This window comes from Paroedura picta, chromosome 2, assembly GCF_049243985.1.
Source record: "Paroedura picta isolate Pp20150507F chromosome 2, Ppicta_v3.0, whole genome shotgun sequence".
NCBI lineage: Eukaryota > Metazoa > Chordata > Lepidosauria > Squamata > Gekkonidae > Paroedura > Paroedura picta.
In genome coordinates, this window is record NC_135370.1 from 112,022,771 (window position 1) to 113,176,203 (window position 1,153,433).

The window sequence follows — 1,153,433 nt, forward strand, 5'->3', positions numbered from 1 at the left end:
GTGTCTTTTGAGCTGCTGAGTACATCTTTCCTCAATAGCCAATTTCCACGCATTTGGTATTATGGGGCTTTTAATTTTGCACGTTAAATGCAAGCAGTGAGTCTTGGCATGGGATGCGCCCGCAATTTCTTTTGCACATAAAATGCCCGGACGTCCCGCTTTTGTGGATGCTCTTAGCTTTCGCATTAGACACTGACCCTGGGCAGAGCCCTCCTCATTACAAGGTCGGGTGGAGTGGGGGTGGGGGAGCCGGGGAAGCAAGAGCAACATGACTCACGCCAAGGCAAGCAAACTTAGCCATAAGGCGTTGCCCAGCCGCTCTAGGTGTCGGCTGAAGCGGGTCAAGCCTGAAGAAACCGCCAGTGGGGTTGCCGCCTCTCGCCCGCTTCCCGCCCGCCAGTCTTGAGGCAAGAGGCCGCTGTGCTGGCGTCGGCGAGCGTCGTCTGGCGCTCTCAGAGTCAGGGAGACACACGGCAGCGTCCACCTCCGCAGCTCCCTCGTCTTGCCGGGCAAGAATCACGTGGAAGGCCGGCTTCACACCGCCTTTGGGCTCAGCGGCAAGAGCCCGGGAGAGCCCGGCGGAGAGATCAGAGCGTTGCTATTTAAAGTCGGTTCCTCTGTCCGCCTCTCCCCTCGCTCCTTGCCAGGGAGTTCCTCAAGCCCTGGGAGCAGCATCAGTTTCCAAGCTCAGTGCACCAGGCGGAGGTTGCACCTTTTGACTTTTTCGGGGAGAGGAAGCAGCTCTGCTTTCGAAGTGGGACGCTTTGGGAGGGTCTCCCTCCTCCCTCTCCACACTTTTGTCTTCCCAGGGCTGCCTTCGGTTGCCCCCACCACGAGAGAATACGCGGGGGGCTGCCCTTGCATAGTCAATGCATCTGACATGAGTGTTCGCTGCTCGACAGACGTGGTTGCGGCAGTAGTGCGTTGCCCTCTTGAATGAAACCCCTCAAGAGAGAGAGAGAGAGAAAGAGAGAGGAAAGGTTTCCTGCGCGCTCCTTCAAGCATTTCGTTCTCGTACATCAAGTTTGCAGCGTGCCTCCCTGACTTGGCTAAGACATGGATAAGGATGGGATTGATCTTCACAGAATTCCTCACGAGTCATGTAAGTGTTCTCATCTCCAGTAATGGGACGCGCAGAGATTTAAAGCTGCGACCCTGAGGGATGTTATTAGGACGAAATTAGCTTGTTCCGCTTTAGTCATTCTTTCTGGGAAGCATGTGCTGAAAAGCCTTTCTCTCCCATCAGACGTTAAGAAGAACGCGAGGAATCTTCATAATGGCCATTATAAAGGGGCAGATGTTGTTGAAAAGCACAGAAGGTCCTTCATAATGTCAAATTGGGCTCAAAGAAAACCATAAGCACTGAAGTCTTAATATATTAATTAGGAGCTCATCATTTTGGACAAGATTGATTTGGAAAATGTTGTCACACTTCTGAACTATGGGGGGAAAGTTTGTATAGAAATCTGTTTCTGTGCATAGGGCTGTTCTTATGTGTGGGTCTGTGCACCAAAGTCAGGTGAATATTGAAATGTGTATTATGAAAACTGCAAATGTAAAACATAGTTTATCATATTCTTATAACTAGACTGAAATATCTTGGTGGTGCCATATAGTTGTCACAGAGTTACATTTTGGGTGTTCAGTTGGGATTGTTGCTGTATGTAGAGGATTATGTTACAACTTTCTCTACAGTTGTAACCCTCTGAAAAGCATGTGTAATTTAAATGAGAACTGACAGGATTTTTGATCACTGATTGCAAATCTAGACTGGCCCGTCATACTGTGGGAATTTCATTAATTAGTGATAAAAATGCAAAGGGGTTATAATGAAACTTTATGTATTAGGGGGGAAAGCCTGATTCTCTGGTTCAGAAATTACAGGAAAAGGCAGGAGAGTCAAAGTATTCAAGAATTTGGCAGTTACTCTTAAGTATATTGTGCTAATCTGTCTTGGTATTTTCAATAGAATTTCTCATGACTACAGAACAAATGACATAACTAGTGTCCATTGAGTGGTTCCATTTTCCTTCTACTCGTTTGGGTATTGCAGAACTAAGCTGTTAAGGTGGAATATGTGATAACATGACTGTCCAGATGAACTGTACACAAATGAAGTAAATTTAGAATGGCACAGTTTATAAATTCCAAGCATTATAATCAAGATGCCAAATCTGATTGTTTGCTTCTAAGTATAGCAGAGGGAGCCCTTTTCTTCACTCCCATTTAAAAAAAAACATAAAGAAACACTATCCTGAAGTTGCTCATTAAAACATATTGAACTGGAGTTCAGCCCAAGTCTAAAAGTAACACAGCATGCTTATCAAATCTCTTACCAGCCAAAGTGTCACAGGCTGGGGGTGGGGGAGAGATACACTTAAGAAAATTAACCTGCCCTGAATCAACTGGGCTTGAGACCAAATATCACTCCTTGTTGAATATTAAGCATTTTCTGCAAAGTTATCATGATCGGTATGCTAAGGAAGTGCCAGTAAGTTTTGTTACAGAGTTGGACATGAAGGAAAGCTTTTGAATTAAATAAAAAAGAAAGTCAGGTGATAAACAGGATTACAAATTGTTGTCCAAGGACATAAATCATTTATATATTTACCAAGAGACAGAGCACTATTTGAAGATAGTACAGAGATCTCACTGAGTTAGAGAGATTACAGAAAAATGCTTTGAAAATAGTTTGGGAAAAGCAAATATGTAAAAGGTATTTATCTACTCACACAGCAGTGGTATGAAGATGCACTTGATAAAATTAGGGGTTAGTGCCTGTATATTCGTGAAAACAGGCGTTTTCATTTTTACACATATTACAGTTGGGATGTACACAGAGTTGGGATGTACACATGTACACAGAGTACATGGTTGATCTGTAGGGCTAACATTTGGGCAGTGGGTATATTGTCCTTTTTGGTTAATATTTTTAAAAGATTGGACTGCTTCAGGATAGGACTATATCGATGGCTGTTAGCCAAATATCATGCCGTGCATCCCTTTATCGTGCTGCAGTTCTGTTATGCTCACCATATATATGTATGTATGTATGTATGTATGTATGTATGTATGCTTGTATGTATATATATATATATATATATATATATATATATATATATATATATATATATATATATATATATATATATATATATATATATATATATATATATATATATATATATATATATATATATATATATATATATATATATATATACACATACATACATACATACATACATATATATATATATGACATCACCATGTCCCACCATGTGCAGAAAACAGAACATGGAAGACACAAATGCAGTACATTGTCTTCAGTGTTATGAATCACAACTGTTAGGAGCCCTGTTGCAACTGTGCTCTGGATTCCCTGCAGACAGGGATTTGATCAACTGCCCATTTCCCAGGGGTATGGATGAGGGAAGAGGGATGTGCCAGTGCCTGCTTCTCACACAAGCCCCTCCACAACTCACTTAGGTAAGACACCCCTCCCTGCAAAAGACTTGCTTTTCCCAAACAAGTTCCACTTAGGGGAACAATATGCATTCCAACTAACATCCAGATCAGAACTTATTAGTAAAAACAACTTGGGGAAAGTATCACAGCTAACTGTCTGTTCCATGCTTAACAACTGGTGTGATTGTGAATTAGCAGATTCTATAGTAACAGAGAAGTAATCTTTCTTTTTTGCCATCACCTCCACTTCATAGGTCTTGCAATGGGGTCTATGGCATAAACCAGGCTTTCATGAAACCATGGGGTTTTGTAATGGCCCTGTTTAATATTTTTTAAATTTTAAAACATTCATCAGGTGATATAACCATATATGTGTCTGGGAACTCTGGACTTGGACCCAGTAGAGCTCAGAAGATGCACTCAGCCAGGCCTCCAGGGCAGGACCAGGTGAGTGCCAAGCTCCCTGCAAGGCACCAAACCCCAAGCAAGATGCCCACCAGGCACCTCAACAGCACCAGCAGACTTGCCCATCATAGCCAGGACACTCACCCATCAACCCAGTGGAAGAGGACCCCAAAGCTCTTCACTCACTCACAGAATGTGCCAGGCCTCACTGAGGCCAGCACACAGGGAGCCACAGCAGACAGAGGCAGGCAGGAGCAGGGTTCTAGTGCCAGCCCTCTCCCAGCCACATTGCAGCCTCCTTTCCTCCCTCCCTGCAAAAGGTAACCCTGGGATCAGGGTTAATCCAGGACCTAGGAAGGAAACACGATAGTGAGCAGGGCAAGTAGGAATACCAGCTTCCCAAGATCCAGATCCAGCAGCCAGCTTCAGAGGGAGCAAAGCCCCAAGGCCAAGCAGCACTCCCTCACACCATGACAGGAAAAAACACAAGGGAGTGACTCACCCTGGATAGGCTGATGCTGGAACATCCAGGAGACGCACCTTCAAAGAAAGAAAGGTTAGGGAGGGAACTTATAACCTTGTTTGGGAACGGGACTGGGAAGGGAGTGGGGAGATGAAGGGTATAAAGGTGGCTCTCACTGAAGCCAAGGAAGAGATGCCTAGAGACAGGCGGGCTGTGGAAAGGCATTGTCAAGCCTTCCAATCCCATTCTAAAGCTTCTAAAATGACCCAGCAGAGCAGTGCAAGATGGTAGAAGGTGGTGTCATTCCAGGTGGGAGCAATAATAAGCATGACTATATGGTCATGTAGACCAGCTTCCACTCCCAAAATGGCCAATGATGAGCCTGGAGGAAGTGAGAAGGTGAGGGGGCCCCATAAACTGGGGCGTGGTTTTTGCCCCAAAGACAGCAGAGGTCATGAAATGGCAATATTGTCAATGTCTTCAGGAAGTTTCATATTTCATATTCTATGCAGCCACAGCTGAGCATGTATCAGGAATCCTAACAGTCACCAGAACCTTCTAGGATTCAGTAGGAGCCATGAGTTGGGTGGACCATTTTTACTGGGCCTTTTATATCAGGACCACTTTCACACTTGCTTTAAACACCTAGTAGTCCAACCATGTTTCAGATTGAATATCCAGCCCTGAGGCCAAGCCTTTGGTCAAAGACTGAGTACAGAAAATTAAATCCACAGTGTGATTAGGGATGTGCACTGAACGAAAATTCTGTACAGTTTAGATTTGGCTGGAAATGATTTGGGTTTACCTAAATCACCTGAGCCCCAGTATTGTTACAGAGATTTGGGTAATCTGAGTATGGCTGAACCAATTTGGGCTCCAAGGCATTTAAAGTAACCTAGTTGTCAATTGAAATGTCCCAGAGCCCGCCAAACAGCTGATACCACACTGACTAAAAACTTTGTGGCAGCACCCATAAAGCTCTGCAGAATTTCATTACTTTTACACTAAAATCTCCTGATTCAGGCGCAGTGCCAAATGCGCTCCCTGTATGCTGTGTGTTTTGTGAATCCTGGGAAAATGCAATTTTTCCCCCTTCCCCATGAGGGACACAAGAGTGTCCTAACTACATGATAACCTGGGTTTAAAAAAAATAACATGCACTAAATGGAGGGAAGGAGAAGGAAATTGACAACACTGGATGCTGGCCTAAAGTGGCACACGAAGAAGAAGAAGAAGAAGAAGAAGAAGAAGAAGAAGAAGAAGAAGAAGAAGAAGAAGAAGAAGAAGAAGAAGAAGAAGAAGAAGAAGAAGAAGAAGAAGAAGAAGAAGAAGAAGAAGAAGAAGAAGAAGAAGAAGAAGAAGAAGAAGAAGAAGAAGAAGAGTTGGTTCTTATATGCCGCTTTTCCCTACCCAAAGGAGGCTCAAAGCGGCTTATAGTCACCTTCCCTTCCCTTTCCCCACAACAGACACCCTGTGAGGTGGGTGAGGCTGAGAGAGCCCTGCTCGGTCAGAACAGTTCTATCAGTGCTGTGGCGAGCCCAAGGTCACCCAGCTGGTTGCATGTGGGGGAGTGCAGAATCAAACCTGGCACTATAACAACTGTAGAACACTCCTAACCACTACACCAAACTGGCTCTCAAAGGTGCAAGCAGGCACCATTTTCCCGAGCAATTTTCATTGCTCCCAAGAAGGCTGGGGTGGGGTGGGTGGGACTGAGCCACACAGCATATGGAAAAGGGGAGGCCTTGGGCTCTTTTCCCATGGGAGGGAGAGGGAGGGAGGTTGGCCATGAGAATAAAATAAGAGAAAAAGTATGTTTGTGTTTGTGTGTGTGTGAGGGGGAGTTACACCATTACATTATTGCACATGCTCAGATTTTTGTTTAAAAAATAGGGAAGGGAGGCGAGGCAGGAGCCAGGAACACTTACTCTTCTGATGGAAATGTAAATTGCAAGCTGTGAACAGACTCCTGGACAGTGCTGAAGAAACCCACAAATGTAGAATGCCAGGTGCAAAATTGGGGTTGGCATCCAGAAGTCAATGTGGCCAGAATGCAGTGGCAAATAACAACTGTAGAACATGCCTCAGAAAGATCAGCTGCTTGTTTGGCTGTGGGAGGTGGGGTGACTCAAACTGCCTGACAGCCAGCTGCTGTGGGGAGAGACTTCTCTCCTGGATCAGCTTGGGCTGTGTGGGGGAGGGGGTTTAAACCACCCGCCTTCTGCATAGCCTGACATCTAGGGAGATATTTCTCTTCTTGGGCTGTACTCTCCACAGCTTCAGAGGGTTGTGCAGCCCCCACACATTTAAACCCCCCACCAAACTGCTGATTCGGAGGAACAGCTATTTGGTGGGGTCTTTCTAACTCAGCTAAATGGTATCAACAAATCAAGCATAAGTTTGTTTGGGCTTTGGCTCATTTTAAATGATGGGATGTGTGAGTTGGCTTTAGTATGCAGATCAGCATTAATTTTCAGACTTATCCAAATCAAATTACTCATCCCTAAATGTGGCCTCTTTCATTTGTTGGGTCCTTCACAACTTGAAAGAGGTCCTATGCAGTTAAAAAGCTGTATAATTTCGGGTTAGTCTCAGAAAAGTATCCCCAGCATGAATGTTGAGGTCCCTCAGCTCCATATCTGACAGTACTTCTGCCATTCTGTAGATGAAGCTCAGTCCCTCCCTCTATAGGCTGGACATTGCCAGTAGATACCTCCCAGGGGCATTGGTGGCTGTTGTGGTAAAGTATGGGTGGGTGAGAAAGGGGAGGTCTGTGGATTGGGTTTTTGCCACCAGTATTGGCTTCTTGTTATGTATTAAGTTTTATGTGAGTTTTTAAGGTTTTATTGTAAATTGCCATGAGCCAGCGGAGTCCAGGAGTGGTTAATAAATATGAATATAAATAAATGACTCTGAGATGAGTGTTGACAAATATAGGAAGAGCGTATTGTTACCATATTGGCTATTGCGCAAAGTGTTCCTTTTCTCTAGCATTCCCATCACTAGAGTTCCCACATGTGTTCTCAAAGCTGAGGTTTGGTTTTCTTGTGTGGGAATTATATTCCACAGGTGATGTTTTACTAGGTGCCAACCTCCAGGTTGTGGCTGGAGATCTTCTGGAATTACAACTGACTTCCAGGTGACGAAGATCAGTTCACCTGGAGAAAATGGCTGTTTTGGAATGTAGACTCTATGATCATAACAAAGATTTGTCAGACTGACTGACTTTATGGCATTATACCACAATGAAGTCCTTTCCCTTTCCTGTAGGATTTTTGGTACAGGAAAATCCACTTGCATGTGGTTGCTAAGATGCATTGAAAGTGCATTATTCAATATGGGTGGAAAGTAGTATTTAAGAGCCTGGAGAAGTCTCATATCTAGCATGTGTAGTTTTCTTCTTATAGTAGTGTACTAAGAAGAATTATACCCCTCTAAATCCATTGCAGTCAGTAGGCTTAGGATGTTTAAGGATGGCAGTGTTAGTGCGTTATTGTGGGAGTGGATTTTCTGAGTGTTTCAGGCCCCATATTTTTTGGAGTATCATCCCTTTGTGCCTTGGCATTACCAGGATTCCTTTGCATGCGTTTGTGACTTCATAAAGGAAAAGATCAAGGGGATGACAGTTTGCTTCCCCTGCCATAATCCTTTACATTCACAATTTTATCCTCTGAGAAGCAAGCATTACTGTTATTTCCAGCACCAGCTTGTGCTGTCTTTTCTTTTTCAGTAAGGCTGTAGCACCATATAAGAAATGAAAAATTTGTCAGGTTTGTGATGAAGAAGAAGAAGAAAGAAGAAGAAGAAGAGTTGGTTCTTATATGCCGCTTTTCTCTACCCGAAGGAGGCTCCAAGCGGCTTACAGTCACCTTCCCATTCCTCTCCCCACAACAGACACCCTGTGGGGTGGGTGAGGCTGAGAGAGCACTGATACCACTGCTCAGTCAGAGCAATTTTATCAGTGCCGTGGTGAGCCCAAGGTCACCCAGCTGGTTGCATGTGGGGGAGCACAGAATCGAACCCAGCTCTCCAGATTAGAAGTCCGCAGTCCTAACCACTACACTGAAGTAGTGTTACCTACTTGAATTTATTTCTTATGAAGCTGCTTTTTCAAGTGACTTGACCCCTAGATATTCACTGTCAAAGTAATGAAGCTGGCTTGATTTTGTCCAGTAATAAGCAATACAGAAGTGGTTATGGTTGTGAATGAAGTCTAATGCCGTCATTATAATTGGCATGGTGTGATGATAAGAAGAGTTGGGGTCTTTTTACAACACAAACGAGTCTCATAGTGGCTTACAATCATCTTCCCTTCCTCTCCCCACAACAGACACCCAGTGAGGTAGTTGAGGCTGAGAGAGCTCTGACAGAACTTTGACAGACCCAAGGTCACCCAGCTGGCTGCATGTGGAGGAGTGGGGAATTAAACTCAGCTCTCCAGATTAGAGGTTGCTGCTCTTACCCACTACAACACACTGTCTCTCTTAATAAAATCCTGATAGTTTTGAACAGTACTGATAAGCTGGTATTTGGGAAACTGTCTGGAATGCGTCTAGTATAATAATTTCACCCCTTGGTGTTTTACTAGTTGAAACCAACCCCTTGGACTGTTTCTAGGCCTTAAAGAGCAGGGGAGACTGTGAGCCCATCTTTGGTGATTTTTTTTCTTCATGAGAAAACATTGGAGATGGTGGAGGTCTTTCAGCAAAACTGTTGAGGGGGCGGGGTAGCAAATTGGTGCCATGTGACTTCTTTTAGCATTCTAACAATCTGGGAGAATCCAGTCCAAACTCTCATTTGTTTTAACTCAAATAACCAAATCTGTTTTATATCTTCATAGTCCCCTGCTAGATTTCATCTTATTAAGGAGAATTTCCCCGTATGTTTGGGGGAATCAGGGGCCCTGCTTTGTGTGACAGCCTCTTGTCAGGTGACAGTGTACAGTACTAGCACCATGCTTGTAAAACATCCTCCCCTTTTTATTTATTTACAAAATTTATATCCTGTCTTTCTGCCCAATCAGAGCATAACATAGCGTAGCTTCAGTAGCACCGTTTTTGCACATGGAATCTGCCCCTGGACAGCCTCTGGTTTGCTAGCAGGATTTAGAGCCCCCACCATGTGACTTTGCCTGCATCCTAAGTCTGTCCATGGGGCTTGCGTTTTGGCCAGATTTGCCTCGGGATGAGGGAAATTGTAAAAAGTGGATTTGTCACTTATATCTTGCATCCCATCGGTGAGCAACCAGAAGAAGAAGAGTTGGTTATTATATGCCGCTTTTCTCTACCTGAAGGAGGCTCAAAGTGGCTTACAGTCACCTTCCCTTTCCTCTTCCCACAACAGACACCCTGTGAGGTGGGTGAGGCTGAGAGAGCCCTGATATCACTGCTCAGTCAGAACAGTTTTATCAGTGCTGTGGTGAGCTCAAGCTCACCCAGCTGGCTGCATGTGGGAGAGTGCAGAATCGAACCCAGCATGCCAGATTAGAAGTCCGCACTCCTAACCATTAGACAAAAGAGACAAGTCCGCATGGAGGGGGAAAGGCAGGATAGTCCCTGTAGCATTGTCCTGCCCTTGCACCAGCCCCTCTCCATTTCCTGCTCTGAGGAATTTTTTTTAATGATGCAGTCCACATTGCAGTGCAACTGTAAAGGTATATTGTCAAAGGTAAAATAAAATCTTTGTTAAAGTGTCCGTGGTCTTTTTTTGGATCAGGCAGACAAAACACAGCCCTGTTTGTGTTTTTTGGAGCTGGGGAATGAAATGGGAAAAGGGGGGGGTGCAGGTGATCAAGCAGCTTTGTTTTAAAGCCTTCTATTTACACAAAATGATTTTTGAGCTCCAGTTTCCCATGTGCAGCCTCTCAAAAATACACCCAGACATAAATAAAGTCCTACAAAATACGAATCCCAAAAATTCGGGTGGGGGGATGCTTTATTGTTCTGCCATTTCTCCAATGATTTTAATTAAAATGCATCTGTGTTGTGGCATTACTGCATAGCAATGTAAAAATACCTTTAAAAAAATTGGGGGGGGGAAACTGCTGTGTTGTGATTGGTGGCTTGCTGTGATTGACAAGCCAAGGGGGAGGAAGAAATTCAGCTTGTTTTCTCTTGCAGCCTCATTGGGAGGCAAAAACCCGTGACAGGGCGGAGGGAAAGCACAGGAGAAATCTCGCCATGCAGAGGACTGCAAATGCAAGATCTACAATCTCTCATTTGCAAGCAGAAGGCCACACACATTTTAGCCCTCCATGTGGAAATGGTCTTTGGACACTTTAGGGTTTCCATCGAGATACTGGTGATTCCTACCCCATGTCACTTCTATGTTTTCCCAAGACTACTTTGTTGCTGTTGTTTGACTTTCCATTTGACCTGATTTAAATATGGCACTCATTGGGCAGAAGACCTTGCTTGTATAATGGCACATATTCTGACATTTCATTTAACCGGCTTTGTGCCCAATGTTATCCCATAGTGCAATATTCACCTCATAATCATTAGTGGCTAAGCTCCTCATTTTAAAAAGAGCTTGAATGTGTCATGGCCTAGCTTTTCTTTCATGCCAACATCATATTTACATTGGGAGCCTTCAGAAGGTGGTTAAGAAATACCAGTTTTCTCAATCCTTTTTGTAGATTTAGATTGTGCTGGGACTTTTGGAGTTGGTCCAGAGTCCCTCCAGAAAATACAGCTGCAGTAATGGGTTTAAACTACAAGTACAACGATATAAGCTAGATATCAGGGGAAAAAATTTCAGTCAGAGTAGTTCAGCAGTGGAATAGGCTGCCTAAGGAGGTGGTGAGCTCCCCCTCACTGGCAGTCTTCAAGCAAAGGTTGGATACATACTTTTCTTGGATGCTTTAGGATGCTTTGGGCTTATCCTGCATTGAGCAGGGGGTTGGACTAGATGGCCTGTATGGCCCCTTCCAACTCTATGATTCTATGATTCTATGAAAACAAAAAGCAATTGTGAAATGATCTAGTTTTGAACTAACAGTAACAAACAGAGTAACTTTTCAGATCTTTACTGGTGCTGTAAAATAGAGTGGGACTAAAATAATATATTTTATGGTGAAAAGTTAGGCAATTAGAATGAAGCTCCTCAATGGCCTATTATGCATGGTCGCTGAAACGGCGGCATGGAGAGCGCTGAGGAGGAAGAAGCAAAGCAAACCGCTTATGCACAGGATGGAACACAATGGCGGCAAAACCCAGAGTATCCGATTATGCATGCGGCTACTCCGGAGCTGCTTCTGGTTGCGCCCTGGTCCTGGGAAGCTCCACTTTCTTCCACATCTCGCTAACGCGGCTTTTTCGGCAACAAATGTTGACTCTGCACTCAGTTGCTGCCTGCAGCATGCATAATTGGTGATCTTAGCCGCTGCGATTCCACCATGAATGCAGACCTTCCACTCAGTGCATAATGGGCCAAAGTGATTATTTGAGCTAATGGAGTAGGTTATTTCAGAAAGCTAGCAGCTTTGAGCTGTTCATATGTTATATTCCTCATGCATAGGTTAGAGGACATTACTATTGGGTGATGCTGCTGTACACAGTGGCTGCTGTGTATGAATGCCTTCTACCACTTACACTAACTCAGACATGATAAGAATGGCCATGTAACATGAGGAAGGTGAGGAAGATAACACAATTGTAGAGACCCTTCATGTGACTAGTCCAGCACCTGCCTTTCTATCCTCCTGCCTTGTATTGCAGACAGAGGCCATAGCATTTGAGTAATCCTTTATTTGTCAGTTTATTTCTTGGAGAACTTCTAGAGCAGTGGTCCCCAACCTTTTTTCGGCTGGGGACCGGCAGGGCAACTGCCCTGCCCGCCCATCGTGCACATGTGGCCGCGCCCGCCCATCGTACATGCGCAGTCGAAGTGGTGCATGCGCGGCACTTTTGCGCCTACGAGCATGCGCGAAAGTGCAGTGCATGCGCGATTTCGGCCGCACATGGCGCATGTGCACATGCGTGGCCCAGCCGCGCATGTGCGATGCGCGGCCCGGCGCGGCCCTGATTCCCTCTCCCCCCCTCCCACAGTAAGAAGCTTCCCAGGCCGCAAGTTTGCGGCCTGGGAAGTTTTTTACTGCGGGGGGAGGGAACCGCGGCCCGGCACCATGGCCTTCGCGGCCCGGCACCGGGCTGTGGACCGCGGTTTGGGACCACTGTTCTAGAGCATTCGAAATAAATGTAAATTAATGAAGGAATGCATATGCTGCCAGGTGATATAGTAGATTATTTGGCTGTAGTTCCTTGTTTTTATTCTGTTTATAATTCTATTTATCTTAATTGCCTGGCCTGTCCCTTTTACACTGACACCTACAGTGGTACATTGGAGAAGTCATCCTGTGCCAATAGGTTTTCAAGAAATTGTTAGTGCCTTCATTGCCTCCATAAAAGGAGCAATTATGGTAACTCTCTTATAATGGATGATAAACATGGATCTTTTAGTGAGTGCTGTAACAAGTGGCTTATTTCCTAGATTCTAATCACATGAAGTGTGTCTTGAGTACCACTATGCAAACATTGAGTGCTCCTGCGAACATTAGCAATCACAAAAAAATAAATGGGTGACCAAACATATGCTCCTTTTCTCTTGCTCTTAGTGCATCCTTTACAACCACAGTTCAGATAGAGGGAGGTTCCAGATAAGCACAAACTTGTTCCATCTGATCTACCTTTCCAGAGGCAGTTCAGAATTATAACTGGGGTGGGTGTCATAAAATTTCCCTTTTGTCCATACAGATATGAAATGATGGAATAGGAAAGACTTATCTTTTCCCCAAAACAAGAAGCAAAGATAGGATGGACAGGAAGGTAGATACTGTCCTTCTCTAGTGTCCTATCAATATCCTCTACCTTTACCTCATGTTTCCTCACTAATTTGGAAGATGTAGAAGTAGGCGCTTTGAAACTGCAAGCTGATTGTATGTGAAGATGTTTGTCATAGAAATTCTCCAGTACAGGCAGCATGACTCAGCATGACTCCCATACATCCAGCCACCTGGGTACAGACTAACAGAAAACCAGTATTGGATAGAGACTGGTGTATAGGGTTGCCAGACTCTAGGTGGGGCCTGAAGATATGCTGGAATTACAACAGACCAGTTTAGACATCAGAATTAAGTTCTCTTGACTGGAGAAAATGGCTGTTCAGAGAGCAGATTCTACAGCATTATGCCCCCCTTGTGGTCCTTTCCCTCCTCAAATCTGCCTTTCTCTAGCTCCACCCCCAAACTTCAGTTATTTCCCAAACCAGAGCTAGCAATGCTATTGGTATGTTTAACACAATAGATAATACATTTGTTATCCCCCTTCCAAACCCGAAGTCTGAGTATATGTTATACTTGGGGAAGCTCAGTCAGTTTTACTTTTGATGAACTGAAAGCCACTGTTTTAACTTTGGTCTCCATCTGGTTAATCTCCTCCTTGAAGTCTTGCACTGGTTTCTTCAATCCTCTGCTTTATCTGTATTTGTGTAATATGCCAGCTCAGCCTCCATTGCTGTCTTTTTTCAAGCATGTTTCTGCCTCATTTATCGCATCTCTTTCTGTTGGTGTGCCAAAGACTAATACTCCTCCTTGCTCAAACATTACCTCAGAACTCCACAGCTGGCATCCACCTCAAATAATAGTATGACTTTCAAATATTTATTTTGTAGGGGTTTAGTTAAAGAAAAGCAAGACTTTCATTATAAAATGTGATGTATATTGCAGTACTTCATGCCCACTGGATTGGTTCCAAAATCTCATTAAAATCAATGATATGTCATCTTCATAAAATTATTTTTACATTATTTGTAGTCCACATTTCTAACTGAGAATCAAAGCAGAATCAAAGCAGATGTAAGTCAACAAACCCAGTAGGATGAGGCATGCAATAAGTAATGCAATAAAATGGAGATTACAGAAATCTGAAAAAAGCATAAGTATTAACATGACATGTACAACAAGTTGTATTACAAAGCAAAAATACAGTGCACTGAAAACAAACTAACGAATGCAGCAACAATGGATGGCGGAAGTCACCCAAGCCACCGTTTGGCAGGGTGACGGCTGGGCGGGAAGGGAGCGGCTTGCACAGCCCGGTTATGCATTGCTTGCACATGCTGCGAGCAGTGGCATGCACAGTGACATGAGGGGCGGGGTATAATGCATCTGTTTAAGCTGTCATTCACCTGTGCCTCTTTGCCCGTGCCTCCCTGATATCTTTAATCCGCTCCTGCGGGCCCTGTCCGGGATAAAAACTCTGAGAGTGGCACTCCAGGGCCAAGTGGCCAAGTGGCAAAGCGCACCTCCCTATTGGCCACTTGGCCTGTCTCCCGGACGCTGCGCCAAGAACTCTCCAGTCCTCCCGAGCCGCCATCCTGGCCAAATGGCTGTCAGGGAGGAGCCTCGCCCCACACCGCAGGGCCTCGGGGAAGATTTCTTCCCCTGTCCCCAGCGACTGCCCTGCCCCAATGGCCCACTTACTCCCTTGCGTCTCACTGACCTTCGCCGCCGCCGGGGGCACCACCCAACACAATCGCCGGCCTACGCAATTTGCAACCGCCGCCCCCCGCCCAGCATAGAACCTCGCACATGGCCCCCGAGACGACAAGGCTGCCACTGAGCCGCTCCACCATAAGCCGCACGGCGATGATGATACCCACTACGAACGCCACCCTCCGAGCTTCCAGAACGCCACCACACCCAGCCAGCAACCTCGTATATGGCCCCCGAGACCAAGAGAACTTTGGCAACGCCGCCACGCCCAGGCTGCATCCTTAAAGATGGCCGCTGAAACAACGAGGCCGCTGCCGAACCGCTCCGTGGTAAGCGGCGCCTCCACACATTGCCGCCCGGCCTCTACTTTGATACGCACCAAGCCAGTACACTGCACCACCCGCTGGCCCCCACATTGCGCCCAGGCCTCGCCGCCCGTCCACTGCAACATGGCTGAAAATCCCCCCTCGCCTCCTTCACGCTGCTGCTGCCCTGGCCCAGGTTAGTACTGCCGCGGTAGACTCCCCGAGGCCCGCTGCGCCACCAGCACACCCCATGCCCCTCTTCCGCCTGCCTCCCTGCCAGAAGCCTTTCGGTATTGCCGCGCCGTTCCTCAAGCCCTTCTAGCGCCCATTTTATTGCTCTTTAAAATGGGCTTTTAATCTAGTATATATATATAGAGAGAGCCTCTTGTGGCGCAGAGTGGTAAGGCAGCAGACATGCAGTCTGAAGCTTTGCCCATGAGTCTGGGAGTTCAATCCCAGCAGCCGGCTCAAGGTTGACTCAGCCTTCCATCCTTCCGAGGTTGGTAAAATGAGTACCCAGTTTGCTGGGGGGTAAACGGTAATGACTGGGGAAGGCACTGGCAAACCACCCCGTATTGAGTCTGCCATGAAAACGCTAGAGGGTGTCACCCCAATGGTCAGTCATCACAACGGGTTAGACACATGGGAGTGAGCCTGCTTTGTGGGGAGCTGGTGTGCGATTGGCCTTCCCATGGGGTTTGGGGCCTCCTTAATCATAGAATCACAGAATCATAGAATCATAGAGTTGGAAGGGGCCATACAGGCCATCTAGTCCAACCCTCTGCTCTACGCAGGATCAGCCCAAAGCATCCTAAAGCATCCAGGAAAAGTGTGTATCCAACCTTTGCTTGAAGACTTCCAGTGAGGGGGAGCTCACCACCTCCTTAGGCAGCCTATTCCCAGCCTATTAATGGAGTAGTAGCAATGAGCTAGGGCCAACCCAGTGGTGTAGGTCTCTGTAGCTCATTCATGACCAGATGGGGGTAGCCAAGAAGGTTTGTGTCCTTTGGCCCCCATCTGGGTTGTCTCCTATCTTAGTAGAATCCAAAGAGGAGCTGCGTATTTCCAGTGGGAAATAATAATGCACTCCTCAGGTATGGATTCAGCACCGCAGTCAGCGGACTGCACAGGTCAGGCGCTTCCCCATGTTGCGCCAACCCTCCAGTGGGAGGAGGTTTGTTTGAATAAAGCTGTGGCCATTTATAAGCCAACAAAATACTCAAGTCGCGTTTTTGTTCCCAATGAAGCTGCCCATCTACCAGCTAAATAATACGTACCATGCACAAGAATAAATTCTACAGACCTGTTTCCTTCCTTTACACATCTCCTGAACCATTCCATTATAATATGGTCTGAAACAGCTAGAGATTAGTCCTGTAGCACCGTAGAGATGGGATGCCAGCCCCCAGTTTTACAGCTCATCTCCAGACTACAGTGATCAGTTGTCCTGAAGAAAATGGATGACTTCGTGGGTGGACTCTATGCCACTGTACCCAACCAAGGTTCCTGCCCCCCACATTTCAATCCCCAAGTCTCCAGGACTGTCCCAAACTGGATATAGCAACCATACTCCCTATCCCCCACTAGTATCCTGGGGGGACCTGGCAACCCTGCCTTAGAGACCAGCTTTCTGGAAGGGAACTTTGACTCTCAAAAGCTTATAACTGAAATCTGGTCCTTGAAAGCTTATACTCCCAAAATCTTGACTCAAATCTAGCTCTCTGATTTCAGACTAACATGGCCATCCTCTGAAAATGTAAAAAGATATGGAATGGCAAAACTTTGGACACCTTCCTGACCATGTCAGGCAGGATAATTCACAAGGCCATGTCAGGGAATACTTGCAAGGTGGAGGTACCTGCAGAAGACCCTTTTCTGATGAGCAAAATTGTTGTGACAAAACAAAGGAGGAGAGAGAGAAACTGTTCTACAGATAATATGGTCCAAGGTTGTGAAAGGACCTTTATATATGATCACTAGCCCAGTAAGTTTAACTGGAACTGGCAGTTTATGGGCAACCAAAGGACTGACTGGATGTAATAAGCATGTTTTCCTTACAACTTGGTTGGGGGTGATAATGTGTTACTTACCTTTCTTTGACTTTTAGTTTTAAAATTAATTTTGCCCTACAAATGCATAGATTCATCTGAGCTCTGGCATCTCAGTGAGATTTAAAAGTTTTTTAAAGTTTCTGAAATTTGTAGGAGGAATTAGGTCCTTGATAATGGAAGACAGCAAAGAGACTTCAGCCGTTTAATCTTGGAAGAACTCTCATGGGCAGAAGCAATAACTAGAGATCTTATCATGAGCTGGGGCCTACTCAGGAATTAGAAGAGCTGGTTTTCACTATCTGAAGGAGTTCCAAAGTGGCTTACAAACACCGTTCCCTTCCTCTCCCCACAAAAGACACCCTGTGAGGTAGGTGAGGCCAAGACAATTCTAAGAGAACTATTCTGTTAGAACAGCTCTAAGAAAACTATTACAAACTCAAGGTCACCCAGCTGACTGCACGTGGAAGAATGGAGAATCGAACCCAGTTCTCCAGATTAGAATCTGCCACTCCTTAACCACTACACCGTGCTAACTCTCATACCACACTGGCTCTCACACCACGGGTGTCTTAGGAAACAGAATTGTTTTAAATAAGAGGAAACTTGAGGAGGTGAACAAGCTGTGATCAGTGGCCAATGTTAGGAAAGTTGCCTGCAAGAAGAAGGAAGGAGAAGCTGAGGAAGAATGTTTCCCTAAGTTACTCTAAGGGTGAGTTTTCAGACAAGAAGAAGGACAAGGGTGTTAGTCACTTCTTTCATTCCTTGGGTGGGCCAAAAGAAGTCCAAAAAGAATTTATGTATGATGTGACAACCTCCAACTTGTACAAAACCCTTGGCAGAATCTAGATCTCAGAACTACTCGTATTACTCACTTTCTTCACAGTCAGTGTATCAAAGCAAGAAATAATGTTTTTGTTGTTCAGTGTTTTCTGGTTCCAGTGAAGCTGTTGGTTGTTTCGAGTGGAGTGTCCCTGTCTTACTGAACCCATGGTTTTAATACTTTTAATGGAGATGCCAGGGATTGGGAACTTAGGCTAAACTTCCAGAAGAACTTCCTGACAGGGCAGTTAGTGGATCAGGCTTCTTCAGTAGCTGGTGGGCTCTCCTTCTTTGGAGGGTTTTAAAAAGAGACTAGATGGCCGTCTGAGAGCAATGCAGATTCTGTGAAGGGAAGGGATGAGTTAGTGCTTGGTTCTCGTGACCCTTTCTTTCATGCCCAGGGTAATGCTGATTGCCACTTTGGGATCAGGAAGGCATTTTCCTCCTGGCCAGATTGGCCAGGGATCCTAAAGGGTGGGGGGAGTTGTGAATTAACTGTGTTGTGCAGGGAATTGGACTAGATGATCCATGAAGTCTCTCCCAACACTACGTTTCACTGTTATGGCATGCTAAGCAAATGTTCTAGCACTGAGCCACAGCCCCTCCCAGTTATCCCATGATGTCCCTTCATCCGATAACACTAATAGGATATCATGTTTTTTCCCCCCACCAAATCAAAAAACATCTTCTTGCTGATAGGTTTTCCCTCTTTAATCATAAAGGACCCAATTGGAGCAGAAGGCTTTATCCTGGAGCCTTTTTCACACCCATGCTGGAGTTGGTAGAATTTTGAGACTTATTAGACAGATGAATTGACTGATATGGGCAAGATGGCACTCTTGTTCATTAGTAAAAATTACTTTATTGCTTAATATAGCTATTGGCACAGTATCTGGCAAAGAAATCCAGTTCTCTGTATGCTGCATTTCAGCATGAGGCCAAAATGTTTTAATTAATGGCAAGCAAAGGTTTCTACAAAAGTAATGGCCTCTTTGCTTTCTATTGGTAATGGTTAAAGACATTTTTCATTCATGCTGCAAAGTCTAGCTGAGCCAAAAAGTATTGGACAGAAGAAATATGGGACAGAAGAAATATTTCTATTGCCCATCTCATTTGCAGACAATAGGACTGAGATTAGAACTGTATTTAGTACATTTCATTCTGCCCCACTGAGGAGTAGGGGTGTGTTCTTGGGCCGTTGAAGCGGCCATTCCAGCCAAAAGCAGCCAGCGCCACGGTGCGGGGGGCGGCACCAGTGCCAGAGTGCCAGTCGGCATACACACGCAGGTGCAGAGCTGTGCTTTGGGATGGAATGGCTGCTTTGGCGGCTGAAGCACGCAACTCAAGGTTCAGGCAGCATTCATTATTCTCCCTCTGCTTCATTTTATATGCACAACAATATAATAGGAATACAAGTCTCCAGTTGGAAACCGGGGATCCCCTGGAATCATAGCTAATCTCCAGATTAAAGAGATTGGTTCCTTTGGAGAAAATGGCTGCTTTGGAAGGTAGACTCTATAGTATTGTACTTCACTGGGGTCTCTCCCTGCACCAAATCCTACCCATTTCTGGCTCCATCCCCAAAGTCTGGCAACCCTATTTGATAGATGTAGCTGAGAGAGAGTGACTGAATTTTAGAAGATACAGCTTTTGTGTTCAGTCTAGCACTCTTTCAGCAGAAGACATGTCTGGATACAGATTGTGCTGAATTGCTCTCCTTCTGAGTCTCTTCTAATCCTTGGGAATTATCTACATAGATAGGGGATTGTATTGAAGAAGGGGAAAGAAGGCAAAAACATCCCATTCACTCTTCTGCAAACATAACACGGTAGTCAGAAAAGGAAGGAGTGATTTTGCCTCCTTTCCCATCCTCAAGGCAAACCCCCAACCTGGCTGCTGGACTATGTGAATCCAGCATTCACAGAAATTAGCTTTCCAAAGCTCACAAAGTTATGATGGTGATGGAGGAATGCACAGAAAATCTACTGTTCTGTCCTCCTACTGATGGATTGCTGGGTTCAACCTTTGCATTGTCTGGATACATGACTTTGAAGTAACTCCTTAATATGAAAGAAGGGTCAGGAATCTTATGTGGGCAGACAAGGGATTAAACCAATTTTGGCCAGATTTCTTAGAAATAAATACAGCAGTGTTTTGTACCCTCTGACCTTGGGTGTCCTGCAAGATAAATAAGAATTCTTTACCATCTATGCATCCTTTCTGAGGGTTTTGTGCAATGTGGGCTCTTGGGGTTATCTGCAAATGGTATGTACTGCCCATTCATTTTAGCCTGGTAGGATCATTCATTTGGGAATCTGGTTTTTATGAAAGATCCAGGCCATCCTTTTCCTCTTTACAATTATAACATTGGTCATGTCCTTAGTTGGATGTCTAGATTTCCTGACAATGCTTTTTGCAGAGAATGAGAGACAGCACACATGAGCTGGGAAAGTGACCCCTCGAAAGAAAAGGAAGGGAATTAGTTGTCATCATGGTATAAACTTTAGATACTTGCTATTTGTAGTGACATTTTTGTTTCTGTATTTTTTTTCTTTCTAAGAATGTGAAAAATTTAGAGGAGTTGCATTGTTAAAGACAGGGCTTCAAGCTCAGAACTGGCAACATAAAATGTGGAAGCATTATGTAGAATGTGTTATGGCATCATATATTAGCACAAAATGTATTCCTTGTTATGCCATTGATGATACCAAGTTATTCCTGTGAATTTAGGCAGATTGTAAGTGAATGGAGAGAAGGGATTGTGTAGGTGCTTGGCTCTTGTGGTCATTTCCTGCATTCTGCAGGGGGTTGATCTAGATTAGCGATCCCCAACCTGTGGGCGGCGGACCACATGTGGTCCTTCGACTAATTGGAGGTGGGCCCCGAAGGACACCTTCTCCCCCCCCCGGCCCTTTACTTCATCCCCCCCCCCAGCCCTTTACAACACACTTCATTGTTGTGGCGTGTCTGTATCTTATTTTGAAGGGATGTTTAAACATTACCATAGCGATCAGAGAGTGCTAGGGCAGTGGTTGAGAGTAGAGGAGTAAACAACCCCCCCCCCCACTGAGCCTCAGTAAAAGGCGTTGAGTGGTCCCCGGTGATAAAAAGGTTGGGGACCACTGATCTAGATGACCCTGGATATCCCTTCCAATTCTATGATTCCATGATTCCAAGAAATGACCAGCACAGGAGAGGAATAAACTGAAGTCCAGAATGCTTACTAATGCAGGATTCTTTGGTATCAGATTTTAGTGAATATAGGATGTGATTTCATATTGGCAAAGTGAGTATCTAACCAGTTTTCCAGGTTTTCTGCTGATGTTAGCACAGGTGCAGAATTCTTTTAAATTTGCAGCCATTATCAATAATGATATTTGACAAATGACCAGCCGTAGGTTTAAATGCATTTTCCCCATCAAAGCTGAGTCAAAGGAGCTTCATTGATGACCTAATCTTTTAAAAAATAAAAAACAAAAAAGATAAAAGATTGGATTGGAATTTGACATTAGTAGGACTACTTATGCCAAAATATTGTATACAGTAGAGATCAACACAGCACAACACAATACAGCCACTGGTGGCAGAGGAGGCCCAGCTCCATTTCATCTTTCTCACTGCTGCTTTGAACAGATGTGTGTGGGGGAGAACAATAAAACAGCCACTAGGCCAACAGCATAATGTTACTTCCATAGCCTCAGGTTGGCAAAGCAGAAGTGGGCTGTGCAGGTGAACCCGTGGCAATCTTTCTGAAAGATCACAGCAGATTTAATGCATTAAACCTTTACTGTTAATTCTCTGGGATTGTCAATCAACTATCTTTTCATTCTCATGCAAATTTTAACTATCAAGGAATCATGGCAAAGAACCATAGTTTTCTAAGAGTGCTAAGAATTTCCTGTGTTACTCCTTTTTCCCAGATAGAATTCTAATTCCCAAGATCACCTGAGGAGAGGGGATTAAATCAGTCTTGTAGATATGTGATATGAATGTGGGGAACAGAGAAGATCAAGGGTATGAAGGCTTAAACAGGATTGTGATGAATAGATTAAGGACTTGGCTGAGAATCCAGTGCATTCAGCATCTTCCAGGAGATTCTTAGCATACTGTCAAGATTGACCAGAGTCTAAAATGAAATGTAGGATACTGTTTATTTTTATATACCTTAACCATTTGCCTCACAGTTCTCTAATCCAGTTCCTTCCTTATTCTAGGAATACTTCCATATGCTTTGTGTTCTGCTAGGCTGGATGTGTATTAGACAAATTGTACTAATGTCATATGATCAGATTTTCACTGTTTAATTCATTATCGCTATCCTTAAACCCATTCTACTCTTTATTCTTTTCACATAGTTATCCGTCATTTTTCTCTGTTCCAATTGCCAGTATTGTAACTCATGTTTTTCTCATGATTTTTGCAAAGTTCTTACTTGTCCTCCTCAGTTTGCTACTGTCAGAATCCATTGCTGCTTAAACACACGATGGGCTTCTGTGCTGTTGTCTCCATTGCCTTTATTCTTACTCATACCCACCAGGTTTTTTGTGGTCTAGCTTCACTACCTTTCAGCCCTTACCTCTTTGCAGAAGCTATGTCTCATCTTCATTCAGACAAACTACTAATTCAAAAGCTTGGAAGTTTACCTGGAACTTATTTCAAACAGCAGAATTTATGGATTTGTAACCTTTTTCCATTAGAGGTTTCTTTGTTTTGTACCCTGTATCTCCCCATGGTGCTGGTTCTTCTCATCCTTGTCTGTTCCCCATCCCCCATCTCAACATTTGCTGTTCTTTTCTTAGGAATTGCTTTTAAGACATAATGTTTTATTTTTAAAAGAAACTGAGATAAAACAGTGACACAAGTGCAAGAAGGATATGCATGTTAATATAAACAGGGGAGTGGAAGTTTGTAGTCTGTCCGGAACACGAATAAAGGCTGGAGGAGTTTCATTATTTTTAACACATCTCTTTTCCTACTTGGCTCTAATTAGGAACTAAGGAGAAACCAAGCATTAAAATGACAATAACTAGAACAACGTTGTATTATTGGTTTGAAGTGTGTTTAGAAGTATTATTAGTTATATATAATACACAAGTGGAGGACCCAAAAATCTTTTCAAGGGCATCTTATTTTCCCCTCCCCCACTATTTCCTTTTTTCCTTCCAGCCTCCAGCCACCTTACCTTTATCATTCCTTCATCTTCAGTTTTCCCTACTTCCCTACCCCTGGCAATCTTTTCCTGGGCAGTGCAGGCCACCAAGTTGCATGGTAGGGAACCCACAAGACCTTGCAATGGGCCCTTCAGTTACCCCTTTAACCCCTCCCCCTGACTATTTCTTCTGTCTTTTCTGCCCAGAGTCCTCATACCTTCCTACTTCCTTTTTCTGGTCCCATGCAGCAGCTAACATACATTTTATTTGCCTTTCATTTTCAGCTGTATTTATTATTTTTACCACGTTTATACCCCCATCCCCCCCCCAAAAGTGAACCTAATGTAAGTTCCATTATTCTCACCCACACCTTCCTAAAAACTCTGTGAAATAGGTTGGAATGAGTAAGTAGATAGATTCAGGTGAGTAACCATGGTTTGAGGCAGCAGAACAAAATCCAATCCACAAAATTTTATTCTGGGTATAAGCATTTCTGTGCATATACACTTTTTCAGATACATTGAAAGAGAAATCACTAACCATTATATATAGGGAGAGGGTCAGGGGTTGTTGCAAGGAAGTGCCAATTAGAATCAAGATGCATAAACAACTGAGCAGTAGTAAATATAGTTAAAACTGGATAAAGGTGATTGACAAGCCTTGTGCCAATCACCTTGGTCCAGTCTTCGCTATATTTACTTCTCTGCCACCTCCTACCATTGTCACTTCTGGTGACAAGCACAGCATGGCTCCTGCCCTCCACCTCTTGGCCTACTATGGCTACCCCCCCCCCCATTGCTACTATTGTCCAGCCCATCATGGTTCCTAATCTTTGCTTCCAGGCCCACTGTGGTTTCCAGCCGCAGTCAACCATTGTGGCTGCTGGCATGGCTCCTGGCGTCTGCTGCCAGGGCTGACAAAGTTCTATCCCCTTCCCCCCTTGCCACCATTTGCTCTAGTCCTGCCAGGCCCATTGAAGGGGGAGAAGGAAGAGGTAGGTGTATTAGGTGTACATGCACAGAAAAAAATGTTTTTGTTTTGCAGATTACCTCCTTGTGCAATTTTTTAATGAATTCAGTTTTTTCTGCAAACTGGGGGCAGGGGTGTGCCTAAATTTGCAGTACTATCTGGTTTATGTTATCGTGGCCCTGATTTGCAGATTTAAGTGTCTGTAGGTTAGGTCATGCTTGACTATTGAATTCATGAGTGATATTTGATGTGCAGTATCATTTAAAACATTATGCATGTGCATCTATATGCTAAGGATGATTCTAAAACTGAGAAGGTGCTCAGACCAGAGAAATGCAGACAGCTTATACCAGGCTTTCTCAACCAGGGTTTTGTGAAACCCTGGGATTTCTTGATGCCCTTTGAAGAGTTTCCTAAATGCGTGGGAATTAATTACTTTTTTATATATCTTTCAAATGTGTTAAACATTTATCAGATAATATGACTATATATGGTCATGTTGACCTCCCTCCCCTTCAAAATTGCCAATGATGGGCCTGAAGGAGGTGGGAAGGGGAGGAGCTCTGGATGAGTGTGTACAAGGCTATGCTTCCCAACCATATTCTGTATGATCGTGCCACTTCTGATGTTTCTCGAAGCCTGAAGAATGTTTCTGGGGTGTGTGTGTGTGTGTGTGGTGGGGGGGTCTCAATAATAAAAAAGTTGAGAAAGGCTGGCTTATATGCTGAAAATCTTGTTGATGCTACTGGAATCAAATCTAACTATTCTACTGCAAATTATCTTTTGGGGTAGTAAGTAGAAATGATATTACACAGTGATTCTGGACTTGTAGCATATGATAGTTAGTTTCTGCACTGTAATTCTGCCCAGATACTGAAATCCTTTTCATCAGGCAATTTTTCTTCTGTATTTCCGAGTCCTGGTGTCAAAATAAGTTTATCCAGAGACATCAAGGTTCTTGAGTTCTGAATTTGTAACCTACAGTCATCATGTACATATTTACAAATACTAGCACATCTTAACCCTGCCTGCGGCGCCACAGGCGCCGTAAGGGCTTGGGGGGAGGAGTTAGGATGGGCTCTGTCCGGGATGAGGAAGGGTGCAGATTGGCCCCTTCCTCTGGACAGACCATCAGCGGGGCTAATCGCCTGCCGATTGGCCTCTCCGAGTGCCGCCCTGCCGGCAAGGGAGCAACTGCGAGCCACGCACAGCGCGCCTTGTAGTTGCTCCCTTGCCGGCAGCCTGACGCATCGGGAGGCGCTTTGCCTCTCGACGCATCAGGCCGCCCACCAGTGAGCTCGCCGTGGTAGTGGCGGCGAACACAACAGTGGCAGCGGCGCAGGAACTGCGAGCGGAGGCAGACCTGGCGCCGACAGAGGATCTGCCACCACTGCCAGCGCAGCCCCCACCGCCGGCAGCGAAGGGGGTGAAGGAGCTGTGAGCGGCGCTGGACCCAGCCGCGGCAGACCCGCCAGGACAAACAGCTAGCACCCGCTGTATTGCAGCTACAGCGGGCTTAATTACTAGTGTATGATATATACACATTTACATAATATTTGCAGGATAACATTATATTGGCTTCAAACCTACCACCAGCCTTTCACAACTTTTTTACTATTGAGAAACCCCTGAAACATTATTCAGGCATTGAGAAACCCCAGAAGTGGCATGATTGTGCAGAATATATTTGAGAAGCAAAGCTGTGTACACACTCACCAGGAGCCCCTCCCTTCCCCACTCCCTTCCAGGTCCTGCATTAGCCATTTCGGGGGGAGAGAGCAGGTCAACAGGATAATATAGGGTTCTATCACCCAATAAATGTTTAGGATACTTTTAAAATACATTAAAAATCAATTAACTCCCACACATTCAGGAAGCCCTTCCAGGGTTGTCAAGAAACTCCAGGGTTTTATGAAACTCTGGTTGAGAAAGCCTGCTTTAGCCCCAGGAGCTAAAGGGAGACTAGAGTGAGGCTTCAAATTTTGCAAAGACTCACAGGGTGCAAGCTATTGACATGGATTGACATTCCCTTGGTTGCAGCAATCCTTTCCAACCTCGGAAAAGTTGTGGGTCAGGGGCCTATGGCATGAAGGGGAAAAGGGGCAAAACTGACCTTTCCTCCCTCTTCCGTCAGAGCAAGAAGGGTGATATAGAATACAGGCTTAAGCAGTACAATCCTAAACCAAGTAACACCCTTCGAAGACAAATAGCTTCTGTGGGTCTAGAAGGGTGTGACGGCTGTTTAGGATAGCACTGTGATTACTCTTTCTCTGGACACTCAGGACACTGCAGCCCTATAACCGAGGAATCAACTTTAAGTTGGAAAGGATTGCCGGGATGGGGGGACATCAGCCCCTTCCATTGATATATTGCTGGTTCCAATCCATTATATTTTAATACGGCACTCAGAGTTTATATATGTAGAAAGCTGGTGACGAATCCTTGGCTGTGCTTCAAGCTGGCTGGTGGTAATAAAATTTTAGCCTTGCTATTAATTCTTGGATTTCTTTTGGCTGATGTATTTGTTCATTTGAGTCCTGATTAACACAGGTTCACCCAGTCGCAAGTATTGACTCTATTTTTATGTTAATAATAATAATAATAATAATAATAATAATAATAATAATAATGAGAAGGAGAAGGAGAAGGAGAAGGAGAAGGAGAAGGAGAAGGAGAAGGAGAAGAGTTGGTTCTTATATTCCGCTTTTCTCTACCCGAAGGAGTCTCAAAGCGGCTCACAATTGTCTTCCCTTTCCTCCCCCTACAACAGACACCTTGTCAGGCAGGTGAGGCTGAGAGAGCCCTGATATTACTGCTCAGTCAGAACAGCTGTGAGCCCAAGGTCACCCAGCTGGCTGCATGTGGTAGAGCAAGTAATCAAACCTGTTTCACCAGATTAGAAGTCCACACCAAGCTGGTTAAAATACCTTCTCTTGTGGAACAGGAGCATTCAGGTTCCCATTTGCCAAATTATTGCTCCTCAACGTCCCATTTTCATTAAGTGAGGGAAAGTGGCAGTAAGCTAGTATGTGTGGTTAGAGAACACCACAAAACTCTAGCAGAGCAAATATGGTATGATGAGTTACAGTGCTAAATTAGGAGTGAAGATACCTGGATTCAGAGCCCTACCCATCCGTGAAACCCCCTGGATTATATTGGGCTCGTCACTTTCATTCAAGTTAACCTTGTTGTTGTGAGGATAAATGGAGCGCAATGATACTATGTATGCTGTCCTGAGCTTGGTGCAGTGGTTAAGAGCAGCAGCCTCTAACCTGGAGAACTGGGTTGCATTTCCCACTCTTCCACATGCAGCCAGCTGGGTGACCTTGGGTCAATCACAGTTCTTTCAGAGCTCTCTTATTTCCACCTATCTCACAGGGTGTCTGTTGTAGGGAGAGAAATGGTAGGTTTGAGACGTCTTCAGGTGTTAAAAAGCAGAATACAAAATAACCACTACTTCTTCTTCCCTCTGGGGCAACAGAAGACAACTCTGATCCATCTTCTATATGACAGCCCTTCAAGTAATTACAGATGGTTATCATATCTCTTAGTCGTCTTCTCTCCGAGCTAAACAGACTAAGCTCCCTCAACCTTTCCTCATTTCACTTAGTCTCCAAACTCCTCACCATCTTCATACCCCCAATTTCTTTACATCTTTCTTCAGTTGTGGTGCCCAAAACTGAACACAGTACTCCAAGTGAGTTCTTAGCAAAGTGAAGTAAAGTGGTAACATCACCTTGTGTGATCTGGATAATGTACTACTTTTAATACAGCTCAAAATCTCACTTGCCTTTTTAGCCACCAAGTCACACTGCTGATTCATGTTTAGTATATGGTCTACTAAGACCCCCAAATCCTTTTCACACATACGACTGCCAAGAAAAATCTCACCCATCCTATAGTGATGCATATGACTTTTCCTTCCTAAATAAAGAACTATTACTTTCGAAATTCATTTTAACCCAGCTTTCTAGCCTGTCAAGATCATCCTGCATTCTGATTCTGTCTTTATAGATCTACAGTTTTGTGCTATTCCTACATGGTGCTATGTATGCGCTCCACTTTTTCAAAAAAATGGTGGAAAATCCTGGAGGTGTGTGGAGTGGAAGGGGGAGAGAGCAGTGGAAGGGGGAGAGAGAGATAAAATGCAACTCTGGTTTTAAAGGAAAACAGTGGAGAAACAGATTATCCTGTGCAGTCTGGAATCTTTGTTGCAACTGCAATTTAAACAACCATCGAACTTGCAACATGAGCAGCATGGAAAAACCTTTGTTATGATACCCACCATCACTCCTGTTTTAAAGAAGAACCAAAGTTAACAGTACAATCCTACACAGAGGATTGTACTTCTAAATCCATAGGTTTAGGTGGATATAACTTGGTTTAGGATTGCACTGTTAGCGAGACTAATCTCACAGATCTAAAATCCCTATACAGAATGCACTAAAGTGCTGCTGCTTTTAATATTTGTTTTACATGTTTATATTTTTGCTTTCAGATTTATTTTGACTTTAAATGGCCTTGGGTATTCTTTGTGTAAAAAGACAGGAACAAATTAAACATGTAATAAGAAAGGAGAAGCCAGATGATTCCCTCACTTTGCTAGACTTGATCATTATGCAACCATTATATGGTCACTATGTTTCATAGTTTTAAGGGAAGAAGGCAGAGAGGATTTTTGTTGAAGAGTTGATTTGGAGAGATTTTCCCAGTAAAACCCGGAAACATGTTTTAGTAGAAAAAATTTACAGAATGAACTCTTCAATGAAAGCTGCTTTCACCTTACTCTTCTTTCTGTCCATGGCATAGCAGTTAGAAACAGGAGTATTTAAAAAACAAAACAGAGCAGTTCTTTATTGGTTCTCATGTATTCTTTTGAGCAGAAATATTGAGCAAAAATATTGAGCCATTTATCCTTACCATAGTTCTCCCTAATATTTGTGAAAGCACTCTGTGGGCGGAGCACTGTCTGGGACACATCCAGTGTCTGGCCTGTGCTTCTGCCCACACAGGCCAATCTAGGCGTGACCAGATTGGGCCAGCCCCTGGAGCGCCCACCTCCAGAAGCCAGCTGTGAGCCGCATGGCCATCCTTACCAACAGATGCTGCCTGGCCACTGCCATTGTTCCACTCCTCCGCTTTACTTGCTTTGCCACCGGCCCGACTCGCCCACCAGCGGCTGTGGCCACCCACCCGGCACTACGTGGCTTCACCCGGACCCCATGGAGCCTGCCCCCTCAAGCCGGATACAAGGTATGCTCACCACCTTGTGCCCACATGCTCCCTGCCCTCCAAAGGCAGAAGACATGGCAGAGAGCCGCTGCAGCACATGGAACCCTACTCCACAGCCGGAGCACATAGCCACCAATGCACAAGCCGCAACGCCACCAGCCAGCTGCTACTGGAGCCCCGCCATCGGCATCATGGCCCTGATGCTGAGGGCCGGTGAAGCCAGCAGCGCTGAGCTGAGTGATGCAGCCACGTCCCTCCCCTGGCGCGGAGTGCGCTTCCAACCCTATCAGCCACTGCCCGCTCATCCCACTGCCTTCCCCAGGAAGATGTTCGCTGCAGGCCGGTAAGTCTGCCACGCGCCTCCCCTGCCCAGCCACTGTGCCCGGATGCTGATTTCCACCCCCACCCCACTGCGCTACCTTGCTACCACCCACTGCATTCCTAACTGCAGTGGGCTTATTTAATAGTATCTACATATTTTTCTTTTGAGGTTCAATTTAGGCTTTGGTGCCCAGTTGCAGTAGCTTTGTAATAGAAGATTGCTAGTTGAATACTATTCTGTGCTGGATTTAAAGATATCCCCCCCCCCAAAAAAAAACTAACTTCCTCATTTTGCACCATCTCTTCAACTGCCCAGTCTTCCTATGCCTTCAGTTTACCAGACATACTGTACAGTTAAGTCATTATCTATATTTCTGTCCTCAGAATTTTTAAATCCCTCAAAATGACCATTATGGCACGCAGTGAGTTTGATTAGCAGTAGGTTCAAAATCACCACAGTTAAATACAGCCACGTGGCTGAATGAAAAGCTGGCTGAAGCTATGCAGGCTTATGTCTGGACAGAACACCACTTGGAATATTTAAGAATACTCTTAAATTTAAGAGTTCCATGGAAGATAGATGATCTAGAAGTATAAAATATAACTTATGGACTTCATGTCATACGTATTTGTGATGGCTGTTAGGTGTCCAAGAGACACCTAGAGACACAGGGGGACTGCTAAACCAGAATGTAGTCTGGTCTGAGCCATTAAGGCATTTCATTGAAAAAAATATTATGTAAAATGTAACACATCTGTACACCACTCGAGGAGCGGTATAAATAAAAGCCTAAGGCTAGGGGGGGGTGGGCTGAGTCCGGGATAGGAAACGGGCCAATTGGGCCCCTTGAACCCAGGCTGACAACAGAGGGGCCAATCGGAAGGCATGAAGCGCCTTCCGATTGGCCCCTCTGGCATTCGAAACAGTCGGGAGGCGCATAGTGCCTCCCGCCCCACCCCCCAATGTTGTCCACCTTTGTCTGACTGCCGCCATTACCCGACTAAGTATAGAACCGTGGATTCCTCAATGTGGACTCAGAAGAAAAAAGGAAATCACAAGGCACAATGATATAGTAGTCTTCTCTATGTTTATAGGTGAAAAGGTTATAACATAAAGTCTAAATGGTCAAACATATGATCAAACATAAAGAGTCAACCAAAACGGGATCCTAGGTTAAGTGACCCGCTTTCTGTTTTATCTTCGTCAGTGGTTGCTCTTCCAAAATACTGTCTCAGTAGTAGTCTTAGTATCACATTGGCAAAATGCTCATAATCGTCTGGGGATTTCATAAAGGATGTAGCCGGATCGCTGCTGGGACGCTGGGTGCAGACGACGTCGTGTAAAAGGGGGGGGGGGAAGCGCCTGCATAATGTTAGGATTTCACATTTTAACTCGGGTGAGGAATGGCCGAGAAAGGATAACCTTTATAGGAAGATGGATAGATGAAGTGCAGTTCTGTTGACTCTTCTGAATATCATGGCATCTGTCATAAACATAAATTATGGTATCCTCCTGAACCACCTTTCAGGGTTAAGAAGCATTTTGTAGTCTTTCTGGTCCTACCCAGAATGCAGATCTCAAAACGTCACGCTAGGGAAACTGTTCTTTGGTCCTTTGATGTATGGACCTGGAGTGGTTCCATCTTATCCTCCATACTTGTTGCTGTCTACATGAAACTGCTGGATAAGGTCACCTGGAAATTTGAGGCTATCGCCAATATACAGTTTATACTTAGTTCTATGTCACAGACCCCAGAGAGTTTGTGAAGAGCTGGTACCTGAGACCAGTTTTGGCAAGGACTGAGGCTAATAAACTGGAGCTTAATTCTGAAAAGATGTAGGTGCTACTTGTGAGTGAAAGGCCAGAGCTAGGTATTGAGTTGCCAAGGGTTCTATATGGGGCTGACGTCCCCCTAAAGGAACAGGTTCACAGTTTAGGGTCATTGCTGGACTGGAGACTCCTATAAGCAGGTGGCAACAGTAGAATCATAGAATCATAGAGTAGGATGGGAACTCTAGGGTCCTCTAGTCCAACCCCCTAAAGAATGCAGGAAATGGCAACAAGAGCCAAACATCTACACAATCCCTTCTGTCCATCCAGTAGCTAGGAACACTTTGCACAAGCCTTAGGTGGTGAGCCAGCTGCAGCCTTTCCTTGGTAAGAAAGCTCTTTCTACTGTAGGACATGACCTGGTTAGCTTCATAGTAGATTACTATATGAGGCAGCCCTTGAAGAGCATCCATAAGCTCCAACTGGTACAGAATATCGACTGGAGTGGGTTGTAGGGACCACATCACCCCAGTTATTTTCCTACCTACACCAGCTTCCAGTTTGCTTCCTTGCCCAATTCAAGTGGCTGCTATTGACTTTTAAAGCCCTATACAACTTTTGCCCATCATAACGGTTATTAAGCCATTCTAATTTTGGAGTCTACTTCCCTGAGCTGTCAAGGGCTGTATCATAACCTTTTACCAGACCTTTGACCATTCTTTTTGGATGTCACTTTGTTTGGCTTTCCTTTTCGTCTGTCTTTTAATTTTCTTGCTAGGCTGATTTGTTAAATATTATCTGATGTCTATTGCTGCACATTTCAGTTTAATTTAAGTGCCTGTTCTATTCAATGTCTAGTTGATCTTTTTAATTGTCATTGTGACTAATGAACCTGATATTAATCCTGATCTGTTCTTTCAAAAATTTTCATTTTAATGGGAACATGATTATGATCTTTAATAGAATTCCTGGTGGCCTTTCTTTTTCACGTTCACTTTATCCTGTGCCAGATCTGCACTGGACTTTTTATCCCCGGTGTCCCCAGATTAAAGAAATTCATCTACACCTTGTTCAATTTCCAGTCTGACAGCACTTTAAATTTTCCCTTTGCAATGTCTATGATTGATCCACAGTGACACTACCTTTCCCCTGCAATATCCAGGAGTGGATATAACTTGCTACATTTGAGAAAACCGTTCTGAAAGCCCGAATCAAGTGTAGATTTCTATGTTTTTCTGGATTAATTTCCTCCCCCTCCTTTGCACCTCCAATGCTGATATAATGAAGCAGTCTGTCACTGATTGGTCAGGGCATCAGTTCAAAGACTGCCTGGTTCCTGGTTGCCATTCCCTCGCAAGACCTATTTTTGCCCTCATTTCTAAAGTAACTGTGGCCCAAGCCCACACTTCTATGTGCTGAGATTGGCCTTTTGGATTGACTTTCCCTCCCTTATTCTCCCCCCCCCTTCACTCAGGAAAAGAAAAGTAAACAGGCAGCCTCGTGTTTCATCCCCCCCACACTTGCTTTGGCTTTAAAGGGGACAAACGGCAGGAAATAAACCCTTCTCCAGCCTTATGCTCCTTCAATGTCGGCTGGAGCTTTGCAACCACCACTCCCCCCCTAGCTTTCCCAATCAAGTGGGAAGGAGAGAACAGCCAGAAAATTAAGTGTAGAATGCAACGTAGGTTTCAATTTGGGGAAAACAAAGGTTGAAGACCCGGGTTCAGATCAATCTGAATTCAGCAGGATTGACAACAGGCAGGCTGAATTTTGGACATTATTGGTGGGGGGGATCACTTGGGGATGAAATTGGGATCACTGGGGATAGCAGGTAGTTGTGAGTTCCTGCATTTTGTGGTGGATTGGACTACATGACTCTGGAGATCCCTTCCAACTCTATGATTCATAAATTAGTAATGAAAATCTGCTCCAGTTTAATCAGTGACATGGCAGTTAGGTTTTAAGAACCTTCAAGAAGATTTTGCCTTTTTGCAAGTCATCAGATCAAAAGAAGTGTCTTCCCCCTTCCCAAAAACATACAAAGTAAAGACAGCATGCAGCATAAAGATGTCGCATGTGTCTGATACAGAATAAAACCTTGCAGTTATGTTGCACAAAGTGTTCCTATATCTTCCAGTGGGAATCACTCACAGATGCCAGGCAGTTTCAGCAACTTTCACTAAGGTCAGAGAACTGAACAACATGGATATAATCCAGCTATCCTCTTTGTCCTTTGCTAACTTCTCTGATAACTAGCTATGTTCCTCACAGCAATCCAAATACAACCCCCACGCTAGATTTTTTTTGTTTAACAAAATGATAAAGTAACCATAAAAGAGTAAAAAAATTAAACAATCTCCCTTAAGATAAACTACCAGGGAGGCTGTAATAAGGCCTGCCTCTTGTCAAAAGTTATTAGGGAACAAATGTGACAGACTTGTCTGCAAAGAGACATTACTTTTACATAGGACATACTTATAGCCTTCAGTGATTTCCCTCTGTTGATAGGTCTGCTGATCCCTCGCATACACATCCTTTTATACTGGTATATAACCCGTGCATTGTGCACGGAAGTTGATTTATTTGCTGAGGAAAAGAACAGGGCTTTACGCCTCCTAATATTAAGTCCCTCCACATTATTGTCTTTTGTTTACCTGGATTATAAAAGAGGGAAGTCTTAGACAGAAACCAGGTTCTTCAGATTTTTCTTCCTTCTACATAATGAACAAAGTAAACACTGGCTGGCAAATGCAAACAAAAATAGGATTGTTTCATCCAAAAGTTATAGTCTAACATTTGCCTGAAGTGGTTATTCTTAACATATGCAGGTAAATCTGTATAGAAGCCAAAGTTACACATATAATAACTAGAGAAGCAGTGTAAAAGAAACAATATAAAAAATGCTTAAGAACTCAAAGAGGCTTCTGATACAAACACTATATAAATGATCAATTTAAATCTTATTCAAGATTTTGCATTGAATCATTCTATTTTCAAACTATTTTCAAAGTAAAATCCAATCCAAAACCAAAAATACTTTTGTTATTTTCCCTAAAATTAATGAAAATAACACGGAACAGTATTGCAATCCTTTAAGTTCTCTAGGACTCTTAATTAGCCTGGATGTTTTAAAATATTATGTGGTACTAGGCTTCAAAGCCTGTCCATAATGACGGGCTTTGAAGGGGCCGGGGCACCCATTGGCCTCCCCCCTCCTCAGCGATTTCCTGGCTTCCATGCGGGCTTCGGAGCAGGCCCTCTGCATCGGGGATGTGGCGGGCTTGCCCCAGGGCCTGCACGGAAGTCTCCCAGGCCGCCCCCCTCTCCAGTGATTCCCCAGCTTCCATGCGGGCCTTGGGGACGCACGTTGGGGACACAGGGGGCCTGCCCTGAGGGCCGCATGGAAGCCTCCCCTGGCCACCGCCCTTCCCCACATTCCCCCAGCTTCCGGGCGGGCTAGCTCCGAGGCCTGCACGGAAGCTTCCCCTGGCCAGCCACCTACCTGGCATGTCCCCTGCCAGTCGGGTAATGGCTCAGAAGAAAAAAGGAAGTCACGAGGCACAATGATATAGTAGTCTTCTCTATGTTTATAGGTGAAAAGGTTATAACATAAAGTCTAAACGGTCAAACATATGTACCAGGGCGCTCGAGATGGATATTGTTCTTTGCTCTCGTTGGTTACGCACATGTCCTTGGCATGTGGCTTGCTGCTTGCTCTCCTCCCACTAGCACTAGATGGTTGGGGTAATCCATTTTTTGGGATTCCCCAACTATCGCTTTAAAATGGAGGATTTCATAAAGTTCCCTGATGACACCCAGCTATTTCTGTTGATGGACTGCCATCTGTTAGCTGGCACCTAACCTATCAGTACCCAGCCTAGCCACCATGATCCACCCAATAGTCACCTCCAGATTACACTCCTATAATTCCCTCTATACAGGGCTGTCCTTAAAACTGCTCCGGAAACTCCAACTCATCCTGTATGAGGACCCAATGGGACACTGGAAACCAGAACACGTTCAAGGTTTTGACTCTCACCTTCAAAGCCTTAAATTGTTGGGACCCTTGTAGCTACAGGACTGCCTCTTCCATTATGTCTCTCAGGGAGCAGTATGGTGACCAGAATTTGCTCAGAGTTTCTCCTCCCCAGAGGTAAAACTAGCCTCAACCAAGGCCAATCCCCATCATAGTGGAATGCTGTAATGATATCAGGGTCATGCAGGATAGTTCTGCAGGGCCTGTATGAGCTGTTCCACCAGGCCTACAGTTGAGGCCATGAAAATATCTAAAATACTGGCAATCCTACCTGAGAATCCATCCATCCCATCCAACCCACTAAACGCCTCAACATCCAGTAGCTCCCCCCCCACCATAGTAGAGGAGGCAGTTTTTACATTGCTTTTAATTAATCTGTTTAATTAATAATTGATTATAAAAGTATTAATGGATTGTTCTAAACTTCTTGAGCTGGACAAGGAAGGGAGGCATAAAAAATAAAATTATTATTTATTTACACAATATTTAATATATAAAATAGTAGTTTATTGAGAACTGAGGGAAAGACTGTACCAGACTGGTAAATGATCAACACAGTTTAGTCTCCTCAGCTGCTATATTTCAGTCGCTACTGTAAAGCTCCATCTTTCAGGATGCACTGTAAAAAGGTTCCCTAGCTTGTAGCAGAGCCAATTAAGGCAGGAGGGGAAAGGTCATGGACCCCCTTTGGAGCTCTTATGGACCCCTGGGGCGGGGTCCATGGAACCCTGTTTGAGAATCCCTGGTCTAGACTCAGGCTGGTCATGATTGTTGGACTGGTGATTTGAGGGATGTCAGAGAGAAACAATGTCAGAATGGAACTGTATTGGCTTTGATATAAGAAGATGCTCTAATAGAAAATACTGTTTGTATGCCACCAATATTAACAGCAAATGTTGCACTTTATCCCCCCACCCCAATTGGTACTAGATACAGAAGAAATAAGAGCCTCTTGTGGCGCAGAGTGGTAAGGCAGCAGATATGCAGTCTGAAAACTTTGCCCATGAGGCTGGGAGTTCGATCCCAGCAGCCGGCTCAAGGTTGACTCAGCCTTCCATCCTTCCGAGGTCGGTAAAATGAGTACCCAGCTTGCTGGGGGGTAAATGGTCATGACTGGGGAAGGCACTGGCAAACCACCCCGTATTGAGTCTGCCATGAAAACGCTAGAGGGCGTCACCCCAAGGGTCAGACATGACCCGGTGCTTGCACAGGGGATACCTTTACCTTTACCTTTACAGAAGGAATTATAAGTTCCTAGATTTTAAAAATATAACTGGTTTATTGTAAAATGTTTTAAATTGTTTTATTATAATTGTGAGCTGCCCTGAGCCTTTGGGGAAGGGTGGCATATAAATTAGATTATAAATAGAATGTGAGAATTATAGATTTATTTTCATATAACCTTGTGTTTTAAAGGCCAAACTACGCATTATTTGTTCATGAATTCTCAGCCTTCCAGAAAAGATTTGAATCTTGAGCCGAGAACCAAAGCAAAAATTGCATACACATATCTGGTTGTTTTCTAAGCCTTTATCTCTTTCCATGCAAGGAGAATAGTGGTTTGACAGTAAAAAGAGCAAGTAAAAGGTTGGCCGGAAATAATTAAAATGCCTCTCTCTCTTTCCATTTCTAATGTCAGTTTGCTGAGAATCATGGAGCTATACAGAACTTGTGATTTGGTCCAAAGGTACCTAAAAATCATTAAACGGGTAATAAATGATAACTGTATTGTCGATTTAAGCATATGCCATTGAATATTTATGGTGCTTTCCTTTCCTCATCTTGTTCCAATAATAGCATTTGGCTACTTAGGCAATTCACCAGATCGTTTATTGAGCCGGCACATGATATGCCATCTCATTTGGCTGGCTTAATGTAATAAATCAGCTATATGCAATGTGCACAGGGAAAGGGGCCAGAGTGCTCATTAACATAGAACGCTCACATTATTTAAGGGACTTTCTTTTGGTTAAATTAAACAGTATAGCTGCATTGAAGTACACAGCAAGCTGAGTTTTAATATCCTAGCTCCCAATTTGTGTCCTGGCACAAATTGAGGTGCTGATGTTGACCTTTAAGATTTAAAGAGCCCCTGCTCCCTTATGAACCTACTTTTCCATTCCAGTCATATTGGGATATCTTACATTTGGTGTCCCCATCATCTGATACAAAATGGGTAGCAAACTAAGAAAGAGCCATCTCAGTCATGCCATAAAAACTTTATAACTCCCTCCCCAGGGAGATTCATCTGTCTCCCCCTATTGTTGTCTTCCACCATTTTGTTCTGTTTTGCATGGCCTCAGTAATTATTACTGATCCGCCTTCCTGGATTTTGGTGTTATGTGTGTTTTATTTTTTTATTGAGTTATTTTAAATATACTATATTTTATATGTTGTTTAAAACATTTCAGCATTAAATGTTTTGATGTTTGCTGCCTTGGGAACCCTATTTAGGTGAAAAGACAGCATAGAAATGTTTTAAATTAAGAAGCAACTGATTAAATACTTGGGCCCAGTCCAGTCATTAGGGTGCCATGGTTGGATCACTTTGCCATAAAGACTCAAATAGATCTACTGTCCCCTCTATTGTATAGGCTAAAAGGTTAAGGAGACTTATGGATACTATTGGATTCTGGAATGCTCTGGGATCCGATGTCTCCTGGTGACTCATTTGCACTACGGGAGGACTGAGACTGCCAAGGCCATTGATGAACTCACTCCCCAACTCCCTCTCTTCACCCAAAGCCAGCTCCATGGTATACTGTGCAGCTGTGCAAGTAGTTGAGATGGCGAGAGTGAGTTTGGTGGAAAACATGTGATGAGGCATCGAGAACATCTTATAAGACACTTCCTAAATAGCACAGGATGAGTGACAACCTAGGTTAAAACAATCAAATTATTATAAAGCCAGTAAATTCATTAAGACATGTATATTACATAAGCCTCATTTAATAAAACTTTGGGGGGATTCCTTGGAGAGGCAGGTCTTCCCATTATTATTATTGTTGTTGTTGTTGTTGTTGTTGTTGTTGTTGTTGTTATGCTACCACCAACATATTTATACAAGAACCAAGTATTAACACATTTGGAATGGTTCTGTTTTGGAACCAGAGACAATAGCTAGTGTTGTGTAGCAGTTAGAGCAGGTGTTCCTAACCTTTTTGAGTGGCAGGCACCTTTGGAAATCTGACACAATGTGGTGGGCACAGCTGCAAAATGACTGCCACAGGAAGTAAAGTCAGCACTAAAAAGGCTGCCACAGCATACTTTCAGGGCAATTCCACACATTTAAAAAAATAGCGTTGCACCAGTGCCATGGCATAATGCTATAAAATAAAATGCACCTCCAGACATTCTTCACCTCCTGGCTCTCTTGCTGTACTCTGCCACCTTCTCATACTTCTTGGCACTCTGCACGTCTGCTTGAAATGGTGGAAGACATTAACGCGCTTTACTCACGACTCTCCTCCACCTGTCAATTAAGCCAGGAAGCCAATCACATTTCTCCACTTTTTAAAGGGCCTGCATTTTTTTTAGTAAAACTTTTCAATGGAAATGCCTAAGCATCTCATTGATTATTTTAAAAAGTAATCTCATTCCTGTTTTCTTTTTTTTGGGGGGGGGGACTTTAGAGAGGCATGCTTTAGGTTTTAATGGAGGGACATTTTTTTTTGCTTTGCCTGCAAGATTAAATGCCTATTCATTGCTCCAGGAAGTTCGCTTAAAAAAAACCCCATCTCCTGGAGAAGGGAGATATAGGTGGGTGCGAGGGTGAGCACTGGAAGCAGAGATAGCACCACTTCAGCTCCACACATTTCCTTGGTGGGTGGCTTGCTGGTTGATCTCCTCTGCTCACGCTACATATTTTGGGGGATCCACTTTATGCAATTCCCCAACTAGCGCTTTAAAATTGAGGATATAGCTACCGGTTTGCTGCTGGATGTTGAAGACATCATGAAAAATGCCAAAATGTGGTGCCAGCAAAAGGTAATTTTTTCACTGTATTTTTTTGATGCGGAATGGACCTCAGTTACACAAGCAGTTAACAAGCAGGGGCAAATCTGGGATCTGCCACTTTGACCAACAGCCCTGGCAACAGACAAGCAGAATAGCCTGTCAGAGTACAAAATCCAAAACATAGTCCAAGGTCAGCCCAAAGGTTCCCATGTATGAGCCAACAGTACAGTCAGGGATGGTTTCATTAAGTAGGGTCGAAGGTCAGCCAACAGAGTCTCAGATTTAGGAGCAGCACTCCAAAGCACACTTGTATATACCATGCAGACATATCGATCCCACACTGACGGTCTCACAGAATGCTTAAGTAGCCCATGTACCTTCCAAGAGCAGCTGGGTCCAGTCATTAGGATCAGGAATCTTATCGTAGTCATCCTTCTTTCTCTTTAGGAGCAGCAAGCCCTGGGTCCTGTAAAAACTCATCTCTGTAGTCCTCTGCTTCTACATGGGAATGGCTGCCACAAGGTGACAGGAATGCACCTGCACCAGCTCAAGGCTTCTGCCCTGGCTTTTTTGTCTTCTTCTTTACTGAGGCCCTGGAGGGAACTGTAGTGGGTCTGGAAGGGGCTTACCCAAATTGATACCTCTTTTCTTGATAGCTCTTCTGATTGATGATGGGTCATTTCTGGGTAAAGGCTTTGCTTCTCAGGGGTCTACCTTACAAGGAGGGTCCCAGGGACAGGTAATCCTCGGATATTGACTCAGCCTTCCATGCCAATTGAAAGCTGCTCATGACAAACTAAGACTTTTGGACTGTAGCAGCAGCTGCTGCCAGAGCAATGTTTTAAAAAATCTGCACAATCAATCAGATCTTCATTGGCTAATTAGGAGGCTATGCTGTGCAAACCTGCCACTTGGCCTAAAAATGATGGGTAGGTACCCAGGCACCCATGGGTACGACATTGGAGACTCTTGGTTACAGTGTGGGGTAAGACCCCACTCAGTCATGAAACTCATTGGATGCCCAGTCATTCTCTGAAAACGTTCAGATGTCTTGCTAAACTGGGATTAAACTCCAATTTGCTGTGATTTGCATGAACATGACTTATTCATTGTTTCTTTGTCTCCTCTTCTCCCCTCTCAAACTCCAGTTACAAACAAACTACAGTTTCCTGGAATGTTCAAATACAAGTGCTACTGTAAACTAGAGTTTGTTTGTCACCAGTAATGAATTCTAAATCAAAGAATCAGAAATGCATCCTGAGCTTCTTGATGGAAGGCTGAGAGAGAAATGTAAATAGAATCCGTATTAGCATTTTGAAGTACATCCTATGAGTTTTTTACAGTATGACAATTTTGCAATAAAACAAAAGAAAGTGTGAAGTGAAATGTAAACGCCAAAATGATAGATTCTGTCAAATGTTTTCAGGAAACTTTGGTTCAGCTCTTGGCGCTGTCACTGATTTCCTGTGTGGTTCTGGAAAGTCACTTAATCTTACTGCACTTCAGTTTACAGTCCATGAGCAAAAGCTTTATAATTAATACTTCTTTGAGTCCATTCTTTGTATAATTTATCTGTTTAAAAATATAATCTCTTAAGAGTGGGGTGTGCTGTAGTTTCAAGACTCTGTAGAGTACATAGCTTTATAGGCCTGGTATCTGTAGGCATTACTGTAATACATACAGCAAAACAATTATTTAGTTCATTATTATAGAAAAGAACCTACTTTATTCTTCTTAATACAGTTGCAGCATTTATTGGCATAAATACAGTTGCAGCATTAATAGCAATATATGATAAAAACTGTAGTGAATAATCTAACTGAGGAAATATGCTTATGTGGTATACAAACCAGGGAGACTATTTTAGGCAATGGAAAAATGTATTTACTCATTAATCTAACCTTCTAATCCATCCCATTTCAGATGTTTGTAAGTAGCTAAAAAAATACACATCAAATAAAAACTTCATTCCGATTAGTTTAACTGAAACGTAAAATGAACCCAAATAAAAAGATTTCCAAATGCATCCAAGAGGTTCTGTGAGTGAGCCTTGGTCTGTCTTCAGTGAAAGGGCATTCCATCTACTGAAGCAGCAACTGAAAAAATGTTTCACCTCCCTTGATCGGGATTTGACATACAAATGACACTGTTAAAAGGATGCTCTCCGACAACCTTGAAATCAAATCCATAGGTATATTAACGACATAAGAAAAATGTGCTGTCAAGTCAGAACCAGCTCAAGGCAGCCCCTTGAAGTTCCACCATATGTGGTTTTTATGACAAGATATGGTTTGGCTTTGCCTTCCTCTGCATAGCAACTCTGGCCTCTCTTGATGATCTCCCATCTAAGTACTAACTGTGGCTGACCCTGTTCTGAGCACTGATGAGAGCAAACTAGACTGAGCCATTAGGGCTGTTATCAAGTATGTACACTATGTTTTATTGTAAGTAACTCCCATTGATTTTAGTAGCTCTTCACATGTTCTTGAAGCATCCACTGTGCAATACTTAGCGGGGGGGGGGGGGGAGGTTGCCATCAAGTTGGGAGTTTTCAAGGCAAGAGACTTTTAGAGGTAGTTTTCCTTCTTGTTTGCTTCTGTATACCAATCATGGACTTCCTTGTTGGTTTCCCATCCAAATACTGATCAGGGCCAACCCTGATTAATCTCCAAGATCTGATGAGATCAGGTTAGTCTGAGCTTTCCAAATCAGGGAGAGTCACTGCTTTTAGAAGTAGGGCCCTCCAAACCTTAATGAGCACTGTAGGCTCCCAAAAAGAGTTCCCATCAGAATCAGAATGCTATATCAGAATCAGCTAAGCCTCTGCTGGAAACCCATATTTATACTCTCCCACCCTTCCTGACTGTGAACACCTCTTGTGCCATGAAAGTGAAAGTGAATGCAAAGGCTCCTTGTCTTGGGGAGAAAAAGTCCTCCCCCCCCCCCGCTTACCACAGGCACTAAACCTATCCTGTCTGCCCACTATAGTCAAGCCCTAGAAGGGCATCATAAGGTGTCCTGGAGTCTCCGTCCTCTGATCTGTTTGTAGGACTCTTCACAGAAACAAAGAGTTGTTACCACTGGCCATGCACTAGCACTTGCTAACACTCTTGGAGAGGAGGACTCTGACTGCAGTAATTAATAGGTCTACGCTTCATGGCAGATCTCTGGAGCAGCCAACTGCATTGGCGACCTCTCCCTCACCGCCCACTGGTCACAATCAGAGGACATCTCTGTCTGGATTGCCAGGGCACTGCCCAGGCTCAGGAGGAGACAGTGCTGCCACTGGACAACAAAGTGGTTCTGCTCCATGTACAGGGGATTGTTGGAGACCACAAGTTGCAAAACACTGCTGCTCTGATACAGAGTAGCCTGAGGGAGTGGGTGGCGGCAACATCATCCATGGCTACGTGGTCACAGATGCCAGTATTGGGAGTGGTCAGTAATAATTTTTATTTTTAACAATAATTCAGGAAAGTTACTAAGAGTTACAGAGATAAAGAGTTTTACAAATATTTCAAATATTCATCCCAGTATTTTTGAAAGTCTTCCGGCAGTCTGTGGTTAACTAGATCTGGTAGTTTAACCATTACTGCTAATTCTTTAAGTTTTGTGCTCCGTGAGTCCAGCCAGCAGCAATTATAAGTCTTGCTGCTATTGTTGTGTGGAAGAAGAATTCAGCACCCTGTTTGGGGATACCTGTGGAATGTTTAACAATATGTATTTGGGGTCTAATACAAACTTAAATACAGATTGCAATTTATCATGAACTTTTATCCAAAACTTTTTGATAATTTTAGAATTCTACCACATATGGGGGAAAAATCTGATAGCATCTTGACATTTCTGACATTTACCATCAGTTTGTTTGGACATTTTGCTAATAACCTTAGGTGTCAAATACTACCTATAAATATCTTAAACCAATTTTCACACGGCTCTTGACATTTTGTCAACTTTACATTTTATGCTGTAGTTCCATATTAATAGTCACACCAAAGTTCTGCATCCATTTATCATGCAAGTTTTCACTTGTTCTGACTCAGTTTCATATTTGAGCAAAAAGTTATAAATTCTGCCCAAAAGATGCAGTTTGTCTTGCATTATCAACTTTTTGAGATCAGTTTGCTTTCTCAAAATTCCTTGGGATTCTTTTAATTCTTCTTTCATCGTAGTTATCCATTGCACATAAATGAGCCAATCTGCTCTTTTTTCTTCTTATTGTATCTGCTTCCAACTTCTCATTTTCCTTTCTTTATCTACCAGATTTTGAATCCACAGAAAATCAGTAATCTTACTTCTTGTTATCTTTTCAATGATAATCTTTAATGGTGAAGCTTTTGGGCTGACCCTTTCTCTATACTTTTTCCATATCTTCAGAAAGGTGGTTCACCATGGGAGGAGGGGTGGCGCTGGTTGTGGCACCTGTGCCCAAAATCAAAATGGAAATTGCATTCAGTGTAGATGGCAGGGATTGAATTGACCTGGGATTAGAATAAAAGCTCCATGGAGATTTAGCCCTGGACAGCATCAGTCCTTTCTGGAGAATTTCTGGTACCTGGCCACCCATTTCTCGCACAGCATCAAGTCTGCTCATCAGCTTCTCAAGAGTCAGGGGTAAGAGGATGAACCTGAACATTGCTCATCCTGAACTTACTCACCTGCTGGGACTCCACCTGCACCATGATCACATGATTGGAGGAGCAAAAGAGCATAGTAAAGAATGTCATCTCCTCTATGACCATTTTACACAGGGAAGAGAAATTCAGCATCATCTCCAACAACTGGCTAATCCTCTCCCAAATGGTGTATATCCTGAAGCCCTTCCAGGAAACCACCAACATTCTGTGCAACCACATGGGACAAGTCATCCCCCAATTCCAGGGATGGACCCAGTGCTGGCCTCCACATTCAAGCTGGGCCCCCAAGGGACAGTTGTTCTTCCATGGATCAGGACCTTGGCAGAGTGGTTGTAGGTTGGCATTACCACCAGGTTGCATCCTCTTTACAAGAAATGGAAGTACAAGCTGACCTGTATCTGTGACCGAAGTATCAAAGGTAGCATTGCTCTCCATAACATAAAGTAGAAGCATGAGCTCTGCAGAGTTGTGTTGAGGCTACAGGCCAGCAGATGTGACTAGAGGAAACACAGAGTGGAAGAGGAGGAGGAAGAGGAGGAGGAGGAGGAGGAGGAGCCAAAGCCCATTACTTCTGCCTCAGAGACTCAAACCATGGAGAAACCTTACAAGTTATCAGTGGTGAACTGGAAGGTCAGCAGCAGACAGGGATGCCCGGTATGCCATGGTAGAGGATTTGATATAGAAGATACTGAGGGTGTACCTCACCAAGTCTCTTGAGCCCAGTGACCCTGATCCCCTGGAGTACTGATCATGCAAGGCTGTCATCTGACCTGACCCCTATACATGGTCATGAGTCTCCTCTCCCCTCCCACTATTATCCAGAATGAGCAGATGTTCTCCCACCTGTGATACACTCTCAGTTTCCTACATTCAAGGTCATAGAATCATAGAGTTGGAAGTGGCCATACAGGCCATTTAGTTCAATGCAGGATCAATCTAAAGCAGTGTCCTTGTGCTTAGCTACCCCTTTCTGGATCTCACTAAGTAAGATCCAGGCCTTCTATTTCCCCCCCTGCTTGTCCCCCCCCCCCATTCCTCCTCTTCTCTGGATGAACCAGCCTGAGATCTGTGCCCTTGGCACTTGGATGGGATGGCTGCCTCTGCCAAATGGAGATGGGCTGGCACAACCACTTCTCCCTGAAGTTCCACCACTGAGAAAAGCTCTGACTACCCCGCCACCTTTACTTTTACACTCCAAGGAAATTCTTTCTCATCCAATACCTACTTCATGAAATTACATCTATTTCATAACACAATACCTACCTTATTGAACAACATGTGCTTCAGCAAACATCTCCCTGTACAAACAGGCCCCTGTTTGACTAGCCTTTTCCACTGCATTTATACAATTCATAACAGGCAATCTCTTATCTGTAGAATCTATTCTGCTAGTGGTAAATTACCAGAAATTTCACCTAGGGATGGGCTGCGACTAAAGGATCTGTGTCTTGGTGTGAAGGAGCCTGGGAGTGTTGTAGCCTCACTAGGTTCCAGTGCTTGCCAGTGTCTCTACCAAGCTCACATTGGGTTACTTTGGGAAGCTCCTGTTAAAATTCCTGGGGTATCTCCTTTCTGTCCTTCAGAACCTGCCTTTCTGCTTGCTGTCCTTCAGAAGTGTACTCCTTGTCATTGATGGTGGCAAAGAAATCATTCTTTTCTGTCACCGTTACTTCTACACGGTGTAGTCCAGTGAAGCTGTTCTGGACAGCCAGAGACCTGCTCAATGGCCTGCTTTGATCATTTTATGGAGCATTCTGCAGATCAAATCTCCTGGTATAATCATAGAATAATAGAGTTGGAAGGGACCTCCTGAGTCATCTAGTCCAACCCCCTGCACTATGCAGGACACTCACAACCCTATCACTCATCCACTGTATCCTGCCACCCCCTTGAACCTTCACAGAATCAGTCTCTCTGTCAGATGGTTATCCAGCTTCTGTTTAAAAACCTCCAAAGATTGAGAACCCATCACCTCTCGAGGAAGCCTGTTCCACTGAGAAACCACTCTAGCTGTCAGGAAACCACTCTAAATATGATTAATATCAGTGTGCAGGACAGATCTCCTTGCTCTTTTTGCACTTGTGATGCCATCAGGTTGACTCTTCCAGTTGTTTGGGATATTCTCCATTTGTTTAGTCTGAGGATATGGACAGGATTTGAGGTATAGAAACTGTGAACTGTGGAGAACTGAAGCTTAATCCCTACAAGACACAAATGCTACTGGTGAACAGGATTGAGGATTTAAGGTGCTAACCATTCTGGATGGGGTTGCAGTCCCTTTGAAGGAACAGGTATGTAGTCTGGGGATGCACTTGAACCCAAGGCTATTGCTGGATAAGCAGGTGGCAGCTGTAGCCATGAGTGCCTTTTACCAGTTTTTACTTGTTAGCTAGCTGTGACTTTTATTGGGCAGAAAAGATTTGACCAATGTGATGCATGCTCTGGTCATATCTAGACTTTAAAATGTTCAGAAACTTCAGTTGGAGCAGAATGCTCCAGCCAGGAGGTTGATTGGAGTGGGGCGTAGGGGCCATGTCACTCTAGTTTTGGGCCATTTGATTTGTGTTTCTTCCTTCCTTTCCAGTGTTTTAATTGACAAGTTAATATTTTTTATGTAGCTTAACTCTGGTTTTAGTTGTTTTAACAATGTGTTTCTTGTTGGTTTTAGTGGTTCTCTGAGATATTTTTAGTGGTTCTCTGTTTTAATTTGTTATCCACCTTGATCCTCCTTATTTGGGGTATAAATTTCATAATGCCCAGGTGTGTCAGAAGAAAATTCAGCTACCTGTTGAAGGCAAGAAGACACTGTGCAGAGGTAGGGATCCTGAATGGGTGAGCTGCATGTTTAAAAGGAGGGAGGTGGCAGAGACAGCAACCACAGGCACCCAGGAGACTGTGCCTGGCTGAAGTAGTGGAGAAACAGCCAGGAATGGCAAAGCAGACCTTGGCCAAGGACTGTGGGACTGAAAGTGGCAGCTGCAAGGGAAGCCTTGGAAAGAGCAAGAGGAAGCTGTAGTAGCCAGTGAGGGTGACAGAGCTCACTAAGAGAAGGCAAGGCAGGCACAGGCAATAGCTAAGGAAACCCAGGTTTGAAAGGTGAGGAGGCCTGAGTAAGGCCTATTATGCACGGCCGCTGAAACAGCGGCATGGAGAACGCGGAGGAGTAAGAAGCGAAGAAAACGGCTTATGCACGGGATGGAACACAACAGCAGCAAAACCCAGAGTATCTGATTATGCACACGGCTACTCCGGAGCTGTTTCTGGTTGCGTCCTGATCCCTGGAAGCTCCACTTTCTTCCGCATCTTGCTAATGTGGCTTTTTTGGCGGCATACATTGACTCAGTGCCTGGTTGCTGCTTGCAGCGTGCATAATTGGTGATTTTAGCCGCCGCCATTCCACCCCCGAATGCGGACCTTCCACTCCGTGCATAATGGGCCAGTGGAAGCACAGCTCTGTGGAAAGGTCAAGGAAGACATTCTGAGGAGAAGGGCAGCCTTCTGATCTGTGACCATACCACAATTGTCCCAAAGTAAAATAAACATAAACTTCAAGCATCCTTCAAAATTTTCCACATGTATAATAAGTTCCTTGATAAAGAATCAGAAAGAAATATATAATGTTGCCAGTAGAACCCATGAACAGAACATTATGCTGAAACACAAGACCAGACCAAGCATGTGGCTTCTTGCTTCTGGAGTAGTTTTCCCCCCTCTCTTCCTGAAAGAACTCTGCTCTAACTGCTTCAAGAAGCTCCTTACAGCCTCTGTTACCAGTCAGAGGATTAAGGGTTGCTGGATTCTTGCTGTACCTCCATCTCAGCAAGGGAAGATCAGCATGGCTCAAGCTAGGAGTAAACATCTTTTGCACTCTTTCACTCAGGCATCATCAAAGAGATCTCTCTTTTCCTTTTTCCTCCACTTCCCTTCCTTGCTTGTCTTGCCTTTGCAGTACTTTATTTCTGTTGTTTGTGACCCCCACTAGAGATACAGTGTGCATGGAATTCTCATTGGAGTGAGTTGCTTTGGGGGATACTACCTGTCTGAAAAGCATTATACTAAAGATCTTCAGAGGAAAGGACTCCGTCTGTCACAAGTGTGCCTGGGCATGTTGCCACTGACCCATCTACATATATTTCAACCAGGATACTTTTAAAACAGCTGCTGCCACTGACACTGCTTACGTTTTCATTGGAGGGGGAGAGAGATTTCGACCTCCCAGGTTCACTGTGTACTCAGTAATGGTGCCAGTATCACATTAGCTAAAAGTAGGAGATGAGTATATAGATGAAAAATAATGTCTTTAAATCATTACTCATTTCTACCAGCAAATGGCATGCAAAGTGAGTTCTATGGCAACCTGACTTCAAAATGTATATAACTGAATCCATGTTCCCTTTGGATTGCAGTAAAGTTGTCAGAAGAATTATTAGGACTGCCTGAAATGCATCCCTGCCACAGGCCAGGCTCTGGATAGTGCAGATGTAAGTTGAGACCCACCTGCTGTCCATCTGCCTTCTGTTCCAGAGCATATACTTTGCTTATGGCTGAATGGTTTCCAGACTACACTTCCAGAGCTGTCCAAGCAATGCAACAGTTTAAAAAACAGGGATTTAGACATCATATGAGCTGGAGCCAACTGACAGCACCATTCTCCAACACGCACAGATATGAGTGTAATAATATCTGGAAATGTAACATTTTCGAACATTAAAAAAGGAAAGCATTAATTAAAGTATGGAAAGGGCAAGTGTGCAGTTAGGATGGTCAAGTTTCTTCAATGAGATAATAATAAGCATTTAATAATATATGATTCTGATCACCCTATTTTTTTTGGCAGATTTCCTGTGAAAACAAATAAGTAAATCTTTAAGTTCATTTATGGAAGAAGTTGAATGATCTCCATGCACACTACAGTCATGTAATTGTTTTTTTTTTAATCTTATATTAACATGAAGAATTTTAAAGAGCGAGCCAGTTTGGTGTAGTGGTTAGGAGTGCGGACTTCTAATCTGGCATGCTGGGTTCGATTCTGCACTCCTCCACATGCAGCCAGCTGGGTGACCTTGGGCTTGCCATGGCACTGATAAAGCTGTTCTGACTGAGCAGTAATATCAGGGCTCTCTCAGCCTCACCTTATTCACAGGGGGTCTGTTGTAGGGAGAGGAAAGGGAAGGCGGCTGTAAGCTGCTTTGAGACTCCTTCAGGTATAGAAAAGTGGCATATAAGAACCAACACTTCTTCAAATCCCTAAGGATTCTGACAATTAAAAGTTATGTTTCTGTGCCCCAAACATACTAGTGTTGTTTTTTATTTAATATTGTGCAAGCATTAGTAAGCTTTCTCCATGAAACTCAGAAAATGTTGGGAACAACTAAGTTTTCAAACACGTTTCTATTTTTTATAATACACTGTTCAAGTAATATTTTAAAATAGAATTCTTAAATTGAAAACAAATGCTGATTAGATAGAAGGAGCCAACTCCAGCTATGGTCATAGTGTGAGAAAAAAAATATTCAATGATCTGCTCTAATTTCACATGAGTCATTATATCTGTATGGGACACAGACAAGTGTCTGTGTACTCATTCTGTTTACTTCCTTTACATTCAGTGTAAATGTCATGCATTGATTAAAATGAAAACCGAATTCTGTTGCACTGTGTTTTGCACATATAAAGTCTCACATTTAATCCCTGGCATGTCTAGTTATGACAGGTAGCAAACTTGAGAAAGAGATGGAGATTTGCTGCCAGACAGACTAGAGTCAGCAGCTCCGTGTGTGTATGTACACACAAACTATGATTTGAGAGGTACCTCACCCTTCCATCTGTCATCGCCATGGCTAGGCCATATGAAGTGAAGACAGACAAATGTGGATGGAAAAGATGACAGCAGCTTGGTTATGGGAACCCCTAGGCATGGGAGGTATCTCTGGAACAAACTGTAAACTGAGAGAGAAGATGTAGCTGATTAGATGGAGTCAAAAGTAGGGGGGAAAGAGATATGTAGCAGTTTGAAGAAATAAAGGGAAGAACTGTCAGTGGTCACTTTTGGAGTAGGCAGGAGAAATTGAGAATGCCAGGAAAAGAACATTGACAGGAATTACGGTTCAGTCACATGGAAATTTGTATATGGAAGCAATGTAAGTACACCTAATATAATGATCTACTGAAGTCTTCATCACATAGCACCTTGTTTAAAATACATTCAGTGTTTTGGGGTAAGAATACTATACATCCTCACTGAAGAGGCTTCTTTTCCAGCATATGCTACTAACTTCCCTCCTTTCATGACAGGCACAAACTTCGCTCCTTGTGCTCCTTCTTCACCCTCTTTCTCTTCCCCTTTCATGCAGGCACCTGGGCAAGGTAGGGTTTGTTGCTTCCCCTCAAATCAGGAGTGTAAGCCATGGTTTAGTTCTTGTTTATAATCTTGGTTTGCAAGAAGAAACAAATACAAATTAACAAAAACAAATTACCCTATATACTCCTGTATAAGCCTAGTTTTTCAGCACCTTTTTCCACACTGAAAAAGGCCTCCTTGACTTATATGCGGGTATATACTGTAATTGAAATAAAAGCCTGCTCCAGCTAGCCAATCATTGAATTGCCTTTTGCTTGTGTACTGCAAGCTGAGCTTGTTCTGGCAGCTTGTAGGACATCAACGGTTTAACTGAGGTACTCTGATCTTTTTTTTCCTTTTGCCTTCACTTCTTCCTCTTCTTAGTCACTTCTTCCAAACTATTCTTTTGGTTGCTGTGGGTGGGGTGGGTTTTGGGGTGTTTTGGGATTTACTGTTTCTTTCTCCTAGTGTTTCTTCCTTCTTTTATCTGAGGGGCAGTATTGTTTGCCTTTTCTTCTTGGGGTTGTGTTTCTTTTAAACGTTGTTCTTTACAGTTCTTTCTTTCAGTGTTCAGTTTTACAGTTCTTTATTTCAGTGTTTTGTTCTGGGGGGGGCACTGTAGTTGTAGTTAGAATTGTCCATTCTCCCAGTTTGGTAGCTGTTGTACTAGTTGTAGTAGGTTGCCAACTTCAGGTACTGTTGTTCTGCTCCGGTTTGCTGGCCTGGGGGACACTGTTTGTCCCCCAGAGCTGTTCTCACAGAGCAGTTCTGTCAGTGTTCTCTCAGGGTGTCTGACATCAAGAGAGGAAGGGAAGGCAATTGTAAGCCACTTTGAGTCTCCTTTGGTTAGTGAAAAGCAGGATACAAAAAAACAGCAGCTATTCATCATCTTGACTTTTCTGTATTTGTTGGGGGGGGAGGCTGGATGGGAGAGCCTGTGATGATGGAGCATTCCCCACCCTCGGCTTATATGCGAGTCAGCTTATATGCGATTATATATGGTAAGTATTTGGACATCAGGGCGGTGCTCAACAAAAATATAAAATACAATCATTAAAATGAGGTAAAATTTAAACTTAAAATTGATTTAAAATAATCAACACAGGTAATTAAAAATATCGGTAACAGCAACCCTTTTTCAGGACAGCTGGTGATGTTCTCCCCAAAGCAAAACATAGGTTGTTTTCCACCAATCACTTAGCACATATATAATATTGAAAGAAAGAATGAGACTGCAAGATGGAGCTCTTCCGCCAGGTCTTTGGTTGAAGCCAGGGTGGGTTAGATCTGGGCCTCTTGCTGGTAAGCCAGGTTATCAGGCACCCCTGCAATTGCCCCCAAAGTGTTGTGCCATAATGTGTCCGTTATATTGGAGGGGGATCTTTTGTTGCCTGGGGGGTTGGGTTTTAATAGAGATTTTATTATTGTTTCAGGGGGATTTTAATATATATTTATTATTGTAACCCAGTATGAACCATGTTATGGGAGTGGTGGGATATAAATAAAATAAGACAGACAGGTTGACTGACTGACTGACTGACTGACTTTAGGAGGATTTTCACTGATTAGATGTTGTACTATTGCACACTATACTTCATCTCTGTGCACTGATTTAGCCTATACCTGTATCAGTACAGATTGATAGTCAGTTGACCAATGAATTTGCAGCGATTCATGATACCTCTGCTGTAGCATGCACTCAACATGCAACACAGTGTTAGATTAACTATAGTGCTGGCATATGTTGGTGTACAAGTTTCTTTTACATTTCACCATTTCTCTTATGACTTCTGCTGCATCAGGCAGTACAGATCCAGCTCACTTAGCCTTGCAAACACGGAATTCACTAGTTGCAAAAATATGTATTAGCTTCTTGTCTGTAAGATATCAACAGCCTGAAAGGGTTAGAATTGAACCAAAATTTTCAAATTCACTATTTGGTCTTTAAAAAGTGATATTTATTCACCATGAGAGAACAAGCTGTTTACAAGCATGATACAAATATAAATAAAGCAAGTCTGGAAGCTGTTGAATGTAAACGTCAAAGGATTCAATTTATACAAACAATTTAATATTTTTCCATACTTTTCAATCTGTGATTTAGAAAAAAACATGCAGTGTAAGTTAATAAAATTGTTATAAAAACACCATTGGCACACATTTTAGATTGATCCCATGTATTTTGTTCAACCAGAAATGAAGTTCTGTGCTTTTCATATTATGTCTCAGTGTACTATATAATCATGGTATCAGTAACAGTTTGGCACACCATGAAAGGAAAGGGAACAATTGCACAGGATGTCATCTGATCACTTTCTGGTCTGTCTTCATTTCATTATAGCTGTTCTTCAAAAACCGTACCATAGTGGGAACATGCACCAGCCTTGAACTGCCAGCTCTAATTCTCATGCTAAAGAGATTCTAGGAGGACAGTTATTAGTTTATTGATTAATTTAAAAATATTTGTATCCTACATTATTTACTGGTAAAGTATCCTGAGATGGTATAATAATAACATTTCAGAATAATGTATAAAACATCACTAAAATTTTCTCTAACTCTCCGCTTGCTTAAATAATAGTTACCTGATATTCTCCAAAAGGCACTTTAAAAAGTAATCAAATCAGTTAAGAATAATGAACATTAAAGGAGCTAATGTAAATAAATGAATGAATGAATAAATAAAAGGCAGTCAACACTAACAGCTCAAAAAGCATAACAGAAATTATAATATAGAAGGATACAACAATTGCTTCAGGATGCTGATAGAAAGAGAAATGTGTATATGTACAGTCCATAAAAAGCAGATACTGCCATTATGACATAACATTCCAGGCCAAATTTGTAAAGTTTTTTTCCTTTGATGGGTAGAATTCAAAACAAGTCGAGACTAACAGTGGATGGACTTGTTTCTCCATGACACAGGCCAGAGATGGAAGAGGAATTATCCAAATGTTTTGTGACTTCATTCATTCATTCATTCATTCATTCATTCATTCATTCATTCATTCATTCATTCATTACATTTCTATACTGTCCTCCCCTGAGGCTCAGGCCAGTTACATAAAATGTATGGATAATACAGTGTAAAGCATTCCTCAAGGGGTAGTTCTTTCCTCCATGCCATTAAACATCTGTATGCACCCCCTTGTTTAGCTGGTTTAGAGTTCTGGACTCAGATGTCATCTTCTGCTGATAACACCCAGCTGTATCTGCTGATGGGCAGCTGCCTGAACCTGGCCCCTTCACAACTGGACTTTAAAGTCCTTAATGGTCTGGGACCTATTTAATTTTGCATTTTACTAGAATTTACTAATTGTTAATAATTTTATTAATATTCTGGTTTATTAGTGTTAGCCACCCTGAGCCAATTGTGGGATAGGGAGCCTATACATCAAATGAATAGTTCCTAATAAAAGTTAGGAGAGCCAGCTTGGTGTAGTGGTTAGCTTCTAATCTGGCAAGATGGGTTTGATTCCCGACTCCTCCACAAGCAACCAGCTTGGCGACCTTGGACTCGCCATAGCACTGATAAAGCTGTTCTGACCGAGCAGTGATATCAGGGCTTTCTCAGCCTCACCTACCTCACGGGGTGCCTGATGTGGGGAGAGTAAGGGAAGGCAACCGTAAGCCACTTTGAGACACCTTCTGGTAGAGAAAAGCAAGGTATAGAAACAACTCTTCTCCTAGACCTGTCATGAAGGCATAAATTTACAGTAGATGTTGATTATTTTTCTCTTTGTGCTTATCTCTTCTCTCAATGGTATGCTGCCATAGAAGACAGCTTTCGGGAAAGGAAAACGGTTACTGTTGGTGCGTGCTAAAGAAACAAGAACCAGGAAATGCCCCTTCTTCTTTAATCATAGTGATACTAAGTTAATGTTATAGAATGATTGGATTCGCCTGGCAGTCATCCATAACTTGTGTTTCATGGGAAAAAAGCTTTTGAAAAACAATCTGTGCATGTCTAATCTGGACTTGATCTTCTCAAGTTAGAATTGCTGCTCAAGATTACTACAACCATCTTATTTTTCATGCAGTGTTCAGGAGTGAAGAAACTGTATTATTTTGAGCATTGAGTGCTCAGAAGAACTTGAAAATGCTGGGAAGGGCTTCAAAAATGTACTTTCAATCTAAGTACATAATAAAAAGAACATACAAGGGATACTGAGAAGAAGACGACAACAGTATAAGATGGCCAGACAGTATAAGGTGGCCTTTGGCAGGACAGTCCCGCCTTTGGGGCATTTGCCCCGCATCCCGCAGCATTTTCTAATTGTCCCACGGTGTTCTCCCAATTTTTTTAAATGTAATTTTGTAATTTTTGTTTATTTTTTTGACCATGCACCGCGTGGCAGCCCAGCAGGCAGCCCAGCAGGCAGCCCAGAAGGCAGCCTGGGCTCAGGAAGCCCCCATGCAGGCACCCGGGCAGGAGGCCCCTGCACAGGCACCTGGGCTCCGGGGCAGGGCTTCCTGGCCGGCTCTGCTGCCACCTGCTTGGATGGCCTTTTCCTCCGCGCCTTCCTGTCTCCTCCTGGACCCATCCGCTGGGCTCTTCCTGGGTTGTGTCCCGCCTTGTGGCCCCAGATTTCTGGTCACTTTACAACAGTATTGTGTCAGGTGTGGGGTATGGAATGGAGCCGGGCTAGGATGGTCTAACTATTCTACAGCCACATGGCCCAGGCCCAACATAGGCCCCGCTGACACCCAGGGCAAAAAAGGGAGCACAGATTTTGCCATGAGGCAAATGTGGACCTGAGTCAGACCAGGAATAGCCCCGGACCGGTGCCGATGTCATACAGAAGCAGAAATTTGGCTCACAACTGGATAGGCAGTGAATCGGGCCGAATTCCTTGTGTGGAAAAGGTTCTTGTGAAGTATTTCAGACTTCTGTATTTGATCAACAACTATATAATCTATTAATTACACAAATGTTGGAATTTGAATTACAATAGTGTTCACTGGAATTATCCAAATATTACATTCATTGGAAACTGGGCTGTTACTTTATATAGCATGAGTAGGTATTAGCATTCACTGTCTTTTCTTTGATTAAGAACAGACGTGTTTTAAGGTTTCTTGCCCATTGTGTTGATACTGACACTATAAGCTTAGTTGTACACACTGGCAGACAGGGGATTGTTTGAATTGTACAAAATAACTGAGTTTTCTGAACAGGGTTCAAGCCCACTCTTTACACTTATCCCAATTAGCTGCTTGCTTTGATTTGAACTGCATAAATGCAATATTATTTTTTCTTAGATATTATTTTGGCTCATAACTCTGTAAAGCATTATGTACAAGTAGAATCATAGGATCACGGTGTTGGAAGGGGAAATACTGGCCATCTAGTCCAACCCCCTGCTCAATGCAGGATCAGCCTAAAGCATCCAGGATAAGTATCTGTCCAGCTGCTGCTTGAAAACTGTCAGTGAGGGGAGCTCACCACTTCCTTAGGCAATCAATTCTACTGCTGAACCACTCTATCTAGCCACTGTCCACAGTGTTTAAACCCATCATTGCAGGTTCACTGCTGCCAACAGGAACCTTTCCCTGCCATCCTCTAAGTGACAACCTTTCAAATATTGGGAGGTGTGAGTTCTTCAGCTTAAGAACAGCATGAAGCAATAGCCAATCTATTTTTATAAACAAACAGTAGATCTGTATCTACATACAGTCTGGTTTGTTTTAAAAGGTGGAAAGTGTTTTGTAATGTCAGAATGACTGCACTAATGTGCATTTTCAATTGTAGCTTTTAAGAACACCCCAGGCAGTATAACATTAAGTCATTAGTTATAACCATCTGTGATAACAGTCTGGTGTCAGAACAAAGTTTGAGTCAGTTGGCACCTTTAAGTCCAACAAAGTTTTATTCAAGGTATCAGCTTTTGTGTATATGCATACTTCTTCTGATACAGAAAAACAGAATTTCCCCAACCATTACATAAAGGTAGAGGGTGGGCCATAAATTAACATCTGTAAACCACTCGGGGAGCGGTATAAATAAAACAGTAAGGCTAAGGGGGGTGGACTGAATCCAGGATAGGAAACAGGGGCCAACGATTGGACCCTTGGCTCCAGACTGACAAGAATTCCAGCCAGTTGGGTGAGGGGCCAACTGGAAGGCGCAAAGCGAAATGCCTTCTGATTGGGCCCTCACTAGGACAGACCAGAGTTCCATCCAGTCAGGTGGCGCAAAGCGCCACCCGACTCTCCCACCCAGCCCAGCCGGGGGCAATCTGGAGACATCACTGCCAGACTGCTCCTGACCACCACAGGGAGAGGAGATCAGCAGGGCTGCCAAGGGTGATGAAAACAGAGGCTTGGAGCTCAGACAACTGAGAGCACGTGGAGAGAGCTACTGGGGAGAGTTGCTGCTGACCAGATGAAGCTATTGTGAGGACTGGGTGAGGTGATTGCTGGGTAATTGCTGGGAGGATTAAAAAGGGCTGCTCCTCGCCAGAGGCGCAAGCCTTTGGCACAAGCCGAAGGGCGAGAGACAAAGGGCTCTTGACCTGTGGCTCTTAGCCTGGGACTCTTGGACGAGCAATTAGAATCAGTAGATTATATTTCCCTAGTACTTGCACTGCCTAGACATTACAATGGACCTCCAGGACACTCATCCCATCGTCTGCAGTGAGTGTGACATGATTGCCTTCCTCCCAGAAGACAAGATGGACTACAGTTGCCCCAAGTGTAAGCTGGTAAGACTTTTGGAGGAAAGGATTAGGGGATTAGAAAACAGAATTATTACTCTGACCCAAAGTAAGAAAGGGGAGGAGTTCATAGACCAGAGCCCTGCAACTCAGAATAAAGAGAATACAGCCAGTCCTGAAGAGGATAAGGAGATTGACCACACTTGGGAGCCTCTGCAGACAGTTCGAGAAAAGACTCAATGGCGAAGAGCGAGACAGTTCTCGGGGACTTTGGAGCTCCAGAATAGATTTCAGGCCCTTGCAGAGGAGGTGCAAGGGTCAACAAGGGAAGAGGTCCCAAAACAAACTCTAAGACAAAGGGAAGAGGCCACGGGGACAGAAGGAAATGGAGTTGAGAAGAAAAAAAAAGGAGAGTACTGGTAATTGGAGACTCCCTGCTAAGAGGAATGGATCGCCATGTGGCTGGGCCCAACCCCCTAACCCGAGAGGTGTGTTGCTTGCCAGGGGCGAAAATTAAAGATGTTTCAGAACGGCTGCCCAAACTCCTCAAATCTACGGATCACTACCCATTTGTGATGGTCCATGTGGGAACGAATGACATGTCCCTGAATACCATCACTCCTATTAAAAAAGACTATCAAGATCTGGGGAGGAAGCTCAAGCAAATGGGGGCACAAGTGGTATTCTCTCTTCAATCTTGCCTGTCAAGGGAAGAGGAATGCGTCGGGAGAGGAAGATAATGGAGGTGAATCACTGGCTGCGTAGTTGGTGCCGGCAGGAGAGATTTGGTTTCTGGGACCATGGGATAGGCTTTCTTGAGGAAGGCCTACTAGCACCTGATGGACTGCACTTATCGAAACTGGGGAAGAATGTGTTTGGCAGGAACCTGGGGAGATTCATCAGGAGAGCTTTAAACTAAATCCACAAGGGGAAAGAGACGATCAACATAGGGAGTATATGGAAGGAAAACGATCAGGGGCAGCCCAACCGGCAAGGCCAGCTCATAGGGAACCAAAAGTAAAAGGATTCAGATGTCTTTATACTAATGCCCGAAGCATGGGCAATAAAAAGGAAGAGCTGGAACTTCTCATGCTGATGGAAAGGTATGATCTAGTAGGCATCACAGAAACTTGGTGGAATGATTCTCATGACTGGAATGTAATGGTGGATGGATATGAACTGTTCAGAAAAAACAGAATAGATCGAAGAGGTAGAGGAGTGGCACTGTATGTGAGGAAAGGGCTTACCTGTCAGGAAATTCTAGTGAAGGAGAGCATATCTACAGTGGAAAGCATCTGGGTGAAAATAAGCGAGGGGAAAACAAACAGTGTGGTGGTTGGTGTCTCCTACCGACCGCCTGACCAACGAGAGGATGTGGATGCTGCACTTTGTGAGCAGCTTGAGAAAATATCCAAGCGGCAGGACCTTGACATCATGGGTGACTTCAATTTCCCAGATGTGTGCTGGGAAACAAACTCTGCGAAGCATCCTCAGTCATGCAAGTTTCTGACCTGCCTGGCCGACAATTTCATTTATCAAATGGTAGATGAACCCACAAGAGGTTCAGCCATACTGGACTTAGTACTGACCAACAGGCAAGAGTTGGTGGATGAGGTGAAGGAGGTGGGGACCCTAGGGGGAAGTGACCATGTCCTCATAGAATTCCTTTTGAGATGGGGAGCCAAGGAAGCTTGTAGCCAGACGCGGATGTTGGATTTTCGTAGGGCAAACTTTAATAAACTCAGAGACATGATGAGCGTCATACCATGGATGAGAATGCTGGAAGGGAAGGGAGCATGTGAAGGGTGGGCACTACTCAAACAAGAGCTATTGCATGCTCAATCAATTACTATCCCAGAAAGACGAAAACATTGCAGGAGCTCTAAGAAGCCTATTTGGATGAACAGAGAACTTCAAGAGGAACTAAGAAAGAAAAGGAAAATGTTCAGGAAATGGAGGAAAGGACAGAGCTCTAAAGAAGAGTACCTACAGGTTACTAGGCACTGTAGATCAATCATCAGAAAGACCAAAGCTGAGAGTGAGCTAAGATTGGCCAGGGAAGCCCATTGTAACAAGAAAAGATTTTTTCAGTTATGTGAGGAGCAAACGTAAAGTAAAGGAGGCAATAGGCCCACTGTTTGGAGAGCCAGTTTGGTGTAGTGGTTAGGAATGCGGACTTCTAATCTGGCATGCTGGGTTCGATTCTGGGCTTCCCCACATGCTACCAGCTGGGTGACCTTGGGCTCGCCACGGCACTGATAAAACTGTTCTGACCGGGCAGTGATATCAGGGCTCTCTCAGCCTCACCCACCCCACAGGGTGTTGTGGGGAGAGGAATGGGAAGGCGACTGTAAGCCACTTTGGGTAGGGAAAAGCAGCATATAAGAACCAACTCTTCTTCTTCTTTCTTCTGTTGGGTGTGGATGGACAAACTCTAACGGAGGATGCAGAGAAAGCAGAAAGGCTTAATGCCTATTTTACTTCTGTTTTTTTCCACAGGTCAAAGTGTTTAGGCACATCTAGAGATGGCCGTAGACAAAGGATAGTGTCTGGGTGGCAGGTGGATAGAGATAGTTGTCGAGAGGTATTTAGCTGCACTGGATGAGTTCAAATCCCCTAGTCTGGATGAAAAGCACCCGAGAGTGCTCAAAGAACTTTCCAGAGAACTTGCACAGCCCTTGTCCATCATCTTCGGAACCTCTTTAAGGACTGGAGATGTCCTGGAGGACTGGAAGGGAGCAAACGTTATTCCGATCTTCAAAAAAGGGAGGAAGGATGACCCGGGAAACTACAGACCAGTGAGTCTGACCTCTGTTGTGGGGAAGATAATGGAGCAGATATTAAAGGGAGTGATCTGCAAACATCTGGAGGACAATTTGGTGATCCAAGCAAGTCAGCATGGATTTGTCTCCAACAGGTCCTGCCAGACCAACCTGGTTTCCTTTTTTGACCAATTAACAGGTTTGCTGGATCGGGGAAATTCGGTTGATGTCATTTACTTGGATTTTAGTAAAGCTTTTGACAAGGTTCCCCATGATGTTCTGATGGATAAGTTGACGGACTGCAATCTGGATTTTCAGATAGATAAGTGGATAGGGAATTGGTTAGAGAACCGCACTCAAAGAGTTGTTGTCAATGGTGTTTCATCAGACTGGAGAGAGGTGAGTAGCGGGGTACCTCAGGGCTCAGTGCTCGGCCCGGTACTTTTTAACATATTTATGAATGATCTAGATGAGGGGGTGGAGGGACTACTCATCAAGTTTGCAGATGACACCAAATTGGGAGGACTGGCAAATACTCCGGAAGATAGAGACAGAGTTCAACGAGATCTGAACACAATGGGAAAATGGGAAAATGAGAACAAGATGCAATTTAATAAAGATAAGTGTAAAGTTCTGCATCTGGGTCAGAAAAATGAAAAGCATGCCTACTGGATGGGGGATACGCTTCTAGGTAACACTGTATGTGAACGAGACCTTGGGGTACTTGTGGATTGTAAACTAAACATGAGGAGGCAGTGTGATGCAGCGGTAAAAAAGGTGAATGCCATTTTGGGCTGTATCAACAGGGGCATCACATCAAAATCACAAGATGTCATAGTCCCATTGTATACGGCACTGGTCAGACCACACTTGGAGTACTGTGTGCAGTTCTGGAGGCCTCACTTCAAGAAGGACGTAGATAAAATTGAAAGGGTACAGAGGAGAGCGACGAAGATGATCTGGGCCCAAGGGACCAAGCCCTATGAAGATAGGTTGAGGGACTTGGGAATGTTCAGCCTGGAGAAAAGGAGGTTGAGAGGGGACATGATAGCCCTCTTTAAATATTTGAAAGGTTGTCACTTGGAGGAGGGCAGGATGCTGTTTCTGCTGGCTGCAGAGGAGAGGACACGCAGTAATGGTTTTAAACTTCAAGTACAACGATATAGGCTAGATATCAAGAAAAAATTTTTCACAGTCAGAGTTGTTCAGCAGTGGAATAGGCTGCCTAAGGAGGTGGTGAGCTCCCCCTCACTGGCAGTCTTCAAGCAAAGGTTGCATACACACTTTTCTTGGATACTTTAGAATGCTTAGGGCTGATCCTGCGTTGAGCAGGGGGTTGGACTAGATGGCCTGTATGGCCCCTTCCAACTCTATGATTCTATGACAGGATGCACCAGTCCTTTTCACCCTAAGGCTGTCATGTCCAACTGTAAATTGCCTCAGAACACTGACAGAGCTGGTAGGAGGCTGGTGATTGCGCTCCCTCCCCCTCCCTTAAGGCCTGCTGGGAAGGAGCCTTTAACAGCCCCTGACTGAGCGGAGGGAGGCATTTCATAGAATCATAGATTGTTTAAGAGATTCAAGGACCAAAAATTAATAAAATAGAAACACTTCAGTATATTCTCTTGGCCTTGCCAAGGTATCTTTGATTTACTAAGCATGCTGTTAATTTCTTGATTTACTGACAATCATGACAAAGTGTATTCTGTAGGATTTTTTTTAAGTCCTCCATCCAGAATGCAATGCCCCTAAATTGCATTGCTGTGACACACACAAGTTGGATGTGCTTTGACTGCTCCAACCAAGAAGCAGGGGATAAATTCAGGCGTAATTTTTTTTTCTGAACAGGTAGTCAGTGTTGTCATAGCTGTGGATAAATCTGTTTTTCCCAGTATTATCCCTTCTATGATCTGTGTTACTGTCCCATGAAAATTTTATGAATGTGTATTGTATTTATGTCCCTACTTTTCAGGATCCAGTTAATGCTGATAAACAAATTTAAATGACTGTCAATGTTCATTGTTGAGTTTTTCTGCAAATCAATCAAACTACAACCATGCCGAATACTATAGCCTGGGTACTTTTGAACACCTGCTGGAACATGCATGTCACATTCCTTCTGCAATAGGGTTGCCAGACCCCATTCCATCATCATCTCTACCACCCCACTGCCAATCAGCTGGCCAGTGGAGGGGACACCATGAAAAACAGTAAGGCCCAGTCAGTGTTGTAGCAGTGCATCCACATCATTTCCAGCATGACCAGGAAGTGACATCATCTTGTTGGCAATGTTGGGGTGACAGTCTGGCATTTGGACAAAAACTCTACATTAGAAGCCAAGTATACCATAGAGTTTTTGCCCAAGTACCAGATCATTCCTGATGTTGCTGTGTGATGATGTCACTTCTGAGTCATGTTGGAAGTGATGTGGACATGTTACTGGAATGTTGGCTGTGCCTTCCTCCTGCTTCCAATAAGTATCCCACCCCCTGTTCTCTGCTGGTTGCCAAGGAGGGAACTAGCAACACTATTCTGCAGACACTCTATTGGTACTGACCAGTTACCAAGTTTGATTCAAAGTTTGATTATCACCAACAAAAATCTTTAATGGCTGCAGACCCGCATACCTTCAGGCTACCTCTCTGGCTATGCTATGCTGTGATAGCTTAGCTAACTGAAAAAAAATATTCTATTGGGGCCACACCACAAATTGGTAATATTGGCAGCTGCTAGTTCAGGTAAGGTGGCTCCCACCTTGGTACAGCCTGCCTAATAGTCAGGAAGGCTCCTGCATTTCTGTCATTCCGTAGAATTTGCAAATTGGCAATGTCCAAGAGGGCACAGAAGTTTCTCCCTCCCTTGTTTTTAGTCTAATAATAGTCCAGTGAAAATAGGCTATCATGACTGGACCCAGGTCACCAGTGAGTTTTTGGATAAGTGAAGATTTGAGTCTCAAGTCTCAAATGTCCAAATCTGACTCAGATCACTATACCATGGTCACTTGGAAATACATAAATGTTTATATGTTATATAATTATTGGATATCATTTTAAATATTGTAATGTTCTACAGGGAGGCTATCATTCTAGGTATTTTATATGTCAGTTCTTCACTCAGTGTTTGGTTTTGTTTATACTGTTGCTATTTATTAGTGATACTGAGAACAATACATTTTCAGTGCTGTTTTACTAAATCAACCTCATTTAAATTTATTTCATTCTTAACAGGAAATTCGTGCTTCATTTACGTGTGTAGTTTGGCAGAGTCCCTCAGTATCTATATTTTGAGACACACAGTAATTTTCTCCAGTGCTAGTAAGTAGTTAGTTTCAATAAGGAACCTGGCAGAAGCTCACACAAGTGCTCTGGGTAGAGCCCAGGGAAAACGAGGAAAAGCTAACAAGGGAGGTTCTTACAAAGGGGTGGAGAAAGAGACAAAAGATAGGGGAGAAATGCAGATTGAAACAAGACATGTTCCAGCTGGAAGATACTGAGAGAAACAGGAGATGAATGGTTTTTACTCAACCTGTTTCTCTTTCCTTTAGATACTGATGGTGGATTTCATGGGGTGGAATTTCTGCCTGAAGATTTCAGAGAAGCTCCCAATGAAACAGCAATGAGGGTGAATGAGAAATACTCCTCTCTTCCTGCTGAGGAGAAGGGGATCCACATTATCAACATCAGAGCCATTGAAGATATAGGATATGTCCGCACAGAAAGCACGGTGAGTAGAGTGGAGATATTACTTTTATTGTTATGTTTTTCAGCCTTTAAAGTATGCTTTTATCTGTGTTCTCAATCCCTGTGGCCTTGTAGTCCTAAATGGCTGTAAGGCTGTGATTGCACACGATTCATCATATTGTTTCACACAACAGATGTTTGAAAATGTTCAGTATTTCCCTTACTTTGTAAGGATTCTATAATCAGTTTGATCAAAGGCAGTTTCCCCTATTGGTCCATTTAAAAAACCACTGCAGTTTTTATAACTATGTGGAAAATGATCTCGAGATATTTTAAACATTTTGCCCTTTGTTAATAATTTGTGCTATTGGGGGGGGGGGGGGGTTGTACCTTGAACATCATTGGGGACTTTAGGGTTTCTTGTCATGGTGATGTTATGATAGTAAAAATCTTAACCAGTTGATATCTGCCTGCTATGTAATCTCTGTCCATAAAAAGGAAAAGCCCCCAATTGGGTGGCAAAGTCAGGAATACAAGTAGAAAGCTGCAAATAATTTTAAAAGGAACTGTCTGTTGTCAGGAAATATGGCAGAGACAAACTTTTTGTGTTAGGCGCGATTTTAAATTGAAATTATCATCCAATTTAGAATATAATGAATTGCTTTCCAGATGAGGTTTCTTAAACTGAGTGGGAAAAATCCAGTCTAAATCTACTGCTATGTTTTTTAACATGAATTTACTGAACTTATCTTTTTTATGGCATATTCAAAAATTGTGGCCTATGGGCAAAGCTTTTTTTTTTAATGAACTGTTTGTACACGTCACTTGAGCAGATTATCTTGGTGGGTCTGGCACTGAAATAACATAACGGCCATGGGATAAGCATGGAAAAATTACTTTTTTTTGCAGTTTTGTTCTTTGACTTTATACTGTCACCCACCACTTCCTGCAATGAAAACTGTGAAGTGGAAATAATTTATTCCTGTGCATACTTGTGAACTAGATAGAGATGTCCCAGGAAAAAGGGAGTGGCTCAGTATGCCTATGCCTGGTGAGAAGGCACAAGTAAATCTATTCTAAACATAAACAAGATTCTTTAAGGTGCTACAGAATCCCTGTATATTTCTGCTAGACATATTTTCCAAAATGACGCATTAATCAATTACCCGGAGGGGTGTGTGTTGTGAAAATGCCCCATTTCAAAGTGAATCAATGAGTGGGTTCAAATTGGTTGTCAGATCTTGTGTGTCTATGGACTGTGAAGATGTTGAATATATAAATATATAAAACTGGCACAGACTGTGGTGATCTATTGTCACCAATATTGTCTATTCTGATTGGCAGTGGCTCTCTGGGGTTACAACAATGCATGTGTGATAAGGACTCTCTGTTCCTAGGCAGAGGTTGCTGCCAGCTTCATAAGGGAATCACATTCTGCATTCCCCTGCTTCCCTAATAAACCAGAGTTATGAAGTGGGGTTAGGGATAAACACACCATCATGACAGCACAGCATCTGACTTTACAAAAGCAAGTCAAGAGGGCAGCTCTTTGTTTCTCATCTTGCACTTTAGCCCGAGGCTCATCAACCCCCGGTCCTCGGCCCGGTACCGGGCCGCCAGCAGCCGCACCTGCCTCCCCCCCACCAAAGCGAGAAGGAAGGGAAGAGGCACGCCGGCAACGCAAACACGCATGCGGCAGTTTCGCCCCCTGGTGACAAAAACGCACATGCGCGGCAACTGCGCGTGCACGTTTGTGCACAGATGCTATGCATGTGCACGGCACCTGCGCTGTCGGCTCTCCCCTCACCCCTGGAGGCGCTCCCTGACCTCAGAAAGGTTGGGGACTGCTAGCCTTTGTATGGTTCTCATGCTTCTAAAGCAGCATGGCGGTGCCCATAACTAAATTAATTACCTCTCTCCGGATTATTAACGTTGCTTCAACCAATATTGTGCATTTCAATTTATTAAGAGCTCTTGAAGAAAACATTTTGCAGATCCCAAGGTTGTAATTTCTCTGAGAAATAGCACAAAAGGAAGCATTAGATGGGTTTTTCTCCCATCAAAAGGAAGCATCTGTTTTTATACTACAGTCTGATTTATATAAAAGTAGCCCCGGGAGAGAGACCACACATGCAAACTTGGAAGCATTACTGACTTTTTTTTATTACTGCCTAACAAATAGTAATACTGTGTTCTTTGTTTAATTAAGAAAAAGTGGGTTTGTGCTGAAAGATTGTGATTTGGAATGTCAAATGTTTGGGGCTACCCAGATTGGGCTTTCTGTATTGTGGTTTCTTGGCACTATTGTAAAGGGTCAGGCAATCCAATCTACTCCATTGGAAAACTCCATTTGAGATACAGGTAGTATGTTCAACTTGCATACCACTGAAATGCAAATCAGAGTTACACCATTGTAACCCATTAACTTCAATGGAATTGATATAGATACTACTTACAATGCAATCCTAAGAATACTTTTCCTGAGAGTAGGTATAATTGAATAGGATTCTGAATCCTCTTCTTTAGGATTCTGAGTAGACCAGTATGAGCCAGGGTGGTATAATGGTTAACAGTAGTAGACTCTAATCTGGAGAACCCAATTTGATTCCTCACTCCACCACATGTAGCCTGAAGGAGTCTCAAAGCATTTTACAATCAGGTGATCTTGGGTCAGTCACAGTTCTTTCAGAACTCTCAACGATACCTACATCACAGGGAATCTGTTGTGGGGAGAAGAAGCAAAGGTGATTGTAAACTGCTTTGAGACTCCTTCAGGTACTGAAAAGTGGGGTATAAAAGCCAGTTCTTTTTCTTTGGACTATTCTCTTAGTGCCTGACATTGCAATTCTAAGCAGAGTGATGATCTTCTAAATTGTCTTGAAGTGCATAACTCTTCTTAAGACTGCTGTGTTACTGATGCACAGGGTATGCACCTCAAAAGAAAGTAGGATAATCTGTTTCCTTAAAGTTTTTTGAGGAGTTTAAATAGTGCATATAGATACTACGGGCTGCTAAGAAAACATCCTACCTACATTCATACTAAAATTTTACTCCTGGATTTGCCTCCAGATGTTCCACTTCTGCCATACAATTTATATTTGGCCCATATGGTACTAGGATGAGATACTGCAAATGGCTGAGGATTAGAATGCAACTACTTCTGTAATGTTTGGCAGGTATAAGAACTTTGTGCCACTTAATGATGCCAGAAATCCAAGGGAAAAATCCATGCTATGCTCCATTCAGAGTGAACAAGTGAGCACTGCATGAAAGATTATTTTTCTTTTCAAACTTCCACTAACATGTGACACCAAATAGCTTGATTTAAAAAAAAAAAGATTACACAGTGCTCACTAGCAACAATCTGAATTGGGGGGGAGGGGGCATGCATCCCTTTGTGGGAACAGTGGGAATATATTCACTCTATCCCCCTGCCATTCATAGTGAAGAAATGAGCACTGCATAGGAGAGGATTTATTTGCCTATGTGCTTATCCGCATGAATGCTTAAAGCAAATAGTTTGAAAGAAAAATGACAGTCCTGTCTAGCACAGAGCTTAATTGCAGTCTGTCTGAATGTGAATGAAAAGGATACACTGCAACTTTTAAGAGTCGGGAGGGAATTTGACTCAGGTGGTATGTACCTTAAGTTGTGGATTGTCCCCTAGGATCCTTTAAGTGATGAAGCGACTGTATAGAGGCGCTTTTTCATGGTTTAAAGAACCACAACTAAATTCGGTGAACATCAAGAATGCTACTTTGAACCAACATATTTTTCACACCACAGCTAAAAACAAGTGCTCAATAGCTGTTTTCTTGTTGTTTGGACACAGTGCTGATGATGGGGGGGGGGCACTGGAGTCCTTTGTAAAAATCTCCTTTGAAGACAATGTACAGCATTGTTTAGATACAGATTCAGATGTGCATCCCCACTGAAAAGATTGTAATATGAACAGACTGCAGCTGCTGTATAAACAACACAAACTGGCTGGACTGCAGTTTGAAGACAGTGTTTGGGATAATAGTACCTGTTGGATTTCTGCCTAGACATAGCCCCTGAAACCAATATCAGGCTGAAACACCCAAGTGAAATGTGGGTGCATAGAACCTAATTTGTAAGTGAGAATATGTGAGAGTAGACAACATGCTTGTTTACTGCTTACGTGGTACCAACATTAAGCCATGGCTTAACTAAGAATTTCTGTGTTGGGAGGAGGGGCGCAGTTTGTTTGTAACTGTTTTCCTAAACGAGAAGTTTCTAAACTGTCGGTTTAACTGTATTCTTAAATGGCAAGTTAGATTGTTTAGTGACCTGCCAGAATGCTGTAATTCTCATGTCAATTTCTACACTGCAAAATTTTACAGACACTTTAAAGCAACTATTAGTTTGGTTTGCTTCTCTTAAACCACAATTAAGTTTTTTTTTTAAAGGAATGAGACTTTAGGCTTGGTGGAAATAATATTCCCACTTCTGACTTATTTGAAGTGAGGTAATGGGTCATAGAACTATGAATGGATTATTTTTATTTTTAGCAGTAGTTTGCCACCAGAAATGTTTAGACATTGGCACATTGCAAGTGTTATACTAGGGAAGAGTAAGCACTTACGGTTTTTGCATTATTGAGGTAAAATATATATTTGTATTCATAACACCTAATTGCTTGTGTGGGGAGCCAGTTTTGTCTTTTACCAAAAGGCAGACTTCTACCACTTAAGATAACAAGTTGCTTGTTTAACCCATCTAAAAATATTTCACAAAAATACTGAATTAGTATGACCAGGTGAATGGTTTAGATTAGCGATCCCCAACCTGTGGGCTGCAGACCACATGTGGTCCTTCGACTAATTGGAGGTGGGCCCCGAAGGACGCCTTCTCCCCCCCCCCGGCCCTTTACTTCATCCCCCCCGGCCCTTTACAACACACTTCGGGTGTCATTGTCACCCATCACTCCCAGATGGGACTATCTCGTTGCAGAGAAACAAGCTCAGGGTTCCCATTGATTTGTCATTGTCATGAGTTAAAATTTCCATGAAAATAAAATGTTCCTTATGTTCATTGTTGTGGCGTGTCTGTATCTTATTTTGAAGAGATGTTTAAACATTACCATAGCGATCAGAGAGCGTTAGGGCAGTGGTTGAGAGTAAACTACCCCCCCACCAGGCCTCAGTAAAAGGCGTTGAGTGGTCCCCGGTGAGTGGTCCCCGGCATTGAGTGGTTCCCGGTGATAAAAAGGTTGGGGACCACTAGTTTAAATCAACCTTCTTCTTGGCATTCTGTTTTAACCATCAGCCCAGTCTCTAACAGCCTGAAGTGGTACAGGCTTTATCAGTTGATTACAATGAACACGTAAATAGCTATAGAGTTTTACTAGGGTTCTGTAAATGCGCAGGGGTAGGGGCAGGACACTCAGCCAAGTGCAACTGTGTAACTTTTGAATTTAAGAAGGGAAGGATTTTTCTTCAGAAATTAGGTGAACTTTTCTATTATGAAAACAAATCATTCCCACTAAAGAGAAGGCATGAGAAATCGGAAAAAAGAGGTGTGTATAAGCCTCTTTAGAAAAGCAGATGTTTCTTTCAGCAGAAAAACGATAAACTGGCTCAAATGACAAAATAACAGGTTTCAAATCCCATGCCAGTCCACTAGATTTGGCTGAGATTGTTGCTCCCTCTCAGTTTTCAGTTTCCCATATATTAAATAGAAATAATTATGCCATACCTCTGAGGTTTGTAATGCAAATCATAAAAGCATGGTGTACCTTTAATTATATTTTAATGGGCCATAAAATATATTACTATACTATACATTTTTATCGCATCCTTCTTCCAAGAAGCTCAAGGCAGCATTCACAGTTCTGCTTTGGTTCTCACAATAGCCCTGTGGCACAGGTTAGGTTGATGAGGGAGACTAACTTTCTGGAGATTATCCAGTGAGCTTCAGGGCAATTTGGAGATTTGAAATAAAGTCTCCCAAGTACTGGTCTGATCAGGAACTACTACACCACCCTGGCTCATATTTCGAAGGAGTGGCATATTCTTTCTTGAAATAATATATTCATTGTTGCACTCATGCACCAAAGATGTTATCAGAAGAAGGCATTACACACACAAATGCACACACACATTCCAGGTGATGGGGGGGGGGGGTAATTTTTCTTTTTGCTGTGAACTATTTTTAAATGTCCACTTTTTGTGACCATCAGTCTGTTGTGGAGGGGGACAGATGTGTTTTGTTTTTCATTTTCCATGAGAAAAAGACATGCACAAAACAAAAACTGAACCTTGGTCCCTTCTCTGGCTGTGGTCCACTGGCCTTTTTGGCTGAGCTGTATGGCCAGCTGTCTCTTTTCAGTATCTGTTAAAGATGATCTTTTTCTTAGATGATGCTGGGAAGTGGCAAATGTTTGAATATAACACAAACTGTTAGTAGTGAAGCAAACTCCTTTGGTGGGGAAAGTCAGGGGATCTCATTTAAATCATCCTGAGCGAGAGAATTCACGCATTGGTAAAATGAAGCTCTGATGACAGAATTAGCGATAGAAGTTTGATGTTATGAAGTCCCAGTGACTTTCACAATGTGGAAATCTTAGCTTTTATTATGGGTGTGTGTGTGATTTTACAAGATGAGTTCACCATTCAAAAACTGGGAACCCAAGTCATTTTGTGTTAATCTGTTATCACAAGAATTATTATATGCATTGCCTCTGTTTTATTTATTTTTAATATTTCTATACCAGAGTTTCAGAGTTTTGTACATGTTGCGGAATAATAGTATTGTGAGAACCGTCCTGACTACCTTAGCAGGCTGTTCCACAAAGTTGGGACCACCACAAAAAATGTACATGAGCAGGTGGTTGCAGATATTACTACTTTTAATGGAGGAGTTTTAAATGGTTCTATTCAAAGAACCAAAGTTGCTGTGGTGGATCACAGTACAATAAGTAGTCCCGTGAGTATGTGGGCTCTAGGCTGATGCTTTAGGCTGAGCATGCATTGAGTAGAGGGTTGGACTGGATAGCCTGTATGGTCCCTTCCAACTCCATGATTCTGTGATTCTAGACAGTGAAGGGCCTTATAAGTAATAATCAGTACTTTGAATAGAAGTCAGTAAATGATTAGTGGTCAGTGAACACACCACAGGATTCATCTAATATGCATGTTCTGCCTGGCATCTGCTAGTACTTGTGCTGCTTTCTTCTGTACAAATAGGAGTTGCCATATTGATTTCAAGAGAAGACCCATGTGGAGTGTATTGCAGTAGTTGAGCCACAAGGGAACTATTTCATGGATCCATATGATTAGATTGGCCAAACCTTGGTAGAGGGCTGTGATGGACTGCACTTTTAAGAAGTTTAGTTATGCTACACAAATAGGCAAAGGAATGTGAAGAGTTGATTCTTCACAGAGGCAGAGACCCTTGAGAGACAGGCTGTTCCAACAGATCTGATTGGTTAACATCACCTGAGAAGAACTAGATGCTGAGAAAATTCTTTCTGATTTCAGCACTGACTGAGAAGAAGTAAGTACTGACAATTCTGGAATTCAGCACTGACTGAGAGGAGTTTAACACAGACAGGAGAACTGGGGAAAAGTTGGCAAGGAAATTTTGGAAGTAGGCAAATATTCTAGTGAGGGTTAAGGAAAAGGGATAGATCTTCTAGACAGAGAATACAGTTCCTTACCCAGTCAAACAGAAGTTAGCATTGATGAGTACAAAGCTCCCTGGTCTGGTGTGGTCAAAACTGCTTGTAGAAACATTTAGAGTCTGTTAAAAACTCAAGACAGGAAATATTATACCAGCACTCTGGAAACCAGAGGAGTCAGAAAATATTCAAATAAAGTATACTGGAGTGTTTGTGGAAATCACTAGAACAAAAGCCTTTCAACATAAAGATTTAAGTCACTTTGAAAAGCTTAAGAAACTCTCCTTAGCCTGAACCACAAGAACTAAAGTCTGTGTGTGTACTGATTTTACCTGAGAGTTTACCCCCGGTCCAGGGACCGATATGTTGAGTTACCTCAAAAATTTTACCCCTGATTTCACCTAACTTTCCCCCTGTATGTTGCATAAAATATTTTGTTAATTTAGAATATGAAAACTTATGAAGTGCCATTTAAGTTATATAACTTAATAGGCAGCTCCCATTCCTTCCCTCGGGTTCCTGGGCTAAGCAAGCAGCCAAATTATTATACTGTGATAGTGTGGGGCAGCCAAAATTCCTCAGGAAAGGAGAAAACAAATAACTAGGGTGGCTGGGGGCATAAAGGGAAAGAAAGATGGAGATAAAATCTTGCCCTGTAGAAGGGAAGCAGACCAACAACCAGGCTAGCTGAAGCTGATAGAATGCTGTTTTTGAAGCTGAATTGGTTTGCTTCTCCAGTAGTATAAGGTGACCAGAATTTAGAAACTGTAAGGTGGGACGTGCCGCGGCGGTGGCACCGGTGGCAGCCTCCCTCCCTCCCTCTGACTGGGCTCACCTTGCCTCTCGCCACCGTGAGCCCCCCACGTACCTCTCCCATCTTGTGCACCTGCGCAGTGTTGGCGCAGGCCAGGTGGGGGCTGAGGGCGGGCCTCTGCGTGGTGCACCTGCACAGGCCAGCCAGGGCAGGGCACTGCTGCCAGCCATCCTGCTGGCCAGGGGACAGGGAGGGAGGGAAGCAGGGAGGGGGCTCTGGCAGGCAGGACTTTTGAGGACCCGGGCGGGATCCGGGACGAAGATTAGGAAAGCGTTAGTGTCCTGGGGTTTTCATGATGGATGGGCAGCTTACAGTAGTAATGTTGGGCCTAGTATAACCCTATGACTTTTAACTAAACTTAGTGTCATCAGAACATATTCAGAAGTGGAGAGTGCAGTGGCCTTCAAGACCTCAGCACTCCTGACCAACATTACCTCCATCGTCAGCTTGTTCACTCTTAACCACTTAAGCAAAGCAGTAAGGCTAGTTCAAAGTGTGTGTTGGGTCACCAAGTGTTTAGGTAAAGTGATATAGAGCTGTATGTCATCATCAATATATTGATAACAGTTTATTCTAAAATTGTTAATGATTTCTCCTGGCTTAAAGATTCCTTTTCTCCTTACATTGTTCTTCCAGTGACTTCAACTTGGTGTAGTGATTAGGAGTGCGGACTTCTAATCTGGCGAGCCGGGTTTGATTCTGTGCTCCACCACATGCAACTAGCTGGGTGACCTTGGGCTCGCCATAGCACTGATAAAGTTGTTCTGACCAAGCAGTGATATCAGGGCTCTCTCAACTTCACCTACCTCGCAGGGTATCTGTTGTGGGGAGAGGAAGAGAAGGCGACTGTAAGCCGCTTTGAGATTCCTTCAGGAAGAGAAAAGCGGCATATAAGAACCAACTCTTCTTCATTTGGAAAATATTTTTTAAAAGTGATTCCACATAATATAATGTTCTGTCCTAAAAACATTGGCCACAGGATACTCCTACTGTCTCTGAAAAGAAATATTTAGTACTTAATATTTACTCTTTCTAAGCTAAAGAGATAACTAAAACTCTTCTTTTCTTTTGGCTGCAGATATTAAATTTGTTTTCACAAGATCCAGATGCCAATTGCAAGTATGGGCTTTATTTTAGAGATGGAAAAAGGAAAGTGGATTATATTCTGGTTTACCACTACAAGAAGTCCTCTTTCAGCAGAACACTCACCAGACGAATCCATTTTAACGATTTGGGGCCTCGTAGTGTCAAACATGATCAGCCACTTCCTGGAAAAGGAGAAGAGATGAACATGGATGAAAAGGAACCACACATGGACTACCATGAAGATGACAAGAGATTTCGCAGAGAAGAATATGAAAGCAATCTTATGCAGGCGGGTCTTGAGTTGGAAAGAGATGAAGATGTAATTATTCACTTTATTTTTTTATTAGAGATGCTAACATTTGCTAAGTCTAATGGGCAAGATTCTAAAAGGTTTATGAGCTACTGAAAACTTCAAGAGATTGATAGAAATCAAACATATTTTGCAGTTATCTCCTAGGCTATCACTCACATCTTGTTTATGGAAAGTGTTGTTATGCTGCAGCTAGGTTATGGTGAACCTTTAGGGCAACATTGTATTACAGTCAGTTATTCCATTTTCTTTTGCATGGGGGTAAACACACTGGGCACTATGAAGACTTTACTGTAGCTCACGTAATATGGAGGTTTCCAGGAACAGAATCAGAAGACTCAACGTGTAGAGCAGTGGTCCCCAACCCCCGGTCCAGGGACAGATACTGGTCCGTAGATCAGTCAGTACTGGTCCGCAGCTCCTCCTCATCCTCCTCCGAGGCTGCTGTGTCCGGGGCTGCCCTGCCACTCTGCCACTGGCGGCCGCCATGGCTGGGGCTCCCCCTTGGCGTGGCAATGTGCAGCTGCTGCTGGCAGCGCCCCTCAGCGAGTGGCGGGAAGTCAGGGGCACCGGTGGGAAAGCAAGTGGAGCAGGGGCTCAGGTAGCACCGACATCTCACGGCAAAAGACTACCCCCCCCGGGCCTCAGTAAAATTGTCGAGCATTGACTGGTCCCCGGTGATAAAAAGGTTGGGGACCACTGGTGTGGAGAGTAAGTGCTAGAAAGTTGTTAGAAAGTAGCTTTACATTTTTACCTCAAACACAACCAAAGACTCCTACAGTACTGCCCTCAAAAGGGGCTAACAAGGAACTCAGCTGGCCTCTCTCCATAGGCTGTGTGTGTGTGTGTGTGTGTGTGTGTGTGTGTGTGTGTGTGTGTGTGTGAGAGAGAGAGAGAGAGAGAGAGCACCCCAAGGACCAATGGTGGAATTAACTATTGCCTCCTCCTCCTCCCATTAACCTCACCATCAAGGCACACATTCAGTGAAAACTCTTTGGTTGTATGAAAAGGACTTATACTTTACATGAGTTTTTTAATCTGTACCTACCAGGCATTCTAGTCATGCCTACAAAACTATTGGTCAATCCATCACTGTGTCATCCAGTTTGTTTTATGAAGGTATAATAATTGTGATTCTACAATTTATCCTGTATTTCATATAGTATTTTAACCATAGTATAGTGTCTACATTCACCAAATGTCATACCATGGATGCCTGTTGGCATCAAATATGTGATCACGATGGCAGGTGAGTAGAGTGACAAGATGGATGTTTGTATTTTCCTGAACCACTTGACAGTACATGATTGATATAGAAAATAATCATCATTTTAGATTATCTCTTAACTAAAATTTGAAGCCTAAACACTGCAGCTCCATCACAGGAGTTTCTTTTCCAGGATTTCATCTCATGACTTGGATGTAACGCTTGCAGGCCCAATTAGAGGCCATTTATGGGCATTTTCTATGGAAAAGGGTTCCCTCTAGAAAAGTGTCGGTTCCAAAAGAAAGAACCACGTGATCGGCCTGGCCACTTGATCTTTTGATATTTTAAACCTTACAATCTATGTTAGTATGAACCCATATTAATATTTTATTAATGAATATTAATAATATTCATTAATGTGTTAATATTTGCACAAGTGTATAAATTAATTAAGGAGAATTACCATTACTTAATATATTAACTAATGCCAACCCATATTAGTTTATCACCTTCATATGAATAAATAATACATTGTCAGGATTCTGTAGGATGGAGGAGACAAGTAAAGAATATGATTTTTTTTTAATGAGGCATGTTTCCAAGACAAACCAGTGGACAGATTCCCACGGAAGTATATATTGACTTTGTCATTACTGACTCCCATAAGGATGTGACTCTTTCTGCCAGTTCCTCAGTGTAGTGGAGCAAGGGTGAAAATGAATGATGATATTTACTGAATTTCAAGGGGACCTAGGGCGTTACATAAAGGTCCCAGTTAACTTCTCTGATCAAGAGTTCTTTATAGACTTCCATGTATCTGCAAGGGTAGTCTGTCAGTCTGAGGCTAATTGTCCCTATTTTTTATAGTTTCACTTTCTTTTTCTCTGACCCTAACACTATTTCAAAAGCTGCAGTGCTTGCTTACCAGTACATTTATTTTATTTAGTTCATTTATACCCTGCTTTCTTCGTAAGTGCTTACTTTGTCTTTTCTGTTTTATCCTCACAAAAAACCTGTGAGATCATCTTGACTGAGACTGTGTGACTGCCCCAAGTTCACCCAGCAAGTTTCTTATGTCCCACAGATCCTGGTCTGACACTGTAGCCACTCAGCTGGCTCTCATTTTGTGTCCTTCTTATACATTTTTATCCTTTACACAAGTCTCTGATGTTTAATCAGGATTCGAAGAAAAAGAGTTGTTTCTTATATGACGCTTTTCTCTACCTGAAGAAGTCTCAAAGTGGCTTTCAGTCACCTTCCCTTTTTCCTCTTCCCACAACAGACACCTGTGAGGTGGGTGAGGCTGAGAGAGCCCTGATATCACTGCTCGGTCAGAACAGCTTTATCAGTGCTGTCGCGAGCCCAAGGTCACCCAGCTGGCTGCATGTGGGGGAATGCAGAATCAAACCCGGCATGCCAGATTAGAAGTCAACACTCCTAGCCACTACACCAAGCTGGACCATTGGCATTATCCAGCCTAACCTAGGAATGTGAATTAGCAAAGTCTGGCATGTGGCAGTGTATTTGTGTGATTTGTTTACCATACACCTCAACTTACAACTAAGCCCATCTTTAACACACTTTGTTGAATGGCTCCATAAATCTAGGTGAAATTGCCAGTCAGTTTTAATAGCTGTGTGACAGGTCAAAATATAATGGGCCTGATGATGAGGACCCACTAAACTTCATTCTGTAATTGCAGAACCATTTCCAGCATGAATTGAATTTTGCAGAGTTCCTTTGAACCCACACATCTTATATAAGAGTTTAATTGTGCATGGACCATAAGGCTGGAGGGAAAAATCAAGTTGATTAAATAGTTGCATTGTATTGTTGAAATAAATGTAGTGTTTAATTATCAATTTTTGAACTGAGTAAATACCCAAGAAGAGCCAGCTTGGAGTAGTGGTTAAGAGTGGTGACCTCTAACTTGGAGAAGCAGGTTTATTCCCCGCTCCTCCACATGCATCCATCTGGGTGACTTTGAGCTAGTCACAGTTCTCTCAGAGCTCTCTCAACCTCACCTAAGTCACAAGGTGTCTTTTGTGGGGAGAGAAGGGGTACGCAATTGTAAACTGCTTTGAGACTCCTTCAGGTAGTGAGAAGCAGAGTATAAAAATCAACTCTTCAATGCTGAAGATTCTCAGTTTTTTACAGAGCAGTATGTTTTTTTTAATTTGATTCCATGTTAAGAAGTAATTTGTATAACATTATTTAAGAAAATAGTACTTGGAGAAGATCCACATCAAACCTAGATATGTGGCAGAAATTCTCATATCCTGGTCTTCTACCAGGATTAGAATCCTTGTCCCTTCCCCCAAATCCACAGTACCTCGCATGCAATACACATCAAATTGAATGGACCTTTGTTGAGAGATGGGAAGGGCAAGTTTGAAAAGATCCTTGCCAACAGGTGACTGGTGCTGTCAACAAAACATGCCAATAATGCAGCCAATATCACTCTTTGCTAGCTGAATGTGCAAATAAAAAAAAAACAACTGTGGGACTATTTTAATATTCCATTCTGAATCCTTGGATCACTTCCAAGAATGCAATTTGTGGACAGAACACAGGCCAATGTATTTAAAACAGAAACCTGAATATGAAGTTTTGCATTAAAATTTAATATTGAGGCTTTCTTTTGCTGAAACCCTGAAATAGTCTTCAGAAAATGGACATATTCTTCATGTTGCTATTTCTAGGATCTCTATCAGCCGCATTTCCAGTTCTCTTGCAAAAAGTTATATTGACTGCAATAGCAACCTCAGTTTATTCATGGGTGTCTTTTAGCAAAAGACAATGTTAAATGTTGGGATCCTAGATACAATGACACTGCAATTTATTCATTTAAGTATTTATACTTCACCCATTCATCGTGGTTCAAGGCAGCTTAAAATGGTTCCATATATTTCTTTCCAACAGCATAGCCAAAGCAAAGTGTCAGGACACGTGAAATAAAACATGGAGTGAATACAGACTAATGACAACATGATAACCTTGGTCAAATTATTTTCAAAAGGAGCAGTTTGTTCTCAATTGGCTGCTGCAAACTACACATTAGGGTGGCCAGTGTCAATATGATACCAGAACATCTGGATCATCAATGGTTTCTAGAAAATAATTTTTCAGTTCAGATTCTATTTATTGCTGCATTAAAGACATTAAAAACTTACCCTTTATTGAATCTAGCTCACCTACTGAAGTGCCATGTCTAACGTATAGTATCATAAGAAGGATTTATTTTGTTTATATAACTTCTTTCCTGATAATCTTGAAAAGTAATCATACACATTCATGTTGCTATTGAGCATTTGTTTATATGGGCTAATTTCTACAAACATATCTCTATTTATTTATTACTTAAACCTGTATACCGCCACTCTCAGCCCAGCTAGCCCATGGTAGTTCACATTGGAAGATTAAAACATATAAAAACCATTACTATCAATATGAACAATCAAGTGAACAATGATGGCATAGTTAACATCCTAGCACACATGCAGGCCCTCAGCTCTACTGTTCACAGTCATGGTCGCTGTTCCAAATAGGTGAACCTGGCGATGTTGGCCGGGGGGGGGGGGGTTCAGATTGCCAAAGGGCAGAGGGACCTAAGATCTAATAGCTGTCTCTACCCTGGCCCAAACCAAATGCCTAGCAGAAGAGTTTCATCTTGCAGGCCTTTGGAACCTAGACAGCTCCTTGTAACATCCTTATACAGTTAACTAAATTGTGCTTAACATACATAATCCAGAAAACAATCAAAATAATTTTTGAATCTAAAAGTTAAGCTAAAATTTGATTCTCTTTCATTGGATCTTGCTTTCTTAAGCCAAAGCTTCTGAACTGATTAACAGTTCTCTGCATGCGTATAAAACTAGTTACAACAAATGGGGCTGCCAGCATTCAAACTGATTAGTCCCATAAATTTTATTTGTCCTTTGTGGTCATGCTGCAAGTAATCAAGATCTTATATTGATTCATTCTCTAATAACGTCTTTTAAGAAAATTCACTTCTGCATGCATACAGTGATGCTCAGTTTCTTTTCACATCTTATATTAAAAGTGTTTCAAACAACTAACTCCTCTTTCATCATAATATATTGAAAGTATCTTGATAATAAATTTTAATACAAGCAAGCCAGCTTTAAAGTTTTTAAAAATTCCATTCCTAGACCTACCGTTTATTCATTCTTGTACAGTTATGACAACCCCATCCACTTCTGTTCTTCAGCATGAGATTTTCCCTCTGCTTTTCTTTTCCTTTGCTGACTGTGCTGCCCTACTAATGTGTTTTCTTCTTTGCTGAAGAACTCTGACTGTCCCACCCTGTCACAGAACATCATTTTGGCCGTTGGTTCAGTCCAGGAACCTGAGGGAAGGATAATTTAAACATTGTAAGTTAAACAACTTAAATGGCACTCGAGGCATTTTGAAATTCAAAAATAATAAAATATTTTATTTAACATAGGGGGGAAAGGTCAGGTAAAAATCAGGGGATTAAATTTCTGAGGTAAAACCAGTATATGTACAGACTTTAGTCCAGTGGTTCACAACCTTTCTAATACCGTTCCTCATGTTGTGGTGACCACAAACCATAAAATTATGCCAGTGTTCTTTCACAGAAATTAAACCGAATCTGACCAATGGTGTGAAGATCCATTGTTCATGGATTGTATATAAATCATTTTTTTCCTGGGGTTTCTCAGTTCAGTTCTGCCTCTTGACTCACCATGTCAATCTCGCTCTTTTCTGCTGCTCCAGACAGACAAACTCTCTATCTCGATCTACCCCACAAGGATGTGGTGTGGATGGCACCCCCCAGTCAAGCTGCTTGCCCTCCTGCGACCCCTGTGAAAGCGTTGTTCAACCCTTAAAGGGGTCCCCCAGGTTGAGAACCACTGCTTTAGTCCTTATGTGTGAGGCTGATGATAATTTCTTAAGGTGTTCGCAGTGACTTAAATCTTTGTTGAGAGATTTTTGTTCCATTGTTTTCCCAAACACTCCAACACACTTATTTTGAGTATTCTCTGACTGTTTTGTTGCCAGAAGGCTGGTATATATTTTCAAGTACTCAAACTCCTTCTCTTGAAACACCAATACTTGTCTTGAATTTTTAACAGACCTTTAATATCTCTAAATGCACTTTCTGACCATACAAAACCAGGGATCTCTGCATTCTTCAGAGCTAACTTTTTGTTTGACTGGGTAGGAAAAGCCTCTCACTAGAAGATCTATCCCTTTTCTTTGGCATGAATGGGGGTCTCCATCTAACTATCCACTCATTGTTGCCAATTTTCCCTAGTTCTCTGATCTGGGAAATTTCTCAGTCAGGGCTGAAGTCCAAAATTCTCAGTACATGACTCTTCTCACCAAGGGCTAAAATTAGACTGAATTCTTTTCAATATCCAGTTCAGAAATCTTTCTCTGCTCAGGTAATGCTAACCAATCAGATCTCTTGGAGTAGTATTTCACTTAGGGCTCTCTGCTTCTGTGAAAAAATAACTATTCATAGTCCTTCAGCTGTTTGTGCAACATTTCTAAGCTTTTAAAAAGTGCTATCCATCACACAATGCAACCCATTACACATTTATTGAGATATAAGTCTGACTTAGCTCAGTGATAATTGCTTTTATGTAGGAATGCATGGGACTGTGGCTTTAAAAAATTAACGTTCTTAATTTTTATCTTACTTTGTGGTACCTCAACTACTCAACATTTCCTGTTATGTCCTTTAGCTTCATGACATTATTACTGCCAAAAATAAAATGTGGTTGGACTAAGTAAACTTTTGTATAAATAATTTCAAAAGAATGTTATGTAAAAGTTGATTTGTATATTTGCATTAAAATAGCATGTGTATTATATAAATAGGATTCCTTCACCAATTATTCTAGTCTATGATATAATGACATAACTATTATTTTAGCTCCCTGCTAATTCTTTGCCTGAACTCCTCAGGACTTGGGAGCTACGCAGGGTCAGCCACAGTCAGTACTTGTATGGGAGACCACCAAGGAAGACTGGGGTTGCTATGCAGAGGAAGGAAATGGCAAACCATCTGTACTTGTTTCTTACCTGGAATGTCCCATTCCGGATCACTATGGGGTCACTATGAGTCAGTTGTGCTTGATTGCCCCTTTTTCTTATCTTCAATAGTTTGTACAAAAGTTAAGGAAGAACTATCCTGTAAAAGACATGTAATATGTTTCTGATAAGATACTATTTTTACCTAATACTTAGCATTGATACATTATATTTAAAAAGTAAGTGTATATACGACATGAGACACAGAACCCAACATTTGGTCAGATAAAGGGCAAAGGTATTTCATGGAGTTGTTTGTTTGGCTTCAAAAGCTGTCACTGACACTCCTATGAAATCTTACTATTTACCTTAATATCAGTTAAAACAGAAAGGAAAGCATATGTTAAGTTGATTAAACTTTCTTCTGTGAAGTAAACTAGTACATGTTTTTGAAGCTGTGCCACGTTGAAGATTGGCAACTATTTATGTCCCTTGGGAAATGGATTTCTAGTAAGCAGGTGCACAGGGCGGCAGGATGAAAACAGGCTGTATGCTCATGTAAAGTAGTAAGGCAGAAAGAGCAATGAAACCAAGGGGCGAGAGGATTGAGCTTGTGGATTTGAAGGTTGCGTTTTTGGAAATACTGAAGTGTTTGGCAAGAAGAGGTTTTAAAACTACCGTTCAGATCCTAATTCATCAGTTCTTAATCGTCTTAAATCATAAGTAAAAAGAACATTACAGCAGAACATTGTTTTGATCACTCAGATTGCTATTTGAGAATTGATTACTTAATAAAACTACAGTCTTTCAGATCAGGACCAGGATTGGAGAATGGGAGGCAGCCGTCATTCTAATTTGAGTTAAATAAATTGAAACTCCTTTCCCAAAAATATGTATCAGGAACTCAAACTGCATTCATTGGGTCCCTAAGTAGTAAATAGATTATGAATTACAGCCATATGTTCCTGCTGGTAAATATAGCATTAGATACAGGCATTACTGTAGGAGTGACTGAACTGCCAATTTTTAAGATAGTGGAACTAACAGCAGTCTGAAAGGCAAAAACTTTTATAGGCATGTGGATTCAGTGATGGGGAAACCTTATTTCTCCTTGACAATGCTAAATATAATTGCAATATAAATATGACAATGCTTTTAACTGAAAGAAAATAGCACAGGTAGAAGAAGAGATGGAGGATTTTTGTACCCTGTTTTTTACCACCTGAAGCAATCTGGCTGCATGCAGAAGAGTGGGAACTCAAGATTAGAGACCACCACATTTAACCACTACACCTGGCTCTCAAGTGCACCAAGACACAGAATAAAAGGAGCCAGCCCAATACATTGGAAAAATAAAGATCCATAATAGTATTTATTATAACAAGCATATGCACTAGGCAGAAAAGTCAATCAACTGTTTCTAAACTATAGTTGTAGTGTTGGGGATTTGATCACCCCCAGGCTCCCCAACTCTTAGGCAGCTAGGTCCATGAGCCAAAGCAGCAGTACATGTGGCACCTTTATGGCAAAGCATGCTGCGCCACTGCTTGATAGGGACTGGCCTTTTAACATAGGCTTACTGGGAGCCTGTAATTAGCATTAATTATTTCCAGTGCCTACTGATGATTCTCTAATAGATGAGTGGAAGACCTGCCAGACCTGGACACATCTTCTACAAATAGGTAGAAGATGCAGAAGAGTCAGGCCTCTTCTTCTTAAGCACCTTACTGTCAGGGCAAATCCACAGTGGTAATTATTCCATCAGGGGCACCCAGGCTTCTCCTTTCTAAGCATGTACAGTTATTTGATGGAGGTATGCTATATCCATTCTTCCTAGCACAAAGTCAGTAATAATGGTATCTCCAAGGGGGTTTCTGTTCCAGTTCTCCTTGACCATATTATCCCTAAGGTTCTGGTCTGAGAAACGTCCACCATTTAGTCAATGCCTCAAGGTGCTTTCCAAATTCGGGGCTTACAGCTTAATTATTTCATCTGTACCTGTTTTGCCAGCTGTGACTAATAAGGCAATCAACCTACTAGTGCCCTAATAAATCTGCCTCAACAACTTTGGTGTTGAGGAGGCAAAGAAGATGAGAAAAATCAAAACCAATCAGCGTGGAATACTCACTACAGCTGATTAGGAAGGAGGGTTAATTAATTTATGAAAGAGGCATGATGCAACAGGCTCTTAAGTTTCATGCCCCCCAGGCACATCCTGCTGAATATTAGTGTACAGGAAAGTGGCAGTGATGCGACTGTGGACCGGTTGCATTACACAAAAGAGAATAGCTGTTTTTTTTATATCCCGCTTTTCACTACTCAAAAGAATCTGAGAGCAACTTACAATTATCATTACTTTCCTCTCCCCACAACAGAAACTCTGTGAGGTTAGTGGAGCTGAGAGAGTTTGGAGAGAACTGCTATACAAGAAAACCATGACTAGCTCAAGGTCACTCAGCCAGCCACATGTGGAGGAGTGGGGAATCAAACCTGGTTCTCCAGAACCATGCTGGGTCTCAAATATGGCATATGAATTTGAAAATAAATAAACTCACATATGTTCTTCAGAAACAGAATTACCTTTAGAATTCTCTGACTGCATTCTTGATACACGTGTATTAACAATGAGCTGATGTTGTCATCTTGTCAGACTGCAGAGGGAAGTAAAGAGAACCAGCAAAAGTCAAGCAAGGGGCAATTAGACACAGGTCCTTTTCAGTGGTGGCCCACTTATCCTGGATGCTTACCTGATGCCTATCTAGCTGTCTTTTAGACACCAGCCCAAAGCATTTCTTTTCCCCCAGGCTCTGGATTTCATCTTTTTAAAGCTGTTTTTATTATCTGCTTCTAGCCTGAAGGCTGTTATACAGATATAAACAATCTTTTGTGGCTGAATGTTATGCCCTTGGCTTGTTCTTATGTCTTGATAATGCTTATATTATTTTTTATGATCCATGTCAAATCTCTGGAAAAGCAGCATATGCATTTTTCTAAATAAATAAATAAACTGACTCTATTTTTGTCTGCTCACAAACTTTTGATGAATACTGGTTTATTCAAAAAATTTGTACCAGTTGCCAAGAAGAAGCCTAAAGGGAGGAAAATGTCCTGACTCTTTAAATAGGCATCATGTGTGAAAAGGGGCAAGTGAAGGTTTTTATGCATGGAAATAAATAACATTCCATCAAGCCTCTACTCAACGACCCAAACAGGTTTTCCCCTCCAAGCTCCTTTTTTGTCATCTCTAGCCAGTTCATCCCGTTGAAGCAGGCCAGCCCCTGAAGCTACACTGGAATGTGGCAGCTCAGATCCTTACCAGGACCCCACAGAGAATACATATAACACCCATGCTCTTCCAGCTGCACTGGCTCCAGATTGGAGACTGAATCAGATTCAGAGCCCTAAATGATCTGGGATCAAAATCTGTTCAGAGTCCCTAGCCCCAAGTAAGTAAAACTGACCTTGACCAGGGCCGGGGCTTTTTCAGCCAGGACTCTGGACTGGTGGAACACTCTGCTGAGCAAGATCAAGGCCCTCTAGGACTTTAACTGATTCCAGAAGGCCTGTAAGACATAAGCTGTTTTGCCAGGCCTATGACTGAGACCAGGAGTTCAATATCAGCGAGACACTGGCCTTCCTACCTGAAAGACCATATGAAAACCATTGAAAGACTCTGCTCTAACACTGACCAAGCCCCTGGCTTCAGAAGGTTTTTAAATATAAGGAGAGATGGCATTTTATTTATTTAATTATTTTTAACCAAGTTGATTTATTTAATTAAAGTTTTAATGTTTGTTTATTTATTGAAATTATATTGGAATGCTTGATTGTTTGTTAACCACCCTGAGCCTACCAGAGAAGGGTGGGCTATAAGATTAAAGTTTGTTGTTGTTGTAGTTATTGTTGTTGTTGTTGTTGTTGTTATTTAGTGCTCCATTGCTTTCTCACTACTGCTACTTTTCATCCAGTTATCAAATAAATTCATTTTTAAACATACTTTTTGAAGAATAATCCTTTAGGATTTGTTTTCAATTAAACACATTCGTGTTTTCATGTTTTTGTTCTAAGTTTTTTTCTTTTTCTCCTCTCCCTTTTGAAGACTAAAATACATGGGCTTGGATTTGTAAAAATCCATGCACCTTGGAGTGTTTTGTGCCGAGAAGCAGAATTTATGAAACTGAAGATGCCTACCAAAAAGGTTTGTTGAATATTTCTTTTAATTTTTGCTTTTCAAAGGAATACTGTGTCAGACAATTCACTGGGCGTTCTTGGGAGCAATTCTCACCTTATGTAAAACAAGCAGGTTAATAAACTGTCTTAACCAGTAGTCACAAAATGAATCTGTCTAAGAACCCAGAAGGCAGTCCTCTGAATTTCTTATTGTTATTTATTTCTGTTTTATTTTGTTTTGCTACTCAGTTTGTGGTACAAGTCGTAGTGTGATAGAAATATATGAACTGTGTATGCTGTGAGCTGTTAAGGTAGACAGATTTTGTAATATGTTGACAAATTGAAATTTGCTTTTAATGTGCACATGGAGGTGCTTGGTACTATTTTGCAGTATGATACGATTGCCATCATGTAGACAAGCCTGCCTGCCCGGTCCAGAATTAAATGTGATCTTCTTGTACTAAGTCCATATGGATAGCATGTCCCACACTGCCTGCAAATTCTCTGTGCCCATAAGGTAACTCTACACTAAGCATGCAAGATACGAATTGCCAGATTTCATGATGTGTCTAGACAATCCATGGACAGACGAGACAATGTTCTCTTTCCAAAAAGCAGCATTTTGCATACGTTTTAGGCACATCGCACATAAAGGGTGTTGGTTGACTAGCAGAATGGCACTGGCAAGGAAGACACAACACCATTTTTTGGGCAATATTAAGGCCACAGCATTTATTTAACACCCCATGCCACCACGCTGAGTGTTGGCACAGCATGGGAAATGAGTTGCAGCCGTCCGGTTGCAGCCATCCGGCTGCTACTTGCTGGGTAATTGTTGGGAGGATTAAAAAGGGCTGCTCCTCGCCAGAGGCGCGAGAGACAAAGGGCTCTTGGCCTGTGGCTCTTAGCCTGGAGTTCTTGGCCACGCAATTAGAATCAGTAGATTATATCAGTAGATTATATTTCCCTAGTACTTGCACTGCCTAGACATTACAATGGACCTCCAGGACACTCATCCCATCATCTGCAGTGAGTGTAACATGATTGCCTTCCTCCCAGAAGACAAGATGGACTACAGCTGCCCCAAGTGTAAGCTGGTAAGACTTTTGGAGGAAAAGATTAGGGGACTAGAAAATAGAATTATTACTCTGACCCAAAGTAAGAAAGGGGAGGAGTTCATAGTCCAGAGCTCTACAACTTGGAATAAAGGGAATACAACCAGTCCTGAAGAGGATAAGGAGATTGACCACACTTGGGAGCCTCTGCAGGCAGTTCGGAAAAAGACTGAACGGCAAAGGGCGAGACAGTTCTCGGGGCCTTTGGAGCTCCAGAATAGATTTCAGGCCCTTGCAGAGGAGGTGCAAGGGTCAACAAGGGAAGAGGTCCCAAAACAAACTCTAAGACAAAGGGAAGAGGCCACGGGGACAGAAGGAAATGGAGTTGAGAAGAAAAAAAAAAAGGAGAGTACTGGTAATTGGAGACTCCCTGCTAAGAGGAATGGATCGCCATGTGGCTGGGCCCGACCCGCTAACCCGAGAGGTGTGTTGCTTGCCAGGGGCAAAAAGTAAAGATGTTTCAGAAAGGCTGCCCAAACTTCTCAAATCTACGGATCACTACCCATTTGTGATGGTCCATGTGGGAACAAATGACATGTCCCTGAATACCATCGCTCCTATTAAAAAAGACTATCAAGATCTGGGGAGGAAGCTCAAGCAAATGGGGGCACAAGTGGTATTCTCTTCAATCTTGCCTGTCAAGGGAAGAGGAATGCATCGGGAGAGGAAGAGTAATGGAGGTGAATCACTGGCTGCGTAGTTGGTGCCGGCAGGAGAGATTTGGTTTCTGGGACCATGGGATAGGCTTTCTTGAGGAAGGCCTACTAGCACCTGATGGACTGCACTTATTGAAACTGGGGAAGAATGTGTTTGGCAGGAACCTGGGGAGATTCATCAGGAGAGCTTTAAACTAAAGCCACTAAGGGAAGGAGACGATCAACATAGGGAGTGTATGGAAGGAAAACGATCGGAGGCAGCCCAACCGGCAAGGCCAGCTCATAGGGAACCAAAAGTAAAAGAATTCAGATGTCTTTATACTAACGCCCGAAGCATGGGCAATAAAAAGGAAGAGCTGGAACTTCTCATGCTGATGGAAAGGTATGATCTAGTAGGCATCACAGAAACTTGGTGGAATGATTCTCATGACTGGAATGTAATGGTGGATGGATATGAACTGTTCAGAAAAAACAGAATAGATCGAAGAGGTGGAGGAGTGGCACTGTATGTGAGGAAAGGGCTTACCTGTCAGGAAATTCTAGTGAAGGAGAGCATATCTACAGTGGAAAGCATCTGGGTGAAAATAAGCGAGGGGAAAACAAACAGTGTGGTGGTTGGTGTCTCCTACCGACTGCCTGACCAACGAGAGGATGTGGATGCTGCACTTTGTGAGCAGCTTGAGAAAATATCCAAGCGGCAGGACCTTGTCATCATGGGTGACTTCAATTTCCCAGATGTGTGCTGGGAAACAAACTCTGCGAAGCGTCCTCAGTCATGCAACTTTCTGACCTGCCTGGCTGACAATTTCACTTATCAAATGGTAGATGAACCCACAAGAGGTTCAGCCATACTGGACTTAATACTGACCAACAGGCAAGAGTTGGTGGATGAGGTGAAGGAGGTGGGAACCCTAGGGGGAAGTGACCATGTCCTCATAGAATTCCTTTTGAGATGGGGAACCAAGGAAGCTTGTAGCCAGACGCGGATGTTGGATTTTCGTAGGGCAAACTTTAATAAACTCAGAGACATGATGAGTGTCATACCATGGACGAGAATGCTGGAAGGGAAGGGAGCATGTGAGCGCTACTCAAACAAGAGCTATTGCATGCTCAATCAATAACTATCCCAGAAAGACGAAAACACTGCAGGAGCTCTAAGAAGACTATTTGGATGAACAGAGAACTTCAAGAGGAACTAAGAAAGAAAAGGAAAATGTTCAGGAAATGGAGGGAAGGACAGAGCTCCGAAGAAGAGTACCTACAGGTTACTAGGAACTGTAGATCAATCATCAGAAAGGCCAAAGCTGAGAGTGAGCTAAGATTGGCCAGGGAAGCCCATTGTAACAAGAAAAGATTTTTCAGTTATGTGAGGAGCAAACGTAAAGTAAAGGAGGCAATAGGCCCACTGTTGGGTGCGGATGTACAAACTCTAACGAAAGATGCAGAGAAAGCAGAAAGGCTTAGTGCCTATTTTACATCTGTTTTTTCCCACAGGTCAAAGTGTTTAGGCACATCTAGAGATGGCTGTAGCCAAAGGATAGTGTCTGGGTGGCAGGTTAACATGGAAAGAGAGGTTGTCGAGAGGCATTTAGCTGCACTGGATGAGTTCAAATCCCCTGGTCCAGATGAAATGCACCCGAGAGTACTCAAAGAACTTTCCAGAGAACTTGCACAGCCCTTGTCCATCATCTTCGGAACCTCTTTAAGGACTGGAGATGTCTCGGAGGACTGGAAAAGAGCAAACGTTATTCCGATCTTCAAAAAAGGGAGGAAGGATGACCCAGGAAACTACAGACCAGTGAGTCTGACCTCTGTTGTGGGGAAGATAATGGAGCAGATATTAAAGGGAGCGATCTGCAAACATCTGGAGGACAATTTGGTGATCCAAGGAAGTCAGCATGGATTTGTCTCCAACAGGTCCTGCCAGACCAACCTAGTTTCATTTTTTGACCAAGTAACAGGTTTGCTGGATCGGGGAAATTCGGTTGATGTCATTTACTTGGGATTTTAGTAAAGCTTTTGACAAGGTTCCCCATGATGTTCTGATGGAAAAGCTGAAGGACTGCAATCTGGATTTTCAGATAGTTAGGTGGATAGGGAATTGGTTAGAGAACCGCACTCAAAGAGTTGTTGTCAATGGTGTTTCATCAGACTGGAGAGAGGTGAGTAGCGGGGTACCTCAGGGCTCGGTGCTCGGCCCGGTACTTTTTAACATATTTATGAATGATCTAGATGAGGGGGTGGAGGGACTACTCATCAAGTTTGCAGATGACACCAAATTGGGAGGACTGGCAAATACTCCGGAAGATAGAGACAGAGTTCAACGAGATCTGAACACAATGGAAAAATGGGCAAATGAGAACAAGATGCAATTTAATAAAGATATGTGTAAAGTTCTGCATCTGGGTCAGAAAAATGAAAAGTATGCCTACTGGATGGGGGATATGCTTCTAGGTAGCACTGTGTGTGAACGAGACCTTGGGGTACTTGTGGATTGTAAATTAAACATGAACAGGCAGTGTGATGCAGCGGTAAAAAAGGTAAATGCCATTTTGGGCTGTATCAACAGAGGCATCACATCAAAATCACAAGATGTCATAGTCCCATTGTATACGGCACTGGTCAGACCACACCTGGAGTACTGTGTGCAGTTCTGGAGGCCTCACTTCAAGAAGGACGTCGATAAAATTGAAAGGGTACAGAGGAGAGCGACGATGATGATCTGGGGCCAAGGGACCAAGCCCTATGAAGATAGGTTGAGGGACTTGGGAATGTTCAGCCTGGAGAAAAGGAGGTTGAGAGGGGACATGATAGCCCTCTTTAAGTATTTGAAAGGTTGTCACTTGGAGGAGGGCAGGATGCTGTTTCTGCTGGCTGCAGAGGAGAGGATACGCAGTAATGGGTGTAAACTTCAAGTACAACGATATAGGCTAGATATCAGGAAAAAGTTTTTCACTGTCAGAGTGGTTCAGCAGTGGAATAGGCTGCCTAAGGAGGTGGTGAGCTCCCCCTCACTGGCAGTCTTCAAGCAAAGGTTGGATACACACTTTTCTTGGATGCTTTAGGATGCTTAGGGCTAATCCTGCGTTGAGCAGGGGGTTGGACTAGATGGTCTGTATGGCCCCTTCCAACTCTATGATTCTATGATTCTATGATTCTACTTATCTGGGCTCCAAGAGTCATTGGGATCTGACTCTTCCCAGCCGGGAAGGCCAACCTCCTGCTCCTGGAGACCTCACCATGAGGCGGCATTGAGACTGAGGACCAATGGGGTGCCCACCTCATTTGGCCTCTCTTGCTGCCTGGCACAGAGCCCCTGGTCTGCCCTAGCTGGGACAGCCATGCTTACTTTTTGCCAGTCTCTTAACAGACCCCTCACCCACAGGCATCCAGTGCGCAGACTGGATCCCTGCCCAAAACTAATTTCCGTGCCCTTAAACTGCCATTGCAGCAAAGAAAAACCCGAGATAAAGTCACTAACTACAAACAACTGATAACATAATGCAAGTGGGAGGGAAGCAGTTTGGGCGGGTAGCCAAGTCAGAGGCCGGGGCAATGCACATGGCACGTTAAATAGGAGCCTATGCTCTGCTTTGTGTGTGCTGCCGTGCATGCCCAAGTGGGCACGCACACCACTGGTGCCCAGGTGCCCACACCTCTTCCTTTTGCAGCCAGGCCCTCTGCATCGCCAACTACCGGCTGTGCTTTACTCGCAGCTGCTCTTTCCTGGAATTACCTTTTTATTAAAGCCATTTTTAGCTTTGGCCCGGGGTAAAAATGAAAACAAAAATGGCTTTCGCAAAGTTTTGCTATAAATAACTTCTTAGTGGTTCCATCTTTCATGATGCTGGTGGCCACTTTAGGATAGGGTATTATCTGTCACGCCTCATAGATTTTAGAACCCATCACAGCCTGCTAGGCTGTTGGTTTTTATAAATAGGAAGATAATGAGCCTCTTGTGGTGCAGGGTGGTCAGGCAGCCAAATGCTGTCTGAAGCTCTGACCACGAGGCTGGGAGTTTGATCTCAGCAGCCGGCTCAAGGTTGACTCAGCCTTCCATCCTTCCGAGGTCGGTAAAATGAGTACCCAGCTTGCTGGGGGGTAAACGGTAATGCCTGGGGAAGGCACTGGCAAACCACCCTGTACTGAGTCTGCCAAGAAAACGCTAGAGGGCGTCATCCCAAGGGTCAGACATGACTCGGTGCTTGCACAGGGGATACCTTTACCTTTTTAGGAAGAAGATAGGGAAACAATGCCTGCCTCTGTGTTGAGGTAAATTAATGATTTTATGTGAATGTGCACATATAAATTGGGATGGTTCGTGCATTCTTCAGTCTAGTAGTCTACTTACACAAGCATGCATTTCTTGCACATGTGGACCATAAGAGAACTTGCAGGTTCCAGCCCTCAATTTGCAAGGAATATTGGAATACTCATTATAAAAGTAACATCATGTTGTCACCAGAGACCGGAAGTATATGATAAATTTGAAGCTTCTGAGAGATGTAGCTGTACCTGTTCAGGGTACAGAAGTGAGAAATGGATAAATATTTAATGGCATATTAAGTGCAGGACTCTGCAGGGAAATGTCTCTAATGGAACAAGAGACAGCCTCAGAGTGCAAAGTAATTTATTGCAAGTACAACTAAAATTAAACTTTGAGTTTGAATTTTGTATTAGTGGCTGATCCAGTTCCATTTATCATATTGCTTATTTTAATTATGTTCCCAAATTTTATAATAGCCCACCCATTACCTTTAAGAATGTTGAATTAGGAGACTGTATGTTGGGAAGGGATCTGATCATATCTAATGGCCTCCAAAGAAAGTGAATCCAGGAACATTATTTCCTTATCACCAAATGGTAATGTGGTTCAAAGTATGAAGAGTCAGGGTGCACTGTATATACTGTGTGATTGTTTTTAAAAACTCTAAAATTCTGCACATATATAAATTGTGTTAGTGCATAGATTTTTGTTTTCACTGACAAATGTGAACCTATACTAAGCATTTGATTGGTAAGTTGCTGAGCAATCCTCATCTTTTTTTGTTTACATTCAGAATCCTAGTCTCATCTTGTTGCTTGAACTCCATTCAAATTTTTGTGTGTGTTTTTGAATCCCCAATATGTTTATCAGTGATTTCAAGGAAATAAATAATGGTGTGTCTTTTCTGTCCTTAGGTATACCAAATTCATCAGCCACATGGTCTCTTGAAAAAAATTAATTCTGTAATTCAAAAAATTACAGAGCCCATCCAACCTAAAGTGGCCGAACACAAACAACAGACAGTGAAACGTCTCTCTTATCCCTTCTCTAGGGAAAAACAACACTTGTAAGTCAAGGTTCATCATCTGTAACTGGTATCATTTTCAGCAGAATTGCCTCTGGGAGTACTACTTGAGGCTAAGCATGAGAATATTTAAAAATACATAGGCCAGAGTTTCATTACAACTTGCATTAAAAGGATGCTTACGAATAAATTCAACCTTCCTAGCTAAAATTAGAGTTGTCCTATTGGACTTCCATATGTAAAATGAATTAAAAAGAAATGCTGAAACCTCCCTAAATTTAACAAAATGAAAATAAAAAACAGCAAATTTTCATTCTTTCTCATACACAGTTGTATATGCTGCATGCTTACAGTTCAAAAGTTGCTCAAAAAATTGTGTCCAGCTTGTAGAGGAGTCTTCAAATGGCTCCATAAGCAAACTATAGTCAACAGCTGGGTAAAAGTAATGTTCCTGATTCAGAGGGAAAGACGGTCTCATACAGTTAAGTCTCTTAAGGTCACAATGAAGATGGATTTGCAGAGTGGGGTCCCAGCAAACCATTAGGTGTCCTGGAAGGCACTGTTGGTAAACAGTGCAGCAAACACATCAGTGATCTGCTCTGAAACATGTGTTAGAAGGAAATAGTATGATTATTACCATGTGGTAGCAATTTGAGACCATATCATGTAGTTGTCTGCAAAATGGTAAGGGATTTCCACAACTACACAGAAATCTTCTGTGTGGCTAAAAACTACAGTGCCCACTTCACTCCATGTGATCAATTTTCAGCAGCTGTCACATGATAAATTTTCATTTGAATTAATGTAAAATCTGGGCTAAGTAATCATGAAGAAATATTTTCTGTTCAGGAAGTGTAGTGTCACAGCTAGAATACCATGGAAATACAGAACCTAAGTCTTCTGTGTGACAGTTAATACTCATGTTAGTTAGCATTGTAGGAGGTTCTGCAGTTCTTCTCATCAGAATAACAATGACACCTCTTATCATACTAAATTAAATATGTACTGTACCACTTGTGGACTGCTGTTCCTTAGTAAATAAGAGTAAATGAAGTAAGCCAACAACCACATTAGTATAGCAAAAGGTGCTTCCATTATGTAGGAAAGACCAAAAGGACTTGATCCATTTTCTTTGAAAACAACAAGACATGGCTTTGGTCCTTTCAGTCATCTGAAGAAGAATGACTGCTGTCTGATCCCTCTTAAACATCAAGGGATAAAGGAGATTGTGAATTGATTGTCCTCTTGACTAGGGAAACCCTGGAAATGCCAAAAAAAAGGCTAATTTATCTTGCACTTTTTCTTTGTTTTTTAACGTTCCAACAGATTTGACTTGTCTGACAAAGAGTCCTTTTTTGACAGCAAAACCAGAAGCACCATAGTAAGTATTTAAATTTTTTAAAATTAAAAAGCAGTATGGTAAGCTTATTTCCCTATGGTAATCTTGAATTTATCTTCAATACAATTTATTTGGAGTTCTTGTTAGACCATATTGACATAATATTAATCAGTCACTTGGAGAGGGATTATTTGAACAATGAATGAAACTGTTCATAGAAAACTCCTGTGGTTAAATATTAAGGCAAGCAGGCCTGTTTATTGGATGAAAATGTAACTGATTTCACCTATTTGTAGCCTAGGCCTATAACCTGTTGTCCTAGTATGTTGTAAAGCTTTTTAAAGTCCAAGTGTATGTGTTAAAAATATCACATTATACTGTTATCAGCACAGTGCTTAGAATAGAAGAATATTACCAAATGTTCTTAGAGTACCCACATATAAATTTCTGTCTGAACAAGACTCAGATCCAAGTTCAGACATAAGGGTATTAATTACTTTGTGCTCAGATGCTTGGTATCTAAATGAAAAGTGACAGAGATCCAAAGCAAGCTTAGAAAGGGAGACAGAAAATTGGAATAATCAGAGATGCAATTGGATGGAAAAGGCCTGTTCCAGCCCTGAGGGGGTAGGATTCTAGACAGGAAGAGACAAAGTGATGCAAGATGGACAGGTGGTAAGGAGACTTCAGTGCTGCTGCCTCAATCACTTTTTCCAACTCTCGCATTGGTTATTGATAAGACTGGGCAGAACAGTGGCCAAAAAAACCTCCTGTCTCAGTATAAGCTGGTCTCTGGCCTAGCTCCCCTCCCTAACTGCCTCAAAATAGTGGAGGTACAGTTCAATACAGACCACTGTAGGTGGGGCTGCAGTGGAATGGAAATAGAGAAAGAAAAAAGATACAGAGAGAGTAAGAGAGAGAGCATTCACGTGAATGAGAGAGAGAAGGGAATGGAACAAGGAAATTTATGTAGAAAGGTATTTGGGAACAAACAAGAAGGGGTGCATGTGTGAATGTGAGACAGAAGAGGTTGGAGGACTAATCAAGAAAGAACGAGAAAGTGTTGGATGGACAGAGAACAAAAGAAAGCCTGATAAGCAGCTAGAGAAAATGAGGAAAGTGACGGAAGAGCGAAGAATCCAAAGCAGAGGGAATGAGATCTTCACTACCCCAGGTTTTTTCAAGTCCCCACTTGTATGTTATAATGTTATCATGTTACCTTTTTGGTTGAGGATTGGATCTGCTTCTCAGAACTGTACTAAATGTCTTTCATACCTGTGTAGGTATGAAAGACATTTACTACCCATTGTCTACTACCCATTGTCTACTACCCATTGTCTCAGGAGGCTCAATTTCAATCATGCTCAATGGCTAGTTGTGACATCACATTCCTTTAACTGTCCCACTTCTATTTTTGCCTAGGGATTCTATGAAATCTGACAGACCATTCCAAATCTGGCATTCCAGTCCTAGCAACAAGTGTACCTTTGTTCAGATGAATAAAATGATCATTAATATTCAAATTCACATTCTAGGTTTATAAATGGACCTAAAAGGGAAGAGATATTGACTGCATTCGTGACCACAGAAAGGAGTTGTAGGGAAATTACTATAGTTAAAACCTATTTATTTATTTGAAAAATAGGTTCAGCAGTAAAATCAGCCTTTGCTTATAATACACTCATTTTCTTTCTTCTTTAAAGTTGACTTACAGCTTTCTGATTTAAGTTCTACTACAAATATTGACCCATTCTACCAATGTAGTCACTCCCTTGAACTGTTTGACAAATTATTAAGATCTTTCACTCAATATGTGACTGTGGCTAGTAAAGAAGAAAGAATCTCTATGAAGTAATTTGACACCGAACAAATGTGCTAAGTTACTATTCCTTGTCTAAATTTGTTCAGTTTGTCTTCTGTCAGTTCCTCATTTAAAAATGGAAAATACCTCTTAAGTTCACTAGAAACAGATTGATATTTTCTAACAAATTTGGGCATATAAGAATGGGCCCTTGTGTGTGTATGTTTTAAATTTCATAGAAATAGAAAATTCAGTTTCTAGATTATACCCTTGAGTGTCTGTTGGAGCAGTGTAGAGTCCCTAGGGCAGGGGTTCCTAATGTTTTTGAGTCTGTGAGCACCTTTGGAATTCTGACACTGGATGATGGGTGCAGCCACAATATGGCTGCTGCAGGTGGATGAGCCAGCCACAGAATGGGTGCCACAGCTTACTTTCAATCATACCCTGAAGATCCTTCTGTTGTGGTGGTGGCTGCCATCAAAGCAATGTTTTTTTTCTAAAAACCTGCATAGTCAATCAAATATCCAGTGCCTAATAGCCCCACCTAGCCCGGTATAGTTGTTACAAACACTTAGCAGGCACCAAGAAAGGTGTGAATGGGTGCCATGGTTCCCATGGGCACCGCATTGAGGACCCCTGCCCTAAGGAATAGAAATATCTATTCCAAGGACACAAAGTGAGCTTCATGGCAGACCACAGTGATTCTTCATTCTATACCAGCACACTGGCAACTACATCACACGATTTTTACATTATTGTTATTAATAGTTGTAAAGAGAGGGTGCAGCACATTGCTAAATGCTCCGCACTTCTCCAAGCTATGAGAAGTTCCAGGGCAGTGCTTACCTGGATCTGGTTCCCTTTAGAAGAAAACGCATAGGAGACTTAGAGCATTTTTGTAGTAAGGTAAAGGTATCCCCTATGCAAGCACCGAGTCATGTCTGACCATTGGGGTGACGCCCTCCAGCGTTTTCATGGCAGACTCAATACGGGGTGGTTTGCCAGTGCCTTCCCCAGTCATTACCGTTTACCCCCCAGCAAGCTGGGTACTCATTCTACCGACCTCGGAAGGATGGAAGGCTGAGTCAACCTTGAGCCGGCTGCTGGGATTGAACTCCCAACCTCATGGGCAGACAGCTTCAGACAGCATTTCTGCTGCCTTACCACTCTGTGCCACAAGAGGCTCTATTTTTTGTAGTACTTATTTACAAATATTTAATAAGATCACAAGTGGAAGACAAGAGGCATGCCTACATGCTACCTCCAGAGAAATTAATCTTGTACCTCCAGGGTACATCAGCTATCTCACAGCAGTGTGTAGCTTCCTCTCCCTTTGCGTCTTACCATCTTTTCTTGAATCACAATTTCTCTTTCTGCACATGAAGACTCACTCTTGCCCCTTTCCTTCAGCTGAACTTTCTGAAAATTAAGACACATTGAAGAGATATCTGCAGTCATTAAGAAACATTTTGTCATTAGATCTGGCATGCCATATTAGATGAAGCCAAAAGCATGGACTCATTCATGGTCACCAGACTCCAAGCTCACAACTGTGTTTTAGTTAGGGGGAGGTCTTAGTAATTCTTGGGCCCTAGTTAAAAAATAGCCCTCCTATACATCTCCTTTATTCCCACCTAACTCATTTTGAATAAGAATAAATTGCCCAGTTTTCACTTAGTAAATGTCCCTTCAGAAATGTGCCAAAGGTTGTATTAGTTAGACTGATGATGTTTGCATTATTTTTCAAAAAACATTTATGACTGACATATGGTGCTAGTTAGATTGATCATGTGTGGGAATCATTTAAAAAGAAATAACCTTCAGGCAAAAATGGAATCGCTCATTTTCAAAGGGCAAATTAACATTTGGAACTAGTTATTGGAATTCTTTGCTGTCAGAAAAAAATTGAAATACAGGGGAACACTATCAGATTTTTTATTCTATGAAGTGAGTGATATAATTAATGGATTCTTTATTAGGTCATATATCACCTCCAACAGCTGTTGGGAAGCCCCCAGCACAGTGCTCTGGTCAATTGTCCAGGGTGCTCCATAGATGCTACTGATATAACCATATACTCAATACTGAAGTTTGTTGAGAACAAGATAGAGGCAACTTCATTTTAGTGTCTCTCCATCTTTTTATTGATGCAAGATACAAAGAATTGGTCCTGGAAGCCATCAATAGAAGGCGCTCAATGCTGTCTTTCCTACTTTCTCCTCCCTCTAGCAGCCATTTTCCAACCACAGGAGTTACAAGATCCAAATGGAATAATAACCATACTGGTTAAAATGCTGCAGTAGGAAGGGAAAACAGGATGGTATTGCCTCTCTGTCTACCCTATTAGCAAAAAAGAGAAGGTTAGTTGAATAGGAGGAAAGAATGAAATGGTGCTGTGAAGAGAGACAAAATGGTCATTAAAAAGAAAACCAAACAGTGAACCTGAACAAGTAAGATGAAAGACCTCGTTGTCTGTGTCTGGGTATGATTTCACTCCCTATTCTATTTCAAGGACATAACATTAATAAAAGTTTAACTTTCTTGTTAAGTGAGGTTGCTTCTAAACTCCATGCCTAAATTCAGGCCTCTTTATGCTTTGTGCCGGCTTTTTCATTTTAAAATGTTCTTTCTGAAGGCCTCGACTTTTCTCTTTATGACTAGCTATGTCTAGTTTTGTTTATGATTTATCTGTGATTTTCTTGTGGGAATGCTACTCAAAACTACTTATCCATATAAGATTAATTCTTATTAAATAATTACATTACAAATATTTCCCGGTTTAAAGTTTCTTCTTGGGGGTGTACTCCTGACCATATTTCTAAATAGTATTCTAATAAATATATAGTAAATTACCATTGAAATGCCTGCTTGCAAAGACTTACAGAAAAGCATTTTATTTTCTTTGTTTTTCTTCCACACCTGCATATTAGAAAATATTCAAATCTATAAAATATTTCTTATGCTTATTCCTTTTCAAAACATACTTCAGTGTTTATGTCCTCACATCTAGTGACAAGTTTCTTTTCTTTGAGGGTTTCTTTTGCAAAATAGAAATGTAAGAGAATATAGCAAATTTTTGTTATCTGCTTTATGGGTAATTTTTTTTAAAGTATTACTGTTGGTAGTTTGTGTCCATGGCTTGAACATACAAGCTTAATATTTATTTGTTTGTTTGTTTGTTTGTTTATTGGGCTTTTATCTCACCACTCCCACACAAGCTGGTTCATAGCGGCTCACAACATAATAAAACATAAAAACCCATAAAATATAGTATAAAGCAGATAAGAACAAAAGCGATGGTGATCACACCATCCCTCATTAGGCCCTTAATCTTCAATCATCTGTTCCCAGCTGTCACACCCAGATATAAATCTGGGGGCGATAGTAGGCCCCCTTCTGGTGGGTTCAGGTTGTACCATGCTAATTATAAACTTCTATTTTTGTATTGAAATCTCCTATTTGAAAACCAAATATAGACACAAAGCTAAATTGTGCATGACAAATTTGCACAAGGAATTTGCCACTGCACAGCCTCTCATTGATTGCTTCCAGATGATGTTTGCAGCAATCTGTGGCTGTGCAGGAGTTGGTGTAAGTTTTCATCCAGTTTGTTATGCGATAAAGGAAATTACAAAATCCTGCTTCCCCTTTCTTGTTGCGTTGCAAATTGGGGCGCAAACAGGGGCAAGCCCATCTGAAGGGAGAAATACGCTACAGTCCTACCCTTGTACCTGCCTCCCACTCCCCATTTCTGGATCTAATTTTTTTTTTAATGGCACAGTCCGCATAGCTACAGGACTGCAAAGCGATGTGCCCTCAGTTCAAATAAAATGTTCTCTTCATTGTTCACAGGAATATTGGAATTGGGCAGCAACCCAATCTAAAACACATTCCTGTTGTATTTTCTGGTGGTAGGGTATGAACGGGGAAGGAGGGGGGACATGTGATGAAGCAGCTCTTAGCTTAGCATCCTTCCTCTGTGTTTTAAATCTTCATTGTGAACACACAGGCATCGGGGTCCAATTACCATAGCCAGCCTTTCACAAATCTTTTTGTTGTTGTTATGTGCGAAGTCGTGTCCGACCCATCGCGACCCCATGGACAATGATCCTCCAGGCCTTCCTGTCCTCTACCATTCCCTGGAGTCCTTTTAAGTTTGTACCTACTGCTTCAGTGACTCCATCCATCCACCTCATTCTCTGTCGTCCCCTTCTTCTTTTGCCCTCGATCACTCCCAGCATTAGGCTCTTCTCCAGGGAGTCCTTCCTTCTCATGAGGTGGCCAAAGTATTTGAGTTTCATCTTCAGGATCTGGCCTTCTAAAGAGCAGTCAGGGCTGATCTCCTCTAGGACTGACCGGTTTGTTCGCCTTGCAGTCCAAGGGACTCGCAAGAGTCTTCTCCAGCACCAGAGTTCAAAAGCCTCAATTCTTTGACGCTCGGCCTTCCTTATGGTCCAACTTTCGCAGCCATACATTGCAACTGGGAATACCATAGCCTTGACTAAACGCACTTTTGTTGGTAGGGTGATGTCTCTGCTTTTTAGGATGCTGTTCACAAATCTACCTAAACATAAAGACTGACCATTATACAAAGAATCACAAAAAGAGATCTAAATAAATGTTTTATTGTTGTGACGTGTCCCTGTGGCAACACAGAAGTATATTTTTTTATTTAATTTCAGGACTCGGGGAGAGTCCACTGCTCTTATTGAATGTTGACTTATGGATTGTTACCTTACAACAGTGCTTCTAAAACTGTAGATTAGGATGCACAAGTAGGTAATAACTGTTACATAGGTGAGTTGGCAGGCCAGGAGGGTAGAGGAGGAGTAGGAACAGTGTTAAATCACAAATGTAGATTTGCCTCTGAATAATGTTTGTAATGGCTAATAAAATGCAGCCTGTGCAATATATTTATAAGCACAAATCATAATCTTCTATTATACAATATAATGTGATGGGTACTTCTCACAACATGCAAGCCTTCCCCCCCCCCCCCGGGCCATTCAGAGGAGCTGGCATGCTGTCAGGGAGCACCATGGGGCCTCTGATTTGCCCTAACTCAGAGGGGGTCATCCCCCACTGAACACCCATCGCAGGCTGCTCCCCTCACCTGTTCCACTCCTCCCCAGAGTCCCAGCCTCTGCATAGAGCCAGAAGCACTGCCAGCCTCTGGCATTGGGTATCTTGGTAATCCTTGGCCTCTTGGCCCCTGCACAGGGCTACGAGCACCACCAGCCTCTGCCATTGGGTCTCATGCTCTGCCTCTGTGCAGGGCTGGGAGCCCTGGTAGTCTCTGCCATGGGGTCTCCTCCTCACCATGCTCCCAGTCTTTACATGAGGCCATGAGCCCATAATCCTCCTCCCTTCTGCAGCAGCTGGTAAGAAGCCAGCCATGCGCTGTGCCCCCAGCCAGCTGTGCCCACTGCCCTCTTGGCTTGGGGGTGCGGTAGAGGTGCTGCTGGCTACTAGCCCACTTTTAAAGTGGGCTTTGCCCCCTAGTAAATATATAAACTTCTACAATGTTAACAGTTATGAGGTTCCTGTTTCTTATATTGGAAGGAACTTGCAGTTACTTTAAAAGGAGGTCCTGAAAACTACAATAAGTATAGAAGTGGTTCTTGAAAAGTACAATAATTTTAGCAGTGGGTCCTAATTCAAAAAGTTTGGCTTGTAATGTGTCTGGTTTGTAATACATCTCTGTGCACACCAGCGTATTAAAAGTATGAACAGGGTTGTTTTTTTTTAGTATTATCAATTCTAGTAAGAAGAATGATAACACACCATCTAGCTCTAAGTACTAGTCTTCAGAATGGATGGATGCTGCAGGCCCAATCAGGATTTTTAAATCACCTGCATTGATGTTAATGGCAGCATCCTTGTGTAGAACCCAAAGACACCATCACATCTAGTTCTGCCCTCAGTAGAAAAGGCCTGATAGTCTCCTGCTAGAAAGAATTCTATCATATATGATACTTCTTGGTACCAACCATTCTCATTTTATATACTGACAGCAACCAAAGTAATGAACCACTTAGGCATCAGAGTAAAAGCAGCATAGCATCGGTACAGGAGCACTAGACATTGTCAACAAAGCTACTATTTCCGTTGTTTTGAAAATGGAAGAAAAGTTGGTTCTTATATGCCACTTTTCCTGAAAGAGTCGCAAAGTGGCCTACAATTCCCTTCACTTTCCTCTCCCCACAACAGACACCCTGTGAGGTAGGTGAGGCTGAGAGAGCCCTGATATTACTGCTCAGTTAGAACAGCTTTATCAGTGCTGTGACAAGCCCAAGGTCACCCAACTGGTTGCATGTTGGAGAGTGTGGAATCAAACCTGGCTCGCCAGATTAGAAGTCTGCACTCCTAACCACTACACCATGCTGAATACTGAATAAAATGCTGAATATTTTACACAGGCTTGGTTCCAATGTTTTGTTACAATTCTTCAAATGAGGGAGATGGAAAAGAAAAAAAATACTTCAGTGGAATTTCTTTTCAGGGTCCCCTCAAATTTTTCCATGGAAAATTGAGAGGAGATGGGGGGAGGGAAAGGAAGAAATCTGGATTTTATCCAATTTTTTTCTTTTTTTCCCCTTTGTGCCCTCACAACTTAATAATGGGCAAGTTCCCAGTCACTTTTTGGAGAATTACAGGTGTAAGGTCTGTTCCAAGTAGGCATTTGTGAATCAATCTTGCAGTGCTGTGTAAATCTGATTTCTAGTGGAATTGGTGAAGGATAGTTCACACAGACATCACAATCAAATGTTTATTTATTTATTAGCTCTTGCCTTTTATTCCCATACTCTGACCTTCATAGAGAATGGTGGTGTTGTAATAGTAACACTCAAAAGCTTAAATGTACTGATGGTTTTGTTTATATTATACACAGTGCAAATGTTATTCTTCAGTAGAAGTGCTTAAGAAACTTTTTTCCCTACAGGTTTACGAAATACTGAAAAGAACTACCTGCACCAAAGCCAAATACAGCATGGGTAAGGACATTTATTTAGGTTTCAGATCAGCATCATATATCTCATTATGAAACTAATTCCCATGTAGCTCAAAACACAGAGGGACTGGGGCCAGGTACAGATAGGGATATTATTCTACAGCAAGAGTACACAACCTGGTGCTTCTGGGAGCCATGGCGCCCACTGACACATTTTCTGGCACCTGTCAAGTGTTTTTAAAAATTGGGTAGGGCCAAGTGGGGCTTTTGCCAAGCAAGGCTTCTGAGTAGAAATTTGAAGATATGATTGGCTGCAGCTGTCACCATAGTACAAGGATCTTTATCATGTGACTGAAGGTAAGCTATGGCAGCCATTTTGTGGCTGGCTTTGCCTCTTGCAGCAGCTATTATGTGGCAACCATTTTGTGATTGTGCTTACTGGCCTGTGTCAGAATTCCAAAGCTACCCACATAACTGTTTTCATCAGACAGCTATGCATGTGCACATATTGACACAAAGACTGATTACCACCCTCCAAATAATGATAGATGGATTCAGCTATGTGATGTCACTTCCAGAAAAAAACAAGGCTTTCTGCAATATAAATATTTCTGTAATTGAATGTTAAAGAAAAACCTGTTGCAGAAAAGAACCAGAAGTGCATGTTTTAAGATAGATAATAAATTGTACTTAGTATACAAAAAGCTTCAGACTGTGGTATTTATGTCAATACTATGCAAACCTCTATGAACTCTAAGAAATGTAACACAGGAATGGTGGCCTAGGATCACTGTTGGAGCAGTCCACAAACACATAGTTTCTTTAAATGAAAGAAAGTCTTCTGAGCCAGAAAAATTTCATCCAAGGTACTAAAAGAACTTGCAGATGTAATCTCTGAACCTCTGTGCATTATTGTTGACACTTCTTGGAGAACAGGCGAGGTGCCAGATTATTGGAGGCAAGCAAATGTTGTCCCCCATCATCAGGAAAGGGAAAAAGGAGGATCAGGGTAACTATCAACCCATCAGCTTAGCATCTATAGCTGGCAAAATTTTGGAACAAATATTCAAGTACTCGGTCCTTGAGCAGCTGGAACTGAGAGCTGTGATTTCTAAGACTCAGCATGGATTATGCAAGAACGAGTCATGTCAGACCAACCTTATTTCTTGCTTTGAGAAAGTGACTACCTTGCTGGATCAGGGGAATTCAGTGGACATAGTTTATCTGGATTTCAGTAAAGCTTTTGATAAGGTTCTACATGATATTCTTGTTGACAACTTGGTAAAATATGGTACGGATCCTAATTCTGTTAGTTGGATCAATAACAGGTTGCCAGATCATACCCAAAGGGTACTTGTTAATGGTTCAGCATCCTCTTGGAAAAGAGTGACAAGTGGAGTACCCCAGGGATCTGTCCTGGGGCCTGTGTTGTTCAACATGTTTATAAATGATTTGGATGAGGGGATACTTATTAAATTTGCAGACTATACTAAACTGGGAGTGGTAGCAAACACAACCAAAGACAGAAACAGCATACAGAATTCTCTTGATAGGCTCGAGAAGTGGGCTAAACTGAATAAAATGAAGCTCAATAGGGACAAATGTAAAGTTCTGCTTTTAGGTAGGAAAAAACCAAATACACCAATATAAGATGGGGGGGGGATTTCTCTTGCAAGTTTTTGTTGTTGTTAGGTGCGAAGTCATGTCTGACCCATCGCAACCCATGGACAATGATCCTCCAGACCTTCCTGTCCTTCCATCTCATATGGTGGCCAAAGTATTTCAGTTTCATCTTCAGGATCTGCCCTTCTAAAGAGCTGTCAGGGCTTCTAAGAAGCAGTCTTCTCCAGCACCAGAGTTCAAAAGCCTCAATTCTTTGACACTCGGCCTTCCTTATGGTCCAACTTTCACAGCCATACATTGCAGCTGGGAAGACCATAGCCTTGACTAGATGCACTTTTGTTATCAGGGTGATGTCTCTGCTTTTTAGGATGCTGTCTAGATTTGCCATACCTTTCCTCCCCAGGAGAAAGCATCTTTTAATTTCTTTGCTGCAGTCCCCATCTGCAGTGATCTTGGAACCCAGGAAAATAAAATGTATCACCACCTCCATTTCTTCCCCATCTATTTGCCACGAATTGAGAGGGTCGGATGCCATGATCTTCATTTTCTTGATATTGAGTTTCAAGCCAACTTTTGCAATCTCCTCCTTCACCCGTATCAAAAGGCTTTTTAGTTCCTCTTTGCTTTCTGCCATTTTTTTTCTGCCATTAGAGTGGTATCATCTGCATATCTGAGGTTGTTGATATTTCTCCCTGCAATCTTGATCCCAATTTGTAACTCATCTAACCCCGCCTTTCTCATGATGTGCTCCACATACAAGTTAAATAGGCAAGGTGACAGTATACAGCCTTGCCTAACTCCTTTCTCACTTTTGAACCAATCAGTGATTCCATGCCCAGTTCTCACTATTGCTTCTTGACCTGCATATAGGTTTCTCAAGAGACAGATAAGATGCTCTGGTATTCCCATCTCTTTAAGAACTTGCCACAAGTTAGCATAGTCAATGAAGCAGAAGTAGATGTTCTTCTGGATGTCTGGCTCCAGGTCAGGTTATCAGGGATGTTAAGTTTGCTTTTGTATAGTTCTTCGGTATAATTTTGCCACCTTTTTAAATCTCTTCTGCTTCTGTTAGTTCCCTACCATTTTGAGTCCTTTATGATACCCATCTTTGCATGAAACGTTCTCTTCATATCTCCAGTGTTTTTGACAAGATCTCTGTTCCTCCCTATTCTATTGTTTTCTTCTATTTGTTTGCACTGTTCATTTAAGAAAGCATTCTTATCTCTTCTAGCTAATCTCTGGAATTCAGCATGTCCAAAAAGAATCTAGGAGTCTTAGTAGACCATACATGAACATGAGTCAGCAGTGTGACTCAGTGGCTAAAAAGGCAAATGGGATTTTGGGCTGTATCAAATGGAGTATCGTGTCCAGATCACGGGAGGTGATGGTACTGCTGTACTCTGCTCTGGTTCGGCCTCACTTGGAGTACTGTGTTCAGTTTTGGGCACCCCAGTTGAAGAGGGAGACAAACAGCATGTCCAGAGGAGGGCAGCAAAGATTATGAGGGGTTTAGAGACCAAGATGCATGAAGAAAGGTTGGGGGAGCTTGGTCTGTTTAGCCTGGAGAGGAGACGACTGAGAGGGGATCTGATAAGCATCTTCAAGTATTTAAAAGGCTGTCATATAGAGCAGTGGTCCCCAACCTTTTTATCACCGGGGACCACTCAATGCCGGGGACCACTCACCGGGGACCACTCAATGCCTTTTACTGAGGCCCGGTGGGGGGGGGGTAGTTTACTCCTCTACTCTCAACCACTGCCCTAACGCTCTCTGATCGCTATGGTAATGTTTAAACATCCCTTCAAAATAAGATACTAACACGCCACAACAATGAACATAAGGAACGTTTTATTTTCATGGAAATTTTAACTCATGACAATGACAAATCAATAGGAACCCTGAGCTTGTTTCTCTGCAACGAGATAGTCCCATCTGGGAGCGATGGGAGACAATGACACCCGAAGTGTGTTGTAAAGGGCCGGGAAGTATGAAGTAAAGGGCCGGGGGGGGGGGAGAAGGCATCCTTTGGGGCCCACCTCCAATTAGTCGAAGGACCACATGTGGTCCGCGGCCCAAAGGTTGGGGATCGCTAATATGGAGAATGGAGCAGAGTTGTTCGCTCTTGCTCCAGAGGGGTGGACCAGAACCAATGGGATGAAATTAATTCAAAAGAAATTATGTCTAAACATCAGGAAGAAGTTCCTGACAGAGCAGTTACTCAGTGGAACAGGCTTCCTCGGGAGGTGGTGGGTTCTCCATCTTTGGAAATTTTTAAACAGAGGCTGGATAGCCATCTGACATAGAGGCTGATTCTGTGAAGATTCAAGGGGGTGGCAGGTTACAGTGGATGAGCGATAGGGTTGTGATTGTCCTGCATAGTGGCAGGGGGTTGGACTAGATGACCCATGAGGTACCTTCCAACTCTATTATTCTATGATTCTATGAATTACATAGTAGTAACGTTGGAAAACTAAAATTTTGAAAAATCAAGTTCCATGATATTTTTCTGTCTACAGGGTTTCAAGTATTTCAGAATGTGTTTCTGATTCCTATCTAGGTTACATCTAAGGGGTGGTGATGTCCTTAATGAAAGGCTTCCTGATTGTTTGTGTGTGTGTTTTTAAGAGAACCACCTTTCCACTACTGTTAGGAAGTCTGGAAGTGGCCATAGTTTCTCTTACAGTACCAAGTTGCCAAAGTGGCACACAGCCATGATGTCTGGATTTTCTCTAGCAATTGCCAAGTCTATTTTCAAGATATAGCTTTATAGTTGTAGTTGCAAACTTTTAGTCTTACCAAACTGCTTATTGAGTTGGTTGCTATCTGCAAGTGGTTTTCATGTTATTTATAGTGTACGGCAGTGGTCCCCAACCTTTTTATCACTGGGGACCGGTCAATGCTTGACTATTTTACTGAGGCCCAGGGGGGGTAGTCTTTTGCTGAGGGACGTCGCCACCACCTCCTGAGCCCCTGCTCCACTTGCTTTCTCGCTGGCGCCCCTGAATTCCCGCCGCCCACTGGCGGGCGCTCCCAGCAGCAGCTGCGCAGTGCCATGCCAAGGGGGAGCCCCAGCAATGGTGGCCGCTGGAGAACACCAAAGGTGAGCCGGCGGCAGAGTGGCAGAGCAGCCCCCGAGGCAGCAGCCGGGGAGGAGAATGAGGAGGAGCCGCGGCCCGGTACCGACTGATCCACGGACCAGGACCAGTCCCTGAACCGGAGGTTGGGGACAGCTGGTGTATAGCATTGCTGCACTGATACTTCTTTTTATATAGGATGGTCCAGTCTCTTAAGGCATTGATGGTATGATATGTAGCATTTATATTATGAGGCATTTATTAACTAGGCCTATATAAGGTAATTGTGTGCCAGCAACATTTAATCAATGAAACTATTATTTTTATGACCAATTAATGACTTACACCATCTTCAAAATTATTAATGACATACCTAGTAAATTACCTTAACTTGGGTGAGTGGGTTACATTGAAGAAATTGGAAGGACAATAGCTGTGCTAGTCCAGTGTGACAAGCAGCACTTTGAAAATCAGGTTCCAAGTGCTGAAGTAACATCAGCAGTAAGTGAAAGGTTAAAAATCTTCACTCAGTAGAGAGAGTCAGAGGGACAGGCTGCTCTGAGCACTCTGACTGGCCAGCAACAGCTGAGATAGAATTGCTATTCTAGCTGTGTCCTGAGAGAGATGCTGTCTGTTCTGGTTCTGATTCGGATTTGGATGCTGGTTCAGAGAGCAGTCTGAAGTTTTCTACTGACAGCTACTCCACTCAGTGTCTGGACAAGCAGGGCAGATATTTGGCAGTGGGAATTTGAGCAGTGAAGTGTTAACTCCCAATTGAGACCAAATTAGAAGGAGAATTATTCTAAGGAAAGAAGATTTAGTTAGAAAGGGGAAATCAGGAGTGGGTATTTCTTCATATTCGTGTATATGAGGAAGTGCAGACTTCTTAGTAGGCAGTGGGATACTAGTACTTCTAGGAAGGGAGAAAGTGGTGGTATTAGAAATAGTGCCCATTTCTAGGAGCCAGGGATGTTCACTAGAACTCAATTTTTCCCCAAAAAAACATGTGTTTGGGTGGTACAGTCATGAAACCTCGCAGTTTAAAAGAAACTTCAACCACTATGAATAAGCCTATGAATATCTCAAAGGCTCGTAACTAAGAGCTTCTAGCTAAGAAAATTCTGACTTATATGTAAAAACTTGATTCCTCATTCCAGCTACTCTATTCCTTTGTAAAGTCTTTTGTTTGTAGTTTAAAATTCCTCAATGCCATTTCTGATAAAGGGTTATATAAAAAGGGGTTCTGCATCTTCCCCAAAGGTTACAAGATTGAGTAAAGCCAAAAAGATCTAACAGTCATGGATAATGAGCTTCGTTTTTATAACTAAGGAACTGTGCTAAAAGACTAGCTTGTATGAGGGAACATTTTTATTTTGAAAGCGAAATTTACCTCAAAGTGGAGAAGTGTGCAGAGATAACCATCATAGCCACCAATCCATCTGTCTTTCTCCCTGATACTTGGCAGTGGAGAGGTTGACAAACCTGGATTCACTCCCCCACCCATCCACCTGACTGGCGGATGGGGGGGGGTATGGTATCTTCTCTTTCTCACCTCCCTGCAGCACAACCTCCTCTTCCATGATGGTGGCTTTTGCTGGTCCTCCTGGCTTACCATTCACAAGATAAAAGGCAGAGTAGCATTAGGATGTGTGCAGTTGCCTGATTCCTCATCCCATCCCCAAGTCCCACAAGTGTACATTACTCAATTTGCATGACTTCTTCCTCTGTTTTAAGGTGTTATAACCTGCCCACCAATCATGTTAATAAAGTATTGATATTTTTCTGCATTCATGGTGAGTCCTTTCTTTCCACAGATGTGAACTGGTTTATTATTAGATATAGTGATACCAGGGTAGGGTAGAGATATTCTTATATGGTATGTGATCTAAATTATTAAGTAGAGAGCCAGTGTAATATACTAGTAGAACATCATTTAGGAGTCCCAGGTTCAACCCCACATTCGACTATAGCTGATGTTGGGCTACTCTCTCGCAGCCTAAAACTGTTATCATGCATCTAGCCACACTAGTTTTTCATATATATAATTTACTAGATCCAAGCCAGCATTAAAGCCAGGATATCAGAATCATTGAAGGCATCATATTACCTAGAAACACATGTCTGAAGTCTGTCAGATACCCCATATTTGGAAGCAACTATATTAATGCCAGCAGCTGTAATGCAGAACTCATCAAGAAATTAAATACTGCACCCTCTAAGACTTTGCAACTAAGCAGTCAGTGGAAGTCTAAGTGCATTCTTCACCTATTGCAAAATTCCAGCTACACTTATACCAATCCCCTATTACACACCATCTCATTCAACTCCAAAATTAAGTTTTCCAGAAAAAAATATATACACGACCTCAGAGTCCCTGTTACTCAATCATTATAGCTGCTTCAAGCTCAATCGTATAACTAATAGATAAATATATAAACAGGGAAAGGAGAGGGAAGCAAGACGGAACCGACTCTTTTAAATAAAAGACGAAAATGTGATAAATATGGTAAGTATTATGCCAAAAGCCTTTCCAAAGGCTTTCCAGATAGCTTCTCTAATCAAGCTTAAATCATATTTTAAAAATCTTTGTGTGAGTATGTGTGTGTATGTGTGCATATTCACCCACCTATCAGGCCCAGCTGAACTCTCTTCTTTTTACAAACGTGCATTTTGCTGTACTTCCAAATCTGTCAACTTGCTTTGAAAATCCAGTTTGAACCTTCAGGGTGTGTAATTCATTATAATGACTAATTTCAAGTCATCGGATTCCAACACTGGACTCTTAAATATCTGACTTCCTCTGATTCTCCATATCTTTCCATTTCTTAAAATGAACTAATATGGACACAAATGAACTGGTAAAAGATTAATTTTCCAATAATATTACTGATTTTTTGAGGGAGAATTTCTCCAGAGTTTGGAGAGTGGAAGAAATTCAAACTTGGAAGCATAAACAGACTCTGTTGTTGTTCCAGGGATCACCAGTCTGCTTGCCAACGGTGTTTACAGTGCTGCATATCCATTGCATGATGTAAGTGGTTTTAAAATATATTTTATGTTTCTGCATACTGAGACCAAGAATGCTTAATGTGTCAGGTATCAGTGGCACAGTCTTAAATGTCTCTGGCTGTCCATGAGCCCAGTTTCCTCCTCTGTTTTTAACATTACTTTTTAGCACTTTCTTGAAGATTATGTCTGTCAACATTTAACTGGTGTCCTAACATGCAAAATAACTTATTTTCATTTTACAACAAGTAGAGCTGTAAAAAATGACTCAGCAGATGATTGTGCTTTTGACCTTCTGTTGTTAAGGACAGGGAGGATATTAGGAAAATTTTAGTTCTCTGGCACCATGCAGTGGGCTTCCTGATTTAAATCCCCTTGACATCCTCCTAACTAATGTAATGCATATCAGTGTGGTCATTTTCTGTTGGAGAAATGGATTAGATATGTGTTCTGAGCATATTCTGAAATATAGATATCTTTCCCTCTTAATAAAACAATAAGAGGGGTATGGGTGGGCCAAGTCTGGGATCAAAAGTCACAGATTGGGCCCTTGCCCTCGGACTGACAAGCACAAAGCGCCTCCCGATTGGCCTCTCCAGCAGCCCATTCGGGTGGTGCGCAAAGCGTGCCTTCCTATTCTGACCTTTGCCCCGTCCTAACCAACACGCCGCAATTCGCACACGGATTCCCCTGACTTTGATGCCTCGGAGATCGGCCATCTCGAGCAGAGTGGCCCAGATGGCGGTGCTGTCTCAGGCCCTGTCCCCATGGCAGAGCCTGCTGCGGCCCGGATCTCCAGCCCCAGGACTGTCCAGGAAGGCAGCGGAGCCGCGCCTGGCTCCCAGCCCTCCCCAATGCCTTAGCTCTCCCCGCCAACCACGCCCCGCCTCCGGTGAGCGCAGCAACACGTGGCCGCGGGCCTGGGGGGAGGCTCGTGTACCCCGGTCCCTTCAAGCCCCATCATGCCCCGAGCCTGCCATTCCCCCATGGATGGCCCCAATGGCACCGCTCCCTCTGACTGTGTCCCCACAGCGGCACCTGCTGCGGGACGGATTGCCAACCGGAGAACTGCCCAAGTCGGCAGGGGAGCCACAGCTGGGTCCCAGCCCTGCCCCATGCCTTTTGCCCTCTCCTCCACCACCAGCCCAGCTCCGCTGACCGTGCCAACCCACGGCCCTCTCTGGAGGCCGGGGGGGCACGTGTTCCCCCGCCCCTTTGACCTTCATCACAGTGCCCATTGCATTCCTGTGTGCAATGGGCTATATTTCTAGTCATATTAATGTTATGCAAGGGCAGCCAGCATGTTCAGCACATACATAAGAAATTGTCCAAAGGCTATAGATAATTTTATGTTTAGGAAAATCATAAATTAATGTACTTTTGATTTAGAAAAGAAAGGAATAAAAAAATTTTCTATTCGTGAGGGGTTCTTTTCAGTGATTCATTGAATCAGTAAGTTAGTGTTGTATTTAATTAGAGATGTTACTAAACCAGCATGGAAAATGTTTCTATAACATGCCAATGCAATTGGGTATAGGCTGCAAAGAATCAAAGCAGACGCTCTTAAATCAGTCACCTTGCTTTCATGTAAACATGTTTATTTGCCCTGTTGCAGAACTGGGCTTGCACTGAGTACTTCATTTTCCCCAACTAACTATTGGTCAAACATTTGTATTTTGGCCCACATCTGACCCACCATTGTGTTCAATATATCTCGCATTGTGGAAATAATATGGAAATCTTGCCTTTGACTGTAATAGTCACCGCCTGTCAGTTCTTTTGTATTTTTGCAAACCAAGCCAAAGAGACATGCATCACCTTTAAAATGAAAGGAACTATTGCAGCACCAGCTTTTACCAGAAGTATGAATGGATAAAGTATCTGTTGCCTACAAACATCCAGCCAGTGATTAATACCACTGCAGTCTCATATCTGACATTAAAGGTAAAGGTAAAGGTATCCCCTGTGCAAGCACCGGGTTATATCTGACCCTTGGGGTGACGCCCTCTAGCGTTTTCATGGCAGACTCAATACGGGGTGGTTTGCCAGTGCCTTCCCCAGTCATTACCGTTTACCCCCCAGCAAGCTGGGTACTCATTTTACCGACCTCGGAAGGATGGAAGGCTGAGTCAACCTTGAACCAGCTGCTGGGAACGAACTCCCAGCCTCATGGACAGAGCTTCATACAGCATGTCTGCTGCCTTACCACTCTGCGCCACAAGAGGCTCTCATATCTGACATTAGCTCACAGCTATTAAGAAAAATAGAGAAGGAAATGGCAAACCACTCCAGTATCTTTGCCATGAAAACCCAATGGACGGGTTCAAAAGGCAAAATGGACTCCGGGGAAAGACCTGGAGGATCATTGTCCATGAGGTCGCGATAGGTCGGACACGACTTCGCACCTAACAACAATAACAACAATTAAGAAAAATAGGAGTCAGGAGTCAGGAAAGAACCCGAAGAGCCTCTGTTCTTCAGTACCTTTTGTAACTTTTAGTATTTACTAGCATCCTTTGGGGAAATGAACAGTGGAATCCTAAAGATAGATTCAGGTGGGTAGCTGTGTTGGCCTGAAGTAGCACAACAAAATTTGTCCAGTGGAACCTTTAAGACCAACAAAGATTTATTCAAGGCATGAGCACATGAAATCTCACACCTTGAATAAATCTTTGTTGGTCTTAAAGGTGCCATTGGACTCAAACTTTGTAGTGGGATCTTAATAGAATTATATCATTCTATGCTCATTGATGTCAAAAGACTTCTTAAAGGATCTACAAAGCCCATTGTCTTCAGTGGTGTAGCTGTGCATAGGCTTAAACTGCAAGATGCTGCTGCTATGAGGTTTACTGGTCTGAAGCAGAATGGAAGGCTAGTCACTTGCATATAAGACTTGTTGCAGCAACCTTCCTCTCCTGCTGTCTTTACATTGCAACATGTAGGGGAAAGTGGGGGAGGGATAATGTTTCTCCCCATAATTGCAGTGCCTTCTGAAAAGCCAGATTCTTCCTTTGCTTGAACATCTGGGATGATGGTTATTGCTTTAGAATTAGAAGACTCCCTGGCCTTGATATGCCAGATGTAACATACAGAATACATGACAGAATTTGGCTGTGACCTTTTGCATTGACTCCAGTTTTCTTTGTTTTTAAGGGTGACTATGAAGGTGAACATGTTGAGACAAATGACAGAAAAGTAAGTTGATATGGGGGCTCAGCGCATTCTCAAGAGTGTCAGCTTCAAGAATCACTTGCTGGGAGGTAGACAGACTTACAGAGAGGCAGTGTCATTTAGAAATGCTGTTTTTAAATGTATTCTCTCTAACAGAAAATGCAACATTGGTGCATGCCATGTTCAAGAAAGCTCAACCACCATTTGTTAAGGATGTCAAGTGAGCTTGGGGAATGGGAGGCTTCACCATCTGCATCAGCTAAGTCCTTAGGGCAAATTACTTCTGGGTCTGAAGGAGACATCACAGTCACCCAAGGCACCTCTTAGCAAGCTACAAGGGCCAGATCAGATGTTACAATATCCATGGCTCTGACTGTGGATGCCAATGCCATTTCAGAGAAGAAAGTCCCACTGGGGATGCTAAAAACCTTTATATTTAATAGGGTTGCCAGCTCCATGTTGGAAAATACCTGGAGCCTGAGGAAGGCAGGATTTGGAGCACAATGCCATTAAGTCCAACTACCAAAGCTGCCATTTTCTCCTGGTGAACTGATCTATGTTGCCTAGAGATCAGTTGTAGCCTTGTGAGAGCTGCAGTCAGCACATGGAGTTTGGCAGCCCTAATATTCAATGTTCTTTAGATTTCTGATTAGTTCTACAGCCCAAATTGCATTGTTTCTTGAGTGTCCCATCTTGTTGATTTTATTGACGCACAGTGCTTCCAGCCCTAGTGAGAAAGGTAGACTATAAATAATGTAAACAAATAATAAATACCCCTACAAGGAGAACAGCAGCTCTGTGATTATGTGAGGGCAAAAAAAATTACACGTTGTTCTGCAGTCTTAAGGTAAATCGAGGGCCTCTGGCATCAGAGGAAGAAAAAACAGCTTGGGGGCTTCTTTATGGTACATCTGAAGTTGATTTAAAATAGATGTATAGGTCTGATGTACAGCTATTTGCTAGCAGGTATCAGGAGCAAAATTGCCCTGGTGGACATACAAAGCATTACTTCAACCAGAAATCTAGATCAGTTTTGAATATTGTTTATTTACATGGTAAACCATAGACATGATTATCAAGGCATTTGCATAATTTGGTTTTGGAGTAAGACTCCGTGTAAGATTTATTTATTTTGTTGTATTGTTATTCTGGCTTTAGCAAAAGTACAAACAAACTTTTATCTGAGTTGATGACCTATCACCGAAGAGCATGTCAAAATCTCAGTAATGTAGATTTGGGACTTCTCAACCTTGTAAAGTAATTTTGTATATCCATAATTGTGTGTAGCATCCAGTGTTAGGGGCAGATGCATTTGTATATTAACGAACTCCCTTTATTATTGCCCTTCTCTGAGAAATTTTGCACATTGGAAGTAATTTTATTTTATTTTAGCAACAATGGTGTAAATCCAGAAGAGTTTTGTGACCTTAAAATCTATTGTGGAGTTTTGTTCAGTGCATTGATTTAAGAGTTGAAAGCTAAAATGTGCCATTACTCTGATTCCCAAAGTAAAGATAGGAATATGTCCTGCATCCAAAAGAACATTTCTATTTCCGAAGAATAAACTTGAACTGGGTCTTTTTAATATGTGATGCCAGAGAATTAACTGATCTGTGGGAGTTGTAAATAAAAGGCAATGGTTCATTCATTCACAGTCCACTTGTGCAGATATGGAGAATATTCACAAAACATTTCTGACATCCAGTAAGATGAACTTGAACAAGAATAATCAAATATTACATGGTGCAAACTGCAAAACAAGGCCATAAATGATAAAATGTGAAGCAGTCAGATTTTTCTAAAGACCTACTTTTAAGAAGGATTCTGGGTCAGGAAAAGAAGTTTTATTTATTTATTCTTGGAGGAAACTTCGGCACTCGATCCATATCAGTCGGGCTTCCATCCTGGCCACGGGGTGGAGACGGTGTTGGTCGCCCTTTTGGATGATCTCCGTCGCCAGCTGGACAGAGGTGGGTTGGCCGTGTTGGTCCTTTTGGACCTATCGGCGGCCTTTGACATCATGGATCATGACCTTCTGATCCATCGCCTCGCCGGCACGGGGATATGGAACACAGCCTTGCGCTGGATATGCTCCTTTCTCCAGAACCAGAACCAGAGGGTTGCGGTGGGGGAAGAGTTCTCGTGTCCCTACGGACTCCCTTGTGGGGTACAGTCCTTTCCCCCACGTTATTCAACATCTTTATGCACCCTCTGGCCCAACTGGTACGGAGCTTTGGGCTGGGTTGCCACCAGTATGCTGATGACACCCAGCTCTATCTCCTCATGGACGGCTGTCCGGACTCCCCCCCGGAACCATTCGCCAGATGTTTGGAAGCAGTGACTGAATGGTTCGAGCAGAGTTGGCTGAAACTCAACCCCTCCAAGACGGAGGTCCTGTGGCTGGAAGGCAGAGGGCAGGACCAGGCAGCGCGCTTACCCACACTGGCAGGAGCGCAACTTACCATCGCGCCCCAGGCCAGGAATTTGGGGGTGACCATCGATACCTCCCTGACTATGGAGGCTCAGGTCAAGAGAGTAGCGGGTCAGGCATTTTTCTATCTTCGCCAGGCCCGGCTACTAGCGCCCTACCTGTCCCCTGACCACTTGGCTACAGTGATCCATGTGACAGTCACCTCCAGAATAGATTTCTGTAACTCACTCTACACCAGCCTCCCCTTGTCTCTGATCCAGAAACTCCAGCTAGTGCAAAACGCAGCTGCTCGGGTTCTCACTGGTACACCTTGGAGGGCCCATATCCAGCCTGTGCTGAGGCAGCTGCATTGGTTGCCAATTGCTGCCCGGATCAGGTTCAAGGTTCTGGTTTTGACCTTTAAGGCTATACGTGGGTTGGGACCCACATACCTGAGGGACCGCCTACCGCCCTATATCCCCCGCAGGGCTTTACACTCAGCGGGGGAGAATCTCCTGATCGTTCCTGGCCCTAGAGAAGCATGCCTGCCCTCGACCAGGGCCAGGGCCTTTTCGGTCCTGGCCCCTACCTGGTGGAATGAGCTCCCGGGTGAGCTGCGGGCCCTGCAGGAATTACCAGCTTTCCGCAGGGCCTGCAAGATGGAGCTCTTCCGCCAGGTTTTTGGTTGAGGCTGGGGTCAGCGAATGAGTGCCAGCATCCCCCCCCCCCGGACCTAGTAAGTTAGATCTCCTCCCCACCCTCCCTGCCGCTCTGATAGCAGGGGATAGGAATAATGAGAGCTTCCGCCATGTTGTGATTGTTTTTAAAGTCTTTTAATGGGTATTTTAATAGGGATAGGACTATTGTGACCCACCATGAGCCTATGGAGAGTGGCGGAAAATAAATCTAATTATTAATTAATTAATTATTTTTAATTAATTATTTTTATTAGTTATTAATTTGATTTGTAGACCATCCCTTTCTGGCAACAGTCTTGGGGCAGTCAACAGCATATTAAAATTCATATATACACGTTTTTAAAAACAATAGACAGTTTAAATCTAATTTCTTATTTAAAATGTATAAAATGCTCCAACCATCTCTCTAAGTAAAATTTCTAGATTATGATTATTATAATTCAGAAGATTCAGAAGTTAACATTCAGTATTACAGATATTCTATTATGTTTGGTAATTAATGTCACATAATTTGATTTGATAAGCGTTTTAATAGTGAGAATGCAAGGATTTTAGATTCCTCTTCAACAAATAATACAATCTGTATAAACCCCATCAATACACACTAAGGACTCTGGTGTACTGAAAATTCAAAGAATCACTGGAAAGGACAATACTGCTAGAAAAGTTAAAGACAGCAGAAAAAGAGGTAGACCGAACATAAAATAGATTGACTGAATCAAGGAAGCCATAGCACTCAGTTTGTAATACCTGAGCAAGGCTGTTAACAAGCAGATGGTTTGGAGCAGTGGTCCCCATTCCCCGGTCTGGGGACTGGGACTGGTCCGTGGATCTGTTGCTACCGGGTCGCAGCTCCTCCTCATCCTCCTCCCCGGCTGCTGCCTTGGGGGCTGCCCTGCCACTCTGCCGCCGGCTCACCTTTGATGCTCTCCAGCGGCCACCATGGCTTGGGCTCCCCCTCAGCGTGGCACTGCACAGCTGCTGCTGGCAGCACTCCCCAGAGGGTGGCAGGGACACTGGTGGGAAAGCAAGTGGAGCAGGGGCTTAGGCGGCGGTGACGTTCCTCAGCAAAAGACTACCCCCCCCCCGGCCTCAGTAAAATTGTCAAACATTGACCAGTCTCCAGTGGTAAAAAGATTGGGGACCACTGGTTTGGAGGACATCATTTCATAGGGTCACTATAAGTAGGAAGTGACTTGACAGCACCTAACACACATTTATATTATTTTATTTATTTATTTTAGATTATTTTTATACCACCCTTCCATATGGCTCTGGACAGTTTACATATAACGTCATGGGGTAATTACATAGAATATTGCAAAAATATAACAAATATATCATAAAATAACATGTGACTTAAGGGCACTTTCTGCCACCATAGTCCCAAAAATATTTTTAAATACATGTTTGTTCTTCAGGAACTGCAAACCAATGCCTTCTGGCTCACCTTACTCTAATAACTCAGTGAACAGCCATCTTCCAAATTTGTTAAGAGTTTTCCTGGTGTGTGTGTGTGTGTATATATATATATATATATATATATATATATATATATATATATATATATATATATATATATATATATATATATATATATATATATATATATATATATATATATATATATATATATAAAGGTAAAGGTATCCTCTGTGCAAGCACCGAGTCATGTCTGACCCTTGGGGTGACGCCCTCTAGCGTTTTCATGGCAGACTCAATACGGGGTGGTTTGCCAGTGCCTTCCCCAGTCATTACCGTTTTACCCCCCAGCAAGCTGGGTACTCATTTTACCGACCTCGGAAGGATGGAAGGCTGAGTCAACCTTGAGCCGGCTGCTGGGATCGAACTCCCAGCCTCATGGGCAAAGCTTTCAGACGGCTGCCTTACCACTCTGCGCCACAAGAGGCTCTTTGCGTGTATATATATATACACTATATATATATATATATATATAGTTATATATAGTTACATATAGTTATAAATCATAGCATCAGAGGAACCTTAACATCTCCTTTCTCTCTCCCCTTTTATATCTTTTTATTAATCCTCTTCTAAGATCAAGCTTGCTCAGTACTTAATGCAAATACATTGGAGGATTAGAGAACATAAAACCACAAGATAGTGACATCAGAACACAGTGTGAATTCTGTGGTTGAGGGAAAGAAGGAACAGCTTCCATACAGTTTCCTTTTTCATTTTAACTTTGTTTTATAGCTCCTGTGTGAAGAATGGGCAAGCTATGGAGTCTTTTACAAGTACCAGCCAATTGACCTAGTGAGGTAAGAAGGATCTGAAATTCAGTTCATATCTCATTCATTAGCCCCATAACACTACCTGCCTCTATCCTCAGTTAGCGTTTTCATATTGGTATAAATGTGTGCTGCTGTTGCAGGGCTATGATTATTTTATTAATTTATATTTAAAATATATATTGACTGAAAAGGCCCTGTCTTGTGTTGCCACCTATGTAGTATCTGATGGTGGGGATACCTGATGGAGGGCTTCCAGAGGAGACTGGAGTGGATGGATAGGTTCATATGAGAGTGGGTGTTCCTTCAAATATCCCAAATAGGGCTTTAAAGGTAATACCAGCACCTTGGACTGAGCCCAGAAGCAAATTGGGAACCAGTGCAAATGGAACAAGACTGGAGAGATATAGTACCTATGACCTACTCCAGTCAGCATTCTGGCCACAGGATTCTATGCCAACTGAAGCATCTAGACACTCTTCTAGAATGTTACTAAGACATGCACCACACAGGAACAATCTTTCCTTGTGAGGACAGAGTACATCTGCCTCACCAGCCAAATCTGGTGAAAGACTCCACTGGCCACTGCTGTCATCTATTTACCTAACTGGAGGCCTGGAAATTTATTTGGAAAGTGTTGTGGGTGTACAACAGAAAACTCTGTCTTTGTCTTCTGTGATGCTGAGCCTTACTAAGCCTGTAGTTTCGTGTGCCACTATAGTGCTTTTCCCCTCCCTCCATTTCTGCTTAAAGCATCTGCCTTGTCTGTTTGCCCTCTCCATCTTCCTCATCTAGGATCGCCAGATTCCAGCCCAGACATTTACCTTTAGTGAACTGGAAAGTCAAGCAGCCATGTTTTTCACATGGCCATTCCCCCTTCACCATTTTTTGCATTACATATTTCTTTTTGTAACAAAGAGACATCTTGGAGCTGAGCCACCGGTTAAATAGGGCGAGTAACAGTACAGACTGAGTGTGCGAAGTGGGAGAAGTCATAGCTGCTTTCTCTGCCCTTTAATAATTGGATTCAGTGGCGAAGAGCAAATCTCTAGGTTGCCACCTGACAACTTTAGCATAATCTCCAACCTGAGATAACTGGGCTGGGAGCAGAACAAAGTTTGAGTCCAGTGGCACCATTAAGACCAACAAGGTTCTATTCAAGGTATAGGCTTTGGTATGCAAGCACACTTCTTCAGGCTCAAACTTTGTTCTGCTGCTTCAGACCAACATGGCTACCCACCTAGATTAGGAGCAGCCACTGTTATGCAAATCCATTCTGTCTTTTTCAGCGGCTTCTGTAGAAGTGCTACTGAATGTTTCTTTCTGTTTATGTGTCCCCTGACCCTTCTTCCTCCCACAATTTGATTTATCATTGCAATTGTCCAAAATTGGTTATTGCATCTGGAACAGTTCACTTATCAAAAGCTTCACTGAAGAAAATCAGTGATGGTATTTTTTCTCTAAACTCCCACTTCATTCTTTCTGGAGCTGCCAGCCATTCCTAGTATATTCCAAAGCCCTATATATCAATTCATTTGTGCAAAGTAAAGCAAGACTTTGGCCCTTTGCTTAGCATCTGATTCATTTATTGCTCTTGCAAGCACATGAGATCTTGCTTGGTCAATAGGAAGACAAGTGAGTAAGCATATAAGGAGATCTTATGTTGGTAGTCCTATAGTTGTCAAGGGAGTTATCAAGAAAGAAGGGCAAAGCTGTGCTGTAAGCAGGGTTAGATGGCTGACATGGTGCTTCCAGCCCTGGATCAGTTCCAGTGAGCATGCAAAACAGAATCCTCCAAAGGGAAATGCATTCCAACTAATCAACAGGGCTTATTTCCCCTTTCAAACTCAACCCCACTGTGATTCATAGGTTTAGCTATTATGTACTTTAAGAAATAGTAAACATTGCAATGTTTTCCCTCTGCCATGTATTTCAGGAAGTACTTTGGTGAGAAGATTGGATTGTATTTTGCCTGGCTGGGAGTTTATACACAAATGCTGATTCCAGCTTCCATTGTAGGGATTATCGTGTTCCTGTATGGTTGTGCAACAGTGGATGAGAATATACCAAGGTAAACATACACATACATGGATCTCCAGACACAATGTGTTTCAAAGTTTCGATCTGTGTTGTGAGAAAGGATTAGTCACATTAGCCTTACAAGCTCCATTCAAATGATATATGATCCCAGTTATCACATGAAGTTCTTGCTATTTTGAGGTTTCCTTTATGTTCTAGCTATCACAGATACATACATTCTGCCACATTGGTAGAGTTGTTTGTATGAAGTGTGGGGGGTGGGGTGGCAAAAGTTTCACATCAAGTTGCCTACATAAGGTAAGTGTTGGCCCCATTCCACAAATGATGGTTAATGCATTTTCAATGCACTTTAGAAGTAGATTTTCCTGTTCTGCACACAGAAAGCACATTGCAAGTGCTTTATCCTAAATGTACGGAATGAGCCTTAGTTTGTGCAGAAAAAAAATTGCAAATCTAGAATTTACCTTCTGGAATTTGTGATATCAATCCTAAAATGTAACCCATCCACAGTAAAGCAGACCTTTTCATCACTATCCTCTGAGTGCACAGGGAAGACACAAGAATTTAGGCTGAGCTCAGTAAATTTATAAGTTTACCTATCTTGTTAAAAGTCATTGTTCAGTGTGACTGCTTTTTGACATTTCAGACGGTTAACTGGAAATAGATCTATACTGACTATGGTTAGTAGAATGAAGTTAATGATATATATATTATCCAAGTGCTGCACTAGTAGCAGATTGTATTTTATGGAAGATGGTTGATTTTATTTAACATTGTTGAATGTGTTGCTTCTTTTTGACATTTTGCTGAATGTATTTATAGAACAGCAAAGCAAAAATATTTGAAGCCAGGAAATAACACCCTGGGATGCTGGCTCCCTGCCCAAAAATCCATCTGCAAACAGAAAACCCCACCAACTTCTGTTCAACTCTCGTAGGGTTAAATCATAAGAGGAGGCAGTTTTTATATTATTTTATTTTATATTATTAACAATAAAAACATTTAACATTACTATAAAGTCTATTGTCAACTGCCCTGCCCTGAATATAATTTTATTATATACATACAACTTTAAAGGACATGCCAATGAAGTACAGAACTTACCATGACATATGTTGTAGACAGTAAATGTTTTAATCTGTAACCTGGTCTGAGAACCTTGAGTGACAGAGGATTCAAGTAGAATTGAGAGCCAGTTAGAAGTGGCAGTTGAGAGTTGACAGTTAAGAACTGACAGTTAACAGGGAAAGACTAAGAGACTGGGACCATTTCCGCATGAGGAATCTGCCCCTGTCCCTCTTATTGTTTGTAGGTTTTAATGCTGCTTCCTCAAAATGTCGGCAGCACCCCATAGCTCTCCAGTGGTTGGCATGAGTTTTTGTCCCCATTGCCCCACGATGAGGGAATGTGGGAGAATCTGCTTCCCTTTTCTTGTTACAGCTCACAATGAGGCACAAACAGGGGCAAGCCTGTCTGAAAGAAGAAACATGCGACAGCCTGGCTAGCGTTTTGCCCGCCCTCACACCCGACCTCCCTTCTCCATTTCTGGATCACTAATTTAAAAAAAATGCACAGTCCGCATTGCTACATGACCGCAAAGCAATGTGCCCATGTGTCAGTGGAAATAAAATGTACTGTCATGTTCTCTTCAGTGTGCATAGTAATATGGCCAGCCTATCAGTAATCTACATGAACATAAATTGAGAGCATTATACAAAGAATCCACAAAAGAAATCTTTATAAATGTTTTATTGTTTTGGCGTGATCCTGTAGCAAAGCAGAAATGTATTTTTAAAATTAATTTTGGGACTCGAAGAGAGGGAAGGAAGTCCCCAAGTCCACTGCTGTGAGGGGATTGGTGGCTTGTGTTGATTGACAACCCAGGAATGGGGGGGGGAAACCTGTGGGTTGTCCATGCTCCCATCTTCTCTGCTGCCTTGTTGCAAAGGGAAAAGCCGCAATGAGATGGCAGGATAATGTGGGAGGGGTCTCCCATCAGGAAGCGGTCAAACACGCAGCTTACAATTGTTTGTTTGCATGCAGGGGGCGGCGCCTATTGTCTGCCTCCATTTGGAAATAGTCTGGGAGAGGATAAGGATCCTGAGTTAGGAAAGTGGGTAACTTTCCTAACAAGTTTCCTAACCATCCCTAACAAGTTTAAGGGAAATAGCCTATAAGTGGTTCTCAACCTGGGGGTTGGGACCCATTTGGGGGTCAAATGACCCTTTCACAGGGGTCGTGACAGGGTGAGCAGCTTGGCTGGGGGGGGGGGGTGCTGCCACTGTTGCCACTCCTCCAATTTACATAAAATTTATATATAATCATGAACAATGGATCTTCACGCCACTGGTCAGTTTCCGTTTAATTTCTGTGAAAGAACACTTGCATAATTTTATGATTGGGGGTCACCATAACATGAGGAATTGTCTTAAAGGGTCACAACATTAGGAAGGTTGAGAACCACTTCTCTAAATGATGGGGGCGACTCCTAGCTAGTGGATAAGGATAGAAGCTGGAACTTGTATGAATGTTCCTGCTGTAACCAATTTTAGTATCTGTTAGACCAAAAAGCTTATGATAGTTTACATAAGAAAAGCTGCCAAGAAATCTCTCTTCGCATATTTTAAAGGCCTGTCTGAATAACAGAAACAATTACTTGTTTGTGACAAATAATCCAGCATTTATTTTTATACAAATTCACCTCATTTTTGTTACCTGTTCGCCTTATAAATTCTATACCTGATTCCTATCTTACCATTTCCCCCCATGTTAAATAGAACAGTTGGTATTTTTAATTACCATTAGCCTCTTGTGTGCCATTATTTAACCAGGACAAAAAGAATTTTAGTCTCTCCCCCTCAGTTCCCTAGGCTAGGTCAGCATCTAACAATATGCATTCAAACTACTGGGTGGGTCAACCAGAGAAAAATGAAGAAGAAAAGGGGCTGCTCAATAAAATAATATAAAGATAAAGGGAAACCCTTTGAGTGATATCAAAATTGTCCTAACCTACTAGAAGGAGCAGAAACCATAATATAAAATTTACAGTGCTGATCTTAGTTTCTTAATAGCACCACTTCCAAATTGAGGTTTGGACCCTAGGAATTACACAAAACTCTCTCCTTCTTGATACAGGAGCTGAGCCCATCAAGGAAGTACCCTAAATGTTATAGAACAGCATATGTTGGGAAATACATGGAAATGGTAATCGCCCTCCAACACAGAGGTGTTTTCCATTCAGAGGATGAGATATATTCAGCCCTCCGTTTTCCATTTACAAGCTATTATGTACATTCTTTCGAATGAGGTGGGGAGATTTTGGATGAAAAAAAAATTCAGACTTCAAATCAGCAAACATACATTTGAATTCTCATATTCCTAATATGTATGAAGGAGGGGGCTACATCAAATCTTTTCATGCTGATTTATACATACTTTGAACATTTTATGAATGTATGAAGTAACCTTAACAGTGTCGATTGAGTTTGGTTTTGTATTCTTTGACTGGTGGTCATTGTCTGAAGTAAGGATGTGCACTTGAAAACATTCTGAATTATTTGTATTTCAGGAAGGGTATACATAACAGTGTTCTAGATTATTCAGATAATACCATTTTGTAATTCAGATTGATCATTATTTTTCAGAATTCTGAAATTTTGGTTATCTATTATTCACTATGGGGAACTATTAGGAGTGGGGAGTATTTCAAGCAAATGGCACTAATATTGCAGGGAATCTAGTCCTACAGTCCACTAAAGATACCCTGTACTCTAAGTTTCAAGTAAATTGGATCAAAGGGTCCAACTCTAGGTGCCCCTGAACAAGGTACCCCCAACCATCTTATTTGTCTCCATTATTCCCTATGAGGGGAAATGACCAGGTTTTCTCCAATGAAGAAAAGCCAATAACTGAGCACACATCAGCAACCACTGGCCAAAGGCTTACAAAATGAAAACAGATTTAACAAGCCAAACAGAACCAATATCAAATCAGAGAATTTCAATAGACCTACAGGTCAGTGTGGAAAGCCCAACACAGAGTCAAAACAGAGATTAAAACTCATCTTAAGGTAAGGACACTGTTGCAAACCTGACAGAACCACTGTCAACCCACAGAAGCCAAACAGAACCCAGGACCAATGTGACAAGCTGAAGAGAACAAATCTTTAACCCACTCCGCGGATTAAATAATTCGTTAAGGGCCATGGCGGCGGGCCCTGTCCGTGATGAGGAAGGGTGCCCATAGGCCCCTTCCCCCGGACTGACACTTGGAGGGCCCAATCAGCAGGCGCTTCGCGCCTGCCGATTGGGCCCTCCGAGTGTCAGTCCGCCAAGGGACCAATTGCGAGCCACGCACAGCACAGCTCATGATTGGTCCCTTGCTTCCGGACTCACGAATCGAGCCTCCCGCTCGCCCGCTTGCGGCCGACCGCCATTCCCTCCCTAGCCCTGGTCACGGTGGGTCGCATGCTGCCGTCGCGCCACGCCGAAGACACGGGCCAGGACCCCAACGCCAACACGCCGCCTCCCAACCGCTGCCAAACACAATCCGCCGCCGCACCCGAGCCTCCGCCCGCCCCGCGAGCACCCACCCAGTGCTCCCTTCCCCCGCAGCTCCGCCCATGTGACGAACCACCACACCGCCGCAAATGCCTGCAGCCGCCGCCAGGGCACATGCCAGCAGCGGCGCCGCCTCCGCCGCCCACTCACACAACGCCTCCGCGGCTCCAGGAGCGCCAGCCCCAGCCGCTGCCTGCGCACACTCCAGCGCCGCTGCTGCCGGCCGGCCCGCCCGCTTACACCGCACCTTGCCCACCGCTCCACCTTGCCATGAACGGCTGGTGGCAATGCGTCAGCCACTGGCTGCAGCACTGCCAGCGCCTGCAGCCCCAGCAACAGGGCAGACACCGGGAGAAGAAGACCGGCACAACTTGACTCAGGTAGCCAGCGAGCCGGGAGGGGGGCCAGGAGCTGCCGCCGCCTCACAGGATGCCCTACCGCCAGTCTCGGGTGCGGGGCCTGGACACACCGGAGACACCCCAACCAACTCACCAGGCCTGCTAGCGCCCGCTGCATTTACCCTGCAGCGGGCTTTATTTCTAGTATAAATATAATAATAAAATAAATCATAATAAAATAAATAAAATAAATGTTGATGCAACCGGGCAAGCCAGTATCAAATGGGGCATCTAGACTTGGCAAGACACAGACACACAAACAAACACTAACATCACTTCTCCAAAGGAGGCCTCAGAATACAGTGGAGAGATACTCAAGTTTTCCACTGGCAGCTACCCATCATCACTGCCATTTCTGTTCCCTCCTACCCCTGAAACGAAGAAACACAACAGCAGTACATCAAGTGTGAGCTCCATTTTAGGTTATTTGGGGGATGTACTAGTTTTAATTATGGCTAAGGCTCACTTACTTTGGACACATCATGCGATCAAACTCGCTAGAAAAATCATTAATGCCCAGCATAGTCAGTGACAAAAGGAAACGTGGTCGCCAAAGGATCTGCTGGCTCGACACAATCAAAGCCACACAGGGATGACCATGAACCAACTAAAAGAAGCAGTCAGAGACAGGGGCATATGGCAGAGACTTTCCTATAGAATCGCCGAGGGTCGGACACGACTGAACGGATAACAAGTTTTAATACAGATATTTATCTACTTTTTAAATATCTCCTATCCCAGTAATATTTGTTTCTATATTTTTCTGTATAAGAATGGCAAGAACAACAATATTTGGCATCTTTCGTATTTATTTTCTGAACAGAACTGTGCTGAGTGGTACTGAATCCCACCACCACCACACCGTCGGACAGCACTGCAACTAGGGTCCAGTTAAGAGGTTTTTAGAACACAATTTAGAATGTGGATTTTATATAGTGCTAATCAAATGGAATAACTCCCCTGCTGTTTTATTTGTTTGGATTTTCTGCTAACATTTGAGTTTTAAATTTGGGGAAGAGCATTAGTTCCTCAACTCCCCAAAACAGACTGAGGATGCAGGCACATGCTGACTTCACTCATACTCAAAGTTCAGTGCTGAATAGTTGTCCAAATGTCAGATGTAAAATGCACAGCTCCCCAACCAGCACAAGACTAATGAGCCTTCATATGGTCCCTGGGAGCCGTAAACAGGGAGGCTACCACATTGCTGATCAGCTTGGTGCAAGCATGAATCACGTACCAGGGACAGGCATCTTGGAGCAGCCTGCAGAACTGGCATCGTTGACAATAGAAATGGGCTCTCTGTGTAGCACCATCGTTTTTCCAATGAGGTGAGTGACCCTCTGCTTTGCCCACTTCTTCCATCCCTTAGTGCCAGCCATGCCAAATGTCTCCATTAGAGATACTTGGTATCCTTTTGCTCCAAGAAATCTGCAGAGTAGAGCACCAGAGCAGTTTATCTCTTGGCTGGGGGGCAGCTGCACAGCCACCTCATTTATTTCTTTATTTCTTTATTCAAGGTTGATTATATCAAGGACTCAAGGAGGATTACATAATAGTGCCCCATAAAAGCTTCATTAAAATCCCCAGCTTCCCCACAACCATCCACAAAGGGATTTGTTGGATGGAATATTGCAGCCTGAGTAGGGCCCATTGATCTTATCAGACCCAACCTCAACCGAAGACATGGCAGAAGAGCTCTGTTTTACAGTCCCTCTGTTTTTCAGCCTCTGTCCACCTGAAGATCACCCTTGCTGGTGCTTCTTTAAATGCTTCTTGAGCTCAGCAGCAGTACTCAAAAAATCTAGCCTGGAAATGAAATCAGGCTGCCTACCTGCTTTTTATTTTCTTTGCTCAGAGAACCGAGGGCTGTTGGAGATTTGTCATGATTGGGCAGAGAGTTCTAGTGATTCCCATAATATCTGGCCCCATTGTCTGAAAGTATAAAATATTCTCAATGTTTCTGCATGTTTATGGAGCTTTTGAGAATTGGTATTCCAGATATCCAAATATGAATCTGGATACTACATATATCCAAAATATTTTGATAGGGAATTTTTCAAATATATATTTGGACCAGACATTTCTGAATGTACATCTGTAATCTGAAATGGTAAAATTTCACATTTTATAAGCCTCATCATTCTCCACAATATGTACATGAGTTGTCTATATGTAATTAATGTTTATTTGTTATTTGTCACCTATCCGACCACACTGTGTTCTTAACACATCTTTGATATGATCCAGGGTATAAACTGTGGCAGAATTGTTTTGGAAATCCCTTTTCACTAAGAAACATTTAGTATTTAAAATGAAGACCAGAAAACACGCTTCTCATTCACTTTGTCAGGTCAGCATTTAAGTGTTTTCTGGAGCCTTCTGTCATGGAGTCTTAACAAAATAATCATGAGTACCTGACTGATAACAGATATAATAAAACAGATATTTTAATTTACTTGTGGTTGAAATCTTTATTACTGAGCATCACAGTTCAAGAAGGGTGTTGACAGCTTGGAAACAGTTCAGGAGAGATCAGTGAGGGTGATAAAGGACTACAAGGAAAATAACTTTTTAAAGGATGACCCTATTTGAAAGATTTAGGAGAGTTTTTACAACCTGAAAGTATTTATTAAGGAATTTAGAAACAACTTTTGGGGGGAGGGGCTGTTTGAAGATAAGAGAAAGAGAAATGGGCTGAAACCATTAATTAGAACCAGGATGTGTATGGAGCATCAATTAATTATTGTCAGCATTTCATAGTTAAGAAGAGTATATCTGCCTATCACTTTCTGATACAGATATATGTCTCCCCAGGAATTAAACCCAAACAAATGGTAATCATGGTAATCATATAGACTACGCTTGTTGATTTGATTTGATTTATTGTGCCTCAGGACAGTTATCCTGGGGTGGTGTACAACAGTTTAAAATCAGTAGGACAGCTGTTGGCATCCTTCTATTCCCAAGTCCGATCTATCCAAGGTGTTCTGAGGGGGGTATTTGTCAATCAACCTTATTATGCTGCTGTATTCTAATTTGCAGTTGACCCTCTCCCTTTATGCATGAACTGGTAACTTCCATTTCAGTGTATCTGAAGAAATGTGAATGCACGTGAAAGCTTATACCTTGAATAAAACTGTGCTAGTCTTAAAGCTGCCATTGGGCTCGAACTTTGTTCTGCTGCTTGAGATCAGCATGGCTATTGACCTGAATCTCTCAGGATGACATAGTAGTTAGAGTTCTGAACTGGCCCGCAGAGAATTATGGATCCGACTGGGATTCCTGAATGTTCTTCAGGACTCGCTACCTTCTGGCAACTCATTGGTGGCATTGGTGGAGGACTGGCACTCTTGCCTGACTGCCAGGATTGACGAGATTGCTCCCAGATGCCCTCTCCACCCTCACTTCAAAGTGGCTCCGTGGTATTTATATGCAAATTGTATATATTATTGTCTTCTGCAATATCAAGGGTATCAGTTCAGAAGTAGAACACAATAAGGATTATATTGTGCTTATTTTATCAGACCAGTGAGCAGAGTATTAATGTTAATCAGGATTAGATTTAAGCAAGTTTTGCAACCAGTTACAAAGCCTGATTTCAAGTTAACCCTGGTTAACCATGAGTAGAATCAGGGCTGCGGATAGGAACCTTCTGTCATAATGCTGTACCATAGATAATGCTTTGAAGTGGGGGCAATAAAGAAGTCCGCGATGAGTAGAGAATCTGCAGGGAGTGAAAGCCACTTTTGGATGGATGGGGAAGACAGGCTTTAAGGGTAGAAGAAAGGAAACCAAGAAGGGGGATTATGAGAATCAGGGCCTTAGTCCCAGCTGGCCAAGAAATGAAAGGGAGGGAGTGAAAACAGGCAAGACAGCAGGTGTCACATGCAGGTGGATGGAAGGAATAGGGTGGCTGGGGGTTACATTGATTTAGCTGGGCAGGGAAAAGAAGGCTATGGGTCAACTAGAAATAAGGCTTGTAGGGTGGGGGTAAGAGGTGATGTAAGGTTACCCAGGAGTTATGGTAATCTGACCTTTATTTACCTTATTCCTGAAGGAGAGTTTGATTGCCCTCTTGGGTGGAGCAGGCTTCTTTTCTTAAATTTTGGAGAATGGATTCCAATAAGACTCTAGTCAACCTGGGTTATTATTTCTGGGGTGATCTCAGTGCATCAGAAGAGAAGCCTCTGGACAGCCTTTTCCCTAGGCGATATGATTTGCCTCAGTTGCGCTTCTGCTTTAGCATGCAATCCTGCTGAGCCAATGGAATGGAATCTGTGCTGTGCGGCTATGCTCGTGTTTACTCAGCCTATCTTGCTAATAACATAGAAGAAGACAGGTCTGATCCCTGGCATCACCTGTTGAAGCATCACAGTAAGCAGCTCTGGAGAAAGACTTCTGGAGAAGCCTCTGCCAGTCAGAGCTCAGAATACTAAGTTCAGTGGAACGGTGGCCTGAACTCATAGAGACACAGCCACAAATAATCAGGGACAGGTCTGTGAAAAAAAGGAAGTCGTGATTCTTCTCTCCCTATCTTTTTATGTTGTATATTTGGTATAATAACATGTAGCCAAAGTTAAGACTTTAATGTGGATTTATTTATCATGTGGCACGTGCAGTGTAGCCAGGAGATTGTCTGGCAGCCAGACAAGGGACATTGAGAGGTATTTGTCATAGCCTGCCTATTGCTTCTTAGTGAAACTCCATCCAAATCCTTGGAGGTCTCCCATCCAAATTTTAGCCAGGGTGGGCCCGGCTTAGATCTGACAGGATCAGGCTTGCTTGGCCTATCCAAGTCAGGGCTGTAATGTGGAATTTGACACTGAAATAATTACTGGACTGAAAGGAAGATGGGCTAAATTAGCCAAATGAGTATGCATTCTGTGGGGTACACACAAAAAAGCAAGCCAAAGTTTGACAATTGAATGCATTCATTTTACTCTTTTCATTTACCTTCAGCATGGAGATGTGTGACCAGAGAATCAATATTACCATGTGCCCCTTGTGCGACAGAACATGCAGCTATTGGAAAATGAGCTCTGCCTGTGCCACAGCTCGAGCAAGCCATCTTTTTGATAACCCAGCAACTGTCTTCTTCTCTGTCTTCATGGCTCTGTGGGGTAAGAAGTCTGTGTGGCTTTCATCAGAATTTGTTTAGTGGGGCTTTTCCATTTGCTTACATGCAGAAGGAAACAAGCAAACAATAAATCAATACTTTTACAGTTCAACAGTTAATTATCTATAGTCCCTTTTTTCCTTTCCCATAAAACTGTCAGCCTTATATTTATGTTCTGAACTGAAGGTTAAAATATAGGAAGCTGCTTGAATGAATATAAAATGAAGTATTTGTCATAAAACTGCTGCATGGCATATATAGATAGTATTAAAGGGACTGCATAGCTTGCCAACAAAATCTATTTGTGGACTTGGCCTTCAAATTAGACCACTGCAAGAAAGATTTATTGGGTTTTTTTCTTCGAGAAATAGTCTCAGAGAACAGCAAGGCTAAATCATGACCATGCTTGTAAGTGCATTAGTGCAATCCATATTGCTGCTCCTACTCAGGGTGTTGTTTTGTTTTTGAGGGGTAGCCACCACTTGCAAACACTGTTCTCAGAGCAGTATCCCCTGTAATGCCACAACATTCCCCTGGAAAATAAATCATCCAATGATTATGTCTTCTGAGACCAGCTACATTTTCTTGTTTTGAGAAGGAAAACACTAAAAAGAAAAATAACCTACTACCCCACACATACACTTGCAGCCACAGATACAAAAGGCCTGGTAACTGAGCATTTTGAGCATGCATGTCCAAAAACAGGATAGAGGGAGGGAGAGCTTTCTTCACATACTTCTTGCACTCTTATCACATGATATTTTCTCTCTCATCCCAAGATGAAGTAACTAAAGATACAAATATAAGCAATTCAAAAATTATAATTATTTTCAATCAAAAGTGAACTGACTCCAGAGTTGCTTCCTAGGACCTGATTCACACACTTGATTCCAAGGTAGCACATTTTCCTAATTAATTATTAATGGTTTCTTCTATGTGGAAATCTCAGTTTTCCACATAAATGGTTCTCCAAAGAGACCCCAAGATCATTGCGCTCTGCTTCTATTGTGTCAGTCCCATCTGAGACCTCCTTCAGATAAGCTTTGAGACTCCATGTAGTAAAACGTTGGGTACAAAACCCTCAGCTCTTATTATTTTAAATAGAGATATATGTAAGGAAGAAATTGTGCAATCCTCTCTTTTGCCTCATGTGCTTGTTAGGAAAATACCATATGCCACAGCTCCCCACAATTTGCCTTTCTCCCAGAGTTAGGATATATAATATATAGTCATGGTAAAGGAGAGGGCTCTAATTTCAGAACAAGCAATTGCCATGCAATTTGTTCCAAGCTGAGTGACTCATACCTGCTCCTGTGTCCTTGGAGAGGAAACCTTACATTCACATTAGTACTCTGCTGGGGGCAGGACCAAAGATAATTAGAAGGAAAGTCTATCCCAAGTACAGCAAATTAGCACTCCACTTATAAAAGTGTACAAAGCCACACTTTTCTAAGGGGTGCTGTAGCTTTCCCATGTAGACTAAGAAAAATAAGTATATTTATTATAACTGTACACAGGTGCCTGTCTTAGGAAAACATCGGCTTGGGGGAAAAATGTGTGAAATAGCCCTCTTTTACCATTCATGGGCTTCTGTCTCTTCTGTCTGAATATAGTTTCTTCCCCATTGTTTCTCTCAGATGTACTCATCACTTCAAGGAACAATGTGAGAATCATCCCATGGTGGTTTCTCACTAATACCTCCAGGATACATTACAAGTGTACTTTAGATCAGGGGTAGTCAACCTGTGGTCCTCCAGAAGTTCATGGACTACAATCCCATGAGCCCCTGCCAGCGTTTGCTGGCAGGGGCTCATGGGAATTGTAGTCCATGAACATCTGGAGGACCACAGGTTGACTACCCCTGCTTTAGATGACATGGGCTATCTATCAACTATACATTATGGCTTAGTTCCTCCCTCAAATGGATGTTAATTCTAAGAAGCTGTACAATTTACAGTTCCAGAGCTGTGTGTGTGTGATGTACAAACTCATGTCTTGTGAAAACTTTGAGACAAGAAAAAAACTGTTTGAGTAGACAGCTTGGCTCCTCTCTTGGCAGCTGTATGGTATTGCCCGCTTAACGCTATACATTATTTCTTTCTATACAGTTTCTGAATTTGGATACTGAGTTGCATATTTCAGTTGTGCAGCAGTTTCTGTTATAGATTTTTCAGATAGGCATTATAAAAAATTGTGAGCTTTTAGTGCTGACTCTGCAAAAGATTTTTTAAAGGAGATTAAAAATTGCATCTGGGCCAAACTTGATTTTGAGTGTAATAGTAGATATTGAGGGTAATAGTAGATATTACCAATAACTTGAGAGAGGGAGATAGTGATCTAGTTGTAAGTCTCCAAAAGACTTAATAACTTTACCATATATTAACAAAATGATACTAGATTTGTCCAATATTAGCCATATAAAAGACTGGCCTGCAATTTTAATATTAGGGCTGCCTTACTTTGTTAGTTGTACCTTGGTCAAATTTCTGTTCACTGCTAACCCAGTTTCTTTCTAGATTCTTCTGGTAGCTAGAATTGTGGGGCAGTGTGCATTTTGGCTACAAAGATGGTGTGAGCCCAAAACATTTTAGTCAGAAATAGAATGAGATAAAGCTTTTTCTGTCTGAGCCCACATAAGGGCCCACAGAGTTTAGAGGGGGCTCTTGCCAGTTATTTTGCTGCTGCTATTAGAAAGGCCATATAATAGGCCCTTAAATGAATCCAATGGTATATTTTTGCTAACAGAGGATTCATTCCATGTATCTAAGGAAGCAGGCTCTAGTCCCTGAAAATTTATGCTAGAATAAAAATGTGCTAGTCTTTAAGGAGCCACAGACCTGTTTTGTTTATACTGCTCTGTTGGCTTTTTAGTGCAAACAAAGTGTTACCATTGTAAAAAAAAAGTTATCAGAGCATTACTGTGTATGAAAACATAATGAAATATAAAATGCTATTCAGCTTGCTTGGTGGACTCTGAGAGCATTTCCACACCCCTTAAATATAGTGAAATACTTACCTTAGGTAGTTGTTATATTCCGGCCCCTCCACATGACGTCACCAACATGCAGCATCTGAGCAGTAGCCGGCTGGCTACATTCTCCATTTTAAAGCGCTAGTTGATGAATCCCAAAAAGTGGATTCATCAACCTATTTAGCACTAGCTAAGGGGGAGAAACCAGCAAGTCCCCACAGCACAGGTGGGGCAGTGGTGGCAGGGGGCTTCCCCGGGCTGGCGGTTCAATTTGCCGGCACTGCTGGCAGAGGTGAGGCAGTGGCCCAGCTGCAGGCTGCATGCTCTGGGCCAGCGGGTGTGGGTGAGTGGAGGGGGCCAGCTGGCTAAGTTGGGGGGAGCGCAATTCTGCTGTGGCTGCTCCTGAAGGCTTCTGCCGGCCACCAGCCACCGCTTGTGTGAGAGCAGCGTCTCCTTCTCTGGAGAGTTGCTCATTGTGCCCGCAGGGAGCCCCCACAGCCTGGGTGGTGGCAGAAGACTCACCCAGGCTAGCCACTCATCCTGCCCATGCTGCTGGTGGAGGGGAGGTGGCGGCCCAGCTGCAGGCTGCCTGCTCGAGGTGGGCAACCAAGGGTGGGTGGAGGGGGCAGGGTGCCCTGCTGCTGGAGTCAGGGAAAGTCAGCGGCATGGCGTGTCCCACTCAGCAGCTCAACTTGCGGGGCAGGGAATTTCTTTTTTTTAAAGGCTAACAACCATGAGCAACTAATAGGTGCAGGCAATGCTATAAATAAAGGAATAAAGGTGGGCAGTCATAAAGCACTATGTATCTATGGTTAGATGCATAGATGTTTAAATAGAGAATTATGAATTTTTTTAAAAGGGAGGATCGGTTGCCTGGCTTGATTGACAGGCAAAGTGCTGGTGGGGTAGAAAGGGAGCCTTTCTCGCATCTCTGCCAGAATCGTGGAGCTTGATGTTGCTTCTCCTGACCAGCCCAGTCTTCCTCCTCCTCTCCTCCTCTCCTCCCCTTCCCACTGCCTGATGCAAACTCTGAAGAAATAATGCCTTCCTTTCCTGAGTCCTCATGCACTCTATCACACACACACACACATACACACACACACAAACATGAGGGCACACTAAACTTGGGTAGGAAGCAAGTTGAGGCACACAGCAGAGGCAAGATGGAGAAGATCTCAACAACCCCTTCCCCAATACAGACAATTCGCCCCCCAAGCTGCCATTTTCTCTTGCCATTGCCTTATCAAGTCCCCCCTCCCCGTTAACACACATGCACACAACATGCCAAAGGAGACAATGAGTAAAAAAATGGAGAAAGGAGATTGGTTGCCTGGCTTGATTGACAGGTGGAAGAGAGCCACATATAAACCATGCTGCTCTCTTCCGCCATTTCAAGCAGGCCATGTGGTGTGGGAGAAGCGTGAAAAAGTGGCAGAGAAGTACAGGAAAAAGGTGTGGAGGGGCCAGGAGAGAGAAATGGTCTGTACATGTATCAGTTATACATACCAGTCTCAAACCTTCCCCGTACATAGCACATGATACTTGATATTATCCAGTTTGCTAATATGTAAAATTCTGTTAAGATCATTGCCATCTGGAAAACTTTTTCATTTTTGATGACACTAGTTATGTCATGTGATAAGAAAAGTACAGATCAAGCTTCTATATGCTCAGCTACATAGAGAATCAGTTGTTTTTATAAGATAAAGTTAACTGAAAGTAGCCTCTGAAGGAGTTCAGGGTCTGAACTACATCTGACTACATCTTTTTTTTACAAATGCTAACTCACATCTACATATTTCATTCATATTGGGAATAGCAGGTTGGAATGTAACAGAGAATGATAGATTCAGGGTTTTACTTTTAATTCATTTCACAGCAAAGTCAAAGGAGAAAGGAAGACAAATCTGAGCCAAACAGCTTATGCCATGAGATTAATGATTTGTCATCATGAAGAGTGACTTGTCCCATTACATGTATTGAGAAATATGATATACAACTCCAAGCACTGCGTCATGTCAGAGACTTCAGATATTCTCATCTCATCATGCAAGAAATCAAATATCTCTCCTCTCCCTTTCACCACCTCTTTCTCCTGTCCCTTCAGCAGCTCCCATGATGGTACTTTGTAAACAGCACACACACGTCTGGATCTGTTTCTGCTCTTCAAATATCCTATAAACTTTGTTTTAACTAATGATACTTTCCAAAGTACAGTATCACACTGGAAGTCCCCTGTCTTTGAATATTGTACTATGATACAGACATATGGACAGCTGGCTTTCTTTGAAGTGTCATGTGATTCATCAGTAAGGTCATTGACTTGCAGAAAGAATATCCTCTCCATAATCAGGGAGAGTGGTTAGATAAGTAATCTTTAAAAAGGACAAATTGTTTTGTTAAGCACTGTCTTTGACCACTTAAGAGTTTCAGATTTGATTGTTCAGTTCAGGCGTTTAGGCAGGTAGGAAGGAAGATGCTAATTCAGTAATTGAGCACCTATTCTGAGTCCCTAAGACATTTCCAAGGACTGTGCAAAAAGGATTTGTTAGAGAAGTATCACATCTAGTTACGTATGACTCTAATAAATGTCCTGAATTCTCCTTACCATATACCTATTTTTCAACTGTGGGAAGATCTGCAAATAACAGTCTATGGATCAGGCCCACACTAAAAGAAATTAGATTTTACTTACCAGGTTTGCAGAAAAATCTGAAAACTGTAGAATATTATAGTTGGGGATTTAAATCCTCCCCCCTCCCCCCAAAAAACAAACAAAAGCATTGTCTGCAGTGAGGGGGGGGGAGCCATGGCTAGTGACTCTGGGAGCAGTGCCTGGCCCACTGACATCAATGTTAGGGGATAGGAGCTGCACCAGGCTCAGTGGCGGAAACTGCGAGGGTGAAGGGGCTTGGGGAGCAGTAGTACACCCAGCAGGGCAGGCCTAGAGTTGCACTGGACTTCATGGTGGTGGTGGGGAGCTTGGGAGGGGGAGTGGCACCATGTTCACCAGCAGAAAATGTGAAGGTAGATGGGTTTCAGGAGCTATAGCAGGTCCAGTGGCGTAAACCTGGAGTGGCATTAGGCTCACCAACATCAATGTCAGTGCAAGGGGTAGAGAGAGGGTAGCAGCCCAGCAGGAGAGGCTGGAAATCCCACCAGAGCTGCCACAGTGGGGATATCTCTTGCTTCCCTTAACTGACACTAAGTTAAATGGGGAAAGGGGATTCCTCACACGGACACACACAAAAATCAGGGGTCCTCACTTCTCTATATACTAACAACCAAGTTGGCCAAATCTGGTGACTAGAGCTATGAGCTGGCAAGACAGTTCTTTCTACAAACCAGAAAAGTGGGGGTATCTCTTTTCAATAAAGCATTAATGAGACATTATTTATCAGGTGATAATATAACTTTTTAAAGGATGACCCTATTTGAAAGATTTAGGAGAGTTTTTACAACCTGAAAGTATTTATTAAGGAATTTAGAAACAACTTTTGGGGGGAGGGGCTGTTTGAAGATAAGAGAAAGAGAAATGGGCTGAAACCATTAATTAGAACCAGGATGTGTATGGAGCATCAATTAATTATTGTCAGCATTTCATAGTTAAGAAGAGTATATCTGCCTATCACTTTCTGATACAGATATATGTCTCCCCAGGAATTAAACCCAAACAAATGGTAATCATGGTAATCATATAGACTACGCTTGTTGATTTGATTTGATTTATTGTGCCTCAGGACAGTTATCCTGGGGTGGTGTACAACAGTTTAAAATCAGTAGGACAGCTGTTGGCATCCTTCTATTCCCAAGTCCGATCTATCCAAGGTGTTCTGAGGGGGGTATTTGTCAATCAACCTTATTATGCTGCTGTATTCTAATTTGCAGTTGACCCTCTCCCTTTATGCATGAACTGGTAACTTCCATTTCAGTGTATCTGAAGAAATGTGAATGCACGTGAAAGCTTATACCTTGAATAAAACTGTGCTAGTCTGGCAGAGAAGTACAGGAAAAAGGTGTGGAGGGGCCAGGAGAGAGAAATGGTCTGTACATGTATCAGTTATACATACCAGTCTCAAACCTTCCCCGTACATAGCACATGATACTTGATATTATCCAGTTTGCTAATATGTAAAATTCTGTTAAGATCATTGCCATCTGGAAAACTTTTTCATTTTTGATGACACTAGTTATGTCATGTGATAAGAAAAGTACAGATCAAGCTTCTATATGCTCAGCTACATAGAGAATCAGTTGTTTTTATAAGATAAAGTTAACTGAAAGTAGCCTCTGAAGGAGTTCAGGGTCTGAACTACATCTGACTACATCTTTTTTTTACAAATGCTAACTCACATCTACATATTTCATTCATATTGGGAATAGCAGGTTGGAATGTAACAGAGAATGATAGATTCAGGGTTTTACTTTTAATTCATTTCACAGCAAAGTCAAAGGAGAAAGGAAGACAAATCTGAGCCAAACAGCTTATGCCATGAGATTAATGATTTGTCATCATGAAGAGTGACTTGTCCCATTACATGTATTGAGAAATATGATATACAACTCCAAGCACTGCGTCATGTCAGAGACTTCAGATATTCTCATCTCATCATGCAAGAAATCAAATATCTCTCCTCTCCCTTTCACCACCTCTTTCTCCTGTCCCTTCAGCAGCTCCCATGATGGTACTTTGTAAACAGCACACACACGTCTGGATCTGTTTCTGCTCTTCAAATATCCTATAAACTTTGTTTTAACTAATGATACTTTCCAAAGTACAGTATCACACTGGAAGTCCCCTGTCTTTGAATATTGTACTATGATACAGACATATGGACAGCTGGCTTTCTTTGAAGTGTCATGTGATTCATCAGTAAGGTCATTGACTTGCAGAAAGAATATCCTCTCCATAATCAGGGAGAGTGGTTAGATAAGTAATCTTTAAAAAGGACAAATTGTTTTGTTAAGCACTGTCTTTGACCACTTAAGAGTTTCAGATTTGATTGTTCAGTTCAGGCGTTTAGGCAGGTAGGAAGGAAGATGCTAATTCAGTAATTGAGCACCTATTCTGAGTCCCTAAGACATTTCCAAGGACTGTGCAAAAAGGATTTGTTAGAGAAGTATCACATCTAGTTACGTATGACTCTAATAAATGTCCTGAATTCTCCTTACCATATACCTATTTTTCAACTGTGGGAAGATCTGCAAATAACAGTCTATGGATCAGGCCCACACTAAAAGAAATTAGATTTTACTTACCAGGTTTGCAGAAAAATCTGAAAACTGTAGAATATTATAGTTGGGGATTTAAATCCTCCCCCCTCCCCCCAAAAAACAAACAAAAGCATTGTCTGCAGTGAGGGGGGGGGAGCCATGGCTAGTGACTCTGGGAGCAGTGCCTGGCCCACTGACATCAATGTTAGGGGATAGGAGCTGCACCAGGCTCAGTGGCGGAAACTGCGAGGGTGAAGGGGCTTGGGGAGCAGTAGTACACCCAGCAGGGCAGGCCTAGAGTTGCACTGGACTTCATGGTGGTGGTGGGGAGCTTGGGAGGGGGAGTGGCACCATGTTCACCAGCAGAAAATGTGAAGGTAGATGGGTTTCAGGAGCTATAGCAGGTCCAGTGGCGTAAACCTGGAGTGGCATTAGGCTCACCAACATCAATGTCAGTGCAAGGGGTAGAGAGAGGGTAGCAGCCCAGCAGGAGAGGCTGGAAATCCCACCAGAGCTGCCACAGTGGGGATATCTCTTGCTTCCCTTAACTGACACTAAGTTAAATGGGGAAAGGGGATTCCTCACACGGACACACACAAAAATCAGGGGTCCTCACTTCTCTATATACTAACAACCAAGTTGGCCAAATCTGGTGACTAGAGCTATGAGCTGGCAAGACAGTTCTTTCTACAAACCAGAAAAGTGGGGGTATCTCTTTTCAATAAAGCATTAATGAGACATTATTTATCAGGTGATACTGATGCATGTGGATCAACTGCCAAGAAAATCAGTAGTAAGTCAAGCATGTAGACAAACCCCTAGTATGAATGGATCTGGGATGTTAAATTGTCAAGGGACTACTGAAAAATATGTCACCTAACAGGCAAAACCCTTTTTGTGACTGCGTTTTAGAAGTCAGTGACCTAAATATGGTAACCAGTTGACCTAGATGGAACTTAGCAGATGCAATGGTGGCAGAGAAGTAAGCATCCTTCACTGCTATCACCACCATCTCGTAGGTCTTGAAATTGGCTTTGTAGCATGCTGTACCAGATACAACATGAGAATCCACCAACTATGCTCTAGTTGTCTCCTCAGCCCCTTTCGCTTTCTCAAGGCTAAGTATGGGGATGTAACCCTCCAAGAGATGGGAAGAAGACACTGTGGAGCAGCTGCATCACAAACTGCTGGAGCCTTTCATTATAGGTCTCTGTCAATGCCTCAGTATCATTGCTTCCAAGGTTCTTAAAACCCTTTTGGCCAATGTGGTTGTGCTTCTAGTTTCCCTCACTTGCACCATTATAATATTTGGAAGGATACATTTTCTCTTCCCCACAAACATCTTCCAAATTTTCAGCAGACTCTAGTCCTCTGTTTTACAACTTTTGCTGAAACCAAGCATGCTAAAAATATTTCCTCATGTTGTTTGTTTCTTTAATGAAAGCTGAGATTCTCAAGATTAGGCATTTCCCACATTTTGTATCTTTTCTCCAGATTTGTGTACTAAAAATATTTTCTCATACTGTTTTTTGTTTCTTTAATGAAAGTTGAGATTCTTAGGATTAAACATTTGCCACCAGCTTTTGTGCCTTGACATAAATATACTTTGACATTTTGACCCTTTTCCTCCTCCCTTGCCCCTCCTTAGCCAAGTGACAGTGAAGAGAATTCTCTCAAAGCTCTACACATTTATTTTTCACTTTATGTTGTTTTGGAGTGAACAGCCTTTTTCTGTCTTGTTACTTTGATTAATGCACTGGTTATATTCATGCTAGTCAAGTTCTGTATTTCCCTGCCTTCCCAAAATAAGTCCATGGGTACATTCACATATACATAGTGCTAAATGAGTTATTTCTGCCTTGCATAGAAAGGGAGCCATGTCATTTCAAAATATTTTAAACATGGCGGTTCAACCATATACCAAGCATCTACTTGAATCCTGCAACAAATCTGTTCTGATGGAAAGGATTTCAGTCAGCAGAATGGGGTTTCCTCCCCTCCCTCCCTTCCTGGTAGAGTGTAAAGTGATCCCCAAATCCTGCTTCTGGAGTACATGGGAGAGTAGCAGTGTGCAGCAGAAAGGGGAATTGGTGAATTTTGGCTCCTTCTATTTAGAGGAAATCTTCCACCCAATTTAAACTAGTTTAAGGTTATACAAGGAGAAAGTAGTTTTCAGAGTACATGCATAACTAAAATGCCAATTCCAGCAGCCCAACTAAGTAAATTACATTTTGTATTCTAGGCATGAAAATCCTAGTCCTCATTATTCCTAATCCTTTAAATTTGTTCCTCATGTTACCCTATGGCAAATTCACACCCCCAGAGCTAAAGATGTCTCCTTATACGCATGTTGCTTTAGACTGGCCTGGGTTGAAAACAGTTTGTTTTTTAGTTCTGCTTTGGAAAAAAACAACAACCCTGCTTCATGGGATTGCTGTGGAGATCAAAATGGAGGGAAACCCATGTAGTCCACCCTTGGTCCTTGAGAAAACAGCCTTCTAAAGATGTATAGAGTCTTGGTAGGGAGGAAATTGGCCTTGGAGAGCCCGTTTGGTATAGTGGTTAGGAGTATGGACTTCTAATCTGGCATGCTGGGTTCGGTTATGCACTCTCCCACATGCAGCCAGCTGGGTGACCTTGAGCTTGCCACAGCACTGATAAATTTGTTCTGACCAAGCAGTGATATTAGAGCTCTCTCAGCCTCACCCACCCCACAGGATGTCTATTGTGGGGAGAAGAAAGGGAAGGTGACTCTAAGCCGTTTTGAGACTCCTTTGGGCAGAGAAAAGCGGCATATAATAACCAACTCTTCTTCCTCATGTGCATCTTCCCAGGCAATTTCCCCATACACAGCCTTTCTCCCATAATCTGGGGGAAAGGAGGCTGAATGTCTCATGACTCCAACACCACCATCACCCCAAGCAACCGGCTGGCTGCTTGCCTTGCTTCAATAACTGCCAGTGGCGGCTGGTTCAGAGCTTGTGCCTGTTCTTTAATCTCTACTGCCAAAATTAGGGGCTTTAAAAATATATCTGTGCATGTATCAAGGTCCCTTTGTACCTTTCCTGACTTTTTCCATGGCCCTTTTTTAGTATGTAGCACATCTACGACAGCTTGGTGTAGTGGTTAAGAGTGGCGGCTTCTTATCTGGGAAGCTGGGTTTGATTCCCTGCTCCTCCACATGCAGCCAGCTGGTGACCTTGGGCTAGTCACAGTCCTGTCAGAGCTGGTATCACAGAGCAGTCTCTCAGAGCTCTCAGCCCCACGTAGAAGAAGAAGAAGAAGAAGAAGAAGAAGAAGAAGAAGAAGAAGAAGAAGAAGAAGAAGAAGAAGAAGAAGAAGAAGAAGAAGAAGAAGAAGAAGAAGAAGAAGAAGAAGAAGAAGAAGAAGAAGAAGAAGAAGAAGAAGAAGAAGAAGAAGAAGAAGAAGAAGAAGAAGAAGAAGAAGAGTTGGTTCTTATATGCCACTTTTCTCTACCCGAAGGATGCTCAAAGTGGCTTACAGTTGCCTTCCCTTTCCTCTCCCCACAACAGACACCCTATGAGGTGGGTGAGGCTGAGAGAGCCCTGATATCAATGCTCAGTCAGAACAGTTTTATCACTGCTGTGGTGAGTCCACGGTCACCCAGCTGGCTGCATGTGGAGGAGTGGGGAATCGAACCCGGCATGCCAGATTAGAAGTCCGCACTCCTAACCACTACACCAAACTGGCAAACCTTCACCCCAGGGTATCTGTTGTGGAGAGAGGAAGGGAAGGCAATTGTAAGCTTCTTTGAGACTCCTTCAGGTAGTGAAAAGTGGGGTGTAAAAACCAACTCTTCTTCTTCTTCATCATCTATATGCAGGATGCATCTTTACTAGTCAGGAGAATGATACTTGCATTTTTGTTAATGCTGTAAAACAGAGTTTCCAGCAGAAGAGGGGTTTCCTTTATTTTCCACAATTCTCAACATGTGCTTTACATTCAACAGGTGTGAAGAGCACCAAACAAGCTCTCAGAGGGCCAGAGAGAATATGAAGAGAGCTATATTGAGGATCATGATGTTACATATAATTAAGATATCAATTTACAAAACCCATTTCAGATTTAAAACCTAGGAGATATAAAACAGATAAGTAGATCTGAATAATATATATATATATAGAAACAGTGCGTGCTAAAAAACCATTGGCAAACTCCCATTGTTGCTACATAATTTAGATATGCAGGGACCTTGCCTAGTTTTTCCCATTTTCCCTGTCTCCAGAGGTTTGGTGAAGCCCACAGTACAGCTTGTTGATCACATCTGTTAACAGTCACTTCAGAACAATTCTCATGGGGTTACACTTTCTCAGTAAGCTTACATCTCTCCCAGTGACTTATTTACTGTAGATGTGGGCTGTTCCCAGTATTCAAATACACGTCCCCAATGCCTCAGTGCCTAGTAAATTGATGTACACAGGCTGTATTTGTTGCAATTGAGAGTTGTCATTGTATTTCTATACTGTTTCTATACTGAAAATAAACTATGACTGATCTCTGTTTAGGTTCTTTTCCAGCTACCAAGATAAACCTCTTTTCCTTTTTCAACTTTTTTTGCCCAGTTAAGTCTGGATTTCAGATGATTTTATTGATATCAAAATGCCATTAGAATGTTGAGTACCATGGTGCATTGTAAAAATATTTCATAGTGTCAGTGTTTAAGTTTTCGGGTGCAAGCATACATGGAGTTGAAGATAGGGATTAAAACAGATGGAAACATTGGCTTTGATCCCATGGAAGGAGGGAACTATTTTCTCTCATGCCCACAGTCCCTCATGCTGCTAATGGGAGGGGACTCTATACCTCAGAAGCACCATTTTGGAGGGTATTTCAGACTCTGCAAAAGAGGAGGCAGAATGTCTCAGTTTTCTGATGAAAATCCTTTCTATCCACAGAAATCTCAGATGCATGCAAGGTATTATCCTGACGTTCCCAGCAGCTTTCTCAAAATAGGCCACTGTTGATGTTCATCCCCAGAAGCTGCAAAATATTTTTCTTTGCAACACCTATTCTGATTTTACCTTCCTTGATACCCATTTTCAAATCTCTGTTGCATCAATCTCATTTTTCTACCTTATCATAACAGTGTTTTTTAATACGTCTGCCACATACCATTTGGATGGGCTGCACCAGCTGGCTGTCTTTCAGCCTAATAGTTACCTTCTTGGCAAGATAGGCTTCGCTTACTTTCTGCAGTGCCACCATGGCTAATATCTGGAAGCACAATTGATCTTGAAGTCCTACACACTCTTGTGCACTGGGCTCCATCAATTTCTGGTTGTGTTGTTGTTGTTATTGTTAGGTGCGAAGTTGTGTCCGACCCATCACGACCCCATGGACAATGATCCTCCAGGCCTTCCTGTCCTTTACCATTCCCTGGAGTCCATTTAAGTTTGCATCGACTGCTTCAGTGGCTCCATCCAGCCACCTCATTCTCTGTCGTCCCCTTCTTCTTTTGCCCTCAATCGCTCCCAGCATTAGGCTCTTCTCCAGGGAGTCCTTTGTTCTTATGAGGTGGCCAACGTATTTGAGTTTCATCTTCAGGATCTGGCCTTCTAAGGAGCAGTCAGGGCTGATCTCCTCTAGGACTGACCGGTTGTTCACCTTGCAGTCCAAGGGACTCTCAAGAGTCTTCTCCAGCACCAGAGTTCAAAAGCCTCAATTCTTTGACGCTTGGCCTTCCTTATGGTCCAACTTTCACAGCCATACATTGCAACTGGGAATACCATAGCCTTGACTAGACGCACTTTTGTTGGCAGGGTGATGTCTCTGCTTTTTAGGATGCTGTCTAGATTTCCCTGTCTAGATTTGCTATAGCTTTCCTCCCCAGAAGCAAGTATCTTTTAATTTCTTTGCTGCAGTCCATCTACAGTGATCTTGGAGCTCAGGAAAATAAGATCTGTCACTACCTCCATTTATTCCCCATCTATTTGTCAGGAATTGAGAGGGCCAGATGCCATGATCTTTGTTTTCTTGATGTTGAGTTTCAAGCCAACTTTTGCACTCTCCTTCACCTGCATCAAGAAGCTCTTTCGTTCCTCTTCGCTTTCTGCCATTATTAAACACAACTATGTTGTATTAAATATCTTGTTTTAAACAATGAGATAACAGATGTCAATTAAACTAATGTTTCATTGAATATTTTACAACAATTTTATATATAACAAAATGATCGTTCTCATAAAACAGGTTATTATCCCTGAAGTTTGGCATACTTTCTAAAATCAGTGTGTTCTAACCATACCATTGTCATGCCATGGTATGAAAGATGATGCTTGATAGTAGAAGCTGTAACAAAGATCAAGGCAACAGGAGGCCAGCTAAGATCCCTTTTCAGAAAATCAAATCCTAAATGATACAATGAGTAGTTACAAAATTGTAATTCGAGTTAAACATACAAAGACATCATGTTACATTTGTTTTCTTAAGTTAATGTTCAAAGGCATGATACCCCAGGAGGTGGTATCAACCTTCATACAGTCACAAAAATGATCTGTTTTTTGGAAGCTCTGAAAAGAGTATTGAGACATAATGAAGGTGATAAGAATAATATTAATAATGATGGCTTATCTTCTGAATACTGCATCAACAGGCTCTTTAGTTCCTCTTCGCTTTCTGCCATTAGAGTGGTATCATCTGCATATCTGAGGTTGTTGATATTTCTCCCCGCAATCTTGATCCCAATTTGTGACTCCTCTAATCCCGCCCTTCTCATAATGTGCTCCGCATACAAGTTAAATAGGCAAGGTGACAGTATACAGCCTTGCCGAACTCCTTTCTCAATTTTGAACCGATTGCGTCCTGACCTGGCTAAAGAGAATGAATTGTATAGTGTATCTTTGTATGTAAGAGAGGATTGGAATCTAGGTTTTTCACATACAGTCCCAACACTTTGATTGACTGCTGTACTACACTGGCTTTGATGATACAATGGCTGAACAGATATCTATGTTGGCACATCCTGGATCCAAACCTAGCAATTTTTCAATCACTTCATGATGGCTCATATAATTTAACTGATTTGTTGGTTGAGGGTTTTTTTTGGGGGGGGGGATCTGTTCTTTTGAACCCATCCTCACCTCTGCATAATAGGTAAAGTTGAATAACTCAGCCAAGTCTACAAGTAGCCAGAAACACGCATTAAGTAATCCATAATTCAGTTAGGACTCCCATAAACATATACACAGTTGTTTAACCAGAAGAGTATTATTGAATGCAATGGAGGATGTTGTGGATAGATGAGCAACAAGTTAGAAGAGGATTGGCAACTTTTTAATGAACTGGAATGTTTTTTAAGTAGAATTTTAAAGTGTGCAAAAATACAGTGCTTGTCTTGAGCTGAGAGTTCTTGATAACATGCATTATCAAATCCATTACTACTGCTTAATAATTGTTTAACATTAACTGTGTTGCTGTAGTAGCCCATGAATTTTCTTATCCTTCCAGGTTTATACTTTTGCCTGGTTAAAAGTGATGTAGTGAAGCTAAGTAAGTTCATTGTGAAACGTAACTGGTAAAATTAGCCTGCTCTGTTCTTTTTAACTGCCCAGCTGCCACATTCATGGAACACTGGAAGAGAAAACAGATGCGACTGAACTACAGATGGGATCTCACGGGGTTTGAAGAAGAGGAAGTGAGTTCATTTTTTCATATACTATTTTATTGGGGTTTGTGTTTATAGCTACCGTATGAATGGTGTTTTATGTTATTAACCCACTGGAAAGAAAAATCCTGCACATATATAGTTTAAATGTTTGGAAAGGGTGTGCTTGTCTTGTTACCATGGTAGCATCATGTAAGAACTACAAATGAAGGCCACACCTAGTTAGCACTCGTATTAAAACATATATAGTTTAAAAAGGATTCCCTTGATGTAAGAAGCATATTAAGTGAGAAACCATGAAAAGGGCGGAGGGGGACACTGTAAAAACTATGCCTTGAGATCAGTTCTTCCATGTATGAGATGTTGGCAGGCCTGAATATTGTGTTTGTGGCATCTGTTCAAACTCTCTTCTATATAGCTTATATCCAACATGTTTCAGGACAGTAGCTAAAGATGGAAGAGCTGGAGCAATCAAAACATGCAATGTGTTGGCACATTTGAGAAGCAGAATTCCAAGGAAATCACTTATCATTCAAAACCTGCCTTTTAAAAGAGTGCCTGTACAGCAAACACTTGGGTCACTTGGTTTTCTTCTGTAATAAGCCCAGTCCTCTGCATTGCACTCTGATTGCCAAGTTCAGGTTGGGGAATTCCTAGAGATTTGGAATTAGCATTTAGGGAGAGTGGATTTTGAAGCATATAGGGAGCTTAGCAGAAATGTGATGCCATTAAATCTACCCTGTGAGCTGCCATTTTCCCCAGGAGAAGTGATATGTCTAGCCTGTAGATCAGTTGTAATTCTGGGATAACTCTAAGTAGGGTCATCAGACCCAACTCCTCTACTGGACACAGGAGTGCAGTCCCCACTGGGGCTGAGAGATGTAGAGGCACCCTAAATCCAGGCCATTCCTAGAGTATGGCAACTCTAGCAGTAGAGTCGTCTTTCATTGTGTTTTGGAAAGTATGTACAACAGTTTTATTTCAGAGAGCATTTGGCAGACAGGGTAAACTGTTTTGGCTGATTTGGCCACATTTTTAATCCGTGTATTTTTAAAATATCTTTGTGCTTTCCCCCCCAACACTGCTTAAAAGTATGATGAAGATGATATCATCAGTGGCTATTTAGTTTTATTGGCTTACCTTTAGTGCACTGTCTCCAACGTTTTGGAGTCTGGGGCAATGGATATAAGCAGGAAGTGGTTGCCATAGAAGGCAGAGCCAAACACAAAATATCCAAGAGTGAGGTCGTCTAAAACTAATAGTAATCCTTCAGCATTCCATTGTTTTGCAGGATGCCTTTTAAAATGAACATATTATTAAAATATATTCTTGCATACACACAGCTTAGTCATGCTGTAAAGATCCTTGTGCCATGGTGAGAGCTGTTACTGAAGCAGCTTTTAAAAAATCTGCCAATCAGAAGCCTTCCTGGCTTCACCCACTTTCCAAAAACACTTGGCAGGTGGGCACTGTGGCATGCATTGGCACTATATTATTTTAAATGTTTCGATGCTGGCATTTGATATCATTAAAATAAATATTCAAATAAAATAAACCTGTAAAATCAACAATAATACAAATTATGCCAACATATTTAAAATTAATTAACCAAGGAGCAGCAGGAAAAAAGCAGATGTTTGTCCACTGCCAGAAGCCCTGGAAAAAGCAAATGCCTTGACTTGGAGCCTAGTCAGAAGAACGCATTACAAGTTTAAAAGAATCAGGGAATTCCATAGGTATGGTGAGACAACAAACCGTTGTGAAAGGCCTGAGTAGTCCCACAGTCCTTAAAATACTCCAGTCAGATCATTGAGGTCTTTAAAAACAAGAGCCAACACTTTCGAGTTCTGGCTAGAAACATGTTGCCAGCCATTTAATTGATCAACATGCAGATAATTAAATTGAATTAAACTGTTACACATTGAGTTAACGGTGTAATCCTAAGAACACTTTCCTGGGAGGAAGCCCTATTGAAAAACTTTGATTAGACTTGATTCATCAGTGTTTTCTGTTTACAATCCAAACTGACAAGATTCAGGGCAGAAATGGCAAACCACTCAAAAATTTACTTGGTGGTGAGGAGCATGCTCTCTCAAACAGGTGTCCGAACAAAGAACTGCACTGGATCCAAGAGCTGGACGAAGTGATGAAAGAAATTTTGTAGATACCGCAATGGCTGTTTATTACAGTCAAGAAAGGTTTATTGTCCTCGTATGAACTGAAGGATCTCCTCCTATTCTGAGACATCATGGATTTACAAAAACTAGTTATTAATACAAATTTATTTTAACGGTAGGGTTTGCTCCTACTTTAAACTACAACTTTTGTAGTGTTCATTCAGTGTGGGTTCTTTTTCCCCCCACTCAACAAAAGGAGCTGCCACAATCAAAAGAAGGGGGATATATAACCCTTTCTTAGTGGCATGGTTTTCTTCTCCGAATCATCTCCCTCCCAGAAAACTGATCACTCCATCCGTTTTTCTTGTGAGGAAGAAATTGCTGCTCTACATCTTTTCACTCCCTCCTTCAGCCCCCCCCCCGGGATATAATCAACCTCTCCCTTTCAACCAGAGAATTCCCAGAGGGGCTGAAGGAGGGAGTGGCTCAGCCTCTGCTGAAGAAACCATCCTTGGATCTGCAGGAGGCGGCAAATTACCGCCCTGTCTCACACTTAGTGTTTCTAGGGAAGGGGGTGGAAAGAGCTGCTGCAGACCAACTGACAGCATTCCTGGAAGAAGTTTCAGTCTTAGACCAAGCCCAGTCAGGTTTCTGGCCTGGCCATGGGGTTTAGACAGGATTGGTTGCCCTGATGGACGACCTCCACCATAAGCTTGACCAAGGTAGGTCAGTGCTGCTAATACTACTCGATCTCCCAGCAGCGTTTGACGCAGTAGATCACAAGCTGCTAGCTCGCTGCCTCACTGATGCCAGAATATGAGAAACAACCCTTCAGTGGCTGATCTCTTTCTTTTGGGATTGCGAACAGAGCATTGCTGTCAACTCCCAAGTGGGGTGCCTCAAGAAACAGTTCTCTTCCCAATCCTATTCAACATCTTTGTGTCCTCCTGCCCAGCTGATATGGAGGTTCGGACTGGGATGCCATCAGGACACTGAAGACATCCAGCTTTTTCTCATGATGGATGGCCATCCTGACTCACCAGACTCATTAGCCAAATGCCTGGAAGCAGTGACAAGCTGGCTTAAGTGGAGCCGTCTGAAGTGTAATCCTTCAAAGACGGAAGTCCTGTGGTTTGGTAGGAAAGGGCCAAGCGAGGAAGTGCAACTGCCCAACCTGGATGGGGTGCAACTGTCGGTTGTACACTTAACCAGGAACTTGGTGTTATCTTTGATACTTTCTTCTCCATCGAGGAACAGAGTATCTCAGCTGGCATTCTTCCATCTACATCAAACGTCAACTGGTGCAGATTGCAGCAGCCAGGATTCTTATGGAAACACCTTGGAGGGCCCACATCTGACCCACATTCCAACAGTTGCACTGGTTACCAGTTGACTACTGGATTAAGCTTAATGTTCTGTTAATCACCTTCAAGGCCATACATCGTCTGGGCCCTGAGTATTTGAGAAACTGCCTCTCTACCTATGCCTCCCCCCCCCCCCAAAGAAAAGTACGTTCCACCAACACCAACAAACTGGTGATTCCTGTCACTAGGGAAGCTTGTTTGTCAACAGCTAGAGCTAGGGCTCCCTTGTTATTGGCCCTCACCTGGTAGAATGAATTCCCAGAAAACATCAAGGCCCTGCCAGAACTACAACAGTTCCACAGGGTCTGCAAAAAGGAGCTCTTCAACCAGAATTTCATTCAAGACAAGTAAACAAGCCACCAACCAGAGCCCCCCACCCCGTCAACTGCACCAACAGAAATCTGAACCATAGTACAGTAAAAAATTGAGTTGCTGATTGTTGAGTATTGATTGTTAAATTATAAACTGTTTTCGATACAAGTTCATTGTTAAATATGTTCTATATTTAAGATGTTTATTGTACCATACTGCTTTATGAAAGTTTACAGTGTAAACTACCCTGAGCTGAAAGGGAGGGCAATATATCCTTATCCATGGTTCCTCCTATATATTTGTGAAACAGCTCAGGGGGTGGAGAGTGTCCTGGCTGTCTGAGATGGAATATGGCCAATCAGGGTGGGGCCAACAAAGCTGTGAGGGCGGCTGCAATAAGGGCAGGGGGGGGAGATTCCTTTCCCTTTGGGCCCAGAGGAAAGTGGTGACGGCGTGGGGGGAGACTCCCTTCCCTTTTCCCAAGTGCGCTCGCTGAGCCCAGCAAACACAGAGGCAGCATTGCCCCCAAGTGCGGCATTTCTAGGCCCGGTGGGAAGGCCCCGGGTGTGCTTCTAAGCCCAAGGGGAAGGCCTGCTTTCCCTCCCTTCCCCTTGGCAGTGGCACAGCCTTCCCCTCAGGCCTAGAAGCACACCCTGGGCCTCTTCTAGGTGTGCTTCTAGGCCTGAGGGAAGAAAGTGGAAGTATTTTCATAAACTGGAAGGATGCAGAAGGGGTATTCACTGTAATCTGGTATTTCAATAACATCCAATTTCTAAGGCCTTGATCCTGTTATGTGCTCATAGACATACCACTGTGCTTTCTGAATAACAATCAGATATCCTAAGACAACTGTTTTTATTTCTGGCACCTTGTTCTTAGCTTACATGATAGTGAAGAGGATTAACTGTATTCTTCTAGTGGCAAATACCTTAGAGGGTTATGTCAAGTGCAGTGATAGCAGCCTGTGACCTGAGATAACTGCTGTTAAGGGAGTGTATTTTATATTTCATCTAACACGCTTTACTCCAGATAATTTGATCCACTGATTAAAGCAGTAAACTTGCACTTAAATCCTGCTGAATTTAAGTAGGTAAATAGTACGGAGGAACTGCTGCACTACAAGTTGCACTGAAATGAATGATGTATGTGCCCATACATACATCACATTCAAGTCTTGTATATATCAGAGGGTTGTGCTACAGAGAATCACATCTCATGAGCCTTGTTTCTTAATTTTGTCAGGGCTGCTTAAATATTTAAAATCCGCCTGAATCTTCTTGTGATAAAATGTTTTATTATGTCCTCAATATAAATACAAAGGAGACAATTTCCCCAGAGATACAACTGTGCATGAATGAAATAGTTGTATCCATCGCACAATTCTGCAACCGTGAAGTGACTTTAATTTTTTGTTTTTTGTTTTTTGTGTTTTATATGGTTCCCTGAAGGAGGCAGTCAAGGTTTGGATTTTTTTTTTGTAAATTCTCTCTTTTTATCTGTCTAATGGTGAAAGATACTTTTTGATCTCACCTCATTCTTTTTTCCCAGCATCTGGTTTCCTTTAGAGCTTTCCTTTAGAGCTTCCACTGCAATGATTGTTTCTTCCTTTATATATCCCAGTGATGGGACTTTTCATAACCATTCCCATCTCCATCTAATGCATTTTTGAAGGTGCTTTCCAAATCTTTGGCTGTCCTGTTCCTTCAACTTCTTATTGTTTTCCTCATTTTTTGAGTGTGTTTGGATAGTCTGAAATTCAGACTTTTGAGAAAACAGATCAGGATAATGTATAGAAGGAATATCTTAGATATCAACAAATTCAATGTTTCAGCTGAGATCAACTTGTTAGATCCCCAAGAATTATGGTTAATGTTTTCTGTTTTAACATCAGCCTACAGACAAAACTTTACAAATGGGCTGTCTCTACAGTACCCAAAATAAAACATTTGAGTTTAAACTGTTGCAGGGTTGTACCTATGTAGATTATGGTGACCAGGATCCTGCCTTTTCCCTACAAAGTGTGATGAAGCTGCTATGCTGAAGTCTGATGCTTAGGCTGACAGCAGCTACTGCCCTAGCAACAGACCTGGGGCCTCACAATTGGCACAAGGGCATCTGGTGATAGCTTTAGCTGTTTAGCTGCATTAGGGTAGATTGATATTTGAAACATATTTTAATGACTTATTGCAAGAACTTTAAATCAGAGCAGAAAGTTGATTTATTTTTATTCTTCTGCCTTTGTACTGGTAGTCAATGGGTTTCACAGCTCATTTGAGTATATGACATTTGCAGGATCACCCAAGGGCTGAGTATGAAGCTAAAGTATTAGAAAAGTCACTAAGAAAAGAATACAGAACTAAAGAGGTAAGTTAACATTTTTTTATTTATAGTGAAGGGATTTCTGTTTATAATAATGTCATAGCATAACATGAACGATTTCTGTGACCATGCCTTACTTAATCTGATGTACACACCAAAATGAAAGGTAGAAGTACAAGGGACAGTTAGAAATAGGAGTGGAGATGTGGAGAGCTACAATAATAGATGCTTAATCAGGGACAAAGTAGCTCCTTTGACATCATACAAGTATGGGTTTCCTCACAAAAATAGTGACTATGTTAACTGCTGCAGGCTCCCAGTAATTTCTTACATGTTTACTCAATAGAAAGTGTCACTGAATTAAGGAGGACTTACTTCCAAGTAAGTGCATAACATACGAGTTACCAGAACAGTGAGACAGGTAATTTATTCAAAGCTGGTTGAGGCCAGGCAGTTGTAGAAGCCTTATAGAAATGGTGTCATGTATCTGGATAGAAATGGTTTAAACGAACTTAGACTACATGGTTCTCTAAGTGAGTGCTTGTATTGGTCAGACATACTATAAAGACATGTTCTTCTTGTCCTGCTTTTTAACATTAGTGAGTGCTTTACTTCTTTATTAATTTGTGATGCTATAAAATTCTGATGTGGATTTTATTGCCATATGTACAAATTAACATGCTACCCATGTGCAGATGGTTTATCATGTGTTCAAATTTATCTGTGTATAGTTTCATTATCACATATGAATGCTGGAATTTCATGTGAATTAATGTCAGAGAAGTGCCTTTCTCAGAATTTTTAAATGTGAACATGTCCAGGTTTTCTGTTTAATGTGGGCAGAATCTATGGGATAACTAATCAGAGAATAGAGAGATTAAGAATAATACCAAGGACTAATCCAAACTTTATGCAGGAAACCCATACTTGCCCTTGCAAATATACGGCTGTTTGCCCTGCAGTAGAAATAGTCCATTTATATTATTTCCCATTAGGACAAACAGCAATATGCATGTTTCCACTAGGAAACCATTGCATTATACTTCTTTTCCTTCTGTTATTGCTGCTCAGTCATATTAGCAAGGTTTTGTCATTAGTTGCAATAAAATTTAATTTGGACCTGCTGCTCGTGTACACTATGCTTTGGATGGTACTAGCTATGAAAAAAGGGAAAGAACTAGGGAGAGAGAACATGAATTCATTAGTGTTTGAATTTCTAGGGATCCTTGTACACATTTACGAAATGCCCTGGCTGTCAGCACTGGGATACATAGAAAATGACAGAGTTGGAACAGAAATCAGAGTCACCTAGTCCAACCCTTTGCAGAATGCAGGAAACATACAACTACAAGATGATTCCCCCCATCCCCCAAAAATCAGAATCCCTGACCAGTATGGCCTGGAGGAAATTTGCTTCCCAACACCAAAGTAATGATTGGCATTGCCCTGGACATGCAAGAAAGGGCCACAAGAGCCAAGCATGGGCACAATCTCTTCTGCCCACCCACTTACAATCTCATAAATTTGCAGATTGTTTAGCCAAAAATAGTTTTGAAATAATTTAATCCCATTGGTTCTGGTCCAAGTCTCTGGGGCTCCATCATCTAGATTCTATGTGACAGCCCTTCAAGTACTTGAAGATGACTATCATACTACCTCTTAGTTGTCTTTTCTTTGGGCTAAACAGACCAAGGTCTCTCAACCTTTCCTCATATGTCTTAGTCTCCAAAACCCTCACCATTTTACTCACCAAATTACTGAGGCACTCTGCTTTGTCACTCCTCTCTAAGAGGATGATGAACCATTAACAAGCATACTTTGGGTGTGATCTGTCAACCAATTATTGATCCACCTAACAATAATAGGATCCATACCACATTTTAAGAACTTGTCAACAAGAATATTATATGGAACCTTATCAAAAGCCTTACTATAATCAAGGTAAACTATGTCCTTAGCATTCCCTTAACCCAACAAGGTAGCAACTTTCTCAAAAAAAAGAGAGAGAGAGAGAGAGAGAGATAAGGTCAGTCTGACATGACTTGTTCTTAAGAAAACAGTGCTGACTCTTAATAATCACAACCATCTGTTCTAGCTGCTCAAGGACTGACTGTTTGTTTGTTTATTTTATTATATTTATATACCGTCCTGCCCGGACGCTCAAGGTGGTTTACATAAAACATATAAACAATACAAGAAACAATCTATAACATAAATACCCATAACATTAATACTACTAACTGATAATGGTAACAGTGCAAACAGTGCCAACAAGTCCAAGAGCAGAGCGCATTGATGGAGTTCTGGGAGAGAAGGAGCAGGGGCCCTTCAGATGTTGTTGGTTATGCCTGGTTTCAACCAAATGCCTGGTGGAAGAGCTCCTTTTTGCAGGCCCTGTGGGAACTCTTTTAACTCCATCAGGACCCTGATGTCCTCCGGGAGCTCATTCCACCAGGTGGGGGCCAGGACAGAGAATGCTCTGGCCCTGGTTGAGGCCAGTTTGGTGTAGTGGTTAGGAGTGCAGACTTCTAATCTGGCACGCCAGGTTCGATTCCGCACTCCTCCACATGCTGCCAGCTGGGTGACCTTGGGCTCACCACAGCACTGATAAAGCTGTTCTGACCGAGCGGTGATATCAGGGCTCTCTCAGCCTCACCCACCTCACAGGGTGTCTGTTGTGGGGAGAGGAATGGGAAGGTGACTGTAAGCCACTTTGAGCCTCCTTCGGATATAGAAAAGTGGCATATAAGAACCAACTCTTCTTCTTCTTTCTTCTTCTTCTTTAGGGCCAGGGACCATTAGCTGGTTGGTGGTGGCAGAGTGTAGAGCTCTTTGAGGGACATAGGAAGGGAGGCAGTCCCTCAGGTACACCGGGCCCTGACCGCATATGGCCTTGAAGGTAATTTAGCCTGATCTGGAATTTAACTAGCAACCACTGCAGTTGGTGGAGAATGAGCCGGATATGGGACCTCCACAATGTTGTTGTGAGGATCCTGGCCGCTGTGTTTTGGACCAGCTGTAGTTTCCAGGTCAAGGCTAAAGGCAGGCCAGTGCAGATCGAGTTACAGAAATCCAGCCTAGAGGTGACCGTTGCATGGATCACTGTGGCTAGGTGTTCCGGGGCCAGGTAGGGTACTAGTAGCTTGGCTTGACAGAGATGGTAAAATGCCAGCTGTGCTGCCTTTGCGACCTGGGCTTCTATTGTGAGGGAAGCATCCAGGATCACACCCAGGTTCCTGGAAGAGTGAGCCGTAGAGAGCTGCACACCATTCAGGGTGGACAGATGCGCTTCCTCTGCAGGTAGGAATCTTCTAACTAGCCCGGGCCTCAACCCCAACCTGGTGGAATTAACTCTCTGAAGAGCTACAAGGCCTGCCAGAATTGTCAGCTTTCCGCAGGGCCTGTAAGACGGAGCTTTTCCACCAGGCATATGATCGAGGCCATGGTGAGTCCCAGTGTTTCCATCAGTGGATCCTTCCGCATTGGTACATCAGGACTCTTGCTCTCAATGAGGAAGAGCTCTGGCCCTCTATTGTTGGGCAGAGGAAGAGGGTGGGGGATTAGAACTCTGTATTGCCATGTTTTAATGCTTAGTGTTAATGTTAATTTTAATGGGTTTTAATGGGGTCATACTGGTTTTTATCGTTTTACTGTGAACCGCCGTGAGTCCGAAATGCAGCGGTATATAAATAAATACCCGCCCACACAGTTTTTATACTTCCGGTCTCTGAAGGTCTCACGGTGGTTCACAGGATAATAAAATACAGTAAATTCCATAAAAACAAATGAAAACACCCCTTATCACAATTAAACAGATGGCAATCATTTCCTAAAGAGAATTCTAATCTCTCAATCCCTCCCTGTTCAGCCCAAGGGTCAAGTTCTCTTCCGATAGGAGAAGGGAACCAGATCTAATCCTGTATTACATTACATTAGGGTATCCTCTGATGATAATGCCGAGACTCCGTCCTAGCCTCAACCATATGTCTGATGGAAGATCTCCATCTTGCAGGCCCTGCAGAAAGCTGGTTGGTCTTCCAACTTCTAGAGTTGGTCTTCCAATGACCACTATGTTCCACCTCTTTGAGAACTTAATCTTGTCTAGGAGCATCACATCCCTCTGCCTGTCATGGTGATCTAAAGCAGACCCCCATGATAATACCACAGTTATTTCCTACTCCTTTTATTTTTACCCAAAGACTATTAACTGAACTTCAATGCTTAGGTATATATACTTCCTTTGGTACATTCCATGCTTTTGTTTTTCCTAATTCTGGAAGGTTCAAAACTGGCGTAATGAAGAAAGTGTAGGTCAGGAGTCACACAGATACATAACTAGAACATAATAAATCAAGTCAATTTCAATAAATATTGCAGATTTCATTTGGTAGAAATGAAGTCAAATAAAAAGGCTAGAACTGAAGTAAAAGAAAACTAAAAGCCAGACTAGTGTGGAAGTAGACTTCTGGCAAGCTAGAATCTGGAAAGACAGGTAGAGCTGGATGGAAGGGATTCAGAGCCAGAATTATGTACCTTATGAAGACAATACAGCCTCTGTTTGCCTGAATACTGTAGTTCCCAAAACAAACTACTGATTTTTTAATATAGAAAAATCTATACTTGAAATCTGAATGCCCTTTGACTTTCATTGATTTTGGATCACAAAAGAACTGACATGGCAAAACTTAAGTTTACACGTAACACACGAGAAGTATGCATATTGAAAAATGGACTTGCAAATCCTGCCAAACCTCGACACTACCCAACCTCTTGTGTCCATTCTATAGATTTTGCTGTTAACTCCAAGCATTCTCCTCCAAGTATTTTATCTGAGCCAGTTCATGTATTATATGTTAGGTGTACACTAAAAATGTGAATTCATTTATGATGGCCATGTCCAATTCCCTCACTCAAAGGTAAGAATTTCTCTCAATTTTTCTTTCCCCTTACTGACCGAGCTATCCTAGTAATGCGTTTTCTTCTTTGCTGAAGAAGTTCCCACCCTGTCACAGTATGATATTTTAGCTGCCAGCTCAGCCCAGGAACCTGAGGGAAGCCAGGAGCCCACTAACTTAAACAACTTAAATGGCATTTGAGGCCTTTTGAAATTTTTAAAAAATCAAAATATTTCATGTAACGTAGAGGCGAAAGGTCAGGTGAAATCAGGGGTTGAACATTTCTAAGGTAAAATTAGTCCATGTACAGACTTTATTTCTTACATTTCAGGCTTTTGTTCTAGTGTATTCTCAAATACTAGTACACTTTCTTTTAGTATTCTCTGGTTCTTTTGGTTTCCAGAAGGTTGGTACACTCTTACCCAATTATCTTAAACACCAGTACTCATCTTAATTTTTAACAGACTCTTAAGGTCTTTAAAGGCAGTTTCTATCCACACCAGATCAGAGATTTCTGTACTCTTTAGAACTAACTCTCTATTTGACTGTGTAGGGAAATTCTCCTCTCACTAGAAGATCTATTCCCTTTCACTGGTTGTACTCCCCTGTCCTTGCCAACTTTTCCCAGTTTTCCCGTCTTTGTTAAACTGCTCTCAGTCAGGACTGAATTCCAAAACTGACAGTACTCAACTCTTCTCAGCTAGGACTGAAATCAGACCGAATCCTCCTCAGCATCCAGTTCAGAAGTCCTTCTCTGCTCCAATTGTTTGGATCAGCCTTGCAGTCAAGGCTTCCTGGCTCTGTGAAGAATTAACCCTTTGCAGTCTGCCACAGTATCAAATGAATATCTTAGATGAATAATGATCAGGAAGCTGTGATTGATGCAATGACTGTCTGTATAATGTGTGAAATGGGCCATGATATATCGGGGAAGCTCTGTTTGTGTTGCTGGCTTATAGATTCTAGCTGATAAATCTTCATCTTTCCAATGTCCAGTCCAATGAAGCCTGTTGGGTACATACCAGTCTTACTCTCATTTATTGTGGCCATTCCCCACTTGGGTTCAACTTCTCTCGCTCTATTCTCTGTCCAGTTGCTTCATTTTCCAAGTTAAAGTGAGAATGTTTTACCATTTTCAAAAGCTTTGTGTATTTTGATCTCATTTTGTGGATGGTTGTTCATATATATGAATTGCAAATTAAGATTACTGTTTTTTCATCTGGAGATTTTCCAAACATTTTACATTAACAGTAAATAAATGCCCAACTGGGAGCAGAGGTGCTGTCATGACATGTTGGCCTATTGCTTTGAGTCACAGTCTGTCCTATGAAACCACACTACTGTAACACCTTGGATCAACATTGTATTCTTCCCTGTGCTGGAAACACCTCTACCAGATATAGAATTTCATCAATATGCCAAGTTGTTGTTCTGTGCAGTGTCACAAAAGACTGTGCACATGCACAGAATGCCCACCTGAAAATTTCTAGCTAGCCTAGTAACAGGGGGCAGAGGGGCTTTCCCCATGAGAGCCATTCTCCATTAGGATCTCTGTTAGAGAGCCAGTTTTGTGTAGTAGTTAGGAGTGCAGACTTCTAATCTGGTGAGATGGGTTTGATTCTGCACTCCCCCCCATGCAACCAACTGGGTAACCTTGGGCTCGCCACAGCACTGATAAAGCTGTTCTGACTGAATAGTGATATCAGGGCTCTCTCAGCCTCACCCACCTCACTGGGTGTCTGTGGTGGGGAGAGGAAAGGAAAGGCAGATGTAAGCCGCTTTGAGACTCCTTCGGGTAGATAAAAGTGACATATAAGAACCACCTAGTAGTAGTAGTAGTAGTAGTAGTAGTAGTAGTAGTAGTAGTAGTAGTAGTAGTATGTAACCTGGCCATTCAAGGCAACACTCCTTCTAAACACATCTCTGCCCCCCCCCCGTGGGCATCCCTAGGTTCAAAAGTCATTTTTGTACCCCACTTTTCCCTACCCACAGGAGTCTCATAGCAGTTTACAATTGCCTGTTCTTCTTCTTCCCACAACAAACACCCTGTGAAGTAGGTGAGACTGAGGGAGCTCTGAGAACTGTGACTGGCCTAAGGTCACCCAGCTGACTGCATGTAGAAGAATGCGGAATCAAACCCAGTTCTCCAGACTAGAGGCCACTGCTCTTAGCCACTGCAACAAGGGCACCAATACTCACGCTTCCACCCCCCTCAGTGTTATAGACCCTCTGGTACCACAGATGGAACCAAGAAGTCATAATGTGTGGTTGATGGAGAGACTGCATACACCTACATACTGGATGGTCATTTATGGTTCTGAGGAGGACCATTACTAGTTCCAGTGTAGCTTCAGAACCATCTCCTGATTATACAGTGGAAAATCATCTGTGTCTCCAAGTTGCATCTTTAGTCAGAACAGATGGTTCAAATGGAAGTCTTCGGAGATCCAGATTATTTCATTGGGCATTAGACTCAATTAGACTCATTAGACTCATTGGGCATTAGATGATACTGGGGTGACTGGGGTGACTGTAACCTGGCACACAAGAGATTGTAGCCTTCTCACATCCTAGAAATGGCCACATTGGTTTGAGTAAAACCATCTTCCATTCCTGCCATGTCTCTTAAATTTGAGAATATGTATAGTGTTCCACCAGAGGTTCGCAACATTGTACAAGAGGTAGCAACTAAAACCATCCCAAAGAAAAAGAAATGCAAAAAATCAAAATGGCTGTCTGAGGAAGCTTTACAAATAGCTAAGGAGAGAAGGGAAGTGAAAGGCAAGGGAGAAAGAGAAAGACACACCCAATTGAATGCAGAATTCCAGAGAAAAGCTAGAAGAGATAAGAATGCCTTCTTAAATGAACAATGCAAACAAATAGAAGAAAACAATAGAATCGGGAGGACCAGAGATCTTTTCAAGAAAATTGGAGATATGAAGAGAACGTTTCATGCAAAGATGGGTATGATAAGGGACCAAAATGGTAGGGACCTCACAGAAGCAGAAGAGATTAAACAAAGGTGGCAAAATTATACAGAAGAACTATACAAGAGCGAGCTTAACATCCCTGATGACCACAATGGGGTAGTTACTGACCTGGAGCCAGACATCCTGGAATGTGAAGTCAAATGGGCCTTAGGAAGTCTGAGCAACAATAAAGCTAGTGGTGGTGACAGCATTCCAGTTGAACTATTCAAAATCTTAAAGGACGATGCAGTAAAAGTGCTACACTCAATATGCCAGCAAATTTGGAAAACTCAGCAATGGCCACAGGATTGGAAAAGGTCAGTTTACATTCCAATCCCAAAGAAGGGCAATGCCAAAGAATGTTCAAACTACCGCACCATTGCACTAATTTCTCATGCTAGCAAAGTTATGCTCAAAATCCTACAAGCTAGGCTCCAGCAATATGTGGACCGAGAACTTCCAGAAGTACAGGCAGGATTTCGAAGAGGCAGAGGAACTAGAGATCAAATTGCCAACATATGCTGGATCATGGAGAAAGCTAGGGAGTACCAGAAGAACGTCTACTTCTGCTTCATTGACTATGCTAAAGCCTTTGATTGTGTGGAGCACAACAAATTGTGGCAAGTTCTTAAAGAGATGGGAATACCAGAGCATCTTATTTGTCTCTTGAGAAATTTATATGCAGGTCAAGAAGCAACAGTGAGAACTGAACATGGAATCACTGACTGGTTCAAAATTGAGAAAGGAGTTCGGCAAGGCTGTATACTGTCGCCTTGCCTATTTAACTTGTATGCAGAGCACATCATAAGAAATGCAGGATTAGAGGAGTCACAAATTGGGATCAAGATTGCAGGGAGAAATATCAACAACCTCAGATATGCAGATGATACCACTCTAATGGCAGAAAGTGAAGAGGAACTAAAGAGCCTGTTGATGCGGGTGAAGGAGGAGAGTGCAAAAGTTGGCTTGAAACTCAACATCAAGAAAACAAAGATCATGGCATCCGGCCCTCTCAATTCCTGGCAAATAGATGGGGAAGAAATGGAGATAGTGACAGATTTTATTTTCCTGGGCTCCAAGATCACTGCAGATGGGGACTGCAGCAAAGAAATTAAAAGACGCTTACTCCTGGGGAGGAAAGCTATGGCAAATCTAGACAGCATCCTAAAAAGCAGAGACATCACCCTGCCAACAAAAGTGCGTTTAGTCAAGGCTATGGTCTTCCCAGTTGCAATGTATGGCTGCGAAAGTTGGACCATAAGGAAGGCCGAGCGTCAAAGAATTGAGGCTTTTGAACTCTGGTGCTGGAGAAGACTCTTGCGAGTCCCTTGGACTGCAAGGCGAACAAACCGGTCAGTCCTAGAGGAGATCAACCCTGACTGCTCTTTAGAAGGCCAGATCCTGAAGATGAAACTCAAATACTTTGGCCACCTCATGAGAAGGAAGGACTCCCTGGAGAAGAGCCTAATGCTGGGAGCGATCGAGGGCAAAAGAAGAAGGGTCGACAGAGAATGAGGTGGCTGGATGGAGTCACTGAAGCAGTAGGTGCAAACTTAAATGGACTCCGGGGAATGGTAGAGGACAGGAAGGCCTGGAGGATCATTGTCCATGGGGTCGCGATGGGTCGGACACGACTTCGCACATAACAACAACATAGTGTTCCACAAGAAGACTTCCTTTTTACTGATCCTGCCCCCATCCTCATTAATAGCAGAGAAGATGCAGGCTGGCTCCTTGTCTTCCCTCAAATCCTAAAGCATCCCTGTAAACATTCCTTCCTGTGCCATGGGATTTCACTGGGTGACCATGGTCAACTAAACTACCCTGCTTGGTTGTTGTGAAGAGAAAAGGAGACTAACATAAGCTTCTCCTGCTGGAAAGAAAGATGGCTGAATGAAAAATGATCCAAACAAGTAACAAAGGAGCCTTCTAGCCAAGGAGTTTACATGCTCCCCAGACATCATGGGCTGCACAGGTAGCTGGCCTGCTCCAGCCTCACCAGAAAGTCCACTTTCAAATGATTGTAGAATGGATACTTGATTCTGTTCAGATGGTGCAAATACCCTACTTAGATCCAAGGCAGGCTTTGTCCAATCCAGCATTTACCACTCACCTGCCCAAAGAAAACCATGTTTTCTCCCCACCTTTTGCTATTAAAATTAAAGCTTGAACTCCAGCAATAGCAGTTGCCTATCAACAGCCACTGAACTATTTGTTTCTTAGAGCTATAGTCCCACCTTTTATCACTGGAGAGGTTTACTCCCCATTTTTGAAATTTTAGATTTCAGATTTTTCAGCAATCTTGGCACTTTTCTCAGATTTATGGAAAGATCAACCTTGTCTGTCCATAGCCTCAGTCTCTGGATTTAAATATCCAAAGGTTGCCCCAGCAGCTTAAATTAGTTTAAGAACACCTGTCCTAAAATAGATATAGGGAATTCTACTGCTTCCACCCCTCCATTATATAGGAGATCAGACTTCTTTGCTCATTGCAAAAGTTCTCAAAGTCAAAATCTGAACTTCTTATGTAATGCACTGCAGAATTATTTAGTTGTAGTCTTCTTGCAGTTTTATTTTATATTTTCATCCTTGTGTTAATTAACTTCATAAATTGCATTTTCCCATAACATGTAATAGACAGCTTCTGTTTGTTTATTTTAAGCTGTAAATTTTCTGCAGAAAATTTGCCAAAACAAGTCAGTGCTTTGTAACAACCATATTGCATGATCCTTTTTGTTTTCTTTGAATGCCATCAGAAGGGGCAGCACTTGCCAGAAGAGGCAGCAAACAAATGGCGACAAAGAGTTAAGAAAGTCATGGCTGGGGTGAAATTGGTACATTTTATTCAAATATGCGGAAACTATGTGTGACTATAGAAACCCACATTGATTTCTTTTCTAAACTTTTGTCTTGATCGTCTAATATTCACATATACTTATTTTCCCTTCCTCCCCCCTCCCCCCAGCTCCTTACTGAGATTGTTTGGAATGGCACTGCATGGTTATTCCTTACATATTGATTGGTGTGGCACTTTTGCAATTGTGCATGTGCCATGTGCTTGAAAGAATTGCCTGCTGTTGTTTTTTCTGACAACATGCATGTGATGCGCATGTAAGATTGAGTGTCTGATGTTCTCATATTGGGCTCCGGTAATTATATTGGATGCTCTCATATCATATACAGCGTGCTAGTAATGAATCATGTCTTGTCTTTGATCTCAGAAATGAAATTGCCGCTGCTCAGTGAATTGTGACACTAAACAAGCAGGTTTAATTAAATTCAGCAGATCCAGTCCTCTGAAAACACTGCTTTCCTCTGGGGCAATGACCTTCCTGCCAATGGAAGATCCTGTTGCACATGACTGCTTGCACTGGAGAGATGCATAGCTGTTAACAGACCATATCTGCAAGATCCAGTTCTGTGTCTCAGCCTAGAGATGTAGCCAGTCTCTTTAGGAGTTCCCAGAACATTGGGAGAGGATGCAAATGCTGCATTTCCTGTTCTGTTTGTCCACCAGTCCTTTTTTCACCCTTCTCCTTGGCCTGCTGTAGGGGAACACTGGAGGCCTGCCTACTACAGCAAACTAGAGAAGAAGGTAGAAGGGAACCAGAATGGGAGGAAAGTGCTTGCATCCAGTTCTTTTGCTTAAGCAGTGGAAGTTTGAAAGGAATAAGCAGCTTCTCTTGGCAATTACAGATTTGTTGTTTATTGTATGGCATGTGTACTGTCGCCAGGAGATCCAGGGATTGTCTGGCAGCCAGGCTAGGGACATTTGGAAGTGGTTTGCCATTGTCTGCCTTCATGTCATCACCCCTAATATTCCTTGAAGGAACACCATCCGAATTCATGGAGATTTCCCATCCAAATATTAGTCAGGGTCAGCCCTGCTTAACTTCTGAGATCTGATGGGATTGGGCTGGGCTATCCAGGTCAGAGCTGGCAACTGCAGAAAATATAGGCAAACCTGGACAGAGATATGGAGGCACTGCCCTCAAGTGTCTATGTTTTCTTCCCTCCTGGCATTGACAAATGCAGGGCCACATGCAAGTCCTCATACTACCCAGGCTACCATTTTTGTGACTTTTACTATGACCAGGAAAGCAATTGCTGTCTCCTTGTCTTGGAAAGGAGAGAGAACCATGCCATGAGCATAGTGGCCACACTAGGATTTTGAAACCATTTATTTACTCTCACCAACATTCATCCATTCTCATGAGTGGCCACAAAGCATGTGCAAAGCAATACATCTGGATGTGCATTGGTATCCTCAATTAATTGAGCTCAGTGGCCAAATAATGTTACTTCAAATACCTGGCTGCTGCTCATCCACAGATCTTCCTAGCATAAAGCAGATGAATGATGACATTGGGTTCAGAATTTCCTGTCTCTAGGAAGTGATAGCCAATGAAAGGGAACAGGGGTGGAGAAATGTGACATCACAGGACATGGGACATTATGGGTCTGTTCTAACAAGTTGACAGCCACGCCATTATAATAATACGTAGTTTGGTCTTTAGGTATAGAATGCTTTATGGTAAATGTCATATTTCCAGAATGAGACTAGCAGGAACAATCCTAATAATATTTTGTTACAAATGCAATTTCGACAAGAAGAATAATGCAAATAGTTCCGAGGGAAAAGAACTGTAACGTTTTAAATGATATATTCTTTTACAGTCCCTCTGAATACCTGTCATTTTTAAAAGCTGCTTGGCTAAGACGGATGCTCAAATTATTTCCACCTGGAAACACATAAACATCTGTTGCCCCCTTTATATAGTTGTAGATCCACTGAAGTCACTGAATTGAACTTGCCCCGTCCTAATTACCCTTTTCTTAAATAAAAAATGATCCTTCTGTTACTTGGTCTTTGCACTTCAATAAAGTTTTGCATTTGATGGCTTTACCACACATCAGCACTTGAATGCCGAGCACAGTTGTTCAACTGCTGTGTATCGCAATATTAAATAGTAGGTGGTTGTGTTTTCTTTCATCTTTTAGACTGAAAAAGAAAAACTGACATGGAAAGATCGTTTTCCAGCATATTTTACAAATTTTGTGAGCATTATTTTCATGGTAAGTATAACATAGTAAATATTTCAAATTCTTTGCAATAACAGGTTTTTAAAAGGATAAAGAAAGTTTCCCTAATATGGTTAGAGAAGGAGCCTGAGCTTTTAAAGTTTGTCTTTTGTGTATACTTTTGTTGGCTCGGGAATTAGACCTTTTTTTCCAGTTAACGCATTGAAAGTAACCTGATTTTAAAGACATTATTTTATATGATGATTCCACCTTTTGGCCGTCTTGGTCTCCACAGTGGCTTGCCAATATCTAAAAAACCCAATAACGATCAATAAGAATCAATTACAACAGTACAATCGGGAGTAGTATGCAAAACAAGCACAAATGCTACCGGCATAACTCTCTTCTTGATTGGCCAAATCGCTGCAGCCCCATAATAACTTCCCACACAGAACAGAATGTACCACTTAAAGCGGGTCATGTGCAAGGACCAAAACATTCAGTAGTACAGTCTGATCATCTCAGCTTCCTTATAATGTCAATGTAACTACCTTTTCAAAAGTAGTGATATCTTGAGCTTTTTGCAGCATATAATATTCTGTTTGTAATTTCCAGATTGGGCTGACATTTGCAATTGTTTTTGGGGTCATCATATACCGAATCTCCACTGCAGCAGCTTTAGCCATCAGTTCATCTCCAGCTGGCCGGTCAAATATTAGAGTAACTGTGACTGCAACTGCAGTTATTATTAATCTAGTGGTGATAATAATCTTGGATGAAGTATATGGCTGCATAGCCAGATGGCTGACCCAGATTGGTAGGTATGAATTATGATTTAAAACTGTAGTTTTATGCTCTGTGCTCTGCAGGGTTAAATTTGTTGGTTATTCCTGGCCCCCGGGAAGCACAGCTGGCCTCAACCAGACCAGGGCCTTTTCAGTCCTGGCCCCTACCTGGTGGAACGAGCTCCCGAAAGAGCTACGGGCCCAGTGGGAGCTTTCAGCATTCCGCAGGGCCTGTAAGATGGAGCTCTTCCACCAGGTCTATGGTTGAGGCCGGGTTGCCAGGGAAGAACGATGGACCCCCCTCCTGGAACATCTAATTGGCGGCCAGGTAATATCGACCCTCCTCTTTTGCCTCCCCTGGGAGGGGAAATGGGCTTTAGTCGCCGCTGTTCTTGTTTTAGTGTTTTGGTTCTATTTTTACTGTCTATTGTTTTGTACTGTGCTTTTAAGGGGCGTTTTAATGTTTTTTTTAAAGTACATATTGTAACCCGCCGTGAACCTCGTGGGAGCGGTGGGTAAGAAATCTAATAAATAAATAAATAAAAATAGTTTCAATAAATGACCTGCCCATATAGTCTAATGCCAAGCAAAGCTAAACGAGCATAAACCTCTGGGCAACACTTAGCATTATCTCTTGAACACATTTCAACCACTAGGAGCTAAAGTGTGCGTCATGTGGAGAATCTGTGATTGGATCTTCCAACATTTACTTTGATGTTCACCCATCTTGCTTTTTTGTTTTGTTTTTTGTTTTCCACTCTCACACATGCAGCATTAGGGTTGTGTGATTCGGCCGCTTCGGCGGGTGTTCCCTCCGGGCGCAGCCAGCACCGCGGGGGCAGGAGGGCAGTGCCGGCAGCGGCGTGACAGTGGGCGCAACCACACAGGCGCAGAATTCCCGGAGGGAATGGCCGCCAAAGCGGCCAAATCGCACAACCTTATGCAGCATCTCACCTCCAATCCAGGAGGCCCGCAAGGTTGCTTTTACGCAGCTCATTACACAGGGAAGCTCATCCAGTTATGTTTCCCCAGTAAAAAGTGTAGTTCAGTCCCAACACTGGTTATAAATAGGGAGACTGGAGATAGTTCTCTCCACACTTACTTTGGAGTACAAAGCATTTTTGAAAGTGCATTTCCAGCTGTGGAGATGTTTCCCTCCATTGATTTACAGCCCAGTCCTAAAGAGCAGCTTCATCTAACATAGCATACATTTTTATTTCCAGTCACTACTTCTTGGGGGGAAATAAGAATAGATGTATATAGTTCTTACTGAAACTTTACCCATAGCTCTTACTGAAACTTTACCCACAGTAATACCCACAGCAAAAGAATTTTGTCCGAGGCTCTTTATTATCTGTTTAATGTTCAGATACATGTTGCATGTTCATTGCAGGGCATGCTGCCATAGCAGTGCCACAGATTTTGTTTGGGAGTTTGAGTTTTTCTGTCCCCACTTTCCCTATCAAAAGGGATGCATTCAAAAGACAGAATCGTAGAACAACAGAGTTGGAAGGGATCTCCTGGGTCATCTAGCCCCCTGCATAATGCAGTACACTCACAACCCTATCGCTCATCCACTGTAACCTGCCACCCCTTGAAACTTCAGAGGATCAGCCTCTCTGTCAGTTGGCTATCCAGCCTCTGTTTTAAAATTTCCAAAGATGGAGAACCCACCACCTCCTGAGGAAGCCTTTTCCACTGAGAAACCGCTCTTAACTGTCAGGAACTTCTTCCGGGTATTAGATCAAATTTCTTTTGAATTAATTTCATCCCATTGGTTCTGGTCCATCCCTCCAGGGCAAGAGAGAACAATTCTGCTCCATATGGCTGCCTTTTAAATACTTGAAAATAGTTATCAGATCCCCTCTCAGTCGTCTACTCTCCAGACTAAATAGACCAAGCTCCCCCAACCTTTCCTCATATATCTTGGTCTCCAAACTCTTCACCATCTTTGTTACCCTCCTCTGGACACACTCCAGTTTGTCTACATCCCTCTTCAACTGGGGTGCCCAAAACTAAACACTGTACTCCAAGTGATGCTGAACCAGAGCAGAGTAAAGCGGTGCCATCACCTCCCGTGATCTGGACACAATACTCCATTTGATACAGCCCAAAATCCCATTTGCCTTTTTAGCCACCGAGTCACACTGCTGACTCATGTTCAATGTATGGTCTTCTAAGACTCCTAGATCCTTTTCGCACATACTACTGCCAAGACATGTGTCCCCAATCCTATATTTGTGTATAGGTTTTTTCCTACCTACATGCAGAACTTTATATTTGTTCCTATTGGATTTCATTTTATTCAATTTAGCCCAGTTCTTGAGCCTATCAAAATCATCCTGTATTCTGATTCTGTCTTCTGTTGTGTTTGCTACCCCTCCCAATTTAGTATCATCTGCAAATTTAAGAAGTACCCCCTCTAATCCCTCATCCAAATCATTTATAAACGTGTTGAACAACACAGGCCCCAGGACAGATCCTTGGGGCTCTTCACTTGTCACTCTTCTCCAAGAGGATGCTGAACCATTAACGAGCACCCTTTGGGTACAATCTGTCAAACAGTTATCAATCCACCTTACAGAATTAGGATCCATACCGCATTTTACCAACTTGTCAACAAGAATATCATGTGGAACCTTATCAAAGCCTTACTGAAATCCAGATAAACTATGTCCCCTGATCCAACAAGGTAGTCACTTTCTCGAAAAAAGAGGTAAGGTTGGTCTGACATGACTTGTTCTTGTGAAACTCGAGCTGAGTCTTAGAAATCACAGCTTACTGTTCCTGCTGCTCAAGGACTGACTAATATCAGTTCTTATACTCTAGAACAGTGATCCTCAACCCCCAGTCCGAAGACCGGTACCGGTCCGTAGATCAGTTGGTACTGGGCCATGGCTCTGTCTAAAAAGTTAGGTACTTCAGCCCACCAACATCGACCCAACTTTGCAGAAGTCCTGGTCACAAAGCTCCCCTTCTCCATTCCTGCTCTGACTAGGACTCCCTCATCTCACGTCCAGGAGCGCCTTATTCCCATGGCAGCCCACACTACTCCGCGGCAATGAGGTTCCTGCCTGCTGCCTTCAGCGACCACGGTGAAAAGAAACAGAGACCAGCTTGCTCCCCCATCCTTCTCATCTGTTTGCCCAATCAGAGGAGCCGTAGCAGCCACCAGCTAAGCCTGCCCCTCCAGTGCCATCCAATGACGCGTCCTCTAGTAGAATACCCCTCCCCCCGGGCCTCAGTAAGATTGTCAAGCGTTGACCGGTCCCCAGTGATAAAAAGGTTGGGGACCACTGCTCTAGAATCTATTTTGTACAGCACATAAAAAGCAAGAGGCATGGCAACTCTACAGAGAAAGGAATACAGTTACTAAAACAGACTCTGGTTACTCAAACAAGCACATTGTGTTCAGTGACAGGTCCACCCTGCTGTTGAGATTCTTCCCTCATTCAATTTACAGTCCATTCATAAAGATCACCTTCAGCTAACATAGCATAAACTACCATGACACCATAAAGTAGCTTCCAAATTTTGCAGAGAAAATTACTTTTTAAGCAAAGCATGCAGAAGAGAGCTTTGCTCTCTGTGAAAGAAATTTCTGCCTGGTACTTCCCTACTAGAAATTACTCTGGTATATATGATAGCAAGGCTATCTAGCGCCACACTGCTCATGCAATGTGTCCTGTACCTTTCATAGCAATGACACGAGAAAGCTATGGATGCAGAACTGCTAGATGTTGTTGTTCTAGCACTGAGACTAGCATTAGTATTCTTTTAGGGTCAGCATTAGGGAACAAGTCATTAGGCTGTTGCTGTGTGCTTGGAAGGGTTCGATACTGGCTAGCTGTTATGTATCAGTAGTTGTTTCATTCTTCCCATTTTGCTGGGTGACTTCAGCATCAGCATCCGGGATTCTGGGCTTTCTGAAGGGACTGGAATTTCCTGCCTAGGCAATACAACATTGTGGAGTTTTTCCTAGTCTTCTTTTCTCTAGAGAGCATGGGCAGCCAACCTGGTGAATATGCACATGAATTATGGCAAGAATCAACTGCTGCACTGCTGCACATAATCTCTGTTTACTGGCAGATTGGAAGACAGCAGCCAGTGCTATTTATATTGGCACCCATGTATGCAAATTGGTGCTAGCTAGAAGCTGCTGATAGGCTGGATGACCAAATGGCTGTTGCTGTTAGCATGGGCCCACAGGGTGGTAAAGCCAGCAGAGAGCAGCTTTCCATGGGATTTTCCAAATCCAGAAACTGTATAGATTTATAAGCCCTCAATTTTCCTAAATAGCTTCATCTTATTTAAAGGTGTTGTAGTTTTATTACTAAGTACGAAAGAACCACTCCTATGGAGACTACCATGGAACTTGGTATGCAGGTTATACATGAAGACTGGTTCATTGTCATTAGCTTAGCTGCTGTTAATGGATTTAAATGGAATTGAGATATGTTTTTAAAAGAATGAATTTAAGGAAATGCAAAGGGATTAAACAAGAAACAAGTGTGTATATGTATTGTGTTGTGATTTTTCAGTTTCCTGTCTTTAGTGGTTTTCTATTAATTTCCTTTTTCATCATGTAAACACATGTTCTTTTCTTTAGAAGTGACATCTAAATACTTCATAGGAGAAGTCTTCCAAAGTTGATATTACAAAGGCTGTAGAATATAGTGTTGGAATGTATTTCTTTCAAGTATCACTTACACTGCTTTCATTTATACCAGAGGTCCCAAAAACCGACAAGAGTTTTGAAGAACGTTTGATTTTCAAGGCCTTCCTTTTGAAATTTGTTAATGCCTACACTCCCATTTTTTATGTTGCTTTCTTCAAGGGGCGGTAAGTTGTACACCGTAATTAAACGCTTATCAGTCCCTTCATGTTTACTCTGACTCTAAAATAATTATTGAAGAACTGCTACTTAGGCCATGGTATTTACAGACGGTGCAAAAATATTGTATTAGTTATGCTTGAGCACCTTTCCTGCACAGCATGAAAAAATCTGCCATATAATAGTGTACTGTATGCCTGTCTGTGTATGCCTTGCAAAAGGGGGGCACCTAGGTAATGAAACAAAACACTCTTTCATGGATTATCTCAGTGTATGTTTGTGCTATTTAAAACATCCATCACACTGCTAAGAGTACTTGCTTCCTTATTTCCAGTCCATTAGTATTTTTCTGTAAGAATTTTAAATGTCTTTCTGCTGTATTGGAAAAAAAAGAAGAAAAGTTGAAAAATCAAGAAGCATTTTTTAAAAATGTGGAGTGTCAGGTTTCTGTGGTGGCCTGCATAGACAATACTTCAGTGAATTCATATTTAGGAATTATATTTAGGGTTCACAGGTCCCCTCTAACCATCAGTGGGAGATGGGGGGGGGTAGAGTTGCCAGATCCAGGTTGAGAAACTCCTGGAGATTTGGGGATGGAACCTGGGGAGGACAGAGACCTCAGTGGGTACAGTGCCATAGAGTGGTGATCTCAATGGGTACAATTCCATAGAATCCACCCTCCAAAGCCTCCACTTTCTCCAGGGGATTTACAGGTCTGGAGCGGATCTGTAATTTAGGGGAATTCCCTAATCCCACCTGGAGGCTGAAATTCCTAATTATATTACCACCAACTGATTTATATTCTTAGAAACAATCTGTCCTTGAAAGTGCCAAGTGTGTAATATTTGCTCCTTTTAGTTGCCACCCAGTGGCTGAAGAGCAGATACTTTTTACTGAGCAGTCAATTTAGGCATTCTAGGAAGATATGATTAACTGAGATCTGATTCCAAGAAGAATGTCTAGCCGAGGCTTCATGTGCTACAGTTCAGATAAAGCAGATTATACTCTTGACCTGTTGATGTGGAGTCAAAACTTTACAGTGTAAGGAGCTTTCATGAATATGTTGGGTATCTCATACCTCAGTATCTCATTCTCCTTCACTGCATGCATGCCTCAAAATCCAAAAGCCTTGGATGGCACCACCAGTACAATACACACAGCTCCTTTCAGAACAGGAAATTAGGGAAGCCAAAGGACTCAGAATTTTCATGTATGCAGACAAAGTTCATTGTATCCATAATATTTAATGTTCATATAGCCCACTCAAATAAGAACTACCTTTTCAAACAATATATCTGATCATTGATGTTTTTTAAAACAATATATCTGATCATTGATTTAAAAAAAATCCACCTCTGATTTCTGTTCTTTCTGCTCTACTGGAAAATTAACTGACAGATAGCCATATGCATCCATGTAGATTCTGAATGTGGGAAATGTTGCACAAACACTATGAAAGCCCGCCCTGGCATTCACCTACAGAAAGGCAGGATATGACTCTAACTGTTGTTTTCAAATTATCCTAGATTTGTTGGACGCCCAGGGGACTATGTCTACATTTTTCATTCTTTCAGAATGGAAGAGGTAAATCAAGCAGGGGTAGGGGGGGTTGTATATTTGACCCTCATTAAGAAAACAATATTGATAATTCAAGAAAGTTACTTGGAAGACATGCTGATCTGATGTCTACATCTTCTCCCTTTTAGTGTGCTCCTGGTGGTTGCTTAATGGAATTGTGCATACAACTCAGCATTATTATGCTGGGCAAACAGCTGATTCAGAATAATCTATTTGAGATTGGCATCCCGTAAGTACCAAGGATTAGAATAAATTAATAGTGTCTGCAAAATGAGCCCTTACTAGTACAGATGTAACTTACATTTGGTATAAACAAAGTATACAGAAAAAGATCTGAATTATCCTATGTATTATATATTCTAAAATTACATATGAAAGCTCACGCCTTGAATAAATCTCTGTTGGTTTTAAAGGTGCTATTGGTCTCAATTTTTGCTGTGCTACTTTAGACCAACACAGCTACCAACTTGAATATACTTTTTCTCTGATAGACATTTAAAATATGTATTCATTGTGAACAGTAATGTAAAAATTATATATAAAAAGAGAGATTTGGCAGATATTTAAACCAGGTTCTCCAGATCTGCTACATTCACAAATCCCACACGTTTTTGAAGTCACCTCTTCATGATACTTCCAAAGCAATCTCTGAAGACACTTCAAGTTAAACCCACCTAAAGGCATACTACAGAGGAACGGGTGGGCATATGGGAGAATATTTGAAGTTTTCTTTAGATCAGCTTTGCTAAATACTTGCATACATAGTCCAATGTGTTTTTTTCTTTACTGTGTTATCTCTTATACAGATCTTTGTATAACATCATGTAAGTAGACTTCAAGCCATCAAATGTTATGAAATCAATGAAAGTTATAATATTTTGTTTCTTCCCAGAAAAATGAAAAAATTGATCAGATATTTGAAACTGAAACGACGACGGCCTATGGATCATGAGGAGCATTTGAAGAAGAAGCAGCGCTATGAAGTAGACTATAACCTGGAACCTTTTGCAGGCCTGACTCCAGAATATATGGAAATGAGTGAGTGAGATTTCAAAGTCTTAATCAAGCTTCCCTCTAATCTCAAAAGGGCACCTTTATTACGATTGTGTTAATATACAAAATTACTTAAATTAATTTGATCAATAAGCAGCCTAAAAGGCAGGTGATAATTAATTTGATTAATGAATTGTTTGAAGGACAGGCTATTAATCAACTCCAGTTTTTAAATCTGGTAGCCACTCTTGTTCATATTTTAAAAGTTGTTTCCCCTTGACTGGTAGATATGGTTTTATCTTAAACTAGATGTTGTTTTCTCCTGGATATCACATTTCACTGGACAGCTGTGAATAAACAGTACCTTTGCATAGATCCCACACTGACTTGCCTAATGAAGATGGTTGCCCTACAGAACAATCTTTTCTGACCATAGCAGAAAACAATGGTGTAGTATACTTCAAAACAGTACTGAGCTGCCAGAATTAGGGTTGCCCAAGAAATGTATATGCCCCACCTTCCAGTAGGTCTGTCATGGCCATGGAGCTTTTCTGCATGCAATAATCCATATGGAATGGACAAACATTGGATTGGCCTATGCTGGATCAGAAGAAGGGTCCATCTAGCAGTAACCAGATCAGAAGAAGAGCCCATCTAGCCCAATACTCTGTATCAAGCAGTAACCAGATGGTTCTGGGAGGCATCCCAGGAAACTATGCTGAAACTATTATGGAAAGATTTGTAAAAGTTATATGTGTGACATCACTATGGCAGTTGGCACAAAAGGGATGGATGGACAAAGGAAAATGCAAAGTTTAACCCTTGATTCAGGAAATCACTTGGTTGCCCTCCCCTTCTGTACCGATCAGCTTGGAATGTCTTGCAGTTCTGAGGTACACGTTAAAAAAATCTTTGCCAGGATAACAGTTGAAGTTCTTTCTCCATGCAAAATCATTATTTATATATGTTGTTACCCACTACAAGCCACTTGCAGGAGTGATGGGCAACCAATCAGTCAAATCATTGACATCTCAAGAAGTCAGGTCTATGCCTTAAGGAGCTTACAAGGAATATAACAAAGGAAGGGAGAGAAGATTTGATAGTCATTTTGCACTGAAAGGAAAAGACTTTTTGCCTTCCTCACAGTTCTTATTATATGAGGTCCTGGCAAAGAATAACTAATCAGCTTTGGAAGATATTACGGCTTCAGTGCTTGGGTGGGGAGATATTGTCTTATATGGGTCCCATATAGAAGTATGATTTTTAAGTGTAATGTACAATGTTTGTTTGTTTTTTTCAGTCATCCAGTTTGGATTTGTAACATTGTTTGTTGCATCCTTCCCACTGGCTCCCTTGTTTGCACTGCTGAACAACATCATTGAAATACGTCTTGATGCAAAGAAGTTTGTTACCGAGCTTAGGCGGCCAGTTGCAGTTAGAGCTAAAGATATAGGTAATTACTAATAGAAACCTAACTGATAAACATTATTTCTTACTTGAAGAAGGATAACCTCAATAAGAGGGGGGGAAATATACTACATAGGGGAAAGTAGGGTATAACGTAGCTGCTGCACTTTTTTTCAAAATTTACCTCATACATTACTAATTTATTCAAAATAGTGCTATAACCTAGGAATGTTTAAAAAAACATATCTGATTGTGGGGCCATGTACCAGCTGTGGGGACAATGTACCAGCTAGACCAACTAATTCAGATGGAGGCAACTGTCTCTTCAACCATGAGACACATGGTGTGCCCATTTGTAAGCCTCTGTTTCTAGATTTACATTTGAGTAACAAAAAATGTACTCCTGTTCATGACCACCAGAAATCCTGCTCTTATGTGTTGAAATAGCTCCTGCAAACATAGATAAGGAAGGCTCTATCCTGATTTTTAATACTGATACTCATTCCAATACCTGTGTAGTTCTGACATGAGAACGGACTAACTGTAATCCACATTTTCATAAAGATATCATGCAATCCAGTTATAGGTATTTATTATACAATTCAAAACATCTTTAATTTCTTGTCTTCTCCTAGGAATATGGTATAATATACTCAGAGGTGTAGGAAAACTTGCTGTGATAATAAATGTAAGTAATTCTTACAAATGATATTGACTACTTGGTTTCACATTTTCTGTTTTGAATATTGTTATTATTATTTATTTGTTTTCTGTACTGCCATCCCAGTGGAATAGCAGTATAAACAGGATGACATTAATTAAACACATACAATAAAATAAGTTTTAAACTTAAATGAAATTATGCAACAGTGTTGGCATCAACCAGATGGATATGACATTGAAAACGGCTTTTATAGTGTTGTATGTGGATGTTCTCTATGAAGGCTTACTCTTACTGCCAACCCTTCAACCAGACTTCCAATCTCTAAAAGCTTCCAAACAGCATTAGCCATCTAATTAAATGTCAGCATAATAAATAAAAAATATGTTCTGTAGACTGAATAAGGTTTTGCACTTATTAATATTTTTCAAATGTGATTAATAAGATACACATACAAATTCATTTAAAAGTGAAGTGTTATTGAATTCATAGCAGCTCTTTATTATAATATGTTTTTCCTCAAGTATTGGATACTAATAGTACAACTGTTATCATATGGGGGTCTGTTGTTTTTTTGACAATAAAAAGGGGTCATTATAAAAAGAGTTGGCCAACACTGATTTAAATCATTATTTATTCCATGATTCAAAATGCTTTTTTGAAACTACACAGATTCAGAGGCCAGAATGTCCCTGAGCTACGTTTATGGACAAGAGCTATGTTGTTTGTTGCCCACTTCTCTGTTTACATTCATTCTTGATCCCCTACTCTCTGACCTGTTATGCATGGCAGACTGTGTCCCTTTTCTTTCTCTCATGTGTGTTAGCTGATGGGCATGCAAATGTGCCTGAAGTGAGAATTGTTCTGATAGTTGCTGATATCATAAAAACACAGTTGGTCCCTATAGCAGAGGAAAACAAACTGAATAATGTCACTGGGGAGAGGTGGATGCCATTTCTCAGGGGAAGGATCAGAAAGTTTCCCAAACAAAGCTCCTCTTCCACTCAAATAATATATTTTAATTATGAAAGACTATATTTGCAATATTTGGAACCTCTTCTTGAAATATAAATCTTTAAAACAATAGGTGAGAAGTGGTATAAAATTCCAACTGAGAAATACAATAATAAGGAGAGGAGAAGGAAGTTCAGTACTGTGATTATTACAAAAATCTTGATTTTCTGCACACATGGCATGATTTCATTTGCTCTTTCTCAATATGCCGTAGTTCTGCAGTTTAATATAAAACTCCTGTGGTGTAAGGAGCAGCTTTGGCATTCCACTCAGATGGCCCGAACCAACCTAAGCGCTACAGGGGAAAGATACCATTGAATCTGTCATGCAGTGCCTGATTATTGCACTCATTCTTTGCTCTTATGGCTTAGGCATTTGTGATCTCATTCACATCTGACTTCATTCCACGCCTCGTGTACCTGTATATGTACAGTGAAAATGGCACCATGCATGGCTTCGTGAACCATACGCTATCCTATTTTAATGTCAGCGATTTTCAACATGGAACAGCTCCAAATGAAAATATGGAGCTTGGCTACCCAGTCCAAATATGCAGGTACATAATGTTCTTTCTCTTCTTAAAGCTGTTCATTAGGATTTCATTCATATATATCACATTGACTCTGTGTTTGTATGAAATTCTATGTGACCATACCTCAGTTAATATTCATGGGGCTTCACCACCCAGAATTTTCTTTCTGCACCTTGCTCACTTTTCAAACAGCATTTCAAACAGCTATGATGACTTCTTCCCTTTAGCTTCTAGGAATTTGTTCCTGATCTTCTATGACTATACTTTAGAATTATTACTAATACACAACATTGCAGCTTAGACAATAGATTGATCTCCACATGGCCAAAGGATTGTGTGATTTCCCCATTGCTGCTTCAGCTGCTGATTCACATGATGGCAATAGGGCTTCCATGTGGTATTTTCTACCCCGTCCCCCAGCAGTGACCATCCTCCCCTTTTTTGTGCCACTGGAGCTTTTTTGATTTTTTTTAAATCCTCAATTTCATTTCAGCATACAGTTGTAACAGTAAGTTTACCAGGTAAAATGAATTCACAGATTTCATTTGTAAAACAGTCAGTCTCTATAGGACCATTTCTGCACTGGGAACTTAACTGTCCTAGCTCTCGTTTGGGAGCACAAATCTGGGGCAGATGAGGTGCACCAGGCCAAATGTTCCCTGTGCAGAAGGAAGAGGCGGGGCAACCTGCTTTGACTCAAATTCCAGCCTGCAGCCCAGCTCAAAGCCCCTAATGTGGAAACAGTCTGAGTCTTTCTGTTGTAGAGATACTCCTTTCCTATTACATCTCCTTTATGAAATGGACTAGAAACTTTTTAAAATTAAAGCTGCAAATTCACAGCACCTCATAGTTATATTATTGTAACTATGAGAGTTTGGTATAGTGGTTAGGAGTGCGGACTTCTAATCTGGCATGCCGGGTTCAATTCTGCACTCCCCCACATGCAGCCAGCTGGGTGACCTTGGGCTCGCCATGGCACTAATAAAACTGTTCTGACCGAGCAGTGATATCAGGGCTCTCTCAGCCTCACCCACCTCACAGGGTGTCTGTTGTGGGGAGAGGAAAGGGAAGGCGGCTGTAAGCCACTTTGAGCCTCCTTCAGGTAGAGAAAAGCAGCATATAAGAACCAACTCTTCTTCTTCTTATAGTGATATAAGAGTATCAGGATGGCAGAGAAAATGACTACCATGTGGGTGTAGGAAAACCCATCCTGGCTTTATTGCATGCTTTCCCAAAGCAAAGAAAGATTGGAAAAAAATGAGAGAAATGCAGAACTGTAACACAATGGCTGTGGGGAAGCAGGGGGGAGAACAACTTCCCAACAGTATTAAACCTGAGACAGATAATCCTCATGAAAATCTCCCATGTCAATTAATGCGCTGTAGGAAAAAAGTTCTATGTCTGTAGATTGTTTTAAATCTTTTGTTATAGTTAATGAAGCACAGTGGAATGTTGGACTTGCTAGGACTAGATCCACTGCAGTAGTTCAATAATGCACAATACAATTTGCACAAAAACACAGTCCACAATCAAAAGGTTCACATAATACAAGGATGAAACTAGTACATTTCAATAGTTGCCTGATATAGCAATATTCCTACGGTAAAAAAGATTAAAGTTCTCAGAACTCCAGTCAGTCAAAATAGTTTCAGGACTTGGTCACGGTGTTTTAGTGCCCATGAGTAAAATACTGTCACCGTCCTCTTATCAGACTCTGAAAAGAAATTCAACAGATGGTAATCCATAGAACAGAAAATAGCCATAAGCAGAGCTAACATATTAGCTTTTTGCTCAGTATACATCCCACAGGAAAATAAAAAAACATGTTGTATATTCAACAAACTGAGTTCCAGAGTGGCACAACCTTTGTTTGCTTGGGAGTCTTCTAAATCTGTCAGTTAGCTATGCTAAATCAATCTAAGCACAGTCTATGATAAGCAGGGACCATGAAATAATATAAATATTTATTGTAAGAAAAGAGAAACAAAGGCACAACACCAAGATAAAGTTGTGAGCAGACTAGCTTAACATCAGCTACAAGCATTTGCCAGTCAAATTCTTCAAGCCTTGTATCACTACTACACAGACTTTGTTTAATCCTAGCACCAATAAATATGTCATGAAGAAACCCAGTTTGGCAATTTTCTTGTCTTTTCTCTGGCTTCAAGAGCAGGGATTACAGTCAAATTGAAGCCAGTTCGCCATAGCTAGGATGGAGTCAGATAGGGTGAGACACAGCCTAAATTTGATAACTGCAGACTAAACTGTGGTTGAAATTGACTTCATACCTGCTATGCACCTAGGTGCTCCAAAAAGAGTACACAAGAGAACAGTATGAAAGATTCAACAGAAGGTTTAAAGGCTTGAATCCAAATTGGGGCATCATATAATAGCTAAGCCATGATTTTTAAGGCTGAGGGACTTTAATCTCCACCAAGGTGGGGGGGAGAACATCTGAATAGCTGCAGGATTTATTCTGGTACTAGTGGGAATTCCTTGCAGCAGTGTCCAATGAAGAGCTGAATGGAAATGGAAGCCTAGATAAACGAATGAGTGAATTTGTTCAAGAGGTTATTTCAGTAACCCCAACATGAGACTCACTCATCTGACCTTGGAAAAAACATCATCTATGGTTTTTTTATAGTTAACATAAGGTGATCCCACACAGGTGGAAAAGGACAAGAAGGCAGTTATAGGGAAACAGGGCAAATGCCTGGTAGTACATATTGTTGCCACCGGGCCACCGCCCTCCCAGGCCTGGCACGAATCAGGCCCTAGAAGCCCCAGGCTAAGGGAATGTGGATTCTTGCGAGTTCCCTTAGCTTACTGCAGGGGCCAACAGGGCCTGTTCCGCGGCAGACCTGTGTGGACAGGGAAGAGCCAGGCCATCCAGACCCAGCTCCTCCCTGTCCTACGGTTGCCCAGAGGGAGCAAAAGATGACCCGGTCGGCTTCACAGTGCTTTGCCGCACTGCAGGGCAGGGCATACCGAGGCATTTATTTTTATTTTACAGTAAGGTGATATTGCATTCCATGTAATCACACCTTCCTACAAAATTTTTAAAAAACATAGATGGCAAAACTAATCTGCCGCTGCTTTGTTTCCAGGAGGGACACATTTCAGCAGGACACTAGGTGTTCCACTAAAAGGCATCCTCCTTGGGGTACCTTTAAGCGCTGGAACAGATCTGGCACTGAAATGTGTTCCTTGTGTGGACACAGACCACTATGGAGCATGCAGCTGTGAATCAATGCTCTGGTGGCAGCCTGTATGGCCACTGCCATGCAAAATAGGCCATAGAATGACTTAAACTATTCAGCTTGATGCATCCCAACTATAGAGAGTGAAAATAAGACAGTACTCTTGGCATATGAAAGAACAGAAATTGAGTGACAAGACAACTTATGGGAACTACATAAAATGAACACATTACATGAAGCCATTATAGCCAACAGAATATTCCCTCATACATTTTATGTTGTAATTTGAGATATTATTTAATCAAGCATAGAGATATGTTTGAATACAGTGTTTGTATGTAAAGCTATGCCCTGATTTGCGCAGGCTAGCCCACTCTCATCAGCTAAACAGAGTTGTCCATGACTAGTGTTTGGATCATGATGCAGAGGCAGGCAATGACAAATCACCTCTGAAGTCTCTTACCTTGAAAAAACCATGAGGTTACCATAGTGGAGCCAGTTCCACTTGGCTGCTGCCATGGATGAGATCGCCCCTAGATGTCCTCTCTGCCTTCTCCTCAAACAGGCTCCACGAGCCGCAAGGGAGTGGCGGGCTATAAATCTAATAATAATAATAATAATAATAATAATAATAATAATAATAATAATGGTATACTAGGGAGCTTTGAGAGAAGAAGAGGGATGACTAGAGCGAGTGTGGAGGAAGACTCATGGCAAAGCAGCAAGAACATCTTATTGCATACTTATGAGTGCGTATGAGATTGCAGTGAAGATGGAAAAATTAGAGTTTTATGCTACTGCCATTGCATCTGTGAGCTCCCGCCTGGCCCAGTTATTTAGAATAGTTCAGTTTCACGGTCCTCAAGAGATGGTGCCAAAATTTTAGTCAATTTGATCTTGGCTGTGAGGCATTAGTGAGATTTTTATGGATAATGTCCTGTTGCTTCACCGGGACCTTCCTGCCAAGATTGATACAGAAAGGGAGCTGGAGGCCTGTTGGCCTCATGGGAGGTGACATTTGACAAAAGTGGACAAGTTGCTAGGCTCAGTAAGGGTGACCACTTGCCCCCTTGATCCCTGTCCATCTTGATTGCTCCATAAGAGTGACCAGTGGATAGGCCCACCACCTCACCAGGGACGGAATTTGTGGGATGGCCCTCCAGTGGCTGGTCTCTTTCCTATGGAACCAGACACGGTCACTGTGGGGGATGAGTTGTCATGCTCCTTTCAACTCCCATGTGGGGTTCCTCAGGAGGCAGTGCTCTTCCCCACACTTTTCAACATCCTCATGTGCCCTCTGGGCCAGCTAGTCTGTAGTTTTGGGCTGGGCTGTCATCAGTATGTAGATGACACCCAGCTCTATCTCCTCATGGATGACCACCCAGACTCCCTTCCCCCATACATTTGCTAGTTGTTTGGAAGCTATAGCTGGGTAGTTAGAGTCTCCTGAAACTCAAGCCCTCTAAGACGGAGGTCCTATGTCTGGGAAGGAAGGGGGCTGACCAGAAAGTGCATTTGCCCGACCTGGCTGGGATGCAACTTAACATTGCATCCTGTGCTAGGAATCTGGGCGTGATCTTAGATGCCTCACTTACTACAGAGACACAGGTCTCCTTCTATTTCTGAGATGTTTACAGTTGAAATATAAGCAGAGATAACAGGTGGATATTACAAGGACACAAGAAAACAAGACAATACTAGTCAACATGTTGTCAATGAATTCAACTCACCAGCTGCCTAGCCTTTTTTTCTTTTGACAACAATGGAAATTATAAGACTACTTTTCAAATTTCACCAAAATTCTCAAGGGTGGTGTTGATTTATCATGGAGTCATGAATTCCAGCTGGAACTTACTGAAACTCAGTTATGTCTTATTTTTCTAGATACAAAGATTACCGGGAACCACCATGGTCTGAAAATAAATATGAAATTGCAAAGGATTTCTGGGCTGTACTAGCAGCAAGATTAGCATTCGTAATAGTGTTCCAGGTAAAGTATGACTGAAACCCAATCATTTCACAAATGTATTCAGTGTCCATAGGCTGCATCACTCGTCTCTCTTTTTCCCCATCTTCCTGGCAGCATTTAATATAACACAAAACATGGCACACTGGTTATTTCTGTACCCAATCACCGATAGCCTGTGGGTCATACACAAAACTGTGATTTACCCTAACTGATTATTTTTAGAATGAGTATCTGAATGCGGGCTACTCCAAGAATCTAGGGTTAGGATCTGAAATAGTGTTAACTACAATTGATCTTAACTATGGTTTGGTATGACATACTGATGTAGAGATCCTGGCTGAATTCTGGCTTATTCCCTAGCACTGCTCTTGCACTCTCTTTAGCTTCAGAATGAGGGCAATGAACTGGCATTTGCAAACTGAATCCTGGTTTCATAATCAGTATCATTAAAATAAACCAGCAGGAGTAGCGAAATGCTAGCACAATGATATCATATTGTATGTTGTTCTGCACTAGACATTATCAGGAAGAAGAAACAAAGAGCCATGAAGCAGCTTCAGCATATGTATTCTATCTTTTAATATGCCACGGTTTCTCAGAGTCAAACACCCATCTAAAAATGGTGATGATCATACAGGCCCTCAATACATAATGATGTTGATTACAGACATACTGCATGATGTGGTGTGCCTTCATATTTATAAATTACTATATAAATGCACAGTTCTGTTTGCTTATATGTTATTGTATATGGGATTGTCCCCCACCAGTTGAGATTAGACTCTCCCTTTCAAACCTACACTGTCAAATTGAGTCTTTACAAATTATGAAAACAATTCAGTGAGAGGCTGTTTGAACCCATTTACACCAAAGACTTTTTTCTTCTTGGAGATTATGTTATATGCAGGAAATGATATAGGAATAGTGACATGAATTTTCTGACACAAGAGCAAGAATCGGGCAGATGTCTCTTGTATCAGTTTCCATCGTGGTGCATCCAGGAAATGTCATTCGTTACACTTTAATGCTTTTTTTTTTCCTTTTTCAAAATTAATATCCATAGCAAAAATGTGTACATAAAGCAGAGACTGATCCAAAGGCCTTTTGTTTATCATCATCTGTGTTTTGTGCAAGTATCGATGAACTATATGCAATTTTGTAAAACAGCCTTTGAAAAACTGTAGTTGTGTACATTATGCTATCATAGAAGGGTCTGAAAAACTGTTTCTTATACAGTAGTCCTAAACTTGGCAGTAATTCCCATTGATTTCAGTGGATTTTGTTTCCAACCACACTCAAAGATTTAAAGTTTCATTGACTTTAGTGGAACAACTAATGAAGTAAAATGGAGTTTTAGGTATTCTTAAGTCTGCATCATGTCTTTAGATATGACTGCTAACATTTTCTCATAACTGTTTTCATCTCACTTTTCTCAGAACTTGGTCATGTTTATGAGCGACTTCGTGGACTGGATTATTCCAGACATTCCCAAGGACATTAGTCAGCAAATTCATAAAGAGAAAGTTCTTATGGTGGAGGTCTTCATGAAAGAAGAACAAGGGAAGCTGCAGTTGCTAGAAACCTGGAGAGACAAAGACACAAAGAAAGGTGAAAACTGCAATAGCCACAGCCCGAGGCCATCAATGAGCCATAGGGGGAGTGTATCTTCCTGTCATTCATGTCATGTTGAAGTGTAGAAGAGGAAGCTGCTTTACCTTGGGGCATTCCATTCATAAATAAGCCATGGCTTAATGGATAGGACTCGATTCTTAATCAACCTGGTGCATGTTTAAGCATATGCAACCATTTTGCTTATATCTGTGTGAGAAATAATGTTCTTACACAGTCAGAGGACCATATTCTGTTTTTGACAAGATTTTTTTTTTGCACAACAAGTAATGCAGGGATTTTTTTACATATTATATAAATATATATATATATATATATTTCATGGTTAGCTTCTAACTATCGCTGTTTTTATTTTTTTTTTAAGTGGATAGGTTTCAGCGGGCTGTTCTCTGAGAATTTTATGTTAGCTTATTTATTGAGAAACAACTGAAGGGAAACATCAAAGTGCAAGTATTTTAAAAATTTGCTCCCAGTTCCTGATAAGTTTTTGGGAGCCTTACAACCAGTAAAAGCAAATAAACATGTAATTGGGCATGTTTCTTTGCAAAAATTTGGCATAAAAACTCTGGACTTGAATCTGAAGACTCTGTGAGAGGAGAAGTCCTGTTGAATTTCCTGGGCTTTCTATTCTGAATATTCGGGGGAAGGGGAGTTCATCAGTAGCAGCAGGGGTTTATTTCTTACGTTAGTGGAATCTCCAGTTATTGGTATAATTCCCCAACTCAGCTGCACTTCCTTCATAATTACCAAAAAAATGGTCAGCATAAGACTTTATTCCTGCTACTTAGAGCAGTTCACTTTACTAGATTTCATTTCTTTTTACATAAGAGATGAAGAACTTGTGGAAGGGCATTTAGTTAATGCAGAGCTTTTAGTGCACATTCCAGATGGGGTCCAGAGGACAAGATGGAATATTAGCAACAGCACAACTTCCCCAAGCACTGAAGGGCCTTTTAAAAGAAGTGCCCTGAACTAAAGAGCACACTTAGAGCTACTTGAAACGTGCACTGCCCACCACAAACAAGAAAACCTTGTTTCTGAAGAATATACTGAATAACTTTATTTCCTAAACATCTATTCTCAGATGTTATCACTGGTCAGTATAACCAGGCGTCTCACATTTTAGGACATTCTATGCTTTCAGATTCCATAATACTGATAGTTTTAATCACTGAAGGTCCTATTTCTTTCCTTGCAGTAAGTATAATCCAAAACCCCTACTGCCTGTTAACTCCACTTTAATGCTGTTCTCTGCCCTTTTCCATCCTAGTCATTTCTCTTGTCCTACACCACCCAAAAATGATCAAAACATTGGGGCACTTTCTTAATGAGCACTTGGAGGTTTTTAAAGGAAAAACGGTGTAAAGGAATATTGATAGTAGTTTATGTAATCATTAATGATATGCAGGAAGTGTAAGAGGAAGTATTATTTCACAAAATGAGTGATTAATTTAGGGGCAGACTGGGAGGAGAAAACAACTTCAGAAAAGGATCCTGCCTACCAACTGCCCATTTGGCCAAACACTTTACCACATGGAGTGTGGGTGAGTGTGGCATCACCTCTTTTGCTCATGGCTCAGGCAGCCCAGGTTCTGCTCCCCCAGGCTGTGTAGTGCCCCCCCCTGGGTGGCATGGGGCTTGGGCTACCCAGGTGCCATCTTTCCTATCCATGTGCGCTGTCTCCCCACATGAGCCCTTCTGTCACTTGTCTGACCCAACACATGGAGAGAGGAACTGACCTAGTAGCAGAAGTCCTGGTAGACATAATGACCAATCTGCCCCTGAATTAATTTATAGAATTCTCTACCACAAAATGTAGTGACTACTCGCTTAGATGTTTGTTTGTTTTTTACATAGACTAGTACCCAGATTATTGCTGACAAAAAGCATATTTGTGTGGGCTTCTGGTTAATCCTGGCTTTGTCTTTATGTTTCTCTTGCAAGAGCTAAAAAGCTCTCTATTGGCATTAAGTCCACCATAATAGCTGAGAAAAATTCAGGGGCAGGTGGCAATCTGTCAACTCAAAAGGCAGCAGTAGGAAAGAAGGGAAAGGCAGACAAGTGAATTAAGAAGGAGAGTGCATAACAACAATGATGTTGTGTAGTGTTGTCCTTTAGTATATACTCTAAGGATTCCGGTATAGTGGATTCTTGGAAAGACTTAAATGTATTTTTTTTAATACTAGTAGCAATATTAAAGATCACTCACAAAGTCTTGGATGGGGAGGGGAGCGATATGAAATCCCCAGAACTAAATTACATTGAATTCTATATTTCACCTCACACTGACTTTGAGGAGGTATTTTATCTCTTGAATATACTAGTTCATTTTCTAGTTTATTGTATTTTTGGCTTATTTATCACCACATTTATTACACCATTCCTTTACCTTTCTATAGATTTTCTATTCAGGGATAACTGTATTCCACAGATTCCATTATTGGTATCTGATGTGCTTGCTATGTTTACGTTCTATTTTGGCACCAAACATTTTGAATCTTCCATCTTGTCTTGAGAGGTTCTAGCAATAATAATAGGGCCCACTCTAACAGCGCAATCCTTCTAACTTCAATAGACTTAAAAGGCTATAACTTTGCTTAAGATTGTACTGTGATTTTTAAGCAGTTTTTCCTATGACCCGTGAGATACCATGTAAATTTAAGAAATATTGCATAAATCAGTCTGCCCTAAAACCTATTGCAGCAGCACCTAATTATACGTAATTACTTAGCTGAGACCAATTATGCATGGGGAGGAAAGGATGGCTGGTGCTTGCATGACAGTGGGGCAAATCCCTAGGGCCTCCAATGCCCCATGCTGAGGGTATGCTGATTTTTCAGTGTGGGCGCCATCAGTGTCTATGCTGGACTGGGCCCGTGCATACAGGAAATCCTCACCCCACCTATGGTGTCCCAGGAGGGACACAAAATGTCCTTTTCAGGTCCATGGCACTTCATGGTACTGTGAAGCCAAACAGGGCATTCGTCACCCCCATGATGGTGGGATAGCATTTGTATGCTATCCCACCTTGGTGCAGTGAAACTCTCCCCCCCCCCCGCCGCCACCATGGTGAGGCATGGTGGACCATTTCTGCCACGGAGTTGTGCATGCACATGTACAACTCTGGGGCAGACCATGTGCTCTGGTGTATTTCTTCCCCTGTTAGTACTTGGGAAGTGGCAGGTCATGCTGCCCCGCCTCAGGGGCTGGCACGGCGTCTGCCATGCATAATTGGTCAGGGTGCAACAGTATCCTGCTTTTTCCAAGCCGGAACAGCTGTGGCACCAGCAGTGTTCAAGCAACCAGGAGCCAACCTCTGTCAAGGAAAGCCTCCATAGATCTCAGGCCAATTTTTACTTTGCATATGATACTTGATATAGATGGTCCAGTACACTGCAAAATGCTTAATGCCTTCAAGTACAAAGGGCATGTACATGTAAAATTTGGCTCATGTCCTTTTAAAATATTTGGAGCAGCCACTGAAAAAGGATGGGAGGCCTTACTTCTGACCCACATAGAATTTTATCCATACATGCCCTTTAGCTGTAGCAGTAGTAAGCATTTATATGGTACTTGCCAGTGTTCAAAGCTTTTTCATATATATTATATTGCTGAAAGTTTTTATATATGTACCAGGTACAGGACATAAAGGGATAATTGACACTCAAGTGAGGTAAATCAGCTTAAGCTAAACACACTCCCTTGTTATTTCTATGCACTTGGCAGTAAATAGTGTCCAGGTAGCCAAGGAAAATGGTAACATTCCTTCCGATATTAGCACTAGGAAAAGTAACCCAGATCTTGATTTCGAGTCCTAGTCTTAGGCCTTTTGTGCCAAAAGCCCAGTTATATCTAATGTCAGGCACAGTACTTAAGAGAGTACTTACTAACTGCTGCACAAATGTGACAAAACAACTGTAATAATACAGGAGGACATCTAGGACTGATGTGGCAGGCCTAACCTAAGAATCCTCTTAGTAAATTATATAGAAGAAGAAGAAGAGTTGGTTTTTATATGCCACTTTTCTCTATCAGGAGTCTCAAAGCGGCTTACATTCGCCTTCCCTTTCCTCTCCCCACAACAGACAACCTGTGAGGTGGGTGAGGCTGAGAGAGCCCTGATAAGAAGAAGAGTTGGTTCTTCAATGCCACTTTTCTCTTTCAGGAGTCTCAAAGCGGCCTTCCCTTTTCTCTCCCCACAACAGGCACCCTGTGAGGCTGAGGGAGCCCTGATATCCCTACTCAGTCAGAACAGCTTTATCAGTGCTGTGGTGAGCCCAAGGTCACCCAGCTGGTTACATGTGGGGGAGCGCAGAATCAAACCCGGCTTGCCAGATTAGAAGTCTGCGTTCCTATCCACCACACCAAGCTGGCTCTCTTTCTAAAATGATGTCAAAACTTCCACTTTTGGCATTCACTTGTTTGTGTCCTTGCCGCTATGGCTGTTTTGCTAGCCACCTTAAGTCTGAGAGGTTAAGGAAGCATGTGGATGTAAAATAAATTGATACGCACAATCAAAAGTCTTCTATAAAATACTTTGGGTAGGTGTGTATTTCTGACAGTGCACTACTTCCATCTTCCCACCATCTTCTAGTGATACAGCTGCAACCCGGGCAAAAGCCCATTGCTACAGTAAAATGCAAATATATATACAGTATAAAAACACTTCAGGCAGGTGTGTATTTCTGACAGTGCACTACCTCCTCTTCCCACCATCCTCTATAGATACAGCTGCAACCTGGGCAAAAGCTCATTGCTGCAGTGAAATGCAAATATATACAGTATATTTTGAGTTTAGGGTCTTCCTAGTATTGTACACTGAATTATCCTTGTGTTATGTAAGTTGCAAAAAGAGGTTGATTTTGATAACAAAATTTCATTCACAATCTGACACATGTGGCAGTATATTGCAAGTTAACCTGCTGTGTGATTTGTTACCAAAACACATGTCACATATGGTTGTATTTTAATACCACTGGTTCTTTCTGTGTAACCAAAATGATGATATACTTGTATATTGATTAATTTCCATACAATGTTTCTGATGAATTCAATTTTACTATGATTTGTCCCAAAATCTCTTTATGCAGAAGTGAATTGTTAACCAAATATTGTTCAAACATGTTTAAAATCTAACCAAAGATTATTGTTAATAAAGGGCTTATTTTTATTTATAACTACTTTTCTATTTTGCGTTACAAGAAATGTCACTTTAAAAAACTACTTAGAAGTCTTTCACTGTAATTATAGTCAGCCTTGTCTGCCTTTTGAGGCATGGGATTCATAGAAACCAATAAAATTTATTCTTATTATGACTTGATGCAGCAATTGCCTTGGGCAGTGACAGTAACCTTGCACATATGGGACAGCATGTGTATGTAAAATGATAATGGATCCTGTTACCAAGCTGAATGCAAGCTATGGGTATAAATATGCGGGGGATGGATAGATATCTGCATGCAGGTACAATGTAGAGCATGGATCAAAGTCCACATACCTGCTGCATCTTAGTACCGAGGGAAATGTGTGTCCATATGTTATTTGGGAGACTTCATGAAGTCTTATGTTACATACTACTAGTTGCACACAACTGACTTTGAGTCAAAGTGTTTTAGACTGGGCTATGCGATCTGTGCAGTCATCAGAGACATTCTGTTGTTGCCTGGAAAGTCCAATAAGCTTTTGATGTAAATAAGACATTACCCAAATTTTTACCCAGGTTCTATACCACAGGTTGTGCCAAACATACCATTCCCAGTCCAAAATTCTCACATATTGCAGTGTATACAATTGGCCAGTGCTTTCAGCTTTGTCATCACTTGTTGAGTTAGGAAGTGGTATGTGTATAACAATTCTAGCAGTCCCCAACACGTGATCAGCATTTGAGGAGTTGATAGGACTGACTGCCCTGCCTAGTGACACATTGGCAGTGCTCGAGCTAGATGCAATCTCCACCATGCACTCATGGGGCCAACTTCAGAAGGGTGATCTGCAAGGAAACGTTTTTATATGCACGGATGGTGCATTTTGGATTGGGGGGAATTAAGAGTCAGGGAGAATGAAGAGAGACGATGACAACTTATTTTCAAAAGCAGAAATTAATCCCTTTGTGAATTTCATCTTATTTTTCTCTTATTACTTTACATTAATGAAAAATGTATCCTGAAATAGTATACATCAATTATCTCAATTAAAAAGCAAGATGATTATCACACCCATACAAAATATATAGTACAGATCATGCTTTTTCAACTTGCAGTTTTAAAATAGGGCAAACAACTAGACTTATTTACATACTCTGAAAGCAAATAATAGAGCATAAAGTAATTGTAAAGAATTATCTAAAAATATTGTTGGCCAAAAACATTCCTGTAAATATTAAGACTATATACTCAAATGTTCATTGTTTCTGAGATCATTAAATAGAAACAAATACTTATACTTGTTTTATAGTTTCTTCTGTACCACATTTTTTTGAAAAAGGGTTTTGTATATAATACTGTATTACTACATAGAAAATTATATAATGCTCCTTTTCATGGAATCTTTTTTTTAAAAAAAGTAAATGCTTTAAAATCTACTTTAGTTTTTTTTTTTTGTTGTTGTTGAATGTTCATTTAAATAACACATAGCATTTCATTCACTCTTCCTGGACAAATACCAATCCATACGACCAATTCTGGTTGCATCAAACTTGAGACTTAGTCATTTGAAACACAATTTTTACATTTTAAGCTTGGCTATGAAGCAGAACAATGCTACATGATCCTACTATACCATGTGATTTTTTGTTTCTTATGTGTTTTGGGGTCTGTAATCAGTAGTGAGAATTCCTGTCATAACACAGTGGAAGATCTGAATAAAATTCCCCTGAATAAAAGAACATGTATCCATCCAGGCCAATGTAACATAATTCATTCATTTCTGTTTTGCTTATGTAATTCTGCTCTCAATGATTTTGAGGTTCCTGAACAGACAAGCTTCCAAAATGAGAAGTTTAGGCTGGACATACCTCCCCAAATAATGTTAGTTTCAGAAGGCAGATTAGGCATCATATGCAGCGTCTTGTACCTGAAAATGAAGGAACCTAGCACAAGTTTCCTAGGGGCATTAAGATATTTCCCTTCAGCATCATGCCTGACAGTGCCAGCTTCTCAATATCCAACCAGTCCTTACCACAGCAGTTCTCAACCTGGGGGTCAGGACCTCTTTGCGGGTTGAACGACCCTTTCACAGGAGTCGCAGCAGAGTGAGCAGCTTGGTTTGGGGGGGGGGGACGTTGCCACTGTTGCCACTTCTCCTGCATGTACCCATGCTCAGCCGCCAGCCAATCCAGCAATGCCTCCAGCGTGGTGCAGTCGCCTTCCAGGTGTTCCAGGTGGCAGTGCAGCTTGGCGGCCTCAGGCTCCAGGTGGCAGCGGCACAGTTACTGTAGCTGTGTACCCAGCCTCCGTATGCCAGGCAGCATGTCCCGCTCCAGTGCCACATCCTTGCTCATGTAGGTGGCTGAGCTGGGTGTCCGGAGAAGGCAACCGGAGAGTGGCCCCAGCTGGACACGTGCCCCAGCCTGGCCCAGACATGATAAGAAGCTCTGCTCTCGGGCCAGCCTGTGTTGCCTCCGCCAAATCATGGCTTCTCCCCCACCCTTCTCTCCAGGGGGACCCAAAATGGCCCACATTCCTTTACTGATGTCTCCAAATCAATTTTGTCTGAGGGAGGGTGCCTGCACACAAAAGCTCACATCTTGAATCAATCTTTATTGGTCTTAAAGGTGCCCCTGGACTCAATTTTTGTACTTCCAAATCATTAGTTTTCAATATTTGGTTCATACCCAGCCCTTCTCTTCAAGGGGGTCCCAAAATGGCCAACATCACTCCTCTTCCATTTCATCCACAAAACAGCCTTGCGGGGTAGATCGAGAGAGCGTTCATCTGTCTGGAGCAGCAGAAAATAGCAAGATTAACATGGTGGGACAAGAGACAGAACTGAACTGAAAAACAATTTAAAACAATTTATATACAATCATGAACAGTGGATCTTCATGCCATTGGTCAGTTTTGGTTTAATTTCTGTGAGTGAACACTTGCATAATTTTATGGTTGGGGGTCACCACAATATGAGGAACTGTATTAAAGGGTCATTGGATTAGGAAGGTTGAGAACCACTGCCTTAACAGATACTGAGGCTTTCTTGAGTTAGGTCATCTGTACCACACAATTGATCTTGTGTTGCCTTTCAACCTGAGGGCCCAACTAGCAGCAGGCACTGGCTGCTTGAAGATGGGGGTGAGAAGGAAGGGCTAACATTAAAAAATGCTCCCCACAGTCAGCCATATCAATTGACAATTTTTATCAGGTCCCAGTAGATGCTGCAGTACTTGACAAAGCTTTTTTCATGTATAAAGCAAACCATCTTACCAGATGACTTAAATGAAAACAAGATGGTTTTAACTAAGCTGCTTTGGAAGGCTGAAAAGCAGTGCTACATACTTTCACTAACTGTAACAGTTACTTTATTAACAGCACACACTGCATTTCCTTATCTTCATGACAGAGCAATGAGTCACAACAGGTTCCCACATGTCGAGCACCTACCCATGTGCACAAAAAATCTCTAGATTAAAGCAGGCTCTGTTTGGCCTGATAAGGTCTTCCCAGGCCTTTAAAGTTTCTTTATATAAAACCAGTACTAAGAAGTACACCACAAGCTAGCCAACACCTTTGTACTGTTTTATTGTATTGCCAGGAGTAGCAGCTCATTGTGGACACCTTTTCATAAAATCAGATAAAGCTCCGATTAGCTGGTAGCTGTGTTGATCCAGTTGCTACTGGAAGACTGATGACAAAGCAGTAGAAAATGTTCTTCAGATATGAGGTTTCAGTTAATATTTCTCTTGCAAGTGGAGGCGTGCGGTTGTGCCTTCCAGGTAATTGTCTGAAGGAGCATCCATAGTACAAAAAATTAGCCAATAAAGCAAGTGGAGACCAATTTAGCATTTTTTCAAAAACAAAACACAATGATGGCAAAAAAGGAAGGGAAAAATTGTAAGATGTAGAGTTTTAACTAGTGCAGAAGTCAAAAGCCACAATATGGCCTGAAGCCTATTGTTAAATGCAGTCCTGAGTTAAATGGAATTGTGTTAAGGGTCCTAGGACTGCAGCCAGACAGAAGTATTTACTGTCTATGTCTCCTTAATAGATATATTTTAAATTAATGGAGGTCTTCCTGCAAAGTTATTCCAATGCAAAAAGCAGATGATTGGCATGCCAGAAAAGTACTGAATGTATGAAATGGAAAGGATGAAGGAGTTTTTTTGGAAGAACAGTCACACCAAGCAACTGGAAAATGAAGCACTGGATGGAAATGTCTAGCCAGGACATTTGACTATATTTTATGTCTTTTGCTAAGCTAGCCAGCATTGTGGGAAAGGCGCTGAAGTCTGCTTGTACATTAGACACAGAAATAACACACCCTATTCTGTTAGCACTTCCTTAACTAACTCGATTTGATTTCCATACCACTGTGTTTCCAAGATACGGCACTACAAATAGTTGCCTGTCTGAAATTGTTACAAGGTGAGTAAGTCTCATGTCAACATAAAGCTATGTCTCCATTTTTAACCCTCCCTTCCGTTTACAGTATATCATTTGTTGATTGATTTTTAAAAAACGACCTCCTAGAATTAGTCAGCACAAAGAACATTCTCAAAGGTGTACCATCTAAAAAAGAAAACACATAATACAAAACATTATACAATTTTAAATTGTGATTATATTGCAAATTATTTTGTTATTGTTCCCAAATTCATTGGAATAAATGGTGAAATATCCATAACATCTAAGAATCAGGAATTCACTCAGTAAACAAATGAAGATTTAGTTCCTCCAGACTGAGAAGTGGGAGTACTGGGATATATTTTTAGACTAGAAATATAGCCCATTGCAGTCCGAAATGCAATGGGCGCTAGCAGCCCCCAGGAGTGAGAGTGGGTATGGGGGGGGGAGTACCTGAGGTCCTTGCTGGAGTCCTGGTCTTTCGGCGGCGGCAAGCAGCTGGCGAGCGGCTGCAGACCTCGCTGGAGTCACCCGGCCCGGCAGAAGCCGGGAGAACGTCGGAGGTGGGAGGGAGTGGCTTCTGCCGGGCCGGGCGCTCCTTCGCCGCGGCGAAGGAACGCCCTGTCCAGCAGAATCCGGGAGAACATCGGAGGTGGGAGGGAGCGGCTTCTGCCGGGGTCGGGCCGGGGCCGGGGCGGCAGCAAAGGAGCGCCTGGGCCGGCCCCGGCAGAAGCATCTGCCGTGGGTTCCCTCGGGTGGTGGCCTGATGCGGCGAGAGGCGCAAAGCACCTCTCGCCGCGTCAGGCCGCCGGGCAGGGAGCCCTCTCGCCACGTCAGGCCGGGAGCAACTGCGAGCCGCACTGCGCGTGGCTCGCAATTGCTGGGGCTAGGAATCAGAGGGACCAATTGGCAGGCGCTTTGCACCTGACGATTGGTCCCTCCGATTGTCTGTCATGAGGAAGGGTCCAATCCGGACCCTTCCTCATCCTGGACACATCCCACCCCAGAACACCTTACTGTTTTATTTAGTCCGTGGCGCCCGTGGCGCCACAGGCGGTGTACAGATGGCACCCGCGGCGCCACGGGCGGTGTACAGATTCTTTGAGTCTCCCAAGAAAGCTCTCTTCATGCCTTATCCCTCTGAAACCAATGCATATTATTTTATATCTATTTACTTCCCTCTATGTCACAACTCAGTTACTTAGACATGTAACAATTTTGTTTTGCTTTCCCTTGATTTTGCAACTTTTTTTTGTAGTTACAGTATTTGCTGCCGTATAAGACTACTTTTTCCCCCTGAAAAACATGCCTCCAAGTGGGGGGGGGGGAGGTCATCCTACACGCCGGGTGCACTTCAGTTGGGATAGACATAGCTGCCCATAGTACTATAATGTAATGTAACAAACTCTATATTTTGAGTGGAAATGTTGGGGGGTCGTCTTATACGCCGGCAAATACGGTAAATAAGTTTTTTTTAAAAAAACAGAATTTAAGCCTAAACTATGAAATTTATACTGGGGAAAATAATTTTATACATCAGGCCACTCCTGGAGTTTTGTGCAATTTTTAAAATACTCTGGCATAGCTATTGGAACATCTAATATGACTGTTTTGCCAGAGAAGTCGGTGTTGAAGAAGCTGTTGCCCAAGAAAAGGGATCTTGTGTGACAAATTGAGAAGGGAAAATAGTTACATGTATGGACAAGTATGGGCAACGATATAAGCCTAGAATCTAGCTGCTATGAAGTTCTCTGGGAGGCCATGGACAAGTCATTGTCTCTAACCCTAATCTATTGGAGAGGTTGTGTGACACCAGTAATGTCTCTACTATGGAACTAATAACCTGCAAGCACATTTGAAAGATTCACTTATGAGCAATCATATTTCCAAAAGTCTTTAAAAGGGATCAAAATTCTATGTCCATTATCAGTCAGGAGGATGAACAACATTTTCAGTACTGAGATTTTGGTGCAATGTCATGTTCAGCACACACAGGCTGAATGCATAATTCAGCATTGGAACACACAGAATGGGCCTGGTAACTTTTGGGGTCTTCACATAGCCCATCCATGCTCATCTGCTCCAAGTTCAAATTCTCCCTGGCTGCCTCCCACAAACACCCTTGTCTTTGAGAGTTTTATAGTTGAATCTGGTATGTCCGGTAAGGGAAATTTTACACTCTACAGATTATTGGGTGGTCTTTTTCAGGTCAGTAAACTAACCTAAAAACTACACAAGTAACCTGCATTTCGGTAGTAATGCAGACTTGATATTATGACGGTACAGTTCTGCCTAAAGACAGAAATATAATGTATATAATAAAATGGTACATATATGATTATAACCACTAGACCAAAGGTCCCCATCATGGTGCCCATAGGAACTATGGGACCCACCAGCAACTTTTCTGGTGCCTGCCAAGTCTTTTTGGGAAGTAGGTAGGCCCAGCAAGGCTTCTGATTGACTATTAGAGACTTGATTTGCTTTGCAGATTTGTTTTAAATGGTGCTTTGGCAGCAGCTGATGCCACAGCACAAGGATCTACACTGCATTACTGAAATTAGGCTGTGGTAATCATTTTGTTGATGGTCCCACCCCTTGAAGCAGCCATTTTGTGGCAGTTATTTTGTTCCTGCATCAACCATGCCATGTCCCCACAGCCACCTAGCCACAGTTATCATCCTCTGGAAGTGGCCCAGACCTGGTGACATCCAGGGAAGCACTTAAGGCTCTCACAGTTTGTTGCTGGCCCCACCCATCAAGGAAGCCATATTCATAGAATCATAGAATCATAGAATCATAGAGTTGGAAGGGGCCATACAGGCCATCTAGTCCAACCCCCTGCTCAATACAGAATCAGCCCTAAGCATCCTAAAGCATCCAAGAAAAGTGTGTATCCAACCTTTGCTTGAAGACTGCCAGTGAGGGGGAGTTCACCACTTCCTTAGGCAGCCTATTCCACTGCTGAACTACTCTGACTCTGAAATTTTTTTTCCTGATATCTAGCCTATATCGTTCAGTCTCTTACTGTCCTCAAGGAGAGGTACCAAAACTACTGCCCCCTTTAGCACTTAGCATTTCTGGGGAAGGTGGTTGAAAGGGCTGCTGTGGACCAACTCCTGACATACATAGATGAAGCTTCAGTCTTGGATCCATTCCAGTTTGGCGCCTGGCCTGGCCATGGGATAGAATCACTTATGGTCATCCTGACGGACAACCTCAGCTGGATTGGGGTGGATTGGAGTGGATCAGCTCTGTTCAAGAGTTCATATGAACTCTAAGCTCGCTGCCTTGCTGATGCCAAGATTTGAGGGACAGCTCTTCAATTGCTGATTTCCTTCCTTTGGGGAGTGAACAGAAGGTAGCGACGGTGGAATCCCTGTGATGTCACCTAACTTGTGGGGTGCCGTAGGGGGGGGCATTCTCTCCCTAACTTTATTTAGCATCTTTATGCACCCTCTTTATGCACCCAGCTGGTCTGAGGGTTCAGACTTGGGTGTCATCAATAGGAATAGGGGGTAGGGTGTTTAAAATCTTTTAGAAGAAGAAGAAGAGTTGGTTCTTATATGCCACTTTTCCCTACCCAAAGGAGGCTCAAGGCGGCTTACAGTCGCCTTCCCATTCCTCCCCCCACAACAGACACCCTGTGGGGTGGGTGAGGCTGAGAGATCACTGATATCACTGCTCGGTCAGAACAGCTTCATCAGTGCCGTGGCGAGTCCAAGGTCACCCAGCTGGTTGCATGTGGGAGAGCGCAGAATCGAACTCCGTATGCCAGATTAGAAGTCCACACTCCTAACCACTACAGCAAATTGGCTCTTAGGGTAGTGATCGCCATCTATTTGGTTTATGATAAGGGCTGTTTTTATTGGGTTTTATGGAAACTATTGTTTTATATTTGTAAACCGCAGCTAGACTTTTCAAGAGTGGTGGTATAAAAAATGAATGAATGAATGAATGAATGAATGAATGAATGAATGAATGAATGAATGAATGAATGAATGAATGAATGAATGAATGAATGAATAAATAAATAAATAAATAAATAAGCAGGCAACATCCAGCTCTAGCTCCTGATGGATAGGTGCCTGGATTCTCCCCCAGGTACTTTAGCCAGATGTCACTGTAAGCAGTGACAGGATGGCTCAAATAGCCGTCTGAAACTGAACCCTTCAAAGACGTTGGTCCTATGGCTAGATAAGAAAGGAAGTGTGCTTGCCTTGTCTGGATGGGGTGCAGCTTTCAGTTTCATACTCGGCCAGAAATCTAAATGTAATCTTTGACACCACTCTATCTAGGGAGGAATAGATACAAAACATAGCAGGTATTTTTCCACCTTTGCCAAGCCAAACTACTAGTGCCCTACTTGGCCCTGGAGTACCTAGCCATAGTCATTCGTGTTACATTCACCTCTGGACTAGACTTCTGTAACACACTCTACATGGGCCTGCCCTTATCCTAGCTCTGGAAATTGCAACCGGTTCAGAATGCAGCAGCCAGAATCCTTACGGGAATATCTTGGACGGCCCATATCCACCCTGTGCTCTGGCAACTGCACTGGCTCCCAGTTCAATTCCAGATCAAGTTTAAGGTATAGGTACTTACCCATAAGGCTATCAGCAGTCTAGGCCCTGCATATCTGAGAGACCACCTCTCTGTCTATACCCCCTGAAGAGCAGTCCACCTTGGTAGTCCTTGGCCCCAAGGAAGTGTGATTGGCCTCAACCAGGGCCAGGACATTTTCTGTCCTGGCCCCCACTTGGTGAAATGAGTTCCCAGAACAGATCTGGGCCCTGTCAGAGCAAGCACAGTTCTGCAAGGCCTGCAAGACAGAGCTCTTTTGTCAGGCTTTTGGTTGGGGCCAGTGAAATAACATCTATCAGCCCCCCTCCTCAATGATGCCCCCCTGATTGTAGATTGAAAAACAGAAAGCAATTAATATCAGGTTCTCTGACATTTGAATTGTTTAATGTGCTGACTGGGTTTAGAATGTTTATTTTTATTTAAATCTTGTTTTAGCTAACTTTACTGTACTATGTATATGTTTTAACTCAGTGGTCCCCAACCCCTGGTCCGGGGGCCAGTACCAATCCGTGGATCAGTCAGTACCGGGCTGCAGCTCCTCGTAGTCCTCCTCCACAGGTGCTGCCTTGGGGGCTGCCCTGCCACCCTGCTGCAGGCTCATCTCTGTTGTCCACCATGCCTGGGGCTCCCCCTCGGCATGGCACGGCGCAGCTGCTGCTGGCAGTGCCCCCCAGTGGGTGGCAGGAAGTCAGGGGCTCCAGCAGAAAAGCAAGTGGAGCAGGGGCTCAGACGATGATGACATCCCTCGGCAAAAGACTACACCCCTCCCCCCCGGGGCCTCAGTAAAATTGTCAAGTGTTGACCGGTCCCCAGTGATAAAAAGGTTGGGGACCACTGTCTGATGTACACTACTCTGAGTCAGCCTGCTGGGAGGGTGACATAGAAATTAAATAAATAATAATCTCAAAAAGGTTTGGGGCCCCACCATAGACAGTACATATGCTTAACATCACAAGCATGAATAGTTGTACTGAATTATTCATATTTTTTAAAATTTAATTATATTTATGAGAACAAGTATATTTTTTGCTGCCTGGAACACAGACTACATGCTTCATACTAGTTTTAACATGTATTTTGGGATTGCTGTAAAACCAGGACGTTGTTACACTTTTTTAACACTGGTGTTTTTTAACACTGTGGTGTTAAAAAGGATTTGCTTCCTTACTCATTCCTAGTTAGCATGAGTAACCAGTCTAGTCGTCATCCCATTTGCCATTTATTGACTGAAAGATTTCATGCCTTTGTTTGAATATACTTCTGACAAACATTTGAATGTTCTCGTTCCTTGGAAAGGTGAGGCGGTGACTCAAGGCAAAGGAGGAAAATCATGAATTAGGAAATTATCTCCTACACCATGTAAAGTGGCATGTCACAACTGTCTTGTTACACAGAGTTTTCTGAATGAGCAACCTCTTGGCCTCTGGAGAGGCAGGACTACTACTGGCACCAAGTCAACATCCCAGGTCCCATCAAGGCCCCACCCACCACATTTAATCATCAGAACCCAAAGATAATCAGGGCCATCTGTTTTGTCTACTCTTGGCCACCATTGAAATTACAAATTCTGGTGAGAGGGCAAGTCTGCAGTGAGCTCTTCTTGGGAAGAGCTTTCCCTCCTAAGTGAGTGCAGCTGCAGCAGGAAGACTGCTGCCCTCCCATTGCCCCCAAATTCTTCACTGCCCCCCTGGATCCTTACACCCCCCCCCTCAGGGAGGCAGTATCACCTGTTGTGTTTGTAGTTCACCAGAGATGGAGAGGTTGGATCCTAGTGCTAGCATCAGGGATGCATAATTACCATTGGTTAGCTTGTAGGATCTAGCTGACTATTGGTTGTTGTAGCTACCCAGTCAGTGGGCTCTGCTTAGGGCCAATCACAGGCTTTGTAAAGAATCTCTGAACAGTATAAACTTAAGATGATGGGTTGCTGTTTTAATTCAGTTGTGTGTAATCAATAAAGAGCTGATGCTTTGGCACAGGGTGACTCCATACCTTATTTAACCCACTATTCAATGCCACTCACTTTGGGAACCCCTACTAGCCTTTTCCATTGTGGAGATATACAGGAAGAGGTAGCTCTCTGCAATGAAAAGGGCTAGAGGCTTTCTTATTTTTTTAAGAAAGCTGTGGTTATTATGACATTCTGACACGTTCACTAACACTTCTAAAAGACATGGAAAAGCCTTCTGGTAGTAAGGCATGGAAAATGGTAGCCATGAGGGGCTGAAAGATGGAAAATGGTAACAATTTTGGTGGGACCATGGATAATGGACCCTTTATGATTAAGGCTCTTCATAAAAAGAAGACACATACCATGGAAAGTGCATACTATGAGAAGGGGAAAGGATAATTGAAGTATGATAAGAACACAATGTATTATAGTTTCTCTTCTTCCCAAAAAAAGTTCTTAAGTTTGTAGTCAAAGGAGGGGGAGCAATCCTAAACAGTCCCCCTCATTAGTAAGTCCTATTTTGTTTGCTAGGGCTATTTCAAAAAAAGATTCTTGTGGCTGCAGAATATTTAGTACTTCATACACATTTTCACAGCAAACGCCAGTGATGACCTATGTCTATGTCTATACTTTAAGAGCAATTTGTTCTCCAGAATATAGTACAAGGTCACAATTTTGTGTGTGTGTACAAGAAAACTCCACCACAGAAGAGCACCAAGAGGACCTCTACAAACTGGGTGAGTGTTCAACAATGTGGCAAATGAAGTTCAGTGTTGGTACTTGTAAGATGCTGCATAATGGGACAAAAACTCCCAATGTCAAGTATAGGCTAATGGGGGCTGCTGAACTTGAGTCTGAGTTGGAAAAAAAATCCTGCGGTCATAGTGAAACTCTCAATGGAAGTTTCATCTCAGTGTGCTGCAATGGAGAAAAAGGCACATTCTATGTTATGAAGTATTCGGAAAAGGATTGAGAATAAAACAGATGATATTTCAGTGCACCTGAATCTATGGGGCAGCCTTATTTAGAAGATTGTATATACAGTTCTGGTTGCATCACAGAATTGCATTGCAGAACTGGGAAAAAATAGGGGAAGGCAACCAAGATGATTAGGAGGTTGGAGCACCTTCCCTGTGAGGATGCATCCCTATGATGCATCAGGGACTTTTCATTTTTAAAAAAGAGACAGCAGGGGGCGGGGCTGATAGAGGTTTATAAAATTATGCATGAGGTGGCAAGAGTTAACAAAGAAAAATTGTTCTCCCTTTCCCAAGATACTAGAACTCAAAGGCAACCAAGGAAGCTGATGGGCAGTAGGTTAGGATGAACAAAAGGAAATACTACTTTAGTCAGAGAGTGATTAAAATGTGGGATTTGCAGCCAGAGGATGTTGTGATGGCCACAGGAATAAACAACTTTAAAAGGGGATTAGATAGATTGATGGAGGAAAAGTCTCCATGGTGACTGAGGGGAACCTCCACAATCAGAGGCACTGATCCTCTGAATCCTAGAGCCAGGAGGCAACATCAGGGAAAGGCCACAGCCTCTATGGCTTGTTATTGGTCTTCCAGAGGAATTGGTTGGCCATTGTGTGAGACAGGATGCTCGACTAGATGGACCATTTTTCAGATCCAACAGAGCTCTTCTTATGTTCTTCTTCTTAATATTTTAATATTATTATTTGATTTATTTCCCGCCACTCCCTGGGTAGGCACATGGCGGGTGACAGTTGTCCTTAAAACCCCAATTAAAACCCCATTAAAAGACATTAAAAATCATAACATAACATGGCGGCAGCCAATCACAATCTACTGCTACCTACCAAGGCGATAGAGAATTGGGGAAGATGATGTATACTTCAGACCCCCTGGGGGTCTGGCTCCTAGATATATAGTCTGGCTCCTAAGTAAAATCTGAGATGGCAAGGTGAGTGCAGCAACAAAATGGCTGTCTCAAGACGTGGAGCCAGCCACAAAATGATTAACAGAGTAACACAGTTTAGATCCTTGTGCTGTGGTAGCAGTTGCTGCCAAAGCAACATTTAAAAAAAAATCTGCACAATCAAATCTCCAACAGTCAATCAGTTCCAAAAGCCTTACCTAGCTCCACCCACTTGTCACCAGAAAAGTGTTGGTGGGTGCTGCTGCCTATAGGTGCTGCTGCCACATTGAGGAACCTGGATCTCTGCCCCTGTATCTTTTTCCTGGAATTATTTGTTGTTTCCACATCTGAGTTAATGTCAACAGGTGCTATAATTAAATTCCAGACTTTTGTGCCATTTTCTTATCTTATCTCAACAGATACATTGCAGGGATAAATCAAACACAAATACACAACCTATAATATAAATTGTTTCTTTATGAACATTTCCGCAACATATAGAGCAGAGTAAATTCTGCTTTATCACACTTACAGAATTGTGGATCTCTAATGATTTCCATCATAGGGTAAAATGCCATCAGAAATACAATTTCATCTATTAAAGATGATTTTCTTTAATAGTCACATTGAGATACATATTAAATATTTTCCTAACTAGTTTTTCCCATTTATCAGTAGAAAAAGATGTGTCTAGATGTCTCTCTCCCTTCTTTGTTTATAATTCCAATTTATCTTAGTCCATGTCTGAATATTACATTTTGGCCAAAAGGAATTATATGTTCCAATACGGTTTCAAATGTATTTAATGTTGTTTATATATTGTCCATTTTAAGCAAAGCTTAAGTAGAGCTGAGGGCCCTGTGGCCCCCCTGCATTCTGCAGGGCCTGCATTCCGCAGGAGCTTTTCCACTGGGTCTATGGTTGAGGCCAGGGCCTGAAGATCGGATGGGTCCCTCCAGGAGAGACTGCATCAGGCCAGTTCATCACTTTGTGGTGGACCGCCAGCATCCGTAGAATCCCTCCATGGTGCACCAAGAGAGGGCTAGCTGTTGTGTGGGTGGGAGGATTGTTTTTTTGCCATCAGGGTTTGTATTTTAATGGGGGTTATTAACTATATTTATGTGGGGATTAATTGTGTAACCCGCCGCGAGATAGCTTGCTGATAGCGGCAGGTAAGAAATATAATAATAATAATAATAATAATAATAATAATAATAATAATAATAATAATAATAATAATAATCCACGTTTAATCTGAAAATACCGATAATTCAGTAGGACTTGTTATGATTATTCTGAAGGAAACTATTTCCTGTTATTTCTAATTGTTTGAGCTCCCTCTGCTGGATTTCAGTGCATCTTGCATTATGAAAGCTTGCAGGATCACTTGTTGGCTTTAAAGTTCAATTTCATAAAATTCAGTCTTCTTTCCCCAGTGATGCTAAAAATGTTTTGGAAAAGATGTATTCCTCTCTAGCAAGAATTTTATTCATGAATAGCAAGTGGTGGCAGGAGGGGAACTGTCTGTCTGAGCAATCACTTGTGTGCTGATGATGCACGGCTGAGACTTACCTTGAGTGCCGGTTGATGCTGCAGAGGGCTGACTGGAGGTGACATGTCCCTCTTAGCAGCCAGTCTGGGGCACACGCTGTGGGCTCACACTGCGTTCCAAATCATGGGACAAGCAGGGACCCACAGTGTGGTTGTGGTAGCATGGGCAGGTCCCAGCCCCTTTTGCCCAGAATGCTGCAGAGGCATCTTCCCTCCCACCCACCCTGTGTTGATTTGGAATCAGTGTTGCAGTGTTTGAGTTGTTGCAGTTGTTGCAGTTGTTGCAGTGTTTGAGTTGGTTGTTTTCATGATTTAATTTGTCACAGCTGCGAGGTTGCATGGGATGGAGCATGTTGGCAGGGAGTCCAGTTGCTATCAGACTCCCTGGGGTTTGGGGCCTCCCTAACCTGGCGAGCCGGGTTCGATTCTGCACTCCCCCACATGCAGCCAGCTGAGTGACCTTGGGCTCACCACAACACTGATAAAGCTGTTCTCTGCAAGCAGGAATATCAGGGCTCTCTCAGCCTCACCCAGCTCACAGGGTGTCTGTTGTGGGGAGAGGAAAGGAAAGGTGAATGGAAACTGCTTTGAGACTCCTTCGGGTAGAGAAAAGTAGAGATAAGAACTAACTCTTCTTCTTCTTCTAAGAGATGGCGTGTAAACAAGTGTGGATAACCCAGCTGGGAGGGGAAGAGTTTGTTTGCCAGGCAGCCTGGGGGCAGCCAAATGAGGTTGGTGCCCATTGGCTCCCCCACATAGGCCACTTCCCGTAGTGATGGAAGGGGATCTGCTTTTCCAGCTGGTGCAGATCCCCAGGGCATCTGTGGTCTCTGTGGGTTTTGGTGCAGTCCATTGACTGCTAGGTCAGGTTCCTTTTCCCATGTTGTACCAACCCCCTTGTGGGGAGGTAATAAAGCTGTGTCCTTGTTTATACTCAACATTGGTATGTCATGTCTTATTCCATTCTGCTAATCAACCTCATTATCACTCCTGGGTGGCTCTCAAATGCCATCTTTTACTGCCCCCTACAATACTCCTGCCCATGAAGATACTACACAGTTCTGATGATGTCGACATAGAGCTGTTTCTGAATGTACAACAAGATAGGGGTTATCCCAATGAATGTGTTAATCAAACTAGGATTGAAGTGGGTAATATGAACAGGGATGAATTATTGGTTGATAAAAATAAAGACAGAAGTGCACATAAGAGAATCTCATGTGCTCTTAGATTCTCAGATTTGGCACCTAATAAAATGGCTTATTAATAAACATTGGCAATTAGTATTAAATATCTCTGGATGCAATGAACCTCAATTGATTGGATATCATAGGACTAATAATTTGGGTTATTTTATTACACATTCTGGCAGATCATATCCACTTGCTGTATATTCAGAAACAATGAGTCACTTTATGTGTGGCCACTCTAGGATTTGTTCTTTGGCTATGTAAACAAAAGGGAGGGAAATTCCAGAGGTAAATTATGTTAAAGACTTTAAACAATTTACCAGTTGCAAATCATGTAGCCATTCTGGAACTGTCCATTTATTCTGCAAGGAGGGATGTGTGCATTTACAGCTCATTTGAATGTAACAATCCCTCAAAATCTTGGGCCCCACTAAGGGTGACAGAGCCAGTGTTTAAAGTCATACACCCCAGGACCATGGGTCCAGTCACCTTTCTGGTAATTGAAGGGCTGCTGGATGGATGGACCTCAGTTATGCCCAGAGTCCATACCACCCTTGCCAGGCACATTTGCCATTTGGAATGGTACATTCACAATTGGATGGCCATCAAGCCATACATATTGCAGGTACCAACAATTGATTAGCAGTCTCCCTCAGCTACATGCCTCCTGTTTACTACCAGACAAATAAAAAAGCAGGTTCTTTTGCTCCCAGGGCACCAGGGACACCATCTCTCTTGGAGGCACGTTTCACATTCCTCTATGCTTTCCCCCCCTGAGGATCAGCTGTTTAGTGAGTCCTAAATGCCTTCTTCCAGACCCTTCCCAGGCTATGGAGAGCTGAATGAAAAGGACTATGGATGTTTTACATACTATTAAGAAATAGTAACTGACAATAGATCGATATTATGGCAAAGCGTTTGGGGCATCCGCCTTGAATTCTCAAAGGAAGGCAAGACAAATGTTTTGTTTATTTACTTTCAGCATTTAATGTTTTCAATAATGGCAGGGAAAAAGTAACTCGAATTTGCAATACAAACTTACTAAAAGTGATGAGACATGTGAAATACGTTTATCTGCAAGGGTTTTTTACAAGTATATTCGCAAAGAAAAGCAGTACATTTGTGACATGGATGCGCTCTAGCTGTTCGGGCATGTCTACAAGCTTCGCTTTCGCAGCAACTCTTGATCTATATATTTACGGTAAACGTTGTCCAGCACTGCCCTCCGCCGTCTGCAGAGCGCCTTGCAGATCTGGTCCAACCTTGCATGTGATTTCCGGCGAGCGACGGGTCGTTTTCGTGAGTGGGCGGGGCGTTCTGGAGGCGGGCCGGGAGAAGTTCTTCCTTGCTGAAATCCGGAAGAATCTAGTGAGTTTTGGATTTTTTTTTTAATTACCTTCCTCTAGGATTTCTAGCAACTTTTGCCTCCACCCAAAAACTTATTTGGAGTTGGTCTGAAGGGGGGAGGGGGGGCGGAGGGAAACTAGTTCTTATCAACTACGCGGCACGTTTTAAAAGTGGAAGTAAGTTTTTTTAAGTTCAAATATCCCTAGCTGGAGAAAATAGTTCTTTAATTTAATAACATTTAAACTAGATCCCCGCCCCACCCCACACACACACCTACATCTATTGAAACTTGAAAATCATATTGAATATTTATTTCAATAAGAGTTCTAACCGCTCTCCTTTTCCGAAGGTTTGGCAGGATGGATCCATTTCTGGTTTTGCTGAATTCGTTATCTACCCGTATATCTCCGGATGAGCTTTCAAATCTCAAATTTCTGTGCCAGTCAAAAATTGGCAAAGGGAAGCTGCAATCTGTGACAAAGGGCACTGAGCTCTTCACCATTCTCCTAGAACAACAAGACATTTCGTCCTGCAATCTAGAATTCCTAAGGGAGCTGCTCAAAAGTCTGAAAAGAGAAGATCTGGTCACTCAACTAGAGCACTTTGAAGAAAATGTAGAAGGCGATACCACTGACCAACTAAGCATCGAAGAAAAACGTAGGTAGACAAGTGTTGGTTTTGTGGGGGAGTGTTGGGGGAGGTCCGGAGAGATGATTGTGTATGTGATGGGGCCTCTGTTTTGCATATATTACCCCCCCCCCCCGAAACTTTTCATGGGCTGCAGCAGGAAAGCACCAGTGTGTGTATGGGGTAGGTATTTGGAATTCCACTTAACCAACCACAACCCATACTCCCATTCTCTCTCGAGCATTTTGTAACTGACTTTAGTGTCAGTTAGAGGAAAAACTAGGCAGGGAAACCAGTTAGCTTGCTCAAGCCTTTCTCAAACCGGTTTTGGGGTTTGGTTAATTTACAAAGTCGTATTTCTGCATATCTGGAGATTCTCCCAAGTATGTAGAGGCCTTTACCTTGTCTGCCTAGTGTAGATACAGTGACCAACGTAATTGTTAGGTGGGGAATCACTCTGTAAATCCAAGCATTCAGATGTGGCTTGAGGGAATTCAAGCTGTTTTTAAGAGGCAACACTAAATGTTTTAAAGAAGTAATAAAATAAGAGACAATAAAAAAGGATTCATTGCCATCTCAGGAGTTGCAAGGATTGTTAGGCGTTGATAATCGATGATAGAAATAGTCAGTGAAGCATTTATAGGGCTGCCAAACTACAAATGAGGTCTGGAGGTCTCTAAGAATTACAGCTGATTTCCAGACAGATCATTGCCCTGGTGAAAATAGCTGCTTTGGAGATTCTATGGCATTATATACCATTAGGATTAGGATAGGATCACTCCCCTCCTTAAACTCTACAGTCCCTAGGCTGCATCCCCCAAATTTCCAAGAATTTCCCAACTCAGAGCTGGCAACCCTAAATCTTACTACAGTTTTCACCCCCATTAAAAAAAAAAAACTTTGTACAGGTTTGCTGATCTTTTGTGAAATTCCTATTTAGAAAAGAGGAGCTGCTACAGAGTTTTTTTTAAATTTACTTCATTTCTGTTCCACTGTCTCCACTATGAGGACTTAGAGTGGCACTTACCCTGAGTGTGTGCAATTGGCACAAGGTCACCCAACAAGATTCTCTGACAGAGTCAGAATTAGAACTTGGGTCTCCCAGATACCAATCCAAAACTTTGGTCACTATAGAAGATCAGATTGGCAGGCAGTTATAACACTTCTAATGCCAGCCTTGGAACTTTCTTGAAAAAAAGGATGAATAGGTGAACAAAATGAGGGTTTTATGTATTTATTACTACTAAAGCCCATTGCATTCTATAATGCAACGGGCGCTTGCTCATGGTTTGGTATGGGTTTAGTGACTCAGTTGGAAGCTGGCAACCCTAAGAGGACATCTCTCAGTGCCCAGCAGTCTTTACCCTAATCAGATGTATGCACACCTAGGTAGTGTGGAACATGAACCTACACAAATCTGGCAACCTTACTTCCTCTCTGCAATGTTTTCTTGACCTGAAATAGGTCAGGGGGTGCTATGTGGCTGGTTAGGTAGCTGCAGAGGTTACACACTTTTGATGCCCCACTTCCAAACTTCAAGGAATATATTCAGACCAGGAACAGTCAATATTCAGACCAGGAACAGGCCTGGAGATCTCCTGGAATTGCTGCTCATCTCCAGACTATAAAGATCAGCTCCACAAGCAAAAATGGTTGCTTTGGAGGGTGACTGTATAGCATTGTATCCCACTGAGGTTTTGGGATGGCAGCCTCCAAGTGGGGTCTGAGAATCCCCTGGAAGTATAGCTCATCTCCAGACAGTTAGGCTGAAGGGAAAGCTCTCTTCCCTCATATGCATCCCCTCAAAAGGAATCCACATGGCCACACATCCCTTGCTAAGCAACAGTCTGTTGCTTGGCTGGTGATGTCTGCCCTTCTGAAGCCTGAGGCCTACCACTGGCAACTGCAGTCTCTGTTGTTGTCCACAAGGCCAAGTCATTGCCTAATAAAAGTAAATCACCTAGTTCCCCCTAAAGTCTCACTGTCTACTTTCTGTAAAGCTAACTCCACTTGAAATTCTGGGCCACTTATGCCTTTGAGTTCATAGGACCTTTCTGATTTTTATTTACCAGGCCAAACTTGAGAAAAGTCACTTCAGTTCCTATGTCTCTCCAGACATTTACTTCTTCCCCGTTTACAGTGTCAGGCTGTAAATATTCTTTATTTAGGTCTTCCAGCACTTTCCAGAATCGCAGGACCCATGCTGGTCTGTCTGTCTGCTCGTCTGCCTGTGCCCTAAAATAGCAATCCCCAACCTGTGGGCAAAGGACCACATGTGGTCCGTTGACTAATTGGAGGTGGGCCGCAAAGGACGCCTTCTCCCCGCCCCCCCCCCCCCGCCGGCCCTTTACTTCATCCTCCCCGGCCATTTAGAACGCACTTCGGGTGTCATTGTCTCCCATCACTCCCAGATGGGACTATCTTGTTGCAGAGAAACAAGTTCAGGGTTCCCATTGATTTGTCATTGTCATGAGTTAAAATTTCCATGAAAATAAAATGTTCCTTATGTTCATTGTTGTGGCGTGTCTGTATCTTATTTTGAAGGGATGTTTAAACATTACCATAGCGATCAGAGAGCGTTAGGGCAGTGGTTGAGAGTAGAGGAGTAAACTACCCCCCCCCCACCGGGCCTCAGTAAAATTGTCAAGTGTTGAGTGGTCCCCGGTGATAAAATGGTTTGGGACCACTGCCCTAAAATACAAACAGTTGCTGGTAAGAGCTGGGCAAAACCCATAGCCCAGGTGGGGCACGCCTGGAGCACTCCACCCTAACCTCAGCCTGCAAGCCTCTACCATCGTCTCTGCTATTGCTGCTATTATAATGATCAGCTCTGTAGGCAAAAATGGCACTTAGGAGGGTGGACTCTTAGGCATTGTACCATTTTAAGGCATGTTTCCAACCCAGGGGTAGCCAACCTCCAGGTGGGACCTGGAGAGCTCCTGGAATTACAGCTCATCTCCAGACTATAAAGATCAGCTACTCAGGCAGAAAGGGCTGCTTTGGGATTGGACAGAGTTGTGCAGAGGAAACATTTAAGGCCTCCCACACAGTTGAAATAGTTGAGGTTTACTGCACAGGGTTGTGCAGGTAAAACAGGAGGCAAAAGAAACTATGTAACAACATCCAGTTTCATCTGCACAACAACCCTGTGTGGTAGGCCTCAAATCTACAGGGAGTCATGCAGAGAAATACACATGGCTTTGACTGCATCTTCCCTCCAGCAGCGAGGCTAGCCAGAGCAGTATTTTAAGCGAGAAGGGGCTTTTCTGTGGCCTCCCTGTCAGCCAGCTGTTAGGCAGAAGGGGAAAGCTCCCCCCCCCCATCAAAAGAAAGCACTCCCATGTCCTCAGACTCCTCTGAGTTGCTCTTGGAAATGCCTCCCTCACCTCAGTCAGGGGCTGTTAGAGGCTTCCTTCACAGCAGGCCGGGGGGGGGGGGGGAGTTACCTGCCAGAGGCAGTGATTTTACACATGTCATAATTTCTTTCCTAGGTAAGGTGGAGAGAGCTTTTGAAGTCATATGTGACAATGTTGGAAAGAACTGGAAAATGCTGATTCGAAAACTTGGAATTCCAGATGCCAAAATAGATCGCATTGTGACTGCCCATCCATACAACTTAGAGGAACAATTAATGCAATCCCTTCTAGCATGGAAGAAATTGAAAGACAAAGAAGCTAGGGCTGAAGACTTGGTAAAAGCCCTCAGAGCTTGTAAAATGAACCTAGTGGCAGACAAAGTTGAAGATGCCTTACATTTGGTCATCTAAAATGCAATAAAACCATTGGGAAGAAAACTTTACTGAGATATTAAATGAAAAAAATAGCAGGACAACAGCTCTTGTAGAATTCCCTTTATGTGCTACATTTGTACATATAATTGCTTACTTTGTTTGCATGCAGGGAACTAAAGACTACTTCACCTCTTTGACTGTGAAAGTTGGGTGCCTGTGACATTTCAGGTGCATACCTTATAAGGTATAGTTCTATTAAAAGTCAGTTTTAAGAGAAATCCTCAGTTTATCCTCTTGGAGGAAGAATGCAAACCAAAACCTGTAACAAAGGCATTATTACATGAATTGTAGTGGACTGGAAGAAACTGTTCTGTAAAGTCTTGTCCTAGGTATTGTTTTATGTGGAAGGTCATGAACAAACACCTAGTTTTACATGAGCACAGGCGAAAGTTGCTTTCTTGAACCATGGATGAATTTGGAACTTTAATATTGTGCAAGTGTTTGGATATTTGTCACACTCATAAAGTGCTTGAGAGCCAGGTGCAAGATATGTTTCCCATTTATATGCATGAAAATTTAAATTAATTCAACATTTTTTCCTGTCTGTAGAAATCAGCCCACCTTTGTATATATTCTTTTTTCTATTCAACATGATTTAGAGGATATAAACTGTGTGGAGTTCTTTTTTTTTTTTACTCAAAAAAGACTGGTTTTATTAGTCATAAATCTTGTCACTGCTTTGAGTTCTAAGAATCACAATGTGCATCACGTGTTATGAAAATAACCATTATAGGACTCAGAAACAATATGAAAGATCCTGAGTTTGTCACCAAACAACAAGTGTGCAAGAGCTTCTGTCATAACCAGACCTTTTAGGGAAATACTTGTTTACTATGATGTATTTATTAGGGTAGGAGTAATGAGTTGACATCCTCCATTCCCTTATGTGCCTTCTAGGCTTGGCCCTGATTCTGAACCTGTGGAAGAAGAAGGGGTGAGTTTTGTACCCAAAGGAATCTCAAGGCAGCTTACAGTCGCCTTCCCTTCCTCTCCCCACAACAGACATTCTGTGAGGTTGGTGAGGCTGAGAGAATTGTGAGAGAACTGTGACCCAAGGTCACCCAGCTGACTGCTTTTGGACAAATGAGAAATCAAATCAATTTTTCCAGATTAGAGACTGTTGGTTTTAATCACTACACCAAGCCTGTTGTCCCATTTTTTATTTTAATTTTTAAAATGGTGCTGTACATGGACATAAAATGTAGCAGAACTCCTGAGCTGCTGAATCAGCAAGTATGTATCCAGTTCAGACCTTGCCTTTGGTAGAACTTGTTGACCTTGAACTCTCTCTCTCTCTCACACACACACACACACACACACACAGAGTATCCAACCCCCCCCCCCCTCTTCAAATGATAATATTGAATTGCATTATGGAATTTTTGCAAGGACCTCTGAGATAATATACTGACATGTGGTTGACAGCATAATCTAAACACTAAATAGCCACGGCAGAATATAAATGCCAAAATAAAAAAAAACAAAAAATTGTAAACAGAGTTTCTGTAGGAAACCTGTAGTGTTTGAATTTGTTCTCTCATTTTCCTTTTAAAGGGCAACATTTTTTGTTCATGGGCCAGAGTAGGGTGGAGCTCAGCACAAGAAGACCTGAACCAACGGATCTGACAATAAGAAAACCTTTAGGGGGACAATGTTTTGTCTTTTGTGGCATCATACGAACAACCCCATGTATGGCTGCAACCTTCTGTTAACTGTTCTTTCACACAAGATGTCAATGTGAATACTAGTCCTTAAAGGCACTTGGAATTAGAGCATAACTAGCAATAGCTGATTGTGCTTTGAGGGCTGCATTCTCTGAAACAGAGGCCTAGCAAGGCAGGTTTGTATAAGCCTAGGCACCAAAAGAATGCACAGTGTCATTGGCTGAATAAAAATGTGGGGTGTGAACAACAGCTGAGAATCTCCTTATTCGGAAGGCTCCCACTCCCTGTCTTTAGTGTCGGTCTCGGGCATCTCAGCAGCCACCTTATTATGAGAGTAGGACTCAAAGAAGTAATTATTCATTAGGCAGATGACCTTTGCCCCAGGCTGCTGCTGTCTTAAATGGATCAAATGGCTGTCTTATTTGTGTATTATTAATGCTGTGCAGGTACATATACTTGAACATAAGGCAGCAAAAGTTGTGATTCCCTTGAACAAGTTAAATGATCTAAGCACCCGATTGAACCTTTATTTACTGTACAATAGTAATGATGGCTGTAATGTCAGGCATGGGATTTTTTAAAGGCAAGCAGCTGCCAAAGAGTCAAAATCTTCATGTTTTAGATATTTATGAGTGAAAAGAACCAGCTGAATCACCACAAGGGATGGGCATAAACTGGCTAATGAACTAGTTTGTCACAAATCTTGGCTTGTTTAATGATTTGAGAAGTGATGTGAATTGAAGACCTGCCACAAACTTTCATGAATTTTGATACAGTTTGGGGTGGCTTGTGAAGAGCAGAGGTTTAGATGGCCCAGAGCCATTTAAAATCCTGCTTTCTGCTCTTCACTAAAAACTGTTCAGCTGTTTGGTTCATATGGCTCACAAACCAGAGTATCAGTTAATGGTCCAGCCACAAACCAAACTGCAAAACTGTGGTTTGTGCCCATTCCTAATTCCCACAGACTTGAGGTAAAGCAAAGCCATTTAATGCCACTTGAGCTAGCCTGCAATTCAAAACTTGAGCTAGCCTGCAAAGTCAGTGGGGTTGCTGTTCACCAGTTACAGCAAAATTCACTTAATCTGTTAGTCCCAATCTTCAAAACACAGCCTCAAAACCAGAAGTATCCTGAATGGGGCACAATGTTAGGGCAATATAGTCCTTAAAGATTAAAGTGGCATCATTTCCATGCCTGCCAGACTTATGCTGATGAGACCCAAGGGAAAGAGTTGAAAGAGATTTGACTCCTAGCGAAACTTATATATTAGCGATCCCCAACCTGTGGGCCGCGGACCACATGTGGTCCTTCGACTAATTGAAGGTGGGCCCCGAAGGACGCCTTCTCCCCCCCCCCCAGCCCTTTACTTCACCCCCCCGGCCCTTTACAACACACTTCGGGTGTCATTGTCACCCATCACTCCCAGATGGGACTATCTCGTTGCAGAGAAACAAGCTCAGGGTTCCCATTGATTTGTCATTGTCATGAGTTAAAATTTCCATGAAAATAAAATGTTCCTTATGTTCATTGTTGTGGCGTGTCTGTATCTTATTTTGAAGGGATGTTTAAACATTACCATAGTGATCAGAGAGCATTAGGGCAGTGGTTGAGAGTAGAGGAGTAAACTACCCCCCCCCCACCGGGCCTCAGTAAAAGGCATTGAGTGGTCCCCGGTGAGTGGTCCCCGGCATTGAGTGGTCCCTGGTGATAAAAAGGTTGGGGACCACTGTTATATCTCATTCATTGGTACACTTGTATTTTTTAAAATTATTATTAGGTTTCTATACCACCCCTTCCCTGGATGGACTTGGGGCAGTTTACAGTATAAAACAGAACCATTAATAACATAGCAATCAAAACAATGGTTAATAAATACCCCCTACTCCCAGCTGCCTCCATTCACCCTCAGATTGTTTGTTTTGTTGGTGGAGTTGTCCAGTTGGGGGGAGAGGACACAGGATGGAAGAGACAAACAGAGAAAGGAAAGAGAGAAAAAATATAGTCAACTTGTAGCACATTGGCTTACCCCACAGAACAGATTTTAGTCTGGGCAAATTATGGGGGTGGGGAGTCCCCTTTTCTTGCGCATCATAATTCTAATCCAAAATGAGCCCACTGTGACTTTCAACTGGTAACTCCCAATATCTATTTGTTGAGCAAAAGCCAGAGCAGATCCAGAGACAAGCCTCAGAACACTGTTTCATGTTGCTATATCTTAATTAGTAGCGGGAATCAAATAGGCTTCGAGAAATAATCTAGGCCAACCTACTAACCACCACTAGGCTAAATTACCCATAAAATATGATTCACATATGCTAATCTTGCCTATTTTAGAAACTCCCCATAAAGCAGCTTTGCAGTATTTACACTTTTTTGTTGGCACTATTTCTGTACTTCTACCATTTAAATTGATTACTTCCTGTGTTGCTTTCTGTAAAAGCCATAGAGAACATTTGCCCATCCTGCTTAGAACAGCTTTTTAAATAACTGTGAACAATTAACATACTTCAACACACTCATCATGCTACCTCATTTTCCCAAAGCCATTTCTTTTGTTTCAAATGGATGCCAAAACATAGCGTTTCTTCTTAATGGAGAACATAGAAATGAAATCTCCAAGACTGTCTCTTCTTGTTTAGTGTAACAATAAAAAACACATGTCAGAGCTGTAAAAAGCATTCCTGGGAAAGACCCGTTTCTGCATCTGACAAATACATAGGCACAGCTCTAAATATACAAATTTCTCAAGAATGTTCAATTCATTTAGCTTTTTTTTATTGTGTCTCATCTGCTGTCAATGGAGTGGAGACAGCGCTGGTAGTTTTAGGTAAGGGTCTCTATTTGAATATGGACAAGAGTCATGGCTCTGATGCTGTGGATTCCATTAAAAGCCTAGATTATACTGGATTCAACATTATTACTGAAGAAGCAAGTTAATATTGTCATCAGCCATTGGCGATCCCATGGCACAGCTGCTGCCATGATCCCCGATCCCACACCACCTCCCTCAGTCATGCAGTGTTCTTGCTAGTGTCCATTCTGACCACATCCAAGTACCATACTTTTTGTCAGCTTGGTTTCCTTTTTCCACTGACCAATCCTAGCATAATTGCTTTATCTAATTAGTTGGATCGCATGATGCGGCCAAAGTAAGTGAGCTGGAGTTTCATGATTTTGCCTATCAATGATATATGAGACTTCATGCGCTGTAGCATTTCCTTGTTTGTGACTTTTGCTGTCCATGGAACCACAGAAACCTTCTCCAACATTAGAGTTCAAATGAATCGATCCTTCTCTTGTCAGATTTTTTCATTATCCAACTTTCACAATCATAAGTGGCTATTGGAAATATGATAGATCTAACTAATCTACATTTGGTAGTCAGGCTTATGTCCTTGCTTTTCCATGTTCGGTTCAAGTTCATCATTGCTCAGTGGGCCAAAGCAATTCAGCATTTTGTTTCTGTACTGGAATCGCCAGTCACATCAATTTCTGATCCAAGAAAAATGAATTGAACACATTTGATCTCTTCACCATCAACATGTCACATGTTATTGTGACATGTCTGTTTTTTTGCAGTATTTTTGTCTTTTTAGTGTTTAAGAAGAGGCCAAATTTTTTACTTACTTCATTGGCCTTTGTAATAAGCTGTAATAAGGGCTGGCTGGGACTGGTTCACCTTCTTCCCCCACTGCCCCTGCAGTGCTACCAAGGCCTGGAAAGGCCACAGACGGGGCTGCTCGGGGTGGGGATGAGCACTGGTAGGGGGTCCCTCCTTCTTTCCCCACCCCCACCCTCATGGGACTCACAGTCCTAGGCCCCACAGTTGGCATTGAGTGCCAACTCCTCCCAGCACCCTTTTACCATTAGTTCAGGAACTGAACTATGATTCAATATGAGGAGGTTGTTTTACAAACTGAACTTGTTTGATTCAGTTTGTGACCCTTGCTTTCTGCTACCTGCCACGTGTTGTGGGGAGCAGAAAGCAGGCAGTTAAATGGCTCTGAGCCATTTAAATCCCTGCTTTTTTTTGCCCACTGCTTTTTGGCAGAAAACTCCAGCTTTCTGTTGTGTACCACTCAGCTGTTTTTTGTGAAGGACAGAAATCAGGGTTTTAAATGTCCATGTAAATCCTTGTGTTCTGCTCTTCATGCACTGTCTTAAACTTCATAAAAGTTCATGGTAACTCTTCAGTTCATGAACATCACTTTGCGAACCATGAACCAGCTGATTTTCACCAGTAACTTTAATTCATGAGATGGTTTGTAAGAGCCAGCTTGATGTAATGGTTAAGAGCGGAAGCCTCTAATCTGCAGAGTCCTCCACATGCAGACAATTGGGTGACTTTGGGCCAGTCACAGTTCTTTCAGAATTCTCTCAGCTTTGCCTACCTCACAGGGTGTCTGTCACGGGGAAATGAAGTGTAGGTGACTGTAAGATGCTTTGAGACTCCTTCAGGAGGTAAAAAGTAGGATACAAGACCCAACTCCTTCTCTAAACAATATTGTCTTCAGTAATCTTTTAACCGCAACACTATGCAGCAATGTTTTCCTCATATCTCTAACCAAGATCAGGACTTGACAAGCATTTCAAAGGGAACTTTTGTGTGTGTGTGTGTGTGTGTGTGTGCACCCGTACGTGCGTGCACACATGTGCATGTGTAAATATCTGGCTTTTGATCTATCCTTTCCTAAAACAACTCAGGAAAATTTAGCCGTCATCCCAATAGGTTATAAACTAAATGGAAGTTTCCATTAGGCCAATTCAGCCAGTAAAATAAGGCCCTGGATTTTGCTCTGCTATTATCAGAATCCTATGGCAACAGGAGAGCAGAAAGCACACTAAGTCTTTAATCTTTGTTCAAGCCTGGAGGAAAGATAGTAATGAATTTCTTGATGAATTCTAATTCAGCATTTTCATAATGGTTTCTCCTTCTGAAAAAATGGAATTTCTTCTCTCATCAAATTTTGAATAGTTCATCATGAGCCATGCTTTACAGATGGTAATTAGTTCTGCTTATCATTTTTGTACTACACCTCATATTGACTTAATTGACACAGTTAGGGTTATCATAGAATCATAGAGTTGGAAGCAACCTCATGGGTCATCTAGTCCAACCCCCTGCACTGTGCAGGACACTCACAACCCTATCGCTCATCCACTGTAACCTGCCACCCCCTTAAGCCTTCACAGAATCAGCATCTCTATCAGATGGCTATCCAGCCTCTGTTTTAAAAATTCCAGATGGAGAACCCACCACCTCCCAAAGAAGCCTGTTCCACTGAGAAACCGCTGTAACTGTCAGGAACTTCTTCCTGATGTTTAGACGGAATTTCTTTTGAATTAATTTCATCCCATAGGTTCTGGTCTGTCCCTCCAGGGCAAGAGAGAACAACTCTGCTCCATCCTCGATATGGCAGCCTTTTAAATACCTGAAGATGATTATCAAATCCCCTCTCAGTCATCTCCTCTCCACACTAAACAGACCAAGCTCCCCCAACCTTTCCTCATACTTCTTGGTCCCTAAACCCCTCACCATCTTTGTTGCCCTCCTCTGGACATGCTCCGGTTTGTCTACATCCCTTTTCAACTAGGGTGCCCAAAACTGAACACAGTACTCCAAGTGAGGCCGAACCAGAGCAAAGCGGTACCATCACCTCCTGAGATCTAGACACAATACTCCGCTTGATACAGCCCAAAATCCCATTTGCCATTTTAGCCACCGAGTCACACCATTGACTCATGTTCAATGTATGGTCTACTAAGACTCCTAGATCCTTTTCACACATGCTACTGCCAAGAAAAGTATCCCCCATCCTATATTGGTGTATTTAGTTTTTCCTACCTAAATGCAGAACTTTACATTTGTCCCTATTGAACTTCATTTTATTTGGTTTAGCCCACTTCTTGAGCCGATCAAGATCATCCTGTATTCTGATTCTGTCTTTGGTTGTGTTTGCTACCCTTATATTTTCTGTCATATCACATAATAACACAAGAGTACATTTGGACAGCAATCCTGTTTGTCAAGTTAATGCATTTTAAGAGGTTTCCCTTCTCATGTAAAATTATATAGTGTAGTTTGCCATAATTTCAAATTGAGACTATTGATCATCGATGGCACTTCACTGAGCTTCATAATGAAAATTATGCAGGTGTATGTTCCTGAGGCAACCTGTACTAGTATTTGCTGTTGATACCTATTGTCTTCTGGGCACAAGTCAAGGTGTTTGTTTGACCTATGAAGACTGAAACCACACTTGTCAACATACCTCAGAGACCATATTATCCTCTGGTTCTGGTAGACCAACCTGTGTGCCTGTTAAGGATGACCATTTGTGTGCCCTAGTTCAAGACAGCTAAAGAAGAGTTCTTGATGGCTTTCTACAGTTTTGCCTAAATTGGATTTTTTGCTTGCTTGTTTTTTTAAAGCACTGTAAAAAAATTTCATTTGGACTCAGTTTTAAGGTGAATTTTTTTTTAAAAAAACCTTGTCATGTATTGCTTTTGGATGTTGTCTGTCTGTGTTTACCCCAAATATCTAGAAGAAAGAAGAAGACATATCAGTGAATGATGTAAAAAACAATGACAACAAAAACAAAACCAGAAAATGTTAGCATATTTCCTGGAGAACTGTTCATATACATCTTTCATTCTTTAATGTCAGTATCCACTCTTCGATACTGGCTGGTTTTTAGCTGTGCCATTCATGCCTTTCACAATACAGCTCCATTCCTTTCATGTAGGCAACAATAAATTTGGATGTTGGAATAAAGGATCTTTTTCTTTAGTCATTTTTCCTCTCTGTGATATTTCTTGTTATGTTTGCAAATGGATTTGAAGATGACATCCACACTCTGCATATGAGTTTATGTAAGGCAAGCAATGTGCATAAAACGTGCATGTTGCTGCGTGTGACTGCTATGTAGATGCATATCTCCTTAAAATGCAGCAAAATACTCTGAGCTCTATGGTATATCTTAAGGCGGTTTGCAGTGCTGTATATCACAGTATTAATTACACACCATCATTCTTGGCTAAGATGCCTTTTATATAAACACTTTCATCAGTAAAACGCTGCCTGGATTAGAGCTTCGTGCATTATGTGTTCAAAGACACAATCTAATTCTGTGTAATTTAGGTATCATTAACATTTCAACTGAAGTTAAGGTCCAGTCTTCCACCTGAACATTTTCTACCATCTTTACTGCTGAAATACAGAATGATAAACAGTTATGTTCAATGAGAAACTTAAAGAATGTCCATTGTTGTGGACACTTTTTCAGCCCTTCACATTATGTCAGATCCCCCAGTCATGGATAAGTCAGAACTTCCAGCATGAACAGAATCACAGGTTGAAGTAAGTAAAGTCAGAAACTGGATTGTTTTTTTCCTTCCAGGGTCATAAGTAACCATTGGCAGTGACACCAACACACTGACAGTTCCATCCCAAGTTATTTTAACCAAGGTTGGGGGGGGGGGCGTATGTTTTTACTGTTGTTGTTTTATTGTTGTTAGCCACTGCAGGCTGGGAGCAGATCAATCAATCAATCAGTCAAATACCCTTCTAAGCCCATTGACTTAAATGTATTGAGGAGAGTATAACTTTGGAAAGCATTGTTTGTGTGGTGAGGGTGATTTGTGTGTCACAGGGCCTGGAGTGCTGGACTATGAACTGGGAGACTCTGGTTTGAATTCCTTCTCCTGGGGGGAGGAGAGGAGCAGAAGAGATGGGGTAGGACACATGGGCGAAGGAAGGGAAGGAGGCACTTGGGCTGTGAGGCAGCAGTGGCGGCTTGGATGGTAGAGGTTACTTAGGACCACTAGAGAGAACCTTAATGGTGGTTGAACTACTGCAGGGGTGGGAATCTGCCTCCTTCACTGTGCCTTCTGCTGGCCAGCCATGTTTGCATTTTTTTTGTGCTTTACCTTCCATGACAACGCATATGCATAGCAATGAGTACAAATTGCCAAGTGTAGGTTTCAATTTTTTTTTTAATCACGCCTCGATTGATTGACAGGCCAAGGAGCAGTGAGTAAAAGAGTGTTGCTCTCTCTTGTGCTTTATTCGGTGCTAATGAGGAGGGCAAAAGGTGAGAAATGGTGGCAGAGTGTGGAGAGGAGAAATAGTGCAATTTACTATCCCACAATTGTGGATAAGAGACATCATGTGATTTGTGGCTATAGAATTCAATGAAATCTGAACTCTGGAAAAGTGGGTGGATACGAATAAATGCCATTCAACAAGGATAAGTGCAGAGTCCTACATCTGGGTAACAAAAATGAGAAGCATGCATACTGGATGGGGGATACATTTCTGGGTAACAAGGTGCTGGAACAAGATCTGGGTGGACTGTAAGTTAAATATGAGCCGTCACTGTGATGCAGCAGCAAAAAAGGTTAATGTGGTCTTGGGGCATATTAACAGAAGCATAACATCCAAATTACAAGATGTCATAGTGCTTCTGTACAGTTGGTTAGGCTGCAACAGGACTACTGTGTGCAGTTCTGGAGGCTTCAGCTTTAAAATGATGTGGACAGAATCTGTAGCTTGAAATTTTAAATCTTTAAGTATCTTTTACTTTCTTTATTCTGTTTTTAGAATATGTTTGTAATTCTCTACTGCACATTTTATCTGGCTGCAGTGCTGTATTAAATAAATTAAAATACTTATTCTAGACGGCATACTTCTCAAGAAGTCCGTTCGACACACTTTGGCCTCTTTCCCTCTCAGTAGGGAATCCCCAATTACCAGCAACCATAGGCCCTGTGGAAGAACTCCATCTTGCAGGCCCTGTGGAACCGTGACAGCTCCATCAAGGCCTTGATGTTCTCGGGGAGCACATTCCACCAGGCCGGAGTCAGGGCCTCTCTCAGTGCTAAGTCAAATAGCTTCTACTGTCTGTTCTTTTTTTAAAAAAGGGAACTGGCATTGATGCCATCAATTGTTTGGTTGTTTTAATTGCTTTTAATTATTTATTGCTGTCCTGTTTAACTGTTTTATCAATTGTTATGAACAGCCCCAAGATGGCTGGGTCGATAGGGGGCAGGTTATAAATTTGATAAATACTAGGTAAACATTTTTTTCCTCATAGGAAAGGATGTCTGGGGGCATCTTATGTAGGAGCTTGTAGAACTGGCCCCCTTGATCAAATTTGCTTGAAACTTGGAAGATGATCAGGGAACAGCAACACTAGATCCCTGCAATTTTGTTGTCAGTTTTGTTGAAACTCCAGCCCCCACCCTACCCCAAGTCCTCCATAGGAAATAATGAAGCCAGAATAATGATAAAATCCTGAGCAAAAAGCCTAAAACTTGATTCCTGAAATGATATGATAGAAGAGGGGAATACAACTACTGTGGAATACCAGGATAGATGCTGTTCCTGAAATCTAAATTAATATTTTCCCCAGTGTTCATCCCTAGAGAATCATTATAGTACTGGCAATTTAATTGAGGGTAGACCATACTGTGGCTCTGTTTGTTTCAGTTACTCCTTTTATTATGAAAGTCTTGGCATTTGGCTCTTGCAATCAGGCTTACAGCTTTATAGCTACCCTCAAATGTGGCCTCTCAAGGCAGAGTGCTGCATGAAAATCAGATTTTAAAATGAACTGCTGACTTTGCTGCTTAAAACTAAGAATACAACCATCGTTGTCAAAATACCTGCTTTCAGAACAGAGTACACCTTGTTTTGGAAATATTATCCCCAGTGCTACAAAAAGCTACACTTTCCCTGACTTTTCCTGTCCTTCCCAGGAAATTACATTGGAAAACTGGGAGGGGCGTTAACATAATGCTGGTTTTGTATATTATCCCACAGAGGCATTAGAGATTTATGAAAAGACTTATGAACTTCAACAAATGTAAATGAATGAACTGGTTTCCCTAGCAGACTAGTAGAGAAACTGCAATCCTAAACATATGCACATTCCAAGCCCTTTGATTTCGGCTGTTTGTTTGTTAGATTTATAGCCCGCCACTCCAAGAACGGCTCATGGTGGGTAACAAAGATCAGATAAAATCCCCAATAAAACCCACATTAACATCCAGCATATTAAAAGCACAAGATTGGAGGCGAATAATAACCTTCCCCTCACTCCAGTCCAACAGCTTGCTGCTTGTCATGGGGAAGGAGTGGCGATTCTCCTGATGGACTGGCATAGTCTGTGGGACTAGCCTGAGGAGGGGCCTCTGATCTCCACCCAGGAGCTCATTCCACCAGGTCGGGGCCAAGACTGAATAATAATTAATTATGATTTATTATGATTTATTTAATTTCTATAGCACCCTCCCAGCAGACTAGTTTAGGGTGTTGTACAACATGGATATTTACATAAATAGTTCATTGATTCAATTAAAACAGTTAAAATTCATTTAGCAGGAGTTGTTTAAGTATTGGCCTTAGTACCAACTAGCAGCATCAGCAGTCCCAGTTTATAATAGTTCTTCCAAAATTAGAGTGTATTCAGGGGGCATCTTTCTAGTAAAGAGGGCCCAGTCGATGTCAATGGCTTTAGAAGGCTGTAACTTCACCTGCAGTATTTTGAATGTTTCCCTCTTATTCTTTGAATAGTTGTAACATGCACACCTTTAACTTTTCCGATCTGGTTAGGATGTAATTTTATATTCTCTGGAGCAGGACCTAGCATCCATGTCAAAATTCTGAGCATGACATCAATAAAGAGACCAGAATAAGAAAGTCTGTGCACATGACTGAACCTATACAATTTAGCTTTACTGATGATAGATATGTTGATTAATAACCTGGTGGAACGAGCTCCCAGAAGAGCTGAGGGCCCTGCCGGAGTTGCCAGCTTTCCACAAGGCCTGCAAGATGGAGCTCTTCTGCCAGGCGCACGGTTGAGGCCAGGGCAGAGTCCCGGTAGTCCAACTCCCCCCCAAAGTCTACTAGATCTGCTTCCACTCTCATCAAAAGACAACTTGCCCACCAGGATGAATAAGGGGGATGGGATTGGAAGTTGTGACCACTGCTGCCTTTATTGCTGTTAAGTGGGAAGATTTATTGGGGTTTTGTTGTGTTTTTAATGTTTTATGATGTAAACCGCCGTGAGCCCATTTGGGGAGCAGCAGTCTATAAACTGAATAATAAATAAATAGATCATTCATGGCAGTCCTGGGTTGGAAGCATTGCATCAGCAAATGCCTAGAGCAGCCTTTTTCAACCTTTTGAACATGGAGGAGCCCCTGAAATAAATTTTCAGACTTCAAGGACTCCCAGAAGTGATGTCAGCTGGTAATACCTTTCAGCTATGTCTCCGGAAGTGACATAACCCTTCACTGTCCTTTTGCTCCCTTGCTCCATCTTGACTATTATAGTGATTCCACCTCATGTAGGCCAAAAGAAGGGAAGGAGCTAATAAGGCAGCCCAGACCTCCTCCCCCATACCACTCTATAACCAACTCCCTCCCTTTGATTTCTACACTCAGTCTACTCATTGAGCCCTCCAGGTGGAAGTGGCCAGTTCCCTAACTTGTGGCCCAGTTCATTAAGGCCAGAGGGGAAAGGCTGCAGATCCCCTCTGGAGCTCCTGAGGACCCCAGGGTTCTGTGGACCCCTGATTGGGAACCCCTGGCCAAGAGATTTTGATGGTGGTGCCTGGGGAGACAGGAGTTTGTGGAGAATGCAACATCTCTTCTGGGGGACACTCTAGCAATTTCCATTAATCTCTATGGTAAAGATCATACAGACATGGGGGAATTCCTGCTGCATGACTATCAAGGCCATTCTCTCCACAATTTCTTGAGGCTGGGCAATTGGGTCCAACGGCATAGTTTTAAGTTCTATTTTATGATCTGTTTTAAATTGTACTACATTAAATGACCATATTCTCTTGGTCTCTTTTGTAATGACTTCATATAACTTGGTCTGAACAACTGTAATAAAGTTTGATTGATTGAGGGTCCAACAGCAGGGATATACCCATCGCAGGCAGCCGTAAGGCAGTTAAAAAAATCAAGTGAACTTGCCTGTATAAACATGTAGTAGTCATCGGCAGACTGCTTGCACTTCCCACATACTTCTTCTGCCTTGTGTGGCATTCAGTTGTTTCCAGCTCTTGCTGCAAGTAGCTATTGCTAAAAGCAGTGCTGGCTGCTTAAGCCTGTGTGTGGTAGTAGATTCACATGGCAAGTGCAGGGAGCAACACAGAGAGGAATTTTCTGTGGCTATCATGTGGTTGGGTTATTACATTTCTGCTTTGCAAAAGCTGCATTTCCTTCACCCCTCTCCCTCCCTCTGTTTTTAGATCTGTTTCAGATTTATATAACTATTCCCAGAGTGGTCTTCCCAGATTTTTCTTCTGCTGCTGATTGTTGATCTATTGTTTCTGCAATTCCAGTGGCTGCCTTTGCATGTTCGAACCTGATTTTCTTTGAAAGGGGTAATGTTACTGCTCAAGGCATCTGTCGGATGGACCTAATTGTGAATTTCACACAAATGTCATTCATTTTTATTAGTGGTGTCAGATCCTGACACCTTACTATCTTTTTTGGTTCAAATGCCCAAGGGAAAGTGCAAATTTAACGACAGTACCTATCACTTTGCCCATCCCAAACAGAATTGCTATTGATTAGTACAATATAATAACATGAGGCAGACGGGAGCACAGGAATAGGACAGATCTTTTTGTCAGCTGATTTTATTAGAAAACTTTGAGAAACTGGGGAAGTCACAAGCCATTTATGGAAAAGCACATTATAGTTGTTGGAAATTAGGTTTTCCCTCAGATACCTCCTTTTTTATTATGTCACAGAGAGCAGATAAAGATTCCTCAATGGGTGTGTGGTCTTGTCAAGATGTTAGAAAATCAAGACACTAAAGTCAAAGGTATGGCCCACAAACCATAATTTATTTATGCCAGCCACCATTATATGTTTCACCAAAATCAATGCTAGTTTAATAGAATATGCTACAATAAGCAATCTGAGTCTGAGCTTAAGCAGGTCCTTTAGCACCAAGGACATATCACGGGCATACTATACACATTTACTTGGGAGTGACTTCTTGTTGAAATAAGCGGGACTTAGAAGTAAACCTTCTTAGGAGCAGAGTTAAAAATGAGGAGAGAAAGAATGCAGTAGCAATTGCCATTCTTCAAGCAGAGGCACTAGCATAGAAGTGCTGAACTAGAATTCCTTCCCTCCATGAATAAGAATTTGGGATTTGATGAATTCTCGAAGGCTTTCACAGCCAGAGTCAACTGGCTGTTGTGGATATTCCCAACTATGTGGCTGTGGTCTGGTAGTTTTAGTCTCTGACATTTCACCAGCACTGTGGCTGGCATCTTCAGAGGTAGAATGCAGCAAGATGGGAATCTCTCCATGACAAAGTGTGGAGTGTGTAAACAGTTGTTCTTCAGGGGAAGGGGCATGTATGTAACATCATATTCCTGTCTTATGTGGGATTCTCCCAGGGGATGGATTGGAACTAGGAACTGCTTTTCCTGTCTCTGGGTGGAGTTCATTAGCAAGTCCATTAAGAAGTGTTTTTTCTTGTGAATGGGTAGAGTTCATAAGAAACGCCATTAGACAAGTTTTTGCCAGTCTTATCTGAGGAACCATTGTAAGGTGTTTTTAGAGTCTCATGTTTTTATTCTGGTGTTTTTAGGGCTAGTAAACAGGTTTTGGTTTCTTTTTGGTGAAACTGTATTGTTGTTTGTGAATTTCAATAGTTTCCTGTCTAACTGTTAGATTCTAACATAGTAGCTGTTGGTGTTGTCCAGGATTTCTCATTGTTCAGAATTATAAATATTTATGCTTTATCTCTGACAAATAAGAACAAGGGAACAGCACTGCTGGATCAGTTTCTTTTCCTGTGTTTTAAGAATGCTGGAGATCAATTGCCATGTGTTCAAGAAAAGGTGTTTTTGTCTTGTTCACTTTCTTTGAACTGGATCATATGATTGTTGTCTTACTTTAAGGTATTTAAGGTAATGAACCTTGTGATGATGATTGCTGCCCTCTGACATGTTGCGTAGTTTCATGTGATCACAGCTAAAAATATCCATTTTATAAGCCAAATACAAAGCACAATCTGTGTAAAACTGCAATCTCTTAATGAACTTACACAGCAGGCAAGAAAATAATAACAAAGCATTACAAAACCTCTTATCAGTCAGGAAGTTATTTCTAAACATCGTTCTTTGTCAACTGGAATACTAAAGATGGAAAAAATACTTCTTTCCTTAGAAAGTAAATGGAAGAACCTCGTTCTATTCTTCTGTGCGCACCTAATCCCAAAAGAAACATCCCATACATGTACCCATATACTTTTCTTCTGAGCACCTACAAATATGCTTCATTTTTCCAGAGCCCTGTTCCCCATTCTTGCTTCATTTCTAAAAATATTAAAGGTATTTCATGGTCTATATTTATTTCTTCACTCATTTGGAGGCTGGGAGGCCAAGTGAACTGAACTGTTGTAGTTGTGACATCCTTTGTTTAGCACAGAGGCTAAGCCAACCTATTTTGTTCTCTGCTTGTTCTGCATATATTTCTGGAAACATTGCCCACAGAACTTATGTCAGGATCCATAGCTCCAGTACAGCCAAAAGGCTCCAAGATGTCACATTGGTGAGCCATAAATAATTCCATGTCATCACCAATCCTGGCAGCCACTTGGCAGCTAATATCCATGGAGGTTAGTAAAAGGGGTCTTACACTATTAGCACATACTCTGAGTGCCTTTGGAAGAAGGTCAGGTTAGAAATAAGGAAGCAAAAGACACACAAAAGTAAAAACAAGTTATGTACCATCTGAGATTGTGCTTTTCCACACCAAGTTAAAACTCAGTAAATATTCCCAACCAGGAAAGGCAGGCTATAGAAATAAAATTATTATAAATATATGTGTGGTTAATGCACTGACTGACATGATCTTAACAAACTGATACTAAATTGCTATTCATGAGTGAGTGGCATCTAGATCTATCAATCTTCCCTTACTGTGCCCCCCCCCCCCCCGTTTCTTCATGGGCAGAGATTAATATTGTCCAAAAGAAAAAGGAGAAAATATCCTGATTGAAACAAAAATCAAGAACCTAAAAAAGTCAACTCCAAGAATAATGAACTTAAGCTTATACAGGGTGGAACACAATTATAAAAATACTAGCAGCAAAGCTTATTTTTAAAAAATGGGCTTTGAAAGGGGAAAAGGGGCAAGGGAAAGGGACCCCCCCCCGAAGCTGACTGTAGGAGGTCTTGGGTAGCGGAGAGCGGCGGGTGGGTGCAAGGGGGGAGGAGAGTGCCCCCCTGTCAAGCACGCAGGAGGAGAGCTGGGTGCAGAAGAAGGCCCGTTGGCCCCGGAAGGCCTGGCACCGTGTGTGTGATGGGGCGCAAGGCCTTTCTGGGCCAAGAGGACGCTGCAGGGACCCCCCCCCCCCCCGCTGGGCACACCGGCAGAGAGCGTGCCCTCGGGCCACAGACGCAGTGCCAGGGCTTCCCGGGGCAAGATTTGTAGCAGTTGCCAAATCCTAGATACTACTGTGGCCACTGTCTTTTTGTCACTGTCTTGTTATTGGACCATAATTAAAAAACACACACATACACAACATTCCCAACATATTTGGCTCTGTTGAATAAAAACAAAATATTGAGAGATGCACAGAGGGTGTAAAGTACATATACTAAAAAGAAATGCCAACCAAACACTGTGTAGTATGCCATTACATTATTAACAAATTCCATTTAAATAATGCATTTGGACGTTCCCTGGCCCACTGCACAACTTTGATTGGTCTCAGCCCTCAAGATAATCTCAGATAGACCAGGCAATAATACTACAGGGAACAGCAGTAGAGATTTCAAACTATAGCCTGTGCATTTGCCAGGAGAACAGCAGCATAGAAGACCTTGATGGTCCACATGACAAAGCAAAACAGACCAGCGGCTCTCTAGGATGAGTAATATGTGAGAAGTTGTCTCACACCTGACTTATAGGGGGCACAAGAACTGGGTTATGGCCTGATTTAGCATTTATTCAGAACAAACAACTACTGCAGTACAGAAATTTTTACCCTGGTTATAGCAGCAGAAAGCCAGTTGATCAGAACAAAGTGTAAGTGCTACTGTTCTTTAAAATATATATACCTCTATACCAATAGCAAGTCTTTTGATACTTAAATCTGGTGGCTGGAGCTGTGAATGAGCAAGACAGGCCTTTTTACAAACCTGAAAAAAGGCCCCAGATTTGTAGAGAAATGTGAAATCTGTATTTTATTAAAGTTTAAAATGATAAAAGGAGTGCTTATAGCTTTAAAAAAATTCCCTAAGTGAATGTTGCTTGGCAGTCAGCATTTGTCAGTTAAAAACCAGGTTAGAAAATTCTTGAATATTTGGGGGTGAAGTTTGAATATTAGGTCTGGCAGCAGCCTCTGGGTAACTTGATACCACCTGACATGCATTACTCAGCTAGGCCTGGCTGCTTGTTACTGTTCAGCAGTAGCTGCCTGATGAAAGCCATTGTGGAATAGTAGGTTGAATGGGAAGGAGACAGTGTTGTCAACTCCAGGTTGGGAAATTCATGGATATCTGAGGGGTAAAGAATGGGGATGGTAAGGTTTGAGGAGGGGAATGACCCCAGACAGGTATAATGACATAAACTCCATCCACCAAAGTTGCCAGAGGAATTAGTGTTGCCAACTTCTAGGCAAGGACTGGAGACCACCTGAAATTACAACTCATCTCCAGATGACAGAGATCAATTCTCCTGGATAAAATGGCAGCTTGGCAGGGTGGAGCCTATGATATACCCTGCTGAGGTCACTTCCCTCCCAAGGCTCCACCTCCAATCTCCATGACTTTTCCAGTATGCAACTGGCAAGGGGAATGTATTTCTGCAGTTGGGAGATCAATTGTAATTCCTGGAGAGCTGCTGTCACTGCTACTGCAGCTGTACAGGAGGCTTGGCAAATAATGGGGGGGGGGGCAGCAGGAGGAGAAGAGCTGTTTTCTATATGCCACTTTTCTCTACCAGGAGTCTCAAATCAGCTTACAATGGCCTTCCCTTTTCTCTCCCTGCAACACATACCCCGTCAGGTAGGTGAGACTGAGAGAGCCTGGATATTACTGTTTGGTCAGAACAGCTCTATCAGTGCAGTAAGGAGCCCAGCTGGAGCTACATGTAGGGGAGGAGTGGGGAATCAAACCTGTCTCACCAGATTAGAATTTGCCGCTCTTAACGACTACACTAAGCTGGAGAAAGTGGAGGTGGGGAGGCAGAGAATGAATGAGTAATTGGATGGGGGGGGAAGAATTATATACACGGATGAGAGTATGAAGAGATGTATGAGAAGGGAGAGTGAGAGACTAAGAGAAGCAGTGGACAGGGGAGGAAGCAAAGGTGGGGGGAATGGGATAACTGCTCTGACAAGTTTCTTGAGGTGTTCCACTTGTGTGTGTATATATGTAATTTGTTTGTACTGCAGTGATTTCCATCGCCATTATGCTAGCTCAGCAAAATAACAGTGACTAGTTACAGCAGCATTTTATTTACGGTCTTTCAGACCAAAATTTAAACATACATTTAGAATGTCAGGAACAGAAAAATATTTGGTAGAAAAAAACTTAAAATAAGTCACCCCAAGGGTCAGAAATGACCCGGTGCTTGCACAGGGGATACCTTTACCTTTTAATTGTGGTTACAGACTAGTTATAATACATAAATCCTTCCAACAGCGTTAGCTATCCATTTCCATTGGTATTTATACTTTTTTTGGTAGTTGCAGTACTTCATTTGTTGAATAGTATTTTAATGTTTCCCTTCATTTTCCCAAAATGGGTTCAATTTTTTGGCCAACTTCTGTATATTTGCATTTCTCATGGTTTTGCTGCTGTTAACTAGATAAGTATATTAGCCATAGCTTCATACAAGCCATTGCTGAAAGTGCTGAACCAGAGAACCCATCTGGAATTCCCCTGGATTTATCCTCAAGTTTTGGAAACTTGTACATGTAGAAACTCTGATTTATATACTTTTTGCTGTGTATTCAAAAACTTCAGTACTGAGGCAGCTCCATATGCACTTCCTTACCTTGATATAACTGCAGGAAGTATGACTGCAATACTAAGGGCAATTTCCTGTGAGTAAACCCCAACAATAACAAGATTTACTTCTGAGTGGACCTGCTAAAGCTTGTTGCCAAAGTTGATTTGTGAAATAACTTTTAACATATTTTTTCAGCGAGCTAGGCAACACTTTACAAAGGCACTATTTACTTATAAGTATTTCAAGTGGTACTGTGACAAAAGGCTTTTTTTTAATACACTTTAGTAATGGTGTATCCTGATGCTTCCTGTAGGTTTCCTTTCTGGTTCTCAGGATATCCGACAGCTCCTTATTCATCCAGCTAGATTTCTTATGAGTGCACTTTATCTTTCCTTTTCATCAGAATAGCCTGAAGTTGTGCTACTGATAAAATCTCCTTCCAGAGCAACTGTTGGTTTAGACACATTCTCCCTTATTTTTTTCATCTGTGAAAATCTCTTCAAATGCCTGGTTAAAATCTTCTAATACCCTTTGGATGTTTTTTAGCTTTTCTTAGTTTGAATTTGTCTAAGCACTTTGTTTGAGTATATTACTTATATATTCTCAACTATTATTATTATTATTTAGATTTATTTCCCACCACTTCCCATAGGCTCTTGGTGGGTCACAGTAGTCTTGTCCCCATTAAAATACTTTAAAACAATCCCAAAAGACTTTAAAACAATCCCAACTACAAGTCTCAAAGACATGCTCAACCACCTGCAGTTGGAGTCTTCCCCTCTGCAGGGCCCACCTTAACTGCTGGCTATTGAGTATTAACAGCTGCAGAGAGCAGAGGATCCAGTCCCATCAGCACGAGGGTTCAAGCGAGTGCTGAACAGGCTTGTGTCCTTGCTACCATCTGTGTTTGTTCTGGCACTTTGGGCCAAAGGGGAGGACAAGTGGTCAAGTGTGTGGGGACAGTGAAGAGTACCAACATGCATATCTCTTTGCTGGAGACATTGCAAAGAACACCAGACTGACAGGCAGTCTTGTTTTCATTAATGTTGTCAACTACTATTTATTTAGATATTATATTCTTGCTTTTAACCCCAATGGGAGACACAAAGCAGCTTACAACATTATTTCCCCCCTGTGCTGTTTTAGCCTTACAGTTATTCTGTGAGAAAGGTGAGGCTGAGAATGCTTGGCCCTCTGCTTTCATGGTGTTGGGGGGGGGGGGAATTCAACTGATTCTAGTTCAATACCATACTGATTCTCTATTGGTTACCAACGTTATTTATTTAAAATACGTATATGCCTCCCTTTCTTTTGAGTATTTCAAGATTCATGGTGAGTTCACTGCATTTGACTAATTTAATTTTTGCTGATTTGGATTTTAAACTGTAAAAACAAAAACCTGACTTGTCTTGTTGGGTTCTGGTTTCCCTGTTTGGTTGTTTATTTATTGGCAGTCAATTGAAATTTTAAATTGTAGTCTTTTATGCTTAAAAAAATCAGTTTTATTTATATTGTAAACCAACTTGAATTCTGCAAGGTAGAAAGACAGATAATAAACAATTTAAATAAAGAACAATACAAAAAACAATTTTGCAAAAACAATGTAATACAAGTAAAACATTACATTGGTTTAAAAGCAGCTTGTGATCTCCTCACGGAGTATTTTGCCTCTGCCGAAGCTCAAACATCTGTGTTTTATAATCTCACTTTCAAAATCAGGTGGGTAGATTCCCCCCCCCCCACCCAAGGATTCCCTCAAAGCATTGATCAACATCAACTCCCTGGCATTTTATCACCTTTGCTTCTGCTTTATTTCTACTTGGAGAATTCCTACAGATGTGCAATATCCCCAGCTATTTCCTTTTCAGAAAGCTCTGTATTCATCACCTGTGGGGTATTCTATCCATGAGAACTACTCCATCAAGTAACTGTTACTTCAGTATAATACGTTTGTTTTTTCCATGTCCTTAGCCTTCTCGACTTTCACCCCTGTTTTTCACTGATTGCCCCTTATAAAAATATTAGCTATGCTTACCTCCCAGGTTCTGAGAATTTAGCTAGATGTTTTGTATTTACTGGATTATTAAAAAGTTGAGATTAACAAAAACAATACCAGGAGTGGAATCTTAAAAATAAACTTGACAGCACCCTTCTTAAGTGGGGGAAAAAATCTGGTGGCATTAGCTGGTTTAAATGGCTAGTGCTTCCACAAAATAAATAAGCTCTCTCTAGGTTCTCTTCCCTGTCTTAGTCTTGTCTGTTTCTGGATTGGCAACCTCTCACAGGAGTGGGACCGTTTCAGCTGCACTGAATGCACATCATGGGTGTATTCCAAAGGCCCAAGAGTAACGTTTTTCTTGTATACTTTCCACTAATGAGATCAGTAAAGATGATGATGATGTCATCCATTCAGTCATGTCCGACCCTTTGCGATTCTATAGGAATGTGTTCGCCATACGTTTCTGTTAATGACTGCTTCTTTCAGTTGATTCATGGTCATCCCTTTATCGGTTTTGATCGTGTTGAGCCAGCGGATTCTTTGGCAACTGTGTTTCCTTTTGCTGCTGACCATGCCGAGTATTAATGATTTTTCTAGCGAGTTTGATCGCATGATATGTCCAAAGTAAGTGAACTTCAGCTGTAATATCTTCCCTTCTAATGACATAGTTGGTTTGTTCCTCTCTAAAACTATCTTGTTGGAAACTTTGGCTGTCCTTGGTATTTGCAGGATTCATCTCCAACACCATAATTCAAAGGCATCTATTCTCCTCCTGTCTTCCTTCTTCAAGGTCCAGATTTCGCATTCATAGGTCGTTATGGTGAAGATAATGGTGTTGACTAGCTGGCACTTTGTATTAAGGCTGATCTCCTTACTCTTCCATATGCGGTTCATGCTTAACATTGCATTCTGGCCCAGTGTTACTCGCCATTTGATTTCACGGCTGCATCCACCACTTTGATTGATCAGTAAAGGGCCAATACTATTTCCATGGGAAAAAATATCTGGATACTTGAAGGCAACCAAAATGCTGAGCTCACTCAGAACATTTTACCTGAGGAACTGCACACGAAAACTCGTACCTTGAATAAAAACTTGTTGGTCTTAAACGTGCCACTGGACTTTTTGTTCTGCTGCTTCAGACCAACACGGCTACCCACTTGAGTCAGGAAGCCACCAACTGGTGAGTCTGGAATGCTTTGGTCACACAGTCTATGCATATTTATGGAAATGCTATTTAATTAGACAGAATTTAATCTCAAGTAAACTTGCATTGCATTGTATAATCCTCATCGGGATTCACTTTTCGATCTTTCATCCCAGTCGCTCTTTCTGGAATCCTGTGGAACATACATGCACATGCAGGATTTTACCATTTGTTACTTCTACACCAATCGCGAGATTTAGGGCCTCTTCCAGAAACGCTCCCGCTGTAACTCATTAACCAGAGACATCCGCTCCCTCCTCCTCCATGCCCTTCTGAAAAATGTTAATCCCCTTTGACTAAGCTAGGGAGTGCGCTTTGTTCTCTCCTCTTAACCTAGAGGCCTTGCCATTTGCCGGCCTCCTTCCGCCCACCGCTTCAGGTCCGCTTCCTACTCACACAAAAAGCATATTTACTGGAGGAAGAGTATTGCGCGGCTCCGACTATGCTCACCCCAAAAACAAATACCCCCCCCCCGACGGAGAGCAAGAGATCTCGCCCGCAAACGTCCCAGCCGGCGCCAGACTCCCCAGCAGAAGAGTTCCTTTTTCTCCACGAGAGCCTGGCCCCTCTCCGTGCTCGCGCCGTTCCCCGGGGAGGCTACTCGTGCGAAAGACAAAGCACGCCGAGAGCGGCACGAGAGCCGGGCCCGACGAGGAGGCCGGGGAGGAAGAGGCGAGGGGCTATGCGCGGGGCATTGTGGGCCACGCTCCGGTCTCCGCTCGGCCGCAAAGGCTGCTGGGGGAAAAAGGGGGGCGGGACGGAACTGTGAGGGGCGGCTGCGGGCCCGGCGGGAGGGAGGGGAAGGGAAGGAGGGAGCGCGAGAGCCAGCCGCCTCGGAGCCACCTCTTCTAGGCACCTCTGCAGCGCTGAGCAGGCCGAGCTTGAGGGTGAGAAGAGGCCCCCGTTCCCGCCGTGTCTCCCTGGAGGCTTCCGGTGGAAGAGGCGCCACCCATCCTCCTGGCTGGCCTCCCGGGGAGGGGGAAGCCCAGGGACGCCCCCCCCCCACCGACCTCTCCTTCCCGCTTGCAACTTCTCCGCACTCCCCGCGCCCCTTCTAGGGCGGCCGGCTGGGGGAGGGAATGGGAGGGCTGCGCCCGTAGGCTCCGCCGCTTGTCGAGGGGAGGGCGGCTGGCTCCGCGATCCCCGGGAAAGGGTCTGCAGCCCCCTGGTCTCCTGAAGCTCCCCTGCTCCCAGTAGACCGCCACAAAGTCTCCGCTTCTAATAGAAATACGGAATACGCGAGAAAAGACTTGGGGAGCCCGAGGAAGGAAGAAGGGACCCTTCGCTGAAGAGGAGGAGGAGAAAAAGAGGCTCCTCCGCTAGAAGAACGACACCTTCAACTTTGTTTCTACCGCTTTTCATTTTGGGATGTCATGCCGTCGTGACCCGCAGTGAGGTTTCTGCGCTGTGCCCCGTTGCTTGCCGGCTTACGGCGCGGGAGGCCTTTCCCTCCTCTACATGCTTCTCCCAGCCGAACTCCTGAATGACCTGTGGGCCAGGGTTAGAAGGAGAAAGAGCTGAAGACTTGTTGATCGTATCCATTCTTCTACTCGGAAGACTTTGACTAGTCGATGCTCCTTTTTTCCACGCCATAATGTGTTACCTTGTGTTGGTTTCTGGGGCGGAGACTTATTAATGAATGGACACCGTAGTCAAGCTGTTCGGCTGCTATGCTGTTTAAAGGCCTTTTGGAAATCATCATGCAGAATTACTGAAAACGGCTGATATTACTGGAATACATTGGCCTCTGGCAAAGCCTCTTTGTTTCATCAAAAAAAGTAAGTGAAGCAATGGCAACTTATAAAAGTGTGTTTTTATTTGCAGTGATAAAAATGACAGATCAATAGAGGACTCAATATGTTACACTCATGGATAAGCTCTGATTGTGTTGCTCGATGCTTAGAATTAATTCATTTTCATTATGTTCTTCATAATGTAATTTTAAACGTATGGTGAGGCAAATTGTTCCCATTGCACAGCCCTTGAGCAAATTGCTTACTTATGTTTAAGTGAATCATTATGGGCATCTAAAAAGGGCTTTTTCAGAATTATTTAAACGAGTTGGTCTAATAGAAAATAGCTGTTTAGTTATGTGGCTCCATTTAGGGGTATTCTAATGGTTTAAAGTTATTCCTTAATTTTTGAGATACATGTTGGCCATTGTCGGTTGGTATAGTATCTTTTATATTAAGGAGATACTGTTATTCTATAGCTTTTATCATAGAATGTTGATAAGTGTAGCCCACTGCTCTATACTCACCCTCTGTAAAACTTTAATCTGCTACTTTGCAAAGAGGCGGGCTTGAGTTTACTCAGGAGCCTTCTTATTAACTGATGATGGCTACATCTAGCTGCAAAGCATTCTAAGGTTCACTCTGTGGTGGCAAACTTCTCTACTAAGGAGCCATTATAATGAGCTCAAATTGAATGGCCAACATCCAATTTTATCTGGCTTTCACAATAAAATTTGATTCCAATGGCACATTTTAAGACCAACAAAGATTTATTCAAGGCGTGAGCTTTCATGTGCATGCACACTTCCTCAGAGTTTGAGGAAGCGTGCATGCATACGAAAGCTCACGCCTTGAATAAATCTTTGATGGTCTTATATGTGCCATTGGACTCAAATCTTGTTTTACTACTTCAGGCCAACACAGCTATCTACCTGAATTTGGCTTTCATGATGGCAGCAAGCAGCTTTAAACCTTTTTGGTTTCTTTTTCCTCCAAATAATTGACAACCCTAATTTTAACTCTTAGGATAGAATGGTTGAACTGTAACTAATCTTTGTTAAATAATCTTGAGTAAGGGACTCAAGAGTTAGTTGGCTTTGTAACATTACATATTCATTGCAGCATAGTCTACAAGTTCACAATTTTGCAAGGAAATAACATGGCTTTGTCTTAAATGTAGAGAACTGTAATGTGGTTGTAAAAGACTTGTTTTCTACTGCTACAGCAGTACATTCAGATAGGAGAATCACAAGGCCCTTATTACAAAGTTTGGTATGGCCGCTGCATGTAAGACTATTCTGCATTTGTAATTCTTTGCATTTGTAATAGTATAACTAAGTCTGAAATTTCCTTTAAAGATGATGTGCGAGGTGATGCCAACTATCAGTGAGGCAGAAATTCCCTCAGGGGGAGGTGGAAGTCATGGCTCAGGGTCCCCCCTACAGTCGGATGCTGATTCCCATTTTGAGCAATTAATGGTATCCATGTTGGAGGAGCGAGACCGCCTGCTGGACACACTACGAGAGACTCAAGAGACACTAACATTAACCCAGGGTAAACTGCATGAAGTTGGTCATGAAAGGGACTCTCTTCAACGACAGCTAAATACTGCACTTCCCCAGGTATGTTTTAAATGAGCAGTCACTTCAGAGTTCAGGCTTGGATTATATCAGCAATCTTATTTATTAGAATGTTAATATTTCATCTTTCCTTGTAGCTCAACGTGGCATACAGTAATAGCTAAGAACAGCAGTATGGGAAGGGACATCTTAAAGTTTATAAATACTTATTCAAAACTGATGGTTTCTTCTTTGCTAATTGAAATCTACCTTCAGCATTTTATTTCATAGAAAACTTCAGTCTTTGAAGTAATAGCTATTGATCACTAAGGACCACCTCTTCCCATGTTTCCAGTCCGCCATTTAAGATCTGCCTTACAAGCATTATTCTCTATACCCTTCAGAAGTGATGTGGATGGCAACCAAATATGGGGCTTTTTCAGTGGTGGTACCTGAGCCCTTCCTCTTAAAGCTTTTCCAGGCACCTGTGTTGCTTTGTTTTAAATGTCATGCCAAAATGTTTCTCTTCACTCAAGTTTTAATGAAGGCCGATAAAAAAAACTGCTTTATTTAGGAAATGTGGTTCTAAGTTCCTCTATGAGGTTTTTTATGAACGATGCTAGCTTCACGTAATATCTTTTTGTTTCCCTGTTTCTGTAGAGGCAACATAAAAATGTTCTAAATAAAATACTTTGGACAAAATGATTGCTTGTTGAAGCAAAATCTGGTAACTTTTCATCTACAGTAAAGTAGTGTGAAAGTGGACACATACCAGTAAATATGGCTGTAGCTAAATAATATACTGGCAATCTTTGGATTAGTGAACATGAAGCCAAAGTTCTAGGGGTCTGTATTAAAAAAAAATTACAAGTCATGGGCCGCAGAGACAACAGCCATAGTGCTGTACCTTGTTTTCCCCACATGAGGAATTGCAGCAGTGCTCTATTGCCATGGCCAGTTTGGATAGGCTGTCAGGAAATAGGACAGAAGTTTGTATTCATCACAGTATGATGTCATGTTCCTACACGTGTATTTCTCTTCCTTGCTAAAATAGATTATCCATATAAGAAGCAGCCATATGTAGCTCATTCTGTTTCTCTGATAGGGGAAATATTGTGGTACTTAAGTATCTGCATAAATTCATGTCCTCAGGGTAAAGAGATCTCTCACAGTGTGGTATTCAGTTAAATAGGAGTGTTAGACTACAAAATAAGCTTTACTAGAAAAATACAACATACTTTACTTCTTAACTTGCTATAGAATTCAAGCTGGTAAAATAGACTTTGTATTGAGAAGCAGTTTTAAAAAAAAATGATGACCCTTTAAGCTCTTTTTATATCCCTCCCCTTTTAGTTATCAGGTAAATGATATATTCACATGCAAGATTCAAGTCTACATGGACTGTGTCCAGACTGGTGGGAAAAATCAGTTCTTACTGTTTTTTGCTGCAACAATTTCTAAAACACATGCATTCTTATCACCTGCAAAACACTGACAACTTTTAAGTGCCATTTTTAATGCCAGTATATACTCTGGTGTAAGTATTTATTCTGGAGTTTGGAAGAATGAGAGATTGTGTGTTCTGGCTTGGAAGACTTAGGTAGCAAGTTAAGAGGAGGGTGTTACTAGTGTTGCCGCCTAGGAGAATAAGAACTCAGATACTTCACTCTTCTTGTTCCATTTTTCTTAGCATCTAAAGCAAGAAGTTCCTTGGAAGCCATCTAGCTACCAAAGGTTTCAGTGGAGGACTGTAGAACATTTCCTATGACATCTGTCAGTATGTCATTGTGTTTACCTTTGTATCACAGTATTAAATGTATTTGAACGATTGAGAAGCAATGCAGTAAAACTATCAACTTATAGGACCTTTCCAGATCATCATACATTATTACAGTGTTTTTTGAGAAGTGACTATGGTTAATTGCTTGTTTCCCTAGTAGTGCTTTAGTGTTAGGTCTCTTCAGAATAGCATTTTAAAAAACTTTCCTCTTAAATAGCAACATTTATGTCATGAGTGTTAATGGAATGCAGGATCTGGTAATGGTCTTAAATGTGGACATATTCAAAATGGATTTTGGGATAGAATTTCATTTTTAATAAGCACTCAGGAGTGAGTGTAACATTAATAACCTGCCTCTAGTTTTATCTTGAAAATGGTAGCATATTATCTGTACACCACCCGTGGCGCCGCGGGCGCCACGGACTAAATAAAACAGTAAGGGGTTCTGGGGCGGGATGTGTCCGGGATGAGGAAGGGTCCGGATTGGACCCTTCCTCATGACAGACAACCGGAGGGACCAAACGGCAGGCGCGAAGCGCCTGCCGATTGGTCCCTCCGATTCCCAGCCCCAGCAACTGCGAGCCGCGCTCAGCGCGGCTCGCAGTTGCTCCCGGCCTGACGTGGTGAGAGGCGCGAAGCGTCTCTCACCGCGTCAGGCCGGCCCCAAGGAAGCCCCCGCCGCAAACACAACACAAGACTCCAGCCGCCGAGAAGCTGCAGAAAAAAAAAAAAACACCCCCGGAGGAGCCTTTCGCCGCTAGCGCGACGAGAGGCAGCAGAAAAAAAAACCCCTGTAGGAGCTCCAAGCCGCCGCGCCGACGAGAGGCAGCAGAAAAAAAAACCCCTGTAGGAGCTCCAAGCCGCCGCGCCGACGAGAGGCAGCAGAAAAAAAAAAAACACCCCCGGAGGAGCCTTTCGCTAGCGCGACGAGAGGCAGCAGAAAAAAAAACCCCTGTAGGAGCTCCAAGCCGCCGCGCCGACGAGAGCTAGCAGAAAAAAAAAACCCTGCAGGAGCCTTTCACAGCTCCAAGCAGCAGAAAAAAAACCCCGGAAGGAGCCTTTCACAGCTCCAAGCAGCAGAAAAAAAACCCCTGTAGGAGCCTTTCGCAGATCCAAGCAGCAGAAAAAAAAACCCTGAAGGAGCCTTTCCCAGCTCCAAGCAGCAGGAAAAAAAACCCCTGTAGGAGCTCCAAGCCGGCACGCCCACGAGAGCTAGCAGAAAAAAAAAACCCTGCAGGAGCCTTTCACAGATCCAAGCAGCAGAACAAAAAACCCTGTAGGAGCCTTTCGCAGATCCAAGCAGCAGAAAACAAAACCCTGAAGGAGCCTTTCCCAGCTCCAAGCAGCAGCTCCCTGTAGGAGCTCCAAGCCGGCACGCCCACGAGAGCTAGCAGAAAAAAAAAACCCTGCAGGAGCCTTTCACAGATCCAAGCAGCAGAAAAAAAACCCCGGAAGGAGCCTTTCGCAGATCCAAGCAGCAGAAAACAAAACCCTGCAGGAGCCTTTCCCAGCTCCAAGCAGCAGAAAACAAAAAAACCCTGTCGGAGCCTTTCACAGCTCCACGCAGCAGAAAAAAAAACACCTCCTGGTGTCCCCTGGGTCCTAGCGCCCATTGCATTCCTGGTTGCAATGGGCTTTCTTGCTAGTCTTAAAAATAAAGGAAAGGAGACCAATTATGGCCGATTCATTGGTGTCTCTTTAATACATTGTTACAAGACTACATGCTTGATTCCCCTGATATTTAACCTGAAGAAGCAGCTATCAGGTGTCATTGATATGAATCGAAGCTTAGGAATGTTAGCTTTTAACTCTTCCCCCATTGTTTTTCCAGTTGAAAATGGTTGTTCTGGGATGTTTTTAAGCTGTAGTGTTTTTATTCGATTTTTCAGACTGCCCCTCTCTAACAGCAGTTTCTGGGCGACTGACATTATTTAAAACCATATACAAAATACATAAAAGTGTTAAACATTTACAGTTTGGATAAAAATTCCTATTTGAATGCTCTGTTGTCTCCTGGAACTTGGGGTTATGATGGTTCAAATTTAATTTATTTCCCCATGTTCAGATGGAAGGGGATAAGGGGAGGCCTGTTCTGATGTCATAGGGTGCTAATGCTGGCCTCAGTCATGCTCCTGGTGGCAGCTCCAATAGAGCTTGGAGCTCTGCTGGCAGCTCATTCCACCAGGCTGGAGTCAGGGCCAAAAAGACCATGGCTCTGGTTGAGGCCAGTCACATTTCTTTGGGGCCAGGGACCATGAGCATGCTGGAATTTGCTGAACAGAGTACTCTTCAGGGGCCATACTTGGGGATGTGGCCCCTCAGGTATGCAGGTCCCAGACTGCGTAATGCCTTGAAGGTTAAGACCAGCACCTTACTCCTGATCTGGAATGCACCTGGCAACAATGCAATTGGCTGGAGTGCAGGTCAAATTTGGGCTTTCCACTAGGTCCTGGTGAGGATAAAGGCAGCCGCATTCTTGAACAGCTATAATTTCTGAATCAAGGTTTAGGGTAAACTAGACTACCATAGAGCAAGCTGCAGTAATCTAACCTGGAGGTGACTGTTGCATGGATCCCGGCTAAGTGTTCTGAGGCCAGATAGGGAGCTAATAGCTTCACATGACATAGATGAAAAAACACCTGCTGAACTACTTTTGTGACCTGCAGCTCCTTGGAAAGGAAGGTGTTGAGGATCACTGCCAGATACTTGATGGTGTGTGCAGCTAACAGCTGTGCCCTGTCAAGACAGGGGAGGTGTGCTGGTTCTTCTGAACCCTTCCTTCCCAACCACAGGACCTCCATCTTCAGGGGATTAAGCTTCAAGCAGCTTTGCTGGAGCCATTCCATCATGATTCTCAGAAACCCAGCTAATGAATTAGGTAAGATATTTGGCCAGCTGCTCATTAACAGGTAGAGCTGGGTGTCATCCACATATTGGCAACATCCTATTATTATTATTATTATTATTATTATTATTATTATTATTATTATTATTATTATTAATATTATTATTAATATTATTATTAATATTATTATTATTATTATTATTATTATTATTATTATTATTATTATTATTATTATTATTATTATTATTAGATTTCTAGCCCGCTGCTTGTGGCGGGTAACAACATGTAAAAACTTCATAAAACCCCTAAAAATAATCCCCAGTCCACCCAACCCACCCCACCTTATGGCGGCAGAACTATCTGGGAAACTAGGGGTCACTGCTGATGTAGATGTAGAGGGGGGGGTGATCTAAAAAGGGGAGGCACCAGCCTCAACCATAAGCCTGGCGGAAGAGCTCCGTTTTGCAGGCCCTGCAGAAGGATGGCAAATCCCGCAGGGCCCGCAGCTCATCCGGGAGCTCATTCCACCAGGCGGGGGCCAGGATCGAAAAGGCCCTGGCCCTGGTCGAGGCCAGACGCGCCTCCCGGGAGCCAGGAACCACCAATAAATTAGTCCCCGCCGAGCGTAACGCCCTGCGGGCGGCATAAGGTGCCAGGCGGTCCCTCAAGTATGTGGTTCCCAGACCGCGGAGGGACTTAAAGATTAAAACCAAAACCTTGAACCTGATCTGGCTAGCAATTGGTAGCCAATGCAGCTGTCTCAGCACAGGCTGGACATGGGCCCTCCAAGCTGTTCCTGTGAGGACCCTAGCAGCCGCATTTTGTACCAGCTGTAATTTCCGGATCAGGCACAAGGGTAGGCCCGTGTAGAACCTTGTCCATATCTCTGAACAAGCTGAGCTAGAGAGCGCATGAAGATGTTGAATAATATCTGGGGGAGAATTGCATCCTGCAATATCTCACACTGAAGTTGAAAAAGAAGATAAGCATAGCTATGTATTTTCCCTGCCCAAATGAAAAACAGCCCAGTCAGACCAGTTTCAGTTGATAAGATGGCTTGTAGAAGTGCTACAGACTTAATTTATATTGGGGGTGAGGCCATGACTGCTTTTTGAAGCTAAATTACTCATGAAGGGATCCAAGTATAGTTCTAGTATTATGTCATTTGGCATTAACATATTTAGAGTAACACAATTCCAGTGTTTATTAATTAGTAGCCATTGTGCAACTTGAAGAGTGGAAGAAGTTAGGGGTCATATCATGTTTTCTTAGCTTGGGCAATAGACCTAATGGGCAGAGTGTGTAAAATTCATACTAACTAGTTGAACATTGGTCTTGTGACTTCTTAAAATATATTTTGAACAAAGTACTGATGACACAGTTTGAGAAAATGGTTTCCTAAGACCCCATTGGGGCTCTGTAGGGTTTAGAACTTCTTTCTGTAATGAGATCTCTAGATGCAGAGAGCAACTGTAAAATTAGTAGCATTACATTTAGGACTTTAGTGTACAATTTGCAAAACTCTAGCATTTGTAATTGTTTGCACAGGTATGTACTATTGACATCAAATTAAACTGTTTAAATATTCATATGCTCATCTCTGCTAGTCCTACCCAAAGCAAATTCTTCATGAGTAACTGAAGGACCTAGTCTTGATATAACACAAGTTGACATTTTCAGAGATTTTTGGTTTCCTTACTGTTTTCTCTTCAGTTCAGTTCCTAGTGTTCATGTGTAATGAGAACTAGAGTAACAAAGTTAAATGCATCTATAACTGAAGATCTTCTGGGGCGGGGGGGGGGACTATTTAAAATGCATCTCTGATCAGGGGCTTAGTCCTGATAATCCAATGTGCAAACTGCCTTTTGTATGAACTGGAATACTATGGTTAATAGACTATTGGTCGGCAGAATAGATTGAAATTTTGGGATGCTTTCGGACAGTGATAAATTATGGTCATTTTAATTAATGCTGTGCAAATGGAACGTTAAGAGTCCAAGATAGGAGAAAACATTGGAAGAGAAAGTTGTTACAACTATTTAGTACTCAATTAGCAAACTTCAAAACTGATGCAAGTTGAGTGAGAATATTTTTGGTTTTACTGAAATGTGGCTTTAAATTATACGGTACTTGAACTCCTGAATAGTTCTTTGATAAATAGATTTTAAAAGGAGCAGAAAAAAATTACTCAAAAGAAGCTGAAAGACCCATCATGTGGTCATTACATACTTTAATGCAAAACCTAAAAGGGAAACCAAAGCCCAATCTAACCAGAAAAGTTAGGAACCCAAAGGTTGAGCTGCGAAAATAATTTAAAAAATTTTCAACCATATTAAGAACATAGTCATCATAATTGAAAAATGTCACATTTCTAACTGCACATGGAATAGACCAACACAGAACGGCGTTTCGACTCTGAGGGGTCTTCCTCAGAGGTCATATTATTGTGAGGACTGCACTCATGTATAAAATCAAAGGGCTTGCTGGGTGGCAGAGAAAAATCTGTTAAGTGCTGCTCCAACTAGTCTTTCTAATGTAAAGGGGTCTGATTTGGAGCCACCCTCTAAAACATGTACTTCCAGAGACCACCACTCCACTTTTGCCCAGCTCTCAATCACCAGTGCATTTCCACATGTGTCAACCAGATACCTTTACATTAGAAAGCCTGCATGGCTGTCTTCTACTTGCAATTAATAAAATACTCTGTATATTTAGCAATCCGTCAGCAGAAGGCACTGATGGTCATGGATCATTTAAACATTTTGTTTCCTCTTCCACCCACCCCCACCCCCAAATAATGTCCGTTTTGACTTTGGAAAATTTGTTGCCAAGGCTGTGGCATCTGTGTGGATTGATGGCTGCTTAGGGAGTGCTGTGGATAGAGGGAAAGGAGTAAAATTTTATGGCAGTACAGTACACTGGGTCTAACTATTTTTTGGGATTGTAGCCTTGCACTGTAAAAAAAAAAGAGTGGTGAGTTTATGGTTGAGGTTTGATGTTTCTGGACTATAGTATGAGGCAATTTGGTGCTCCAGCATTTTTTGCTGTGTTAATGCTAATGCCTTTTGAACTGAGGAGCAAAGGAAGCACACAGCTATCCAGAGTCATGGGACAGAAGGAGTACAGGCTGTAGCACCAACCCTAATAACATAAAACTTTATGTAAACTTTTGAATTCCCGAGAATTCTTCATCCGGCTGAACATTCAGTACCCCCATAGTAAATGTCTTAAGATTCATTCAAGATTGTGTTATCTGGAATCAGCACATAAACATTTAGATTTCTTCTTTTCCCCACCCCAAATCCCAAGCAATTTTAATCTCAGAGCTCATAAAAACAAGCTGACAAACGACTTCAAAGTTCACTTGCATAGCATCAAACCGTGGTTTGCTATTATGCCTGAACCATGCCTGTGCTTTAATTCCCCCAAGGTAGAAATCATGTCAGGAAAAATGTTATACTGAGACACACAGGGTAGAGTAATAGGCTGAAGCTAAATTAAGTATGTGTTAAATAGGATTGGGCTGACCATCGGCTTTGTCATGCCTAAGGCCCTGCCGCACTACTTTTGCTGGCAGTGTATATGTTATGCCCACTGCCGCTGGTCTATATATTGTGCTTTTCCTGCAGAAATGGAAAATGTGAAAGACACTGCCCTCAAAATGCTTCAGAGAACATAGCAACTGCATTTGGGTTGATAGTAGCCCTTCTTCACAAGCCTCTAATCACAGAGCATCATGCTGGTGATATCTGTGTAAGAAGCAGATGGAGAGAGTCAACCAATGCATGGTGCCATGAGCACACAGCCCTGCTGGCAGGCTGCTGCTTCCCATACGCAAAACATATCAAGGGAAGGAACAAAGGGATCACAGTACTCTCACCTGGCAGGAGCACCATGGTGTGCTGCAAGGCAAGGAACTCTACAGTTAGGGTTTGAGTCCTTTTCTGGATCCATGTCCGCTTTTGCCGGGTGCACCTACAGGGAAGGAAATATGGCAAGTCTAGCCACAGTATTAACAATCTTATGTAGCTCTTGGTAAGGATAGTCATAATAGCACATCCAAGATCTCTCCTTTGCAGGGATTCAGAAGCTCTAGTATTTTGTCAGGCACAGGGAATGAAGGTCTTGGAGTAACAGCCAAGGGATCATACAACTGCAAATTCACAAAAGGCATTGCTTGCAACTTCCTAGCAACTTCTCTCGGGGACCATGATTTGGATCTTCCTAAGGAGGGGATGCAGAAAGAATGCAAAGCTCCCCAGTTGGCAGGCAGCTGTCTGAACAACATTGAAATGGAAGGAACAGGCCAAACTGGAGCAGCAGTAAAGAAGGGGGGTAGGGCTGGATTAGCACCATATAATGATGTTGTTGTTGTTATGTGCGAAGTCGTGTCCGACCCATCGCGACCCCATGGACAATGATCCTCCAGGCCTTCCTGTCCTCTACCATTCCCCGGAGTCCATTTAAGTTTGCTCCTACTGCTTCAGTGACTCCATCCAGCCACCTCATTCTCTGTCGTCCCCTTCTTCTTTTGCCCTCGATCGCTCCCAGCATTAGGCTCTTCTCCAGGGAGTCCTTCCTTCTCATGAGGTGGCCAAAGTATTTCAGTTTCATCTTCAGGATCTGGCCTTCTAAGGAGCAGTCAGGGCTGATCTCCTCTAGGACTGATCGGTTTGTTTGCCTTGCAGTCCAAGGGACTCGCAAGAGTCTTCTCCAGCACCAGAGTTCAAAAGCCTCAATTCTTTGACGCTCAGCCTTCCTTATGGTCCAACTCTCGCAGCCATACATTGCAACTGGGAATACCATAGCCTTGACTAAATGCACTTTTGTTGGCAGGGTGATGTCTCTGCTTTTTAGGATGCTGTCTAGATTTGCCATAGCTTTCCTCCCCAGGAGCAAGCGTCTTTTAATTTCTTTGCTGCAGTCCCCATCTGCAGTGATCTTGGAGCCCAGGAAAATAAAATCTGTCACTATCTCCATTTCTTCCCCATCTATTTGCCAGGAATTGAGAGGGCTGGATGCCATGATCTTTGTTTTCTTGATGTTGAGTTTCAAGCCAACTTTTGCACTCTCCTCCTTCACCCGCATCAACAGGTTCTTTAGTTCCTCTTCACTTTCTGCCATTAGAGTGGTATCATCTGCATATCTGAGGTTGTTGATATTTCTCCCTGCAATCTTGATCCCAATTTGTGACTCCTCTAATCCTGCATTTCTCATGATGTGCTCTGCATACAAGTTAAATAGGCAAGGCGACAGTATACAGCCTTGCCGAACTCCTTTCTCAATTTTGAACCAGTCAGTGATTCCATGTTCAGTTCTCACTGTTGCTTCTTGACCTGCATATAAATTTCTCAAGAGACAAATAAGATGCTCTGGTATTCCCATCTCTTTAAGAACTTGCCACAATTTGTTGTGCTCCACACAATCAAAGGCTTTAGCATAGTCAATGAAGCAGAAGTAGATGTTCTTCTGGTACTCCCTAGCTTTCTCCATGATCCAGCGTATGTTGGCAATTTGATCTCTAGTTCCTCTGCCTCTTCGAAATCCTGCCTGTACTTCTGGAAGTTCTCGGTCCACATATTGCTGGAGCCTAGCTTGTAGGATTTTGAGCATAACTTTGCTAGCATGAGAAATTAGTGCAATGGTGCGGTAGTTTGAACATTCTTTGGCATTGCCCTTCTTTGGGATTGGAATGTAAACTGACCTTTTCCAATCCTGTGGCCATTGTTGAGTTTTCCAAATTTGCTGGCATATTGAGTGTAGCACTTTTACTGCATCGTCCTTTAAGATTTTGAATAGTTCAACTGGAATGCTGTCACCACCACTAGCTTTATTATTGCTCAGACTTCCTAAGGCCCATTTGACTTCACATTCCAGGATGTCTGGCTCCAGGTCAGTAACTACCCCACTGTGGTCATCAGGGATGTTAAGCTCGCTCTTGTATAGTTGTTCTGTATAATTTTGCCACCTTTGTTTAATCTCTTCTGCTTCTGTGAGGTCCCTACCATTTTGGTCCCTTATCATACCCAACTTTGCATGAAACGTTCTCTTCATATCTCCAATTTTCTTGAAAAGATCTCTGGTCCTTCCCATTCTATTGTTTTCTTCTATTTGTTTGCACTGTTCATTTAAGAAGGCATTCTTATCTCTTCTAGCTTTTCTCTGGAATTCTGCATTCAGTTGGGTGTATCTTTCTCTTTCTCCCTTGCCTTTCACTTCCCTTCTCTCCTTAGCTATTTGTAAAGCTTCCTCAGACAGCCATTTTGATTTCTTGCATTTCTTTTTCTTTGGGATGGTTTTAGTTGCTACCTCTTGTACAATGTTGCGAACCTCCGTCCATAGTTCTTCAGGCACTCTGTCTATCAGATCTAATTCCTTAAATCTATTTGTCACCTCTACTGTGTATTCGTCGGGGATATGATTTAGTTCATACCTGAGTGGCCTAGTGCTTTTCCCTACTTTCTTCAATTTAAGCCTAAATTTTGCAACAAGAAGCTCATGATCTGAACCACAATCAGCTCCTGGTCTTGTTTTTATTGACTGGATAGAACTTTTCCATCTTTGGCTGCAGAGCACATAGTCAATCTGATTTCTGTGTTGACCGTCTGGTGATGTCCATGTGTAGAGTCGTCTCTTGGGTTGTTGGAAAAGAGTGTTTGCTATGACCATTGTATTCTCTTGACAAAATTCTACCAGCCTGTGCCCTGCTTCATTTTGTACTCCAAGGCCAAACTTGCCTGTTATCCCGGTTATCTTTTGGCTTCCTACTTTAGCATTCCAATCCCCCATGATGATAAGCACATCATTTTTTGGCGTTGCTTCTAGAAGGTGTTGTAGGGCTTCATAGAACTGATCAACTTCATCCTCTTCAGCAGCAGTGGTTGGGGCATAGACTTGGATCACTGTGATGTTGAATGGTTTGCCTTGGATTCGAACTGAGATCATTCTGTCATTTTGGGGATTGTATCCCAAGACTGCTTTTCCTACTCTCTTATTGATTATGAAGGCTACTCCATTTCTTCTGCGAGATTCTTGTCCACAGTAGTATACCTGATGGTCATCTGAATTAAATTCACCCATTCCTGTCCATTTTAGTTCACTGATTCCTAAAATGTCGATGTTCAGTCTTGTCATTTCTTGTTTGACCACATCCAGCTTGCCTTGATTCATGGATCTGACGTTCCAGGTTCCTATGGAATAAAAATCTTTACAGCATCGGACTGTCTTTTCGCCACCAGTTACTTCCACAACTGAGCGTCCTTTCGGCTTTGGCCCAGTCGCTTCATTCATTCTGGCGCTACTTGTACTAGCCGTCTGCTCATCCCCAGTAGCATATTGGACACCTTCCGACCTGAGGGGCTCATCTTCCGGCGTCATATCGTTATGCCTATTGGAACTGTCCATAGAGTTTTCATGGCAAAGATACTGGAGTGGTTTGCCATTTCCTTCTCCAGTGGATCACCTTTTGTCAGAGCTCTCAGCTATGACCTGTCCGTCTTGGGTGGCCCTGCACGGTATAGCTCATAGCTTCACTGAACTACGCAAGCCCCCTTGCCACAACAAGGCAGCGATCCTTGAAGGGGGACCATATAATGATAGATCCTTCTAAAAAATTCTGGTGTGTGCCAGTAGGTTCTGTGCATGTATGAAAGCAAATTCAGCCATGGAGGAGGCTTACATTTGATACATGGATATTGTCTATCCGTTTCATTTTCATTAAGCTTGTTATTCATAGAGAATAAATTGAATTTTTTTACCTCACTGGCTGCATTTTCTACTGTACCACAAGTATATTCAGGATTAGACTATTGAGGAAAACCCATTGTTGTTAGGTGCGAAGTCGTGTCCAACCTGTTGTGACCCCATGGACAATGATCCTCCAGGCCTTCTTGTCCTCTACCATTACTCAAAGTCCATTTAAGTTTCCACCAACTACTTCAGTGGCTCCATCCAGCCACCTCATTCTCTGTCGTCCCCTTCTTCTTTTGTCCTCAATCACTCCCAGCGTTAGGCTCTTCTCCAGGGAGTCTTTCCTTCTCATAAGATGGCCAAAGTATTTGAGTTTCATCTTCAGGATCTGGCCTTCTAAGGAGCAGTCGGGCTTGATCTCCTCTAGGACTGACCGGTTTGTTCACCTTGCAGTCCAAGGGACTCGCAAGAGTCTTCTCCAGTACCAGAGATCAAAAGACTCAATTCTTTGACCCTCAACTATCCTTATGGTCCAACCTTCACAGCCATATATTGCAACTTGGAAGACCATAGCCTTGATTAGACACGCTTCAATTGGCAGGGTGATGTCTCTGCTTTTAGGATGCTGTCTAGATTTGCCATAGCTTTCCTCCCCAGGAACAAGCGTCTTTTAATTTCTTTGCTGCAGTCCCCATCTGCAGTGATCTTGGAGCCCAGGAAAATAAAATCTGTCACTACCTCAATTTCTTCCCCATCTATTTGCCAGGAATTGAGAGGGCCAGATGCCATGATCTTCGTTTTCTTGATGTTGAGTTTCAAGCCAACTTTTGCACTCTCCTCCTTTACTCGCATCGAAAGGCTCTTTAGTTCCTCTTCGCTTTCTGCCATCAGAGTGCTATCATCTGCATATCTGAGGTTGTTGATATTTCTCCCTGCAATCTTGATCCCAATTTGTCTCATCTAACCCCACCTTTCTCATGATGTGCTCCGCATACAAGTTAAACAGGCAAGGCGACAGTATACAGCCTTGCCAAACTCCTTTCTCAATTTTGAACCAATCAGTGATTCCATGCTCGGTTCTCACCGTTGCTTTTTGACCTGCATATAGGTTTTTCAAGAGAGAGATAAGGTGCTCTGGTATTCCCATCTCTTTAAGAACTTGCTACAATTTGTTGTGCTCCACACAATCAAAGGCTTTAGCATAGTCAATGAAGCAGAAGTAAATGTTCTTCTGGAACTCCCTAGCTTTCTCCATGATCCAGCGTATGTTGGCAATTTGATCTCTAGTTCCTCTGCCTCTTCGAAATCCTGCCTGTACTTCTGGAAGTTCTCGGTCCACATATTGCTGGAGCCTAGGAAATCCCATATTGGGGTTGAAATGTGTTAGGTCTAGCATTGTATAAATTGTGCGCAATAAATGTTAATTTAATTTGTATATTGATATTTTGTGGACATCTAAACTTTTGGCTCCTAACTACTGGTTGGTTAGGTTTGCTGAATTTTTGTAACACTACCCCCTTTTAGATTGTCTTGAGAGCTGGTTTAGGCCATGCAATTCTTACACTTCAAAGTAGTTTTCTAACTGCCAACCAAACTAGACACATGTGAATAACATATAACATAGGACAGGGGTCCCCAACCCTTTCGCTATTTTGGGCACCTTAAGAATTCTGATACAAGGTAGTAGATACAACATCAAAATGACTGCCTGAGGAGGTGGAGCCAAATACAAATCTTTGTACACATATTTATTTAAAATATTTGCATTCTACCTTCTCTGTCAGCTATACCAGAGCCAGCTTGGTGTATGGGTTAGGAGTGCCAACTTCTAATCCAAGGTGGGATTGGTTCCCTGTTCCCCCTCCACATGCAGCCATCTGGGTAACCTTGGACTCACCTACTTCACAAGGTACTTGCTGTGGGGAATGGAAAGGGAAGATGATTGTAAACCACTTTGAGACTACTTCTGGTAGAGATAAGTAGCATATAAAAACCAACTCTTCTATTGAGAAAGAGTGTGATTCTCCCCTCCAAGCACAAAAACAGCCTCACTCCCAGCCTGCAACTACAGTGTTCTGAAGAGATAAAGCCTGTTGAAAGAGGAGGGCTTTGCACATCCCTCTTCTATTAGCCCAGCAGGCATGCTCTTATCCCAGTATCCCAGAGAAAGCCAACAGGCAGAGGAGGTCTTTGCATCCTTCCCCTCTTGCCCCTCCCAGTCACCTGGCTTTCCAGGGACAGTTTACTTTCCTTCAGCAGCTGAGGATTCTTGTGGATCCTGGCTGCAGCTGTTGCCAAAGTGGTGTACAGTGCCTGATCGGAAGCTACATTTTGTAGAAGCTCTGCCTGGTCCCATTCACTTCTTGAAAGCCCTTGGTGGATGACCTGTTGCAAACGTAGTGTGTTAGTATGCTAGTGTGTGTGTTATGGAGCTAGGTCTAGAAAGATATGCTGAATTGCTGCTTGTCATGAAACTTGCAGGGTGAATTTGGTCCATCCATACTGTTGCAATCTAACCTAGCTCACCAGCCTGTTGAGAAGATAAAATAGAGACAGGGAACTCTGTATTGTGATCAGATTTCCTTGGAAACACTGAATTACACACACACACACACACACACACACACTAGAGACAAAGCCTGTTGCATTCAGGAATACAACAGGCACTAGATTGGGGGTGGGTGGGTGGAAGAATCCTGCAGATGGCCTCTCCTTCCCCCTCAGGACATAGAAAGGCTGTGGGCTGGAGGCTCCTGGGAAGGGAATTTACCAGCAGGGGTAGCACTCTTGCAGCAGGGATCTGGAGCCTCTGAGCCTTGGAGGGAGGTGGAAGGAGGAGGTGGTGGTGGTCAGAGGTGAGGTACAGAAGGCAGTTGGCTGGCCGCTGGACAGACAGGCAAGATGGTTGGAGGAGGCATTCAGGGACCGGGCAGCCGCTCTGAGAGAGTGTTAAACGCTGAGTGGCACAAGCCATGAGACACATTCCTCCTCCAATCCCTTACCAGAAATATATAGTGGTACAGATTAAAATGAATAGTTCTCAAAAATGCCACTGGGGAAAACAAGGCAAAACTTCCCTGATGCTTAAAGATGTCTTCTGCCATCATTCACAACTATGAATAAACCAGTTGTAGCAACCACGTGATTCTGTATCAATATGCTTCAGAAAACAAGTGTGTTTTGCATATACTAGTGGCTTATATCTGGTTTTTCAAAAGCAACAAAATTTGAATTTCTTAACATTGCTTTCTCAGTTCTCAAGTCAGCTCTGATAGCATCACAGACTGTGAAGGAAAGTTTCCAGGCTTTCACAAGAGGAACTCTCGGACTCTTCTGGGGTGTGTTTTATGTTACAGCAGGCAAAATAGGGAAAGTTGTGAGGCACTTACCTAATAATCTGAAGTTGGGTATGAGAGAAAGGGGAATTTTTCCTTGAGTCACCTCTCTATCTAATGCACTATGGGGAAAAAGTATATATGTTAATTGAAGGAAAGTTCTAGTGCTTCAGGTCTGATAAGTTTTCAGAATCAGAAACACAGAATCATTGAAGAACTTTATAAGTGTTAACTGCATTTTGCTTCTGGACAAGTGCACTGGAATCAAATGCCCTAGGCCTAGGCTATCATGTACCAGTGAGTCCTTTTGTCTTTTCTACTCTGTTCAAGTATTAATTTATTCAGATTTAATTAGAATTCAGCATTTCCCCGAAGACATTACATTAAAAACTTGAAGTTTGTGGATATTGAAGACTAAATTCTTTTGAGGCAAAGGTTGCTGAACTATAAGCTGCTTTGGGCAAGAACAGAGTGGGTTTTTAAAATACGATGCCAGGCACACAGTGTTCAATAAATAATGCTAGCTTGTACTGCTGGAACTAAATTTTTAGGCATACTGCAAAAGGAAGACTTGCCAAAAACAAAAAGTTACTTTGTTTTTATGTGCTTGTTAGTGTATTTGTTACTATTTATATGCATATCCCCTCTTTTCTACACATCCCAAACATTATTCAGTATCACACTAATGAAACAGTAGCAGCCTACAAGAGATGTTGAGATATTTAGAAATACATATCTAAAAAGAAGTTTGAGATTACCATCAAAGTGATATGCAAAAGGGTCATCAAAATTAAGTGTAAACTGTAAAAACAAGTGTAAACAAAATTTGATATCCATATGACTACAGCAGAAGTAGGTTTAAACCTTTTACAGTCTTCTCTTAATTATTCTAAAAAGCAAATGAACAATGGTATCTGGATAAAAGCATCACTTGAAATTTATACTTTCACAGTTGTATTCAAGAGTAGATCTGTAAGTTTTCATTGTATTTGAGACAAACACTCTGTTTTGATCACAAATTTACGTCTAGAACTACAGAAAGGATGAGAACTCTAACTTTGGGAAGTGTGTTGAGTTATTAAACTTAGTTTTAAAAATATAAGTAAGAGTAATGCCTACAGTTTGCAGGCTTTGTTACAAAAATGCAGATAAATTCTTATGAAAACCTCCGGTTTCATTTTTAAAAACCCGGATGAGGTTCAAGGTTTTGGTGTTTACCCTTAAGGCCTTTCAAGGCTTGGGCCCTGCCTATCTGAGGGACCACTTGTCTCCTTATGCCCCCCGCAGGGTAATTTGTGGGTGCTAATCTACTAGAGGACCTTGGCCCCAAAGAATCATGCCTTGCCTTGACCCGTGCCCATGCCTTTTCAGCTCTGGCCCTGACCTGATGGTATGAGCTTCCGGGAGAGCTGAGGGCCCTGACAGAGTTATCAGAGTTCCGCAGGGCCTGCAAAATGGAGTTCTTCCACCATGAACAACGGGGGACCCTCCTCAGGCTATGCAGTAACATCCAGCATACCCCACCCTGGACGGCTGCAGGAATGAGGGGAGGGATTATACTGCCAACCTTTTTTTAGCCTCTTTTCAACTGTGTTTTGTTCTGTTATAGGATGGGGTTTTATCATGTTTTATGGGGGGGGGGGTTATGTTGTACCCCGCCACGAGTCTCCAGAGAGTGGCAGGCTAAAAATCTAATAAATAAAATAAATGCTTCTATAATGAGTCCTTATTAATTGTCTTCCAGGAGTTTGCAGCACTTACTAAAGAGCTCAATGTATGCAGAGAACAGCTCCTTGAAAGGGAAGAAGAAATTGCAGAACTGAAAGCAGAAAGAAACAATACAAGGGTTGGTTTGCTTTCTGCACCCTTTACATAGCTAATATTGCATAGTGGGGTATTTGTCTTGAGGATGACTTTCATATGGTATACTGCTACAGCCACCGTTCGAGTAGCGATGTTCTAAGAATATAAAAATGGCAGGCAGTGAAGCATCTTCCTAGGCTGATGACAGTTCATACCTTATGGTAGCAAGTGTGTATCCCACAGTTACCTGTGCTTTTTCATTGGGAAACTCAGGAGAAAAGTATGAATAAGATGTTCATATCCACAAACATGCATGGTAAAAATAAGCTACAATCATCTGTGGCACTTTTGTACATTCCTACCAAATGTGTTGGGATGTACATGTTCCTGGGATCTCTGGCATAAATGCAACAGACATACATGATCATAAAGCATATATTAGGTGTTTACAATTCGAAGGGTTTTTTTCTGAATGCTTAATTTAGAATTCCAAAATGCATTTTCAGAAGTTTCCACCACGCATAAGCCTGAATTGTGACTAATATTATTATATAAATGCAGGCATTTGCTAGATTTTGGAAATCCTCCCAAGGGACAATCGGAAACTTGTACGTTTAAACTGGTACTTCTTAAAAATATCTTTATTTTACTCCTCAAGGTATAGGTGTGAAAGTCTTTGATTTTAATGGCTTGTTACTTGCTAGTTGGCTTTGTTGTAGAAGATTTCCCCCATTTCTGTTTTCAGGAACATAGCTGAAGCATAATTTAAGATTTATGGATTTTTTTCCTGGTTCAGAAGTTTAACTCATTAAAGGAGTGGGAAGAAATTTTCAAAAGAGAAACTTTTTTTCTTTCATTAAACCAAGTGAAAGATGACTTCTAATGGCCTTAGGGATAATTTCATTAGCTCTTGAGCATAGAAATCCACATTTCTGTATGAAGGAAGAAAAATACCTAAATCCTAACTTCTTGTTCAGTGGATTAATGAGGTATAATCAAATTAAGCAAATTTAAGACTGTGTTAGTTGGCAAGATGTGCCTAAGTTTAGAACTCTCACACCTATATATGCTTTATGGACTGAGATACTCATAGTAGGACTGTGTATGTTCACTGCTTTGATTCTGTGAACCAAAAAGGGAAGGAGTTCATGACATGGACCTAATTCACTTCCTCCCACAGCTATTTTTTTCCCCCTCCCCGTTCCAAGACCGCATAAGACTCCTGAACATGGTTGAGTATCACATGGGTTTGTGGTGGCAGTGTTGCCGCAAGAATAAGGAATATGCTGAAACCTGCCCCCAGCAAACCCTCACTGCATTTGTGGAACACTTGCTGCAAGATAGGAAAAGGGTAATTTCCTGCTGAATTATTTCCCCATCCCACTCTGATTTGCATCTAGACTAGCATTTCCACAAGGGCAAGATCGGAACGTGACTGTCTCCCCTCCCCTCCCCAGTTGTCTGAAATATCTTTCCCAGTTCTCTTCTTGGGGGGCAGGGGACCCTCAAATAGACCTAAGGGGCATGTCAGGATGATAGAGAAGGGGAGAGGTAGGAAAGTCACGTTCTGAAGGCAGAAGTTCTTGTCCTTGTGGAAGTGCTAGTCTGGAACTGATGCTTTGTTCATGAGGGTAGTGTGTGGGATTCCTTTCAGCAATTTTGTTTATTTGAACTAATTTAGCATTTGGTAGTATAGGGAAGAGGCAAGTGGCTGGTAAGGTAATGAGCACTTCCTTAGTTTAAGAAATTTGACCTGATGTTGCCCCTGTCATTTACTCCTGTAGATGCAACCAGAAGGGCTAAAATATATTTTTTTAAATATAGCTTTGATTCTCATAATGTTGAACTATGAATCTGGTATTAATTTTGCTTTCTAAAGCTTCTCTGAGTTGGTGCGTATGCAAAACAAAGCAGTGATTTTCACAACCACTGTTATTGCTCACAGGTTGCATACAAATAGTAACAAAGGTATAACAAATATTTATTCTTGTGAAGCACCTTTCTTGGATAAAAGTACAACTTTTTCTGAGTCTGGAATCTCCCTTAGGGAGGGGAAGTAGCTAGCAGGATTGATGTGAACGATTAGACTTGTGCCTGCTCACATTTCTCCCCTGCATATTGTTTCCTCTGTTTGCAAAAGTCAATTGGTATCCTGGGTTTAAATGTGAGACAGCGCGAGAGCAAAGAAACTTTACCTGATAATAGGGAACCTCATACTTGCAGTCAACTCTTTGCCTAGGTATTGTGAGGCATGGTTAGCAAAAGCTCTCTTGAGCTCCGTTTTTTTAAAAGAGAAAGAGCAAAATAAAAGACAATTAATAGGAACAGCAAGAAAGGTGATTAGAATAACAGCTCTGTTCCCACACTGGTAGTGCTAGTCACATATTGACTGCTCCCCTTCCCACGTACGGGTCAAAGGGATGGGCATAAGAGCACTGCAGCTGTGGAAGGCACTTTCTCCAGGGACTTGGTACTGGTAGTAAAGTTTCAGGCTTTACCTTGCTAGGGAGAATGGTGCAATAAGCAGATTTGGGTTCCAGTTAGGGAGAAAACGAGACTATAAATTAAAAAATAAGCATTAGCACTGTGGAAAGTGCCAGAGAGAAGCTGTGCACCATTGTGTAGGGACAAGAGCAGTCTCAAACAGAATAGTCTTCCTTGAGGTATCTTTCCCCATGATACCAAGCAGAAGTAGCGGGGGTGAGTGGCTTTTGATCCATCTCCTGATCTTAGAAAGGGTACATATTTCGAGCAAAGCTCAGCATCAGGGTCTTCAAAGATCTTGTTCTCCACCCCATCAAGGTAGGGAACATGAAGCTGTTTTTTCTGCCCTTACTGGCTAGGTGTTCCCTAGACAGAGAACTTCAGACCCAACCTTCTGGAAATTAAGAAAGAAGCACTGTTACCTTCAGCCTTCCTCATGTTATAGAATCTGTCCTTTCCACCCTTTTAAATGCTTTAGGACAGTGGTCCCCAATCCCCGGTCCAGGGACTGGTACTGGTCCGTAAATCAGTCAGTACCGGGCCACGGGTCCTCTTCGTCCTCCCTGGCTGCTGCCTCGGGGGCTGCCCTGCCACTCTGCTGCTGGCTCACCTTTGGTTCTCTCCAGCGGCCGTCATGGCTGGGGCTCCCCCTCGGCATGGCACTGTGCAGCTGCTGCTGGTAGCACCCGCCAGCGGGCAGCAGGACATCAGGGGCGCTGGTGGGAAAGTAAGTGGAGCAGGGGCTCAGGTGGTGCTGATGTCCCTCAGCAAAAGACTACCCCCCTTGGGCCTCAAGTGTTGACCAGTCCCCGGTGATAAGAAGGTTTGGGACCACTGCTTTAGAAGGTACAATTTTGCCAATGAGGCAGGAGTCCCGCTGCTGGTGTTGGGGAACTCCATACTCTAAAAGCCTCTTTGCTGTCTCCTAGCAGAGGAGAGGAAGAAGTCAACTTAAGGTTATACTACTACTAAAGCTTCTAGAGAAGACCATTGATTGTTCTTGTTTTTCAGCTGCTGCTTGAACATTTGGAATGTCTTGTCTCCCGACATGAGCGGTCTCTTAGAATGACAGTTGTAAAAAGACAGGCTCAGTCTCCAGCAGGAGTTTCTAGTGAAGTTGAAGTTCTGAAGGCTCTAAAGTCCTTGTTTGAACATCATAAAGCCCTTGATGAAAAGGTAATGAGAGGTGGTTGCTGAAGTACTAGGTATACAGGTTGCTTTAGAGTTTTTATGGATCTGCTATGAACACTTAATAATGGGTGTTAATATATTAGTATACGGAATAGAAACTCATTAATTACAGGTTTTCTTGTCTCTGAGCTGAAGATCTGATATTACAGGAGACATGTATATTATGACTGAGATTAAAAAAGCAGTGTAAGTATTTTCTGTTCAATGTTAAGGGAATCCTCAATTCTTATCACTCCCTCCACCCTTCTGCAACCTCATGTGCCACATTACATGCTATTCTAGAAGCCTCCCAATCCTTAAGAATAGCTTTGTGATCATTGCAGAATGATCTTCGGGTGCTCTAAGATTGCTCATAAAGTACCGTGGTGGGAAGAAGGGTCAGAAACTGTATTCCATGAGCAGAATTTTGCTTACAGACCATTGGATTTAGCCCTATATGCATGAAGGTTTTAGATAAATATCCTAGGTTCTATTTAATTCCAAACCAACATGTTTCTAACAAGAACTGGAATTAGTATCCATGTTTATTCAAGAGATGAAATTAGTGTTGGCAGAGTTTAAATATGCAAAGAGGAGTCAAGCAGATATTATAATGAAATAGTTTTATCAAGAATAGAAACAACTTTGTAAAGAAAAGAAATAGAGAGAAAGAATCCTAGCTAACTAATTGTTGTTCTGCATTCAACAACAACAAAGTCTTTATATGAAAAGATACAATATAGGGGAGCAATATACAGGAGGTCCCACTGCAATACTAAGTACAGTATTTGCTGGCGTATAAGACTACTTTCCCCCCCTGAAAAACATGCCTTCAAGTGGGGGGGGGGGGTCGTCCTATACGCTGGGTGCACTTCAGTTGGGATAGACATAGCTGCCCATAGTGGTCCTTAGTATTGTAATGTAATGTAACGAACTCTATATTTTGAGTGGAAATGTTGAGGGGTCATCTTATACGCCCAGTCGTCTTATACGCCGGCAAATACGGTAGATAAAAGTGGACTTTAGAGTGATATAGAATATGTTAAGGACATCTTATTGCAAGTTATAAAAACTTTGCAACTGATTGAGTTATAACAGGATTCTGGGATATCCAAAGAAACTGAATCATGAATGAATTTGAATCTTGAAATCATCTTTTACAAATCAGCGGGTTAAGGAATTAAGCTTGGGTGGTAAAATAAAATGGACAATGAAAAACATATGCACAGTTGATTCTACACTGCATTGTCCACAAGGGTGAAGCCTAGCTGAAGATGGGATTTGTTGAAGTCTCCTATATAGCATGGCAGAAGGTAGAATATTTGTTTTAGCTAGAGTAAAAGTTTCAGGACTAAATTATAGACATTTGCAGCTCACTGGGCAGCAGCTATTTCTATCTTTACTGTTAAGTTATTGTAGTTCTTGTCTAGCAATCTGTGTTTTATAAAATCAAATGCAGACTTTTCAGGTAGTGAATACAAGGAGTCTAAAGAGACTCCTATAGATAGCCATGTAGATTATTGGTATTTACCTAAGATGAGGAAAATGAAACTATTAGGGTCAGGTTTGAAATGCATATGAAGTCAGAACTTGATTGTTGCCAAGCGTGCTCTGGTTTCTAATAGTCTTTGCCTGGTTTCTAGACGTAGGACTGCATAAGAGAGACGGTTTGGAATTCCAAGAATTTTGTGCAGGAAGACAGATTGGAGTCTTTCAACAGCTTGGTTAAAAAGCATTGATCCAAACTGGGGTGCCATAGAGCAGTTGGGCACTTAGCTTTGAGTTGAAAACATTAAGGTCTGCTGCCACATATTGATTCCCTCTGGGGTAGAATTGTTCTGCATTCATTCATTTTGTCTGTTCTGGAGGCAAGCAGGGAGGACTCCTGCATAAAGAAGTAGGAAGCCTCCAAATAAGCCAATTAGGAAACCGCCTTGAGCCTTTGGGGAGGGCGGTATATAAATACAATAAACAAATAAACAAACAAATAAATAAAATATTTGATAAATATCAGGAAGTCCCTAATCTGTTTAATAAACATCTCCATTACTCCTGTAGCATATTATTCATAAGCTTTTGAATCATGCGCACTACAGATCTTGCATATTCCAACAATTATAAATATTTTTTTATCTTCTAATTGTCTATGAGATAAATCAATTCACCTTGTCTAATTCTGACTGTATCGTTATCTCAGATGGCCAATGATCATTAGTATAAAGCAGGCTTTCTCAACCATGACTTTGTGAAACCCTGGGGTTTCTTGACAGCCCTGGAAGGGTTTTCTGCATGGATGTGGGTTAATTAATTTTTTATGCATTTTAAAAAGTTGTTAAACATTTAACAGGTGATATGACCATATATGTCATGTCAACCCGTGCTCACCCTTCCAAACTGGCCAGTGAGGGGCTGAGATGGGGAGGGGGGCTGGGTGTACACAGCTATGCTTCCCAAAAATACCTGTACAATTCTGCCACTTCTGGGGTATGTTGACGCATGAAGAATGTTTCAAGGATTTCTCAACAGTAAAAAAGTTGAGAAAGGATAGCATAAAGCTTACAAAAGGGTGTTGTTATTTTTTGCCTTGTCTGACTCAGAAGATAGCTGTGTGTCAGTGAATCCTTTGTTGTTTTTAAGAACAGCATTTTCCCTATGCATTGTTAGTATATTTAAAAAAACCCTGAGTATGTACTTCTCACTCTGGTGAAATTTCTTGATGTTCACACTTTTCCTTTTCAGGTAAGGGAAAGATTACGAGTAGCACTTGAAAGGTGTAGCTTGTTGGAAGAAGAACTAGGTACTACACACAAAGAGGTAGGTTTAAACAAAAATCCATCTTATTAATTCTGCTTGGAGCACCTTTGCAGGGGGCACAATGAACTGTGATGGGAAGGGGAGGTGTCAGTAGCCTTGTAGTATGCATGGAAGCTACTGTATAAAAGCTCTGGTGCTTTTTTGTCCCATCCAGAATTCTAAGGGCTGATTCAGATGTACTGCATAAGTGATATGATAAACCTGGTCAATATCAGTTGGCTGCACGCAGGTATGGTTATGTTAGGGGTCAAGTTCATATGGGGTTCATCTGAATTCACTCGCCCCATCCTGTAAGTTTTCAGTAGTCACGTTACCACAGGCACTGCTATTTACTTAGTGTGATTTGATCAATGTAACTGTTACAGGTCAATCAATATGAGTAGGGAACCATAGCCCAAGTAAACTCTACTTTTGAGTTCAGCTTGGCTGATAAATATGCTCTAAATGTACTGTGGGATGTAGTTACTTCAACACTTAGGGCAGTAGAAATATTTTGACTGTAAATCATTAACAATTACTTTAAGTGGTTTTCCTCCATAATTTAGAACAAAGCATCCATGATGGCTTACAAATAAATAACTAAGATCATAGTATAAATAATAATGTCCATCTATTTGCCACGCTTTGTAGCAGGTCCAGTAAAAGAGTGCAAGCTATAACCTTTCATATTCCCACAAAACATAGCCTGTTAGAAACAAATTTATACAAAAAGAAGTTTAAATTCAACCCAATTATAGCAAGACCATGAGAACAAAAAATGTTAACCAGGTGCTTGAAACTGAAAAGACTACATTCCAATTAAGTTGTTGTGGCAGATAGCTCCACATCAAGGTGGTGCAGCAGAGAAGACCTTTTTTTTCCTATGAGGACAGGGCCTCTATTTGAAGAGCTTAGCTGCCAATAACTTTCATATGGCCATCTCTTAAGTATCATGGCCGCAGACAAGCTCTTTTATGTTTCAAAATTAATATTCTTTTTGATGTACATAACTTGATGCAATGTTTCATTTTCATGTTTCAGTTAATGATTTTGAAAGAACAAAACAATCAGAAAAGAACACAGGCTGATGGGATGCCTGATGTTAATCATGATCAGGAAAATACACCTAGCACTAATGGAAAGGTAGGTACAAAGCTGGCTGCACCCTGATTGGGCTATCCTTAAAGCTTGTGCCCTCCCTGGCTGCCCACTTGCCTACCCGACAGCCAGCCCGCAGACCACCCTGGCTTCCGGGGGTGACACTTCTCCACCAGCCCGATGCTCCCTTCGCCCACTGGCACCACAGAACAGCAGGAGCTGTGGGAGGCCGCACCACTGAGACCTCAGTGGATGCCGCTATGCGATGTCCATTCAGAAACAGTACCCCCATCGCCCACCTCCCCAAACACTCAGCATGCTGCCACGAAGATGCTGAGTGTGCCACCCTATCTCAAGCTGCTCCACCACCAGAAAATGAGGTACACAGCCTGCCCACCGCCCCCACGAGACAAAGATCCAGCCCTGCGACTGCTCTGCTACCTTTCTCAATGCACGGCAACTACTCCGCCCACCGCCCCCCCCCCAAACAACCACCCCTGCTAGCGCCTGCTGCATTGCACACTGTAGTGGGCCTTCCTGCTAGTGTGTGTGTGTGTGTGTGTGTGTGTGTATATATATATATATATATATATAACATTTATTTGAATGTTCCCCATACTTGCCTTCATTTTCAACCTTGGGAGACTGACTTTTGAGTACTAGTTTTGAATTGAAATTAAATTGTTCTCAGTTTTCACTTTTTCTTCATTCTTTACTTAACTTGGAAAAATTATTATTGTTCAGTTAATGATATATCGTGCTCACATAAAGAATAAAAATAGATTTTCACCCACACAGAGATCTTCCAATGGCTCTCTAAGTCATGATGAAGACCTTGCTAAAGTAATAGAACTTCAAGATATCATCGAGAAACAAACTAAGGAGCAAGCTCAAATGAAAGAACGTATCACTACCCTTTCTAACCGAGTAGCAGAACTGGAAGAAGATCTTGACACCGCTAGAAAAGATTTAATAAAATCTGAAGAAATGAATACAAAACTTCAAAGAGATGTACGAGAGGTGAGACATTGTCAATTTTAATTAGGAGTCATTGTTCTGTGATTTTAATTGCCCTTTAGCCTAAATTATTTGTAGTTTGGAAAGGCTGAGATAACATTGCTGTCTGTGACATTTTATTTAGCTATAAGCTCTAAAGTGAAAGTGCTTTAACTTGCATTTAAAGTTGACTGCATTTCTTATGAAAAAGATCTATTGTGAATACTTTGAAAATAGTGTAAATTTTAAAAGTTTTGCTGTTAAGAAATTGCTTAATATATATTTCTGTGATGATTCTATATTTTTGCCTCTACTTTCCTTACTGTCTTCATTATAAACTTAAAATTTAGTAAAATAAATGTTGGTGGATCCTAGAATGAAGAGGTCTTTCTATGAATGTAGGCTTAGGATTGCATCAGCATATTAGCTAGATTTCACCATCCTACAGTTAAATCTTATATATGTCTAAAGGTAAAGGTATCCCCTGTGCAAGCACCGAGTCATGTCTGACCCTTGGGGTGACGCCCTCTAGCGTTTTCATGGCAGACTCAATATGGGGTGGTTTGCCAGTGCCTTCCCCAGTCATTACCGTTTACCCCCCAGCAAGCTGGGTACTCATTTTACCGACCTCGGAAGGATGGAAGGCTGAGTCAACCTTGAGCTGGCTGCTGGGATTGAACTCCCAACCTCATGGGCAAAGCTTTCAGGCGGCTGCCTTACCACTCTGCGCCACAAGAGGCTCTTATATATGTCTACTTAGAAGTAAATCTCGCTTTGTTCAGTGATGCTTACTCCTTTGTAAATATGCATAGGATTGCATCTTACATATAAATGGTAGCCCGATGAAATTCCTGACATGTTCCCTTTGAACAGCTGAAGCCATATCATTGACTTGCTTTACTTAAGTTGGGCAGGTTATCCTACTTCCCACTTGAATTCTGTTAGCAGAGTCCCTTGTATTGCAAAGCCTGAGGCATACAAAGAAACCTATGAGCTTTAAAAGATTGTATTAAAATCTAGTATTTATCAAAAGGTAAAGGTATCCCCGGTGCAAGCACCGGGTCATGTCTGACCCTTGGGGTGACGTCCCCTAGCGTTTTCATGGCAGACTTAATATGGGGTGGTTTGCCAGTGCCTTCCCCAGTCATTACCGTTTACCCCCCAGCAAGCTGCGTACTCATTTTACCAACCTTGGAAGGATGGAAGGCTAAGTCAACCTTGAGCCGGCTGCTGGGAGTTAACTCCCAGCCTCATGGGCAGAGCTTTCAGACTGCATGTCTGCTGCCTTACCACTCTGCACCACAATAGGCTCTTATTGTATTTATTAGCTTCCAATTAAAAAAAATTGAGAATCAGATTCTCGCATATCATATATATGTGAAACATCTTATGCAGCAGCCCTGGTTCACCCAATGCTTTCTGGGCAAGGGAAGGCAGTGAGGGTCAGGTATGCTAGCCTCCAGGTGGGACCTGGGGATCCCTCAAAATGACAGCTCCTCTCCAAACAATGGAGATCAGTTCCCCTGAAGAAAACAGGGGGAGGTCAATAGCATTGCACTTAGAAGACAGGGAGAGAGGTATGAGGAAGTGGGTGGGAAGGAGTCACTGTGTGTGTGAGTGCATGAAAGTGAGAGAGTGCAGAGGGTGGGAGGAGTGGCAGCCCTCTAGTTAAGAGCGCTGGCCAGTCTGAATGCCCACCATGTGCCCTGGCACTCCTCCTCTCCTGGCTGGCTCATGGATGCGTCTGGTGTGGGAGAAGGCTGGCAACATCATCTGGTTCTGGTGCAATACTTTTCCCTCCCCCTTTTGTTCACCAAGGCCGGCTCCCCTTTCTCAGTGATGTTGCTCATGGGAAAAATGGGGGGGAGGAACACACAGGAGCAGCCACGCTCTAGCTTTTCTTACCACCATGTTCAGGCCAGCAACTGACACTTCCTACGCCAACACACACCTGCTCCCAGTCCCGGCAAGGGAAAGACAGTCCCGGCAAGGGAAAGAGGCCAGCCCGCACACTTCAAAGTGCATGCTGATGCCTTTATTTTATTTATTTAGATTTTTATACTGCCGTTCTTCCAATGATCTCACTGCGGTTCACAACAATAAAACACTAAAATACAATAAAACTCAAAAAATCACCCCTTAAAACAATAAAATAATAATAGGTAGCTGACGATCACATACTAAATAATTCTAATTTCCGAATCCCCTCCCTTCCCATTCAGCTGGAGGCCAAGTTTAGCAAGGCACTAGATCTAATTATACGTTGGGGGATCATCAAATGGAGACACCGGGACTCCACCCAGGCCTCAACTGTATGCCTGGCGGAAGAGCTCTGTCTTGAAGGCCCTGTGGAAACCTGACAAATCTGGCAGAGCCCTCAGCTCTTCTGGGAGCAGGTTGGGGCCAGGACTGAAAAGGCCCTGACCAGGGTCAAGGCCAGACGGATGTCTCAGGGGGCCAGGACAACCAGTAGATTTGTACCCGCAGAGTGGAGAGCCCTGAGGGGGGGGCATAAGCAACCAAGCGGTTCCACAGGTAAGTGGGACCCAGACTGCATATAGCCTTAAAGGTCAATACCTTGGAGTGTCTGCTCAAATGACAGCTCTGCTGTACCTCACCCTGCTGAGTGAGAGGCTTCACCTTACTCTCACCTCCCCCCCCCTCCTGTAAGCTGCCGCTGCCCACTAACTCTGGGGTGGTGAGGTTTTTGGTGGGCGGTAGCAGCTTGTGGAGCTGCAGGAGGAGGGGGAGAGTGAACAGAGGCCCCTTTCCCACAGTGAGTCCCCCCCCATGATGAGACCCAGAGCCCCCCACCTAGGAGAGATGGAACACACAAGAGCCCCACACCATCTGTATTCATACCTGTTTTCAGCTAAACTGTCCATGTCCCGCAAAAGATGTTTCACATAAAAAATAAGCACTCTAATAAAAAAGTTTTCTAATTAATCTGGAGTAAACTTCTTCCTTAACTAAACTTTGTTGTTGTTGTTAGGTGCGAAGTTGTGTCCGACCCATCGTGACCCCATGGACAATGATCCTCCAGGCCTTCCTGTCCTCTACCATTCCCCGGAGTCCATTTAAGTTTGCACCTACTGCTTCAGTGACTCCATCCAGCCACCTCATTCTCTGTCGTCCGCTTCTTCTTTTGCCCTCGATTGCTCCCAGCATTAGGCTCTTCTCCAGGGAGTCCTTCCTTCTCATGAGGTGGCCAAAGTATTTGAGTTTCATCTTCAGGATCTGGCCTTCTAAGGAGCAGTCAGGGCTGATCTCCTCTAGGACTGACTGGTTTGTTCGCCTTGCAGTCCAAGGGACTAGCAAGAGTCTTCTCCAGCACCAGAGTTCAAAAGCCTCAATTCTTTGACGCTTGGCCTTCCATATGGTCCAACTTTCACAGCCATACATTGCAACTGGGAATACCATAGCCTTGACTAGACGCACTTTTGTTGGCAGGGTGATGTCTCTGCTTTTTAGGATGCTGTCTAGATTTGCCATAGCTTTCCTCCCCAGGAGCAAGCGTCTTTTAATTTCTTTGCTGCAGTCCCCATCTGCAGTGATCTTGGAGCCCAGGAAAATAAAATCTGTCACTATCTCCATTTCTTCCCCATCTATTTGCCAGGAATTGAGAGGGCCGGATGCCATGATCTTTGTTTTCTTGATGTTGAGTTTCAAGCCAACTTTTGCACTCTCCTCCTTCACCCGCATCAACAGGCTCTTTAGTTCCTCTTCACTTTCTTCCATTAGAGTGGTATCATCTGCATATCTGAGGTTGTTGATATTTCTCCCTGCAATCTTGATCCCAATTTGTGACTCCTCTAATCCCGCCTTTCTCACGATGTGCTCCGCATACAAGTTAAATAGGCAAGGCGACAGTATACAGCCTTGCCGAACTCCTTTCTCAATTTTGAACCAATCAGTGATTCCATTTTTGGTTCTCACTGTTGCTTCTTGACCTGCATATAAGTTTCTCAATAAATAAATAAGATGCTCTGGTATTCCCATCTCTTTAAGAACTTGCCACAATTTGTTGTGCTCTACAATCAAAGGCTTTAGCATAGTCAATGAAGCAGAAGTAGATGTTTTTCTGGAACTCCCTAGCTTTCTCCATGATCCAGTGTATGTTGGCAATTTGATCCCTAGTTCCTTTGCCTCTTCGAAATCCTGCCTGAATAGTTCAACTGGAATGCTGTCACCACCACTAGCTTTATTGTTGCTAAGGCCCATTTGACTTCACATTCCAGGATGTCTGGCTCCAGGTCAGTAACTACCCCATTGTGGTTATCAGGGCTGTTAACTAAACTTAGATGCCCTTATTCCTTCATATGGCCAGTGCTTCCCCAGAATAAGGGCCCACATCCCACCAGCCACCGCCACCTGCTAACTGACTCTGAGGAAAAGTATATAAACCTTTGGAGAGAGAGAGAGATTTCATTAATTGCTCGCAAATCCCTGCTCCTTTACTTAGTAATGTTTACCATTTTCTCTCAAAAATAGGCAATGGCCAGTCCTTGGTCCCAAACTTCAGTGGAATTTTAGACTATTGGTATGCCATAAAAAGAGGATATTTTTAATTGGTCCCAATTTTGTTTGTGTGTGTGCGGGGGGAGAATGTTTCCGTATAATGCTGGATCTTAATGCAGGTATGGTAATCAGATCCTGGATTTTTCAGAAATCTGATTTTTTTTCAGGTCCAATAGACCCAAGGGAAAAAATACCTATTTTAAAACAACAGTGCTAGGCCGCCCCGGATGTTAGCTTTGCTTCTCCTGTGCTGCTGGAGAAGCTGGCCCCAGGTCCTCTTCCCACTGCATGCAGACCTGGCTGGGAACTCTCAGCTCCTGCCACCCCAGCCAGTTCTAGGCTGGCTCCTCTTTCATCTCAGTTTAAACTGAGATGCAGAAGAAGGAACTGCCAGGTTCCATGCCAAGGAACTGTAGAGCTTTCAGCTCCTGCCACCCCGGCAGATCCTGGAATGGCTCATACCAATTGAATCCTGGATCAAGCTTAAGATCTTTTATGGCCATATGAGGTTTTGGCCCAAAGAGCCCTCTGCTTGGCCAAGCAAACTGGCTAATGATCTCTAGCCCCAATAAAGCATGTTTGGCCTCAGCCAGGGCCGGGTCGTTCTCTGTCCTGGCCCTCACCTGATGGAATGAGCTTCCAGAAGAGATCCAGACCCTGTTGGAGCTGCCACAATTCCGTAGGGCCTGAAAAATGGAGCTCTTCTGCCAGGCATTTGGTTGAGGTCAGTGACAACATCTATTGGGCTCCTAGAACCCCCTTCAATTCAGATATGCCCACTCTGCGGGGTAATGTTATCTGTGAACAAATGTTCTACTGTTGCTTACATTGTGGTTATTGTTGATGTCTCATTATTGATGTTCTCTGTAAACCATCCTGAGCTGCAAGGGAGGGTGGTATATAAATGCAAAAATAAATAAATAAACAAAAAGAGGAGCCAGCTCCAGATGAAGCAGTGTAGAGTTTTCAGCTCCTGCCACCCCTGCTGATTTTTCATGCAGCTGAATAGAAGCCAGAAAAATTAAAAGCCAGAAGAATTAAGCTTTTAATTGAGTGCAGCCATACTGGTAGCTGACCAGATTCTCTGATTTATATTTGGTTTAAATAAACTTGGTTTATCCCAAATGGGTACCCTTCCTCCATTGAACAAATACAACAAGGTCTCTCTGAGGGCTGTGTAAGGTACAACTCATTACATATCTGAATTAAACACGTGCACTTACTGTAAATGGATTATGTAAGCATTTTCTAGGTGTTTTTTCTCCACTCAGCTTTCAAGACTTCCTGTTACACATATATTAATGAAGAGCAAATGTTTAAAAAACCCAGAAACAGAACTGTAGGAACCATGTGTTTCCTAATCTTCCAACAATTTTAATTTTAGGCCATGGCTCAAAAGGAAGATATGGAAGAGCGTATCACAACCCTTGAAAAACGCTACCTCGCTGCACAACGTGAAGCTACATCTGTGCATGACCTCAACGATAAACTTGAAAATGAAATTGCTAATAAAGATTCTCTACACCGACAGGTAAATTACTATTGCTTAAATTAATATTATGAGTTTTTTCTTCCAAGTTATGGCAGAACCCTATCATATGCCAAGTATATTTGATATAGGACAGTGACCCCCTTTGCAGTAGGGCAGTTAACATGGCAATCAACTCTTTCAGAGCTGTGTTAATGTATTGTGTCCTAAAATTCTCCTCAGCTTGCAGCTTTCACTGGTAGAAGGCTGTTGGTGCTGGAGGAGGGATCCATACTTTGCTGAGCAGACTGGCAGGATGCAACCTTTATTACAGCATATACTCTGTGTAATATTTTACTATTACTTAAGGCTAGGAAATTCAAATGCAATTTAAGAAATATGACTGAACCATATATATTAAGGAATTAGCAGGTCTGTCTAGCTCTGACTGATGATGTCTTGAATGGAAAAGATAAAAGATGTTGCCTAATCTAACAAGGTACAGCAAGGGAGCATAGGTTTAAATAAGGCAATAAAGTGCCTTTATTTCAGTTGCATACAGTATATGTCGAAGTCTCAATTTGCTGAGGGTTGCCCCAAGCAAGGTCTTCCTTATTCCAGTAGCCAGTTTTTTTATATTTTTTAAAATGCTGTCAGCAGTCACGTAATGTCACTTCCAAGAAATGTCATACCTCTCTAGGAATCAACAGAAGCTTTATGAGGTTTCTGGAGATTCCTACAGAGGACTAATATTACTTCCCAGAAGTAACATCAGTTCTCCCTAGGAATCACTAGAAAATATTATTTCTTGTGATTTCTGGGGTCACTGATGAACACACTGCCATGTTCCCACCCCAACTGTTCTCCCGCTGGCTGCCAAGCTACTCTAAGTTGGCTGCTGGTATAACTAATTTACTGAGAGGCTTTGTACATATCTGGGCATGATTTGAAGAACAAAGCTGCTTATGATGATGATAACAGCTATCAGCATTATGATCTAGAACAGCATGTTAAAGAGCTTATTTTAATCTAAAATCATCATCTAACCTTTGTGTTCCACTCTTGCATTAAAACATTCAGAAAGTGGAAAAATCACTTTCTGAATGTTTTAATGTGTGCCCATAGAAATTGTCGTATTTGTGTGAGCATTGTAATGTATGAGGTAGCTTCTATCATCTCTAAAACTCCAACATATCCCTCACAAAATAATGCTCTCCAATATTTGCATATTGAGGCCTTTGCTTATGACTCCCACCAGATAAGAAAACAGTTCAAAGGTACACCTGAAATACATCAGTATTTTGGCTGCATCAGTGAGTGTATGCAAACAACTTTTCTGTGTTCTTGTCTTAGAGTGAGGATAAGAATAGACAGTTGCAAGAACGACTGGAACTAGCTGAGCAAAAATTACAACAGACTTTGAGAAAAGCTGAAACGCTACCAGAAGTAGAAGCTGAGCTGGCACAGAGAGTTGCAGCACTTACTAAGGTAGGAATACAGTGAAAAACATTCTCTTCCACTGAAACAACTTGCGCTCTTACAAAATAATTTTTTTAAATTTACTGATCATATATTTTTCTTCTGCTGGGTCACTCAAAAACCCAGATTACTTTGTGCTATCCTGTTTCCTGATTCTTTGATATGTGAACAATTCCTTTTTTTAATGGCTTTTTAATGTTTGGAGATTTGTTTGAGCAGCTCTTTTGTAAGTTCAGTTATAAAGTCTTGCTCTGGATGTAGACCTATATCTGAAGCCATCTAATGCTGACTGGGTTCCTGGTGCTTTTCTTAGTCTTCATTCTTGTTTCTTCTGTTACCTTTCCTGTTCCTTATTGGCTTTTTAGCCTGACCATTTGTCTTCTGGGATCTCTACAGCTAAAGATGCTAAAGTGTTGGAACATACTTCCAAGCTTAGGAAGGTAGAATTTGCTTGGCTTCTCCTGTGGACGGATGTCCTTATTCTGCTTGCTGCTTCTTGCTTCCCCCCCCCCCCTTCTCCCTTCCTGGTAGTGCTAAAATTAGAGGCAATGGGATGGGGGCAATATACAGAAGGAAATAATGGGAATGCATTTTTTTTGTTGTAAGAAAAGATAATTATTTTATGCTGAAACTTTCATTTACCATCAGTCACCAAAGCAAGATGATCCAGGGTTAGTTACTCATTTAATACATGAATCCATCCCGTGTTTGGCTGGGAACTGGCAATTAAACATCTTGCAGTGTGAGTGAAACTGCATAAAGCATGATATGCTTGCTTGCTAATAATTTTTCTCTGTACATAGAGATTCTCACTACAGTATGATTTTTAAAATGGCAGGCTGAAGAAAGGCATGGTAACATTGAAGAACGATTGAGGCAGATGGAAGCTCAGCTGGAGGAGAAGAACCAGGAATTGCTAAGGGTATGTCTTGGCAATGACAACCAGTATCTGTCTTTTTATTTTCATACATATATGATGCTGCCTTGCACTGGATCAACCATCGGTCTATATCAAAATTAGTATTATCCTCTCAAGCAGGCAGCAGCTCTCCAAGGTCTTAGGCTGAAGTTTCTCACATCACCTCCTGCCTGGTCCTATGCCTGATAATACTGGGGATTGAACCTGGAAACTCCTTCATAGAGGAAAGACTTCTACAGAGCCACAGTCCCTCCCTTCATCTGTCCAATAATGATAAAATATCTGTTGGCGGTATAACTTTGTATTCTGTGTACAGTTAAGCAAAAGTAGATAAGTAAACTTTAGATTATTTGTCTATTTATTTCAATATTTTTATTTATTTCAGTATGTGTGTGCCACTTTTCTCCCGGGGAGGTTCAAAGTAGGCTAGTATGCTTTGGTCGCCAAAGCGGCTGTTCAAACCTGAAGCAGCCAGCACCACAGCATGGGGGGAGGGGCAGCGCTGGTGGTGGCGCCTGCACCCGGCGCCTGCACTCAGGTGCAGAGCTCTGTGCCTACGTGTGTGTGCTAACTGGTGTGCCAGCACCGCCCCTCCTCCCCCCCCCCCGCCCCCGTGCCATGGTGCTGGCCGCTTCAGGCTTGAACGGCTACTTTGGTGGCCGAAGCGCACAACCCTAGTTCAAAGTGGCTCACAACAAGGAAAAACGGTTTAACCGCTATGTTTAACTCTGGTAACACTTTAGAGACCAACAAGTTAGAGCGGTTTCTCAGTGGAACAGGCTTCCTCGGGAGGTGGTGGGTTCTCCATCTTTGGAAATTTTTAAGCAGAAATAGCCATATGACGGAGAGGCTGATTCTGTGAAGGCAAAGGGGTATCAGGTTACAGTAGATGAGCGATTGGGATGTGAATGTCCTACATAGTGCAGGGGTTTGGACCAGATGACCCATGAGGTCCCTTCCAACTCTATTATTCTATGATTCTAAGGTTTTCGGGCTATAAGTCTTTGAGAGACAAATGTAAATTAACTGCCAGAACAGCAAAATGTATTTCAGGCCCAGTCCTGAAATTACAGCTGGTTCTTCCAAAAACTGGCTATAAGCCTATGGCCATGCCTTCTGACTCTTGGCCAAGCTTTATTATCAGTACCTGGAACAACAACTGCTCAGGAAGGTGTAGCCATTAGCCAAGATGATATACCCCTCTTTCCTTCCCTCTTTTAAATTAGAAAGTAGAAAAATATATCCATGAATATTATTACTCCCAACATATGGTAACATCTCCAGGTACATCCATAACCATTTCTCGGCTCCAGTCCAATCCTTCTTCCCTCATACGTTCCAGTGGAAAGTTCCTGTTCCAGAATGCAACAAAGGGAAACCACAACAGAGCAAATAAATTATGTGCTTGTGCCAGCTATCTTAATTAAAATGGTTTATTTTATTGTTAATAGGAGCAAAGCCTATTTTGTAAATTGGCAGAAAAAATGGTGAGGTAGGTGGCAGGGCTTCCAACAAGGTGGGCACGGCCGGAAGACAGGCTGGTTGGGGCGGTGTGACAGAGTGCACCCAGCTGCCATCCCTCTCCCTCACAGGAGATAGGAATGCAGGAAGCAGTCAGGAGGTGCATGCCCTGGCGCCATACCTCACCCAGACGGGAGGTAGACAGGTAGAGAGGGGAGGGGAAGGTAACATGCACCTAGGCAAGTTCCTTTTCCTGTCAGGAGGTAGGTACCTGGCAAAGTTGAGGTGGCGTGCATGCGATGGTGGGTACCATACCAGAAGTGTAGAGTGCAAGAATGGCATTTTGTGGTGCCCCGGAATCTGGTGAGAGCATTGCAAGCAGTGCAGGGTGTGCCCATCCACTCTTCTTTGACCTCCAAGGGGCCTGGAAGAGCAGGGTAGGCTGCAGAGTATGTCTGAGTGGTGCTTGGTGCCCCCTCCTTGTGTCCGGGAGGCAGGCCAGGAGGGCGGGGAGCAGTATAGCATAGATGGACAGCCATCCCCAACTCCCAGCCTCACCTGATGTTGACTCATCCTCAACCACGAGAAGCAGGAAAGAGCCTTTGGATGATGCGGCAGCCCTCTGATTGGCCTTCAGTGAGAGGGCCGATTAGAGGTCCGCCGCATTGTCAGAAGGGAGCCTCTTGCATCATTATTGACAAAATACCTTGAGAGACTTCAACATACCGCACTGGACCCTCCTGGGCAGGCCCAGTTGACATTTTTCTACTGTACAGTAGAAAACTATGGAAATAAGTGCAACATAGTTATTTTGTTATATTCACTATTTCTATAGGCAAGAAACAGATTCATAGAAATAATTGACAATTCTGTGTGTAAAGACAGTAGGACGGTAAACTTATTTTTTTTCTTACTATGTCTGCCTAGGCTCGACAAAGAGAGAAAATGAATGAGGAACATAATAAACGTTTATCTGATACTGTTGACAAACTCCTGTCTGAATCTAATGAGAGACTTCAGCTTCATCTTAAAGAAAGAATGGCTGCTCTGGAAGATAAAGTAATTGCAAATGCTATGCTCATTGTTTGGAATGCAGTAGTTTCCTTTTAACAATATGTTTTTAAATAGACATTTAATCAGCTACTTATAGTGGTACCAATAACCTGTCAAAGGATGATATAAATAAAGTCATAAGTGCTACTGTCAATCAAAACTAGACAAACATCTCTATTGAGAGTTTAAAAATTTAATAAAATAAACCAATATTTTGAGTGCTTAGTGTATATAATTTATAGTAAAATTTCTGATGCCAAGAATTGAACCTTTTAACTATTAGTTACCTTATGAAATAATCTATTTTTCAGAATACTCTTCTTCGGGAAGTTGAAAATGTTAAGAAACAAGTTGAGGAGCTCCAAAATGAGAAGGTATTGTATGAAAATAAAACTGCAATAGCTGTATTGCCATAGATGTTATGCAGTTAAAAATGCATATGTTGGAAAGAATTACTACTAACCTTAAAAATGCATACTACATACTTGGAAGATAATTTTTTAAACTTTTCTATTAAAATGCAACAATACATAATCTGTATACAGTACACAGAGCAAATGACACGTCTTGTTCACAAATTAAAAATGAGGGAAAAGAATGTACATGTATTATTCCTTTCATAGCCATTCATTTTTAACAGCTTATTTGTTAAAAATGCAGCTAATTGTTACTATTTGCTATCTTAAAATACTCCCAGAATTTTGAATTGCTGTTAATTTGACTATTGACAATTCCAACATCTTTAAGAACCATTCCAATTTGCCAGGCAACGTCAGTTGTTTCCAATAACATGCAAAATCTTGTGACATCTTGTGACACAAGATGTCACAAGATGTCATAGTCCCATTGTATACGGCACTGGTCAGACCACACCTGGTGTACTGTGTGCAGTTCTGGAGGCCTCACTTCAAGAAGGACGTAGATAAAATTGAAAGGGTACAGAGGAGAGCGACGAGGATGATCTGGGGCCAAGGGACCAAGCCCTATGAAGATAGGTTGAGGGACTTGGGAATGTTCAGCCTGGAGAAAAGGAGGTTGAGAAGGGGACATGATAGCCCTCTCTAAGTATTTGAAAGGTTGTCACTTGGAGGAGGGCAGGATGCTGTTCCCATTGGCTGCAGAGGAAAGGACACGCAGTAATGGGTTTAAACTACAAGTACAACGATATAGTCTAGATATCAGGGGGAAAATAGGCTGCCTAAGGAGGTGGTGAGCTCCCCCTTACTGGCAGTCTTCAAGCACAGGTTGGATACACACTTTTCTTGGATGCTTTAGAATGCTTTGGGCTGATCCTGCGTTGAACAGGGGGTTGGACTAGATGGCCTGTATGGCCCCTTCCAACTCTATGATTCTATGATTCAAATATCCTCACAGCATCAACGCAATATAGTAACAGCTCTCTGATATTTAAAAAAAAACATATTTATTAGTTTCAGTATAAATAAAGAGATAGAAAGAGAAAGGGTGGAGTGATACAGAAAAGGATTAATATCACCATTGTAATATATTTGTACGAGAAATTAAGCCCACTATGGCGTAAAGACAGCGGGCGCTAGGGAGGCGATAGAGAAGGGTGGGGGTGGCTGCGCGACTTGGTGGCGGGCAGGCCGTGCACCAGAAACCTGGGATGGTGCGGCCTGTGTGGCTCCGGTGGCGTTTGCCAGCTCCTGGATGTCTGGGCCTGGCGCAGGACCTACCTGAGGTGTAGGGCGGAGCGTAGAAATGGCAGGCAGTGTGCTCGGCAGCGGGAGCCAGTAGAGGTAGTTGTTGTGGTGCGGGGGGGGGGTCCGATCGGGAGGCGCAAAATGCCTCCCAATTAGTCAGTCCGGCGGCAAGGAGCCAATCAGGAGACGCACTGTGCACGGCTCGCGATTGGTCCCTTGCCGCCGGACTTCGCGCCTGCCTATTGGGCCCTCCAATTGTCAGTCCGGGGGAAGGAGCCTGTCGGCACCCTTCCTCATCACAGACAGAGTCCGCCCTCGGGGCCCTTAACGGATTATTTAATCTGCTCCACGAGGAGCGGTTAAAGATGCTACTTGTCTATGTAGTCTGTGTAGAAGTGCCACTGCTTTAGGAATTCTTCTGGAGGTCTTCTATTAACTAGGCTCATCAGCTTAGCCATTTTGCATAGTTCTCCAAGTTTGTCTAGCCAATCCAATACCTTAGGTATCTCTTGGTATTTCTAGTGCCTTGCAGTTACAATTCTCGCTGCCGTGGCTACATGTAAAAAAAAGTTCTTCCGCCTTGTGGGGGATATTCTCTGGCATTGTGCTTAATAACATATAATAATTCTCTCTGTAGCTATGATATTGACACAATTTAAGAGATAAGTTTCAGGTTTCAAATCAAGGATGAACCCCTGTATCTTGAAAATGGTCTTTTGTACTATTAGCCAGAAACTTGAGCTCTTAGGCATGATCACAACATATAAATGTAAATGTATTGTGCTTTGGGAATATAAATGTAGTGTGCTTTGGGAATAGTAAAAAACTAGCACTTATTACTAAGGCACAAACCAGGAAAATGCAATGTAGTTAATGGCTGGACCACAAACTGTACCCCAAACTAGGAAGTTTGTTTTCCAACCAATTGCATTTGTGTAGTTACAGATAAAGATACAGATTACCTTTAATGGCATAAAAACATGCTTACAAATGAACACAACTCAAGTGAATGTTCAAGAAAATATACACAATAACACCAATGCATAATTTATGATTTTAACAAGGAGAGAGTATTAAATTTTAACATTGAACATTGGCAACTCTAGACGGTAGAATGTGATCCTTCTCACTGAGCATGGCTTTGATAATTTGTAATTCTCTCCTGCAGTTCAAACTTAACTATATAGTCCTGAATTAACCTATGCTGACCAGAAAAGACAGGGCAGGGCAAAATAATATGAGAAAGGGTATCTTAAACATCACAACCATGCAAGGAAAGTTTGTCCACTACTGGAATTTGACAGAACCTGCTCCAAGTCACACTTGAAGGAAAGACATTTAATCTTGCCAGTAGTAATGCCTTCCTTACCTGAAAGGATCCAAGGAGTAAAGATAGAAAGACAGGACTTCATAAGAGACAGGGATACCCCCCAAATCTAAGAGAGCAAGGAACTGAGCTTAGAAATTGCAGTTCCAAGTCCTCAAGTCTCTGTAAAATCATTTTAAATACGCATTTTTCCTTCTGACCTAAGAGCCATGATGCATCGATGCCTATGCTTTTTGACCTTGGAAAGGATTCGATTATACCAGATCGAGATTAATGGCTCACCCAGCATGTCAGTTAGTAAATTCCCTGGAGAGGCTGAAAAGTAAATTTTTAGCCAATACTTGATGGACTGCAACCAGGCTTTAGTCTCCAGTTGCTGTTGACCCAGTTAAGCAGTTATAGTCAGATTAGCTACACTTCTGGGAACCTCCAGTAAAGATCTTTAAAAAACAGAGTGCACAGACTCCAGTTCATTTTTGAAGGCCTCTATCCAGATTGGAATCCCATAAAGCATCCTGGGAACTAATTTATGGTTATATACTTTTAGAATGGCTGATACTTGTTACCTTTTTGGTGATAAAATTAGTCTGCAAAGCCAAAGTCCCTTTGATTTAATTATTTTCTTTCTGTGGGAAACCCATTTTTGTTATAATAAGAATTTAGGCTAAGGCCAAGTATTTAAACTGACTGACTTGCTTGATAGAATACTTGGAGTGGGCTTGGCAAAGACCATGATTTTTGATTTTTCAGAGTTTATTTCTAGAAGGTTAATACTGCAGTAGTCAAGAAAGCCTTGCAGATAACGTAACAGACTGACACAGGATCTAGAAATTATTACTGTGTTGTCTGCATACAGTAACACTGGTGTTGGTCTTTTCACGATAATCGGTGGGTGCCTGTTAATTTTCTGTATGAAGGGTGGGAGATCATGATGGTAAAGATTAAAGAGGTGGGGGCCCTAGATTCAGCCTTGTTTTATCCCAATATTGATGGGAATTTTCACTGTCAAACTGCCATTTGTAGAAAAGTTTTATTTGACAAGGGTTGCCTGATTTTCTTCTTAGAAACAGACAAGAGTCAATTTAGATGGCATCTAACTTTTTTCCACAGATTGTGTAGTTTGTGGCCCTGCAAACCCAAAAAATAGCACAGCTGTTTCAGGCTGCCTTAAACTTTAAAGCAGTGGTCCCCAACCCCCGGTCCGGGGACCGGTGCCGGTCCGTGGATCAGTCGGTACCGGGCCGCGGCTCCTCCCCGGCTGCTGCCTCGGGAGCTGCCCTTCCACTCTGCTGCCAGCTCACCTTTGGTGCTCTCCAGCAGCTGCCATGGCTGGGGCTCCCCCTCGGCGTGGCACTGCACAGCTGCTGCTGGCAGCGCCCCCCAGCTGGCGGTGGGAAGTCAGGGGCACCAGTGGAAAAGCAAGCGGAGCAGGGGCTCAGGCGGCAGCAGCGACGTCCCTTGGCAAAAGACTACCCCCCCCCGGGCCTCAGTAAAATTCTCAAGTGTTGACCGGTCCCCGGTGATAAAAAGGTTGGAGACCACTGCTTTAAAGGACTGCAGAAGACAGCCTGAAAAACAGTGGCCAGCAGAAAGAGGGAGTAAAATCCTCCCTGAATCCTGGGCAGCAGCAGGAGGGGGAAGATCTCCCAGGAAGATCTCCTTTTCACCTTTCTGCTTGGCCCTTCAATCAATCAATTAATTACATTTGTATACTGCCCTCCCCTAAGGCTCAGGGTGGTTCACATAGAACATAAACAGAACAATATATCAAACTTGGTGATTAAATGAATGAAAGGTAACAGTAATAATAACAGTAAACAGAAAATAACATTCTAACATAGTGAACACTCGGTTGCATGGGTTCAGGAGAGAGGTTCGGGGGCCCAGTAGATGTTGTTTAGTTTTGATCAACCTCAACCAAATGCCTGGTGGAGGGGCTCCCTTTTGCACGCCTGGCGTAACTGTTTTAGTTCTGTTAGGGCCCTGATCTCCTCTGGGAGTTCATTCCACCAGTTGGGGGCTAGGACAGAGAAGCCTCTAGCCCTGTTTGAGGACTTCCTTGAGGCCAGGGATCACTGGCCGGTTGGAGGTGGCGGAGCACAAATCTCTTTGAGGGGTTTAGGCAGACAGGCGGTCCTTCAAGTACACTGGGCTCAAACCATGTATGACCTTGAAGGTAATTATTAAGACCTTAAGCCTGATCCAGAATTCAACTGGTAGCCAGGACAGATGGGGCAGATGTGGGACCTCCATGATGTCGCTGTAAGGACCCTGGCTGCCACATTCTGGACTAGTTGCAGTTTCTGGATCAAAGTTAAAGGGTAGGCCTGTGTAGAGTGAGTTGCAGAATTCCAGCCTAGAGGTGACTGTTGCATGGATCACAGTGGCTGGGTGTTCCAGGGCCAAGTAGGGCACTAGTAATTTGGCTTGGTGAATGTTGTAGAAGGCCAGCTGCACTATTCTTGTGGCCTGGACCTCCATTGAAAGGGAAGCATCCAGGATCACACCCAATTTACTGGCGGAGTGAGTCTCTGATAGCTGCACACCATCCAGATTGGGCTGACGCACCTCCTTGCTTGGACCCTTCCTGCCTAGTCACAGGACCTCTGTCTTTGAAGGATTGGGCTTCAGATGACTCTGCTTGAGCCATCTTGTCACTGCTTGCAGGCAGCTGGCTAATGCCTCTGAGGGAGAATCAGGGTGGTCACCCATCAGGAGGAATGGGCAGACCTGCTTTCTACTCCCAATGAAAAGCCACAGAGAGCTAATAGCAAGGCCATTTAAATCCATTTTCTGCTCCCACTGGAAAACTGTGGGAAGCTGAAAACAGGGTTTAAATGGTTCTGAGCAAATTATACGAAACAGCTGAGTGGCAGGGAGCTCCCAACCACTCAGCTATTTCTTGTCAAGAGCCAAATTGTGTTGAAATTTGTGGTAGTTCATCCCTGTTTTTCAGTTTACAAACTTTGATACGCTAACCTCAAACAGGTCAAAATCCATGACAAATTTTAGTTTGTCAGCCAGTTCATGCCCATCCACACGTGCTCATGCCTAAATGAGAAAGGAAGTATAGATAATCTGTTTGGTATTGTCACTGGTGCACCAGTCCTGATCAGTCCTGACCAGAGCCAGTTTGTTGTAGTGGTTAGGAGTGTGGACTTCTAATCTGGCATGCTGGGTTCGATTCTGCACTCCCCCACGACTCTCCATGGCACTGATAAAACTGTTCTGATCGAGCAGTGATATCAGGGATTTCTCAGCATCACCCACCTCACAGAGTGTCTGTTGTGTGGAGAGGAAAGGGAAGGTGACTGTAAGCCGCTTTGAACCTCCTTCGGGTAGAGAAAAGCGGCATATAAGAACCAACTCTTCTTCCTCTTTCTCCTCCCCCTCCTCTTCCTCCTCCCCCTTTTCCTCCTTGTATGCCAGAAGAAAACTTAATTTCATTTGTAGGAATACATTTGCCAGGATCCAAACAATAACAAGACTTGTGGAAATTATTTTCATTGTGCTATTTGTGCTAGATAAAATGGTTTCATTTTCTATAGATTTCAGGACTAGATTTTATTGTTGAATCTCATGCTAACTAGACTGCAGCAACTGCGGGACACGCAGTAATGGGTTTAAACTACAAGTACAACGATATAGGCTAGATATCAGGAAAAAGTTTTTCACAGTCAGAGTAGTTCAGCAGTGGAATAGGCTGCCTAAGGAGGTGGTGAGCTCCCCCTCACTGGAAGTCTTCAAGCAAAGGTTGGATACACACTTTTCTTGGATGCTTTAGGATGCTTTGGGCTGATCCTGCGTTGAGAGGGGGTTGGACTAGATGGCCTGTATGGCCCCTTCCAACTCTATGATTCTATGATTCTATGAACTTAATGCATCAGAGTAATACATGCCTATTTAAAATGTAAAATAAATAACAATGATACATACCCAATAGATGCTTGTTTTGTTTAGAGCTGCTCCCAGAATTGTGAACTGTTTCCACCTTGCAGCAATGGGAACAGAACCCAGTCCTGTCATATCTTCTAAGTGTATCCTTCTGCTTCACTAGCATTTCCTCAAAATTATGTTCACAGTTCAGAATAGTCAGTTCCACATTTACTCAGAGCAGTTCTTGATGGTAAACGAATGAAGACTGAACAGCTTTTCCAAGAATAATTTTTCATTGAAGATTTGAAATTGCTGTAGTGCTAAATCTGTGTTCACATAAAATGTGTGTGCTTCTGTTGGAGAAAATATAGTAAAATGAATTTATTTGGATTTCTTTTTAGGATCAGCTAGTATTAAACATTGAAGCACTAAGGGCTGAAAATGATCAGATGAGGATCAGAGGCTCTTCCCTTCATCATAGGTATAAGTTTTAATGGATAGACTACTGTGCTAGACTATTAATTTAATGAATGCATTGGTTCCCCATTTTTAAATCACTGTAGTAACACTAAAGATGGTGTCTGCTTTTCTTTCAGTAGGTCAAATTTGGGCATCGTACCAGATTTTCGATATCCACTAGCACCTGCAGCCATTGTTGACAGCCAAACAGATTCTTACAGCACCTCTGTGTTAAGACGCGCACAGAAAGGACGTCTGGCTGCTCTGCGAGATGAGCCTTCAAAGGTCGGAGAATACTTGAAAAGTATAATGTTTCAAAAATCACTCTTTTCCTTAAATTACAAGATAGTTAAGGATATCTTATATGCCTGTAAGTTGAGACATATATTGAGAAGACACATATTGAACTGTAAGCTGTTTGGCATATTAGACGTGCTGGCTGCCGAATGTGATTCATCAACATCCTAAGGCCCTGCATCTGGTCTCACGACTGCCTTGGGATTGTGGGTGCAGCGCTAAACAGATGGCAGCGTTGGCTTTGACGTGCTAGAAATTGTGTGCTGCAGGGGTTGTATTCAGGCCATACCCCACTATCAACTAGCTATTGAGCCAGGTGTACATAATTCTTTTGAACTCTGGTGCTGGAGAAGACTCTTGCGAGTCTCTTGGACTGCAAGGCGAACAAACCGGTCAGTCCTAGAGGAGATCAGCCCTGTCTGCTCCTTAGAAGGCCAGATCCTGAAGATGAAACTCAAATACTTTGGCCACCTCATGAGAAGGAAGGACTCCCTGGAGAAGAGCCTAATGCTGGGAGCTATCGAGGGCAAAAGAAGAAGGGGACGACAGAGAATGAGGTGGCTGGATGGAGTAACTGAAGCAGTTGGCGCAAACTTAAATGGACTTCGAGGAATGGTAGAGGACAGGAAGGCCTGGAGGATCATTGTCCATGGGGTCGCAATGGGTCGGACACGACTTCACAACTAACAACAACATAATTCCTTGTACCATGTGTGTGTGTCTTTTCTCTTCCTAGCTTGCCCAGATAAAAACAGTGAAAATGTCCTATAAGTATTTAAGTGACTGGTTCTTCAGTCATGCTACTATAATACATGAATATGTATTGGTGCATATTTTTTACAACTGTGTTAGATTCTTATCACCATACTATAGTAATGTTTGACATTTTGGTTTTATTGCATTGTAAACATTGATGTCTTGATGGATAACCTACAGCATGTAAGTGATGTCAAATTCATTTTATATTTCTTTTAGTTAATAGAAAGAAACTGGTAATTCAAATTGGGGTCATGTGTGTTAAACAGGTTCAGACTCTAAATGAACAAGATTGGGAGCGTGCACAACAAGCAAGTGTGTTGGCAAATGTTGCACAAGCCTTTGAGAGTGATGTTGACATCTCTGATGGGGAAGATGACAGAGAAACAATATTTAGTTCAGTTGATCTCCTGTCACCTAGCGGTCAGGCAGATGCCCAGACTTTAGCCATGATGCTTCAGGAGCAACTAGACGCCATTAACAAAGAAATAAGGTATGGCTTATATCTTATCACTTTTAAAGTTTATATATATTTGGAATTAATTCAGTAATTGTTTTTGTTGTGGCTTAAATTACTGCCTCTAAATGTATAAAAATCATTGCTTTCTCATCTTTGACAGACACAATTTTTATTTTGTGTATAAATGCCATACTTTGTCAGTTGTACAAAGCTGTGAGGGAAAAGAATAGGTCTAACTGCTTTGTCTCTGCCATAATTCAGTTGTTGTTTTTGTCACTGTTAATTCATTGGCCCTAAAGACAGGTAGCAAAAAAGAGTTGCTGATAGAAGACTCAGTCTTTACTATCTGTAGTATAAGTTCATCTCCCCCACCCCCAGGGGAGGACACTTTACTTCTGCCTGCTTTTTTCTTGGTGGTATTTAAGAGAGGATTTTGTGTATATTACAGGCAAATTTGAATGTGTAGGCATATATTCCAAACAGAAGTGCAGCAGCAGAAGAGCTGGTATTTTGGTATCCTGCTTTTTATTCCCTGAAGGAGTCTTCAAGCAATCCCCTACCCCATCTCGCCCCACAACAGGACATACTGTGAAGTAGAATCATAGAGTAGGAAGGGGGGACATACAGCCCATCTAGTCCAACCTCCTGCTCAATACAGGATCATCAGCCTAAATAATTCAGAATAAGTATCTGTCCAGCCGCTGTTTGAAGACTGTAAGTGAGGGGGACAGAGTAGGGCTGAGAGAACTAACTGTCTCCAGCTGGCTGCATGTGGAGGAGTGGGGAATCAAACCCTGTTCTCCAGAGTAGAGGTTGTTGCTTTTAACCACTACACCAAGCTGGCTCTCAGAAGTCATGCATAGCTGGATGTGAAAGGCCAAGCCTATATCAGCATCCTGAAAACCCTCACCAGATAAAAGCTACGTGACTGCTTTTCTTAGTCTGTTCTCCATAGCCCCCTTGCGTATATATATGAAAACTTTATTTTTGAAAAAAGATATGCACAGAACCTAAGAATTGATGAGAAAGCTGCATACAACTGTTCTGCTTGTAATAATTGGTTCCTAACTTAGGTTCATCACATTGTCAGATCTCCTTGCTTAAACGAATGAATAATTACTTGATTCTTTAGGCTCATACAAGAAGAAAAGGAAAACACTGAACAACGAGCAGAGGAAATTGAAAGTCGTGTTGGTAGTGGGAGTTTAGACAATCTTGGTCGGTTTCGATCCATGAGTTCTCTTCCTCCTCCATTTACTGGCGGTTCCCTTTCTGGCTCTTCTCCTCCTGGCAGTGGCCGCTCTACACCTCGACGAATGCCACACAGTCCAGCTCGAGAAGTAGATAGACTAGGTGTCATGACACTAGTAAGTATCTCTTTCCCACCTTCTCCTTTAAGAGGAAAAATTGTACTGGGAAGAACATGAAAAAATAGATCTTGTTTTTTTCTCCTGTCTTTTGTATTTCCATCTATGTGCTGTTGGCATTTATTATGAAACCCAACCTTTTTTTGTCTCTTTTTGAGGGCTTTGCCCTGATTAATACCTTCGTGGTCTGATCTGACAACACATTATGCCAAGGACTGGTGACTCACTTCCTTCACATCCTCTACAGCATACTTAAATGAATTTTCCACATTTTGACAGAATACATGAATGTATATTTTGCACTTTCAAATTCTCTTGTTAGGCAGTGAGACCATATTCAATAACATAAGCTGTAATCTGTGATTTTCTACCTCAAAATTTACAGGCCCCAGTTTTTTATTTAAATTTAAAATATGTTATTGAGTGTTTAATACTACTGCTATTAAAGGAATATCTGTCCAAGTAGCCACCTTTACTTAGTGGTAGCATGTCCAACATATTATAAATTTTGTATGGTTTTGTGAAGCTCACATAGAACAGAAATGGGCCTATTATAAATATAATCTTTGTGAAACTTCAGCACGGGGGATTAGATAGATTCATGGAAGATAAGTCTACCAATGTTTACTAGGTACTAAGCCTCTGAATCCCAGAGCCAGGAGGCAATATTACTGGAAGACTTTGACCTCTATGTTGTTGGCCATACAGAGGAACTGGGTGGCCCCTGTGTGAGACAGGGTGGTAGACTAGATGGATCATTGGTTTGATCCAGCAGGACTCTTCCAAATTCTAAAGTTGTTGCTTGAGCTCCTGCAGCTATAAAATGTTTGCTGGATAGAGTCCAAAGTAATCTGTCATCATGTCAAAGGGCTGAGCCATGCCTTATATTTTTATGAGCTGGGTCTGGGTAACAACCCAGGAGAGTAGATTATTTGCTTCCATTTTGGAACAGTATGTACATTATTCTGTGTACAGGCAACTCCAAAATGGAGCAAATAACTCCCTAATATATAAAAAAGGATATACAGAATCCTGCAATAGAAAAAAAAAAACACAATCTGTGTATTACTGGCTATACACAATAATATATTTGGTGAATGTCTTAGGAGTTTGCAATGTATGATTGAGAATTATGTAATGTAATAATGAAGTTTAAGCAGATTAATGATTTGTTGTAGTGTTTGAAGAAGAATGATCGAAACAAGTTGAACTAGCTACTTGTCACTGTACCACAATTGGAGACTGTAATTAAAGTTAGGAATATTAAAACTGAATCCACTGGAATAAAGAATATCTAGGCTGAGAACTGAAGAACTTTTCTTTGAGACGCCTTTATATTATTGTGTATAGCCAGTAATATAGTTTGTGTCTTTTTTTAATTATTGAAAATAACTCCCTCCCAGGCCTATTTTGGATCAAAAAAACCTGGGCTGAATTGAAGCACTTTCTTTTTAAAGCTTTGTGATTGAAGGGAAAATGAGTTAGCTCAAATGTTATGTGTTTATATTGAATTGAATACTTAATTAGTATTAAGAATATGAATATATGCGTGTATGGGGACAAACATGTTGATTATCAAACATACGAAGGGAACTGTTATTCCTTAGTGAATGGGAAAGCCCACAACTTGTTCCTGTTCTCCTGACTTAAAAATATTCTCACTGTAATGACACCATTGGACCTAAATGTTGGTCTCCTTAAGGACTCTATCATACAGCTCATAAACACATACAGTAGTATTTAAAAGGTAGAAATGAATGTTTACTGTTATGCAATGAAGGAGATCTGCAAAATTGACCTTTGTCATTTGAGGAAAGCATTACAGTAACTTCATACATTTATTTTATTTATTTATTTATTATATTTATATACCGCCCTCCCCGAGGGCTCAGGGCGGTTTACAGGAAAAAGGAAAAGATACAGGTAACATGAATGAATAAATAGTTTTGGAAAGTATAATGTTGCAAACAAGGCAACTCCAATCATGGTGATGCTTTTACAATGGAAGTGTATTTTGTTTTCATAATGTTAACTGGACAGGCTAGCTGGAACACATTACTTGGCTTCTCCCAAAGAATGCTATGGCCACTATAGTCTTCTGGTTTATTTGTATTGGTGATGCTTTCTAGGTTTTAGTTACCAGCAAATCTGCTTTATCTTAATTTCTCTTCTTTGCACGCATCTATCAGCCTAGTGATTTAAGAAAACATCGTAGAAAGGTAAATTTTCAGCCATTAATTTGTGCATTGTTTTCTACAATAATCTGTATTTATCTTTGAACTCAAAAGGCATTTTTGGTGACTTTGGACAGTGTGACCAAACCAGCTGCCAGCAGTATTATGTTCTTCATGCCAGCTAGCCCTGCTTTCTTTCTTTCTGGGTGAGACCTTTCCCCTCTGCTCTTCCTGTGACAACATTTTCTTAAGAGGAAAAGCAGAGAGGAGAAGAAGTTATTTAATAGGTAGCATATGTATTCTCATTTGAATATTGTGTGAGCTGAGATTCTGCATGTGTAGCAAGAGTATATCATCATGTCCTACCCAGGCTTCTACTTGTTCTTCCTACAGAATCTGGTGCAACATCAGTGCAGGCAGGGACTCTGTCCTGTCCTGAATCATGTTTCTGATCCCAATGCTAACCTATTGCATCAGATATTTTTACAGATATTTTATTATAGCAGTCATGCTACGCCTCAAAGCTTTGGGGTCCATTAGGAAGTGGATCCATTTCTTTCTAGTTACCATTTCAAAGTACTCTGCTTCATCCCTGAAGCTGCAAACTATTCTTTGAATTCCCAAGAGTACAAAGTAGGATTTGGGCTTTGGGAGGCTATTAAAAGGAAAATTAGGGAAATGGTATTTGAATTTTTAAAAATGGTTTAAAATTGTTTTAGTATTTCAATTGATTGTTTATTGTATTCGTTCACTGAATTTTATATACGTACCTCTGAGAGGCCCCCTTCAAGGATCGCTGCCTTGTTGTGGCAAGGGGGCTTGCGTAGTTCAGTGAAGCTATGAGCTATGCCGTGCAGGGCCACCCAAGACGGACAGGTCATAGCTGAGAGCTCTGACAAAAGGTGATCCACTGGAGAAGGAAATGGCAAACCACTCCAGTATCTTTGCCATGAAAACTCTATGGACAGTTCCAATAGGCATAATGATATGACGCTGGAAGATGAGCCCCTCAGGTCGGAAGGTGTCCAATATGCTACTGGGGATGAGCAGACGACTAGTACGAGTAGCGCCAGAATGAATGAAGCGGCTGGGCCAAAGCCGAAAGGACGCTCAGTTGTGGAAGTAACTGGTGGCGAAAAGACAGTCCGATGCTGTAAAGATTTTTATTCCATAGGAACCTGGAACGTCAGATCCATGAATCAAGGCAAGCTGGACGTGGTTAAACAAGAAATGAGAAGACTGAACATCGACATTTTAGGAATCAGTGAACTAAAATGGACAGGAATGGGTGAATTTAATTCAGATGACCATCAGGTATACTACTGTGGACAAGAATCTCGCAGAAGAAATGGAGTAGCCTTCATAATCAATAAGAGAGTAGGAAAAGCAGTCTTGGGATACAATCCCCAAAATGACAGAATGATCTCAGTTCGAATCCAAGGCAAACCATTCAACATCACAGTGATCCAGGTCTACGGCCCAACCACTGCTGCTGAAGAGGATGAAGTTGATCAGTTCTATGAAGCCCTACAACACCTTCTAGAAGCAACGCCCAAAAATGATGTGCTTATCATCATGGGGGATTGGAATGCTAAAGTAGGAAGCCAAAAGATAACCGGGATAACAGGCAAGTTTGGCCTTGGAGTACAAAATGAAGCAGGCCACAGGCTGGTAGAATTTTGTCAAGAGAATACAATGGTCATAGCAAACACTCTTTTCCAGCAACCCAAGAGACGACTCTACACATGGACATCACCAGACGGTCAACACAGAAATCAGATTGACTATGTGCTCTGCAGCCAAAGATGGAAAAGTTCTATCCAGTCAATAAAAACAAGACCAGGAGCTGATTGTGGTTCAGATCATGAGCTTCTTGTTGCAAAATTTAGGCTTAAATTGAAGAAAGTAGGGAAAAGCACTAGGCCACTCAGGTATGAACTAAATCATATCCCCGACGAATACACAGTGGAGGTGACAAATAGATTTAAGGAATTAGATCTGATAGACAGAATGCCTGAACTATGGACGGAGGTTCGCAACATTGTACAAGAGGTAGCAACTAAAACCATCCCAAAGAAAAAGAAATGCAAGAAATCAAACTGGCTGCCTGAGGAAGCTTTACAAATAGCTAAGGAGAGAAGGGAAGTGAAAGGCAAGGGAGAAAGAGAAAGATACACCCAATTGAATGCAGAATTCCAGAGAAAAGCTGGAAGAGATAAGAATGCCTTCTTAAATGAACAGTGCAAACAAATAGAAGAAAACAATAGAATGGGGAGGACCAGAGATCTTTTCAAGAAAATTGGAGATATGAAGAGAACGTTTCATGCAAAGATGGGTATGATAATGGACCAAAATGGTAGGGACCTCACAGAAGCAGAAGAGATCAAAGGTGGCAAAATTATACAGAACAACTATACAAGAGCGAGCTTAACATCCCTGATGACCACAATGGGGTAGTTACTGACCTGGAGCCAGACATCCTGGAATGTGAAGTCAAATGGGCCTTAGGAAGTCTGAGCAACAATAAAGCTAGTGGTAGTGACAGCATTCCAGTTGAACTATTCAAAATCTTAAAGGACGATGCAGTAAAAGTGCTACACTCAATATGCCAGCAAATTTGGAAAACTCAACAATGGCCACAGGATTGGAAAAGGTCAGTTTACATTCCAATCCCAAAGAATGTTCAAACTACCGCACCATTGCACTAATTTCTCATGCTAGCAAAGTTATGCTCAAAATCCTACAAGCTAGGCTCCAGCAATATGTGGACCGAGAACTTCCAGAAGTACAGGCAGGATTTCGAAGAGGCAGAGGAACTAGAGATCAAATTGCCAACATACGCTGGATCATGGAGAAAGCTAGGGAGTACCAGAAGAACGTCTACTTCTGCTTCATTGACTATGCTAAAGCCTTTGATTGTGTGGAGCACAACAAATTGTGGCATGTTCTTACAGAGATGGGAATACCAGAGCATCTTATTTGTCTCTTGAGAAATTTATATGCAGGTCAAGAAGCAACAGTGAGAACTGAACATGGAATCACTGACTGGTTCAAAATTGAGAAAGGAGTTCGGCAAGGCTGTATACTGTCGCCTTGCCTATTTAACTTGTATGCAGAGCACATCATGAGAAATGCGGGATTAGAGGAGTCACAAATTGGGATCAAGATTGCAGGGAGAAATATCAACAACCTCAGATATGCAGATGATACCACTCTAATGGCAGAAAGTGAAGAGGAACTAAAGAGCCTGTTGATGCGGGTGAAGGAGGAGAGTGCAAAAGTTGGCTTGAAACTCAACATCAAGAAAACAAAGATCATGGCATCCGGCCCTCTCAATTCCTGGCAAATAGAAGAGGAAGAAATGGAGATAGTGACAGATTTTATTTTCCTGGGCTCCAAGATCACTGCAGATGGGGACTGCAGCAAAGAAATTAAAAGACGCTTGCTCCTGGGGAGGAAAGCTATGGCAAATCTAGACAGCATCCTAAAAAGCAGAGACATCACCCTGCCAACAAAAGTGCGTTTAGTCAAGGCTATGGTCTTCCCAGTTGCAATGTATGGCTGCGAAAGTTGGACTATAAGGAAGGCCGAGCGTCAAAGAATTGAGGCTTTTGAACTCTGGTGCTGGAGAAGACTCTTGCGAGTCCCTTGGACTGCAAGGCGAACAAACCAGTCAGTCCTAGAGGAGATCAGCCCTGACTGCTCTTTAGAAGGCCAGATCCTGAAGATGAAACTCAAATATTTTGGCCACCTCATGAGAAGGAAGGACTCCCTGGAGAAGAGCCTAATGCTGGGAGAGATCGAGGGCAAAAGAAGAAGGGGACGACAGAGAATGAGGTGGATGGATGGAGTCACTGAAGCAGTAGGTGCAAACTTAAATGGACTCCGGGGAATGATAGAGGACAGGAAGGCTTGGAGGATCATTGTCCATGGGGTCGCGATGGGTCGGACACGACTTCGCACATAACAACAACAACCTCTGAGAGGAGTGGTATATAAATCCCCAAATAAATAAATAAATATTCAAGCAGCATTTCATTTTGAAAAACTTTCACTCCAATCCCCTGTTGTTTTCAAAATGATTTTAGAGCAAATTGGGAGGGTGGGAAGTTCCAGTATGCCCCCAACAAATGTTGTTCTTGAAAAAGGAAAATCAATTGGACCTAGTCTCCCTGAATTTCAGTCCTTAAATTTGTTTCATTGAACTTATTTCAAATAAATACATTCAGAATTGCAGGAAATATCAGCTTCATGTAAATGATCACAGGTTCTACTAACCTTGGGAAAGAAGAAATGTTTCACATTGCATACCTAAGTTGTATAATCTCTGGATCCTTTAAAATGAAATCTGCATGCAGTCACACATGGAAAGGGCTGTTGTTGAAATGATAAAAATTGTAGTACTTTGTGTGTGTATATAAAGTGCAGTCAAGTCACTGCTGATTTATGGCTTTCAAGGCAAGTGATTAAACAGAGGTGGCCTACTATTGCCTTCCTCTGCTAGGTCTTCCTTGGTTATTTCCTGTTAAAGTGCTGACCCTGCTTGCCTTCCAAGATGTAACAAGATCAGATTATACTTCATCATTCCACATCCCTTCGTATTTCATATTGTTTACTAAATGTTCTGCCCTTTAGTCAAAGATCTGGTAATTCTCAAATAATTGTTTTCTGACTATAGTCAGTATATTTACTCTTATTGTTGAATTAAATAAGTTCAGTTGTGTGTTGGATAAACTTATTGTCCATTAGCATGCACAGTAACATTGGAGCTGTTAGGGTGTGATAGGGTATCTGAGTAAGAGAACTCTCAGTTCTGCCATAAGCTCAGATGGGGATGTTTAGCCATTCTCCACCCTTCTGTCTAGGTTCCATAAACTTCATAGGGTTGTTTTGAAGGTAAAGTGCAGGAAGCCATATGTCATGCGCCGAGTTCTTTGGGGAAAAGGCAAGATAAAAATGTGACAGAAGTGTGGTTGATACTGATTTTAAAGAAATTTCTGTTACTGATGCATCATCAGCTTAAAATGCTTAAGAAGAGAAATATGTATTTAGAAATGCTATTAGAAGTCAGAGAGATGAAAGTGAAAAAATTAAAGGCTAAGAATACAATGTTGTTGAAAACGATATACTTGAGTGATTTACACCCAACTTTTTGTATGTTTTTGTTATTAGTCTCCAGTTTCTAGAGATGAAGTTAGAGATGACAAGGCCACAATAAAGTGTGAAACCTCACCCCCCTCTTCACCTCGATCTCTGCATCTGGATAGGGCCTATAAAGGAGCCTTGCATACAGTGAGCCATGAAGATATAAGAGATCTCAGAAAGTAAGCAACTTCTTGTAAATATTGTTAAAGATTGAGATTTGTCCAAGATTGGCTGGTTTACCCGTCTCTCTTTAAAATCAGTATGCAAAATCTCTTTGGCTGTAGACTTCCAGCTTCCAATTGTCTTCTTAAGTTACACGCTTTCCTTTCCTCGATACTGTCTCCTCAAGGCTCTCTTTCCTAGGTTCTGGTTCATAGCCTTCAACTCTTCTGCCTGTGAGCTCCTTAGCTCTATTTTACTTCTTATGGCCCTAGGTTGTATTCTTGCTTAGCTTTCCAGCCTTTGACTTCCTGTCAAACTTAATATTCTGATTTAAAAAAATGAAAGCTGGGAATTCAAGGAACTAGTTACATATTACAAGTATATTCAGTTGTGGATTTTAAAAACCAACAATTGAAAATGCATAGGAGCACAGTGGAGGGGGAAGGTCATTGTTGAGGGATGGGGCACAGAAACTGAAGAAAACTGCCATGTGGAAACCACAGTACTATGCTTACAGGAGGTAAACTGTACCTGTGTGGAAATCATCTAAAAGAAAAAAAGAACTGAACTAGCTCCAGACCTATCTGGCAAGCATTGGCTCCTCTGGCAGTTCTGGGCCATATTGCAGGCTTTTCGCCCAGTTACAATTCCCAACCCTAATAGCTAGAAATCTGCAGGTGAGTTGCTGGACTCCTGCAAGGCTTGGCTGCCTGCAATCTAAGTACAAAAATGTGCATATGTATGCTAGTGCACTGTAACAGTTGTGTGAGGTACTTTTATGTATTTTTATTACTTCCTGTAGAATTTCTTATGCTTGTGCCTAATAAATGACAACTGCAACTAGTGTTTCAGCTGCAGAAACGTTATGAGTTATTAATTATTAGTAATGGTGCACAGTTTCAGTTATGCAAAAGGGCTTTTTAATGGTGTCTCATTGTTGATCTTTTTTTCTGAGTGCTGATGTAGTTTTGCCCTTAATTAGTAACTTAGCGGCATCTTTTCTATAGTTCTACAGGTTCCCAAGATGGACAAGTAAGCAATCCCAGCAGCAGCAATAGTAGCCAAGATTCTCTTCACAAAGCACCTAAAAAGAAGGGAATCAAGTCCTCAATTGGGCGCCTATTTGGTAAGAAAGAAAAGGGTCGTCCTGGACAGATGGGCAGAGAGAGCTTGGGTCAAGGTTAGTAACTTGTCAGCCAAAGTGGAAACTGTTTGTGTCATGCCTGTGTAAAGAAAGTTAACTCCCATATTACCCCTGGTTGTTTGCAGTTTATCCCTGGTTTGTTCTGACTTGACAACCCAAGTAGCAGAGCTATAATGAGTAACCATTACGTACACTTCTTGCCAGAGTCATTGACAGCAACGTGCTGTCTATACTGAATCTTGACCTAGTAATAAGCACAAATGTGTGTGATTACAGATTTCAAGAAAGTTAGGCTGTAGATTCTTTCGTATCTAAACTCTGTACATAGAATTAGTATGTATGCCCAGTAGTATGAATAGTAGAAGTGCATGCTTATATCATTTCCATAAGTCTGGGTAAAAGTTCACCTTTTTGACGTTGCCAAAATTAATGTAGTTTTGTATACTAAGGAAGGTACTTTTCTCACTCCAAATATACTTATATTTGTGTGCTGTGTAACTGGCTTAGGCGTATTGATACTTGTCTTGCAAACCTTTCTAGCTACTCGCGACCTTATGAAGGGAAGAAAAAAGTATTTAAATGGATTCTCAAATCCTGTAGATTAGAGAATATTTTGACCTATATAATATAAATTGTCTAAAGTCTTGTTGTTTGGCTACATGAAATTTCCAGGTCAACAAAAACTAGGAAACCTTTTTTATATTTTATTATAATAGGAAATATCAGTGTTAAACTAGATCTAACTGTAGCATTGGATCTATTCTGTGAGGTTTCTGTTTAGAGTCTCTTGGTAATTGACCAGACCACCATGCATAACTGAATCATATACTGTAGTACTTCAAGTGAGGCCTATGTGAGAACACATTTGAGATAAACACTACAAAACACGAATTACTTTCTACTACATACTAAGATTCTAATATGGTAGAATCATAAAATTATAGAGTTCCAAGGGACTTCCAGGACCATCTAGTCCAACACCCTGCAGAATGCAGGAAATTCACAACTACCTGCCCATCAGTGACCCCAATTCCATGCCCAGATGATGCCCCAACACCCCCCCAAAAAAAGAAAAAAAAACAGAATCCATGGCCAGTCTGGCCTGGAGGAAATTTGCCTCCCGATCCCAAAGTGGTGATCAGCATTTCCCTGGGTATACAAGAAAGGGCCACAAGAGCCAAGGATGGACATAATCCTTCTTCTGAGCCACTTACAATCTACCTAAGTTCACCGAATCATTTTTTTTTTGGGGGGGGGGGAGGGTGGCTATCTAGTTTTTGCTTAAAAACTTCCACTCAATTTCATGAACTTTTTGAATCCTTGCAGTTAATGTAATGGAAGCAGACAGTTCAACTCAGGATGGCCTGGGACTTGGGAAACTGGGAGGACAAGCAGAAAAAAACAGAAAATTACAAAAAAAGTAAGTCTTGACACTATTTTCTCCTCAATTCTAAACTGTGATAATGTTGCAATGTCCTAGAAATATCAAATAGTCTATTCGTATGGGCCCCAATACATTTTAAACGATGAGCTCTACCTTCACTGACTTTGCTTCTGGACCAAATTAAAGGTGCTTTTTGAAACCTCTTAAATACTTGTAGGAATGTTGGTGAGAATAGAAGGCACTTTGTGAAATTTCCTCGTGTGGTAACCTTGCTGGATCTGCTTTCTTAGGTGGCTGGGCAGAGTTATTATTATACAGATTATTATTTTACCAAGGCTTTTGTGCTGCTACCCTGTGTACTATCTTTTGTTTTTGTTTTTAAAATTATTTTTATGCTATCTGCAGTCAATATGATTTCATTCACCTACAATGCCTTGAACTTCTAAGCTTGAAATACTGTCTGCATATTTAAGTTAAAACATATTTTGCCAACGTTTGTGGAATCTAACACAAAAAATCTTTAACCAAATTTGGTCACGGGTCTCACAGATCTGCTTCCATGGAGGGCACCCAGCTAGTATTCTACTGACATAGAGTGCACCCATGCGGGCTGTCTTGCACTTCCTGGACGGGAGTGCGGATTGCCCACAATATACAATGGTCACCCGGCCTCCCGCAGTCTCCAGGCAGACAGTAGAGGGGGAGAACAGCTGGTATCCACTGTGCTAGGAGATGGGGGGAGTGCAGTGTGCTTGGGGTCAGGGCGAGCATTCCCAACCAGCTTCTATTGCTCTGGCAGGCAGAAGGAGGGACCACAGAATGCTTTCAATGAGCATGCACAGCCAGCCTCCCTCCATTTCCGGGTAGCTGGGGAGGGAGGCCGGTCCAACCCTGACAAAGGTGGTCTCCTGAAAGCCAGCATCCTCCCCCCAGGTCTTCCTCGTCACTTGAAATGCCAATAAGCAGCATGGAAGAAGGAGAGAAGGCTGAGGATGGGGAAGAGGCTCTGATTGGCCCTCAGTGGGGGAGGATGCCAATCAGTTGGGGAAGGCTTTCCCAGTGAGGAGCAATCAGAAGCCCAAGACTTCATCAGGTAGCACAGTCACAATTTTATAAGGTATGATAGATAATCTAGATCAGTGGTCCCCAACCTTTTTATCACCCGGGACCTCTCAACGCTGGGGACCACTCACCGGGGACCACTCCTTTTACTGAGGCCTGGTGGGGGGGATAGTTTACTCCTCTACTCTCAACCACTGCCCTAACACTCTCTGATCACTATGGTAATGTTTAAACATCCCTTCAAAATAAAATACAGATACGCCACAACAATGAACATAAGGATCATTTTGTTTTCATGGAAATTTTAACTCATGACAATGACAAATCAATGGGAACCCTGAGCTTGTTTCTCTGCAACGAGATAGTCCCATCTGGGAGGGATGGGAGACAATGACACCCGAAGTGTGTTGTAAAGGGCCGGGGGAGGGGAGAAGGCTTCCTTCGGGGCCCACCTCCAATTAGTCGAAGGACCACATCTGGTCTGCGGTCCACAGGTTAGGGATCGCTAGTCTAGATGTTTCGTTTCATTCAGTTAAGTTTAACTAAACAGAGTTCATAGCATGTATTTTATAATATAGCACAACTATAAATACTAGAGATTATGATTAAAAAAAACATTTGTTTAGCCTGGAGAGAAGACGAATAAGAGGTGATATGATAACCATCTTCAAATACTTAAAGGGCTGTCATATAGAAGATGGGACAGAGTTGTTTTCTGTTGCCCCAGAGGATTGGACCAGAACCAGTGGCCTGAAATTAATTCAAAAGAATTTTTGGCTAAACATCTGGAAGAAGTTCCTGAAAGTTAGAGTGGTTCCTCAATGGAACAGGCTTCCTCAGGAGGTGGTGGATTCTCCTTCTTTGGAAGTTTTTAAGCAGAGGCTAGATAGACCTGTGATATAAATGCTGATTTAATGAACTTAGGCAGTTTGTGAGTGGGTAGATAGGAAGGGATGTGCCAGTATTTGTCTCTTTTGACCCTTCCTTGCATAATTGCTCATTGCCCCTCTGGGATGGTAGGTGAATTTCCTCCAGGCCAGGCTGGATTCTGGAGATTTTTGGTGGGAAGGGATCACTTGGGTATGAAATTTGGGTCACTGTGGGCAGGCAGGTAATTGTGAGTTACAGCATTGTGCAGAAGATTGGTCTTAGATGACCCTGGAGGTACCTTCCAACTCTATGATTCTAGGAAGTAGAGGTCCTTGCAGTTTCTCTGCTGCACGGCTGGACCTGTCTCAGCAGCCACCACACAATTTGGCTGGAGTCTTCCAAAGGAAGGGACTGAAAGAGGGAGGGAGAAAAAGCTGGAGATAGGGGGGCAAGATAAAGATAGGTTGATGGATGAGTGGAAGGGGAAAGACAGGAGCTGGAAAGGGAGAGAGAGGCTATGGAAACACTAGGGAAGGGAAAGAGGCAATGGTGGGGGAAGGGAAAATAAGATGTCCTGAAAGTCCTTGCAGGTCTCCTGCTTGTTAGTGTTCTAATCTCAAGGCAAGCCTTGACATCTATTCAAAACTCTAAAAAAGGTAGTCAAACTGTGGCCCTCCAGATGTCCATGGACTAAAATTCCCATGAGCGCCTGCCAGCGAACGCCAGCGTTCGCTGGCAGGGGCTCATGGGAATTGTAGTTCATGGACATCTGGAGGACCACAGTTTGACTACCCTTGCTCTAAAATAATCTCATGCATGTGACCCTTTTCTTTATCATGGGGAGAAAATAAAATGTTAGTTGAACAATTCTTCATTCACTTGATAATGGTTTCTCCATGGCCATTCAATCTTCATTCTCTTCCTCCCCTCCAGCTAGTGAATAGTTAATAAGACAATAAAAGCTGCACGTTCTGCTCATTAGCTATGTTCTTGCTGTAGGGAACCCATTTGTATGCTCAAGCCATTTATCAGAATGACACATTGTTGATTGGCAACATTCTATAAAAGAGAGGTTCCCAATTTGTTTGAGGCTGCAGGCTTTTTTTGACATTTTAAGAGAGTGTGCTGAGTGCTATTCCAGTATAGCTTCCACAGGAGCCTGGCCAAAACCAAAAGAGCTGCCTCAGGAGGTGAAATGGAATACCTCCTTCCTCTCACTACGAGGAGAGAAGGAAATCCTGAAGGGGTAATGGCACCATAGTCACTAAGGAGTCCAGCTGCTCACCAGTATTAATCATCCAGTGAAAAACTCATTTGAATGAGAAAATAACAAATCTTATTTTACAATTATCCTACCCACCTTTTTGAGATCTCAGTTGCCAAGGGAATTACTGGCAGGTGTCATGGCATCCACGGGCCCCATATTGGAGAACTTGTTATAAATTGTGTCCTGTTACTAAAATAAGCCTCTCCTTCCTCCCCTGATGCCTGGCTTGGGATTTGAAAACTTCCTAGTTTGTATCAAATCATAGTTTTTGTGACCACTTGACAGTTGGTCTACAATGCAGATTAAAGTGTGGAAGCAAAGAAAATATGGTTCATTACAACCCTAGATGGTTTCAGTTCCTGAGCTGTACCTAAGAGGAAGAATGTTAAGACCAAACTCTGCAAAGGTTCATTTTAATGTTTAAGTCTGAATTTTCATTAAACTTGATTGCTGCTGAAGTATCTTGTATGTTTAAAATGCTTACTAGTCTTTCTAAAAGCATCAGAATAATGCAGTGTCTAGTAGAGCTTACATTTTCTATCATGTAAATTTTCTTTTTTTTAGTTTCAGATTTATCCAAGCTTTCTTTCTCATCTCCTTTATGTTCTTGATGCAAATAATGGGTTTTCTCAGCATATTGCTAACCCTTTGACTTGCACAAAAATGAAAATAATTTTATATTAATTCAGATTATATTTTATTGCAATTTGTTTTCACTCCAGTAAAAATTGTTTTGAATTGCTTTAGTAAATATATTCCTGTGGGTTTTTATAACTCTTCTGAAATTTGGTTGTTTTGGTTTGTTTGGATTTTTTATAGAATCTCAAGGAGATTCTTTGTCCATGTGTTTTGAGTAGAAAATTGCATGCATTTTTATTCTTCTTAGTGGTTTGTATCCTAACTCTTTAGTTTCTACAGCATGCCCCTGTGCTGCTAAAGTGTTTTTACTCATGCAGCCCAACATTTTCCAATGAGCAGAAAGGACCTAGCACCAGAGGAACATGCTCTACAAAAGAGCATTGCTTATATAAGGGAGGGAAGCTTTGTGGAGATGGAAGAAAGGGTTAGGATTCAAGCCAATATACTTAGTCCAATAGCAAATGTTCCTTAATCCTGCATGTTTTTCAGTTTTTGTTTATAGTAAACACTAGGGTTTTTTTTTTAAATCTTAGTTTCACATCTTATTTCCTATATAACTTTATTCCCTTTAATTTGTCATTTGGTGTGGTAGTGCAAAATCTGGGTAAGTTTATTCTAATTAACTTATGCAGATTGTGGATGTGTTAAGTATTAGGGAAATGTATAAATAAAGGTAACTTTATTCAGTGTTAATAGCTCTATCAATGAGGTGTTTTTTTCTTGCAACATTGATGTTACTAAAGAGAATGGACTCTGCCAGGAGAGGCTTAAATTCAAACCTGCTTGTACCATGCAATTCATTCTGTGATTTTTTTGGGAGAGGGAAGCATTCATTTTGTCATTGTTTCTAAGCCCAACCTACTTCAGAGAAGTGGGGTGGGGGGGGGATGGAGTGCTTCATGTGTGCATATCTATCCTGGTCTCTTTAGAAGACAGGTTTCATGCATGAATGAATGATTTATTATGCAACAGTTCTCAAGTACATACAAAAGTATGTACTTTACATAAAAGATTATATAAATTGTATTAAAAGGAGCAGGTAAAATCCGGTAGAGGTTGGATGTTAATGGGAAAAATTATATAAAATCTTGTTAACAACTTCATTATAAGAATCAAAACCAGGATTTTGTTAGTGAGAAGATCAATCATATTCTTCAACTTTACGATAAGTAATCTGTCCTTTGACACTAGAAGAGTCTGTGGCTCAGTGGGAGAGCACCTGTTTTGCATGCAAAAGATCCAAGGCTTAGTCCTTGGCATTTCCAGTTAAAACAATCAATTAATAGGTGATATGTAGGACCTTTACCTGAGACCCTGATAACCTCTTGCCAGAACAACCTTAGGCCAGTCATTTGACTGCATATTTGGCTGCTTCATGTTTCAGATTGTTCTAAAATGTACTATTATTTAGAAGACGCGCTAGTGAGGACCTGCCAGTTTGGGAACGACTTTGTGTTAATTGTTCAGAGTGTAGAGGTGCTGGCCTGCAGTAGAACAGCTAGATTCAAAGTCCAATAGCACTTAGTGGTGTGAATTATTGTGAATCAAAAAAACACTTCTCAGAATCCCTCTGCAAGGGAGCAGGTACTGGGGTAACTCACTAGAACAGTTGCAAAGCTTTTGAAGAGTGAAACAAGTAATTTTAGCTGTACTGCCTATAGACTTACTCTGCATACATGGAAGATAAGCTCTGAATATTATTTCAAGGCTGCTGAAAAATGCATAATGCAACAATGAAAGTATATATGTGCTAGTTTTTAAATTGTATTAATTTTAAAATGTATTGACATTATTTGCTAAAATGATGGAAGGAAGATGGTTATGCTAAGCCTATTTGAGTATTGTAATGAGAAAATCACTGGAAAAATGTAGAAATGAGGAGACTTTGTGTTTTGGCTGGTTTTTTCTCTTTGTGAGATTCAGTGTCGCTGCATGTGTTGGGTGGAGAGTTTAAAAAAAAAATAAAGTTTGAACAAAGTGTAGTGACCAAAAAGTGTGTTCCAAAATAATTATCTGGGATAAGAAAGCACTGCCTTGACCTGAATAGCCCAAGCTAGTCCAGTCTCATCATATCCTGGAAGTCTTTGGTATTTGGATGGGAAACCACTCAGGAATTCCAGGGTCACTTGATAGAGACAGGCGATGGAGGACCACCTGTGAACCGCTATTGCCTTGAAAACTGTACAGGATCAACATAAGTGGGCTGTAACTTGACAACAACACTTCAGTGCTGACCTCTCTTTAGTTCATAGAATTTTTTTCAACTGTTCTCTGGTATCTCATTAGTGGTACATACTCAAAATATTTCTGCTGTAGAATCATTGTCTCCTGCATCATGCCACTGCAGCACTACTGTTAACAATAAATAATTTAAGCAGAGAATTTCAAAAACATGAAAGGGAAGAGTTCATTATTATACTAATAAGTATATAGCTCTACACTATGTGTATCGCTCAGTACATGCAATGTACTTGTCATGACTATGTAGCTTTTATGAGTATTGTGCTGTGTTTGTGGAATTGTTGAAAGAATAAACTGATGAACAGATGCAGTGAAGCAAATATGCTGAAGTAATGCTCTCATGTCACTAATGTTATATTTTGCTGTAATTTTTAGGCATGAGCTACTTGAGGAAGCCAGGAGACAAGGGCTGCCCTTTGCTCAATGGGATGGCCCCACTGTTGTTGTCTGGTTAGAAGTAAGGAATCTTTTGATATAATTGTCTCTACACAATATTGTTTCTCATTTGAGAGCCTGTAGATAATGCTCTGTCCATTTTTCTCATTGTCAGTTATGGGTTGGAATGCCCGCTTGGTACGTAGCTGCTTGCCGTGCAAATGTGAAAAGTGGTGCTATTATGTCAGCCTTATCCGATACTGAAATACAGCGTGAAATTGGAATCAGCAATCCTCTACATAGGTTAAAGCTGCGACTTGCCATTCAAGAGATCATGTCGCTGACAAGTCCATCTGCTCCTCCTACGTCAAGGACGGTAAGCAATGTCGGCATTTAATAGAACTCTTAATAATTTACTAATTTCTCATCTCTCCTAAATAGGAAAGCCGAATATTGTATCATAACAAATAAGATCAAGGAAAGCAAATTGACTATTACATAAAATGTGTTGTCTAAAGTGCTTTGCCAATAGTATGTCAAATAATTTTTTTAAATTAAGTGGCTCAACATTTTAATGTGGGTATATACATTGTGTTAAAGTGAAGGACAGATATCAAGAAGGGAAGTCAAGGAGCCATTAGAGTCTTATGGTGGGACCATGATGAGAATGTTATTCAAAACTAACAGCTTTTAACCATTAAATTTTTTTTTTACTGCCAAGGAAACTATTTAAGGATATATTTTCTCCTAGGTGAAAGCAGTTCTCCTAAAATTGGTAGACTACAATTGTATGGAATATTTTGTTGGCTGGTGGAGGGATAGAAGGTTTATCAAAGTCAGATTTGTTGCTTACTATATATTCTTTTGCCCACTATATTATTGTGCCTGCTTTAGTGACAAGTTCCAGAGCAAGTAGCAGTGTTGCAGGATTTAAGAAATGATATAAGCTTCAATGGGCCTGGGCCTTTTTATCAAGTATAAGGCGTTAGCCCATGGAAAGTGGTATGGCACAATAGCATTTTGTAGTCTTTAAACTGCCGCCAAGTTATTTGTTAGGTACCCTTAACTTTAGGAGTATAGGAATATGAACTATCTCTACTTATATGCCACTCATTGTGACTCTGTATGGGAATATGCATCCCATCTGCATAACACTTGGCATCCAGCAGAAGCCTGATGCAATCTGTCTCTGGCACTCCCTTGCAGGTTTTGAGTGAAGGAATATGGTGCTCTCTCTTGGGAATACTTTTGTTCTATTTGTAGACTACTTGGAAAGGAAGGTAACTGTAAAAGAACTAGGAAAGATGAAGGAAATCTACTTTTGTGCAATAAGTTTTGGGTCCTGGGAACCTGTCTAGACTGAACCAGTATTATGCTATGTAAAACATAATTAGAATTTTATTTGAGAAGTAATATGAGATAATCTTGAAAGACAGTTCCCTAATTTGTTTTAGTTGAGGACATAAGAAATTATGTCTTCCATATTAAATAGGTGAAAAATGGAATTTGCATATTTTATTGGATAAAAGAACATGAAGTACCTCAAAAGAATCTTCTTTGGAATGTCTCAGTGTAAATATGTCTAAGCCATATTGCAAGCACTAGTTTCCAATTTTGCTTAACCTGTAATTTTGTATAGTGAAGCATGGTTCAAATGTAGTAGCAGCCATTGCTTGGTGTTACGTGAACAAGCTTGGAAGGAAGCTCTGTTTCCTTCTTTCTTTGTATACCACAGGCTAATTAATTACCCTGCTGGTTTTCAGTAAATGGCTTCTTCATATTACTTCCTCTGTCCTGGTTGGCAGGACAATGCAAGCTATAGTTAGTTGGTTTGGCTGATACATAGTTCAGCAAACTTCATTTGCTGAAGGCCAGCAGACACATAAATAGGTCATGGCATGCAAGGAGAGATGTGGAGAAAAGAAAGAAGGATCCCAAGATTCTACCCAAGCTCCATTCGGTAGCATCAAAAGCATGATTTGGCATTGCATCTGAACCATGGCTAAGTTAGTTTTAGATGGGAAGTTTGTTTACTAGTAGGTATGCATCTTACATCAGTCTGTATTTAACAATCTAGAAACCATTGCTTTTGCCCATGCCTGCTCCTTATATGTACCTGTTGCTTATATATTCTGCAACCTTTCCTCTTTGTTACTGCTTTCCTTTCATTGGATGTGATTGGTTCACTATGGGGTCATATTAGACCACAGGAAATGTCTGGGTAACACATGAAGAAATGGAAAATCTTACATCTACTCCACAAACGGTTAGTTATAGCACCGAAGCTTCTGTTTTTACAGTGCATTTCCCATTTCTTGAGTGCTTGAATCATGTGCCTCTTAAGTCTCTGAAAAGAGTTATATTAATGTAACCTAAATCTTTTTGGGTTATAACTAACTTTGATTACTAACCTCTCTAAAACTTATAAATAATACTATAAAATGTTTTTCCACCAGGATTGGGTGGGTGGGGCAGGAGTGGAATAGGTGTATTACAGGCAAAACCTATGCATTGGTTTCTGAGTAGTGTGAGAATAGTTTAGTCTTTCACTTGGGTTTATAACTAACAGCTGCTTCTTGTGTGGAAAAACTAAACAGTGAGTGGTTGATTTTCTGTAAATATAAATGCATCTGTACAGAACTCTGAACGCATGATGCTTGCATTCGTAAATTATTAGCATGTCATTGTTTTGCCTTTGCAATATGGCTGTAATCTGGGGGAGCTATTGAATGCTCAGAAAAGGCTATGCAGAATGTTGTATGTGGGGATAAATCTACTAATGGTGCCACAATCCAGGCAGTTACAAAACTGATACTGAAAGTCTAATGCCTACCTGATACAGGTTTTGCAAAGTTCTTTTGATTGGTTAAGTGCCATTTTCTGTGCACTAGATTATGGCCATTACCTTGAACTTGCTTGCACTACTAATCTGATAATAAATACTAATATTTGTGTGTTCTTTTGCTTTTCTAATTACATAACATCAGGAAGATGAGGAAGGAAGCTGGGCTCAGGTTGGAGACTTTTTTCTGTTAAATGATCTAGCTTAGAAGTTGACATTGTCCTAACTTATTCCTTAAGAATATGCCCAAAATTAAATGGAGAAATTGACTTTTGATACTAGAATACAGAAAAAAAATCCTGTTGTAATATAGCATAGCTCCCTGGATGATTATTTTTATTTTGGAACCTTTGCGCAGTCATTATGGGCTCAAAGTACATTGCAGTAAGAGCATGATCAACAACAGTCAGAGACTTTAAGCAGTGATGTTTGTGTCAAACTAGAATGACTGAGGACAGTGTTGTATGAAATCAGCAGTAACTTATATGCATAACTCAAAAGTAAAATGCATGGCTACTGTCTTTTACTTTTGCTGCATTCAGTTTCTAGCTAATCCATTCAGAATCAAATATTTTTCTGAAATTTTCTTGAGCAGCCACCTCCTTCTTCAAGTGGCAGCTTTTCTGTATATTCTGTTTCAGTGATGTCTGCTATTGTAACCATGTCAACTGTGAAATGGTGGCACATCCTTAGAAGAGAATAAGAACGAGGAAGTTGCAGGCAATAGTGACTGCCTCACACAGTCCCCAAGTATTTGGAGAATATGCATCCACCCTCTTCATAGTTAATGTGTTTTACCTAGCAAACACCTGTGTGCTCCAGCTTCTCTGTCAAGTGGCTCTAAGCTTTTAAGACAGTGGCTTTCCGTAATTAAACCCAACTCAGTGTGAGACAATGCACAAGCTATATTTGAAAACTCCTTATTTTAAATTGCCCTGCTGTTTTTTCTCCATCTTTAAACAGACCTTAGCCTATGGTGATATGAACCATGAGTGGATTGGCAACGAATGGCTTCCTAGCTTGGGACTGCCTCAATATCGCAGTTACTTTATGGAATGTCTTGTTGATGCAAGAATGCTGGACCACTTAACAAAAAAAGATCTTCGTGGGCAACTTAAAATGGTCGACAGTTTTCACAGGTAAACACATTTAATTTTTACTGTTATTAGTAAGAATTTCAGCTGTACCTCCCAATGACTTTTTACAAATGTTTTAACAGAAATAGTTTCCAGTGTGGCATTATGTGTCTGCGGAGATTAAATTATGACCGAAAAGAACTTGAAAGAAGAAGAGAAGAAAGTCAGAATGAAGTTAAAGGTAATTATTTACTTCTCTGGTTTCAGCCCTGTTTGCTTAACAGGATATGAAATTGAGGTCTGCAGTTGAAAGAGAGAATAGTGTATTCCCCGAAGCTCTTTATACCTGCGTGCAGGGTTCTTTGGCTTCTAGCCCTTGTATGCTGAACATCAGCATGTCCTCTTGCCCTTGACTTGGTACAGAAAGCTGGTATTTAAGCACTCACAAAAGTGTTTTAAAAGGTGCAACTGTGAGACTGTTTTCATTGTCCTGGGAGATGCTGATTATAAATATTCCTGGCCTTTAATAAAAGCCGTTAATAGATTCTAAAATGTTCTGATATTTCTTTGCAACTCAAAAATAAGTTACTCTTCTTTTATATTATATTTGTATCCAGTGCTATAAAAATAAGTTACTCTTCTTTTATATTATATTTGTATCCAGTGCTATAAACATTTTGTAATACTCATCCAATAACACCAACTGTGGGATATACTAAATTGATTTAATTGATTATTGGGCATTAAAGTACTATTTCTTGGATCTTATGAAGTGTCAGTGTGGTCCAGACTACAGAGTTCACATCCTACATTGTAGAGGAGCTGCTCTAAAAGTCACACTAGGGAGAGGGGAATAAGTAAAAATACCCTCCCTCTCTTATATAAACTGCTCTAGAAACTGAGAATAGATTTTGTGTGGTGTGTGTTTGGCTTTCCTGCTATTACTTGCAGGCTGTTGTACTATTTCTGAAGGTCACCTTCTTTCAGAAGTTGCTCTTTGTAGGACTTGGGAGAAGGATTTAATGCAATTTGGAAAGTACCAAGGATCCCTTCAGTAAGCTCTACTGAATTCATGATTCATAGGATCCAAGCCAGTATATATATTTCCCAGTTTGAAGACTTTATTCTTCATCCTTATGAGCTGGATCCAAGAAAATGTACAAACTGTTCTGCAAATGGAACACATTTTCCACATTATTTTGTTCCTGAGGATCTATTGACCTTTAGGGGCATGTTTTTTGGGGGGTTCAGCAGAATGTGGAATTTTTAATGTACTCAAATGAATTATTAGATACAGCCCAACATCTCTAGTAGTAAGGCTTATAGTCCTCTGAGAACCAGAAATGGCACCACCTGTAGATACTTCTGCAAACTTCAATATGAATAAAAATACTAGTATATTTAAACAGCTCTCCCCCCTCCTGTATTCATATAAACTAAAAATAACATATTGATGATTGAGCATGCTCACTCCTTCCTAAGGAACAGGAATTGGAAAAAGGGAGAAATAGGAAAAAAGGAAAGAAAAAGAATTAATATTGAAGAAAAATATCCCTCTAGTCTTAATTAAACTTGAAGCTACACAGAGGAGAGTAATCCTCATGGTTTAATGTAAAGGAGGACGAGCATGAAATGAGGAATGTACAAATGTGCTTGCTTTGTTTCTTATGTGTTTTTGACAGGTAATTTCATCAATTTTTGCTTGTGGAGTTCCCTATTTGTTTTTTCTTCTAAGCCAGTGATATGCCTTTTATCTGCACAAATAACATTAATAATTGCATATACTTTAGTAAGAAAAAAAATCCAGCATGAGCAAACACAAAATGGTGCAGAAATAATAATTTGCTAGTTCTATTTGGCAGAATAAAAAGTTAAGCAAAAATGAAGAGACATTTGGGATTAATTGTTGGGGGGGGCAGACTTTAGTAGATCCCTGGCCATAAGATGAACTGCTTTAGCTCTACTAACCCTCTCCAGTCTCTCCCAGTCTCACCCAAAGAGGGCTAATCTAGCCCTGCTGCTCAGCAGCCTTTTGGCAATATGAGAGAATTTTCATGATGCATTTTGTTTGTCATTTTCTGAATGAATTTGTCATTTTCTGAATGTTTACTTTTGTCTCTTTAGATGTTCTTGTGTGGAGCAATGAGAGAATGATTCATTGGGTGGTGTCAATTGGTCTGAAAGAATATGCAAATAACCTTATAGAAAGTGGAGTTCATGGTGCACTTGTGGCCTTAGATGAAACTTTTGATCATAATGCATTAGCTCTTTCATTACAAGTACCCACTCAGAATACACAGGTAATGTTAAATCAATTGAGGTTGGGTGTTCTTCTTGTAGGTATCCTTAGGCTACTGTAGTATCCAATTGGCTCTGAGCCAACCAGGAAGGACAGGCTATAAAAGTTGTTGTTATATAGGGGCAACAAATAAGCTTTTATAGATTGTCATTTTTGAAAGATTCTTTTGGTGTCCAAAATGACCATTTCACATTTCATTTGTTCTCGCACATCTATTTAGGCCAGTGGTTCTCAACCTGGGGGTTGGGATCCCTTTGGGTGTCAAACAACCCTTTCACTAGGGTCGCGCCAGAGCAAGCAGCTTGCCTAAGGGGGGGCGCTGCCACTCTTGCCGCTCCTCCTGAAGGCACCTGCCAATTTATGTACAATTTATAAACAATTCATATACACTCATGAACAATGGATCTTCATGCCAATGGTCAGTTTCAGTTTAATTTCTGTGAAAGAACACTTGCATAATTTTATGGTTGGGGTCACCACAACATGAGGGTATTTAAAGGGTCACAGCACTAGGAAGGTTGGGAACCACTGATTTAGGCTGACTTCTCTCCATTAAATTTTTAAGATGCATGATGGCTAACTTTTATCTGAGTGTATCTTCTTGGTTACGGAAAGCTTTCAAAAAGTGGGTAGGGTACCAGGGACCACAAACAGAACTCTATTCACAGAACAGATCTTTTGTGCCTCCCTCCATCCAATACAGCCTGTTGTACTCCCTGTAATGGAACTGCTGGAGGCAGGTTTTGGCCCCTTTGGGAACTGGGTGAGTTACAATGTGAGGTCTGTAGTCGGAGGGGGTTGGTGAAAATTATTTTGCCCTTGTGAGAGTACAAGTGCCTTCACTTGCACATCATTGGTTAAGCTTGACATAGGTTAATTCATTTTATAAAGCAGTGGTCCCCAACCTGCGGGCCGCGGCCCGGCGCCGGGCCGCAAAGGCCATGGCGCCGGGCCGCGGCTCCCTCTCCCCGCCCCCCCCACCACAGTAAAAAACTTCCCAGGCCGCAAGCTTGCGGCCCGGGAAGCTTCTTACTGCGGGGAGGGCGGGGAGAGGGAATCAGGGCGGGGCCGCGCCCGTGCAGGCCGCGCCGGCGCGGCTCGATCCGCGGGCGTGGCCCGATGCGTGGGCGTGGTCCGCGGGTGCGGCCCGATGCGTGGGCGTGGTCGCGGCCCGATGCCCTGCCGGTCCCCAGCCTAATAAAGGTTGGGGACCACTGTTATAAAGCACAGTGGTGTGAAATCCTTTTTATAACTCTATTTAAATTTTCCAGATAACAATGCAGATAAAGGTGGATAATGCTATAGTACTGTTATATAGCCTAAACATATGACCATGTTAAAAAAATAACTTATAATTTACAAATGGTATCACATTTTGGCATTTGTTGAATTTTTTTTCTATTTAGGCTCGTGCTGTGTTGGAAAGGGAATTCAACAACCTTCTTGTTATGGGCACAGACAGAAGGTTTGATGAAGTGAGTTTTATTTTTGTTTCTTTTCACAAGGTAGAACTATAGTTCTCTCCAACCATTAGAAGCTATTTGCATAGATCATCTTGGCTTTGATTACACCAAGCTTTTAAGAGTGGACAGTATATAATATAAAACATGCCCTTCCCACATACTCAGTGCAATAAGATAAGGCAGTAAGCGTGCCATGCATCTCATTGCTCCATTTCTCTGCTATCAAACCACATAGGAATAAAAACAGTGACCTTTTTGCAAACACGATTAACACACTGAGTTCAAAAGGTACTGGTTTCTGTATCTTGATTTGTAAGGAAGAATTAATTGAGCATAATTAGATGCATAATAATATGAATGGAATCTTTCTATTTCTCTGAGAATCATCCGTTAATTAACATTTTTTTATATGTGCTGGTTATGATTTTCTTTAACGAAGACATTTCAAACTGCTTTTTATTTTTGAAACTAACTTACCTCTTTGGAAGCCTGCATTTACTTATCAGTGGATGCTGGCACTTCAAGGCATTGTTAAGAGTCAGGGCTCTTTACTTGTATTCCAATTCAGAATATTGTGGTGCTATACTTATTGAATGGTCTCTAAAAATGCTTATTCCATCTCATGGCAGCCTAGCAGAAGCACTGGTGACTTCCAGAATGACTGGTACTTCATTGGTTTCAAGCTGCTTTTAAATTATGAGAATAAAGTCGGCTTAATCCTTACAGGTTAAGAGGTTTTCTTTGAGAAAAGGGGAGTGGGGAATTGAGGTTAGATTTTTAAAAGACCTTATGGGGAATTATGAGGGCCTCATCAGTTGAATGACTGATAGTGTGAATCATGTATAATGCCTTAAAAATCTGTACTTACTGTGATGCTAAAACCCCTCTTGAATATGCTACTGCTAGAGAGCCAGTTTGGTGTAGTGGTTAGGAGTACAGATTTCTAATCTGACATGGCGGGTTCGATTCTGCACTCCCCCACATGCAGCCAGCTGGGTGATCTTGGGCTCACCACGGCACTGATAGAACTGTTCTGACCGAGCAGTAATATCAGGGCTCTCTCAGCCTCAACCACCTCACAGGGTGTCTGTTGTGGGGAGAGGAAAGGGAAGGCGACTGTAAGCCGCTTTGAGCCTCCTTCGGTTAGAGAAAAGCGGTATATAAGAACCAACTCTTCTTCTTCTTTCTTCTTTCTTCTGTGGTATATTATTTCTTTAAATGCATTGTTAAAATTAAAAGAATTTATTGATTTGTTGTGCTTGTTAATTTGGCAGGAGGACGATAAAAGCTTTAGACGAGCACCTTCATGGAGAAAGAAGTTTAGACCAAAGGATGTAAAAGGTTTAGCTGCTGGATCAGCAGAGACTCTCCCTGCAAACTTCAGAGTTACCTCCTCAATGTCTTCACCTTCTATGCAGCCAAAGAAAATGCAAATTGATGGTAAACTATTTTTTTTTTTTAAAAGCATGGTGGTTATGGATGCCTGAAGTTGTTAAATAAACTAGCTAAAGCATCTGCCTACGTTGTGTGAAAGACAGCTTGTTCTGTGCATGACTTAAAATAATGGCTTGATCTGTCTTTGTTGAAGGAAGTTGAAGTCTTTTTCTGCTGTAGGAAGGCTTGATAGAAGGCAGTCACAGGATCCAACCTATGGTACTAATGTACAGTGCCAATTCAGAAGGGACTGCTGCTGTACATAATCCAATTCCAGTGGAATATGGACAGGAAACTCCTCTAGTCTGCTGGACAGAGGTTATTCAGTAGCAGTAACTGCTGGCACTTGCCTGCTCTTTGGCTATGCAGAAGTTAACTACTGCTTCTCACACCCTGATTCCTTTACCCTTCTATCTGCAACTTGCTAAACATTTATTTATACCTATTGGCTTTACTACATATACTCCAGTTCTCTGCTTGATCACCTACAAACATGTAATTAGTTTGTCCACATGCATAGACTTCTACCAAAACTTCTGCCTCTGCCAAAATTACCTGCTATTTGCAGGTTCCCATATTTGTCTTTTGACAAATTAGCCTATTAAAATACCCTCAACTTCTCTCTGAATTTTGTTCAGATCATTGGCCCTTATGGGACATACACAGCAACTGATTCAGCAGTTACTTGTACAATAGTAAGAGACCTCTCATAAGTAATTGCTATACGAACTCAAGTTTCCAAGGGCCCAACTGGGTGCTCCTCTGGAGATGAAGTTATTCTTGCATAGGGATTTTTTTTGACCTACTGAAAACGGAAATTTCGTGCTGCTATATGTCAGGGAAGAGGTATGTCTTGTTGTGGGTTCACCATTTCCTCTAAAGTGATAGTGTGTGAGCTTAGTAAGTATACAGCTAGTGAGTTCAGTGTGGCTAATTTTGATGTGTGTAGTGACCTGATTCTAACTAAATGCATGCTCTATTCTGCATGTCTTCCTGATTGTTGACGTAGGCAATGTATCAGCAACACAAAGACTGGATTCTGCTACAGTAAGGACTTATTCATGTTAAAGCCTTTCATTGGTAAGTAAGAGCAACAGCCTTGTAGGATTCACTGGAACCAAAGCCTACTCACACAAATTAGAAACATACTTTTCTTGAGGAAAAAGGGCCATCTTACTAAATTAGCCTGTACAGCTATGCTTACTTCCACAGACTTCATTGCAACAATTCTAGGAGTTGTATTTGAGTGGGATGCCAGCAGCAGATTCTCTCGTGTATCAAAAATGATGGTTATACAAAAGGAGCTCTGCAATCAGGGTTTTTTTTTTTTTGTATATGATGCAGGGGCTTTGAGGGCCCAAATAAGAAGACTCAGCACATCTCAGTAGCATTTCATTGCTAAGAAACTCACAAGCAAACTCTTTCACAGTTGCCATCACTTGTAACATAGGCGGGAAAAGGGAATGGCTCTCCTCCCATCCCTTGCCTACCAGCAGGTTCTGTGAGAGGTTGTTAGTGGCCAGCCCTGGTTTGAAGTTTAGATTGAGGTTAGCTGCATGCACTTACCACTCTGTCTGTCTTGTAGCTTTCTGGGTAGTGATCTTGGGTGGCTGAGTTCTGAACTAATAATTTTGTTTTCCTTTTCAGTTTATCCTCACTATTTCTACAGATGAGCTGAGACGTTTTGAACTCCTCAAACTATTTTAGAAACATGAAATCTTTAATCTGTTAATAATTGTCAAATCAATACTTTTAAATATTTTATTACAGAGTTTTTAATTAGCAAATGAATTTGTGAGTTCTATAGAAAAATATTTTAGAATTAAATGTTTCCTTATATTTATGTATGCATATGTGAGTCTCATAATTACTTAACTTTGTTAGCATTCAGTTTATAAATCAAGTTATTGCTGATTTGTTAATTTTAGTCTTTTCAACTGAATGTACTGTAATTCTTGTATGTATATGTCCCTATAAAGAGTATAGGGTTTTTGTAAATTATGCAGCCATTGTAATTATCAATAATGGTTTTTAATAATAAATGTGATAGTGAAAAGGATTTTACTATCTTTGTAAAGGTATCATGACACCAAACAGTATATATATATTGCCACTTGGAAAATGCTAGCTAGCTAGCTCTAAAATTCCTCCCCCCCTTTTCCAGATAAGCATTTGTTTGTTTAAAATAGGCATGGTACCTAATTCTGTTTCTGTTCATATACTGTATCTTTTACACATAGTATACACTTTTAGTGTGGAGTTATTTCAGTCTTTTCTTCAATACTGCTTGCTTTTCATAAAGTTCTAAAATGTGGGAATCATTAGGAACTATGGAACACAGGTGAGCCCTAGTGAGCTCCTTTATAACTGCTTTTCTCCGCTGTATTTGTACAGTCTGTGTTCATTGACTGAGCATAAGCCATAAATGAAAATATTTTCTATTAACCAAGAATAGTTTGTGATAGGTAGCAAGCAACAAGCAATGCTCTCCTGTATTTTAGTGTGAAAATGTTATGTCAAAAGATACTGATGCAATTCTTTGAAGCGGACCAATCATGATGCACTGCAGTTTCATGACAGAGATGCTGATAGCACATTATGTCTGAAGCATGAAGTAGTGCAACTTTTAAAAGGCCTTACTTTTATGTCATCTTTTGCATATATTTATAAATTTGTTTAAATTTGGGACACACTTTTAGTTGTTAATAATTTTAGCTACATCAGTCAATATAAGTAGAAAATGCATCATTCTTTTTTAAGTAGCATAAGAAGCCAGCAAGGAATAAGTTCAGATCATGGTGCATTATTTATTTGCAATAATATATACAGCATGTGTCTCTCTGTTTGTTTTTGGCTCTTTTTAATTGTACAACTGAAATTTGTGTTACTGTTCAGTTTTTTCTATTAACCTTTTATGTGTACTTCTGATTATGTAACAAATTATGTACAGTCTAAATACTTTTGAACTATTTTTACCACAGTATTATTTATTGCTTTCTTTCAATAAAGTACTGAAGCATTTTTCCACTGCCAATAAAGTGTGGTTTACCTTGTGACAAGCCTTGGATGCTTTTAAAGTTGAGATTGATTATACCTTTTCCTAGTTTAAGACAAGTGAATTTTCAAGAAACACAATCTGCTGTCTGCCTTAATTTAAAATTTAGCCCTTGGGACTGTACACAATTTATTTCAATAATTCCAATACATCCTAAAATAAAAATATAGCAAAAGGAGAAAATTCACATCCATTTGAAACTTATGTATCCTAAATTCCTTGCCCATTTGAAAATCAAAGACTTTCAACAGCCCTTAGTAATCACTAATGGAATATCAGTGAAGAGTAAGCGAGATACCACGTGGCAGGGAATTCTTAAATATGCTACAAGGGCAGGATGAACGGCTACCATATATTTCATGATATGTCTATGCACACTTGTTTAATGCAATAACAGTCCTGTACATGCTATCTAGAGATGAAACAGAAAATAAAATGTGGTGATGATGATGTTATCCAACCCTTGGTGATTCTATAGGGAAGTCTTTGCCATGCATCCCTGTCTCTGACTGCTTCTTTTAATCGGTTCATGGTCATCCCTGTATCGGCTTTGATCAAGTCGAGCCAGCGGATCCTTTGGTGACCACGTTTCCTTTTGCCGCTGACCATGCTGAGCATTAGTGATTTTTCTAGCGAGTTTGATCACAGGATGTGTCCAAAGTAAGTGAGCTTCAGCTGTCATATCTTCCCTTCTAATGACATGGTTGGTTTGCTTCTCTCTAAAACTATCTAGTTGGTAACTTTGGCTGTCCTTGGTACTCGCAGCATTCGTCTCCAACACCATAATTTGAATGTGGTGAAACAAGAAATAAAGATGTTATGTCCGGTTCTGTTCACATTTCTCTTTTGAAGAACAAGGATAAATGTGGCACAACATAGTGAATTAGTAGGCAAAAGTGGTTACTGTCTTTCCTTCTAAGATATATGGCTGAAATCCTTTTTGATTTCCTTGTGTATGCAGGGGTGGTCCCTTGTCCTTGTCAGGGTCATAGAGATTGGTTTACTTTAGTCAATTGCTACAGTACAGTTATTTCATGTTTGCAGATGATTAATAAAACTATTTCTAGAGTGCTACTAGTTTATATGACACTTTAAACAGTAAGATGTGAAAGAGACTGGCTCCTGGGCCAAGCAATTTTCAGTTTAAATTTCAAGGAATTGGGGGGGGGGGGCAGAATAGTAAGGAAAGAGAAGCCAGAAAGGTAAAGGAAAGCCAAATTAACTACAGACGAATGCAAGCAAATATAATTAAGTGTACGACACTTTAACTTTAGGTGGGTTTGAAGTTTGCTAGAAATGAATGAAATGAAATAAACATGATTTTAGCTAGTACTGCAATCTCAAATGGTTTTAAATATGGTAGGGTTGGGAGGATATTGTGGAGCCAAATAGGAGACAGCCTGTCTGATGGGGTGTAGTGATTGTTAAACTAGGGTTTGGGAGACCCAGGTTTGAATTCCCTCTGTGCCATGGAAGCTTGCTATATGACCTTGGGCCACTCAACACCCCCCTCAGTCTAATCTACCAAGATGAAAGGGTATAAACAAAGTAAATAAATTATTGTGGATGGAAACTTGGCAAACTGTCTCTCCACAGTCATCAATATGCTTCCTAAAACCTTAAATTAATGGCAGCTGTCCAGATGAATGCGGAGTGGTGTATCAAAAAGAGATGGTTTTTATATGCCACTTTTCTCTACCAGGAGTCCCAAAGTGGCTTACAACTGCCTTCCCCTTCCTCTCCCCACAATAGACATTATGTGAGATAGAAGTTGAGAGAGCCCTGATATCACTGCTCGGTCAGAACAGCTCTAACAGGGAGCTGACAAGCCCAAGATCACCCAGCTGGCTGCATGTAGAAGAACAATAAAACCCAGCTCACCAGATTAGAAGCCACTGCTCTCAACCACACCAGGTGTGGCCAAACTATGGCTCTCCAGGTGTCCATGGACTAAAATTACCATGAGCCCCTGATGGCTGGGCTCATGGTAATTGTAGTCCATGGATATCTGGAGAGCCATAGTTTGGCCACCCTTGCACTACACCAAGCTGCAGTGATATATTATGTGCACATTTTAGTAGCTGTGTATCAGGAGGCTTAGGTTGTCTTGCATAAAATGAGAGGCTCTTCATATACTTCCACTGCACACTCTTCGTGCTTGTTCAGAAACCACATATGCCTTTTATTTTAAAAACAGGCAGCTCTGCTGCATTTTTTTTTAAACCAGTTTAAATAAAGGCCTGAATTTCTTAAATTGCTGTCACACAGTTTTCAGCAACTGTTTGAGGATGGAAAACATGTAATTAAAGCCCATGGAATGAACAGTATTACTCTCTTAAATGCCTTGTATTTCTATGGAGCCTATTATGTTCCCAAATAAGAGGGCTTTTAAGCAATTGCTAGTTTGTGTTCAAAGGGGACAGAAGAACCAGTGGTAAAGAGCTAGATCCTATTATATGTGCTGGAGTCCATGCTAGAGCATTCTGTCAGCCTCTCCCAGTAGTTTCCTTCCCAGTATGCCTGCAAAATCCTTTGAGGGACAAAAGAGCCTCATAAATGTAAAGGTTTGGATAGAATAAGTTGGCAGATACCACTCATTATATGCTTCAGTTTCCCCTATCTCCAAGCAGTAGTTTGTGCAAATCAATGGGAAATGGAAGGGCAAGAGAGTTTTTTTTCTGCAATTGGGAAATTTAGTGCACAGTAGGGAGCAGGGTTGGCCAATGTCACCATCTCTTGCTTAGTGGAGCAAACCTTGGAAGTGAATCTGTTCACCAGGCAAAGGCAGTGGCGGTGGATGGCAGAAATTGGATGTTACAACCAAAGGGATTCAGTTATTCTGCCTGGTGATCTCCCAAAATTAGAGGTGATCTCCAAATCACACAGATCATTTCCCCTGAGAATCGTTGTTTTGCATGGTGGGCTTCATGACAGCTGAGATGAATGCTTCATTGTTTTGCTCAGGCAAGGTACTATGCACACAAAAATTAAATTATTTAACAAGCATTGATTTTATTAGTAATGCCATGTACTCTGTAAACTTGTGACTTCTGGGTATGTGTGGCAGGAATATGTAGCCAGCTGGCATCACTTCCAGGTTAGTCAAAGCTTGAAGACTATTTCAGGAGTTACTCCACTGTCAAAAGGTTGAAACAGTCAGGTTCGAGGGCATCATGGGACTGCTGAAAAAAGAAGAAAAATGGAGAAAATCCTCTTGCTTAGTCATGAGATCCAAACCAATTTTTTAAAATGTAAAATCGTTTGATACTTACATTGTGTCAGCTTCTTTAACTCAATAGGTTGATTTTCTGTCAGGTGTTTACAAACACACTAAACTTAGGCCTGGTTCTCACAATGTGATGTGGCAGACCTTTGAAATGGCAAAATGAACTGCACCATTTCAGAATACAAATGGTAGATTCTAAGCTTGCCCAAAAACTCTGTACCAATAAAAAACTAGAAGGGAGAAATGTCCCATCACACACACCCTTTTGCAGTGTTATTTTTCATTTGCAAGGAGTTTTGAATACAGAGTAATTCAAAATGTGATCTGTCACAATCCTTCCTCTGTAGGCTAAATTGATGTATTTTATCATCTAATGTCTGCGCTACTGCATTCTCCTGCACAGGTAAACCAGGCCTCAGGCTGAACAGCCTTACACAATGCCAGGTAATGCATTTAAAATACTTCTGAGAGCATCTATACTGGCGCCCCAATCTTATTTTACAGATGGAGGCCATATGGAACATATGGAAGTGCTCACTTGTCTTTTGTAATCAGGCACTGCTAAAATGCCTTCTTGTGTAAGAAATGGGACAACTGCCACCACATAATCCAAGTGCTTAGACTCAAGAGACATAATAAATGTCTCCAAATACAGGCTGTAATCCTCATACCCCTCTGGGTAACAATGCTATACAGGCTGTTTCCACATACAGATTTTTTTATTTTTTATTTTTTGCTGGATGGCACACAGCAGGCTTCCACTTTACTAAAGCATTTTTATTTCACAGGGCATAATAGAACACCTGTTAGACTACTATTTGTAGTAAGTGCCATTCAATGCGACTTATGCATGATGCACCACAGAAGCCTTCATTCATACCTTGTGCGCCAAACTGCAGCCTAGCATTTCTATTTATTTTTAAGCCCCAGAGAATGTAGTTCGTATAAAAGATAGGAAATGACCTAATGATTGTGTAGGATGAACAAAAATACTTCTGTGAATGGATTTCTCAGCATCCTTCGAATAACACCTCAAATTACTGAACTGGTGCTGCCTTTTTTCTCTAAATGATTGACAAACATTTTCACGTAGTCTACGGATTTGTTCCCCATTGTTGCTTTGTAAGAGAAAATGGGTTTCTGGTATGTGAATAATGATAGAAACCAGTCCAGATCTATGTTGCATCTGGTCCTGTGGTATTGTGTGCTTGCCACAGAATCATGTATTTGGTGACTCTTATCAATTGCATTTTGAGATCGGATTGAAGAACTGCTCCTGCCTTAGATGGACATCTGGAGGACCACAGGTTGACTACCCCTGCTAGACCATATGAACTTCTATAACCAAAGCTTAATGGGTAGGTAAGCTCTCTTTTCCCTTGCCACAAGAAATGCCTTCTTCAAAGGCAAAAACTAAGGTCTTCTCCACGGTACTTCCACTTCTGTGGAATTTCCTTCCTTGATGCAGAAGACAGCAAGTTTTTAGAAGACCAGTGAGTACTTTCCTGTCTTTTATGTCATCTGCTGTTTATGAACTCACTTGCTAGCCTGTTCATAGACTAATGTTTAGCTGTCATCGCTATTTGACACTATTAATCCTTGTGAGACAAAGAGCAGAGAGAGGCTGCTGCCTTCAAGCTCCATTTGTGAGAGCACTGGGGCATCCAGCCTGTTGCCACTGTCCGGATTTGGAAACAATGCTGGATTAGATGGATAGTGGTGTGATCAAGCGAAACATTTGGGTTCTTTGGTTTCTGTAAGTGGCCTTTGTAAATGATGCTTTGATAAATAAATGCAAGAGAGGAATATTTAAAGAAATTGCACTGAATAAAGAGTAGAAAAGGTCCCTCCCCTTTAGTTAGTCCTCTGTGCCTTGCAAATTCCCCACTGAAATAAACCAAAGTACAATCTATATTAAGGAAACAAAGTGAAATATCCTGTGCCCAATATCTGCTCTAGAGGAGGTTCTGTACATTGATGAGTGGCAGAGGCTGGTGGGGTAGGTCTATTTTTAGTGTTCTGTGGAACCTTAAAGCATCTTGTTGGTCTGCTCCTTCTGCTCCTTCTCTTTGCCTTTGGGCTGAATGACAATTGAGTGCTGCATATTAAAGTTTGCTTTGACTTAAGACTATGTTCAGGGAGCCTTAAATGGTTGCTTTACTGATGTGGGAGGTCAACAAGGTGATAGCACTACAATCTTCTCACTGCCACTCCAGCTGCCAATTTAGCACAACAGTGCCACCTACAGGTCGAGATTTTCCTGCCTCAGTCCATCACCATGCCCATTTCTGTTCCATGCTACTGGCAGGTTCTTTTTAAAACCGGAAATTGATTCATCATTATAGCATTATTGTAGGGGGTTAGACTATATGACCTCTATGGACACTTCCAACTGTATGATTCATTACAAGGAAAGTGAAACATGGGGGAAATCTCATTCCCTGCACGACTGAGCTGTCAAATATCCAGGCCCAACCACTCAACTTGAAGCCTGGCTGTAGCAGCCATGTCTAGGAACCACTCTGAACCAAGAGTGGTTTCTGGGGCCTGCCACCACTGCAGCCACGCTCCAAGCAGCTCCCAGCCTCTGCCGCCATGGAGGGACTCCAGGATTTCACTGCAGCTGATGCTGGGTTCCCTCAATCACCGCTGCAGGAACACAGTAAGTGCGTTTACACAGCTAAAGTTTTTTGTTTTTTAATTTTAACTTGGGGGAAATATAAGCATTTCTGATTTTTTTGCAAACCTGGGGAGTCTCCCAAGTTTGCAGAAAAATCATGTGGCCCCAATCTTGAATTCAGGTATCCTCAAAGGCAGGTCACATGTCACTATTGGTAAATAGATAATTGTTGGCCCCCCTGAATTTAAAAAAGTCTCAAGCCACTAACTGTTGATATATTCAAGAGAAAGAACATATCCCCACTGAAAAGGCCTAAAAATGTGTGGTTTTGTATTTAGGGTTTTGCTACAAATGAAAAGATATTGCATTTAGAGGCCAATTAAAGTGTCATGTCTATGTATGAGGATATTTAGGTTATGTTCTTTGAGAGCAGTCTCCAGCATTTTTTCACCCTGCAAATACCTTTTTGAATTCTGACAGAGGACATTGGGTGTAATCACAAAATGCCTGCCATAGGAGACCCAGCCAACCACAGAATATCAGGGAGTGTGGTGCAACAGCTATAGCACAATGTCTTTTAAACGGAGCATAATATTTTAAAATATTTTCTTGCATACATACTACTTTCCTTTAGTCACGCAGGAAAGATCTTTGTCCTGTGGTGGCAGCTGCTGCCAAGGCAACTTAAAAAAAATCTCTACAGCCAATCATATCTCCAGTGGCAAATCAGAAGCACTGTAGGGCGGAAGCTCCACTTGGCCCTGCCTACTTTCTAAAAACCCTAGGCAAGCACTAATAAAGATGTTTGTAAGGGCCAAATTGAGGACACCTGTTCTCAGACCTATAGCATGATGTCAAAACTTTTTCCTTAATTGAAGCTGAGAATTCAAAGTAACACTACAGCAATTTGTCAATTACTAGTTAATCCTCTTCCCAAAAGCCCAATGGTGGAGCCAGGGAACTAACTTCCAGAGAGTACTGGGGGCAAGGGAAATTGAACGAATGTGGACAGGACCAGAAAAGATCTGGTCTTTTCTCTCCACATGGGCCCATTATGCACGGGGGGAATAACGCACATTCGGGGTGGAATGGCGGCGACTAAAATCACCGATAACGCACGGTGCCGGCTGCAACCAGCCGCAGCTTCGGTGCATGCCGCCGAAAAAGCCGCGTTCGCGAAACGCGGAAGAAAGCGTAGCTTCCGGGTGACTGGGGCACAACCAGAAGTGGCGCTGGGATCGCCACGTGCATAATCGGTTACTCTGGGTTTTGCCGCCGTCGCGCCCCACCCCGTGCATAACCGGAGTGCATCGCATCTTCCCCCTCCACGTTTTCCATGTGACCCAAAATCGCCATTTCGGCGGCCGTGCATAATGGGCCATGGTGACCACCCCAGCTTTGCTGCAATCTTTGCAACAAGACTTCAGGAAAGCCAGGGAAAGGTTGAAGGGCACTCAAGCAGTACAATACTGTGTGGAAGTGGGGAAAAACCGCTTCATCTCAGAAGCAAAACAGGACCAAATACCTCGTATGGAAACAACTGTAGAAAGCACTCTAGGTGAACAATCAGTGATTGCAGACCAGAAATGATTTGTCTTACAGACTTTCATCATATGAAGTTTTTGACATCTACCAATAACAAGATCTGCATGTGAATTTGTTTTGTGAAATGAGACGATTTGGGTCAAAACCCTTGGCAGGGTGAGTAAGCAGTGACAGTCACATTAGCTAAGTAAAGATCAGATAAATTTTATTAGGAGACTAACACATTCAAGAGAAGATGATAGAGACAGCATGCTGCCTACATGTCTAGAGGAAGTGGTGTCAGTGGAAAGTGTCCTTAAGCTGAAGATGATTTATGGTGAATGCATAGCGCTCTCATAGTGTGAGGCCCTCAGAGCTGGTTTGCCAGAGACCCTGGACTTCCTTAGTGATGTCCCAGGGTCAATCCTGCTTAGTTTCCGAGATCTGGCTAGATCAGGAAGAAAATTGTTATAAATTCTAAGAAGAAAACAGACAAGCATAAGACTAACACTCTAGAAGGCACATGAAAAAATGACCTTTTAGGCAGAGGAAAAAGGTAGAAACCCACGTTCTTATCCCGCTAGTTTTCCATATGCTGCAGGATGTTCTTTTGTGCATCAGACCTTTCAACCCAAACCTCATGAAGTTATGAATTAAAGGCTAACAGTTTCTTATACCTTCTTAACAGAAAAAGGATTGCTCTCCTACCAGGAAAAAAACCAACAAACTGCATTTCAGGAATTGCTGATACACATAGCAAGCTTCCACTTCTTTCTTTCTTTTTTAATCATATCCCGCCCATTTCAAGGGAACTCCAGGATGGCTTTCAAGGTGGCATACCATTTTCTCCAAGATTATTATTTATGTTAAAGTAATATTTTCAGTCAGCGTTTAAGTTTTATGTTACTTTCCTGCTTCTGATGTTATGCATGATTCTGTGACGTTTCTTCTACTTAGTTAAGTATTTCTGAGTTCACTTATGGATTATTATAGGATGAAATTGCCAAAAGGTGCTTCTTATGTTGCTTGCTAATTATGCCACTTGCTATGATTTTTAAAAAAATGGATGAGAAAGCTAGAATGCCAAATACAAGTTGAGCAAATGTATATAAAAATCTTTTCAGATCCAAATACTCTGACCTACCAAAAGATCACTATATATACTTAGCCGTCTTCTTATTTATTTATGGTTTGACTTTTATTCTGCCCTTTCTCAAAAAGACTCAGGGTGGATTACTTCCCCTAGAACAGGGGTAGTCAAACTGCGGCCCTCCTGATGTCCATGGACTACAATTCCCAGAAGCCCCTGCCAGCATTTGCTGGCAGGGGCTCCTGGGAATTGTAGTCCATGGACATCTGGAGGGCCGCAGTTTGACTACCCCTGCCCTAGAAGGTTAAACACGATGCCTGGAACAAGGCAGAATGGAAGAATACTTCCTGGGCAGTTTCTAGGTAATTAATTAATCCTATGGAGCCCCACCCTGAATAACCTAGGCATGTCTGATCCCATCAGATCTCAGAAGCTAAGCAGGGCTGACCCTGGCTGGTATTTGGATGGGAGATCTCCAAGGATTTGGGTGGTAGTTCCTCCAAAGAACACTAGTGGTCATGATGCCGGCCACCTCTGAATCTCTCTTACCTGGCTGCCAGACAATCCTTGGGTCTCCTGACTACAGTACACATGCCATAAGATAAATAATAAATTAATAAATGGCTACTTCTATGGAGATAAGCCACTAATATTGTATTTGAGTAGCAGCAGTTTATTAAAATGAGGGGTGGAGTGGGTGAGGAAGGAGTAGACTCATGGAAAGTATTCCTGCTGAGGTTGTTGTTTGGGCTCAGATGTGCTGATTCAGTTCTCCTACTTTCCCTTGAAGACTGCCTTATTAGCCTATGCAGCACAGTGGAAGGATTACAAGGCCAATGTGGGTGTCTCATAGAGGAACACTGTCTACTCAACAGAACTGAAATAAATTCACTGAGTACTTCTACAGTACTACACATTTCATGTTAACGCTACAGAAGAAGGCTGCCATATAGGTTAGTGCCAGATGCAAAATGGGAAAAGTAAATTTGGGAAGTTAGTTATTGCAGTTAGAAAATGGGTGGTTTGGACAGGGTAGATACTGCCAGGTCCCAACAAATCACAGTATAAAACAACTTGTGAACAAAAGGCATGCCTTTAGTAGGATTAAATGGTAACAGAAACAAAAACCAATTTAATAATGATAATACTTTGAAATGTAGCCTTTATTTCTCAAGTTAATTGTATCAGTATGGCCCATTATGCACGGCCGCCGAAACGGCGATTTCGGGTCACATGGAAAACGCGGAGGGGGAAGACGCGACGCATACCGGTTATACACGGGGCGGGGCGCGACGGCGGCAAAACCCAGAGTAACCGATTATGCACGCGCCGATCCGGGCGCCGCTTCTGGTTGCGCCCCGCTCACCCGGAAGCTGCGCTTTCTTCCGCGTTTCACTGACGCGGCTTTTTCGGCGGCATGCACCGAAGCTGCAGCCGGTTGCAGCCGGCTCCGTGCGTTATCCGTGATTTTAGTCGCCGCCATTCCACCCCGAATGTGCGCTAAAACCCCCGTGCATAATGGGTCCAAGTGTTCACATATTCAGCACAATTTTGCTTAGAGTTACTATTTTAACATTAACATTGATTTTGGGAGGGAGGGCTACATGACAGAGCTTGATCTCAACAGATCTCAGAAGACAGTCAGTAGCTGGATGGTAGACTGCCAGGGAAGTCTCATCAGGGGAAAGCAATGGCAAACCATCTCTACTTCTCACTTGCCTTGAAAGCCCTTTGCTGTAAGTCTGTAGCAACTTGATGGCACTTGTGCATATATTAAAAGATCTATACCCAGCCTCCCTCTTGTTCGACTTACAAGTTAAAATAATAAACATGCACAATAATACCTTAAAATTACAAGAAAGAGTCATAAGTGCCTCAGCCACAATAATGACATTAGCAACAATGTTAACAGCATTGCCTCTATCCATTCCCTGCCATGGATCGGATACCGATTCTCTGTCCCATAGCCAGATTGAAGAGTACCAAGCCTCATTCAGTTTTAGCTGGTGTTGCTCAGATATGTTGCTTAAAAACAAAAGTTGGACATTCGCCAGAGCTTCCTGGTCAGGGAACATTTTTAATAGGAACAGTTGAACTGCTACTTCCTTCAGTTCTTTTGGTAGGCAACCTTTTAATAAAATGGAGTTGTTTTGGATAGAGAAGCAAGCACCTTTACACAGTAGCCTTTACCAACAACCTCAAATGGATCCTAAGGCATGCTCCTTCTTCTACCGATGATACACTAAATGTTTCCCAACCAGTTTAGCAGATCAACATACTTCCGTAAGAAGAAGGGGACAATGCATGTGTCAGATGAGGGAAGAAAGTGTGTCTCTGTTGTTCCAGCCATCCCTACATTGGAACTTTGCATGCATTGTCCCAGTCATTTGGTCAAGAAAATGCCTTTGTGCCAAAAACGTTGGGTGGAGTAAAGGTCGACACTTTAGTCTTAGCAAAACCCCCATGATGATCAGTTCACATTCTTTCAATAAGGGCATTTTCCTTCAATGAAGTCTGCTCATTCGGAGTAATCAACAGAATCTGACATTCCATCTCTGTGTAGAAATGCCTCTATTTTAGCACCTTAACCAGACTTCTACTTGCTCCAAGCCTTTCTCATTTGTAGAACCCAACATAACCTGGGACAATTCCATGGTGGCTATGGTAACCTGTGAGCATAGCCAGGCAAGAGGAGCTCAGCAAAGATATTGATATCTACCAGGACTATTAACTCAAGAGTTTCCAATACTAAATCTGAGATTGTCTATGTCAGTTCAGTCAGGGCATTGCCTGGTGAGCAAGTTAAGTGCTCAGCAGTTCTCAAACTTTATGAAATGTGGGCTACTTCTAAACTCACTGCACTTTTCAGAATGCACCTGCAAAGTAGCTCCATGCAAACACCACTGAGTACATTTATATTTTGTTTTTCATATTTAGTATTTATGAATGCATAGCTGTTTTTCATAACCATTTTGCACATTATGCAGCAACAACCCCAAATTTGCTGCAGTGACATTCCCTGATCCTCCTCACCTAACTCATGTGGTACCTCCTTTTCCCACCTAGCCTCAGGATCTACCTGTGAGAGAGTGAGTTGTCCCTGGTACTCAGCACAAGAAACAGATCAAGGTCAGGTGCTGGTTGCATCAGAAGAACAACTGGTGTGGGATTATAGTTTGTCTCAGTCTCCTTTTGTAGAGGAAACTGAGACAATGTTGATGCATTGTCCCTGTGAAAGAGTAGCTGGACATGACCCTTCCAAGGTGGCACATGTATTTCCTTTTCATTGAAATTAACAATTTCCCCAAGAAATCCATGATTTAGCACATACCATGTTTCCAATTTTCTACAACTACTTGTTCTAGAGAAAATATACTTGCTTTTCCAGAATCTAAGTCTTGAAAAGTATTTATGAACAATCTCTCTCACCAACATAAAATATCATACTAATAATGGGAATGAAGCAGTTGTACTCCAGGAATGCCAAGTACAATAAAAAAAAATTTGCACACCATTTCTAGCCTTTACAATCTCATTTCCAAAGTGACATTCCAGTTGCCTACAGTGTTAGCTATCAGCACTCTACTTTTGACAGGTGAATTCACAATGTGTACACCGTTCGTTTGAACTGTTTCTTCCGTGCATGCCTGGCAGCACATAACCTTGATCAGGCAATTATGGAAAAGAGGTGCTCAAGACAGAAAAGCGATAGCAAACCTTTTTTTTCAGGCACTAGCAAATCCTGAATTCAGCTGTTCATCCTCTATCCGATGTGTGCGAACAGGAATGTCAAAATGCAGCAGAACCCGACTGAGCTGAATGCTAAACAGCCCCTTCATGGATACACCAGAGAAGTGCGCTTTTATTTCGTGACCTGCAAAAGGACACTGATAGGATGCCGTTGAGCAAGAAAAGCCCAGCTCCTGGAGCATCTTTCCAGCCGAAGCAGGGCCGACCCTGGCTAGTATTTGGGTGGGGACCAACCTGGGAGCATCCCTTGCCTGGCTGCCAGGCAAGCCTAGGGTCTCCCGGCTACTCTATACCCACGTGCCGTTCGAGAAGCCATTTCCGGCCGAACGGGATCCTCCAAACGCACCCGTGGCATGCAAAGGAGCGCCGAGAGGCCGCCGAGACGGTGCGGGCGATCGGGCCATGTGGCCGCCCAGCCCGCGGCTTTCCCGAGGCGGCTTGTTGCGCAGAAGCGCCCGTGCCAGCCGCCGGCCACAGCTCGCTCGCCTGCCTGCCTGAGCCCGATCCCACCTGATGACGCGCTCGGGGGGAAAACAGGAAGCGGGATCTTGGGAGAGGCGGAAATTGCAGCAGAAGCCGCCGCATCAGGAAGGGGAGCCGCCTGGAGAGCCAGGAAGTGGGCTGGGAGAGAGCGAAGTAAGTAGCCGGAGCGCGGCTGCCGGAGCGCCGCCGGGGGAGGACGGAGGTGGGTCGGGGAGGTCGCGGGGCGGGATTCGTCGCTGGGGGGGGGGGGTGGTAAAAAGCGGGGCCGGAGGAAGCCTGCCGTTCTCTGCCTCAGCTGCCTCCTCGGCGCCCCTCGGTCACTGCAGGTGGGGCCGCCCCGCAAGGCGCTCCGGGCTTGAGGCTGGGAACGGGCGCCTCGGCCCAGCACGCCCCCCGAGGACTGGGGTGGAGGGAACGGAAGGCCGCGTTGCAGCCCCGGGCCGGGTTGGCTTCCCTTCGCCTGGGTGCTCTTTGTTCTCCCCGTGGCGGGGCGGTCGATCGAAGGAGTCGCTATTTCTTTCTTTCTCTCTCTCTCCCTCCCTCCCTCCCCCCCCCCCGGAGGGGCGATTTGACCCTTTGCCTGCCCCCTCACGCACCCGCCCACCTTCCTGCTTTTCTGGGCAAAGCGACCCGGTCGCTAGCCGTTTGGCGCAAATGCTTGAATGGACACTTCAACTCTAGGTAGCCTAGTAGTTGGAGAGGGAGGCATGGTTAGCCTGGAGGAGGAAAGTGTCTTGTGTGCATGTGATGTCTGTGAATGAGAAATGATGGCTCACCAAAGCCCCAGTAGGGGGAACTGGACAATTTCGTTACTAAAGCATTTGTTAGATAAGAGGGGATGTGCATATCTTATTTCGTTTTGGGGCTGTTGTTTTGCACCCTCTTCTGTGTTTGCTGTTAAAAAGACCCTCAAGAGCCTGTCTTTGTGATATAGTTGGATTTCCCATTTCTTAGCCATGTGCATTGAGGACATGATAGGATCTTGATTAAGAATTCTGTTGATGCTTATTAGTAGCAAGAAGTCTGTGAAGCAACAGATTTAGAACTTGATAAATTATTGCATAATTTAGATTTTTTTGCATATGTCGGTAGCTCCTTTGTCTGCATTTTCACCAGGGGAGCTGTGGATGCCAGTTACAGAAGTGCCTGGTAACAATCATGCTTTTAAAGATGTTTTGAAACATGGACAATGCCAAAATAGGAATCTTTGAACTTAGATTAAGAATCCTTGCACCTTATGTTGCTTGTGTGAATGTAGATGCAAGGATGGTGTGTGCTAGACCTGGTCTGTCATAATGAAAGGACCAACCTTGCAATCGACTCAGGAGTGATTATCTGAATATGGAAGTGGATACTGGTTGGAAATTAATTGTAATTCCTGGGGTTGCTTTTCTTGTGATTCAGAAAAGCACATACAGTGTTACTCATGGATTACTGTCATGTGCAGATGTTTGATTTATTCAGACTGGAATCACCACAGCACTATGTTCTTCCATCATTTCAGAATGTGTCTAAGAGTTGAAATTGCTTGTAGCTTGTCTATTTCATAAGGAAGGGCTGTTCCTAATAAGTTGTAGACTTGTACAGAGTTTATTTGTATGTTTCCTTCTGATGACTGGTATAACTAAGTTGAATACAGAACTAAGATTGAGCCCCTCAGCACCTTTAGATCAGCAAAATTCATTTATTGCCACAGCTTAAATTGAATCAACTTCTTTATCCCATTTCTTATGGGTTGATCCAGAATTGCTGCAACTATTCTCTTCCCTTCCTGTCGCCTTGTAATAGTTTCCATTTGCTCCATAAACTGAATGTCAGTTACCTGTAGATGAGTCCATATTGGCATATACTTGTGTGTTGTGTTTTAAAAGCCTACTGTTTTACACAATTTTCCAAAGTACCCTTAACACTATTTCGCTCCCGTGTGTGTGTGTGTGTGTGTGTGTGTGTATGTCCAGGGTCCTGTCCGGCCAGGTCCACCCTGATTGGCCATCCCCCTCCAGCTCCCACCCTGCCTCCTTGCCTGCTAGAAGCCTTGTGGCTGTGGCCTCTATTGTCGCCCACAAGGAGAGAGGCAGTGACAGGCTTTGTGGCCCGCAGGTACACTCCTGCTGGGAGGGAGCCGGAGAGGGGGAGTTTGCGGCCTCCCTGCGGGCTGCAAAGCCCTGTCGCCAATGGCGAGGGGGAGGGCTTTCAACTCCCCATAGCCTGCTTTGTGGGCCAAAGGGAGCTACGGCCACCCTCTCACGCCCTCCTGCCTGCCGCCCCTTTCAAAGCCCATTTTTAAAATGGGTTCGACACTAGTAATAAAATAAAACCACTGTTAACTCCCACAAACAAGCTTAATCAGTTATTTAAACTAAAATCAATAGCTTTGTCAACATAAACAATCAAACCTACATTAATCTAAAGGCTAGGTTTTGCCAAAAGCAGATAGAAATAGAATGGCCTTTATTTGGAAGCTAGAAAAGACTAATGCAGAGCTCCAGATGAAGATGGGAACAGCCAGAGAGGGGCCTTTGCTAATTGTCATTTTGTGGGCAGGGTCATGTGGGAAAGGCTCAGTCATCATAGATCTAAGCCTGTACATTAAAGCCGCGAAATGAATGCTCGTTGCATCTTAGTCTGGTGCTAACATGATGCTATCTAATTACCAAGCCATGCTTTATTAAAGGAAAGGCCCTGTGGAATCGTATTTTCTTGTCCTTTTGCACTGCCATTCTCCTTTTGACTGAGAAGGTAAATTTGAATAGCATTGTGTCTACACTAGGATCATAAGTGCTGTATCAGAGTTTGCGATCCTGATCCAAAATGAGTTTGCAAGCTGTGATTAGGACTAATTGATTGCTCAGAATGGCAGTGCAGATGTAGTAGTAATCAAAAAGTGATTCATGCATATGTACAGGGTCACAAGAGAAGAGCTACCAAACTATGTTTTTAATGTAGTATCTAGGACATAAGTTGAAACCTATGAACTGTATGTGCCAGGAAGCTCTTCTCCCAGCAGTATCCTGAGAATTCCAAAAAGCTACAGCTCCAAGTCTGTGGAAAAATGCACTGAATTGCTGTGAAGAGGAGGAACAGAGTGCTGTTGTTCACCCACTCTCCCAGTGTCTTTCTGAAGATGCAAGAAGGTCTGCCATGAGAAGGGTTTTGGCAGAGTTCTATAATTTCCCTCTCTTTAGTTTAGAACAGGGGTAGTCAAACTGCAGCCCTCCAGATGCCCATGGACTACAATTCCCATGAGCCCCTGACATTCACTGTCAGGGGCTCGTGGGAATTGTAGTCCATGGACATCTGGAGGGCCGCAGTTTGACTACCCCTGGTTTAGAACCTGATCCATGGCACCTTGCCCAAAGGGCTTTGCTAGTTCCAAAGTCTCAAGACTGTGGGGGGGGGGGAACCTCTATTATTGTGACTGCCTTTTGCATGCCAGTCATAGGATCGATCCCCTTGCTAGTTAAAACACTGCTTCATCAGTCTCTTTATTTATTTATTTATTTATTTATTTATTTATTTATTTATTTATTTATTTATTTATTTATTTGATTTGATTTGTATGACCGCCGCTCTCGGAAACCGGCTCGCGGCGGTTCACAATGCTTTAATACAAATACAATATATTAACCATTAAAATTCCCCATTAAAACCCCATTAAAATAATGACTGAGTCACAATGATGGCGATTAAAAAACTATTCCCGTACAGGCCCACTGGATGAGTCGAAGGGAACGGATGGATAATTGGGCATAGGGTGGAACAATCTGGGGAACCAGGTCAGTCTAGTACTGGCCTCCCCCCTCCGGGGAGAGGGGTCCGATCTTAGCCCCGGGCCATCACCCGGCCTTAGACAAACAAAAATGAACAGGAGAACTTGTACGGATATAATTGTTTCTTGCCTTGCCTTCAATAGCAGCCTGATGCTTAGAAATTAAGGAAATGAAGCTTTTCTGGTATAGCAAAGGCAAAGCTTCAGTGGCATATTTTCCGCATGCCAAGCTCCTGTTAAAGGTACATCTGCGGGCTGACTTTAAAACAGAAAACCTGGCATCCCTACAAGTAATACATGCATTTCTGGGACTTTTCAAACCCAAATGAAGGAGGGTTAGTTCTATAGCAGACTTGCAATGAGCAATACAGGTCAGCAGACTTAATATCCCTGAAGGAGAGATTACTGGCAGAGGTTAATTTAACTTGTTAATGAAATTTATGCTTGAATCCCATGGAGAGAAGTATTTCTGTACGAAGGGAACTACTTTCCTTCCTTATCACAGGCCTTTAGAAATTACTGTGAGCTGTGAATGTCCAGCATGACATACTTGCAAGTTGATTTTGCAACATCATTTCTTGTGCTGGTTGTATGAAAAATACTCTGCACTCCATAGACTATCCATCCCTCTTGTGTGTACATTGGCTGAAAAGTAAAATTCCATAGTTACTGCTGAATCAGTAGGGAAAAAAGTAGCTGGAGGTCTCAGTTTCTGAGTTCTTTTTCCCTCTTTTTTCCAGAAATTGCTGTGAGAGTTAATGACTCATGAATATGGCATGGGTAATGTTTCTCTCCTGCCTAGCCTGAAAGAAATCAGCCAGAACAGCAAACCGCATAGAAAGCATAAAGCTTCTCTGCTGCTAGCTGTGCCCTGGGGAAAACAAGGAAGTTATGGCAGGAATGGAAAGATGTAATATCTCTTCAGAACAAGTCTGAAAAGAAGCTAAAAAACCTTTAGCAAGGTGGTTTATTTTGAAGTTTTCCATTGTCATGGCCATTTATTCAATGATTTGGAGAGAAGGGTGTGTGAGATTTATGGAATTGAAATGACACTGGAGAAAAGGGCTTTCACTCTCCTGTGACTAAACAAGAACTTGCAACAAATTGTTCACATGGCCTTAATTGATATTATGACAACTTTTTGTTTTAGTTGAAACCCATTTGATGCAAACTACATTGAACAGTATATGGAAGCGTCCTTTCTACTGCTAATTTTCCATCATTCATTGGTAGATGCTAAAAAATGCCCAAAAGCATTTTCCCACCTGCACTGAGCAAGGCTACTAGTGCTCTACCTGTCTTCAGACCACTTGGCCACAGTGATTCATGCAACGGTCACCTCCAGGCTGATTTCTGCAACTGACTACATGGTCCTACCCTTGTCCTTGACCAGGAAATTACAGCTGCTGTAAAATGCAGCTGCGATGGGTCCTCAAAGGAACATCTTGAAGGGCCTGCATCCAGCCTGTGCTGAGGCAGCTGCATTGGTTGCCGGCTATTGCTGGGATCAAGTTCAAAGTTTTAGTACTTACTTTTAAGGCAATCGGTGGTCTGGGCCCCATATACCTGATTATCCTACCTCATTATGCCCCCACAGGGCTTTTCATTCAGCAGGTAGTAATCTGCTGGAGGTCCCTGGCTTGAGGGAGGGAAGTTTGCCTGGCTTCGACCCGGGCCAGGGGCCTTTTTGGTCCTGGCCCTGACCTGGTGGAATGAGCTCCCAGGAGAGCTGTGGGCCTTGATGGAGGAGAAGAAGAAGAAGAGTTGGTTCTTATATGCCACTTTTCCCTACCTGAAGGAGGCTCAAAGCGGCTTACAGTTGCCTTCCCATTCCTCTCCCCACAACAGACACCCTGTGGGGTGGGTGAGGCTGAGAGAGCGCTGATATCACTGCCCAGTCAGAACAGTTTTATCAGTGCCATGGCGAGCCCAAGGTCACCCAGCTGGTTGCATGTGGGGGAGCGCAGGATCGAACCTGGCATGCCAAATTAGAAGTCCGCACTCCTAACCACTACACCAAACTGGCTCTCTTAGTTCCACAGACCTGTAAAATGGAGCCCTTATGCCAGTTCTGTGGTTGAGGATAGGGCAGTTAGATCTGGTCCCCCCTTGAGCAGAGTAGATCAGACCCCCCAGGCAGTCACCCCACGGGAGAGAGGGGTGTTGTTCAGAGTGGAAGTTAGTGGGAGGGCTGGTTTTTGTCATGTATAGAGTTTTAATGGGGATTTTTTCTGGGTTTTCTGCTTGTTAGCAGAAAGTCACCAGGTACGGGAGTGATGGGTTATAAGTACAGCAATATTTTTTTTAAAAACTCTGTAGTTGTGCAAAGACGAACAGGCCAAAATGTGCAAGTCCTCTCTGAACCGTTCTCTCTTGTGGCTCACAATGTGTTTCAAATAAATGAACCAAACATGTGTATGCTGACTCCGACCAGAAGGAACTTCCTCCTTTCCTTTGAAATGATGCCATTAACTATTTCTAACTGTTGAATAATAGCAAGATAATCTGTGGGAGAAAAAAACTTGAATAAATCACATTAGTCTGAGTTTTCCGCTTGCAATAATTTAGGATAGGTTAAACTCATGTACTGCCATTTTTAGCAGTCCCTAACCCCAGTGAAGGCACTGCTAGCACTGCCACTGGACTGAATGGCTCAGAATTGAATGTCAGTATTTTCCCCTAGTTTGTCAGTATGTTTCTTGTAGAACTTGGTTAATTTTGGCTGTTCAATACACTGGATCCACATGTAAGTCACAAATTTTTGTGTGAATCTGAGCCTACTTCTGATGTTTCAGATGTGGAAAGCAACTGCAGGCCACAACCTCTCTGTCAGCCAGGATGATGGTGCTGATGACTGGGAGACAGATCCTGACTTTGTGGTATGCCTCATTTTTTGTGTTTAACTGTTAACATTGCTACAGAGACAGTATTGACTTGAAGCATTCAAGTAGGAGCAGTACAAACAGTAGTCAAAACTTGAGAGAGACTTTCCTTGTGAGTGAGAAAAATATGTTCAGGTATTTGCTGGACATTTTTAGCTGAGGAATTTTCCTTAAGATGGTGATGTGAATGTGGAATTAGTTAAATTCAGGGGAAGCTGAGAAAAAGGGGGTTGTGAGCTACAGGTGTATGAACGTATAAGTCATGCTTTATCAGCATTTTGTAGTCACAAGGACCTTAAGGAGCTCTGTTCTACCCCTGCTCTGTGCTTAACTTGTGGGTCTTGTATAACATTTATCAATGTCCTTTACAGAATGATGTGAGTGAAAAAGAACAGCGTTGGGGTGCTAAAACGGTGAAAGGATCCGGTCATCAAGAACACATCAAGTAATCTACTTCTTTAATTGTCTTAACTTTTGTTCATCTATGGTGATCTTGATACACAAGAGCTGTGTACATGGAATAACCTGATATTTTAACCAAATGCCTCTAATCATATTGAATACCAGTTTCTTAGATAGACAAGGAACTGAGTGAATATTAACTGTAGTTAACATAGATGCACCCCTTGACTTTGTTTAAGGGGCAGTGGAAAGTTCACTCTATGGAGGAAGGATTCGACCTACTACACCTGCTTCAACTCTCCTAATCATGATAATGAGTCCTGGCTCTGTTTATATGTGCTGTACTCCAGTGGTGTCTGCAGCATTTTAGTGGTTGGTAAATGCCAAACTTGACAATGTCACATACCCAAGTCCACCATAGATTTTTCAATAAAGTTTTAAAATGCTGTGGGGATCTGATCCTGTTGTGATCTATGGTGTGGGGGATGATGAGTTCTCTCTCCACCACCCTCTTTTTGGCACTGATAATGATGATGTGATTTATTACCCGCCACTCCTGGACAGACAGCTCATGGCGGGTTACCATAAAAAATCCCCACAATAAAAGTATAAAACCCCAACCCTTAAATTACAAGGCATACAACAGATGGTAGCAATCCCATCCCCCCCACCCCTCCCTGACTCCGGACTCCTAGAGCCCCCTTTAAAACCCGTACCTCAGGGGAAATAAGCAGGGAGATAATATAGTCGTATGGTGCTGTATAGGCTTGTGTACCAGGGGCCTGATCCTGTCTGATTCAGCTTCGGTGGCCATTAAAGTCAATGGTGCCATTGACTTTAATGTGTTCCTGCCTTTCCTGGGGCCTGGGGGAGGGGTTTCCCACTTAAAAGCCTCCAAACTTCCAGGGTAGCTCCAGGAGGATCTTCCTTGATGCCCTTCCAAATTTCACAACAATTGAACCATGAGGTCCACATCCAGGGGTTCCAAAAGAGGGTGCCCTCATCTCTCCATCCTATCTAATGGGATGGACTCTCCATTGGATAGAATGGAGAGATGAGGGCACCCTCTTTTGGAACTCATGGTCCAATCATTGTGAAATTTGGAGGGGGGTTAGGGAAGATCCTTCTGGAGCTACCCTGAAAGTTTGGAGGCTGTAACTGGAACCCCTCCCGGCCCTGGCCCCAGGAAAGGCGGGAACACCAGTCTTCTCATTAAAGTCAATGGCATCATTGACTTTAATAGGCGCCAAACCAAATTGGTCTGGATCAGGCCTCTGGCGCACAAGCCACAGTATAACTAGTTATAGTTATACCATGGGGGGTCCAGGTCTTACTTGCTCTGGCCTCAACCAAATGCTTGACGAAAAAGCTCCATCTTGCAGGCCTTGTGGAACTGAGAAAGCTCCTGCAGGGCTTCCGGGAGCGGTTCAGCTGCCTCGGCGAAATGCTCACCCCCTAGTTGAGACTCTGGTAGAATATTGCAGGTCCAAAATGTTTCCAGGGTTTTGACTTTCTTAAATAGTAATTCACAGTTGTCTTCCAGGGCAGCTTCTAGAGACCAGTGCTGTAGTAAAGTTTCAGGATTACAAAGTCATTGCCACTAGAGCTAAAAATTGAAAGGATATTGCCAACAGCTGAAGAACCAGTTTTTCTACTGTGCTTTAGCCAGTATTGTATATTTGAAAGCACAGGAAAATTTTGTGTCAGTTACTTTCTGCTAAGGGCATGTGAAAATACTTACATTAAATGTTTAGCCAAGAATAGTCCAAAATATAAGGTTAGAGAAAAATACCCAATCAGTTCTAGAAAAATACTCAAAGGCTCAGTCCAGTGAGGAACGAGATTTTAGGGCATTTGGTCTCCACATGACTAGGAACCAATGTGATACAACTGCAAAGAGTTGTTGGAATGAATAAGGTGAGATGTTTTAGAGTTAGGGAAAACTGGTAAGGGTAGAAATGTGGGATATAAATGTTGTAAATAGAAACTCTGGTATATATACAACTGTCTGCTCAGACCCTGTGTAGAAAATATCCTGTTTGAAATTAGAAACCAATGAAACAAACTTAAAAGTCATAATAGGGTGAGCATATAGTTCACATGGATAAAGAAAATCTCTAGGATATTATAGCATTGTTCACTGTTGTTAACTTGCATTGGATGCTTTTTTATTGGAAAAGCAGTATGTATACAACCCGCAAAAGGACACACCTAGTTAATTTTCTTCTGTGACTTCCTTATCTCAGTGAGACCTATGCAAGCATCTTAAGAATCCAAGGTGTTCTGCATGAGGGCAGGGGAACTGCTGTGAATAGCTCTAGTGGGGTCTGTTACTGATTAATGCTCAGAGGAAATAGCTTGCCTTTCCACAGCAATTCAAAGGATTGAGCTGTTAATGTTTTATTAATCTAGTTCTTCTTTATTCAGTAAATCAGCCTATACAAGCAAGGAAAGGCATGCAAATATTTTGCATAAATTTCTTGCGGGCTTTTAGTAATTCTCATGTTTCACAGTATAATTAAAATGTTTAAGGGGAAAAACACAGTACTGTATATTTAGTTCATTTAATCTTTTGATTTAAAAGCATTCATCAGTTGAGAGAGAATGTATTCCAAGAGCACCAGTCCCTTAAGGAAAAAGAACTTCAGACGGGACCAAAAGCTTCCCATGGCTATGGTGGGAAGTTTGGTGTGGAACAAGACAGAATGGACAAGGTATGTGAGAAGTTAGCTTTTTAGTGGCTTTAACTTTATTATGAGCTTTATGATTTTATTGTCTAAATTATTGTATGCCGGCCCAAGTTGACTGGCTCAGGAGGGGCAGCATCAATGTGAATATAAATAATAAAAAGAGAGTCTGCATGGCTGATCTGGCCTATGTAGGCTTCATTTTTAAATGCATTGAGATTAGTATCTGGCTTGCTTAGATCTAGTCTTATTTGCGTTCCCTGTAAGTATCTTGTGTGTTTTCTTGAATGGCCATTGTTTAAGGAAGATAGTGGGCCAACTGGACATGTGGTCTGGTGAGTCAGCAGTCTGCTTTCATTTTATCCCCTAAGCATAGGCTAGGAGTCTTCATTTGCATCATGTGACATTCACTTGTTTTTCCTGCTGGCAAAAGTATTAGCATTTTGAGTTCACTCTCTAAATTGAAAGAACACCTAAATTGCAGACATGACAAAATATGCTTTAAATACTTTATATATGACACGTTCTTGAAATAAATATCACTACTGATATCATTTTGATTTTTTTGAAAACCAGGATCAGTAAACTCCATAAGAGAATATTTTGCTCTGTAATTGTCCCTTAAGCACAAACATCATCTGCTGCAAGTTATCAACATAAAGTTTTTGTTAAGTCTGCAGTTTCCTTTAAAATTGCAATATGTGCTCCATTATGGATACAATAAATCTCAGCACATTGAGCTTCATTGATTTCAGCTGGAGAGCTAAGAATAGATTTTTAATATAATAATTGCAAGGTGAACATGATAAATTTTGCATCGCATGTACAATATTTCCTAATGGCTTTCTAGTGGGTGACTTAGTAGCTGACCACAGTCTGTGTGTAGAGCCTTCTTAACATGAGGCTGCCTTTTTACATTTCAGTGACTCTAGCTGGAGACTAAGCTAATGAATGCTCCGAATTTATCTCCCAGAGTGCTATTGAACACACTCCTAACATTGGAGTCATTGCAAATACACCAACTTCCCACAGAACAGTGTTTTTGCTCAGGATTGTGATGATACTTTTACATTGAAGCAGCTACAGAATGCCACAGAGATGGGAGGGACCCTCAGAATTCTGACTTTTTAATGGGTTGTAGTGGGAGTGTCCCAGACTTTGGCTGGTAGAGCTCATTTAAGAACTGAACAGCTCTTGTTGCTCCAGACTAAAACGTTTCATTGATCTTCACTCTTTGTGAAGGGGTGCTTAAGGGGTACACGGCTCTCTTTCAGGTATTCATGAAATGAGATCCCTTGCATTTCCATATGTATGTACTCTCAGAAGCTAAGAAAAAGTCCCTCTATGTATTTCAAGAATTTGGTTCTGTATGGGTTGAAAAATTAGATTTCCAACACTAAGACTGTTGTTTCCCAAAAGCAGCAGTAGTTAAGAGTGGGAAAGTTGCCTTGACACTGACCTCCTCTTCCTCCAGCATGAAGCCCTGATGCAGATTTAGTCACAGAAAACAGATCTCCATATTTCTAAAAGCTATGTGCATGAACCATTTTTAATTCCCATGAGACACTTCTGTATGTGTGTTAATAATTTATCATGGAAGGGCCAATTCTGTGAATTCTACATAAGAAACCAACCTGGGACACTTGACTTGTGTTGAGGTGATACAAGCTCAAGAGGAGTGAGGAGTCAGAACACCCTACTACGTAAGCAAATTTATGATAGAGATTTCACTCTGTGTAGTCAGATGCTCTTTCAGCATCCCTGCACTGGGGCTGAGCTAGACAGATAGGTTAAAAAAATTACTAGGACACCTCCTGTTTTCATCAGTGATGATCCCTTTCCTCAATGATCCATTTGCTTTCTGTTGGTGAAAAGCATTGCTGGCTTTAAGCATTACTATTAATCATATGCAAAAAAAGCATTATAAAATGCACTAGGTGACTCATCTCTGGGATTCTTTCCGGTAACATCCACTGTCTGTGAGGAGGTTGCTGTGGCCCAACACAGCACCAGTTGCTTTGCATTGTGACATAAATCAAATCAGTTCTTTTCCTTAAAAATTCATGAAGGAAAAATGTGTTAATGGAGATGGGAGCTTCTGCAGCAGCCAAAGAATCTGGTACCTACTTCGGCACAGGGTGGGGAAAGTCATATTTCAGACTGGTATTAAGAAGGTACAACATTTTTCTCAAATTTTAAAAAGCACTGCAAGGGATGTTTCCATGCTCAATTCAAAATGCTTGTTACTCAGTACCCTTTGGGACTGTGTACCTAAAAGAATGACCTGCATGCATGGATCTCTTGCACATCTAAGGTCAGCTTTTGATGCCCTGCTCCGTATTCCCCCACTTTCTGCTTTTGATGCCATGCTCCACTTTTTCCCCCCAGGTTGCAACATTGGGTTAAAATTTAGCTTTAAAAAAAGAGCAGGTATTTTGTTGATTAGTTGATATTATTGTACATGCCTTTTTAGTGCCATATTGGTTCTTGTTCTGAATTCTCAGCTGATATTTATTGATTATCTGTTCCTGGAATTGTAAAGATTTTGTTGCTGTCTTTAATGGTATGCTGATTATGTTGTTTTTAATATTTATTACTTTAGAGGCCAAGTAGATTTTAAAGCACGGAATATATGCAGTTATAGAAATATTTCCCCATTGCATTAACACCAAGTGAACTCTGAACACAAGATTAGAGAAACCAGCTTGTGTGTAGAACAGAAGTCTTTTAAGCCGATAAGATTAGCTGTGCTTTCCTCTAGCATGTTAACATCATACTTTTACAAATGAAGATTGATTTTTATAATCCTGGTACCATGTAGCATCTGTGGAATGGTCCAGCAGATTTTCTTCTGCTTCAGTTATAGTTTGGAACAGTATTCTATTCTCCCTTTTCCTACGACTAAACAAGTTAAATCCAGAAATGGTAAGGCAAGTTGTCGCAAAGCTCCTTTATGGTAAAGGATATTGTAGGCTCATTCTGTTTCCTCTGTCTGAGTGCAACAAAAATGTGTGGACCAAATGTGGAGGAAGTTGTTAAGACTTGATAAGAGACTTTCAGGAAGGAGGTGTGGCTGGCAGTTTCCTGTAGGATAGCAATATAATATTCTTGGAAGGAACTGTTGTTAGTTGCGAGCACTTGTAACTGGAAGATGCTCATTGCCAAAATAATGTATCATCAGTTATAGTAGCTCCCCTTTAAAACTAATTTTAAATGGAATTTAAATTTTTACCCTGTCAGCTGTACATAGTGGTAGTGCAGGTATATCCATTCCTCTTGCTGACATGTATCTCCAGGTTATGTGCAAGAATGTGCCCCACAATATATCACTTCTTTTGCCATGGACAATAGCTATGTTCACATATCTCAAACAAACCAAAGTTTCCTGGTAGAGAACTAACTGCCATTTCTGATTGTGTTAGAATTCACTTTTTTACCAAGCTGTAGTTTGCTTCTTGTTTTCAAACCTGGATTCTAAACTACTGTTCAATGTTACCTTATAGTCCTGGTTTACAGGCAAGTATTACTAGTGAAAGCTTTTAATGTATCCTCTTGGATGTCACAACAAGGTGTATGTGAAGGGAGCAGGGTGTGAGTTCAAGGTTTCCTATGGTTTCTTGGAACAAACACAGTTTGGTTATCTCAGTGTTGCCATTGATAGGTAATGGTAAACATGCTGACCTTTAGAAGCTGGAGGGCAGTGTGTCTGAAGGATACCTTCTTTAATCTGTGTATGTCTGTTTTCAGTCAGCTGTTGGTCATGAATATCAGTCTAAGCTTTCTAAGCACTGTTCTCAAGTGGACTCGGTTAAGGGCTTTGGCGGGAAATTTGGTGTGCAAGTCGATAGGGTTGACCAGGTAAGCACTTCATACATTTCTAGAACTGCCAGAAGTAGCTGACTTTGACTTTTAATGCAGGGGTGGTAACTGATCATTCTGCAGCTTGATGTAAATTCTGCTAATTGTCTTCTGCTGTATGTATTCTTGTTCTTGAAAATACATAACTTAGAAACAGGTGTCGGGGGGGGGATGATTCAATAATACTTTGATCTAATGTAGATGGTTAGAATGAGCATCTCTTGGAACTTGGGATTGTAATTTTTAAAAACAATCTTGAGCCACAAATTAACCGTAGGTACCCGGACAACTCTAAAACTTGAAAATGATGTGTGGGAAATACATTGCGCTAAATTATGAATTGATTAAATTTGTAATGCACAACATACATGTATTTGTGTTTATTTTATTTTGTCAAGTGCCCCAGTCAGGTTCTTGGAAAGATGACAAACGTTTTCTTTATAATATTAAGTGAGATTTTTAGTGGAGGAATGATGCTTCATAATACAGGTGGCTCGTAAACACTGTAAAGCCAGTTATCATTATTTGTTGTTTAAAAATGTCCTTCTGCACTTATTCTTTCTCCTCCTATTTTTCCTGCAGTCTGCTGTAGGGTTTGAATACCAGGGGAAAACTGAGAAACATGCGTCTCAGAAAGGTAAAACATTTTGAGGAATGTGTGTGAAAATGTTCTTGCACAGCAAGTGACTACCCGAGTGTCTTCCAGCTTTGTTTTAACATGAAGCCTTATGGAATAGTCTGTAACGTCAGTACACTGATTAGCAACTATTGTGGGTGGAGTGTTTACCTCTATGATTATTGAAGCTAAGCCTTTCCCCCTTCTTGAGATTTTTTTTGTTCAAAAGATGCTACCTAATTTTGTTCAGGGTTTGGCTATCATCTCTCCTCAGGTCTCCTCGCTGCCACTTAGAAGGTTGTCCCCTTCTTTGTGCACACTTTGCAAGTCCCACCTATTACCTACTAGGTCCAGTATCTTTAAGTCTCCTATAGCAAAAGTGGTATTGTTTCCATTAACACCTAGTTGTTCTTCAGGAGACAAGTAAGGCTATTTCCATTGCTTTGATCTGTTTCTAGTCAGTTGCCTTGAGTTTTTATTTTGAAGAAGCATGATATAAATATATAATTAAAGTGGTGGATCTGATCCTCTGTTCTTAGGGGCGAAGCCAGCTTAGTGTGGTTATGAGCAGCGACTTCTAATCTGGCAAACTGGGTTTGATTCCCGGCTCTTCCACATGCAGCCAGCTGAATGACCTTGGGCTAGTCACTGTCCTAATAGATCTGTTCTCACAGAGCAGTTCTGTCAGAGCTTTCAGCCACACCTATCTCACAGGGTGTCTGTTGTGGGGGAGAGGAAGGGAAAGCGACTATAAGCAACTTTGAGACTCTTCTGAGTTCACACATGGTGTTATAAAGGATTTTTTTCTTCTTTTTTTCTGGAGTTTGGAGGCAGGCAATTCTTGGATTTAAAGTTACAGTGAAACAATGTAACAATACAAATGTTATAATTTATATTTTTGAAGGGCTGCGACACTTCTAGCAACGATATGGGTAGAGTACATATGTGTGTAAAGTGTTCTTCCTGTTTTAAGGGGCTTTTAGTGGAAGAGTAGAGCATTTGCTTGGTGTGAAGAAGGTCCTAGTTCCAATCTTGCCATCTCCAGTTAAAAGGATTATGTATTTGGTGGTATGAAAGACCTGGGGGAGATGCAGCTTCCAATGACCATTGGACCAATGGTTTGATTCAGAATAATGTGTTTTCATGTGTTCAGGTATTTTGCTGTGCTATAGCAATTTCTGATTTAAACATGTATCTTATTCTGTTCTCAGACTACGCAAGTGGATTTGGTGGTAAATACGGAGTACAGGCTGACAGGGTTGACAAGAGTGCAGTGGGATTTGATTACCAAGGAAAAACGGAGAAACATGAATCACAGAAAGGTTGGTTTCATCATATTGTCATCTTTTGATTTCATACACTGTATTAATTTAGCACATTCATAATTTGTCCTTTGGTCTTATAAATTGTTTTTGGGTTAATCCAATTAATTTCTCTTTCACATCTTTGAAAAGCTTGTTTTATGCTTTAGCTAACTTCCAGTGAGAATTTGGATATTACATTAGAGAAACCTGTCAAGTAGGTTTTATAAGAAAACCTGAATGCCATTAGGATGGATCCCCAAAAGCTATGGAGCTTTTGCAACGGGAAAAAATCTTTCTTGTGACAGTACACCTCCTTTGTTGTTGGGTGTCTGGGGGGGTTGCAGGGGGGAAGAGGAATTGTGGAAATTGGTCCCCTCTACTTGCCTGAGTGAAAGATTATTTGCATTGAAAGCGGTGTGGTTGGGGATAGGTAGAGACTGTTTTTATTAGATTAGCAATATACAGGGTTCAGCAGTCTTCTAAGCATTAAAAGTTCATATTGTTGGTGTAACCCTGGTTTTGTGTGGATTTTATTTCCTTATTTTTATGCTGATTAAGATAATGTTCCTACAGCCATGCACAATAGAGTGGTTGCAAGCAATTTCAGCTGGCACAGTGAAAACACAGTAAGGATAACACATCATCAAACGAAGCCCCTAGAACCTTAAACAACAGCACAGTTGTATGTGTGTGTGTGGGAGGGGGGGGAGAGCAACCACAGTTTTCTTCAAAAGCCCAGGAGCATAAAAGAACCTTTACCTGTAACTTAAAATTAAGAAATAGGTGGTAAGCTAATGAACATCTGGAAGGAATGCTGCAGATGAGACCTAAGATGGACACGGTCCTAGTAGGCAATAGCTTTATCTCTAAGAGCAGAGAACAGAGAGCACGGTTTCCTTTCAGAGTCATGGGTAGGCTGATATAGACTTTTGTTTCAGTCATGGATAGGCTGATATAGACTTCCTTTCAGAGTCATGGATAGGCTGATATAGGAACAGGTGGAAGCCATTTAGGTATCCTGTTCCAGACCATTTCATTTGTTTACAAAATGTATGTCCTGCCTTTCTGCCCTTAAAAGGGCTACCCTGAGGTGGCTAACAATTTAAAACATATATGATAAAAATCACATTTTAATAACCTTTAAAATTAACCCCTCAAATGCACATCATTAAAACAATTAAAAACAGTTAAACTACGTCCTGATCATAAAAAACAACTTCAGATTGTAGAACTGTTGCCTTTGTTCCAGTTTTCTTCCCAGTTACATATCCTATATTTTTTCAAAAAATAATATACTTTGTATTTAATACTTCATAGTCATTTAGAACTTCGTCATCATTGCTGTGGATCAAATATGGCTGATTTCCTCGCTTTGCTTTGTCCATTTCAGTTTATTACTTGACACTAAATGTTTAATGGCCTCTGTTGAACAGACTGTGGTACAAGTGATTCCTAGACAGAGGTAAACTTTGGTTTGTGTCTTTGATCTCTGGTGGCTCTTTTCTACATGACAGTCGTCATAGTGATGAATATGCCTGTATGATCTAACTCCTCTCGTTTGGCTAGAAATAGGCAAATGTCTTACCCTGCACTATCATAAATATTTTTTTTACTTCTGTCCCCAGATTATTCCAAAGGTTTTGGTGGTAAATATGGTGTTGACAAGGACAAAGTGGACAAAAGTGCTGTTGGCTTTGAGTACCAAGGCAAAACTGAAAAACATGAATCACAGAAAGGTTTTTAATTTTTATTTTATTCAGTGAAGTTCTGAGTAATCTTTAGATTTATCAGCACAACTAAGTTACTAAACTATGGGTTTTAGAAAACCTTCCTTGCTTTCAAAAAGCCTTCCCACTTGAAGGTGCCCAGCGTATCCTAAATAGGTGGCAAAGGAACAGCCTCTGTGGTTGAAAGGAACCCTCTGAAAGTGTCAAGCTACTTCACAGCACATAATGCCCTCCTTAAACTGACATTGACTTTTTGTGTCCAGTAAAAAGGTGCATACCCGATAGTTACTGCTGTGGCAAGCCTGTGGCAACTACTGCATTGGTCATAGCTTATTTAAAATTTGGACTTGGCCTCCTGGAGAGCTACTTATAGCACAGTCAGGTGGAGAGCTGTTGGGTAATGCCCCTTTCCATGAAGCTTGCTGTTCCAAAAACACACTCGTCCAGAAATAGGCTTGCTAAATTGTATGGGGATTTATAAAGGCCCACAAGCCCTTGTGCATGGGCTTAGCAGCTACCATTCTTGTAAACTGCTGCTTTATATGAATTGAGCCATTGAGAATTATTGAGATTCGACAGCACAATATTGAAGGATATATGAATATATGGAGGCAAGCAGTAAGGAAGAAATGACAAAATAAATAAATGGAAAACCTTGCTTCCTTGACAGCTGTTTTAAGTATACTAAAAATTTCAGCCATGGTATACTATTTCCCTACATTTCTGTTGAGTTCTCATAAAGTGTCTACTTCCATTTTGTAAGAGGCTATGGACTTCTAGCAGTTCTTCTTCCTCTTGTAGACTTGAAGTGGTTCCAGAAACACTTCCACTTTAACTGCTTAAATTTCAGAGATCAAGATGAGATCTCAATAACTGCTTTTGGAATTTTTTGTACACAGACTACACCAGGGGTTTTGGTGGAAAGTTTGGGGTACAGACAGACAGACAGGACAAGTGTGCACTCGGCTGGGATCATCAGGAGAAAGTACAGCTACATGAATCTCAGAAAGGTATATGTTGATGCTTAATGTCAACTGACACAATGTGTAGAAGTTAGAATGTAATAACACTGTGATTGGTATCAATTCTAGAAGCAGAGTATATGATTTTGTTTTGAGGTAAGTCCAGACATACACTTATGTGATGAAACTTATGACATTTATGGCTTAGACTCTAGGTCTGCATTTGTGGGAGTTGAGTCAGTGATTTCTCTCTCCTTCAGGCTGCAGCCCCTTGGGCCATGTCACATGTGACCCCAGAGACGCCCCACCCCATTTTTGAGAATTGCAGAGATAGGAGAAATTACTTGCACTTGTCTTCCTGTTTGGAATGTGTAAGGCCTCCAGGCAGCACTTGTAATGATTGCCTGCTTCTGTTGCTTTTCCTCTTTTGAATAAATTATATCTACTGGTAGCTTAACTCACCCACAGAGTTGATTTATGAGTAAGTCAAATCAGCCAAAGCATTAATTTATGGCTAAGTTCACTTGGGGTGCTCTACTCATTACTGTGGATATTCCCCATTCATAGTATTTATTACTAGGGATTCTACTTGGATATTCTGTACTTATTTCCCGTTTTAAGTGGCTTGATAGTGGCAAGGAACTGTATGGTATATTGTGGTGAAGCAGTTGTTACAATAATGTTTCCATGAGCTAGAACAGAAGAGTTCTGATGGACCAGATGAGCTGTCCATCTATTCCAGCATCCTATCTCACACAAAACCTAACAGGGCATAGTCTAAGGCTTTCCCCCGATATTGCTTCCTGCCACTGGTTACCGCCTTTGAATGTGGAGGTTTCTTTTAGTCACCATGATCAGCCTTTGGTCATCCTCCATGAACCTGAATAATCTAGTTTAAAGCTGCATATGATTGTTGCTATCATTACATCCTCAGGCAACAAATTCTACACTTTAATTACTCATTGAGTTAATGTTTACTTTTGTCTGCCCTGAATCTACTGCCCATCAACTTCAATGTCTGTCCAGAATGCTGATATTTTGGGAGAGGGAGGAAAAGTTCTGTCCACTCTTTTTACCTCATGCATACCTCTGTCTTGTCCTCCCCTTAGCTGTCTTTTATCTCATAGTTGGTGCTCCAGTCCCCTAACCATCTTGGATACCATCCTTTTCCAAATGTGCAGCATCCTTTTTGAGACACAGTGACCAGATCTGCACACAGTTTTCCATATGCACCATAGGTCTATACAATAATATTATAATTAGGAATGGGTGCAAACCAGTTCATGAGCCAAAATTTGGCACAAACTTGACCCAGTTTGGAGCCCCCAAGCCGACGCTGGGTAAGGCGCCTTCCCTGAATATTTATCAGGCTTGTCTGGTTTGGTTAGGCTGTTCAGGCCATTTAAACCCAACAGCTGAGCAGTACAGTTCCACAGCTGACCTTTTAGGTGAAATGTCTGCCCGCTATTTAAACCTGAGTTGGGTCTGCCTCTCAGATGGTAGGTTTAAATGACTGTGAGCCATTAAACCCATTGGTTTCACTCCCCTGCCTGCTTTGACACAGGGGAAAGCAAATGGATGGGTTAAATGGGTGCTAGTCATTTAACCTCTCCTGAGCGATCCCACCCCCCCATGGTCAGGAGAAAGGGGGATTAGAACTGGTTAGCTTGGTTTGGGGAACACCCTGAACCAAACTAGAATTTTTAGGTTTGTCCCATCCCTAAATATTATTTTGGCCACTTTTGTTTTCTACCTCTTTCCTAATCCTTAACATTGAGCTTTCCTTTCTAATTGTGACACACAGGACTGAGACTTTCATGGAGCTATCGACCATAACCCAAGTCTCTTTCCCTCTCTATCTCAGTAAGTTCAGACCCTATTAGCCTATACTTGAAGCTGGTGTATTTTGTTCCAGCATGTATTGCCCTACACGTCCTACATTTAGCTTCATTTGCCATAATATTGCCCCCTTGCCCAGTTTGTGGAGATCCTCCTGGAACTCTTGACAGCCATGGGTTTTCACCATCATACCACATAAAATCATCACTGTACTTCTAGCAACATGCTGACCCTCCCACTGAGGGTCAATCAGAGGGCTGGCACACAGACTCCACCACAGAGGTCCGCTGCTCTTGCTGGTCTCTTCATTGCTGGCGGGGATGGGAGGGTGGGGCCAACCACATCTTCCCAAGAGGCCCTGCTGCTTTCCTCTGACTCCCACCAAGAGAGCAGGGCCCTGCCTGCTTCTCTACTAGTCATAAATAAATTTGTGTCATTTACAAACTGGGCCACTACACTGCTTGCCCCTAGTTCCAGCTGCAAGGATCAAACCAAAACTTGTATTGATATGTAGATTGTGTTCTGTGAACAGGCTGATATTTGCAATGCAGGTAAGTTAGGCCAGAACATAGTTAGAAGTATACCCAGAAGCATTCAAATGCTATAAAAACCCTAATGTAGATAGGATGTTAACAGTAAAAAGGTAAAGGTAAAGGTATCCCCTGTGCAAGCACCGAGTCATGTCTGACCCTTGGGGTGACGCCCTCTAGCGTTTTCATGGCAGACTCTACGGGGTGGTTTGCCAGTGCCTTCCCCAGTCATGACCGTTTACCCCCCAGCAAGCTGGGTACTCATTTTACCGACCTCGGAAGGATGGAAGGCTGAGTCAACCTTGAGCCGGCTGCTGGGATTGAACTCCCAGCCTTATGGGCAAAGCTTTCAGACGGCTGCCTTACCACTCTGCGCCACAAGAGGCTCATGTTAACAGTAGTGGGAATGAATTGATTGTCCTATTATGTCTGTTCCTCTTGTGTTCTTGGTTAAGCGTGTATATGTGTAGATTGTTACAGCTGTGCTTTAAAATAGTGCTTTGCATCTGGGAGTCTTGTGAAGTAGGGTTAGAGTACAGAGAACTGGTTGTGACTATTGTGAATATTCTTTTGGTTCTAATAATGAATCTGCATTCTTATAACTATACACAATCAGTGAATTCTCCCCATGTCAAATTCACTTATGGATAACAAGTTTGACAATGAAGGGTTCTAGCGTAGGCTTCTCATGGTCTTGAATATATATATGATCATGGAGAAGGAAAGAGGAGATTCAATTGACCTAACTGCAGTTTGATGTACTAAGATCCATGAAAGACCTAGATCACAAGCACGGAAGGGAAAGTAATTTGCTGTGTCCAGCATAGCCTGATATTACCTGTTTGTATAGTTTGGTTCTTAATCAGTCCTTTGTTATGTATGAGGTGTCAATGAATGTATGTATATTTTTCCTACCCAATGATTTTTAATATTACTGTTAAAATGTTTGTTTTTGTGTGTATTTTGTATCTAAATATGTTCCTCTCTCTTTTCCTTCCCTTCCCTCCTCTTGGTTCCCTTTCTTTATTATGCCCCGGCTTTCTCAGATTATAAGAGTGGTTTCGGAGGGAAATTCGGTGTTCAAACAGAGAGGCAGGACCCATCTGCTGTGGGGTTTGACTACAAGGAGAAACTAGCGAAGCACGAGTCCCAACAAGGCATAGTCTCCAGTTGTAACTCTTCCTCAGTGCAGCCACTTCTAACACAGACTTAAGTTGCTTCCTTTGAAAGGCTATTTGGGAGCATACATCACAGGAAACCCAAAGCAACACCGTTTCTCATTTAAATTGAAATCTTTGATTGAGGTTGTGTGTTGTCAGGGATGGCCGACCTTTTGATGAATGTGCCTCAGATCAATAGTATGAAATAATCACTCTCCCATATGCTAGCCAGTGGGCATTCATTCCCTTGTCCGGAAGGGTGTATCTTGTCACCCTTGATTTCAGCAGCTGAGAGGAGGTTTTGATTTCTTGAGTCATTTTTCAGAAGAAGTTGAAATGTTAGGTGTTTGGTATGGTCTACACATGTTGTGTTCATGTTTAAAAAGGTAAAGACCTTAAGTTTGATGGAAGCTTCTGCAAACAGAGTGGGAGTACAGAACTCCTTTTCACAGCCTTCCCTGGCTCTTGCCTTCCTCCTCTTGCAAGGATGCTATAATGGGGGCCTCAGTTGGTTTCTCCATTTTGGCACAGTCCTCCCCCTTCAGGGCATATTATTTCATAGTATTGGGGAAAGAAGGTGGTAAACTTGCTCATGAATTAATTTCATCCAAGCCTCTCTTTAAAGATAGATGTTGAAACCACATAAAAGTAGCAGCATGTAATGCAGCATTGATCACCTGCGGTGTCGTATAATTTTTTGCCTCTTTTGCGAGAGAGGTTGTGGTATAATAACTAATAAGGCTCCCTATGCTTTTCTCAAAAAGTTATAAAATGGTTAGTGTTTCATGCAATCTGTAAGTTGCTGTTAAAGTAGGGAATGCATCATCCATTTGAGTTTTAGGACCCCGTTTCTTGCCACAAATATGGGCTTTTACATTTCTACATAGACTTTTCCCCCTTGAAAATAAGACAAAGGTAACCATGAGGGCGGGGAAGAGTCAAAAGGAACATTTAAAGCTTATCTACTGTATGTCTTGTAGAAACATGTCTGTCTTGCATTTCATTGTGCAGTTGTTGGCCAATGTATCTGACTTGTGGGGTAAACCCTACATGCTGTGGACAAGGGGGAGTTTAATTCTCGTCATTTTGCCATAGCTCCCCTCTTGCATCCTGAGTGGTGTCTTTGGTGGCACAGGCAGCTGCAGTGGGAAGGAAGCAAAGCTGCCTTCTCAAGCTCTCTGTTTGCAATGTTCAGCCTTGTGTTTTTCAGTTTTATTATATCTGTTTAAGATTGCAGTTCTTGAAAGGGATAAATTCTGGAAGTGGCTTGTGATGCCTTGAAAATTAAGTGCCTGTGATAATATGATGTTATGGTTTGCAAAGTCCATAACAAAGTGGAGGAGTAAACCAAGGCTGTGCTATAGAAGTGGTACACTATGGGGATTGTGGGAGCTGGGAGAGATCCCTTTTTCCTTTGCTTGGTTGCTAGCAACATCCATTTACTTTCAGCCAGTGAATGTGTAAGCATGACTATGGCCCAATAGATCTTGCACACTTGCTGATGTTCTTCTTGATGCCTTCAAATGTATATTTTTATGCATCTAATGTATATGTATATTTTTGCATCTAATTTATTTTGCATTTTCCCTTGGCCGTAATCACTGGGAACTCGATGCATGCAGCTCCTTCTAGTAGCAATCTATATTTGATAAAAAAAACTGAGAGTTGATATTCACCCACAATAAACCTTTTGTCTTAATTTTAGACTATTCTAAAGGATTTGGTGGAAAGTATGGTGTACAGAAAGATCGAATGGATAAGGTATGGATGATGGATACCCCCTCTATAGCCTTCCTCCCTATGAGGAAAATTTTCTTTCTAAAATGCTCACTGTACCACCCAGGCATTGTTTAATCTATTTGGCTTTATTCAGCCGTAAGCGCTTCTGGGAAGATACAGAGCCACCTTCTCTTAACAAATCCTTTGTCAGAATGGCACTAAAGCTCCTCCCCCCCAAAAAAGTAATATTTATTTACAAAGAGAAATAGGTTGTTGGAATGGAGGAATCGCTTTTCTTTTTACAAATCAGTAGTTTTACAGCTTCTAGTACTTAATTACAAGGTTTTCAGTTGTTCATAGGTTTTAATTACTGATGGTATGAATTCCTTTACACTGAGAGCTTCCCTACTATATTTATCCCAAAATACGTTTATTTTTCTTTGAACTCTATAGAAGACCTCTCCCTAGTTCATAGAAAATGGGCACACTGAGCTTGTGCCTCAGCTTTCTCCCTTCCTGGGTGAACCACAACTTTGATCCTTTCTGAGGTGACTGAAGCTCTACTTTGTACAAATGTATCTTAGGAAATTCTCTCCTGGTTTCCCCTTATAACTAGGCAGGGTTCCACCTTCTCTTTCTTAGATTCCATCTCACACTTTGGCTTAATTTGGGAGCAAAACACCTGTCTACCCAAATTCTTTCTGCTAGATGACTGCCCTATTTGACCAGACAAATGTTTCAGGGGTTTCTGTGTAGATGAGCTCTGTTTATCAAAAGCCCAGTACTCTCACTAGAGTTTCTCAGAGGAATGTTTCAGCTAAGAATTTGGCAGACTTCTCCCTGACTGTCTCAGACTGAAATACCTTCCCTCCAGCCCATGGCCAGTGTAACAACTCCTCCCTCCCACCTGTAGCCTGTTTGTAGCCCTGGCTTTTATCTGCCTGGTAAGGAGTTTGTACTCTTCCCTCACTGCTGCTGTTGTTTCAATATTGAGAACCTCATTTTCCAGGTGCTGGCCATCACAGTATGACCTTACTTTAAAATCTGGTTATAGGTTTATAGCAGGGGTCCCCAACCCCCGGTCCGCGGCCCGGTACCGGGCCGCAAAGGCCATCGTACCGGGCTGCCAGCGGCCGTGCCTGCCTCCCCACCTGCCTGCCTCCCCCCCTGGTGGGCAAAACGCGCATGCACGGCAACTCTGCGCATGCGTGTTAGCGCCACCTGGTGGCCAAAACGCACATGCGCGGCAGTTCCGCGCGTGCGCGTTTTTGAGCAACTGCGGCAGCCGGGCCGCTGGCTCTCCCCCACCCCCGGAGGCGGTGCCCGACCAGATGAAGGTTGGGGACCGCTGGTTTATAGCATTAGGCTTCACATAGTTCTGCTCATAGAAATGACACTGAACTTTGAATCCAGCCTCCCTACTGCTACCTACTGACCCAAGTGGCCATTGTTCCATGTAGGTTGTGTGAGCCTAAGAATTGAATTTTCCAGGGTCAGAGAAACTGCTGGGGGTAAGGAAAGTGGGGAAACATCTGTGATGAGATAGCCGCTTCCACTGACATATTTCTGGATCCAATCTATCACTTTGTCCAACTCCATAATGGATTTTTATTATATGAACTCAATAGCAGGTCAGCACATAGTTGAAAGTATGCATTTTATTGTAATAACATATTCCATGACTCCAGGAATGCTACTATAAAGACGACAGTGGATCTCCTTACTGCCTTGTGGTTTGTTTCTTGGCAGGATGTGGTAAGGGCTGCTTGTTCCTTAGCTCTGCTGCAGTCAGGGCTGCTCCTATTGGCTGCCTGCTACAGCTGCATTCTTTCCTTCTGATAGCTTACCAGTATTGAGTGTCTGGACATCAGCAATATCTCTTCTTATTGTAATGATCATAATCATAATGCTTTAACAATATCTGTCCTAAATTTTCCTTTTAGTAACACCCCCACTAACCCAATCCCACTTGCCCTTTTTTGATAGAATGCATCATCTTTTGAAGATATTGAGAAACTGTCGTCAACTTACCAGAAGACCAAGCCAGTAGAAGCTGGTAAGATTGTGTTTGGAAGCAAAGAGGCTGTATTAGTAAATCATGAACAAATTCTAGTGTCAATTTTTTCTAAAGGAAGGCGGTTGATAGACCTGCAACCCTCTAAAGTCTCCCTCCAAAGCAATAAAGAGTGGAGGAAAAGTGGGTATAAGTAAATCTGTTCTTACCTGTGCCCAGTTTTCCTTCAACCTGTTGTACATTTTTTATAGTCTCCTCCTCCCCCCCTCCCCCCGGTTACTTAGATTCTGGTTAGTTGATGCCCAGCTTGGTTTATTCTTGGGCTTGCATGCACCTTCTTCCTGTTGCACATGGAATAGAAATCAAACACTTCCTAGTTTGAAAGAACCACAGTTTGTTGAAGCATACCAGTTTGAACTGTTCACTGGAAAGGGGCACTTGAGCCAATTTATTCCTCATTTGGTTTCTTGCCTAAAAATCAGGAAACTCATCATAGTTTGTTAAAGCACTTGAATTGAATAAAAGTGTATGGATTTTCCCTCAAACCAGATTATCTTGCGTCTCAGCTGTCCATGGCTGGGGAGGAAGGAAAGTGATGGGAAATGCAAGCCCCAAAAGATCGCCAGGTTTTCATTCTGTCAGACAGTGTTAAAAAAACCTAGGATACCTAGCTCTTTATTCCTGTAACACAGGCTTTCTCAACCAGGGTTTCTTCATGATCCTGGAAGAGTTTCCTGAATGGATGAGGAGTTATTATATATATATTTATTTATATATAAATGTTTTAATATATTTTTAAACATTTGTTAAATCAGGTGATATGACCAGGTGGTCATATTGACCTACCTGCCCCCTCCCCAAATGGCCAGTGATGGACCTGGAGAGGGTGGGAAGGGAAGGGGTCCCTGGTGGACGTGTACCAGGGTGCTTCCCAACCATAGTCTGCATGATTGTGCCACTGCTGGGGTTCCTCCAAGCCTGAAGAATGTTTCAGGGGTTTCTCATTGGTAAAAAGGCTGAGAAAAGCAGTAAACCAGAATTCAGCAATTAAACTTGAACTTTGGCTACTGTGATTTTTCTGGTGACCAAGCAGTGCTCCTCAGGGAATCATATTACTGTAATCTAAAAGAGATGCTCATTTTGAATTCTGATGACACATCGACCTTAGCATTTGTTTGGTGGATTTATATAAAAGAATGTCATATGAAATAAATGTTTCAATATTTATAATGTTACAGTGAATTCTAAAGCAAGCAACATCAGAGCGAACTTTGAAAATCTAGCTAAAGAAAAGGAACAGGAAGATAGAAAGAAGGCAGAACTGGAAAGAGCTCAGAGAATGGCCCAAGAGAAACAAGAACAAGAAGAAGCTAGGAAGAAATTAGAAGTGAGTAAAATTTCATTTTTTATTTTTATTTTTTTGGTCTCCCAAACTTTTGACTGCTGCTGTATGTTTATAGCCAGGTTGCAGAACTTGGGTACAATTTATAAAAATCAGACCTTGTCTATTAAGAGAGATCTGTTAGCTTCCTTAAATTCTCTACGTAGTGCTTGAGTTGATCTAAGTGGCGAGTCTGACATTAAGAGGGATCTGGTTGTGTTGAGATTGTAGTGCACCTAGAATCCTCACTTCCAGATTGTCTCCCCAATATACATAGTAATGAATGATCTTTGGAAGCAGAAAATATTTAATGTAAAATGTAAGCAAAGGGACCACTTGGCTTTGCATGTTTGTGTAACAAAATGATGAGAAGATACTAGTAGAAATGAGTTCACATTTATGTATTGGAATCCTAATATCTAGGCCAAAGATTTCCAGTACTGCAATGCAATACTTGTATGCCCAGGGAAATGCTGATTGCCTCTATGGGATCAGAAGGTGAATTTCTTCCAGGCCAGACTGGCCAGGGATTCTGGTTTGGGAGGGGGCATCATTTGAGCATTGGGGTCACTGTGGTGGGCAGGTAGTTATGAATTCCTGCATTCTGCAGGGGATTGGAGTAGATGACCGTGCAGGTTCCTTCCAACTCTGTGATTCTATGCTTCTATGATTCATTTAATCTATTTGAATATTCTTTAAGAAAAATAAAGCAGGTTGCATCACTGTCCTCTGCTCCATTTTATCCTCATGATAACCCTATGAGGTAGGTTAGTCTTGAGTGTGGCCCAGGGTCACCCAGCAGAGTGGGTTCAGAGTTCAGCTCTTTAACCACGGCACAACATTGGTGCAGTGTCTTTCTGTTAAATTACAATGACAGATGATAACTGACAACTATTATAACCCTTAACTCCTTGCGGTAATCTAGAAACGCAACACAATCTAGGACTGTCTGGTGCCACCTACTTTGATTTCTGACTCACGGCATTATTTTTTACATCAGTTGTTTGTCTGCTACAAAATATGTTGCCTCTGCAAAACAAAATGCATCAATACCATAATGCCTGTCTCCACCACACATGGTAACAATTTAATATCTGAAACCACAGCCTGAGGACTCTAAATGGAAATCAGTTCTGTCTCTTCTCTTCTCCTGCTCGCTAGTGTGTCTGCCCTTGTTAGTGGGACAAAAAGACAAGGGAGAACCTGAAACCTTGATCACCACCAGAGATGATTAGATTAATGTTTTCCGTCCTACAAAACGTGTCTGCTTATTTTACTGTCAACACATTTTATATTTATATAACCCACCTCCATATATTTTACACATTTTGTTGTTGTTGTATTTGTTTATATTATATATTAATTCGTTTCATTTATCCCCTGCCCTGAGCCATATGGAAGGGCAGTATAGAAATCAAATAAATAAAAATAAATAAATATATACTACAGAATGCATTTAGATGTATAATAGGAATTAAAACGCCTGGTTGTCACAACTTGCTCATCGGCATTAGAGAGCACTGAAGGATGAATGTTTGGTGTTTTGAATATATAAACCCTGTATACCCAACCAATGCATATTGTCTAACAGACAGGCATAGTGGACAGAAGTGCACTGGCTCCTTCCTATCTCTGCATGATGGGTGGCTCTTACATATGGAACTGCCCTGGTAATTATGCAGTGGAGGGGGCAGTGGGCTCACACATACTCTCCCTCTCTATGTGTTCAGTCACAAGAAGGGGTCCCGTGTTTAAGGCTACATAGTGGTTTATTCCATGAATATGTAACAAAATAGGTTCATGAAACCTGGTTTATGAATTATGCTGCATATCTAAGAGCAGGATATCCTCTCTGAAACTGAGTGACATGGTGTTGAGGGTAGGCTTGTGCAATTCAGCCGCCGAAGCAGCCATTCCCTCCGGGCACAGTTCCACACCTGCGTGGTCGCCCCCGCCGCCCCCCCCCCGCAGCGCGGCACTGGCTGCGCCCGGAGGGAACGGCCGCCAAAGCGGCCAAATCACACAAGCCTAGTTGAGGGTATGGTAATCTGTTATGCAAAAAGATCTCATAAAGGCAAATGCTGCTTCATAGAATAGCTCTGGAAGTACTGCCCATTAAAACCACACACTGCTGGGAAGTGACATTATGAGTAGACTTGCTCAGGGATTACTTGTTCTACACCAGTGGTTCTTAACCTTCCTAAATACCGTGACCCTTTAATATAGTTCCTTAAGTTGTGGTGACCCTCAACCATAACATTATATTTATCATTGTAATTCTTTTGTCTGGTTTTGCCTGGAGAATATGGCTGCTTTCTCGGGATGCCAGCCTCCAGGTGGGCTCTGGGGATCCTCTGGAGCACGTTGGACCTCAACAAGGGCCAGAGCCTTCTTGGTCCTATCCCCATCGGGTGGAATGAGCTTCCTGAAGAGATCAGGGCCCTGCGATATATTGTTGTTACTGTTATTAATGTGTAAGGTTATATGTATCCCATGTAAACCGCCCTGGACTGTATGGGAGGGCAGTATAAAAATTTAAGAAAATAAATAAACAAATTACCTCTCATTTCAAGACCATAGAGGTGAGTTCTCCCTGGTGAATAGCGATTCTTTCTTGGGATGCCAGCCTCCAGTTGGGGCCAGGAGATCCCCTGGAATTCCAGCTCCTCTCCAGGCCACAGAGAGCAGTTCCCCTGGGGAAAAGGGCTGCTTTCTCAGGATGCCAGCCTCCAGGTAAGGCCTGGGGATCTCCCGGAATTACAGTTCCTTTCCAGGCATCAGAGAGCAGTTCCACTGGAGAAAGTGGCTGCTTCAGAGGGGAGAGGAACTGTATGGCATCCTCCCCTCCCCCACTGAAGCCCCTGTCCTCTCCAGGCTCCAAGCCCCAAATCCCCAAGAGTTTCCCCACCTGAATCTGCTTCCCCCACCTGGTGACCTGCCTCCCCCCAGGCCCTCTGCATGAGCTCAGAGGCACCTGCCCACCTGCAACAGCTCCAGGACCTTGAAAATGCGGGTGGCGGGGCCTCTGGCTGGCCAGCAGCACCTCCAGGTAGGCACCCAGCAAGGCCCCTGCAGCAGCCATGGCTCCCTCTCGCCCATGTGCACAGATGGAGGAGGAAGGATGCCTGACTTGCTCTGCCTTCCCTTCTCTGCCGCACTGCCTCCAGTCCTTGTAGGGAAATGCCTGGAGGGGACTGAGGCAGCCCTATTGCATGCAGGGTCCTTGCTCATGAGTAGGCGCTCCAGCCTCCATTTGGAGCCTGGGAATCCCCCACAGTTACAGCTCCTCCCCAGAGTCCAGAGAGCAGGGAATGGCTGCTTTGGAGAGGGGGGGGGAGGGAGTTCTGGGCCTGATGGTTGTGACTCATGTGAAAGGGTTGTTTGACCCCAAAGGGGTCACAACCCACAGGTTGAAAACAGCTGTTCTATACAGTTGTGTTGTTCCAGAGCTACAGGGCCACCTGATGGACTTGAGAGCATGTGAATAGCCCATAGTGTAGCAGTCTTCTTAATTAGTATTATCTCTGTACTGCACTCTACAAGCAACACTGATTGGATAAGTGAATTTTCTGGAGCTGGGTTAACCTACCTGCAAATTTTCACTGAAAAATGTGGCATGCTACATGACCATCTTCTTCCAGTGTTGGTATTTGGTGCTGTTGCTGAGCTTCTGGTTGTGATTTGTTCCTCCTTCTTTTTGTACCAAAGGAGGAAGCCAAAGCCAAGAAACAAACTCCTCCACCATCTCCCACCCCACAGCCAGTGGAAGAGAAACTACCTTCAAGTTCAGTCTATGAGGTTTGTTTAAGTCTAAATGGAAGAAGGCTTTACTCCTGTGCAAGTAAACAAATGTGTTGAGATGTTATTTTGAAAGAATAAATAGTATGTTGGGTGTTTCGTTTGATTTCTCCAAAATTAATTTTTATCATTTTTAGAGACACCTGCCCAATAATTATTTTTGTGAAACAAATCTCTTTAGTCAATCAGGTTGTATCTACGTGATAGCATAGCCCAGTCTTAAACTGTCTTTCACTGTAAAAGTAGCCATTATGTTGACAGTAGGACAGTAGAATACAGTGAAAATAGTGTACCCCAAAAGATTGAAATTTGAGAATTTATATATTTTTAGTTATGTTAGTCAGTTTACTGGTTTACTGGTTAAAACGTTTTTGATAATGCTAAATATTTAGGTATTTTAAATATTTAGGTATTTTTCTTTCAGCTAAGCTATCTCCATTGGTTCTCTACACATTGATTCATTTATAAACAGTTGGAAAAATTTAGGTTTGGAAAACCTTTTTGAATGAAGGGTATAACACTTCTGTAATAACATATTACATTGCATTGTTAACACTTTCCCCCATCAAGTAATATAAACCTTGGCATTGCAGATATATTTGTGGATTTCTGTTTAACAAATTGTCAGAAATTTGTCCAGAATTTTTTTGTTCCAGTGAGAAATAATATTCTAATAAGTAAATGGGATGGTGGGCAGGGGGGTTCATTGAGCACTTCTAAACATTTCTCTTGCTGTTATCTTGCATGTCAGGTTTAAGTATTTTTTAACTGATTGGTTTGATCATACTTTCCTCCTTTATACAGGACTGAGGTCATTGTAGTATGAATTATATTCTGCAGAGAGTAGAATACTCTCCTACTTAGCCACAGTGGCTCCCAGATTGAAAATTTGAAGTTGTTTTTAAGATGGTAGCTGAGGGTATTGAGTTCATGGCTGCGTTTTGCTCCCTTAGGATGCTGTTTCATTTGAGTCCAGCCACAAGAACTCAGAAACAAACTATTCTGCGGTGCATGAACCAGAAAGCAACGGCAAAGCTGAAGAGTCTGACTATCAAGAAGCAATCAGTCAGCGGGAACCAGAATATGAATCTGAGACGGTTTATGAAGTGGCTGGAGCAGAAAGCCATTATCCAGCAGGTTTGACGACTTCTGTTTCTGTCCAGGCATCTTTGAGTTATAGCCTTTGGCAGTCCTTTGACTAACTCCACTCTTAAGGCTAGAGATGGTAGGTAGACTGAGCAAATGGCATGAGTCAGGAGGTAGCATTATGAGCAGCTGCGTTCTTTCCTTTCTCAGCCTAAGCAGATCTGGATGTGAGACTGGCTGAAGGAAACTCTGCATTGCATTCAGCTGCTTTAGAGGCAGGGAAATACCCTGGAGCAGTGTTTTAGCAGATGGGGTTAGGAGACATGCGTGCTTAAATTGGCTTTCAAGGCGGCTTAGCTTGTTAGTAGTGCTTCAGGTAAGCAAATCCCTTCTTAAGTTAACTGTAAGCTACCAGTTCTTTGCTTTGTGCTATAAAGATGAACATATATACTTAAAATCTGTGCCAATGTGCCACCAGGGATAATCTGATTGCTAGGGAGGCCAGTTTTAAGTGTCAGGCTATATTGTAAGCGAATGAGTTAAAGACATTTATCCCTCTCTTTTGCAATGAACTGGAGTCATGCTTCTCTTCCAATTTCTCTTTAGATGAAAATACTTACGAGTATGAAAATGACCTCGGAATCACAGCTATAGCTCTCTATGATTACCAAGCTGGTAAGCTCTGATTTTGCTTAGATCTGTAGTTCTGCTTGTTTATGTTTTTCTGAGAAGAATCATCTGAAATGTAATGGGTATCTGCAGAATCCACTGGGTAAAAAACAAACAATTGTTTCCAAGCTGTTCATCTTCTGCAGTTGTTCCAAATAAAGGATGCAAATGCCAAAATTGGCCTTGTATTCTGAGTTCAAACCCTGAACTCTGTGGTGGTGGTGGCGGTGGGGGGGGGGGGTGTCGGGCACAGGATGTTTGCTGAAATAAGCATTTTTATTTAGCTCATGCTTGGAATGTCATTTTTAATGTTGATTTCTTCTGTAACCCTTCTGGCATCCCTTGAGGGCATCAGCTTACCTCCAAGGTGCTAAGTGAATCCTCTCAGGCTCTTTGCTAGTCGGCCTACAAATGTCATGATCCTCTGCTGGGTTCCTAATCCACCTTTCAGAATATCCCTTGGTGATGTTTCTCTGCAGTCATGGCCTTGCTACAGGACTGCCATCTCTTCTAGCCTGAAGGGCAAAATGAGTCTCCTGGGAAGCCGTCCTCCAGTTGTCACTAAGTACGTAGCACTAAAGCAGTGACCCGTAGAAGGGGCCTGTAAAGAACAGCGGCCAAGTGGTAGGCCACTTTGTGCAGCAGTCCCTCTCCTAGATAGTATGGGCCCTACTAGACTCTAGTCTAAAAGTTCTCTGCTGGGAAGCCCATGTTGTTGCTGGCAGACCTAAATGGCACATTTCTGCTTGCTTCTGCCTGTCATGCATCCTCTTGAAAATGCTGAATAATATTCCATATGAATTCAGCAGCCAGTTTGGGGAAAATTCAAATCCCTACTCAGACATGGCAGCTTATTGGGTGATTGTGAGCCAGTCACATTATCCTACCTACAGGGTTGTTGTGGGGTTTAAAGGGAGGGGAGGAGAGTGGTGCTGTGAGATCCCTTGGGTCCCTTCATTGGGAAGGTATTCAGGCTATATGTATTTAGGGTCAAACATAGTAAGTAGAATTGCTTGGAAGCAGCCAGCTCCCTGCATCAGTGCTGTATTCCCCCTATTTGAGGAGTAATCTAAGCTCTTGGTGACAGAGACTTTTCCCCTTTCTAACCAGCAAGAAGGAAATCCTGCTTGAATGAGGAGCCCTGGGTTGCAGCCTACATTTCTTCTCTTTCCACTGTGTCCTGGGTTTGGGAAGTTAACTCCGTGTGAGATACTGACCAGAGAGTTCCTTCTGCTCTCTCCACAGCTGGCGATGACGAGATTTCCTTTGATCCTGATGACATTATCACAAACATAGAAATGATTGATGACGGCTGGTGGAGAGGAGTGTGCAAAGGCAGATACGGGCTGTTCCCGGCAAATTACGTTGAGCTGAGGCAATAGGAAACCATGTCTACCATTGATGCCTTAATGCTGTGATCATTCATCTGATTTTTACACTACAAATCATGTTGCATTGTGGAGAAGGGGAAAGGATGGCGGGGTCTATACATATTCCTTTTATATTTAAAAATACTTTGCTGATGCTTTTACAAATGTTTACAGCTCAGAAATTGCTAATATATTGTAACTTTTATGTTCCCCACCACAGTATGTTATCATAGGTTTTTAATGTGTTCTGAAATGGGGTTTCTTCATTCTTCTTTGCCAAATCAGTGATGGTCATAATCTACCCCTCCCCGGAGTTTTAGCTCTTCCTGATAGTAATGCATGTTTCATTTGTATCTGTATGTGTGCTGAATTACAAAGTAATTATGTCCAACTGCCCATGTATTGAACATCGTTAGCATTCCAGACCTTGGTGTTAGCCATGTTTCCATATAAGGAACAACATCGGTCTAGAGAAGATAGGAGGAGGACTTGAAAACTGTAACAGTGGTGGCTATTCAAAAGGAAAACGTCTGTGCAAAGATCTCTATTTTCATGAGAGCCAAATGCACGGTTTAGTAGGAAGATTTCTTGTGCAGCTCACTCTTCACTTCAGCAGTCCTTGTGTGGGAGAGCTTCTTGCAGGTTATGCTGTAAGAATTTACAGCCTGTGTTTTCCTCTAGAGGAAACTTCCAGCATCTTAATATAGTTTCTAGCTTGTGCCACACTTTCTCTCTTGAGCCCAGAGCAACACTTTAAGGTTTTCATGTCAATTTTTAAGCGAACCTCTGCTTTTGGCAATACCTGGGTGAGGTGGATGGTCTTTTCAGAGAGCCTAACGCTTGCATTTGGGTCTGTGTTGCTGCTTGCGGATAATTGCTGCAGGTTATGGGTGCGTGCACTTCATTGTAGCTGCAGATAGCTGTTGGTATGACTTAGGCTGGGGGTGAGAAGGCCTGCTGTGTACTCAGTCTGCTAGGCAATTGTGTGCCACTCAAGGAGTGCTAATATATGAAGGCTTGCAATCTTGGAAGCAGTCTCTACTAAGTTATGTCTGGAAAACTACCTTGTTTTGTATGCTCAGCTGAAACTGCCTGTAATGAACTAAACAGTAATGGTGTGTCTGCATTTTGCCAAACATTAAGCTGAAATTATTGCCACTATTTCAATGGACTAAGTTAAAATTTGGTCACTTCAACACTTTTTAACCATGTAAGCATCCCTACCAAAGACAGTACATACATACATATACTAAGTGTGTGTCCTGGCCTTTTTTATTTGAAATGAGAAATTCAGGGAGGGACTGGCCAAGCAAAAAAAATAAAAATCATAATAAGGCCCAATAGATTATAGGAAATATTTGTATAAAATGGCAGTGTACAGTGTAACTATAAGTAGGGCTCCTGGGGAATGGAGAGGGATTGATTGATTGATGGGGGTGGGAATTGGTGGGTTGGGACAATCTTTAATATGAATGTCATTAGTTCTCCCAGAGGCTGCTTTCTGTCTTTCATTTTCATAGCTCCCATTACATTGGGTTTTGCTGGGGTTTATATGCAGTTTTATCCAGTCTTGCATAGGACATCTCATAGGATACATGTTTCCTTTTTTTGTAAATTAATTATTCAAATAAACTTTTGGAATCATTTGCACAGGATATACATGTGTGTTTTCACTATACTGCTTGCTGTTTTCAACTGAAATATAATGGTCCCTGTGTGGATAACAAAAGTGGCAAAACTGAGTCATTAACAGAAAGTAGAAGACTTAATGCAGAAAAATGAGTTCAAAAATAAATTGTTTGTGCATCAGGGAGAAGACCCATCAAAATGACCTAATAAGATTATGTTCCAAAAGAATGAAAGTATGAGATTTAAATTTAAATGAGAGTAGTGGAGATTGGAGAATTATGCTTGAATTTTCAGACCATTTATCTTCTCTTTTGACCTTAACCCCTGTGCATTGAGGGCAAAGGAGGCCTGCATTAATAGGATCCCAGTTTGTTGTATCTAATAGTAAAATGACTGGCCTCCCTTATGTTGAAAGTGTCAAGACACAGCCGCTCACAGACACAATAAGGGTTTCCACATAGGGGATCCCATCCAGACTCCCAGTGAAGACCGTCTTACTATCAGAACCAATGGGAAATAGAGGAGGGATGAATTTCTTTTTTTCCTCTTCCTTGGAAACCCGCCTCCCCATAGCTCCTCCCCTTCTCCTCTATCTTCTCCTTCCCAGGCACCAGCCAATACACTTTATCTTCTTCCTATATTTAGTTTTCCACCCTACTCCTGGCAGCCTCTGCCTGAGAAAACTGGTCCAGTTGTACAGTGCCAGTTGCCAGGGTGAACCCAGCTACACAACTGGGGACCTTGTGAAGGGTCTCCTGTCCCATGTTATTCCCTCTTTCCATTCTACTGGTAACGCTTCTCTCCTTCCCACCCATCCACCAGACTTATCTGCTCCACCTTCAGCTATGTTTATTTATAGCTCACCTTTCTTCACAATAGGGACTCAAGAGACCTACTTCATTTTCTCCTCCATGTATGCTCAAAACAACCTGGTGAGCAGGGGCAGACTGAGCAAAAACCTCTCTGCATCCACCTCCTGAGGAAGGGATGGAGATTAGGCATCAAAGGGAAGGGGAAAAGAATGAGGAAAAAGCCTGCCTAGCCAGTAGGCTAGGTGTAGGTCTCAGTTGGGTCTCATGAGGACCAGGCAATGCCTCCCTAATCGCACAAGGAGCTCAGCTTGTGCAAAGCTTGACCAGCTGGGTGTCACCCTCTGCCATGCCCAATGCTGTGTGGGGCTGGGTACTACCTTCAACTTTGCCTCACCTAGTGTGGGCCAAGCATCACTTTTCACCATCACTTCCCTCGTGGGGGGATTGACTGGGTTAGGCATCAACCTCTGCCTTGCCTCACATGTGCACAGGGTTTGCCTGGTCTTGTTTTGCACAGTGCTTAGCTGAGGATGGTGCCACCATCTGGCTCAGCTTCCCTCATGTGCTGCTGTCTGCTAGCTTTTTCCAGGTTTGTAGAAAGATTAGTCTTGGCCATCCCCAGATTTGGCTGTGACTTGGCTGTTATATAGACATTAGGTAGTGACGGTCAAGAATTCACTACATTAATATTTCAGTGCTAGTTTCAGGGCATGATTATTTCTGTTCTAATGGTTTCTTGACTCCAGACAAGTAATCTGCATGTATACATGGCTATGACCTATCCATTCTGAGGTTAGCTCTTTCTCCGTATCGTGCTTTCAATTGCTAAAAGAGATAGAAAGTGAGATCAGCTGTTGTTATTTAGAAACAAGAGGAACGAAGTAGCTCATGCTCAGAGCATATGATTGGTGTGACAGACTTGCTTCTTTCCTCTGGTTTCTAAGTAACAACAGCTGATCTCACTTTGATCTCAATGGTACTGCTCTAGCGCTATAACACCAACCTAGAATGTCAAAAAACCCCAAAATCTTCTGAGGAAGATCACACAGAGAAAACGATGCAGGAGGGTGGGGGGAGCGTCATTTGCACAGCACATGACAGCAATTTAGAAATGCAAGGAAGAAGAGATGAAAACTGGAAGAAAGCAGTTTCCATCAACTGTGGTTTAACCATACTTTGCTAACCCCCATGCAAGTGGGTTTGTCTGAACAGGTAAATACATTGTTAGCAGCTGGTTACTAAAATAGGTCTGTCTGAAATGATAGGGAAAAACCCATGCACACTCGGTTGCTAAATAAAAGGCAGAATGACTGCTAAATTCCCATTGTTTATTTAATTATTGAAGAACCCTTTAAAGTGGATTCAGTGTAGGTTGGGCACAAGTTAATGAATGGCTGAGAAACTGATGCGTTAATGTCACCTAGTTTCATAGCTTTTCACATAACTATACTGTTCTTTCCTAGCAAACTGCCACTGGGTTTTTCTTTTTAAGGTATTTCAGGTTCCTGAAGTAAAACGTTATGTGTTAATTATCAGCTGAGGAGATGCTAGACATTTCCGACATTAAAAAAAAAAAAAAATCAGACGGCTTCTGTTTTCATAGGAATAACAAGCTGACTCATGGATGATAAAGAGCCTATCACCTCATCCTGGCCCTCACTTTCCTTTTCTAATACCTTATTCACCTCTTTATTCCCAGTCCTTTCTCTGTCTCCAGTTTGGTTTTTACTTTTTCTCACCCTTCTCTCACCTGTTGGCTGGAAAGTCTTAAGAAGTTTTAAATTTATTGAAATCAAGAGGTAACCCTGACCTGGATGACCCCGCTTATCCTGATCTTGTCACATTTGTGGGAAGCTTAGCAGGATCAGCCTTGGTCAGTACTGGATGGGAGAAACTAAGGAATACCAGGGTTGCTACGCAGAGGAAGGCAATGACAAGCCACCTCTGAATATCTCTTGCCTTGAAAACCCTATGGAGTTGCCAAGTTAGCTGCAACCTTGATGGCAAATGTGTGTGTATACATATATATATGTATGTATAAACAAGGGATATACATAATGCACTGACTTCTCAAGGGCTAATTTAAAATTATACTAGCCATTCAGTCATGTCCAACACTTGGCAAACCTATGGCTCAGTTGTCTTCACATCTTCCAGTCTTGCACCACTTCTTTTAGTTTTATAACGTTCTGGCCGGTATCCATTTTGATCATATCTAACCCCTGTGTTCTTTGTTAACCTGGTTTCCTTTTACCACAGACCAGTCCTAGCATTATTGCTCTCTCTACTGAGTTGGATCACATGATATGGCCAAAGTAAGTGAGCCGGAATTCTGTGATTTTTGCTTTCCATCAGGCTTTTATGTGCTCTGGTATTTCCTTGTTGATGACTTTTGCTGTTCATGGAATCCACAGAAGCCTTCTCCAGCACCAGAGTTCAAACGATTCAGCTTTCTTCCTACCCAATTTCTTCATCGTCCAGCTTTCACAGCCATAAGTGGCTATTGGAAATACGATAGATTGAACTAATCTATGTTTGGTTTCTCAAATCAATTTGAGAAATGGGTTTGTTGCACTGAAATTGTCAGGTTTTTAGCCAGAGTGAAATTTATGAGGCAGGTTGAAACCACTGACATTCAAAGAAAAGAGAAGACAGCTGAGTGAGTACAGCTGTAGGTGTCTGATGTGTTCATTCCAGAGATTCCTAGAAAATACAGGATGCTGTTGCATATAAAATTCTCATTAACAATCCCTGCATATCTGACAGTTGTGTTACCGCCAACTTTTCTTTAGAAGCTCCCAGGTGGATTGCTATCGTAGCTGCTCTTAAATAGATATTAGCTACCCATATAAGTAATTAGACCCTGCCAGCTTTAATTCAGCTTGAGCCTAAACAGCATTAGGCACATCCTCCCTTTCAGTTGCCTTAGGTGCATACACAAAAGAACAGTTTGATTTGTAATCTTAACTCATTTGGTTGTGTTTTCTACTGATGACTGCAGTACAGATGTTGAGCATTTCTTCCCTTTATTTGTTCATTTAATTTATATGCCACCTTTCACTATATCTTTCTGATTCACTTATGAATTTTTTTTACAGAACAATTATGCAATCTTCCAGTCAGGAGCAGAGAAATGCTAGCAATAATTATAAAAGCTACCCCACTCCCAGATATGAATGAGGTTTACTGGAGCTCTCATGGGCCTTGTACTGGCATGAGTTAAAAGGGGATTGAAAAGTCAAAGTTGCAATTGTCATAGGATTGCATGTCAGTGGACTGTGCTTTGACCCTTGAGACATATATTATTGCTATAAGGTAAAATGAGCTTGTTGAAACAGGGAGTTTTATTTGAAAACAAATATTCTAAACATTCTCATAATTTACCGGAAAGTGAACTTGGGGCATGACCTAGATTTTAAAAAATCCAAACACTTTTACATGGCATTGGTTTAAATGGTAGGTAGTTAAAAATATAAATATAAATCCTAGAATGCTTGTCTATATGACTACTTGCTGATAGTATCGATTCAGAAGCTAGGGCTGAAGGACCCCAAGGGTCATCTAGTCCAATCCCATGCACAATGCAAGAAATGTATAGCTTCTTTGCCACACCACTAACCCAGTGACTTGCTCTATGCCTAGGGGAAGGCAAAAAGGATCCCTAGGCCAATCTGGTTTGGAGGATAATTCCTTTCTGACCCCCAAGTGCTGATTGGTATTATCCTTGGCCACAAGAGCCAAGCATTGATTCATCCTTTCCTGTTCTCCCTCTCACAATCTGCCTACATTAATGGTGAACCACAGAGTCAGCATTGCTGTCAGATGGCCATCTAGCCTCTGCTTAGAAACCACCAAAGAAGAAGAGTCTGCCACTTCCTGAGGAATCTACTGAGAAACTGCTCTATCAGGAAGTGCAGATATTGTGCACAATTTTACCATTTGTTCACAGGGAAACAATTTTTCCAGGTTAATTATGAAATATATTCACATATTAATTTTAAGAGTTTAATATTTATACCCAACATTTCATGGTGAACATATAAGTGGTTGTGATGGTTCATTCCAGTGTTCCCATTAGGCCAGTATAAACTTCCTGAACCCAAATTAAAAATTTTTAACAAGTGCTCCCCCCGCCAAAAAAAAAAGCTACCATTTGCAAGGTCTAGTTTGGTGTCCCCATTTGTTTGTCCTTGAACAATGTGCCTCCATGCCACATGGCAAGCTTGGTTCAATATGGAAGACACTTTCAAAAACACCGCGTAACAGGATATATGGCTCACTAGTTCCAATGTCAAAACTGTATTAATTCCAGCCATTTTTCTCACATTTCCTCTCCAAAACCTATTGCTTGTGTATTGTCCATGTATGTGCATTTATGTAAAGTGCTGTCAAGTCACAGCTGACAGCCAGAGACATTCAGACCCATTATGCACGGGGGTTTTAGCACACATTCGGGGTGGAATGGCGGTGACTAAAATCACCAATAACGCACGGTGCCGGCTGCAACTGGCCGCAGCTTCAGTGTATGCCGCCGAAAATGCCGCGTTCACGAAACGCGGAGGAAAGCATAGCTTCCGGGTGACCGGGGCGCAACCAGAAGTGGCGCCGGGATCGCTGCGTGCATAATTGGTTACTCTGGGTTTTGCCGCCGTCGCGCCCCGCCCCATACATAACCAGTGTGCGTCGCGTCTTCCCCCTCCACGTTTTCCATGTGACCCGAAATCGCTGTTTCGGCGGCCGTGCATAATGGGCCTCAGAGGTGCTTTGCCACAGCATTCCTCTGTATAGCAACCCTGGCATTCCTTTGTTGTCTCCCATCCAAATACTAACTAGGGCCAACATTGCTTAGATTTAGAGATCTGATAAGACTGGACTAACTTGCTACCGAAGTATATCTGCTCTTCTGTTGACATGAGCTTCTGGCATTTGTACCCTCTTTGTCACACAGAATCAGAGTTGGGAGGGGTCATACAGGCCACCTAGTCCAACTCTCTGTTCATTGCCTTAAGCATCCCTGACAAGTGATGTCCAGTTGCTGTCTGAGTGGGAGCTCACCACCATCTATTCCACAACTGAACTACACTCATTGTACAATGCCCCTCCCCCCAATGTCCAGCTGGTACATTTCTGCCTATAATTTAAACCTCGTGCCAACAGGAACAACTTCTTGCCTTCCTCAAAGTGACAGCCTTTCAAATACTTAAAGAGAGCAATCATGTCCCTCCCTCTCAACCTTATCTTCTCCAGCCCGAACATTCATTTGTCCCTCGGCCTTTCCTTGTCAGGCTCAGTCTCCAGGGCCCTGATCATCCTCATTGCTATTTTCTGCACCTGCTCCATTCTGTCCACATCCTTTTTGAAGTGAGGTTCCAGAACTGCAGACAGTACTCCAGATATGGCCTGACTAATGTGGTGTACAGGGGGACTATATCTTATGAGTTGAATGTTCTATCTCTGTTGACACACCCTTAGATCACATTAGCCTTTGCCGCTGCATCATACTGACTTTTCATATTGATTTATTGTATTTAGCTTACAGTCCAACTCTACCCTAAGATCTTCACACATGTTGCTGCTCAGAAGTGTATTTTCCATCCACTATGCATGCTTCTCATTTTTGTTATGCAGATGTAGAACTCTGCACTTATCCTTATTGAATTGCATCTTATTCACATCATCCCACTTTTCCAGTTTGTTCAGACATTATTGAATTCTAGGGTGTTTGCTGATCTTCCCAATTTGGTGTCACTTGCAGGTTCAATGAGTAGGCCCTCCTCCTTGTCCAGATCATTTATTAAAATATTTAAAAGGACTTTGCCCAGAACTGAGCCCTGTGACACCCCACTGGACACCTCCCTCCAAGCAGATAAAATGTCATTGATAACTGCTCTTTGGGTGGTTTTCTGACCAGTTCCCTATCCACCTAATTATCCTAAGACCCAGTCTGTACTCCTCCAGTTTACCCATCAGAACAACATGGGAAATCTTGTGAAAAACTTTACTGAAGTCCAGGTATAGAGCATCAATGGTGTTCCTATCATCCAGTAAGCCCATCGGTTGATCAAAGAAGGAACCAAGGTTTATCTGGCAGGACCATATCCTCATATCATCAAGTTGTCCTTTCCATGCTTGCAGATTCTCTCTTTAAAATCTACTCCAATATCTTCCCTGAGCCAGGTCAGACTGACTGGCCCATAGTTTCCTGGGTCATCGTTCCTCCCTTTTCTGAGACTTGAGATAAAACTTACCCTCCTCCAGCCTTGTGACACATCTCCTGTCCTCCAAGAGGTCTTGAAAGTGGTGGATTAAGTTTCTACAAGATCTCTAGAAAGCTCTTTTGAGCATTCTCAGGTGCACAACACTTAGCCCCAGGGGATTTGTACTCATCCAATGGAGGCAGGTGCCTCAACAACCTCTTTATCCATGTCAACCAGCAGTGCAAAAGCTATGCCTTGCCTACAACCATCTCTAGAGGGGCTTGTTATGAATAAAACGAATTTAAAAAAAAATAAAAATATAACTTTCTGTTTTCTCAATTTTTCCTTTATTCATTTTCATACAACACTGGGCCTATTGCATCTTTTACCTTACATCTGATCCTCACAAATTTGAAGTTTTTCTTGTAGCAAATTTCCATGGTCAGCCTCAGAGGTATATCTTTAGAGGTACCTATATACTTGCATATAAGCCGAGCTCCATCATCACAGGCTCTCCCATCCAGCATTGCCATTCCTTTTGCCATTGAAGGCAAAAGGAAAAATGATCAGAGTTCCTCAGTCAAACCGTTGATGTCCTACAAGTTGCCAGAGCAAGCTCAGCTTGCAGTACACATTTGCAAAAGGCAATGTAACGATTGGCTGGCTGGAGCAGGCTTTTATTTCAATTACCATATATACCCGCACATAAGCTGAGGGCTTTTTCAGTGCGAAGAAAGCTGCTGAAAAACTAGGCTTATACACGAGTATATAGGGTATATCCTTTCCATTCCTTGAACATTTCCCTTTTCTTAACTCATGATGGAGTTTTTTGCTTCTGCATTGGTTTCTTGGATCCCCTACCATCTTTCCATCTTGCTGGACTACTGGTGATTGGAGCTTGCAAGAGTTTTTGTTTTATGAAAGCTTTTCTTCTTGTACTTATTAGTTATTTTCCTTTCAGCATTCTTGCCATATAATGAATCTCATCATGCCACTAAGTTCATTAAAGTCTGCCCTTTTAAAGTCTAACATACATGTCAGGTTACAAACCCACTTGACCCCTCACAACAAAAGAAATTTTAGGAGGACCTTCACCCCATCTACTGACTCCTGCCTGTTGATTAATATTGAATATGGCTGAACCCCTCACAGCTTCCTCCACCACTTGAAAAAGGAAGTTGTTGGACAGGCAAATCAGGATGTTGTCTGAATGCTTAGCAGAGTTTGTCACTCAGCAGTCATCGGGTAGGTTGAAGTCCCCCATAACTGCAAGGTTATTCTGCTTGGATACACTGTCAAGCTGTTCAAGGAAGGCAGTATCCATCTCCTCACACTGCTCAGGATGTGTGTAATAAACTCCAACCACAACAACAGTCTTTCCCTTATCCTTACCCAGGTACTCTCCATTGGACCGTCACCTGCCTCCTTCAGTATTTCCTGACAAGCAAATCCACTCCTGATATACAGCACCACTCCACCTCCTATTCGACTCTTTCAAGGTTTTTTGAACAACTCATATCCATCCACTGCTACATTTCAGTCATGGAATAACTTGCCCCTATCCATAGATAAAAAAAGAAAGTACATCCCATGTACACACAGCACACAGTATACACACAGTATACAGCATTTCTCATTATATGTTAGGAGAGCATGCACACACTAGTCTTCCAGCATGTGAAGCAAATGCTAGCCAAGTATGCCTCCTCTTGGAGTTAAATTGAAAACATACTTTTCATATACTTTAGTTTGGAAAGATGCCTTCTTGTAAAATGTTCTTTGAGTGCTATGCTATGTTTCTAAGTAATCCATCTGAATCTTTTAGTCGAAATGATGCTCCAAAGCCAGAGTTAGACCTAGGCTAAGTTGGCAATTTCTGCTGATACTTCTTTCCTGCTGCAGGATTCCTCCATGACATTCCTCCAGATCCCCTGGAGTAGCATTTTGTGGAGTGGGGTGCTGTTGGAGGCAGGAAAATTCCATCCTGCCTAACCCACTGTGCTGCTTACAGACAAATCCATGTAGACTTATGTTTAACAAGCTTTCTTTGTCTTGCCTTTCTTCCCTTTTAGTCTCAGTTTCATACAAATAAATTATCAAACATTCAAATAACCTCTGTTTCTGTACCTTATATGTAACTGAGTTTGCCATAGAAGAGCAAGGTAAACATTCAGTAGTACCTTAAAGACCAATGTGAGTTCTCTACCTTCATTGATAGCATTGGCTCTTGAAAATGTATCCTGAAAGTCTTGCTGGTCTTTAAGGTGTTATTGGACTCAAATCTTTCCCTTATGTATAAACCAGTGGATTTCAGTCATAACACATACTTATTTAAGAGCAAGTTCAGCTGAACTCAGTGTTCTTGAGACCAGAAGAGAAATCATAATGCATGTTCAGTTTTTGACAAAATGGCATATCTAGAGGCAGTTGCTCACTGTCAAAAGTTCTACAATTTTAAGAGATATTTAAAAGAGCTTTACAATTTAGCAAGTATGCTTTAAACTTTAAGGCATAATCTGGTCAAAGATTAAGCTAGATGCCACTGAATCCTAATGGATTTTTAAAACACAAACATTTTATCCTGCCTTTCTTCATAAGGGAGTCAAGGTAAGTTAACCCTGGACTTAATTCTAATATAGAAATCAATGGGACATTAACTTGAAAATGAAAATATTTTTTTTACTACCCGAAGAAGTCATGGCTTACAATTTGAAAATATTTTTTAAGCTAAAGAATATGCATTAAAGTCTTACAAATAAGGTCAAAAAAGTATAATTCTTGAAAATACTTGATGCTTTAATATAAACTATGCTGTGGAATATTCTCCACCAAATGCCACTAGGAGTCAGCAAGTCACTGTTAAATTTGTCTCCAGAAAATATAGTACACTTACATTATATCTATATACTGAACAGATATTATACAAATAAATTTATTTTTGGGAAACAATTGAAACACATTTATATTTTAATTTCTTTATTTCACTTCAGTGACTAATGAAGTCACAGATTTATTGAGAGAGGACTGCAAAATAATTTGATTTTTTCATCATTTAGTATTTTAAACTTAGCTGTGCACTGATGGACTTCTTGATTCAGAAAACAAGGCACTGTAACTACAATACATTGATGTTGAAATGACCTTTTTCATTAAAAAGTACATCATTTTCTTACAACATAATTTATATACATCAGGCTCATTCAATGCATCCAGTGCACATATTTTTCTTCTTGTATATTACTGTGCTCTGCTGCGCCAATTCGTTGTATGACTTACTTTTCAATGCTGGTACTCTTCCTGAGTACTACACCTGTTGATACAGTCTTTGATTTTTGCCATCAGTTTGAGCAGTTGAAAAAAAGGAACCACCATTACAATGTATTTAAACATATCTTTGTTAAAGCTTGTTCATTCAGTAAAGCGTTAAAATTACTGCTTTTGAATCACACCTAGCTAGAGTGGTTTTGAGGCATGATGGGAACTCACCACCCTTTACACAATAACAATCAACCTCTTCTTCATATGTTTGCAGTTATGGCAAAATATAGCTATATGATATCCATATTAGTTTGCTAAAATATCACCTTCAAGTACCTGAATAAAAAGTAACAACATTATCAAGAATACAGTCCTATCTAGAATTAAATGGGCATGGGCAGGAACAAATCTGCATAGAATTGCACTGTGAATCTCTTAAATATTATAAACGAAATATTTAACACAAAAATGTGCATGGAAGAAAATTAATTCCCAAATAAATCAAGTTATCCATTGCAGAACATAAATCTGTTAAGTGATCCATTGAAAAGTATTATGGATAAAGCAACTAATAATTTAAAATATTCCACAATCTCTAATTGCAGAATCCTATTAAGTAAGAGTGTCACTCTGATAAGGTATCAGATCACCTTGATCTATTACATATTACATATCTCTGGAAACAAGTATTCTGTTTGCTGATTCTGATTTGGTTTAGAAGCCAAATGTGCAGAAGATTATTGAATGGGGAGGGGGACTTAGCCCCTCATCCAGGTCTATTGGGGCACTTATGCTCCTGTATATGCACTGTCAAACACTGCAGTGTATGCTTTATCCAGCTTTCATCAAATAGGCAGGCAGTCTCCTTCTTTTCAACAAATAATCAGTACTGGCAGAGGCAGCAATCATCTGCTACCAGAGATCCTTGCATAAAATATGGTGATCCACATGATCTCTAGAACAGGTTCTTGTTTGTTCCCTGTCATGTAACTTTTCTTCCAAAACCATTTCAACGGTCCATCAGATGACACATTTAATGTTTAGAATGGCCATTAATACCCTTTTGGGAAGCTCATTGTAGGGAAACCCTCAGCCTTGGAAAAATGCTTAATAAAATAACCCTCTGAGGAATCAGATCATCCTGCTATAAATCAATGTATTCACAAAATATCTTAATTTTCTCAGAATGGTAAAATATGAAATTTAGAACAAGTTCTATGTGCTTTAACTCTGGATCCACTAGTCAGAAGCGAAACTATTTATCTGGGTAGGTGCAATTAAAGCATTTAAAACTATTATATAGCAAGTTTGGCAACTCTTTTTATAAATAAAGGATTGAGACTGTTGATACTGTTTTGTAATCAGAACCACAACCTTAGTGCAATATTATATTTATTTCTTACAGTAATTTTGGTTGCCATACAAGAGTATTAAGGATTAGGGAAAGTGCAAGTTACAAGAGCTTGATTTTTTAAAAATCAATTTGAAATCAGAGGAATTAAAGCACAGAAATTACAGCAACATAGATAACGTGAACACAAGTTGTTACACAAACCATAGCGGAAAACATTTCTATCTAGAAAAGAAAAAATGTAATGGGAAAACTATCAGTATTAGAGGCTCATACACAGAGTCATTGCCAGATCAACTGGGTAATGCTTGTTTGTAAATTAACTCAGAAAAATCACTGTTTTTATTAACTTAAGTACCACAAATAATTAGCTTTTGTGATATGTAAATTTTGTAAATCAACAGTCACATATAGTCATTTTATAATATATGAATTAAAACTTAAATGTTCCCAGACACCTAAAGAAAGGAGTCTGTGCAGTTATACACAATTTACATCTTGTGTGATTTTGGTATTGTATACACAAATATTACAGAAACTAAGCATGTAAATGCAATTTATTTAAATTACAGTATATAAACAAAATTTGTTTCTAAAACCTGGAATATCATTACAAGATTATTTCTAACACCTTATTTTGCACCATCAAGAGATTAAAAGGGCCGTTCCTGTCCCCAACATTTTCAAAGTGAACAAAAATGATGGGGTGCAACTCTGCATCTGTTTCTATTGCTTTCTGTGATAAAACCATCAAACAGCGCTAAAGACTACTTCATCTTGGCAAAAGGTGTATTTTATTGATAAAAGCAGTTCCTCACAGGCCTCGTTGCTCTGAAGATCATAAGACACAATGTAAAAATAAACTATTTCATTAGCTCTTTGATGTTCAAATCTCTTTTATACTAATTATATTGTACCTACTATTTAAGTGCCTGAAAAAGATACATATGCAGGAGATACCCCTTTTTAGAAAGGGATTAACCATCGGCTGAAACTTCTGTGTACATCATACATTTTAAACAGTAAAAGGTTAAGATTAACAGCAGTTTAAGAATCCGCCCCCCCCCCCATTTTCTTTACTGTCATTTTTTCTAATGTATTTCCTGGCACATATTATAGAGGTAACAACAACTGCATTCAAAGAAACAAAAAAGAGCATAGCGGTTGTGGTTTGTTTACTGAATTCTGCAATATCACCAAATGGAAGACAATGATGGCTGATTTTATTTTTCATTTTACATTTTTTCCAAAATATTTGATGGCTTTTTGTAGCCACTGAATATTTCAATGTCATCCTATACATAAAAATCCATGTAATTATGTAAATTCGAGTACTTTTGTATTTAAGCTAGATTTTAATTACAATGTTACTCGGAACTTTCAAATGCAAATAGAAACCTGTGAAGAGTACAACAACAGATGTTAAGTCAAAAGACCAGTTTTTGCCGAATGGGGGAGAAAAGAGAAAGAAATTAATATTAGTTTTTATAATTAACCACTGCATTGTTAATTGTAACCATGTTTGAAGAAACACTCATCTTCTGAAGAAGTTCTAGCAAAGATAGAAAATATAACACAGCTCTGCTGGTTCAGATGCATCCAAATGAGGTTGAGTTTAAAAAGGTCAAGACTTAATTATTCCACAGAAATAGTAATAAACCACAAAAGTTTCTTTTTAAATTTCTACCATTGAAGTGGCACAAAGGCTGCCCAGTAGACCAGCCACTTGTATTCTTAAAATATTGTGCTTATAAACTATCTGTACAACTATTTAAACTTGCAGTAAAGAAATACTGAAATTGCTAATCTTCATGTACTAATGCTAGGGCTGTTGCAGACCTAAATAGACACTTGGTTGTGAGAAAACAAAATTATAATTAGAGATAGGCTGGAACACATAATAAGGAAATAATTAGATGCCTTCTGAAATGTGAGGCCACTTGAAAGTTTGGTAGTTCGAGGAACTGTGTGCTAAACTGCTTCAAAAACTAGGAACCATAACACCTTTAATATGCATTCTTTATGGTGGTAGAGAAGGTAAATTGAGAGAATACTGTTAACCTACAAAAATCTCATGACATCCAAGCTATATAATGCTCAAAATGCTGCTGTTTCTGAGATATTCTCTGAACAATATAGTTTTGAACACATCTCGAATTAATTATCCTTTTCTCCAAATAAGACTCAAGAAAGAAACATTTTACCACCATCCCTTAATTCCAATTGTATTTCACAGGACAATAACTGAACTGCAGAATCTATAAACATAAAAAATAAACCTCTTGCAAGCCTAATAAACTTTGACTTACATTGAAGCATCATGAATCAGATCCAATTAAGTGCTTGCCGAAGGCATTTGCTGATGCTTATATGATGAGTTTGTAATTCATGAGATGACTCTGAGCTAACAAAATATATACATTAAAATATTTTCACACAGATCACTCTTTCAGATTTGGACTTAAGTATGCCATATGATTGAGGGTGGGGTGGGGGGGTCCCTGATCACCTCTTTAATCTTGGTGTCCTTTGTAACAGCACGGGTTCAATGTAGTAGGTACATGCAGACTACTGCTGTGAGAAGACCTCTGGGCTGGGGCCAACAGATAAATCTCTAACCTTTTCACATTGCAAAGGCAGTTTTCTGTTTCACGTACCTAGTATCCTGGATTGCCGAGGAATTAAAAAGGAGAATATAATTGATGGTGTTTTTCTCCTTTGAAAACTTGAAAATAATCGTCTCATTAAATATGATGTTCTGGGCATTATTCAAACCCCATACACAAAAGCTCTGACAGAGAGATTTACATTAATTTAAACAAATTGCCATTTGATTGTTAACAGGTATTTCCAATTAAGAGAAATCTTTTAAAACATTTTAATGCAAATTCCCTGCTGTACAGCTAGGCAAGTTTTTCATACAACTTCCACATATTTTACTATGCCAGGTAGGAAAACAAAGCATATCGAATACTGCCTGGCAACCTGAAAAGGCTCCAAATATAAACCAAAAAACAGCAACAACAAAAAAAGTAGACTTAAAAGTCAGACAGAACACAGTTATGCTGAATGACCAAAATTGTTCCCAGACAAGAAACATAATAACAAGGTCAAGGTCAGAAGCTGTCACAGAGAAAATGTTGATGACTTTGCTCTGAGAACCCTATGAATGCTGGGATGGGCAAATGCTAACAAAAGATGGCTGGATAGAATATTTTCTTGAGAAAGGAGAAACACCTGTGATTTTTACAGCAAAAAGAATCTCCTCCAGCAGAAAGATATTTCTAAAGGGCACAGTTCATGGACATAAAAAGATCAATATATTTCTTCTCCTTGACAGAAATGGGAATTTTATCAACAATTTTGATATGGTGAGAGTTTATGCAGTTCTAGGTTGGAAATATTTTCTTTATTTTTATTCTCTCCTTCCACCTTCTTCCTTCCTCTTGACGTATATGGTCCCATTAATGTAATTCTGGATTTTCTCCTAGGCATTAACCTCTACGCTGCCAAGTACCAGAAGCTATAGAGATAGATGCTTTAACTTGGTGGTACTTGTGGGTAGCAAAGGCAATTGGGGTGTTTCAGTACCAGCCCATCTCTATTTATAACAAAAGTTTGTGAGGCAAGAATAGTCAATCTTATCTGTCCAATAGCTGTTTCAAAGCTCTTTCTATATTCATTCTGTGGCCAACTCTAGTCACTCCAAGGTCTATCAAGTCTTCCTTCTGAAGGTTTGGTAAATGAGTGCCATCTATTTCATTATCCATAAAGGTCTCTTTATGTTCACCTAAATTTAAACTTTCCAACCAATCTGCCACATCTGGTTTAGTCCACAGGTGGACAGGCTTAGTTGTAAAAGGCTTATTTGAGATTGGCTGTTGCAACATTGAGGGAGAAGGAGACCTGCTGCGCCCTGTGTTCAAAGCAAAGAGGTCCCCAGAAGGAGGCTGGCTGGGTAGGCTAAACACATCAGAAAGAGTTGGAGAGGGAGATGCAACTGGAGCAGCAGCAGTCAGAGGAACTGGCATGATGTCTTTACTTATCTCAGTTGGTGAGACCACTGGGCTTGGAGCATTTCTTGCTCCTGATGTCCTACTATCATAGTCTGGGGATCTGCTCTGCAGTGTGATTGGCTGGCTAGTTCCAGGCCGGATAGTAAAAGTGATGGTTGAACTTCGAGTACCTGAGACAGTGCTCATGACTTCTGTGCTCCTGCAATCATAAATAAACAAAATATTCAGAATCTCTAAAAACAGCAGTGCAAATTATGCAGTTCATGATGTATAAATGCAAGTCATACCACATTAAAAAACAAAACAAAAAAAAACAACCCAGACTGGAAGAAATCACTAAGAATTCATCTTGTGTGTGTATTCAAATTTGTTGTGCAGATGATATGCTTAAGAGGTTGTTCTTAGTTCTTCAAGTTCACAACATGATAGCCAGTGTGATGTAGTGTTTAAGAGTGTCAGACTAATACCTGGGAGAGAGAACAGAAAACCTAACTGGAATTAGCTAGGATCTGAAAGGTTGAATGTCTGTACAATTTAGACAACAGGTTACACAATTATATAAACATCTATTGTACAAAGCATTTTTTAAAAAAATTAAGGTTAAATGCCCATAGGCCAAAAATATCATATGCATCATACAATCTTAGGCCTTAGGCTTGGTGTGTTTCGATCCACACTGGGTGTTCCTTAGAGGTCTGATTTTTGACACACATATTGATAAAATGCAAAATATATTTAAAAAGTAGTAAGTAATATAAACAAAATACAGGGACTTATTTTTTGGATGACAAAAATCAATCGAAATGGAGAATGTCCATTTATAAGATAACAGTCCCCTTCTTTCAGGCTGCGAAGAAATTCTGATGTGTGCCCATGAAGTTGGTGCATGTACAAATACTGCTTTATGAAGAAAACCCAGTGTGGGTAGAAATGTCAGGTCTAAGACCTAAGATGATACTTATGCTACTTTTGGCCTATGGGCTTTATGTATGTTTTTAACCTTATTTTTTTTAAGCTGTGAACAATAAATGTTTATAATTTTTAACAAAAATCCTTCCCTAATTTTATATGGTATCCCTCTGTGGATCTCAGCTTTTAACAAAAACTTGGAAAGATTACAGTCTGCCTTTTTCTGGCAAATTTTGGGAACTCCAAACTGTATTTCTTATTCCTCTCTATGTCGCAAAATTGGCCACAATTTCTCAAAATGAAGCCCTGGATTTCCACTCTCAAATATTGGCTAAAACTGCCTTTTAGGGTACGATGCATTTTAGGGTCTACTGGCCTGTTTACTGAGAGATTCTTTTTAATGTAAATGGTTCTTCACCATCCTGACTCCACTCAAACAAATTGGCATTGACTACAATTATATCTTATCTCTGAATGAGTCTTCCATATTGTGCCAAATTAAACAAAGGCTTCTTGTTCAAGAATTTCAAAAATTCCATCCAACTGTTCCGGCAACTTGTTCTCCCTGTGCTCTTGGTCTCCAAGACTGTTTACGCACTGGGAACTTCACTGCCCCCAGCAGGAGCACAAATCGGGGGCAGATGAGGCACACTGGGCCAAATACTCCCCTGTGTGGGTGCAGGATGAGGTGGGGCTACCTGCCACGACTAATACTCCAGCCTGCAGCCCAGCATGAAACCTCCAGTGTATAAACGGTCCAAGTGAAGCATGGGATAATGCGGGCTTATTTTAACCCCGCCCGCGGTGCCGCGGGCGCCGCGGACTAAATAAAGCCGTAAGGGCTTGGGGGAGGAGTTAGGGCGGGCTCTGTCTGGGATGAGGAAGGGCGGGCTCTGTCCGCGATTGCCGCCCCGCTGCCAAGGGAGCAATTGCGAGCCGCGCACAGTTGCTCCCTTGCCGGCAGCCTGACTTGTCAGGCCGCCGGCACGCGGGACATGGCGGCCTGCTGACTCGCCGGCCGTGCACTGCCCCGCTAGCGCCTGCTGTATTGTGCGTACAGCGGCCTTGCTTACTAGTTTTATATAATTTGGCAGATCCCCTTTATCACAGAGCGTTTTCACTTGCCCAGCTCAACGTTTTTCCATCCAAAGCATTACAAGGGAGATTTGCTAAAATTCCTTTCAAAAATAGACTATGCCCCTGTGAATCAAATACTCCTGACACTATCCAATGAATTTTACTGGACTGCCTTTTATTTATCGTCCAACGAAGGCATGTTATACCTCTTATTCCCAAATGGAGAAATTATTCAAAATACCTGATCTGCCAATTTGTATTATAAGGATGTTGATGTCACTTTTATTGTCGCTGAATTTCTGTCTTCAGTCTTTAAATTCAAACTGACTGATGTATTTTGACTATCTCTGCTCATCTTGTTCCTAACCTGCTTTATGTGAATAAAGGTATTGTGTGTGTGATATAATTTTTAACCTATTGTCTATGTTCTACAGACATTCAGGTCCTAGCTAATTTCAGTTAGTTTTTCTGTTGTCTATTCCATGTAGTATTTCCCCCCTCTTTGTTCTTTGTTTTCTTAGTATCTGGAAATCCAGGTTCCAATCTCCTCTTATGCCATGGGTGACATCTGGCTAAGTAACCATGTCTCCATCTAGCCTATCTCATGAGTTGTTGTGAAGAGATTGGGGGAGAATGATGTGAGCCACTCTGAGGAGAAAGGCAGGGCAGGGTATATAAATGAATTAATAGTGAAAATAAGGTAGACCCTAGGAGATATAGAAGAGCCTCTTGTGGCGCAGAGTGGTAAGGCAGCCGCCTGAAAGCTTTGCTCATGAGGTTGGGAGTTCGATCCCAGCAGCCGGCTCAAGGTTGACTCAGCCTTCCATCCTTCCGAGGTCGGTAAAATGAGTACCCAGCTTGCTGCTGGGGGGTAAACGGTCATGACTGGGGAAGGCACTGGCAAACCACCCCGTATTGAGTCTGCCATGAAAACGCTAGAGGGCGTCACCCCAAGGGTCAGACATGACTCGGTGCTTGCACAGGGGATACCTTTACCTTTAGGAGATATAGACTCCCAAGTTTTTAAAGGTTTTGGTTGCCAAAATTAGTTCTTTATACCTAGCCTGAATCACTAAAAGGTGCCCAGTAGAGATGCGGGCAGTGATTTGCCAACTTCAGGAATATATTACTGTATTTTGCAGCGGCTGAAGCTTCTTAACAGTCCCCAAGGGCAGCTCTATATTACCATAGTCTCTCATACAAAAGTATGCAAAATCCATCATAGAGCCCAAGCAACAACAATAAGAAAGGCTGAAATCTCCTGAGTAGGTGGAGCTTCCTCCCCCCCAAAAAAATATTTTAGGCAGCTACCCTAACTAGGTCATCCAAGTAAATTGTCAAATTCATGAGGCTACCAGGACAAAACGTTTGAGTGACTAAGACCGTTTATGCACTGCAGGTTTTATGCTGGGCTGCAGGCTGGAGTTTTAGTCATGGCAGGTTGCCCTGCCTCTTCCTGCACCCACACGAGGAAGCATTTGGCCTGGTGCACCTCATCTGCCCCTGATTTGTGTTCCTGCACGGGAGCTGGGGCAGTGAAGTTCCCAGTGCGTAAACCATCTAAAAGAGGCAGCACATTCCCAATGATAGAGGTCTTAACGTACACTGGGGGGGGGGGGGATGGTTAATGACTTTATATAACATAAAACAAAGTCTGAGTCCAGTGGCACCTTTAATACCGACAAAGTAATCCTGGGTATAAGCTTTTGTGTCACTGTGCATGCACACAAAAGTTTATACCCAGAATTAAACACTGTTGGTCTTAAAGGTACTATTGGATACAAACTGTTTTCTATTGCTTCAGACCAATAAAGTTACCCACCTGATTTTATAGCACATAATCATCACCTCATAGATGTGTCATTCTGGATCCATCAGAAACTACCTAGCCAAAATTATGAATTACTACATAGGAAAAGGGATTAATGGATTTTGAGAGTGGGTACTTTGCATCTTCATGGGTTAAATGAGGACCTGGGTTTCTTGCAGATACTAGAGATAAAGACTTGCCTTTTTTCCCCCCCTGTGAATTCAGCACAGTATATAAACACATTTAGAAGCTACCGGTAGCTCTATTTCACATTTTTCAAACCTATTGGCCTATGTATTATGATGTGATATTTTGTGTTTGGGTCATATGATTTTAACTGTCTGAGTTGATGGCCAAAGCTCTATATTGCCTTGCTAGCAAGTGTTTTTTGTCTGCAGTAAGTTCATATTTCTAGTCACTCATGCAACTTCATTCAGGTTTATTCTAATGCCTTTTTGACTATCTTGTATTTTGAATGTTTTTAATACAATTTTAGTCATGTTCTTCCATGTTTCAGAGGCCCTGATGACAATATGGGGAGTCACAGAGGGGCTTTTTAGTATTCCATCAGTGCAGTCTCACCTTCCTGCTGCATGATTGCTGCAACAGTATTTGTTGTTGTTTTCTTTTGTCTTGGTGATGGATGCAGCCCTCTTGTTTTTCTGCTTAATCTGTCCTGAGCCACAGGGTGTGCAGGTCAGCATTGCCTCAGTCTTGTCTGGATCCAGTTACTATCAGCTCACCTCCATTGGTTCCCACCATGGCTAGCCATTTTGTTTTAATGACAGCTGTGAATTTTTGGTGCTTAGCAGGGCGGGAACCTAGCTATAGTATAGGCCGGGATCCAAAGAGCCACATGATGAGTAATGCCCCCCTCACCTAATCATATGACAAACAGCTTTGAAAAGTGCTTGCCTTGTGATCTGGCAAGATACACAAACCCAACTCTCTGTGCTTTTGAACATATGGAATCAGTTGCCTATTGTTTTCAATTTGTGAGACTGAATACTTAACCACATAATGTAAGGATGATTAGTTCTCTTGCAAAATTGGTTTTAAATAAATGCTGAGCCAACTTGTATTCAAAAAGATAAAACTGGCAGTCAATTGGGATTGTTGGCTGTATATGACTTCATTTTGAAGAGTAAGGTGGGCATTACAGTGGCATGAACTGAACTGCAGGTCACACTGAACTCTTGTAAAATGAATATGGGAAGCAATTTAAAGCACAACATGGGCAGACAGAGATGGGTACTTGCCTCTCATCATACTTCCCCTATGAGCCACTTCTCCTACTCATTTTACTACTCACAGCAATAAGAGCATGCTGAGCTGAGTATCCCTGACCAGCAGTCACTTCTGGTTACAGAATACCAATGGGAGGGTAAAGGCTGGGCAGTTTCTGGGAGTAGAACAGCAGGCAGGAAAACCCATGCTGTTCAGTCACCCTTTTGCTCCACCCAGTTTATAGGAAACCAACATCACAGACATTCAGCTTTTTGCCTAGTTTGCCTCTTACAGCCACCAGTTCCTTATAGACCATATATGAGTATGAGTTTGGTTATCATTTAAAACAATCCTAAATATAGCTATTTTACATACAACTCTAACAATAACATGCTTACCTTGACACTCAGTTAAATATGGCTGTATTATGTACCTCTAACACAGACTCTAATCTAAATCAAACATACTTTTAAATCTACTTTTTGTGAAGCAATATCTTAACTCTGAAAATAATACTCAAATGGACCAACATAGCATTACTTCTCTTTAATTATTTCTGCAACATGACCCATTTTACTATTTTTGTACACAATGCACAGCCTTACTGAAATAAGATAATATCTATGGAGTAAGAAGTAGAGCTTACAACAGCACATCTGCCCATCTACCCTACCCAATTTTCTGCTAGCATCCCTCATGCTTTAGAGAAATTATGAAAACTTCTGGAGCAGTTTCACCATAGAGGTCTACAATCAGAATGGAATTACATGGAAAGAATATGGAAACCAGAAAAATAATTTGGAAAAAAAATGTTATTTTTAATGGCTCATTATGCATCAAATTCCATGTCTATAATGATAACAAGTCTCCACTGGAATGCCACTGAAAATAGAACTAGATTTTCAGAGCTGTTTAATTGATTTCCCTGTGGCTGGCACAACTGCTGATAAGATACAGAGCAGGGATGGGCACAAACCAAAATTGCCCTGGTTCCTGCTCCCCAAACCAGGGTCCAGGGGAGGCACCTCCCCCAAGCCTTTCATAGACTTTTGCCCAGTTTGGTTCAGGGTTTGGCTAGCAACTATTTTAGGCTGACAGGAAATGGATGTCCCGTTGTCAGCCCAGCATGCCAGTTCATTTACCTTGTTGATGTGTATTGATGCCAAAGGAAAGTTCAAAGCTATTTGACACATAAAACAGAAACATGGAATGTGAGAGGAATGAATCAATGGAAGCTCAAAGTTGTAAAATGAGATATGGAGCATTTAAACACAGCAATCCTGGGAGTGAGCAAATGAAAGTGAAATATATTAGGACATTTTCAGTCAGAAAGTAAAATGCTTTACAGGAAATTACAGACACAAAAGATATGGAATCGCTCTAATGGTGAGGTGAGATGCAGCACAAGCAGTGAGGGGCTATGCAATGATTATTGACACATGCATGCTTATTGATTGCTAAAAAGAGAGAATGATGATTGGGTGAAGGGGGAAAAAGGACTGGAGAAGCTATAGATGAGACTATTTGAGGGAGATTCTGTAAAAGGGGAAATGAGACAAAGCTTTTAAGAAGAGAAAGTCTAAGAAAACTACTTGGTAGAAAAATATACAAGTGAGAATTCTTGTGGGGAAACAGTAGAGGGTTTACAGCTTCCTGAGTATGGGCTTCATGCAATTACAAGAAACAAAATGAAAAACCCAAAACTAATTTTATTTAGTTCACAAATATTTCTGTAATTTTAGAAAAAGATCTTTAGTATCATCCCACTAAACTCTTAAACAATGACCCATCTGACATACTACAGCCATATCAGGTATAGAAGCTCTATTGATTTATTGATTAAGGGGGACAGAGGAGGGAATTGGTGAGGCAGCAGAAACTCAGTTTTTAAGAAAATGGAAAGTGAGATCTCCCTTTCTAATGCCTCAAAAGTGCAAAAGGTTATTATGAAAAATTTGACTGTTTAAATTAATCAGACTTCATGGAAAGCCTATCAACACGACCATCATTCAAGTTGATGCCTTAATGACAGGTGCTCAAGAGGAAGAAATTGAAAATTTTTATGCAGGTGTCAGGGAAGACTCAAACCACACCAAGTCAAGATGTGCTGATAATCATAGGTGAATGGAACACAAAAGTGGGAAACAAAATAGAATCAAATAGATCACAAAATTGGAAGCAGTAGATGGAGACACTCCATTCTGTCTGCTAAAACAAAACAAGGAGCTGACTGTGGTAGGGACAATGAATTGTTAAAAATTAAAATGAAACTGAAGAAAAACCACCAAAATATTCAATCTAACAATCTAAATAGCATTCTTGAAAAGTTTAAAGACAATGTAAAGAACAGATTTTATTACTAAATTCAAGAGAACAGGAAGTGAAAGAAATGTGGGTTGAAACCAGAAATCATGGAAGAATGACCAAAAAATATTTTTGTAAGCCAAAACAAATGAAAAGCCTCAATGGAAGACTGATTCTTAAAATTGGTGAAAATAGACAAGAAGCAACATAAAAAGAAGCAAAATGAATAGAATCAGAAGACTAGCTACAGCATTCCAATGATTGGCACATAGAAATGAAGAGAATCACTGACTCCCCTATCCCCAAACACTGAGAGCCCTTCCTTTCTTAAGTTTCCTGATTCTTCTGTGACCATTCTTTTGTCTGAGTTTTCTAGGCATACCAGAAAGTTCAGGAGTTAGAATGTTTGTCTTAGCTCAGCCAGTTAGTGTCAGAGGCTCTACCACTACAATTCATTTTTAGACGAAGTAAAAGAACTGGATGGTTTGTGTAAATTAATATGTTACATTCAGAGCTCCTGCCCTCAAACTCTGCTTCCTGGAACTCATTAAGAGTTAAGATCTGCTTGGCATGCAGAATGTCTCAGGTTCAGTCCCTAGTATCTCCAATCGAAAGATGTGGCAGTAGGTGATGTGAAAGACCTCTGCCTAAGACCTAGGAGAGCTGCTGCCAGTCCGAGCAGACAATTCTCACTTGGATAGGGTCTGATTCAGTATAAGGCAGTTTCATGTGTTCATATTTCTTCTTGTAAGCCTAGAGCACAAAAACTGTTCTGTACTGCTTTTACAATCATACAATCATAGAATCATAGAGTTGGAAGGGGCCATGCAGGCCATCTAGTCCAACCCCCTGCTCAACACAGTATCAGCCCAAAGCATCCTAAAGCATCCAAGAAAAGTGTGTATCCAACCTTTGCTTGAAGACTGCCAGTGAGGGGGAGCTCACCACCTCCCTAGGCAGCCTATTCCACTGCTGAACTACTCTGACTGTGAAAAACTTTTTCCTGATATCTAGCCTATATCGTTGTACTTGAAGTTTAAGCCCATTACTGTGTGTCCTCTCCTCTGCAGCCAGCAGAAACAGCATCCTGCCCTCCTCCAAGTGACAACCTTTCAAATACTTAAAGAGGGCTATCATGTCCCCTCTCAACCTCCTTTTCTCAGTTTTCAATCAGTTGTCAATGGAATGATAACTGTGGTATCATATTACATTTAATATAACATTGTATGCTATATTCCTTACTAAGTTTAGCCCACATGGGAAAGATCTTGCTACATGACTGTTTGAAAGCTATCATAGCATACGAGTCTTTTAACCATCAAGTCTCTTGACCATTCTTACCCCTTCCTCTCTCATAGCATATAAAGTCCTTCCTGATTCTAAGCACAATCAAGTTTCTTCAAAGCCTCGTTCATTAGACTTTCTTGTTGTAATTCTATGCCCTCTCTAATCCTTTTCTCAACCCTCTTTCTTTACTTGCTATTCTTTCAGGTTATCTTCCTCAGTCCATTACTTTCCTTCAGTTTCCTTTCCTCTGGGTTCCTTGCCTTTAAGCTCTGCTGCATCCAACAATTTCGTAATTCCCAATCAAACTAATACCTCATTTCCTCACAGAAGCTGGACTACGAAGTTGTAATTCACTGAACAACTGAACATGGTATATGAATGATTTTGCTGAGGAGCCAAAGAGGTGCTTCTTACCTATTGCTGCTTCTAAGGTCTACCTAGGTCCCACCAATAACCAAGGATGTTTGGATTTTGGAAGCAACAAGACAGATCTTTCTCCTTTAGGCCCCCATAATTTCAAGAGCCTTCTTTTGAACCAAGAGGAGAAAGATCCCCATCTGGACCAGGCATAACAGGGCTGCCCTCATTAACCCTTCCTGCCACATCCTGAGTGTAAGGCAGTGTGAGACCAGGAGGCAGTTGTGCATTTGTCCTTCTGGGGAAAAAAAACCCCAAATACCTTGGATTTGGGATGGGGGGGGGAGAATAGACATGTCTGGGTTTTTTCCCACCTCCTCCCATCAGCTTTATAAGTAACTAGGGGCAAAGCCCTTTGTATCCAAGAATACAACGGGCGCTAGAGCTTGGCAGTGGGAAGAAGAATGTGAGGAATTGTCCAGACTGTAAAACCATGGGGTTGAATGTGTGTGTTGTGTGAGAGGTTGTGGTGGTGTGGTGGCAAATGAGGGCATGCGTGTGGAGATATGGGTGTCAAGAACCTGTGATTTGGAATGTTCGTTGAGTGTGGAATGACCTTTGGGAATTGTGGCATAGTGGTTACAGATGAGCTTTCCGGAGCCATGTCTTGAGATATATGAAGGGAAAATCATACTGGAGACTCTTCTTAGGGGAAGATTACATAGCAACCAATGCCTCCCAGTTCTGCGTCATTTCCCTTCTTGTGTGAATTAGGCCACAGACACTGAAATGCCCCTTTGCCCTAATACACATGGGGTAGTCACAGTACACAGGTGTCCACCCTGTTCCTTCTTTCCATTTTTTCACTGTTGATAAAATGTTATATGCCCACATGCTTCTTTCATGGTTGATCCTTAGAAGAAGAGCTGGATTTTTGTACCATGCTGTTTACTACCCAAAGGAGTCTCAAAGCGGTTTACAAATGCCTTTTCCCTTCGTCTCCCCACAATAGTCAATCTATGAGGGATGTGGGGCTGTGAGAGGTCTGAGAGAACTGGGAATGGGCCGCAGTGACCCAGCAGGCCTCAGGTGTCTCAAAGCATTTTCCAATCATCTTTCCTTCCTCTCCCCATAGCAGACTCCCCATGAGGGAGGTGGGGTAGAGAGCCTCACATGGAAGCTGGTAACCCTAAGAGGAAGACTCTCTGTGCACAGCAGTCTTGACCTTAGTAAGGTTTTTTATGCTGTTTTTTATTTGCCAAGCCAAGGTTTAAAAAGTCATTCAGTTTCCATATATCTCCAGCCATTTACTTGTTCACTATTTACAGTTTCAGGCTGCAAATATTTATTTAGATTGTCCTGCACTTTCCAGACTCACAGGACTGATGCTGGTCTGCCTGTCTGCGCCCCAGAATACAAACAGTTGCTGGTAAGGGCTGGCCATAACCCATAGGCCAGGAGGGACACTCCTGCACCACTCCCTCCCAACTGCAGGCAAAAATGGCTCCTTTGAAGGCTGGACTCTGAGGCATTGTACAATTTTGAAGTCCCATCTGCAAGCCTCTAGGAATATTTCCAACCCAGGGGTAGCCAACCTCCAGGTGGCACCTGGAGTGCTCCTGGGCTTACAGTTCACCTGCAGAGTATAAAGATGAGCTCCCGAGGCAGAAAGGGCTACTTTGGACAGGGTTGTGGTAGAGAAGAAACCTTTAAGGCCTCCCACACAGGTTGTTGTTGAATTGAAAGACTTCAGGTCTACTGCACAGGGTTGTTGTGCAGATGAAACAAGAGACAAAAGAACCTCCGCAACAGCATCCAGTTTCATTTGCAGAATAACGCTGTGCAGCAGCCTTAAATCTGCAGAGAGTTGCAAAGAAGAAAGACACATGGCTTGGCTGTGTCTAACCCCCGGCCAGAGCAGTATTTTAAGTGAGAAGGGGCTTTTCTGTGGCCTCCCTGTCAGCCAACTGTGTGGCAGAAGGGGAAAACTCCCCCCTCAAAAGGAATGCCCTCAGGCTCCCCTGCATTGCTCTCTGAAGGAAAATGCCTCCCTCCCCTCAGTCAGGGCCTGTCAGAGGCTCCTTCGCAGCAGGCCTGAAGGGAGGGGGGGAGCACACTCACCAGCCTCCTGCCAGCTCTGTCAATGTTCTGAGGCAATTTGTAGTTGGACATGACAGTTAGGACAGCTTTGAGGCGAAAAGGGCTGGCACAGCCTGTCCAAGCCGCTGTTCTCATCCCCCTTGGCAGCCCTACTGCCCTCGTCTCCCTGCAGTGTACTGGCAGCGATGTCTCCAGATTGCCCCTGGCTGGGCTGGGTGGGCAGGGCCTGTCAGAACTTTGGCTTTGCTCTGCCCGATTGGCTGGAATTCTGGTCTGTCCTGGTGAGGGCCCAATCGGAAGGCGCGAAGCACTTTCCGATTGGCCCCTTTGCTTACCAGTCCAGGGCCAAGGGGCAAATCCGGGAGTTTTGATCATGGACACAGCCCACCCCAACCCTCCTTACTGTTTTATTAAGAGGGACAGATGACACAGGTTGCTATCTAGTGCTTTAGGCTTATCCTTTGTTTATTAAGAAGCAAATTCTACTGAGTTCCGGGAATTTACTTTCAGCATGGGGCTCTGCTGCATTAAGGTAGCATTAAGAAAAGCTACTTTTCTCTTACTGTTCCCCATCTGTAATATGAGGTAAATTGAGGTTAATTTAACTATTAAATCAATTACTACAATGAAGTGCTGCAACCTGCCAAACTTTGCCCCATTCTGCACCCCAAGTCAGAAAACTCATCCATGACTGCTTACCAGGGGCAAGACTTTAAATCACCTATGTGGGGCAGAAATGTAGGTGACCTAAGACTTCATTAATGTGCCAAGAACCAAGCAGCATCATGGCCAATGACCAGAATAAGGAGAATAATCTACAAAGGGAGGCCTGTGTGAATACTTTATCAAATAGTACTAAAATATTGCAGCAGTAATACCAAGTAGCTCCAAAGGTGAAGAAAATCCAGAGCTGTTGTTAATTTCAACAAGTACTGTATTTGCTGGCGTATAAGACTACTTTTCCCCCCTGAAAAACATGCCTCCAAGTGGGGGGGTCGTCTTATACGCCGGGTGCACTTCAGTTGGGATAGACATAGCTGCCCATAGTGGCCCATAGTACTGTATTTTGAGTGGGAATTGTTGGGGGGTCGTCTTATACGCCCAGTCGTCTTATACGCCGGCAAATACGGGTAACTCAAATTGTGAGGAAAATCCAAGGCAAAAGAGAACTTCTGATGAGGGATTTTTTGCACAACTCCTGGAAATTCCTAGAGAGTTGAGGGTGGAGTCCAGGGGGTGTGGGATTTGAGGAGGGGAGGTGCCTCTGCAAAGTAAATTGCCACAGAGATCAACCTCCAGCGCTGCCATTTTCTCCAGTCTGTCATCAGGAGATAAACTGTAATTTCAGGAAATCTCCAGGCACCAAGTAAAGATTAGTAATTCTACTAATATCCTTTAATCACAACCCCACACATACCAGGTAGATAACAGCTGTACAACCAGAGGAACTGATTTGTGTGTGTGTTGATTCTTTCCTATGATTCCTTGAGGATTATCTACTTAATTAATATGAGTTACAAATGAAAGCAAAAAATAACAAATGCAATACAGTGCATGGATTTAAAAAACCTAGGAGATACAACACAGAATAATCTATGCCACTTGCTTGACACTTACTTCATGGCACTTCAGCATGACCCTCTTCTGTTTACAGCAATCATGAGAGCAAATAAAATGACAAAATGGAATGACTGAGACACCTTAAAATTACAAAACAAAGCATTTGCAAAATTTGCTGACAAACAGTTAACAAGATGAAATGACAATAATGGACACAATTAAGTTCAATTAAAAAAATCTCAACTGTTGTTTTATGATGATTTTGTATAGTCATGAAGGTTAAAACTGCAAGCTCTACAGCATTGACTTACCTGATTGTGGAGCAATGATTGTGAAAATGAGGCTTTCACAATTCAGTTCATCAGGGAAAGAGAATGGAACCCCTGGGGCCCTACTTTGGCAAGGAGTGTGGAGATCTTACATGGTAAAGAATCTCCAGCATATGCCAATGACAATCAGAAGAGAATCTACCTTGTATACAATAGTGAATAATAGTTTCCTGTTCATGACGCAAGTATTGATAAACTTCATTAGCTCCCCTGTTAACAGCACTTACAGCATGCTTGATTAGAATGAGGTGATAACCCCTCAGGACAAACTGATGCTGTTTTCCCCCTGAACTATGTCACTTATTTTTTTTCTCTTCCACATCAAAGCTGCCTCCTTTATTTTAGTGATACTGTCATTATTCACTGGATCTTTGATCATTATGTTGCCAAGCAACTATCTAGTTCAGAGACATATTAAACACAGACCTATTTATCTTGGGAGGAGGGATTTGTGAAGAGTTGATAACAAAGAGGAGAGGACGAGCTCAGAGAGATGATCAGTGGCAAAATGTTTTTGCTATGACCCACAGACTTTTATTTAAATTAATAGATGAAGAATGATTTAACAAAAATGATATAATAAGGATGCTAAACTTTCCTCCTTGTTGTTGTTGTTGTTAGGTGCGAAGTCATGTCCGACCCATCGCGACCCCATGGACAATGATCCTCCAGGCCATCCTGTCCTCTACCATTCCCCGGAGTCCATTTAAGTTTGCACCTACTGCTTCAGTGACTCCATCCAGCCACCTCATTCTCTGTCGTCCCCTTCTTCTTTTGCCCTCAATCGCTCCCAGCATTAGGCTCTTCTCCAGGGAGTCCTTCCTTCTTATGAGGTGGCCAATGTATTTGAGTTTCATCTTCAGGATCTGGCCTTCTAAGGAGCAGTCAGGGCTGATCTCCTCTAGGACTGACGTGTTTGTTCGCCTTGCAGTCCAAGGGACTTTATCTAAACAATTTAGATGGTTGCCTTAGTACCAAGAACAGCCCTAAGAACCAGGTTTGCCCCATGGGTTGATAGTACTGGCTGGGTTTACTGAACTGCCTCCAACCAGGAACAATGGAGTAATCATGAGAATTACTAATGTGATTAAACATAACATGATAGTGAAACCCAATCAGAGGGTAGCTGACCTGCTTGAAGCAAAGCTTGTGGGACAAAATAGAGCTGACTCGACATAATCCAGACTAGTCCCAGCTTCAATCAGTTTTGGAGATTCTCCAATACCAGAAGCCTGGAAGAATCGTCTAAGAGAGAAACTGTATTGAAGACCCAATGTATTCTTATTGAATCAGTTGCATATTGTTCCCCTTTCTGTGAGCAGTCATGGAGGATTTCACTATCTGAGATAGTGGATGTAAGGCAATTTATGCATGAATTGGAAGCCAATGGCATTGTCACAGAATCATGAAATCCATATGTCTCCTCAATAGTGGTGGTAAAAAAGAATGAGAAGGCTGGGATGTGTGAATTGACGTACACTAAACAGGCATACTAAGCCAGATCAGTATACCATGCCTCTGGTGCAAGATATATTGGATTGTATGGTAGAGGTCTGTGATTGCTGTTTTGGGTTTTCAAAGTGGGTATTACCAGATATGTTTAGCTTCCAAAGATAAAGAGAAGACAGATTAATATGCTACTGGGGTTTTACCAGTTTGACAGGATGCCCCCAAGGTATTACTGAAGCCCCAGCCACTTTCTAAAAGCTCATGGAAAAGGTGGTAAAAGAAATGAATCTCTGGTATCAGTTAACTTGATGATCTTATAGTATCTGGGAAAACACTGGAGGAACATGAAGAGATGCTCTTGAAGATGCTGGACTGGTTGGAAGCCCATGGATTGAAATTATCTGTTGATAAATGCCAGTTCTGCCAGACTTCTGACAAAAGATACTGACAAATATGTAGGATATGTAGTTTCTCAAGACGATATTAGTACAGATCCAGAAAAAAAATAGGCCCTGCTTAATTGACCCAGGCCTTGCCTTTCCAAAGATTTAAAGACTTGTCCTTGATTCACTGGATACTATAGGTAGCTTGTATAACCTCTGAATTACTTAAATAGACAATACTAATCCAACAAAATGAACCCTAGAAGGAAGCAAAAGACACCCTGTATCCAGGGAGACTGGGGAGTTTGTATTATTGTCCGGACAGAAACTGTGAGAGGGTAGGTATTATCTGGCATCTGACTGAAGCATCAGTGTTGGCTTTTGCAGACACATTGAATCCTTTCATCTTACACTTGGATGTCAGTTCAAGAGGACTGGGATCAATGCTGTATCAAGGAACTGATGTGGGGAAAGGAACAGTTGCTTTTACAAGCAGACAGTGTGACTGAGTACCATATCTACAAATTGGAATTTTTAGCATTAAAGTGGGCTTTCATGGAGAAATTCTTTGATTATCTGTATTATGCCAAGTTTCAAGTTTGGACTGATAACAATCTTACTTACATAGCTACCACTGAAAAGCTAGTGGTCAAAGATAAATTTTCTGATTATGATTTTAGTCTTCACTACCAGGCTGCCTTATCTCAGCAGCCTCAATAGGATGAATGGACCATGGTTCTGAGGAAGGAGTGTGAGCACTGTCTAGCAGGTGAATTAGAATCATTGCACTCATGGAAGGTTGTGTGGCTGAGACAATTCCATCTATTTTACTGAACCTTGTCTCCTTTCAGCAGACATCTTTGCCTCACCTTAATTTAAAGGAATGGAGAGAAGCACAACACCAAGATACAGAGATAAAGAAAGTTTTTCCTTTTCTTCAGAGGAACAATAGGCATCTGCCTTGTATGATACTTCCTTACTTGGAAACTGGTCTTCTGTGGTGGGAACAAGACAAATTAAGGATAACCAGTGGGATGTTATATTGCATAATATTAGACCTGGTGAATGGGCAGTGCAAACAACTGGTAATGCCTTGAAGCTACAGATTAGCAGCAATGAGTGCTCTGCATGATGACTGTAAGTCCACAGAAAGGAATTTTATTGGCCTTGGATGGCTAATGGTATTGCCAGGAAATGTGCAACATGGAGTCTCTGTGTTCAGCAAAAACCCTTAGAGAATATTAACACAACAGGGCCTATGGAGCTGGTCTGCACCATTTTTTTTGTCTGTAGTGTCAGACTATCAAAATATATTGCTGGTGATAGACCAATTTATGCATTATGCACAGGTCTATCCCACTAGAAATTAGAGGGCCAGCACTGCTGCAGGGAAATTTCTTTGCTGTATATGGGCTACTGACTTGCATCCATTCAGATCTAGTCCCTGATTTTGAACGACGACTGCTAAAGGAAGTGTTGGGTTTGGCAGGGATTATAAAGTCAAGAACAATCCCTCAAGGCAATCCACAAACAGAAAGATCCAATTGTACTTTGCTCAACTCATTGGGGACACTGCAATCTGAGTAAAAGATCCAATGAAAGCTTTCCTATAGCTTTCCTAGTACAAGCTTACAACTCACAATGGCTTGACAGGGTGTGCAGCATAGCCTCAGACTTTCAACAGATCTATGCTTTGGTATGTCTGAGAACAGAAATGATAAGCAAACTCCAGTATGTGGAAAAGACAAAGCAGCACTTGTAGGAAGCCTATTGGCTAGCCACAGCAGCTGCCCAGAAAAGCACCAATTACAGCAAATATCACTATGATGCCCAAGTGCAGGCATACAAACTCCTACAATGGGACTGGGTACTTATAAGAAACCCAGGCATCCCTGAAAGCACAAATTGGATGAGCGATGGAAGGAACTGTCATATGTTGACCAAAAAATGGGAATTTTGCCAGTCTATACAAAGAAGCCCGAAGATAGTGATGGGCCTGTGAAAACCCTTCACAGAAATCACTTCCTGCAAGGTACATCTGAAGCAGAACTATCAGAAACCCAACATCAGGGTGAAAGGATAATAAATACTAATAAGCAACTGGGAAGGTAGAAGAACCTGCCAATTCAGTATTTACCCTTTGGAGAGAATGATGATACCTCCAAATCAGAGGATGGGTTTCAGGGACCTGCCTTGGGGAATGCGATGTGACACTGTTAACTCTCATGCACAGGCTATGGCTTCCTCAGAAAATATGGCAAAATACTTCAGGACTAGTGTGATGGTATCTAGGGATCAATCCCATGCACAGACCCATAGCCCAGGCAGGGAGGAGGTCACATTTCCCACCTATTATTAGATCAGTCAAGGAAATATGGCCTGTCAGAATATTGATGAATGATAAACGTGTTTCCAGTCATGTACTTAGACAAACATAGAAAATGTTTGTTAATTGGGTTTGGGCATGGATGGATGCAATTTGAATTTGATATACCACTCTATTGAGTGAAAGTATTAATGGGGGAAGAATGTAAGCCTGTCTTGGAAAAAAGTCTAGCTCAGATACTTAGATAAACCTAAGGTCAGACTGGACTAGCAGATAGCTGATATGTACATATGTTAATTTGCATGTTTAGTAAAGGGTCATGGGGCATGATTTTGAAAAAGCTGCCTTGACAATGAGATGTGGTATAAAGCTGGACTGGGCTAGCTGAAAGGATGAGAAGGTAAGGTAAGGTAGTGCTCTGAATGGCAAAGCTTGTTTTACAAACTTCGCATCCTAAAAGGATAGAAAAGTCAGCACTGGGATAGCTAGCTGGGAAGAGTTGAAGCAACCTCCCAGGGAGAGTTACTGGGAAGAGCTAAACAGCAAGAATTGCTGAAAGCTGAACACATCATTCACTGCATTGAAATCAAAACCCTAGTACAGAACTGCTTTAGTTTGTTTTTGCCAAGAGGTAAGAGGAACTGCTTCTAGGGCAGTGGACCTGCGGTCCGTGGCCCAGTGCCAGGCTGCGGTTCCCTCTCCCTGCCCCCCCGCAGTAAAAAACTTCCCAGGCCGCAAGCTTGCGGCCCGAGAAGCTTCTTACTGTGTGTGGGGGGAGGGAATCAGGGCCGCGCCGCGCATTGCGCATGCGCGGCCTGGCCGCTAATGCGCACATGCGTGCTGCGTGTCTGAAATTGTGCATGAGCGGCACTTTCGCGCATGCGTGCATGCACGGATGTGCAGCGCATGCGCGATTTCGGCAGCACGCATGTGTGCATGCGTGGCCTGGCCACGCATGCACAATGTCCGGGTGTGGCCACGCATACGCGCTGCGTGGGCGTGGCCGTCGCCCTGCCGGTCCCAGCCGAAAAAAGGTTGGGGACCACTGTTCTAGGGCAATGAGAAAACTTGAAGACTTTTCCAGTATCTTCACAGGAAGAGTTTCTACTGTTCCAAGAACACATTCTTGACATCTGGGACTTCAGGCTTAGTTGCAGAAAGAACATACAGTGCTATCTGTGCCTTCTACAAAGTGGACTGTAAGTAGGACTCTGCTCTGGGGCAATGGCTAGTAAACCAATCCTTATCCATAGTTCCTCTATATATTTGTGAAACAGCCTGGGGGGTGGACGTGTCCAGCTGTCCAAGTTGGAATAGTACCAAATTGGAATAGGATTGGCCCTGCCCTTGTACCTCCCACCCTCCGTCCCTGGACTCTAGCCTCTTTGCTCTCGGACATGCCTCAGTGCCTGGAGCCAGCAGCAGGTAAGGGAAGAAAGCCCTGGACAAAGGGTCGTGGTGAAGGGCCTGCTAATGAGGGCTTCTTGGCCTGCTAAGCAGGGCCTGCTAACAAGGGCCTCCCAGCCTGCTGCCTGCTTGCTAAGGAGTGCTGTCCTGGGCCTGCTAACGAGCTGGCCAACCCCCGCCCACCCCACTTGATCCGGCTGCAAGCTGCGGCCCAAAGCCATCTTAAGCTGCCTGCCTAGGAGCCAGGGGAGGTGACCCTTTCAAGGCCCGTTCTTAGGAATGGGCTTTGCAGCTAGTATTGATATATTAAGAAATGGTTTCTGCAGTTGCTTTTTTGTTTATATAGACTCAGAAGAAAAAAGGAAATCATGAGGCACAATGATATAGTAGTCTTCTCTGTTTATAGGTAAAAAGGTTATAACATAAAGTCTAAATGGTCAAACATATGATCAAACATAGAGTCAACCAAAACGGGATCCTAGGTTAAGTGACCCACTTTCTGTTTTATCTTCATCAGTGGTTGCTCTTCCAATATACTGTCACAGTAGTAGTCTTAGTATCACATTGGCAAAATGTTCATAATCATCTGGGGATTTCATAAAGTGCTTATATAAGCAAGATCCAGGCTGCGTATGGCCTTAAAGGTTAATACCAACACCTTAAACTTGACCCGGAAACAGACTGGTAGCCAATGCAGGTGACGAAGTGCCGGCTGAATATGGACCCTCCAAAATGTCCTAGTGAGGACCCTAGCTGCCACATTTTGCACCAGCTGTAACTTCTAGGAATTCTAAATTCCTAGATCTACTGCCATGACATTCAGGTTTTCCCTAAAAGTGATCACACTCATGCTGCTGCTCCTCCATCGTGTCCCCACCATCAATCCTCCCGCAAGTACAAATAAAAACATACAATTTAAACCAATACGTTAAAAAAACGTTAAACATGCCAGATAGCCTACTCGGTTACTAGGCCTGGGGACAGATATACTAGAGTTTCAGCTAAGCTTACATAGGAAAGAGGTGGGGCAAGGGGGCCCATTCAGATGTCAATGAGTGCTTAATTCCAAATTCGAAATAGGCCCATATCATAGCTGGCAACTCATTCCAAGCTGGAGCCATGGCTGAGAAGGACATGACTCTGTAGAGGCCAAGTGCACTTCTCTGGAACCCTGGATCGCTAGCAGATTGTTGCTTGCTGAGCGAAGTGCTCTTTGGGGGTATACTCAGAGAGGTGGTCCCTGTGATACATAGGCCCCACATAGTATAAGGCCTTAAACCAATGCCTTGCACTTGATCTAGAACTCAAGCAACCACTATAGCTGCTGAAGAACCGGTCAAATGTAGGCTCTCCGTGGGGTCCTCTTGACGACCTGAGCAGCCGCATTCTGGACCGTCATTTTGGGGTCCGGAACAAGAGCCCGCACAGCATAGTGCATGTTACAGTAATCTAGTCTGAAGATGACTGTCACATGGATCACTTTGACTAGGTATTCTGGGTCCAGATAGGTGAAGGTGGAAAAATACCGGCTGAGCTACTGCTGTGACCAGCGTCTCCATGGTGAGGAAGGCATCAAAGGTCACTCCCAAATTCTGAGTGTGTATATGCATGACACCTGCATACTTTACTGAGCAACTATAACTTGTTAACTTCATCTGCAGCAAACTATGAATTACTATAGACTGCAGATCTGTAGCGAGATTCATCATAGAAAAAGATATATCTATAAATCTCACTATACAGTAGTGCTAGGATTGATGCCTTACTTTACTGCCATATACACTCCAATGCCACAGTTACTGGACCTAACAACATCACCTAAACCATCGAATCGCTCATCTACAAATACTGTATATGCCATCAAAGGCAACATGGGGCAAACAGGTCAAACCCTCCACCAAAGAATTAATGGGCACAAGTCTGACATCACAAACCACAAAATTGAAAAACCTGCAGGGGAACACTTCAACCTTCCAGGACATTCAATAAGGGACCTGAAAATAGCTGTTTTATTGCAAAGGAACTTCAAGAACAGGCTAGAAAGGGAGATTGCAGAAATGCAAGTTATTACAACACTCAAAACTATGACATACCCTGAACTCAACAAGGACATAGGTTTTTTTTATCTCACTATTCATGCTAACCTTGTTTTACTCATGTATCCATATTCCTTGCAATTTATTTTATTTGTGATAATGTAACTGTAAGGTAATGGTTATGTAATGGAATTTTGAGTTTAACTCCCTGGTCTTGGAATGAGATAATTGCCAGCAATTCCCTTCCAGGAATGTTTCACACTTGAATGGTGACAGATGGGGCAAACAGCAAATGGTGGCGTGAGAGCCTTTGAACACTGACAGTTATGTTTTTGTGAACTACAACTGAATTCCAGGGGATTGATTGGCTGTTTTGGCAAATAATTATCATATGGCAGTATTTGGATGTGTGACACAGTTTACTAATTTAACAGAATTAATTTTTGCTATATATTCCCACTGTCATGTAGGGAGTTCTTAGTCTGAGGAAGAGTGCTTGCACTCGAAAGCTCACACCTTGAATAAATCTTTGTTGGTCTTAAAGATGCTACAGGACTCTGCTTTTATTGTACTACTTCAGACCAACACAGCTACCCATTTGAATTAAAGCCATATATTTAGTTCCCTAATTATATAGTACCAGTTCTTTGCAATATTACAAACTATAAACAGTTCTAAAGAACACAAAGCAAAGCATAAAGCAAACTACATAAATCTTTAGATGCAGAAAGCTAGCTATACTACAATGATTATTTAATCATACTGATCCAGAAGCCTATTTAAAACCCAAAATAGAATATGCATGCACACAAACTTTGTGTATGCAAATGTCCTACCTCCACTGAAGTACTAAGAATCACAATATTTAAGAGTTCCATGGAATGAATCCAAACATTGACATATAAAAATAAATATTCTCTGGCCTTCCTACCTCTGACTGAGGTGGAAAATGGAGGGTATTTATTTCTTGTTCTCACGTGTACGTTTCAGTGGCCCATATATGTGGCCTACCTCTGAAGAGCCAATGAATTAAAGATGACAAGCTGCACAGTAGAGGTGAGGAGCTCTTGGGTCATTTCTATCTCACAGGGAAGTCACTTACTATTCAGCAAACAACTAAACTGACTAGGGCTGAGTGACTTTCCCTGATAAGCTGTGGGTTGGGTTTTTTGTCCCTGCTTTCATACAGAACCGAAATGTTCCTCTGTCCTGAGTTGTTACCATCTTAATAATACCTGCCATCATCATCTTGGAAATAACCTAGTACAGAGGCATAAGACATTTCCTTGAGACTCCAATAAGCATAGTAAATGTAGTTTTTTAAAGAGATATTAGTTGAAGACAGAGCCCACTCCCTTCTACACCAACTTGCATAGAAACAACTGGCTTTTCCAACTCTGTTCTAGTTACCCAGACAATTTTAAAAGAGATAATGCATTATTATTGGCCAGGACATGTTTGTTTGTTAAGGAGAAGGATTATCTTTAATAACTGTACAGAAGAAGTAGTAGTACAGAAGTAGTTTTGGCAAGTGCAGTTTTCTCACCTCCACAAGACAAGTTGCACCTACCAAATTCCATTTTTGGTACAACTTTTAGGAGTACAAGGCCTCTGATCATTGGCCTCTGATCATTCTAGGAAAGGTTAAATAGTAGATGCAAACCAAACAACTCCCCAAATTCTGTATGTATATACTAGAGTTAAGCCTACTTTAGAAGTTGGAAGGTCCCTCCCTCCATGCCAGCAGTAATGGCTTCCCCACTGCCCTCTCCCTGCAGTCTGATGGTGAGGACTGGTGTGTGTAAGTGTGTGTATGTGGGGGGTGAGGGGTTGGTGGCTCCCATCCACTTTTAAAGCAGGTATGGCAGTAGTGGCTCCCGTCCCACTCTCCGGACACTGGTGCTGGGAGGCTGGGAGCTGGCAGCAACTTCCCCCATGCCATGTGCTAGCACTGGTGGAGGCTTGGAGTTGGGTGGGAGTGGGCAGCAGCCCCCTCCACATGGCAGTGGCAAGAGTGCAATGCCAGGAGGCAGCAATGTGTCTTCTACCACAGCAGCACTGCTCCTCATCATAGAGGTTTGTGCCATGAAGGAGCATGCATGGCAGCTCCCATTAGGCAGCTCCCAGCATGAGGCTGGGAGGTGGCAGCATCCCCTCTGGCATTCCAGAGCCACTTCTGACCCCATGTGGAGGCAGGCAGCCAGCAGCCATGGAGGATGTTGGCAGCCATGGCACTGAGCATGCACTCAGGTTCCCACCACCTGCATCTGAGGCCTGGAGAGTTGGAGTACATCGGGGCGGGGGTGAAGCATGTGGGCAGCCTGCTGCTGGCTGCCCCAGAAAGGAGGAGTTCTACAGGGAGCGGGGCAAGGAGAAGGTCATTGTCATCAGAGGCTAGGCCCCAGTAGGTGCAAGAGGGACTGAGGAGGAGGCAGGTGGTTGGGTGATGTCACGGTAGCACTGAGGAGGTAGGCAGAGAAAGCAGGTGGGATTCTAAGACCCGGTAGCACTTAGGGGTCTTTAGTAGAGAGGGCAGCCTGAGAGGTCCTTAGTAGAGAGGGCAGCCATGAGGAGGCAGGCTTGGCCTCAGTGGCATGCCGGCCCTCTGACTGGTCCTCAAAGGGAGAGCCCTCTCTCCAAGGTCCAATCATCACTGGAATACCCTGCACATTTTATTATATGAGGATATTGCTGACTCTATTGGACTACTTAAACTGGATATAAACAAAAATATAGGCTGTGGCTAATTTGTGCATTTCCTTACTTTTCAGATACAAACAAAATTAAATATGAGATATTTCAAACAAGTAAAATTGCAGCAAATATTTCATAACTAACCAAAATTATTTTGACTGGGATCCACATTAGGAAGGGGGAAAGTCCTCCTGATACCTGCATGGAGTACCACATACAGCCTATGAATTGTGGCTTCTACTCTATAAATATTTTAATAAATAGAAAAATGAAGGAACAAAAGTTTACTGCATTATGCATTTATCTTCTGTAGATTCACAAGTATATCAAAAATTAATATTGTAGCATCAGGATCATGCATTATTTTTTGTGGAAATATAGTAGACATTTAATATATTTATTGTAGTCAATTTTTAAGAAATTAAAGTTGGTATAAACTCTTTAGAAAATGTTAATTGTGTTTACCTTGTACTAAGACTTGCAGGTTTTGTTCCAGTAGGCGACTCCAGTCCTTCCCCTGGCTTTGATGATTTGTCTCTGTTCATTTGCTGGAGTATTGAATTCAATTCACTAATGACATTAGCCTTTGGGCCTGAGAGAACTGGGCTTTTAACTTCTGTTACATCACCCCAAAGCTTAGAGGTCCTTTGCTGTACAATTTTAGCCATGTTGGGTTGTGTGCTGATAGGAGGTGGGGGTGGAGCAGGTGGAGGAATAACAAAACTATCTACAGTTTCTTCAATTAGCGCATCCTTGTAAAGTGCATTGCTTTTGTTGATTATGGGCTTCATTTTTGGCTTAGGAGGTACTGGGGGTTTGTCCACCAGAAATGTTTGCCCATCTGCATAGACTGTACAAGTATCCAAATTCTCACCACCTTCAGAGGACAAGGTAGAGATGCTGGACACAGTTGAGATAGTGCTGGTTGTCTCTAGGTGATGATCACTACCGCTTCGACTGTCCACCTCTTCAATCCCAGAGTCAGTGACATTATCAAAATTTTCAGGGGGTGGTAAAAATGAGGCAGACAAACAGTTTGAAAGACCCATCGGTTTCTTACTGTCTATTGAATTTGAGGATTGAAGTTGGTTATATGAAGCAGATGGAGTTCCATTCTTTCTCTGTTTGAGTAAGTCTGTTAGAGCAGAACCTTGAGCTGAACGGTCGTCCGGGATATCAAAACTATTAGCAAATTCCAAAGGAGGTGGCAATGGCTCAGTAAAGATAAAATCTTCATCGAGGTCAACAGATGCCAAAGGAGGTGGAGGGATACGAAATGGCAAAATGATAGGATCCTCTACAGAGCCAACTGCTATAATAGTTTTGCAGGGAGATGCAGGTGGTTCTGGCATGCCAGCATCATCTAATCCACTTTCTGCTGTTTCTGTACTTGGCTGTGCATCTGGTGGAGGCTGTTCAGTATTCACATCTATCTCAACCCTTTCCTCTTCATTTTCAGGCGTATCGTTGGGTTGTGCAGTATCTACTGTATGAACCATAAGAAGGCCAGCTGACTTCTGTTGTGAGGTATCAACAATATTTATCAGCATATTCTTCTTTTCTTCAGGCCTCCTCTCCTTAACCATATCTGCCTCATATTTGTTTTCTGTTCCCTGTCTTCTTAATGGACCATGTGTATTTTGCCTAGCAATTGTAGCTGTCACTGGAAATGTGGTTTCAATGTTGGACCGCATCTTTGTATCTATATAAAGGGGTTTGTTAAGGTCTGCTTTACCAGATTCTCCCTTCCCTGGAATTTGTTGTGTTTGCTCTTTCATGGCTCTATCTCTGGCAGAAAGGGCAAGGGCTAAAGGTGAATTTGGATCCAGTAATTTTCCTGTGAGTGGATGAACATAGTTATCCAAACTAGACATACCAACATTCTGAGTAGCCAATGCATTGTTTTCTGAACACACTGTTGTTGGGGCTGAAGAGTTTGGTGTCCTTGTATCACTTTGATTATTCAATTCATTACTATTAAAATTATTTTCGGAGTCTCTTGGTGCTGGGATGGGAGACGGTGATACAAGTTGCCTAAAGTTATCTTCATTACCAAACATTCCCTCTTCAGTAAACTTAGATTGTCTAATACGTGGTGTTGGAGGCATTAACCCAACATCTTCATCTCCAAGATCCGTGGAAAGGAAAGCTGGAGAGTTACGCCTAGCTTCTAATCTTTTCTCCCTGTCCCGTACTGCCCCAGCAATAGCTGCTGCAAATGGACTGACAGTCAAGTTATCTTCAGGTCTAAGCTGTCCTGGTTGTTCTGAAGATTGTGGGTCAATTTCCATGCTGCTCCCTTGGCTACTTTTTCCACTACTACTGGTAGATGGCTCTTTAACAATAATGGTTGGAATTGGAATGGAACAAGTTTTTTCTGGACTGTCTTCAACATTAGATTGTTTTACTAGCATTCCCTTCCGTCTTGCTGGTTTGGCTGGGACATACATTGCCTTGCTTGCTAGTTTTCCAACCTCAGAGTATGGATTTTCTGGCATCTGACCTCTCTTGTTTCTGAAGCTTGCCTGAGTTGCGGCATTTCTGCTATATAAGTCCTCAGAATCTAGAGAATAACGGTCCAACTCTCTTCGGTAATATATCCCTTTGTCCCTTATCACCGTTCCCATATTTTCAGATCTACCCAAAACAGCTATCTTTGAACCTGAATTCTGATTAAACGCAGGCTTTATTGTTCCATAGATTCTAGGCATTGGAGATTTGGGGGAGTTGTAAAGTGAGGGAGAAGGAGGTGGTGGTGATGGAGGTAAAGACTGTGGTGGTGGAGGAATATCTTCAGAGGTGTCTGGCATAGATAGACTTCTAGTAAATTTTAGCATGGGAGGAGCCAAAAATTGCCGTTCTTCCTCTGTTATACCTTGAAAAAAAATTACAGGCTACAATTTTAAGATGCTCCTTTGTATGAGTTAACATCCAGTAACACTGCCCTGAGCTGATCCTGGGAGGGCAGTATATAAATTCAATTAATAATCATAATCATAATCATAATCATCATCATCATCATCATCATCATCATCATCATATAACTGATGACATAGTAAACAGGGTACCATATCTCATGTTTCGTGCAGCCTGCACTGTATGATTTAAGAATGTTTGCAGTGGTACCTTGTTTGTACTATGACTTCTGCTGCAATGGCTCTTTGAGAATTGTCTTATATGTATACATAGAGAGTTACGTATCCATATAGGCATTAGTGATGATTTTCTGAGGTCTTCCTAAGAGGGTGAAGTAGTTAAAGATTATACAAAAATGATTTTTTTTAATGACTCTATCGGTGAGCATTTAGGATATATATTTTTTAAAAAACAGCAACATTTCTATAAAGACAAAGAGCATCATTTGAGAGGTACCATTAAATGTTGTCCAAAGAAATATAATGACTACAGGGGTAAGTTTAGTACCCATTTACTAAATTTCATGTTGGACATTAGACTAATGATAATAATAGAACGAGACATGACATGTCTCTAATTTTCTGCTTATGCACTGCAACCAAATATAATAAAGGATTTTATTAAATTAATATTTTGTAAGCACATTTTTGTGGTAGAAAAAGCCTCTTTCATCAAACAAATTAATATTTTTTTATTTTTGCTGCTTACTATACCTGCTCATTGTATGAGCAAACACTTATAAAAGAAGGTGGATTAATATTTTAAAAATGAATATATACAAGTGGAAAGACATTCAAAGAGGTGTATCATATCCCACTTTCTTCCTCCCCCACTATTTCCTCTTTCTCTTCCATAGCATCTCACTGGGGTTGGAGGGCCTGGTTTGAGGATTCCTGGGGTTTTGGGTATGGGGCATGAGGAAGGAAGACTTTGGGGAGGGGGGGGACCACAGTGGGGTGCAATTCTATAGAGTCCAAAACTGCCATTTTTCCCAGGGGAATTGATTTCTGTAGGCTGTAATTCCATTACAACTCCAAGCCCCACAGAGATTTGCAACCACATACTCTCCCTTTTGTGCTTCCTTTTCTTATCCCTCCCCAATCTACCTTTATCTAGTTACAGTCTTCAGATTTCCTTCCTTCTCTCCTCGTCTGGTTGAGTTGTGCAGTGGCTACCAGTGCAGGGCCAGGGCAAGTTGTGTGGTGCTTGCCAACACTGGTCCAGGCCATGACCAGTGAGGGAGTGACTACTGTTGGGCCTCTTCCTTCTCTCTTTCCCACCTACCAGCCAACTTTTAGCACCTTGAGTCTTCAGCTTTCCCTCCATCCTCACCTGACAGCTTCTCACCAGGAAAGGTCTGTCTGGGCTATGTGTTGGCTGGGGCTGGGCCAGGGCTAGGCCATGTAGTAGTCTAGTTCACTTGCACAGTGGCTGTTATCAGGCCAAACCAAGTACCAGTGAGTTCCCGGTAGTCACTGCTAGGGCCTATCCCAGCAGTGACTATTTTTTTTAATTTTCAGAATTTTTGGGGTATTATGTAAATGAGTTTGAAGTTTTTCAAATAGGGTATTTTATCAATGTTTTATTGGTTGTAAATGCCTCGAGCCGGCTTTGCTGGAAGTGGTGGCATAAAATGCGATAATAAATAAATAAATAAATAAATAAATAAATAAATAAATAAATAAATAAATAAATAAACAAACAAACAAATAAATAAATAAATAAATAAATAAATAAATAAATAACTCATACTCTATCAGGGGTAGGGCCACCAGCCTCCAAGTGGGACCTGGAGATCCTCCCAGAATTACAGCTCATCGCCAGACTACAGAGATCAGTTCCTATGGAGAAAATGGATGCCTTAGAAGGTGGACTGTGGCATTGTACCTCGCTGAGGTTCCTGTCCTCCCCAGGCTCCATCCCCAAATCTCCAGGAGGTTCCCAACCCAGATCTGGCAACACTATCCTCCGTCTCCCACTGGTGGTCAGGAGAGACCTGGCCATCTTAGTATGGGGCCATGACAATGAGGGGGCCCTTTCTCAGGCCTCTCATTTCATTTCTGCCTTCTACACAAGGATTTGTTTTACAGAAATCAAGGTTAGAAACCTCCAATGGCCATTGAGAGTTCAATGGGAATTCTTTTCTTAAAGTCAGTAGCATTTCTGTTAATGTGGGGGGAGTTTCTCTTGATACTATTTTTAAAACAGATTTCAGATTTTTCTGCAATCCTGGGGCTTCTTTCAGCTTTGTCACTAGCTCCATTTTGTGTCTTTGTTGATCATATCCTCTTTAGATCCGTCTGGAACAAGATATATTGATTTTCTTACATATTCAGTGACATTCATCTGAATGAAATGTAATAATCTGTACACCGCCCGTGGCGCCGCGGGCGCCACGGACTAAATAAGACAGTAAGAGGTTCTGGGGCGGGATGTGTCCGGGATGAGGAAGGGTCCAGATTGGACCCTTCCTCATGACAGACAATCAGAGGGACCAATCGGCAGGCGCGAAGCGCCTGCCGATTGGTCCCTCTGATTCCCGCCGCCAGCAACAGCGAGCCGCGCGCAGCGCGGCTCGCAGTTGCTCCTTTGCCGCTGGCCTGAAGCAGCGTCAGGCCGGGGAAAGGCTCCAGAGAGCCTCAGGTGGGGGGGTGGCCGGGCCCGCCTTTCCCCAGCCGCAGGAGCGGCTTCGCAGCGTCGGAGACGCTGCGAAGCCGTTCCTGCGCCCGGGGAAAGGCTCCAGAGAGCCGCGGGTGGGGGGGTGGCCGGGCCCGCCTTTCCCCGGCCGCAGGAGCGGCTTCGCAGCGTCGGAGACGCTGCGAAGCCGTTCCTGCGCCCGGGGAAAGGCTCCAGAGAGCCGCGGGTGGGGGGGTGGCCGGGCCCGCCTTTCCCCGGCCGCAGGAGCGGCTTCGCAGCGTCGGAGACGCTGCGAAGCCGTTCCTGCGCCCGGGGAAAGGCTCCAGAGAGCCGCGGGTGGGGGGGTGGCCGGGCCCGCCTTTCCCCGGGCGCAGGAGCGGCTTCGCAGCGTCGGAGACGCTGCGAAGCCGTTCCTGCGCCCGGGGAAAGGCTCCAGAGAGCCGCGGGTGGGGGGGTGGCCGGGCCCGCCTTTCCCCGGGCGCAGGAGCGGCTTCGCAGCGTCGGAGACGCTGCGAAGCCGTTCCTGCGCCCGGGGAAAGGCTCCAGAGAGCCGCGGGTGGGGGGGTGGCCGGGCCCGCCTTTCCCCGGGCGCAGGAGCGGCTTCGCAGCGTCGGAGACGCTGCGAAGCCGTTCCTGCGCCCGGGGAAAGGCTCCAGAGAGCCGCGGGTGGGGGGGTGGCCGGGCCCGCCTTTCCCCGGGCGCAGGAGCGGCTTCGCAGCGTCGGAGACGCTGCGAAGCCGTTCCTGCGCCCGGGGAAAGGCTCCAGAGAGCCGCGGGTGGGGGGGTGGCCGGGCCCGCCTTTCCCCGGCCGCAGGAGCGGCTTCGCAGCGTCGGAGACGCTGCGAAGCCGTTCCTGCGCCCGGGGAAAGGCTCCAGAGAGCCGCGGGTGGGGGGGTGGCCGGGCCCGCCTTTCCCCGGGCGCAGGAGCGGCTTCGCAGCGTCGGAGACGCTGCGAAGCCGTTCCTGCGCCCGGGGAAAGGCTCCAGAGAGCCGCGGGTGGGGGGGTGGCCGGGCCCGCCTTTCCCCGGCCGCAGGAGCGGCTTCGCAGCGTCTCCGACGCTGCGAAGCCGTTCCTGCGCCCGGGGAAAGGCTCCAGAGAGCCGCGGGTGGGGGGGTGGCCGGGCCCGCCTTTCCCCGGCCGCAGGAGCGGCTGCGCAGCGTCTCCGACGCTGCGAAGCCGTTCCTGCGCCCGGGGAAAGGCTCCAGAGAGCCGCGGGTGGAGGGTGGCCGGGCCCGCCTTTCCCCGGCCGCAGGAGCGGCTTCGCAGCGTCGGAGACGCTGCGAAGCCGTTCCTGCGCCCGGGGAAAGGCTCCAGAGAGCCGCGGGTGGGGGGGTGGCCGGGCCCGCCTTTCCCCGGCCGCAGGAGCGGCTTCGCAGCGTCTCCGACGCTGCGAAGCCGTTCCTGCGCCCGGGGAAAGGCTCCAGAGAGCCGCGGGTGGGGGGGTGGCCGGGCCCGCCTTTCCCCGGGCCGCAGGAGCGGCTTCGCCGGCCTTCTCCTGGGAACTGCGATGGCCGAAGACCAGCAGACAGCAACCAGGACCAGCGCAAGGTTTGTAAGTGGACCTGGGGTTCTGACTGGCCTTGGGAGGGAGGACCGCGGCGCTGCTTCTCGGGGGGGGGGGGGTTCTGAGAGAGGGGGTGGGTGGGTGGCTGAGAGTGTGTCCCTTACCCTGCCCCCTTCTCCCCTTTCAAACCCCCTCCAAAGACTGCAGGTATTCCCCCCCCCAAACCCACACTCACTGCTAGCGCCCATTGCATTTAGAACTGCAATGGGCTTGATTACTAGTAGCAATATAAGGTTGGTTCTGATGGTTCCCTTCTGATAATCAAAGAGCCTTACAATGGAGGAAGGCTCCTTTTCTTTCCTCACAGTTGAAGGGAACCACTGGAAATGTAGTACTTATGGAATAAAAACATAGTCCATAAACATTATATGAATAACTTTTAGATTTGCTTTCTGAAGTTATAAGTGAAGTAATTGTATTTTGCACAGAGTATGAATTCCAATTAAAGTATTCAGTCAACTTTTAAAATAGACAATTTGTATTAATTTAATGGCAATTTGTTATAGGCAATTTGATTTAGGCTCAAAGCCAGATCATGATTAACTGCATTTGAAGCAAAGCTGATGAAGGCTGTTTAAGTAGCAGTTAATAATAAAAGCAGCATCTACTCATTACACATGTAGAAGATGATAGTTTACCTATTGATTTTTGTCTTCTCACTGTACCTCGAGGAACACCCAGAAATGGGCCTTGAAGACTCCCAGGTACTGTCGGTGGCATCACAGCAATCCCTTGTCTTTCATACATTGACTATAAAAACAAAACATAATATATATATGTCCACACTTTATTAACTGAAATTCAGCTTCATTTTCATTCATATATGGACCTCATTTGCAAGTTTTCTGGAGCACCACAGCTACCACAATTTTTGGAGCTGCAGTCTTGGCATACTAGTACTAAGTATATTTCTGTTTATGTAGCTAGGATGGATTACATCGTTATATTCTATGCTTGTAGTCCTCACACAGAGCCAGATAGCATCAATGTGGTATAGTCATGTGATCTGTCCAAGACATATATCCTAGATAGAAGGTATATGTTACTAGAATGACAAACAACCTACAGAGGGCAGTAGCATGTCTTATGGCTTAAGTGCCACTCAGCGCTTAACACCCACTCAGGGCGGCTATCCCACCCCTGAGTGCCTCCTCCTCCAACTGGCTTGCTGTCCAGTGGCCAGCCAATCGCCTTTCATCCCCTCACCCCTGACCACCCCCTCCTCCTTCCACTTCCCTCTGAGGCTTGGAGGCTGCAGATCCTGGCTACATGAGAGCTGCCCTGCCGGTGAGTTCCTGGGAAGCCTTTCCAGGTCCTGGGGGGAGGAGGAGGCCATCCACAGAATTCTTCCTCTTCACCCCCTCCCCTAATCTATTGCCTGTTGCATTCCTAAATAAAATGGGCTTGGCCCCTAGTCATATATAAAATAATGTATAAAGAAGAAACCATTTTGATATTCATATCAAATGATTAAAGACAATAAGGAAAAATATAAGTAGTATACTATTGAATCTAAAAAGACAATCAAAATATTTTCAGTCAAATTATAGGGAGATTAGAAGCACTTTTTTTGCTATTTTTTCATACAGGGAGACCTTGATGAGATATACCTGGTAGCCACTAATTTAGATAATTGCCCACCATTTAGCTTTTCCCCATTCTAAGTGGGCAAAAGTGAACTGGTATGGCCCAAATTTCAGGGGGATTGAGTGATCTGGGATTGGGTGTTCAGTTTGGGAACTAATGAGTAATTTAATAACTAATAAGTAGTGCCCATCCCTACTTAGTAGCAAGCAGCTATTATCTTCAAATGGTGCCCCACACACCACTTTACTTATACAAGACTAATTAGTTGTCAACAAGGGTGAGAAATAGGAGCCATGAATTAAAATATAGAGGTATCTCTCCAAATTGGTCATGATATCATTAAGTTATGTATTGGATCAGTTATCTTGTACACTTTCTATAAGTAGCTGAAGTTAATAAATAAGGGCCAAATAGAAGTTAGCTATAAGCTGTCAAAAGGACCATAAAGAAATTATTAGATGCACTATTCCATAATAGAGTTAAAAATGGTGAGCTAAATCTATTTTTTCTTTTTAAAAAGTGGAATAATAATGTTTCCTCCTCTTAATCCATTGATATATACTTTACTGGGGATAAGATAGTTTACAGAAATTTGGGTTCAATCCATAAAGAACTGGCTCAGGTGTTGCTTGAGCAGTGGCAGGGACAGCTGGCAGACAGTAGGAGGTTTCCTGCCACAGAAGGAGATCTAGGATATTTATTTAAGCTACTTATGTGCTGCTTTGCCAGCATGGTTAACTGATCATTATGGGATGATTCTAAAAACACAAAAGGTTAAGAGCAGTTTACTTGGTTAGCATTGGGGACCAATGTTGTAAAATTGTTGGCAGCCGGAACTGATAAAAGACATTCTAGGAATGACTTCAACAGACTAAGTCTAAATCATTTCATAAAAGGAGTATGGGACAGTGGGACTTGCTAATGCCATGCTGAAGAGAATTCAGTTTAACACTGACTGAGGACTAGGAATGTTGGCAAAGAGCAGTGGGAGGACTGGTGAAGACCCCTCCTTTTTGGGGGGATAGTAAAAGGGATAGATCTTCTCGTTAGATAAGAGATTCCCTGCCCAGTTGAAAGAGAGAGAAAGAGTGCTGTGATTTCTGATGATGTTTTAATAATAAAATGTGTTTGCTGCCTTGGGAATCCTATTCAGGTGGAAAATCAACATACATTTCCCAGACTGGTAGAAATGAGTGTAGAGCCTAAACCAGCAGCCTTTTTGGTGTATGAGTGAGAGGTAGAAGAATGAACATTGTCTTCCATACAATCAGGACCTAAGCATAACATTTTCCTGGGTTAATTCAGTTTCCTTAACGGGGCAAATGGAAGCTCCTCAGGGCCTTTTCAGGCTGTGAAAATGATATGGTCAGGAAGGCTTAAACTTTATCTTCCCATCAGTGGTGTATGTAAAGTGTGGCAACTATGGGGGAGTCACCGCTCACAGTGCTCCATTCCTTGGGGAGATGCTGCCACCACTGTAGATCCTGTCAAGCTGTTGTGAGTGGTGGGAGCCAAACTATCTTAAACAGCCTTGAGCCCCCCGCCCTCCTCGGCCACCTGCCTAAGGTTCTCTGGCTGCTCCCAGGTGCAGTCACAAAAGGATCTGGGTCCCCTGAGGAAGCAGGGGCCCTGGGCACTGTGGCTAAATTGGGCCTTCCTCAACTTGGTCCTGCTCCAGGAGTGGTGGGAGCTGAACTAACGTGAGCAGCACTGAGCCCCCCCCCCTCCCAGCCACCTGCTCAGGACTGACTAGCTGCTTCTAGGTACAGTCACAGAAGGAGCAAAGTCTGTCAATAGAGCAGGGGCCCTTGTCTTAGGCCCTGGATTAGGCCCTCCTGAACTTGGTCCTGCTCTGAGCCAGTGGCGATAGCTGCCAAAAACTTGTGGTGAGATGGCTGGGTGCACAGTCTGCCAGATGTGCCCCCTTCAGTTTTGGTTGCTACATGGGCATACACTCTGAATAGAGGAATGGCCAAGGGCAGGGCCATGAAGTTGATTAACAGTGCCCTGAACTACTCTCTGAAAACCTGGGAGTTTCAGCTTATTCACAACTCGCCACCATCCAGAACAATAGGAAAGAAAGCAAAATTAATAAAACAAGAGCCAGCAATGATACCTGGTTGGATGCTCCAGAGATACAAGCAGCAAGACACTTGGATTGGAGTTGGAGCAGGAAACACCATCTGGATGGCAGTGAGAGTGCTGTGTGGCAGTGAGGCCACATGGAATACTGATGCTGTCAGCAGTTCTGTGGAGTTACAGGCTACCTACATTGATGCTGAGTCTGGAAGCTCAATACAGGTAAGGACAGAGATCCCTGGCCTAGCTGGGGTAAAGGAAGGCAAAGAGGAAGAGGGACAAACAAGAAGAAGAAGAAGAATTGGTTCTTATATGCCACTTTTCCCTACCCGAAGGAGGCTCAAAGGGGCTTACAGTCACCTTCCCATTCCTCTCCCCACAACAGACACCCTGTGGGGTGGGTGAGGCTAAGAGAGTGCTGATATCACTATTCAGTCAGAAAAGTTTTATCAGTGCCGTGGTGAGCCCAAGGTCACCCAGCTGGCTGCATGTGGGGGAGCGCAGAATCGAACCCGGCATGCCAGATTAGAAGTCCGCACTCCTAACCACTGCACCAAACAAGTAGGGCACTGCCACTGTGTAGACTCTGGGAAAGAGCCCAAGTTGCTGCAACTCCAGCAGCAGTTGCTGTGTGACAGGTGTGGCAAAAAGAGAATGCCCACTCCTTCAGGAGGCTGCTTCCATTGATCAAATAAGGGGGGCAATTCTGTCTCACTCTTTTTCAGCAGTGTGCAGCCAATATGCTGAACAGACTTTTTGAACCACTTTTCCAGCTACCCAACCACCAAGCAAAATCACAAAAACACAGGGCTTGCCACTACCAGCAAGCAGCGGCCAGCTGTGGCTCTCTGCAGAGCTGCAGCAGCTGCTACTGAGGTCCCAGTGTCTACTATCAATGAACACCAAAATCAGGCACCATCTGGTGGGCTTTGGCTGGAATCAAGGTCTATCCCAGAATTCAACTTCCTTCTTCAATCTCTATGCCTTCCAATAAAACTGACATTGAATAAAAAGAAATTAAGCCATCACTGGGGGGGGGGGGGATCAAAAAATTTGATGTCAACCGTGTACATCCCTACTGGCTATCCATGCTGCAAGTCAGAATTGCAAGTCAACAACTGCATTATGCTTCGTAAAATACTAATTATTGACTGAGGACTAGGCCTGCCACAAAAGCAAGACCACTGTATTAGGTTTCCCTCTATGATGGGAAATTGACTGGAGAATATTTGTGGGTTTAAGGAAAACTACTGCCCGCCCCTCCCCCCCCAGGAAAATCACTGGGCCCCAGACAAATCACTGCCAAATTAGATAGGAATATTAAATTAGTATTAGTTAGTTAGGACATCTTTGCTAGAATGTGGGAGATATTAGTGGGGCAGGGAAAGTTTAAACATAACTCTTAGTTGTAGGGAGTTGGATTAACTAGGAAGAATAAGATAGGAAAAGTATAGAAGAATTTGATTAAAGAGGTTACTAAATTAATGAAAGGTGATAGGTTAGATACAGAACAGCAAGATTGAGGTAAGAATAGAAAAAGTAGGATTACAGTAATCCTTGACCAAAGATGGTGGATAAAGATAACAATGTGACAACCAACTGGAGTGAGATGATGGTAAGGGGGTGGCCTGAAGGGGCTGGAAATCCAGACGAACCAGGAGTTTGGAAAAATTGGCAGTAGAAGGAGGCTGGACAGGAGAAGGAGTGTGAGATATGGATAAGCTCTCACTCTTTCTAACCACCCCAAACCAAGGAACACAGGCTAAAGGTTGCAACCTATCCCTGACATTAATAATAATACATAACACCAGGTCGATCAATAACAAGACCACAACTTTGCAAGCATACTTAGCAGAGCATGAAGTCAACCTGGTGTGCATGACTGAGAGGGTGAAACAGTCATCTGGAAAGAGCATGCCCCCCCCCCAGGGTTCTCAGGCCTTCATCAGTCCCAGACTTAAGGAGGCGTTCTCCTTCAGTTCTTTCCCTGTGCCAACGATTCCAGGAATTGACCGTGTTGGTCTGGGTTTGGACCATCTGGCTGGTGTATCACCCACCCAATATACCAGCAGATGCCCTGTTGGGCTTGCTGGAGGTGGCCACTGCCTGAGTTGCAATATCCAAAGCTTATTATCCTGGAAGACTTGAACTTCCAAGTGGAGATTCCTACCTCTGGTTCAGGCCCGGGCATTGCATCATCCATGGCAAGGCTGGGGCTCTCACAGTTTGTTACCAGTCCTACCCTGGATTTGATTTTTGGTGCAGGGCTGGAAGTGGAATTGATAGCTAGTAGTGCCATGATCAGACCATGATACTCTGAAGGTCCACTTCAAGCTTCTGCTTCCTCCCTTAGGTTGTATTTTTGCCCCCCCCCCGAGACTTATGGATCCAAATGTTTTCCTATTGCTCTCTAATGCCCTCTCTTCCTCGGACCTAAGCCAGCCCCCTGTTATACAGAAGAGCTGTGCCAAGGGGAAATAGGAGGAGAGGTGGCTAAAGCAAGTTTGGAGGAAAACTGATAACGAAGCATTGAGAACATGTTATATGACACTTATGAAATTCTATGAGATGGCAGTGAAGGTAGCAAAGAGAGTTCTGTGCTACCGCCATTGCATCTGTGAGCTCTCACCCAGCTCAATTATTGCCGGTAGGTTGGACACCTACTGCCCTGGATTTAGGATGCTGAAATCAAGGCAAATTTGACTGTGATGCTTTCACGAGCTATTTTGAAGATAAAATCTTGCTGCTCCACCATGATCTTCCCACAACAGTTGATACAATAAATGAGCTAGAGGCCCCTTTACCATCTTTGGAGAGTACTTTTGATTGCTTCAGGCCACTTACCCAGCTTCAATGAGGCCCACCACTTGTCTGCTTGACCCCTACCCCTTGTAGCTCCTTAAAACGAGCGATGAGAGGATGGGAGGATTGCTTTGGGAGATAATAAACTGGTCCCTTACTACATGGACCTTTCTGGATGATCTGAAGCAGATGGTTGCTCACCCTCTACTGAAGAAACCATCACTGGACCCATGCAACCCTGTCAACTACCACCCTGTGTTACAGCTTGCGTTTCTGGGGAAGATGGTTGAGTTGAGTAGCTGTGGACCAGTTGCTAACATATCTGAAGAAATCACTGGTCCTTGACCCATTCCAATCCAGATTCTGTACTTGCCATGGGGTGACTCTTGTTGCCCAGATGAGTAATCTTTGGAGGCAGCTGGACTGAGGTGGGTCAGTGCTGCTTGTATTATTAGATCTTACTACAGTGTTTGACATGGTAGACCATGAGCTTCTTGCTCACCATCTCGTTTATGCCGGGATATGATAGCCCAGCAGTGGGTTATCTCCATGCTCAAGGACAAAGGGTAGCAAGTGGGGAGAATCAATCACATCTCTGACAACTTCAATATGGAGTTCTGCAGGGAGCAGTTCTCTCACAGACATTATTTAACATCGTCATGCTAACATTTTGAAATGTTGGAGTATGATCCTAAACATAATAAGGCAATATTTAAAGGATTACATGATCTACCCAAGAAGTATGCAGTCAATAAAACAAACATTGGAATGTGTAAGGTCTCAGGTATAGGGTTATTCCCTTGTTCAAACCTACCCAAACATGACAGACCTCATGGCAAATCCTGTTTATGTCATACTCCTTGGTCTAATTTAGGCCTATATATGATCTGTCAAAATATGCCTAATCCTACAGAAAATAGTGACAAATTCATTAGAAAAACAAAGGACAGTATTATCCCCAGGAATCACAGTTGATTTAGAAAATCCAGTTAAAGTAGCATATATACTCGAGTATAAGCTGACATGAATATAAGCCGAGGTACCAAATTTTACCACAAAAAACTGGGGAAACTTATTGAGTATACTGGTAAATTTCAAAAATAAAAATAGATACCAATAAAATTACATTAATAGAGCCATCAGAAGGTTAAATGTTTTTGAATATTTATTTCAAAGAGAAACAGTAAACTAGCTCTGTAAGGGCAAAAGAGGATAATCCTCAGCAGGATTGTCACTTGAACCTACCCTACTGTCCTCCAGTGGAGGAGCTCAGGATGGCCTAAGTGCTTAATCCATGCTCCAACATGGCCCATTATGCACGGGGTGGAATGGCGGCGACTAAAATCACTGATAACACACGGCGCCGGCTGCAACCGGCTGCAGATTCGGTGCATGCCTCTGAAAAAGCCACGTTAGCAAAACGCGAAAGAAAGCGCAGCTTCCGGGTGACCGGGGAGCAACCAGAAGCGGCACCGGGGTCGCCGTGTGCATAATCGGTTACTCTGGGTTTTGTCGCCATTGTGTCCCATCCCGTGCATAAGCGGTTTGCTTCGCTTCTTCCCCCTCCGGGTTTTCCATGTGACCCGAAATCGCTGTTTCGGCGGCCATGCATAATGGGCCCATCACGGGCTTACCCATCCAGCTTCCCCCCCACAATAAATATAGAAAAATCAAGGATGAAGGGACTTAGGATCCAGAAATATCCTACGTTATTTACTGAAAATGAACTGTTTAAGGACAGATGAGCAGCGATATTAACCAAATGCTTCATGGATTTGATGTTTTTAATAATTGAGCAAACATTGGAGGATATGGGAAAAAATTGAGCAACAATTGGCAGAGATGAAAGATTCTCTAAAAAAACAATACTACTCAGGAGATATATGATAAGAAGATGACTGACCTAGAAACAACTTTAAAGAAATTTACGAATAGTCTCCAAGAACATAAAAAACGCAAATTTAATAGTTTTGCTAGAGACTATGAGTCCGATAACGTTTACCCTTGCCTTACCCAGGAACACCCAAGATTTAAATCTAAAAATGTAACTTGGGATGCTGACACCTTTTCCAGTACAGATTCTGAGCCCTACAGTTTGGGAGGCGAGGAACCCCAGCCCCAGAGGAGCGCTTTAAGACCGCACAGGCAATATAAATACCCAGATAGATTTCGGTCGGATTTTTGGCAGGGCAGGTCACAAACAAAGAAAAAATAGTATTATCTTCACTAGAGGAGAAGGGATTAAATAAGGGTTTAAGTTTTGTGCCCACAAGTAAATTTAATGCTATTCAAACTATAATAGACATCCTTAAATTAACTAGACAGCTCAAGCTTGTATTTTTTTGAAAAAAATCCCTGTGCAACCCAGACTTCAGGCTTCAAAGTTAAATCTGCATTTAACCCTCTTATAGAGGCTCCAGAAATCATCACCTTTGAAAGAGTGGTCCTAAGGGACATTGAGAAATTGGCTAATAAACCTCTTAAAATACCATTCAACCTACCCAAGGAGAGGAATTCCAATGTTTACGTTACCTAAAAATGGATTCTAGAATTGTCATCCAAGCGGGAGATAGTTAATTCACAAGATTACACAAATGAAATCAGAAGGCAACTGGGGGATGAGAAAGATTACTGGAAAATAGGTTTTGACCATATTGATGCAATTTCACAGATGATTAGAATTGTCTCCAATGAAGGTCTAGCAATGGGATATATTACTAAAAATGAATGTTCATTTCTAACCAATAAATATTTTAATATACCATACATTTACATACTTCCCAAAATCCATAGGAAGGAGAGACCACCAGTTGGCAGACCTATAGTTTCCCCAAAGGGTTCATTTTTGGAACCCATTTCCAAATTTCTGGACTTTTTAATACAATTTCCCCCCTAAAATCAATTATTTACTTAAAGATACTACACACTATTAATTTGTTGGAACACATTCAGATTACTAAGGAAGCAGTGTTGGTCACCTGGGATGTGACTTCTTTATACACTAATATTCCATTAGAACAGGCTAGGAATGTCATTTTTACGTTATTGGAATCTAGGCCCGTTAAACAACCCCCCACTGATTTTCTATTGGATTTGCTGGACATACTATTGGAAAACACTTGTTTCATTTTTGATATTGAATTGTACCTCCAAATTCATTAGGTATCTATGGGGTCCTCCATGGTGCCCAGTATTGTCAATTTATTTATGTCTGATTTGGAACATAATTGGCTGTGTAACCAAGAAGTAAATCCTTTTTGGGACAAGGTTTTATTTGATGTTAGATTTTTGGATGATATTTTTATGATTTTCAGAGTAGAGGAGGCATTAGGAGATTTCCTTAAGTGGGCTAACAGTCAACATAACACTATTAAATTTGAGGGCAGCATGAACAAAACACAGTGGCAGCTTACAGCTGATGAAGAAGAGGGAAACAGCAGGCCTCTGGTGGCCCCAGCATTGTGGCACAGGACAGGAGCTAATGGTGAGATGGGTGATCGTGCAGTAATTCATTGCACTCTTCCAACCTCACAACAGACAACATACTTTGTATTCTGGGTGTCAATCTGTCCACAGACTGTTCTAGGATGACCAATGCAAGAAGCAATGCAAGGAAGCAAATCTGTCCAGTAAGCTCATGACTTTGCAAATTCAGGAATATAAAGCAAAGCCCTCCCAATACCCTGTCCACCCACCTCCTCATCAAGTGGCTGCCACCACTGTGAGACCAGGTCCACCAGAGGCCTCCTGGCCACCCACCTCCTCATTGACCCTGCTTACTGCTTCTGTGAGGCCTGGGCAACCAGAGCCCTCTCCATCCCTGGCTCACCTGCCTCCCTATGGGCTGCTGGTCCTGTGGTGAGGTGGGGGCCAACAGAGGCCTCCCAGCTCCTGGCCCACCTGCTTTGTAATGCTTTGAGGCCCCACCTCCAAGCTTCAAGCATTATTTCCAACCTGGAGTAGCTAACCTTCAGGTGTGGCCTGGAGATCTCCTTGGATTACATATGAGATTTACTGCACAGGGTTGCTACGCAGATAAAACAGGAGACAAAAGAGCTCCCACAACAGTTTTATCACCTTGTGTGGCAGGTCTCAATTGTTCAGAGAATAGTAGAGAAGAGACATGCATAGCTTGGCTGCATGTCCAGCAGTGAAGCCAGCTACAGCAGTATTTTTAGTGAGGGCTTTCCCCCATAAAAAGAAAGCATGCGCATGCCAACAGACTCCCCTACATTGCTCTCAGAAATGCGTCCCTTGCCTCAATTATGCGCTGTTATAGGCTTCCTTCACAGCAGGCCTGAAGGAAGGGTGTGTGTGCAGAATCCTGAGCAAGAGCAGCTGTTGGAGGTTTTGAAACCTTCGTCAGGGGTGGGACAGCCTACCTGATTGGTGGTTTGTTGGATGGACGGACAATCAGGCAGGCGGTGAGTCGGTCAAAAACTCCTCCCACAACCTCAACCATGTTTAACATATGTTACAGATTTTGGGCCATTTTGCTTAAGATATAATAGATAAAGATAAAGATAAAGAGGCCAGAACCAGCACAGGTGCCAGCCCAGTTGGGTGCAGGTGTACAACCTCTAGCCAGTTTATAATGCAGCAACATTGACTGACCTATCATGATTTTTTATTATTTTTCCTTGTCCAGTGACACAGGTGCCTCTTCTATCTGTCAGCAGTAGGCATCACTTCTTACATCATCTGACAGTGTACTGGCTTCAGTTACAGGGAATTCAGCCATCCCTCCTATTCTATCAGTGCCAGTTTCTGTTTCTTTAGGACCACATGAAGTAACAAGCCTTATCTTGATTTCTCCAACCCCCCCTGTTAATTGGTTAGGTTGGAATTTATGTACATCTGATGCAATTGATTGTAAACTGGATGGTTCCCTCAAAGTTGCAGATGTTAATAAACTGGGAGGGGTAGCAAACATGGCAGAAAACTGAATCAGGATACAGGATTATCTTTACAGACTGGAAAACAGGGCTAAAATGAATAAGATGAATTTCAAAAGTGAAAAATGTAAAGTTCTACATTTTGGTAGGAAATATCAAATGCATTATTATAGGAGGGGGAAAGCTGTCTTGGCAGTAGTATATGTGAAAAGGATCTGGGGGGTCTAAGTAGACCATACACTGAACATGAATCAGCAGTGGGACTCAGTGGCTAAAAAGGTAAACAGGATTTTGGGCTGGATTAAAAGAGGTATAGTATCCAGATTGCATAAAGTGATGTTAACACTTTACTTCACTCTGGTAAGACCTCACTTGGAATATTGTGTTCAGTTTATGGCACCACAACTGAAGAAAGATGTAGACAAAATAGACCGTGTGGAGAAGAGGGCTACGAAGATGGTGAGGGATTTGGAGACCAAGCCATATGAGGAAAGGTTGAGGGAGCTTGGTCTGTTTAGCCTGGTCTGTTTAGTTTGGTCTGTTTGGAGAAGATGATATGATAATCATCTTCATATACTTGAAGGACTGTCGTATAGAAGAGGGTCAGACCAGAACCAATGGATTAAAATTAATTCAAAAGAATTTTTGACTTACCATCTGGAAGAAGTTCCTGACAGTTAGAGTGGTTTTTCAGTGGAACAGGCTTCCTCAGGAGGTGGTGAGTTCTTCTTTGGAAGTTTTTAAGCAGAGGCTAGATAGCCATCTGACAGAAATGCTGACTCAGACACATTAAGCATGGCAGTGGCCACGCCGGGCTGCTGCCAGGAATTGTGCCAGGGCAACATGCCACGGCGCTTCCTGTGTACTCATGAGGGAGGGAATCCTCTGGAGTATATGGGCTGCCCTGGCATAGCATGCGCACTTGCGCAAAAACGCCAGGGCTGTAAAGCCTGGCATGCTGCCTGGAGGCAGTGGGGAAGGGAGTGGGGGGGAATGGGGCCCCCACCACACAATGGTGGGGAGTGGCATGCTGCTCTTCCATCAAGGTGGGGGTGGAGGAATTCCCAGCCAGCTCCATGGCTCCGCGGAACTGACAGGGACATGTGTTGTCCCTGCAGGAAGACTGTAGGTCAGGGGAAGGGGCGGGCCAAAAGGCCTGGCTCTGCCAATTTTGCACAGCACTGGCCTGGCCCAGCCCCCACTCACACTTGCAGGTAATGTGGATAATTCCGTGTTCCAATGCCATGGGTCTTCCAGGGCTCTGTGCCGGGCCAGGGCTGGGATGGCAGCAGCATCATGCATCATCAGGGCTGCCCTGCTGCCACCATCCCGGATTTCCTTCCCTGTGCATTATCAATCTCTGTGAATTTAGGCAGATTGTAAGGGGATGGGCAGAAGGGATTGTGTCTGAGCTTGGCTCTTGTGACCCTTTCTTGCATACCGAGGGAAATGCTGATCAGAAGGTGAATTTCCTCTAGATAAGATTGATCAGGAATTCTGTTTTTTTGGAGGGGGCATCATCTGGACATGGAATTGTGGTCACTGTGGGTGGGCAGGTAGTTGTGAATTTCCTGCATTCTGCAGGGGGTTGGGCTAGATGACCCTGGAGGTACCTTTCAACTATGATTCTATGTTTCTATGGCCCTTCCACCATCTGATATAGTTCAGAGATTTTTAAATGCTGATCTCAACAGAAGCAGAGGCTTCTGATGAACCTGCAAAGGATCTTTTGCATACCTTGCTCTTTGTGGGCTTAGAAACCTCATGATTTTGGAAACTTGTGAACAGCAGATCCTGTTAAAATTATTATCTGGCCCAATGTAAATTTCCCAAGCCCAATACCATTAATCAACAGAACATACTATGGAATCATCTTAACACCGCCCGTGGCGCCACGGACTAAATAAAGCTCTAAGACGTTCTGAGGCGGAATGTGTCCGGGATGAGGAAGGGTCCGGATTGGACAGACAATCGGAGGGACCAATCGGCAGGCGCGAAGCGCCTAGTTGCTCCTAGCGCCTCCGACGCGTCAGGCTGCCCGATCGCCTTCCCCGGGGCTTGGGGAGCTTTTTCCGAGATCGGGGGGGGGGGAGGAAAAAAGCTCCCCAAGCCCCAGGGAAGGCGATCCGCTGCCCGCTAGCACCTCCAAGAGCCAGCAGATGCGCTTCACGCCCTGCGGGAAAGCCCTCTTACAGGAGTTATCTGCACACGCTGTGGGGTGGTGGGAGTTCCTCCCATGTCCCATGTGTTTCCCAAGCTTGGATGCTTCTGACAGAAAGCCTGCCACCTTTTTATGCATCCCCCTATGCTGACCCATCGCGCTGTGTGCTCTGCCCGACAATCCAGCAGCCATTTGCCTATGGGACGCCCTTTCCCCGCCTCCAGCCTTCCCATCGGATCTGCCTCCCCTCCCCCATTAAGAGTCTCCTCCTCCGATCCCACCCCTTCCTCGCACGCCCTGTCTGGGCCCCGCTGTGCTCGCTGCATCATGTCCTGCTCAGAGGAGGTCCATCGGCTGATGAAAAATGCCTGTCGGGTGAGCGCCCCCCCCCCCCACATATAACAGCCCTACTTTGCTTTTGGGTTGCTTTTCTGCTTCCCCCCTTCCGCTTCCCCAAAATCTTTGGAGGAACAGAGCCCTGAAAAGGAGGAGCCATGGAGTATGAATTAGCGATCCAGCAACTCTGCTCCCCTCCCTCCAGTAACAAACTCCACATTTTTACTGACAAGAAAACCCCTCCAATATTGGCACGTTGTGCCAACCTTAAGAGCATGGCTCAGTTCTTTCTCTGCCCAGGAAACACAAGAAAAAAGCTAACACCCCTATCTAATCGCGGCACAGGTTCTCTGACTAGATTAAAAGTTTTGCTCCTCTTTAAGATCACTCCCACGTTCCATTGGGTGAAGGACTTGCAAAGTGCAATGCAACTCTTCTCTGGGTGTCTCACAGTCTCTCTCTCTCTCTTGGTGTGTGCTGTTATTTATTAAGCTTCAAGACTTGCTCTATATGTATGTTTGCATCCAGGATGGCCTTTCCCCACCTCCTGCCTTCCTGGCGGATCTCCCTCCCCTCCCCCATTAGGACCCTCCTCCTCCAACCCCACCCCTTCCTCGCATGCCCCGTTTGGGCCCCGCAGTGCTCGCTGCCCCGGCGTCATGTCCTGCTCGGAGGAGGTCCATCGGATGACGAAGAATGCCTGTCGGGTGAGCGGCGCCTCTCCCTGTGCTCCCCACCACAAGCCTCCCTTAGCTTCCTTCTTCCCTCCTTCCTCTCTTCCTTCACCCCTCGCCTTCATCGCTCCCGTCCTTCTCCCTCCTTCTTCCCTTCCTTCTTTCCATAGACCACTCCAGCCTTGCATATTGCCATCCTCTGATACAAGCACCCCCCCCCAAAACAAAACCCTTCTTTGCTTTTGCTATCTTTCTACTGGGTTGCTTTCCTGCTTCCCCCCTTCCGCTTCCCGAAAATCTTTGGAGGGACAGAGCCCTGAAAAGGAGGAGGCAGGGAGTGTGAAAGGGTCATCCAGCAACTCTGCTCCCCCCCCCTCCAAAAACAAAGTCTCCCCACATTTTTAATGACAAAACACCCCTCCAATATTGGAATGTTGTGCCAACTTTAAGAGCACAGCTCAGTTCTTTCTCTGCCCAGGAAAAACAAGAAAAAAGCTAACACCCCTATCTAATCAAAGCAGAGGTTCTCTAACTGCATTAAAAGTTTTGCTCCTCTTTAAGATCACTGCCACATTCCATTGTGCAAAGGATTTGCAAAATGCAATGCGACTCTTCTTGGTTGTCTCACAGTCTCTCTCTCTCTCTCTCTCTCTCTCTCTCTCTCTCTCTCTCTCTCTCTCTCTCTCTTTGACTACAAAAAACAATTAGTCACTGTAGTCCCCCCCCCCCCCCAGTGTGTGCGTGTGAGTTTTGCTTCGGCTACTGCCTTGGACAAAGAAAACACAGACTTTGGCTGGGGCGACATTTTGATATTTTGCCTCCTGGGTTGCGAATGAAATCTGCCCTCACCCCCCCCACCACCACCGGTTAGTTTCTGCTCACACCTGGAAGGCTTCTGCAGTCCTTTATTTCTTTATCTCTCTCCAGTATGGAAATGAAGCAAGCACCATTCCTAATCTTGGCCTCGCCATACTTGGCCAGGAGATGAAGAGGGCACCTTAACCCACTCTTTTCCCTCCCTGCTCCTACTTTTGGGGGATGGGAAGACACTCCCCTCCCCTCTGAACATCTTGCCTCCACCTGGATGGGATATTCTTATCCAGAGAGGAAACATCTGTGTCACCCAACTTCCTGTGCCTTGGCTGTCTTCTTTCCTGAGGCACATCTGACAACTGTTTCAGCCGACAGGTAGAAGCAGACCTTGCAGAGGGACAGAGGAGAGACGGTGGGACAAACAGAGCTCCCTGGGCTCTGCAAAGCCTCGCCTGCAAAGGGGAGCTTTATATGTTGTGGACTTTCACCGAATTTGGGGGCTTTATGCCAGTGGGGGTTTTATGCCAGGGGTCCCTCCAGTATTCTGGCCACTGCATCTTTCTCCTCCCGCCCTTCAAGCCCAAGATGTCAACGCATTACACTCCACCCTCACACCATTCTAGCGCCCATTGTATTTCTGCCTACAACGGGCTTAAGCTACTAGTAGAATTATAGAGTTGGAAGGAGCCATACAGGCCATCTAGTCCAACCCCCTGCTTAATGCAGGATCTGCTTAAAGTATCCATGGTAAGTATATGTTTACCTGCTGCTTAAAGATCACCAGTGAGGGGGAGCTCACCAGCTCCTTAGGCAGCCTACTCTACTACTCTTACGGTTAATTCTTTTTCCTGATATTAAACTGGTACTGTTCTGCACATAGTTTAAATCCATTAATATGTGTCCCATTGTCTGCCAATAGGAACTGCTCCCTGCCCTCCTCTAAGTGACAACCATTCAAATACTTAAAAAGAGCAATCATGTCCCCTCTCAACCACCTCTTCTCCAGGCTGAACATTCCCCTCAGCCTTTCCTCATAGGGCTTGGTCCCCAGGCCCTGGATCATCCTCGTTGCTCTCTTCTGTACCCTCTCAATTTTGACTACATCCTTTTTGAAGTGAAGCCTCCAGAACTGCACATAGTACCTCAGGTGGAGTCTGACTAATGAGGTATACAGCGGGACTAATACATCTTGCAATTTTGATGTGATGCCTCTGTTAATACAGCCTTAGATTCCATTCACTTTCTTTACCACTGCATCACACTAAGAGTCCACAAGTACCCTGAGATCTTATTCACATACACTGCTACCCAGAAGTGTATCTCCCATACAATATGCATGCTTCTCATTTTTGTGACCCAGATGTAATACTCTGCACTTATTCTTATTGAATTGCATCTTATTCTCATTTGCCCACTCTTCTAGCATGTTCAGATCTTGTTGAACTTTGCAGATGGTGTCATCTGCAAAATTAATGAGGTGTCCCTCCACCCACTCATCCAGATCACTGATTAAAATGTTGAAATGTACCGGACCCTGTGGCACCCCACTGCTCACCTCCCTCCAATCTGATGAAACACCATTAACTCTCTGGGTGTGGTTTTCTAACCAGTTCCCATACCACCTAACCATCTGAAAATCCAGTCTACAATCCTCCATTTCACCCATGAGAACAGCTTGGTGTAGTGGTTAGGAGCACAGACTTCTAATCTGGTCATCCGGTTTTGATTCTGCACTCCCCCACATGCAGCCAGCTGGGTGACCTTGGGCTTGCCAGAGCACTGATAAAGCTGTTCTGACCAAGCAGTGATATCAGGGCTCTCTCAGCCTCACCTACCTCACAGGGTGTTTGTTGTGGGGAGAGGAAAGGGAAGGCAACTGTAAGCTGCTTTGAGCATTCTTCGGGTAGAGAAAAGCGGCATATAAGAACCAACTCTTCTTCTTCATCATGGGGAACCTTGTCAAAAGCCTTACTGAAAGCCAGGTAAACAACATCAATTGAATTTCCACAATCTAGGAATCAATCAAAGAAGGACCCTGATCATTAAAGTGTTGTTAGAACACAAAATACTGATTGAACTCATAAGGCTGCCTATAGTACTCCCATAGTCCCCCTCCAACATTTATTTGTCTCACCAACTTCCTTTGATCCTCATGCATATGTATCTGAACTGGAACAGCAGGCCCCCATTTGGAAAACGATTTGTGGAGACGTGCTAGAGCAAGGATTGTGAACCGTTTAGAGACCGAGTGTCCAAAATGCAAACCAAAACCCACTAACTTATCGCAAAGTGCCAACAAGGCAGTTTAACCTGAATTACTGAGGTTTTAGTTTAGAAAGAACAACTCACACAATAACATTTTTGTCTTTAAAAAACAACAACACAATAACAGAGCTTTCAATGACGCAAACAACTTTTTATCGAATGGTAAAAAATTGCATTTGGTATGCATTTGAACAATTAATGTGATTTTTGCTACCAGCCTGAGGCAGAGATGCACTTTGAGGATGGGAGAGACCTCAGCTGGGTATAATCTATAGAGCAGGGGTGGCCACATTGTGATTTTCCAGATGTTCATGGACTACAATTACCATGATCTCCTGCTAGCCCCATGGCAGAGGCCCATGGTGATTGTACTCCATGGACCTCTGGAGAGCCACAGTTTGGCCAATCTGACCTAGGAGTTGCAGCCCCTACTTAATAGAAGAAGCACTTGTCAACCCCAAGCTTCTCCCTCAGGCCTGGGTAGTCAGATGTTAAAATCATGATTTAAAAAATCTGTCCTCTCCATGATCTCTTAATGCACATCCTTGGATGTAGTTTGCATTTCAACAACTACAACTTGATTTGATGGAATTTTCATCATATACACTGTTTATGCACTGGAGGTTTCATGCTGAGCTGCAAGCTGGAGTTTTAGTCGTGGCAGGTTGCCCCACCTCTTCCTGCCCCCACACAGGGGAGCATTTGGCTTGGTGCACCTCATCCACCCATGATTTGTGCTCCTGCATGGGAGCTGGGGCAGTGAAGTTCCCAGTACATAAATGGTCATAGAGGGTTTACATCAAATGACACCTTTTGAAATCCTATTTGAAGGCCTTTGCCTGTAGGGACAGACTCTCATTTTTTAAACTAATATGACTAAATATGTATTACAACTTAGTAGAGTATTGAAAACACTGCATAATCAGGTTTTACAATCTCAGACTGTTTCTACAGATGCTGTATATCAGTGGTCCCCAACCTTTTTATTACCGGGGACCGGTCAATGCTTGAAAATTTTACTGAGCCCCGGGGGGGGGGGGGTCTTTTGCTGAGGGACGTTGCTGCTGCCGCCAGAGCCCCTACTCCACTTGCTTTCCCCGTGGCACCCCTGACTTCCTGCCGCCCGCTGGGGGGCGCTGCCAGCAGCAGCTGTGCAGTGCCATGCCAAGGGGGAGCCCCAGCCATGGCAGCTGCTGGAGAGTACCAAAGGTGAGCCGGTGTCAGAGTGGCAGGGCAGACCCTGAGGCAGCAGCTGGGGAGAACGAGGAGGAGCTGTGGCCCGGTACCAACTGGTCTACGGACCGGGACCGGTCCCTGGACCGGGGGTTGGGGACCACTGCTGTATACCACAATATCAGTCCTGAAAGCTATATCTAGGTGAAAAGTATACAGAAAGAAAGCAACTCTGGAGTCCAACTGAGAAAGCCCATACCAGGTCCTGCTTGTTATCAACCTATCCAAGTGCCAGAGGGAACTTCCTGGATCCACACATCTCATGCATTAAGGGAACCTGGCATAGAACCAAAAGACCAGCACCCAAGGTGACAGAGGCATATCTAAGTTTTGACATTAGGGGCACAAGCCCTAGGTATCACATGGGAGGCAGGAGGAGTGACTGACTCATGCCCTGCCTTCCACTGGTGGGGACCTGCTGCAGACAGAAGGGCCACCAGCAGTCTTGGGTGCCCTCCACCCATATCACTGATGCCTGCAGGTGGATAATCATGGCACCTGCCCCTGTCCACACTTCCCATGCCTGTCCCCTGTGGGCAAAGGATGGCAGTATGTGGAACCCATCCAGATGCCATGGTCCTTCCTTTCCGTGATGCACCTGTCCATCAGGCACTCTCCCTATGTGAGGTGCAAGGCCCACCAGTGCTGCACTCAGGCCATCCAGGCCCCCTCAGCCTCTGAAGCTTCCTATGAGGAAGTGCCTGCCATGGTTGGTGTGCCCAGCATGGAGCACTCAACGGTGCTGGCTTCAACCAGCTTCCACCTGAGAGCATCCTGTGGTCATAGCTGCCAGGGCTGCTGGATTGGGTGTTACATTTCATACTTTATATGTGGATAATTCAGTGGGCTGGGCAAAGTGCATTGCGTTTTTAAAGTCCTTTTAAAAAAAACACTCACCGATCCACCCCAAACAATGGGCCCTGGAACAAAAGGGGCTGTTTTGGTCTTTTCCTCTCCTTTTTTGGTTAACCCCGAGACTGTGAACTTGCATCCCAAGGTGACTGGCCCCTCTACCAGTGCCCATGAGGAAGGCAATGGGACATTAGGTGATGGGAGGGGTTGGGGTGCAGGTGGCTCTCTGGGGCGGCTACAGAGTTTGGGCCTCCTGTCCCTGCATCACCAAGCCCCATCCCCTTATCACCAAGCTTCACCCCTTACGCCAGGAGTTGGAAGCTGTCACATGGCAAATAGAGCAAACAAATCCAGAGGGATTCTCAGCCTTCAAGTTGGATCTTGTCCTGGGGGAGGGTGAACAAGAAGCTTAATATTCCCATAATCCTCCTTGGACTACATGAATTCTTGTTTGCAGAGATCAGGTCAAACATTCTACGCCCACGTGCATCACTCTGAAATTCAATACAAATGACTGAGCCAGAGGCTCAGGATGTGTGATCACATGCTTTTTTTTCTTTCTGTATCTTTGTACTGTTTGAAACCTACATCAATATTATTATTGAAGCTCCTAGACAACCCACAAATCAGATGTACATGAAAGCCCTTAACAAAGAGGATACAGATTGTGATCTATGATTACTAAATTGTGAGCCAACAGACTCAAGGGGGGCAGGGGAGTAAGGTTTTTTAATATGTATTTTGAAAGTTACACTGGCAAGTAAGAATGAAATTCTTATAATGGATTCTAAATTGTATGAGCCTATGTTTACTTGATACATTTTAAAGATGTTATATCCCTCCCTAAATCTGTAATGTGTTCTTTTACCTGCTGATCTCTAAGAAGGTCAAAGGATCTCAGTCAAGGATCTGTTCCATCAGTATCTCCCATGAAAAATGTATAATGTGTTTGTCCTATTCTCCCTAGAAAGAATATAGGATGTACTTGAAAAGTGGGTAAAAGATAATTATGTTTGAGAAAGGAACTTCCTTTTGGAATTCTAGACCCTGACATTTTTGTTTGTTTTATCCTATTAAATAAGAGTGTTGAATCTTGTTCAGTATTCCAGCTTGTTAGTAAGAATTGTTCACTCTGACTATCTCACATCAGAGTGATCATTCTACTAAAACGGCCTTGACTATTTTTTCTCCCATGCAGACTCAGAAACAGGGGCGGTGGTAATGTACTAGGATTTGAAAAACTCCTCTAACATGTGGTATCTTTAAATTTTGAAGCAGAACTCTTCCTCCAGGTATTACAGATTTTGCTATTAGGAAAGATACAAAGAACAGATCCTCCTTGAATGGTGAGAGTCTAGCTCTACAAGAAATAAGGAGCAATGATTCAGTGCTTATTAATTAATTAATTAATTAATTTCATACCCCACTTTCTCCGCCATGGGGATCTAAAGCAGCTTTCACTATTCTTCTCTCTTCACTTTCATCCTCACATCCCTCCTGAATGAGCATGACTGGCCCAAGGTCTCCCAGAAAACTTTCATGCCAGAGCAAAGATTCAAACCTGAGTCTTCAAGAGCCCAGGCTGGCGGCATTTTAACTGCTACCCCACAATGGCTCAACATTGTTAATTTCAGGATGAAGTTTACTTCAAAAGTCACCACTCTGTGAGAATTTGGATCTTAATACGATTACATGAAATTAGGGCAAACACTAATTTTACAAGACCTTGAACCCCTATTTTAAAACATTAAGGTAGAAATTACTCCCATGGTTTGCAGTCGGACTTAGTTCCATTAAGTGGCTTTAAGATTGTAGCTTTAACTCCTTTATGTAAGAATTTTCCCCATGGGCATGAGGGAATCAGAGTGAGACTACAAAAAGAATAAATATGAGAGCTACTAAGAACCTGAAGAATTCTTAATCAGCAGGGTATCATACTCACATTCATATCTGTAGCAGGGGGGAAACATCTACTAGAAGGTCGTTGTTTAATGGTTGCCACTCTTGAATCCATAGCTGTGTTGTCTGCAATTCTGGATGGCTTGGAAACTGGCACTATTTCATCCACTTTATCTGCAACAGAGAAATATTTGCTAAAATAAATCTAATTTGTCCAAAAAATTGAAAATCTAAATGTTGCAATGTTAAATAATGAATTTAACTTTTTAAAAAAAAGATGCAAAGAAAAAGGGGATTTTGGCATTTTAACAAGGCAATGCTTGAGCATCCTAAGTCGTGCAAGCCGAGCACTTTTATTGCTGCTGCATAGCATGCATGCTTTAGTTTTAAGCCTGCATGCATTTAATGTTTACTTAGTGTGACTCGAAAAACAATCCTCTTCTTCAAACCTTCAAAATGTGAAGGGAAAATATCTATATAGAAACGGAAAGAAGACCTTTAGAAATAGAATACCTGCAGAGCACTGTTCCATATTGCAGTCACCAGAACTGTAGTGATATCTTAGACAACAGGGATGATTTTGAGTGCTCTTTTATGCTACTAATTATTTCAAACTCTCTCCTGCTGTCAGCTTATTAGACAAAACCACCTAGCATTGCTAAAGCAGCACTGTTTAGAAGTTTAAAAATACACAAGTGCTTAATAATTTAGTATTTATACAGATTTCTGAACATGAACTACATTTTACTTAGGCCTAAGAAGGCAAAATTCTCTCCAATAAAATCCCTCATATGTCTTGTGATTAGTATCTCAGGGCCGATTCTCATGGCCACGTGGCGAGCACTGAACAGTTTTCTTTCAGCCAGTTACAGTCTCCCTGCATTTAGCCTTGGAGGAATTGGTCATAAAAGACTTTGATCATGGACTCTCATTGTATTATGGTGTGCAGCAAATCTTCAAAGGGTGTATTGGGTAATGGATTCCAAACAATTCTGTGATCATGGTAAAAGTCAGAGTATGACCATTTCACAGTGGGCAACAGTAGGCAAATTGACTTAGGCTACCAAAAGGAAAATAGCTCACCATGATTAATACCGTGGAGAGAACAGGCCCTCAGTTTTAAATGATGAGGCACAATAGAGGCCAGCAACATACATCTTATATATGACTGTTATTGTTTAGGGAAAGTGAAATCCAATAGGTACAATATGGGACATCCTAACTGCAACCACAAACCAAAATAGATGTAATTGATACAGTTTTTAAGACGCAAGAAGACTTTCAGAACAAAGAATTAGACTGTAACTAGATTATACAATTAGACTGTACCTAGATTACAGTTTGCATGACTTCTCTTTTTCCATTAATGTTCAAAACAAAACATTTTATCTAAGATTGCATCAATTCATCCTTTATACCAAACTCTAACAAATAGTCATTCATTCTGTTTTGTCATGCTTTCAATAACCACTTATAGACAATGAAATCAGACTAGTTATATGTGCTACTGTGGTTATCTTTAAAAACACCTATATATTAAAATTAAACAAAACATTCTTCTTAATTATAGGGCTTTGTATGCATGGCCCGAATAAATAAAAGTTGTCTAACCACTGCAAAATGCCATAGCCTGCCAGTATCCTTTTTTTCTTTGTATTCAGCAACTGGAGTCTTAAAGACATCACATAATTCCAATTAATTTTCTTGGAATTAAGTACAAAATATCCACATTGCAAAAACTGCTTTAGGAAGAAAGAAAAACTAGTTAATGAATTACCAACTATACACAGCTGTCCCAATTTGTACAGGTATTTCCACCCATGCAGAATGTTGGAATTAGAGATCTGTTCTCAGTTCCTCACTGGTGAACAGCATATTCAGCCCCTAAGAGTTTGGTTTGGAATGAAACGGGTAGGGGGAAATGGATTCCTAAGTAGCACATCTAGTTAAATGCAGAGATGCATCCCAGTCCAGAGCCTCATATATGCTGCAGATTATATAGGAGCTCCTGTAAGTGTGAGCTTCCCAGTTCACTTCAGTACATAGTGCATATTCATGCACATATGGCACAGGAATACCTCCACTATTGAAGTGAATGGATAAATTCTTGTGGCTGGGTAGAGTTCTGTGCATGCATCAGAGCACTCATACCCACAAAAAATAACTGGATCACTAGAATGGTTAAGGAAGAGGAATCACATTTCTCTAGATGAAAATAAGAGCTGTTTTTCTTATACCCTGCTTTTTACTACCCAAAGGAATCCCAAAGCAGTTTACAAATATCTTTCCTCTCCTACAACAAGTACCCTGTGAGGTAGGTGGGACTGAGAGAGCTCTTACAGAACTGCTCTATGAGAACATCCCTAAGGGAACTGTGACTAGTCCAAGATCACCCAGCTGGCTGCATGTGAAAGAGGAGTGGGGAATCACACCCCGCTCCCCAGGTTAGAGGCTGCCACTCTTAACCACAACACCATAAATGCCATGGGAATGATATTCTCTGTTATTGGGAAAGCTCAAGATAACTCAGGATGACATTGAACTGAACAATATAGCAGACTGACCACCTACTAAACATTTTATTTATTAATTACATGTATATTTCGCCATTCCAAAATATCAGTATTTGCTCCCTATAGTCCTAACTTGCTTTTAAAAATGGGGGATTTAACAAAATTAATATTTAGTGATAAGCCAAGCTTGACTATGACTCAAACTTTCTCACATGCAGCAGAACATAAAATCCATGGATTTTATATTTGACTATTGGATATGCTGGTGTATCTACCAGCAGAAGATTTCATCTTAAGCCTCTTCAGACCTGAGAATGATCATACAAAAACCCTTTAGCTTCATTTGTGAAAGAATTTTGAACATGGATGTACTTGTTACTCAATGTCCATAATTAATGTAAAATTCTGCACAAAAACCTCATCACCTTTATAACTGAACAATCACACATAACTGCATACCTAGTCAGACAATGAAAATTACAGGGATATAATGAAAAGACTTTGACAGACACTTGAAAAAGCATGGACATGTTCCTTTAGAAGATGGTAAAAACCATGCATACCTTCAACTACTGATCTTGCAAGACACTACTGAAAGACTGACCCCAGCCCTGGATCTAACTACAATCTCAGTTTGCAAGTCTGCTCTAAGAAAACCTGAAATTGATACCATATAGCCATATATGGGCAGCAATACAGTTTACTGATTTTATAATCTTATTATTGTCAGTTCCTTATTACTCTTTACCCTATAGTTTTCCGTATTCAAACAGAAGGTATTGTGACCCTTTCTACTCAGAGATTATAGTAGATCAAGATGAACAGAGATGTGGATAGGAGGATTCACATGTTAGAATGAAGGAGCATCTCACCTGAGAAGAAATTCTAACAAGACCTGACTGCATTGCTATATGCCGACCTACAGGGCTGCAACTTTCTACTGGCTTTAAAATCACCAAATAGATGCAATAAAATGGGATGTATTAAATTCCCAAAAAAGTAAATTTAAAAACAAATCCAGTGTTTCCAGTATTTGTTATATATTATGTATAAAGTCACTGGAGAATAATTAAATATTGTAGCAACAATTTGATGAGTCCTGCAGTCTTTGCCAAATTTTTATTATGCCCCTATCCCCCCCAGTTCCACCCCATTTTTAGTGTGATATAGTACAAATAAAAACATTTTCATTATATTTCATAGCTGGGCTAAAAAGCTGTCAAGCCCTTTTTTTTTCTTTTTACTGAATTCTATCTTTTCCCTCTTTCAAACATACATAAAGGAAGATTTAGGGCTAATTTTCAAAGAGCTGTGCAACTTGTGTCTTTGTGGGAGTTTGAAAACTATGTTAGAACCTTAACAAAAGCTGTCAAACTGGACTTTGTCAGGCTTGCTGGTTGACATTTTCCTCTTGCTTTTAATACTATGTAATTTTGTACAAATGTGTTTGGGGTTTTTTTTTGCAGCAGCAGCAGCAGTGAGAATGACTCTTACATGCTTGAATTTGAAATGTATTTATTTATAAAAGGTACCTGTAACATGTTAAACAAACAAACAAACAAACAAAAATAAAACAGGCACAGATGGGGCGCAACTGGGACACAGGTGCAAAAGGTTGCACCTGACAGGGTGCATTTGAGGATACGGTCACAGCACACCCATGGAAAGAGTTCTTAGTAAGAGTACATCTAGCTCTAGTTTGTCAAAGGACACATCTTTCAACCACAAATTGCGCCTGCAAAGTGCCTGCATCAGGGGTTAGCCCACACCAGCTGCATTTCATCATTAGCTCAGTCATTTAGCAAAAGGCAGCCACAAGCAAATCTTTCACTGAGGAGCAAATTATGGCTGATTTGTACTGCAGCAAAATGCTTCCTGCTCCTATTTTGACCACCTTCAGTCTCAAAGTGAGTGGGGAGAAGAAAGACAGTTCAGAGACAGCTTAGATATTTCTGCAACGTTAGATTTAGTTCCAGATAAATATGCTTTCTGGACTCTTTAGAAGCAGAACTGGGAAGTCAAACAGGGCAACAGCCACCTTCTTCTTGGTTGATAAAACAAGACCTGTAGCCAACCACATTAAGAAAACTTAGGCCCTTGGGTTTTCTTCAGAGAAGCAGCAATTTCAGCCAATGTTTCTTTCCCTATGTATTCCTGATGGACCTACTGAACTTCAGAATTTTTTTTGGAGGGGGATCAGTGGGCTGTAATAGGAGGGGGATTCAGCAGAAATCACCTCCTCCCTCTTGAGAAAACTAAAGGACACTTAAGTTTTCTTGATTTTATGGCTGGATATAGGCCAGGATATCTAAACAATAATCTGGGATACCATTCATGGAGGTCAGTCTGTATTCCCTGCATGCATATAAATGTTCATTTACTCTCACAGAAAGGCAGTAACAACAGTAAAAATAATAATTTCCCATAGTGCACCTGTTCATCTACCTTGCATGCTATGTTTACCATGATTCTATCCTGACATTTTCGCACCTGTAAATGAGGTGGTTTAAAGGGAGAGGAGAAGTTCATACACTGTCAGTGCACAAGTCATCTGTGATGCAAAGCTGCTTTTCAGACATTGTGGCATCGTATCCAACAGCATGTCATGACTCTTAAATTCTCAGGAGGTCTGGCTATAAGGAAAGTGGTAGCTTTGGCTTGTATAATTAATATCTAAGATATTAATAGGGATAGTTTCTCGAATGAATAATACTTCTTTATGGCAGGGAATGACTCATATAAAATAAACACATTGCTACTTTCGGTAGTTCTTAATTTCCAAACACTCTCAGAGGACAACTATGTGACCTACAAAACTGCCAGTTCAATGAACAAATAAAGGTGCTTTTGAAAGTGTAGTTCATGTGCCTAGACAGGTCATCTGGCACATTATCATACAAGTCACAAACACTGAAATATAAGTCCAGGCACGTTGCATATTAAACAACCCAGCCAAGATATGGTACTAGAGATTAATCTGGTCAGACCCACAGAGGATAAGAATTATCATGATCCAAAAAGGCACTTACAGGCTAACCCCAACACCTCAGGCCAGCATGCCAGAAACACCAGGCAAAGACTGATTGAACACAATTTTCTGGGGTGAATATTGCCAAGACCCACATACTTACCAAGAACTCCAGAATGCGTGCTCAGAGGAAATGGGGAGGATAATGGAAAAAGAAAACTCAAAAAACAGCTGTGTCCAGAAATGATTTGTATTTGTAAGAAAAGCAATGAATGTCTGGCACAGTGTAAAAAAATGCTCTCATGAAGCTAAAGTGAAAGAACAAAAGCAAATGTTCTTCAAATACCAGCAGCACACATTGTTAACAATGCAAATATAAACTACAAAATGGTAGACTAATCTAGTCAGCCAGAATACAATGTTAGCCAAATGTAGAAATGGTCAAGTTCTGCCACTCATGGCCTTATGGCTAAGAATTAAAAGGACAGGCACATTTAAAAAAACCCTTAAAATCCTATCACTAGTGTGATAAATTATTTCTTCTTCCCTCCCCCCTTTGCCTGACGCATGGGCATGGGCAACGAGGCCCGCTCTGTTATGGCTCTCTGCATTCGGCCACTGCGACGAGGCACTGTGGCTTGTGGCGTTTCTTGAGAGTCATTAATCCCGTCATCCCCTGGTAAGTATCCAGTGGGCACTACCACTGCATCCTCACCAGTCCATGTTGAGGCACTGGTTAACTCAACATGAGGGGTGGCTCTTTGGGAGATACGTGTTTCAAGGACCTGAGTCCTTGGCTGTTTGAGGAAAGCTAAAATCTCAGACAGGTAGTTATGGATGGCTCTTGTGGATGTAGCCACAATGCCTAACTGTAACTCCATCCGGCCCATGGACTGCGACATGAGACCCATAGATTGTGCATGCTCCCTTTTGATATTCTCCAGCAGCTGGACAATCCTACTGTTGGTTTCCATCAATAACTTCTCCCCCTCTGTTAGCTGAGTCTGCCCTCTCCAACCCCGATCCCTAGGGACAGGTTGAACACCATGGTGCTCTTCGTTCATTTGATCATTTCCCTCCTCAGGAGAGTCACTTTCATATTGGGGAGTCCTACTGAGACACTGATCCCCTGGAGATTGTATGTCCATTGTACACTGTGGAGTCCTCTCTGGTGTTGGAAATCCCTCAAAATCTTCCCCAACATTGCTGTGCGTTTCAGATGATGACAATGGCCATGGCCAACTCTCTGTAGTCCTGGCTGGTGAGTCTTCATCAGAAGCTGGCAATGAGGATTCTTGCTCTTCTACAGGTGTGGATGGTGAGCTTCCTCTCTGGTGCCTGGGTTGTCCCGAAGATCCAGGAACCTCCCCATCTTGATCCCCATTGACATCTGGCAATCAAATAGAGGAGCAACAACCACTGTATCTGAGGCCAGGAAGATGGAGGAATCTACATACATTGGACAACACACAGAAAGAAGCCAGTTGGGAAACCAGATTGTCTGTGTTTGGGCAAAGATAGGGCAGACTAAAGTTTAGAGAGTGAACAGGGCAAGTGGCAGATGAATTAACCACTTTATTTAATGCATATAGTCCTGCACCCACAACACACACAACTGTGCTGGATCCCAAGGCACAACTTTCAATACACCTTATTGTGATTGGGACAGTAAATGTCTGTGAACCTATCAAAAAGCTCACCTATGCATTGTAGTGATGTCACAGTCAGAAATCTCTGTGATGAACTTTGGGTCAATTGTCCAAGCGACCTGAGCTTCCTGTGGTGTCAGATGTGCTCCACCACTGGCTTGTGTGGCAGCCCTTGAAGCACTGCTTGCTATCTTCTCTTTTGTCCGGCGTTTCATCTCACCCCTAAACCCCTTCCAGAATCATTGCCACAAAATCTTTGTGACAGTCAGTCAAATTTATCCTGTGAACAATGTCTCTGATATCTGTCCTATTTGATACAATGATTTTCTTTCTGCTATTCCCCCCACCCCGCCTTTCTGCTATTTCTAAATTGAAAGTAATTATACAGGAGAGCATTGTTCACCAGGGTGCTTTTTTATTATCTGAAGATAATCTTTGCCTTGTGCTTCCCCTGCTGACTTCTTGCCTGAGTACGTTTAAGGGAAATATAAAACATGTGCTTCTCTATGTACAGTGTAGTTTACAAAAAAAGGTTAAGTATTTAAAAGGGCATTTATCCACAAATGTGACTTAAATACACAGCTAGACTTAAGAAACTGTACACCGGAACAGTTGAAAATTATATAAGGCATGCACTTTCTAATTAGACTGTCATGTTCTGCTCTTAGTGGGTTGGATCAAGACTAAATTTTCCAATGGAAGAGTGCGACTTTCCTGCTTCCCCCTCCCACTGCAGCCCACTGATCCCCATTCAATGCTGCTCCTGGAGGAATAGGGGACCCTGAGGAATGGCATGAAAGGAATCTGCAGCAGGAAGGGGGATTTGGTGGAAATGGTCCATTTAATCTGGATTCAACCCTATATATTTCTGTAGTTTATTGAGGAATATGAAAAAGTTTGATGAAAAAAAATAAAAGAAGCCTTCTGCCTCTGAGCCAATTTAACCATTAACATTTATCTGAAATATCCACTGGAATGATGATAATCACTTCCTCAAGAAAACACATATCCCATTCTCAAGACAACTTGTGTGAACAGCATATTCTTATTAAGACTATCTGTTCAACAACAATGAATACTATTTATCAGCCCTGGTGAACTGGTTGGTTTGTGTGGTTAATGCTAGGACACTTGCTTTTACTTTACAGGAACTCAAATTGCATTTGTATTTTGTTAGGTGTAACTCCTGCTCATTGACACACACCACATGCTGCTCTTATGAACTTCATTTGGAGATATGTACTTGTACCAGAAGGACATGGGTGTATGTATGCGTCAGATTAAGGAGACTTTTTATGGGTTATTTCTTGATATATATCACATATTTTAGGATGGAGAGAGGAATGTGTTTGACGATTCCTAGAGACAACTGTTTCCTCTCTGCTTCAAAGTCTAAATCCAATAATCATAAGACCATCTAAAGTACATTTCATGATTCAATATAACAAAATTTAACCCAATACTTATGCTGTGAGCATTGATACAATCTTTCCATCTAGTAATTAAAGTATTCACATCCAAAGTATTCTCATTTTGTTTGTGTTGGGATAGACTGTCCAGTTGCATGTTTATGGAAAGTGAGGATGACACTGTATTTGTACAAAATGTATGATCCTTATGAAGATGGATGTGGGGACAGAGTGGCATGCAAGCCTTTGCTCTTTCACTACATGGACATTTTGAAGGAGACTTAATGAGATAGTTAATATAATACCTGCTGCTCGGAAATATTTATTCACACCTTTACTCCACCAGTACATCAAGAACTATGATCAGTGATCCCATTCTTCACAGCTCTCTGCTAGCATTCATATATATATATCTATGTATCTGGGATCTATGATGTGGAAATAGCAATTTAAAAACTTTGCCTGATTTTCCAGGGGATGGATGGCCAACATTTAAAAAAAAAAAGGTCCAAGAATGGCCTCTTCTATCTTGGGTTTCTAGAAAATTTCATTAGGGTGTCATATAACATATTGAGAGAAAATGACTTTTTAATGTAAACCACCATGAGCTGGCTGGGCCGAGAGTGGTGGTCTAAAAACCCAATAATAAATTTTAAAAAATGGATGTACGTGAACACATGATCTTCCAGTGCTTACAAAACAATGTTCTCTCAATGACCATTTATGCACTGAGAACTTCACTGCCCCAGCTCTTGTGCAGGAGCACAAATAGGGGGTGGATGAGGCATACCGGGCCAAATGCTCCCCCATCTGCGTGCAGGAAGAGGTGGGGCAACCTGCCATGACTGAAACTCCAGCTTGCAGCCTGGCATGAAACCTCCAGTGCATAAACGGTCAATGTTTTAAATGTAAAGCCCCCAGGCATGCCCTAACTCATGTATGTAATAATTGTAACATCATAACTGCTAAATTACATTGAAATTATTATAGAGTATGACTTTCTGTGAAAGGATAACATTGGACAGCAAAATCAACTTCTATTCCACAGAACTGCGACTGGAGAATGGCCTTCACAATTGGTTATACTAAGTGCTCCATATATGCGTAATTTATTTTTCCTGGGATGGACATTCAGAATAGAACTCACCAAATAGAAAACAATAGAACAGATTTTTTAAAAAATCAAATCAAACCTGATGCTAAATGGTTTCTGAATATTTCTAGATGAGTAAAGTTTTAGCAATTTATATGTATATGATAACCTTTGGAGTAATTATTTGTTATTCATATTTATGGCTCACCTGCCAGTAGCTTCTGAATCCAATATCATAAATTTTGAACACAAATGTATTGTTCAGAAACAGTGTGACTCTTTGCTGCAACATTTTCTTGTTAAATACTATCAGCTTCTTAAGCAAAGCCAAAAAACATCTGGCATGGGTGGCGAATAACATAGATAACAAATACAGTAAACATATAGTTTGTAAAGAATTAATGGACTTAAAAGCATATTGTAACAGTACTATTGAATACTTATGAATCATGAATACATTCCAAGATGCTAGGTTGGATTTTTTACACTTGCTATTACCAAAAAATGGGCTAAATTGAAATGTAACATTATTAATAAGAAAAAGTTCAACAATCTCCAATTTCCAGTCATTAGTTAATATTGACATGGGCATGGGGAACAAAAATATAACAGTAGTAGGGGTTCACATTCAGCATAAACTGAGCAAAGTCTCCCCCCCCAATACTTTACCAGTTTTTTTCAGGCATTATTTAAGCTGAATACAGATCACAGAATCTGATAGCTTACCCAAGATCAGCTGGGGTGGCAGGACCTGAGAGCTCTGTGCCACCTCAGCTGGAGCTGCTTACTCTTGCAGCTTGATTTGAACTGAGCTACAAGAGAATCCAGCCCAGGATCAGGTAGGCCAGCAGGAGCTGAGAACTCCCAGCTAGGTCTGTATATGGCAGGGAGAGACCTCCTTGCCACAAGCAGATCCTGGGACCAGTGTATCCTTCAGTACAGTTTAAACTCTGATGCAAGAGGAGCCAAGATAGTCCAAGGGTCAGGATAAATAAATAAATAAATAAACAAACAAACAAACAATAACTAACTAAATAAATAAATCACTCTTTGTCTTCTTGGGTCTAGTGGACCTGAAGAAATCCAGGATTTCAAAAAAAAAAAAAAAATCCCAGATCTGAATATCATATTGGTTTTGGGATCTGGGACTTTTCAGAAATAATGATTTTTGTTTAGTCCAAGAGACCTGACCTCCCCCAAATCATTTTTTTGCACATCTGATATAGTATACATGACCTTAAAACTGATTTTCATGCAGTCCACAACAGTCAGGGCAAATGGGGTCAATGGAAGATATCACTCTTTAGACTCCTTTCCTTATCTGTTATGGGCTGGCCTGATCAAATTCAGGACCAGCTGGTTAAAATTATGACACCAGCTGTTGTTTTGGTGGTGTGGAAAAAGGGCATTTTATAGAATGGAGGTAATGAGAATCTGGTATGCCTAGACATTGTGCAGCTCAGCAGCAGGACTGAATGGTTTGTACCAATGGGCAATATCATCAGAAAGATTATAGTAAAGTCAATTTCTCTTCTGAATTAGGTGCCTCAGTCTTAAATCCTTGCCAAGAGGCTGACTAGCTTTGTATCAGGAGGATAAAAGCATGGTGAACTACTATCAAAAAATAGATGTTAATTCAAATTTTCTGTTACAACACTAATTTATGGCCATGCTCTACGAGGTGTCAAATGAGAAGAGATTATGGAATAATTTATGCCCTGTGTAGATATAACACTGCTTGTCTCTTCACCATGGACAGTGCTAGTAGATAATTATTATTACTTATTAGTAATAATAATAATAATAATAATAATAAAAAATCCAGTTGCTTTTATGAAAACCTGGAGTAATTGTAACATACAATATACAATTTTATTAATGCAAAATCAAGTATAACATTCTAAACTGAATTAAAATATTAAAATAAAGCAAAATAGACATAACACTAAAATACAGTTAAAGCCAATACAGAAAAGGGGGAGGAAGAATTCATGCCAAATACAAGAGGGAGAGGTTGAGGGTGTGCATGTGCTCATGGTTCACCCCTCAGTCTCTTACCTGTGGTTAAGAGAACAGCAGCATTATATTTACACTGGGCCTAAGATCCCCATTTCCATTATTGATACTTGAATAATCAATATCTTTTCCACTGGGTAGGAGCATAGTAGAAGATTTCTGGAAATGCACTGACTTTGAAGATAATATGGATTTATTATCTTATAGCTTCATAAGATATGGGCTCATCAAAATTTTATGGTTTCGGTTCATTCTGGCATACTCATCAGAATTCTCAACTATAAATATATATTCAAATAAAGACAGGCCTGCATCAAGGGCCTGCTCTTTTTGTTTTCATCCCATAATTTTTTTCCCCACATTCAAAACAAAAATCCAGCCAGTGATTTCTGGTTTATTTTAATCAGTCTAATGATGTAATTTTATTTCAAAACCAAATAGATTGCTAAAGGGCATGTGCAAAGCGGCAGTGCTAGAATTCACATAATCCCTCTCTGTGTGATCAGATGCATCCTTTATTTCTCTGATGAAGTAAATGACTGGGGGATACATCTGAACATGCTGTACTGACACTATCATATGCATGATGCACCCTGATGCCTTTTCTGATTTATTAGTCTACATCAAAAGTTGTTATATTTTCTGGCAAGAAGAATGATAGTCTTTACACATCCTTTGTATATTTTGTTCATTATCTGTAGTTTGATCGTTCCCCCCTCTGTTGAATAATCTGTCTGTTCTGTATGTTTTGGACAGGATGTCTGTCAAATGTTGTCTAAAGGCAGAATTTCACAGCTCCACAGATGCATGATTGGTGTTGGAAAGCTGAAAATCATCATCTTCACATGGCTGTAGCACCTGAAGTTTGTAAGTAAATGCAGGACACAATATTCAATTTATTCTGGGTTTTAAATTCACAGCAAACAGCAAAGGGGTACCTATTTGCAGAAAATATAAAGTTGTGGAAAGAGTACAAACTACAGTGTGCTTTTCATAATAAGCAGAAACGGCTGCTAAAGGAAAATAACTTAATTTGATTCCCTTGAGAATACTTGAGTTTTTTGCCCAGGAAGAGTCTTACCTGTCACTTGTACTGGAACCTCATCCCCAGCCCAAGTTGTGCTGTTGTCAGAAGGTTCATTCTTTTGAGATTCTCTCAGATTTTTCACTTCCACTACTGAATCACTGTCTTTTCTTAATATATAGTCTTCCCCTCCCACCTGAATAGTCAGAGGAAGGTATCTTCTTACTGCCAATTATACTTTGGGCACAACAAATGTTGTAAGAAACAAAAGATACACAGCAGCACACTTGAGGAACTTCTGGGAGCACCTCTGCATTTAGGCCCATGTTTATAATTGGCCCCTTCTTGCTGGTATACTGCCCTAGTTGCTTAAGACAGATACAAGTTTCTAAATACCTAGAATAGATACAGACATAAATTTTGCCAGAACTAGCAAGTTGTACAAAACTGGGTGCACTGTCCATTGAATTTCCATGTTTAGTTTTATCCAGATTATCATCATTATAAATGAAATATTCACTTGCATGTGGATTTTTCACATTCTTCCCCTTGTGCACCTATTTAGTGAGCTGTAGATAACCAAGGACAAGCTCTAATACAGAAACCTGGACCTATGAGGTTTGCTGAACACTCAATGTGAAGTTTTCTATAACTCCTTCACAGCCTAAACATCCACACAAATCCTATCACATATCATAGAAATCTGCCTTCTGAAGTAAACTAATTGTGTGAATCAGCATTCAGGTTATGTGTCTCATATGTCAAAATAAGACTGCAGAAAAATTTAGCATAGTACATTATTAATCACAGTAAAATGAATCAACTCATAAAACATGGTATCTACTATGTGTCAGGAATAAGCAACAAGTTAAGAAAACCCACTGCCATTAACAAAATACTCAATCATCTCATCATTTAAGAAAACAAGTTCACACTAAAGACATCTAAAATTCTTTGTACATGTAGTTAGCTATGGCTTTTTAAAAACATGGCCAGTTTCCTCTATAGACAGACATTTCAGTGGTAAAGCAATATGCAAAAGCATTCATTTTAATTCATCCCAGAATAATTAAACCATTTTTCAAAAGAGAAATGGGATAAAGTGAACAGAAGAGTAGATAGGGTACAGGATGACGAAATGTGAGCCCTATTCAAACTTCATTGGTTTCACCTGCGAAGATTTATGCATATGCTTAACTTTCCTATTAGAATCAAGTTTCCTGTTTCTACTCATGATGTTTCAATGACAGTTTAAATGTACAATGGTTCTCATATTTTTCTTATTTCTTGTAAGGGAATAGGAAAAATAAAGATCTCTCCCACAACACTGTCATTGATAGTGCTATCCTAAACCGAGTTATAATGGGCTTAGAATGGTGTAACTCTATTTAGGATGAAACTCATCATAAAAGCATATGTATGATACTTCAAACTTTGGTTAATATTTTCACTCTGAAATGAGCATGTCTGTGATCCAAACACTTTATGTGCCTAAATTTATCCACATGCATGAAGGGTAATGCTGATTTCTGTTATGGTCCATGCAATGTGCTGGATGCTGACTAGCAGGTCACCTGAACCTCCTCCTTTTCAGAGGATGCAAATAGTTGCTGCAAGGACAGGAAACAAAAAATATCTTAGAGCAATCATGGTAACAACTCAGCGGCTCTTTAGATCTCATTCCAAAGGAGAATAGTTAAATGGATCTCATCTTTATGACATTGTGCATGACTTTAATAAAGGCTTCAAAAATAAGTCACTTTAGCTTTGCTGGTATCTTTACTTGCCTTTGGCTATTAAAAATAACTAGGCACAGTAAAGCAATCTAGTAATTTTAATGGGCATGGCAACAGAGATGTCCAAATTCTTAAGGATGGAATGTATAAATCCCTTTAACTAAGGTACTGTTTTTTTGTCCAATATGCTTCTATTTCAAATTTATTAACCAAATACATTTTCAGATTGCAGACTTCAGATTGCATATTCAAGTTCAATTTTACATCCAATGTAAGACACAAAATGTAAATAACACAGGACATTAGACATATATGTGTGGCAGCTCTTAAACAGAAGTCTTAAATCAAGCTGTAAGTTTAAAATTCAGAGCAGGCATTTTATAGCTTGACGCATAACCCAATAAAGCTCAAGTACTTGGCTTTCAGCCCCTGTGGTTCCACTGATAAATCAAAAAGTACTAAATCAGCAATCAAGTGCTGTATTTTGGTAGATTGTGAATAAGGCAGTTAATCACATTTACTTAGCAATAACTATTGATATTATTTTGGGTTATGGCTTACCTGACTAATTTTTTAACATGCATATATATTAAAATAGATTACGTGGGAACTATTATTGCATAATAGCACATTTTAGATATAAAACATAGATTCTCCCCATATGTGAAATTTAAATGTGTTTATATATGTTTAGTCTGTAGTGACTACGGACCTGGAGTTGTTTGAAATTTGAAATGGCCCACAAGGAAACCAAGTTGAATGGCCCCTGTACTATGAGCCAGAACTGCAGGAGCCAATCAACTGACATCTGGACAGTGGCTTTGCTTGTTTCTGACTACCAGAGGCCTCCACAGGCCCACTGGCAATATTTCCCATATGTTAAATGGCTAGCCTTCCCCTGATCTGGGCTTTAGTCCTGATAAATGTTTAAATAATAATACTAAAAAAAAAAGAATACTCAGGCAGAAAAACTTATGGAATAAGCTTTTAAATTTGACCCCTCCCCCCAAGATTTCAAATAAAAGGAGATTTTTATATCCTGCTTTTCCAAGCAGCTTCCTTTCTCCCCACAACAGATACCATGAGGTAGGTGAGGCTGAGATAGCTCTGAGAGAATTATGACTAGTCTCAGGTCACCCAGCTGGCTTTCATGTGGAGAAGCGTGGAATCAAACCCAGTTCTCCAGATTAGAGTCTGCTGCTCTTAACCATTACTCCATGTTGGCTCTCTGTACCATTGCTGAGGCCGTGGGAGTATGGGGAAATAGTTGAGAGACACCTATTTATCATGCCTAGATTCAGCTCCAATTATGGTGAGTGCTTTTATTTGCTCTTTTTATGTTAATATATATTTTAAGAATTGTAAAACTGTTTTGCCTTCTTATGTGAATCATTTTAAAGATGATGGTGTGGTATATAAGTACAATAAAAATAGCAGAAAACCAACTAAAGTCTGGAACAAGAAACAAAGTTAACTTTAAGCTAACCCACCATTGTTTGAGATACAAAACCAGGTAAGCAGTTTCAACTCTTTGGTTAACTGTACGTTTGGAAACTCAAATCATGGTTTGGGTTCTAAACTGTGAGTTGGCAGAAAATACATTGGTTGGTGTGTCATCTACAACTGAGCTGAACTATAGCACCACTCAAATTCAGAATGCATTGGAAATTTGGTCATAAAATAAATGACAATCACAGTATATTGTTAAAACACATATAAACCCTATCTTCTTTTTTTTAAAAACTGGAAACACAAATATTTCTTGGCATATGCTCTACTATACCATGTGACTGTTAGAAATAAAAAAAAATAACTGTGTATGATTCTCCCCTTCCTTTTTATCCTCACAATTTATGATGTAGGTTGTGCTGAGAAGTTATGGCTGGCTCTCAATTACAGTGAGCTTCATAACATAATGAAGATTTGAATCTAGGTCTTTCCAAAATTCTAACCACTATGCAGATGGTTCTCTGTATCTCCCCACTTTTATTAGCAATAGATTTACCAAACCTGTATGCCACCATCTTAACATAACTCATAAAATTATCTGGTGTAACTACAATTTAAAAAGGTCCCCAACAATTAGCATGTGTGCTTGAGTACCTTATTTTCACTTCAGAGCATATTCAAATATTAGTAAACTATCATACAATTAAAAGATTGAAACGGACAGATATTGTAATCCAATATTTCTTTAAAAAACATTTTTTTTTACTAAGACTAAATCAATCTTAAATCCAAGGGTTGGATTCAGACATTTCATCACTTTACACTAATTTGAATACTGTCCAGAAGTTCTCGCATCTTCTGCTGGCCATATTTAACATGGAAATGATTCAAATCACTTCTGATTGATTCCACTTTAAGAGCATGTTATCGAGAGATTTCAACCAGTCTTTTCTGCTATGGGTCTTCTGATTTCTGAACCAAAGAAAACTTTACAACAAACAAAATCATCCCATTTTAAAAATCTGAGAAAAGTAAAATTTATGATAAAATATCATTATTCTTGTTTTCTCCTGGTAGATTACATATCCCATGTGCTGTCTAGCGCAAAATGCAGCTTCTCAGAGGGAGATGGGGGGAAAAAATCAGAAAATAATGTGATGTTTGAATATTCCTTCAGATGCACCTCACAAATATAGGTTCACAATGCAAGAAATATTTCGCACATCATAATGAATAGATTTTACAAACAAAGTCCTTGCTTCAAGAAAAATGGCAAAAGGGGGGGGGGGGAGACAGAACGGGAAAGGATTAGGAAATATATTTTTGCATCCTGGAACTGAGATGATTTAGAAAACTGAGAGTCACAGGTAGTAGCAAAACATGCTACATTTCCAAGAGGACATGAACAGATGGCATTTGGAAATGGTGTGTCAGGTTTTAAACAATGTTATTAAATTATAATAATTTATTTTAAATATGTATATCCTGTTTTCCCATTGCAAAGATTCCAAGGTGGATTACAAATTAAACCTACTAAAACTAAGAAAAACACAATTTTAAAAATGAAAGCAGTTAAAGTGAATCAGTCACACTAACCAATAATCTAATCACCATCAAAACAGAAGACAAGATTTAAGAAATATTGGTCCCCAAAGCCTTAAAAAAACACCCACATTTTCACTGCTCACAGAATGGTAGTGAGAAAGACAGATGGACTTCTGGAGGGGGGGAGCAATAACATAGGTGTGGTGGCAGAGATGAAAAGGCTCTGTCTCACATCTCAACCTGCTATACCAGACAACAGAGAGATATAGAGCAAAGACTCATACCGTAATTACATACAACAGGAGGCAGCCTCTAATATATTGTAGAGCTAGATGACTTAAGAGTTTTAAACACAAGTGCTTTGAACTGGGCCCAGAAATAAACAAGCAGTAAAGGAAGTTAATTCTACAAAATTTAAAATAGCTTCCAATGCTGGGCAAGCAAATAAAACAATCCACAACAAATGGAGAGTTGTTTATTTTAAATTTTCATCAGAAATGAACATGAAATTACTAACAAAAGCAATAGGAAATGATAGGAACAGGGGAGAATGCTGTTCACCTCCTTGGTACCTGAAAGAGAGAAAAGTGTTAAAAACTTTGAAAATGTATTCCTTATGCAACCATTACGGTATGATTAATTATATTTATAAAAGTGCATTGTATTGACTGAGCTACTGCTTTTTGAACCAACAGTTCCAGGAGTTTCTGCTCAAAAATGGCCAGAGAAATATGACCCTGTAGAACACTTACGATTCCATTGCTTTATTCTCTCCTGCAAGGCTTCTTCACTTGGATGGCAAAGTCATCCTCAATTACTGTTCTGCAGTGAAGAAAGACAACTAAGTACTTTACATGTAGAGATGTAGGTCTAACTATTATCATCATATGAATATCTGGGTCATGATAAACAGCAGCAATAGTGCCATCATAGAAGCTCAAAAAGCTAACATGTTAACCACATTTTCCTCACCCAGTTCTGAAAATTTTGGATTTAGAGCCCCACAGTAACTGTACCTATATGTTTTGAGGCACAGTTGGAATTTTTCAAATAGTATTATATCTATTTAAAGATTTCTTCCCACAAGTGGTCTTTCATGGCTGATAGCTAGCATTCTTATTGATTAGACAAATTATTCACAAGTTTATGTTATATACATCTTGCTTCAGCATTCACTGTAATTAGTTACTAAGAGAGGGCATAGTGAAATTTCAATACACATATGCTCTGTACATTTCCAGCAAAATTTAATGTTTCATATCCTAGCAAAACTAAAATGTTGTGAACTTAATTTAATTTTAGAAGTACCATTTTGTGTCACCAATCAGCACTTACTTACACAAATATCCTTCAGATTTTCCTTGTCAAACCAGTAGCTTCAGTATTTATCCATATCATCCACTGTAAGACATCTGATGACTTGAAGACTTCCATGCAAAATTTTGTCACATTATCCACAGATGTAAAGGTGAAAGCTTTCTAGAATGACTGATGCATTCATTATTTCTGTTCTGAAAGCTCTGCCATCTATTCCACAGGGTTGAAATAACAGGAACTGCCTTGTACAGTCTTTTCAAATATTAAGTAACATGTTAATTTCGTATATGTTTAGAAGTCAAGTACTGGATTTACTATACTTCATTATTCCAAATGCAATAATTTCATAATCTTTTCCCTTGAAACAATGGACATTATAAATGGTATATGCACTATGAATGTTATCTCTTTTGAATGTCACAATTTTTCCCCCAAACCAGAATTATTAGGTATTCTTCTGTTTGGTGCAACATACCCCTTTATATAAAACTGAATCACAATCCAATATTTCTCCATCCATAAGTGATATCATAACCATTCTTGTAGAATTAATAGTTATATCCCCAATAGTAAAATGAACAGAACCAGAGAAAGGTTTTAATCTGAATCAGTCAAAAGCATTCATGTTTCAGACACAAAAATCTTTGCCTATAACTAATCCAGATTTTTAAAATAGTATAAATTTATCTTTAGTTACTCACTGTATACATTGATGCATGGGTACAATTCTGTTTATGCTACAGCTGCATCATCATCTTAAAACTGTATATGTGTATGTGTGTATATCTGTTTCATTCTGTCACATTTTTAACTCACTATTCTACCAAGAAACTTTCAATTCTCCCCTCCTCTTCATGACAATCCCAGGCTGAGAGAGTGTGATCAGATGATAGAAATCCAATGATGTGAATAAGGATTTGAACTTGGATCCTATCACTCTTAGTCTATGCTATAGCATATTAACTGACAGACTTTCATACCTATTCACATTAGAGGAATGTATCAATTTTGAACATTTCAATTATGGCTTTCAAAAAAACTGACACTGTGTAATAAAGAAAATACTTTCTATAATACAGTCTGATACCACTATAATGATGGCAGAAATCAAAATATATAAATATAATATAAATATAAATTAAATAATATTATAAAAACGTACGGAAACTGAAATAAATTTTAATCATTCACTGCCCCAAGAATTCATTTTGTGAATCTGTACATAAATTAACCTATTGTGGTGATTTTCCATCAAGATTTTGGAAATATTTCAATTAAGCATTCTAGCAGCGTTATTATGATTTCATCACTACCTGTTTAGCTTTTTAGACTCTATGGTACTTCAATGTGGACATTCTGTTAAAATCACTAGCTCACCTATGTCAATTAATAAGGAAGATTTGTACATTGGGAAACTATGTACACGTAGAACAGTGGACCTACTTTTATACACACCAGAGCCACTATTAATCCCAGATGGCAGCAGGTGATGTATTAAACTGCAAACACATGGCAGGAAGTCAAATAACATCCCAATCATGTGACAAGAGACCATCTTTGGTCTCTGCATCTACCTGTACTAAAAAAAGGAATAATTTCCACTGCTGAGTGGCCTTGCTGTTCTTCTCAGTATGCATCCATAGAGAGCCAGAAGTCATGAAGCCACTATATGTATACATACTACAGCAAGCCCTTTCAAAAAGTAGCAAAAGCACCAGTTTTAAGGAAGGGTGTGATTTTTTTTTTACAATCAAAATTTTTTTTACAATCAACATTTGGAAGGCCTACATGTCAGGAAGGCCTACCAGAGGGTCTACCATAACTACAAATAATTCTTGGCTCAAGAAAGGTCTATAGGCATTTGTATTTAAGCATGTATCAGTATGCAATTTATTCCCTCTAAATTGAGTGAGTGATACAACATACACAAATATTTTACTTGAATGATATTGTACTCCCCTTTCACTTATATTCATTGCTTAACTTTCATATCCCCCCCCCAAAAAAAAAATACTGTCTTGCAGCATAGTGTAGAGCAGTACTCCTCAGGTCTAGTTAATTCATTGAACTTCAGCTACTATAAAACAGTGCCATTGTAAGTCAGATCAATTTATAGGCTGCCAAGTTTACAAGTCAATTCCCTAAAATATTGTCAGCCAAAAAGAATTAAGCCTCTTTCCAGCCTGCCATTGTGCTTTTAAAAACTGATGGCATTTTTGTTGGGGAAAAACAATAATAGGGGAAATATCAGCATAAAAAGTAGTACTACAGTTTGAAATACTGATTTAAGAGGTTGTAAGTTAAAGCAAAATGCCACATTCTGATTTTAATTTCTAAAGACTTCTATATATGCACGGAATTCCATTTAAGGATTCACTTTCATGTAGAGCATGGGTCCCCAATCTTTTTGAGACTGTGGAAACCTTGGAATTCGGACACAGGGTGGTGGGTGCAACCACAAAATGGTTGCCACTGGAGCTACTGCCAACCACAAGATGGCCGCCACAGTATTTGTCACATAAGCAGAGGAAGCCAGAGTGCAGGGGAAAAGAGGGGTAATTAAAAATACACCAGGAAAGAAGGGTGAGAAAGAATAAAACAAACACTGTGGTGGCTGCTATTACTGAAATAATGTTATTTGTAGGTGATCAGATCTTCAGTGGCTAGTCAGGAGTCCTGCAGGGCAACAGTCCCATCCACTTTCTAAAAACTCTTGGTGTGCACTGAGAAAGGTTCCATGACTCACATGGGTGATCCCTGGTGTGGTTGGTGATCCCTGATATGGTTCATCCTGTATAATTGACAGCAACAGGGTCAATCTCACTGAACTGAAAGGGATCACCCCGTGCCTTTACATAAGTCTATTCAAAACACAGCACAGCTTTAATGTAAGGACTATTTAAAATAGAGGGAGGTTAACTTTAAACATAGGAGAACATTTTGTTTTAAAAACCATATTCACGTGGTATGGATAAATTAATTGGTATACATAAATATTTTTACAACAAAGCCTATGTCTTTCAAAAACATTTGCTGGTTCTCATAGATGTTTGAGATTTAGAGTGTGCACATTCCGTATAAATGCTACAACTGTAACAATTGAAGAAGCCCTGGGTTTTTATGTGTAAATGTGGTCTCCTGCATCAAGAAATGTAACAAGGGCATTTACTCTTCCTTCATTTATTAACTGAACACGAAAAATGCTTCAGTTACGGATACTTGCAACTGGTTGAGATGTTTTATTCTGCAAAGTTTTTGCAGAACAGTTTCTGAATGCTAATGCACTGAAGAAAAGCTGTAATGGGAACTCTTGTTCACTGTAAACGTGATCAACAAAAGAAAGAGCTAGGAAAATATAATGTCAAAGAAAAACTAAGAAAATGTACTTCAGCCAATTTAGTTCATCGTTTTAAGAGAATATAATAGTCTAAGGTGACCAGATTGTCCCACTTTTGGAGGGACATCTGGGGGCACCTGGCAAACTGTGCTTATGTTGAAATTAATATATATATATATATATATATTACAATACTATTTTTGCGTTCTATGTGTTCTATGAAACTTTTTGTTGCTCCATATAGACCAAATTTTAAATCAAGAACCCCCCCCCCCCCCAGTCAATGGCGTTCTGCTTTACCAATGTTAAAATCTGGTCACCTTATAGTAGTCAATACTTTACACAAAATTATTACATACATATTTTCTATCCTGAATTTCTTCTACCTCTGTGATATCTAAATAATAAGTGGTATACTATGCAAACCACTTAAAAAAAAGACTAGGTTTCTTGCCTTGAAAAAAGCAAGTGATATACAAAGGGTAGATAAAAAAAAGGATGCAGCTAAATATATGCCACTTTTGTTTACATATATTTATATTTAATATTACTACAAAATGTCAACAATCCCCATCTGTCTTTTCACTTAGCAATCAGTCATTGCAAGTTGGGAGGCATTGCAGCAGAGGTGGGTCTCAAGGAGATAAAGGAGAGGAGAGTAGTGACCTTATGGATCAGTTTAGGGAGGGCATTCCATGCATACGGGACAGTGTAGAATGTGCTATGTGACACCTGAAATTATGCAGAGCAGCAGTTCTCCAGGTAAAGAGTCAAGGTGTGTGTGTGAAGTACCTATATTTGAGACAGAGGCAGTGTGGTTCTGTGCGTGATAGTGGGCTGTGATAGTGGGCCATTAAGGAGGCAAGTGAAATAAGTGATGCAAGACTACACCAAACTCCTGTTACTTGCCACTGTTTCTGAAGGGGTTGCTTCACACATGACATTATCCTGACACTAAGGGAATTTCAGTGTAGGAAGAAGATAAATACACTCATGTATAACAGTACCAAAAATGTCACAAGTATCTATTTTGCCTTGATTACATATGTTCTGAAGCTGCAGCAGAAGGTTCCAAATACATGTAATCACAGCAAAATAACCACAAGACTTTTGCAAGTGACATGAGTGCTTATTTTTTTCCCTACAAGGAGGTCCTTTTATACAAGAAAATGCCACATATGAAACAGTCTTCAGTGGTTGCCAGTTAGCACAGTAACTTTGAGGTAATGACTCAGGAACGACTGGGAAAGGATCTTAGACAGAAAGGGAGTGGGAATGAAGGGGGGAAAGACAAAAGGAAGAAATGGGGTCAGTTACTTCAAATGTGCTTTCTGAGGAAATCAAATTTTTTAATGTGCTTGCAATTTGTTTGATAAATACTAAACCATAGCAATCGTTTTATGATTGAGAAACTGGACCATTTACAACTGTGTTACTCTTTTAATATGAAAAGGTGTAGAAAAAAAAACTTAAAACAAGAGACAAAATGCTTCCCCTTACCCTTCTTCTTCCGTACTGAAGCTTGGAAATAGAAAGGGAATGAATGGTAAATCAAATCTGAAGAGAAGCTCTTTTTACAAATATTAAATTTCTGCTTAACTTGGGAGAACTAGTGCTAAGCATATTCAATATCTTGACCTTTAACTATTTAGAACTGCCCATACTCTTAGGTATGAAGCTAGGTTGGTAGTCAAATAAAGGATAATTTGATTTTCCATAAAAGCAACACCTAGTTGAAAAAAATGAGTTTCCAAATTCTAAATACCTAGCATTTGGGAATAAACTGTGATCATTAGCCTGTTAGTCTTGCTGCAAATTCTAAAATATGTAGACAGCAATCCCAAAATGTCTAACAGTGAATAGCACATAAAAGAGAGAGAGAGAGAGAGAGAGAGAGAGAGAGAGAGAGAGAGACCTAAGTGTATTAATTAAGACTCAAAGAACCAAGAAACTAGTCCTGTAAACTCAAAGGAATTATAAATTAGTTTCCCTAAAAAAGCAGTCCTCCATATCACATTGAAAGCTGGTTCTGAAACTAAAGTAACTTTCCAAACATTTTAAGATTAAGCAGACTTTAATTGTTCCCCCAACCACAAAGAAAGTCACCAATTTCAATCGACCTTTATAAACTATTTCCTTGAGCTTAGCAGCTGTTTGAATCCCTGCTATGATGGGAAGCAGTGGCAGGTAACACAAGTGAATAAACAAAAAAGGAATATGGAGAGGAATGCTATACATATACTGTGAACAACATATAGCAGTTCTTTGTATACCCTTTCTTATAATAGCACAATAAGGAACCAAGGAAATTTTAAATTACAAAATAAAATGTTTAATTGCACAATATATTATGCTCATGGAGCTATTTTTCAGTAGATTTTATTGATGAAACAAATGCACAAATTAAGTTTGGTTAAGACTGTTTTCAATCATGGTGATCCAAGAGAATGAAAAATACAAAGGAACTATGGATGTATCTTTTGTTAGATCAACTTCTGCTGATTAAAGACTATTCAAACAGTACCTGAATGACAAAGAACTAATTATTAGATGAAACAAGAGTAATCTTGGTTTCTTGAGCTATCACAACTGTCAACAACACTCCTTAGGTTCATGTATATTATATTACACTAGCTGTGTTTGATGTGCTAACTAATTTGAATATTCAAAATTAATCTCAGCATCATAACAAATGAGTAGATAACAATTCTGGATTCTGAAGTTTCTAAAATCAGTTGTATTCATTCGGAACTGCAACAAATCAACCATAATAACTCAAGAGCCAGGCCATCTCTACCATTCCTGGCACTGTGCTGAAATGTTTAAAGTCCTTTCATGAACATGAAGACATTTTATACTCATGCTTGTATAGTCTTACCAATAGAAAAAGGTCCCTGTACAAGTTTCATGATTGTATACTCTTACCAACAGAACGTCTACCAAAAGATATTACTTACATAAAAGATATCTACATATCTCTTTCAGACCATTTCTATGCGTATTTACTCAGGAGTAACTGTATAGGGCTGAGGCTTTGGCATATCTGGCAGCTCTGGTAGGCATGCAGATGCACTCAGTGAGCAGATTTTCCCAGCATGATTGGGGCTGCCCATGTCCCTTTGATTCAATGAAAATTGCTTGCAATGAGCATAGAATGAAAGTGAAAGGGAGAAGCCCCAATTAGCTCCTTGTGCACATCCATGGAACTCAGGATCACAGCAAGCTTTGATATCCAAAGCTTCTAGACAAGTGTTGATTGTTTCAAAGTGTTTTATCTGTAACATATATAAAACGTGACCGAGGTTATGGGAGAAGTTCTATGACTGACTCAATGCGTACCTGATTGGCCAACCATCCAATGAACAGCCAATCAGGTAGGCAGTCCTGCCTTCCCCATGTCCTCCAGGCCCTCCTTGTAACCTGCCCATCCACCTCCCTATGGGCTGAGGGGCAGCACCGCCAAGTTGGCAGGAATGCAGCCATTCCCCAGCCCCACATGGTCACAGCAGGCTTTTCCTCATGACCTCCCAGTCCCACAAGAGCCTGAGGCTGCCAGGGATCTCCCTACTGCCTGCCTACCCATCCCCCATGGGCTGAGGGGTTGCATGGCTGCACTGGCCCGGAATGCATCTGCTTCCCAGCCCTGTGTGGACACATTGGCTGCCTCCCAGCCAGCTCCCCAAAAGGCTAGTGTCCATTGTATTCGTGGATGCAATGGGCTTTGCCCCTAGTTGGGGAGCTTTGTGCTAAAGCTCTATTAAGTTTACTTCTTTTACTTTTGAGGTATTTCAGTTCTCCCTAGATACTGGGTATTTGTGGCTACTAATCCTAACAGCTCATTAACATTTTGTTTTTATGAGAACCCATTTACATGAACTAGGAACTGCAGCTGGGCAGAGGGCAGTAATCACTGTGGTGACCTGTTTAAACTATGTAAAATTATAATAGTGCAACTTCGCTACCTTTATATGTTTTAAACTTATTCAGGAAGAACTTTGAAAGTTAGGAAACTCTTTTCCTAGGGCCCATTTATACGTTTCTGCTGAATGAATTTGATTACTTCCCTGCAAAATCATGCAGCCCCCAAATCATGGAATTCATTTTCACTAGAAAATTAAAAGCAGTTCTCTTTGACGTTCTATGTGGATAATTAAAGAACAGCTGTTTTATTTAAAACTAGGAATCAAGCCCATTTTAAAAGAGGATAAAATGGGCGCTAGGGCGGCTGGTAGAAGGCGACGCAGCCCCCCCCCCCCGGCAGCTCTCCGGAGCCTTCTCCCAGCCGCTGGAGTGGCCTCGCTGCATCTTTGACGCGGCCAGGCCGCTCCAGCGGCCAGGAGAAGGCGGCGCAGCCCCCCCAGCGGCCGGGAGAAGGCGGCGCAGTCTTCGACGCAGCCGGGCAGCTCCAGCGGCCGGGAGAAGGCAGCACGGCCCCCCACAGGACTTACCGCATTGGCTGCCAGTCAGTCGATGTGGTGATTCCGTGGCCAGGCAAAGCAGCCAACGGGGAGCCGTGCAAAGGCTGCTTGGGGCGGGATGGACACTCGGAGGGGCCAATCAAGAGCCGCGAGTTTTTATCCCGGACAGGGCCCTCCATAACTCCTCCCACACAGCCCTTAGTCAATTATTAAGTCCGTGGCGCGCTGCGCCGCGGGCGGGTTTACAGATGTTGTTGTTATAAAATTGTATTACTGTGCAACTGTGTGATTTTCTTGAAGATGAAATGTGTTCTGCATGTTAGTGCCTGGTGTGGCCTTAAGAAAACTAGGCCCTGGGTCTCAAAATAGTTCCTGAGTAGGCTGATAAGACCTTTAAAATTAGCTTAATTGCATTAAGTACATTAAGTACACAATGCATAAAACAGGTCAGGCTCGGTAATGAATCCTCTCTGCCCAGGTATATGCTCAGAATTAGCTTAGAAGATTTTCACATTAGTGTTTTAAACTGGATGTTATTAGCTGTTGGGTTGATTTTGAGAAAAGCAATACAGAGACAAATTTCCTTCTGTTAATGAGCTGTCTCTGAATTACCATCATCATTTCAAACACTGCCATTTTTTGTTCCCTCCCCTTTTTGCTGCACAATCTTCCTTGGAGTTCTTAAAAACATTCTAAGTTGAGTGCTATAGCAATAAATCAAGTGCTATAGCCACACCACTGAGATGCCTAGACTCCACTGTCTTGAAAAAGGGCAGGGAGGGGCAAGCGGTATTATCAGAAGCACTATGGGCAGCACAACACAGCAATTTAAAAGCACAATGAAGGGGTAGAAAATGGAAGAAAACAGTCTCCCTCAAAAACAGCTCAATCACACTTTGCTAACCTGATACAAGTGGGTTTGTATGAACAGGTAAATAATGTCTGCTAGCAGCCAGTTACTAAAATGGGTCTGTTTGAAACGGCACAAAATCCAATGGCAACCAGTTACTAAAATGGAATACAAAGGCAGCATGAAAATGGCCTTAGAGCTCTCCAGCTAAGGAAAAAGTTACCATCTCAAAGATGGCAATAAAAATTAATTTTAAATGTACCGCAAATGTTAGCTCAGCTAGTTCAAGTTTTGTTACTTTTATGGCTCCAGATAAACAACTTCCTGTTTTTCCATTACATAAAAAGAGGTCTGTGCAAGAACATAAGAAGAATAATTTCACAATATTCTCAGTCATAGAGGAATTCTGGAGATAGAACAATTTTAGGGGGATATGGCAACATATTTTCACAAATAAAATACAAAAAAAGAAAAGAAAAAAAATCCTACACAGTTATTGTAATTTTTAAAATTATAGCTATATAACAATAAACTGCACAAAGAAAATAAACATCTTAAAAAAATACTGGTAATTAATTCATACTTATCTAAATTTAAACAACAATTGTCATGGTAAAATAAGTCCTGCATCTGAGGGACTTCTACAATTCATACCATCAAATGATTCATTATTGTTGGACATACATATTTTAAATCCAAAAAAACCTTTGTTTCTTCCTGCAACTTTAATATCAGTGAGTATTACCAGAGTATTACCAGGCTGACATGATTAGAAACCAGTGCTGGCTTGAAGATGAGAAATTTCTATTATGGTATTTTACCTTACTTAGCCAGTGACGGGTAATGTATCTCAGAATGTAACTATCTGATTTTAAGTCAGTGACATGCTCCATGCTATTCAGATACCTAATTTTTAAAATACAATTATCATGCAACAATTTTTCATTTATCAGGATGGGGAAAATCCCATTTATTCTTTATATTAGGTGCCAATTAGAATATTGTACAAGACATTTTGTTAGATCCATTTGCATAAAAAATGAGAAAACCAAAAGATTATTGTTTTTGCAAGTCCACTGAAGATTTTGTAATGAATGTATACATAATATTTGGAATAAAGGGCCTAATCCTAGGAATATAGTACAGAATTATGTGTTAGCTGCTGAATTCCTAATTTTTTCATAACTGAGGACATGCCCTGCTGGTATTAACTACTGGGTGAGGAAAGGCCCCTGAAATAAGTCTAGGTCCCAATTCTGACCCCTGCTTAAAAGGTGATTGGGACTATCAGTGAGGATTATACAGATCTTCATTAGTATTCCTGTACCACACACAGATAGCCTATATACACATCTTAGATGCTACTTGTGGATTCACCTGTGTAGCACTCCTTTGATCTGAGAGCAGAAACTTGTTTCCATACATTAATTGTTCTTGTTGAATTGGGGTAAATGAGCTTACAAGTACAAAGGTTTAATTCTTGTCAGCTTTTAAACAAAAGAGGGCTAGCAGCTTACCTTTGTCCACTAATGAGAGGCCACATAAATTTAAAATAAAACAATATTAGATAAACTGAATTTTAAAAATAAAAAGCAATTTGACAAAATATGCCATAACTTTGGGTTTATATGTAAAATAATGATGCACATAAAATAGATATACATTCTCTTGCACAGCTGGAAACACAAAAAATAAAAACAAATTCATTCATGCTAATCATGCGTACTTAGAAATCTCCAGAAATGCAACATTCCCATTTAATCTTTTCAATACCACGTACTGTACAGGGTGCAAATCACTTTCAAACAATTTAACATAGTCTTTACATCTGCATTATTTCAACGTGCTCATTTAAAAAAATACTTTCTTACCAAGCTCTTCAAGCTCTGAGGTCATTGACTTAGACCGCAAGGTCAGTGCAGTTGTTGGAGCCCGTTTTGGAGGTGGCGGGGCTTTGCATTAAACAGAAGGACACATATTGTAAGTAAATGCATTTATAATACTGTACATACCCATATGCATGGTTCAGAATCAACCCCAAAATACATTACTAATAAAATAGAAATGTGTTTGCCACATTGTATCTAGCACAATCATTGGTTTCTGGAAACAAACATATACTATGTACAATAAATTTTAAGCATAGGAAAATATAAACAACAAACTAAATGAGAAAAGTATCTGATTATATGACTTACAATTATCTGGTTTTGATCAAAAACCATGATGGGACAAAAAATGAACTAAAAACCAACAGCAATTACTAATAATTTTGCTTCTAAGAGTATGAAAAGCCATAGTCTAATATTCTTTTAATAATAAAACTAGCAGTAAAGCCCATTTTAAAAATGGGCCTAGGAAGGGGATTGGGCCACCTCCGCAGGTGGCAGGTGGCCCGCAAAGGGCTCTCACTGCATTGGCGACGCAGTGAGTCCTTTGCAGGCCAAGAGGGCAGGAAAGGCCCCTCCTCCTGGCATGCACCTCCGGAGGTGACGGCCAGCCTGCAAAGGGCTGTCACCGCGTTGCCGATGCGGCGAGAGCCTTTCACAGGCCAAGCGGAGATGGAAAGGCCCCTCCTAGTGGCCGCGCACTTCTGGAGGTGGCAGCCGGGCTGCAAAGGGCTCTCTCTTTCTGGGAGTCACAGGGTTGACGAAGGGAGGAAGAAGAAAAAGAGGAAGAAAACGTCTGGAGACCTCCCTGTCAGAGGCCCAGGTCACCAAGCCCATCTCCACCAAACATGGCTACTAGTGCCCTATCTGCCTCAGGAACGCCTTGCCACAGTGATCCACATGACAGTAATAATAGAATCATAGAATAATAGAATTGGAAGGGACATCATGGGTCATCTAGTCCAAACCCCTGAACTATGCAGGACACTCACAACCCTATTGCTCATCCACCTCCTTAAGCTTTCACAAAATTAGCCTCTCTGTCAGATGGCTATCCAGCCTCTGCTTTAAAATTTCCAAATATGGAGAACCCACCACCTCCCGAGGAAGCCTGTTCCACTGAGAAACTGCTCTAACTTTCAGGAACTTCTTCCTGATGTTTAGATGGAATTTCTTTTGAATTAATTTCATCCCATTGGTTCTGGTCCGTCCTTCTGGGGCAAGAGAAAACAACTCTGCTCCATCCTCTATTCAGTGATCCCCAACCCCCGGTCCAGAGACCGGTACCAGTCTGTGGATCAGTCGGTACCGCGCCACGGCTCTGTCTAAGAAGTTAGGTGCTTCAGCCCACCCACGTTGACCCAACTTTGCAAAATTCCAGGTCACAAAGCTCCCCTTCTCCATTCCTGCTCTCACTTGATTGCAGACGGCTGAAGGGATGTTTAAACATTACCATAGCGACCAGAGTCAGAGAGCGTTAGGGCAGTGGTTGAGATTAGAGGAGTAAACTACCCCCCCCCGCAGCGGACCTCAGTAAAATTGTCAAGCGTTGACCGGTCCCCAATGATAAAAAGGTTGGGGACCACTGCATGGCAGCCTTTTAAATATTTGAAGATGGCTATCAAATCCCCTTTCAGTTGTCTCCTCTCCAGGCTAAACAGACGAAGTTCCAACAACCTTTCCTCATACATCTTGGTCTCCAAACCGTTCACCATCTTTGTTGCCCTCCTCTGACCACGCTCCAGTTTGTCTGCATCCCTCTTCAATCTCCAGACTAGATTTATGTAATTCACTCTTCACAGGCCTGCCCTTGTCCCTAACCTGGAAACTTCAGCTGGTGCAGAATATAGCTGCTAGTATTCTCACTGGAACACTGTGGAGAGCCCATATCCAGCCAGTGCTGGATCAGGCTCAAGGTTTTGGTATTAAAAGTCTATATGGTGTCTGGGCCCAATGTTTGATTCCTTATTCCCCTTGCAGGGTTTTGTGCTCTGCGGGCACAAACAGGTTGCAGATCCCCGGTCCTTGAAAAGTTCGCCTGGCCTCAACAAGGGCCACAGTCTTTTCGGCCTTGGCTCCTGCCTAGTGGAATGAGCTCGCGGAAGAGCTGAGGGCCCTGATGGAGCTTCTTCAGTTCTTCAGAGCCTGCAAGATGGAGTTCTTCCACCAGGTGTTTGGTTGAGGTCAGTACTGGGAGAAGATATGGCCCTCCTCTGGTGCCTTTGGGCACCCTATCTGCATGACATCTGACAGTATTTTCCAGCATGATAAGGAAGTTGGATGGGGAAGGGTTTTTTAATGGTTATGTTGATTTTATATTGTTTATTCATGTTGTAAGCCACGGTGGGCCATGTGATTCTGGGACTGGTGGCATATCCATCCATCCAATAAACAAGCAAACAAAATTCTGTGACCTTGTAAAGCTCAATAGGATCCAGTATAAGAATTGATTTTTTAGTCCATACATAATTCTCATACAAAATTATTATGATTCAGAACCAGATATATCTACAATTTGTTCAAAGACAACTCTGCTGCACTAAGTTGTTCATAACTTATGAACAGAGAAAAGTGCTCAATGCTATGCCATGTAAAAAGTGTATACTAGTTTCCTTCCTCACTGCCAGCATCACTGTCTCAATTAATATTCACTTGCTTTTTTATTGCAATTCATGTGTACACAACTGGCAGCCATTGGGAAAGTATTATTATGCATATTATGCATAGTATCATAAACCATGTCTAGATGGAATATAGGTACAGATAAGGTACACTATGATCCTGAAGATGTAATCAATGCCTAAAGCCATTGACAAAGTTGCAGTTGCTAAAAAGCCACTGGCTTCTGAGTTACCTCAGTCATCATTTCCTCAAACTTCAAATAAAGATTTCCATTAGCAACTAACACTAGCACTAGCACTGAGGAAGACTTTCAAAGAGTCCAAGAAAAACACATGAAAAATGATGACTCTACCTCAAACAAAGCAAAAGTAATTTTTTTTCAAATGTTCATGTTAGTTGCTTAAATGCTGCATTTTTAGGACAGCCTAAAGCTAGCAAAACACAGAAAGATGACTCTGCTCAAAACAAAGTAGCTTTAACTTTACTCCCTCTCAAATGTAACACTTTCTCACTAGTTTCATAGTAATGAATTTTCTTATTAACACTGAAATTGAACTTTTCAAAGTACTAAATTGTCACTGATCTCAATAGGATCAAAATTATGCTTATTCTGAAGACTGATTCTTATATTATAAATATACTAGTGGCAAAGCCCGTTGTATCCACAAATACTATGGGCATTAGAGCTTGGCGGTGGGAAGAGGAAGGGGAGGAGTTGTTTAGTCTGTAAGGGCATGGGATTGAATGTGTGTGTTGTGTGGGAGGTTGTGGTGGCATGGTGATAAATGAGGGCATGGATGTGGAGATATGAGTGTCAAGAACCTGTGGTTTGGAATGTTTGTTGAGTGTGGGAGAGGACTGACCTTTGGGTATTGTGGCATAGTGGTTACAGATGAGCTTTCCAGAGCCATCTCTTCAGATATGTAAAGGGAAAATCAGACTAGAGATTCTTCTTAGGGAGAGATTACATGACAACCAATTCCTCCCAGTCCTGCATTCAATGTCATTTCCCTTCTTGTGTGAATTAGGCCACAGACACCGAAATGTCCCCCTGTCCTAATACACATGGGGTAGTCACAGGACACAGGTGTCCACCCTGCTCCTTATGTCTCCATTTTTTTTTACTGTTGATACAATGTTGTGTGGCCACATGCTTCCTTCATGCTTGCTCCTTAAAAAAAGAAGAGCTGTATTTTTGAACCTGCTGCTTACTACCAAAGAAGTCTCAAAGCAGTTTCAAAACACTTTTTCCCTTTATCTCCCCACAACAGACAACCTGAGAGGTCTGAGAGAACTGGGAATGGGCCGCAGTCACCCAGCAGGCCTCAGGTGTCTCAAAGTAGTTTCCAATCGCCTTCCCCTCCTCTTCCCGTAGCAGACTCCCCACTTGGAAGATGGCAACCCTAAGAGGAGGTCTCTCTGTGCACAGCAGTCTTGACCTTAGTCAAGTTTATGCACACCTAGGTAGTGTGGCATTCCAGAACATGAACCTACACTAATCTGGCAACCTTACTTCCTCTCTGCAATGTGTTCTTGACCTGAAATAGGTCAGGGGATGATAGGTGGTTGTGGAAGCATTACACACTTTTGAGGCCCCACTTCCAGACTTCAAGAAATATGTTCAGACCAGGGATAGCCAACCTTCAGGTGGGGCTTGGAGATCTCCTGGAATTGTTGCTCAAGACTATAAAGACTATAAAAATCAGCTCCCTAGGCAAAAATGGCTGCTTTGGAGGGGTAACTGTGTAGCATTGTATCCCACTGAGGTTTAGGGATGCCAGCATCTAGGTGGGGTCTGCGAATCCCCTGGAAGTACAGCTCATCTCCAGGAAGTTAGGCTGAAGGGAAAGCTCTCTCCCATCACATGCATCCCTTCAAAAGGAGTGCATATCATCCCAGACTCCCCTTGGTTGCTTGGCTGGTGATGTCTGCCCTTCTGAAACCCGAGGCCTACTGCTGGCAACTGCAGTCCCTGTTGTCTGCAAGGCCAAGTCATTGCCTAATAAAAGTGGATCACCTAGTTCCCCCCAAAGTCTCTGTCTTGTTTCCTGTAAAGCTAACTCCACTTGAAATTCTGGGCCGCTTATGCTTTTGAGTTCATAAGAAATTCCTGGTAAATACTGTGTTCTTATTTAACAGGCCAAGCTTGAGAAAAGTCACTTCAGTTCCCATGTCTGTTCAGCCATTTACTTGGTCACTATTTACAGTTTCAGGCTGTAAATATTCTTTATTTAGATCTTCCTGTACTTTCCAGACTTGAAGGACCCATGCTGGTCTGTCTGTCTGTGCCTCAAAATACAAACAGTTAAGGGCTGGCCGAAGCCCATAGCCCAGGAGGGACACATCCACACCACTCTACCCCAACCTCAGTCTGCAAGCCTTTAACGTCATCTCTAGACCACTGCTCATCTTTAGATTATAATGATCAGCTCTGCAGGCAAAAATGGCTACTTTGGAGGCCCGGACTCTAAGGTATTGTACAATTTTAGTCCCCCCTCCAAACCTCCAGGAATAGTTCCAACCCATGGGTAGCCAACCTCCAGGTGGGGCCTGGAGAGCTCCTGGAATTACAGCTCATCTGCAGACTATAAAGATCAGCTCCCCAGGCAGAAAGGGTGGCTTTGGAGTTTGGACAGGGTTGTTATGGAGAAGAAATATGTAAGGCCTTCCACACAGGTTGTTGTTGATCTGAAACACTTGAGGCCTACTGCACAGGGTTGTTGTGCAGATGAAACAGGAGACAAAAGAACCTCTGCAACAGCATCCATTTTTGTCTGCACAACAACCCAGTGCAGTAGGCTTCAAATCTGCAGAGAGTCGCAAAGAAGAAATACATGTGGCTTAGCTGCATCTTCCCTCCAGCAGCGAGGCCCGTCACAGCAGTATTTTCTTTCCACTTGTTTCCCTGCCAGGATGCTGGTTACTGATTGGTTTAAAAAGACTCACCCATTTGTTCTAATCAACTGATTATATCAGAAGAAGATGACACATATGTGACTTGGTGTGTATTCCAACAAGGTCTCTGTGTTTTTGCAAACCAGCCCCTTCCTTTGGTATATATAACATTATCAAGCATATCAGATACTAGAATGCAGCATGAATTTCAATAATGCTAAATTGTTTCTCTCTGAGGGGACACGAGAAACAGTTCAAACAAAGAAAAAATATACCTTTCTTCCTGGCTGTATCATCTGGATCAAGATTCCTGGTTACTGTGACAACTTTAAGAACTAAGTGATTGCCTCCTTGTCGAATCATGTTCACTACCTGTCTGTGTCCAACTTTTACTACATTTTCATTATTAACCTGGAGAGAGGGAAAAAAGAACACAATTAACTCAAACTCTTGCAAAATAATTTATTTTAAAACAAGGCAATGTTTTTGGTCTACAGTATGAAATTAGTTAATGTTGCATGATGTAATGACAAAATCTTTAATTATTAAAAAATCATTGAAAAATATCCAGGCAATTAGAATATAGACATCTAAATGCTTTGTTTTAAACTCTTAGCATCATTATGTTTTCTGTCATCTATTTAAACATATGCAACAGCAAACTGTTAAAATTCTTAGAGAAAAATTGTACACCTCATTTTTTTTGCCAAGTAATATCATATATAAAATATAAGTATGATAAATAATAATAATAATAATGATGATGATGATTCTTCAAAGTTCTGCCACTAATTCTCCTTTCACAGACAGATTACTACCTGGTGATAGAAGACAGCATTATGATTTCTGCGGGGTTATTGTGGAACAAATCAGGCTGTTGGCTCTCCCCTCTTTTCCTGCATGTTGATGGATGCAATAGCTTTTCAAACATCCTCCAATGGTCTTTAATCTACATTACAGGCAAACCTAGTCAATATTTGGCTGGCAGAACCCCCTCTCCTTCCTATTCAGAGGCCTGTGAGGGATTCTGCCTGGCCCAAACCATGATGGTAGACCCGGCAGGTATAGGCAGAGCCTCATAGAAATGCAGTGGTAATTGAAATGGATTAGTACAGTGGCAGAAGGACACAGAAAAGAAGTAAAGGTATAAGAAAGGGGATGGTCATTTAGACACCTTGGTGTAGTGGTTAGAAGAGCGGACTTCTAATCTGGCGAGACAGGTTCAATTCCCCACTCCTCCATGTGCAGCCAGCTGGGTGGCCTTGGGCTCACCACAGCACTGATAAAGCTGTTCTGACTGAGCTGTAATATCAGGGCTTTCTCAGCCTCACCTACCTCACAGGGTGTCTGTTGTGGGGGAGTAAACCATTTTGAGACTCCTCAGGGTAGAGGAAAACAGCATATAAGAACCAACTTTTCTTCTTAACACAAGCCTACTCATTTTTCATTTTTAATGGCTAAAGCTGTACTCCTAAATTCTTCTAAACTTTCACCCTAGGTAAATGGATGATTTGCAGCACTCACTGGAATTTATTGAGCCCGTTAAACTCTTTGCTTATGTCCCCAATAGAAGCTCATAAGAACACACACACACACACACACACAAACGATTTTTAAACATAGCACGATGATATACTCAGGGGGAAATCAAGATATTAAAGATTAAAGTGTAAGTATTCAATGGCCAATCTATTATCAATTAGTCTCAAAGCTAAAGGAGATCATTAGTATTGAGGGAGGAGTTCTAAGAGATGTGACTGAATTTGAGATGCTGACAATAAAACAAAAAGAGCATTTACTTATGATAGTTATATGAGATTTTACTCCAGCTAGAAACACGTATAATTAAGTAGATGCAAAACCTTAAAGATCATGTATCTATGCAACAATGGGAATGACTGTGGGAAAAAAAGAATAAATTTGTAGTCAGCTGGACAGAGAAAATTGGTACAAAACCTTTTTCAGATGGTATATAACTCCAAAGGACACTGTGAAAGCACATTAAAAAATCTTCTAACAAGATTCTCAGTAGGAGGAGTTTTTTTTTTTTTTTTTGCTGCAGCATCTTGGTTTTATGGGGTTGTTTGTATTGTTGTTTTAAACTGGTTTAGGGGTTGTATGGGGTTTTTATCTGTATGTTGTAACCTGCTTCGAGCCTTCGGAGGGAGGCGGGTATTAATAAAATGATGATGATGTGGAACACATTCCACATACTGGCCGACGTGGTGGCTGATGAGGGCCAGCACCAATCCCTGCTGGCTGCACCACTACTGCCACTCATCTTCCAAGGCCACCCCTGGTATCCTGTGGGCAGGACTAGCCTTGAAAGATGGGCAGGGTTGGCAGCACAGTGAGTGGGGCTCAGTGCTAGGCCTCACCAGCCTCCTCCTCTGGCTGTCTTCCAAGGCTGTTGCCGTTCTCCTGAGGGCAGGACCGGCCTTGGAAGATCGGCGGTGACAGCAGTGCAGTGAGCAGGGCTCAGTACTGAGCCTCACCAGCCACCACAGATGGTAGCTATCTTCTGAGCCATCCCCTCTCCTGAGGGTGGGACCAGCCTTGGAAGATGGGTGGTGGTGGTGGTAGCTAGCTGGGCTCAACGTCGGGCCTCAGCTGCCACCATCTACTGATGTACTCCCTGGGGCTGGGCTATGGCCATTTCTATTTCAGGGCATGCACCAGTAGATGTGTTCCACATCAAAAACTACAAAGGAAAATGCTGGAAATGTCAAGATATAGATAGAACCGTCTTTCATATGTGCTGGACTTGTAAAAAAATAAAGTTATTGTAAATAAATACATCAAAATGCAGAACATATTAAAGATTATATTTCTAATGGAAGCCAAGAGCATACTATTAGGTGTTCTGTCTAACAAATTAACAACATTTTTAGATGAGATATTCAAATGCATGGTGACAGTGGATAGAACAATTTACACAGCAAGATGGAAACTAGCCGTCTGTCTGAGTTTAGAAGAATGGGAAAATAAATCAATATGCAGTCATGGTAAAATTAACAACCAATTTGAGAAACAAGACTCTCACAAATCTGAGGAGAGATGGAATGTGTATTATGCTAGCAGGAGATAAAGAAAGTGAAAAAATATCATACAAAGATATGGTCATGAAATAGAAACAGATTTATAATCTGTTCCAAATATAATATTTTGAATACAAATGGGTTCTGAATATGAGGTATATAACAGATTTTCTTTTACACTTTTATACTACTTATATATTAAATGTTTTAATATATATGTAGAAGATGTGAAAATGTATCAGATATGCAGTAATGATTGAAGGAGTGTTGTAGACAAAATAGTTCAGCTATGATGAAGTTTGAAACTTAAAACATAAATAGTGAACACGGCTGTACCCCAACAGAAATACGAACTATTGTATTTTATAGATAACTAGGGACCAAGCCCGTTTCATTCAGGAATACAAGGGACATTAGACTGGGGAAGTGGGTTGGAAGAACTCTGCAGGCGGCTTCTCCCTCCCCCCAGGACCTAGAAAGACTGCAGGCAGCTGTTAGCTCCAAGGCATTACCAGAAATATATTATGTGGAACAGATACCTTAAAAATTAAAATGAAGGGGATAAAAAGGAAAATATTCTCTGTCTTATAGATTCTGTACTACATGATCATCTTTGACATATGCAATTATGTTGTTATAACCTCCTTTCCCCCCCTTTTTTTCTGAATCACTAGTGTTTCCCTAAATAATAATTTAAAAACTGATAGTTCACAGCCAAACCAGATGGTTCACAGTCAAACCAGAAGATCCATGTATGACATCCAAAGTATTTTTCTTTTAAAAAGCAATATATTGGGGGCATCCCTGACACTGTCCTGATGATGAGAAAAGATTTCCTAGAAACAGAGAATCTAGCGTTTTGTCCAACACAGACAGATGAATCCAATAGAAGAAATCTACCTTTACCATGTGCAAAAAGGAAGGAGAAAGTGAAAAATGGTCAATTCAGTTTCACGGGGACAGGCGGGATGATTTGGTTTGCTAGAACAGATGATGTGGGTGAGATTTAACAGCTAAGATGAGTTCATTTAATGCCTGTCAGCTGGGAGGCAGGGCAGGAAGCTGTAATTAGATACAGAGCAGATATATTTAGAAATAAAGAGACTTAGAAAGTGGCATTAAACCAGGAGAATCATTGTCGTTGGAAGGTGTGAAAATGTGATTGTGGGGATATTTTCCAGGCTAGCTGGGGAGTTTTGATTAATACGTTAATGCATCAATCCATACACAAAGCAGCTTCTATTACAGTCACATTTGACTTTCTCACCACTACCTGATTCTGAGTACAGCAACTACATTTACATATGTATATAAATTTGGCAAATGAATCTGCCTGAAAATGAAAAGCTATAGGCTTTACCGGGGGGGGGGAGATTTTAATTGATACCCTGTTGGTATTGATGTGGATTTTCTGACACAGCCTGTAGCAATTCAAAGAAGTTTTCCTTTGATACAGGCAATTTTTAAAAGACATTAAAAGAGAAATATTCTAGCATATGAAATATTAAATGACAACAGATGCATGAACTGCATTTTCTCACAAAAGCAGCCTTCTTTCAGAAAGGTGCCAAAAGAAACACATTAGCTGTGAAAGAAACAAGTCTCTCACAAATGTGAGGATTATCCTAACTAATTGTCTTGAACAATTGATTGCATGAGAAGCATCCAGCAAATAAGAAAAAGAAAGAAGCAACGTACATAATCAGGCACTCTCAGACGAAGTTTCAGTTAAGTAGTAAACCTATTTCTCGGACTGCTAGTAGCTTAAATATAGTCACAACTAATGCAGTCTCACCCCCCAGAAGTGGTTGAAATTTGCCTAACTCAGTCTAGATAAAACTCTGCACCTCCAACTGTCTCAGAAAAAAAGCTGAATCCCGGCCCCACACTGAGCCCCCCCTAGTGGCAGTCCCTCTGTATCTACTGAGCAGTGTGGGGCCAGGATTCAGACATTGATGGGCCAGGAGCAATATGGCTGGGGGAGGAGATCGGACAAGAGAAGGGTGGGGAGCACAAGAGTTAGTCCTCAGGCCAAGCTGTGCAACCACAGCTGCCGCCTGGGGCATGCTCGCTGCCCTTCTAACCTCCGTCCCATCCCCAGATATGTAGCAGAGGAGGCTAGGTTGGATCCAGTCTTGGTCCTGTGCAACACAAGGTCTAATAACAACAAGGCCTCAACTCTGCAGCGGTTCTTTGTAAAGTATTGGGCTGACCCTGGTTGCGTGACTGAGACCAGGTCACCTTGAAAGAACTTGCTGCCCGCCCAGGTTTCTCAGTCCTGCACCAATCCCAGATCCATAGTAGGGGAAGGGGGATGGCAACTGTGGTCCAGGGGGCTTTCTCCTACAGGGTTCTCCTGGTGCCTGAGATCAGTGGAGTGGAGTGTGTCAGCATAGGGTGGAACTCAGTTGAGAGCTTGGCTATCTCGTTGGTGTACCGTCCGCCCAACATGATGCCAGATGCCCTGCCCAGCCTGCTGGAAGTGGCGGCTGCCTGGGATTTCCAGTTTCCCAGGCTTTCAATCTGGGGCCAAATCTGGGACTGCGAGCCAGTCTAAGAGACTGTGAACGAGGTCCACCATTAGTCCTCGAGAATGGGCCCAAGGGTGTTTTTGAGGCAAATGCAGACATAGTGGTTTGTGATGTGGAGGGACAACATATTCCCCAATTCTGCAGACTTAGGTTCCTCCTCCAGAAAGAGTGTAATCAACTGCTGCAGATCTAGAAGGAAAGTTCCCCCTATTACTACCTCCTTTCCCTTCCTAGAAACATTAGTTTCCTATTAATTCCTGAGGTATCTGAATTTAACTTAATTTCCAAGGAAATCCTCAGCTAATTTTCTCTTTTTAACTGGGCAGGGATCTTTCTTCTCTCCCTAGAAGAGTTATTTCCCCTCTTCTTTTGGCCTGATTTGGGCGTCTCACTGCTACTAATTCTATGATTCTATGATTCTACCCAAAACATTCTGCCAAATATCAGTCCCAGTACTAGAGCTCACTAAAATTTCAGAGTATATTTTGTTCAGCTAAAGCAGGGGTAGTCAACCTGTGGTCCTCCAGATGTCCGTGTACTACAATTCCCATGAGCCCCTGCCAGCATTTGCCCACAATCCCATGGATCTTCTTGTCTCAATGTGATTTATTCAAATATTGCAAAAAATCCCTCAGTCTAAGGCTTGGAATCTTCAACAGAAACATCCATCCATAGTCAGCTCAGATACCTCCTAAAGATGTTGTAGCTTTAAAATTCAGAAATTTGAGAACTTTTCAGTGCTTGAATGCCAACGTTTTAATTAACCATGAAGAAGAATTTCAGAAATATAGGCAGTCATACTAAAAGCAACTTTAATGATTGCACTGATTCTGGCCCACTACTGTTGTCACCTATAACTAAATCAATTTAAATTTGAGACATATCTCAACTGGATTTTTCAGATACACAAGCAGTTGTTCAGATGGGGAAAAAGTCAATAAAATAAACCATTTTGACAACTGTCTACATTCAGGCACACCAACCTGCAACGGTACCTGGGGCTTACTGAGGTAAAACTGCTTGCATATATCACCAGATTAGCCCTGCACCTCCATATGTTGGGCTGACTTTTCATTGAATTTAGCTAAGGGAACCTTTCCTATGTGTCACAGCTGGATTCATCCAGGGGCTAATCTTTTGTTATGCCTGATTTTACCTGTAAACTGTTTTGAAAGTGGAATGCTATTCTAAAATGGACGTCATTATGGACTACAAAACATTATCAAGTGTGGCTGCCTTCACTGAAATCTTAGCTAGTTGATGGGAGAGCATTTCTCCTTAAGTATTTTTAGAAGCAGCAGTCAAACATGAAGCATTCAGAAAAATATTTTTGAGTTTTTATTTCTTTAATTTGTGTGTTTGTACATCTAATGCATCACTTAACAATACCAATAGGATGTTACAGTTTGCCCTTGGGGAAATTTGTTCCACAGCAACATATTCAAACCAAATATTCCGGGAAGCACAAGGGAAGCCAAAAATCATTGCTGCTTGTCTTCCTTCCTCTGAAGATAGCAAAAATTACCGAACTGTTTGCAAAACAAAGAAATGTGTTATATTAAAAATCATATTTGTCATTAATTGATAATTTATATATGATGGCTGTGTTTCCATTAACAGTTCTGTTCCCTCCCACTCTGGCTGGTTGCCATATGTGGTTTTTCTTCTCATGTAATGGGAGAAATAGGAGAGAAGTTCATTTTTAATTGCTGAGTGTTTTTAAAGAATTTGTCATACTGTGCATTTAATATGTATACAGTGCTAAACTGGGAGCCCATTTTTATATTCATTTTCATTGAAGGCTTTCTTTGTTCTCAAAGCAGTTTCCCTAAATGAAGCAGCTTCCCTTGGCTATCCTGTCTGCTTCCCTTTCCCTCCTGTTAGCTCATCAACTAGAATTAATTCTATGAATTACTGTTTTCTGCTGGCTCTACCTTTTGATTCCTTCCACTGACTCCTAGCATATGGGCTGTGCCCCTTGACCATACCAAGTGCCATCCCTTGGTCCCTCCCTGAGGTGAGTAGACACTGGTCCAGTCTCCACCTCTTGGTTGAGTATGTTCCTCTCTGTGCATTTCAAGGCAACTCTAAGGTCCATTCCGCATGAGTTAAAAGTAGCAGAAGTCTTACAAATGGTAAATGCTACAAATTTGACGTTCTGCATGATGTCACACACAATCTGCAACACTCCTGCAACACTAGTGCTAAAATCGCTTCGTTGTAGCGATTTCCGGGGAATCGGGAAAAGTGGATTCACCCTCAGAAAATCGCTACACTCCTGCCAACAACCTGCAACACTTGCGAAAAAGACCTGTGCGTTCTTAATGTTGCAGTTGCAACAAAGTCCCTCCCCCTGGCTCTCTCCTCCGAACTTCTGGTGAAGCGATCACCATTTTTTTTCCTCGGAGCGAGCGGGGAAAGCAACGAACCGCAAGGCTTGATTCAGCCAGCGAGGCTTCTTTGGCTACAGTCCCTCCACAGAAGTGCTTTAAAGCTCCCCTAAGTCCCCAAGCACAGCACAGCTCCCTGTTTGCCAGTTCCCTTTAATTTCGGCCAAAAATCGTGCCCGTGCGGGGTTCTTTTTTCACTTGGAGGAGCGTGGTAATGATGACTCGCCAGCTCACACACCAGATAGGTCTCTACGTTAGGAAGAATCAAGGCATATTCGTTGAAACATGTGTGTGTGTGTGTGTTTTTAACCTGTGCTTAAAGGGAAAGGGGCTTTTTCGGGAGCATGATAACAACTGCCCATTGGCTGTTTGTTTGATTGATGGCCAGGAGCAGGAACAAGCACAGAAAAAAATCGCTTCCATTCTAGCAATTCCTGAGAGACCGGAAACCTGTTGGGAACGAATGAAACGCTACTGGATTCCACTACAAATGCAGGTATGCGGAACGCCGAGATTCCACTATTTTAAATTCCGTTATTGCTTTGTGAAAGCAATTGGCAACATTCGTCCTTGTGCGGAATTGGCCTAATAGCATGCCATTTCTCTGAATAACTGCCTAGGAAATTCAAGTGGGTAGTCGTGTTGGTCTGAAGTAGCACAACAAAATCAGAATCCAATAGCACCTTTAAGACCAACAAAGATTTATTCAAGGTGTGAGCTTTCAAGTGCATGCACTATCATCGTAACAGTGGAAATATCTGATTATGGTAATTATGGTAAATTATGGTCACAACATCCAAATTCACCCATTTGATGCTCATATGGCTGAATTTGGATGTTGTGACAGTTTTGGATGTTGTGACCTTTTTCGCAAAACACAGTGATTTTGAAAGGAAGAACTATTTGGAATTCAGAAGGAACTGGGTGGTCTTCACTGTGGGCAATATATAAATGGCTGCTATACCAATCTGATTACAGAAAGGACATGTTATGCTTACTGGAAGAATAATACACTTGTGATGGTTCCTTTTACTTGCAGGGCAGGATTAAGTACTCATTTAGATTCTGGTTGTTAGGTTCATACAGCAGAGATAGTAGTGGAAACTACCATCAAGTCACAGTCAGCTTATGGAGACTCCGTATGGATTTCAAGGTTAGAGACAAAAACAAATGGTTTACATTTGCCTGCATCTGTGTAGCATGCATGGGCTTCTGTAGATATCTCATATTCATGTACTAACCAGGGCTGCCCCATCAACATTGTGTGGGCCATCCAGGGCTCAGGGCATAGCAGAGATACATGGATGGGAGTAGCTGATTTCAGAACTATTCACTTCTAGCTAACAAAGAGAATTAACTAAGAAGGAACTCCATTCCATGAGACAAAGCCAACTCATCTAAATACTGGGGGGAGGGGTATTCAATTATATGTACAATAAATATACAGCAACATTGGAGTCTAGAATATATCGCTTGTTCACATGGCAAGTCAACTTGGATGCCAGAAGACAGCACAAGCTTGGCACCATATGCTTACACACAGCAACTTTCAATAAAAAAAATGACTGATATTACTGTCGGGTTCAGGGCTGCTGCTCTGAGGGATGCTGCTCACAGCCATTGTGAGGGGAGGAAGAGGAGGTGTCCCTGCAAGATCTCAGAATGGGGGGGGGGGAATCAGCAATTACTGGTCGTGCCCTGGGGTCTGGAGTAGTTTGCAGCACGACCTCCAGATCCCACTTAATCTCTGACCTTGTACTCAGACTCCCCTTTATCCCTTCCATGCACCTTCAAGCCCTCCCCTCAAGCCTTCAAGAGGCTCGCCTCCTGGGGCTTCACTCATTTCCAGATGCAGCCCTCACTCAAGTCAGGTGCACTCACCCCAGGACGCTGCCCTGGGCCTTGTCAGCAACATCACTTAGCACCTATCAGTTCCCTCATTTGCAGGCAGCTTGGATTGACACACTTAGGGCTCTTGGGCTTCCTGACTGGTCATTGGGTCGATTCTCTGGCCCCAGTATCTCCATTTGGGTCTTCACTGCACTGGTGCCCACTGACAGCAGCAGGTGCTCTGTCTGTGCCCTTTCCAGCACCCCATCCCTCAGATGAGTAGGGGAGGGGCTGAGGGTCTCCTGGATTTCCTGATTGGGAGTTGCTTCAACCCAGTTGGGAGAACAATTATTAAATAAATCTATGTATCAGCCTCAGCTGATAGTAAAGCAGTATGTGTGTGAGGGGGCCACATTTACAGTGTCAGCATCAAAGAAACAAAACTTGAGCAAAGTGTCTTTCAAGTGATATCTACCACTCACTCTTCAAAGAATAGAGAGTTTAAGAGGTATTTGTTTTATTGAGCCTTGCTCTTATGGATCCTGGCTTACAGTAACTTGACAATTTAATATTTGTTGTTTATCAGGAAGTCTACCAGCAACCTATTTTTTGTTATGATCTTATTAGAAATTAAAGAATGTAAAGAATTCTTACTAAGATATAAGAATAATAGATATTAACAAAGAACATAGCAAACAATATTATAATGCAAGTTTTATCATGTATATGCTGTAATTTTCTTTCCTTTTTTCCCTTTCTTCTAAATAAAAATATAATTTTAAAAAGTTCACCATGCATTGGCATAGCAAGGTCTTTACATTAGGATCTCAAAAATATGTTTAAAATCTCTCTCTCTCTCTCTCTCTCTCTCTCTCTCTCTCTCTCTCTCTCTCTCTCTCTCTCTCTCTCTGTCTGAGTAATCTCTGGCTTGATGAGGAGTTCTGGGAACCGGAAAGTTGGCACACTCATCTCATTTCCAGCCGTTCAAGTCTAGAGGGAGGGAGGGGGGACTTCTCATAATAAGGTGAAACTAGCAAAGGAGTATAATTGTTCAGGAATGTTTTACTTAACAAGACATGTGGTCTTCCATAGGCACATGGATAGCAACATCACAAAATAACCCACAGGTAGAAAAAAAGGCCTGGATTAAGTTCCTTCCTGCATAACACCAATATTGTGATGGTTGATTATCATCAAAGACTGAAATGGGTTTTCTGATAATTAGCCCTAGATGCCCAATTATTCCAGTCTTTAACTCAGCATCATGATCTTGGTTAAATAACAGCATAGTTTTGTTCATGATTAACGCCAGTAAAATGCAATTTTCAGCTAGATTGGTTACCCAATAGCATAATAGATGTGTATAATTTATCAATACTGCTTGCTGAAACAGGAGAATACATACCCCGTTCTCCTGTTCCCTAGGCAAACAAGAACTCTTTAAAAAAACGTTGCTGGGATTACCAGTTTTTATTAATTTTTTTAAGAATTAAACATGAAAAGAAAGAAAGAAATAGAATATATCAAAAAAGTACTCTTATGCAATATAGGGTTATATGATTGTTGCCTCACTACTCAGCTAGTGCATTTGTTTGCTCTCTTTCTATATAGTCCGTATAACAACTCCATACTTCTTTGAACTCTCCTTTAGGTCGATTGTTGATTAGACCGATCAGCTTAGCCATTAATTCTCCAAGTTTATCTAACTAGTCTGATACTTTTGGAATTACTTACAGTATTTTATGTAATTTTAAATATGTTGTATTCCTCCTCAAGTAATCCAAGACAGGGCGAAATAATATAAATATAAATATAAATATAGATATAGATATAGATATAGATATAGATATAGATATAGATATAAATATAAATATATAAATATAAATATAAATATAAATATAAATATAAATATAAATATAAATATAAATATAAATACAAATACAAATACAAATACAAATACATAGAGCATCTAGGATTGCAGAAAACAGGCCAAAAGCCAAAGAAAACTCTCACCCCATTCCCCTCAACTTTATTAGCATGAATCAAGGATAAATATTCCAACCAACTTAACACAAACTGTAAATTGTTGAGACCTGAGCAACATCTCTGTTGAAGGATCAAAACCACTGGGAGTTCATTTCAGCTTTTTATTTTGAACCCAGCATGATGGTACAAGAACCAAAACTGAACCAAAGAAACCCACAACCAACTCTAAAAGCCCCACAACAGACCTTTCCGCCAGTGTGCACGACTGGTCAGTTTCACTTTAAAGTGACTGGATCCAGCAGACAGGAACTAGCCACACATCCTTAACACGCCTGCGGCGCCGCAGGCTAAATAATTCGTTAAGCCTTCGGGGGGAGGGCTTTGTCCGTGATGAGGAAGGGGCATTAAACTATCCAGACGCTAGAAGTTAAAAAACTGACAAGATCAAGCCCCTTATTATTATTAATCATAATCATAATAATCTTGACTTTTATAGCCTGCCCTTCCCAGTTGGCTCAGGGTGGGTCACATTCAAAACATACACTTTAAAGTTGCATAATTTAAAATATGCATAAATAATAATTTAATTTAAAGCATCTTAGTGCATATTTTTAAAATTGCAAAAAATTGGGTAGGAATGAGACTCTGTGATGAGCAGTAAACTTTCTCATGTGTAAGGAAAGTCTTAGCTTACTTCTACTCTTCCCCACAGTTCCCATAAAAAGTGGATAAAGGGTGTGAAATCCAGGAAACACTCCTGCAATATAAATCCCTGTTAGTTGCCATACTATGGCATACTGGCAGATGTTTTTTGTTGAGCAGTACAACTAGGCATGTTTCTAAGGAAAGCACAGTTAGTTGGGACCTTATTCCAAGATGGATAACTGGCTGAAGCTTTGTATGCTGTAGCTCAAATAAGTTTTTTATATCCTTGACTTGCTGGGGTGGACTCCAAACTTTACATCCATTTATAAGAACTAGGCTTTTATTGAGGATAAATGACACTGAAATAGATCTTCCAGAGTGCTGTTATCAAGACTGAAATTTGTCCAATAAAATCAGAACCACTGAACCGCTGAAGAAGCACTAGAAAGAGGGATTGAATACCTGGGACCCCGTCCTACCGCAGTTCCCAGCTAGACTGTTGCCTGCTGCAATCATATGAATGTGATCATTTAGCACAGATGGGCTCCTTAGTACAGTGGTCCCCAACCTTTCTCCGGCTGGGGACCGGCGGGGCAACTGCCCCGCCCGCGCAGCGTGCATGCGCAGCCACGGCACGCATCGTGCATGCGTGGCGCTTTTGTGCATGCGTGATTTCAGCCGCGCATGTGCGATGTGCGGCGCAGCCCTGATTCCCTCTCCCCCCCCTCCCGCAGTAAGAAGCTTCCCGGGCCGCAAGCTTGCGGCCCGGGGAAGTTTTTTACTGCGGGGGGGCGGGGAGAGGGAACCGTGGCCTGGCGCCCTGGCCTTCGCGGCCCGGTCCGTGACCGCAGGTTGGGGACCACTGCCTTAATATGTCTGGAAGGGTTATCCCATCGAACAAGTATTCACTGGTAGAATGGTTCAGTCCTACTCAGGAGGTTTAGGAAGCCAAGTTCTTATAAATATACAATAGGTGGCATTATCACAGTCCTGTGTGTAGGTAGACCCATTGAGAAAGACAGATTGTCAAATTACCAATCCCATGTAAATGCCTGAGCTGATTTGAAAGCTGCAGAAATATCCATTGAGCTTTCTGGAAGCTGATAAGCTAAAGATGAGTAAGCTATTAACAGTTAAAGGTCTGACTCTGGAAGACAGTAGACAATGTTAGGGTTGTGTGTGGCGGCGGCCAAATTGGCCATTCCAGGCTGACGCAGTCAGCGCTGCACTGCGGGGAGGGCGGGGGAAGGGAGGTCAAGTATAACGGCAGGCCAGTGTAGAGCAAGTTGCAGAATTCCAGTCTAGAGGTGATCGTTGTGTGGATCACCATGACTAGGTGTTCCAGGGCCAAGTTGGATGCTAGTAGTTTGGCTTGGTGAAGGTGGTAAAATGCCAGCCATGTTACCAACATGGTCGGAGCCTCCACTGAAAGGGAGGCATCAAGTGTCACTCCCAGGTTCCTGGTCGAGTGGGCCACTGATAGCTGCACTCCATCCAGATAGGGGAGGTGCGCTTCCTCACTTGGACCTTCCTGTTCTGCCACAGGACCTCTGTCTTTGAAGGGTTGAGTTTCAGATGACTCTGCTTGAGCCACCCCATCACTGCTTCCAGGCAGCTGGCTAATGTTTCTGGGGGAGAGTCAGGGTGGCTATCCATCAGGAGGAAGAGCTGGGTATCATCACCATATTGGTAGTAACCCAGCCCAAACTCTGTACCAGTTGAGCAAAAGGGTGCATAAAGATGTTGAATAGTATTGGGGGAGAGAACTGCCCCCTGGGAGACTCTGCAAGCCAGTTGGTGATGGCTTGATGAGTCTCCTAATACTACCCTCTGACTGCGATTCCGGAGAAAGATCAGCCATTAAAGGGCAGTCCCTCTGATCCCAGCATCAGCAAGGCAGTGAGTTAAAAGCTCATGGTCAACCATGTCAAATGCTCCTGAAAGGTCTAGTAATATAAGCAGCACCGTACCACTCTAGTCCAACTGGCGACAGAGGTCATCCATCAGGGTGACTAGTGCTGTCTCTACCCCATGGCCAGGCCGGAAACCTGACTGGGATGGGTCTAGGAAGCTTCTTTCAAGTATGCTGATAGTAGAACCGCGAAACTTTTTCAAGTATTTTCCCCAGAAACGCTAAGTGCGAGATGGGGCAGTAGCTGGATGGCTGTTGTGGGTCCAAGGAAGGTTTACACTGTCCCTGTGACCACTGGGGGAGAAAAAGTAAAACATTACTGTTTTTGTTTTGATCTACAGACTATCACCCTGGAATTTGTAGGATACCAGGAACAGGGCTACATCTAGGCAAAATGATTTTTTCCCCACATGGCTGCAGTTTTGTGTTCCTAGTACATTTGATAGCAGCCTTCTCTTAATTCTAACTGGTTCCATGCATGCTATTTCACAATCCAGTCAAGAGCTTACTAAAAGGTATAATGCCCAGTTTTTCAGTTATGGGGGGAAAGCTCATTAATGAAATCTATAAGCTCCATAATATAAGTCCTTCAATAAGCCACATTTTTTTAAAAGTCTTGTACGCATTTTCTTGAGAGAATATTGCATCAGTTTAATGGAAGACAGATTCTACTGTCTTGGAAACAAATGATTTCTTTGCTGACAGAATAGCCAAGCATCTTCTCACTAAACAGGAGCCAATTATACCACTTTCTCAATCTCTTCCCCTAAGCAAATGTCCATGCCTTGGAATGTGGGCCCTTAGTTGACAATATTGTGAGCTTTAAGGATGGAATTAAAGTACTAGTCTTAGCATCACCAATGTGACCCAGAAGATGCCAACAGTCTCTATGGAAACAACAGGACAAACAGCTCCAGCATACCCACAATAATATCTGTATATCTAATAGTGATGTGTGGCCTCCATTGGGGATACCTAAATATTTGGATCAGAGCCACACCAATGATACAGGTTTTTTTTTTCCTGAAAACTTGGGGGACTCCCTAGATTTACTGAAAAATCTGATAAGGTTTTAAAAATTCATGTGCAGACAACACTCTTTCCTCTTTTGCTGGATGCATTGTCACTATAATTAACAGGGGGAAGAAACTGAATCCTTGACAGGCTCAGCAGTGCAGGGTTGTGCAGGGCTTATCACCTTTAAGTAGGAAGGGAATCTTGGTGGGTCTAGTAGCTACGAGCTGTACGGGGCTTGCCAGCATAGTCTTTGATGAGGAGGGGGAAAGAAACCCCAGTGGGCTCAGCTGTAGTGAGCTGTGAAGCCCTCCCTAGTGAATGTATTTTGGGGGAGATTCTGGACCTGGTGGCTAATAGCTGTAATGGATCCCTTCCAATTATCAAGTCCCCATTTGTATATTTTAAAAGACATATCTAACGAGCTGTGAATGGGCAAGACAACTTTCTAGAAACCAGAAAAACATCCAAAATTGCATAAAAACACACTGGGGCGCTTAACCCACTAAAAATGATAAACTGAGCACCTGTAGCTCTAAGCAACAGATTCCCTCAGTGGTTGTTGCTAGGTAACCACAACATTCTGGGTTGGGTTTTACCGAATAAAAGGGAAGGGGAAGGGGCAGGGTCTTTTCCAGGGATGTTTTGGTCTTTGAGGATGGGTTTATTAGGGCCAGGCCTGGCTTAGGTTGCCAGCTCCAGGCTGGGAAATTCCTGGAGATTCTGAGGTGGAGTCTGGGGATGGGTTTGGGAATGAGATGGACCTCAGCCAGATATAATACTATAAACAGACACACTCCAAAACAGCCATTTTCTCCAGGGGGGGGGATCTCTTTTGTTTGGAGATCAGTTGTAATCCTCAGAGAACTCCAGATCCTACCTGGAGCTTGTTATCCTAGGTCTGGCAGCAACCACTGGGTGACTGCATACCACCAAATCTGCACAACTCAATTACGCCTGGCTGTTTGCTACTGTTCAATAGCAACCACCCTATGAAAGCAAGTATGGTGTATCAGAGCTTCAGAGTAAGGTCAAGAAGACCTAGGTTCATCTTGTTGTGGAAACTTATTGTGTGCCTTGTGGCTAGTCACATACTTTGACCAAGATTCGTTGCTTGATGGTATTGTAAGCTTGTTTCTCTTCAAGGTTTTCCAAGAGCTCAATAGACAGGCCTATAGACTTTAGTTTGGTGTTAATCTTCATGAACCAAGGTGATAGAAACTTATCAAACAACACAAGGTAGACTAAGCTCCCAGCTTGGGCTGTAAAGTTCAGGCGGAGCCAGTATTTAAAGATATGGAGCCAGGCTAGAGAGGCCAATTGTGTGACGCCGGTCTCCAAGTATATTGTGGAGGCAAAAATGCATTTGGGGAGACCCAATAATGGACGAAGAAAGACAGATTGTGGCCTCTCTACTCCTACAGGGAGGTCTGTGCCCCATATTGGTAAGCCATAGAAAAGTTTTGGGATCAGAAAAGTTTTGGGATCTGTCTCCTGAAATTAATTTTAAAAAATACACTTCCGCATTGCTATGGGATCATGCCACAACAATATAACATTTTTCAAGATTTCTTTTTGGGATTCTTTGTATAATGGTTTTGATTTATGTTCGGATAGATTTCTAATAGGCTAGCCACAGTAATTGGACCTCGGTTATTGTGCGTTCACAATAAACGGGGACATCGCTTTGTGGTCTCATAGCAACATGGACCACACCATGTTTTATTATTATTTTAAAATTAGCACTTCAGAAATGGAGTGGAGATGGCAGGTGCGACAGCGGGCAAAACACTAGTGAGACTGTTGCACATTTCTTCTCTCAGACAGGCTTACCCCTGTTTGCATCTCGTTGTGCACCATGACAAGAAAGGGTGTCATGCCCTTGCTGACACCTCCTTGGCCCTTTGAGGCATTGCCATAGCAATCCAAGCCAGCTGTTCCTCTTCTATCATCTGGGCAGCCAGTGTCGGCTGAAGATTCCTTCACACACACTGCAGAGCAAGCAGGGAGTGAAAGGAAGGAACTGGTCATGTGCCCAGATTCAGCGCAGCCAGAAGCAGATGACACTGAGGAGGACTTGCTTGGTCACTTGAGGCGGAAGGGCTGAGCAGTAGCTATGGAATGGAGAAGGAGTGCAAGGCTGTTGGCTCTATGCTAGCGTAGACCAGACACAGGTGATGCAGCTTCAGAGGAGAGTGAGTGAGCTGGAATCACTCAGCTCATTAGCCAGGCTGCTTTTAAGCAGGGTTGCAGCGGCGTGTCAGCATGGGTGCAATCTATGCAGAAACCCTCCCATCCAGCTCAAATTCCCTTTGGCTCTGCAAACTCTTGACTCCTATTGGCTTCCCTGACTTCTGGCAAGCGGCTTTTGACTATGCACCAGGTAATTGGACTGGCTTTGTTGACTATTTGTTTATCTGGACTCTTTGATCTTGGCTTTCCCTCGACTACTCTTCTCCTTGCCCCTAACTCTGCTTGCTTCGATACCTAACGACCAGGACTGGATATTGACCTTGCTCTGGTGTGGATTCCAGCTAGGCTCTACGGCCCTGGCACCTCCCGCCCAGCTGCCACTGGGTGTGGCCAGATAAGGCAGCATAAAGGGGAAGCGGATTCTCCCACATTCCCTCATTACAGGGCAACAGGGATAAAAATTCGTACCAATCACTGGAGAGCTCTGGGTTGCTGCCAATGTCATGAGGAAGCAGCATTAAAACCCGTGAACAATGAAAGGCTGGGCAGGGGCAAATTCTTTGTTTGGAAAAGGTCTAACTTTTGAAGAGTTGCACATTGCCCTGGCTTTGACAGCTTAAATTGGGAAACATCCCTTTCAGAGCAACTGAACATGCTGTAAGTACATTTAGAAGCACTCTCCCAAAAGAATAAAGACTGCTTGCATACCTTTTTCATAGTGAACATTATTCTTTCAACAAATAAAAGATCCAATTATCTGGGCATAGGAAGAACTATCAGGGAGGTACTTATAAATATTATGTGTTCTTCAATTCAGACTATAAACTGTACCAACTGTACTTACTGCTCCTGCATAACTGCAGTGAAATGAGAGAACTATGTTCTCATGAGCTTTAGTTTGTTTGTTTTTGTTCCCCCAAACCAAACCAAAACCTACCAAAAGCATTATTTCCTTTTGTTCTTCTTATGTTGGGAAAGTGGAACATTCCAGAAAAGTATGTTCCAATGCTGGTCTCAGCCAAAAGAGAGACCAGTGTATTAAGTGAAATATAGGGTTGATAGCACAGAGATGCCTGGTATATTATTGCTTCCATTAATCAATACCTTTTGGCCAGTGAAATCTTTAGTTTAGTCTTCACACAGTGGAAAAATAATTTTCACAGGGGTCTGTCTTCTTGACATAGTATATTATCATGGTGGGAAATATTCTACTGACGGTCTGACTCTCAGACGTAATGTGAAACACTGGGGTTACTTGGTTAGAGCCCTCTCCATCCCTTGCCAAAACACAAAGACATACACAAAGACATACACAGAGAGAGAGAGAGAGAGAGAGAGAGAGAGAGAGAGAGAGAGAGAGAGAGAGAGAGAGAGAGAGAGAGAGAGAGAGAGAGAGAGAGAGAGAGAGAGAGAGAGAGAGAGAGAGAGAGAGAGAGAGAGAGAGAGAGAGAGACTCCCTTTGCTTCCCCCTCCCCACTTACCTGTTGGTTTCCCAACCTCCTCCTTGGTTCCTCCCTCCTCCCTCACCTGCAAACATGCACACACACAGACTCCCTTCCCTTCCCCCCTCCTATTTTCCGCCCTTACCCGTTGGTTTCCTAAACTCCTCCTTGGTTCCTCCCTCTCCCTCTCCCTCCCCCCACAAACACACACACACACACACACACACACACGGATTCCCTTCCCCCCTCCTGTTTCTCCCCTTACCTGTTATTTTCCAATCTCCTTCTTGGTCCCTACCCCCTCCCTCCCTCACAAACACATACATACACACAGAGAGACTCCCTTTCTTCTCCCTCACTTTTCCCATTTACATGTTGGTTTATCAACCTCCCTCCCTCCCAAGAAAACACACACATACATAGACTCCCCCCTCAGGGGCAGCATGGCAGGTACTGGCTGGACCCTTAGGGGAGGAGCAGCTGCCTCGGCTTCCTTTGCCTCTTCTGGTGCGCTCCTTGGGGCAGGACTACAGACATCATGTCCATATTCATATATGTTTGAAGAGGCATGCCAGAAGATGTGTTCCACATTAAAAAATTTACTTTAAAAAAGCACATGTAAATGAAAAAGTTTCTTTGACTGTTCCTAAACAATGTATTAACCACTAAACCACATGTATGTATCCTTTTTCCTAGTCAAAGTTAACTTCATATGGAAAAATAAAGATATCAGCCTGAATACAAAGTGCCGGCTAGTCAACACCATTGTCTTCCCCATAACAAGCTATGGATGTGAAAGCTGGACCCTGAAGAAACAAGACAGGAGGAAAATAGATGCTTTCAAATTATGATGTTGGATATGAATGCTGCGAATACCATGGACGGCCAAAGTTACCAACAAGATAGTTTTAGAGACGAGCAAACCAACTGTCATATATACTCGCATATAAACTGACCCACATATAAGCAGAGGCACCTAATTTGACCACAAGATCTGGGTAAACGTATTGACGCATATAAGCCGAGGGTGGGAAATGCAGCAGTTACTGGTAAATTTATATTAATTGAGGCATCAGTAGGTTAAATGTTCTTTAATATTTCAAAGAAAAACAGCAAACTAGCTTTGTAAGTGCAAAGGAGGGTCAACAAGAACATCCAGCCTCCCCCCCCCCAACAAATTCAGAAAAGTCAAGAGGATGAATAGCTGCTGGTTTTTGTACCCTGCTTTTCATTAACCAAAGGAGTCTCAAAGCAGCTTACATTCACCTTTCCTTCCTCTCTTGATACCAGACACCCTGAGAGAGCTCTAACAGAACTGCTCTGTGGGAACAGTTCTGGCAGGAGAACCAAAAAGTTGACTTCAGGCCAGCATACCAGAGCAGAACAACATTACCTGACATTGGCAAACTACTACAACAACTGGGAGAATGGAGAACTCTAACTACAACTACAGTGCCCCCATGACAAAATACTGAAAGAAATAACTGTAAAAATCAACTTTTAAAAGAAACACAACCCCAAGAAGGAAAGGCAAACAATGCTGCCCCCTCAGATAAAAGAAGAAACACTAGGAGAAAGAAACAGTAAACTCCAAAGCATCTCCAAAACCCATCCCATCCCCAGAAACCAAAAGAATAGTTTGGAAGAAGTTATTAGGAAGAGAAGAAGAAAAGGGAAAAAAGATTAGAGTCCTCAGTCACACCGTTGATGTCCTACAAGCTGTCAGAACAAGCTCAACTTTGCAAACACATTTGCAGAAGGCAATTCAATGATTGGCTGGCTGCATTCCATAGCCAGAGAAGGCTGTTCTTTCATTTATTGTATATACCCGCATTTAGGCCAAGAAGGGCTTTTTCAATGTGAAAAGGAATGCTGAAAAACTCAGCTTATGCACGAGTATATACAGTATGTCCATAGAAGGGAAGATATTACAGCTAAAGTGCACTTACTTTGGACACATCATGTGATCAAACTCATTAGAAAAATCATTATGCTTGGCATGGTCAACGGCAAAAGGAAACGTGGTCACCAAAGGATCCATTGACTCGACATGATCAAAGCCGACACAGGGATGACCATGAACTAACTAAAAGAAGCAGAAACGTATGGCGAAAACCTTTCTACAGAATCGCTGAGGGTCGGACATGACTGAACGGATGACATCAACATCAATCATTTTTCTACTGCTAGATATCTATGTAGGAAAAGCACTGAATAATCTTGCATTTTTCTACTGCTAGATATCTATGTTAGAGAAGTTGGGGTTCAGTAAGTATATAGTTGCATACTGTAGAGCAGTGGTCCCCAACCTTTTTATCACTGGGGACCAGTCAATGCTTGACAATTTTACTGAGGCCCGGGGGGGGGTAGTCTTTTGCCGAGGGACGTTGCTGCTGCCGCCTGAGCCCCTGCTCCACTTGCTTTCCTGCCAGCGCCCCTGACTTCCTGTCGCCTGCTGGGGGGCACTGCCAGCAGCAGCTGCGCAGTGCCACGCCAAGGGGGATCCCCAGCCATGGCGGCTGCCGAAGAGCACCAAAGGTGAGCCGGCAGCAGAGTGGCAGGGCAACCCCCGATGCAGCAGCGAGGGAGGAGGACGAGGAGGAGGAGCCGTGGCCCGGTACTGACTGATCCATGGACCGGTACCAGTCCCCGGACCGGGGGTTGGGGATCACTGCTGTAGAGCAAAGGAGTGTGGTTTATGGCCTTAGATATTTTAATAATTTTAATAATACAACAATAACGTAGAAATAATGTTTAAAATTAAGTTTTAAAAGTAATTTAAAAAACATTTGGAAAACAAGTTCAACATATATAGTATATATACTTTTCAAAAGCTTATACTTAAACAAAACAGTTTTGCTCATGAAACATGTACCTATGAAGGTATTTCCCTGCGATATTTTGGCAGAACAAAGCTCATACATTTTAAACATGAGAAAAGATATAGAGATCATTTCAATTAGAAAGGCAGTGATTTCATCAATTATTCAAGTTCCAAATAAATACATAAGCCAAACATTCAGTTAGAAAAACCAAAATCAATATTTACTCACCACAGATGGCTACAACTATTATCATGAATCACATTCTAATATGTAGCTAGATTTTTACAACACTTCTATCATCTATAGCTTCACTTATTATCCCCCTGGCTCCTCAAGCTTCTTAGCCTCTTTCTCATTACCCTAGTTACCACAAGGGAGCATTTTCAGAGTGACTGATTTGACAGCATGCAAACTTAAGAAGATTTCACTTGCGTGCTAATATAGCAATATGGTAGATGTAGAGCTGAAAGAGAATTAATGATGTTGAGTTTGAGGGGGATGTATACACATGCAAGGCTTGAAAGGCTACAATTCATAGATTATTCAGTGCTTTTCCTACATTTCTATCAGCACAATGGTTCTACATACAAGTTTTAATGATATGAAATTGAATGACCTTAAAATGCCTCTGTTGTATGTCATAATTAAAAATGCTTACTTGCGTTCAAACTCAGCCTTTCCTATTCCAAATGATAGTCAAATCTGCCCTTTAGTTTTGGGAATCCCTTATATATTAGCAAATGATTATGAACTCTTATTCCTCAAGATTACTTGGAAGAAGCTTCGGTCCTAGACCTATCCCAGTCTGGTTTCTGGCCTGGCCATGGAGTAGAGACAGTGCTAGTTGCCCTGATGGATGACCTCCGTCACCAGCTGGAGCAGGGCAGGTCGATGCTTCTTATATTATTAGATCTCTCAGCAGCATTCAGTACAGTAGATCATGAACTTTTAGCTCACCACCTTGCTGATGCCGGAATCAGAGGGACTGCCCTCCAGTGGCTGATCTCCTTTCTCCGGAATCGCAGACAGAGGGTAACACTAGGAGAGAGCTTGTCAAGCCATCACCAACTGCCTTGTGGAGTCGCCCAGGGAGCAATTCTCTCTCCAACTCTATTGAACAACTTTATGTGTCCTCTTACCCAACTGGTGTGGAGGTTTGGGCTGAGCTGTCACCAATATGCTGATGACACCCAGCTCTTCCTCCTGATAGATGGCCGCCTGACTTGCCCCCAGAAACATTAGCCAGCTGCCTAGAAGCTGTGACGGGGCGGCTCAAGCAGAGTCGTCTGAAGCTCAACCCTTCAAAGCTCAACCCTGTGGCTGGGCAGGAAAGGCCCAAGCGAGAAAGCGTCTACCCAATCTGAATGGAATGTAGCTAACAGTGGCCCACTCCGCTAGGAACCTGGGGGTGATACCTGATGCCTTCCTCTCAATGGAGGTCATGACAGTAGCATGGCTGGCATTCTACCACCTTCGCCAAATCAAACTACTAGCGCTCTACTAGGCCCCGGAATATCTTGCCACAGTGATCCACGCAATGAACACCTCTAGGCTGGACTTCTGTAACTCGCTCTACACTGGCCTGCCCTTATGCTTGATCCGGAAACTGCAACTGGTCCAGAACGCGACTGCCAGGGTCCTCACAGCAACACCTCGGTGGTCCCACATCCAGCCCATCCTCCAGTAGCTGTGCTGGCTCCCGGTTGAATTCTGGATCAGGCTTAAGGTTTCGGTTATCACCTTTAAGGCCATACATGGTCTGGGCCCAGAATACCTGAGGAATCACCTCTCTGCCTACACCCCTCAACGAACCTTGTGCTCTCCTACCTCCAGCCTCCTAGTGGTCCCTGGCCCCAGAGAAGCTTGCTTGTCCATTCTGGCCCCCACCTGGTGGAATGAGCTCCCAGAGGAGATCAGGGCCCTGATGGAACCTAAACAGTTCTGCAGGGCCTACAAAAGGGAGCTCCTCTTCCAGGCATTTGGTTGAGGTCGACCCAAGCCATCACTTCCAATTGGTCCCCCAAGCCCCCCCTCCTCCTATAACTGCTGTGAATCCCACTGGGTCTCAGTAAGAGTTGAGCTGAGGCTCTTTGCAGTTCCTTTTATTCTCTCTCCTACCACTAGCAACCCCCCTCTAATGGAACAAAAATGAAAGAAAAACTTCAAGGCGATGTCAAATTGCTCTAGGATTCTTGGTAAAACCACAGAGTTTCTGCTAAATCGTAGAAAGGCATGACATAATTTCCAGGCCTAGTCCAGAAATAATACCATGTTGTCAATGTGACAGTACCTCCAACCCATGTTCCTGCCTTACCAATTTCTGGTTTGCAACCCTATACACCATGCAAATTGAACATATATTATTGAGGGCAAACCTCCTCCCCTTTTTAGCTACTCTCCCCAACAAAGATGAAATTCAATCATTGCTGACAGGCTGCATTGGACAAAGGATGCATCCAGGTCAGCATTAAGCTTAAAATGTTTACATATAGACATGCCAAAGAGAACCATAAGACATTACAGAAACGATAAATTACACTGCCCTATTTCCTTGACCTAGTTTCATGTGGAAAAAGAAATTCAGGGCTAAAATGCATTACAGCAAAACATATATAATGGAGACAGATGGCCTTGTTTTCCCAGAAAAGCCACTTCAAGAAAGGGTGATTCAAAACAAAGAAGTGATAAGGTAAATTGGATATATCCAAGCAGGTTTTTCACTCAGTCTTGACCAGTTCTTGGTTTTTCCAACCTGTGGGTGAGGCATGAAGTTCTCCCAGGAGTACAACTTATCTACAGTCTATAGTAGAAAGATACCCTGGACACATGACAGGGACTCATGAGAATTTTAGTCTTTGGACATCTAGAGAGCCATAGTGTAGCCACCCCTGCCCTGGAGCAACCAGAAAATGTAGGAGAAATGGAAGAGCTAGCGTGGATACAGAAAGTGACTACTGTAAGACTTTTATTTCTTCTATGGTATACCATAGAGATGCTATGGTATATCATATAAATCAGGCTTTCTCAATCAGGGTTTCACAACAGCCCTGGAAAGGTTTCACCGACTTAAAGGGAGTTAATTAGTATATATTTAATTGGGTGATATGACCATACTAGAAACTAAGCCCGCTGTACTGGAAATACAGCGGGCACTAGCGGGTCTCGTGAGTTGGGCAGGGCGACTCTCTGGCTTCCTGGGCTCCGTCCCCGCACCGAAGACCGGCTGTAAGCTGCCGCCACCTCCTTCCCCCCTCCCGTGCCACCGCTTACCTAAGTTGGTGTGTGCGAGGCAGCAGATAGCGGTAGGCGAGCTGGAGGCCAGAACACAGGCGATGGTAGTGATGTTCTGGGGCCGCCGCTCCCGGAGGTTCCTCCGCCAGCCGCTCCTGAGTCCATGGGCTGGCGGGCGACCTGTGCTTTTAGTGGGTGGCGCCGCCGCTGCCGCCGCTGGGCACAAGCACCGGCCGCTCCTGGCTGTACAGGCCGGCGGCAAGGCGTCCTGGTGGGGGCTGTGGCCGCAGCCATCATCACGGCCGCCGGTGTTGGCTCTTCCTAGATGTGTGGCCAGGCAGCAACCTGGCCTCTCTGCGCCAAGGCAGGTAAGTGGCCATCCTGAAGTCATGGGCTGGGGCTCGGGGCAGGAAGGGGGCGGGCAGCGGCTGGCAGTGCGGCGATCGTCGTTAGTGTGGGAAGGGCACGGGAGGGCCTGGGGCTCGGCGAGGCTGCGGCAAGGCTGCAGGGGCGGCATTAGTGTGGATTCCTTGTGGGGCCATGGCAAGGGGAGTCTTTGTTCCTGGCGGCGGCAGGGAGTCGAAATGGGGAGGGAAGGGTAATGGTTCATCTTTGATGCGGCCTCCCTGCTCCTTTCCCGGCAACGAACCATATGGAGGCGGAGTGTGGGTGCGGAGTCCGGTGCGGGCCAAGTGGCCAATAGGGAGGCGCGCTATGCCACTTGGCCCCTGAGTGGCACTTGGAGATTGGCCCTCTCCGAGTTTTTATCCCGTACGGGTCCCGTCCTAACTCCTCCCCCAGAGCCCTTACTCCTTTATTTATTTAAAGATAAATAGGCAGAGAGGGTTTAAAGATATAGTTGTCAATCCACACACCCCCCCGCCAAAAATGGCCAATGATGGGTCTGGAAGGGGTGGTAAGGGGAGGACCTCTTGTTGCAGAGCCTCTTGTAGCGCAGAGTGGTAAGGCAGCATACATACAGTCTGAAACTCTGCCCATGAGGCTGGGAGTTCAATCCCAGCAGCCGGCTCAAGGCTGACTCATCCTTCCATCCTTCCGAGGTTGGTAAAATGAGTACCCAGCTTGCTGGGGGGTAAATGGTAATGACTGGGGAAGGCACTGGCACACTACCCCATATTGAATCTGCCATGAAAATGCTAGAGGGCGTCACCCCAAGGGTCAGACATTACCCGGTGCTTGCACAGGGAATACCTTTACCTTTACGGCTTGTTGCATGTGGCAGTGCCCGGAATCCAGAGGGGGGGGTGTGTCGAGGGGAGGGGTGACGGAGTGGCATAGACCTGCCCCAGCCCTGTTTCTGCTGTTGGGGGTGTGGAGGTGATAGAGCTGCATGAGCCTGCCTCAGCCCTGTTTCTGACATGAAGGTAATTTGATGGCACAGGCCTGCCCTGGACCTGTCTCTGACATGGGGGAAACGATGAAGCCACACAGGCCTGCACCAGCCCTGTTTCTGGCAGATGGGGGGGGGGCAATGAAGCAGCATAGGCCTGCCCTGGCCCTGTTTCTGCAGACACCCATTGTTTGCTCCCTTTAGTGAAGAAGAGCAACCTGGTAGTCAGCCCACAGTACAGGTATAGTTCTGTTTACAAGTCATCTAAAACTATTTCTGTGCTACCACTTATTGTGCTGTGGGAGTGGCCTGGTGATGTCACATCTGGTGGGAATGTCTAGATGATGTCACTTCTAGTGACATGTGACTTCTGAGGGTGTTGCCTGCTCACATTACTTCTGGGGTTTCTTGAAGCCTGAAGAATATTTCAGGGGTTTCTCAATGGTAAAGAGGTTGAGAAAGGCTGATATAGATAAAAGGAAACTGATGCATAGTAGCCTGTAAATAAGCTAAGGATAACCAAAGGTAACCTTCAACTTTGGTTGGAATTTTATATGAATAAATAAATAACAAGATTAAATAAGTTTATTACTAGACATTATTTCTTTATTTATATTTAGACTTATAGGCCACCCCTCTCCAAGTGGTCTCTGGGTGGCTTACAACAGTTTAAGGATCAAAAAGCCATACAATCAATAAATAAATGACACTTAAAATTCAGTCCAAAATCAATTCAACATTTTAAACTATAGAATCAAAGATTCAAATTTTCCCCTATTGTGCCTGGAGACTAACAGATGGTATAGCAGTAATAGCCAGATGCAGAGTAATGGGAGCCAAGGTCCGGGTGTGGGGGAGCGCTCAAATGGTGATGGTGGACCTTGGCCTCAACCAAATGCCTGGTGGAAGAGTGCCATTTTGCAGGCCCATAGAACTTAGGAAGTTTCATAAGGGCCTGTGTCTCTACTGGCAGCTCATTCCACCAGGCCGGAGCCACAGTTGAAAAGTCCCTGGCTCTGTTAAAGGCAAACAACATGTCTCTGGGGTCATGGATCACCAGCAAGATGGAGTTAGCTGCGTGGAGAGCTCTTTTTTTGGGGGGGTGCATTCAGAGAGGCAATCACTCAGGTATGCAGGTTCCAGACCTTAGAAGGCCTTAAAAGTTAAAACCAACACCTTAAACCTTATCTGGAACTTGACCGACAGCCAGTGCAGCTGCTGGAGAACTGGTTTTGTGTGTGTTCTCCATGGGGTCCTGGTGAGGACCTAGGCAGATGCATTCTGCACCAGTTGTAATAAAACATAGAATCATAGAATCATAGAGTTGGAAGGGGCCATACAGGCCATCTAGTCCAACCCTCTGCTCAACGCAGGATCAGCCCAAAGCATCCTAAAGCATCAAAGAAAAGTGTGTATCCAACCTTTGTTTGAAGATTGCCAGTGATGCATCCAGGGCTTTGAGGACAATAAAGATAACAATCTAAATATCAGTACAGTTTTTTAAAATCACTCTTAATTTTAAGGAAATATAAAAATGGATTACAGTCTGATATATGCACCTGTAATCTTGTTAAATTCTTACTTAGAAGACAACCTAAAGGTAAGCCAGTTCTTTAAGTCCAGCATTTTCCCCTTCTTTCCACTTAGATAAAATTAATCTAATTCCTTGATAGCTGAGAGAGAAGAATGCCATATGGAGCCTTCCAATTGATCTTTGGCAATTTGAGAGGGTACAGGATGAGAGACAGACTCTTAAACAGATGGGTGATAGTTCATGCAGATTTTCTAAAATCCATGTGCACTTTAAATACTGCTTGAAAGGAAGAGGAAGATGCTGCAGCAATACAGGTATTTTCTTAACAGCAGTCTAATTTGCGGAAAATGGAGTTTAACACATTTAAAAAAAAATGAAATTAAGCAGCTTAGGCTGTTTGGTTTGGATAAGCTTAAGGGCATGTGGTGCAATCCTCATTAAAAGGAATCTTGTGGCTGCATCAGGTAACACAGTTATCCCATTGTAATTTGTAAGCATTCAAAAGAACAGACCCTTTCTATCATCAATGAAAACCCAATTTGGGCACAGTAGGTTAACAATTATACCAGATGCTCATCCTAGTGAGGTGGAGTTCACTGAAGAAAAAAAAAATACTATTAAAAAAATTAACTTTAAAGAAATGGGAAGGGGCTTTGTTCGCTTTTCTTTTTTTCAGTCAACTAGACTCTCAAATCTCCTTCTGAAGTTATTATTTACACACTGGAAGCATAGAATAATATAAAATACATAACCAAGTAGATACAACGGGTATGCAGACAGACTAGGAAATCCCCATAAATACTAATATCTAGATTTTCAATATACTCCATCATAGCTCGGGAGAGTACAAAGAGCTCTCAAGCTAAAACATCTGAAGGCTTAGTCATCGACTCTGTTATTCCTGCCTTTTATTTATTTATTTATTATTTAGACTTATTATCCACCACTCCTGAACCGGCTCATGGCGGGTTACAATTCATCAATATAAAAACCAAGTAAAACCCCCATTAAAGCAATTCTGGACACACATACAATAAAACGGACTCCCAAAAACCAAGGTGATCTTCAACCCACTAACCCCCCCAATCTATATAGAAGAGTGGGAAGAGGAAGCATGGATGACAATGCTAAATGCTTACCCTCTTTGCACTGGGGTTCCCATCAGATCTACCTTGCCGTTCTGGCCTCAACCATAAACTTGGCAGAACTCCATTTTGCAGGCACTGCGGAATGCCGAAAACTCCCACAGGGCCCGAAGGTTCCTCCGGGAGCTCATTCTACCAGGTGGGGGTCAGGACCAAAACGCTCTGGACCTAGTTGAGGCCAGGCGTGCATCCCTGGGTCTGGGGATGACCAAAAGATTAGTACCCACAAAGCAGAAAGCCCTGCGGGGGCATAGGGTGAAAGGCAGTCCCTCAGATATGTGGGACCCAGACTGCAGAGGGCCTTGAAGGTCAAAACCAAAACCTTGAACTGGATCCGGGTAGCAGCTGGCAACCAATGCAGCTGCCTTAGAACAGGCTGGATATGGGTCCTCTAATATGTCCCTGTGAGTATCCTAGTAGTTGCATTCTGCACCAGTTGAAATTTCCGGATCAAGGCCAGGTGTTAAGGCCCACATGTGTCTTATGGAGTCATATTCAAGTGTAGTGTCAAGATGGAGAATTTGGAGGCACTTGTAATTGTCTGGAAGAAGCATACCAAATTTTAAATATGCAAATGGAAAAAGGGAGTTCCAACAATTGCTCCTTAAAGAAACATATATCATAAATAGAAAGCTGAATCCCAGAAAAGAAGGAGCACTGTACTTGCAAAAAAACAACAACTTTATTCTACTGATTATGTAGGCAAAGTAGAGAGATTGTGGAGCCTGCTGGTTACCATACTAGGTGGCAGTGTCCCAGCCATGGTGGTAGTCCCATTGGCTACTTGACCAGGATCAAGCATCACAGAACTTGCCCAGTAGAGGTACAGGGATCAGATGGGCAATTACAGGGTTAAAATTGGGAAGGAAGGGGTTAAACACGTAAAGAACAAGGCTGGAGCTAGTATCCAATCAGCACTCCAGCTCACCTTCCTCTAAGTCAGGAAACTGTTGGTAGACACAGCTCCTCTTTAGACTGCAGTAAAGTCCCCAGGAAAATAGGCAAACTCAGGATATAGGCAAAAGGACCCTGAAGTTTATTTTCCAGGATCAAGAACATACAGGACACATGGCAACTCAGGCAGCCTTTGAACATGGATTACAGTAATCAAAGATATTTTATAGCAAGTAAATTAATATGCAAATCTTCACACAGGAAAGGGTTTATCTTCAAAGCAAGGAGGACATTAGTTGGCAAAGTGATCTAGCCAAAACACCAGAGTTTCTGTGTCCAGGTAGGATCCGATACAAGCTTATTCCAGCCCCATATCTGCTAGACCTAGAACTTAACACCCATAGAAGGGCCTTCGCCCAAGCGAGATGCTCAGTTCTACCTACAGCTGTGTTGGAGGGGCATTAAAAAACAACAACAAAACCCTTGCTCAGCGACTCTGTCCTTATACCAGCGGATGGATAGAGTCAGATGAATATGTGCTTCTGTTCTGCCCCATTTATGATACCATCAGATGTAACTTTATTCAGCCAATTTTGAACACCTACCCAAGATCTTCCCCAAAGGAGAAAGTCAAGGTGTTGCTTCAAGACGAAGACAGGCAAATAACTCTGCACAGCTAAATTTTGCCATGAAATTTCTCTCTGATCCAACTTCAAAAGTACAAAGAGCCATTTGTCACTGGCAACTTAAACTATGTTTTAAATATTGAATGTAACATCTTAAAGTTTTTATGTTGTCAGATCTTTTAAAATTTGTACAGTACTATTACTGTTTTTTCTCTTTTTAAATTGTCTTAGTTTTTAATTGCTTGTATTTTAATTTTGGTCTGAATGAGAGCCAGTTTGGTGTAGTAGTTAGGAGTGTGGACTTCTAATCTGGCATGCCAGGTTCGATTCCGCGCTCCCCCACATGCAGCCAGCTGGGTGACCTTGGGCTCGCCATAGCACTGATAGAACTGTTCTGACCGAGCAGTAATCTCAGGGCTCTCTCAGCCTCACCCACCTCACAGGGTGTCTGTTGTGGGGAGAGGAAAGGGAAGGCGACTGAAAGCCGCTTTGAGCCTCCTTCGGGTATAGAAAAGCGGCATGTAAGAACCAACTCTTCTTTTTCTTCTTCTAAATAAATATTGATTGATTGATTGATTCAAAGCAAGGATGCAAATCATAACTCTCACCTAGAAGCGAGAACATCAGAGTAAACAACCATTTGACTCCACATCAGGGAATGCATAGTAGGGGGGCGAGGCACAGTGATATTTCAGTGAAGGGCTTATGAGATTTTGGTTCAGCGAGTGGAATAAATCAGGCCAATGAGGATAGACCAGTCTAGGCTCCAGCCAGCAGTGAGCCTTAGCCTGCTGGACTGCAGAACCTGACAAATCAAATGAAATTTATCATACTACACATTACTCTGTGCAAGCAAATATTTTAACATGCACTAAAAAGCAAACAATTAATTAATAGCCTTTGTTCTTCCAGAGGAGAGCGAAATATAGTTAATAAATATTTAAAGGGCAAACATTTAGGTTTAGCTGATATGCTACATAAATGGATTTCAGGAGGGGTGCCTTCAGTTAAATCTGAAACACTCAAATGACACTATTACAGAGAACATGTGTGGGAGAAGCTACCAGAGTGTTTTTGTTTGGGATCAATTGGGTGCCTGCTGCACTATAATATGTAGAAACCTAGCACTGCTGAATTAGGATACTATGCCTCATAATTCCAAATGAAATATTTATTTATAGTTGAACCCATCTGAAGTACCCAGTGGGAAGGGGGGAAGGGAAAGAGAGTGCCCTTATATAAACATAGATAGGCCCCCCTACAGCTACTCTTACAGCTTTAACTGCTGCATCTATTGAACAGGATGCCTTTAAATAGAAGTTTAACTCACAATTTCACATAACATCTTCTCAACATAAGAAAAAATTCCATTCTAACAAATACATTGTGGTTCATGTTCTTAATTTCTTGCTTAGGCATGTCATTTTATACTCATAGTGAAAGCTGGACAATGGAGAAAGCTGACAGGAAGAAAGTAGGTTTCTTTGAAATGTGGTGTTGGAGCAGTTTTACAGATACCATGGACTGCCAAAAGGACAAATAAGTGGGCTCTATACATAATCAAGGCTGAACTCTCCTTAGAAGCTAAAATGACTAAACTGAGGCTATTGTACTTTGGTCACATTATAAGACAAGATCCACATAAAAGACAATAAAAAGGTAAAGGTAAAGGTATCCCCTGTGCAAGCACCGAGTCATGTCTGACCCTTGGGGTGACGCCCTCCAGCATTTTCATGGCAGACTCAATACGGGGTGGTTTGCCAGTGCCTTCCCCAGTCATTACCGTTTACCCCCCAGCAAGCTGAGTACTCATTTTACCGACCTCGGAAGGATGGAAGGCTGAGTCAACCTTGAGCCGGCTGCTGGGATTGAACTCCCAGCCTCATGGGCAAAGCTTTCAGACGGCTGCCTTACCACTCTGCGCCACAAGAGGCTCATAAAAGACAATAAAAAGCTAGGCAAAGTTGAAGGCAGCAAGAAAAAAAAGGAAGACCCAACATGAGATGAATTGACTCAGTCAAGACATTTACAGCCCTCAGTTTGCAAGACCTGAGCAAAGCTGTTAATGACAGGACATTTTGGAGAACATTAATAGGGTCACCATATGTCAAAAGTGACTTGATGGCACTTCACACACACACACACACACACACAAATACATATACTTACATACTAGAAGTATATAACTTAGAACAATGTATGCTATGTCTCTGTATATACCAGGGATGAATTAGAGGCACTATGCATGCTAACCGTGTTTAACTCGTGTATCCACATTCCTCACAGTTTACTTTATTTGGGACAATGTGACTATAAGGTGATGTTAGTAATATGTAATGTAATTTTGAATTTAACTCTCTGGTCTCGGGACAAGATAGCTGCCAACACTGCTTTACACTTGCAGGAATGTTTCACACTTGGGTGGTGATGAGTGGGGCCAGCAACAAATGGTAAATCACTGACACAGACAGTTTTATTTCTCCTATGTTTTTGTGGACTACAACTGAATTCGAGGGGACTGATTGGCTGTTTTAGCAAAGGATTATCATATGGTTATATTTGGATGTTGTGACACAGTTTACTAATTTAACAGGATTAACTTTTGCTTTATAGCAAAAAGCACTGTCATGATGGAAGTTCATAGTTTGAAGAAGAGTGCTTGCACTCGAAAGCTCACACATTGAATAAATCTTTGTTGGTATTAAAGGTGCCACTGTTGAGGCATTTTTCAAGTCCTAACCTGAACCTTAGGGGAGGGTGGTATATAAATGTGATAAATAAATAAAATAAGTTTCTATATTACCCTCTTCCTAATTTGACTTTGTGACATTAGGTTGCAGCCAAATCTACATGGTGTCATCAGGAAGCCCTAGTCAGAATAAAGATAATGCTGCCTGTCTTTATTTTTATTTAATATTGTGAATTCTTGATGTCTTATGCCTATGTGTCCTTGGTTGAACAGGACTGCCTCAGGGAGAAACTGATTTCAGACAAAAAATGAGGCTGTAGACATGAGAAAGAAGCAGCTGCAAAGAGTCACTGAACAGAATGCAAACAAAAAACAAAAATAAAAAATGTACCATGTAATGCATACATTCTGAAATTTTCACTCAGACCCTTACTTTTACCCCCTACAGTTGTCGAATGCCAAAATTTGTACAGAGAAAAAAAAGAACCTTTCCAAGGCAATAGGTACAATAAATTTTATCTATCAATAATTTTTTAAGGACCAACCAAAACGGTTTCTAGATATACTCTGTTTTCACAATTTTTCTTCAGTGGTTGATACCTTATACTCTTATCAAACAATTTTTATATATAAATATGCCACCGGCTCGGTAAAGTATTGTGGGGAATGTCAGTCAAAAAACATTCCACAATACATAAAATTTATTGTACCAATGGCCTTGGAAAGGTTCTTTTTTTCTCTAGATGTTTTGAACCTTTCTTCCTTTTTCGTATTGTGAATGCAAAAATTTGGCAGGTTTATTATATATGTACACTTCTTTAAAAGTATAATGTGACAATGTAATATGATCATGTGGCACACTTAGTCAGGAGTGAATTTTAAATATTGTAATTCTTGTTGTCTTCAGTTATGGAATCCAGTGTTATTGTTGTTTCTGATGTTATTAATTGCGCTGTATTAACCCTACATTTTGTGTAAACCACCTTGAGCCTCAGGGGAGGATGGTGTAGAAATATAATAACTAAAGAACTAAAGAATTTACCACCTCATCAGCATGTTAGGATCATTCAGGTCATGTATATATTGTCCTTAATATTAAACAACAGATTTTCCCAGTGGGGTTTTATCAAAGTTCTATCTCGTCTTGGAACCTCCAGCCTTGTCAAACCTATGGGCAATTGAAACTTCGAGAAGTTGGCGGCATAAAAATTGGCTTCCATAACTGGGATCAATCACAAAATGGCTGCCACAGAGGTCACAGTCAATAAAACATTTGGAGGTTCAAAAAAGATTAAGTACCTAGCCAAGCATCTTCCTGTAATGAAGAAAGCTGGGTGTTCCCTGCAGACACGGATATGGTACCTCTTGGGCTGTGCTGAATACTTCCTACACTAAAGTAGAAGAAAGTAAAGATTGCTTTAGAGCAGTGGTCTGCAACCTTTAGTAGGCTGCGGACCGGTGTGGGGGGAGGGCGATCCGGCTGCCGCGCATGCGTGAAAGTGCCATGCATGCACGTTTGCAGCCGCGCATGGCGCAAACGCACATGCACGGACCTGCCGCGCATGCACATTTGAGCTGGCGGCTGTGCTTCCCGCTCCTCCCCCCCTGCAAAAAGAAGCTTGCCAGGCCGCAAGCTTGTGGCCTGGGAAGTTTCTCACTGCGGGGGGGGGGGGGGAGAGGGAGCCGTGGCCCGGTGCAGGGGCCGGGCTGCGGCCCCGTGGTTGGGGACGCTTTAGGGTGGAGGTGAGCACCTGAAAATATTATCAGTAGGAGCCTGGGATGCCCAAAAAAACCACACAATGGAGATTGCTGAGCCAGTCCAGTATATGGTTTCCTACAGTGTTAGCCAGATCGGAAAGTCCAACATCAAGACATAAGTGTAGTACTTCCCTCTCACTGTTTCACTCAGCAACTAGTATTCATTGGTATACTGTCTCAGAAAATGGTGCCTGCATTCAGCCATTATGGTTAATCTATCTTTTCATAAATGAATGGATGAATTAAAATTATAAAATTGGACTTTTAGCCAATGCCACAGATATATAAAATGTGTCTAATGCCCTTTCAAAGCCACATAAATTAGTGGGTAATTCTGTTTTAGTTTTCCTCCTTTTCAAAGATGACGCCATGTCTGGAGATTCATAGTTTAAAATTAAAGGTTCAAATCCTTATCCATTGTTGTTCATCTATATATTTCTGAAACAACCTAGGGGGTGGGATGTGTTTGGCTGTCCAAATTGGAATAGGGCCAATCAGGGTGCAGCCAGCTTTGTCCTGATTGGCCCAGCCCATGCGGCTCCCACCCTCTGGCCCTGGACTCTAGCCTCTTTGCTCTCAACCTCAGTGCCTGGAGCTAGCAGCAGGTGAGAGGGCCCTGAGCAAAGGGTCGTGGTCGAGGACTAGCTAATGAGGGCCTCTCAGCCTGCTCATGAGGGCTTCCAGGCCTGCTAGGCTGGGCCTGCTCACGAGGGCCTCCCGGCCTGCTGACTACCTGCTAAGGAGTTCTGCCTCGGCCCTCCTAACAAACTACCCAGCCCCCGCCCACCCCACTTGATTTGGCTGCGAGCTGCGGCCCAAAGCCACCTTAAGCTGCCTGGGCGTAACCCCAAGGGTCAGACATGACTCAGTGCTTGCACAGGGGGATACCTTTACCTTTATATTGAAAGGCTAGAGCAAATGGCAGAGGCTGACAGAGTATACAGGATGATAGGGTTCCTAAGGAAAAGAGTAGGAAATGGCAAGATTAGCAGTACTGCCAAGTTTGTACCCTCAGAATATATATGTTGGTGACTTGCCCAATAGGAAAAAGAGTTGGTTTTATACCGCACTTTTCATTGCCTAAAGGAGTCTCAAAGCTTACAATTGCCTTCCCTTCTTCTCCTCACAACAGAGACCCTGTGAGGTAGGTAGGACTGAGAGAGTTCTGACAGGACTGTTCTGTGAGAACAGCTCTAACTGGACTGTGACTAGTCCAAGGTCACCCTGCTGGTTGCAGCTGGAGGAGAGGGGAACCCAGATCAGAAGCTGCCACTCTTAACGACTATACCATTATTACTCAATAGTTTGTCTCTAACTAGGAATGTTAACTAAGCTAAAGAAGACCAGTCTTTCCATTCCTCCTCCTCCACCCCACTTACCAGACCATTGCTGTCTGCACCTAGTACAGCAGTGACATGCGTCCCTCTCTTCCTGCCAGGGGCTTGAACTCTTCATTGTCAGCATTCCAAATATCAAGGTTTTAACATCAGCCATTATGGTGTCTATGTATTGGGGTAAAGAGTGGGACACACACACAGAGGACCCTCTTTTTCTATATTTCTGCTGCCTTTGCTCCACAGACAGTTAAGGAGGCAGGTAGTGATGGCAAGGGGATGGGTTTCCAAACTTTGAAATTCAGTTTGGAGGAAAAAAATAGTCCAACAAGGTCATGGAAAACTTGAAGGAAAGGTTTATAATGGATGTGGCTAGTTAGCAAAGGTAGTTAGTGAAGAAAGAAACTGTAAGATGATAACAAAATAATGGAATAAGAAAACAAGTTGATAAACAGAGATGAGGAGTGAAATGAGAGGCAGAAGATTAGCAATTTGAAGAATAATATGATTTTGGTCAAGGCAGGAAATAGCCAAAAATTTAACTAGAACTATAGAATGGGGATTCCTGTCCAGGGTTCTGGGGAATCCTGGGGCTACATAAAAGCTTTCCAGGGATTACACAGATTTCCTAGAAGTTCAGATGGCCACTGACATCACTCGACACCACTGGAATCCACTTCCCCTATTGCTCTACAGGCTTAGTTTTTTTCTCCACAATGGAAATGGTAAATGATTGATTTACTGGCTGGCTCTTTCATCTTCCTTCCATGTTCTCTGAAGGGGCATGCCACCGCTACTGAGTTTCCTTGAAATCTGAAAGAACATTCCAGGGGTTCCTTCATAGTCAAAAGGCTGAAAAATGCTGCAAAGGAAAAATTAGATGAATCTTTCTGAATTCAAAATAAACCAGCAATTTTTGTAATGGAATTGACAGATTTAACGGAAGATTAGAATCCAACAATGTAATGAAATTTCCATAGAGTGGAAGCAGCAGCAAAAATATTTTTGGCAATAAGCCTTCTGTCTTTATTTAAAAGGAAGATGACAGGTGTTTTTTTTTTTAACCTTTTGGGGCTTTTTAAAACAGACTGAGTCTTCTTCCACACAGGTGCTATTCAGAAATGGTGAGAACCTGATGTGAAAGGCAATTCATTGCATGCACACAGTGCGTTGGAAAAAGCATGCAGACTTATTCACCAGCAAAGAAGAATTGTACTGGAAGTGACACAACCTCTAGCACTTTGAGTTTCAAGGGGACAGAGGAGGAGGATGCAGCTGTTTGTCTAGTTAACATGAAGAAGCAATAGGAACAATATGGGTGGATTTGCTCATGTACTAGTATTTACTGGCTCAGGATTTTAGACCACACCAGCTTTTCCTTCTTCCTCTGAGCTTCAGACAGTTCACTAGTAGTTCTACTGTTCCCCCCTCCAGGAGAGGCAAACCCTCAAAGGCTGCAAGTTTTATAGCAATTTAGCACATTAACTAATAGCTATAACTGGTAGGATGAAATTTGTTGACATTTTAGATATGAAAGGATATGGCGAGTAATTAATTTTAGAAGCCCCTGCTGGATTGGTAATATACTTGTGTCTGTTGAAAAAGTGTGACTTCTCAGTTTATAGAAAGTGAAAACAATGTGAATTGGGGGTAGGGTAAGGATTAGAGGGTGTAATTCTGTTTAAGATTGCACTGCTATTTGGTATCCTGGTCTCTTTGCCTAGTAGTTCAGCTGTTGGTGGGGGCAGTTTCTAGTCTTTCTAAATTTGAAACAGCACAATCAAAGAGACTACTGGTAAAGAGTTACAATTCAAAGAGGTGTAAACACTTAAAAGTACTTATTTTCTTCTCTAGTCTATACTGCATGCTGATTACTATGCAATAAAAAACTTTGTACTGCTACCTTTTTAACAAAAGAAGGGTAATTTTAAATTCAGGATCATCTGTTTTTTTATATATATATAATTTTATTATTTATTATTATATGAAGCATTTACAGAAAGTAAAGAGAAAAAAGCGACCAGCTGATATGGTTTGCCATCCTCTTTTAACATACATATTCAGTTCCCATCACATATTAATCCTAATCTAGAAGTTTTTACCATCTTTCTTAGCAAAATGATTGTTAATACATATGAGAGTATGATCTGTTATAAGAATATATTCTATTATTATCTTAAGTGATATAAGGTCAGTCGCCTTCATAAATTGGCCCTGACCTAAGAGTTACTGCTGCTGTCTTGTTGATACATTTGAAATATAGTTTGTCATCCTCTTTTAACATACATATTGGCATACATATTCAGTTCCCATCACATATTGATCCTGATCTAGAAATTATTACCATCTTTCTTAGCAGAGTAATTGTTGATACATATGAGAGTATAGTCTATTATAAGAATATATTCTATTATTGTCTTAGATGATATAAAGTCAGTTCCCTTCATATATTGGTCCTGTCCTAAAAGTTACTGCTGCTGTCTTCCCTACAGGAAACCAGGAGAATGCTCCACTGTTCATCACATCCTTCAGGTGGTCGCAGAAAATGAAATTGTGTTTTTTTCCATAGTAGAGTATTTTCAGGGCCAAAGAAGTCTCTTACTTGATTCTTGCTTGCAGTCGCCTTTAAATAGGCTCTGTATACTTTGTCAATCCGGATCTCTTCCTCTGGTCGCACAGAGATATCTCCTGATAGCTTCCTGCGTGCTGTTGCCTTTGAATAGACTCTATTTATTTTGTTGATCCAAATCACTTCCTGCTCTAAATAGACTTCCAGGTTTTCGGTGCTTTCCTTCCTTAAATCAGTTTTCCCAAGTTCTTCCAAGGTGCTTTTGATTTTTACATCTCTAGCTCTCTCCCCCTTCTGTTGATTAACTTCCAGACATTGAATTCTCGTTTGAAGTATTGTTGGCTGAATTGTGTCGGTTCTGTCTAAAAGCTCTTTCTTAGTCTTTTGGATTTCATTTTCCAGCTTGTTGACTGCTTTCAGTATCTTTGAGCTCCCTTCGCATAACAAATGGAGAAGCTGTGCCTTAGTTAATTCTTCCATAGTTCTAGGCAGTCACAGATTATAAACAGAAAGTCTCGTGAGGTCTCGTGGGAGCTCGAGCGATCCAAAATTATCAGTTTGTCGATCTCCGTATAAAGTCAACGTCCCCCACTGAACTCTCTCCAACAAATCTTTAAAGTCTCTCTTTTCTTTAAGCTCTTGCTTTGTTTGATTAATGGGTGTGATTATCTGGGAGCTCCCACTTAACGAAAGAATTCACTTGTAAATTGGTTGAGAAGGGGGGGAAGAGCTTGTAAGGAAAAGAAAGGAAAAACCAGAACACTCACGGTCTTTACTATTGTAGATTTCAGCTCCTGTCAGTCTGGTAAAAGATGATCTGGGAAGAATGTAGGGTCAGCTGGTCGTTTCAAGCTAAGAAAGTTATTTACGACAAGGGCGCCATCATGACCTTGAGCACATGCCGCGGTTTGGATCCAGAGGGCTTGGTCTCTCTCCCTCTCCACGGATCTGTAGGACCCTCAGGATGCTGTTCCCGGTTCCTGGGGCGACCAGCAAGCAGATTTGCATATCTGTTCAGGTCTGCCAGGTGCAGTTGCTCCTGACCCTCAGCATGGCTTAAGAGCCAGCCAGAAGTCCAGCCAGAAGGCCATCTTCAGTGCTTTTCAGGATCATCTGTTTTTATGTATAAAATTCTCTTTTTAGGGAGGTAAGTCTTACATTTACAAGTGTCTTCCTTTCAAGTAAATACAGTAATTCGAACATCAAGAGAACATTTTTCAAGAAATATGATATATTCAGGGCATAATATTTAATCTTACTCCTGAAAAGTCTAGGGACTGTGCATAAACTGTTTACCAGTCTTTCAAAGACATAATACAACTACACCAGCGCCAGGCCGCACTAGTAAAACTTTGGACAGAATTGGTTGGTAACAGGGTGTGCTGGGGGATCTGTGGAGTTTAGCTGGCATCCCAAGCCTCTATTGCTCCTGGTCATGCCCCACTGCCAGTATGAAAACATGCCACCAAGAACCCTGGCATAGCTTTGAAGTCCCATAAGACACATAAAGGGTCTACTAAATGACCATAGGATATTGGTGCTAGCATCTCATTGGAATCAGGGTGTCAGAATTAGACTGATGGTGCCATCCACATTCAGCTTATATTGTGTTGTAACATCCAAGATAAGCTTGCAGTTAAGTACTAATAATATTAGCAATAATTGAAAGCAGAGAGGCATTATAGAACATGTTTCCAAGTGAGTGGATCACTGGAATATAGCCAAAATTTAAATATTAATCAATATTTCACTTGGTTTAAGAGAAACAAGCCACACACAATCAGTTGGGGTACACAGTAGGAAATACATTCATTCATTCTTTCATTCATTCATTCAATTTTTATGCTGCTCTCCCTGCAACTCAGGGTGGTTCACAACGTAGTTCAATATACATTCTCTGATATAATATAAAATCCAATACACTCCAAACTCAGTCTCAGTAAATTACATCAATATTTTTGGACGATTTAAACGTTTAACTTAACAGAATGCCTCATATCTAATGGGAATTTCTGATTAAAGGGGGTTCTGGAGGGCTCAGTAGATGTTATCAGTTCACTGGCCCCAACCTAAAGCTTGGTGGAAGAGCTCTGTTTTAGCTATCTCTAGCAGGTCCTATCTCTAGCAGGTCCTAAAGTAGAGAATCAAACCTGGTTCTTCAGATTATTGTCTGCTGCTCTTTAACCATGCTGGGGGAAGGGAGGCCAATTTATTGACACTCAACACTATAATTTATTTTAAACTTTCATATCCTACAGTCCATACCACATTGCCCAATTTGGCTCATAATAGCAGGATTATGATCAGTACCTTCACCAGACAGTAAAGTGGTACAGAAATGTACCACTCTCAGGCAGCAGGAATCAGGCTCAGAGCAGCAGATGAAGCCCATGTCAGCAATGGAGTCAAGCTTGGCCAGACCATTGCTTTTATATTTTTGCCCATGCACAGAAAAATTTCCAAAAAGAACAAATTTGTTTGACTATCTAAATGGTAGTGCTCCCCCTAATCTGAAATCTTATTTTTTAGATTACCACTGCTTTTCCCTCCCTCCTGCTGACGTCATGTGCCTGCTGATATACCGGTGCCAGCCCGGTTTTCTCCACCCATGCAGAATTGGTATCAGAGCTATGATCAGCTGGAGAAAACCTAAATAAAACTGCAATTCTATACATACTCACTTTTGTGGAAGCCCACTGAGCACAGTGAGATTCATTTCCCAGTTAGCAAATATAACATTGGGCTTTCACTTCAGGTGGAAGGATGGAGGAAAGTTCAGAGTCTGAGGAAGCAGGAACTGACAGCAGGAAAATCAGGGAATGTAATTCCTTTTGCAATACCATTGTATTGCCACACTTCTACCATTATGTCAGTAACACAAAGGATCCCTGTGTAAGACTTCTATGCCTTAAGCTATTACTACCAATACCACAGAATAAAACTTCAATATTGGAATAAAAGCCTGAAATTATTGATATGTTACCTTCCACATCAACCCATATAGTTCATCTTGATATTCTAGTCATACTATACAGCCCTACCTCACAGCATTCCTGATTATGGGAAGGAAGCCTACACACATAACTCTGTGTACGTGCGAAGATGCTGTGCTCGCAAGCCAGCCAATGAATGTGAGCAGGGCCATAGCACAATGCACATTGATTTCTACACACCATATGTCATCTGCAGAGGGCTAGACAAACGGAGAAACAGAGCATTTTTCCTAGAAAATATAAAGTATACTTAATTAAAATAAGACATTTGATTGTTTTTGTTGGGCTTTACTGTGGTTAAACCTAAGCTGTTTTATGCATTTTTTGTTGTTGAATACTTTGGTCATTTTCTTAACAGCAATGTGTGCTGCCTTACTTCCATGCCTGCCCAGCCATCTGGATTCTCTGCTATAAGGGAAAAGTGGTATATTGCTGTGGGCAGGGAGAAGGAACAATACATCTCCTTAACTCTGTAGGGAGTCAGGTTCCTAGGATACCAAAGGGAGAGAATGTTCAAATTGAGCCACAGGCCAGTTCAAATATTTAGGACAGGATAGTGTTTTCCAGGGGGAGGAAATTTTCTAACCTCCTGCATCTCACAAGGTGGGGTAACTGTGTCTTTTTGTTACTAAAGAGAACAGAAATTTTTATGTCCAGGCAAACTTCCTTTCTCACTTGTCGTATCTGGGATTTTTAGAAACAGCTGTCCCCCACCATTAGATCATGTAACCACTAGCTTGCAGGCAACAGCACTACTGCTTGCTGTCCTACACTCCTATCGAATGCTGCCCCTTTTTTATATTTCATGTATTCAGTAGGACTGCCAGCTGTGGGATGGGAAATACATGGAGAAGGGTACTATACAGTCCACCTTATCCTATACAGTCTACCCTCCAAAGCGGCCATTTTTTCCAGGTGAACTGATCTCTGGAGTAGAAGATTTCCAGACCCCACCTGGTGGTTGGCAACTCTAGTGTTCATATAGGCATATAACTTTCCTAGACAGTATATTTGCACAGTGAATGGAAGGATTAAACCATGCCTCTCCTCTCTACATAGCACTGAACCTAGCAGCATTTGCATCCACCCAAAATGTGTTTTTTAAAAAAACACTGGGACAATCTGATCATTGTCTCAACTGTTTCGATACTAAATATTTTTGTAGGTGTTAATTCAAATATTTCTTCAAATGATTTATATTCCTTTAATTTTCTTTAGGCAACCTATAAGAGAAAAATGACTCAGGGTCACTCTAATACTTTATAACAGTTTAATTTCTGATTACTGAATGAAAACAATCATAATACCAGTGATGGAGGCAGTATGACTGCAGATTAATATTCAGCAGAGTTGTATCCTTTGATGCCACTGAAATATATTTTTCAAAAAAATCATATGGATTTAAAATTGTAACTTTTAGCAAGACCTTTTTCCAGCTGGGATTCTACATTCTGCTTACTTGTCAGAGACCAGCAAGGCTGTTGACTTTCAGAGAAGTCAGCACTGATTTGCGATTTTGCAGGTGTTAGTTCAAAGTAGACAGTTCAAAGTCAACCATTTTATACACAGAAAAAGAGATATCTTGAAATGTGTGTCTTTATTGACCAGAATAACAGAATTGAAACCATTCGCTGCTTTCTGGATCAAGCTTTTCCGTATTAAATATATAAAGAAAAATGCTAGAAAATACATAACTGACGAAACATTTTTTTAAAGCAAAAACAGACAAACAAAAAACCCCACCACAAAACCCCAGTTCACATACTGCAAGTATGAATATGCATCTGGCTGCCAGTCTCTTGAATGGAGATGTTCCAATTTGGTCAAAATAAAGAACAAAAGATACTGCAGGCAGCTGATGGCATAACAGTGATTATTCTTTCATAAATTATAAATATACAAGCAGGAACCTGTGTGAAGATCCCTCCTACCAAAGCAGGGCTACACTTCCTCCTTCTATTTATTTTTGCCCCCTTCTGTTGTTCACCCAGATCCTCCATGCCCTCCTCTTTCCTTCCTGCTACCCCTTTTATCGCTGTTGCCTCTCACACCCTAGCTTGTTCAAATTCTACTTCCTTTTCTGCCTCTCTTCCACGACTTCCGGAAGCAGAGATGTGAAAATAGATCTGAAACAAAGCTTAAGCATTAACATGATACATTAGGAACATATTTACAGCAACAGACAAGTACATACACAGTGGCATAGTCCATGGTCACTATGCTTTTATCAAAGTATCTTGCTGAAACATTTTGTATGATACAGCCTTAATTAATTGTGCCCCTCCTGGAAAGCCAGGAGACTAACAACTTTCCTGACCATATCAGGCATAGGAAAGAATACTTGTGAACGGGCAGTTGTTGATTTTGCTCATTTGCAGGATGTCACCCGTAGCAGCCTCTGCTCAATAAGCAAAGCTGTCATGGTGAAATACAGAGGGAGAGGTGGTCCCACAGATATGAAGGGTTCTGCAAGGGATAGTCAGTACCTTGAACTGAGCCTGGTAACTGATGGGTAGCCAATGGATTACCTGCAGAACAGGAGTAATAGGAAAGCTCTAGCTTAAGTTCTGCAGTGTCCTGACTTTGAGGGGAGACATATATAGAATGCATTATAGTAAACTAGTAGATGAGTTTGGAAATCTCAGAGGTGGGGCAAGCTAAACTGAGCAATCCACTCCTAAGAGTCATTTTGTGGGAAAAGATGGTAAATAAGTTCTAGAAGGGATTATGGAATTTCAATGCTTTTATATTTCTGATTTCCATGAAACTAATCTAACTTTTGCTTTCATTTGCAATCTCTACTATCTAAATGGGACATAAGTCTCAGAGTGGACAAGGGCAACACCCCTATCTCATTCAGGAGTTAATCCCATTCATCACTGGCTCTTGTTTACAGGTAAGTTTCATTATTTTTCATAAATCATAGGGTAACTCTCAGACAAAGTCCTAGAGAGTAATCAGATCTGCTTTCTGTTTCTTACAAGTTCATCTATAGACTGCACCCATTTTGAGTTCTCTTTTAAGATTTTTGCGCATGAAACATATCTTCTTTTAGCCTTGCTTTGGATTTCCTTTGGGTACTGTGAGTCGATGCTACTCTTTCCACATTTGGGCTTACTTCCTTAATTTCCCAGGCAGAAATTCACCATATGTTTTCTGCATATGAGTTGGAAGAAGGCAGCCTCCCATCATGCTTTGCTCCTTCCTCCTTTTCCAGAATATAAAAAGGAAAATGTTGTCTGCTTACACTTAAATTCACCATTCTGTACCCACAATCCCCCTACCCGCAAGTACGCTTTATGTGATTTTTTTTAAAAGTGCAAGTTATCACATAACAATGCTGCTGCAACATAATCAACGTGACCACTGCTATTTTTTTTAACACTCAGAGACAGTGTTATAAAATAACCCCTTTTTAAAAAACGTCAGATGTTTTGGGATGGATGGGGGGGAGGATGGCAACAAGGCAGGGGGCGTGCACAAATGACTCAAAATGGTGAACGGGGAAAAAGAACCAAATAATTTTTTTTCTCAATTGGGCAGCCCCAAATTGGATTCTGCCTTGAGAAATGAAATTGCTGTAACCAGGAATTCCTTAACCGCACATTACGTGACAGGGTGATTTGGGTCTGCACCTAGAAAGACAGATTTTAATGCAGAAATGGATGAAAAAGTCAGCCCTTTAAAAAGCCAAATCCAAATGATATCACTAGTGTGGAAATGGTCATAGTCCTGCTTCACCCTATTAGTTTTCCTGTCAAATCTTTAAATGAAATAGTCACCACTCAGGCCCCAATATGCTTTCATTTAACTGTACCATCAGCAACACAGGGACACCACTTGACCCCTCATATTCTGGCTGCCTGACAACACCTGCTCTCTATCTTTATCCACCTAAAATGTTAGGAAAGGATCAACTATGCAGACTTTTATTATAGAAACTTAAAAAAAATGTCATGTACATTCCAGTGTATATATTTCAAAAGGTTCTTCTTGAAAACAGTATATAATTCTGAGAGGAAAAAATGAAAACTCGTTCACCTGCAAAGCTGTAATTTGCAACAGACATTCACCTGAAATTAACAACTGAAGTTGTATTCTGAGATTGAATGAGTGTAACAGTCATACTTAATCACTTTGCTGTCATTAGACATAGTCCAATAGCTGGGTAATCCAGGTATATGACAGATGGACAAATGTCAACATTACAAATAAATATTCAGAAAAGAACTGTTCTTCAATGCTTTCATATTATGCAGTTAAAAAACAATTTACAGAGTACATTTCACAGTTCATGATTTTGTAGCAATTAAGACCGTTTGTATAATTTGTACCAACTGCTTCTGGTTACTCTAGAATTTTTGGAGAGGTTGGACCAACAAAAGGAAATGATGTTTTTTCTCTAACATGGCAGAAACTGCTGTGTATGGTTAATCCCTTCTCTAGATTATAAATATACTTCAAAAATGTAATCTTCTGCCCCTCCTTTCGGGTGCAATGCATTCTGGTTCCCCTTCCCGGAATAAAAGCATCTGTGTTTTCAGGCTTCCAGCCAAAGGCATCATCTGGCCTTAAATAGGAAGTCTCTGATTCATATATTAATTTCCACCTCCTGGGAAAAAATTATGAAGATAACTTGTAAGCAAAATACACTTTCCTTTCCTCTGAGGTTAGACTGACTGCACAAATAGGAATTTTTGAAGGGTGACATAGACATGTTGTGCCACTGTACAAAATTAAATGTCCCCAAAACCAGGGGGAAAACTCACTCTTGATTTTTTTCTTTTTCCAAGGACAAATAGCAGAACAGGGACTTTCAAGATGGACATCTACAAGATGAATCTGTCTTTTAGCCTGTACATGTCAGTTCTTTTTTAAAGTTTAATGCTCCATCCACACAGATGAATAAAGTGTGGAGACCATATTTCATAATTTGACAGATAATTATGCCACAAAAGCCAACAGATCCTAATTCAAATCATAGAATCATAGAGTTGGTAGGGACCTCCAGGATCATCTATTACAACCCTGCACTATGCAGGACACTCACAATCCTATCGCTCATCTACTGTAACCTGCTACCCCCTTGAACCATCATAGAATCAGCCTCTCTGTCAGATGGCTATCCAGCCTCTGTTTAAAAATTTCCAAAGATGGAGAACCCACCACCTCCCGAGGAAGCCTGTTCCACTGAGAAACCGCTATAACTGCCACAAACTACTTCCGGATGTTTATACAGAATTTCTTTGAATTAATTTCATCATATTGGATCTGGTCAGTCCCTCCGGGGCAAGAGAGAACAACTCTGCTCCATCCTCTATACGGCAGCCTTTTAAATACTTGAAGATGGTTATCAGATCCCCTCTCAGTCATCTCCTCTCCAGGCTAAACAGACCAAGCTCCCCCAACCTTTCTTCCTATGTCTTGGTCTCCAAGTCCCTGACCATCTTTGTTGCCCTCCTCTCGACATGCTCCAGTTTGTCTACATCCCTCTTCTGATGTTCTTAGGAGGGCCTTGGCTTCTATGCTCTGTTATTGACCCTCCAGAGCAACTACTGTATATACTTGCATATAAGCCAACCCACATATAAGCCAAGGCATCTAATTTTACCCTGAGAGAGCTCTGACATAACTGCTCTGTGAGAACACCTCTGGCAGGAGAACCAAACAGTGCCCCCCAGGACAGCAAACCAGAGCAGAACAACAGTACCCAAAGTTGGCAACCTACTACAACAAGTACAACAGCTACCAAATTGGGAGAATGGACAACTCTAACTACAACTGCAGTGCCCCCGCCAGAACAAAACACTGAAAGAAAGAAATGTAAAAATCAAGTTTTAGAAAGAAAAAGAAACACAACCCCAAGAAGAAAAGGCAAACAATGTTGCCTTTCAGATAAAAGAAGAAAGAAAAGAAAGATGAGAGAGCTCCCCGATGCCCTCTCCGGCCCAGTCTTAAACTGTCCCCCTGGTACACCGAAGAGTTTCGCAATAAGAAACGGGAACTGATACGGCTAGGGCAAGTTTGGAGGAAGACTTGCAACGAAGCCTCGAGAACATCTTATAGAATGCAGATGGCCTATGAGATGGTGGTGAAGTCAGTAAAATTGTGTTTTACTTACGCCCGGCTTAATTGTTTAAGGTAGTTCGGTCTCTCACCGCCCTGGCTGAAGGGCAACAAAACAGTAGCAAATTGGATATCAGCTGTGCGGCATTTGCGAGGCATTTTGCAGATAAAATCTCGACACTCCGCCATGACCTCCCTCCAGCCTTAGATACAGAAAGTGAATTAGAGGCCCCTTGGCCATCTTTGGAGAAAACCATGAATAACTTCAGACGACTCACACTGACCGAAGTGGACAGGATACTAGCAACAGCGAGGCCAACCACATGCCCACTAGACCCTTGCCCATCCTGGCTCTTAAGAACAGCTGACACAAGGATAAAGTGCCCCCTTTGGGAGATAATCAATCTATCTCTCACAACGGGAGAATTCCCAGAGGGATTGAAAGAGGCTGTGGTACGCCCACTGTTGAAAAAAAACATCCTTAGACCCGCGAGAGCCCAACAACTATCGACCTGTCTCGCATTTAGCGTTTCTGGAGAAGATGGTAGAAAGGAAGAGCTTCGGTCCTAGACCCATCCCAGTCAGGCTTCTGGCCTGGTCATGGGGTAGAGACAGCGCTAGTCGCCCTGCTGGACGACCTCCATCACCAGTTGGACCAAGGCGGGTCGGCACTGCTGATATTACTAGACCTCTCAACAGCGTTCGACACAGTTGATCACGAGCTTCTAGCTCGCCGCCTCATTGATGCCGGAATACGAGAGACAGCCTTCCAATGGCTGATCTCCTTTCTCCGGGATTGTGGACAGAGTGTTGCAATAGGAGATAAAACATCAGACTGCAGGCAACTTACTTGCGGAGTTCCACAAGGAGTGGTCCTCTCTCCTATCCTATTCAACATCTTTATGAGCCCTATCGCACAACTGGTACGGAAGTTTGGGCTGGGTTGTCATCAATATGCCAATGACACCCAGCTCTTCCTCCTGATGGATGGCCGCCCTGACTCCCCCCCCCCCAGAAGCATTAGACAGCTGCCTGGAAGCAGTGACAAGATGGCTGAAGCAGAGTTGCCTGAAGCTCAATCATTCAAAGACGGAGGTCCTGTGGCTGGGTAGGAAGCACGCCTGCCTGTCCTGGATGGCATACAGCTCTCTATGGCTGACTCCGCCAGGAACCTAGGCGTGATTCTGGATGCTTCCCTTACAATGGAAGCCCAGATCACAAAGGTAGAGCGGCTGGCATTCTACCATCTTCACCTAGCCAAACTACTAGCGCCCTACCTGGCCCCGGAACACCTAGCCACAGTGATCCATGCGATGGTCACCTCTAGACTGGACTTCTGTAACTCGGTCTACGCAGGCCTGCCCTTAGCCTTGACCCAGAAACTACAGCTGGTCCAAAACGCAGCGGCCAGGATCCTCACAGCAACACTGTGGAGGTCCCACATCCGACCCATTCTCCACCAACTGCAGTGGCTACCACATCGTACCCATTCTCTACCAACTACAGTGGCTACCAATTCCGGATCAGACTAAAGATTCTGGTAATTACCTTCAAGGCCATTCGCGGTCAGGGCCCAGTGTACCTGAGGGACCATCTCCCTGCCTATGCCCCCAAAAGAGCTCTGCGCTCCACCGCCAACAACCGGATAATGGTCCCTGGCCCTAAAGAAGTCCACCTGGCCTCAACCAGGGCCAGAGCATTCTCTGTCCTGGCCCCCATTCCTGGTGGAATGGGCTCGCAGAGGATATCAGGGCCCTGACGGAACTTAAACAGTTCCGCAAGGCCTGCAAAAAGGAGCTCTTCCGCCAGGCATTTGGTTGAGACTAGGCATAACTAACAGCGAATGAAGGGCCCCTGCTCCCCCCACCCCAAAACTCCACCGGAGCGCTCTGGACCTGTTGTGCCATTGCACTGTTGCATTGTTGTGCTATTATATTGTATTGTTGTGCTGTTACAACTTTTAAAAAGGGAGGAAGGATGACCCGGGAAACTACAGAACAGTGAGTCTGACCTCTGTTGTGGGGAAGATAATGGAGCAGATATTAAAGGGAGTGATCTGAAAACATCTGGAGGACAATTTGGTGATCCAAGGAAGTCAGCATGGATTTGTCTTCAACAGGTCCTGTCAGACCAACCTGGTTTCCTTTTTTGACCAAGTAACAGGTTTGCTGGATCGTGGAAATTCGGTTGATGTCGTTTACTTGGATTTTAGTAAAGCTTTTGATAAGGTTCCCCATGATGTTCTGAAGGACTGCAATCTGAATTTTCAGGTGGTTAGGTGGATAGGGAATTGGTTAGAGAACTGCACGCAAAGAGTTGTTGTCAATGGTGTTTCATCAGACTGGGGGGAGGTGAGTAGCAGGGTACCTCAGGGCTCAGTGCTTGGTCCAGTACTTTTTAACATATTTATTAATGATCTAGATGAGGGAGTGGAGGGTTTAAACTACAAGTACAATGATATAGGCTAGATAGCAGGAAAAAAATTTTCACAGCCGGAGTAGTTCAGCAGTGGAATAGGCTGTCTAAGGAGGTGGTAAGCACCCCCTCACTGGCAGTCTTCAAGCAAAGGTTGGATACACACTTTTCTTGGATGCTTTAGGATGCTTTGGGCTGATCCTGCGTTGAGCAGGGGGTTGGACTATATGGCCTGTATGGCCCCTTCCAACTCTATGATTCTATGATTATTTAATTGTCACAACCACTGTTGTTAATATTATTGTATGATTATTAGTGCAGATTGTTTCATATATGGTTCATAAGTTCAATGTAAAGTGCCCTGAGCCTCCGGGGAGGGCGGTATATAAACAAACAAACAAACAAACAAACAAACAAATAAAAACACTAGGAGAAAGTTACAGTAAATCCCAAAGCACCCCAAAACCCACCCCACCCCACCCACAGAAACCAAAATAATAGTTTGGAAGAAGTGATTAAGAAGAGGAAGAAGTGAAGGCAAAAGCAAAAAAAATATCAGAGTCCCTCAGTCAAACCGTTGATGTACTACATGCTGCCAGAGCAAGCTCACCTTGCAGTATACATTTGCAAAAGGAAATGCAATGATTCGCTGGCAGGAGCAGGCTTTTATTTCAATTATGGTATATACCAACGTATAAACTGAGGAGGACTTTAGTGAAAAAAGGTGGTGAAAAACTAGGCTTATACGCGAGTATATAGGGTATCTGGCCACCCAGTGAGGCAGTATGCTGGACAAAATGGACCACAGATCAGATCCAGCAGGGCTCTTCTGATGTAATTATGAAGGCCTCAACCTATATGCCCTGTTGCTGGCCTCCAGAGCAACTGGCTGACCACTGTGTGAGACAGGATGCTGGATTGGATGGACCACAGCTCTGATCCAGCATGGGAAGGCATGAAGGGTCTATGGTCTGACTGTAATACAGTACACAGAGAGGCAAGCCTTCCAGGAGAAGAGAGGGTGATAAATTCTGGTTTCCTAAGCTACTTGTAACAAAAACTTTAAAATATATCTTGTAAGATATGTCGAAAATGTCAAGTGGTCTGCAAGGGTTCCCATTCTTCTGTTTAAAGGGAAATGAAATACGAATTGGAAACGTAGAAACCAACAACCTCTGTGGCATTTGTAAATGATAATTTTTTTGTCAACATTTCTAAAGTCAAGGCACCAGCACATATTTTCATAGAACCCTACCAAACTATGCAATTTGTTGCTGGATTTCTAAGTTTTATTACAAGCAGAGATGCAAAAATAAACAGATGTTTTTAAAAGTCACCATAGCAGGTATAAAATCATGCCTTACAGGAAATGTCATCTGTTACCCCCTAGATGTAGATTTGATCCAAACTACGCTTTGCTGTTACAAAAATACTGTATTAGAGAGCCAAACGTCATATTTCCTAGAAAATACTTCCTACACTGTGTAATCCACCAAGGTACATAGCAAGGTTGCCAACATAGGACCTGCCAATCTTTCCTGGCACCCCACCAGATTGAGCTTTTGCCCATTATGGCTTCTCACTGGACACTGGGTACCTGATTGGCTGCTCATATTTTTCAAAAATACTGCTTTGGCAAGAGCTTCCACCACAGCACAAGGGTCTGTACTGCTTGACTGAAGGAAAACTGTGGGTGTGCAAACAAATATTTTAAAACAATAATTTGCATATTGATATTTGGTGGTCAGATTCATTCCCTGCAGCAGCCATTTTGTGGCTACGATGGCCACCTATGCCCAAATTTCAAAGGTGTCAAAATGATTGGTGCCTCCTGGCATATAGACACAGAAAATTATAGTTACACATGATAAACAAAATGTTATGACTAGGCCATATCCTATTTATTCTGAAGTATGTGATGTACAATTCTTAAGCTTGAAATATATTCTAAGGGAAAAAATCAAGAACAAGAAATGGCAGAGTGAATTAGGATTACCATAATTAATCCTTTTAACCAAGAATTAAACAATATATAAGAAATGTGTTTATGTGTAAATATTTAAAGGGGTCAAATCTATTCATGTATGTAAAATCAGTTGTATTCTTGCTCAGTCTCAGATGGTAATTTTTAAAAAAAAGATTATATGACACATTATAACGTTCAAGCGAATAATTTCTATGAGCATTTCTTTAACAATCAAGCTCTTAACCCTCGGGTGGCTCTTCCTTAAAGTGACCATAAATCTGGGGCCACAAGGCAGGATGCACTGCTGCCACCGCTGCTGCCACAGCGGGCCCTCCCCCTCCCCCCGACTGGCCTCAGAGCCCGGGGGCCTGCGCACGGGCCTCCTGAGCCTGGGCTGCCTGCTGTGCTGCCGTGCGGTGCACAGCCATATATATATATATTTTTCTTAATTACATTTTTTCTAAAAATTGTAGAACGCCACAGGACAATTAGAAAACGCCGCGGGATGTGGGGCAAATGCCCCAAATGTGGGACTGTCCCACCAAAGGTGGGATGTCTGGTCACCTTACTCTTCCTGGAACAGTCTAGATCTAGAATGATTCTGACCAAAAGCAGAATACAGCATTTGCTTTAGGAGAAGTTAAGTCAATTCTAGCTTGCTGTCTTTGATTTAGAAATTTTAGACAGTATTCTAATGATAAAGGCTAAGGCTAATGAGCTCCACTGTTTCTCTCTGCTTGTGCCTTTGGTGCATGTAAGTAACACTCCCTGGCTTCCACATCGTAAGCATTATGTGTTTGTATGTATGTAATACAAAATTAGTATTGATAATTAATATTATATATATAATAACTTGGTCTAGCCTTGGTTTAGAAGAAGAAAAGGAATGACGATGGCTTTCCAAATAAGAAAATTCCACACAAGATAGAAAAAAATCTTGTTTATATGGTTCAAATATTGGGGTTTCATCAAAATGAGGTCTAGTGCTTTTTTCTCTTGTTTTCAGTAACTTTTCCTCAGTAACAAAGTTCCTTCAAGTATCCTAATGGCAAACTTTACCTGGGAGACTAAAGACTATTACATTTTTCTTAGAATGAGTCTAAACAAACTTATCTCAAGGATTATGTGAAGATTTTTAGCTTGGTTTGGGTGCGGCTTGTCTATAACAAAAGCACCATTTGGGGACAGAATTATTTTAATTCTTATTCAGAAAATGCATACTTCACATTTCTTTTAAAAATCTACTAATGGTGGCTTCTAGTGGATTATGTATAAGCACAAGATAGTGAGTAAGGGGGCTCGAAGGTCAGACTAATTTCCTCAGCATGAAGAATTGTTTTTAAACCTCGCTTTTCTACTGTAAGGAGTCTCTTCCTCTTCCCACAACAGGCAACTTGTGAGGCAGGTGGATCTGAAAGAGTTCTGCAAGACCTGTGACTGGCTCCAGGTCACCCAGTAGGCTTCATGTGGAAGAGTGCAGAATCAAACCTGATCCTCCAGCTTAGAGGCCACTTCACTGACAGTCAGGGCTGATCTCATAAATGTAATGCCTATGTTTATTAGCCTCAGTTTTTGGAGGAGTTGCGGGGGAGGAGGCAACCATTCTGTGTGTGGTTCACTTACAATAATAGAAGCCCTGAACTGGGGTTTTATTGTAGACATGTAAATATGGAAGTGCAGTATTGTTATCCTCTATCATAAGCAAAATATTCCATTAATTTGTTTCAGAGGTTTAGCTTTCTTTCTCGAGATATACAAAGCTTACTTACTTGACTTAAAAGGAAAGGGGGAGAGGGAACACTGTTGCCATAGCTATAATTTCTCCAGTCTGCAACCACCTCCACTCCCCATCCTCCTACTCCTTTAAATTCTAGTATTCCAAACCTCTTGCTCTTTACAAAAAGCCACACATAGATTGCCACCTGCGCAACTTATTATGCACGTTCAAAGTACTTGAACTGAAAGGGACTAATTCTTCATTCTTTAACTAATAGAAATTTCTCATCTATCCATACCCTCACATTTAACTATTATTTCAATGAAGAAATCCTTCAGAATCATTTCAAACTATTTGTTAAAGCTGCCCATGTCATCAGCATAAACATATAAGGTAAATAAAACGTTTTAAAGTGTAACTAAAAAAACTCACGTTATTTATGAAGTGCCTGGAAAACTGGGTGTTGTACAATGATTGTGTTTAAAAGAACATACCCTGCCTGCGGCCTTACAGTCTAAGAAAAAATGGTGAGTTGAAAAGGAGCAGTATGAAAAGTCTATCTGCAGGAAACTATTTGTACCAAATATGGTATCAGATTTTCAAAAGCAGAGGCAGTCTTGTTCAACAGTAACTGCTAACTAGCGCATTAACAATCTATATTTGTCAGTCAGCCTTTGTTCACTGTATTCTTTCATGTCTATTACAGTTATCCACTCCAAATGAATTATAATATTATCAGGATGCTTTATTCATCTCATAAAATATTTGAAAATTAAGGCTCTTTCAGAAAAAAAATAACAACCAAAAGAAAAGGCCAGAGGAGCTGAGATTAAAAAGGCTAACAAAGAGCCTAATATGACCTACCAAGTGATACTACCAAGTATAAGGGTAAAGGTAGAGATATCCCCTGTGCAAGCACCAAGTCATGTCTGACCCTTGGGGTGATGCCCTCTAGTGTTTTCTTGGCAGACTCAATACGGGGTGGTTTGCCATTCCCTTCCCCAGTCATTACCGTTTTATCCCCCAGCAAGCTGGGTACTCATTTTACCGACCTCGGAAGGATGGAAGGCCAAGTCAACCTTGAGCTGGCTGTTGGGATCGAACTCCCAGCCTCATGGTCAGAGCTTCAGACAGCATGTCAGCTGCCTTACCACCCTGCACCACAAGAGGCTCTTTATCAAGTATATACAGAATTCATATAAATGCTAGTCAGATAAAAACAAATTGCTTCTAATTCAGACAACTGTTTTAAAATGTGAAATATTAATATCTTTAAACAGCCCGTGGCGCCACGGGCGCCACGGACTATATAATTCGTTAAGCCCCCTAGAGGTGGGCTTTGTCCGTGATGAGGAAGGGTCCGGGTTGGACCCTTCCTCACGACAGACAATCGGAGGGACCAATCGGCAGGCGCGAAGCGCCTGCCGATTGGTCCCTCCGATTCCCAGGCTGAGCAACTGCGAGCCGCGCGCAGCGTGGCTCGCAGTTGCTCCCGGTCTGACGCTGCGGGAGGCGCGAAGCGCCTCGCGCAGCGTCAGACCGCCGCCCGAGGGAACCCCCAGCAGTCGCGCGAAGCGCGGCTGCTGGGGATTCCCTCCTTGCCGGTCTGACGCTGCGGGAGGCGCGAAGCGCCTCGCGCAGCGTCAGACCGCCGCCCGAGGGAACCCCCAGCAGTCGCGCGAAGCGCGGCTGCTGGGGATTCTCTCCTTGCCGGTCTGACGCTGCGGGAGGCGCGAAGCGCCTCGCGCAGCGTCAGACCGCCGCCCGAGGCAACCCCCAGCAGTCGCGCGAAGCGCGGCTGCTGGGGATTCCCTCCTTGCCGGTCTGACGCTGCGGGAGGCGCGAAGCGCCTCGCGCAGCGTCAGACCGCCGCCCGAGGCAACCCCCCTTTCAAAACCCCTTTTTATAAAGGGGCTTTGAAACTAGTAGATTTAATAATATGTATACCTGATATATAAATTCTACTCGATCATATAAGGACTGCAAGACCAGAAAAGAAGTCAAATCATCAAACTTAATTTCCCTACTGTTTTGGAAGAACTACATAAAATCATCTGGTGACTGCTGGATACTGGTTCTTTTACTTTTCCTGCAGCTCTTTTTTTATTGGGGACCATCTTACATGTGAGCTAAGAAAAATGAGCAAATAAATCCAGACCATTCAGTTCTGCCTTGTTTTCTGACTGGAATATTACTTCCCATGTGTGAATCAAGGAGATCAGATGTTTACAGCACAGAAGCTTCTCTTTTATTTCAACTCACTAGTTCCTTACTTCATATCACCTATTGGTGGAGTGCCCCAGATTTCTCTACACACAAAAACCACTAGCCAAATACTGGAAAAAACTGAAATCTACTAATATAGATGAGAAACAAATAATACATAGAATTTTAGAAGAAAGACATCCCAAGATCATCCAAAAGTGGCCAACGTATTATCCACAATACTAAGGGTAAATCATATCTAAACCGCATATGGCTGGATAACAAATTTCTGTGTACCTCATTGTAAATCGCACATCATAATATGACCTCCTTGTTATCCAGTGCCTACTGTTTTATACATTATTGAAGGATTGTATATATTATTTTTTGTATTATTCTTGTTCTACTGTTTTATCTTTTATTGTGCCAATAAAAGTACTCTGTATTGTGTATTCACCAGTTTCTATTTGTTGTGTATTTGCTTCTATTACAAATTTGCTGTGACAAATCACAAAATTAATTTTAAAAATATAAAAACTTAAAGGCTAGTAATAACTGAAACAACATCTTTTCCATGAAGACAAGGAGAACTAAACCAAATCCAGTGACCCAATCCTGAAACCTGATGCTTAGTTTTAAGGCTGTCTGAAGGTAGGAAACAAGTTTCTGTTTAATCTATGAATTAGAATGGCATTGTGCACAAGTCCAAGCCATTCCACTTCTTTCACAGTAACTTTATTTCAATGATACTTCATCTAGGGCTGCTCTAAGTTTGAATGTAATACAACTTCAGACATATTGTTACTTGAACAGATCACATGTTATATAATAAATCCCATTCCAGAGGACTTGAAATAGCACTTTGGTATTAATCACAGAGGATGGTACATGCCTATTAAGAACATGTCACAGTGTGCAGATCTAGCTGCTCAGTTCTCTGGCAGAACACATAGCTCTTCCTGGCTATCTCATGGCCTGTTAAAACTGTGGCAACAATTAGCCTCACATATAGTCATGGGAAAAATAAAGGACACCTGAAGTTGATGTCAGGACATCTCATAATCTGGGTTCATGTTATTCTCAGAAATTGCTGCGGATGTATCATCAATTTATGAATAATATGGTCTAAGAGTACAAGATGGAATTATGTGTTGGAGCTAAGCCTGGCTCAGTGCTTGGATGGCACATTGTCATTTGTTACTTGGAATATTAATACAATAAAGAAACAACTATTAACTTATTTGCTCCACTGGTCTCAACCATAATTAGATTATGACAATAATTTATTTTGATTTCAATGAAACTTAAGTACATTTAGCTCCCTCTAACTTATATCCCTCAGGTTTATGTCAAACAAAATTACCAATATCATGTTATATGAATTACAAACAATACTTTCACAAAATTAGCAGGGTTCAAGTTCCCTTTTCCAGCAAATTCTGTATTGTCTAAAACTATCCTATCCTAGGTGTTTATGAAAGAGAGATGAACAGCATGCTTAGCTGAGCACATACAGCTTTTCTAAATAGTTCGGAAAATATGAAAATAAATACATGACTTAAAGAGTCTAGATTTTTATATCTGTATATTTAAGCCATTTTAGGAGTCCATTATTTGAGAGAACAAGATTGTTTCAAGTAAATAAATTTATAATTTATAACAAAACAATAAAAGAATAGACCATACTAAAGGAAACCTCAACCTACATAATACCTAAAGCATATTTTTCAAACTGCTTATCACAACTCATGCAAGTTGAGGAATAGATATCCATATCCACTTATATGTAATAATTTATTTTGCTATGTTTAGAATTTATATAAAATAATAAAAGGTCATTTTAAGGCTAAAGCTTTACAATACCAATTTAATTTGGCTTTTATCTTCAACTCAATGTACTATTGTAAGTAAGAAGAGGATGCATTCTTCCAGTTAATTTCATGTACTCTGACTAGCGGAGTAGCCAGAAGCTTGTTCAAATCTAGTGAAGTTATTCACCAGCTATTTTTAGTTCAAGTTCATTAATCATTTAGTTCATGTTTGTAAACTGATAGATGGCAGAATCACATCAATTCTTACATTTCTTTCAAATACTTTTCACAACTTGTTATACTTGAAATTATTACAGGCTTATGTTCATTTGTTTAGGAAGCACAATGAAATTACTATTTTTAAAACTTGAAACTCTGCAAAAAAGTGAGAAAACAGCTTAGAATTTTAGATCAGAATACAATAGACATGCACAGCTGTCTTATATAATTTTTACATGTCCTTCTGCTAATAGAAGATCACACTATTAATTTCAAGCATAGGTAAAGTTACAGAGCACTGAAATGCAATTCCATCTTACTGGGGTTTTTTTTGTATTTTCTAAACTGATTGCAGATTCTCTAATCTGTCTCAGATACCAGTATAGTTGACCCAAATGAAAGAGCTGAATTTCCCTAGCTTTTCCTAGGCTACTCGTAATTTAAACCCTTTGTTCTGATCCCCCCCTTCCAAGGGAAGGAAAGAGAAAGTGATCACTAAAATGGCAGTCAGCCATTTAAACTTGACAGTTGATAGGCATACCATCCAGTATCCTGTCTTACACAGTGTCCAACCAGTTCCTCTGGACAGCCCACAATAGGGCATAGAGACTGTGGCCTTTCCCTGATGTTGCCTCCTGGCTCTGGGATTCAGAGACTTAGTGCCTCTGAATGCAGAGGTTCCCCTCAGTCACCATGGCTTGTAGTCTTTGATAGACATCCTCCATTAATATATCTAACCACCTTTTAAAAATGTTTTTTTCCTGTGGTTATCACTACCTCATCTGTGGTCATCACTACCTCACCTTTTAATCAGTCAAGTAGTAAAGTAGTATTTCCTTTGACTGAACCTTCTGTCCATCAGTTTCATTGGATGCACTCAAATTCTAATTGTTTGGAGGAGGGAGAAACTCTCCTTGTCAATTCTCTCCATCCCATGCATAAATTTATAAACCTCTATCATGTCCACCCCCCACTAGTTGTTTCTTTTCTAAACTGAACAGTTCCAGACTCTTCAGCCTTTCCTCTTGGTTGCTTACCTCTGCACTTTTTACAGCTTTGCAGTATCTTTTTGGAGATATGTGGACCAGAAAAGTACACAGTGTTCCAAATAAGGCTGCACCAGAGATCTATACAGTGACATTACAATATAGCGGAGTACCTCAGGGCTCGATGCTCAGTCCGGTACTTTTTAACATATTTATTAATGATCTAGATGAGGGAGTGGAGGGACTACTCATCAAATTTGCAGATGACACCAAATTGGGAGGACTGGCAAATACTCCGGAAGATAGAGACAGAGTTCAACGAGATTTGAACACAATGGAAAAATGGGCAAATGAGAACAAGATGCAATTTAATAAAGATAAGTGTAAAGTTCTGCATCTGGGTCTGAAAAATGAAAAGCATGCCTACTGGATGGGGGATACGCTTCTAGGTAACACTGTGTGTGAACGAGACCTTGGGGGTACTTGTGGATTGTAAGCTAAACATGAGCAGGCAATGTGATGCAGCAGTAAAAAAGGCAAATGCCATTTTGGGCTGTATCAACAGAGGCATCACATCAAAATCACAAGATGTCATAGTCCCATTGAATACAGCACTGGTCAGACCACACCTGGAGTACTGTGTGAAGTTCTGGAGGCCTCACTTCAAGAAGGACGTAGATAAAATTGAAAGGGTACAGAGGAGAGCGCCGAAGATGATCTGGGGCCAACCCAGATAGGTTGAGGGACTTGGGAATGTTCTGCCTGGAGAAAAGGGGGTTGAGAGGGGACATGATAGCCCTCTTTAAGTATTTGAAAGGTTGTCACTTGGAGGAGGGCAGGATGCTGTTCCCATTGGCTGCAAAGGACACGCAGTAATGGGTTTAAACTACAAGTACAACGATATAGGCTAGATATCAGGGGGAAAAATTTCACAGTCAAGAGTAGTTCAGCAGTGGAATAGGCTGCCTAAGGAGGTGGTGAGCTCCCCCTCATTGGCAGTCTTCAAGCAAAAGTTGGATACACACTTTTCTTGGATGCTTTAGGATGTTTTGGGTTGATCCTGCGTTGAGCAGGGGGTTGGACTAGATGGCCTGTATGGCCCCTTCCAACTCTATGATTCTAATATCAGCCATTTTATTCTCCGTCCCTTTCCTAATAATTCTTAACATAGCATTTGCCTTTTTCACTGCTACAGCACACAGAGTTGACACTTTCAATGAGTTACCCATAACCCCAAGATTTTTTCCTCTCTCAGTCTCACCAAGTTCAGATCCCTTTGGCCTTTACTTGAAGTTGGATTATTTTGTCCCAGTGTGCATCAGTTTACACTTACCAACATTAAACTTCATTTGCCACATTGGTACCCACTCACCCAGCTTGTGGAGGTTCTGGTACTGGAAAAAATAATCCTGACTTTTAATATAGCTAATGGGACCAGTCGGTTTGCCCCAGACAGATTGGTAAAAATGTCAACAGTGTGGTGAAAAAGACAAACTCCATGCTGGGATTATCTGGAATAAAACAGCCAATCTTGTAAAAAGCCCCCAAGACTTATCTAAGGTTGCCATTGCTGCTACGGGGGAGGAACGGCGACAGGAACCTGGCTGGTTGGAGAGATTGCCCAGCCCTGGCATCCTCTGAGCAGTATGTGTGTTGGCATGGCAACAGGGGGTGTGGCCGAACTGGATGTCAGTTAAACGGATGGCCTGATATTCTTTGGTCTCTTTCCCCCCTTCAGGGCGGCCGAAGATGCAAAACCCACCCTCCCTCCCTGTTTATGAATTGTTTGACTTTTTGTTAGATGTTGGGTTATATTATTGATTAATTGTCACAGCCTGTGGAAGTGGAGCATGGGAAGGATCAATTTTGGGGAGGCCAAGCTTGCGCACTGTCCTCCCCTAGATTTGGGGGGCCCCTTAAAGGGCTGTGTGGATGCAGAGCCTGATTGAAGGCTAGCATTTCCGGGGGGCAGGAGAACCCAACAGAGGCTGGTGACCAGAGGGGTCCCTCCATGGTGCCTCCCTCCTGTTTCAGCTTGCCATTATGTCCAGGTTTTGGGGCTGGATAGCCAAGGCAACCCGTTGAAAGGCAGGCTGTGGTGGGCTTCCTTGTGGTAGGGTAACCACAAGATGGCATGATTCTCTTCCCATGCTTGCCACGTTCAATGTTGAATAAAGGCTGTGGCCAAATATTTTATGCCAAAATTATGGTTGTCAGTGTCCTCATTAGGCGGTCAATATCCCCCTGCAAGGCAATGCCCTAGTATAGATGCTCATTTGGAATACTGTGTACAGTTCTGGCCACCATATCTCAAAAATGTTATTGCAATGCTGGAAAAATACAGAAGAGAGCAGGCAAGTACAGAAGTCAACCCAAATGCTTAAGTGGTGGAAACACCTTTTCTGTGAGGAAAGGGTAAGCAGTCAGGGATTTCTAAATTTTAAAAGGACTGGCTAAAGGGGCATATGATAGAGGCTTTTAAAAATATGAATGGGGTGTTAAAAGTGGATACAGTGAACTTTTTCTTCTTGTCCCATAATTATTTTTTCCTTGATGTAATAAAGCAAAAAGAAATCCAGCAGCTGATTAAAATGAAACTAACTCTCACATCATCTAGATTTTGGTAGCACCCAATGGCATTCATAAGCAATAAATAGAGGACAGACATAAACAAAGTTCTTTACTCAATGAGTCATTAAAGTATCAAAATCAGTTCCAGATGACATAGTGATGATTATGAGCATACATTGCATTGGAAACAGGTTAGACATGAGAGGGTAAATCCATTAATTGTTACTAACCACAATGTGTAAAGGGAACTTACATATACAGAAGCAGCAAACCTCTGAATACCAGTGCAGGGAGGCCCCATCAGAAGAACAGCTGGTTTTGTACCATGCTTTTTACTACTTGATGGAGTCTCAAAGCAGCTTACAATCACATTCCCTCCCTCTCCCCACTACAGCCACCCTGTGTGATGTGAGAATAAGAGATCTCTGAGAGAACTATGACTGGCCCAAGGTCACCCAGCTGGCCGCATGTGGAATAGTGGGGAATCAAACCCGGTTCTCCAGATCAGAGGCTACATCTCTTAACCACTACACCGAGCTGGCTCTCTTTGACCTCTATGACCAGTTTGTGGTCCTTTCAGAGCAACTGATTGGCTGCACTGTGAAATATTCTGCTGCAATGAAGGGACTACGGGATTGATCTGGTGGTGTTCTTTTCATGTTCTTTTGATATTTTGCCTGTAGGTCTGGCTCTAAGCAGACAGCTATGGAAGTAACTGTCATTTCCCTTCAGTTCATGTAATATTCACAATCACTGAAAACTACTCAAGTTGTATTGAGCAATATTCCCTGTATTGTGATGACACTGTGGTAATTATAAAGAGGCAATAGAACAGCCAACTTAATCCTGACAAACATATGTTGCAAGCAGAAAACTAAACATCACTCACCTCAAACAACTCTATGAAAACATAATATGGTTGAAACAATGAATTACAAAAGAATTTATGTAAAATTATATCCAAAACTATTTTGGAATTATTGATAGTTAATTATTGGAATTAATTTTTTGAATTACTGATAGTTAATTGGAGGGGGGCAGAGTTGGATTTAATTTTTGTGTAAGAAGCAGAAATTCAGTGCATGAAACTTTCTTCACTACATTCAAGGATGCTAAAAATTTGAATGCAATTGTGAGTGCCAGCTAAGCTTCTTTTCCCTTGCATTCTTGTAGTAACTGCGTGTGCTACAGTTTGAGGGGCTTCGGTAAACAAGTGGCTTGTAGCTGCCTTTTTGTTTCTACTGTCTGCAAATTTAACCTCAGTCATCAGAGAAGAAGTCCCCTAGGGTCATGGTTGTGTTATTAGAATGACTAATTTCTTAAACACAGGATCACTGGCAGTTTGTCTACTTTTGCAACTGTAAGTGATCAACACGGAGACAGTTTCAACATGGAGGGGTAAAACGTGTGTGGTCTCCTGCTTGCAAATGTGCAATGGTAAACCTTGTGTTTACAGCCCTCCATATGGGAGACCTCTACTGCATTTTCCCTCTGCCCTATCACGGCTTTTGCCTCCTGACGAGGCTTCAAGGGAAAACAAAATGAACTTCTCCCCTGCTCCTGGCTTGTCAGTTGCAGCAAGCCACCAATCACAGCACAGCAGTTCTCTTGTGGACTGAAACTTTCTCCCCCACCCCCCAAGCTCCAAAATTAATTTTTTTAAAGGTACTTCAACGTTGCTATGCTGTAATGCCACAGCACAGATGCATTTTTAATAAAAAATTAACACTTATGTGTTGATATTGAAAAATGGCAGAACAATACAGCATTCCATTTTGTGGTTTGTGGTGTTTTGTTCTCTATTTATGTTTGGGTGGACTTGAGTTGCTGGACATGGCAACTGGAGCCCAAAGAATAATTTTGGGTAAATGGTAGGCTTTAAAATAAGGAGCATGCATGTCTGGATGATCAGGAGAAGGGTGCTTGATCATGTCCCCCCCCTTTCCCTGTTCATCCCTCCACCTCCAGATAACCCAAACAGGACTGTGTTTTGCCTGCCTGATCCCAAAAAGTCTGTGGTCACTTTAAAGAAGATTTTATTTTACCTTCGACAATGCAGTTCTGTGTTCCTGCAGCAACATGGACTGTGCCATTTTTAAAAAAATCTTGGAGCAGGAAATGGAGAAGGGAGGGTGGGTGCTAGGGTGGGACAATACTACAGTGATATTCTCACCTTTCCCCCTCAATGCAGGCTTGCCTCTGGTTAGAATGTGGTAAAATGTGGCCAATCCACTTTTTGTGATTTCCCTCAACCTGAGGCAAATCTGAGCAACACTTGAGCCAGCCCTTGGACAGCCCTGGGATGCAGGTAATGTCATGTTGAGGGGGTTCTAAAACTGCCAGCAACCAGAGGATGCCCAGGGGCAGATTCCTTGTGTGGAAACAGTCTGAATATATTGTTACAGATGTTTCCCTGATTGTGACAGGTTGGTTGCCATTCTTTGTAATTGCTAATGTGAGTGCTTTGTAATTGCTAATGTGAGAGAAGAATACTATATTACACGTGCAACAGACACATAACTTAATAATTTAAAAGCTGTAAAGTAAGATTTTTGCAGAAGAGGACAACAATTTCCATGATGATATGCAAGAATGCACTTGTATGAATTGAACTGAATCCAGTCAGCTAGGCAGTCATAGATGAACACTGAGTAATATGGCACATATACATCCCACTGCGTATGAGGCTCAAAGAGACACCAAAGTTATAAGCCTCCACTCAAAAAAAGACTTACGTTTTTCTTTCAATAATGCATCTATGGTTTGGATCTATTGGAAGACATAAGTAGTGTGGCCCGGCTCTGACAGAGCAGCAAATAATGGAGACTACATGGTTGTATTTTTCTTTGATATCCAACATATCAAAGACTAATGTATGCAGACTAATGTTAATCAAACATTAGTCAACATTAAAGAAACATTAGTCTCCATGATTGCTTCCTGTGAATAGGGTGCAAGAAAAACATCAGGTAAATCAAGTAGTCCGACTTCATCATTATGCCGTAAAAACTGTTGATTGCTGTATTTCTGCATATTAGTCAAGGCATGATATCTTTTCCTTATAGAAAGCATACCACTTTTAAAGCTCAGTAATGAAAGATGGAGTTGCCTAAGAGAATTCTGACTTCTTCATGCATAAACACCAAACACACAACAGAGGCTGAACATGTATTCTTCCTCCCTTTTCTCTCTCCTTCACAAACATAGAGGAAGAAACAAACACATCCCAAATAATCTCCTTATTAGCAGTAATGATAGAGTCCAAAAGAAAATTGTGCATGAAAGATGTGGAGAAGAAATAATGTACACAGAGTAAAATCAAGTCTCAAACACAGAGAAGGAGAGGAAGGCAGCCCACCCCAAACTGAATTGCTTGTCATGGTGAAGTCACATGGTTCATTATCCTCTTTAAGTTGGAGAAGGGAAGAAAAATTCAGAAAACTTTGTCCAAATGATCAAAATGGCAAAGAGAGTAAATTGAATTCAATAGGTTTAGAAGTATGGCATTGCAAACCACCTATCTTCTTAATTACTATCTCTAAGACATACACGTTGATAAAAAGGGGCATTGTTTTGGTCTCTTACCCACTCACACATGTTAACTAAACTAATCATTCCATCCACTGAATGATCACCTAAAAATCACAATCATAAAGTGAAAGAAGAGGAAATGTACCTTCAGTATTCTCTGCCTACATGACAACATTGTGAGGAACCCTGCTTGCTTTCCTCAAAGATTATGAAAGTCTTGGCTCCTTAACACAGGTGGGATTTATACAAACAACAGAGAAAGAGATTGACAGAGAGTCTGGGCCACTGGATACTGCCAAGGACCTTTTATGTACGGTGGTAGCTTCCCCGCACTGGTGCCGTGCTGTTGCAGCGGGTCACAATGCCCCACTGTTTCCCATTTACGCACAGGACTGGGGCACGCTGGGTTGCCCCAGCGTAGCGCGCACGCTTTACACCGGGGCCAGGAGGGCCAGATTGCTGCCGGCTGAGGTAAGTGAAGCAGCGGGGGTGAGGGAGGTGGGGAGGGGCCAGACCCCCTCCATACACACTGGTGGGGCCAGGGGCGACCCGCCCCTGACAGCTCTGTGGCTCCATGGAGCCCACAGGGACATGTGGTGTCCCTTAAGGGACACTGCAGGTCGAGGCTGGGTGGGCCGACAGGCCTGATGCTGGCGATTATGCAGAGCGCTGGCCCGCCGCAGCCCTGGCTTACCCAGGATGCTACAGAAGATCATGCGTTTGCTTAATGCGGGCCTTCCATAGCCCTGGGCCAGGAGGCGCCTGCGCTGGTGGCGGCAGCGAGCGTTATCGGGGATTTTTCCCAAAGCGCTGCTGCTGCCAACGTGGGCATTACGGCCTGTGCGTAATGGGCCATGTGCAGTCTAGTGATCAGTGGTAAATCTTCAGTTCCCATCTAGAGGCTGGCAAGCATACAGCAGAGCAGGCAAAAGAATATGTTTTCATTGTGGGTCATCCCCCAGCCATAAGAGCTGCTTAGACCAGTGGTCCCCAACCTTTTTATCACCAGGGACCGGTCAACGCTTGACAATATTACTGAGGCCTGGGTGGGGGGATAGTCGCCCCCAGCTGAGCCCCTGCTCCACTTGCTTTCCCGCTGGCGCCCCTGACTTCCTGCCGCCCGCTGGGGGGGGGGCGCTGCAAGCAGCAGCTGCGCAGTGCCATGCCGAGGGGAAGCCCCAGCCATGGCAGCCGCTGGAGAGCACCAAAGGGGAGCCAGAGGCAGAGTGGCAGGGCAGCTTCCAAGGGCTTTCTTTTTTCCAAGTTGAAATTATTAACAGACATAAGTTTTGTTAACACTCAGCAGAATTCCAGATGGTTTTCAAGCATGTGAGGAAATGTCCAGATCATTAAGTAACTATATTTTGAGATTCCTATGATAAAAGGATATGGAGGAAGAATGCAAATACAGCAGTCACGCAAATTCTCAAATAAGATCTTCAAATCAATAGTGAATGAAATTAAAGCATTTTAATAATTCAAAAAATCTGCCCATGTTCTACAAAATCTATATCAATAGATAGCACATCATGAATATTACCATATTTATGAATTCCTTACATTAAATCCTACTGCACCAAGAGGGACATAGTAGTATGCAGTTTAACTATTCTTGTTCATTGGTATTGCCTTCCTTATGGTTTAGTTCTTCATTATACAGGAATAGTGACCTTATAAGAGGCACCAGGGGAGGATCATTAACAAGAATCAAACTACTATATGATCATCTAGCCATTTTACGGACTCTCTCTGGCACTGCCCAATAATTTGTTCCTGTTCTTTCCTCAAGTTAGGCTACTAACACATCTGTAATGAAGCAAAAGAAAAGAAAAAAGATGTCCTTTTGCACACCAAAATGCTTTCTGCATTCACAGCTTAATTTCAATTCCTATTTAACTGAACCAGTATTGCTTTAATCCACATCCCTCTTCAACTGGGGTGCCCAAAACTGAACACAGTACTCTGAGGTATAACTAGAGCAGAGTAAAGTGGTACCATCACCTCACATGATCACCTCACTATACTTGTCACAGCCCAAAATCCCATTTGCTTTTTTTCATCAATTAGTCATACTGCTGACTTCAGCTCACTGTATGGTCTACTAAGACAATTAGATCCTTTTAACATAAGACAAATGTCCCCTATCCTATAATGATGCATTTGATTTTTTCTACCTAAATGCAGAATTTTACATTTATCACTATCGAAATTCATTTTAGCTCAGTTTTCCAGCCTGTCAAGATCATCCTGTATCCTGATACTGTCTTTGCTTACCCCTCCACTGGATTAAAATGATACTAAATGTGAGGGACACAGCAACTATTATAAAAGTAGCAAAGTTTTTACTGGCAATTTTAAATGAAAATCTTTTATGATAGATTTTACATCTGAAACTGTTTGAAATTTTCATTTTATGCTTTGCAATTTTATGCCAATAAAGGTACTCTGAATCTGAACCCCTCCCAGTTTAGTATCAGCTGCAAATTTAGTAAGCACCTCCTCTATTCCTTCATCTAAATTCTTTATGAATATGTTGAACAACACAGAACCCAGGACAGATTCATGAGGCACTCCACTTGTCACTCCTCTCGAAGAGGATGACAAAACATTAACAAACCCACTTTGGGTGTGATCTGCCAACCAGTTATCGATCCATCTAATAGGATCCATACCATATTGTACCAACTTGTCAACAAGAATATCAAAAGCTTTACTGAAATCAGGATAAAATATGTCCACAGCATTCCTCTCATCCAGCAAGGTAGTAACATTCTTTAAAAGAGAGATAAGGTGAATCTGGCCATTTCTTCTTGAGAAACTTGTATTGACTCTTAGTAATGACAGTCATCTGCTCTAGCTGTTCTACAATTTTGCCAGCTATAGACGTCAAGCTGACAGGTCAGTAGTTACTCAGATCCTCCTTTTTCCCCTTCTTGAAGATGGGGGCAACATTTGCCCTCCTCCAATCTTCTGGTACTTCACCTGTTCTCCGAGAATTGCGAAAAATTAATGGACAGAGGTTAAGAAATTACATCCACAAGTTCTTTTAGTGCCCTTGGATGCAATTCATCTGGCCAAAAGGACTGAGTTTCATTTAAAGAAACTAGGTGTTTATGGACTAACCCTACAGTGATCCTAGGATGCAATTCCCACCACCTATCACATGATATGATTTTGCCACATTGAGTATGATTTCTCTTGCAAGAGAAGACTGAGGTGAAGTAGGAACTGCCCTCTCATCATTACCTGTCACAATTTTACTTTCCTGTCCCCGCAACGCTCCTACCATGTCCTTACTCTTTTTTTACCTTGAATATAACTGAAGAACCCTTTTGTATTGCCTTTAATATTTCTTGCTAGCCTAAGCTTATACAGAAATTTCACTTTTCTAATACTCTCCCTACAAGCACTGGTTATCTGTTTATATTCGTAATTGGTTATAAGGTTAAAAGACCATACAGAGAAATTAAAATAACCTTAAGTTTTCTCATCTTTAACCGCTCCTGCGAAGCAGAATAAATAAAAGAGTAAGCCCTAAGGGGGAGGAGAAAGGGCGGGCTCTGTCTGGGATAAAAACTCAGAGGGCCCAATCAGGAGCCACGAAGCGAGTGTCACTCCATGGCCCACCCTTCACACCCCCCCTGTCCCCTTCCCTTTCACCTACCTCTCTGCCTGCCTTCCTTTCTTCCTTCTTACTTCCTGACTTCCTCTATTTCTCCATCTCCTTCTTGTCTCTCTGGCTCTCCCTCTCACTTGCTTCCTGTCTTTCTCCTTTACTTCCTTCGTTTCTCCCTTCTACCCATCCCTTCAACCACCCCTTGTCCTTTTTTCTCCCTCCCTTACCTCCTTTCCTCTTCTTCCTTCTTTGCCGACAGTCTGCCTCCCCATTCTCTAGCGCCCACTGTATTTCTTCTACAGCGGGCTTAATTTCCTATACAAATTCATACATTTCATTCAGTTCTATGGCTTGTATGCGCACACAAAATTCCTTGCATTCAGGGCTGTTTGTAGGATAAGTAAATACAATGAAAATTCCAGCTGGTTTGTTAACCAAAGAGATTGTCAGATGTCAGATAATGTATATGAAATTCATATATGAAGGTTAGTGTAGAAATGCTATTTTGATCAAGCTGATCAAGACCAGAGTATCACTGTGATCAGTGTGGACATTTTTGCTATTGCCAAGGCTTGTGATTATCTGTACATTGAAACCTAGAGATGAGATTGGCTCAATACCACCAGTGGGCAAAAACTTCCCTCTTTATCTTGTTTTTGAAAATATACATGACTGGAAATTGTGCAGTGAGATGACACTGTTTTCAGGTGAAAAGGTCTGTTCTCATACTAAAAGTCATAAAGTTCAAGCAATTTTTTTCTTAATTCTGCTCTTACTGTAGAAAACCTTTGCAAAGATTTTAGGAGGGTAACAGAAACAAAGCTATACCTATATATCTGTAAACATAAGATGCAATGGAAGAAACTGTTGACCAGGAAAGAACAAATATTGTAGCATAGGAAACAATTCAACAGAGCAGCAGGAAAACGATGTAGCTTGCAATGTAGACACGACCTTATTTAATAAGGTAAACAGCAATATCACTCCAAATGACTACAGCGTGGTTGCCAGCTGGGACGCTGATTATTTAAGGCCTGATCAGTTGCTCTACCAATTGGCCAAATGAGTGAATTCCTGGATTTAATATGTTTAGACTTAAGTCATTATCAAAGTACCCAAAGATATAAAACTGCAAGTTCAGTGGTTCACATTAAATGCCGCAACAGCTGTCCTTCGCCCCCTCTTCTGTAAGTCTTACATCTTAGCTAGTGACACAGTGCAATTCTCGTTGCTAGGAAACTGTTGCTCTGAGTTACTAAACGAGCAATGCAAAATTGCACTGCTATAGCAAGAATATTTGTTATAGTCCATGATGCTTTGTTTTGCTTGTTGTCCAGTCACTCTTATTATCTCTCACAGTCAAAATCAATGACTTAGGTTATTAACTCATGACTGCTCTGAAAATTCACTTTAGAATATGTTATTTTGTATAATTAAGATCTTCATGGTATGGGGAGACACATACTTGAAAGACAATCTCTCCTGGCATGAAACTATACAGCAACAGTAACACATTTTGATGGTAACTCTCCATATGAATGTGTGATCAGCAGATGCTGCTCAGATATTTTCAGTACCTGATCCAGCATTATAGAATTCTATCTGGAGGAATTCAGGAGGGTCCTCTTGTGCACTTATGGTTGCCATTCTCCAGGTGAGGCTTAGAGATCTCACAGAATTACAACTGATCTCCAGACTACAGAGATCAATTTCCTTAGCAAAAATGGCTGCTGTGGATGGCATTATACCCTGCTGGGATTATACCCTATGGGATTTCCACAGATCCCATATTTCTTAGGCTCTACCCCAAACCTCAAGAAATTCCCAATTCAGGGTTGTCAATCCTAGTTAATGGACAAGTCCATGAACATCTCAGCCAATGAAGGCTTTTAAATTTTTCCCAGTATAGAGTTCCTAGTGTAGAGTTGTTCGGAGCCTCTCAATACGCAACCAATGCCACACAACAGCTAGAATTCAGCTAAATGCTGCCCACCACTAAGGGAGAACCCTCCCCATATCCCCTTAAGATGATGTCGAGGTTGGAGGCCTTTTCCTATGAGGAAAGACTAAAGCGTCTGGCAATTGTTGCTGGAATAAAGACCCTGGATAGTTATGAAAGAAAGAAAAAAAGAGTTCAGGAGGAGCCGCCACATCGACTGAATTTCAGAGGTGCTACAGATCCCAGTTTTCCCATCAGTGCCAGCATATAGGATTTCAAATTAATGTTCTGCTTCCAACTGTGTCTGTCAGGTCAGGAGATTTTATATGCATAGTCACGTGACGTGAACCTCAAAGTAGGCTAAATTACAACTTAGCTTTCTTGAAAATCTGACTATGAATATTGAAACTGGGGAAAGCTCAGTAGCCCAATCAATTGCAGGTTTTATTTTTTTTTTCCCTTGAGAACACTAGAATTTGGGTGCTAGACTACTCAGGTTCGAATTTCCACTCTGCCATGCAAGCTGGATGGCCTTGGGCCAGTCACACCTGCTCAGTCTCTCTCGCAGGGTTGTTGTGAGAATAAAATGGTGGAGAGGAGATTAATGTAAACTGCTTTGCAGGTCCATTGAGGAGAAAGGCAGGCTATAAATGATGTAGATAAAATAAAATAATTCAATTTGCATGATAATTTTTTTCTTATGCAACCTTTCTGCCCCACTGAATACTCCTGTCTGCACAGGACACGAAAAGACACTTGTCATCAGCAGATGATATATTACAATGTTAAGTGACTATTAGACAATGATAGAAATATTTCAAATCGTCATCATTATCATGTATAAAGTGTGACTGCACTTTTCAGTAAATTTGTGTGTCTTTTGTAGGGGCGGGAAGAACAAAGAAGAAAGTAGATGACAAATTTATTTTTTAAAATAATATTGAACAAAATGATGGATGTATTTAAAAAGTGAAAGAAACAAGATTCTAATCCAAACCTAGAGTCGACTGAAGATGGCACCGTAACAGCTGGGCTTCTGTCCGGCTCTTAAGCCATGCTGAGGGTCAGGAGCAACCGCACCTGGCTGACCTGAGCAGATACGCAAATCTGCTCGCCGGTCGCCCCAGGAACCGGGAACGGCATCCTGAGGGTCCTACAGATCCGTGGGGAGGTAGGGAGACCGAGCTCTCCGGATCAACAGCAGCGTGTGCTCAAGGTCACGATGGCGCCCTTGTCGTAAATAACTTTCTAAGCCTGAAACGACCAGCTGACCCTACATTCCTCCCAGATCATCTTTTACCAGACTGACAGGAGCTGAAGTTTACAACAGTAAGGATTGAAAATTTTCTGGCTTTTCCTTTTCTTTCCCCACAAGCTCTTCCCCCCCCCCCCTCCTCAACCAATTTACAAGTGAATTCCTTCTTTCGGAGTGAGAGGCTCCCAGCTAATTATACCCACTAACCAAACAAAGAGAGTGCTCAAGAGAAGAGAGACTTTAAAGTTTTGTTGGAGAGAGTTCAGTGGGGGAAGCTGACTTGATACGGAGATCGACAAACTGATAATTTGGGATCGCTCGTGCTCCCGCGAGACCTCACGAGACTTTCTGTTTATAGTTTGTGACTGCCTAGAACTATGGAAAAATTAACTAAGGCACAGCTTTTCCATTTGTTATGCGAAGGAAACTCAAAGATACTGAAAGCAGTCAATAAGGTGGAAAAGGAAATCCGTGGGACTAAGGGGGAGCTTTTGGACGGAGCCGATGGTCTAGAGAGAGCAGCTGATGAGGACATAGCTCAGCCAACAATATTTCAAATGAGAATTCAATGTTTGGAAGTTAATCAACAGGAGGGGGAGAGAGCTAGGGACGTAAAAATTCAAAGCACCTTGGAAGAACGTGGGAAAACAGATTTAAGGAAGGAAAGCACCGAAAACCTGGAAGTCTATTCAGAGCAGGAAGTGATTTGGATCAGCAAAATAAAAAGAGTCTATTCAAAGGCGACAGCACGCAGAAAGCTATCAGGAGATATCACTGTGCGACCAGAGGAAGAGATCAAGATTGATAAAGTATACAGAGCCTACTTAAAGGCGACTGCAAGCAAGAATCAAGTAAGAGACTTCTTTGGTCCTCACAGAAGAACAATCAGAAATACTCTATTATGGAAAAAAACACAATTTCATTTTCTGCGACCACCTGAAGGATGAGTTGAACAGTGGAATATTCTCCTGGTTTCCTGTGGGGAAGACAGCAGCAGTAACTTTTAGGACAGGACCAATATATGATGGGAACTGACTTTATATCATCTAAGACAATAATAGAATACATTCTTATAATAGATTATACTCTCATATGTATCAACAACTATTCTGCTAAGAAAGGTGGTAATAACTTCTAGATCAGGATCAATATGTGATGGGAACTGAATATGTATGCCAATATGTATGCTAAAAGAGGATGACAAACTATACTTCATATGTATTAACAAGACGGCAGCAGTAACTCTTAGGTCAGGGCCAATTTATGAAGAGGACTGACCTTATATCACTTAAGATAATAACAGAAAATATTCTTATAACAGATCATATTCTCATATGTATTAACAATCATTTTACTAAGAAAAATGGTAAAAACTTCTAGATTAGGAATAATATGTGATGGGAACTGAATATGTATGTTAAAAGAGAATGGCAAACCATATCAGCTGGTCGCTTTTTTTTTCTCTTTTCTGTAAATGCTTCATATAATAATAAATAATAAAATTATTTTAAAAAAAAGATTCTAATCCAAACCTATCATCTATATCAGCTGTCCCCACCCCCCAGTACGGGGACCGGGACCAGTCCGTGGATCAGTCAGTACCGGGCTGTGGATCCTCCTAGTCCTCCTCCCCAGCTGCTGCCTTGGGGGCTGCCCTGCCACTCTGCTGCCAGCTCACCTTTAGTGCTCTCCGGTGGCCGCCATGGCTGAGGCTCCCCCTCGGCGTGGCACTGTGCAGCTGCTGCTGCCCAGTGCCCCGCAGTGGGCGGTGGGAAGTCAGGGGCACCGGCAGGAAAGCAAGCAGAGCAGGGGCTCAGGTGGCAGCAGCGACATCCCTCGGCAAAAGACTACCCCCGTCCCTGGGCCTCAGTAAAATTGTCAAGCATTAACCGGTGATAAAAAGGTTGGTGACCAGTGATAAAATGACATACAGTAAAACAACAGTGTAAAGGGAAATTACACCAACCTGTTTAGGAAAGGCTGTGGAAAGCATCAATAACTGCTGATTAAGGAGCTGACTAGTGGGTCATCCCAAAGAATTGTAGGTTGATGGATATGGTCTAGAACTGACAAGTCTCTATCACTAGGACCTCCTCCACTTTAAATGGAAATAAATTACATATAAGAAACTGATTAGATTCAGCTTAGAGGCAATACAAGACAAGGGAGGAAAATAGTGACAATATGCTTCTCAGGTCCACCAAGGCTAACAACAGAACCATGAAAAAAAGGAGGGATTTGAAAGGGCCTTCAACTTGCACTCAATCAAGGGCCTCTCTGTCCTATTCAAACAGGTGATTCCATATAACAGAGAAATATAAACACTGCAATTACAGAGAGTGAACAACAGAGAACAGCAGGGACCATAAGTAGAAGAAATAAATTGATTTAATCAGATTGCTTAACTACATTAGGGATTTGTAGGGGCAATTGTCAGTGATATGATGCCACTTCCTGAAACCAAAGATTTTCCAGAGATTCCTAAAGGGTCATGCCATTGGCTCTTAAAGTTTTTTTTCTTTCTGCTTCTGGACTGCCAGGAGGCACATGGCAACCTTACAAAGACAAGAGTAAGGTATGGCCCAAACTACTCAATCAGTAAGACCAGAATGTCCATATCAGACCAATACATCTGATCCTCATTCTCTTCCTCAGTAAAATCTAGTTAGCATTTCAGTAAGTCCATCAAATCCAACAACTACTTTCCATATAGAACTTTAACAGATAAAAAGAAAAATAAGAATTAGTTTGGGAGAATAGTGGGGCAATAGTCAAATTATAAATAAATAAAAATTTTAAAACCCTCTCCCAAAAGTATAAAGTGAATAATAAATATAGAATATACATTAAATATGAAAAATAGAGTCTAGTGGTGCCTTTAAGACCAACACAGTTTTATTCAAGGTATGAGCTTGTACACGCACTTAAAGGTGCCACTGGACTCTAAATTTGTTCTGCTGCTTCAGACCAACATGGCTTCCCACATGAATCTAAATTAAATATGAATCAACAATATAATACTGCCAGGAAAATACAACTGCATTTTTGGAATATATCATGGAGAAGAATATTTACCTTTAACATGGATCAAACCTTAACTCAGTATACATTAATAGATTGATAAAATGTAACAAACTATGGGAAGTATTCAAGAGGAGTATATTGAATAGGACATGAAGCTTAGAAAGAAAAACAAATGCATTTACCAATTACATTAGAAGAAGATATTTAAATAGGTCCCGATCTATCCATGCAACATGCAACCTCCTTCACCTAGAAATCCTGTAGCAGGGGGTAGGGATGTATGCTGAGAAAAATCTTGTTACTTTTCCTGGAACAGGGTTTCACGGGAGGGGGGGTAGGGTTGCTACTGGACGCAGATAAGGGGTTAGGGTGGGGACCTCCAGGAGATTTGGGGATGGACCTTGAGGAGGTCTAGGGTACAATGCCCTAGAGTCCACCCTCCAAAGCAGCAATTTTTCCCAGGGGAACTGGTCTCAGAAGCCTGGAGAAGAGCTGTAATTCGGGGGATCCCCAGCCTCCACCTGAAGGTTCTGAAGGACAAAGACCAGCTGGTCCCAAGGTGAAGAAAAGAAATGGCAAAACCAAAGTCTCAGAAGTAATTTTCTCAAATGCTTTATTCAACAGCGAGTGAAGCTAAAATGAGGTGTGTAAAAAAACTAATTTTTAATAACACAATTTCGGCAGTGGCATTGCTCCTAAATACATAATTAAAAATAATGTCAAGTATGGAATGAAACTTACAAAATGCAAGTGTAATTTTCAATATTTCTAAATATTCTAAAATGAAAGAGACTGTATGTCATTGTTACCAGAATGAAATACAATCCACAAAAAAGTCCAGTGCATTAGATAGAACAAAGCTGTAACATACTGGTAAATTCAATTCAAAGTGTCAAATGGGCTACAGGCTCCAAAACTGTAACAAAGAACCCTGGATAAAACATCATAATTTTAATAGGGTCTCAAAGGGCAGGGCAATGTAATGTAATTCAAAAAGATTGCCAAGCCACACAGTAAAAGAGTGGGTACAGGTGTCTTAAAGGAGAAATGACCTGTTTTATGTTTAATTACAAGTACAACAGATCCCAAGACCACTGGGAACTATGGTATCAAATTGAAAAATGTAAAAACATTCTCTCTGCAACAGTTTTTCAAAAATGTCCACTCTTTGACGTGAAGTGACATAAATCTGTTCTAAAACAAAAAATGTCAGATTGTCTAAAGAATGGTTGAATTGTTCAGCTAGTGAAGAGCCTCTTCCTCAGAGGACCTATCAGAGACCCACCAGACAGTCCAGGGGGCGTGAATTTTTTCAGGTAGATTTTCATAGGGGCAAGAGGGTGACCAGACCAAGATGATTTTTAATTTATCCAATAAATTTTTAATATATATGATTCTTGATAGTTACTGAGGAGAGTATACCTAACAAATGCTTAATTTTAATACCTACACAAAAATATAACACCTTTAAGATCAGAGTTGATTTCTTTAAGTTAATGAGGATTTTGAAACTCAGGCATCTATTTTCTAAGCAGGATAGCACACCATCTTCTTTTTGCATCTAATCCCAATTTAATCCCACTCATGAGGTAACTGAGATATCCACCTTTAAAAAAACGGTACTCAAGGATATTCACACCAATCTCCTCTCCTCATTTTTATCCTCACAATAATTCTGGGATTCAAGTGGGTAGCTGTGTTGGTCTGAAGCAGCACAACAAAACCAAATTAGAGTCCAGTGGCACCTTTAAGACCAACAAAGATTTATTCAAGGCGTGAGTTTTCGAGTGCAAGCACTCTTCCTGAGACTAAGGAGAAAGTAATCTTGGAAGGTAAATTAATCTGAAAGTGTGTGATTGGCTCCAAATAATCCAGTAAGGTGCCACAGCAACATGGCAATTTTAACCTGGGTCTTGAAGACCCTACTCTTAAGTTTCTAGATGCCAAACCACACTGGCTTTCATAGGGTGGCTGTTGTCAGGTCTCTTTTAACTCATGGGGATGATGGGCAGTTGCCCAAGGGCCCCACAAGCATAGAAGCCCATGCTATATAATGTGAAAATTGTAGAATGTAATGTTTAAAAACTGATTTTGTTTGAGGTACCAATAAATATAATTTTTTTTTATAATTTATGTTCTTGTTCTGTGAGTGGTTGTATAGGTAGAGCCCCAGTACACTGCTCTGCTCAGAGGCCTAGAAGGATGGCCCTGGCTATTGTAGCAGACAGCCAGGCAATTGAGTCATGCAAATCAGGTAGCATCAAGTCACAAGGTGGCTGCTAGCAGGTGAGGGTGCCACCCTCCAGGTGGAGCCTGGGGAGCTCACAGGATTATAACTGATTCCCAGATGACAGAGATTTGTTCCCCTGAAGAAAATGACTGCTTTGGAAGGTGGACTGTATGGCGCTATATCTTGCTGTGATCTATTCCCTTCTCAGACTCTACCACAAAATCTCCATGGATTTCCCAACCTAAAGCTGGCAACCCTTATCATGCCTGGTCCTGAGTCCTCCTTTCAAAGGTCTAAACAGCCCTGGAATGGACTCCAGCCTGTCCCCCTGCCTTTTTCCTCACAGAATTCTACTCTGAAAAGGTGTGTTCACTTAGCAACAGCCACTGAGGGACTCTGTTTCTTAGGGCTAGAGATCTCATGTTACCATTTGGGCCTTTAAAAAGGGGTAAGGGGGTAAGCTTTCAGTTTTTTCACAGCTCCACTCACCAGATTTAAGTACCAGATTTAAGTATCATCATATTTATCCAATGTTGCTATTAGTATATAGATATAAGAAATGCCTTCCTGATTTTAAGAGTTGCTTTTAATGAAAGACAATCAAGCAAGTTATGGAACCCTAGTCACAGGGAGGAACATATCATGAACAAGTACTCTTCTTGGCTGGATACTTCCAGTCCTACAGTTAAGAGAATCTGTGATAAATGCCTTCTGCAATTATCAAATGCCTGTCACTTTACCTTTTAATAAGCTAAAAAGCCATTTAATATAATATGTGCTACTCCATCAGTGTACAGTCTCTTAAATAATTCCTTTAGAATTAATGGTGTTCACATTAATGGGCCTCAGTAACAAAATTGATTCACACTATGAGCTGCAGAACATAAATTGCTCTCTAGCTTTTCCTTTAATACTGATAAAACTAAAGCTATCTTACTATTTAATGATATACATGCTTTATTTTGCATCAACATGACATTAAATATATACGGATTTTTTAAAATGGGCAAATGCCAATCTATGGGAAATTATTTACCACTAATGTGGGGATGAATCAAATTCTTTCTCCAGTTTAAGTTATTTTCAGACACATTCATTTATAATTGTCCCAGCAAAACACAGTGGGTTTGTTTTGATCTTCTAAGAGCCTTCATTGCATTGGGCCACACTTGATGGCCAAGGATTGGTAACTATCCTTAGTGGCTAAACTAGTGAGCAGATGGCTAAATAAAGGTAGTGTTTATTAATTTTGTCCTTTCTGAGATAATGACATTCCATTCTAGGTGTAGCCTACGTGACAGGGGAGCTTGTTAGGGAAATTTATGGGAAGTAGGGAGGTTGTTTTTCTAGAACTAATAGACACAACTCATATTAACTTTCAAGGTTACTTCTCTGTTCTACTGATAATCATTGAACAATTGTGGAACAGACTGATCCTTATCTATGGTTCCTCTATATATTTGTGAAACAGCCTGGGGAGGTGGGGGGGGGGGTGGAACGTTTTCAGCTGTCCAAGTTGGAATAGGGCCAATCAGGGTGCAATCAGCAACATTGTACCCTGATTGGCCCTGACACTACAGCTCCTGCCCTCCCTCCCTGGATGCTAGCCATGTTCCCCTCAGACACGCCGGAGACAGAGAGAAACACACAGAGCCCTGCCAGACCGAACACTAGCCCTCATTCCCTCCTATCGCTCCTGCTGCGAGGGAGGCAGAGAGACACAGAGAGAGCCGCCCCTGCTACAATGGAGGGAGAGAGAGAGAGAGAAAGAGATAGAGAGAGCTGCCCCAAACTTTACTCCAGCCCTCCTTTCCTCCAAACCAGCCCTGATTACCTGCTCTGCCTCCTCCTGCGAGGCACACAGAAACACGCAAGAGGGAGAAGAAGAGAAAGAGACACAGAGAGAGATTTGCAACTCCTAGTGTCCCCCTGGGTCCTAGTGCCCATTGCATTCCTGTTTGCAATGGGCTTTCTTGCTAGTCTACTATAAAGTGCAAATTCATTATTAAATATAGCTTCTGCAGTGCTCAATTTCTGGAGACTGAGTTAGGCCAGGGATGCATTTTTCTTCTTAGTAATGCTTCTTAGCAATATATAACACAACAATATAGAGTTGACAGGCAACCAGTAGTAGATTGGATAGGTTGGAGACAAGTAGAGGCAGTCTAGGGTTGCCAGTTCTGGGTTGGGAAATACTTGGAGATTTGGAGGTAGAGCCTGAAAATGGTGGGGTGTGATTGACTGCACTTTTTAAAAGTTTAAAATTGCTGGATGAACAGATGGAGGACTGTGAAGGGTTAATTTTTCACAGAAACAGAGAGCCTTGAGTGACAGGCTACTCCAAGCTATATTCATACATACATACATACATACATACATACATACATACATACATACATACATACATACATACATACATACATACATACATACATACATACATACTTGGATTTATATAACCACACCTACTGGATACTGGTATGGGGTGGTTTACAAAATATGAACTACATCAAACATTCTGATTGGTTAGCATCAGCTGAGCAGAGAAAGATTTGAGGGCCTTTTTGCACGGGGATCTTTGTTGCAAATTGTTTGCGGAATGAAAAATCGCCATTTAAAATAGTGGAATTCGTCGTTATGCATACCTGCCTTTGTAGTGGAATCAGTTGCGTTTTTTAGCGTTTCCCACAGGCTTCCGGTCTCGGCAGAAATCGCTAGAAAGGAAGCGCTATTGCCAAGCTCGTCCCGCCCCTGGCCGTCAAGCAGCCAATGGGCAGCCGTTAGCATGCTCCCAAACAGCCCCTTTCCCTTTAAGAAAGGTTTTTTTAAAAAAAAAAAACAGACCCATAGCAACGAATCTAGGTAGATTCGTTGCAACGGAGAGACCCATCCAGCTGCCTAATGTGAGCTGTCGTTTGATTGTATGATCGTTGGCACGCTGCCTCGAGTGATAAAAAAAAAATCCCCCCCCTCTCACGGGCCCGATTTTCGGCTGAATTAATGTGTAAAAAATAAAGGGACTTTATTTCAGCAAAGGGGCTTTTATGTGGTTTGTGCTTAGTGACTAAAGGTAAAGGACTGAAGCCAGGGAAGCCTCTAAACAGAAAGAGGCTCGCTGGTGCGTTTATCCCCGCTCGCTCGGAGAAAAAAAAATGGCGATCGCTTCGCCGGAAGTTTGGAGGACAGGCTCAGGAGGAGGGGCTTTGAAGAACCCGCAACAATGGTAACGCACAGGTCTTTAGCGCTAGTGTTGCAGATTGGTTGCAGGAGTGTATCGCTATCCGGAGGGTGAATCCACTTTTCTGGATTCCCCTAAAAGCGCTACAACGAAGCGCTTTTTGCTGATTGGTTTCAGGAGTGTTGCAGATTGTCTGCGACGTCGTGCGTTAAGGCAAATTAGTAGCGTTTTCAATTAGCAACCATTGTGCTATTTTGAAGCCGTGCGAAATGGCCCTGAGAGCTGAGAGAATCAGTCAGATTTGTGTTTTGACTGAGCTTAGGCTCATTTCACGCTTAGCTGGGAGCAGTTTAATGCAGATGGAGAACTGGGGGAAAGTTGGCAAGAAAGTTTGGGAAGTTAGATGATAAATCCTATTTGGTCCAAGGAAAGGGGATAGGTATTATAGAGAGAGAGAAGGCATTTTCCTTCAGATTCTAAACAGGGTCATAGCTCTGAAGAATCCAGAGATCCCTGGACTGGTAGAGATAGAAACTGACTTTAAAGTCTTAAGAATCAGTTTAAAGCTCAATAAGTATTGGTGTTTCAATATAAGGTGTTTAGGTACCAGAAAGACTGTTTCTGTACTAGTGATATCATTTAGCTTTGCATTTTTAAATGGTTGACTTTTTCTTCCACTTCCACACTGAAATCTGCTTCTTTAGGTGCAGACCTGAATTGCTGCCTCACTTGCCCTGCAGCAAAGGAATCACTAGAAAACCAGATTTCATCTTTTCAAGCAGGGTCTAACGGGGTCTAATTCAGGGTTGTTCAGTGAGAAGATGCATTGGCTTTTTCACCATGCCTACCATTTAGAATCCTTTGGGCATTCCCCTTTCCTTGTTGCTGTTCTTCTTCCCCCTCCCGTCCTCTCCCTCCTTCCCTCTGTTCCAAAAAATCAGCCTTTTTTTAAAAAAAAGGTGATTGCATTACAATGCTGTTTTTAATTTTTTTAAATAAACAATCTTGCACAGTGGTGTTATAGAGGTTATAAAAAAACCTAGGTTTTTAAAACAAATTACATCCAGGACACTTGGGGAGAAGAGGTGAGGTAAGCGAGTGTGCAGAATAGTGAATTAAGGGGTGCAACAAAAAGAAAGGTGCAAGCAAGCACCATTTTGCAAAAAGCACATTTTTCCAAAGCAAGGCATGATGGGAGGCTGGTCTGTCAGACTCAGTGCAGAAAGCATATTGCAAATTTCAGCCTGGGAAATGAGGGGAGAAAAATCCAAATGCGGAAAGGCTAGAGTTGACTCGCAACATCCAAACGAAATTCAAAGCAAGATTAAAACAAGGGATCTCATAATGTGGAAATTGTCAAAGAGTGCACTAGCCTTCTAGAAACCAAAAGTGTAAGAGAATACTCAAAGAAAGTGTACTGATGTGTTTGGGGAAAATACTGGAACAAAAGCCCTCCCAAAGCATCTCAAGTTGTGGCATTCAGCAACTGTATATAGATGTGGAGAGGTGATAGGAGACACTCTGTTTCACAGTGCAGACTTCACTTGCCACAGAAAGTGAACATCAAGACAGTGACTGCAGCCATCCTTGAGACTGCAATGCAGAAAACCTTATGCTTGGAATTCTGTAACAAGGTGCAGCTTATGTAATGGGCCAGATCATTCTGACTTGTGTCAAGTAAGTGTTCTAAAAGCAAAACTACTCCCTAGGCAGTCAAGATAGTTAGGTGGAGGCTTATCAGTACCTCCCTGTTGCTATTTGAAATAGCTGGGGAAAACACAAAAAGTCCTCAGTAGCATTCAAGCACATTCATATAATGTAGTCAAATTTCTGGTACTCCTGATCCCTTCAGGAAGTAGGCAATCTCATATGCATCCCCACCAGTCAATCGCTCTATATAGTGGGGAGTTGATTTTTAGAACATTTTTAAAAATGTGGTGGTACTTTGCCTTTTATTTAACTCATAGCAGCAAAAAACAATATTCATATTGTTTAAGTCAAACAGTCATACTTTCTTTTTTACAGTAAAAGGTTTAGATATGTTTAGTAAAAGGTTCGGATGCCTAGTAAATAGGACAATGCTAGCGCAACTGTTACAAAGTCCAAAGATATACAGTGCAATCTTATGAGTGTTTACTCAGAAGCCAATCTCAATTTATTCAGATGGGTTTACTCCCAAAGTTTAGTCTGCTTCAACAGAAACAATGAAGACTCTTTGGGCATTTTAAAATACTTTTTATAACAACTTTTGTGGATTAGAACCGACTTCACATGCCAAATAACGTGTTACTTTCAGTTGGCAGATTATATAACATACGCACCGCTATTTATATAAAATACATAAACCAGGGAGGGGGGAAACGACAGAGAGGTCTTTCTAGCCATTTACAGATCATAGTGGAAAACACGGGTTCTAGGGGACAGGTACTGGAGAATTACTCACAGATTTCAAATAAGGCAAGGACAGCACAGACATTACTTTGAAGAGAAATCTATCTTAAACTAGATTTTGTTATTATTATTATTCATAATTGTAAAAGCCCATGGGTTGCAAAGGTCTAACCATACTTTTTAAAATTCAATTTAATTATGTAAAACAGACACTAAACTATTTAACTGTATGATTAATCTTGTGAGGGATTAAAAAAACAGTTCCAACAAAATAGACATATACTCACTAATATTTATCAACTAAAACCACTTTTTACTCAGAAATTGTTATAGCATGATAGCTGGGAAAGAAGTATAAATTAACATAATCCACCAAAACACTGAAAGTGCCATGAAATCAAAAGGGAAAAATGAGAGAGGAAGTAGATTGGGTGTACCCAATAAAGGAGGAGAACTAACACCAGTTCAGGAAAAATTGTACTGTAGCTAGCTTGCACAAGTTCTTGCAAAGACCAGTGCTTTAACAACAGTCAGCCACTTTTTCAGGTTACCATATGAGTGAACGTGCCAAACTGGCCAATTCAGAGATTGACAGAGAAACAAAACCTCTAAAGAAGCCATTTTTAGCGTCATATTTCGAGTGTCAAGCTTTAAAAATATATCACAGTCCTTTCCTTTTAAATCAGGAATATGGCAAATTATCTTAAAGAATTATAAAAACAAGGGTTCCTCCCTAAACTGCCTGCAAATGCCATAGGACAGCAGCTCCCACCTCTTACACGAGTATACACTGACAATGAAAAGTCCATATTAAGCCACACCAAATTTGCATTGGGAGCACTCCAGCAGAGTACGGACACCTGATGACATGAGAGTGGGAACAGGGGCTAAATGACTGTTCTAACCTTCTCTTACCTGAATCATTTAGGTCTGTTCACTCTAGGGCATCTTTTGGTCACACCATGGTTAGACTCCCAGTAGAGAGTGCTGTGTCATGTCTTCTGCCTACATGCCACAGGATCATTTTGGCATGGCTCTCCATGATTAGTGGTTGCTATAGACTCCAATGAAATTGCTGTTTCCTGGTGTTTTTGTGAGGGTTTTTTTTTTTTTGCATATTCTGCATCCTTGTGCATATTTCATTTCCGCAGTGTGAAAGCTCCTGGTGCTACACCAGTGTATTTGTGTTAAGTGCCATCAATTTTCTTACAACTTATGGCAACCCTATGTTTGACTCGCTGGGGGTGCCCCCGGGCAACTATCCCCTCAGGGCCCTCTCCCTGGCACGCGGACCATTGTAATTTGTCCTGAGTCTTTTTGAGAAAGATTAGACATACAACAGAACTCTCTGGGCTGCATGTGAAAGGAGAGGAGTTTAACTTATGTGGATGATGTAGTTCTAATTTTGACTAGTCCTGAAACATCAGTTCCACGATTATTAAATATCCTGAAAGATTTTGGTCAACTTGCAGGTAACAAGATAAATAGACAAAAAACCAAAATAATGGTGACTGGGGTTTCAGAAAAATTCTTGAATTATTTAATTCAATAGAAAATTAATGTGAAGTTAATCCAGGAAAAATCAAGCATTAGACACAATCCGTTCTGTCCAGCCAATTACAATCTGCCTACGTTCACAGAATCATCATTTCTGTCAGCTGGCTCCCTAGCCTCTGCTTAAAAACTTGTGAATAAGGAGAACCCACCACTTCCGAAGGAAGGCTATTTCACCAAGAAACCGCTCTGTCAGGAACTTCTTCCGGGTGTTTAGCCGAAAGTTCTTTTGAATTAATTTCATCCCATTGATTCTGGTCCAACCATCTTGGGCAAGAATGAACGAATGAACAAACAAACAAACTGATTTCTATGGTCTTAAACAGGAGTCCCCAACCTTTTTTGAGCACCTTTGGAATTATTTTACAGGGGAGTGGGCACAACCACAAAATGACTGCTGTGAGAGACTGAGCCACACACACAAAGAAATGTACACAGAAGAAGCCACAGTACCAGGGAGAAAACGTATACATTTTAAAAGTACACTGGGAAAGAAGAGTGAGACTGATTATGCACGGCAGCGGCTGCACCAGGCCACTGTCGATTCCTAGCGGTGGGGCAGCATGCTCCACAGTGTCCTGTGTATGCATGAGGGAAGAAATCCCCTGTTGCACACAGTCCACCCTGGAGTTGTGCATGCACAATTCTGGGGTGGGAAAGTTCCGCCGTGCCTCACGGCAATGGCAACAAGAAGGGGGGTGGAGAGGCATGAGGGTCCCACCGCAGGATGCTGGGATAATGGCATGTCGCTATCCCACTGGCACAGGTGTGTAGAAATGCCCCGTTCAGCTCTGCAGCACCCCAAAGCCAAATGTGGTGTTTTGTGTCCCTGCAGGGACACTGCAGGTGTGGGGAGGAGGCCCAGTTCTTCCCTTTGAGGCCCAGCTCTTCCATTATGAACAGGCCTGCCCCAGCTGTTCCCGAGGCCCTGACTTTGGGCCAGGCCTGGGAGTGGGCTGGTGGAGACAATGTACATATGTGGGGATTAGCCCTGCTCCTTGCCACCACCAGCCCAGCCTTCTTGCCCCAAGCATAATCGGTCTGAGAGAGATACTTCCATTGTAGTGGCAGCTGTTACTGAAATGTTTTATTTTAAAATCATTACAGCCAGTCAGATGTTCCTATGGCCAATCAGCAAATCACCTGGTTCTACCTGGTTCCCATGTAAAAAAAAAAAAACATTTGGCAGCATCCACAAAAGGTATAAGAAAATCCCTGGTGTAAAGAGCAGCTGTAATTCCAAGAAAACTCCAAGTCCCATTTGAAGGTTAGCAACCTATGGACAGAGGCACTGGTGCTGACCCAGGTCTTAGGATGTACCTGACCCATACATTAAGAATGTCAGATAGTCTATTATGTTTGCATTGCTTCTGAGAAACAGACTTTATACAATTTAATGCAATTACTGAGCAATTATTGCAAGCCTACTTTTAAACTAAGTCTGCAGGTTTGCTCAGGGGGTAAGCAACAATCCAGCAGGTAATAATTGAGGATTATAGGTGTAATTTTGCATCATTTAAATCAGTAGAGTTTTATTATTAACTTCAGGAGGCAGAAAATAGAAAAAATGATGCTTGTATGGAAAATATATGAGAAACCCCAACATGTTTCACATTAAGCTTCTTCCTGAAGTCTCTTTTCAATATATTTTTATTTCTCTTCTCTCCCTCTCCCTCTCCCTCTCCTCCACATTTTGTATTATGGTTTAAAATCTTCAATACAATTTATTTACAGAAGCAGCATTATTGGGGACATTTGGGGCTGCAGTATACAAAAGCTGTTCACCATATATTACAGTTGCTATAAGGACACAGAACTACAACCCACCCAGGGACAAGCAAAAGGTGGCAGCTGAAGGACTTTGCATGGGAGAGATGCTCTTTCAAATATGAAGCTTCTTGGCCACGAAGGACGTTATAGGTAAAAACCTAACAACTAGAACTGAAATCAGAAACAACATGGCAGCTAATGTTGATAAAGATAGCCATGTTTATCAACATGGCCAGCCACATTCTGAACCATCTACAGTTTCCAGATTGTCTTCAAGGACAGCCTCATGTAATGTCTGTTACCGGAGTACTTCTATGAGGTATGGATCACCAAGGCCAGATCAGCTGAGTCTAAGAAAAGAGAGGATTGGTAAAACCAGATGCAGCTGACAGAAAACACTTTGAGGCACAGTGCCAACCTGCTTTTCAGTTAGCAAGACCAGAGTCCATAAGCACTTTCAAGTTCTTTTATATATATATATATATATATATATATTTATATTTATATTTATATTTATATTTATATTTATATTTTTATATTTATATTTATATTTATATTTATATTTATATTTATATTTATATTTATATTTATTTATTTTTCTAGAAAAGATAGAAATAGAATAGATACATATAATAAAAATTAGTGAAGCAATTGTTTAGAATCTAAGCATATTAGAACCTGCTCCTTTCCCATCTGATTTACCTTTTTAGATAGTTCACATAAGGACCCCATTGTTCCTGAAAGGCTTCTTTTGATTTTCCATTAACATTAATGTCAATTTAGCCATCTTGGCGAGATCCGCCAATTTACTTAACCAGTCTTCTATTGATGGTAGCTCATGCGTTTTCCATTTCCTAGCCAGCACTAATCTTGTCGCCGTCGTCGCATAGAAGAATAGACTTCTTGTATGTGTTGGGAGGCACTGCGGTGGTATACTTAGTAGCATATATTCAGGCTTCATAGGAAAGTTCAAATCCCACATTTTTTGCATTATTGTATGAACCTTAGCCCAGTACTTATACATTTTTTCACATTTCCACCACATGTGATAGAAAGAACCTACTTTATCTGCACATTTCCAACACTTATTATCACAACTTTTTGCAATTGCTGCAATCAATTTTATTGATTTTATACCAGTTTTCTTTAAGAATTTGACTGTTGGTAAGCTTTTGAATTCTAGTCCATATATATTCCCATTGTTCTAAGGTCACTTGGGTCTCGAAGTTTTGCATCCATTTGATCATGCATGGTGTTATCTGTTCCATCTCAGTTTCATATTTCAATAAAAGTTTATATATTAGTCCTTGTAAGTGTGGTTTTTCTTGGATTAATAGGTTTTCCAATTCTGGTATTGGAGCTTCTAAGTCTAATGGATGCTGGAATTCTGCTTTGAACCTAAGTAGAAGTTGGTTATATTCCAGCCATTGGATTTCCACTCCTTCTTTCTCTAAAACATGTCTTTCTTTGAACTTGCCGGATTTTGTTAAAAGTTCTTTGTATCGTAGACAAGTCAGTCTTTTTTGTTGTGCTTTGCTGAAATGAGCTTCGATTGGTGATTTTAATATAGATGGCATCGGAGATAATCTGTTACCATACTTTGTCCAAATTTTTAACAGTCCATCAATCCAAGAGTTCCCAGGTGTTTTTTGTTTTTGCGTTCCTGTCGGCCAAAGTTTTTCATGGAAACTGTTGCCTAAGGCCTCTTTTTCAAATATCAGTTCTCTTAATTGTGGCTCTCGTATCCAATCCACTATATATGTGAGTGCCGCTGTGTGATAGTACAACTTTAGGTTTGGTACTCCTTGTCCTCCTCTCCTTTTTTCATCTTGTAGTGTTTTAAAGGCAATTCTTGGTCTTTTCCCGCATCATATGAATTTGTTAATACCAGATTGCCATTTCTCTAGTACTCTTCCCATAATTTCTACTGGTAACACTGCTCAGAAATTAACTGACAGAGAAGAAGCCAACCCGCTAGATCTTTTAAAAAATCTTCAAGATTGGCTGCAAAAATGCCTGTTTATTGTTAATTGAGTGATAATATACCCACACTGTGGCTAAACAGATGTTAAGTGATGTAGTAAACATGCTGCTGTCTTTCAAGTATAACAAATAAGTATATATATATCCTTAATTAATTCCAGGAAGCCATGTAATGGGATTTAGTTAACAGCAAGAGATTATCAACAGTGTAGCCTTTCAAGTATTTTACTCATGAGGGTTACTTACTCTCCAGTTAGTAGGTAATGATACCTTGAATCTTCATCTAGTATATCCCTTTAAATTAATTTCCATTTGAGTTAATATGGATCGCCTTTTTTCTTACCCCTGCCTTACAATAAACTCTTTCTCTCTCTCTCTCTCTCTCTCTCTCTCTCTCTCTCACTCACTCACTCACTCACTCACTCACTCACTCACTCACTCACTCACTCACTCACTCACTCACTCACTCACTCACTCACTCACTCACTCACTCACTCACTCACTCACTCCTTTGGGGGCAAAATAGGTTTCAGCCCCCAAATGACCAAGTCTATTTAAAATCTGCAGCTTGGCATATATTAAAATTGTAATACAGTGCATCAATAAAGCATAAATCACACTCATGTTAAAAAATACAATGCAGGGCAGGAAGGAGGGATTACCAAGGGAACACTAGACAAATGTTTTCAGTCAACAAAGAAGACCTTCTCCTGGGTTTTTACATGCCTAATCTTAGAAAACAGGGGCACCAAAAGCACGGCCTCAGATTATTATAGTAGTTGGGTAGCTTTGTAAGGGAGCAGGGGGTCCTTTAGACATGCTCGTCTCCAAGCCATATAGGGCTTTAAACGTCAACACAGCACCTTGAATTATGACTGGAAACAGAGAATATTTGCCCTTTCAGCCTATGTTCATTTGAGATACTGCATTAGGAACAGATTTTAATTCTACCGCGTTTCATTACTGTACATTTGGGTATTATATGTTCTCACATTAAATTTGTCTCCTACTGGCATAATACACACTCCATCTCCCCTTAGATTTCATAATAGACCTGATTCTCAATCAGGCTATTAATTTTCCAATGACTGCATATTCAGCAAGCTTATTTTCCCATTCTTCTTAATGTGGACAGACATCTAGTTACAAATTTTGCTGTGCAAATAGTTTTAGCTACTGCCACCAAGTACTTGAATAACGCTTCTAAAGGTTTTGGCGGTTTGTTAGGCAGAACACCTAGGAACATATTCTTGGCCTCCAGTGGAAATTTAAGCATTTATATATTCTGCATTAGAATTATACAGTCCTTCCTGTTATTTAAATTTGGGTCTATTGGACCCAAGAAAACTTTGGGATCCCCCCCAAGGATCCCAATAACAATAGAGTATTCAGAGCCAGGATTTTTCAGAAATCCTGATTTTTTAAATATCTAATAGATCTGAACAAAAAAAAATGCCCCCCCCCCTGCGCAGCCTCTATAAACAACTGAGTGATAGCTCAACTGAGATTCTTTTGTCTGGTCTCTTTAAACTGGACTGCCCCAAAGAGCTGCCCCAAGCAGCTGAACCTGCACATAGAACTCTCCGTGCAAGCCTGGCTTGGCTCTGCAGGGCAGCCTGGTTTAAACTAGATTTACAACAGAGGCTGACAGAACTCTCCCCATTGGCTCTGCTAGACAGCCTGGGCAGAGTCTGCACTTACTTTGTTTATTCCATTGTCAATCCTGTTGAATTCAGATCGCTTTGAACTTGGGTCTTCCTCTTCCTCCCCCCTCACCATTGAAACAGGAAAGTCTTCTGCACATGGTTAGGGTAGTTCAAAAGGGGGGGGGGAGCCAAGCCTCTTTCTTTCTTTTCTTGAAGGGGGGGGGGAGAGGAGCCAAGCAGGGAGCCTCTTTCTTTTCTTGGAGGGGGGGGGAGAGGATCAAAAAAGGCAGAGAAGGGAGAAAAAATCCAGGACCAACAGAAGTTGAGAGAAATTAGGGGCTTCTCCTTTAAGGCAAGTTTGTCACATGACCACCTGTGGCCAATCATGGGTCCTCTACCATGGAGGAAAGCCCAGATTCAAAACAGCCTTTAAATATTGAGGGTTAAAAGCACTCTAAGACATCGCACAATAAAGGTAGGGTCACTCTGAACCAATCCTTCTTGCTGCAGAATGAAATTTTAAATCGCCCCAAATCCAAATGGAAATCGCATTCTGTGTAGAGGGCAGGGACTGAATCGATCTGGGGTTGGAATAAAAGCTCCGTGCAGTTTACACCCTGGTTTTGACTGGATTAGCCAAAACAGTCTGCTCATGAGATTTTTCTGCAGGGATCATAAGCTCTGCTCGGCAGTCTGGTTTAAAGTCATTAGTTTTGTTTATGAGGGTTTATGACAGTCCCTCAACTCTTATCAAAGGATTGTGTCCATGCACTGGCAGTAGGAAAGACATAAAAGATCTGCTCTTCTAACTCTTTCCACATTTTTCCCCCTGTGGTACTCAAGTTCTTTTTAAAAAATGCATTGCTGAAAGGCAATGCTGAATCCTTGAAAGTTTACTTTATGCTGCCTAAAATGAGACTGCAATAATTTTCAGTTCTAGGAAACATGCCTTTTTATGAAGTGTACATATTAGCCACTTTCCAGAGCCAAGTAATCTTACATATGTACTATCCAGATTATTCAATTTGCAGTCACAATGATTCTCTAGAATTGGCCAATTTTTCTACAACAAAAAGTTTACTGCAGCAAATGGATGAATAGCAGGAATGACAGTTATCACTTTGACAATGTTCATTTTAGTGGTCCTTAATGAGCAGAAGCAGCAACCTTCCACAACTGTAACCAGAAGGGCTATAAACATTTTCACTTTAGCCTGTAAATCTGAATAAAAATATAAGATGTATTTCCACATCAGTGAGGAGGACGCAAAATAAAAACATGTCGTTAAGTAAATTTTCCAAATACTTTTTTCTAGAGAAATTAAATAACACAGATTCTAGAGTCAATTATACAACTCACTAACACTCCCCTTGTGGTCTAACTGGGAAAGTCTACAATAATACATCAATATTATTAACAATATAATTCCATTGGAGGATACATATTTATATCTGAGGAAAGGCAGACATGAAGTCAGGTAAAATAGCACCCCAATATATACAGGCTATTTCCTATTCCAACTTTATTCCAAGGATAACTAATTCCAAGGATAAGCTAACAGAAGTCATCATCATTGTAAATATTACTGATGGCAAAACTGCCTTAAGTGCAAGCTTGCGTCGAGACTTTAACATAATTGAAACAGTAAGAAAGTTCCATAGTTGGCAAAGGCTCATATATATGACCTTTATGTCCCTCAATGGCTTTGACTTGGGCCATCCAGGTGTTGGAGGCATATGAGTAATACATTTGAGAGGGACAGATAAACCATCCAGTACAAGGTATAGATTTGCAGGAAACCTAATGTTTGCAGGGATCTATGAAGACCCCTAGTGACTTCCTGATGGTTTCCACACCTCTATAAAAGAATTTCCACTATTTGGGCTAATTTTTCTGGATATAGTCTTGCTTTTCTATGGACACTTGTCATAGGCCATTGATACAATGGCTTGTTGGTGCTTTCTTCCATAGATTCATAACCACACCTTACTTTATAAGGTAATTATAATAGTAAGAAGCAAAATTAACACATTGTAGGGCCAAACAGGAAAAAAAAACATGCCACAATTCAATAAACATGAACAAAAATTATTTGAGGCATCATGCTTTGATGGTTACAGGAACAAAGGGCCTGTTTTTTGCAGTTTTGCATTGCCATACAGTAGAACTTTGTGGAGTAATAGTGAGCTTGTTTAAATGTTTTCCCCATTTTAAGAATGATAATTAAGCAGTTCTTTTTGCATTCTGTTTGATTTAAACATTATTGATATAGAATAGAATATGAGACAAGAGCTTTTCTTGAATTTCATTTATTGCCATTACTTTGATTAATTTGATTGCCTTCTCTGTCCTGGTCCCCACCTGGTAGAATGAGCTCCCAGAAGAGATCAGGGCCCTGACGGAAATAAGCAGTTCCGCAGGGCCTTCAAAAGGGAGCTCCTCCACCAGGCATTTGGCTGAAGCCAGGCACAATCAATCAACAACATCAGCAGAGCCCCTGCCCCCTCTCCCCTCCTCCCTCCAGAAATCCACCAAGACTCCTGGACCTGTTTGTATTATTATTGTTGAATGTTATACTGTTATACTGTTTCTCTGTTAATAATATTAACATTATAGTTAGTTATATGTATGGTTTCTTGTATAGTTCTCAGTTCTATGTAAACTGCCCTGAGCCTTTGGGTAGGGCAGTATATAAATGTGAATAACAAACAAACAAACAAACAAATAATTTCAGGTAATGATGACCACACGAATCTGCTTTATCCTAAGTCATGCTACAAGCCAGAGAGAAGTCTTTCTCACCACTTACTATTGCATCCTATTAAATGGAGAAATTGAGGGTCGAGCCTGGAACTTTCTGCATGCATAATCCTTACTTATAGTGTTTTAGTTTACGGATGGGGTTTGTTCCTTTTCCCCTCTTGCTTTTATTCTACCTATATATACCTGTGTTTTTAATGTTCTGGTCTAAGACTGTTTAACTAAACTAAAGTAAGCTAAAGTAATACTTTCTTATTGCTGCTCAGGAACATGTACAAGAGATTCAATCAATTACATAATCTTAGTTTTCCTGATTTGAAAAATGTAGTCAGGAGACACTGGTATCAGAGTGCATTAAAGTTACTCTGAGTCATCAAGGGAAAATGCCTGTTATCTGAAGGAGTCTGAAGGGAAATCCCAATGAAGAGGGGTTCCAATCTAGGCATTTATTTGTCAGTTTCAGATCTGCTATTTTGGGACAACATGATAGATGTGATAGTTAGCAGGCAGAATTTCCTGCAGTTGCTTGTTTTTCTGTAGCTATTTTTAAAACGTTTGCTGGTGTGTATGTGTCTTAGGTCCCTTTTACATGAAGTCATTGTACTATTCTGAATCAGGCTCAGTCCCAAATGTTGTAAATGGGATGAGAAAAAATAATGAACTGAAGAAACAAATACAGAAAAATATAGACGTGCTGGGAAACCAATATAATTGCACTTATATAGAGGGGCTTTTCGCACCGGGATCTTTGTAGCAAATTGGTTGCTGAATGAAAAATTGCCATTTAAAATAGTGGAATTCGTCGTTATGCATACCTGCCTTTGTATAGTGGAATCCAGTTGCGTTTTGTAGCGTTTCCCACAGGCTTCCGGTCTCGGCAAATATCGCTAGAAAGGAAGCGCTCTTGCCAAGCTCGTCCCGCCCCTGGCCGTCAAGCAGCCAATGGGCAGCCGTTAGCATGCTCCCAAACAGCCCCTTTCCCTTTTAGAAAGTTTTTTTTTTTTAAAAAAAAAGCCAGACCCATTGCAACGAATCTGTGTTGATTCGTTGCAACGGAGAGACCCATCCAGCTGCCTGGTGTGTTTGAGCTGTCATTTATTCGTTGCCACGCTCCCTCTGAGTGAAAAAAAAAAATCCCCCCCCTCTCACGGGCCCGATTTTCGGCTGAAAATCCAATGGGCAGCCGTTAGCATGCTTCCAAACAGCCCCTTTCCCTTTAAGAAAGTTTAAAAAAAAAAAAACAGACCCATTGCAACGAATCTGTGTTGATTCGTTGCAACGGAGAGACCCATCCAGCTGCCTGGTGTGTTTGAGCTGTCATTTATTCGTTACCACGGTCCCTCCGAGTGAAACCCCCCCCTCTCACGGGCCCGATTTTCGGCTGAATGAATGTGTAACAAATAAAGGGAAAATACATCAGCAAACGGGCTTCTCTTGTTTGTGCTTAGTGACAGAAGGGGAGGGACTGAAGCCGGGGAAGCCTCTAAACAGAGGCTCGCTGGTGTGTTTATCCCCGCTCACTCGGAGAAAAAAAAATGGCGATCGCTTCGCCGGAAGATCAGAGGAGAGAACCAGGGGGAGGGACTTTGTAGAAACCGCAACAATGTTAACGCACAGGTCTTTTTCGCTAGTGTTGCAGATTGGTTGCAGGAGTGTATCGCTTTCCGGAGGGTGAATCCACTTTTGGGGATTTCCCTGAAAGCGCTACAAGGAAGCGCTTTTTGCAGATCGTTTTCAGGTGTGTGGCAGATTGTCAACGACGTTGTGCATAACGGCAAATCAGTAGCGTTTTCAATTGGCAACCATTGTGCGATTTTGAAGGCGTGCGAAAAGCCCCAGAGTCTTCTCTCTTCAGTAATTCTTTTATTCTTATTATTTCACGCAAGTCCCGATGCATTTCGCCTTACAGCTTTTTCAAGGGACGGTTTTTATATTTAAGGACCAACTTCAACTTATTAAGGAATCTCTTGATAATGTCATGCTCACAATAGCTAAACGTAGCTTGTGGGATGAGAACATTTCAAAGGGGGTACTTTTAAAATGGAATGTTAAATGGTATGCACAGTGCGTTTGGATCAGATTTTGAATGTCAGATGGTACCATTTTTTCCCCCTGTGACACTCATTTTCGGTTACCCTTTCTCAGTTTTGTGCTATATTGATAGATTGAAAAACTGCTTCTTTTAAAATATAAAATGTGTTGCAAAAATGAAGCAGCTCACTACAGAGAACTACAAACATTTCAGACAACATTTCTCTTTACTCAAATGCAACCACACAACAAAACGTTGCTCCTCAAAAGAAAAAAAATTGGGACAGCAGTGCTTGCCCTTTAAGACATCTGAAATGAAAAAGTAAACTATCCATCATCAAACTGGCAACAATTTAAAGAGCCTGCCTAAAATGAAACAAGAACAACAACAAAAACACAACCCCACCCTGTTCATCAATACCAAAATGGATTAAGGGTTCTTTAGCCCACTTTGGCTTTTGAAGGCAAACAAATGTTTTAAATGGTTCCATACATTTTAAGAATAAAATGGTGTCCTCCTGCAGCAAAACAAAGATTGAATCCAGTAGCCCCTTTAAGATCAGCTAAGTATTATTCAAGGTAAAAGCTTTCATATGCATGCACACATCTATAGGTATCTGAAGAAGTATGCATATGCACAACAGCTTATTTGTAACCATGAGCATATAAATAAAAGCACTAAGGGATCCTGGGATGAGTTGGTGTTAACATTTACAGGACAATCAGGTTGCCTGTATGGTTCTTAACTGTGTCCTCCTCCAGCCTGACTGGCCCTCTGTTCAGTGGCCGCTCAATCAGCTAACGTGTCCCACACATGGCCATCTCCTCACACTGTTTCCACTTGGTTGGAGTCCCTGGCTGTTGTGGACCCAGTAGACTTGAGGTCCCTGGGCTGCTGGCTATTGCCTATAGGGGTCCAGAGGCCTAGAGCTACTTAGGGCTGTGGAAGGAGGGTAGGCCTGTCCCCTAGTGCTTCCCCCCAAATGTCCCCCTCAGCCACTAGAGGATTCACCAGCCCTTTTGTGGCTGGTAGCGGGAGGAGCCAGGTCCCTGCCACCGCTTCCCACCCCCCACCCCACAAGAAACCCGCCAAGCCCTCTGGGCCCTTTGCCAGCCCTTTTGCGGCAGTTAGCTCCCTGCCACTGCTTCCCACCCATATCCACCCCGAGAGTAGGCTGCTGAGCCTACTGGGGGCTTAGTTGGCCCTTTGGCAGTGGCAGTGGCACACACACAGTTCTTGCCATGAATTTTCACACCCTGCTCCCATTGTATACGGCACTAGTCAGACCACACCTTGAGTACTGGGTGCAGTTCTGGAGGCCTCACTTCAAGAAGGACGTTGATAAAATTGAAAGGGTACAGAGGAGAGCGACGAAGATGATCTGGGGCCAAGGGACAAAGCCCTGTGAAGATAGGTTGAGGGACTTGGGAATGTTCAGCCTGGAGAAAAGGAGGTTGAGAGGGGCCATGATAGCCCTCTTTAAGTATTTGAAAGGTTGTCACACTTGGAGGAGGGCAAGATGCTGTTCCTGTTGGCTGCAGAGGAGAGGACACGCAGTAATGGGTTTAAACTACAAGTACAACGATATAGGCTAGAGCAGTTCAGCAGTGGAATAGGCTGCCGAAGGAGGTGGTGAACTTCCCCTCACTGGCAGTCTTCAAGCAAAGGTTGGATACACACTTTTCTTGGATGCTTTAGGATGCTTTGGGCTGATCCTGTGTTGAGCAGGGGGTTGGACTAGATGGCCTGTATGATTCTATGATTCTGTGATAAGTGGTGATAATTTTGACTCTTTCAGTTGATGCCCCTTTATAGCATCATACAGTTTCTACTTAGAACACTTCTCCATAAGCCTTTACATTTCTAAGAACTGTAGACTCTAACAATTCTCCTCTGCTGCTTTTACTGACTGTCCTTGTAGAGACTTTTTGTGCAGGGGGCATTATTAAGTATATATAATGTAGTACATAGAGCCTCTTGTGGTGCAGGGTTGTAAAGCAGCTGACATGCTGTCTAAAGCTCTGATCATGAAGCTGGGAGTTCAATCCCAGCAGCCAGCTCAAGGTTGACTCAGCCTTCCATCCTTCCGAGGTCGGTAAAATGAGCACCCAGCTTGCTGGGGGATAAAATGGTAATGACTGGGGAAGGGTTTTAAATTTGCTGTTTTAAATTTGTAGATTGCCTTGACCATCTTAAATGAGAAAGTATTAAAGTAATAAAGTTTGACTAAATAAATTATTTATAAAGTTTTATAACTTACAGTACAATATCCAAGAGATTATTGAAAAATCATTTTTGGATCATGACAGTAGCAACTAGAGTTTCCAGAGCCCAGATGGGGCCTGGGGATTCCCTCAGTTTGGTTGCATTTCCCCTAATTCAGGGTTTAAGAAGCCCAGGTAATCTGTTTTCAGCCAGGCAAGAAGCTGTTGGGAGGTCTGCTGAGAGGGCAGTATAAAAATCAAATAAATAAACAATCAAACAAATGAATAAAGCATGGGAAAGGACATTTCTACATCACCCAGGAGTGATGTAGAGATGTTGATGATGTGGGGGAGGATGTTCTGTTTTTTGCACAATCCTCTATGGTAAGTCCAACATTGCAGGCTTCTTCCATCCCCCTCCCAGTAAGCTTCCTCCATCCCCTGCCAGCTGGTCCACTGGGCTTGGTAACCCAAGTAGCAACTAACAACATTTCCCATGAACTTTTAATGCCATTTGTATGTAGTATTACATGAGCCTTTTAACCTATTATGTATACGTTTTAAATAATACTTGAAGTGGCCCTCAAAAAATATCTTTCCATTTAAAGATTCATGGCTTAAAATGCATGCAAAAGCCATAATGAAGGGTTACACATTTAGCTCTCATGCTATACAATTCCCATAAATTTTACAACTTTGAGAAATAGAAAACCCTTTCCTTGTTTTATTCTGGGGCGGAACCTAAAATTTGGGCAAACTTTAAATCTTTGTAATGTTTTTTAAATCAAACCTAATTTTATTTTAGCTTTTTAACAGCATAAGGTACCAACCTTAGCATATACAACTGTGCAATTTGGCACATATATGGAATTTTTAGATATAACACAATGTATTCCTAAGAACATGTTCCTGAAAGTAAGAGCTATTCAAAAATCTTAGTAGGATACTAAATACTTAGGATGTTTCTCTTACAGTCAATTGAGCCAGAAGGGTACATTAGTTTCATAAAAAGTAAGTGCTGAAAATAGATTATCTATCTATCTATCTATCTATCTATCTATCTATCTATCTATCTATCTATCTATCTATCTATCTATCTATCATAATTGAGTATAGTTACTTCAAATGACATGTTGAATGTTCCAAAGTTACAGGCAGAGCACTGCCCATAGCAGGAGGCTTTGGGACATTCAAGGTGCACCCCGACACCCCTTCGCAGGCAAACTTTTGCCTGAGAAGGTGGGGGTGCGCTGCCATGTTACGGCTAATCATGACAGACATGGGGATGTCATGATCAGCTGTAATGTGGGAGTCCACTGAATTTAAATGCTCCCCCCTGTCTTGGTAAGCTGGGGGGAGTGTTTAAACAGAACGGAGTCCCATGTTACAACTGATGTTGACAGCCACATGGAGCTGTCATAATCAGCTGTACCGCAGGGTCCCCATTGTGTTTAAATGCTCTCCCCCTGCCTTGGCATTGTGGCAGGGAGTGTTTAGAGCACCCTTTCTCATTAAAAAAAATCATTGAGAATCTCCTGAAACATTTCTCAGGCTTCAAGAAACCCTAGAAGTGGCACAATCGTGCAGCACACAGTTGGGAAGCATAGCTGTGTACATGCCCATCCAGGGCACCCTGTGTCCCCCCCCCCCAGCTCATCTTTAGCCATTTGGGAAGGGGGTGAACAACATGATCATATATAGTCAATAGAGGCAAAGCACATTGTACCCAGGGAAGCAATGGTCACTAGGATGGTCACAAGGATGCATGCCTTCCTGGGGGCTGGCTACATGACAAAGGTTCCTGCCTACCTCTGGAGTCTTGAGGCCCTGTCTCTAAACCTCAAGGAACATTCCTGACCCAAGGGTCACCAACCTCCAGGTTGGTGGGGGGGACCCTGCAATGATAACTCATCTCCAAGAGTCCCCCCTCCAAAAAAGCCATTTTCCCCTAGGGAGCTGATCTCTAAAGTCTGCAGATGACCTCCAATTCCAAAAGGATTTGCATGGGAGGGGAGGAACTCTAATGGCTAATAACAATAAACATCAAATAATTCATAAACTTGTCACAGTTTATTTATCAATGGGAATATTTAATAGATTGCTAAATTTACTTGAAGAATTGAAAATCTATCAGTCTGTATGTTCTTCAGTTCAATATCAAAGTAAATGAAAAACAATTGTATACCATTGTTTAGTATGTTATAATCAAACATGAAAACATTGGGTGGCAATTAACTTACAGAGGGTTTCTCAATTACTGCCTCTATGTCTGCTTTTCTCAACATTCTTACTATTGAGAAACCCCTGAAAAATTCTTCAGGCTATGAGAAACCTCAGAAGTGGAATCTCCAGGTCCCAGCTGGAGGCTAGCATCCCTGCCACTGTTCAAAGATGCCAACCCACAGAATTAAAGCTCCTCTCCAGACTGCAGAAATAGCTTCCCCTGGATGAAACAACTGCTTGGGACAGGGACAGGGGGCTGTGTAGCGTACACACACACACACCAAAGACAAAAACATTCCTCCCTTCTCAAATTGCAATCCTTATTAACCACACAATGACTTCTCCATGTAGGAAATACATGAGTGTATCCTTGGATTGCTCTGAGAAGCCATTGGCCAGAATTGGCCCAAATTTAAAGGAAAGGAATCCCATAACAGTCAATGAGCAAGTCAAAAAAGATTTACACCATTCTCCTGCAACAGCTTCTTCTGCCTGTGCTTGAACTACAACTCTTTATGGCAATGGCAATTTGTACAGCTTGGTTTAGTAGTTAAGTGTAGGGCCTTCTAATATGGTGAGCTGGATTTCATCCCCTGCTCTTCCACATGCTTGGGCCAGCTGCGAGACCCTGGGCCAGTCACAGTCCTGTTAGAAACTGCTCTCACACAGCAGTTTCTCTCAAAGATCTCTCAGCTTCACCTACCACAGTGTGTAAATATGTATGTAGTATGCAAAGGAATTACCATTATTTAAGGCAGAAGATGTTGACTAAATAACATGTTGCCTTGCATTTCATTCATTTCAAAACAAAAAATATTTCATAGGAATTGTTTCCCAGAGATCTCCAATATGTCCAATTTTTTCACTGTAATATTTTTAATCCTTGGAGGGGGGAATCTTTTCTATTCCCCCTTCCCTATGGCCATCCCATCTATTTCACAGCAAAACCTAGAAGGTGGCTGGAATAATATACTTCTGCATTCAGATATAATTTGAAAAACAGTGAGTACCATAGTTGACAAGCCTGGTACAAATAGCTGTTGGGTTGCCTCATTTAGCACTTATTCCAAACCCAAGCTCAATTCTGCATTCTGATGCCACAATATGGCATTTAACCAAATTATCTACAGTTAGAACCTTCTTTAGCTCTTCAGAGAGGTTATTCCCTGTAATAAGGAAACTATGGGAGAACCCCAGAAATGAGAGTTGACGTCTGTACCTGAAAGGAAAGACAAAAGACATTGTTGTGGTAGGAGGTGTGTCCTTATATTAACAGAGGTGGTCCTTCAAATATATAGTCACATGCCATAAAGGGCTTGACCTGGACAGTGACTGAACCCAGAAACAAACTGGAACTAATGGGAAATTCCAAAATGGAATCACTACATTTACTCCAAGGGAAGAAGACCCTAAATGTAAGATGACTTCCTTTTAAAAATGTTATAGACAAGAAATTATTTTTATTGGATATATCTGTAACTTGCGATGATAATTTAAGATGACTCCATTTTTTTATGACATAATTGCAAATTAATGTTTCGGGGCTGACTTTCTACTAAATCAGTAAAAGTTTCACAGATTTTCTTGCTTTTGCTATAAAACAATAAACGTTTTGCAAATAGAAATGATTGACATGAATACTGTCTAGTAGAGAACAAAAGGGATATTCATGTAAAAAGCCTAAACAGGTTATGAAAATTGTAATCATCACTGCCTTTAAAAATCTGTTTGGAAGAAAAGTGAACATGACAAGTCAGATGAGCAAATCCAAAGCAAATGCTCAGGAAGCTCAGAAGTAATGATGGAAAAAACAGCACAAGTTGGAAGTATGAGAGTGGTCCAGAAAGAGATTTTAACAGTTGGAAAGATTTAATTTGAACAAATATACCCAAAGAAAGGAGAAAGACTAAAGAGTGGAAAGTGACTTGTATGACTTACAACGTATGTTAAAGACCAACTACTCCCATATCACAGTGATCAACTTTAGGGTTGCTTCTTTGGTGCCCTCACTTTCTTGATTGTGCCACCAAAATTATGGAATAATCTCCCCAAGGAGACTGTCTATCCCACTGGTAGGTGGAGATTTCTTGAATGTGTTTAGGATTGCTAATTCTGGTTTGGGAAATTCTTGGAGATTTAGGGATGGTACATGGAGACGGCACAGTTTGGGGAGGGAAATAAGCTCAACAGGGCTGTGATGGCATAGCAGCCACCTTCTGAAGCTGCCATTTCTTCCGAGGGATCTGAACTCTATAGTCTGGAGATAATTTGTTCCATTTTGTATTCCTTCACTGACCCTCCTTCCTGTTTATATGTTGTGCTCATCTGACTGTGTGCTATGGTTAACTTTTTTTAAGTTTTAAAAATATATTTCCAAATCTTATTTTAATGGTTTGTTCATGTAAAGATTTTAAACTGGATGGAAAGGTGGAGTAAAAATATTTTCAATAAATCATCAAATAAAGGGTTACTGGGAATGAGGAGCAGTAGAAAATCAATGATTCAGTGAAACTGGGGGGGGGGGAACTCTAGCTGATGATATAACCCTATGAAACACTGCCCAGTCATTTAACAATCTTTAATTTCATTATTTCCATTGTGAAAACAAAACACAAGGTTCACTGGTCACCTAAATGAAAATTCGAATTTGCTATAACGATTAGTAGCAATATGGTAATATTTCTGTCTCCTCCTGTTTACCTAAGAAACATTAATGTAAGTTTTAACACCTCACTTAACAACAGAGAATAAACAAAATCACATTATTAAGTCTTTTATGAAGTAGCTGTATTTGCACGAAGACTACTGAATATGATTAAGGCATTATTCATATTTGCTTTTACCAAACTTATGAGTACCTGCAGAAATCCACCTTTTCATTGAAACATATTTGTGAAAAATAGTCAGGGGCTTTTTGCACGGCTTCAAAATCGCACAATGGTTGCTAATTGGAAACGCTATTGATTTGCCTTAACGCACGACGTCGTAGACAATCTGCAACACTCCTGAAACCGATCAGCAAAAAGCGCTTCGTTGTAGCGCTTTCAGGGGAATCCCAAAAAGTGGATTCCCCCTCCGGAAAGCGCTACACTCTTGCAAACAATCTGTAACACTAGCGATAAAGACCTGTGCGTTACCATTGTTGCGGTTTCTTCAAAGTCCCTCCTCCTGAGCCTGTCCTCCAAACTTCCGGCAAAGCGATCGCCATTTTTTTTTCTCCGAGCGAGCGGGGATAAACGCACCAGCGAGCCTCTTTCTGTTTAGAGGCTTCCCTGGCTTCAGTCCTTTACCTTTAGTCACTAAGCACAAACCACATAAAAGCCCGTTTGCTGAAATAAAGTCCCTTTATTTTTTACACATTAATTCAGCCGAAAATCGGGCCCGTGAGAGGGGGGGGGATTTTTTTTATCACTCGAGGCAGCGTGGCAACGATCATACGATCAAACGACAGCTCACATTAGGCAGCTGGATGGGTCTCTCCGTTGCAACGAATCTACCTAGATTCGTTGCTATGAGTCTGTTTTTTTTTTTTTAAAAAAACCTTTCTTAAAGGGAAAGGGGCTGTTTGGGAGCATGCTAACGGCTGCCCATTGGCTGCTTGATGGCCAGGGGCGGGACGAGCTTGGCAATAGCGCTTCCTTTCTAGCGATTTCTGCCGAGACCGGAAGCTGTGGGAAACGCTACAAAACGCAACTGGATTCCACTACAAAGGCAGGTATACATAACGACGAATTCCACTATTTTAAATGGCGATTTTTCATTCAGTGACCAATTTGCAACAAAGATCCCGGTGCGTAGAGCCCCTTGATTTTGATGTGATGCCCCTATTGATTCAGCCCAAAATGGCATTTGCAACAAAGATCCCCGTGCGTAAAGGCCCTCAGATTAACTAATTATTGAAACAATTAAAGCACTACCCCAATGAAAAAGGGAAATCTCTGCTTGAGATTCATATGAACCATATAGAATTCTAAACTTTGTACCTGTTCCCTTGTGCAAATCCTCAATATGTAACAATTTGAGCTCATCTAGAAAAGTTGATGGTGATCATAATAGCAACAAATGTCTACAACTGCAGCTGAAGTTCACATCCTTAATACGCTTCTCTCAAGACCCTGGAAGAAAGGCCGTTGCTTTTTCTTACTAGTTAAAGAATTATTTAGCGATGCTTATTTAAGTTATAGATGCTTCACATATCAAAGACCACTTCCCTGTGATTGGCTGAGGCATAAATGCATTTACCTTCAGGTTATTGTTACTTCATACACAGCGTGCAAATGGAAATTTGCCTTTTTTGCAAAATCTGACTCTAGAAGAAGAGGAGTTGGTTCTTATATGCTGCTTTTCTCTACCAGAAGGAGGCTCAAAGTGACTTACAATCACCTTCCCTTTCCTCTCCCCACAACAGACACCCAGTGAGGTAGGTGAGGCTGAGAGAGACCTGATATTACTACACAGTCAGAACAGCTTTGCCTTGCAGGGGGCAATAGACGCACCTCAATAACAACACTGAAACTTATATTATTTTGGCATGAAAATGGCCACAGCCGATTTTATTCCCTTGAGGGTGGTGAAGCATGGAAGCGGATATCGCCTTCTTGTGGTCATCCGACCACAAGGCAGCCCCAAATATTAGCAGGTCCCTCAACGGGTGATTCTGGCTGACATGCCTGTTCCCCGGATGTTGACCTGCTAGCCTGCGGGAGGTGACATCCCAAATGCGAACCCGCTGGGCATTTTGCCTCTGCTGGGTTTCGCCTGTCACCCAGAAATGCGAGCCCTTCAACTGGCTCCGCATCCACACGGCCCCTGACGGGGGCCCCCATTAAACCGGTAGGCCAGCACGCAAGCTTGGCCCCCTTCAAAATTCCGCTTCCAGCGTACCATCCGCCAGCTGTGACATTTTTACAATTTTATATATAACTCTCAAAATTCCAAATTCCCAACATACAGGGAGGGTGGGTGGGTGCTGCTTCAGCCGCCGAGGGGGAAAAGAGGCCGGGCCCGTCGCACGATGCTCCTTTTAAGGAGCTCTAGCCCGGCCCCTCCCCTCCCCTGCCGGCGCCGGCGCGCTGCCCCTCAAGGGAGGCTGGGAAATGCAGTCCCCAGCTCTCCCGGCAGCGTTCCGCGGCAATTGGCCCCCTCGCCAATAACTCAGGTGCTCTTATCAGTGCTGTGACGAGCCCAAGGTCACCCAGCTGGTTGTATGTGGGGAAGCGCAGAATCAAACTTGGCTCGCCAGATTAAAAGTTTGCACTCCTAACCACTACACCAAGCTGGCTCTAAAGTAATATTGGATGAGTACAAGCTAGTCCCATTCAATTCAGATGGTCACTGTTTGCCCTTCAGTTTTATGCTATACTTAATCTTAATCTTCCTGACATATTATCATTATGAATGGGACAACAGATGAATTTTTTCATGTTTGTTCAGCTTCAGTAAATGTAGTGTGTTCCTTCAAAAATCTGGGGTTCACTGATCACACAACTAAAGCTGTTACTGCATGGAAAATAGAAGTGTTGCCCTGTTCACAGGAAATGCAGTTATACTTACACTGACAATGCTAGTGTTCCCTTATTAAGAGATTGTAGGATTCCCATTTTGCATATACAATGTGCGTACTAAAGTTAATGCTTTACACGGGGAATATAATACCCAAACTCTCAAGGCTATTAGTGCCGACATCTCTTTAAAATGCTGACAAGAAATTCATGTAGTTTCTTCTGCATTTGTAGAAATTTAAAGGAAACTTAAAGGAAAGTTTAAGCAATTATGCGCAAACTATGCCAAAAATTTGTCATAAATAGTCATTGGAAACATTAAAATAGAAGTATCTCGCTTTTTTCTCTTTGGTACTCTTAGGGTTATGCAGGGCAATATCTATGATCAGATTTCCACCAGGTTTTTATTGCTCTCTAACCATCAGAAGGAACAGCTCATGGCCATAACTCATGCTGTTTCCCAGTTTCACCTCCACCTGACACATGGAGAGAAAGTATAAGTCACACATACTTCCTTCCTTGCTAATTCTCTTTATCTGGTTTAGAGTAGTGGCTGACAACATGCGACAAAAAGTCCCTAGTTAAAACCTCAGCTGAACCATGAACTCAGTTGAGGCCTTACACAAACTGTTGACATAGACAACTCTCCACTTGCAAACAGGGCTAATGAACCATCTTATAGGATTCTTGTATGTATTACAGGGGCATAGAATTGGATTTGGTTGAAAATGTCTCCTAATATAAAGGAAGTGTCCTTTACAGATCCCTCCCACTCCCCACAGCTGACGTTGGACTTCCCTCTCATGCTGTTCCTGGGAGTTTCCTATCCCATAGAAGGAGCATGTAGATGGGGGTTACAGAGGATGTATTCAGAAACCAATTTTGTTAGCAGAGATGCTTTGAAAGATCCAAGCCCATATATGCAAAACATTTAAAAGTGCATTATAAGTGCTTATCATTATTGATATTTATCTTCTGGAACAACCAAATCAGCTCAGAATGCTAATGGCTGGCTCTGTACAAATTTATGCAATGAAGGACAGAATCAGTACTTCATTTAATATTTTTATACTGAAAAACAAGATGTATATCAAGCATTAAAATTAAGTCTAAAATGATGTTTCTAACTCTGTGGTTGAACAAGTATTAGAAACATGGACTTGAAAGAATTTATGCCAAGTGATCTTTCTGACCTTGAACAAATTGGCACCTTTAAGACCAACATATTTTTATTCAAGGTATGCACTTCCATGTACACACAGGCTTCCTCAAATACAATCACACGATTGAATTGTGCACACAAAAGCTCATACCTTGAATAAAAATATCTTAGTCATAAAGGTGCCACTGGACTCTTAATTTGTTCTTCTGCTTCAGACCAACATGGCTACCCACTTGAATCTTTCTGACCTTGATTATTCAAGCAGCTGCAGCAGCTTCTGCAAAGAACTAACCCACAGAACACATACAAAATTATAAGCCTTACATCTGCCCAGGAAACAACATTTCATACACATTCATGTTACATCATTGTAGTAAACTGTCTAAAATCTGTATCTCAGTTTGATATTGTATTTTAAGGTAAAGGTATCCCCTGTGCAAGCACCGAGTCATGTCTGACCCTTGGGGTGACGCCCTCTAGCGTTTTCATGGCAGACTCAATACGGGGTGGTTTGCCAGTGCCTTCCCCAGTCATTACCGTTTACCCCCCAGCAAGCTGGGTACTCATTTTACCAACCTCAGAAGGATGGAAGGCTGAGTCAACCTTGAGCCGGCTGCTGGGATTGAACTCCCAGCCTCATGGGCAAAGCTTTCAGACGGCTGCCTTACCACTCTGCGCCACAAGAGGCTCATATTGCATTTTAGAATGCTCCAAATATTAGCTCCATTGGAGACCTAAAGTATGTACAACTAAAAGCCACATCACAATGGTATGGAACAATTATACATAAATCTTAATGTATGTGCAATTGCGAGTCTTCTCAAGCTGTGATTCCATGACAGTTGTACACTATTAGAATCTATTATTAACTGGTGCCTTTTCTACAAGAAACAAGTGTAAATTCTGAGTACCCAAAGCAAACACAATTGCCATGTAGCATCAGTCGACCTGACTGAAGGTGTCAATGCTATGCTACCAGATAAGACCTTCTACATGCATTTGTGCCCTTATTATCTTTTTTCCTTCAAATTTTGCAAGTCATTGGAGATGGTTTTATAGGCATCTTTGTTCTTTGCTGTACTTCAGGGCAAAGAAAGAGAGAAGGAGGAGAGGGGTGACAGCAATGTTCACTTTCAAGGGTTTTACTACTTTGCCAGATTCACACAGAGAAACTGCCATCTAATCATCTAGAGCAGCCTTTTCAACCTTTTGACTGTGAAGAAGCCCCTGAAATAATTTTTCAGACTTGAAGGAGCCTCCTTCACCCCTTGGCCATGCCCCCAGAAATGACATCACTACCCACACACTTAGCCCTCCTTTTGCTCCCTCCCCTTGCCTTTACTACAACTATCTTCTCCTCCATAATTTACTACTACTATGGCAGCTTTGCCTCATGTAGGCTGGAAAGAAGAATAGGGGCTGAAAAGACAGCCCAGATCCCCCCGTACTATGCCACTTCCCAGCTGCTGCAGATCCCCTTCTGAACAATGGCAGACCCCTAGGGGTTCACAGACTCCTGGTTGGGAATCCCCAATCAAGATTTAAAAGTTTTTGATTGATTATATATGCCCTCAGCCTAAGAGATAGAATCATAGAATAATAGAGTTGGAAGGGACCTTATGGGTCATCTAGTCCAACCCCCTGCACTATGCAGGACACTCGCATCCCAATCACTCATCTACTGTAACCTGCCACCCCTTTGCCATCACAGAATCAGCCTCTCCCTCAGATGGCTATCTAGCCTCTGTTTAAAAATTTCCAAAGATGGAGAACCTACCACCTCCCAAGGAAGCCTGCTCTACTGAGAGCCAGTTTGTTGTAGTGGTTAGGAGTGCGGACTTCTAATCTGGCATGCCAGGTTTGATTTTGTGCTCCCCCTCATGCAACCAGCTGGGTGACCTTGGGCTCGCCATGGCACTGATAAAACTGTTCTGACTGGGCAGTGATATCAGCACTCTCACAGCCTCACAGGGTGTCTGTTGTGGGGAGAGGAATGGGAAGGCAACTGTAAGCCGCTTTGAGCCTCCTTCGGGTAGGGAAAAGTGGCATATAAGAACCAATTCTTCTTCTTCTCCTCCTCCTCCATCAAGGCCCACAGCTCTCCTGGGAGCTCATTCCACCAGGTCGGGGCCAGGACCAAAAAGGCCCCTGGCCTGGATCGAAGCCAGGCAAACTTCCCTCCCTCAAGCCAGGGACCTCCAGCAGATTACTACCTGCTGAATGAAAAGCCCTGTGGGGGCATAATGAGGTAGGAGGTCCCTCAGGTATAGGGGGCCCAGACCGCCGATTGCCTTAAAAGTATGTACTAAAACTTTGAACTTGATCCCAGCAATAGCCGGCAACCAATGCAGCTGCCTCAGCACAGCTTATATTGGTGTATTTGGTTTTTCTTACCTAAATGCATAACTTTACATTTGTTCCTATTGAACTTCCAAGTCTACGCGCCTATCTGGTACATGCATGATTTTAAAACATTTGAATCCACAGGCATGACACTTATCTCTGTACTGAAAATTATGAAATCATAGCAACTTGAAGTTAATCCTAGAATTATAGAGTTGGAAGGGGCCATACAGGCCATCTAGTCCAACCCCCTGCTCAACGCAGGATCAGCCCTAAGCATTATAAAGCATCCAAGAAAAGTGTGTATCCAACCTTTGCTTGAAGACTGCCAGTGAGGGGGAGTTCATCTCCTTAGGCAGCCTGTTCCACTGCTGAACTACTCTTGACTGTGAAATTTTTTTCCCTATCTACCTATATCGTTGTACTTGTAGTTTAAACCCATTACTGCATGCCCTTTCCTCTGCAGCCAACAGGAACAGCATCCTGCCCTCCTCCAAGTGACAACTTTTCAAATACTTAAAGAGGGCTATCATGTCCCCTCTCAACCTCCTTTTCTCCAGGCTGAACATTCCCAGGTCCCTCAACCTATCTTCATAGAGCTTGGTCCCTTGGCTCCAGATCATCCTCGTCGCTCTCCTCTGTACCCTTTCCATTTTATCTACGTCTTTCTTGAAGTGAGGCCTCCAGAACTGCACACAGTACTCCAGGTGTGGTCTGACCAGTGCCGTATACAATGGGACTATGACATCTTGTGATTTTTATGTGATGCCCCTGTTGATACAGCCCAAAATGGCATTTGCCTTTTTTACCACTGCATCACACTGCCTGCTCATGTTTAGTTTACAATCCACAAGTACCCCAAGGTCTCATTCACACACAGTGTTACCTAGAAGCGTATCCCCCATCCAGTAGGTATGCTTTTCATTTTTCTGACCCAGATGCACTTATCTTTATTAAATTGCATCTTGTTCTCATTTGCCCATTTTTCCATTGTGTTCAGATCTCGTTGAACTCTGTCTCTATGTTCTGGAGTATTTGCCAGTCCTCCCAATTTGGTGTCATCTGTAAATTTGTTGAATAGTCCCTCCACCCCCTCATCTAGATCATTAATAAATAGGTTAAGAAGTACCGGACTGAGCACCAAGCCCTGAGGTACCCCACTACTCACCTCCCTCCAGTCTGATGAAACACCATTGACAACAACTCTTTGAGTGCGGTTCTCTAACCAATTCCCTATCCACCTAACTATCTGAAAATCCAGATTGCAGTCCTTCAACTTATCCATCAGACCATCATGGGGAACCTTATCAAAAGCTTTACTAAAATCCAAGTAAACGACATCAACCGAATTTCCACGATCCACAAACCTGTCACTTGGTCAAAAAAGCCATTGGGGAATGGAGTGGGAAGCCAGATATAGAATCATAGAGTTGGAAGGGGCCATACAGGCCATCTAGTCCAACCCCCTGCTCAATGCAGGATCAGCCCTAAGCATCCTAAAGCATCAAAGAGAAGTGTGTATCCAACCTTTTCTTGAAGACTGCCAGTGAGGGGGAGCTCACCACCTCCTTAGACAGCCTATTCCACTGCTGAACTACCGCTGCATCACACTGCCTCTTGTTGCATCTTGTTCTCATTTTCCCATTTTCCCATTGTGTTCAGATCTCGTTGAACTCTGTCTCTATCTTCCGGAGTATTTGGCAGTCCTCCCAATTTGGTGTCATCTCCGGAAAGTTCTTTGAGCACTCTCGGGTGCATTTCATCTGGCCCAGGGGATCTGAACTCATCCAGTGCAGCTAAATGCCTCTCTATCCATGTCAACCTGCCACCCAGACACTATCCTTTGGCTACTGACATCTCTAAATGTGCCTAAACCTTTGTGAAAAAACAGATGTAAAATAGGCACTAAGCCTTTCTGCTTTCTCTGCATCTTCCGTTAGAGTTTGTCCATCCACACCCAACAGTGGGCCTATTGCCTCCTTTACTTTACGTTTGCTCCTCACATAACTGAAAAATCTTTTCTTGTTACAATGGGCTTCCCTGGCCAAACTTAGCTCACTCTCAGATTTGGCCTTTCTGATGATTGATCTACAGTGCCTAGTAACCTGTAGGTACTCTTCTTTAGAGCTTTGTCCTTCCCTCCATTTCCTGAACATTTTCCTTTTCTTTCTTAGTTCCTCTTGAAGTTCTCTGTTCATCCAAATAGGCTTCTTAGAGCTCTTGCAATGTTTTTTTCTTTCTGGGATAGACATCGATTGAGCATGCAATAGCTCTTGTTTGAGTAGGGCCCACCCTTCACATGCTCCCTTCCCTTCCAGCATTCTCGTCCATGGTATGACACTCATCATGGCTCTGAGTTTATTAAAGTTTGCCCTACGAAAATCCGACATCTGCATCCGGCTATAAGCTCCCTTGTCTCCCCATCTCAAAAGGAATTCTATGAGGACATGTTCACTTCCCCCTAGGGTCCCCACCTCCTCCACCTCCTTCACCAACTCTTGCCTGTTGGTCAGTATTAAGTCCAGTATGGCTGAACCTCTTGTGGGTTCATCTACCATTTGATAAATGAAATTGTCAGCCAGGCAGGTCAGAAAGTTTCATGACTGAGGACGCTTTGCAGAGTTTGTTTCCCAGCACACATCTGGGAAATTGAAGTCAATCCTCATTATAAGGGGTTTAAAAAATAAAAATTCAACATGTTGTCACAACAGAACAAAAGTATTTGAAATTATTGAAGATTCACTTCTGTCTTTTAAAAAAAATGGCATCCCAGTCATATGTATGAAGGAAATGGTTGATATGAAAGCATGTAATAATGTAAATGTTTGAGTCATTGAAGATTTTCTAGCACTTGGCAACAAGAGATATGGCCAACAGCATCCAATATCAGAATCAGGTGTTGCAGCAAAGAAAAGTATATGCAAACCTTAATAATCTCTCTTACTCTAAAAATAGCTGTTCCTGGGATATACCATGAATATAGCATTTCAAAAACACAGCCCTGCTAACTGCCACATTACAACTGCCAGTAAAGCTTAACATCACTGATTGGGGAAGAGGGCTACATTATCTTAGAAGGAGAAATATTGCAGGTCCTTTTTTTAAATTTCACAAATGAAGCTTTGATTTATCAAATTAGTTATTTAGTACAGTCCTTTTTAAAAGATGGCTGAATTAGCTAGAAACCACGTCTATAATGGATAAAGAGGGGTGCCAGTGGAAAGAAGGCTTCAAATGCAAGCTGATGTGATGTATTTATTACTATGGGATTTATAACGGATTCAGGGTCTAACAGGTCAGAATTAATATGCAGGGTTTGTTTGTTTTTTATAGAGATTTTTCTGCTTCCTCATCAGTACCCTACTCAAGGGTGTTTACTAACAGAATACAGGATTATTCGTGAAGCCCACTTGTACCTTCTTACAGCCACATTTTAAGTCCTCCAGCTCCTAAAGTTCTATAGTGTATTCCTTTCCAAAATGATGACTATGACTTGGGTTGCAAACCTAAAGGTGCGACCTGGAGATCTCACAGAACTGATCTCCAGGTGACAGAGATCAGTTCCCCTGGAAAAAATGGCTGCTTTGGGATGGACTCTATGTCAACTGAGGTCCCACCCCTCCCCAAACTCATTTCTCCCCAGTATCCGCCCCCAAATTCTCCATATATTTCCCAACCCATAGTTGACAAACCTATTTATGATTGTCAAACAGCATGGACATTAACTTTCCATATCAAAGGAAAATTACTTATTTACCCCATTACTACTATTCCTTGTAACTGGAAGATTCTGGGCACAGCTCATTTTTATGTATATTTATTTGGAAGTAAAACAATTCCATTGAAATTCCATTACAAAAAAGTGTGCAGTCCTGGAGATGTAGCTTTTTTTTCTGTACATGTACGGTGTTAAATTAATCCCTTATCTCCAAGCAGATATGATTCTGCAGTATCAAATGTATGTGGGCTGTATAAAAAAGCATTTGGATTCTATTCAGTGGCAAAGCAGTATGTTTTAATTGTTATAGCAACCACTCAGTATGTGTGCTTGCTCAGGAAATTATGAATTTGGAAATGGGAAACTTGATTTAAATTAATCCAACCTTCTTCGCATTCATGTACAAACAGCTGTTTATGTAAAAAGACCTTTGTTGCAGTTAGGTAAACCTGTTCAAAGCCTCCTAAAATATGTTTAACTCCTAATATGACACTCTCTTCAATCCATAATATTACTTGTGTCATGCATCTTTTAGCAACACTGGAAAAAACATTACTGTAGTAGTACATGCCTAATCCAAAGATCCATGTAACTAGCTCTGTATAGACAGGAAAACTTTGATCTTGTCAACAACACCAGTTCACAGACGTCACATAATAAATTCTGTGATGGGGCAGGGGGAGTTGCTGTTCAGAGTCAAAAAGTAACAAGCAATTCCAACTAGGCACAGCTGTCTAGATTACAGCTATTCTATTAGTGAACCAATAGCTGTCTAGATCAGGGGTAGTCAACCTGTGGTCCTCCAGATGTTCATGGACTACAATTCCCATGACCCCCTGCCAGTGTTTGCTGGCAGGGGCTCATGGGAATTGTAGTCCATGAACATCTGGAGGACCACAGGTTGACTACCCCTGGTCTAGATTATAGCTATTCTATTGGTGAACCAATTGGTGCCCAATCATAAGCATTTGCTGGTTTGTAGGTATCAGGATCAAAGGCTTGTGGCTTGTTTTTAACCTAAAAGTAAAACTTTGAATTCTATGCAATAACCTCAAGGAACCTTCTAAATACCTATTAATCTGCAAATGTAAGTCACCATCAAACAAAACCTTTAAAGCAATTATCCAAGAACTACTTCTTGAAAGACAATTTCTAATAGGTGCCTACTAGAAACTAGTAGACATGGAAGTAGTAAAACTTTTATGCGTAATATTAACAAATAATATGAAAAGTAAGAGACAAGAAAGACCATAAAACTATTTCATAGATCTGCTATTAAAGATGGCAGTAAGATGAACAGTATTTCATTTTGACGTCATATGTTCCAAACTACACACTTCTCCATCAGCCCAAAACTCAAAAAAATGCCAGACTTATAATACTAAATATAGTGAAGATCATTACCATTGCTTAAAAGATGAAAAATGCAAAAATAACATTCATATGAAATTTTTATAGATAAATGTACACTTTAAAAATCCAAACATAACATTGCACTGATGTGTGATGACCTCTTTGAAACTAAAGGGAACCCCATCTCATATACAATTTCATATAAGATTTTTCACCAGCAAAGTACCTCCAATAGAGGCTAATAAACAAACAAAACTAACAGTTTCCAATTATTTGCATCAGACCTTTAGATAATCTGCTCCCTACTTTATGAAATTCATTTATATCTTTCTTGCTAATGCTTTCCTCTCTGATACCTAACCAGTTAACACGCTTCTCACTGTTAATTATTTGGTGTTGCCCAAAGGCATGATTGTGGGGTCAGAAAACAACAAAGCCTGAATTGTCACAGTGTATATTGCCATATACACATCTGTTGCCGGTTTGTCCAATACACTGTCATTCCTAGTCATTGCATGTTATTTTAGACAATGAACATCCATCCAGCTTTCCTCAAATTAAAGTTTTACAGGAAGAAAACCTACAAAAGTTCACCTTATGTACCATTCTCACAGGTACCAACTGCAGCATCATCCTGCACCTACCCATATTAATACAATTTGGTTCAATAAACTTAAAATGGACCATGAAATGATATGTACACTTGAGTAATATCAAACTACTGATGAGCAGTAGTCAAAAGCACCAAGTTTAAGCCTTTAGTGAAACTTTGGCAAATTAACTTGACCATAACATATTTCAAGACAGAAAGCATTATTTTCTTTAAATGTACTCAAAATTCTCCTACCTCAATCAAAAAGTCTCCAGTTCTCAAGCCAGCTTGCCACGCTACCCCGCCTTCATCCACTGATTCCAGATACTGCAAAGCAGGAAAGGCTGGAGTTGGGGTGAATTCTTCAATTGGTGTATCGGCTTTGGGAAGAACAAGAGCCATTTTATTAATAAAGGAAAATTAGCACGGTGGGAAAATAATTTCATGAAATGATTATTGCAAGATAAAAATACACTAAGATATAAGAAATACACTCTACTACCTATCATTGTTCCCTTGCATATGAATCATCCTGTGCAATTAATACCAGGTCCGCAAATGACTGCTTAGTCTTTTAACTGCTTCAAAAGCAACAACAGCACAACAATAAAGTGAACAATTTAGTGCAAAAGGAACTGATTTTAGATATCATATCCCTACTTCTTAGGATGCTGCATAGAAAAAAAAATAAGCACTTCAAAACATTCAGTTCCTGTTGCACCTAACTATATATGGCCATAACAGGAAATGACATGAAATTATTACATTTATTTTTATGGTAGTGTATTTATTTTTATGGTGGTGTATGATCTTACATGTATGCAGTTTACAGATATGTATTCTGAAAAGGTGTAAACTCCTATTATATTAAAATATTAGCACATAGTTAGAAATGACAGTTGGGTTTTCCATCTGAAGAGCTATAGAGTTCCTAACATATATAAAAAGGGACTGTCCTTTGATTGCTGCATAGATAGCTCAGCGCCAGCTGACTGACACAGTGATGAAGTCACTGGGTTTCCAGAAGACCCCACCAAACATGCATTTAGCCAGGAGGGTTAATCTGACATCTGACATCATGTATAACTATGGAAACCCAATAGGTGTTCACCATTCTCGTGAGTAATAATAAAAATGGTATTTCAGAGGCAGGCTATGGAGAATCCTCCGTGAGCACATATGGGCTAGCCCTTCCTTGAAACCAGGCAGTATTAGGGAAAGCCTATCAGCAACAGAGGGGTGTTATGTCATGAACTGGGATATACCACTACTTTTAAAAATGAAACACATGAAGAATAACATATAGGAATTGAAATATATACCTCATTTTTAATGAAAATTTACTGAAATAGGTTTTGACATAATAAAACCCTTGGCATATTTTAACACATGAAGCAAAGTAGCCCTCAAACAGAACACATACTGAAGGCCATTCAACATACATGCAGCTTCTGAAGGTATAAAAACGATCAGTTTTCATACTAAAACTGCAGCACTTTCAGTTAACAAGCCACAAACCTATTTCAACCAAAACAGCAACATGCCTTGTCTCTTGGCAATTGATTTTAATAGATTAATACTTCAAATGCAACAATTTGTGATTTCCCCCCCCCTAGCCACGTTGCGTACAGTTTGGTTAAATTAAGTAACTACCTTTTAGAATTACTGTACATATCTGTTCTATTTTTGATTATTAAAATATATACACACACACAGAAATAACACACACCTCTCAAAACTGCTCAATCAGAAACCAGTAAAATCCATGTCAGTGCTGCTGCACAGAAAGAACACTGTTGTCTAGCAACCAAATGCATCAAGAATAATTCCTGTTTATTTTCAGAATGCATACCATTTTCACATAGGCATTCACCCAGCCACATAGACATATAAATCCACATACCTTTGGCCCCTCTGAGCACAAACCCAAATCCTTCATTGTCTTTTTTCTGCAGGACCACTGCCTTTTCTTCTATGATGCAGTCACTGTAGAGAGAATTCCGAGGATAGCGACCATTATTACATCCCTTCATCACCACTGTTGTAGCTGCTCCTCCAGAGTGCAGGTTCATCATCATCACAGCCAGTTAATCAAATAATATTGCGGTAACCAAACATCGGAAAAATATAACGGCAAAAAACAGAAGGAAGAAGACAAAGACAAGGCTTAATGGCAAGGGAGAACATGACAGTGCAACTTAATGGAGGGAATAATGCAGAGAAAGCAGAGGAAGAAACCATGCATGGTGGTAGCTGAATAAACGTGTGATCATGTCATCTGTGTGCTAGCCAGGAGTCTAAGAAGAAAAGAAAGTGAACTGAATGACAGTAGCATGAATAAACTCCTCAATCGTGGATATACCAGATGCATCTTCTAGTGAAGCCAAAATGAAACCAACCAGAAGAAAAATGAGGCAGCATTTTAAAAATTTTAAAGTTAGATCTGTTTGCTGTGTTATGTAGCTAAAAGGCACAAATATATTCAGAAGCTATGCCTTGCATCAAAAGCCCTTTTTCAGTCCTAGTGAGTGTTGCATGCTGCAAGAATCCCACATGATCATCTGACAGCCTACAATGCTAACAACGTGCAGCTGCCTTGGCGTCATCAGCACAAATTTTCACAGCATCAAGAATCTGCATAATTTAAATAGTAACAAGGCATGGATGTTCATGAGCACCTTTTTCCATAAAAAAAATGTATTGTGCCTTCCTAAAAGCTAGCTCAATGAAATGCTAATGAGCAGGCTGCTTTAAATACAGACACTGGATTGTATCTTTTTAAAAGGCAGTTTCTTAAAATTTCTGTGACAGTGACACTTGCATTGATGATTCTGGTGTTCTAAAATGCAGTTATTCATAGAATAGGTTTAGTTTAAGCTTTAACTGGCATGGTAAATTATGAGATATAAAAAATGTCAGTCATTTTGTTCATTTACAAAAATTCTATAAATCCAATGCAATTATAGTTATATATTTAGTTGGAAGCACATTTTAAAAACTCATAAATATACAGCTCTCTGATGCAAACTAATCTGCATCATACACTAAAGGGTATTTGCTTTATAAAGTTATTAGGAACAGCTACAAAATATGGTGGTGCAGTGGCATAAAACTATTGCTTTAATAATGATGGGAAGCAAGCAAGGTATGCAATTACCACAGGAATAATCAAGGCAGACAGTTTAAAGAAAATACCGGAATCCATCCTGTAAAAGCATTAAATGTCAATAATGCTTATAGATCTAATTAGCTAAAGCTGCAATACTGTACACATTCACACACTCTTAAACTGGCATACTGGTATAAGGTAAGTGAAAATGGAAGAAGGAGTAATGGATAGTTCCCAAACATTCAACAACTGGACCAAAAATAGCCAGTACCCTTTGGCAGAAATCCAGGTAGCAGTTGGCAGTTATAACGGGACTTTCTCTGAGAGAGAAAAGGGGAAAGTTGCCAGACACTGTTGGTTCTCTGGCTGGTAGATATGGCCAGACTTTCCTGTCTTGCATTCCTGATAAATGTCAATGAGATTTAAGTACAATTCAATTTAAACTGACATTAGGGAGGGTTGGGGGGAAATTTCAAAGCCCTCTCCTTCCAAATCCCCCTTTCCTCCTCATTCCTGGTTCCAATAGAAATTCCACAAAAGTTTAAGTAGATAATTTTTTAAAATCATCAGCATGACTCACGCAGTTACTTACACAGTTCCCACCCTTTCTCCTCAGAGCAACCCTATGAAGCTGACTAATCTGAGACTACATGATTTGTACAATATCTGGGCCTCCCAGGCAGATCCTTCCACTAACACACAAACATATAAGAAGGGAGGAACAGAAAACTACCCATTACCTCCCTCAGGTGAGATGTTCGAATTCTTCTTTGGTATTGCTGCCACTAGCCCTGGTTAATTTGTCTTTGCACTTGCTGGAGGCTCACCTCTGCTATCCAGCAACTGTCCAGAGGTACAGCTGCTCATCGCTGTACTCAGTAGTGTTAGGGGAGCAGCCTTGGCCATAGGTGAGGAATCCAGTTAATGCTTCTTAAATAAACAATTTTATTACTATGAGGCCCAACTCAAAGAATCACACAACAGTACTAACATGCAGGCTACAAAAGGAACCTGACGTGGAAGTAGTTATAAACTAAATGTGACATGGTTCTTCAGCATCTGACTGAAGGCTAGCGGAAGGCTAGCTGTTGGGTACACAGCACACGTGTTCACACATCCCACAAAAGCAACAATCTGCATTTCACATTCTGGACCCCACCATCTTTAAGAGGTGAACATGACTCCCCCTTCTTTTTCAGCTGCATACTCTACATACATGTGTGCTCATAAGAAATTAAATGTGGATACCAGGTTATAGTACTGAAGCTCACCAGAACCAGGTCTCTCCAATAGAGAGGTATCAGCCCATCAAAAAGATGGCATTTTTATCTCCAGCTTGTAAGACCAAATCTATCTGGTGTGATGGAGCTGTTCCAGGGCTTTGCCAGGATTTGGGGCTCCATCTCACTAGTATGTCTTCATAACTGTCAAGCTCCATCTGGCCTCCTACCTCTCATCCATAAGAATGTCATACTGGAAGCTCACAAAATAACGGGTCCTACATATTGTGCCAGTCACAATCTTGATCTGGTATTTTGTTCTGGATGGGATGAATGTGATCAGAAGGTGAAGGATATGATGATGGCTCCTTTATCATGGACAGATTGCTATTTGCTTGTGATTAGACTTACAGGGATACCAAGGCAGTACACAGGTGTGTATGGGGGGGGGTTCATTTAAATGATCTGCTCAACAGAGACAGAAGGAACTTTCTGGTGGATCTGTTGGATTTTCCTATTGATATTGCTAGTACTTTTGTCAATGCAGTGATTGAACTCTGGAACAAGAAAATAACCCAAATGGTTGACACAGTTGTTCCCATGCATCCCCTGTAAAGTGTTAGAGCTATAACTGAAAACTTCTCAGGACCAAGCCAATTAGACATGGCTGAAATATCTTTTTAAGTGTACTCCATGGCAAGGATGGCAGCAACCATGCCCCCCCCCCCAGCACTTTCCAGCTTAGTATAGTAGTTAGAATGTGGACTTCTAAATCTACTGAGCGGGGTATGAGTCCCTGCACCCCCACATGCAGTCAGCTGGGTGACCTTAGGCTTGCCACAGCACTGATAAAGCTGTTCTGATCTAACAGTAATATCAGGGCTCTCTCAGCCTCATCTGCCTTACAGGGTGTCTGTTGTGGGGAGAAGAAGGGGAGACAATTGTAAGCTGCTTTGAGTCCTTTGGGCAGTGAAAAGTAGCATATAAGAACTAACCCTTCTTCTCCTTCCCACCACCATTACAGTGGTAAAGTGTAGACCAATGGAGCTGTTCTGGAAGGTCAGCAGGAGATAGACTGCTTAGTAACTCGCTGTGACCCTTTGGCTCAACAATTTGTAGATAAATCTCTTGCATCCAGTTCGTACGTGAACTGTACATTAAGAGTGATAGAATCAGATGGTGTCCAGTTGCTGATGACTAGTTCTTTGAGATACTATTAAATAGCCAAGGGATTTCTCCACCACCACCACGCGTCCTCCACAAGGCAGTTGAGTGTGTCCATTACCGTGGGTGCCTCAGGGGAGAGGGGCGGCTGAGCCAGCGACATCATCTTTTGCGGCTGGATCCCGCTGCCATGGCAATAGGTGATCTGCTGTCAAGTCAGTGGTATGAGTAAGGCTGAATGGGCAGTGGCTTGACAATATAATGGTTTCTTGGATAAAATGAATTGCCTGGATCTTTTCCAATATGAACTTAGGCCAGGTTATATGACTGAAACAGCCTTAGTTACTCTGATGGATGACAGTATGCTGTATTTATGCTGTATTTGAGCCAGTGCTACAATGAAGCACAAAAGCAGAGGGGGAAAAGTATGGGTAACATGTTCAAATCCTAACCTGTGTGTGTGAGGGTTACCAACCCTGGCTTGGGAAATTTTTGGAAATCTGGGAGAGGAGCCTGGGGAGTTTGGGGAGGAGAAGGGAGCTCAGAGGGGGAGCGATTCCATAAGGGTCCTCCAAAGCTTCCATTTACTCCAGGGCAACTGATCTTTGTAGATCAGTTGTAATTCTAGGGAAATTCTAGGCCCTAGCTGGAGGATGACAATTATAGTTTGTGTGTGTGTGTGTGTGTGTGTAATTAAATTACTTAGCCACAAAATATTGCTTTAACTGACAGTGCTAGATTTGAGATGTTCAGGAAAGAAGTATGTAAATCCCCTTCAGTGCTGTTGTTGTTGTTATTAGGTGCAAAGTCATATCTGACCCATCGTGACCCCATGGACAATGATCCTCCAGTGCTGTTAGGTGAGATTAAAAACAAACAAACAGAAAATCACATATATTCCCATAGAATCATAGAGTTGGAAGGGGCCATACAGGCCATTTAGTCCAACCCCCTGCTCAACGCAGGATCAGCCCAAAGCATCCTAAAGTAGCGATCCCCAACCTGTGGGCCGCAGACCACATGTGGTCCTTCGACTAATTGGAGGTGGGCCCCGAAGGATGCCTTCTCCCCCCCCCCCGGCCCTTTACTTCATCCCCCCCCAGCCCTTTACAACACTTCATTGTTGTGGCATGTCTGTATCTTATTTTGAAGGGATGTTTAAACATTACCATAGCGACCAGAGAGCGCTAGGGCAGTGGTTGAGAGTAGAGGAGTAAACTACCCTCCCCACCGGGCCTCAGTAAAAGGCGTTGAGTGGTCCCCGGTGAGGCCTATCATGCACGGCCGCTGAAACGGTGACATGGAGAACAAGGAGGAGGAAGAAGCGAAGCAAACCGATTATGCACGGGACAGAACACAATGGCAGCAAAACCCAGAGAATCCGATTATGCACAGGGCTACTCCAGAGCCGCTTCTGGTTGCGCCCTGATCCCAGGAAGCTCCACTTTCTTCCGCATCTCGCTAATGAGGCTTTTTCGGCGGCATAAGTTGACTCTGCACCCGGTTGCCGCCTGCAGCGTGCATAATTGGTGATTTTAGCCGCCGCCATTCCACCCCGAATGCAGACTTTCCACTCCGTGCATAATGGGCCTGAGTGATCCCTGGCGTTGAGTGGTCCCCGGTGATAAAAAGGTTGGGGACCACTGTCCTAAAGCATCCAAGATAAGTGCGTATCCAACCTTTGCTTGAAGACTGCCAGTGAGGGGGAGCTCACCACCTCCTTAGGCAGTCTATTCCACTGCTGAACTACTCAGACTGTGAATTTTTTCCCCCTGATATCTAGCCTATATCGTTGTACTTGTAGTTTAAATCCATTACTGCGCATCCTTTCCTCTGCAGCCAACGGGAACAGCATCCTGCCCTCCTCCAAGTGACAACCTTTCAAATACTTAAAGAGGGCTATCATGTCCCCTCTCAACCTCCTTTTCTCCAGGCTGAACATAGGGCTTGGTCCCTTGGCCCCAGATCATTCTCGTCACTCTCCTCTGTACCATTTCATTTTTATCTGTGTCCTTCTTGAAGTGAGGCCTCCAGAACTGCACACAGTACTCCAGGTGTGGTGCTTTGAAACCTAACTACAAGGTGAAGCAAAAGATATGTGACAACACCAAAGTCCATTAACTTCTTCCAAAATACTGTCTGGCTAACCATTTGTGAATTATTTGGTATGGATTTTCAGTGACCTCCTCTCAAGCAACAGGAGGCTAGAATTAAAGTATAATCCTGTTTGATTCATATACAGAATGTTAAACCGAAAGTTGCAGTTGAGTAAGTCCTCAGGTGAATACTAAAGTAATAATATAACATGAAAGACAGGATCTGCTGCTATTGGGCTGGGGACAAGTGTCTATTTATAGCCCCCTCCATGAGCAAAGGAATGAGTGGATGATCCTAGTAATTAACAACTTCAAGATTAATATAGACCCTGTACTTGATTGCTTACATTTCCCTGGGCATTGATCATGCAGTTGAGCAGACTGTTGCTATAAAATATGCAACACTGAAATAATTAAGGATAGAAATTTAAATTACTTGGTGCTAAACATCGATAGTGCATTTGGTCCTGCATGCCCCCGCCCCCAACACACACCCAGTTCCAGCCTAAAATGAATATAAAAACAGAAGCTGCTGTGGACTTGTGACTTGCAAGCCTGAAATATTTTCAGACTGCAATATAAGGATGCTTTGAGACATCACAGCCAGCCCTCACAGCAACCTGGGCTCATCTGACCTGAGTTGCTGCCAATACAGCAGCATAGGATGCAAACACATACTCCTTTTTATAGACTACAGCTGAACTGGAAAGAAGCTTGATCAGCTGGAGCTGATAGGGAAGAAGAGATTGACATGATAAGAAGTATTATGTTTATATACCCCTCCCCATCCTATATTATACAAGTGAGCTGGATGCTATGTGGGCTCTGAAGAATATCTGAAAACACTGCAAATAAATGTATGCACTGATCTATCTAATATCACAAAAACACATCTCCATCTTATTCGTGTAATGGGGAAGGAAAAAGAAGAGCATGCACAAATTCTATTATGCATTTTTTCCCAAAGTCCTGCATATTTTTAAGACTTCTGACAGATCTCAAAATCTACAAAAGCATTACTGAAAGTGGGGAAGGGATAACAGCTGTTTCTGTTGATTTTATAGCAAGCACTACTTGCATGATTTCACATGCATTTTAGGAACAACTTTGATATGACCAGTTTTACATCTCTGAACATAAAAAGGATATAACATCCCCTCCGCAAAAGGTTATGATTGACTTTAAGAGCTGAACAAGGACCAAACATAACTGAAATAATATTTAATTTTTCAAAAATGACACATAAAGCAATAGATTCAGGTAGGTAGCTGTTTGTTTGTAATAGGCATGGGCAGTTCAACTTGGAGAAGTCAAAAAGAACCCAAATCAATGATACCTTTTCTGGAACTTTTTGGCTCATACAAGCTGAACCACCCATCCGCTGCATTTGGTTTGATTCCCTTGGTGGAGTGGTTAGGAGTGTGGACTTCTAATCTGGTGAGCTGGGGTTGATTCCACACTCCCCCACATGCAGCCTGCTGGGTGACCTTGGGCTTGCCACATCACTGATAAAGCTGTTCTGACTGAGCAGTAATATCAGGGCTCTCTCACAGCCTCACCCACCTCACAGGGTGTCTGTTGTGGGAGAGGAAAGGGAAGGTGACTGTAAGCTACTTTGAGACTCCTTCTGGCAGAGAACAGTGGCATATAAGAACTGACTGTTCTTTTTCTTCCCTGAAGCAGAGTGGCCAGATTGTGATTCAGTCATGATTTGACTGTCCAAATACATCTTGCCACTCTTTCTTAGGCAGTGCCTAAGAAGGCAGAGGGAGAGTGTATGCCTATCAGCTGTTGCTAACAGATGTCCTACCTGCTCTATTTGAATGCCTTCCCAAGTGGATTTTATTGTCCTGCATAGTGCAGGGGGTTGGACTAGATGGCCCATTAAGTCCCTTCCAACTCTATTATTCTATCCCATTTAAATCCCAGTGGGATGCCTGTCATGAACAGCTGATGGATACACAGGCCACAGGTGCGACCAACATGCACCTCCATTTAAAATGGAGCCAGTGGGGGTCCTGTCATCAACAGCTGATCAGCACAGAAATGACCAGGATGCCCATCTGCTAGTGATGACAGGTGCCCCCATTTCAACGTCTTCCCAACTGGGAAGGCATTTCAGTGGAGCTGCATCAATAGGTGATGTCAATGCTGGCCGCAGGAGCAACCAGAATGGCCACCAGCTGATGATGGTAATAGGTTTCCCCCGCCCCATTTAAATGCCTTCCCAACTGGGCAGGTATTTAAATGGAGCTGACAGTGTCCCTGTCATAAACAGCTGATGGGCTTGATGGCATCAGTTAGAAGGAAACAGCTAGCATGCTGATCAGCTGAAGCCCTGAAACTTTTTGGATTTGACTGAATCCGAAAAGGTGAAGGGGTATTTATGTATTTTGGATTCAACCGAATTGTTTTTGTCTAAATCCAAAACAGCATGATTTTTTTGCGCATACCTAGTAACATAACTAGTAAAGAACTTTTTATAAATAAAACAAAATGTCCAGAAAATAGGACATAGGTATTCTATTCTTGTTTCAAAACTTTTGTGAGTCGAACATGATAATAAAAATGGCATAGAAGTGTTATGTTTATTGCTAAAGTATTGGTAGCTTTCTACTGAATGTATACACAAACATTAACATAACTCTTAAGTATAGCAGAAATCAAGTCTTTAGTAGTGCTACCCTAGGCAGAGTTGCACTCTTCTGTTCATTAAACTTAATGGACTTAGAATGGCATAACTATGTTTGTTTATTGAAAAATTAGTCTGCATATAACCATCAACTTTCTCAAACAGATGAATTGAGAGAGAAGCAAACTCTTTTTGCTTTAGGATGCTTAGGGCTGATCCTGTGTTGAGCAGGGGGTTGGACTAGATGGCCTGTATGGCCCCTTCCAACTCTATGATTCTATTATTTTATGATTCTTTTGTATCACTTGATCTCAGCTTAGCTGGTGACCTCCATGTTATCTTGTAGTCATCTGCAGTGATCATGATAGTTCAAAGAACAGGCCAATAACTCCCTCCTCTGTCAAGCCTAATCATGGTGAGTAAGCTGCCTGAATTCTTGGTATTACCTTTTTATAATAAAAATCACATATCAGGGAACCTCCCTTTTAAAGGAGTGTCTCCTCTTCCCACCAATCCCCAGGTGGGAGAAGGGCCCTTGCCTCCAGATGCTTCCTTCCTAGAAGCCTGCCCTCCACAGACCTGTGCCCAGCCTCCCTGATGGTGCACCTCTGCTGTCACTGGGAGTGCTGCTACGACTGCTGCAATTCCCAGTCTCCCCAGACAGGGTGGGAGTCTCTTTTCAGTTGGTGCTGTGCCTTCCCTCCCACTGTAGCAGGTTGCAGGGAGGTGGAGTATCCTAGTCCTTAATGAGGGCAATGACTGGATTCAGGGTGCCATTTGGCATCATGTGGTTTATTATGAGAAGATTATAGGCTTGAAGGCACCACACAGTAGGATATATGCCTGGCTTGGTAGTTTGTTTCTTTTTATTTCCTTCAGTCCTCTCGGTATGACAGTAATAAAGTTACTGGAGTCCTGGGGCCTGAGAAAGCATAACAGATATAAAGCAGGTTTCTTGTTTGACTGTTTTTGATAGGAACAGCACCCAAACTCTACTTGTCTTCCAAATACCTGATGTCCCTAATGGACTCTCTTCCTAACAGCAGACCTCCTAACCCTCATTCTACCAAAATCCAACAGCCTCTAACTCTCACATTTTACCACTGGTGTTTTCCTTCACTACTTTGCCTCTCAATTGGCCCTTCCAACCAGGCAAAATGAAGCAGAACCTGGTACAGATGGGCGGGCAGGGGAGGGGGAGTGAGGCAAGCTTAGAAGGGAGCTGCTTCCTGGCAGCAGGGGAGGTGGCCTGGGGAACAGCTCAGTGGTGCAGCTCAAGTGGAAGAGCTAGCTGAGCTGCAAAGTGAAGCAGAGCCAACATGGCTGGGGAGGAGAGAGGCAAACTGAAAAGGGAGTTGTTTCTCAGCAGAGGAGAAGGTGGTCTGGGGAGCAGCTTGGCAGTGCAGCCTCGCTGGCAGGGCAGGTACTAGAACAAATGGGGGGGGGGAGGGGATCTTCTTTTATTTACCAAATGGAGGAAATGGCTTCATTACATTTTTGATTAAAAACTTTAAAACTTGCCTTGTCCATTTCGTTTTCCAAGTGATCCAAGCCTAGCTTTCAACTCTTAATGTTAGACTTGCTCCATTCTTGCAAAAAAGAAAAAAAAATTCTAAACCAGCCTTTCTCAGCTTTTTTACCACTGAGAAATCCCTGAAACATTCTTCAGGGATTCAAGGCACTCCAAAAGTGGTGTGATCATGCAGAATATGCTTGGGAAGCATAGCTGTGTACATGTCCACCTGGGGCCCCTCCACTTCTCACTTCCTCCATGGCCAACATTGGCCATTTGGGGATGGGGAGCAGGTCAACATGACTACATATGATTATATCATCTGATAAATGTTTAAGAAATTTTAAAACATATATAAAATTAATTAACTCCCACTCATCCAGGAAATCCTTCCAGGGCCAACCAGGGCCCAGAGAAATCCTGTGCTAAATTAATGAATGGAGGGAGAGCACAGAGGATTTAAAAGTCAGCCATCTGACAGAAACTACAGATGGAAAATTCTCTACCGCTAAATTCAAAAAACATACCCTGATTGAAACTGACCAATAAGGATAGACCAATCATGTGGCTTCAACAACTATCCATCTGTTTCTCATTGAAATGAAAAATACATATTCCACAATTCCTAAAAGAAAATTGGATTTTTAAAAATTTACAGAGTGCAGGGACAAAATACTGCCTTGAATTCTCCAATAAAAAGTAAGCCATGAGATCAAAAAGGACCTCTGTCAGCAGGCCAGCAGTTAAACTGCCAAACTCCTCCTGAATATTTTTTAAAGATATAACTACTGATTTCTTTTATTTCCTTTTTTTAGGGAGGGAACCCCTCCCTGATCCCTACTATGTTAGAAAATTTCCAGTTTTCCATTCTTGGGCAAGGTGCTAGCGTTGATGGTTGTTTCTCAGACCCACAAGCTCTTTGAAAAAATGTTTTTCTGGATTCATTTATGTCTGGCCAGGATTTGGAAAGGTACTGCTTTAGTCACCTTGGTTGATGACCTCTATCAAGAAATAGATAGAGGGAATGTGACCCTGCCAGTTCTTCTGGATCTCCCAGCAACCTTTGATACTATTGACACTAGTATCCTACTGAACACTGGAACTATCAGGCATCATATTACAGTGGATTGAGTCCTATTGGGGAGGGTCAGTCTCAGAAGGTAGTGTTCTAGGATTCTTGCTTTGCCCCATGGCCATTAGGTTCCATGATATTTAATATCTATATGAAGCCACTAGGAGAGTTCATCAGAAAATATGGACTGTGGAGTCACCAGTATGTGGAGAATGCCAGCTTTACCTTCTTTTTCATAGTGTTGGGGGAAATAAACCCACACCAGATTGTACCCTCTGCAATCAAAGCACTGACTGTGACCCCAATAAACCTTTTGCACTTGCCCAAGCATTGCAAACACATCTGAAAACCCTGGCAAAAATTACCAAAATATAAAAAGAGGTGCAATGCCCCTCCCCACTGATTTAAGGTTCCAATTCAGTTGCATACCCAGAGAGAGAGAGAGAGAGAGAGAGAGAGAGAGAGAGAGAGGGAGAGAGGGAGAGAGAGAGGGAGAGAGAGGGATCAATGGTGTTTCATCAGACTGGAGGGAGGTGAGTAGCGGGGTACCTCAGGGCTCGGTGCTCGGTCTGGTACTTTTTAACATATTTACTAATGATCTCGATGAGGGGGTGGAGGGACTACTCATCAAGTTTGCAGATGACACCAAATTGGGAGGACTGGCAAATACTCCAGAAAATAAAGACGGAGTTCAATGAGATCTGAACACAATGGAAAAATGGGCAAATGAGAACAAGATGCAATTTAATAAAGATAAGTGTAAAGTTCTGCATCTGGGTCAGAAAAATGAAAAGCATGCCTACTGGATGGGGGATACGCTTCTAGGTAACACTGTGTGAATGAGATCTTGGGGTACTTATGGATTGTAAACTAAACATGAGCAGGCAGTGTGATGCAGTGGTAAAAAAGGCAAATGCCATTTTGGGCTGTAGCAACAGGGGCATCCCATAAAAATCACAAGATGTCATAGTCCCATTGTATACGGCACTGGTCAGACCACACCTGGAGTACTGTGTGCAGTTCTGGAGGCCTCACTTCAAGAAAGACGTAGATAAAATGGAAGAAAGCCTGGAGAAAAGGAGGTTGAGAGAGGACACAATAGCCCTCTTTAAGTATTTGAAAAGTTGTCACTTGGAGGAGGGCAGGATGCTTTTTCCATTCAATCCAGAGGAAAGGGCGTGCAGTAATGGGTTTAAACTACAAGTACAATGATATAGTCTAGATAGGGAAAAAAATTTCACAGTCAGAGTAGTTCAGCAGTAGAATAGGCTGCCTAAGGAGGTGGTGAGCTCCCCCTCACTGGCATTCTTCAAGCAATGGTTGGATGCACACTTTTCTTGGATGCTTTAGGATGCTTTGAGCTGATCCTGCATTGAGTAGGGGGTTGGACTAGATGGACTGTACGGCCCCTTCCAACTCTATGATTCTATGAGAGAGAGAGGTATATGCTTTACCTTAGATTGTTTAGGTATAGCTAAATGAGGCACAGGAACAAAAGAGTTATAAGACAAAAGGCTTTACTTGTGTGTGTGTACTCCTCCAAAAATCCACTGCCACAATCCCCAACCTGCTACTGCTCTCTGTGCCCTCCACACCCCCAAGCCAACACAGAAAGCCCCTCAACTCCTCCACGAGGATGCCTTTGCACTCCATGGCCCACCACAATTCCTACCCTCCTGCCCACCAGGAGCCTGGGGAGTGTCTTATTGCAATACTTTACATCTCCCACCCGTCTCGCCTTGATCTACCAACTGCTGAGGTAGGTTGGAGAGGGCTGAGCATGTGTTCTGCACTACCTACCATTCTTGACCATTGGGGAATGGAGTGGGAAGCCAGATATAGAATCATAGAGTTGGAAGGGGCCATACAGACCATCTAGTCTAACCCCCTGCTCAATGCAGGATCAGCCCTAAGCATCCTAAAGCATCAAAGAGAAGTGTGTATCCAACCTTTGCTTGAAGACTGCCAGTGAGGGGGAGCTCACCACCTCCTTAGACAGCCTATTCCACTGCTGAACTACCGCTGCATCACACTGCCTCTTGTTGCATCTTGTTCTCATTTTCCCATTTTCCCATTGTGTTCAGATCTCGTTGAACTCTGTCTCTATCTTCCGGAGTATTTGGCAGTCCTCCCAATTTGGTGTCATCTGCAAAGTTCTCCGGAAAGTTCTTTGAGCACTCTCGGGTGCATTTCATCTGGCCCAGGGGATCTGAACTCATCCAGTGCAGCTAAATGCCTCTCGACAAACTCTCTATCCATGTTAACCTGCCACCCAGACACTATCCTTTGGCTACTGACATCTCTAGATGTGCCTAAACCCTTTGACCTTTGGGAAAAAACAGATGTAAAATAGGCACTAAGCCTTTCTGCTTTCTCTGCATCTTCCGTTAGAGTTTGTCCATCCACACCCAACAGTGGGCCTATTGCCTCCTTTACTTTATGTTTGCTCCTCAATCTTTTCTTGTTACAATGGGCTTCCCTGGCCAATCTTAGCTCACTCTCAGCTTTGGCCTTCCTGATGATTGATCTACGGTGCCTAGTAACCTGTAGGTATCTACTCTACCCCAGCCCTGCCACCAAAGCAACCCTCTTGCCACCAAACAGGGGAGTGGGAGACTGCGTGGCTGCAATCTGCATTCCCCCTCACATCAGCTTCCTGGATGCCTGAAGAGCTGGGGGGGCACCAGCCTGTTTTAAAAATGGGATTCCCTACTAGTGAATTAAATAAATAATAAATGTAGCTAAAGATGAGGGGAAAATAATATTAAATTTATTAGTGGGTAGAAAGGAAATAGAGAAAGGTGACGAAATGGGCTTGCTAGGTGAAGGAAAAGAAGAAATATTATGTAGAAAGTGATACAGGAGAAAAAGAAGTGCAGCTTGCATGTCCTTTCAGGTTCCCAAGTAACCCACTGGGCCAGATGTGGCAACCAGCAATATGCAACTGGGCTATAATCTTTCTAGGTTGAGGCTGGTAGAGGAGATTAAAGTAGGTTTGCTGATGGGTGGAAAGGAGAGACGGAGACAGGAAAAAATGTTATAGGAGTTTTAAGGAAAGGCAAAAAGGAATAATGAGGGGAGGGGAAAATGAGTTACCACCAAATGTATTTGTGGGTTTCCACTTGCGTTGCACTGTTTTGAAGACTTAAGAAAGATACATAAATATTTCCACATGCCACTATAATATAATTGCACACACGCTCAAAGAGATGGTTGCTAATAGTAAAGAAATAATAGATTAACAACTACTATCCAAATTATTTTTTATCAATAACTTCCTTCTCTATTTGTAAAAAGAAAGCACTCAAAGATGAAAATATTTTAGTCCACAACTTTTAAGAGACAATGGGTAGTATCCTACCCACCACCAGTACCTTGTGGTGGTGGAAGATGTGGATCTTCCCCATATTTTCCGTCTCCAACAGTCTCATTTGACTCTTTAAACACAGATTCTGCAGGTCATGGATGCTGCAGGGACAAAAAAGTGATGCTTGCTTACAGTCTGCAGTCAGGAGGGGAATCAGGTAAATTGCCCTCTCATTTATCATCTAAACTCTACTATGGAACATCCTACCAAGCATTGTAACCATTCTGAGGAAAATTAGCTGAGCTGCTCTTTTAAGTAAGCAGGCACATTTTAGAATCCAGTGGTTAACTGTAGATGAAGGGTGGGGGTAAGGGCAGGTGGTGCTTGTGGTGGAAGTGCCATCATGTTGAACTGGAAATAACTGTATATATCAAAAAGAGATTAAAATAGAGCAAGAAGATGTGGCTAAGTTTTTTTCATTGACCTGACACTTTTCTTTCTTATATTTTTGTTACCATGTACTCCTTCTGTATTTGCTTCCGTGGTTTGCCATTGCCTGATTCCCATCCAATAAAAAAACAAGGACCAACCATGCTTAACTTCAGAGATTCCTGGAGATTGGGTTAGGCTGGGTCATCCAAGATTAACTTGGAGATTGGGTTAGGCTGGGTCATCCAGGTTAGGGTAAGGGCAGGTACTCCCTCATTGTCATCTTCCAGCAAATAACAGTATCATCTTCTCAATGTTCTGCCAGGCCCTAACATACATTATTTGGTAAAACTCTCATCATACACACACCCCTCTTTCTCTGAAGTCACCAGAGTTCAGCCGTGGTCTTTAATTTTTAAAACTGCAAAGAAAAGAAATAAAGTGGCCAATAAGGTATAAAAGAAACACTGCAAATGAAAATTAAACATCTTGAAGTAAAACCTGTGAGTGGCCACCCCCCCAACACACACACCAAAAACATCTCATCTTCTCTCTGCCATATGCACACAATTTTCTCTAACAGCTTATGTTGTATTGTTATGATGCTTTTTTAATTATTACAGGCTATTTTAGAATAAAAGTAATAAACAAATAGTGACTGTGCTGCAGATATATGACAATGATCTTCCATCATCTTTTTGGTACTATTATTATTTCACATTTCTCTCTTTTTCATAAACCTGTCATTCCTACACATTCAGCTTTAGGCTTTTTAACCACAAAGTGGCCATAATAAACCAGAGTTGTAAACTGTTCTTTAAAAAAACCTTGAAACGTTCTGGTAATGTAATAGCATTCATACTGCAAGAGTGAGTGAGGGGAGCAGGAATGGACTATATCCTGTCTGAGAGAAAGAATGTTTGATGCCTTTACACTTTGTGCAAGGAGCCTGCATAAAAACTAAAAACGTTAGAATTAGCCTAAGGGATGAAGGCTTCTTCCTCTTTCTAAGCATACTGGTTTGGTTCAGATATAGTGCACACTTTGGGGACACTTGGGCTTAAGTACTTCCCCCCCATTAGTAGTGTCACAATCTAATTAATCGCTTCTTTCATAGTCTGTCAATTTAGATGGAGGAAGAAGAAATAATTAATTGGCTCATGAAGGACAAGAGGAGAAAGAAGCAGCAGCATGCAAATCCAAGCAACCTCTGGGCTTGCTTATGTACCTTCAAAATATGGTTTCTGCCATTATATCCAAAGCAAATTATTGCATTATATCTGGTAGCTCCTTCTCTCAATCAGTAATATAAAATTCTCCTGATACATACTTCTCCTTGGATTTAGAGGCTACAACCTTATGTCACATTATTTCCTGAAGATAATCTCAGAATTGTATGTATGTATGTATGTATGTATGTATTTATTATTTATTTATTTATTATATTTATATACCGCCCTCCCCGGGGGCTCAGGGCGGTTTACATAATAACACAAGAACAATACATGGAACAGTCTTATAAAACATTTGGGTAACGGTGCAATAATAACATAATTGTAAACATATAACATTATAATTGTGTAACCAATAAACAATACAACGTTGCAATATACAAACAGGTCCAGAGTGTATAGGTGGTGTTCTGAGGGGGGCAGGGAGCAGGGGCCCTTTGGTCGCTGTTGGTTATATATATCTGGTCTCAACCGAATGCCTGGCGGAAGAGCTCCTCCTTGCAGGCCCTGCGGAACTGTCCCTGATCTTCTCTAGGAGCTCGTTCCACCAGGTGGGGGCCAGAACAGAGAATGCTCTGGCCCTGGCTGAGACCAGGCGGACTTCTTTAGGGCCAGCGACCTTTAGTTGGTTGGTAGCAGTGGAGTGCAGGGCTCTTTTGAGGGTGTAGGCAGGGAGGTCCCTCAGGTACACTGGGCCCTGACCGCGTTTGGCCTTGAAGGTAATTACCAGAACCTTTAGTCTGATCCGGAATTCAACTGGCAACCACTGCAGTTGATGGAGAATGGGCTGGATGTGGGATCTCCACAGTGTTGCAGTGAGGATCCTGGCCGCTGCATTTTGAACCAGCTGTAGCTTCCAGATCAAGACTAAGGGCAGGCCAGCGTAGAGCAAGTTACAAAAGTCCAGTCTAGAGGTGACCGTCACATGGATCACTGTGGCTAGGTGTTCTGGGGCCAGGTAGGGTGCTAGTAGCTTGGCTTGGCGGAGGTAGTAGAATGCCAGCTACGCTACTTTTGTGATCTGGGTTTCCATTGTGAGGGAAGTGTCCAGAATCACGCCTAGGTTACTGGCGGAGTGAGCCATAGAGAGCAGCACACCATCCAGGGTAGGCAGGCACGCTTCCTCATATGGGCCCTTCCTACCCAGCCACAGGACCTCTGTCTTTGAAGGATTGAGCTTCAGACGACTCTGCTTGAGCCATTTCATCACTGCTTCTAGGCAGCTGGCTAATGCTTCTGGGGGAGAGTCAGGGCGGCCATCCATCAGGAGGAGGAGCTGGGTGTCATCTGCATATTGATGGCAACCCAGTCCAAACTTCCGTACCAGTTGTGCAAGAGGGCGCCCAAAGATGTTGAATAGGATAGGAGAGAGGACCGCTCCCTGTGGGACTCCACAAGTAAGTTGTCGGCGGTCTGATGTTCTTTCTCCTATTGCTACCCTCTGTCCACAATCCCAGAGGAAGGAGATCAGCCATTGAAGGGCTGTCCCTCATATTCCGGCATCGATGAGGCGGCGAGCTAGTAGCTCATGATCGACTTTGTCGAATGCTGCTGAGAGGTCTAGTAATATCAGCAGTGCCGACCCGCCTCGGTCCAACTGGCGACGGAGGTCGTCCATCAGGGCAACTAGCACTGTCTCTACCCCATGGCCAGGCCAGAAACCTGACTGGGATGGGTCTAGGACCAAAGCTTCTTCCAGGTATTCCGTCAGTTGGTTTGCAACTGCCCTTTCAATCATCTTCCCCAGAAACGCTAAATGCGAGACGGGTCTGTAATTGTTAGGCTCTCGCGGATCTAGAGATGTTTTTTCCAGCAGTGGGCGTACCACAGCCTCTTTCAATCCCTCCGGGAGTTCTCCCGTTGTGAGAGATAGGTTGATTATCTCCCGGAGGGGGCCCTTTATCCTTATGCTAGCTGTTTTTAAGAGCCAGGATGGGCAAGGGTCTAGTGGGCATGTGGTTGGCCTTGCTGTTGCTAGTATCCTGTCCACTTCGGTCAGCGTGAGTCGTCTGAAGTAACTCACTTTTCTCCAAAGATGGCCAAGGGGCCTCTAGTTCACTTTTTGTATCTAAGGTTGGTGGGAGGTCGTGGCGGAGTGTCGAGATTTTATCTGCAAAATGACTCGCAAATGCCTCACAGCTGATGTCCAATTGGCTACTGTTCTGTTGCCCTTCAGCCAGGGCAGTGAGGGATCGAACTACCTTAAACAACTGAACCGGGCGTGAGTCTGCATATGCGATGGTAGCCGAGTAAAAATTGCATTTTACAAACTTCACCGCCATCTCATAGGCCTTCATCTGCATTCTATAAGATGTTCTCAAGGCTTCGTCACGAGTCTTCCTCCAAACTCGCTGTAGCCGTCTCTGTTCCCGTTTCTTTTTGCGAAGCTCCTCGGTGTACCAGGGGGCCCGCTTGAGACGGGGCCGGAGAGGACGTCGGGGAGCTCTCTCATCAATGGCAGTCAGCAGTCTGTCATGCCAGTCGTTGACCAGGCCATTGAGAGAAGTGCCGGGAGGCATTGGTTCCCGCAGAGCGTTCAGGAATCCAATTGGATCCATAAGTCTCCGTGGGCGAGCTAAAATTTGCTCGGTGCCCAACTGAGGAGGGGGTGGTAGCCTTAGCCGAGCCTTCAGGGCATAGTGGTCTGACCATGGCATGGCTGTTGCCGTGACCAGATCCACATTCAGACCTATGCTAAAAATAAGATCCAGGGTGTGGCCTGCCTGATGGATGGGGCCAACAACAAATTGTGACAGCCCTAGTGTCGCCATGGTTGACACCAGGTCCTGCCCAATTCTAGAGGACGGTAGCTCAGCATAGACGTTAAAGTCCCCCAGAATTAATAGGCTGGAGAACTGTAGCGTCCAGGCCGCCACCACCTCTAGCCGGGCAGGCAGAGCATCTGGCGGTGCATTGGGCGCGCAGTACACTAGCCAGATGGCCACGCTCTCAATTGATCCCCATCCAAGGCCAACACATTCAATGCCTGGTATTGATGGCGCAGGAAGGGATTGCCACCCCTCCTCCCTGCCCCGCTGTCCGAGACTGGTGGAGGACAGAGAACCTGGCAGGGGCTAGATCTATGTATGTATGTATGTATGTATGTATGTATGTATGTATGTATGTATGTATGTATGTATGTATGTATGTATGTATGAATGAATGAATGAATGTTTTGATTTATATCCCAGAACTCTCACTGAGTGGCTCATGGTGGGTCACAATCGAAATACAAAGCCCCATAAAATTCTAAAAAATCCCAATCCCCATTAAAACTCAATAAACCCACCCCCCAGATGGCAATCAAGTTCCCACATCTCGATTCAAAGATTCGTTTGTACACACAACCATGGAGGGATGCCTAAGCAGACTAACTCAGGAAGGGGCCCAGATTTTACATGTCCTGGCCTTGCCCAAAGACCTGGTGAAAGAGCTCCATTTTGCTCCATTGAGACAGTTCTGTCAGAGTCAACAGCTCACCTGGGAGCTTATTCCACCAGGTTGAGGCCAAGAGCAAAAACGCCATGGCCCTGGTTGAGGCCAGGTGTACCTACCTCAGGCCAGGGATCTCCAACAGGTTAGCACCCACCAGACACAAAGCCTGGTGAGGGGTGTAAGGAGATAGGCGGTCTCAAAATATGTGTGGCCTAGACCGCAGATGGCCTTAAATGTTAATACCAAGATCTTGAACTTGATCCAAGCTGCAACTGGCAACCAATGAATCTGCCTCAGCATAGGCTGGATATGGGTCCTCCACGATGTCCCAGGGTGGACACTAGCAGCCATATTTTGCACCAGCAGCAATTTTTGGATCAGGGACAAGTGTAGGCCCATGTAGAGCAAGATACAATGACTGTTGCAACTCGTGGTCAACCATATCAAATATGGTTGACAGATCTAGCATCATGAGGATAGCTGTCGAGCTGGCACTGGAGATCATCTGTCAAGTCTCCACCCTGTGGCTCAGATAGAAGTCCAACTGGTATTGGTTGAGCGCCAAAGTTTCCTCCAAGGATGTTGGATTTGGTCTGCTGTGGCCCTTTCAACTAGCTTACCCAGAAATGCAAGATGTGAGACTGGGCGGTAGCTGGCCAGGTCCTGCAGATCCAGTGATCTTTTTTTTCAGCAGGGGATAAACCACTACCCCTTCAGCACCTCTAGGAACTCCCCAGAAGATAGGGAGAGGTTGGAAATGTCCCCCAAAGGACCTCCTAACTGCTAGTCACTCATCTTAAACACCCATGAAGGACAGGGATCAAGGGGGCAAGTGGTCACCCTTGCTGACCCTAGCAACTTGTCCACTTTGGCTTAAAAGAGCCACCTGAAGCCATCAAACGTAACTCCCTGGGACAACCAAGGGGCCTCCGTTTCCATTCCTGTATCAATAATGGCAAGAAAGTCATGGCGGAGCATGGAGAACCGAAGGGGGAGAACGGAAGTGGGAGTTGTTAATCATGCTGAGGTTGAAGCCAGAGAGTCATTCAGGAATAAATCCACAATACCTATTCGTAGTCAGTCGTCATATCAAGGGTCGTCAAGCCGGGAATCAGTCAGGCAGAGCTTCACTGAGGCATAGGTAAGCCGGAACCAGGTCAAGGTAATGGGTGGGCTTGTGCAAAAATTGCATCCACACTGAGAAGCACTTTTGCTGTGCTTAAATGCAGGCTGAGCTGACAGGCTAAGTGGTTACACCTGGTACTCATTCTCCATCTGTTGAATCAGCCCCACCTGGGCCCCATCTAGCTTCCTCCCTTGCTCTAAGCTGAACACTTTGATGGCGTGCTGTCAATGCCATTCCTCTGCATTCCCTCCTGTGCTCTGGAGATGAGTATGGACTGCAAGGGGTGTTGCTGCAGGCTGAGGTGCTGCTGCCGCAGAGGGCATGATGTCTGCCTGGCTGGGACCTGGTTGTGTGTCCCTGTTGGGGCTTGCCTCTTTAACCAGCATCTTGCTGCTTTGCCCCAGCTCCTCATCTTCCTCCTCTGAGGGATCTGGCAGAACAGGCTCTGTCATTAGTGCAGAGGCACCCTCTGGTGAAAATGCCTCACAGCCTAATTTCAATTGACTAGCATTTTGGTGCCCTTCTTTGAGGGCAGTAAGCAACCAAAGTACCCTAAATAATGGTCCCAGGCGAAAGTTCACGGACGCAATAGAGGCAACATAAAACTCACGTTTAGCTGCCTTCACAGCCATCTCATACGCCTTTTAAAGCATGCGATAAAATGTTATTCCTACCTCATTGCGAGTCTTCTCCCACACTCGCTCTAGTCATCTCACTTCCCTTTTCCCCTTCCTGTAATACTTCTGTTATACTTCTGGATTATTATTTCCACAATATATACAAAACTAGATTGTATCTTTCCCTACCTATTGTTGTTGATGTTAGTTGCGTAGTAGTGTCTGACCCATTGCGACCCCATGGACAATGATCCTCCAGTCCAGGCCTTCCTGTCCTCTACCATTCCCCGGAGTCCATTTAAGCTTGCACCGACTGCGTCAGTGACTCCATCCAGCCACCCCATTCTCTGTCATCCCCTTCTTCTTTTGCCCTCGATCGCTTCCAGCATTAGGCTCTTCTCCAGGGAGTCCTTCCTTCTCATGAGGTGGCCAAAGTATGTGAGTTTCATCTTCAGGATCTGGCCTTCTAAGGAGCAGTCAGGGCTGATCTCCTCTAGGACTGACCGGTTTGTTCGCCTTGCAGTCCAAGGGACTAGCAAGAGTCTTCTCCAGCACCAGAGTTCAAAAGCCTCAATTCTTTGACACTTGGCCTTCCTTATGGTCCAACTTTCACAGCCATACATTGCAACTGGGAAGACCATAGCCTTGACTAGATGCACTTTTGTTGGCAGGGTGATGTCTCTGCTTTTTAGGATGCTGTCTAGATTTACTACAGCTTTCCTACCCAGGAGCAAGCATCTTTTAATTTCATTGTTACAGTCCCCATCTGTAGTCATCTTGGAGCCCAGGAAAATAAAATCTGTCACTACCTCCATTTCTTCCCCATCTATTTGCCAGGAATTGAGAGGGCCGGATGTCATGATCTTCGTTTTCTTGATGCTGAGTTTCAAGCCAACTTTTGCACTTTCCTCCTTCACCCGCATCAACAGGCTCTTTAGTTCCTCTTCGGTTTTGGCCATTAGAGTGGTATCATCTGTATATCTGAGGTTGTTGATATTTCTCCCTGCAATCTTAATCCCAATCTAACCTCGCCTTTCTCATGATGTGCTCCGCATACAAGTTAAATAGGCAAGGTGACAGTATACAGCTTTGTCGAACTCCTTTCTCAATTTTGAACCAATCAGTGATTCCATGCCCGGTTCTCACTGTTGCTTCTTGACTTGCATATAGGTTTCTCAAGAGACAGATAAAATGCTCTGGTATTCCCATCTCTTTAAGAACTTGCCACAAGTTGTTGTGTTGCACACAATCAAAGGCTTTAGCATAGTCACTGAAGCAGACGTACCATATTTGCCGGCGTATACGATGACTGGGCGTATAAGACGACCCCCCAACATTTCCACTCAAAATATAGAGTTTTTTACATTACATTAAAGTACTATGGGCCACTATGGGCAGCTATGTCTATCTGAACTGAAGTGCACCCGACGTATTGGATCACCTTTTGTCAGAGCTCTCAGCTATGACCTGTCCATCTTGGGTAGCCCTACACGGCATAGCTCATAGCTTCACTGAGGTACGCAAGCTCCCTTGCCACGACAAGGCAGTGATCCTTGAAGGGGCCTTATCTATAATGTAATTATTTACTCCTCAGGTGATAATTTTGGTGCGTTCCAGTACAATAGTGGGGACCTTGTATCTTAATTCTGTATAATTCTATTTCTGCCAATGAGAAAAAAAATTACAAAAATATTCTGGCACCAGAAAACAAAATACAAGGGTAATGTGGGATATGAATCCCTTCTTTCTACTCTTAATTTTACCTGCTACACACATAGATTAATTTCCCATTCCAAAATTGCCATCTAAGTTAAAAGTGGTAGCATGAACTAAGTAGGAATCTTTACATTTAATGTGTGATCATATAGCTACACTGATTCACATTCAAAATTACTACTGGAATCTTCCTGGAAGATTTAGAACTCTTGAACCAAACTGGATTCAGTATCTATGACCAGTGTTCACAGAAACTGACAGAATAAAGGTGAATCTGAATACAAAATTACACTACAACTGACACCAACTCTTTCAGATACCAAAGGAGTCCTTTCTTTGCTGATTGTCTACCTCTTAATGTATGCAAAGTGTTCATTTCTATGTGATCTCATGTTTCAGTAGCAGTGCTATTCAGCAATTGTGCATCTCATCAGTGGTTAAATCGATGTCCAGTCCCATATTAATTTCCATATATTGCAAAACTAAAATGAAACAAGTGTTGGGCACCAAATATTGATTAGTATGGTTTAGCTCTAAATGTCATGCAATTGGTAATGTGAACCCTTTCCCCCCTTAACACATAGCCATCTGGAACGAAGTTCTTGGGTTTGCAAAGTCTGCAAAGCTTTGGAATGGTTAACAGCACTGTTTGTTTTCTATTTTAATTTGGCCTTTACAGTACTTTGCCTTTTCCCCAGTCAGGAAGGCTAGGTTTCCTGCTATAGCAGGAGACCTCCTGGCAAATTTGCACTTTGCCTGCTAACATCTGAAATGCCAGTGGGAGAAAATGGAAGGGGAGCATGCTGGTGCTCTGTGATTTCTTCCAATAAAACACAGAAGTGACATCACAGACATACTATGGCTTTACTGTTAGTGATGGCATCATGCTGGAGTGCCAGGCCTTACCCCCCCCTTTTTTTTTTTGTTCCTGGCAGTTGCTGGCTGCTGCCTGACAACTTTATCCCCAAAGCAAAGGTATCTTGTAAGAGGGATGATGTTTAAAAAAATCTGCTTATCCATTTCTTACAACCATATTGGACATTCTTGCTGAGGTATACATACTGTCTCTTCCAAAGTGGTATTTACGTTTGTCACATTTACATTTTTAACTTGCTTCCTAGTTTAATTCCAAAGTATTCATGCATGAGCAGTTCCACAGTGGGACAAATAATACCTTCCCAGGCTGTTTCAGCTCAGGAATATAACTGAATAAGGAGACAGAAGCTCCTCCTCCCCGCACCACCGTCCTGATCCAAACTGAGCCAAAATTAGTTTCCTATAGCCATGGTGTGCCTGTGGGGAAAACTTGGATCCAGGTTTGAAAAGATCACATTTAATTTGGCCCTTAATTCACTATTTTAGACTGGGAATTATTATGCCTTGCCTTACAAAAAGAGAAGAAGAAGAAGAAGAAGAAGAAGAAGAAGAAGAAGAAGAAGAAGAAGAAGAAGAAGAAGAAGAAGAAGAAGAAGAAGAAGAAGAAGAAGAAGAAGAAGAGTTGGTTCTTATATACCGCTTTTCCCTACCCGAAGGATGCTCAAAGCGGCTTACAGTCACCTTACCATTCCTCTCCCCACAACAGACACCCTGTGAGGTAGGTGAGGCTGAGAGAGCCCTGATATCACTGGTAAGCCCAAGGTCATCCAGCTGGATGCATGTGGGGGAGTGCAGAATCGAACCTGACATACCAGACTAGAAGTCCACACTCCTACACCAAACTGGCTATGTTGGAGGGAGGGGGGGGGACTCTGCTTATTAAAGGGGCGATATAAATAAAAAATATAGCAATTGAACCCACTTTTCTACAATATTTCTTTAATAGCACAGGGAAGAGAAAATTCAAACAACTAATGACAATAGCACAAGGGAAAACATTAAAACCATCTGATAGAGCTGTTGTCTTTTGTTTAGAATGAATAAAGTACCATTCAGCAAGGAGTGAGCACTGAGGATTATGATTGGATCATGGCAGTGTTGTCATACACTGGAGAAAACAACAACAGGGAACTAAATGGGTGTTTCTGGCATTAGAGCACCCTCTAATGAATATTAAACTAACAACATATATTTCTTTTTTTTTAATGGCATTGCATCTTTCTCATTTATTTTTAAGAAGCAACTGCCAGTAAAAATTTGTGAAACAAAATGTATCATAAAATGTTCTGACGTAATTATAACTTCACCCTCTCATGTGATAAATAAAACTTTATATACTCTGCAAAAAGTAAACCAAGAGTAGTCTGTTTTAATAAATAGATGTTGACAGAAAAATCTTGGGACTGCACCGAGTATGTGTGAATTACCAAAATGGAAGGCACACCTAACAGAAGTTGATCAGAGGACCTCAACTACAACACAATTTCACTTTCCGTTATTGACTCGATAATGTACAGCGCTTATGATCCACACCAGGCTTGGGTCTCTCAGCTATCAGGCCAAAATGGATGCAAGCCTTTTCAGCATCCCAATTCACTTTCCCCCGCTTCTAAGTGGGCAGAAACAAAATGGGCTGGCCTGAACCACACCGGTTTGTTTCAGGGTGTTGGGTCATCTGGGTTTGGTTGTTCAGTTCAGGAACACCCGGAACCCCAACTGAACCGGAATGTTCTGGTTTGTGCCCATCCCTATACCACTGTCAGCCTCTTTATGGAAGATAGTTAAACAAGATGTCACATATCAGCACAAAAACATTACATGAGGAAAAGGAGTCAAAAATTACATCTGGATAGTATAATTCTGCTTTATATCTATATGAAAACATTATAATGTTATATAAAGTCATAAGAAAAGCCTATCTGAATCAGACCAATAGTCCATCCATTCTAGCACCCAGTTTCTTTTCTAGGGATGCCAGCCTCCAGGTGGGATCTGGAAATCTCCCAGAATTACAGCTAACCTACAAACTATAGAGATCCATTCCCCTGGCAAAAGTGGATGCTTCGGAGGGTGGATATTGTATGGCATTGTATTTCATGGAGGTCCCTGCCCTCCCCAGGCTCCACCCTCAAATCTACTTGTCTTGTGATAATTAAACACCACCTCACTTCCAACATAAAAACAACAGATAGCAGGCTCCATTCTACAGAAATAATCTAACTGGTTTTCACCCATATAAGGCTTCTATAATCAATGACCCACCACTGTACCCTAGCCATTCATGGTGGTCCATAGGCCTCATTAAACCACCAGTTGTTGCTACTTTTTAAGTAATCCAAAAACATGGACCAGAATACAGAACTATGATAATGCATTACTTTTAACAAGTCATGTGTTGTACAGCCCGACTTTAACAAAATAACCATACCAGCCTAGGAATGGACTTCTGAAATCAGCTTCGGCTCTATGTTCTAACTATCTATCAACTGGGTTGTTTTTAATGGCTTTTTGTGGTTTATATGTCAAGAGCTGTGGATTTTCTAGTGATTTTTAACTAGGGTAGGATGTTTGGTGTGAATATTATGTGCAGATGTGTGGTAGAAGATACAGGAGTTTTGAAAGATGAATGATAAGAAATAACCAAGCTTGCTGCTTGTTTTACCTTCACCCCACTCTGAATGCAGTGGGTAATAGCTGCTGGGTAACAAATGGAGATAGTGACAGATTTTATTTTCCTGCAGATGGGGACTGCAGCAAAGAAATTAAAAGACGCTTGCTCCTGGGGAGGAAAGCTTTGGCAAATCTAGACAACATCCTAAAAAGCAGAGACATCACCCTGCCAACAAAAGTGTTTCTAGTCAAGGCTATGGTCTTCCCAGTTGCAATGTATGGCTGTGAAAGTTGGACCATAAGGAAGGCCAAGCGTCAAAGAATTGAGGCTTTTGGATTCTGGTGCTGGAGAAGACTCTTGCAAGTCCCTTGGACTGCAAGACGAACAAACCCGTCAGTCCTAGAGGAGATCAGCCCTGACTGCTCCTTAGAAGGCCAGATCCTGAAGATAAAACTCAAATACTTTGGCCACCTCATGAGAAGGAAGGACTCCCTGGAGAAGAGCCTAATGCTGGGAGCGACTGAGAGCAAAAGAAGAAAGGGATGACAGAGAATGAGGTGGCTGGATGGAGTCACTGAAGCAGTAGGTGCAAACTTAAATGGACTCCGGGGAATGGTAGAGGACAGGAAGGCCTGGAGGATCATTGTCCATGGGGTCGCGATGGGTCGGATACAACTTCGCATCTAACTACAACAAACAAAGACACCGGGAAAGTTTCCTGCTTATATTTCTGGAATTCTAATTTGGGATAGTTCTATAAAATAAGATTTATAGAAGCTCTGTCGCCTTGGAAATTGTCTAGCAACAGAATTCCCTAATAATACAAGAGTAACAAATTCATGACCGAACTACTGAACTGTGGAACTGATTGAAATAAATCTGTATGGCATTTTATTCTGGACTGTGACTCCCGATATTGTAATTACAAATTGCAAATCTTGATGACTTATTTTTTTTAAAAAACTGGAGAGGCTAGAAAGTCTTCAGTGGATCAGCCAAAACTGGTTACAGTGGATTTGTTTCAAGAAATTCTTGATGGATTACAAAATAATATATGTTAAAGATTTTTGGAAATAAAATGTTAAATGAATGGTCTAAAACAAGAGGTTGCTAAGGAAGTAAGACAGGAATTTCAGAAATTTGATACTTCTGTTCTGAAAATAACAGGAGAGGTGGGCCACATTAAGAAGAAAATACAATATTTGGAAACCAAGACTACAGTTGTAAATAAAGACTTGGAATGAGAGCTGGATAAATTCACATTAATGGAACTAATAAGACCGTTTCCACACTGGAGGCTCTGAACTGGGCTGCAGGCTGGAGTTTGAGCCAGGACAGGTTGCCCCACCTCTTTCTACTCCCACATGGAGGAGCATTTGGTCTGGTACACCTCATCTTCCCCGGATGTGTAGTTCCCCATGGGAGCTGGGGAAGTGAAGTTTCCAGTATGGAAATGATCTCAGAGAGAATTCTGAGAATCCAGAGATCTCTGATGTGGATATCAGAGATAGTATTGTTGTGGCATTGGCAGTTTTTTTTTGTTTGGAAATAAAGGCCATGAACTTGGAAACTGATAAAACTTGTAATAACACCTCACAACGAGAGTAAAACTAGACTTAAAAAATTGGTGTAATTGTATTAAAGGAAATACCAATTAGAATTTTATGTAAAAGAAAATACTATGCCTTTCATAGAATCAGGATTTATGAGTACTGGCCATTACACTTTGCAAACTTTTCCCAACTAATTCTAGACTTGTACACTATTCTTCTATAAACATTTTGCAAACTCATCCATTTTGCAGACTCATATTTATAGGTGTTTTGGATGTGCATTTAGGAAGAACAGCTAACACTGCCCAGAGGGCTCCTTCAGCTGTGTTCAAAATTTGTGTGCATCCTATGATAACATTATTCCCCTCCTTCTTTATATACATACAATTACATACTGCCAGTAAATCCAGAAAGTCCTTGAGTTTTCCAGTAGGATGGGTGGGGGTAAAAAAAAGCATAATTTACTATTTGAAGACCTGCAAGTAGTAAGCTACTAGCCTTTCCTGATATTCAGAAGTACCACAGACATAATGACTGGAATGTGAGTAAGCTCACTGACAGCCAGACATTGTTTTTTCACTTAGCATGACATGTCTTTTACACCTAGATCTACACAGTACAGTATGGATATCTGGAAATAGGGACTGGTGAATTTTGTAATGGCAATTTATAATGAACTTCCAGGAAATAACTACTAGAAAGTGATAAAGTCCAAGACATTTACAAGATCTCAGGTTGCTCACATTATTACACAAAATCTGTTGGTATCACTTTATCCCTTTATTGGTTTATTTCCACAATTCTAGAAAAAAAAGTAGAAAGATCTTCTGGTATATTAAATAAATTCATGTGTTGCTCTTTCTCAAAAACATTGTTTTACATTTATGATTTACACAAACACAGAAAGACTGTGTTTTGTGTTCTTTTCGTAATAAGCAAAGCTGACTATTTTAGTTTTATTTTGTTCCATTGTGCTGATTTCAAGATGTCATAGATTACCATTACTATCCACACTGCTATTGTAATTGCCTTTTTAGTATTTACTGAACTGAAAGTACCCAATTAAATGGAAACACCTCTTAGTATTCTTTCAGAAACTTTAATATGAGATGTCAAAATGAATTTAAGAACGAATGGCTCAGAATGATATAGTAAGTTTACTGAACATAAGGACCCTTCTGCCACTCCATGGCACTCTTCCAGTAGCAGAATTAATGTTTTGTCTCAGTGCAAGAACTGCAGTGAACAAGATGATAGGATTCAGCCTACTGAGTACGAATTTTATTGGTTCAGGAAAGCCATAATATAATAAGAACACAGAGTATTTCAACTACTATGCTAGATCAAACCATAACCTGCCTCATCTACAGTTAACCTTAGAAAGCAATAGCTGATACATTATCATTGGTTTCCACCCTTGTCCCTCCTGGGCTGCTATTCCGTGTTATGGTTCTGCAGACCTATTGAGCAAAGGCAGCTTATGGCTCATATAAATAGCTTCCTTACTTGAGACTGACTACAATACCACTTTGCCACAGATGATCCTGAAATCTTAGTTTACAACTGTTTAGGACTTACTGTCAGCAATCCTAATGGACAAGTCTAGTCAGAATGTTTCATGTTAATATATGGGGCTTCCTCCCAGGAAAGTGCCCTTGTGATTACAGCCATAGAGACCTTACAGAGCAGCTGGAGTACCTGTATTATAATATGCTAAACTACAATTTTGTAGAGCCATTAGGATCATGTTACTAAACGTTCTTGAGCATTCTAGCAGAGAAATGAAGAATGATTAAAACCAAATAAACATCTTTGAGGGAACTAAGAGGTCTACTTCATTCTAGTTCTAAGTATACAAGGTGGCTGGAGCTAAAATTTCTAATTGTCTCCAGGGTTTACAGAACGTTATGGATAAAAGTTAATGAGGCAAAACATTCTAAAAGTAGGTAAACTAAGGGAAAGGAAGCCCAGAGTAAGTAAATGGATTTAAAATGTGTTTCATATTTCAAAGATGTGAACAAAGAAGAGAGTTCATGAAAAAAGCATGAGGTCAAGAGAAACTGCATAATTTTTTGCTAGAAGGAGAAAAGACAAAAAGAGTTCCGTGACAACAGGGTAGTTGGCTGAAAGAGTGAGAGAAGAAACTAGTGCTAGACGTAAAAGGGTTTTAAGAAAAATGGTGAAATATGGAGAACAGGAGGGCAGGTAGAAAATTGGGCTGGGTGGTAAAATCAAAACAGGAAGATTTTGTAAGAAAGGAAATAGGCAAAGGAGCTTTAAAAGTATAAAATAGTAGGGCAGGGACTCAAAAGCATTCTTATATGCAATCCAAGAGAGAGAGATCTTAATTTCTGTCTCTTCATGTATAATTCCACAAACAGATTTGTGTAAGGACTAGCACAATTTGCAAGTGTGTTGAAAACTGTTGCAGCTTCCATTGCCTAGGGAAAGCAAAGGCTAGAGGAGGCAATAACCAATTATGCATGGCAGTGGCTACACCAGGCCCTTGCTGGAGCATTGTGGCAGAGCAGCATGCTCTGCCATTTACAGGGGATGCAGTAAAGCAGTGCAAGCTGGCACACTGCTTTCTGCATCCCTGCCGAGGACACATTTTGGTGACGGACAAGCTCCACACCAAAATGTGACCCCCGGGAAACACCGCAGCAGCAGAATGGTTCTGCTGTGGAAGGGTTAATTTTACAGCTATTGGCTTTAAGACTAAAGAGCAATGTTAATGAGCATTTTGACAGCTCAGAAGTTTTTCTTTAAGTATCATCAGAGGTAATGGTTCAGCATCTTCTTGGAAAAGAGTGACAAGTTGAGTTCCCCAAGGATCTCTCCTGGGGCCTGTATTGTTCAACATATTTATAAATGATTTGGATGAGGGATTAGAGGGGATACTTATTAAATTTGCAGACGATACTAAACTGGGAGGGGTAGCAAACACAACTGAAAACAGCAACAGAATACAGTATGATCTTGATAGGCTCGAGAAGTGGGCTATACTGAATAAAATGAAGTTCAATAGGGACAAATGTAAAGTTTTGCATTTAGGTAGGAAAAACCAAATACACCAATATAAGATGGGGGAGACTTATCTTGGCAGTAGCATGTGCGAAAAGGATCTAGGAGTCTTAGTAGACCATACATTGAACATGAGTCAGCAGTGTGACTCAGTGGCTAAAAAGGCAAATGGGATTTTGGGCTGTATCAAACGGAGTACCATGTCCATATCACAAGAGGTGATGGTACCACTTAACTCTGCTCTGGTTAGGCCTCACTTGGAGTACTGTGTTCAGTTTTGGGCACCCCAGTTGAAGAAGGATGTTGACAAAATGGAACGTGTCCAGAGGAGGGCAACAAAGATGGTGAGGGGTTTGGAGACCAAGACATATGAAGAAAGGTTGGGGGAGCTTGGTTTGTTTAGCCTAGAGAGGAGACGACTGAGAGGGGATCTGATAACCATCTTCAAGTATTTAAAAGGGTGCCATATGGAGGATGGAGCAGAATTATTCTCTCTTGCCCCAGAGGGACAGACCAGAATGAATGGAATGAAATTAATTCAAAAGAAATTCCATCTAAACATCTGGAAGAAGTTCCTGACAGAACGGTTTCTCTGTGAAACAAGCTTCCTCGGGAGGCGGTGGGTTCTCCATCTTTGGAAATTTTTTAAAGAGGCTAGATAGCCATCTGACAGTGAGGCTGATTCTGTGAAGGCAAAGGGGTGGCAGGTTACAGTAGATGAGCGATAGGCATGTGAGTGTCCTGCATAGTGCAGGGGGTTGGACTAGATGACCCTTCCAGCTCTATTATTCTGTGTTTCTATGATACTATGTTCATATGATACTATGATCACTCTAGGCCTATAAACCTCCTAGAGCTCTTGGTAGGAAAAGAAAGAGACGGCAGTATGATTGTAGTAAACTATTAGCCTGAGGCTGTAGATATAATATGTGTGAAATAGGATAATATATACGTCATCAGTGGGATTATAACTGTGAATGGTATCATGTACATATATTAAAATATAAGACAGATACAGTCAGCAAAGGCCTGCCTTCTTGTAAGTGGTCATTCCTTTATGCATTTGCTTTACTGTCCCAATAAAATTAATGTGAGTCTTATGGTGTTTAGGCTAACACCTAAACATAGAATGTTGGGAAGGGGAATAAACTGTCTATAAAAACAGTGGTTGATATCCCTTCCAATCCAGAGTTGTAACTAGCTATTTTTTGCCTGATTGAGTTCCGGATCAGATTTAAGTTGCTGGTTCTAACCCTTAAAACCCTATACAGTCTGGGATCTATGTACCCACACCTTTATTAACCCTTACCAGACAAAAAGCCACAAGAACAGGCCAGAATGGGCATTAAACAAACAAGAGAACCACAAAAAATAGTGGGATGCATTACAGACACTTGGGAACAATATTTTAGAAATGAAAAAGTGGAATTCTCACACCTATATTAATCCATTCCAGGCCAAAATGACTCTGGAATAGGCTGAAATAGACATTAAACATATTAATTAATTAATTAATTATTCCCCACCACTCCCAAAACTGGCTCATGGTGGAGTACAGGTTGTCCATACCAAAAAGTCTCAATGAAAACCCAATTAAAACAATACAAGGACATTAAAATTATACAACAAGAAACAAGAACATGGCTGTAGAACTCAGTCCCCCAATAAAATATCCAATAACACATTGTGTGAAGGAAGTGGGGAGAGGGAGCCATAGATGACAGATGGCATAACTGCTGTCTAGCATCGAGGGGGGGGGCAATTAGATCTTCCTCACCACCCCAGCCTCACCCCTTCCCTAAACCTTCAGGGATTTCTCAACCAGGAGCAGGTATCCCTAAAAGGGATTGACAGGTAAATAAAAAAGGGGGAAAGGTTTATCTTGGAAAGGTTGTCTTCTGTCTTAGAATGCCATGGACTAACAGGCAGAATCTGAGGTAATAAACAAGGAGGAAACTAACATTTACATAACTCTTTCAAGAGATTTAGTTATGGCTGATCTCCTTTCTCTGGGATCAAAGACAGAGGGTAGCAATCAAAGAGAATATCTGGCCACCATCAGCTCACATGTGGAATCCCACAGGGGGCAGTCCTCTCTTCAATCTTATTTAACATTTTCATGCACTCTCTTGCTCAGCTGGTGTGGTGGTTTGGGCTGGGATGCCATCAATTCACAGATGGCACCCAACTCTTTCTCCAGCTTGGAAGCGCTGATGAGGTGACTCAAGCAGAATCATCTGATGCTCAGCCCTCCAAAGTCAGAGGCCCTGTGGCTGGGCAGAAAGAGACCAAGTGAGGAAGCACGCCTACCCAACCTGGGCAGAGTGCATCTATCAATAGCTCACTCCCCCAGAAACTTGGGTGTGATCCTTGATGCCTTCATTTCCATGGAGGTACAGGTCACAAGATCAGGGCAGCAGGTTTTTTACTACCTATGCCAAGCCAAGCTACTAGCGCCCTACTTTGCCACAGAACGCCTAGCCACAGCGATCCTTGCAATGGTCATCTCTAGACTAGACTTCTGCAACTCATTCTACGCAGGCCTTCCCTTAACCTTTATCCAGAAACTGCAACTGGTCCAGAATGCCATGGCCAGGATCCTCACAAACACACAGCGGAGGTCCTACATCTGGTCTGCACTTCAACAAATCCACTGGCTCCCAGTCAAATTCCAGATCAGGCTTAAGGTTCTGGTAATCACCTTCAAGGCCATACGTGGTCTGGGCCTAGTGTACCTGAGAGACTGCCTCTCTGCCTATACCCCCAGAAGAACCCTATGCTCTGCCACTGCCAACTGGCTCGTGATCCCTGGCCCCAAAGAAGCGAGCTGGACCTCAATCTGGTCTTGGCCTTCACCTGGTGGAACAAGCTCTCTGAAGAGATTAGGGCCGTTCCCAAACTCCCACAACTCTACAGGGTCTGTAAAACAAACCTCCTCCACCAGGCATTTGGTTGAGGCTGGCTAACTTGATGACATCTGCTGGTCCCCCAGACACACACTCTATGACCTGAACGCAAACTGACCTTCTTATGGGTTCATGTTAGAAATTGTTGATAGAATATGAGCTGTTATAATACCTTGTTCAGTTTTGGAACCCACTGTTGCTGTTATGATTATGATGTATATCCCTATGTTTTGTGTAAACTGCCCTGAGCCTTATGGGTGGGCAGCACAGAAATCTAAGAAAATAAATAAATATTTTAAAATCAAAGAAACATATATGACCATAACATTTCTAAATAAAAGAAAGGCATCTTACCTTGAAGCATCAAGGCTGTCATATGATCCAACAGTATAGTGTCTAAACAATTTCTTTGTTCTATCTGCTCGAGTTTCTGTTCAAAATGAAGACAGAATATGTTGAGTAATTTTCTATTCCTACAAAAAAAGTAACCATGCACTCTCATTCATAAATTGGTGCCATTTACACCTTTGTTATATGGCAATTGACAGTGTTGTCCTTATATTTACTAATAGTAAAACAACAAGAAGCAAATATGTTATTGTTTAGTATTCAGACAAATGTGCAACAAGAGATTCTGAATATGCTTTTAATGTAAATATTCACGAACAGACATAACTGTTGGAGGCCTTTCACAAAATGCAGAGACAGAGGCCCTTTCTTATAGGGCAAAACCAAAAGCAAATAATTTATCCCCATCCCTACTTCCACTTCCACTCACTAGTCATGATCATATATTACAGTGAATACATATGTACATCCAGCATGTATGTGTGTACATCTGTAAGGAAGTCAGGGTTGCCAATCGTCTAGAATCCTTGATCTTTAGACACAGAAATCAGTTCCCTTGGAGAAAATGGCTTCTCTGTATGGTGGACTGTATGACTAAGGCTCCTCCCCTCCTCAAACCTTGCCCTCATCAGGCTCCACCACCCACATCTCCAGGAATTTCCCAACCCAGAGTTGGCAACCCTAAAGAAAGTGCCAAAATGCTTTCCCTTTATTATCTAAATTCAGACAAGTGTCTGGATAGAAGGGGGGTTTAAATCACATGTTCAGCTGTACATGCATTGAATGTAACATGAAAATGACTCCACATGCATAAAGAAAAATCTAGTGTACTCTGTACACAGATAGCATGTGGATTTGCTGTGACATGAATCGGGCTGCTATCATAGTGTGGAGGGTAGCCTAGTCCTCAAAGTCTCAAGTGACAACTACTAAACAATTTCTGCTGTTCTATAGAAACAGACACATACAAACTACTGTTGGACCCTTAGATGCAGGTAGATAGCCTGTTGGTCTGAAGTGGCAGTACTATGTTCATTTAATTTACTTATTTATATTTCAATTTATAGGCCACCCCTCTTTTTGCGGTCTCAGGGCGGTTTACACAATAAGTTAAAACCAGCACAATAAATTTAGTTTTTAAAATCCATTAAAACAATTCATATATATCACTCCTGCTCTCTCTATGACCCTGGAGGTAAGATGGTTGCAGCTGGTGAGGCACAAATGGAGGATCAGTGTGTGTTGAGGGGGCCCGGCTGGATGTGGGCCCGGCTTGATGGTGATGGTGGTCCTTGGCTGCAACCAAGTGGGGTACACCCTCAGTGGGGTACAATGCTATAGAGCCCACGTTCCAAAGCACCGATTTTCTCCAGGGAACTGAACTCTGTAGTCTGGAGATGACTGTAAATTGGGGTTTTATGGGATTTTATTGTATTTTAATGTTTTATTCTGTGAACTGCCATGGGTTCCTAGGAAATGCGGCGGTATATAAATCAAAATAATAAATAATTCCAAGGGATCTTCAATTCCCACTTGGAGGCTGGCCTCCCTAGCATGAGCTATGCCTAAGATGGCATCTCAAAAAATAGTTGTCCACCAGATGCAACTGAAATATCACAATTCACAATAAAGTTAACTATTCCATGACACCATAAACAAGGATTGATGTATACCTTCCACTTTAACAAAGTTACAACGCTGGGCTTTCATCCACCATTTTATCCTCACAACAACAACCCTATGAGGTAGGCTAGGCCCAGTGAGCTTCCAGGTCATCTAGCAAGAGTGAATATTCAAACCTGGGTTTTCCAGATCTTTGTCTGATTCGTCTAAGTACTACACCATGCTGGTTTTCTGTAAGGGTATTCTCTATAATGTATTAATATATGCTTTTTCTAAAGGAAGTTTACAACAGTGCTTGTGATGATGCTGAAACCACCGGAAGAAAAGCCAAGCTACATGACAAGCCACAGCATTTTAGCAGACTTTGTAAAGTGTGTGACTGCACAATTTCACGCAACTCCATGGTCAGTATCCTTTACAAGCTTTTGCTCTAGAGTTGCCCAGGCGTAGGTTGGCCTCTGCACTCCATGTGGGGTGGGGTGGGATGGAGGGACTGCCTGCCTGTGCCCAAGCGGTCCTCGAGGAGTGTGTTCATGTTTCTCTGTGCTCTGTTCCTCTGTGCTCTGGGTGGAGTGGGGTGGGGTGGGGAGGGACTGCCTGCCTGCACCCGGCTAGCCCTCAAGAAACATGACTGCACTCCTCGAGAGTTGCCAGGCACAAGCTGGCCTCTGCGCTAGGGGGTGGGGATGCCTGCCTTCCATCCCTTTCTCCCTCCCCTTCTTTCTCCCCTTCTTCCTCCTTCCTTCCTTCCTTCCTTCCTTCCTTCCTCCCTCCCTCCCTTCCTTCCTTCCTTCCTTCCTTCCTTCCTTCCTTCCAACAATTACACTCCACCCTCACAGCATGCTAGTGCCCCTTGTATTTTCATCTACAACAGGCTTAAGCTACTGGTAGTGCTTTATAATGCTTTAGCATAGTCTAAATGTTTATTATTGCAGTAGAAGAGAAGAAGAAGAGTTGGTTCTTATATACCGCTTCTCTCTACCCGAAGGAGGCTCAAAGCAGCTTACATTCACCTTCCCTTTCTTCTCCCCACAACACCCTGTGGGGTGGGTGAGGCTGAGAGAACGCTGATATCACTGCTCGGTCAGAACAGCTTTATCAGTGCTGTGGCAAGCTGGCTGCATGTGGGGGAGTGAAGAATCAAACCCGGCATGCCAGATTAGAAGTCTGCACTCCTAACCACTACACCAAACAACCCTTAAAGTAATAGTAATATTAATCTATATTGCAAGTGATAGTGAGAGACAGAATGAATAAATAAAATAAATAATAAAGTAAAATGTTAGGGTTGCAAGAAAATGGTTTGTTTAAAATCACCCAGTAAATTTATGGCTGGAAAGAGAGTGAACCAGTGTCTTTCCAACCAATTGCTATTCAATCACCTATTGTTGTTATTATTGCTATTAGATTTTTATACTGCCTTTCTCCCATAATGGGCTCAAGGCAGTTTACAATATGGTTAAAAAACACTGTACCAGCTTTCTGTGTTTTCTGTTCTCATATGTATGTCCTATGTTTTACAGTTGCATCTTCAAGACAGTCAGCACTCCTGTCAAAGAGGTGTTTATAACATCCTGAACCTATCCATCCCAACCATCAACCAAGAAAGGCAATGACTGAGTCTAGATATGGTGGGGCACATACTTAGCGGCTATTCTACTTCATGAAGCCTTACTGAGAGTAATTCACTCAACTGGGACTAGATTGTACTCAGATAAAATCCCTGAACTGAACTGAATTAACCATGAAGTTCAGGTTGTGGCAGATATAATGCAGACATTCCAAGAGTGCCCAAGTGTAAACTTCACCAAGTAACGATTGTTACATGACAAGGATGAACTGGAAAATTCATCCAACTGTAATCTACTTGTTTCAATAGAAGATCAAATCAAGAGTATGCTGCTGTTATATGCAGACCAGAAATTTATGCCCACCAGAAAGACCAAAAAAGTTATGTGATAGTTCCATAGTTGTATCATCCGAATACCCATTAAGTCCAGGCTGCACCTATCAGGAAACAATTTGCATGGCCACTGAAGTGGATCACACACTTTAGAATCTGAGACTGCCTCCATCCGCTCTGGTAGAGGCACAGTTGGACTGAGGGTTAGGCAATACTGTCAAATAAACCCTATACTATCCTGAATCCTCACATCAGATATATATGCTAAAAACTGAAACTCTGTTATGCTAAAAACTGAAGCTTCTGTTGTGTCTGTAAATTTTCCGAGCATAGATCTTGAGATCCGAGGCAGGATCATAGCTAACAATGTAATTAACCAATGCATGGCTAGATCCTGTCTGCCAGATCCAGTCAGTTTAAACTGAAACTGACTAATAGGACATGCTGGTGGGAAGATCCAGGGCATTTCAGCACATGAGTAAAAATAGTGTTACGCCAGCTGAATGGCAGAGCGCTAAATTTGATCATGCTTCCCAGGCCCTCAACTATTTGCAGTCTCGCCTTTGTCTGCCACATTTAGCGCCTCTCCCTCCACATCTGCTGCTGAAAATGGTGGAAGAGAACAACATGCCTTATACGCATCATGCTTCCACCTGTCAATCAATTCAGACAACCAATCCTTTTCCTCCATTGACTACAATGGGAATTATGGCTTTTCTGCCTTTTCCAGGGCCTGGGGGGTAGGGGTTAGATGTACAGACTGCAACCTTTTAGTGTATCTCTGGGAGACTCTTCTCTGACTCCTGGCATGCTTTGTGTCACAACACAGAAAAAAATTCTCTTTTATTTCTGGCATCACCTATATGTGTGTCTGCCTATTTATTAATCCAAGCACGTCACCAAAAAAGAAATTCCTGTCCCCGGGTGAGGGAGGTGGGTGTGAGGGCAGGACAATACATATGACTCTAGCATGTTTGATCTTCTATGCCTGCCTTCTGCGTGTTGCCTGCTGGTTGCTCTCTGGGCACTAGTGCTTTTTAGATTGGTGAATCCACTTAATGTGATTCCCAAACTCGCACTTTAAAATGGAGGATGCTGTGAGCTGTCGGCTGGCCAGACACTTTATGTGGCCAATGTCATGTGGAGCAGCCGGAATATAACGCCTACATTACATAAGTATTCCACTATATTTATTGCGTGCAGAGATACCCCCATTGTTTGCTTGTGTATATAAGTTGGGGTTTTCTGTTTCAGTTTTGGCTAGTTCAGTTCTTCTTGTAACATGCTGGGGTCCTAATAAAGAGCTCAAATCACTTCCAGTGCCTGTGTCCACCTCTGAACCCATAGATTTAACAGCTTTCCTACTGCTTCTCCTAACCAGGTGTCCAAGAATATATATCATGTGGGCTTCCTTCCAGGACTGATTTATCATACACCACCCTAATATTCATTAACAGCACATTTATATTTGAAATTTATATCCAAAAAACTCTGGAATCAGAATCATAAGAGTTGGAAAAGATCTCCAGGGTCATCTAGGCCAACCCCCTGAAGTCCTAGATAGTATAGATGCTGTGGAAAATGGGATGGAGTATGGAAGAGTTTTATTATTTTCACTATACCTTTTTCTCACCTTAGATGAGCTGGAGCTGCTATGCAACCACTAGAGGAAACATACAAGTTATCTATATATTATCTAGTGGGGCAATCGCAGTTTCAGTGTGATAATCAGAAAAACGGCAGAGGGGTAAAGAATTTACTTCATGCCACTCCCCTTGACTCCCCAGTCCAAATCAGTGGATATGGCGTTACTGGCAAAATCTGGCTCGAAATCTGTTTGAAGATCTTGTTTAGTTGGACCATATTTCTTTCAGATTATTGTTAAAGATGACTGTCACAGCTGTAGTTCTTCTAATCACAGTATGATGATTATAACAGCATCAAACCATAGACCCAGGAATGTAGTGTACTTGGCATGGACAGATATGTCTCTCCTCCCAACCCCCCCGAACAGAAGCAGCGATGCAAAATATGGCTGTAAAGTATATGATCCACTAAACACACCCAGTCACACTGTCTCGTTGAAAGAACAATCAAGTGCAGCTACTGGAGCAAAGAAGAAAAGGGGAAAGATTATGTTCTGGGCACCAAGACTTGCTAGAAGCAGAAGCATTATTTTTCAGGAAAGTATGTCATCTTCATTTGGCCCTGCCACATTCCTATTTCTGCCTAGTTTCCAGTTCTTTGAATGTCAAGAAATGTCAAGTTACGTATATAGTTAAAATCTATCACAGTAAAGAGGCTCTCAGCTTCTATAAAATTATTAAAACTGGTACTAATCCCATCAACTAGTATGGAAATTTTTCTGGCAGAATGGATTTGAATAAAGGTATATATGTATCCCAATTTGAAGCTAGTATAAACACAAATTGGGATCAAGATTGCAGGGAGAAATATCAACAACCTCAGAAATGCAGATGATACCACTCTAATGGCAGAAAGTGAAGAGGAACTAAAGAGCCTGTTGATGTGGGTGAAGGAGGAGAGTGCAAAAGTTGGCTTGAAACTCAACATCAAGAAAACGAAGATCATGGCATCCGGCCCTCTCCATTCCTGGCAAATAGATGGGGAAGAAATGGAGATAGTGACAGATTTTATTTTCCTGGGCTCCAAGAGCACTGCAGATGGGGACTGCAGCAAAGAAATTAAAAGATGCTTACTCCTGGGGAGGAAAGCTATGGCAAATCTAGAAAGCATCCTAAAAAGCAGAGACATCACCCTGCTAACAAAAGTGCATTTAGTCAAGGTATGGTATTCCCAGTTGCAATGTATGGCTGAGAACGTTGGACCATATGGAAGGCCGAGCGTCAAAGAATTGAGGCTTTTGAACTCTGGTGCTGGAGAAGACTCTTGCGAGTCCCTTGGACTGCAAGGCGAACAAACCCATCAGTCCTAGAGGAGATCAGCCCTGACTGCTCCTTAGAAGGCCAGATCCTGAAGATGAAACTCAAATACTTTGGCCACCTCATGAGAAGGAAGGACTCCCTGGAGAAGAGCCTAATGCTGGGAGCGATCGAGGGCAAAAGAAGAAGGGGACGACAGAGAATGGGGTGACTGGATGGAGTCACTGAAGCAGTAGGTGCAAACTTAAACCGGGGAATGGTAGAGGACAGGAAGGCCTGGAGGATCATTGTCCATGGGGTCGCGATGGGTCGGACACGACTTCGCACCTAAAAACAACAACAACAACATATATGTATATTTGTACTGTTTTGGTAAATGAAGAACACTTTTCACATTAGAAGTCCAATGTATGTGCAGAAATGTTCTACACACATTTCCTTTTTGTGTCACAACAACATATGGTCAAAAACAGAATGAGGAGCAAACCAGCAGATCTTCTTTTTGACAGATGTTATTGTATGTGAAACCACAGAAAACAATCTAAGGAAGCCTGTGAACTCTTTGGATCTTTATAAGAGTCAACTACAGCAGCAAACTAGATTCCAAGGCATGATCTCACAGGTCTATTATTGCATGCAAAGGCGGAGAACACAGCAAACCTCTCACTATGTGTGCTTTATAATTTGGCTTCCCACCTATCATTATTTGGCTTATGATTTTATCTTACACAACCTCTGCCATGGCTCTGCTAAACTGGACTGCAAAGTGGGTAAACCCAATACCCCACTTTTCCACACTGTTTCCCCATTTCTCCTATAGTTTCATTGGATCTGTGCAATGAGACCTGGAAAGGCACCAAGTCCTGCCCCTGCCCTTTTCTTCTTCAACCCAATTCCTCTTCTCCCTTGACATACCAGACACCCTTTTAAAAGGCAGCAGGAGAGGCCTTCCCAGACCCTGGGGCAGAGTGCCAGTTTGGTGTAGTGGTTAGGAGTGCGGACTTCTAATCTGGCATGCCAGGTTCGATTCTGCGCTCCCCCACATGCAACCAGCTGGGTGACCTTGGGCTCGCCACGGCACTGATAAAACTGTTCTGACCGAGCAGTGATATCAGGGCTCTCTCAGCCTCACCTCCCTCACAGGGTGTCTGTTGTGGGAGAGGAATGGGAAGGCGACTGTAAGCCGCTTTGAGCCTCCTTTGGGTAGGGAAAAGTGGCATATAAGAACAACTCTTCTTCTTCTTCTTCTTCTTCTTCTTCTTCTTCTTCTTCTTCTCTCTGCCAGTGCACCCAGCAGGGAGGGGCCTCTTTGCTGCCCCTCAGTCCAGCAAGGCCCCTGTGGCAGCTGTACACCAGTGCCCCTGGTGGACAGGGGCCTCTCCACTCCCCCTGGGTCTGGCAAGGCGAGAGGCCTTCCAAGACCCAGGGCCAGTTCTCTGCCACCGTAGCCAGGGGCTTCTCCCCTCTCATCAAGGGACTGCTTTCCTCCAGCTCCATCAGCCCACTACAAGCCCAGGACACCAGGATAAGGTAGGCTGGGGGGGGATCCCCCTTCTCCATCCCTTTCCCTTAGCTCTTCTCCCCTATCAAAGCCCATTTTATGGGCTTTGAAGCTAGTATAAATACAATAAACAAAAAAATAGAAAATATGGTTAGGCATGCTGAAAGATCAACATAGAAATACATTAAGTGAACACAGCAAAATAAACAAAAGACAATACACCAAATAACTATTTTAGAAAGATGATAGGATGACAGAGTCCTCTCCAACCAAATAACCTTTTGAAAAAGAACCTATAGATTTAGGATGTAAAGTGAAAACTGCACTGAAAGGCATTGGAAGAAATAAATTATCAGGAGATGAAATATCAATAGGGGTATTCCAAGATCCAGAAAAATCAAAATCTTAACAAGTCTGTGCCAACTAATATGGGAAAGAAGACTGGAAATGTTCAATTTACATTCCAATTCAGCAAAAAGGAGACACCAAAGTCTTCAGCAAATATTTCATGCCAATAAAGTGATCCTACTTACAAAAAAGACTGTTATATGTGGAATGTGAAATATTCAAGGTAGTTTCAGAAAAGAAGCGGCAATAGTAATGATACTACAAATTTATGGTGGTTATGAGAGAATTTTATAAGGAAATCATTTTTCTTCTTTCAGAGACTACATCAAAGCTTTTGACTGTGTGAATCACAAAAAGCTATGGCTGGTTTTTAAAAAAAGTGGTGCGACACAACATCTGATTGTTTTGAACAACCTATACTCTGCACAAGAAGCCACTGTTTGGACAGAATATGGAGAAACAAAATAGTTTCTAATTAACAAAGGTGTCAGAAAAGGGTGTATTTTACCTCCCTATGTATTTAATCTGTATGCAATATATATCATAAGGAAAGCTGGATGAGATTTAAAAGAAGGGGGCGTGAAAATTGGTGAAAGGAACATTACAATTTGAGATATGATAAGAGAAGCTGTTTTTTCTACCCCTCTCAAAGTGGCTTATAGTCACCTACTATTCCACTCACCACAGCAGACACCCTGTGAGGTAGGTAAGGCTGAGAGAACTCTGAGAACTGTGACTTGCTCAAGGTCACTCAGCTGGCTGCATGTGGAGGAGTGGAGAATGAAACCCAGTTTTACAGATTAGAGGCTTCCACTCTTAACCACTACACTAAACCGACAGAAAACAATTAACATTTGAAATAACTTCTGATGATAATTAGAGAAGAAAGTGCCAAAGAAGAATTACAGCTAAAAGGCAAGAAGTCAAAAGTAATAACTACTGGGGAGTTACGCAACTTTAAGGATGACAATAAGAAAATTGAAACTTGAAGTATAAGACTTTATATTCCAAAGGGAAAGTACAGCCAACAAGTTAACTGATGTCATAGTATTCTCCATTACTATATATGGCTATGAAAGTTGGGCAGTGAAGAAAGCTGATTCCCTGGAGGGAAGTTTAAAGGCTACCATACAAATAAGTGGATTCCAGGTCAAATCAAGGCTAAGTTCTCCACAGAAGCTAAAATGACCGTACTGAGGCTATCCTTTTCTTCATGAGAAGAAAAGATTAACTGGAAAAGGAAAATAATGCAAAGAAAAGTTGAAGGCAGCAAGAAAAGAAGAAAATCCAAAATGAGATGGATTAACTCAATCATGGGAGCTATGGGCCTTAATTGGAAAGATGTGAGCAAGGTTGTTAACATTAGGATGTTTTGGAGGACATTAGTTCATAGAGTTGCAATAAATCAGAAGCAACTTAATACACATGTATCTGAATGCTACCATCACTTCCCCCTGTCCTAGGGAGTTGGTTGCATGAACTTTATGCGGCTATACTGACATGATCAGAAGCAGCTAAATGACACAACACACGAACAGGTTTTATTTAGTACAGTCAGAACAATTTTAACAATATTGATTTTTTTATTTTATTTTTGTTTAGACAACTTCATAGCCTCCATGTGAAAACCACTAGCTAATTTCCTCCCCCCTTTTCTGGATATCAGATTAAGACAGGGAGATATTTGCTCAGTTAAGAATAGCTGATAATAGCCCATAATAGCCTGGTAATTAGCTATTTTGAAGGCCAAGTCTGACAAAGTACAAACACTGCTACCCAGTAAATCTAGCATCCTGCCCTTTCTGTCAGCAAGCAGAGATGACCCGTCAGCCGAAGATGAATAAACAGAAAGGAATTTCCAAGCTGGCGATGGCAAAAAGCTTTATTCAGAGCGAGTTCCTAGGTATAAAACCTCGTTTTCGTATTTTACTTCCTCAGTAAACTTATTTCTTAATTGGGTTTTTTTCAGAGATACAAAGTTTTCAACCCACTACCTTATATTTTATATACCTTATACTTTATATTTTAAGCCAGGCCCCGGGTTTCTTGGCAGGACCCTGGGAAGCGCTCCCTCTCCCCCAGGCCCTGCTTTGGCCAGATGAGTTTCTGGGGGCCTGGCAAGCACATCCAGGGCCTCAGCAAGGCTCCGGGTGTGCTTTCCAGGGCTTTGGGAAGTGCTCCCCCTGCTCCCCTCTCCCGTGGCCGGATGGCTTCCCTGGGGCCTGCCAAACACACCCAGAGTGTCTGTGAGGCCCCGGGTGTGCTTTCTAGGCCTTTGGGAAGCACTCTGTGCCCCCCCGCAGGTGGATGGGATCCCGGGGACCTGGAAAGCACACCCGGGACCTCTGCAAGATCCCGGGTGTGCTTTCCAGCCCTTTGGGAAGTGCCCCCTCTCCCCTCCCCCCTGCAGCCTCTTACCTGGGGCCCTGCTCTAGCAGCCAGGCACGTCTGTGAGGCAAGGGGTGAGGGCTTGGTGAGAGAGGGCGGGAGCTGTAGGGGCAGGGCCAATCAGGGTGCAGCTGGCTGCACCCTGATTGGCCCTGGAGAGGCCGGACCGTTCATCCCCCAAGGCTGTTTCACAATTATTATAAGGCACCAAATGGATAAGATGGGCATTGTCCTTAGTTATTGTCGCCAGGTGATTTCTAGCTAATGAAGATGGGCAATTAAAACAGGATCAGTTCTTGCAGCTAGCAACAAAGTGACAGTCTCACAGGTTGGACAAAGTACAAAATTGTAGGTAGAATCATGTCCCATTGATGACGCAACATTCTGAACAGCACCCTATGTTAGGTACAACTGTACGTCTGCCTTCTATGATAAACTTGCTCTCCTTCAACCCTAGGAGAAGCACCATTCAATTATGCTGATGTGAAGATTTATCTTTCCTAGTTTCTTCTAAAATCGAAATAACAGTTCCTGTGTCCTCAGTTCATGAGCATGAAAAGATGGTATCTGGAACTGGGATCAAATCATGTACCTTTTCTAAGACTAGACATGCGGAAAAATGGACTTTTAACAGGCATAAATGCTCCTTTCAGATTTTTCTTGGATGGAATTTTTGGTAGGACAAAAGTTGATTCAGGTCATCTGTGCCAACTACAACTTTCAACCAAAGGACAGCTTGAAACACAATGCCATACCTTTTCCTTTGGGAGAAACCAAGCAACTACATGTAGTAGAAAAGGGCTAGCAAACTGGGCATTTGAAGACTTGTCATTCAGTTCTTCTATTTTGCCTAACACAGGAACACTTCTTAATGGCTCTTTCTGTACCAGTAATTAAAATACAGAGTTAGATTAACAATTTAAAAAGTATTCTTCCACCTAATGTTGAATAAATCTGAAGATTTCATCAGCATGCCTATGCTTTTCAGCAGCAAAGGAAGAACAATGGAATTAGCTGTGCCCCCACATGAAGCGAAGGCAGGAGAAACCATTAGAGGGGAGGTGGAGTGCCTTACATTGTGATACTCTCCAGAATTTTCCTCTGATTGCCGGTGCATGTGCAGTCCTCGATAGCAATGTGCCATCCTACAGAGAGTTATAACTTTCTAAAATTATATTTGTATCTAAAATTATTCACTAAACTTTTAAAAGTGGGTAATCAAGTGTGATGAGCACACCTGCTTCTGTTTTGTTGCTGATCCTGAATGCATGCATGCAAAACACACATAGCTAACTGGAGTTTTGCAGCGTGTGCTTTGTAGAAAAACAGCACAGGTGCTACCATTGCAGTCAGTTTCATTATGGTACTTAAGTCTAGCTATTCTCTGTGCATGTGCTGCACTCCCCCCCTGCCCCCCAATCAATAAGTTTCACTTATACTGCTTTCCTGAAGTGGAATGGGTCATACAAATATATGAATGGACACATATACTCATGGTCATTTTGAAAAATTTAGTCCTTATCCAGTAAAGATTTCTATAAAAGGGCAGGGAAGGTAATATCCTCTGGAAGGCATCTGTTCTGGTGCAGTTAGCCTTGCTTCTGAAAATGTGCATATAATTTATTTTCAGCACCCTACAGATTTTGTCTAGATAAAAGAACAATTACCAGATGAAACCTTTGCCTAAATTAAGAAGCAGTATTCCAAAGCTGCTTTATCTCCACAGTGCCTATAGTATGTTATCATCTTTATATTATTTAGCTAAATATTTTCTCGACTCTTATGGAGCATGCCTACTTATTCCATTTACAGTATATTCAAATGAGCAATTATGTGCCATGTGATTAGTATTAATGTATAAAAGAATAATGCCACCTATTGGATATATTAATATAAAACCCATAGATGATCCATGACTAACTCCTATGTTTAAATCCATCTCTCACATTACCTGTGATTCTACGTAATTGCCCTAAGGTTGTGACCATAGTAAATAACCAACACAAGTTGAAAAGATCACTGATTCATCCTTTCCTCAAGCCAAACATTTTACTCATTCCACTGAAAGCCAAAAAAATATTTATATAACACCTGACTCCAGTTTTAAAACATTTTGAATACTACAGTACATTGTAAAGTTTTGGCATAGCAAAACTGTCATTAGAAAGGAATAATATAGAAAATTCTCAATTCACAAAGTGAAGAGATTTGAGTTCTGGAATTTAAACTAATACTGCATCATTTTACTTTTTATTGCTTAATTTAGAGCAACTGTTACCCTAGACTGAAAAACCACTTGGATTAGAATCTTAATTTACCGTATTTGCCGGCATATAAAACGACTGGGCGTATAAGATGACCCCCCAACATTTCCACTCAAAATATAGAGTTTGTTACATTACATTACAGTACTATGGGCCACTATGGGCAGCTATGTCTACCCCAAATGAAGTGCACCCAGTGTATAGGATGACCCCCCCACTTGGAGGCATGTTTTTCAGGGGGGAAAAGTAGTCTTATACGCCAGCAAATACTGTATATACCCAACAAAATTGGGGAGTGGAAAAATGTACAAATCTACACATGAACTATATTGATTATAATTGTTAATTTGGTTTCCTAAATAATGAATTATACTGCAGGGAGATATATAATCCCTCTTTAGACTTCTAGAGGCTCAAATGATTGCTTTTACAATACACCCAAGAGACAGGTCAGAGATGTACACAGACCTCGACACTATTATATTGTCAATGCCACTAACAGCTCTCCAGTCACCAAAAATAGCCCATGGGAACTAGTGTTTGACAAGAAATAAAGCTTCTTGCTCATATATCTTTAAAGGCATTGTAAGATTGTGTTTTGAAAAACAATATATTAAAAATAATTCTGGTAGTATTTTTCAGGTAAAAACATCTTTGCCTAAGAAATTACAAAACTGTAAAATAAATAAGTGTCTGAGGAGGGAGAAAAACATAGTACATAGTTTTCTAAGACTGTGATTAACATATTGGCATGCACAAAAGTCTTTGAAGCAATCAGCTTAGCTAATGCATTCTTTGTTATAGAAAGGTATTGTGCTCTACAATACAGTATGTGTAGGAATATATTTGTTATCTTAAGCTTCAATTAATTAATAAAAAAAACATTCTCCCAACATAGATATCGTAACTTTTTATTTAATGAAGTACACTGAAGTTCAGGGAGATGACCAAGATTCCTCTTTGAAAAACTGGTTTTGTGATATTTGAGTTCTTGTCAAAAGATTGACATTCAACAGTCCAGTACATTTGAGATAACCAAAAAATGACCACTTGTCAGTAACTGAGTTCATTATTGTTCAGTAGATAACTGTCTTCACTCACACAAAGAATAAAAGCAATCACAGGCAGTCACTAGAAACATGTTAGTAGTTCTTTCCCCAAAACGCATGATGTCCTAGGTTTTTAAAGAAAATCATTGGAAAAAATTTAAATCCTTTATTTTCAAAAATTGCTTCTCAACATTAAAAAAATTAATACGTCTATAAAATATTCCACATTTTATAACAAAGTAATAATTGTACAAAATAAAGCAAGAAACTGTGGCTTCACTTCTAAACATAATTACTTGGAAGTCAATCCCACTGATATCAAGGGGGTTTATCTCTGAGGAAACATTATTGGAAATGGAAAGTAAATTTAATAACATAAAGAAGAATGATGCATCACAAAGACATTTTACTTCTCATTCTCAGAGTACCTCTCCACACATAGTCACTAGTATGTACTATGACAAACAGACATTTACATAATTATGTTTTTCAAAGTTCCAAAATACCTCCAAAATGAACTTTCTTCTTGAATCTTGAATTTTCAGCCATGATTTCTAACCTAGATGTAACCATCTCAGTTGTGTTTGCCTTGTTTTTCCATCTCAATCAACATCAACACAGAGAACATAATTCCCGGGATCCAAGTTACTTGAACTGACTTCTTCAGATCTACTATGAAAGCTACGAGTATTCAAATAAAAGACTGTTTTGTAAAGAAGGAAAGAAAGGCTTCAAACTTTCTTAAATCCATAATGGTGCTGATGTAACAACTTTCTGAGATCAATCCATCCAGTATAAATAAAAATATCAGTGATTTTATACATGTTGTAGTCTCAGCAATACAGCCCATATCCTTCCAGTTTCACACTGTATCATGAGATTTTTTCCCGTCGTTTAGAAAAGGTTTCCATGGAAATATATCAGTCACTAATCTAAATAAGTGCGGGTGAAGGACGCCTGAAAACCTAGAACAATTACGCATGCCATTAGAGATGAGAAAGAATGATTCAGCCCAGCTGTACCATGTTACTAATAGCTATCGTTTTTGCATTTTGGTTGTTCCATGCCAAACAAAATCTGCTCTAGCAGCTTTGAAAACCCACTCTGCTTGCCCTGTCTCTAACACGCCCATAATAAAAATAACCTTGACGAGAGCATGCTAGGAGTTAAAGCACTTCAGATGAAAATCCTTTCCCCTCCCACAAATGCCAAATACGATTTCCCCCCTTGGCTTTATGTTAATTCCCCATCTAAAACATGAGGTTATTTTCAAGTCACTAGTACTACATGAAAAAATATGTTGTTTCTTTGATTTACAGGGAAAAAATCCTCCTAACAATAAAACAAATCCATTTAAATATAGAAATCTGATCTGCAAAGAATTTATTTCTGATTAGCTAGACAAACATTATGTCAAATAAAAATCAAATATAGGGTATAATTAAGCATCATATAGCATGCAAATAGATCGGGAAGAAATTGAGGTAGTAACTGATTTTATCTTCCTGTACGATGAGCTCTGACAGGCAATAGGCTAGCTAAATGCCAAGTGTCTTACATGGTCTTGAAGCTACATAATGGAAGTGTGCTCTTAGTTCACTCATAATTAATGCTGAATCTCACACTTATTCCCATGATTCAGAAAGCATATCTGCATATTTGTTGTAACAAAATTGCAATCCATTACAACAAAACCATGAAAAATATAAAATTTGTCTAGAACACAAACTGTGACTTAAGTATTCCCAAATTCAAAAGTAGAATGGTATTAGGTATTAAATGGAAAATAATTGTGCATATGTAATTTTTCACCCCAATGGGTTAAAACAATCTACACATAAGGCCCTTGAGCAACAGTTCTATTTCTCTCTGCACTTTCCCTAATTACAGTGCAAACAAAGGAATAAATTACTTCCAATGCACACCCAGTTGAAATGGCTTTCAGCTCTTACTCCTCTACATTTTACTTTGTGGTAAGCCAAAATCACTGCTCATTTAGTCAGTGTTACTGCTTGACAGTGTAATAGCCTCATTAAAATAACAACCATAAACACAATTTGATTGGTAGGTTTGGCTAAAAAGTGCAAAGAGTACTAACCCCAGCCCCAAGGGATTAAGAGGCAATAATTGTTAACTGATATATAAACATCCAAATGACTGGCAAGCTAGGGAAAAGAACTATTTAAGATGGAAAAAGAAGGAAAGGGTAGAAGTTTAAATCAATAGTATTCCTGGAAAGCTTCAATTGCAATTTGACAACTGCAAAACACAGTTTGATATTTGCCAACCTGCGGGAGGATGGGAGTTCTCCTGGAAAAAGCCCCTGAGACTTACTGAGGCAGCCATTGCCGCTGTGGGGAAAGAGTGCCACCGAGATCCCTGTCATACCCCAAGTGTCACTGTGTGTCGGCATGGCAGAGAAGGGCGGGACTGAGCCAGGCATCCTTTTAAGGGATGGCCTGACATGGCTCGGCCTCTTCCCTTCCCAGGGTGCCCGAAGATGTGAAACCCACCCTCCCTCCCTGTTTTTAATAAGGGTTGAAAGGTGTGTTTAAGGATGATGTTTATGTTATTTTATCTGTCACAGCCAGCAGAATTGGAGCATAGGAAGGAGCAAATTTGGGGTGGCCAAGGATTCAGGGCCCCCTTAAGGGGCTGTGTGGATGCAGAGCCTGATTGAAGGCTCGCATTTCTGGGGGGCAGGAGAGCCCAAGGGAGGCAAACGCCCAGTAGGGTTACTCCAAGTTGCCCCCTCCCTGTTCACAGCCTGCAACTATGTCTGGGTTGTTGGGGGCTGGATAGCCAACGCAACCCGTTGAAGGACAGGCTTCGATGAGCTGCCTTGTGGTTGCCTGACCACAAGAGGGCCAGAATTTTTCCCATGCTAGCCATGCTCAAATTGTTGAATAAAGGCTGTGGCTAATATTTCATGCCAAGTTATTGTTGTCCAGTGTCCTCATTAGGCAGTCATTATCCCCTTGCAATGCAATTATAACTGGTATCTGCACTATAAAAATGCTTTCCTGAAGAAAGGGGCAGCTTTGGAGAAAGGGCACTTGGCATTATATCTCTGCTGAGCTCCCTCTAGTTCCCGACTCCATCCTCTCAAGACACTGCCCCCAAATCTCTAGGAATTCCCCAAGCCAGAGTTGGAAACCCTGGTGTAAGTTTGCTCTCATAATTTGGTTGCTATATTCCAGGGGTGGCCAAGCTATGGCTCTCCAGATGCTGGCTGGGGCTCATGCTAACAGTACTCCAAAGACATCTGGAAACCACATTTTGGCCACCCTGCTATATTGGTTGCCACCCTGAGTCCAAGCAGATAGGGTGGAATGGAAGGGCTGCAAGTAAATAAAGTTTGCCACAAGTTAGGTGTGAAGAAAAAGAGAATGAAAACAACATAAGTAATACTGGAATGCAACAGGTAGACTATAACATCATCTAGCTCTATCAGTTGTGGCAATTCCAGATGTAATAGCTGAAACAGATGAAATCACTCATTCAGTAATTGTGAATAATCTTACCATTTCTCCTGTTTACTTTAAAATGCTGTCTGATTAACCATGAAGCCACAGGTTGATAGATATACCACAAAAGGCTTCATAGCTGATGTTATACATCGGAAGAGTTTCATGCAGACTTTGTATTTACAAACATGTTGGACTCAAAATGTTTACAAAATGTGGCTGTTTATTGATGCCCATGGAGGGCTGGCTGAAGGCAGACGCAATTGCCCCAGCAGCCTGTCCGCAGCACACACTGTGTACATGCTGCTTGTGCAGCATCAGGGATGAGGCAGGACCCATGGCACCTATATAGGCACCACATGCATGGGTCCCAGGCCTATTTGCCCAGGATGGCACAGAGAGCAGCTTCCCTCCTCCCCACCCTGTGTTAATGTGACAGCAGCCTGAGGTGGATATTTCATGGTTAATAATTTGTCACAGCTGCGGGTTTGCAAGGGATGGAGCCTGTTGGCAGGGAGTCCGGTGGGACTCCCTGGGGTTCATGGCCTCCTAAGACGTGGCACATACACAAGTGCGGCTGACTCTACTAGGCAGCCAGGGGCTCATTTGCCAAGCAGCCTGGGGGCTGCCAAATGAGGTATACACCCATTGGCTTTCCCACATAGGTCACTTCCATAGGGCGGACTTCAGTAGGCAAGGAGATCTGCTCTCCTGGCTGGGAATGGTGCAGGGTGCCTCTGGAGTCTGCGGGTTTTGGTGCAGTCTGCTGACTGCTAGGTCAGGCTCCCTCTCCCATGCTGTGTGGGGAGGTAATAAATCTGTGGCCTTATTTATACCCAACATTGGTGTGTCGCATCTTATTCCAGCCAAAATGCCCTCCTGCAAGTCAAAAGCAAAATGTCACTTTATTTCACACCATGTTTCTAGAATAAGCAGAACCTATGGCAGGGCTTTGAGGAAGTACATTCAGCATTTTAATTTGAAATTTCCACTAGGGATGAGTGAAGGTGGGGGAGGGCTCTTAGTGTAATTTCTTCCCATTCATTTGCTGTTCCATGTACCGCTTGACTTGTGGGAGAGTTCTTTTATTATGATTTTGTTTCCTGTGGAGGTAGTATTGTAGAGAACAAGCAAACACGTTCATATACAAATGGATGTTTGAACCAAGCCCATTTAATTAGAAAACTACAGAACACTTTCTGTAGCCCAGAAAATGCCAGCCAATATAATAGGGTTTGGCCATCTTTCAGCAGGCCAAGAGTAAGACTTTTCAGAATCCCTACAGAGAAGGTATCAACACCAGTAAGGCCTTCAGTGTAGTGCTTACCCACCATACTTGAAAACAGAAAACACAATCAAAGCACGGGGGAAATGTACAGCATAAATGTACAGCATTCACGAATTCGCGTTTGTGGCCATGCATGGTGCAAACGCGCATGTGCAGACCTGCCGCGCATGCACAGACCTGCCGCGCATGTGCATTTGTGCCGCCGGCCCTGCTTTCCCCACACACACACACACATACACAAAATGAAGCTTGTCGGGCCGCAAGCTAATCGGCCACTTTGGCAGCCGATTTGCTTGCAGCCTGGGAAGTTTCTCACTGCGGGGGGGGGGGGGGCGGGGAGAGGGAGCCGCAGCCCAGTGATTGGGGACCACTGCTCTGACCAGCAGGAGGGAATGGAGCTGCAGATAAACCAGGGTTTAGATTCCAAAGTTGTTGCAGGAACTCCTCATTCCTCTGCTCCCTGCCTTGTCAGCCCACCTGGCTCACCTGAGCCAATTAAGCAATGCCAGCTATGTGCTAGAAGAGAGCTCCAGTCTAAAATACACTGCACCATGTTAGCAAGACAGTTGCTGACTATGGAAAACTGTGAGTCATCACAGAATGAGGACTGAGCTGATAGCCAATATTAACTTGAGACTAGGTTGTGGACACAACCTGTGACCTACTCCTTCTGCTGATTGGACTGCTTGAAGGAACCCTTGACTCACTGGACTGAGTTAAGACATTCATTGCATTCTCTTTGTCCCTTGGCATTCTGTTTCTGAAATACTTTCTTCCTCCCTGGCAACTCATCTGTGCTTCTTTTCAGCAGAGAGCCAAAGCCTGAGACTAGCACAGGAAGTTGCCAGCTTCCCTCCCTTGCCTTGGGGAGATGGAGGGTGGGAAGACACTGTGGATGGAGCAACTTACCAGCAGCAGGGCCTTTCAGAGAAGCCAGTGTCTCTTCTACTCAGCAGGCAGCAGGAAAAGGAAGAGGACAGATAAGCCCCATGATTGGCCCTCACTGAAAGAGTGCTCTCTCTCTATTGGCAGTACATCCCCAGAGAAGGCCAATTAGGTAGGCAATCAGTTGTCTGCATTCAATTTGAACTGATGGGCTCTCAGTGGCATATTGCAGTTTGAACTGGTAGACCCTCATTAGCAGAGTGCTCTCTCCCTATTGTCAGCACACTGCCAGGGAGGGCCAATCAGGTGAGGAGTGAGTTGGCTGCACACAACTTCAACATTATAATGTTTAGTGATTAGTGATTGTCCAAATGCCTTGGGATGTTGAACACTATTGTATTTCTCCACACAAAAGCCCCACACTTTGAGCACACTCTATTTGCTGCTGCCCAGAATGGGGGCACTTTATGAAATCCCCAGACGATTATGAGCGTTTTGCCAATGTGATACTACTACTGTGACCGTATATTGGAAGAGCAACCACTGACGAAGATAAAACAGAAAGTGGGTCACTTAACCTAGGATCCCGTTTTGGTTGACTCTTTATGTTTGATCATATGTTTGACCATTTAGACTTTATGTTATAACCTTTTCATCTATAAACATAGAGAAGACTGCTATGTGCCTCATGGTTTCCTTTTTTCTTCTGAGCCCAGAATGGGGAGAGCGTTCAATGGGATAGGACAAAGTTTAAAACAAAACAAAAAGACTCCATTTCAGATCAGCTGTTATAAAAATGTCACACTTTCAACTTGGTGAACCTGATGACTAAAGATGACCCTGCCTGCCATACTGCTGGAGGTGAAATCTTAAGCAATCACCTTACCATAAGAACATGATTCAGTTGTATTGGATCCAAATTCTCGTTTGTTGGGCAACACACCATTATACATCATATTAAACTGGAGTTTAATCAAGCCATATAATCAGGCTAGTATAAACAGAAATGCAGACAAGCAAGGGATCGAATCTATGTCAAAAAGCATTAATTTGCATAATAGTATTTGCGACATTTACTAATTTTAGAATTGTATCAACTGGTAAATGTCAGGGCTTTAAAAGTGGTCATGATTACTGCTGGAAGCAAAAAGAGCTTTTTATACTAAATTGCCCAAAAGGGGCATTACATACATGATCCAATTTATATTTTTATAATAAAATAACTTGCTTTCAGCAAAATGTTTTGCCACATTCTTCTCTATTAAAATTTAAACAATTTTATACTGGGCAAGAAACTTAACAGCACTAATAGTAATGGAATGAATGAGAAAAAATAAAACCCCATGGAACTAAAATGACTTTACAGCAGGAAGTCCAACTGAACCTCAATAAAGTCACAACAGACATCAGCTTATTGTTCAGAATAAGGACTGGCGTAACTTAATATAAATCTAAGCTCTCGAAGAGGTCTGAATCTCCACTCTGCCAAGGAAGCTTTTTTGACCAGGGTGTAAACTGCACGGAGCTTTTATTCCAACCCCAGATCAATTCAGTCCCTGCCCTCTACACAGAATGCGATTTCCGTTTGGATTTGGGGCGATTTAAAATTTCCTTCTGCAGCAAGAAGGATTGATCCGGAGTGACCCTACCTTAGAGTGCTTTCAATGCTCAATATATTTTAAAATTGCATTGTTTTGAATCTGGGCTCTCCTCTGTGGTAGAGGACCCGTGATTGGCTACAGGTGGTCATGTGACAAGCCTGCCTTAAAGGAGAAGCCCCTAATTTCTCTCAACTTCTGTCGGCCTTGGATTTTTTTTTTGTGCCTTCTTCGTTCCCCCCCACCTTCAAGAAAAGAAAGGATTTTTTCCTCCCTCCTCTGACTTCTTTGATCCTCTCCCCCCTTCAAGAAAACAAAGAGTCTCCATTTGCCTCCCTCTTCTGAGCCTCCCTAACCATGTGCAGAAGACTTTCCTGTTTCAATGGGGGGGGGGGAAAGGAAGACCCGAGTTCAAAGCAATCTGAATTCAACAGGATTGACAATGGAATAAACAAAGTAAGTCAGACGCTGCCCTGCTCTTCCTCCTCCTTCGAGCTGCTTCCAAGCCCTTAGTGACAGGAGGAAGAGTAGCCAGGAGATAAACCTGGCAGGTGGGGATGGCTGTCCAGCTGCATTCCACTGTGTTCTGCCATGGCCACCCTGTGCTCCACACCCTCATGGATTCTGGGGGCTCCCAGGGAAGGCTGTCCGACTGCACTCCATGACAACCATAGCCTACATCTAAACCTCCTCACCACAGAGAGCTCACAGGGGTGGGGAAGCCAATCTGGCCATGCTCTGTTGCAGCAGGACTGCACACCTAAACCTCCTTGCTGTGGTGAAAGTTCGGGAACAAGGATGACCCTCTGGGCATGCTCTGCACCACCTGCCAAAGACTCCTGGTTATAGGGAGAGCTCTCAGGTCCATCCAACCCAACTTTCCACCTGGCTCTCCCTGCTCTGCAGGTGGAGGGTGGCAGGGCTACTGCAAAGTGTGGTGCCCCAGCCGGCAATCTTGGCCACCCTGCTCTGCAGGGGCCCTTCAGCCCTCCCACCATTTTACAGCCCATTTTAAAAACAGACTTTGCTACTAGTAAATAAATAAATACTAAAGATTACACCACTGTAGTGTAGTGGCTGGAGAATAGAGCCACTGGGAGATCAAGGTTTGAATCCCTGCTCTGTCATGGAAGCTTTGAGCCAGCCACATACTTTCAGCCTAAAATACCTCACAGCTTGTTGCGACAATAAAGAACGTGAGAGGACCGCCACCGGCCACCAACTGCCCACTCAGTACCTTGCTGCCAGGGCCGGCGCGCCTCCACCAAACAGCCTTGCATGCCAGCCAGCCAGCCATGCCGCGAGCCTGCTGCGGTTGCCTGGCCACCTCCAAGCAGCCTGGCTGCCGCCGAGAACCACCCGCCCACCATCGCGGCCAGCCAGTTGCTCAAGGTTTTATTTGGGGCAGGCATTGGGATTAATGGGGTCTCTGAGTCCACTGAACACCCACTTTTCCAATTTTTCCACTGGAAAGCAGTTGTACGAAGCTGAGTGGCAGGGACTCTTCTCAGGTTGGAGTTTTTGCAGTGCTCACTGGAGTACATAGCCTGAATAAGTGCCTTTAGCTTAAGAATGAGGGCCCTCTTTTCAATGCCCAATATCCAGAAGGCCTTTTGCGTTTATTGGAGGAAGATTTCTTTAGAAGTATATTGGGGAAATGTGTGGATTTTCTTTGTTTCTGTCATGCTATGGTTAGGAATATGGGGTATTCTGAACTTGTAAGTGTTATAAGGATAATGGTTATTGTGTTAGATCACTCCAGCACACACTTTTCTAGTGGGGATTCTCTCCTCTTTGACCCTCCCCCATATCTAAGCCTCTTTACGATTCCTTCTCATAGACACCTTTTTATATTAGGCAGATTGAATATCCTACTTACAGAGCTCAGATGGTGTTTCATCAAAACTCCATAAATTCTGATATCTATTGCTGCTGTGCATCTCGAGTAAAGTTCATAGATCACTTCAGCTTATTCTGTAGTTGATAGACAGACCTATGGACAACATCCTGAGGAAATATCATCTGCCTGATAAATCCCATGTGATCTCTTTTTTCTAGCAGAGACCTATCCAAAAATAACACATACCGTTACCAAATTCATAGCACTTTTAGTTTCTTTATGTTGCCACAGGGATGTTTTAATTGGTCATGCTGTATTTAAAGGCTTACTACTTTGTATTTTAACTTTATATGTATTGATTTTGCTCAAGACTTACAGTCAGAGGAACATAATAAAGGAAAGGATGTGCTGGGTCCAATAATGTCTGAAACAGTTTCATGGATGCTGTGGTAGCCATCAAGTCCTCAGCATGGCCTATCAAAGTGTCCTTAGAGTGGCTAAAGTCAGCATAAAACTGTCATCCTGGGGGACCTGAACATCAGATCCAAGACATCCTCCTACCAATTAGGCAGAGCAACAAATCTAGAGAGGTCCTAGTCTATCACTAGAACCTAGCACAAGGTACATATAAATGAAATAGATAACAATCAGAAATCTTCAGAAGAAGGAAGATTTTTGGGATCATCACTTTCACTCTCCTTCTGTCATAGTTTGAGTACTCCCTCTCAATCGTTATATGGATATCATTCACCAAATTTATTTATTTAAAATATTGATATGCCTGACATGTTCCTGAGCATCTCAGAACTCAATGCGGGTAAGGTAAAGGTAAAGGTATCCCCTGTGCAAGCACCGAGTCATGTCTGACCCTTGGGGTGACGCCCTCTAGCGTTTTCATGGCAGACTCAATACAGGGTGGTTTGCCAGTACCTTCCCCAGTCATTACCGTTTACCCCCCAGCAAGCTGGGTACTCATTTTACCGACCTCGGAAGGATGGAAGGCTGAGTCAACCTTGAGCCGGCTGCTGGGATTGAACTCCCAACCTCATGGGCAAAGCTTTCAGGCAGCTGCCTTACCACTCTGCGCCACAAGAGGCTCTCAATGCGGGTAGCAACAATGTAAAAACAATTGTATAAAACATTTTAAATAACAATTATACAATATTAAAACCAGTCTAAAAACACCTTATGCCCATCGCCAGCAGATGCTCCATCTCTTCTCAGTCTCAGACTGCCCCCCAAATTCCCCATATAGATTTTATAGCCAGTTAAAAATTAGATTAAACAGATCAAGAAAAGAAGGATTATAAAACAATATATATGAACCTAGGAATATAAACCTAGGAATATACACCAATGCTATTTTTTCCAACCATAACTAAAAATAAGACATTCCATTAGCATTAAATTATGAAAGGGGTATATTAATTTTTTGTTGCTGCTCTTACTAGAGGTGTTTTTTTTAACCACTAGTCATGTCTTAAGAGCTATAGAGCCCAATGCTAAAACTAATATTACTGGAGATGAAAGCATGGATTTACTCACCTTCAAAAATATAATGGAACTAACAGTAAATCACAATGCATGCTAGAATGCAATGGGGAGAAATTTTAAGGGATTGGATGGTGTGCGCTGAGAATGACAGCCGGACTGCCTATCCTGTTTAAACTCCTCCTCAGTTTGGGAAGGAATTTAAAATGTTCAGGCAGCTTGACTGTCATTCCCATCTGGTAGGCATCCCACCAGTCACTTCAAATCCCTCCTCCCACCTTCACAAGCAAAGCTGCCTGCAATGGTGCAGGGAGGGATTTAAGGGGAGCAGGTGGCTGTTTACCAGCTGAGAATGACAGTGACACTGCCCGAGCATTTTAAATTCCTTCCCAGTTTGGGAAGGAGTTTAAACAGAGCAGCTGCCATTCTCAGATAGTAGGCGGGCACCCAATCCCTTTAAATCCCACCGCCACCATTTCAGTCAGCTTTGTCTGGGAAGGTGGTAGGGGAACATGCTTTGTCCAAAACATTCCTGAGCCTCCTCACACAGGTGGAGCTCCTACTGGAGGCTTTGGAATGTTCAGCACATCATTGGAAGTACACACACTCCTACATATGTTATATATGTTATACATCATCACTGTAAAGCAGAAGGGAAAGGGGGGAAGGGAAAACTAACTATACTCATGGCCAACTAATATCAAGAAAAAGAAAATATGATTAGTATAATTAACAGTAGAAATAATTTTGCTAAAATAAACATGCTTAACAAAACATTAATGGCACCAGAATACAAGTGATTACAGTTCAAAATGCTTTTCTTTTTCAAAAGGTCTGGAATACTGTAGTGTAGTGACTTTCTTAGTTATTATCTAATCACCTTGACTCCCACATATGTGCAGTTAACTCAAGCTGAGGGGTGATTCAGTGACCATTTACACTAATGTAGCCCAATTGAAGCTAGCAGATTTATACCAGTGTAAGTGATCAGTGAACTGTTCTACCCCATAGAATAATTGTTTTCACTACCATCTGCTTTTCATGTCAAACACATTCACACAGAGTTTGATGAAATCCTTGTACGATACAATACCTAATTTTTAAACCAACCATTTTGTTCAGCAATCTTTTAAGACATAAAACAGCTACTGAAAAAATAAATAAATGAACAAATAAGTCCTTTGACTGGGGGGGGAGGGGGAAGAATTGTTCCTGATTGTGGGGGGGGAGAAAACTTTAAAGAGGCATGCTTTGTGTAACAACTTGGGAAATAATTATTTTTTGCTTTGCTTGCACGCATGAACACTATTCATTGTTCCAGGCAGTTTGCTTTAAAAAAAAAATCCCATCTCCAGGAAAGGGAGAGGGAGGTGGGTGCAAGGACGGGACACTGGGGGCAGAGGCAACACTTCTTTGCCTCCATACATTTTTTTAGCATGTAGCCAGCTGGTTGCTCTATCTGTAGCTCGTGCTTTTTAGGTTGGGGATTCCACCTTATGCGATTCCCCAGAAAGCGCTTTAAAATGGTGGATGTATTGTTATTATTATTACATTATTATTACATTTCTTACTCACCTCTCCCCGAAGGCTCGAGGCGAGTTACAATATTAAAAACCCCAATAAAAACTACAAACACAATACAAATTACAAAATAAAAAGATGTGGCGGTAAAACATTAAAATGTCATACAACCCACCCCAAAACTTTACTAGAGGGGAGGGAGAAAGAGGGCACTGTTGGCATTTGCTACTGCTACTCGTAGAAGGGGAGGCCCTGCTCTCGACGACAGCCCTGGCAGAAGAGCTCCATTTTACAGGCCCTGCAGAAAGATGAAAGCTCCTGCAGGGCATGCTGCTCCTCTGGGATCTCATTCCACCAGGTTGGGGCCAGGACCAAGAAGGCCCTGGCCCTGGAGGTTTGTTGCTTGGATGCTAGATGTTGGCGACATCATGCAAAATGCCCAAAATGTAGTGTCCTCACCAGGTAAGCATTTCACTATATTTATGGTGTGTAGCATAGCCCTGAATGACGTAACGTAACATAAATAAAATAATACAATTTGGCCGCTCTCTACTACTGTACTTCCATTCTAATGATGGCCATTTTACTTCTAAAATAGCAACAGGAACAGATGAATAATGAAGGAAAAGAAGAAAAGCCATTTTTATGCTCTGCATTTGACTACCAGAAGGAGTCCCAAAGTGACATGCAAACACCTTTCCCTTCCTCTGTCCACAACAGACATCCTGTGAGGTAGGTGGGGCTGAGAGAGCTCTAAAAGAACTGCTCTGCAAGAACAGCTCTAAAAAACCTGTGAATAGCCCAAGCTTTGCTGCATGTGAAGGAGTAGGAAATCTAAAGTCTGCAGGTCTTAACCATGACATCATGTTAATTTTTCATGCACTGTTAGTAAAGTGCAATTTCTAGGCTTACCAGAATGGGATATTCAATAAGCAGTACAATAGGATTGTAGAAATCTGGAACAGAAATCTAAAAACAGAACTGAAACAAAGTTTAACATGACACATTAAATGATGTAAAATTACACAGCAGGATCAAATTTACATATGTTATACACAGTAACATAAACTACAGTTTCTAATCATTTATCCAGGCAACTTTGTGAACTGTTTTGTATAGTGCAACTCTGCATAGAAAATCCATCTGGAATAATTCAGTAACTGAAGAAGTGTATATGCACAAAAAAGCTCATAACCAGAATTCAACACTGTTGGTTTTAAAAATGCCAATGGACTCAAACTTTGATCAATTGTGCATAGTTTTTTTGAAAGCCAGGAGAGGGGAGCTTTCCTGACCTCAGGCTACAGTGGAGAAGGTGCATGTATGGACAGTTGCTAATTTCACCTATGTACATGTCGGTAAGTATAATCCATGAGCTAATAACTAAGTTGGCATGGGACAGTTTAACCCCATCATGATATCCTTCATAGGGAAGCATGATATCCTTCATAGGTCTTCCAATCTATCAAATTATGAATTCACCACTAGTGAACTTGCTGGTGATTCTGGGCCCCAGGGAAGTTCAGCTGGCCTTGACTAGGGCCAGGGCTTTTTTGGTTCTAGCCCCAAGCTGGTGGAATGAGCTCCAAGACAAGTCGAGGGCCCTGTGGGAGATTTTGGCGTTTCGCTGGGTCTGTAAGACAGAGCTCTTCCACAAGGTCTATGGTTGAGGCCAGCCCAGAAAGATCTGATACCCCCCCCCCCGGATGAGAGAAGAACAAAGTGTGAGACTGGATGCCATCACCGGCCATCACTGTGGGCAAGGGGTTGGCGCTCACGGCTCCCCCTGTGACCGGTTTTAAGTTTTGTGTAGTCTGACATTTCATGCTCCCTTGCAGGGTAAGCTCCATAAACCTATACTTTCCCTTGCTGCTTTAGTCCAAATTCTCTGCTTATCACATGAATATGAATTACATCAAACTGCAGTCTCTATGCCCCCTCTGCTGACTGTCTGAAATATGAACCACAGTATGGAGAGTCACAATCTGATAGCAACTATCAACACTGAAATTAATTGTAAATGTTTCAGCAGGGCAGGCAGTGATACTTTCCCATGGGAAGGATGTTTTCAGTAGCTTTTCCACAGCAATACAATGTTGATAATCTGAGACTTAATTCCAAATTGCATGTGAAATGGGACAGAAAATAAATTTATTTATTTATTAAATCACATGAATTAAATGGATATCTGATAATTAGAACATATTGTTTGTTTAATTTTACGTCATTTCAACAAACCAAGCATCTGTAGCTAAAGGGGAAGGGAAAAGAATATATTGCTCCTTAAATTGGTTCCAAATAAGGCTGCCAGCAGCTTGGTAAAAAGTACTATTCCTTTAATAGAAATGTAATGTGACAAAATGAGCATCTGAAGAATCCCATGACAGGGATGAATAATGTCACCTAGTAAACAACATTTTACTCTGTTAAAGAGACAGAACATTTTTCTCCAGGCAGTTAGCAACATTTTACAAAAATAGTTAATTCTTAAATACATAAGCACATTATTTTGTGTATATCATATAGTGAAATCAAACCCTGCAAAAACACTCCCAATACATTTTGGCTTATGGAAAAAGTACAAATGTACATAATATGACATTATTTAGCGTAATTCGGTCTCTTACTGCCCTCAAAGAAGGGCGTCAAATGATAAGGAAATTGGACTTGAGCTGTGCGGCTTTATTGAGCTATTTTGCAGACAAAGTTCTGTCGCTCCGCCATGACCTTCCTGCCACGATTGATACAGTAAGCGCACTGGAAGCTCTGTGGGGGTTAGTGTTTGATGGCTTCAGGCGGCTCTCATTAACCAAAGTGGACAGATTACTAAGTTCAGTGCAGGCAACCACTTGCCCCTTAGATCCCTGTCTGTCCTGGCTGCTTAAATTAGGGGATCAGCGGATAGGAGGTCCCTTGAGGGAGATTATCAACCTCTCCTTAATATCTGGAGAGTTTCCTGAAGGACTTAAGGAAGCAGTGGTGCGCCCTCTGCTGAAAAATACATCACCAGACCCGCGGGACCCTGCCAGTTACTGCCCAGTCTAGCATCTTGCGTTTCTGGGTAAGGTGATAGAGCGGGCCATGGCGGACCAACTGCTAGCATTTCTGGAAGAAACTTCGGCCCGGGATCCATACCAGCCTGGCCACGGACTGCACTGGTCACCCTGACGGATGATATCCGGTGCTAGCTGGATCGGGACGGTTCCGCCATACTCGTGTTGTTAGATCTGTCGGCTGCATTGATGTGGTCGACCACGAGATATTGGCTCACCTCCTTGTCAGAACCAGAATTAGGGGGACCGCGCTTCAATGGCTGGTCTCCTTTCTCCGGAACCGGACACAGAGGGTTGCGGTGGGGGATGAGTTATCTGCCTCTTGTGAGCTCCCTTGTGGGGTTCCTCAGGGGGCGATACTCTCCCCCACACTTTTTAACATCTATATGGCCCTCTAGCCCAGCTGGTCCGGGGCTATGGGCTGGGATGTTACCAATATGTGAATGACACCCAGCTCTACTTCCTAATGGCTGGCTGGCTTCCCCCCAGATACATTTGCCAGTTGTTTGGAAGCAGTGGCTGGATGGCTCAGGCAGAGTTGCCTGAAATGCAACCCCTCCAAGACGGAGGTCCTGTGGCTGGGGAGAAGAGGGCAGGACCAGGAAGTACATCTCCCGTGCCTGGATGGGATGCAATTACCACCTGCACCAGTTGCCAGGAATTTGGGGGTGACCTCTGATGCCTCCCTTTCTATGGAGGCTCAGGTCACGAAAGTAGCCCGGATGCTGTTTTTCCATCTCCGCCAAGCCCAGCTACTTGTGCCCTACCTGTCCTCGGAACACCTGGCCACTGTGATCCATGCAGTGGTCACTTCTAGACTAGACTACTGTAACTCGCTCTACACGGGCCTTCCCTTGACTCTGATCCAGAAGTTACAGCTGGTACAAAATGCGTCTGCCAGGGTACTTACTAGGGCACCTTGGAGGGCCCATATTCAGCCGGTGCTCCATCATCTACACTGGTTACCATTCTGTTTCCGGGTCAAGTATTGTTATTAACTTTTAAGGCCATACACAGCCTGGGTCCTGCCTACCTGCAGGACCGCATGGTTGCTTATGCTCCCTGCAGAGCCCTTTGTTCTGCAGGTAGGAATTTACTGGTTGTCCCTGGCCCCTGGGATGTTCACGTGGCCTCGACCAGGGCCAGGGCCTTTTCGGTCCTGGCCCCAACCTGGTGGAATGAGGGCCCTGCCAGAGTTACCAGCTTTCTGCAGGGCCTGCAAGATGGAGCTCTTCCGCCAGGAATACGGTTGAGGTCAGGGCAGAGTCCCGGGTTTCCAACTTGGATCCCAGGGTCTATCGGACCAGCTCCCTCTCTCACTGGAGGGATGGTAGGGCCTCAGGCTGAACAAGATGGGATTAGAATAGATTATAGAGGATGTCCACTGCTGCGTGTTATATTGTTTTTTTACCGTTAATTGGGTAAATTATGGGGGTTTTATTGTATTTTTAATATTTTATTATGTAAACTGCTGCAAGACGTGCTGGGGAGCGGCAGCATATAAATAAATAAATAAATAAATAAATAAATAAACAAATAAATAAATAAATAAATAAATAAATAAATAGATAAATAGATAAATAAATAAATTTATTTTATTAAGTTATTTATTAACTTCTACATTGCAAAAAGTTATTCAAGTATTTTCAGCAGATAAGAATGGTAAACAATTTGACATGCAAGAATACCCTCTTCCTTTGCAAAGTATACTAGCGCCCTACCTGTCCTCTGAGCATCTGGCCACAATTATCCATGCAACGGTCACTTCCAGGTTAGACTTCTGTAACTCATTGCAGGCCTACCCTTAGCTTTGACCCTTAGCTTTACAGCTGGTACAGAACACGGCTGCTAGGATCCTCACCGGTACATCTTGGAGGGCCCACATTCAGCAGGTGTTGTGTCATCTTTATTGGTTACCAGTCTGATTCTGGATCAAGTTTAAGGTATTGGTTTTGACATTGAAGGCTATACACGGCTTGGGCCCTACATATCTGTAGGACCACTTGTCTGTCTATGCCTCCTGCAGGGCACTCCACTTTGTGGGTATGAATCTGCTGGTTGTCCCAGACCCCCGGGACATTCGCCTGGCCTTGATAAGGGCCAGGGCATTTTCAGCCTTGGCCGCAACCTGGTGGAATGAGCTCCGAGAAGAGCAGAGGGCCCTGTTATTAGCTTTCTGCAGGGCCTACAAGACAGAGCACTTCTGCCAGGCATATGGTTGAGGCGAGGTTAAGGTCCTAGAGTTACCATCAGGGGATGCTCTAGAGCAGTGGTCCCCAACCTGCGGGCCGCGGCCCGGTGCCGGGCCGCGAAGGCCATAGTGCCGGGCCGCAGCTCCCTCTCCCCGCCCCCCCCCCCGCAGTAAAAAACTTCCCAGGCCGCAAGCTTGCGGCCCGGGAAGCTACTTACTGCGGGAGGGCGGGGAGAAGGAATCGGGGCCGGGCTGCGCCCGTGCAGGCCGCGCCTGCGCGGCCCGATCCACAGGCGCGGCCCGCGGGTGTGGCCCGATCAGCGGGCGTGGCTCGCGGGCGCGGCCCGATCAGCAGGCGCGGCTAGCGGGCGCGGCCGGGCGCGGCTCGATGCGGGGGCGCGGCCCGTGGGTGCGACCAGAAGCGTGGGCGTGGCCCGCACGGGCGCGGTCCCCGCGGGCGCGGCCCGATGCCCTGCCGGTCCCCAGCCTAATAAAGGTTGGGGACCACTGCTCTAGAGCAGTGGTTCTCAGCCCTGGGGTCGTGACCCCATTTGGGGTCACTTGACCCTTTTTGTTGGGTCTCCAGGTTGGTTGCTGTGGCAAAGGCCACATCTTCCAAAGGCCAGGCTGAAGAGACCATGGAGGACTGGGCTGCCACCTTCCCATCCCCCACATCCTCCAAAGCCTGGGCCTGCAAGGTTGCAGGGGGGGCCTGCCACCTTCCTGCCTCTCCCCCCACATTCCCCAATAGCTGGGCCAGGCAGGGGAGGTCACAGGGAGGCTACCTCCTTCCTGCCCCTTTCTCCACACCTCCCAAAAATCAGGCTGGGTAGGCAAGGCCATGGGGGGCTGCCCCTTTCCTATCCACCTCCACATCCCCAAAAGGCCAGGCTGCTTGGAGAAGAACATTGGGGACAGGCTGCCTCCTTCCCAACCACCCCATGTCCCAAAGGGCAGGCCAGGCAGGGAAGGCTGTGGGCTGGGTGCCTCCTTCCCATCCCTCCCCCAGATCTCCCAAAGGCCAAGCTTGGTAGGGAAGGCCATGGAGAGAGGGTGGACTGCCTCTTTCCCATCTATCCCCACATCCCTCAAAGGCCAGGCTGCTTGGGCAATGCCATGGGGGATGGAATGCCTCCTTTCAAAACACCCCCATCTTCCAAAGGGCAGGCTGAGCAGGGAAGGCTGCCTCCTTCTTGCCCCAGAAGGCTGCCTCCTTCTGCCTCCTTCTTGCCCCTCCACATCGCTTAAAGGCTGGACTAGGCCTTATAGGGAAGGCAATGGGAGTTGGGGTGCCTTTTTTCTCCCCTTCCCCCCACACCTTGCACAGGGCCAAATAGACAGGTAAGGATGTGGTGAGGGGTTTCCTCCTTCCTATCCCCATCTCCCAAGGGGCAGGCTGGGTGGGGATGTGTGCTGAATTCCACCAGCCCCTCTGAGGAGAGGGAGTGTAGAATAAATGTATTTAGTAATGCTACAAATGTATTTTTTGTGGAGTTGAAAAAGACATCTATAGGAAAATGTTTCTAATTCAGCCTTGTGAAGGCACACCTTATAATTTTTTCAGGCTTTGAAGCATACCAGAAGTGATATCAGTTGGCCACACTTCTTTGCCATGGCCCCCAAAAGTGGTGTCATTTGGAAGTGAGGTCCTCAGGTGGAACCAATGCTTCATTAGCAGGTTTTCTGACACAGATGAGGCACAACGGACTCAGATGAGGCACAACTGACTCAGACACCAGTCCATGTGAAATTCATCTACAGCTGAAATTCATCATTCGCTGTAAAGATGGACTTTTTTGGAGATGCAGAAGGCTCTTCTCCTTGCCACCCAAGGCCTGGAGCTTGCCAGAGTAGGTGCTAGGCTGCGGTAGGTGCTAGGCCACCGAAAGCCCCTCTCCTCACAACCCAAAGCCTGGAGTTCATGGAAGGCACCTCTGCCAGCCCTGAAGTTAAAGAAACGAACCACAAATGACACCCCCAAACCCCAGCCCCAAGGAAGAACAAACCTCATTCAATTCCAGCCATCCCCAACAACACATGTCATCAAAATGGTAGGAGTCTCAGCTGGCAGAGGTTTGAATGGCTGGTGTCCCTCCCTTCCCGTGCCCTCCAGGCCCATCATTGGACACTGGGGGGGGGGGGTGTAGACCTGCCCATATAAGGGAGATTAAAAAAAACATGAAAACAATAATTTAAAAAATCCCAATGCCACAGCACACCTCAAGTGCACCAACAGCACACTGGTTCAAAATCCCTGATATATAATTGTCAAGCCACAGAAGATGCAGGACGAACTAATCTGTGCCTGAATATTAAACTTCAGGGACTGTGTCCTGAACAGAACTCGTCATTTCTTGCTTGTCTCCACTTCTGCCCCCTCCAATCTGTCCTGTGATTAGGATATGTGTCTTTCCAGACCATGGTAAACAGTTATACCAAGCTGGAGAGCCAACTTGGTGTAGTGGTTAGGAGTGTGGACTTCTAATCTGGTGAGCTGGGTTTGATTCCCTGCTGGGTGACTTTGGGCTCAATCGAGCAGTAATATCAGGGCTCTCTCAGCCTCACTTACCTCACAGGGTGTCTGTTGTAGGGAGAGGACAGGGAAGGTGATTGTGAGCTGCTTTGAGACTCCTTCTGGTAAAGAAAAACTGCATGTAAGAACCAACTGTTTTTTCTTCTTAAAACAACAGAACTAAAATTATTAGAAGGTATAATTATTAACATTGAACAAGATTTTTAAAAACGTACACCTCTTAGAGACATCCATAGGATGTTAGAACACTTACTTTATCATCTACTGTTTAGTGAGGGTTCCATACTGGACATATACAAATTGAAACTAGCATTCTGGATCGAGCAGGGATATCAATAGAGATTGAATTTGGCGCTAGATTTAGATTATTTTGATTATGAAGATGTTTACCTTGAAACATGCGATCCTACTATGACTCCTTTGAAATGTTTCCACGGAAAAAAATATGTTCACCATCACATTGACTTAGATGCTAGAATTGGTTCGGTTCAGTTTCAGATTAGGGGTGTACAAAAAAATCAGTTTTGAGGGGGCTTGGATCTATTGGACCCCAAAATATTTTAGCATTTACGAAAAATCCTGAGTCTGACTACCAGAAAAATCCTAGGTCACACTGCACCCTAATTCAAAATCCCAGTAAAAGAGAACAGATCACAAACAGAAACCAAAGCAATGAATCAGCTCTGCTAGCTTGGTTCCTCTTTGGTTTCACCAGACAACAAAAGAGAGGATGAGAGCACAGCATACCTTCTGACCCTGTGGAGCATAACAGGAATTGTGTTACTGGCAGCAAACAGTGCCCATCAAGCTTTAGAAGGCTCCTATTGGTGTTTCCAAGGCTGAAAAATTCTTCCCCCACCTGCCTTGGAGTTTTGTAAATAGTTTAATTAATCAGCACCAGTTTATCTGCAAACTACTTCATAAACTACTACTCACCACCATACACTGCCCCAAGACTTCATTAAAGTTGGTGGTGGAAGAGCGACTACAGATACCGCTTTCCAAATCAGCCAAAATTTGTGACAAAGTTTGTGAACTCATTCATGCCCATTCCTACCTGCAAATAAAATATTTTCTATACATTTAATCAGTGATAATTGAAGTAGTTCCAGCAAAGAACAATCTTATTTATCTTATACATAAAAATTGGTTCATACTTCTGATAACATGCTGAGAGTTCCAGAGACTCCAATTGGTGGAATGTCCCCTCCCCCAGGGCCAATTGCTGCTCTTGCTCAGGATTCTGTACTCCCCTCCTCCCTTCAAGCCTGCTGTGAAGGGAGCCTCTAACAACCCCTGACTGATGGGATGGACGTGTTTCTGAGAGCAACGCAGAGGAGTCTGAGAGCATGGGTGTGCTTTCCTTTTGAGGTGGAGGGGAGCTTTCCCATTCTGCCTAACTGCTGGTTGCCAGGGAGGTCACAGAAAAGCCCCTTCTTACTTAAAATACCACTATGGCCAGCCTTGCTGTTTGAGGGCAGATATAGTCAAGCCATACATATATCTTCTCTGCAACTCTCAGAACATTTGAGGCCTACCACACAAGGTTGTTGTGCAGATGAAACTGGATGCTGTTGCAGAGGTTCTTTTGCCTCCTGTTTCATCTGCACAACAATCCTGTGCAGTAGGCTTCAAGTGTTTAATCTCCACAACAACCTGTCTGGGAGACCTTAAATGTTTCTTCTGCACAACAACCCTGTCCACTCTTGAAAGCAGCCATGTTCACCTGGGAAGCTGTTCTTTATAATCTGGAGATGAACTGTCATTCCAGGAGATCTCCAGGCCCCACCTGGAGGTTGGCTGTCCCTGGTCTGGAAATATTCCTTGAGGTTTGGAAGTGGAGCCTCAAAAGTGTATAATGCCTCTGTAGTCACTTAACCAGGCACATAGCACCCTCTGACCTATTTCACGTGAAGGAAATATTGCAGAGAGGAGGTAAGGTTGCCAAATTGGTATAGGTTCATGTTCTGGAATTCCACACTATATAGGTGTGTATAAACCTGACTAAAGACTGCTGTGCACAGAGAGACCTCCTCTTAGTGTTGTCAGCTTCCAAGTGAGGCACTAAACCCACACCAAACCAAAAGCTAGCACCTGCTGTATTACAGAACACAACGGGCTTTACTACTAGTATAGCAATATAGCCTTACCAAAGATAGCACTGTCATTGGGGAAACTTAGGAATGACTTACAGTGACAACAACATATAGCATGTAGATGGGTTACATGTTCTTGCTGGAAGGTAGGCAAGTAGTACAAATGTCTACTCAATCACCTGCTTTCCTTGCTTCCTTTGGGGAATGGAAATATAAAGCATGTGAAGGGGGGCACTAAAGATGGAGTAGATTCTTTAAAAACAGTTAAGTCTAGCTGGATTGCCTGCTGCCTGATGGGGTAAATGTCCTGTCCCTTTAATAGAGGCTTAATGTGAGGATATGAGTAGCCTTTCATGGCATGGAAGTAAATATTAAATAACATACGTGGTCAGGGCCCAGTGTACCTGAGGGACCGCCTCCCTGCTTATGCCCCCAAAAGAGCCCTACGCTCCTCCACCACCAACTGGCTAATGGTCCCTGGCCCAAAAGAAGTCCGCCTGGCCTCGACCAGGGCCAGAACATTCTCTGTTGTGGCCCCCACCTGGTGGAATGAGCTCCCGGAAGAAATCAGGGCCCTGACAGAGCTTAAACAGTTCTGCAGGGCCTGCAAAAGGGAGCTCTTCTGCCAGGCATTTGGTTGAGACCAGGCATAACCAAGAGCAAATGAAGGGCCCCTGCTCCCCTCCCTCTCAAAACCCCACCAGAGTGCTCTGGACCTGTTTGTACTGTTTATTGTAACATTGTTTACACTGTTTATTATTACAACTACCTGTTATTAATAATATTAATCTTGTATGGTTGTCTTATTGATTGTTTTATTCATAAGTTCCATGTAAACCGCCCTGAGCCCCTGGGGAGGGTGATATATAAATCAAATAAATAAATAAATAAATAATGAATAAACATTCTATTAGTCCTCTGCTAAATAGACAGGACTCTTTTTTAAACAAGTGGTTGATAACTCCACTGGTTTATCACTTTTTAAAGAATTAGAACACTGAAAACTCCTGCTTCCATATTCCCTATAAAATCTCAAGGCCAGGGCCACAATGCATTATCTTCCACACACTGAAATAGAATATATATATATATATATTCTTTGTGAATATAATCATTTGTGTATATAACCAATGTGAATATAACCATTTTTATTATACATTTTTATTATTAGATAATAATTAATATATTATATTAATAGCACCAGCTCTCCTACCCTAGCTGGTTAATCTTCATGTTTTAAAGAATGAGTGACACAGTTATTGCTAAATACCTTAAGGGGGTACAACATGCCAATAGGGGAAGGCAAAGAAATTCTTAGATGGGCTTTATGATGGAATTTGTCCTATTTTGTATTTAAACAATGCCATCTAGTGATCATCTTAGAAACTGAACTGCAAGAAACTTGAATATGTGATTGCTGCCTGATACACATCTGATGAAATAAGTTCTTGCCACACAACTACATTTTGTTTAGCTAATTTTACTCTACTTTTTCTGCTACAAGGAATAATACAATCCTATGCATAGATAGAATTAAACCCACCTAAGCAGGAAACATTTCACATCTTTAAGTGTTTTAAACCAGAATATAAGAAAACAGAGAGGGAAAGGTGGGCTAGTCTGGGCTTGCCCTACATTTTCAAATTGCATTACAGAAATTTTATAACTGAAACTGGGAAGCAGGGCAGTTGCAGCTTTTCCCATAATTTTTCCTCTAATATTATACTGTTCTTCTGCACCTACTGCAGTGAGATGAAATCCATATGTGCTATCTAATGACATATCACAGCACCAGAGGAGACATAGAATTGTATAGTTGGAAGGAGTTATAACAGGCTATCTGGTTCAACCTCCTGCTCAATGCAGGAAAAGCCTAAAGCATCCAGGAAAAGTACCTGTCCAGCCACTGCTTAAAGACTGCCTGTGAGGGAGAGCTCACCACCTCCTTAGGCAGCCTATTCCACTGCTGAACTACTCTGTGAAAAAAATGTTTCTGATATCTAGCCGGTACCAATCTACACATTGTTTAAATCCATTACTGTGGGTCCTATCCTCAACAAGAAGCGCCCCTGCCCTCCTCTGACAACCTTTCAAATACTAAAAGGCAGTAATCATGTCTCCACCTCCACTTCTCTAGGCGGAACATTCCCAAGTACCTCAGCCTTTCCCCATAGGGCTTAGTTCCCAGGCCCTGGATCAGCCTTGTCACTCTCCTCTGAACCCTGTCAATTTTGTCCACACCCTTTTGGAAGTGCGGCCTCCAGAACTGCACACAGTACTCCAGTTGGGGGTCTGACCAATGAGGTATGCAACGGGACTGTAACATCTTGTTATTGTGATATGGTGCCTTTGTTGATACAGCCCAAGGCTGCATTTGCCTTCTTTACTGCTGCATCACACTGTCTGCTCATATTTAACTTACAGTTCACAATTACCCCAAGATCACATTCACATACACTGCTACACAGAAGTGTATCTCCCATCCAGTATACATCTGCCCATTTTTTTTCCAGCATGTTCAGATCTTATTGAACTTTGTCTCTAACTTCTGGGGTGTTTGCTACTCCTCCCCATTTGGTGTTATCTGCAAATATAATGAGCCCCCTAATCCAGATCACTGATAAAACTGTTGAAAAGTACTGGACCCAATACTGCTGGTACCAACTTGCTGGTCATTCCTGGCCCTAGGGAAGTTCACTTGGCCTCTACCAGGGCCAGGGCCTTTGGTCTTGGCCCCTACCCCGTAGAATGAGCTCCCGGGAGAGCTACAGACCCTGCAGGATTTGTCAGCTTTCTGCAAGGCCTGTAAGATGGAGCTCTTCCACCAGGTCTATGGTTGAGGCCAGTGTAGGAGGAAGATCTGGTTGCTCCCCCCCACATCAGGAAGTATGCCATCAAGATGTATGCTACCCTTGACCATCTTGGACAATGACATAGCCCTCTGCTGCCTGGGTGGCAGGCATTCTGTTGGGAGTAGGATTATTTTTCTGCCATATTGGTGGCTTTTGTGTATTATTCTCTGTGGTTTGAATGGGAGTTTTTAGTGGGGTTATTGTTGTGGGACTTTTTGTATTGTAAGCCACCACAAACCGGTATGCCAAGAGTGGTGGATAAGAAATAATAATAATAAAAAAACACAATCTGATGAAATACCATTGACAACTACTCTTTGGGTGTGGTTTTCTAATTTGATCCGTATCCACCTAACTATCCAACATTCCAGTCTGCAGTCCTCCAATTTACCCGTGGGATGTATGGGAGAACTCACAGCTGCTTCATCTTCTAACTAAGCAATACATTTTAAGGGAAAAGAAGTATCTCTGGATTGCATTTTAACCATCTTAACTTGTTTTCAATTTTAATGTCTGCTTTCTTGTTCTTTCTCTAATAAGAAAGAGAGAAGTCATCACCAAAGGAAAAATATTCCTTCTTAATCATTTGATCTGTTCTCAGTAGAGCCCCACCTATAGGAAATTTTCCTATGTCAGCAAGAGAAAAGAGCATTTTCAGCTTGGATTTTGCTGATCATATTTTTCTGGGTATTTTTTCAGTCCTTATGGTCTTTCTTTTTTACTTAATTGGTTAAAGTTTTTATGTTAGCTGCCTCATATATCTGGCTTGCACACAGTGAAACAGGATACAAGTATTTTAAATAAATAAAATAGTAGTATCACCTACACAGCAAACACTTTAGCAGATCTTATATGGCAACTGCCAGGGAACCTTTTTGATATTGCCAGTCATCAGTGGAGGCCTCCCCTTTCCTTGGAACTCAAGTTAATGGACTCAAGAACAAACACATATCAGCCTTCTGTCACTGTCCTTTTATTTTGCTTTCCATGTGTGAGTGGACAAAAGCCACAGAGTGATATGCATCAGTGCATGAACTGAACTGTCATGTAAAGAGTTCTTAGTCTGACTAAGAGTGCTTGCACTTGAAAGCTCACACCCTGAATAAATCTTTGTTGGTCTTAAAGGTGCCACTGGACTCTGATTTTATTGAACACCTGAAGGGATCACTGTCCTTGGAGCCCCTGCTGTCCTGTATCAAAGCTGGGGTCTTGTTCTGTCTCCATGGAACAGCTTGCCTAACTGCAAGCATTTTGTTTTTCCATGGGATACTGAGGAATGGCAATAGGAGAAAAAAGGGGGCTTGTTCAGGTTCACTGAGTGATGGTTAAACACATTTCCTGCAAGTATGGGGAAAGGTGAGCTTTCTTTGTTCCCTAATTGCGCCATCCTAAGCAGCGTTTACCTTTCCTAGTCCTGTCAAGTAAGAGTACTGCTGACTTATTTAAGTCAGTGGATGCCATTGGCTTATTTGAAGGTAAGTGGAGCTATAGAAGTGCTTTTTTTCCAAACACCCCAATTGTAAAGCAGCAGGAATTTTGCATAGGAAGGATTTTTATTAGGATACCCTAATAAACATGCTGCCTGTGTGAAATTCCTACTGCTTTACAATTGTTAGAGACACTCCTGTAAGCAAAAAAAGTGGGGATCCCATTCCCTTGTAAGACTGCAGAAAGGAATTTTACACACACCAGTGTCAGGGCAGTTCAGTGTGATGCCAAAGTTTCAAAATATCTTTTCAATAAAAATTCCCCATTGGATCATGTTCAGTTCTTTTCACTTTTGAAATGTGGGTTACTAAAATATGAATTTCTAATTCCTGCATTTTCTGCTTTACAATAAGGGTAAATAACCAGAGTTAAAACTACTGGGAGGTGCCCTTTGAATACCAACAAGTTCAGCAGAAACCATACTCCTCATTCATGTTGAGTGACAAAATGATTTGGCAACATAACTCCATCCCTTTAGCATGAGAGACAGCACCACTACACTCTCTGAGAGGGGCTACATGATACATCCTCCGCATCAGATGCTTCCAGCAAATTTGTCAAGATTATGATGATTTTCCTTATCTTTATCTCGTTCCCATGTTGCCAGCTTTTGTAAAGGTCTTTCAGATTTGCACACAGAAGCTACAAAACCATTCTTAAATAATTGCCTATAGATTTGAAGAGTACAGTGGGTGGGTGTAAGAAAGTCTGTCAGCAACAATGTTGCTGAATCTCTTAAACATGAAGGGCATCTTTATGACTCCAGGATAACTGTGTTCCCAAAATTCACAGTTCTGTATGAATCACAGGCATTAATTATTATCACATGGAGAACTAAGTGTGGTTTGTCTGCTGTTCATGGCAGCAAAGAGAATTTTGATACAGCCGAGTATGTATCCTATTATATATACCTGGGTTGGAAATATTCCTGGAGGTTTGGAGGTGGGACTTCAAAATCGTGCAATGCCTCAGAGTCCAGCCTTCAAAGGAGCCATTTTTGCCTGCAGTTGGGAGGGAGTGGTGCAGGTGTGTCCCTCCTGGGCTATGCGCTATGGCCAGGCCTTACCAGCAACTGTTTGTATTCTGGGGCGCAGACAGACAGACCAGCATCAGTCCTGTGAGTCTGGAAAGTGCAGGAAGATCTAGATAAATATTTACAGCCTGAAACTGTAAATAGTGAACTAGTAAATGGCTGAAGAGACATAGGAACTGAAGAGACTTTTTTCAACCTTGGCCTGGCAAATAAAAAAACAGTATAAAAAACCTTGCTAAGGTCAAGACTGCTGTGCACAGAGAGACTTCCTCTTAGGGTTGCCAGCTTCCATGTGAAGCTCTCTACCCCACCTCCCTCATGGGGAGTCTGCTATGGGGAGAGGAAAATGCTTTGAGACATCTGAAATCTGCTGGGCCACTGCGACCCATTCCCAGTTCTCTCATACCTCTCACAGCCCCACATCCCTCACAGGTTGTCTATTGTGGGGAGACAAAGGGGAAAGGTGTTTGTAAACCGCTTTGAGACTCCTTTGGGTAATAAGGAACAGGGTACAAAAATCCAGCTCTTCTTCTGAGGCGCAACCATGAAAGTAGCACGTGGGCACATAACATTTTATCAACAGTGAAAAAATGGAGACAGCAGGAACAGGGTGGAAACCTGTGTACTGTGACTACCCCAGGTGAATTAGGTCAGGGGAACATTTTGTTGTCTGTGGCTTAATTCACACAAGAAGGGAAATGAGGTTGAATGCAGAACTGGGAGGAATTGGTTCCCATGTAATCTCCCCCTGAGAAGAGTCTCCAGTCTGATTTCCCCTTCACGTATCTGAAGACATGGCTCTGGAAAGCTCATCTGTAACCACTATGCCACAATTCCCAAAGGTCAGTCCTCTCCCACACTCCACAAACATTCCAAACCACAGGTTCTTGACACCCATATCTCCACACCCATGCCCTCATTTGACACCATGCCACCACAACCCCCCACACAACACACATTCAACCCCATGCCCTTACAGACTAGACAACTCCTCCCCTTCCTCTTCCCACTGCCAAGCTCTAGCACCCATTGTATTCTTGGAGACAACGGGCTTTGCCCCTAGTATTGCACAAAGATGTCATTGGCTGATGCTGATTATAAGGCTGGAGGTGGGAACTGAGCTGGGAAAGGAGAGGCGGGTGATCTGGTAGCCTTCTCCTGATCATACAGGGGTCTGAGCACCTTAAAGCTAACCATTAGCATAAAATGTCTTTTTGGGCTCCAGTTATCATGTTCAGGGTCTCAGAAATCCACCCAAATAGTAATAAACTCCAAAAGAACATAAATTCAAAAAAGAGGGGGGGGGGTGCTGTATCATTCTGCCGTTTCTGCATAGCAATGGGGCAGTGTTGATTTCTATTTAAAATGTGTCTGTGTTGAGGCATTAAAAAAATTGGGGGGCTGGGGCAGGGAGAAAGTTTCAGTCCATGAGAGAACTCCTCCGAGGCTGTGCAGAGGAGGCCAGCACCACAGTGAGCAGGAGCGGTGTCGGCGGCCGTGGCATGGTGCTGGCCTCCTCCGTACTGCCTGGGAGCTCATCAAGGTGGTGCAGAGGAGGCCAGTGCCAAGGTGAGTGCTGCGATGAGCAGGAGCGGTGGTGGCATGTGCGCATGTACCATGCACGTGCATGTAGGTGTCATGGCCTCTGCTGTAGAGGTCATGGCATTAGGGCAGTTGAGAACCGCTGTCCTAGAGGGAGATGAACATTTTCTGCATACACAAAGTCCTGTTTATGCCTGCAGAGTACATCAAGGTCCATCTTATCTGACTATCCTTTACCAACCCACAGAGGACAGAGACTACCTTGGCACCTTCAGTGTCAAAGTGAGCTGCTGCACAGCACCTTCAAGGTTGCAGTGCTACCTGGTCACATTGTAAGCTGCCACATGAAGTGGAATGGTGGATGTGAAGAACTACTGTAAAACTTCTAAGCTTTTAGCATTCAGGAGATGAGTAATACCAGTGCTGGTTAATCTCATATTATTTTAATTGCCAGTTTAAATCTTTGTGGGAAAATGCTTTTTGTCCTTATATCATAAGCCAAGAGACAGAGGTAAACTGTTTTTAGAAATTGAACATGGTGATGAATAGACAAAAGAAGACGACAGATGGCTGGAGGCCAAAGGCAGAGACATTCAGTGATTTTGGTTTTCTTTTGCATCAAACCCAACTCCAAGGTCCTTCCTTCATAAGAGCAGCCATGTTTTTCAAGGCTTCAAAGAGTTCCCCCTTCTCTATGCCTTTCCTCGGGACTGCAGACTAATATGTTTTAAATGCTTTCTGCATATTAGAAAAAGCTCCCTGTGTTTGTCCTTCTAGAGGAAAGTATACAACCACAAAGGCAACTTGGAAACAGATATGCCATCTTCATTGTCTCTGGTGTGGTCTTTATAGATACTGTAAACTTTAAGATGGCTATAGCTTCCCTGAGCATAATTACATTTAAGCATTCAGCTAAGTCACCTTTTCAGGCAAGATTCCAGGAAAAAAGGATGGGAGATGAAGCAAGTAAGACAGTGTACCAACTGCCTCTTGGAGAGGAACAAAATATTTGGAGTTCATTTATGATTTGTTCACTGAATGTTACGTTTCGACTGTGGAATGATTGGAAAACTCCAAGTAAGAAACAATGAACTGCTATATTAAAGAAATGCCAAGTCTCACAGTGTTATTTGGAACACTCGGTATTTATTTCAAAATTGTGGAAGCTTTGATACACTTAAGATATCACGGTGTGAATTGTCTCAATTTATGCATGTGTTTGACACTTCTCATCTGAAGTCTTTTAATAACTCTAGTACATGAGATTTAATGACTAGTCTTGCCACCATTCCTCTTGATTTATTTCCCAGTTTTCTTTAGATTATTTACAGTGCAATCCTACAGAGTTTTACTTTTTAAGGCCATCAATATTAATGGGCATAGAAGAGGATATCACTATTTAGGATTACACTGTTAGTCTACAGTAACATTGCCTGCTTGTAAACACCCTACATTACACTGTATTTTCTTGCAGAGTATAACAAAAAGTAAATAACACTAGCAATCTTAAATCACTGACTATTTCTGCATTTAGTACCATGTGGCTGTCATGTTCTGCATCTAGGTTCTCTTTTACCAGTCCAACAGCCTTTTTACCAGTCCAACAGCCTCTGAAAAGAGAGGGGGATCCGCCTCTACAACCTGCAACTATGACTAGTCTGCCCTCATCAGCCTCCCTCTGACTTCTAAATGCCAGCCTATAGTGGGGGTGAATCAATGCACAGTTCACTGCTCTCATTGGAGGGTGAGCCTTCCCCTGAGAACTGGAGAGATTATTAGTTGGTATATACAACTTTGTGTTTATCCTCTATTTCAACACCGCCCGTGGAGCCGCGGGCACCGCGGACTAAATAATGCGGTAAGGGGTTCTGGGGAGGGATGTGTCCGGGATGAGGAAGGGTCCGGATTGGACCCTTCCTCCGGACAGACAATCGGAGGGACCAATCGGCAGGCGTGAGGCGCCTGCCGATTGGTCCCTCTGATTCCCAGCCCCAGGCCTGCGAGCCGTGCGCAGTGCAGCTTGCAGTTGCTCCTTTGCCAGTGGCCTGACGCGTCGGAGGCGCAAAGCATCTCTGATGCATCAGGCCGCCCGCAAGGGAGTCCCCGACAGCCGCGCAGAGCGCGGCTGCTGGGGGCACCCTGCCCGGCGCCCTGACGCGGTGAGAGGCGCAAAGCGCCTCTCGCCGTGTCAGGCTGCCGCCCGAGGGAGCCCCCGGCACTTGTGCGCAGCGCGGCTGCTGGGGGCTCCCTGCCTGGCGGCCTGACGCGAAGAGAGGCGCGAAGCGTCAGGCTGCCGCCCAAGGGAGCCGCCACCAAAAGACCACACCCGGGGGAGGCCCTGCTGCCCGAGGGAGCCCCCGCCGACAGCCCGCCGCCACGGAGCATCCGCAAGACAGTAAGTACCTAGCGCCCGCTGTATTAGTCATACAGTTGGCTTGATTACTAGTTGACTCCATAATTGCCATCCTGATCCCTGTCCCTCCGCTGGGAAATATCTGTGTGCTGGTCCTTCGGTGATTGGTCAATAGGGTTCCTCTTACTGAGACCCTACTGCGGCTACCAAATGGTCCTACTGTGGCTCAACTCTCAACAACAATAACAATAACAATAATAATAATAATAATAATTCTTACCTGCCACTCTCGGTGGACTGGCTCGTGGCAGGTTACAATACAAAAAGTCCCATAACAATAAGCCCAGTAAAAAAAAAAAACTTTAAAACCACACAGAATAATACACAAATCTCTCTTCCTCCCCCCCCCCCCCCAATATTGAGCATTTTGCAATGCTGAGGCAATACTTCCAGGCGTGAGATCAGAAGTGATGTACCAAGCAATACCAGTTTCCCCCAAATTTTGCTTCCATTGCTCCATCAAGCAGAAGAATGGACACTAGGAGCAGGAAACTGCTACTATACAGGGCAACCCAGCAGCCCTATCGTATTATGTTGGGTAGATTGTGCACCTTGCATTTAACACCTTGCACAACACAAGTATTAAACATGTATCAAAGGAAAATGTATTATCTAAACTACAGGTTCACAAATTGTGTGACTTCATTCACACCAAAAAAGCCAAACTTCTGCCAAGTGTTTAATCCAGTTGCTTTCATGTCGTGCAAAACAAAAACACCTGTATAATTAATATCGAGCCTGTCGGGAGAGGCGGGAAATAAATCTAAAAAAAAAATAATAATACACAAAACCTTTTTGAGAATTTACAGGGAAATATCTGGATTGATAATATTTGTATTCATATTTGCAATAAAATGTAAAAGCATGATATTTTTGATCTGAAAAGATGAACATGATGTATTTACTATTCAATAATGATTCCTTAGAAAGTATCAACTTACCTGGTTTGCTTTCATTTGGTTTACACTGCACTTCTTCCACACATTCTGCAGGAAACCATCCAACATGTCCTCGAGTGCTGCCTTCCCAGAATCCACCTTCACCAATGCTCAAAACTAAACATAAAATAGAAAAACATTTTTAGGCATTTATTTTCCTCCATTACACAAGCTAAAAGGGTAACTTAATAATATTAAGCCACTATCAAGTCCATAGCACTTATATATATAGTCACTCCAGTTGATTAGGTCCAGGAAACATGCTTTATTTACCGTATTTACCAGCGTATAAGACGACTGGGCGTATAAGATGACTGGGCGTATAAGACGACCGGGCGTATAAGACGACCCCCCAATATTTCCACTCAAAATATAGAGTTTGTTACATTACATTACAGTACTATGGGCCACTGTGGGCAGCTATGTCTATCCCAACTGAAGTGCACCCGGCGTATAGGACGACCCCCCCCACTTGGAGGCATGTTTTTCAGGGGGGGAAAGTAGTCTTATACGCCAGCAAATACTGTAGTTACTTATTGTCCAACTTCCTCACTGAGAGTCAAGGTGAACTACACAATGGAAATTAATCTGTTCCACATAATATATTTCTAGTAAGGCCTTGGAGGAGGAGCGTGTCTCATGGCTTAAGTGCCTTTAATACCCACTCAGGGCAGCTGTCCCACCCCTGAGTGCCTCCTCCTCTAACTGGCTTGCCTGTCTGTCCAGCAGCCAGCCAATCACCTTCCTTCCCCCACCCTTGACCACCTGATCTCCTTCCACTTTCCTCTGAGGCTCGGAAGCTGCATGAGAGCTGTCCCTGCCAGTGAATTCCCTTACAGCTGCCTGCAGTCTTTCCAGGTCCTAGGGGGACTAATATTTATTTATTTTCATTTATAGTTCACCTTTCTTACTGAAATGTAAGGCAGACCACAAGTATAATAGAAAGTTAACTGATCAGCAAGCTGATTACAAAATGAATGATAACAGTTGAATGATAGCAACATTTGAATTTAAAAGCAAAGATTCAAAGTAAAACAAAACGCGGATTACAAAGTATGATAACATTTGAGTCTAACAATAAAGAGTCCCAGTTTTCAGTTGAACAACGGCAAGCCTCAAGGGGAATCTATTCAACTGAGAAAATACCACCACTGAAAAAAGCAGTCACTGATCACCATGTGGTTCACCTCTGTAGGTAAGGGGCAAAGAGCAGGGCTTGGGAGGCAATCTTAACTGGTGGGCTAGACAGTGCAGGAGGAATACCCTACCCTCAAACATGTTTTAGAAAGCCTACTAAAGATGCTGCAATGGTGAAAAGAAGGCAAGATGCTAGACTTTTCCTCATGTAGAACTAATGGTATCACTTAAAAAAAAACTGATCGGCTTTATTTTTATCATATAGTTGTGGTGTCCTTTATATCATGAGTGACAGACAAATGATGTCAGTGTGCATTACTAATACAAACTAAAAAAGATATTCTCAGCTGTTGACACAACAGTAACTGAAATCTAATTTTAAAGTTTTACCTGAACTGGATCTACTTAAGGGTTCTAGTACTGTCTGGGGTCGCGTGTAGGATTCAGTGTCCAGTCAGCACACTGGAGACTCTGGCAGCTTCAGCAACAGGCTTCTTTACTGCTTCACACAAACTTGGAACTACAACCAACACACGCCAGGATGACCCTCTCATACAATTCTTAATGGGGAAAACAAACTAGTTTGTGAGGGCTCACTTTAAGGTACATACATTTACATATATACATATATATCACCACATCCTTCATCTTCAAGCTAATACTATCTTCTGATCAATTGTCAAATTATTAAAAGAACTTCTGAACTTGGAGACAAAAGTCACTAATCCATCATTCACCATTCAGATTACTCTAACACTATGCTATAATAATATCCTTGAATTTTGTGGACAAACTAACCTCAGGTTCACTGTGTGTTTGCCTAATTAGTTTGGTTGTTTCTGCCATAGCAGGGGGAACATTTCTCTCTCCAGAGAGTCAGCTTGATGTAGTGGTTAAGAGCAATGGACTCTAATCTGTACAACCGGGTTTGTTTCCCCACTCCTCCATATGAAGCCTGCTGGGTGACCTTGGCCCAGTCACAGCTCTTTCGTAATTCTCTCAGCTCCATCTGCCTCGTAAGGTGATGGTTGAGGGAGAGGAAGGGAAAGGCAATTGTAGGCTGCTTTGAGACTCCTTAAGGTAGAGAAAAATGAGGTATAAAAAACTTTTATTTTTCTTCTTCCATCCCCTGCTCAGTACCCTTTCTAATGGCACTAGTACCTGAGCAAGGGGCTCTTTACTTCCTCACTCCTGAGTTTTTGACAGTGTCTATAAAATGAAATTGTCCAATGGCACCTTCTGTTCTTTTGGTAGCTGTGGCCTTGAGAAGTTGTGATCCCCTATGAGTGTAGAAGACTTATTTTTTTAGTTACTGATGTTGGCACCCACTGTGTGGCTGTATGTATCCTAATCCCTTATTGAAAAGAGGGCATTGGTACTGTGTTGATGTCATATTGGGCCTTCTTGCATTGGTCCCATTCTTGAAATCTGGATTGCACCTCTAGTGATGCACTAGGCCTGAGGACAGGAGTCTGATGTTATCTTCCCATTAGTAACTGGGTCACAGCAGCATCCAAACCACTTATGGAAGCATTTCTCAGATCTGGCATTGCAAGTTGAAGGTCTTGCCATTTTATAGCACTTTCCAGATGATGAACTTGATGGTTTGAACCATGCACTAAATTTTATCGATTATCAAATCTATTTTGTTTACCCACCCCGAGCACACAGGAAGGGTGGGCTATAAAAATAAAAGATTAATTAATTAATTAATTAATTAATTTACTTAACTGTAAAATCAAAGAGCTGCCTGGTATTTAGTTTTCCATTGCCAAATGGCATTATGGTGCAGGAGTCTTGAGAGGTGTTGTTATGCTGGATTCATTGGTATATATGGAACCAGATATTGTATTGTGCAGAGAATCCTTTTATCATGCCCCCCTGAGGGCTCTCCAGAGGTTGCAGCTGATCCTGATCCATTGCCTGGGACCAGCACTCTCCAGGCACCACCTGGAGATCTTGCCAGTGAAGAAGAAGAAGAAGAAGAAGAAGAAGAAGAAGAAGAAGAAGAAGAAGAAGAAGAAGAAGAAGAAGAAGAGTTGGTTCTTATATGCCGCTTTTCCCTACCCGAAGAAGGCTCAAAGCGGCTTACAGTCGCCTTCCCATTCCTCTTCCCACAACAGTCACCCTGTGGGGTGGGTGAGGCTGAGAGAGCCCTGATATCACTGCTCGGTAAGAACAGTTTTATCAGTGCCGTGGCGAGCCCAAGGTCACCCAGCTGGCTGAATGTGGGGGAGCGCAGAATCGAACCCAGCATGCCAGATTAGAAGTCCACACTCCTAACCACTACACCAAACTGGCTCTCAAGACCAGCCTGATGCCCCAGAGGAAGAACAACCTGGTCCCAGCCAGACTGCACCCAGCCTAATGTTCATGTGTATGCCAGTCCTGAAGACTCACCAGAGGAACGGCACCTCTGGTTGATTTCTCTTGCCCCAGAGGGACAGACCAGAACCAATTAATTAATTTAAAAGAAATTCCGTCTAAACATTAGGAGACTTGTGTTTCTCATCCAAAAACTTTGTGTCCACCTCCTGCCAAGTCCGGTATTCTTCAAAGGGAGACTTAACCTCTAAGATTCCAATGACCATTGGAGTTAAGCAAGGCTGTATTCTGGCCCCCTTGTTGTTCAATTTATTCATTAATGATTTAGCGTTAAAACTGGAACCAATTAATGGTCATCCCCCAAAACTTGGTTCCCAGCATATTCCTTTGTTGTTGTATGCCGACGATACTACAATACTCTCATATACAAGGGTTGGCTTACAACGATACTTATCCACCTTTTACCAATATTGCCAAGATAATAAGTTAGTAATTAACTATGGTAAAACAAAAGTTTTGGTTTTCTCTAAGAGCTGGCATGCAATGACTTGGTCTATTGGAGGCACTTCAATAGAACAAGTCAAAACATTTAAGTATCTAGGTGTTACCTTCCAGTATAACCAGAAATGGAGCTCCCACTGCCAACGAGCTATCAATCTGGCCAAATCCTCATCTTCTTTGATAAAACAGTTCTTTTTCTCTGTGAAAGGTAACCAATTTATCCCTGCAGCAATTAAAATTTTTAATGCCAAAGTAATGTCCCAGCTCCTGTTTGGATGCCCCTTATGGGTTCCTGCCTTTAATAAATCTATTGAGGGTGTTCAATCTGCTTTCTATAGGCAAATTGCAGGGGTTCCCAACTGTGTCTCCTACCATGCCATTTGCGCAGAATTTGGCCAAATTAGGGTAGAGACAAGGGCCTGGATAGCTACTTTTAAATTTTGGGTCAGACTGTTTTTTAGAATAGAAACTGGCAGCCTTTTAACTTGTCTAAAAAGTGACCCTCTTAAATTTCAATGGTTCCAGGCTATTGAACAAAAATTAGTCTCCATTGGCATCGATCTGAACTCCCTACTACCTCTGGAAGAAAAATGTATCTTCCGGATTATTAAACAGAGAATATTAGACCATGAGCAGCAGGAACTCATACCTACCCAGCCTCGAGTCTGCTCACCAGCATTCTTTGGCATCATTATGCAGAGAAATATTATGCCTACATATTTGCATCTCCTTGATGTCCCACCCCTGAGAAGAGCTTTTCTCCTGGCACGAATGAATGCTTTCCCCTCAAAGGTCTTAGAGGGAAGATTCCACCATATCCCATACCATGCGAGACTCTGTCCGTGTGGTTCTGGTTGCCCTGACTCTGTCTCACACATTTTGTTAGATTGCCCCTTATATGAGCAGTGTTGGGATGACAGCTTTGTTGCCTTGCTGGGAAACAAGCCTTCTGTAAGTAAATCTATGACCTTGCAATTTCTGCTCTCTGACAAAGACCCAGAGATAACCATTTTAGTTGCCAGAGTTTTAACTAAGATGCTTTTATAATATGCTGCCTACCTTGTATTTTATCTCTTATAGTTTATTTAATCATTTTAAGATCTGTTTGGTCATGTAACCCCATTTTATTATTTTGTTGAAATTTTAAACCCTATTTTTATATGTCTTATACTTTTTATGCCAATAAAAGGTTACTGACTGACTGACTGGCCTTTTCCCCCGGCCAGTGCATGTCAGGCTGAAGCTGAAGCATTAGGAAGAAGTTCCTGACAGTTAGAACAGTTTCTCAGTGGAACAGGCTTCCTTTGGAGGGAGTATGTTCTCTATGTTTGGAAATTTTTAAGCAGAGGCTAGATAACCATCTGACATAGAGGCTGATTCTGTGAAGGCTCAAAGGGGTGGCAGGTTACAGTGGATGATTGATTGGGATGTGAGTGTCCTGCATAGTGTAGGGGGTTGGACTAGATGACCCATGTGGCCCTTCCAACTCTATTATTCTATGATTCTATGATTCTACCCCCGGTCTCAGGTGAAGACCCCAGCAAGCCCCACATGGCAGCATCAGAGGAGGCAATCTACCCTGACAGCTGTTAGGAGATGGACACGCCAGTCAGCTCACTCTCAGGGTAGATTGGGCTCACCTGTGCCTCTTTCCTCTGATAAGACTAGGACCAGCTGCAAACCCTCTGGCTGAGGGCTACTCTACCAGCTGCACACCTTTGGAGATTCTTTTTGCCTGTGGGAGGGTAGCTTGACTTTTGCCTTCACTTTGCTGTCATCCTGTTGCACGTCATCCTGAGAGAATATGTGGTCCATATATTTATCTGTGTCCATCTGGAATTTAATTTTGTCTCTGTTGAATTTAACTAATTCTTTTTGCTCTTTCAAGGACTTGCTGAAACCCCTCATCATGTTCTGGTGGATGCCACAATAAACATGCACTCTGCAGTTATATAAACCTGGGATATCAGCAAAACATTTGTGATTTTTCTGCTGAAAGACCTTACTGTCAGACTTGATGCCAAAGAGCAGGTGGCTGAAATAATATCTTCCCTATGGGTGAATTACTTTTTGACACCCAGGTTCCCCTCAACCTCTACTGTAGGTACTGAGAAGTGCTGTCACTTAATTGCCTTGTTGAAATCTCTGGGATTGAGACATAACCTGCGTGATCCATAGTTTTTATGAGTTATCACCAGGCTGTTGACTCATGTATTTGACTTGGTCACCCTTGTGACAAGCCCTTTTACCTCAAAATCTTCCAGGACTAATTTTAGGGGAGCAAGGTCAGCATATGGGATCCTTGTGTACCCATTCACCACTGCTGGTACTGCAGGGTCTACATAAATATGATGTATATCTGAAAAGCATCGAAGACCTTTAAAACATCATAATAATATTTGAAAAGGTCCACCATTGAGTTTGTGGATGCAGTGCTAGATTATTGGTATGCCTGATCAAATCAAGTGCCATGCAGCCGGCCTTCTCCAACAACTGTGGATCCCCTTTGTCTATAGCACAGAATCTAAGACTGCATATGACAGAGCCACTCTTGCACTGAGCCATGATGGCATCTCTTGATTTGATTTTTATTTTATTTTATTTGTTTGTTTGTTTGTTATATTTATATACCGCCCTCTGTAAGGGCTCAGGACACTTTACAGGAAACAGGAAAAGATACAGATAACATATTTAACAGGTGAAAACAGTAATAACATTATAACAATAATAACTTAACATGATCATAACAATAACATTAGAAAACAGAAATTGCAAGAGTCTCAGCTCAACTATTACTGGGTCCCAGTGGAAAAGGCCAATTAGTGTCAAGTCGTAGTGGGGGGGGGGGCTTGGGGGCCAATTGGAAGCGCTGGTTTGGGTCGAACTCAAGCAAATGCCTGGCAGAGGAGCTCCCTTTTGCAGGCCCTGTGGAACTGTTTAGGTTCTGTCAGGACCCTGATCTTCTCTGGGAGCTTGTTCCACCAGGAGGGGGCCAGAATGGAGAAAGCTCTGGCCCTGGTTGAGGTCAAGCGGGCTTCCTTGGGGCCAGGGACCACCAGGAGGTTGGAAGTAGTGATAGCCCTCTTTAAGTATTTGAAAGGTTGTCACTTGGAGGAGGGCAGGATGCTGTTTCTGTTGGCTGCAGATGAGAGGACACGCAGTAATGGGTTTAAACTTCAAGTACAACGATATAGGCTAGATATCAGGAAAAAAAATTTCACAGTCAGAGTAGTTCAGCAGTAGAATAGGCTGCCTAAGGAGGTGGTGAGCTTCCCCTCACTGGCAGTCTTCAAGCAAAGGCTGGATACACACTTTTCTTGGATGCTTTAGGATGCTTAGGACTAATCCTGCGTTGAGCAGGGGGTTGGACTAGATGGCCTGTATGGCTCCTTCCAACTCTATGATTCTATGATTCTATGAAGTTGTAGAGTGCAAGGCTCTTTGAGGAGTGTAGGTGGAGAGGCGGTCCCTCAGGTATACACACACATACACACACACACACACAAATATATATATTTCTTTTTAGACAAAGAAAAATACTTTGGGGATTTCTCAACAGTAAAATTGTTGAGAAAGGCTGATCCAATGGTGGAGACAAGGTCAACACAATACCCTCAGGGCACTTCAGGATACCCGCAACACAGAGTACACAGAACAAAGGTGAATGTTACCCTAGTTGTTTTGGCCCTGGCCTCCACCTGGTGGAATGAGCTCCCAGACCAGTTGAGGGCTCTGTAAGATCTGTCACAATTCTGCAGGGACTGCAGGATGAAACTTTTTCAACAGGCTTTTGGTCGAGGCTAGAACCAGAAAATCCTGGGTCACCCCCACCCTCCCCTCCTCTTATGGGAGGGCCATTAAGATCAACAACAGCTGCTGCCTGCAGATTCAAGCTGGCTGACCGGGACTCGTGGAGGGAGGGATTCTGGGGGGGCGGGTTTATGCTGCTACAGTTAGGTGCTATTATTTTTGTGTATTTTAACTGTGTTTGGGGTTTAATTGAATTGGGATTTTTAACTTATAACTGGTCGCATGCTGTTGAGAAATCCCTGAACTATTCTTCAGGCTTCAAGAATCCCTGGAAGTGATGTCATCAAGCCATGCCTCTCCGCCATGCCCTTGGAAGTCACATGTTTACAGTATGCATAGCATCACTAATAAAATGAAACACTTGTTATATAAGACATTAGTTTCATTTTTGTGTGTGCAGTATGCTAAATGACAAAATTTGCCTTAGCAAAACAAGGAAGCATTCATCTTATCTCAGCTGTTATAAAGCCCACCATGTAAAACAGAAATTATCTCAGGAAAATTCTGTGATTTTGAGATTACTTGTAACTGGGGGAGATTTCCAGGTACCACTAGGAGGTTGGCAATCCTAGCAAGACGTGAGAATATATTTCCCCATGGTCAGAAATGGCTGCCAGGGCAAGAGGAAACTTGGGAAGAAAGGAATCCTTGTGCAAGATGCACATAGTCCCTGCACTGGTTCTAAGTGTAGTAGCTCTCAGATAGGGATGCCAGGATCCAGATGGGACCTGTGGATCCCCTGGAACGATAGCTCATCTCCAGACTACAAAGAACAGTTTTCATAGAGAAAATGACTGATTTGGAGGGTAGGAACTCTGGCATTGTACCCCACTGAGGTTCCTGTATTCCCCAAGTGTATTCTCCAAGTTCCTGTATTCCGCAAATCTCCAGGAGTTTCCCAACCTGGATCTGGCAACCCTTCCCTCCACATCTCCACCAGAGGCCAGGTGAAAATTAGCAACCCTGGAAGGGGGGAGAGGGGAGGATAGCACTGCCAGATCCAGGCTGGGAAACTCCTGATATTTGGGGATGGAACTTGAGGAGAACAGGGACCTTAGTGGGCTACAATACGATTTAGAATCCATCCTTCAGAACCCCTGTCTACCACCACCCCCACAAGCCCTGGAGCTTCCTGGCCTCACACATCCCCTCATTCCAACTGTCCCACATGCACATTCAACCCCCTCTCAATAACCACTTCAGTTAAACACACACACACTCCCGCCAACCACCACAGATTCTAACTTGAAACAAACCAGTAAGCCAACAACAGTCACAGTGCTATACCAATTATCATCTGGCCTCCCAATTGCTTAGTTTGCTGATGTGTAGTCATTCCTCCTATTAATAGGGTATTCATCTCAAGCAGAATGGTAGGGCATGTGTTGCACATTTCTGCAAAATGTTTTCTCCCAGCACACTTACAGCAAGCTTTTTCCAAAAGCTGGGCATTGTCATGGTCTGTAGACATGTTTACATCACTTGCAAGAATTGCTCTTTGTAGTTGCAAAGCCCTCTGCAAGAGAGGAGTGCTAGATTTTGTTTAGAGGGTGTTTGGGTTGTTCCTTCCTGTACTGAATTGCTAGAATTCTGAATTGTAGACGTTTGAGCTCTCGTTAGGTCTTTTGCTCTACAAATATTAACTGTCTGAACAACAATTAACTTGGGGGCTTTTCATAGAGTTGCCTACCTCCAGGCAGGACCTGGAAATCTCCCAGAATTACAACTGAACTCCAGATGACAGAAATTCGTTCAGTTGAAATGAAGGTTGCTTTGGAGGAGAAGAAGACGAAAAAGAAGAGTTGGTTCTTATATGCCACCTTTCTCTACTTGAAGGAGGCTCAAAGCGGCTTACAGTCACCTTCCCTTTCCTCTCCCCACAGCAGACACCCTGTGAGGTGGGTGAGGCTGAGAGAGCCCTGATATCCCTGCTCGGTCAGAACAGCTTTATCAGTGCTGTGGCAAGCCCAAGGTCACCCAGCTGGCTGCATGCTGGAGTGCAGAATCGAACCCAGCATGCCAGATTAGAAGTCCGCACTCCTAGTCACTACACCAAACTGGCTCTCTGGGATTTTGATCTTCTAGGACTTTATGGGACTCTGATCGTCTGAGGTCTATCCCCTCCCCAAACACTGCCTTTCTCAGGTTCTGCCCCCACATCTCCAGAAATTTCCCAGTCTAGAGTTCACAACCCTAGTTTCCCAGGAACTGTTCTTTGACCTTGCTGTTTGAAATGCCAAAGATAATCCTGCCAGTTAATATAAAGTCCGTGGAGTCCCAAATTCACAGTGCTGAGGTTTCTCACTAGACATTGTAATAAGGAGCTTATGTTTGCTGTCTCATCATAAGTGAAATGCCAGAACTGAAGCCATTCAAAAAGGTTTTTTTTTTGTTCCGGGGTTCACAATAGTTTTGAGTGTAGCAAGTGATTCTTCTAGTGTCTTCTTTGCAGAGTCTGCAGAGATATCAGGCAGACCATTATGTATTTCCAATGACTTGTCTCCTATACAGTGCAACATTACAGCAATTTTATAACCATCTGAGTCATCCCCAGTTTTTGCAACTGGTAGCTACAATTTTAATTTCTGTCCCCAATTTTTCTAGTTTCTACTAAATTCCCAATGAAGCTTAGCTCAGTGGGGGCCTTGAACTGTTCCATTCTTTCCATTCAATGCAGATGTCCCAACAAGAAAGCCATTATGCAAACTCCAACTTCTGATACCACGTCTGATGTGTTAAGTTGAAGTTTCAGCAACAGGCTTGGAACTACAACCTACAACTTGGAACTACAACCTACCACTAGGGTTGCCACCTTTAGGTTGGGAAATCCCTGACAATTTGGAGGTGGGACCTAAGGAGAACAGGAGCCCCAGTTGGGTGCAATGCCATAGAGTTCACCCTCCTAAGCAGCCATTTTATCCAGGGGAGCTGATCTCTGTAAGCCATATATAGTGGCTTACAACAACAACAATGTATATAATTTTATTATATACACCAATGTATATAATAAAACCATGCAATATATGAATACAATATATAAATATATTAAAACAATAAAAGTTAGCAGCATGGTTTTTCAATTAGCTTAACAGAGTTGTTACCAAATAGTCTCCTTAGATAAGGAGAGTAGGAGGAGAACCCAAGGCCAGCGGGCCAGGCCCATATGATGTTCTAGCCTCAAAGATATGCCTGGCACAAGAGCTGCATCATGGAGGCCTTTGGAACTGTGTTAGCTCCATCAGGGTCCTGATGTTCCCCAGGAGCTTGTTCCACCAGGCAAAGGCCAGTCACACTTCTTTGGGGCTGGAGACTACCAGTTGGTTGGCCATAGCCAAACCAAGTACTCTTTAGAGGGCATATTCAGACAGGCAATCATACAGCTCTCCTTGAATACTCTTTACACCCCTATCCAACAATTGATTCTTAAGAAAACCAACCATCAAAGTGTACTAGGACTTCTTAAAGAAATATATTTCAAACTGAATACTGTGGCCCATTCCGCACAAGTTAAATGTAGCAGGAGTATGGCAAATTGTAATCGCTACTAATTTTCAGTTATGCACGACATCGCACACAATCTGCCACACTCCTGAAAACGATCAGCTAAAAGCGCTTCATTGTAGCGCTTAAAGGGGAATTGCCAAAAGTGGATTCACCCTCCGAAAAGCACTACACTCTTGCAAGCAATCTGCAACAGTTCCAAAAAAGACCTGTGCATTCCCATTGTTTATCTTACACTGTTTTGTTGTCACAATGTTGCCACAATCGAAAAATCACATGAGTAAGCGGCAATGGTACTTGCAGATAACCAAGGGGACAATCAATTAAATAGCTTTTCATAGAATCATAGAATAACAGAGTTGACATCCTGGGTCATCTAGTCCAACCCCCTGCACTATGCAGGACACCTACAACCCTATCGCTCATCCACTCTAACCTGCCACCACCTTGAACCTTCGCAGAATAAGCCTCTCTGTCAGATGGCTATCCAGCCACTGTTTAAAAATCTACAAAGATGGAGAACCCACCCCCTCCTGGGGAAGCAGTTCCACTGAGAAACCACTTTAACTGTCAGGAACTTCTTCTGGATGTTTGGACAGGTTTTCTTTTGAATTAATCTCATCCCATTGGTTCTAGTCTGTCCCTCTGGGGCAAGAGAGAGTACAACTCTGCTCCATCCTCGATATGGCACCCTTTTAAATACTTGAAGATGGTTATCTGATCCCCCTCTCACTTGTCTCCCCTTCAAGCTAAACAGACCAAGCTCCCCCAACCTTTCCTCATACATCTTGGTCTCCAAACCCCTCATTATCTTTGTTGCCCTCCTCTGGACACACTCCAGTTTGTCAACATCCCTCTTCAACTGGGGTGCCCAAAACTGAACACAGTACTCCAAGTGAGCAGAGTAAAGCGGTACCATCATAATCACCCTCTGCATATTTGACTGTTTAGTTGAGCTCTGGCAAACTTTATATTGATGGGTGAGAAAATCACAATGAAATTTTCATTTTGTGAGCTCTTTAGGAGGCTGATCAACAGAGTTGTCTTAGTGGAACTCTCAGAAGAAGATTAAATGAGAATTCTAGATGTGTGTGTGCTTTGGGCTTATTTGATCATCCCTGAAAGAAATGAGACAATAACTTGAAATTGAGTGTATTTTTAAAATATTACTTATTATAATATGATTAAGAAATATTAGAACTTATTTCTTCAGTGACTGTAGGGTCACATGCCTGTATATTCTAACATCTTGCTTAATGGAAAACTATCAATTTTCCAGTAAAAGTAAATTCTCTGAAGTTTTCTGTCTGGTTTTAGTTGAAAGAACAGAACTCATGCCTAACTCTTTTGTATTATCAGATTTAAAGGTTGAAAAACAGTCTTTATCAGATAAATCCTGGAGAAAAGTTGGTGCCGGCAGGAGATATTTGGTTTCTAGGACCATGGGATAGGCTTTATTGAGGAAGGCCTACTAGCACCTGATGGACTGCACTTATCGAAACTGGGGAAGAATGTGTTTGGCTGGAACTTGGGGAGATTCATCAGGAGAGCTTTAAACTAAAGCCACTAGGGGAAGGGGACGATCAACAAAGGGAGTGTATGGAAGGAAAACTATCGGAGGCAGCCCAACCGGCAAGGCCAGCTCATAGGGAACCAAAAGTAAAAGGATTCAGATGTCTTTATACTAACGCCCGAAGCATGGGCAATAAAAAGGAAGAGCTGGAACTTCTCATGCTGATGGAAAGGTATGATCTAGTAGGCATCACAGAAACTTGGTGGAATGATTCTCATGTCTGGAATGTAATAGTGGATGGATATGAACTGTTCAGAAAAAACAGGATAGATCGAAGAGGTGGAGGAGTGGCACTGTATGTGAAGAAAGGGTTTACCTGTCAGGAAATTCTAGTGAAGGAGAGCATATCTACAGTGGAAAGCATCTGGGTGAAAATAAGCGAGGGGAAAACAAACAGTGTGGTGGTTGGTGTCTGCTACCGACCGCCTGACCAACGAGAGGATGTGGATGCTGCACTTTGTGAGCAGCTTGAGAAAATATCCAAACGGCAGGACCTTGTCATCATGGGTGACTTCAATTTCCCAGATGTGTGCTGGGAAACAAACTCTGCGAAGCGTCCTCAGTCATGCAAGTTTCTGACCTGCCTGGCTGACAATTTCATTTATCAAATGGTAGATGAACCCACAAGAGGTTCAGCCATACTGGACTTAATACTGACCAACAGGCAAGAGTTGGTGGATGAGGTGAAGGAGGTGGGGGGGTGACTACCCTAGGGGGAAGTGACCATGTCCTCATAGAATTCCTTTTGAGATGGGGAGCCAAGGAAGCTTGTAGCCAGACGCGGATGTTGGATTTTTGTAGGGCAAACTTTAATAAACTCAGAGACATGATGAGTGTCATACCATGGACGAGAATGCTGGAAGGGGAGCATGTGAAGGGTGGGCGCTACTCAAACAAGAGCTATTGCATGCTCAATCAATGACTATTGATTGAGAGCCAGCTTGGTGTAGTGGTTAGGAGTGCGGACTTCTAATCTGGCATGCCAGGTTCGATTCTGCGCTCCCCCACATGCAACCAGCTGGGTGACCTTGGGCTCGCCACGGCACTGATAAAACTGTTCTGACCGGGCAGTGATATCAGCGCTCTCTCAGCCTCACCCACCCCACAGGGTGTCTGTTGTGGGGAGAGGAATGGGAAGGCGACTGTAAGCCGCTTTGAGCCTCCTTCGGTTAGGGAAAAGCGGCATATAAGAACCAACTCTTCTTCTTCTTCTTCTATTCCAGAAATACGAAAACACTGCAGGAGCTCTAAGAAGCCTATTTGGATGAACAGAGAACTTCAAGAGGAACTAAGAAAGAAAAGGAAAATGTTCAGGAAATGGAGGGAAGGACAGAGCTCTAAAGAAGAGTACCTAAAGGTTACTAAGCACTGTAGATCAATCATCAGAAAGGCCAAAGCTGAGAGTGAGCTAAGATTGGCCAGGGAAGCCCATTGTAACAAGAAAAGATTTTTCAGTTATGTGAGGAGCAAACGTAAAGTAAAGGAGGCAATAGGCCCACTGTTGGGTGCGGATGGACAAACTCTAACGAAAGATGCAGAGAAAGCAGAAAGGCTTAGTGCCTATTTTACATCTGTTTTTTCCCACAGGTCAAAGTGTTTAGGCACATCTAGAGATGGCTGTAGCCAAAGGATAGTGTCTGGGTGGCAGGTTAACATGGATAGAGAGGTTGTCGAGAGGCATTTAGCTGCACTGGATGAGTTCAAATCCCCTGGTCCAGATGAAATGCACCCGAGAGTACTCAAAGAACTTCCCAGAGAACTTGCACAGCCCATGTCCATCATCTTCAGAACCTCTTTAAGGACTGGAGATGTCCCGGAGGACTGGAAAAGAGCAAACGTTATTCCGATCTTCAAAAAAGGGAGGAAGGATGACCCGGGAAACTACAGACCAGTGAGTCTGACCTCTGTTGTGGGGAAGATAATGGAGCAGATATTAAAGGGAGCGATCTGCAAACATCTGGAGGACAATTTGGTGATCCAAGGAAGTCAGCATGGATTTGTCTCCAACAAGTCCTGCCAGACCAACCTAGTTTCCTTTTTTGACCAAGTAACAGGTTTGCTGGATCGGGGAAATTCCGTTGATGTCGTTTACTTGGATTTTAGTAAAGCTTTTGACAAGGTTCCCCATGATGTTCTGATGGATAAGTTGAAGGACTGCAATCTGGATTTTCAGATCATTAGGTGGATAGGGAATTGGTTAGAGAACCGCACTCAAAGAGTTGTTGTCAATGGTGTTTCATCAGACTGGAGAGAGGTGAGTAGCGGGGTACCTCAGGGTTCGGTGCTTGGCCCGGTACTTTTTAACATATTTATGAATGATCTAGATGAGGGGGTGGAGGGACTACTCATCAAGTTTGCAGATGACACCAAATTGGGAGGACTGGCAAATACTCCGGAAGATAGAGACAGAGTTCAACGAGATCTGAACACAATGGAAAAATGGGCAAATGAGAACAAGATGCAATTTAATAAAGATAAGTGTAAAGTTCTGCATCTGGGTCAGAAAAATGAAAAGCATGCCTACTGGATGGGGGATACGCTTCTAGGTAGCACTGTGTGTGAACGAGACCTTGGGGTACTTGTGGATTGTAAACTAAACATGAGCAGGCAGTGTGATGCAGCGGTAAAAAAGGCATTTTGGGCTGTATCAACAGAGGCATCACATCAAAATCACAAGATGTCATAGTCCCATTGTATACGGCACTGGTCAGACCACACCTGAAGTACTGTGTGCAGTTCTGGAGGCCTCACTTCAAGAAGGACGTCAATAAAATTGAAAGGGTACAGAGGAGAGCGACGAAGATGATCTGGGGCCAAGCGACCAAGCCCTATGAAGATAGGTTGAGGGACTTGGGGATGTTCAGCCTGGAGAAAAGGAGGTTGAGAGGGGACATGATAGCCCTCTTTAAGTATTTGAAAGGTTGTCACTTGGAGGAGGGCAGGATGCTGTTTCTGCTGGCTGCAGAGGAGAGGACACGCAGTAATGGGTTTAAACTTCAAGTACAACGATATCAGGAAAACGTTTTTCACAGTCAGAGTAGTTCAGCAGTGGAATAGGCTGCCTAAGGAGGTGGTGAGCGCCCCCTCACTGGAAGTCTTCAAGCAAAGGTTGGATACACACTTTTCTTGGATGCTTTAGGATGCTTAGGGCTAATCCTGCGTTGAGCAGGGGATTGGACTAGATGGCCTGTATGGCCCCTTCCAACTCTATGATTCTATGATTCTATGATTCTATGATTCTAATCTATCTGCTACTAAATATTTTGAATCGGCAGATTCCTGTTAGAACTGTTTCGTCCAGATTCTCTAATTGGATGCAGGAGTAAAACATCCTGTTACCATGAGACATTATCGTATCCTTATCTACCTCAAAAATGTTTTAAAAGACAAGAGACACAGAACACAGCAAATGCTATAGCAGATGAACTGCACATGATCACATGCAATCATGTAAAGGTTCACGACGGGGGCAAAGTATGACTCTAACAGTGCAGCCCTGAGGGAGTTGCGTCCTTCATAGTCACTTGACTTAATGAACTTAGGTATAAATCTGCTTAAGATGGCACTATAAATCAAGTGCGATTGGCAAGCCATAGTAGTAGCTTCCTTAAAGAGAGGAAAAATTGTGTACTGTGCACTATAGCAGTCACATCCTCAGTGCCTGAATAAGTCCTTAAACACAAAAGGAATGTAAAGTACAGATGGCTCTGAATGCAGACACTAGGTACTCTGTCTTCCAGCACTCCTGGCCGAACAACCATCTCTGCTCTAAGGAAAGAGTCAGAGAACAAGCAGCTGAGTGAAGGCTGTCAGTAAATAGGTTCCAGTGAAAGCTGCAGTTAGCTGTCTCTGAACCACAGGGCTTCCCAGATGAACAGATTGGTGAAAAAACATTAAAGGAAGAGTGATGCTAGGGCTGATGGTTGTAGAATAAGGATAATGACACTCACTTAGAGAATTTTGTACTCATTCACATATCCTTTAGGAGATCACATTTATGATACCCACCTACTATAGGCAATGCATTACTGTGCATCCTTTCTTTTTCCAAAGGCAAACGTCCTCCCCTTAAGTATTCACACAAAGGCTTTATCTGGATACACTCAAGAGGTAAATCAGGAGTACAGAACAGCAGCTGAACAGCACTTGCTGACCTATGCACTCTCCCTCCAGCATATAGCAGCCACTTGCAGCGTTAATAGCAGTCTTGACTGATTCAGCTATTTCTGTCTCCATGGCAGTTGTGAATACAGGAAGTCCTCAGACATACTAATCTATTATGACACACTCATTTGCCAAGATGCACAACGGGATATGCCTCTCAGTGAGGGGGGCATGTGCTACACTGTCTATCCCAGTGACATGCCAATGGTAGACTTCAATTCAGCACTCTCTGTGACAAAATGAGCTCATGTTTGCATATATTATTTATGTTTTTGTTCTGGTTTGCTGAACCAGCATGAAGTGCAGATGGCTAAAAGCTGTGACAATTAGGAAAATATGCAATCTTCTATACCATCTATGAAGAATAGGAATAGCTTTCTACACAGAGCTGCACACTTTAATAACATGTATGCTACTGTCTCAGCCACTTTTCTTTCCTTGCAGAGAAACCGATATGGCATTTTAACAATAATGCATCTTTCACCCATATTCACTGCTTCCATTTTTCTAAAAAGATGTGGTCAGGCCCAACTCCTAGCCTGATGTCACTATGACCCATGACGCTTATTATTTATTTACAACTCAGGAGTGTGGATCATGGCAACCACACATTTTTATCACAATAATGCTAGCCATCCACTTCAGACCGAGGAACTATCCGTAATAGGCAGACTGTATTTGTTCCTTCCAGAGGAGCATTCTGCTACTGATGAGATGAGAACACAGTCCTTCTTTTGTCAACAAAAATAATTGATTCCTGCAGCTGTACAGTGATGGGCAATATTCAGACTCCCCATGCTACCTAGGAATTCACCAGTAAGGATGCGTGATCCTGTCAATATATTTTGTTCTTTGTGGGTATAGGAACTCATCTGTTTCACCCTACCCCTGATACTTTTTTTTTTGGGGGGGGGAGGGGAGAACAAATGTGCAAGATTTATTTACACAACAATGATTTCTTTTTTGTCCTTGATCCTCTGATGATGTTCCCATTCTCTGAAGTATAAATGGGCTGTTTCAGTCTCCTGTTATTTAGGTTTCCCTTCCCCTTGCAAGCTAGAAGAAGGAATGCTAATTCTTCCTTCGGAAATGAATAGGATTTAAAACAAGAAGTTGTTGTTGTTGTTATTATTATTATTATTATTATTATTATTATTATTATTATAGTTAGTTCGTTAGTTAGTTAGTTAATTAGTTAGTTGATATATTACCTGCTACTCGCTGATGGCTCATGGTGGGTTACATACATCTGAATAAAACCCCCATTAAATCCCATTAAACCCCCAGATATAAAATCGCAAATCATTAATCAAAAACCAAAAGGAAGAAGATATGGTGGATAACAAAAACCCTTGCTATTCTCAGTCCACTCCCCATGACATCTCATAGAGGGGTGGGAGATAGAAGGGTGCAGATGTCACTTGCAAACCGTGACTCATACCACTATCCTGGAAGGGGGCCACACAGATCTCCATGGCCATACCAGCCTCAACCATATACCTGGTGGAAGAATTCCATTTTGCAGGTCCTGCGGAATGCTGGAAGCTCCTGCAGGGCTCACATCTCTTCCGGGAGCTCATTCCACCAGGCAGGAGCCAGGACTGAAAAGGCCCTGGCCCTGGTCAAGGCCAGTTGGGCTTCCTTGGGGCCAGGAATAACCAACAAATTAGTACTCACAGAGTGTAAAGCCCTGTGGGGAGGCATAGGCAACAGGTGGTCCCTCAGATATGCGGGACCTAGACCGTGAAGGGCCTTAAAGATTAAAACCAAAACCTTGAACCGGATCCAGGCAGCAATGCAGAAGGGTCTGTAGGCATGGGTGTGCTTTCTTTTTTGGGGAGGGGGCTCTCCCCTTTTGCCAAACTGCTGGCTGACAGGGAGGCCATAGAAAAGCCTCTTCTCACTTAAAATACTGTTCTGGCCAGTCTAGCAGCTGGAGGCAAGATGCAGCCAAGCAACTCTCTGTAGATTTCAGGCCTGCTACACAGTGTTGTTGTGCAGATGAAACTGGATACTGTTCTTTTGCCTTCTGTTTCATCTGCACAACAACCCCGTGCAGTAGGTCTCAAATTTGCAGAGAGTTGCACAGAAGAAATACACAAAAAAATTACTGTTTCTTCCCTCCAACAGTGAAGCAGGCAAGAGCAGTATTTTAAGTGAGAAGGGTTTTTTTAGCCAACGGTTGGCAGAAGGGGAAAGCTTTCCCCCCCGCAAAGGAAAGCACAATTACCCCCACAGACTGCATTGCTGTCTGAATTAAACACCTCCCTCCCCTCACAGGTTGTCTATTGTGGGGAGACGAAGGGAAAAGGTGTTTGTAAACTGCTTTGAGACTCCTTTGGGTAGTAAACAACAGGGTACAAAAATCCAGCTCTTCTTCTTCTAAGAAGCAACCGTGAAAGAAACTTTTGGACACATAACATTATATCCACAGTAAAAAAAATGGAGACAGGAGGAGCAGGGTGGACACCTGTGTACTGTATACTGCCCATGTGTATTAGGGACGAGGGGCATTTCGGTGTCTGTGGCCTAATTCACACAAGAAGGGAATGACACAGAACTGGGGGGAATTGGTTGCCATGTAATTTCCCCCTAAGAAGAGTCTCCAGTCTGATTTTCCCTTCAAATATCTGAGGACATGGCTCTGGAAAGCTCATCTGTAACCACTATGCCACAATTCCCAAAGGTCAGTCCTGTCCCTCACTCAACAAACATTCCAAACCACAGGTTATTGACACCCATATCTCCACACCCATGCCCTCATTTGTCTCCATGCCACCACAACCTCTCACACAACACACACATTCAGCCCCATGCCTTTACAGACTGGACAACTCCTCCCCTTCCTCTTCCCACAGCCAAGCTCTAGCGCCTGTTGTATTCCTGGACACAACGGGCTTTGCCCCTAGTAATAGAATAGTTTACCAAAAATAGTGTTATAGATCAGAAGCCTCTGACAGAAGGCAAACAAAACTAGACAACACATGTTAATTGGCCATTAGCACCACCATTCTCAAAATTTCCAACAATTAAAAACTGAGAAGCACAACAAATTAAAACAAAATTTAAGGAACTCCTGATGAGTAGAGATATTATAACATACAAACTGCAGACTAACAAAAGGCAAATAAGCTTTTGGGAAAGCATGAATTAAAATACTGACATCACATATTAGAGCTGCATAATAGAAATCATGTTATTTGCTTGTCCAGGCTTAGCATGTACTTCACATAACATTCCACGGAGCGCCACGGACTGAATAAAGGAGTAAGGGCTGTGTGGGAGGAGTTAGGGCGGGCCCTGTTCAGATAAAAACTCGGAGGGGCCAATCAGGAGCCGCGAAGCGGCTCCTGATTGGCTCCTCCGAGTGTCCATCCCGGCCCAGGGAATGTGTCCATCCTGGCCCAGGGAATCTGGCCGGCTGCTCCAGACAGCCACCTGTGCGGGGTGGACCGCGCCGCCTTCTCCCAGCCGGCGAAGCCGCGGCGAAGCCGCTCCGCCGGCCGGGAGAAGGCTCAAGTGAGCCACGGGTGGGGGGTGGGCCCACGGGTGGGGGGTGGGCCTCACCACCTTCTCCCGGCCTCACCGAGCTGCTAGCCCCCCCCCCGCCGTGCCTCGCACGCCACCGCCGCCGCACTCCAGCACATCGCCACCCGACTCGGAGACGCCGACATCCACCGTCCCCACAGCTCCCGGCCGCGCAGCTAGACAAAAGGTAGGCCGCCTTTCATACTCACGACCCCGGCCTCGCTGCCCACGCGGGAGCCTTTGGGGTTTTGGTGGGGGTTCCCCTATGCCATATAGCGCCCATTTCATTTGAATGTGAAATGGGCTTTAAATCTAGTCCAATAAATAAATAACATGGTGTGCTGTGCTCAATGGGCAGCAATTGTGGCTGTGAGCCCTAAACTCCAGATTAGCTGCCACTGTGTTCTTGAAAGGGGACTAAGAAGTGCCACAGTACTAGCCACTGGGCTACGTAGGTGAGAATAGTGCTATCCAGATTTACTTGAAAGAAACAAACAGGCTGGCCAGAACATTAGATTCTGTAACACGTTTTATTTATAGTTTCTTTAAAGCCTTCTGAAATGAATCCTAGCAACCACCGATACTCACTGACATATTGCTTGCAGACTGTTTTAAGATTCAGGAACTCCTAAGTTTGGTTAGAATATATTAGTTCTATATATTTATTTGCAAGTAATTTGAACCAACTCTTCCTTTTATTAAGACTAGTCTTTCACTCTCTATTTGCTCTGTGATTATTAGAGCTTCAGTTTAGAGGACCTGGCTTCCTTTCAGCTTTGCAAGTTCCTCTCCAGGAAGTGCTGTTCTTTATGCAGTCATTTGACCTCAGTTTGGTCATTTGACCTCAGTCTGCTTGATCTTTCCTTGCTATTTTTGTGAAGCAACTAACAAAAACCAGTCTAATAATGGAATACCCTGACCTCGATAGCCCAAACTAGCTTGGTCTCAGCAGATCTCGGCAACTAAACAAGGTCAGCTTTGGCTGGTATTTGGATGGGAAACCTCCAAGGAATACCAGGGTTGTAATACAGAGGCAGGCAATGGCAAACCACCTCTGAATGTCTCTTGCCTTGAAAATCATATGCGGTTGCCATGTCAGCTGTGATTTGACGGCACGTTCCACTAATGAAGGAATAGTCTGTTAGAGAACCTAGAAGCTGGTAGAGCTCACAAAAGAGGGGAAATCTAGTCCCCATCTCACTTCTGAAATCGGCTCACACTGCTTGGGTTTCGTCCCTGAGTTGGGGAATGGAACTGAGTTGAGGGTGGAACTGGAGCAGACAGGGTTTAGGGAAGAGAGAGACAGCAGCAAGGTTTAATGACAAGCAGTCCACCCTTCAAAGCTGTCATTTTCTCCAACATATGAATTTTTCATACGTTTGATCCTGCTGGACTGGTGGTCCATTTAGTCCAGCATCCTGTCTCACACAGTGGCCGAACTAGTCCTCTGGAGCGTCAACAACAAGGTTGAAGCTTCTCCTGATGTTGACTCCTGACACTGGGATTCACAGGATAACTGGAAACAGTTGGGATTCTGGGCAAAGTCCAAGCCCCACCAGTAAGTTAGAAACACTACTTCCTGTCATTGTCCAGATTTTCTTGCTCTACTCTGGTTCTACTTCCCCTGCATATACTCTTATTTCTCACCTTCCAGCATACAACCTCTCAATTATTTTCCTTTCTGGCCCCTCATCCAAATACCTGCTTGCTGTTTCCATCCCGTCATCACAGCATATGCACAGATATGTCACGCCCCCCCCCCAATTTTTGTCATATTTTTATGCAAAACAATAGATGCTTACCTTCATGGTGGGGAGGAAGAAAGTGCAGCAGCAGCACTGAGGCAGGCTGGAAGCTGGGAGGGATATCAGCTGTGCAGACTCCCTCCCCCTCATGACCTAGCCAACCAGGTGGAGCCTGAGGTGGCCAGGGATATAGTTGCTCCCACTGTGCCATTCCAGACAATCCATAGCTTCTGCTTCTTCAGGCAACAGGGCTAATCCTTCCAGCATCAGCACCAGCCAAGCCTTCAGGTAAGACCTACATCTCCGGGCTTCTGTACTGCTGATGTCTGCAGAGCTGCTAGATCACCTAACTGCCACAGGGAGGGTTGTGGCTAACCATCTCCATGTGGGTTGCATAAATCAGCTGTTTGGTAGCTGCCAGGCCACCTCTTTGGTGAGTGGGAGTTTCCTGCAGGAGTAGCCTCCATACGGCTGTACAAATCAGCTATTCAGTGACTGCTGGGTCATCTTTCATGTGGGGGTGCTGACAGGAGTGGTACAGCTAGGTGCCTCCACTTGGCTCCACCAATGGGCTGCTTTGCACCTCCAGGAGCAGTGCTGATGTGCCACCTTTCTGCTGCCATGAACACTGTACCACAATTGGCCACCTCCACATAGACTGTGTGAGTCAACTGTTCAGTTCTTGGGCTGGCAGCTAATTGCTTCATTCATGCCTTGGGCAGACTCCCTCCCCTTCAGCGCTACCACATGCCTGTCTGCGGAAGGTTGACAGCTGTGGGGGAGTGAGCTCGCTCCTTTGTCCTGCTTCCACCCACAATTCCTACTGAGTGGCCAAGCCTTACTGGGTGACCAGGTTTTTTCCCACAATGTTCAGTGGCTGAGGCCCTTGCAGTGGCCTGGGGCAGTGTGCAATGTGTATGATGCAGGTAAAGTATGGTGTATGGGTTCTCTTCCTGTGTCACCAGCCTCCTTGGCAAAACTCTTTCTCTTGCCTCATGGGGCCTTGAGCCTCCCATCTTTCCAGACAATTAAATTAGTGCTGTGCAGATGGAAGGGTCAGGCACCAGGGGCATAGAGCTGTGTGGCTGGTTCACGGGGGGTTGGCGCAAAGCAACACATGCTACCCCCCATTCCTGCTGGAAAGTGATTAGTCAGCAGGCTTCTGCAGCAAGGCACCTGCAATCACAGCTGGCATGCCCACATGCACATCCCAGAACCTCCCTCATCCTCCCACCCCTCCATCATTTTCTTTCTTGGGTACAGTATCCCTTTGTTGATCAAGCTAGTAGGGCATGACTGATCTGTCTCATATTTCAGTTCTGTTTGCAGGTTGAGATGCCTCCTAAGAGAGTTTCCAGGTCCAGAGGCCACACCTCCATGCATTAGGCCAGTGGGATCTGATCAAAAGGTGGCAAGACCAGCAGTAGGCCCAGCATCAAGCTATTTGAGCAAAGCCAGCCAGAAGGCTAATACCACAACAAAATTTTATTTTAAGCCTGCCCTTCCAAAAATGCTCAGGACAGGTAACAGTTCACAAAACACCATATAACATTCATGGGTCCCTAGTATGTTGGTTTTTAAAGTCCATGACTTCTACCTGCCAATACAGGATGGTGGGAGGTATCAACTGGCCATAGTGGTTGTGCCTGAATCCTGAAAGACTGAGCACAAAATTCCTTAGAGGGGAAGCCCAGAGATGACAAGCCTGCCCTCAGGATGCTAGTAAATTGAAACCTGGTATGTGGCAATCTGTCCTTGTGAATAAGTGGGGAACTGTGATGATGAGGACAGACTGCCAGAAATTATGCTGCAGCATACACAGAGCAAGAGGGTGCCTTTTCTGATTAATTTGGAATTGAATATCTTCCAAGCCAAACTTGCTTGATTGCTTGCTTATTTATTTATTTATTGGCTTATAAGCTGCCCCTCTCCAAGTGGTCTTGGGGTGGCTCACAACAGCTTAAGGATGAAAAACCCATGCAATAATTAAATTACAAAGGCTTCAAGGCCATCCGTGGTTTAGGCCCAGCATATATGAGGGACCGCCTTTCGCCCTATATCCCCCGCAGGTCTTTACGCTCTGCGGGGGCTAACCTATTGGTCGTTCCCGGCCCCAAGGAAGCCCGCCTGGCCTTGACCAGGGCCAGGGCCTTCTCGGTCCTGGCCCCAACCTGGTGAAATGAGCTCCCGGAAGAGCTGAGGGCCCTGCGGGAATTACCAGCATTCCGCAGGGCCTGTAAGACGGAGCTCTTCCGCCAGGCTTATAGCTGAGACCAGGCAGTAAGAAGATCAGGACCCCCCCTCACAAACTGGCGGTAGAGAGTGTCACCCCCCCCTCCTTTAGTTGAGGATGCGGAGACCAAATGAGTAAGATTAAGCCATCGTTGTTGCCACTATTGTAAATTTATTGGATCTTATTGTTATTTTATGGTTTTAGGGGACGGGGTTAAGTAAGCCACCTCGAGCCTTCGGGGGGAGACGGGGTATAAATACAACAACAACAACAACAACAATAATAATAATAATAATAATTCAGTCTAAAATCAGTTCCACGTTTTAAACTAAAAAATCAAGAGAACGTGCTCTATTCAAATTTCCCCTGTTGCTCCTGGAGACCAACAGATGTTATGCCACTAATAGCCAGTACAGGATGGCAGGAGCCAGGGTCTGGCAGACCTTGATCTCAATGAAATGCCTAGTAGAAAACTGCCATTTTGTAGGACCCTCAGAATTTAGTAAAATCTGTAAGGGTCTGTGCCTCTGCCAACAGCTCATTCTACCAGGCCAGAGGCAGGGCAAAAAAGGCCTTGTCTCTGGTTGAGGCCAAGCACACCTCTCTGGGGCCAGGAACCATCAGCAAGTTGGAAATAGCTGAGCAAAGAGCTCAGGTGAATAGGTGAAGTGCCAGATGATTGGAGGAGGGCAAATGTTGTCCCCATCTTCAAGAAAGGGAAAAAGGAGGATCCGAATAATTATCAACCCATCAAATTGACATCTGTAGCTGGCAAAATTTTGGAACAAATAATCAAACACTCAGTCCTTGAGCAGCTGGAACTGAAAGCTGTGATTTCTAAGACTCAGCATGGGTTTTGCAAGAACAAGTCATGTCAGACCAACCTTATCTCTTTTTACAAGAAATTGACTACCTTGCTGGATCAGGGGAATGCTGTGGACATTGTTTATCTGGATTTCAGTGAAGCTTTTGATAAGGTTCCACATGATATTATTGTACACAAGTTGGTAAAATGTGGTAAGGATCTTAATTCTATCAGGTGGATAAATAACTGGTTGACAAATCATACCCAGAGGGTACTTCTTAATGGTTCAGCATCTTCTTGGAAAAGAAGGACAAGTGGAGTTCCCCAAGGATCTGTCCTGGGGCCTGTGCAACATATTTATAAATGATTTGGATGAGGGATTAGAGGTGATACTTATTAAATTTGTAGATGATACTAAACTGGGAGGGGTAGCAAACACAACTGAAGACAGCAACAGAATACAGGATGATCTTGATAGGCTCGAGAAGTGGGCTAAACTGAATAAAATGAAGTTCAATAGGTACAAATGTAAAGTTCTGCATTTAGGTAGGAAAAACCAAATATACCAATATAAGATGGGGGAGACTTGTCTTGGCAGTAGCATGTGCGAAAAGGATCTAGGAGTCTTAGTAGACCATACATTGAACATGAGTCAGCAGTATGACTCAGTGGCTAAGAAGGCAAATGGGAGTTGGGGCTGTATCAAACGGAGTATCGTGTCCAGATCACAGGAGGTGATGGTACCATTTTACTCTGCTCTGGTTTAGCCTCATTTGGAGTACTGTGTTCAGTTTTGGGCACCCCTGTTGAAAAGGGATGTTGACAAACTGGAACGTGTCCAGAGGAAGGCAACAAAGATGGTGAGGGGTTTGGAGACCAGGACGTATGAAGAAAGGTTGGGGAAGCTTGGTCAGTTTAGCCTAGAGAGGAGACGACTGAGAGGGGATCTGATAACCATCTTCAAGTATTTAAAAGGGTGCCATATGGAGGATGGAGCAGAATTGTTCTCTCTTGCCCCAGAGGGACAGACCAGAATGAATGATATGAAAGTAATTCAAAATAAATTCCATCTAAACTTCCAGAAGAAGTTCCTGACAGAGCAGTTTCTCAGTGGAACAGGCTTCCTCAGGAGGTGGTGGGTTCTCCAACTTTGGAAATTTTTAAACAGAGGCTAAATAGCCATCTCATGGAGAGGCTTATTCTATGAAGGTTCAAGGGGGTGTCAGATTACAATGGATGAGCAATTTGGATGTGAGTGTCCTGCATAGTGCAGGAGATTGGACTAGGTGACCCATGAGGTCCCATTAGTCTATAATTCTATGATTCTATAATTCTCCAGGGGATGTGTTTGGAGAGGCAGTCCCTCAGGTACACGGGTCCCAAACCACATAAGGACTTAAAGGTTATAACCAACACCTTAAACCTGATCTAGAACTTGACTGGCAGCCAGTGTCTTGAAACCTAGTGTGCAGTTGAAGCAAGGTCCCCCAGGAACTACCGACTAGTTCTCCAAGCCCGAGGGTCCTGAAAAAGGCAAAGGTGAAAGTGGCCTTGAACAATTTTTGCTTAAATGATGACCAAACCAGTTTATGGGGGCACCAAATTAGACGGGATAACAGGCATACCATCATCATAGGTCTGCAGGCATCCCATAACCCTTGCCAGTCTTCAATGGCTCTGTGAAAGATGGCCAAAAGAAACCTTCACACCAAGCACTTGACTTGCTTTAAGCATGATGAGTGCATGTTGATAATCTGTTGCACAAAAAGGTACCCTCACTAAAGTGCTCCCACCATAGTATAGACCATAGACTGCAACCAAGATAGGGAACATCTCTGAGAAAGTGAAGTTGTGGCAATGTCAGATTCTAGTCAGTGAGAGGGCCAAGAGCATGCACACCAGCAACTGTCAAAATAAACCCTGAAACCCAAGCTGCCTGTTGCGTCACAGTGAACTTGGAGGACTGAACCGAAGCTTAGGGGTTCCTGCCAAAAGAAATGCCATTATAGTTGTTGATGTAGAAAAGCCAAGTTGAGTGGGTTACTGAACCTCCTGTCCACTTCTTGTGGTGTCAGCATGGGAACAAATCCATTTTGGGGGAAATTTAGCCTGCTTGCTTGTTTCTCTCATCTTTGATTTTGGGATGAGGGCTTTCAGGGGACATGCCCAGCTCAGGGGCTGTCAAGGTGTCCTCATTTCAAGTAGCAGGGGTGACCATGTGGCATCCTAACTGCAATCCCATGGTATTGCCCAGCAAAGAGGCTGGGGGCAATTCATTTCTTGCCAGCAAGCAACAAGTGGTGTCCTGGTTTCATTTGCCACATGTTGTGGCAAGGCTCTTTTAGCTGTCACCAAAAAAGCTGTATCCAGTTTTAACCCAACAAAATGTGTCAGTCTTAATTTTGTGTTTTTGTAGTTTGCCTTGCCATCTCCTGTGAACTTTTAGATCTAGCATGGCTCAGACAAACTTGATTATTATATATAAACTGTCCAGGGACAGAATATTGATGGGCTTAGTTACGCTGAAATTTGCACAAGCATTTTGTACATAATTGAATAATTGATTTCATTTCTATCCCTCCTCCAGAATTGGTTCAGAGCAGTGTATATCATACAGTTGTAATATTTATGATAAAATAACATGTAATTAATGCCCCCGGGACATTTGCCCTTTTTGGCCCTGGCCCTAACCTTGTGGCCCCAACCTGGTGGAATGAGCTCCCGGAAGAGCTAAGGGCCCTGCCAGAATTACCAGCTTTCCACAGGACCTGTAAGATGGAGCTCTTCCACCAGGCATATGGTTGAGGACGGGCTGTGGTCCTGGAGTTACAATCAGGGGATCCCCTAGAACCAATCACTCCTAATGAAAGAGCTCCGGACTGCACACTGGACGGCGGAGGAGATAGGGGGTTAATTTTTAACAAATTGCCATCTTTTATGTGTCGAGATTTTAAGGGTTTTTGTTTTATTCTTTTACTAGGGGCAAAGCCCGTTGTCTCCAAGAATACAACGGATGCTAGAGCTTGGCAGTGGGAAGAGGAAGGAGAGAAGTTGTCCAGTCTGTAAGGGCATGGGGTTGAATGTGTGCGTTGTGTGGGAGGTTGTGGTGGCATGATGGCAAATGAGGGTATGGGTGTGGAGATATGGGTGTCAAGAACCTGTGGTGTGGAATGTTCATTGAGTGTAGGAGAGGACTGACCTTTGGGAATTTTGGCATAGTGGTTACAGATGAGCTTTCCAGAGCCATGTCCTCAGATATGTGAAGGGAAAATCAGTCTGGAGACTCTTCTTAGAGGAAGATTACATGGCAACCAATTCCCCCCAGTTCTGCGTCATTTTCCTTCTTGTGTAAATTAGGCCACCTTCACAGAAATGCCCCTCTGCCCTGATACACATAGGGTAGTCACAGTACACAGGTGTCCACCCTGTTCCTTCTGTCACCCATATTTTCACTGTTGGTAAAATGTTATGTGCCCACATGCTTCTTTCGTGGTTGCTCCTTAGAAGAACGGATTTTTGTACCCTATTGCTTACTACCCAAAGGAGCGCAGAATCGAACCTGGCGTGCCAGATTAGAAGTCCGCACTCCTAACCACTACACCAAACTGGCTCAGTCAGAGCACATTCATTATTTAATTAAACATTTCTTTCATAGAGACAAATCTAGCCCTGTTAACTCACAATATGCATCACTAATCAGTATTTTTACAGAATAATTGAATTCATATGGGAACCAGATCAACTAGACTGAGAGGATATCATACCAATCACACAAGTATAGATTGCCTAAATTGGAATTAACTGCATTAACTATTATTACTAGATGATTCAGAACCAGAAATGACAAGACAAATATATAAGGTTAACTTCAACCTGTAAAAAAAGATATGGGCAGCCGGAATATTTGAACCAAAAATACTAACCTTTTACCCTGTCCCCCTTGTGCAAATGAATTTCCCCTTCTCCTTGAGGTTGATATGGCTTCACGACAATAAATAGTCTTCCAGGTACAGCACTGTATAGTTTGCGTTTTGGACCCTGATAATCCAAGGCAGATATAGAATCCTTGTTGGCACTGGGGTTGTAAATGGCACTGGGAGGAAAGAAAAATGAAACACCACTAGTGTGACCATCTCAACTACACATATTTTTACTTCATGATCTGAAGTTGCTTTAACCAGGTTGCCACTAATGCATAAACACCACCTGCCTTATAATCTAAACAATCCTTTTAAGCTTCAAATACTTCTAGGTAAGGTAAAGGTATCAGAGCTTCAGACAGCATGTCACTGCCTTACCACTCTGCGCCACAAGAGGCTCTGAATTCTAGGTAAAGGTATCCCCTGTGCAAGCACCAAGTCATGTCTGACCCTTGGGGTGACGCCCTCTAGCGTTTTCATGGCAGACTCAATATGGGGAGGTCAATTCATTATAATATTTTTTTTTACTGAAAACATGAAAAGGTGATAACTGCCTGCTGGTTTTCAGCCTGCTAGTTAAATAAAACGACAAGTCACATGCACACACTCCAATATTAGTCAGATGCCTAAAGAGTTTAATGTTGAAGCCTGCATCAGAAATATAGTACAACAACATTGTAAGGGATGGAAGTTGTCTGACCAGACCAGCACTGCCCTTAATTAATATTTCTACCTTGTTAATTTATTTATGGGTTGTCAAAACTGGTTGCATCATTGACCAAATTGAATGCCACAGTTCAATTGCCTGCCATATTTAAAACACAATGGGGAGGAATCAGAGATAAAAATTAGTGGCAAAATACTGGTGTTTGACCATGTATTATTGAAACCTATAGAAAGCTATTGAAAGCTATAGAATCATAGAATCATAGAGTTGGAAGGGGCCATACAGGCCATCTAGTCCAACCCTCTGCTCAAAGCAGGATCAGCCCTAAGCATCCTAAAGCATCCAAGAAAAGTGTGTATCCAACCTTTGCTTGAAGACTGCCAGTGAGGGGGAGCTCACCACCTCCTTAGGCAGCCAATTCCACTGCTGAACTACTCTGACTGTGAAATTTTTTTCCTGATATCTAGCCTATATCGTTGTACTTGAAGTTTAAACCCATTACTGCATGTCCTCTCCTCTGCAGCCAACGGAAACAGCATCCTGACATCCTCCAAGTGACAACCTTTCAAACACTTAATGAGGGCTATCATGTCCCCTCTCAACCTCCTTTTCTCCAGGCTGAACATTCCCAAGTCCCTCAACCTATCTTCATAGGGCTTGGTCCCTTAGCCCCAGATCATCTTCATCGCTCTCCTCTGTACCCTTTCAATTTTATCTACATCCTTCTTGAAGTGAGGCCTCCAGAACTGCACACAGTACTCCAGGTGTGGTCTGACCAGTGCCGTATACAATGGGACTATGACATCTTTTGGGGGCTTTTTGCACGCTTTCAAAATCGCACAATGGTTGCCAATTGGAAACGCTATTGATTTGCCATAACGCACGACGTCGTAGACAATCTGCCACACACCTGAAACCAATCTGCAAAAAGCGCTTCGTTGTAGCGCTTTCAGGGGAATCCCAAAAAGTGGATTCACCCTCCGGAAAGTGCTACACTCTTGCAACCAATCTGCAACACTAGCGAAAAAGACCTGTGCGTTAACATTGTTGCGGTTTCTTCAAAGTCCCTCCTCCTGAGCCTGTCCTCCAAACTTCCGGCGAAGCGATCGCCATTTTTTTTTCTCCGAGCGAGCGGGGATAAACGCACCAGCGAGCCTCTTTCTGTTTAGAGGCTTCCCTGGCTTCAGTCCTTCACCTTTAGTCACTAAGCACAAACCACAGAAAAGCCCGTTTGCTGAAATAAAGTCCCTTTATTTTTTACACATTAATTCAGCCGAAAATCGGGCCTGTGAGAGGGGGGGGGATTTTTTTTTTTCACTCGAGGCAGCGTGGCAACGATCATACGATCAAACGACAGCTCACATTAGGCAGCTGGATGGGTCTCTCCGTTGCAACGAATCTACACAGATTCGTTACAATGGGTCTGTTTTTTTTTTTTTAACCTTTCTTAAAGGGAAAGGGGCTGTTTGGGAGCATGCTAACGGCTGCCCATTGGCTGCTTGACGGCCAGGGGCGGGACGAGCTTGGCAATAGCGCTTCCTTTCTAGCGATTTCTGCCGAGACCGGAAGCTGTGGGAAACGCTACAAAACGCAACTGGATTCCACTACAAAGGCAGGTATACATAACGACGAATTCCACTATTTTAAATGGCGATTTTTCATTCAGTGACCAATTTGCAACAAAGATCCCGGTGCGTAAAGCCCCTTGATTTTGATGTGATGCCCCTATTGATTCAGCCCAAAATGGCATTTGCCTTTTTTACCGCTGCATCACACTGCCTGCTCATGTTTAGTTTACAATCCACAAGTACTCCAAGGTCTCATTCTTAAACCAAGAGGAAAAGCAGAATATAAATGTTTAAATAAATACCTAAACAACCTTGGAACAGAACATTTGAGGGACTTCCTTAACTTATATGACCTTACCTGTAATTTAAGATTAACTACCATAGCCCTTCTCTTTGTGACTTCTTGAATTAAGTAGGTAGGCACGTGGGAAAGGGTTTTCTCACCAATGGTTTCACTGGTTATGGATTTCCATACACCAGGAGACTCAGTCAGCTCCTTCAATAAACAATAGCAAAGACAGTTTTTCCAGGGGAATATTAAGCAGGGCTCAACCAGTGCTGGGCTTATGTTAATGTCTTTTTGTATTCCTTACCATTGGTGCTGTTTTTTAAGGTTTTATCTGTGAAATTTCAGTTTTTATCTGTTTAGTTTTACTGCTGAATTTGATGTTTTATACTTACAGGTTATTCTTAACATTTGTGAATACATTGCCTGCTTTAATTTCCCATTTTTGTGATTTCATTTTTTTAAGCAATACTATATACTTCCATAGAAGAAATGGAAATAAATATAATAACTTAAAACATGCAAATACTTGTAAGAAAGCACGAACATTTTTAATAAAATGCATAAATAGGAGGCATCAGTTGCAAATAGGGATGGGGTGATTAACTCTTTAATTTCTGGAGGACAATTTGGTGATCCAAGGAAGTCAGCATGGATTTGTCTCCAACAGGTCCTGCCAGACCAACCTCGTTTCCTTTTTTGACCAAGTAACAGGTTTGCTGGATCGGGGAAATTCCGTTGATGTCGTTTACTTGGAATTTAGTAAAGCTTTTGACAAGGTTCCCCATGATGTTCTGATGGATAAGTTGAAGGACTGCAATCTGGATTTTCAGATAGTTAGGTGGATAGGGAATTGGTTAGAGAACCGCACTCAAAGAGTTGTTGTCAATGGTGTTTCATCAGACTGGAGAGAGGTAAGTAGTGGGGTACGTCAGGTCTCGGTGCTCGGTCCGGTACTTTTTAACATATTTATTAATGATCTAGATAAGGGGGTGGAGGGACTACTCCTCAAGTTTGCAGATGACACCAAATTGGGAGGACTGGCAAATACTCCGGAAGATAGAGACAGAGTTCAACGAGATCTGAACACAATGGAAAAATGGGCAAATGAGAACAAGATGCAATTTAATAAAGATAAATGTAAAGTTCTGCATCTGGGTCAGAAAAATGAAAAACATGCCTACTGGATGGGGGATACGCTTCTAGGTAGCACTGTGTGTGAACGAGACCTTGGGGTACTTGTGGATTGTAAACTAAACATGAGCAGGCAGTGTCATGCAGCGGTAAAAAAGGCAAATGCCATTTTGGGCTGTATCAACAGGGGCATCACATCAAAATCACAAGATGTCATAGTCCCATTGTATACGGCACTGGTCAGACCACACCTGGAGTACTGTGTGCAGTTCTGGAGGCCTCACTTCAAGAAGGACGTCAATAAAATTGAAAGGGTACAGAGGAGAGTGACGAAGATGATCTGGGGCCAAGGGACCAAGCCCTATGAAGATAGGTTGAGGGACTTGGGAATGTTCAGCCTGGAGAAAAGGAGGTTGAGAGGGGACATGATAGCCCTCTTTAAGTATTTGAAAGGTTGTCACTTGGAGGAGGGCAGGATGCTGTTTCTGTTGGCTGCAGAGGAGAGGACACGCAGTAATGGGTTTAAACTTCAAGTACAACGATATAGGCTAGATATCAGGAAAAAGTTTTTCACAGTCAGAGTAGTTCAGCAGTGGAATAGGCTGCCTAAGGAGGTGGTGAGCTCCCCCATTATCTTGGTTTCCTGTGGGAAAGACAGCAGCAGTAACTCTTAGGTCAGGGCCAATATATGAAGGGGACTGATTTTATATCACCTAAGATAATAATAGAATATATTCTTATAACAGATTATACTCTCATATGTATTACCAATTATTTCGCTAAGAAAGATGGTAATAATTTCTAGATTAGGATTAATATGTGATGGGAACTGAATATGTAAGTTAAAAGAGGATGGCAAACCATATCAGCTGGTCGCTTTTTCTCTTTTACTTTTCTGTAAATGCTTTATATAATAATAAATAATAAAATTATTATTTTTTTAAATTATCTACGTCCTTCTTGAAGTGAGGCCTCCAGAACTGCACACAGTACTCCAGGTGTGGTCTGACCAGTGCCGTATACAATGGGACTATGACATCTTGTGATTTTGATGTGATGCCTCTGTTGATACAGCCCAAAATAGCATTTGCCTTTTTTACCACTGCATCACACTGCCTGCTCATGTTTAGTTTACAATCCACAAGTACCCCAAGGTCTCGTTCACACACAGTGCTACCTAGAAGCGTATCCCCCATCCAGTAGGCATGCTTTTCATTTTTCTGACCCAGATGCAGAACTTTACACTTATCTTTATTAAATTGCATCTTGTTCTCATTTGCCCATTTTTCCATTGTGTTCAGATCTCGTTGAACTCTGTCTCTATCTTCCGGAGTATTTGCCAGTACTCCCAATTTGGTGTCATCTGCAAACTTGAGGAGTAGTCCCTCCAGCCCCTCATCTAGATCATTAATAAATATGTTAAAAAGTACCGGGCCGAGCACCGAGCCCTGAGGTACCCCGCTACTCACCTCTCTCCAGTCTGATGAAACACCATTGACAACAACTCTTTGAGTGCGGTTCTCTAACCAATTCCCTATCCACCCTATTCCCAGACCCTGCTCTGAAGCTCTACTGATTCATAAGGCTGGTTGCTGTTTAACAGCAGCAGGCAGCCAGACCTGAGACATGCAACTCCTACTGTATCATATCACCCACTGTTTGCTGCTGAGTCTAACCCCTATGAGTCCTCCCTTAAAGCCCAGAACAACCCCAGATAGTGCCCTTCCTCCCCTTCCATGACTTTTACAGATTGGGCTTCTGTTTCTTAAAGCTATAAGTACTTCCTTTATCATTTTGAGATTTTAACCCCCCCCCCCCAAAAAAAAACCACACACACACACACATTTTAAAGTGACCAGATTGTCCCACTTTTGGAGGGACATCTGGGGGTACCTGGCAAATTGTACTTATGTTGAAATTAAAATATATATATTACAATACTATTTTTGCGTTCTATGTGTTCTATGAAACTTTTTGTTGCTCCATATAGACCAAATCTTCTACGTGGCAGGCCTGCACTTCTCAGTTCGGTGAAGCCTTTCTCCCACCCCCTTCCCCGCCCAAGGTCCCGGCTTCGGCACCAGGAATGGAAAGGCCCTGCCCCTTTCCCAGCAGCGAAGTCTCTTCCCCCAACCCCCTCACCTTCGAGTCCAGGACAGGCCAAGTGGCCAATGGGGAGCTTCGCAGCTCCTGATTGGCCCCTCCGAGTTTTTATCACGGTCTCGCCCCCCCCTTTCTCCGGCCACAATGCCTTTACTGTTTTATTTTTATCGCTCCACAGGAGCGGTTTACAGATTAAAATATACAAGCAGAATGCCTCTCATGTCTTCTTTCGCCACTATTTCGCTTTCTTTTCTGTCCTGTGGGCAGAAAAGTCCTACTAGTACCAGTCAAATTTTGTTTTTTAATTGGAAGGCTTTTAAAAAAAAGTTCCCTTAGTGTTCTTAAATTGCTGGCAGCCAGTTAATGAAGTTTGGGGTTAAAACCTTTATATGTCACCTTCAGTATTTATTTGAAATTGAAAGAGAAAGGTGAGGTTTAAATATACTAAAAAGTAAACCTAAAATAAGCGAAGCAGATCAAACAAATAGCCCTACCTATAGCAATGGTTTAGGGAATAAAGGATCTGAGAACCAGACTTCCTATTATAATAATATCCAACTGCACCTTTATGAATAAATTGCTTTCCCTCCATCAAACTATTTTAAAAATTGTTACTTCATTTTACAATTGCCATCTTATTATTGTTCTATTTGCTTTAACAGTTGCCAGCTCTGGATCAGAAAATATCTGGAGATTTGGGGGGTGGAATAGAGCCTGGGGAAGACAAGGTTTGGGGAGCTGAATATAACGGCATATTTTATTTATTTATTTATTTATTTATTTATTTATTTATTTATTTATTTATTTATTTATCTTTACATTTCTATCCCGCCGCTCCCACAAGGGCTCGCGGTGGCTCACAATAGAAAACCCCAATACATAAAATCACAATGCCTAAAAACCCCAGTAAAAACTTATAAAAACCAGTAATTAGTCCACACACACAATCCAAGCACAGCGATAAAAATGGGGGGAAGGATCCCCTTCCTACCAACACTCACCTCGGGAGGGATGGGGGCTGATGACCTCAGTCTGCCTAGTAGCCTCGCAAGATTTCGAAAGTGGGGAAGGGCAGGGGCGGGCCAAGATGTTCTCTTGCGTACCAGCCTCAACCATAGACCTAGTGGAAGAGCTCTGTCTTACAGGCCCTGCAGGGCCCGCAGCTCTTCTGGGAGCTCATTCCACCAGGTAGGGGCCAGGACTGAGAAGACCCTGGCCTGGGTTAAGGCCAGGCGTGCTTCCCGGGGGCCGGGAATGACCAACAGATTGGATCCCGCAGTGCGTAAATCCCTGTGGGGGACATAGGGTGAGAGGCGGTCCCTAAGGTATGTGGGTCCCAGACCGCAGAGGGTCTTGAGTCCACTCTCAGAAAAGATGATGGAGCATATTCCACAGACCATTTGTTACTGTTGCAATCGAAGAAAGCTAACATGGTGTTTTCAAAGAGTTTTCCAGATAGACATTCGGAGGCGGTTTGCCTTTGCCTATCATGACCCTCAAAATCTTAAAAGATGATGCAGTAAAAGTGCTACACTCAATATGCCAGCAAATTTGTAAAACTCAACAATGGCCACAGGATTGGAAAAGGTTAGTTTACATTCCAATCCCAAAGAAGGGCAATGCCAAAGAATGTTCAAACTACCGCACCATTACACTCATTTCTCATGCTAGCAAAGTTATACTCAAAATCCTACAAGCTAGGCTCCAGCAATATGTGGACCGAGAACTTCCAGAGGTACAAGCAGGATTTCGAAGAGGCAGAGGAACTAGAGATCAAATTGCCAACATACGCTGGATCATGGAGAAAGCTAGGGAGTTCCAGAAAAACATCAACTTCTGCTTCATTGACTATGCTAAAGCCTTTGATTGTGTGGAGGGCAACAAATTGTGGCAAGTTCTTAAAGAGATGGGAATACCAGAGCATCTTATTTGTCTCTTGAGAAACTTATATGCAGGTCAAGAAGCAACAGTGAGAACTGGACATGGAATCACTGATTGGTTCAAAATTGAGAAAGGAGTTTGGCAAGGCTGTATACTGTCGCCTTGCCTATTTAACTTGTATGCAGAGCACATCATGAGAAATGCGGGATTAGAGGAGTCACAAATTGGGATCAAGATTGCAGGGAGAAATATCAACAACCTCAGAAATGCAGATGATACCACTCTAATGGCAGAAAGTGAAGAGGAACTAAAGAGCCTGCTGATGCAGGTGAAGGAGGAGAGTGCAAAAGTTGGCTTGAAACTCAACATCAAGAAAACTAAGATCATGGCATCCGGCCCTCTCAATTCCTGGCAAATAGATGGGGAAGAAATGGAGATAGTGACAGATTTTATTTTCCTGGGCTCCAAGATCACTGCAGATGGGGACTGCAACAAATAAATTAAAAGACGCTTGCTCTTGGCGAGGAAAGCTATGGCAAATCTAGACAGCATCCTACAAATCAGAGACATCACCCTGCCAACAAAAGTGTGTTTAGTCAAGGCTATGGTCTTCCCAGTTGCAATGTATGGCTGTGAAAATTGGACCATAAGGAAGGCCGAGCGTCAAAGAATTGAGGCTTTTGAACTCTGTTGCTGGAGAAGACTCTTGAGAGTCCCTTGGACTGCAAGGCGAACAAACCGGTCAGTCCTAGTGGAGATCAGCCCGGACTGCTCTTTAGACGGCCAGATCCTGAAGATGAAAAATACTTTGGCCACCTCATGAGAAGGAAGGACTCCCTGGAGAAGAGCCTAATTCTGGGAGCGATTGAGGACAAAAGAAGAAGGGGACGACAGAGAATGAGGTGGCTGGCTGGAGTCCCTGAAGCAGTCGGTGCAAACTTAAATGGACTCCGTGGAATGGCAGAGGGCAGGAAGGCCTGGAGGATCATTGTCCATGGGGTCGTGATGGGTCGGACACGACTTCGCACCTAACAACAACAACAAATCATGACCCTGGTATTCCTTGGTGGTCTCCCATCTAAATACTAGCAAGGACTTACCCTGCTTAGCTTCAGATATCTGATGAGAGCAAACTAGCCTGGACTATCCAGGTCAGGGCCCACTTATCATGCCTTACTGTAATATATTTTAAGAGCTGCAAGGAGATACATGTTTAGAATTACCTGGTGTGCCGGTGTTGCTGCCTCTTTGCATCCTCTCCTAGTCTGTTTAATGATGGTGAGCGGCTCCGAGAAGATGAAGTATAGCTCCCAACAGTTTTCACAGTTCCATTGGGATTATTCTGCATCTGTTGGAGTAGGTGAGGCGAAAGGCTACGGTGTGAAGAAGCTGAAGAGGAGGCTGACCAGTCAGGAATGTTGATGTTGAGATTGTTATCGCTATTGGATCGTAGCAAGACACGAGGTGCTGTCAAGGTGCTCTGGGGCCTCCGTCTTCTGTTTGAATAGGTAGGAGCTTCTCTAAATGGCACTGCATTAGAAGGGAGAAAGAAAACAAAATGTTTCTGTCATAAACACACCTGATTATAGATACGATTTAGCATTACAGACAGCTTTCCCCCACTCTTAATATGTGAAAGAAAGAAAGAAAAAATTGCCTTGGCTGATTGTCTAATCAAGATGAGCACTAAAATTATATTTAAACTGCAATTAAAATTATCTTTAATTTCCATAGGAAAAGTACTTGGAAAAGGTAGAATTAATAACACTCCATATTATTCAAAACCTGAATAATTATCATTGTAAGAGTTCAAAAATCTGACAATTTGCCCATAAATGCCAGCAACCTCTGAAAAAGAAATGGTAAATTATTGCTGGCCTACACCAACAAATGTAAACCTCAATTTTTCATTATTGGTTAGTTCTCCCTTTCATCCCTTCTACCTTCTAACACTATTTTATAGTTGTCCATTTTACTGAACATGGGAAAGCTAAAGGGAAAGACTTTCCTTTTCAGTGGAGGCAAAAAAGGCAGTAATCAAATGTTACACTAAGAGCTGTAGAATTATTATGGAAAAACAGTCAGTTAAAAGTGCCAAGTGGACAAATCTGATTAGAGCCCCTCAACATTTCACAGACAGACTGATTCCACATGGGTGGAAATGGCTGGGCTGATGCTCATATGGATGTGAGGCTAATCCCCACATCCGCATGACACTGGTTACACAATCCCACCTTCGTGCAAATAAAACAACCCCACTCCCACATGGTGGAACCGTTATGCTCTGGCTGCATTGTGTAGGAATCCAGGGTGGTCAGGGTCTGCTGCCAAAATTGGTCCCCCACTGGTATACAGGAATCAGAGGGGCGTGCTGCTACACGCTAATGCACCACTGACAGCCTGCACTGGTGCCACGGGTGCAGAATCTTTATCAGTGATTCCAGTAGCAGCTGGATTTGCAAGTGAGGGAGGACTGCTTAAAAGAAAAACTGAGAAGCACAGAAATGCAGGTGACTAGACACTTTAAATCAATGGTCTTTAAATTAACAAAATGACACATAAAGCAGTGGTCCCCAACCTTTTTATCACCGGGGACCGGTCAATGCTTGACAATTTTACTGAGACCCCGGGGGGGGGGAGTCTTTTGCCGAGGGACGCGGCCGCATGAGCCCCTGTTCCACTTGCTTTCCTGCTGGCGCCCCTGACTTCCCACCACCCGTTGGGGGACGCTGCCAGCAGCAGTTGCACAGTGCCACACCGAGGGAGAGCCCCAGCCATGGCAGCTGCTGGAGAGCACCAAAGGTGAGCTGGTGGCAGAGTGACAGGGCAGCCTCTGAGGCTGTAGCCAGGGAGGTGAACGAGGAGGAGATGCGGCCCGGTACCAACTGATCTACAGACCAGTACCGGTCCCGTACCGGGGGTTGGGGACCACTGACCTAAAGAACATAATACAGTTCCCAGTCTCCTGGGAATACAACTGATCTCCAGATGACAGAGATCAATTCTCCTAGAGAAAAAGGATGCTTTGGAAGGTGGACGGAATGGTATTAAATCCCACTGAAGTTCCTCCCCTCCCCAAACCCTGCCCTCCCCAGGATCCATCCTCAAATCCCCAGGGATTTCCCAACCCAAAGTTGGAAATTCTAGATCATGAAGAAAATAAATTCTAAACAACTTGCTAATCTGTACTGTAAGCCTTTGTTCTGATAAAGGGAAATGTCTTTTAGTTAATTTAACCATTTAAGTGCTAGATTGAGTTGTTTATTGAGGAATCTGTGATAACTACAACAGCTTTGACTCACTTTCAGTCCCACTGATTGGGAGAAAAATGGGATATAAATATTTTAAATACAAAAATAAATACAGTTATGTAAGTGAGGAGCACTGAGATAGTAAACGAATAAACAGTATAAATAATAGAAAAGAACAGTTGTTCAGTAGCACCTTAAAAACCAACAAAATTTGTGGCAGGATATTTATTTCTTTATTTTTGAATTTTTGCCCTGCTACTCTTGGCAATTGTCATCTCCTGGTGGCTTACAATATAAAAGCAACACGCACAATACCCCATAAAACCCCCATTAAAACATAAAACAATATCAACAATATCAAAGATGGTGGTATAAAATTTAATATTCCCAAAGCAACTCAATTGATTCAGACTAAAGGCCAGGACTGTTCCAGCCTAAGGGTCATCAGCACTTAAAATGCTTAGAGTAGGGCGGGTCCCACAATTTGTAACTTTGGTCACCCCCCAGCCTCAAGCAAACATCTGGAAGAAAGAGCTCCATCCTGCAGGCCCTGCAGAACCTAGACAGCTCCATCAAGGCCCTCAGGTCTACTGGGAGCTCGTTCCACTAGATTGGGGCCAAGGCCAAGAAGGCCCTGGTCCTGGAGGCCCAGGACAACCAGCAAATTCATACTTGTAGAGCACAGAGCCCTGCGGGAGGCAAAAGCAGATTAGTAGTCCCTCAAATAGGTAGGACCCAGGCCACATAACCAGTGCGGCTGAATATGGGCCCTCCAAGATGACCGAGTGGGAACCGTGCAGCTGCATGTTGTACCAGTTTCAGTTTCCGAGTCAAGGACAGGGGTAGGCTCGCATAGAGCGAGTTACAGAAGTCTAGTCTGGAAGTGACCGCCGCATGGATCACTGTGGCCAAGTGTTCCAAGGACAGATAGGGCACTAGTAGTCATGTTTGACACAGATGGAAACATGCCATTAGGGCTACATTTGTGATCTGAGCCTCTATTGAAAAGGAGGCATCAAAGATCAGCCCCAAATTCCTGGCGGTCAGTGCTGGTGTTAGTTGCACTCCATCCATACATGGGAGGCCTGCTGCCTGATCCTGCTCCCTTCTGCCTAGGCACAGGACCTCTGTCTTGGAGGGGCTGAGTTTCAGATTACTCTGCCTGAGCCATCCAACCACTGCTTCCAAACATCTGGCAAATGTATTCAGGGAAAAGTCCAGCTAGCCACCCATCAGGAGGTAGAGCTAGGTGTTATCCACATATTGGCGATATCTGAGCTCAAAGCCCCGGACCAGGTGGGCTAGAGGGTGCATATAGATGTTGAAAAACATAGGGGAGAGTATTGCCCCCTGTGGCACTCCAGATAGAAGCACCAAGTCCTCCTCCACTGCAACCCTCTGAGTCCAGTTCTGGAGAAAGGAGACCAGCCATTTCATTGCAGTCCCCCTAATCCCAGTCCCAATGAGATAGTAGGCCAACAGCTCATGACTGATCACATCAAATGCAGCTGACAGATCTAAAAGTCCGAGGATGGCCAAATCGCCCAAGTCCAGCTGGTGCCAGATATCAACTGTTAGGGTGACTAGTGCAGTCTCTACCCTGTGCCTAGGACAGAAGCCAGACCTGTATGGATCTAGGGCCAAAGTTTCCTTCAAAAATGCCTGAAGCTGCCCTGCTCTGGCAAGATGCAAGCCTGGTCAGTAGTTGGCAGGGTCCTGCAGGTCCATTAATGGCTTTTTAGGACATGATGCACCACAGCCTCCTTAAGCCCTTCGGGGAACTCTCCCAGTGTTGGAGAGAGGTTCATAATCTCCCTCAAAAGGCCTCCTATCTGCCTATCACCTGGTTTGAGCAGCCAGGACAGGCAGGGATCAAAAAGGCAGGTTGTCAGAAGAAGCACTGGAAGGCGACAGAGACTCCAACTACTTCTATATGGCTAAAAATATTAGCAGACCTAGCATGGCAGGACTTACTAATATGGTTTATAAGAAACCACCTGAAGAATATGACGAACAGTGGTATTTTTACTTGGACTTTCTTAAGAAAGATAGTAGTAATTTTTAAAGGTAAAGGTAAAGGTATCCCCTGTGCAAGCACCGCGTCATGTCTGACCCTTGGGGTGACGCCGTCTAGCATTTTCATGGCAGACTCAATACGGGGTGGTTTGCCAGTGCCTTCCCCAGTCATTACCGTTTACCCCCCAGCAAGCTGGGTACTCATTTTACCTACCTCGGAAGGATGGAAGGCTGAGTCAACCTTGAGCCGACTGCTGGGATTGAACTCCCAACCTCATGGGCAAAGCTTTCAGACAGCTGCCTTACCACTCTGCGCCACAAGAGGCTCTTGTAATTTTTAGGTCAGGACTAATAGCGTGATGGGAATTGACCACATATTTCCTTAAGACAGTATCATACTATTTTCTCCTATGTAATAATAATTGTTTTGCTAGCTGGTCTTTCTTTCTTTTTTTACTTTTCTGTAAACGCTTTATATATAACAAAAATTAAAAAAAATAAAATAAAAAAGGCAGGTTGTCACTCTCAGTGACCCCAGCAATTTGCCCACTTCAGTGAGAGCCATCTGAAGCCATCAACTGTAATCTCTCACAATGGCCATGGAATGTAATCTCTCACAATGGCCAGTTTGCAATCTGTATCAATTGTGGCAGGTTGATCCCGGCAGAGTGACAAGATCTTGTCTCCAAAACAGCTCACTAATGCCTAACGGCACAATTCCAATTTACTAAAGTTTTGGCACCCCTCCTTGAGAGCATGATGGTCTGACCATGGAATGTTGTTATTCACCACCAGATCCACCTCTGTGCCAAAGATTAAACTGAAGGTGTGGCCAGCCTGATGGGTGGGACCAGCAAAAAACTGCAAGAACCATTGCATCACCATGGCCAATACCAGATCCGGGCCATGTCCTGTGGACATGGGGTACTGCAATGCCCAAGCAGCTACCGCCTCTAGCAGGCCTGGCAGGGAATCCAAGGGTGCAGTGGGTGTGCAGTACACCACCCAGATAGGACATGTCAGAACCCTTTACCAATCTAAGATGCCTTATCGCTGGGCCTCTCATAACTCAAGGCGGTCTCACGTGGCCTGAGTTCTGCTCCCTTTCTCCTCTCCTTGAAACACAAGCAGCACTGGTTCCAGGTTGGGGGGGAACAGACCCTTCCTAACCTATGCCCAGAGGGATAGGGCAAGCTACCCAAGAAACTTGGGGACTTAAAATGTCCCAGGTGAATTTTATTGTTTTATTAATTATTGTTATATGATTGTTGTGAGCTGCCTTGAGCCCTCAGGGAAAGGCAGCATGAGAATGCAAAAATATTTGTTTAATTTTTTTTAATTGAATGACATTAGAGGAAAGTTAAAATACTTTTTCAAAAAGTCCTTCTAGTTAAAGCTAATGAAGTGCTACTGACTGCTCTTCCATTTTCACTCTTACAGATTGTTAAGGGAAGGACAAAGAAGTCGTTTATATTACTGATTTTAAAGAAATCTGTGCAGAAATAGGTAGCAGTAAACCATTTCTGATCATATCATACCTTGAAAACCCTATGAGGTGAAAATTCAGAACGAAAAAAGAAATAGTACTGTAAGACAGGACTCCCAGATTAGATAGCACAATCAGCTTTCAGAAAAGAGCAGAGGGTAACTACAAATAGTGCTATTCTTAATGATATATCTAGACTTAAGCCAAAAGGATGTTCATTTGTTCCTATGAATAACTGCAAAAGGAAAGTCCAACGCTGTTTGACAAAATATGATAGCAATATGGCATGTGAGAAATAATCAATATAAGCTCGAAATTTTAAAACAAGAACTAGTATGTTTAAATTGTATTTTCAGTCAGAAAATTATGATGTATTTTACTTAAGGAATGACAAACACAGAAGAAACAGTGTTGCTTTAATAGGGGAGGCAAGATGTAGCACGAGCAATCATCAGGAATTATAATGCAAAGTCCAACCCAATAATATAGCCCAACTATAGATGCTGAAGGAACTGAAAGTTTTTATGCAATTCTCCAGGAAGAAATTGATCACCCACCTAAGCAAGATGTGGTGATAATCATAGGTGACTGGCATGCAAATGTGGGGAACAAATAAAATGAAGCAAAGTAGGATTATGTGAAGACAACAAGTTAATTGCAAACATGTTTCAGGCAACTGAACAGACGACTGTATACACAAACATCACTGAATGGCAAGTACAAAAATAAAATACATTGCATAATTGGAAGCAAAATATGGAGACATACTAATCTTCTAAAACAAGACTAGGAGCTGACTGTGGTACAGACTCTGAATTGTAAATTTCTTAAACTGGAGTAAAGCTGGAGAAAAAAATCAAAACATTCATAGTGCTAAAATACAATCCAAACAACAATGCTGAAAAGTTCAAAGAACACGTGAAAGAAAACTAGAAGAACTATGGGTTGAAACAAGAGATGTTATCAAAGAAGAATGTACAAAGCTAAAATCAAAAGCCTCAAAATAGATGAGAAGCAAAATTAAAAGGTGACAGAAATAGAATCAGAGATCTAAATGAAGCATTCTAGCAACTTGTATGTACGTAGTATAATAACTGGTTTAAAGGAATAGAAGAGAACAAAAAAACAGGAAAAACAAGAGATGTGTTCCACAGGATCCAAGAAATCAAAGGGATACTTAAAGCATAGTTAAGCATGCTGAAAGATCAACATAGAAATACATCAATTCAACAGGGGGGGAAATGAAAGATGGGAACAATACACGAAAGAACTGTACAAGAGATATAAAAGGATGACAGATTCTTGTGCAGAAGAGTATTTTCAGTTTTAGAAAGAGAAATGAAAGCAGTAAACAAAACAATTTGGAGAAACAAATCAACAAGAGTAGATGGGATACCGGTAGAGATATTTCAAGTTACAGAAAGTGATCAAAATCTTAACAAGAAAATGCCAACAAATATGAAAAACAAAACACTGACTTCCAGAGTTGAAACAGTCACCCTACATTATAATTCCAAAACAAAGAGGCATCAAAGACTGAAGCAACTATCAGACTATCACATTGATTTTATTTATTTTATTTAGAGTTTTATACCGCCCTTCCATACGGCTCTGGGTGGTTTACAGAGAACATTGTAAAATAGTTAGACAGAACGTTATAACAATGTGTCAAATAACAATCATAACATAACATACCAACCAGAACAGTATTTTAACAGAACAGTAACATTGACAAATCCTTGGGGAGGTCAGATTGTTCAGTCTGGAGGGGACCAGCAGATGTTTTGAGTCGGTTGGTCTCAAGCAAATGTCTGGTGGAGGAGCTCCCTTTTGCAGGACCTGCAGAAATGTGGAAGTTCGGGCAGGGCCCCTGATCTCCTCAGGGAGCTTGTTCCACCAGGTGGGGGCCAGGACTGAGAAGGTTCTGGCCATTTTTGAGGTCTGGTGTGCTTCTTTTTCTTAGATTCAACTGAGTAGCTATGTTGGTTTGAAGTAGCACAACGAAATTTGATTCCAATAGTACCTTTAAGACCAACAATGATTTATTCAAAGCGTGAGCTTTCGAGTGCATGCTCACACTTTAAATAAAGTGCTACTGGAATCAAATTGTATTAATTTTTCTTGAAAAGTGATGCTCAAAATCTTACAACCAAGATTTTTACCATATATAGAATGAGAAATCCTAGATATTGAAGCTGGATGCAGAAAATGAAGGGGAACGAAAGATCATATTGTGGTGAGGTGTAGCAAGTTCCCCCTGCCTCTGCCACCCTCAGCCATTTTGCCATTTTGCTGTAAGTACCACTCAGACTGCAAAGTGTTCTATCTCAGTGTGTTTATTTCAGCTTCCTTTCACCATACAGCGTTGCCTCCCAGTAGTTCTCCTTCCCTTTCTCTTAGTGCTACCACCCATCTGTTCTCCCCCTCATCTCCCCAGGTAAGTTACCTTGCCTCTCCTCCTGGCTCAGCCCCTTCCTTTCCTCCCATAATGTCTAAGTTCTTCATTTCTGCTGTCAATGAGTGCCTGTGGGCATCTCCTGGCTGTTTCTTGGGGCTCCGGGCTGATTCTCCACTCCTCTGGTTTGGCCTCCCCTGTCCAGCTCCATGTCATTGGGTCCTCAAATGGAGCACCCGCAGCAGCAGGCATCTCATTTGCATGGCCCCAGTGCACCTTCAAAGTCCAGGGACACCGGATCCCATATGGCAATTTTGCAAGTCTCCACATTTGGTGCAGTAACTTTGCCCTCCTCCACGTCCATCCCCAGGCATATATTACAAAATTACTTTAGTTACTGGAGGAAATGAAGAAATTACAGAAGAAAATCAGCTTGTGCTTCATAGATTACAGCAAAGACTTTGGATATGTGGACCCTGAAAAGCTATGGTTGGTTCAAAATGGGGGTGTGCCACAGCAACTGATTGCTTTGATGTGCAAGTTATACTGGTCTAGACAAGATACTACTGTTCTGACAATTACAGATAAACAGAATGGCTTCCAGTTGGCCAAGGTATTAGACAAAGGTGTATTTTGTCTCCCTGATCATTTACACACAAGTCAATTTCCTCAGTTCACCCTCTGCTCGTTCGTGAAGTTTATTCGGGCTTCCTCATGAAGTCAACTCCCTCCTGGGGCTTTACCAGGGCTGACGCGAGTCTGCCTTGCCATTGACCTGCGATAAGGGAACGTGGATAAAACTACAGTCCCTTTTTTACCACAGAGACAATGAGCAGCAAGTTGCAGCAGTGATGTGAGGAAGGGAAAACTTGGGCTGTCCTTTTTCTTGCCCTCCCAACCACCCACACACACACCCATCCCTGAAAGTCACTTCCATCCTTCTCCCTCTGCCCTTTTTTCAAAGGTCTTTTTCCAAAGCCCGCTTCTACAGGGTCAGCAAGGGAGCCTCCTCCCTGGAGCTTTGCTGCAGAGGCAATCTTGTGTGTGTGTGTGTGTGTGTATTAATAAAAGGATGGAACTGCATTGCAACACGGTTCCAGTGTAATGAAATTACACTCAGTCCACTTCATGCATGCATTGCTTGACTCATGCTTAGAGGGAGCCAAGGGGGAAAGACACGTTCTTTCTTTCTTTCTTTCTTCCTTTTTTTTTTTAAGGGACTGTAACCTGACCATGTGGGAGGGAGCCGAGGCAGAGAGCAGGGTCACCTTGCTGCTTTCAGCCCGATGTGCTGCTTGCACCAACAAAGCCCAAGACATTCCCTGCCATCTTCCCTGCCACTTTTTCCTTCACCCTGCTGCATTGTTCTGTTTGAAGCCATGCTGCGGAGCTAAGGAAAAGTGGCTGCTTCCTCTTTTGCCCCTCTGCGCTGCTCACAAATTGAGCTCTCCTCAAAACAGAGGGAAAACATGAAAACACCGCTCCACTAACTTTAAATCATTATATGTTGGACAAAGCTGGACAATGATGAAAGCTGACAGAAAAAAGTTGATACCTTTGAAACGTGGTATTGAATACTCTCCTCCAAGAGACCCTGGACTGACAAAAAGACAAGTAAGTGGGTTCTAGATCAAATCAAGCCTGAACCCTCCCTAGAAGCACAAATGATTAAATTGAGGTTATTGTAATTTGGTTACATGATGCCAGGAAAAGCTGAAGGCAGCAGGAAAAGAGGAAGACCAACAAGAAGTGGATTGAGTCAGTTAAGGAAGCCTTAATTTAGTTTGCAACCTTCACATTTATAGACCTGAGAATAGCTGTTAATGACATAAAACTTTGGGAGTTCATTAATTCATAGTGTCTTCACACCCAAAATCAGGTAGGGCAGACAGTACCAATAAGTTACAAGAATTCAACGCAGTTTTTTACCTCTCCAGTATCATCAGACCAATATTGCGATATGTTTCTTAATGAAGTGTTATAACTGTCAGGCCAGCAGTCTGCTAAATGAATGCCCAAACTATGCTTTTCCATGTGCACAGATTAATGGGGACATTTGTTCAGCTAGTACAGCCTACACTTATGCATGCAGCTTGGATTGATCTGGATGTAGAAACATGTTAACACACATGGGCTACTATTTCTTAATCAAGAAACCGCCCTGATCCTCCGGGGAGGGCGGTATATGAATGAATGAATGAATGAATGAATGAATGAATGAATGAATGAATGAATGAATACGTATGTACGTACATACGTACATATGGAAAGGTAAAGGTATACCCTGTGCAAGTATCTTGGGGTGACACCCTCTAGCGTTTTCATGGCAGACTCAATACAGAGTGGTTTGCTAGTGCCTTCCCCAGTCATTACTCAGCAAGCTGGGTACTCATTTTACCAACCTTGGAAGGATGGAAGGCTGAGTCAACCTTGAGCCAGCTGCTGGGATCAAACTCCCAGCCTCATGGGCAGAGCTTCACACAGCATGGCTGCTGCCTTACCACTCTGCACCACAAGAGGCTCATACGTACGTAAATACATACATAAAATAAGATGAGTGAATGAAATACGCATCCATGTGACATCTATGTCAAAACACTCATTGACTCAATCAGTCTGTGATGTACCTCCTAACTACAAATAAACTACGAAATGTAATTCAAAACTTGAGCTTCCCCTTTTTATTCTGAACCAATGTTAATATTTTGTTTAATTTCAAACAGCCTAACAACTGTGTGAAGGAATTAAAAAATAATGTCTTACAACACTGAAATTAATCAATCCTATTATTTTACTTCCATGTAACATTTAAGATCTAAATCTCTATTTTAACTTCTTACAGCACAACCGTATGCCTTTATGTTCAGAAATCAATCCCACCTCATTCAAAGAGGTGACTCCCACCTGTGCAGGATTGCTACCTTATCAGATCAAATAAAATAATGATTTTTTTGTTTTCATTTTTGAAACCAAAGATATATTGCTGTGTATACTGTATGTTAAGCCTATGCAGGCAAAAGATAATTCATTTATTTATATACTTAGGGTTATTAGGGTGTATAACGATGTGTTCCTAAGTATGTCAACTGGCAGGAGATGGAGGAGCTGGGGACTTATGATGAGAGGTTATGTGATCAGTTCTCTTAGCATGGAAAAGTCACTTCCAGCTTATCCTGGAATTGAATCATTATGTTGGGGAAAAACACTAGAATTCTCGCAAAATTCAGTGGTTCAACTATAGAGTCTGAGGCAAATACTTGAACATCACCCAAAGCCCATTTTCCTCCCACCATGCAATTGAGTGGCAAAAGGCACAAATGGGGGTGGAGGGAAGAAGTCTCCTGCCACAAGTGGGAAGCTGGTAACCCTATCCTGAAGCCATGGACAAGATCTAATTTCTTTTTAAATTATTCGGTTCAGTAATGTTTGTGTGCATGATTTTTAAAAATATGTTCCTTCATTCAGTGTTTTCTTGATTACGCTTGATTAACTACCCAACTATGCCCCAGTTTTACAACAGTGTATATTCTGATAATATAATATGCAAGATATGTGATATATTTTGGACATAAAAACTTTTCAAATACAATTTTAATAATGATAAAGTAAAAGGCAGACTCTGGGACAAATAAAACATTTAAATATATTGTATGAGTGTTCATAAGCTGGAGTTACCCTGAAAGAGGGTGCCTACATTCATACTTAGAAAAATTTGATACCAACAGATTTCTATGTTTGACTTCCAGCATCTTTAGAAATTTACAATCTGATATTACTGTTGACATTTCAAATAAAACCTTAATCCTTTATAAGCTGTGGGCAATTAATTCTGCACTATAACAAGTTTTCATAGATGCACTCAACTGAACTTCAAAGCACTTAACCTAGAATATTTATATTTAATATGACTTGTTTTCAATGAATTCAATGCCTGAATTTTAGCTTTCAGTAAATAAGACCAAAATGGCTTATATCCAAGTACTCAAATGTAACTTGATTGTATACTGTATTGTAATATCTTGCTGCATTAGGAATTTCAGAAGAATAAAACCACACCAAAGTAATTTCTACATTTTCAAATTTCCATACCCTTTCCATACCCTCTGACAACATTAACATGTTTTTTCATAATTATCGCAGAGTTAATGTGCATTTAAAGAGAGTTTTAAAACATGAACTGTTACTTTAAACATTCTACGATGTGCAAATGTTATCCATATTAAACACCTGGACAACTGTTTTCTTGCCTTTTTCCTATCCCAGTTTGCATATTGGAAATGAGCAGATTTCTGAGATGTTTCTTTGCATGCACTATTTATTTTATGCTTATAATAAAGAGATATCCATAACACAAATTTACAAAACAGAACATAAGAAATCCATCCTTTAAACTCTGTTAATCCTCTTTTCAGATCTAATTATTTTTCCTACTGAAACTATGATTGCAAATGCTGTTCAGAGGAAGAAACAGAAGCATACTATTATTTTTTTCTTAAAAGTAATTATAATATTTTATGAATTAAATAATATTCCCATAATCTGTTGCAAAGTTACCCCCCAAGTGCATAAACATGAGCCTTTCAAAAGTATTCACTAATAGAAATTCCTTCCCAAATAGGCACAGTAGAAAACCACAGAACATATTCTATAAATGGAATGAGGCTGCTATAAGAAGCTTTCTATAAGAAACTAAAATGAACAAGTCACACGAAGGGTCTGTGAGTACTATGAAAGGACAACCTAACAGCAGAATTCTGGCAAAGAACTTAATATAATGATGCAGTATCTAAGAAAATCATATTAAGCATGCAGAAGAAAATAGCAGGTCTCAAACATCAAGTGCTTTGCGCTCAGTGCTTACCTTCCTTCTTTGTTAAGGCATTTAACAAAGACTTCATTTTCCCTTTTACTTTAGCAGCAATCCTCTCATTATATAACCATTACTGAATTGAGAGAGGAATAAAAGCTACCCAGACTCTATGTGTTTTAACTGCCGGCACCCTGAAGTAAGCAGCAGGTTTCTGGGCACTGTATAACTACAAGCATAGCTGGGCAAGCAGAACCCAGCATTCTGGTGACAAAGCCCACCCCACATTCTGTCTGTCAGCTGAAAGCCAACTGTGCATAGACTGGAGCTGCTCAAAAAATCTTGCTGTCTTTCATAGTATTAGTCATGTGAACACCATCAGAGCTGTCTTTCAGACATTCTTCTGCTTTTGTAGTTGAGACATTTACGAGTAAGAACAGAGATGACTGAAACATGGAGAAACACCACAAGTTGAGTGAGGTCAAAATTAACATTTGGCGGGGAAGGGAGAGCAATCATTCATTATATCTCATGGCAGCAATTCACAGATACATTCAGAAGAGGGAAAATCCTGAAAGGACAGCTATAGACCTAGTAAAGCGTAGTCTTCATATTCAAGTTCCAAAGGCATCATTCTATTTAGCCCCCCAGTCAATGGTGTCCCGCTTTACCAATGTTAAAATATGGTCACCTTAGTCTTAGTCTACTAAGTCATGTCTACTAAGAAATGAGTCAGCAGTGTGATACGGTGGCTAAAAAGGCAAATGGGATTTTGGGCTGTATCAAACGGAGTATCCTGTCCAGATCACGGGAGGTGTTGGTACAACTTTAGTCTTCTGTAATTCAGCCTCATTTGGAATACCATGTTCAGTTTTGGGCACCACAGTTGAAGAGGGATATAGACAAGCTGGAGCATGTCCAGAGGAGGGCAACAAAGATGGTGAGGAGTTTGGAGACCAAGACGTATGAGGAAAGGTTGGAGGGACTTGGTCTGTTAAGCCTGGAGAGGAGACAACTGAGAGGGGATCTGATAACAATCTTCCTGAAATTGAATAATAGATAATTTACTATAAATAATTACTGTAGGCTAAAGTCTGATTTGTTGGTTCTTAAGATTTTTTGCTTCCTGAGTGAAATGGGAGGGTAATATAAAAATCGAATGAATGAATGAATGAATGAATGAATGAATGAATGAATGAATGAATGAATGAATGAATGAATAAGATCACTCTTTCAGAAGTAGAAAGGGAGATAAGAACCAACAAATTAAAATTTACCTTCCTGTGTGTCCATTAAAATATCAACAAAGAATTAGCAAGCATAAATCAGAATCACAAATAGTTTAGAGTTTAGTACCACAGTGTTTGTATCCATCACCTTTAATTTCTAATTTAAAAGCCCTCCTTCTGAGTGAGATTTTTAAAGTTTGGAATTTATTTTTAAGACCTGAGAATATCAAATACAGCAAAATGGTTGTTTATGAGACATTCTCCTGGTCAAATAAAAACTCTTTCCTCCATTAAGGGCCAGACACTTTCTATTTAATTAATTAGATAGACAAAGACTCCCAGCATAACCAAATCACTTGAAGGCATAAATATGCAATGGAATCATCCTACCCTTTAACAATATAGTCCTGTAGAACCAGCCAAATTTCCAGAGCCCAATACCGAATTCTCTACCCTCCAGTTGCCCTAATTTTCAAGACACTTTAAATGTCTTCTAAGTTAGAAACCCAAGTAGACATCACAAAAAGTTGCCTAATGTTGAGTATTAGAATGTTTAAATTCTTGATATTTTTATTTTTGATAGATACCAAATCCCCATAATTGACTATTGCATAACTGTAAGTGCTCACTGAAGAAAGCTGCTTAAATCATATTCAGTTAAATATGAATGCATAATTCTTCCTCTTTGATTTTCCTTCTCAAGAGTTTCAGTGCAGTAGCCCTCCTATGTAAACTAGATACTTTTGCTGTTGTCTCAAGGTTGACTCAGCCTTCCATCCTTCCAAGGTCGGTAAAATGAGTACCCAGCTTGCTGGGGGGTAAACAGTAATGACTGGGGAAGGCATTGGCAAAGCACCCCGTATTGAGTCTGCCATGAAAACGCTACAGGGTGTCACCCCAAGGGTCAGACATAACCCAGTGCTTGCACAGGGGATACCTTTACCTTTACCTTTTTAGTTAATTTTCTTCTCCCAATCCACCGCAATGGGGAGATAAGAGAAAAGGAGGTGAAAAGTTGAAGCTGATTGGGTGATGATTAAAAGTGGGCTGGGGAAGTTGGTTAGAACATCAGCTGAAGTTTGCAAAAATGGAGGGCTGGAGGCATTAGAAGAAGATATAGGCTAGATACCAGGCCTTCCTGTCCTCTACCATTCCCCGGAATCCATTTAAGTTTGCACCGACTGCTTCAGTGACTCCATCCAGCCACTTCATTCTCTATTGTCCCCTTCTTCTTTTGCCCTCAATCGCTCCCAGCATTAGGCTTTTCTCCATGGAGTCCTTCCTTCTCATGAGGTGGCCAAAGTATTTGAGTTTCATCTTGAGGATCTGGCCTTCTAAAGAGCAGTCAGGGCTGATCTCCTCTAGGACTGACCGGTTTGTTCACCTTGCAGTCTATGGGACTCACAAGAGTCTTCTCCAGCACCAGAGTTCAAAAGCATCAATTCTTTGACATTCGGCCTTCCTAATAGTCTAACTTTCACAGCCGTACATTGCAACTGGGAAGACTAAGCCTTGACTAAGCACACTTTTGTTGGCAGGGTGATGTCTCTGCTTTTTAGGATGCTGTCTAGATTTGCCATAGCTTTCCTCCCCAGGAGCAAGCGTCTTTTAATTTCTTTGCTGCAGTCCCCATCTGCAGTGATCTTGGAGTCCAGGAAAATGAAATCTGTCGCTAGCTCCATTTCTTCCGTTTGCCAGGAATTGAGAGGGCCAGAGGCCATGATCTTAGTTTTCTTGATGTTGAGTTTCAAGCCAGCTTTTGCACTCTCCTCCTTCACCTGCATCAAGAGGCTCTTTAGTTCCTCTTCACTTTCTGCCATTAGAGTGGTATCATCTGCATATTTGAGGTTGTTGATATTTATCCCTGCAATCTTGATCCCAATTTGTGACTCATCTCACTCCACCTTTCTCATGATGTGCTCCACATACAAGTTAAACAGGCAAGATGACAGTATACAGCCTTGCCGAACTCCTTTCTCAATTTTGAACCAATCAACCAAACTCTATGGACAGTTCCAAAAGGCAAAAAAACACAACTAAAACTACTATTATTATAAAACCCTTGAAAGGAACTGTTTAAAAACTTGAATTGGGACTGCCAATAATAAAAGCTAAATCAATTAAAATACAGTTCTAATTAAAGCTTCTTCAACTGCCTCCTGAAGATCAGACAGGACAGTCAGGAGGGCATCATCTGTCATCTTAATTCCTGGACAGGAACATATATAAGAAGATGGTCCTTCAGCTATCCAAGTCCCAGGCCATTTAAGGCTTTAAAGGAATAAACAAACCATTGATTTGGGCCCAGAAGCTGATCAGAAGTCAGTGTAGTACTGGCGACATATGCTCCCGATAGCTGGCCCTGACATGCAATTAGGCCATAACATTCTGAACTACCTACAGCTTCTAAGGATCTTCAAATTTAGCCCCAAACAGACTGTGTTGCAATAGTTCAGTCTAGATGTAGATGTAAGGCATGGATCACTGTAGCTAGATCTGACTTCTCCAGGGTGTATTATGCATGTCAGGAAATCTTGCAAAAAATCTGTCCCAAAATACATTTATTTTATTTCACCATATGGAACTGGTTTTGCCACAGAAAAGCCATTGTAGTAATTCTGATTCTGTATGACATCCCCCCTCCAAGCAGCCATTGCATCTTTTCAGTGCAGTATTTAAAACTACTTTTCTTTTACAACCATCATGAAAATGTCTGTTTTTGCATGCACAAATGCAAGTGTGTTTTTGTTCTCCTCCCCTATACCACCATACACAAATGGAGGAAACAGACAGCCTCTAGTCCCTTGTCCACCAATGGGAGCTTGAGGCATCCCTTATTCAGCACAGACCCTCCCACCTGTGCTATGACAACATTACACCAGCAGAAATTAATTTATTCATTCCCTCAGAGGCATTTGCAAGCACTTCAATCCATTCTCTACACGGAACAGCATAACTCTGAGGGGGGAAATTTGTAGGGTTTTCAAAAGGCTGTGTGGCCCCATGGAAATTTCATGTTGCGGCCTCCATGTCCATGAACTACAATTCCCTTAAGGCCCTTCCAGTGGTATGTGCCACAGCGATAGTCAGCTGACCATGCAGCTGACCATGGCCTACCAATGAGCAAGTAGCACAACAGAGGAATTGCCCCCCCCCCCAACATTTGCCATCCTAAGTCCATTTTTCAAGTGTATAATTCTTGCAGAAAAACATGACCGTTTAAAAAAATAATGATTCAAAAGGGTCAGCATGATGGCTTCAGGGAAAACCCTTGCATGCATAATAGCTTCAGGAACTGATGCAAATGACACACCAGTCACCAAATTGAAATGATTTCATAAATCCGGCCTCTGCCAAGAACCCTTAGAATGGAGCAGCACTAGCCACTACCCACTCTATCATTCTGCCCAAGAATGGAGTATTGGAGACTGCCCAGAAATTTTTCAAAATAGTAGGGTTCAGAGACAGGGTTTTTTTCCTCTCCTAAACAAGTTTAATCACTACCTCCCTGAGCACAGTGACACAATCCCCTCTATCAAGAAAGCATTTACCTGTCCCCTTGCCCACTCAGCAAGTCTATCAGCTAGGAAGGGCAAGGGTTGAGAATACAGATGGTAGGTCTCACCTAGACCCATTATGCACGGGGGTTTTAGCGCGCATTCGGGGTGGAATGCCAGCGACTAAAATCACCGATAATGCACGGTACTGGTGGCAACTGGCTGCAGATTCAACGTACGCTGCCGGAAAAGTTGCATTAGAGGAACGCGGGAGAAACCGCAGCTTCCGCGGCGACCAGGGCCCAATCAGACGCGGTGGCGAAGGCGGTGCGTGCATAATCGGGGAGTTCTGGGTCGAGCACCAGAGCCAGAATCGAAGCGGCTGCTTGAACGATGCGGCAGGCAGGAGGGCACCAAAGGGGACGGGGAGAGAAAGGCGGATGGGGAGCCCATAGGAGAGGGGGACAAGGGGACCACCACAGGTAGCGGGCCGAGCTGCACAGTACCGGCGGGGAACAGAGGGCAGCATGGCCCCATCCAGGGACGGCAGAGGGGCCTGGGCTCCAATCCCCCAACTGCCCCGCCACCCAGTTCCCAACCACAAAAGACAACGGAGGCGAGGGGTGTAAGAAAATATACAAACTTTATAGAGAATAAATAAATATTAAAAGAAACAATACAGAGGAAAAACGGCAACAGGCCAAAACAGGGAAACAGGGAATATGAATGGGGAAGAACCGGGGAAGGGAAGGGAAAGACCTGGGAACTATACAAGGGGAAGGGCGAAGGGGAAACATACGAAGAGGAAGGCAAACAAACAGGGACACATCCCCCCCCACTGTCCGGCGGCAGGGCAGCGGCAGCCTGTGGGGTGCTCACGTGGCCGAGGAGGATGGGCCGGCAGCTGTCGGGTCCGTCGAAGCATCCGCTGCAAGGGTGGAAGACAGGGATCCCATGAGAGCGATGGCTGTACCAGAGGGCCCTAGAGGGCCATGACGGCAAGGCGCTGGAGCACGGCTGGGCCAGTGGCCCGGGTCCGCACAGACGCCCGTTGCCGCCATACACATCCTCGTGCTGCTGTAACATCCATGTGGGTGCTCTGGCCTCCACCCACGATGTCCAGGACATCGGAGTGTGGCGGAGGCGACCCGGGAGTATCGGCTGCTGGGCTCGCAGAGCCGCAAAGAAGGCAGCCTGGAGCCTCTCAAATTTCTCCCGGCACTGGTGGGGTGTCTGGGAGTATCCGGCGGTCTCCAAGTATTCCCACCCCTTCCCACCACGCCCCCGTCGCATCCGGCTCAGAGTCTCGCGAGGGGTCCCGGGATGGCCCCCAACGTTCCCAGGGAAGCCGGCATCCCCCAGACACGGCGACGGCGACCAGGAACGCCCATATGCAGCCATGTTGCCCCTGCTGCTCGGCCACCACGCAGAGACCCCATTACTGGCTAGTAACCCAGTGAGAGCGACGTAAAGCGGGTAGAGCAAGCAGGCAGACCATGGCAGTGCGCCGTCCGAGGACCCCCGCCCTGGAGCCTGAGAGTCCCCATGCCCCGGTGGATGACTACCTGACACCCAGCTCGTTGGCATCGGCAAGCACCGGTGAGCAGAGCGGATGGGGCCGTAGCTGGAGGAAGCATGAGGTCGTAGCCCTGCTGGACATCTGGGGCACCCTCGACGTCCAGGAGGCCCTGCACGTGTCTCACAGGAACCGGGAGGTCTTTGAGTACGTCTCCAGGGACCTCCGGGCGCAAGGCTTCGTCCGCAGTGCCTTGGAATGCCAGACTAAGACCAAGGCGCTGTGGCAGGAGTACGTTCGTGTCCGCAACCACAATGACCGCATGGGAGCCGAGCCGGCCACATGCCCGCACTACCAGAGGCTGGCCGAAATCCTGGGGACGTGGGGCAGCGGGCGGCCACGACGGGTGGCTCGGAGCCTCAGTGATACAGTCCAAAATAGCATTTGCCTTTTTTACCGCTGCATCACACCGCCTGCTCATGTTTAGTTTACAATCCACAAGTACCCCAAGGTCTCGTTCACACACAGTGCTACCTAGAAGCGTATCCCCCATCCAGTAGGCATGCTTTTCATTTTTCTGACCCAGATGCAGAGCTTTACACTTATCTTTATTAAATTGCATCTTGTTCTCATTTGCCCATTTTTCCATTGTGTTCAGATCTCGTTGAACTCTGTCTCTATCTTCCGGAGTATTTGCCAGTCCTCCCAATTTGGTGTCATCTGCAAACTTGATGAGTAGTCCCTCCACCCCCTCATCTAGATCATTAATAAATATGTTAAAAAGTACCGGGCCAAGCACCGAGCCCTGAGGTACCACGCTACTCACTTCTCTCCAGTCTGATGAAACACCATTGACAACAACTCTTTGAGTGCGGTTCTCTAACCAATTCCCTATCCACCTGACTATCTGAAAATCCAGATTGCAGTCCTTAACGTTCGCAATGGCGGCCTGCAGGCAAGACAGCAGGCATTGCCAGCGGGCTTTCAGACGCCCAAATGCCCGTTCCATGACGTTACGTGCACGGCACAGACGGCCATTGAAGTACGCCTCCACCACATCTTGCGGGGGGGGCGTAGGGTTTCATGAGCCACCGCCGTTGGGGGTATGCCCCATCTGCAACTATCAGAGCTGGCACGCGGACGCCCTGCATCATGATGGTGGGGTTCCCCAGAACGTAAGCCCCAGTGTCCATGGCAGCGCGCAAGTTGGACTGCTGGAAGACGAAGGCATCATTCCGCTGGCCACCCCAGTCTGCCTCTGCATCGATGAAACAGCCAGTGTGGTCTACCGTCCCCTGGAGAATGACGGAACAGAAGCCCTTCCAGTTCCCGTATTCGTCGTAGCGCCTCCCGGGTGCTCGGATGGGGATGTGGCAGCCATCGACGGCCCCGATGCAGTGGGGAAACCCTAGGCACCCGAAGCCATCAATGATCTGTGGGTGACAGGGGGGTTAGGGTATGCTCATACTGCCCCATTCCGCCGCCCGCCCATCTGCCACGCCTTTCGTGCCTACCTCGCTGACCCTGTCTCCCAGGCACACTACCGTCCAGTAGAGCTCCGCCTCCATCGCCAGACACACCTCCCATATGATCTCCCTGCCGTGGCGACCCCAACGCCGAACTGATGAGCGACGTCCCGATATGTGTCCCCTGTGGCCAGGTACCATAGGGCAATGGCAACCCTTTTCTCTACGGGGATGGGCAGCCTCATGTTGGTGGCTTGTCTCTCCAGTCGGCTCTGTAGGGCTGTCACGAGCTCCTGGAATGTGCTCCGCGTCATGCGGAAGTTATTGATCCAGTGGTCATCACTCCAGCTGGCTGTCACATAGTTCTCCCACCAGTCTCGGTTGCACCGTTCGGCCCAGCGGGCCCTCGGGAACCGCACTGCGGACAGAGCGTGCCACCGGCAGCTGGCAGCTCGCCTCCAGTGAGGCACCCCAACACAGGACCGACCTGCGCCATGCCTCCTTGGCTTGGTGCCGCCTCCGCTGTTGGCGTCATCGGTGCTCTTGCCGGGCGGCCGTGGACGTGGCTGCCATTAGGGCCTGTACGCCATTTACTAGGACAGTGATGGCTGATGCCACCGCCGCTGCCCAAGACTCCATCCCGTTTATGCAGCTCACGGCTACGGCGCTTCCTCCCTCCCCCTCCGTGGCTGTCGAAGCCGGCAGGACTGCTCCTGCGCAGGCTGCTTCTGCCCTTCCTGCCCTCGACCTCTGGTGCGGCGCCCACTTGGCGATGCAGCGGCACGCTCGCCTCGCTTCCTCTTGGCTTCCTCTTGGCTCCGATGCCTCGACACCCGCAGCTCCGGGTTTTGCCGCCGTCGTGCCCTGTCCCGTGCATAACCGGTTTGCTTCGCATCTTCCCCCTCCACATTTTCCATGTGACCCGAAATCGCCATTTCGGCAGCCGTGCATAATGGGCCCTATCCAAGCATCTTGTCCACCTCCTTGGTAACCACAAAATAAAAATTATCCATATAACTCAGACGAGTATTTTTTTATTTATTTATCACATTTCTATGCCACCCGTCTCCAAAAGTTGAGGGCAGATCATAACATACTAATACATTTACATTATTAAAACATTTATATTATTAAATTAAATTATTTTTTTAAATATGTTAAAATTCCAGCAGCTGTCACCCTATCTCCAGGGAGGGGAGAGTGATGTACTGATATATATACCTGGCATCTAGGTGTGATTTCCTATAAGATTTCTGCATAGGGAAGTCAGTTTTGCTATTTATTGGCCTAAACTGTAGGCCTGGCAGAATAGTTCTGTATTACAGCCCCATATAAGTGTTTTAGGTACAAGGGTAGCCCTGGGGAGAGTGAGTGGCAGTAATCTAGTCTGGAGGTAAGTGTTGCATTGATCAAAGAGGCCAGATCAGGTGTCAACAGGTGTGGTGCTAGCTGCTGCACCTGGCAAAGATGGAAAAAGGCCTGGTAGGCAGCATTTATGACCTGGACTTCCATTAATGATGATGAGTCCAAGGTCACACTCAGGCTCCTGATGGTGGTTGAAGTTGTTAACTGGACCCTGTCAAGAGCCAGAAGTTGTAGTGCCTCCTCAAGAGCCAGAAGTAGTGCCTCAAGCTCAGAAGTAGGGATGGCGTGAAGAAAGCCATTGCAATGCCTCCTCTGCCGCCAGCCACCCGCCACTGCTGCCTGCCACCTGCTGCTGTCGCCCACTGCCGCCCACTGCTACTTCCAGCCACCGTCACCTTCCCCTGCAGGTACAGGCCGGGCCCACCTGAGGAAGCCCCTGGGAAAGCCCCTTCTCTCCCAGAGAATGCCAGGGCGGTCCCAGCCTGTACCTTCAGGGGAAGGTGACAGCGGCCGGAAGCAGTCAGTGGCAGCCGGTGGTGGTGGCCAGAAGTGGCGGCGACTGGCGGCGGAGGAGGAGCCATGGCAATGGCCGCCTTCATGTCGCCCTGACTGTTGTGTGTCTGCGTGCACGGCGCGTACAGGTGCACAACAATCGGGGTGGCGTGGAGGCGGCCATTGCCATGGCTTCTCCACTGCCAGCCCCTCGCTGCTGCTGCCTGCCACCCTCTGTCTGGTACAGTTGTTTCCCTCCACCCACTGCCTGCCACCCCCTGCAGCCGCTCGCTGGCACTGCCGCTTGCCACTGCCACCGCCACTTGCTGCTGCTACGGCAGCGGCAGCAGCAAGCAACCTGGGGATCCCACAGAAGGGGCAACATGACCCCAAAATGGGCCACGACCACAAGCTTGAGAACCACTGCTCTAATATAAACTCTACGCTATGTCTGATTAGTCTTGCTCTGAGTTTCCCACCAGCAGTGCTCAAACTGTCATTCCTTCCATTTTACTGGCATCTGCTCTCCAGTGAACTGTTGGAATACATAATGTCTGCAGTGAGCATAATCAAGTAGAATATAAAGGATATCCTTCAGGGGGCATTGGCTATGTATATTTATCATTAATAGGACACAAACCTTCTGAAGATTTTGAAATTCTCTCTTCTAGTCTCCTGATTGGCTCAACAAGTTCTTTTTTCAGCACACTTACCCCTGCTTGCATCCAGGACAGCAGTTGAACAGAAGAATGACTAAAGGCAAAAGCTAGCTAAACAGTTCACAGGCCTCTTGCAACTCTCTTCCTGGATATAATTGTTTCTCTTCATAAATAAAAGTATTTTATTCTTTAAGCAGTCTGGTGTGCCACTCTCTCTACTAGCATGAATTAGGGAGATTGCTTTAGGGAAATGGAGCTTAGGGGTTATTGTGTCAACAGCTCAGGCCATATCCCTATTTCAGAGAGCCTGGGAAAAGTGTAGAAAGGATCATAATCCATCAGGCACCTGGGGTGGACCATCTAAATGGGAAAAGATAAAGCATCAGAGGAAAGATAAAGCATCAAGTCTGAACTTTATCAGCAAAAGATCTGTCCATGATGAAGGATTAAGCTTTAACACCCCCACCTCCAGATCACACTCCCCAACAGAGTAACGGACCAAATCTCTGGAGTGTGTGCCTGACTCACTATGCTTAGTCACAGGAGAAGCCTTGAATGGGTCTTTCTATTAATGGGAAAGACCTTTTTTAAAAAATCCCTGGGCACTACTTGCTGACAGAAACTATGAGATTTGTACTGATCTTAGAATCCTGGATTAAATTGGGAAATGAATCTACAAATCCCACCATTACTAGAAAGTTGAATGTATTTAGGTGGAGGTTCTCCTTCCCCATCAGCAAAGGTAACATATCAATTGAAGATGAGGAGGGATGGAACACAGAAGAATGAAGGTGCATCCATTTGGGATTTGTTGTCCCTGTTGAACACATGAACAACACTTCAAGATCTATATAATAATAATAATAATAATAATAATAATAATAATAATAATAGTAATAGTAATAGTAATAGTAATAGTAATAATAATATTCACAAAAGTAATTTGGGTAGGAGTCAGTTTGAGAAAGTTCCACATCAATGAAAATCGTACCTGCATCAAGAAACTGTGAAGGAAGAAAGACAGAAATAGTATGTCTTTGTGAAGAATCGTTGACAGGAAAGTGAGGGGAAGGGGATAGACAGTATATGTTCTCTCATTGTGCTAGGCTAACACTGAATAGAAATGTGAAGCTTTCTCATATCTAATCAAACCATCTATTTAGTTCTATTTTGTTCAAGCAGAGGGAGGCCTTTTTCAGCATCTGATCTGATAATACTTACAGTGGCAGTGCTAAGGCTTGAACTTGGCACCTGCTTGTGCAAAGCATTTACTTATTGTCCATCCTTAAAAGGAGGTGGATTGCCTGCTTAATTTCTAAAGAGAGCAGATTGGGCATATAACCTGGGTGGGAGCTATACTCTCACTCCATTAAATTCTGCTGACTAATTCTAAGTGAGTGAGGAAGGAGGAGGCTGCAGTTCTCTGGTGAAGGAAAATCACTCAGAATATGCTCAACTGAATATTTTGCTGTTCCATTATGGCTGTGTGGCCAGATGTTCTCACAAGTAACCGTTTCCGTATCTTGGAAAATGAGAAAGTGACTCAGCCACTCAGGACCTCCAGTCAGAACCTCCCTCTTCCAGAGCCCAACAAGGCTTCTCTAGCTCCAGTCCTCCACTGCTCTCTAACGGTATCAAGAAGACCAGCAAAGACCTGGATTTGTGCCTCCGGACAAGGCAGCCATGGCGGCAACGTCCTGCCATACGGGGGGGGGGGGGGGGGGCTTTTTTTTTTTTTAGGAATTAAAAGAAATGCCCAAGCAGCTCTGCCAGACAGTCCAACTATTCCCTGCTAGATGGGCCTGGCACAACATAGGCTCTGATGGCACCTGCGGCAAGGAAGGGAATGTAGAAGAATCAATGATCCCTTGCTGTGGGGCGAGCAAGGGCCTGAGTCGGGCTAGCTCTGGCCCGACCCTGGACCGCCACCAATGTCATCTGGAAGTGGGCATTAGTCCTGCAACCAGATGAGAGCTGCCCGGGGCCTTAGTCATCAAGTGGAAAAGGTCAAAAGGGTACTTGCACTCCAGCTCCTCTCTCATGCAATTTCTTAAAGCTTGTAGGGCAGTTTTTGGGTCCCTCGTTCCTTTCCCACTCCTGATAAACATAGACTGAATGGGGCTTAATATGATTTACAGAGCTCAATTGACCATAATTAAAAGCAAACATTGGGTAGACTGAGCAAGGATAAAAGAAATGGTTGTTCAGCTGAGTGGCAGGGGGAAAATGCTGGGGGGAATGTGAGGATGATTGGCATTGCTCTGACATCGTGATGTCACTTCTGTCAGAATCCTAGGTATTCTGCCATGAATCTAATTGGTTTCAGTGATTGATGTATGAAGCTGTCCATTTTGTCTGGTCTATGCTATGCTGGTTCTTCTCACTCCTTAAGTTGTATACATGGTGCTAGAGGCAAAGCCTGTTGCACCTAGGAATACAACGGGCCCCAACATATGCACATGCACTGTGACCTTCCAGGGTTCTGGCCCTCCTTCCCCTCCACCCCACTCAGGCTTGAGATCCAGTGTGGTGAAGTGGTTGAAGAGTAGCAGACTCTAATATCAAGAACTGGGATTGATTTCTGACTCTACCGCCATATGCAGCCAGCTGTGTTGCCAAATTCCAGGGCCTGGAAACTTACAGGAAGATGAGAAAGAGAAAGAGACAAATAGGGGGGGGGAGGGAGGAGGGAATGGAGGCACCAGTTCTCCTGAAGAAAACAGCTGCTTTGGAGGGGCACTGGACCTTCTACCCCCACCCACATATAACAGTATCTGTATAGGTCATCACTGCCCTCACCTTTCCATCCAAGCCTACATCTTCCAAAGGCTAGCTGGGCAGGCCATGGAGGGAGGGACTGCCACCTTCCCACCACCCATGTCTTCTAAAGGCTGGGCCAGAAAGGCTGGGGGGTGGGCTGCCTCCTTTCTGCACCTTCCTCCACATCTCCCAAAAGCCAGGCTAGGTGGACAAGGCCATGGGTGTGCTGCCTCTTTCCTACCCATCTCCATCTCTCCCAAAGATCAGGCTGCTCTGGGAAGACCATAGGAAAGTTGTGGGGGGTCTCCATCCCACCCACACGCCACATCTCCCAAAAGCTGGGCCAGGCCAGTTAGGGAAGGCTTTGGAGGGGGGAATTTTGCATTTTGTTCTATATGTTCAGGATATTCATTTTAGAAGGGGAGAAGAATTCCTTTTGTGTGCAGAAGGTAAGTTTATATTCATTCATCCATTCATTTTGTTTTTATGATCTAAGATCAGCCAAAGGTGAGTTTATGTAAGGAAGTTAAAATGATACTCATAAATGTAGAATCCTTCCTTCTGAGCTGGTACATCCATATAGTTTGGTAATTTCATTTGATCACTTTGAGAGGCCCCAAGTAGAGATACATCTACTGTTGTCAGAAAAGAAATGTATTTAGATATAGCTTCTGAGGGAGATTGTGGAGAGATAAGAATGAAGGTCAAGAAGCAACAGTGAGAACTGAACATGGAATCACTGATTGGTTCAAAATTGAGAAAGGAGTTCGGCAAGGCTGTATACTGTCGCCTTGCCTATTTAACTTGTATGCGGAGCACAACATGAGAAAGGCGGGATTAGAGGAGTCACAAATTGGGATCCAGATTGCAGGGAGAAATATCAACAACCTCAGATATGCAGATGATACCACTCTAATGGCAGAAAGTGAAGAGGAACTAAAGAGCCTGTTGATGCGGGTGAAGGAGGAGAGTGCAAAAGTTGGCTTGAAACTCATGGAAAAAAAGATCATGGCATCTGGCCCTCTCAATTCCTGGCAAATAGATGGGGAAGAAATGGAGATAGTGACAGATTTTATTTTCCTGGGCTCCAAGATCACTGCAGATGCGGACTGCAGCAAAGTAATTAAAAGACGCTTGCTCCTAGGGAGGAAAGCTATGGCAAATATAGACAGCATCCTAAACAGCAGAGACATCACCCTGCCAACAAAAGTGCATTTAGTCCAGGCTATGGTATTCCCAGTTGCAATGTATGGCTGCAAAAGTTGGACCATAAGGAAGGTCGAGCGTCAAAGAATTGAGGCTTTTGAACTCTGGTGCTGGAGAAGACTCTTGCGAGTCCCTTGGACTGCAAGGCGAACAAACCGGTCAGTCCTAGAGGAGATCAACCCTGACTGCTCTTTAGAAGGCCAGATCCTGAAGATGAAACTCAAATACTTTGGCCACCTCATGAGAAGGAAGGACTCCCTGGAGAAGAGCCTAATGCTGGGAGCGATCGAGGGCAAAAGAAGAAGGGGACGACAGAGAATGAGGTGGCTGGATGGAGTCACTGAAGCAGTAGGTGCAAACTTAAATGGACTCCGGGGAATGGTAGAGGACAGGAAGGCCTGGAGGATCATTGTCCATGGGGTCACGATGGGTCGGACACAACTTCGCACCTAACAACAACAAGAAGAATGAAAAGGAACGAGAGATCATAGGACAAATAGACTAATTACGACTTGAAAATCAGATATACCTCATTTTTAGCCTTGGTGTCTGTTCCTATGGAGACATCACTCTACATTAGCCCTCATGATATCTTCAGACATTTAAAAAGCCTCCAACAAAATATCTCTTTAATTATGGTGCTCAAGAGTTGATTCAGTGTTGTTTGACTACATGGCATATTGTTTTACTCTTATGTGTGAGCCTACTTGGTAAATAATAGGACAAAGCATCTGCGCTTCAAAATGTTGGTAGTGTCAATTGTATTCTATTGTAAACTGGATGTAGGGAGGAAGATGCTTAACCAACAGGGAGGAAAATGCAATCTTTATAAATATTGAGTTGAACACATGCATATACTGAAACAGACCACTGGTCCATCCAAGACAATATTGTCCACGCAGACCGGCAGTGGTTCTCCCGAGTTTCAGGCAGAGATCTTTCACATAACCTGCTACATGATCCTTCACAGAGATGCCAGGCTAACACCTACAAAAGTGCAATTGTAAACAATTAAATCCTTCTAAGACCATTCACTTCAATAGACTTAGACAGATGAATAACCATGTTTGGAACTGCACTATCATACTCTCCAGAATTTGCACTTTATACCCATTTCTAATCCAACCTGCTGAATCATAGAATCATAGAGTTGATAGGGGCCATGCAGGCCATCTAGTCCAACCCCCTGTTCAACGCAGGATCAGCCCTAAGCATCCTAAAGCATCCAAGAAAAGTGTGTATCCAACCTTTGCTTGAAGACTGCCAGTGAGGGGGAGCTCACCACCTCCTTAGGCAGCCTATTCCACTGCTGAACTACTCTGACTGTGAAATTTTTTTTCCTGATATCTAGCCTATATCATTGTGCATGTAGTTTAAACCCATTACTGCTCGTCCTTTCCTCTGCAGCCAACGGACACAGCATCCTGCCCTCCTCCAAGTGACAACCTTTCAAATACTTAAAGAGGGCTATCATGTTCCCTCTCAACCTCCTTTTCTCAAGGCTGAACATTCCCAAGTCCCTCAACCCATCTTCATAGGGCTTGGTCCCTTGGCTCCAGATCATCCTCGTCGCTCTCCTCTGTGCCCTTTCAATTTTATCTACGTCCTTCTTAAAGTGAAGCCTCCAGAATTGCACACAGTACTCCAGGTGTGGTCTGACCAGTGCCGTATACAATGGGACTATGACATCTTGTGATTTTGATGTGATGCCCCTGTTGATACAGCCCAAAATGGCATTCGCCTTTTTTACCGCTGCATCACACTGCCTGCTCATGTTTAGCTTACAGTCCACAAGTACCCCAAGGTCTCTTTCACACACAGTGTTACCTAGAAGCGTATCCCCCATCCGGTAGGCATGCTTTTCATTTTTCTGACCCAGATGTAGAACTTTACACTTATCTTTATTAAATTGCATCTTGTTCTCATTTGCCCATTTTTCATTGTTTTCAGATCTTGTTGAACTCTCTCTCTGTCTTCTGGAGTATGTGCCTGTCCTCCCAATTCGGTGTCATCTGCAAACTTGATGAGTAGTCCCTCCACCCCCTCATCTAGATCATTAATAAATATGTTTAAAAGTACCAGACCGAGCACCGAGCCCTGAGGTACCCCGCTAATCACCTCCCTCCAGTCTGATGAAACACCATTGACAACAACTCTGAGTGCGGTTCTCTAACCAATTCCCTATCCACCTAACTATCTGAAAATCCAGATTGCAGTCCTTCAATTTATCCATCAGAACAACATGAGGAATCTTATCAAAAACTTTACTAAAATCCAAGTAAACGACATCAACCGAATTTCCACGATCCAGCAAACCTGTTACTTGGTCAAAGACGGAAACCAGGTTGGTCTGGCAGGACCTGTTGGAGACAAATCCATGCTGACTTCCCTGGATCACCAAATTGTCCTCCAGATGTTTGCAGATTGCTCCCTTTAATATCTGCTCCATTATCTTCACCACAACAGAGGTCAGACTCACTGGTCTGAAGAAAGCTTCTATTTTCTATTACAATAATTCTTCCAAGTAAGAATCTAAATTCACCATTGTACCTTGCCTTAAATAACAAAGAACAAAGGAGTTAATTCTTGTGGAGGGGGAAATCTCTTTTATACATACTGTATCTTTCTTCTACTCAACTCCTCCCCACCAATCATTCCATCATGTCTCTATGAACTTGGCAGTCGGGAGCTGTCTGGGCACCAGCGCTGCACCGTATTGCTTACTTCATCAACATTATAACTCAAGTTTAGAGTTCTCTTAGCCAGCCATCTGACAGAATAACAGCCCTTTATCCTCTACTTTACACACTTGGGGATATCTCCTCCTATACATCAAGAGTCCCAGCTGGCTCAGTCTGCTACAGCAGTCTGATGAGGATATTTCCAACCAAGTGGAAAATACCTTACTAACTACTTTAAAAGGTCCCTTTACCTAAGAAGTTAGGATCTAAAGACCTTGGGCAGTTCTGTAGTAAGAGGCAAATTGTAGCTGGGGGAAAGTGAAGCAGAGATCTGAAGGTAGCCCAAATCAAACAGCCATCAGAAAGCAAACAGAAGAGCAATGGAATATGTATATTGTCTATTGCAGCTGGAGCTCCTGGTGGGAGAGTGGCAGGCCTTCCACCACATAAGAAAAACTTTGGCCTCACTAGTCACTTTCCTTTTTGAAGATACATAATGGAAAAAGAAAATGCACAAATTCCCCTTTAGGTGGGTAGCAAGAAAACAGCTTTCAGCCCAGAACAAGATCAGAGCTTTTTGGAAATAATTGAGGCACATGTTGAGACAGACTAGTACCCTGCCCAAAGGGAGATGTGAGTTTGATCAGTGAAAGTAGTAATCAGCTGTGTGCTGCCTGGTTCCATTCATCCTATATTTCTGTTGATAATCTCGTCCTAGGGGATTTTCTGCTGAATGAGCTCAGCATTAGGGATGTTTTCCTTTCTGCATGCCATCATTCAAAAGCATAGTGAGCATTCTAATCTGAAGAACTAGGTTTGATTCCCCACTCCTCCACATGCAGCCAGCTGGGTGACAATGGGCTAGTCACAGTTCTCAACTGCCATAATGCTGCAACCCCAACGGCGGTGGCAGAGGTGCACGCAGGCATGCGCACAGGCACACAACAATCTGGAGGCAGCATGGAAACAGCCAGTGCCCTGGCGCCACCATTGGCCACCACCTTCTACCACCGCTGCCTGCCACCACCGTCCACCATTGCCGCCTTGGCAGCCACCAACCTAGCAATCCCATGGAAGGGGCCAGGGGACCCCAATTGGGGTCGGAACCCCAAGGTTGAGAACCACTGTCTTAGAACAATTCTCACAGAGCAGTTATTATAGAGCACTCTCTCTCTACCACTTACCTCACAGGGTGTTTGCTGTGGGAAGATTAAGGTGTTTGTAAGCTACTTTGGGACTCCTTCAGGTAGTGAAAAGCAGGGTATTACAAAAACAGCTCTTCACTAGGAATGGACATGAACCAGACAAACCACAAACTGAATGAAACTGGGAGGTTTGTTTGTGAATAAACTAGTTTGTGGCCCCACAATACCCTGTTGAAAAGGACTACAGTACCTTTAAATGGAATTTGCAGAAAGCCCCCCCCCCCCCAAAAAAAAACAGCTGAGCAACAGGAAGTAGCTGTCTTGAGCAGTCCTATTAAAGTTTAGGATCTGCATAAGAAAGACCCAAAACAGCCACTCAGCTATTTTTACCACTTTTTCAGGGAGCAGAAATCAGGGGTTTAAAGGAACTCAAAGACCCTTTAAATCCCTGCTTTCTCGACCTCTTCCACACAACCAGTTCGGCTCAGATCACCCACTTGTTTGCATACAACTTTTATTCCTGGTTATGTACAGAAGCAGGTCTATTCCAGGGTGGTCCCAGGGCTGGCCTGACTTGCCCCCTCAGTTGGTCTGCGTAAAGGGAAAACTTGGCCCATACTCGGGATCCCCAGCCATTGCTCCTGCCCACCCCTGAGTGTCACTTCTGTTATTTACCCTCAAAACCTTCCTCAGCTTTAAAAAAAGAAAAAAAACATGTCCAATAGTGTAACAACATAATTCTAAGGTAACAAAATAGCAACCCCCCTGCCACCATGTTTTGTTGGCACCTTTCCTTTTTCTTCAGAATTCAACTTCATACTTGGTGAGATCAGGGACAGCCTGTGCATGAGTGTGTGTGTGTGTGTGGGGGGGGGAATGGCTAGATAAAACAGCCCACCATTTTGTATCCCTTTGTATAGTTAGTTTTGCATTACAAAGCGATTATGGTGAATTTTTTTTCATTACTTCAGACTTGGGGGGTGCTTGACAAAATGCAAATGGCACTGAAAGATGATTGGGAGTTTTTGCCATGTGACAATGATTGACAAGTTAAAAAATGGTGGAAAGTTTTAACTTCTTCTCTCTTGGCTACCACATGCATACACAAATTTGGGGGGAAATGGGGCAAGGGCTCCCTGTATGGTTGTGGAAAAAGATCGGGGGAGCCATTCTGGGGTTAAAAAAAAACCGGGACAGTGCAGCATAAGGGCTGGGTGAGTCCTTTGTGCAGGAAAGGTCCTTCTCTATCCATGAGCTGTCAAGAACTGCTTTAAATATTTGTGGAAGTTCATGATGGAGTAGGTACCTCCTTTTTGAATCAGAGGAATAAGAATGTTTCAACCTGTCATGAACTTTGGTTTGTGAACCAGGACATAATTTATGATGAACTCAGTTTTTGGTTTGGTTAGTACCTGTCTCCAGTAAGCACAATAATGAGAGCTATTGGGGTGTGTTTACAGAACAGGATCCAAAAATTAATTTTCATAACCATCTAATTCTCTAATTTTGGGGCAGTTAGCAGAAATAAGAGGCTGTTGGTTTTCTGACAGTTCGTATTCTGAATTTAAGACAGCATAAGACGCCTGAACATTTTCCTGACAATTGTGCATCTGTCTTCATGATTCTGACAATGACTATAAAATTATATGAATAATTTGTATAGCACCATGTGGGAACAGAAGTAAGCGTATGTATTCATGGAATGGACTACAATATGGGAGAGTCAGGGCATGAGGCTGGTGGACTTCATTAAGGGGTCTCCCTACCTTCTTTCTCATAATCCAAGCCCTGAGAGAAGGAAAAGAAGTCAAGGACAGGCCACATAAAAGTTGCTTAACAACTTGCTTTCTTTTCTCAGCACTGGGGACAGATGTTGTTCTCAGAAGACACTATCATGCAAGGTGGAAGGTGAAGAATATTCTTGCTGCTAATGCCTACCATGATGTTTCTTAATGCTCTTTTGAAGAAAGTTGCTGATTGTTTACCTTACCTTCCTCCCTCCAAAGCAAGTTTGGCTTGATTGGGAACCAGTGGTTAGAGTGCTAGTCTAGAATTCAGAAGATTTGGGTTCAAATCCCCACTCACTCATAAAACTCATTGGATGACCTTAGACTGACCTGCCTGACATGGTAGTTATGAGAATAAAAAAGAAGGAAAATCAAACTTGTCTAATTCAGTCTTTCCCCTCCTTGTAGTAGGAAAGCTTCACACAGTAAATAGTTACTGGAAGGCCTGTGCTTTATAGCAGGATATCAATATGGACAAGCAAGTGAGTTTGTATGCCAGAATTGTAAACGAAACTGAAAGATCTACTGACTACCATTAACAGGGTGGTTTTTGTTTCTGAAGCTCTAGTTTTGTTTGGTAGAATTTGCTTCCTTTCTAGGTCATCCAAAAGAGAAGAAGCTTAAGGATATACTTTTAAATGGCAAGATTTTTCAGAGCAAACATTTTAAAATGATGTCAGGTAACAAATATATAACAAAGATATCCTTCCTGGAAAAGAAGAAAGGAAATCCTGAGAAATTGGCCTTTTACTTCTTAAAATAAGAACATTTTACATTGTATTAGTAGGCTGCATTTCTCCTTTACAAAAATAACTGTTAATGAATCATACTTGTATAAATAACAGTTAATTAAAAAATCTCACAGTGTGTTGGGGATATCTTTGTACAGATACAAAAGCACTGTTAGCATTTATAATGTTCTGTATGGTCAGCCCAGAGAAGAAAATGAAGGTATGTTGATACAAATGATTAATGGAACTAATATATGGAATTCTATGTTCATTTATAGTAGAAAAACCTATAATATATATGTTAGTATTTCTGAAATAAAGCCTCTTTCATTTGTCTGTAGAAACGGTCAGGTCTACCACACCTCACAACCATGTTTTGTTTAGCAAAGTAACTTCCTAGTAAACTGGCAAATGATTCTGGTTATTCTAAGCACAATTCCAAGGGCTCAGAATTCCATTGTGCTCATGATTATATCACAAGATTATTATAACCTACTCAGCCATGTTACCTCTGACTCGAAGTCTGAAGAGCTCTCCCAAGGTGTGCCAGTAACCAATTTTTATGCCAAGCCACCAGGACTGGAGAAATGCTTCTCCAAGTGTGACTCTCCCCCTGAAACCACTCTATTGTAGTGCAGAGAAACATCCTTTTCAGCTCCCTGCAGCTGGCTGCGACATTCCATGATCTAAGAATTGGCCCCTGAAACTCAAGAGAATATCTTTCATGCTCCAGAGGGAGGAAATGCCTCCTTTAGGAAGTTCATGCAACTCAGGAATGGGAGTATAATCTTTGCACAGTCAGCAGGGGCTGGAAAGTCATCCTGGTTGCCCAAAGCAGTTAAAAGGTCTCTCATACCAGAGCACTGTCTAGTTCATGAAGCAGGTAGATCCTTTTTTGAATCAGAGGAATAAGAATGTTTCTTGGACCTGGGAGTGAAGGAATTGCCGGAGGAAGCGGAGCCAACACAAGATTCATCTAGGTGGCAATTTCCTCTGGAGATCTCCCAAATATAATTAATTATCAAAACAATGACAGTACTACCATCCTTGGTTCCCTCACACTTCCTTAGACTGGGATCCAAACAACTCTGAATGAGGCCAGAAATGATTTTGTGGAAGGAATTAAAGACAAATGGTCCTCTTTCCCTCCCTGCCTCAAACCTTATGCTCAGATTTTAATAATAAAATGCTTAATTATTGTTTTCCTGGCAGTTTTAAAAATTCCTGTTCACCCCATTAGGTAAATAGTTGGGGAACTGCACCTGAGTATAGGAGGCATGGGTTCTAGTCCAGATTTTACCTCCTTATCACTAGCACTCAGCCTGTTGTTGGGCAAAAGGTGAGCCTTGCCTTCCGTCCAATATCTCTTGCACTGGAAAAACCTTATGCTTGATATTTGCCATATGAACGCCTTTCTCCACTGAACTATTGAAGGTTGTGACAGGACTGCCTTTGTTGAGGGCATAGTTCTGTTTCTCACACTGCTGCTCTACTGTCTGGATCTCTCTTGCCTGGCAAAAGGCTAGTGCTCTGTGTCTCACCCTCCCAAGGCAGTAGGGGTCTTGGGTTATTTATTCTGAATGAGTTACTAGAGCATAAGAGTGCTTTGGCAGGGTGACCATGTATTTTCCCCTGTATATCTAACTGGCAAAAGTGAGCTCAGTTGCAGGCAGTGACTTGGGAAGTTCCTCAGTTGCAAACCACATCTGAGGAACTTCCCAAGGTACATTAATTTCAAAGCATCTGCCATTTACATGCTTTGGGAGTGAAAGGATGGCTGTTCTTCTCTCCCTTCCTTCTGGTACTCCACCCATGGATGGCAGCTATGTGACATCAGGGGGCCATGGCTGAATCAATGACCAGCATCCATGTATATCACAGTCCTATGCAAAAATAGGAATTTCACAGGTTATTTTCTTCTGTAATCATTTTTGTTATATAATCCAAAATAATTGTTATTAGTATTCACAATCAAAACGGGTTCCCAGGTAAACTCTCCCCTGTTTTTCCTGTCATCTTCAGTGATTGTAACTCTATAAAGGAAATAATAATACAGTAAACCTTATTTATAACATCCTTACAATATATTCCAACCTTATGCCCTTGTGAATTACCCATCTAACGTACCTTCACAATATTTCCACTCTCCCACATGTTAGTTATCACATTGGCTGCGAGCTCATCATATTTTGAGATCCTTACTTTGTTGGACCTTTCCACCCACAGTAACAATTGTAATTATAGGCGCTTGATCTAACAGGTGTTGCTCGTTATTCACAAAAAACAAGCCAAATCCCACTTCAAATTAAGTCCGTTTGGCTCCAACATGTTACAATTAAAGATATAGAAGCATTCACGTTGCAGTAATGTTTGCTGAGTAGAACTCTCCATAAATACATCTTTTTTCCTTGTTTCCAGTCCAAAAAATGAAAAGTCCTCCAGATTATGTTTTGCTTTTACCCAGTTGTGTGCAACTGGAGGGTCAATGGTGCAGTTTCTTATTTTGCACCGATGTTCTGTGATTCTTGTCCTGAGTGGTATAGTCATCATTCCTATATAACATAGGTTGCATTTACACTGTATCATATAAATTACATTTCTTGTTTGACACATATGAAAATCCCTTATTTTTATACAAAAATCATTGGTATGAGTATAATAGTCAATCTCACACATATACTTACATACACTACAGTTTCCACGTATATGATTCCCCTTGGGTAATGTATCTGCACATTGCTCCCTAGGTACTAACAGTTCTTTAATACCTCTGCCCATTTTCCATGCTACTAAAGGTTTTTCAATGTACCCCGGAATATATTCTATTAAATGCCAATGTTTCATAATAATTTGTTTAATTTCTTTTGAGTAATCTGAAAAATCAAATGCACAGGTAATTCTATTAGAGGTACTAAGGTGCTTGTATATTAATAGCATCTGTCTTTCCTTTCTGTCTGTGCGGCTCTTAGCAGCTTCAATGTATTTCTCTGGATAGCTTAGAGCCTTTAGATCAGTGGTTCTCAACCTGGGGGTCAGAACCCCTTTGAGGGTTGAACGTCCCTTTCACAGGGGTCGCGGCAGGGGGAGCAGCTTGCCTGGGAGGCGCTGCTACTGTTGCTGCTTCTCCTGCAGGTGCCCGTGCTCAGCTGCCAGCCACTCACGCAGTGCCTCCAGCGCAGTGCAGTCTCCCGCCAGGTGCTCCAGGTGGCAGCAGAGCTCAGCAGGACAAGAGGCAGAACTGAACTGAGAAACCCCAGAAAAAGAACAATTTATATACAATCATGAATCCTCCGTATTATTATATCTTAAAAACTGACCCATTGGCAAGTTGTTTTTTAATGGCCATGAGTGAAATGAATCATAGTGCAAGAGAGTATTCCTATCCATTTCTTTCCTATAAGATGTAACAGTCAACCTGAGTGATCCTGAGTAATCCTTACCATTGTATCTAAGAATGGAATGTTTTCAGAATTATTTTGCATAGTAAATTTAATAATTGGATGTATCATATTTAATCAACTCCCAAATGCACTAATGTTATCTGTTTCCCTGATCACTAAAAAAATGTCATCTAAAAATCTTGCTGAAATATATTGTATGTTATAAATAATGTTTACTGTATTATTATTTCTTTTATAGAGTCACAATCATTGAAGAAGACAGGAAAAATGGGAGAGAGTTTACCTGGGAACCCGTTTTGGTTGTGAATACTAATAACAATTATTTTGGATTATATATTAAACATTATTACAGAAGAAATAAAAGAATACAGTATTGGAGTTGAAATTCCTATTTTTGCATGGTAACAGTCATGGGAGCATCAGCAGCGCACTGCTCCTCACTGAAGGATGTCGGTAGGGTTGCTAAGGGCTCCGTCACCATCATATTGCTGTCCACAGCTTGCCAAGAGGTATTTCTGAGTTTTATGTGCTCTCTGCGGAACAATCATAGGATACCAACTAGCATAGCAAATGCCATGTCAGACCAGGGACTTACGATGGGGCTGCCCAGCACACTCACCCAGCACTCCAATCTTCAAAGAGGCTGTTTCCTTTTATAATATGCAAGAGATCCTTCATGGATCTTTTGCATCACATCTACTTTGACCCTCCATGTGAGTTGTACCGTAGTTTCTCTCAGGTATTTAAAAAAATAGTAAAAGGGTGATTATATGAATGATTAGAAGATGTGTGTATGTCAATGGCTGTCAAAACGGATGTTGGCTGCCTATTCTTAGCTGTTCACTGTCATAAAGGGCTCTGTCAACATGGCAAAGAGAAACAACTTCTGAAATTTAAATTATTTCTATAAAAGTATTATTATGTAGGCACTGAGTCATGATTGTGAGAAAGATTGGCTGGAATAATCTCTGCAACTTCATGCAGCCAAACATCACTTTTTTGTGTCACCCACGGAAAGTGGAAGAGTGGTATGAATGGGAACTTGGAGCATGTATTTATTTACTCTGTATCCCAACTGAGCCCAAAAATAGCTCTGAACATGGAGACCCTTAATTAATTAAACCCTAGAAATGCAGGTTTCACTGCAAAAACAGGATAAGGATTCAAGCTTTTCAAACACATGCTTTGATGTACTATAGTGAGTTTGTCACAAGTAACCATAACATCTTACTTTTCAGCAGTCTGATATTCCAAGTTAAGAAGAAAGTTTTCTATTCAAGGTGAGCCAATCACTGAAATCAGATTCAATGTGAGTAAATATCCTATAGATTTTATTAATTTCTGGTGCAAATGTCAATCTTGCTCTGCTGACTCAGTTTTGGGTATGTTTTCTGCCTAAATTTATCCTGGAAGTTTTGCCTTTTGTAGTTCTTTGAAAAGGTTAACAAACAGGTAGATATAGTGGTCTGGTAGTTAATATATACTTGGACTTTCAAAAGGCTCTTTGCAAACTACCTCAACTGTTTAGTCATGGAATAAGTGGATGGGAATAAATGTTCTCTGTGCGAAAACCGGAGCAGAAAACCCTCTGAGTCAAACCTGAACAACATCGACCAAGCCCCTCCCCGTAGAACAGTGGTTCTCAACCTTGGGATTGGGACTCAAATTGGGGTTGCTTGGCCCCTTCCATGGGGTCGCCAGGTTGGTGGCCACTGTGGCGACGGCAGCAGGCGACTGTGGCCGGTGGAAGTGGGTGGTGGCAGCAGGCTACAGCAAGCAGGCAGAGGCAGGCGGACAACAGATGGTGCAGCACAGCAGCTGCTTGTGGGAGAAGGTGTCTGTTCAGCAGGGCTCCGAGCATGTGTAGGTGGTGGTGGCAAAGCGAGACTGGCTGCCCCCTGTGGCAGGAGGCGCAGAGGGCTCTGCGGCAGACTTGGGGGGCTGGGGCAGCACAGGGCCACCAAGACTACTATCAAAACACACCAACAGGCTCTGTTTGTTGATGGTGTCCATGCTCGAGAAGGACAAGATGCTGCCACTGCTACCCAAGTCTTCCTGCTGCCACCCGCCCACCTCCCAAGGGCCTGACAAGGGCACCTCTCTTCCCTTGGCTGCTACCACCTCCACCCAGCCCCATGCGCAGGCACCCGCTGCCTCCACCTGTTGGGGTCGTGGCATTATGGCGGTTGAGAACCACTGCCCTAGAAGGTTCTTACTTATATCAGAGAGACAGCTTTTAAACCAGGTGTAGTCAAACTGCGGCCCTCCAGATGTCCATGGACTACAATTCCCAGGAGCCCCTGCCAGCATTTGCTGGCAGGGGCTCCTGGGAATTGTAGTCCATGGACATCTGGAGGGCCGCAGTTTGACTACCCCTGTTTTAAACTATTATTCATTTTAAAACTTAAATTAGATTATTTACCTAATATTTATTGTTATATGTATTATTTTGTATTATTTTGAATTGAATGTTTTTAATTCTTGTTGTAGCTTTTGTAGTTGTAGGGGGCTGACAGCCCTTGGTATAATGGTTTTTATGTGGGTTTTTGTTGTAAGCCGCCATGAATTTTTGGAAAGCGGTAGGATATAAGCCTAATAAATAACAATAATACCTGCTCTGAGCCTACCAGGGAAAGATGGGTTATAAGAATAAAATAATAATTATAATTATTATTATAAAGGTACCACTGAACTTAAACTTCATTCTAATCCAAAAAAAGAGTAACATGAAGCCAATGGGATTAAAAGGTTTAATTCTTTTTCTGATTGCACTTTGGGGCCATATACTAATTTGCAAAAAATAGATTCAGTAGCCCTGAAGAGTGGAGGTATTGCTAGTATCTTCCCAAAAACCTGGTCGAGACTCCCCCTGCCTCCAATTCACTTATTGCTTTTTGTCATTAAGCATGAATAAGTTATTTTTCTGTGTATTCGGGAACACCCGTATCTGATAAAAGTAAAACAAGTTTAGATACCCACGAGGTTTTTACATTTCTTATTAAATAAATGTCATGACAGTTTCTGACAAGAACAGATTTTTTTTACAAACCAATCAGTTCTCAAGGCAATCGTCACATTGTAATAAAAACAGAATGAGGTTCAACTAAAGACTTTCATTACAAAGACTGCAACAAGAATAGAAAATGCTCCACAAATGAAATCTTGACAACCCATAATTCAGGCTACTCCACAGGACAGAGAAATAAACCATGTTTGCCAAAAAAAGCTGTAAGAGTGTGAAAAGAACTCCTCTAGATCACAGCAAAGCTAACATGGAGATGCTCTCTGCTTTTCCTTCCCATAATGCAGCCCTATGCCCTACAAAAACAGATGCTGGGAGCCTGGAAACTTTGTGAACAAAAAGCCATATGGCATAGGGGAGAGCTAAGAGAGAATGAAGCATGAGAAATAATACCACTTCGGTTTGTGCACTTGGAAAGCATGCTCTACAGCAGTGGCCCCCAACCCCCAGTCCGCGAGGGTTGGGGATCACTGCTGTAGATAAAATATGCTACTTTGTTTCCTTCAGGAATAGTAGAATAAAACACAACACTGGCAAAACTGACGCTGACAATTCTGGCAAAAGTGTTGCAAATACATCTCATCTGTGCAGTTAAACAGGGTGGAATCTTAAAGATTTTGCAAAAACTAAAACAAGAAAATAAAATCAATCTTGAGCACTCTTAAAATATAAGGTGGCTGCTGAATATGCAAGATATTGCTCCATTCAGTATTTATTTATTTATCATACTTATATACCGCCCTCCCCGGAGGCTCAGTATCCAAACAAACATTCATTACTATAGCAACTACTGCACTGCATAATGCAAAGAGACTGATCTTAGGAAGTCTATTCAAAGTAAGTCTACTGTACATGGTATTTTTTCAAATTACTTGTATTGTTTCCATAGAATCATTTATTCATTTATAATCCAATTTATAAGAGCCTCTTGTTACGCAGTGTGGTAAGGCAGCAAACATGCTGTCTGAAGTTCTGCCCATGAGGCTGGGAGTTCAATCCTAACAGCCGGCTCAAAGTTGACTCAGCCTTCCATCCTTCCGAGGTCGGTAAAATCAGTACCCAGCTTGCTGGGGGATAAACGGTAATGACTGGGGAAGGCACTGGCAAACCACCCCGTATTGAGTCTGCCATGAAAACGCTGGAGGGTGTCACCCCAGGGGTCAGACATGACCCGGTGCTTGCACAGGGGATACCTTTTCTTGGATGCTTTAGGATGCTTTGGGCTGATCCTGCATTGAGCAGGGCGTTGGACTAGATGGCCTGTATGGCCCCTTCCAACTCTATGATTCCATGATTCTTTACCTTTTTTAGTCCAATTTATATGCTGCCCTTCCCCAAAGACTCAGGGTGGCTTACAACATTCACGATAAAAACATGGCTTAAAATTATATTAAAATAGTTAACATTTAAAACTTTAGGAATGCATTACTTCTGTTTCCATACCAAGCCGGCTCATGGCGGTATACAATACAGTCCCAATAATAATAAAACAGTAAGTAAAACAACAGACACAACCCTTTGTCAGCAAAACCCCCAACTACAACCACTCTCCCAGATTACCAGACTATACTGGAATACCATCCCCCACATCTCCTGCAAGACTCAGGAAGGGCTTGCTCATCCAGCCCTTGATGTTCCAGGGCATTCTGAAGAGGGACCTAAGATCTTCCATGGCCTGGCCTAACCAGTATGCTTGGTGGAAGAGCTCCATCATGCAGGAACTGTGATAGCTCCATTAGGGCCCTCAGCTCTTCCGGAAGCTCATTCCACCAGGTCGGGGCTAGGACCAAAAAGACCCCAGCCCTGGTCAAGGCTAAATACACCTCCTGAAGGCAGAGGACCACCAGCAGATTCAAACTCATAGAGCGATGGGCCCTGCAGGGGATATAAGGAGACAGGTGGTCCCTTACTAAGTTTGGATACTTAGTAAGATAATTTTTCAGCAGAGAATTATTTTTAACATGAATGTGATCCCTCCATTCCCAATTCTGAGAGCTTCCGAATAAAACTGAGTGCCCATGTATAATGTACACTGCTCGCCTCAGGATCATGGTTGTAGTCTCTTGTATCATATTTTTGTGCTACATTTAGTAAAAATGTTAGGAAGATACACAGGGATACATAAATATTTCACATTACAAAGGTAAAAAGGTTTGCTATCTTAGCACCCAATACCGTTTTGATGGATTGTTACTGTGTTTATTTTATTTTATTCATTTACTAGCCCATAAGGCCGTTCGACCCAGGAATGCAAGGGGCGCTAGTGGAGCCCACTGAGGGTGCCACTGTTACCTTACCCGTGCATGCCACTGGTGTCTCGGTCAACATCCCTGCAGCCGGCAGGCCTCCTGTATGAACAGGTGGCCAGGTCAAATGGCGGCTGGCCAGGGCACCGCGGGAGCACCCTTCTCAGCAGCCAGGGAGTGTGTGGCTGTGAGGCTGTTTGTGCACCTCAACTTCTGGGAGCGGGGGCTCCAGGGGCTGGCCCAATCTGGGTGAGCCCCACTTTGCTGGGCATGCCTGCATTGGCCTGTGGAGCCAGGAGCGATGTCAGGACACCTGGACACGGGTCCCAGACACCGCTTCACCCACAGTGGCTCTTCCAAAATATATAATGGTTACAGATTACAGATACCCCGCCTATGCTGCAATGGTCTAATGTAACTATGAATGCATTGTAATTCACTTATAGTTTTACCTTGTACTGCAGTTCAAATGATTATCCACAGTACTATTTTTATAATACATCTGTGGTCAAAACATTTGTCAATAATAATCACATAATAATGTCAATTAGACAGCATTTCCCTTATTTAAATGGAGCCTCAGTAAGCAATATTATTTTAAGATTTCGTAAACTGTATGCACGTAAATTACCCTTATACTATAAACTCCATAAGCATTATATAAATCAAAGTTCCAATCATAGTTAGAAGATATATGAAAATTCTAGCCCTACATATGTGTCTAAATAAAGCCAAATAGAACCAATAAAATAACTTATAATTTAATAGTTTCACCTCCCCTATTCCATGATTTTGGACGCATTATCAGGACAAACTAATTCAAATGTATCCATGTGGAAATTGATATGCAAGAGTGTATTGGAAACTGTTTACAGTGAGTTTCTGAAGGCTCTGCTATGTCTCAGGGGCATGAATGTAATGAGCTTCTTAAAAAGCAGAACAGCATCACCCTTATGTGGGCTTGATGGTGTGAGATAAGCATCTTTTCTTCACTACCATCATCACCATGGATAAGATTTAAAAAAATGTTCTAGCCTGTGTTGGTCAGACAAATGAAGAAACCATCCAAGGATGCATGGCCTCTAGGGGCAGAAGCCAGGCACAGGGCCAAAGGGGAAGGGGAAGAAGCTTCCAAAGATCAACTCCCAACCAGTGTGCCTGTTGCAGACAGGAGGGTCACTGAAAGAACAAGTGCCCCATAGTGGGCAATTCTGGTACTATATCACAACTTATGAGATGAGGTCAAGGGCAGGGAAGATGCATTGGACCAGGCAGGGGGAAAAGGCAAGAGTGTTCTCTCAAACACAAGTCAGCATGAATATGCCAGGGCTGGTAGGACCTTCTTCCAGAATGACCAGGAAGCGTAACTACCTTCTGGAGGGAACTGCAAGTCGTTCCCTGAACCTCTGGTGAAATTTGAAATTGGGGAAAGAAATTTTTTAAATTAATACAGGGGCAACCTACAGTATCCTAATGTCCACAACGACTCCCCAAATTGAAACTTTGACCAAACATATTATAGGAGTGGATGGCTATATAGAAACAGTGCAATAGAGTTCCTGTCAACCTGTTGGGCCAGGGTGTGTTAGGAAAGCTGCAGGCCACTGTTCATTGTGATCATCAAGGAGTGAAATTGCACATCCCACCTTCCAGGCCTATATTTGTTACCTGCACTGTGAACCCGCTAAAACAGAGATCTCAGGGGATGAAGTCAATGATTCGGGAATGGACACTCTCAAATCACCTCAAATTTACTATACAGTCATCGATCTTAAGGATGTGTTCTTTTGTGTTTCCCCAGTGGAAGAAAGTAAACCGTTATTTGTTTTAGAATGTTCAGACCCCAAAATGGGATGGAAAGACAACTTACATGGACAAGGCTACTGCAGGATTATGTCAGGATCAGTGCCTGCTCGCTGCCATGAATTGGGTTAGCCTGAGCTACTCCATATTGGTTTTATTCTTTAAACTGTTTTCCTTTTGGGGCCCTTATATGTTAGCCCCTTTGTAGTGGTGCCTAGTTGCCTGAAACCGAAACTAACCTGCTCTCACGATTTATTGCAAACTGTTTGTCTTTTGAACTGGCCGAAAAGGGCCTGCTCTGTGTAACAAATGCAGTTATCTTGTCAGTTGGCGCTGGGATGCCCCAAGGACGTGTAAGAAGTAACAACTCCCTGCTTTATGGCACCTGGTGCTCTCGGCCCCCTCCCTTGGGAACATTCAAGTTTTGGGCGGGAGAGTTGCCTTGATAAGGGAAGGCCAAAGTATCGTTTGGCAGAATTGACTTTTCTAGGTTAGGTGTCTGAAGTAACTTTTCAATAAACGCTTTCTTTTCATAGAAGCTTGTTGTGGGTTCTTGCTGCACTTGACAGATTATAAAAACAATCCTACAGTTTTTCTGCAGTTTTAGCCTCAGATCTCTGTCATCTAGTGTAGGGGTAGTAAACCTGTGGTCCTCCAGATGTTCATGGACTACAATTCCCATGAGCCCGTGCCAGCTGTTTGCACTGGCAGGGGCTCATGGAAATTGTAGTCCATGGACATCTGGAGGACCACAGGTTGACAACCCCTGATCTAGAGCTCCCAGATTGTACTCTTTTGCAAGAAATAGATGATCTCCGACTGGCTGCCAAGACATCTGCAGCTTTAGGCTCAGGTATGTGATGACACTGAACCATCTGGCCAATTGTGGGAACAAAGACAAGGTTCAGTGGATGCAAAAAGTAGTTCAGTAACTAGGCTATGTTTTAAAAGCAGGAACTTGTAGGCTTCACCACAGCAGAGTACTGGCTATTCTTGCTCTCCCAGAATCTGAGAACGTCAGGCAGCTAAGGTCTGGATCCCTAAATATTCTGTCCTGGCCAAACCATTGTATGCTCTAACCCAGTGGTCCCCAACCTTTTTATCACCGGGGACTGGTCAATGCTTAACAATTTTACTGAGGCCCGGGGGGGGGTAGTCTTTTTCCGAGGGATGTCACCGTCTCTGCCTGAGCCTCTGCTACGCTTGCTTTCCCGCCGGCGCCCCTGACTTCCTACCGCCCGCTGCGGGGGGGGGGGTGCTGCCAGCAGCAGCTGTGTAGTGTCATGCTGCGGGGAAGCCCCAGCCATGTCAGCCGCAGGAGAGCACCAAAGGTGAGCCGGTGACAGAGTGGCAGGGCAGTTCCTGTTTGGGCCAGATCCCACTGCCTAGCTTCCTATATCAGCCTCCTGTTGGAACAAGATAATATTGAGGTTGAGACCAGGGTGAAGTTAATTCCAGCAACCCACTTTCCAGCATCCATGAATGAAAAGCTTTCCCATGACTGCCTAGAAGTTCTGCAGGTCTGTCAAGGAGGCAGCCAAAATCTTAATATGGAGCTCTTAGAGAACCCCCAGATCTAGTTGTGGACAGATGGCTCATCTTTTCTCCAGGATAACCAGCACCACATTGCTTCACCATAATGAACCCCTTATCCTGGAAGCCTTACCCACTCATTGTTCAGCGCAAACAGCAGAACTTGCAGCCCTCATCAAGGCCTGGGAAGTGGCCAAGGGATTATGAGCCTTGATCTATCTGGTCAGCTGCTTCACATTCCCAGCTGTGCAAGGGTTCCAAGGAAAATATGGAAAAAATTGAAGATGAAACTGCTTCTTGAAAAACTTACGGAGGCTATCTGGCTGCCTGAGGAACTGGCTATAGTGCATTGCCCTGGACACCAAACTAATGAAATTACAAAGGACAACTGTGCAATGAACTATTGGGCAAAAAAGGCAGCCCTGCAGGTCCCTCAGCTTAATCCCATTTGTCCCCTCATGATAGTGGAACTTGAGCGTCAGATGCTAGCACAAAAGAGGCAATTGGATCAATGGTTGGTGGGTGTATAAAGACAAAGTGCACCTGTCCTGAGAAATAGTGTTTCCAGCTGCCCAAAGAGTCCATCAAGGCAAGCTTATGGGAACTAAAGCACTCACCCAGTGGTTTCAAGAGCAATATTACAATCCAGGAACTAAAGCTATAGTCCAAAAGGTAACCAGGATGTACCCAGAGTATCTTCGATTCAATCCCAAACCGGCAACTTACCACCTTCAGACGGAACAACTACAAAGAGCTTCCCATCCAGGTGAAGCCATTGGTGGTGGTATCAGGTGAAAAACCCTCTCAAAGAAGAACGGGGAAGTGGGGGCACAGATCTTCCAGCCCTGGCCTCAACCAAATACCTGGTGGAAGAGCTCCATCTTGTAGGCCCTGCAGAACTATGATAGTTCTAGCAGGACCCTCAGCTCATCTGGGAGCTCATTCCACTAGGCAGGGGCCAGGACTGAGAAGGCTCTCGTCGTGCTCGATGTCAGGCACATTTCATGCGGGCCAGGGATTGCCATATTATTAGTACCCACAGAGCACAAGTAGGGCATAGGGAGATAGACAGCCTCACAGATATGTAGGGCCCAGGCTGCAGATGGCCTTAAAGGTTAAAAACAAAACCTTGAACTTGATACAAAACACCACTGGTAACCAATGCAGCTGCTTCAGCATTGGCTGAATATGGACCCTCCAAGATGTTCCATGAGGGCCCTAGAAGCTGCATTCTGTACCAGCTGTAACTTCCAGTTCAAAGCCAAGGGCAGGCCCACATCTAAACTGGAGGTGACTGTTGCATGGATCACTGTGGCCAGGTGATCTGGGAACAGATAGGGCGCTAGTAGCCTTGCTTGGTGAAAGAGTCAGAATGCCAGTTAGGCTACTCTGGTGACCTGCATCTCCACTGACAAGGAGGCATCAAAGATCATCTCCAAATTCCTGGCCAAGGGTGAGATCTCGAGTTGTATCCCATTCAGGTAAGAAAGACGTGCTTCCTGATTTGCCCCCTTCCTACTCAAGCACAGGATCTCCATCTTGGAAGGATTGAGTTTCAATCGACTTGGGCCAAATTATCACTGCTTCCAAACATCTGGCAAATGTTTCTGGGGGGAGTCAGGCTGGCCATCCATCAGGAGATAGAGCTGGGTATCATCTGCATATTGCCCATCCCATAACTCTGGATCAGCTGGGCCAGAGGGTGCATAAAGATGTTTAACAATGTGGGAGAGAGGATCGCACCCTGTGGTAGTCTGCAAAAGAGTTGGTAAGGGTGCAAAAAGTTCTCTTTCACTGCCACTTTTCATGTCCCATTCTGGAGAAAAGAGATCAGCTACTTGAGGGCTGTCCCTCGGATTCCAGTTCTGGTGAGGCAGTGGACTAACAATTGGTGGTCGACCATGTAAAATGCGGCCTTGGAAGAAGATACCTCACCCATGCTTCCTTTTTCCTTTTTTCTGCAAGACTGAGCAAGTTTCAATGTTTAAATGCATAGAATCACAATATGATGTATAGGTCATATGATATATGAACCCACAAGAGGTTCAGCCATACTGGACTTAATACTGACCAACAGGCAAGAGTTGGTGGATGAGGTGAAGGAGGTGGGGACCCTAGGGGGAAGTGACCATGTCCTCATAGAATTCCTTTAGAGATGGGGAGGCAAGGAAGCTTGTAGCCAGACGAGGATGTTGGATTTTCGTAGGGCAACTTTAATAAACTCAGAGACATGATGAGTGTCATGCCATGGACAAGAATGCTCGAAGGAAAGGGAGCATGTGAAGGGTGGATGCTACTCAAACAAGAGCTATTGCATGCTCAATCAATGACTATCCCAGAAAGACGAAAACACTGCAGGAGTTCTAAGAAGCCTATTTGGATGAACAGAGAACTTCAAAAGGAACTAAGAAAGAAAAGAAAAATGTTCAGGAAATGGAGGGAAGGACAGAGCTCTAAAGAAGAGTACCTACAGGTTACTAGGCACTGTAAATCAATCATCAGAAAGGCCAAAGCTGAGAGTGACATCTGGAGGACAATTTGGTAATCCAAGGAAGTCAGCATGGATTTGTCTCCAACAGGTGCTGCCAGACCAACCTGGTTTCCTTCTTTGACCAAGTAACAGGTTTGCTGGATCGGGGAAATTCGGTTGATGTCGTTTACTTGGATTTTAGTAAAGTTTTTGATAAGGTTCCTCATGTTGTTCTGATGGATAAATTGAAGGACTGCAATCTGGATTTTCAGATAGGTGGATAGGGAATTGGTTAGAGAACCGCACTCAAAGAGTTGTTGTCAATGGTGTTTCATCAGACTGGAGGGAGCTGAGTAGCAGGGTACCTCAGGGCTCGGTGCTCGGCCCGGTACTTTTTAACATATTTATTAATGATCTAGACTAGATGAGGGGGTGGAGGGACTACTCATCAAGTTTGCAGATGACACCAAATTGGGAGGAACAGTGGAACAGGCTGCCTAAGGAGGCGGTGAGCTCCCCCTCACTGGCAGTCTTCAAGCAAAGGTTGGATACACACTTTTCTTGGATGCTTTAGGATGCTTTGGGCTGATCCTGCGTTGAGCAGGGGGTTGGACTAGATGGCCTGTATGGCCCCTCCCAACTCTACGATTCTATGATTCTATAATTCTAGGTCTAATCTGTCTACAACCATTTTTGAATAGCAGCCTTCATGTACGAAAGATCATAAATGAAACTGATAGAGCCTGCAATGCCCAAGAATACATCAAAGACTTATGAAAGATAGTAGCTTCAAAGCCCGTTCCCAAGAATGGGCCTTGAAAAGGCCCCCTCCCCTGGCTCCCGGCCAGGCAGCTTAAGGTGGCTTTGGGCCGCAGCTCGCAGCCAGATCAAGTGAGGTGGGCGAGGGCTGGCCAACTTGTTAGCAGGCCCAGGACAGAGCTCCTTAGCATGGTGTCAGCAGGCTGGGAGGCCCTCATTAGCATGCCCAACCTAGCAGGCCAAGTAGCCCTCGTTAGCAGGCCCTCCACCACAACCCTTTGTCCAGGGCCCTCTCCCCTTACCTGCTGCTGGCTCCAAGCACTGAGGCGCATCTGAGAGCAAAGAGGCTAGAGTCCAGGAATGGAGGGTGGGAGCTGCAGGGACAGGGCTAATCATGGTGCTGCCAGCTTTACTGGCTGCATCCTGATTGGCCCTATTCCAACTTGGACAACCAGACACATCCTACCCCCCAGGCTGCTTCACAAACATATAGAGGAACCATTGAGAAGGATTAGATAGTATTTTATAGATGCTGAAGAAGGTTTGAACAACCAGTTAAAAGATACTTTCTTTCATTAGGACCTCAAAGGACTGTTGTGAGGACCAAATGGGAGGCTTCTTGAAAGAGTGAGATAATTAGTACATCATACAGTGCTAGGTGGGCTCTGTTAATTTAATTAATGACACAGAGAAACTTTTGTGCCTTTCTGATCCTGCAATAAGCAGGGAGTTGGACTAGATGGCTATATGGCCCTTTGCAACTCTATGATTCTATCCACAATTCTAATAAACCAACAGGAACAAATAGCTCATCTACTTTCAAGTTGTGTTGGCATCTCCATATTTAATTGCCAACAAGAATTTTATTTAAGGTACTTCATTAACAAAAAGCACATAAATAGAAATTTTCCATGTTTTTTTCCCCTGAAAAGAGGAAAAAATTGTAAAAAGATTTTTTACTGGATGGCAGATGACCAAAAAGGATAACATTTTTAGATTCATAACATATACACTTAAAATATAAACTATGAATATCTCACTTTTATCTTGCCATAATAATTAAAATAAAATTTATTTTGTCATGAGAAATCCACTTTAACACGTGAATAAAGATTAAGATTACTCATAACTGAAGCCGTGAATGAACATGGCTACAAGACATGCCTGATGCTGCTACCCTTTTATTTCTATTAAGTAAGACAAGATAAAAATAGAACAACTCACAACACGCTGCTCACTGTGATGGGGATTTATATCCCTTTCTGTTAATGCCCTTTCAGTGTTTGTGGTTTTTATTGGTTAGAACCTTTCTTTTCATCTTTGAAAGATACACAATAGTCTGCAGAAATATGATTCATAAGAAATCCCACTGCTGAATAAATCTTTTGCAAAGCCTGGACGTAAATGAATAGAATTAAATCACACAGTAGTTAATGTAGATTCTTGCATCACAACCAACAGGACTGACCTCAATCACTCCAGTTTCAGAATAAGTGCTAGGAAATCAAACTGGACATGAATTGCATCTTACCTATTGCTTCAAAATATAAACAAAATGCATTTTTCATTAAAGGATCATGCCTACTGCCCCGATTTCTAGAAAACAAGCATACTTTATTCCAAAGCAAACAACACATACTAAAAGCACATGACATACAGAATGAGCTTAATACACTAACAGCCATTTGGGATTCACAAAAATTTAAATTACAAAAAAATATGCTTGAAAACACCCACAAACCGACATATATACACATCTCTGCATAATTACAGAGGAATACAAGAACTCTGACTGGAAGCCTAGCAACAGTATCCAAGTATTAGTTAGTCTGCTAATCAACTACCAAAACTCACACACCACCACCTTAATGTGTTTCATATTTAAAAATAAAAACCCTCTCGTTTCTATCTTCAGAGCTGCTGGAGAAGGCATATGATAAAACAAACCTTGTTCACTTGAGGAGGAACAACCCATGTCACTTAATCCATCTGGTAATATTCCTCTCATAACAAAGAGCCAGGGCAAAACAAAATAAAAAGGTTTAAAAATAGGATATCCAAGTCAAAGGATCCTTGGTTGGCAACATATTTGATATGTGCATAGCAGTATCTAAAGAGACCGTCAGGACTCCTATGTATATTATTGCTGCTTTTTTGTATCTCCATCCTACAGAAGCCACAGTAAATGCTTTACAGCAAATGCTTTCTAAAGCTTCTGTGCTCATTTACTTGCAGACAGCTGTAGGCTGGATGAAAACAATCAGGGATTAACTTTTCTATTCATCACAGCTTTTAATCCATTACTTTCTCTTCAGTTTTCAATAAAAATAAATAAATAGATAATGAAGATAAAATAAAACACTATGGCTAATGATAAGAAGGCAGGAGAAATAACGTGTGAGTGAGCTGAGACTTAGCTGGACTATTCATTGAAGGCATTCAAAGATGCAGTGCTATTGTCAAAACATAAAATGGAACCGGGAATGCACTGAGCCATAAAATCTTTCCTGATCTTCTCGGTAATAATTGACAAAGCCTTGATATTAAAGAAAGCACTCAGATATAGCAATCGTGTTTATAAAAGCACATTCTGAGGAACTAGGGATCTCAAGAATTTGATAGGCTGCATTTAGTGTAACATTTAAAATGGGTATGTGCCAGTCAGGATACCTCCTCTGAAATATTTATAAACAATAAAAATGTCATCCTTTCAAATCCAATTCTAAAACAAAATCCTGAAATATGATTTAATGTCTTAATTTATCCCTCCTCTCAATGATATCAGTCTAATGAAGGATTTTGTATTCTAATATAAAAGTCACTCATCTTGGAATAATATATTAAAAATCCTTTCTTTATACTGTGAGGGTTTCTTAGTAATGATGGCTTTCTAATGGTGAATAGCTACTGTGTGTCATAGCAATTCATAGATCAATACAATAATCTAAACCAAAGGATTAAGTGGACGTTATTTGTCCCCCAGGAGTGTCCCTTGAAAGGGATCAGGAGCAAGCCTCAGGTTCGCACACTCTACTGTAGCCCTCAATCTGAAAATGCAAACTCTCACAATGAGAGGGGCTTTCATTATCCAATGCATTTTCATAAATATAGGGAAGAAGTAGGGAGTGCAGAAGAGTCTGAGGCACCTTTCTCTGGGAGCAACTGAAAGTGAAATATGATCCCAATAAGAATAAGAAAAAACTATAAAGCGTGTTTTCTATGCTGACTAAATAATGTCTCTGAGAAGCACACAAGCAAGGGCATGAAGGCTACAGACCTCACAGCAATGTTGCCCCCTAATAACTATTATTCACAGGAAAATTGCCTGGTTTGAACATGGAGGTTCCATTTAGCCATCCTGGCTTGCAGCTAGGGTTGCCATATGTTTGCTGGCATTCCAGCATATGGTAAGAGAAAAATTGTTACAAACACAATCAATGACATTATGCCTCTCTAGATATTTATGGAATTTTTCCAGGAATGTTATGATTTTACCATAGTGTTGTTGGTGATTCCTAGCGAGTAGTGATGTCACTTCTGGGTTTTTCCAGAACTTACATCATGCCACTGCCAACAGCCACCCCCTGTATCTCCTGCTGGCTGCCAAACCTGGCATACTTGTATCTCTTGACAGATCTCTCCTCCATGAATGCAACTACCCTGCATAATCCTGCATGTAGTTTATTCTATTTAAATTCAACCCAGTGCGCATATTTATTACTAGGAATTATAATATTTCAAGGTTTTTCTTCTTGAAAGAAAGCTATACAAATAAAAATCGGTAAGCTATGGTTCCTGGATTTCCATTAAATTGTACTCAAACTGCGCAACAGAGAATCTACAGTACAGGTTTGATTAAGTTTAATTATCAGCATGTGCTCAGAAAATAAACAATGGATCTCAGTTATACCAAGGAGCTATTAAAGGGGGAGTGAAATTGTTCATGTGCTTACAATGCACCTTTTAACACTGTAGAATTTCTAAGTAGTTTGATAATAATATTCCAAATTATTACAACCTGCAGATTAAGTAAATCATTGTTTTCATGTTATTGTTGTTGTTGTTATTATTATTATACTTTTGCCAAATCAATCAATAGTTGACAATAAGTTAAGGATAGATAAATTTGTTTCAGCACATGGATGTACAACATGTACTTGCCATACTGAAATGTGCTCTGGCTGTTCATATGGAATACAAATATCACGTCTGAGAACATGATGCATTCAGTGTACCTCTGTGTGGAACAAAAAGGACTACCTGAAGCTTATTTAAATTTATATTTTGTTCTAGGCTATTCATCTCATATGTGTGTCGCAGCTAAGCTTAACAAGACAAATCTTTAATAAAATATGTTCTCCCACAGAGTTCTTCATTCAATTTTAAATTAAACACTTTGTATTTACAGAGGCTATTAAACGCAGTAGATGACATCACAAAATATTTTGGAGGCCTCAATGAGTTTTTAAAAATAAGCATATTGCCTTCATCCTGATATCTAACATACACATTAAAGAGCTAATTTGCTTAATCAACGATGCTCTTAAAAATAAGACAAAACAAAATTCCTCTGAATATCAGCAACCTCAAAATGAGACACCAAACACCTCTAAAGGCAATTAACCATTTTCTCAGAACAAGAGTTTGGCAGCCCTCTTTAAGTAAAGTAATTCCAAAGTTGTTGCTCAGCAGCGGAGTTTCTTTGCCCATCCCATGTAGTGCACAGAGTCATAAGAGGTGGAATGCAGATTATTTTAACTGCTGAGGGAGAAGAGGCTCCCTAACATATGCTGTCCTAACACTACTGTCATTCAAAATAATATATTTCTATTACTGTCATTTACATCAATTCCCTTCAAATTCTACAAAATGCAAGCAGTATATATCTACATAGTCACGTTCAGCTGTGTTACACATTTGGATACATAAGCCATAACTGGAATTAGAATGTAGACACTTTGTTTCATATGAAATGAAAATCCAAGCTTATATGCTTATTCATATGTCTTACATACCAATATCGGTTTCCTTGTGATTCTTGATTAATTCAGCAAGCTCAAAATTTCCAGCAATTATTGCCACCTGAAATGTGAAGGAACAGTGTATGTTTACTCTTTCAGTACTAAGTGGCATTTCCTATGGTCATATGCATTTCAGTATTTTGGTACAAATATGCAGAGAAACATCATATATTTTTCCAGTAATAACCTTGAGTTACTATGTATGAGCTCGTTTTGCATTACCATAAAACACTTGCATTCAGTTCATTCAGTCACAATTCATGGAAATAGTTCTCCTCTGTTGGCCATAGAATGAGCAGGAACAAAATTTCCAGTACCAACTCTAAAACCTGAAGTATTATTCTGAAAATATGCAGCTATTTTCATCAAATAATAAATTACAACACAAAAACATAGAAGGCATGCTGGAAGAATTTTACTAAGAAACTGCAAAATGATTTAAAAAAAATTACTTTATATTTATGTCTTTCAAAAAACCTGTTCCGGTTTTTGATGTATTTTTATGTAGTCATAAAATGTCTAGCAGAAAAACAGGAGGATTTATCAAAGCAACAGACAATTCTGATCTACTTAGATTATTCTTTAGTGAAAATGTGTTCAGCTAGGTTCCAAAAAAGTACATACCAAAGTCTTGAATATGTCTACCATATCTCACACTCCCCCCCCCCTTTGAAAAGCTCCATACAGATATGGAGATATCTAAACAATACTACAAACTGCTTTGGGGAATCACAGTTTTAATTAACCAGTTTCAAGAATTTTTATTCCATCATTTGGTAATGCTTAAGGCAGCTCACAAGACGAAGACAAATGCAAATATCTCTATATAGCTTTAAAGACAGTTGTTCAAAAAGTCCAAGCCAAAAGTTGCATGGAACTAGTCATGCAGCTTTCAATTCCAGCCTGGATCTAAAAGAATATTTTCACTACTAGCTTTCAACAGAGTTCCACTCAGAAAACTGACAAATCATTGGATGCATTCTTCAGGAATTATTGGCCCAGAACAAATTGGTTTTCCAAGGAAAAATCCACTTTAGATCATTGTTTGCTTTTAGCTTCTTTAGCCACAAAATACATGAATCTCGGAACAAAAAAACTATTCATTGCATTCATGGATCTGAAAAATGCCCTTGACTCAGTCCCAAGGGAGACCCTTTGGGAAAAACTGAAGCATCTTAATATTGACCCATGCTTACTGTTTCTACTCAGGAAACTCCATACGGGCACTGCGTGTCAAGTTAAATATTCTGCTCAGGGCCACTTAACTGCCAAGGTGCCTGTTACAAAAGGAGTGAAACAAGGCTGTGTTCTTGTCCCACATCTTTATAATTTGTATTTGTCTGACTTGGTCCAGAATTTTGATCAGAACAATGGGCACCCTCCAAAGGCTGGCTTCCGTGCAATACCCCTGTTATTATATGCAGATGGTACAGCCATCCTCCCGTACTCAAGAGTTGGTCTTATAAGATTTCTTAAGTGTGTTTACTCATATTGTCAGCGCAACTCTTTACTGATCAATTTCTCGAAATCTAAAATTCTATTTTTTTCTAAGAGTTGGACTCCAAGGAAATGGATGTTGGGTAGCAAGACAATTGATCAAGTAAAAATTTTTAGTTACTTAGGCATTACATTCAATTATAACCTTAAATGGTCTACCCACCGGGACCGGTCTTTGAACTTAGCTAAGTGTTCCTCAGTTCAAATTAAACATTTTTATTTTTTGGAAGGCAACCAATTTGTCCCAGCGGCCCTAAGAATCTTAAATGCTAAAACTGTATCCCAGTTGTTTTATGGTATAAATTTGGGCAAAGGCTTTCAATAGGAAGATAGAAAGGATTCAGGGAACCGTCTTCCGTCAAATTCTTGGTGCTCCCATGTATGTGCCCTATAGTCTGCTGTGTGCTGAGCTTGGCCAACATTTTTTAGAAACCAAGGCTTGGCTGATAATTTTTAAATTTTGGCTTAAAATACTTTTCAGAGTCGAGTCGCTTAGTTTACTCTTTTAGTTAAAGATGGACCCACAATGCAGCTCATGGTTTCTCAGTATTGAATCTAAAATTGTAGAACTAGGATTTTCAACAGATTTTTTCCTTATGTTTCATGAGTCTGAAATTTTTAATTTTTTGAAACAAAGATTATTGGCAGCCGAACAGTCCAAAATGTTTCCAGCACAACCCTGTGTATGTTCTCCTGCTGCTCTGGGGATTCGGTTATATTGAGGGGAAATTGTTAATTATTTTTATAATCTTACTAATCCAGCCCTCCGTAGAGTTTTCATGCTGGCAAGAATGAGTTGTCTTCCCTCAAGCGTCCTTGCAGGAAGATACCAGCATGTCCCAAAGAGGGAAAGATTGTGTCCGTGTTCTGCGAACTGTCCTGATTCAACCTCACATATTATTTTAGATTGTGAACTTCATGTGAGTCTTTGCAGAAAACTTCTGGATCCTCTACTTTGTCCCAGAGGTCTAGTAAATGATGAAGCTACACTCCAGTTTCTCCTTAATGATCTTTCTGCAGAGACCACACTGTGTGTAGCTGAATTTTTAATGGCTGCTTATCGAGCTAGAATTAAGATGTTTTAATCAGCTGATTTTACTGTATTTTAGTCTATAATGTTAGCTTATTTTATTCTATTATAATTTTACCCTGCTTGGCTGTACTTGCCTCTTATTGTTACGCCAATAAAGGGATAGATAGATAGATAGATAGATAGATAGATAGATAGATAGATAGATAGATAGATAGATAGATAGATAGATAGATAGATAGATAGATAGATAGATAGATAGATAGATAGATAGATAGATAGATAGATAGATAGATAGATAAAAAAAACTTGTTGATATTGTGAGGAATGCTTGGTGCAGTGCTTAGGAGCAATGGCTCCTAATCTGGGTTTGATTCCCCACTTCTCCACATGCTGCCAGCTGGGTGACCTTAGGCTCATTACGACCATGATAATGCAGTTCTGACTGAGCAGTAATATTATGGCTCTCTCAGCCTCACCCACCTCACAGGGTATCTGTTGTAGGGAGAGGAAAGGGAAGGGAAGGTGATTGTAAGAAGCTTTGAGACTCCCGGTAGAGAAAAGCGGCATATGTATGTATGTATGTATGTATGTATGTATGTATGTATGTATGTATGTATGTATGTATGTATGTATGTATGTATGTATGTATGTATGTATGTATGTATGTATTACATTTATATACCGCCATTCCCAACAGGGCTTACAGCGGTTTACAACAGTAAAAGAATAAAAGTACAATAAAACCCCATAGTTCCCTTAATAAGCATACAAAAACCAATTCTTCTTATTCTGCTGCTATCTCCTGGTACCAGACCCAGGCCTGATTTAAGGATTTGCAGGGCCCATAGCACCAGAGCCAGTGGGGCCCTAGCAGAGCACAACTTCAGACAGTTCTCAACTGAAGTGGACAAACTGCTGGGTCAGTAAGAGTGACCACTTGCCCGTTAGATCCCTGTACTGGCTGCTCAAACCAGCTGGACTGGGGCAGTTTGGCCATCCTCATGCTTTTAGATCTGTAGGCTGCATTTGATGTGGTCAATCATGAGTTTTTGGCCCAACACCTCACTGTGATTGGGGTTAGGGAGACCGCACTGAAATGGCTGGTCTCCATTCTCTGGAATTGGTCTCACAGGGTGGCAGTGGGGAAGGAGTTGTCGAATCCCTTGGCGCTCCCTTGTGTGGTGCCTCAGGGGGCGATACTCTCTCCTACACTTGTCAACATCTATATGTACCCTCTAGCCCAACTGGTCAATATGCAGATGACACCCAGCTCTACCTCCTGATGGATGGCCAGCCAGACTCTTCCCCCAGATACATTTGCCAGATGTTTGGAAGCAGTGGCTGGATGGCTCAGGCAAAGTTGTCTGAAACTCAACCATGCCAAGACAGAAGTCCTGAGGCTGGGTAGAAGGGGACAGGATCAGGCAGCATATCTCCAAGTCCTGGACGGGGTGCAACTAACACCTACACCAACCACCAGGAATTTGGGGGTGATCTTTGATACCTCACTTACCATGGAGGCTCAGATCACAAAGGTAGCCCACACAACATTTTTCCATCTGCACCAAGCTTGGCTATTAGTGCCCTACCGGTCCACAGACCACTTAGCCACAATGATCCATTCAACAGACACTTCCATATTAGACGTCTGTAACTTGCTCTATGTGGGCCTACCCTTGGCTTTGACCCAGAAATTTCAGCTGCCATACATTGAACATGAGTCAACAGTATGACTCAGTGGCTAAAAACGCAAATGGGATTTGGGGCTGTATCAAACTGAGTATCGTGTCCAGATCAAGGAAGGTGATGGTACTGCTTTACTTTGCTCTGGTTTGGCCTCACTTGGAGTACTGTCTTCAGTTTTGGGCACCCCAGTTAAAGAGGGATGTGGACAAACTGGATCATGTCCAGAGGAGGGCAACAAAAATGGTGAGGGGTTTGGAGACCAAGACATATGAAGAAAGTTTGGGGGAGCTTGTTCTGTTTAGCCTGGAGAGATGACTGAAAGGTGATCTGATAACCATCTACAAGTATTTTAAAGGCTGCCATATAGAGAATGGAGCAGAGTTGTTCTCTCTTGCCCCGAAGGGACGGACCAGATCCAATGGGATGAAACAAAGTGGATTGCCTTGTCATCAAATGCAGCACATGATGTCAGAGCATTCCCTCCCCTTTTCTCCTGTTAGGCTTTGTGCTTATGTGTGGATGTACTAAAATGAACAGCAAAGAATTAACTGAAACCTGATTAAGAGTGAAGTTATTTTTCCATAGCTTTCAATTCTTACGTTAATTGACCTTGAGTTGCAATAAAATGTTGTGTTCTGCAGGTCCTATTAGTACATAGATTTATTCCCCCCTCCTTACAAAAGTGAACATCTTAGCTGAAACATGGCTTTACTGTGGGGCGGAGACAAAGGACTTACCCTTTAGCTCCCCCACCAAGGTCACTTCCCATGTTGTGGTAGGACTCCAAGAGGCAAAGAGATCCATGTTCTTTACTGGGAACTGGGACGGGTCCCCATGGTACCTCGTGGAGTCAAGGAACAAAATGCAGTTGGCTGACTACCAGGTTAGGTTTCCTTCTCGTGGTGTGCCAACCTCTGGTTGACAGAATAAAATCTGTGGCCATGTTTTAAGCCAAAAAATGATGTATCACATCTCCTTCCAGTTATATTGCCCGCCTGCAAGTCAACACTCTTTCTCAATTGATTCACACATCTCTGCACAATCCTTCTGTCTCGTAAGGTGATAGAATAAAATACAGGTCCTGTTAAGTATACTCATAGTAGCAAGTATCCACAAAGGGCCCCAAACTAAGGTTTTAACATAGACTGCATCTCCAATCATAAAAAATGTTGTTTTGCTTGTTTTTCATTATGCTGTTTCAGTTGCTACTGTTTATGATGCATATGTCTTGTCAGATGTGTGTAACCAATTGAATCTGGACCTCCACCCATTACCAGTTCAGCTGGAGGTAAACCTATGGTAGAATGTAGTGAAATTCTATAACTGAAAAAAAACCACCTGTTCTCCCTTTTATGTGTTTCTCAGATGTGTGGACTCTAACTTGGGCCTTATCAGACTAACTCAGACTTATCAGAAGTATATCTTTTTTTTTTTGCTACAAATTGTATCTTGCAAGGACCCTGTGCATAACAAACATCTGTTTTACCTCAGACTCTTTGGGGGGTGTTCCATTTGCAGAAATTCAAGGATGGTAACATTCAATTTGTACAGGACAGGGGATGGGGGCTCCTACCATGACAATTTATTTTAACATATCCTCTTATTCTAACACATATGAACAGTGAAGGGGTATAACTATTAAATCTTAGACACATTATTAAGATGACATAATATTTGAAACAAAGAAGTAAATTTCAGTCATAAGAGTAGCACAAATGCTTTCTAACTCAAAAGAGAGACACTTCTATCAAGACAGATCAAATATTACAAAAGGAAAATGGTTATCATTCCTTTCTGAACTTGACACCAGATAATTTCCAAAAGAATTAACAGTCTTAGTTTAATTCATATGAACATGGTTATACAACAAGGTATCAAGAAGTAATGACAAAAATGATAAAGAAGTTTTAAACATTTTGTATCCCAATCTCCATTTCCGAAGTCAAGAAAAAAAAAAGACTAAGTAAAATAAAAACATCTAGTACTAGAGTTGATAATGGGTGTTTGTTTACTCAGTAATCAAATAGTGTGTGTCTTATCACTCAATTCCTTTGGAAAACAAACAGTTTTGTAATTATTAAGTTTGTATTTTGCTCCTTTATATGTTACTAGACTGTAAGGGTGTTGCCCAGCCCCCCCCCTCGCATGCCCTGTGGCTACGCAGGCCGGAGAAGTCGCTGGCTGGAGGCATGCGACGTGTCAATGGGCAAGGCCCCACTCGGCAAGTCCCGAGTGCCATCCTGGAAGGTGCTCGTGGGGATGGGCGGTGAGCTGTCTGGAGTGGGCATAGGAGGTGATGGCAGCTTGTGCCACAGGCGAATCCCAAGCCTGCTGGGGAAGCCGCCTCCTTCCCCAGACAGCGAGAGGGCGTGGTGGAGCAGGGGTCACAGCTGCCCCCAGCCCCTGCATGCCCTGGAGTCTCCGAGAGTGGCTTCCCCTCTCTAGCCCCCAGCAGGTACCCTCTTCTTGGCAAGCAAGCAAGCGAGGCGAAGCGGGACCCACTTCCCACTCTGCCGGCGAAGCTCCCGTGTGATGGGCTTACCCCTATTGACAGCAAAGGCAGGATGCATCTTGGCGACAGTGATGACCAAGATGATGGGCAGGAAGAACTGCTCCTTCCGCAGTGGCTGTAGCATGGCCATGGTGTACCCCTGTGAGAGGAGTGGGGCCCTGCAAGACTGGCCTCCAGGCCCTGCTGGCCACCAGCTCTGCAGCGCCAAGCGATGGTGCACTCCAGGGAAGGTGCTCTTGCCGAGGTGGCTAGCAGGAGGGATCGCGGCCTGCAACAGGAAGCATCCCTGTGGACGTGGCCAAAACTTCCGCGCAGCAGCTAATAGACACGCATCAGCTGTTCTCGGGCGGGTGGGGGATGGATGGCAAGAGAAAGAGAGTCCTGACCTACAGTGGCAAGAGCTGGGGTTGGCACGACCTCCATCCGCAAAGCATAGGGACAATTTGCCCCTGGCTGGGTTTGTGGTCAGGGGGTGATTGGGATGTTCTTCGCGCCTCCCAACTGATTCAAGCTGCAGCCAGTCAAGTGCGGGCCAATTGGCAAGTGCTTTGCTGGAATTGCTGTCACTCCGGGTGAGGGGCCAATATGCGTTGGCCCCAATCCCGGACATGTCCAGCCAACCCTGAGCTTAACGTTTTATTTAAGAGGAACGATAGAAGATCTGGAAAAAGCATAAGCCTCATGCCTCTTTCCCACTTACACAGGATCATTCAAAAATTTTTTAATAACAATAAAATTGAAATGTATGATAATAATTTAATATCTATTAATCTATGATATACTACTGAGATTGATATTTGTGCTGGCTTTATTCCATTGAATAAGCAGATATATTAATTGGATTGGAGTTAAGAGTACAAGAGGGGTTACTGAAAATCATCATTATATATAATTTCTGATGAATTTAACATATGAATGAATTAATTATATTTTGATTAATGTCAGTTAAACTGAGACCTTTCAAAAAAGCACTAAAAAAGAAAAATATAACAGAAACTATCTCTGATCTCAGAAGAAAAAAAACAATGGCCTATGCAAAAAGAAATCCTAGAAAGGTGAAGAAGAAGAAGAAGAAGAAGAAGAAGAAGAAGAAGAAGAAGAAGAAGAAGAAGAAGAAGAAGAAGAAGAAGAAGAAGAAGAGGGAACAGACACTGCTCAAATATTGCGTGGCTTAGACAGACGTAACAAAGAAATGAGAAAACTAACTGAAGGGCTGCATAAAGAAATTCTAGCTGTCAGGAAAGAAGTAATAGACACTAAGAAAGAGCTGTCAGACAGAATTTATGATCTTAACAAATCTGTGGATTCCCACACAAAATGAATTAACGAGGATAGTACCAAAGTCCTAAAAGGGGAAACAAAAGTGACAGAATTAAGACTGGAAAAGAGAAGAAAAATTTGAGGTTTGAGAAATTCAAACAAGGGCATGACCCCTCTTGGCAGGTCCCGAGTGCTGTCCTAGAGGGTGCTATGGATTAGAATCATAGAACCATAGAGTTGGAAGGGGCCATACAGGCCATCTAGTCCAACCCCCTGCTCAACGCAGGATCAGCCCTAAGTGCTATGGTTGAATGCTATGGATTATGTTCAAAGTTTGAGAAATTCAAACAAGGACAAAGTACATAAGAATCAAGGGTGTTTCAGAGGACTTTGGCAAAAAGATTTGCAACAGGAAATAACTACTGTATTAAAGGTGATGAGGTTAAAGTTGATAAGGCATACAGAGTCTTCTCTAAAGCAGGACTACATAAGAAACAACCAAGAGAACCTGGGATAAAATTTGATAGTAAGCTGGTGAGAGATTCTGTATTGGAGATGAAATGTTCTGATCCCTTAAAAGTCTCAAGGCAACATGCTCCAAGATCTTCCGATAGATACTCTTCATAAAAGAGCTCAGTTTCACGTTTTATGCCAAATTCTCATAAAGAAGATCAGATACTTTCGGGAAATACCTTTTACTCTGAAAGTCATATTATCTATGTAAAGGCAGATTATCAAAATACTCCAGCAAGCACAGGATTTTGTCTCAGGAGGCAGGGAGAAAGATTCCATCTCTACCCCAACCTCCAACCCAACCTCCACAAACAGGTACATCGACCTCTGGGTAAAATATGGAAAAACTATATCAGTAAATGTCTATGGTTTAAATTTACTATCAGTATATTTCAATGGTTTAAATGCACCAGCTAAAAGAATGAATTTTTTAATTCAGCTTAAGAAACAACATATAATTTGCTTACAGGAATCACATATCAAACAAAAACATGTGAAAGTTTTAGAATTCAAAAGGCTTCACAAAGACATAATTCTTATTCAACGATTGATCAATGCTGGCTTTCCAAGTTGTTATTTCCAATGGTAAGTGATGCAGAGATATAACCTAATACTTTTGCTGATTATGGAACAACATTATAGAATTTTAAATCAAAAAGTAAGCACTCAAGAAATAATGCAATAGCAACAATGAAACCTTCTAAAGCACCTGGACCTGACAGCTTACCGGCCGAATTCTATAAAGCCATGATTCATGTAATAACACTGGTACTACTTCAACTGATGGACAAAATTATAGATACATCAGATAGATTGATTCCAGAATCTTGGGAGCAAGCTTCAATAGGCCTCATACAGAAGGAAGGGACAGATCATCCTTGCCACAATCTTATAGAGATCTAATTATTGAATGTGCATTATAAAATTTTTGAAGAAAGACTAAAGAGATGTATCAGCAATGTGGTGCATGAGAATCAAACAGGTTTCATGCAAAAAATATTTATGAAAAAACAATATTTACTTGGCGTTGAATGATATGGATTATGTTCAGAGGACACAGAAAGACGAAAACACTGCAGGAGCTCCAAGAAGCCTATTTGGATGAACAGAGAACTTCAAGAGGAACTAAGAAAGAAAAGGAAAATGTTCAGGAAATGGAGGGAAGGACAGAGCTCTAAAGAAGAGTACCTACAGGTTACTAGGCACTGTAGATCAATAATCAGAAAGGCCAAAGCTGAGAGTGAGCTAAGATTGGCCAGGGAAGCCCATTGTAACAAGAAAAGATTTTTCAGTTATGTGAGGAGCAAACGTAAAGTAAAGGAGGCAATAGGCCCACTGTTGGGTGCGGATGGACAAACTCAAACGGAAGATGCAGAGAAAGCAGAAAGGCTTAGTGCCTATTTTACATCTGTTTTTTCCCACAGGTCAAAGGGTTTAGGCACATCTAGAGATGGCAGTAGCCAAAGGATAGTGTCTGGGTGGCAGGTTAACATGGATAGAGAGGTTGTCGAGAGGCATTTAGCTGCACTGTATGAGTTCAAATCCCCTGGGCCGGATGAAATGCACCCGAGAGTACTCAAAGAACTTTCCAGATAACTTGCACAGCCCTTGTCCATCATCTTCGGGACCTCTTTAAGGACTGGAGATGTCCCAAAAAACTGGAAGAGAGCAAACGTTATTCCGATCTTCAAAAAAGGGAGGAAGGATGACCAGGGAAACTACAGACCAGTGAGTCTGACCTCTGTTGTGGGGAAGATAATGGAGCAGATATTAAAGGAAGTGATCTGCAAACATCTGGAGGACAATTTGGTGATGGTTTCCTTGGTTTCCTTTTCTGACCAAGTAACAGGTTTGCTGGATCGTGGAAATTCGGTTGATGTCATTTACTTAGATTTTAGTAAAGCTTTTGACAAGGTTCCCCATGATGTTCTGATGGATAAATTGAAGGACTGCAATCTGGATTTTCAGCTTTTAAGTGGATAGGGAATTAGTTAGAGAACCGCACTCAAATAGTTGTTGTCAATGGTGTTTCATTAGACTGGAGAGAGGTGAGTAGCGGGGTACCTCAGGGCTCGGTGCTCGGCCCAGTACTTTTTAACATATTTATTAATGATCTAGATGAGGGGGTGGAGGGACTACTCATCAAGTTTGCAGATGACACCAAATTGGGAGGACTGGCAAATACTCCGGAAGATAGAGACAGAGTTCAACGAGATCTGAACACAATGGAAAAATGGGCAAATGAGAACAAGATGCAATTTAATAAAGATAAGTGTAAAGTTCTGCATCTGGGTCAGAAAAATGAAAAACATGCCTACTGGATGGGGGATACGCTTCTAGGTAACACTGTGTGTGAATGAGACCTTGGGGTACTTGTGGATTGTAAACTAAACATGAGCAGGCAGTGTGATGCAGCGGTAAAAAAGGTGAATGCCATTTTGGGCTGTATCAACAGGGGTATCACATCAAAATCACAAGATGTCATAGTCCCATTGTATACGGCACTGGTCAGACCACACCTGGAGTACTTTGTACAGTTCTGGAGGCCTCACTTCAAGAAGGACGTAGATAAAATTGAAAGGGTACAGAGGAGAGCGACGAGGATGATCTGGGGCCAAGGGACCAAGCCCTATGAAGATAGGTTGAGGGACTTGGGAATGTTCAGCCTGGAGAAAAGGAGGTTGAGAGGGGACATGATAGCCCTCTTTAAGTATTTGAAAGGTTGTCACTTGGAGGAGGGCAGGATGCTGTTTCTGTTGGCTGCAGAGGAGAGGACACGCAGTAATGGGTTTAAACTTCAAGTACAGCGATATAGGCTAGATATCAGGGGGGAAAAATTCACAGTCAGAGTAGTTCAGCAGTGGAATAGGCTGCCTAAGGAGGTGGTGAACTCCCCCTCACTGGCAGTCTTCAAGCAAAGGTTGGATGCACACTTTTCTTGGATACTTTAGGATGCTTAGGGCTGATCCTGCGTAGAGCAGGGAATTGGACTAAATGGCCGGTATGGCCCTTTCCAACTCTATGATTCTATGATTCTAGGACACAACAACATATGGAGTTTATTTTTCTTGATGCATAAAAAGCATTTGACACTGTTCAATGGAACTTTTTATTAGCAAGTTTACAAACTATGGATTATGCAGAGAGGTTTTTGAATATGATGCAGCAAATATATCTAAAGCAGGAAGTGGGAATTTTGGTAAATGGCATGCTTACATCCCAAACAATTCAGATAATGAAGGGCATCAGGCAAGGATGTCCATTGTCTCCTTTATTATTTAACCTGGTCCTAGAAACTATAGCAACAAAAATACAAAATGGCAGATCTTCCAGTACTTCACATTGAATGACTTGACTAAGATGAAAAGCGATGCAGATTATGTCGTTTTTCTGTTAACTAATGTTGAAAGCTCTCTCCCACTATTATGGACATATTAAAAGACTTTGGCTATTATGCATGATACTAGCTCCAAAGCCCATTCCTGAGAACTGGAGCGTGTTCAAAGGAGGACAACAAAGATATGGCAGCCTTTTAAATACTTGAAGATGGTTATCAAATCCCCTCTCAGTTGTCTCCTCTCCAGGCTAAATAGACCAAGCTCCCCCAACCTTTCTTCATATATCTTGGTCACCAAACCCCTTACCATCTTTGTTGCACTCCTCTGGACAGGCTCCAGTTTGTCAACATCCCTCTTCAACTGGGGTGCCCAAAACTGAACACAGTACTCCATGAGGCCGAATCAGAGCAGAGTTAAGCGGTGCCATCACCTCTTGTGATCTGGACACAATACTCTGTATGATACAGCCCAAAATCCCATTTGTCTTTTCAGCCACTGAGTCACACTGCTGACTCATGTTCAATGTATAGTATACTAAGACTCCTAGATCCTTTTCGCACATGCTACTGCCATGACAAGTCTCCCCCATCTTATATTGGTGTATTTGGTTTTTCCTACCTAAATGCGAAGCGCCTTCTGATTGGGCCCTCACCAGGACAGACCAGAGTTCCCCCCACTCGGACGTCGCAAAGACAAAGTTCTGACAGGGCCAAAGTTTGACAGAGCCCGCCCACCCAGCCCAGCCAGGGGCAATCTGGAGACATCGTTGCCAGTCTGCTCCTGACCACCACAAAGAGACAAGGTCAGTAGGGCTGCAAAGGGGGATGAGAACAATGGCTTGGACAGTATGTGCCAGCCCTTTTTGCCCCAAAGCTGTCCTAACTGTCATGTCCAAATGTAACTTTGCCTCAGAACCCTGACAGAGCTGGCAGAAAGCTGGAGAGTGCGCTCCATCCCCCTCCCTTCAGCCCTGCTGCGAAGGAGCCTTTAACAGCCCCGGACTGAGGCATTTCCGAGAGCAACACACGGGAGCCTCAGGGCATGGGGGTGGGCATTCCTTTTGAGGGGGGGTGGAAGTTCTCCTGCCAGAGAAGCCACAGAAAAGCCCCTTCTCATTTAAAATACTGCTCTGGCCGGGGGTTAGACACAGCCAAGCCATGTGTATTTCTTCTTTGCAACTCTCTGCAGATTTGAGGTCACTGCACACTATTATTCTGCAGACAAAACTGGATGCTGTTGTGGAGGTTCTTTTGTCTCCTGTTTCATCTGCACAACAACCCTGTGTAGTAGGCCTCAATCTTTCAATTCAACAATAACCTGTGTGGGAAGCCTTAAAAGTTTCTTCTCTACCTTGTCCAAAGTAGCCCTTTCCGCCTGGGGAGCTGACCTTTATACTATGCAGGTGAGCTGTAATACCAAGAGCTCTCCAGGCCCCACTTGGAGGTTGGCTACCACTGGGTTGGAAATATTCCTGGAGGTTTGGAGGTGGGATTTCAAATCGTACAATGCCTCAGAGTCCAGCCTTCAAAGGAGTCATCTTTGCCTACATTTGGGAGGGAGTGGTGCAGGTGTGTCCCTCCTGGGCTATGGGCTATGGCCAGCCCTTACCAACAACTGTTTGTATTCTGGGGTGCAGACAGGCGGACCAGCATCAGTCCTGTGAGTCTGGAAAGTGAAGGAAGATCTAAATAAATATTTACAGCTGTTATCATGTTGGGTTTATTGTTGTTCTACTGTTATTGCTGTTGTCACGTGTGTTGCCTCATGTTATCTGTATTAGTTTCCTGTTCCCTGTAAACCGCCCTGAGCCTTTGAGGGAGGGCAGTATATAAAGATAGATAGATAGATAGATAGATAGATAGATAGATAGGTAGGTAGGTAGGTAGGTAGGTAGGTAGGTAGGTAGGTAGGTAGGTAGGTAGGTAGGTAGGTAGGTAGGTAGGTAGATAGATAGATAGATAGATAGATAGATAGATAGATAGATAGGCTTTGCCCCTAGTATGTGTGTGTGTATATATATATATATATATATATATATATATATATATATATATCTTTAAACCGCCCGTGGCGCCGTGGGCGCCACGGACTAAATAAATGGATAAGCGGTTCTAAGGCGGGATGTGGACCCTTCCTCAGGACAGACAATTGGAGGGACTGTCGATTGGTCCCTTCGATTCCCAGCCCAACTGTGAGCCGCACGCAGCGCGGCTCGCAGTTGCTCCCAGCCTGACGTGGCGAGAGGCGCAAAGCGCCTCTCACCGCGTCAGGCCGCTGCCCGAGGGAGTATATATATAATTTGTTAAACATTTATTGGATGATATGACCATATACAGTCATGCCAACCTGCCCTCCTCCCCCTCCCAAAATGATGAAGACCCTAGAGAGGGTGGGAAGAGGAGGGGCCCCAGGTGGCCATGTGCACTGCTTTGCTTCCCAACTATATTCTGCACGATTTTGCCACTTCTGGAGTTTCTTGAAGCCCGAAGAATGTTTCAGAGGTTTCTCATTGGCAAAAAAATTGAGAAACCGTGCTATAATCAGTGCATATTTCCATTGATCTCAATAAGAAAATGTTTTTAACTGTAACTTTTACATTTTCCATCCAATTAGACTTACACCTTTCACCCAATTGATCCCTCCTGCTAACTTTGTCTACTCTTTTCTAGGAAACTAAATTTCAATTTCATACAGGGAGGGGTACAAAGACCAGAATGTTCATTTTTTCCATCATTTCCAGAATCTTCAAAGCAGTTATAGAAGCATGTCAGCAAGGGGGCTAAATCCTCTCCTACAATACCTCACTTTTCTCCATTGATGTCATCATTTTTCTCTCAGCTTAGTTTTTTTTCCAGGATTTAAGCTACATTGCTGGGGGAGGGGGAAATCCTTTAGGATTGGTCAGGGTTTGTTCTCAATGTTGTTCTCTAGGCTTTTTAAAGGCTACATTCTCTTTTTATATATAAACAATAATCTTATTTCTTCTGTACAGGAGAATATTACCTGATGGGAAGATGTCTCTATAAATAAGCATCATTCCTTCAAGAGTTTCTATGCATAGCATTTCTTTAAATTTCCATGAATTATTTCATTGTCTCTACTGTCTTGGATAGAATTTCATAATTATATAAGCAAAATGTGGCTCTTTGTGCTTTTCATTTTCTGTGCTACACTAGTGTTATGTCTGCCTAGCTGCTAAAAGCACTTAATTCACTATTTTTGAATGCAGAATTGCAGACTGGGGATAGGGCTGGAGAAGAAGATGCATTTCCCCACCCCTCCCCCACCACCAAAAAAGTATAACAATATATAAGAAATCAATCAGGATAAGATTTATTAGGTCTTTTGCCATCCTTATTTTCATGTTTCTTCTTGTTCTTGGAAGTCACTCCTATCAGACTGTCTTCTAAATCACACTCATCCCCTTTTCCCTTCATTCCTTCCCCACACTATGTGCACATATGAAATCAGGCAATAAAGTGCCATAATAATGACCATTTATTAGGGCCACCAGAGATTAACAATGATCTTGGAATAAGAATATTAAACATATTAAAGGAAACACGACATTTAGTTCAAATTCATTAGTTAATTTCCAAGTAACCATTCTAAGTTAGAATATCCCATGAATGTACCTGTGATTTTTCAACACCAAGTAATATTCTCTGCTAAATCAATCAATCATTCCTAGTGTAAGATGATTCTACTTAAGTTCCATCCACAGTTAAATAGATGTAATTTAAACTGCAATTTTATACTGAAAAGTTAAAATGCTGTTGATGTAAAATAGTTGACAAACCGTATTCACTATTGTTTGGCATTGTAACATGTCTGAATTCCAAAGACATGAAACAAGTGAAATATACAAGGAATATCTGAAAACCAATTGAATATGAGTTATTTTCTCTTAATTATTTAGCTATTATATAAGTATTTGCAAAGTTCTTTTCAGTTTAAAAATCTACTATTTAACCATATTATATTTATTTTATATTGATTTTGATACATAGCAACTACAATACTGTCTAAATGTAGTCCAGAATGTTTTTACAATTATTCCACCAGTGCTAAGAAACAGAGCTCATTGTTTTCTACACTGAATGGCTAGCTCCACTAGACAAAATATTCACTAACCAAAATTATACACTTCAAAAATGTTTAACTTTATGAGGATTTTTACATGCATATCACCTAGTATTTTTGAAATTAGCAATTTTATTAATTTATAAAAAGCTAGAAGCATATTTTGCATAATAACATCCCAAATCAAATTTCATTCATGTCGTCTTTTTTTCTCTTTGCCAACTGCTTTCTCTTGAAGAACATTTACCTTTTGCATGCATTCAATAGGTTACCTCGTTGAATTAATTTCATCTTCTTTCCTTGACAATACAAAGTATACTAGCATTATCTTCCCTGCTCTGGTCCTTTGAATATGATTTTTTCCAACTCTGAAAAATTCTTCAGCAGAAAAGCATAATGATACTGTTCGGAAATTTAACAGCACATGTGGCATACTGTGCACAAAATTTCTCCTAGCAACTCTAGCTTGGCATCTTTATTCAAGCTATGATTCATGGTGCCATCTGTAGTTAGATACTGACAAGCAGTAGTCTTAGAATAGCTATTATACATTTGTTCAACAACTAGTTTTAGCATCTGCAAATATAAATCATGGGAAATGTCCGACAGTAATCATTCTATGAAGCACTATAACATTACTTGTTCAAAGATATGCCTGTTTCTCTATACAATTATGTGAAGACTAGGAATAAAGTCCAGTTGTTAAAATAGGCAGAGTAGGGTCATGGGGGGGTGTCGTCTCCCCGCACATAGGCGGGGAGAGGAGGAATCGTGGTGGCGTGGGGCTGGTGTGGGAAGGCTGGGAAGCGGCACAGCTTGTTGTGGGGATTGGGGGGGCTGGCGCGGGGGAGGGGGAGGGCCGAAACACATGTGCGGGATGCCGCACACACGTGGTGGAGGGGGTGGGGCGGGCCTGTGGGGGCGAACTAGGAAGGGGAACCAGGCATGCGTGAGAGTCCGCGCATGCCTGGCTCAGTCTAGTGCCGCAGCTGCAGCCGCGCAGGTGGCATGGCCTAGCCGCAGCTCTGGAGGAATGGCCGGAAAGGGGCGGTGAAGCAGAGGAGGAGGAAAAGGTCAGGAGGTGTGGGGCGAGCGGCGATCAGGTGGAGAAAGGCACAGTTGGGGTTGGGGTCGGGATCAGGGTATGGGTGGGAAGGGTGGAGCGGCGGTGGAGTGAGATGGGTCGGGTGGCTGTCAGGACATCGTGGCATGGCATCATGGCAGTAAGGGGTCTGGGGGGTAAGGGGGTTCGATGGGTGTGTCCATGTGCGTGTGTGTGTGCGTGCATGATGCTGAGCAAACAGCAGCGTGGTAGTAAAGGTTCTGGGGAGCAGGGGGTAGTTTTAGAAGGGGTGTGTGTGTGTGTGTGTGTTGCGTAGCAAGCGGCGGCGGTGCAGGATGGGGGTGAGGGGGGTAGTTGGGGGAAGGGGTCTGGGGTGAGAGGGGGTAGTAGGCAGCATTTGGGAGCGTATTTGGGGGTTGGGAAAGGAGCAGGGATGCCGCGTCCTTGCTCCTTTCCCTAGGCCAAGGGGAGGCCGCCGGGAGGACTCACTGTGTTGGAAGGCTGCTTGTTCTTCTGCGCGGTAAGTCCTCTGGCAGCCGGGCGAGGCCAATGGGGAGTGCTTGGCCCTGGAGTGGCACTCAGAGGGGCAAATCAGGAGCTGCTATGCTGCTCCTGATTCACCCCTCCGAGTTTTTATCATGGACAGGGCCCGCCCTAACTCCTCCCCATTAGCCCTTAGGGCTTTATTTTATCCACTCCACAGGAGCGGTTAAAGATAATATGTGCTTTTTGTCTACATGTCAGATATATACAAAGTCACTTTGGAACTATAATTACTACTGAATGGGGTCCAAAGATACATTAATTTAGTTTAGGGGTCAAAACAGAGAGCCAGTGGTGATGTACCAGAATCCTTTTGCCTTGACACCCAGGGATAGATCTCTAGCCAAGCAGCCAAGATTTTGTCAGGCTTGTAGGAGCCAGTGAGATGGGAGATGATAATTCGCACAGCCACCAGCTGAGTCCAGATTTGCACAGCCACCAGCTGAGTCCAGGACTGGCAGCACTGCTGGGGCTTTGCTTGCTCTAAGTCTGATTTCCTTCCCTGGGATTTCTGCTGACACACCAACATCTTCACAGGTCAATACTGCATTTTATGGGGTGGAGGACTTAGCCCAAAAAGGTTGCCTCTCCTTAATCTAGTTGCTCCAAGAATGACTACTACTATGTATTTTAAAGCAGTTTTCAAACCGCTTGGTGTAGTGTAGTAGTTAAGAGTGGCAGCCTCTAATCTGAAGAACTGGATTTGATTCTCTGCTTCTCCACATGTAGCCAGCTAGCTGACCTTGGGCTAGTCACAGTATTCTCAGAGCTCTCTTAGCCTCACCTACCGCACAAGGTGTCTGTTGTGGAGAGATGAATGGTAGGAGATTGTGAGCCGCTTCAGGTAGGAAAAAGTGGGGTACAAAAACCAGCTCTTCCCTCTTCTTTTTTCCAGGTATGCCTGGATTTCTCAATAAGAAGTTTAGTAATGGCAGACAAGCTTTTCTGATAAATAAATGGCCACTTCCAAAATTCTCTTACCATGTACTGCCGCCAGAAATGGTGTAATATGCAATATTGGTTCACACAGAATTAATTAAAGCCAACAATGAAATATTTGTAACATTTCCTCCCAAAAGATGCACATGTCAAAATACAGGCATTCCATGGCAGACATGCACAGGAAGGTAAGTTTATGGGATGGATTGAAAGAATGCATGAAGCATGCTCCAGAGGGCACCTTTGTCAAGACTCAAGGGGGTGGCAGGTTACAGTGGATATGAGTGTCCTGCATAGTGCAGGGGGTTGGACTAGATGACCCATGTGGCCCCTTCCAACTTCTATGATTCTATGAGTCTATGCTTCTAATAATACTGGGCATTGCAGCTCTTGTATGAGGTTTGAAGTAGGTCAACAAGAGCTGCTGCAGCACAATAAGGGAGCAGAGGGCGGTACTGAGAATGGCCCTGGGGGCAAGAGCTGTCAGCATCAAGATGAGAAGTGCTCCACAGAGAGAGGGGGAAATTTGATGGGGGACTCCTTGCAGAAACTTAGGGAAGAGTGTCCAAGGTACAACCCTTTCTCTTGATAACTTAAACGGCCATTCTGTCCCTTGAATTCAGAGTATTATCTCTCTGTATGCTGGAATTCCTTGCATAAGAGAACACAGTTAAAAACTGTTTCTATATTACAAATAACTATGATTACATTAGAACTATATGTCCTGAATGCCACAACCAATTAGAGTTTCTAGGGCTGAACTATTTGTTTCCAACAAACCATCACTGTATTTTCTGAATTGATTTGGATAGGGATGGGTATGAACCAGAAAAATGCTGAACCACAAACCAATCTCTGACCGATTATGCACGGGCCGGAACACTCGCAGGGCATCAGGGAAAATCCCTTATTATGCACGCCGCCACTGCCAGCATGGGCATGTCCCGGCCCAAGCCCTTGGAAGACCCGTGTTAACGGAATGCGGGTTCTTCCGGAGTCCTGGAACTCCTGAGCCCTGTGCATAATCCGAGGAGCCAGGCTAAAAGCTTGACAATATAAAGTATACTAGCATTATCTCCTCCCCCTGATCTACAGCATCCCTGCAGGGATGCCTCTCACCTCTCACCTCCATGGCTCTGTGGAGCTGACAGGAGTGACCCTCACCCCCGCCATGGTGGGAGAGCAGCATGCTGCTCCCCACCATCCTGCAGTGGGGTCCCCCTGCCCCCAATCCCTCCCAGCCACTGGCAATACTTACTGTGCTCCCAGCTCTTCTGGCTCCATGTTGCGTGCGCGGGGCCGTTGCACCGGTACCGTTGGCGGAGCTCTGCTCCTGTGTGTACACGGGGGACGGCGGGGCTTTTGGTCCTGCTGCAACGGCATGGCTGCAGCGCAGCGTAGCTGCCGCCATGCATAATCAGTCTATGAGTAAAACCAAACTGAACATTGTTGATGACAAGGTCTGATACCAGACTCAAACTTCTTATGTCTGTTTGTTAACTCTTAGAATCAGAGAAACATAAGAGTTGTAAAGTACCTTCAGAATCATCTAGTCCAACTCCCTGCAGAATACAGAAAATTCACAACTACCTGCCCACCCACAGTGACCACAATTCCATGTCCAGATAATGCCCCCCCTCAAGAAAAAAATGAGAATCCCTGGCCCAGTCTAGCCTGGAGGATATTTTTCTCCTGACCCCAAAATGGTGATTGGCATTGAAAGGAACTACCCTGAGCCTCAGGGGAGGGTGAGATACAAATGTAATAAACAAACAAACAAATATAATTTCCCTGGACATGCAAAAAAGGGCTACAAGAGCCAAGTACTGGCACAATCCCTTCTGTCCATGCACTTACAATCTGCCTAAATTCACAGAATCAGCATTTCTTCAGACAGCTATCAGTATGTTTATTTATGGCCTACAGATCTTGCCTACTGCCTTAATCCAGTCCCATCTATTACCACACAGCCTCTTATGCATCTTCATTCCAGCCAGCCCTTCCTGGCAACTAAAACCTCTGCCCTCTCTCTACCTGTATGTAATGGTTGAGGATATTCTGATTCACTGTAACTGATGAAGTGTGCAGGCACACAAAAGCTCTCACCTTGAATAAAACATTGTTGGTCTTAAAGGTGCCACTGAACTCAAATTTTGTTTTGCAGCTTCAGACCAACATGGCTACACACCTAAGCTCTCAGAGAACTGTGACTAGTCAGGTTCATCCAGGTTACTGCATATGGGGGAGTGAAAATCAAACCAGATTAAAGTCCACTATTCTTTAACCACTACACCATGCTGATTCTGCATGATTAAGACTGCATTCCTATCGCTCTTAGCAAAGAATGTACAAGAAAAATCTGAAATCTCTTATGGTTTAACATTTGAATAATTAACATTTGATTAGAAGAGCAAACACTATAATGTACATGCATGTAGAATTATATACATATTGTTATGGTGAAATCTAGTTCAGTTTGGAAAGAACTTTCAAAGCTAGTAATTATATCATCTTTATTTCTATTTATATCACTGAACTGTCATTTTACAGATAGCTTAATTGAAATTAAATAATGCTTAGTTTCAACACCATTACCAGGTGCTTTGCATGGGATCCACCAAACAGCTTTTCACTCTTAGAAAAGAGGATGGCTTAAGAAGCCCTACACCTGTGCGTGTCCCAATTGGCCTGCTGTCCAGAAATGAAGTCCGGATAGTCCCTGCCCACTCGCCCCTTGCCAATATATTAACAGTGCAAGCTGTTACAGAGATAGATAAATAGATAGGTAGGTAGGTAGGTAGGTAGGTAGGTAGGTAGGTAGGTAGGTAGATAGATAGATAGATAGATAGATAGATAGATAGATAGATAGATAGATAGATAGATAGATAGATAGATAGATAGATAGATAGATAGATAGATAGATAGATAGATAGATAGATAGATAGATAGATAGATAGATAGATAGATAGATACTCCTAACCATTTGGAAAAACCTTTTCAGGGCCCTTACAAAACCATGGTTGAGAAAGCCTGTTCTATAGCATTTATTCATGGTTGATCCAGATATCAAGGTTATGGCACAGGATGGGAAATAAGTCAATACTTCAGGGCCAAGTATTTCTGGAAGATTGCACAAAGCTGTACAGTAAAAGGGAAGTTCTACCCATTCAGGGTAGAATGCTGGATCACATAAGCCTTCTTGTCCATTTCCAGCATTGTCTGACCTGACAGAACTTCTGGGGATACAGTATGTTGAGAATTGTTAGGGAACTGAATGTGACAAGATCAGTAGGATCCGTTCCTTGATGTAATTTAATCAAGGCAGAAGTATGTCATATTAGTCCATTGCTATATGATTGATTGCGCTGCAGGTAGGATTACCAGGCATGGCCTGGGAACTGGTGGGGGGTTGGGGACATGGGGAGTGGCAGAACCATCACTTCCATGGGAAATCTAGAAGTGACATAAGCCCTTACTAGGAATCACTGGAGACCCTATGGTACAGATTTCTGGAGAAGAATGACTTTCCAGATTTTCCACAGAACATGCTCTTGGCCTGACAGTGATTTTTTAAAAACATTTTCTCCTACTGCTACTTTGATTAGCAATAGGAAGAGAGGGTTGCTGGTGGGAGTTCTGCCCCAACAGCAGGAGGCCAGTCAACCCTACTTGTGAGGTTGGAAGCTATAAAGCCATGTTCAGGTCTTTATTTGGACAACACAGTGTAAGAAAAAGGGATATGAGAACCTGCAGAAAGGGCAGTATGTATGTGTGGGTTTTCAAGTTTATCTTCCTTTTGCAGACTACAATATAATGGAACCCCCAGGTCAAATGCATTCTTTTCAGGTAACCTTTCATTACACACAGTCTCTGACATTTTCTTTTGTGGACTCTGGCTGCTGAACTGGATACCACTGACAGCACGTCTCTGAGATTCCCCCCAACTGTTTGCCACCCCTTATTCAACATTTATGCAGCATTTCCTTACAGGATTTGATTTAGCCTGAAAGGCCTGCAGGTTGATTAGTATGGCAGTTGCCCTGTAATAACGCAGTTCATATGGTGAGCTGGGAATAAACAGCAGAGTAAGTGGGATGATGAGCATCTATGGTTTGATTGCTTCTACGAAAACAAAATTGCATTGGGTATTGTTTTAAAATAGTCACTCCTTAAAATACATGACATGGATTTCTTAACCATTTTATGACAGCAGTCTTTAAAAACTACCTGCTCTTAGCCACAAACCAAGATGACTATTTCAATGCCCTTCCATTAACCACCAGAAAAGAAAGCCCAGTATTGCAACTTCACCTCCTAAACTGGAAGCCTTTTATCTACTATGACATTTTCTAACAATTATCAGGATAACACACACACACACACACACACACACACACACACAGACCAAATAAAAATCCAGACAATCTTTTTTCCCTTAACTTTTCAAAAAGGGTATTTTAAATTAGAGGTCTGATAAAAAAATTAAATGCAGTATCTAAAAATAGCTAATGAGTGTGGGCACTTGATATTTTGCTTAGAGTTCACTATTTTAACATACTGATTATAGGATGAGTATTTAGTATTCAAAATTCCATTAACAAAAGATCCCTTTGTAATTCTGTAACAGTTCCATTTGTATTTTCTGATCAAGTGGGTCAAGTTTTAAAAAGGCAGTGACTTACAAAGGTGCACATAGTATAAACAGGGACTGTGTAGCACTTTTACTTCACAAACAAATTTACCAGTGCATTGGCAGTCATGCCAGTCTCTGTCTAACATCCTACAGAAATGTAAAATTTCTAGAGAGGTTTGTTTCAGAAAAAAATGGAGTGGGAAAGCAATATACAGTATTTTCAAGAATATATCACTTGAAGCATATGTAATACTTTCTTATTATCAAACCTAAACTTTTTTTCTGCTTTAACAACATAAAATGTTGTTATATGTCTTATGCATATAAAATCTACAATATAAAATCATTAACATGTTGATATTTAAAAGTATAAATATTTTCATTTTCTAAAAGCAAGAGGGAGAATATAAACTGCTACATCCTATATTTTCCTTGGCATGTATGTTTTAATTTCTGTTATCCTAGAAGTAGGGGAAAAAACAATTTGTAAACAGAAACCACAAATCCTATTGTAAACAAAAGGAAGTGTTTATGATAGGAATAATGTCAGTAGAAACAGCAAGAGTCCAGTAGCATTTAAAAAACTAAATAACACTGTAGTGAGATATGAGTTTAGGATCATTAGCAGCATGTTTGTATATTGGATAAAACTTTAAAACATGAAAACTCTGAATTATTCAACAATATACTATCATCACACAAACTATAGCATATTAATTATAGAGACAATTAATCACATTTAAACCATTGATATATCCTTGAAAATATTGTATATTTCTACAATATTCATAGAAATTATCATTCTCTAATGCTATAGATTGCCTTGAACAAATATTTTCATGCTATACATTTTGAGTTGAAAAAACGTTGTCCTAAACTTATTTCATTCAAAAAGAAAAAAATAATAAAAATTAGTTCCAGTGCTTCCCCAAATTCCCATTTTTCCCCATTGGATGGGGGAGAGGGGGGGACAGTCTTGTCTTTCCCCAACATTTTCCACTTTTTTCTGGTACTTCAACACAGAAGTGTTGTATCTCATGCCTCACTACCTTGTTTCGTCCCAATGTCAATCTACAGCTCTGCTTCTGAGTTGATTGGTGTATCGACTATATACAGACTATATGAGGATTCCTCTGGCAGCTATTCTGACCTCAAAGAAGAGAGGGTGATATTCAAACAAAGTGAAGTTTAATGCACAGCAATTTCATTGCTACATCTAGACTTTAGTCACCCCTTCCAGAGAAAGGATATCTCCGAGTCATAAGTATCAATAAACACAAATGTTTCAGTCTGATTTAAATTTACCTGGAAAGGAGACTGACTGTTATAGTTCTTTAATTCCTTGTTGGCTCCTCGCAACAGCAAAACTCTTGCACAGCTTTCCTATAGATTTAAAAAAAAATGTTTGTTATAGTTTGACAGAACTCAGCTGTTATTTAATGAAAGTGCTCAAACAAAAGAGATGAAAATGATTGGCATAAGCTCATTTATAAAGGCAGAGTGGGTGTGTCTGCAGCCCTGATACAGGTTACAGCAGCCTTTCTCAATATTTTAACAGTGAAGTAACCCCTGAAATATTCTTCAGGCCTCAAGTAACCCCATAAATGATGCCCTACTCGCCGTGTCTCCCTGCCACCCTCTTAGAAATCACATGTTTACAGTGTGCATGGCATCACTTCACTCATAAAATAAAATGCTTGATTTAAAAGAAGTTTGTTTTATTTTGGTGTGTGCAGTACTATCTAGGCCTGCTCCCATCCAGCCCAGCACCCCCACACTGTAGACTGCTGCCAGCCTCCTCACTGGATCCTTGCTGAGGCATTGGTGAGGGAGAGCTCAGCTTTGGCGAGGCATGGGAGAGCTCAGCCAGCCCCAACTGCTCCATCCCTCCAGGGACCACCACCCAAGAGGAGGGTGGGGCTGCTAGCCCCTGGACTGCACTGCAGGGCCAACACCCCAAACAGCTGGGATAGCAGCGCAGCAAGCCCAACCACCATTGGCTCTACAGCCTCTCAGAGCATAGTCTGACAGCTGGTCACACAGAACAGAACAATCACATGGGACATGCCAGTCTGCAATTCTGTGCCTGCTGGGAGGCAGGAATGCTGAACTGGGAAAACTGGATGGGGTGCTCAGAACATCCCTTTGTAAATTTGGGGGGAGGGGTCAAGGCAGGAAATGGCTAGGGATAAAAGGAAGAGCAGGAGAGCAGACAGGTGTTGGATTCAAAGAGTGAAAGAATGGAGAGCAGACAACTACATGGAGGACAAGGAGGTGAGAATGAGAGTCCATTTGAATCTGCCCTGAAACATTCCTCAGGCTTTGAGAAACCCTAGAAGTGGTGTGATCATGCAGAATATGGTTGGCAAGCATAGCTGTGTACACACCCACTCAGGGCCTCTCCCCTTCCCACTCCCTCCAGGTCCATCATTGGCCATATATATAAAAGTTAATGAATTCCCACCCATTCAGGAAACCCTTCCTGGGCCATCAAGAAACCCCAGGGTTTCATGCAACCCTAGTTGAGAAATCCTGAGTTTGACCCTAAGAAGATTACAATGTAATGTGTTTCACATTTTCTCATCCGCTGCCTGTGGCCTCAGGGCTACCTAGACCTTAGTCCTGTGCTCATAAAGGGAAAAAATGGATAACTATACAGAGAAAGATATCTCACAACTTAGTTATCACCGTGTTCATACTAGATCAGAAGGGTTTCTATGTCATTTCTGGGGGAAACCTGAAGAGATGTAGGGTTGCTCCAGGACTTCCTGTAAACCTTGTGGTAAAACCATACAGTTTCCAGCCATCCTTAGAGCTGGATTTTTACAGCCATTATGTAGCAACAGCTTTGATGTCCTGTTTTTTTTTTTTTGTTTTATTTTTCTCACACCAACACTTGGAACAGTAGCAGGCAAAGAGGGCTGTCAGCAGGAGATCTCCTGCCATAGTGGGAGATCTGGCAGGCCTACTTCATAGTTACAGAGTATAGGCTAAGACTGCCATTTTCCAGGTGGGGCCTAGAGTTCTCCTGGAATGAAAAATGATCTGTTCTCCTGGGAGAAATGGCAGTTTCTGGTAAGAATTTCACAAGCCAGATTTTGCAAACCTAGCCTAAACTCATAAGTGTTTTAGTTTGCTTTCACTGTCTTTTTTATGTATTTTATTTATTTACTAGCCTTAAAGCCCATTGCATCCAGGAATGCAACGGGCGCTAGCAGTGCTCCCTCCCCCCCGAGGGCAAGGCCACCACCTTACATGGTGTTCCCACTGGCGGGCGGGACATGCGGACGGGACATGCAGGCAGGCGGCGGTTGTGCTGGAGGGCCTGTTGTTGGCCAGCACAATGGGTGCGCAGCTGATCTAGGTGGCACAGCCAGTGGCCGACGGGTCATTGGACAGGCAAGGCAGGGCAGCGCAGGAGCAGCCACCTCAGTAGGTAAGTAGGGCCTGGCCGTGAGGCTTGGTGAGTGCTTTGTGGCCAGTCGAGCAGCTCACAGCACCTGACACTGATGCCGCTGGACAACCTTGTGTTCCCGCTGGCTGCTGGGGTGACAGCCCCGCAGTTGGTTGGCCTATGGTGGCCGCCAGAGCTCACATTGATCGGCAGCTGAGGCTGCGCAGGAGCACCCCCCTTAGAGGCCAGGCAGGGTCTGGGCACACTCCACCCACAGGGGCCTTTTGTAAATATTAAGGAGAACAAAGGTAAGGATTATATTTCTATACCAACCTCCTGTAAGGCTCAGGGCAGTTTACATAAAACATAGGGGTATACATTGTAACAGTAAAAATAATCATAACACTAACAATAACATTAAGAACCAGTATTGAACAATAATATGACAATTGACAATACAATAGACAGTATCCATAGGGGGTCAGTTGGGTTCAGGATGTGGAAGGATGTCTGCGATGTCTGGGGAGCCAGCTGAATGGTGTTAGGCCTGTCAGCCTCAGCCAAATGCCTGGCAGAGGAGCTCCCTTTTACAGGATCTTGGGAAATGTGGGAGTTCAGGAAGGGCCCTTATCTCTTCAGGGAACTTGTTCCACCAGGTGGGGGCCAGGACAGAGAAAGCTCTGGCCCTAGATGAAGCCCAGCGTGCTTCTTTGGGACCAGGGATCACCAGCCAGTTGGTGGTGGCAGAACGTAATGCTCTTCAGGGAGTATAGGCAGAGAGGCAGTCTCTCAGATGCACTGGGCCCAGACCATGTATGGCCTTGAAGGTGATTACCAGAACCTTAACCTGATCTGGAATTCATCCGGGAGCCAGTGCAGTTGTTGAAGGGCAGGCCAGATGTGGGACCGCCATGGTGTGTTTTTGAGGATTATGGCCACAGCATTCTGGACCACTTGCAGTTTCCAGGTAAAGGGAAGGCCTGCATAGAGTGGGTTATAGAAGTCCAGTCTAGAGGTGACTGCTGCAAGGATCACTGTGGCTAGATGTTCTGGGGGCAAGTAGGGCACTAGTAGCTCGGCCTGGAGCAGATGGTAGAAGGCCTGCCATGCTACTCTCATGACCTGTACAGCTACAGATAGTTGCACTCCATCCAGGTTCAGTAGGCACGCTTCCTCACTTGGACCCTTCCTGCCCAGTCGCAGGATTGCTGTCTTTGAAGGGCTGAGTTTCAGATTGCTCTGCTTGAGCCACCTCACCAGCACTTCCAGGAATCTAGCTAAGGATTCAGCCGGAGAATCAGGGTGGTCATCCATCAGAAGGAAGAGCTGGGAGTCATCTGAATATTGGTGACACCCCAGCCCAAACTTCCGCACCAGCTGAGCAAGAGGGCACATGAAGATGTTAAATAGAATAGGAGAGAGGACTGCTCCCTGTGGGAGTTGATGGCATGTGAGCTGATGGTAGCTAGATACTCTCTCTCCTATAGCTACCCTGTTGCTATCGCTGTCTTTCAGGTAACACTGTGTGCTACACACAGCAAATTTTTAATCAGCTTTTAATAATTAGTTGCCAAATTTGATAAATTAGGATTTGAAAAATCCTTCTGACAACACACTGTAAATCAAATATCAATCCTGTACAAAATTCAGGGTATTTTAGATATATCAAGGGAAGGGAAGGTATCTGCTTTGAAAAAGCTTTTAAAATTTAAGCAATAATTAATGAGCAGATGCCTTAACAGATGTTTCAATAGTTAACAGGACTCATTACTTGTATATTTTAAATGCAGCATTAGAAGCACAGTGCCTACAATAAGTGTTATTTAAAAATCAACTGCTCATATAATGTAAATTGTTGTTTGTCATAAATTTATTTAGTTGTAATATTTATACCTATTGATTATTGATATAATCCATTTTCAAAGTGCCTTACAAGATAACATCCTACATAAAACAATCATAAAAGGTTCACAATAGTTATCTATATTATAAACATAAGCATATTAATATTAGAAAACTATAAGAACCACCATCAAGAAACTCATTTCTAATGCATAAAAACTAAAGACCCTCGGAGCTGAAACACCAAACCAAACAGGACAATCCTAAGGGAGGAGAGGAAAAGGGCTCTAGAAACCAAAAGACTTCTACACCAGTGTCTCTCTGAGACCTATGTTACTGTGCCAATATCAGCCACTGGTGCAACTCTGCGGCAGCCGCACACTGGTGCAATTGTGGTGCAGGCTTCTGTGCCAGCAATAACTGGGGCAGATCAGAGGGCGTGCCCACAATTAGGAAGATCTTTAATCCCTTTCAGGCCAGGAACAACCCCAGAGGTGCAAAATTGTGCCATGAAAAATGATAGCACAACCCATATGCAGGCATTATAAGGAAAACAAACAAACAAACAAAAACAAGTGCTCTGCTCACTGCTGTGACCATGCCCATGAGTCCTCAAGCCATTCAGGATGCCAGCAAAGGGTGAAACCATGATCTCAGGATTGGGTTAGTACAGTGATCAGCAACCTTTTTCAGGCTGCGGACCGGCAGCAGCAGGGAGGGCGATCGCCTGGCCGCGCATGTCGTGCATTTTTTCCTGATATCAAGCCTATATCGTTGTACTTGTAGTTTAAACCAGTGGTCGCCAACCCGTGGGCCGCGGCCCGGCGCCAGGCCGTGAAGGCCTCGGCGCCAGGCAGCGAATGTCTCGGCGCCAGGCAGTGAAGGCCTCGGCGCCAGGCCGCAAAGGCCTCGGCGCCGGGCTACGGCTCCTTCTTCCCTCCCACCCCCGAAGCGAGAAGCTCGCCGGGCCGCTAGCAAATCGGCCGCCAAAGCGGCCGATTAGCTCGCGGCCCGGCAAGCTTCTCACTCCGGGAGGGGAGGGAAAAGAAGCTTGCTGAGCCGCAAGCTAATCGGCCTCTTTAGCAGCCGATTTGCTCGCGGCCCGGAGGGGCCGGAAGGGGAAGCCGCTGCCGCTGGCATGGCGGCGGCTCAACGCGCGTACGCAGCAGTCTGCGCATGCGCTTTCGCGCAGGGGCTGCCGCGCGTGCATGGGAACCCGGGCCGCCCTCTCCGCCCACAACTCCACAGCGGTCTGCGGCAAGCGGAAGCTTGCGGACCGCTGGTTTAAACCCATTACTGCGTGTCCTCTCCTCTGCAGCCAACAGAAACAACATCCTGCCCTCCTCCAAGTGACAACCTTTCAAATACTTAAAGAGGGCTATCATGTCCCCTCTCAACCTCCTTTTCTCCAGGCTGAACATTCCCAAGTCCCTCAACCTATCTAAATAGTGCTTGGTCCCTTGGCCCCAGATCATCTTCGTTGCTCTCCTCTGTACCCTTTCAATTTTATCTACGTCCTTCTTGAAGTGAGGCCTCCAGAACTGCACACAGTACTCCAGGTGTGGTCTGACCAGTGCCATATACAATGGGACTATGACTTCTTGTGATTTTGATGTGATGCCCTTGTTGATACAGCCCAAAATGGCATTTGCCTTTTTTACCGCTGCATCACATTGCTTGCTCATGTTTAGTTTACAATCCACAAATACCCCAAGGTCTCATTCACACACAGTGTTACCTAGAAGCGTATCCCCCATCCAGTAGGCATGCCTTTCATTTTTCTGACCCAGATGCAGAACTTTACACTTATCTTTATTAATTGCATCTTGTTCTCATTTGCCCATTTTCCCATTGTGTCCAGATCTCGTTGAACTCTGACTCTATCTTCCAGAGTATTTGCCAGTCCTCCCAATTTGGTGTCATCAGCAAACTTGATGAGTAGTCCCTCCACCCCCTCATCTAGATCATTAATAAATATGTTAAAAAGTACCGGGCCGAGCACCAAGCCCTGAGGTACCCCACTACTCACTTCCCTCCAGTCTCATGAAACACCATTGACAACGACTCTTTGAGTGCGGTTCTCTAACCCAGTGGTCCCCAACCTTTTTTAGGCTGGGGACCGGCAGGGCAACTGCCCCACCCCCGCATCGCATATGCGCGGCCGCGCATCGCGCATGCATGGCCGCACATCACGTATGCACGGCCGCGCTTTGTGCACAAGTGCCAGGCACGGCCGCGGCCACGCATCACACATGCGCAATTTCGGCCGTGCATGCGCAATGCGCGGGCACAGCCCTGATTCCCTCTCCCCCCCTCCCGCAGTAAGAAGCTTCCCAGGCTGCAAGCTTGCGGCCTGGGAAGTTTTTTACTGCAGGGGGGGTGGGGAGAGGGAACCGCGGCCCGGCACCATGGCCTTCATGGCCCGGCACCAGGCCACTGCCCGCAGGTTGGGGACCACTGCTCTAACCAATTCCCTTTCCACCTAACTATCTGAAAATCCAGATTGCAGTCCTTCAATTTATCCATCAGAACATCATGGGGAACCCTATCAAAAGCTTTACTAAAATCCAAGTAAACGACATCAACCGAATTTCCACGATCCAGCAAACCTGTTACTTGGTCAAAAAAGGAAACCAGGTTGGTCTGACAGGACCTGTTGGAGACAAATCCATGCTGACTTCCTTGGATCACCAAATTGTCCTCCAGATGTTTGCAGATCGCTCCCTTTAATATCTGCTCCATTATCTTCCCCACAACAGAGGTCAGACTCACTGGTCTGTAGTTTCCCGGGTCTTCCTTCCTCCCTTTTTTGAAGATCGGAATAACACTTGCTGTCTTCCAGTCCTCCGGGACATCTGGAAGATGATGGACAAGGGTTCTGCAAGTTCTCCGGAAAGTTCTTTGAGCACTCTCGGGTGCATTTCATTTGGCCCAGGGGATTTGAACTCATCCAGTGCAGCTAAATGCCTCTCGACAACCTCTCTATCCATGTTAACCTGCCACCCAGACACTATCCTTTGGCTACTGCTATCTCTAGATGTGCCTAAACCCTTTGACCTGTGGGAAAAAACAGATGTAAAAAAGACGCTGAGCCTTTCTGCTTTCTCTGCATCTTCCATTAGAGTTTGTCCATCTGCACCCAACAGCGGGCCTATTGCCTCCTTTACTTTATGTTTGCTCCTCACATAACTGAAAAATCTTTTATTGTTACAATGGGCTTCCTTGGCCAATCTTAGCTCACTTTCAGCTTTGACCTTTCTGATGATTGATCTACAGTGCCTAGTAACCTGTAGGTACTCTTCTTTAGAGCTCTGTCCTTCCCTCCATTTCCTGAACATTTTCCTTTTCTTTCTTAGTTCCTCTTGAAGTTCTCTGTTCATCCAGATAGGCTTCTTAGAGCTCCTGCAGTGTTTTCTTCTTTCTGGGATAGTCATTGATTGAGCGTGCAATAGTTCTTGTATGAGTAGTGCCCACCCTTCACATGTTCCCTTCCCTTCCAGCATTCTCGTCCATGGTATGACACTCATCATGTCTCTGAGTTTATTAAAGTTTGCCCTACGAAAATCCAACATCCGCGTCTGGCTACAAGCTTCCTTGGCTCCCCATCTCAAAAGGAATTCTATGAGGACATGGTCACTTCCCCCTAGGGTCCCCACCTCCTTCAACTTATCCACCAACTCTTGCCTGTTGGTCAGTATTAAGTCCAGTTTGGCTGAACCTCTTGTGGGTTCCTCTACCATTTGATAAATGAAATTGTCAGCCAGGCAGGTCAGAAAGTTGCATGACTGAGGACGCTTCGCAGACATTGTTTCCCAGCACACATCTGGGAAATTGAAGTCACCCATGATGACAAGGTCCTGCCGCTTGGATATTTTCTCAAGTTGCTCACAAAGTGCAGCATCCACATCCTCTCATTGGTCAGGTGGTCGGTAGCAGACACCAACCACCACATTGTTTGTTTTCCCCTCGCTTATTTTCACCCAGATGCTTTCCACTGTAGATATACTCTCCTTCACTAGAATTTCCTGACAGGTAAGCCCTTTCCTCACATACAGTGCCACTCCTCCACCTCTTTGATCTATTCTGTTTTTTCTGAACAGTTCATATCCATCCACTATTACATTCCAGTCATGAGAATCATTCCACCAAGTTTCTTTAATGCCTACTAGATCATACCTTTCCATCAGCATGAGAAGTTCCAGCTCTTCCTTCTTATTGCCCATGCTTCGGGCGTTAGTATAAAGGTATTTGAATCCTTTTACTTTTGGTTCCCTATGAGCTAGCCTTGCCGGTTGGGTTGCCCCCGATCGGTCTCCTTCCTTACACTCCCTATGTTGATCGTTTCCTTCCCCTTGTGGCTTCAGTTTAAAGCTCTCCTGATGAATCTCCCCAGGTTCCTGCCAAACACATTCTTCCCCAGCTTCGATAAGTGCAGTCCATCAGGTGCTAGTAGGCCTTCCTCAAGAAAGCCTATCCCATGGTCCCAGAAACCAAATCTCTCCTGCTGGCACCAACTACGCAGCCACTGATTCACCTCCATTATCTTCCTCTCCCAATGCATTCCTCTTCCCTTGACAGGCAAGATTGAAGAGAATACCACTTGTACCCCCATTTGCTTGAGCTTCCTCCCCAGATCTTGATAGTCTTTTTAAATAGGAGCGATGGTATTCACGGACATGTCATTTGTATATTCCTTCCAAGGAGCGAGCAAATTCTGAATAACATATTTGAATGCAAATGCTTTCTGAAAATTTCTTTTAAGTGGGAAAGGAGGTATAAAATGATCATGCCATGGAACAAAAACAAAAACAGTAGAAGACATCTGAAGATCATCCAGAGAAGATCTGAGTTACCTCACAGCCAAGGGAGACAGAAGTCTGGGGATGGTTGAAATACAGCATCTCAAGAAACCAAAGCAAGACCAGAACTAGGCATGATGGTGGATGCTAGCGTCCTCCTTCCCATCCCTGAGAAGACCAGACAATTACTCTACCTCTGAAGTGACTAGCCAAGCAACCCTGCATATTCACTTGATATTCTTAATTCTAGTGAGTGAAGAAATAAAACATTTTTATACATGTTTACATGATTATTTGCTGTTGCTAATGTAATGGGCTATTGTGGTGGTCCCCAACCACCGGGCCTTGGCCCGGTGCCGGGCCGCAAAGGCCCTGGTACTGGGCCGCAGCTCCCTACCTCCGCAAGGCCGCGCGGGCCGCGCATGCGCGCTTGCGCCATGCGCGGCTGCAAACACGCATGTGCGTCACACTACACCAAACTGGCTCTCAAAGCAGTGTGAGCAATAAGGCTTGAGTTTGGCTGAGATTCAAACATGGCTGGGCTCCTTTAAAATGTTGTAGCTAGCACTTCTGTCAAATGACTAGTGGGTATTTTGGCCAATGGTGAGTAATATATATGAAATGGCTCTGTCCCATTTAAACCTTCTGAGAAGAGGGCTCTTCCTGAGAGAAGTTAACTGTTTCTACTGAGCAAGCATCCAACCGGCACCTCAGGCTGAAAGCCCCAAGGACAACCAGGAAAAGAATTCATTGGGACTCCTCAAACATGCAAAGGGGAGGAAAGCACTGGGCAAGAAGGAAGACTAGGGTGTAATGTTAACCCTCCCCCCTTCCCTAGTGTCATTCTAAGGCTAGGAAAGAGGCCTTCAAAAATGAGATTCAGGAATGCATGTCAGCTGAGGATCTCCACACCACGTCCCCTGCTTCTCACACCGTGACATCCCCTTCTGTCTCTGCCGGCTGCCCATGCCTGGAGTTCTAGTATCAATTTTTCTTTTCTGTATGCAGTTGCGTAAATGCCTTACTGGCCACTGGCATCAGTCCTATCCTCCCCTTCATTCCTTTTGAAGTCTCATTCATTGCAGTTGTTTTATATATATATTAAAAATAAAATATTAACAGATGCCACACTTCTCTCAGGTAGTTCTGCCCTTCCTTAAACTGCAGTCTGGGAATGATAGGCTGAGGAGAAGAAGTCAAACTTTATTTTAGCAAAAAGCTACGGTGGTTGAGCTGAGTTATTTGAAGAAATTCATCCTTTTAGGAAACCTAAATGTCTGCGAAGCAAAACTAAAAAGAGAAAAAGCACAAATATTTAAATTATATTCTATAATATTAAAAATTATAATGTCTTAATTTTCATTCTAATCTCCATTTTTTCTTCATTAAAAAACTGAAGAAAGTATCTGTAACTTCCAACATTTCCAGTGAAAGATATATATTATTAAAGGAGAAACTACAATAACTAACCTGGTTGTAAAGCGCACATATATGCAATGCTGTATTTCCAGATGCGTTTTGTGCTCCCATGTCTGCTCCATAAAACAGAAAATGTTCTAAATGCTGAACATGGCCATATCGACATGCCTGTAAAGATTCAAAGTTCACAAGTTAATTGCATCTCATAATTATATACCATGAAGCACCCACCTTAATGGAATACTTTCAAGGATACTGAGAAACTTTAACATGTTAAAGGGTCAATGTACACAGAATTCTTTGTACAGTGAGAAGAGCATTATGAAATATGTACACAGTTTCATTGTCTTATTATTTCAGAAATTCCGAGTGGTTTGGTGGTAAAACAATATGACCATTATTTCAATGTGGACTCAAAAGGCATATCATATTCCAACATTAGTTCATAAAATATCTAAAAGAAGCCATAAATGAACAGAGTTAATTTTCATGATTCCTTTGGTCAACAGAACTTGTGATAGTATGCTACTTTTTGCCAATTTTTTGGTAAAATCTTCTCTCTCAGAGGCATTGCCTAAACTTCAGATGTCTAAGAGGGAGCAGAGGTTTTCCCACTCACTTACTGGGCACCTACTGGGTAGGTGTTTCCCTACTGGGCACCAGAACACCTTGCCACAGTGATCCATGCGACAGTCACCTCTAGACTGGACTTTTGCAACTCGCTCTACACAGGTCTGCCCTTACCCTTGATCTGGAAAATGCAATTGGTCCAGAACGCAGCAGCCAGGATTCTCACCAATACACCATGGAGATCTCACATCCAGCCTGTACTTCAACAACTCAATTGGCTTCCAATTGAATTCCAGATCAGGCTTAAAGTTTTGGTTCTTACCTTCAAGGCCATACACGGTCTGGGCCCAGTGTACCTAAGAGACTGTCTCTCCACATATGCCCCCAAAAGAGCATTTCGCTCTGCCAATGCCAAGTGGCTAGTGATCTTTGGCCCCAAAGAACCACATTGGTCTTTAACGAGGGCCAGAACTTTTTCTGTCCTAGCCCCCAACTGGTGGAATGAGTTCCCTGAAGAGATCAGGGCCCTGTCTGAACTCCCAAAATTCTGCAAGGCCTGCAAAAGGGAGTTCTTCCACCAGGCATTTGCCTGAGACCGTCAACAGGTCCCTCCTCTGACATCCCTCCATGGCCTGAACCAGTCTGTCCTCTCTGGGGGCTTTGGCTGGGTTCCATTCCTGTTGTATCACCGAAATTGCGTTATTGGATTGTTGTTGTTGTTATCGTATTTGTTTATGTTATGTATTAATTCGTTCCATGTATCCCCCGTGTTGTATGTAAACTGCCCTGAGCCATATGGAAGGGCGGTATAGAAATCAAATAAATAAAAATAAAGCCCAGGAATACAACGGGTGCTAGAGCTTGGGGATGGGAAGAGGAAGGGGAAGGTTGTCCCACATGAAAGGACATGGGGATGAAGGGGTGTTTTGTGGGGTGGGGTTGTGGTGGCGTGGTGGCAAATGGGGGCCTGGTAGTGGGGACATGGGTGTGAAGCAAGTGCAGTAGGGAAGGTTGATGGGAATGGTTGCTGGCTTTGAGGGGGCTGGGTTTCTCTAGGCCCAGGGGAACTGATCTCTTTAGTCTGGAGCTGTAATTCTAGGGGATCCCCAGGTCCTACCAGGAGACTGGCATTCCCAATTATAATACCAGAGTGGTTTCCATTCAAAGCATCCATTTTCTCTATGGGAACTGATCTCTTTAGTCTGGATCTGTCATCCTAGGGGGCCCTCCCCTCTCCCTGGTGTTTCCCTCTATCTGTTTGTGGTTTAGGCCGGGGCCATCAGGCTTTTCTTGGCCTGCAGGCATGCCTCAGAGTTGGTGGGGGGGTGGCATGGAGGCATGTGCTAGCAGCCTCCATGTCAGGCAGGCGTGAGGGGCGGACTAGCAGCCAGTGTGCCCCATGGTCCGTAAGATGGGGATGACAGCAGTTGTGGGGGGGGGGGGAGTGTTTCCCCTCAGAAAAGACACAGGTTGGCTTACCTAAGCTCTGTAGGCAGGAGCCATTGTCTCAGGAGAGCAAAGCCAAAGAGCCCCCATGCACCCCTGGCAGCTCACTCACATCAGGAGAGGTGGCAGGGGGGGCAGAGACTGCAAAGAAGCGGCAGAATTGTGGGGAGATGGTTAGTTCTAATCTGATTGGGCAGCTAGTGGGTGGACGGACAATCAGAGGCCTACAGGCACCAATGATAGACTTGGTTGGCCCCTAACCCTTAAGACCAAACTCCTTTGGTCTTACCAAATCCTTACCACTTTTATTTAGACACTCATGGCTACAGATTATTGTGGTTTGCCTGTGTTGGTTAGCAGATTGTTCTACTGCAAGTTTTGCTGCCTCGTCACATTGTTAAAGAGATGCAGTTTTTTATGGGACAACAATATGAGGCAATTTTGTCTTTGTAACATAATGGTTGCTGGTGCCATGGTAGTGGAATAGAGATGAGTTCTTCAATCACTACAGAGAACCCTAAATAGTCTAGCTTCGTATTGGCTCCCTCTGCTGCACAACATGTAAATCTTTAATTTGAAAACTGGGCAAACCTGCAAAATCTTCAAAGGGGGCTATTTTCACTTTTAATGGCACCTAGTATACCATAAAATGAAGGTGAAAATCTTGTCCAATTTGAGCATTACAACAAAGTAGTAGTGAACAATAAATAAACAAGCAACAAGCAAATAAATAAATAAATTTTGATCTCTGGATACTAGCTGCAGTAATCAACAACAATCAAAAGGTGAACATAGAAGTGTTGCTGTGTATCAGCACCAATAAAGATGAATACAGGATCCCGGATCTTCAGGGATTGTTTGACCTCTAGAGCGGGGATCATCAACCCTTGGTCTGCGGCCCGGTACCGGGCTGCGAAGGCCATGGTACCGGGCCGCCAGCAGCCACACCTACCTCCCCTCCCACAGCGATAAGGAAGGGAAGAGGCAGGCGCGGCCGCCAGCATGCTGGCGATACAAATGCGCATGTGTGCAGTTGCCCGCATGCGTGTTTGCGCCCCCCTGGTGGTGAAAATGTGCATGCCGGACAACTATGCGTGCGGATTTGTGCACATCTGCCACTTGTGTGCGCGGCACCCGGGCCGTCGGCTCTCCGCTCACCCCCGGAGGCAGTCCCTGACCTCAGAAAGGTTGGGGACCGCTGCTCTAGAGTCAAGGAGATTGTCATGCAGAGTAGTCACTCAGCTTCCATTATGACATTTTCTATTGGGGCAAGAGAACTTCCATCAGATACTCAAAGGCTAAGAGAGGAATTCTAAGCCTTATCATCCAAATCCAAATTTTTTTGGCTTTTGAACATGAAGAGTTATAAGTGACTTGTTAATCCTCTGAGACTCTAGACTTGATGCAATGTGCTGAACAGTAGGTTGCCTTTTGGGAGTCTGTGATGTCAAAATCAGTTATGTCATGATTGATATTAATATAGCAGCAGGTGGTACAAAAAATAGATAATGCGGATCCAAACAAACCATCACTGCAATCAAAGGATGTGTAGTCAGTTCCCATTGAGATGGTGTCTCAGGTGGTGAATTAGGGATCATAGTTAATGGGATGGTGTTTTGATTGCAAGCTTCAGTCCAGGAAGCATGCGAACACCACATGATGGCTGTAGCATCCAGTCTTTGTTAGAAGTAATAGAGAATAGCAAGGAGAGAGTGTCCTGAAGTGATCCCATGAATTCAGATTATACTCATAATAATAAGTCTGTTTATGTTGGCTCCAGAAGTCTAGTGAGGAGTAACTAGAAGACCTATGGCACTGTGGGCAAAGTGGGGATCTACCTATATGTGATTAAGAATCTAGATGAGAATGTGGTAGTTACTTGTCACACAGATAATCTATTTCTTGACAAGCTGCAAATGGTATTTTCATGGTCATAATTATGTATTTGATGCCACTAGCACAGGCTCCATAGCTCTGTATCAGGTCTTGGGATTGATGATGTAGGGATGGACTTCTATCATCATAAAACTGATGCTTCTGCGATGCCTGATATTTAATGCCTCTGGATGTAGAGGCTCCACTGTAGTCACAATGGCTAGTATCCACTGACTACATGAATCACTATTATTTATCATATTTATTTATCATACTATGCTCCATGAATCTAGTTCAACCCTTTGTAAAGCTATATATCTTGGTGGCCATCAGTATAATTTCTGGAATGAATACTAAATCCGCATGAGGAATCTGACCCTGGATAGCCTCTGGTTGCTGGTGAGTTTTAAAGCTTCCTCCACATGACATCATCTGCATCCTGATGCTGTCCAGGGACCTTTTGGGATCGGGCAGGCAAAACACAGTCCCATCTGTGTTTTCTGGCACAGGTGACTGAATAGGGAAAGAGGGGGGGGGCGTGATGAAGCAGCCCTCTCCTAATCAGCTAGGCATCTATGCTCTTTGTTTTTAAGTCTACTGTTTACACACAATCACTCTTCAGAGACCAGTTACCATGTCCAGCCTCTCACAACTCTACCCAAACATAAATAGAGTCCAAAATACCATGAATCCCAAGAAAAGGGGGGGATGCTTTATCATTTTGGCATTTCTCCATAGCAACATGGAAGTGTTGATTTTTATTAAAATGCATTTATGTTGTGGTGTTACTGCATAGCAATATGGAGGTGCACTTTAAAATAATAATTTGGGGGATTGGGAGGGAATGGCAGTTTGAGTCCCCAAGACAACCACTGTGCTGTGATTGGTGGCTTGCTGTGATTGACAAGTCAAGGAGCGGGGGAAGACGTTTGACTTGTTCTCCCTTGCTGCCTTGTCAGGAGGCAAACAGCCACGGTGAGCTGGAGGGAAACCGTGGAAGAGGTATCACATGAGCAGGCTTGCAAACATGCAACCTACAACCACACATTTACAAGCAGGAGGCAGTGCAAGCTTTGAGCCTCCATGTGGAATCGGAACCTCTGCTTAGTGAGTAAAGGATATCTTAATTGTGTTCATCCTGAATGTCATATTGTATGCCCATCTATTTTATTGTTCTAGAATTATAGCAGAGAGAGATTAAGACTGAGCAAGAAGACATGACTGTACCTCCTTCTGTGTATGCACAGTCAAGACTGCCTCTGAAAACCTCACTACATAACAATCTTTTCCTGGTTACTGAGCTTGAATTTTAAGTATACACTAACACCTGCTACAAATTTTCTTCATAACTAGAGAAACAAGAAACTTTTCATTTATTTCTAAAGTAAATCTAACATTTCCATAATTTTGGCAACTGATATAAGAAATCTAGAGCTGTATGATTTATAATAAAGCCATATATATATTTTTAATAGACTGTCCTCTCCACGGAAGCAGACTCAGGACAGACAGCAACATATGTTCAACAATGCAGTTAAAATCATAGCCAAATTACTCTCATGACCTGGGCCTCCATTTTTAGGGAGGAATGCAGGGTCACCCCCAGGTTCCTGACATTCTGTGCAGTGGTGAACTTCACCCCATCAAGACTGGGAATTACTCTTTCTTTGATCTTTATTAAAAAAAAAACTTTATAAAATGAAAAGTAGCAATGCACCTAAACAATTAATATGCTTCAAACTGAGGCAGAGAAGCATTTGTATTCAACTTATGAGCACTGTAGAATAAAACATCATGGCCACCAGATGGCTCTAATCATATTTCTAAATCATTGTTAAAGGATGTTTAAAGACAATTTGAAAAAACAATATATAACAATATGATATATAATTATTTTCTCTATACCACAAAGAGAAAGATATGCACGACAATAAATTTAACTAAGATGATGTTCATGATTTTATATAATGAAAGCAAAATAACCATAGAAGGTAAATGTGCTCACTTATATTAAACATGGCATACATGTTTTAGAGCATACACAGAATGATTTTGAAATTATACAAAGATGAGAAAATACTTCTATAACCATGAAAAGTTTGCCTCACATTCTTTTAACTTTCTAGTGGACTAGCTAACCACCATGAGGAACTGAAGGTGGCAGGTACAGGTGTGCCAATTTTATTCTACCACGCTAAGCCCATCTTTCAATATTTGACTCCTTTTTTGTGATATTAATCCACAAATAATTGTGTAGGTCTTCATTAAGAGCTGCTGATTCTAATTTTACTTGGGTTTTTAATACAGACCAGATCAGACATGCTGCTTGGTAGTACCCTTATCCATTTCTGCAAAGCTGGCCGCACCCTGATCGGGCTGGCCCCCACGTCACCACCCCTTGCAGGGAGCCACTGCCCGCAGCAAGAAGGAGCCAAAAGTGGCTCCGCATGCTACCAGGGACCACCTCACAGCACATGCCCGGCCCTCACTGAAGCCGCTGGCCAACAAGGAGATGGAGGTGGTGACGAGGACAGCAGTGATGACAGTAGGATGGAGCTGGCCCACAGGATGCTGCCAGCCCTCACTGCCGCTGCTGCCCACAACAAGGCAGAGGCGGCGGAGGTGGCACAGCCGACAGCATGCCAGAACACGCACATTGTACGCAGAGGCACTGCCGCCAAGCTGCCAGCAACCACTGCGACTGCCCCCAACACCGTGAGTCCTCCTGCCACAGGGCCCCGCAATGCCCTATACCTTCCTGCTTTGCTATACCTGCCTTGAGCAGCCATGATGGACAGGAGTCTAAGGGGCAGGTGGTCGCCCTCACTGACTCTAGCAATTTGTCCCCTTCAGTTAAAGAGAACCATCTGAAGAACATTCATGTGAAATTGCCACATAAAAATAAATGGTGAAAGCATAGCTAGGGGAGGTTAACTGTCCAACAACTTAAGGAGTAGGGATGACACACTTGTTTTTAGAATCTTCTGTTAGTTTTCTGTTAGCTTAGGTTCAAAATATGATTTCAATAAAAATAACAATTATAGTTTTATGAAAAAGCAGTAATGAGTTATTCAATATACAAAGGAGATGGACATACACACCCAAAGGAAGCAATCTGCTCCATGTGAAAGTGTATTTGCAGACTCATAGTGTTAAGCTATTGTTAAGCACAACAATTTCTGCCAAAAGAAATATTTTTGTTTCTATGGGAGTTTTCCTACACAATACAATAGCATTTTGTCTTTAAGTATAAATACAACTCTGTGGTGGAACAGTCCTGCTTTGGCCGGCAGGCCCTATTCCACCCTGCCCTTCTGTCTTCTCCTAACACCTGGTGGGGCTTTTCTTTCTCTCTGTTCAAGTGCCACTGCCACCTGACCTTTATAGGAATTGTCCACTAGGCCAGGACTCCTAGCTTCCCTTCCAAGTTCTGAGGCCTTGCTTCTGTGTGTTCCACCAGTGGTCCCCAACCTTTTTATCACTGGGGACCAGTCAACACTTTCACTGAGGCCCGTATGGGGGGTAGTCTTTTGCCGAGGGACATCGCCGCCACCTGAGCCCCTGCTACACTTGCATTCCCACTAGCACCCCTGACTTCCTGCTGCCCACTGGGGGGCACTGGGGAGCCCTGCCAGCAGCAGCTGCACAGTACCACACTGAGGGGGAGCCCCAGCCATGGCGGCTGCCAGAGAGCACCAAAGGTGAGCCGGCAGCAGAGTGGCAGGGCAGCCCCAGAGGCAGCAGCCAGGGAGGAGCACGAGGACGAGCCGTGGCCTGGTACCGACTGATCCACGGACCTGTACCGGTCCCCGAACTGGGGGTTGGGGACCACTTTGTTCCACTACCCAGCATCTGTTTACTATGGGGACAGCTTGCTCCCTTGTACACCACTGAGGGAGTAGCCGCTTGCCAACTGGCTGCCCTCTCTTTCCTCCCAGTGCTCCTGGTACAGAGAACCACTTCCAATATCAGAAGTTATTAAGTATTTATTAAAAAGAATATGTTTACAAGCATACTCTTAGCACAACACCAGATTGAGCAAGTGATACAAAAGAAATGGGTACAAATCAATTCCTCTGTTCCTCTCTCTATACATGTCCTATCAGATTTTAAATATAAAGCAGGCTCTTTAGCACAGGAAGTTACAGATTTTTACAGGAATTCTATCACATTCAAGCCTTCTTAAGGTGTGCAGAACAGCACATGTTAAGAATTCTGTCTGCTTCAATTGAATCAGCATCAAAGAAAAAACTTCCTCTTTGTTCCCAGTTTATCATTTCCCTTTCCTTACCCACTGACCAGGTCAAGCTTTCCCTGAAGTCTTCAAAAATATCTTCCTGAAGTCCTTCTAGTACTTAAACACTCCAAATATGTGTTCTCTACTGGGGGGGGGGGTGAGGCTTGACCATCCTGTTGTCCCTTGCTAGACCTCTTAGCATTTCTAAAATGGGTGACCGAGGCACGAGGCTGGAGGGCAACTGAACTCCACTCCTGCCTGTACTGTGCCCAGAGATAAAAACTTCTAAAAACTGAAAATGAAGATTTTTCTCAGTTCAAACCCTCAAAGAAAAAGGTATTTCTTCACGAACTCCAGTAGAAATATATGCAATTGGCTATTTTAGGCTGCAATAATTACATTTCTAATTTCTTAATGAGGGCCAATAATCATAATATACATTTTCCTAGAGCTTTTTCACTCAAAATTTGCTAGATACTATTTGTATAACTTTTGTTTTTAAAAAAGCAATAAGCTGTCCTTCAAAGCTGTCCTTGCTTTATTTTCATCCTCCTAATTATGTAAACAGGAATTAAGACTGACTGCAAATACCTGAATAGGACCCATTCTATCCTATTTACCGCTACAAAAAATGAAGGTAGTATGTCTCTATGTGGACCTGTGAATGGTTATCATTAAACAATGGTGTTGGTGAAATGTCTGGAAACTAAGTTGTGATGGTTCCTTCACTATGCCAAGACATTTCACACCTTCCACCACTGATAAGAGCAAACTGGATAGCTTTACACTGTTCTGAATGATGGCTTTGTTTTTGCTGGGCTTCTACTGCTCAATTAGCCTACATTCTTGATGTAAACTAACCTGATTTGTATCCAATTACAAGCACAAAAAGAGACTGCTTTAGAATTCTTTTGATAGTTCTCAGTACAACAAAAAGGTGGGGTTCAAAACCTTTGAAAAGAAAATTATGAATAAGTGCATCAAGACAGCTCAGAGCTGCAAGGGAGCGCTATAAGGAGGGGGAAAGGAGCTTTTAGCTCCCATCTCATCCTTCTTTCACCAGCAGAAAAAGTGGTGGATGGGACTTTTGCATTTTTTCCCCTCTGGCTCCACATGTCCTTCCTAGGACATTCATTGCTGTGGACACAAAGATGCGATAGTAACTTGCAAATATGTGTTAGTAAACCATGCATTCTCACACAACCTGATGGGAGACCCCTCCTGCATTATCCTTCCATCTTGTTGCAGCTTTTTGCCTCCCAACAAGGCAGCAGAAAAGCAGAATGTGTGGACAATCTGAAGTTTTCCCACAGTGCCTCGGGTTGTCAATCAACAGAAGCCACCAATCCCTTCACAGCGATTGTTTTGGGGACTCAAACTTCCTCCCCTCCTCCCTGAATCCATAAATTAATTAAAAAATATATTCTGCACTGCTGTGGGAACACACCACAACAATAAAATATTTTTTTAAAAACGTATGCTTCCACGTTGCTACAGAATCATGCCACAACAATAAAAATATTATTTAGATATCTTTTGTGGATTCTTTGTATAATGATGTGTCTTTATGTCTGGGTAGATTTGTAGTAGGGTAATTGGATGACGATGGTTGTATGTTCACAATGAAGATTTAAAACACAGATCTCAGATGCTAAGCTAAGGGCTGCTTAATCACATGCCCCTCCCTTTCCCCATTCATACTCCACCACCACCACCTGAAAACACAACAGGAATGTGTTTTAGATTGGGTTGCTGCCTGATTCCAATATTACCATGCACACTGAAGAGAACTTTATTTTAACTTACAACACGTTGCTTTGCGGTCCTGTAGCTACGCAGACCATGCCATTTTTTAAAAAAAATTGATCTGGAAACAGGGAGGGGAAGTGAGGTGCAAGGGCAGGCACAATGCTACTGAGACTGTTGCACGTTCCTTCCTTCAGACAGGCTTGCCCCTGTTCGCGCCCCTATTTGCAGCACCACAAGAAAGGGAAATCAGTTTGGGGTGATTTCCCTCATCATGGAGCAAGTTGGGCAAAAACTCGTGCCAAATCCTGTACAGCCATGGGTTGCTGCCAATGTCATGTGGAAGCAGAATGAAAATCCGCAAACGATAAGAGGCTGTCAAGGGGTAAATTCCTTGTGCAGAATCATTCTGATTTTTTGAGACTTCTTCAGGGAGCAAAAACAGGGTACAAAAAGATAGCTTGCTTGCTCCTAGCTGATGCTGACTGCTGCCCTTTTTTAGAAGAAGAAGAAGAAGAGTTAGTTCTTATATGCCGCTTTTCCCTACCCGAAGGAGGCTCAAAGCGGCTTACAGTCGCCTTCCCATTATTTTTAATAATGATTTTTTTTAACTAAAGCTCTTCATGACACCAAGCTTTGAGACTAAGGAAAATATTTTCCTATACTGAGTTTTTTTCATTTCTCTCTCCCTATAAAATCTAATTCTTTTATGAAGAACTCATAAACACTTCAGACTCCTTCCTTCTCAGAAGCATATGACTGGGTAGCTAGTATGGGAAATAGGGCACTGGACTAAAAAAGCCTCTGGTGTGATCCAACAAGTTTTTTATTTTAGTCTTATGAAAGGTACAGGTAGTTATCCTATCCTCATTTTTACAGAAGGGGTTAAAATATTATTCAGTGATCTTACTGCTGCTTCTCCACCTTTAAGTATGTTATCAAAATTATTAAAGTGTATGGAGAGAAAGGAGACTGCAACATTTTTAATGATGAGGGAGAGGTGTTATTTGCATGCCCAGAAGTATTTGTCTTCCAGAACTCAGCCTGTACTGAAAACAAACCCTTAGGTTAAGGGTGCCACTTGATGGGAGGTGCCACTGAGCAATAGTGCCAGAATGTGTTAATTAAAGATGAACAAGCTTGACTTGAGCCTACCCCAAAGCTGGATGGAATGTAACCCAATGCACTGATGTCACCCAGAAGTTACGTCAGCATGTCAGGGTTGTCAGGGGGTGCTTGGCATAGGTGCTATTTTCCATAGGTTTAGACCTAGTATGATCTTTCCATAAACTGAGCAACTCGAAAATAGAAATGCTACAGTGGTAGAAATGTTAGTCTGTTGTGGCAAACACAAAAAGGAATATTGTACCACCATAAAAATGTTTCATACTTCAGATGAATGAAGTAAATACTCAATCTGCAAATATTGCTACATACATGGAAAAAGTCTTAGTGAGGAAGAAAAGCAGGTGTCATTCCCATGAAATATGCGCCATGGAATAATTATACATTGCAATTAATTAATATTATTTGTTAGATTTTTAAAATCTCATAGAGCCTCTTGTGGCGCAGAGTGGTAAGGCAGCTGTCTGAAAGCTTTGCCCATGAGGCTGGGAGTTCAATCCCAGCAGCCGGCTCAAGGTTGACTCAGCCTTCCATCCTTCCGAGGTCGGTAAAATGAGTACCCAGCTTGCTGGGGGGTAAATGGTAATGACTGGGGAAGGCACTGGCAAACCACCCCGTATTGAGTCTGCCATGAAAACGCTGGAGGGCGTCACCCCAAGGGTCAGACATGACTCGGTGCTTGCACAGGGGATACCTTTACCTTTACCTTTATTTGTTAGATTTTTAAAATCTCATAGTTCATCCAGGAACTAGAATCACTTCCCAAAGTTAGTGTGGGTCCAGGAAGACAACACAATTTGAAGACTTGGAATACTTGCCTCCTCTGCCTGGTGAATGAAACTTTCTTACATCTCTCCAGTTTTCCTTTCCCTATTAAGCATTCTGTATGTCTTCTTTTAATTTGGTTGTTTTGTTTCAGGTTAGTAGAAATATTTTAAACGTTTTTTCCTTCTTTTTTCTTTTTCCTTTTTTTCCTTTTGTAATTTAATGATGTTAAAGAGACAGATCTCTCACTTGATTCAGTGAATTTATTTTCAGGTAACAATTATTCCCATATAACATATTATTCTGTTCACAGTAACAGAAAGCCAAATTATTTTTCTGTTATAATATTTGTTTTAGATCACAGTCTTGCGGGGGAGGGGGAGGATTTTTTTGTCTGGGATACATGGTGACTCTCAGTAGCTCTAATGAAGCCCTATCAACAAGATGGGGGAAAGTATTTTGGTCTGTCACTGGAAGGGGAAAGACACTTTCTATGGGCAGAAATCCATGTGCCCATAGAAACAATGGTCTCAACCCAAGTCAAAATCTTTATTCAAAGTAGTGTATTCACAGCAATAATATCTGCCACATAGCAAGGTGGAGCTAACCTGAAGGACAAACTATCTGGAACCTTAAATGGTGTCATTTAATTATCAATCCAACAAATGAAATTTGCTAAATTTTATTTCTCCTTCTTAAAATATAGCTCACATTAAAACATGTTACCTTTAACAACCAAACTAAGTGGCCCCTATTGAAGAATTTGTATGGACTTTTTCTTGGTGCTGGGTCTGTTTGGGAGGGAAAATATGACACTTTTACTATAGCTTGAACCTGAACATATTCTACACTAATGAGCACATACTCATTTCTTCCTGTAGCATTTCTAGAACTAAAAATAGTGTGGAGACACACATGACTATGGATATTATGGAGATGAGCAACCTTTGGCATTGCTTAATGAAACTGAGATATATCCCACTGGATAGCTCAAGAGGGCACCAGAAGCACTGAAATAAAGGAGAGCATGCTTTCTCATCATAACCAGACTGAAACAGATGTTTCTACATGCTAAATATTAAAACCTATTCAATTGCTATTATGAAAGACAGCCATTTATAAAGTGGGAGAAGCCGCAACACACAAAATTTCACTCACTTCCTTTTAACAAATATGCACTAAAGAACAGTTTTCTAATCCAAAAACTCTTTAAAATGAACCAGAATAATCTTTGAACATGCAAGCAGCATCTCATATGTAAGGAATTCTGAATTTTTCAATATTGTTCTCAATATATTATTTTCAATATACCATTTAATTTAGCATATCTATATTTTGGGTTTACGTAAATAAGAGTTAGATAATTCCATCACCAGTTTTAAAGGTGAGGTTTAAGACTCCAACAACCAACCCCAGCTGGCCATGCTGCCTATTGGGGCTCTTCAAACTGGGGGAGATGGGCACATAGGCACAACCTCACCCCCAAATGGATCTGACCCAATGCTTAAAGCTGTGACAAGTAAAGAAATAACAAAGAATTACTGCAGTACTGCATATATCCAAGGGGAGGTGAGAGACATGACTGAAGAGCATCCTGAGACCACCTGGTGGCCACATGACCTTTTAGGAAGGAAAGGTGGTCTAATCCAGGGACCCTCCCTGGCCCACACACTACTATGGATGAGGCAACCAGCCATAACCTGCTGGGAGAGCCACTGGGTATTCTACCTGGTACAATTCAGCTCTTCTGAATGGTACTTGCAGATAACCAAGGGGACAATCAATTAAATAGCTTTTCATAGAATCACAGAATAACACAGTTGGAAGGGACCACATGGGTCATCCAGTCCAACCCCTGCACTATGCAGAACACTCACAACCCTATCACTCATCCACTGTAACCTGCCACCCCCTTGAACCTTCCCAGAATCAGCCTCTCCGTCAGATGGCTATCCAGCCTCTGTTTAAAAATCTCCAAAGATGGAGAACCCACCAGCTCCCGTCGAAGCCTATTCCACTGAGAAACCGCTCTGTCAGGAACTTCTTCCGGATGTTGAAATGGAATGGCTTTTGAATTAATTTCATCCCATTGGATATGGTCTGTCCCTCCAGGGCAAGAGAGAACAACTCTGTTCCATCCTCGAAACCAAAGGGGTTAGAACTCAATGAAGAGTTCCCTCTTCAATCTTCGCATGCCCTTTGCATGCCCTTTGTAGGCAGAGTTGATTAATGAGGGCATGCATGGACATAACCATTAACCAGGTTTATATTTTTCACAAATAAACAGAGGTTTGTTCTTAATTTCTGAATGCAGTCATGCACTTATTTTAAGACATCAAAAATTCTTTCCTACCTGATGAATTTCTTGCCATCCATTTTCATCTGTACATCCAACAAGAGCATGTTCATGAAGTAACAACTCACAACAGTAAGGATCTCCCCCAACTACAGCAGTATGATACAATGGGGTCAGACCACAGCTGTCTTTGTAGTTTGGAGATGCTCCAAGTTCCAACAAAGTCTGTAAGTAAGGATAGATTTTAAGAATGTATAATCATGTATGATAATGAGGACTAAGGGCTAAACAAAGTGATCTATATAATTCATATCTTTCTAGTAAAGAATAATAAAATATACACTTGAAATACAATCCTAAATAGAGTTACAGCCTTCTAAGTTCTTCCAAACAAAAGGTGTTAGAATGGTATGATACTGTTGAGGACTGAACTGCAGTCTGCAGTCCTATATTATTTATTTAAATAGTAAGTACCAATGGGCACATTTCTAATGAACATTTAACAGACCTATTTACATGGTAATATGCTGCATTGAAATAAAAAAGACCTACTTTCAAGTCAGTATATTTAAGATTATGCAAGATTAGAACTAACTTTAAAAAAGAACTATGGGATTTATTTCCAAGTAAGTATATTTAGACTAAGTAGCTTCTTGTAGCGCAGAGTTGTAAGGCAGCAGGAATGCTGTCTGAAGCTGTCTGTCCATGTGGCTGGGAGTTCGATCCCAGAAACCGGCTCAAGGTTGACTCAGCCTTCCATCCTTCAGAGGTCAGTAAAATGAGTACCCAGCTTGCTGGGGGGTAATCAGTAATGTCTGGGGAAGGCACTGGCAAACCACCCCGTATTGAGTCTGCCATGAAAACGCTAGAGGGCGTCACCCCAAGGGTCAGACATGACCCGGTGCTTGCACAGGGGATACCTTTACCCTTATATTTAGACTGGGAATTAGGGATTAAAGAATTCATTTGAATCCACCCACAGAAACTTATGGAATCTGACAGATTCCTAAATGCTCTGCGGGACCTGAAGCCCTCCGATGTCTTGTTGGCTGCCTTGGTGGAGGATTGGCAGTCCTGCCTGTTGACTGCCATTGACGAGATTCCTCCTTGCCACCCTCTCCAACCTTGCCTGTGTGGTATTCAAAGGAGCTTCAGGGGAGGAAGAAGGAAGTGAGACAGCTAGAGCGAGTGTGGAGGAAGACTCATAACAAGGCGGCGAGGACATCTCATTGCATGCTTATGAAGGCATATGAGATGGCGGTGAAAATGGTGAAGTATGACTTCTTTGCTGCAGAAATCGCTTCTGCAAGCTCTCACCCGGCACAACTATTTATGATAACTCAATCTCTTACTGCCCTTGAGGAGGGGCACCAAAATTTTAGTCAATTGAACTTGTGCTGTGAGGCATTAGGGAGCTATTTTGCAGACAAAGGCTTGTCACTCCGACGGGACCTATCTGCCACAATTGATAGAGTAAGTGGTTGTCACTGGGGTTAGTATTTGATGGCTTCAGGTGGCTCTTGTTAACCTAACTGGACAAACTGCTGGAGTCAGTGAGAAAGACCACATGCCCCTTGGTTCCCTGTCCATCTTTGTTGTTCAAATTGGGCAATCAGGAGATAGGAGGACCCTTGAGGGAGATTGTAACTAAGGTTAGGTGCTTCGGTGCCTGAAGCAGCCATTCGCTCCCACTGCAGCCAGTACCACTCCACAGGGGGAAGGGAGGTACGGGCGTCAGAGTACCAGCGGGCACACACACACAGGCGCAGAGCTGGCTGTGACAGGAGCGAACGGCCACTTTGGGCACCAAAGTGCCCAAGTGAACCTCTCCCTCACATCCAGGGAGTTTTCTGAGAGGCTCAAAGAAGCAATAATTCACCCTCTCTTGAAGAGACCATCGCTGGACCCACGTGACCCTGCTAGCTACCACCCAGTCTTGCATTTGGCGTTTTTGGGGAAGGTGATAAGAGTGGGCCATGGTGGACCAGCTCCTAGCATTTTTTGGTAAACTTCGGCCCTTGATCCATACCAGCCTGGCTTCTGTCCTCGCCACAGAGTGGAAACCGCGCTGGTTGCCCTAATGGATGATATCTGGTGCCAGCTTGACCGGGGTGGTTCTGCCATCCTTGTACTTTTAGACCTGTCAGCTGCATTTGATGTGGTCAACCATGAGTTGTTGGCTCACCAACTCATGGTTTCTGGGATTAGGGGACTGCACTGAAATGGCTGATCTCCTTTCTCTGGGATAGGACCCAGAGGGTTGCTGTGGGGGATGAGATGTCGGACCCCTTTGTATTCCTTTGTGGAGTTCCACAGGGGGCAACACTCTCCCCCACACTTTTCAACATCTTTATGCACCCTCTAGCCCAGCTGGTACAGGGCGATGGGCTGGGTTGTCACCAATATGTGGATGGTGATGATATTTGGATTCATTTCTCACCTCTCCTCAGAGGCTTGAGGCGAGTGACAACACATAAAGCCCCAATAAAAGCCCATACAATAAAACCCATAGATAACAAATACATGTAATTAATTAAACAATAAAGCAAGATGCAGCAAAAGAAACTCAACCATTATCTATATCACCCCTCAATAACCCGTCCTTGAGGGTGGGGGTGGGAGACAGAGGGTGCAAGTTGGTCTACGCTACAGCTGCTATAAAGGGGGCCAGATAATCCGTGTGGCCCAGCCTCACCCAACGACCTGGCAGAAGAGCTCCGTTTTGCAGGCCCTGTGGAATGCTTAAAGATGACACCCAGCTCTTTCTCCTGATGGATGGACGGACTCCCCTTCTTGGATACATTTGCCAGTTGTTTGGAAGGAGTGGCTGGATGGCTCAGGCAGAGTTGCCTGAAACTAAACATATTCAAGATGGAGGTCCTGTGGTTGAGCTGAAGAAGGCAGGATCAGGAAGCGCATCTGAGAGCCAGTTTGGTGTAGTGGTTAGGAGTGCGGACTTCTAATCTGGCATGCCAGGTTCGACTCTGCGCTCCCCCACATGCAACCAGCTGGGTGACCTTGGGCTCGCCACGGCACTGATAAAACTGTTCTGACCAGGCAGTGATATCAGCACTCTCTCAGCCTCACCCACCCCACAGGGTGACTGTTGTGGGGAGAGGAATGGGAAGGCGATTGTAAGCTGCTTTGAGCCTCCTTCGGGTAGGGAAAAGCGGCATATAAGAACCAACTCTTCTTCTTCTTCTTCTTCTTCTTCTTCTTCTTCTTCTTCTTCTTCTTCTATACTGCCTGAATGGGGTGCAACTAACACCTGCACTGGCCAACAGAAATTTGGGCATGATCTTTGATGCCTCCCTGTCTATGGAGGCTCAGATCATGAAGGTAGCCCAGACCTTCTGCGCAAGGCTCAGCTACTAGGGCCCTACCTGTCCTCTGAACACTTGGCCACAGTGATCCATGCAATGGTCACTTCCAGAATGGATTTCTGTAACTCATTCTGTGGGCCTGCCCTTGGCTTTGGCCTGGAAACTGCAGCTGTGACAAAATGCGGCTGTGAGGGTCCTCACTAGAACATCTTGGAGGGCCCATACCCAGCCAGTAATGTGGCAGCTACACTGGTTACCAGTCTGCTTCCGAATCAGGTTCCAAGGTTTTGATTTTAACCTTTAAAGCTATATACGGCCTGTATCCCACTTATCTTAGGGACCGCTTATATGCTCTTTGTTCTGCAGGCACAAATTTGCTGTTTGTTCAGGGTCCCCAGGATGTCCACCTGGCCTCAACCAGTACTAGGACCTTCTCGGCCTGGGCTCCAACCTGGTGGAATGAGCTCCCGGAAGAGCTGAGGGCCCCGATGGACCTCTCTGAGTTCCACAGGGCCTGTAAGATGGAGCTCTTCTGCCAGGTGTTTGGTTGAGGCCAGAGCAGTGATCGGAATTGTGAACGGTAGATCCCACCTGATCCTAATTCTAATTTAATTTGAATTTAACAGCTACCCCCCCTTGTCATCTGCTTAACGGTCATCAGCGGGGCCCATTGGCTGCACAGCGGGACTGGAAGTATCTGGGGTCAATTTTTTAAGTGATCCGCTATCTGCTGTTTCTGTTGTTGAAATTGTTGAGGTTTTTATGGTGATTTTATTGTATTTTATTGATATTTTGTGAACCACAACGTGTTGTGAGTGGTGGTATATAAATTGTAAAATAAAATAAAATAAATAAATCTGGTCTTTATTCATACAGAGTGATAGGAATGAAGAATTCTATATACAAATTGTAGAATTGAGAATTGTGAAAAATCTAGATTAGTTTTCAAGAGCATAACAGTAACAAAAATGAATGTTGTGATTTCTAACAATTCACACATTTCATGATGGCACATGATGGCATTACAACACAGTTCCTAAAAACACAGCAAATTCCAAACACTGACCAACTAAGAGACTCATGAAATAGATAAACACAAAATATGAAGGGCAAGAAGACAATGCTTAACAAATGGTAATCCACTGAAACTAACATTCACTTTCAAAAACTAATAAAGAGGTGTTGTATTCTTCTCACTTTCTCCAGAAAATTAACAAGGTAAAGTTTCACCACCCCTGCCCAAACTGACTCTGTGTTAAAAGCTGGTCCTGCAAGTTAAAAACCAAAGACAGAAACATATAAATTAAAAGATCCATTGTAGGTTCTGATAATTAGTATTGAGAATTTACTTTATCCCCTGTTCTATACAGAGCAACATACAATACAATTTACCTTCAGTGTTACTTGGTTCTTGGCTCTGCCTGCCTTATGTAATGCTGTCATGCCATCTTTGGCTCTGTAATCTAAATGAGCTCCTCCATTTTTCAGAGCTTTGATCACTTCAACAGCATTGCCAAGCTGAGCTGCCAAAGTCAGTGGGGTTTCTAAACCAGACAAAAATTAGGAGAAGCAATTAATTAAATAATCCATATTTCAATGGTACAATATTAGGCATAAAAAGCAGATTTTTATAATCAGATCCAGATCCTTCACTCACTAGGAGTTTCTTGTATTAGAATTAATTAAGATGTGCATATTTGGTTTCTAACGTTTGTTTCATACCTCCACTTTCAAAGTCATGATAGTTAGGATCAAGTCCTCGGTCCAGCATCTTTGTTATTTTTTCAACAGAGAGGTGGTGAATGTGGTCCATAAATTTTCTCAGATTAGCCTACAAAAATTATTCAAGATGTTTTATTACTGTAAAATATGCATTTCAGTTACAGGCAACATATGAACTTGGTATATATCTGAGGATATGTGCATATGCTCATGAAACAGTTTATATTGAACACACAGTGGGGAGTCTAGGATTTAGTGCTGCCTAATATTTCAATAACCACACCATGTGCATATCAAACAGACAAATACATTGCAACCTCTTATTTATATCTCAGCAAACACATATTAGTAAACTGTGGCAAGTGCAAAGCAAACAATCATTTAATCCCTTTCTTCTACCACACATTCAGTGTACACACTTTCACATGTGTACATAGCACAAAACTAAATTATGTTTAATTTAAAAAATCAGTTACAATAAAATAAAATCAGGTTCTGATACATAATCAGGGAATTTATGAAGTCTTAAAGAATGGCAGAATGTATCATAATTAAACTTTGTGGAGCTAAATTATCTGAAAATCATATATCTGCTGTGCATCTGCCCTTACACAAAAAAATACATTCAGAACATTATTTAATGTTACTAAATGACTGTCTTTCCTTTTCTCACTGCCCCACGTTTAGAACTGTCACCTCCAGCACTTATGTAATGCCACCAACTTTCTGATTTCAGTCACACACACATCCCTCTAGCCAAAGCAGATAAATGGTTAGGAATGTGAGGGGAGATCCCTTCTCCTAAGGTACAGGAAGAATATAACACAGACTAGTACGACCTATCTATGAAGAGAAATCATATCTTTTCTGTGAAACCACTGACTCAGCTTCTTGGTTCCCCTTTTCTACTTTAAAATATCTTACTGAAATGAATGCATGTTCTTCTTTTGATTTTCCACCTCTTGTTCTTGGTGGTGTTCACAGTTTTCAGTAGCAACTCAAAATCTGAACGAACCAGACATTTGTCATTGGACAACACAATGCAATTCTGTGCAGACTTACTCCAGTCTACAATAAGTAAGTGCCATTAAGACCCAACTGATTTATGGTGACCCCAGGAAGTACTTTTCAAGGCAAGTGAGGGTGTTTGGCATTGCCTTTCTCTGCAATACAGATCCTGCTTAGCTTCCAACATCTGATTAGACTGGGCTCTATCTTTTTATTTATTTATTATTGAATTTATATATCAAGAAGAAGAAGAGTTGGTTCTTATATGCCACTTTTCTCTACCCGAAGGAGTCTCAAAGCGGCTTACAGTCACCTTCTCTTTCCTCTCCCCACAACAGACACCCGGTGAGGTAGGTGAGGCTGAGAGAGCCCTGATATTACTGCTCGGTCAGAGCAGCGTTAACAGTGCCGTAGCGAGCCCAAGGTCACCCAGCTGGCTGCATGTGGGGGAGCGCAGAATCAAACCCAGCTTGCCAGATTAGAAATCTGCACTCCTAACCACTACACCAAGCTGGTTCTCAAGTAACCTTCCCTCCTATACTCCAGTCTAATACCAAGGAAATCAGTGATCTCAGGCTACAGTTATATTGCAGTTCTAAGCAGTTATTAATTAGACACCTACAACAAGGTGGTATTTGCATATGTGCTAGTATTTGCCCAGTGGTCTTATTACTCTGTTTAACTAATATAACAGCACACTGTGTGCTCTATGGATCCCTGGTATATCTGGATCCCAATATCTTGAAGAGTGACATACTTTTTTGGATTAACACAGAAGCTAAAGAGTTTTTTTCATAGTAAACATTTAAAGGTCCCCACTTATGGCCACTCTGGTATAGTGTATAGGAAAGTCTCACTGAAAGACAAAAAAAATCCCATTCAATCCTGCAGAAACCAGCTCACACCTGCATTGTCTGATGTATGGGGAGTCTGATGGATGGGCAGGGAACTGTGTTCTGATAACTTCAAAGGCTTAAATGCCCTCAGGCAGACTATGTGACCATATTGCAATATGCTCCTGCTCCTCCTGCAAGGCAGAATCCCTCTTCCTCATGCAAAGGTAGGCAAACATTCTTGCTTATATAGAGGCCCTGTTCATAGATAATTTCCCCCAGGTTTATTTTCAAGAACAAACAGGAAGTGCATTACAAATTTAATCATCCAAATACAAAGTTTTAGAAACCATGATTTTCTCAAAGGGTAAAAGAGATCCAGATTCAGAATTCCCAAGTTCAATTGCTTAATTTTCCCTTTGGAAAAATAAGAAAAAGAGGCCAGGAGGAGAACAGAAATATCAAGCATGCTCTGGATATCTCTCTAGGTACAACTTCAGAGAGACAATATCTTCTGAAGAAAAGCCATAGTGTAAAAGGTGTCAACAACAAAAAAAACCCTTTTGAAAACCCTTGTACATAATTCATTATACGAGCTTTTTTTCCTGTCTGACTTTCAATCAACCAAATAAACAGATGTACATACGATCATATCTCATTAATATGCAGGCTGCGATTTTCATTTTATTTTCTTTGGCAAATTATTAAAACCAAGGGGTTTTAATGAAAGGTCAGTGATTACATCTGAGACTAGAACATTTTTTAGTGCTTTAAAACACTCAATGCTTGCTATTTCTACAGAATTGGATGTACCTTGGTATGTAGCTTGGCTAGTTGCTTCTCATCAAGATTAAATGGCCTATACACTCTTTTCTTGTACCTAAACTGAAAAGACAACAGAAAATTTAAATATCATTCTTCACTGTACAAACAGTTGTTTGAAAATAATGTTACAGCAGCACAGTAAATCATTAAGTGTTTTGAGATGTAGGTCACATAATAAGATACTAAGATCTCTGCTTATGAGTTTCTGGTAACATGGATGTACAGGTTTAACTTTCCCATTAAAATCAGCATGTTTTAATAGTGGATCATTGTCATTTGATTGTTTCCTATATGGATTTCTGTTGGAGAATATATTTAGACTTTCAAGCTCTACAGAGGTCTTCATTAGAGATCCTTATGTATGGATACTCAAAAGCTTGGCTATTGTCACCAAGCAGAAATGTCGATCAGTACTACAGTAGCACAGGAAAATTTACACCAAATAGTTTCTGTTTCTGTCAGCTCAATTCCTTGTTCCTCAATTCTAGTGGACCATATAGAAAAGACTGTACACTAAGTAGGCTAAACAGTAGCATAACCCTGGACTCAAAAAGTAAGCAGGTGGGGTCAAACAGGAATCCTAGTTTCAAACAGACAGCTTCATTCTTTCCAATCTACTGCTAAGTAATTATATATGTGATGTCACATAACATCAGCCTAGTGCTATCCACAAGAGAAAAGCCAACTTCTTCAGCTCGGATGAATAAGGATTGGGTTGTGCGTGACTATTTTCACCACCAGCCTCCTTCTCTCTCTTTGTCATCCTCTATTCACAGCATCAAATACTTTCAAAATACACCTGCAGTAGCCCCCTGAAGTGTGGCATATCAATTACCATAATTATATCTGAAATTTGAAAACAGTACAATTCTATATGCTTGTCTCATTCCTCTTTTTTAACCAACCTTACTTTTTACAGTCCTCATTAAAATTCTGCAACAGCTACTGTTCATGCTCTCAAAATGCTACAATTTCCACTAAACTAGTAATTATACATTGGGACCCAAGACAAAAATAGACCTTTGTTTACTAGATGTATGGATGAGGAAAAGAAAGGGTGTTCTGAGCAATATATTTATCCTTTAAAAGTTATGTATTTGAGTGTCTGGGGATAGCAAGAAGGAGGGAACTAGGCTAGCTACCTTTCCTTTTAATTTTTAAAAGTCTTACGGCTTTTATTCCCTACTCACGTCTCTTTCATAGGGGACCAGAACCATGATGCTGGGGGAAAGTTTCTGCCTGGGCAGAATGGTTAGCTGTGTAACAATTTGCTCCTAGAAGCAGTCCTATATGACAGCTGTCCCCAACTCCCGGTACCGGTCCGTGGCTCAGTCAGTACCGGGCCGCGGCTCCTCCTCGTCCTCCCCGGCTGCTGCCTTGGAGGCTGCCCTGCCACTCTGCTGCTGGCTCACCTTTGGTGCTGTCCAGTGGCCGCCATGGCTGGGGCTCCCGCTCGGCGTGGCACTGCACAGCTGCTTCTGGCAGCAACCCCCAGCGGGTGGCAGGAAGTCAGGGGCACCAGCGGGAAAGCAAGTGGAGCAGGGGCTCAGGCGGCGCCAACAACCCTTAGCAAAAGACTAATCCCCCCTCCGGGCCTCAGTAAAATTGTCAAGTGTTGACCGGTCCCCAGTGATAAAAAGGTTGGGGACCACTGCTATATGAGACCCTGATGGGTTGTAGGGAAGGAGCACTTACACTGTCCAAGAACTTATCCTAATATTTAAAAGCCTCATTACTATTCCTGACATCCTATTGAACAGGAGTATGCAATCTTTTATCTGTTAGAATAACAGAGATCCTGGGGCAACTATGATACAGCATTTTGTGAGAATACCCTAACTTTTCAATTGCTGTTTCCTTGGGATGTTTACTTCTTTTCAGTCTAAACCATTTCCCACCTGAATCACAGATAGAACATTTGTTTTCTTCCCTAACCTTAAATTCCCTTCCTTCCCTCCTTTGGAAGTCCAGACTTCCATCCCTGAATGTCATAAGTTCACCCCCACCCCCAAGTAATATCACAAAGAAAAACAATAAAGACAATGAAAGTGACACTATCTTAGATAAAGGAGTACCCTCTCTGAAGCACATAATATAGCCAGAAGGTACTGGAATATAGCCCTGTTCCATAAAAATATGTTTTAGGTGTGTTTCTTTAACTCCGTGTGTGTGTGTGTGTGTGTGTGTGTGTGTGTGTGTGTGTGTATGTGTGTATGTATGTGTGTATGCATGTGTGTATGTATGTGTGTGTGTGTATATATATATATATATATATATATATATATATATATATATATATATATATATATATATATATATATATAATTTATTTATCATTATTACATATTTATGTAATATTTATCATTATATATACATTATATATATATATATATATATATATATATGTATGTATGTATGTATGTATGTATGTATGTATGTATGTATGTAATAATGATAAATTGTTTATATTGAGAAATCTCCTGCTACACTTCCTTGTGTATTTTTATGGGTGAGGGATCACAAAGAAGCTGTTAGAGGTTAGGTAATAGTTTAGGGGGGAAAAACATTACTATCTGATTTTTCATTTCATCCCATAGTTAAGAGGGAAAAGAAACAGGAAGATGGAATTCTCACAGTGCAAACCTACACAGGCAACTCCAGGCTAAATCTATTAAATCAATAGGCTTAGCTGAAGTAATTCTCTATAGCAATGGTCTGCAACCTTTTTAAAGCTGCATACCGGCGGTGGTGGGGAGGGCACTCTTGTGGCCGCTCATGCCGCGCATGCATGGCCGGTCCGTGCATGCACGTTTTGCCACGTGTGGCCGCAAACACACATGTGAGAAACTGCTGCGCATGGGCGAAACTGCCATGCATGCGCATTTGCAGCCGCACATTGCGCACATTGCGCAAATGCGCATGCACAGCCCGGCTTTCCACTCCCCCCTCCCACAAAAAGAAGCTTGCCGGGCCTCAAGCTAGCGGCCGATTTGCTTGCAGCCTGGGAAGTTTCTTACTGCGGGGGGGGGGCAGGGAGAGGGAACCGCGGCCCGGTATCAATGAAGCAGAAGTAGATGTTCTTCTGGAACTCCCTAGGTTTCTCCATGATCCAGCGTATGTTGGCAATTTGATCTCTAGTTCCTCTGCCTTTTCGAAATCCTGCCTGTACTTCTGGAAGTTCTCGGTCCACATATTGCTGGAGCCTAGCTTGTAGGATTTTGAGAATAACTTTGCTAGCATGAGAAAAGAGTGCAACGGTGCGGTAGTTTGAACATTCTTTGGCATTGCCCTTCTTTGGGATTGGAATGTAAACTGACCTTTTCCAATCCTGTGGCCATTGTTGAGTTTTCCAAATTTGTTGGCATATTGAGTGTAGCACTTTTACTGCATCGTCTTTTAAGATTTCGAATAGTTCAACTGGAATGCTGTCACCACCACTAGCTTTATTGTTGCTCAGACTTCCTAAGGCCCATTTGACTTCACATTCCAGGATGTCTGGCTCCAGGTCAGTAACTACCCCATTGTGGTTATCAGGGATGTTAAGCTCACTCTTGTATACTTCTTCTGTATAATTTTGCCACCTTTTTAAATCTCTTCTGCTTCTGTGAGGTCCCTACCATTTTGGTCCCTTATCATACCCATCTTTGCATGAAAGATCTTCATATCTCCAATTTTCTTGAAAAGATCTCTGGTTCTCCCCATTCTATTGTTTTCTTCTATTTGTTTGCACTGTTCATTTAAGAAGGCATTCTTATCTCTTCTAGCTTTTCTCTGGAATTTTGATTCAATTGGGTGTATCTTTCTCTTTCTGCCTTGCCTTTCACTTCCCTTCTCTCCTTAGCTTCCTGAGACAGCCATTTTGATTTCTTGCATTTCTTTTTCTTTGGGATGGTTTTAGTTGCTACCTCTTGTACAATGTTGCAAACCTTCATCCATAGTTCTTCAGGCACTCTGTCAGATCTAATTCCTTAAATCTATTTGTCACCTCTGCTGTATATTCATCAGGGATATAATTTAGTTCATACCTGAGTGGCTTAGTGTTTTTCCCTACTTTCTTCAGTTTAAGCCTAACTTTGGCAACAAGAAGCTGATGATCTGAACCACAATCGGCTCCTGATGTTGTTTTTACTGACTGCATAGAACTTCTCCATCTTTGGCTGCAGAGCACATAGTCAATCTGATTTCTGTGTTGTCTGTCTGGCATTGTCCATGTGTAGAGTAGCCTCTTGGGTTGTCGGAAAAGAGTGCTTGCTATGACAATTGTATTCTCTTGACAAATTTCTACCAGCCTGTGCCCTGCTTCATTATGTACTCCAAGACTAAACTTCCATGTTATCCCAGTTATCTTTTAGCTTCCTAATTTAGCATTCCAATCACCCATGATGATAAGCACATCATTTTTGGCATTGCTTCTAGAAGGTGTTGTAGGGCAGTGTTCCCCAGCCTTTTTATCACCGGGGACCGGTCAACGCTTGAGAATTTTACTGAGGCCTGGGGGGGGGGTAGTCTATTCCTCTCCTCTCAACCACTGCCCTAACGCTCTCTGACTCTGGTCACTATGGTAACGTTTAAACGTCCCTTCAAAATAAGATACAGATATGCCTCAAAAATGAATATAAAGAATATTTTATTTTCATGAAAATTTTAACTCGCGATAACAACAAATCAATGGGAGCCCTGAGCGGGCCAGATGTGGGAAGCAGGAGGAGAAGGAAGTGGGAGGCAAGGAAGAAAGGAGGCAGATGGATGAGCGAGCCAAGGCAGCACCCCGGAGTGCATGGGGAGGAGGCGGCCTGCCTTGCTCGCTCTCTCATTCGCTCTCAGCCGGCTTCATGGCTGAGACCAGCCTCTGCCTCCCCACTGCCCTCCTGCCATGGCAACCCGCGGAGGCGAAGTAGCCGGGTGGTTGGGTGGGCGAACAGAGCCATCAGCACCCTGCTCCCTGCCAAGGCAACCCATAGGGCCAAGACGAGGGAAGAGCAAGGGTACCACTTTTCAGACGAGCACAGCTAGGATCACTGCCTTGGCTCTTCAGAAGACCCAAACATGCTTCCTGGGACAGCCCGCAGCCCGGACCACAGCAATGTTGTCTTCCCATACTGGCAGCCGACAGGAAAGGCCAGCGTGCGAAACTTGTAAGCGCCGTTGACAGGCAATGGCACTCTGCCTTCCACCTGTTGGACCCCGATGCCAACGCCCCCCCGCACCACTGCTGAGCATCCTGCAATGTGCCTCCATGATGCCCCAGCTCCCTCCGCCAGCCGCCCAGCAACCAGTGTCAAGAAGACACCGCCGGGCTAGCTGGGGCATAGACCTGGATTACTGTGATGTTGATGGTTTGCCTTGGATTCGAACTGAGATCATTCTGTCATTTTGGGGATTGTATCCCAAGACTGCTTTTCCTACTCTCTTATTGATTATGAAGGCTACTTCATTTCTTCTGAGAGATTCTTGCCCACAGTAGTATACCTGATGGTCATCTGAATTAAATTCACCCATTCCTGTCCATTTTAGTTCACTGATTCCTAAAATGTCGATGTTCAGACTTGTCATCTCTTGTTTGATCACGTCCAGCTTGCCTTTATTCATGGATCTGACGGATCTCCACAACTGAATGTCCTTTCGGCTTTGGCCCAGTTGCTTCATTCATTCTGGTGCTACTTGTACTAGCCATCTGCTCATCCCCAGTACCATATTGGACAGCTTCCAAATTGAGGGGCTCATCTTCGGCTGTCATATCGTTTTGCGTTTTGGAACTGTCCATAGAGTTTTCATGGCAAAGATACTGGAATGGTTTGCCATTTCCCTCTCCAGTTGATCACCTTTTGTCAGAGCTCTTTGCTATGATCTGTCCGTCTTGGGTGGCCCTGCACGGCATAGCTCATAGCTTCACTGAGCTATGCAAGCCCCTCTGCCATGACAAGGCAGCGATCCTTGAATGGTGTTCTTCATTTAGATAGGACAAATCATATGCATTATTATAAGATGGGTGAGACTTGTCTTGGCAGTAGTATATGTGAAAAGGATCTGGGGATCTTAATAAACCAGATAATGAACATGAGTCAGCAGTATGACTTGGTAGCTAAAAAGGCAAACAGGATTTTGGGCTGTATTAAAAGAAGTATAGTGTCCAGATCACATGAGGTAATTTTTACTCCACTCTGGTAAGACCTCACTTGGAGTACTGTTTTGGGTACCACAATTCAAAAAAGATGTAGAGAAACTAGAGTGTGTCCAGATAAGGGTTGCAAAGATGGTGAGGGGCTTGGAGACCAAGTTGTAAAGAAAGGTTGAAGGAGCTTTGTCTGTTTAGCCTGGGGAGAAGACGACTAAGAGGTGATATGATAACGATCTACAAATACAGGAAGTGCTGTCATAGAGAAGATGGAGCAAAGTTGTTTTCTGTTACCCCAGATGCTTGAACCAGAACCAATGGGTGGAAATAAATTCAAAAGAATTTTCCACTAAACATCTGGAAGAAGTTTCTGACAGAGCAGTTCCTCAGTGGAATAGGTTTCCTTGGAATGATGGGTTCTCCTTTGGAAGTTTTTAAGCAGAGGCTAGACAGTCATCTGACAGAAATGCTGATTTTATGAACTTAGGCAAATTGTGAATGGGTGGGCAGGAAGGGATGTGCCAGTGCTTGTCTCTTGTGGCCCTACCTTGCATACTCAGGGAATTGCTGATTGCCACTGTTAGATGGTAGGTGAATCTCTTCCAGGCCAGGCTGGATTCTAGAGATTTTTGGTGGGGGGATAACTTGGGCATGAAATTGGGGTCACTGTGGGTAGGCAGGTAGTTGTGAGTTCCTGCACTGTGTAGGGGATTGGACTAGATCAGGTGTAGTCAACCTGTGGTCCTTCAGATGTTCATGGACTACAATTCCCATGAGCTCATGAGAATTGTAGTCCATGAACATCTGGAGGACCACAGGTTGACTATCCCTGGACTAGATGACCCTGGAGGTTCTTCCAGCTATATGATTCCATGATTCTATGAATCATAAAGTTGGAAGTGGCCATACCTTCCAACTGGAATAGGCTGCCTAAGGAGGTGGTGAGCTCCCCCTCACTGGCAGTCTTCAAGCAAAGGTTGGATACACACTTTTCTTGGATGCTGTAGGATGCTTTGGGCTGATCCTGCGCTAAGCAGGGGGTTAGACTAGATGGCCTGTATGGCCCTTCCAACTCTATGATTCTGTGATTCATACAAGCTATCTAGTTCAAACCCTCTGCTCAATGCAGTATCAGCCTAAAACATCCAGGATAAGTATCTGTCTAGTCATTGTTTAAAGACTGCCAATGAGGGGGAGCTCACCACTTCCTTAGGCACTGCTGAACTACTCTAGGAAAAGAAATTATGCTTTGATGCAAACCTGTCTAATTCCCCCTCTGCAATGTTAAGTGGTGAGGATAAACAAGAAAATGTTTACCTGCTTGAGAAACTCCTAAAAATATCAGTACAGTAATAGTGGACAAGATGTAGTTAAGTGTTGAGTGATGTTTGTGTTCCCTCCAGATAATTTTGAGGACCAACAGGCCAAACCAGTGTTTACATGAACTGAGTATTTGCCTCAGAATCCTCTGTTAAGCTCATTTATCCAATTTACAGAAATGCAGTTTAAAGACTGTTAACCTATCAGGAACTACTGGCATGTACAGTGCAGAAAGTACACGTGCAAAGGCTTCCCAGTCACTTTAGTGTTGAGAGGATTTTGTGCATACAGTCCCATTAAGCATCTAGCTCTAAGGCAAAAGCCTACAGTCCTCAATTATACATGTTTTTTTGTGCGAGCAAACTTCCATGTATTCTTGAACAAACCTATCCACATTCAAAATGCATATGAAAAATTAACAGTGAAGGCAATGGGGAAGCTACAACTGCCAATTATATGAAATCCATTTAAGTAATAATTATCAGATTTTTCATACCACCCTGAGCACCATTCCCAGCTTATAAAAATTTGAAAGGATTTTGAGAGGAAAAATATGTTTGGTATTCTTACATCTATATCTTCAATAGTTACCATAATGTTATTGACATTAAAACTTTTTAAAAAAGGAATGTTTATTCAAGTACCTCTAAGGATGGGACACCCTTATTTACTGGTTGTGGATATTCCATAAGAAGTCTTTCCTCATCCAAAAACTTCCCATCTCTCCCATTGTTTGCAGGCTGGAATAACCCATAATTGAGGACATCTTTCAAACTCTGATTCAATGTGCAGAGAATTCGCTGCTTTGCTACCCACACTGAGGCTTCAGGATTAAATCTAATACATTTCTGTAAACAACACGTGAATAGAACAGAATGACAAATAAGTTAATACATATAATACATAAAATAACACAAGCAGTACAAGTATTCCTATAATTACTATACACAAGATGTAACACAAATAATAGTGTTCCTACATCAAATGTATTTAGTTATTTAATTTTACTGTTTTGCTCAAAGCAAATGCTATTGTTTACACAAAACATTTTTATACAACCCTCAAATTTTTACATAGAAAGAAATACATAAAATGTATACAAAGATGAAACATTTATACCTATTTCTTTCAACCAGCCAGATATCTCATAGGATAGTTGTGAGAATAAAAGAGGGGTACTGACAATGCATTCCATACTGAACTCCCTAGGTTAGTGGTCCCTAACCTTTTTATCACTGGGGACCAGTCAACGCTTGACAGTTTTACTGAGGCCGGGGGGGGGGGGGTGGTAGTCTTTTGCCAAGGGACATTGCTGCTGCCGCCTGAGCCCCTGCTCCGCTTGCTTTCCCACCGCTTTCCCTGACTTCCCGCCACCCACTGCGGGGCGCTGCCAGCAGCAACTGCACACTGCCATGCTGAGGGGGAGCCCCAGCCATGGCAGCTGCTGGAGAGCACCAAAGGTGAGCCGGCAGCAGTGTGGCAGGGCAGCCCCAGAGGCAGCAGCCGGGGAGGAGGACAAGGAGGAGCCATGGCCCAGTACCAACTGATCCACAGACTGGTACTGATCCCCAGACCAGGGGTTGGGGACCACTGCCCTAGGTTATAGAAGCTATATATAATAAATAAATAAATGGATTTAAATTAACTGTTCCTTTTTATGTCTAATATTCTCGGGAATATGTACCGTATTTGCCGGCGTATAAGACGACCCCCCAACATTTCCACTCAAAATATAGAGTTTGTTACATTACATTACAGTACCTGTCATTGTCACCATTGTACAGCCGCAGCGCAACCGCAGCGCAACCGCAGCGCAACCGCAGCGCAACCGCAGTGCAACCGCAGCGCCTCCGGCCCACCCCTGCATCTCCCTGTGACCGGCACTAGTGCGCAAGTGCGCATGTGTGAGCTCTTCATAGACAAGGGGCGGCCCGGAGCGCCGCTGCTTCCCGCAGAGCAGAACGGGCTGGTCATGTTGAAAAGGCTACCACCCCTGTCTCGCTGCTGATGCTCACCGCAGCCACGCTGATGACCCGCTGCGGTCACGCTGGATACCGCACAATACTTGATGGAATGTAGAAGGTGGGTGGGCATCTGGAGGCCATTATGGGCAGCTATGTCTATCCCAACTGAAGTGCACCCGGTGTATAAGACAACCCCCACACTTGGAGGCATGTTTTTCAGGGGGGGGAAAGTAGTCTTATACGCCAGCAAATACTGTACCTCAATTACAGTTGCAGTCCAAGGAACACTTTCATAGACATAAACCCCACTGGATAAAATGTAACTATCTTCTGAATAGATTGCTAGATTGTGTTTCTTCCATTTTTCTCACAGAAAAAAAATCCCTTATGAAATATTTTCTCTTTTGAAATGAATGAAACACTTTATGTAGGGATGGGCACAAACCATAAAAATGTGATTTGGTTTGGTTCATGGTTTGCCCATTCATGAACCAACTAGCATGTTCAATTCACAGCCCTGCAAACCCCAAAGAAAGAGACCACATTCCCTTTCAACAGGATTTGCAAAAGATTCCAAAACAGCCGATCCCATTGTCTTGGGTTTAATTCTTCAGCCCCCTTTAAATTTTCAAAGAACTGCTGAAGACAGAACACAATAGCTGCATAGTGGGGCGTAACTCCTTGCACACAGCTCTTTTGGGCTGTCTTCTTCAGCAGTGGTCCCCAACCTTTTTATCACCGGGGACCGGTTAACGCTTGACAATTTTACTGAGGCCCGGGGTGGGGGGAGGTAGTCTTTTCTAAGGGACGTCGCCACCACCAGTTGAGCCCCTGCTCCACTTGCTTTCCTGCCAGTGTCCCTGACTTTCCGCTGCCCACTGGGGGGCACTGCCAGCAGCAGCTGTGCAGTGCCACACCAAGGGGAGCCCCAGCCATGACAGCCACTGGAGAGCACCAAAGCTGAACCGGTGGCAGAACGGCAAGGCAGCCCCTGAGGCAGCGGCCAGGGAGGAGGATGAGGAGGAGCCACAGCCCGGTATCGACTGATCCACGGACCGGTACCGGTCCCTGGACCGGAGGTTGGGGACCACTGTTCTTCAGTTTAAAGGGACTACAGAAGACACTGCAAAAACAACTAAGTAGCTGGGAGTGCTGTCCCACTCCACAGCTCTTTCAGATGCCTACCCATTCCTACTCATCAGTTGTTTGTTACTGAAGAAGACAGAGCCAGACAGATGATGAGCACTTTTTTTAGGACTGCAGAAGACAACATGAAACAGCTGGTTGGCAGGGAACATCTCCTTACTGCATGAATCTGCTCTGAAGTTCATGACCATCATGAATTTCTGTTCAGGAATCATGAGCAGAGCAAAACATGTCATAAATTTTGATTTATGGTTTTGGTTCGTGCCCATCTCTCTTTCTAGGAAAAGGTTTTCTGAAATTATGTATCATGATGATTTTTTTAAAATGTAAAATAATCTACAGCAGATAATATTTCTCAGATTACATTTTCATTATGATTATTCTTTAAATGTGAATTGCAACAATTAATATAGTACCATATAATGTATTTTATTTTATTTATTTAGATTTAGATTTAGATTTATAATAATATACATGATTAAAGATTAAGATTACAGTGTTTTCATAGTTATAAAACTGAACAATATCAAATTTTGTTATAACTATGACTATGTTATGTCTATGCGAGACTGTCACTGTCTAAATCATTTGCTTTCTTTTCTTTACGACAAAATTTATTTTAAAATTTCAACATTTATTTTACCTATCTCTCAAATGGCACAAATAAACTACAGGTACTAAGGAAGCATAGAGCGTAGCTGTCTGCAGTTCTATCTCAAGTGTGGGGTATATCTGCAATTTTGCTTGTAGGAAATATAGGTGATTAAAATTTTAAAACCCATAAATCTGCCAAATTTATGGGTTTTATGCTTTAAATCCCTGGCTCCAGCCTAGTGGAATGAGCTGTCAGCAGAGAACTGGGTGCTTAGACTGGAGTAACTTTTCATAGGATTACACTTTAAGTTTCTTAATAAAGAAATGTAATATAATTTAGTCAACTTGCAAGAGAGATTACTTCAGTCTTGTGGCTGTATTCCTCTTGTTCTCTTTGATTATGCCACTAATACATTAATATAATTAATCCACAAATGAAAGCAATTTCCTAATCTGTCCCCAAAATTGCCCCAAACCAATCCACTTTCTGTTTCAAGCTGGATCTTGAAATGCTTGTTTTATGCAAGGGCAAGCAGTAAACTCATTCACATGTACAACAGGAGGTAGGCAGAATCTGAAGTTTTATATCAGAAAGGAGGAAGGGAACTGAACTTCTCCTATTTTCATACCTTTCTTTCAAAGGCTCTCTCTCGGTTTGGCCTTTCTCTCCTGATTTAAAAAAGCACTAGTGTATAGAAATGTAAAGTAAGAAAGGGTTAAGGTTTGTCTCCCCTCACCTGCACACTTCTCTTGATTTCAAAAATCAGGTCCTTTGTCCGGGGTGGGGTGGCAACAAGAATAAACACACATGGTTATTTCCATCATGTTTAGCTTGATTCTAAGTTTCCAAAGACTTGTCATCCTAGTAAATTCCCCAAACAAAATTTTAAAAAGCTGATATACGACTGCCTCCTCTGAGTCATAGAATCAGAGAATCAGACAGCTGGAAGGCAACTCCTAGGACATCTAGTCCAACCCCCTGCATTATGCAGGACACTCACAACCCTATCTCTTGACAGTGTAACCTGCCACTTCCTTGAATCTTCACAGAATCAGCCTCTCTGTCAGATGGCTATCCAGCCTCTGCTTAAAAATTTCCAAAGATGGAGAACCCGCCACCTCCTGAAGAAGCCTGTTCCACTGATAAACCACTCTGTCAGGAACTTCTTCGGGATGTTTAGACAGAATTTCTTTTGCATTAATTTCATCCCATCGGTTCTGGTCCATTCCTCCAAGACAAGAGAGAACAACTCTGTTCCATCCTCTATATTAGAGATCCCCAACCTGTGGGCCTCGGACGACATGTGGTCCGTCAACTAACTGGAGGTGGGCCACGAAGGACGCCTTCTCCCCCCTACCGGCCCTTTACTTCATCCACAATCCGGCAGGCGCACATGGGACTATCTCGTTGCAGAGAAACAAGCTCAGGGTTCCTATTCATGAGTTAAAACTTCCATGAAAATAAAATGTTCCTTATGTTCATTGTTGCGGCGTGTCTGTATCTTATTTTGAAGGGATGTTTAAACATTACCATAGCGACCAGAGTCAGAGAGTGTTAGGGCAGTGGGCCTCAGTAAAATTGTCAAGCGTTGAGTGGTCCCCGGTGATAAAAAGGTTGGGGTCCACTGCTCTATATGGCATCCTTTTAAATACTTGAAGATCCCCTCTCAGTCTTCTCCTCTCCAGGCTAAACGGACCAAGCTCCCCCAACCTTTCCTCATATGTCTTAGTCTCCAAACCCCTCACCATCTTTGTTGCCCTCCTCTGGACATGCTCCAGTTTGCCTACATCCCTCTTCAACTGTGGTGCCCAAAACTGAACACAGTACTCCAAGTAAGGCCGAACCAGAGCAGAGTAAAGCAGTACCATCACCTTCCTTGATCTAGACACGAAACTCTGTTTGATACAGCTCAAAATCCCATTTGCCTTTTTAGCCACCGAGTCACACTGCTGACTCATGTTCAATGTATACAGAGAAAAAAACAGAACCTTTCCAGGGCAACTGGTACAATAAATTTTATATATCAATAATTTTTTAAGGACCAACCAAAACGGTTTCTAGATATACTCCATTTTCACAATTTTTCTTCAGTGGTTGATTCCTTATACTCTTATCGACCAATTTTTATACATAGATAGGCCACCGGCTCTGTAAAGTATTGTGGGGAATGTCAGTCAAAAAACATTCTATATATAAAAATTGGTTGGTCCTTAAAATTTGGTTGGTCCTTAAAAAATTATTGATATATAACATTTATTGTACCAATTGCCTTGGAAAGGTTCTGTTTTTCTCTGTTCATGTTCAATGTATGCTACTGCCAAGACAAGTCTCCCCCATCCTATATTTGGTGTATATGGTTTTTCCTACCTAAATTCAGAACTTTTCATTTTATTCAGTTTAGACCAGTCCTCGAGCCTATCAAGATCACCCTGTATTCTTTGAATAAATCATCATCAAAACATAGACAAGTAAACAAACATTTTCATTCTCCAGAACTTCATCAGTAATTTAATTATTTAAAGGATTCTCACTCAAAAGAATTTCTGTGGTTACATCAATATCCTACCAATTTCACAGCAATATTAATGGAGGGTAGAAACTCGTACTGTCTGACTCTCATTTTTCCACCCACCAACAGACCGACAAATGGGAGTCAGGTAGTTGTGAGCTTCTACTCAGTCCCCTATTAACAAATATTGCTGTGAAATTGGTAGGATACTGATGTAACCACCAACATATTTTTGAATAAGAATTCTTAGAATTAGAATTAAAATTAGAATTAGGTGGTTCTTATGTGCCACATTTCTCTACCCGAAGAAGTCTCAAAGCAGCTTACAATACCCTTCCCTTTCCTCTCCCCACAACAGACACCCTGTGAGGTGGGTGAGGCTGAGAGAGCGCTGATATCACTGCTCGGTCAGAACAACAGCTTTATCAGTGCTGTGGCTAGCCCAAGGTCACCCATCCGGCTGCATGTGGGGGAGCAGGAAATCAAACCCAGCTCGCCAGATTAGACGTCCATACTCCTAACTACTACACCAAGCTGATAACTGATGATGTTCTGAAGAACAAAAACATTTGTTTACTGGTCTATGTTTTGGTGATATTTTATTAAAAGACTAAAATAAAAATGTTTTATTAAAAGAGACAGTTCTTCATCAGCTTTTGTTCATATTGTTTGATGATTCTAAGTTTCCATAGCAGTTAATGTTGCACAAGAGCTAGAATCAAATTTCTATTAATGTGAAGTCACTTAATTTACATGTGCTCTCCAATATGATTTACTGTCATGTGAGGATCCCTGCATCCTCTTGGTTTGCCCGGGAGGCTTGGCTTCAGTTTCAGGCAGCTACTTCCTCTGTCCTCTCCCCCCCCACCCCACCCTCAGCCTTTGCATTCCTTAGTAATTCACAGCATGCGGCCTTGGTTCTCAGGGGAAAGACAAATGGTCAGCGGGAGGTTTCCTAGCATTCAGGGAAAGAACGGGCTAGGTGTCTCCAGGATTTGTGCCTAAATAGATCAAAGGCCTCTCTGATGTGAACCCCTTTTTCCCGCCTGTAGTTCCAGCACTATAAAAGGCTGGTTAGATTCTAACTCCTTGTCTCTGTCAATTTATGCCCTTCCATGCTTTGAGATTTCTACCATGTTTTGTGAATACCATGTTTCAATAAAGACTTTTATTCCCTATCTACTCACCGGAGTAATTTGGATTAAGTCAAGGGAAGTGTCATGACTATGCCATTGAAACTGGAGTTCGTGACATTTACACTGTCCCAAATAAATAATTTAACTGAAATGTATTTGTACACAATGCAGCGATGTGTTGAAGAACTGTATCTCTGTTATGAATTATTCTTACCAAATATTTGGAAAATGCATATATAAGCAATAAGAAGGTTGTTTCCAAGCAATTAATCATGAACTTGTACAGTTAAGGATCCATTTAAAGGTAATCATTAACTAGTGGCATGTATTCAAAAGTAAAATCATTAGTGTGACCTTAAGAAGTTTAAGTAAGTATTTAATGTTTAGCCCTCAATGCAAAGGGCACAAATGTAGCCACAGTTAAACTTCTTGGCATCCCACTGGATTCTGTGGGAATGTAAAGTATGTAAAATTTCTCCTGCTGAAATCAATTAGATTTCAAAGTGCTTTTATGGCTTGGTCATACCTTAACAGTAGAATCATATGCAGAATTACAACAGTTAATACCTTTGAAATCAGTGGGATTTGAATGAAGTAACTCTACATGGGGAATACCTGTAAACTCTAGCTTCAAGCCTAAATATGCCTGAACTGAACAAAGGCTTTCAGTGAAATATCACTGATTACCTGAAATTCTGTCCTGATTTCTTTCTGATATATGAAAAAAAGAATCTAAGAGACCATTATAAATCTACATTTCTTTTTGGACAACTAGAAAACAGCAAAATTATATTGCAAAAATGAAAACTGATTGAAGGCAAGGACATTTGCACATTTTAGTCAGCCCAAAGTACTTGCACTTTTGTCTGATAGGCCATAAGCCAGCCATTGCTTTGGAGGAAAACACATTCTTTGTTTCGTTTTTTTCCTCAACTCTTTCAATCCCATTGCTTAAAGAGAACATTTATCTTCTCTTCAGATAAACCAAGTCTATCTTAAAGATTCAGTGAACATTTCCCCTTTTTACGGAATAAGAAAGAGCTCAAACTCTATCTCTCAGGTCCTTGTAAAAGATCTTGACAAAGATGGCTATGGTACTAAAGGAATGTGCACATAATAAAGCCACAGAAAGTGAGGGAAAGTTTTCTCTGTTGTTGATAACTTTTCTGTTCTCATTAAGTATGTATGCATGCAGAAATGACTTTCAATCTGCTATTTACTGAAATATCATGCACCCAACACAGTACACACTTGCCTTACTTAATGCAGACAGCTAAGTTTTCCCAAAATTATTTCACAAAAACAGTGGTCCCATGTAAAACGTCTACAATTTTTTAAAATCACACATACATACTACCTAAATGCTTTTATTATTAAACACTTTGAACAGATAAGAGATCAGAAACTATTTCAATTGAGTCCACTGAATTACTTTGCACCACTAATTTCATAATGGAATTCTTACCGTTTGCTGTAAATCAGGAATTATTATTCGTATCACTAATGTGTTACTCTGGGTGTCTTCCATCCTGCTGCTTGGTTTCTCTGCTGTAGCCCTGATGGTATCATAAATTGTTTCTTCCTTGGAGCTGTCTGATTCAGATTCCACTGAATAATCTGAAAAACTCTGAGCCATATCATCTTCACTGGAGGTTGGACTGCGAGGCATGTTCAGTATTTTTAATGCATTTGTCTAAAAACACAAAGAATAGGGGGAAAGTAAATTACACAAATAAAATGTTTATGTATTTCTGTTGGCATGGGAGTTGCATCTATGTATTTTTGTGACTTTTTCATATACTCTAGTTTACAAGACAATTGTTCTATACAAAATATCTAGAAAGTTAATGAAATGTGGGAGAAAGTAAATAATATTTTCTTCCTGTCTTCTATAAAACATAGCTGTAGAGTAGATTTGGGGATATCAAATGGCCAGAAAATAAATCGGTTTTCAGACTTAACTGTATTTGGACACAGTTATAATTCCATGTTTATTTTAGCCTTCTTAGAATAATAGAAGAATCATAAAGTTGGAAGAGACCTCCTGGGTCATCTAGTCCAACCCCCTGCACTATACAGGACACTCACAACCCTATCGCTCATCCACTGTAACCTGCCTCCCCCTTAAGCCTTCACAGAATCAGCCTCTCCGTCAGCTTCTGCTTAAAAATTTCCAAAGATGGAGAATCCACTGTCTCCTGAGGAAGCCTGTTCCACTGAGAAACCGCTCTAACTGTCAGGAATTTCTTCCGGATGTTTAGACGGAATTTATTTTCCCATTTCATCCCATTGGTTCTGATCTGTCCCTCCGGGGCAAGAGAGAACAACTCTGCTCCATTCTCTATATGGCAACCTTTTAAATATTTGAAAATGGTTATCAGATTACCCTCTTAGTCTTCTCCTCTCCAGGCTAAACAGACCAAGCTCCCCCACCCTCTCCTCATACATCTTGGTCTCCAAACCCCTCACCATTTTTGTTGCCCTCCTCTGGATACGCTTCAGTTTTTCTACATCCCTCTTCAACTGTGGATACCAAAACTGAACACAATACTCCAAGCGGGGCCGAACCAGAGCAAAGCAGTACCATCACCTCCCGTGATCTGGAGACGATACTCCGTTTGATACAGCCCAAAATCCCATTTACCTTTTTAGCCACCGAGTCATACTGCTGACTCATGTTCAATGTATAGTCTACTAAGATCCCTAGATACTTTTTACACATACTACTGCCAAGACAAGTCTCCCCCATCCTATATTGATATATATGTTTTTTCCTACCTAAATGCAGAACTTTACATTTGTTCCTATTGAATTCATTTTATTCAGCATAGCCCACTTCTTGACCCTACCAAGATCATCCTGTGTTCTGATTCTGTCTTCTGGTGTGTTTGCTACCCCTCCCAGTTTAGTATCATTTGCAAATTTAATAAGCTGAACAAGAAAAGTTCAAGTACAGGGAAATTTTTGACCTTTTTGAATGTCTATCTTCACTACCTATAAGACAAGCCATGCATAAACAAACAAGCTATTCATATCTCATGCCAAAATGGGCAAATTTATATTAGTAGTTCAATTATTATTTAACTCACCCATTCTCAAAACAGCCTATGCTTGAGGCCTAAAATTGTCTCTGATAATATTTGGTATTTCTATTGAAATTATTTAACAACTCAAGGTTATTATCAAAATATTCATCATTTTAACAACATGAATTGTAACATCAAAAATGGACTTTATGGTCTTCCATTTCCCATCAGAGTGAAGGTGGCAACTTTGATACAGCTTTTAACTTAAATTAACAGGACTGATTTTAAAGTGGTCTTAATGTATTTACTTGTTTGCATCTTATGGAATGTTCTGAGCTGCCCTGAACCTCTGGGGAAGGGCAGCATACTAACCTGAAAATAAATAAATAAAATAAATAGTGATAACTGGAACAGATTTCCCTGAATGGTGACTGTCTACTATAGAAATCCATATTTCAATCTGGAATTTGTAAGTATTTTTGCATAATCTCAGCATTTTATTTTGGAGAGTCAGGGTATAAATTCTCTATTTATTTGTTTGTTTGTTATTTATTTATTTATTCAATTTATTTCCTGCCACTCTCAGCTAACTGGCTCATGGAGGGTTACATGATAAAACCCCCATACAATACACCTTCCATTAAAAACACCAATAAAATTAACAAAAACAGTCAATAGCGGCATGGCGGTAAAATAACCCCACCTCTAGTCCAACCAATTCCCTTACACAAATGACTAAAGCTTAGTTACCCATCTCTAAAACAGAAGTCATAATCATAGGGCAGCCAGGGGCAGCAAGCACCATGTGGAATCAACCTAAATTGACTTTCCAACACATTCAAGCAATGCAATTATAAGTATTATGGTCACATGAGAAGCATCTGTTGTGGACACAGATACACACTTTCTTGACAACTATACTTCCTTAGATTTCTAAAACCCATATTTCATAATGAATGATAAAATACTGCTTCAAATTATATCTAAAATATGTCAATATTTGCAAAATTACCTATTTCATGTTCCTGAAAAATGACAGTCCCTATTTGCCATTTGGTGAGATGTTAGGGTATTTTGGTTGAGTGTAAAGATATACTGACTGACCATCTATCTCCAATCATACAATTGCTTACTCAGTAAATGTTGCTGAATCAGTTTGAGTGAGAGCTATTCCACACAGAATCATAGAGTCAGAAGGACCCTCTGGGTCATCTAGTTCAACCCCCTGCAGAATGCAGAAAATTCACAAATACCTGCCCATCCATGGTGACCCAATTTCATGTCCAGATGATGCTCCCCCCCAAACCCCTCCCCCCAGAAACCCTGGCCAGTCTGGTGGAAATTTGCCTCCTTACCCCAAAATGGTGAACAGCATTTCTCTGGGCACGCAAGAAAATGCCACAAGAGCCAAGCACTGACACAATCCCTTCTGCCCACCTACTCACAATCTGCCTAAGTTTACAGAATCCGCATTTCTGTCAGATGCTAATGTATGAGTTAGAGCTATTCCTAACAAGATGTTAGGCTGGTCTTCTATTAAATATTGCTGAGGTATGGAAAGCAGGATATAAATTTAAAAATACATTTTGAAAAATAAAATGTTATAGCTAGTTTACTATCATGCCCATCATAGAACCAAGTACAAAGCAGGCTGTAACAGAGGTGTACAGTTGTCAGCAACATGAAGTGGTAAGAAAAGGACATAAATGAGTCAGTAGAGTTTGATGTGAAGAATAATGATGCAAAACATGCAAAAATATCTCTATTTTCATCTATCCAATCAAGTGGTCATTTGTGAAAAATCTATAGGTACCCACAGACACCTGTCTAAAGGTCAATTTCAATACAATGTTTTGCATCAAAAGGATGGCACAGAGACAATATTTTAAACTGGATTGTTTTTAAACCTAGTTTTTGACACACTGGGGATACCTGCACATGGGGATTTTTTCCCTATATGGGTTTCAGGAAAACCCCAAATTAAGTTTCCCAGAGCTCTCTCATTTAAAACTTCTTTGATCTGTTCTCAAGGGGAATTGTGGGGTATCTGTAAGCAAAGCTTCCCTGTAGATGTTCCGCCTGCAGACACAGCAGGTGTAGAGGTGGATTTAAGCTCTGGATTCAAAACTGAAGAATTCTATATTTTCTTCCTTTCCTTTTAGCCCTTTAGGCTTCTTTCCCCCCTTTCCTAGCTAATCCACATGTAAGTTTGCAGTATAACTGAGATGAGACAAGGAAAGGGACAGGAAAGGAGTAGAAAAGAAAGATGAGGGACATCATGATGGCAGTTACATCTATACCTTTGCTCAGACACAACAAAGGAAGATCAGGGCAGGAGGTTTGTAGCAGCAACAGAAAGCAAAGAGAGGATATTGTTCCCACCCACTTGCATTATAGTGCTGCCATGGTCGGGGCACAATTTAGTGCTCCTTGTACATAGCCCCAAACTTTTCAGAATACTGTCTGGATTAATATCTGCAAATTTAATTCCATATATTTTTTAAAATATATATTTTCCAGCAGAAATCCATGATTTATGGAAACAGAAAAGGAGTGCTAAACATTGTCAGAATTCCATTTTTGCTTTATATGAATAAACATTATAAATCTTTATTCTAATCCTTATTAAATATACACTGAGGGAAAGATTTGTTTTGTAGTGTAATATATATATATATAATTTAGTGGTGCATTAAAGCTATTATAAATTGAACAGAATGCATTAAAATATCATTAAGTTACAACAAACAGTGCTAGAATGGGAACTTCATATTTTTCATATTGGCAAGCAAACTGACTTTCTTCACTGAATAGAGCATAAAAATAAACGGGTATAGGCATGAATCTTGCTGACTCCTACTGTGATTCACTAGGGGCAAAGTCTGTTTTAAAAGTGAGCCCAGAGGCTCAGCAGCCCCCCTGCCAGCTCTTGCCATGGAAAACTAGGAGACAGTGGCAGGTGCCCACACCAATTATCACCAGTAGATCCCCAGCTGTTCTAGCTGCAGGCACCTGCAGAAGAGGCTGGTGTTGGCCCTCACCACATGCGGAGGGGGGGAGGCCAGCCAGAATGGAAGCTGACCACAGAGGGGACTGGCAGTGTTCCTTGCCCCACACATAGCAGAGGCCAGCCAGAATGACAAGCGGCTATGGCAGGGGCTGGAGGCTGTCCCTGCACTGTGCAGAGGTGGGGAGGCTGGCCAGAATGGGGGGTGGCTGCAAAGGGGGTCAATCAGAGGGCCCCCTAAAGGCCAGTCAGAGTGCTGGGATGTCATCAGAAGTAACCTGCACTTTTTATGATTACTACTAGTACAATCCTAATCGGCATTAAATAAATGGAGTTAGAAGGATGTAATTCTACTTAGGATTGTACTGCATATTTTTAAATGCCATATAAAGTACACTGTAATGAAATTTATAAAGATAATATGCTACAATCCAACCAAATTTGGGCACAAAAGAGTTTAAAATATATGCTTTTAACAACTATCAATTTTGATAGAGGATTATTTAAACTGTTTTACCTGTTGCAGGAAGAACTGATTTTTTTTTTGCAACCCACTTCTTACTATCTGAATGAGTCTCAAAGCGACCTAAAATCACCTATCCTTTCTTCCCCCACAGCAGACATCTCAGGAGGTATGCAAGGCTGAGAAAGCAAAGAGAACTTTGAGAAATGTGACTGGCCCAAGGTCACCCAGCTGGCTACATGTGGATGAATGGGGAATTAAACCCAGTTCTCCAGATAGAGTCTGCTGCTCTTAACCACTACACCAAGCTGAAAACTTCCCGTAGTAAATATCTGCAGTATAAAATGTAATGCCAAGTATCAGAGATATAAACTTCACTAGTAAAAAAGCCCATTGTATCCTAAATACAATGGGCGCTAGGAGGCAGTGGGAGAGTAAAAGATTTCTTACCCGGCGCTGGGTTTTCTGACTGGTGGCCATTTTTTGCGGCGGCTTGATGGCGGCGGAGGCGGCTTAACGGCGGAGGCGAGGGCTTTATCGGCGGCGGCAGAGGCTTGAGGGCGAAGGCTTGAGCGGCGGCTTGACGCGGGGAGAGGCGCTTCGCGCCTCTCGCCGCGTCAAGCCGCCGGGCAGGGAGCCCCCGGCAGCCGCGCCAGCGGGCTGACGCGTCGGAGGCGCGTCAGGCCGCTGGCAAGGAAGCAACTGCGAGCCGCGCTTCGCGCGGCTCGCAGTTGCTTCCTTGTGAGTGGGGTGGGAATCGACCGAGCCAATCGGCAGGCGCTTTGCGCCTGCCGATTGGCTCGGCCGATGGTCCGTCAAGAGGAAGGGGCCAATCGGCACCCTTCCTCATCCCGGACCGAGCCCGCCCTAACTCCTCCTACACAGCCCTTACGGCTTTATTTAGTCCGTGGTGCCCACGGCGCCACGGGCGGTTTACAGATAAGAAATTGTGAAGGCAACTGATGTAGTGGGAAACCCACAAAAGGGGTCTCCAAGATCATCCCACCATCCGTTCTCATCCCTACTGTGCTTCCCACAGAAGCAGCAGGAATAAGGAGAAGGACTGACAAAGAATCTGTTTCTAAAACATTCAGGGGGGGCTTTTTGTCTTCCTATGACCCCTTTCCCTCATGGGCACCAGTTGCTCACAGGCCAGCTAAGAGCCAAGCCAGGTGAGGTCCAGCCCTGAGGCAATATGTTTGACATCCCTGCCCTACTGGTGCATTAAATCCATCCTCTTCCCTTGCCCCCGAGATTTTGTATCATCATCATATGCAGTGTTCCCATCTACTTCTGGAAATGTGACATCTTTCTGCATGTCATAAAAAGACATGCAGTTGCCTGCTCTTTTCTCTGCGATCCTATCATTCTTGATAAGGACAGGACATCTTCAGTACAATCAGCACAATATATGTCTAACTGAGAGCCAAATTAGATGCTATATGGGACATGAGTCATGACAAGGCACTGGATCTGACTTGCTGTTATACACAACAATTCATGTGAAAAGTACTCAACTTAAAATTACTAAGTTGCTCCACTGGGTCCCAGAGCACTGCAACAAGGAAGGGCTGTTTCGGCAGCAGGAATTTGCCCCGCCTTACCACTCATTTGGTGGCGGGGCAAATTCCCAGTTCCGCTTGACATCGGCATAGAGTCAGGGCCATCCTAGGCATGGCCCACCTTAGCCCCTCCATTGCCCCACAGCAAAGGAACGTGAATATATCCATGTTTCCTTTTTTGCCCCAGGCAGCAACATGTGGCAGAGGAAGAGTCGGGCTATCCTGGCCCAGCTCCCCCCCCTACTACTGAATCCCAGAAGGGACAAATATCGCCTCAGGAATTTTTTTAAAGAAAAAAATTTTTTTTTTATTGTGGTAGACTGTAATACCACATTCTTTAAAAAAAATTAAAAACCCAACCCACACCAGAGTACCTCGCGATCCTGGCTCCTGTGCAGGAGCACAAATCCTGGACAGACGAGGTGCACCAAGCCAAATGATCCCCCGTGCAGAAGCAGGAAGAAGCGGAGCAATCTGCCCCAGTTCAACCAGCAGGTTGCAGCCCAGAGCAGTGGTGTTCATACAGTAAACATCAAGGAGGGGCTTTCTGCTTTCCTCTGGCTTCTTCACCGGCTAAAAGCAGCTGTGGGATGTCTCTGTCTCTAGTTCCCTGCATCTTAGAAAGGACATGTAGAACCAGAGAAAGGCATAAACAGGCCCACCTGACACCCTTGCTGCTAGCAAAAATGGCGAGGAAAAGTTGGAAGACCCTCCTTCCACCTTGCAGTGCTCAGGATTTCATCTGAACAAAACAACACTCTTAAGTAAATCTACTTCATACAAGTTGTTATGTGTGACAGCAAGTCGCCCATGTTCTAACTCATGTCAAGAGTTAGCTTTAGTTTGGCTCTGAAAGCCAACAGGAAGGAAGACTGAAATAAACATACTTTCAACAAGGATTTCCACCCAGGTTTACGAAGCAATGAACTCAGAATGGCCCATTAAGCATGGAGTGGAAAGTCCACATTCGGGGTCGAATGGTGGCGGCTAAAATCACCAATTATGCACGCCGCAGGCGGCACGCCGCAGGCGGCACGCCGCAGGCGGCAACCGGGCGCAGAGTCAATGTATGCCACCGAAAAAGCCTTGTTAGCGAGATGTGGAACAAAGTGGAGCTTCCCGGGACCAGGGCACAACCAGAAGCGGCTCTGGAGTATCCACGTGCATAATCAGATACTCTGGGTTTTGCCGCCATTGCGTTCTGTCCCGTGCATAATCGGTTTGCTTCGCTTCTTCCTCTTCCTCGTTCTCCATGCCACCGTTTCAGCGGCCGTGCATAATAGGCCAAGGAGGTGGATCATGCCTTGATGTTTTCATCCTATTTGGATGAAGCCAGTTTGGTGTAGTGGTTAGGAGTGCGGACTTCTAATCTGGCAAGCCAGGTTCGATTCTTCTATTTCTGCTCCTAATGAAAATACATACCATCTTCAATTACATAACCCAGGGATCCTCAACCTGTGGTCCTCCAGATGTTCATGGACTACAATTCCCATGAGCCCCTGCCAGCAAAAACCTCGAAGTGGGGCAGCTGCATGCAGAGCATTGAGGGTGCACATGGCTGTCAGGGTGGGTCGAGCGCGGAGCATCAAGGATTAATGTGGCCAGCGGGGTGAGGTGAGGTGGCCAGGATAGCAGGGCGGCAGCATCTGCCAGGCCAGCTACTAACCGCAGCAAGATCCTGCCACACAGTGCAAGTTGCACGGTGACATCGGCAGCTACAGCAGAGGCCATGTTGCAGAAGGTCCACGTCCGCAGTGGGTGGAGTATCCCACACAGCAGCACGATGGTGGTGGTAGTGGAGGGTGGTGGCAGCACTTTCCCAGAGGTGTTGGTGTTGAACGTGGTCCTCTGGCAGCCATTAGCACCATGGCGCCGGAGGCCAGGTGGAGGCACAGAATGTGGCAGACATGCTGGCTCCAGCAGCCAGGCACATCTGTGAGTAAAGTGGTGAGCGTACAGTGCCATGGGGAGGGGGCGGGTGCTATAGGGGCCGGCCTAATTTACACCCTGCCACTCCTGTCACTGGCTCATGGAGGATAACCTGCTTTCCAGGTGATAGAGACTGATCCCTGTAGTTGGAAGATTTGTTGTGATTCCAGGAAATCTCACTTAGTTCAACTGTTTAGGGAAATTCACAATAGTATTCCTGACACTCAAGTAAGGTTTGTATCAGTGTACTCTGATGTTCACTAACTTGGTACTGGCATACTGTTACTAGTACTGAACTATCAGTTGGGGTGCATGCAAAAACTCATACACATACCTAGTGGTTCTCCCATCGACCTTTCTTTCCCATTTAGCCCAACAATAGAAAGAAGAGAGTAATCATCAGACCATATCCGTTCCTATGCTCACAAACTCTCTCGCTGATAGAAAGAGTAAAGAACTCAATGAATATGAGAGGAACTCCTCTTCAAAGTCAATACAAAGGTAAAGAAATGGAATTCACAAATGACATTTATAATAAAGTGACCAGATTTTAACGAAGGCAAAGTGGGACACCATCCCAGAAGGGGGCCAGCCAGGCTCTAAGGTCGCAGGGGTGTGGGGGCGGGGGCGGGGCAGCGGCGGCCCTCCCTCCAACTGGGCTCACCAAGGAAGCGACGGAGAGTAGACTGGCTCTGGCAGCGGCCCCGGCCCAGTGGCAGAGAGTGGCAGTGGTGACAGCCATGGCCATGCATGGGCAGAGGAGGGGCCTCACCTACTCAAAGGTCACGGGAGCGGGGGTGGCGGTGGCAGCCCTCCCTACCTCCAACAGCTCACCGAGGAAGCAACGGAGGGCGGACTGGCTCTAGCAGTTACCCAGGCCCAGCAGCAGAGAGTGGCGGCAGCGACAGCCATGGCCATGTGTAGGGCAGGGAGGGGCCTCACCCGCCCCACCCCGTACCTGCCTCGCCCCCTTTCCGCTTAGCCCAGTTTCCCCTTCCTCCTCCCTCCTCTGAGCTGAGACTTCTCTGGAGACTATGCCATGGCTGCCTGCTTTCCAGACCAGCTTGAGAGCAGCGCCACCCAGGGGCCCACAAGGCTCCACGTCAGCCTCTCACCTGACAGGAGGGGGGAGGGAGGGGCTGTGTGGGCGCACACAGTAACTCAGGGCAGCGGCTGCATGTACCTGCTGACTTCCTTCCTGTTCCCTGAGCAATTGCGATTGGTTGGAGGACGCAGAGATGCGTATCCGACCAGCCAATGAGAGACGCGCCAGGGCACAATGCTTTTAAACTTTGAAATAAAATCGGGACTTTTTAATAATGCCGTGGGACATAAGACAATTCCTTTAAAAGCGTGATTGTCCCGCCATAATCAGGATGGATGGTAAGCTTAATTTATAATGAAAGCTCAGATCGATTTTTATTTTCCCCTAAAAATAACTTTTTCCATTATATCCAAATAGTAGATACCTTTGTAGCTTAAATTAATCCATCAACATATCTAAGTAATGACTGTAAAAGCTTCATAGAGACAAATGTCATTAAAATATTGCATGTTTTCTAAAGAGTGTCTTCTCTATTTTTGTAGGTTTCTTATCTCTTACTACATTGTTTGTCAGTCAGCGTGGGATTGTGTGACACCTAAGGTGAAAAGGAAGATTTATAGCCCACATCAGATACTACATTCACCCATTACTTTTGATTATGGAGTAGCATGGCATTCTCATTTGAAGTTGTCTGCATTTCCCATTTTACAGGCTCTATAAATGTCAGGAACGTGAAAGGAGAGGGAAAAGGAAATGTACTCTGGACAAACAAAGCAGAAATAAGCTTTACACTCATGTAAGTAAAAGCTCATCTTCAGGATCTGGCCTTCTAAGGAGCAGTCAGGGCTGATCTCCTCTAGGACTGACCGGTTTGTTCACTTTGCAGTCCAAGGGACTCACAAGAGTCTTCTCCAGCACCAGAGTTCAAAAGCCTCAATTCTTTGACACTCGGCCTTCCTTATGGTTCAACTTTCGCAGCCATACATTGCAACTGGGAATACCATAGCCTTGACTAAACGCACATTTGTTGGCAAGGTGATGTCTCTGCTTTTTAGGATGCTGTCTAGATTTGCCATAGCTTTCCTCCCCAGGAGCAAGCATCATTTAATTTCTTTGCTGCAGTTCCCATCTGCAGTGATCTTGGAGCCCAGGAAAATAAAATCTGTCACTAACTCCATTTCTTCCTCATCTATTTGCCAGGAATTGAGAGGGCCGGATGCCATGATCTTCATTTTCTTGATGTTGAGTTTCAAGCCAACTTTTGCACTCTCCTCCTTCACACGCATCTTTAGTTCTTTAGTTCCTCTTCACTTTCTGCCATTAGAGTGGTATCATCTGCATATCTGAGGTTGTTGATATTTTTTCCTTCAATCTTGATCCCAATTTGTGACTCCTCTAACCCCGCCTTTCTCATGATGTGCTCCGCATACAAGTTAAATAGGCAAGGCAACAGTATACAGCCTTGACGAACTTCTTTCTCAAGTTTGAATCAATCAGTGATTCCTTGCTCGGTTCTCACTGTTGCTTCTTGACCTGCATATAAGTTTCTCAAGAGACAAATAAGATGCTCTAGTATTCCCATCTCTTTAAGAACTTGCCAGAATTTGTTGTGCTCCACACAATCAAAGGCTTTAGCATAGTCAATGAAGCAGAAGTAGATGTTCTTCTGGAACTCCCTAACTTTCTCCATGATCCAGCGTATGTTGGCAATTTGATCTCTAGTTCCTCTGCCTCTTCGAAATCCTGCCTGTACTTCTGGAGGTTCTCGGTCCACATATTGCTGGAGCCTAGCTTGTAGGATTTTGAGCATAACTTTGCTAGCATGAGAAATGAATGCAAGATGTAACTCAAACTCTTCGGATCTCCAATTTTCTTGAAAAGATCTCTGGTCCTCCCTATTCTATTGTTTTCTTCTATTTTGCACTGTTCATTTAAGAAAGCATTCTTATCTCTTCTAGCTTTTCTCTGGAATTTTGATTCAATTGGGTGTATCTTTCTCTTTCTCCCTTGCCTTTCACTTCCCTTCTCTCCTTAGCTATTTGTAAAGCTTCCTCAGACAGCCATTTTGATTTCTTGCATTTCTTTTTCTTTGGGATGGTTTTAGTTGCTACCTCTTGCACAATGTTGCGAACCTCCGTCCATAGTTCTTCAGGCACTCTATCAGATCTAATTCCTTAAATCTATTTGTCACCTCTACTGTATATTCATCAGGGATATGATTTAGTTCATACCTGAGTGGCCTAGTACTTTTCTCTACTTTCTTCAATTTAATCCTAAATTTTGCAACAAGAAGCTGATGATCTGAACCACAATCAGTTCCTGGTCTTGTTTTTACTGACTGTATAGAACTTCTCCATCTTTGGCTGCAGAGCACATAGTCAGTCTGATTTCTGTGTTGACCGTCTGGTGATGTTCATGTGTAGAATCGTCTCTTGGGTTGTTGGAAAAGAGTGTTTGCTATGACGATTGTATTCTCTTGACAAAATTCTACCAGCCTGTGCCCTGCTTCATTTTGTACTCCAAGGCCAAACTTGCCTGTTATCCCGGTTATCTTTTGGCTTTTGTAAAGTGTTATAATCCCTCCCATCAGTCAGCCAACTCATTGCTTCCCTCCTGAGGATTTGTACAGCTATAAAAATTATTAACTCATAATAAATTAGGACATTTAGTTCAAATTAAAAATTCCCTATCTGTTAAAATTTGTGAAAAGCCTCAGTGTAAAAAAGTTAACATATATTAAATGTCATATATTGTATATAGATTATATTCAAATATATAAACTTATATTAAATATACAAACATATATTCAATGTCAAATATTTCCTTAGAGGAAAAATAAAGTAGTGTTTTATTTTCAAAGACAACAACAAATACAAAGCCTTCATTGGCATAACAAAGACATTGAAAAATATCAAAAATTATGCCATGCTTTTTAAGCAAAGGCAAAGTAGCAAAACCCTTGTATTAAAAGACTAGTAATCAAGCCCGCTGTATCAAAATACAGCGGGCGCTAGGCTAGGGAGTCCCCGGCAGCCATGCGCAGCGCGGCTGCCAGGGCACCCTGGCCGGCGGCCTGACGCGTCGGAGGCGCTTCACGCCTCCCGACGCATCAGGCCGCCATCAAGGGAGCAGCTCCCTTTTCGCCAGGGCGGGAATCGGAGAGGCCAATCGGCAGGTGCTTTGCGCCTGCCGATTGGCCCCACCGATGGTCTGTCCAGAGGAAGGGGCCAATCAGCGCCCTTCCTCATCCCGGACAGAACCCTCCCTAACTCCTCCCCCTAAGCCCTTACGGCTTTATTTAGTCCGCGGCGCCCGCAGCACCGCGGGCTGGGTTAGGATGCAGTTCTAACAGCACATGTTTCTTTCTGAGCATCTGTGTCAGGGCTTGTTAATAAAGAAACTGGTAATTTGAGATTGCAATCCTAAACAGAGATAGGCTTTTTGAAGTACAATGAAATCAATGTACTTAGAAAGGTCTCACGTAGGCCCATTATGCACAGCCGTCGAAACGGTGATTTCGGGTCACATGGAAAACGCGGAGGGGGAAGAAGCGAAGTAAACCGCTTATGCACGGGATAGGACGCAACAGTGGCAAACCCCAGAGTAACCGATTATGCACATGGCGACCCCGGCGCTGCTTCTGGTTGCGCCACGGTCACCCGGAAGCTGTGCTTTCTTCCGCGTTTCGCGAACGCAGCTTTTTCGGCAGCATGCACCGAATCTGCGGCCAGTTGCAGCCGGCTCCGTGCGTTATCGGTGATTTTAGTCGCCACCATTCCACCCCGAATGTGCGCTATCCCCCCGTGCATAACGGGCCATAATGTTATCAACTCCAGATTGGGAAATTCCTGGAAATTTAAGGTTAATTAACCTTAACCTGGGGTGATCTCAGTAAGACATAATGCCTTGAGTCCACCTTTAAAAGCAGCCATATTCTTCAAGAGAACAGATATCTATAGCTTAGAGATTTCCAGGTCTACCTGTAGACTGGCAAACCTAGGTTTTGCTGGGATTATCAGCCACAATGAGTTCTTTTGCTCATATTCTCTTTAGAACAATTAAGCATCTGCCTAAACTAAGATATAATACCAGACAGAAATGTAACGGCCACTATAATCTGCAATCATTCAGCAATTGTGTTGAAGCAGTTGTATATAACTCCTAACATGAAGTGTCACTATGCTACCTGATAGATGACATGTCATGTAAGGAAGATGGAACTACACTCTTTATGTCTATAGTTCTGTGTTTGTCTTACCAGTTCAGATAATCATATTTTTTCAGTATTTCAGTAAACCGTATGCCAACTGCAGATGGCATTTAACCTGATCCAGAAAAGAATGCTGCAATAGTGTGACTGGGCATATCAAAGTCCAGATCAGAATTGGAAGTGATAGTGGGAATGATTAACTATGTAGCTAGATTTGCTCCAGGACTTGTACAAAAAACCTCAGCTCCTCTGAAAGAGTTGCTCTGAAAAGATCCAGAATGGAGTTCGAATGGCTCTCTTGAGAAAACACTGCAGGGGATAAAAGAACAAGATGCTATGGCCACTGACTTACCAGTGGCTGCTTTTTAGCAGCAGGGCTGAGGCTTCCTGATTAGGAATGAGACCACTTATTTGGTCTGTGGCAGTTCTTTGCCCCCCAGGAGACTGGGTGATCTCTCTGGCTGTTTTGCTGGCTCCTCCCCTAGAGCTGTGCAGAGGCAGAGGTGGTCAAGTGTCCAGGCCACCCAGCCCTGCACCATGCTTATTTAAAGGCCAGCAATTGGTGGGTCTGTCTGTTTGTTGCTTTGGACACTGTTTGCCGCTTGCTGCTATGGGCACCCTGCTCTCTCTCTCTTCTGGTGATTGTGTGCTTCTGCCTGGATGCTCCTCTGTGGTAACTCAATTGTGTGATTCCTACTGTTGTGTCTGTAGACATGCTGAGGACTGAGCTGGAAAACCCAGGCAGGTTCATAGCTTACAATGTAATTGACCAAGATGCAGCTAGATCCCATCAGTTTAAACTGAAACTGACCGATAGCATGTACTGATGGGAAGATCCATTGTTTGCTTGAATATAAAAGTTGGCATTTTCTGGGGGTTCTTCAGTTTGGTTCAGTACTTCTTGTACCATGCTGGGGTCCTAATAAGGAACTCAAATAACTACCGGTGTCCATGTCCGCCCTTGAACCCAGGGATTTAACATCTAGATGGGCTTTCTTCCTGCTTAGATGTTTTTCCTGGAGAGAGAGAGAGAGAGACTTGGAGCACAGTAGGATGAGTTTGGATCCTCTGTGGTTTTTCTTGAGGGCAGCCCGCTTTCTCCTTCTCTCCTTTGCCTTGTTGATCTACTAGCTGTGCTTCTTATGAATCTGAATTAATTCAAGATATGGTTGCTTGATCCTTTTGATGCTCAGTCCCACCCCCATCTCTTGATATGTTTTATTTTAAGGTGCCTTGCTGGCCACTGATTTCTTAACCAGGGTTTGCATTGGTTTAAACCTGTTGCTGTGTGCTGCTGTACTTTGGGGTATTTAGCAGCTGTCCCAGCAGTGATGGGACCCATTGCCTTGTGGGATCTCAGCCCTCCACTGGAACAGGCGCAGTATATGGAGCACTTGCAGAGCAATTACTCAGGGCATCAGTGTCATTTGGATGACTGGCCTGGTGGAAGAGGTCACTGGCAAATGGAGACCCATCCCTGGGGGTGGAACCAGACTCCAACAGGGCCCCCTGGACATGGCTGCAGCTGGTGTGGCATCTGTGCTGTTTAGCCATTGATCTGTGCTGTTTAGCCATTATTTATCATTTGTGCAGGAAGAGCTTGAAGTGACACTTGGCTCAGTTACTGCTTCCAATCCGGCTTAGAGCATCTTGCCTTGAGCAGCCTTCTGACCAGCAAGTCTGCCTTACTCAGATGCATGCAGTCTCTGCACAGAATCTGGGAGCAGTTCACAAAGGAACAATTGCCATACTGGACAGAATAAGTTGGCAACTCAGTTCATGAAGCTTCTTCATGATTTGCTGCTCAATTAAGGGGGGGGGGGTTCTACAACTCTGTCACTGTCTGCTTGTGAGTGTATGGCAGTAGTTCCATGCCCCTTCTTAACCAACCTCCTTCCACATGTCTGTGGCTTCCCTTTATGGCTGCTTCATATGTCTAAGATGGTGAGCTCTGACTCAGGGATGCCAATGCTGGAACTGCTGATGTTGATCTTTCTAGAGCCACTAGAATTCTGTTTGGTTCAGTGGCAAAACATAGCAGAAGTCCAGTAGCACTTTGAAAGCTGGTCCCCACCTGCTCACCCCACATATACCCTGCTTGCTGCTATTTGCACGAGAAACAGGTTGGTGGGTGGTCCAAGGGTGTGTGTCCAAACTACAGAGATAAGTTTCCCTGGAGAAAATAGCTGCTTTGGAGGGTAAACTCTGTGGCATTGGACACAGTCCTCTCCTGCTTGAAGATCTGAATCCCTTTGCTTGCAACAGTCTTCCTTCAGTCATGGGGTGGAGGTCTGAGAAAAAATTCTGAAAGGGGGGAAATGGGAGGAGCCAATGGTGAGAGTACAGCAGATTCTTCCCTCTCATTCATTTTCCATTGTGAATGAATTCAACAAGGCCACTGCAGACCAGACAGATGAACAGAAAGCCATTCTGTCCTGCTGACTCCTCCCTGGGTTGCATGTGTTTAAAATTAAATCCACCCGCATCTAGAGTAACCCCTCTGGGACTCTGGCGTAACCCTGGAGTTACTAGTAACGCCGGTTGAGAATGATTGCTCTATAATAATAATGGGATTAATCTGATTTGGATATACCTGAATCAATTTGATCTGAGTCGAGACAGTACCAGTTTTTTTCTTGGCACACATCCCTAGTATGCTGACAAGGACATAATCAGCTGCTCTTGACTGACAGGTGAATGTTGGCTGGCTTACTATAGAGAATGGATAAGCAGTGCTGCTTTTGCATCAGGGGCTGGCTGTCATAACCACAGCAGCACTCAAGATTATGTTACTAAAAGAACTGTCAAAATATCTGATCTTGCTTTGGATTTTATAAACTGAATCTGCAAAGTAATTCAAATGAACCACCTGTTTTCCTTAAAATATGTTGATCACATTTTGGATTTATCAAGCAAATTATTTCAAATGCATCAGGCTACAAATATGGAGAAGAGATGTATAATATATGGAAAGCAATCAGACCTGACTAATTTGATGATGTGCAGGTTCTGCCTAGATGGTAGTTAAGCTACTAATAAAAATGTCTTTTTGAATAAGTGCACATAATCAAAAAGAGTGCAATTGAACACATTCTTCTTTAAAAGAGTCCCAGGGTAAAACTGACTTACTTGTGCATAAGCAAACCCTGAACCCAGACCAGGAATATTCCTTTTCAGAATCAAGACATTCAAAATATACTATAACCATGATGATTAATGTTGATTGTGTTGTGTTCTATGTGCCATCAAGCTGCGACCCTACGAATTAATGACCTCCAAAATGTCTTATCATTAACAGACTTGTTCAAGTCTTGCAAATTAAGGACCTTGGCTTCCTTGATGAATAATTGGAAACCTAATAATTGGAGAAATAAGAAAATAAAAGCCACTAAGAAACATATTTTCATTGATAGAAAATCTAAAAAAGTTGTAGCTAAAGATTAAGTGGTTTAGACATCAAATGTGTCAAGGCTATGTTCAACAAAACATTGATGAAATAATATAGGTTCTGGAGGATCCAAATTAATTGGTCCATTAAGAAATGACATAGATAAGCTAAGAGGAAAAAAAGCTAAGAGATTGCTCCTGAACATTAGGGTAAAATGCTGAAATCACTGCCAAATATATTTTAACTACATATTAAGCCCGCTGTACCCAAAATACAGTGGGCGCTAGCAGGGTGGGTGGATGGATGGGCAGAAGGAAGGAAGAAAGGGAGCAAGAAAAAGAGCAAACAAGAGAGAGAGAAAGAGGCAGAGACAGAGAGGCAGATAGGAGAGAGAGAAATTGAGGAAGGAAGGAAGGAAGGAAGGAAGGAAGGAAGGAAGGAAGGAAGGAAGGAAGGAAGGAAGGAAGGGAGGGAGGGAGGGAGGGAGGGAGGGAGGGAGGGAGGAGAAAGCGAATGCAGGGAGGAAGGCAGACAGGTGGGTGGCATGAAAGGGTAAGGGGCTGGAAAATGGGAGGGAAGGATCCGTTCGGGGAGGGGCAAGAAGCGATGGGTGGGGAAGAGTGGGGGGTTGAGAAGGGTGGGTGGCTGGGTGGGTGGGGGCGGGAAAGTGGTGGCAGAGGTTAGTGTCGAGGAGGGCAGCTGGGAAGCGAACGCGGGCGAGAAGAGTTCCGTAGAAGCGGTGGCAGAGGTTACCATCGAGGGGGGGCACCTGGGAAGCGAGTGCGGGTGAGATGAGGGGTGTAGAAGTGGTGGCAGAGTTTAGTGTCGAGGGGGGGTGGCTGGGAAGTGAGCGCGGGCAAGAAGAGGGGCAGAAAACGGCAACAGAGGTTATCATCGAGGGGGGCGGCTAGGAAGTGAGTGCGGGCGAGAAGAGGGGTGTAAAAGCAGCGTCGAAGGTTAGCGTCGAGGGGCAGCTAGGAGGTTAGCATGGGAGAGAAGAGGGGCATAGAAGCAGCGGTGGAGGTAAGTGTCAAGGGGGGATGGCTGGGAAGCGAGCGCGGGCGAGAAGAGGGGAGTAGAAGCGGTGGCAGAGGGTAGCATCGGGGGGGGAGCCTGGGAAGCAAGCGCGGGTGAGAAGAGGGGCGTAGAGGTGACGGCAGTGGTTAGAATCAAAGGGGGACAGCTGGGAATCGAGCTCGGGTGAGAAGGGGGGAGAAGTTGTGGCGGAGGTTAGTGCGGGTGGCTGCCTACCCGCCTTCACGCCAGCCAATTGGGCCCTCCGCTTGTCAGTCTGGGGACAGGGGGCCAATCGTAGATTAGAATCCTAGAATCATAGAATTGGAAGGGGCCATACAGGCCATCTAGTCCAACCCCCTGCTCAACGCAGGATCAGCCCAAAGCATCCTAAAGCATCCAAGAAAAGTGTGTATCCAACCTTTGCTTGAAGACTGCCAGTGAGGGGGAGCTCACCACCTCCTTAGGCAGCCTATTCCACTGCTGAACTACTTTGACTGTGAAAATTTTTTTCCTGATAACTAGCATATATCGTTGTACTTGTAGTTTAAACCCATTACTGCGTGTCCTTTCCTCTGCAGCCAACGGAAACAGCATCCTGGACTCCTCCAAATGACAACCTTTCAAATACTTAAAGAGGGCTATCATGTCCCCTCTCAACCTCCTTTACTCCAGGCTGAACATTCCCAAGTCCCTCAACGTATCTTCATATGGTCCCTTGGCCCCAGATCATCTTCGTCGCTCTTCTCTGTACCCTTTCAATTTTATCTACGTCCTTCTTGAAGTGAGGCCTCCAGAACTGCACACAGTACTCCAGGTGTGGTCTGACCAGTGCCGTATACAATGGGACTATGACATCTTGTGATTTTGATGTGATGCCCCTGTTGATACAGCCCAAAATGGCATTTGCCTTTTTTACCGCTGCATCACACTGCCTGCTCATGTTTAGTTTACAATCCACAAGTACCCCAAGGTCTTGTTTACATACAGTGTTACCTAGAAGCGTATCCCCCATTCAGTAGGTATGCTTTTCATTTTTCTGACCCAGATGCAGAACTTTACCCTTATCTTTATTAAATTGCATCTTGTTCTCATTTGCCCATTTTTCCATTGTGTTCAGATCTTGTTGAACTCTGTCTCTATCTTCCAGAGTATTTGCCAGTCCTCCCAATTTGGTGTCATCTGCAAACTTGATGAGTAGTCCCTCCACCCCCTCATTTAGATCATTAATAAATATGTTAAAAAGTACCGGACCGAGCACCGAGCCCTGAGGTACCCCGCTACTCACCTCCCTCCAGTCTGATGAAACACCATTGACAACAGCTCTTTGAGTGCGGTTCTCTAACCAATTCCCTATCCACCTAACTATCTGAAAATCCAGATTGCAGTCCTTCAATTTATCCATCAGAATATCATGGGGAACCCTATCAAAAGCTTTACTAAAATCCAAGTAAACGACATCAACCAAATTTCCACGATCCAGCAGGCCTGTCACTTGGTCAGAAAAGGAAACCAGGTTGGTCTGACAGGACTTGTTGGAGACAAATCCATGCTGACTTCCTTGGATCACCAAATTGTCCTCCAGATGTGTGCAGATCGCTCCCTTTAATATCTTACCCACAACAGAGGTCAGACTCACTGGTCTGTAGTTTCCCGGGTCATCTTTCCTCCCTCTTTTGAAGATCGGAATAATGTTTGCTCTCTTCCAGTCCTCCGGGACATCTACAGTCCTTAAAGAGGTCCTGAAGATGATGGACAAGGGTTGTGCAAGTTCTCTGGAAAGTTCTTTGAGCACTCTCGGGTGCATTTCATCTGGCCCAGGGGATTTGAACTCATCCAGTGCAGCTAAATGCCTCTCAACAACCTCTCTGTCCATGTCAACCTGCCACCCAGACACTATCTCTTGGCTACTGCCATCTCTAGATGTGCCCAAACCCTTTGAACTGTGGGGAAAAAACAGATGTAAAATAGGTGCTAAGCCTTTCTGCTTTCTCTGCATCCTCCGTTAGAGTTTGTCCATCCGCACCCAACAGTGGGCCTATTGCCTCCTTTACTTTACGTTTGCTACTCACATAAATGAAAAATCTTTTCTTGTTATAGTGGGCTTCCCTGGCCAATCTTAACTCACTCTCAGATTTTGCCTTTCTGATGATTGATCTACAATGCCTAGTAACCTGTAGGTACTCTCCCTTTTCTTTCTTAGTTCCTCCTGAAGTTCTCTGTTCATCCAAATAGGCTTCTTGGAGCTCCTGCAGTGTTTTCGTATTTCTGGGATAGTCATTGATTGAGCATGCAATAGCTCTTGTTTGAGTAGCACCCACCCTTCACATGCTCCCTTCCCTTCCAGCATTCTCGTCCATGGTATGACACTCATCGTGTTTCTGAGTTTATTAAAGTTTGCCCTACGAAAATCCAACATCCGCGTCTGGCTACAAGCTTCCTTGCCTCCCCATCTCAAAAGGAATTCTATGAGGACATGGTCACTTCCCCCTAGGGTCCCCACCTCCTTCACTTCATCCACCAACTCTTGCCTGTTGGTCAGTATTAAGTCCAGTATGGCTTAACCTTTTGTGGGTTCATCTACCATTTGATAAATGAAATTGTCAGCCAGGCAGGTCAGAAACTTGCATGACTGAGGACGCTTTGCAGAGTTTGTTTCCCAGCACACATCTGGGAAATTGAAGTCACCCATGATGACAAGGTCCTGACACTTGGATATTTTCTCAAGCTGCTCACAAAGTGCAGCATCCACATCCTCTCGTTGGCCAGGTGGTCGGTAGCAGACACCAACCACCACACTGTTTGTTTTCCCCTCGCTTATTTTCACCCAGATGCTTTCCACTGTAGATATACTCTCCTTCACTAGATCTTCCTGACAGGTAAGCCCTTTCCTCACATACAGTGCCACTCCTCCACCTCTTCGATCTATCCTGTTTTTTCTGAACAGTTCATATCCATCCACTATTACATTCCAGACATGAGAATCATTCCACCAAGTTTCTGTGATGCCTACTAGATCATACCTTTCCATCAGCATGAGAAGTTCCAGCTCCTCCTTCTTATTGCCCATGCTTCGGGCGTTAGTACAAAGTCATGTGAATCCTTTTACTTTTGCTTCCCTATGAGCTGGCCTTCCTGGTTGGGCTGCCCCTGATCGGTCTCCTTCTTTACACTCCCTATGTTGATCGTCTCCTTCCCCTTGTGGCTTCAGTTTAAAGCTCTCCTGATGAATCTCCCCATGTTCCTGCCAAACACATTCTTCCCCAACTTCGATAAGTGCAGTCCATCAGGTGGTAGTAGGCCTTCCTCAAGAAAGCCTATCCCATGGTCCCAGAAACCAAATCTCTCCTGCCGGCACCAACTACGCAGCCACTGATTCACCTTCATTATCTTCCTCTCCCCATGCATTCCTCTTCCCTTGACAGGCAAGATTGAAGAGAATACCACTTGTGCCCATATTTGCTTGAGCTTCCTCCCTAGATCTTGATAGTCTGTTTTAATAGGAGCGATGGTATTCACGGACATGTCATTCGTACCCACATGGACCATCACAAATGGGTAGTGATCTGTAGATTTGAGGAGTTTGGGAAACAAATGGGTAGCGATCTGTAGATTTGAGGAGTTTGGGGCAATCGTTGGCCCCCACATCCCGGACCAAGCCCTCCCACACAGCCTTTAGCTTTTTATTTATATCGCTCCTGCAGAGCAGTGTAAAGATATAAGAGACAGAGTTTTGCACTTTCAGACAAAACACCCTTGACTTTGGTCCCTTTCACAATCATAGAATCATAGAATCATAGAGTTGGAAGGGGCCATACAGGCCATCTAGTCCAACCCCCTGCTCAATGCAGGATTAGCCCTAAGCATCCTAAAGCATCCAAGAAAAGTGTGTATCCAACCTTTGCTTGAAGACTTCCAGTGAGGGGGAGCTCACCACCTCCTTAGGCAGCCTATTCCACTGCTGAACTACGCTGACTGTGAAAAACTTTTTCCTGATATCTAGCCTATATCGTTGTATGAGCACATTGTGGTTGGCTTCCTAGCTTGTACCAGTATCTTCTTAACCAGTATCTTCTTAAGCATCCCAACTCTTGAGAAGACTTTTCCAAACTGTTATGTGTAGATAGGCCAAGATCACAGATTGCTTCTATAATCATCTGGGAGATAACTTATTTAAAAGACTACACTGTGCATTCTGCTAGGCTATACCAGGTGATATGGTGCAGACATAACATGCTGAATGCCATGTTGTTCTGTAAACTATTTGAACTGTTGACTAGAAAAGGAACTTGCACTATATGTCACAAGCATTTCTGGCAGCCTATGCATACTGAAACACATTCTTAACTTTCCGAGAAGCCAGAAGGGGGAGACGACTGAATATGGCGCCGTGCTAGCCCGTTCCGTGATGAGCTCTCGAGCCAAGCAGAGGGCCAGGAGCAGACATACCTGGCAGACCTGAGCGGGATGTGCAAATCTCGCTCACTGGTCGCCTCAGGAACCGGGAACGGCATCCTGAGGGTCCTACAGATCCGCGGAGACTGAGTTCTCCAGATCTCCGCTGCCTGTGCTCGGGGCCATGATGGTGTCCTTGTCGTAAATAATTTTCTAAGCTTGAAACAACCAGCTGCATAAAATCCTGCATTCTTTTGCAGATTGACAAGAGCCGAAGTCTGATAAAATCAACGCAAAGACTGTGAGTTCTCTCTCTGCTTTCCTATTCTTTAAAGCCAGGCACCAGCCCCCCTCCTTCTCCCCTAACCAATTTACAAGGGAATCCTTTCTTCAGATGGGAGGCAAGCCAGCTAAATACACTCGTTAAAACAAACAAAAGAAAGACTTTAAACATTTGTTAAAGAGAGCTCAGTGGGGGATGCTGACTTAATACGGATATTGACAAACTGATAATTTCTGACTGTCCGAACTCTCATGAGACCTCCTGCCTGTAATCTGTGACTGTTTAGAGCTATGGAAAAACTAACTAAGACACAGTTCTTTTGCTTGTTATGCGAAGGTAACTCAGAGGTACTGAAAGTAGTCAAAAAGGTTGAAAAGGAAATCCAAGACACTAAGAATGAGCTCTCAGACGGAATCGACGGTTTGAAAAAAATAGCTGATGAAAACACAACTCAGCTGGCAACACACCAAACGAGAATCCAATGTCTGGAAGTTAATCAACAGGAGTGGGAGAGAGTGGCAGAAGATAAATCCAAAGCCCTGGAAGTAGAATCTAAAGCTAGGAATGTAAAAATCAAAGGCATCTTGGAAGAATTTGGGAAAACAGACCTAAGGAAGGAAATCACTGAAAGCCTGGAAGACTACTTAGAGGAGGAAGAGATTCAGATTGACAAAATATACAGAGTCTATTCAAAGGTGACCGCACGCAAGAAGCAATCAAGAGACATCTTTGTGGGCCCTGATAGCAAGACTGCAAGAAATACTCTACCCAAAAAGCTTCAGGCTGAGCTCGGTAGATCAAGAAGCACAAATACTTCAAGACCTGCCAGCAGATACACCATGGAAAAGAGCACAATTCCATCTTTTGCGACCACCTGAAGAATGTAACGAACAGTGGAGCAATTACCTGGTCTCTCTTAGAAAGATAGCAGCAACTTTTAGGTTAGGGCCAACATACAATGGGAACTGACTATATATTATTTTGGGATAATAATAGATTGTATTCTTATATGTATTAGCAATTACTTTGCTAAGAAAGACAACAGTAACTTTTAGGTTAGGACTAATATGCAATGGGAACTGAATATGTTCTTTTAAAGATAATAACAGACTATACTCTTACATGTATCAACAATTATTTTGCCAGCTGGTTGTTTCTTTTTCTTTTTTTCTTTTCATCTTTCTGTAAGCGCTTTATATACAATAAAAATAAATAAAATATTTTTTAAAAGACAGGGGAAAAAACTTTCCAATGGTAGCTTCACTATTTGATGTAGACATATGATAAATCTCCAACCATTTTGAATGAGCATCTACCAATATGAAGAACGTCTTACACACAAAGGGACCTACATAGTCTAAGGTAATCATTTCCAAGGTTGATTTGGCCACTCCCAAAGATGAAGGGGAGCCACAGCAGTCAGTTTATGGCTTTCTTAGCATACATCACAAGTCTGTAATATGTGCTCAATTTTCTGGTCCATTCGTGGCTTCTAGGTTCTAGCTAAGCCTTTCATCTTAGTGATATCAGCGTGGACCTGGTGTGAGTCTTGTAAAATTGTCTCCCATCCCTGTTTTAGAATCACACAAAGGGGTCCAACAATACACATCCATCATAGAAGCTCAGTTCCCATCAACATTGGTAGGATAAGATCATCCTCTCAATATAAATTCCTTGACTTTAGTCAACCCAAGATCTGTATCAGTCCATTACTTTATCTATCTCATGATTGTCACTGGTGGAGTGGCAAAGCAATCTATTAGTAAGACATGATCAATATTGTGTACTGCTATAGGCATTTCAAGTAATAGTAGACTGTTTAAGCATCTGCATAGCCCAATCATTTTCCTGCTCTATATAATATTATACTCACAGGCTCACGAAGTGACAGCCTTTTCTGGATCCTTGGCAAAGCCAAGATTTGTGGTCTTTGCAAATTCTAAAATTCTTTTCATGAATATATTTATTTTTAAAAATTGAAGTCTTAACATAACAGCAATTCCTTCCTGATGCTGTCGTGAATAATATGTTCAGCAAGGACAGGGTTTGTGGGTTTCTTAGATCCATCCTCCATCCAATAAGCTAAAATTGCCGCAATTCCATAAGGGGAAGCATCACAAGACAAAGCCAAGTCTTTATCTGATGGATAATGAACCAACACATTTGAAATCTGCAGGAGCTGCTTTGAGTTCTCAAAGGCCTGATCTTGAGAAGCTCTCTAGTGCCATATGACTTTATTCTTATGCAAGGTGTAAAGAATTCCAGGAATCCACCACATGGATATTTGTTTCTTTGAAACGGTCCATCATAACCATGCCTCACAAGGTATCAGTTGTGGGGAAAGGAAGTGAAGGCAATTGTAAACCACTTTGAGACTCTTTCAGGTAGTGAAAAGTACCTTTTCTTCCAATTAGAAACTAAATATCTATTGACTGGATAAAATTGTTTCAAAAGAGTAAAAGTACTCCACCTTTATTTATGTCTCAAGGATACTTGCAGAGCATAATTAATAACATACTCTTCAAAATCAACAAAATAAAATGTCTCCATGGACAGAACTATAAAAGCTGCAGAAGCTTCCAGATCCCCATTGGTTGAAATGGGTTTGAGCAAGAAGTGGACATTTTGGTCTACCTTTCAGAATACATAAGGTTGCCATAATCTCTTTATTTGACCTCTATTCTGCTACTAATACATTTTGGTCGCAGTGAACGTATATTTTTATTATCCTAGTTAACATCTGAAGACAGATAGATGCTATTTATGGATTTTGGCATGTGTTTTTAAATATATGTTGTAACCTAAGTATGTTGCAAAATATAAATCACTAAACTGACAAGACTGCCTGAAAAATTATAGTAAATGTCCTTTCGTGCAGAAACAACAGATGTTCATTTGCCCAGAGCCATATGGGCCATGCTTCCTATGTTAGTGAATTAAATTTCTCACATAAAAAACCAAAAAACACCCTGATATGCTCCTTTGACAAGGCTGTTAACTCAGTGAGACAGAACAACTGGAAGAAAAATGTAACTTGAAAGAGAGAAAAAATTAATGATAAAAGTGCTATCTAACAACTATCTATAATGCCAACTATTAAAGAGAAATCTACAAATATCTGAAGGACAACCTAGTGATCTGGGGAAGTAAGAAGAGTTTTGTGTCCTACTGGTCTTGCCGGACCAACTTGGTTTCCTTCTTTGACCAAGCAATGGGCTTACTAGATCATGACAACTCATTTGATGTTGTTTATCAGGATTTCAGTAAGGCTTTTGACAAGGTTCCCCATGATGTTCTGATGGGCAAACTGAGGATTGCCGATTGGATTTTCAGAAGGTTAGGTGGATGGGGTCAGAAAACCACACCCAAAGAGTAGTTCTTAATGATGTTTCATCAGATTGGAGGGAGGCGAGCATTGGGGTGCCACATGGGTCAGTACTGGGTCCAGTACTTTTCACCATTTTTATCAATGATCTGGAGGAGGGGGTGGAAGGAAGGCTCATTACATTTGCAGATGACACCAAATTAGGAGTGAATACACCAGAATAGCGGTCGGCAACCTTCTGGTTGCCGTGGCCCGCTGCTGCCGAGTAAAGGGAGAGGGCGGCCCGGGGCTCCACGCACGTGCGACAGCCCCAGCGCGAATGCGCGTGCGCAGAACTGCCCAATGTGTGCGTTTGCGCCCCGCCGGATGTAAATGCGCATGCATGGCAGTCCGCGCGTGTGCGTTTGCGCCACCGGCATGCCGGCGGCTGCGGCTCTCTCTCCCTGCCCGTCCGTTATTATGTTTATTATTTAACATAATAAATATGTTAAAAAGTACCGGACCGAGCACCGAGCCCTGAGTTAAACTCCATTAATTAACACAGAACAAATTTTGAGTCCAGTGGCACCTTTAAGACCAACAAAGTTTAATGCTAGGTATAAGCTTTCATTGCAAACTTGAATAGACTCCGGGGAATGGTAGAGGACAGGAAGGCCTGGAGGATCATTGTCCATGGGGCTGTGATGGATCGGACACGACTTCGCACCTAACAATATAAGCTTTCATAAAGGTAAAGTTATCCCCTGTGCAAGCACCGAGTCATATCTGACCCTTGGGGTGATGCCCTCTAGCGTTTTCATGGCAGACTCAATATAAGGTGGCCTTCCCCAGTCATTACCATTTTACCCCCCAGCAAGCTGGGTAATTTTACCGACCTCGGAAGGATGGAAGGCTGAGTCAACCTTGAGTTGGCTGCTGGGATCGAACTCCCAACCTCATGGACAGACAGCTTCAGACAGCATTTCTGCCGCTTACCACTCTGTGCCACAAGAGGCTCCTTTACCTTATAAGCTTTCATATGCATACACACTTCCTCAGATACTTTGTTGTTTCACTGGAGTCAGATTTTGTTCTATTGCTTCAGACCATCATGGTTACCCACCTGAATAGTGATCACCACAGTATCAGAAGCAATGGAAAACTTTTGTCCCACTTCCCCATCACTGCTGTGGAGAGCCAGTTTGGTGTAGTGGTTAGGAGTGCAGACTTCTAATCTGGCATGCCGGGTTCGATTCTGCACTCCCCCACATGCAACCAGCTGGGTGTCCTTGGGCTCGCCACAGCACTGATAAAACTGTTCTGACCGGGCAGTGATATCAGCGCTCTCTCAGCCTCACCCACCCCACAGGGTGTCTGTTGTGGGGAGAGGAATGGGAAGGCGACTGTAAGCCGCTTTGAGCCTCCTTCGGGTAGGGAAAAGCGGCATATAAGAACCAACTCTTCTTCTTCTTCTTCTTCTAGTGCATATATCATCTTGACGGCAGGATAGCACAGCATTCCAGACATCCAGTCTGATCAACAAATAAAATCACAATCATAGACAATTCTAATTGAAATTCATGACTGAGTGCTAATGCAATCAGATGAGAGTCTCATTAGCACAAGAACAAAATAATTAATCCATACAACTGACCTGAAATATAATTTCCTATTACTTTTTATAAAAGTTTTTATAACAGTGAGAACTGAACATGGAATCACTGACTGGTTCAAAATTGAGAAAGGAGTTCAGCAAGGCTGTATACTGTCGCCTTGCCTATTTAACTTGTATGCGGAGCACATCATGAGAAAGGCGGGATTAGAGGAGTCACAAATTGGGATCAAGATTGCAGGAAGAAATATCAACAACCTTAGATATGCAGATGATACCACTCTAATGGCAGAAAGTGAAGAGGAACTAAAGAGCCTGCTGATGCGGGTGAAGGAGGAGAGTGCAAAAGTTGGCTTGAAACTCAACATCAAGAAAACGAAGATCATGGCATCCGGCCCTCTCAATTCCTGGCAAATAGATGGGGAAGAAATTGAGATAGTGACAGATTTTATTTTCCTGGGCTCCAAGATCACTGCAGATGGAGACTGCAGCAAAGAAATTAAAAGACGCTTGCTCCTGGGGAGGAAAGCTATGGCCAACCTAGACAGCATCCTAAAAAGCAGAGACATCACCCTGCCAACAAAAGTGCGTTTAGTCAAGGCTATGGTATTCCCAGTTGCAATGTATGGCTGGGAAAGTTGGACCATAAGGAAGGCCGAGCGTCAAAGAATTGAGGCTTTTGAACTCTGGTGCTGGAGAAGACTCTTGCAAGTCCCTTGGACTGCAACGCGAACAAACAGGTCAGTCCTAGAGGAGATCAGCCCTGACTGCTCTTTAGAAGGCCAGATCCTGAAGATGAAACTCAAATACTTTGGCCACCTCATGAGAAGGAAGGACTCCCTGGAGAAGAGCCTAATGCTGGGAGCGATCGAGGGCAAAAGAAGAAGGGGACGACAGAGAATGAGGTGGCTGGATGGAGTCACTGAAGCAGTAGGTGCAAACTTAAATGGACTCCGGGGAATGGTAGAGGACAGGAAGGCCTGGAGGATCATTGTCCATGGGGTCGCGATGGGTCGGACATGACTTTGCACCTAACAACAACAAATTACTTTTTATAATTCGTCAATGCTATAAAAACTGGTTTACATGCTATATAAAAGTGGGGAAAGAAGGGCAAGTAGTCTTTAATTTTTACTGCTTGTTGTGCAGAGCATACAATTCAGATTTCACATATAATGACATGAGTGAAGTTTGACACACCAGGTCCTATTCCCTTCCTATCCCTAAAGTGTCCCATATGTATGCATTTTTTCTTAGACAACAAAATGCATAGGCTTGTATCCAACCATTAGTCCACCGAAGAATCATAGCTTCCCCTCTATTCTAACAGCCCTTTTTCACTCTGGGAAATACTGGAGCTACAAAAACCCACACAGTAGAACTGGTGTGAGGGCCTGATGAGTCCAGAGCGGGAAGCAAAATCTCTTCTGTTAGCACAGTACTACTTGCAGAAGTCACATAAAATGATTTTACCACCTTCCCTCTCTGCCCTACAATGCCCTGTCCCATGTCGTTATTCCCCCATGCTGGTACCATGACCCCAGAGATAATTTTCCAAGGGTGGAAGGAACTAAAAAACCAAAGAGAAACATGTGGGGAAAGTCTGTGCATGTATGGCTGGATATGGACTATCAGTAGCTCCATCATGACATACATCCATTGCTGGAGCATGCCATTTCAGAGGGCATTTCCACATATCAGTAAAAATAGTGTTATGCCAGCTGAATGGCAAAGCACTAAATTTTATCATGCTTCCCAGACCCTCCTCACCTTTTTGCTGTCTTGCCTTTGCCACGTTTTTGCATGTCTCACCCTCCACATCTGTTGCTGGAAATGGTGGAAGAGAGCAAGGCGCCTTATACGTGATTCGCTTCTGCCTGTCAGTCAATTCAGGCAACCAAACCCCTTTCTACAACAGGTTAAAGGTCCTGCGATGCCCTCTAATCTTTTTTAATTCATACATCTACGTTGCAATGCCAACTTTTGAGAGCCACACTTTGTGTTACAGCTTTGAAAAAAAATTCTTTAATTTCTTCTTGCATCCCCTACTCGCATGTACACCTATTTCTTGCTCCAGGATGTTCGCCATTTTAAAAAAGACATTCCTGGCCCCGGGAACAAGAGAGAGGGAGGCGGGTGTGAGGGCAGGATGAAACAGGTCACTTTAGCGTGATTGAGCCTCCAAACCTCACTGGTTGCTGGTTGCCTGCTGGTTGCTCTCTGGTAGTTAGTACTTTTTAGGGGGGGGGGTTAGGTTTAGATTCCCCAACTCGCACGTTAAAATGGAGGATATGGCAAGCTGTCAGCTGGCCAGATGCTGGATGTGGGTGACGTCATGTGGAGCGGCCAGAATATAAAGCATACATTAGGTAAGCGTTTCACTATATTTATCACGTGCAGAAAAGCCCTGAATGTACTCTTTGACTGTTTGATTGTTCCTTCATGTTCAAGAAAGAAAGAAAAAACAGCTTTCATAGTAAAGCTGGTATTTCAGGTAAAAAACTAGGAGGCTGAGACCTTATGACAATCTGTTTTTCAATATGCAAGGAGTGTCTTGCACAAGAGATGTCATCTCCCTGAAATCTGAAGTATCCACAACTACTACATGGAGCTGATGGTTGTATAGATTAGCTACACATAAGAAGATATATTCTTTCAATGTGCTGTTATGTACAACATAATATAAAATGTATGTGTTATGTGCCATCAAGTCAGTTCTGACTTATACCTGCCCAGTTAATTAATGACCTCCAAAACCTCCTATCATTAATAGCCTTGCTCTGGCCTTGCAAACTGAAGGTTGTGGCTTCCTTTATTAAGTCAATCCAGTTCATGTTGGGTGTTCCCATGTCAGACCTTTATGGCCATATCTGGTCTATGGTTGAGGCCAGGTTAGTGCAGGAAGAGCAATTGGGGTCACCCTGTTGCCAACAACGGACACCATCTGATTTGTCTCTCCCCTCTCCTCCCTCTAGTAGACGAATAGGGAGGGGGGGGTTGAGGGTTCTGCCATCTTTACTTGCTGTTGATGGTTGCTGTTATAGACCTTTTAAGGGGGTTTTAATGGGGGTTTTAGTGGGACATATGTAAACCACCATGAGCCTTTGGAAATGGCACTCAATAAATTGAAGAAATAAATAAATAAAATAAATAGATGAGAACTGAGACAAATGGTCTGCAAAGATAGTGTGCAGATGTAGTGATATACCAGGGGACTGGACTGGTTTTTATTGTTTTATTGAAAATCGCCACAAGCCCAAATGGAGTGCAGCGGTATATAAATATGAAAATAAATAAAATAAAAATAAAATAAAATAACTAGCCTTCTCCGTCTCGGCCCCCACCTGATAGAATGAGCTCCTGGAAGAGATCAGGGCCCTGATGGTGCTAAAACAGTTCTGCAGGGCCTCCAAAAGGGTTCGGTTGAGGCCAGGTGAAACCAGCAACATCTACAGGGCCCCTCCTCCCTCCCTTTCAGAAATCCACTCACGCGTTTTGCCCCTGGGCCTGTTTGCACTGTTCTAGTTCCCTCTATTACAGTTATTAATGTTAATATTATTAGTGTTATGGTTATCTATGTGTTATGGAAAAACTAAATTCCTTGTATTGTTTTCTGTGTTGTATGTAAACCGCACTGAGCCACAGGGGAGGGTGGCATATAAATACAACAAATAAATAATAAATACCAGAAGGCAATTCCTGCTAAGTCTTTCTTGCTGCAATTTCCTACAGCACATGGCATATTATTCTGAAGTGTTTATTCATTTATTTTATTTGAAGCATTTATTAGCTATCTATCTACCCTGTGGTGCTTCAATCATCTTACAATATTCCCTGATTGTCAGCAGCATCCTTTTTGGGGTGAAGGCACAGAGTCCTGGGGGAATGGAAAACCAATAAAAATATAAGAAGAGTTGGTTCTTATATTCCACTTTTCTCTCCCCGCAGGTGTCTCAGAGTGGCTTACACTTGCCTTCCCTTTCCTCTCCTCACAACAGACGCCCTGTGAGGTGGGTGAGGCTGAGAGAGCCCTGATATTACTGCTCAGTAAGAATAGCTTTATCAGTGCTGTAGCAAGCCCAGGGTCACCCAAACTGGCTGCATGTGAATGCACAGAATCAAACCCAGCTCGCCATATTAGAAGTCCTCCCTCCCAACCACTACACCAAACTGGCTCTCAACCCCACCAAATCAGATGGGATTTATTTGACAGCAGATGTGCTTAGGACCGTAATATTAATTGCACTATAGGGATGACAGTATTTTACAGCGTTAATGTAACGATTATAAAAAGTACTGTATACATTTGCAAATAACAGAGAAATTATTATTTTTATTAGTTTCTTAATTGTGCTGAATATAATGGTTACTGGTATAACTAATATACAACATTCACAGATTTCCTGTTGGATGTTACTCACTGGATGAACAATATTACTTCATACATATAAAGCAACATATAAAATATACATTAAAAACAATCTAAAGTCTACTCAGCTGTACAAAAACAAAAACAGAATCCCTGTCTACTGGCATACAGTGTAACAAAGAGAAATGCAAAAGGGAGCAAGGAAAGAAGCAGGTAGAAAAATTATCAACTTACTGTGGAAAGAGAGTATAAGGATAGAGAGAAATCAAGAGAAAAAAGCATGAAGGAAAAATGATTCCTGAGAAGCTTCCTAAAAGAAGAAAAAGAAAGATCTGCCTAGAAGATAGAATTCAATGACATCTGAACATGTTGGAAAAGTGGGCAAATGAGAACAACATGCAATTCAAAAAGGATAAGTGTAGAGTTCTACAACTGGGTCAGAAAAATGAGAAGGATGCATATTGGATAGGAGATACACTTCTGGGTAGCAGTGTTTGTGTGAATGCAATCTTGGGGTATTTGTGGACTGTAAGCTAAACATGAGCAGACAGTGTACTGTCTGTGTTCACCAGTGTACTGGTGAAAAAGCCAAATACAGTCTTGGGTTGTGTCAACAGTCCCACTGTTTACTGCATTAGTCAGACCCCACCTGGAGTACTGTGTGCAGTTCTGGACACCTCACTTCAAATAGGACGTGAAAAAAATTGAGAGGGTTCAGAGGACAGCAACAAAAATCATTTGGCACCTAGGGACCAAGACATAGGAGGAAAGCTTGATGGACCTGGGAATGTTCAGCCTGGAGAAGAGGAGGTTAAGAGGGGACATGATTACCATCTTTAAGTATTTGAAAGGTTGTCACTTAGAGGAGGGCAGGAAGTGGTTCCTGTTAGCAGCAGAGGATAGAGCCTGCAATAATGGGTTTAAACTACATGTAGAATGATTTCAGCTAGATATTAGGGAACATTTCACAGTCAGAGTAGTTCAGCAGAAAGGTAACTAATAACTGCATACTTTCAATACGCTCTGTTATTCTATTTCTCTGGAGGGGCCCAGGACTGAGTCCAGTCCAAAAGTCCCAACGCTATTTAAATAGATGAAGACAATGAAGAAGAACTGGGTTTTTGTACTACACTTTTTCCAGCCTGAAGGAGTCTCAAAACAGCTCAAAACCTACCCTTCCTCTCTCAACAGACACGTTGTGAGGTAGATGGGGCTGAGAGAACGTTGAGAGTATCTTGACTGGCTCAAGGTCATCCACATGGCTGCATGTGGAGGGGTGGGGAATCATACACGGTTCTCCAAATTAGAGGCTACCATTCTTAACCACTACACCAAGCTGAGTTTCAACTCCAGAATACAGAGATAAGTTCTCCTCAAGAAAACTGGCTACTTTGGATGGTAGCTTCTATGGCATTATACCCTACTGAGGTCCTTTTTCTGCCCTCCCCAGGCTCCACCCTCAACAGGAATTTCTCAAGCAAGAGAGGCAAAAGCACAAATCATATGGAAAAATCCAATAGGTATCCTACCTTCCTGATTTTGAGTATACCGTCAGTCTTTTTAACAGAGGGCAGTTCTTTCCAATTTGAACTTTTGCATGCATGTAAAGAGAGGTAGGTGACATGACACTCTTACTCTCTATGACATAACAGTAGATTTCTATAAGGACTCACCATTCACCAGCTATGCCCCAGCTGAGGTCCCTGACTTATGATCTGAAAATCAACAGCCTTGAATACCAGGAAGAAGAAAACAGGTCAGTAAAACTGAGCTGATGTTTTGTTAAAAGAAGGATTAGGACAAAAGGAGGACTTAATTAGAGCTGTTAGGCACTCCCCCCCCCACCATGGTGGGTGGGGTCTGACCAGCTACCCTAGTTGCCTGACGTAGGGTAGTTCCAAGGAATGACTCAAAATTCTAAGGTTTTGCCACTCTATGGTTTTATCTCAGAATTACTGATGATTCCTAGGGCCATTCCGCACCGGAATCAATGTTGCAAATTGTTTGTGGAACGAAAAATCACCATTTTAAATAGTGGAATTCATCGTTATGCATACCTGCCTTTGTAGTGGAATCCAGTTGCGTTTCTATCGTTTCCCACAGGGTTCTGGTCTCTGCAAAAATCGCTAGCCAGGAAGCGCTACTGCCGAGCTGTGTCCCGCCCCTGGCCGTCAAGCAGCCAATGGGCGGCCGTTATCATGCTCCCAAACAGGCCCTTTCCCTTTAAGGAAGGTTTAAAAAAAAAAAACACGTTGCAACGAATATGCATTGATTCGTTGCAACGGAGAGACCCATCCAGCTAGCAGGTGGTGTTTGAGCTGCCGTTTCATCGTTGCCACGCTCCCCCCGAGTGAAAAAAAATCCCCCCCCTCACGGGCGCGATTTTCGGCCAAAAACAGTGTGAAAAATAAAGGGAAAATAAACCAGCAAACGGGCCTCTGTGTTGTTTGTGCTTGGTGACTTTAAACAGAGGGACTGCAGCCAGGGAAGCCTCACTGGGTAAACGAAGGCTTGCCGGTGCGTTGATCTCCGCTCGCTCGGAGAAAAAAAAATTGTGATCGCTTCGCCGGAAGATCAGAGGAGAGAGCCAGGGGGCGGGACTTTGCAGAAACCGCAACAATGGTAACGCACAGAACTTTCCCGCTAGTGTTGCAGATTGGTTGCAGGAGTGTAGCGCTTTCCGGAGGGTGAATCCACTTTTTGGGATTTCCCTGAAAGCGCTACAACAAAGCGCTTTTTGCGGATCGGTTTCAGGAGTGTTGAAGATTGTCAACGACGTTGTGCATAACGGCAAAACTGTAGCGATTTCAATTAGTAACCATTGTGCTATTTTGGATGAATGCGGAACCATTGCTAGAGTTACCCTATGTAACTTCCAGGTTTAACCCAGAAGTGGCCTAGCAACGCAGATGATGTCGTGCTTATGTCCTTCCCATAGACCATCCCACCAGGGATGATTACATTAATCTAATCTAGATTAGATTACAATTGCTAATCACCAGATGGGTCAAAATTAAAACTGGCTTCCACGCAAAGGATATCAGTTTCTCTGGGGGAAATGGCTGCTTTGAAGGGTGGGTTCTATGGCATTATACCCCAAAATCTCCTGGTTCCACCCCCAAAATCTCCAGGTTTTGCCCAACCCAGAGCTGGCGACCCTTAACCCAGGGGTAGTCAAACTGTCCATGGACTACAATTCTCATGAGCCCCTGCCAGCACAGTTTGACTACCCCTGCCTTAACCTAACTAATCTATGCAGCAGAATGAAGGAGGCAGAGTGCACAATTCTCTTTGGGACCGCAAGTATAAGGGATTTAAAATCTTGAAAGTAAAAATAATAATGTATCAGGGAGAAAGATTGGTATGGTCATTCTGTATTTGTGATGAGTTATTTTATTATAGGACCACTACAAATATGAGTCCCCACTGGCATATTAACAAGGTACAGTCTGTCCTACCATCTCAGCAATCGTTTCCACCCCATTCTACTGTCTATACAGACATCATTAAGGTTGCAACTAGAAGAGGGAAAGCAGGTACATTAGAGAAAGCAGTAATAAAAATGTGTTTGTATTTATACTTGGAACATAGTATACTAACCTAATTCCTCGAGATATGGAAAAAACAGGATAGTGAAGGTATCCTAAAAGAACACCTGGCTGTACACAAAATATAAGTGCCCCTACCTCTCATTAGGATTTCCAACCTCAAGGTTAATTCCAGTTAAACTCCTAATTACACAGATCAGTTCCTCAGGAGGATACAGCAGCTATAGAGGGCAGACTCTATGGCAACACATGATGAACTCCCTCCCTAATGAACTCCCTCCCCTGCCCAAACTTGCCTTCCCCAGTCTCCACTCCCCAAACTCCAGGAATTTCCCAAGCTGAAGTTGGCAACCCTATTCCCTTCCCCAGTCTCATTGCCCAGGACATATAGGGCTTTCTGGGAATAAATATCCTTTAACAGGGACCTCCAGGGTCAAGGTATCTGTCAGTTGCTACACACCAGTGGGCACATGAGACTTGTTGGGCTTCCCTTGTCATGTGAAACTGGCCACTGATGAGGATGCTGGACTTGATACAATACTGGTCTAGTTCAGCATAGATCTTATGTTATTACATCGAGTTACTGATAACTTCAAGGATTACTTTGCACAAACAGTAAGAAACTAGCTCAAATTACCTTGTCTTTCAATAGTTAATTTCACATATGTTGAATAATGCACTTTCAATGTGCTTTAAAAATACAGCTGGATTTTCCTGTGAAAAACTGGAACATTTACTTGCAAACAATTGATGAAGTGCATTCAAAGTGTGTGAAATTAGCCATTACCCTGCTATCAATACCCAGCCAAATATTAACCTGAGTGCTTTGGATACCTTTAATCACATGTTACATTTTACAGGCAAGCTAGAAATCAGACTAACACAGAGCAGGTCACATAATAGAAACCTTAGCAAAATTAGAACAAAGCCAACTTTTATTATATTTCTCAAATGTGTGTATGAAAGTATGTATTATTGGCTTCTCTGGGGGAATAAATAGCCTACACTGTTTCAGTTCTCCATATTATGCTTTCACGGCAAGCTAATGGAATTTTGTCAACCTTAAGTCCTTCCTTCTGCCATATATAAATCCTACTCTTCAATACAGTTCTCCTGTTATACAACTTTATCTAGCCTTCCCACTTTCACATATATTCTTTTGTCCCAAGATTTATTCGCCATTTCCTCATGGAGGGGTCAAACACGAATGGCTTCCTGCTTACAAATGCGGGATGGTAAATCTCACATTTGTAGCCCTCCTCATGGGGAGACCTCTGTCATGTTTTCCCTCTGCCCTGTCCTGTCACGGCTTTTTGCCTCCTGATGAGGCTGCAAGGGAAAGTGACATGAACTTCTCCCTCGGCTCCTTGGCTCATCAATTACTGCAAGCCACCAATCACAGCACAGCATGGACTGAAACTTTCACTCCCCCCCCCCAGCCCTGAAATTATTTTTTAAGGCACTTCCACTTTGCTATGGGGTAATGTCACAACACAGATGTATTTTTAATAGAAATCAACACTGCCCGCATGCTATGGAGAAATATCAGAACAATACAGCCTTTTCCCCCACCCCTTTTTTTTAAATTCATGTTCTTTTGCAGTTTATTTCTATCTAGGTAGATTTCTGCGACCCTAAACATGATAACGGAAGCCCAAAAAGATATTTTGTGTTAATGGTTGGCTTAAAAACAAGGTGTTCAGGCCCCTGTATGATCGGGAGAAGGCAATCTGATCATCCACCCCAGCCCACTTTCCCAGCTCATTTCCCACCTCCAGAAAATGCAAACAGGGCTGTTTTTCCCTGCCCCAGTGGTTAGAAGGCTGGACAGGCAACTGAAGCCCAAAGACATTTTGTGCTAACGGCTGGCTTTAAAACAAGGTGTCCCTGTATGGAGAAGGAAACCAGATCACCCGCCCACCCCCCTTTCCAAGTTCTTTCCCCACCTCCAAAAAATGCAAATCTTTTGCTTGACTGATTCCAAAAAGACTATGGACATTTTCAAGAAGATTTTATTTCACCTTTGACAATGTAGGTTTGTGGTTGTGCTGCAACATGGACTGCACCATTTAAAATATTACTCAGAACAGGAAATGGAGAGAGGAGGGCAGGTGCGAGGGTGGGACAAATCTGGCCAGACTATCGTGCATTTCCCCCCTCCATACAGTCTTATCCCTGGTGGCTCATTGGTTGCTCACTGGTGGTCTGCACAATTTAGAGTGGTAAATCCAGTTTTCTGGATTCCCGAAATAATCACTTAAAAATGGCCAAATCATGACCCGGCTACTGAATAGCCTCAGGGTGTTGGCAATATCATGTGGAGAGGGCTCTATATGCCTCCAACATGCGAAGGCTGTCCAGGAACATTTTTCTCATATGGAAACGGACATTGTGAAACTTCAAAATTTGAAATCTTCATGCAGCTCTCATTTGGATGAGGCAGTGGCCAAATGAGCTGTATCTGTCCCCTCCCACAACTTTACCGTCTAAGTAAAATTCTTTCATTGAGTATATGGAAGGAGAAAATAAGGTAATGATATCAGGAACACAGAGAAACAGAGCCAAGGAGGAGATAGAGCTACAGAAAGGTAAGCCAAACAATGGCTGGCAAAGTTATAATTGGTCATGTACCCAACTTCAGACAAAGAACATGAAATCTATAGTACATACAAATTCTACCTTGTTTCAAGTGGTGCAATGCTTCTTCTTTCTTGAACATCAGAAGTATGGTACGTGCACAGATTCCTGCAGTTAGGTTTACACAGCCGAGATGAATGATGTGTTCAAACCAACATGAATTTTGCCAATACAGGGGTATGGGCAATTGCTGTCAGGACTAGAGAGATCATGGAGTTTAGAAGTCTAATAGAACTAACCAACAGGGACTCTACCCAGTGAGACTAAACCATTACACACAAATATCAGAGGAGGGAACACAGTGTTCAAATTGTATACCAGGGGTAGTCAACCTGTGGTCCTCCAGATGTTCATAGACTACAATTCCCATGAGCCCCTGCCAGCATTTGCAGTTGGGGAAGGGACATTACCTCCTGAAAGCCAAGTGGTTGTGTCAAACCAAGGATTAAAATATTTTTTAATTCCAATTTTACATCTAAAATCTTTTCAATTACAAAATGTTGGTACTTTCGGACTACACTCTGTCCTAATTCCCTCCAGAAAATTACAGCTGCAAAGTAGCAGAGCATTTTAAAGTATTCAGTTACTCATTACATTTGTTTGGATGAGGCACAGATCCAGACTCACAGCACTTTGAGGTTTAAAAGAGAGGGCAATTCCGCACATTTAAAAAAATAGCGTTACACCAGCGCTAAAAATAATTATGCCTCCAGCCATTCCTCACCTTCTGGCTCTCTCTATTTCATCTTGCTTTCATCTGCCTCCTTCTTGTGTTCCTTACACTCTGCATGCCCTTTGAAATATCAATAAAATCAGGCAGCCAATCCCCTTTCTCCATGCTTTAAAGGACCTGTGGTACCAGTTAATTTTTTTAAGATTTCTCCATTAAAATGCCTGTGCATCTAATCATAGATGCATCGTGATTTTTATAATGCCACCCATTATAGAATCACAAGTCTGTGATCTTTAAAAAAATAATCTAATTCTTGATTTTGGGGGGAGAACTTCAGAGAGGCATAATTTGTGTTTAAACTGTGTGTGGGGAGGGGTTGCTATGCCTGTACGATTGAACACCTATTAGTTGCTCCAGGCAGTTTGCTTTTTTAAAAAAGTGTCCCTGGGAGATGGGAGAGGGAGGCAGGTGCGAGGGCAGGACATTGGAGGCAGAGATAGTGCTTCTTCAGCTCCACACAGTTCCTTAGCGTATGGCTTGCTGGTTCTGTAGCTGGTGTTTTTAAGGCTGGGGAATCCACTTTATGTGATTCCCCATCTAATACTTTAAAACGGAGGATGTAGCTACCTGTTTGCTGCTTGGATGCTGGATGTTGGCAATATTGTGCAAAACACCAAAATATGGCGTCTGGATCAGGTATTTCATCATATTTATCAGGTGCGGAATGGCCCTATGTCATGAATTGCATGCTTGCTACATGCATCACACAGACACATTTGCTTGGGCATTTATTCCTCATTTCACTATATTTATTGGGTACAGAATGGCCCAGAGAAACTTTATTGCATGGTTATTTACAGAAAATATATTAAAGGTATCTGCTTTAGTCTCCTTACTATAGCAGAGTACAAAAGTTTAAAAGATAGTTACAATGGAAGCATATTGCAAGCCCTTGTGGCTGGCTCAGGCTGACTACATGCTACGCATCAGCAGATGGATAGCTGAGAGCCTAATGGAGTCTGTTCTTGGCTTCAGAACACACATATTGATCTGCTTCTTTCTGAAGAGGGAGGAAGTGGGTGGGAGCCCACCTTAAAGGAAGGAATCCCCAGGAAATGTGTTCAGGGTTTTTCCATTTCAACCTCATTTATAACCACTTGATGCACTAGTGAGCACACAGGAACAGCTCAGCTGTTTAAACAGCTTAACAACAGCCCTCCAAGGCTGAATTCACCACATTACTTACTGATCACAATCCCAACACAAAATTATCTGTGGGGGCACAGATAATTGATATAGTCTATAAAATAATCTGAAGCTATCTATACAAACTAAGGGCCTGGCTCATGATTAGGATCTCCCATAGATTGTGTATGCTTTTAAATTTAAGAAGCCGCTATGTGCTTTGAATCCTACTGGTTCAAGAAGGAGTAGTAGTAGTTTTTTATACCCTGCTTTTTACTACCTGAAGGAGTCACTAAGTGACTTACAATTGCCTTCCTTTCTTCTCCCCACAACAGACAACTTGAACATTTCTGCATTAACTGAAATATTTTGCTTTAACTTCACTTTGTATTTCCTTTGGATACCATCATCCTGTGCCCTCAATCTCTTCCCCCCTTCCCCCCAAGCATGTAATTTTTAAAAAGTAGATAGCGTAACCACTATTTTCTTACAGCTGGACACAATGCTGTAGCTGTTTTAAAAACAATTTTTTTTCCAGACATAGAGGGACAGAGGGGGAGGGAGGAAGGGGGATGGCAACAAGGAAGAGAGCATGTACAAATGACTTAAAATGGTGGCCACAGGGGGAAAATTGCAAGCATTTCCCCATTGGGCAGCTGTGAATTTGATCCACCTTGAAAGATGAACTCACTGCAATCGGGAATCTCCTTATTGGGGGGTGAGAGGGCAATTCAGGTCTGCACCTGGAAAAGTGGATTTCAGTGCGTAAATGGGTGAAAAGGGCAGTACTTTTAAAAGGCAAGTCTCAACAAAATCGCTAGTGCAAAAATGGTCCATGTGATGTAGGTGAGGCTGAGATAGCTCTTAGAGAAACTGCTCTGTGAGATCAGCTCTAACAGGACTGAGCCCAACCCAAGATCTGTGGAGGAGTGGGGAATCAAACCCAGCTCTCCAGGTTAGAAGCTGCTGATTTTAACCAATATACCATACTGGCTCCATCTATTGGTGGAAGGGTAAAAACTGGCCTGTATTTCCTCTTTTCCCCAATTGCACAAAGAATCTCTTTAAACTAATATGATTTAAACCGGAAGAATGCTAGAAGGAAGAGTTATCTCCCCACTCTAGTCAGTGGCCCTAACTAGATTCTCCTCTACCACCTCTCCAGCTTTCATCTTAAAAATTCTCTAATTAATACTATTGTCATGTCCAGACTGGCCACACCACATGCTGAACCATGAAGCTTGGAACTACATAAATAAGTTTAGGAATTAAACATCTCTTTAGTGTAGATTATATAGGTGTCACTGAGACCTATATTTTTCTTATTTATTTATACAGACAGACATTTAGACTTCTACACCGCCATTCCTGTGGTCACCAGTTCGTGGCGGTTTACAGTTTAAAAAATACAATAAAATTAGCAACGATAAAACAATCTATAAAATAACCCGGCAACAGCAGCATACAGAACTTAAATATAATATTAATCGCAGTTTGTTACAGCTGAGGTCTTCTGACAGCATGAGGTGTCAAGGTTTTGAGGAGGCATATGTCACTATCCTGGCCTCAACCAAACACCTGGCGATAGAGCTATATCCTACAGGCCCTGTGCAAGTGAATCAGTTCAATCAGGGCCCTTAGCTCTTCTGGGAGCTTAGTCCACCAAGCTGGGGCCTGGTCACAGCTAAGCAGACTTCTCTCAGGCCAGGGACCACTAACCTGTTGGTGTTTGAAGTGTGCAGAGCTTTCCGGGGGGCACAAACAGACAGGCGGTCCCTCAGATACTTTGGACCCTGCCTGCATATGGCCTTAGAGGTCAAAACCTTGAAATGGATCCAGAATTCAAACAGTAGCCAACGCAGCTGCCTCAACACTGACTGGATCCGGGCTATCCAAGGTATTCTAGTTAGCAACAGTTTGTACCAGTTGCAATTTCCAGGTCAGGGACAAGTGTAGGCAAGTTACCAAAGTCTAATCTGGAGGCAACCGTTGCCTGGATCACTGTGGCCAGGTGCTCTGGGGCCAGATAGGATGCTATTAGCCTTGCCTGGAGAAGATGGAAAAATGGCAATCTGATGATCTGCACTTCCATTGAAAGGGAAGTGCCCCAGATTCCTGGCAGACTGTGCAACCTTTCTAGCCTCCCTTTTGATTTAAAACCCAATTAGGTGCATCTCTCCCACTGGGGGCCAATTTGGTAGTTGATGAGTCATCCACACATCATTCCACTATTATTATGTTTTGTTTTTGGGTTTTATTGTATGACTTTTATGCCCCTTGTATTGTTTTAATGGGGTATAGTACGGTTTTAGTGGGGACAATTAGTAACCTGCCATAAGCCATTCTTGGGAGTGTCGGGAAATAAATCATCATTATCATTATCTTTGCTACAGATATTACAGCATATTGTTTATCATGTAGGACTAGTTATTAAAATTTCATGTCCATGTCCAAAAAAGATGTCTTTTACACTATTTATACAGCTGAATGGAATTGTCATGCACATCCCAAATGTTGTTACAAGAAAAATCTATATATCTGATTCCAGTTTTTGGTAACATTGGGGGACGTTGTTTCATAGTAATCTCAGGAGTGTTCATGGTAAGAGCTCAATTATTTGGGATTGGTGGTGAAAACTAGCAATTTCAGTAAAATTCACAGTTAAATAGTTCTTTTGGATATACTGTTTTTAAACATTAAGATGCCAGGATTTGCCCTAGAAAAACAGGCTTAAAATTATAATATGCATCATAGGAGAATTATTTTTCCAAAAAATGAGAATTTACACTTGTAAAGGCAAAAAGGAGGGAAGGTACTCAGCATGAAAACTCAAGACATTTCATGTGTATGAAGTCTGGTTCTTGGACACTGATATTTCCCCACTCATTTTTCATAAAGACACTTTTTAATTTTTCTACTAGTAAGTCAATTTGGTCTAAGAAGTGAAGTGCTGATTTCTTTTGCACTCTAATTTCAAAAAGAAGTAATTTAATTCTAGCAGACATTCCTCTTACTATTTCTTCAATGGGATTTGTGCAAGAGAGGTTTCTGGGTGGATGAGATATGTAAAGTTCCTAAGGGAAGAAAAAAAAGGTAGACACAGGAGTAACTTATGTTCCTTCTTTCCTCATCTGTACACCGTCCGTGGCGCCGCGGGCGCCACGGACTAAATAAAACAGTAAGCCCTTGGAAGGCGGGCTGTGTCTGGGATGAGGAAGGGTGCCGATTGGCCCCTTCCCCCGGACAGACTATCGGAGGGACCAATCGGCAGGCGCAAAGCGCCTGCCGATTGGTCCCTCCAATTCCTTGCCAGAGCAACTGCGAGTTTCTCCTTGGCTGGCGGCCTGACGCCTCGGGAGGCGCTCAGGCCGCTGGCAAGGGAGCACCCGCCAGCCGCGCATAGCGCGGCTGGCGGGTGCTCCCTGGGCGGCGGCCTGACGCGGCCGGAGGCGCGAAGCGCCTCCCGCCGCGTCAGGCCGCCGGCTACTGAGTCCCCGGCAGCCGCACGCTGGCCGGCCGCTGGGTGCTCCCTGGGCGGCGGCCTGACGCGGCGAGAGGCACAAAGCGCCTCTCGCCGCGTCAGGCCGCCGCCCAGGGAGCCCCCAGCGGCCGGCCAGCTTGCGGCTGCCGGGGACTCCCGTCCGTTCTTCCGACGGATCTCCCAAAATGGCCGCCGCCGCTGCCAGCCAGCCGACGCCGACAGCCAGCCGACAGCCAGCTGTCACCAGCCAGCCGCTGCCGCCGCCAGCCAGCCCTCGCCGCCGCCAGCCAGCCCCCGCTGCCGCCGAAAATGGCCGCACATGGCCGCCGCGGCCGCCAGCCAGCCGTTGCCCCCGCCAGCCAGCCCTCGCCGCCGCTAGCCAGCCCCCACTGCCGCCAGCCAGCCGCTGCTGCCGCCAGCCAGCCCTCGCCACCGCCAGCCAGCCCCCGCTGCCGCCGGAAATGGCCGCACATGGCCGCCGCCAGCCAGCCGCTGCCCCCGCCAGCCAGCCGCAGCCAGCCAGCCAGCCGACGACGACGAAAATGGCCGAAAATATCCGCCGCTGCTGCCGTCAGCCAGCCGCTCCCGCCGAAAATGGCCGCCGCCGAACATCGCCGACCTCCGCAAATGGCCGCCGCCGCCGCCAGCTAGCCGCCGCCACCGCCTCCAGCCAGCCCAGGATGCCCCGCCGCCGCTGCCGCCGCCCGCCAGCCCTCAACGACGGCTCCGGTAAGGTTCGCTCCTTTTCTGCTTGCTGCCCTTTCTGCTTGCTGACCTTCCCTTCCCATTCTAGCGCCCATTGTATTTGAATTACAATGGGCTCTTTTCCTAGTATATTGATATGTTCCTTCTTTCCTCATATTGTTGTGACATCAGTTTAGAGATTTCCAAGTTTAAAAATTTAGATTTTAATAATAGCTGGTTCCTACATTACACTTGCATCCCTGAACGTCAACACTTTTAAGAAATAACCCTGACTGCTTCTTATAGGGTGTGTGTCATGTGTGAAACTATGCCTCCAACAGTCAGGAATGATGTCTATGTAAGCATCCCCATACCACCATCACTGATGCTACTCCCACACCACACTTTCACTCCTCTCTGTCACACTTGCACTTTGCAAAGGGGCCCTTCACAGCACAGCCCCTCCCCCCAGTCTATTACAGAGCTGAAAGGGAAGAATGTGAAGTTTGGCTTTGCCCCCTCCCATGGGGATTGTAGAGGAACATCCAGGTGAACACTCAACTACAGCCACCTTGGACTTTTCCTATTTGTTTATTTATATCCCCACTTCCGTCTAAACATCCAGAAGAAATTCCTGACAGTTAGAGCGGTGGAACAGGCTTCCTCAGGAGGTGGTGGGTTCTTCATCTTTGGAAATGTTTAAACAGAGGCTGGCTAGCCATCTCACGGAGTGGCTGATTCTGTGAAGGTTCAGAGGGTGGTTCAGAGGTGAAGGTTCAGTGGATGAGCGATAGGGTTGTGAGTGTCCTGCATAGTGCAGGGGGTTTGACTACATGACTCAAGAGGCCGCTTCCAACTCTATGATTCTACTAGAATTAAAGCCCATTGTAGCAGATACAATGGGCACTATCGGGGGGAGGGGGGAAATAGCAAAGAGAGAGGGAGGTAAAAAGGAAGAGAGTGATTAAGAGCTGGCAACCCTATTTGAAATATCAAACACAATTCTGGTCACCATATCTCAAAAAGGATATTGCACAGCAAGATAAACTATACAAGAGCACAACTAAAATTACTATGTTGTTAGAGCATCTTTGTACAAGGAAAGGCTAGATAATCTGAGAGTTTGCAGTCTAGAAAAACACAGCTAAGTGGCGAGCCTTATAAAATAACGTATGGGTGGAAAAAGCAGATAGGGAGAGCTTTTTCTTACTCTACCATAGTATTAGAACGTGAGGGCAATGAAACTGATGAGTAAACATTCCTATATAGACATTCTTATTTTGTAGTATTTATGAAGTGAAAAAAGTATAAATTCTTAAGTATGTCATTTGAAAGTGGCACATAAATTCTCATGTTGCGAAATGCAAAAATACTTTCACATATGTTCTAAAACTTAATGGCAGTTTATCAAAAGTGTACATTTTTGGAGTGGACTACACATTACCATGGTAAATAGTTAAGAGTAAATGAACACTTTAAACATAGACGGTACATTGCCTTCTGTAGAGTTTATAGCTCCAGCTCTATAAGCTGGCTATTAGCCCAAATATCCATGTCAGTACACGATGAATTGTTTTTGTTTCAACCTCTGCTAACTATCCTCTCCCTGGTTAAACATTAAAAATAAACATGGTATAAGTAAATAATTTCAACGGCTAGCATTTAAAGAGCTACTACAGGTTTGCTAAAGGTCCAGTGAGAATTTTTGCTACTTTGTTTTTAAATAACAGCTGCTCATGCTATATAATGAACTGATCTTGAAATTTTCCTCATTTTTAAAAGTTGTTTTGATCTAGAGTCTGGGAAACTGCTGTTTGGCAAACTCCAGTCTGAATTCTCTTAGGTGTACAGCACTAGTTATGCAATTCTTAGATATAATTAAAACATTTAAACATGTTTTCATTTTAAAATTATATATTATTATTATTCACATCATTCTTTTATATATTAACAATGTAATAAGATTGCCAAAGGCTATACTTTCCTAAGGCATGAAATTAAAGGGCTTCAGCAAAGTAATTACAGCTTTTCATTGTTAAAAATACACTTCTAATATCTTTTGTCAGAATAGTTTCTTTTCCTCAAAAGAACATAATGGCTTTCTATTGTGCAGTCTCACAAACATACCAATAATCATAAAAGAAATTTCAAACACAAAAGCTACAGTTAACCACACTTAAAGACGTAAAAAGTCTGAATATTGAAAAGAAAAGGTTAAACCATGACCTTGGGTGGTTGTGACTCAGGAAACAAGTTCATATAAACATGTTAATGCCATTCTTTTATACAGGGAAATGACCAGTGCAATATTTACCACTTCATGGTTTCTTTGATATTGATATTGTATGAATACTATGATGGTGTCACTAAGAACTAATCAATATATTATACAAGAGACCAATAATAGATCTCCTGTCAGTTTTATTTTATTCTGATACAGATTTAGAGAGTTTGAATTTCATTTGAAAAGTGGTTGTGGAAGAGATATTTAACCTTTTTTTCTTCTCCGTCTCCTGCAGACCCCCAAATGCAGCTGGTAGCCCCATGAATGAAGGAAGTCAGATAGCTCAGTAGTGAACCAGGACTGGCTGGGTGTACAAAATGCAAGCATCTTTTTTTTGGGGGGGAGGGGTATTTGGGACTCTGTATTTTTTATAATGTGATCTATAAACCACTTAGAGCAATGAGGAAAAGTGGGATATAAATTTGATCACTAATTAATAATGGGTATTTTAAAGGGTAACAGTGGTTTACTGAGATACAGCAATTGGAATGCCACTTAAATAAAATACTGGGTCGTGCTAGGAGCAAACTTCAGACATTTCTGAAACATCACATGCTCTATTTCCAGAATTTCTGAACTTATCATCAGTCTCAAATATACAACATATAAAGCTGTCATATAGACCGTTTATGCACTGGGAACCAGCTCCCGTGCAGGAGCACAAATAGGGGGTGGATGAGGCGCACCGGGCCAAATGCTTCCCTGTGTGGGTGCAGGAAGAGGTGGGGCAACCTGCCACAACTAAAATTCCAGCCTGCAGCCTGGCATGAAACCTCCAGTGCATAAACGGTCATAGAGACCTGTAGGAAAGCTGGTGGCAGAACAAGGGCTTACCTGAGAACTGAACCTGAAACTTTGCATACTGGGGAATCATACAACCAAATCATGACTGGATAGCACTCTACAACAAATTTAGTTCAGTTGTTTGGGTCTATCTGTTTAGGACATTTGTATCCTGCCCTTCTTCTAAGAACTCACTATTGCATACATGCTTCTCTATTCATTATTTTTCATCGTAATTACTGTGTGTGGTATATTATATTGGCAGAATTAAAATTTGCAAAAAAGTGCAAAGCACTAGGATGCTTAAAAGAATTAAAGATTTTTATTAAGAAGAGAAACAAATTTGTGTAGAAAAAGGAAATGAGAGAAAATCCTGTTTGTCAAACTGTTGCCTACAGTCATTCTGCCTGTTGAACTGGCAAATAGGGAGGAATACTGCTTAAAGGAGCAGGAAGTATCCCAATGAACCAATCAGGACACTGGAGGAGATTATTTTGGAAATATCAGGAAGTTCCTAGAGCCGGAAGTCACGTTTAAAGTGTGTTGCTCTCTTCTGCCATTTCAAGCAGGCATGCAGGGTGTAAGAAGTGAGAGAAGGCAGCAGACAAAAGCAAGAGAGCCAGAAGGTGAAGAATGGCCAGAGGCACATTATTTTTTAGTGTTACGCCATTTTGCTGGCATAACACTATTTTTTTCAATGTGTGGAAGTCCCCACAGTGCTGAGCCTTACATACTGAATGTAATGCTTCCTTTGTGCCTCAAATCAGTTAAGGAATCTGTTTTCAATATCAGCTCTTGACATTTGAATAGTTGAAGCATTATGTAAGAATAAGCTTCTGAACATGTACAGAGTCTTTTTCTCACCATCATAACCTGGCATATTTGCACATCTAGCATCAAAAAACTTAACATCCTAGGCACGTGGAATGTCCCACTTTTCTCTCTTTTCATAAATGCAGTGCTAGTTAAAACTTTAATCAGGCAGAAACCAGGAAAGTAATTCTGAAATAAAATGGCTTTGTTTAATGGAAAGGATAAATACAAAGGAGCTGAACCCATGAGCGCATACAAAGAGCTTTTCCTATTAAATAACTTTAATATGAAACTTTGATAGTTCTTTAAAAGGTTAAAATCCACTGATTAGATCAGGCTTCTTCAACCATGGTTTTGTGAAACCCTGGGGTTTCCTGACAGCACTGGAAGGGTTTCCCAAATCGGTGGGACATGATAGATAGATAGATAGATAGATAGATGGATGGATGGATGGATGGATGGATGGATGGAGGGAGAGGGAGAGGGAGAGGGAGAGGGAGAGGGAGAGGGAGAGGGAGAGGGAGAGGGAGAGGGAGAGGGAGAGGCAGGCAGGCAGGCAGGCAGGCAGGCAGGCAGGCAGGCAGGCAGGCAGGCCCTGCACCTACAGCTCTCGCCCTCCCTTCCTGGACACTAGCCACTTTGCTCTCAGACACTGCAGGAGCCAGCACCTGAGAGATACAGAGACACAGCCCTGTTAGAATACGGCCAGTCAGGGTGCAGCCAGCTATCCCTGCCCCTGTGGCTCCCGCCCTCGCTCACCGAGTACTCACCCCTCACCTCACAGACGCGCCTGGCTGCTGCAGCCATTGCACCTGCAAGGCTCCACCACTCAACCCGCGCACTTGCTGGGCCCCAGGTAAATGACCACAGTGGCAGGCGGGGGGGAAGATCCCTTCCCTGGGGCTGGGCAAGTGCTTCTGCCAACTCACAGATGCGAACAGAGTGTTTGATGGGCCCCAGGGAAGCAGCCATGGCAGTGTGGGGGAGGGGGGCGGGGAGGGCCTTTCAAAGCCCGTTTTTATGAATGGGCTTTGCAGCTAGTATGTATATATAGTTAAAACATTTATCAGGTGATATGACCATATGGTCATGTTGACCCACCCAGCCCTCCCAAAATGGCCAATGATAGGCTTGGAGGGGGTGGGAAGGGGAAGGGCCCTGGGTAGGGATGTACATAGTTACACTTCCTAATCATATTATACATGATTGTACAACTTCTGGGGTTTCTTAAAGCCTGAAGAATGTTCCAGGGGTTTATCAATGGTAAAAAAAAAGTTGAGAAAGGCAGGATTAGAAGCCACAACTGTTTCTGGTGCATAAACAAAGTTTAGCACAAAACATAGAGAAAACTGGATAAATAAAGCAGAAATTCTGAATTAATGATACATGCACATTTCATTTTGAAAAAGGAAAAAAATGTTAAATTAGTCAAAGGAGGCACACTTCACTGTCAGCAGCTTTTAACAAAGGCGTTCAAAATGTGTGAATGCGTACTGAAAACCAAAAAAGACTGAGAAATATTTGTCACTTCTGCTGCTGCCAAAAGATTAAATATTTGGCAAGGTAGTGACTTCTTTATGCTGGAAAGAAGAGTAAATGATTACACTGTAGCTCTGTTGAGTAACTTTCTTGAACTGAAGCAGGGATTTGATCAGTTTCATAAGTACTTTTGATCTGTGAAAGGGCACCACATCCTCCTGTCTTACCTTAGAACAAATAAAACTGAAATTGATCAGTGAAACTGAAGTCGCTGAGCAACATGAGACACTGAGATCATGTTGGTGCTGGCTACGTAATGCATTTGTCTCTTCTTCGAAGAGCATTTGACTCATTAAGACAATTTCTGAACCTCCCTTTCCATCCTTCAGCTCCCTTGTCCCAAAAAGCATTTTTTATTTGTAGAAACCTTACCTGTTCTATGTCCCAAGGTGACAATCTTCAAGTCATCAGTTTCTAATCTAGGAGCTAGCACATGGAAAAGGAAACGTATTTATGAAAGGCAAACTTTCCCTGGAGTGCTGACTTCCAGCTGCAAACACAGAACAATAAACCTGAGCCAGGCTGTCAGGCAGCCCAGCCTCCTCCCTCCCCTACCAATCAGAAAACATGTTAAAGCCAACTAGTACACAGGATTGGATAGAAAAGATCTAAGGGAAAAGTGCAAAGGAGTCAGAAGGACTACATGATTGGAGACTCTTAACTTTGGAGAAAGAGCAGGAAAATGGAAAGAACTGCTTTTGGTTTGAAGGAAAGGAAATAAGAGATATGGAAAGAAGTACCCTAATATAAACCTTAGGGACTTGTGACGTGTTATCTTAGATCCAATATGAATGTGATGCTGGTGGACCAGAAGAACTTACTGATGTGACTTTGAACACTGTATCCAGAGCAGCATACCGGCTAGAGAGCACTTGGGCTTCAGATAACCCAGGATAAAGGGATTATTGAAGGAAGATGAGCAGATATCAGAAAAGGTCAATTAATGCTTCTATGGAAACGCATGTACCCATGCCACAGCCACTATTTTCAGAAAGGGATTCTGAAAAGCTAAGTCAAACTGAGGTGATGAGAGATGAAGTTCTAGACCAGATGTGTCAAACATATGGCCCATGGGCTGGAACCAGCCAGTTCAGGGCTCTTATCTGGCCAACAAGCAACTGGTGACAGAGAGGGAAGGCAGGGGGCTGCTCAAGCAGGTGAAAGGCTCACGCTGTGAGTGGTGTGTGGTCAAAGCTTTCAAGAAATAAAAACGGGCTAGGGGGCAGGACTAAGAGGATGAGTTAAATTAGTGGGAGGGGAATGGCAGCAAAGGCAGAGATAAAGGAGGCATGATGTTTTTTCCCCCTCCTACCTCCTCCAACCACAGCTCAGTGAGGATTGGTAAAGTCACTAAATTGGGTGGGGGATGTGGAGCCAAGTGGCACCAACTAACCACATTTTTCAGATGGCAGCCATGAAGAGGCAGGCATGTAGAACGGTGATCTGCTGACAAAGAGAAAGGAGGGGGAGGAGAGGAGGGAGAAGCCTGGTGCATGGATTAGGAAACGTGAAACAGATAAACATTTATTGAGACCCCTCAAATCCAAAATTGGACAGTAACCACCATCTTTTTTATCCACCAGGAAGAAATGGAGGTAAAAACCAAACTGGAGGAAACCATTTGGTACTTCCTCAATAGCTCCCTTCTTCAGCAATTCTATAACTTGTAAATCCAACTCAGGGAATGCATTAACATGTGCCTTGGAACCAATAAGGCACATAGGGAAGGAGGATAATTCCAACTAATATCCATTTTGAACTATGGATAGAACCCTGGAGTCCAAAGTAATAGAACCCCATGTAGAGGCAAACTGGGCCAAGCGATTATTGAAATCCACCTGATTGGTGGTTGAAATTGTTAACTGTCAGAATCCGCCTTGACCTTGCTGGCATTGCTGATGTTGGATATCCCTCTATGGATATTGTTGCCCTTTAGGGTGGGAAGGTTGGCATCTCCTAGGAAACTGGTGAAACAGGCATGAAGGATACTGTTGAGAATACTGCTGAGGAAAGGGTAGACGAAGGTATGGAGCCTGGAAGTGTTGATGCTGGAAGTTTGGTCTGGGTTGAAAAGAAGGAGTAGGAGGAAAGGTGCTCAGAGAACAGGTGGTCTGACAGCTTTTCTTAAGTGAATTGAGAAAATCATCCTCAGTTGCAGCAAAGAGTGTCTTTTTCAAATGGAAGATCCTCCACTTTGGTTCTAGCAGCAAGGAGCAAGGAGGTACCACTTAACCAGGAATGGAGCCGGATAGTAATGGTTGATGCCATAGCCCGAGCAGCTACTTTCACTGAGTGTTTGCCAGTGGTGATGGCCTGCTTAGATGTGCAAAGAGCTTCAGTTTGCAGCAGTTTGGCCAAGGATTTGGGCTCTTCAGGCAACATGTTCAGGTACTTGGAAATGCCTTCCCACAGGAACATCTGGTACCCAGCATTTATCGCCTAGTAATTGGTGATGCGGAAGGAGAGGGCTGCGGAAGAGTAGGCCTTATAGCCTAGACCATCAAGTTTACGGCTCTCCTTATCCAAGGGAGCACAGTGCTGTCCTGGGCGCTGTTTGATTTGCATATCCTGCAGGACTGTGAAAGTAGGTGGAGAATGGGTGGAGAGGAAAGCAGAATTGTCCTGCTTGACCCTGTAAAAAGAATCAAGCTTCCTAGGAACTGGTGAAACTGAGGCTGGCATCTTCCAAATCGGAATAGTGAGGTCTTCCAGGATGAGGAGAGATATGAAAATGGGAGTGTCAGTGTAAAGGCGACTGAGAATCTTGTCCTTCGGGCAGGTGTCTGAGGATGAAATGTCAAGTTCAAGGGCCTTTACCATTCTGATCAGAGTGAAGGTGGTAGTCCTCCAAGGGGGATGAAGGAGAGAGATCCCTGTTGTTAATGTCCGGGGAAGGCTCAGTAGTGGTACTAGGAGAGGGAAGAGGTTGGATAAGTTTGCCCTCTTCTACATCAATCGCCTCAATGGGAGGTTCCTCATCATAATGTTGGTCCCACTGGCCCATGTATACAGGAGATGGGTCATAGGAAGCCTGGGGAGTTGGGTACCAGACTGTAGGAGTGGACCTGGGTTGTGGTGAATGACTGGGAACCAAGGGGGCTGGATTCAGAGAAGGAGTATGCTGGGTTAACGGAACCATGGATGTAGATGGAACCAGTTTAACTGCAGATTGAGACGCTATTCCGTAGTCGGAATGGGACTTATTTTTCACCTTTTTCGCCTCCTTAGAATGAGGCTCTGAAGACTGAGCTGACGTGGCTCGAACCGGAATGGCCACTGAGTTTGCAGGAGCCAGGGATGGAACAGACGGAACAGATGGGACCAATTTTCACTTTTCCACTCAGGCTGGAATCAAGGCCAGAATGAACACAGTGGAATGGACGGACAAGGATCCAGGAGTACGGGCAAGAGCTTGGCTTGGATGCCGGCTTAGGAGTGGCTGAGACTTGGGGATCCTGGAGGGCTTTCTCCCAAAGCACTGCCTTTAATCTGGCAGAACAATCTGACCTTGCCTTAGGTGTAATGCGTTGGTAGATCTTGCAAGCCCCAACGTTGTGTGCCTAACCCAAGGACAGAAGATACATCTCATGTTCATCGGATTGTGGGATTTTACCCCCACAACATGAACACTTCTTGGAGATGGCTTTTGAAGCCATGGTAGTAAGAGCTGAACTAGATGTGAATGTTCTTTGAGGCAGCAAAAAAGGAAATGAACAATGAGGGGGCGCTCTGCCTGCATCACATGTGCTTTCCAGCGGGAAACCATATGCATGCGCACCATGTCGGGGTGGAAGCGACCGCTATACAAGTTTTAGCTAGAAAAGACTTCCGTGGCTGCCCTGCACTTGTGCAGTCCCAATGTGGGGCTGCACAAAAAGACTGAAAATGAACCTTTCTTAAAAACAATTATTTAAGTTACACTTGAGCATATTGCCACGTTAACTATATTGTCACTGTAATGTTTAAGGGTTCCTCTTGAGAATCTTGCAAAAGGGAGCTATAAGTAAAGGTGGGAAGCTCTTACAGCATTATCAGTCTTGGATAATACCAACCATTCCTGAACCATAAAATTACACTGTCATTTTTTAATGAAAGCCATTCAGGATATATGATTACCTGCAAAACCCTTTGGAGTATATATATGAACATGATTAAGTACTCCTCTTCAAATGTATGTAAATAAAAGTAAAGCATCCTTCCTAAATAACCCCTATAGTAAGCATCATGGCAAATAAACCTGACATCTGTAACATGCAGAGAGGTGCAGAAGTTTGGGTATTGCACTTTTTAAAAAGGAATCCATATTTTTAATTCCTTAAATTTAAGCCTTAAAGAGTTTTGAGAATATTAAATGCATGTGATAAGATTATATCTGCATGAAAGTAGCTAAGTGTCATTAAAACTATTTATCTATGTGAAAATCAGGCTGGTTGTTATATAATTACAGCAAGGGTCCAAGCTGTTTTGCAGCAGACTTTGAACATGGGTGGGAAGGAAAGATTTCCCCCAGTATTTCAGTGTATACATATAGATGGAGTGGGGATTATGATATGGTATGAAGGGTAGAAAGCATAACCAGTAGAAAATATTTCATTTTTTGTTCAGTAGGCATAAGCTATTCACAGTAATAAGCACATACCATGTCAACTGAGTACATTCGTGACCATTAATAAACAAAATTAGTAAAAGATCTGTGTCCTGAAAATACCAAGCTTTCTTCTGCTCACATTATTGCCTCTGGCCAGACACTAAAGTAGCAGTAGCAACTGAAAAAAACTGTGCATAATTATAACTTTCTGGTGTTCCGCTTTGTATTCAGCATAGCTGAGAGATGATGAACAGGGAACTTACCCTAGACATACAAACACAGAACTCCATCTACAAACATTACACCTTAGGCACCATGTTTCAAATTTATGCCTAGATTAGGTAATGTACCAATTTTTCGGCAGGAACACTCCGTGGATCAGTCAGTACCAGACCATGGCTCCTCCTCGTCCTCCTCTCCGGCAGTTGCCTCGGGGGCTGCCCTGCCACTATGCCGCTGGCTCACCTTTGGTGCTCTCCAGCGGCTGCCATGGCTGGGGCTCCCCCTCAGCATGGCACTGCGCAGCTGCTGCTGGCAGCGCCCCCCAGTGAGTGGCGGGAAGTCAGGGGTGCCGGTGGGAAAGCAAGGGGAGCAGGGGCTCAGGCGGCGGCAACATCCCTCGGCAAAAGACTACCCCCCCCGAGGACTCAGTAAAATTGTCAAGCGTTGACCGGTCCCCGGTGATAAAAAGGTTGGGGACCACTGATATACAGAATACTATTTACTCACCAAAGAATAAGCATGGTCAATCCCCTGTCTTTCCCCCCTGACAAAAATCTGACAAGGACTAAGGAGGTTTAATGAGTGGATGGGCTTAAATTCCAGAAACGTTCACCATATAAATAGCAGTATTATACTATAGAAAATCAAGGGGCTTTGGGGGACACAATAGCCAGGCAGGATAGCCCCCTCAAATCTCACTACAGAAAAATAAGGTATCTGGGAGAATCTCACATCTGAGCCAAGAATAATCAATTCTTCAAATGTCAAGACTAAAAAAATAAAACGGTTGTATTTATTTATTTAGATTTCTATACCGCCCATTTCTTTGCAGCTCTCGGCGGTTTACACAGAACATTATAACTTACATGAAACATTATGCAGACTGTAGAAAGTGAATAGCCATATGAGTCATTTAGAAATGCACTAATTTAATAATTATGACTGCAATCTTAAAAACACTTTCCTCCAAGTAAGCCCCACTGGATTAAATGGAACTTAGTTCTGCATAGAGTTCCTTAGGATTGCTATTTTAGGATTACTATTTTAGGTACTGATCAACTGCTACCATCCAACCATTCCAGTCTAACACAGTTAGACTACCCTAGTCATATACCCTACAAAATATCCAGAGAGAAGAATGTAGGTGCACTAATTAAAACCAAAGGACTCATAGTATGATCATAATCAAACTACTTTTCCATGGATACCTGATGATGGATGCTGTGTAGAATAATCAGTGTTGCGTGGAAGTCCGATTATTAATGTGACTATGCCATGTGAAATCACCAGACCCCACCCCATGACATCACTGGAAACCATCCCATGACATCATCAAGTCCTATCCAATAAATCTCAGAGCTTTGCAATGATAAGAACCCTAGCCCCCTCGCGACTCTACTTATGGCCCTTTGCCACAAAATTTCCAGCTATAGGCCTGCTTCAAACATTTCTGCGTGACCATGAACACCTCACCACGCAGAGCTTTTCTTTTTTTTTCCCCTCTTGTATCTTCATGGTGGCAAAAACCAAGTCTTTTGTCATGTCACCTAACTGCAAAAGATGCAGCAGCACTGGCAGGAAAAGGTGGCAACCGCACTGGCTGTGCATTGGTCACTTCCTGGAAAAGGTAATGTGCCTTTAATAGCTACCCAAAAAGGCAGAAATGCAACAGATATACTTTCCCTGTCACTCTAGCAGAAGAAAGGGAGGAGAACTCAGTCTTTCCAAAACAGTGCACAGCCATCAAGGAGAGCTATAGCTCTTCCAGAGGTGCCACCTGGTGTTGAATTTTCCCAGTGTGTTCCCTTCCCTTTTATTCATATATATATATATATATATATATATATATATATATATATATATATATATATATATATATATATATATATATATATATATATATATATATATATATATATATATATATATATATATATATATATAGGTTACTTCCAACGGGTCTCACTTCCAGACTACATAGAAGTCTTTGTTACCAAACCAGAGGCAACTGGTAATAGGAACTGTTGAAAGGCAAGCAAGAACAGAGGATTGATTGACTTTCCGGTTTACCTTTCCTCGCAGGTGAAGAAAGGGATTTCATATATTTGTCCACAGGTCTTATTACACACCATTGAGGCTGAACTGTAATATGCCACTCCCTTTCAGGCTCATTTGAAGCACAACTCTCCCACTGTATCCATTCAAAATTGGCAAGGAAGCCAAAAAAAGTATTTGCAAAGATAGACTCTATAAAGTTGGTGAATGTCTTTGGGGGGGGGGGGAGGAGTTGTTTAGCTTTATTAACTAAATCTAGTCCTGAATGCCCGTGTGTTCATAGCACACCCTTTGACAGTGCGTGGATGGACTTCATCTTAGTGGGGATTAGAGCCTGAAGCTAAAGTGCAAACCATCGTCATTGCAAAGACATCACCGGGACTGGGTTTGAGTCCTCGCCTGAACCTTTCTTCCGAAAAGAGTCCCACTGATTTCAATCCCCCGCCCCTCCCCTCGGGTAAGGACACATAACACTGCCGCTGAAAACGGAGGCTCCTCTTTTGTCAATAAGCAGTTGTTTGGGCGGCATTCGCTCACCCATTCATGCAGCTAAGAGACGCTGCCGCTAAATTTTAAAAAAAGAAAGAAAACGGGGAGGCAAGGGGCGAAATAATCCTCTGCGCTTGAACTAGGCACGAAGTTCCACCAAGTTCACCAAGTAAATAGGCAGCCTTGAAAGTGCAGAGAGAAAACACCCAAGCCGGGAAAGAAATTAATGGCGATTCCCCCCGACCTCCCCGCGTCCGCGCCACACACGGCGGAAAGCGGCCCAACATCCGCGCCGCCGCCGCCCCGAGCTTGGCTCGCTTGGCCCCCGCCGCTCCCGTCTTACCTGTTGGGGCTGCCCAGCGGCAGGCTCGGCTCGGCTCAGCGTTCCTCCTGTCGGCGGGCGACGCTCTCCCCTCCCTCGGCCGCCTCTACCCCAGCCTCAGCTCAGCGGGGTCGGCTCGGCTGCCCCCTTCGCCGCAGCCTTTGTAATCCCTCATGTTGCGACAGCCGCGGCGTTGACCCGGGAATCGCCACCGCTCCGGTGCCCAGGCCGGCGCGCTTCGCCAACTAACTGGGAGCGCCTGCCTGGGGAGGGGAGCGGAGCGGAGCGGAGCGGGAGGGCCAGAGCGCGCGGACTCCCCAGCCGCCGGAGCGCCGCGCTCCCCTGCACACGCCGCGAATGGATGCAATGTGACAATAGGCCACCGCTGCCCGGCTTCTTCCCCGGCTTCCCAGAGGGGAAAGAGCTCTGTTCACGCCTCGCTTCCAGCAGCTCAGCCCAGATAAAGGAGGGGGAGGGGGGAAGCACACACACACACACACACACGGCTCTGCAAGCCAGCTGAGCTGTGTCTCCGAAAGACTACGTTTCCTGAGGGTCCAGATGGCAGAATGCCAGTCTTTCTTTCCTTCTCATGTAGCTCATGTAGCAGCTCAGGCACAGGCACACGCCGAATGTGCAGTCGTGGAAGTGGGAAACAGCCCTGTCCTCTCCTGCTCTTCACCTAGGAACACAAGGGGAAGGAGCCAATCAAGTGGGAGCTGGCATAGTACATGTTCTGTCTTTAGTTGATAGATTTGTATGCCGCCCTGCTTTATGCAAAAAAACAAAAAAATCCCCACGGTATTTGACAACAGTAAAATACTGCTTAAAAACAGGGTAAATCCAATTAATAATGATAATTTCCAAGCCCAATAAAAGGATTAGAGGCAGTATCAGTAAATTAGACCATAATAAAAATAAATGGCAGCACCAGTCAACATATCAATGGCACAAAAAATAATCACAAACCAACAGGAATGGAAAAACCCATGAAAGATAAGACAGAAAGTGTTTGCTTGTTTTTAAGCAGTACTTGTCAGTGTTAAACAAGTTCTGGACTAACAGCTGGTCTTAACATGAAATTGAAAGGTCATAAAGATTTGGCTTCAGACACAGGACAAAAGAAGGACAGTCTATAATCCAGAGACACCACAACCAAAAAGGCCATGTCCTTGATTCTTGCCCATTTCACTTCAGAAGGCAACTAAACTTGGAAGAAAGCCCCAGACCCACTCAGATTTTTCGCTAGGACAAAAGATCAGGACCAGTATTGAATATCAAACCTTGAAACTGATTGCCAAACAGTGAAATCCTTTAAGCAAAATACAGGTGCCTACCATCAGAGTCTGGAAGAAATCTCCCTGCTGGATTCTGGATTAGTGGAGTTTCCAAACTCTTTGAAAAGGCACCCACATACTGCAGTAGTCTTACCTGGGAGTGGTCAGTGGGAGAATATTTGGGACCTGGCTTTGCTTTCCAAAGTACAGCTGCAACTAGCAAATCCTGTACAGCTGACAAAAATAAACTCTAAATACACTACAAATTACATGAGAACATCCCTCAGAAAGCACCACCCCCATCCCCCCACCCCACCCCCAAAAGAACCTATCCCTTTGAATCTCATCTTTCACGGCCTGATTTCCAACCCTCTAGCTGGCATCATCTCAAGCAGCAGCACATCAGACTTACCTGGACTAAACATCAGCTTTCTGGCTCTCATTCAGACCATTGCTGCCTCCAGACTCATCTGCTATTTGTCATTGACACAGTCCTCGTGTGTAAATATGTTTTAGACTCAAGTCCCTTTACACCAACCATGTCAAGTATGCTGTTAGACTGATTGCAACATATACAATTGTTTCCCCCAAATAGCATATTTCCCCTACACCCGTATGAAGAGAATGCAGTTTAATTTTTAAAAAATGTTCATTTCTATAATACATTCAGCAAGTGGCACATTCTAATTGCCATGTATTTGGATGTATGACAGTTAAATGTACCTTCTAGTGTCTTCATTTTCAAACTCATATGTTTGAGCCTTATAGGGAAGGACACTTAATAAATCCCATAATAAAAATCTACATTTGATGTACTAGCAGGTTAGAACTGGATTTCTCCCTACATTAAAGTCCTTCAAAAGTCATGCAGCCTTACTGCCCCACTAAGACCAAATCCACATAGGCACCCTTGTTCATATACATACATGAGTGACAAGGCAAAAGTGATAGACCAGGTGGGCCTTTGATCTGATGTCTGAGAGGATATTTCTTCACATTTACCTGTGGAATATACCTATCTCTGTCAAGAGTTTTAAAAGTCTGTTTTTATGTCACTTCTTAAACTGTTAACCCTAAGCAATTTAGCAGCAATAAAAATGACATCTTAGTAGTATTACTTGCTCCATCCAACCTTTGGGACCATAACCTTCATTCCTCACTACTGTGTCTTGATCTTTTAAATGACACCATTCTCCCATGCTGCCCTTTACACTTGAAACTTCCTTTTAGAAGACTATCATGGTAACACCTTCCTCTCTTCTTTCTGCTCCCTCTTCACAAGCCACCTTTTCCAGGAAGCTTTACTTCTAGTCCCTTTCCTTGTCTTAATTACCAACACCAATAAAATTTATATACAACTATTCTGTTTTCATTAGCTTTTCTCCTTCTGTTCTTTCCCTACTTTTAGACTTCAGATTATCAAATCCCAAAGAGTGGAATCTGGGGCCTTTTCGATCCTGGCCCCCACCTGGTGAAATGAACTCCCAGAAGAACTGGGGGCCCTGTCGGAGCTCTGTGGAATCCGCATGGCATGCAAGATGGAGCTCTTCTACCAGGCATTTGGTTGAGGCCAAGTTAGTGAGATCGGGTCCCTCCCCTTGAATCCTTTTATACCTCTTGTAATTGCAGCCCTTCCAGGCCAAACATCGCCTGTGGTCACCTATCAGCGCAACAGTGACGGCTGCTCAGAAGGTCTGAGGGTTCGCATTAGGGAAATTAGTCTGTGGATTGTTGCTGCCATCAATAAATTGTACTTGGTTTATGTGGTTTTTATCTTTTTAATGTAAACCACCACGAGCCAGTTGTACCAGAAATTATAGTCTATAAATAAAAATAAATGATTTACATATAGTTGTTGTTATTCTCTGTCGTCATTCTCTGTCGTCCGCTTCTTCTTTCACCCTCAATCTCTCTCAGCATTAGGCTCTTCTCCAGGGAGTCCTTCCTTCTCACGAGGTGGCCAAAGTATCTGAGTTTCATCTTCAGGATCTGGCCTTCTAAGGAGTAGTCAGGGCTGATCTCCTCTAGGACTGACCGGTTTGTTCACCTTGCAATCCAAGGGACTCACAAGAGTCTTCTCCAGCACCAGAGTTCAAAAGCCTCAATTCTTTGACACTCAACCTTCCTTATGGTCCAACTTTCGCAGCCATACATTGCAACTGGGAAGACCATAGCCTTGACCAGATGCACTTTTGTTGGCAGAGTGATGTCTCTGTTTTTTAGGATGCTGTTTTCAGATGAATTTCAGCTACTGTAGGTGCAAGTAATTAGGTTATTGAATGACAGTTTTGTCTCTTCCCTCTTTCTGTTGATGGCTGTAAGTGAAAAGATGGTCAGAAAGTTTATCCAAAAATTAGAAACATAAAATATAAAAAGAGCTGAATCCAGTGTTTGAATTGGTTGTTTTAATTCCATCTAAAGTGGTTCACCAAAGCTCTTGAATTTTTAAAGCGTCTGAACATTTTCTTCTTTCAGTTGACAAGAAGAAACTGACTAGCTAAATCCTGTTTCATAACTCTAGGGATGCCACTGAAAATAGGACAGCATGGTTCATGGTAAGGGATTCTTTGTATTCCATTCTCAGCAAATGCTTTGAAATCCACAAGTTAAAAAAAGAAAGAAAATCCCAAGTAAGTATATTTGTTTTTCTTCTAACAGAGCTTCAAGTACATGGTAATAAAAATGAAGACTATTCAGGAAGTATGACAATAATCACTATGTGCCTATATTTGGATTATCATGAGTATTTTTAAATACATTGCAACCTATATCTTCTACTAATACTAAATATTAAAAAGACATGCCTGTCTACCTCAGTTAAGGATCTTCTTAAGTATGTGAACTTACGAGTTCTATAAGTCTTATTATTTAGTCTGAGGAAGAGTGCTTGCACTCGAAAGCTCACACCATGAATAAATCTTTGTTGGTCTTAAAGGTGCCACTAGACTCTGATTTTATTTTGTTGTGCTGCTTCAGACCAACACTTGAATCTATTTTGTGCATGTTTATGAGTATTCTCTGTGGGGGCTCCCATCTTGTGGAATGGCCCATCTGAGGAGGTCAAGAGGACTCTTGTGCTTGTATCATTCTGCGAGACATGCAAAATGTTCAGGAAAGCATTTTTTAAAAAGTGTTTAGAACTGTAGCAGCATGGAACAGAGCTAGGGTTACCAGATGTCATCTTTGTAAAGGACACGTCCTCCTTTTTTAGTGTCTGACCTCTTTTTGTAAGGTTAGGAATATTCCTTGTTAGTAGCAATTATCATAGCTTAAATAGTAGGGGTATTTAAAATTAGATTTTTCATAGTGATGACTTGTTTGAAGCAGTCAGGAAGTATGTCCTCTTTTTTGTTTTTAAAAATATGGTAAGCCCAAACAGTGCAGTAGTTCACTTTGTAATAGTCTGCTGCAATGTTTCCTGTAGGTATTGCCTTCTTCTTACTGAGCTGCCTTTGTTACCCATTTTCTGTACCATAGTATGTCATGCCTTAGACTCTCTCTCTCCCTCTCTCTCTCTCTCTCTCTCTCTCTCTGCAGCATTGTCTATCCAGTTCTCACTCTAGTCCGCCTGCACTGTTAATCAGAGTTCTCTGCTGTCTAATACTTTATATTGTGTACTCTGCCTTGAATCTCAGTGAGAAAGGCAAACTATAAATGAAATAAGTGGCACCTGTAAGACCAACAAAGTTTTATTCACAGTACAAGCATTTCTTCATATACAATGCATGCACATGAAACCTCATACCTTGAATAAAATGTTGTTGATCTTACAGGTGCCACTTGATCTGAATTTTGTTCTGCTGCTTCAGAACATGGCTACTCACCTATATCTAAGTAAAATAAAATTCTTTTTAAAATTATTCTTTTTATTTTATATATATATATATATATATGAAAGTATACAGAAATGAAAAACATAATATTTGTTTGTTTTATTTACATTTACATTTACATTTATATACTGCCCTCCTCAGAGGCTCAGGGCGGTTTACAGGAAACAGGAAAAGATACAGATTACATATGGTAACAACATGTGATAATTGCAATAACATTATAACAACAATAACCTTAACATTATAACAACAATAACATTAGAGAATGGTGGAACTGTAAAAGAGCCTTAGCTCAACTCTTACTAGGACCCAGTGGGTTAGGTAGATTGGTAGCAGTCGTAGTACGAAGTAGATATGTTCCCAATCCTCCATGGTAATACTAGTCAGAAATTCTGCATCCATTTGATTCTGCATATCTTTACCTGTTCAGTATCACTTTCATAATTCAACAACAATTTATATATTTGACCTTGCAAATGTGGTTTCCCTTGGAGCAATATATTCTCAAATTCAGAAAGCAGAGATCTCACCTCTGCCTTTTGAGGAAATTCAAATTTAAACCTGGAGTAGCCATTGCAAATCCATATCCTCTTTCTTTAATGTTTGCAAGTCTTTTAGTTCTCCTGTCCTTGTTACCAGATCTTTTTGTTGTGCTCTACTAAAATAAGAGCCTCTTGTGGCGCAGAGTGGTAAGGCAGCGATATGCTGTCTGGAGCTGTCTGTCCATGAGGTTGGGAGTTCGATCCCAGCAGCCGGCTCAAGGTCGACTCAGCCTTCCATCCTTCCGAGGTCGGTAAAATGAGTACCCAGCTTGCTGGGGGGTAAGCGGTAATGACTGGGGAAGGCACTGGCAAACCACCCCGTATTGAGTCTGCCATGAAAACGCTGGAGGGCGTCACCCCAAGGGTCAGACATGACTCGGTGCTTGCACAGGGGATACCTTTACCTTTACCTTTACTAAAATAAGCCTCAGTTGGAGATTTCATCAATGAGGAAAGTGAAATAATTCTTTTTTTATATTCTATTCCAAATGTTCATCATTGCAGTGGACCATTCATTAAAACTTGCTTTCAGCTTCGATGGCCAGAGAATACTGTGGTCCATTCCGCATGACTTTAATGTAGCAGAAGGCTTTCATATTGTAAATACTACTAATTTGCAGTTCCGCAAGACGTTGCACACAATCTGCAACACTCCTGCAACAATTCAGCGAAAAGCAATTTGTTGTAGCGCTTCTAGGGAAATCGGGAAAAGTGGATTCACCCTCTGAAAAATGCTAACACTCTTGCAAACAATCTGCAACACTAGCGAAAAAGACCTGTGTGTTCCCATTGTTGCAGTTCTAACAAAGTCTCTCCCCCTGGCTCTCTCCTCCGAACTTCCGGCAAAGCGATCACCATTTTTCCCCCTCAGTGCGAGCGGGGAAACCAACGAACCAGTGAGGCTTCATTCACCCAGCGAGGCTTCTCCGGCTACAGTCCCTCCATAGAAGTACTTTAAAACTCCCCTAAGTCCCCAAGCACAACACAGCCCCGTTTGCAAGTTCCCTTTATTTTCGGCCGAAAATCGGGCCCGTGGGGGGGGATATTTTTTTACTCGGGGGAGAATGGTAACGATGAATCGCCAGCTCGCACACCAGCTAGATGTGTCTTTACATTAGGAAGAATCAAGGCATATTCGTTGCAACGTGTGTTTTTTATTTTTTTTTAAACCTGCCTTAAAGGGAAAGGGGCTTTTTCGGAGCATGATAACAACCGCCCATTGGCTGTTCGTTTGATTGACGGCCAGGGGTGGGACCAAGCACAGAAAAAATCGCTTCCTTTCTAGCGATTTTTGCGAGACCGGAAACCTGTGGGAAACGAATGAAACACTACTGGATTCCACTAAAAATGCAGGTATGCGTAACGCCGAGATTGCACTTTTTAAAATAACGTTTCTGTTTTGTGGAACCAATTGGCAACATTGGTCCTTGTGCAGAAACACCCTGTGAAATCCTTCGTTCCAGATTGCTTTCTCTAAGATTAAGTCTGTGGACATCCAGTCTGTAATCCAATCTGCGAGCGCAGTAAGTGTTGCCTCATGTAAATAAAGTTTTAAATTGGGCAAACCTTGTCCGCCTTTTTTCCTCTCCTGTAAATTTTTGAAGGCAATTCTAGGTCTCTTATTATCCCAGATAAATTTGTTAACTTCAGATTGCCAGTTGTGAACAGCTGTGTCTTTAAAACAGAGAGGTAATAGAATAAAAAATTAAATTTAGGCAAAATATTCATTTTAAAAGTAGCAATACGAGACATTATGCCTTGCCTACTACCATCTCTAGATGTGTCCATATTCTTCTGGGACTTTTACCTTTGAGATAAGACATATAACTGAATTAGATATTGTGTATTTTCTGAAGCTGTGTGTCTTGGATTGCAAAATATGAAAACATAATGAACTGTTTGCATACAAATAAAGGTGCATTTATTTATTGATTTGTTATATTTGTTAACTGACACTCCCAGACCAGCTGACACATGTGACTTACATCACAGTTTAAAATATAACCCACAGTACCCCCATCCTCAACTCACCCACTTGTGCCAGTATTTTTTCTTCATTTATGTAACACTAGAATTGTCCATATCTCATTACAGGGTTGTACATTAACTTTGACTTGATGGAGCAAATCCAAACCACAGGGAGGGGTTCAAATGCACTTTACTAGTGAAGGTGGAGTCTGCACTCCATGGCTTGGATCTAACTAAACGCTTTCAGTATTCTTTTGAATTCTATTGAATGAATCCAATCACTGATTTAGGGTGAAATTGTGTAACATGTAATGAATGAAGTTAGCAGGGAAACTCCCTTTTGTTCTTCATTTTTGGAAACAAAATATACAAAAGAGTGTATGCTAAAAAATTCAAGAAGTGCTTCAAACTAGACTGCATTCAGCTTTTACTTTTCAGCTCCTCATATCTGAACACTGCCTTCATCTCTCTTCCTTTGTAACAGTATTTCATAGAATCATAGAGTTGGAAGGGACCTCCAGGGTCATCTAGTCCAACCCTCTGCAGAAGGCAGGAATTTGTGGACTAAGAAACAGTATTTGAGGACTAAAAATACAATTTCATGTTACTCTGTAGATTTACATTAATAGTTAATAAACACTCTCCCAGTCTTCATATTCTAGCCAGATTCTAGCAAACAGATGAAAGGGCACTCTTTATCAATATAGTTGATAGATCGTGTAGTGGTTAAGATCGTCAGCCTCTAATATGAAGAACTAGGTTTGATTCCCCATTCTTTCACATGCAGCCAGTTGGGTGACCTTGGGCTAGTCACAGCTGTCTTAAAGGTAAAGGTAAAGGTATCCCCTGTGCAAGAACCGAGTCATGTCTGACCCTTGGGGTGACGCCCTCTAGCGTTTTCATGGCAGACTCAATACGGGGTGGTTTGCCAGTGCCTTCCCCAGTCATTACCGTTTACCCCCCAGCAAGCTGGGTACTCATTTTACCGACCTCGGAAGGATGGAAGGCTGAGTCAACCTTGAGCCAGCTGCTGGGATCGAACTCCCAGCCTCATGGGCAGAGCTTTCAGACTGCATGACTGCTGCCTTACCTCTCTGCACCACAAGAGGCTCTTCACAGCCATCTTAGGGCTAGATAAAGGTAGGTTGGAGGTTAGATGGAAAGGAGAGAGGGTTGCCAACTTCAGGTTGGGAAACTCCTGGAGATTTGAGGGATGGAAGCTGTGTGGTGTGGGATTTAAGAAAGAGAGGATCCTCAGACAAAATCCACCCTCCAAAGCTGCCATTTCTTTCATAGCTACTAGGGTTGACAACATCTAGATGACAGAGATCAATTTCCCTGGAGAATATTGCTGCTTTGAAGGGTGGGTTCTATGCCATTATAGCCTTGCTGAGATTGCTCCCCTCTCCTAACCTCACATTCTGAAGGTCCACTCCCAGATCTCCAGGATTTCCCAACCTAGGAAGATCTAGGTAAAGGGGAGAGTCTATGAAAGCCTTCAGGAATAGGAAAGAGGGAGGAAGAAATGAGGAACTTTCTGCATAACCTTGTGGGTTCCTACTTGTAACTATAGATGTAAGCCTTTATGGTTCCCTAGGATTCTTGTATTCAGCTTTTTGGTTATTTTGTATTTGTAGTACATTTTAATCCCACACTCCCTCCAAGGAGTTTAGGGCAACATAAATCATCCCCCCTTGTCTCCATTTCCCACAAAAATCCTGTGAGGTAAATTCAGCTAAGAGAGACTGGGCCAAATTTAAAATCCCAAATCCTAGCCTAACATTACACAATGCTGAGACTGTCCTATCCCATTGCTATAATGTGTAGTACTGACCTTATTCCAAAAGAATCACACTTAATATCACAGTGTATGAATAAATTATTACATTAACAATGGTTGCTTGCCAACACATTCATTCCACCTTATTTCACTCATGCTTGGATCTAGGAACTAGTGTGGGCATGGTCCCTGACTATACAACTATTGCCTAGCTAACAAGGCAAAATAAGAAATCATATTAGTGGCATTGGCTCCTTACATCATTCTCCTCTCTTCCATTTTATCTTCACAACAGCCCTGCAATGTATGTTAGGCTAACAGAGTGTGACTGGCCCTGGGCCACCCAGAGAGCTTTCATGGAATGATCCTTCTATATACTAACTGGACGTTCTTAACCACTACACCATACTGGTGCTTATGAGACCTGTTTGATGTCAGTTACTTCTTGCTATCAAACCTTTTAAATAAAAAGTTTTTTTAATGGCCTGGGCTCTTTATCATCATATTTTATAAAGTAAAATATGCTAGAAAGATTAAATGTATCTTGATGTTAACTGGTTTATTAGAGTAATTCAGTTCCTATTGATATGGTAAAATTACTGGTGATTTAGCAAATGCAAGTAAGAGATACATATTATTCTCAAGAAGTATTAAACCTCAACAAGTTCATTAAGCAGCAATTTGAAATAGGGAGCAGAAGTTCTCACTGAGCTAATTATTGGTACAGGAAAAAGAATGATCTGCAATGATTCAAAACTCGTCTTGTGTAATAAAATGGTGGGTAATGCAAATAGTATCCTAGTTATTAATTCTATGGAAAACAGCTATTAACCTTTTCCCATATAACCAGCTGATCAAATATATACCTAGGGCCATTCCGCACCAAGATCTATGTTGCAAATTGGTTGTGGAACAAAAAAACGCCATTTTAAATAGTGGAATTCGTTATGCATACCTGCCTTTGTAGTGGAATCCAGTTGTGTTTCTATCGTTTCCCACAGGTTTCCGGTCTCGGCAAAAGTCGCTAGCCAGGAAGCGATATTGCCGAGCTTTGTCTCGCCCCTGGCCATCAATCAAACGAGTAGCCAATGGGCGGCCGTTATCATGCTCCCGAAAAGCCCCTTTCCCTTTAAGGCAGGTTTAAAAAAAACACACACACACATGTTGCAACGAATCTGCGTTGATTCGTTGCAACGGAGAGACCCATCTAGCTAGCAGGTGGTGTTTGAGCTGCCGTTTCATCGTTGCCACGCTCCCCCCGAGTGAACCCCCCCCCGCACGGGCTCGATTTTCGGCTGAAAATAAAGTGAAAAATAAAGATAAAATAAACCAGCAAACGGGGCTGTGTGGGACTTGGTGCTTGGTGACTTAAAACAGCTCTAGGGAGGGACTGCAGCCGGGGAAGCCTCGCTGGGTAAACGAAGGCTTGCCGGTGCGTTGATCTCCGCTCGTTCTGAGAAAAAAAATGGCGATCACTTCGCTGGATGATCAGAGGAGAGAGCCAGGGGGAGGGACTTTGCAGAAACTGCAACAATGGTAACACACAGAACTTTCCCACTAGTGTTGCAGATTGGTTGCAAGAGTGTAGCGCTTTCCGGAGGGTGAATCCACTTTTTGGGATTTCCCTGAAAGCGCTACAACGAAGTGCTTTTTGCGGATCGGTTTCAGGAGTGTGGCAGATTGTCAACGACGTTGTGCATAACTGCAAATTAGTAGCGATTTCAATTTGCAACCATTGTGCAATTTTGAACTAGTGCGGAATGGCCCATAGTATTGGGGGGGAGTGAGAAAGAAAGGCATATATTCACCTATATGGCACATGTAAAAAATAATTCCATGAAATGAGGAGTCAAAGGGGTGCATGTGAAAGAATATATACATACACCAGTAGTCCCCAACATGGTGCCTGTTGGCAAGCATGATAAATCTAATAATTTCAGAAAGTGTAGAAAGAATTCTGGGAGGCAACTTCTGGGAGAGCCAGCTTGGTGTAGTGGTTAGGAGCACTGACTTTTAATCTAGCAAGCCAGATTTGATTCCCTGCTCCTCCACATACAGACAGCTTGGTGTAATATCAGCGCTCTCTCAGATTCACCTACCTCACAGGGTATCTGTTGTGGGGAGAGGAAAGGGAAGCCGATTGTAAGCCACTTTGAGACTCCTTCTGGTAGAGAAAAGTGGTTTATAAGAACCAATTCTTCTCACATTCTGAACGTCTATTAGTACCAAAGTTCTTGTAGTCACTGATAAAATTAAAAAAATCTCTCTATGGTGAAGGATTATTCACCATATGAAAGCATCCAGGCAATTCTGAGAATCAGGCTGAAAACTTACAATTTTACTAAGGGCCAATTCAGATATCCTGGTAGCATTACCAGAGGTATTTAACTTTGTTGAGTGCACATACGAAGTGGCGCCCATGTGATTTCATTAATTTTCAGCTATGTCAGGTCAATGATGTTTCTATCTTCACAGCAAAACCACATCAGATGCCAAGTGAATCAGGTGCCAAGTGGAATAGAACCTTTTTAACAGGAGCCTGAAACTCTAAAATGTAGTTCCTTATGAACTATACATGTGTAACTTTGTGCTTACATGTAGAAAGAATTTTAAATAAATTATTTCACTAAGCTTTCATAATGATTGCCATCTATCAGTGGTTGTATTGATGATCAGTAGCACAGATTATTTTTAAAAATGATTAGACCAAATAGATACATTAATGGCTACTGGCCTTGTTGACTAAAGGGAACCTCCAAAGTAAACCTCTTGGTAATGTAAGCTTTGGTCTCTGTGCATTGTTTATTGGTCTTTCAGGGCAACTGGTTGGCCACTGTGTAAAACAGGATGCTCAATAAGATGGACAATAGGTCTGATTCAGCAAGGCTGGTCTCATGTTTTTTGCTCTTTTACCATTGCTATAGCACAGATATATAGTATATATTGACGGTTTTTTTTAATTGAGCTATTGTGCAATTCCAGCTTTTAGAAGCTTCCTTGGACTTAAAAAATACAGGGTAGAATTTTTTTAAATAAATGAAGTTTTTAAAATGTGTACTGTGCTTAGGTATAGAGCTTTACCCCTGCAACAACTTTCAGTTGCTGCTAGATGCGGCCACAATCATGACAGATCTCCAGATTTGTCAAAGGTTACATGCTTGGTACTATTCAGTTTAATAATTCATGCATTTTCAGGTATTTCAATAGGGCAGGTATTTGTGCTTTCCAAATTATTACAGGTCCCTTGAAATTCAGAAATCTATTACCACATACTGACAATATTTTCTTTTGAGGACACAGTTAATCAGCTGCAGGGTTTTCTTCTCCTAACTCAGGCAGCAGATGTTCTCCTTTTCGTGCCAATGGGGAACCTGACAGGCTGATTTTGCTGCTTTGGTTTGGCAGATAGTCAGTTGCTAGAGATCAGAACTAATTGCTCATTAACTCTTTACTAAAGCTATTGATGCTCACTCTCTTACACACACATGCACACATGCACACACAAAGAGAAATTAGCCTGACGTGCCCCCTGTACAAAACTAATCATATAATTTGGAAGCAAAACATTACACAGCTAAAAATCTTATATGACATGTACAAGCATTGTGCCAATTAAAATAATAAATATTTTGATATTTGACTGTTATTAATAGTAGAATTTATCTGCATTGCAGAAGTGACTTTTTGGCCTATTATTCTATGCTGCATATTATTACAGAAAATGGGGAACAATTATTTGTAAAAACAGATTATTTGATAAATATTAGAAACTAGGGGCAAAGCCCGTTGTCTCCAAGAATACAACGGGCGCTAGAGCTTGGCAGTGGGAAGAGGAAGGGGAGGAGTTGTCCAGTCTGTAAGGGCATGGGGTTGTCATGTGTGTTGTGTGGGAGGTTGTGTTGGCATGGTGGCAAATGAGGCCATGGGTGTGGAGATATGGGTGTCAAGAACCTGTGGTGTGGAATGTTCGTTGATTGTGGGAGAGGACTGACCTTTGGGAATTGTGGCATAGTGGATACAGATGAGCTTTCCAGAGCCATGTCCTCAGATATGTGAAGGGAAAATCAGACTGGAGACTCTTCTTAGAGGAAGATTACATGACAACCAATTTCCCCCAGTTCTGCATCATTTCCCTTCTTGTGTGAATTAGGCCACATTCACCGAAATGCCCCTCTGCCCTAATACACATAGGGTAGTCACAGTACACAGGTGTCCACCCTGTTCCTTCTGTCTCCCATATTTGCACTGTTGGTAAAATGTTATGTGCCCACATGCTTCTTTCATGGTTGCTTCTTAGAAGAACGGATTTTTGTACCCTATTGCTTACTACCCAAAGGAGTCTCAAAGCGGTTTACAAACACCTTTTCCATCTGTCTCTCCACAATAGTCAACCCGTGAGGTATGTAGGGTTGTGAGAGATCTGAGAGAACTGGGAATGGGCCGCAGTGACGCAGCAGGCCTCAGGTGTCTCAAAGCATTTTCCAATCATCTTCCCCTTCTCTCCCCATAGCAGACTCCCCATGAGGGAGGTGGGGTAGCGAGCCTCACAGGGAAGCTGGCAACCCTAAGAGGAAGGATGTCTGTGCACAGCAGTCTTGACCTTAGTAAGGTTTTTAATATTGTTTTTTTATTTGCCAGGCCAAGGTTATTTGCCAGTTACTATTTCAGTTATGATGTGTCTCCAGATATTTACTTGTTCTCTATTTAGTTTCAGGCTGTAAATATTTATTTAGATCTTCCTGCACTTTCCATACTCACAGGACTGATGCTGGTCTGCCTGTCTGCGCCCCAGAATACAAACAGTTGCTGATAAGGGCTGGCCATAACCCATAGGCCAGGAGGGACACACCTGCACCACTCCCTCCCAACTGCAGGCAAAAATGGCTCCTTTGAAGGACAGACTTTGAGGCATTGTACGATTTTGAAGTCCCACCTCCAAACCTCCAGGAATATTTCCAACCCAGGGGTAGCCAACCTCCAGGTGGGACGTGGAGAGCTCCTGGAATTACAGCTCACCTGCAGAGTATAAAGATCAGCTCCCCAGGCAGAAAGGGCTACTTTGGACAGGGTTGTGGTAGAGAAGAAACATTTAAGGCTTCCCACACAGGTTGTTGTTGAATTGAAAGACTTGAGGCCTACTGCACAGGGTTGTTGTGCAGATGAAACAGGAGACAAAAGAGCCAGCTTCCTCTGCAGAATAACGCTGTGCAGTGGCCTCATATCTGCAGAGTTGCAAAGAAGAAAGACACATGGCTTGGCTGTGTCTAACCTCCGGGCAGAGCAGTATTTTAAGTGAGAAGGGGCTTTTCTGTGGCCTCCCTGTCAGGCAACTGTTTGGCAGAAGGGGAAAGCCCCCCCCCCTCAAAAGGAAGGCCCTCAGGCTCCCCTGCGTTGCTCTTGGAAAGGCCTCCCTCCTGTCAGTCAGGGCCTGTCAGAGGCTCCTTCGCAGCAGGCCTGAAGGGAGGGGGAGGGGGAGCACTCTCCAGCCTCCTGCCAGACCTGTCAAGGTTCTGAGGCCATTTGCAGTTGGACATGACAGTCAGGACAGCCTTGGGGCAAAAAGGGATGGCACAGCCGCTCCAAGCCTCTGTTCTCACCCCCCTTGGCAGCCCTACTGACCTCCTCTCCCTTTGGTGGTCAGGAGCAGACTGGCAGCCAGACTGGGCTGGGTGAATGGAATTTTGGTCTGTCCTGGTGAGGGGCCAATAGGAAGGCACTTCGCGCGCCTCCCCATTGGCTGCTTGGCCCTGGATGGACACTCGGAGGGCCTAATCAGGAGCCCTCTGAGTTTTTATCCTGGACAGGGCCCGCCCTAACTCCTCCCCAGGTGGCCTTACTCTTTTATTTAATAGGACCCTGTCCTATTTAAAGATGGTCAGTGGGAATACAAGAGGTGTTTCTGCTGAGTGGGCAAGTTACCTGGTTTGGGGGGTAGGAGATGAAGCCACTTCTTTCAGCACAAAGATTATAGACTTTTGCACATCTTTCAGCACACTCCCTATATCCAACCCCTGAAAGTAGTCTGGCTCCCTCATTTTAGAGCAAATAAATTTCCAGACCATTTTCAAACGTAGCCCCATGTAGCACACATTAACGTATTCTAACTTGAATGTGATCCGCAGCAAAGATCACCGTGGACAGATCATGTTTTTTGAGGAATAGCCATAGCTGATAAATGGCTCAGAGTGTCACAGAAGTGATCTGAGTCTCCAACCATAGGCCAGTATCCAGTAGAACCCCCAAGTTCCTTCAGGGAGAGCATAACCACCTCGAGGACACACTGACTCCACAGTCCCCAAGCCATGTCTCTGTCTAGTCTGAACTGAGCTTCAACTGACCCTCCTCTATCCCCTAACCTTCTCCAGACACCTGTTTAGGACTGCCACAGAAGTCCTTTGCTGTTAAGGAAAAATATGGCTGGATGTCATTCACACATTAGTGACATCATACGCCAAATCCCTCAATGACCACTCCCAGTGATGTTATGTACATGTTAAATAGCTTGAGATTATAAAATGGAACCCACAACATAAATATCATACGTCCAAGCAGAAGTATCCCAGCAGCACCTTCTGGAGTTTGTTGGCTGAGTAAGAGTGTAACCCCAAAAGTACTATGCCTTCTATTCTTGACCCAGCCAGCCTCTTCAGAAGGATATCATGGTTGCTGGTACTGAAAGCCATTGAGGAGTATAGGAGAATCAGTATGCCCCCCTGATACTTTCCTGGTGAAGGTCATCACTCAGGGTCCTTCACAACCCAGGAAAGCTCTACCAAACAGCATTGCACAGACATGATGATGGCTGAAATGTGAGTTCACTTTGTTGTCATCATTGTCACAGAGTTGTCACAATAAGGCATGCGCGCTTCGGACCACTTCGGCCAAAAAATCTCTGAATCAGGGCTGCTTCAGACACAGATTAGCCAAATAAGATTTGAAGCAGCAAATGACAGATTTGTATGGCCGAATCACAGCCATCCCAGTCATCCAAATTGTGATTTGGATGTCTTCGAAGCAATTCAACCATTAAAGTTGATGGCACCATCCCCATTTCCATCTTCTCTGAGGCTTGTGGGGGTGGGGTGATGGTTTGAGTTAAAGACTCCAAACTTTCAGGGTAGCTTGATGACCCTCTTCTCTAAACACCCCCTCCTCCCTAGGGAGTCTGATTCTAGAGGCACCCAAAGTAGGGGCCACTAATCTAGCCCCATTGTATCCTATGGTGGAAATTCAGACTCTCTAGTCTCAATCCATTGTATACAATGAAGGCTGGATGGGGCAACCACTTTGGGTGACCCTAGAATTTGACCATCTGGTCCAAAGTTCTTAAATCGTGGAGGGAGGGGGTCTTTAGAAAAGAGGGTCTTCAAACTACGCTGAAAGTTTACAGCTTCTAACTGCCCCCCCCCAGCCCTCTGGCCACTGAGAAGATGGTAATGAGAACTTTAACAAAGCAAGGAGTGAAGGGGGATATCTCTAACATGCGGATGTCACTCTCCAGGCAGGAGATGATGAGAATAAACAGGAATTACAGCTGAATCTTCACACAGAGCAGTTCTCATCACCTCCTCTGGAGAAAAGGGTTGCTGCATGCTAGAGCAGGGGAGCTGTGGCTTCACACCCCCCCCAGCAATTCTAGGATGCCAGCCTCCATTTGTGACCTGGAGACCCACTTAAATCACTCTGGCAGGGGGGGGGAAACCTCACAGCACACTAAGAGTCTCAAGGTATGCCAGCCTCCAGGTGGCACCTGGAGGCCCACTGAAATCACATTTCGCAGCTTCAGTTCACTTCCCCGGAAAGGAGGGGATGTCTGTTTACTATACCCAGCTGGCTGGGTATAGCTGCTACTGCACTGGATGTTGGAGGATCTATCTTCATGGCAGATGTTGTTTTCTGTGATCTGGAGGGCCAGGTTTGATTCCCCATCAGTGTTTGATATATGGCCAGCTGGGTGACTTTGTCTAACTCCTGTAAGAGCTGTTCTCACAGAGCAGTTCTACCAGAGCTCTCTTAGCCCCACCAACCTCTCAGAGTGTCTGGTGTAGGGAGAAGAAGTCAATTGTAAGCCACTTTGAGACTTTCTTGGGTGGTGAAATGTGGGGTATTAAAACCAGCTAGTCTTTCTCTTAACTGTTCTTTTTTGGGGGGGGGGCTAGAAGGGAGAACCTGTGATGATGGAAGCATGGATTCAGAACTCTTCCACTAGGGGAAAGTGGGGTTGGTGCACATGCTGATCTTTCTGAAGAGGAGGAAGGTGTCCATGGGACACTACCCCTTTGCTTTCTGAGGCTTGTATGGGGGGAAATGGATTGCCGTTTTGAGTGCCAGACATCAAGATGGATTTGTTCTGTCGGCCATTGCCAGCAGCAGGCATCCCCTCCTCTCTCTCTCTGTCTCTCTCTCTCTGTGTCTCTCTGTTGTGGTGTTTGGTGAGCCTCCAATTTCTCCCCAGAGGCTGGCATCCCTTGTCTCCTAGAGGTGATGTGAGGTACCCCACCCCACTTTGTCAGGCATCCCCTCCTTGCCAGGGGAATACAATTGAGCTCTGTGTGGACTGTGTTGTGATTTCAGTGTGTATCCAGTTCTCATCAGGAGGCTGGCACCTAAGCATTGCTGGGGTATCCAGCCACAGCCCTCCCCTGCAGCTCTGGCATGCATCCCTTTTCTCCAAGGGAGGGGATGGGAACTGATCTCTGTGTGAAGATGACCTGCAGTTCCTGTTTATTCCCATCATCCCCTGCCTGGAGGGTGGCGTCTGCATGTTAGACCTGAGAGTGCAAGAGAGTCCCCTCCTTGCTTTGGCAATTTTCAGGTTTCCATAGTCTCTGTGGCCTGTGGGGGGCGGGGTTTTTGAATTAGAGGCTCCAAACTTTCATGGTAGCTTTAGGAGACTCTTCTCTAATTCCCCCACCCAAGTTTCAAAAAGATATAAGCAGGGGGTCCAATTCTAAGGGCTCCCCATCCCACCTCTATTAAATCCAATGATAAAAAAAAATAGATTTTCTGTTCCAATCATAAAATCTCACCATTATGTCCATTATGTCGTATGGTGAGAATTCAATATCAGAACAGAGGCTATTTTTGCTCATCATTGGATATAATGGAGGTAGGATGGGACACCCTACTTGGGACCCCTTAGAACTGGTCCCCCTAGTCCAATGTTTTTGAAACCTGGGAGGAAGTAAGAGAAGAGACTTACACAAGAAGAGACTTAAGAGAAGAGTGTTACACAACAGTTAGACTTCAGCAACATTAGCGCTATGCAGAATGGCCTTGAGTTATTCCGAACTTGAAACGGTCCAAATTTTTTTGGGGGGTGTACATGCCTAGTCACAAAAATGTGTTCTCACCTGGGTTCGGACATATTTACTTCATTTTTTTCTCCATCTGTGCTCTAATTTACTAAAACCCAAGGTGAAGCTTCGGGAGGGCTACAACACCTGCTTTCTGAATGTACTACCTGCTGTAAAGTTTATAGGTAGCTGCATTGGACCACAGAAACCTGCCAGATACAACTGTGCAATACTAACCAACACATCACAAAACAGTGTGCTTTCAGGTTTTCAGAATATACTGAATGATTTTTGACATTCAGTATGAGAGAGAGAGAGAGAGAGAGAGAGAGAGAGAGAGAGAGAGATTATGCAACATTTGTAGAGTTATCAAATGGAAAAAGCTCAACCCATCATGTCTAGATATTTGAAGATAGTACATGATCAGGACAGCTATCCATTTTTTCTGGCTTCAGTGGTTGCAAGACAATTTATCTGTCATATTACCAGATGTGGTTACTATTACCATGTCAGGTTGTCTCCTTCCAGCTAGGCAAAGCAAGGCAGCTTCAATTGACAAATTGTAGGTATCCTTAAAGGTTTGCAAATTATCAGTTATTTACTTCTATTTTTAAATTTTGTTATATTTTTATTTTTGGAAGAGCACCATCTGGGATACTCTTTCTAGTGAGATCAGGACCTTGCAGAGCAGAACCTTTAACAGAACAACAAAGTTGTTCTGACAGGCCTATGGTTGAGGCCCTGGAACAACCTCTGAACATTTTGTTGGCTTCCCTATCAAAGTTTACCCAATTAATCTACAACCTGGGGGTTATATCTTGCCATTGTCCCCACCTTTGTTTTTTCTTGTTAAGGATTTGGTGTAGAGAAATCACTTTTAAATTTAAATTTAAAACAAAATTAAATCTTTATGTTTTTAAATGTAATTTTCCCTGAGCCTCTGAGAATGGGCAGACTAGAAATAAATAAATAAAACCCGATTTGCCATCTCGTGTGACATATAACAACATTTGTTGTGCCAGCTCTACCATATCTTCTGATTTTTGTTATTTATTTATGTTATTTATAGTCCACCTTTCTCACTGACACTCAAGGCAGAGTATACAGTGTAAGTCAATACAACAAGCAGGGTGAGACAAATTCTATTGCATTGAAGACCTCTAAAAGTAAGTAGAACTCTGAAAACAGAAATGAAACAAAGCATCTAGGATAACATCCAGGTGTGGTCAGACCACACCTGGAGTACTGTGTGCAGTTCTGGAGGCCTTGCTTTAAGAAGGACATGGATAAAATTGAAAGGGTACAGAGGAGAGCGACAAGGATGATCTGGAGCCAAGGGACCAAGCCCTATGAAGATAGGTTCAGGGACCTGGGAATGTTCAGCCTGGAGAAAAGGAGGTTGAGAGGGAACATGATAGCCCTCCTTAAGTATTTGAAAGGTTGTCACTTGGAGGAGGGCAGGATGCTGTTACCGTTGGCTGCAGAGGAAAGGATGTGCAGTAATGGATTTAAACTACAAGTACAACGATATAGGTTAGATATCAGGAAAAAAAATTTCACAGTCAGAGTAGTTCAGCAGTGGAATAGGCTGCCTAAGGAGGTGGTGAGCTCCCCCTTACTGGCAGTCTTCAAGCAAAGGTTGGATACACACTTTTCTTGGATGCTTTAGGATGCTTAGGGCTGATCCTGCATTGAGCAGGGGGTTAGACTAGATGGCCTGTATGGCCCCTTCCAACTCTATGATTCTATGATTCATAAGCATTAAAATGACACACTGACCAATGTGAAAACCACAGAGTAGTACCCTACTTACAGAAACAGGCAGTAGAGGCTGTAGCAGTAGAGTCTACAGTCGCTATAAAGTTAGCAAAGCATCTTTCTGAACTATTTAGTAACAATACAGCCCTATTATCTGTGTAGAAAAGACCTACCAAAAATCCGGTTTTGCATAAAATGTGGCACGCCAGGAGAGTGGCAGCCCCCCTAACCTCATCAGGCTTTTCCATAAGTGGGGAGGGGAGCCTTGCTTGTTGAAACATAACCCTACATTTTTGTGTGGTGGCTTACAATGATAATTTAAAAAGATTTCCATTTAAGGCAGAATAATCTCTTCGACACACTCAAATCAAAATGTATTGAATGGATATGCTGGTCTGATTCTTAACAGCTTATTTTAAAGTACAACTTCTTTCATTTTATTTGGCAATTATCATTCTTGATGATCTCCTGAAAATGAGGTGGTTTATCTAATAGTATTTTGCCTTCTAAATAAATAATAATTAACTGTCCTGTATATATAAATTGTAGTTATTTATTTTATTTATTTTTTAGATTTATATACCGCCCTCCCCGAAGGCTCAGGGCGGTTTACATTAAACTAATCAACAATACATGAAACAGTCTTTGTTAAAAACATACAGTAATTAATAACAGTATAACAGTATAACAATATAACAGTATAACAGTATAACAATATAATAAATAGTATAACGATGCAACATTGCAATACCACAACAGGTCCAGAGCGCTCTGGTGGAGCGGGGGGAGCGGGGGCCTTTCATTCGCTGTTGGTTGTGCCTGGTCTCAACCAAATGCCTGGCGGAAGAGCTCCTTTTTGCAGGCCCTGCGGAACTGTTTAAGCTCCGTCAGGGCCCTGATCTCCTCCGGGAGCTCGTTCCACCAGGTGGGGGCCAGGGCAGAGAATGCTCTGGCCCTGGTTGAGACCAGGCGGACTTCTTTAGGGCCAGGGACCATTAGCCGGTTGGTGGCGGTGGAGCACAGAGCTCTTTTGGGGGCATAGGCAGGGAGGCAGTCCCTCAGGTACACTGGGCCCTGACCACGAATGGCCTTGAAGGTAATTACCAGGACCTTTAGTCTGATCTGGAATTCAACTGGCAACCACTGCAGTTAGTGGAGAATGGGCCGGATGTGGGACCTCCACGGTGTTGCTGTGAGGATCCTGGCCGCTGCGTTTTGGACCAGCTGTAGTTTCCGGGTCAAGGCTAAGGGCAGGCCTGCGTACAGCGAGTTACAGAAGTCCAGTCTAGAGGTGACCGTTGCATGGATCACTGTGGCTAGGTATTCCGGGGCCAGGTAGGGCGCTAGTAGTTTGGCTTGGCAGAGATGATAGAAAGCCAGCTGCGCTACCTTTGTGATCTGGGCTTCCATTGTAAGGGAAGCATCCAGAATCACGCCTAGGTTCCTGGCGGAGTCAGCCGTAGAGAGCTGTATTCCATCCAGGGCAGGCAGGCGCGCTTCCTCGCATGGGCCCTTCCTACCCAGCCACAGGACCTCCGTCTTTGAAGGATTGAGCTTCAGACGACTCTGCTTCAGCCATCTCGTCACTGCTTCCAGGCAGCTGGCTAATGCTTCTGGGGGAGAGTCAGGGCGGCCATCCATCAGGAGGAAGAGCTGGGTGTCATCAGCATATTGATGACAACCCAGCCCAAACCTCTGTACCAGTTGTGCAAGAGTGCGCATAGAGATGTTGAATAGGATAGGAGAAAGGACCGCTCCTTGTGGGACTCCACAAGTAAGTTGACGACGGTCTGATGTTTTTGTCTCCTATTGCAACCCTCTGTCCCCTATCCCGGAGGAAGAAGATCAGCCATTGGAGGGCTGTCTCTTGTATTCTGGCATCGATGAGGCTGCGAGCTAGAAGCTCATGATCGACTGTGTCGAACGCTGCTGAGAGGTCTAGTAATATCAGCAGTGCCGATCCGCCTCGGTCCAACTGGCAACGGAAGTCGTCCATCAGGGCGACTAGCACTGTCTCTACCCCATGGCCAGGCCGGAAGCCTGACTGGGATGGCTTCTTCCAGGTACTCTGTTAGTGAAAACAGTAAAAAAACAGTAAAAAAAATTCCTATTTTGAGAACTTTTTCTATGGTTAGCTTTGACACTGACAAGGAATCTTTTAGCCTTGTACTCTAGAATAAAATGCAAATAAAAACATAGACATCTTGTGAACAGGTTTGCAAACAGCTTGTCACAGTGAAAAATTGTAATCAATGTGACATGAACATTCCACTTTCGTTTATTATTGAGCCATAATTCTACCAAAGGGAGTTCATTCATGCGAATTATAAAACCCAAATTGGCTGTTCACTTTTCTATAATTTACCCGTGAGGTTTGCATGCAGTTTTTCTTTTAAAGAAAAATGGGAAAGTGCTACAGCCTTTCAACAGCTTTAAATAAACTATAGGACCCATGAAAAGGGTTAGATTCCTCTAACTAGGACCAAGCCCTGGAAAGGCTATACTTTCTCTGCCACACTAGGACACAGAAAAGGCAAAGCAGGGACTGTCCATAAAACAATCTCCTGAAAACTACTTTCTTGGACCAGTAGCAACAACTCTGACTCTGAACACTCCCTGTCAGCATCTGGACTTTTTGGCTTGGACTCTTCCATTTGTGTTTGGATGCTCTCTCTGCTCTGATAATCCTCCTGGCTTGTTTATGCCTGTGACCTAGGATGTTCCTCTCAGTGTAGCCTCCATAGCTGCAGGAAGCTCTATCTTCAGTTAAGACTGTGCCCAGCAGTGGTTCCTGCTCCCAGCTTCCCTCTTGACCAAGCACTGTGCTGTGATGGCACCAAACTTAACCATGACCTTGAAACTGATTCAGTCTCCAGTCTGGAGCCAATGCTGCTGGAAGAACACTGGTGTCATATATGTTCTCCATTGGGACCCAAGCTGTCACATTTTGGACCACTTAGAATTTTTGGAGCAGCTTCAATGACAGCCCTGGGTAAAGCAAGTTACATAAGTCTTATCTGGAGATTACCGTTGTATGATCAAGTGTTGTGAGGTAAGGTACAAGTTGCCTAGAAATGCCTGGTGGGTGATGTTCATGACCTGAGCCTCCATAAATAGGGAGGCATCCAGGATAACATCCAGGCTCCTGATAACTAACCTGCATTTCCTCCATATATTGATGCCCACTGGCCTGCCACAGTTATAGCCAGATACATGCACAGTGATTCAATACAACTGAGACATCATATGATTAATGAATCACTGAAGCTAATCAAGTTTTTCTAAGGACGTCATTAACTCTGGATTAGAATATTGATATATGTGAAGCATATGGTTTCCTAATTAGCTTTGAAAATAAAATTGTGCTGTTATAAAATTTTACAGCCACAGAAAAGTCATAATTGAATTTCCCTTAATATAAGGGCCAATTGCAACATAGAGATGTGATGAAGTCACAATGAGTAGCCATTTATTAAAAAAATAATCCCGCACATCAAGTTGGTGCCTCACTATTGACTGACTTATGTCAGAGCTGGTAAACTGGGATCAAGGTTTAAGCAAGAGGATGACCATTTTGCACAGGTAAGTGCCTCTGCTAGGTAGGGAGAATGTAGTACCCTTACTGAAGGATGTAAGGAACAGTAATGGAGGCTAAAAGGCTTCTACTTCTGCAGCACACATGTGCACTTCTGCCAAGTATACAGTACACGGACTACAGTCCAGAGATGTCATCAATTGCTCATATGCTGGAATCTGCTACCCACTAAAGCAAAAATTTCCTTTAGTATGACCAAAGCCATTCTATAATGCTGCTTGTTCTGCTTGCTTAAGAATGAACTTTTGTGCCCTGGGAGCTGGCAGAATAGCTGGAAGCTTCAGAAGCATTTCAACTGACTGAGCACAGCTCTTATCAGTAGATAAAGACCCCAAGAATGCAAGAAAATATTCTTAGACATTCACAATACACTCTTAGCTATGGTAACAAAAGTCTGCAGATGACTGGATGTACTGAGTTGCCATGATATATTACTGGTGGAATGGAAGTTAAGATGATAAAACTGGAGTATAACTGTAAAGTATCATGGAAAAGAAAAGGATGAATGCTTTTGTGACTCCTGTAGTCAGAAAGGATTATTTGGCCATGGCATAATAAAGTTATCTTGGAAATGTTTCACTAAATAAGTAAATATTTTCCTTATATACTGCCACACACCTGTTGGCTCTGGTTGGTTAATAACATTTGAAAACAATACAAATAATAACAAAAGCCATATAATAGTAAAATGACTATTAATTTCATAACCATCTCCTGTTGTTCATCCCCTGTGGGGATTAATTCATGTCCTGGGGGTGGGGGTTGGCATTTGGTGAGAACAATAACATTATAAACACTGCTCAACTACTAATTTTTGTCAGGGGTTTAGATTCAGAATTACAGAAGAGTTGTGTACACTGAACAGTTTGGAAGGCACCAGAACTGCAGAAAACATATTCTTGAACGTGTGGAAATCAGTAATGAATCTTGGTCTGATTTGAGATAAATTGAAAAGCATCACAACTGATGGTGCAAGAAATATGGTGGGAAGTAAAACTGGTGTAGTGGCAAAAATCAACAAAGAGATATTGAAATTAAACAGTACTCTTCTCATGCAACTTCACTGTATCCATCAGTAAGACTTGTATGGAAGATTCTTCAGTGGGAAAGTGTGATGTGTATTATTATATCCAGCATTAATTGGATCAGGCATCATGGCCTTGCTCATCGACAGTTTCAAAATTCTCTCTCAGAGATAGATGCAGAATATGGGGATGTACTGTACCATGCAAAAGTCAGGTGGCTTAGCAGAGGCAAAGTCCTCAAACATTTTTTCAGTCTTCATAATGAAATTGATGTCTTTCTTAAGAAGAAAGGAAAAGGCTAAGTAGCACTTTCTGATCCTGAATGGATTTTTGATTTGGCTTTCTTAACAGATATCACAGAGCATCTGAACACATTGAATCTAAGGTTGCAGGGGGAAGGAAAGCTTGTGTATGGCATGTAAAATGAATTGAAAGCTTTTTAAGCAATACTAAACATCTTTGTGAAGCAAGTTAGTGAAGGTAATTTTTCAAATTTCTCATGCAGCAATGGACTAAAATTTGAGAAGGATTTGAATTCACAGTTCAATGTTGAAAGACACATAAAACACTGAACCTATTGCAGGTGACATTTCAGAACAGATTCACTGATTGTCATAAGCTTGGAAAGGAAATAAGAATGTTTCAGAATCCATTTGATGTAGCAGCAAAAGATACAAGTAACTTTTTTACGATGGAAATAATTGATTTGCAAGCCAGTGATCATGCTGCAGGCATGATAAACCGCCCTGAGCCTCCGGGGAGGGCGGTATAAAAGTATGATAAATAAATAAATAAATAAATGTTCACAGTCTTTGGCACCACATATATCTGTGAACAAAGCTTTTCCAAGATGAAAATTGTGAAATCGAAGTGTAGGTCAAGGCTTACAGATGAACGTTTCCATAACATTTTTAAAGTGTTTGTCACAAACCTTGACTTGGACATCAATGCCTTGGCTAACAGAAAAGAGCCACAAAAATCACACTGACTAGGTAAGCATGTGTACTAAATAAAAGAATTCCGCAGTAAAATATTGTTCCAAAATGGATTGCATTAAAGTTAACATTTCTTCATTTACCTTTGAATGTTTACTTTTGATCTAAATAAGTAGGTTAATAATTTTGTTACATTTTGGTTTTAGGTACTGGGCATGCTAATGCGACCTCCATGTGCCAAAAGATTGGGGACCCCTGTTAGTCTAACCTAGTGACTGCCATTTGCCAATAGGCATGTAATGTCCCCTGGTATAGCTTGTTCTACCTCTGAGTACAGCTGCAAAATCCATCTGTCCTCTACTTCAGTTGTGCATCAAGAAGTACACAATGAGTCATGGGGGAACAAAAATGTGCTTCTCCCAGAATCTTATATACTCTCAATTCTTCCCTTGGTTCAAAATTATACAAACTGAGACTATTCTCGGAATGCCTTGACCCAGATCCCTTGTTCCAGTCATAGTAGATCCTGCCCTCCAGGGACCCAAGTATGCTACAGTGGATAGCTGCATTCAGACCATCTGGGAGAGTCATGTTCATAACTCTGCTCATGCATAAAGCTTATTAGGCTTATTTGGGCAAGCCATGATTTCTCATCCTAATCTGTTTGCAGGGATGTGATTAAATAAAAGTTTCATGTATTCCACTCTAAGCTTCTTGAAATATATAAATACAATAAATTTATAAAAATAGGGCTCCCTCAGATCAATTGTGGCTTTGAATATTAGGTTTGATTCATGTTATTATTAATCAATTTAGAACCATTATTATTATTACCTACATTAAACTAGGAAAGGGTTTATTCCATAGTGAAGGTCTTGTACTTTTGCAAACCAAATAATGTCTAGTTATGCCTAGTTCATGGTGAAATTCACTTCACATTCAAGGCATTCAGACCAGATGAACTCATCAAAGAAAAATGTATGTGTAATACAGTGTTATTCAATTTAGTTACATTAATAGTTTAATTCATAAAACATACAGAAGCACTTTCTAATGCATAAATATTTTACAAGGTTCACAATATTAATACTATTAACTTATAAAACAGTATTTATAGAAAGCCTTGCCAGGATAAATCAGTCATTATTATTGCTATAAATTATAAATAAACTATATTTACTGCTTTATTCAAATTGTAATAATGGAGGAGGGAAGTGTTTGGCTCAGTAATGCAAAGGATTATAACCTCACTGATAAATGTAGCCAGTTGAAGTTGTGCTTAGCTTAAAACTTGATATTTAAGGCACTATTAAATGTCTCAAATTGAAAAACTGTTGAGCTTAATAGAGCTGATGTAGGCCCAATATATCATATAGAACTAGATGTCGAGTTTGCAAAAGTACAACCCATCTGAACACTGCCCGTGGTGCCGCGGGCGCCACGGACTAAATAAAAGAGTAAGGCGTTCTGGGGCGGGATGTGTCCGAGATGAGGAAGGGTCCGGATTGGACCCTTCCTCATGACAGACAATCGGAGGGACCAATCAGCAGGCGCAAAGCGCCTGCCAATTGGTCCCTCTGATTCCCAGCCCCAGCAACTGCGAGCCGCGCGCAGCATGGCTCGCAGTTGCTCCCGGCCTGAAGTGGCGAGAGGCACAAAGCGCCTCTCGCTGCATCAGGCCGCCGCCCGAGGGAGCCCCCGGCAGGCTGCTGGGGGCTCCCTGCCCGGCGGCCTGACGTGGCGAGAGGCGCAAAGCGCCTCTCGCCGCGTCAGGCCGCCGCCCGAGGGAACCACCGGCAGTCACGCGGAGCGCGGCTGCCAGGGGCTCCCTGCCCGAGAAAGCCGCCGCCTGCCCCAAAAGAGAGCCGCCCGAGAGATCCGCCCGAGAGAGCCGCCGTCCGACAAGGTCAGTTTCTAGCACCCGCTGTATTCGGCATACAGCGGGCTTTATTACTAGTTAAACATAACTGTGTAGAAAATTGTGGTTTACCCAATGTCCAAAGCAGAGGACTATAGGGTTGCCAATCTCTAGATGAGGCCCAGAGTTTTCCAGGAATTACAGCTGTTCTACAGACTGCAGAAATTAGTTTCCTGGCCATGTTGGAATACAAGCTTTATGGCTTCACATCTCTCTTGACCTCTCTCCTTTTTCTATACTCCCAAGCACCAAATCTCTAGAAGTTTCTCATCCCTGACTGCCTTCCCTTCTGCCTTCATGACCGACCCCCAGTATCACTGTGGCCTCACCAAGTCTCTGCAGAGCTGCCTGGATGGAGGGGAGGGAGGCAGGGAGCCTCTGCCAGATCTCACTGCTACTCCAAACAACTCCACTGTAGCCTCACCAGACCTTGGCAGAGCTGACTGGATGGGAGGGAGGCTAGAGCCCATTGTATTTTTTTGTTCAATGGGCTTTTCTGCTAGTATTCAACAACATAACTTCCAGTATGAGCCAGAAGTGGAATTACACTGAAGGCAATGTTGTAGCATTTGCCCCAGATTTTATGGTTTAACCATAGAGTACTGCCCTAAATTTCATGGTTTAACCATAAAACTTTCAGTAGATCAAGGTCGGCCTTCTTGTGAAGTAGCCAGGAAACAAACCCAATAGTAAGGCTGCTTTTTTCTAGGAATTCAGCACTTGCCCCAAGATTGGGGGACAGGTTCAAGTACTGTCACAGAGAATCAAGCAAAATAACCAAATTAGGGAAGTTTATTGTTTTCTATTTTGCCTGGTCTCTGTACCACACCCTGCATTAATCTGTTCATTTTTATGTAAAGAGAGCCAGCTTGGTGTAGTGGTTCAGAGCAGTGACCTCTAATCTGGAGAACTGGGTTTGATTCCGCACTCCACCACATGAAGCCTTCTGGGTGACTTTGGGCCAGCCACAGTTCTCTAAGATCTCTGACAGCCCCACCTGCCTTACAGTGTGTCTGTTGTGGAGAGAGGACAGGAAGGTGATTGTAAGCCGCTTTGAGGCTCCTTTGGCTAGTAAAAAGCAGGGTTCAAAAAACCAGCTCCTCTTCAGCTCTTCTAAAAGTATTTGTTTAATAAATACTGGGTCCTTCACACCTCATCTTTGGCCATACAGCAGGCATTCCTTGACCAAAGTGGGAGTTGCCTGGTGGGCAGGAAGGGTCTAGAATCATTCAAGCTCTAGAATCAGCTTAGTGGCAGCCAATCTGGCTGAACAGGGCAGGAGAGAAGGAGGGTATGTGTGAGGCTGGAGGAATACTTGAAAGGGACATCTATCCATAGCAAACACCCATAAGGTCCTGTCCCTTCCCATTACCCTGTATTAAAATACAAAACAGGTAAATAGGGAAATGGAGGGAAAGGGGGAATACCATGGCCCATTCCACACAACTAAAATGTAGCAGGAGTGTGGCAAATTGTAAACGCTATTAATTTGCAGTTATGCACAACGTCGCACACAATCTGCCACACTCCTGAAACCGATCCGCAAAAAGCGATTTGTTGTAGCGCTTAAAGGGAAATCCAGAAAAGTGGATTCACCCTCCGAAAAGCACTACACTCTTGCAAATAATCTGCAACAGTTTTGAAAAAGTTCTTTGCGTTCCCATTGTTGCGGTTTCAGCAAAGTCCCTCCCCCTGGCTTTCTTCTCTGAACTTCCGGCGATGCGATCGCCATTTTTTTTCTCAGAGCGAGCGGAGAGCAACGAGCCAGTGAGCCTTCATTCACCCAGCGAGGCTTCTCCGGCTGCAGTCCCTCCACAGAGCTGCTTTAAAGCTCCCCTCAAGTCACCAAGCACAACACAGCCCCGTTTGCAAGTTCCCTTTATTTTCGGCTGAAAATTGTGCCCGTGCATGTGGGGGGATTTTTTTTTTACTCAGGGGAGAATGGCAACGATGAATCGGCAGCTCACACGCCAGCTGCCAGCTAGATGGGTCTCTATATTAGGAGGAAGCAAGGAATTAAGGAATCAAGGCATATTCGTTGCAACGTGTGTTTTACTTTTTTTAAAAAAAACTGTTCTTAAAGGGAAAGGGGCTTCTCTGGAGCGTGATAACAACCGCCCATTGGCGGGACAAAGCACAGAAAAAATCGCTTCCTCTCTAGCGATTTTTGGCAAGACCGGAAACCTGTGGGAAACGATTGAAACGCTACTGGATTCCACTACAAAGGCAGGTATGCGTTACGCCGAATTCCACTATTTTAAATTCCGCTATTTCTTTCTGCAAGCAATTTGCCACATTGATCCTTGTGCGGAATGGGCCCATATTATGGCTCTTTCAAGAGGAGTACATGTCCCTGATGTTGATCCATTAATTTATAAATATGTTGCTAGAGTGACAATCTCTCCTTAACTATATGTTTTCAAGTTTTCAGACCACCAAGGAATTATTCCCCCCCTTAATAAAGCAGATCAGAGAATGTAGGGTATCCTTACATGACTTCATTCAAGATGAACATCCTTGTAGATAAGAAAAGACAGCAGCTGAGGGGAAGATATTGTTTTCCATAGCATGTGTGTGAATAATACAGGGGTAAAGCATTTGTTCCTAAATAAACTAATAATTTATTCGCAAGCCCAACAGTATGTTTACTCAGAAGCACATCTCACAAAGATAGTTTTGCGTTGAATTGTAGCCTTGTACATAAGCAAGACTAGGGTGTAAACTGCACGGAGCTTTTATTCCAATCCCAGGTCGATTCAGTCCCTGCCCTCTACACTGAATTCAATTTCCATTTGGATTTTGGGCGATTTAAATTTTCCTTCTGCAGCAAGAAGGATTGATCAGGAGTGACCCTACCTTTATTGTGCGATACCTTAGAGTGCTTTTAAACCTCAATATTTTTCAAATCCGGATTGGGAAAGCAAGCTCCATGGCAGAGAACCTCTGATAGGCGACACCTGCTCATGTGACAAGCTTGCCTTAAAGGAGAAGCCCCTAATTTCTCTCAACTTCGGTCAGACCTGGATTTTTTCTCCCTTCTTTGCCTTTTTCGATCCTCTACCCCCCTCCAAGAAAAGAAAGAGGCTCCCTGCTTGGCTCCTCTTCCCCCCCCTTCAAGAAAAGAAAGAAAGAGGCTTGGCTCCCCCCCCTTCTGAACTGCCCTAACCACGTGCAGAAGACTTTCCTGTTTCAATGGGGGGGGGGAGGAAGACCCGAGTTCAAAGCGATCTGAATTCAACAGGATTGACAATGCAATAAGCAAAGTAAGTGCAGACTCTACCTAGGTTTGTTCTTATTCTTTTGGCATGAGAATATACCAACTTTCAAATGACACAATTCTCATTTGGTAGAGTAGAGGACCTATTCTCAGACACTCCTGTAGCAGATATCAGTTATACTCAAATCAGACTAGAAAAATAAAATTCCCAGGGTGTTGTGTGGGGGAAAGACAGAAAAAATATTCCTCTTTCTATTATCAGAGCCTAAGCATGTGAAGAGTTCTAAAGCATCTAGGCAAATATCCAAGCTTTCCGGCACACATTTCTGTTTTCTTCTTTGAAAATGGAAGCATAAAACCATGAATAAATATAGCAAAGGCCTTATTACTGAAGTAGATTGTGGTCTATCAAAGACCTATTATGCACAGGCCAGATAGTCAGGGGGGGGGGGCAGCGGCAGGGCAGTGGGGCTAATCCCCGATTGTGCATGACGCTGTTGCATCCCATCACCAGCCCGGAACAGGGCCCTGGATAGCCTGCGGTAAGGGAATGTGGATTATTTTGCATCCACAGCCCTGCTGGCTCAGCCCCTTCGCACAAACAACGGTGGCCCTGCTGGGACACCAAATGCCCCTGCCAGTGCTGCAGGATTGCAGAACTGACAGGGCAGTCTCCCACTCCCACGATGGCAGGAGTGCAGCGTGCCATTCTCACGCCAATGTGCGGTGAGACCCCTGTGCTACCCTCTCCTATGTTCCCTCCCCGGCTGCTGTCACCACCATGCAGTGAAGTGGGCCCTCCCAGCCCCAGTGGTGTGTGCACATACGCACAACATCGGGGCGATCCATGTGCGCTGGGGGATTCCTTCCCCTGTGTGTTCTCCAGTTGCAGTGGGGCATGCTACCCCACTGCTAGCAACCGGTCGTAGCCCAGCGCAGCTGCTGCCATGCATCATAGGTCAAAGTGTTGTTTACTCTGGCTGGCAGAAGTTTTCCAAGGCTTTAGGTGAACCATGCTTTGCATACAAAGCAGATGTTCTATTACTTGTTGGCAGTCTAAATATGCAGTAATGCGTAGCACAAGCTACTTAAGAATAAAACCATTTATTAAAGAATAGAACAAATTTTATAAGCAAGAGCTGAGAGATATATAAGTCTGTCTGACTAATCTAACTGGAAGAGAGGAAGAGAGCCAACTGTTCTCTGAAGAACTTGGAAAACCTTATTAAGTGAATCAAGAGACAGGGAGAAAACGATCTAAAATAGGAGAAGGTCCCTAACCTGGGCCTATTCTGCATCTCTTTATTTTCCCGCTTTTATTCTTGCCGATCTCCGCCCGATTCAGGCTCGGGCATTATGAGTGATCTGCGACAAACATTATTTCCAAAACGAAACAGCTTTAACATACTTGCGTCATCTGCATCACGTTAGTTTAAATCGATTCCTGACGTTCTGACGTACTTCCCACCAGAGTGCGCCTGGATATGTTTTTTTTTATTTCCGTATTTGTACACTTTTCCATTTCTGTGCTGTCTCAGACAATCTAAGCTCTCAAAACAGAGCTGAACAGCGTATTTACCCGTGAAACAATTATTCCCCCTTTCTTTCGACTCCGCGAGTCGACCAATCAGCAGGAGATAAACACGTTCAGTCAGCATTGGAAAGGGGGGGGGGGTTGTCGACCAATCAGCAAGAGAGAACCACACAGTGTCAGCACTGGAAACGTGGGGGTTGGTTGACCAATTAACAAAAGACAGTTCCGTAACGTCACCATTGGGAGGAGTGGGGGGAGGAATGCTGGTTAATCCGAGTGTCGAGGACATCTACACGTGGATCCTTTGGTGCATCTGGCGCGGATTGGTGGATATTCCGGAAAATAAGCACTCCCTGATATTCCGAGTCAAAGGTACAGTGAATGCGGGTCGAGGCATGATGGTTGCAGATGGAAAATTTCCATCAATGGAAATCAAACTGGAAATCTATTTCAGTGCAGACGGGAGGAACTGAATGGACCTGGGAGTGGAATAAAAGTTCCGTGCAGTTTACACCCTGGCTACGCTTGCTAGCTGTCCCCTTTACTGGGTCTGCAGGATTTTTCAGTCATTTTTCTGTATTCACGCACAGTAGATCTTGCATATTCCAGCAGACTTTCTCAAGATCTAGTACACAGAATGTATGTTTCGTCTTCTTTCATAGAATCTCAAACCTTTCTTACAAGACCCATTTACATTTTACTACTCGTGTTTTGAGTGATAATTCAGTTACTGTCCATGGCTGAGTTTTTATTAGAGATTCAATCTCTTCTCTACTGCATTTCTCTAATTTTTTGTTTAATTGACATTCCGTGTATGCCTTTCCATGTGGAAGGTTCTGTTTTTGACAGGTGACAGAGCCTCTTTGGTGATCTTCCTTTGTTTAATTAGCTGACCATCTAACATCTGACTCTGAATCCCTTCTGGTTCCTGAGGCTCTGTAGATATGTAATCTGTATCTTCCATAGTGCTCAGGAGCACTGTGTCTGGCTGGTGTACATAGTCTTCTTCTGTTGGTGCGGATTCTCTGATGTCCACCCTTTCTGCGTTTTCATGTTTCTCCCTCTCAACAACATAGACAACATATTTTATTTGTATACCACCCCAACCTGCCAGCTCAGGGGGGTTAGCAACATTCTAAATACCATATATAGTAAAATATAATAACAATAAACAAGAATTTTGGTTAAAAAAACACCTCCTAATATTAATGCCCTATATTGTTTTTCAGAGTTTAGAGGAGTATCTGTTGGTAGATGTTTCAAGAGGGGAAGGCAATATTCCTTGATGTTATTACCTGGCCTCAACCATGGGCCTGGCAGAACAGCTCAGTTTTTCAGGCCCTCCAGAATTCTGTAAGATTCTGTAGGACCCTGAGCTCCTCAGTCAGAGCATTAAACCAGTCCAGGGCCAACACCAGCTTGATCTACTGGGGGCCAGGGACCCTAAGCAGATTTAGACTTCCTGATCTTAGCATTCTTTGGGGGGAGGGATATAATAGAGAAGCCAATTAAGAGATAGGAAGTAAACAATTTGAGGTCCTTAACCTTGCTATGCTAGCTTTGTTGTTGTTAGGCCTTCCTGTCCTCTACCATTCCCCAAAGTCCATTTAAGTTTGCACTGACTGCTTCAATGGTTCCATCCAGCCACCTCATTCTCTGTCATCCCCTTCTTCTTTTGCCCTCAATCGCTCCCAGCATTAGGCTCTTCTCCAGGGAGTCCTTCCTTTTCATGAGGTGGCCAAAGTATTTGAGTTTCATCTTCAGGATCTGGCCTTCTAAGGAGCAGTCATGGCTGATCTCCTCTAGGACTGACCGGTTTGTTCGCCTTGCAATCCAAGGGACTCGCAAGAGTCTTCTCCAGCACCAGAGTTCAAAAGCTTCAATTCTTTGACGCTCAGCCTTCCTTATGGTCCAACTTCCGCAGCCACACATTGCAACTGGGAAGACCATAGCCTTGACTAAACACACTTTTGTTGGCAGGGTGATGTCTCTGCTTTTTAAGATGCTGTCTAGATTTGCCATAGCTTTCCTCCCCAGGAGCAAGCATCTTTTAATTTATCTGCTGCTGTCCCCATCTGCAGTGCTCTTGGAGCCCAGGAAAATAAAATCTGTCACTATCTCTATTTCTTCCCCATCTATTTGCCAGGAATTGAGAGGGCCGGATGCCATGATCTTTGTTTTCTTGATGTTGAGTTTCAAGCCAACTTTTGCACTCTCCTCCTTCACCCGCATCAGCAGGCTCTTTAATTCCTCTTCACTTTCTGCCATTAGAGTGGTATCATCTGCATATCTAAGGTTGTAGATATTTCTTCCTGCAATCTTGATCCCAATTTGTGACTCCTCTAATCCCGCCTTTCTCATGATGTGCTCCGCATACAAGTTAAATAGGCAAGGCGACAGTATACAGCCTTGCCGAACTCCTTTCTCAATTTTGAACCAATCAGTGATTCCATGTTCAGTTCTCACTGTTATAAAAACTTTTATAATAAGTAATAGGAAATTATATTTCAGGTCAGTTGTATGGATTAATTATTTTGTTCTTGTGCTAATGAGACTCTCATCTGATTGCATTAGCACTCAGTCATGAATTTCAATTAGAATTGTCTATGATTGTGATTTTATTTGTTGATCAGACTGGATGTCTGGAATGCTGTGCTATCCTGCCATCAAGATGATATATGCACTAGAAGAAGGGGAAGAAGAAGAAGAGTTGGTTCTTATATGCCGCTTTTCCCTACCCGAAGGAGGCTCAAAGCGGCTTACAGTCGCCTTCCCATTCCTCTCCCCACAACAGACACCCTGTGGTTGAGTTCTTGATGTTGAGTTTCAAGCCAACTTTTGCACTCTCTTCCTTAACCCACATCAACAGGCTCTTTAGTTCCTCTTTACTTTCTGCCATTAGAGTGGTATCATCTGCATTTCTGAGGTTGTTGATATTTCTCCTCTAATCCCGCCTTTCTCATGATGTGCTCTGCATACAAGTTAAATAGGCAAGGCGACAGTATACAGCCTCGCCGAACTCTTTTCTCAATTTTGAACCAATCAGTGATTCCATGCTCAGTTCTCACTGTTGCTTCTTGACCTGCATATAGGTTTCTCAAGATACAAATAAGATACTCTGGTATTCCCATCTCTTTAAGAACTTGCCACAATTTGTTGTGCTCCACACAATCAAAGCCTTTATCATAGTCAATGAATCAGAAGTAGATGTTCTTCTGGAATTCCCTAACTTTCTCCATGATCCAGCGTATGTTGGCAATTTGATCTCTAGTTCCTCTGCCTCTTCGAAATCCTGCCTGTACTTCTGGTAGTTCTCGATCCACATATTGCTGGAGCCTAGCTTGTACAATTTTGAGCATAACTTTGCTAGCATGAGAAATGAGTGCAATGGTGTGGTAGTTTGAGCATTCTTTGGCATTGCCCTTCTTTGGGATTGGAATGTAAACTGACCTTTTCCAATCCTGTGGCCATTGCTGAGTTTTCCAAATCTGCTGGCATATTGAGTGTAGCACTTTTACTGCATTGTCTTTTAAGATTTTGAATAGTTCAACTGGAATGCTGTCACCACCACTAGCTTTATTGTTGCTCAGACTTCCTAAGGCCCATTTGACTTCACATTCCAGGATGTCTGGCTCCAGGTCAGTAACTACCCCATTGTGGTTATCAGGGATGTTAAGCTCGCTCTTGTATAGTTCCTCTGTATAAGCTAGCAGTGGCCTTTACTGGCCCTGCAGGATGTTTTAGTAATGTATCTGCATTTCTGCACAGTAGATCTTGTGTATTCCAACATTACTAAGCAGAAGCCCATCGCTGAGCCAGTTATCCCTTGCATATTTTTGCCAGCTTGGTGTAGTGGTTAGGAGTACAAACTTCTAATCTGGTAAACCAGGTTGATTCCCCACTCCCCCATGTGCAGCCTGCTGGGTGACCTTGGTCTCACCACAGTACTGATAAAGCTGTTCTGACCAAGCAGTAATATCAGGACTCTCTCATTATCACCTACCTCACAGGGTGCCTGTTGTAGGGAGACAAAAGGTAAGGTGATTGTAAGCCACGCTGAGACACTTTTGGGTAGAGAAAAGCAGCATATAAGAACCAACTCCTTTTCTTCTTCCACCTCCTCGTCCTCGTCCTACTCCTCTTCTTCTAAAAGACTTTACAGAAGTGTCACTCCTGTAGTGATTAAATTCAGGGACAGCCTCTGCTGTTATGTTTTTTATTTTAAAACATTGTAAATGTTAAATAATCTTATATGCAAAAGTGTCAGATTAAACCCACAACATATCAATTTCTGTGAAAAGCAAACAAAATGTAAACATTTTCTTTATGGTAAATTGGCAATGCTATTTTCTAGAAAAGCATTATTTCAGTCTCTTTTAGCCTGCTTCATGATTCTGGTTACTAGAATATATCCAGTGATTCTAGTCAATGAAACCTCTCTGAAACCTATATTTTGAGAATTTGTCCTTTGTCCTGGAAACATTTTCCTTTCATATGTGACAAGCAAAGACCCTTCTGATTCCAGAATTGTTTGTCTATAAATGTCAGGATCAGTCCCCTGCTCTCTGCCATGGTTGGTTCAAGTTGACATGAGGGACTCCATCTTTGTGTGTGTGTACCCTTTTTGCTTTTATGACTCTGTAACAACTCTTTGTACCTCTGCTCCCCTTTGATGACCCTGAGCCTTTTAGCACTGCATTCTTCCCTGTTGTGACACTTTGTTGCAAATGTACCTGTGAGTGTGTTGTCTACAAAGAGAGGCACCAATTCTACTAAGACCGCTGGAGCCAGGCACGGTCTGGCAGGAAGCCCAGGATGGCATCTGGTGGGGGGGAATATCCCTCCCTGGGAACTGGGGACATTTTGGGTGGGAGAATTGCATTGATAACTGCTTGCTTTTCCTATATCGATCAGTCTTGACTTCAGACGTTAGAGTGATCAGAACTACTTCCAATTAAAGCTTTCTATTAAACCAGCAGCCTTGTTGTGAGTTTGTTTGCCTTTGACAATAAAGCAGGGAAGTTCTTTCATTAAGCTTTATCTGTCAAATCCACTGGCCTTGCCTAAGCAGGAGGTTCCACTTACAGGTATAAAGAAGGCATATTTAAATCTTGCAAGAAAAAGAAGGCACCATATAGCATTACACATGGATATGAATTATGAATACATTTATTATTACCCCTTTCCCATTTACAGGTACTTACTGTCTGTTCTGTCTTGTTCATCTGGGATCTCGTGCTGCACGTAGCAGTCGTTGTGAAATAGTCCTAGTTCTTTCTGGCCTATTTGACATGAGCATTGTACAAGGTTTTTCTCTGTGCCTTTCTGTGGCAACTTATGAATTATTATAACAATTTTTTGAAACTTGTTCTGCCCAAAAATGGCAGATATAGCATCAAACACAATGTAACTGATTAAAGAATTCTCATGGAACTAAGATAATATTTTATTTATTTATTTTTATTATAACATTTGTTGTCTGCCCTGTCTCTGGGGACTCTTGGCAGGATTACATCAAGATAAAATGCATAGAAAAATAGGCTTTACAGATAAAATTAATAGTAAAATAATTATTAAAATAAAAAACATATTTAAACCGCCAATTGTCGCATTTTTCCATTGACTGGAGAGGAGGCACATGGAGGTGGGAGGGTCATATATACCCTAGATTAGCGATCCCCAACCTGTGGGCCACGGACCACATGTGGTCCGTTGACTAATTGGAGGTGGGCCGTGAAGGACGCCTTCTCCCCCCTCAGCCCTTTACTTCATCCCCCCCCCCCAGCCCTTTACAACACACTTCGGGTATCATTGTCTCCCATCTCGTTGCAGAGAAACAAGCTCAGGGTTCCCATTGATTTGTCATTGTCATGAGTTAAAATTCCCACGAAAATAAAATGTTCCTTATGTTTGTTTGTTTGTTTGTTTGTCTGTTTATTTATTTATTTATTTATTTATTTATTTATTTATTTATTTATCATACTTATATACCGCCCTCCCCGGAGGCTCCCCAGAGGTTCATTGTTGTGGCGTGTCTGTATCTTATTTTGAAGGGATGTTTAAACATTACCATAGCGATCAGAGAGCGTTAGGGCAGTGGTTGAGAGTAGAGGAGTAAACTACCCCCCCCCCACGGGCCTCAGTAAAATGGTCAAGCGTTGAGTGGTCCCCGGTGATAAAAAAGTTTGGGACCACTGCCCTAGATGACATGTAAATTTGGAGGGTAACCAGATAATTTCATAGGTGGCTTTAAATTAAAAAAAAAACAGAGGCTTAACAGGCAACTTAAAGAAATTTAAAAGGTGCATGAATTTATGAATGCCACAGCAAGAACTGAAGCATGAAGCCTCCAGAGCAGCCTCCAGGGATGCTGTAATTTATGGACAATGTAGTTCAGAGCATCCTTGGGTGCTGCTGCACATATATATTACAGCATCCAAGGATTCTGAGAAACTGAGAAATATATTTCTCATTTGTGCAGTGGAAATGCATTAAAACAACCAGGGATGATTCCACACTTACTTTTTTTTCCTGCTGTCGATTTTGAGGAATTCAGATCGATTTGAACCTGAGTCTTTGTGCTTCCCCCTTGACTTGAAATAGAAACCCATATGCACTTGAGCACGAGGCTGCTCTTCCTAAAGGAGAGGGCGGGCAGGTGAGTGGGCAGGTACGGGGAGGGAGAAGAGGAGGAGCCAGCAGCAGCCTCTCACAGAATGAGGCAAATCATTGCTGCGAGAAGTGTGGATTCTGGAGCACAGTCACCTTAAACCTTTGAAAAAATAAATCTTGGGAGGAAAATCTTGCAATCCAGAACTAGGAAGTCTTAGAACTGGTGCCCAGCCAATCAGGGACAGACTGCTTCTCTATGTCAGCAGGGAGGGCGTTATTCCAGGAAACACAGATCAGCACTTTAATACTGGGAGCTCTTAAAGCACCTTCATCAATTATACCGAGTTTTCTCTGTTCCTGGATATCACAAGGGAAAGGAAGGGTCATCGCAGCTCAATCAGATTGGTTGCAGGTGGGAAATTTAAATTGCCCACAATCAAAATGGAAATCACATTCAGTGTAGACAGCAGGGATTTAATTGACCTGGGATTGGAATAAAACCTCTGTGCAGATTCAGCCCAGGATCAGAATACCAGCATGTATTTGTTGTTGTTGTTAGGTGCAAAGTCATGTCCGACCCATCGCAACCCCATGGAGAAGCCAATTAAGAGATAGGAAGTAAACAATTTGAGGTCCTTAACCTTGCTATGCTAGCTTTGTTGTTGTTAGGTGCAAAGTCATGTCCGACCCATCGCGACCCCATGGACAATGATCCTCCAGGCCTTCCTTTCCTCTACCATTCCCCAAAGTCCATTTAAGTTTGCACTGACTGCTTCAATGACTCCATCCAGTCACCTCATTCTCTGTCATCCCCTTCTTCTTTTGCCCTCAATCGCTCCCAGCATTAGGCTCTTCTCCAGGGAGTCCTTCCTTTTCATGAGGTGGCCAAAGTATTTGAGTTTCATCTTCAGGATCTGGCCTTCTAAGGAGCAGTCAGGGCTGATTTCCTCTAGGACTGACCGGTTTGTTCGCCTTGCAATCCAAGGGACTCGCAAGAGTCTTCTCCAGCACCAGAGTTCAAAAGCCTCAATTCTTTGACGCTCAGCGTTCCTTATGGTCCAACTTTCGCAGCCACACATTGCAACTGGGAAGACCATAGCCTTGACTAAACACACTTTTGTTGGCAGGGTGATGTCTCTGCTTTTTAGGATGCTGTCTAGATTTGCCATAGCTTTCCTCCCCAGGAGCAAGCGACTTTTAATTTCTTTGCTGCAGTCCCCATCTGTAGTGATCTTGGAGCCCAGGAAAATAAAATCTGTCACTATCTCTGTATCTTCCCCCTCTATTTGCCAGGAATTGAGAGGGCCAGATGCCATGATCTTTGTTTTCTTGATGTTGAGTTTCAAGCCAACTTTTGCACTCTCCTCCTTCACCCACATCAACAGGCTCTTTAGTTCCTCTTCACTTTCTGCCATTAGAGTGGTATCATCTGCATTTCTGAGGTTGTTGATATTTCTCCCTGCAATCTTGATCCCAATTTGTGACTCCTCTAATCCCGCCTTTCTCATGATGTGCTCCGCATACAAGTTAAATAGGCAAGGCGACAGTATACAGCCTCGCCGAACTCCTTTCTCAGTTTTGAACCAATCAGTGATTCCATGTTCAGTTCTCACTGTTGCTTCTTGACCTGCATATAAGTTTCTCAAGAGACAAATAAGATGCTCTAGTATTCCCATCTCTTTAAGAACTTGCCACAATTTGTTGTGCTCCACACAATCAAAGGCTTTAGCATAGTCAATGAAGCAGAAGTAAATGTTCTTCTGGAACTCCCTAGCTTTCTCCATGATCCAGCGTATGTTGGCAATTTGATCTCTAGTTCCTCTGCCTCTTCGAAATCCTGCCTGTACTTCTGGAAGTTCTCGGTCCACATATTGCTGGAGCCTAGCTTGTACAATTTTGAGCATAACTTTGCTAGCATGAGAAATGAGTGCAATGGTGTGGTAGTTTGAGCATTCTTTGGCATTGCCCTTCTTTGGGATTGGAATGTAAACTGACCTTTTCCAATCCTGTGGCCATTGTTGAGTTGAAAACCCAATGGACACGTTCAAAAGGCAAAACCATCATGTATTGCCTTGCATTAATTCTTTTGGAAAACCTGAATCCTAGAAATCAGCAGGCCAGGGCCTAGGCATCCAGTTGAGTTATGTGCAAAACTGGCATGAACTGAATCTTGAACAAAATAATCTGCTTAGTATAGATAGTTCCAGAATGACCTGCACATCATTGGTTTTAATGTTATAATGTTATATAAAATGTTATACAATGTTATAATGTTATATAAAAAATGAACAGTAACATTTAGAAAAATACCCTCCAAAACCCATGTTGATTACTGAATACCATGTATAATATATGCTAATTGTTTATTCATGGCTACATATTTGTTATGAATCTTGACATAAAGTATGTTAAATCATTCTAATTAGTTAGCCAGCCACAAAACTACAAAAAGAATATAAAGGAAGTTTAAAGCAAGTGAACACCTCCTTGTTGTATTTATTTTAAAATTTATATAATGATCACCAATAGTAAGTGTGGCTTACATAACTGAAACAAGCTAAAATCTCCATTCATAAAAACACAATAGCATGAAAATAAAAGAGCTAACCATTATCCAATTTCCAATTATCCATCAACAGAACACTGGAAAAGCTCTACTTTACAGAACCTCCAGAATCTTTTGGGGCTCCCCTCCACTTACTTTCGTTTAGGTGCATGGCTAAAAAAATTCAATTTACCTAGACTTTTAGTTAAAGATTTTAATTTTTTAATACATTTTATGCTCTGCTTCTGACTCAAGGATCATTTTGTGCCACTAAATTCTATATTTTATGCTGTTCTTATTCGCTGCCATGTTCTGGTATTGAAGGAAAAAAGAAATCACCAAGCTGGCTTCTTATGGCTGAAGTTTTATTCTCTTCTATAAATTTACCAGAATAAGATCTGGTATAACCTCGTTTTTGAAAATATAAGTCTTCAATGGCTTATATATGTGAACTGAACAATGAACAATAATTCTGTCTTTTAATGCCACTAATAGTATCACATCTCCACTCTGGTCTCTCAGTTTAGAAAGTGTTCTGGAGGGAACTGTGGTCTCTGCCTACTTGTTCACTCATGGAGGGCAAATTGGTAGAAGAGAATGAAATTTAAGCCATAAGCAGCCAGCTTGGTGATTTCTTTTTTCCTTAGGTTTGTCAGCTGGCTAGTCTTTTTTGTGTTTTGTCATTGGTCTCTTTTTATGGTTGTGTTTTATTGTTGAGTTCTAATTGTTTATTGTTGTTGTTATTTTTATTATTATTTACATTTATCACCTGCCACTCTCATGGTGGGTTACAAGTTAAAAACCCCATAACAATAAAACACCAATAAGACCCCATTAAAACAACAATCAATAAAAAGTCAACATGGTGGAAAGCAATCCTTCCCCATAACGGGTTTTAATGGCTTTATATAAAGCCACCTCAAGCAGGGTAGCCCTCCCCCCCCCCGCTTCCCCAGAGCTGTTGGGAGTGAGGCAAGGGGTTACACAGCAGTGATATTCTGCACTACTTGCTATTGCAGCCATGTGTGGCATCACTTCCAGTTTTGCAGCCAGAAGTGACTTTGTGCCAATGCTGAGGCACTTTTGGCCTCCATTTTCTCATTGCAAAAAACTTATTCTCAGTGCAGCAGTGGGATCCAGAGGCAGGGGTGAGGAGAGGTTTCCCACTATAGCAGAAGATCACCAGAAGATCTGGTCCCCCTAAGCAAGTCTATAGAGAGGCTATATATACATTTTCTATATAAATAAGTAAAAAGTAGGCTTCTTGTGTGAAGAGTGTTGTTTTGTATGCAGGAGTATCAAATCATGTGAGCTCCCACTAGTAATCTGAAATGGTACGTCTTAGTTATAGATATACTATCTCAGTGGGAATAAGTCCTAAGACCCAAATTAGACTCCTGTAACAACAAAACAGTAATTTTCACACAATGTTATGCAGGTGATTATGAAAAAGTTGCTCTATTTCCTGTGTTCTCATTTCTCAAAATATCTAAACAGCCCTTCAACATGCTTATTTTGTGTTTTTTTGAGACTTTAATAAAGGATCATCCTAGAAATACTTATGGACAATTTGGTTATTAATTATTAATGTAAGCAGATCAGTATTTCCATATGAATGCAGAATGAGGCAGTAAAGGAGATCTTCCCCTTCCACTAGCAGCTCCTTGGATGAAATGCAAGATAGCTCCAGAAAAGACAGAGAAAAAACAAAGACTGGGGAACTCTCTACCACTAGAAAAAAGCTAAAGCAGCATTTTAGTTTCAAAAAGAGAATTATAGAAGGCCATGAAAGAGTTTTATAAAATTATGGTCTGGATAAAGCATCTGCAAATAATACTCCCCTACTATTCAAATTCATGGTTACCCCATAAAACTTACAGCAAGTAGGACAAAGTGATCTGCTGTTCTCAAAATGAATGGATAACTTCTGTCATTTGCTGTTAAGAGATGTGGTGACTTCGATTACTTAGACTTCTACTGCTGAGAGCCAGCTTGATGTAGTGGTTTTGAGCAGCAACTTCTAATCTGGCAAATTGGGTTAGATTCCCCACTCCTCCACATGCAGCCAGCTGAGTGACCTTGGGCTACTCACAGTCCTGATAGTGCTGTTCTCATAAAGCAGAGCTCTCTCAGCCCTACCTACCTCACAGGGTGCCTGTTGTGGGGAGAGGAAGGGAAGCTCACTTTGAGACTCCTTCAGGTAGCAAAAAGTGAGGTATAAAACCAAATGGTCAGCAGTGATAGAGTCTAACTGTAGCTTCCATATTCAGAGGCATGTACTACAGGCATTCAAAGACATTTTGTTTTTGTGTGCTTGCTGACTTCTGATGGAAACTGAATGCTAGATTACTGGTATCTTTTTATGCATCACCAGGATCACCAGGATACACACACACACAAACAGAGTGATATTTTGTTCAACAGAGCTCCCAGCCCCTTACCTTAACAAATGTCTCTGTATCTTTTTCTACCTTTCTGTTCTTCTTCCCCAGTTTATGATGCCTCAAATCAGAATAAATAATCCTTGCAAACTGCATACATTTATGCAAGTTTTCCCAAATTACACTTTTTAAATCCATTGTTTCAAACCTGTGTTTTCTTGTTATAGAATCCATTGTCCTATCTAGATAATTTTACTATAATTTTCCATATAGTACTGCAGTTTTTCCTAGAATACCTAAGTGTTAAATATTGTTATAAAACAAAATTTTGAAATAATCCATGTGAATCTGATACTGTATTTAAACTGACTGATACAGCCTTGCTTTTCAGAATCTTTCAGAATCATTGTGTCAGCTGTGCATGGTTTTGTGAATCAGAGCGTTCCAGAGCTGCTGCTTTCTTTGAATTTAGCTTTGGGAAAATAGTGTCCCAGATTCATTCTACATTCTGGGACTGTTAATGGAGGCCAATTAATCATTTTTGTTCTCCAAAACATTTTCACCTTATTTTGTCTTTGAACTGACTGATATGCAAAACTGGGTCATGATCATACCTGTAAGAACTGGTGCATCTATTACATCCTTAAATAGATGTTATACATACCAAACAGGCAGACAGAATAAATGGATGAAGGGATGACAGTAGTAGTGGCAAATGATATTCCCTGTGTCAGAGATTGTAGCCGAGGGGGATGTGTTTTTGTACATAAGCCAGTTATGCCTGCAAGTGTCATCTACAGAGATGGAAATCTTACCTGGAAATCTGACAGCTCATGTGCGTTCGCATCTCAATATGGAAGTTTGAGCATAAGTTTTTTTGCAATGAGCTTTCCGGAACAAAGCCAAAGCTTGTGTCCAAAGCTCTGTCCACAAGGTTTCACTAATGCAATAGAGATTTTTCCTCACTCTCCTCACTTCAGTCCCTTGTGCCTGCTGAAAATCACTTTGAGTGGGGAGAGCAATGGACATTTCCAGAATGACATGTAATGTGACTATAACCGAAAAATGGGAGCCTCCTCAAATTTCACAAATGGAAGACCCTTTTGTTCACATTAAGGGCCCCTTTCCAATATTTGTGCAAACTTCTGTTTTCACAATTCTGGTATCAGAATAGAATCATAGAATCATAGAGTTGGAAGGGGCCATACAGGCCATCTAGTCCAACCCCCTGCTCAACGCAGGATTAGCCCTAAGCATCCTAAAGCATCCAAGAAAAGTGTGTATCCAACCTTTGCTTGAAGACTTCCAGTGAGGGGGAGCTCACCACCTCCTTAGGCAGCCTATTCCACTGCTGAACTACTCTGACTGTGAAAAACTTTTTCCTGATATCTAGCCTAAATCGTTGTACTTGAAGTTTAAACCCATTACTGCGTGTCCTCTCCTCTGCAGCCAGCAGAAACAGCATCCTGCCCTCCTCCAAGTGACAACCTTTCAAATACTTAAAGAGGGCTATCATGTCCCCTCTCAACCTCCTTTTCTCCAGGCTGAACATTCCCAAGTCCCTCAACCTATCTTCATAGGGCTTGGTCCCTTGGCCCCAGATCATCTTCGTCGCTCTCCTCTGTACCCTTTCAATTTTATCGACGTCCTTCTTGAAGTGAGGCCTCCAGAACTGCACACAGTACTCCAGGTGTGGTCTGACCAGTGCCGTATACAATGGTACTATGACATCTTGTGATTTTGATGTGATGCCCCTGTTGATACAGCCCAAAATGGCATTTGCCTTTTTTACCGCTGCATCACACTGCCTGCTCATGTTTAGTTTACAATCCACAAGTACCCCAAGGTCTCGTTCACACACAGTGCTACCTAGAAGCGTATCCCCCATCCAGTAGGCATGCTTTTCATTTTTCTGACCCAGATGCAGAACTTTACACTTATCTTTATTAGATTGCATCTTGTTCTCATTTGCCCATTTTTCCATTGTGTTCAGATCTCGTTGAACTCTGTCTCTATCTTCTGGAGTATTTGCCAGTCCTCCCAATTTGGTGTCATCTGCAAACTTGATGAGTAGTCCCTCCACCCCCTCATCTAGATCATTAATAAATATGTTAAAAAGTACCGGGCCGAGCACCGAGCCCTGAGGTACCCTGCTACTCACCTCTCTCCAGCCTGATGAAACACCATTGACAACAACTCTTTGAGTACGGTTCTCTAACCAATTCCCTATCCACCTGACTATCTGAAAATCCAGATTGCAGTCCTTCAATTTATCCATCAGAACATCATGGGGAATCTTGTCAAAAGCTTTACTAAAATCCAAGTAAATGACATCAACCGAATTTCCCCGATCCAGCAAACCTGTTACTTGGTCAAAAAAGGAAACCAGGTTGGTCTGGCAGGACCTGTTGGAGACAAATCCATGCTGACTTCCTTGGATCACCAAATTGTCCTCCAGATGTTTGCAGATCGCTCCCTTTAATATTTGCTCCATTATCTTCCCCACAACAGAGGTCAGACTCACTGGTCTGTAGTTTCCCGGGTCATCCTTCCTCCCTTTTTTGAAGATCGGAATAACATTTGCTCTCTTCCAGTCCTCCGGGACATCTCCAGTCCTTAAAGAAGTTCCGAAGATGATGGACAAGGGCTGTGCAAGTTCTCTGGAAAGTTCTTTGAACACTCTTGGGTGCATTTCATCCGGACCAGGGGATTTGAACTCATCCAGTGCAGCTAAATGCCTCTCGACAACCTCTCTATCCATGTTAACCTGCCACCCAGACACTGTCCTTTGGCTATGGCCATCTCTAGATGTGCCTAAACACTTTGACCTGTGGGAAAAAACAGATGTAAAATAGGCACTAAGCCTTTCTGCTTTCTCTGCATCTTCCGTTAGAGTTTGTCCATCCGCACCCAACAGTGGGCCTAATGAGTTTTCAAAAATCACAACATTACTACCAAAAATAATAATAGGCTGATACAAATTAATACTGTCTCCAGACCTAATATGAAATGGAATGACGCAATAAAAGAAGCCACAACTTTCACTTTGTAAGACCTGAATGAATCCATTAATGATAGGACATTTCAGAAGCCATTAATTCATAGACTTGTAGAAGTGACTTGACAGCACATAACACGTACACACAGGAATCATACATACATTCTGTACACTCGAAGAACAAAGAAGAAGTACAAGCATGATTATAATAATTAGAAATAAGCTCAAAAGTCTACCAATCTAGTAACTTCTCAGAGTAATAGATACAGTACAGATAGGTGGTGAACAGTACAGTAGAGATGTCAGTTCCCAGGTGGGACTTGGCAAGCCCCTGGAATTACAAGTCACCTCCTTACTAAAGAGATCAATTCCCCTGGAGAAAATGGCTACTTTGGAGGGTGGGCTCCATAGCATTATATTCAATGGAAGTCCCTCCTCACCCCAAATACCATCCACTCCCAGCTCTATCCCAAGGAGCACTTGGAGCAGGGAGAAGGAGGAAGTGGCATCTCAGGAACTGACTCAGGAGCTGATTGCGAGCTATGCCCTCTGCTGAGTGGGCCTTTGTGCTATAAAAGGCTCTTGCTTGCCAGATGTGCACGAATTTGGCACGCACAAAACTACCAAAAATAAAGGACTCTTAGCTTCTGGATCAAGCCAGAAGACTCTGTAAACAGCCAAAGCGCAAGAGCTAAAGGACTAGAACGTGTCCAGAGGAGGGCAACAAAGATGGTGAGGGGTTTGGAGACCAAGATGTATGAGGAAAGCTCCCCCAAGCTTGGGCTGTTTAGCCTGGAGAGGAGACGACAGACAGGGGATCTGATAACTATCTTCAAGTATTTAAAAGGCTGCCATATAGATAATGGTGCAGAGTTGTTCTCTCTTGCCCCGAAGGGATAGACCAGAACAAATGGGATGAAATTAATTCAAAAGAAATTCCATCTAAACATCAGGATGAAGTTCCTGACAGTTAGTGCGGTTTCTCAGTGGAACAGGCTTCCTCGGGAGGTGGTGGGTTCTCCATCTTTGGATATGTTTGAACAGGGCTGGATAGCCATCTGACGGAAAGGCTGATTCTGTGAAGGTTCAAGGGGATGGCAGGTTACAGTAGTGTCAAGGGCAGCCAAAACTTACAACCAGGCTTCTATAGAAAGAAAGCTTTAATTGGAAGTAGATCTGAACATTTAAACATCTGAAGTCAAGACTGTTCGATATCAGGGAGGCAAACAGTTATCAATACAATTCTCCCACCTAAACCAGACCCGTTCCCAAGTGGAGGGGTGTCATCCTCCATCCAGGTGCCATCCCAGGCTTCCTGACAAAGTGTCTCAGCGCAGCTTTGGTCAGCCCGGTGCCCCAGGCTGTAGATAAGATGTTTACAGGGACACTGGTAACAAAGTATCACAGCAGGGTGAAGGATCAAAGGAAGGGGGGGAATCAAAGGGATACTACAAAGCCATAAGCATTTTGGTTACATGGGAAAGACAGCAAGGGCACAGCACACAAAGATGGAGTCCCTCAGGTTCGGTTAAATCAAACATGGCAGAGAGCAGGGGACTGATCCTGACAAGTAGATGAGCGATAGGGTTCTGAATGTCCTGCATAGTGCAGGGGGTTGGACTAGATGACCCATGAGGTCCCTTCCAACTCTAGTATTCTATGATTCTATGATTCTATGATTCTATGATTCTATGATTCTATGATTCTATGATTCTATGATTCTATGATTCTATGATTCTATGATTCTTGGCTGTTGGCTCTTCACCAGAGGATCAAGCCAAATGATTCAGTGAAGTGCAGGACTGTTTGAGAAGTGTTTAGAATGGATCAAAGTGGGACGACATCTAAAAAAGCTGAGGTAGTGACATATCTGTGGCATGTTTGTATTCTTACCTCAGGTTGATGACATTTACACATGCAGGAAGTGGAAGTTAGTAGCTCTGCTGGAGGAGAAGATACAGAGATCAGAGCAGTGGTTTTCAACCTTCCTAATGCCGTGGCCCTTTAATACAGTTCCTCATGTTGTGGTGACCCCCAACCATAAAATTATGCAAGTGTTCTTTCATAGAAATTAAACCAAAACTGACCAAAGGTGTGAAGATCCATTTTTCAGGATTGTATATAAATTGTTTTTTTCCCCGGGGTTTCTATGTTCAGTTCTGCGTCTTGTCCTACCATGCAGATCTCGCTCTTTTCCACTGCTCCAGACAGACAAACACTCTATCTCAATCTACCCCGCAAGGCTGTTGTGTGGATGGTGCCCCCTCAGCCAAGCTGCTTGCCCTGCCACAACCCCCATGAAAGGGTCATTCAATCCCCAAAGGGGTCCCGACCCCCCCCCCATTGAAAACCACTGGATTAGAGGAATGCTTGAATACACTGCAACATGTAAAGGAGGGTGAAGAGTTCTTGGACAGAATTCATGAAGCATTCTTGAAAGACCAAGTGCAGGAGGAGGGAAAGCTATCAAAACAAACACAGGAGCACCTAACACAGGAGGGTAATGAATGGAAGGCTGTTACACATACGAGTAGAAGAATAAGGAGAAGGTATCAGCAATGTTCAGCAATCAGGTCTAGGATCTGCCTGAAGATTTTGATTCAGAAACACAGGAGTATGAGCAATTCCCAAAGCCCTCAAGAAGACCAGGAAACAAATCTCAGGCTCCCACAGATGAGAGTTCTAGGTCATAGAATCAAAGAATAATAGAGTTGGAAGGGAACTCCTAGGTCATCTAGTACAACCCCCTGCCCTTTGCAGGACACTCACAACCCTTTCGCTCATCCACTTTAACTTGTCACCCCCTTGAATTTTCACAGAATTATCCTCTCCATCAGATGGCTATCCAGCCTCTGTTTAAAAATTTCCAAAGATGGAGATCCCATCACCTCATGAGGAAGCCTATTTTTCTCCCCTGCAGCCCCCACGAAGCCCAAGAAACACTTCACAGGCCCTCATAGCTTAGAGTTCTAGGTCTGATTCCAAGGGTACAATGAAATGGGTACTGGTAATTGGGGATTTCCTGCTGAGAGGTGTAGAGGCTGGAGTGTGTAGACAGGACTTCTTGTCTTGAGAGGTCTGCTGCCTACCTGGCATCAATGATGTCACAAAATGGCTGGCTCATCAAGCCCATAGATAAAACAGAAAATGACCAAATTACCCCTTCCTTCTCATCCATATAGGAACAAATAATACTTCCCAGCACAGCATGGAACATATTAAGAAAGACTTTGTGAATCTGGGGGGGGGGGGAGGTAAAGGACCTCGGAGCGCAGGTTGTGTTTTCATCAGTTCTACCTGTAAGTGGCCATGACTTAGGAAGAAAGAGAAAAATCATGCAAGTAAATGACTGGCTACATCACTGGTGTCGTCCGGAAAGGTTTGGATTTCTGGATCATGGTCTATGATGTCAATATGAGGGGCTACTATCAGAAGACGGTGTGCACCTCACAAGGGATTGGAAAAGTATTTGGGGAGAACCTTTGCACACCTGGTGAAGATGGCTTTAAACTAAATCCAAAGGGAAAGCAAGATGTAAATTCAGAACCTGGTGTGATGGCAAGAACTAAAGATGAGAAGATTGCAATCTACAGGGGATGGCACATAAGCAGGGAACTACTAACTTACAAGGAAGTTCAAAAACCAAAACCATGAGGCACATAAAGGATGGATTACGATGTCTCTATACTAATGCACAGAGCATGGGAAACAAGCAGGAGGAACTAGTAGTTCTAACAGAGGAAGGGGGATATGACCTAATAGGAATCACAGAAACTTGGTGGGATAATACTTACAATTGGAATACTAGAACTGAGGGGTACAATCTATTCAAAAGGGACATTTCCCAGAAAGTAAACAGGGGAACCAGGGGGTCTGCTATTTTAGACTTGATTCTCATCAATAGGGAAGAACTGGTAGATGAGCTGGCAGTAGTGGGCACACTTGGTAGTAGTGACCATGTGCTTTTGGAATTTTCAATTGTGGGAAAGAGAAAACCTTTATGTAGTCGGATGTATAGACTGGACTTCAGAAAAGCAGATTTTAACAGATGTAAAGGTATGTTGGGTAGAGTCCCATGGTCAGAAAGACTTAAAGAGGTGGGAGTCCAAAAGGGCTGGGAGTTTCTTAAAAGTTAAATACTGACGGTTCAATCATAAACAATTCCCTTGAGAAATAAAGATGGAAGGAACCTAGGGAAGCCAAGGTGGCTCCATAAGCAGCTGTCAAATGATTTGAGGAATAAAAAAGAGTAATTTAGGAAATGAAAGGAAGGCCTTATTACCAAAGATTTGTATAAACAAATAACCAATGATTGTAGAGAGAGTGTTAGAAAAGCTAAAGCTCAATATGAGCTTAGGCTAGCAAGAAGTGCTTAACATAGAAAAATGGCTTTTTAAATTATATTTCAAGTAAGAAAAAGAGTAGGGACTCCATAGGACCACTGTGAGGACAAGAAAGAGGGCTAAACTGCTCCTATTTCTCCTCGGTCTTCTCTTGTGAGGGAAATCGTGCTCAACATGGCAAAACAATATCACAACAGGGGGCTGGGAATGGCGTCCGAGGATCACTGTTGGGGCAGTTGCTGAATCAAGAGAATGCTGTGGACATTGTTTATCTGGATTTCAGTAAAGCGTTTGTTAAGGTTCTACATGATATTCTTGTTGACAAGTTGGTAAAATGCGGTATGGATCCTAATTCTGTCAGGTGGATCAATAACTGGTTGACAAATGGTACCCAAAGTGTACTTGTTAATGTTTCAGCATCCTCTTGGAAAAGAGTGACAAGTGGAGTACCCCAAGGATCTGTCCTGGGGCCTGTGTTGTTCAACATATTTATAAACTATTTGGATGAGGGATCAGAGGGGGGTACTTATTAAATTTGCAGATTATACTAAACTGGGAGGGGTTGCAAACACAACAGAAGACAGAATCAGAATACAGGATGATCTTGATAGGCTCGAGAACTGGCCTAATCTGATTAAAATGAAATTCAATAGGGACAAATGTAAAGTACCCCAATATAAGATGGGGGAGACTTGTCTTGGCAGTAGTATGTGCAAAAAGGATCTAGGAGTCTTAGTAGATGATACATTGAACATGAGTCAGCACTGTGACTGAGTAGCTAAAAAGGCAAATGGGATTTGGGGCTGTATCAAATGGAGTATCATGTTCAGATCATGGGAGGTGATGGTACTGCTTTATTCTGCTCTGATCAGACCTCACTTAGAGTACTGCGTTCAGTTTTGGGCACCACAGTTGAAGAGGGATGTAGACATATTGGAGCATGTCCAGAGGAGGGCAACAAAGATGGTGAGGGGTTTGGAGACCAAGACGTATAAGGAAAGGTTGGGGGAGCTTGGTCTGTTGAACCTGGAGAGGAGACAACTAAGAGGGGATCTGATAACCATCTTCAATTATTTTAAAGGCTGCTGTATAGAGGATGGAGCAGAGTTGTTCTCTCTTGCCCCAGAGGGATGGACAAGAACCAATGGGATGAAATTAATTCAAAAGAAATTCCATCTAAACACCCAAAAGAAGTTCCTGACAATTAGAGCAATTTCTCAGTGAAACAGGCTTCCTCGGGAGATGGTGGGTTCCCCATCTTTGGAAATGTTTGAACAGGGCTGGATAGCCATCTGATGGAAAGACTGATTCTGTGAAGGTTCAAGGGGGTGGCAGATTACAGTGAATGAGCGATAGGGTTGTGAATGTCCTGCATAGTGTAGGGGGTTGGACTAGATGACCCGGGAGAAGGTTATCAGGTGGTCCATAGGAGACGAAGGACCTGCCACTGAGTAGCATGCTCAATAAGTAGCATTGGGGGTAAGACTAGGCCCTGGATGTGTGAAAGACACCGTTAAAGAATGCCCTCCCATTGACCATAGTACAGCTGCCTTATGGAGGGCATGAATATGACAGTTGTGCTGGCTGCCAACTGCCAGCAGAGGATCATCTGAGCCCTCCTTATGGAAATGTTGATCCCTGCCACCCAGGACAGCATCTCCAGAACTGCAAGCTGAGCAGAAAACATGTGACCTTGCCTTGGAACCCTGAACCAGCATGAATGTGAGTCTCATCAGTAAGGCTGCCCCTGAAGCAAAGGGATCTGCTTGACTATTGCAGATTAGGTTATTCTGCCATACTGAAGCCACAATCAGAATGGCTCTACCCATTCCCCCCAGCAGTCTCCTGTTCCCCCTCCCACACACCAGGGCCCAGGATGGGCCAGTTTCTACCCCAGGGATTTATTTTTGATACCTCTGGTTTAGATGTCAGCCTGTTTCATAGTTGATCTTCCTTAAAAGTTAGTAGTAGTAGTAGTAGTAGAAGAAGAAGAAGAAGAAGAAGAAGAAGAAGAAGAAGAAGAAGAAGAAGAAGGAGTTGTTTTTATTCCCTGCTGTTCTCTACCTAAAGGAGTCTCAAAGTGACTTACCATCGCATTTCCCTTCCTCTCTCCACAACAGGCCTTATGTGGCAGGTGGGGCTGAGAGAGTTCTGAGGGAACTGTGACTGGCCCAAAGTCACGCAGCAGGTTTTGTGTGGAAGAGTGAGGAATCAGATCCAGTTACCTAGCTGGTAATTCTTTGCAAAACACAATGTGTCTGCAGGGAAATGAATGGATAAACAACAGAACTTTTGGAACTAATCAGCATAAGCATTAAGCAAGCATGGTTAATTAATTATCTAGCATCTGTTTTCATTAATGAAGATGAAGAACTCTATGTAAGTGTTTTATATTATTAGGAAAGAGAGAAGCTGGGGCATTTCAATGAGCTCAAGAGTCTTGAAAAGTGATGAGTATGGACAACAAAATAAAAGAAATAAGGAGGGAAAGACTGATGTCATATTATTGCGAGATCCATAATAAATACATTATAACCCCCCCCCCCAGTTTTCTTGTCTGTCTGTCTTTACTTGTTTTATATTTAGCTTTATGTTATTGACAGGTTTCATTAAATGCATTTTTCTATTATAACAAAGGTGTGTCATTTTTTAAATGCTAAGGAAAATATTATTTGTGTTACAAACTTTCTAGTACAGATAACAGGAGTTGACAGAAATCATCATCTTACAGGTGCTGGTTTAAAAATTGATGAAATCTTTTGAAATAAAAGTATTTTCATGTAACCATCTGATGCATAAGGATTCTCACAAACAATTACTTCCTTCTGCAAAAGTGGGAAGAGACAGCTTAATCAAGTGAGTTATGATGCTACAGTGGCAGGCACTATCTACAGTTTCAGTGTAAATATATTGTTAGAGGATATTAGTCACATCACTGATATTTTCCTATGTTGCAGTGGTACAGTAATACCAAATAAGGAAGAATTTGCAAAAGTGATTGGCAAGATGTTTTTGTTGAACATATCCTCCAAATAGAGGGCATTTCCTTCAGTAGAACATTATACATGCATGCACATGAACCGTTTTATACCTCTTTAGGAAAGTTCAGTCCTTAACCTAAGCCAGCCTTTCTCAACTTTTTATCCATTGAGAAACCCCTGAAACATTCTTTAGGATTCAAGAAACCCCAGAAGTGGAGCAATCTTGCAGAATACAATTGGGAAGCATAGCTGTATACATGTCCATCCAGGCTCCTCCCCTTCTCACCCCCTCCAGGCCCTTCATGGGCCATTTTGGGAGTGGTGGGAGGTGGGTCGACCTGATATCATCGAATAAATGTTTAACAAATTTAAAACATATATAAGAAATTAATTAACTTCCACCCATTTGGGAAATCCTTCCAGGTCCATCAAGACAACCCCGAGTTTCACAAAACCCTGGTTGAGAAAGCCTGACCTAAACCATATGTCCCACTTAGTGTCAGTAAAGCTCCTTATCATGGAGAACAAGGAAGTTGGGCAATTGTCTGAAATTGTCTTCCTGTTCTTGAAAAAGATCAATGATTTAAATAAACTAAGACAGATTCCCTTTGCATGCCTATAGTAAACCCTTCCAAAGGCCATGGGAGTCTCTCCTTATTACAGAAGCACAGAATCACAGAATCATAGAGTTGGAAGGGGCCATACAGGCCATCTAGTCCAACCCCCTGCTCAACGCAGGATCAGCCCTAAGCATCCTAAAGCATCCAAGAAAAGTGTGTATCCAACCTTTGCTTGAAGACTGCCAGTGAGGGGGAGCTCACCACATCCGTAGGCAGCCTATTCCACTGCTGAACTACTCTGACTGAGAATTTTTTTTCCCTGATATCTAGCCTATATCGTTGTACTTGTAGTTTAAACCCATTACTGCGTGTCCTTTTCTCTGCAGCCAATGGGAACAGCATCCTGCCCTCCTCCAAATGACAACTTTTCAAATACTTAAAGAGGGCTATCATGTCCCCTCTCAACCTCCTTTTTTCCAGGCTGAACATTCCCAAGTCCCTCAACATATCTTCATAGGGCTTGGTCCCTTGGCCCCAGATCATCCTCGTCACTCTCCTCTGTACCCTTTCAATTTTATCTACATCCTTCTTGAAGTGAGGCCTCCAGAACTGCACACAGTACTTCAGGTGTGGTCTGACCAGTGCCGTATACAATGGGACTATGACATCTTGTGATACAATGGGACTATGACATCTTATTGTTAGAGAGCCAGTTTGGTATAGTGGTTAGGAGTACGGACTTCTAATCTGGCATGCCGGGTTCGATTCTGCACTCCCCCACATGCAGCCAGCTGGGTGACCTTGGGCTTGCCATGGCACTGACAAAACTGTTCTGACCGGGCAGTGATATCAGGGCTCTCTCAGCCTCACCCACCTCACAGGGTGTCTGTTGTGGGGAGAAGAAAGGGAAGGCGACTGTAAGCCGCTTCGTGCCTCCTTCGGGCAGACAAAAGTGTCATATAAGAACCAACTCTTCTTCTTCTTCTTAGCCATTGTTGAATGGGGTGGGGTTGAACTTGCAAGACTTAAATGGCCTCTGCTCATTTGGATGCCAAAGATCATCAGAGCTGGTCAAACAAGCTTGCAGGTTATATAGCTTCTTTATTTCCAAGATTTAAGAACCTCTCACCTCTGAACCCAGTGCATTCATCTGAAAGTGTGTATAGAGCTTTATGTGCATATGAACACAATTGGTGGTAGTACACACAATTGGTGGTAGTGCTCCTAACTGCATGGACACACCGAGGGGCATGCATTTATATGTGCAGACAATTCTATACACATGTGCAGCTAAACACTAGTAACAGTGGAGCCAGAAGATATTCTCTATTTCCTCTGCATAGTTCAGAGCATGCACACTTGAGCATCTGAAGATAGTTTCAGAGGGTAGCTGCACTGGTCTATAGTAGAATGGCTAGATTCAAATCCAATAGCACCATAGGGATCAACAAGATCTAAAGGAGCTTTGACTCTCAAAAGGTCAGATCACAAAAATCGTTGGTGCTACTGGACCAGAATCTAGCTGAATATCCTAACAATAACAGAAGGGTTGATGATCGTCGTGCAGCCTGATTCTTTGTAGAGTTCCTCAAAAGTCATTCCCCTTTGTTCATTCAGATTTACTTCCATGCAAATATGCATATGGCTGCAACTGTATGCATTCACTGCAGTGAGATATTTTATAGAACATACGGCAGTAGAAGCTTGAGAAAATAGAACCTTAGAAGAACTGGAGCCAAAGAGAGATGTTTTACACTTTAAAATACTAGGTGAATTTTAATGGAGTAAGACAACTGTCACAAAAACCACACAAATGGATGCACTTTAAAAGCCAGATAGGGGTGACTTATGTTGAATTATTGAAAGCTATGGATCTCCTTAAAGGAAGCATTTGTTAATTTCAAAAATGGCAAATTAATATTTAACTGAGCTCAGCTTGCAGCTTGGCATTTCTTGGTTGCTTCACTGTTATAAGAGCCCTGCAACAACTCAACCTGCACTGGTAATGTCATCCCTATTCATGAGAGTCATGAGTTTGAAAATTTGCCATGCATGTTGCTTCTGTGCTCACAGATTTCTCCCCTTTCTCTCCAAACTGAAAGGGGTGGAATTAAGGTATGCACCATCTTTCCCTTCCCATTTGTTCACCAATGGAAAGTTGGGAGGCTTGGTGAGTCAGTACTAGCGGGGCTTGGTGAGTCAGTACTAGCAGTTAGATCTCTGGCTCAAAGCATGTTGCTTTACATGCAAAGTGAAATATTTGGGATATTTTCCTGACATATTTGTCCCCTGATGAGTTTTTGTGTCAATTTTAGAAGGACATCACTTTGATGGTCTCTATAGTCATCATGTAAAAGACAAATGGGGCCTCCCACAATTAAAGTATATTATGAGATTGCCTGAGATTTGTAAATTAACCAAAAAACAAAAAGAGATTCCCTGCCCCAGAGTGGAGGCGGTGGCTTTGTTGAAGAATATCTGATTGACATGTAGAAGGTCCCAGGTCCAATCCCCAACATCTCCACTTTATTTAAAAGGATCAGGTCACATGAAAGACTTCTGACTGAGGCCCTGGAGAGCTGCTGACTGCCAGCCAGTACTGACTTTGATAGACAAATGGTCTGCTCAGCTTCCTGTGTGTTCAAAAGCAACCTGCTGAAATGTGTTCCAGAACTTGGAAAATTGAGAGCAGTTGAACAAATTGGTAGAGAGAGGGATGCATAAGAAGCAGACTCATATCTATCTATCTATCTATCTATCTATCTATCTATCTATCTATCTATCTATCTATCTATCTATCTATCTATCTATCTATCTATTTTAATTTTTTATATCACCCTGCCATTTTTTATATCACCCTGCCATACGACTCTGGGCGATTTACATAAAACGTAAAAGGGTAATTACAAAGAACATCATAACAAATATAACACAAAGAACATCATAACAAATATAACAATCATAACATATCAACTAGTACAATATTTCAACAGGAATCCAAATATCCTGGGGAAGGGATTCACCCTCTACCAAATGCTCTCTTCAATGAGATTGCCTTACATGCCTTCATGCCCTCACCTGGATAGCCCAGCTAATCCAATCCCATTGAATCTCAGAAACTAAGCAAGGTTGGCGCTGGATAACACTTGGATAGGAAACTACCTAAGAAATCAAGGGTTGCTATGCAGAGTCAGTGAATAGCAAACTACTTATGTTTTTCACCAGCCTTGAAAACCAAGTCATCTCCAACTTGAAAGAACTTTTATCACATGCCTTTCTAAATGTAGCAAGTGAAGGGATCCTCCTCACCCTTTGAAGGCTGCTCCAAAGGACTGGGGTCTCCACAGAAAAGGCCCTAATCTCACTGTATGTAAAGCCTTAAGGAAGGTCACCATAGGAAGGGGGCACTTTGAGGATCATAACTGCCACTGTAGTGTTTACTGGGAGATGCAGTTCAGTGGCTCAAAGGGATCTAGGCTATGGATACTACATGTCCAGTATTTTATGCTAGTGTAAAAGAAAGGCAACTTACAATGGCTGATTCTGCACAGGTGGGAAATGCCAGGGCATCGATGGTATGGATCTGGGGCTAATCCCGTGTCCATGCGATGTTGCCACCAGGCCGCTGCCTGCCTGCGCCTGGCATGGATCGGGCCCCAGAAGCCCCATTCTAAGGGAACACAGATTCTTCCATGTTCCCTTTCGGCACTACAGGGGCCAACGGGGCCTGTCCCCTGGCAGGTCCATCAGGACAGAGGCCTGCAGGGGGCAAAACATGGTCTGGACAGCTTTGTGGCCCTTCATGGCACCACAGGGCACACCAGGGCTTTTCTTTTCTTTATAGGAAGGGGACAATCTGGCCCTGGAATGTGTCCCCCATGGGGACACGGCATGCTGTGGAACATGCAGCTCCACAGCACCACACCAGCAGCAGCCCAGAGGATTGGCCAATGAGGTGTTTTGAATCTAGAAACAGAACCACTGAATCTCAACCCAACACTGATTGGAAGGTTAATCACTGTCTCCCACTCTTAGTTGTTCCCATCCAACTCAACTGCTTCTTCTGCTCCTTAAACTATTACTCTCAGCCTGTCACCCCACATTTGCCTAACTTTCATTCTACAATTATTTAGCCCCTAGATGTGCTTTGAGCATCTATGTACATGAATAAAATTCTTTCCCTAAATTCCTACCACCACAATTAGCTGAGCCAGTGTGGTATAGTGGTTAAGAGCAGTGACTTCTACTCTGAACGAATTTAAAGATTACACTTGCAGATGTGATCTCTGAACCTCTGACCATTATTTTTGACACTTCTTGGAACAGGTGAGGTGCCAGATGATTGGGGGCAGATAAATGTTGTCCCTATCTTCAAGAAAGGGAAAAGGAGGATTTGGGTAACTACTGACCCGTCAGCTTGACATCTGTAGCTGTCAAAATTTTGGGGCAAATCATCAAACAGTCAATCCTTGATCAGCTGGAATAGAAAGCTGTGATTTCTAAGACTCAGCAGGGGTTATGTCAGACCAACATTCTCTACCTTGCTAGATCAAGGGAATGCTGTGTTTATCTGGATTTCAGTAAAGCTGTCAGGTAGATCAATAACTTCCCAAAGGGTACTTGTTAATATTTGAGCATCCTCTTGGACAGGGGTAGTCAAACTGCGGCCCTCCAGATGTCCATGGACTACAATTCCCAGGAGCCCCCTGCCAGCAAATGCTGGACATCTGGAGGGCCGCAGTTTGACTACCCCTGCTCTTGGAGAACAGTGACAAGTGGAGTTCACCAGGGATCTGGATGAGGGATTTGGATGAGGGATTAGAGGGGGTACTTATTAAATTTGCAGACGATACTAAACTGGGAGAGGTAGGAAACACAACAGAAGACAGAATCAGAATACAGAATGATCTTGATGGGCTCAAGAAGTCGGCTAATCTGAATAAAATGAAGTTCAATATGAACAAATGGTTCGACTCCACTTAGAATCATAGAATCATAGATTAATAGAGTTGGAAGGGACATCATGGGTCATCTAGTCCAACCCCCTGCACTATGCAGGACACTCACATCCCTATCGCTCACCTACTGTAACCTGGCACCCCCTTGAGCCTTCACAGAATCAGCCTCTCCATCAGATGGCTATCTAGCCTCTGTTTAAAAATTTCCAAACCCACCACCTTCCAAGGTGTTCCAATGAGAAACTGCTTTAACTGTCAGGAACTTCTTCCAGATGTTTAGATGGAATTTCTTTTGAACTAATTTCTTTTGAACTAATTTAATTCAGTACTTTAAGTGAGGCCAAACCAGAACTGAGTAAAGCGGTACCGTCACCTCCCATGATCTAGACACGATATTCCATTTGATACAGCCCAAAATCCCATTTGCCTTTTTAGCCATTGAGTCACACCACTGACTCCTGTTCAACATATAGTCTACTAAGACTCCTTGGTACTTGGAGTACTGTGTTCAGTTTTGGGAAGCACAGTTGAAGAGGGATGTAGACAAACTGGAGCTTGTCCAGAGGAAGGCAACAAAGATGGTGAGGGGTTTGGAGACCAAGACATATGAAGAAAAGTTGGGGGAGCTTGGTCTGTTTAGCCTGGAGAGGAGATGACTGAGAGGGGATTTGATAACCATCTTCAAGTATTAAAAGGCTGCCATATCGAATATGGAGCAGAGTTGTTCTCTCTTGCCCCAGAGGGGCGGAACAGAACCGATGGGATGAAATTAATTCAAAAGAAATTCTGTCTAAACATCCATAAGAATTTCCTGACAATTAGAGCGGTTTCTCAGTGAAATTCTCTTCCATTAAATTCTCTTCCATGTTTCCAATTTAGAGGCAATTATAGTAAGCCTATGTCCAAATCAAATGTAAACTCTATTTGTGTCATGTTGATCAAACAATGGTTTGTAATTCGTGTATAGAGTGCAAATACTAATCATATTTTGTTAGTCCAGATATACTCTCAATGGTGATTCCATTTCAGAATTGTAAAAAGTTTTTATATCCTTGAATACATGTGTAGAGTTTCAAAACACTACAATCAGTATCTGAATATGTTCTAAAGAGATTTAAATAATTACCTGTAACTAACTTCTTTGTAATGAAATTCCACATCAACTCTGAAATATGAATGCTCACTCTAAAGAAATACATGATATCTTAGCCCATCCTAGAATCACCAAAGAACGGATAATAAGCTAAAGAAAGTGTAAAGTTTTTAGTGTTATCTATGAAAGGAAGCAATGAAGAGATGCTTTCCAGTTCTGCCAACTTTGTATAAGCCTGACACCTACTGGTAGGTGGAAAGAACTAATGGCCATTGACTAAATAATAAAGTAAAGCTGGTTTTGGGATAATTACACTGCTGTCAAATATTAACATTTTCCAACATTTTTGAGCTAATTAAACTATATGAGCAAAGTATATGGCAGCTTCCTCCTTAAACAAATTAATTTAATGCAATTTGTATGATATTCCGGCATGGGCAGAATAAACATGATAATTAAAATAGTAGCATGAATTACCTTTTAGTAGAAATTTTATTTTATTTTCCTGGGCTCCAAGATCACTGCAGATGGGGACTGCAGCAAAGAAATTAAAAGAAATTAAAAATTGCTCTTGGGGAGGAAAGCTATGGCAAATCTAGACAGCATCCTAAAAAGCAGAGACATCACCTTGCCAACAAATGTGTGTTTAGTCAAGGCTATGGTATTCCCAGTTGCAATGTATGGCTGCGAAAGTTGGACCATAAGGAAGGCCGAGCATCAAAGAATTGAGGCTTTTGAACTCTGGTGCTGGAGAAGACCCTTGGGAGTCCCTTGGACTGCAAGGCGAACAAACCGGTCAGTCCTAGAGGAGATCAGCCCTGACTGCTCCTTAGAAGGCCAGATCCTGAAGATGAAACTCAAATACTTTGGCCACCTCATGAGAAGGAAGGACTCCGTGGAGAAGAGCCTAATGCTGGGAGCGATCGAGGGCAAAAGAAGAAGGGGACAACAGAGAATGAGGTGGCTGGATGGAATCACTGAAGCAGTAGGTGCAAACTTAAATGGACTCCTGGGAATGGTAGAGGACAGGAAGGCCTGGAGGATCATTGTCCATGGGGTCGCGATGGGTCGGACACGACTTCGCACCTAATAACAACAACAAGAAATCTGAAACTTATGCTCATTGTGAGTCCGGGCCATGGAGGCAGTGAGAATTGGAAATGTTGGAAGGGAATGTTTTTTGTCTGCAAGGCCAGCATGTACATGAAGCAGTTAGGCAGCTGCTTCAAGCAGCAAATTCTGGAGGAGGTGCAATTTTCTTGCTTCCATTAGCAAAATGAATAGGACACAGGTCTCACTTATTTGACCATACATGCCAAAGCAATGCACAATGCCAGGAGGGTTAGAATGGTGCAACACTGCTCAAGACTGCACTGAAAATGTCAAAAGCTAGCGGTTGATAGTCTGGAGCTTTCTGTTTTTACAGGGAAAAAAACATTTTTGGAAATGTAAAAAAATTGATTTCAGGAGGAGACTTGAGTATGAAGGAGAAGGAGACTTGGCCATGAACCTGCTGACCTGACATTTGATAGGAAGTGTCACACTACCTCTGCCCCCTTTTATTTATTTGTTTGTTTGACTTATATGCCACCCCTCCCAGCCAGCTGACTTGGGTGGTTCACAACAATGGAAAATACAGTTTAAAACCAAAAGAGATAAGAACAAACAACCCCCACCACCTGGAAATGCCACCTCCAACGATAGGTGGGATGGTTCATGGGGGGAGCCAATCAAATTTCCACCATCCAGCCTAAACCAAATGTCCAAGGGAACAGCTCGGTCTTGCAGGTACTGGGGAGCTGCAAGAGCTTTGTCAGAGCCTTCAGCTCTTCCAAGAGCTCATTCCAGTAGGTCAGGGCCAGGACTGAAAAAGCTCTGGACCTGGTTAAGGCCGGGCAGGCCTCTCTTGGGCTGGAGACCACTAGCCTGTTTAGATTCGCAGAGTATTATGCCCTGCTAGGGGCATAAGGAGATAGGCAGTCCCCCAGGTATGCCAGTCCCAGACCGCAAATGGTCTTAAAAGTCCAAAACCTTAAACTTGATCCGGAACACCTCTGGCACCTCTGGCAACCAATGCAGCTTCCGCAGCACCTGCTAGATATGAGCCCTCCATGATGTTCTAGTGAGGATTCTTACAGCTGCATTTTGTACCAGCTACAACTTTCAGGTCAATGATAAGGGCAAGTCAGTGTAGAGTGAGTTAGAGAAATCCAGTGCAAAGGAGACTGTCACATGGATCACAGTGGTGGCCACCACTTCCAGCAAAATTGACAGGGTAGACGGTGGTGTATTGGGTGCACAGTACACCAACCAGATGGCCAAGTTCTCTACTGAATTCCACTCCAAGCTGATGCATTCCACCCCTGGGATCAATGGGGCCAGGAGAGCCCTAATGGAATATGAATCCCAGATCAGGATAGTCACTCCTCCCCCCACCCCCAACAATAGCTCAGTATTGTAGTTTGAAATCTGGAGTAGCTTGAATCATCACCACAGAATTCCAGCATATTTGATTGATGTTGTCTGAACAAACACCATCTACCGGCCCCGCAGACCCCCTCGCTTGACCTGAATCCTGAACCAACCAACCTTTGGGGTCATAGTTATATGTTTAACATTACTACCACTAGTTATGGAGTGTTAGGAAACCATTGTTATATGTAATTACTGTTGTTTATTTGACACTTATTTGATGACTACTGATTTATACTGTACTTATCCTTATGTTCTATATTCTATGTAAACCATCCTGAGCTGCAGGGGAGGGCGGTCTGTAAATATATAAGTAATAATATTGCTGAAATATATCCAGACTGATCTATATGACTTGCACAGAAGCAAAGTTATAGATACCCACTATGTGACTTTGTTCTTAGAATCAAGCAATAATTTGTTTAAAGAGACAATTGAAAGCTGAGGGCTTATCAGGATGTTAGAATTTAGGCTGTTAAACACAATATGTAGCTGGAATTCTTGGCCATCTGCTGGGAGTTGGGCTGGAAAAGAGTGAGGGCCATTCCGCACAACGGGCAATATTGCTAAATCTGAGCGCTATTGAAAAGCGCTGCAATCAAAAGCAATTGGTAACGCACACAGCCGTTTCTATTGAAAAAAAGGCTCTCCTACTAGCGCTGTTCTCATAACGCACAAGTTTCTGGTCTTGCCGAAATCACAACAAAGGAGCCGATATTTTTCCGCACTCCCTCCCGCCCCTGGCCGTCAATCAATCAGAACAGCCAATTAACTGTTGTGTTAGTGCTTTCCTTTAAAAACTGTTTTTTAAAAACCCGAAAACACCAGTAGCAACGCATATTCGTTCATTCGATTTATCAGAAAAGACCTTTTTTGCTGGCGTGGGAGCTGGCGCTTAATCGTTTACACACTCTTAAAGTTTAAAAAAATCCCCCCCCCGTGCTATTTCTGGCTGAAATTATGGGCAGTGTCATATAGGGGGCTGTATTGTGCTTGAAAACTTTACAGACAATTGCTTGTGGAGGGATTTCAGCCAAAGAAGCATCACTTATTTGTTGCTTTTGCTGGTTTAAGGGGGGAAAAATGGCGATTGTGACACCGGAAGCTCGGGTGCGAGAGCTTAGGAAGGGACATGGTTGCTACTGCTATACTGCTATACTGAGAATGCACATGTCTTTTTTGGATGTGTTGCAGGTTGTTCTCAAGAGTCTAGCGGTTTTTTTAGGGGGAATCCACGTTTGTGGATTCCCCGAAAAGTGCTACAACGAAGCAATTTTTGTGGGGGTATTGCAGGAGTGTTGCAGATTGTGTATGACATCGTGAATAATGAAAAATAAATAGTGTTACACAATGGTAACACTTCAGCAACATTAACGCTGTGCGGAATGGCCCTCAGATTCACTGGGAGACATTAGAAGGGTTACCACTAGGAATCCTGTGTTTGCCTCCCTTCCTCAAGATATAAGCAGGGTTTCCTCCTCGATAGTTTAGGAAGCAAGTTAAGACCTTTGTCCCCCTGATTATAATTGAAGATATTCTTATGAAATTGTGGAATTGGTTTTGAATTATCAATACTGTTTTTGCAGATCAGTTTTCAAGCAAATGTATTTATTATATATTTGATATTGTAAGGATCAGCTACATTTAAATGGTTTTGAAGTGCTATTTGCTGATAGACAGAACAGAAATACAAGAACTTAACAGCACAGAACAATCTCCCCACAGTGAATTTAAAACAACTTTGCAGTTTTTATTTACTGTAAAAATAACATATGATGTCTTGTATCTCAAGGCAGATTGTCAACAGAGGAATTGAATGCAGGCTGGCATCTGGCAACGATGCCCAGCACTATTTTGTGTCCTGTCACAAATGACCTTTAGCGATTCACCAAGGCCTTCATGACAATTATTAGTGCCCCTTTGGCCATTTGGGATTGTTAGTGCCTTTCAACTGACATTTACAGAGACATTTGTAGAAACATGTATCAACATCTCAGGGAAAATATTAACTAAATGAAATAATCTCTAAGATGTTATTCATATTCCTCCTATAGGAATAATTATTCCCATTCTAGTTTTCTTTTGAAGGAAACATTAGGAACTACAGTAGTCCCCGAGCTATTGCTTAATGGGTGCATGAATTTTTAATAGTAAATGGTTCATTCACATTGACAACAAAGGCCTAAATTACTTCTGGCAAGAGAAGCAATAATAGGGAAAGTATCCCATATTATTAGTATGCAGAAAGTGTGTTGTAACAAAGCAAGCAAAAGTGCTGCTGAGCTTGGCTGCTTTGCAGATTAGAATCAAACTATCGTATGAGCATTACCCCTAGAAGAATTACAAGAGGAGCTCACACTTAGCCAAGAGCTTGTCCATATGTAACTTAAAGTGATCACAGTCCAATTATTGCATGCCTAACAGCCTGAATAGTCCAGTTTAGCAAGGGCTTGCCAGAATTTGGGAGCTAAGCAAGCTTGGCCATAGTTAGTGCTTTTATAGGAGACTGCCAAAGAAGACTGGGGCTGCTATGCAAAGGAAAGCAATGGTAAACTACCTCTGCTTATCTTTTGCCTGGGATGCCTCAAAAGTGAGATAGCCATGAATCTAGTGTAACTAGGCAATACATTCTTATATGTGACCAGTAGGCACTGGGGACTGGTTTTGCTTGCAGGAAGCCGGTCTGTCTTCTCTTGTAAGAAAAACTGCAAAGTTTAAAAGAGACTGTTACATGATGTATACCTGCAAGTAGATGCTCAACTGGAAAGGTTTTTATTAAAAGAAAGTAGAAATGGATAGAAATGCACAGACATGTACACACACTATAATTCATACAAGAACTAGCTAAGAATAAATCAGGGAAGAAAGAGAGAAAGTTTTGGTGGGAGAAAAGCAATAGTTACTAACCTTGAAGATGTCCATGGAAGCAGCAAGATGAAGACCAAAATATTTTAAAAGTTCAAAAGGAATTTATCATATGAAAGTCCTGCATTAGAACTCATCAAGGAATTAAACACTTTCTGTCATAAGGACCTAAACCAAGATTTTGATTTTCTCACATTATAAGAGAGCCATCTTGGTATAGTGGTTGAGTGCGACAACTTCTAATCTGGAGAGTTGTGTTTAATTCCCTACTCCTCCACATGCAGCCAACTGGGTGACCTTGGGCCAGTCACAGTCCTGTCAGAGCTCTCTCAGCCTCACCTACCTCACAGTGCATGTTGTGGAGAGAGGAAGAGAAGGTGAATATAAGCCTCTTTGACTCCTTTGGGATAAAAAAACCAACTCTTCTTCTTCTCCTATAATAACCCAAAAGGACTCATGTTTTGTTGCCCAGTCCTGAGAGCTGTTGCTGTGGTGGTAGCCAATGACATACCAGTGCTAATGAGTCAGATCTTTATGGATATCCCAAATGAGGAAAAAGCAACAAGTACTGTTCTACAAGGCACAGAATGCATAGCAAGTGTGCCAGAGTTTGTAGCAACCCTGGCAACATCTGCCAATCATGCAACAGTGTCTGATGATGTTTCAAGTTTATTTATATGGTCACAACCAGAATGTGATCATGTTTCTCTGAGACCGTTTATGCACTGGGAACTTTACTACCCCATCTCTCGAGCTGGAGCACAAATCGGGGGCGGATGGAGTGCACTGGGCCAAATGCTCCCCCATGTGGGTGCAGGAAGAGGTGGGGCAACCTGCCACGACTAAAACTCCAGCCTGCAGCCTGGCATGAAATCTCCAGTGCATAAACGGTCTGAGTGGCACACAGTAACACAGTCAACCATCACCTGCTGATGCTTCCACTGCTTCTTGAAGCCAATTTCCCCCTTCCACAAAGTATCAGAAGATAAGAAGGAAAGGACTAGTGGCAATACAATCTCAACATAGACATGTGGCCTAAATGTTCCACAGGGAAAAGGTACCCACTTAGCAGATAGGTATCAACCTATCCCCCTGGAAAGGGTCTGACTAGTAGCAAAAGTGCTTCCCAGACACAACCATCCCTGCCCCAAACCTTTCCCCTGAAAAAGAAAAAAGGGAGAAGATAGAGCTACCATACCCAACACTAGAGACCTAACTTCTGGGCCAAGAAGGCAAATGCAAAGGGGGGGGGGGTGAAGGTATCAGGCACTCCATTATAGCCCTAACATGAAATTCAAAATCTGTCTCTGGTTTCTGGCTTGGTACAGGCAAAGGGGCAACAGAGCTCTGCTGAGCAAGGGGGCATCAGAAACCGGTTGGTAAAGAAAAGTGCAAGCCAGCCCAGTGCCATGTGCCTCCTCGCCAACCTGAGGCCACACAGCCTTAGGTTGCCAAATGAAGATGTGTGGTGCTGGGGTCTGTGCTGTGCAACCTCAGGTCAGTGAGGAGGCATGTGCTGGGGAACCAGCGCCAGGGCTGGTTCACCTGCACAGCATGCCTTCCTTTACCAACCATTTTCTGACATCCCCTCACTCAGCACAACTCCATTCCCCCTTTGCCCATACCAAGCCAGATACTAGAACCAGATTTTGTGGTGTCAACAAGGAATGGTTTGAAAAGGTCAGGCTATTCATACCCATAACATGGTGGCTACTAGAATTCTATAATAGATTTTGCTTCAGAGGAAAAGGAGATTGGGGGGGGGGGGTGGATTTCTGGGTAGATTTGAGGATGGAAGTGATGCTGGAGTGGGGGGGAGGGGAAGCAATGCCCTGGCTGGGGACAGCTCAGATTTCCCACTTCTGGCAGTCCAGGCCTGATATATGCCCCATTCTATGCCACAGCAAAAAAAGGGCATGCTGATTGATCCACATCCCTTTGCTGTGAGGCAATTCAGGGCCTGAGTCATGGCAGCACTGGACCACCCTAGACCATGCCTGATTCCATGAGAAAGCGGGAATTAGTCCTGCACGCAAACAGGTGCTGAGGCCAACCAAATCCCTTGTGTGGAAGCAGTCTTAGAGGCACTTGTTTATTTTCATTGCATGAAAGAGCAGGCAGGACTTTATCACCTGTTATAAAGAGAATCACACCTAATTTATTATACCTGGCCTCTTTTTGCTTATCTCATCCTTTTTACTACATTAATAAAATGAGGGTAATTATTTTATTTCCATTGCATCTGAAAAAGTGAATTCTGAAAACTCATACTGGAATAAATGTTTTTAAGGTTGCTATTGGATTTCTGTTTGGTTTTGCTACAATACAATATTAATATTAACTTCTGAGATCTGACAAAACCAGGCTAGGCTGGGGCATCCAAGATTCCTATAAATAAATGTGGAAACCAAACCTCACAAGTACATAGATTTATATAGGAGAGCCTTATCAAAGGATAGGTAGGGGAAAAATCACACCTGTGGGGAAAAAAGACAGAAAAATAATACAAAAGTAGAAAGAGAGAATTTAAACTTCAACATTAACACTTAAATCAGCACTTCTTTGGCACAGCAATTTACCTGATTTAGTGAATGGATACCTAGGACTAGGCAGAGTGATTAAGTGCCTCTTCAGAATTGTTTGTGTTGGAAAAACCAACACACTCCACTTAAACATTGCATTAGGAGAAGTAAGCGTAGGCCCATTAGAAGAGAGATTCAGATTCTTGCATAGCAATATATTTTTCCATGCAAGTTGCACATGAAGCATCCTGCAGTTCATTTATTCTAACTATCTGAGAGACACTGAATATGTTTAAGAAGGTAAGAAATATTGGTACTTCTTTGGAAGCAAAAAGTTTATGGAAGAAAACCAAAGTAGTTTTCAGTACTGTTCTTGAAGCAAGACGACAAGATCTCATGCAACAAATAATTAACAGTGACACTATAAAATGATTGTTTGAAAAGCACTGAAGTGTTTGCTTGACTTTATAGTTAATCATTTTCTTTGCTTAGCTAATTTCTACAAGGAGTCTTCGTGTTTTGTGGGCACATTTAACAACATTGGGGTTTGAACTGACTTCTTCCACACACAAAACTTGCTCTTTAGTCTGCTTGGTTCCTTAAGTATTGGTGGTCGTCTTGGAAACGCAGCTCCTATTCTCTCCTGCATCAAAATGCTAGTAATGAAAGAAGTCCCTTTGCTTCTCTGGGTCATGTCATGTTAATTCACTGCTCATTCTGTATGCGAGCCAGACTGCTGATTTAGTGCGTGATGTGCAATTAAAAAAATCCAATTATGAGTGTGCTAGGAAGAAATAAAGCTGTCATGTGGGAGGGCCATTCCTCCAATTTACAACTGTGCCTGGCACACGAATGGGAGCCATCTGTGTGCACAAAATATTGCATCCCACAGTCGGCTGCCATGGAAGATGCCTGGTAACACATACCATGATTTCACTTGGCAACAGATTTCTCCAAACAACATGGCTCAAAATGCCCAGGAACTGTCATTTAAGCATTCAGGAGCAAGAAAATTCACAACAAAATCCAGTGGTCTTTTCTTGCATGAATGAACTAGAGAAAGCATCATATTTTAACAACTAGTGCCAAAGCTCGCTGCAGGCTGTAATGCAGCTGGCGCTAGCAGGGCAAAGAGGGTATGTGTGTGTGTGGGGGGGGGAGGCAGACCTTTCAAGGAGTGAAGCAGCACGGTCATTGGCCCCAGGCAGACAGCGCATCCTGGGAGCTATGAATGACTCAAGCAGAGCAGTGCAGGAGGGGTGGCCAGACGGGGTGGAGGGCAGAGGGCAGGACAACCTCAATTGCAGGGCAGGCAGAGGCCAAATGGCAGCTGCAGCAGCGGCAGGGCGAGGGCATGTCAGGCTTGGTGTAGGCAGGCTTCAGGCTGGCTGCCAGTACCCCTGGCCATGGCAGCGTCCCATCTCTAGTGTCTTGGGCAGCATGGCAGCCTACGCTGGTGGCCACAGCACCATCTTGTCCCTGTGCTCTGGGGCACCACTGTGGCTGCCACCGCCTTGTGGCCACCTGCGTTACCTCTGCCGTGTTGTGCGCCGGGGTCTCCTCTCCACCATTTGCTGCACAGCCATTAGGGCCATGGGCAGCTGCCACCCTGCCTGTTAGATGGTGGTGGGCCCGGTGCATCCTCAGCAGCAGCGGTCCCTATGAGGGTCCTCTGCCAGAGGGCATGCAGCATTGGCACAACCCTCCACAGGCGGTGACACTGCCTCATGGCTGCGCTGGCCGGGTTGCTTGCCGCCGCCTCGTGTTCTGTGGCTGCCACAGCCAGGTAACCAGTTTCAGTAGTTCTGGCACAGTCAGGCCCTTGCCACCACCACCCACCACGGTTCATCGCCACCACCCAGGTGGAGTGGTGCATGGTGGCAGACATGCTGGCTCCAGCAGCCAGGTGCACCTACGAGAAGAGTGGCAAGCTGCTGGCAACAGAGGGTGACACCCTGATTAGGCCAGATTTGAGCTTGGACACTCACCAGGGGCTGGACACACTCCACCCTCCAGCCAGTTTCCAAAATATTAAGATGATCCATGTATAAGGATAAGATTTCAACTGGTGATATCAGAAAAAAAGTATTTTGTAAATTGCACATAATTACTTACAGAATTCACTATCAGAGAATGTGAAAATAGTTGCTAGGGTGAAAAGGGATTCAATAAACACTGAATGTGGATCTCTCAATGTCTGTTCACCAAAAATAAGTAGATGGAACTTATATGTTCAGAGACTGTGTAACTTGGAATACAAGATGTAGAATACAACCACCCATATGTGTGTATAGTTCTGTCAAGTTGCAGAAAGGGCCTTTCAAGGCAGGTGAAAAGCAGCAATGGTTTGCCTTCTTCTGCAGAGCCTTCTTTGGTGGTCTCCCTTCCAAGTACCAACTCCACTTAGCTTATGAGATTTTATAAAATTGGGCTATACCATATCACCTTTCTGCCAAACCAGGAATTAGGTTCATGGTCTGTTAATGGCTACTAGCCATGATGACTAAAGGAAACCTATACATTGAGGCAGTAAACCTCTGAAGCCCAGAGCTAGAAGGCAACTTCAAGGGAAGGCCTCATCCTCTATGCTATGGCTATTTTATTCATAATCCAAAAATTAAACGCAAACCAAGTAACAGCTTTATGCAGACCAGCATAATGATACTAAACAGTGTACAAGCTTGCAGTCCCACCAACTAAGGAAGTTGAGAGGGCCACACAGATGAAGGATCCCTCCTATGCAACCCCCCATAAATACAATCACTCTCAGCATTTCTGGCTATATGTTTGTTTAATATTGCCTGTGGACATGGCTACAGTTGTTGGAGTGATGGTAGGAACTGGGAGGATGCCTGGTTCTTGTGGCAGTATCAGCTAGGGTTGTGCACTCTGGTGTGGTTCAGCGGTGATACCTGGAGATCTCTCACTGGAACACCTTGGAGGGCCCGTATCTAGCTGGTGCTGAAACAGCTGCATTGCTTATCAGTAGAGCCTGGATCAGGTTCAAGATTTTGGTTTTGACCTTTAAGCCCCTTTTGTTAGACTTTGTCTCTTAGCAAGAGTCAGCCACAGACTGTCAATTACAGGGTTAACTATTTGTTTACACTTGTTGCTAATGGGGACAGGCAGAGTGGGTCGCATGGTCTGTTTATAGATATGCAGATTTGTTTAGGGGCCATGGCCTCATGCTTGTTTACCATGTCCACAACTTTAGCAGGAAGAGAAGAATTCTCCTTCCTCCCTTTGTTTGAGAAGAGATCTGCTTTAGGCAGAGAGGAAGATCCATCTTGAATCTTTACCACGTAACATCTAAGGTGTAGAGCTCCTGAACGAGCTAAGGAAGCTGTGTATTTTTATTGTTTTACCTTCCAGTTTCCTCTATCCTGTTAGGTAGTAAAATTGTCTTTTTATATACACTATAACTGTCTTGTCTGGTCTCATCATTATATATTAACCCTGATATTGTTTACAATATAAACTCTCAGATTCCACCAACACCTTCATGGTCTGGGACCAACTTATCTGAATGACCGCCTATCACCCTATGCTCCCCTCACAGCTTTATGTTTTGTGGACAGTAACTTGTTGGTGATTTCTGGTCCCTGTGTAGCTTGCCTGGCCTCGACCAGGGCCAGGAATTTTTCAGTCCTGGTCCCAACCTGGTAGAACGAGCTCCTGGAAGAGCTGAGGGAGCTGTGGGAGCTTTCAGCATTCCGCAAGGCCTGCAAGATGGAGCTTATTCGCTGAGTCTACGGTTGAGACTGGGGCATGGAAGATCTGATGCCCCCCCCCCTGAAGAGAAGAGATCTCCACCAAGCTGTCCATCACTGTTGGTGGGCAGCCGGCACCCAGGGGGCCTCTTTGGACACTGGAAGGTGGCCTCAGTGGCTGTGGGGACTGGAGATTGTTGCCATCAGGGGTATTTTAAGGTGGTTATTATATTAATGTTTTATGTGTAACCCACTGCAAGATGATTTGCCAGGAATGTCAGGATATAAATAGAAATAATTAATAATTGATACTTGATACTTGATACTTGATACTTGATACTTGATACTTGATACTTGATACTTGATAATATAATTGATTTCCAGATGACCAAGATCAGTTCCTCAGGAAAAAAACGGCTGTTTTGGATGGTGAATTTTATGACATTATACCCTGCTGAGGTTCCTCCACTCCCCAAACCTCACCCCTAGGCTCCACCCCCAAAATCTTCTGGGATTTCTCAAACTATGTAAAAGTAAATAGAGATATACATCAATAGTCAAACAATTTTAGAGATAAAGTTAATCTTTATTACACCTTGATGTGCAAGGTGTAATATCAAATTAGGCCAAAATCGAATCCTTATGTTGTTTCCAAATGCAGTCTCCCTCTCTGCTCTTAGACCCACCTCTCTGTTCTTGAGGAGCCAATCATCCACCCCTTCCCATTCACCCAATAACACCTGAGCCTGAGTCTGGTCCATCCTTGCCTGTTTCTCTGATCTTTTTATATTTTTATAAGACCTAAGTTTTCATGACCTTCAACTGTAGACAAAGATGTTGCAAATGACCTCTGTCTTGAAGGAAAAGTCAAAGCAGATCTTTTGGCAATAGAAGAATCCAATCCAGTTCTATTAATCAAATGTCAACAATATATTGTGCAAGTGTGCCTGTATCTGATCTCCAGCAAATTTGTGGTGACACGGGCCATAGAAATAAAGCAGGATGGACAACTGATGGTTTAGCAAATGAATAGAATTAATTCTGATGAATTGATGAAAGCTGAAAAATTATACATTCTCAACTTAAATTCTTGGTTCTGAATAGGGAGTTGTAGTTTGAATAGATTAAATAGGACTCAGAAAGAAACGCAACATTTCTCCCAGCTGCTGGTGAGAATGCTTCCAAGAATGTTTGCTTCCAAGACTCCCCAGTGTAGTACTGGCAAACTATACTCAGAATCATTTAGCAATAAATGGTCAGAAAAACTACTCCCCTGGAGAAACGAGATAATTAATTTGCCACAGGGTCATTTTCGGTGTAGTAAAAATTGTGTAGTCTGTCAATTTGCCATTCAGACAGCTGTTGTGAGTGTGAATGGAGCTGATCTTAAGTTGAGACACTGTAGTTATTGCAATAGTAAAGAAGTACCATACTTGATTTTTTTGTCCATTTGGAAAAGCATATATAGGTATTACTATGCACAATATAAAAATAAGGATACTGGAACATCAGTTTAGATTAAAAACCTGTGTTTATGAGGCACCTTCACCAGGATGTTATAGGGAAAACAGCATTCTTATAATGACATAAAATTTGTGGTTATAAAGAAATGTGAGCTACTCCATTTAATACAGAAGACATAAAAATAAATTTATATAATATGAGTCTAGACAAATATTTAAATTAAAAACCTATGCACCTTTTCGATTAAATAACTCAATTTTGAATTCAACTGTTATATATTAGAACTTTGCCCCTTTAATAAACTGTAGCATAAACGAAAATGAGAGGAAAGGTGAAGATGATTTAATTAAACGGCATACATTTCCATAGTGCAGAGTTCTACATCTGGGTCCCAAAAATGGGAAGCATGCAAATTGGATGGGAGATACACTTCTATATGTGTGTGTGTGAACAAGATCTTTAGGTACTTGAGGATTGTAAGCTAAATATGAGCAGACAGTGTGATGTGGGGATAATGAAGGCAAATGCATTCTTGGGCAGTATCAACAGAGGCATCAGATTAAATTCACAAGATGTCATAGTCTCACTGTATACCACATTAGCAGATCCCACCTGGAGTACTGTATACAGTTCTGGAGGCCTCGCTTCAAGTAGGACATGGACAAAATTGAGAAGGTCTTGAGGAGGGCAACGAGGATGATCTGAGACCTGAAGACCAGCCCTATGAGGAAAGGCTGAGGCACTTGGGAATGTTCAGCCTAGAGAAATGGAGGTTGAGAAGGGACATGATTTCTGTCCTTAAGTATTTGAAAGGCTGTCACTTAGAAGAGGGCACAGAGAAGTTCCTGTTGGCAGCAGAAAATAGGATCCCCAGGAATGGCTTTAAACTACTTGTAGAACAGTACTGGCTAGATTTCACAATCTTCCGGAGCTGATTATGGTACAGACCATGAATTGTTACTATCAAAAAATAGAAAAAAGCTGAAGGAAAAACATTTAAATTCATAATGGCAGTATACAATCTAAGAAACATTCCAGAAGAGCTTAAAAACCCTGAAAAGAAAATATTTGCATTATTAAGCTCAATGTGAACTGGAGAATTTGGGGTTGAAACCAGAGATCTTATCAAGGATGTGAAAATATTCCATACTAATGAAACTTGATAAAGATAGATAAGAAGCAAAAGTAAAGTTGACAGAAATAGAATCAAAAGTCTAAATGCAACATTCCAGCAACTAGCACATAGAGACAAAGAGAAATATCAGTTTAAAGAAATAGAAAAGAACAATAAAAGGAGGGATAAGAGACCTCTTCCACAAGACACAAGAAATCAATGGGAAATTTAAAGCACAATTGGGTTTGTTGAAAGATCAACATGGAAATATTCCATTTTCAAGTACTTGAAGGGGTTAACACAGAGGATGGAGAAGAATTGTTTTCTGTTACCCCAGAAGGAAGGACCAGAACCCATGGGATTACATTAATTCAAAAGAACTCAGCTAAACACCTGGAAGAAGTTCCTGACAGTTAGAACGGTTCCTCAGTGAAACAGGCTTCCTCGGGAGATGGTGGGTTCTCCCGCCTTGGAGGTTTTTAAGCATAGGCTAGAGAGCCACCTCATAGAAATGCCGATTCTGTTAATTTAGGCAGATTGTAAGTGGCTGGGCAGAAAGGATTGTGTCCATGCTTGGCTCTTTCTTGCATGTCCAGGAAAATGCCAATCACCATTTTGGGATTGGGGGGCAAATTTTGTTCAGGCCAGACTGGCCATGGAATCTGGGTTGTTTTGGGGGGGGCATCATCTGGGCCTAGAATTGTGTCACTGTGGGTGGACAGGTAGTTGTGAATTTCCTTCATACTGCAAGAGATTGGACTAGATGACCCTGGAGATCCCTTCCAACTCTATAATTCTATGAAAAACATTAACCGAACAGGACAACATAAAATAAAGTTGGGAACAATATACTGAAGGACTATATAAAGCAGATTAAAGGATAACAAATTCCTTCCATGAGAAATATTTTGAAGAAGAACCTACAGTTTTGGAAACTTAAGTGAAAGACATGCTAAGAGCATTTGGGAGAAAAAATCACCAGTAGTAGATGGGATACCAATCAAGCTATTCTAACCTACAGAAATGGAGCCCATCAAGATCTTAAGAAGAATATGTCAGCAAGCATGGAAAACAAAATAATGTTAGGAAATATTCAATCTACCTCCCAATTCCAAAAAAGAGACATCAAAGATTAAAGCAACTATCAGACCATCACATTAATTTCTCACATGGATAAAGTGATACTCAAAATCTTACAATACAGAGTTGTTACCATATATGAAATGAGATATGCAAGATGAATCCAGAAAAGAAAGAGGCACTAGAGATCATATTGCAAATTTTCATTGTTTAATGTGTTTCATAGATTACAACTAAGGTTTTTTTGCTGTGTGCATCATGAAAAGGCTATGGCTGGTTTTAAAAGAAATGGGTGTGCCACATCATCTGATTGTTTTGATGTACAATCTATTCTCTGAACAAGAGGCTACTATTTAGAGAGAATATGGGGGAAAGAATGGTTTCCAAATGGAAAAGGTAGCAGACAAGGATGTATTATGTTTCTCTGTCTCTTCAGTCTATAGGCAGAACATATCTAATAACAAGGTCCTTCCTCTCTAACACTTTTTGGGGGAAGACCACACTTTTCAACATGCCACACATTATGGGCATAGACATGCACTTCAAAAAACTGCAGGTTTATTTTACTTTCAGAAAAGTTATTTAATTCCCCATGCACACACATACACACAAAAAATTCCAGAAGAATTGTTTATATACAGGAACATGTGCAACAGGTTGTCTCTTATTAGATTTTGTGCCAATAAAAAAGGAAAGAAGTGTTCCCTTTGACCATCCAAAAAGCACTATGCTTGAGGCCATGGAAACTTGCATACACAAAGGTCATGCCATATAGGGGGTGAAGTAAAAAGGAAACTCAAGGAGTCTGAGTGAAAAAGCTGACTGGGGTACATGAAGGGAAGATACACTGGAGAAAAGTATTACCCTGAAAATGAAGATCTGTCAATGAAAGACCCCTGATTCATTTTCTTTTTCCTTCTTGTTCTCAGCATATTCTTAATGCACATTTTAAAAAATATCAGGTTGTTTATTTTGAATAGAACTTCACTTGCACATTATATTCAGAGTATAATAAAGTGATTTCCATCATGAAAATGAAATCAGCTGCAATATGCAGATTCATATTCTGAGTACAGAGAACTCAAACTTAAGCTCCAGCTGGTCTGAAAAATAGAGAAACAGACAAGGACATCTGAATACAGGTTTTTGTTTTGCTGGAAAGAAAAGAATAATGGAGCCATTCCTATTATTGTATTATTGTAGCTTTATTCATAGGTGTTTTCCTTCAAGAAAAACCCAATGAAACAAACCACTGTATGGGATCATTTTCTTTTCACCATGTCATGAGGAGTTTTCTTTGCTCACTGGATGGCAGGCTGCCTGCTTCAGATTGACTGGTTCTGAAGGAATATCTGGTAAAGTATCACAAAGTCTAATTTCTCAAGCTCCTACTAAGCATTAGTACATTAAGCATTTATTATGCCTTCGTGCAAGAACTTTCACAATCTTCCGTCATGACCATTTCATAATATACTCCAACAGGGATAGATTGTGATACAAGAGGCTTGACCAGTTGTATTATAACAAGGGGAACTAAATACTAGAATATGTAAAAGAAGTAGAATTATCACCCTGTCTATCTTATGTCAGATTTTCTGTGTCTATTCTACTGTCCATTTGTATGCTGGCAGAAAGTAGTGTGTGGTTTAATGATCTAGACATGCTTTGTTTCTCAATGATATGATTCAGCAAAGGGTTTCTGTCCAGTGATCCAGCCTTGTCTTTCTCAAAGCATTATCTTTCTAAACTGGTCATGCCACTTGTGATGGAGTGCCTGCCTTTATGGTTTGCTTGCACCATCTTCTCCTGAGCAATTTACTTTTCCTCCTTCATCTGTTTCCCTGAGCAGCAGGGGAGGAAAGCAATGAAATGCTCAGCAGTGTGCAGAGCACAGCCATGGGTATGAATTCTGTCCTATTAGGACTGGCAAAAAGAAGTCAGTTTCAGTTCAGTCTGAGTATTTGAATGAATCTTTCAGAGAGCAGCAACTGAGCAAATTGATCCTCCTTATGGAATCAGCACTACAGTGGGAGGCAGCCTGATTCCATGAGTGACCTAAGATGAACCTTGTTCATGAGGCTGGGTCGTTTAAATATTCTCCCAGCCCCATGGGGTCCAGTTTTGCATTGCTGGGTGTATGGGTAAAGGGCACTTAACAAGATTTGACAATTTAAAACACTTAGGTTCACTAGGATGAGCAGATTGGGAGAAATTATGTACACAGAAATGCCAGCTAGGGGCACAGCCATGGACCCAGTCTTCTGGCCAGACAGCAGCTGTGGAGTCATTCTCCAATCCCTAATTCCTGCTGCTCCACTTCCCCTTGCAACCCCTTAAGGAGGACACCAGCAAAGTGAAACTGAAAGCAAGTGCTGCTGGAGTCTCATGAGGATTTCTGCAGACATGAAAGGCAGCAATAGTCAGAGATTTCCTCTTCCACTGCAAAATTCTGATTAATTTTCACATTGTTCCAGGGGTCTACTTCCCTCTGGGAGCAGTATTTGTCAGAACATTATGAGCGGCTGTGGTAATGGGAATTTGTAATTTGCAGACAGAAATCCCTTTCATCCATGGAAATGACTACTGAATCCAGCCCAATCCAATCCAATCTAATCAGTCTATATCTAAACGACAGAAAAAATTAACTGAAATTAGTAACATTAACTGAAATTAATTACATTTCTAACTAACGGTGATTTGTAAAGAGTAGAAAGCAGGGGTTTAAACTCTCCTTCCCACCCTTCGCAAAAAGAAAAATGCTGAACAGTGGGGAGCTTCCTGCTGTTTGGTTTAAATGGCTTCCATCACTTCCTGTTTCCTGTGAAAACCCACAAGAAGAAAGTGGGGGTTTAAACAGCTCCCATCATTTTACCTCCTGACTTCTGCTTGCTACTGTGGTGAACAGGAAGTGGCTACGTGGCATTCAACTTTGTGCCTTGTCAACCCTTCCCTGCTCTTTGGAGTCTTTTTGCCATTCTCCACTTCCTGGGGCTGCCCGGTCTCCCTCTCCACACGTAAGGACAGGGATGGTAGTGCCACCTCCAGACAGGGATGCCTTTCCTTGACAAAAGTGCCTTCTTCAATAGTTCCTTGTAGTACCTGTTTCAATTGGTGGCATTTCACAGATTTTCTTATATCCACGCAAAACAGTGCAATTATAATTTTTCCCCTAAATAGCTTGCGGCACACAGGCTTTATTGCTGCAAACACTACAAAACAATTCCAGTTTGGTTACTGAGTTTATTTCACAACGAGAGGCCAAAAGGCCCTGAGACTCTAGGAGTTCAGTGAATAGATTGCCTGAGCAGTTTTTATTGGTAAATAGCAGCCTCCCGTGGCTCCACTTTAAATTGAAGGGTTGAACTGAAAAATTGCAGGGAAGGTCTCCCCTTTTCTTCAATATAACCTTCCTGTTTTACATGTACTTCCTCCATTCCTGGTGCTGCTAACTCAATGCAGGCAAGACCATACTAATTGTCTGTAGAATATTTTAGCAATAATTAGCTTGACTTGGGGTGTACAACTAAAATGTCAGGACACTTCAATTTGCCCCAGATTTGATTGTAACATAGTTTATAATCTATGATCCATTTGAATGCACCAGAGTAATTTTCACATATTAATTAAAGCAGACTCTTCATCTTGCATATTTATGTTTAGTATCTGTTTAGCTATGCAATGAATGTAAGTCACATTATAATTACATAATTAATTAAACATTCCTTAAAGACACAATAATAATGATGGTATATTTGTGAGGATAGTTCTTTCTCTAGCAGCCATTTCTTTTGCCTATCAGGGTCAGTGACCAAAACCACTTAATTCCTCACAGCATTAAAATACACAGAGAAGAAAATGGCAACCATTCCACCAGGGGAATCAGATGCTTTTTACAATTGATATAGATTATATAGATTTGTGGAACACAATTGAGAACACAAATACAGATTTGTGGAACACACTTTAGACACAGTGTGTCTATGGTTTATTTTTAGGTCAGGCAGAATGTATCTTGAGTTCATTGTGGCACTATGTGTATAGTTATTTCTTTGTCTCTCAAAGTAACCTTGAGTTTGTCAAAAGCAGATAGCTCCTGAATGTAGCATCCCTCCATATAAAGGAATGTATTCTTTGAAACAAAGAGCGAGAAAATTGTAATAAGATATATAGCCATCCGTGATAGGTCAGATTGTACGCCCTTCGTCGTTGACCTGATTGGTCAAAGGGACAGTGAGGGACTGAGCGTCAGGATACCTCATGATGACGTATCAAGGTCTTAAAAATGAGCTGCACTGATGCAGACTTCAGAGAATGCTCCAATTAGCTTTCTCTCCATGCTTGCAAACATGTATCCTAAATAAATCCTCTTGCTGCTTAGCTGTCTTTGTTGTGGTCTTGTAAATTTTACACTGTATGATCCATAACACAACATTGACAAACAACCCCAATGCAAGGTTTGAGGATACTGATCTTCATTTCTGTCACTGCGTTATGAGGAACTTAATTATTGTGGCCTATGTAGTGTTTGATACCAAGTACTTCAGTTGAAGGCCCACTTATGTGAGATTCTGTCTAGAAAAATCAGTTCAGTTAAATGAAATTGCCAAGCCCCCAAGAATAAATCAGTAACAGCTACTGGGGAAATTGGGAGAGAAGGCAGCATTCTTATTCCTAGTGTTGCGAACCCCCAGGTGAGGCCTAAGTTCTCCCAAAATTACAAATGATCCCCAGATCACAAACAGTAGTTCATTTGGAGGAAAATGGCTGCTATGGAGTGTGGACTCCAAGGCATTATAATTTCTATCGTCCCTCCTCTCACAAGCTCCACTCACAAGCTCCAGGACTTTCCCCAGAATGACAACCCTATATCTGCTCCCTAACTCTACTCAGAACTTTCTACACATATTAACTTTTTATAAGAAATAAAAGCTTGAAACGGCACATTGCCATTGTTTTAGTTTTCAGGGCCTTTGTCTTTTGAATACAAAATCTGACACCAATTTGAGGCATCCAGCCATTTATCAACTCAACACAATGTTTATTGCATTTTCAGTATAAGCAGTGCAGGGGGAAGGCTTAAAGCATGCACTCTCCCTATGGGCACTGTATGGAGAAATACCATGTGGCTTTGCTGAAAATAAATCATAATCATATTCAAAAGCACTTGCAATGGACAAGGGAAGGACCAGCTTCCTCATATTCATCTTTGCTCATCCACATTTGTTGGCAGGTCAACAGAGAAGCCAATATGGAACCCCCAATCCAGACAGAGTATTTGTTCTGGTGCTGCAATCATCTAGAAGTGGTGGAAGAGGGAATATAGCACAAAGAAGAGAAGAAATAGATCAGGGCAGAGTCTGCACTTACTTTCTTTATTCCATTGTCAATCCTGTTGAATTCAGATCGCTTTGAACTCGGATCTTCTTCTCCCCCCCCCCATTAAAACAGGAAAGTCTTCTGCATGTGGTTAGGGTAGTTCAGAAGGGGGGGGGGAGCCAAGCCTCTTTCTTTCTTTTCTTGATGGTGAGGGAGAGGAGCCAGGCAGGGAGCCTCTTTCTTTTCTTGGAGGGGTGGGGGAGAAGATTGAAAAAGGCAGAGGAGGGAGGAAAAATCCAGGACCAACAGAAGTTGAGAGAAATTAGGGGCTTCTCCTTTAAGGCAAGTTTGTCACATGACCAGGGGAGGAATAAAATGTACATTGAGAAAATAACTCAGATGAATGACCATTGCACCTACTTCAGTACCATGGTCTTGACCTAGGTTCAGATTCCTCCATGGTTGCTTTTTAGTCATAGAAATGCAAAAGATGAGATTCAGTCACATCTGCCCAATATCCAGTTTTCATCTCTGTGGAGGGATTATTGCTCATGCACCACTAACCATAAAACCCATTCAGAATGCTCATATTGACATCTAATCAGAGTAACACAGGAATTGTCCCGTTAGGTCATCTAGGTTTCATTCTCTCCCTGAGTGGCAGGTCATAATGGAGGATGCAGTCATCACTGGTCCCCAGATCTAAACATGGGTGTTTAGGTGCCATTGATAGATCTGTTCTCCATTTAAACTGAGTGATTACATTATTTTGAGTAGAAAGCTACATAATATCTGTGAAAAGACCCAGGAACATCAAGTTACGTAACTGGTCTTGTCCATTCATGGTATCTTAAATCAATCTCAGCAGTGTTACCTTAATCTTCATGATACTTGAAGCCAAAGCTGTAATTCCCTTCTGTATCCAATCACCAATGCCAGGGTACAGGGTGGCTCCACTGGATAGTACACTATTGGCATAAAGATCTTTATGGATGTCAATATCACATTTCATTCTGCTATTGTAAGTTGTTTCATGGAGACCAGCAGACTCCATCCCTGATAAAAGCAAGACCACAGGAATTTAGTAATCAGATGTTTTTAGGCAAATCACTTTCCTTCTTTTTCGTTGATAACAGTTAAAATTAATACAGGTATATGGTAAGTGTTGGTGTTCAGAAGAAGAGCATCCACTTTGCATTCAGAAGGTGCCAGATTCTATCACTGCAATCTTTACCAAGATCTTGTTGGATTGGTGTGCAGATGATGCACACCCTACCTGATTGGCCCTCAGTGGGGGACATGCTCCCAATAGGGAGCGGGTACTCCCCCACTGAGGGGCAATCATGGGTCTTCCCCACCCTCATCTTCCTCCTCCTCCTCCTTACTGCCTCTTCCAGGCACTTGGGAAGAAGGAGAGCCAGCAACAGGTAAGCTGAGGAGGGGAGCAGCAGGTAAGCTGTGGCCAGGTTCCCATTGCTGGATCACTCTGCTCTCTCACTGCCCTCCCACCCACCAGGTGAATGGGAGAGGTGGTGATCTGGTGTGCTTTGTAGTGCTGCTTCCTACAGCACTGCATCAGCCTTAGCAACCTGGCCCCCCTGGCTGGGCCACCCCACTCTCTCACAGCCCTCCGAGACTCTGGGGGGAGGGTAGCTGGGTGCATTCCACAGCACTGCAGGTTCTGTGCTGGCCTGGCTCCCCTGCCAGGACTATACTGCTCTTTCCCAGCCATCCCACCTGCCAGGTGAGTGGGAGGAGGGTGGCCAGTAGTGATGATGTGACCATCAGGGAGCTCATAGCGTTTCTCCAGAGAAGATGAAAAAGCAGCTGTAGCCATTTCATTCTCAAAGTCTAGTGTCATAGCAGAGTTTCACCTTTATGTCTCACACAATCTCATGCTCTGCCACTAACACAAAAACATAAGGGATAAGGCACTGGAGAGATTGGGACTGATAGAATTCTACATCCTGCTTTTCCTTAACTAGAGTAACAAGCTTCTCTCCAGTAGAACCATCAGGACCAGAGTTCAAGGCAAAAATTGTTGACCACTCTGGCACAATGGGAAAAGATCCCAAATGCATGCCATAAGCAGAGATGGGTGAGGTCCCCCTAAATCACTTCCATTTTTCTTTATTCATCCAGTCCCTTCCCTGCAGCGCATTCTAGGATTTTTATAGCCCTTAGGACATCTAGCATTAACTGTCAGGCATTCTGTGGACTCAACTTCCAGAAGACATTTGGAGGAGAGAGGGAATTTGTTACATTCTGGGAAGGTATTTTCCATAATGTGTGATAATTAATGTAAGTGGTTCTGGGAGCAACAGTTCTAAGTACATACTCATGGATTGGGATGGAACTGAAAGAATAAAGAATAATAAGGGTATTTCCGCACAGCAGTAAAAATAGCATTTTGCCAGCTGAATGGCAGAGTGCTAAATGTTATCCCGCTTCCCAGCCATTCCTCACCTTTTCTGCTATCTCACCTTGTCTGCTGCCATTTCACACTTCTTACATTCCACATGTGCTGCTGGAAATGGCGGAAGAGAGCAACACACCTTATATGTGACTCTCTTCCACCTGTCAATCAATCCAGGCAGCCAATTCCCTTCCTCCATATTTATTCTATACTGGGAATTTTGGCATTCCCACATTTCCCGGGGCCTGGGGAGATGGGGGTTGAGGTAGAGCCTCCAAAATTTCAGGGTAGCTCCAGGATGCTCTTCCCTGACTCCCCTCCAAATTTATGATTGATTGGTCCAAGGATCTATGTCTAGGGGCTCCCAAAGAAGGTGCCCACATCCCTCCATTATATCCTATGGGACAGACTCGCCATATTCATTGCTCCAGGCAGTTTACTTTTAAAGAAACAAAACTTGTCTCTGGGAGAAGGGAGAGGGAGGCGGCTGTGAGGGTGGGACATTGGAGCTGGAGATAGAGCTTCTTTGCCTCCATACATTTCTTTAGCGTGTGGCCTTCTGATCACAGACTTCCCCCCCCCCCCAAAAAAAAACACCTGAACAACCCTAAGAAAGGAAATGAATGCTTTAAAGCAGCCTGACAACCTCCTCTCACTCAAGCTGTTCTTCCAGACCTCTATGAAATGAAGTTCACAACAAGCTTGAGCCTAGACACCAAAGATTTTTGAATGACATCCTATTGTTGTAGATCATTGTGTGAATATCACCAATAGCCAATAGGACAGGGATAGCCCATGATGCATACCTGACATGATACAGCAGGAAAAAGGTGGTTCTTACAAAGCAAAGACAACAACTATGATAAACATGGTGATTACCGGTAGTAACAAAAGAATATCCTCTTTCTGTGGGGATTTTCATTAGATAGTAAGATCTCTGCCAGATCAAGTCTCATGATAGCATACCGCAAGGCATAACCTTGAAAGATAGGTACATGGTGTGTGACGCCATCCCCGGAATCCAGAACAATTCCTGGGAAAGAGAATGAAAGGAAAAGAATTAGCATTCTTCCCTGGAGTTCTCATCCCACCACACCCTTTCAATCTATCCATCTGTGAGAACAAAGGGGGTTAAAAGGAGAGGCTGCAAATGACAATCTCTATTGTCTTCTTTCTAAGTGAAACTCTCCTCTTGCAAGGGGGAAATTGCTGCCATATACAAAGAAGCAACTGCCTTCTGCCAAAACATGAAAGAAAAATTGCATACTATTGTTCTCTTTGAACAGTTGCTAACGATAATAATCTTATACTTCTATAGCCTTTCATGTAAAAGGATCCCAAACAATTTTCAAAGAATCCCAAATGCTGATGTACAAACATATAGATTTTGTCACAAAAATTGAGCCTTTTTATGGTGCAAAACAAGGCATTTATTCTCCTTGCAACCTAAAATAGTTGAGCAATAGTCCACATGCAGGTTCAATGCACTAGGTCATCTGAGGACACAGAGGTTGGAATGCAACTACAATAAAGACAGCAAGAATGTATGTTTTGAGACAGTAGCTCCTCATGGGCGGGCAAGGGATCCCAGAGGGCAGAGCATCATTGCAAGTGGTCTGTGAAAAGAGACTTTCTTTTTCTTTATTCACTAAGAAGTGAATAGGTTGAGTTTGTAGTACCTAACCCCTGGACTTCCTTTCTTAGTGTAATTAATGGCATATTAAATATACTATGTTTCTAAAAGGAACTTCCCTTCCCTACCTAACTGAAAGTGTGGCATGATCTTCACCTATTTAATGAATAGATCAGATAAGGATCACATATCATGCAGATTGCAAGTTTGTGCAGTCTCAGTTGGCAGGTAAGGGAGATAGATCCTTGCAGGTAAGGGAGATAGCACTGAACCATTGTACTCAGTTTTGTTTTGTTGAGTGTTCAGACAATGTGTAAATTCAGAAAATAGATTCCTTTGAAACGTAGTGTTGGAGAAAAATTTTACAGATCCCCTGAAATGCTAAACAGACAAATAAGTGGGTCCTAAAGCAAATCAATCCTGAATTCTCCCTAGAAGCTAAGATGGTTTAACTGAACCTATTGTAGTTTGGTCACATTATGAAAAGGCAAGAGTCACTGGATAAGACAATAATGCTAGAAAAAGTTGAAGGAAGCAGGAAAAGAGAAAGACCTAACATGAGATAAACAAAGCTGCAGGCCTCAGTTTGAACGAGCAGAGTATGGCTGCTTGAAGAATGTTAATTAAAGGGTCACCTATTAATTAGGTGGAAGCAACCGTGACACAGACACACAGTCTCTTGAGAGGACTATATCGCATACCAACTAAATGTTTCAATCAGATATTCATTCATTGAATGCTGCAACTCAAATAGTTTCTTTCAAGACTTTTCTTGTTAAAGGCTCTGAGATGTTTTAACTTATAACTTATAAGAAAAGGAAATCTGTTACAAAGTTAATCAAGGGAATTCAGTTGCCATGAGAGAAGATCTTCAATTACCAGCTACAGCTCTCTTTCCTCCTGTTTTATGAATGCCAAAGATAGTTACATCCTGCTTCTACCAACCCACAGCATTCTCAAATGTGTAACATTAAAATGTAACTAAACAGCTGTGATAATTTCATAGGTTTGTTCACAAGAAATGAACAGTAGTATTAAATCATCAGTGGAAGATTATACCCCATATCCATGTTTTCTCCATTTTACATTGTATGTCCAGAAACTGTACATACACTAACACTCACATGCTGACCTAAATAGCTATTCACAGTAAAATGGAGCAGTCCAGATTTGAATATTGTGAACTGAAGCATGTGAGCCAGAGAATGCTTCAATTCATTGCCCATGCATTCTGTTTTTCGCAGCTCAGTATCTACAGGCCCACGGCAAGAAAAAAAATATGCATACTTCCAGAAACAATAAACAGTAAACATGGTTGCAGTTGGAAGCCAGATGAAAGAAGGTGAAATTACTCCCTTCAAAACTGAAACTCAGTGTCTCTTCCCCAGTATCAGATGCTATCAATTTGTTTGGCTATGGAAGTATGGTTCGTAAGTCTCTCAGCATTGCGAGAAGGTTATATTCAGTTAGGATAATGTCAGAGGAGGAGCAAAATAGAGTTTGCAGTTAATCAGAAAACTTACATGCAGTGTTTCTCCAAGTCACACTCACTTATCTGTCTTTATTCCCTATGTGTGTGTGCGCGCGCACCCTGAAAGTCTGAGTGCTCCTTTGTGAGCCCGCCATCCAAAATAATTTCTGCAAAGTGCCGGTCATGACTGTAACAATATCCTCTTAAAGGGATTGTTCATTTCCTCAGGGCCATTGCCACACTAACAGGCACAATCACTAGTTTCAATATATTTTCTATTAATTTTCTTAAATCTCCTTCAGGGTGGTATATAAATAGAATAAATAATAATAGTTGCCTCTCCTGTCATTTTTCTGTCATCTGTTGTTACAGATTCATAAGCAATTGACTTAGATATATGCTTTTTAAAAAATGTTCTTTTTTTAATTAACTGCTCTGAAGCGTGAGAAAGAAAAGCAGAGCAGGTTTTTATACCCCACTTTTCTCTGCTTTAAGGAATCTCAGAACAGCTGACAATTTCCTTCCCTTTCTCACCTCACAACAGACACCTTTGAGGTAACACTGTTTAGGGCTGCACAGTATGTCTCTTCAGTCAGCCCATGAGAGACAGCAAAGCTAGCTGTGCAAAGGGACTGATAATGGGCAAGAGGGAGAACACCCACAGCCTCTTTTCCCACTTTTAAATCAATGGGTGTTCCTTTTTGGTAGACAGCTGGCCATATTTTGGCCTGCTTAATAGTACAAATGGTAATGACTGGGGAAGGCACTGGCAAACCACCCTGTATTGAGTCTGCCATGAAAACGCTGGAGGGCGTCACCCCAAGGGTCAGACATGACTCGGTGCTTGCTCAGGGAATACCTTTACCTTTAATAGTACAGACAGGCCTTCAAGAAAATACACTAAGGAATGTGCTGCAAACACAGCTTCAGTGGCAGATCTGCACTGATACAAAGTGGGAATGGGATGTTTAGGAATAATGAGTGACTGACTGAAAATCAGTGGGGAAGAATAGGCCAGTATTCCACAAAGCAGTAAAATGAAGAACAGAATGAAACATATAGAAAAGCTATGTTGCCACCTAGGGGATGAAGAGTGCAAGTGTTTTGCACACTATACAGAACACTTAAGCATAGGAAATCTTTTTTTCCAGTTATAAATATCAAAATTGTTAATTTTATTGTATCATTATTATGATTTAATTATAGATATTGGAAATCAGTGATTATAGTGTATTTCCTTTGTATGCAGATGATCCCAGATTCAGTCCTCAGCATCTCAAAATTATCAGGTAGAAATTGTTGTGAAAGACCTTTATGCAAGGTCTTGGAGAGGCACTGCCACTCACAGCAGAGAATAATAATCTTGAGAGATGAATGATCTGTTTGTTACATACCTATATGAACACATATAACCTATCCACTAGAAAGTTCATAACTTTTTAAACAGAACAATCACACCAAAGTTGCCCAAAATCTAATTTTCTTGTAATAAAGATGGGTTCCAGGACTGAGAAAGGAAAATGGGTGGACATACATTCTCAAGTCTATTTCTTGCTTATATCACATGTATCTCTGCTGGTGTAGTGGTTAAGAGTGGCGGTTTCTAATCTGGCGAGCTGAGTTTGATTCCCCATTCCTCCATATGCAGCCAGCTGGGTTACCTTTGGCTTGTCACAGTCCTGATAGTGCTGTTCTGACCAAGCAGTAACATCAGGACTAGGCTTGTGCGATTTGGCCGCTGAAACAGCAGTTCCCTCCGGGTGCAGCCAGCGCCGCGCTGCGGGGGGGGGGAGGGCGGTGCCAGCAGCGGCGTGACAGCAGGTGCAACCACGCAGGCGCGGAATTCCACGCCTGCGTGGTTGCGCCCACTGTCAGGCTGCTGCCAGCACCGCCCTCCCCCCCCCCGCAGCGCGGCGCTGGCTGCACCCGGAGGGAACTGCTGTTTCGGCGGCTGAATCGCACAAGCCTAATCAGGACTCTGTCAGCCTCACCTACCGCACAAGGTGCCTGTTGTGGGGAGAGAAAGCAAAGGTGATTGATTGTAAGCCACTTTGAGACTCCTTTGGGCAGTGAAAAGTGGGATATAAAAACCAATTCTTCTTCCCAGAGCTTGTTTTTCAACTGCATTTGTACTCACACCATCCAAGGTCCAGAGTATGCAAGTCGTGAAATATGGTCTGACTCCTAGAAAAGGGCTTGGACTCGGTTGTTCTTTGGACTAAGCAAGAGGATTTCACACATGGCCATTACACGCTGCAGGCCTGGTTCATTTCCACTTTGCCTCTGCTTCACATGCCCACTGTGCTTTTCTCTAAGAGCATGGGCCATTCTGCATGACTTAAATGTAGCAGAAGTCTTACCTTTGGTAAGCGCTACTAATTCAACGTTCCGCATGACATTGCACACAATCTGCAACACTCCTGCAACACTCCCGCAAAAATCGCTTCGTTGTAGCGCTTTTTGGGAAATCGGGAAAAGTGGATTCCCCTTGAAGAAAACACTACACTTCTGAACACAAGGTTCAACACATCAGCGAAAGACATGTGCATTCTCAATGTAGCAGTAGAGAGAATGTCCCCCCCTCGCCCCCGAACTTCTGGAGAAGCAATTGCCATTTTTTCCCCCTTAGACCGGTGAAAGCAACGAACCAGCAAGGCTTCTCAGAGGCTTCTCCGGCTAAAGTCCCTCCACAGAAGTGATTAAAAGTTAAACAAAGCTCCGTACTGCAAGTGTCTTTGAAGTTCCCAAGCACAACACAGACCCCTGTTTGACACTGGCCGTAATTTCGGCCACAAATCATGCCCATGGGGGGGGTTTACTTGAGGAGCATGTAAATGATTAAGCGCTAGCTCCTACGCCAGTAAAAAAGGTCTTTCTGAAACAATGATTTAATACAGATTCGTTGCAATGGGTGTGTTTGCGTTTTTTAAAAAACAGATCTTAAAGGGAAAGGGGCTTTTGGGGAGCATGAACACAACAGTCCATTGGCTGTTCCGTTTGATTGACGGCCAGGGGCGGGAAGAAGCACAGAAAAATATCGGGTCCTTTGTTGTGATTCCAGTGAGACCGGAAACATGTGGGGAATGAATACAACGCTACTGGGACTTCTATATTCCACTAAAAATAAAGGTATGCGGAATGACAACATTCCACTATTTAATATAGCGTTTCTGCATCCTGAAAACACTTGGCAACATTGGTCCTTGTGCGGAATGGCCCCATGTTTTCTTATGTAGCAGAAACAGTCTGACAGCAGCAGAAGTCACTACATTTGTTCTCCAGGCTGTTTACCATAGAGCAGAGCAACTGTTTCTGTGTGATGCAATCCCATACTACAGGGCAGCACATGTGAATACTGCAATCACATGGATGGGAACAATGGTATGGAGTCAGCACCTTGCCAGCCAATAAAGGTGTAATGTAAAGGGAAAGACCCAAGCATTCAGCTCCTCTCCTCATGGTCATAAAATTCATACATGCTTCATTGTACAAGGGGAAATGCAGGTGATTCACTCTGAGCAAAAATGGCTAAGCCAGAGAGCCTACCCAGAAAGCTTGGTGCGCCAAAAATAGGCTAACACTTGGCTCTGTGTGAGGCCAGTCTCATCCAAGAGATTTTCTGGCTGTCACACGAGTGATTTAGTTTATCTGCACAAAAGAAGGGCTGGGCTGTTTGCTCTTTCCCCCACCCTGGTGCAACAGGACAAAGGAACTGACAGCTCCTGGCTAGTGGCTAATCTCCTCTATAACCGTCCACACCTGAAAATATTTTTTTCCTTAAGAGCCAGTTTGGTGTAGTGGTTAGGAGTGCAGACTTCTAATCTGGCATGCCGGGTTAGATTCTGCCCTCCTCCACATGCAACCAGCTGGGTGACCTTGGCCACAGCACTGATAAAGCTGTTCTGACCGGGCAGTGATATCAGTGCTTTCTCAGCCTCACCCACCCCACAGGGTGTCTGTTGTGGGGAGAGGAATGGGAAGGCGACTGAAAGCCACTTTGAGCCTCCTTCGGATAGGGAAAAGCGGCATATAAGAACCAACTCTTCTTCTTCTTCTAAAGTTTCTTCCCTCTGGTAGCTTCTTCCTGTTCTTTTGCTAGTACATCAAACACCCATTAAGGTAGGGTCTGTCACATGCAGACATCCTCCTGGCCCAAACTAGATATGGCCAACACCTCCAAGCATTACATCAACTCATTAAGCCAGTAAGCCTGGTTCACCCATTAGTGAAGTCTCTGTTTCTTTAGCATTGCCCAATTAATCACATCAAGGCATTGTTACAGGCATTGCTACCATGCCCACCCTAGCCCCGTTCTCGTCTTTGGCTTCCCATGCACAAAACCCAGCTTGCAGGCTGGCTGGCATTTCTTCTGGATCTCCTTCATGTTGGATGGTAACTATAGCTTTTTTTTACCCAAAATCTTAATCTTTTATCACACCAGATCATCTTTTTTGATGCATCTGTGTGTATGTGCTAGTTTAAATCATGTGCTTGATGTTAGGGACCTTTTGTTTTTTTCCATTAAAAACCCTTTTATTAATTTCTAAGAACTGCCTCTGCATAAGATTTTTGGCCAGATATTCCCTCCATGTACATTGGTGGAGAATCCTGCTCGTTGCCCCTCTCACAAGGCTATGCCCCCTGGAATTGCTAATTCCCCCATCATAAATTTAGGTCTATTTCAGGTCACAATGGGACTGCCTCATACAGAAGTGGCTTCCATACAGCTGGACATAGATGGGAAGGAAGCCCTTGAATACCTCTAGTAGTGCAGCTTTGAGACTGCATTTATCATAGATATATTATTATCCACCGTTTTCAAAAAGTGTCAAACATACATCTGATTAATAAGAATAAAGGGATAAAATGCACTAACCTTTTCCATGTCATCCCAATTTGTGATAATCCCATGTTCAATAGGATATTTCAGGATAAGGATCCCTCTTTTACTCTGAGTTTCATCCCCAATCTTTTTGGCCCATCCCTACCATAACACCCTGAAAAATTGAGTAATTAAAGGAAAAGCATCAGCTTCAGTATCACGTCGTTGTGTACAAAGGTTTACTGGAGAACACCATTGTCACCTTTTGGGAGTTGTTTGAGTGTGTAGGTAGTGAGTAGAGCAAGGAGAGAAAGGCAGTTTTCATAAAATGTTTCCATTAATATGTGACATTTTCACAAGATCATTTTAATTGCTTTATCATGCATGATTACTTAGTTATAGTCTGCCTGAAAAGACTATAACTCAAATTAGGAGCAAAATGCTTTTAATTGCATATTTCAAATGCCATTTTAGAAGTTTTTCATAAGTTTTAATATCATCTTAACATTACTAATCATGAAGCTTTGTTTAGTATCAGAAATATGAGTATTCAAAATGAATATGATTCAGTCAAACTGAAGCACTTAAGTTCCATTGACTTCATAAAAGTTGGGTTGCTAGGTCCTCCCTGGCAACTTGCAAGGAATAGTGGAGTAGGAATGATAAATCCAGGTTGGGAAACTCCTGAAAGAGGAAAGGGAAGGCGACTGTAAGCCGCTTTGAGACTCCTTCGGGTTGAAAAAAGCGGCATATAAGAACCAACTCATCTTCAAGAAGTCTTCTCTGTAAATTATCCAGTTCAGTCTACATAAAGTGTTTTTTCCATGAATTTGTGGCAGCAAAAAACAAAATAACTTTGTTTAATTGAAAATTGATTTAAAAACTAGCCAATCAGACACAACTGGATTGCTATTGAAGGCCAAGGTAGACGTTATCAGCAAGGTAGACGTTATCAGCATTAGATATCCAAAAATAAGAGAGTAGCAAGGAATCCTTATTTTCATAAAATAACCATTTAGTCAATGGGAATTGGAAGGTGCCATAGTGTAGCCTGATCTTGCCGGATCTCAGCAGTTAAGCAGGGTCAGTACTTGGAGGGGAGACCACCAAGGAAGATTTTGCAGGTGAAGGCAATGACAAACCACCTCAGTTTCTCACTTGCCCTGAAAGCCCCTTGCTGTGGTCACCATAAATTGGTTGTGACATGATGGCATATTTGCATGCAGATGGTAATTCAATTTCATGAAAAATAATATAGCAGAGGAACCTAAATAGCATGTACAAAGCTCACTAAACATGTCGAAAATGCTTTAACTATAGTGAATTTATTCTAGGTAGCATTTATCTTAGCTACTATTGAAAAAGTTTTATCTATTAATACAGAACACAGAGTAAATACTATGAGATTCAACACCAGGGGTATTCAAACTGCGGCCCTCCAGATGTCCATGGACTACAATTCCCAGGAGCCCCCTGCCAGCATTCGCTGGCAGGGGGCTCCTGGGAATTGTAGTCCATGGACATCTGGAGGGCCGCAGTTTGACTACCCCTGTTCAACACTATAACTATATACTAATCGTATGGCTATTAAGGAAGTATTGCCCATCTCCTCCCATTATATGTACAAATCAGGGAATCATAGAGTTGGAAGGGACTTTCAGGGTCATCTGTCCAACTTCCTGCATAATGCAGGTAATTAACGACTACCTGCCCACCCACAGTGACCTCAATTTCACCCCCAAATGACCCCCCCCCAAAAAAAAGCAGAATCCATGGCCAGTCTGGCCTGGAGGAAATTTGCCTCCTGACCCAAAAATGGTGACCAGCATTTTTCTAGGCATGCAAGAAAGGGCCACAAGACCCAAGCACTGACACAATCCCTTCTGCCCATCCACTTACTATCTGCCTAAATTCAAAGAATCAGCATTTCTGTCAGATGGCCATCCAGCCTCTGATTTAGAACTTCCAAAGGAGAACCTACCACCTCCTGAGGAAGCCTGTGCCACTGTCAGGAACTTATGTTCAGCTGAAAATTCTATTAATTTCTTCCCATTGCTTCTGGTCCGACTACCTGCCCACCCACAACTCTGTTCAATCTTCTATGTGACAGCCCTTTAAGTACTTGAAGATGCCTATCATACCACCTCTTAATCATTTTCTCTCCAGGCTAAACAGATGAAACTCCCTTAACCTTTCCTCATGTCTGGTCTCCAAACCCCTCACCATTTTTGTCGCACTCCTCTGGATGTGCTCCAGTTTGTCTAAATCCTTCTTTAATTGTGGTGCCCAAAACTGAATACTCTGTTGAGGTCTAACCAGAGCAAAGCGGTACTATCACTTCACACAATCTGTTTATTTAAAAGAACCAACTTGATGTATTGGTTAATAACAGAAGTTTATAGTCTGGAAAACTGGGCTTGATTTGCAACTCCTCCACATGCAGCCAGCTGAGTGACCTTGGGCAAGTCATAGTTCCCTCAGAGCTCTCAACCCCATCTACCTCACGGGGTGTCCATTGTGAGGAGAGGAAGAGAAGGCAACTATAAGCCACTTTGAGACTCCTTTGGGTAGTAAGAAGCGGAGTACAAAAAACCCGTATCCTACATTGATTAATCTCAGTGAAAACAATTTGCTTCAGTTTGCACATTAGAACATGCAGCATAAAGCTAATGTACAAGCGCTCTTGCTTCTCTATATCTATGACTTCAGAAAGAAGCAAGAACCTTCTGGAAATCAAACTTTCTTTAGAAAAAAAATGAAAAATCTCAGGATAATACCCCCAAAGACGAAGATATGCCTTCTTGAAATTATCTCACCTTCTATTACATTTATATCTGCTTGTAAAATGGTGTTCACAGAACTATTTGTTCAGCTTGCACTTATCAAAGCAACAGCTTTGATGGTTGGATAAATTATTGCAGAATTTCTGATATCCGTGGATGCTTTCCCAGTTGAAGTTGCTTTGTATATAACTGACCTTCCCCTCTGCTCCACCCCAACCCTTTACTAAGAGGCAGGCAGATTACAGTTCACTGTCAACTCCAGATTAGAAGTGCTTATTTGCTACATTGTTACCTACTTAACAAAAAACAGCTCTGTTCATATTTAATAGATACTGATTTCATAAGGAGACATTACCATGCACAGTACTGCTGTTTGAAATGTGCATATAGATGTCAGACTTCTGGAGAAGAATGATAGAAAATAGCTACCAATGTGAGACTCAGTTCCTGAAAATGAGGTCTGAATTAGAACTAGTTAGTTATGACATTGCAATTACATCCTAGTCTGTATACAATACCTACATTCTATCTTATTACAGTATATGCAGATCTGTATACATGATTACCTAAGTTCCATCTTATGCACTTTTGGTTTGTGTGGGCTTTAGCACAAAAATATAATAAATCTGGATATCCTGAACATTGGAAACTCTAGTCTCTTTGCAGTGTGTTATACTGGAGCAGCCAACCAAAGGAAAGCTATTTCGGCATGCCTCTTTCTCAGTGCCAGCTTCTGATAGCAAGATCTATGTATAAACCGTGGACATAGTTTATCTGGATTTCAATAAAGCTTTTGATAAGGTTCCACATGATATTCTTGTTCACAAGTTGGTAAAATGCGGCATGGATCCTAATTCTGTCAGGTGGATCAATACCTGGTTGACAGATCATACCCAGAGGGTACTTGTTAATGGTTCAGCATCTTCTTGGAAAAGAGTGACAAGTGGAGTATCCCAGGGATCTGTCCTGGGGCCCGTGTTGTTCAACATATTTATAAATGATTTGGATGAGGGATTAGAGGGTTATAGTTTAAATTTGCAGATGATATTAAACTGGGAGGGGTAGCAAAACACAACTGAAGACAGCAACAGAATACAGGATGATCTTGATAGGCTCGAGAAGTTGGCTAAACTGAATAAAATGAAGTTCAATAGGGACAAATGTAAAGTTCTACATTTAGGTAGGAAAAAACAAATATACCAATATAAGATGGGGGAGACTTGTCTTGGCAGTAGCATGTGCAAAAAGGATCTAGGAGTCTTAGTAGACCATACATTGAACATGAGTCAGCAGTGTGACTCGGTGGCTAAGAAGGCAAATGGGATTTTGGGCTGTATCAAACGGAGTATTGTGTCCAGATCACAGGAGGTGATACTACTGCTGTACTCTGCTCTAGTTCAGCCTCATTTGGAGTACTGTGTTCAGTTTTGGGCACCCCAGTTGAAGAGGGATGTTGACAAACTGGAACGTGTCCAGAGGAGGGCAATGAAGATGGTGAGGGGTTTGGAGACCAAGACATATGAAGAAAGATTGGGGGAGCTTGGTCTGTTTAGCCTAGAGAGGAGACGGACTGAGAGAGGATCTGATAACCATCTTCAAGTATTTAAAAGGATACCATATGGAGGATGGAGCAGAATTGTTCTCTCTTGCCCCAAAGGGACAGACCAGAATGAATGGGATGAAATTAATTCAAAAGAAAATCCATCTAAACATCCGGAAGAATTTCCTGACAGAGTGGTGTCTCAGTGGAACAGGCTTCCTCGGGCTGTGGTGGGTTCTCCATCTTTGGAAATTTTTAAACAGAGGCTAGATAGCCATCTGACGGAGGCTGATTCTGTGAAGGCTAAGGGGTGGCAGGTTACAGTAGATCGCTAGGGATGTGAGTATCCTGCATAGTGCAGGGGGTTGGACTATATTTCAATACAGTATAGTGATCCATGTGTATTTCAATGAAGAGAAGATACACAAGTTGTATAATGATGTAATCATATGCATCCTCAATTTGCTTTATATTTTGACATAAGGTCAATGTTTCTGTAAGAATAAAATAATGTGCATGGAAAGGTAATGTAAAGGCTAGAACATTATGCTGTCTTAGTATTTTGCTTGCATGATGTTCTCTCTGATATTTGGACTGGAAAGCCTAAGAAAATATCAAGCCCATATTAAATAATATTACGTTTGCATTATGACATTTTAAAACATTTCAAATTCAGTAGAACTTTAAAAGCCCAGTCAAATATTCCAGGGTATAAGCTTTCATGAGTCAAAGCTCACTTTGTCATATACAAACTACCAGTCTGGAAAGCTTGTGCCCTGACCTTTTAAGGTGCTACTGGAGTCCAATTTCATTCTACATGGCTACCCAACTTGAAACTTTCTCTGCATAATAAATGTTTTATTTTGCCTACTCTAAAAAGGACCTCAGTTCAAAATAGAAATAATTTAGTCATAGTTTTCAGTATGAGAGGCAGACCTCTGCAAAATTTGTCAAGAGTTTCTTACTGAGATGTAGTGAATCAACCTTCTAATATCTGTCCATTGTGTCTTTTTTGTCACCTTTTACAATTTGTTACTGTCTTTTTGTGTGTCAAGACATGTCAAGAGATGTGTGTCAAGAGATGTCCAGAAGACATACAAATAAACACTTTAAAACACATGAATAATTTTTGTATCAAATTAATCACACACAGACCATGATAAATATTCAAGCAGTGATAAGAAAAAGCTATTGTTCTTAAGATTTTATTAAAGTTAAGAAACCCATTATATTCCAGCTTTTCTCCCTGTATTGCACTCTGTAAGCTTCTTGTTATAATCAAGAAGACAAGACACCCAAGAGAAGAGAATATTTTTTTCAAATTTATAATTCAACTCTGCTAAAATAAAATTTATATAGAAAAGATATCATTTACAGCCCATTCAGCAGTATTGTCATTATATATTCCCCAAAGAATATGAAACACCCCAAATTGCAGCATGTTCTTAGTAGTGTGTTTTGATAAGACAGTTATCTTTTTCTTTAGCAAATATAATATTCCATTGTTAAACAGCAATTCAACTCAACTTTGGAGAAACTGTAATGTACATTTTAAACTTCCTAAATAAGAAGTTCAAAAGCCACACACTACATTGAAAATATTTACAACTGTGTTCAGTGCATAGCGTAACAGCAGCTTGTGAAAAGTCCATTCTCTCACCATTATTGGCACACCATTATTTAGAAAGAAAAGTTCAGTGCATTTATAAGACGCCTGTTACACAGAGGAAAACGAGAAGATGTAGTACCACCAAATAACTAAGGAAGAGATAGCGGGATTTTGCTCTGGAGGTCAGCAGCTTGGAGCAGTAAAGACTTCGCCCCCGAATCCATCTCCGGAAAGAAAGGGCTCCTCCTTTCACCTGTTCAGAAAAGAAGTACAAAGTCTTATTAGACTGTATATAGTTTCCAACTGGATTCAGCAAGGACAAAAGGACAGTGTGAAGCAAGGCTCAGAAAGATTAATGAAGGATAGGCCTATCTGTGGCTATCAGTCATGGTGACTAAAGGGAATCTCCATGTTCACAGCCAGTCAATCTCTGAATCCCAGTGCCAGGAGGCAGCTCTTGGCATATATGCCCTGTGGTTAGCCCTCCAGAGTAAGTGTTTGGCCATTATTTAAGACAGGACTGTTCTTCTTGTGTTCTTAAGTACACTAAAATTATGCCAAAATTACAGAAAGCTTGAATCTGAGACTAAAAGAGTAAACTGCATAAATCCAGGGAGTGAGTTCATGGTGGAGAAGGTTTAGTAATTGGATCCTGATTAAATTTTTCACTGATGGAAAGTGTAATTTCTGTCAGTTTCCCCTTCCTGCTGCAAACATTCAGTTTGGCCCTCCCAAGGTCCTGCCTCCCGCAGGAGCAGCATTTCAGGAAGATCAGTGAACTGCAGAGGAAAGGGGAGAAATGGCAAAGTTCTTTTTCACGGATGAAAGGGCCTTCCATTAGCAGAAAATTTAGTCTCAATCTGGCAGCTAAACTGGGATCCCTTGGGTTAGAGTTTACTCTCTCAGCTGACATGCAAATATTAGTATGTGGCCAACAGGACAGCAACACAGTCCTTAACTTAGCTGAATCCTATCTAGGGCATCAATAGTGCTAAGTCAGTGGCTGTTGTTAGCTGCTTACCACAAATACACTGCTGGATAAAGCAATCTGATAGCACCACAGTTACGGATATCACCAGGGAAATGGGTTTAAGCATTCTGCTGTCTACTAATTCAGGCAATGATGACTGAACTACTAATTACCAATGTATCATGATGAAACCTCCTGTTTCAGCAAATTTCTTTAAATTAAAAAAAAAATCCAGATAGTCATTAAATCCTATTCACAATTAATTTAATGGAAATAATATCTCAGGATTTATAAACTTACCTTTCTAACCACAATATGTTCACTGGTATTGATGATCAGAGCATCTCTTTCCTCATCGGACTCCATCTGAATGGCATAGTCTCTAGTTGAGGACCTAAAACTACCCATTTCAAGCCTTAAAAGGGGAATTCAAAAAACACAAAAGCATTACAAAAATATCTACTCCTTGAAGCTATCTATTATCTGTCTATGCCGATCTTCCTGAATATTAGACAACTTGCTATTATCAAATGTACCAGTTTCCTTAGTTGAGTCAGATTCTGCAGCTTTTGTTCAGTACAATTTTATTAGTCTCTGAGTAATGCAGTTCCTTCTAACACTGACAGTCTAGCAGTCTGTCTTGATCACCCAACACATTGAACTGGTGATTTTAAACAGTAAAAATGCAGTTTAAAACAGAGGAAACTATGTAGATCTGATCAGAGGTCTCCTAATGACAAAATCAGAAATTGTAGACAAGCTTTCTTTCAAGACATCTTAGTTACATGTTCCTCTGAAATATGCAGCCACAGGAGAATGTTTAATGTATTCTAGAGTGTAATTCCACCTAGGTAAGAAAACAATGATGTCCAACAAAGCCTGTGACCAGCTTGCCCCATTAACTAATTTATCCCTTTAACCAAATTCTCTGCTAGTGTTCAGGAGGTTCCATGACAGATTAATAAGGGTAAAGGATCCCACAAAGTGAGTAAAGGTAAAGAAAAAAAAACTGACAACCATTGTGGTACACCATAATGCAACTGGGGAGAACTGATTTGTCTACACAAAACAAAATAGAAATCACACTTTGGGATCTGAACTCGCATGTAATCCATAGGAATGGATTTCTGTACCCAGTATGGCCACCTACAAATCTGAAGCCATTCCACTGTGGAGAAGTGAGGTGTTGCAACAAAAAAACCCCAAGGAACATTCTTTATAAATTGCTTCAATTACCCATTTTCTTTCTAGATCAGTCTGAGAGATGTTTTCAAACATAGCTACCTTTTTAATTGGTTCTCAGAGAGCCCAAGGTGTTCTTCTGCAGCTTGTCGCCTGTGCCTCTCTTCTGAGAGCGTTTCCATGAGTTGTGACAGAGTTTGTTGCACTGAATCATGTTGCAACTCCATCTCTGCAAGCCTAGAGCAAAAGCAGATTCTAAATAAATTCAAAGCAAAACTGGCTCAGCATTGCCACTCAAGTGAAAAATTAATATAGGTAGATAAAATTTAAATACACAGAGTTAGTTCTCTCTGAAGTGTACCGTATCAAGAAAAATGTGCTACATTTTACGGCATAAGAACAGAAAAAGGGCTGTCAACAAACAATCCTAACCTTTTCCTGAGTTCACTGAGTTCCATGTTATCTATTTCAACAAGGACAGCAGCTTTCTCCTGGGGAGCTCCTGGAGGGACTTCTGCTTGAGTTTCACCCTAAATACAGCAAATATCAATACCCTTCATGAGAAAAACATTCACTAATAACAGTTTAATTTCTTAGCAGAATTAACATGTCTTACACTACACACGCACACCAGCTCTATTTGTTAAACTAAAAAAGAAACTGAGAAAGGAAGTCTGAAACAATTATGAGGAGATTTTTCAACAGTAAAAGAACATTCACCAACATGCACATATTCAGACACAATAGGGTCAACTCGTCACTTCTTGTCTCTCTTGCATGCATGCTCTCTGCCTGCCTTAACCAAGGTTAAGAGTAAACACAGCTATCAGTCATGGTTAATCTCAACCAGACTCCCACTTAACCAAAGTTTACTAACTACCTGGCAACCTGAGGAACTGGATTAGCTTTAACTATGCCTAACTGTGCTGATTTAAGCAAGTATAGGAGATTCCACTAAAAAAAATATCAAGGATATATTACTATAAAAATCAGAAGTCTATCTTTAAAAAGTGACTTGACTCCATCATCAGAAAGAACAAGACCCTAAAGTCTTCAAAGAGATTTCGACACACTTTTTTAAAAATTCATGCAAATAATATACCACCCTTCACTGTGAGGTAGCCTTCTCTGAAGGCCACAATGGTCTGCTTTATAGTTATTATATTACAAGTTATTATATTACAATTATATTATATTATATTATATTACAACCAGTTATTATATTACAAGTAGTGAAGCCTATTGCGTTCTGTAATGCAATGGATGCTAGCTCATGGTTTTTTGTGGGTTTAGTGCCTCACTTTGAAGCTTGCAACCCTAAGGGGAGGTCTCTCTGTGCACAGCAGTCTTGTGCCTAGTCAGGTTTATGCACACCTAGGTAGTGTGGAATTCCAGAACATGAACTTGCACCAATCTAGCAACCTTACCTCCTCTCTGCAATATTTCCTTCATCTGAAATAGGTCAGGAGTGCTATATGCCCGGTTAAGTGACTGCGGAGGCATTATACACTTTTGAGGCCCCACCTCCAAAACTCAAGGAATATTTGCAACCCAAAAATGGCCAACCTCCAGGTGGGGCCTGGTGATCGCCTGGAATTGCTGTTCATCACCAGACTATAAAGATCAGCTCCCCAGGCGAAAATGGCTGCTTTGGAGGGGTGACTGTGTAGCATTGTACCTCACTGAGATTTAGGGATGCCAGTCTCCAGGTAGGGTCTGAGGATCCCCTGGAAGTACAGCTCATTTCCAGGTAGTTAGGCTGAAGGGAAAGCTCTTCCCCCACACATGCGACCCTTCAAAAGGAATGCCTGTGGCCACAGACATCCCTTGGCTAGCACAGTCTGTTGCTTGGCTGGTGATGTCTGCCCTTCTGAAGCCTGAGGCCTACTGTAGTCCCTGTTGTTTGCAAAGCCAAGTCATTGCATAATAAAAGTCTCATTGTCTACTTTCCTGTAAAGCTAACTCCATTTAAAATTCTGGGCTGCTTCTGCCTTTGAGTTCATCGGACCTTCCTCGCAAATAATGATTTTTATTTACCAGGCCAAGCCTGAGAAAAGTCACTTCAGTTCCTAGGTCACTCCAGCCATTTACAATTTCAGGCTGTAAATATTCTTTATTCAGATCTTCCTGTACTTTTCAGACATGCAGGACCCATGTTGGTCTGTCTGTCAGTTTGTACCCCAAAATACAAACAGTTGCTTGTAAGGGCTAGCCAAAACCCGTAGCCCAGGCAGGGCACGCCTGCACCATTCCACCCCAACCTCAGCCTGCAAGCCTCTACCATCATCACTACTATTGCTGCTAATCTCTAGATCAGTGGTCCCCAACCTGCGGGCCGCGGCCCGGTGCCGGGCCGCGAAGGCCATGGCGCCAGGCCGCGGCTCCCTCTCCCCGCCCGCCCCCGCAGTAAAAAACTTCCCAGGCTGCAAGCTTGCGGCCCGGGAAGCTTCTTACTGCGGGAGGGCGGGGAGAGTGAATCAGGGCCGGGTCACGCATCGTGCATGCGTGGCCCGTGCGGGTGCGGCCCGATGAGAGGGCGTGGCCCGTGCAGGCGCGGCCCAATGCGCGGGCGTGGTCTGCCCGATGCCCTGCCAGTCCCCAGCCTCAGAAAGGTTGGGGATCACTGCTCTAGATTATAATCAGCTCTGCAAGCAAAAATGGCTACACTGGAGGGTCGACTCCAAGGCATTATACCATTTTAAGGCCCTCCTCCAAACTTCCAGGAATATATCCAACCCAGTGGTTGCCAACCTCCAGGTGAGGCCTGGAATGCTCCTGAATTATACTTCAGATTATAAAGATCAGCTTCCCAGGCAAAAATAGATGCTTTGGATGGTAGATAGGGTTGTTGTACAGAAGAAACACCTAAGGCTTCCCATGCAGGTTGTTGTGGAGATGAAACACTTGAGGCCTACTGCACAGGGTTGTTGTGCAGATGAAACAGGATGCAAAAGAACCTCTGCAACAGCATCCAGTTTCATGTGCACAACAACCTTGCCTGGTAGACCTCAAATGTTCAGAGAGTTAAGAGACACGCATGGCTTGGCTGCCTTTTCCCTCCAGCAGCGAGGCTGGCTACATCAGTAGCCTTCCTGTCAGCCCGCAGTTAGGCAGAAGGGGAAACCTTTCTCCCCTCAAAAGGAAAGTATGCCCATGCCCTCAGACTCTCCTGCGTTGCTCTCAGAAACACATCCATCCCCTCAGTCAGGGGCTGTTAGAAGCTCCCTTCACAGCAGGCCTGGAGGAGGGGGTGAAGAATCCTGAGCAAGAGCAGCAATTGGCCCTGGGGGAGGGGACATTCCACCAATAGGCATCTTTGGAACCTTCATCATGTTGTAAGAAGTATGAATCACTCTTTATGTATATAGATAACAAGATATAGTTTAAGCTTTTCTACCAGCAACATGTGCAGGTTGTTTTTACAGAGCATATACAGCTCATCTTGTAGACATAAGCACTGGGAAAAATTATTCTAGAAAATTTCAACCTGGTTATATACAAGGTTTTCCAGTTCCTCTATCTCTCCTAGAAAATGACACACTTTCTTAGCATAAAGGACATATCTGAGCATGCACAAAGAGTTTCCAGTTCTGCTTTTTCTGCCTAGAAGCTTCCTGTCTTATGTATCAATCTGATGACCTGGCAGAGATCCTGCAGATCTTCAGAAACTAATTCAAACCTGGCTCTGTACCTAGGAGGGCTCCCCATGAGGACTGCCTCACAGACAATAATACCAAAGTAATTATCTGTGCTTTCTTACCTCAGTAGTACCCTGAGCAGAAATCTGTATTTGATATTCTCTTTCAAGTTGCATGTAACGATTCTGCAGATCAGTGTAACGGAGTTGGTTATCCCGCAAAGTTTGGGACATCATTTTCAGCTGAGCAGACAATACAGCATTTTCTTCAACTGACTGCAATACCTGCAACAATTTGGCTTGTGTAAATATCACTGTGCAACTGCTTTTTCAAAGGAGGTTACCTGAACATTCATTAACAAGTTTGTGCATCCACTATAGCAGGGGTAGTCAACCTGTGGTCGTCCAGATGTTCACGGACTACAATTCCCATGAGCCCCTGCCAGCAAATTTAAAGTACATAAAATGAACAATTTCAGCTCACTACTTTACCGATTGTTGTCCTAATAAACATATTGTAAGTATAGTATAGTAAGTATTGTAAGTATAGGGGCTTTTCTGTACGCCATAAATTTAGTGTCATAACTCTCCAAAGACGCTATATTCCGGGTGCTCCACATGACAGTTGCCAACCTCCCACGTCAGGCCAGCAAACTGCTCACTATATCCGCCATTTTAACTAACCAGTTAGTTAAAATGGACTCCCCCCAGATCCATTTGCCAGAAGTTTGGAAGCCATGGCTGGATGGCTTAAGCAGAGTCGCCTGAAACTCAACCCCTCCAAGACGGAGGTCCTGTGGTTCAGGGCGAGGGAGGCAGCTCAGGAAGCGCGCCTGCCCACCTTGGCCGGGACGCAACTGACTATCGTGTCCCAAGCCAGGAATCTGGGAGTGACCTTAGACGCCTCACTGACTCTGGAGGCTCAGGTCAAGAAGATAGAGGGCCAGGCTGTTTTTCATCTTTGCCAGGCTCGGCTACTAGCGCCCTACCAGTCTCCCGACCACCTGGCCACAGTGATCCATGCGACAGTCACCTCCAGAATAGATTTCTTAATATTTAAAAGTATTTAAAGGCTCGTGATTTCATAAGGGGTGGTGTTCAAAAAGCACTATGCGTCTATGCGTAGGCGTTTAAACGGAGAAGTATTAATTAAAAAAATTAATGGGCATTGCAGGACCTTTAAAACATGGAGAAAGGGGCTTGGCTGCCTAGCTTGATTGACAGGCAGAAGAGAGTCACGTATAAATTGCATTGCTCTCTTCAGCCATTTCCAGCAGCAATTGTGGAGGGTGAGAAGTGAGACAGCAAAAAGGTGAGGAGTGGCCAGGAGGCGCGATAATATTTAGCACTACGTCATCCAGCTGGTGTAATGCTATTTTTACTGATGTGCAGAAATGTCCTAGATGTTACTATCTACAGAACACCATTTATCTAGAAATTACTTCTTCTGTACCTTTGAAAGTATTTGGTGAAATCATGTATCTCACCTTACTACCCCCTCCAGGTGCATCATTGGCTATGGGGTATATATGGTCATATAACGTGCAAATGTTTAACAAACTTAAAAAATATATTAAAAATAATTAACTCCCAGCCATTCAGGAAACCCTTCCAGGGCCATTAAGAAACCCCAGGGTTTCATGAAACCCTGGTTGAGAAAGCCTGCTCTAATCCCTTAGGCAAAGCACTTACACACAAAAGCTTCTGGATCTAGCAATACTGCATGCACCTTCAATATTTCCAATGCAGTGTTAGTTTAAACACTTTTCAAACACTTGGTATCATTAGCCCATTGACTTGCAAGGTATGGAGAGCATGAAGTAACATAATTCAGTTTTGTCTACTTCTCAGTGGATAAGGGAATATTATTAAAGTTAATTTTGTATGCCCAAACTTGGATACTGGATGGGAGTGAGAAATTACATGCCCAGGATCCATTTGCATGGGTGGTTTCCTATCCAGTTGAGGTTAGGCATGTGGAAACCTGTTTATACCCTTATATAGTGCTGTTGATTAGATTGAGGTATTTATGTGGACCTAAATAAAAACATTTAATTTTATTTGTTTATTTCCTGTATTTGTTTATACCCTAACATTCTATTAAAATAAAGAAAAACTCTTGAGATGGCTTGCAGCCATTTTAACTATAACATGAAAACTGTAGATGATGATGGGAACTATAAAACAGTTCTCATTTTCCAAAAGAATCCTTTTTGGTATACCTTAAATCGTTTTGATCTCCCTCTTCCTTACTGGACGACCTGTCTGATTGAAAAGTGTGGCCATGTGAATCATTCTTGTTTTCTCAAAATGCTTCTTGTTAGTTCCTCACTCCATTCCAGTACTGGAGCTGGAATGGGATTGGAAGCAGGCCTTTGATTCAACACCCCCTCTATTCCTTTCACCAAGGGTGGAGTGAGCATGCTCTGAAAAACTGAATGCAAGAGGGGCGCTTAAATTCCCAGAATCTCATAAGATTAAAAATAGAAATTTAGAGACCCCATTGATAAAACCATTTTGTTACACAATCACACTCAAAAAAATATTTGTTTTATAGTTCTGGAAGTGGTAAAACAACACAGGTATAATCTTTCAGATATATCAACAAATGTGAAACAGAGAGAAGCAGCTTACATCTATAAAATTGGAACTTTAACACCTCATGGTCTCAATCATGACAATGAATTAGCTGAATTTATTTAAATTTAAGTGATGAGATGCAGCTGTGAACTTGCTTCAAATTGGCCACATTCTGAGTTGCTGCAATGATTAGTGAACACTTAAATAACATTATACTTGGGTAAGATCTTCCTCCAGAGTCTATTTTTTGAATATTAGTAAAAGGATGGTAGAGTTATATTAAAACACTTTATGATCTGATGAACTATAATGAGCACAGGAAGAGCATGCTAGCTTTGTGTTAATATACAATATTGAATATTAAAAATACTGAATATAACTTTTCTGTTAAGTAAAAATGCTATTTTGTTTTTCAGCTGAAGAAGCAAAAAATTTTGAAACCAATATGTAATACCAGCATATTGGTACTGATAATAAATGTTGTAGAAAAAGGGAAGTTTTAAATTTTTTTCTCAGCCAAACTGACTTGTTCCCATTGGAATTCTGGTACCACATTTTTAAAAATTCATTCTTCTCCCACACAATCAATATACCTCAACATTAGTCTACACAGACAGTTTTAAAAAATATTTAGATACCCACCTTTCTCCCATGCATCCCACTATCCAAGGTAACTACAATGTAAAAGTAATTCCAGATACATGGGACAGCCACTAAAAAGCCTAAGTCTTTGGAAGAATGTGGGGGATTGATAAAACAAAACATTGGAATTTACCTGAAAGTTTCTTCTCTTCAATGGAGCTAAGTCATCCAAGCTGGTTAGGTCACACCTCCGCACACTCAGGTAGGACTATGCAAATTTGGGGAGAGGGCTATTGGAGAAACCCTCCAGCTGCATCCGAGCCCTGCTGCAAATGTTCATTGCATGTGTCTTTCATGTTTCTCATGCTGAGATCTTATTTCTTGGCTTCCTTCCCTTTCTCTATCTTTTCCTTGTTAAAAATCTTTTTTTTTTTTGGGTGGGGGGGAGGGAACAGATTACTTTGCTCCACTGAAGAGAAGAAATCTTCAGGTAAGTTCCAATGTTTCACTCTTCTTCATTCAAGATGGTTAGCTTTATCCAAGCTGTAATTCCTGTGGTTTATGTCTTCACCACCTACTTCAGGACCATTCTAGAAGAAAGACCTTTGCCAGATGTGTGCAAGTCCTGCCTCCAAGGTGTACTAGGTCCTTCAAGGAGCACACGTGGCTCTCTGGGCTACTGATGAGAAAACTATGTGCTTGTAGGATCTCCACTGTCATTCCCTTGAATTTCATAGATGTCAGTGTATCCTTATAAGAATGCCATCTAGCTGAGATACACATGGATTCCCCTCTGTCACACATCCACCCGACTGTCACAGATCTTCCACCAAAACCACCGTGACCTTGGTGAACACTCTTAGGGTTTAAAGGTAAAGGTAAAGGTATCCCCTGTGCAAGCACTGAGTCATGTCTGACCCTTGGGGTGATGCCCTCTAGCGTTTTCATGGCAGACTCAATACGGGGTGGTTTGCCAGTGCCTTCCCCAGTCATTACCGTTTACCCCCCAGCAAGCTGGGTACTCATTTTACCGACCTCGGAAGGATGGAAGGCTGAGTCAACCTTGAGCCGGCTGCTGGGATTGAACTCCCAGCCTCATGGGCAAAGCTTTCAGACAGCTGCCTTACCACTCTGCGCCACAAGAGGCTCTTGCGCCACAAGAGCCTAAACTCTAAATTCTTAGGGTTTAGGAGAGGCTAAAGAGCAGGGCTCTGTATTGGTGCCCTTGATCAAAGAAAAAGAGAAATTACTTGGAATCTGGATGCACAGGGATTTGAAGGTCCCTGAGATCTAGAGAGTTCAGCATGACTTCTTTTTGCAGTACTTGTAGGATGTGGCATAGGGCACAGCATTCCACAGCATTCGCCTTTTCACCCAGCTGTTGAGACTTTTTAGGTTTATTAATGCTCTCTAGTCCCTGGATCTCTTGGAAACCGTGAAAAGGACTGAGAAGCTCCCTTGAACTGTCCATTTGCAGGGACCTCTTCTAATGTGCCGCTTTGAGTCAAGTGCTGGCTTGCTTGATTTAACAGGAAGGGTCTCTCCTGAGATCTTGGGGCTGAGGCTGGAAAGCATCAGAGGCAAATTCTGGCACTGTCTTCACCTTGAGCAGGTACCTCCTAATATTAAGTGGGTTTATGTCCAGATTCTACAGCAGATCAGGACTATGGCACATATAAAACTCGAGAACACTGCCAATGCTGATTGCCAGGGTTGCTGCCTCATTCTTTCTGCCCACTGAGTTCTTTAGGTCATTCTCCTTAGATAGCACAGCCTCAGAGTGCAGGACCACCATCAGTGCATCCACTAGAGGCACCTTAAGGTCCTTCACAGCACCCTCAGGTAATGTATAGAACTTCTTGGCAATAGCCGTTAATGAACTGCAACTGCTCCTCAGTGCCACTGCAGGCTTGACCTACTTGGGCTGGTAATGGTGAGAGCTCCCATCCTGGATAATGCTGAAGGGTCAGGAGAAAAAGCAGAAGCCCTCGCACAGCAGACCTTGCCAGGCTCTACTGTCCAGTCTTGTGGCCACTGGCCAGCTTGTGCCTACTCTTTGTTGTTCTGTGCAGCTAGGAGGCAGTAATCTGAAGCTTTGGGTCACCCTTCTCACATAGCCAATCTTGCCACATCTGGTAAGCTCTCTGCAGCCACATTCCTGCCTCCGAAACCTCAGTTGGTGGGTCCACTCCCTGGCTTCCTTCTTCCCCTTTCCAGTCACTGTTGTTGGTCTCTTTGCTGCTGCTGCTAAAGGAGCACCTCTCACTGGCCCCTGTTTCACTTTCACAGTCCTAGGTGCTAACAGGCTGAGGTTTCCCCAATAGTTCTCTTTGTCCTCTTTTTCTTCTTTTGTTTTGGGCTTTAAAAAGTCTTCTTAAGGATGTCTGAAGTTTTCTAAAACTTCCTACGGCTTGGAGCAGAGCTGTAGCCTTCTACCTAAATAGTAAGGATGGAGGGTCAAGCCTATGGGCTGGAGGGTCAGCCTATGACCACTCAAACTGGAGGGTCAGCCTACGATCTCTCCAATAAGGCCCACATAAAATCTGCATAGCCCTACCTGAGCAAGAAGAGGTGTGACATGACCAGGTTGAATGACTTCTCCCCACTGAAGGAGAAACCAATGAAAAAATTTAAGTCTATGGAATAATGTGGAAGACTGATAGTAAGAGATGAGAGCTAATGCACAGGAACATACACACATGTATGTAGGCCCCAGGTAACAAAGGACCTTAAAGGTGAGCACAAACACATTTTTTGGACTTGGAAGCTAATTGGCATCCAGTGATGCAACGTAAGAAAAGAGTAACATGGTCACAGCAATGAACTGCTGTACCTTATACCAGCTCTAATTTCCAGATCATCTTCAAGGTCAGGCTCATGCAAAGCATGTTACAGTTATATTACCTACAGGTACTGAAGTATGAATCAGCATACCTCTGGGTTTAGCTTCCTAATCAGATTCAGCTGGAAAAAGCATTTTTTGTTGTTCTCATGGAAACCTGTTTCTGGTTTTAGCAAGACTCCAAATCTCTTAACAGAGTCAACAAAATGTGGTATACTAATAATGATAGGAAGAACAATCCCATTTAAAGCACTGGCTCTTTCTGCCAACATCAACTTCTGTCTTCAACTTCAGTTTGTTATACAACATAGATTAAAAACTAGCTAGAGAAGGAATGATAAGTTTATTTTAAGGATCATTTGAGTACTGCTTGCCACTCAAAGCTGTTATTAACTTTAAATTTGAAACATAAAACATTATCTGCATTGGAAATGTTTAAAAGTTATTGGAGCAGGTTTTTTAGTTGGTTGTATTACCTTCGTTGAGTGAACACTGCCAGCAGACCCAGATCCCTGAGGTTCCATTTCACAATGCACTCTCTGCAGTTCTGCAATCTGTCTGTCTTTCTCTGCAATAGTTGCCCGGAACTGATTTTGAAGTGCCCGAGATTCTGCCAGCAGAAGATTTTTTTCCCTCCTAGATATAAAAATATTACAACTGTGTTGAATAAAACTCTCCCCTGGCCCAAAAGAGGTATGTCTGGCCTCAAGAGAGCCAGTTTGGTGTAGTGGTTAGGAGTGCAGAGTTCTAATCTGGCATGCCGGGTTCGATTCTGCGCTCTCCCACATGCAACCAGCTGGGCGACCTTGGGCTCAGCACTAATAAAGCTGTTCTGACCGGGCAGTGATATCAGGGCTCTCTCAGCCTCACCCACCCCACAGGGTGTCTGTTGTGGGGAGAGGAAAGCGGAGGTAAGCCGCTTTGAGCCTCCTTTGGGTAGGGAAAAGCGGCATATAAGAACCAACTCTTCTTCTTCTTCAACCAGGACCAGAGTCTTTTTATTCCTGGCCCTGGCCTGGTGGAATGAGCTCCTGGAAAAGCTGAGGGCCCTGTTGGAACTAAACCTTCAGGGCCTGTAAAACAGAGCTCTTCTGCCAGGCATTTGGTTGGGGCCAATGAACCTCTAGAGTCTAGACAACATAACTAAACACATATAGGCACCTCCCCCATGGAAAAGCCAAGACATTCTGATAGTTCTAGTTTGCCCATACAGCTGTATGTTTGATTGTTTTAAAATGTTTTTAATAATTTTAACAATTGTTTGTAATTTATTTATTGTGCTGTTTTATCTTATATTGGAAGCTGCCCCATGCCGAGAATAAATTTAAAAAATTAAATATATTGGCATTCTAATAGTTTTTAAAATAATGATTAGGGTTTTACTGGTCACAAGTTTGAAGAGATGTCATGTACTGTAACATACAGCTCATCAAAATAACAATACATCAATTACAAGGCAATGCATAAGGGCATGCACAGCACTGGTCTGTTATGCAACTGGTAAGACAGAATAAATGCAAGTTTTTTGGTTTATATGAGTAATTTCCATATTACATTCCTAACCTGGAAAAATATTTATACCAGGTGCATCACCAAGTATAGTTTTGCCAGGAATACCTGCTGTTTGCCTTACTCGTGGTAACATTACAGCAGTGGTGGTAAACCACTATCTCCTATTCCCTGCCCCCAAGAGAAACCTCATATTTTTCAAAATACCAAGGCTTTAATACAGATCAATACTGAACTTCTGATGAACTCCACAAACCAACCACAATGAGGCTTACAAGGAAAAAAAAAAGAGAAAAAGCTCTCATTCACACATGGGAAAATGGATACACAAGATCCTTTACTGCCCATACTTAAACATTTTACCGTAATCCAATTAATTCACTCTGGTATGAGATTCTTTCTTTCTCAGATTCTTCTTGAAAAACCTTTGTCTGGTTCAAGTCTCTCTCAAGATCATAAACTTTGGATTTTAGATCTGATATCTCAGCCGTTGCAGGACTAGCTCCTTCTTTAGCCTACAGGAGAAGAAACTGATTAAGAAAACAAACACTAAAGGGCTTATCTCTATATAGTTTCAGAAACTGACAGTGCAACAATAAAACATTTTCAAACTTAATGTTTGAAGTTGCATGCTAAGCACCTTCAGATAAAATCAAACACCCTTGGGCCCTCCAAAAAGGCTAAGCTGCAGCTCATGAAACCTGTTTAGCCAAAAGCAGTGTGCAATGGGGGATGTACTTAGGACAAGAATTGGGTGAGACTGAGTGAAAGCATTGCCTGAAACCAGCATTTAATCTCAATGTAGAAACAGTTACTTAGTGTGCTGTTTCAAATATTAAATTTTCGGAAGTTAAAAAATTAATCTTTATTACTACTGTAAGACAACACACCTATTAAAACTTACCAGTATCTCCCTATCCATCTGAAGAGTCTCCAAATTATCTTTAAAAGAACTAATCTCACGTATGTAGTTAGAAGGTATGGAACTTGAACTCATGCCCTGTTTTGCTTCGTGAACTATTCTGAGTTTATTGAGTTCCTGGAGAAGTCTGTCTCTATCATCTTGAAGACTGGCCATAGCCTTGGAAAAGGCATCAATCTGCTGACTATAATTCTGGCACTCAGACGAAAGCCTGTTAACTTCAAGGTGTTGAGTATTTAATGTCTTGCACAGGTTTCCAATTTCCTCAGTTAACTGTTCAAGGGTGATGTTTTTAGTTTCTTCTGATGCCTGATTCAAAACAGCATTTTCTTTGAGCAAATGGAAAACATTTGATTGGATACCGTTAAGCTCACTTTCAAGTCTGTCTGCTCTGCTTTTTTCAGACCTGATTTCAGAGGTATATCTGCTTTGAAGTACCTTGAAGTCCTCAATTAACTGATCCCTGTCACTTTGGAGGGCTGTCATAGCTTTTCCAAAAGACTCAATTTGAGACTTCAGTTCTTTATTCTGACTCTGAAGGTCCAATATCTGCTTTTCTGCCAATGCATTCTCTGGCAAACAAGCTTCACGTTCTAGAGATGAAGCAGTTGTATAATGCCTGTCATCAAGAATGACTGCATTTTTATCAGTTACTTGCTGGAATAGTTCTAATTGTTTCTCATGTGTTTCTTCAAGTTGCTGACTGAAGATGTGTCCTCTCTTCTGATGAAATCCATCACCTTCCTGAGGAAGAAATTGCTCTCTGGATTCAGAAGCCAACCTCTCTTTATTTATTGATGCTACGAGAACTTCTAAGTCATGAGCCTTTGCTGTTAATTTCTCATTTTCCAACCTTAGGGACAGTATGATCTCCTCCTGCACTTCCACTGTCAGCTTCATTTCTTTTAGTTTTTTCTGAAGCTCAGTTTTTTCCTGTTCAAGACACTTAATGCTTTCCAGTTTTTGTGCAAGTAATTCTTTCAACTGGTGGTCTTTCAAGGATAAAACTTGGTTCAGGTCTTCCCTATATTTTGTGAGTTGTGCCATTAGCATGGCATTTTCAGAATGAAGATCATCTACTTGATTCAGAAGCTTCCTTATTTCTTGTTTCAAAGCTTGGCTTTCATTCATACTGTCAGCTACAAGGTTCTCTTTCTCATTTAAAATTGTCTGATGCTCTCGCTCTAAATCTTTCAACTTAGAAAGCAAGGAATCTCGGTTATACTGAAGAGATGACATGGACTTTTTAAAGGCATCAATTTCACTGACCATCTCGGCTCTGTCTTGAACAGCTTTGTCAGCTTTCAACTGCACAATTTTCAGGTCATTCTGTAGCCTCTGATAAATTTCATCAGATTGCTTTTTGGCTATTTGCAGAACCTTTACCTGCTGTTCACACTCAGCAACTTGCTGTCTGTTCTGAGTCTGTATTTGAGCTAGATAGGCAGAAATTTCTGTGTCCTTTGATGAAATGAGAAGAGAAATTTCTGTATCTTTCTTATTCAGCATGACCTTCATTTGTTCACAAATGGAAACTTGTTTTTGCAACTCAGCTTGGAGCTCACTTTTCTCCAAAAGGAGCTGTTGTACTTCCTGTTCTTTTTGTGTACATTTTTTTTGCAGGGCTTCCATCTCTTTTTCTAGAATATCATTATCTTTTATGAGATGGTTAAAAGAATTTTTCTCCTTTATCAGTGCCTGAAGAGAATCTTCTTTTGATTGGAGAACATTTTCTAGTTCACGCTGATTGTTCTGAAGAATGGCATTTTCTTCCTTCATTCTGGAAAGGTTTTCTACTGAAGTTTGCACCTCAGAACATTTGCACTCCAGTTCCTGAATCTTAGTAACTTTTGCCTTTATTGCCTCTTGTAACAATGCTATTGTTTTATTGCTGGCATCTATCTGTCGCTGTTTATTTTCAATAGCTTCTTTAAACTGCATTTCCCATGATTTCATTTCACCAACGACCCTGTCACGGTCATTTTGAAGGGAAGACATACATTTAGCAAAAGCAGCTAATCTAGCTAAGGCATCATTTAGCTTGGCCTGAAGATTCTTGTTATGAGAATCCATCATGCCAAGTTCTTCTTGCAGCTTATGGTGTTCACCATGGATGTGCTCTTTCTCTTGTTGAAGGGCATTGTATTTTTCTTCTATGCTTAAAGATTCTTTTTGGCAAGCTGCTTTCAGCTGTTGAAGGTCAATTGCCAATTGTCTGACATACTCCTCTTTTTGATGTAATATTTGGTTCTCTTTCTTTTTAAGTTCTTTTTTATTATGTATGTTTTCAGCAGCTAGAAGCTCTATTTCAGCCCTAGACTCCTCAAGCAAAGTTTTCTGTGAAGACAGTTTTATAGTTAGTTTCTGGATCTCTTCATCTGATTTGGAAAGTTTTTCCACTGTATTGTTTACGTATTTCTCTAATTTTTCACTTTTTGATTGCTGAAGTTTCACTGATTTTTCCAAGTCTAGAATCATCTCCTGGTATTTAATAGAATCTTTTTGTAACTGGTTGATCTCTTGTTGTTTTTCTTTTAAAAGTTCTTGCAACTCTTTGGTTTTGTTCTTCGTCCCATTATTGTCTCTCTGAGCAGATTTCACTTTTTCTTCAAATACTCTCACCAGATACAGATGCTGTTCTTCTTTCTCTCTAATCACACTGCTCTTCTCCACTTTTAAATCTTCCAACTGCTGCACAAGCGAACTGTTTTGTACCTGCATTGCTTTTATTTGGTCAGTTGTCTTATCTAGTTTTTTCATGTGCTTGAGTAACTCTGTCTCCAAAAATTCTCTCTCATTTTTCATTTTATTAGCTGTTTCTTGAACATTTTCCAATTCTTCCTGAAGCAGACATTTGTCATCTTCTAGTATCTTAATTCTCTCACTCAGGCTTACTGTGTCCTGACTAAGCCTTTTATAATTATCATTCTTTAACTTTGATAAACAGATTTCTTTCTGGTACAGCAATTCCTCCAAATCCTTTAACCTCTCTGAAATAAGTTTATTCTCTTGTTTTAAGATCAGTACACTTTTCTTTTTCTCTGATATCCCTTCAATTAATAAATGGATATGCTTTAATAATGGCTCTCTCTCAATATCACTAAACTCAGACTGCACATCAAACTCATCCAATTCCAGTGTATGGAGATCCTTCAAAGCAGCTTTTATTAGATTGAAATCCTTACAGAGAGTCTCATTTTCATTCTGAGTTTTTGCTAATGTTTGCTTTAAGGCCTCCAACATTTCTTTTAATTGCTCATTTTCCTCTGTTAGTTGCTTATTCTCAACAGCCTTTTCTTGATATGCTTCCAAATGTGACTGATTATCAGATGTCCATCTTTCTGATTCAGCATTCAGTTCATCAATTCTTCTCTGTTTCGATTCAACAAGCTGTTTTAGTTGGTCACTGACATGTGCATTTTCAGCAGCTGCCTTTTGAAGCAACTTCTTAAGTTGCTGTTTTTCATATTCGAGTTCACTTGCTTGATGAAGAGCATCTTGCTTTTCTTTTCTTGTAAGATCAATCACTTGCCTCATTTCTGCTATTTTACTACTAATATTCTCATAAGCCTGTAGCAAAGACTCATATTCCTGTTTTAATTCATTATGTTTTGCTTTCCAACCTGTCAATTCAACTGTCTGAGAATCTTTCAAAGAATTCATCTGAAAAGAAAAAGCCTCCTTTTCTTGGACTATAGTCTCCATGGTAGATTTAAGGCTTTCACACGCAGCACTCAAATTTTCATTTTCAACTAATAACCTAGCATTTTCTGTCACAACAGTTTCATTCTCTTTATACACTGAAGAAGTAGCAGTCATATCTTGCTTTTCTCTGCTCAAGTCAGACACAATATTTTCGAGGGCTTGAGTCTTATTAATCAATTCTTTGCTTTGTGTCATTAGCAAGTCCACTTTATCTTTCAATATTTTATTTTCTTTCAGAGCTTCTTTACGTGATATTAAAGCAGCCTGGAGTTTTCTTTGGAGAAGCTCCATGGTTTTTTCTGCAGCAGAATACTTCTGTTCTTGTGGCTGATGGTCATCTCCATTTTTGCGTTTTTCTATCAGTTCCTGGGTGACATCTCGCGACTGACATGAGATGTCTTTTTCTTGAACCCTGTTCTGCATCTGATTGCCCGAACGCAAGCATACAGCTTCCATGTTGTTTACTCTTCTACTTTCCACACATACTTCAACAATTCCTCCTTCATTAGACGCTGGTAAATGTTTCTCATGCAGCCGATTTAGTTCCATTGATAATTTTTTATTTTCTTCACAGCTGTGCCTTAACTCTTCTTTTATACTTAGTAATTCTGTATTTGATTTCTCTAATTTGCTGGCATACTCTTCTCTTTCATGTTTCATTTTCTCAAATACCATTTTGAAATGTTCTGTTTCTTCCTGGCTTTCCTGTAAACTTTGCTGCAACTGAGAAATTTCTTTCATTATTTCCTTTCCATGACCAAATTGGCCTTTAAGATCTTTAAGAGAATGATGTATATACTGAATCTCTTCACTTCTCTCTGCAATTTGTGTGTTGGCTTGTTGAATATCATGTTTCAAGCTTTCAATTTCTTCCTTACTGATCAGCTTATCTTCCCTTTTTTTAAGAAGAATATCCTGTTCATTATCCACACTTTCAACCACAGTTTTCTTAACTTCCATCAATTCATTTTCATGTGTTTTCTGTTGGTGCTGAAATTGACCTCTTTCAGTTGGCATACTGTTTTCGTTTTCTTCATAATTCTGGTTCAGATGTTCTCTAGTGTTCTTCAGGTTTACTGTAGTCTCTAAATTCCACTCACATTCCAACAGCTTTTCTTGTAATTCTTCTTTGAAGTCTTTGTTTTCTTCCACAAGACTGGTGTACCTACTGTGGAGGCCCAATAACTCAGCCTCTTTCACAGCCACCCTCTTTTCTGATTTTTCTACCACAGTATGATCCTTCATGTTTAGCTCCACTGAACCCAGTATTTTATGTTCCATATTTTCATTGCAAGGAACATCTGTAACAATTTCCATCTCTTTCTTTAGAGAACATAAAAGCAACCAATTAGATTCAAATTCTTTACACTTCATCTGATGAATCTCCTGGAGTGCACTGTGTTCTTTTTTTAACAGTTCATAGTTCTTACTTAGTTGATCAAAATCTGCTAGCAGCTTAGCATGCGCATCCCTTTCTTTCTGAATTTTTTTAGTGCTCTCCTTACGGGCAACAAGCAATGCTTGAAGTTTCTTTTGCAGGATTTTCTTCTCCCTCTGCAACTGATCAACTTGATTAATTTCAGTTGGAAGATAAGTGGTGTCAGTACAAGAGCCTTCAGCATTAAAGGTCTCTTCTGCCTCATTTGTTTCCTTTAATGTTTCTTCTTTCTTTGCTAGTTCGGCTTTGAGATTTTCTATAGCCGAGACAAGCTGAGAACATTCCATTCCATATGTGATCTCTCTCTCATTGAGCACAGACCGCAACTGTTCAATCAGAGCCTCTTTCTCCTGTAGAGATATCACATTCTTATTGTTTTGTTCAGCAATGACATCTTTGAGTTCTGTAACATTCTTCTGGAGTTGTTCCAAAAGGAGCACCTTAGCAGTCAACATTTCACTTATGTTTTTTATCTGGGCATCTTTTGCTATCGATTGTTCTTTTAGGACTTCAAGTTGTGCTTCAAGAGCTTTGTTTCGGACTTCAGCACATTTACCCTGCTTCATTAATGTATCAATTTGCTCCAGTAAATCTTTTGATTTTTTTATTTCCCTTTCTAGTGCCTCTTGTCCATTCTCCTCAAGCTTTTCAATCCTCTGAATTAAGTCCTTCCTTATTACCAAAGCTGCCTGAAGTTTCTTTTTCAAATTCTCTTTTTCCTGAAGAAATTTTTCCAGAGTAAAATTTAACTGCTCCTTCTCACTCATTAAATCTTTAATTACAGCATCGTTGTTGCCAAGCACAAACTGAGAGTTTTCAAGTTCTTTCTTACATTCATCAAGCTGTTGTGATAATGTATTTTTCTCATTGATAGCACTGCTCTCAGTGACTTCCAGTTGTTCCAGTTTGGAAATAAGTATATTTTTCTCTTCAGAAAATTTTACCATTTCATTAGACATGGATTCCATGACCTGTGTAACTGAGCAATCCTTCTCTTTTAATTGCTGGCTTAGGGAAGAAATTAAATCCTTCTGCTGGTTAGTTTGGGAAGTTAAATTTTCTATCACTTGGTTTTTGCATTCTACTTCTTCTAAAAGTTTTTCTATTCTCTGACAGTCAGTATTTATTATCTTCTGTGCATTTTCAAGTTCTTCTTGTGATATAACAATCTTTTCTTGAAGCAAAATAACCTCCTCCTTCATGTTTGTTAATGCACTTTCCCTTTCTCCACAGACTGACTGCTGTGTATAAAATGCCTCCTTGTCAGGACACAGTTCCGTTAACAGATGTGCAGTCTCAGAGTGGTGAGCATCTTTACCCTTCTCAACGTCAATCTCCATCAATTCTTTCTCTTGCTTCAGGGACTGCATGCTTTTTAGCTGATTATTTAGCTCATCTAGTTCCTTGGTTCTGTCTAAAAGGGTCTTTTGCAGCACCACTGCTTCACTTTCTTCATTGAGAATTCTAGTTATCAGGGGAGATAATTTTTCTAGTAGAGTCGTACTTTCAGTTATTTGCTGATCATCAATACAATCACTGTCTTTGATGAAATACCTACTACTTGATAACACAGACAGAAGTTCAGACATCTCTTTTTTAATCAGGTCCCGTTCTTGACATACAGATTGAATCTGATCATGTTTTGATTTTATTTCCCTTTCTAAATTGCTCAGTTGTTCAAGATTAATTGCATTTTGCTGAGTTGCCCTATCAAGTTCTGTCACCCGTCTGTTTTCTGACTCACGGAGACTTTGTTCTAGTTTTTCAACCTTAAACTTTAATTCACCAACCTCTTCACCCTTCACACTAACCTGCATCAGCAATTGTTCTTTCTCATGCTTCAGCTGCGAGGTAATAGCATCTATTTGTAGCTGTGATTTATTTTCTTGATATTCTTGTACTTCTTTACATTTCTCCTGCAACTGCTTCTTCAACATAACCAGGTCTTTGTTTTCTATACTTAGTTTTTCAATGTTCTCCAGTAAAAGAGTTTTGTCCTTAATTAACAAATCAATCTGCTGTTGTAGTTTTTCTATTGAAAGTGTATGGTTATGGCACTCTTGAGAGGATTTAGAATGTAAAATGCTGAGCTCAGAATCTAAGAACTCAATCTGCTTTGCCTGCTCAGTGCATTTCTCCTGTATAACCTGAAGAGCTACATCCCTTTGTTGTACAGTTAACTTCCACAGGTCCACTGCTTCTAGTGCTTTCTGGTATTCTGATTTTGCAGAATCTAGATCAGTTGTCAAAGAGTCCATTTTCTTCTGGCTAAGTGCAATACTTTCATCCTTCTCTTGCAACAATTTTTTTAAGCAAGTGGCCTTTTCCCCCAGTTCTTCTCTAAGCAACTCAATCTCATTAGTAAGAGCATGAACATTGCTTTCTGCTAGATGCACACTGACATCTTTCTGGTCTAACGAACTAAGTAATCCAGCTATAAACTCTTCTTTTTTATCCAAGGTAGCACTAAGGTCATTTTTTTGTTCATACTGAGCAGCAAATTTGTCTTGCAAAGACAAGAAAGCATTTTCTTTTTCTTGTGCTAATTCTTTTAACTTTTGGATTTCCTGAGTGAGTTCATTAATTTGACTGTAAAGCTGAGAAATCAGCTGAATTTTTTCCTCTTTTATATAGAGCTCCTCTCTTAACTTATTAATTAGACTGGTATTATCTAAAAGAGAAGCTTTTCCCATCAGTGTCTCGCCAATATCATTTATCATTTTTTTCTGATCCCTTATTTCTTTTTTTAGATTCAACTTCAGTTCTTCTGCATCTATAGCTTGCTTCCTCAAAGTCTCACACTCAATCTGTATGTCTTGAAGTTCAGTCTTTAATTTACTGTTAAGCAATGAAGTATTATGTAATACAAATTCTTTTTCAAAAACATCTGCTTTCAGTTGTTCTATTTCAGAGGTTGTTGACTCTACCAGTTTCTGGTGCATACAGGAAGACTCAGAAATGTGAGCTTGCAGATTAATACATTCTTCCTCCTTCTGTTTTAAGAAGTCATCTTTCTGTATCATTGACTTATTTAATTCTTCTATCTTTTCTATCATAGCTTTATGCTGGTTTTGAAGATCAGAAATTATTTCCATATTCTCAGCTAGTTGAACTCTAAGCAAATCAGACTCCTCACATTTATCTTTAAGCAATTTTAATTCTTGTTCTTGCTTTTTAAGTTTACCTTCTTTGCCTTGCACTTCCTGCTGAAGCTGACGAGCTTCACAATTTAAAACCTGGACCTGACTCTGCAAATCTGAAATCATCTGCAAATATTGATTTTCTCCGGCATCCTTGTTTTCCTTCATTTGCTGAATAAAAACATCTTTCTGAGAAATAAGAGCATCTTTATCCTGAATACTACTTTTTAATGTTTCTGTTTCAGTGACCAGATTATCAATTTGGCCCTTCAAGGCTAAAATACTATGGCCTTGCTGTGACAGCTCTGCACTTAAGGCAGCTGTTTCGTCACATTTTTTCATTAAGGAAGCCTTGACTATTTCAATATCAGTTTTAAATTTTTCATCTTCCAATTTCAGTATATGAGCTTCATGCTTCAGGGACATAATTTCACTCTGATGCTGTATCAACTGATGCTGAAGAGCATCACATTCACTTGACTTTGTACTGCAAATAGCCAAAACACTGTCCTTTTCACATTTCAAACCATCTATTTCTTTGTCTAATAATGCTAGTTGATCATTTAATGCTGCACACTCCTCAGTTTTCTTTGCAATCTGCCTGTGAAGATTCTCCAACTCTAGTTCTTGAGACTGTAGAGCAGGATCTTTTTCTTCAATCTGCTGAGACAACTGCATGACATCACCCTGAAGCCTTTCTATTTGCTTCTCTAACTCTGTCATACTGACTTGATTTTCTTCTATTTGTTTAAGAAAGGCATCATTAAGCACTGTCTTTTCTTCTAAACATTTACATTTTACTTTTACATCCATTTCTATGTCTTGAATATGCTTCTCCAATGACAATATTCTTCCTTCTTCCTGACCAAGTTGTTGGACCACTTTATTATATTCTGACTCTTTCTGACTTAGCATCACTTCTTTCTCCAGCTCTCTGTCTTTAGCACTCTTCAGCTGAGTGATGTATGACTGAATTTCGTCTTCTAACTGTTTTGTCATCTCCCTGCTTTTCAATAGCTGATCAGTCAACTGACTGCACTCTTTTTCTTTTTCTAGCAGATTCTCAGCAACGGAATTTTCTTTCTGTTTGATAAGGTCTGCCAGTTCATCAACCTTGTTCCTTAAAGTCTCTTTATCACAGCTGACCTCCGAAAGCCTTTTTTGGAATTCCAGAGTACTGTCAGACAACTTGCTGTCCATCTCTGCCAAGGTCTGAGCACGCTTCAGCAGTTCACATTCTTTAACATCTAGTAATTTTGACAAACTTTCATTCTCACTGATGAGCTGCTGCTTTTCCTTCTCCATGGTATGCCTCTCATTCCTAAGAACATCGTTAGCTTTGAGTTGATCAACAACCTCTTTTTCTTTCTGCTCAAGAACTGCTTTCAACTGCTTACTGGCTAGAGTGTTGTTTTCTATTTCTGATTTCATCTTATTAATTATTTCCTGCTTTTTATGTAACTCACTATTGAGTTCTTCCCACTGTTTCTCTTTGGCATCCAGATCTCCAGCTAACTTAAGCATTTCTTTTTCCTTTTGCTGCTCCAATACTTTTATTGTATCTTGCAATAAAATTATAAACTCTGATTTTTCTTGTAAAGACCTCTTGGTGATTTCTAGATGTTCGGAATGTTCAGCAAGCTGTCTGGATAGATTAGCCAATTCTTCATCTTTCTTGGCATTTTCTAAAATTAGTTGATTATATAAATCCTTCACACATTTCAATTCATTCACAAAACCTTGCTCTTTGTTCTCTCTCTCTTCTAGCAAAGTACATAGTTTCTCCTTTGCAGAAATATGTTCATCAAGTTGGGATTTGAGATAATCTGTTTCCTCCCTGTATTTTCTTTCAGCTTCTTGCAACTTTTCTGCTGATTTACTTACTTGTTCTTTAAGCAATTTAATTTGTGACTCACATTCTATGAGCTTGCTGTTATATGTTACATCTCGGGTCTTGATGTCAGAATGAAGATTTTTAATTGTTTTGCTGGTCTCTTGGATTTGCTGCACAAGCTCTTCATTTTCTTTGGTTTTAGCCACATTCTCAGCTTTCATCTTTGTCATCTCTGATTCTATTGCATCAAACTGTTTGGAAAGCGCTGAAATTTTTGTGCTTGCATCTTTCATGTCTGCTGTTTGTACATCTTTCAACAACTGGGCTTCCCTTTCAGCTTTGGTCCGTGCTTCTTCCATCTCTCGTACTTCATCCTCTTTGCACTGGATCTGGCATTTCAGAATATTAATCTGTTCAGAATATTCAGTCATACTGGAAGAAAGAGAAGAAATTTCTTTGTCTTTCTCAAGTAAAACTTCTTTTAGATTGTCAATTTCTCTTTCACGTCTCTGAAGGTCTTGAATGAGTTGAGATCTTTCATCCAAATGGCTTGTATTCAATCTGTCAAGTTCTTCATTTGTCTGATCAAGATCAAGCTGTATTGCTTCCATGGCAGCATCCTGCTTCAAGATCTAAACACAAAAATATGAATGCCAAAAAAATTAAAACCTTCAACAACTGTTGCTAATATCTCAATAGAATGGGGTTTTCTTCTTTTGAACAACTGCTTATCCCCCAATGTTTCTGAACGTCATTTAAATTTTAAAATCAATTTGTAGCGAGGCATAAAGGGTTACTAATCAAGAAAAAGTGACACAAGCCATACTGGGCACAAATTATTAATCCGTTTGTAATAACAAATAAAAGAGTTTCCTTTTAATACATCATATATAGAGACAATACACACATTTTTTCATCTGGATGGTCATCTGTCAACATCCCCAGACAACCTGGCCAGATGCCTGGAAGCTGTGGTGGACTGGCTCAAGCAGAGTTGGCTGAAACTGAATCCACCCTAGACAGAGGTCCTCTGGCTAGACCAACACAATGTGGGACAGATTGTGAGAATACTAGTTCTTGATGGGTCCAACTGACTCCTGTGACCTGTGGGCATGATTCTGGACTCCCCCCTGTTGATTGAGGCCCAGATCTCAAATGTCGCTTGCCTGGCATTTTTCTATCTATGCCAGGCACAAAAATTAGCATCCTAGCTCTCGACACCCGACCTAGCCATGGTGATCCACAAAATGGTCACCTTCAGGCTAGACTTCTGCAACTCGCTCTATGCAGGGCATCCCTTGAGTCTAACTCAGAGACTCCAACTGGTACAAAATGCAATAGCATGAGTCCTCATGGGGATCTAGTGGAAGGCAACAAATGGCACCAGTGCTTGGCCAAGAACACTGGCTCCAGCTTGAAAACTGGATTATATTCAAGGTTTTGGTACTGACCTTCATAGCTTTAATCTGTCTGGGACCAGCATATCTGAAGGATCACCTCTCCCCATATGTCCCCCAACATTACCAGTGACAGGCCAAAATTTGCTCAGGCCCCAAAGAGGTAAGACCAGGGCCAGGGCCTTTTTTTTTGGCTTGGACTCCAGTCCGGTGGAATGCTGTACCAACTGAAATCAGGGCCCTGCAGGACCTTAATAAGTTCTGCAGTGCCTGTGAGATAGATCTGTTCCACCAGGCCTATGGTTGAGGCCAGGAACATAATACCTATAACATCAAATTGGCTAGCCTCCCTGGGGAACCAGCTGTGGGAATATAGCAGGAAGATCCATCAGCCTAAAGAACAAATAACCCCCTCCCACCGAGATTTATATCTAATCACACAGATGTATGGTAAAAAGTGTAGAATTTTTAAAAAATTAATTAATATGTGCTTTTTTAGCCATATATATGATTGTAGTTTATTATTTGATGCTACCCGCCCTGAACCTCACAGGAAGGTCAGTTAGAAAAAATAAAGTTGTTATTAAAATTAATATTTTTTTTGTACCTTTTCTTTCAAAGCAGCCATTTTCTCTGTTAGGTCACTGATAACCACTTTCTGTTCTGTGCATTCTACTTCATAAGTACTGCACTTCTTCAAGGCATTTTCTAGCTGAGTTCAGAAAAACAATCTTTACCAATTTACCGTATGTAATTATGACAAAAAGGAAACATGATGCTGATCTTTATTAGATTCTCACTCAAACACATTGTCTGCACAATTAATCATGGGAAACTTTATCTAAAGTGTTCCAAAATAAAAAGATATGAACAAATTGCACACACTGCTTATGTGAAAAGACCCTTTTCTGATTCATCAATTAAAGCCATATTCTTATACCATGATTTCTTAACTGGGGAGACTAAGCTGCATATATACATGTATTTATTTAGGTAACCTGACAAAATCTGCATCTACCTCCCAGTTAAGAGAGCCTGATTGTTGCTCTGCTCTGGAATTTAATTCTAATCATAAGCAAGGGGCTCTTTCAACCCAATACTGCAAGGATTTTGGCTAACAACAACATAATAAATCACAACTCTGATAAATTTGTGGGCAACCCATCACCTATTAACATCAGTTAACAACCAGCTGATTATTATCAGAATGAGATTCCTGCACAGAGAAAGAATAAATCTCTTTTAACAGGGAAAGAATTGCAAGATCAGTTTAGAGTGACAATCAGACTCACTTAAAAGGGAATCAGTTCTGCAGTGCAAATTTCTGAATAATCATGCTTTGAACAAAGCACATACACTGTCCACACTAATGTAGGCATCCTTAAAGGGCTGATAGTGAGTAGTTCTGCTTGTAAATATTTTGCTTCAAATCTCACTAGATAGCCTTGGACAAGCTGCTATGACTTGCCTTGCATCAGTTTCAGCACGCAACCATGGTTAGGTGATACATGAGCAAACCTGGAGCAAGACACTTTGAATATTCTGCTGCCCTCCACAAACACACACACACCAAACACCATCTTTGCTGACAATGAACTCGCCTTCTGTTCCATATGCAAAAGTTTTTCACTCTGTTCCTTGTTGAGAATTTCTTTCTCTTGAAGTGAATTTCTCAGGTCTTCTGCATGTTCAACTTTTTCTGCTGCAATCAAAAACTTTTGCTCCTTCTCTACAAGCAACGTTTCAAGGAAACCATTTCTTTCATTTAACCTGACAATAAAATGAATTTTTGTCAGCACACATGGCTGAATACACATCTCAGTCTTGGAAGAGGCAACTCTTTAACAAACAAAACAAAATATAAATTGAAATAATAAATAAATAAAATTCAAAAGTATCTTTGAAATCAGATTCATTTTTCTATAAAGTACCATCAAATAACTAAACATGAAAAAATCCCTTGTAATCAACTAAGTATATTAAAGTATTATACTGCCATCTCATTTAATGATATGTGCTCTTCCTCCCTAGTTATTTGCTGTCAATTTAAACATACCTGAACTTCTTTAAGACATGGAAAATAATGGCAACCTGGGAGATTTGTGTGTGTGCAGATGTTTTATACTTTACCCTTTAAGTTGTTCATTCAAATTGGAAATAAGAACTTGGTGTTTTTCTGCATCACATGTTTGCTGGCTGCGTAACTGCGTAAGCTGGAATTGCAACCGGTCATTTTCATTCTGCAAAGATATGACGCAAATGATGTAAATTAGCAGAAACTGCTCAGTTGCCTTTAAGTTATATGAGTTAGAATCTATCATTGCAAATCATTCATTATGGTCCATAAAACAACATCAAAGATTATTTTCCTTAGCACAAAAAATTCAGATGTATTTTGAGAGTTTTCTCCCATCATGAGATTATCAGAACAGACAAAACCGATATCATCTTCAAACAGAAGCACAACATGCACACATACTGTGTGGGAGCAGCTTACTTCTAACATGGGCCATCTAAAAGCAGCTTAGAAAACAACAGAAATTTGATGCCAAACACAATATGAATTTGAAAATTCCCAATTCAGTTTGAATTCCTGGCACTTTATTATTATGAAGAAGAGTTGGTTCTTGTATGCTGTTTTTCTCTACCTGAAGGAGTCTCAAAGTGGCTTACAATCCCCTTTCCTTTCCTCTTCCCACAACAAATGCCCTGTGAGGTGGGTGAGGCTGAGAGAACGCTGATATCACTGCTTGGTCAGAACAGCTCTATAAGTGCTGTGACGACCGACCCCAAGGCTAGCCCAGCAGGCTGCATGTGGAGGAGGAAGAGGGAATCAAATCCGGCTTGCCAGATTAGAAGTGTGCACTCCAAACCACTACACCGAGCTGGCTCTTTATGCCCTGGCCTCATTTAAAAAATCACCCAATGATCAGAAACTAGGGTGTAACATCTGTTGTGAAGTGCAATGCTTGGGGAAGCAAGCAAGCTCCACTGACACAGTCGACCATGCAATCTGAACATGTTAGTCTACCCAGCTTCACAGCAATACTGCACAAAGTTAAATCGCAAACCAACAGCAACCACAAGCAGAGTAAGTTCATACCAAGTTACCATCAAGTGCTGGGTAGATCAAACGACATAAGTCTCACTTCTAAGAAAAATAAGCTATCATTTGGGAATGGGCAGACACACCTGAACAGCCCTCAATAGCTGCCCTTCTTCCTCTACACCAAATGCCACCTGTATTGAAAGGCTTTGTTACAACTCATATATTACAATGAAATATTGCTAGCTGCCATCTCGTGAGAAAAATTCTGTAAATGTCATATCATCACATATGTATTTTAGTATGTTAATCAGTAACACACACAGCTCAACAGACAAAATGTTTAAATGGTTATACTGCATTTCCAAGAAGCATGGAAATCCTAACACTGCATCCTTTACTCGTTTGAACTGAAATCTTGTGAAAATTGATGGGTGTGTTTTGGTGTTTTGGTACACATTATCTGTACTCTGCACATTTTCCCCAACATGGTAAAGTAGGAGACATTCTAAGGCTTTTGATTGTACTGATTATTCTTTTAAAGAAGTATAAACTCTTAAAATACTACATTCACATCCAAAGCTGGGCGATAAAAGGCAATGTTGAGTAGCTTCTCGGTAGAAGACCTTTGCTATCTTCGTTTGTCTCCCCTTGCAATCTTGAAAAGGCTCAATAAATTTACCTTCCAATATTCATACACCTACTGCTATCCAACACTATTTTTACTTTATCTGGCTGTTCCAAATTCTTTTGCAACTACATGGGAAAGATGTCTTTTGGGAAGGTGCCTTCATCCCACCTAGTAAATCTACTGTAAGCATTTTTAAAAATCGCCATGCAACATTATGTAGAAGATTATACTTCAGTAAACAAAGCTGAGACAGATTTAAGCGCTACATACAGTATTTGCTGGCGTATAAGACTACTTCCCCCCCCCCCCCCCGAAAAACATGCCTCCAAGTGGGGGGGTCGTCCTATACGCCGGGTGCACTTCAGTTGGGGTAGACATAGCTGCCCATAAAGGCCCATAGTACTGTTATGTAATGTAACATACTCTACATTTTGAGTGGAAATGTTGGGGGGGTCGTCTTATACGCCCAGTCGCCTTATACGCCGGCAAATACGGTAGTTCCAGTAACATAAAATACCATTCATATAGCTTCTATTGTTATAAAAGTGAAAATGCTGTTGTTTTGGAATATCTTTTTAAAAACAAAACACAAACTCTAACATTTCATGGTACCTCCAGTTTCCTACCTGTAGCGCTTCCATTCTGCCTTGGAGCTGCAATCTATCTTCCAAACCTTGACAACGTTCCTCCAAGAATAGAATTTGTTCTTGCAACTGATTTCTTTCCAATTCCAACTCTTCAACTACTGTCCGTAAACCTATTTCATTCAAAGGACAAATAATTCTAAAAATTAAACACTAAGAATTAAAATTAGGCTCTACCAACTAACCAATTAAAACTTGACTAAATGACTGCAGCCCTGGCATTTTCTGCAGCTTGCTTGCTTAAATTATAAAATGGAGAAAGAGATTCTTGGTAACAGAACTACTTTTGTTTCTTGTCATCTTGGTCTTTAGGCATAAGTTTAAAAAAACATATTCTGCCCTTTCTAACAAGAGTTACAAATGGTTTGCCCATTTTAGAATTGGGTATTTCAGTAAGATACTGGAGAAGAATGAATAAGAAGGAGAATTCTGTGAAATATGGCCCCTTTCAACGTCACTTGCAATACAACTTTAGCAGACTCAGGTAAAACAATACTAACAAACTCCTTAAAAAAATCTTTCAACTTCATTAAGAGTAGCTGGGCACAAGGAATGTGTAGTTTTTCATAAATGACTGTTCTTGAGATAAAGCCTTTTCGGTATCATAAATACGTGTATCTTAACAGACAAACAACACCAAACAAACCGGAATAGAATGGTTGGTTGTGGAACAAAATACTGCAGGCACTTTCACAACAAGATTTGTAACATAAAATAACAATCATCTTACCATAAACGATGAGAACTTTTATTCAGACATGAGAGTTCAAAGAGTTAGACTGAATTCTAGTTTTGAACCAAAACTAGACAGTTCATCCAGCACGCACATGCTTCAAAATGAAACAAAAAGGCAAGCCAACAAATAATTCAACATGGATAACAAACACAAACACAACATGGTTTGTTAGTCAAATTTGAAAAACAAAAGTAAGACAAAAATAGATGCTGTGCATGCTTTCATAAACTGTCTAGTGGTTGCCACACCTGCACTAGGGGAAGTGTACTCTGGCCACCAACCTCCCATATTCTCTCCTTCAGCTGAATCAGTGCTATCCAAGGTGATGTTCAGATCTTCATAGCACTGTTTTCCATCGAAGGCATAATCTTCCTATACATGAAAGGGGAGGGGGGAATAGCCCATAAAACACAACTCTTAACAAAGATCAAAACATCACATTATTTTGAAACTCTCCTTAGTTTAACGAACCGAACACTTCAAACCACTGGAACGAAACTGTTCTTATCTATATTCAGTGCCCCCTCAAACACACACCCATTACGACACCCCATATACCTATGAGGCTGTTAACAAATGTGTATTCTTAAGGCAATCCAACATACCTGAGGTTTCCTGCTGGGTTGAGTACTCTTTCTTCTCTCTGGATGCATCCTGCCAATCCCTTGACCTCTAGCCAGTTCCTCCTCCAGCTCCTGCTGCCCTGAGACTATGGCTGGATCAGAGCAGCCAGGAAAGAACCAGTCATCCTCAATCAGTTTTGTGCCACAGGAAAGCAATCACAAATCAGACAAACATTTTGAACACATTTGCAAAAGGGACCAGTGATACAGACAGAGGATTGTGGTAAGAATAAAAGTTATAGAAGCACTCCATATCATCATTCACTTTGTGGTTTCCCCCTCTACAGAGCATATAGGGGAAATGTTCCTTTAAGCCATGTAAGGTATAAATCTTTGGGGCAAAAAAAGTCAAATTAAAAAAAATTATGAGATTGACAGAGGGCAGTCACCTACATAACCATATTAAACTTACAATGAAGGCACACTACAGCTGATGTGTATGGCAAACACATCATTTAATATTATTCAGGTTAGCTTATGTTTGTATCGAAAAGAAACAAGTCTTGCTTGTCTTTTTAATATTAAAGAGAGTTATTATTACAAGTACTATGCAGAAGTCACATGCCTGCATTGCGTACTATAATCTGAATCAAGCCATATAATTGGTCAAACTCATTTGTTAATAACAATAAATCAAGAATTTCAGAAAATGGAAAATTCATACACCAAGAGACACTGTTTTTAATTTTAAGGACATTCCCATCTGTTTTGTGATCCAAAAAGCACGAGTATGTGACACATTTCACATAGAGTAGACAAAAGTCAACATGAAGAAATGAAGGCAAAGTTGGCTCCATACTTTACATGTTGCTAAATCAGTATGTAACTCAACTATAATTGTTCATTGTCAACAAAAAGTTTTTTTTAAGAACAATAGCAAATTAAAGAAATGAGAATTTATTTTGTTCATTTCTCAACTATTGATTATTTCTGAGGTTGGTTAAACAATAAGAGGCCAGGTTCAGTTAATTTGTTTAGTTTTAGGGATGTAGTTGCCTCTTACACTTCAGGATGGATCCAAATATAGCCTTGTACAAATGGCAGTCACTTCTGCTATGTAAAATGGCTCTCTACCATTAGAAGTAACTTTTGGGGTGCCCACAGGATACTGCAGAAGGACAGGGGAGGTGGGAAAGATTAATTTTGAGAACGAAACTTTGTTCCTAGTTGCTGGATCCCATCTACTGATTTTAAGTACACATGACACACACATTTGAAAATATACATTTTCTAGAAACTTGATAGTAATGGCTTATTTAGGGACTGTGAAACATCCTTTTGTCTAGATTAGTCAACTGAAAAATGAACTCATTTTTGTATATCCTAAAAGAATAACTGGTACTGAAATTATTCCAATAATTAATTTAACAAGTAAGATTTTAACTAATTACTTTTAATTGGTATTTTTTAATTTACCAGTCTTCTCCCTGTTCACACACTAAATGCAGTGTTTTTGTTCCTCCCTAGGCTGTGTGAAAGCATCCCATGCAGGTGCTGAAACAACTGTGCATGTGTAGTCCTTGTTATCACACTCTAATGCACTTAAAAGTGCACCAATATGCTTCCTCCTGACACAAAGGGAATTTATTTAACATATGGTTCATAGGAAGACATACAAAATAGTAATATGAAACCAGCAACACCAATATTAATTTCAGCCACAAACTCACCCAGCCATAGGGCAAGAGGCTGGGCCAGGAAAGAGGCTGCCCTGTCTTCAGCCTGTACAAGAGGTGGGAGATTTGCTGCAGCCTAAGGAAGCCTTCTGGGCAAGAGGCTCAGCAGCATTCTTGGCAAGCTAACCTAACATGGGCACCCTGGAATGGTCCCGGCAGGATTAGCATGAGAAGTCTTTGTTCTGAGCCTTTCCTCCCCTTGTTTGGGCCTTGCTGCCCTGGCCAAGCCTCTCAGTCACCTTTGGGCACTGCTGAAGAGGACCAAAATAAGAAGACACTTGGAGCAATGGAATGTGGGGCTGCAGCAGCAAACCAAGTGGCAATCCCCCTTTGGTCTCAATGAAGATCAGCAGCTGCAAAGGTTGCAATCTGAGAGCACATGATCACAGCCAACCCAAGCGGCTGCAGCAGCTAGTAGCTCTGCAGTGCCTCCCTAGAGCTCCCCCTCCCTTTTTTTTTCCAGGCAGCATTACCCTTCTACTAGCCTTGCTCTGTCTGCATCACATAAGAATACCTGGCTATATGTCCCATGGGTTCTGACCAGGGGATCCATGCAGATTGCTCTTATCCAGATTCCACTTTGCCAGAAACTTGCGGGTGGCAGACCTCAGGCTTCATCCTATCTCAGCTGCAGAGATAGGCCTGTTCCCTGGCAATATCTGGGCTACTGGCCACTGAAAATCCATTGCCTACAGGTCCTTCAATTGTCCTCAGGAAGGCTCCACCACTTCCACTCCTGTAAGCCGGTGGTCCCCAACCACCGGACCACGTCCTGAAGGTCCTGGCACTGGGCCGCGGCTCCCTCTCCCCGCCCCCAGTAAGAAACTTCCCAGGCCGCAAGCAAATCGGCCGCAAAAGCGACCAATTAGCTTGCGGCCCGGCAAGCTTCTTTTTGTGGGAGGGGAGAGGGAAGCAGGGCCGCACATACGCGGCATGCGTGGCCGGGTGATCGCCCTCCCCACCGCCGCCAGTCCGCAGCTTCAAGAAGGTTGTGGACCACTGCCGTAAGCAATAAAGCTGTGGCCTGTTGCACTCCATCTGGCTTCCCTCTTGGCCACTTTTAATGTGGGATTCTTTGTGAACAATTCAAACTATTGTGTGGATCTCAGTCATTTGCCAATGTTCATATATTAGTGTTCTTTCAGCATCTGTAAATGAACTACATAGACACAACCTAGACCAACAAAACAGCTGATTCATTGAAAGTTACGGAAAACAACTGGAGAGTATTTATAACTGCTAACCTGGCATTCTAGTTTAGAAAAAGTATGCTTTATATGACCTGAGTTATGAATACCATGCAGGAGCTTTCACTTTCAAAATCAAGGGTGAGTGGTAATACGAAGGTTTTGAATTACACCAATCACTTACCAATTATGTATATAATATAATGTATATAATAATTGTGGCCCTTCCTTGTTGATTTCCACTGTGGGATGGTAAGTGAATTTTCTCCAGGCCAGGCTGGATTCTAGAGATTTTTGTTTTTGGTGGGAGAGAGAATCACTTGGGCATGAAACTGGGATCACTGTGGGTAGGCAAGTAGTTGTGAGTTTCCTGCATTGTGGGTGGGGGGAGTTGGACTAGATGACCCTGGCGATACCTTCCAACTCTGATACTATGAATTCATCATGAGGCAAGTCTATTTCTCAGAAGAGACAGTTCTACACTTGGGCAATAACTGACAAAAGATGCAATACAATAATTATCATGTATGTCAAACAATGTGCTTACAATTGCAAAGATGATTAAGTAAAAGCATTTTTAAGTCCCCTTGGTTTCGATGAGAGACTATAGTCAGGTGGAGGCACATGGTGGTGTAAGAAAGTTACAAGTGTTTTTGAAAGCTGTAAGTGAAGCTTTACTTCCCCAGTTGGATTAAAACATTTCTGGCCTACTGTTTTGCTTTTAACAACATATGCTGTAGGTTTAGGTCAGAGGGAACCCTGCAAACCAAAGTGAATTAAGTATATATACAGTGATTCCTCTTCAACTCTCTAGAAACAATACCTGCCAAGCTTTAAATCTCCCACCAAAATAAATGGGCCTTAACTGTGAAACTTTCACAGGACTGTGTCTTGGTTTCTGGCATTAGATTAAACAACAGAGCCACATGCATTATCAATTACACCTGTATAAAGTCCTATCAGTGGACCTTGAAGAGAGGTTCAAACCAATGAATCCCATTATGGGGGCCATGCCCTAAAATGAAGGCATAACTTGTTCTTAAAAAGAATTTGATAAAAAATATGACTGCTGCATTTATGCTCTGAAAGCTCTTCAAAAATATCTGGCCTAATATTTATTCAAATGTCTGTAAAATTTGTTTTTGTAGATAAAAAGGTGGGAATAATCTATTTTTAATAACTGAAACTATGATCTATCTTCTGCCATATAGTTGCTTGATAAATATGGAGTCAGCTATTAGTACAAAGGAGAATTAAGAAAGAGGATTATGTTAATGTAAATAAAGAACAGGAATAGCAAAAGAAAGGAAACAGAATTTAAAAACAGCATTTGTTATGTATGCTTCTAACAAAATAAACTCCACATAGCACCACAAGCAGCTGTTATACTGCTGAAGATTTCCCACACAAATTTACAGAGGAAAATCAGCAACAGTACTTGATAGGCTGTTGTAGCTGCAGAATCCTGCATGCACAAAACTGATGGGAAACTAAGTTCTCAGTGGCTGACCAAATCGCAGTGAGGGTTAGGAGTGGAGGGGGAAGGGACATCAAGTGCTCATCAGGTTTAACCATGAAGGGGGGGAAAACAAACAGAAAGGTCATGCTTAACCCAAGGAAAAAATGCAAATTAAATACTAAGTGGATAAACAGGAAATTCAACATTTGCCTATATTATTGCATAAAGGCTGAAAGGCAACAAGGTCAATTTCAGCTCCAAAATGCTTAGATTTGCCTTTCATCTGCATTCAGGCAAAGAAAAAATCAGTAGTATATACACATGCTCTTCCCCTGACTCTAGTGGCCCTCTTACTAAGAGGAACGGTATCAGTTTAGGGCTCCCAAGATCCTTTTAAGGGGCATGAAAAAACTGCAAAGGATCAAAGAAGAGGGCAGCATCAAGAAATGTGGCTATAAACTCTCCTCATAAATGATGGTTTTTCAGTGTCCTTGTGGATGACATCAGCCCTTCCACGAATGCTTTGACTCTTAAATATTAGATTTGAATTAATTCATTTTAAAATCTATCTGGCTAACAGAAGAACTTAAAGGGAAACTTCAGAATGCATTTTACCCTTGCTGGACAATATTTCTTGCTTCACTTCAACACTTATCCAGTGCTGTAGTTTTTCAGACTATTGCTTCACTTTCTGTATGCCCAAGAAGTCCAGCATTTCAAACCCCATCACATTACAATCCAATGTTCCTTTTCTCTTGGAATGCCATATAATGATCCTAATCATCTGTACACCGCCCGTGGCGCCGCGGGCGCCACGGACTAAATAAAACAGTAAGGGGTTCTGGGGCGGGATGTGTCCGGGATGAGGAAGGGTCCGGATTGGACCCTTCCTCATGACAGACAACCGGAGGGACCAAACGGCAGGCGCTTTGCGCCTGCCGATTGGTCCCTCCGATTCCCAGCCCCAGCAACTGCGAGCCGCGCTCAGCGCGGCTCGCAGTTGCTCCCGGCCTGACGTGGTGAGAGGCGCGAAGCGTCTCTCGCCGCGTCAGGCCGGCCCCAAGGAAGCCCCCGCCGCAAACACAACACAAGACTCCAGCCGCCGAGAAGCTGCAGAAAAAAAAGAAACACCCCCGGAGGAGCCTTTCGCCGCTAGCGCGACGAGAGGCAGCAGAAAAAAAAACCCCTGTAGGAGCTCCAAGCCGCCGCGCCGACGAGAGGCAACAGAAAAAAATTAACCCTGTAGGAGCCTTTCGCAGCTCCACGCAGCAGAAAACAAAACCCTGAAGGAGCCTTTCCCAGCTCCAAGCAGCAGGAAAAAAAACCCCTGTAGGAGCTCCAAGCCGGCACGCCCACGAGAGCTAGCAGAAAAAAAAAACCCTGCAGGAGCCTTTCACAGCTCCAAGCAGCAGAAAAAAAAACCCTGTAGGAGCCTTTCGCAGATCCAAGCAGCAGAAAACAAAACCCTGAAGGAGCCTTTCCCAGCTCCAAGCAGCAGGAAAAAAAACCCCTGTAGGAGCTACAAGCCGGCACGCCCACGAGAGCTAGCAGAAAAAAAAAAACCCTGCAGGAGCCTTTCACAGCTCCAAGCAGCAGAAAAAAAAACCCTGTAGGAGCCTTTCGCAGATCCAAGCAGCAGAAAACAAAACCCTGTAGGAGCCTTTCCCAGCTCCAAGCAGCAGAAAAAAAAAACCCCTGTAGGAGCCTTTCACAGCTCCACGCAGCAGAAAAAAAAAGCACCTCCTGGTGTCCCCTGGGTCCTAGCGCCCATTGCATTCCTGGTTGCAATGGGCTTTCTTGCTAGTTATTCAATAAAAAGCAGCTAAATATTTCAAAAGTACACCTGTGGAATTTCACAGGACATTCCCCCAATGTATTCCTAATGCCAGAGCATTAAGTCCTAGGAGCCCTTGAGACAAGCCTTGAGGCAGTACTTCCTGCGTAATGCCTGTATCACACAACTACCTTTTCCAATGTATTTAAGAGGAGCTTGAGCTGAGAAGGGCTTGCCAAGGTTCCTCTGCCTTAGATCCTCAGGAAAGCTGCTTTGAACCTCCAGTAACATCTGAAGAATGCCACTGCTTTTGATGGCAGTGCAAGCAGAACTAATAGTTCTGTCCCAACTACTATGCTTCAAATACCATTTTTATCTGCAGGGGTAGAAACTAGAATGAAAGCTAATCTTTGGGACTAAGAAAGCAGGCAATTGCTACAGGCAGATGCTGATCACTGCCCGGCTGCACCAAATGCAACTTGCATGACACAGGAGAGAGATAAATTTTCCATGAAACTTTGCACATTCAATTTACACATTTCCAAAATTTGCCAAACTAACAAAAACTAGTAGCACTGCAAATATACTATCTCACCTTCTCTTTCCTCTTCAATTTGTGCCATTCTGAGAGCCATAGCAGATTTCTCTTCTCTGATTTGATTGTGCACATCCTCAGATTCAGGAACAATCTCTTGCCATTCCAAAAGCTGACTCTGTAGTTCATCTACGCTGCCTGATTCACTAGCCTGAAGAAAATTAAGTTGAGACATGGAATTAATACAATCACTTCAATATAGTTTTTGTTGGCCAAATAATCTGACAAAAGCTTTCTTGTACACTTCCAGTTCTACTAGCTAACTAAATATCATGTTCTAGAACTGGAAAACAGTAATTATCCATTTACATTGTGACTATACTTTTTGTTGACCACAAATATGTTAAAAATAATACCTCTGAATTGCTTCAAGTCAACTATTGCTGGTACTGCTGTGTTGGATAACTACAGTTCTGTATACCCATCACTTTTTGTGTGGAAGCCTCTACTTGCAATTCACTATTTGCAATTCACTATTTGCAATTCACTATTTGCAATTCACTATTTGCAATAAGATAGCTGCCTGCTTGCTTTAAAAGTGAAAAGTGTAGGAAATGGGTAAGGGAATCCTAGATTCTAGAACATGAGATCCAAAGTCAACAGGACTTAAGTCAAAAGGAATGAAATTGTTTAAAATAGGTTTTCTTTTGACATATAAGGTAAACAGTTCTAAAATCAGAATAACTGTAGAAACCTCTGAAGACAATCATCATCATAATCCCTCATAAAATGTGAAGGGTGCTTCTGATTATATACCGGCCCTCTGATTGGTCCTGGGGGTGCTCCATCAGGAAGCATTTCACTGGGAGGGTCTTCCCACCAATAAGAACCTATCACAGGCCAGGAACCAGGACCTGTGTGTTCCCTGCCTGCCCTGCTGATCTCCCTGCTGCTGTTCACGCAGTAAAGGACACCATCACCTCCAAAAATTGCCCCCAAATTGCTGTTGTCCTCCGTAGCCTGTCGCTGCCCTCCGTGGCTTCCCTGACATCCTCCCTGCCCACAGCCGATGAGGGAAGCCCCCCTCCCCCGCCCCTGCCATGAACCTACTGTCACGCTCCCCAGCCCACTGCAATGCTCGCCTACTTCCCACCAGGATCAGCTTGCTACCCAGGGAAACCGGAGAGGGCTGGGCGGCAATGCTCCACACCACTTCTCCTACTTTCACTGTCCTCCTGGCCACCATGGAAGGGAGCGGGAGTCTGCATGTGTATGCTCAACCCTGGCCCCGAGGTCCTCTTAAAAATTGGGTTGCAAGTCAGTACAACCCCCCAGCTGTCAGGGCAGGGGCCGCAGAGGCCAGTGGGACTGCAGCAAAGGATGCAACACACCCCTGTGCCTGCCAGTGCCAAGCAGGCAGTCAAGAGTGGTGCAGACTCCACAGGGGAGGTGGCCTGCTTGGCGCTCCAGAGCCCTGTGATTCTTCCTGGCCTCCTCGCCTCTGTTGGGGTCAAGGAAGGCCGGTCGTCTCCTGTGCAGGGGACCTGGCCCTCTCCTGCTTTTGGCACCAACCTGCCCCTGTTGGGGAGGGGGAGTTGCCACATCCTCCACTGTTCTCCCACCCCTCTCTCCTCTCCCCTGTGAAAGCTGGGAGGGAGGAGTGCTGGCTCCTGGCCCACTTTTAAAGTGGGCTTCACCACTAATAGAGGTACTATGCCTATTAGTAATTCATAAGATTTCTCGCATAGCAACTTTTAAATACTTCCCAGTGCTGCACACCATTAGACATAACAATCTCTACTACTGAAAATTCTGTTCATCAAAACAGCAGACCTGTGAAGCTGCCCTCTTTGTAACTTGTTCAAGGTCAGCCTGCAATTTTCGCTGCTGTTCTTCATAAACTTCCAGCTTAGTCAGCAATTCTTCTGAAAAAGCAATTAGATAAATTAACTGCTAGCATCAACAGTTTACCAGAATATAGTCATACAGAAAAAATTAAGTTCAAAATGTGGTCACAGGTATATTTAATGTTCACTAGACTAGCAACTCCAGCAATAGGAAATGAACTATTATATTTAAAAAAATATATCCATAGAGATTTACTTGCATTACAACAATTCCTTACAGTATGATTCTTACTAGTCATTTCCCCTAATGCTATGGGTCCCTTGAAACCTGTATATGTGAAAGCTAAACACTTTCTGCTGAATAATTAGCACTCTGTAGGACATTTTGTAAACCTGAGGAAGTCTAAACATCTGTGTTACATATGTATTTGTTTCTTGTGATTCTCTGGACAGCAGTTTTTAAAAGGCCAAATTTAAAGGGATTGCTGTCCCTTTACATGCCTTCCGGGTGAGTTTGCTACTTGCAGAAGGGGTTTAAAGGAATAGCAAGTTTTTAAAACACCTTTGGAGTTCACTTGGAGCTTGCAAAAGGCATTTAAAGGGACAGCATTTCCTTTAAAAGGCTTTCTCCACCTCTATTGAAAGCAATGGAGGATGGAAGCGCTTTTAGGGGGGTATAGAATTGGACCCCCTAGTCTAATCTTTCTGAGACTTTGGGAAGGGGCATTGAGGCGAGGCATCAGAAGCTATGCTGCAAATTTGATGCCTCTACCTTAAAAGTACCTTAAAATACCTTAAAAACCTCCAGAGCCCCAGCACCTCCATTATACCCTATGATGACTATTAAATATAGTGGTCCTCATAATAGTCGCAGAACAACTACAGAGCATTCTGGAGGAAACATCAGACATTGATCCTTTCTAGTTTGGCTTCAGGCCTGGTCATGAAGTGGAGATGGCTCTGGCAGCCCTTATAGATGATCTCCATAGGAAACTGGGTATAGACAGATTGGTGCTGCTGATTCTTTTAGATCTCACAGGGGTGTACAACACGGTAGACCATGGGCTACTCACCCAATTCCTACCCGCCATTGGAATATGGGGCATAGCCTTGAAATGATTGCAGTCCTCTTTTCAGAGTCAGGCGCAGAGGATGGTGGTAAGGGAGAGTACCTTACCCTAATTTGCAGGTTGTCACAGAAAGCAATTATCCCTCCAATGCCATTTAACATCTACATCCATCCCCTCAGCCAGCTAATCCAGAGTTTCATGCTATGGTATCACCAATATGTGAATGACATCTAGTTGTATTGGCTAATAGATGGCCATCAGTCAACACCCCTGAGAGCCAGTTTGGTATAGTGGTTAGGAGTGCAGACTTCTAATCTGGTGAGCCAGGTTCGATTCTGCACTCCCCCATAAGCAGCCATCTGGGTGACCTTGGGCTCGCCAGAGCACTGATAAAGCTGTTCTAACCGGGCAGTAATATCAGGGCTCTCTCAGCCTCACCCACCTCACAGGAAACGTGACTGTAAGCCGATTTGAGCCTCCTTTGGGTAGAGAAAAGTGGCATATAAGAACCAGGGTTAGGGTTAGGCGCAGAGTGATAAGGCAGCAGAGAAGCAGTCTGAAAGCTCTGCCCATGAGGCTGGGAGTTCAATCCCAGCAGCCGGCTCAAGGTTGACTCAGCCTTCCATCCTTCCGAGGTCGGTAAAATGAGTACCCAGCTTGCTGGGGGGTAAATGGTAATGACTGGGGAAGGCACTGGCAAACCACTCTGTATTGAAATAGAATCAGAGTCCAGTAGCACCTTTAAGACCAGCAAAGATTTATTCAGGGCGTGAGCTTTCGAGTGCAAGCACTCTTCGTCTGACGAAGAGTGCTTGCACTCGAAAGCTCACGCTCTGAATAAATCTTTGTTGGTCTTAAAGGTGCTACTGGACTCTGATTCTATTGTGCTACTTCAGACCAACACGGCTACCCATTTGAATCACCCTGTATTGAGTCTGCCATGAAAACGCTAGAGGGCGTCACCCCAAGGGTCAGACATGACTCGGTGCTTGCACAGGGGATAACTTTACCTTAATATTGATTTTAATATTTTTGACTTGTACTGAATAATATTATGTTTTAGTGATTATAACTTATATAACAAACCACGCTGAGCCCTCAGGGCGGGGCAGTCAAGAAGCTTAATCAATCAATACATAATCAATAAATCACAGGGTATAATGGAGCTGGAAAAAATTCTGGATTCCCAAATATTTACAAATTTGAATACCATAGTGGGATCAGAATTATGGAATATCAGGAAATACCAGTATTTTTCAGGATCAGCATAACCGAACCTAAAAAATACCATTTTTGTTATTGTTTTTTGCACGCTTCTAACAGAAATAATAGCTTTTGTAAGAACTTGAGAAGCAGAGAGTTGCTCTGACAATCTTTCTAGGCATCTGTGTTTCTCTTGGCTTCCCTAGGTGTTGCCACCCGTCTTTTCTGGACCTTAACTTGGTTACTGCGAAAGCTACTTCACTTAAGTATGCAATTTCCTATTAAACACAGGAATAAATAACTATTAGGTTTAATCCCACTGAACATATCTGCTGATGAGTAAACAGCATGATTTGTGCCAATTCCACCTCTTGTTGCAGACCTCCAGTGTTGTTCCTAGGGGGTTTCCTGTCCCCCAGAAGCACCATTTTGAGAGGCATTCCAGGTTGAAGAAGGAAGGGAAAGTGAGAAAGCTGCATTACACAGGCAGAAATCTTTCTATCAACAGTTAATTTTTGGTGGGACCCGCCCAGTATACCATTTGCTTAAAATCCAAAAGGGAAATAAAATCTTTTTTACTGCTCACCATTTTGAGCTTTAAGTTCAGAAAATGTTTGTAGTGTAGACTGTAGGTCTTCTTTTTCCCTTTCTAATTCTGAAATTTGGTTGTGTAAAGCAGTTGCATCATTATTCTTAGAGGTAACCTATGACAAAAAGGAAAATTTAAAAACTTCATTATAGGGAGTCTGTCGAACAAAGTAACTGAATCCTACATTCATTTTATAATATGTTTGACACCATTAAGACATTCAGGGATAGCACAATTTTCAAAATACAATGGTGCGCAATGTTTGCCACCCAACTGTTTTAAATCTTTCAATAATCTAATAATTTCTACTGCATTAATCCCTTGATTTGCCCTAACATGGATGACCCAGGCTAGCCTCATCTCACCAGGAAATTAAGAATGGTTGGTCCTCAGTAGTATTTGGATGGGAGACTACCAGAAAACGTCAGAGTCACTATGCAGAGGAAGGCAATGGGCACCTCTAAATGTCCCTTGCTTTGAAATCCCTACAGGGGATTTCTGTGACTTGAATGTACTTTATAAATATACAATCCATTGATCTGCTACAACATGAAACTCTTCCCACCTCAGCATCAGCTTTCCTGGGGTCACTGTGAGTTTCTGGTGAAAGGGAGAGGTGGGAAAGACCTGTGGTCATGAACACCTTCTACTTAGTTTACAGGATCCAAAACATTGCTCTGCATCTCAAAGTGTGTATTTTGGCACTACTTTATTTTTCCTCAGTCATCATTGAAGTTTATACAAAGTGTCACTTCTAATGAAAAAAAGTTTTACATACATTTTTAAGTTCATCTTCAAGCTGCTTGATTCTGGATTTGGACCAAGCTTTCATCTTGAGGAACCTGACTTCAGATTTTCTGGCCTCTTCTGATTTAAGTCTTGCTTCATCTTAAACAAACAGCAATCTCAGTCATTATTCATAATTACAATAATAAAACTATAATTATTTATTTTATTAGATTTATTGGCTACTGCACCCTAGGACAGGCTCGGAGCGGCTAACATCGATAAAACAATTATACAAAGTAAATATAAAAACATTCAACAGCTTGGTCTGCTAGCATACCAATATGAGATTTAAATGATAAAATTACTGATATTACACATCAGATATTAAACATCAAAAATTACTAAACAGAAGCTTGCACATAGTACAGAGATACAAGTAATCCCTGCACCTGCTCTGACTTGGACAGCCAAAGCTAGCCCAATCTTGTTAGCTAAGCAGGGTTGGCCCTGGTTAGTATTTGGATGGGAAAACACCAGGATTGCTATGTAAAGGAAGGTAATGGCAAACCACCATTTCTTGCCTTTAAAACCCTTACAGAGTCACCATAAATTAGTTGTGACTTGATACGACTTTCTACCATCCACCACCGGTAATCTATGTGGCAGGATGCCAGAGTGAGAGTCAGCGCTGCATACCCTCCCTGCCTGTAATTAGAACCAAAGCCATTTAAGAGGGCATTAACATGGTTTACAAAGGGCAAGTGTCTAAGCTCAACTCACTCCTGCATCCCACCAGCTGTATAACCTATAGGCCTCCAGGTTCTCTGAAAACTGGCCACAAAGGTGTGTCTCAGAACTCTAAGAGAAACTACACTCCTAGACTTACAGAAGCTGCTTCAAAGCTAGCACAAATGTGCACCAAATGTACTAAGCAACCAGATGTAAAAGTTACTGCAATTCAACAGGATACCTTCTAGTTGGTCCATCTTCTTTTTAATTACAGAATCTATATCAACAGTTTCTTCCAAATTACTCTGTCCATCGGTACTTAATTTGGCTGCTTGTTTCTGATGCTGAAGCAGGGCTTGGTCTTTTTCTTGCAGCTCAGTTTCATGCTTCTCTTGGATTGCCTGCAGGTCAGCCTTATGTTTCTCTTTGACTTTTTTCATTTCTATCTCATGTTTCTCCATCATGTCTTTCAGCTGGGCTCTCATTACATGCTTTTCAGCATCCAGTTTGGACTGGAGGTTATCTTTTTCTGACTGAAGACGTATCAAGGTTTCGTTAATTTCCTGAATGGGAACAATGGTATTTTAAATCAAGAGAGGTGCAAATGTATTTTAACCTGAAACCTGTTTCCTTACTGTTCAGAGACACATGTGGAAGGAAGAGAGAAATAATATGTCCCAGAACCCATAGATATGAAGTAGCTTTGCCATGGAACTATCAAAGGGATACTCTTCTTTGAGCTGTTTTTAGGCATGCCACCAAAATCCATCTCAGTGAGTGTCCAGGGCAGAAATCTGTGTAACAGGTTGTAGGAATAATTTCTATACCAAGAGTTCTGTTCCCATTACAGCAAGATCATTTTTGAAAATAACTAGGATCCCACAGTGCAGGACAGAGGATGTCCCCATATAATATAGCCCGCACCTCACATGGCCTGAATTTCTAATACGATGGAATGGCAACATCTTTTCCTGTCTATATCAAAGGCAACAGGTATGAGATCTCTATGTACATGCAAAGACAAATCTGGAGTTATTGTAAAGAGCAGACTAGAATCATTCTGTTGGTCACCAAAACATTTCCAGCTTTGCACGATACGGAATTTGTTCTGTGCAACGGGGCCATTTCCAAATAAGGGGAGGAAATATTTTATATTATTATTATGACTAACATACTGTTTCCATGTAATAGTACTGGGGAAGCAGTTTGCTGCAGGAGGTTGCTGTTAGGACAGAACATGGAGATAGTTAATGATTTTTGCTTGGCAAAAGTATCAGACAAGGCTTATTTTATCTCCTTATATCTTCAATCTCTATGCACAGCATATCAGAAGAAAAGATGGATTAGATTTAGATAGTGGAATGAAAATTGGTGGAAGGTTTACTGCAGAACATCAAGAAGACAAAAAGTAATGACTTTGAGGAATTACACAGCCTCAACGTTGACAATGGGAAACTGAAATTGTTCAAGATTTTGTATGTAGGTCACAAAGAAGAAATAACCTGCTAATCATTGTTATTTCTAAATTAAACAATTGAATTGAAGTACTGGAAGTACTGGAAAGGCAGAAAACACAAGGTTCAACTGTAAAAGGGAAGAAAAAGATGAAGGAAGATAGTAAATCATTATTATTCCTTGGCTTTATCATCAACCGAAAAAGAAACTCGTACCAAGAAAACAGGAGATTGGAGACTGGGCAAAGTAGCCCAAAAGGAGATAGAAAAGATCCATGAAGGATCTTTTGTGTTGCTAATGACCAAGATCAAGACAATTCAAACCATAGTATTTCTCGTTACTATGTAAGCATATGAAAGTTGAACTGTGAAGAAAGCAGATAGGCAGAAAGTTGATTCATTTAAAATGTGGCGTTGGAGGAGAGTTTTACAGATCCCATGGACAAATTAGTGAATTTTAGATTGAACCAAACTTGACCTCTTCCTAGAAGCTAGAATAAGTATCATACTTGGTCACATTATAAGAAGAAAAGACTCACTGGAAAAATCAATAATGCTGAGAAAAGTTGAAAGTAACAGTAAAAGAGAAAGACCCAATATGAGATGGCTTGATTCAATTAAGGAAGTTACTTGAGCAAGGCTATTATTGGTAGGACATTTTGGTGGTCATTGATTCATAGCATTGTCATGTTAGAAGTGACTCGACAGCACTTAACACACACACATTTTTCGCTGTGTTGCTGATGAGTCACCCAACGTTATTCCACTGAATTTACCCTGTGTTTACTAATCCCTGTGGTGAACTGGGGGCAAGGGCAGTCTACTGATGCCACACTGAATCATTCACACTTCCCCCTGTCCAGTTGTTTCCTTGTTGCTGCCACCAGTTAAGTCCCTCTTTTTTAACCAGGAGGAATCTTACCTACTCCCAGAAAAATAGGTAAAGGTAAAGGTATCCTCTGTGCAAGCACTGGGTCATGTCTGACCCTTGGGGTGACGCCCTCTAGCGTTTTCATGGCAGACTCAATACGAGGTGGTTTGCCAGTGCCTTCCCCAGTCATTACCGTTTACCCCCCAGCAAGCTGGGTACTCATTTTACCGACCTCGGAAGGCTGGAAGGCTGAGTCAACCTTGAGCCGGCTGCTGGGATCAAACTCCCAGCCTCATAGACAGACAGCTTCAGACAGCATTTCTGCTGCCTTACCACCCTGCGCCACAAGAGGCTCCCAGAAAAAATAGAAGCTGTTATATTCTGGACCCTTTGGCCTAGTAGTCCTGCTGATTGTGGGACAGGTTGTATCAGCTAACTGACACCCAGAGACAAAAACTATCCTGATTTCATCACTAGGGAGAAGAAAAAAACAGCAGAAGCACTAGGCCAAAAAACCCAACACTTGATTTATTAAACACAAAAAGACTCAACCAGAATAAAAGGGCTTACATAAAGAGTCAGGGTAACAATTGTAACAACTACCTAAGAGAAAGAAAATAGCAAGCCTATTCCACCCTAAACTTTGCTCCTAAAACCTTTCTTTCCCTCTCTTCCTCAATCTAGGGAGATTATGTATTAAGGAGAGCCTGGCTTCCAACTGAACTTATCCCTCTCTGGAAGATTCAAAAACTACCACAATGGAATATATTTAAAGAAACAACAACCTTTAAAAAGAACCCCCTAGGTTTAACATAAATAATAAAAGGAATAAAGATGGGGGGGGGAATACACCACATTCTCCATCCAAGTTCTTCCTCTGATTAATTTAATCATTTCATTGCCCTTAAAATGAGCTCTCTTCCGCTTTGTAAAATGTTGGCTCATTTTATTATTTAAAATGTGATTACCATCTTGGGATCCAAAATGGGGGGGGGGGGGATGCAACCACCATGAAACAGACCCAAACAAGGCTTTCATATTGCATGTCTTGAATGTGTGCCCCACATTCATGTGCACCTGATGTCTCTTTATTATAGAAGTTGGCATCCTGGCCATACACAAAGCTTACATCCTATCCTGTAGTAATAGAAGGGAGGGGGGATTCGAGGTGGACAATTACTCCTCCTCTCCCTTCTTGGATACTCCTGGATTTGGGGATTCCCAACACATATTTATTCTGTAAAATTTTAAATAAGAACAGTAATAATCTAGCTGTAAGAAAACTGTTCCTTACTTTTAGTTGCTGGTCCTTGCCATCCAATTCCTGTTGCAGCATGACTATCACCTGCGTTCTTCCTAGCATGACTTCCTCTTTCTCATGCAGCTTTTGCTTCAAGGCCTTCAGTAACTGTTAAGTATGAAATCGTTTCATTTATAGACTAGAAGCAGACACAAGATGTCCATTATTCTATACCCAGTTACCAGAAATCGGAAGTGACTTGACAGCACCTCTCTCACACACACACACCCAGTCCTATAATCACTGTCACATTTCACTCCCATAAAGCTAAACACCAAGGTTCACATTGTTCGAACATATGGTGCCACTCAACCAACATGTCTTCAGTGTCGCAAAAGGTTATAAAAAGCCTTCTCCGCATTCTCATTTAGCCTCCTACACTCACCCCATGGAGTCTATTCATATTGCCTACCCTGTTTTTCATGCTAAAGTCCCATCTCTTAAAGCAGGGCAACCTGGAATTCTCCCCACCCCATGAAATACCATGGGGCTCTGTTCTTGAAACTTCAGTCACCACAGCATGGGAGGATTAGGAGACTATGGAAAGAACATTAGAGATCGTCAGAAGAGGAGGTGGACTACTCTGAAGTTTGCTGCGCAGGGAGAGACTGGCTGCTTTGGCCACCAAAGCACCCAACCCTATTTCCAGTTTTGTTTTATCCACACTGGATCCCAAATTGCTTTGGAGATTGCTTTCTCCCATATTAGCCTACCTGTCTCCTCAGGATATCTTTGAGGGTCGTGCTTCAGGTTCCCCTGCCAAATGAGGATAGACTTGTGGCTATCTGAAAAATAACTGTCTTGGCCAGGATGCTGAAATTTTGGAATATTTGTCTGTCCCCTTTATCATTGTTTTCCAGCAACAGGGTAAGACATTGTTATGGTTTGGTTTGGCATTTCCCCACTAACTGTTATTTGCCCTCCTCTCTGGTTTATTATGTGTATTTATATGTTCTACTCAGGAGGAATGGTAGAGGACAGGAAGGCCTGGAGAATCATTGTCCATGGGGTCACGGTGGGTCGGACACAACTTCGCACCTAACAACAAAATGTTCTACTGAATTGTTTAGATATTTATTATACACATATTTCAGATGCCTTGATGTTTTAAGGTTGAAATGTTTCAATATTATGTCAATATTATGACTTTCACTGCCTCAGGGACCCTATGCGGGTGAGAAAGCATAGATGTGTTTTAAATAAATAAATATTTAACTCACAGCAGGGGGTTGGGGGAGTAAGTATCTGTATCAGGTTTCTCCTCTACTAGGAGCTAACTGCAGGAGCTGTTTCAGTTGTAAAAGAGGCTAAGCACCTCCTCCAGCAGCCACTCCTCCTTGATCTTCAAAGCCAAAGATAATTAGCTTTTAAAAACAAATAACAAAAGAGAAGACTCTAATACTGAGGGTTTTTTTCTATTTCATTTAATTTCATCCTACACCTGTTGATATAACTGAGAAGAGATTCAGGAAGTTACACTGGAAATTGCAAGACAAATCAAACTGACAGTGTAGCAGCAAAGAGTATACTAGATGCTTTATAACATCAGGAAGCAAACTGATAACTTCATGTGGTGACTCCATACACTCTGAATCTTAACCATAGTGCATTTTTCCTTACCTGCTCTAAATCTGCACTAGCGTCAGATTTGGCAGCAAGTCTAAACAGTTCTAGCTCATGTTTCTGGCCTAGTTCCAACAATTCTTTTTCTTTTTCTTGTATAATTTTTTGAAACATACGGATCTAAAAAAACAAAAAACAAAAATCTCTATCAAGTTGATTCAAACAAAATAATGCTATTAGAATACTGTACCAAATATCAAGCCTCAAAATCTAAATTTTGAACTGTACCAATGGATTAAGTGAACTGATTTTGGTTGAAAACAAGTTGGGTACCCAACAATGCAACAATCATAAACTATTTTAATAATCCAGAGGATCCTTTAAAATATGTCTGTTTGTGTTGTTTGTTTATAAGGCAGCAGACTGGTAAACACAAATTATTATATATTTATTAAAAATGATGATTTTATGGTGCCTCTCCTGGGAACTACCTTAAGAGGCTTATAAAATAAAAGATAAGACAAGAAATATTAAAAGTAGTTAAGGAGATTAAGGAGGCACTACAATGATGGTGTTAAAACCCTTAATTAATAACCTGGTGAAACAGAAATGTTTTGGCCTGGCATCTAGAAGAGGCTAACGTGGAAAAATTCAAAAAGGATGGCATTCCATAGGCAGGATGCCACTACATAACATAACAGAAGCTATGTTGGATTGGGCCAATGTCCCATCTAGCCCAAAATCCAGGTGCCATCAGGTGGTCCACTAGCAGGGCCAGAACTCCAGAAGCCCCCCCACTCTTGCCCCCCAAGCACCAAGAATACAGATATTGTACTTTAGATATAGAGTAAGTTAACGGCAATTCAATGCAAGTTGCAAAGCTTTGCAACTGATTCAATTAAAACAGAACTCTGGGATATCAAAAGAAACTGAACCATAAATTCATCAGATTGCTATTCTATTTTACAAATCAGTGGGTTAAGAAATTTAGCATGGATAGTAAATGAAAAAAGGTGTGCAATTGATTCTACACAACACTGTCCAAAATGGCAAAGCCTAGCTGGAAATGGGATTTATTTATTTATTGTATTTATATAGCGCCCTCCTCGAAGGCTCAGGGCAGCTTAGATGAAACAAGAAACGACACAGGTAACTCCATTTGTAGTAATAACAAGATGATAACAACAATAATATTAACATAATGACAACAATAACATTAAAACATGAAGCAGCCTTATCGTGAATCAGACCATCAGTCAGTCAAGGTCAGTACTATCTACTCAAACTAGCAACAGCTCTCCAAAGTTTCAGGTAGAGGTCCTTCATATTATCTATAACCTGCTCCTTTTAACTGCAAAGGATTGAGCCTGGGACCTTCAGCACATCAAGCAGATGCTCTACTGCTGATCCACAGTTCCTCCTCAAAGGAGAAGAAGCAGGGATTTCTCCTCCTTCTTGAGTCCTCGGTTTGCCTCTTCTTTTTACTGAAGACCCACTTACATTTTGTGTATACATGGCTTCTCTTTCCTGGAAGTGCTCTTTCTCTTTGTTTTGAAGAATTTTCAGCTTTTCATTCTGTTCCTGGAGAAGACTACATCTTTCTTCACTGTCTCCAACTTTCTTTGTCAGGTTCTGAACTAGAATTTCCATACTCTGCAGTGAGGCCTCCTTTGTGGAAAGCTGATTCTTTGAAGTTAAAGAAAAAGATGAAAAAGAAGCATGAAAATCAAACAGCTGGGATTAACAGCAGACACAGCTGATAAAACCAGTTGCAATTAAAGGCTTGTGGCTTTGTACATGTTATTCACATTTGCAGCTAAGCACCTCTAGATAATAGGTAAGACAGGACTTATGCATATATGTTCATACCTTTAATTCATTGTTATGGATGATTACTTCTTTGGCATCATTAGCTAATCCACCATATAACTGCAAATCAATGATATAGGCTTCTTTTTCAGCCAGTTTCTTTTGTTTCTCAGCAAGCATGACGTCCATTTCAGCCCCTCGAAGTCGTGCAGCATCCAGTTCAGCAATCTAGAAACAAGTTTAAGGCACTGGTACTTACACGTTTAAGGTATTGAGACTAGGTATTGGTACTTACCCATAAGGCCATCCATGGTCCAGGCCTTGCGTATCTGAGAGACCATCTCTCTGTCTATACTGCCCCCCTTCCCCAAGAGTGCTCTACTCTGCTAATACCAACCAATTTGAAGTCTCTGGCTCCAAGGAAGTATGCTTGGCCTCAACCAGGGCAAGGACGTTTTCTGACCTCTACTTAGTGGAATGAGCTCCCAGAGCAGATCTAGGCCCTGTCAGAACTAGTGCAGTTCCACGGGGTCTGTAATATGGAGTTTCTCCACAAGGCTTTTGGTTGGGGCGAGTGAAATAACATCTATCAGTACCCCCATCTAATACATTGAAAATAGCCATCTATTACACTGAAAACTCTCCTTGCTTATATTTTCCTTTGTTCTTCTGTTATAGCATCACGTTTCATTTTCAGGATTCTCCCAACTTCAATGAATTAAAATGGTTGGATGGTTTCACCTGACATTTCTGTTACTTTCATCATATACTCAGTCTTACTAACAAAGCCATCACCTATGACTACCCGTTCAGAAAACTGACTCAAAACTGATCAGTTACTCATGTCCCTGCTATGTCCTTAGTATTGAATCCACTAATATCAAACTTATGAGTGAGACTGGCTTCACAAACCTATTTCTCCCTTCATTTATTTGTTTGTTTGTTTGTCTGTTTGTTTATTTGATTGCTACTCCTTTTTCTACTCCTACTATCCTACTATAGTATCAATGTTATTGTCCGGAACCCACAGGGCTCCCGGACAGTAGTGGGAGCCTGGACTTTGCTCCAACCCCAGCCCGCGGACCCAGAGACAGTCCTGCTCACCCACTGGACGGAGATACCCGAGATGATTTACACCAGTCCCTGCTGCCAAGGATGCCACTGCTGCCGCCCAGGGCACCAAAGCAGCCCATGGACAGATGAGGGGACTGGAGACGACAATGCAGCCCAAGCCGGGACTGCAGGAGGCCATTCTGCCACCTCAGGCCAACAGCGGGAGCTTGTCTGACCCAGGATGTGCCCTGCCCAGTTGTGCCTATGTGCACTGCGGCCCACGCCCCAAGGGGGCTGATGGGAAGATGTGGACAGAGGTGGGTGGGGTCAATGAAGACTCGGGGAGGAGCAGAGGAAGGAACGAGAAAATGGCGCTGGACGTAAAAGGCAGACCAAGAGGGGTGGTGGGTGAAGGAGTGGAGAGAGCGATGGAGAGGGAAGGAATGGGGGACAGCTTAAGAGAAGGCATAGAGAGAAGAGGAAGAGAGAGCAACAGAGAGAGAAAGAGAGGAGGAGAGACTAAGGGAAGAAGTGTAGGGAAGGAGAGAGAACAACAAAGAGAGCGAAGGAGAGTAGAGAGACCCCAAACCGGGGAGAACAGGAAGAGACAGTCAAGCAAGGAGGAAGCCGCCCGCACAACCAGCTGTGCAGCACGCAGACATCCCCCCTTCTTCGATTGACTGATTGAGTGTTGTCCCTCACCCACCCCCCATTATGGGTGTTCTGGGAGATGCATGAGGGGGGTTGGGCAGGGAAAGGTTTGGAGTGGGGGCTTGTTTGTTGTTGCCTTGTCTGCCTTGGACTTCTCTTGGAAAGCTTAGTGGAGGGGGGCAAAGGGGCTTTCCATTTGCAAAAAGAGGGTCCCTTCAAATGTGGGAGAAGGAGAAAGGGAGAGCTTTGTGCGAATGGCCCCTGCAGAATATCGTCCTTGAATCTGTTTCCCTTCCTAAGCAAAACAGGACTTTCTCTCCTTCCACTTCAAGTTCCCCCTCCCGTGACTGCTGTGCAATTAAAAGAAAACAAAAGGGAAGTGGTTCTCCTCCCCCCCCGCCCCCCACAAAAGGGTTCCTGGAAGCGGGCGAAACATGTCCCTCTGGAGTCATGCCACTCACTTCTTTGCATGTGCCATCCTCTTTGGAGGGCCTGGAACTTGCCTGGGAGAGGAGAGTACAGTTGCAAAAAGGGGGAGATTCCCCCCCCCCTCATTGGAGTGACTGGGGTGGTGATTTGCAAAGGGGAAGGCTCTTAAATGCAAGGTGCGTTATAAGTAACTGTTCAGAACAGTAATTTTTCTTTTAACATCGAATTTTCCTGAAGACTTCTTGTATAATCGTTCTCTTTTCTTCTTCACTTAACCACTCTTACTCTATTGTATAGAGTGGTTAAGGAACACTTTTTAATACAAACCTATTTAAAGTAGCTTAGCATTAAAAGACACACACAAACAAATACAAAGCCAACAATTCTATAATACTTAATTTGTGAGGCAGGTCCAATGAACTCACTGAGACCTACATGCCTGCAAGTGAAGGGCAGGGCTTAGTTTTCAGGTTCTTATTTGCAGTTACTGCCTCCTTTTGGTTCAGAATTGCAAGGGCTGTTTAAATTAGTACCTAGAATAATTCTACTGTCAATGTAGTTTGTGAGGGTGCTTCAGATAAAGAGAGCAGCTTTACTGAACTCTGATGTGCAGATGCAAGTATTTTTGTGTGGAAATTGCTTTCATGGAGAGTATTCCCCATTTTGGCAACAAAATAATTTTATGATTAGGGGGGTCACCAGAACATGAGGAACTATATTAAAAGGTCGCAGCATTAGGAAGGTTTTGAACCACTGACCTAGGACTTTCACTGCCTTCTAGATGGAAGCAGGTAAAAGGACTTAGCTTGCTCCTAGTATGTCTGATGAAGTACAATCCTCATCTTTCTCCTTTTTTTGTTCGCTAACATACTACCATCCTTTACGAGCAAACTTACAGTTTTTCAGGCCAAAAAGGTTCCCTACCCCTGCTTTGAAGTAATGTTTGCCATGACCATATTCTTGGTCCCCTGGTATTTTATGCCAAGAGTCCAGCAGGAATAGTAATGTTTTTAAAGCTTTCATTTTCACATATACCCCTCTTTACTTAGGGAATCCCTTACCCTGTTAGAAGCTATCACCATCAAAAGAATCCCTTCTTCTGACTTCCCCAGCTCTTCTGAAGATCAGGAATTGGGAGGGGGAGGCTGCCCATATTCAACACTTGGTCATTATAAAGCACAGCAGCCTGCTAGCAAGGAATTCTTAGTATTTAGTTTACATACAAAAACTAAATAAAATGAACTTTTAATAACTACACATAAAACTAGAAAGTACAGATAACTGGGAACAATCAGTAGACAGACCAGTTAGCCAGAACCTAAAAAGATGGCTAGCTGATTCTGTACACAGTTGTCTCACCACTGTTCTTCTAGAAGTGGGTTCAGGAAGGCATGTTCTGATATAGCCTAACAATGCTTGCATTAGATATCAGTGTTCTAACTCAAACTCCAAGCTAGCCTAACATAGATATTCCTGCAACCTGGGAAGTTTCTTTTCCACCCATCAGAATTTGGGTGGACACAGGACTCAATACACTTAGATACCTGTCTTTCCCCCTTCCTGGGATACAAAATAAGTACTTTTATTGTCCTTGTTTGCAGATGAGTGTGTGTGTGGTATTATCCTCCCACAGCAATGCCAACACTAATTAAAGTGATTATTAGCTTAAATACCTTTTCCTGTAGTTCTTCATTTTTTTGACCATTCTGGGCTTCTAGTTCTTCAATTTTCTTTTTAAGTACCAATATTTTTCCACGACTTGCAGCAGCATTATGCTGATCACCATCTTTACAGCCCTAAAAATGTAAATGTAAATCCCATAGCTTAGCTTCTGATAAAACAAATGACTTATATTATGTCACTGCTACAGGACAGCAAATTTTTCACTGTATGTTTATACTAGAAATTAAAGAAATTTTGTTGACTGGACTTACACTCAGGTAACTGTTCTTAGGATTGCATTTCAACTCACCTAACTGGGCAATAAAATATCTGACCTCTGAAATCTAAATTAAGTATTAATAAAATAATTTTAAATAAAGGATTGTGAGGGGGGGCTCATGAGTACTTATAACAATAGGGACTTTCCTACCTCTCTCTAGCCCCTATCTTCTTTCCTGCTCCATCTCTGCATTTTCGACCTCTATTTCAGATCTGTTTTCTCCTCACCTCCTCATTCTCCCCATTCTTCCTTGACATCCTGCCCCCATGTTCACTCTGTGCAGCTTTCCACTATCCCTTTGAGCTTCTGACCACACCCTAACCTTTTCCAGCCTGTTTTCTATTTCTCTATTCCACCTCCATTTTCTCTTCTTGGCCCCTCTCTTCAGTTGAAAAATGGAAAAAATGACAACCCAAAGTTTACAAGACGCTCTTATAAGATTTTATCAGCCATTTAAACTGCCCAGGCAAACACAAACATGGGATTTCAGTTAACATGACTCTTCATAGTTTACTTCATTTTCCCCACTTTTTAAATAATATAGGGATGCAGAATCATGGCTATGTGGTTTTTCATCTTTATTTTTTGGCGGGGTGTGTGTGTAGATTTAAAACACTGAATGTGTCCATGTATTTTCTCTTAAACAAGTTATGGAATTCAGTTTATAGAAGTAAAAAGAGATTAGCAATTTAAAATATTTATTATTGAAAATTTAGTAATGGCAGATGATAATCTGAAAACATTCAATACAATTAACAAAATAGTTAGGCCCATTTATTTATTTAGACACTTTCTATGCTATCTCTCCAGAGAATGTGCTCCTGGGTACCCTCCAAAAATAAAACATAATAAAAACATAAAATACCATGAAATTAACAATTAAACCCAACAGTCAAAACCCAATCAGAGTTTAAAACCGACATAAAACATGAGCAGCATAAATGATTAACCTGAAAGCAGTCTATGAAATGTTAAGAGATCAAATCCCTTAATTAAAAGCTTGGATGAAAAGAAATGTTTAGCCCCAGACATAAAAGAGAGTAGCAATGTAGGCACCAGGCAAGTCTGTAAGGGAAGGCATTCCACAGGCAAGCCTGGTCTCGGGTTACCATCTGCCTCATCTCTGATGGTAGAGGCATGTAGAGCATATTTTGAAAGGAATATCTGAACTGGTGGGCTGGATAGTATGACAGGAAAAGTCCCTGACCCTAAGCTATTTAGGCCCTTGGAAATAAGAATCAGAACTTTAAATTTGGTCCAGAAATAGAAAAGTAACCAGTACAGATATTTCAAAATGGGGTAACATGATCCTTATAAATAACCAACTCCTGACTGAAACCTGGTGACTGCATTTTGAAACTTCAGAAACCTGAAGTTTCTGGACACTTTTAAAAGAGAGCCCCACATGCAGTATATCACAGTAATCTAAGTTCAGCTTGGCCAGATCATGCTTCAGTGAAAGTGTTATAGCTGGCATACCAAATGAAGCAGCTAAAAGTTGCCACAAAGAAGACCTGAGCTTCCAGCTTTAGGGCAGGATCCAGCATCCCCAAGCTATGAACCTGCTCCTTCATAGAAAGTGCAACCTCCTCCACAAGAGACTAATTCAGCAGTCCTCAAGGAGCTCCTTTATTGACTAATAGCACCATAGTCTTGTCTGGATTGAACTTCAATTTTCTGTCATAAACTCAGATCTGAATACAAACTGAAATGGGTTTAGAAAAATCTGTCGCCTTGAAGATTGCCTGAATCTGCACAGCTATCATCTGCTTGAGCATCGTGCCCAAAAATGTAATTGTTTAGGTGAGTAGGTTCCAGGGATACCCTCTTAAGCAAGGGCCTTGTGACTATCTCTTCCAAGGCCATCAAAAGTACACATTACCATAGAGAAGCATTTATTACCTTCTGGATCCAGCTGACCCACCCAGTCCAGCTTGACGCCAACAGCCATGAAGGGTCAAGTCTAGAGCTGTCATGCCATACCCTTCTAAGCAGCTCATCCAGTTCATTAGACCTCACCAACTGAAAGTCATCCATGCAACTAGGACCAGGCTCTGTCTTAGTCACAGTGGATGTGAGTGAAGGGAGTTCCCTTCATTGCCATTATTGCCACAGAGTAGGCATGATAGTGTGCTCTCAGCAATATTTGATCATATTCATTTTGAGTTTTCATCCACTTGCACTCCCAACTGCTTCATAATCTAAAGCTCCATAGTAAACCTATGGAATAAGCATTCCAGGCTTCACAAAAGGGAAGAAATCAATCTGGATTTCACAGATCGACCAAGGCTGTAGCAGGACTACCAACATGGCTTCTCCATAATCCTAATCATATTTACAAAAGAAATAGTCCAATTAAATGCAATGAAGTTTGCTTCTGAGTAAATGCATATTATGTTTATATCTAAACATGGGACACATACACTAAAACAAAATCACATAGCAAGCAAACACACTCTGGTGGTGCGATTTCTCCACAACATTGTCCATTATGGAAAAGACAGCTCATAAGTTAACAAATAACTTGGCTCTTCAACAGCAATAACAACAAAAGCAGCAAGGAGGTTTTTGGGGGGGCAGGATGGATGGATGTTCTGTAAACACATATAAAATAAAGGACAAAATCTTAAAGTCAGACTGAAATGTTATAATTGAAACTCACTTTTTTTTGTTCTGTTTTTTCTTCTTGCGTACCAGCTCCTGATAGCCGCTTCTTAAGTTCCTCTAATTGTGAATTTAATGATGTTACTTTGGCTTTGTTTTGCAGCTTTAACTTGGAAATATTGACTTCAAAGGCTTCTTTTTCTTCCTAAATATTATTAGCAACTTGTTTTAACTGAAAATGCAATCTGTACATACAATTTAAGTTCAGCTATTAAAGACAGATCAAGATACATAGAGGTGATGGCAAAAATTTTTAAAGTTATGTTTCCTTTACATCCTAAATTTATGTTGTTAACTGCTTTTCCTCCTAATTTGGAAAAAAAATGCCAGAGCTTTTTTTCATCCAACTGCTGCTGCCAGACCTTTAGTTGCATCAGGACAGAAACAATAAGAATTGCCTCATGTGAACATATGGTTAGACAAGATAAGATTGGAGCATTCACCCCTATGGCCAAATTGACAAATTTATTAAATAGAAGACTGTTGGAAGACTTTAATGGCCACTGGGATTTTTTTCTTAGAATTTGTTGATAAGTAAAAGCATATATTTTTAGTTGTTGCAACAGAATGACTGTTGTAATATAAGAGATTTAGACATTTGTCATAGCCTGAGTACTTTCTAAACGTGTTTTCTCTTTTCTGTATTACACAAAAATTCAAAATAAAGCTTTTTTTAAGGCATAAATACATGGGGGAAAACCAAACACCAGGCTAATTTTTTTTACTAAAAGAACTTCACCTCCAAGACAGGTGGCATTAGGCACAACAGTACATTACAGTGACTAATTTGGAAAGGGTAATTTTAACCCTAGGGTTATAACAGCATCTGTTCTTACTTGGGAAACAGTTGCATTTTGAGTGACAACCAAATGTGGCAATTTATGAAAAGTTAAAATAAAAGGAAGATGCCCCTGTTAACTGTGATCACTTGGGAATCTAGTTTTGAAATAACGGTTCTTAAACCACTATTTAGGAGAGAAGTGGACTGCACAGATTTTAAAAAATGTTTTTCACCATCTTCATATATGCAACAAATACCTTTAACTGTTGTTTGTAATTGTGTAGCTCATTATCCTTTTCCTTGATAAGTTCCTTAAGCTGTACTACCAGCTGCTTAGTTTGGGCTAGCTGTTCAGTCAAATCGGCCATGCTTGCTGCTTTGGAAGTCCCATGAGCCTAAAAGATAACAGAGTTAATTTATCAGCAGCAAGAAAAATGCAAGACAAGCTCATACAGTTTCGGGATGAAACATTTTCTATATTTCAATATCCACAAGAAAACTGTGAATGAACCTGTACAGATTCTTTAAAAAGATGTGCCCCGACTCAGTAATTTCCAAAGTTGGAACTGATACAAAATAGCAGATCCTACTATGTTTGTGGAACTGATGAAACTCTTTAAAGCAAATTTGTACTAGAAAGCCTATGCTTTAAAACTGAAATCTAAATACTTGTACATTTTTGCCTTATGCAAAGGAGCAACATGCTAGAAGTTACGCATAACATTATTTCTGCACTGTCTGGTCTGATCTGATCTGTACGAGCAAGGATGCAGCAGCCAGGGGTAGTGCATGTTATTTTAAGGAAGGTGAAACCCATCAATAGTCTGCCTGTGTGTCATGTACACACATGTATGTTCACTCTTATGCTTGAGTTTCTTTAAAAGGCTATCAAGCATTGCGCCAGAAGATATATAATAAAGCAGTAGTACAACTAACTGAACACCAATAAGACCGGGAACAGTATGTCGTGTCAAACATTTGAGATGTAACAGTATTAACATTCTTATTTGTAAATACAATTATTGTATTGTGAATTACATGCAGACAAACATCAAAGCAATCTTTTACAGTACTTACTCCAGATGTAGGGGCTGAATCTTCACCACTGCCCCATTTCCACATAATTTAAGAAGGTCTGTGGGAAAGTATAAGGAATTTCAATACAAGCTATATTTATTTCAGGTATTTTAAAACAAATGTATTTACAATATAAGGCAATAAATAAAACAGAAAAAAAAATTGAAACACTAAAACCTAAAACCCTAAGATCAACTAAAGATAAGAGCCTGGTCCATATAATCCATATCCTACAACATATTTTTATGAATGATATAAACCTACAACTATTTAAGACATTCCAATCTGGTTCATTAGATACCAATATTTTTTAACAGCATGGCTCCCTAGGATCGTGTTCCCCAATCCCTGGGCCATGACCCAGTACCAGGCCGTGAGGCCCACAGTACCGGGTCATGGCGGGGGGGGGGGGGGTTGGAGGCACGCCAGTGTGCACGCCTCCCTCCCCCCGCACCGCGGGGGGGAGGCACAGGCGCAGGCGCAAACGCGCAGGCAGAGCAGCTCCGCGCCTGCGCATTTGCGCCTGCCGGTGAGCGCCTACACATTTGCGCCTGCGCCTCTCCCCACTTTGCGTTTGCACCCGCACCTCCCTTCCCCCCCCTGGTCTCCATCTCGAAAAAGGCTGCGGACCACTGCCCTAGGGTATTCAATAACAGACACCACTTTAAAAACAGCAGCAAAGGAACAGCAATAAATCATAAACGTATCATTCTTAAAGGTACAGAACAGTCCACAGCACATAGTTCAACAGATAGTGTCTGCTGTCATCAATTGTTACCTGTATACTTCTAAATTGGTTCAAGGCTGTCTGTAAATTTATTATCTCATAACAATATTTTCCCGTAGCCAAACAGAAGCTGCTATCTAGTCATTGATTGAAATCCTTGAGTGACAATTCTTTCTTCCTTGGAGTTTAACTCAGCTTATCCAATTAATATTATTTTGCCTTCCCCACATGGGAGCAAAAATACATATGTATGTGCATATGTGCAACGGAATTCTAGAAACCTCCATTTCAGTCTTTCATGATGAAGAATTTAGAAGTACCCAGATAACAACTGATGACACCACTATCTGTCGAACTATGTGCTATTGCCTGTTCTGTACCTCTAAGAATAAGAGTCTGAATAGTTTGCTCATTTGCTGTTGTTTTTTAAGCTGTCTGTTACTATTGTGGTTAAAATATTGGTACCAGGTTGGTTTGTCTTAAATAATTATTGGAGATTTATAACACTCCTTATATATAGTATATTTCTCATAATAGTTTGGAAACATATTTATGTATGTTTCAATTTTGAAATTACAGAGGGTAAAAAAAATTTCCACAGTGTCTTCTTTTGTGTGTACAAAAGAAACTTAGGAAATTAGGTTTCATTTACCTCAGTATAACACACTATCAGGGAGATGATGTAGAAGAAAGTGCCAGTTAACAGTGAATACCACTGAATAAGGGAGAGGCTGATTCCAGAGGAAAGGGGAAGAAACAGCACAGGAGCATCAAATGCCTCCCTCTTGGAAGCACAGAGCTTTCTCTCATTCAAGTTATGTTCCACAACTGTATCCAGAATGCTGACTTAATGGCTCAAAAAACTCTTGCTTGTAAGGAGTCTCAGAATGAGCCATGATATTCTAAAATAAACAGATTCTGCAGAGTAGAGAGACATTATGATTCTACTATTTGAAGTATTATTGCACCTCCCAAATTATAATGATTTCAAGCATTGAATAATCTAAGAATTAGGGACAGATTCTCACATCACAAAGAAATACATAGCCTTCAGGACCCCTTTTATGTAATACATATAGAATTAACACCAAGGAAGTTGATCTTTGGAGATTATCCATTTAGCCGTTAGTTCAGCAGAAGAACATGTGTTACCAGCCTAGTATCTCACATTAAATCCTTGGTATTTTGTTTTTTTAAAAATCACCACGTACCACAGCCACTGAAACTAAATTTGGGGTACTAAACAAGGTATAAAATCATCCTGAATAGCTATAAAAGAGCAGAGTAAAGGTGAGCAAGAGTTCCTTTTTCATCAAACCTGATTTGGCAAGTATTTGGAGTATGGGGTTTACACAAAATAAAATCAATACACTGGGCATTGCTATTAATCTATTGTCTAATTTAGAGGAACTTATATACTCCAGACAATCTAGAGAAGGATCTAGAATACTGAAAAACAAACCATCAAAACCTGAGTCAACCAGATCTGTTCTCCTTTCGGGCCTTCCCTTTCCTGAGAAATCTATGGCCCAGTATTTTGTTAATTTACTAATCCCTTTCCATCATTGTGCATTCATGCTGCCTAGAATGAACATCTTTCCTTCGGCAGTACTCTTTGGAGATATCAAAACATTTCATAAGATTGTGATCTTGACAAACCTATTTTACATATACTCTCTTATTGCCTATTATTTTCTAAATAACATTCTTTGTTAGGCTTCCTTCTCCTGAAGTAAAGTTATTAGCAAATATGTGTCCTGAAATAAAGCAGAATTTTTAGCCATTGTGCTCCAAGAAAGGGCACAAACTCAAAATACCAAGTACCTGGGTGCCTTGTTTCTTAACAGCAAATGAGAGAATACTCCACTCACTGTTTTGTTTCAGCATTGATAGCACTGGGAGTGTATATATACACAGGCCTACCCTTATCCATGACCTGGAACTTACAACTGGTCCAGATCGCGGCAGACAGGGTTCTTATGAGAACACCTTTGGAGGGCCCACATCCAGGCCGCACTCCAACAGCTGCACTGGTTACCAGTTGAATAGGTTTAAGGCTCTGGTAATCACCTTCAAGGCTACATGCGGTCTTGGCCCAGAGGAACCACCTCTCTACCAATGCTCCCCAATAAGCAGTACACTCTACAGGTACCACCAACAAGTTGGCGTTCCCTGGTGTTCCCAAGGAAGTTTGTCTGGCCTTTCTCCATCCTGGTCCCAACCTGGTAGAACGAGCTCCCAGAAGAGATCAGGACCCTGCTGAAACTAAAACAGTTTTGCAGAGCCTGTAAAATGGAGCTCTTCCACCAAGCTGTCAGTCAAGACCAAGGAAGCAGTCCCATCTATCAGAGCCCAGAGACCTCTCCCACCAACAACTACATCTCAGAGATAGGTGTGCCAAGACACAGTGCGCAAACATCAGATAGCGAACTCAGAAAACAGAGTGTTACAGCTAAATGTTGAATGTGATGTTGAATGCTGAACTTTTTATTGTTATGTGCTCTACCATTAGAAGTATTATATGTTCTCAATTGTAACGTAAACTGTCCCGAATCACAGGAGAGGGCAGTATATAAATGTATTAAATTATATATGTGTATGGGTGTGTGTATGCATGTATGTATGTATACATGTTTGTGCATATATACACACACACATACACATGTCAAGCCATTGTGGAACTGTACACTCCCTATTTTGATAATGTATACAATTAGCCTGGCAGAACCACAACCAGTAAGAACCAGTTCTGCTGCTTCCCAGAAGAATTCAGCTGTGTTGGCCCATGCTATATGGCAACTCTTCCACTCAAAGTTTCAAGTCTAATTTTTTTCTAAGATAGAAGACAGCAAAAAAAAAAAAAAAGCTTAAAAGACAGTCCAATTATTAAAGTTGGTTTGTTAGCATGAAGGGGAGGGGAAAGCAAAGTAGTCAGCATTGTATTTTGAAGTAAAGTGTTGTTTGTGGAATGAAGGCGAGTAAAAGCCAACCTCAGCAAGAGGAGGAAAGCGCATACTGTAGTTTGTACATACACTTCATGTATGTACCCTTATACCCAGATTCTAAATGAAACTGGATGGGATTAAGTCCCATTGTTTTTGGTTGGATTTACCTACTCACAATGAGCCTAATCCGGCAAGACCTATTAACGACTGTGTACAGAGTTACATTAGTACAGCAGGGCTTCTAACTTTCATTTGCAAATAGCAACTCCCGCATTTCATGCTAATCTGCTTCAGAAAGAGCACTGGAGAGGTGCAATTTAAAATGGAAAGTTAGAAGTCATACAGTACTTGCCTCACTCAGTTCTGGACTGGGTCTTCTATCTGAAAACTGTCACTAGCCAAGCATCTTATAATGTTTTATTATGTATGTGATTAAATATAAACATACATTATCAGACTGAAAAACCCAGACTAACTTAATCCTCTTAGAGCAGTGGTTCTCAATCCGGGGTCAGAACCCCTTTGGGGGTCTAACGACCCTTTCACAGGGGTTGCAGCAGGGCAAGCAGCTTGGCGGGGCACTGCCACTGTTGCTGCTCCTCCTGCAGGTACCTGCACTTGGTTGCCAGCCATTCCAGCAGTGCCTCTAGCACAGTGCAGTCTCCTGCCAGGTGCTCCAGGTGTTGGCATAGCTCAGCAAGACAAGAGGCAGAACTGAACTGAGAAACCCCGGGGAAAAACCCAATTTATATGCAATCATGAACAATGGATCTTCATGCCATTGATCAGTTTCTGTTTAATTTCTGTGAAAGAACACTTGCATGATTTTATGGTTGGGGTCACCACAACATGAGGAACTGTATTAAAGGGTTGCAGCATTAGGAAGGTTGAGAACCATTGTCTTAGAGACTGGAAGCTAAGCAGAGTCAACCAAGGTTAGTACTTAGATGCGAGACTACCAAGAATTATTGGGGTTTTTACGCAGATGAAGGCAATGGCAAACAACCTCTCATCATTTATTGTAAAGCCAATGGGGTTGCCAGGAGTTGGTCACAATTTGACAGCACATTATTATTATTTACTTTTCATGACTGGCAAATGTTATAAAACAAGCTGAACACCTAGCGTGATTACATCTCTTTTAGGGGTAGTTTGCAAAGTTTCCTCTCCCAGTTCCCCCAGTTGATCTTCACAGCTAGCCTAAGCTCTAATGTGACACCTTCCAGTGTGTTCCCTAGCACCCATGTCCTTCTGCAAAGCAGTGGTCCCCAACATGCGGGCCGCGGCCCGGTGCTCGGCCACGAAGGCCATGGCGCCGGGCCGCGGCTCCCTCTCCCCACCCCCCCCCACAGTAAAAAACTTCCCAGGCCGCAAGCTTGCGGCCCGGGAAGCTTCTTACTGCGGGAGGGCGGGGAGAGGGAATCAGGGCCGGGCCGCGCGGCCGTGCGGGCGCGGCCCGATGCTCAGAAAGGTTGGGGACCACTGCTCCAAAGCATCTTTTGCCCAAAGACTCACTGGAGCAAAAAGTGCTTCAGGAGCCTAGAAAGATCACTGTTATTTCTTGCAGGTGCACCCATTCAGAACAACTGGTTCCACCAATCTGCAACAGCACACGAGAATGCAGAGCATTACACTGTTTCCAAAACAGTTTTTATTTCTGTATTCTAGGCTCTGCACATATATATATGTTTGGGAGAATAAATGATTTTATAGTTGAAAATTCACCGCCATGGGAATAATCTTAATTCCATCCTCAATTTTGCAAGGCCTTGTTTGGATATTCATTCTAATTTAAACTAACTACAAAAGGTCAGGCCAATCAATACACTATTACCCACAGCATTAGCTGTTATTTTTCTTACATGTTAAACAAAAATACTGCTTTCCAGATGTTGTTATTTTACCTCAATTGGAATAACAAGTTCAACCAGAAATGAGATTATACCAGAAGATTATACCATTAGACTGTCTGATCTATACTGGTATGTGACTATTTTCATATTTGTGAAACACTTTGTAACTGAGTTGCTTAAAAACATGGGAAAAGTATATAATAGTGAATTTTGCACAGAGTATTTTCATGTCAAAAACATGGCTAAAAACTTGTCCTATTTAAACAAGCTTTATTAAGAATATCAAACAATTTTCATCAACCCAGAAAGGCCCATAAGAACACATTACATTAAAAAAAAACAACAGGAAAGTAGTGTTTGAATGGTTTAAAACTCAAGGACTCAATCCGATACACATTTACTGGACAGGAGGCAGCAGTGCACTCTCTGATAATTACTTCTGATCAGAACGTAAATAGGAACAAGTTCCATAAATATCCAGCTAAAGACAAATTCTAACCACTTTAAATGATCGAAATATCAAAAAGACAGACATTTTGAAAAGGAAGGACCAAGGTTGGTAGTTGCAAACTGAATAAAGAAAAAAATGGGATAATTTGGCAATTAAAATCAAAAGGTAACAATTTAAGGCATTTTACTTTTGTTTTCTTAAGTTTCTTGTCATTAGTTTCAAAACATATTCTTGCCGCTACTGATGAATATATGCAGCTCAAGCAGAGAAACAGTGTTTTCATGTTTTCTCTTACGTTACATCCACAATGGATTATTATAAAGATGCTGCAATTTCCAGAACACTGACAAGCCTGATAAGGTTTAAGTAACTCAAGAAAGAAGGGGAGGACTAACTGTATGGAAAGAGTGCTCATTCACAGAGATTTGTTTTAACTTTTGTCTTTTTTGAGAAGCATGGAGTCCTCTGCAGATTACCACCCATAAAACCTCAGAACTATTTTTAATACTCAAGGGTATGTATGGTATTCAAAAGAAAAAATCCACAGATGGGCACAGCTTCACTACAAACCAACTGTCTCCTCCCAGCTATAAATCCCTCTTAAAAACTCATCTGTTTCAACAGGGAAAGGACCAAAAAGAAAGAAAAACATCTGTTCCAATTATCTCTGTCTGAACAACTATGACTGTAACATACATGAATCTGCTTTGATTACATTGTTAAAAAGCCAACGTTTATATTTTTGTTATTTATGTTTGCATACTTGTTTGTAAATATTTATTTACATGAAGAAATCTATTTGGCACTCACCCCACTAACTTTTGCAAGCTGTAAAGTGTATTGTTTATGGAGGAAAAAATTCTAGCCACACACAATTATTGTGAATAACAAAAGTTTATACCCAGAACTAAACTTTGCTGGTTTCAAAGGTGCCATTGGACCCAAACCGCCCAGAGCTGCAAAGAAATGGGCGGTATAGAAATCTAAATAAATAAAAAAATAAATAAGAAATCGAAATAAATAAACTTTGTGTCCCCCCCCCCCCATTACTCTTCCCCATTGTTCGGCCTTAGGACATGGGACAAAGCCACAGCATCTAGATGCCATCCAGTTCTTTCCCAATAATACGGTTGCCCATTTGCATGATGCAAATAAAATCCCCAAAGCCGCACTCTATCCTGAATGCTGGTATAGCTGCTTCCAGAAATGGGCCCCTGCGTAACATGGCAGCAATCCTGGACTTAGTGGTCCCTCCGCCATTGTTTCATCTACACCACTAGCCTTATAACTGGGGACAGAAGTGTCTTGCTCTACTGATCCTTGAGTGACAGCTGGCTGGCAATCCTATCTCGGGATAATGCCCAAATACACACACATGCGATCTAATTGTTCGAGTGCAATCTTTCCCCGGAGAGCTGCGCTATACACAGGCTCGAGGAAAGGAGCGGAGCTCTCCATGGAGGCCTCTGCTTCAGGACGCCGACAGCCCTCTGGGGCAAAGGCCGGTGCACCCCCTTTACGGGGCGGGGCTTAACACAGGGAACACTTCCGGTTTGGACGATAGGCGACCTCCCCCGTCCCTGCAAGGTAAGCCAGGGAAGGGGCGCGGGGACCTACTTACCTGCCAGGACGGCAGAGGGAGCCTGGCCCCGCTCGGCCCCCAGGGGAGGGCAAGGGGCGGGGGTGAGCGTGGAGGCCGCTCCCTACAGGCCGCGACTCCGGCTCTTCTTCGGCCCAGTCCAGGCAGCCCATCGGCCAGCCGGGGCCGTCATCCCGACACGAGTAACACGGCAGCCGGAACAGAGGCTCGCCGCGATGCGCGACGCTCGCGCACGTCAGCGCACGCGCAACCTCGAACAGAGCCAATGGCGAACAAGCGAGGCAGCTGTCGTCGCCCCTCCCCCTTTCTTCTCCGGCTGTTTGTGCCGCCCACCTGCAGAACCAGCGGCCCCTGGTGGCCGTGAGGACTCATTGCAGCCCAGGGCAGAGGACTCCCTGAAGCCCCTGTAGCTTTTGGGCTCTTCCCTGCAGGAAACGGATTGTGGAAATAGTCGGGGCGACTTCTTGCAAAACCTTTCCGACTGTTGCAGCTGAGGCAACAAACCCTTTGAACATCTTGAACGATCTAACGCAGGTATCGTGGCAGAAGGTACATGAGCTGAGCCTAGGGTTGCCAGCCATCGGAGGCAAAAGGTGATTTTGAACTGATCCTCGTGGAGTTATATGATTTTTACATTAAAACACCATCATACTGTAGACTAGCGATCCCCAACCTGTGGGCTGCGGACCACATGTGGTCCTTTGACTAATTGGAGGTGGGCCCCGAAGGACGCCTTCTCCCCCCCCCAGCCCTTTACTTCACCCCCCCTCCCCCGGCCCTTTACAACACACTTCGGGTGTCATTGTCTCCCATCACTCCCAGATGGGACTATCTTGTTGCAGAGAAACAAGCTCAGGACTCCCATTGATTTGTCATTGTCATGAGTTAAAATTTCCATGAAAATAAAATGTTCCTTATGTTCATTGTTGTGGCGTGTCTGTATCTTATTTTGAAGGGATGTTTAAACATTACCATAGCAATCAGAGAGCGTTAGGGCAGTGGTTGAGAGTAGAGGAGTAAACTACCCCCCCCCACCGGGCCTCAGTAAAAGGCGAGTGGTCCCTGGTGATTAACAAGTTGGGGACCACTGCTGTAGACCATGGTTTCATCTATAGGAAGCACCACAAAAATCACACAACCACTTTGTTGTGGGGCTGCAGTGGCACAAAAACAGAAGTGAAATACACGCCTCCTCAGATTTTTGCGCTGTATCATCCCAAACACACCATCACATTACCTATAAGGTCATAAAAATCGATCCATGCCATCATGCCAACATCTTAGAGCAAAATCATGGTTCCACAGCACAGATCCTGATGGATCCTCAGTGTTTTTGCAGGGGGTCATCCCAAATCCACCATCTTATATCCATGGCCACAGTTTACACCACAAAAATCATGGATCCGTGCCTTCATGGGAACACCATGGAGCAAAGATGAGATTCTGAAACACGGATTCTGATGGATCTTTTGTTAGGGTAAGTGGCGTAGATTCCAAAGCATGGATCCTAATGGAACCATGCAGTGGGTCACCCCCAAATTCACCACCAAGGCACATATCATATCTCTAGCTCCAGATTTTTCAAACTTTCAGATGTGAACATCTAGTTTACATCACCTAGCTTGTGGCATGAAATTTACCTAAACTGGTTGGTTCAAATGGAACTGTTGGGGGAGGGTTGGGGTTTTACTGTTGTTTGTGTGATTTGACTGTATTTTTATCCTTTTGTTGTAAACTACCACAAGCCAGCTGGCCTCAGAGTGGTGGTCAAAATGTCAAATAAATAAAATAAATTTCGCCACAAAAATTACATATCCACAGTTTCATGGCACCATCACATCACAAAAACATAGTTCTGAAGCATGGATCTTTGTGGATCCTCAGGATGTCTGCATTATGGCACCCCAAATTCACCATCATATCACATTCCATATTGATCAACACAGATTGCACTGAAAAATCGTGGATCCACTGCTTTGTAGAGTTGACATGATAGAAATCCAAGGATTTTTGTATTGGTTCAGCCGAAACTCATTCACTTATCTCCATACTAATAGAGAGCCACACAGAAATAGAATCATAGAATCATAGAGTTGGAAGGGGCCATACAGGCCATTTAGTCCAACCCCCTGCTCAACGCAGGATCACTGCTTCTTGCCATCGCCACATCGCAATCCTGAAGCATGGATCATGTAAAATTCTTTATCCAATTGCATCTAAAGTCCAGAGATTGCATCACAAAAATAAAATAAATATTTTATTTCTATACTGCCCCATCCTATCAGCAACTGTTAGCAACACTATAAAATCATGCATAATAAAATTATACAATGTTACAATTAAAAACCTGCCTCTTATAATTGAATTTCCTATAAGGTCTGTTAGTGTTTGGAGGGGACTCCATTGGTGGATGTTTCAGGTGGGTAGGCCAGTATTTCTTGGTGTGGCGAAAAAGCTTTTTGCAGACCCTCTGGAGTTGTTAAAGATCCTGGAAGGCCCTGATTTCTTCAGGTAGAGCATTCCACCAGGCTGGGGCCAAGGCTGGGAAAGCTCTGACCCTAGTTGAGTCCAGTTTTATCTCCCTGGGGCTGCGGACTCTGAGCAGAATTAGACTGCCTGATCTTAATACTTTTTTTTTGGGGGGGGGAGGTATAAGGAAGGAGGTGGTACCAAAGATACAAGGATCCATTTAGGGCCTTGAATAGCAGTCAAAACCTTGAATTTGATCCAGTCTCCAATCTGCAGCCAGTGCAGCTGTGAGAGCACTGGTATAATATATCCTCTCCATGGGACTCTTGTTAGGAGCCAAGCTGTTGCATTCCGGACCAGTTGGAGTTTGCAGGGCAGACTCAAAGGTAACCCTGCATTCAGCGCAATAAGAAGTCTAATCTAGAGGTGACCATTGCAAGGATCACTGTGGCTAGGTTGGCTTTTGTCAGATATGGTACAAGCTGTACACCAGGTGGAGGTGAAAAAAGAACACCTGGCACACAACATCTGTGACTTGGGCCTCCATGGACTGAGAGGCATCCAGAAGTGTAGGTGAATCTTAACACTGGTTGCAGTTGTCAGATGGATCCCATCAAGAGCCAGGAGCTGCATCATATTACCTTCTGTGTGTTGGCCCAACCACAGGACCTCCATCTTAGCTGGATTTAATTTCAGCTGACTCCACTTTAGCCAATCCACTACAGCTTCTAGGCACGTGGTCAAGATGTCAGTGTGTTCTCAGATGGCTGTCCATCAGCAGAAATAGCTGGGTGCCATTAGCAAACTGATGACAGCCCAGCCCAAAACTGCAGACCAGCTGGGCAAGATGATGCATATAGAATCATACAAATAGAGTTGGAAGGGGCCATACAGGCCATCTAGTCCAATCCCCTGCTCAATGCAGGATCAGCCCAAAGCATTCTAAAGCATCCAAGAAAAGTGTGTATCCAACCTTTGCTTGAAGACTGCCAGTGAGGGGGAGCTCACCACCTTCTTAGGCAGCCTATTCCACTCTAGCCTATATCGTTGTACTTGTAGTTTGAACCCATTACTGCGTGTCCTTTCCTCTGCAGCCAACGGAAACAGCATCCTGCCCTCCTCCAAGTGACAACCTTTCAAATACTTAAAGAGGGCTATCATGTCCCCTCTCAACCTCCTTTTCTCCAGGCTGAACATTCCCAAGTCCCTCAACCTATCTTCATAGGGCTTGGTCCCTTGGCCCCAGATCATCCTTGTCGCTGTCCTCTGTACCCTTTCAATTTTATCCACGTCCTTCTTGAAGTGAGGCCTCCAGAACTGCACACAGTACTCCAGGTATGATCTGACCAGTGCCATATACAATGGGACTATGACATCTTGTGATTTTGATGTGATGCCCCTTTTGATACAGCCCAAAATGGCATTCGCCTTTTTTTACTGCTGCATCACACTGCCTGCTCATGTTTAGTTTACAATCCACAAGTACCCCAAGGTCTTGTTCACACACAGTGTTACCTAGAAGCGTATCCCCCATCCAGTAGGCATGCTTTTCATTTTTCTGACCCAGATGCAGAACTTTATACTTATCTTTATTAAATTGCATCTTGTTCACATTTGCCCATTTTTCCATTGTGTTCAGATCTCGTTGAACTCTGTCTCTATCTTCTGGAGTATTTGCCAGTCCTCCCAATTCGGTGTCATCTGCAAACTTGATGAGTAGTCCCTCCACCCCCTCTAGATCATTAATAAATATGTTTAAAAGTACCGGACTGAGCACCGAGTCCTGAGGTACCCCGCTACTCACCTTCCTCCAGTCTGATGAAGCACCATTGACAACAACTCTTTGAGTACGGTTCTCTAACCAATTCTCTATCAACTATCTGAAAATCCAGATTGCAGTCCTTCAATTTATCGATCAGAACATCATGGGGAACCTTAGCTTTACTAAAACCCAAGTAAACAACATCAACTGAATTTCCACGATCCAGCAAACCTGTTACTTGGTCAAAGAAGGAAACCAGGTTGGTCTGACAGGACCTGTTGGAGACAAATCCATGATGACTTCCCTAGATCACTAAATTGTCCTCCAGATGTTTGCAGATTGCTCCCTTTAATATCTGCTCCATTATCTTCCCCACAACAGAGGTCAGACTCACTAGTCTGTAGTTTCCCGGGTCATCTTTCCTCCCTTTTTTGAAGATTGGAATAACGTTTGCTTTCTTCCAGTCCTCCAGGACATCTCCAGTCCTTAAAGAGGTCCCGAAGATGATGGACAAGGGTTCTGCAAGTTCTCCGGATGTTGAATGGCATCAGGGAGAGAATTGCTTCCTGTGGGACCCCACATACCACAGCTTGAGAGGTTCTCTTTCAACCAGCCAGGGGAGTCTGCTTTATTTTTATTAGATTTTTATACTGCTATCCCATATGGCTTAGGCCAGTTCACATAAAACATTGCAGGGATAATACACAGAATGGTCTAAACATAGAACACAGTCATAAATAACATATCAACAATACTTTAACTGTGGCTTCAAATAGAACGATAACTTGGACAAAGTCCCCCAGGGAGGTCAGGCCGCTTCAGGTCATGGAGGGGGTGTCTGAGGTGGGACCAGTGGATGTTGTTGGGTAGACTCAAGCAAATACCTGGTGGAGGAGTTCCCTTTTGCAGGCCCTGCGGAATTGTGGGAGTTCATGCAGGGCCCTGATCTCTTCATGGAGTTCATTCCAACCAGGTGGGGGCAAGGACAGAAAAAGCTCTGGCCCTTCTTGAGGACCAACGTGTTTCTTTGGGACAAGGGATCACCAGCTTGTTTTGGAGATGTAGGCAAAGAGACAGTCTCTCAGGTACACTGGGCCCAGACCGCATATGGCCTTCAAGGTAAGAACCAAAACCTTAAGCCTGATCTGGAACTCAGTTGAGAACCAGCTGAGTTGTTGAAGTACAGGCTGGATGTGAAACCCCAACCTCCATAGTGTGTTAGTGAGAATCCTGGCTGCAGCATTCTGTACCAGTTGTAGTTTCCGGATCAAGGATAAGGGTAGGCCTGCATAGAACGAGTTTCAGAAGTCCAATCTAGACTTGGACCATCACGTAGATCACTGTGGCTAGGTGTTCTAGTGCCAAGTAGGGTATTATTGTTGTTGTTATTGTTATTGTTGTTATTATTTAATTTCTTACTCCCTTCTCCCCGTAGGCTCAAGGCAGGTTACAACATTCATAAAAAAAACCATATAATCCCTTAAAACCAATATAAAAGCCACAATAAGCAACCACAAAGATACAATGGTGCAAAAAATTCCTCCCAATACTAATTCTATCAGAGGGGTAAGGTGCACAGAGAGTGCCGATAACATTCACTACCACTACTCCAGTGAGGGGGGCGATGATCTTCCTTGTTGCCTGGCCTCAACTATACACCTGGTAGAAGAGCTCCATTTTGCAGGCTCTGCAGAATGCTGAAAGCTCCCGCAGAACCCACAGCTCCTCCGGGAGCTCATTCTACCAGGTCGGGGCCAGAACCGAGAAGGCCCTGGCCCTAGCCAAGGCCAGGTAAGCCTCCCTGGGGCCAGAAATGACCAATAAATTAGTCCCCGCAGAGTGTAAGGCCCTGCGGGGGGGGGGCATAGGGCAAAAGGCAGTCCCTCAAATATGCTGGGCCCAGACTGCTTGGCTTGGTATAGGTGGTAGAAAGCCTGCTGCACTACTCTTGTGACCTGCGCCTCCATGGAGAGGAAGGCTTTGAGGATCATGCCCAGGTTTCTGGCAGAGTGGGCTACTGCTAGATGGAGTGGGCTCTGATGGAGTGGGCTACTCCATCCAGGTTGGGTAAGTGCACTTCCTCACTTGGTCCCTTCCTACCCAGCCACAGGACCTCCGTTTTTACAGGATTGAGTTTCAAACAACTCTGAGCCACATTGTCACTGCTTCCAGGCATCTGGCGAAGAGTTCGGGGGGGGGGGGATCAGGGCAATTATCCATGAGAAGGAAGAACTGGGTGTCATCTGCGTATTGGTGGCAACCCAGCCCAAGCCTCTGCACCAGCTGAGCAAAAGGGTACGTGAAGATGTTAAATAGAATAGGAGAGAGAACTGCTCCCTGTGGGACTCCACATGTGAGCTGATGGTGGTTGGATACTCTCTCTCCCATTACTACCCTCTGTCTGTGATTCTGCAAGAAAGAGATCAGCCATTTGATAGCTGTCCCCCGTATCCCAGCGGCGAGGCAGTGAGCTAAGAGCTCATGATCGACTGTGCAAAATGCTGTAGACAGATCTAATAGTACAAGCCACAATGACCCGCCTCGGTCCAGCTGGTAGTGGAGGTCATCCATCAGGGTGACTAGCATCGTTTCCACCCCATGGCTAGGCTGGAAACCTGACTGAAATGGGTCAAGGGCTGAAGTTTCCTCCAGGAATGTTGATCTTTGGTCTGCAGCAGCCCTTTCAACCAACTTCCACAGAAACACTAGATGCGAGACAGGAAGGTAGTTGTCAGGCTCCTGCGGATCCAGGGATGGTTTTTTGAGCAATGGGCATACCATAGCCTCTTTTAAACCCTCTGGGAATTCTCCTGTTGAAAGGAAGAGGTTGATTATTTCAGGAGTGGGGCCCCAATTCATATGTCTGTTGTTTTTAAGAGCCATGATGGACATGGTTCTAGTGGGCAAGTGGTCAGCCTCGTTGCTGTTAGCATCCTGTCCACTAATGAGAGTCATCTTGTGACCTGTGCCTCCATGGAGAGGGAGGCTTTGAAGAGGGAGAGGGAGTCATCTGAAGTAATTCAGTGTCATCTGAAGTAACTCAGTCTAGTTCTCTTTCTGTATCCAAAGTTGGAGGGAGGTTGAGATTTTGTCTGCGAAATGACCTGCAAATGCCTCACAGCTAATATCCAATTGGCTACTGTTTTGGTGCCCTTCATCAAGGTCAGTGAGGGAGCAGACTACCCTGAATAATTGTGCTGGGCGTGAGTCCACAGTCACAATGCATGTTGAGTAAAAGTTACATTTCACAGTCTTTCCAAACCATCACAACAAAGCAAATTTGAGATGAATGGCATAGAAGATGGGGAAACTGTAGATGGGGCAAAGAAGAACTATGAGGCCATGGGGACATGTGGCGGGGGAGACACTGTTTCCCAGTAGCACCTTCCCAGTAGAAGATTTTTAATACCCTGCTTTTCATTACCCAAGGGAGTTTCAGAATAGCTTATAATAGCCTTCCCTTCCTCTCCCCACAACAGACACCCTGTGGGGTAGGTGAAGCTGAGAGAGATATGAGAGAAACTTCTCTGTGAAAAGGAAGAAATGCTTTTGTCTTCTGTGTTCTGTATGTGTGTGGGTGCATGTATAGGGGAGTGCTATACAGCTGTCATGAACCCCAATTCATGCCATCCCGGGGCTGCATTTCTCACACTTCTCTGATCTTACCAGCTAGCTCTGGCCAAGGCCGTAAAGCAATAAACCTGTCCTCTGGTCTTCTTACTCCCTTCCTTTCCCAGCGGGAGAGGCTCCATGCGAATGTATCAATCTTACTGTAAGTGTCCTTGCGGAGACAACCCAAAGTCTCAACAAAGTGCCAACCGCTTGATAAGGTTCCGGGCCATCTGGTAGCTTGGGAACCGACTCTCCTCTGTTACTTTTCCACTCTCCCGCCAAAATACCTTCAGCCCCACTCCCTTATTTGGTGGGCTCTATAACTGCCCCGTGTGTTCCCTTGTACTTTGTTATTATCAAGATCTTTGCTTAGGAAGATCTTGGCATGCTTTAGCTTTCTGTGGACTTAGCCAATAAAGCTCTTTCTTGGAAATCTGCAACTGACTGTTGGATTTCGAATGTGCTTTTCCTTGGGACTCCACAGGCTGGGCTCAGCCTGATTCCTGACAACAGCCCACTCCTCCATCCCTAAGAACGGGCCTTGAAAGGGTCCTCTCCCCTGTCCCCCCGGCCAAGCAGCTTAAGGTGGCTTTGGGCTGCAGCTCACAGCTGTCTTTGGGCTGCAACCTCATATGACTTATACTCATGAATAAACATTCCCAGGACAGAGGCTTTTCCTGGCAATTCTAGGTTCCAGAGGGCTAGCAGGGGGCTGTTTCTGGGCCTGCCACAGCCACCCTCCTGGAGGCATTCAGGAGCTGCACCAGGAGACAACTTGCTTTCCCCTTCCCCCATGTCCACCAAGTAGAAACAAGCCAGGTGGGAAGAACAACTTACTGGCAGTACAGCATGCTCTGAGGCTGGCTCTTCTTCCATTCAGCAGACTTCTGAAACTGGCAGAAACTTGGGAGTCAGAAAGCTGAATCCTTATTAGCCTTTCCTGGCTGAGAGCTCAGGAAAGAGCATGCCATTTCAGGATAAGGGCCATAATTTACTCATGAAAGTGACCAGGGCAACTTACTGGCAGCAGGGCAGCTCCTCTTCCACCCATCAAACTTCTGAAACTGGCAGGAAGTTGGACTCAGAGAGCTGAACACTTATTAGCCTTTCCTGGCTGGGAGTTCCCTCCTGATGGGGCTAAACTACCAGTGCTGAAGGCCCTCCTGATGGGGCTAAACTATCCTGGCTGAGGGCCATTACTTATTTATGAGCAAACATTCCCAGGGCAAGGTCCATGACTTTCTCACAGGTAAACATTCCCAAGGTAGAGGATTTTTCCGGGCTGTCTGCATATGATTTGACCTGATTGGCCCTCATTGGCAGAGTGCAATTTACATTGATTGGCCTTCACTCATGAGTAAACATTCCCAGAGTAGAGGCTTTTCCTGGTTGTCTACACGCATTTTGACCTGATTAGTCCTCATTGTCAGAGTGTTCTCTCCCTATTGGTGGCATACCCCAAGGGAGGGCCAATCAGGTAGGCAGTGAGTTGGCTGCATGCAAGTTCAACTCTATAATGTTTAGTGGTATTATATACATATATCAAATGGTACAACACCAAGCAATGTTCTGCAGGTGTTTGAGATTTTTAAAATATCATTACCACTAGAGGTCCTCTCAATCTACCAAATGCTGTCTTTAAAGAATGATGAAGCAAAGCTCACATTTTTCACAGTATTAATTCTTTATCACAAAGACCAGTGTTCTAAAGAAGGTAAATGTATGAGGTTTGTCCTTCCCTCCAGTTTCATAACTGCCTAAAACACACAATCTTTTTGCCTCATTGTTATATATGTGGATATTTGTTTATGCATTAGGGTTCGTGTATCTAAGCTTATGCCAGGACCCGGCTTCTAAATCTTCAATTGCAATTTGCTAGAACAACAACAACAACAACAACGGAATGTTACAAGCAACCAACTGGCAGGGAGAGAGAGAGAGTGTGTGTTACTAAAGGTTTTTTTTATGTTGGAGCTGAAGCATCTGCATCCTGACTGAACCCACAGATCAGATATTCACATAAATGTGAACTTCAGAGTAGGGTTTGAGAGAATCCCTATCTTGCTGCTATTAGGTCCTACTCAGACTCCACCTCAAAACCTCCTGGAATTTCCAAACCTGGAGGTGGCAAGTTCTACCCAGGCCTGCCCTAAACAAGTCTTCCCTCAAAGACAAAATTAGGCCTGGAAAGGGTCTATACCCCCCCCCCGCCCCGCCTCTTTGCTTGGAATTAACAACCACTGAGGGAATCTATTGCTTAAAGATACAGGTGCTCCTTTTATCATTTAAAGATTTTAATTTATTTACTAGCTTCAAAGCCCGTCCCTAAGAACCCCTCCCCTGGCCCCCCAGCCAAGCATCTTAAGGTGGCTTTGGGCTGCAGCTCATGGTGGGGCGGGCGGGGGCTGGCCAGCTCATTAGCAGAGCCGGGACAGAGCTCCTTAGCAGGCAGTCAGCAGGCCGGGAGGCCCTTCTTAGCAGGCCAAGAGGCCCTCGTTAGCAGGCCCTCCATGATGACCCTTTGCCCAAGGGCCTCTACTCTTACCTGCTGCTGGCTCCAGGCACTGAGGTGCATCTGAGAGCAAAGAGGCGGGAGCTGCAGGGGCAGGGCCAATCAGGGTGCAGCCAGCGTTGCTGGCCCTATGCCAACTTGGACAGCCGGACATGTTCCACCCCCCATGCTGTTCCACAAATATATAGAGGAGCCATGGATTTTGTTACATTTCTATACTACCCTCCCTTATGGCTCATGGCAGTTTACAGTAAACCTTTGAAGCTTGCAGAGCTATGGCTTGCAGCATATACTACATCGGATACAGAACACAAGAACAGTTTGAATTTGTAACACTTTAAACATAACAGTACAGAAAATATCAACAATTTCAGTTTACAACAATTCCAAACTTATCTGCAATTTAACAGCTGTTCCATCTGCCCAATGGTTGTTTTTTCCCCTTAAGCTTCCAGGTTTTTCTAGACCTAGGGCCTTTTTCAGGTTTCTAGTAAGATGTCTTGCCAATTCAGTTCCATTAACCATATTTAAGCATCCAAATATTTGGCCAACATGATTATTAGCATATAGACAAGTGTGTACCCACAAAACTAATGGGGAAGGGAATCCCATCCCCCCCCATTCATACACACACTTTCTCACTGAGCCTAGTGTGGTCCCTGAACTCTCAGCCACTGTCAGGCCCAGTGTGGAGCTGTTTGGCCCAGTATAGAGCTGCTGCCAGGCCCAGCACAGCCCCTGTGCTCAGTGTGTATCCCCAAGGGTTTTCTGCTGCTTCTGCTGGATCCCGCATAGCTCCTGGCCTTCTCCAACTTCCAAGATGGATGTGTTTGCTGCATTTGTGCAAAGGATGCTATTTTAATTTGGGGAGAATTTTAAATCCCCTGTGTACTTTAAAAACAAAAATTAAGATTTTTCTGCAAATCTAGAAAGTCCCCTGAGTTTGTAGAAAAATCACTTTAGCATCCATGTGGCTGCAATCAATGAATTTAGATATCCACAAATGGGGGTCACAGGTCACTAATGGTAGGTAGAAGGTCATGAGGAGCTATACAAGAGTAAATATTTGGTGGAAGGGGGGAAGGCTTGAAATATATGTCAGCATGTGTAAGCAAAAATTTTAACTCCCTTGAAAATAGGATGCTTTCTTCTGTTTACTTGAAATTTTACCATAATCTGAAGACTTTGCATTAGAGGGACATATATACCACCTAAGAAAGCTCTTGAATAAAAAATGGGACAAGGGATCTGAAGTGCAATCATAGAGGAAACCTCCAGATGGTAAAGAAACAGGAGTAATTTTTTTTTCAAACTGCTGGGCTTCTTCCAGGTGTCATGGCAAACCAAGTGTCCCCTGTATAAGGAATGGGTCCTGATTATAGCCATTTATCTGCCTGGGGTTTGATGTTGTTGGGAAGGGAGTTTTATTACCTGTTTATTGGGATATTTCTATGCTGCTGTTTCAGAGTTCTGCACCAGGTGGCTGCAATTAATATAAAAACAAGTCACTAGACAGCATAAAAACTATCCATAAAATCGAGACAGACCATTACAGACCTAGTAAGATAAAACCATTAATTAAAAGCCTTAGTAAAAAGGTGTGTTTTTGGCCTGGCACCTAAAAGAAAGGAAAGTATGCATCAGGGAAGCCTCAAGGGAGAGGGCTTTCCAGAGTCTTCTTGCCCCCACAGGAAATGCCTTGTGTTCTGTTCCTGCATCATCATAGATACCATCATTGTGTATTTGTGCTCCTCCTGGAGTTTCCATGGCTTTTCTCCATTCGTTTTCAAACCTACATTGCTATGAAGTTCTAGGAAAGACTGTAGTAAAACCAGGATGGCTGCTGTTTAGGGGGGAAATTCATACTGGGACAGGTTTAGGCTAAAGCTGCTAAGCCCTATCAGAACCTACTGGAACGTCTGATGTGGATGGTGGCACCCCATCACATTCTAGAAAACATTCTGACCATTTTCATGGCTAAGAAGCCAATATCCTTCAAAGTGCAAATGGACTGATGTGCCAGTTACGCCTACTGGTTTGCATAGTAATTATACTTTCAAAAGAGATGTCAGGATTCACTCCTGACTTGAAGCTGCCAGGATTACCATGGCCTTCGGCCTAATCTTTCTGAGCTTACTCAGAAGAAAAAAATGCTCCTGAGCGCAACATTGTATTGTGTATGCCATGTTGTTTGGTCCTGGCTTTGTCACAGTGGGTCTCATTCCCCAACCTATAGGGAGGGGGTGCTTGTCTGACATCATGGAGTATTACACAGGGATATGTTTTTCATGCTGATTCTCTGGATAATTTATTACATAGGAAGAGGTATGGGGAACATCTTCTCCTTCAATGGAGAAAGTCAACCAAACTAGTTAGATCACACGTCTTTTCACAAGGCTATGCATTGGCTCAGAGCAAGGCTGACGTTCCAGTTTTGATAGCCCTGCCACTCCAACAGGATGTTTGGCTCCATTTTCTTGGAGACTCTGACTTTATTGGTATGGAAGACAGGAAAACCTTAATGAAAGGCCCCATCTACCTTTCAATTTATGGTGATCAGCCTTGTAAGAACTAACAGTGGCATATGTTGGGCAGAGAAGAAGGGCTCTAGAAAGGTCATTTAGCCATGCAACTAGCACTGCATGAAAATGAAACTTTTCTGTACAGCTTTAATGCTTAAGGTCATCCCTGCGAGTCTATATACTAAATTCTATTGTTCTGCTTCTAGAAATAGTTCTGCCATTGAACAATTCCTATTAGTCCTGTTTGGACAAGCTCATCTTGTCTAGACAGCATTGCTAACAGCTGAAGTATTTGCAAGGAGGTGTAATGCTCTCTTTCACACCATCATTCATCCTTTCCAGAATGTCACAATATAAGCTCTTTTCTAGTTATGTGTTGCAGAACTTATCTTTGTGTTTCAGCAAGAATAATCAACAGGACTAATCACATTCATGATGACCAAAGGGTTAAACTTCTTTGCTAACACAGCGGTATATAAGTTTAACCAACCAGACTTTTTCAGAAATCTCTCAGCTGCAGAACTACTTATGGGTTAGACCAGAACTGAGTCAATAGAGTAAGATGCTATGAGTTTAGCAGGATGTACTAAAAAGCATGTTTAGGAAGGGTGACAGTCTTAAAAATATGGAAGTTAATTGTTTTGAGCAACTGCCTATGGTATATATTCATCTTTACAAACCAAAAAATGTGTCAGTTGCTAAGAAATTAAACCAGCCTGGGGGGGGGGGGGATTTCATGTCCTTCTCAAGTCTGCAAATATATCTCAGTGCTGATTTGGTTCTTTCTAACACAATCAGAATCTTAACACAAGTTTTGAAGACAGATATTCAGCAACATATACATTCAAATTTAGGTTCAGGATAGTAACATCAGGGGGGTACACTGTTCAACCAATAAAATAGTGGTGCAAGATGAGACAGAAAAATGTCATGGATAGTGCAAAAACAAATTAAGGATTTTTCAGGTCTGGGTATCTATGACCCCCAGTATATCATTATTTCCTGATATTTCCAAATCCCAGTACCAATATGGTCTCCGTATTTGGGGATTTTGGGGAATCCTGAATTATTTTGGCTCCATTATACGCTATGGGAACCATTATAGTAAACCCATAGAGTTTAATGGGAATCAATCCAGGGATCAGGGGGGCTGTCTTTTGAGGTAAAGGCACCAGCAGCTATGCTGCAGATCTGGTGCATAGCTGCTGGTGTATCTCCCCAGGTGTAACCCCAGGTTTTAAAAATTGGATCAGGGAGTCTAATTCTGTAGACTCCTAAAGAAGGTGCCTCATCCTCCATTGTTTTCAATTGGGGAGGGAAGGCATTCAAAGGGACTGAGAAATCCTTAAATACCATTTAACTGCAGCTATCTAGCATTCCTACATAAACCCAAATATTTTGAGGATTCTTTTGGGAACAGCTGTATTGGCTAACTGAAAATAGAGTGTGATCTGTATTTGGTTGAGACTATACCTGAAAAATATTTTTCAGGTATTTTGGGGCTTAGTACATACCTAGTTATGGAGATTTGCATGAGACAGCAAGAGGACTATTCAAGTGTACAAAAATTCAGAAGTATAGTTATGGTTACCACTCCAACTTGAGACATTCCTGGATATTTGGGATGTTGCCTAGGAAGGACAGGATTTAGGGAGAGAGTTCAGTGGAGATGTGATATCATAGAAAACACCCACCAAAACTGCTATTCTTTCCTAGGAAATTGATATTTATTGGCTGGAACTTGAGGTTCATAACCTTAACTAGTTTAACTTAACTACAGTTTAATTCAGACTTTCTCAACAGGGGTTTTGTGAAACCCTGAGGTTTCTCAACTGCCCCAGAAGAGTTTTCATAACTGGGCAGAAGTTAATTAATTTTTTATATTGTTGGGTGGTATGACCATATATGACCAAAAATAAATTAAATAAATGACCATATGGTTATGTCAAACTGCCCCCCCCTCCAATGATGGGCCTGGAGGGGATGGAAAGGGGAGGCACCCCAGTCATAAAAATCCTTGCTAGCCAAGGCTCATCAGATGTGGTAGTGACTGGAATCCAGAGAGGTAAGTATTCTCATGTAACTGTATTGGGAGGGAGGGTGACGGAGTGGCAGATTCCTGCCCCAACCCTATTCCTGAGTAAGCTGCTGGGCTGTTTCTGGTGTTGAGGGGTGGGGGCAATGGAACATGATGCCACATCCAGTAGGAGTGTCTGGGTGAGGTCATTTCTGGTGACATGTGACTTCAGGAGGTATGACAGCAAGGTTTGGCCTGCTAACTTTACTTCTGGGGGCTCTAGAAGCCTGAAGAATGTTTCAGTTATTTCTCAACATTAAAAAGGTCGGTTGAACTTATGTAAAAAGAAATTCTGATGGTATTAAAGCCTTGCAGCACTAGAAAAATCATTTGTCCTGGTCTAGTGGGTGCATTTTGCTGCTAAAACAGGACTCCATGCTGTTTACATTTACTGTTTTGAAGAGCATTAACATTTTCAACATTGGCAGTAGTTATTACTTTTTGGTTGCAAGGAAGTCTGTCCTAATGTGCAATTCTACCCAACAGGTTGTCACATCATCTGTTGAGCCAGGAAAAAAGTAGGGATGTTCATGAATATAACTGTGCAGTTTGCTATTGTGCTACAGCAACTCTGGATTAGAAGAGTCCATATAATCCAGAGTATATAGAGCTATAAACAAGACATGGTTTAACAGAATAGGGTGCAGAACAAGGAATAAGGTTTTGTCAGATAGCAAGTGAAGAATTAGGGGAAAGAGGAAGGTGGGGAAGGCACATCAAGAGGCCCAAACAAATAACTCTTTTTTAAATAGGCAGCTTCTCTAAAAAGTTGCATTTAAGTGTTGAGGGGAGAATGGTCCATATCAGTGATCCCCAACCTTTTTATCACCGGGGACCAGTCAACGCTTGACAATTTTACTGAGGCCCGGGGGGGGGGGGAGGGTAGTCTTTTGCCAAGGGGCGTCACCGCCGCCTGAGCCCCTGCTCCACTTGCTTTCCTGCCGGCACCACTGAATTCCTGCCACTTGCTGGGGGGCGCTGCCAGCAGCAGCTGTGCAGTGCCACGCTGAGGGGGAGCCCCAGCCATGGCAGCCACTGGAGAGCATCAAAGGTGAGCCGGTGGCAGAGTGGCAGGGCAGCCCCCGAATCAGCAGCCAGGGAGGAGGATGAGGAGCCTAATCTACGGACCAGTCCCGGTCCCCAGCCTGGGGGTTGGGGACTGCTGCTCTACAACCTCTCTTCTTCAGGTTATGTGCTCTATTTAGGTCAGGATGTCACACTCTCCGCCCTTGTCTTTTTAAAAGCTACAGAGAGGCATGATGACCATCTCACAACTCAGGTCCAGTCTCTCACTCCCAGACATCCAGAGACAGGATAGCCCAGCCTCCTTGAATAACCATCCCTTACTCACACAGAGCTATTGGGGACACGGCGCCAACACTGCCAACACTGCTCCAATCACTTGCTCTCACCTTTCATTCATATCCTAGAGTATGTATGTAGCTTGAGATACTTTAGTGTCTGTGTGTTTCTTTATTTCCTTTAGAAAGATCAGCCTACAGGGCTAATCAAAAAAGAAAACTTTTATTTATGATGTACGAACAAAAAACTGAGGAAAGTAAAGTATCAGAAATGTTTCACTACCATTGAACCTTCAAACTGAGGTCCTATACCTGCAACTGGGATCCTTTAGTTACATAGTTACTATTTTTAGCCTGTTCTAAGTAGTTCTTCTATAGAATCAAGAAAGAATCAAATATATTTCAAAAAGTTAATGACAGAACAATTCCCAAACTTTTGCATGGCATTTCTCAGGGGTGGGGGAGGAACTATATTGATAATTCCATATGAATCCACTTACAGGGGGTTTCAAAATAAAATCCAAGCCAACTCTGTCAGAGAATTTGAATGCTGTTTCAGCATATTCAGCTGCTTTGTTCTAGCTGGTGATACCAAAAATGTTTAGATTCAAGTAAGTAAAGGTCTCCAATGGAACCTTCTAGAACAAACTTCTAATAGATTACTTGTAATTCTGACATGCTAATTCCTTTCATATTCTCGGCATGGTATTGCCCCCATCATCTGAAATATACCCTTAAAAATCATTCAGGGACTTCAAAATATTCTCCCTTGAAAATAAAACTTCTGGCTAAATTATTCAACAGGATTTTGTCCCAAATAATTGCATCAGCTTTGATTGAGAACAATGGGTCACTTATGTAATCTAAATACAATCGTTTTCTTATTAAGTCTAGACAACTAAGAGCATTTTCTCTGATGAGAATAACAGATAGTATAATAGCTGTATTTTTAGAATTGTAATTATATGCACTGACAATAAACACATTACATATATCTCTGAACTGCAAAAAAATTTGACTGCAAAAACAAAAATCAAAAACAGAAGTTTGCACAAATTGTCTACATTGTTGTCATATTCTTACAAAGTTGGAGAAGTCCATTCTGCTAGTCTCTGGTAAAAGGCTTACTACCCAGTATTATGCAGAGTTGCCCTGAGATGACATATGAGACAGTATCAGGAGTCATAACAATGATCAAAAGAGCCAGAAGGGCTATCCCTGCAGCAATAATATACATGAGAACAAAGCTGCACACTTTCAAAAAGCATTGTTCTGATAGTACATGTTCTAAGCATTTATGCATAGCCTACTCATCAGGAACAAATCTATTAAGTGATCTATTCCAGTGGTCCCCAACCTTTTTATTACCGGGGACCGGTCAACGCTTGACAATTTTACTGAGGCCCAGGGGAGGGGGTAGTCTTTTGCCAAGGGATGTCGCTGCTGCCGCCTGAGCCCCAGCTCCACTTGCTTTCCCGCCAGCGCCCCTGACTTCCCGCCGCCCGAGGAGGAGCCGCGGCCCAATACCGACTGATCTGCAGACCGGTACCGATCCCTGGACCGCGGGTTGGAGACCACTGATCTATTCAAATAGAGCTCTCTGTTCAGATAGATCTCTATAATATTCCTGTCATTGAACCATACAAAACTTCACATTAAATAAAATCTAAAAACTTGTTTCCATTTAGGCAAGAGCCTTGTGGTTTCCCATTTTCAAAAAGTGGATTTCATGCGGAATTGAAAATGATTTCAAAATTTTTCCATACTTTAAAAATTGCCACAAGCTACTTTTAAAGAAGTCCTAAAAGTCACTCAAATTCATTGAAATTAAGCTACTTCCATTTACCATTATGTCTTTTGGATTCTAGCCTTTGATAGGAATTTACTCCTAGAAATAATATAGGATCACTTGGCAGAAAACTATTTATGACAACTAAATATAACTATCAGAGCCTTCTACCAAACACCTGAGAAGGAACTCACAACAATCCATATGTCTAACTCTCAATATGGCCTCATTTATGGATCCTTAAATAAATCTGGAGATTGAGGCCAGACACATAGAAAAAGCCTGAGTGTGCAGAAAAATCTGAACTCTGAAAACAAAATACACTTGAAAGGTTTGTGTACAGTTCTGACATTAATGCTAAACCCTAATTCTTGTAAGACTTAAATTGATTGCTTAAGGAGTACTGGAGCTTAGAAAAGATGAAGGTGGGAAAACCTTCTACTAAGATGGCTACCCAGAAATGAAAGCAGCTTTAAGAATCTTTTCTTACAATTTCAAAAGGCACCCCCTGCCTGAAACTGACCAATGAACACAGACCAACCAGTGGTGCTCACACACACACAAACCCCTTGGCAATCCAGTTTTTTTTTTTCCATGAGAAAAATCAAGAAAGAAGAAATTTGCAGAGTGCAGGAACAGGATATGAACAGGATGCAAATTAAAAGGATACCAGCTTAAATGCAGTGATAATCAAAATCAAGCTGTGCATGCTGAAGGATCCCAGGAGTACATGGGAAATCAGTAGAGCTATTCCAAACTACAGAAACTGAGTATATCAAAGCCTTAACAGGATTGTGCCAAGTAATGTGGAAAACAAAGCAATGGCCACAGACTAGAAACATTCCATTTAAATCCCAATTCCAAAAAAGGAGATGTCAAAGTCTGCAGCAACTATCAGATAATTAATTTCTCAGGCAAGTAAAATGATGCACAAAATCTTACAACAACAGCTGTTGACAAATATAGAATGAGAAATATCAGAAGTTCAAGTTGGATTCAGTGAAGAGGCACTAGAAATCATATTGCAAGTTTATGTTGGTCACTGGAGCATATAAAAGAATTTCAGAAGAAATCCAGCTTGTATTTCACAAATTACAGCAAATCTTTTGACTGTGGATCATGAGAAGCTATGTTTGGCATTAAAAGAATTGGGTGAGCCACAGCATTTGACTGTTTTGGTACACTCCAGACAAAAGACCACCGTTAGGACAAAATATGTAGAAACAGAATGGTTTCCAATAGGCAATGGTATCAGACAAGGGTGCATTTTATCTCCCTATCCCTTCTGTCAGTATGCAGAACACATCATAAGGAAATATAGATTAGATTTAGATGAAAGTGGAATTAAAATTGGTAGAAGGAACATTAACAGTTTGAGATGAAGAGGGATGTAAGAAAGCTAGAGTGAGTGTGGAGGACTTTGGCAAGGCTACAATAAACGCCTGTTTATGAGGGCATATAAGATGGCGATGAAGGTGGCTAAACATGAGTTTATCTTATGCCCAACACAATGATCTAGTGTAGTTTGATTGCTCACCGCCTTCAAAGGGGGATGCCAAAACATTAGTCAATTGGGATTGAGCTATTTTGCAGATAAAGTCTCATCGCTCTGCCACAACCTTTCCTCCATGCTTGATACAGTAAGGGAACTTGATACCCCTTTTCTACCTCAGGGGAATATTATTATTATTATTATTATTATTATTATTATTATTATTAGATTTATTTCCCACCACTCCCTGTAGGCTCGGGGTGATATACATTTGATGGCTTCAGATGGCTTTCACAGAGGTTCTGTGGTCGTGTAGGAAAGACAGGAACAGGAAGTGCACCTGACCTGTCTGGGCAGGGTGCATTTTAAGACCTCTCAGTCAGTCAGGAATCTGAGGGTGATCTTTGATACTTCCCTTTCTATGGAGGCACAGACCACCAGAATAACCCAGATGGCATTTTAACATCTACGCCAAGTGAGGCTACACTAGCACCCTAACTGGCCCCGGAGCGCCTAATCACACTGATCCATATGATGATCATCTCCAGGTTAGACTTCTGTAATTCACTGTATGCTGGCCTGCCTTTGTCCCTGACCCAGAAACTGCAGCTTGTGCAGAATACAGCTGCTAGGGTTCTCACTAGAACCTCTTATCCAGACTGCACTGAGGCAGCTGCATTGGTTGTCGGTTGAATTCTGGATCTGGTTCAAGGTTCTAGTTTTGACCTTCAAGGCCATCTAGACCCACTGTATCTGAGGAACTGTCTAACTCTTTATGCCCCTTGCAGAGCCTTGCACTCTGCAGGTTCTAATAAGTTGGTGATCCCTGGCCTACATGAAGTACACCTGGCCTTGATCAGGGACAGGGCCTTTTTGGTCCTTGCCCCTGCCTCATGGAATGAGCTCCCAGAAAGCTCTTCTGCCAGGCAATTGGTTGAGGCCAGGACAAGGGAAGATCTTGGGCCCCTCCAAACCTGAGAAATACAGCTGTTGTAGGGATTTTGAGGTGGGGGCTGGGATTGTCTTTTTAGTTGTTTTATGCTGCTGTATTTTTAATCTATATTCTTCTTGTCAACTGCTGTGAGATGGTTGGTCCAGGAGTGGCTGTCTATAAATGAGATTAATAATTTTTTTTTAAATGTAGATGTCAGCACATTATTGGCAGAAAACACTGGAGACTTTAATTTGATGAAAATTAAAGCAGAAAGTATCAAAGCAAGATTACTGTTGAACATCAAGATGACAAAGGTTATGATTTTTGTGGAATTACACAAATTTAAGGTTGATGATGAAATTGATTTTATTAAAGATTTTCTGTTCCTTGGTGCCATCATTAACCAAAAGGAATACTGCACCCAAGACGTCAGGAAGTTGCAACTGGAGAGAGCATCTATGCAAGAACTAGAAAAGATCCTTAAATCAAGATAATTCATGCAGTAGTATCCCCCATAGTATGGGTGTGAAAGTTGGATAATGAAAAAAATAGGAAGGAAATATGTGGTGTTAGAGGATAGTTTTCACTGCAAGCCACCAATAAGACAAATAAGTGGGTCTTAAAACAAATCAAGCCTGAACTCTGCCTAGAAGCTAAAATGGCTAAATTGAAGCTATCATACTTTGAGAAGATTATGAGAAGACAAGAGTCACTGGGAAAAAATATACCATGAAAATTTGAAGACAGCTCAAAAAGTTAAAGGAAGGAAGAAGTGCATATATGTATGTGTTTGTATATCACCGAACTTTTCATTCTTCTGGAAATTGGATACAAATTTCACTTCTCAAAAAAAAAGCCAATATTAACTTGAACTATCAAGGAATACAAAGCAACTGTAAGAAAAATCAAGAAAAAACACAACCACCTCTTAGCTTTACTGCCTTAAGAGAAACAATTAAAATGGTATTTAAAAGGCTACAAGGGATGCACAATCTTCTGATATTAAAAGACTACTAGTACAACACTAAGCAGTCAAAACTTCCAAAGCCCATTGACTTCAATAGACTCAGAAGCGTGTAACTCTGCTTAGAGTGGCATCGTATAACTCCCAGTCGGAAAATCCAAATATATATCCCTATACCAACTGCACATTATCAGTTCTGACATGGTGGCCATTCTTTTCCTTTTAATTCCACTGACTACACTAAATGCATATCTGTGTTTCCACTGTCTTCTTTCCCATTCTGGAGTATTGACCAGTGTAGTTGTTCTACTTTTAAAATAATCTGAAATGGTGAATTAGTTTTTATATAAGCTTAAAGCAATAAAGGTAGTAGTCCTCTGAGCTGAACTCTGATATTTATGTTTTCTAAACAATTATGAGGCAGCCACTTCAATGAAGAGACAGTCACCTCAAGCCCCAAGATTCTGTGACTTTGCATGTTGTGGACCCTATATGTATTAAAACCAGGTGACAGCATATTTATCTGAGACATGATTTTTTCCATCTAGACAAGTATCTCTGAACAATGCAAAGTTGGAGATCAGTTTCTTACCACAGAAAAGAATCCTGGAGACATCTTTGTAAGTATTTGTAAATATTTGTTTATTTATGTATCAGTTATTCAAGGCAAGGGTACAGAAATAGGCACACAGTCAACACTAGCACCAGTGCATCAGAGTCCCAAACTTGTTTCAGCTCTCTTGTAAACTCTTGGTACAGCCAACCACTGTCAGTTCTCTTCTGCCTCTGAACTAACCAGGCTATCAAGCACTAATATACAAATGGTGTCCTCTCCACTGTGAATAACAAAAATTGCAACACCATTTCTACACAGCTAATTAATTCCAGTGATTATAGACTGCATCCAAACCCTCGTAATAAAAGTCTGTTTAGTTAGGCTCTGTCCTACAGGCTATTTATTGTGTTCGAGAAAAAGAAGGGCTGTTTTTTATACCCTGCATTTCATGACCCAAAAAAGTCTCTAAGCTGCTTCCAATCACCTACCCTTCCTTCCTCCCCCCACAACAACCTGTGAGGTTGGTGGGGCTGAGAAAGTTCTGAGAGAACTGTGACTGACCCAGTTGGCTTCATGTGGAGAAGTGGGGAATCAAACTCAGTTCTCCAGATTAGAGTCCACTAGTCTTAACAACTATACCACACACATGCAGTGTTACTTTTTCTCACCCCAGTGAGAAGACTTTAGCCCTGAAAATAGTGCATCAGTGTTGCCATGGAGATCAGAGATGTTACCATCTGCCCAGATGTGGTAAAGTATTTAAGCATAAAGGATATACTGCTTTAAATAAGAACATTAGTCCTGGTGCAGAAAGATGGAAGGAAAGACAGAGGACAAGGAGGAAGGACTTGGTGGAAAGCCTACCTTGGGTGTCTAATTTTTATTAGATGTGAGTGCCTAGATAGGAGGCCCATGGGAGCCCCTGTAAGCTGCTCCAAACTTCCCCACACAGAACAGGAGTATAAGCACAAATTTTAAAATCCTAATGAAGAGTGGATGGCATATAAAATTTACAAGAACAATTTGTAAAGAAGGCAAATTGCTTATTCATGGCCCAAGTGCATATAACAAAAGCTTGTGGATACCACTTCCCAGTAAGGAGCCAGACACACTGTTGATGTCCAATTGCCAGAGGTGAGTCCCTGATGGAAAACACTTTTGAATCAAAAGATGGCTCCTCACACTGGAGGAACACATCGCCCTTAGATGAGCAGGCAGATACAACCCAGTGTTGGAGATACAAGCATAGGAGACATTTTATCTGACAGCCAGTTTACACATGCAACAGAAAATAATGCACAATCCAACAAGTACTTGAACTGCTGTTTGCCAAGTATCACTTGTTCCTCTTCAGATTAGAAGCAATGCAGTCAAAAAAGATGCTGTGCTGAGGGTGATCATTCTCCCTGCCATTGTTAATGGACCACTATTACACAAGTCTGACTTACAGCATCTAAACTTAAAGGTACCAGTGTTAAAGTGTTTCTCAATATTTTTGCCATCACATTGGGAATATTTCCAGCAGTTATAGGCCTCTCTTTGTTCACCTTAAAGAGAAAGAGAGAGAAGGGGGGGAAAGTTAGGTAAAATCATTTACTTTTTTGTTCAAAAGATGTTTGTGGCAGTTTTTCTCACCCAATTATAAACTCTACTTCATTTAAAAGAAAGCTGACCAGCTAAGGTATCATGATCCCCACTGAAATAATGGCAATATTATGGAATTTTGAGTTTTACTCCCTGGCCTTGGGATAAGATAGTTACCAGCAATTCCCTTCCAGGAATGTTTCACAGTTGTATGGAGACAGATGTGGCAAGCAGCATATGGTGAGATAAGATCCGTTGGTCACTGACACAGGCAGTTTGATTTCTCCTTGTGTTTTCGTAAACTACACTGAATTCCAGGGGATTGATTGGCTGTTTTGACAAAGAATTATCATTGGCTGTATTTGGTTGTGTGACACAGTCTACTAATGTAACAGAATTGATTTTTGCTATATATTCCCTGTCATGTAAGGAGTTCTTAGTCTGAGGAAGAGTGCTTATACTTGAAAGCTCACGCCCTGAATAAATCTTTGTTGGTCTTAAAGGTGCTACTGGACTCTGATTTTACAGAACTGTACAAAGCATTCCAAATGAGGCCACACCATAGTTCTATACAGGGGCATTACTATACCAGCCATTTTATCTTATGGACAGATGCCTCTGAGGCCGTCCCAGCAGCCCCTGCAGGTACAACTGCAATATACTTCCCTACAAGAGACAAGATAATTATGGACCAAGTGACTACATAGTGTTCCTCAGCATCCTACCATGGGGGTTTCACAAAGGGGAAAGGCCCCGTAAAAGCTAGAAGAGCACCATGAGTACAGTGCTTGAGTCCACTCACTGTTTGCTGAATACTGCTCACTACTGTCCTTATCTCTTGTGGCTCTTTTGCAAGGGTAAAGGCCAGGATGTACCCCCATTCACAATGCTGCTACCTGCTGAGCTTACAACATGATCAACAGCTGCACTGAACAGCATGCATGCAACTGCTCAGCTGTGGGGTTGTCCCACTGCAAGCTGCTTAAGAGACCATTATTTGACCATGACACTCATCCTTCTCACATGCATTCAGTGATATGAACAGCTCCACATTGTTATTTTACAATCTGTCAGCACAGTTTTCAAAGGCTTGGGTTCAGAACCTCCTTCTGGATGCTACTCAATATATGAATGGTTCCATCTATCTGACTACAATTTGGTGGTCAGAGATATATGTCACTCCATGACATCTGTCAGCTTCAGAATGGGATTTATCCTGGAAGGGGGTTGAGAGGGTCATTCATTGTCCACATGGTTGTGCTCAGACAAGAGGAGACAAGTTTCTGGGAGAATGTGAACAGCAGATGCTGGGATAGACAGAAACAGGTGGCAGCAAAGACCATCCTGAAGACAGCATAAGAACAGCTGCTAAATAGTAACTGAAGGCTAGGATACCCACTCAGCACAACAGCATCCCCAGGGATTGGGCTCAACTGTTCCTAACAGTCCTTCCAGGAATATTTACATGGTGATTGAACTGAATACCTTATACTATTTCTGTCCTGCACAAGTATCTTGCCTGAGCAAAATAAGGAAGCATTCATCTCAGCTGTTATAAAGTCCACCATGCAAGTAGAAATTCTTCTCAGGGAAAATGATCTGTGTGATTTGGAGATCACTTGTAACTTTGAGATATCTCAAGGCACCACCAGGAGGCTTGCAATCCTAGCAAGACCTGAGACTATATTTTCCCAGGGTCAGAAATGGTTGTCAGGGCAAGGAGAAACATGATAAGAAATCCTTGTGCAAACTGTGCAGAGTCCTTGCAATGGATCCAGCTGCAGTAGCTCTTGGTTAGGGATGCCAGCCTCCAAGTGGGACCCTGGAATTACAGTTCATCTCCACACTACAGAGATCAGTTTCCCTGGAGAAAATTGCTGCTTTGGGGGGGGGGTAGACTCTGGCATTTGACACAGCCCCCTCCTACTTGAATATATTTATCCCTTTGCTTGCATAAGCTTTTTTCCAGCCATCTTGTGCCAGCAGGGCTCTGAGAAGAAATTATGAGAGAAGAAAATTGGAGGAGACAATGTTGGGGGAGGGGGGAGTGTACAGCAGGTTCAGCTCCCATCCCTTTACCTTTGTGTGTGAACACAACAAAGCCACAGCAAACCAGACAGATGAACAGAAAAACATTCTGTCCTCCTGACTCCTACCCAGGTTAGTTGGCTCATGTAAAAAAAAAGTATATATATTAAAAACACACACACACAAGTGAAGTAATCATTCTGAGACTCTGGAGTAATTCTGATTGAGAATGACTGCTCTCGCATGTACGATACTGCTTCCAGGCTTTTTCCTTATTTGTTGCTGGACAAAGGTGAGATTTTATTGCCAGTTAAGTAGATTTATAGCCCTTCCTTCCATTTCTCACTTGGCTTTTTCCCAACAGGCCACTGGGGAAGGAGCAGGAGTACCTCCTGTGAAGGTACAGTGCATGAGCCTCCTTCGGGTAGGGAAAAGCGGCATATAAGAACCAACTCTTCTTCTTCTTCTTCTTGCTCCAGTTCAGTATCTTGCCTTGAAATAAGTAGCTTCCCATCTCCCACCTCAGACCTAAGGTCTTACATAGGATAGGCTGTCATCCCACAAGTGAACTGCAGAAGTGTATATGGATAATGTTGCTGGTACACCTATTTTTCCTTCCCTGGATGACAGCATATTACAAAGGGACAACTTTTCTCTTTTGAGTTCCAAGGAATGTGTTCATTATTCTGGGCAGGCCACAGATCTCCCTACAGCCAAGAATGCTGAGTTGCTTTTGTTCCTTCCCTCATCGTTTTCCAACTTAGCTTCAAAAGCCCTACCCTGGCATCCAGGGTTTATACCTGCACTGCCAGCATAATTTTTATTGATTGATTTGATTGATTGATTTACTATTCCAATTTATATCCCGCCACTATCAAGACAGTCTCATAAACCCCCAAAAGATAACATTTTTGCTGGCCCTGCAACTAAGCTATAAAATGTATAGCTTAGCCAATACAGTTATGTTTTTGGCACAATAATATAAAATCAGATAGGGTGCAGATAAAAAGATATCCAATTATTCTGCAGTATGCCAAATGCTTTCAACCAGCAGATTCTCTTGGGCAGATTCCACATGGGTGGAAAAGGCTGACAGGGCAGTCATATGGAAGTGGGGCTAATCCTTGGTAACATATGCAACCTCCAGGCAGGCTCCTGGCCTGGGCCTGCCACAGATCAGGCCATCAATTGCCCCAAGCTAACGGAACGCGGATTCTTCTGTGTGACCTTAGCCCGCTGTGGGGGCTAACAGGGCATGTCCTGAAGCAAGCCGATGTAGACAGGAAGGTCCATGGCAGGCACTGCCTTATGGTGGCCCAGAAGGGGCTTTCAGAGCGCTTCACCATGCCATGCGGTGGTCTGGGGCATTTATTTTCCTGCACAATAACCTCATCCCCCCACCCACGTGGCAGAGCCATTATGCCGCTTTTTTAAACCAGAGGTACACATTTCAGCATCGGAGCAGGTCCCATGCTGAAATTTGTCCCCTGTGAGGACACAAAAAGCTGTGGACCATGCAGATCCGCAGCAACACACTGCTGGTGGCCTGGCGCAGCCTCCACCATGCAAAATCACCCTTAGATCCCATGAGATCTCCAAATATTGGAGAATCTTTTCACTATGGTATGCTATAATGCCCTGCCTTCAGTCCTCCTAGAAGCCAGATGCCACTCTGTCCCACTTTCTCAACAGCTCTGTCCATGCCATACAGAGAATCTATTAAACATGTTCTCCTGCACTGCTCATTCTATAATGGCATTTAATCTTAGTATATTGCTCCAACAGTCAGCGTTACCAAGAAGATCTGAACATAGAATCATAGAATTGGAAGAGACTTCCTGGGTCATCTAATCCAACACCGTGCACTATGCAGGACACCCACAACCCTATTGCTCATCCGATGTAACCTGCCCCTCCCTTAAACCTTCACAGAATCAGCCTCTGTCAGATGGCTATCCAGCCTCTGTTTAAACATTTCCAAAAGTTGAGAACCCACCTGAGGAAGCCTGTTCTACTGAGAAACCACTCTGTCAGGAACTTCTTCTGGATGTTTAGATGGAATTTCTTTTGAATTATTTTCATCTCATTGGTTCTGGTCTGTCCCTCCAGGGCAAGAGAGAACAACTCTGCTCCATCCTTTATATGGCAGCCTTTTAAATACTTGAAGGTAGTTATCAGATTCCCACTGAGTCGTCTCCTCTCCAGGCTAAACAGACCAAGCTCCCCCAACCTTTCTTCATGCATCTTGGTCTCCAAACCCCTCACCATCTTTGTTGCCCTCCTCTGGACAGGCTCCAGTTTGTGTACAACCCTCTTCAACTGTGGTGCCCAAAACTGAACACAGTACTCCAAGTGAGGCCGAACCAGAGCAGAGCAAAGCAGTACCACTCTGTTTGATACAGCCCACAACCCCATTTGCCTTTTAGCCACTGTCACACTGTTAACTCATGTTCAATGTGTGGTCTTACTAAGACTCCTAGATTCTTTTTGCACATACTACTGCCAAGACAAGTATCCCCCATTCTGTATTGGTGTAGATGTTTTTTTCTACCTAAATGCAGAACTTTACATTTGTCCCTACTGAATTTCATTTTATTCAGTTTAGCCCACTTCTCGAGCCTATCAAGATCATACTGTATTCTGATTCTGCCTTCTGTTGTGTTTGTTACGCCTCCCAGTTTAGTATCATCTGCAAATTTAATAAGTATCCCGTTCTAATCCCTTATCAACCTCATTTATAAATATGTTGAACAACACAGCCCCCTGGACAGATCCCTGGGGTACTCCACTAGTCACTCTTCTCCAAGAAGATGCTGAACCATTAACGAGTACCCTCTGGGTACAATCAGTCAAGCAGTTACCGATCCACCTGACAGAATTAGGATCCATACAGCATTTTACCAGTTTGTCAACAAGATCATCATGTGGAACCTTATCAAAAGCTTTACTGAAATCCAGATAAAGTATATCTGCAGCATTCCAGCAAGGTAGTTACTTTCTCAAAAAATGAGATAAGGTTGGTCTGACATGACTCATTCTTAACATAAAGACAACTTTATGTCTCTCCCTTTATTGCAGATTCCTCTTGTTGTTGTTAGGTGCTAAGTAGTGTCCGACCCATCGTGATCCCATGGACAATGATCCTCCAGGCCTTCCTGTCCGCTACCATTCCCCGGAGTCCATTTAAATTTGTACCTACTGCTTCAGTGACACCATCCAGCCACCTCATTCTCTGTCGTCCCCTTCTTCTTTTGCCCTCAATCACTCCCAGCATTAGGCTCTTCTCCAGGGAGTCCTTTCTTCTCATGAGGTGGCCAAAGTATTTGAGTTTCATCTTCAGGATCTGGCCTTCTAAGGAGCAGTCAGGGCTGATCTCTTCTAGGACTGACCGGTTTGTTCGCCTTGCAGTCCAATGGACTTGCAAGAATCTTCTCCAGCACCGGAGTTCAAAAGCCTCAATTCTTTGACGCTCGGCCTTCCTTACAGTCCAACTTTCACAGCCATACATTGCAACTGGGAAGACCATAGCCTTGACTAGATGCACTTTTCTTGGCAGGGTGATGTCTCTGCTTTTTAGGATGCTGTTTAGATTTGCCATAGCTTTCCTCCCTAGGAGCAAGCGTCTTTTAATTTCTTTGCTGCAGTCCCCATCTGCAGTGATCTTGGAGCCCAGGAAAATAAAATCTGTCACTACCTCCATTTCTTCCCCATCTATTTGCCAGGAATTGAGAGGGCCGGATGCCATGATCTTCGCATTCTTGATGTTGAGTTTCAAGCCAACTTTTGCACTCTCCTCCTTCACCCGCATCAAGAGGCTCTTTAGTTCATCTTCGCTTTCTGCTATTAGAGTGGTATCATCTGCATACCTGAGGTGGTTGATATTTCTCCCTGCAATCTTGATCACAATTTGTGACTCATCTAACCTTTCTCGCCTTTCTCATGATGTGCTCCGCATACAAGTTAAATAGGCAAGGCGACAGTATACACCCTTGCTGAACTTCTTTATCAATTTTGAACCAATCAGTGACTCCATGCCCGGTTCTCACTGTTGCTTCTTGACCTGCATATAGGTTTCTCAATAGACAGATAAGATGCTCTGGTATTCCCATCTATTTAAGAACTTGCCACAATTTGTTGTGTTCCACACAATCAAAGGCTTTAGAATAGTCAATGAAGCAAAAGTAGATGTTTTTCTGGAACTCCCTAGCTTTCTCCATGATCCAGCGTTATGTTGGCAATTTAATCTCTAGTTCCTCAGCCTCTTCTAAATCTTGCCTGTACTTCTGGAAGTTCTCCGTCCACATGTTGCTGGAGCCTGGCTTGTAGGATTTTGAGTATAACTTTGCTAGCATGAGAAATGAGTGCAATGGTGCGGTGGTTTGAACATTCTTTGACATTGCCCTTCTTTGGGATTGGAATGTAAATTGACCTTTTCCAGTCCTGTGGCCATTGTTGAGTTTTCCAAGATTCCTCTTAGGAGATAACTAATAAAGTTGTCAAATTTTGCCTTCAAGCATGTGGGATGCAAAAGTGACTGATTGGGATGCAAAAGTGACCCAATAGCTTTCTTTTTACTATTACTGCTGACTCTCCAGAGCTGATTTTGTATCAAAATACTTTTTAAAAATAAATATACTCAGTCTCAGTGTTAGTGCTGCAAGCATCTGCATCTTAAGAATTGGCAATATTACGAAACTATTTTTAAAACTTCATGTTTTAATAAAATAATTTGGATTTTACATACTTTACTAGAACACAAAGTTCATACTACTGAAAAAAAATCACTGTTCTAGTAGCAGCAGCCCATGGAGAAAAGGCCAACGAACAATGCAGTGCTGTGAATAAACAGCCCACAGCAGTGTTGTGAATATGCAGCACAAAGGGTTTGAAATAAACCAGAGGCGCCAGCATTCCATATTCCATAGTTGGTATTGTTGCCCTTTGCAGGTCCCTTTGCAAAAGGGACAGGAATCCAAGTGCCAACAATGATCAGAAACTGGCAAAGTGCACTTCCAGAGGGATGTCAGAAACAAACTCTGATGTTCAAAGTCAGAGTACCTTTATTGAACTTCAGCTGGGGTATCCCTCTGATAGTTCAGTAAGACTCTTAAGAATGAATAAGGCTCTGCACATATCTGACAGTAATTTGGGATTGTTCCAAATGAGGAAAGGACATTTGTGTAGCTGAACGATATAGGAGGTGGTGTAAGGTACAATTAGCCCCAGAATACTTAGTGCTTTGCTTATCCTAGAATCCTTTCATCTGATCTCCTTCAAGGTGTGCATGTGGAACTGCACTTCAGGGCCTTTCAAAAACTTTCATTGGTGCAAAATGCAATAGCAGATTGATAGCAGACATTAGCTGCTAGAACATGCAATTCCGGTATTAGTGATCAATTTCTTTCTGGCACAACTTATTTTATAAAGGCCTGCATGACCCAAAGAATGACTGCCTGGTAGCCAGTCTTCCATCCTTGTGCATGGTGATGGAATAGACAGTAGCTGCATAGCTTCAGGCATTCTATAAGTGTTATCTAGACCAAACTCAACCTAGATTCAGGTTTGGGGCAGAAATGGCCTCTGTCTCTCTCACTGATCGTTCTCCTGGATCTTGTGGTGGCTTTTCATACCACTCACTGAATTCTGGCGAGACTGGCTGGGAATGGAGTGAAAGACACTATGGTTTAGAGATCCAACTCTTAATTGGCCAAGTAATTCCATACTGTGGTGATGAGGGATTGTTCTTCAGCCCCATGGCATTTATTCTAGTATCCCATGTGTATGCAACTTGCTCCCCATCTACGTGGAATTTCTCAGATAAACTTTTTTGGGGGGGGGGGAACTAGGGGGGTATTGCATAACGTGCCCCCAATATACGGATGATACCCACCTGTTTCTCCTTAAAAGCTGATAAAGTCAACGAGGTCCTTGTGGATGTCCTGAATAGGTGCCCAGAGAAGGTAACAGGATAGATGAGGGGCAATAAACTGGTGGGAAGCTGGATACTGGGCCAGAATTTTTCTGCTAGTAAAACACTGGGCAGATGAGGCAGCATCAGAGAGACCCAAGGTCAGCACTTCATTCTGTTGCAGACACCCTCAGTCTAACCCAGGGGTAGTCAACCTGTGGTCCCCCAGATGTTCATGGACTACAATTCCCATGAGCCTCTACCAACAAATGTTGATTGTTTATGAATAGGAGCATCATATAAATTGCTTTGAGCCCATATTCCCCACAGTTTTCCTGGCCTCCTGTCCCACAAAAGTTGCCCCCTCTCAGTGGCTACCAGGGCTTTTGCCTATTTAAACAAAATTACAAAATAAAATTGTTCTATCAATATACTGTTGTAATAATGGGTGCAACAAGTTCTATAAATTCCTGGCTTTCAGTTCATCTCTGCCCCCTTTCCTTGTGATGATATGCCTTTCCCTTGTATCTATGTACGAGAAGTGGTAGAGTATTCAGATAACTTGCTACTCCTATTGTTCAAATAGTATGTTGATTAATAAAAATTAAAAGCCCCCCCCCAAGACTGTCAGGAAAGAAATGGCTGCTGTGAGGACTGGTTCAGAGAAAATGGCTGCCATGTGGGCCAGAAAATTCACATTTACCTATCCTCATAGCAGCCACCCAGGTTTTACTGAGTTATTTCCCAAAACTTCAGAGCAAAGCAGGTTTGAGAAATATTGAAGAAAATCTGGAAAAGGCACCAGAGGTATATGAACAATGCTCGGGGGAAACAAAATGCTTCCCCAAAGCATTGAACTTGGTGGAGGTAAGCCATGTATAAAAAACCATAAAGGCAGGCCATAAATGAAATATAGCCAAATTGGAAGGGGGGGGGAGATAAAAGGTAAGTATGTTGCCAGGACAGAAGAAGAGAGGGAAACAAGCTCTCAGGAGGGAAAGAGGAAATTACAATCCTTGCAGATTCTCTACTGTATAACTGGACCTGCTATTCAGCCCAAGTTTTCATGGTAAGAGGGTGCCAGGGGGGGATGGAGTAGGGAAACCTGAAGATAAAAAGGGAAACAAAGGTAGGTTGGCAGGTGGGTGGGAATAAGAAAGGCTATGGAGGCTTCTAGGAAAGAAAAAGGAAATAGTGAGGAAGGGGAGAAATGAGATACCCCCCTGCAAGTCCTTCCTGGTACACCTATAATTTCTAAAAAAAGGTTATGGTGTATCATAATTGTTACTGCTGTTATCCACATCACACTCCTTTGGAAGGATGATTCAGATTTGAAGTATTCAAGTTGAAGTATTCCCAGTTTTTCCTCTGATGATCCCTATGGTTTGTGAATAAAAACACTCAACTTTGCGCAGACTTGAAATTGCTCTGCAAATTTGTTAGTCACCAAGAATCTTCAAGAGGAAAGAAATTGGTGGGTGAACTTCATGTAGCAAAACAAGTGACCTATTCAGCCCCAAGTTTACCACAATCCATAATCTCTACGTAGGTAAAGGTAAAGGTATCCCCTGTGCAAGCACCGGGTCATGTCTGACCCTTGGGGTGACGCCCTCTAGCGTTTTCTTGGCAGACTCGATACGGGGTGGTTTGCCAGTGCCTTCCCCAGTCATTACTGTTTACCCCCCAGCAAGTTGGGTACTCATTTTACCGACCTCGGAAGGATGGAAGTCTGAGTCAACCTTGAGCCGGCTGCGGGGATCGAACTCCCAGCCTCATGGGCAGAGCTTTCAGACTGCATGTCTGCTGCCTTACCACTCCGCGCCACAAGAGGCTCAATCTCTAGGTAACACGACCCTAAAATAATTCCACAGAGAATAATCTCACTTCAATAGCCACATGAAGCCACATACATGACAAGAACATAAGTGCATAAAAGCCAACACATGAATTACTGAAAATATTACAAGGCAGTCACGTGTTATGCTTGCACACATGAATAAATAATTGTGTGTAAAGAAGTCATACCCAAGTTGACCCAGATGCAAGAATCATATTCTGATGAACAATTCTTCTCAGTTTTGCATAGATTGGGACCGGGAATACAGTCATAACATTTTATGACACTTTCTAAATAAGAGAAAAAGAGCAGGATAATTTTATATAGGCTTACTGCATGAAACAGAATTCCTGAAATACAACAACTCTAAAGTTGGTTTTAGCAGGCGTCATGCCCAGACAGAAACAATAATACTGATCCTAGGAGCAATAACTTCCTCCATAGGAATGCCTCCAAGAGTAATTTGATACCCTGAAGAGGCAGAGCCCCCAACCATGTCACTTAATCTAGAAAGGAGCTTCTAGTAATAGTTGTCTCCCCTAAGCAAACACATTTTGGGGATCCAATGCAAAACCTAGTGATTCCAAAGCAAGAGAAAACCCTACTGCATAAAAATGCCCTTCCCCATAATAACAGCTGAATAAGTACTCACAGAACGTTCACTCTCAAATCGGTATTGAGAAATTCAGCTAGTGTCAATTGTTATCCAAGCCCTCACATACTCCAGAACAAGTCCAGACACTCTACCTTGCCTCTTCTCATTGTCTTGTAGTTCTGCAATGTATTATTTATTTTAGCGAACCATCAGAATACCTACCAGAATGGTAGAACAAAGCGACAAAGGCAACAACAATCAAGAGACACTTCATCTTCTTGTTTGTTTGTTATGCTTCCTTAACCTGTAGAGCAAGAACACAGTTAAAACATCGATTGAAATGTTATGTTTTGAAACATGCAGCATTATCTACTTGTTAACTCAGAAGCAAAACCTTCCAAACTGGACAACTCCAAATTAGGCATATTTAGGTTCTCTGAAATCAAAGGACAATGGACAATTTGAAAATGAAAAGATGGCAGCATTTTTTTTTAACTATTTGAGGTTCAGGATAGCTTTAAATACTTTCATTAGTATTCATTATTGAGAAGAAGAGAAAAAGAAGAGTTGTTTTTTATATGCCACTTTTCTTTACCAGAAAGTCTCAAAGCAGTTTATAATTGCCTCCTCTGTGCGTTCCCATTGTTGTGGTTCCAGCCAAGTCCCTCCCCCTGGCTCTCTCCTCCGAACTTCCGGCGAAGCGATCGCCTTTTTTTTTTCTGAGCGAGCAGAAAGCGACGAACCGGCAAGCCTTCATTCACCCAGCGAGGCTTCTCTGGCTACAGTCCCTCCACAGAACTGCTTTAAAGCTCCCCTAAGTCACCAAGCACAACACAGCCCCGTTTGCAAGTTCACTTTATTTTCGGCCAAAAATCGTGCCCGTGCACGGGGGGGGGTCACTCGGGGGAGCGTGGTAACAATGACTCACCAGCTCACACGCCAACTAGATGGGTCTCTACGTTAGGAGGAATCAAGGCATATTCGTTGCAACATGTTTTTCTTTTTTTAAAAAACCCTGTTCTTAAAGGGAAAGGGGCTTTTCGGGAGCATGATAACAGCCACCCATTGGCTGTTAGTTGAATTGACGGCCCGGGGCGGGACAAAGCACAAAAAAAATCGCTTCCTGTATAGCGATTTTTGCGAGACCGGAAACCTGTGGGAAACGATTGAAACGCTACTGGATTCCACTATAAAGGCAGGTATATGTAACGCCAAGATTGCACTATTAAAAATTGTGTTTCCGCTTTCAGGAACCAATTGGCAACATTGGTCCTTGTGCGGAATGGGCCTGGGTCCAGTATAACCCCAAGGCTTTTAACTGAGTCTGCAAAGTCAGCAGAACTCCAGAATAGTGGGGAGCACAATTGCCCTCAATATCTCTGCCTTCCCAACCAACATCACCTCAGTATTTCAGGGTTTAGTTTCGTTGTTCACTTTTAGCCTATTTACCACAGCCAGGCAGCAAATTAGAACCTCTACCGCATCACCAGGATACTTGGATAAGGATACATAGAGCTGTCTATCACCCATGTATTGACGAAAACCAACATCAAAAGCTACAAATAATTTATTCGAAGGGATTTACTAAGGATTTATTCTAAGCCTGGCAAGCACAGAGGATAGAATTGTGCCTTGTGAAATGCCAGTTGGGATTGGTCTTCATCAGGGGTTCCCAATCTTTTTGAATCTGTGGCCACTTTCAGAATTCTGGCTCAGGTAGGTGTAGCCCATCACAAAATGGTTGCAGTAAAAGGCAGGGCCAGGAACAAAATGCCAAGGAGCATGGCTATGCATCATTCTGATAGTAATACTTCAATATTTCAGGCAGGAGCTCTGTTTGGCAGGATGCCTTTCAAAATACACATATTGTTTTTAATTATTCATAGCACTTAGAAGGGCTAGGCCATGAAAGCAGCATCAATTGCCACAAAACTATATAAGGGGATGAGTACACTATAAAAGCGACTTCTTGCAATTTAACATTTCTCTTTCGCCTGCTTTGTTATAAAGATGCATAATTATTTGTTAAAAATAATTTATATTCTAAGTTTCCCCACACAATATAGTTCCTTTGGTTCTAGACAAGCAGCACATTAATAATCACGCTGAACTATACAGCTCAGACAGCACTACAGCAACTGGCCTCAGCTTTAAGGAGTCATGCTAGTCCTTTCCACTTCCAGGATATATTTTGTAAGCAGCCTTGAGTTCTGCAAGATGGAAAGCTAAATGTTTTCAATAGTCTGCGGGCAAGCCCAGTGAAGCTACACCCAAAGCTTCAGGAGAAAAGAATACTTCAGAGTATTATCCAAGGAAGCAAAGGGGTAGAAGAAAACGTTTTTCTCAAAGGAAGGAAAGAATTATTCTTGGTTGTCACCGTTTTGGGATTTTGCTCCAGTCAGATAAGCACTTAAAGCATTCCTCGAATACTGCTACCAGTATTTATTAGCGAATTTAAGCATAGCTGTGATGCTTTCTGCTCGGAGCCCCGCTGCTTGGCCACCCGACATTGTCAATCCGGTCTTCGCCCTACAGTACAAGCAAGTTTCCAAAGCCATTAAACAAGCGGGGCAATGAGAAGTTGCGCCGCCGCCTGTTACTTTCCCACTCCAAGAGGGCGAGGAACACGAGCCTTTACTAAAACTAACTGCGCCCTCCGCCCGCCCCCCTTTTAGGGCGCGGCGCTGCCAAACGACTCCGAAATCTTTCTCTACCAGTCTATAACCTCGATCTCCTAGACTAGCTAGCCTCCAGGAGGGGCCGGGAGATCTCCCGGTATTGCAATTGATCTCCAAAGACAGGCTCCCGTGGCGAAATTGGGCGCTTTGGAGGGTCAACTCAACGGCATCGTACCTTGCTGAAGTCCCCAGTCGCCTCCCACAAAATCTCCAGGTATTTCCCAACCCAAAACTGACAACACTGACCCACAGGCGACCTCCCAAATCGTTCCAACCAATCATTATTACAGCCAATGTCATTTTTTTCTCAAGGGGGAGCAAGTATTGACTTACCCGCGACGAAGCCGCGCCCTCCCGAAATTAGTTCTCCAAGCTGCCGCCAGCTGGGGAGTTTATATAGAGGCGCTCGCCATTGGCCCAAACTTGCCGTTGGCCAAAAAGAGCGTCTCTTGATTGGTTGCGAGTCCATCGGAGGGGGTTGCAGCCGGGGCGCGGCGTCTTGGCGGACGGGCGCGAGAGCCCTGCAAACAAAGGGCATCTGAACAGATTTCTCGCCGGCGGCGAACGCGAGGGAGGAATCGAAGGCTGTAAGGTGTTGCCAACAGAGCCCCCAGACTACCAACATCACGGCTGTATCTTTCTTCTGACTACGCAAACCAAAGAATCCTGCGAGCCGTAGCTGAAGAAGATGGCGAGAAAGGAAGCCTCTTGACGCCACTCACCGAAGGAGGATCCCACAGATTCCTGGGGAGAGAGGCTGACCGCGTTGCACATCGAGGAGAATGTGGTGGGAAGAGGCGAGGCGACCGCAGCGCCTCAGCATGCAAGTGAAGGATCGTGGAAGCTCATATTCAGGAACTGCCGATCCAAAACTCAGTAGATTAATAGAGGCTGTCGTTTCTTTCAGCAGCGATCAAGGCCACTGTGCCGCATTTAGTTCCCCATTCTATCATCGCCACAACTCTGTGAGGTAAGTTAGGTTAAGAGAGAAGGACTGGCTCACTCAGCCACCTGCATAGCAGAGAGGAAATTTGAACCTGGGACTCTGACATAAGTTTGCATAAAATCATAGAGTTGGAAGGGACCTCCTGAGTCATCTAGTCAAACCCTCTGCACAATACAGGGACTCACAACCACCCAATTTCATGCCTAAGTGATTCCCACCCCCCACCCCAAAAATCCCTAGCCTCCAGCCTGGCTTGGAGGAAATTCACCGACCATCCCACAGCGGCGATCAGCAGTGGATATGCAAGGACAGACACATCCCTTCCTGCCCACCCTCTCACAATCTGCCTAAGTTAATAAAATCAACATTTCAGTCAAATGATTATCTAGCCTCTGCTTCAAAACTTCCAGAAGAACCCACCACCTCCCAATGAAGCCTGTTCCACTGAGGAACCACTCTAACTGTCAGGAACTTCTTCCAGATGTTTAACTGAAAATTCTTTTGAATTAATTTCAACCTATTGGGTCTGCTCCGACCCACTGAGTCCACAGAAAACAATTCTGCTCCATCTTCTATATGATAGCCCCTCAATTATTTGATGATTATCACCTACATTAATTTTGGAAGGATCCAACATACCATGCAGCCCCAAACTCTATTTACCGATTAAATTGCCAAATCAATATGGATATTTCTGGCAAGCAGTAGGTCAGGACTCTCAGGTGTGTCAGCTTTGGGCTTGTGAGCCCAAAGGAGTAGCCTGGGGTCCCCCCCCTGCTGGATAGAGTGCCATGCCTCCTACAAATCTTGGCACATACACACACACTGAGAGGAGCAACAACAGCACAAATTATTCCCTTGCTCTGACTTGTGCCTCACTGTACTGCACATCCCACTGCATGGTTTAGGACAGGGGTAGTCAAACTGCGGCCCTCCAGATGTCCGTGGACTACAATTCCCAGGAGCCCCCTGCCAGCGAACGCTGGCAGGGGGCTCCTGGGAATTGTAGTCCATGGACATCTGGAGGGCCGCAGTTTGACTACCCGTGGTTTAGGATTTATTTTTCCAGTCTCTTTGGCTGATGCTCACAGTCCTGTCATTACCCTGATTTCATCTTCCTCCCCTGTGACTGTAAAGTTACACAAGTTCCAGTCTTGCTTGCAACTTTGCGTACCACATGCTGCCACCTGTGGGCTAAAAATGGATCCCACATCAGGAAAGCATGGAGATCTGTGCACTAGAGCAGTGGTTCCCAAACATTTTTGGGCTGCTGCCCCCTCAGCTCCTAGGCAATATCCCTGGTTCCCCCCTAACCACACATAGGAATACACACCTCTTTCCCTACTGCAGATTTAAAGCACACTATATTACCTACACTTCTCTTTTGGTTGTTGTGCTGTGACCGGATTTTAGTCTGGAAAAAATATATTTCTAAAAGTCATTTATAAAAGGCAATTTGGGTCTTAATTGGGAAGAAAGACAGATGGAGAAATATAATCCCATCCAGCCCATCTTCTGAAGCAGTTGTTTTTTTTCAGGATGCTAATCAGGGTTGACCCTGGTCAGCACTAGGATGTGAGACCAGGGAGGAAGTGCAGGATTCCTACTACCCAGAGCATGGCAATGACAAGCCACATTGGAACATCTCTCACTAGGAAAATGCAGCTGCAGCAGGATGAGTCTGCCCCCTTGCTGCTTAAAAATCCCTCACCACCCCCTTGGATCCTTCCACCATCCCCAGAGGGGACATACTGCATATTTATTTTTCCCATGTTTGTTTGAATAACAACTGAATTTCAAGGGAACTGATTGGCTGTTTTGGCAAAGAATTATCATTGGCTGTATTTGGATGTGTGACACGGTTTACTAATGTAACATAATTAATTTTTGCTAAATATTCCCATGGTCATGTAAGGAGTTCTTAGTCTGACGAAGAGTACTTGCACTCGAAAGCTCACGCCCTGAATAAATCTTTGTTGGTCTTAAGGGTGCTACTGGACTCTGATTCTATTGAGGTATTTCTAGCATGTCCCAGAATACAAGTCCAGGGTCTTAAGAGAAGGCCATGCTCTTATCTGACTGTCTGCCATTTAATAAGTGCTTTGGGATGCAGGTGTTCCAAAACCTACTTCTTGCCTGTGGGCAGTGCTTCCACTGCAAGCTTCATTGGGAGGGATGGCTTTTTCATCAAAGGACAAACCACTGCCTCTTTGAGTTCCCTTGGGAACTCGCTTGTTGAAAAGGAGAGGTTAACTATCTCCTGAAGGGGCTTCCTATCCTCTCATCTCTAGTTCCTAATGTTCTCACACAAATTAAAATCTAATTAAGGGTAAATCAATGTACTTTGGGTAAGCAATGCTAATGTTACAGGTATATTCATGGGGCATGAACTGGTGGTAAATGACAAGTGAAAAGGTCAAGGAATTATGGTGAATTGTACAATAAAAACATCAATGTCATGTGCAGCAGCAGCCAAATATGTGACAAGAATTAGTAGGGAAAAATTAAAAATGAAATGGATAGGATTGTAATGTCCTTATGTAGACTTATAGAATCGTACAATTGAAAGGGGCCCCACGACCCCTAGTTCAACCCCCTGCTCAATGCAGGATCAGCCTAAAGCATCCATGATAAATATATGTCCAGCCACTGCTTACTGCCAGTGAGGGGAGCTCACCACCTCCCCAGGGAGCTTTCCCTCCTGATATCTAGCTGGGACCATTCTACACAGTTTGAACATTTTACTGTGGGTCCTATCCTCTGCTAACAAGAACATCTCCCTCCTCCAAGTGACTACCTTTCAGATACTTAAATACTTAAAGAGAGCAATCATGTCCCCTCTCAATCTAAAGATGATGGACAAAGTTTCTGCAAGCTCTCCAGAAAGTTCTTTGAGAACTCCTGGGTGCACACCATCTGCCCCAGGGGATTTGAATTCATTCCGTGCAGCCAAGTGCCTTTCGACAACCTCTCTGTCCATGTCAACCCACCACCCAAACACTATACTTTGCCTACTATCCCTAGATGTGTCCATATTCTTCTGGGGTAAAGGGAGACAAAATAGGTACTGAGCCTTTCTGCTTTCTTTGTCCTCCATCTTCACCCAACAGCAGACCTGTTGCCTCATTTGCATTTGCTCCTCATATATCTGAATCTTTCTCGTTATAGTGGGCCTCCCTGGCCAGTCTCAGCTCAATCCCAGCTTTTGCCTCTCTGATGGACGACCTATAGTGCCTTGTAACCTGCAGCTACTCTTCTTATAGTACAGTCGACAGTTTATTATGTACAGTTGTAAGCACACTTTAAAAGGTTTTTAAAAAGTGACAACCAACATGATTTAAGAATAATTTCTCTATAGGAAATGAATGTGCAGTATTTCAGTTTTAAAATAAGATGTCAGGGAAAGAAATGTGATTGCGGTTTATACATTTTTACTATGGAAAAAGTGGAAATTAACACTGAAAATAGCTGATGGGTAGTAGACTAACAACAGAGATTACAGAGAACTAAGATTAAGTCTATCAATGGCTACTAGGCATTGGTATAGTGGTTGGTATAGAGCCAGGTTGGTATAGTGGTTAGGAGTGCAGACTTTTAATCTGGAGAGCCAGGTATGATTCCGCACTCCCCCACATGCAGCTAGCTGGGTGACCTTGGGCTCACCACAGCACTGATAAAGCTGTTCTGACCCAGCAGTAATATCAGGGCTCTCTCAGCCTCACCCACCTCACAGGTGTCTGTTGTGGGGAGAGGAAAGGGAAGGCGACTGTAAGCAACTTTGAGACTCCTTCGGGTAGAGAAAGCAGCAGATAAGAACCAACTCTTTTTCTAACTAACCTTGTGCCGTATGCCTTCTTCGACAAATAGATGGATGATATGGAACAGTGTATTGGAGTACATTCAGAAAAGTTCCCCTGATGTGGATAACTGTAGTTATCTGTGGATAACTAAATCCATGGATTGGGACCACATAGAGACTAAGGAGATTTTTGAGTAGTTCATTGAGTGCTCTATTTACATAATCATAAATTTCAAAAGAGGGAATTTAAATCCCCCCCCCAATACAATTGTGTATTTCAGGGAAGTGCTATAGCCAGGCACTGTGGAAGATTGAGACACTGGTTATTGCTCTGAGTCTGGTGGCGGCTGACACTAACAGTGACTGTGAGCCTGATGGTGGAGTACACTAACACTCAGTGCATGTCCAGCTGCAAGAAAGGATGCCAACCATCACCATAGGTGCAGAATCAACAGATGTGAAAGCAGGCAGTCACTCCGTGTGCTGGGTTTGGTGTTGGCTGGTGAGTCCTAGAGCCTCACTGGTGTGTGCATGTGTATGTAATAATGAATTCCCCCCCCCTGCCATTTCATGGGTCCCCCACTCATTTACTTAGAAACCATTTAATACTACCATAGCCTACCTGCAACTGCAAGTCATAGAACAGGATTTTAAAAAACTATACCAAAATCCATTCCCAGAAATCCCACCCACACTTACATACCATTAAGACACATATTCCAGGGGTGACCAGTATTGAATTTCCTCTCGATTTTTAAAGAAATGTAGTTATAGAACTCCATATGATGTTCAGGAAAACATGTTTATACTTAAAACCATTTATCACAATAGTTAAATGGCATATGAGGGAGAAAATCAAGCTATTTACATATTATTTATATAAAATGGAGAAATGCAGTAGATATACTTTTCAGTTTCCAAAGGCTTATAATAGGATCACTGACCAAATATGGAATTGAATAAAAATACCAGCTCCCTTTCAAACATTTCAGAATTTCCTGACTATTGATATGTTAATGTTAAAATATACAAGAGCACTCAATGATTACATAAACTTAACTGCAAGGCTTCCATTTGCTTGAAGCAGAGATGAACAATACAAAATCATTGTAAAAGTGCCATGCCTACTTTTCTCATTTTGCCATCTCCCAAGTTATGCTGCTTATACTTGTACACACACACACAAAACCAATATCATTCTGATCTTAAATAACTTTTAAATGTATGAGAACCCCTAACTTCAAGTTGTCTGAAAGAACAAACCTTACCACACTATAGATTTCCTATATTTCTCCACCCCACAAATTTTCTCCAAAACATCAGATTAAAAAAGTATCCTTGTGTACATCTGGTCAGAAGCAAGATTGAATTGGTGCCAGCAGTCATGCTAATGGCTCCATTGCTTGTTATGTATAGTATTCAAAAATATTTGTACAAGTTATTCCCCTCAGAATCCACTTTAAATGGACAACAGTTTTTGGAATGCTTGATCAGGTTTGCCATGGGCAATGTCCAGAAGGAGCAGGAATGTCCAGAATTCTATGCCTGTCTTCATATTCATCTGTGTCTGTTGAGTCTTCATCCTCATCCATAGCACATTCATTATGATTGGTTTCCTAATGAAAAAAAGAACATAAGCCATGCAAGCTAGGTGCAGAGATTCCCTCAAAAACTCCCACCAAAATGATATTTTTGGTACCAATATATCTAAAAAGCATTATGAATCGCAGTAGAACTCCAGTAAATTAGTGCCTCGTGTTGACTGCAATTATTAGGGTTGTTTTCTACAGCTACCTAAAGTATTATTCAGTACAAAGTCTTTGGACCCTGTAGCTTTTTCACAACCATAATTTTGAGCAGAGTGTATTTTTTTTAAGTTTTATATATTATAGGACATACCTCTGGTAGCAAAAAATCAAAGTGTAATTCTACAGCCTTGACTTCAAAAGTGAGGTAGACCAGTACTTCAGAAACTACTACACTGAAATGTCTTTATGTAACTTGAAGGTTTAACTACCTTAACCAGTTGTATGTACTGTTGTCCTTGAAGACATCCTAGAAGTTTTGGCTAGGTTTAGCTAAAGCACTATGCAGCTTCCTATGAATGCTGCAAGCCTTGTTACCACTGTAGGTTGTTTAAAAACATTCAAAAATGGGCCTTCATTCTATAGACTGGGAAGCAAGTTGGGATGCACGATTTAATCCACACATTTATTTATTTAACAGAGCTTGAATCCATTTTTCCGTGTTTCGTCCAACACATAAGCCATTTTTTTATATGGAGGGCAGCAGAAGGTTTTGTTGAATTTTCATATAATAATTTTTTAAAGGAAGAAAGCAAATTAAAGAAATATCCTAAAAACAATTTGGATTTTATAACCCGCTTTTTCCCACCCAAAGGAGTCTCAAAGTGGCTTATAATCACCTTCACTTCCACTCCCGAAAATAGACACCCTGTGAGGTAAGCGAGGCTGAGAGAGGTCTGACAGGACTACTCAGCTTTCTCAGGCTGAGACAAGCCCAGGGTCACCCAGCTGGCTGCATGTGGAGGAGTGGGGAATCAAATCTGGCTCACCAGAGTAGAAGCTGCCACTCTTAGCCACTACACCACACTGGCATCCTGTTTCCCCAACTTACCATGCGTGCTGTGGATACTTTGAACGTTGGACAAACCATATGAAATCTAGGAATGGTGACATTAAAAAACTTGTCTTTGTAATAGAGACAATGGAATGTATAGTATCCCTCCATGTATCCTGATGTAGTAGCAAATGTTGTACAGCTAGTATATTCATAAACTCGCCCTGGGCTTATTATTGGAAATTCTCCTGTAAAGCAAAAGTTAAAGAATTTCAAGTCCAGGAAATAGGTGATGCTACTTCACATGCAGAATTGGAAACATTCAGACACTAATATTTTTAGAATTGTAGTTTTATTACAACAAATATTGACATTGATATAACGTTCTGTCTGGGTATAGAAAAATCTTTGTACACTGTAACCTTGACAATATTGGTTTTGGCAAAACACTGCAAGGAGAAAGGCTGGAGCCTGCCTGCACCATTACTCTCTTAAAAGCCTGGCTTTGTTGAGCTTGGGGGGGGGGGGTTGAGAGATAAAGAATAAGGTAACTTCCAAGGGGAATAACTTATACAAACACTGGTAAATGTGCTACAATGATCTTCGCACGTTTTTGCCCCACCTCCTGTAACTCCATCAGCATTTAACATTTAAGCTAGTAGTCAGTCACTTCTCCAACGAATGCCTGGTACACCATGAGAAAGATGCAGAAGTAGTAGATAAAATCAATAATCAAGATCTCAGGAACCTAAGTGGTTCTTACTATGAAACACCCCTGCCAGTCAATGGACACAAATATTATACCATTAAGCAGACCACACAAGGATGTTCCAAACAGCATAGTTCCAAACAGAATTCTCTAAGCATAGAAAAGCATCACTTACCTACAACTCCTGGACCCTGAACCTCCTCTACATCGCCTTTGGCATTAGTTATTCTCCAGTATCGACTGTCCAACTGACAAGCCTTCTCTGGAAGTGCATCTTTGGACATTTCAATTCTATCAAGTCAGACAAAGTATTAAATTTAACATGATTTCATTCCCATAGCAAAGCTTCCTACAAATACCCCACAGCAAAATCTACGAATACTATCTAGAATACATAACTGGTTTTTAAGGTCTCAGGGAAGAAGGCATGTAGCTGTAGAAGATGCCACGGGGATAGAAGGAAATGGAGTTAAGAAAAAAAAAAGGAGCGTACTGGTAATTCGAGACTCCTTGCTAAGAGGAATGGATCGCCATGTGGTTGGGCCCGACCCCCTAACCCGAGAGGTGTGTTGCTTGCCAGGGGCGAAAATTAAAGACATTTCAGAACTGCTGCACAAACTCCTCAAATCTACGGATCGCTACCTATTTGTGATGGTCCATGTGGGAACGAATGACATGTCCATGAATACCATCGCTCCTATTAAAAAAGACTATCAAGATCTGGGGAGGAAGCTCAAGCAAATGGGGGCACAAGTGGTATTCTCTTCAATCTTGCCTGTCAAGGGAAGCGGCTCTCTCTTCCCGAAGTGGACAAGTTGCTGAGCTCAGTCAGGGCGACCACTTGCCCCCTTGATCCCTGCCCTTCCTGGCTCCTCAAGGGAGGTGGCCAGGTGATAGGAGGCCAGCTCAGAGACATCATCAACTCCTCCCTAAGTTCGGGGGAGTTTCCTGAGCGGCTAAGGGGGGCAGTGGTTCGCCTTCTCCTAAAAAAATCAACACTGGACCTGCAGGACTCTGCTAACTACCGCCCAGTATCGCATCTGGCATTCCTGGGCAAGGTGGTGGAGAGGGCTGCGGTTGACCAGCTCTCGGCATTCTTGGAGGAAACTTCAGCACTCGATCCATATCAGTCGGGCTTCCGTCCTGGCCACGGGGTGGAGATGGTGTTGGTCGCCCTTTTGGATGATCTCCGTCACCAGCTGGACAGAGGTGGGTCAGCCGTGTTGGTCCTTTTGGACCTATCGGCGGCCTTTGACATCGTGGATCACGACCTTCTGATCCATCGCCTCACCGGCACGGGGATACAGAACACAGCCTTGTGCTGGATACGCTCCTTTCTCCAGAACTGGACCCAGAGGGCTGCGGTGGGGGAAGAGTTCTCATGTCCCTACGGACTCCCTTATGGGGTACCGCAGGGCGCAGTCCTCTCCCCCATGTTATTCAACATCTTTATGCGCCCTCTGGCCCAACTGGTACGGAGTTTTGGGCTGGGTTGCCACCCGGACGCTGATGACACCCAGCTCTATCTCCTCATGGACGGTCGCCTGGACTCCCCCCCCCGGAACCATTCGCCAGATGTTTGGAAGCAGTGACTGAATGGTTCGAGCAGAGTCGCCTGAAACTCAACCCCTCCAAGACGGAGGTCCTGTGGCTGGGAGGCAGAGGGCAGGACCAGGCAGCGCGCTTACCCACCCTGGCAGGAGCGCAACTTACCATCACGCCCCAGGCCAGGAATCTGGGGGTGACCATCGATACCTCCATGACTATGGAAGCTCAGGTCAAGAGAGTAGCGGGTCAGGAGTTTTTCTATCTTCGCCAGGCCCAACTACTAGCGCCCTACCTGTCTCCTGACCACTTGGCTACAGTGATCCACGCGACAGTCACCTCCAGAATAGATTTCTGTAACTCGCTCTACGCCGGCCTACCCTTGTCTCTGATCCGGAAACTCCAGCTAGTGCAAAACGCAGCTGCTCGGGTCCTCACTGGTACACCTTGGAGGGCCCATATCCAGCCTGTGCTGAGGCAGCTGCATTGGTTGCCAATTGCTGCCCAGATCAGGTTCAAGGTTCTGTTTTTGACCTTTAAGGCTATACGTGGGTTGGGACCCACATACCTGAGGGACCGCCTACCCTGGGGTCAGCGAATGAGTGCCAGCATCCCGTCCCCCCCCCCCCCGGACCTAGTAAGTTAGATCTCCTCCCCACCCTCCCTGCCGCTCTGATAGAAGGGGATAGGAATAATGAGAGCTTCCACCATGTTGGGATTGTTTTAAAAGTCTTTTAATGGGTATTTTAATGGGGATAGGACTATTGTGACCCGTCACGAGCCTACGGGGAGTGGCGGGAAATAAATCTAATTAATAAATAATAATAATAACAACAACAATAATGCGTCGGGAGAGGAAGATAATGGAGGTGAATCAGGCTGCGTAGTTGGTGCTGGCAGGGGGTGGAGGGACTACTCATCAAGTTTGCAGATGACACCAAATTGGGAGGACTGGCAAATACTCCAGAAGATAGAGACAGAGTTCAACGAGATCTGAACACAATGGGAAATGGGCAAATGAGAACAAGATGCAATTTAATAAAGTGTAAAGTTCTGCATCTGGGTCAGAAAAATGAAAAGCATGCCTACTGGATGGGGGATACGCTTCTAGGTAACACTGTTTGTGAACGAGGCCTTGGGGTACTTGTGGATTGTAAACTAAACATGAGCAGGCAGTGTGATGCAGCGGTAAAAAAGGTGAATGCCATTTTGGGCTGTATCAACAGGGGCATCACATCAAAATCACAAGATGTCATAGTCCCATTGTATACAGCACTGGTCAGACCACACCTGGAGTACTGTGTGCAGTTCTGGAGGCCTCACTTCAAGAAGGACGTAGATAAAATTGAAAGGGTACAGAGGAGAGCGACGAAGATGATCTGGGGCCAAGGGACCAAACCCTATGAAGATAGGTTGAGGGACTTGGGAATGTTCAGCCTGGAGAAAAGGAGGTTGAGAGGGGACACGATAGCCCTCTTTAAGTATTTGAAAGGTTGTCACTTGGAGGAGGGCAGGATGCTGTTTCTGTTGGCTGCAGAGGAGAGGACACGCAGTAATGGGTTTAAACTTCCAAGTACAACGATATAGGCTAGATATCAGGAAAAAAATTTTCACAGTCAGAGTAGTTCAGCAGTGGAATAGGCTGCCTAAGGAGGTGGTGAACTCCCCCTCACTGGCAGTCTTCAAGCAAAGGTTGGATACACACTTTTCTTGGATGCTTTGGGCTGATCCTGCGTAGAGCAGGGGGTTTGACTAGATGGCCTGTATGGCCCCTTTCAACTCTTATGATTCTAATGACGAGGTAAGGATACTGCGGAGAGATGTGTTATTTCAATTTATTGGTATATATGAGGTGAGGCTATTTTGTATTTATTTTTATTTGTGCACGAGGCATTGCAGCCATGGTGTGGTGGGGTAAGGAGATGGGGGTGGTTTTTGTTTTTATTTGCATATGGGGGCTTGGCAGGGAGTGTGGCCAGCTGACATAATTTCCATGGTACCTTGAAGCCTGAAAAATATTTCAGGGGTACCTCCATGATCAAAAGTAAGGTTGTGTTATCTGACTGCCAAAGCCATTCCTGCCCATAGCAGCACGGGAAAGGGGGGGGGGTGGAGGTGTGGGCACCGGTGTGCTGGGCGACGCACACACGCAGGCGCAGAACTCTGCTTCGACAGCCGAATTGCACAACTTTAGAAAGGTGGAAAAAGGCTCATTGCACAAAGAAAGTAATATTGAACAATGGCGTATGGACAAAGTTACATTACTAATATACACCGTTCACAATAAAACTGCTATATTAATAAGCCCCCAACATGAGAGGTATAATGAAACAAACAAATAGGCAATGTCAACATATAATTTGTTTACTACTGTTACCTGATTCTGTAGGTGAAAAAATAGTGAGGTGGATGTATAGAACTGAGTTCAGGTAGAAATGATGTAGAGACTGAAACAGTAATGTCTCCTGTTCTTGCTACACAATCTTTATCATGGACATATCTGGGGAGAAAAATTAAATGAAAGTCAAATTAAACAGAAATTCTGAAAAATAGTTCAGTGTAGAATCTAGTTTTCACTTGACAATTATTGCATTCTACAGTCCAATTAGAACTGCTATAGGACTATGTCTATCTTTTTCACTTCACCAACCCACACACTTGACTAGCAAAGTTGTTGTTTGCAATAAACATATTAATAGTTCATTTATATTCTGATATTCCACTTCTCTAAAACACTTTCACAGGGTATCAAATAAAACTGCACACTGTAAGCTTTATTCAAACAGCACAATTATTTTACTTCAAGGTTAAAAAAACACCTTTTTGCTTAAAAACAGTCAACCATTAGCCATAAACATGTCAACAGTCAAATTGTAGGAATACAATTTCTAGCAGCAGGTAGATTATTATGATGCCAACAAAATGGTAAAATTAGCTGACACTCAAGATTTCAACTGAAGGCAAAGGGATGCAATATCCAAAGGGGAGACTGTACAAACTGTAAAAGATGTTACATCCCATAAATATCCACATATTTGGCTTGCTGCATACTTCCATAGTCACACCAGGTTTAGAACACTGGCAGAACAAACTTATTTGATGTTGTTCCAGTTAGGAGGGAATTCCTTTTGATTTTAACTTGTAAAGGTTATTTTAAAGCAATTATTAGCAACAGTTTTTACTATTATTTGTAGGAGACGGTCATCACCTTCATTTGGAATAAAGAAAACACAACTTTCCCCTGAATAAAGTGCTACTAATAAGTAACCATCCATGTATTAATGTCTTTGTGCTTCCTCTTGATAAAAACCTGGATCTATAGATTTGTGAACCTTATTCCAGTGCATCTTAGTCCACATTTCACTCCCCACAGCACACTCTTCCAATCTTGAGAAAGTTGATTCTGAGATTCAGGGACTAATAACTACACTGAAGAGGAGAGGCAAAATTACCCATTCCTGTCTCTTATGCAATCATCATAATGCAAATGCTGATGCAAATGCAGGAGGAGGATTTGATCACTTTCCTCCTTAAAAGGGATTGGATGAATTCATGAAAGAAGAAGAATTGGTTCTTATATACTGCTTTTCTCTACCCAAAGGAGTCTCAAAGCAGCTTACAACTGCCTTCCCTTTCCTCTCCCCACAACAGACACCTCCTGTGGAGGAGGTGAGGCTGAGAGAGACCTGATATTCCTGCTCAGTCAGAACTGCTCTATCAGTGCCGTGGTGAGATCCAAGGTCACCCAGCAGGCTGCATGTGGGGGAGCAGGGAATCAAACCCAGCTCACAAGATTAGAAGTCCACGCTCCCAACCACTATACCAACCCAGATCCATCACTGGCTACTAGTTATCTGTTGGATACTGTTATTGCACACAAGAGGATCTGGGAGGGAAAGAATTTCTCTTACTCAGGTGCAGCTGGTCCCACCCTCTCACTGGCTAGTTGGATGTAGAGCCTCTGGCCATTGCTTCCCTTCTGTTTCCTCTTATATAGGGCCTCTCTTTTTTTCAATTTTACCTGGGCTAGGAGCTATAGCAAGTTAACCATTTGAAATTAATCTGTTCACAGTAAGTTAAATGTACCTACATGAATATGCCATGGAAGATGCTGCTTCTATTTTTTAAATAAAAGTTCATTCTTTCTGGAATCAGATAATTTTTGTAATTTGAGCAGCATTTTCCCCTTAACTCAGAATTGTGTGGATTACAGATATGGCATAAAGCTGCTGTGTATCAAAGCAAATGATTTCTTTTACATTTAACCCAAAAATGAATTCTGTTTTTACCACAGCTCTCTCACACACCAGGTTGCTTCAGTGCATCTCTCTGAGTTTTAATAAAATACTGCAAGTCAGGAGTTATAGTCCAAAGCCACAGTACCGGAATATCTGGTCCCTGATGATGGGATAGCCTCCAGTCACTACATTGTTTACATAGGAGGTGAACCATTCCAAATAAGAACTACCTAAATGCCAAAAAACAGAGAGGAAAGATAAAATCAGTCAGTTGATTACCAATATCAAAATAAAATATTTTTCCCATTTTACTACAAGGGTAAAATCTTGGTGGTTATCAATACTCAAGCCACTTCTCAAATATTTTGCCTATGAATGAGTTCCTACAATTTAATTAGACAAGACAAGCCATATTAGGGCCAGGTCACTGGCATATAATATTTCCTTCAAAAATTATGAGAATCATTTGTGGGTGTGCACCATATAATATACACATAATTCTATTGTGAACAACTTTAAAGGCCAAGAGATAATGATAGCAGCCAAGAAGTAATCAATTCTGATCCCCTTCTTCAAAATGTTTTCCCAAGGAATATGAAAAAGATCTCTACTGTATTTCAAATTACAGATTTACAAAACAGAATATAAGGTCAAGTTATTGTACAAACATCATGGCTTTGAGAACTCTGGTCACTGCTTCTCTCCCATGAAGCAGCAAGATGGGGTAAGGGAATGCGATGCAACAGAGGACAGGAGAGCTTCCTCTTCCTCATCCAGTGCTCTCCTACCACCACCCCACACACACACCTGCATCTAGCAGCTTCCTGCAGCAGGATGGAGAGAGAAGGGTAAGCACCATATATTCTATTTCCTCATCAGTACTGCAGACCAGCATTCATCTTGTGATTACTGGTATGATATCCTAATGGAAGTAAAAGGTGCCACAATCCTCTCCCTTTTGTTTTTGCAGTGTGGAGGGAGAAAGATGAAGGATCAGCAACTGCCCAAAGAGTTAAGCATTGCTTTGCACCCAGTCTTTCTCAGCATCCCTCATGTAGATGACTAGCAAGGGAATAAAAGGGTTTCATTGTGGGATGCTGCAGTATATGGTATTATTTGTTCCTAAGTATGCAAATGGCCACCATATAAAACCCCTGCTTATTTACAAATGAGCTTGCAATTAACTTGTTGCAGTGTCCTAAAGTTAAAATACAATATTTCTTCTTTAAACTGTTTCCCATTCAAGTTTCAAAATAATTTTACCTGTAACAAACATATCAATTGCAGAGGGGTTTCGGGCCATCTGATCCTTTGTGAGGAAAAAAAGAAAAAAAGTTTATTTGTATCTCAAAATGGATTCTCAAGAGACATAGTAAGATTTCTTTGTGACAATAAGATTTCTTTCAATAAATTTGCAGACAAATGCAAGCTCAGTTTCATTCTGTTGATCATATCTGTGGTGTCTGCTTTATAAAGTGAAAGCCATGTTTTTTAAGGTGTTCTTTAATTTATGTTAGTCCATAATAATGAAGAAATATGCTAGTATGTTTGAGTAAGCAGGCTAGGTAACTTTTGTGAACTTATTTGCATGGTTGAATGAATACAGGATGTAAAACACAATGAGCTACTGAGGAGATAATTAATATTTTATAAAACTTGGCTGTGCACTCAACATATATCTATGAAACTGACACCATGGTTCAACATGTTGATACACAATTTTAAAGCAGGAATTTTATTTCAAGGTGACTAAACAGAACTTCAGATGTATAACTATCAATTACAAGGGACCTGCTTTTCTCATCACTTTAACAAATCCATTCAAACATCATAAATCAAGCAAAGGTGCTTCTACATCCAAGTAACTTATCAAAGCCTATATAGAACAAACCCACATCTGTTAGGTAGACTCACAACCAAATGTTTTAACAGGCCAGTTCTAACCATGAGAAGACAAGAGTCACTAATGCTAGGAAAAATTGAAGGCAGTAGGGAAAAGAGGAAGACCCAACGTAAAATAGACTGACTCAATCTGCCCTCAGTCTGCAAGACATGAGCAAGGAGGTCATTAATTCATAGGGTCACCATAAGACACCATAAGTGACTTAACAGCACTTCACACACAATTCTATCTTTCGGCACTTATGTGAGGTTTCCGTCCACAATTCAACCAACCTTCCATTTCTTTTATTTAAATTATACCCCTTAGTATTTATTATTATTTATTCAATTTGTATGACCGCCGCTCTCAGAAGCTGGCTCGCGGCGGTTCACAATGTTTCAATACAAATCAGTACATTAAAACCATTAAAACTCCCCTTTAAAACCCCATAAACAATGCTCAATCACAAGGATGGCAATTAAATAAAACTATTCCCATACAGGCCCACTGGATGGGCAGAAGGGAGCAGATGGATAATTGGGCATAGGGTTGAACAATCTGGGGAACCATGCCAGTCTAATACTGGCCTCCCCCCCCCCCCGGGAGAGGGGCCTGATCTTAGCCCCCGGGCCACCACCCGGCCTCAGACAAATGCTTGGCGGAAGAGCTCCGTTTTGCAGGCCCTGCAGAACTCAGAGAGGTTAATGCTTAATCTCTCTTCATTAGTTGACCCATAGAATTGAAAGTGACAAACAACCAATTTTTAGATTTCTTTCTCGTGCATACACAATAACATTGTGTCTATCATACAATATATGAGCTTTTGGAGAATTAGTAGCATTAGCCTTGTCTATACGATCTATTCACATGTCTCTTACTGGACACTGGTAGAAGATCTCATAACTATTGCGACCCTCCACGTTCTCCAAAGCCATGTACTGACTCAATCCAGTGTGAATGCAAAAGGTTAACGGCAGGCATTGTTTCAATCCAAGCCGCTGCTGAAAACCACCAGCTGCTGTGTCAATGTCCAACAAGTCTTCAGAACGATAATGATTGGAAAGTGCCATACTTCCCATCAAACTAAACCAAAGGGAGGAAGGGGAGGGGAGAAGCAGAAATTGACTTGATTAGTAATTTTGAATACTTATGAATCAGCCAATAATTAAATAGGAGTTAACAGCTGCTTTCTCACCCTGGAACTACTAGCTTCTGTCCATTATGGATCCGAAATGAACACCGATAGTCATTAGGGAGTTTGCACCCAATTTGTGCCTCTACAGCATCCAGGTCTTCCTCCTGCACACTGTCTGTGAATATTCAAAAACTTAGTTTCAGCAGATACCTTCAGTCAATGCAGATAACACTGGGATTCGATTCTAAACTCATGAGCAAGCTCCACTGAAGTCAGCAATTGTTCTTTTTTAGGTCAAATCCTCTCTCCTTCATTGTTTGTTCCCCCCCTCCCTGAAATAACATAATATATAAATACCTCAACGTTGATTTGTTTCCAAAACAAACTGGTGTATACAAGCCTAACAGGTAAGTTTTAGCATAATATTCCTCCCAGTAATTTCTTCTTTTTTAAGTCAAGCAAACACTAGAGGGCGGCACCCCAAGGGTCAGACGACTCGGTGCTTGCACAGGGGATACCTTTACGGAAAAGCAGCCTGCCTTAGTTAAAACAGTAGAGACTGTAAATGAAAGGCAGGCCAACTAATCGTTCATAGATTCTATCTGGTCCCTAGTAGTGGCCCCACCACTTTAACTTAACTGTGGCAGGTGAGGGGGTACATACTCACAAAGAAAGCAAAACTTTTTCCAAATTTGTAAAAGGTATTATTACAAAAATCAAAGGGAAAAACAATGCATTCAATGTCCGAGCTACTCCCACACAAAAGTGTGCCCTAATTGTGAAGCTTTATTGATAAATAGCATTAATTTTTCCAATATCCTGCATAAAGAATACAGAAATAGACCATCTGTGGATCAGTCGGTACTGGTCCGCGGCTCCTCCTTGTCCTCCTCCCTGGCTGCTGCCTCGGGGGCTGCCCTGCCACTCTTTCACTGGCTCTGCCGCTGGCAAACCTTTGGTGCTCTCCAGCGGCCGCCATGGCTGGGGCTCCTCCTCGGCATGGCACTGCACAGCTGCTGCTGGCAGCGGGAAGTCAGGGGCGCCGGCAGGAAAGCAACTGGAGAAGGGGTTCAGGCGGCGACATCCCTCAACAAAAGACCAACCCCCTCCCTCCCTCCCAAGGCCTCAGTAAAATTGTCAAGTGTTGACCAGTCCCCGGTGATAAAAAGGTTGGGGACCACTGTCCTAAGGGGACTGGATATGTCTTTGCTCATGCTAAGAATGTTCTATGTAAACCGCCCCGAGCCATATGGAAGGGCAGTATAAAAATCCAAATAAATAAAGCCAAATAAATATAAGCATACTAAAACATGTACCTTTTCTTTTAATCACTTGGTATCTGAAGAAGTACAGTACTGAATAATGGTAGGTGTGGGTAGAATACTGATCTTCATAGCTTGCCGGGGGGGGGGGGGCGGAAGGGGAGGGATAACTTTTAATAATTTACAATACAGGGTGCTTGCTTTCCTTGCCGCATCTTTTACAATAACATGCAGATGAGGGATGAAAATTAGCACTCTGATCATTAGGCAAAATCCACAGGTCAGCACAATTTCTACTCAGTGTCTTGAAACAGGGCTAAGGCGGCCACAACAACTGTTGCCAGCTGAAGAAGCAAACTGAACAAGCAATTATGCAGAGCTAATTAAATGTTAAACCGAGCCTCTTGTGGCGCAGAGTGGTAAGGCAGCCGTCTGAAAGCTTTGCCCATGAGGCTGGGAGTTCAATCCCAGCAGCCGGCTCAAGGTTGACTCAGCCTTCCATCCTTCCGAGGTCGGTAAAATGAGTACCCAGCTTGCTGGGGGGTAAACGGTAATGACTGGGGAAGGCACTGGCAAACCACCCCATATTGAATCTGCCATGAAAACGCTAGAGGGCGTCACCCCAAGGGTCAGACATGACTCGGTGCTTGCACAGGGGATACCTTTACCTTTACCTTTAATTAAATGTTTGAGCTTTCCATTCAATATTGCAACCAGGATGATAAAGATATTTGCTGCATGACAAGAAACCTTCTTTGTCATTTCATCTGAGACCAAAATGGAAGCATTAACGAAGTTATCCAAGAAGTTCATATACATGTAAACAGTACCTTTCAAAGAACCAATCATCCGAGGACAATGCTCTGCTAAATATTTTTCCAAATCATCCCAGGCTTTTTTAAGTGTAGCATAATATTGAATATATCTTCCTAAATCAGAATACAAATCCATAAATATTGCCTTCCAGCTCTTATTTCTCTGAGACTTTTCATTTCTAAAAAAGATAATAAAAAATTATTTACTTTACAAAATGCATAGCCCACTTTTCGGCCTCACAAGGGCCAATAAAGTGGCTAACAGATATAAAATATTACATAATAAAATCACATCATAAAAAACATTAAGCAAAAATATAATTAAAATTAGAGCTATATTACATGTACAAACATAAAAACAACAGTTGAAACATTGGACAGGAAGGAAGGCTCGCTGAAGAAACACCAAACACTACAAAAAGTCTTCAACTACCCATAGAAAATGGCAACCGAAGGGGACAGATTAATCACCCTGGGAAAAGAGTGTCTGAGTTTTGGAGACAAGACCCAGGAGGTCCTCCCTCTAGGTTGCCAATCTCAGAATGCATGGGGCACCAAAGCAGTGCCTTTAAGATGACCATTAGGATCAGGAAATTTCATGAGAAAGGAACTAGACTATTATATGCTTATAGCTGTTTCACTCAAAAGCTAGGACACACTCCTATTAATTTTCTTTTTCAGTCAATAGTTTCATTAACTGAGGAAGTCCAACTTCAGTTACATAAAAAAGCTTGGTATACAATCCAGTCAAAACTCGGCACTACAGTTCCTGTTAGGTTTTGTTTAACTCTCTGGTAGAGCACTAACAGATAGAATGTCTAGGCTAAACATAAATAAGGACTGTTGCTGTTTTATTGTTTCCCATTCTGAAGTTGCTTACTTCACTTGCAACCTGGCTTTCCTGTAAGACAAAGGGCTGTCATGGCCCAACAACAATCGTTTGCTGAATTTTTGCAGTGTGTACAAGACAACTAGCTAAGTAAAAAAATCCATCTGGCATGGAGAAACCAGTGATATGAGAATGAGTCCCTGATATCCATTTCAGAATGAGAAAGGTATCAGGATGGATTCAAATGAGTAGCCGTGTTGGTCTGAAGTAGCACAATAAAATCAGAATCCAGTAGCACCTTTAAGACCAACAAAGATTTATTCCAGGCGTGAGCTTTCGAGTGCAAGCACTCTTTGTCAGACTTAGTCTGACGAAGACTGCTTGCACTTGAAAGCTCACACCTTGAATAAATTTTGTTGGTCTTAAAGGTGCTACTGGACTCTGATTTTATGGTATTAGGATGGTGAAGCTAGTACTTAGTAATAGGGTGAACTAATTCATGTCATTGTTTAGGTTACTTATGGAGTGGCACCATAGGATGGAAACGTAGGATGCAAAGGATTTACATGACAGAAAAAAAGCTACAGGACATAAAAGTGCTATATTATTCCATATGGCATAGCTTAATTTTCGTTTATTTTACAAAAAAGCATATTTATTAATTCATCCTAGAAAATATCATAAGGTCATATTTATTAATTCATTGCTTCATATTTATTAATTCATCCTAGAAAATATCATAAGGTCAGCAGAAAAAGTGTGCTGTGTGACTGTTAACAAACATCCTTTGAAAATGAAAACCTGTACACCTGAGTATGTATTAAGATGAGCAGCAATTAACTGGAATGTCAAACACAAGAATATTACATCACCTTCTTCCAAATAAATAGTGATTGGTATTTCCCATGAAGTGCTGAATGCTTGAAAGACTCCAGAGCAAGTCCCACCCACCAGGAGCCTCCTGAATGTTTGGCATGCTGGAGGATGGAGCTGCTCAGCTCCTCTCCTGATGAGGAAATACTGCCCAGTGCCTTAGCTCCACCCCCCACCCTCAGGGTGCAGAGAGAAGCCTCTCTGCACCCTGCAGCAGTGGCACTGGAGCCAAGGAGCTGGCCAGTGCCTCTCCTAATGCTGAGAGGTGCTAGCAGGCTCTTTAACTTCAGAGAGATGGCTCTCTAGGCCCATTCCCTTCAAATGCTTACTTCAAAGCCCCTACCTAGCCCCCAGTGCATTCCTGAACACACCGGGCTTTACTTCTAGTACCACATAAAATGTTAATGGTACTTCCAACAACATGCTAGCCCTCTGAGTGGCCCTCAGGAGAGGGTTCTTTCTCTCTCTCCCCCCAGGGCCACTCAGAGGAGCTGGGGCATTGTCAGAAACCTCTGGGTGGCTTTTGAGTGAGGGCTAATCAGAGGGCTGTTGCATTGTCCGAAGGCTCTTCAACCTGAGGAAGACAAACCACCACCAGGTGAGGCTGGGAGCAGGTCACAACCATCCAGCCACTCTCCACTGCGCACCACTGCATGCACAACATGATCACTGCCATACTGGCCATAGGAAGGGTCACAATTGGTCATTCCTTGTCCCCAGGAAGGCAAGGATGGAAGACCAGCCATGCACATCACGAAGACAGACCAAGAAAGCTTTATTCAAGGTTTAAGCTTTTGTGTGCATGCATACTTCCTCAGATGAAAACTTATACTTTGAATAAAACTTTGTTGGTGTTAAAGGTGCCACTTGACTTAAACTTCGTTCTAGATATTTTCAGATATGTGAAATTGAATTTCATTTCTTAAAAAATGGTAATAAAGGATCATTTATATAAATGTAAATAAAATACCAAAGTTACCTAATCTCAGGCATTTCTGAAAGTGAGAAATCTTTTTTAAATACCCTGTAAAACCCTTCAGTTTACTATCCTCATATGAAATGTCAGGCCTCCGGAAATAATTGTTCAGCTACTTAAACAACTGATATTATGTCAGATCTGTAGAAGAGTCATCAATATCACAAACACAAGAGTTTATGCCAATTTCATGCTATGCATACTTACTCAGACACAAGCCAGCGTCTCTCACAGTGGCTTCTCCACAATGGATCATGACTTGAAACCTGATTTAATCTACGGCTTACACAACAGCAGCTGTAAATAGAGACATTTAAAAAAATATCAAGATGTAACTGAACCACCAGACTCTGCACTTATCATTGTAACATTATGAATTTCATAGTGAAGCTGAAGAATTTGCTGAGCTTTAGAAAAGTTCAAATTGATAATTTTACACAGATCCTCAATACTAATTTTTACTTATTTTCTTAGTATAAAAGTAGCAGGGGTGGTTCAAATAAGCTACTATCAGGATCCAAGAATTAATATGTGATATTTCAACACCAAGCTTTCCTGCCTTCTCTTTCCATTATATATAAAACCAGCTGAAGGAATAGAAGGCACAAAACATCCAGGTTAGTCCATACCTGGATATGGCTGTCCAGGATTAGGGATCAGTACCTGTACACATCACATTCGAAGAGTGCTCAGTTCTTTTCTCTTCCCCATGCTCCTGCCCACTAACAGTTGGTTGGTGCTGATCTCCCTTTTGCATAGTTTTCCATAATTTCATTTATGGAACAGAAGTTTCTAGCTACTCTTCTTCACTGCAGCTCAGCTTCCCAAAGTGCCACCCCTGGGAACAGAGGACCCTTTGGAACAGCATGATGAACGAAATGGGGGTGTGACGTAAGGGGAAATCAGTGAAAATTGTCCTCATAGAATCATAGAGTTGGAAGGTAGCTCCAGGGTCATCTAGGCCAACCCCCTGCAGAATGCAGGAAAATCTCCACCATCTGCCCACCCACAATGACCCCAATTCTATGCCTAGATGATGCCCCTCCCCTAAGAAATAGGCCAGTCTGGCTGGGAGAAAACTCGCCTCCCGACCCCAGAGCGGCAACTGGCATCTCCCCAGGTAGGCAAGAAAGGGCCACAACAGCCAAGCATGGACACAATCCCTCCGCCTTCAACTGGTAGAAACTGACATTGGATCCAACCCAATATACATACAAACACTGGACCCAATATACATACGAACATAAAAAAACATGCTTAGGGAGAACTTTAGAACACTGCAGCTAAAGAAATGTAATTGTGCAACAATGCTAATTGAAGATGCCACAACATTTTAATTTATTTATAGAAGCACCCCATTTTTGTAACATCAGGTAACACTAATGCATAGACAATTATCCAGAGAGACTGCCTTACAACAAAGGGACGTTTCAAAGCAGGAGGGTAATGGCAATGAGCATCATCTATCTTTTATGAAATCAGATTTATTTTCACTGTAATATCATTCATCCATGGTCAACAGTGAAGTCTGAAGCAAGGATTGTAACAGAATGGAACAACTATGATTATACTCCATTACAGATTCATACAGATATAGGATTCATCTGCTTAGGCTACCCTTTTCTGCTGAGGCTGAACAGAATGCTAACAATGCTTGTGGTCTGATCACTGTGCAACCTCTTTTACCACAAGCCTACCACTGCTTTCAACAAATTCCTTAACTACTCATACATAACCTGTGGATTTCTCCTATTTTAGCTAACCAACCACCTACAGAAACCTTGCACATGCTGAGGTTGCCTATCAGCAGAAACTCATAACTGTCCTCTCTGTCTTTGTCTGCAAGTAGCACATCTACACGGAAGACATCTTCTCTATCAATAAATAAAAATAATTGCAAAGTAAACAAAACTGTTTGCGGTAGTATAAGAAGTGATACAGCATCAATGGGCAGAAAGCGACTTTACTGATATAAGGAAGACTCACAGGTTAGTAGTAGACAGAAGTCAGGTCACTGAAGTCTGTTTTGTGAACTCCTGGACCAAAACCAAAAAAGAACACAACCCAATCTTAACAGGTAGGAATTCAGAAGTTGAGCTGTACAGTAAAATAATGTAAAAATGTTGATTATTTATTATAGTGCACAATTAAAAACAAAATAAAAACTACATAAAAACTACAGAACTAACATCACATAAGACCAAATGTGTTTCGACCCTACTGGCGCACATGAGATACACTCTCAGTAGCGAAGAGTGGTGACCCTAGGCATATGCCATAGGAAGTGGTCTCCAAAAAGTCTAAAACTTACATATATTGGTTTACAGATCCCATTCAACCACTCAGCTACACTTTATAATGAGTTTAGTATAAATATTTAATATAAAGTGTATTGTCACAGTTCTGACCACTGAGGAAGATTCAGTAGGGTCGAAACGCCTTTGGTCTTATGTGCTGTTAGTTTTTATTCTATTTTTAATTGTGCGCTATAATAAATACTCAACATTTTTACATTATTTTATTGTGAACTCCTGGGACACAGAGGACCTATATGGGAATTACCAGCATAATTTGGCATTCATACCTGTCTCTCAAAACTTATCACCTATATTCAACTTGGAAGTTTTAAACTGTCAAGAGCAGGACCAAAATAAATGAATAATGTTTCTAGATAGAGCACCTATTTTGGCCCATACAGGGCCACCAAGGAAGCTAACAATTGGAAGAAAAACATAAAATACATACTGAAATCAATTAAAACCCAAAATAAAATGTATTAAAAACAGCAGCCAAAACATGGAGCAGAAAGGAAATCATCTAAAATGAAACAAAAGTCAAGTGATGGAGGGGGATAGATGAATATCTCAGAAGAGAAGGTCCCACAATTGAGAAAACCTTCTTGTGAGTTTGTACTATGTTCTTTTTTGCTGCTGAAGGACAAAACAGACATCCCTAATGTGTTTCTTTTTAAAAATGAGAAACAGCCAAAGGACTCTGGATTAGAGGAACAGTAGAAAAGACACACCGAGAGCCTCTTGTGGCGCAGAGTGGTAAGGCAGCAGACATGCTATCTGAAGCTCTGTCCATGAGGCTGGGAATTTAATCCCAGCATCCAGCTCAAGGCTGACTCAGCCTTCCATCCTTCCGAGGTCAGTAAAATGAGTACCCAGCCTGCAAACCACCCCGTATTGAGTCTGCCATGAAAACGCTAGAGGGCATCACCCCAAGGGTCAGACATGACCCAGTGCTTGCACAGGGGATACCTTTACCTTTAGAAAAGACACAAAGCTTTCCCCCCTCCAACCGTTTTCCCAGTCAAAACTATCCATGCTGCTTTTCTAACTGTGAGGCAAAGAGGCATGGGTAGCTCTCTCATTGTGGGAGTGAAGGGAAACAGCATCCCCTCCACTCCATGACCGCTTCCTATTACTACAGTTACATTGTTCATGAAATGTTTAATTTGGCCTTACACATACAGTGCTACTTGAAGTCCAAGGAAGTGCAGTTTCCCAAGCTTCTCTTTTGTCCTATCTCTCTTGTGCCACAAGGGAAGCCCCTCTACATTGAGGATCCTACCAATTCACATCTCATCCAGTAACAGGATTTTAAGAACCCACCCTGTGGCAGCATTAGGCCAAGACAGCCTCAACATGTTGCACAGAACCAACCACCTGTTGAGAGCCAGACTATGGTGAAAGAAACCTGTCTGTCAGCACAAAAACAGCTTGAAGCTCTTTTAAAGGCACTTATTACCCACACTTGCCATGGCAGGAAAATCTCACACTGCAATCCAGAACAGCCCTTAATACTTAAGCCTCTACTAAAGAAAAAATAACCACCTCTCTCACACACAGATCTTACTCGTTCAGATTACATCCCCGTCTCCCCACGCAATGACTTTAACTCTAGAAACACCCCCCTCCATCGTCTCTAATGTCTCATTAAGACATCTTTCATTATATGGCCCGCCCCAATCACACATTAATAACCCACCAAGGAAGCCTACATAAGCGTTTGGGAACCAAAAAACGTCGCCCGTGCGCTTTCCATCTCCTGTTGCCCATACCACCTCGCTTCTCCCCCCATTTGGGGGGGGGGGGGGGAATAACCGCTGCAGCGAGAAAATACTCAGCCTCTGCAAAAAACTGAAATGCGGCACAAAGCAACGCGCCCAGCCCGGCAGCTTCCGTTTCTGGGGGTGCCTTCTTCCCCTCCCCGCCCCCAGCCCCGCCAGTCAGCTGGCTCCCCTCCCACACCTCATCAGGTCCCTATAATCCAGAAGACTAAGGACGTGCAGCAACGGGTCGGTGGGCAGCTGCTCCAGATGGAAGGGCTGCAGGTCCACCTCAACGGACGCCGCCATCTTGACGCCTGCCTCGTCGCTCCTCCGCTCCTCCTGCTCCAGGCTCCTCCCTAGTTAGCTGGGTTGGGCTGCGCTGAGTCAAGCACAGGCTTCCTTCCTACCCTGCACGCCGGTTTGTTATTAAAACACACACCAGTTAGACGTGCTAGGGACCAGGCGTTGTTGAGTGCCGCGCTCCGCCCGATCCTGGACAAGCTTTCCGAGTTCACCCTGAATCCCGAGGATAGCAGCCGTGACTAGCGATGCCGCATTTTCTTCTGGCGGGCGTTGTGGGTCTTGGAGGCGTTGCCAACGACTCCCCCGCCCCCCGCCCTTGACCTCGGCAGGAGCATTAGTAGAACGTCTCCAATTTTCCTAACCTCGTCTTGGATCCGTTTCCAATGGGTGCAGGTTATCAACAGGGCGCTTCCCATACCAGTTTAACGGGGAAGTTTGCTGTGTAACCATATAGCCCTAATCTGTGCCGCACACATGTTGTGTACGCCCCTCGACGTTACATTCTCCGAAAGCAATTGTCCCGTTTTCGTCAAAATACCATTTGACTCAAATGCTTCAGAATGAAAGAGATCTTTTTATTCATTAGTAGTTCTCCTTATCGCTCATAAATGAGCATATCAGTGAACCCGGACTGCAAGGGGGGGGGGGGAGCTTCAAGAAGAACAACACACCAGGAAAGTTAGCATAATGTAATGATAGTCCATGGGGTCGCGATGGGTCGGACACGACTTCGCAACTAACAACAACAAATGATAAAGTAGCCCCACAGGGTTCTGTTTCCTAACATTTTTTTTTTTAGTCCCGGAGCTCAGTCATAGAACACACAAAATGAGGAATGTGTAAAAATAATCCATACCACATCAAATGGACTAAACTACAACCCCTGTGTATTTGGGGTTCGACCAAGTTGTGGCTTCTAAATAAATTTGAGTTCCAGCACCTCATATTTTGTAAAATAATTACAGCGTGCACCCTAGTAATATTCCAAAATTTCCTCCACTCCTCCAAAGTTGTTTTGAAGGTTCTTGAGGCATCGTGTGTTTTCTGTGAGTTATCTATGCAACACAGACATTACCGTTTTTCTGCTTAGTCACATAGTTAATAAGGGGTAAGCAAGCTTTGCGTTTGCTGATAAATTTGCAAATAAATCTGTATGTATCTAGTATATGTGGGCTGCAATCTTAAGAGCACTTTCCTGAGAATAAGCCTCACTGTAATTTATTATTTATTTACAAAATTTAAGTATCCCATCTTTCTGTCGTCATAACAGCCTCCAAGGCAGCTAACAATTTCAAACAGAAAATAAAGTCTCCTTCTTGGTAGTAAATCATGTTAATAATCCTGCTGTATGGAATATTGTTAGATGGAAAAGGGAGACTGTTGGAAGACAAGATGTCAGGAGATACAAATTGTCTCCCAGAATTTAAATACTTGGAGAGGACATGAATGTAAAAGAGGAAGAGCTCACAAAAATAAGGACTTGAAAACACAGGCTCCTACCATTCCCAAGACTAGGGTATATCCCACAAAGAGAAAACTTAATAGTCACAAAAGTATACAGAAGGAGAATTAAGTATGACCCCTATATTGTTTCTAATATCGTTTCCATGGGGACAGATAGGTGGCACCTTTCCCAACTCTTAAGACTATATTTATTTATTTATATACCACCCTCCCCGAAGGCTCATGGTGGTTTAAATAGAACTGAAAACTATATAGGAAACATTACATATAACTAACTATAACATTAATATTGTTAATAACACAGTAACTGTAGAACATTAAACAATAATAATGCAAACAGGGCCAGGAGTCTTGCTGGATTTCTGGGGGCGAGGGGAGAGGGGGAAGGGGCTTTGCTGATGTTGACTGATTGTGCCTGGCCTCAGCCAAATGCCTGGTGGAGGAGCTCCCTTTTGCAGGCCCTGCGGAACTGCTTTAGTTCCGTCAGGGCCCTGATTTCTTCTGGGAGCTCATTCCACCAGGTGGGGGCCAGAACAGAGAAGGCTCTGGCCCTGGTCGAGGCCAGCTGGACTTCTTTAGGGCCAGGGACCATTAGCCAGTTGATGGTGGGTGCTTCCAGCCATATGCCACTCTTTAAGAGATCCTCTGTGGAACTATAGCTGATTGAAGCAGCAATGGTAAAGAATGCAAGCTGTACCAGGATCAAACCCTGGCCATCAACTTCCTGGGAAATTATTTGGGAAGATCTGCAAGTCTATCTGATGGAGAGAAAATGGTATGGTATGAGCCCAATCTCATCAGATCTGGCAGCTAAGCAGAATGGAAGACCATTGAGGGAGATGAAGACAATGGCATCGAGAAGTTGGAGCAGGTGACATCATCCTAACCAGTGCTTCAGAGGCAAATCTGTATTCAAGTTGCAGATGTGGTTTGTGTGGTGGTGTTGATTACTGTTGCCCTCCCACTGCATGTCCTGCATAAAACAGACAATAAAAAGTAAAGATGGGAATGGTACCTATTACAAGATAACAGAAGGGATAGAGAATGTATAGGAATCACAGTGGCCATCTCCCATTTATTTATATCAGGTGCCTTGTTTATGTAACACCTCTTGCAGAAATGTGGAGACTTCCTATGGGTTTTAGTGTTTGGAATCTTAAGGCAAATTATTTGTAAGGGTTATAATTCATCTAGTTCCCCCTCCCCTTCCCTATTTCTGGTTCCTATGATACAAGGTCATAGTTAAGTATGATGCATGTCTTGATATATGTGCTGGGTGTTCCTATGATGGATCATGTAGTCCTGGTAGTTCACTGTGGTTGATTCCTTGGTTAGTCAGAATCTTATATTCAATTTTGACTGTGTGGGCAGGAGGCAGTTATCTGAAGATTATGCAGGCTTTGGTGAAGTGGTTAGGAGTGCAGACTTCTAATCTGGCATGCTGGGTTCGATTCTGCACTCCCCTACATGCAACCAGCTGGGTGACCTTGGGCTCGTGACAGCACTTATAAAACTGTTCTGACCGGGCAGTGATATAAGGACTCTCTCAGCCTCACCCACCTCACAGGGTGTCTGTTGTGGGGAGAGGAATGGGAAGGCAACTGTAAGCCGCTTTGAGCCTCCTTCGGGTAGGGAAAAGTGGCATTTAAGAACCAACTCTTCTTCTTGTTTCTGAGTACAAGCTTGTACTGTATTTGTTTAGTAAGTTATATTGAAATCAAAGAAACCATTCTGAATAAACATGGTTAGAACTGAACTCTAGCCTGCACTGAACATATAATGCTAAAAAATTATGAAGCTTGACTATTTTGATCAATCATTTCTATTATACTTATCAGATAACTTATTCTGCATCAAAACATCCTGTTAGGATATTAACTAATGAAATTTAGTTTTGTAACTTGAGAACATAATGTTTGTTTGTTTCTTCCCTTCATTTATTTACTAAGAGTAAACCAGAATTTTAAAACACCTCTTTAAATATTTATTGTGGCAAGTCAGGGTGATGTCCACAGCTGGATCAATAGAAAAGGCAAGAGTTCACTATCGCCATTATTCACATACCCCTAGGAACGGCAAGACCTTCATCCCAGTAACACTTTTAGAAAGCATTGTCTGCCCCTTATGCAATAGTAGGAAATGATAATCTCTAACACACCCTATGGCTCCCTAATAAGGAAGCTTTACTTTTCCTAGTCAACATATACAGATAAATTACTAATGTTGTACTGTAGCTATTGATTGAGTCCAGTAGCACCTTTAAGGTTAACCAAGTGCACAAACACTTCCTCAGATTAAAACTCTGTTCTGCTGCTTCAATGCAACCTGAATGCAGCTATTGATGGCACCTTTTTTCTGAGTTAGTACTTGAAGCTTTTGCTTCTGTTTCATTTTAACATTGGGGAAATGCTTATGACATCAAATTTTTGTTGCATGTGCAGCAATTGTTGCATGTGTGTCCCAAACTCTCATTTGCAATGGCTATAGGATTGTACTCTTTGTGTAGATAAACTGTTGCTATTATCATCTTGCATCAGGAAGCATTGCTGCTAAATTCTCATTAAAAGATCTCAAGAATCTAATGTAGTAAGGAAATCAAGTGCTGGTGAACAAATGTCACCAGAATACTGACTTACTGGAGTTCACTTTTCTTTCTTGAGAGCATATCATTATTTATTCCTTTCTTTATTATGAGTCACCAAGTACTGGGACAGGTTTGAAGCTTTGTTTGAAACACATCTTTAATTACCAAATGCCAAATATAAAGTGTTTGAGTGAGAAGTCCCACAAACTGAAATAAAATTCAAGAGCTCTACACGGTCCTTATGCACACTTCCTTGGGGACTTCAGGGAGTGCTTTAAGCAAAGTGCACTTAAAGAAAGCATTCTCTGCCTTCTCATATAAATGAAGGTGATATTTACATTTAATTGCACTTGCACAGGATTTTCTATTATAACACACAGCACAAAACCAGAGTAAATGTTTTGTTTTGTCAGTCAAAATATTGGGAAACCCTCACTATATAATGTCACCTGAAATCGCTATAGAGAATCAATGTCATAAATTGGGCCTAGTGCCAGATTTATAATCTGCTAATTATCAAATTGCAACTAATTTTTGTTATTCATTCCTGAGGTGCCCTTGTCTCCTTTATAGATTTTTCTTGCATATCACATTTCATTAGGACACAATGCATCATGGACACTTAATTTTTGATTGTGTAGGCCAGATATGGGCAACTGGTGGTGCACATGCTGCATCTGTTCTCTCACCATCCAATTTCTGAGCAGTTTCGACCCATGGCTGAGAACAGTGGGGAGAAATTATTCCCTGAAGAGGTATAGGACTCTAGCATGAGACTCACTATTCCATGAGGATCATATAGCTTCTGGCTTCCTCAGTTTTCCCAGCAATGGAATATCCCAAGGGCCTTGGAATGTCTAAGCTGGAGGGATGTCAAAGAACACATGCTGGCAAGATATAGCAAAGGCTGAGAAGCAGTGCTTGCACAGTTAAAGGCAGTTCTGTTCTTAAGCTTCCTTTCCTGTCTGGGCAATCTAGATCCTACACCAGCTCTCCTTTAACACTGAGAGGATTTATTAGTCCACGGTGCCCAGAAGAGACTGGTCATCCCAAACCTGTATCCTGCATTATTCCCCAAGGCATATACATACATCAGGTACATTTATTTAACCAGGTATTTCAAAACTGGACACTATTTAAAGCAAAAGGCAAGAGTCATGCCATGTGATTTCAGTTTCATCTGCATTCCTAAGCCAAACTGTAAATAGAATGCAACCCATTTCCTCTTACATGGCAGACTTCTCCCATTAATGGTTACAGAATGCTTTATCTTTTATGAAGGCATAGTTTCAAAGTATTATTGTTACTATTCTTCCATTCAGCAATCTGCAGAGTTCTTCAGTCTTATTAGGCATCTTTTGAAGGGAGAGCTTTTTACAGCTCCCAGAAGGATGAAGCAGGTCATTTAAGAAAGAGTTAACCTCTGCCTAACCTTCATGTAAGTGGCTACTGGATCTGAATATTAATTGAACAACCTTTGCATTAAATATTTTCCCATCGTTGTATTCTGTTTCTATTTCATGTTTTCTAAGAGTGAGGAACATTTGTTTTTGTCACAGAATAGAAAAGAATATTGACTGTCCTTCTGAATTTTCATTTTCTGCAATACAGCATCCTCAGCAAAAAATGGTAAACCTGCCATCGCTATAGACATGGCACTATATATTTCACTGCACTATGATTTTGAAGCTACTAAAATCTTTGTAGATTGTTTCTGCACACCCCTCTGTAACAAGATGTGTCTTCCTGGTTATAAGATCGATTAATAGTCTTAATGTACTGTATTCCATTCAAATCTGCACTGTGGTAAATCTCTGTACATCCCAGTTAATGTTTGAAGGCCGGAGGGCTCAATAGGGTTTAGATACTGAAGGAAGGTAATTCAGGAGCAGAAAGACAAAAAGTGCAGCACCTGAGGCCTCTTCCCTTTAAATTTACAGCACCATACTGACAGCACCAGCACAATGTTCTTTTCCAAGCATACCACAGATTTGGCAGAGTGTCTTCAGTTTTGTGTCGATGCATTCAGAATTCAAATAAATGATGGAGGGGGGGAGCAGTGCTTGGGAGACAGTATTTCTTTGAGAACAGAGATGGTGGAAGCAGCTGTGATACCCAGCTGCTTTAGCTAAAGATGTTACATTAGCAACCATTCCCCATTTACTCCCTCTACTAAAAACTCCATTATCCTCAGGTGATATTACCTTCCCCCAAGGGCACAGGATTAAAAAGTGATGTTGCCAGTAATACCCCTATCTTCCAACCATGACACTGAATAATGGGGAGAGCAAAATTACAATGCTGAATAACGTTGAGCATTTAAAAATTAATGGTGATCTTGAATACAGCCAAAGGAAAATGCAGCCAATCTTATTGTCCCACTAAATATTTTCTGGTTTTACTTTTGTCTACCTTTTCTTGCTTGTTACATCATATAAATAATATCCAATAGATATTTGAGACAGTCATATCACTGCAAAATAGTAGTCACAACAGCAAAGGAAGTACTGCTTATGGGGAAATTTCCATTTTCTAACTTACATATTCAGTATCAGTGACATGCAAGTTCCACAGAACAAAAGCATGACACAAGGGGAAGAAATGTGAACTCTGCACAACAAATAGGTACAATTACTGCATTTAAAGATACATATGAAAGCACACAGTATAATTTAATGAAAAAAACAACTTTCAAATCAGTCATTTTATTAAATTTGCAAGGTCATTCTACATACAACAAATTATTTAGTCATTGTCTAATAAAATAGCTGAATAACTCTTTAAATTTATATTTGTATAGAAATGAGTGGTGAGATTTCTCACCTCAAACAATGGCACCAAAAGGTAGCTAGCTATTCATCCACATTTCTTGAAATAGTTGTTTCACATTTAAGGCTGCAGTCCTGCACCATGTTAAATGCCTGTATGTTTCTGTGATTTCTAAGGACTTATATGAATATCAGTAGGTGCATGTAAATTGCTGCAGAATTGCAGTCAATAGTTATAATTTTTCATATCATACAGCAAGAGGTAATTTTCCTGCAATAGAGTAGTCCCTCTTTCCACATCCAAAACATAAGGCTTTGGAGAATCAGTTTACTCTGAACAACTGGAGTCTTCCCCTCCCTTGCCCCACATTGTACTAACTTTGGGGTTATGGTCTATGTAGAGTAAATAGAAATATAGTAAAGAAAAATCAGTTGGACAAATCTAGTCTGCAAGTGTCAGAAGCATAATATCCCCCCCCCTTTTTTTTTACACATCACCGCTAAATTCTCCAATCAAGAGAATCCATGGTCATTTTCTGTATTGGGTTCCTTGCTTTCATCATCACCTTTGAGAATGTCAGTTTATCATCAAAAAATATTCACTAACAGAAATCCATCTATCTGCTACAGCTTCTGTCCCCAGTCACCATTTGTACATGATGCAGCGCCTGTGAATTCAGGAGCATTTTCCCTGCCTTAGACAAGCACATTGATGTTGTGAGTGATAATCTCCTCACTATTGCTAGGTATTTGTGACACCCATGAGATTAGAAGTTTGGAGACTATGAGGCACAAATGGGCTATATCATCCCATTGATCTTAGTCCACTCATAGATGTCCTGTTCACACACGATGTCTGAGTTGATGAGAAGGTATCTGTCACCAACACAAAAGTGCTTCTGGCAAGCAGCACATTTGAAGCATTCCAGGTGGTAGACTTTGTCCTTCACTCTCATGGTCATCTCGTAGGCTCGGATGCGCTTGTCACAGGAGGCACAGAGGCCATCTTGCCCAAAAAGCCTATGGGGAGAAATTCCAAAAATAGTCAAGAGTCAGATGCATTTGTTACAGAAGTAAAGCACAAAGTTCTTATGTATTTGATTTTGATCTATAAAGCTATATAGAGTTGTAAATAGATTTGCCATCGATAGTTGGACCTGGATGTTCAGATTTTTGTGTTGAAAGAGGGAAGTTGATGCTGCTGTGATAATTTTCTTGCTTTCTTGTTTTCTCCTATGTGTATTAATAGATGTTGCACAATAGTTGATTAATTGGCTTTGTTCCATTTGGGGCTGTTATTACTTGTGTGTGTTTTGGTAGCTGATGTTCTTCCTTCATATGATAAACTATATTATTAATTAATATGCCCACAGAACTTATTAACAACAGGAATATTCCAAAATGTATGTTTTATCAGACATTGTAACAAGGGCAGCAAAATAAATGCATTTCAAAACTATAGTGTGATTAATGTCAAAAAATGTTTAATATCCAATTCACAAGCTGCCTGCTATGTGCTTGGATTGAAATCACTGCTAATCCCTTGTCTACCAGGAGGTGTCACTGTTCAATTTGCCGTAATCAAGAATAATATAAATGTTACATGAAGGTTATTTTTCATGTGATACAAGTTACATCCCTTTGAGTGTATGCTGTACAGAATGTAGAAGAGAATCCGTTTTAATCTGTCTATATCTATCTGTCTATCCTCATTCTCTAACTATAAATTTTACATTTGAATTACAGATGTGAGAAAGAGAAAAGCCAATTTAACACCTTATGTCTATGAAATTCTTCATTAGCAGACACAGATAATTAACACATTATACTGTGAAAGATGGAACATATCCAATTACAAGGCACAGAAATGCATTAATTTAACAGCCCATATTTTCTGCCATTACAGTGACAGCAAGTGGAAATAGGACGAAATCTTTCAGGGTGTTGCACATTCAGAGGAGATTAACTGCATATTACATTACACAAAGCTAGTCCTACACAAACAAAGCTGCTACTAGAAAAAGCTCTTTAGTGGAATAATTAGGTGGGTTAGCCATTTATTCCTCTCACAACCAAGTGAATGTTGAATATTTTAACACAGCTGCATGAGGCTGTAAATAAACTGGATAGACCCTACCAGTTGGTGCCCAATATCACACAAGTGGAGAACCGCAGGTATAGCAAGGAACCAATATGCTTGAAATGCCACTAGGACTGTCTGCCTCCAGCTGGGGCATGGAGATCTCCTGGATCTTCAGATTACAGATCTCCAGACTACAGGGAGCAGCTCCCATTGAGAGAACTACTGCTTTAGAGAGGGGACTCTACAGCATGATACCTCACTGAGGTCACTCCCCTCCCCAACCTCCAGGCTTCTTAGGCTCCACCCTCAAGTGTCCAAGAATTCCCAGGCCTAAATGTGACCATTAATAAACTTATTTTTCATTAGCAATCTAGCTGGAATATAATATTCTCTGTTATTCATAAATAGAAAATATGGAAGAAATCTCTTATGACATATACATCGGTTGGAACACCAGCTCTGACCATTCAGCAGTTCCAGTTTCCCCACAAACTCAGGAGAAACACAGCCTTAACTCACCGATTTTTAATGTTTACACTGGTGAGGCTGCTTAAAATGCTGGCATAGGTCTTCCTTTCTCCAGGCCTGTGCCCTATTGTGATCCTAACACCAGTGCTTTGCCTACAAGTTGCATGCAAGTTGAAACAGATTCATTTGGGGTCCATATGTGGAGAAGCTGCTTTCTACCACCACCAGTCCATCCCCTTTCCTGCAGCATCAGACTTGGCTGTGAGTTTCAACTTGCCCGAACTAATCTTCAGGGGCCTTATCCAGATATGGCAACTCAGTTTCTACTATCTGGGTAGGCCGTGTTAAATCCCTTTCAATCCTGAGCTATAATATTGTAAGTAATTTGTAAGTAATGTAAGTAATGTAAGTAAGTAATGTAAGTAATTTTAAGTAAGTAATTGTAAGTAATGTAAGTAATTTTGTTTCAAATAGTTCTGAGGAAGGAAACAGAGGCAACAGGGTAAAGAGTTGGTATACCTGAGATAGTCTCTTCGACAGAGTTTCCTTCCTAATTTATAATACAGCCGTCTTCCCACCTCTCCAAGTCTGCATCCACACAAGTCACAGCTAAGGCAGTCTTCATGCCAGTACTGATCAATGGCTTTGAGGAAGTAACGATCCCCAATGTTTTGTTGGCAACCTCCACATGTTAATAGGGAAGGGGGTATTTGGAGTACCTCATCCACGGGCTCCCTAGTGGAAAGAAGAAGTCTTTAGAAAAATGCTTGGAAACATTTAAGGCAGCATTCTGGTATCTTAAACGGAAACGGGCATCTTATCTGATTTTTCTCCCATTGTACTTTAAAAAAAACAAAACTCACAAAGACAAGAGGGAAGTAGTTAAGAAAAGGTCTTCCTCAGGAGGAGTCTGCATATTCAAGTTCAACAAACCAAGTGCAGAATTCAATATCCTGAGAATCTCAGTTGGACTGAAAAAACCATTAATCCCTTAAGTATGCAAAAATCAAAAATAAACTTAACATATATATATATAATGCTTTGGAAAATGCCAGTTGGCATCTGAGCAGGATCTCCAGTGGAAGAGGGGAAGCTTAATGGTTTTGGGTTTTTTTTTTTTGTTCTTCCATGGTACTAGTAGAAATGCAGTAATTTATATACAGGAGCAAAATGTGCAAATATATGTACTTTGTATAATTTTGAAGAGTCAGCCTTTCTTGGTTCAGAGTTATTTACTGGTTCAGAACTCTTGGTTCAGAGTTATTTATTTATATTTGGATTTTTATACCGCTCACTCTTTACAGCTCTGGGCATGTTACATGGAACATTATAACTTTACATAGAACATTATAATAATCTCTATGACATTATACAAGTTTCAATAGAACATCACAACAATCTAGAAAGCAAAAATTTACTTGATATGATGGATTTATTTTTAGTGTTTTAGTACGGAGTATACACTGCTGTGATTATATTTTCTCTTAATAGAAAGATTCTTGATTAACAGTGAATTCTGTTTTGCCCCAAATCAATCTGCCCACATATTGTCAATCGTTATGACAACTGTAGTTAGCAAATGCAGAACTAGTGCCTAAGTGACGACCAGTTACCTCGTTTACATGGGCTTTTCTTTTTGTGTGAGTCATAGTTCCTGCAGGTGCTGCTGCTAATAAAATAAAAGATTTCCCCTTTAACAGCTTTCTACATCATGCCTGATGCTCTACTCTCCATTAGTGTTGAGAAAGTGGGTTTGTAGACAGAATGAAGGAAAATAAGTCCTGTATAGAAGATACAAAGTAGCTAGCTTTGTTCCCCTTTCCCTGACAAACATAGCCATTCTTTCTTTCCTAAACATGAGCATTTACCCAATAAGATAAATAGCTGCAAACAATGTCATAAAGTCCTAATTTGGATTATTACCATGCTTTTGAAGTGAAAAGGTCATCTTCGTCTTGTCCACTTTTACAATTATTGTATGTTTATGTGTGTGAGAGAACTATATATAATAAATCAGGTCATCTCAGGCAGAGACAGTGAGGAGCTTGTACAAGGCTATCTAATATTTAATGCTGAATTTGGATTATATTGCATGTTCCACCAAATAATTTGTTTAAATGAGCACAAGGTGTGTCTTGTAGTCCTGTCTGTCCAGTGCTGCTTTTGCTGCAGTCAGTATTGTGCCAATATAAAAAGTGGGAGGTGTATATTGTGCCTATTCTGAGATGCTGTAATTCATCTTTCTTTTTTGGACACATGCCTAGTATGGCTTGTGTGGCTGAATAGTTAAAATGTGAATGCAACAAATGTGTTAGTAAACACAGATGTTGTACAGATGGGAACAGTGGCTGGTTCTCTACTGAGTATATACTCAATGACGTCTCTGGATTTGTTTAATTGTAATTTGAAGAACTAACCTTGCCAGAGGTTATATTTTAGGTGCAATCATATGCACACTTGCTTGAGAATAAGAATCCCACTTCCTTGGACTACACATGTGACAAAATGGTTAATTAATGGTTTTGTGGTAATCCAGTAAAGTGAGACCCCTGCTTCCTGTGTGAAACAGGAAAATCCAGTTGTAAATAATTGCTGTCATGCATCAAGAGGACATTATCCAACATACATGAATGCAAACAATAAAAATATTGATATTTGAACAGGAAAAGACTTTATTTCCCCATACAAAGGCATCTTTTTCAAAATAATTTTTTCCAACTTGGTTTGGTTGACCAGAGGATATATTTTAAACACTATAGCCTTATTTTGCATTAAATAATTCTGTGATTGGCTTTTGACCCATAGTTATAGCAGGGGCCAAAAGATTTTGGTAACATTATGGGATGGCACTGGAAAAGCAGCTCCCATAATGGGAATAGAAAAGATTACTCTGGAAAGCTTGTTCTATTCACATTTGTCCATTTGTGAGTGCACATACTTCCTATGTGATGTTTCCTCCTGAATTACTCTAAACAAGAAGTAATTAGTACTGTTCCTCATTATTTCAGAGACGAATAATATATAAATTGTACAAATGTGGGAAGATCCAACTGAGTTTTTCTATGTAGCAATTAGCCCTATCAAGAAGTATCAAAATTACTTTTCTAGGCAAAACCTTATTATTTGCAGGAGAAAAGCTGAAATAATACAGTTGTTAAAATAACAAAAGATGAGAAAGCGGTTTCTTAATATAAAAGTATTATCTCCCCCCCAAGCTTCTCTGTTCCCTGGATATTCCATTTGGCAACTGCTGTTGAAAATTACTCCCTGTGAAATATTGTCAGTCTGCACAGTCAGCAAGTCACAGTAAGACTTTCTAGCACACATTTAACCCTAAGCTCATGAACAATGCCACAGGGAAAATAAGAACTTGTGTTTTCAAAGTTAATTGCATGATTTCATGGCATACATTATGGATCTTGATCAAACTGTTAACAATGTGCACTCTGTCCTCTGGGCTGATTGCTCTGGGCAATTAATATAAGTGATGCTAATTAGTATGCTTGAACCTCGCTTGCAACATTTGTACCACATGTGAACAGCTGTAATCTGGGAAACAATTGGGGAATGAAATCAAATGTGAATTCTAGCTACTATAGATATTGCATCCTCCCTACAGATCTATTTACATATAAACATATAAGTCTGCTGAAATGCCCAGAGTGGAACTACTCATTCCTTCATGATGAGCTTTCAATAAGAAGGCCCTTAGAGTCCAGACTTAATCAAACCACACGAATTCCTGCACTATCAAGCCATTACCTTAGCAAACATTCCATTTTTTAAAGTCTGAAAGACCTCTCCCCCCCACACACACACACTTTTAATTCAACGGCATCATCCACTCCTTATTCAATAATACTGAAAGCTGCCTCTATTTGTGACTTTGTCCCTAAGTTCTAGGCTAAGAACAGTAGGCTCAAGAACAGTAGCTGGTACATTCCAACATGGAACTCATATGTAGCTTGACCTGACACTGAATTAAGCCATTGGCCACCTAGCACTACTCTGACTGCCAGTTGCTTGCCATGATTTCAAGCAGTTTTCTAGCACTTAAACACCTTAACTTGGATACCCGACATGGATCCAATCAGATCTTGGAAACTATGCAGGCCAACCCTGGCTAGTATTTGGATGGGAGACATCCAAGGATTTAGGTGGTAGTTCCTTCAAGGAACACTAGGGGTCATGATGTGGAGGTAGGAAATGGCAAACCACCTCTAAACGTCCCATGCTTGGCTGCTAGACAATCCTCAGATCTGCCTACATTATACAAGCCATGCAATTAATAAATACTTTAACTGGAGATACTCCAGGCTACATTAAACCACTGTGTCACTGTCCTTATCTCCTTCTTTATTACAGCCCTGGTTACCAAGAGGCTATAATAACTGCTATTTTCTAGCACTTTGAATAATAACAGGCAGGAAAAGGTCCTAGACTAGAATGCATTACACTAGAGGAAGAAATTAGCATCATTGTTGTATTTCTTCAAAGCAATATCACAAAAAATGATATTTGAGGGAAGTGAAATGTTGTCACATTATATTTAGTGTAATAATCTACCATTACTTTCAACACCTGAAACATAATAAATCTTTCCTGATTTTTTTCTACTAAATCCTGTTTTGTCACCATGAAGAAAAATATCCTACTTAATTTCATAGCTATATGGTAATGTTTCAGTAATAACACCTCCCCACTCCTCCTTTCTTGTTTAAGCTCAGGATATTAGCTGTTTATTTGCAATACTACAAGTGAAGTCAGTAGCAATTTATTTTTTCACAAGTCAGGAGAGAACGGAAGGCAATTGTAAGGTGCTTTGAGATTCCTTCAGGCAATGAAAAGCAGAGTATAAAAGCCAACTCCTCATCTTCTTCTTCTTCTAAACTGATATCCTCAAAACTTAAATATATGTTGTAGATAGATGTTTTTCAACCAGAGGTGTCCTCTCTAAACCATGTTAAAATCAATGTTAAAATTAAACAGGACTAGAGGTTTTTCATGAGTATGTCATTAAAGTGTTCAGGTTACTAAACAATGCAATGGAATGGTAAGCATAGCATTACAGTCTATGAAGCCTGCATTCAGAAATGATAATCACAACTTCTTATAGATCCATATAAACAACTGAAGTACCAGAAGAACAGAAGTGTTTTTGCAGTAAATTTATCATGGATTTCAAATGCACCTTCCAATATTGTACATTACTACAGTTTTGAATTGCATAGGTATGATGTGATAGTTCTTTAAAAGAGGAAATACTAATAAAATGCTTTCTGATATTTTGGATGAACTTGTTTTAGGGACAGTAAGTTGCTAGATTAATATCACACTTTTATGTTGGCACTTACAAAAATTAATTATGCTATTAAAGTTCAAAGAGGAAGATTAACATGAAAAGAAAACATAAAACAGCTATAACAAATTCATAATGTTTGTGTCCTTACATAAAGACATTAAGATGTATGTGAAAATGTTTTATCTGACTGTAATGGCCAACTGACCCTAGCCATACCTACTTGAAAGTAAATGCAATATAAATCAATTGGAGTCTCAGAAACCAGCGTTAGGATTAGGTCATAAGGCTTTCCAGGAAAACAACTGCAAAACTGCTCAGTTATCCACAATACAAGTTCTTTCTGTTTCAGTGCAGGATCACATTCTTTTTGTTCTTCATAACTTACATAACTTCATAACAACATTAAGTCATGTCTTGACATTTTTAAAGATAATATTGAAAGTTAATTTTCAATTGGGAAGTTGTGCCTGTTGCAGAAACACACACACACACACACACACACCAAGCAAGTCACAAGACTAGTTGTTTTTGCTCCTGTGTATAAGATTACAGCTCCGAAGTTAATGACAATATAATAAACTGAAACTCATTTCCAAAAATGTATATATTTGCATCAGTTTGAGAACACAGCAGGACAGTCACACTACCTTAATCTGAAAATCTTAATTCTATATTTTTTCAGGCAATTTTGACTCCTTTGGTTCATCTGTCAGTCTAAGGGGGTGGGGGAGTAGAGTTTAGGCTTGTGCACCGACTCCCCATCTTGCTTGACGTTTTGTTGAAAGTTTCCAAGGGGTGGTTTGCATTATGAAAAATGTGGAGGTTGAGTACACATCTGATAACAGCCTTGACCTTTCAGTCTAACCAGGCGGTTTAGCTGGGCAGGGAGCGGAATAAGGGAAAGACAGGCTAAAAGCAATATAGGCTTTCCGACGGCATTAGGCTACCTTTCATCAGTATCACCACATCCTCCAACCAGAGGGGAAGGCATTCGTCCTAATGGACCTCCCGCTTCCCACTCCCACCCTGGACAGGAGCTCACGAAGAAATCCGATGATTCTCATCGTTTGTCTCCAACACCCAGTGGGGAACTTGTGTACCTCTCTGAATTGGGGATGCTCCCCCCCTCCCTCCCTCCCTCCCAACTCAGGCAGTGTCCGGAACAGAGTCTTGACAGCAGTTTAATCAAAAGATGCCGAAACAGCCAGACATGCGGCACATCCGTAAATGCGCTTGCAGTGCAGGGATAGGGAAAGGGACGGGCAAGAGGGGCTTTCTCGAAAGGCATGCACGCACCTACTGACCGGGAGCAAAGAAGATGCAGTCCGATGCGTATGCTTGTCTCTCCCTGCAGCTTGCACTTTGGGAGAGCAGTCGTCCGTCTGCCCCCGCCCCCCCGAAGCTGCCCCCAGAAAGCCTGTCAAACAACCCAGGTGTCGTGTCCCACCCCGGGCTCCCCCCAGCCCACTGACTGCAGCCGGGCAATGGCGGGAGAGGCCACTTACTCGGAGGGCTCGAGGCTTTTCCTTTCGATGGCCGAGGACATTGGCAGGGCTGGGTCCGCCTTTGTAGTGCGGCGCTGGCTTCGGCGGCGGCGAGGAGGAGGAGAGCTGCCCCCACCAAGGCTGCGTGCGCCCGAATGCCTTTCCAGCGGCGGCGGCGGCGGCGGCAGCAGCAGAGCGGCACCTCCACACCCTCCCCGCTTCCACTCCCAATGACATTCGCGGGATTTCCTCCTGGAAGAGCAACGGGGCGGGGGGAGAGAGGTGGGCAGCTGTGCTGGGGCTGCTGCGGCTGCGGTCGCGTCGCGGGGAGGCAGGCTCGGCCGCGGCTTGCCTACCCTCCCATCCTGCCGGCCCTGCTGGGCTGTCCCCCCAACAAGTCTCCCCCGCCGAGGCGAGCCTTAGGTCTCCTGCGAGGGTGTGCAGAGGGCTGCCCGCGCCGCACACGCAGCTCCGATCCCCGCCCGCGCCACCATTACGCTGGTCGCGGCCACCCAAGCGGCTCTCCTCGTCGCGCTCGCTTGCCCCAGCGGTGCCCGCCGCGTCTCTCCCGTTTCACATCCTCTTTCCTGGTCACGATTCAAATACAATGGAAGGAAATGACACTTAAAGAGACAGCTGTCTCTGCCTTAACGGCCCTCCTGGGATTCCGCGAGCCACCCCGGCAGCATCTCTCGCCCGACGGCGTTAACTCCTTAAAGGGCCAGCCCTTCGCTCCCGTGCCGCTTAAGGCTGGGGCCGGGAGGAAGCTGACGCGGCATTTTCACCATGTGTCGTGGTGGGCTGGCGCGTTTTAAATTGTACAGCCGATTTGCTCCCCGGCCCGAGAAGCAAGCGCATGGGAAGGCGCCTTTTGGGTCCCTTCACTGCCCCAGCCTTTCATGATCCACAGACGTGCCTAGCAAACAAGCAGGCTACGAGTAATTAGTGCCTTCCTAATGTGGATCGCTCGGCATTGTCCTCTGCTGATCAGGAAGGCACCAACACGTTTCCCTTTTCTGCACTTTGCCCACGCATAGCCCTTTAGCAAACGCATCCCTAGGAAATAAAAGAAGCCTTGTTCCAGGAGCCAAGCCTGAGTGGAAGCTAATTTATATCATAGAATCATAGAGTTGGAAGGGGCCATCTAGTCCAACCCCCTGCTCAATGCAGGATCAGCCCTAAGCATCCTAAAGCATCCAAGATATGGGAATCGGCATATATAGGGAACCAGTAATGTAAAAAGTATCCTATCGCTTTCCCTCCCCCATCTTCACCTCCACCCTCCAAGCGGGATTGTTCATGCCCTAAAGCGATTTGCAGCCTTGTTCAAATGAAGCCTCACTTTCTAGTTGCAGTGACAGCACCAGGGAAGGTGCTGCCAAAGGAAGGGTCTCTCTAAACCAGGTGGGGACACCTGCTCTGGTGATTCCTGTGTAATAAAACCGTCACAAACCACAGTGCCTCATTCCAGAAACACAGAATGTATTTATTCTTTTTTAAAAAGATGTTCGTTTGTAATTGCCTTGTTTTAACAACTTTCCATCCCTTGAGTTTCTGGGAAAACGTCAAGGGAATACGGCCTGAGGTGACCAGATCTCCTCTGAAGGCCACTGGTCCCAGATGCAGGCATTTCTGCTGTTGGCTTCTGTGGGTATTGGGTCAGGCTCTGGTGCCTTTGTTTGTTTCATCCAGTGATAATGAGGAAGCAGCCCATATTTCATTCTGATAACAAGTCCTTCTGACCTTGACGCTACTTCTTTAAAAACTCAGCATTTACAGGCTACTCTAGCAGTGGCGAAAATACCTTTTTTTACTCCTTTTGTCCATTGTGCAATGATTAGCAAAAACTATCCACTGCCTAAGATCAACGGGATAAAAGGAAAAGAAAGACTTTAGTGAGAACTCGATGATTAGGAAAAGGAGGTGTCCCACCCTGAGCATTGAGTCTGGAAGGGTGTAACGTGATGAGAGAGGCAGAGCCATCAGCAGCTCTCTCAAGATGTTTTTTGGAGAAAGGCCCCTCTCAGGGCTCCACGTTTGGATCCAGGCTGTAGCACAGCTGGGCACCTAGGACTGTTGATTGCAGATACAATTTCCCCAGTAGAAAAGTTTTTCTGAGCTAAAAAATAATCCTGCATATTGTACCTTGTTTTGTCCATTCTAGGGCTAATTGTAATTTAGGAAAAGCAGTTTCTGTTGGAAATAAGGTTTTTAGCCCCTTCTATCCTGAATCCCAGTCCAAACTGGAGAACATGCAGTGGCCTTTTAAATACATCCAGCAATGTGTTCATGGATCTCCCACTTCTCATCTGGTTACACTCTCAGTGGCCTTCCATGCCAAGTTACGTTGGGTACAGACTTTTCTGTTACCCAGGATGACTGCATTTTTAAAAAGCAGCACATCTGAATTTCTATGTATATAGAGAAATATACCTTACAAAAGAATGAAATGTAAAACTATGACAAGCTACTTGCAAAACCATTCTGGGAGTGAGGATATGTGTGTGTGTTTTGTGTCTCTGTGTTAATGATGTGGTACGTACTAATGGAGGACAGGCAAGAAACATGACCTGTTTTCCTGTATGCAGAACATTTGCAGAGGCTTTTTCATTTCAATGTTTGATCCAGGACAGAAAAAGGTATGTGTGCTTGAAGGACAGTGACAGGTCCATCCATCACTCTAAAAATATTATACCTGTCTTCCCTTTTAAAAATGTGCATACACTGCATATTTTTATTAATAGGAAGCACACGTACAGAAAAGTTATAGATGTCATCTAATAATCCGCTCTATTGTTATCTGTGTCCCTTATTTTCTAAGCCAATATTAAAGAAGAGTGACACTGCTGTTTCAGCCAAGGGCCACTGTTTACAGGACATTACTCAGGCACATTCTGTTATGAAATATAACCTCAGAAACATATATTTGGGATGTTCTTAATGTGCTGATAGGACCCATGAGCACTGCTTAATACATAAATGCACGTTATATTTCATACACCACATTTTCATTTGTCCACTATGGTGTTACTTATCTAAGGATATCCATCTAAGTAAGGGGCTGTGATGCAAGGGCAAGAACCAACAATTAGGCTAGATATTTTATTAAGGAGGAAATAGCTTGGAAATAGAACAAGTTGCTCAGAGAAGTTGTGAAACATATTCTGCTTTTATTTAGAAGGTAAGATGTCAGTATGCTATACATGTACAGTAAAACAAAAGAGCTCACACCTCAAACCCGTTAGTGAAATATACCAGAGACTCTCGAGGTATATATTTATAGCTTCCAGAAGGTTTATTTCTAATTGGTAGCTCTAAGGATTTGTTCTAGCCAGAGCAGGAAATTGAATTAAACTTTTGTTTCTCCCAAGTTAAGTACAGTGGACAGTTAATGTAAGTTATGTACATTAGGATCAGAAGGAAGAAATTAATAAGAAGGAATAATTCAAATCCAGGAATGTTGCTAAAATTCAATAAACTAGCAATTGAACTTAAAAGAAGGTACATGACATACATAATAAGTGTTTGTATAAAGTGAATAAGAATAATTTTAGGGTTGTTTATAATTGCTTTTGGTAGATCTGTTGCTTTTTTTAAGGACTTAAAACATTTTTGTATTTTTTATTTATTTTGCTTAGTGAGTATAGATTTGATGTACTTTGCTGTTGGCCAAAGGAGCACCCTCTTCCTTAATATACTGTCACTTCCCTAACATTAGCTGTACCTCATACACCATGACTGGCAGGGGGTAGATAACCCTATCTACATCAACAAATCCCATCATCATTTTCAGTGGATCTAGGTGTGCATCTAGGATCTATGCCAAGGACCTATGTCTAGCAGTGTGTCACCCACACAGAAGTATTTCCCTCACTGGACTGTGGTGATTACAGCATTGCAAACAATAGCTATTAAAAAAAACTCTTGGGCCTTTAAAGACCAATGGGATATGCTGGGAGAGGATTGGTTGCCTAAAGTGATTGACAGGCTGATGCGTAGCAAGTAAAAGGTGTATTGCTGTCTCTTCTGCCTTTTCCAACTGCTAATGAGGAGGGTAAAACGTGCAAGAGGGTGGCTGAAAAAGGTGAGACAGCTTGAAGGTGTGGAGGGTTGTGGAGGTGCGATATACTCTCATGCAATTGTGTGCAGCAGACATCTCGCTATTTTGACCTCTGTGCAGAAATGCCCCCACTATTTCCATCGGATGAAATGGGCCATGGTTCCACATGATTTCTGTCTGTTTTGGTACAGTGGACTAGTGCAGCTGAGGTAAAAAAAAGAATTTATTCACCATTTGCATGATTAAAGACTAGATTTTATGCATGCATGGATGGATGGGTTTATACCCTACCACTTCTCCAAGGACTCGTTGTGACTTACAATAAAAGCATTCATAAATTAATAAAAACCTAACTAACCTTCCAAGAATGGCAGCCAAAAAACCACCTTGAGGTTGGCAACTCTGCATGCTAGTAGCAATCTTCTTGGATACTCGGTGTATCCCCCAATTCCTCTGCCCCTCCCACTCATTGGAAATGTCTTTGATGTGCTAGTTCTTGCTAACCCTGCCTGCCATTTGTATATCTTTAAAACTTAATATCAATTATATATATGAATAATAAATATAATGACAGATATCTGTAAAAATATAAATATCCTTTTAGGAAATGGTGGGTTTTCCCTTAGGACACAGATTCTTTGGCAAAGTGATTGGAGGAATGTAAAATACCAAAGGTCGAGAAGCATCGCTTTGGAGAACTCAGTTGTAGCTTCACACAGTTTTTAATAGTTCATCATTCAACTCAGTGAATGGAAAACCTTTCAGGGGTTTGCATTTTAGTGTATACCGTAGTGAAGCAAAAGTGGCTCTAGCCCCACCCTATACCTATAAGGCAGAGCCGTCTAGAACTGCTCATCGTGTGAGACAAGGTCAGTGTTGGGTCCTCTTGGTGTCCTCCAGTGATATCAACAGACCCACAGGCTGCACAGTCAGCTGCCACATTTCCTTTCTGTTGCTTCTGCCGCTGTGACAACTGTTGTACTAAAGGAGCCTTCCCAATAGCTGTTGTGCCTTATGTTCAAAGGACTGGGTTACAATTTTACCAAGCAACTGTGGAGAAGTGCAAACTGTATCACAGAAGGGGTTTGTATTTTCTTCATGATTCTGTCTCTGAGAATAATTTAATATTACTATGCAGAAAACCTTCTGAACCTCCAAACTGATTCTCGATGACTTGCAATTGATTTTGTGAACTGTTCCCGATGAAAAACATCTCTGATGGCTCTTTCATGTGTGAAAGTCATTGTTCAATGTTTCAGTCATCAAATGATGAACATGGATAGTTGAACTTCAGATTTCAGATACTGCACTATTGATCTGAAAAGGTTAGAACTTAAATAGCCAATATCCCAAATAAAGGCTGAGGCATCTAAATAGGCTCACCTTTGGTGCTCTCCGGCAGCCACCATGGCTGGGGTACTCCTTGGCATGGCACTGCGCAAGTGCTGCAGGCAGTGCCCCACAGCAAGTCAGGGGCACCGGCGGGAAAGCAAGTGAAGCAGGGGCTCAAGCAGCAGTGGTGACGTCCCTCAGCAAAAGGCAAAAAGCGTGCTTCAACCCAGCTGTAGAAATAGTGAGGCAAATTGAACCCATAAGCGAGCAAAATGAGTAAGAAACAGATGTCTTTGCAACAGAGAGCGTTAGGACAGTGGTCGAGAGGAGAGGAGTAGACTACCCTCCCTCCTGGGCCTCAGTAAAATTGTCAAGGATTGACCAGTTCCCAGTGATAAAATGGTTGGGGACCACTGATCTATAACAATAAGATAAAAATGTCTCTACCTCTGGCTGTATGGAATTTCTGGCTCCATTCTTAATCTGCTAGACCTCACTTAGAAGTTCACCTCTCCAACTTTATTCCACCCTCATCTTCCAAAGTGGCAATTTTCTCTCTCACAAAAGGACAGAGGAACAAGCTAGATATGGGAGGTGGGGGGCAAGATCATTTGTCCAGCAACACAGCTGGCCCAATCAGGGCCCTTGCAGCATTATTAAAGGGCCAAGTTCATCTCTAAAATGGATAAAGGCCAGCAGACTCTTTCATTAAAACTGTTCAATTTTCTGTTTCCTTGAAAAGATAGTTTTAGTTTAGACTCTGGGCACTGACAGAGTGCAAAATCAACAAGCATCTTGCAGAGTTGTATAGTTTTAGAGAGATACCTAGGCCAAAGTGTTATTATTTAACTGCAGTGTATATTCAAAAATTTCAAGGTATTTTTGGTCTTAAATAATCAGATTCAGAAGTTAACTCTTGAGCTGAAAAGAATCTTTCTCTTTTGATTGGTTGATAGTATGGTGATGGTAAATAGAACAGTTTTCAGTATATCTTTCTTCTGTGCTTAAATTAACAGTTACGTAGGAAATATTGCATGAAGTTGTCATGGAGCATTAAGTAACCTGTATCACAGAAACACAAAGCAACATTTGGGTTTTGTGTGGCAGCTGGTATAAGAAACCACAAATGTAAGGAGGACCCTTTTCAAGAAGCACACGAACAAGTTGTGGCGGAGACAAGAAATGTGCCCTTTCCTAAGAGGAGTGCTTCAAGCTGCAATTGGTGATATTTCTACTCAGATATAGGATAAGCCCTTTCCCTACACTTTCCTTTAAAAAAAACATTTAAAAATAAGCCTTTTATTTTACAGCATTCTAGCAGTGGCATGGATTAACTGACAACACTTTTCAGGAGAAGAAAGCACAATCCAATGTAAGTTTGATGCACAGAAATTGATTTCACTCAAGTAATCATTATATCGCTCTACTGTTGTTTATCCTCTAAAAGTTAGTAACTGGTAAAAAAAACAAGGGATAAAATTCTTATTTCCACCCAGTGGTGGTAGTTAGTTAACTCCCTGGCTCCTCTCTTCTGCAAAACATATACTTTCTTTTGTCTGGGAGCTTGAATAGCTATTTCTATCAGCACAACAGGTTCTTTAGTAATTTAAAAACACATTTATTGGTATATGAATGTATTTATAAATATGTCAACTTCCACATTCTTTTTGAAACATCACAATAACAACTACTGTATTCACCACCATAATTACCACCACAACAAAAACCCTTAAAGAACTTAGCACAGCCTGATCAACAACCCCACCACTATTAGCCTCACCACTATTAGCAGTCATGTCCCTAGGTAGCTTACCACCACTAACTGGCTTCATACCAAAATGACTTATTATCAAAGAACTAACACTAACCAACCTAACACCACTCAGCACCCTACTCGCCCTATCTAGCTTGCCAAGCCTTTACTTCTTGTTGTTGAGATTCTGTGTTATTCAGAGTTCTTTGGCTTTAGAATATGTGTAGAAATTAAGCCAGATGAGTTCCAACTAGCCATCATTAAGTTATTCTCTATTCAGTGAAACATTACTTTTTTCTAGGGTTACCAACTCCCAACTGGAAATTCCTGGAGATTTGGGGATTGAGCCTGGGAGGGTAGAGTTTGGAGAAGGGAGTAAGCCCAACAGGGATGTAATGCCTTAGACTTCACCCTCTCCCCCAAGATGTCATTTTCTTCAGAAGACCTACAGTATAGAGATCAATTGTAATCCTGAGAGAATGCCTGACTGCACTTTTGCAGTGAAGTCTACATTGGCAAAACTGCCACCCTGCTAACCAATGGTTTGGAGAGGGAAGTCTTTCAGTGTAGGATAGCCACACAGTCTCCTGCAGCATTCCAGAATTTTTAAATGATAGAATTAGTGTAATGTCAAAATGGGAAGCTAACGTATCTCCCTTATGGACAGATGCGTAACATGGCTTTTTATCTGGAGACTGGAGACTGTGAATCTCACTGTAATGGACATACATGAATTTCCCCTTTTGCACCTAAGGCCAAAAGCACATGAACATCTATTCTTTATTATTTCCTGTAATATATATTGCCATGTAATATGACCTGGCCTTAAATGTGTGCACTTATGTCCCTAAAATGTCATGTTGTCTAGTGGATACTGGAAGCTCTTAACTTTGGAGAAGGTGCTTCAGTAGAAACTTTGCTTTTGATCTCAAGTGTGCATGTACTTGGTTGTGTGAAGGAATAAAGAGACCCGAGCTACTACAATACTTGACTCAGCTGTTATTAAAGGCTATCGTTTTTTTATGTTGTAGTAGGTAAGAATTGGGGGGAATCAGACATACTGAAATGCAGTTAAAGAGTGGCTGACATTTCAATGGTCATGTAAATACAGTCACAGGCAGGACAATTCTTGATATAAACTTATATAAGATATAAACTTCATGTGAAGGAGGTATGATTATTAGAAAAACAAAGTTGGAACTAGGATTGCCCTGATAGGGGGTTGTTATTGCAATGAGAATATCCTGCCCGGAAACAAGCATATTTCCCCTGACCCTGCTTCTGTGTTCATTTGCCCAGAAGTAAGTCTCATTCAGGTCAGTGGGAGTTACACACAAACACACACACACACATTGCAGCATTTGACATATGTAATCCCTACCAGTGCAGGGAAGAAGATTTGATGACCCTTTATGTCCCTTTGAACACTATAATTCTATTGTTGGTCATATAATCACTGTGGCAAGCCATTACACCTCCACTATCTATTACTTTGCCCTGAACAATGTGGCTTTGGGGTCCCTCAAGTGTGAAAGCAACATATAAAAACAATTCCTTCTTTTAAATCTGCTCTCTTTTCAAGGCTCCTTGAAGCTCTTTTATCTGGTTGCTTGGCGCACTACATCATTCCAAGTGCTCTTTCTTTCCTGCATGGGAATCTATACCGTTTTTTGCCTGCAGGTTTACAAGGAGAGCGCAGCTATGCATCACTCTTTATAAACTCAGGAGAAAAGGTCAGGCTGTTATAGAGGCTTCTCTGAGTGAGGTAAGCAGATCATAACATTAACTGGAAACATTTGTGTTGAATCATGATCTGACACAATTATTACTACTTAAAGTAGTTAATTGCATTTTCAGTTGTGTCGGTAGCCTTTTAGGCTTAGAAATGGGACGCTGAGGTTTTCTAGCAGGGTTCTTATTCAAATTCTATGTAATTCTGAATACGAGTTGCTGGGCAGGAGGAATCATAGAGTTGGAAGGGACCTCCAAGGTACTCTAGTCCAACCCCCTGCAGAATTCAGGAACTCACAACTACCTGCCCACCCACAGTGTCCCTAATTCCATGCTCCCCTCCCCCCCAAACCTCCCCAGGATCCCTGGCTAATCTGGACTGGAGGAAATTCTCCTCCTGACCCCAAAATGGCAATCAGCATCTCCCTGGGCATGCAAGAAAGGACCACAAAAGTCAAGAATGGGCACAATTCTTTCTGCCTAGCCACTTAAAATCTGCTAAAATTCACAGAATTTTCACAGAATTTCTGTAAGGTGGCTACCTAGCCCCTACTTAAAATCTTCCCATCCACTGAGGAACTACTTAAACTGTCAGGAGCTTCTTCCAGATGTTTAGCTGAAAATTCTTTCAAATTAATTTCATTCCATTAGTTCTTGTCCTACCCTCTGGGGCAACAGAAAACAACTCTTCTCTATCCTCTCTCTGACACTTGAAGCAGGCTATCATATCCCCTCTTAGTTGTCTTCCCTCCTGGTTAAACATACCCAGCTCTATCAACTGTTCCTCATATGTCTTGGTCTACAAACCCCTCACCATTTTTGTTGCCCTCCTCTGGACTTGCTCCAGTTTCTCTACATCATTATTCAATTGTAGTGCCCAAAACTGAACACAGTATTTTAAGTGAGGTCTAACCAGAATAAAGTGGTACCAGTACTTTGGGTGACCCGAAAACAATACTTCTTTTGCTCCAGCCAAAAATCCCATTTACCTTTTTAAGCCACTGAATCACACTGCTGACTCCTGTTCAGTGTACCTACTAAGACCCCTACATCATTTTCACACACACTACTACCAAGACAGCTTTCCCCATTCTATAATGATGCATTTGATTTCTCCTACTTAAATGCAGAATTTTACATTTTTCATTATTGAAATTTATTTTGTTTTATCCCAGTTTTCCAGTCTGTCAAGATCTTCCTGCATTCTGATTCTGTCTTCTGTTGTATTTAGTATCCCACTTTAGTATCATCTGCTAATTTAATAATCAGCGTTTCTATTCCTTCATCCAAATCATTTATGCATATGTTGAACTATACAGGGCCCAGGACAGATTCCCCGAGGCACTCCATTTGCCACTATGCTCCAAGAGGATGACTAACCATTAACAAGCACCCTTTGGGTACGATCTGTCAACTAGTTCTTGATCCACCTAACAGGAATAGGATCAACTAGTTCTTGATCCACCTAACAGGAATAGGAATAACAAATTTTACCAATTTGTTAACAAGAATATCATGTGGAACCTTATCAAAATCTTTACAGAAATTGAGATAAACTATACCCACAGCATTCCCCTGATCCAGCAAGCATTTACGGGGAGACCCTGGTCTCTTTGCCAATCTGTAGGCCTTCCAGGGGTCTGTCTGTCTGTCTGTCTGTCTGTCTGTCTGTCTGTCTGTCTGTCTCTATCTATCTATCTATCTATCTATCTATCTATCTATCTAGCTAGCTAGCTAGCTAGCTAGCTAGCTATCATACGACAGAGTTACATACAGGAAACATATAATACTATAAAATATGTATCCAAGTAGGTACAAAAGTTACCTGATGGGCAGCTGTGAGAAACAGGATCCTGCCTTAATGGACTTTTTATCTGATCCAGCTGAGTTCTTTTCAAGGTCTCATGTTCTTAATTGACTCAGATCACTCCTGCATTGAAGCTTCCTGGGTAGTTGGGTAAGGTATGATCTGTGTTCAGCGAAATGGTTAGTAGAATCATTCCTGCTGTTTCTCTAGGGATGTATGCTTCGATAGAACCATCCATCCGTCTGTTTGTCTATTCAGATGTCTAGATAATATTTGGGATTTGGGGAATATTAATTAACTGGATCTTGAAATATCTGGAAAAATTCAGGCATATCGAGAAATATCCAGAGCTGCCATTTTATGGCTCTCAAGTCTGTTTTAAAAATATTTTTCTTCAAGTTTATGGTACTTCTGAGCAACAGGAAGGTGCAGGAAAGGGACAGTGTTCCTCCAGGTAATGATATCAGAGCTTAGGGGGAAGCACAAAATGTCTGCCCAATCATGACAATTCTCTTAACCCACCATAACATTCTGAGCATGGGCAAAGGCATGCAGCTGGACTCCATTTCATGGATAGATCTTGTGCTGTGGCTCTGATTTCTGCATTGGAGTGCTGTTGTCTGGGAAAACCTTTTTCTTCTGCGCCTGCCTGGTGGACATCTCCAGGATGAGTTTTCTTTTAAAGTATTGTTTCAATTTTTTCTGTATTTTGGTGGGAGACTGGGTCAAGGAACATTCCCCCCCCTTTCTGGTTCTTTCAAAAACAGGTTTCCCTGACTTTATTCTGCTTTTTAAAAGGTTGAGTTGTCTTCCTTTAGCTTATTTTGGAATTTTAACTGCTGTTGCATTTCCTATTTCTAAAACTTAAAAAAAAGTATTTAATGGTTTTGTGTTGGGGAAGGGGTTACAAGTTTTAAAATTGTTATTTATTTATTTATTTATTTATTTATTTATTTATTTATTTATTTATTGCATTCCTTTCCTTCTGGTTTTACAGTTGTACTTTTATCATTGTTTTAAATATTTTTGTGGAGTGGATTGGTAGGGTTTCAGAGTGTTTTTGTTGGTTGTTAAAAATTCATTGTTGCACATACATGCAGAAATGTGGCATTTAAAGCAAAGAGGGTGAGTAATGTTTTGTTCTGTACTTCAACAGAGATAAGGTAGATTATTCTACAGTACCTGATATCAGACTAAATGGGAAATTTTAGTCTGACATATAGAATAGATGTGTAAAAAACTAAGCTCTGCTCCTTCCTGTTGCTCAGAAGTACTATAAACCTGAACAAAATATTTAAAGAACAAAAGGCACTGGGTTTTCTGGGCACTCCATATTGCACTGGTTCTGTTGGACTTCCAACTCCTCCACTTGCTTGGATGATGATTCTGTATTTGACATCAGCTGGCATTGCCATAATGACATTGGATTTGCTGGGCATTGTACATTGCACTGGTTCTGTTGGGCTTGCAAGAATTCCCCCCTTCAGTTTCTAGTGCAGAGATTTTCTGTTTTGACAAGAGTCCTTTAGAAACAACGGAGATGAGGGCACCCTTGGGAGGAGGGTTAGTGGTTTATTAGCTTTCAGTCTATTGAAGCTTGCATTATTATTTTGTGATGCTTTGACTACTGTTAATAACAGAGTACAAAGTTAGATTCCTAGCCTTCAAAAATGCCTTGTAGAAGTTTGGGCTTCAGGTGTCTTGGGCTTCAGAATGGAGAACAGAAACCTTCCCAAGTGCCTTCTCTGAACATGAGTGGTATAATAGATCCCCCCCCCCACCACCACCAAATCACAGATGTAGGGCTTTCAAGGCAAGAGATGTTCAGAGGTGGTTTGCCATTTTCTGCCTCCATGTCAGCTCTGCTTAGCTTCCTGGCTATCTAGTTCAGGGCTAGGCTGAGTACATGTGACTGGCCCAAAGTCATCCAGCAAGCTTCCACAGCATCTTAATCTGACACTTTAACCACTATGCCATGCTGCTTCTCACAATGGAAAAGCATGTTGGAATTATTATTATTTTACTGGCATGAATATATATACACAAAGTTCAATAAAATATTTTTTTTACTGTCTGTGTTCTTTTCTGGCCCTTGAAACAAAGTTTGGGTCCATGAGTCTTTGGAGAAGTGACAGGGTATAAAGCCAACCATAGATAGATGGACAGATAGATAACTAAACAAATAAATTAATAAATTAATTAATAAAGTTTGGAACCAAACTTTGTTCTGCTGCTTCAGACCATCACAGCTACCAACTGCCAACTATTTCCTGACAACTACTATTATTTGTTTTATTTCATAATTATTACTGAAAATAATTTTGTGATATAAAGAAGGTGGGGTCCTGATCTGGGCAGCCCCAGCCTAGCCTGATCTTGTCATATGTCAGAAGCTAAGCAGGGCCAATGTGGAGACAGGCAATGGCAAATAACTTCTGACTGTCTCTTGCTTTGAAAATTTTACTGGGTCACTATAAGTCAACTGCGACTTGATACCCCCCTCCCCCCCAAAAAATAGAGAAGCAGAGTGTTAAAACATTATCCACCTTGGTCATCATATAGACTAAGTATGCCACTGCTGATGTACTACCTAGTTGAAATGAATGGGAATTATCCAGGACAACATCCATCTTCAATCATGGGGAAAGGGGGTAGAGGTAGAAATAAATATATATTCTTGAGACCTGTACACCTAGTAAACAGACCATTTTACTTAATAGCTAACAGAGATTAAAGCAGCCTAGTTTTACAACCAAGAAAAGAGATTTCTTTCTATGTTATGGATTATTAAAAGCTTAAAAATGGGGAGATGTTTTACAGGTGCCATAAGTACATACACACAAACACACGCACAGAGTCCATCTTGCCTTTATCTTGTTTCATTGATTTGTCTTGCTCCTATCAAGACCTTTCTGCGTTATACAGAAGTGGTATCCAATTATTCCAGATGTCTAGCATCCATAAAGCTATTGCTCTTCAGTGTCAGCTTTCTAAGTGATATACACTTTCTTTAGCTAATATTTTCATTCTTTTCTCATTACCACTTCTGTCAATGTTTACTGGTTCTGTTGTTCGTTACAATTTCCATACCAATTTGTGAGTAAGGTATCAAAGTTGAGGAATATTCTGGCTTCAAAAAAGACTGCTAAATACAAAGGTAGACAGTGGACGCTACTCAAGGGAAAATACCAAGAAGAATGATCAGCCAATTAGGGACCCAGCAGAACTTTGTCACTCCCTTGGGAGAATTCTGTGCCATAATAGTTATTAGAACCTAAAAGGCCACTTCCATTTTCTGAGTGTATTATAAACAACTGATTAATGCTGGTACAAAGTAAAGCATCAAAATGCTTTTACATGTTTTCTTGGCCTGAAAACAGAGTTAAGGGATTGTGAGACCGCAAATTAGTACTTGGGTAGCAAACTACGTGTGCAGGAAACAAACTGAACATAGACAGCTTTTGTGACTTTTAGTAGTGTTCTCTGGTGACAAGAAGTAGAGGACCAGCCTACATTTGTACATGAACTTGGGAAGGTGGATATGCACACATTGCACAATATCCCTTTAAATATTCATGCATACTCACAGAATCCATTGTTGTAAACAGAGTGCATGGTGCATGCTCCTTCCTTCTTGATTTTGGCTATTAACACTTCCATGCTGTCAGTGTTTGTTAATAATAGCACAAGCATTTTCTTGCTTGATCAGACTGAAGGGCCATCTAGTTCAGCACTACAAGTTGCATCTAATGAACAGCTGTCTCCCCTTTACAGCCCGCATAACCTCTTGTTCTCTCCTCCAAGTTGTTCCTCAGTCTCAGTGAAGTTCATGCTTATAAATTGTGTTGGATTGATTAATATCCAGTTCCAGAATGGTACCTTTACTGGGACAAGTCTCCTAAATCAGGGGTAGTCAACCTGTGGTCCTCCAGATGTTCATGGACTACAATTCCTATAAGCCCCTGCCAGTGTTTGCTGGCAGGGGCTCATGGGAATTGTAGTCCATGAACATCTGGAGGACCACAGGTTGACTACCCCTGTCCTAAATTATAAAGAGACCTGCTTGGTGTAGTGGTTAAGAAAGGTGGCTTCTAATCTGGTTAGCTAGGTTTGATTCCTCACTCCCCCATATGCAGCCAGCTGGGTGACCTTGGGCTCTCCACAGCACTAGTAAAGCACAGACCGACTGAGCAATAATACCAGAGCTCTCTCAGCCTCACCTCTCTCATAGGGTGTCTGTGGGGAGAAGAAAGGAAAGGCAAATGTAAGCTGCTTTGTGACTCCTTCTGGTAGAGAAAAGCGATATATAAGCATCACATAATATTTCAAGCAGATGGGGGGGGGGGTTGGCCAGTGACCCCACTGGCCAGAAAACCAGTATTAAATTCCTTAAACTTATGCGGCTCACAGGACTAGGGTCTATTAGATTTTTGGATTTGATTCTGAAAAAGGCACATTCTGCTGGGTTTTAATAAATCTATACTGAAGCAAAAACATGGCTGCCTGATCCTGAATTTGATGGGCCCTCTATTAATTACCTTCTATTTTCAAATTGTTATGTAAGTGGTAAAATTTATTTTACTATAGCAACTGAGGAAGTGGAGGATATTTAATTTCCAGAAATGATTGGAAAGTTCTTTTAATATAGCAGCTGTATCCCCATGGTCAAAATAGCAAGCACATACATGCACGAGTCAGCTATCATATTTCTTAAATAACTGACAAAGATTTTGACTTCAGGCAGTCATTCTATACAAATTATCCCCTTGTGTTCCTTTCCCCAATTCCTTTCAAATAATCTTCCAGCACTTCTTAACAGGACAGAAATCTCTTCACATGGGAGCACTGGATGCGTTTATTGGTATTGTTTTTTTTGGTACATAACAAGGTTGTGTTGCAGGCATTCCAATCTCTTAATTATTATCCTTGACCTTGGGAAAATAACCGAAAATAACAACCCCAGTGAGATGAAGCAGCTTTGCAATTACATTGCATAATGTTGTCACACGAAGGGGGTTGTCAGGGAGATAATGGTAAACACCAGCCTGGTCTCTGTCTGAAAAAATAATTGGAACCAGCTCCCTTTGTGGTTGGTGGAGAGGAGCAAAATGGAAGAGTAAATTAGCAGCTACTGGAGACATTAGCAACAACATTGTATTCAGCAGCGACCAGAATGCTAGCTGCCGTTAACTACTGTGGCATATAATTGCCTGGCTTCCTTTTTAATGACAGTCAAATTTTCAAATGGACATCCTTTCCATTGAAGCAACCTGAAGGTGTGTTCGTTATTTATGCCCAGTGTTGTTATTTAAAAGGAAAATAACAAGCTTGTGTGACAGCGTTCTTTGCCTGGGATGCTCCTATGCATCATGGGAAGCTAGCTTGTCCCCTCACTCAGGCATAGTGTCTCATGGACTTCCTTAAGGTCAGACATTGTCCCTGAGGGGAGAATTTAGCTCTTGGCAATTCCCTGTTATTTTGCCTCTTGCTTTCTCCCTAATTGCTGCCGTGAAACACCTGTTTCATCTCGAGAGGCCCTCTCCAGCTGTTGTCAGTGCCACCATTCTGCTCTGCCAGCAAAAAGGAATGCTGTGTGCATACCAAAGATAAGTGTAAGAACTAGAGGCTGTCTTATGAGGAAGCATTGGGTCACACTAGCAGTACTTGAACACCAGCAGGCACTCAGATTTACCCCCTTTCTTGATAATCTTACAACCACACGGAGCACACTGAGTCTGACCACCGGTCCATCTAACCCAGTCTTGCCGACTATGACTGGCAGCAGTTCTGTAATGTCTGCATGCAGAGATCTTTGCTAGCCCCTGTACTGAAATATTTACTAGGGATTCCAGAAGTGCTCTGCCACTTCACTTATCCATCTTCATCTGTCAAGAGATGAAGATGGTGGATTAACAAAAGAGCCTAGAGTAAGGTTGCCTTGACACAGAGGTATCACTCTATCATGGCATCCAGAGACAGGGTGTTTTTGAGGGGCTTTTTTGTGGGAGGTTCATAGACAGGGGTGCATGGGGAAGGCTTTCCTATAGAATTGCTGAGGGCTGGACACAACTGAACTGATGACATCATCATCATCATCATCATCCCTTAATTGAACATTTTCTGGATTTCCCCCTACTTTTCTCTGACCTTTCCCAAACCTGTTTTTTTTAAAAAGCCCTTCATGGTGTGGCTGGAGAAAATGCAGTGAAAATGGGGACTGACAGAAAGAAGTGTACTCAGAGCTCCAGTACGGATGCCTCTGGATGTGCAGCTGTGATGGCAGGAAATGGAGATTCTTCACCAGGAGGATTCTCCTTTGGATATCTCTGTCTTTTAGGGCATATTTTGTTTATTTGCATCAACACGGTGAGGTCTTGCAATTTTTAGGAGAACTAAGAATTGTACTTGCAACGTAATTAACCCAGGTTTTAGTCTAACTTTCACATCTGTTAGAAAGATAAGGAAACTTGTTCTTGTGTTGGGAGCGTGTGCTTCTGCCCACAATGAGGGAAAGGCATCAAAATTTCTGCTTTGGCTGAGATAAAGAAGTGCAGGAAGCACAAGACATTTGTATTTCCTGTTACCCTAGCATGATAGTGACATTCCAATCAGCTCAAAGTCAGCCTATGTTGAATATGGATAGGTGCTTTGGAATAGTAGTAAAAATGGGTATGCTATTTTTAGTGTCCTTATTTAGATTCTGCATTGGGTAAAAACATGTTTGCCTAACTACTCATCCTTTGATATTTATATATTATCATTGTAAATGTTCCAGGGCCACTGTTGGGTAGACTGGACTGGCTGCCATGGCCAATATAGCAAAGCAGTTTTTATATGTGGTCAGAAAAGGAGATGGAAGCCCAAGAGGTTGGGAGTTTCTCAAAAGTGAAATACTGGAGGTACAATCGCATACAATTCCCTTGTGAAGGAAAACTGGGAGGAACCTAAAGAAACCAGGATGGCTCCATAAAGCTCCAAAATAACTGAGTAATAAAAAAGACTAATTTAGGAAATGGAAGGAGGACCTTATAACCAAGGAGGAATATAAACAAATAACCAAGACTTGTGTGTTAGAAAAGCTAAAGCTCAATATGAGCTTAGGCTGGCAAGAATGCTAAAAGCAACAACAAAGGGTTCTTTAGTTATATTCAAACAAAAAAAAATATGTTGTGGGAGCATTACAGGGACAAGAAAGTGACATTATATCAGGTGATGTAAAGAGGGCTCAATTCCTACTTCTCCTCACACTTTTGTGAGGGGAATCACGCCCAAAGCAGTAAAATTATTTTACATGTTAAGGGATGGAGCTGTGGCCTAGGATCAATGTAGGGGTAGTCCATTAATACCTAGGCTGATTCTGTACTTACTTTGTTTAGTCCGTTGTTGATCCTGCTGAATTCAGATCAATTTGAACTCGGGTCTTCCTCTACTCCCTCCCCCCCAATTGAAACAGAAACTGTTCTGCACTTGATTAGGGAAGCTCAGAAGGGGTGGGGAGCCAAGCACAGCAGGAGCCTCTTTCTTTCTTTTCTTGAATGGGTGAGGAGGAGAGGATTGGAGACAGCAGAGGAAGGGAAATAAATCCAAAATCTCTGCTGAGAGAAGTTAGGGTTTCTGGAGCTTCTGAAGAGAGAAGTTAGGGCTTCCCCTTTAAGGGAAGCCTTGCAACCTGGGAACGAGGAAGCCTTTGAACTGACACCCTGGCCAATCAGGGCTTTTCTACAGTGTTGGAGGCTTGAGGCAGCAAGTTGGTTTGGGAAAAGCAGACAGTTGTACCTTTACACATGCCAATTTTTCAAATATCGAGGGTTATATTCATTCCAGTATATCGCAGGTGAAAGTTAGGGTCACTCCGAATCAATCATGCTTGTTGCAGAGGGAACATATAAACTGCCCAAAATCAAAATGGAAATCACATTCAGTGTAGATGGCAAGGACTGAATCAACCTGGGATTCAAATAAAAGTTCCGTGAAGATTCAGCCCTAATTTCTTTAAATGAAACCAAATCCTCTGGGCCAGATTAATTGCATCCAAGGATAGAAAAGAACTTGCAGATGCAATTTCAGAGCCTCTGTCCTTTATTCTTGGAGAACAGGTGAAGTGCCAGAAGACTGGAGGCGGGCAAATGTTGTTCCTATCTTCAAGAAGGGGAAAAAGGAGAATCTGGGAACTACCAACCCGTCTTTAGCTGGCAAAGAGTCCTTTATTCTTTCCCTTACATTTCTTCAAACTCTTCAAACCCTCTCTCTCTCTTTCTCTCTGGCTTTTCTGTCAGGGAAAAAAGATGGAACGCCAAAAACAAAGAACCCCCCATTGCTTTCCTGTTTTTAGTGCTCCATCTTCTTATATTTGTTTCTGTGTACCTGTTTATAATTCTCACATTGTTTGTTTCTAGATCTTGACTGATGAAGAACTCGAAGCAGAGACTTACTCTGGGAACTCTGACTTTGCTTTTTTACAAGGTTTATCAGAACAAAAGAATAGACTTTCCACAAGTTTCTCTGCATGAACTTTATTTCATATATATTGTATAGTGCCAACACAGGTCCCTGTTTTTGTTGCTCCCTGCACTGTGTATTCCAGGATTTGTTGCTGTTGTTTCCACACAGTGATAATTCCCTGCATTTAGAGCAGCAACAGAGTTGCCACACTGATGGATTCTCTGTTCTTTTTTTCCTATTCCCTCAAACCTCATGAGGTAATTTTTGAAATCCTCTGGTGGGTGGGACAATGACACTGGTTGCCAGATGTTGACAGTGAGGTTTGCACAAACATGTTTCTTGAAAGACCATAGCAAAGCAGGTTCCAAAATAATCAGAAGAAAACAGGACCTATTCTGCACACAATAGACAATGCACTTTCAATGCACTTTAGAAGTAGATTTTCCTGTTCCTCACAGGAAAATCCAGCTGCCAAAGCACATTGAAAGTGCATTATCCTATATGTGCTGAATTGGCACAGGGGAGACTTGGAAAAGGACAGGAGGGGAAAAGTTAGAGGACTACATTGTGTGGTTGATCCCAAAACCCTGGTTGCAGTTTGATAACTGTCATTGTGCCACTCCATGTGAAAATAGCAGTGATGTTTTTTTAAAGGTTTTAAAAACTGATGATGGCAGAACACTTCTCCCCTGGAGTGGCACAATGACAACATTGTTGGCAGCTAAAACTGAGTCAAGAGCTGTAAATCTGGTTTTGTGAAAAAGATCACAGCAGTGATCTCACACATCAGTGATGCAAAGGACATTGTTCAGAATGAGCATGGCTTCATACAGAGTTTCCTGCTCTCCACAAAGGGAAAAGACTCCTCTGTGAAAGTAGTCTGGGTGTCTCTAACACATAACTATACTCCAATGATTAACCACCATAGCAATAAACATGTGATCTGGGGGAGCGGGAAAGGAAACACATTTTCACCAAGACAATGTTGTCATGCTGGGAAAGTGTGATGCCACCCAGCAGAAGAACTTAACTGCAGGAAAGCATTGGGACCCTGCACTAGAAATGAGCAAGCCCCAATCTATGGTGTTAATGGACAAGACATCTGGAGAACCTCTAGTATTTAAGCCCATGAAATGCAGCCCTGCCATATTTTCTGCATGTTCACTTCTCACCCCTCTCTTGGCGTCAACTGCATTTGTTGGCACAAATACATCTTCCAGAGCTGTTCTCTCTTCTTTCCTCCTACTGTCCAATTAGAAGGATGTCAGCAAGAAGGCCATCACTCATCCAGCAGCACCTGACAGGGCTGGACACAGCTGTACAGTTTCAGAAGATTAAGGGACACTTTCTTTTCTATTATCCGTTAGCTCTGAGCTAGCCAGAATCTAATTCCTTTGGCTGATGAGTGTCTGCATGCATGTGCCTATCTGGGTTTGCTATAAATCCTATCTTTGCTAACATGGCATTCAGCTACCACACCTCAGTAGGGCATAGCAGCACCTTATATGAACAGGCAACAGGCATGAGCTACTTACATTTGTTTAAATAAATGTGCATATGACATAAGCCTCAGTCTGTGATTTTTAAACATGCTGAACAGAGTGCTCTGATTCATTCTTAATTCCGGACGCTTTAGGGATTCACAGCTCAGAGGCATTGTTCTGCAATATCTGAACCCATGCTCATATGAGGTGGCCTGGGGGATAATTCTGTGACTTTGCTTGTGTAAGGACTCTCAGATGCAACCAGTTTGTGAGAATAAAAGGTGAACTACAGCTATTTGTCACCAATGGCCACTATGGAGAACTTCATGAAGAAAAGAGTTATGTGTGTCTGTGTGGGAGACATCTTTAATATTTTCCTCTTTTTTTCTCATCAACATTTGTACTAAAATATAGAAGGCTTCTTATTAGAATAACACACAAGAGTCAAAATGGTTCCATTACTATGGAAGGGTCATATTCCAAGGATGTCTTAACAAATACTTTAACTGGATATTATAAGCATATTTTTTTTGTGGTTTATATATTGACTAGCAGTAAAGTCCGTTGCTATAATGCAATGGGCACTAGCTCATGGTTTGGTGTGGGTTCTGTGCCTCACTTGGAAGCTGGCAACCCTGAGGTCTCTCTGTGAACAACAGTCCTGACCCAAGGGAGCACACTTCAAGCACACTTAGGAAGTGTGGAATTCCAGAACATGAACCTATACCTATCTGGCAAGCTTATCTCCTCTCTGCAATGTTTTAATGACCTGAAGTAGTCCAGAGGGCTCTATGTGGCTAGTTGGGTGGCTGTGGAGGCATTATACCCTTTTGAGGCCCCAGTTTCAAATCTCAAGGAATATTTCCAACCTAGGGGTAGCCAGCCTCCAGGTGGGGCCTGGAGAGTTCCTGGAATTAAGTGTGAACTATTTCACTGGGTTTGCTGCTTTGGAGTATGAGCAAACCTAACTGATTATGAATAGTTTGGCTTTGTCCAGAGAAATGGATGGCCATCCTGGACTGATTCTAGACTTCCTTTGTTTTTTTCCATTGTGGATTCTGCTGATTTCAGATCGATTTGAACGTAGGTCTTCCTCTATACCCCCCAATTGAAACAGAAATTGTTCTGCATTTAATTAGGGAAGCTCAGAGCAGGGAGGGGAGCCAAGCACAGGAGGAGTCTCTTTTCTTGAACAAGTGGGGGAGGGGAGAGGATTGGAAACAGCAGAGGAGTGGGAGAATAAATCCAAGAGGAAAATCGCTGCTGAGAGAAGTTAGAGCATCTGAAGCGCAGTCACTTTAAGACAAGCCTTGCAACGGAGAACCAGGAAGTCTTTGAACTGATGCCCTGGCCAATCAGGGAAGACTACTTTGCTATGAGGCACAGAGAAGGAAGTTAATTCACAAACAGCAGAAATCTGCACACTTTCTGATGGCAATTTTAAATATTGAGGCTTATATTCACTTCTGGATATCGCGGAGGAAAGGTAGGGTCACTCCAGATCAATCATACATGTTGCAGAGGGAAAATTTAAAGTGCCCAAAATCAAAATGGAAATTGAATTCAGTGTAGATGGGAGGGAATTATTTGAGCTGGGAACGGGTAAAAAGCCCTGCGCAGGCTACACCCTGGTTAAATCAGTGGTTCTTAACCTTTACCCTACAACTACCAACCAAGTGGGTTTACAACTTCATCACTGAATATCCTCTAAGCCACAGGTAAAACTGTAGAACATAAAAAGCTGCCTTGAGCCAATATGAAAGGCTTCATTTATTTCAATAAAGTCTGTCTAAAAACAGCACTTCAGATATAGCCGATATAGCAGTATAAGCATATTTATAATTTATTAATGTAATAACATCTATTTAGGATAATTATTTTTAAACATCTAATTTTTATTCTGTTTTGTGCTATAGCTGAGTTTTTAATTAATGTTGATGAGAAGCAGCATATACATTTTCCATACTGACAAGTAATTTCATTTTTACTTTCAATGAGGTCCTTGTGCCAGATGTTCATTAGCCATCTTCTTGACATTAACTTTGATCCCAATTTGCCACTTTAAAAGATCTAGAGGAGAAGTCTCTGGGATATGATCCTTAGTACAAAGTGAGCACAAAGAGTACAAAGAGCCTTAGTACAAAGAGCCTCTTGTGGCGCAGAGTGGTAAGGCAGCAGACATGCAGTCTGAAAGCTCTGCCCATGAGGCTGGGAATTCAATCCCAGCAGCCAGCTCAAGGTTGACTCAGCCTTCCATCCTTCCGAGGTCAGTAAAATGAGTACCCAGCTTGCTGGGGGGTAAACGGTAATGACTGGGGAAGGTACTGGCAAACCACCCCGTATTGTGTCTGCCATGAAAACGCTGGAGGGCGTCACCCCAAGGGTCAGACATGAACCGGTGCTTGCACAGGGGATACCTTTACATTTTAGGCTGATTGACATCTATTCCACTGCATATACACATGCAGGAAAATCATCACTGGCTGTACATGCCAAGGAACAAGTTGAAAGGTAGATGGGGCCTTTCATTAAGGTTTTCCTGTCTTCCATACCAATAAAGTCAGAGTCTCCAAGAAAATGGAGCCAAACATCCTGTTGGAGTGGCAGGGCTATCAAAACTGGAACATCAGCCTTGCTCTGAGCCAATGCATAGCCCTGTGAAAAGACGTGTGATCTAACTAGTTTGGTTGATTTTCTCCATTGAAGGAGAAGATGTTCCCCATACCTATGTAATAACCCCATCCTATGTAATGTTAGAAGAGCCTCTTGTGACGCAGAGTGGTAAGGCAGCAGAAATGCTGTCTGAAGCTGTCTGCCCATGAGGCTGGGAGTTCGATCCCAGCAGCCGGCTCAAGGTTGACTCAGCCTTCCATCCTTCCGAGGTCAGTAAAATGAGTACCCAGCTTGCAAACCACCCCGTATTGAGTCTGCCATGAAAACGCTAGAGGGCGTCACCCAAGGGTCAGACATGACCCGGTGCTTGTACAGGGGATACCTTTACCTTTACAAAGTGAGTGCTATAAAATGACAGTCTTCCACTGGCTGTTAGAAGCCATTATAAGAAAGGAAGGAGGTTTGCCTAACCCCCTATACATGGAGATTCACTTGGAGCTCTTGACAGTCAGCCTTAGTTTTCACCATCCTGCATCATTTAGTGTCATCTGCAGACTTGGCCACTACACTACTAGTACTCACCCTTCATTCCAAATCATTCATGAATAAATTAAATAGTACCAGCCCCAATACTGCTCCATGTGGGACCCCACTGCTTACTTTCCTCCATTGTGAGAATTGTCCATTGATTGTCACTCTTCCTGTCATTTAATCCATTTTTAATCCAGAAGAGAACCTGTCTTCTTATCTCATGACTGCTAAGCCTATTCAGTGGAGCCTGGTGAGGTCCTTGTCGAAAGCCTTTTGAAAGTTCAGATATATAATGTCTACAGGATCACCAATTGTCTACATGCTTGTTCACTTTTTCAAAAAACTCCCAAAAGTTATTGAGGAGGACTTCCCTTTGCAAAAGTTATGCTGTTTTCCCCTCAGCAGGCTTTATTCTTCTATGTGCCTAGCGATTATTTCTTTGATTACAGTTTCTACTAATTTGCCTGGGAATTACATTAGGTGGATTGGGATGTAATTTCCTGGTTCCCATCTGGATCCTTTAAAAAAAAATTGGTGTCCCATTGGGTACTCTCCAGTCTTTTGGTACAGCAGCTGAATTTAGTGGTAGGTTACAGATACAGGTTGATATATCAACTCCAGTGTATGTCAACAGGACCTGGAGATTTATCAGTTTTTAATTTTCCCAGTAGGTTTAGAATTTCATCCCTAGTCACCTCAGTTTGGCTTGGATCTTCAGACTCCCTTCCTGAAATTAGGGCTGTGGCATGAATACTTGCCCCACACTTTCCAAAGTGAACACAGAAGCAAAAAAGTCATTGAGCTTCTCTGCCATTGCCCCATTACTTGTTAAGCTTCCTTGACTTATTTCTTTATTTATTATGAGATCTCCCCCACCCCAGCACAGCCACCTCAGGGTGGTTTCCAAGATTCCATCATTGCAAAATTAGATTAATAAAAATACAATACAATTCAAATTTAATAATAAAAATTAAAATCTGTGAAAAACAATCAACCCCCCAGTTAGCCTAATAAAGCTCTTTCAGTGCTGTCACTGTAGCTTACTTCTTGTTTTTTTTTTTATTTCATATTTTCCATCATATGGAGGGAACTCAGTGGTATTCTTGATGTTACCATTGTTATTGTTGGTGTTCATTGGCCCCAACTGAATGTCTGGCAGAACAGCTCCAGTTTGCAGGCCCTGCAAAACTGAGCCAGCTCCAGACTTAGCAGTGCCTTTCATAACTTGTGGAATGAATTCTATCTGAGCTTAAATTTAAATAAAGACATTAAAAGATAACAGTGAGTAATCTTTGGCTGGAATACAAGGTTTTTATTTGACACCTGGGATAGATAGATGATAGCCAGCTAGCTAGATGATAGGTAGGTAGGTAGGTAGGTAGGTAGGTAGGTAGGTAGGTAGGTAGATAGATAGATAGATAGATAGATAGGCAGGCAGGCAGGCAGGCAGGCAGGCAGGCAGGCAGGCAGGCAGACAGACAGACAGACAGAGATACCCAACTTCCTTCAGGCAGAGTACTGATTACCTGTCAGAGATTGATAATTAGAGAAAATTAGAGAGTAAAGCCTTGTGGTTTTGTGGTTAATGTGTTGCTTTGGAACAGTCAGAGAAATGCTTAGTTTCCTTGTGCCTATTTTCAAGGTAATATTTCCTCTCAGAAGTGGGATAAAACTCTTTAACAGCTGTTTACGTCAGTTGGGTTCAGGGATGCCTTCTTCATGAGAGAGTCTTACATTTGCCCTTTTCAAAGAAGTCAGAACCACATTCTCCCACAGAGATGCCTCCTGGACTCAGTCACCCAACCAAGCTTAGTATGGTATAGTTAGTCATGAAGGACAAGACTGGTTGTAGTGAGCTGCCTGCTTGGAAGCACCTTGTCCATGCTGGCAGACCTCACCATACATACAATTAATATCAGATTGTGTGCCTACAATATCATGAGATTGAACTAATCCAACTGAGGCATCTCAGTCATAGTGAATTGAAACAATTTCATCTGCAAAATGCATTGCAAAGAAGTCACAGCAGGATAGAGTTTTGTTGGCTCACTGAAAGACACTGGACTTGTATGAGCAGGAACTTTTAACATTAGAGAAATGTACTCTGCAGGACTACCCTACAATAGAACAGTGTGCAGTTTCAATGGAAGGAGGCCCAGGATTTTTTGAAGTCAATGCAAAGAACATAAAAGTGGGAGTATGACAAGTAATGCTTGGTTCACAACATGGCTGGAGGGTACCAATGCCTGACATCTCAAATGATGTCTCAAAATGCTCAGGGAAAGGGGAATGAGGCAGATCCTGATGGTCAGACATGGCCCTGTATTAACTTCGAAATAAGACTAATAAGCAGTATTGACCCTACTTTCAGAAGGAACGCCTGCTATTAATTTATTTTGAACCATGTTCTGTTACAAACAAGTCAGCCACACCAAAGTCAAGAATGTACAAAGAAAATAAATTTACCCTGGCTTTGTAGCAGCTTGGCTGAGAATAGAATCTAGCTCAGGAAGATTTAAAGATAAATTCCACTTAGAATTATTGAAGCCTCCGTGGGCAAAAATAGTTACAGTATTACTTAGAATGGATAGAAATCTTTGTGTTAGATTGCTCTTTTTCAGTCCCATTTAATCAAATCCTTGAGCTGAAAGCTTTGATTCTAAGCTTCTATCAACAAGGAACCGAGTAAGCTTAGAAAATCAAATCATTTAACATGTTGTTTCCTTCCTCATTTCTGTGTTGGTTAATTTATTTCACAATTTCTGCCATTCCTATTTCTGCACAGAACTACAGAGTGAATGTTTTATTTTATTTCAATTCAGTAGCTTCTTAGCATCTTTCTGTACAATTATTTTTGTGAATAACATTTTACATGTCTTCAATCAGGTTTCCCCTCTTATTGCAAAGATTAAAGATCGGATTTACCAACAACCTAAATAATGTACAGCGTATGTACTCTGATTATAAGGGGCCTCTAAATACAAAATACCCCTCCCCCCCAAAAAACACCCTACTAAATTTCAAGTTTTGTATAACTGGCTAAAGTACACATTTTTGGTATTGGTATGGGACTTCTTGAAGTTGATATGGTTTAGAGCAGAGACCCCTTACCTTTTTGAGCTTTTATGGTGGGGCCAACCACAAAACATGGCCAGCTTCTTGGTGATTAAGAGCAGTAGTCTTTGATCTGGAGAACCAGGTTTGATTCCCCACTCCTCCACATGCAGCCAGCTGGGTAACCTTGACCTAATCACAGTTCTCTCTGAGCTACCTCAGCCCCACATACCCCACAGGATGTCTGTTGTGGGGAGAGGAAGGGAATATGATTGTAAGCTGCTCTGATAATCCTTTGGGTAGTGAAAAGTGGGCTATAAAAACACCTCTTCTTCTTCAGTAGGCCTGGGTCCAAGAACACCCTTACACTACAAACCTGTTCCATCCAGAATGGGTGACATATTAAATGTCAGGTCAGACCGCCTGCTCAGACGTAGCACTTCCACCTTGTTGAGATTAAGCTTCAGTTTACTAGCCCACTCCTATTCCAAAATTGTTCTAGGCACCAAATCAGGGTTTCTACAGCATCCCAGGGATCACTCAAGATATAGTTCAGTGTGATCCACATATTAGTGACAAAAAGTCCAAATCTCCAGATGACCTTATAGTGGTATAATGTATATGTGGAAGAGAAAGGGAGATAAGGGTGACCCTCACAGGACACCACAGGTCAAGTACCACTTCGAACACCTACCTGCCACATAGGACCAGATCCACTGAAGCATGGTTCCCCTCCCCCAACCCAGCCATTGTTTTCAAAAGGATAGCATGGTCAATGATATTGACATCCTCAACAGAGACCTTTCCACCTGTCAGAGCAGGTCATCCACCAGAGCAAGTGAACCACCAAGGTTTCTTCAGTTCCATAAACATGAATAAAACCCAGATTGGGAGGGATCTAAACAATTTGCCTCATGCAGGAAATCTTGAAGTTGTCCAGCCACTACTCATACGGTTACCCTACTCTGGAATGAAATGTTTAAGACAGTGGTTCTCAACCTGGGGTTCGGGACGCCTTTGGGGTTTGGATTCAGAGTAAACTTCCTTAGAGTTGGATTTATCACTTTGTAAACGTGTTATTGTAAATGTTGTAAACTTGTTGAAAACTTGAAACCCATGGTTATGATTATTGTAGCATTGTGATCATTCAGTGTATACATCCATGTTCTATGTAAACTGCCCTGAGCCTTATGGGAGGGTAGTGTAGATATACGACAGACAGACAGACAGGCAGGCAGACAGACAGACAGAATCATGGCTTAAATCTCCAAGGATACTATCCCACATTCTTAGAATGTATAAATTAAAAATATCTCAAACAACTGGGCAGGTTGGCACCCTGACACCATCTGATCCTGTTACTGCTAATATAGAATTCAAGTCAGAATGCAGAGATTTTATCTGCAAAGTTCTGATGGAAATAGAAGAAGAAGAAGAGTTGGTTCTTATATGCCACTTTTCTCTACCCGAAGGAGTCTCAAAGCGGATTACAATCCCCTTCCCTTTCTTCTCCCCACAACAGACATCCTGTGAGGTGGGTGAGGCTGAGAGAGCCCTGAAATTCCTGCTCGGTCAGGGCAGTTTCCTCAGTGCTTGGTGAGCCCAAGGTCACCCAGCTGGTTGCATGTGGGGGAGTGCAGATTCAAACTTGGCTCGCCAGATTAGAAGTCCACACTCCTAACCATTACACCGTCAAAGCAGGCCACCAAACAGTCTATCTCCTTCTGCAGGCCAGATCCCAACAGGCCTCTGATCTAGGGATACCAGCCTCCTAGGGGACCAAAAGTTCCCTCAGAATTTTAGCTCAGTTCCAGGCTACAGAGGTCAGTGCCTCTAGAAAAAATGCTTTGGAGGGTGGACTCTATGGACAAAACTGAGGGTCTTGTTCCCCCTAAGCTCCATCTCCAAATCTTCAGGAATTTCCCAACCTGGATCTGGGAGCTCTACTTCCCACCCCCACTGGTAGCCAGGGGAGATCAATCAATTCTACCATCCAGAACAGTCCTGCTGGTGTACACTGTGCAGATGCAATGGTGGTAGGAAAATGTCATTGTTTTAATGCCACTAACACAATGGAGTACACTTACTGTATTTGTCATGAGCCTTTGCTATCACTTAAACCATCTCCTTGCCTTTTTATTGCCTACAGCCCCTCAATAAAACAAGAGGCTGCCAAGAAGAGGAAGAGGAAGGAAGAGGAAGAGGAAGAGTTGGGCTTTGTACCCTGCTTTTCTCTGCCCCAAGGAGTCTCAGAGTGGCTTACAATCACCTTCCCTTCCTCTCCCCACAACAGGAACCTTGTGAGGTAGGTGAGACTGAGAGAACTATGACTGGCCCAAGG

At 42.5% G+C, this 1,153,433-nt stretch overlaps 10 protein-coding genes, 2 long non-coding RNA genes and 1 pseudogene across 43 annotated transcripts; 5 read left to right on the forward strand and 8 right to left on the reverse strand.

Annotated features, from left to right (window-relative positions):
- Window positions 1-377: 377 nt before the first annotated feature.
- Window positions 378-188,998, forward strand: ANO1 (anoctamin 1). Of its 5 annotated transcripts, XM_077322083.1 has the most exons (27): window positions 378-1,102; window positions 63,382-63,560; window positions 73,052-73,378; window positions 84,700-84,798; window positions 91,723-91,874; window positions 93,159-93,213; window positions 101,916-101,967; window positions 109,597-109,652; window positions 112,781-112,822; window positions 118,124-118,188; window positions 120,095-120,229; window positions 130,118-130,278; window positions 146,031-146,113; window positions 151,325-151,336; window positions 152,169-152,240; window positions 162,816-162,893; window positions 165,061-165,135; window positions 165,697-165,898; window positions 170,597-170,708; window positions 172,227-172,284; window positions 172,407-172,507; window positions 173,171-173,316; window positions 174,572-174,724; window positions 175,314-175,366; window positions 176,725-176,909; window positions 181,970-182,075; window positions 183,491-188,998. In XM_077322083.1, exons 1-27 carry the CDS (start codon window positions 1,057-1,059, stop codon window positions 183,749-183,751), a joined length of 3,066 nt encoding a protein of 1,021 aa, XP_077178198.1. In that variant the 5' UTR covers window positions 378-1,056; the 3' UTR covers window positions 183,752-188,998. The 5 variants fall into 5 exon arrangements, with proteins under 5 accessions (XP_077178198.1, XP_077178200.1, XP_077178199.1 ...); XM_077322085.1 differs by lacking the exon at window positions 162,816-162,893; XM_077322084.1 differs by lacking the exon at window positions 151,325-151,336.
- Window positions 73,087-94,451, reverse strand: LOC143830133 (uncharacterized). The gene is made up of 5 exons (XR_013228359.1): window positions 94,391-94,451; window positions 83,181-83,251; window positions 80,652-80,760; window positions 78,755-78,945; window positions 73,087-73,241 (listed from the first exon to the last, which is right to left on the reverse strand). It is a non-coding gene; the product is annotated as an uncharacterized LOC143830133 (long non-coding RNA).
- A 17,102-nt stretch (window positions 188,999-206,100) lies between the features above and the next one.
- On the forward strand, window positions 206,101-213,352 carry FADD (Fas associated via death domain). The gene is made up of 2 exons (XM_077322089.1): window positions 206,101-206,398; window positions 209,860-213,352. The coding sequence occupies exons 1-2, from the start codon at window positions 206,101-206,103 to the stop codon at window positions 210,132-210,134; spliced, it is 573 nt and encodes a 190-aa protein (XP_077178204.1). The 3' UTR covers window positions 210,135-213,352.
- A 20,503-nt stretch (window positions 213,353-233,855) lies between these two features.
- Window positions 233,856-312,051, forward strand: PPFIA1 (PPFI scaffold protein A1). 11 transcript variants are annotated; one of them, XM_077322090.1, is made up of 31 exons: window positions 233,856-234,810; window positions 236,124-236,387; window positions 253,718-253,819; window positions 257,272-257,436; window positions 260,170-260,244; window positions 261,265-261,366; window positions 262,120-262,341; window positions 268,220-268,366; window positions 269,657-269,791; window positions 270,621-270,704; window positions 273,090-273,221; window positions 273,527-273,589; window positions 280,484-280,563; window positions 280,679-280,826; window positions 281,864-282,087; window positions 283,187-283,421; window positions 285,611-285,640; window positions 290,768-290,919; window positions 291,910-292,082; window positions 293,373-293,466; window positions 299,885-299,966; window positions 300,060-300,260; window positions 302,088-302,150; window positions 302,872-302,898; window positions 303,690-303,865; window positions 303,946-304,043; window positions 305,927-306,102; window positions 307,508-307,576; window positions 308,839-309,004; window positions 310,008-310,078; window positions 310,646-312,051. In XM_077322090.1, the coding sequence occupies exons 2-30, from the start codon at window positions 236,124-236,126 to the stop codon at window positions 310,064-310,066; spliced, it is 3,744 nt and encodes a 1,247-aa protein (XP_077178205.1). In that variant the 5' UTR covers window positions 233,856-234,810; the 3' UTR covers window positions 310,067-310,078; window positions 310,646-312,051. The 11 variants fall into 11 exon arrangements, with proteins under 11 accessions (XP_077178205.1, XP_077178206.1, XP_077178209.1 ...); XM_077322091.1 differs by having other exon boundaries at window positions 280,682-280,826; XM_077322094.1 differs by lacking the exon at window positions 310,008-310,078.
- Window positions 312,052-324,639: 12,588 nt separating this feature from the next.
- On the forward strand, window positions 324,640-360,174 carry CTTN (cortactin). 4 transcript variants are annotated; one of them, XM_077322102.1, is made up of 17 exons: window positions 324,640-324,899; window positions 331,311-331,394; window positions 331,769-331,842; window positions 334,384-334,513; window positions 338,234-338,344; window positions 338,927-338,981; window positions 340,172-340,282; window positions 341,890-342,000; window positions 342,891-343,001; window positions 346,369-346,479; window positions 348,188-348,243; window positions 350,188-350,257; window positions 351,454-351,602; window positions 355,305-355,394; window positions 356,348-356,531; window positions 357,087-357,155; window positions 358,395-360,174. In XM_077322102.1, exons 1-17 carry the CDS (start codon window positions 324,777-324,779, stop codon window positions 358,529-358,531), a joined length of 1,776 nt encoding a protein of 591 aa, XP_077178217.1. In that variant the 5' UTR covers window positions 324,640-324,776; the 3' UTR covers window positions 358,532-360,174. The 4 variants fall into 4 exon arrangements, with proteins under 4 accessions (XP_077178217.1, XP_077178218.1, XP_077178219.1 ...); XM_077322104.1 differs by having other exon boundaries at window positions 324,857-324,948; XM_077322105.1 differs by lacking the exon at window positions 324,640-324,899 and adding an exon at window positions 325,054-325,072.
- A 9,758-nt stretch (window positions 360,175-369,932) lies between these two features.
- SHANK2 (SH3 and multiple ankyrin repeat domains 2) lies at window positions 369,933-880,844 on the reverse strand. Of its 8 annotated transcripts, XM_077322114.1 has the most exons (25): window positions 880,233-880,844; window positions 822,767-822,994; window positions 814,596-814,799; window positions 806,505-806,576; window positions 803,851-803,959; window positions 803,521-803,672; window positions 798,863-799,030; window positions 784,797-784,913; window positions 774,597-774,674; window positions 750,186-750,252; window positions 696,671-696,977; window positions 687,812-687,981; window positions 658,570-658,683; window positions 612,365-612,440; window positions 578,276-578,358; window positions 576,628-576,752; window positions 462,757-462,892; window positions 456,947-457,027; window positions 453,631-453,642; window positions 451,308-451,328; window positions 428,165-428,224; window positions 427,795-427,925; window positions 406,794-406,905; window positions 399,503-401,912; window positions 369,933-375,981 (listed from the first exon to the last, which is right to left on the reverse strand). In XM_077322114.1, exons 2-25 carry the CDS (start codon window positions 822,968-822,970, stop codon window positions 375,408-375,410), a joined length of 5,583 nt encoding a protein of 1,860 aa, XP_077178229.1. In that variant the 5' UTR covers window positions 822,971-822,994; window positions 880,233-880,844; the 3' UTR covers window positions 369,933-375,407. The 8 variants fall into 8 exon arrangements, with proteins under 8 accessions (XP_077178229.1, XP_077178222.1, XP_077178224.1 ...); XM_077322110.1 differs by lacking the exons at window positions 428,165-428,224; window positions 453,631-453,642 and adding an exon at window positions 388,471-388,497 and having other exon boundaries at window positions 375,846-375,981; XM_077322107.1 differs by lacking the exons at window positions 428,165-428,224; window positions 453,631-453,642 and having other exon boundaries at window positions 370,117-375,981.
- LOC143830139 (uncharacterized) lies at window positions 528,286-579,186 on the forward strand. 2 transcript variants are annotated; one of them, XR_013228361.1, is made up of 2 exons: window positions 528,286-528,369; window positions 578,328-579,186. It is a non-coding gene; the product is annotated as an uncharacterized LOC143830139 (long non-coding RNA). The 2 variants fall into 2 exon arrangements; XR_013228360.1 differs by lacking the exon at window positions 528,286-528,369 and adding an exon at window positions 572,958-573,801.
- Window positions 715,574-719,074, reverse strand: LOC143830965 (uncharacterized). The gene is given in 6 exon segments (XM_077324187.1): window positions 715,574-716,017; window positions 716,471-716,713; window positions 716,715-717,077; window positions 717,159-717,244; window positions 717,247-717,676; window positions 718,964-719,074. Coding segments are annotated over 6 exon segments (1,677 nt in total).
- Window positions 880,845-960,813: 79,969 nt separating the features above from the next.
- On the reverse strand, window positions 960,814-967,033 carry LOC143828935 (actin, alpha cardiac muscle 1-like; annotated as a pseudogene).
- Window positions 967,034-977,757: 10,724 nt separating this feature from the next.
- Window positions 977,758-1,045,828, reverse strand: LOC143830140 (uncharacterized). Of its 3 annotated transcripts, XM_077322116.1 has the most exons (29): window positions 1,045,585-1,045,828; window positions 1,037,988-1,038,045; window positions 1,037,168-1,037,305; window positions 1,036,128-1,036,274; window positions 1,033,197-1,033,319; window positions 1,029,451-1,029,618; window positions 1,029,082-1,029,267; window positions 1,027,639-1,027,761; window positions 1,026,013-1,026,126; window positions 1,022,635-1,022,956; window positions 1,021,714-1,021,823; window positions 1,020,933-1,021,050; window positions 1,018,060-1,018,151; window positions 1,016,287-1,016,437; window positions 1,009,578-1,009,687; window positions 1,009,221-1,009,344; window positions 1,008,219-1,008,349; window positions 1,007,108-1,007,155; window positions 1,006,046-1,006,155; window positions 1,005,517-1,005,685; window positions 1,004,523-1,004,627; window positions 992,384-1,003,150; window positions 991,843-991,994; window positions 990,447-990,606; window positions 984,090-984,251; window positions 980,762-980,859; window positions 980,432-980,566; window positions 979,448-979,562; window positions 977,758-978,430 (listed from the first exon to the last, which is right to left on the reverse strand). In XM_077322116.1, exons 2-29 carry the CDS (start codon window positions 1,038,030-1,038,032, stop codon window positions 978,272-978,274), a joined length of 14,382 nt encoding a protein of 4,793 aa, XP_077178231.1. In that variant the 5' UTR covers window positions 1,038,033-1,038,045; window positions 1,045,585-1,045,828; the 3' UTR covers window positions 977,758-978,271. The 3 variants fall into 3 exon arrangements, with proteins under 3 accessions (XP_077178231.1, XP_077178232.1, XP_077178233.1); XM_077322117.1 differs by lacking the exon at window positions 1,007,108-1,007,155 and having other exon boundaries at window positions 1,009,254-1,009,344; XM_077322118.1 differs by lacking the exons at window positions 1,006,046-1,006,155; window positions 1,007,108-1,007,155; window positions 1,008,219-1,008,349; ... (14 more) ...; window positions 1,037,988-1,038,045; window positions 1,045,585-1,045,828 and having other exon boundaries at window positions 1,004,523-1,004,623; window positions 1,005,517-1,005,665.
- A 21,794-nt stretch (window positions 1,045,829-1,067,622) lies between these two features.
- Window positions 1,067,623-1,082,682, reverse strand: CD59 (CD59 molecule (CD59 blood group)). Of its 2 annotated transcripts, none has more exons than XM_077322119.1 (4): window positions 1,082,517-1,082,682; window positions 1,079,728-1,079,809; window positions 1,079,099-1,079,200; window positions 1,067,623-1,069,100 (listed from the first exon to the last, which is right to left on the reverse strand). In XM_077322119.1, exons 2-4 carry the CDS (start codon window positions 1,079,777-1,079,779, stop codon window positions 1,068,904-1,068,906), a joined length of 351 nt encoding a protein of 116 aa, XP_077178234.1. In that variant the 5' UTR covers window positions 1,079,780-1,079,809; window positions 1,082,517-1,082,682; the 3' UTR covers window positions 1,067,623-1,068,903. The 2 variants fall into 2 exon arrangements, with proteins under 2 accessions (XP_077178234.1, XP_077178235.1); XM_077322120.1 differs by lacking the exon at window positions 1,082,517-1,082,682 and adding an exon at window positions 1,082,359-1,082,398.
- A 5,029-nt stretch (window positions 1,082,683-1,087,711) lies between these two features.
- Window positions 1,087,712-1,108,516, reverse strand: FBXO3 (F-box protein 3). Of its 4 annotated transcripts, none has more exons than XM_077322124.1 (11): window positions 1,108,495-1,108,516; window positions 1,103,980-1,104,069; window positions 1,101,110-1,101,273; window positions 1,099,078-1,099,192; window positions 1,098,761-1,098,965; window positions 1,097,264-1,097,309; window positions 1,096,146-1,096,230; window positions 1,094,140-1,094,262; window positions 1,090,393-1,090,508; window positions 1,089,566-1,089,756; window positions 1,087,712-1,088,544 (listed from the first exon to the last, which is right to left on the reverse strand). In XM_077322124.1, the coding sequence occupies exons 3-11, from the start codon at window positions 1,101,228-1,101,230 to the stop codon at window positions 1,088,419-1,088,421; spliced, it is 1,128 nt and encodes a 375-aa protein (XP_077178239.1). In that variant the 5' UTR covers window positions 1,101,231-1,101,273; window positions 1,103,980-1,104,069; window positions 1,108,495-1,108,516; the 3' UTR covers window positions 1,087,712-1,088,418. The 4 variants fall into 4 exon arrangements, with proteins under 4 accessions (XP_077178239.1, XP_077178236.1, XP_077178237.1 ...); XM_077322121.1 differs by lacking the exon at window positions 1,108,495-1,108,516 and adding an exon at window positions 1,108,029-1,108,234; XM_077322122.1 differs by lacking the exon at window positions 1,108,495-1,108,516 and adding an exon at window positions 1,107,766-1,107,944.
- Window positions 1,108,517-1,114,869: 6,353 nt separating this feature from the next.
- Window positions 1,114,870-1,125,023, reverse strand: LMO2 (LIM domain only 2). The gene is made up of 3 exons (XM_077322126.1): window positions 1,124,307-1,125,023; window positions 1,118,019-1,118,234; window positions 1,114,870-1,115,968 (listed from the first exon to the last, which is right to left on the reverse strand). Exons 1-3 carry the CDS (start codon window positions 1,124,345-1,124,347, stop codon window positions 1,115,749-1,115,751), a joined length of 477 nt encoding a protein of 158 aa, XP_077178241.1. The 5' UTR covers window positions 1,124,348-1,125,023; the 3' UTR covers window positions 1,114,870-1,115,748.
- Window positions 1,125,024-1,153,433: the final 28,410 nt, after the last annotated feature.

Excerpts from the sequence above, each read along its gene's own strand:
- ANO1 (XM_077322083.1), top strand. The coding sequence starts at position 1,057 with ATGGATAAGGATGGGATTGATCTTCACAGAATTCCTCACGAGTCAT. Across the intron at positions 63,561-73,051 it reads ATGTCCGCACAGAAAGCACG|ATATTAAATTTGTTTTCACA; the intron begins GTGAGTAGAGTG and ends TTTTGGCTGCAG. Across the intron at positions 173,317-174,571 it reads TCCAGAATATATGGAAATGA|TCATCCAGTTTGGATTTGTA; the intron begins GTGAGTGAGATT and ends TGTTTTTTTCAG.
- FADD (XM_077322089.1), top strand. The coding sequence starts at position 206,101 with ATGGATCCATTTCTGGTTTTGCTGAATTCGTTATCTACCCGTATATCT. Across the intron at positions 206,399-209,859 it reads ACTAAGCATCGAAGAAAAAC|GTAAGGTGGAGAGAGCTTTT; the intron begins GTAGGTAGACAA and ends TTTCTTTCCTAG.
- PPFIA1 (XM_077322090.1), top strand. The coding sequence starts at position 236,124 with ATGATGTGCGAGGTGATGCCAACTATCAGTGAGGCAGAAATTCCCTCA. Across the intron at positions 292,083-293,372 it reads CAGAGAGAGCTTGGGTCAAG|TTAATGTAATGGAAGCAGAC; the intron begins GTTAGTAACTTG and ends GAATCCTTGCAG. Across the intron at positions 299,967-300,059 it reads CTGTTGTTGTCTGGTTAGAA|TTATGGGTTGGAATGCCCGC; the intron begins GTAAGGAATCTT and ends TCTCATTGTCAG.
- CTTN (XM_077322102.1), top strand. The coding sequence starts at position 324,777 with ATGACGCGCTCGGGGGGAAAACAGGAAGCGGGATCTTGGGAGAGGCGG. Across the intron at positions 331,395-331,768 it reads AGACAGATCCTGACTTTGTG|AATGATGTGAGTGAAAAAGA; the intron begins GTATGCCTCATT and ends TGTCCTTTACAG. Across the intron at positions 348,244-350,187 it reads AGAAAGATCGAATGGATAAG|AATGCATCATCTTTTGAAGA; the intron begins GTATGGATGATG and ends CTTTTTTGATAG.
- SHANK2 (XM_077322114.1), bottom strand. The coding sequence starts at position 822,970 with ATGCCTCGCAGTCCAACCTCCAGTGAAGATGATATGGCTCAGAGTTTT. Across the intron at positions 576,753-578,275 it reads TGTGCTCAGAGGGGCCAAAG|CCGATACACCAATTGAAGAA; the intron begins GTATGTGGATTT and ends TTCTTCCCAAAG. Across the intron at positions 462,893-576,627 it reads CTGGAGACTTTTTGATTGAG|GTTAATAATGAAAATGTAGT; the intron begins GTAGGAGAATTT and ends CCCTCTCTCCAG.
- LOC143830140 (XM_077322116.1), bottom strand. The coding sequence starts at position 1,038,032 with ATGTGGAAATGGGGCAGTGGTGAAGATTCAGCCCCTACATCTGGA. Across the intron at positions 1,036,275-1,037,167 it reads ATTACAAACAACAGTTAAAG|GAAGAAAAAGAAGCCTTTGA; the intron begins GTATTTGTTGCA and ends AATAATATTTAG. Across the intron at positions 1,022,957-1,026,012 it reads GCAAGGACCAGCAACTAAAA|GAAATTAACGAAACCTTGAT; the intron begins GTAAGGAACAGT and ends GTTCCCATTCAG.
- CD59 (XM_077322119.1), bottom strand. The coding sequence starts at position 1,079,779 with ATGAAGTGTCTCTTGATTGTTGTTGCCTTTGTCGCTTTGTTCTACCAT. Across the intron at positions 1,079,201-1,079,727 it reads CGCTTTGTTCTACCATTCTG|AAAGTGTCATAAAATGTTAT; the intron begins GTAGGTATTCTG and ends TCTCTTATTTAG. Across the intron at positions 1,069,101-1,079,098 it reads TTGCATCTGGGTCAACTTGG|GTGAACAAAGAGAGGCCTAT; the intron begins GTATGACTTCTT and ends TTTCTCTTTAAG.
- FBXO3 (XM_077322121.1), bottom strand. The coding sequence starts at position 1,108,135 with ATGGCGGCGTCCGTTGAGGTGGACCTGCAGCCCTTCCATCTGGAGCAG. Across the intron at positions 1,104,070-1,108,028 it reads GATTATAGGGACCTGATGAG|CTGCTGTTGTGTAAGCCGTA; the intron begins GTGTGGGAGGGG and ends CTCTATTTACAG. Across the intron at positions 1,097,310-1,098,760 it reads AGATCTTCTACCAGTGTCCA|GATCAGATGGCCCGAAACCC; the intron begins GTAAGAGACATG and ends TTCCTCACAAAG.
- LMO2 (XM_077322126.1), bottom strand. The coding sequence starts at position 1,124,347 with ATGTCCTCGGCCATCGAAAGGAAAAGCCTCGAGCCCTCCGA. Across the intron at positions 1,118,235-1,124,306 it reads AAAAGCCTCGAGCCCTCCGA|GGAGCCCGTGGATGAGGTAC; the intron begins GTAAGTGGCCTC and ends TCTTTCCACTAG. Across the intron at positions 1,115,969-1,118,018 it reads TGTCGAAGAGACTATCTCAG|GCTTTTTGGGCAAGATGGCC; the intron begins GTATACCAACTC and ends TTCTCCCCATAG.